The sequence below is a fragment of the Puma concolor genome, chromosome B4 (assembly GCF_028749965.1).
Source record: "Puma concolor isolate L17-30 chromosome B4, mPumCon1.1.hap2, whole genome shotgun sequence".
NCBI lineage: Eukaryota > Metazoa > Chordata > Mammalia > Carnivora > Felidae > Puma > Puma concolor.
In genome coordinates this window covers 91,087,163-92,240,595 of record NC_141673.1, presented here as the reverse complement: position 1 = coordinate 92,240,595, position 1,153,433 = coordinate 91,087,163, and the positions used below count along the sequence as shown (strand labels likewise).

Here is a 1,153,433-nt window from a genome sequence, read left to right as displayed (position 1 = left end):
TTGTGATAGTAGACAAGGTAGGTGGTTTAACAAGAATTGTCCTGGAGAATAGAACCAACGAGGTGAGGAAGCAAGAGAAAAATGTGATGTTCTTCAGATTTTTATTTCTCTGACGTTTCTATAATAAGTAACTTTGTTTGACACGAGTTCAGAGGCAGAAAGTAACCTAATTTTCTTATGTCCTTCTTTCCCAAATACACCTTAACACACATATTTTAGAGTATCGTTAACTGTTGCATTGATAAATTCAGCAAATAAAAATTAGTTCTAAAGAGTTATATATTAAATAATGTTGTACAATGCAACATAAAATGCAAAAGCTTATTTTTGCTAGCTAAAAGGATATTTCTTTCTGTGCAAACACTGATGATACTGAAAACTTTAGTGTCTTTTATGAAAACTTTCAAAATACTATGAAATACCACAAGAGTTTTTTTTTTTTTTTCCATGTACCAAAATAGCAGGTTATTTATATGGAGTTTAGGGGCTGCAGAAAAAAAAATCTCAAAAGAAAAAAAAAGTCCTGAGATATATAAAATGTATATAAATCATTGCTGCTAACTAAATAGTAAGAGATTATTTAAAAGAAAAATGATATATCAGAGAGAGTCATGAAAATGATCAACTATATAAAATTCTCAGTGAATTCTAGTCAGAAAATAAAGAATTTTTTTAAATGAACATGAAATGGAAAAAGCAAAGTGAAGACTTAAAAGGGAAAAAAGTTTTGCTCCATCTAAGGAACCACTATATGAATTTTATAGCAGCCCTTAATGGAATACTAAAGGATTTCTATTTGGAGGTTCACAAGCATGCCACATGAATCCCCTAGTGACTGAATTTACAGCCCTGTGGTTTTTGAATTTGGCTTGAATTGTGCTTTATGCTTGCTGGGTTAGTGCTGCATTAAATTCTAGCTAAAAGTATCTTTTCTACTTCACATTGTTTGTATAAAATACATTTCCTTCTTTCTGATGGTTAATATCTATTTTTAAGATAAATATTTATAATATTTGGGAATAGTTATCACTTTAATAAAGATATGTTTAGGTAAATTTACACATACCAAATTGTGTTTGTGATGTTTTGTCTGTCTGTAAGGCTGCCTTTGGGTCTGGATGAGACTTTACTTCAAAATGATGTTTAATGGTGTTGCTTCATTGTCATTACTATTATTTTGTCACTCATCTTTCTCACCTTTGTTCCTTTTTTACTGTCATCTATTGCTATTTCTATATTCTATATTTCCTATTACATTCATAACTGACTGCCACAGATTGGATCGTTAGGATTAGACACTATTTCAAAGAACATTGTCCAAGTCAAGCTCTTTATATATTTTAAAGGGAAAAAATTTGAACTATTCCTTTAAAAAAGTAGAAACTGTTGGTTGACTTGTGTCTTGGCTGGTAATGAAAATCAACTGTTTAACATTTTAGAAATGTTTCGCATACATTAACCTTATAAATACACACTTCCTATTTACCTTTACCCATCTCATAAACTAATGTCTTCAGAAATAAATCAATATTACATCCATAAGCCAAAAATCACTTCTGAGGTCTAGAGGCTTGAAGCCCTAAGTATTATCCTGTGATTGTCTTCCTTCAATCAATCAATGAATCAATCAATCAAACATGTACTATTATTCTAAAAACCTATATATAGAAGTGGATATATGAATCAGGAAGCTCTTGGTAATGACAGATGGCAGGTAAAGGAGTGACAGTGAAAGTAGAGAAAATGGATTTGTTTCAGAAATAGTGAAGAAAGAGTGGGACTTGATGTAATTAGACTTGGTTTGCAAGTCGAGAAGACTTAATTTCTGACTTGAGATTTGTGGGGACGATTTTGCTATTAATTGCAATTAAGCCAAAACAACAAGAACAACAACAACAAAACTATGAGGACAAATGGGAGAATGATTTTTATCATCTTATAAGTTGGATGCCAAACTTTTGTTTGTGGTATACTAGATTCACTTCATGGACAACAAAAGAGAAGCATACTTGTCTTGATCTCTGACCAGAACAGGCTTAGCTGTTACAGAGAAAGTAACTGCTGCTAATGCTGTCACTGCAAAGACAACTGCTCTTGTGCCCTTGTGGTGCTTATGGGTTGAACTGACATTACCTTATCTCACCCCTGACCAACATGAACTTTTGCCTCCTTTCCTGGGTCTTTCCTGTTGCCACTGAGGTACAAGACACTCTAGGAGCCATTTGACACACACAAATACAGCTAAGAAATGCAGGATGTGGATTCTTCAGAGACAAACTTTGGCCATTTGAAAACAAAAACAAGTAGCTAAATTGTTCTCCCCTCCAAGTTTATTTCATTTAGAATTGCAGTTGTAGTCTATTTAAATATGTCCTGTGAGTCTCTTTAAATGTATCCTGTGAGACAAGGCAATCAGCTTGTCAGAAAGCTGTAGAAGATGCCATAACTGACTCCCATGTGCTGGCCACCTTTCCTTTTCAGATTTTTCCCCGTTACACATATTCCTGATTCTTTGGGATTGACCCTTGATATTCAAGCAATGGTGAAGCAAATTTATTATTTAAAATTTTCATCACTTGGGATGATAAACCACATTACACTTTTACATGACAAAGACAATAGTACACAAAGTAGTACCTTTGGTCATGTATTTCATTTGGAGGGAGATGTAACCATAAGTATGGATATATACCTGGACTGTGGTGAATGGCTTGACTGGTGAAAAATGTCCTGAAAGAAAAGTGGTCAAATGTGGCACATGGAAGGACCTATAAGGTTCAGAAAATTGGGATGACAACATAAAAGTGGATTCTGATGAAGCTGGGAACCTTGAGCACAGAAGTAGTCATCTCACACCTGCATAAAGAGTTTAACTGCTACTTTCCTAAAGAAACTGTAATGATTTCTCATCAACAAATTGCCTCCAAAAGCACTGCTGATCTTCCTTAGGACCTAGCCTCACCTCTTCTTTTTGCTTCCCTTATATTTTTCTCATTATTAGATTAGGGTTAAGAGATTTTGTTAGGAAGGCCAACCAGAGGTAGAGTCATTCCCATCAAATCTTATTAACACAACATCTTGCTTATCAATTTATTATTTATGTATTTAATACATTTATTCATTAAAATTTAATTTTGGTTAAATCTCATATTTAGATTTTGTTCAAACCAGTCTGATTTTGGCCATTAGGAACACTTAACACTTGGCTCCTCTGTCCCTTTAACATAACTAATCATCATGGATTCATTTTCGTCTGTGTTTTTTTTTTCTAGAAGTTCTGTAGAATTTTTTTTTTTTTTTTTAGTTTTCCAGTATTTTTTTTTTTTGGTATTTTTATTTAATTTATTATTTTTTTAAATTTACATCCAAGTTAGCATATAGCGCAACAGTGATTTCAGGAGTAGATTCCTTAATGCCCCTTACCCATTTAGCCCATCCTCCCTCCCACAGCCCCTCCAGTAACCCTCTGTTTGTTCTCCATATTTAAGAGTCTCATGTTTTGACCCCTCCCTGTTTTTATATTTTTACTTCCCTTCCCTTATGTTCATCAGTTTTGTATCTTAAAGTCCTCATATGAGTGCAGTCATATGATATTTGTCTTTCTCTGACTAATTTCGCATAGAATAATACCCTCTAGTTCCATCCACGTAGTTGCAAATGGCAAGATTTCATTCTTTTTGATTGCCGAGTAATACTCCATCACATATATACACCACATCTTTATCTGTTCATCCATCGATGAACATTTGGGCTCTTTCCATACTTTGGCTATTACTGATAGTGCTGCTATAAACATTGGGGTGTATGTGCCCCTTCAAAACAGGGTATCTGTATCTATTGAAAAAATAGGTAGTAGTGCAATTGCTGGGTAGGGTAACACAAAAACAGACACTGTGTTTTGCTGGCACAACACAGTGCCAGGGTAGTTCTATTTTTAATTTTTTGAGGAACTTCCATACTGTTTTCCAGAGTGGCTGCACCCGTTTGCATTCCCACCAGCAGTTCAAAAGAGAGCTGCTTTCTCTGCATCCTCACCAGCATGTGTTGTTGCCTGAGTTGTTAATGTTAGCCATTCTTACAGGTGTGAGGTGGTATGGTGGTTTTGATTTGTATTTCCCTGATGATGAGTGATATTGAGCATTTTTTCATGGGTCAGTTGGCCATCTGGATGTCTTCTTTGGAGAAGTGTCTATTCATGTCTTTTGCCAATTTCTTCACTGGATTATTTGTTGTTTGGGGGTTGAGTTTGATAAATCCTTTATAGATATTTGGCACTAACCCTTTAACTGATATGTCATTTGCAAATATCTTCTCCCATTCTGTCTGTTGCCTTTAATTTTGGCTGATTATTTCCTTCCTTGTGCAGAAGCTTTTTATTTTATGAGGTCCCAATAATTCATTTTTGCTTTTGTTTCCCTTGCCTCCAGAGACGTGTTGGGTAAGAATTTGCTGCGGGCAAGGTCAAAGAGGTTTTTGCCTGCTTTCTCCTCGAGGATTTTGATGGCTTCCTATCTTACATTGAGGTCTTTCATCCATTTTGAGTTTATTTTTGTGTATGGTGTAAGAAAGGGGTCCTGGTTCATTCTTCTGCATGTCGCTGTCCAGTTTTCCCAGCACCACTTGCTGAAGAGGCTGTCTTTATTCCATTGGATATTCTTTCCTGATTTGTTAAAGATAGTTGGCCATATGTTTGTGGGTCCATTTCTGGATTCTCTATTTTGTTCCATTGATCTGAGTGTCTGTTCTTGTGCCAGCACCATGCTGTCTTGATGATTACAGCTTTGCAGTTTAGCTTGAAGTCTGGGATTGTGATGCCTCCTGCTTTTGTTTTCTTTTTCAAGATTGTTTTGGCTATGCAGGGTCTTTTCTGGTTCCATACAAATTTTAGGATTGTTTGTTCTAGCTCTGTGAAGAATTATGGTGTTACTTTGATAGGGATTGCACTGAATATTTAGATTCCTTTGGGTAGCATTGAAATTTTAACAATATTTGTTCTTCCTATCCAGGAGCATGGAATATTTTTCCTTTTTTTGTGTGTATCTTCCTCAATTTCTTTCATAAGCTTTCTATAGTTTTCAGTGTACAGATTTTTCATCTCTTTGATTAGATTTATTTCTAGGTATTTTATGGTTTCTGGTGCAATTGTAAATGGGATTGATTCCTTGATTTCTCTTTCTGTTGCTTCATTATTGGTGTATAGGAATGCAGCCGATTTCTGTGCATGGATTTTATGTTCTGTAACTTTGCTGAATTCATGGATTGGTTCTAGCGGTTTTTAGGTGGAAACTTTTGGGTTTTCCATGTAGGGTATCATGTCATTTGCGAAGACTGAAAGTTTGACCTCCTCCTGGCCGATTTGGATGCCTTTTATTTCTTTGTGTTGTCTGATTGCAGAGGCTAAGACTTCCAACACTATGTTGAATAACAGTGGCAAGAGTGGACATCCATGTCTTGTTTCTGACAGGGGAAAGTTCTCAGTTTTTCCCCATTGAGGATGATACTAGCATTGGGTTGTTCATATGTGGCTTTATGATCTCGAGGTATGATCCTTCTATCCCTACTTTCTTGAGGATTTTTATCAAGAAAGGATGCTGTATTTTGTCAAATGCATTCTCTGCATCTATTGAGAGGATCATATGGTTCTTATCATTTCCTTTATTGATGTAATGAATCATATTGATTGTTTTGTGGATATTGAAGCTGCCCTGAATCCCAGGTATAACTCCCAGTTGGTCATGGTGAATAATTTTTTTAATGCATTGTTGGATCCTGTTGGTTAATAGCTTGTCGAGGATTTTTGCATCCATGTTTACCAGGGAAATTGGTCTATAGTTCTCTTTTAGTGGGGTTTCTATCTGGTTTTGGAATCAAGGTAATGCTGGCTTCATAGAAAGAGTTTGGAAGTTTTCCTTCCATTTCTATTTTTTGGAACACCTTCAAGAGAAGAAGTGTTAACTCTTCCTTAAATGTTTTGTGGAATTCCCCTGGCAAGCCATCTGGCCCTGGACTCTTGTTTTTTGGGAGATTTTTGATTAGTAATTCGATTTCTTTACTGGTTATGGGTCTGTTTAAATTTTCTACTTCTTTCTTTTTCAGTTTTGGTAGTATATATGTTTCTAGGAATTTGCCCATTTCTTCCAGATTTCCTATTTTATTAGCATATTATATTAGCTCATAATATTCTCATTATTGTTTTTATTTCTGCTGTGTTGTGATCTCTCCTTTTCATTCTCAATTTTATTTATTTGGGTCCTTTCCTTTTTCTTTTTGATCAAACTGGCTGGTGGTTTATCAATTTTGTTAATTCTTTCAAAGAACCAGCTTCTGCTTTCATTGATCTGTTCTACTGTTTTTTAGTTTTGATAGCATTAATTTCTGCTCTAATCTTTATTATTTCCTGTCTTCTGCTGCTTTTGGGTTTTATTTGCTGTTCTTTTTCCAGCTCCTTAAGGCGTAAGGTTAGGTTGTGTATCTGAGATCTTTCTTCCTTCTTTAGGAAGGCCTGGATTGCTATATACTTTCCTCTTATGACCGCCTTTGCTCCATCCCAGAGGTTTGGGGCTGTGGTGTTATCATTTTCATTTGCTTCCATGTACTTTTAAGTTAACTTCTTGGTTAGCCCATTCATTCTTTAGTAGGATGTTCTTTAGTCTGCATGTACTTGTTACCTTTCAAATTTTTTTTTTTTTATTTTGAGTTTCATTGCATTGTAGTCTGAAAATATGCATGGTATGATCTCAATCTCTTTGTACTTGTTGAGGGCTGATTTGTGTCCCAGTATATGATTGATTCTGGAGAAGGTTCCATGTACACTGGAGAAGAATGTATATTCCACTGCTTTAGGGTGAAATATTCTGAATATATCTGTTAAGTCCCTCTGGTCCACTGTGTCATTCAAAGCCACTGTTTCCTTATTGATTTTCTGTTTAGATGATCTGTCCATTGTTGTAAGTGGGGTGTTGAAGTCCCCTACTTTTATGGTATTATTATCAATGAGTTTCTTTATGTTTGTGATTACTTGATTTATATATTTGAGTGCCACCACATTTGGAGCATAAAAGTTTACAATTGTTAGGTATTCTTGGTGGATAGACCCCTTAATTATATATAATGCCCTTCTTCGTCTCTAGTTACAGTCTTTATTTTATTTTATTTTTTTAAATTTTTTTTTTCAACGTTTATTTTTATTTTTGGGACAGAGAGAGACAGAGCATGAATGGGGGAGGGTCAGAGAGAGAGGGAGACACAGAATCGGAAACAGGCTCCAGGCTCTGAGCCATCAGCCCAGAGCCTGACGCGGGGCTCGAACTCACCGACCGCGAGATCGTGACCTGGCTGAAGTCGGACGCTTAACCGACTGCACCACCCAGGCGCCCCTACAGTCTTTATTTTAAAGTCTAGATTGCCTGATGTAAGTGTGGCTACTTCGGCTTTCTTTTGTTGACCATTAGCATGATAGATGGTTCTCCATCCCCTTACGTTCAATCTGAAGGTGTCTTTAGGTCTAAAGTGGGTCTCTTGTAAGATCATCATTTAGATGGATCTTGTTTTCTTATCCATCTGTTACCCTTTGTCTTTTGATTGGAGCCTTTAGGCCATTGATGTTTAGAGTGAACACTGAAAGATGTGAATTTATTGCCACTATGTTGCTTGTAGAGTTGGAGTTTCTGGTGGTGTTCTGTAGTCCTTTGTAGTCTTTGTTGCTTTAGGTCTTTTTTTTTTTTCATCTTTTTTCGCCTCAGAGAGTCCCCCTTAAAATTTCTTACAGGGCTGGTTAATGGTCACGAATTCCTTTAATTTTGATTGTCTGTGCAACTTTTAATCTCTCCTTCTGTTTTGAATGACATCCTTGCTGGCAGCACCTCACTCCTGAGTTTTATCTGAGATGTGGCTGTGCTTTCTGACACCTCACTTCTGAGGGACTGTAGCGTTGACATGCTCAGACCCTCTGGGGGAAGGTCTCACCAAGCAATATGACTGTATATGTGTGAATGTCTATGTGGAGTCTTTATTTTAGTCTACTGATCTGTGCATCTATTTCATAGTTGTCATACTGTCCCTACTGTACTGTAGCTTTTATAGTAAGTCCTGAAGTTGTATAGTATCAGTTCTTCAACTTTATTTTTTTCTTATTCAGTATTGTGTTGTCTATTTCGTATCTATTGCCTTTCCATATCACGTTTAGAATCAGTTTGTCAGTACGTACTAAGTTGCTTGCTATGATGTTGATTGGGATTGCATTGAAGTTATAAATTAAATTGGAAAGAATCGACACCTTAACAATATTGAGTGTTTTGATTCATGAGCATAAAATATATATATTTAGAGTTTGTTTGGTTTTTACAAATGTTTTATAGTTGTCTGCATACATAATGTGTTTAGTTTTTCTCCTGGCTTCTTGTAAGTTATTTTTTCTGTGATTCTGGCTTTTGCAGTTTAAATATGATATGCTCGGGTGTAGATTTCTTGGCATTTATTCTGCTTGGAGTGTTTCAAACTTCTTTGATATGTGGTTTGATGTCTTTCATTCATTTTGCAAAATTCTTTGCCATTATTACTTAAAAAAATTTTCGCTTCCTTCCCTGTCTTCCCCTTCTTGTGTTCCACTTATGTAATATTGCACCATTTGAAATGGTCTCCAGAACCTGAATTTTTCTGTTTTTGTTTTTGTGTAATTATTCTGTTTGCATTTCAATTAAGAGTGTTTCTACTGACGTATCTTCAAACTCCATGATTCATTCCCTTTCCCTGTCAAGTGTACTAATGAATCTAGAAAAGACATTCTTAAATTCAGTTACAGTGTTTTGATTTCAGTGTTACTTTTGGGGTGCTTGGTTAGCTCAGTCAGTTGAGAGTCTGACTCTTGATATAAACTCAGGTCATGGTCTCTGATTTCATGAGATTGAGCCCTGTGTCAGGCTCCATGCTGAGCACAGAGCCTGTTTGGGATTTTCTCTCTCTCTCTCTGTCTGCCTCTCCTCCAGTGATGCTCTTTCCCTCAAAATAAATAAATAAACATTAAAGAAAAAGAAAATGTTACCTATCTGCTCTTGCAGGGTCTCTACTTTTTCCATTATAGCTCTTAACACTTAATTATATCTATTTTTAATATTCTACATGTTAGTTTTAACATTGGTGTCTTATCTGAGTCTAGTTGTAATGCTTGTGCTGTTCTTTTGGACTGTGTTTTTTGTTGCATTTGGACATGCTTTGTAATTTTTGTTGAAAGCCAGAAATTTTGGGGGGAAATAGGAACTAAGGCATAGGGTTGTTATATGAGTATTTATGCTAAAATAGGCATTATTGTGTTTAATAAATGTTGTAACTATATGTGCTAGAAACTTATACATCCTTTGTTTTCCTTGTTTTTGTCACCTTTGTTGGTTTGGGCTTCCATAAAGTCTCTTCAGAGTCTATCTAACAAGTCTTTCAATATTAATCTACTGTTATTATTACTCTGGAATCCTATTTTTGTTTCACTAAGATATGGAGGGAGGGAGAGTAGTCCATAATCTTATAACTGAAACTCCTTGCTTAGGGGCACCTGGGTGGCTTAGTTAAGCATCCAACTCTTGACTTTGGCTCACATCATGATATCAGGGTCATGACATAGAGTTCTGCACTGAAGTCTGCACTGAGCATGTAGCCTGCTTAAGATACTCTCTCTCCCCCTCTTTCTGTCCCTACCCCACTCTCTCTCTCATAAACAAACAAGCAAACAAGCAAACAAACCCTCATTGTTTATTGGGAGTATGACCTCATGTTTCTCTAGCTTTTGTCTGTTTTGCTTTCTTCTCTTTTCACTGGATGCTTTTCCCAAATTTATTTTCTTGAATCCCTAACCTCTGTTAACTATATGCCACCTGCTCCCCACCCCTTACCCTCCAATATACATTTTTGGTGAGACATAAAGGTTAAAAATGGCTGCTGTAGATGTGATGCCTTACTCCCAGCTAGGATGAAGTTATGGCAATGTCTTGTTTCCTGGAGATTAAACCTCCATTATGAAAAATACTCTGGTCATAGTTCACAATATTTGTTCTTAGGCCCATGACAGAACTATGAATGATCTTCACCAGGAGAACCTGTTAAGGTTCCTGAAAGCAAAGTGCTAGAAAGTGTGAGTCCCCCCAAAGACTGTGTCTCTCTCTTAAAGATTTTCTCACTCTCAAGATAGTTTATACTCAGCTTCCATAAATTATTCATAATTTCCCTTTATGTATTCCTATCAGCTTATGGTTTAGGAGTTTCTGCTCCATAAAAGCAAATCCTGTCTGTGTCTGTCAGAAGGTGCCTGTCTTTCCTGATTTTATGATGGTGTTTTACCTTGAAACCTCTGTTCTCTGGTATGTGCAATAAAACTATTGATTTTCATTTTGTGCACATTTTAGTCATTGTAGGGACTAGAGTGACAACTCTCAAGTACTTTGCATATTCTTTTTTTAAATTTTTTAATATTTATTTATTTTTGAGAGACAGAGTGAGACAAAGTGAGAGTGGGGGAGGGGCAGAGAGAGAGGGAGACACAGGATCAGAAGCAGGCTCCAGGTTCTGAGCTGTCAGCACAGAGCCTGATGCAGGGCTTGAACCCACAGACTGTGAGACCATGACCTGAGCCTAGGCTGGACACTCAACCGACTGAGCCACCCAGTTGCCACGTAGTACTTTGCATGTTCTTAAATGGACAGGTAATATATATATTTTTTTTTTTAATTTTTTTTTTTCAACGTTTATTTATTTTTGGGACAGAGAGAGACAGAGCATGAACCGGGGAGGGGCAGAGAGAGAGGGAGACACAGAATCGGAAACAGGCTCCAGACTCCGAGCCATCAGCCCAGAGCCTGACGCGGGGCTCGAACTCACGGACCGCGAGATCGCGACCTGGCTGAAGTCGGACGCTCAACCGACTGCGCCACCCAGGCGCCCCCAGGTAATATATATTTTATGCTTGTAGATCATGTGATTTCTGTCATAACTACTCAATTCTGCTACTATAGTATAAAAGCAACCACAAATAATATATAAACAATTGAGTGTGAATATGAACAGATAGAACTTTCCTTTAAAAAAAAAAAACAAGTTTTCTTCCATTTCTTCTTCACTCACCTCCATTTTAGAGCTAAACTCAGATTCAAGACACAGTGGACTCCAAAGAATGAAGTTCAAAGTGAAACCTGTGAGAAGGTGTGATAAACACCAAGATATTTGCACCAATTTATGCTGGCAGAATACTTGGGAACATGTGTGAAAATGGATTTTATGATTATGGAATCAAAGTAGAAGGATATATAAAATTGGATTAGGCAAGATTTATTGGTATCAACCTTTGAAAACAGAGATCGTGGATTCAGTGTTTTAGCTTGATGGGCTAAGAATGTCTCTAACAGTTTGCTTATCAGTTGACTGAAATATGGACCAGCAGTAGTCTATACTCTATGAAGTTGAAATGCCCAAATTTCCTTTGTGTATTATAAAGGAAGGTATCAATAGATTTAAGAAGTTTGGAATGCTGAAGAGGAATATTAAGTAAGATTTGATCACCCATTTTGAGAGGGGCAGACCATTTATCATTGTTGCCATAATGAATTTATGAGCTCCAGTTCACAAACCTTTAATATAAGAGAGGACAGGTACATTTGAGTAAGGTTCTTGCCACTCCTCCAAAAATGTATTCTGTTAATCTTCTTCCCAGGCATTCCTAAAGGACCTGCAGCCTGACCGTGTTACAGAAGACAAAATAATCGGAATTGTCAAGGATTATTGATCGTTGATTCTGTAGACCCAAAGCATCACTGTGGTCTATTAGTCAGAGTAGGAGTATATAGAAGTTATATGATTAATGGTTTGTTTTTATCAGTGAAGTTTTGCTTCAGGGTGTGTCACAGCAGGCTCAGTCTTCCTAGTATATATCTGTGCATTTTCATACTCACTTCCCTTGGAGGATTGAATGGGCTGGAAGAATTTGCTACTCCCCAAAGAGAAGTGTTGCCCCACACAATGGGTCAGAACAGCATCATCAGGTCATTGTAGGTGAGCTATGCTGTCCTATCCTGTAAGCAGTGTATTCTTTTGGGGAAAGTTTGGACAGTGGCATGCTCACTAGAATGCCCCTTCATCTTCTCTGGCTATTAGGCTTCTATAATCAGCATATTTACTTTCATTTAGTGTGAAACTATAAGTGGATCTACCCAATTTGTCATCAACAGCACATGGGAATAATAAATTTGGATTTATGAAATGCAGTTGTATTACCATATAAGCCAAACAGAAAATGTTAATAATTTTAATTTTAATCAATGATGTTTCATGGATTTAAAATGTAATAGCATTACTTTTCAACTAGTATAAATAGCTGAAAGCATAGCACAAGTACTTTCTTGATATTGTAAAGTTATCAAATTCATTTCACAATGATAATCTTTACATCAATCATAGCATAATCAGAAGTGTATGAATCTGTCTGTACTGATAGATATAAATATATTTGTCAATGCTAAAAAACATTTTTCACAGCTGAGTGTATTATTTAATTTGAAGTTAAAGGCCTTATACTACAGTTCAAATAATTTTAGTGGATTAGGTGTCATTATGTGAACATCTTTGTCAGCAATTACTTGCTATAAAAATATGAAAACAAGTACAATTTGTCTAAAATAGACATTTTTCCTTTGAAATATAATGTGAATGTTTCTTCAGTTGTCCTCTTTCATAAAGAACTAGAAATTAGAATCAGCCAGAAGAGTGTCAAAAACTTACCTTCACTTTTCCAAAACTGTAGTTTAATTGAGCTTTAACATCAAATAAACAGTCTTTACCTTTAACACTAATGCACCCAAAAGACAGTTTCTATTCATTTTGTATGATTAAAACTACATTAGGAATATAAATGTATTAATTTATAGATACAGATACTAATTGCTTAAATATTGAGTTCAAAACCAGGCACTAATATGTGTGGAATAATTGGTTCTTGCTGTAGAAGGAAACCATAATAAAGAACTTGAAAGTGCTGTCACATTTCACATAACTAGTAAAATCTCAGAATATTTTTCAAATATTCTGAAAGAAAATGTCTTGGGGCTTTCTTAATGAGAATGAATGTGGTTTGAAAAGATCAAATAATATTCACATATGTCAAATACAGGTTTTAATAACAGTTAGAGATAATGAATAAAATTAAAGTAGGTCAATTTAAGTCATTTATTTTCCAAAAGGAGTTACACATCATAATCACTACTTGTTAAGATATAATTAAAAGCAAAAAGTAGTATTTACCAAAGCTCAGTTACTCAACATAAAAAAACAACATGAATTATGATTTATCATCTTTTAATTTTTATGTTCATCTTTTTATTAACGTATCAACATTTTGTAGCTAATAGTCATATAAATATGATAATGTAATAATAATTGAGATAATAATGAAAATCATGAAAACAGTACCATTACTTTGGCCCTGGTATATTAGCAATCTGCTTTTATTGTGATTGAGAAAAAATTCAGAAGCCTTCTATCACACATAAAACTTTTTTGGAATTACATATCTTATCTTTGAGAACAAAAAACTCCAAAAAACTGAAAAACATTCCTTTGATTCATCAAAAATAATACTAAATAGAAATCATAATCTTCACATATTCATATATGTGAATTATAAGACTATAATCCTTTCTGTGGCAAAACATATTCTTTGCAAATAAGACTCCATTACTGAACATATCAGATCATGACTTCAAATATATTGTTCTTTGTTAGAGAGTATAACTTGCTTAATAAGTCTACTATAAATTCAATGTAAATACCTAATTTTCTTTAAAAATCAGACTCCAAGAAACTTTCATCAGAAAATTTAATTTCTGAAATCCAGTGAATATACTCTCTGGAATACTTTTCTATGGGGGTCATTATTTACAGGGACCCATTTTAAAGAAATTCTACATGATCAATCCACATTGTAATTTTTTTTTGTAATTTCTTAATTTTTGAAGGAAAGGAAGAGAGTATGACAGTTTGAGTTAGGATGGCAGGTGTCATCATTACTCTCTCATAAACATTGAAGATGAGAATAATTTTCTTAAAGATCTTTAAAAAATAATCAACATTGTTGGCAGAGTCAAATCAGCACACTCAAGAAACTTCCCCCAGGTCAAGGAAATAAAACCAAAAACTATTACTGGTATCTAAAATTTCTCTTCATGACCCTTCTGAATCAGCACCCTTCCCCTTCTACACAAAGGTAACTACCAGCTTAAATTTTTCACATATATTTTCTTTCTTTCTTTCTTTCTCTTTCTTTCTTTCTTTCTTTCTTTCTTTCTTTCTTTCTTTCTTTCTTTCTTTCTTTCTTCTTATAAAAGGAATATAAAATAAGTATTATTTGTGCCTGGCCATTTTAATATTTTTTGTCAATAATGTGTATATGTGATACATTTTTATTATTGCATACCCTCATTTCCATTACTGTTTATCACTTCACTTCCTGAATATACCAAAACTTATATATCCATTATATTGCTACTAAATACTTGGATTATTTTAAATTTGGGGGTATTTGATTAATGCTGCTAAAATTCTGTACATATCTGTTCCCATTCATGAACTCTATTAATGTACAGCTACAAGTGAAATTGCTGACTCCTAGGATATGCATAGGTTTGAATTTAGTAGACAATGCCAGAGTATTAAATTAGGTGTGTGAATTTACAATTATATAGACAATTTTAAGAACTCCAGTTTCTCTACATCATGACAACACTTGCTAGTGTATATATAATGGTATTGAATAAATGTGGTTTTAATTTACAGACAACTGATTGCTAGGCAATTAAACACATTTTCCTATGCCTGGTAATTTAGATATACAATTTTGCAAAATATTTATCAGGTTTTTCCCTTTTTCCTATTTGTCTTTCTCTATTTTTCTTATTAAGTCACAGAAATTCTTTTATAAATTCTTAATACAAAATTTTATGGCTGTGATGTGTTGCCAATATTTTTCTCCAACCCTGTAGGTTGTCTTTTTGTTCTTTGTAGATGAATTTTGCTAGGAAAAGAAAAATATTTAAAATTTTGATGTATTTTAAATAGTGTTTTCTTTCATAGTGTTTTGTGCCTAATTAAAGAAATCATCATCTATTCCAAAATCCTTAACATATTTATGTTATATTCTATAAATATATTGCTTTACTTTTTACTTATGTTTCTTTAATACAGATGAAATTTATTGGCTATATATATGTAATGTGACTGAGGTCAACTTTATTTTTTTCCCATACTAATATGCAATTTACCTCACTCTTTTTTGGTGCTACTTTCTTATAAGTAAACTATGTACACATACGTCTTTTCCTGGACTATTTATTTCAATCTGCTAAATTATTTGTCTACCTTGAAACTGATACAAGAATGTTTTAATTGTTATGGTTTTAGAATAGGTATTACTAGTAATAGGTACTGTCTACATTCTTCTTTGTAATTCTTTTAAATATGTTATCTAGTAAAGAATTCTTCTGTTTTAAGAATCTTATTTTGTTTTATTTTTCTTATTCACTGTCTTGTGCAGAGCAGAATTTTTTAATTTTAATAAACTTCAGTTTATCAGTTCTTTCTTTCATGGGTTGTGCTTTCAGTGTTATATTTAAAAAGTTATTGCCATACCAAAGTCAGCTAAGTTTTCTCTTCTGTTGTCTTCTAAGAATTTTATAGTTTGGTGTTTTAAATTTTGGTCTGTGATCCATTTTGAGTTAATTTTTCTAAAGAGTATAAGGACTTTTTTATTTAAGTTTATTTGTTTATTTTGAGAGAAAGAAGGGGAGCATCATCAGGGCAGGGGCAGAGAGGGAGGGAGAGTGAGAATCCCAAGCAGGCTCTGCAGTGTCAGTGAGGAGCCTGATGTGGGGCTCTATCTCAAGAACTGTGAGATCACAACTTGAGTCAAAATCAAGAGTCAGATGCTTAACTTGACTGAGCCACCCAGGCACTGTGAGTATAAGGACTTAACCTAGATTAATATTTTTATGTGTGGATGTGTAGTGGTCCAGCATAATTTGTTGAAAAATATATGTTTGTTTAATTTTTTTTACCTCTGCTTCTTTGTCAAAGATCAGTCAACTGTATTTATGGAGATCTATTTCTGAGCACTTGAGCTAGTGATATTTTAATTAATAAATGAGCAGTGTAAGAAAGAAAGTACTGAGAAGTCTCAAACTTTTGGTAATGGGACAGTGCAGGCTCTTTGAGAACAGAAGTTGCATTGGTATGAGTTGCCTTATCCATGAATAGCAGTAATGTGTTCACTAGCCCAACTGGTGAGCCTAAATCTCTGACCATATCAGAGATTTGTGGAATATCCTTCCACAAATTTATTCTCAAACTAGCTGGAGTGTATTCTGTTACAAGTATAAAACCTGATGTAGTATTTGGTGTCAGATTGAGGCAACAAAAAATGTGAATCTGTCAATAAAATTGTAGCTTGTAATATAAAAAGAAGGATTCAAGCAGCCCAGGTGGTCAGAGGCAAAATCAGTAATAGAATTAGTGCCTTTGATCAACAGTAATAAAATGCCCATTGAAGGCAAAGCTTTAAAGTACCCAGTAGCTACTGGCACTAAACACTATGATGGGAAAAAAGAAAGAGAATACTGTGGGATAGGGTTGTGACTTCTAGTTACATAGCAGACATAAATAAAAGTTCAAAATCCTTGTCTCAATATATGTTCAAAGATTTGGGAGAAAATAATTTGTTATCTTTTACAGGGTCAGATAAAATAAAACTGAGAATTTGGTTTTATGTTTTTCCAAATATGACAATTTTTGTTCAGAAATAAAAGTCATTTGTATATGACAATTAGAGCATAGTTTTGAAAACATTAGGGCACTATATTGGGAAAGGAAAACTATTGGATATTTAGATGACGTAAGGAACCTGAAAAGACCTGATGTCTTATTAACCAGCTCCTGTGTAAATAGTGGGAAGAGATAAAGTTAGAAACTGCAAGTATTACATTAATTTCTATTAAGTAATGGAATATAAGATATTATAATAAGAAATGTCAACTTGAGATCCAAGAGATTCTTTTTTTTTTTTTTTTAATTTTTTTTTTTCAACGTTTATTTATTTTTGGGACAGAGAGAGACAGAGCATGAACGGGGGAGGGGCAGAGAGAGAGGGAGACACAGAATCGGAAACAGGCTCCAGGCTCTGAGCCATCAGCCCAGAGCCTGACGCGGGGCTCGAACTCACGGACCGCGAGATCGTGACCTGGCTGAAGTCGGACGCTTAACCGACTGCGCCACCCAGGCGCCCCAAGAGATTCTTTATGAGGAAATTAAGGAGATTAATGAAATTACTCAGGTTTAGACAAATTTTTAGCACATATTCCTGACAGAAGCATCATGTGGTGTTAAGAGTATAGTTGCTGTAGACACTCTAGATCAAATCACAAGTCTGCTATATACTATGTGCATTTTCTAAAACAGATTTTTTCCATTGTTTATGACTTCATTTCCTTATCTGTAAATGCAAATAAAAATGCTATCTAACTGCTAAAACTATTGTAAAGATTAAATGAGATAATTATTACAGAGTCTTAGAACCTGAAATAATGTGTATGTTGCATTAAAATTAAAAAAAAAAAAAAAAAAGAATATGTTTGTTCAGTCTAAGTCCAGATGGATCTGAAAAACTTCCAATGGCTTATTGCAAGTTAAATTAGTTGGTTGAATTCAATTTTTTGGTTGCTGTGCCAGATATGGCCATGTAACTAGAGGAAACAAAAAAATGAAAAAATAACAACGAACACCTCTGACACCTATATACAGCTCTTGAGCTGTCAAGAGCTTTTCCTCTATATATCAAAAAAAGCAGGAAAGGTAAACAAGCCATTGTCTTTCACCTGACAGGCACAGCAATACACTTTCATTATCATGAAAGGTCTGTATCCTTTTTGAGTTCTATATCAAAATCTCCATTGCATGTGTCTTGTCATATGTTCATGTTACAGGATACAAACTGGTTCATTATATTGATGGTGAGATGATAATATTGCTAGGTGGTTGTGTAATAGAAGTTATCCCCTATTTCTTGCAAAAAAAAAATGAATGCTTATGAGAGGGTGAGATAAAATGAATAAAAAATAATACATATACCTTCTTAATAAAATTAATTTCAAAGGAAAAGACAACATTTCACATACTTGTTTCCAGTCTATTTTAAACATTTATACCTAGATTTTCTTGTTTGTTATTTGTTTTGTTTAGTTTAACCAATCAGATGGTCTCTATCTTTTAATGTTATAAACTAACTCATTTATATTATTGGGAAAATTGAAACAATATGTTTTATTCTTGAAATCATTTCTATATATTTTATAGTCTATAATAATTTCTTCTATTTTATATTATCTTGTAATTTTATATTATAATTATAATTTCCTATATGTATACTCTTTCTTCTCTTTAGTTAGGTTGATTAACTTTTCTTTGTTCATTAATTGTTTTAGCTTGTGCTTTGAAAGGCACTGAACATACTGTCCAAGAAACGATTAGCACTGTTGTTACAAAGAACAGACCCTATAGTTTCACTTCTGAAATGTAACCGACACTACTGAATGCAGCGTTCATTGAACACTGCTGTTACATCTGCAACCGCTCTTTGTTTGCTCTGAAAATAAATGCTACTTCTTCAATATCTCTGACCCTCAATGGGATGATTTTTTTTTTATGATCCTTATTGCTTCACATAAAAATCTAGAGCAACTTTGTATAATTGATAGATTTTAGAACTATACTTTAGTTTCAAAGGATGTAATTTTAGCTTCTGTGATGGAATATGATCTCTGCCTCATTAGATAGGAATTGCCCCAAAAGTGGGAGAGAGGTTGAGAGGTTCTGTTGCTGGGTGGCAAAAATCAACCAAAATATATTGTAAAGAAAGGAAAAAAAAAAGATTTTATGACATATTTTTAAATTTTTTTTTAATGTTTATTTATTTTTGAGACAGAGAGAGACAGAGCATGAACGGGGGAGGGTCAGAGAGAGAGGGAGACACAGAATCTGAAACAGGCTCAGGCTCTGAGCGGTGAGCACAGAGCCCTACTCAGCTCTCTAAATCACTGACTGCGAGATCATGACCTGAGCCGAAGTCGGACGCTTAACTGACTGAGCTACCCAGGCGCCCCAGGCGCCCCAAACATATTTTTAAAAATAACTTTTATTTCCAATAGAACTTCATGTTTCTTAAATATCTGCAGATCAGATTCTGAGCTCTTTAACTGATATTCTTTCCTTTCATTTTATCTTTCATGATTTCATATAGATATCCTGTAATTCATGGAATAAATATTAGAGTGAACCACAAACAATACACTCCCATACACAGTGTTGGAAGAGGGAGGATAATTGAGAAATAGTTTTAAAAACACATTCACCTAGCAAGTTAGGACATTTGGTTAATGCTATGTAACTATTGCCACAATTAATCCCAAGTCCATTGTTATTTACAAGGGATAAAAAAGAATTCGTGTCAATTTCCTCAGTGGTCACCAAAAGAGATTCTAGGTTTTGAAAATTAGAAAAAAATGTGAATTTTAATATGTCTTACGAAATTCTTAGGTAACTATAAAAATGCTTTTTATTTTTTTAAATGTTTTTATTTTATTTTTGAGAGAGACAGACAGAATGCAAGTAGGTTAGGGGCAGAGAGAGAGGGAGACACAGAATCTGAAGCAGGCTCCAAGCCATCAGCACAGAGCCCGATGCGGGGCTCAAACTCATAGAGCTGTGAGATCATGACCTGAGCCAAAGTCAGACGCTCAACCGACTGAGCCACCCAGGCACCCCTAAAAATGCTTTTTAAGTTTTTCTCTCTCTATTACACGAAGAAGAAAAAATAAAAAGCTCTACAGAGAAGACAAGAAAAGGTAGAGAAGTAGACCAGAAGTAAGAATAAATATATTTGCTTACTAATATAAAAGGTCTAAATTCCCAAATTATGATGAAAATCAAGGATATTCACAAGTTGTTGGTAAAAGTACATAGTACCTATTCACAAGATAATAGTGAATAAAGCATTTTGATCGACATGTATCAAGGTGAAAGAAGCATCTGTGTGTTTGTATTAAAAATTTTTTAATTATAATTTAACATAAAACATTAAATGGAGCATGGACATCTATCCCATATTGATAAATTGTAACTCCACAAAAATACATAGCAGTTAGAGACCTCAAAGTTTTAATTTTGGATAGGAATATGTCTTCATATTCTTATTGAAACTATTTATTGTCAGGTAACTGTAACCTCATTCCACACTGCCTCTGACCTTGACTCTACATTTCTTCCTTATTTGGAACAACTCTGAGTATCCTTCAGGACCTCAGCTGACTGAAGACCAGTACTGATTTAACATTTCATCAAAATTTATAATCTTTATTTATTTCTCATCTTTATTGATGTTTCCATTTTTATATAGTCAGTTTCTTCCAAATCCACATCTCAGTTGTTCCCCTCATGTTCTTTGGAAGTTTACATTTATCTCCAGGGCATTCATCATTGTATTAAGTTTCAGACATTAAATAAGAATAATATTATACTAATGATAATGATAATATTAATGATAATGATATAGAAAAATTGATGCAGGTTATAATAGAGGCAGTTTAAAAGGATGGGATCAAAAAGTAATGATGAAGGCTTAGCTTTAAAAGGAAAGAAAATTTCTTTGCTTCAGTGATAATATATCACAGAAAATTTTGCTTATTTTTTTCATAGCATCTGCCCTATATTTTGTCTCCCTTAATATATATATATATTTACTGTTTATTTGTTTTATTTTTATTTTTTAACTTTATTTTTTTATTTTTTAAAATTTACATCCAAATTAGTTATATATAGTGAAGCAATGATTTCAGTAGATTCCTTAATACCCCTTACCCATTTAGCCCATCCCCCTCCTACAACCCCTCCAGCAACCCTCTGTTTGTTCTCTATATTTATGAGTCTCTTTTGTTTTGTCCCCTCCCTGTTTTTACATTATTTTTATATTATTTTTGTTTCCCTACCCCTATGTTCATCTGTTTTGTCTCTTAAAGTCCTCATATGACTGAAATCATATGATTTTTGTCTTTCTCTGACTGACTAATTTCACTTACCATAATACCCTCCAGTTCCATCCATGTAGTTGCCAATGGCAAGATTTCATTCTTTTTGATTGCCGAGTAATACTCCATCGTATATATGTACCACATTTTCTTTATCCATTCATCCATCGATGGACATTTGGGCTCTTTCCATACTTTGGCTATTGTTGATAGTGCTGCTATAAACATGGGGGTGCTCTCCCTTATTATATATTTTTATTGTTTTTAATGTTTTTTTATTTATTTTGAGAGAGAGAGGGAGAGAGAGTGAGTGAGCAAGCAGGGAGGTGCAGGGAGAGAGGGAGAGAGAGACAGAATCCCAAGCAGGCTCCTTACTGCCAACACAGAACCTGACACGGGGCTTGAACTCCCCAACTGTGAGGTTATAAACTGAGCCAAATCCAGACTTGGATGCTTAACAGACTGAGCCACCCAGGCACCCCTGTTTCTGAGAGAATATATCATGGAAAATTTTGCTTATGTTTTTCATAGCCTCTGCCCTATTTTTTCTTTCTCCCCTATTATCTTCTTCATTCACTTGCTGTATAGTTGGTTAACTTAATCATATAGTACCTTATTTTCTACTTGTCTTTACTACCAAATTTGGAACTTAAAAGACTAATTTTTAAGTGAAATTTTTTTCTCATTCTAGATTGCAAACAACTTATAGTATAGTTCCAGCTTCTTTTGTGCCCTAAAGGTCTTAAAAATTGGTTCAATTCACAAGGGATGCACAATAATAAACTTTAACTCATTGGTTGTAAAATCAATTATTGATATTAATTGCATTATAATTTCAAGTTCTCTGGTGCTTCAGAGGAAGAATTGTCTTGGTTCATTGATTATAGAGGCTTGTAAAACTATCGTAGTCAGATTTGGTTTCCTGATTCTCACATAAACAGTACAGTCTTTTTGTACAGTGGATTCCTTCTGCATGTCACTAAAGTTTTCGATTATATATTGAAACATGTTGCTTATATCCTCAGAGTTTAATTCTATTGCCAAGGCCTGGAAGATTGTTTCTCTAGTTTTCTATAGGAAGATTACTGAGGCCTACAATTGTTCTTCTCTGAGATTAAGTAAATACCTAAAACATTTTTGGTGTCTGTAATGTGTATGCTTTCTTCCCCTTATGATACCCCAGATTTTATTTAATTGCATAGCCATAGGCATAATGAGAAAGAAACTGTCTTTGAAAAGCACATCTGATTTTAAATAAGGAAAATGTCTTATTCTTGTTTTTTTTTCCTCTGGCATTTTCAATCTCTAGGGTGGAATATCACCAATTTTAGAAGAGAACCCTAAAGAGAGAGCCTGCTTATGCATATGGTATTCAGTGTGAGGTTAACAGGTGCAACATTACTTTAAAGAGTGCAGTTAGGCATTTTTTAAAGGAATGTGAAAATGCTTAGGGAATTTGAATCCATTTAGTTTAAGCTAAAGGATGGTTTCAACTTGGGTTAGTCTTCCACATTCAAAACATTTTGTACCTGTACCTTTTTCCTTCCATTAATATCATAGTCTATATGAAGACACAACATCAGTATATATCATTTTTGAATAACATAAGACTGGAAAATGTAAAAGATTTCTGGAAGCCTGCTTACCACTTACCTGTTATGGATGAAATTCAAATCTCCTAAATTGTGTTCATAAAAATGTTGGCCTAAGAGGTCTAAAAAAAAAAAAAAAAAAAAAAAAGCAGAAAAGTCTTCTGTTTTCTTTCTGTCTTGCTAAAGTTATAAAACATCACTTAAAGCCCCAATCTTGGTTTTCCATATTTTTTTTGACTTCTAGTACTTTATTTATACCAAACTGGAATTTATTTTATTTTAACTTTCCTGGATTTAAGGAACCTAACTTATCGATAATATTTAAATATAACCTTTTTAGGTTATCACGTTTTCAACTGATATTATTACTATGTTTGACACTTTCTCATGACCTAGTGATGAACACACTTTTTTAATTACATTTTATCCTTGAACACCACATTAAACTGTGCCGGTCCAGTTATAGTACAGTACTGTACTGTAAATGTATTTCTCTTCCTTATGATGTTCTTAATAATGTTATTTTCTCTAGCATACTTTATTGTAAAAATACACTATACGATTCATATAGCATATAAAATGCACATTAACTAACAGTTTATGTTATCAGTAAGCCTCTGGTCCATAGTAGGCCAACAGTAGTTAAGTTTTGGGGTGTTTTCTTTCTTTTTTAAATTTATTCTCAGGTGAGCTAACATACAGTGTAATCTTGGCTTCAGGAATAGATTCCAGTGATTCATCATTACGTATAACACCTGGTGCTCATTCCAACAAGTGCCCTCCTTAATGTCCATTACCCATTCCTCCCCACACATCCCCACATCAACCCTCAGTTTGTTCTCTGTGTTTAAGAGTCTCATGTTTTGCCTCCCTCTCTGTTTTTGTCTTATTTTTCCTTCCCTTCTCTGTGATTATCTGTTAAGTTTCTCAAATTCCACATATGAGTGAAATCATGTGGTATCTGTCTTTTCTGACTGACTTATTTCTCTTAGCATAATACTCTCCAGTTCCATCCATGTTGTTGCAAATGGCAAGATTTCATTCTTTTTTATCACCAAGTAGTATTCCAGTGTGTGTGTGTGTGTGTGTGTGTGTGTGTGTGTGTGTGTGTACACACACACCATATCTTCTTAATCCATTCATCACTTGATGGACATGTGGGCTCTTTCCATAATTTGGCTGTTGTTGAAAGAGCTGCTATAAACGTTGGGGTACATGTGCCCCTTAGATTCAGGACTCCTGTATTCTTCGGATAAATTCCAGTAGCGCTATTCCTGGGTCATAGGGTAATTCTATTTTTAATTTTTTTGAGAAACCTCCACACTGTTTTCCAGAATGACTACACCAGTTTGCATTCCCACCAGCAGTGCAAGAGGGTTTCCCTTTCTCCACATCCTTGCTAGTATCTGTTGTTCCCTGAGTAGTAAATTTTAGCCACCCTGACTGAACTGAGATGATAGCTCAATGAGGGTTTGATTTGTATTTCCCTGATGATGAGCAGTGTTGACCATCTTCATGTGTCTGTTAGCCATCTGAATGTCTTTTTGGAAAAGTGTCTATTCATGTCTTCTGCCCATTTCATAACTGGATTATTGGTTTTTGGGGTGTTGAATTTGCTAAGTTCTTTATAGATTTTTGATACTAACCCTTTATCTGATATGTCATTTGCAAATATTTTCTCCAATTCTGTTGGTTGTATTTTAGTTTTGCTGATTGTTTCCTTTGCTGTGCAGAAGATTTTTATCTTGATGAGGTCCCAATAGTTCATTTTTGCTTTTATTTCCCTGGCCTTTGGAGACTTGTCAAGTAAGAAGTTGCTATGGCTGAGATCAAAGAGGTTGTTGCCTGTTTTCTACCATAGTATTTTGATGGTTTCCTGTCTCGCATTTAGGTCTTCCATCCAATTTGAATTTATTTTTTAGTATGGTGTAAGAAAGTGGTCCAGTTTCATTCTTCTGCATATTGCTGTCCATTTCTCCCAGCACTCTTTGCTAGAGAGACTTTTTTCAATTGGATATTCTTTCCTGCTTTGTCAAAGATAACTTGGCCATATATTCGTGGGTCCATATTGGATTCTCTATTCTATTCCATTGGTCTATGTGTCTGATTTTGTGCCAGTACCATACTGTCTTGATGATGACAGCTTTGTAGTACAGGCTGAAGTCCAGGATTGTGATGCCTCCAGCTTTGGTTTTCTTTTTCAGGATTACTTTGGCTCCTCAGGGTCTTTTGTGGTTCCATACAAATTGTAGGATTGTTTGTTCTAACTCTGTAAAGAATGCTGCTCTTGTGATTGGGATTGCATTGAATGTGTAGATTGCTTTGGGTAACATAAACATTTTAACAATATTTGTTCTTCCAATCCATGAGCATGGAACATTTTTCCATTTCTTTATGTCTTCTTCAATTTCTTTCATAAGCTTTCTACAGTTTTCAGTGTAAAGATCTTTTACCTCTTTGGTTAGGTTTATTCCTAGGTATTTTATGGTTTTTGATGCAATTGTAAAAGGGACAGATTCCCTGCCTTTTCCATGTAGAGTATCATGTCATCTGAGAAAAGTGAAATCTTGACTTCTTCTTTGCCAATTTGGATGCCATTCATATTATTTTGTTGTCTGAATGTTGAAGCTATGACTTCCAACACTATGTTAAACAACAGAGGTAAAAGTGAGATCCCTGTAGTGTTCCTGATCTCAGGGGGCAAGCTCTCGGTTTTCCTCACTGAGGACGTTACTAGCTGTGGGATTTTCGTATATGGCTTTTATGATATTAAAGTATGTTCCTTCTATCTCGACTTTCTTGAGGGTCTTCATTAAGAAAGGATGCTGTATTTTGTCAAATCCTTTTTCTGCATCTTTTGGCAGGATCATATGGTTCTTATCCTTTCTTCTATTAATGTGATGTATCATATTGATTGATTTGTGAATATTGAACCAGCCCTGCAGCACAGAAATGAATCCTACTTGGTCATAGTGAATAATTCTTTTAATATACTATTGAATTTGATTTGCTAGTATCTTGTTGAGAATTTTTGCATCCATATTTGTCAGGGATATTGTCCTATAATTCTCCTTTCTAGTGGGGTCTCTGTCTGGTTTTGGAATCAAGGTAATGCTGGCTTCATAGAATGAGTCTGGAAGCTTTCCTTCCATTTATATTTTTTGGAACAGCTTGAGAAGAATAGGTGTTAACTCTGCTTTAAATCTGGTAGAATTCCCCTGGGAATCTTTCTAGCCCAGGACTCTTATTTTTTTGGAGATTTTGATAACCAATTCAATTTCTTTGCTGGTTATGTGTCTGTTCAAATAGTCTATTCCTTCCCTTTTGAGTTTTTGGCAGTGTGTGTGTCTAGGAATTTTTCCATATCTTCTAGATTGTCCAGTTTTCTGGCATATTATTTTTCATAGTATTCTGTAGTAATTTTCTGTATTTCTGTGGTGTTGGTTGTGGTCTCTCCTCTTTTATTCATGATTTTATCTATTTGAGTTCTCTCTCCTTTCTTTTAGATGTATCTGGCTATGGGGTTTATCAATCTTGTGTATTCTTTCAAAAAACCAGCTTTTAGATTCATTGACCTGGTCTATTGTGTTTTTTTATTCGATATTGTTTATTTCCACTGTAATCTTTATTTATCTTCCTTGGCTGGCTTTGGGCTTTCCTTGCTGCTGCCGTCCTAGCTCCTTTAGGTGTAAGGTTAGGTTTTGTATTTTGGACCTTTCTTGCTTCTTGAATTGTGATATATTTTCCTCTTAGGACTACATTTGCTGCATCCCAAAGGGTTTTGACTGTCAAGTTTTCATTTTCATTTGCTTCCATATATATATATATATATATTAATTTCTTCTTCAATTTTCTGGTTGACCCATTCATTTTTTAGTAGGATGATCTTTAACCCCATGTATTTGGGGGCTTTCAAAATTTTGTCCTGTAGTTGATTTCAAGTTTCATAATGATATAATCTGAAAATATGCATAGTATGATCTCAATCCTTTTATACTATTGAGAGCTGTTTTGTGACCCAGTATGTGATCTATTTTGGACAATGTTCCATGTGTACTCTAGAAGAATGTGTATTCTACTGCTTTAGGAGGAAAGTTCTGAATACATCTGATAAGTCCATCTGGTCCAATGTGTCATTCAGAGCACTGTTTCCTCACTGATTTTCTACCTAGATGATCTGTCCATTGCTGTAAGTGGAGTCCCCTACAATCATGATATTATTATCTATACATTTGTTTATGTTTGTGATTAATTGATTTATATATTTGGGTTCTTTCACATTGGGAGCATAAACATTTATAATTGTTACCTCTTCTTGATAGATAAGAGTTATCTTGACAGATAGACCCCTTAATTATGATACAATGCCCTTCTTCAACTCTTGTTACACTGTTTGCTTTAAAATCTAGTTCGTCTGATATAAGTATGGCTACTCTGGGTTTCTTTTGACATCCAGTAGCATATAGGTGGCTTTCCACCCCTCACTTTCAATCTGCAGGTGTCCTCAGGTCTAAAATGAGACTCTTGTAGACAGCATATAGACAGACCTTGTTATTTTTATCCACTTTGATACCCCATGTCTTTTAATTGGGGCATTTAGTCCATTTACATTCAGAGATTTTTGAAAGATACAGATTTAGTGTCATTGTGTTATCTGTAGGTTTCATGCTTGTGGTAATGTCTCTGGGCCTTTGTAGTCTTTGCTGCTTTCCACTCACAGAGTTCCCCTTAGGATGTCCTTCAGGGATGGTTTAGTGGTCATGAACTCCTTTAGATTTTGTTTATCTTGGAAAGCCTTTATCTCTCTTTCTGTTCTGAAATGACAGTCTTGCTGGATAAAGAATTCTTGGTTGCATATTTTTCCTGTTCATCACATTGAATATTTCCTGCCACTCCCTTCTGGCCTGCCAACTTTTAGTGGACTGGTATGCTACTACCCCCATGTATCTACCCTTGTAGGTTAAGGCCAATTTTTCCCTAGATGCTTTCAGAATTCTCTCTGTATCTTTGTATTTTGCCAGTTTCACTATGACATGTCAGAATCTTGACCTGTTTTTGTTTATTTTGACAGGAAATCTCTGTGTCTCTTGGACTTGGATGCCTGTTTCCTTCCCCAGATTAGGGAAATTCTCAGCTACAATTTGTTCAAGTAAACCTTCTCCCCTTTCTCTCACTCTTCTTCTGGAACTCCTATGATACAGATATTATTTAGTTTAATCGAATCACTTAACTCTTTAATTCTCCCCTTGTGGTCTAGTAATTTTCTTTCCCTCTTTTTTTCAGCTTCATCATTTTCCATAATTTTATCCTCTATTTCACCTATTCTCTCCTCTGCTTCCTCTATCTTATTGTTACTGTATCTAGTTTATTTTGCATCTCATTTGTAGCATTTCTTAATTCATCGTTACTATTTCTTAAGTCTTTGATCTTTGCAGTGATAGATTTTCTGCTGTTTTCTATGTTTTTTTTTTCAAGTCCAGCTATTAGTCTTTTGAATGTTATTCTAAGTTCTTGTTCAGATATATTGTTTACATCTGTCTTGAGGAATTCTCTGGCTTGTCATTTTTTCCTGGATTTTCTTTTGAGGAGAATTCTTCTGTTTCATCATCTTGGCTAGTTTTATGTCTTTTATGTGTTTTAATAGCTTGTTATGAGTCCTGCACCTGCAGGTACTACTATATTTAAAAGGGATCATACACTGTCCAGGGCCTGGAACTTCAGGAAGTGTTTTTTTGGAATGTGTTGTGTTCTCTCTGTTGCATTTTGGCTGCTCTATCTGATTGGTCAGTCCATTGCAAAGCTCCTCCTTGCTTGTTGTGGTGGATTGTTTAGACCTTCCACCAGGTGTGCTTTGATTTGTTCGTTACTCTGGAAAAAAGGAAAGGGGTGGGGAAAACACCAAACAGAGAATCAAAAAACTGTAAGGCTTAATCCAGAGAAAGAAAGAGGGAGATATAGAAATCCAGAGGGAGATATAGAAAAGGTAGAAAAAGAATAGAGTAAAATTGCCTGATTAAACAAACAAAACAGAGAAAAATTATCTATGTGTTAAGAATTGACCAAAAATCAAATCAGAAACTATAAGACTGATTCCAAAGGAAAAAAAGGAAAGAATATAAAGAAAATGAAAAGAAAAGAAAAGAAAGAAGAAAAGAAAAGAAAAGAGAGAGGAGAGGAGAGAAGAGACAGACTAACAGGCAAAACCACAATACAGTTGTCTACTCATGCCTGGGACCAGTGGCTGTGCTGGTCTGGAGGAGAGGCCATCTGGTTTCGTCACTGCCAGTCTCTCTCCAGTAAATATAACGTTGCCAGGCTCAGAGGGTTTGGTGAATACAGGTCCCTGGGGGCCTGTGCTGTTCTCTGAAGCCCCACCAGTTGGTGATGGGGAGGAAAATGGTGACACCCCAATATCTCCTCCCTCTCCTCCCAGACCCCGTGGATGTCTCAAACCATGCTGTTCAGGAAGCCCTCACAGAGTAGCAGGGACAGTTGGCTTGTCCTGCTCCACAGTCTCCCTCGCCTCTTAAGTGTTTGGTTGGGATTCAGCACCTGATGTCTTAAAGGGCTTTGCACTGCCTGGACGCTGTTCTGGGTTAGCACCACTTAGCCCTGCTGATATTGGGCCTTTGGCTGGCACCTGCAGTGTCTTTTGTCTGGGGGGGGGGGGGGCGGCGAGGAAGGGCAATAAACCCTCTTGCCACAGCACTCGAGGAAAGAAAGTGTTCTCTTCCAAGGCACCTCTGAGATCACTACCGTGCCCTGGGGCTGGCTCCTCTCCCCACAGGGCATGCACAAGGCTGGCTCTAGTCCCAAGAGACGCGTGCACTTTTGAAAACTCCAATATTCAGCCTCTGAGGCTGCAAAATGGAAACTGGCACTCTTCCCATTTCTCATTACCTAGTCTGTGGTCCAGAGAGGTTTTTCTCTTGTACTAACAATACCACAATTCCACAGCCTCTTTGTCTTTCCCTTTTGTCTTCTCACAGAAGGGGTTCCCTCTCCTCTGTGCCTCTGCCGTTTTATCTCCCCCAGTTCACATACAAGCACTTTGGTCCCACCAAGCTGTCTCCCTCCACCTGTGGCGATTTTTCTGTTACTCCATAGACTGATTTCTTGGGAGTTCCAAGTGATCTGACCTCAATACAGATGTGTTTGAGGAATGAGGAAAATCATGGTCCCCCTATTTATCCACCATCTTCAAAATATCCCTGGGGTGGTTTTCTCAAAGTGCTAATCCTAGAAAGCAAGGAATGTCAAAGAAGCACTATATTATATGAGCAGAATACAAAAATACACATACATTTATTTTAAAAGTTAAACACAACTGTTATGATCCTATGATTTTCAGCAATTTGAGCATAAAATGATACCTATTTCTATAATTATGTATCATGTATATATATTATATTAGGTATATTAACCTTAATTTCAACTGGAAGACAAATGTTGAGAATCAGGGAGCCAATAGGTTACAATAGATTGGGGCAGTAATTCTTCTATCTCTAGTGCTTACTTTTTTAGTGATTATGTTGGTTATAGAATGTGGTATATGCTTTACTAATATTATTTTATTTAAACCTCTAAAATAATTCTAGAAATCAGTACTAATATATCACATTTATTGACTAGGATGACAAGTTAGGTAATACAATCCTAGATCTCTTATGTAGGATGAGTACATATCACATCTAAGCTTTACACTTTCCTCTGTAAAGCATGGCAAATACTTAAAATTATCTGTAACTCCTCTCATATTTGGGGAGAGGATTAACTAATATATTGAAAGTAACTTAAAAAAGCAGGTGCATGTCAAACAGTATATAAGGATTTGCTTTTACTTCAATTACTTTGTGAGAAACAAAATTCTTTTTGAGATATATAGTCTGGTTATAAAAGAAGCATCCATGTTCCACCAAAAAAATCAAGAAATATTTTGCCAAATGTTTTTTTTTTTTTCTCTACACTTATTTAAATGTTTTTTATCCTTTGATTTGTTAATGGGATGATTTTCTTTGATTGGTTTGTAAGATTAAGTGCATCTTGAATTCCTGAGATCCTGATATTCAGCCTAATTTAATAAAAATATAGTATTATTTTTTCCATTGCTATAGTCAGTTTGTTAGTGTCCATCTGTTACTCCGTGTAAATTATTTTTTCCTTATTCTCTGGCTGATATGTGCATCTGTTTGTCATTGTTTTCCTGCAGTTTCTCTGTGGTGTATCTGAGTGAGAAGTTTATTATTTTCTTCCTCCTTCTCATCCTTCTTCCCTCCCTCCCTCCCTCCCTCTCTATGTCTTTCACCTTGCTTGGGATTCAATGGAGTTCTTTAGTGTGTCAGTCAGTGTCTTTAATAAGCTCTGTAGGCCCATCACAGGAGTGAATACGAGTTTACCTCTAATTCATCCTAAAATGAGAATCCTTTGGAGTTCCAGTTTAATGAAGTGTTTCCTATTCATTTCCCTTGATGTTTTCAGACTTTTGTACCTCTGGTCATCATTCAGTTTAATATCTTAGTATGCGTTGCAAATGTTTTCAAGGCAAAAGAGGTTGCAGTGTTCTGCTTATTCTTCTAAGTTTCTATCTTTAACTAGAGGTTGGTTTAGTAATTTCTTACTATTATAAGTGCCCCTAAATACTTTTGAGAATTCTTAAAATATTTCATCTACTATTGGTCATTTTTATTACCGGAAGTCAGTGCTGCATCATTACCAGAAAAAGAAGCATTATTTAATCTAGTGTTCATCATTACTCAGCAATGTATCCTTAGAACATCTATTGTTCACCAAATATATATTACCATCAACTGTTTTTTAAACAGCTATCATGTGCCAGACACTGTTTTGGATATGTGGGATATTTCAATGAACAGAAGAAACATACCTGTGCTCATGAGTTTACATTCTAACTTACTTTCGATATTTTAAAAATCTAAACTCTTTAAGCTAATCTACCTAGGAAGGTAGATTAATCTTTGGGGAAACATGTTAACTATAAAGTGCTACTTTGAAAATTGCAAATGAAAAATAGATTTCCTACCTATTGTTATTTTTTTTACTTTCCACTTTGTGTGAATATTATTGGACAATCACATGAGAGCTCCAAGCTGCTCTCAATCGTAGTATAATTAAACTGGTTAATTTAGCTTGCAGAGTGATTTTTACTTTTAGGCTATTAAAAGAGCTTGATAAAGTGGGTTAGTTTTGCAGTCTTTTAAATTCTGATTTTTTCCTAAATTCAAGCTCTTCTGAACCTGCACAATATCTTTTTGTCCTGTCTCTTCCCTGGGGGTCTGCCAGGGTCTTTTGTATTGAGTTATAATAAATATTTTAATTATTTACTTCTTTTTTGTTTTCTCTACATCTATTTATGCTTTTTTATTAGTCTTTTTTCTGTGTCTAGTTTGTGTTTTTTTTTTTTTCTTTACTTGACAACAACATTTTAAAATTGGTATTTGTTGTTGCTATTTGACCAGGCCTGTGCTTTCTATTTGTCCTTGTTTCTTTTTCACTACAATTGATTTTTAACCACCCAAAGATAAACTGTGACTTCCAACTGCACTGTGGCTCTAGTTGTTGCAATTCCTTCTTCGAAATGGCTGAGTGAGCAGAAGATGACTCAAATCATGAGCAGGAAGCAAATGATTTCTTCCCTCATGAATCTTTGGCTCAGCATTTGGCAAATTCTAGAGATGTTGAGGTATTTCCAATTGTCTCATTCTTCTACTTTCCCTAGATTGTTCCAGCATTTATGATCAATCAGAACTTCATTGAAAGCCTCATCTTTTTTTGCTGCTCATCAATATGATCAAACTGGAAAAATCTGATAATATGTTTTAGGGGATAGTTGAGTTGCCAAGGAGGAAGAAAAATATGACCAAAGATAATTTTATTTTCAGACTTAAAGATCATCAGAGGACATACCATTTACAACAAACATTTTAAAAGAATTATTTAATAGAGTTTTGACCACTGTTTTTTATTGCCTAAAGTAATATAGTTCAGGAAAAATATAATTTAATCCAGCATCAGGAAGCCTCATACTTCTTCTAGAATGTTAAAGGAAACTCAGTTTTACATGATTGTATAATTTTTTTATGCAGCTAATTTTTACTATCAGACCTTAATTTGGTCATATATGGAATGAAAGGTTTAAAATAGATGACTTCTATGATCCCTTAGAAGGATCTTTGCATATATATTTTAATATAGTAAAATTTACTGTCCTTTTCTTACAAATTCAGTCCTGTGAACTTTATTACATGTATAAGTTTATATACCCCCTCCTCATAATCCGGACGTAGAACAGTTTTAGCACCCCCAAAAGTCTTCACGCTACCTCTTAAAGATAGACCCTCTGCCACTCCCAGTTCGAGGAAATCACTAATCTCTCCATCCCTATATATTTGTCTTCTTGAAAATATCACATAAATTGAGTCATACAACATTTAACCATTTAAAGATTGGTTTCTCTCACTCAACATGATGACCTTGAAATTCAACTAAGTTGTGTGCATGAATAATATGGTCACTTTTTCTTTCTGAGTAGTATTCTGCTATCTGGATTTATGACAGTTTGTTTATTCACCCACTAAAGGGTATTTGGACTATTTAAGCTTGGGGCAATTATGAATGGATTTATGTGCAGGATTTAAAAAAATAAAGTTTCATTTCTCTAGGGTAGATTGAGAGAAGAGAGATGCTGAGTCATACCGTATGTGTATATTTAATCTCAGAAGAAACTGCCAAATCAATTTCTAGAGTGGCTGCATCATTTTGCATTTACACCAGTAATGTAGGAATGATAAAGTCACTTTGAATTCTCACCAGCATTTGGTACTGTCAGAATTTCTAAAATTATCTGTTCTAATGGACATTTAGTAGTATCATATCATGGTTTATATTTTCATGATGGCTCTATATTTGTCATCTGTATATCCTTTTTAGTGAAATGTTGGCTCATGTCTTTTGCCCATTTTCTAATTGGATTATTTGCCTTTTCACAGTTAAATTTTTTTAGAGTTCTCTTTATACTAAGGATATACATCGATTTTTAGACATGTGACTTGTAAATATTTTATTTCAGTTAATAGCTTTTTTTATTAAGACTATTTTTATAGTAGTCTTAGGTTCACAGAATAATGGAGAGAAAGTTACAGAGATTTCCCATATACCGTCTGTCTCCAATGTGCATAGCTTTGCTCATCATCAGTATTCCCACCAGTGACATACATTTGGTACAATTGATGAACCTACACTGACACATAATGATTACCCAAAGTGAATATTGTACATTAGGATTAACTCTTGGTGTTGTACATTCTGTGGGTTTGCACATATGCAATGACATGTATCCATCATTTTGGTATCATACAAAGTATTTTCATTACCCTAAAAATCCTTTGTACTAGCCTACTTATCTGGATTGTTTGGAAAGAGCATATTTAGTTATAATAAACCACTAAATTATCCTCCAAAGTAACTGTCCCACTTGCATTTTCACTAACAATGAGGTAGAATTCCTTTTACTCCACATCCTTGCTAGCATTTAGTGTTGTCATGTCCCAAGTTTTGACCATGACAATAGTTATGCTGTGGCATTTCATTGTTATTTTGTTTTCATTTGTATTTGCCTGATGAGACATGATGTAAAACATCTTTTCATATGCTTATTTGTTATCTGCATATCTTCTTTGGCCAGGGAGTCTGTAAAAACCTTTGGCCCATTTTTCATTGGGTTGTTTGCTTCATTATTGCTGAGCTTAAAGTGTACTTCGCATATTTTGAATAACAGTACTCTATCAGATGTGCCTTTGGCAAATGTTTTCTTTCAGTCTTTGATTTGTTTGCTAATTCTCTTGACATTGTCTTTCACAGAGCAGACTTTTTTTAAATTTTAAGTCCTATTTTCATTCAAGGATCATGCCTTTGATGTTGTGTTTAAAAAATCATCACCATACATGAGTCAACCAGATAGTCTCCTATGTTATCTTCTAGAAGCTTTGTAGTTTTGCATTTTACATTTAAGTTTGTGATTCATTTTTCAGTTAATTTTTATGAAAAACGTAAGATCTGTGTTTGGAATAATTTTTTGGCATTTGGATTTCCGATTATTCCAGCACCATTTGTTAAAATGTCTCTCTTTGCTCCATTGTATTGCCTTTGCTAGTTTGTCAAAGGTCAAGTGACTATACTTATATCAATCTATTTATGGGATCCCTATTCTATTTTACTGATCTATTTATTTATTCTTTTAGTTACTGTAGCTTCATAATAAGTCTTGAAGCTGGGTACTGTCAGTAATCCAACTTTGTTCTCTTTCGATATTATGTTGGCTATTCTGAGTTTTTGTTTCTTGATGTAAACTTTAGAATCAGTTTATTAATATCCATAAAATAACTTGTTAATATTTGGATTGGGATTGTATTGAATCTATATGGCAGGTTGGGGAGGACTGACATCTTGACAATACTGAGTTTTTCTATCTGGGAACATGGATTATCTCTCTCCATTTATTTAGTTCTTTTTCTTTAATTTTTAAAATATTTATTATTTATTTTTTTGAATATTTAATTTATTTATTTTTAATTTACATCCAAGTAGGTTAGCGTATAGTGCAAAAATAATTTCAGAGTAGATTCCAGTGATTGATCGCCTATGTATAATACCCAGTGCTCATCCCAACAAGTGTCATCCTTAATGCCCCTTAACACTTGGCCCATCACCCCACCCAAAGCCCCTTCAGCCTCAGTTTTTCTCTGTATTCCAAAGTCTCTTTTGTTTTGTCCCCCTCCCTGTTTGTATATTATTTTTGCCTCCCTTACCTTATATTCATTTGTTTTGTATCTTAAATTTCTCATATGAGTGAAGTTATATGATATTTGTCTTTCTCTGATTGACTTATTCACTTAGCATAATACCCTCTAGTTCCATCCACGTAGTTGCAAATGGCAAGGTATCATTCTTTTTGATTGCCGAGTAATACTCCATTGTGTGTGTGTATATATATATATATATACATACCACATCTTCTTTATCCATTAATCTGTCCATGGAAATTTGGGCTCTTTCCCTACTTTGGCTATTGTTGGTAGTGCTACTGTAAACATTGGGGTGCATGCGCCCCTTCAAAACAGCACACCTGAATCCCTTGGATATACACCTAGTAGTGCAATTGCTGGGTCGTAGGGTAGTTCTATTTTTAGTTTTTTGAGGAACCTCCATACTGTTTTCAAGAGTGACTGCACTAGCTTGCATTGCCACCAACAATGCAAAACAGATCCTCTTTCTCCACATCCTCGTCAACATCTGTTGTTGCCTGAGTTGTTAATGTTACCATTCTGACAGGTGTGAGGTGGTATCTCATTGTGGTTTTTAATTTGTATTTCCCTGATGATGAGTGATCTTGAGCATTTTTTCATGTGTCTATTAGCCATCTGGATGTCTTCTTTGGAAAAATGTCTATTTGTGTCTTTTGCCCATTTATTTACCAGATTATTTGTTTTATTGGGTGTTCAGTTTGGTAAGTCCTTTATAGATTTTTGATACCCTTTATCTGATATGTCATTTGCAAATATCTTGTCCCACTCCATTGGTTGCCTTTTAGTTTTGTTGATTTTTTTCCTTCACTGAGCAAAAGCATTTTACCTTGATGAAGTCCCAATAGTTCATTTTTGCTTTTGTTTCCCTTGCCTCTAGAGATGTGTTGAGTAAGAAGTTGCTGCAGCTGAGGTCAAGAAGGTTTTTGCCTGATTTCCCCTCTAGGATTTTGATGGCTTCCTGTCTTGCATTTTGGTCTTTCATCCATTTTGAGTTTATGTTTGTGTATGGTGTAAGAACGTGGTCCAAGTTCACTTTTCTGCATATCACTGTCCAGTTTTCCCAACACCATTTGCTGAAGAGACTGCCTTTATTCCATCGGATATTCTTTTCTGCTTTGTCAAAATTAGTTGACCACATGTTTGTGGGTCCAATTCTGGGTTCTCTATACTGTTTTATTGATCCAAGTGTCTGTTTTTATGCCAGTACCATACTGTCTTGATGATTACAGCTTTGAAATATAGTTTGAAGTCTGGAATTGTGATGCCTCCAAATTTGGTTTTCTTTTTCAAGATTACTTTGGCTACTTGGGGTCTTTTCTGGTTCCATACAAATTGTAGGATTGTTTGTTCTAGCTCTGTAAAGAATGCTGGTGCTCTTTTGATTGGGATTGCATTGAATGTGTAGATTGCTTTGGGTAGTATCCACATTTTAACAATATTTGTTCTTCCAATCCATGAGCATGGAATCTTTTTCCATTTCTTTGTGTCTTTTTCAATTTATTTCATAAGCCTTCTATAATTTTCAGTGTAAAGATCTTTTACCTCCTTGGTTAGGTTTATTCCTAGGTATTTCATGGTTGTTGCAATTGTAAAAGGGATCAATTCCTTAATATTTCCTTCTGTCGCTTCATTATTGGTGTATAGAAATGCAACAGATTTCTGTGCGTTGATTTTATATCCTGCAAATTTGTTGAATTCATAGATCATTCTAGCAGTTTTTTGGTGGAATCTTTTGGGTTTTCCATATAGAGTGTCATGTTGTCTGTGAAGAGTGCAGGTTTCACTTCCTCCTTGCTGATTTAGATGCCTTTTATTCCTAATGTTTACTTATTTTTGAGAGAGAGAGAAAGAGAGAGAGAGAGAGAGAACGTATTGGGGGGCAGGGGACAGATAGAGAGAGAGGGAGACACAGAATCCGAAGCAGGCTCCAGACTCTGAGCTGTCAGCATAGAACTTGGTTCAGGGCTTGAACCCATGAACCATAAGATCATAACCTGAGCCAGACACATGCTTAACTGACTAAGTCATGTAGATGCCCCTATTTAGTTCTTTGACCTCATTCATCAGAGTTTTTTGGTTTGTTTGTTTGCTCTTGTAAATCTTGCATATATTTTGTTAAATTTAGCCAGCCTATAGGAAAGTAATTGACTTATTTCTACCAAAGTGAAAGATTAAATCATCTGGTAGAATCAAGTCAAGCTCAGTTATTCTGAGGGTTTTATATGTCTATGAATATTTTTTTAAAACTTTGACCTTGGCTATATTTTTATTCAAATGGAAATATTCGAAGGTATGCAGACACAGTATTCCACATTAACAACAAAAGAATTTACTGTAGTTTTTCAACAAACCTTGCACATGAACTATTTTATTTTGTGTGTGTGTGTGTGTGTTAATATTTCTATATCTAAATGCTGTACTGTCTGAAACCAAAATCTTTTTCTTGAATATTAAAATGCCTTTCAGAGTACATATACATAGAAAATGTGTAGAAACTTTTTGATGTTTGTGAGAGTTATATGGGCATGTGTGCATGCATGTGCATGTGTGTGTGATTTTCAAATTTCAAGCATTGTTGGTTTTCCTATTTATTTTAATTCAATTTCTAATTTAAAAAAATTCAATTCCATTGCTTCTATTGCTTTGAAAATGACTTTATTGGTTTTCGTGGGGGAGAATTTCTGTCTCTCAGATTGATTGATTTCAAAACCATACTTAAAACAGTAATGTTTTTAATTATTTTGTGCTTATTCATTAATACTCTAGAAATTTCTTTTGTTATTTATTAGGGGATCTTGTGTACCTGTTCCTTTGAACAGTGTACACGCAATGGACAGATCAAGAATCTACGCTGCCTGAACAGTGTGTTTACAGTGCGTATTCTTGGAATTCCACTATCTAATGCTTTTTGCCAGAATGTGACTGTAGCATCCAATTTGGAGAACCACTTCACGCCTGCCATTTCTCCCATTATTTCTGTTTAAGTTGGCAGATGAGAATATTCTCTTTGGATATTTTCATTCAGCAACTTTGGATGCATGCAGATCTCAAATAACCATCTGTTTTATCAACAATTACCACTGAGTGAATCTGAGCAGCAGTTTCTTGCACCTGACTCATAATGCCATTTTTCTATTACTAAGTTAAAGTTATACCTCAGTCTGGTCAAGTTCTCAATAATATTGATGTTATTCAAATTAAATGTATTAGTTTCCCTACATATTCTATCAACTCTGAGGAATAATAAGTTGGAAATGATCCAATGTTTTCAACTCAGCAACAAATAATATAAATTGCATTGGGCATATACATTTAAGAGTATAAAGTATGGTACCACAGTAGTCATATCTCAAATGACAGACTAACCTTGTTAAAAAGATGAATTAATAACAAAAAGTACTGAATAAACATGAATATAATAAACAGTAAAGAGTTAACTGATATGGATTAATAAATGATAATGCTAAACACAATTTTTATAGTACTATCTTCCAATAATTATATTGACACATAATTATTTGAATCTAAAAAGCCATAAAGTAATTATCAATCTAGTCAACATTATATACAAAAATAGATTTCAAGTGTCAGGATGGTTCACATTAAGAGATACTATTATTTGTAAGTCTACAAATAATAGATGACAGGTTTTCAAGGGAAGAGAAAACAAATACATGATCTCTAAGGTTTAGAGAGAAATTTCAAAAAATTATATAGAGTAGGGACACCTGGATGGCTTGGTTGGTTAAGACTCTGACTTTGGCTCAGGTAATGATCTCACAGTTTGTAAGTTCGAGCCCCATGTCGGGCTCTGTGCTGACAGCTAGGAGCCTGGAGCCTGCTTTGGGTTCTGTGTCTCCCTCTCTCTCTGCTCTTCCCTGGCTCGCACTCTGTGTGTCTCTCCCTTTCTCTCTCAAAAATAAATAAACATTAAAAATTTTTAAAAATTATATACAGTATAGGTTAGATCATTTTAAAAGCTATTATATTCTATAGACTACAAGTGCATAAAAGAATAGTCAGGTTTACAAGGTAATCTCTGAAAAAGCTCATATCACCACATTTGCTTACAGTCAACATATGAAGTACATGTATTTTCTTCTTTCTTCCTACCCCCCAAACTCACTACTTTTTCTATTATTTCAAATGCTTAAAAAATAGAGTTGACATGGAAATAAATTTCAATATATATGCATTGCTGTCAGAGGTCTCAATGTGCATGGAACTAATATACTGCAATTAACCTATGCAGTCAAAATCAAAGATATGAAGCTAAACATAAAGTTTCAACAAATTTCATTTATTGCCTATCATAATTGTCATATGCATAATAAAAACACTCAGCAAAATATATAAAAATTTGAGAAAGTGAATAACCATTTGCTGTCTTATTCCCTCTTAAGAAAATTGAAAATAATGTTCTTAAACATGATGTATTTATATGAAGCACAATTATATATAACAATGGAAAAGATTTGAGTGATGAGTTAAAACAAAAGTTTGATATCTGGGAACATAATATTCAAATTCAATATAGAAAGATCAGTTAAAACTACATTGATATTTATCACAAGGTATTTAAATGATAGGCAAGGGGCGCCCGGGTGGATGAGTTGGTTGAGCGTCCGACTTCGGCTCAGGTCATGATCTCATGGCTCCTGAGTTTGAGCCCCACGTCGGGCTCTGTGATGACAGCTCAGAGCCTGGAGCCTGCTTCGGATTCTGTGTCTCCCTCTCTGTCTGCCCCTAACCCACTTGCATTCTGTCTCTGTCTCTCTCAAAACTAAATAAACATTAAAAAAATTGATAGGTAAAGTGAAGCAAAGTGGATTGACTTTGAATGACTTGGGCTTCAATGACTGGGAGTATAGGAATATAACCACTTGAGACAAAATATTTATCAAATTATTAACATTTCTTGTGAATTTCAATATCTCTTAATGTTCCTAAATTGAGGATTAAGAAATTTATAAATGAGGAGAAACACTTCCAGAATAATGGAATAGGGACCTTAAAAAGTTCACACTACTATAAAAGCAAAGAGAACACTTGTGAAAATTGTCAAAATCAACTTTATCAGAACTCTGCAATTAACCAAAAGGCTTCAACAAATTTGAGGAGCTATTATTTATGAGGAAGTGCTTGATTTTGGTAAGTATAGCAAGCTTGGTGGCATTTTAACTTGCCCCATTCCTATACCCTTTCTTCTGCAACATTATGACCTTCAAAACCAGCAGCATTGTAACCTTGGTGGTTGTGAAAACTAGCTTCTGAACAGCCACTAGAGAGGGCAGAAGGATTTGTAGTAAACCCAAGGCACTGGACACTAAAGATTAGCACTATAGGACCCATCAAGCAACTTCCTAGAAAAAGGACATTCATAGGATTTATCTTTATTTGGCCTGATTCAGTGTTCAAACAGTAATAATCCTATCACCAGGGTTTTGTCTAAAATAATCAGTGGTAATTGTTTAACTTCACAGCTGCCTGAGACACTGATAGAAGTTGGAGCAAACAAGGTAATAGTAAAAAACTTGAGAGAATATGGGAAATCATCTATCTATAGAGATCTTTGAAAAATTCCAACATACTTCTGGGAATCTAGAAGGCTAAAATTATGTGCAAGAGTGTGTATATGCTTAGAAAAGTCTTAAGAAGATTTTAAATGTTGCCTCTGTTTTGCTTTGAGACTCTGCACAGAGAAGTGAAAGCTAAGGCAGTGTTTGGAAACTTCTGAAAAATTGATATGCCCCTACACACCCATAAAGTTGAACAGTAAAGAATGGGAGATATAGTGATTCAAGGCATTTAAGAATATCTTGTCCACTCATTGGCTGTCCATTAAGCTAACAAAAACAAGACTTCAGTGACTGCAACACAACACAGAATACAGACCCTAGAGAAATACTTTAGGAAAGTCACTAAATAACAACAATGTCAACAACAATAAAAAACAGCAACAATAACCTTAGTAGCCTATGGTGGGGGGGGGGGATCTGATTCTCACAGTTGCCACATTATATATTTTTTAATGTTTGTTTGTTGCATGCACATGTGAGCTGGGTAGGGGCAGAGAGAGGAAGAAGGAGAGAGGGAATCCCAAGCAGGCTCTGTGCTGTCAGGAAAGAGCCTGGAGTGGGGCTCGAACCCACAAACTGTGAGATCATGACTTGAGTCAAAATCAAGAGTTAGACACTCAGCCAATTGAGCCACCTAGGTGCCCCCACATTATGTAATTTAAAATGCCCACTTCTCAAAAATAGTTATGATATACACAAATAAGCAGAACATAATGACTTACACAAAGAAAGGAAGAAAAGCATATCTTTCCAGAGGAAGCACAGATGCTGCACTCACAAAACAAAGACCTTAATCCAGCTGTTATAAATATGTTCAAAGACCTAAAGAAACTATGTCCAAAGAATTAAAACAAAGTATAGGTTGATGCTTCACCCCAAAGAGAATATGAACAAAATATATAAAATTGTTGTTTTATACAACTTCATATATAAAGTCAGGAGTAAAAAAGGACAATGACTGAATAGAAAAAAATGACTAGGGTGTGTAATAGCAGACTTGAGCTTAGAGAAAAAGAAGCAGTGAACTTGAAGATATATCAATTGGAATTATTCAGTATAAGGAACAGAAAGAAGAATGAAGAAAAATTAACCGGAACTGATAGGCCTATCAAGCATACTAATTTCTGCATAATGAAAATCTCTAAAGAAATACAGAGTAGAAAGAAAATTTGAAGAAATAGCAGAAATTGTGTCAAAGTTGATTATAAACATTATTGTACACATCTAAGAACTAGGTACATATTAACCAAACTGTTGAAATTAGGAGTGTCTGGGTGGCTCAGTCAGGTAAACATTTGACTTCAGCAGAGGCTTTCTGCTGTCAGCACAGGGCTTGCTTTGGATCCTCTGTCACCCCCTCTCTCTGCATCTCCCCTATTCTTTCCCTCTTTTTGTCTCTTTCAAAAATAAATAAATGTTAACCAAAAAACTATTGAAATCAATTAAAAGGAGAGAATCTTGAAAGAAAAATTACTTATCACTTACAAAGGAACCCAACAAGATTAAGATCTGATTTCTCATTATAAACAACAAGAGTCAGAGGCAGTAGGAAAACAAAAACAAAGTGCTGGAATAAAATGATGCTCTACAAAAAATTCTTTATCCAGCAAGGTACTCCTTCAAAAATTAAGAAGAAATGAAGGCAGTCCCAGATAAACAAAAGCGAGTGAATTTAGTTTCCCACATCTGGAGATTGGAAGACCAAGATCAAGGTACTGGCAAAGTTGATTACTAGTGAGGATCTCTCCTTAATTTTTAGTTAACTGCCTTCTCACTGTGTCCTCACATGGTCTTTTCATACACTTTTGATGTCTTTTGATCTTGATACAAGGACATCAGTTCTATAATGAATGAGAGACCCAACCTTAATACATCATTTAACATTAATTAACCTCCTTAAGGACCTATCTCCACATACAGACACATTAGAGCTTAGGGCTTCAACATATGGATATTAGAATACAACTCAGTCCATAACAGAGAGTGTCAGATCATTGGAAGGATAATCTTGCTTAGATTGTTTGGAACTTTGGAAGATGTACATTGTCTGTCTGTCTGTCTGTCTATATATAAATCCAGACATAGGTAAAAGTTTCATATCAGTAACACATAGCTCTCGAAGCATTGACGCAGTCAAAAACAGATACAGGACCCTGTAAATTTTCTGCTATCTTAGCCCTTTACAAGCTCTTATTATTAACATCCTAATGTGTCGAAGCACCAAAGTTGAGAATTGTTTTTCCACAATTCCAGCCTACTAGTCATTCTGAATGTCTTTTTTAACACTCATTTTTTTTTTTTTTTTTTTTTTTTTTTTTTTTTAGAGAGAGCGAGAGAGAGAAAAAGTCGGGGAAGGGCAGAGAGAGGGAGACAGAGGATCTGAAGCAGACTCCACGCTGTAAGTGCAGATCCCTACTTGGGGCTTAAACTCACAAACTGTGAGATCATAACCTGAGCTGAAATCAAGAGTCAGCTGCTTAACCAGCTGAGCCACCAAGGCTCCCAATAGCCTACCAGTCATTCTCATCAAGAGACTTGAATCATGGAGACATGCCTTGGTAGTTCAGTTGGTTAAGCATCCCACTTCAGCTCAGGTCATGATCTGGCAATTGGTGAGTTTGAGCCCCACATCAGGCTCTGTGCTGACAGCTTTGAGCCTGGAGCCTGCCTTGTACTCTGTGTCTCCCTCTCTCTCTGCCCCTCTACCACTCATGCTCAGTCTGTATCTCTCTCTCAAAATTAATAAACATTAAAAAAAGTAAAAGAAATAAACTTGAATCATGGAAGTGATGTCAGCATCATGGTGGCATAAAACATCCTTCCTTTTTGTCTTTATTTTTTAAGTTTTTTTATTTATTTTTGAGAGAGATGGAGAGAGCAGGACTGGGGGAGGGGCAGAGAGAAGCAAGAAGAGAGGGAGAATACCAAGCAGGCTCCTGCTGTCAGTGCGCACAACCTGATGTGGGGCTCGAACTCATGAAACTGTGACATCACAGCATGAGCTGAAGTCACGAGTCAGATGCTCAACTGACTGAGCCACTCAGGCGCCCCCTGTTTTTAATAATGAAAATTTGACATCCATTAAAGAACAAAAGTGCCTCTGTGTGAGTTGTGGAACCCCATGCCATATGCCAAAGGACCTGGAAGGCACCTATCCACCTGTGCATCAGATAGTAGGCAGGCATACCTTGGTATGGGCTGTAGAAATGGCAGGAGACTATGAACTAGATTAAGCCCCTCTTGCACATGGTTGAGGAGCACCTAGAAATTCTAGTTTAGGTACACACACAGATGAGAGCCGCATGATAACCATAAAGCAGAACCCTTAGTGTATTCACAAAAGATAACAGAATTAGATCAAACAATCACAGAAATCACCAATTCACAAAGGTACACAGCAAGAGATGAAAAAAGGAAACTGGATCTACAAAACAACCAGAAAGTGATTAATAAGATGGCATAATAAGTCTCTTCATACTTACTGCATATCATTAATTACTCTAAATGTAAATAGATTGAGTTCTCCAACTAAAAGGCACAGAGTAGCTGTTTGAAAAAACAAAACAACAAAACAAACAAACCAAAAAACAAGACCCAACTATATACTGCCTAAAAGAGATTTACTTCAGCTTTAAAGACACACGTAGGCTTGAAATGAAGGGATGGAAAGAGATATTCTGTGCAAGTAAAAACCAAAAGGAAATGAGGGTAGCTAAACTTACATCAGACAAATGGACTTTAAGTTATAAATCATAAGAGACAATGGTCATTATATAGTGATAAAGTAGTCACCTCAAGAAGGTTATATATATATATAACACATTCCACAATAGAGCAACTAATTTTTAAGCAAATCTTAACAGATTTGAGGAAGAAATAGAAAGACAACAATATAATAGTCATAGGGGATTTAAAATTTTTGGTTTTATTTATTTGTTTGTTTGTTTGTTTATTTTGAAGGCAGGGGTAGGTGCAGAGAGAGAGAGGGAGAGAGAGAATCTCAAGAAGGCTCTGTGCTGCCAGCATGGAGCTCGACACAGGGCTTGAACTCATGAACTATGATATCATGACCTGAGTCACGATCAAGAGTCAGATGCTTAACAGACTGAGCCACCCAGTCTCAATAGTAGGGGACTTTACTATTTCATGTTCAGCTATGGAGAAATAATTCAGACATAAAAATAAATGTTGGAAAAAGAAATGTTGGACTAGAACCATACTTTATACCAAAAGGTCATAATAGGCATGTAGAGAACATTTCACCCAGCGGCAGATTACACGTTTTTGGTCAAGTGCACATGAAACATTCTCAGGAACAGATCATATGATAGACTACAAAGCACATCTTGGTAAATTTAAAAACACTGAGTTATACCAAATATCATTTTCTACCACAGTATTAAACAAAACTAGCAGTCAATAACAACGGGAAACATAAAAAAACTAATAACCATGTGGAAATTAAACAACACACTCTGAACATTAATGGATCAAAAAAGAAACTAAAAGGGAAATGAATATATTTCAAAGGGAATCTAAAAATATCTCAAAACAAGTGAAAATGGAAACACGACATACCAAAACCTACAGGATGCTATAAAAGCAATTCTAAGAGGGAAGTTTGAAGAGATAAACATATGTATTAAGAAAACAAAGTCTCAAACAACCAACTTTACACCTCCGGAACTTGGAAAACAACAAACAAAACCCAAAATTAGCAGAAGAAAGGAAATAACAAAGATCAAAGCAGAAATAAGTGAAATGGAGACCAGAAAAACTATAGAAAACATGAGTGAAACTAAGAGATAGGCTTTTTTGAAAAGATAAACAAAACTGACAAAACTGTATCTAGGCTTAGTAAGAAAAAAGGAGAGAAGACTCAAATCAGAGATGAAAGAGGAGGCATTACAACAATTACCACAGAAATAAAAGAATCAAAAGAGATTACTTTAACGATTATATGCAAAACGTAAATCTAGAATGAAGGGATAAATTTCTAGAAACATAAAATGTACCAAAATGGAATTATGAAGAAATAGAAAAATTTGAGCGGACCAATCAGTAATCAAAACTTCCCAGCACATAGAGGTCTAGTACCAGATGGTTTCAGTATTGATTCCACTAATCATTTAAAGAAGAATTAATGCCAGTCCTTCTCAAACTCTTCTGAAAAATTGAAGAGGAAACACTCTGAAACTCATTTTATGAGGCTGACATTACCTTGATATCAAAGCCAAATAGGGACAGCACAAGAAAGAAAACTATAAACCAATATCCCTGATGAATATACATGCAAAACTTCTTAATAAAATACAAGCAAACCAAATTCAACAACACATTAAAAGGTCTGACATCATATTCAAGTGGGATTTATTCCTGGTATGCAAGGATGGTTCAACCTATAAGAATCAATTATGTGATATAGCACACATAATTTCACACACAATAGTGTGAAAGATAAAAATTATATGATTATCTCAGTAGATGCAGAAAAAGCATTTGACAAAATATAACACCCTTTCATGATAAAAACTCTCAACAACTTGGGTATAAAAGTTAAATACATAATAAAGGCCACACATAATAAACCCACAGCTAACATCATACTCAAGGGAAAGCTGGAAAGCTTTCCCTCTAAGAACAAAAGCAAAACAAGAATGCTCACTCTCACCACTTATTCAACATAGCACTGAAAATCCTGCATAGAACAATTAGGCAAGGTAATAAAAACGGGCATGTAAATTAGAAAGGAAGAAGAAAATTATTATTTTAAGCAAAGTCATTATTTTCAGATGACATGGGAAATATATCTTAAAGGCATATATATATATATATATATATATATATATATATATATATAATATATATAATCATAAAGCTCCATTAAAAACTGTTAGAACTAACCAATGTATCAGAAAAGTTGAAGGATACAAATCAGCATATAGTAATAGGTTTTATTTCTATACACTAGTGACATATTTGAAAAATAAAGAAAAGTGTCATTTATAATAGCATCAAAAACAAATATATACTAATAAGGTAACCAAGAAAATGAAAACTGCAAAACTTATGAAAGAAATGGAAGTAAGACACAAATAGAAAGATATTCCATGTTCATGGATTAGAAGAATTGATATTGTTAAACTGCCCATACTAACCAAAGTGATATGCAGATTCACTGCAATCACTATCAAAATTCCAATGGTATTTTTCACAGAAATAGAAGAAAAATCCTAAAACATGTAGTGCCACAAGGAACCCAAAGATCCAAAGCAACCTTGAGAAAGAAAAACAAAGCAAGGGCATTACACTTTATGATTTCAAACCACATTACAGTGATAGTAATCAAAATGGTATGGTACTGGCATAAAAACAGACACATAGACCAATGCAATAGAATTGAGCCCAGAAGTAAACTAACATTTATGGTCATCTATGGTCAACTAACATTTAACAATGGATCCAAGTGAAGAAGAATAGACTCTTTAATAAATGGTGTTGGAAAAACTGGATAAACACATGCAAAAAAATGAAATTAGACCCATATCTTATAGCACTCACAAAAATTAGTTGTTCCTAGCAACATTTTTTTTTTTGAAATGACACCAAAGTCAGAAACAGCAAAAGCAAAAATTAATGCATGGGACTACATCAAACTTAACAGTGTCTGTGCTGCAAAGGAAATAATCAACAAAATGAAAAGCTACATGTAGAATGGGAGAAAATATTTATTAACTATATATTGGATACAGGTTAATATCCAAAATATTTAAAGAACTCATGCAACTCAATAATAAAAAAAAAATCCAATTGAAAAAGAACACAGGAACAAATGAGACATTTTTCTGAAGAAGAGATCCAAATGGCCCACAGGTGCATGAAAAGATGCTCAACATCGATAATTATTAGGGAAATGCAAATCAAAACTACAAGAATATATATCATCTCACACTTGTGATAATGGATATCATCAAAAAGACAAGAGATAACAAATATTGGTAAGAATGTGGATAAAAGGAAAACCTTTTGCACTGTTTGTGTGAATGCAAACTGGTGCAGCCACTATGGAAAACAGTATGGAGCTTCCTCAAAAAATTAAAAATAGAACCACCATATGTTTTATCAGTCCCACTTGTACCATATCTAAAGGAAATGACAATAGAATACTTAAAAGATACCTGCACCCTCATGTTTATTGTAACATTATTTACTATAACCAAGAAACAGAAACAGCCTATTTCCATTAATGGATTAATGAATAAAGAAGATATGTTATGTATATACAATGAAATAGTATTCAGCCATGAGAAAAAAGGAAGTCCTGCTATTTGCAACAACATAGATGGACTTTGAGCACATTATGCTAAGTGAGATAATTCAGACACAGAAAGACAAGTAGTGTATGATATCATACACTTATGGACTTTTAAAAAGCCAAACTGCTAGATATAGACAGTACAATCCTGTTACCAAGGACTGGGGAGTGGAGGAGACAGGGAGATGTGGAGATATTAGTCAAAGGGTACAAATTTGTAGTTAGAAGAGAAATACATTCTGGAGATCTAATGCACAGCACTGTGATTAGAGTCAACAATACTGTATTTCATACTTCAAAGGTTCGAAAAGACTAGATGTTAAATCTTCTCACCACAAAAAAGAAATGATAAATGTGTGACGTGATGGGGGTCTTAGCTAAAACTATGGTGGTAATCATGTTACAGCACATAAGTCTAATGAATGAACACATTGCACATCCTAAAATTACACAGCATTAAATATCAATTATATCCCAATTGTTTTAAAAGGTAAGATTAAAACAAAAGAAACTTGGATTATGTCATGAGGGAACTGTAATGATACACTCTTTTTTGAAAATGTGTCTGTGTTTGTAAATATCTTTGTTTACATAATTTCCATTATATCAATATTTCTTAAAATGGTTAGAACCCACAGAATGCCAGAGAATATATTTGCAGGGCTTCACGATTTAGAAACACTATATTAAAATTTAATGGTTTTTATTTTGCATCTAAACCCACCACAAAGTCTGGCTAAGAAATTGAGTTACAGCAATCAGTTATAATTTGAGCCTCCTTATGATCCATGGTATTTAATAATTACAGATATGGACAATCTGTACACCATAGAAACCATGTCCATATACTCTCTAGTCTGATATATCTCCTGAATGATATTTCTTAGAAATTCATAATTTAAGTAAGTTGTCAAATCTCCAGCTATAGTAAGAATAGCTCAAGGAGAAAAAGAAGCTTAAAATAAAGGAAACAATGAGGAAAAAGAAGAAAGAAATTGAAGTATAGGATCATAGTAAGAAATATAGAGGAAGCAATGCCTAGAGAACTCTGAACTCTTCGAACACCTTGCATGCTAATTAAGCAGTTAGTGAGAAGACAATAGGAATATAAAGGGAAATATTCCAGGCATTCTTGCTTCTCTATTCATCATAGAGATTATTTCTTATTGGAGGCTAACTGGTTCTCCACAAAATTAGTTTGTAAAAATTTTCACATAATTTATATTTTCATAAAGATCATTTTGAAATTTTAATAATGCAAGTCTGTATGTTTTCAAATAAAATAATCCCTGTGTTGATTATTTGTTTCACTTCTTGGGTAAATCAAACTTTGTTCATTAACATTCAACATACCAATTATCAATTCAACAAAGAATCACCTACACTTTCCCAATTTATCATCATTGATCCTTTCTTCCACATAGTCATAGACAGTGTCTTCTTTGCCTATCCACTGAGAAAGACTTCTTGAATTTTCTGAGGACTTTCCCTGGCGCAGCTTTTTAAAGTGCATCTCCACATGCCTTTTGCATTTTCCCTGTTTTATTTCTTTTTCTCATTGACCTCTGACTTACATTGGCATTACTAATTGCCTCAAGGCCTTAGCAATGAAAAAATATTTGTGTGTGTGTGTGTGTGTGTGTGTGTGTGTGTGTGTGTGTGTGTAAAATGAACATTTACATATCTTATTTTTCTTTTTATGAACTGATTACAGGAGTCCTGTTTTTTTTTCTTTCTGACAGTGGAATATGGCTTGATGGGTTACTATCAGTAAGTGAAATTTATTGGAGTATGTTAATTAGAGGATAGAAACAGTGACTTTGGTCTTTGGAGGAAAGTTAATTTTTCAAATAAACTACTGTATATTTCATTTCAGAGAAATAGTGCCTTTTGCACTGAATCATATTAAATAAGATTATATCTGAGTTTTATACTTCATATTGTTTATCAAAGATAAGTTCTCTAAGTATCGGCATAAAAGACTTAGCAAACTATGACAGAAGTTAAACACAGAATTGTTTCTGTATAAAAACTATATTGTAATTTTTTATAAAAACTGAGAAATTTAATAAATATAATAATATATGTATTGTTGCTATGTTTAGTGGATATCACTCATTGTATTCAATTTAGTCTAGGTGATATTTTGGGGAGATTTTTGTCCTTCCAGATACTTATTAAAAGAGAAACATGAAAAATGATGCAGAACGAAGACATAAAGGTAGCAACTTCACAAAGAGGAATGAATCATTGCACATTCAACAATGGATCTCATCAAAATTGTTCTTAGCATCACATACTTTACATTCAATGGTCAATCTATGAACAAACTAGTGACTGAGCTATGGGTTCCCCATCTCATTTATCACAGCAGAACTATATCTTTCACATTTCAAGAAAATTACAGAAAATAAAACTGCAATAAAACCAAAAAGCTGGAAACAGAGATGACACCCATGACAACATTAAAAAAAGGATACTGAAGATGTGCAGCCATCCGCTCAACTTACAATTAATGCAGCACAAGATCGATGTTTGACTTTTCCTGGTGCAATTTCTAACTGAACCTAAAACAGAACCCAATGGGAATGCACCAGAGACATGAAAAAAAGCTCACCAAAATAGGTTTTATTATTAATTATAATTGATGCATATATCATATATATACACATATATATATGTATTTCCCTGTGGCTCAACTTCAATTCAGTGAAAATACATGAATACATAGCATTTGTTCATCAAAACCATCACTGAGATGAATCTATGATTTAGATCTGAGCTAATACAATGTATTTCTCCCAAAGTGCTTATTCTTGGCTATAACCATTTCTCATCTGGGGCATTTCAACTAGGTAGACTTCTCCTGAACTAGCTATTCAGACTAGAAATTTTAGATCACATGTTTGTATATGTGTATGAATAGAAGAGAAAAGAGACAGGTAAAAATAGGGTGAAGAAGGAAGTGTATCTTTAAAGATAAGCCTAAATGGGGTGCCTGGGTGGCTCAGTCAGTTAAGCGTCTGACTTCGGCTCAGGTCATTATCGCACGGTTTGTGAGTTCGAGCCCTGCATCAGGCTCTGTGCTGACAACTCAGAGCCTGAAGCCTGCTTCTGATTCTGTGTCTCCCTCTCTCTCTGCCCCTCTCCCACACATGCTCTGTCTCTCTCCATCTCTCAAAAATGAATAAACGTTAAAAATTTAAAAAGAATACAAAGAGGGGTGTCTGGGTGGCTCAGTCGGTTAAGTGTCCGACTTCGGCTCAGGTCATGATCTCATGGTTCATGAGTTCGAGCCCTGTGTCGGGCTCTATGCTGACAGCTCGGAGCCTGGAGCCTGCTTCTGATTCTGTGTCTCCCTCTCTCTCTGACCCTCCCCCCATTCATGCTCTGTCTCTCTCTGTCTCAAAAATAAATAAACATTACAAAAAAAATTTTTTTTTAAAAGAATACAAAGATAAGCCTAAATCACATAGACTATTCTATGTGACTACTATTTCTAGTAACGTTCTAGAAACTAGGGTAACCTACTGTCTTGCAAAGCCATAGGTCAGTGGTCTTCAAATAGAGATAAATGTGCCCCAATGGGCAGGATTTCTATTCGTATTTTACCTTATACTTCTTCAAGTTACATTTTTGTGCAAAATATATTAATATTTTATAAGATGTAACTTTTTAATTAGTAATAATCCATATATTTTCAAGACATACCCAATTATTTTTCAGTTTGGGGATCATTGCCACACTACCAACTGGTCTATATCTGACACCACTCACAGCAGGCAAATTGCAGAAAGACAGATTTCCTTCCAAGAAAAATATTCATGGTTAACAAGATGTTTTAGAACAATCAATATGGACTCACAACTCAATGGATATGTGCTTACTGACAAGGATATAGTGAGTCTGATTTTATTTGTCATTGCTGATTATTGAAGGCCTAGTTTCCAAATTTATAGTACAGGCTTAAATTTCAACCTAAGAGATTCAAATTATGCTATTAATGGTAATGATGAGGAGGGAGAAAACTTTTTTGTCTGCTTATTCTGAGGAAATCGGTATAAAGTATTTTAAAAAAGAAAAATCCTGGAATGAGACATCTGGTTCCTGGGAATATGGATTTGTGTTCATAAAGCATATAACTGAGAAATAAACACCTATAACTCATTTGTAAAATATATATAAAATAAAATTTGTGCAGCTGCTATAAAAATTAATATTTATGTAAGATATATTTAGGAGACATATTACTGCAAAAATGTTAACTTAAAAAATAATATAGCTTTTCATGGGTTCTACTTTTACCTTAAAAATTAAAATACACTTCACTTAAAAAAGAACTTACAGTATGATAATAAGTAGAATAGGAGGGATGTTGGAGTTAAAATCTACCAATAAAATATTAAAAGATATGAATGTTGCAAACATTCTCTCCCAGACTGTGCTTTGAGTATTTACTCTCTTAGTGGCGTCTTTTAATGAACAAAAAATTCTTAATTTTATTACAACATAATTTATATATTTTTTCTTTTGGAATAAGCATTCTGTGCCTTGTTTTGATATTTTTTACATGTCCCAAGTTCTTAAATATTTTTCCTTTATGTTTTACTAGAGAAAATTTAATGCTTTATAATACATATTTAGATACACAAATTATTTGGAATTCTTTTCCTGCATGATTAGAGGTAAGGGTCAAGATTCGTTACTTTAATGGATGAAAATGCACCTGTTATTGAAAATACCATTCTTTTAAATCTTCAGTGCAGTGCCAATTTAGATAAGATCAAGACAACTCATTTCTACAATTAAATAGTAAACTTAATAAGACCATGACAATGTTGTATAAGTTCTTTCTTCTGAGTACATCATCGACACTGATCAATGGGCAAAAGTGGTCAGAAGATAAGTGACATTTTAGTACATACTATATAGTACATTAGTACAAATTTCAAACTTCTTTTTTTCAGAATAAAAAATCCATTTCTACTCTGAAACCACATGTTATTATTTCACCTAGGTAAGCTGATACTTAGAATAATTCATATAACCCAATATCTGAAAAAAAAATTCATCCTTTAACTGAGTTTATTATCATTTTTGTTTTTTCTTTGTTTCTGGGCATCTATTCAATTGGTTAAGCATTGATGATACTTGTATATTCATAGGGCCTAGCACACAGTAGATACTAAAGAGATATCTTTGGAATGCATAAATAAATGGAAAATCTAATTTTTCAGATCCTGCACTCATAAGTAAAAGAAAGTTAATGTGTCAAAATCAAAATATGGAATAAAAGGAATATTATTTAATTTCCAAGACACATGTGCTAATTTATTTTAGTGCAAGTTTATTTGCTTCTGTGTATATAAGTATGTATGTTTGTATATATTCTGCTATACAATCCCTTCATATGTGTTGATTGATAATAACTTACCAAAAACAGTTAACATTTCTACATGTTAGGGATATATTTTAATGTGTATGTATAGTACAATGAATGTCACTTTTCCTGAAAGACAACCCTATACAGCAAAAGTTGAGAAATCTAAATGCTACATAGCATCTTCTGGGATATTTCCTCCTTGCAAAAGTCTTACCATGATAAGGTCTGAAAACATCCCTAATGTGTGGCAAAGCTATCTACCACAATTTATAATACTACTTAAAAATGTATCAGTGAAAAAAATATAGTAAGGATATAATGCAGCAGAAATCATTCCTTCCTTCATTCATTCATTCCTTCACTGAAGTACAGTGTTAGGATCTGAGATGAAACAATGATAAATGATTCTGATGTGTTTGCTGCTCTGATATATCACTCCTGCATGGAAAGGAAACCAATTTAGGTTTCTGAGTGACAGGTGAGAGGAAGGTAAATTTGGAGGTCAGGGATGCTAGGGAGATGCATATTTAGTTGGAGTTTCTACCTTTAGGATAGATTCTTTTCTCTCTGTCTGTCTGTCTTTCTCAAACATAATTGCTTTTCTTTAGCTCAAGTTGAGAGTGGAGCCTATACTTATGGTGAATGCATACAAACACTAATAAAGTACATCTAGAAGTCTTTTTATTCAGCTTGTTGAATATGCATTGCTAAAACTCAGGTACCATATAGAATAAAATATAATATACTTGATATATGGCCCTTCATACTCAAGGTATCCCAAAGCACTTTACAGAGCAATGACTTAGATAATGTAGTGCAGTGATTGTGTTGGCAAACTTGACTGTCATTACTAACTCAGCAATAGATCACACTATAGCCTTGAACATTATAACCTGTTTGAGTGAAAGAAGCAAAGTTAGCTAAAATTTTAAGAATTATACCCTGATAGGTTTTTAAAGTGACTTCCTGTATTGTTATTTTTCTCCTAAGTCTGATGTTTTATTTAAACAACACACTGTTCCTTTTTCCAAGATTTTATCCATCAGATGGCACAGGCATCAGTGCAACAATTTTTATTAGATTATATATTCAAGGAAGAATAGCCCGAAAATTAGAAATTAGAATCCAGTTCAAGTTTTATGGACTTAAATGTATTTTTATAACAAAATGTTTCTGTGTTCCACAGATAAAGCTGGGAGAAGTTTGTGTGTGTGTGTGTGTGTGTGTGTGTGTGTGTGTGTGTGTGTGTGTTTTCAAGGAGGGAATCAAGTACTGAAAAAATATAAGCCTATTATAATAATTTATTTTATTGATATCTGTGATATACAGTTATAGAATTTCGTATATTTTATTTTCAATCCTTATAAGAACCCTATGAAATATGTACTATTACTTCCATCTTGCATGTGAAGAAGCAGTTGCAGAGATATTAGACAGTTCATTCAAGGTCATACTGTTAATAAGTAGGAAAGTAGTCTTTAAACCTAGCTCTGTCTTTCTCCAGAGTGTATGATTCTTCCCCTACATGAAGCAATCTATGAAGTGTAAAGACAAGGAATGTGTTGATTATGCTTCAAATTGAAATTGTAAAGTAGTTTGACAGTAATGCAAATGTATATAGGCTAAGATTATACCTCAAATATGAAACATAAAGCACTAATGAAGATGATGTTACAGTAGCAAATGAAACTATCTCAAAGTTTCAAAATAATTTCAGACATTTCCAATGTTCAAAAATAGTGTCTGTGACTACTGTAGAAGCAAACCTCTTGAACTGGATGTTAATCAACGCAAGGTCAGGGCCAAAGTCTAATTCCTCTCTCACATATGTTTATTTGACTTTATATAGCATTTGGTCATGACAATAAGCTTATATCTTCAAATATTCATTGCCTATTAGATTAAAATCCTAAGCTAGGGATTGTGGAATTACAAATATGAGCTAAATATAGATACTATGCTGAAGAAACTTATATTTTAGTATATTTGTATATAAATTTCAAAGTGCAGGAATTAATAAAATGAAAGAACAAAGGAAAAAGTACTGAAAGTACAGAAGATGAAAAACTTCCAACAGAGAGACCAAGGAAGACTAATATTTGGAAGGTTTGTTAGTTGGACAAGAGTCCAAGTACAATTGCGCAATAACATACATTATGCTATCATCTCTCCCCAATGTTGTCCTCCACTGTGCTTCGTATATTGATTAATTACATCATCATATATTCAGTTAGACACTTACTCAAGAAATCAACAATTTCCCTTTGGCATTTCTTCTTCATCATACAGCTTATCCAACACAGAATGCTGGCGATCCTAGCTGGTAATGTGCATTTCTTTTCCACCAGTTTTACCCTCTTTACCTCATTCTCATGATAGTTCCTGACATCCTTTATCTCTCATGTAGATTATCCCCAGTCTCTGTCCACATCTGGATCTGCCACATTTCAATCTTCCCTTCACAAAGTAGTCCAGGTTACATTTCATAATGCAGATGTCACTCTGTCGTCCCCATGCTTAAATTCTCACCTTAGTCCTCAGTTTAAAGTTCAAACTTCTTCATTTATTTTACTGGGCCATTTTTGATGGCAGCTGCTTATTTCTCTGGTGTCATTTCCCTACTTCCTCCCCTATCTGCTAACCTCCATTCATAGAAGTACTTGATATTCTTAGAACACACCTGACTCCTGGTATTAAGACTCCTACAACAAATTGTTCCAGATGCTTGGAATGCTCCCACAACACATACGAACGAATGTTTCAGATTTCAGCTGAGCATTCACCCCCCCCCCCCCACACTAACTGAGCGTTGTAGAAATCCACATACTGCTTTATGTACCTTCACCGTATTTTCTCTAATGGCACTTTTCACACCCATTGTAATCACCCTCTGTATGCCTCACCCAACTTTAAGCACCTCAAGAACAATGTCTGGTACCTAGTAACTGCAAAAGACCTATCAGTAAAATGAATTAGCAAACGCATTAACTTTTCTACCTCTCCTCAAGATTGTAATTTAATTAGTTAAAATTTAGCTACATGAAAATTAACCTTGCTTTGCAAGATTTTATAATGGATTGAAGAGAAAAGAGAGTTTTCCATTACCCCCTCAAAGTCCATCTTATTGTCTAGAACATGAGCTCACTTGCATAATGTGATAAAACAGTGACCCCCACAAAGATGTCCATGTCCTAATTCCCAGGACCTGTGAATACTTACATGGCAAAATAGTTTCATGGCAAAAGAGGCTTTACCAATGTGATTAAGTTAAGGAGTTTGAGGCAGACAGATTATCCTGGATTATCCAATGGCTCACTGAAATCACAAAGGTTCTTATAGAAGGGACACGGCACTATCAAAAGCAATAATAGGAGATGTGAAATGATGGAGGCAACCAGTTAAGATGATCGGAGAAAGAATCCATGAGCCAAGGAATGTAGGCTACCTTCAGAACCTGAAACAGTCAGGAAATGGATTCTTCCCTCACAGCCCCCAGAAGAAACCAGCCCCTGCTGATACCTTGACTTCAGCCCATTGATTTTGGACTTATGACTTCGAGAAATTTAAGAGAGTGAATTTGGGTTGTTTTGAGCCATGAAATTTGTGGTACATTCTTACAGTAGCCACAGAAAAAATACCTATTTATTATATGATATAATAATTATATGATATAATAATTTATTATATGAGTGAAGGAAGACTAAAGGCAAAGATGCCTGAAGGTGTAACTGAAGAAGCAGTGAAAGCCAGAATCAGTGTAAGGAGCCCATAGTCACATATTGCTACTGCGATTTTTGGAAATGTTGGTTAGAAATAATTTTAAGAGGGGTGCCTGGGTGGCTCAGTTGGTTAAACATCTGACTCTTGATTTCTGGTCAGTTCATGATCTCAATGTGTAGTGAGATCTAGCCCTGCATCATCAGTCCCTGTGCTGGCAGTGTGGAACCTGCTTGGGATTCTCTCTCTCCTTCTCTCTCTGCCTCTCTCTCTCTCTCAAAAATAAATTAAAAAAAAATAATTCTAAGAAGAAACAGATGGAAACAAAAATGTCTGGTGAACTGAAAGTTGTAGAATAGAAGCATTGCTTCCTAAAGTGTAGTGTGTACCAGAAACACCTAAAAGACTGGATGCCCGCTTTCAGTTTTCAGATTCCATAGCTCTGGGGTGGGACTTGAAACTTTGCACTGGGTTAGAGAAATATCTGTCATGTTTTACTCTCCTTGATTTTATCATCAACTAATTTTAACAACTTGTCCATTTCATGCTTTCAAACATCTCCTATGTGGCTTTTACATTGTACTCATTTTCAAAATATTTCAAAAACATTTGCATCTTTAACTTCGTTAGCCTTCATTTTATATGTAAAAGATTTGTACTCATTTTAAGTTAAAAAACAGTTGAAATTGCTATTACACTTCATGAGGTAATGGTTTTTTAAAAGAGATGCTGAGTATACAAATTCTACTAAAGATCCAAGGGCACCAGGGTGGTTCATTCGGTTGAGAGGTCAACTCTTGATTTTGGCTCAGGTCATGATCCTAAGGTTGTGGAATTAAGCACCAAGTTGAACTCTGTGCTGAATGTGGAGCCTGCTTAAAATTCTTTCTCTCTCTTCCCCTGCCCCTCTCCCCTGCTCATGCTCTGTCTCTTTCTCTATCTCTCTCACTCTCAAAAAAAAAAAAAAAAGCGGGGGCGGGGGGGGCGCACCTGGGTGGCTCAGTCGGTTGAGCGTCTGACTTAGGCTCAGGTCATGATCTCACGGTTGGTGGGACTGAGCCCCACGTCGGGCTCTGTGCTGATGGCTCCGAGCCTGGAGCCTGCTCAGAGCCTGCTTTGGATTCTGTGTCTCCCTCTCTCTCTCTGCCCCTCCCCTGCTCATGCTCTGTCTCTGTCTCTCAAAAGTAAATAAATGTAAAAAAAAAGAAAAAAAGATTGTCTAAAAAAAAGAACTCTACTAAAGATCCAAACGTATTCAATCTAATTTCTTTAAATATAGATGAACAGAGACATGTGGAGGAATCATGGAAAAACTTTAACTTAAAAAAAAATAATAATGTTCAGTGAAAAAACTCAGATACCAAGCGTATACAATCTGTGATTCCATTTCTGTCACATTCAAAAAGCAGATGAAATTAATTGCTGTGGCAGAAGATGGTTTTCTTTGGGGTATGGGGCAGGTAGAAACTGGAAAGTAGTAGCTCAAGGGTGACTATGGGCTGAAGGTAATGTTTTATTGGTTGATTTGGTTGCATGTGCATTTTTTAAACTGTATGCTTCTTACTTGTATATTTTAATACACATGTTTAATATTGTAACAAAAATGCTTATTTAAAAAAGCTGAAGGAATTGTTTCACATGTGCTTGCTACAGCGTGTTTTGCTTGCAATTCGGTCTTTCTTACGTATATTTCCTTGAAACAATTTGTCCCTTGGCAAAGTGATTCAGATCTATTTCAGATAGATTCTGTGACATAACTATTTCCTGAGATGATTCTTTAGCACAAGTAGTTTCTAAAAAGTGAAAAAATCTATTGCTTCTAAAACTTTCAACAAGAATTTATTGGATTTTTTAACATTTTTACCTATATGATCTTATAAAATGCATCACACATGTACATGAGAAGACAATTTTATTTATATGTGCTCTTTCATGTGAAGCATTAAATATCACTCTTAATATATACAAGATAAAATAGAAAAAGTGGAAAAAAACACAAAGTGTTTTTGTTTTCAAAATTGTTTTACAGTGTGAGGAAATTGAAAACTCATTATTGTGTTTATGTTAGTTTCTAATTCATTCCTTTCCTTCTCTTGCCTATAATCTGTTCCAGGAACATTGTGTCATAGTTAGCTGCATTATAAAGAGGTGAAATAATTGGTTATTCAGTCAGTGATTCTACTGGATTAAAAACAAGACAGGTTGGTAATGATCCAGCCAAAGTGAATAAAAAGAGAACAGGTAAGCACATATGGTACAACATCTGCTTTCAAACTTAGAAAATATCTTCTCTAATCCCTGAAGCTTTCTTGGCTTTTCTTCTTAATTCTCTTTCTTTGCAGAAAGCACTGTGAAAACATATCCTGACTATTTTTTACATTTATTATAATTTTTCCAAATATTAAATCACTACAATTTCCATTTCACAGTTTCTGATCCTATCACAAAAGCTTCTGAATACCGAAGCAAATAGATTTAGAATAGTTAAACATAATACTGAATCTGAATCTCAAAAATCTTTCTCTTCTTTAAGTGTATTCAGTCTGTTTCCTTTTTTAATCTTTTATGATAGAAAGTGTTTTGATTTTTTAAAAGCCTGTCAATACATTGCAGGAATTTTATAGAAACAAGAGGATTGTATATTTTACTTGTATTATTCTTTATCTTCACCAAAGATAGCTGATGAACCCAGGCACCATTCTGCACACGATAGTGCTTTGAAAATACATTTTAATCTTTCCTTTCCTCTCCACAATTATTTTAATTTACTATCCTTTTAAGAAGCTGAATGAGAAAAATTAGTTTTAAAATGCATTGTTGTGATTCTTGATAATTCAGGATTTCTTGTAATTTAGAAATTCAGGTTGATCTATAAAATGTATTTTCCTGTTTGTTGGGTAAATAGGTTCTATAAGCAAGAACTTAGAAGGGATCTTCCAATTGTGTAAATGTTCATTATCTAAATACTGAAAAATAATTATTCAACAAAATCTACTTCTTCAAGGCTCTAACATCAATAGATGACTTTTCACAATAATTTTGCTACATTCATGCAAATCTATTCTACCTTTTACTCAGCACTTTCTGTACCATGAATTTTCCTGACATGCATCTCATTGACCCTTACCACTATCCTGAGAGGCATCATCCCCACTACACAGACTAGAAAGTGAGCCTTAGAGCTGATGAAATACTGAGTTCAGAGACATGGAGCTGGTAAAGAGGAGGCTGGCTCTTCATTCCAAACTCAGCCTCTTTGATTCCAAAACCTATGTACACCTGAGTCTATGTTAATATATCTATATCATAATGCTTATGAATTTTAATGTATTTTCTATTTGAATTAAGTAAGGATTGATATAAAAATTCTAAATTCTATATGGAGTGAAGAATATTGCATTCATTTTTAGAATCAGTGTTAACAACCATTCCCTTATGACATGACAGCACTGGGAAGGTATTGCCAATAAGAAAACTCATAAAAACATGATACAGACCAATGTTGGGATTGCTTTTGGAAGACTTAAAATATTGTGGTGAAATTTTCTGGCTTCTAATGATTAAGATATATTTGAGAGATGCACTGATTCATTTAAATCATCAATTTTATGGTTAGAAAATCATCTCTTTAGTTAAATATTGTTGATATTTAGAAGTTATTTACATTTTCTTGTCTCTAAAACGGAACAAAAATTGACGTTTGATCAACTTCAATGTTGTTCTTAAATAATATAATTCCATAGTTTCTCCTCTTTTATATTATGGCCTCACATAAGAGATAATAAATTAATAAAATACATCTCTTATATCTTTATTTTTATGTGGATTAGCTTTTCAACTTCTGAATGATTTCTGTTTCTTTGCTACTGATAACCAGTCATTTCTTGCCACATAATAGTTTTTGAATGATAAAAGTATGACTGTTAGCTTCCTTTTACTTGTACATATAATTGTGACCATGGGTTACAATCAACAAGTGATCTAAGAATTACTCAACAAGTATTCCTGTTATTATGAATCAACCATTTTATATTGTCAGCATCCACTTCAATATCACCCTCAGATTATTCTAATCTGGCCTGTTGTCTTTAGATTACAGATCCTTATAAAGATGTACACATCCAGCATTGGGATAACAGAGGAAGGAAGAGTCTATTTGGAGAGAAATACAATGTAAGTGAATTTGGTATTATAGTATCAGGTGATACAATGCTATTGTACTGTATTCCACACTCACAAAAAAAAAAAAAAAAATCAATGACTCCTCAAGTGCATTTACTAAAGAGACAAACAGGATGAAAAAGAGAAAGGAGACGGATGGAAATAATCAGCTCTCTTCTTCTGGCAGGCAGGAGTCCTGCTAAGCAGACTCCTCAGGGAGAGAGAATATCATTTTCCTGCCTGCCCAGGACTAAAGCTGCTATAGAACAGATGCATGGCTTTCTTAGGAACTGTCACTTTTGTGGTGGGAAAGATTTAGGAGACCTATCCAGCAGCCTGGAATACTATATAATAGAAGTATCATTTTTTGTACCAGTGGCCCAACAGGATGCCTTTCCTGCATGGCCACAAGCTTTGCCCATGATTGCTGCATCCCTTAGCCAAAAATGATTTGTTAGTGTTGAGTGATGGGGTAATGTCTCTCTTTTGCTTAATGTGACTTTATCTTTCCTCAAGCATTTCTTGAGTGACCTTAAAACAACTACTCCCCCAGGGTGAATGGAATTGATTAGTCATGGAATCAAATAGATATTTTTCACTTATATCACAAATATATATACATAATAATCAGTTATATGGTTATTTGTTTTATGATGGTTCTATTTGTATTAGGAACAAAACTCATTACAGAGAGTTAAAATGACTGCCTGTCTAGAGAAGTATTGCAGAGACTGCATTGTGAATTGGGTTCAGAAACTGCGTTACTTGAGCACAGTAGGGCCCAAAGTACATAAACTGATTTATCCAGTCTCTTCTCATGAAAATTACAAGTCTAGCTATTAAGTATGAAGCTATCTCTCTAAATCTCATAAAAGCTTGTAATTTGCTCTCTACTTGACTATGCATTTTAACTAATTATTTAAATAGGAATTTAGTACTAACACAAATGTGCCTGATTGACAATTAAATAGGTCTTTCTTCATGTGGTAGCAACATATTTGTATGCTTCCTCTCACAGACACTTAGCATCTTCTTCAAATTAACAAATGACACAGGTCTACCTCTGTTGCTAGATGGTGAAAGTGGGTAGAGATGGGTTATTCATCAGTCTCTAGCTTTAAAGTTCTAAGCACAGAAACATGTGTGTGTATATATGTATATATATGTATATATATACATATTTACACACTCCTGTATATACATGTATGTCTATACGTATAAGTATGCATATATATGAACACAAGTCTATTTTGTGTGTCTCTTTTTTCAGAATTAAGTTTTCAGCTTTTGGCATGTTCTATGATTAGAATCTTTTTTTTTCCTTTCCACATGGTTAATGGCTACTCAGGAAATTCTTTAGTACCGGGTCCACCTATTTAGTGTGTCCCAAGTGGATATAGGTAATTAATAATAGATAGTAAAGTTTTTTGACTCAGCCTGAGATTAAGAAATTTAAATGTAAAATGGATTACTTTACTACTACTGGTTGCTTATCTTTTCCATGGAGATTATAATGAAAGAAAAACATTTAACTAGACTAGAATTATAAACAGTATTACTTTTACCTATATTAACAATTTATAAATTATATGATGTCTGACCCTTACACCACTACATTTCCTTTCCTCTCTTGCTTTTTGCCTTTTTTTTCTTTCCATTCAAGTGCACTCTGTTGAATGCATTTAAATCCTTCCTATCTTCTTTGCCCCTTAGTGGCTTCTATCAGAGTTGTCTTAGGGCTTTGAGTCTCTTGCTAGGTACATATCCTAGCCACTGACCACCCTTTCACTATTTAGATATTTATGTATGGGGCCTCTTGAGTTTGTATGTAACTCTAATTGGATATTATTGCCTTCTAATTGGTTGGGCTCCTTCCCTATGAATGGTTTTTGATGCTAGCATAGAGAATGACACTCCTAAGTAAACTTTTTCCCAGGCATTTAATGCTATACAACTGAATTGTTATTAAAATTTACATGATCTAAGAAATAACTTTTGATCAAAGTTAGTTTGGTTTAAAACCAATGACACAAATATAAAAAACTGTTATAAATTTTCTGCTTTTTACAGTCACTTTCTTTTTTGTTACAAAATTAAATTAAAAAGAAAAAAGCCTTTATAGAAATACTGACTGATATAAGCACACCTTTCCTTTTTTTAAAAGCAATGCAATTTTATGCATTTAAAAATGTATGTATTTATTCGAGTATGAAATGTAAGAGACAAAAGAAAGAGAAAACTTATGATAATGATATTTATTGATAAAAATTTTTCAGCATATATTCAGTTAATATTGGCTGATAAGTATGACACAGGGTACTTGTTCAAATTTGTGACATCATTATACATTAATTGTCCTATATAATTCTGCAATGTGTCACTTGCCACCAGAAAAACAAAAAGCGGATCATCACTTCTTTATGTTCATCTTTATATAATCATGCCTGGAGTATGAAATTAAGTTTTTTATTTTAAGTTCTCCTTCCATTCTTTGACTTGAATAATTATCTCATTTATAGAGATAAACCTAGACTGGATTTGTTAGGAAAATGTTAATGTGTATTTTTAAGGAAAATGCACCTATACTATGTATTCATTGTTTTTCTTTCTTTTATGTTCATATAGTCTGACAAGGGCTTCTCTTAGGATAACGGGAGATGTCTAATACCAGCCAGAAAGTGCAGAGATAGTATGCCTTGTGAAATAAAAAAAAAAATCAATGTGATATATCTACATTTTCTATTTTTGATAGAGCTGTTTTTTTTCTTTTAATTTTTTTCCCCAATAAATGATACTTTTACAGTCCATTGGTGGGACAGAGAGGTGAAACTGGATCTTTGAAGACCTCTGTTGTCACCTCTATCATTATTCTGCTCCAATGACAACACGGAGCATACTGTCAACGTCCTCCAGGTAATACCCTTATTACATGTGTCATTAGAGGATGTTTGCCATATCTGCTTTAACGCCACAGACATTTTAAGTAGGTTATTCCATCACTTTGCCATTTTGATTATGACAACAAAATGACACCATATTGAAATGGATTTTGGAAAGAAAGGCTAACTGTCCAAAGAGGTCCATGCTTATTCTAATTAAAATTGGCTTAGGTGGCACAACCTTCATAATTCAGCGTATGACTATGAAGGATATACATGTTGAAAACCTTCTTTGCTCATTAGTGCTATTTCTGTCAGACACTACTACCTGCTCTTTTCTTAATGAATGCTAAGCCATCTCTTTAGAAGATTGTGCTGCTTCCCTGAACTGAAGGAACTGTCTTATTTCCTCCCAAGTTCGTCAGGAGTAAAATCGGGGAGTCACCTCTTTGACATTTCCCAACCTCTGTACTTATTTATCTCTTTGAGACCCTGCGCTCCAGAGATATCACTGTCTTAATTAAGAAGAAGGATGTGACCATGGTAAATTGACTGATTTCATTGATTAAGGACTAGCTGTACAAGTAACATTGATTTTAACAGTGGGTCTACATAAATGTAATTGTTCGAACATGGGGCTGCATAATTATGGTGATGTACGAGAATAGTTGGTTTGTCCTTTTCAACCTTCACTAACATTCTTTTGCATGATAATGTACCTTGTGCAATTAGCAGAAATTTTAAATGTTACAAAATGTCTTTTGTGAAGACATGAAGTAATAATTATATTCTAATTTAATTCAACAACATCAGACAGTTTTTCTTTTTCTATCTTTTCATCTTTCTTCTTTTTGCACACATAAGATCATGCATATGATAACATGAATACGGCCTTTTACGTTCCAATACCTACAATCAGTCCATACAAGCATATACAAATAACCCATTTTTATTTCAAAATAAATATACTATATATGTTTTGAAACTCAGTAAGATTTATTATTAAATACACTGTTTTAAAAATTTCCATACAAGGGCTTAAATATAAAGACAGTACCTTTTATCTTCCTACATATTTATGAAAAAAATATGTAAAGGTCACTGGGTTTATAGAGGATACATTATTAAATTCTTTATGTTAAATTGTTCTTTAATAGAACAAACATGTAAATCATAATGATTATGTTGTTTTATTTAGCACTACTACTTTTACATGAGGAGACAAAAATAAAGTTTTCCAGGATTTTACCATAGGAGCCTATCTAACAGGAACTAGATTTCCAAGTAGATAACATTTAGTACATAGGCAGCCATGTACTTTGGTATTTAATGAAATGAAGAAAGAAAAATCTTAACCTGTACATAGTGAAATTGAAAAGAGAGAGAGAGAAAGAGAGAGAGAGAGAGAGAGCGAGAGAGAGAGAGAGAGAGAGAAAGTAGTCACAAATTTACCTAGATAAAAAAATCTTGGTTAGTGAGTCAGGAGCATTGGATTTTTGTCATAAACCTGCCACTAATTAGTTCTGTGACCTTTTGTAGCTGTGTACAATACATAATAAAAAGTAGCTTGTAAAATAATGCAAGGGCTTATTCTTTGTATGGGTCTGTCTCTTTTATCCACTGGTAGGCCAACTGAAACAAGAATTTTGTAAACCGTTGGGAAAAATAGTAAGTGTCCAGGTTGACTGCGTTTACATATGTGTTTGCTTGTTTATTGATTGGTTGGTTTTTACATGGTCAGTATTTGCAGCTTGAACTAGGATGGACAGTTAATGACTAAACTGATAGCAGTGCTACGATCCCCATATGCCACTAATATCCAAAACCTTGCTATCCAATCACATGATCATCTTTTTTAAAAAATTCCTTTTTAAATTCACTTATTTATCTGGAGACAGAGAGAGAGCACAATTAAGTGAGGAAAAGAGATGGTGAGAAAGAGAATCCCAAACAGGCTCTGCACTGTTAGTGCAGAGCCCAATGCGGGACTTGAACTCACGAACCATGAGATCATGACCTGAGGCAAAATCAAGAGTCAGCGCTTAACTGACTGAGTCACCCAGGCATCCCACATGACCATCTTTTTATAACCTGAACACTGTTCCACTACCTTGCATATGTATGTAACAGGGACAATATACCTGAAATGCCACCCAGTGGTACTTTCTTATCAATGAAACAATTTCTCTTCCTGCTTCTCATCCTTCATTGAAGCTAAGCCTAGAATTTTCCTCTTCTATGTCCAACTTCAGAAAGAAGAATATATAATCTTATCCAATAGCTACAGGAAGTAGAAGATTGATAGTATCATGGAATATGGAAAGAATATGGGAGATGGAGCTTTTAAATGTAAGCCCTCTACCATGAACATTCTCGCTTCCTTTCACTGGACCAGAATCCCTAAGTAGTGTGTGTGTGTGTGTGTGTGTGTGTGTGTGTGTGTGTGTGTTTTATGTGTGTAATTTGATAGGAGGTGGTCAAAGCCAAAAGCAAAAGAGGGTTTTGTTGGGATCCTCATTTGGAATGCTGAGGGAGAGGATCTGCAGATGGTTCCATGCTAACTCAGGGTAGCTGTAGTGAAGTAAAAGGTAACATCATAGCATGTTAAAGAGAACCAGCACTCTCACTTTTCTTTGATTTCCATGAGGGATGGAAAAGAATCCTGTGAAATATGAAAGTGCCATAGGGGGAAATAAAATGTAACAGTTCAAAGCTAGCATACCTAATATGAGTCCACTGTGGCAAGGGACAAAATGGCTTGCCACAAAGACCACTTGTGGTCAGCCCAGATACAGCCTGGAAAAAGAACCTTACTGAGCAGATGTTTCTGTAAAGGCCAAGGAGAAGCTAAAAAAGCAAGGATATGTCACTGTACGCCGATTTAAAAGAACAAGTCTCACATCCATCGGCTGCATCTCAGAAGGTAGCAGTGCAGTAGAAACAGATTTCGGTCTAGAGATGACCCACTACTACAGAGAAGGCAGAGGTCTGGAGAAAAGCGCAGGAACAATATGGGGACTTGAGACTTCCTTCCCATTAATGATGAGTCCACATAAACCCAAAGCATCTGGATGCTTTCTTGGAGGCATTTATCTGAAAGAAACTATTAAATGTGAAGGAAAGGGAAACAAAGGAGCTACATTTAAAGAGATCTCTTTGTCCCTAAGCCCCACTAACAACTGACCACAGGAGGGGTCTACTAAATTAAAGCATGGAATTTATACAAATTAAAGAAGTCACCTTTTCTTTAATGTAAACAGAAGCATGTTTGAATTGTGCCCACTAACTTTATTTTGTCTTACTGCTAAGCATGGTCATTTCCACTTGGTCCTGGTTTTATTTAATTATCTTTATTTTAAATTCAAATCAGTCCAGGGACCTTCCCATTAGGTGGAGGGCTTGAGTGGGGAGAAAAATGCTATTTTCCAAAAGCCTACTATGTATGTTTCAGGTTCTGTGCTGAGCGCTTGAGATGCATGGGCTTATTTAATCTTTTCCATGACTGGATTTACACATTTCAATGTTAATTATGGGGAATGCATCCCAAGATTTGTTGGGATTATGGAAATATAACCCTACCTGATGTATACTTAATGCACACATGTACACACACATACCCCTATCCTTTTTTCCTAAAGAGACAATTCAATTATACTTACAGGGACAAATGCATGAAACCTATTCAAAAACATTTCCCTCTCACACTTGAGACATGAAGTCACTTTCACTAAGGCTGGAGTCGGAAAAGGAGATCACTGCAAAAGTTTACTCTTGAAATAAGTATAATGTTAAAAGGGGTAAGACCTCAAATATCAGGGGAAGTTTAGAAACCTGCGAATTATTTGGAAAGATTGTAACATCAATACAAAGTGGCAGTGGTGCAATATACAGCTGGCCAGTCATCAGAGCCAAATTATGAGTGACTAATGCTTTACTAGAAGGACTTAGATTTCATCCCAAAGACAGCAGAAAGCTACTGATGGTTTTAAAGCAGGAATGTGATATAAAACTATACTAATAAATACCCCTGCCATCAATGTAGAGTTTAATACAGAGAGAAGACGCTAGGAAACAAAAACTGCCACTGGAGGACTTCTGCCAAAAATCCTAGAGAGAAACAGTGTCTATGTGAGATAATGCAGTGGCAGGTGAAGGAAGAGGGAGAATATATTTGAGAGAGAAGAGAAATTCTCATCATCAGGTAGGAACTAACTTGCCTTTTCTACCACACTCCATGGGGATAGGGAGAGTAAGTACCTTGAGAGCAACTATAGAAACAGTTTGTAGGTCTGTGGTACTCCCTTGATTATGTTTGAAGTCTCCTCAGACTGTGATTCTATGAAGTTGGGTTTGTTTTTGTTTTTGTTTTTTTAGAAAGGGTGTGAGTGGGGGAGGGCCAGAGAGAGAGGGGTTGGGGAGAGAATTCCAACAGGCTCCACACTGTCAGCAGAGCCCAATGTGAGGCTTGATCATGGAACCGTGAGATCATGACCTGAGCCAAAGTCAAGAGCCAGACACTTAACCGACTGAGCCACTGAGGCATCCGCTCTATGAAGTTTTGATAGCCTTGGCTGTCATCTGAGCAATGGTCATAGCTATTTAATATGGTCAAATACAATTTTTAATTTCTTTATAAGATCAAATGTATGTGAAGCTATAGTCTGGACATTTTGTTTTGCTCTGCTCTGTTTTATTTTCTTATCTGCAGATAGAAAAAAAAATTTGCAAAACACGTTTCATAACTTTGGGGCATATATAACATATAAAAATTATGTTGAGGTATATGTAGTTTTAAATATTTTATGTTTACTAAATTTATTGTTTCATGGATTATTAAATGGAAATATTTAATTGAATTTAATCATTTTCTTCATAGTTTATATACTAGTTTAAAATTTATGGTTTAAATTTATACTTCATTCTTTGCAATTGATTTTAGACAGTTCTGTTTCTTAAACACCAATTATAACAGGCAATATTTATTAATAACTTCCTATGTCTCAGGAATGACACTAAGCATTCCATGTGGATTTTCTCATTCAATCCTCACAACTACACAATGATATAAGGGCTATTATAGGAAAACTGATTCATGAAGTTGCCCCTAGGTCAAAGTATTCATAAGTTATAGTAAGCACAATAAAGATGAAAGCAATTAGACTCAAAGTACTCTGGTAGAGGTAGATTAATTTGCCTGACAGTTCCTGGGATATAGTAGTTGCTCAATAAATATATGTTGAAATAACAAGCAAACAGATTTTGTCCATCTGTAAGTGAATGTCAAACTTACTTTCATAGACTTGGAATGACCTTACCTGAGAACAATAGGTAGACATGGGAACATCATCAGGGAATCAACATGAGTAGATTTGGTTTATAAGAGGCAAATTCTGGTTCCTAAAAGGAAAATTAAAATAAGACAAGGGTAAGACTCGGGGAAACAAATCTAGTGAAAATGCTGTTTCAGTAATCCACTGAGAGCTCCAGAAACAAACATGGTCAGAAAGGATGGAGAAAAGATGAATTTTGTACATATAAGGGAAGGAGAATTAATAGAAGTTTGTGAGTACTACACTGTTGTGGATTAGGAAGATAAAGAAGTCCATTTTTTTACAGAGTATTATGCAAAGGTATCTAAAATTCACAATTGCTTTCCTTTAGTGATATTTATGGGGTCATGCCTCATAATTTTCATGACTCATAGAATTTGTTGCAACAGTTTTGAAATGTACATAAAAGGAGAAGAAATGTCATATTGAAGAACTACAAAGTGAGAAAAAGAAGCTATTGGAAAAGAAGGCTTAGAACTTAAGTGTGTAACATTTGAATGCTAAGATATCCTAATATTTCTCTTTTATGACCTACTTGAGCTCAGCCAATATCTGTGTTCTTTCCAAGTCAAGTGAACAAGTATTGTGTAAGAATCTATTATGTTTATTCAGCCATTAAAAAAAAATGTGCATACTTAATAGGTGACAGGTGCCATACCAAACACTACCTATTTAGTACTTAACTTTCTAATGGGAGGTAGACTATATATGTCCAATCACGAATCAATTTATGTGGGCAGAAAAAAATGCAAACTCAAATTCTCTGCAAATTCAAAGAGTAAAATTAAACAACATGGGTTATTGTTAAAAAAGATAGGCCTCTGGAGGAAAACTAAGTTTGGGTTGAAATTATGTAGTTATTGTGGCCATTCTACACCAGGTCTTTTCCTAGACACTGCAAGGGATTACAAAGACAAAGAAAACTATCTGCTTTTATGATGCTTACAGCCTCTCTGAAGAATGTTTAAATCTTATTACCAAAAAAACAGAAGAGAGTATCTCAAAACAGGAAATGGTATTTGCAAAAGTATCCTCAGGAAAACAACACATTGGGAGTGGAGAACCGTACTGGAAAGTGGTGGAAGATGATTATGGGTAAATAAAATGGGGCCATTTTATTGTGAGCTCATGGGGACCATATCAGGTTCTTGGGAAAATTTATCTTTGTATAGCCCAAGTAAAATGGGATTGCTTATTCTTTTCTTGAAACAAATCTTTGAAACAAAGTCAAAGAAACATCAGGCCAACTTGAAAAGTGTGATGTAAGTTTTATTTTAGTGTTCCTTGAAGAAACAGAAGCTTTACAGAGTGTTAGATAAGAAATCTAGTACTTTTTAGACACGTCTTCCTTTTTTCTATGCCCCCATCTCTTCATAGACCCCCACCCCATGGCATCCCAGTCTGAACATTGCTAATTCTCTCCATCACAGAGGTGTTATAGGGCCTGATAAAAGCCTATACACTCTGCACAGAGGCCTTCTTAAATCCTTTCTTGGACTTCTTTCTTCCACCCGCAGAATGAGCAGTCCTAGGTTTCAGGACAATAAAAATATTCATCCTGGTACATCATTCCCAGAGAAAAATAATTGCTATTCCAACACATCTATTTCCCAATTCATTTAGACTAGGTGGAGAGAAAAAAAGTTAATTAAAACAGGAAATTGCATGCCTTCATAGATGTATTCTTGTGATCTGTCGTTGTAGTTGTTTTGTATGATGTTTTACCAGCAAACAACATTTTTTCCCCATTTTTTTCCCTCCTGAGTTGAGTATTCATAGTTTTTTCTGCCCTTGAGAATTTTATTGTCTGTATAACCGGGTAGGGCCTACTAAGGTTTGTTCTAGAATGCACTGTACTTGTTCTGGGAGTTAATGTCACCTCAGTTGCTTTTCACAAGTGCACAGTTAACCACATGATGCCTCTTCATAATGCAATGGCAGTGAATACTGAATGCGAGGAAGGAAGGCAACATCTTGGGTGATGCAGCCCTCTTACTTTGTTAATGTTTGTTCCACACCCCCACCCCCTGCAGAAGCAACAGCAGCTTAGCACCTTGCCATCTGGGAGACACTGTTTTTGTCCAGCCTTGCTGATGGCACTAGAACCAAGCTTGTCCCACATCAAATCAATTGGGGAAGGTTTGGATATATCAATTCCAGTCAGAAAAGTCCTGAAAAATAACAGGCTGTACATTTTCAGCTGTTTTTCTGAAGGAACAATACAGGTACAGTTACATTTGTTCACAGTAAATCACACAGCAAAGAATCTTCCTACAGATATTCCTTAAAGAATTATAATTAATAAATGTGGAAGGACTAAGTGAAATAAAGTCACTTTTCGAATATTGCAACAATTATTACTGCAGGCAAGATCCAATAATAAACATTAATATTAGTGGGTGAAAGTTTAAAAGGAGACAGGATTTTTTATTTTTTTATTTTTATTTTATTTTCTTAATGTTAACATTTTTGAGAGAGAGAGAGAGAGAGAGCGTGAGTGGGAGAGTGGCAGAGAGAGAAGGAGACACAGAATCCGAAGCAGACTCAAGGCTCTGAGATGTCAGCACAGAGCCTGACTTGGGCCTCAGACTCAACGAACCTGCAATATCATGACCTGAGCTGAAGCTGGATGCTTAACTAACTGAACCACCCAGGTGCCCCTTAGACAGGGTATTTTAAAAGTTTCAAAGTTTTCCCCCAAAATATTTATTAATTACCCTGGTGATTTTAACATGAGTCCACATTTTTTTTCCCCAAGAGGTGAAGCTTAATTTCTCTTTCTTGAAGGTGAGCTAGACTTGGAGTCACTCACTGCATAGAGTACGGAGAGGAAAAAAGAGTAACTTTACGCTGGAGAAAGCTGGTAGACACCATCTTAAACAAGAGGTTACTATTAGCATCCCCAATAATGAGACATAATTCTATTATGTACCCCAAATTTGTTGTGACAGGAAGGAAACAACATCTCTGTGGTATTTTTCCTCAAAATCTACAACCTCATTCTAATCATGAAAAAGTATCAAACAAGCTATCGAGGGGCATTCTACAAAATACCTAAGAACGTTCCAAAAGTATAAAGGATATGACAAATAACTTCTGACATGAATCTCTGTCACAGACGGAGAAAGACTAAAAACACATGTCAATTAAATACAATATGGTAAATTGGATTAGATCATCAACATTAGTGTAAATTTTGGCCCATCTGAACAATGTCTGCATTTATTTATAGTTTTGTACCATCGCTAATTTCTTAGTTTTGATGTTATTACCATTATCATGATAATGCAGGACATTAGCATTAGATGAAAGTGGATGTTGGATATATATGGAAACTTTCTGTACTATTCTTAAAACATTTCTGAGAGTCTAAAAGTTTTTCAAAATAAAAATAAAAAGCAAAATTTAAATGAAAATATATATCCCCCAATATTTTAAAACTCCAAGTTCCTTTTCTGTCTAAAATGTCATATTCACATGAGCTGTAAAGATCTCTCTTTTTTCTCTTCATGCACTTTTCATAAAAAACAAAAACAAAACAAAAACAAACAAACAAAACAAAAAACATATAAAACAAAAATACAGACTTAATAGTTGACTTTATCAGTCATGGAGAGTTGCCTGGAGTTATTCAAACCTTGAGTCTTGAACTGAGTCTTGGTTACTTTGTCTCCAAATACTGATAATCAAGGTCTTTCAATGTTGGGAGTGCCGAGTAGAATTGGAGGGCGGGGTGGGGGGGGAGATTAGATTTAACCACTCTTGTTCACTTTCTAACTTTAGCATCTTCTGTGAAGGGATTTAAAAGCCTTATAATGATAGAGTCATAATACCTGGGCTCTAATTCTTGCTCTTTTTCTTGTGAACTCTGCAATCACAGAATACTCAACCTCTGTAGACTCAATCTCTTCAACTACAAAATTGTAATAATTGCCTCCTAGAGCACTTGCTATCATCACACATTTGAATATCTCAGGTCTTCCACTTTTCATCTCCACCAGCATTCACCCTATCGTTTCTTCTCTGATCCACTATTATCCCCTCTAAACTGACTGACCTGTACCCACACTGGCCGTTATCCAATATGTTCTTCATCCTGAGACATAAGCAATCTGTCCAAAACACAAATCCAGTCATCCCAGCCATCTAATTCAAACCTTCAAAGGCCTCCCATGGCTTGCAAGATGAAGACATTTCTTTCTCTTTTGTTTGTTTGTTTAAGTTTTTTTCTTTAATTTTAATTAAAGATCCTACAAGATTAATCTTCTTTGCACTTCTCTAGGCCCAGAATGCCATGCTTCTCCATACCATCTGAACTCTACCACAGCATTTTTCTTTCAGCCTCCCCTACTCTCCACGCACCCTCTCCCCTTCTCAGCACTGCTCCCTCTGCCTACAATGCCCTTCTCTTCTCCTGGTTACCTCCAGTTTTGACCTCTCCTCAATACCTCAGCCCTGGTCACCTCCTCATGAAAGACTCCTCCAGCTTCTCTTTTATCTCCGTATAAATATTTTGCTGCTGCTATGTGCATCTGTTCTTCAACATGCAAGTGAGGAGAAATTATACATGTATTTGTATTATTATTTAATTAATGCCTGTAACTTATTCCAGAGGAAGTCTACATCTAAGCTTTCTGAGAATAAGATCATTTCTATTTTGGCTTAATCAGTGTTTAATAAAGTGCTTGGCACATGTCAGTGCTTGAAAAATATTTGTTGAATGAATTATTAGTTAAAAATGTTTGCCATGGGGCGTCTGGGTGGCTCAGTCAGTTAAGCATCAGACTTCCGCTCTGGTCATGATCTTGTGGTTCATGGGTTTGAGCCCTGTGTTGGGTTCTGTGCTGACAGCTCGGAGCCTGGAACCTGCTTCAGATTCTGTGTCTCCCTCTCTCTCTACCCCTCTCCTGCTCATGTTCTGTCTCTCTCAAAAATAAAATAAACAGTAAAAAAAATCTTAATTGTCATCAACTGATCAATATATAACCTTGCTTTATATGTGTTTCTGTTTAAAGAAACTTTAACATATATTTTTTATTCATTAACATTGAACTCATGGCCAAAAACACTATAATTCATACCTGAATGAAGCTTATCTAATACACACATTGTCTCTGTGAGGCCCAGCACAGCCTTCTTGCATTCAGGAACATTAGACAACGCTTATTCTGTATGCCTTGGTGACATTCTAAACAGCTAAATTACAAAACAAAAACAAAAAACAAACCCAAAACACAAAAACGTGAAAAACATGACACTAAATAAACTGCAAAAGGGATACCTGTTTACAGTATGGGAGCTGAACTGAGCTGAAACAAGAAAGCATAGTGTTGCTTTGTTCAACCCCAGCTGAGAACATGCATGTCAGGCAACTGACTTTTCTTACCGCTCTGCTCACGTCCGTGAATGACTGCACTACTAGCATTGATTTGGGCTTTACAAATACATTTTAGCAGGTAGGTGAATTCACAAATATGGAATCAGAGGAAAATGAGGATAAGCTGCATATGTTGTTTCCAGTTGATCTAGAGGTGATTTCCCTTATGTTTCATTCTGAAAAACTGAAATTGCCCAATAGGCTGAAAAAGTTTAAAAAGTGTCTTCTTGATCAGAAATAACCCACCTTATTCATCTACAAAGTAATCTATTTTCTGAAGTATGTGACTATCTCTATCAAACATACAATCAAATAAAAATACTGTCCTTAGCAAAATGTGTTAATAAAAGCATTATATTACCATATAATTATAGAGTGCACAATAATTTCTGAAGTACGTCTCAAACATTTCTTTAAAAAGCTTTATTATCTTCAGATTATTCCAAACAAATAATTGTTAAAAGTTTGACATATTTCCACATATCTTGCCGCTGCTAATGTTGAGATCTGTGTCAGACACATTAGTGCATTAAGAATGGCTACAGCAAAGCCATGTCCTTGGGCAAGTCTGGAGTCAGGAAGGAGCTGATGCAAAAATACTGCCTTCTTCCCAAACTGAAGCCACAAATAGTTTATATGCAACGTCCATTTTATTATATATGTTATATATGATATATGTAATATATATAGTGTGCAATTTAAATACTAATTCACTTAGTTTAATGAAAAGTTTTTTTCTGATTTTATTATTTTATTTTAATATAATTTATTGTCAAGTTAGCTAACATACAGTGAATACAATGTGCTCTTGGTTTTGAGGATAGATTCGTATGATTAATTGCTTACATACAGCACCCAGTGCTCATCCCAAGTGCCCTCCTCAATGCCCATCACCCATTTTCCCACTCTCTTCTTCCCCTTCCATCCACCCTCAGTTTGTTCTCTGTTTTTAAGAGTCTCTTATGGTTTGCCTCCCTTCCTCTCTGTTTGAAACTATTTTTTCCCCTTCCCTTCCCCCGTGGTCTTCTGTTAAGTTCCTCAAGTTCCACATATGAGTGAAAACATATGATATCTGTCTTTCAAAGACTGACTTATTTCACTTAGCATAATACCTTCCAGTTCCATCCATGTTGCTGCAAATGGCATGATTTCATTCTTTCTCATTGCCAAGTAGTATTACATTGTATATATAAACTATATCTTCGGGGCGCCTGGGTGGCGCAGTCGGTTAAGCGGCCGACTTCAGCCAGGTCACGATCTCGCGGTCCGTGAGTTCGAGCCCCGCGTCGGGCTCTGGGCTGATGGCTCAGAGCCTGGAGACTGTTTCGGATTCTGTGTCTCCCTCTCTCTCTGCCCCTCCCCCGTTCATGCTCTGTCTCTCTCTGTCCCAAAAAAATGAATAAACGTTAAAAAAAATAAATAAATAAAAAATAAACTATATCTTCATAATCTATTCATCAGTTGATGGACATATGGGCTCTTTCCATAATTTGGCTATTGTTGAAACTGCTGCTATAAACGTTGGGGTACATGTGCCCCTATGAATCAGCACTCCTATATCCTTTGGATAAATCCCTCGTAGTGCTGTTGCTAGGTTTTAGGGTAGTTCTGCTTTTAATTTTTTGAGGAACCTCCACACTGTTTTCCAGAGCAGCAGCACCAGTTTGCATTCCCACCAACAGTGCAAGAGGGTTCCCATTTATCCACATCTTCACCAACATCTGTTGTTTCCTGACTTGTTAATTTTAGCCACTCTGATCAGTGTGAGATGCTTTATCTCTACAACCTTTTATGACTCATAGTAGCATAGTCATTTTTAAGACGAGACAACTACAAAATTTCTTTATCCAATTTAAAATGTGCCTGTTCCACGTATTTTTTTAATGTCCATTTTAGGGGCCCCTGTGTGGCTCAGTCAGTTAAGCGTCTGACTCTTGATCTTGGTTGGCTCAGGTCATGATCTCACTGCAGAATGGAGCCCTGTGTCGGGCTCCATGTTGACAGTGCAGGGCCTGCTTGGGATTCTCTCTCTCCCTCTCTCTCTGCCCTTCCCCTACTCATTCATGCTCTCTCTGAAAATAAATAAATAAACTTTAAAAAAATTTTCCATTTTAACAGATATTTCTGCACCAATAGTGGAGATAAAGAACAAAGACAATTATATCGGGTTAACACACATTTTTCCCAAAATGATAAAATAGGTAAAATTTTTATTTCAGAAAACAATAACATTGCTCATTAAGATGTATTTGAGTGAGGACATGTGTATGTAACACTTTTTTTTTTTTTAATTTTTTTTTTCAACGTTTATTTATTTTTGGGACAGAGAGAGACAGAGCATGAATGGGGGAGGGGCAGAGAGAGAGGGAGACACAGAATCAGAAACAGGCTCCAGGCTCTGAGCCATCCGCCCAGAGCCTGACGCGGGGCTCGAACTCCCGGACCGCGAGATCGTGACCTGGCTGAAGTCGGAAGCTTAACCGACTGCGCCACCCAGGCGCCCCTGTATGTAACACTTTTAAGAAGAAATAAAGGCATCGTAACAGGTTAAGGCCACAAATTTGGTATTACAGGGCAATGACATCAAATCATAAATATGTGGCAAAAATATAATTGAAGTACTAGACGTTTTACATTGTGCTTATGTTCATATTTCACTGATAATACCACTGAAGACCTTATATACTTGGCCAGCGTCATAAGTTTGCACAGAGAGGAGTGGGAACACTTAAGCATCCAAGCCAAGGTGAAATAATGTGAACTTTTCCACTTTTAGTCTTTATTCTATTTGCACTACCTTTTCCTGACCTATACAGTTTCTCTGGATCTTAGTGACTGTGCAAAGGAATTGATTTTACCAGGACTCCTAATACCAGCATTCCTCTATTCACTGGAGTCAGTGTTTTATTTCACCTTTTTGGGTGAGAATGGGAGACTAGAAAAGAAATAGACTGGAGAGAACAGATGGAATTGTTTTGCATTTGTTTGTTCTTCCTGAAACTCCTTAGAATGATCTATGTCTCCTTACATTTGCCAAATTCTCTATCCCCTTTCTTTCTCTCTCTGTCTGTCACACACACACACACACACTTCATTGCAGATACCTTGCTATTTAAAATGATGACAAAAATGGGGCGCCTGGGTGGCTCTGTTTGTTTAACATCTGACTTCTGCTCAGGTCATGATCTCGCAGTTCCTGAGCTCAAGCCCTGTGTCAGGCTCTGTGCTGACAGCTCAGAGCCTGGAGCCTCCTTCAGATTTTGTTCCTCCCTCTCTCTCTTCCCTCCACCTCTCCCCCCCCCCCTCTCTCTCGCTCTCTCAAAAATAAATAAAAATATTTTTAAAAAATTTTAAATGAGGACAAAAAGGCGAGAAGTTTCTTGACACTACTGTCTGCTAGAATTCTTTTGTCTTGTAGACTTAAAGCTATTTGTGGCAAGCTCTAAGTATAGTGTATAGCTGACTATGTATGCTAAGTTAATGTTAATGAGGGGAATAACAATCGGAAGACAGCTAGTGGAATCTGTAACTACATATCTCCGCTGGCAGAGCAGATCTAGCAAGGTGACTTTTCACACACTTGAATCGACCTGCCTCATCTGTTGTTAAAGAATAGCTATCTATCTGCTAATGTCTAAATGAGAAGCTGAGTCTGCAAGTCAAAGCACTACATCTATATTGACTTTTTGATGTTTGTGAGTAGCTGTGTTTATTTGCCTACATTGTATTAGTACCACATGCAGATACACCAGAAAGGTTTCAGTTTTGCTCATGTAGATCATAGCTAAAACATAGATATATAGATAGCCCATAAACATGCTTAAAGTGATGAAAATAATGGCGTAAGAGTCACAGATCTGGAAAATCAGGGAAGTCAAAACTCAACGAAGTATATAAGTCAAAGACATGAAAAAAATGACTGCTATAAAAGAAAATGTATTTTACAAAACTGTAAAATACAGATGTTGTTAAATGATGAGATAACTAAAGTGAATTTCAGAAACTTGCATGTAGATATTAATGCAAAAAGTAAACATATAATAGTTAGATGTCTTTGTGTCTAGTTAAATGCTTATTGATTAAAGATATTTCAGATCACTGGCTGCAAATCAAATGTGATGAACATAATCAGTAATGGCTACGAGGATTGAGAAGGTAGGATCGCATCTGCTTACATGGGCAGAAACTTGGTCATAAATTGAATTAGTTTCGTCTATTGTGGAAACATTTTATTTTTGTTAGAGTTAATTTGATCCTAATACTTGCACTTAAAATCCAACCAAGTTATTTGCATTAAGTAGTTGAGAATCATACAATAACTGTAAAGACAGCTAAAAAACAAAAACATTGCACAGGCAGGCAGAAGACGACAAGGACAGAGGTTAGGAGAGATTAGGTGTATGGTGTCTATAGAAGTGATACAGAGAAATCTTTAGTTTCTCAACTTGCGAAATTAAGAAATGAAATGGAACTCAAACTCTTGAATAATGTATTGCTTTTCACAAAGATCCTAGAGGAATGACTTCTTTTCTCTAAATTACCCTACTTAATCTAAAAATTACCTCATCTTCCTCTAATATCCCTCTCACCATTCCACTCAAGAAGTCACTGGATGTTTAGAATCAAAATAAGAGCTATTGTCTTGATCTTGGATGATATCTTCAGAGTAGCAATTTGAAGTATAAAGTATGCTGGTGTCTCTGTCCTATTATCAACTTATTATTTTTGTGTACATTAAAAAAAAACCCTTTCCAGTATTAACAATTGACTCACCATAGTATGAGAGTTACTGAAGATTATTGTAATATTCTCTGTAGTAAATAACATTATACTGGGTGCACCTATATATTAACATGCTTACAATATAGGTTTTATAATAATATGCTTTTATATTTGACTTCTCCACTAGTTCATGAGTTTCCTGAGGATCTTATCACTTCTTCCCAATCTAGCTCATCATGTCAAACACAATAATACTCAATAAATATTTGTTGAAGGAATGAAAGTGATTAATGAAATTCACATTTAAATTTACTATAGATTCATAAACAAACAAACAAACAAACAAACAAACAAAAACACTGTCAGTCTCGGTTGAGTGTCTGACTCTTGATTTTGGATCCCCATCTCAGGCTCCCCACTGAGTGTGGAGTGTGCTTAAGATTCTCTCCCTCTGCCCCTTCCCTGCTCATGTGTGCTCTCTCTCTCTAAAACAAAAACAAAAACACTGCCCATTTGTCTGTGCTTTTCATTCAATTTAAGAACAAGAAATCAAAGATAAGTCTTATAATGCCTTTTGTCAGTTATTTCATTTATATCAGCTTTTTAAAAATGCTTATTTTTTTTCTTAAGCACAATACTCTACATTTTTATGCAATTTGGAAATTTGTTATTCAACTATGAAGACTTTTGAGTGTATTGTTATTGAGAAAGCTATGAAATATTTACTGCATATATAAATAAGAAAGTTGAATCCTCTTATTCTTACACTGATTACATGCAAAATCGCCAAACTAACAACAACAACAAAAACCTTAAACATAGAAATTTAGATGTAAGGTTCCATGTAATGATTACAGAATATTTATTAGAAATGAGAAAGTAATATTAGATAATATCACAGTTGCCCATATTTTTATTTTACTGCTACATAATGCCATGATTTGTGATGCTTGTCTCTCATTACTATAGCAGTGAGATTTTATTATAATAATACTTTAAGAAAAGGTTTCAAAACCTTTTTAAAAATGAATGATCTGTTAGATTTTTTCGAAAAGATTCTGATTCTTTGCTTGTAACTCACTAGGCTGATCTTGAATGCCTTACATATGCAGACCTAAAAATACGCAAAATTGTTAAACTCTAGCAAATAAAACTTCCAATTTTTAATGGGCTCTAAAGCAGTCTTATATTTATGTAGATTAGGAAAAGCTTGAAAAATATAATTTTTAAGTATTCTCATTCAGAAGCTAATACCTATCTGAATTTTTGAAAAAAAAACACAGTATTTTACTTAATACAATAATGACCTTTTTCTAGTAATTTGCAATATGTATTATTCCTTTAGGGGAATATCATCATGGTATCCTGGTAAGATGAGCTTTCCTATGTAAATGCTACCCTTTTAAGGTCAAAAGCTATACTTGGTTAATGACGGCAAATGAAAAATGGTCAGGTGTTCAATATAAACAACAATGAAAATCCAGAGCTCTGTGATAATCCTCTAATATTTTAAAGCAGTTATAGCTATTTTAATAAACATATATATGTATATCTATTTATAAAAATATATAGATATGTATACACAAATACACTAGTTTCTTCAGCATAGCATACAATTATGCTATTATTTTTTCTATTTTTCTTTTTTTAAGAGAAAGAGAGAGACAGAGTGTGAGTGCGGGGGTGGGGGTGGGGGTGGGGACAGAGAGAGAGAGGGAGACACAGAATCTGAAGCAGGCTCCAGGCTTCGAGCTGTCAACATAGAGCCTGACACGGGGCTTGAACTCACAAGCTGTGAGATCATGAATGACCTGAGCCGAAGTTGGGTGCTTAACTGACTTAGCCACCCAGACACTCCTATGCTATTATTTTAAATATCAATATGAACCTTAATCTATACTAACAAAGTTAGTACCCTTCTAAATATTATTAGTATTATACATTCAATATTTTCCTTCAAGTATTAGGTATGTATTTGTTTTACTATCACAGTCTAAGGATCACATTGGACCACACATCTATACAACATAAATATTCTCTGTAAAATCACCCTTCTAGGTCCACAATTAGAAAGTGATCCTTGAGTCTATGGCCATACCACCTTGAATGCGCCCGATCTCGTCTGAACTCAGAAGCTAAGCAGGGTCGGGCCTGGTTAGTACTTGGATGGGAGAAAGTGATCCTTGAAAGAAAAAGAGATTGATTCTTTTTTTTTTTTTCTTCAACAAGGAAAGGGTTTATTTCAGAGGCAGCCAGATGAGGAGACAAGGAGGTAAGAGGGCAAGGCTCAAATCCACCTCCCAGAAAGGAGAGAGAACAAGTTTTTAATAATCAGATGGGCTGGGGTTACATACATATTGATGAAAAGGTGGGGTCTATTATGAGCAAAGATGGAGCATGGGTACTAAGCAAACATATACATGATATTCATCCATGTTCATTTTGTGGTAAAGACTTAGCACCAGAATGAAGCAAAACCCTGCACCTAATGTAAGGTGTTATCTTAGGGTAAGGGGAAGAAGCTATAGGTATGCTCCAGGAGCTGGCATAAACTGGATGGGGTCTGGGGTTCATTTTCTTTTTCTTTCTTTCTTCTTCTTCTTCTTCTTTTTTTTTTTTTTTTTTTTTTTTTCATTTTCTTGAGTAAGGAATGCAGGGCCTTCTTTTTTCATGGGCTGGGACCCTATCAGTTGACCTTGAGTTCAGGTTTCTGCAGAGACAGCTAGTGGATTTATTAGTGGGATCTGAAAAGGCTCAATAGCTGATTGGAAACAGTTCTCTAAAAAACATGAATAAAATTTTCTCCTAGTTTTAACCTCATTAACCCATGGGGCATGGTTTCAGTTTTGCGGTTATTGAAACATAGTTTTACATTGTACTTTCTAACCTACTAATGCCATCAAATAAATGGGTGCCACTATTTGAGGAGCACATTTATAAAATTGAAAAGATGGATACCAATGTAATGTTGAATGAAATTGGTCACAAAATGCTTTCTAGATCTGCAATGTTCAATAAGGTAACCACTAGCCACATGTGACTATATACATTTAAATTGAAATAAATTAAATTAAAAATGCAATTCCTCTGTCATACTAGCCACATTTCTACTACTTAGTAGTCAGCTGTAGCTTGTGGCTGTTATATTGGACAACACCAATATAGAATATTTCCATCAGCACCGAAATTTCTTTTGGAGAGTACTGACCTAGAATATGAACTTATTTTAAATTAACGTATAGGGGCACCTGGGTGGCTCAGTCAGTTGGGTGTCCGACTTAAGCTCAGGTCATGATCTCACAGTTTGTGGGTTCAAGCCCCATGTCGGGCTCTGTGCTGTCACTGCAGAACCTGGAGCCTGCTTCAGATTCTGTGTCTCATTCTCTCTCTGCCCCTCTTCCAATTATGCTCTGTCTCTCTCTGTCTTTCCAGAATAAAGAAATGTAAAAAAAATTTTTTAACTAAAGTATATATATCAGATATCTTCATGTGTATGTATGTGTATCCATAAATTAAAGGGTTCCATCTATTATATAAGATTTTTACTTTTAATTTTTATGAAATTCAGCTATTAACTGGACATGAAATTTTAGAATATTTGAAATTACCACACTCCTTATAGAAATCTGTATTTGGTCACAGTGTTTACTTTTTAAAATACCTGCCTCATAATGTCTGTTAAAAATCCTTTATCATATGGTCCAGCAATTCACTTCTGGATATATAACCCAAAGAATCGAAAACAGAGATTTTAAATATGTATTTGTAAACCCATGTTTATCATATAATTTTTCACAAGAGCCCAAAGATGGAAGCAACCTAAGTGTCCATCCATGGATCAATGGTTAAACCAAATGTGGTATATGCATATAATGGAATATTATTCAGCCATAAAAAAGAATGAAATCTTGCCACTTGTAATGACATGATGGATGTAGAAAGTATAGTGCTAAGTAAAATAAATCAAGGGATGCCTGGCTGGCTCTGTCAGTAGAGCATGCAGCTCTTGATCTCGGAGTCGTGAGTTCAAGCCCCACGGTGGGGGTAGAGACTACTAAAAAAAATAAGTTAAAAAAATCACATGTTAAAATAAATCAGTCAGAGAAAGACAAATACCATATAATTTCACTTGTATGTGGAATTTAAGAAACAAAACAAGTGAACAAAGGAATAAAGAGACAAACCAAAAACCAGACTCTTAACTATAGGGAGCAAACTGATGGTTACCAGAGGGGAGGCTGTTGGGGGTTGGGTGAAATAGGTGATGGGGATTAACAGCACACTTATCATGATAAGCACTGAATAATATTCAGAATTGTTGAATCACTGTATCGTACACCTGAAACTAACATAACAGTGTTTATTAACTATACTGGAATGACAATAAAAAAAATAAATACATCATTGGCCATTAGCAACTGATTCAACCTTCAGCCCCTCCCTCCTTCCTGAAGGTCCAGGAGGAAGGACTGAAAGTGCCAATCGTCTAATTTCTCTCATCATAGGAAACTCCAAAGTTTAGAAGCTCTGTGCTTGAAAACTGGGATGAAGACCAAGTCAATGTTTCTTATTAAAAAGCACAGTTGTGGTGCCTGACTGGCTCAGTGAAGCATGCAACTCTTGGTCTTGGGGTTGTGAGTTCAAGGCCCACATAGGGTATAGAGATTACTTAAAAATAAAATCTTTTATTTTTTAAATGACAATTACTATGATGACTGAAAAATGATATTGTTTAATTTCATTGTCCTTGAGATCTGCTGAACTCTCGGTCCAGGATCAGTCCATCGGGCTGTCTGGCACCATGTTCCTGTCTCTGCCTTCTGAAGTCCTGTTTAGTGTCTCCAGTAGGCTCATCTCTGGAAAATCTGAAGATGTGTTCAGAAAAACACGTTTCCAAGATGAGCGAGAGAGATTTAGAGTCCAGGCCGAAGATATAAAATACATTGCATGTCACTGTCTGTCCGTCTTGCTCTGGCTCTGGAGAAATAAGACAACCAATAATAATATTGGTGCCATTTTCTGTAGCTTCTATGCCTTGAACTCTCTCATCTCAGAGATCCTGTTCCTGGTCTTGTCTCTGTTCTAAGTCTTCATCATCAGGTTCTCTTTTTCTCTGGACACGGAATCTGGATCTCTGATTTTGAAAACAAATTTGGACTCTTGATTCAGGAATGCCAATTTCCTTAGCAGTTGCTCTCTGGAATCAATGCCAGGATATGGGTTGTTCATAAATGCCTCAATGAGGTTGTGTAATTGTGTGGAAGTATAGCTGGTACTGTTGCAGAGTATATGGCCAGAGTTGGAGTCGCAAAAGATGAGTCTGCAAACAAAATGCAGTTAAGTGAAGGTCCTCATACTCGAGTCAGAATGAAGCCCCAACTCCAGAATGAAGCTTCTTTTTATTAGGACAGTTGCTAAAGTCTACATGCATAAAGCCAGCTAAGCAAGTATGTTAATCAATGTAATGGTTTAACTTTTCAAGGTTGAATTTCGAGTTAATTGGTTTCTATAGCAGGTACAGCACCATCTGTCTTCTCTACTTTGAATGTCCTTTTCAGGATGATCTTGGTCTTGGCTTAATTCTAACTCCTTATCGGGTTCTGATTTTTTCTGGCCCTGATACCTAGCTCTTCAATTCCGAAACCAAATCGGGATTTTAGACTCTTCAGTGTTGACTTCTAAAGCAAGTTTTTGTTTGATAGCATAACCTGGGTAAAGATTTTGGTCAAATGCTTTGATGAGGATTTTCAATTGATCTTCTGTGAATTTGGTGTGGCTGTGTCTATGATTCATTGCTATGGTCTTGTTTGGAGAGTTATCTTGAGCCATGTTGGAAGAGAGTTCTGGTTCTTTTAAATAATTTTCTCTTTGGTCATGGACTTATTGTCATACACATTAGATGGGGGCAAAGTATATCTCTCTAAAGAGAAAGTAGAAGAAAAAAGAAAGACAAAGAGACAGAAAGAGAGGAAGGAAGGAAGGAAGGAAGGAAGGAAGGAAGGAAGGAAGGAAGGAAGGAAGAAAGAAGGGAGGGAGGGAAGAAGGGTATGGGAGGCTTAAGTCATGAACATTTAGGGGTTTTAGTGATAAAGAGCTTTTGATTTGTGTCCAATGACAAAACAAAATTCTCCATTAGATCCGCTTCTGAAATCAGGAAGTTAAATGGTGGCCAAAAGTCATGTAAGTGGAGAATAAGCTTTGAGCAAGGGGAGAAAATAAACAAACAAATAATTTTCTCTGTTTACAATCAAGGAAATTTTTTATCCATTGTTCATAATCTTTCTCTTCTATTATTACTTTAACAAGATAATGCAGTCTGAAAAAGAAACTAAATGAAACCATATTATATTTTATTATTATTATTATTATTTTTATTTTGGGAAAAATTATGTTTTCTAGTTCCAAAAATTCTGAGTAAAAAAGCACTGAAGTAGAGTGAAAAGTAGAACTTATTCAGAGCAAATTAAAGAACAGCAGTTACCTATAAAGCTGTCAAATGGCACTGTTAATTATAGTAATTTTTCTATAATTTAATGTAATCTTGACCCCTGTCACATGTTAATACAGCGTGAAGAATAGTGGGTTAAAAAACATGCTTATTAATGAATTGGAGATATAACGTGACATTGTTTTTTCTTTTGAAATATCTCAATATTAGAATTAGCAGAGCCTAGACAATTTCAATATATAATTATGTCTGTATCTTGCTAGTTAGTGCTGTGATTAAGAGACATTTAATTTTTATTATGTTGTAGATGGCAGGTTGATTTTTGAGTCAGGTATAACAAGGATAACTCCGGACATGAACTCTGTAACATGAATTGTAATTTGTCAGCTAGGAGGCTTCTGCTGGAGACTTCTAGCAGGAAGACAAACTAGAGTTAAAGTGGAGGCGAGTCCTTAGATGATTGTCTCTACTATTTCAGTGACTGTTCTGGTGAAAATAATTGCAACAGAAATAAGGTAAATGCAATTTTTTTTTAGTCTTGTTGTGTTGACCGATCAGTGTCATGACATATTCACTCTATCAATGTGTTTCCCATTTTGCACCTCCTCACCAAATACGCACACATATACCTTCATAAAAATTACTAACAATGTGTACTGCTAGTTTCTTCATTTCCAATTCCATTCATGAAAGCCACAAGATAAGATTTTGGATAGGAAGAGAGTAATTTCATTATTTATACAAATAAAGATAGCTTCCTCCGTTGGGAAGAACTTTGGGGGGTAGTTCCCCCTTTCTGTTGGTTGTGATTTTTCTCAGCTATAATACTACTCTTCATCACCTCTTCCAATCACCAATATATAATAAAAGTGAAATATTAAATTAGCGTGAAAATGATGAATGTTCCAGAATTATTCTTTGGAAAAGGGTAGTCACTTTAGATCTACTAAATCAACCTGCAAGACCATGATAAAAGGTTATCAAGAGCATAGGATGATAACTTCTGATTTTTTGTTGGTCTGACAATACTGGGCAAGTTAATGAATAGTATTAGAAGCACAGAGCTCAGGGTGACTTTGAGAGAGTGCTAGACTGTATAAACGATGCATATAAGCCACTCCAAACAAATGGAAATGTGTGCTGTATAAGAACATTATTTGTTTAATGGATTGGGTGTAACAAGAACATTCTTCTTTATGTCTTCATGTCATAGGAGCCTCACTGCTGCCTATGTTGTGTGTGGGTGGGGTAGGGGTAGGGGTAGGCAGCAGTCCCAAAGTATTTACTCACTTTTGTGAGTCTGTGATTTCTCTAGCATTTCCAAAGAAATGGGTTTTTCACCTGAAGGTGACTGGTACCATGTCCTAGTCCACTGAAAAGAGCCATCAGCCTCCCAGCTCATTTTGCCAAAGCTTACAAGGAGATTCAGTGGCATGCTTGTCCATCAGTCACTGCCAGACCAAACACTCTAAGATGTAATGAGGATGCAGGATGTTTACATGAAACCTTGACAAATTTCAAGAGTCTCCCAGTATCACAATATAGGAGAACTAAAAATTTACACACAAATGTAAACTTCTCCTCGAGATGCATAAAGGAAAACACAGACTTTTGAGGACAGGTGTCCTGTGTGTATCCTTGCTTAGAACATGACTTGCCTTTTTCTCTTCCAGTTCCTCCAAATCCATTGCAGTCTCTCTCAAGAGAGTCAGTCTGAGGACCACCCAGCCCGCCTTAAGAAACATCTTAATCTCCTCATAGGAAATTTGTTTTCCCCCTGATTCTTTTGTGAGTTTTGAAAATTCCAGTAGTCCGTCAGGATATAGTGAGCATCTTTTCATGTTCTCCTTAGGTACTGTAGCCTAGTGCAGAGAAAGAACATGGGTGCACCAATCCCTGTTGAGACCCATGCCAGTAAATGTGAGTTACTTGTAAAAATACACCTGTTCTTTCTGTCAGTAGCACACATTTCCCTTGGAGCAAAACATTAGAATCCTCTAAGAAGTGAATAATTATCTCCTCTTACTTTTCATGAGCTGTAAAACTCCTCCCCATTATGAGAGAGAGAGAGAGAGAGAGAGAGAGAGAGAGAGAGAGAGAGAGATTTGGCTCTGTTTTGCCCTTCCTTGGACATGCTGCATTATTAGTAGCCAGTGTTTGTCACCATACCCAGGAACAAAGTAACTGGCTCTGACTCGATTATTCTGATTTTTAAAATCTACTTTTAAAAGCAGAATGCTAGACTTAAAAAAAAATCATTTCTACCATTGGCAGATAAGTAGTGTTAAGAGTCCAGGCTCTGAGTGAAACTAGCTGAATTTGAAGCCATTTACTCCATTGCTTTGAACAATCTACCTAGTCTCTACAGGCTCACTTTTTTCTACTGTTAAAAATATTACCTAACCCATATATAAAGTTTGAAAGATTTAATGAATATATATTTATGTATACATATAAATATATATGTACAGAAATGAATGTGTGTGTATATATGTATACATATGTAGACACACGCATATAGAAAAAAAGAAGAAAGAGAGGAGAGAGAGAATAGTGCCTGCATATAGTAATGCTATTATCAAAGGCCTGGATGATGGAGTGGCTGTACAATATAGTCCAAAATTTGCATGACCCTGCAAAATATAACCTTCTTCAATAAATCATTATGAGGTTTAATTACATTTAGTTCTTCAAATCTTGGAAGCAATGTGAACAAGTAAATCAAAAAAAATTTTCTGGTTCATCTGTTCCCATCAAACTTTGCCCACTATTCTGATGAACATAAACTCTTCTGCCAGAATACTGCTGACCAGTGAATCACTTAAACAATAATATACTGTCAGTTCAGCACAGCTAGGATTTTTTTTTCACTACAATAATTTATAAGAATCTTATTCTTTTCTTTTAAAGAAACACCTGTTTTATTTTATTTTATTTTAATGTTTATTTATTATTGAGGGACAGAGCATGAGCGGGGGAGGGGCAGAGAGAGAGGGAGACACAGATCTAAGCAGGGTCCAGACTCTGAGCTGTCAACACAGAGCTTGATGTGGGGCTCGAACTCATGAACTGTGAGATCATGACCTGAGCTAAAGTCAGATGCTCAACTGACTGAATCAACCAGGCACCCCAAGAATTTTATTCTTAAAAAGAGTACTGTGATGGTTGAATTATTATCATTCCTGTTTTTTTTATAATTCTTCATGTTTTGATTAAAAATGAAGATTTTAAAGATCAGCCAAGAATAATGGACGCTATTTAAATGTAAAATTATTTTTCAAAACAGTCATGTATGCATATACATGTGTGTGTGCACATTTGTAGTGAAGTTGGTCACCATTCTAATGATTCAGTGATTCATCACTAATTGAGACTACGATAGCATAACAATAACAAAAAAAGCTTAAACTAGAACAAGTTTGGAAATATGTACAAATTACATCCAATTTGGGATGTTTTCTCAATAAATCATGCAAGTAGGTTTTTTCATGTTATATCCATCAATATCACATTTATAGATCCATTTTACCTGCTTTTTTTTTTTATAGTAGCAAGGTGTATGTGGCTTGCTCCAAAAAGCTAGAGAAGTAGGTATCATCTCACTTGAAATTTCATGCAGTCTTCCACAAAATGTGAAAGTGTGTTAGGAGCATGAGTATACTACTAGCTTAAACATGTCTTATCATATTGGACCAAACAATAATACTTTTTGAGCAAAATTAGTAAAGGTAAAGAGAAATGTGACACCAAAGGACAAACTTGACAATTTGTAAGTTTTTGTGAATGAGTGAGAAGATGACACAGTTAACACTCAGTATACTCTAATAAGGTAGATATTAAGTGAGCACTGTCAAAGTAGAAGACTCACTTTGATATACTCAGAGACCAATCCTCCTATCATAAGTATCCTCTCCATCATAGATCCAGTGTTAAGATGTTTAAGTCCTATATTTCTTCGTATTATAATTACAAAGCATTTTTGTCCCCACTTAATTGAACTTAAAAATAATTTCTAAAACTTTTTACCTCTATTACCAGGTATTTGGGGGCAGATTTATAATTCAAAACTTAAGTGATTTTTTTCTATTTTTTTTCAGTTTGGGAAATATCTTGCATGCTAATAGTTAGCAAGCACTTAAAATTAAAAAATGTCAAGAGGTTTTGTGCTTTTCATTATAACTTAATTAATACTGTGTCCTTTTACTTCTTGTACTTCTTAATAGCATATGTATCAATGCCATGATTCCAACTTCTATACATCTGAAGTAATGTACTATATCCATCATTTCTGTATGAGTAGAACCTCTGTTTTTATGTTCTTTCGACTTTATTCAGTAGAAGTATTTGATTATATATCATCCTTTCCCAATTTTATTGTATGTAATTTGCATGGATTAGACCTCAGTCATACATGTTGCTAAAGCATATGTCAACAAGTCAACTAGCTTCTACTAAACACCTACTATACCTTAAAAATAATATAGGATATAAAAAATAATACTTTGCCAAATATCTATTAAGTTACTTCATTGTTCCAAGCATTTAAAATTTGGGTAGGGGCACCTGGGTGGCTCAGTCGGTTAAGCATCTGACTCTTGGTTTTGGCTCAGGTCATGATCTCATGGTTTGTGAATTTAAGCCCCATGTAGGACTCTGCTTTGACAGAGAGGAACCTGCTTGGGATTCCCTCTCTTCCTTTCTCACTCTCTGCCCCTCCCATGCTTGCTCTTTCTCTCAAAATAAATACACACACATACACACAAACATACAAATTTGGGTAACAGAAGCGAAATATGAAACTTTCTTTCAAAGAGGTCAAAGTTTAACAGATAAATATTATTTCTCTCAGTCTATGCATACATATGTATGTGTATGATAAATATCTATGTGTGTATATATACAATATAGGAACGCAGCAATAACAGCTAAGTTGTACAATTACTATGCATCAATGTAAATGAATTGATCTTCATTATTCCATGTCATCCTTATAATATTCCTATGAGGGGGATATATTTTAATCTACATTTTGATGATGAGAAAACTAACAGGTGCAGAGGCTTAGAAACTCCCTAAAGTTCACTCAGATATAAGTGATAACTCAAAAGTAAGCAGAGGATCAACAAGATCTGTCTAACCCCAAGACACTGTATCCATAATCACTTCACTGAATCTGTCAAGTTTGATTTTCTCTTTTTGTGTACAAGTTTGGTGTGAAAAAGGCAGGGACATGTGTTGGTGGAGTAGAGGAAGAATAATGATGAGGGAAGTGAGAGAACAATAGAAATGTCCTCAGATGGAGATAATATGAGATCTTTGGAAGTTGAAGTCTGAATAAGATTTACTAGGATAAAAAGGAGAGTAGGAAAAGAACAATGTATTTTGATAAATGATGAATGAAACCAGAGCAGAAATAATTAGAGTGGATGGGTGAGAAGCAGTGGGGGATAAAGTTGGAAATTTATAGTGAGGCCAGATTTTAAAGAGCTTTGAATTCATACTTTAGTGTTTCTACTTGATCCTGTAAGCCTCAGGGACTTTTTGGAAGTTTGCAAATGAAGGAATGACTGAATTGCCTACATTTTAGAGAGAGAGTTCTGGCTGCAATATAGAGGATAGATTAGACTGTGTAAGAGGGGAAAGAATGGGGCAGTTACAGTAGTCAAGAGAACTGTAATAGAGACCTAAATTAGAGCACTGTCAATAGCAATGCATAAAGGGGAGTGTGAGCAATATTTCAGTAACAAAATTGTTAGGACCTTGTGATGAATTAAACATGGGAGATGAGTAAAGCAGACTCTGATATTTCTGTTTCAGGCTGAATGATGTTGCAATTAACAGATATAGAAAATAAAGAATGGGATGATTTGCAGTGGGAAAATGATGAAATAATCTGCATGCATATATGTAGAAAAAAATTAGAGAATAAATGGACAATACATAATCCCTTACTACATTGGGCGGTCCATGCTGTAAATGTAAAGGTTTTAGAGATGAGGTGAATGAATCTCTGACAGTAGGTTTAGGAACTCTTTCAAGGCTTTTCTTTGTCCTTTCTTACTATAATACTGTAGTTGCTATTCTCTAAGTCAAGGAACTAATGTGATGCATTTTGACAGCGTCTCAGAATGCCTTTTCAAATAGAAATTTGAGGAATGAATTGAATGGGTTTATAGATTCAACAGACCCACTGTGAAAAAGTCCTAGGCTATATCATACTTACCCAACCCCCATTTGTCCCCACTATTATGGGGAGTGCATGATGGAAATTCAGGTCTCCAGACTTCAGCATATGCTCTGGTCCTATATCAAATAACCTTCAATAGATTTGTTTCACCAGTGTATGGCCAACAAAATGAATGGCTACATGTCTCTTTAGGGAAGAATTGGGGAAACATTACTGTGATTGTTTTTTTCTTTCTTTTTTTTGTGGTGTTTTAAGATTCTTCTTCATAGAAAAGTGGCCTTTTAGTTACTTGATAGGGTCTGGGTCTGAAAACAGATTTGAATGAGGAAATTGAGATTTTGACTTGTTAAAAAATTTTTTAAATATTTATTTATTTTTGAGAGAGAGAGAGAGACAGAGTGGGAGCAGGGGAGGGGCAGAGCGAGGGAGACACAGAATCTGAAGCAGGCTCCAGGCTCTGAGCTGTTGGCACAGAGATTCAGTCTTCCCCCATTGGCACCAGGTATCCCAATTCTGTAATAGAATTCTCTTAAACTTCAGAGGACCGTCACTATTGAGCTCTTGGGAATTTGGGGAACATTCTCACCAGAATCTTAATATCTTTGTAAAAAGAATGTCACTTGGGTCTTCTGGAGCAACACTCTTGTGTTTTCCACTCTTACAGAAGATCCATTCTAGCGTGCCAACTGTCTGGGCCTTTTGATTCCATCCTCCACAGTTGACTACAAGAGGTCTGGTAATGTTTTTTTTTTCCCAAACTTCCAAACAAATTCAAACAGCCCCAAGTGTCCATCCCAATGTGTTAAACCTTGTGTCATTGGAACACACCCACTTCTCAGCTTTATATTTGGCCTTGCCCTTTGATAAAGTATAGTTTTCTGGATCCTACTGGTATGTATTAGCTGTGTCCTACAGTACCATTGGCTTATATTTCTTTTCATTTCTTAGGAGCCTGCCATTTTCCCAGCCTGGATATGCTGGTATTTGACACTGTGAAAAGTTATAGCTCTAGTGATCAAAAGGGAAAGATGTGGCAGATTCTGAGGAAGGAGAATATTTACCTATAAGATCTCCACTTCATTTGAAGTCACTTCATAGTCCCCTACCGAGGTAGTTGGGATCTCTCTTTTATAAAACAGCATTTAGAATACTTCAGCATGCCCGGTGGGTCCAGCAGAATCAGAAGATTCAAAGTTTTCCAGTGCAAGAACCTAGATATGGCCTCCCAAGTCACAGGGTTCCACTTTTTTGCCTATCACATCCTTGGCTTTCGCATATGTGACTTGCCAAGGATGAGAATTTGGTTGCCTATGAATCTTTGCTACTCTTATAATTAAATCATGGGCTTAATCATCAGCTGAGTGTGTTTTCCTGCTCTCAGAGATAGGTCTCTTTCTACGTTGCCATTTAGGACTTCTGACCCTGACACTTAACTTAAATTGTTAAGTAGTAGATCTGAATGTGTCATTTTGCCTCTTCAATGAATCAGTGGTACTTGTCAAAGCTATCAGTTCCATAGTCCTTATAGTTATTGGTTTCTCTTTATCTTTCAAATGTTCTAGATTAGGATTTGATAAACTTTGGTCCATGGACTAAATTGGAACTTTCACCAGATTTAATAAATACAGTTTTATTGGAAAATAGCCACATCCATTTATTTATGTGTTGTCTGTGGCTGTTCTTGGACTGCAACAGCAGAGTTGAGTACGTGATGCCATATGATTTGTACAGCCTAAAATACTTCCTGTTTGGTTTTTGCCCACTCCTACTGTAGACATTGCTCCTGCTAGTGCATCCCTCTGCACTTTGATTCATGTGACACTATCACTTACCAGATGTTCATCATGGGCATGTTCCTTGATTTTTCTAAGCTTTACCTTGCTTATTTCTGTGTAACCAAACCAAACCAAACCAAACCAAACCAAACCAAACCAAAACCAAACAAAAAACCTGATCACCTTCTTTTGTTCGATCATATTAGCACTATGGTACATGAAAAATAACTCAAATACAGTATCTAAAAAAAACAGCATTGAAAGGATATTTAGACTTCTACTGAATGGTGTCAAAAATATACCAATGGGGCATTTTATTGCATGCCACAAAACAACAACTTTTTTTCTATTCTTTCAATCACACCCAGGAGTCCTCTCCTTATCTCCTCAAAAGTCTTAACTATCATCTCTTTCTCCCACATCCCCCTCCAAGTAACTTCTACAGTGACTTTCTTTGTGTTTTACTAACCCAATTCCTGTTCTTCCTTTTCTTCCAGTCTTCCTATTCTATTCTCTCTACAATGGGCAATGCTGTGTTTCTATGTTATAATAATAAATCAGTCATTTTCTCTGATTTATTTTTGCTCAGCAGTCATACCAATTAAGCAAATCAAAACAACTAAGATGGGAGGAAGAGCCTGCCTACTTATGTATGAAAAATGTTTTTGCTCTTGTCATGCATTTCTCCTGGTAAAGTCTGCTCATTCCTCCTGTCATGGAAATGTTCAAACACTAGCCGAAGTTTCCCTTCCTCTTCTCCAAGAACTTCATTTCTCTGAGAGATCCTGGACAGTGTTTTCATTGCAGCCTGTGTGCATCCAGAGACACAGTGTCTCACAATGTTTCAAATGCTTTGGAATTTGGAACTTCGGGAATCAAAACCAGAAATTGTAGGTTTCAATTCTTACTTCATTGAGAGTCTGTACTATAAGAGAGCTGAAGTGTTAACCAAATCCTTTTCCTCATGGTATCGAAGCTCAATAAAACTGAACATATGCAGGCTCTTCCTCTCATGGCATGCCTCTGTTGACTACAGACTTCCCAAAAAGGCCATCAAAATAACCTGGTGATAAAGAAAAAGCAAATTTATTGCTTACTACAGCAAAGAAGATCACTATCTAAACAAAATGTTAGTGGAGTCTGTGAATTCAGAGATCAGTGGTAGGTGGGGTATTTATAAGATTCTGCGACTAGTTTTCAGTGAAGGGGTCTGACTGGAATGAGGCAAAGTTTGAGATACAAATGGCTTAGGTTTGTTGGAACCACAGGCACAGAGTTTGAAACAGACAGACTATACAATAAAACTAGTTGACGTGGATGGAGCTGGAGAGTGTTATGCTAAGTGAAATAAGCCATACAGAGAAAGACAGATACCATATATTTTCACTCTTATGTGGGTCCTGAGAAACTTAACAGGAACCCATGGGGGAGGGGAAGGAAAAAAAAGAGATAGGTTAGAGTGGGAGAGAGCCAAAGCATGAGAGACTCTTAAAAACTGAGAACAAACTGAGGGCTGATGGGGGAGTGGGTGATGGGTATTGAAGAGGGCATCTTTTGGGATGAGCACTGGGTGTTGTATGGAAACCAATTTGACAATAAATTTCATATATTTAAAAAAATAGTTGAGCAATCTATTATAATAAGGACAGTATTGTTCTGAGCGTTAGTTAGGTAGTCTGTTTTTCACATAAATAGATATTCAGTAAGTTCATGGGGAAAAGAAAAAAATTTAAATTATTTGCAGCTTTATCTTCCTGGGTTTTGTGGGCCAAATTCTAAAGATGTTCCCTAAGAATCTTGTCCCCTAATATTCAAACAAACATTAAGTACTTCTGTGAAGGGACTTTGAATATACAAAGTTAGGAACATTAAAATAGAGAGGGAGAGATTATCCAGCTGTGCAGAGTATAATTACATGAGCCCTTAAAAACAGAAATTTCTGGAGTGCCTGGGTGGCTCAGTTGGTTAAATCTCCTATTCTTGATTTCAGCTCAGGTCACTACTCACAGTTCATGAAATCGAACCCCAGGTCAGGCTCCGTGATGACAGTGCACAGCCTGCTTGGGATTCTCTCTCTCTCTCTCTCTCTCTCTCTCTCTCTCTCTCTCTCTCTCTTTCTCAAAATAAATAAATAAACTTAAATAAATAAATAACAGAAATTTCTTCACCTAGAGTCAGAGAGGTGTGGTGGAATAAAAGCCAAAGCAGGGAAGGGGAGTGTCAGAGAAATTTAAAGCATGAAAACAATTTGATCCACCATTGCTGGCTTTAAAGATGGAGGGAGGAAGAGGCCCATACACCATGGAATGTGAGCTTCCTTTAGAAGCTGAGAAAAATCCAACAAGGAAATGATGGGGACCTCAGTCTTACAGCTGTATGGTACTGAATTCTAATAACCTGAATGAGCCTAGAAATACATTCTACCCTAAAGCCTCTAGACAGCAATGGAATCATATAGACACTTTGATTCAACTTTGTCAGACTGTAAAGAGAAACAAGTTGAGCCACAGTATAACTGGATTTGTGACCCATAGAGCTGTGAGATAATAAATAAGTGTTATGTTAAGCCACTAACTGATAATTTGTTACAGCAGCAATTGAAATTAATATCATGAGAAAAAACTATCCAGAATAATAAACTTGTATAAATGCAAACTGCAGACTGTCAAATAATTGAGCCATATTAGTATAAAAATCTTAGCTCTCAGTTAACTGGGTGACTACAGATGGTTTCATTTCAGCTCTCCCCTTTACACACCAAAATCCTGGCCTATCCCCAGTTTTTAATCTAAATTTATCCTATTCAATCTGAAGTCTACGAGGCAATATGAAAGTTTATTCTACACTTACCAATGAAAATTACACAGGCACAGATTCTTCAGTTAAAACTCTGAAGGCCTCTTAATTAGGTGTGAGGAATTCCTTTATTTCTATGTACAAGTATGTTGCTTGTTGGAGATCTGATTTCAAGAGATGAAAACTTTATCTGTATTACCTCCAGCTCCTTAAATCAACCCTGATATCTTGATTATGTACTGATTGAACTTAGTTTCCTTTTATCACTTTCCTGTCCCTAAATGCTGTTCCTAATACTGAAAATTCAAAAATCTCTTGGGTTTGGAATGACAGTTAAATTTTTCCCTCAACTTTTGACCGTAATCACTGCCATATTGATTGGATTCAGGAGTATCTTAGCTTCCACATTACTCGCCACATTCCCAAACAGCCATTGGCAGAAATCCCCCAGACCTAAACACAGAGGAGAAATGTTTTCCTGATGGCATATTGTTATGCACTCATCTATTTACTACAATAGCTAGCTACCTATCAAGATGCATATCCAATCTATGGCCAGGCATTTTGTCACAAAACAAAGACATGTAATAACTCTAAATAGGCAAAATTTATTTTTAATATGAAATTTCAGTCACTCACTTAATCTTCAACATTTTTATGCCTCTAAGATTTGTTACTGCTTGCATTTAAGTAGAATGTTCTATTTACAGCTCAGAGTTTTTCCCCGTCTCTAATATGGCACTTCCTAAGAACATCTCCATTTTTGTAATGAAGCAAAAAAAAAAAAAAAAGAAAAAAAATAGAAGCTTGCAATGTAATAAAGAATTTTATTACACTTCCACAATTTTGTGAATTTGAATTCATAATGCTTTATAGCTATTACATCCAGTAGTCTGTAAAATAATAATGCCATAACAGTAGTGTGGACAATTTCTATCTGACTTGCAATATTCTAGAGACAATCAGAACTTGTGACTTAGCAACACCCAATTTCTAAAATATAATTCCAAGAACTGTTTAAAGTGAAATTGTACCCTGTGGGATGCCTGCGTGGCTCAGTTGGTTAAACATTTGACTTTGGCTCAGGTCATGATCTCACGGTTCATGAGTTCAAGCCTTGTGTTGGGCTCTGTGCTGACATCCTGGAGCCTGCTTCAGATTCTGTGTCTCCCTCTCTCTCCGTTCCTCCCCCACTTACACTCTGTCTCTTTCTCTCTCAAATATAATAAAGATTTAAAAAAAATTTAATGAAATTGTACCCTCAACTAATCATGTATTCCCCATATGTAATCCACATATAAAAGTGCATCTCGGCATTTTATTAAATTCAGAAGAAAAGATATGCACCTATTTACCCACCTGCCCACCACCCCCCAAATAGAAATGGAAAATTGAAATACATATTCAATCTCAAAACAAATAAACAAACAAACAAAGCCTCAAAATCCACCCTTGTATCTTGGCTTAAATCTTTACGCAAATGATATTATTCACTTAAAGGTTCAGGGTAGCTGCTCCCAATTTCTTTCTCACTCCTTTCTCTCTTTCTTTCTCCTTCTCTCTCTCTCTCTCTCTTGTTCTCCTTTCCTGTATTCTATGTTGTCTTATTCTCTCACACATTCCTTCTTTTCTCCCTCTCTCCTAAGGGGTTACCATTCTGTCATGTAAAATATGAAAAATAATATCTACCCCATAATAGTGCTTTGAGGATTATATAAATTAATGATTATAAAACACCTAACACTTTGCCTATTATTTAGGAAGTGTTACATAAATTTTATCTATCATTACTAATACATGTATGCATATAATCACTTATTTTAAAAACCATATAGTTTATAATTCAATTAAATTTGTATATTAATTAAATATTGTTACATGAGAGAATAATAAAATTGATCATATAATTAATAGCTTTAAGGAAAGAATAATATTTGAATATATTAAGTATTTTAGTTAAAAGGGTAAGATTCATTTTTTTTTCTCCCAACCTGTAATATTAACTTTATACCTATTTTGCATTAAGTAGTATGTTTGTTTAATGCCCACGCAAAACTTATAGTCCATCATGTAAAAAATGATAAAAAGTTAGCAAATAAGTGCAAAGAACTAAGAAAGAAATAGAAATAGTTCTATGATAGTGAGTATGAGCCTAGAATGTTCACAGATGGTCTCCTAAGGAGACAATGCTAAAATTGAGAAACAAAAAAGCAGAAAGAGCAAATCATACCAAAAATAAAAGTTCACATTAGGATAGTAGAAAGATGTTAGAGTTGAATTGTTTCATGTTTTCTAAGGATTAATAAGATATAAGTGATTACATTTGAAATGATAGTGTAACACTACAGTCAATATAATTGTGTTAGACACTTTGCTTTTTTTTATGAAATTAAGCTGCTATTCATAACTTGTGTTCACATAACACCTTTAGTTGCCAAGTTCTAAATTTGTTTCATAGCACTAATGCACACACACACACACACACACACACATACATATATATATATTATGGTGTTATATATATATAGCATATGGTATTGTTGCATACTACTCATGTAGCATTGTATAGGATATAGTATTATATACTGCATGTGTATATATGACTTACATATCAGTATTAGCAATTACCATTTAGTAGTAATAGGAGGGTAAACATTTTCCTTAGGCTTATGGAGATTTTAGGAAATTTTCATGATAAATAGTGAGATAGGACAGCTTCTGTATTAAATAAGATTTCTCACCCTTTAATACTTCATGTATAAAGTTACTTTTCCTTTAGAATGAATAACCTGCCAAGAGTTGTTTTATTCCTGGAACTCACAATTTTTCTGTTCCCCTAGATAACTTGAGATCAGCAAATAGTGGTTCATAAAATGTATAACTCTTAGAAATTTCTTTTTGAGACATTTCTAGCCATTTCCTGAGGAAGCAGCAGCCAGCATTTGATTAGATTTAACTGCAAGAAAATTTAAAGATTATTAAATGTAATTGTGTCCTAAATAGGAAATTACACATATTTTGGTTATATTTACCCTGAAACAAATATTGTCTCTTTTCAACTTCAAAGAAACTAAAAAAGTGATTTACGTATAATATCTATCATTTTCTCTAAGTGTTGTAACTATTAGGCAGATCAAGACAACAGTTCTGGAAGTCCCCGGGGACTTAAATGGTAGCAGTTTTGTTTCAGTCACCCATTTATCTTTGTAGAAATCTGTTCTTTCTTCCACTAATGAACTCATCCAATTTCCAGCTACACGCTTCCTTCCTTTTCTCTAACTAGTTTGATTTAAAAGTAACTGATACAGATTCTTTGGCTGCCAAATATTAAAAGAATGAAACTAGATATTTAAATCCCCATGACATATATTTGACTTGTTTGGGGATATCAGAAATATTTTTACACCAGTTTCCTTTCTTTGAAAAACCACATAGGATAAACCACATGTCTAAAATACAAATTCTTATATTTCTGTGAAAATGCAGCTGTAGATGTCATCATGAGTAGGGACTTTTATAGTGTCATAAAAATTCAGTGTCACTATAAATTTATGCTGCTGAAAATGTCGACATTTATGGTAACTTCTACAAGGACATATTTTAAAATGATACTAAAACTTGATGCAGCAACTTTTGTTTAGTTAAAAAGTAAGATTATAGAACAAAAACATTTACTCAAATTTTTGAAACTATCAATATGGATGATTAATTTTTAAAATTCTCAAATCATATCATGGTTTGATGGGTACTTAAAATCAAATCAGTCAGAATTGAAAAGCATGAAAGCATATTCATGTGTTATTCAAATTAACAGTTAATTGCTGAATATAATTAATATTCATTTGCAATGCATTTAATACACACTTTTATACCTGATAAAATTATTAATGATGCAAGCATACGATGATGCTTATTTAAGAATTATAGATAATCATAGATTTATATTGGCAATCTATTTTCACTCATTTCATATCCTAAGACAAGCACAGTTACTATCTTGATTAATAAGTAAGAAAAAATTATTTAAAAAAAATCATGAGGATTGTCCAAATCAACCAATTCATGAGGAAGAATTTTCACTTTTTTAGCAATAGAAATTCCTTTGCTGTGAGGAAGAGTGACCACATTGAATGGTCTGATTTTGGCAACTGTAGAAGAACCAAAGAGATTTCACCTTCAAACCCAATTCTAAATCACAAAAGCTGCTGTGGACTTAGCAGGGATATTTTGACAGTGCTAGTGGTAGGTGGGAGATTTTGGCAAAGATTTATAAAGTTTGCTCAGAATCTCTTTTTTTCTTTTCCCCTTATGTTGGTGACTTGACACCCTCCAGGAGGCTTGGACTTATTCAGGAAAAAAATTCTGCCTTTAGAATTAGGGATACAGAGAGCTCTACTTCAACACTCAGTGAGAGACATGCTGTCACTGTGGCTCAGGCACCATGTTATAGTTCCTATGTGTGTGATATTGCCATGTGACCAATGCCTGAGGTCAAATGCTCACATTTAATTGAGGATGGAACCTGGATAATTTCATAATTCCTAAGTTTGTGTCTTGAAAATGTGCAGTATATCTCTTTTGTGAAGTATAAGTGATGGTGGATAGGGGCCACAAACTGATGTAACACTATAAGTGTTACTGATATGTTTTTACATGATTTGCTATGTATCAGCCTATTTGAATGTGTTCACAGGTGATCTGTCAAACAAGTTACCTTGCCCATACATCTGGAAGAGATAAAGAGTTTCAAGTTGAAAGACAACTTCTGAGAGCTTATAGTCGCTCAGACTTCCAGTAACTAATTGCTATCCCTCTAATAAAAAGAAATCAAGGATGGGGAGGTGGCTGGCTGGCTGAGTCAGTTAAGCATTGGACTCTTGATTTCACCTCAGGTCGTGATCTCATGGTTCATGAGACAGAGCCCTGCATCTGGCTCTACACTGGCAGTATGGAGACTGCATGGTGGGATTCTCTCTTCCTCTCTCTCTGCCCTTTCCCTGCTTACTGGCTCTTACATGCACCTTCTCTTTCTCTCTCTCTCTCTTTCAAAATAAATAAATAAACTTAAAAAAAGAAATCAGGGACTACTACTTCCACTAAGATGGAATACACGTACTTTTCTTTATGCCTCTTACTATGTAACTAAAATCCTAGGACAATACACAGGCATACCTCATTTTATTGCATGTTGCTTTTTTTCTTAGTTTTATTTTTTTAATTTTAAACATTTTTTAAGTTTATTTATTCATTTTGAGAGAGAGTGTGCATGCCAGCAAAGAAGAGGCAGAAAGAGAGAGAGAGAGGGAGAGAGAGAGAACCCCAAGTAGCGCAGAGCTTGACATGAGGCTCAAACTCATGAACCATGAAATCATGACCTGAGCTGAAGTCAAGAGTCAGATGCTTAATTGACTGAACCACCCAGGCAACCCTTATCACACTTTGCTTTATTGCACCTCCTGGATATTACATTATTTTATAGATTGAAGGTTTGTCTCAACCCTGGGTTGAGCAAGTCTACTGACGCCATTTTTCCAACCTTATTTGCTCATTCCATGTCTCTGTGTTGCATTTTGGTAATTTTCATAATATTCAAACTTTTTTCTTTATTATTATATCTGTTATGGTGATCTCTGATCAATGAGTATGACTCACTGAAAACTTAGATGATGGTTAGCATTTTTAACAATAAAGTATTTTTAATTAAAGTATGTACATTGTTTTTCTAGACATAATGCTATTGCACACTTGGTAGACTATAGTATAGTGTAAACGTAACTTTTATTATGCTCTAGGAAACCAAAAAATTAATTTGATTCACTTTACTGTGATATTTACTTTATTGTGTTGGTCTGAAATCCAACCTATAATATCTCTGAGATATGCTGAAAAAAATAAAAATAAGATCCCAAAGATGGTGTGAAGAAAGAAGACTGGCTGGGGACTTTTGGACAAAAGGAACAACATGATGGTGAGTTCCCTGAGTTTTCTCTTTATGCCATGTATCCTATGCTTGGTTTTGATGAAGTTGCCAACCTGGAACTGTTAGTGGTATGGGAAAAAAATCCAGTAAAATTCAGCTTTCTCTAGCCAAAGGACTAGAAAGGGGGGAGTCTAGGAAGAACAGAAAACTTTTAAACACTAATTACCCTGTTTTTTGCCACAGAAAAATAATTGTAGCCCGTCCTTACTCATGACAACATACAGGCCAAGTGGGACCCTTAGATATTGGGATGCTATTAACATAGCATCCTACTTCCCATGCTGGGTGATGCTAGAGAAGGTCTACTTAGGAGCCAAGACATTTATCTCCACTGAATGGCTACAAAGCCCCCTTTTCTACCCACAGTATCAGTGGAGATCTTGCGAGAAAGCTCCACCCCACTCAGAGTAATGGGTCATCCCTCCTCTGCCCTGTTTGGGTAGTGTCAGAAAATTCCTAGTGAAGAGCTGAGAATTGAAAATGGGTGTTCAGACAAAAAACTTGTAGCCAAGTGTTTATAGTGGCACTATTCACAATAACAAAGGGGAAACAACCCATATGTCCATCAGTTAATAAATGGATAAACAGAATGTGGCATATTCATACAATGGAATACTATTCAGCCATAAAGAGGAATCAACGCTCATACATGCTATGACATTAATAACCCTTAAGCACATCATAGTAACCAAAAAAAAGCCAGACAAAATATTCACATACAGTTTGATTCCATTTATATTAGGTATTCAGAATAAAAAAAATCTGAAAGTCAAAAAGCACATTAATGGTTGGCAGCAGCTATCAGGAGGGGAAGATGAAAACAGACTCCCTAATGGGAGTTATAAACTCCGATTTTGAGGAGTATAGGTTTTTGAGGTTATAAACATGTTCTGGGACCATGTAGATGTGATGATTGCACAACATTGTGAATCTACTAAATCACAATGAATCATACACTTTAAAATGGCTTAAGTGATACATTTTATATTATGTTTATTTTATCACAATAAAAAATTAGGACACTTAGGTCCTAATATGTCAATAATTACATTAAATTTAAGTGATCTAAATACACCAATTAATAGAAACTGAGAGAATGGATCAAAAACATGACACAACTAATGTGATATTTGTAAGTAATTCGATTCAAATATAATAATATGAGCAATCTGATAGTAAAAGGATGAAATTACATATATTAAAAATACATATAATACAAACATGAATCAAAAGAAAGCAGTAATGGCTCTATTAATATCAGATAAAGGTAGTTCAAGACAAATAAAATTATCAGAGATCAAGAGGAACAATATATAATGATACCAGCACTATATGTTGAAAGGCTGTATTTTCTCATGGAATCACCTTGGCACCTTTGTAGAATAACAACCATTCAAAAATGTAGGGTTTGGGGCACCTGGGTGGCTCAGTCGGTTGAGTGTCCAACTTCGGCTCATGTCATGATTTCACGGTTCATGAGTTCAACCCCAGCATCAGGCTCTGAGCTGTCAGCACGGAGCCTGAAGCCTGCTTTAGATTCTGTGTCTCCCACTCTCTCTGTCCCTCCCCGTCTCACACTCTGTCTCTCTTTCCAAAATAAATAAGCATAAAAAAAAAGTAGGGTTTATTTTTTGGACTCTCGGTTCGGATTCGTTGGTCTGTATGTCTGTCATTATCCTAGTACAACAGATAATCGTATAGATATTTTTTTCCATTCACCTTTTGCTGGGCCTTTAAGTTGTTTCTACTGGGCAATGGCAGGTAATGATGCTGTGAAGATTCATGTGCAAGTCTTAGCATGGGTGTATGTTTTCATTTCTCTTATGTATAGACTTGGAAGTGAAATTGCTGAGTCGTATGGTTACTATATTTAATCTTCTAAGGTACTATCACACTATTTTCCAAAGTGGCTATACCATTTTATATTCCCATCAACAATATATGAGGGTTTTGATTTCTCAATATCTTAGCCAACACTTATTACTGTATTTTTCATTATAGCCAATCTAGTGGATAAAAAAGATATTTCTCATACTGATGTTAATTTTCATTTCCTTAATGACTACTTGAGCATTTTTCTTGCGCTTATTAACCTTTTGTGTATCTTCTTTGGTTAAATGTTCATTCAAATGATTTGCTTATCAAAAAAAAAAATATTTGTTTGCCTTCTTATTTTGATCCTTATATCTTCTACATAGAAGTCCTTTATCACAAATAATGATTTGTGATTATATTCTTCAAGATTGTAGCTTGTGTATTGCTTTTATACATTGTCTGTTGAAGTATTCAGGTTTTAAATTTTGATTAGGTAAAAAACATTTTTTTTCTCTTGTATGCATCTTACTTTTGCTGTTTCACTTGATAACTTTGTCTGACCCAAGATAATGAAGAATGTCCTAAGATTTATGCCAAAAGTTGAATAATTTTAGTTTTTACATTTAGGTCTATGATCCATTAGGAGTTAATCTTTATAAGTACTGTAAAGTAACCATCTAAATTCACATTTTTGCATGTATATATCCAGTTGTACCAGCACTATTTGTTGAAAAGACTGTCTTTCCCCATGGAGTCACCTTGGTATATTTGTAAACTACAAACCAATCATAAATGTAAGTGTTTATGTAAGCCCTAATTCTGTTTCATTTGCCATATGTCTATCATTATCTTAGCACCACATTGTCTTGATTACTGTAGCTCTACACACTATTTTGAAACCAGGATGTATAGTCCTCCAAATTTTGTCTTATTGGCAATTGATTTGACTATTGTTTTAGGTACTATGTATTTCAAAATAAATTTTAGGATTATTTTATGAATTTCTATTAAAGGACCTGCTGGGATTTTGATAGGGATTGAATTGGGAATCTATAAATCAATTTGAGGGAAATTGTCACCTTATAAATACCAAGTCTTCTAATCCATAAAATGTTTTGTCTCTCCTTTTGTTTAAATGGATTTAATACCACTCATTAATGCACTATAGCCTTCAGTGTATAAATATTGAACTTACTTTGTTAAGTTCAATGCTTTGTTAAGTTTAATACAATATTCCAAAATATTTCTTTTTTTGTCATTATGAAATTGTGTTACTCTTTAAGTTTACTTTTGTAGAGCCCATTGCTAGTATATAGAAGTGCAGTTGATTTTTGTATATTGATCTTCATTCTCATTACTTTGATAAACTAGTTTATTAGTTACACTAGTTGTGTACAGCATTTTCTCTGTACAGAATCACATCGTGAATAGAGGCAGATTTTATTCTCTCATTCCATTCTGGATGTCTTTTATTTATTTTTTCTTTTTAGACTTAGTGACTTAAGTAAGCATCCAGTATAATATAAACAGAAGTGATGGAAGTGGAGATCTTTGCCTTTTCCCTGATCTTAAAGGGAAAGATCACCATAGAGTATTATGCCAGCTCTAGGTTTTGACAGACTACCTTTATCAACTTGAAAAAATTTTCTTCTTTTTTTTTACATTTTTTAAATGTTTACTTATTTTTGAGAGAGAGACAGGACATGAGCAGGGGAGGGGGGAGAGAGGGAGACACAGAATCTGAAGCAGGTTCCAGACTTTGAGCTATCCACACAGAGCCTGACATGAGGCTCAAACTCATGAACCATGAGATCATGACCTGAACTGAAGTCAGACTCTTAACCAATGGAGCCACCCAGGTGCCCCTCCCTCTATTTTCCTAATTTATTAATAGTTTTTTTTTATCATGAATGTCGAATGTTTTTTTCTGCATCTAATATAATAGAGAACAGTTATTAAGAATCTGGAAACTTTATGTGTACACAAGCGATTTGCTGGTAGAGAATTCAAAAAGAAAGAAGTTTGATAATATGGATGACTTCTCAAAACTAAAGCCATATATTTCCATGATTTGGTTAGGCATTAATTCTAAGTTTCCAGCCATATCAGAGGAGGCAGAACATTTTTTTTTTTGAGCATTCTTGTTGAATTTGTATTATGATTTCTGGGATTACTTAAAATTAAAACTAAAGAGCTGCTATTTATTAATAAAGAATGTCATATTTCTCTTCGACTATGCCAACAATGAGGGGACTCATTCTTACTTCATTACTTACCAATCCCAGACAGATGCTGAGGAACTTATTTACAGCATGATGATTTAGAAATTTTTAGTTTCTATTTAAAAATTCTGGAATGTAGCAGTATTATATTATTTTAATTATATTCATATGGGTATGGTTTTATGACAATTAATACTGGATTTCCATATACATGATAGTGACCTTTTTTTTTAAATAAATGTACTGGCATAATTATGAATAGATGTGAAGACAAAATGAGTAAAACAGGTACATGCCAAAAGGGAGGTGGTAATGGATATGGCAGTATTTTTGGAGACAATACAACGAATAACCTAGGTTTGGGAAGCAATGTCTTAGTGTAAGAAAAAAATAAATGGTGATGATGGCCCTAAAGATTAATAAATAATAGTCAGGTTAAATGCTATTGGGAGAAACACTGGATAGAAAAATTGATCTGAGCCTTAAAAGAAACTAGTGTAGGTTAAAGAAGAGTAGAAGATAAAAGCTAGCTCACATGCATACACACACATAGATACACACACCAAATGAAAGTATATTGCTCTTTAATTACCAATATAACTGGAATATTTTTCTGTGTCCAAACATATAAAACCAAGTCTTTGTTGGCCCCCTTTAGGCCTCAGGTGCAGATTGTTGCATTAATCACATTCTTCAGTTCATGGCATGATAACTTCATCAGTTTGTCCAGCCTTTTGCATTTTTAAATATTTTCCCATTATCTTCAGTTTTCAAAGAAGTACTACCACGCCCCAAGTAATAATATTCTAATGTGTTTTAAATATATCCTTCCATATCTTTCACATAATCATGTGAAATAAATAGCTTTATGTATTGTATTTGTACTTGTTTAATTTACAAAAATTTTATTTGTTGTAGATCTCATACTGCTTAGTTTTTTTTCATACAAAACTGAAATTTTTGAGATCAGTTGTTGCTGCTTCTAAATGCTTTGTAGCATTTCCTTTTTTCTCAAAAAGCTGCAACATGGTTAAGGTCTTCATACATTCCTAATTCTCTACTTATCTCTGTGTTAGTCAGTTTTCCCTTAAAAAATTCTAGAGGATGTAAAGTCAGGTTTTTAATAGTTTAGTAGTATTATTTCAATGCCATTTAACTAATTAACTATAAATTGCCCTGAAAATTATGCACCTTAAAATATTTAAGTTTTAATGCACAGTTAATCCAAACATTTGCCTGCTTTACTTAGGAAACATGTGAAGGAATTTCTTTAATATATCAGTTTCTATATAATTTACCAATGAAAATTATACTTTTTAATTAAGTACTTTTTTTTAAATTTTTTTTAACGTTTATTTATTTTTGAGACAGAGAGAGACACAGCATGAACGGGGGAGGGGCAGAGAGAGAGGGAGACACAGAATCGGAAGCAGGCTCTAGGCTCTGAGCCATCAGCCCAGAGCCTGACGCGGGGCTCGAACTCACGGACCGCGAGATCGTGACCTGAGCTGAAGTCGGATGCTCAACCGACTGAGTCACCCAGGCGCCCCATAATTAAGTACTTTTGATATGTACTTGGACTTGGAAGATGTCTGTGCAAGTGGAAGAGGAACATTTCTGAATGCCTGTCTCCATGTCCTGTTTTTTTCTTTGAAGTCAATTAGTTTATAAAAACCACAGTGTCGTAGTGCAAATTGTATTTGCATTAAAGAGAAATATTCAATGCACATAATTTAAAATGGTGTTTTAAAACAATTAAAGTGATAACATATAGGCCAATGTAGGCGGTAAACTTTTTCTTATAATTAGTCTCATCTCTTCATTTATACGTGCTTCTTGTGTATTACTCATTTGACAATTTAGCATAGAAAGCCTGTATGCATTTTTATTACTATTACTGGATTTTTATTAACTTGATATTTATTAATGTTGCTTCATATAAGAAAATTGTTAAGATATTATATATTCTTACTAAGTCACTGGCTCAAGTCTAGACTTTAGAACATAGGTCACACTCTTCAGCCTATTTCAATTTGGTTTAGTGCATTGATTGTCCTATACTGTCCTAGAGGCACCTAACATCTCTGTATGCTAATTTCCCCATCTAGAAAACATGGGAGGCAATAATATGTTCCTCAGAGGACTTCAAGAGGTTTAATAATAACCAAAACATGGTATGAGCATAGAAAACTAATAATAACTATTATAGTAAATGATGAAGAGTATATGAACATGCACTTATAAATGTGCAAATAAACCAACACTATGCTTATTTTTCTTTATCATTTTACTTTGAACGGTAGAGAGTATGATCAATGAAGACTAAAGCCTCTCCTGGTTTCACTTTTACCTCACTGACATTTAAAGCTCCTACATTCATCTAATGCCTACTTTCCTCTTGGAATTTTAACCATTTTGGATTTTTAATTTTATTTTTTTTAAAATTCTTTCCAACGTTTTTATTTATTTTTGGGACAGAGAGAGACAGAGCATGAATGGGGGAGGGGCAGAGAGAGAGGGAGGCACAGAATCGGAAACAGGCTCCAGGCTCCGAGCCATCAGCCCAGAGCCTGACGCGGGGCTCGAACTCACGGACCGCGAGATCATGACCTGGCTGAAGTCGGATGCTCAACCGACTGCGCCACCCAGGCGCCCCTGGATTTTTAATTTTAAAGCACACACACACATATATATGTATGTGTATATATATATATATACAACTCTTCCCATTATTTTTAAATTCTAAACTATTTATCCGATCATTATACAACTTAAAGCTTTATGTTAACCTGAGTCAATTGATGAGAAGAAGAAGAATGGTCACTTGAAATTATCCCAGATAAAGAAATAATAATTATCCATATAATGCCATTATGATTGTAAGTAATGTATCACTATCAGAACTCCTAGTTTTCATTAAAATATTTTATCCTTTATTCATAAACAGGACATTACTCTGATAGGAAGATTGTTCCAGATTTAATAGGGGATGAATTTGTAAAGAAACTTGGTATGCCAAAGAACAAATTACACTAATTTATGTCCACAACATCATGCAAACTAGACGTAAAACCCTACAAGCTCGGCTGTTAAATACAAGAGGCTGTGACCATATGTGTAATTGTGTAGGCTTGCCACAGAAACATTCCTTAACATCGACATGAGTGACAGTCTGTAACACTTATCTTACAGCTGTCATTACCTAAAAGAGGAATTTTTCTCATCAGAACTAGGTGGCTACATGTAACAGGAGTTTCCAAACAGAGATTTTTTTATGTCTGTTAAAATTACTTGAAAATTTTTAACAGAATTTCTAATAAATGTACTTAATTAACCACAGTTACCTCACCCATGCCTAGGACTCAAATGAGCCAAACAGTCTTACCAGAATTAACCAGAAATTCAAAAAAATCATTTATATTCTTTCTTTTTCTAATAGGTCAAAGGTTCTACTTGTAGCAATGGTGAGCAGCCTGTTCCATATGCCTTCCCATAGCATTTTCACTGAGAATAATAAAATTTACCAAATTAAATGCATGTATATACATATGGTTATATATTACATATATTTATGCTATAATTATATGTGCCCTCTATTATATAAATATATGTGCTATATTATATATATATATTTGCACTTATATATAGTCAAAATAAGTGTATATGCATATATATGTTTATGTGTATGTATACGTTTAAAAATTACATATATATATTTAACGACAGCATTGAGAGCTATCTGGGTGACAATGACTTGCAGGCAAAGATAAAATCATAGAAATTAGGGAAGCCCAATAAGGAGAGCCAGACATTGGCACCAGTGGTTTTGCCGATTCCAAAATTGTAGTCAAGAGATTGAGAAGTTTTTGACAGTTTCATGAGGATAGAGATGCAAAAGTTGGAGTCTGGGATTCACCAAGGAGTGGGGCCCTGATAAATTCTATGGACTTGAGAATTGGATTCTGAAGCTCTAGTTTGTGATTTGTCCTCACAAGGACTAAAGCCAGTCTTTAAATCCGCTCAATATCTGATCAGATAAAAGGTGATGTGCTCCCAAGTTGACCTCTTGCCAAAATCAAAAGTTGATCTGATAAGGAAGATAGTATAATCCAGAGCTTTATATGGTCCTTAAACATTTTCATTCTCAATGGCCACCATTCAATTAAAAAAAAAACCCAGGTGTACACAAACCTTGGAATAAAACAAACAGATCAAAGAATAAAAGTATTAAAGACATTTAAATAGAAATGTGATTATTGTGTTCAAGACAATGCAGAAGTTTTGCAGATAATACAAAATAATAATGCATGAAAATTCTATGAAAAATACAATAACTGAAATTCAGAACTCAATGAATACATTTAATAGTCATTAGAGACAATGGAAGAGAGAAATAGTAATTAGAACCAAATATCCAGATTGAAGCACTAAGGGACAAAAGAATGTATACTACGAAAAAGAGCACAAAGACATACTTTGCGAAGAGATCTAAAATCACATGTACCTGATGTTCCACAAGGAAAGTAGAGAGAAAACAGAACAGTATCTAAAGAGATAAGTCCCCCAATTATGCCAAATGATGCAAAGTATCAAACACAGGTTCAAGAAACTCTAAGAAGCTGAAGAAAACCACATCAAGGCACAAAGCACACCACTAATATTTAAAAAGTGACATAGAGATGATTTTGAAAGCAGCCAAGGAAAAGGGAGTCTATTGGTCCTATGTTATCAACAATAATGATAGCTGGGTTCTCAAAAGAAACAAAACCAAAGAACACCATAATTTTATCTTAAAAATTCTGGGAAAGAAATGCCACTGCATAATTTTGTATCAAGCAAAAATGTTCTTCACAATGAAGGCAGAAATAAATATATTTCTAGGGAAACAAATGTGTTAATTAGGGCCTTTTTCCCCCTAGTCTGGCTAAAATATGCTGCATATTAATAACTACAGATCAAAAGCAGCATACACATTTGTGTGGTCAAAAAATATAAAAAGTTATTCACTGGAAAATTGAAATAACAAATATCTAACTTTCATCCCTGAAGCACCTTCATGGAATGCTGTAATCGGACATATGTTATGGTTGATTCTTTGTTCTCTTAGTCTTTGTTTGATTCAGCATTAAATACTTTCCTTCTCTACCCATCTAGGGTCTCACGGTTTCAGATGAGAGCCCCATTAGTAAAGGGACACTTGGTTTCTTTTCCAGTTTCCACCTTGAGCTTCCTTGTATAACAACCACATACTGCTTTGCTAGCTGGTTTGGAATACTTACGGGGTCAGAGAAAACAAAAATGGAGACATGATAAGGGCAAAGGAAAAGTTGTTTCACTTGGATTGTGCCCTGGAAACTGTATCTGTTTCTGTGGACCTGGAAGAAATTTTAATCTGACTCTTCTTTTGCAAGTATTCTCCTTTAGATTCTCTGAGATTCTCTAGATCCTCTCCCTTGAATATCCCTTCTGCAGGAGAGCTAATGACTCCTTTCCCATCCCCTAGCATTTCCCTTGTAGTCTCTTCTAGGTCTTTCTACTGTCTGGGTGGTCGTTTTAGAAGAATCCAAGATGATTCTAAGTCAATACTCCCCACCGATGTGACCCATATCTAGTACCTAGGAACACTTGCATCCTCATTCCAGCAAACTCAGAGTGCAGTTCTGTACAACTCTAGAGGTAGTCTCTGGACTCCACCACTATCAGAGTTCATCTCTTTTTTCTAGATTTCTCAGGCAAACGGCAGACTCTCATATACTATGTTTTCCCAGTATAAGGTAAGATACTTCCTGGAAGCATCCCATCCCATTAGCCTGGGTGAAAGTTTCTCACAGACCACTTTCCTTAAAGGATATCTATCCTCCTCCTCTTACACACACACACACACACACACACACACACACACACACACACACACTTCTTTTTTTCTCCATATTCTGTTCCCTTTTTCCATCCTTAATATGTCTGAGGGTTTCAAGTGTTGTGACATTTCACGTGAAAATTGGTAAATGTATATTTCTTTATTGCTCAGTTTAGAACTTAAATGTTCTGTTTCCATGCCTATTGATTTGATATCCTATTTCCATTGGCTCTTTCTCTATATTTCTTGAATGGTTGGATGAATACTTACTTTAATTTTGATTCGAGGGTTTGTGAACACTTGCTTTCTATATAAAATGGAGATAATTTAGGATATTTAAAATTCTTCCATTTGTGATATAATCAAAGTAATTAAATTTACATGAGAAGTAATTAAATTTATGTGAGAAATTTATATAAAATGAGAAGATGCTCATTTTAAGACTTAGGAAAGAGAGTTGTGGCTCAATTTCACTTAAATACAAAATAAATATTATTCCTACTTCAAAATAAGAGTCAAGAAATAGAGGGGCATGTGGGTAGTTCACTCAGTTAACTGTCCGGCTCTTGATTTCAGCTCAGGTCATGATTTCACAGTTCGTGGGTTCAAGCCTCACATCAGGCTCTGTGCTGACAGCTCAAAGCATGCTTGTGATTCTCTCTCTCTCTCTCTCTCTCTCTCTCTCTCTCTCTACCTCTCCCCTGCTCATCCTCTCTCTCTCTAAGTAAATAAATAAATACACACATAAACAAACAAACTTAAAAAAAATTAAGTCAAGAAATAGCGCAAATGGCTGAAAAGAAAAATAGAGTTCCAGGTTCTATCAATGATCATGGAAATTTTGTCAGAGAATTTACTTGAGAGACAAAGGAAAAAGGAGTTTGGCAAAGTTGGATAGTCCAGATATGCATCCCAACTTGTGATGCTTACCCAAAGTAAGGCTATTTGGGATTTTGTCTATCATCCCTGTCAAGTAATTGTGACATAGTTTCTCCAGTAAAGTGCAGCTTTGAGTACAGTAAACCTATTTTACACATCAGTGCATTAAAGAGCATACCTCTATAAAATATGATTGTCATGGTTGTCATTGTATCAGTGGAAAAAAAAGTGGAGAAAGCCATAAAGGAAAGTTTACTGAGCATATCATAAGAAGTGGGGGAAGGAGAAAACCTTTCCTACAACTGAAAGATTGTATATCCTACAGCAACAAAGTCAGGCATTACTTTGCGATCATTTCATGAACTCATCTTACAAAATTCTGTTTACACCAACCAATTGGAAGGAAACAAATGAACCTCACAAGAAGTGCCTGCAATTCTGAGGTGTATATACTAACATTCATAACTATAAGAGCTTTGTAATCTGAGGAATCCTGTGCGGCTGATAAAATAATGATTTATGCATTTACTGCTGCTCTCAAAAGCTAGAAATTGAGTGTCCCTGCAGTATACACATACTGAAGTTTGTACTTTTAGAATATAATTCCCTTTTCTTCTGAATCCTCTACTTCCAGCCCAACATTCCTCTGAAAGAATGAGAGGTATATGAAACATTTGACATTAAGAAGATTCCCTTGTAATTTTCAGGTCATATGCATTGTCTTCAGTGTGTATTATGAATTTATTTCAAATGGGTAAGGATACTTTACATAATGAGGCAAAGCTTTTAAACCAGATGGTCTTGTGTATAAGGCATTGTTCTATTTTGTGAAAGCTTAGCTCTGTCTTAGTTACACAAAATGCAAGATTTAGAAGCATGTAAACCAATAATAGTTATTCAATCTAAGCTGTAAGGGTAACTTACTATGGGCACTGGAGGTTGAGATGGGATATTGTATTTGCATACATACAGTATATGGAAAACTATTCTACCATTTTATGGAACAGCAATCATATTTAGTTTAATGTCTTTTAAGTCCCATAAAGCGATATTAGGAAATTTTGCTATTTGGATGGTGAGCAATCAAAGCTGTGGTGTTAACTCATCATAACACTACTAGTGTGACTCTTCAGGCTTCATTAAATTGGGGATATAAATATGCCAGATCAACCCAATGAAATTAGAATGCTCCTATTTCGGGGTTTAGAGTAGGCTGAATGAGCTTGGTACCTTTTTTATATTTGTGGTTAGATACTGCATTGGCCTACCTTGTGATTGGATGGCCATTTCAACAGGAATCAAGATTTACATATATCAGTAATCTTCAACTTCATGCCATGACTCTCTTGAGGGTATTATAAAATAGGGATGCCTCAGTTAATTTCCTTCATCAATTTCCTCATCCTTTTTCCCTCATGCTCCTAACATAAGCCCAAAATGTGTTTTGTGGCTACTCCAAGTAATAACATTTCAGAGCTAAACTATGGCAACACTGTGGGGAATTTTGAATCAGCCTAGGAATAATAATAGGACAAATCATCTAATTCTTATCATTTATATTTTGCCAACTGAATATTTGGAGTTCGGAAGTTCTTTCTCTGCCACCTCTCTTGGAACTCACTAATCAGTTTTCAAAATAAGAAATCATGATCAACAATGAAAAAAATATTTAAATGATTTAGACCTAAACACCAGAAACAAAGTAAATTGTCTTTGCCAATTTTTAATGGGTTTAAAAAATATTTAAATGTTGGGGAGAATAATATTATCTAAATGAGCTATATTTCTATTGTATTCTGAGGTCTCTATATACATTTCATTTTGATATTCTAGATCCACTTATAAAAGGGAAAAATAAAACTTTGGAATTATAATTCTTCCTTATTTAAAAAAAATATACATACATGTGTGTATATATACATTTTTATATAAAGATATTTATATAAAATTTTTATATTTATATAAAAATATATACATATTTTTAAATATACATATGCACACATATATGTATATAGAGAGATAGTGAATTCAGTTTGCTGTCTTATTTTGTTCAAATAGAGAATTCCCTCAGAGGCAACCATATGACTTACACATGACTCCTATACATTTAAAACTAAGAGCATTAGGACTAGTTGCTTGTCATAGGCAACTGTGGTGTAATTCAGAGAGAGTTGAACATGAAAGGCAAATCCTTATTCGTTGCTGAGAATATGGAATGGAATACATGTGATCCCTGCATCCAAAATTGGAACCTACACGTTTTTTAAAAAGCAAACATAAATGCAACTAAGCTTATAGTTGTAATACCATATATTGTCTCATAGTACCATTTATTGCTATAATTTCTATTGAGAAGATGTTCAATTTTAAGTTGAAGTGTTTTGGCTGCCTTGCCTAGAAACCTAGCCAACGTTTATAAAGTTATTCAGTGAAAAAAAAGTGTCTTCTGAGTCCTAAGTAATAAATTTATAAACGTCCATTTAAAGGATAATTTATTTATAGATTGGTGGTCTTCTGAAACTCATTCAACAAATGGGCATTGTAATCTTGAGTGATCTCAGTAAATTGTTTTTACACTTTTAAAATATTTCCAATCATCTATTAGTCCACTGCCAAGGGGTGTGCAAAGAATATTGATCAATGTCATTGAATAATAGCTATTTAGCAGAATTTTAAAAATATATTTCTGGTTCCCTGCAAATATTGTGAGCTTGTTTCAAAGTAACTATAATTAAGAAAAATAGACACCAAATGAGGAAAACACTGTCAAATAATTTGCTTTGTGAAAAACTAGAAATAATTGAAATTTATGAATAAAAATATGTTAATTTAATTCACTGAAAATTTTTAATAATTCCTGAATTATTTTAAGTTGCGATGTAAATTTCTCAGATTCTAAAATTTACTTCCCACCTGCATGGTTCAGATTAGGATTTGCTATCTAATTGCTGCTTCATTATTTTCACTAAAACTTATTTCACTATAAATGATTCAAAGTTGTATGTAATCACTGAGAACAGAAACTAGAGAATTATACTACTATAATTTAATATTGAGTTGGACTTTTTACCAGATCAATTCCTTTATAGTTAAGTACACCTAAAGAATATTGTCACCTCTTTCTTTGGTGGATAAGGAGTTCAAATCCATATATTGGTAGAAAATATATCTCACCCTTATTTGCTTACTAGGTAACATTGTTAGAAGACTCTTTTCACAGCTCAGATCCATTATGTCCTGGAATGTCAATTGAAAGTTGTTTGCTTGGTTTCCAGTAGAGAGTTAGTTATTGTGTATCTGTCTGCACTATTCTCATTGTGAGTGACAATCATAGACTATTCTGCTGAATACCACCCCTGTCATTGTTGGTGTTTGCTACTTGACGATTTTGTCTTTTTTCACCTTACTCTTTATAAGTGGATAGAAAAATCGAGTAATTCATCAGAAGAAATACAAAGTTAACTCGGCTTTCAAAACCCTGCCTGCTGTCATTTTCTATAGTTAAGATTTTTACCTGAAGCATTGAATGTCTCACCCTGACATCAGACTGCAGTAATTAATCATTAAATAGTGATTGAGGCAATGGACCCCAGAAAATATCTCCATACACTACCATATGCTGGAGCCAGCTGCAAGCTAGTGCTTAGAGAGAAGCAGCACAGAGGAGAACAGGGCCTGACAGTTCCCTGCTGTGAAGTCCGAGTACAGTGTGCCTCTAACTAAGGGCCAAAAACAGAACGCTTGCTTGCGTTGACCTTCATTACCTGACACTGTTTAAAAGATAAAATGTCAGTGTTAATGTACTGGAAGTTTAAACATTTAATCACATTTTAATGAGTATACCAGCATTTGTCGAACTTCAACATTTATTATTTTTCTTCATTCTTTTTTTTTCTTTAACAAGAAGTCACTTTAGTTAAATATATATGTTCTTAAAAAAAGAGAAAATTTTAAATTGGCTACTTACTAGAAAACGAAATTACACAAATCTATTTAATTTTTTTTAATTAAGGAATAACCAGAGGGCAACATGGATGTTGTCTTCAAATATTTAAAGGGCTATTGTGTAGAAGTAAGTAGATCTGTTGTCTGTGTCTCCACAGGCAATTAATAGAACTCATGAATGCAAGTTATTCAAAGATGTTTTTTTTTGTTTTTGTTTTTTTTAATTTTTTTTTTTCAACGTTTATTTATTTTTGGGACAGAGAGAGACAGAGCATGAACGGGGGAGGGGCAGAGAGAGAAAGGGAGACACAGAATCGGAAACAGGCTCCAGGCTCCGAGCCATCAGCCCAGAGCCTGACGCGGGGCTCGAACTCACGGACCGTGAGATCGTGACCTGGCTGAAGTCGGACGCTTAACCGACTGCGCCACCCAGGCGCCCCTCAAAGATGTTTTTGAACTCAATTTAAAGTCAAATGTATTGAGAATTAAAATTGCCTAATAATGCCACAGCCTCTGTCATGAAGCAATGAGCTTTCCATCTCAGGTGGGGGCTCCCATTTGATAGAAATGTAGTTAGGATGTAGTAGGAACCCTCTGAATGAGTGGGATGGTAGATCACACAGTCCTGTCAAGAATTTTAAATTTAATTGGGGCGCCTGGGTGGCGCAGTCGGTTAAGCGTCCGACTTCAGCCAGGTCACGATCTCGCGCTCCGTGAGTTCGAGCCCCGCGTCAGGCTCTGGGCTGATGGCTCGGAGCCTGGAGCCTGTTTCCAATTCTGTGTCTCCCTCTCTCTCTGCCCCTCCCCCATTCATGCTCTGTCTCTCTCTGTCCCAAAAATAAATAAACGTTGAAAAAAAAATTAAAAAAAAAAGAATTTTAAATTTAAGTTTATAAGCAATATCGATGAATTACTATATACTCATCATTGCTTTCGATATTTTATTGATTTGTACAGTTTTAAAATATATCCAAAATAAAAAAAAGTCAATCTATCTTGCTTAGTGAGTATAGAGGGTAACGTTTGTGTGCAATAGAGATTTATTTTATTCATTTTAATTTTATTTTTTGTGGAATAAATATAAAACTTTGTTTACATTAAATTTTATATATTGTATTTATTCTTATAACATGCTTATGTAACTAACATTCATAGTTTTTCCTTTGAACACAGTCCATCAGGGTTGATTACCAAATTTATACCCAGAGAAAGCTTTCTAATTAGGGTTTTTGTTGTAACTTTGGAAAATATTTTTAAAAGTAGAAATGTAAATCTTAAGGAAAGGCTACAAAAAAAGTGTATGATTCAGAACTTCTGTCTTTAGGTCCTATTATTTTATTCCCATTACATAGATGAAAAAAACCTACGTGTCAGAATGGATAACTAACAATCCCCAAAGTGGTAGATAGAATATCATAGTATAGAATTGGAATTTGAACATGACAAATTTCTCACAGACTTCAGTTTGGGGATTTTCCTATCAACTATTTTAGCGACTGTCATATAGAGATCAGGCTTTGCTCTTCTCAGATAAAAGCACATATATAGATGAGGGATAAGGAGTTTACTAGTCAAAAAAAAAAAAAAAAAAGAAAGAAAGAAACATTTTTAATAGGTTAAATTAGAAAAAAAATTCTTGGTTCACCCCTTTCTGTTTCACGTAGAAATTGTTGTGTTTGCTTCTTTCTTTGTTTACTTGATACTATGCCAGAAATCTTCATAGAATGAAAAAACTAATTAATATATTTTACAACTCTAGCTACATGAGCAGTGCTGGTTCCCTCATGGATGACATTGCTAGGCATTTATTGGTACTTTTTATCGGTGTGTGTACATGCATTTGGTACATCACACTTGCATGCGAGAACATAGTTACTTCAAGCAAGGACTGAAGGATTTAGGTGAAGGAGATAGTTGACATTCTTTTTGAGCTGCTGAAATTTGGTGGTTTTCCTTTCTATTGAATGGAATGTAAATTCAAGGATGGTTCACAAATGGAAATCATCTGATAAAATATGTAAACACAACTTTTCACCAATTCAAGGTTCTAGTCATAATGATCTTTATTATTATTTTCCTTCTTCTTAAGGATTCAAATGTATTAACTCCTTGCGCACAACTTTAAATCTCCTACTTCTACTTTTTAAAATAACAGCTGCTTGGGGTGCCTGAGTGGCTCATTCAGTTGAGTGTCCGACTATTGATTTCGGATCAGGTCATGATCCCAGGGTTGGGATCGAGCCCCATATCAGGCTCTGTGCTAAGCATGGAGACTGATTGAGATTTTTTTTCTCTCTCCCTCTGCCTCTCTCCCCTGCTCCTGTTCTCTCTCTAAAATTAAAAATTAGTTAATTAACAGCTGCTTATTTGAGAACTACAGTTAGTTTCATAGATACAGATGTCTGTCTTTAGTGTACAACTTCTATGCCTTTCTTTGTGGCGAGTATCTCCAGGTTCTTTGTATATTTCCTCAAAAATTCTGTATTAGTTCTGTATTAATGCCAAACACCAAAGAACAATTTGAGTCTTTATTTCTAAAGACTCAGATTTCTTAGTGCATAATTGCCTTTAAATTGTTCTCAAATTAATCCAGATTTACATCACTTTTATGTGTCTAATTTTGGATTTCTTTTTTGTCATATAACCTTGAATATAAATATTTTCTTGACACCATATTGAAAAAAATGTCTCCTAAATTAGTGGTGAGAGCTAATAAATATTTTTCATGAGGATTTAATGCTTTGTTAAGATTAAGCATGGTAAAGTTACTTGACTTAGGACTGAAATATCTGTTTTATCTTGCTATTCTAAACAAATTTTTCTTGAAGTTAAAGTTGTCAGTAGCAACAATTATTTTCTTCAAATTGTTTCTTTGTTTATTTATAAATAACAGCTAAAAGTGTTCATGGGTATATAGGTAAAAAACAAGAAGAAAGCACACAATCAAAACTCTTAGAAGTTCTCTGCTTTTAGAAAATGCAGTTTGAATGAAACAGAAAATTTGGAGGGTCATGTATTAATTAGTGTTATGAGTGAAGCATTATATGAGGGAAAAACACAGTAGGCATATTGTTCCTGTATTAACTCATTTGGCAAACTCTTGAAACAGTTATAGAAAATGTACCTTTTACAAACATTGACTAACTAGTATGGCCTAAAGTGGGCTTATGCCACTTGTCGACAACACACAAATACAAGCCCTTTGAGTGAAATAAATTTAAATAAACACCAATATATATTTTTTTTAATTTCAATGGAATGAAATGAAGCTACTTGAGAGATACTGTACATCCATCTAACTTAATTTCATGTGAAGAACAGCTTCTTGGAAAACACTGTATGTCTTTTGCAGTATAAATGTGAAGCAATCAAAATCACTTTTAATTAAAGCTCTTTTTCAGTTCACCAAGGAATACTGAGAGAATGCCAAACTATATTAATGTACTCCATTATGACTTTGACTATATTTTACAACTTGAAAAATTTTCATTTTTATGGTGCCATCAGCCTGCTACTTAATAGAAAATGTTTTATTGACATTTATGTTCTTTACCTAATGATGTGTATTTAAATGATGGCTGCCATCTTCATTAGAAGTGACTGTTGAAAGAGTAATAAGAAAATAGGGAAACCTGTCTGATTCTAATTGTACAAACTAAGAGTATAACCTTGGGCTAAATATTTTACCAATTTGGCTACAGGGCTTAATTAAAAATAGTATGCAGCTCCAACACTATATGATTGCTTTTATTGTGATTTATTTTATTATTTTCATATTATTTATATTCCATTTTCTATTCTTAAAAATAAATGTATTTATTAATTACTTTAAATGTTATTTTTTATCCAAATCCCTTAATATTGTCATCAATCATCAGAAAAATATCAGACTTAGGATAGTAGACTCCATGTCAAAGACACAGTAACTAATATGCCCAGTGTTGATGAACATACACGAGTTGAAGTAGTCTAGACTTGATAGTGATGCAAAAATCCTGATCCATCAAACAACTGGTTAATGAGAATTTTATTTGCACTCATCAAAGCAATAAGAATTATTTACTTCAATCACCATTTTGTTCCTTATCAACTTACAGTTTTGATTTTTTGTTCTTAGAGATTATTCAGCACAATGTTGTTACCTAAAAATTTGTCTATTACCCAGAATAAAGAATATGATGGGCAAACGTTTTAAATATAATGAAAGAAATTATATTTTATTCAAGTTTTATGTCTAAACCTGGCAATATTGCATAGTTTTTTTTGTAGTGAAGAATAATTTACCCTTTCACCAAAAATACTAACTTAGGTATTTATAATATATAGACTAGGAAAAAAAACAATATTTACTTCTAAAAACTGAGCACACATAAACTCTTATTTCATTTTATTAAAGAAATTGATTAGTTTTCCCAGCATAATTCAAACTGGGATTTATATTATTTCTTCAAATACAACTATGGCTTTATTATTTTCTGGACTACATATCTCCCTTATATATAATACCACTGTTGCATTAGTATACTGCCTTGTAACTCTTTGTTTTTTGTTTTTGTGGTAGCCAGCTTCCAGATGACCTCAATAGTCCTCAACTCCTGTGTAGCTTCTTCCCCTATTGAATCATGGTAATTCCTGTGTGACAAAATAAATATAAAGTAAGTGATGGCATTTGACTTCCTAGGCTGGTTCATAAAAGCCAAAACATGGGGCACCTGGGTAGCTCAATCAGTTGGGCGTCTGACTTTGGCTCAGGTCATGATCTCCCGGTCCATTAGTTTCAGCCTCGTGTAGGACTCTGTGCTGACAGCTCAGAGCCTGGAAACCTACTTTGGATTCTATGTCTCTCTCTCTCTCTCTGCCCCTCCCCCACTCATGATCTGTCTCTCTCTCAAAAATAAATAAATGTTAAAAATTTTTAAGAAAAAAAAAAAGAGCCAAAGCAGCTTTTGCGTTGTGTTCTTGAATTACTTGCTATGGAAGAAACCAACTGTCATGCCATGAAGAAACACAAGCAGCCCAGTAGGGAGGTCTAGGTAGAGAGAAGCCAAAGCTACAGGACAACAGCCATCACCAACTTTTCAGCCATAGGAGTGGACCCTGTCAGTCACCTTAACCAATGTCTGACTGACCTCATGAGACATCCCATGTTAAACTACCTAGTGTAGCCACTCCTGACTTTCTGAAGCACAGAAACCCTGATATATGATAAATGAATATTGCCATTTTAAGTCATCATATTTTTGGAGTAAGTGTTGAAACAGTTATAGATAACTAATGCAATGTTCGTGCCTATAGTAAATTTCTTGGATATATGGACCATGATTATTTTTCCTCCAACTATATAGGAGATATTTAGCACAAGGCTTGTCATGAAAGGGAAACTCAATTAGTGTTGGCTAAATTTAAATGAACAAATTTAAATGTGATCCTTCTGCCAATGTCATTGTTCAAAAGGACCTCAAAAAGCATGAACATCTAATATTCAAATTTGGTAAGAATCAAGAGTTCAGCTTGGCCAAAAAAACGCAATATATTATTTTAGGCAAATATGATATTAAATAATTTGATGTTGCAGGGCAATTCATGTAGTCACCGAGTAAAATCGGCCAACTTAGCCCAGCAAGCTAGCTGAGACAGAAAGGTTTATTCAAAACAAGCTATTTCCTAAGAGTCATCCCAAATCTTTAAATGGTCAAGGAAGTTAACTTGTAATACCTATACTTTAACTTCTTCAGGTTCATGTTTTTCCTATATTTTCTAACAGAATTATAGGTGGATGTCAACTTTCCAGGCACAATAACAGAAACAAAACTACACCCATGCAGCCCAAAAAGAAAAAAAAAAAAAAGGAAAAAAAAAACTTTGCTAAGATCACTTTAGTTCTAATGCAGTACTTGAATATGCTAAATCAAATCCTAAGCTTTTGTCTCAGAGCTAAGGCTTGAATTAATTCTGCCCAGCTGTCAACTCTTTTTCTGCATCATTAGATCCTCAGAAAACTGGATCATATTAATTTCACTAGCCAATAACACCTCTTCATTGATTATAGTTTTAGAATATTTTCTTGTCTTCTACAGAGAGCTATTATAAGAATTAGTGACATCTAGAATATTTCTGTATTATGATTATTTTTGTATAGAAAATTTATTGAAGTAGCTCAATTTATCAGAATTGATTGTAGAGATGAAAAATTCATTACGGATCAAGAAAAAACAAACAAAAGAATTTTGCTAGGTTTAGGTAGAAGTGAGATTTAAAAAAGAAGATGTGAAACAGGACCACGGTTGGACTTAGCATTTGAATATTATTATGGGAACTTTTTTAAAAACCTTTATTAATAAACTAATAAAAAATAAATAATATTTAATACCATAATACCTAACATATCATGTGTATTTTTATCAATTGTTTAAATCACACAAAAATTCATTTCTTTTATTTTTTTTTTTATTTTTGGGACAGAGAGAGACAGAGCATGAACAGGGGAGGGGCAGAGAGAGAGGGAGACACAGAATCGGAAACAGGCTCCAGGCTCTGAGCCATCAGCCCAGAGCCCGACGCGGGGCTCGAACTCACGGACCGTGAGATCGTGACCTGGTTGAAGTCGGACGCTTAACCGACTGCGCCACCCAGGCGCCCCTAAAAATTCATTTCTAATGTTGCTTGGCTTTTAACAGATCATTTTGATGTTTTTCTAAATGCTCATGTTATAAAACGATTTTGAGAATCTTTAAAAAGAGATCTGTATACTTCAGTGGACTTTAGTAACATATGTCACTGTCCTGATGCCTAGCAAGAACAAGCCCAGATTAGGTATAAATACAATCAATGATGTAACATGGAACAACCTATTTGAGCCAAACTTTACATAAATATGCCATTGATTTGCAGATTTACTAATTGCAGTTTCCATTTTGAACATGTCTGAGGCCTTTTTTACAAATTAAATTTGGTCCATTTGGTACTGTAATTTCATTATTTCATGATCAATATAAATAGGAATAAAGTAATAAAGTAATGGTTTCTGTGAAGAAGCAATTTGCTTAATGCCTGTACAGTAAGAAAGACCACAAGGGCAATGCTATAAAAGCAAAACAACTCACCAATTCATTTCATTGACTATAAGTAGATGTGCTCATGGTAAGGCAGAGCCTAAAAATAAAAATAAAGAGAATATTATACTGATAAAATAATTAAATTTGAAAAAAGAAAAAGCAGATTCGGAACATGATCCCTGTTAGGAATGTTTCCTAACTCCCTAAAATCAGCTTTTAACTTTGCTATGCCATCATCTTCCTTGCCTTTTCTCTGCCATCATAAAGAATGATAAATTGTCTGAAAGATGTTTTTTGAAGTTAAATATAAATGAAATCTTTTCTTTTGGTCTTTTTATTGTTCAGATGACAATGTGCAAACTCACCAGTGAGCAACTAGGCCAATTAAAGACTTAACTTATCTCTGAAACATTTTCCCAATCAAGTTTATTTTGGTTAAGAAAGAATAATCTCTCCTGTTTGTACTCTCTTGTTCTTTGGAATAGAAAAATATACCTCTACAGTCCTGTTGTTGTTGTTGTTGTTGTTGTTGTTGTTGTTGTTTCCGTTCTATTTTTATTCTTAGGAGATTTTCTGTTTCTTATTTCCTTGTTAGGGGATATAGATGAGCCCATTTTTTGATATCTTTGATGATTTCTTTGTGAAAGCTACTACTTGTCAGCTTTAATTAGCTTTGTCAGCTACCTTCAACTTCAATGCTATGTTTATTTATTTTATAATTATTGTGTTTTTTTTAATTTAGTAGTATCTGTCATTTTCCCATTATCATGTCAGAGACACGAGGCAAGAAGTCTTGTCCCAAAGCTTAACACAGTGCTGACCTCACAGTAGGTGTTGAGAAATACTTGTTGAGTAAATGAATTTATTAATAGACAGTGGAGATGATAAAAACCAACTTAAAATATTTAGTAGTACAATGATTAATGTTAAGAGTATTGACAATATTAATAATTTTTAGATTGGCTGACATTGGTGTAAGCCATTGTGTACAATGTTTAATATCCATACTCTTGCCAATCTGGTCATCAGAAACTCAACTCATACCAAGATCACAAAAGTGGCGCTCAGGTTCTGAGTCTGATTCTGGGTAGTCTCAGCCTGGAGGCATATCCTGTTGGTCCTTTTACCGAACTTAACCCCTTCTCTTGGAAAAAAGAGTAGAAGTAACACATCAACAGTAAATGTAACTGATTGGGCCATCTCTGTTTTATTTATTTTCCAGATTTGTAGTTGAAAATTGCCTAACAGATGAAAATTATTATCTGATTTTGTTTTTTAAAATGGAGAACAGATGCCTCAGAGGTCCATAAGAAAACAAGTAGAGGTGCCTTGGTGGCTTAGTCTGTTAAGCTCCAACTTCGACTCAGGTCGTGATCTTGTGGCCCGTGAGTTTGAACCCCGCATCCTGCTCTGTGCCCAGGGCTCAGAGCCTGGAGTCTGCTTCGGATTCTGTGTCTTCCTCTCTCTCTGCCCCTCCCCCACTCGAACTCTCTCTTTCTCTCTCAAAAATAAATTAACATTGAAAAAAAGAAAGAAAGAAAGAAAACAAGTAGCCACACTGGAACCTGAACAAGCTTTTGTGCAGTTCCAGTGCTGCTTACATTATGGAACAATGATTTTTCATCCAAACATGAGAGAGATTAAAAATGTCAGGACACAATGGAAACTGAAAAGTTTAGGTATTTATTTTCATACAAACCATATAGCTTTGAAAAAAGTATCAAAAAGTTATGGGAAATAGCCATTTGTTTAGTGATATAAAGCATTTTGATACATCTGAGAGAGGACAGAAGGAAGCAGAAGACATAACTCACATAATAAAATGTATATATTATTTTAACATAATGAAGCAAATTATTATATTTTAAAATAATATAAATAAAAGTGCAAACATGAGATACTTTATTTGCACTTATTATATTAATGAAATATAAGCTTATTTCTAAGATGTATGTTTAATGCATCCTCATATAGCCCTTTTTATATAACACATTAAGATATGAAGATTTTGTACTGCTCACAGACTTTTTCAATATGGAGTAACTTTAAGTGTAAAATACAGTTTTTCCTCAGTCTTGATCTCAAATTCTTGCTTTCTGATATTTTGAAGACACAAATAGCATAATTAATGATATATTATATAAAATATTAGAAAATTTACTGTGTGTATCCACCGTATATATTTGTGTAGATATGATTAAATATCTCTATAGCTTTAGTCAAGAATATAATAATTTTAATAATACTTAATACTTAAAATAATTACTTAAATAATACTTAATACTTAAAACATCTCTGCTCAACATCTTTTTATGAGTGATTCAAGAACAGAAACTTAATCTTTATTTTGGAATTTAAAAAGTAAAATATAGTATTTTATAAATATGTAAGGTTTCACTTACATATAATTTATATTTATATAATCTCAAAATAACCTAAAATCTCGAAAACCCTTGAGAATCCTAAAATGAGCCTCTCAGCTTTTTGAGAGACTGGCAAGTATTAGGGAAGGTATATTGAGGCAGGAAGTTACTTTCTAGTAACTTCAAATCAAAATACACAAAAAGCCAATGTTTTTTGTTTTTGCTTTTTTTCCCCTATAAGCCAAGTAAAAGTCAAATAAAACAATCTTCTCACTCTCAAAAACACATAATGGAGCTATAAACTAATATATAATAATAGAAGGAAACTACTAGCAAGAATAATAATGGAAAGCAAAATAATAATGGAAGGTACCTACTAGCAAGAACTTAATAAACACGTGTTGGTTCATTCAGCAAACTTTTCAGTCACTGAGGTTTTGGAGTCACAATTCTTAACTTAAAAGACCATAAACACAATGAGAGAAACAGGCAGACATGTAATGGGGCAAAATGATTATCATGTGGGGGTCCAGAAGAGGGGATTTGCCATGTATCCTTAATATCATCACCTCCCTCTCATTTTTATCCCCCCTCTACTCTCCCCACTCCACACACCCTCTATCTAAGACAGGGAAGACAAAGTTGCCAAGGTTTGGCATGTAATAAAATGACTGACTGGATATTAGAAGAAGCAAAATACTTCCTAATTGGGCTGAGCAAGACAGTGTTGAATATGTTACTACTTGGAGGTGTCCTGTGGGATTAGGAATGTAGGGCAGGGGAAGAGATGAGATACAAGAGTAAAATAATAGAATAAGAATAGGACAACTGGATTGAAAGAAAATTTATTTGTAGCAGAAATAAGAACCTTCCAGGAATTTCTGAAGTCAAGAGGCTCAGTGATAATAAGTGGTTACAAATCTGTTTTAGTTAACAGTTAACAAGAGCTCCCAAAATATCTGAAAGAGATTTAAGATGAAAATATTGGAATCCCTATTGCAAAAGCACCAGGGCTCCTTTGAATATAACATTGCTTCAAGGCTTCCCTAAATGGATCACTGCTTTTTAAGCAATAGACAAATAGCAAATATATCACAATTACTCACTGAGGAAATACTGAAAGAGGTCCTATTTTGGAAAGAGAGATGATGAATTTAGTGTGGATATTGGAATCTGGGAAACCTTTGAAATATCAAAGAGGAGATTTAATGTATGGGTAAACATACTGGCCTGGAGTTCAGGAGAAGGGTCTGGAAAGATGGACGACAAACAGGTTTATCAATAAGACTTTAGGCCAAGAGAAAACCTTCCCCAAACCCACCCCATGGTAACAATGCACAGTCTTTACAAAATTGATATGTAACATATATTTAATTGGTTTCTGGATTATGCTTGTGCTGTAGTTATCCTTAATCATTATACACAAACTTCAGTTAAAGCCTGCTGTATGAAGCAACCTTTAGAAAATGAAGAAGTGATAAATTTCATAACTAAAGTTAGAAAAAAAAACAAAGAGGACAGAGCCAAGGAAGTTAATATATAAATATAGACTAACAATTGAGGAAAAGTAAATTTAAAACAAAAAGTCATCATGGCAATTTAAGGTACCAATTATCCTCAAAACTCTTTGGGGAAAAGGTATACCCTGGAATTTCCACAATCAGTAGGAAGAAATATTGAAGTTGTCTCATTTTAACAATAAAGAAAATTGTCACTAAGCGTAGATAGACAATTTGGGGCATTTTATTGAAATACTTACAGAAGAAAGAGCAACATCAGCAAGATGGCAGAATAGGAGGTTCTAGTCGTTAACCCCACAGTCCCTGCACAGAAACATTGGCTTAACAACCACATAAGGAACAAAATACCTCAGGAAAGGTCTAGATTCTAGTTAAGAAGTTGCAGTACCCCAGCTGAGCATAAAACCAAGATCAGCCACACTGACATGGGTAGAAAGAGAAATTTCACTCTATTTATGTCAGCCCCTCCCCGAGCCAGCCCAGCCCAGCCCTGAGATCACAACTTCTCCCTTGGTCAGAGATGAGGAGGGAAGAAAGAATGAGGTAAATGTAATGTTCCTGGCCTTTCTATACAGTCCCTGAGGAGTTGGCCTTTTTCTTGTGGTATACAGAACTGAAAAATCCAAACTGTCATATCTTGGATGCTGGCAGCCAGGAAGATAGGTTCCTTCTTGAAGCCAGCATAGCCCTAAAAGGCTTGGAGAAAGCACAAAACTGAGGGCTGTCCTCCAAAAGGGTGGAAGGAGAATGAGATTCCACTGTGTCCACCTTTCAGTGTACCCCTGAGGGACCAAATTCTTCCCTTCTTTGCCTAACTCTGAAGGAACTGAGATAGTCTTATATCAGGAAAGCAAGAGATTACAACCTTTGAAAAAATGAGGGGGAGAAAAAGCTAGATGCCTGGAGCTGAATAAAGGAACAAAATCTTTAGCCAGACTGAGTGCTACAGGTCTTTTCCAGTTAAAGACAGTCATCAAAGACTGGGAGAAGGAGCTAATCACTCTTCAAATGTGCCAACACCAATGCAAAGCTATGAGGAAGCATGAATAATCTGGAAAACATGGCAGTTAACTTGTTATTAGCTTGAAAGAAATAATTATACGATGTTTTGTGTAAACCACATAGTAACCACAAGGAAAAAAATGTGCAAAAGAAAAGAGAAGGGAAACAAAGCATATCACTACAAAAACAAAGCACAAGGAAGACAGAGAAAGAGGGAGAAAAGATCCACAAAACAGATAGAAACAATTAAAGAAACAGTAATAGTAGATAGATCCTTACCTATCAATAATTACTTGGATTCAACTCTTTAATCAATAGAATGGCTGGCTAAACAAACTGAACAAAATCCAACTGTATGCCATCTACAAGAGACTTGCTTTAGAATTTAAGACATATACAGGGGGAAAGTGAAGAGATGGGAAAAAATATTTCATTCAGAAGGTAACCAAAATAGAGCAGAGGTGGCTATACTAACAAATAGAGTTTAAGTCAAACTGTCACAAGAGACAAAGAAGATCATATACAATGATAAAAGGTCAATTCATCAGGAAGATATAGCAATTAGAAATATATATGCACCCAAAATCACAGCACCTAAATATATAAAGCAAACATTGACAAAACTGAAGGAAGCAGAGACAGAAGACATTAATAATAGGAGACTTCATTACCCCACTTTCAACAATGGATAGAGCATCCCAGAAGACTTGAACAACACTACAGACCAAATAGATCTAACAGATAAATACCCAATAGCAACAGACTACACATTCTTTACAGGTGCACACGAAACACTCTACAGAATAGATCACACGATAAGCCACAAAACAAGCCTTTGCAAGTTTAAGAAGACTCAAATCATACCAGGCATCTTTTCTAACCACAATAGAAAAAACTAGAAGTCATTTTTTAAAAGGGATTACTAGAAAATTCACAAATATGTGCAAATTACACAACACACTCCTGAACAACCAGTGGGTCGAGGAAGAAATCAAAAGGGAAATCAAAAAATATATTGAAACAAATGAAATTAAAATATGATGCACCCAAATTTATAAAATGCAGCAAAAATGGTACTAAAAAGGAAGTTTATAGCAGTGAACATTTACATTATAAAAGAAGTACAATCTCAAATAAGTCACACAGCTTTATACCTTAAGGAACTAGAACAAGAAAATAAATTAAGCCTCAAGTTAGCAAAACAAGGAAATAAAGATTAGATCAAAAGTAAATAAAATAGAATATACAAAAACAATAGAAACAAAATCAGTGAAACTAAAATTTGGGTTTGCTTTTTTTTTTTAAAGATGAAATTGACAAACCCTCAGCTAGACTAGGAAAATAGAAAATTAATATAAAAGCAGAAATGAAAGAGGAAACATTGTAATGGATGTCTCAGGAATAAAAAGGCTAATTATAAATTGTGATAACCTAGAAGATGTGGATAAATTCCTAAAAAATTCAACCTACCAAGAGTGAATCATGAAGATAGAAAATAATGAATAATGAGTTTGAATCAGTAATCAAAAACCTTCTAACAACAAAAGCCTAAGCCCAGATGGCTTCAGTGGTGAAATTTACCAGACCTTCAAAGAAGAATTAACTACAATCCTTCTTAAACTCTTTCAAAAAATAAAAGAGAGAATACTTCCAAATTCATTTAACGAGGTCATCATTACCCTGATACCAAAGCCACACAAGGACACTACAAGAAAACTACCAGCCAATAATTCTGATAAATATAGATGATAAAATCCTGGAGAAAATCTGGCAAACCGAATTTAACAGGATATGAAAAAAGGATTACACACCATAACCAAGCAGGATTTATTTCAGGGATACAAAGATGGTTCAACATAACAAATTAATCAATTAATTTGATACATGGTTTTGTGCTGGTCTCAGCCTATGTATAGTAATGCTATTGGCTAGAAATGCCTGGGGGCACTCACTCACCTGGGCCCCAGTGAACTTTACACAGACATTTCCCCTTTACAACCAATGTTGATTGGACCCAGCTTTGTGGTTCTTATTAAAATTGCAAGATCACTCTTGAGCAATGACCATTAGGAAATTGTGAAGAAAAAGAGTTTATGACTTAAAGCCTTGGAGTGCAGGTTTGGAGAGAGAAAGCTTGGGCCTGGGGTTTTGTTTTTATTGGGGCTGAGGGTCAGGACCTAGGAATATTCACATGCAATAAAGAGAAATTGGATCCTCATCTTACACCATACACAACAATCAACTCAAAATGGATTAAATATTTAAATGTAAGACCTTAAACTGTAAACTTCTAGAAGAAAACAAGGGGGACTAGCTGCATGACATTGGGCCAAAGCCCAAGCAACAAAAGCAAAATTTTGCAGGTCGGATTATGTCAAACTTAAAAGCTTCTACACCGCAAAAGAAACCATAGATAGGATGAAGAAGCAACCTACAGAATGGGAGAAAGTGTTTTCCAACCATATATCTGATAAAGCATCAATATCCAAATTATACAAGGAAATGCTACAATTCAATAGTGGAAACAAATAAAAAACACTAATCATTTAAAAATGGGCAAAGAGCTTGAATAGTCATTTTTCCAGAAAAGAAAGACAAATAGCTAACAGGTATATAAAGATGCTCTACATCACTAATCATCAGGGAAATGCAAATCAAAACCACAATGAGAGATCATCTCATACCGGTTAGGATGGCTAGTATCAAAACAAAGAAACAAACAAACAAAAACAGAAAACAAAAAACAAAAAAACAGAAACAAAAGACAACATATGTCAGTGAGGATATGGGGAAATTAGAACTCTTGGGCACTGTTGTTGAGAATGCAAAATGGCATAGCCACTATGGAAAACAGTATGATGGTGTATCAAAAAATTAAAAATAAAGTGTACCATATGATCCAGCAATCTTGCTTCTTCTATATTCAAAAGAATATATTCAAGATCTCAAAGAGATACATGAACTGCCATGTTTATTGCAGCATTATTCACAGTGGACCAGATATAGAAAAAACATCAATGTCTATTGACAGATGACGAAAATGTGACATATACATAGATGATAGATATCGATAGATATCTATATCTATATATAGTGGAAGACATCATGCTAAATGAAATTAGCCAGCCATAGAAGGGGCAGTACTGCATGATTTGCCTTATATGAAGTGTCTAGTATAATCAAACTTGTAGAAAAAGACAGGTGTTTCCCAGGGCCTAAGGAAAGGGGAAATGAGGAGTTGCTCTTCAAAGGATGTAAGATTTTACTTTTGCAAGATGAGTAAATTCAAGAGATCCACTGTACATCATTGTGCCTATAGCTTGCAATACTGTATAGTATATTTTTTAAAATAGTGGATCTCTGGTTAGGTGTTCTTACCACAATAAAAGTGTAAAAGTAAATTAATAAAAAGGATGAAAAGCAATCTAGATAAAAGGGAGATACTTAGAAAGGCATCAAGAAGTCAAAGTGTATGCCGAGTGAAAATGTGTGACCTATAAAGAAATAGCTGCTTATGGTGAGAGCCTGGATTGTAAAGTGAAAGTACAGCAAAGAAAGATAAAAAATGTTAACAATCAATTAATTAAAATATTTTTTTTTCATTAGCATCAACTGTAACTTTCTAGTCTTTCAGCTATGGAAGGGAGATTTTGTGGGTTTTTTTTTAATTTTTAAAAAAGGGTTGTTTCATTTTTTTATGAGAGACAGAGAGAGAGAGAGAGAGGGAGGGAGAGGGAGAGAATGAGTGAGGGAGAGGCAGAGAGGGAGGGAGACACAGTACTGAAGCAGGTTCCAGACTCTGAACTGTCAGCACAGAGTCTGACATGGGACTTGAACTCACGAACCATGAGATCATGACCTGAGCTGAAGTTGGATGCTTAACAGATTGAGCCACCCAGGCTCTCCAGGGAGATTTGTTTGAAAGAATCTCGATGGCTAGAATGCTGATATTCTGTAAATGCTTCTTGAATGCACAGATTAATAGATGAACGTACACACACACACACACACAAATACAAATATAAAGAGACATAGAAGTTAAATTCCTTCACTCTTGCTGTAGATTACTTTAAAATGTCAGAATGTGTTAAAAGAGTCCATGTTGCAAAGAAACCAGCAGACAGAAGACATCCTATGAGTAAGAGCATCTGAAAAGCATGTAAGTAGTATATTGTCTTAAATAGAACAGTCATTTACATATGTTGCTAGTGTTCATAATTCACTATTGATTTTAAGAGATTGGCGTACTGAAAGCTATAACTAAACTATAAGCACTGACAAGGGTGAGGGAGCCATTGACTGAAATCCATCCTCTAAAATGGCCGTTGCTGATTTGTGAATTGAGCTGCTATCTATGTTCAAGCAGCATTTGATATATACTTTTTTATTGTGTCTGCACTCTGCTGAAGACATAGGGTGTCAATGGAGACTTAGTCATATATTCTGATACATAACATTGAAACTTTTATTTTTTAATTACAATTCAAGTAGCTAAAAGTGGATACAGTAGACAGTTGGACAGCCTATTTGGCAGGAGCTATGTTGGAGGGAAAAAAAGAGAAACGATTTCTTTCCATGACTGCTTTTGGATCTCTCTACTCTCAGCCCTTCTTGATGCATAAAGTGAAACTTTACCCCAAATGCATACTATTTGGAAACAGAAAAAGCTTTTTTTGTTGAAGGGTACAATGGAAAATGCATAAATCAACCTTCTCAATTTGGATGACTTTGGTAATTTGCATTCATCTGTTTAAAGAGAGATGTCTTTGGAGACTTCCTATTTTTACATAAAAATTACACTCAGCATCTCCCAGCCTCTTTTGTTCACTAAAATTAGATTTGCTCACTTATACAATTCAGAGGGCCTAATTTGTTCAGAGGGAAGTTACATGCTATTTACAGCATGCCCTCTTCTCACCTACCTCCTTCAAAATTATATATATATGTATGAACTGCAGGCCCCCTCCCACACCAGTATACATGCTCTAGTGATTCATAGAGTGCACTTCTGTGGGTGAAAGGCCACCTCTCTATTACAAACCAGAAAAGAAAAATTGGCAAAAAGTAAGGTTTGCAAGTGCCATGGGATTTTATGAGAGTAATTACCCTGGCCTTCAATATTAATGAGCAGTTAGAGAACCATCCATGAAGCAGACCACTGAACCTGCAGCTTCAACAATTCTAGTCCTGTGGCTTTGCCAATAATGGAGTTCTAGTTCTTATACACAAACTGAAAAGCTCTGAGATTGCTGTGAGTGTCACGGCTATATTGCAGTCTCCTTTCCATTGGATGTGTGACCCCGGTCTAATTTGGAAATGTATCAGCAGGGTAGTCCCAGAGAAAAGCATACTCTGGTGTGATAGGAAGGGGACCTATCATGAGACAATAAAAAATAAAGAGTACATAAGCATTTAAATACATATATATATACATACATATATATATATAATGATGAGTATATAATGATGAGTATAATGACTTCTGTGATCTATAAGCCTTTAAACAAACAAATCATATGGTAAAATGAAGAGTTCGAGATTTAAAGTCATACGTATTTCCATGTTTGTCCTTTTACAAGGTGTGTGAATGTGGGCAATCTAGTTAAACCCTTCTAAGCCTGTTTTCTAATTATGGAATAGGATGATGGTGTGGACTGCATAGCATTCCTGAAAGTACGTACCAATGTCAAATTAGCAAAGCCATCTTCATGGACATGATCTATGCAGTGATACAGGACCTAATGCTCAGAAAGGCCCACTGTTGGTTTAACACTCTTAAGTCTGGAAATTCTTTAAATTTTTGAATCGGGACCCCTAATTTTTATTTTTCAAAATTTATTTATTTATTCTTGAGAGAGAGTAAGCATGTGAGCAGGGGAGGGGCAGACAGAGGGAGAGAGAGAATCCCAACCAGACTCAACACTGTCAGATTATGTCAGGGGCATAATCTGAAAGACCGTGAGACCTGCGCCAAAATCAAGAGTCGGACACTTAAACAACTGAGCCACCCAGGCACCCCAGGCGCCTTGTTTTCATTTTGCATTAGGTCCCAAAAACTATGTAGCTTGTCCTGCAAATTAGGAAACCATCTGGCCCAGTGATCACCAATGTTAGGTGCTCAGTTTATATTAGTCTTCTCTTTGTCTTCCTCCTTCTCTTAAACATGCAAAGTCAAGGGCAGTCAGTGTCTCCTGCTTCGTACTGGCTTCCCACACACTCTTACCCTCTAGAGATAAGCTCAATTAATTGCAGTGGCTGCCTTTTCCCACTATATCTTTGGAGTCACATTCCAGGACCAGCTAAACATTACCTAACGGTTTCCTAATTCCAAATGCCCCCTTTTCATCTTATAAAGCTATAGGAAATAATCACTCGATCCTTTTTCATGGTAGGGAGCTTCCTCTAATTACTGGATTAAAACAGAAGGTTGAGGAAATGGTAATGGTACATTGACATGGAGTTTGTTTTCAGTGTTCAGCTCAAACCTACTTTTTGACACTGGCTTGGTGTCAGGTCTAGGCTTTGGAAGACTGAATCACAGAACGTCTGCCTAATGTCAATTCTAGACCCTATGAACTATGTGATTACTGATATAGTTGGATTAATATTTACAATAGTTTTTACTAGTTTTTAATTGTTGCCCTTGTTCATTTGTCCCAGTTTTGTGTTCGTCTTTTTCTGCCTTTTGTGGTTTTAATTGAGCACGTTTTTATGATTCCATTTTCTCACCTTTCCCAGCATATCAGTTATTATTATTTTTTTTAAACTTTCTTTTTTCATGTTTATTTATTTTTGAGAGAGAGAGAGAGACAGAGCATGAGTCGGGGAGGGGCAGAGAGAGAGAGACACACAGAATCCGAAGCAGGCTCCAGGCTCCAAGCTGTCAGCACAGAGCCCGACGCGGGGCTCGAACCCATGAACCATGAGATCATGACCTGAGCCAAATGTCGGATGCCCAAATATTGAGCCACCCAGGCGCCCCAATTACTATTATTATTAACTATTACTTTTTTAGTGGTAGCCCTAGAGTTTCTCATATACATGTACAGCTATTCCAAGTTCACTTTCAAATAACACTATACCACTTCACAGGTAGCTTGAGTACTTTATGATAACAAAGTAATCCTTATTTACACTTCCCATCCCTTGTATCATTGCTGTCATTCATTTTACTCATATATAGGTAATATATAAACATATATGTTCATTTATTATATAATAAGCCTATGTATATTTGAATACATTATTGCTATTATTGTGAGCAAACTGTTATGTTAGATCAATTAAGAATAAGAGAAATAGGAGTGCCTAGGTGTCTCGGTTGGTTGAGCATCTGACTTTGGCTCAGGTCATAATCTTATGGTTTGTAAGTTCTAGCCCTGCATCGGGCTCACTGCTGTCAGCATGGTGCCCACTTCAGATCCTCTGTCCTCCTCCTCTCTCTCTGCTCCTCCACTGTGAATGCTCTATCTCAAAAATAAAATAAACATTTTAAATAAAAAGGAATACGAGATATAAAAGTTTTAATTTCACCTTCACTCACTCCTTCTTTGATGCTCTGTATTTTCTATGCAAATCTGAGTTTTCTGACCTATATGATTTTCCACCTCTCTTATGAACTTCTTTTAACATTTCTTTCAAGGCAGGCCTACCAGCCACAAATTCCTTCAATTTTTGTTTGAGAAATTCTTGCTTTCTCCCTCACTTTTAAAGGATAATTTCACAGGATACGTAATCCCAGGTTGGTAGTTTTTCTTCCTCAACATTTTAAATGTTTCCCCCATGTTTAAATGTTTCTTTTTGATTTTATGGTTTCTGAGGGAATATCAGATGTAATTTTAGTCTTTGTTTCTCTATAGGTTAGGTGTTTTTGTCCTCTGGCTTCTTTCCGGATTTTTTCTTTATCTTTGATTTCTTGCCATTTGAAAATTATTTGCCTAGCTACAGAGGTTGGGTAGGTTGGTTTGTTTGGCATTTTTCATGCTTGGTATTCATTGAGCTTTGTGCTTTGGTGTCTGATATGAATTTGGTGAAATTCTCAGTCATTATTGATTCAAATATTTGTTCTGTTCCTTTCTCTCTTTCTTCTTTTTCTAGTAATCCCATTAGGTGAATGTTATATATTATATATAATGGAATATTAATCAACCATGAGAAGAAAGGAATCTTATCATTTTCAACAACATGGATGAACCTGATAGATATTATTCTAAGTGAAGTAATCCACACAGAGATAGGCAAATACTGTATGATCTCACGAATATGTGAAATCTAAAAAATAAAAGTCAAACCCAGAAGCAAAGAGTAGAATGGTTGTTACCAGGAGCTGTGGTTAGGATAAATGGGGACATACTGGTCCAGGGGTACAAGTCTTCACTCATAAGATAAATAAATTCTGGGGTTCTAACATATAGCATAGTGACTGTAGATAATAATTGTTGTATATCTGAAGCACCCACTGGTTTGAGCTTCTCTGTACTGGGTTTCAAACAAAGTAAGTTTCTTTGGGGTATCTTTGCAGTTCTCTGTTCTTATGCTTCTCTTTCTGGGCAAAATCTCTGAGCCAGTGCTCCAGAACTGGGGGACGTTCATGACCTGCTTGTCTTAAATGGATACCTCTGATAAGCAGTGCTCAGGGGAAGCAATAGACTCTATTTTTGTTTGGTTAGTTTTGGTTTTGGTTTTTATCCTTTTCCCCACCTTTTTAACTTCTCCCAGAGTGTAACTCTGCACTATGAGTGAGCCGAGGCAAAGGTGATCCAGCCCAAATATCTTAGCCTGCTATGCCCAGAGTTGAACACCTGTCCCATGAGGGCTGGATGTATGAAGTGGGCCCCCAAAATCCTGGCTGCATTTGCCAGAAATTTAACCTTTTGAACTTGAACCTGGTGTGAAAAAAAAATGCCTTCTTGCTTATCCCTCCCCCACAAAATATATCCCATGACTAGGAGCTAAGGGGAAAAGAGGGCTTGTTTTATAGGCCATAACCAACCAGATTTAAGATTTAGACACTGAGATGAGGAGTGGGAGAGGAGAGAGCCGGTCACAGCTCAAATACTACAGACTTTCAGTTCTTACCAAGATTTGGTAAATTTTTTTAGTAGTGTTTCTCCATCTGCTCTATGGCTTTAGTAAAAACTTCCAGAGGCTTCAAATGATTGAGTTTGTAAAAAATAATTTTTAAGAGTTATGGTTGTTTTCTAGGAAGCAGTTTTGTGTGAGTCCCCACACTGCCATTCTGGAAGTCTCTTGCAGTATTTTCTAATGAATTTTGGCAAGTTTAAGAAAGAACTTAAAACGGCTTTTCAACTTTCAGAATTGCTATTAAAATTAAGCTTTCAGGTCTTCAATTATAGGACATTTATTGCAGAGTGTAGGACCACCAGCAGAGAAGCTGGGAGAGAGGAAATATATCTGTTAACTCTAGACGTATCTACATAAGTTGAGACAATTCAAATTGTGCCATTTTTATTTGATAATATTAGATAATTATGATAATAATGATGTAAAAATAATCAAATTTATTTTAGATACAACTTTAGATTAGACAAAGAAAACTATGGGATGGAATTTAGAAATGAAAGAAGGAAATACCTTATATTAAAAAGTGTTATCATTGGATAAACTTTAGATTTAAGTTATAAATACTGTACTCTTCACCACTAAATTCCAATTATATAAGTTCTTTGATTTTCTGCTAGAAAGTTGCTCTTTACTATCATAAAGAATGCTGAGTTTATTTCTTTTTTTACTTAAACATGTGATACTGTTTTCTCTTAATTTTGTCACTTTTACCTCTGATGCAGAGATACTTCCTAATTTATAAATCTATGCACTTAGTACAATTTTTCTATACCCTATATTGCTAGATATTTAAACTAGATAATAAACCATAAACACTCCCTTCCATGTCACTCCATCTATTTAACCCAACTATTTTTGACCTGCACATGAGTCATTTATGTTCTACACGCTCAAAGAATTGAACTAACTAATGGTTTTAAAACATTGTATTTGTAACATGATGGTCACATCAGGTATTTCTCAAATGAAAATACCCTATATCAGATTAAATTTTTTTAATGAGTGACTTATCATTTTCTCGGATTTACATCTTACCAAAGTTGTCATGTAAAATTAAGCACAGCTAACTGCTGTTGTAGGATATGTAAGAGTTAGAGTGAGGAGGGTATATCAAAACACAAATCCTACCACACATGTGCATCTATTTCTGCCTACAGGCTGTGATTCTTTTTCGATAAAGAATGTTTGAACAACTTTCACTGGTGGCGTGCTGTTGCTCTCTGTTCACGGATTAATTAAAACACGTTCCAGTAAAAACCTCCAGCATGAATACATGGAACCAAAACATGTTCTGTGTACTGCACCTTCTTATGTGATAAGCCATATTTTCCGTCAATGAATGCACATTGCTTATGTTTTTAGAACTATTAAGCTGGGATAATTATGGAACAATCTAGACAATGTTCAATAGCCCATGCAGATGCCTGACAGGGCATGTTGTCTCTTAATTAGGAATTTGAATGCCTAATGCTTGTATATTAACTGAAATAATTGAATAGATGTTTTACATTTCTTTCACTTTTACTGACTTCAAAGCCAGACTAGCTGGAATTATGTGTTTTAAAAAGAAAAATATTTTATTATGTGTTACATAGGAACTAAAGATGTTACATTTAGCAGATATTGGTTTAATAATTTTGCTTGCATTTTTTAGCACAATATTCCATATAACATTTTACAGATTCTGATACATCCCGTATCACCTTCCTGTTAGTACTGGAAATCAAAGCTCAATGTTTCACTTTTTTTTCCTAAATACTTTATTAATTAGATTATATAAACACTGTGCATTTGATGAGAAGTGTGTGACTAATATAGCATAAACATATATATTGCTCATATTTAAAATGCTTGATAACTTAGTGCTTATTCACAACTATTAATACAAAAGCTGTTTTTAAACATAACAAATTGTTCTCTATTAAGAATACACATAGTGACCTATTTCCATAAACATTTTTAGTAAGAGGTATCTTGATGTGCATAACCCTGCAGACATTTTATGGAAATTAGACAATATTGTGCAGAAGTACATCAGAGCCATATTGTTTTTGCTTAATATTCTGAGAGGTGGGTTATTTTTGTTTGATATATGATGCAAAATAAAGGACCCTATATAGCAGTGAATATGAGCCTTTGTATGTTTCAATATATTTCTCCCTTTGTTTTGTTCATGCACCTGGTTTATTTGCAAGATTTTATGCATAAAACACAGAAGATATTATTTGGGAACTATGTGTTGTGTGTGCTCTCACATGTACAATCAGATTAATGCTGATTATATACAGAAACAGGAATTGCCTTCATAGGCTCAAAGACTCTTAAGAGATATAAGTTTGGGTCAAAATATTTAATAATCAGTACAGCCTATATTATTTAGCTTAGTTTTTTGAAGAAAAATATGGAGTTTGTCTTACACCAGAGAGTTGTGGGATTTAGAAATGTTGAATGTCAAACAAAGATATGCATATCAGCTTTTCTCCTACACAATACGAATTATTCCACATTAGATTAATGTGATAGTCATGCAAAGCATAGGGAATAGATGCTGCATGGAGAAACAAAGCTATAATTCAGAGGAAGATGAACTCTCCTTGCAAGAAAGAGTTGAAAATCATAACCTATCCTAATTTTGTGTTATAACTCAGAGATGCAGACACTCTTTCCATTTTTAAGCAGCCATTCAGCAGCTCCCATTTTTTGCATTTTATTTTGCCATTTTAAAATCAGAGAATCCATATTAATATATTAGATTGATTTCAATAATATATCAACTCTTCTCTTGTCATTTTTGTTAGAATATATGTGATAAATAATGCATATATTGGCCCATATTGGATAGGAAAAGATATATATTGTAATGAAACAAATAACCAAATTATTAGTAGAACAGGAAATGCTCGATGCCCAACAGTCATACCCTCTAAACAACAACAACAACACAAAATTGAGTCATATTAATGTATTCAACAGTGCCTTGGTGACACATCAGATGCCATCTGTCATTACATGCTTATTATGTTGCTGAAATAGAATTATGAGGTTTTGCTGACAATTACTGCAGAACATGGTATGTTACATTCTTCTTTTTTTCGAGGCGAGTGGAGTTGTATTTCATTTCCACTTAGTCTACAGACAGGCTATAGAAAAAACAAACAAACACATGAGTCATCTTGAAATTGAACTAAGAAATCACAGTATGTGACTTTTTAGATACACACCTAGAGATGGAAATATTCTCTTCTTTGACTCCTTGAACCTCCTTTCACTATCTTCTTTTCTTCATAGATATAATTTTATTTATGACAATTTAGGAAAATATATTTTTAATTCAAAATACCCTTTGTTACCAAGCAATAAATCCTTTTGGAATGGAAATTTACAGAAAGAATTATTTACAGGAATCAACTATAATTACATATAATTCATGCTGCAGCTGCTTATAATTGTAGTTTTCCCCAGGACCTTTCCCTACTTATAACCACCGGAGAATTGCTTCTTTGCAAATGGTTAATCGGAATAATAATTTTTCTATAACTAGATGCAATGGCATTAAATGATTAGTGAGAAACCTTTTCTTTCCATAATCAGATGAAAATATAAATTTGGTTTGACAGTAAAAATTTGATAAATACCTACTATGTGTAGGAAATTGAACAAGGTGATGCAAGTTAGGATGCGGGATAAATAGAAATCATAGTCTCTACCTTAGAAGAATTTAAAATCTTGCCAAAGGTTTCAAAACATAACCATGCGTAAAAACAATGTAAAAGTATTTGTAAAGGATAACATTGGAGAAACATGGAAATACTATATTCTTATTTTTCTAAGTACAAGACCAATATATTTTATAGAAAGGTAAAAGTTACAAATGTCTTCACATAAACTTGTCTATGAGACACACGCAATGCTTGATCTTTACTATATGTATTTATTATGTTGTTTGAGTTCCAAAGACCATGTGATTCAGTTAAAATACATGAAATTTGGAAGGAATCAGAATGGAGCCTAGTATACAGAATTAGTACTTTGTGACTGGACAAATTATTTCACTTATTTGAGACAAATTATTTAAACTTTCTGAGGTGTCTTCTAGTTAACAATAAGAAGAAAATATCTATCTCTTGATTCTTATAAAGATTCATTCAGATACCATACATAAAAGCCCAACTTGTGGCCCAACCAGACAATAACAGGCTGTTATAATGGCAGCATTCCATACATAGCTCTATGGATAGGGCTTTGTTGCCTTTTGGGCACTAGAATCTTTTACTATGACCATAATCATAGGACTAATATTGTCTATTTGTATGCAATACCCATGAGCGTCCTTCATCTAGTAAGTTAGAAAGAAAAAAAAAATGGAATTCTGGAGAATTATTGAATCTATATTGTACAATTAAATCTATGTGCACACTAATACATATAATATATTTGCTTTTATATTTGCTTTTATATAACAAACATAAAAGACTATTCAAAAGAATCTAAAAGAGATTCATAGTTATCTGTCCCCAGGAAAATGGTACTTTTCCTTAGAAACTATTCTGACTAAACCATCTTCTGTGTGTCTAGTTAGAGAATCCTTATGGTTTCTGAACGTACTCCGTCAAAGTACAGATTAAGTGTATTGAGTCTCTAAGAACTACACCTCCTGGAGTTCACATCCTATGTAGTCCTCACCTCCTTGTGTATGGGCTAACCCTATGACTCATTTTGAACAAGAGAACGCAATGAAGAAACCATGAGACTTCCAAGCATAGTTTGCTTGCTTATTTGTTTATTTATTTATTTACTTATTTTTAAGCTCACAGCTTCTTCCTGGGTCTAAGGAAAACCTTGCTCTGTGAGTGTTCACACAACCACATAAGGGATCCAACTAGTTTAAGACAAATAAGGACACCCTAGATTCTGCAATGATTATCAAGGAGAGATACTCATGTGTGCCTTGTGACTGGATTGGGCTTATGAAAGTTCTGGCTTTTCCAGCAGTTGCCTTGAAGTCTCTAACATCCATTTCTGATGGGCAACAAAGATTCCATGAATCTTATATGTTAACCAATAAGAGTCAGGAGATAGTAAGAAACCAGCAGATAAACTACTTGCTCTACCTTCTCTTGATGGAATGTTTCAAGAAGCAGCAATTTTACGCAGCCTCCGGGAAGATCTCTCAAGAGACTTAGAAACCCATTGTGTTTATGGAGAATCTATGGCTCACTCAGTAATAACCTTTGTGTTTCTTCTCCTGCCTGTGTTTTCTATCATTTTCTCACTTCTCTTTTACTCATTGTGATTTCTCTGACTTGTTTCCTCCAATAAAAAGCTAGTATGCACCCTTTGACCATAGGCTCTATTTTCTAGAGAACCCAAGTATGACAACCAATAAAGAGACATTATAAAATACTTACATTGACATGTGTAAGGACAGACCAGAGTTGAAACACTGAAATTTCAGGTATTATGGGACCTTAAAGATTTCTTTTGGAAATTGCATATTATCCAAAGTATTTAGAAGTCTCAAATTTACAAAGTTTAAGTGTTTGGTTATGTAGTAGCCATCTGGGCTCTATTCTGATATGGGAATGCAACCGTTGTCTGCTCTAGGTTTCATTTAAGATACAACAGGCAAATGCTTTTTTCTTTTCGTAAGTATGTTAAATCTAGGCCCTCCTTTTATTAAGATGACTTCAAATTTAAATGTTTATCATATTAAAACAATGCAAGTTCTCTTATGAAAACAACTTGCTGCAAATACTATGAGTACTCACTACCCATATATTAAAGAGAATGAGATATCACATAAGAGAGGTCACTCTCTTCTGTAAATGTAAACATTTTATAAGGCAGGGAAAGTGCTGCCACAGAGTCTGTACCTCAGCATATCCAAGACCAGGGCTGGAAGTCAGGAGAATTAGCTGCAGGTGCTTAGGGCTTAGAAAGTGCTGAAGGGACGAAAGGCCAATGTGTTGGCTCCAGGTTAGTTCTTATGATCAACTATTCTTTTTATCTTCCCATAAGACCACCTCTCTCGTTTGTTGCAGAGGAAGGGAGGGATAAGAGGAGGGGGCCAAGAAGGAGTTAGAATGCGATTTCAAATAGGAAATAGAATTCCTCAGTGATGGCCCTGTAGCAGTGAGAAAAGGCGCATTAGCTTAAGCAGATTGGGGAGGGCAGCAGGGGTGGGGCATTAGAATCATTCACGTAATTTAAAGCATTAAAAGTAAATCAAGACAATGGCCTCTTCAGTGTTTAGACCTGTACGATTTCTGGCCCCTTTCCACACATTTTTCTTTTGTTTATCTCCTGAGAGATGCCCACATGTGTACAATACAAAGAACTGAGTCATAAAAGCAGAGGCCTGTTAGCCTCCCTGAGGACCAATTAATGGTGCTCCAAATCTTGTGGGCAGGCAGATAAAAAGGATAGAGAGAGCGAAGGGGAAGAGGATGAATACTCAACTAGACTAGGGCAGGATTTTTCTTTTTTTTTTTTAGATGTTGGAAGGGACTTCTTTAGCTATTCTTATCTAACTTCTTTAGGGTTTGTGGGTGTTTTTTCTTTCTTATTTTTTTTTTCTTTCTCAACTGCTCCTGGAGTCCCCCTAGTTGTAATGTGAACAGAGAGAAAAGTAGTACTTCAAAATATCAACTAGGCTTTCATCCGAACTGATGACAGCACGAGCCTGGTTGAAAAAAAAAATTAAAAAAACGCCATTTAGAATGTTTCTGTTCCTCTGTTCGTATATTGGCAGTTTTATTGATAGGTGCTTGAGTGTGTATTACCATTTGTATCTCCAAGCTGGATATTACTGTGAAGGCAAGGAGCTTTGTAGTTCAACCTTTAACTCCAATCTCACCCCCTACGAGTCCACAGGCCTTTGAACAGCCACGGAGTGGCACTTTGAAATCAGGAGTTGAAAGTGTTTGACATGGAAAGGGGAGCTTGAAAGTCTTGCTCTTTGAACCTTTTCTTTTCAAAGTCCCACTGAAAGTACAGGCAGGACAATAATGGGCAGGCTGGGGGCTCTTTGGGTGAAGAGGGGATATGTGGTAATGAGGATTTAAGTGTTTCCCTAGCTCAGTCCTACTCTGTTTCCTGTGTGTGGGGGAATTAAAGCTGCCTTAAGATAACGCAGTCGCCTTTTGGTGGCAGTGGTTGGATTTTTTTTTTTTTAAACATGTTAATTCATTGCTTAATGACATTATGAGGAAAATCCATCCAGCCGGCGCAAATGAAAAAGTGGACCTCAGAATTCTCTCTGGCCCAGCCAACTTGGAAGAATGATCTTCCAAAACTCCCCACTGATGAGGCAGAGGTATTTCTGAAGCTTATCTATTGAAGGGAAAATGAGCTGCTTAGCATTGCTTGGAAAGGGACTTGGTCATTACTGTGGCATTTCCTCTGCTTAACCAAGAAGCAAATTAAATTCTAAATCCATCATTTGTTTTAAAAACAGATTTAGATCATTGATGAGTATGGTGAGGTAAGATGATAGCATAACTTTTGGGAAATTTAGCTCTATGTCAACAGAATGAAAAGGTAAAGTTGCAAGTAAACCAGCTTACATGCATTTTCCATTTTATTAACCATTCTTTGTGTGTAAAGATACTCCAGGATCACTACCAGAACAGCAGTTTTTTAGATGGTTTCCAGTACTAATGCATCTAATCCTTCATGAAGTCTATCTTTTGACCAGTGCATACTTCCTCTCTACAAAGTCCAGTTTATGGTGATGGAATTCAGGAAGCAAAACAGATCACAAAACAAAGAAATGGATGACATTAAATTTAATGCTTTCAAAATAATGATTAATAAATACTTTTGGTTTGGTAGCTAAAAAACTAATCACATCAAATGGAGATGTAAACAAGTTAAGACTAACATTATTATAATTTTATATCACTGTTAAAATTGATAAAGGAAAAGTGACCACAATATTTATGAAGGACCTATTACATGAGAAACACAGTATTTTATAATTTATTTTACAGATGTTTTCCCATTAATCTTCTCTATAAGCCAAAGATGGACATGGTTATCCTTATTTTACATATGATCTTGAGATTTATAAAGATTAAGTAGCTAAAACATGATCACAAGGCTCAAAAGTAGTGAAATTAAAATTTACATCCATGGGCGCCTGGTGGCGCAGTCGGTTAAGCGTCCGACTTCAGCCAGGTCACGATCTCGTGGTCCGTGAGTTCGAGCCCCGCGTCAGGCTCTGGGCGGATGGCTCAGAGCCTGGAGCCTGTTTCCGATTCTGTGTCTCCCTCTCTCTCTGCCCCTCCCCCGTTCATGCTCTGTCTCTCTCTGTCCCAAAAATAAATAAACGTTGAAAAAAAAAAATTAAAAAAAATAAAATAAAATTTACATCCAATAATTCCAATTCCAAAACCCAATCATTTTTAACTGTATGGCACATGTGCATCAGGAACTTATTCATAAGAAAGACATATTTAGAGTAAAATAAAGAATAAGTATGTATTGAAATCACTTTCTATAACAATGACGATGCCATTGCGAATATTGTTGAAATGCTTTGTTAAACAGAAATTAAAGGGCATTTAGTATAATTTTAACGGTTATGGGGATTAATAATAAATCCTGACTCAAAACTGTGAACACTGCCCAAAATTCTGATTAATCAATAATAACATGCAGTTCAGTTGTGAATGACTGAAATGCACAAGGTCTGGAAATAACTACCTAAATTCTATGTATTGATACATTTTACCCATGAATTATCTCTACAATTATTATAGATCTAAAAAAATTTTTTTTATTTGAGAATGACATTCTGCTATGCTCCAATCCTGGAGCAATTTATCCCATGTTTGTGTCCAGCTCCTGATGGATGAAAAAAAAAAAAAAAAAATTGGACTGTAGTATCAGAACTCTCTAGGTTGCTATGGCTTATTGATTGGATAAAGAGGACTTATTTTTCCTTGAGCTTTGAAATTCGAAAAACACACATTTATTTCCTATCATGAAATGGTGTTTTGTTTGCATAACTAACATTCACTATACTGTGACTACATAATGCTGGATTAAAAATAATGACGGTTACTCTAATGAGCATAGATCCTTGTGAAATTCCTTCTGGCAGTACAATGTTTCATTCCCTCCACAGGTTTCTTGGATAACTAATTTGTGGCTCAGTATTTTCTATTTTCTGACCTATTTGAAATGAAAATACTTTGTTATAGTAAAATATTTTTATTATTTAATTTAAGCACAAATATTTACAAGCATGTATGATAAATACATCACACAGTACTTATATATACATACATATGCCAGTACATTAAATTAGCAAGAGACCTGGAGACAGATTGCCTGGGCACTGGGTCCTGGTTCAGACATTTCTTAACTATGCATCTTTGGGCAAGTTACTTAAGCTCTCTGTGCCTCTCTTTACTTAATGGCAAAATGGTAATAATTAGTACAACAAATTCATAGGGAACTTGTGAGGATAAAAAAGAAAACAAAAATAGTGCCAATAAAAGTTAGCTATTATCATTATTAAAGGTAATATGTCTTTATTAGGTGCTGTAGTGACCTAGTAACCATAGATACAAAAAGTTTGAATGTAGCTATAAGTAATATGAATGAATGTCTTACATCTCCATTTTCCTTTTGGTCCTGGAACAACTGAATGATTGTAATTATGCTATTTTTAATCCATTATTATTATTATTATCATCATTGTTACTACCTGTAAACCAAATAATTAAGACAAAAAGTTTAAATAGCCCAAGGGCAATTATACAACTTTAATATTGTTAGAATGCAGATTTTCTCACTAAATTTGATCCTTAATACTAACGAAAACAAAAACAAGCAAATAATAATTCAATCAATTCTGGGATGGGTAGGTAACATTACAAGAAGTTCCTAGATTAAGAATCTGCTTTGCAATATCACTTTAAATATGTGCGTATGTGTGTGTGTGTGTCCGTCTTCATTCAATTTAATCAACTTTAGATGAATATTATTGAAGCTTATCTACAAAAAAAAAAAAATTTGAGTTTTTCTTTGCTTCCCAAATGGTGAAATTTGCATCACAATGTGTTAAAGCAGAGGGGCAAGTTTGAAAAACAGACTAATGAAAACTGTAATAAGTCTATGTGGGTGAAATGTTATGTAAAAATAGGTCCTAGGGAAATATTTTTGAAAATTAACTAAAAATGAGTATGGCTTTCTTTATAAAAAGGTTAATTTAGTTTATTCAAAGTCCTACAAGAGTAATGATAATACATTAATTTCTTTATTTGCCATTAAATCTTAACAATCTGAAACTGTATGTGTTCACAGTGGTAATTCTTTACACATGATTCCCTTGTCTAGATTCTAGATACAAATGGTTTAAACAGTCACTATTTAATTAAAATTTCTTCCTAAGATTTTCTTGTCATTTTTATACAAAACTTTAAATCATGTATTTTATAAGATATCCAATTCTGAAAGAGGTTGGAAAGTTTATGATACTTTAAAATATTTTATTTAATTAGAAACTGCAAAATCTTTCTTTATCATTTTCTTTTACCATTCTTCTATTACCAAAGAGTTTCATACTTACCTTAAATTTTAAAACTAATTATATTCCCTGGTATATTTTGCATATATAGCAATAAATGCAAATATTAATATAGATATTGATATGCAAAAGTATTATACAAGTACTTTTGATTCTAGCATATTTGTTCCTGACTGACCTTGTGAACTACTCAATTGATAGATGTTTCTTCCTGATGTTTCATTTTAACATTGTAGTTAAAAAGTTTTTTTTTTATTTGAGAGAGAGAGAGAGAGCATGCACACGAGTTGGGGAGAGGGGCAGAGGGAAAGAGAGAGAATCTTAAGCAGGATCTCTAGACTCTGGGATCATGACCTGAGCTGAAATCAAGAGTCATATGCTCAACCAAATGAGCCACCCAGGTGTCTCTTAACACTGTAGTTTTTAAATAAACAATAATCTTCCTTACAAACCAATCAGCCATCTTTATCATAGTAAAAATTAGGATATGTACTTTTTATAAACCAAAGGATTAAATGTTATTTAGAAAACAGCACACAAATTAACATCATATGAAAGTTGCCTTCCCCCATATTTGTTTTTATGGCAATCTATAAGAAAAATCTAAATAACTAATGGATTAATTGAACCTGTCTGCCAGACTTAACCTTTTCAGAAGGAGTTGGTGAAGAAGTCTGAGTTTGACTCTCACTGCATTTCAATTTTTCCATGGTAATAATGAAGTTTCCTAAAATTATGTTTTGTAAATTACTTTGGAGGTTTATGGGTTGTTCAACATAATTCCCAGGTCTTCAAAATGGTATCCTTTGTACCAAATTTTAAAAATGATCAGATACTACCTACAAAGCTTGATGAAAGAAAGAAAGAAAGAAAGAAAGAAAGAAAGAAAGAAAGAAAGAAAGAAAGAGGAAGGAAGGAAGGAGGGAAGGAAGGAAGGTAGGAAGGTAGGAAGGAAGGAATGCCTGACTCATCCCTGTAGTTTCTGATCTTGAGTATAGCCAACAAATCTGTATAGCTAGCCATCTCTTTAAGATTTTAATGTATTCTGCAGCACCTGGGTGGCTCTGTTGGTAAATACTAATTTAATCATCTTTTTTCTTTTAATTTGAGAACTTGTTCTTGTGTCGCATCAGCCCTCCACTAATGATCTTTCTGTTTTGCTCTGTTTAGTGATTAAGCCTTTGATATTCTGAGGAAAGAGAGTAGAGAATCTCATTTCTTAAACAGATTCCAAGAAATCTTCTTTTTGACTGATTTTTCATTTCTAATTGCAGTGGTGTTTAGTGCTACCAATATCTGGCCATGTGTGCATTCTGTGCAGTAAGTCAGGTTGGTGCTCAGTTTCTGTTCTTTCACCTTAGAATTCATCTGTGGTGAGTCTGTTAAATTACTTACCTTCAAACATTTGCTTTTTATCATAAAAAAATTTTACCTTTTTCTAAATTTCTCACATTATCCTTATTAGTTAATGTCTTTGAAATTTTCCTTTTCTGTTGTTTTAGTGGAGTTTTAGTAGACTTTTAGTAGACGGAAAAATATATATGTTCAATTTGTTATCTTTAACTAGAAGGCTCTTTATGAATTTTTAACATAAAATAAAATAAAATAAAAATCAGCAATTTTCTAAGGTATTTTGATCTCCTTGAAAAGTATTCCGTTTTGGGGTCAAAGTGCTTTAAGGACCTTGAATCTTAACCCTCTGATCAGACAGAAGTCTGAACCTCACCCTCTTTTTTAGAGGAGAGCATCTTCCCACTGTCCCATCCGCTTGAACTAGATGGCTCAGAAAAATAATAATTTTCCTTCTCCAGGTCTACCCCACCTTTTCTCATTGACCCTGCACAAGCGATTCTTAGAGACACAGACCTGAATCAGCAGCAGCATCATTATCTGGGAACTGGTTAGACTTAGGCTTATTGAATCAGAAATTTGGGGTGTGGTCCAGCAATCTGTTTCATCAATTCTTCCAGATGTCTTTGATTCATGCTAAAGTTTGAGAACACCAGTCTTGAGAAATAACTAGGGTCACATCTTAGCATAACATCATTGAAAATGACATTCCCAACTATGGAAAGCAATAGTTTATTTACCAAAAAAGAAGAGCAAAACTTTTAGATATATACTGGTGGTAAAATGGGGATTAATCTAAATGTTGTTAAAAGAAAGGTAGAATATAAGGTTAGAGAGGTAAGAGTTCATTTTAAATGGAGCCATTCAGGATTTAGTATTCTGGCAAGCTCACCTAGATCTAGCCCGGATATATATAACAATGTATATATACATTGTTCTGTATATAACAATGATATTTGGTAAATGAAGTTGGGATGCTATATTGCTTTGACAGAGTATTGAATAGGTCACAAGGCATCACAAGTGGGCATGTTAAAATGTATTTATGATGTGGGATCACACTATCTGACCATATGCTCTCTGAGAGGGCTTAAAAGACACTATTCACCTAAGTAAAATAGTTGACTTGTAAGATGATCAATAGCATTAATCAATCAGTCACCTCAATGGCTATCTTTTGCAAGTAAGGGTTTATGGTTGGAGAAGTGTCCATGTGATGGGGCTCTGTAGTGTCAATACAAATGTAGCAGATGCCCTGTAGTGGCATTTAACAACTAGAGGCAAGGTGAAGATAACTACCGTAATGAGTTCCAAGCTTGAATGATAACAGAGAACATTTGCTTGTAGATATTTATTGTGATGGCACTAACAGACCAATGTATTTGTAGGGTCAAGAAAGCTGGGAGACAATGGTAGTATTGTTTGCCTTATATAACAAAAAGGATCAAGAGATGTGAGACAAAGGCTCAACTGTCACAATGTGAAATTGTGATGCCTCTTCAGTTTCCAGATCTGAAGCAATTCTTAAATTCAGATCTCATTGACTCAAGGGGTTGTCATATCTGTTTAGGAATAATTCAACAAAGCCCCTGCCAAAATAAATGTGTATATATATATATATATATATATATATATATATATATATATATGCATATATATATATGCATATATATATGCATATATGCAAAAAATATATGCATATATATATATACAAAATATTCTCCCTAATCATCATTCCCCAGGTGGATCCTTAGATAGATAGATAGATAGATAGATAGATAGATAGAAAGGTAGATGAATGGATGGATGGATGCATAGATAGATAGATAGATAGATAGATAGATAGATACATAGATAGATAGATAATAATATAGATAGATATGGACATACATACATACATGTATGTAAATACTTACCAGAGTTAACTGACACTGCAGACACTGCAAAAAGGAAATATATTTCCTGAGAGCTGTTAGAAAAGGGCTTGACATAAATTATAAAGGAATTCCAAAAGCTGTGGTGGCTGTTGTGTTACAGGTATATAAATGGAAACCTGGCTCAAGTCTGTTTCACAGTGGTTCCAATTGCAATGCAGGAAGATTCTTTGTTCTTTCTTCTTGTCTTGTGTATTTATTTGTCCTTGATCTTTTGAGTGATTGCTATTATTTTAGAAAGGGCCAAATAGAAGTTACCTAGTCTTCTATATCCTGTCCAGATAGTAAATCAGTAACAAAATTATATAAATCCCAGGTAATAAACAGAGATTAACACCTTCCTTAAGAAAGTCTTAAATATGGAAGGTGATGAGTATCATTATATTCACATTCAATTTATTGATAAGGGCCTACCAAAACAAAATACAGATGAACCATGACCAATAACTGTGCACTACCATAAAAATAACTAAGTCAAAATCCCAATTTCAGCTGTTGAGCTGAATATGTTAAATTTGCTAGATCAGTTTAACACAGCCTATCTCATTTGGTAGGTTAGTATCAACTAACCTAATCTATCAAGATTTCAATCTTCATTAAGAAAAGATCAGTACTACTTCATATTTACATGGAAAGGATAGTAGTATGCCCTCACATTTTGGCCTTAGGGTACATATAATATCTTGTTTCAGTGAAAATGTAGCTCAAAGGGACTTTTATTATCTTGCTATTTTCAGATCATCTCACTGGCTCCCAATAGTGATAACAGCATACTAATTTTACCAACGAACATGATGTGGCGAGTCTCTTGGATGCCATAGAAAGACACATATGTGCCAAATAGTGGGTGATAAACCTAACCAAATTTGCCTAAGTAGTACAATGTATAGGAGTCCAATGATTTGGTGCATGCTGGGACATATCCTCTATGAAAAAGAACAAGTTTTCATGCCTTACAACTCCTTCATTAATTAAGAAACACATTGCTTACTAGGTCTCTTGGACATCAGATCAGTATGTTCCATATTTGTGAATTCTGCTCTGTCTTTGGTCATGTGAGTGACAGGTAGCTCATTCTTCAGTGGAAGCTGATCTACTACTTGGAAGACATGATCTGACAGATCTAATGGTGCTACAGATATCTGTGGTAGATATAGATATTCACCTACATATTATATTTTATTTATTATATTTTATATATGGTCTATAAATATATATTTATTATAATATAATATATGTATATATATTATACAGTCCCTTAATATGTAGAATAAGACCATTCCTTCTGCAAAAAAGAACTAATTACTATGTAAAAATCATCTTCTAAGGCAATCTTGGGCTTTTATAGAGATTGGATACCTGAGATATAATTTGACACTAAAATCATAATGGCTTACTATTAACTATGTATTTTTAAATTTACCAAGTTTGAGGAGGGATAATAGAAATCCATATGATAATGAAATGGTACATTTCAGATCTGTACTAATTGGGTCCAGAGTGGAAAAAAGTCCTTCTCTCAGCTCACAGCTACTGCTTCTTAGTGAGTTCCCTATGAGCAGCTGAGGGAGGTGAAAAATATTTGGTCCTGATCCATGCATGCATCAGTTTGATATAGTGATACAAGCTGAAATTAAATTTCTGTTACAGTTATATGCAGACATCACCCCACTGGGAAGAGCTTCAAGCTGTGTATTGGGTTATCAAGTTTGAATGGAGGGACAATAATATAAGGGGAAAATACACAGAAAAGTTGGACAGTAGCCAAAAGTTTGACTGCTTCGTTATGAAGACTGTAAAATGAAGATGAAGATGTCTAGAGAAGAGGCATGTAGACAGACCTATGGAAGGAGCACTGAAGTGTGTGAATCTTCATGATTCATGTAAATGCCCATCAAAAAACATCCACCTTAAAGATTATGTTCAACAACACTGCTACTCATCCTCCTTTGATCATCCTTTCTTGGGTCCATTGCCTATCTCTTTCATAGTTTTCTTTTTTTAAATAGGTGAATTTTATTTTCTAATGACTACCTTGGGATAGTTAGTATAGTTCTTAGCATAAGAATTACATTTTCTGACACCCTTAATATCTGTAAAAACAAACAAACAGAGCAAAACAAAAATCCAGTGATTGATATCACCGGGGTAGACAATTCTATATTTGAAATAATTTTCCTTTAGAAATTTTAAGGTATCACCCCTTTGTTTTCTGAGTTGTAATGTTTCTGTTCAAAATATAATGCTAATTTCCTTTTTGCTTTTCTTTTGCACACCTATTCTATTCATATGTTCTTCCCTGTATACACTTTTAAAATCTTTTATTTATTCTTGGTGTTCTCAATTGTAAAGATGATGCACATTTTTTAACATTTTAAATTTTATTTATTACGCCAGATATTCAGTGGGAGCTTTTAATCTAGAAATTTATGAGCACTAATTCTAGGAGCTTTTTAAAATTATCTTTTATAATTTTTTCCTACTCATTTTTTTATTCTCTTCTTCTGGAAATTAATTGTATTAATTTAATTATTTGTGTTCCTTTAATGATCCTTGAGTTTTCTACTTTATTTTCTCCTATTTTCAACTCTTTGTATTTTTAATTTTCTTTATGAGGATTTACTCATTTGTAATCAAAATTTATTATTGTATTTATTATTTTGATAATTTTGTTTAATTTACTAGGCTGTTTGTACTCAATTTTTATCTTTAAATAACATCTTACAATATTTTTAAGGAGATTAATTATTGTTTTTTGTAATTTTTATTTTATTTGTGACAGATCTATTTCCTTTATGTTTCTATGTTTTGCTTATTTTTGGTATCATTTAGGCTATCTATTCATATTTAAGGGAGACACTGTGATTTTCATGTATGTGTTCTGTATTACTGGAGGAATCCTTGTAGGAGCCAAGATGGGAAAGAACACCAAAAGTCTTACTTTCACTAATCCCCTCTTTTCAGTATTGTGCATCATCCATCTATGGAAGTACCTGCTGTGCCCAATATCCAGGGCTGATTTGCTTCAGTTTCTTTAGTGAATAAATATTCATTTACAGCTTGGATATGATATTGGAATATTAGTAGTCATCTGAAACTGAAGGGTAGGGTCAAGGATATGAGTGTCTATCTTTTTATTCTATCATCTTCCATCCAATCCACCTGTTTTCAGCCACCTTTCATTCTGTCTTTTGAAGTATTTGGTACTCCACAATCATCAGAATTAGTCAAAACAATCAAAATAATAGTGTGTCAAATATATAAATTAAAAGATCGAAAAAATAGGCAAGCAATGTTTTCTTTTTGGAATTCTGCTTGGTGATATCTTCTTCTATTTGGGAATGACATAGATAACTGATGGATAGATAAATAGAAAATACAAAGAGATAGATAGATATAGATAGGTGATATGGGTAATTATAATCTCTCTTGCATAATTGAATGACTCTACAATTAGGCTTCTGTATAGCTTCTGTATAGAGAAAATGCTGCAGCAACCATTAGTAAACAAAATGGAGTTTAAATGCATAGAGTATAAAATAATTAAAAATTTTAAAGCTATATTTTTTGAAAAAACAGAGATGAAATTTTATAGAACATATGAAAAGCATCAAAGTATGAAAACAGCATTTGCTTCTATTCTCATTGCACTTGGTTAAGGAGCTCTTATTGGCCATTAAAACATTTTAGAAACACACTGATATAGAGCTTTATTTTATTAGAAAAGCTACATGGGTCCCATACTCCTGGTGTGTACATTTTTCATTCATATTTCTTTCATCTAATTTGATTTTTTGGATTTAGGGGATTTAAACATCTGCCTATAGCAAATATACAAAATTTTCCTACCCTTAGACATAAATTCTAATCAAGAATAGTAAAAATCAGATTGTTTAAATAAGTGAGATCTCTGTGGCAATATGATTTTTTTATTGTGTTTTCTCATTTTTACATGGTGGGAAACTGAGGCCTAGAGGAGTAAATGACAAAAAGTTATACATCAAATAGTAGAGCTTCTGTTCCTCTCTGTACTGTTCTATGCAGTGTACCACAGTATCTCTAAATGTTATTTTTATATCCAATTATTGTCCTTTATTGGGTAGATTAATACATTTCCTAGATAGGTGATTATTTCTAAAGGTTTCACATAAGTTTCTCAAAGGTTATTAATATTATTTCATTGCCTTTCATTAGATGTTTACTGAGTAAGTATTATGTGTGTTTGCACTATGCTAGGAATATCATTAATGGGCGAAAAATGTCAATTAAATACTCTACTAATATTTGAAGTATTTTTTTAGTAAGAAACAAGAGGTATGCTGCTAGGAATTTTTAAAAATTGAATCTCTGCTTCCAACTTCTTGCTCTACATAAGAGCATCCAAGGATTCTGGCTTCCTCTACTCATGAGAAATTTATTACCAGGCAGCCCAGTCAGAGTAATGTAAATGCTATAATCAAAAACATATTTCATAAGGAATGCATTAATCACGATAGGTTAAATAACAAAAGTGTTAATATTTAATGTTTTCCTAGAAGAGTGGAAAAGTTGAGCACCAAGATAAGACTCTAGGTGACGTGAGGGAACCACAGCAACATCTTATGCCCCCTGGAGAGAGCCCTGCAGCAGACCCTCCCTTTGTTCCTCACAAGCATCACAGAGAATAACAATATCAAATATCCAATACAAGTAGAGTTTTCAAGGGCCACACAAATGTCAGAGCAGCATGTCTTTAGATGATCTCTATAGAAAGCACTTATTTAAAACAACCCCAGTACAAATTAATGTGTAAAATATTCCTCCTTGCACAGTGAGACTTGTATTAGGTACGGGAGAGGAGGATGCCTCAAGTAAACTAGATTGCAACTTTAAAGAGGTACTCAGGTGCAGGACGAAAATACTTCCATGTTTGTTTGTTTTTTTAATCAATGATCAGCCTCTTAGAATTCTTAAAAACATGAAACATGAAACACACAAAAACATGAAAACTGGACTCATTTCTGATGCTCATATTTATTTAGGATTCACTTCATAAATGCAATTTTAAAACAAGAATATATTTGTTCAGTTCAAAAACAAAAACACTCATTTCATTGATCCCCTATCTTGTGTGAACATCTTGCTAGATACTGTGTGGAAAAGATGCATAGGAAACAATCATTGCATTAAAGGTGCTTGTATTCCATTAGGAGAACAGACCCAATATAATTTTAATATAATCTGGTAAATAGACTATATACTAAAATATAAGAGTAAAACAGGTGAAGAACACCTAAACCAATCTATGTAATTTATTTAGAAAAAGGACTTCTGGAATAGGTTACTCCCTCATATGAGTGTTCAAGATTAAATTCAAGTAAAAAAGGTAGGTAGAACAGTTGAAGGAGAGGCAAAAGTCCAGTGTGTCATACAACAAGGAAACTCGCAAGTATACTGACAATTCAACTCTAGGTGGGAGGTACTTTTAGTCTAACTAATAAAAGCCCAGTAAATAAAATGTGCATCTGCATGCCATGAGGCCTTAGCCAATTGTAATTAAATCTTACTGAAGAAACAAAGCTGAAGAGGGGCTTGGAGGGAAGATGGCGGCGTAGGAGGACGCTGGGCTCACTGCGCGTCCTGCTGATCACTTAGATTCCACCTACACCTGCCTAAATAACCCAGAAAACCACCAGAGGATTAGCAGAACGGAGTCGCCGGAGCCAAGCGCAGACCAGAGGCCCACGGAAGAGGGTAGGAAGGGCGGCGAGGCGGTGCGCGCTCCACGGACTGGCGGGAGGGAGCCGGGGCGGAGGGGTGGCTCGCCGGCCAAGCAGAGCCCCCGAGTCTGGCTTGCAAAAAGCGGAGGGGCCTGACGGACTGTGTTCCGACAGCAAGCGCGACTTAGCGTCTGGGAGGTCATAAGTTAACAGCTCTGCTCAGAAAGCGGGAAGGCTGGAGGACAAAGGGAAGGAGAGCTGCTGAGCCCCCGGACGACAGAGCTCAGTTTGGTGGGGAACAAAGGCGCTCGCCAGCGCCATCTCCCCCGCCCATCCCCCAGCCAAAATCCCAAAGAGAACCAGTTCCTGCCAGGGAACTTGCTCGCTCCGGGCAAACACCCAACTCTGCGCTTCTGCGGAGCCAAACCTCCGGCAGTGGATCTGACTCCCTCCTGCTGCCACAGGGCCCCTCCTGAAGTGGATCACCTAAGGAGAAGCAAGCTAAGCCTGCCCCTCCTGCCCCTGTGCACCTTGCCTACCCACCCCAGCTAAGACGCCAGATCCCCAGCATCACAAGCCTGGCAGTGTGCAAGTAGCCCAGACAGGCCATCCCACCCCACAGTGAATCCCGCCCCTAGGAGAGGAGAAGAGAAGGCACGCACCAGTCTGACTGTGGCCCCAGCGGTGGGCTGGGGGCAGACATCAGGTCTGACTGCGGCTCCACCCACCAACTCCAGTTATACACCACAGCAAAGGGGAAGTGCCCTGCAGGTCCTCACCACGCCAGGGACTATCCAAAATGACCAAGCGGAAGAATTCCCCTCAGAAGAATCTCCAGGAAATAACAACAGCTAATGAGCTGACCAAAAAGGATTTAAATAATATAACAGAAAGTGAATTTAGAATAATAGTCATAAAATTAATCGCTGGGCTTGAAAACAGTATAGCTGACAGCAGAGAATCTCTTGCTACAGAGATCAAGGGTCTAAGGAACAGTCACGAGGAGCTGAAAAACGCTTTAAACGAAATGCATAACAAAATGGAAACCACCACGGCTCGGATTGAAGAGGCTGAGGAGACAATAGGTGAACTAGAAGATAAAGTTATGGAAAAAGAGGAAGCTGAGAAAAAGAGAGATAAAAAAATCCAGGAATATGAGGGGAAAATTAGAGAACTAAGTGATACACTAAAAAGAAATAATATACGCATAATTGGTATCCCAGAGGAGGAAGAGAGAGGGAAAGGTGCTGAAAGGGTACTTGAAGAAATAATAGCTGAGAACTTCCCTGAACTGGGGAAGGAAAAAGGCATTGAAATCCAAGAGGCACAGAGAACTCCCTTCAGACGGAACTTGAATCGATCTTCTGCACGACATATCATAGTGACACTGGCAAAATACAAGGATAAAGAGAAAATTCTGAAAGCAGCAAGTGGTAAACGTGCCCTCACATATAAAGGGAGACCTATAAGACTCGTGACTGACCTCTCTTTTGAAACTTGGCAGGCCAGAAAGAATTGGCACGAGATTTTCAGTGTGCTACACAGAAAAAATATGCAGCCGAGAATCCTTTATCCAGCAAGTCTGTCATTTAGAATAGAAGGAGAGATAAAGGTCTTCCCAAACAAACAAAAACTGAAGGAATTTGTCACCACTAAACCAGCCCTCCAAGAGATCCTAAGGGGGACCCTGTGAGACAAAGTACCAGAGACATCACTACAAGCATAAAACATACAGACATCACAATGACTCTAAACCCATATCTTTCTATAATAACACTGAATGTAAATGGATTAAATGCGCCAACCAAAAGACATAGGGTATCAGAATGGATAAAAAAACAAGACCCATCTATTTGCTGTCTACAAGAGACTCATTTTAGACCTGAGGACACCTTTAGATTGAGAGTGAGGGGATGGAGAACTATTTATCATGCTACTGGAAGCCAAAAGAAAGCTGGAGTAGCCATCCTTATATCAGACAAACTAGACTTTAAATTAAAGGCTGTAACAAGAGATGAAGAAGGACATTATATAATAGTGACAGGGTCTATCCATCAGGAAGAGCTAACAATTATAAATGTCTATGCGCCAAATACCGGAGCGCCCAAATATATAAAACAATTACTCATAAACATAAGCAACCTTATTGAGAAGAATGTGGTAATTGCAGGGGACTTTAACACCCCACTTACAGAAATGGATAGATCATCTAGACACACGGTCAATAAAGAAACAAGGTCCCTGAATGAGACATTGGATCAGATGGACTTGACAGATATATTTAGAACTCTGCATCCCAAAGCAACAGAATATACTTTCTTCTCGAGTGCACATGGAACATTCTCCAAGATAGATCATATACTCGGTCACAAAACAGCCCTTCATAAGTTTACAAGAATTGAAATCATACCATGCATACTTTCAGACCACAATGCTATGAAGCTTGAAATCCACCACAGAAAAAAGTCTGGAAAACCTCCAAAAGCGTGGAGGTTAAAGAACACCCTACTAACGAATGAGTGGGTCAACCAGGCAATTAGAGAAGAAATTAAAAAATATATGGAAACAAACGAAAATGAAAATACAACAATCCAAACGCTTTGGGACGCAGCAAAGGCAGTCCTGAGAGGAAAATACATTGCAATCCAGGCCTATCTCAAGAAACAAGAAAAATCCCAAATACAAAATCTAACAGCACACCTAAAGGAACTAGAAGCAGAACAGCAAAGGCAGCCTAAACCCAGCAGAAGAAGAGAAATAATAAAGATCAGAGCAGAAATAAACAATATAGAATCTAAAAAAACTGTAGAGCAGATCAATGAAACCAAGAGTTGGTTTTTTGAAAAAATAAACAAAATTGACAAACCTCTAGCCAGGCTTCTCAAAAAGAAAAGGGAGATGACCCAAATAGATAAAATCATGAATGAAAATGGAATGATTACAACCAATCCCTCTGAGATACAAACAATTATCAGGGAATACTATGAAAAATTATATGCCAACAAATTGGACAACCTGGAAGAAATGGACAAATTCCTGAACACCCACACTCTTCCAAAACTCAATCAGGAGGAAATAGAAAGCTTGAACAGACCCATCACCAGCGAAGAAATTGAATCGGTTATCAAAAATCTCCCAACAAATAAGAGTCCAGGACCAGATGGCTTCCCAGGGGAGTTCTACCAGACGTTTAAAGCAGAGATAATACCTATCCTTCTCAAGCTATTCCAAGAAATAGAAAGGGAAGGAAAACTTCCAGACTCATTCTATGAAGCCAGTATTACTTTGATTCCTAAACCAGACAGAGACCCAGTAAAAAAAGAGAACTACAGGCCAATATCCCTGATGAATATGGATGCAAAAATTCTCAATAAGATACTAGCAAATCGAATTCAACGGCATATAAAAAGAATTATTCACCATGATCAAGTGGGATTCATTCCTGGGATGCAGGGCTGGTTCAACATTCGCAAATCAATCAACATGATACATCACATTAACAAAAAAAAAGAGAAGAACCATATGATCCTGTCAATCGATGCAGAAAAGGCCTTTGATAAAATCCAGCACCCTTTCTTAATAAAAACTCTTGAGAAAGTCGGGATAGAAGGAACATACTTAAAGATCATAAAAGCCATTTATGAAAAGCCCACAGCTAACATCATCCTCAACGGGGAAAAACTGAGAGCTTTTTCCCTGAGATCAGGAACACGACAGGGATGCCCACTCTCACCGCTGTTGTTTAACATAGTGCTGGAAGTTCTAGCATCAGCAATCAGACAACAAAAGGAAATCCAAGGCGTCAAAATTGGCAAAGATGAAGTCAAGCTTTCGCTCTTTGCAGATGACATGATATTATACATGGAAAATCCGATAGACTCCACCAAAAGTCTGCTAGAACTGATACATGAGTTCAGCAAAGTTGCAGGATGCAAAATCAATGTACAGAAATCAGTTGCATTCTTATACACTGACAATGAAGCAACAGAAAGACAAATAAAGAAACTGATCCCATTCACAATTGCACCAAGAAGCATAAAATACCTAGGAATAAATCTAACCAAAGATGTAAAGGATCTGTATGCTGAAAACTATAGAAAGCTTATGAAGGTAATTGAAGAAGATTTAAAGAAATGGAAAGACATTCCCTGCCCATGGATTGGAAGAATAAATATTATCAAAATGTCAATACTACCCAAAGCTATCTACACATTCAATGCAATCCCAATCAAAATTGCACCAGCATTCTTCTCGAAACTAGAACAAGCAATCCTAAAATTCATATGGAACCACAAAAGGCCCCGAATAGCCAAAGTAATTTTGAAGAAGAAGACCAAAGCAGGAGGCATCACAATCCCAGACATTAGCCTCTACTACAAAGCTGTCATCATCAAGACAGCATGGTATTGGCAGAAAAACAGACACATAGACCAATGGAATAGAATAGAAACCCCAGAACTAGACCCACAAACGTATGGCCAACTCATCTTTGACAAAGCAGGAAAGAACATCCAATGGAAAAAAGACAGTCTCTTTAACAAATGGTGCTGGGAGAACTGGACAGCAACATGCAGAAGGTTGAAACTAGACCACTTTCTCACACCATTCACAAAAATAAACTCAAAATGGATAAAGGACCTGAATGTGAGACAGGAAACCATCAAAACCTTAGAGGAGAAAGCAGGAAAAGACCTCTCTGACCTCAGCCGTAGCAATCTCTTACTCGACACATCCCCAAAGGCAAGGGAATTAAAAGCAAAAGTGAATTACTGGGACCTTATGAAGATAAAAAGCTTCTGCACAGCAAAGGAAACAACCAACAAAACTAAAAGGCAACCAACGGAATGGGAAAAGATATTTGCAAATGACATATCGGACAAAGGGCTAGTATCCAAAATCTATAAAGAGCTCACCAAACTCCACACCCGAAAAGCAAATAACCCAGTGAAGAAATGGGCAGAAAACATGAATAGACACTTCTCTAAAGAAGACATCCGGATGGCCAACAGGCACATGAAAAGATGTTCAGCGTCACTCCTTATCAGGGAAATACAAATCAAAACCACACTCAGGTATCACCTCACGCCAGTCAGAGTGGCCAAAATGAACAAATCAGGAGACTATAGATGCTGGAGAGGATGTGGAGAAACGGGAACCCTCTTGCACTGTTGGTGGGAATGCAAATTGGTGCAGCCGCTCTGGAAAGCAGTGTGGAGGTTCCTCAGAAAATTAAAAATAGACCTACCCTATGACCCAGCAATAGCACTGCTAGGAATTTATCCAAGGGACACAGGAGTACTGATGCATAGGGGCACTTGTACCCCAATGTTCATAGCAGCACTCTCAACAATAGCCAAATTATGGAAAGAGCCTAAATGTCCATCAACTGATGAATGGATAAAGAAATTGTGGTTTATATACACAATGGAGTACTACGTGACAATGAGAAAAAATGAAATATGGCCTTTTGTAGCAACGTGGATGGAACTGGAGAGTGTGATGCTAAGTGAAATAAGCCATACAGAGAAAGACAGATACCATATGGTTTCACTCTTATGTGGATCCTGAGAAACTTAAGAAAAACCCATGGGGGAGGGGAACAAAAAAAAAAAAAAAAAGAGGTTAGAGTGGGAGAGAGCCAAAGCATAAGAGACTGTTGAGAACTGAGAACAAACTAAGGGTTGATGGGGGGTGGGAGGGAGGAGAGGGTGGGTGATGGGTACTGAGGAGGGCACGTTTTGGGATGAGCACTGGGTGTTGTATGGAAACCAATTTGACAATAAATTTCATATATAAAAAAAAAAAAAAAGAAACAAAGCTGAAGATAATTTTTAGTTATTCTCATGGTTGCGTGTGTATACACATATATATACATATATATATGTACACACACACATATATATACACACATATATGTTTCAAATCATAATACCACGTTAAATTGCTTATATAGAAGTGAAAAAATTTTAAGTGTTTAGCAGATTCTTTGAAAGTAACACATAGTTTAATAATTAAAGATCTTTCTTTTTGTACTTTCTCCTATATTTTTCTACATTTAAAGTAGAGTACCTTTAATGGACTTCTAATGTATATTTTTAACATTTATTTCAGATTCCTAGATCCAATTCTTAACTTAGTTTATAGAGTATGCTTCGATATCTGAAAAACATTCTTGTTACTTCTTCCCCAAGATAACTTTAGCAGAAATGAAGTGGGTGAATGAATCTTTTACCACATCATCGTATTCATTATCGTGACACCCAGAAAGCTTCTTCAGCAATGTTAAATACAGTCCATATGCGAGGCCCCCTTCTAGTCACTTAACTCATAATAACTCATGCAATACTCATCACAACTCCAGGATATAGGTGTTGTTATTTCTTCATTTTATTTATTTTTTTAAGAGAGAGAGAGGACACAAATGGGGAGGGAGAGAGAGAGAGACAAGGAGAGAGAGAATCTCAAGCTGGCTCCACGCCCAGCACAGAGCTCTACACAGGGCTTGAACCGAAGACCCTGGGATCATGACCTGAGCTGAAATCAAGAGTCGGTTGCTCAACTGCCCAAGGCCCTAGGTGTTCCTATTTCTTCTTTTAAAAAATAGAGAATCTGAGCCACGTGGAAGTTAGTTTACATCAGTAGTAACACAACAGTCTGCTCAAAACTTTGGATTTCATATAATGAGTTATGCTGCCTGTGAGCATCCAGCATAGTTTTATGAAGATAATAAACCAACACAGAATTAAAAAAAAGAGTTTATATAGGTATTTTCTAATTGCCTTCCAACACCATTTTTGGACTATACTTAATAGATGTGTTCTATTTTTGACCCTCATTAAATACCTAGAAGGTTTCTGAGAACTCATTACTATGTATCAAGAAAATAACAGCAACTTATATTGTATTCAATGACCAAACAACAGGATCACTGCCCAGATGTTTTTCACATGTTCAGAAGAGTTGAAGGCAAGCAGAATTGCTGCCATGGGTTGTGTGGGAAGGACATATTTTTATATCAGTTATACTCCCCTAAATATGAGACTTCCATTCATAGGACTCTAGCGAGGCCATGAATTTAGCCAAGGGTATAACAGTGGTTCATTTCTATAACAGAGGGAAAACATAAGTCAATACAGCCGAAAAGACCAGCATTTTAAAATGAGTGATGGTAGCTGATGAATCATTTCTGCCTATTACCATGTTATAGTAATAAGAGAGGAAAAAGATATTTAGAGTTGAAGGGCAGTAAATATGGAACAAATAAACTAAAATGGTATAACAGAGTGCACAATCAACGTATGGAATATACTACTACAGAATGTAATATCATTGAATAATGTGGATAGATTCCTCAAACATTCAGGCAATTTTATGACCATAGGCCACATTTATCTTCATATAAGTTAAAAAGATGGTAATCAAATCTCATGCTTCTGGAAGGAAAGTGATTGCCTATTAGACATTATTTTGGATAATGTTTTTATTTGTTTTCTTCTGAATTATAAGCTGGTGTAGGGAGGATATTAAATAGCTTTTTTATTCTTTGGTATTTTTAGTTTGTCCCATTTTGTGGCATTTATCTCATATTGCTTTGTATGCAATAATTTGTGCACATATCCAAATCTTTTGAATTCTCAAATTGTTAACTCCTTAATGGGAAGAACTATATCTATTCAACCTATGTTTTCCAAATAGCTGATGAATGGAATTACATATGATAAGGGATCAGGCAGTATATGCTATATGTTCTTTAAGTATATGCAGTCCCAAGGCAAATCTTGATTTCTCTTATCAAATTTCCTGCAGTGTGCTTCCTGTTTCATGAATGTAAATTTTGCTTGGGCATTTTGACACAATACTTGTAGAAAAAGATGTGAAGAGGCACCAATATTACCAGTAGTTCGAGTGACTTGGTTGTGTGATATTAAAGTGATTTAGTTGTATAATATAGAATGAGAAAATGCTTTGAATAAATATTTGAATTCTCTCCTTGCATATGTGTATGTACAAATAAACAGTAAGAATTTGCGAGATTGCTAAGAAAAACCCACTGTTTTCTCTATAGACAATAGGAGCATGTGTCTTTAATGCTCTAGAAAAGGAAGCTAGTTAGCAAGCAGTGATTACCTAAACACTATCTGAAAAGCAAACTTTATATCCTGTTGACCATATAACAGCTTGCCTAGAACATTTTCTTGATGTTTCAAACCTAAAATAACCCAAAGTCTTGATGTTTCACCCCAAGCCTCCTTTACCCAGTTCTCATAATTTTATTAAATAGCAATTGTATATTTTCAGTTGCTCATACCTAAAATCTTGGATTCTCATTCTCCCACACTCTACATAAAATCTATCAGCAAATTCTTGAGGCTCCTTTTCAAAATTAGTCTGGAATCTGACCTCACCTGCACTTGGACAAGCTGCCAGCCCAGCCCTAACCCTATCAGCTACCACCGGAACCGATGCAATAGCCTCCTAACTGGTCTCCCATTCTTCTCATTCATCTCACTTAAGCATCCAGAACTATCTTTTTATAACAAAAGTAAGATCATAGTAATCCTCTGATCTAAACCTACCCTTTACTTCCCATCTTATTTATCTGTTTGTTTGTTTGTTTGTTTGTTTATTAAGTAGACTTCACACCCAGCACGGAGCTTAACATGGGGCTTGAGCTCACCACTCTAAGATCAAGACCTGACCTGAGATCAAGAGTCAGATTCTTAACCAACTGAGCCAACCAGGCTCATAATAAAATCCAAAGACTATATTTTTTAAGGCCCTACATGATCTGAACTACAGTTGCATTTTCAACTTTATTTCCTATCACACATTTCTTCTCTCAATTTGACCCAGGCATGTTGCTCTCTCCACTATTCTGCAAAAATACCAAGAATGCTCACTTTTAATGCCCTTCTCCTAGATATTCATAAGGCTGCATATTTTATTCTGATCAGCCATCACCCCCTCAGAGAAGTCTTGCATGATTATCTCTATCCACAAGGAGGAACCCCTGTCACGGTGATGCCATTCATTAGTATTGACATTATATTTTACATTGATTTGCTCCTTGTCTGAGTTCCTTACCAGAAGGTAATATCCATAAGCACAGGAACTTAATCCACTGCAATATCCTTAATACTAAAAATAATTACTATCACATAGTAGGTATTCTCTATATATTGGATGAATTAATAGTTACTATATTTATTTATATTTATGTAAAAGATGTTTAAATAACAAGTACATTGCTTGCTAAACTCAGTTCAATCAATTGGAATGCATGCACACACATAGAAATGTACTCCTAATTTGTTAATGTTTACCTAGATAAGTGGCAGTTTAATTGGAAAGAAAAAGTGATACAACAAGTATTGATAAAATAGAGAGATGTAAATGAGTGAGAGAAGAGAAATTTAAGGAAAACATGAAAGGAAAGAAAACAAATGAAAATAAGGTTAATTATTAGACTAACCCTCAGAAGAAGTTGTATATTTGGAGTAGAAGAGTAAATCAAGAGAAACATTTTTAAAGAAAGTAGGTGGTTTTATTTGATAAAGAGTGGGTTTGGGGTTGTATCAATGGGCCAAACAGAATCGGTAGTCAGCCTGGACTGCACAATACTAGTTAAGATGTGCTCCTTCTAGTGATTTTCTTCTGAGCCTTCTGCCTCACCAAGACACCCTTCCCGGAACAAATGAGAGCAGGATTGCTAGCAATGTTAAATGACTCTGGCTTCTTTTCTCCACCGCCACCCACCCCCAGATTCTTAAGAATGATAGTTTTTCAGCTCTGTAAGTCAAATCATGACATCTCTTTAAACTCATACATATTATTTCCCTGGTGCCAGAAGTTGATGTGTCATGGAAAGATGGCCTACAGCTATGCCTTATAAAGCTAAGAAAAATAAAGTACACGATGTTCCTCCTGTTGTCAGGCATTCTCCTTATAACTAAACCATGCTGTCCCCCTTCATTCTGTTTGTTCTGACAAGTTTGCATGTCAGGCCATCTATTTCCTTTCCGAGTGCTCTGTTGATAAAGTGCTTGGTCATACTAAAAGTCCTGGAGAGCTCATCAGTGCAAGGTTTTCACTGAACCAGCTGCTTATAAAATTTTTCATGGCAAGTCAGCAAAGTGTAAGTATGCAGCCATTGCTGGAGTGCAGCTTAAATGAATTGACCGAGTAGTTGTTTTCTGGGCTGTTTGTAACATATATTATATCAAATGTGCTCAGTGTTTTGATATATTTATATATTTACATCTTGAATCCTAAGTAAAACTTGTGAAAACACTTTTTTTTTTTGCTACTTAGAAAGTGATTATCATAACAACTAAATTCCATTTTTGAATTTCATTATACTCTTGATGTTATCAAGACACATCTCTAGAAAGTATTTTCCTTACAATATAAGAAGAGATGAAAACCTGCAGCTGGCTAAAGATGTTGTGTGGTTTGCTATACCCACTTCTGACTATCAGACTAAATACTCATGATTCATCTGCGTTAGCAAAATTACTGTGGTTTTAGGCCATGGATCTTTGATCTCTTGCAAATACACAAATCTGAGAATGACACTCCTTGGATACGAAGAGCCTAAAATATAGCAACATTATGTATATCTCAATCCATCTAATTTTCTTGAATAGTGTGTAATTCCCTAAGCTAAACCAAGAAATGTGGAAATCAGTTATCAATAAAGACAATTAAAGAAAAGTGAAACATTCTATTTTAGGTCAGTGTAGCACAAGAGCAAATGGGGACTTGGAAATTATTTGATGAACTCCACAATAGTAGGTGGCATAGGAATTCAATGAGGTTAACCATCCCAACTTGTATTCAATTTACCCAATTATGAATGGTTCATAATTAAACTTTTGTTCTAAATTATTTAAATAATTTGGTTTCAGAAAACTAGACTAAAATAGACTTATGTGTACACTAAATGAATCTTTAAGATAATTTTTAGATTAAAACTCATTAAGAGTTAGGTGGTCATATACTTTAAACATCTAAGGCTCTGCAGTGTAATAATTGAAAAATTTGACATTTTCCAAGGAATTTTAAGAAGATAATTAGATTAGATGATTGGTTCAGTCTTCCATTAAAAAAAAAGAGAAATTAACCTGGAAGTGTTTTTCTCTCAAAAAAATTTTTCTTTTAAAAGACTAAGATAGTTATATCGGTTGCTCATCTAATCCAAAATTATCAATTAAAACCCATCTATCACTTCATTGTTGGTTATTCCTATTCACTCTCTGGGAAAATAGAAAAAGATATTAAAACAATAACATACATATTCCTTAAAACTTCTAGAATAAATACAGGGTACTCATTTGAGTCCAAGACATCTTAAAACATCCTCTCCATGTTTCCTCTCCTAACTAATGAAACCTTTATGGGAATCCGAGGGATTATTGAAAGATTCACTAGCTTAACTCAGCAACATGCAATTAATATATTTCAGAGGTTACATAGTGTTGGCATTCCAGTATTAGATGTTTTTTTTTTGTTTTCATGTCTTTTTGTAAAACAGATTACTATGCATGTCTAAAATTAGATGATAATTAGATAATAGTAATACATAAACCAATAGTACACTTGTAGAAAAAGCATTAAATTTAATAATATCCACTGCAACTGAAAAAAAAAAAAACATCGTATCTAATTTCCTATGAGATCTAGACCAATTTAATCTTTGGCAGTGAGAAGAAAACCCCACTCATTTATTCATTTAATCATTATTTTCCAGTAAATATTTCTACTATCAGATGGCCTAGATTTCAAACCTGAGCTTACTCCTATGACAAGTATATGACTTTGAACAAGTCACTTAACATCTCTGATTCCCTTATTTTTAATCAGTAAAAAAATGGACATAATAATAGAAATAATTTCATAGGATTATTTTTTTTTTAATTTTTTTTTCAACGTTTATTTATTTTGGGGACAGAGAGAGACAGAGCATGAACGGGGGAGGGGCAGAGAGAGAGGGAGACACAGAATCGGAAGCAGGCTCCAGGCTCTGAGCCATCAGCCCAGAGCCTGACGCGGGGCTCGAACTCACGGACCGCGAGATCGTGACCTGGCTGAAGTCGGAGGCTTAACCGACTGCGCCACCCAGACGCCCCTCATAGGATTATTTTTAAGATTAAATGTGGCAATTCATGTCAAGCATTAATTCATGTCTATCAGAGAATATTTCTAGAGCTTTACAAGTGGTTAAGATAAGACAACAGCTAAAAAAAACCTCACAAACCTATAAAATTGTGATTTGCTGAGTCATATAAAGAGGTACTAGCTACTATGAGATTTAAAAGAGGGAAATCTGCCATAGGAAGAATGGAGTGTTTGTTTGTTTGTTTGTTTGTTTGTTTGTTTGTTTGTTTGTTTTAACGACCAAGGGAAGAGAATGAACAAAGTGCATTTAGCAGAAGAAACATATTTAAGAACACCTTAGGATAATTGTCATTATTCCAAAAACAGCATCTACAAGTGCAGAAAATTTTCCATTTTTCTGTTCAGTGAGGGAGATATTTAAACTACAGTTAATAGAGAAACATGAAAATAGTCCCTCTCTTCATAAAGAAATTATCAGCATACCAGGCACCTGCAGTCACAGGCACATGGTACTTAAATAAAAGACGCAGAATCTGCAACATATGCACCCTTTCTCATAAACATTAAGGAAAAGTTCAGGCTTCCACAGAAGCCAAAGTATCTAGTCTCCAGACAAGTCTTAGTTGAGTGGTGTGCATTGTGTACTGGGCTTGCGTGAACACGAGAGGCTGAAATCCTCAGGGTCTGCAGATCTACTTCTTCCAGTCTACTCAGTATTCTTTGGAAAGGCAAACTTGGGAAGAATAGTTGGGCTCCTCATGTTCCTCTGAAATAGAAGCAGCACATAGTATTTCACTAATTTTGTATACAATGTTGATGCCCCCATATTAGGAAGAAGGATTGGATAAGGCACTTGGCTGCCAACAGCTGGGAGGGTAAAAACAGCAAAGTGTACAGGAGAAGCCCTCGGATCCTATTTGAACTGTTCCCTTAGACAGTATTTTGCACTTTTTGAAAATAAATATTCCCTGATGCACTTGTTAAATACGCAGTTTTCCAGATACCTATCCTAAACATTTTAATTCACTGGTTCCATAGTGGGACCATTTTAGAAAGTACCCCATTTAAATCTGATCAAAAGGAAATATTAGGGAAAACTGCATGTAACCACATTTTTGATGGTTAGTGAAAAAAAAATTGAGACTCGTATTTAAATTTAGGGAATATTATTTATAATTTGTTTAATAAATACATGTAAGATGAAATGCATAAGATTATTATACACATGTGGATTTCATCTCTTTCAACAAATTGTTTTGTTTATTATTAACATCACAAGTTCAAGAGTTTCAGGATATTCTTTTTTTAATTATTTTTCAATGTTTATTAATTTTTTGAGAGACAGAGACAGAGCATGAGTGGGGGAGGGGCAGACAGAGAGGGAGACACAGAATCCGAAGCAGGCTCCAAGCTCTGAATTAACAGCACAGAGCCTGACGTGGGGCTCGAACTCACAAATCCTAAGATCATGATCTGAACCAAAGTTGGATGCTCAACCAACTGAGCCACACAGGTGCCCCAGAGTTCCAGGATATTCTGATAGAGATACCACTAGAGTGAAGATGTAGCATTAAAATCATGGTAACTGGAATGAGCATTACTATTTATAAATTTCAATTTTTTTTAAATGAAGTTATACACTGAACAAGTATTTATACTGAGCACTTATGCATAAAATAATAGATATATTTTTATTCATATTTTTCATATATGCTGTGTATTTTACTCCAACATAGCAATGTTTACTACAGTTTTTCTAGCCTAAAACTTTGAGTTGGTTCAGCCATCTTTTACCTTTTTTCCTTCACACTTACAAGTGAGACTCCCAGAGACTGGTCAGTGTCACCAAGCATAAATGAACTATATACTTGTGACTCAGAAGTTAGGCACCTCTCATCCCTGAAATAACCTGCTATGACTTTCAGTTCCTTGGTTCATTAATACTTTTTTATTTAATTGAAAATCTTAAAAATATATCAGAGTTTTACAAGGTTTAGCATCTGTGACTCTCTGTCAACATAATGATTTATGCTGTTAAATTCTCCCAAACACTGGGGCACCTTGGTGGCTCAGTTGGTTGAGATTTAGACTTCGGCTCAGGTCATAATCTTGCGGCTCTTGGGTTCGAGCCCCATGTTGGGCTCTGTGCTGATGGCTCAGAGCCTGGAGCCTGTTTCAGATTCTGTGTCTCCCTCTCTCCCCCTCCCCCAATCATTCTCTGTCTCTCTCTCCTTCAAAAGGAAATAAATGTTAAAAAAAAAAAATTCTCCCAAACACCTTAAAAACTCACATCTGTTGTTTCAAAGACAAATTTTACAATAATATTTGTGTAAAGTGTGTGTTCCCATTTCTTTCTTCCATTTCAGGTTGTATACTGGGTGTGTACATATTGTCCTATGTCCACTAGACCAAACCATACAATTTGGTATTTTTGTTATTAAGATGGTTGAATTTTCAAACCTCTGCTATTTTTATAGTATCTATGTAGGAAACGTAGATGTGAATGAAGCAAGAAAATAAAATCCACCTTTCTCACAATGTTTTAGCATTTTTATTTCCATAACTCTTCAAAGAGTTTGTCCTAATTTGGGTTAGGTTTCCATCTCAATAGGCCTGCCCACTGATGCTAATTCAACTTTGCCTTAAGTAGCATAGATATCAAAAGTATCTCCTGCTGCTTAAGTATATTGCACTCTTCATTAAGGATTGAGGGAATATGTGCAAGGTAATGAGAACCCATGTGAGTTTCACAACCATCATGAAAATCACTTGTTTTTCCATGGCTGTTCCTTGTATGCCAATTTCAAAGTCCCTACCAACGTACCTCTCTCTCTCTCTGTCTGAATTCTTTTAATGAAAACCTCACCCTTAATGTGATGGCAATGCATTTAAATGTTAAATACCAGTATTTTATATTAATTGAATGTAATTCTAATTAATTTAGTTTGAAAAAATATTTGCTACTCATTGTGCAACCTATTTGCTAGTGAAAACTACAGAATAAAAGCAAACATTCCTTTCTTATTTTAAGCAGTTTTGTTCCATGGGTTTATGTAGGTACATAGGAACTTGAGAGTTATCTCAGTGACCTTCATGGAGCAAACTTATTTTTAAATTTACAAAAATAAGTTAAATGACAGCTTTGGTTGTGTTTGCTTTTTAGATGACATAATATAAACCTAAATGAAGCAAAAGCCTGATATTTTACTTATATATATCCATCTCTTAGAAAATAATTATTTCTATTGTTCTTTATATCCCCTGTACCTGTTACACTTCTTAGGAGAAGGAAAGAGTGGACACATTCTAGGGCTACTTATTTATGCTGCTATGGGACACACTGGGGTCCACCATAACTCTGTGAAATATCATGTGGACAGTGGGCCAGTAGCCAATATTTACACTTTTACCCTCCTAAAGAATAAAGAGACTTAGCTCAACCTGACCTACCTGCATAGGCTCAGGAGAGATGCATCAGATTTTCTGTGCTGCACAGTATCTTAGTTGTGGCATCCAAACCTGGCCTATCCTCAGATCCATATGGAGATCTTATTTAAAATCAGAATATGGAGCTTCACCTCAGGCACTCTGAAGCTTAATATTTTCACTGGATCCTACAAATCTGTAGTTACGATAGAAAATTCAGAAAAAAGAAACTATGAACAGAGATTATTTAATGGTTTGGACAAGAAGTCACATTTCAGTATCTCCATCTATTGTTTTTACAACTACATTATGCTGATGAATATATTCTGTGAGACACAATGCTAAGAAAACGTCTCATCAAACCACAAACTCTTTGTAATGTAGCCTTTGATAAATTGAGGCACATTCAGCATTTCCATTGCATAACTTGTGTCCATCTCCACATAGAAATTTGGAGAAAGAAGTTTGGTCTTCTTGAAACACTACACCAGGTAGTGTGTGTGTGTGTGTGTGTGTGTGTGTGTGTATTCCCATTATGCAATCAGGCTTACAGCAAAATGATTTCAACATATTCTAAACCATTTTGCTTTGAGGAAATGAAATATATATCACATAAAATAAACTATATGGTCCATTATTTACTAATTATATTTTTATGTTGAAAAAATCATCGGGAATTTATAGCACAACTTGAGTGAACTATATGTGTTGACATGATTCTTGTCCTTTAGGATCTTTTAATATATACTGTGTATATTTACTTAGAAAATATAAGCATATTTATATATAGTGTAGATTTACTTAGAAAATATATTTGCATAGTAAAAAAATTACTGTATATGTGAAAAATTTTGTCTTTTCAAATTGCATTTGGCGTATATTTTTCATAAGTCCTACCTCACTAAAATAAAGTTCTTTAGCATTAGCATGCCTTCTAGCTTTTTAATGGTTTGCAAAACACTTTAGGGCTATTTTCAATATAATGGGAGGTGCTGGAATCTATGTGGTGGCTCTAACAACACAGAACTTTCTGTAAAAAAAAAAAAAATTGAAAGAGTATGATTTGCTTGCCGATTTCCTCCATTATGTGAGAACCAGAGTGTTAAATCCTAAGCTAAAGTTGGTCTGAATAAGAAATATGACAGGATATTTGCTTTTTTTTCTTGCTTCTTTACTGTCTCGTAGCATCAAAACAGCGAGATTCCCTGATTTAAGTTCTGCTCAATTGCATCCTTGCTCACAAAAGCAGACCACATCCAACCAAAAGTTATTTTTTCTCGTTATTTTTATAAGTAATTCAAGTTTTCATTTTGTACTTTCTTCTAAAGAAGCAAAACAAAATAATCAAGCAAAACAAAAACAAAACAAAACACAAAGAAACCTCTAAAACTTCACAAAGTACTAGTTATTGGCAGCAGTGCTTTTACGTTGCTGCTGCCACCTAGTGGCTTTCCGTTGGAAAGCTATCTGCTGGTTTGGGAGAATAAACTTCCCCGGGGCTCTTCAAACCACTAAGCGGTCAAGTTGATTCTCTTACCCTGTTAGTCCTCTTTTCACCGGAAACACGTTTTAGCAAACAGAAGAAAAATATGTTGCGTTCAAAAAGAATTCTAAGTCCTTCATCAACAGAACAGAGAAGCTGATGAAATTCAATGAAAGCATTGGGGAAATACACTTACTATCTAAATAACATATACAAATTTACCAAAACCTCCTCCTTTTTTTCTGTGATTTAAGGTTTTCTATTGCCATTTCAGGCAGGAGATATACTGGCCTCCTTGGAGTAAAGAACTGCGGAGGGAAAGAGTTGGATGAAAAGAGGGATGAGAAGGCAGAGATAGGCTGTGTTTTATCTAGCAATTAGCTGCTTACTAAATCTTAAAAGTGATGATTATAGTTATTGTTTCTGTTGTGGGCTTTCCCCTCTGCTCTTCTGTTTACACTCTGTATTGTACAGAAAAGAATTCATCTTCTGGCGATTAATGCCAGTCATTCATCAAGTGGGGCAAATGCCTCAACATCCTTTGAAATGATTAGACAAAATAAGGACATCCTCTCTCAGGTAATTTGCTGTGAGAATTAATTTGTTAACTTTTCTAAAGGAATAAGTGACCACAAAGTTAAAATAGGATAGGTGTTTGGACATAGAAGGGAAGCTTAAAAGTGTTGCAAGCAATATAGAAGGAAAGGACCTGGTACATGTTATATACTAAGACAAAATGATTGAAAAATTTACCAGTATTGACAAAAGTATTTTGACCACTTTCAGCCTCACATTGCGAAATTTGGCTATAGTTCTCAGCTATTCATGTTGTAAATATCCAAAATATCATACTACACACTGGATTGGTATTGCATACAGGTCTTTGTCATGGCCAGTATGGTGTTGAAAGCCTATAATAAAGAGAAACAGGCAATATACATTTTAAAAATTAATGCCAATGTAAAATGTGATAACAATAGAAAGGAAATTCAATCAGTGCTTGATGTTATACAATCAGGATACAATAGAGAGGTTAGAAATCACTCCAAGTCTTTAAACAAAGGGAATTTCATGCCAGGGATTATATTACAAGTGATAAAATACACAGGAATCTCCAAAATTAGCAACTGCAAAAAACTTCTACCACTCCAATATGTGATCATCAAAGGAAAGAGCCAGTGTTACCCCAAGAAAGAAGCCAAAGCCACTCAAAAAGAAGCTGATTCATGGTGGGCCTGCGTCATCAAAAAGGGAGCTAGGGAGAAGATACAACTATTACTAGAGAAGCAAAGAGAAAAACCCTGGTAGCCCCTTTCCACTTGCCCCCCAGTCATATAACAAAGCCTTCAACTGACTGCAAAAAGAGTCAAAAGCCAGGTTACGTGGGAGCCTACATATGTAAACTGCAATGATCAGTGCCTAATACAGAATAGAGCCAAGAAAGAGAAAGGAGTGAACTTAAGATGAAAACAAGTCCAAGACTGGCATGGGTAAGGAAAGTATAAGGCAGACAAATGAGAGGTCTGACAGACGAACATAACCTGATCCATGAAGAAAGAATAGACTGTGCAGGAGAGAAGGGAAGGGCAAGAGCCTATCATGGAAGCAAAAAATGTGAGGCAGGACGAGGAATGCAGACTAAATGGTACAATCAGGAATCAATGATGAGAAGACTGGCAATTGAAAACAAGTATGGCTTATCTAGACAAATTTGGAGAGTCAAAAAGCCTTGAATGCTAGAATAAGAAGTTTGAAATCAATCCATAGACCAGCAATTCCCAAAGACCACTACATAGGATGCTAGTTCTGGAAGATGCTGAAAGATTTTGCTTGTGTAAAAGTTGTCATCTTCAAAAGTTTGAGAGATATCAGGGTTTTGAGAGCCTTTTATATTTGATTTTATGTTTGTTTTATTTATTTGTTTGTGATGCATCCCAAGGGCCCAGTGTTTTGCCACAAGATGCTCTGAAAAAAACTGCTAAAGAATTTGCAAATCCTGCCACTTAGCAGCTGAGTGAGGAATGAGATGTTCTTAAAGCAACTAATCCCCAAAGACTGAAGTAAGCAAAAATACTATTGTAGTAAGCTATAATTGATTCAGATCAACTCATTCAGAGTTTATGATCTACTAGCTGGAACTGTGCTTAGTTGAAAAAGTGTTTGTTTAAAATAACCAAGTGTTAATGGATTTTAACATAATAGATTTAATCTGAAAAAAGAAAGGTGATAATTACAAATAAGTCTCATTTATTCACTGAGGCACAAATAGCAAAGCCTCTTATTAAATCAGAAGTTTTAGCTGCCAAATATTTGGAAAAAAATTTTATTTAAGATTGTTCTAAATGAAATTATTGCCTAAACCAGAAAGTGTTCTAATAATGGAGACCTCTGTTTAGAAGATCAACATAGCTCTTGATAATAATAATAATAATAATAATACTGAAATAAATCCCATTGTCTATAGGCATCCAGTAATGGGCAGGAAAGAGTTAATATCAGGCTTGTAGCCCATTTCTTCCCTTCTTGGGCAAAGTATGGGAGAATCATGACTGTGGCCAAATGTCTATGAAAACATTATTAATAGAGCACACTAGTGGAAAAACACCAAGAATCCTAACCTATAAAATGTTTGGGGAGGATATGCCTGGTGAGTCTGGATTACTTATTGTAGATAAATCTGGAATTCATGATTTATGGGGCATAGATGGCTGGAGAATGGGGAATAGTCACATGAGTTATGTAATTAGTAGAACACAATACAAGGTTTTCCAAAACTAACTTGGCTAACATTTATCATCAATACTCTTGCATATACTACTCATTAACCTCATATGTTAATCCCAAATTGAAATAGGAATCAATGTGAGAGAATGCAGTCATGAGGAGCTGCATCTGATGTGTCGAGTTCCTCTAGGAAAAAGATGTCTTGCTAGTCACTTAGGACCTTTGAATCATTAGTAGATCTCTTTGCTGGTTAAGAGCCATGGTCTTTCCCCAGTCTGATTTGACAATTTAGCTTTTTGTAGTAACATAGATTGGGAGAGTTGGTGTGATGAACTTTTAGACCTGAACTTTTAGAACTTTTAGACACATCTTTTCATGTGTCTGTTGGCCATATGTATGCCTCCTTTGGACAAATGTCTGCTCATGTCTTCTGCCCATTTTTAAATTGGATTATTTGAGTTTTGTGAGGGTGGGTATTGAGTTGTATAAGGTCTTTATATATTTTGGATACTCACTCATATGTGAAATTTAAGAAACAAAACAAATTATAATGACATACATACTTTTAAAAAAGAAATAAAGGGGTTGAAAACATAATGAATATTTGTTGCTGGGATGGTTACTCATGTATTCTTTTTTTTCATTTTTTTTTAACATTTATTCATTTTTGACAGTGAGAGAGACACAGTATGAGCGGGGGAGGCGCAGAGAGAGAGAGGGAGACACAGAATCCGAAGCAGGCTCCAGGATCTGAGGAGCCCGATGCTGAGCTGTCAGCACAGAGCACGTGAGTTCACAGGGCTTGAACTCACAAACTGTGAGATCATGGCCTGAGCTGAAGTCAGGTGCTTAACCGACTGAGCCACCCAGGTGCTCCTACTCATGTATTCTTGTATGAAAGTGGCGAAATTAGTCGAACTATAGGGGGAAGTCTTAACAATAGGATTTGGGGTAATATACCTAAATCTGGGGAAATTGGGTAAGTGAATAGATAAAGAATGCAAGTAAAGACACCTGGGTGGCTCAGTTGGTTGAGCATCTGGCCTTTGATTTTGGCTCCAGTCATGATCTCACAGTTATGTGAGTTCAAGCCCTGCATTGGGCTCTGCACAGTAACCACACGGAGCCTACTTGGGATTTTCTCTCTCTCTCTCAAAATAAATAAACTTAAAAAAAGATAAAAAATGAATAAAGTAGAAAGAAAGTACATAAAGACATCCTATTCCCTGGCTGCTAATAGCACTCTTGGTAAAACTCTCAAAATATATAAGAAGACACTAAAAAAGAGGAAGGAGAAGTAAGACTTTTTTTTTTCTTGATTTAGTAAAGACATTGTAGTCAATTACAGTGCAGGTGACTTCAAATTCCAGAGGTTATGCTGTGAAGATTGGGGCACTTTATGTAGAAATACAAGCACAAGCTGGAAAATTTCCTGCCAACATGGATTCTCAGGATAAATAATCAGAAAACAAATCACTAATTTTATATACAGCTGAATGAAAAGAGATATTTGGATGATGACCAATCCCATGTGGCTGAAAACCTTTATGGAATGACACTTCCAGTTCATCTGATAGCTAAATTGTTGCAATGGGTTAAGGTGAGGTTTCTTCAGCTTACACTGACAGAGGTAATTTCTCTATACTCTCTTTGACCAACAAATGGAACATTACCTTCTTTAAAAAACTTTTTATGTTTATTTATTTTTGAGAGAGAGACAGAGTGTGAGCAGGGGAGGGGCAGAGAGAGAGGGAGACACAGAATCTGAAGCAAGCTCCAGGCTCTGAACTATTAGCACAGAGCCCAATGCGGGGCTCAAACTCATGAACTGTGAGATCATGACCTGAGCTGAAGTTGGATGCTTAACTAACTGAGCCACCCAGGTGCCCCTGTAATATACCTTCTAAACAGTGAACAGGGGAAAGCAATCCAGGTTTGACTGCATGATGATCAGAAAGATACACACATTATTTAATGCCATGTACCCAGACTATGATAGATGCAAAAGTATGTAATTAACTATATTCTTGGAGTGGGGGATAGAGAAGAGAGGGTAAGAATATATTCAGAAGACAAGAACAGATCTGCTCACTCAGTGACCATGAAATAGGGCTAAATGATGGAAAAAGAAGATTCATGCTTCCTAAAAAGAAGGTGGCACTCTGGGGGGAAAAGAAAGAGAGAGGGAGAGAGAATGTGAATAGAGAAAATATTAAATATTCTGTGTTCGCATCACTGTCAATTAAATGGATACTAAGTGTGAGTGAGTGATTCAGCCTTTATGACACTCACATGGGATATTGACTGAGTCAGACCTTCCCTCTGTTTTAGTTGGACCCAATAAACTGGAACCTTTGGAATTGCCCAAACCCTTTTGGATTTAAATGTTAAGCAGTGTAGAATTCTGGGATGTCGTAAGAAGATGTCTTCACTCTGATAAAGGAAATGAGAACAGATGGAGTAGAGTGAGTTTCTCAACTCTCTTATAATAGCCCTGCCTGGCCAGCACAGAAGGCAGACTGTTCATGGAGATCAACAGTGCATTGTCAAGGATTAAGTAAAGTGCCCCCCTTTATTTCCTTGGTCATGACCAATATGGGAAATACTACACCAAAGTAACAGAAGAACAACAGTCCACAAGGGATTGGAAAACCATATTAGATTTAGCTAAAGTACTATATATACTCATTTTGGAGTACAGGTTGGCATAATCTTCATTTTAAAGAACGATTGTCATTCTTTGGGTAAATAGCCAGTAGTATATTTGCTGCATTATATGGAAGTTCTATTTTTAACTCTTTGAAGAACCTCCATACTGTTTCCTCAGTGGCTGCCCTAGGTTGCATTCCCACCAACAGTGCATGAGGGTTCCTTTTTCTCCATATCCTTGTCAACACTTGTGTCTTGTGGTTTTGACTTTAGCCGTTCAGAGAGGTGTGAGGTGATAGCTCATTGTGGTTTTGATTTGCATTTCCTTGATAATGAGTGATGTTGAGCATCTTTTCCTGTGTCTGTTGGTCATCTGTATTCTCCTTTGGAGAAATGTCTGTTCATGTGTTCTGCTCATTTTTAATTGGATTATTTGAGTTTTGTTGGTGGGGGGAGTGTTGAGTTGTATAAGTTCTTTATATATTTTGGGTACTCACTCATACATGGAATTTAAGAAACAAGACAAACAAACAAAGGGGAAAAAAGAGACAAACTAAAAAATAGACTCTTAACTATGGAGAACAAACTGATGTTACCAGAGGAGAGGTGGGTGGGGAGATGGATGGATGAAGTGGGTGAAGGGGATTAAGAGTACACTTACCTTGACAGAATTGTTGAATCACTATGTTGTACACCCAAAACTAATATAATATTGTACATTAACCACAGTGAAATCGAAATAAAGGAAAATAATAAAAAATAAAATGACAGTCAACAATATACCTGTATAATTTTTTCATATGGATATTTTAATTTATATATATAATATATAATTTATAATATATATAATTATATATGTATATAATTAATTTATTCCATCATAATTTAATGTGACAAGTTTTGAACTTGATAACCATTAACAATAATTTACTGCAGTATGTCTATAATATCATGATTACTGTCCCTCAGAAGAAGCATTGCAAAAGAAGTTGTCCTAAGTAATGTATATAGACTGACCAATTATTCCAGATTAAATTCAAGACCTGCTGCATTCTAAGAAGTTTTAGCAAATTATGTGGGATCAAGAGGCCAGAGACATTTCTCAATCTTTGAGAAATCAATGCTTATTTCTTACTCTGCTACTAAAGAATAAGCCCTAGTAGAACTATTTGTAGAAATCACATTACCCAACTAGGAATACTGCTGAATCCTAGTGACTAAGAAGTCCAAAGCTCTTCAAAGGTCCTGGATTGCACTTGGGTACGTTTAAAGGGGATGTTTTCACTGAGAGAGAAAATAGATTCTCTACTTTTTGCATAGGGAAATACTGAAAAATAATAAAATGCACTGTTCAGAGCAGAGAGGAAACCCTAACTACTTTTAATACACTGTAGTCCATGAATTGGCACTATCGCCAAGCACGTATGGGGGCAATTTAGGATAATTTGGTAAAATTGAAATACTGAGTAGCAGAGGAGGCATGATGTGCCCTTCTGGCTCCACTTACCTGTCTTTGTCATGCTACCTCTGGTGATTCATTCCACATAGTTAAATTAGACCCTTTGGTAGGAGAGCTTCTCAAGTGTTAACTGAGTAATATCTCTTAGAATATCCTGTTTACCTGCACAAAGTTGCTTTCTGCAGTATTCATTGGTAGAATTGAGTCCAGCGTAGGGAACATATAGACCATGCCATTCGCTCAGAAGATGGTGACATGGAGGTCCACATGCACAATCTCAATAGATTTGTAGGTAGTGTCGTCTGAAAGAAAAACCTGCAATGGATTGGTTATACTTTTGATATATTGTGACATCTCTTAAGCAAAAAGTTAAATACTCTGGGTAAAATGTATTTAAGAAAAGCTACCAATTCTTATTCTACAAACATGTACAATGGTAAGAAAAGTAAAGTATATAAAGAATCAAAGCCCATTGTTACTTAAATGTGAGACTGAAGAAAACAGCACTATATAGAGATTGCAGGCCCAATGTGTGATCACACTCCCCATGCATTTTAAGGGCTGCGAACGAATATCTGATTTCTTCTTTTTTTTTCGCAAGTCATATAGTAAATAGATGGCACTAACAAAGTCAAATATTAATAACCAAGAACTACAGATCCTCAAATCCCCTTTCCCCTAACCAGCAAAACCCATAGAAATTTACACTGACCAAAGTAAATAGAAAATAAAAGTCAAACCACTTAAACGGTTGACATTTAGGAATGGAGCCAGGCACTTGCTTGCTTTCATCCTTCTGAATCACCGGTGTTATAACAACAGAAATAAGTGATATTATAGATATGGTGTAAAAGTTAGTGTTAACTTTATGAGCATTAATTTAATTAACACCTGCTGGTGATTGACATAATTTTAAATTTCACCTTGGCAGAAGAGAACCATTTTACTTTTCACATCATAGTTGCTTTTTCTTTTGTTTTTCTCAATAGGAAAGAACTATTTTAAGGAAAAATGGTTCACAGTCATGGCCACATTGATTATGACCAAAATTAATTTTGAACTCCACTTATTAGTTGCAATGAGCATGATTGGGAATGTAGAATATATAATTTATCAAATTTGTTTTTCTCTGTTTCTCTGATATTCTGTCCTTCTGGAATATAAATTTCAAACATATCCTTTTGAGAAATTACTTCACTGATCCAAGACAAGTGTAAGTTTTACCTTATTAAATTGTTAAAGTACATACCGAGGCCAGTAATTTTTTTTGGTGCGTGCTGGTGATAGAGGATTATGGTCAAGTACACAGTGATTATTGCCTTTCAATGGCTGGCTTTCAGCTTGTAGTATGTGAGCATGCTTAATTAGAGAGAGAAAGGAAAACTGAGATTTCTTCCTTAGCCAGAAACACTAGGCACAATGATGGCTGTGGTAGTGTGGCCACTGAGGAAAGCCAGAAAAAATCAAAATGAACAGAAGCTACCTAGTCAGAATTGTGTTCTATAGAGAAAAAGAAGGCCCACATCCACTGAAACTCTTCCAGTAGCAGGTAATCCCAACTCCAAACACGACTGGTAAAGTCCTTTGTTTTGAATACAACTTGCTCTTCTCCCTTTCCTATGGCACCTTTGGTGTATTCTTAGGTGTCCTGAGAAAAGTTCATGGGAGCTCTGCAGAAAACATATTACCTAACTATCCGAGATTCACAGAATTCCACATGCCGTTAATCTTTCAATGAGAAATGGAAAATGTGTAAGAAACCACTTGTTGTGGACTCACTGGTTGCAAGTTATAAAAACCCTGATTTGTAGGGGCGCCTGGGTGGCGCAGTCGGTTGAGCGTCCGACTTCAGCCAGGTCACGATCTCGCGGTCTGTGAGTTCGAGCCCCGCGTCGGGCTCTGGGCTGATGGCTCGGAGCCTGGAGCCTGTTTCCGATTCTGTGTCTCCCTCTCTCTCTGCCCCTCCCCGTTCATGCTCTGTCTCTCTCTCTGTCCCAAATAAATAAATAAACGTTGAAAAAAAAAAATTTAAAAAAAAAAAAAAAAACCCTGATTTGTAAAAGAAATCTTAAATGTGGGGGTGCCTAGGTGGTTCAGTTAAGTGACTGACTCTTGGTTTCAGCTCATGTCATGATCGCATGGTTCATGAGTTCAAGCCCTACATCAGGCTGTGCACTGACAGTTCAGAGACTCCTTGGGATTTTTCTCTCTCTGTCTCTCTCTCTGCCCCTTCCTCCCTCTCTCTCTTTCTTGAAATAAATTAATTAATTTAAAAAAAAGAAAAAAATATTAAATGTGGAAAGAATTAACTTTTTACATGTGGTTTATTGGAATTGCTAAAAAATATTTGACTCTATATCATCTTATACTAAGAAGGCAATGAACACGATTTTAAGGGTTTTTTTCGTGTGGTGTCTACATCAAAATACATGAAGAATTATATAAGTGTTATATTCTATCAATCTAAGATTATTATCATTATATCATCATCATCTTTCAAAGAAGGCAAGTAGGGGAGAAGGGGGGAGAAAAAGAAGCAGCAGGAGGAGGTGAAGGAGGAGGAGGAGAACAAGAAGAAGAAACAAGAACAATAAAAATAATTAAAAGCCCATTATGTGCTTAGTACTGGTCTAGGCACTTTCATTCATTCCCCTCCCCCTTGTTTTTGTTTTGCTTATTACAGCAATGCTATGGACCAGTGTTGTTATCTTCATTTTATAGATAAGGAAAGTGAGATTTAGAGCAATAAGAAAACTTGCCAAATTCCGTTAATAATAATGTATATTTGCCTTTCAAGATTAGTCAGATTGCTCACATCCTTCCCAGAGTTTATAGAGCAACTCTCATGGAGAGTGGCAATGGATTCAAGATCAGAGACAAGAATCCTACATGGATCTGAAGAATGTTTTTAAGAAAAGAAATAAGGGGCGCCTGGGTGGCGCAGTCGGTTGAGCGTCCGACTTCAGCCAGGTCACGATCTCGCGGTACGTGAGTTCGAGCCCCGCATCGGGCTCTGGGCTGATGGCTCAGAGCCTGGAGCCTGCTTCTGATTCTGTGTCTCCCTCTCTCTCTGCCCCTCCCCCGTTCATGCTCTGTCTCTCTCTGTCCCAAAAATAAATAAAAAACGTTGAAAAAAAATTTTTTAAAAATAAAAAAAGAAAAGAAATAAGATTCCAGCACAGACACTTCTCAAATCACATTCAGACTCAAATCACATGCAGTTTAAGTAAGCTTTTTCTCCCCCTTTATGCCACCAAAACTAAAGCAAATTAAAATCCATAGAGAACAAAACAAAACAAAACAATTCCATAAAATATTTGGAGCAACTTTGCTAGAAGTAGTTTCCTAGGGAAACTTTGCTGAATCTGAATGTCCTCCATACCCTGCCTCCCACACATATTCCTCCATCACCCCAAACGTATCCTGAAGCAATCCTAGAAATACAAGGAATTTACAAAGTGAAAATTCCCATGGAAAGGATTGTATTATCTTTTTTGGGCTTCCTCTCTTTCATATAACAGTAAAAAAAAATGAAGATTATAAAGCACATTTGTCTTTCAATGAACATGGGAAATAAAAAAATGGTTGACTTTACTAACAGTATATCTCAATCAAAAAGAAAAGGTTTAAAAATAAGTAAATATTATCAAGTAAAGGTGCCATGTTTATTCAGAAGCATTTTCTCCTTGATCCTTCAATAAATGTTTGACTAAAGTCTGTCCTTGAAAACACACAGACAACTTGCACTAAAGTCACAAATTATGCATACACATTTCTAGGACCAAATTTGGCCCAATGCTTAATTAGTGTCTGGCTGTGATTACATCTGTGGTTTTGAATTTCAAATCTAAATTTTCAGTGTTGCAACAAAACTTGTAAAGATTCCTTTAATTTCTGTAGGGGAAAACAATATCAAGAGTAGTTTCGTATTTCAGTTTGACTGAGAAAATATTTTTCCTTAATCTGAAAGCAATCCCTCTCAAGTTCAAAAAGGAAGAACAAGTGATTTAAATAAATACTGAAATACTGTGAATAAATAAACCTTGGCCTCTTGAGTTTGACTTCTGAATGCCATGAGATTTTTAAGTAACATCATTCTGGGCAATGGGTATTGCTTTTTATTTCTGTTATCTGAGAAATAGAAAGCATTTACCCTTTCCTTTTTTTCTTTCTGTATTTCTTCCCCCTACTTCATTAATCATTCACAAGTAGCAAGCTAGTAATACAATTCAACTCTTGTGAGCCAAATAAACACATCTTTCCCTGTGCCCTTAGTACCCTTTTTCTATTGTGTGTCTCACACATCAGTTATAAAGCTGAGTTACAACTGTCTCTCTTTGAAAGGGGTACATTACTGCTAAAGAGTGTTTGTATATATTATTATATATTTCACCATGGTTTGTCATTTGTTCTTGGATCTTCAGTTGCAAAGTCGTATCTCATACTGAGTTTGAACTTGACAAAAAGCAAGAAACCCATGCTATAAAAACTTCCCTATCTACTCCTTTCAGATTTAGGTTTTGAATCGGTCCTCTCCACAGTTCAACTGAGCCACTATCTGCAATATTGAAGGGCTTGACTAGAATGTACACTTAAAATTAGAAAAACTTTATGTAAAGTGACTGAACATGTAAAGTCTGGGGCTTTCATATGAATGGCTTCTGAAAATAGAAATTTAGAACTAACATGTATTTTTTTTAACGTTTATTTATTTTTGAGACAGAGAGAGACAGAGCATGAACGGGGGAGGGTCAGAGAGAGAGGGAGACACAGAATCTGAAACAGGCTCCAGGCTCTGAGCTGTCAGCACAGAGCCTGACGTGGGGGTCAAACTCACGGACCGCAAGAGCATGACCTGAGCCGAAGTCAGACGCTTAACCAACCAGGCGCCCCTAACATGTATTTTTTTAATGTTTATTTATTTTTGAGAGAGAGAGAGAGAGCAGGGCATAGGCAGAGAGAGAAGGAGACAGAGGATTTGAAGCAGGCTCCAGGCTGACAGCAGAGAGCCCGATGTGGGACTCAGTCTCACAAACCATGAGATCATGACCTGAGTCGAAGTTGGATACTTGACCAACTGAGCCACTCAGGTGCCCCTGTATTTTAATTGTCTAATATCCAGTTCATTTCTGATTGAGGAACAGCCGAGCACAATATAATTTGATCACGATTAGCAAGTCCATATTTCTTAATATTAAATATCATCTCTTATGACTGGGCACCCCAAGTGTTTTTACTGATAGTTAACGTTTAAAAAGTGTTCTTAAGGATTCTCATCAGGGTTACCTTCATAGTCCAAAACAGTGTTCCTACCATGTCACAGAAGCTGTCAGGAAAGAGAAAAATTCTTTCAAAGGGTTTTCAAAGTTAAGAATATACTCTTTGGCTTGATTGTATACAGTTCTTGCTTGATAAGCTTTTTTTCTTGGCATGTCATGTATTTCTTAGGAACTAGAGTTAGCCTCCTATACATACAAGTATCTCTGGAATCTAAGTGTCTTGGTGTTAATTACTGGTAGTTGAGAGACTGGTTGTTTGGTAGGTAATTTTCCGCTTTACTAAGACCCAAAGTAACAAGTAAAGTATGCCCAGTGAATTAAAGAAACAGCAAAAAGACTTTGTATTCAAATGCCTGTTCTGAGTAATCCAAGGTCATGAGACATTTCCAATGTCCTGTGGTCCCAGATTATATTATGGAAATTAAAATGTATTATTGTTTCAAATAATATAATGTTTTCAATGAAAACAAAATATATTTTTCCTGTAATTCGGTATTGAATTTTATTAACAGCAGGCAAATCTTTCCAATATTCTGTAATTTATGGTGTAGACTTCATGTGACATGATCAAGAGCTATAACTTAACTGAACATATATTATTTCTAAGTTAATATGACTGAAAATCAGTATGTCTGAATTCTGTTACACAGAAGAACCAGGCAAAAATAATTGCTTCCATTAGAACAGTCCAAAATCTTTTTATAGACTATAATCAGTGATATGATTTACTCTTGAAGTGCCACTCTGGGACAAGGAACATTGATAAAGATTCTATTCTTCATTGCAATGAATGATGCTACTGGCCCATCGTCAATATGTGCTGCTGTCATTCTATTCACTGAATTATCCACACTCTTTCTACAGCTTTTCTTCATAACGAAAGCACTAGCTTTTGCAAATAAGGAAAGGGGCGGTGAGTACGCATGCCTGCCCCCACACATGTGTGTGCACACTTAAAATATCTTGTATAATTAGTAAGTTCAAGTTTTCAATATCAGGACAAGCAAGAGAACATACTGATCCTCAGTGAAATAAGAATAGAAATGTAAAAAAAAATATATTACAGTAGATAAGTAGAAATTCTTCCATTTGTAGCTAAATCAATTTCAGAAGTTCAATTAGAGACATTAAGAAATATGAGCGATGTTGTTAAATTATACCTGACAAGTCAAAGTCTGTCTTTTCTTTTTAAAAATTTGATTGATTGATTGATTGATTGATTGAAAAAGAGAGAGAGAGAGAGATCAAGTGTGAGCAGGGGAAGGGCAGAGAGAGAGGGAGAGAGAGGAAGAGAGATAATTCCAAAGACGCTGACAGCAATGAGCCCAACACGGGGCTTGATCTCACGAACCTGTGAGATCATGACCTGAGCCAAAATCAAGAGTCAGACACTTCACCAACTGAACCATCCAGGTGCTCCTACAGCCTGTCTTTTCTTGGCCTTTTTAATTCTTGAAAAGCAGGTTTAGATCCTGAATACTTCATAAGGAATAAGCTTCATTGTTTATTTCTTTAAGATGTAGGTGATTTCACATATATGATTTTCAAAGGTACTTTTTTATAATTTGAAAAAAAATTTTTTCAAGTTTTTAAAATTTATTTTTGATAGGGCACAAGCAGGGAAGGGTCAGAGAGAGAAGGAGACAAGGAATCTGAAGCAGGCCCCAGGCTCTGAGCTGTGAACACAGAGCCTGACACAGGGCTCAAACTCACGAACCACGAGATTATGAACTGAGCCAAAATCAGACACTTACTGACTGAGTCACCCAGGCATTCCTTTAATTTGAAAAAAAATCTTAATATCATTTGGGGCTTTTTTGTGCATTCGGGTGGGGTAAATTGAGGTCAGTTTCAGTTGAACTATCCACTTTGCAGAGGTGGTAATTTCTGCTTCAAGGTCTTGAAAATCGATGCAATGTCAACAAGAATTTACCAAGTACATATTATTTGTTATGCACTGTGTTAGGTATTGGGCTCCAAAATTAAAATATCTTTCCTTGTCTTTTTGGAGCTTATATTTGATTAGGAAATGAATGAGTTGTCATACCATTACTATATACTGTGAAAAGTAAAATTATAAAATCACGGGTTTCAATGGAAGCATATGGGATAGGGTTAGGAGTTATGAGAAGTTTCTGGTAGGATATGACAGGATTCATGGTGATTGAAGATGCCAGCATCAGCAATGACACCACTAGTGTGTATATGGATGGGACCAAAAAGAATATGTGCTTGAAACTGTCTCTTTGCTTTATAGCCTACCTCAAGGTTGTACTTCAAGAAAGCCAACCTATAACTGATTGTAAAATTTCCTACTGGCTTGTAATTCCCTGGAAGTCTATATAAAACAACATTGTCTGAAGGTAGACCTAACTGTATCTTTAAAACATTTATTCTTCCCACCTTGTTCTGATGTTCCTATTCATCTTACATATTGATGTCACTAGGCTATCTTACTGTTATGCCTTGTCCAAACATTCCCAGTCTAGTAGATTTATACAGGAATTAATGCAACTTGGTTTATCCAAATCTGTACAGATATTCTTTGAGTAAGTAAATACTCATACATATTGGGTAGAGTTACATTTATGGTATGAAAAGTGGCTTTTCACAATGGAAAAAATCACCCAAATAAAGATTCTGTGTGTGTATTATCATTTGGAGAAAGATTATCTCCAATTTTTACTTTATACTTATTTCCTAATTTTAAATGCATTAACTATAGGGAAAAGTTCTTGGAATATTGCTAATATACTTAGGTGAAAGCAAAGTAAACCATGAAAATTAATTTGCCTCTCCTTATTAGTATATAAGCACAGCATTGCTTTCCTAAGCAGCTTTATTGAGATGTACTTTGTATAACAAAAATATTCATTTGTTTTAACTGTACAATTCAATGATTTTTAGTAAACTTGTGAAATTAATAAGTCAATACCATAATCTAATTTTAGATCATTTTCATCACCCCAGAAAGATCTCACCCATTTTTAGCCACATCCTGTTCTTCTTACTCAATATTACTTTTTATCCTTAAAAACATATCATAAAATATTATAGGTAACTTCTTACAGCTTTTGTTCTAAAATTCCATTTGTATTCACATATTTGAAACTGGAAATAAAAACACTCCTATATTTATTGGGAACTGTGTATTATTTAGAGGACAGTCTAAGCAGTAGTGATAAAAGAATCCAAAGTAAAATATCTAGATGAGAAGTTTTTATCTCTCTCTAGTGTAAGAGGTAAGTAGTCCAAGCTGCTAGAGTTCTGTCCTCTTCAACACATAGTTTTTACCTCTGAGTTCAAGGGCAAAGCTCCAGTTTCTTCATTTTGTGAGTAAAAGGAGAAGAGGGGGAAACTAGCTAGAAAATTGCATGTTGATCAATGGGACAAGACCTGAAAACTACACACATCATTTTTAAATTAAAGGAATGTGGGAGGGGATCCTGAGTTGGCTCAGTCAGTTATGCCGCTGACTTTGGCTCAGGACATGATCTCACAGTTTGTGAATCCCAACCCCGTGTTGGGCTCTGTGCTGACAGCTCAAAGCGTAGAGCCTGCTTCAGATTCTGTGTCTCCCTCTCTCTCTGCCCCACCCCCACTCACTCTCTCTCTATCCCTCAAAATAATAAATAAAGCATTAAAATTAAAAAAAAAAAGATTGAGAGAGAAATGGTGCAAGTGTCCACCTAAAAACAGAAGTCTCTGTTAGTAGAGATAAGAAGATAGAAAATAATGCAAAACTAGTAATTTCTTCCCCAGCACTAGTATATTTAACTGCAGATTTTAAAATGCAAAAACTATCTTTCAAAATTTTATCTTTGTCTCCTCCACAGTGTCCCACTTGGGGGCCTAATAAAAATTACTTTAATTAAATATAAAGGAAGATGTTTGTGTACATGCCATTCATTCAAGATATGAGTAGAAGCATGCCTCAATTCTCTTTAATTTAATAACAAGTAGTAAAAACTTAGAAGCTTGACAAAATCAATCCACTGAGAATCAAAAAAAGAAGTAAAATAGATGAGAAATTGCTTCCAAAGAAATCTCCATACCGAACAATCAGATAATAATATCTGCTCAGGGGGTTGAACATTTTAGCAAGTGCTTTTGAGATGATGATGAGAATTAAAAGTATAATTTACATATGCAGCATTGTTGCAAATCAGTTATATAATTTGTTATAATCATTGCTTATGCTGGTAAAGATGCTTGGTTCTAAGTACTTTGGAAAAAAATAATTTTACTGTAATTTTCAAAAGAAAGTTGAAATGGAAATAATATTATAAATCATATACCTCAAATTCCTCATTTTAAAAGTCAACCCTTACTAAAAGATAAAGTATGACATACTTAAAGATACATTTACAGATGTTTCATTCAATTAGTATTTACTATTTACTAGTTAATATTTAATATTAATAGTATTTACTATTTATTAAGGGACAAATAATATTCTCAATTCTGGGATTGCAAGATTGAATAAAGCAGATAAAGTCTCTGTTCTTGAGGGATATATATTTAAAAGGAAGTAGGAAGAAAGTAATCAAATAATAATTCACAGGAGAGTAATAAAAATAAACTGACTTGATTCTGTATTATTTAGAGGTATGCAAGGAACTAAAGTACAGTGGTATAATGGTTGCCTTTTTCAGGTAATCAAAGAATTTTGAAGAGATAGTATTTTAGTCTAAGGTTTAGTTATGGGAAATTCAGGTAGCAGAGCTAATGCAAAGGTTTGAGGCCAAAAGAAGGCTGATATACTCAAGGAAGAGAAAGGTCAGTGTGGGTGACGTAGAATTTTAGGAGAAAGAATAGAATTAGATGATATAAGAAAGTCCAGGTTTGATAGAGCTTTGTAAGGTGTTTCATTGTGCCTGCAGAAGGTAGCCTTTGGATGGTTTTAGCAAGACAGTGAGATGAGCTAATTTTTATAAGATCATTTTGTCTTCTATGGTGAATAACTCAAATTTAGGGTGGTGAAGGGAATCAGGGATAATGGTGCAGGGTTCTGGATGAGAAATGGCATTGACTTGGGAAAAGTAGCTTTTCAGAAGGGAAAAATATGGTCAGGTATGGAATATATTTTGGAGAGTACAGTGAACAACGTTTGAAAATGGGTTCAAGATAAGGGAAAAAGAGGAATCAAGAATAAGTTTTTAAAGTTTTTAGTATGATCATTATAAAACTGAAAAAGACAGGAGGAATAAGTTTTCAAATCTAGGATTAAAAGTTACTATGAGCCAAGTAAAATTTGAAATGTATTTTAGATATCTACATAGCAGTATCAGAGGCAGTCCCGGTGTTTGAGTCTGGGGATAAGAAGCAATCATGTCTCATGGGGCGCCTGGGTGGCGCAGTCGGTTAAGCGTCCGACTTCAGCCAGGTCACGATCTCGCGGTCCGTGAGTTCGAGCCCCGCATCAGGCTCTGGGCTGATGGCTCGGAGCCTGGAGCCTGTTTCCGATGCTGTGTCTCCCTCTCTCTCTGCCCCTCCCCCGTTCATGCTCTGTCTCTCTCTGTCCCAAAAGTAAATAAAAAACGTTGAAAAAAAATTTTAAAAAAATAAATAAATAAATAAAAGAAGCAATCAGGTCTGAAGGCACAGATTTAGAAGCCATTGGTCTGCAGATATCATTATGGGTATAGGAACTGATGAGGTCCTTTGGAGTGTGTGTAGATAGAGAAAAACAAAAGGTGCAATTAAGATAAAACTTAGGCCAGTTTCTAACATTTATATGACAACTACTAGAGAAAGAGGACCCTACAAGAAAGACTCCATAAAAGGTTCCAGTACAGGTACAGAAATTTTAGTATCTTGAAGATTATTAAATTTTGTTGAAAAATTATTGAGTAGAAATGTTAACAAAATTTAGATGATAATTCTTGAGCAATTAATCAGCTTGATGATGATACTTAGACCTGTTTAGTGTGTTGCTGTCTCTGTTCTTAGGATGCCAGTCAATTACATGATATTAAGTCAGCCAGCCATGGTACAAACATTGAAATGCCCATTCCCATGGCACACAGTGACAAAGTGCAATTTACTGTTAGGTGAACTCACTTCTAATGTTATTACTTGCTACTTCATGAAATTGTCTTTCTCTCAAAGGAGAATAGTGATTATGTGACAGAATTTCCAAAACATTGACCATTAAGATCTTTAAAAATCACATTAAGCTTCATGCCAATCTTTAAGAAATTTCTCAGTAGGAAGTCATGTTGTCATTTTTGAGCATTTAGGCAATACTTCTTCCTATGATCATGTATAGCAAACATGCAGTGAAGAATATTTTTCTGAAACCACTAGCACATATCATGTTTTGTAGCTACAATTTGTGTAGCTATAAATGGTACTTTAATAATATTATTAATAATAAGCATAATTATAATGCATATTATATCAATAATATTAATAAATGTATACATTGAGTAATTTAAATTGCACCTTATTTAAATGATTATGTAATCTCAAAAAGTAAATTTATTATCTTCCATCTTCACTTTGTGTTAGTCTTTGCACCACTCACAAATATTTTAATTTTTCTTTTTCTTCCTGAGACACATGATAGAAAAATTTTCATCCACCTCTGAAGTTGAGAGTGACAAGCTACTTGCTTTGACCAGTGAAATTTGAGCATAGGGGAACTTGGGTGGCTCAGTACATTAAGTGTCCAACTCTTGATTTAAGCTCAGGTCATGATCTCACAGTTCCTGAGATGTAGCCCTGCATCAGAGTCTACTCTGAGTCTGCTTGGGATTCTCTCTCTGCCCTTTCCCTACTCACTCACATGCACATGTTCTCTCTCTTTCTCTCTCTCTCTCTCTCTCTCTCTCTCTCTCTCCATAAATAAACATTTTTTTTTTAAATCTGAGTTTAACTTGAGTCACTTCAGGTAGAATCCACAGGTAGCATAGTGTTATTTGTCAACTAGCACTTCTCTGCTACACTGAAAAAGGATGAATATAATACTTAACAGTGAAAAACTAAAAGGTTTTCCTCTAAGATTAATATCAAGACCAGGATGTCCACTCTATTTCTATTAAACATAGTAGTAGAAGTTTTAGCCAGAGCAATTTGGCAAGAAAAAGAAATAAAAGGCATCTAAATCAGAAAGAAAGAACTAAAATTGTCCTAGTTTGCAGAAGACATCATCTTAAATATAGAAAATGCTAAAGGCTCTATAAAATCGAACAAAAACAAAAATAAATGAATTCAGTAAAATTGCTGGATACAAAATAAATATACAAATATCAGTTATGTTTCTATATACTAACAATAAACTAACTGAAAGAAAAACTAGGAAAACAATCCCATTTGTAATAGCACAAAAAAATTACTTCAAAATAAACTTAATGAAGAAGGTAAAAGACTTGTATAAACTATAAAACATTACTGAAAGAAATTTAAAGATACATAAACATTTAGAAAGATATCCCATGTTCATAGACTGGAAGACTCAATATTGCTAAAATATTCTTACTATGCAAAGCAATCAACAGATTCAATGCAAGCCCTAGCAAAAATAAGATGTGAGATAAATATATATATATATATATATATATATATATATATATATGTATAAATATGACATGTGTATGGGTGTGTGTGTGTGTGTATGACAATGTGATAATGGATAATGGAATATAATTCAGCCATTAAAAAGAAATGAAATCTTGCCATTTGCAACAACATGGAGGGGGCTAGAGAGTATAACTGTAAGTGAAATAAATCAATAAGAGAAAGACAAATACCATATGATTTCACTCATGTATGGAATTTAAGAAACAAAATAGATGATGGGGCGCCTGGGTGGCTCAGTCAGTTAAGTGTCTGACTTCAGCTCAGGTCATGATCTCATGGTTTGTGGGTTCAAGCCTCATGTCAGGCTGTGTGCTGACAGCTCAGAGCCTGAAGCTTGCTTCAGATTCTGTGTCTTCCTCTCTCTCTCTGTCCCTCCCTCACTTATGCTCTGTCTCTCTCTGTCTCTTAAAAATAAATAAATGTTAAAAAAAATTTTTAAAAAGAAACAAAATTAATGAACAAAGGACAAAAAAGAAAGAGAGAGAGAGACAAACCAAGAAATAGACTCTTAACTATAGAGAACAAACTGATGGTTACCAGAGGGCAGGTGGGTGAGGGGATGAATTAAATAGGTGATAGGAGAAAAGAGTACACTTCTGATGAACACAAAGTAGTGTATATAATTGTTGAAGTACTATATTGTACACCTAAAACTAATATAATACTATATGTTAGCTATACTGGAATTAAAATAAAAAACTTAAAAAACATACCTAATCCAAACATTACCAGGGCATGGTATAATTGAAGTATTTAAAATATTTTCAGATTTACAAAGAGAGAAAATGACAAATTTGTTTTTTTGTTTTTTTTTTCATTTTTGGTTGAGAAAAAAAAAATGAACTGTGCTTATCCCCATACACTGGGAAGAGAATAAAAGATGTATTTTTGAAAAGAAAAAAAGTTCAATGGCATTTTTTATAGAAGTTGAAAAAGCCAATTTTCCAATTCATTTGGAACCGGAGAAGGCTGCAAACAGCCAAATTAATCCCAAAGAGAGGAACAAAGCTGGAGGCATCACAATCCTGATTTAAAAATACCCTTCAAGACTATAGTAATCAAAACAGTATGTTAGTAGCATAACTACAGTCATATAAACCAGTGGAACACAATAGGTAGCCCAGAAATAAACCCATGCAAATATGGCCAATTCACCTTCATCGAAGTGCAAAAAATACACAATGGAGAAAGGCTAGTTCTTCAACAACTGGTGTTGAGCAAACTGGATATCCACATGCAAAAGAATGAAATTGGACCTTTATTTTACACCTTACACAAACATCAACTCAAAATGGATTAAGGATTTAAACACCTAAAATTAACATTTAAATGCATGAAAATTAAAGGGCCTGAAACTATAAACAATTAAAAGAAAACATAGAAGAAAAGTTTCATGACATTGGTTTTGGCAATGATTTGCAGATTTGACACCAAAAGAACAGGCAACAAGAACAAAAATAAATAAGTTGGACTACATCAAACTAAAAAGCTTCTGCAAAGCAAAGGGAACTTCCAATGGAATGAAAAAGCAACCTACAGAATGAGACGACATATTTACAAATCATATAACTGATAAGGGACAAATCAATAAAATATATAAGGAGCTCCTACAACTCAATAACAAAAAAAAAAAATACTAATAATTTGATTTAAAAAATGGACTAAGAATTTAAATAACCATTTCTCCAAAGAAGACAAAAAAAAATACAAATATAAGAAAAAAATGCTTAACGAAACTAATCATCATTGAAATTCAAATCTAAACAATATCACCTTATACCTATCAGAATAATTTTTATCAAGAAAATAAAGTACAGGGGCGCCTGGGTGGCTCAGTCGGTTGAGCATCTGACTTCAGCTCCAGTCATGATCTCGCAGTTGACGAGTTAGAGCCCCGCGTCGGGCTCTGTGCTGACAGCTGAGAGCCTGGAGCCTGCTTCTGATTCTGCGTCTCCCTCTCTCTCTGCCTCTCACCCGCTCATGCTCTGTCTCTCTCTGTCTCAAAAATAAAGATAAACATTAAAAAAAATTTTTTTTTAAATACAAATGTTGGTGAGGATGTGGAGAACCTGGAACTCTTGCACACTGCTAGTGAAAATGCAAAATGGTATAACCTCTATGGAAAACAACATGGAGGTTCTTCAAAAAAGTAAAAATGGAACTTAGCATATAACCCAGTAATCCCACCTCTGGATATTTACCTAAGAGAACTGAAATCAGGATCTCAAAGAAATATTAGTACTGGGATCCCCACCATAGCTGAAGATAATTCACTGCAAATTCTCTTTCTGAGATTAAATATTCTGGTTTATGGTTTATAACTTCTTTTTAGACCCTAGCAAATACAGCATTTTGCACCTCCCATCCTCCATGGGGACATCTAGCTCCTATGGATAATCCCCTTGAGCATTGTCGAAGACAAGCATTTCAGGACAAATATTTTTCTCTTGCCTGACCACATCTGGGGTCGTAGGGAAACATTCCGACAGCTTCTGCCTTAATACTTCGGGAAAGCACAGGTTAATCTCTCTGCTGTCAGAGTAGCTAACAGCCAGTTACTCATGCTTCAGATTTCTTGAGCATGAGTCAGACACTGTCCACTGTGTCTACCAAACTGTAAGGGACATTACGATAAGTAGTCTCCTTAAAGTTTCAATTCAGCTGTAGAGTGAGAAGCACCACGGTCCCTCTTGTACAGACAGCATCCTCCAAAGAAATCCCTATCTAATCAAAATGCTGCCAATTTTATTCCCTCATGGTGAGTGAGGAAGCTAAGTTAGACAACCACTTCTTTCAACCTCCTTTTGCAAAATTGTCTCTCACCTCACTTTGGAATTGTTGGCATCAATCATTCTGTGTCCCCAGTAGAATATTAGGGTAAAATAAATTGATTTTAACATACAGTAACACATATTGTGTTCCTTTTGTTATCCTTTTTTTCTTTATTCAGATGATGACTTTGATCAGATTGTGTTTGAATCCCTAAAAAATTTCATGGTCGTTACCTTAAAAAACTATTGGTGTGTGTTTTTAAAATTGATTTGTGCATCATTACAAGATAAATTGAAAACAATTTTAAATTTCACTTTATTCTTTTGGCTTGCAGGCCTCAAAACAATGTGGAATTAACCGGGGTTTTATTATGCCTAATCTTGCAGATAAATGGCATAATCAGCTTTCCTTTTAAATGCAAATCAAATAATCACAGATTAAGAATTTTATAGCTAGAAAAGATCATAGAGGGACTCTACACTAACCAATTCACTTTATCTTTGACTTAAGGGAAAAGAACTACAATTTTTAAATTACTTGTTCAACATTATAAAACTGATTAATATTAGAATCTAAATTTACTTAAAACTTTTCCCATTATATCATGGTGTTCAATATTTAAATGAACTACAAGTGATTCTCAGTAATCATTAAAAAGTGTTAAATATTTTAATTTAATGACAGCTTTCTTAAGAGGACCATTTAAAAGTAAATAATATTCAAGCTCATTGAAAATATTAGTAATTAGACTCACTGCAAAACAATTGGAATCTCAATTTAGAGATGTTTGATGGGGTAGATTTCCCTTTCTTTAATTAATGCCCTTCATATTTTGGGCTAGGTACCTCATTTATATGGCAGGAGAAAATTCCTCTCGCTTCCCCAAGTTATGTTTCTTTTCCCCTAGTTTAGTAAATAGATTAGTGTTATTAGAGTTGGTGAATTTTGAAAGGTGTCTAGATGGGAATTTCCATCATGATTCTCCTGGCCTCTCTGACTCTTAGACCTATCCATTCACTCCAGGGCAAGAGAGGAGAAATGAGAAAACGCAAGATCAGGTCTGCCACTGTGTTTCCATTAACCTGAGTGGTCCCTTCACAACCTCGGAAGTGCAGAGAGTGAATGATGGCCCAAGTGGGGCAGGACAGATCGATTCCGTAATTTTTACTCACTGTTTCTCTGCAGCCCTAACTGGCTATTGATTGGATGAGCTGGAGATGGGTAGTGCCTCTGGGACCTTAGAACGACTGAGAGAAAATTCCCTCCCTCCACACAGCAACACCTCCGGGCTCTTGTAGTCATTCACTTTCCAGAGGAGAGTAAAACAAAACTTAACAATGAAGTCATCTGAAGAGAAATACATTTCATTCTCCAACAGGAAAGCGAACTTACTTTAGTGCTTATTCAGTTTTTGGATTCCAATCACATATTTATACTAAAGAAAATAAACATTTTATAGAGGTTCATAAAGTTGCAAAGTGGGTCAGGGTTTTTAAGATCATTTCATCTGAAAACTGAAGCTGACAGTTAATAATGCATTTGCCCCAATGCTTGGAGTAATTTGGAGTAAACTTGGTTTTCTAATTCCCAGTCTAGCAGGCTCTATTCTTAGAAAAGGTTTCTGTCTCCTAACAGAGCAGTAGAGAGACAATCTCTAGTCTTGCTTTGGATCTTGTAATGCCATGTTGTGTCACCTAAAACTAACGTAGCCACCTATTCCAGTGTGAAGATGTATCCAACTTCATGGATGTCAGACAAGAGAAATGAAGAGAACCTAGGATTACTAACATTTGTTAGACCAACATACCAAGTCTTAAGCTTGCGCTACCTATGGAATCTCTGTTTTTACAAGATTGAATGTCTGTAAGGTTTATGAAACTTTAAGTCAAGGTTTCTTCTCTTTCCAGCATAAATAGTATTAATTTAAAAAATTCTTCTCAACCTTATTCTTTCCTCTTTTCCTCCAGTGGGAGAGCCATGAAGTCCCCTGTAAGGGGTGGAGAGCACCATTTGAATCAGCTGGAAGAAAAGAAAAGACTCTGATATACCTGTTTGAGGAAGGTAATCTAGTTATGAACATAGTATGGCCAGTTAATGTCTATTGCTGGAAAAAAAGGGTATCTCTGATGATGCAGACGCATAAGAAATTCTTCAGGAATGAGATTCTTTAGAGATGGAAAGGCTAGAAAGATTCGTTTAATGGCATTACAAGTTTGCAACAGAGAATAATGTGATGATCACTAGGGTTTTAATAAGTTTTTCTAGGTCAGTGGTCCTTAACTATAGGTGATTTTGTCCCCTGGGAGCTTGTCCCACCAGGGAACATGTCAATATTTGGATACAATTTTTGGCTAGCAAAACTCGAAGGAGTTGCTGCTGGTATCTAATGGGTAGATAACTGGGGTCCTGCTAAACATCCTAGGATGCACTACCCCATGCAACTATGTAGTCAAAAATGATAATAATTCTTGAGGCACCTGGGTGGCTCAGTCGGTTAAGCATCTGACTCTGGATTTTGGCTCAGGTTATGATTTCATTTTCATGGGATTAAGTCCCACATCAGGCTCTGTGCCAGCACAGAGCCTGCTTGGGGTTCTCTTTCTCTCTCTCTCTCTCTCTCTGCCTCTCCCCCACTCATGCAATCTCTCTCTCTCTCTCTCTCTCTCATAAATAAATAAATAAATGAATAAATAAATAAATAAATAAATAAATAAATAAATAAATAAACATTTTAAAAATGTTAATTATTCTTAGATTGAGATACCCTGTTCTGATCATCTGCTGTTCATATGGCTTTCAAAATCTTATAATTTTCAAAGAGTATCTTGTATTCCACCCAACAAATTATTAATTCAGACAGAAAGAATGACTTGGCCAAAGAATTTTTTGGTTTTTGGTTTTTGGTTTTTTTTTTTTGCAAGAAAGTGCCAGATCTTTTAATGTTTGATTTTACTATAGCATAATGTAGAGCACAAGACTGTCAGAAGCCTATAAGAAAGGTCACTGAAAGATTAAAGGTCATGATTACAACTCAGAAGTGGTAGTTATTCTTGGAAATTTAATTTATTAGCAATTCATTTGTTTGTTTTTTATGATAGATGAGAATATTGCCTTCCTTGTTCCCCTTGCAAATTTATGAATCATGTTACTATTTCTGCCCAAGTGTTTGTGAGCACAAAGGGTATAGCATTTAATTTCTGGCTGGTGCCTTTCCAGCTTTCTTTTTACACAAATGCCCTGACAAATGACATTTTAAATAATGGAGTTTCTTTTCCCAAAATGGGTGCAACCTGAGCACTTTTATTTCAAGGTACTGAGACTTTGAATGGTGTGTTATTTCAACTTCTCCTAGGTTTATTATAACATAGTTTCAGTAAAATTTTAAAATGGGTTTTTTTTTGAGTTGAAAATGCAAACCAGTGAAATGAACTATAAAGTTGAAAGTTAATTTAAATTGAAACCTTAATAATTTCATTAACAAGAATAAGAAAACTCTCTATTTTATTCCCTTTGTACATCAAGTAATTTGCCTGCTTTCATTTCCCAGATAGTTATTGATCACCAACTATACAATTGATAAAATGTTAGGTACTAGAAATTGAGATTCTGTCTGTTTTATTCACTGTGATCAACTTAGTATCTACTACATTGGTCAGCATATAATAGCCTTCAATAAATATTTGCTGAATAAATAAGTGAATACAAATTTTAACAACCTAAATTCAGGGAACTGTGAGCTATTGGGGCTGCAGTATTATCAGCATCATCTGGAGGGCAGAAGAGCGTGTGTGTGTTTGGAGTAGAGAAGTGTTGATAAATAAAGACTCTTTCTTCAATACATCTTTATTTGAGAGAGTGAGAGAAGCCCCAACAGAGTCACTCCTAAAACTGGGGGTGCCCTTCCATTAATTTGGGGATATTCACCATCTCACAGTTGAAAGTTTCTGGGCTGATGGATAAGTGAGTGCCTAATCCTGCTGGGACTGGAGAAGGGTGTGGGAATGAGATGACAGATTTGAGAAAGGGTATGCCAATGCTGCAGCCCACATTTGGAGCTACTATGGCAAGCAGGTACTTCAATAGGTAGCTGTCCTTTTCATGCTAAACACCCCCAAAACATTATTTGCTAAATTTGTGAAAACTAACCTCATTCATGTTTACATGTGTGTATGCACATACAGGTGTTGATTAAAACCCATCTGATGTCTCTTGCCAGGGAATTAGATGGATGCATCCTATCTCACTTAAGCCTCTCTTAAGTACTATCAAAAGTGCCCCATGTGGATACTTGCCCACAAAGGGTAACTATATTCAGTCAATGTTACAAAGAGAAGCGATAATGTGGTAGGGAGAAAAGAAGAAGTTGTTTGTTTGTTTTTTTTTTAAAGAGCATTTAATTAAATATGAAAGTACATTTTAAAGCAAATATATCTGGGTCTTAGGAACTTGAAGTTTACTCTTCTAATGATTGAAATTATTAGAAGTGAACAGAATTTTCATGAGAGGGTGCTTATAACCAAATGAGAAAGGGAGAGGTGTTGACTTGGTGTCAATTATTGGAAAAATAAAATGGTTCTATGTCTCACTCCAGTAAGCTGAGAATCCTAAATAAATCCCTCTCAAATAAAAAGATGGCCCTTGCCAATGAGATGCTTACATCAGGTAGAGTGAAAAAGACAAAAATGTCAGCATGATATGAGAGCAGGGCTATGGGGATGCACTAGCTGCAGGGGAGCTCAGAGTATTTACACTTAGACTGGGGAGATTCGGGAACATTTCCTGAGAAGACAGCATGGTGAGAACTAAAGTTTTAAGGATGAGTAAGAGTTAGCCAGGCAAAGAATGTGGGGAAGTACATACAGGGCAGTTAAACAGCATGACTTAAAGCACAGAGCTGTGAAACAGCATGTTGCATGAGAAAAACAGCAAGTCATTTGATTCCAAGTGCATAAAGTGAGAGTCAGGACATGGCAGGAGAGAAGGTGAGAGAGTTAGATAGGTCATGAGAGCTATACAGTGTAGAATAGTAAAGTGTGCGGATTTTATAGTGTGAGAATTTTATAGGCAACAGGTTTCCACTGAAGGGTTCTGAAGCAGGCAGGTCACATGATCAGACTGTATTTGAAATAGAATATTAATGGTAATTCCATGGAGAATGGATTGGAAGGAAGAGATATTGCAGGCAAAGGCAGCAGTTAGGAACTCATTGATTAGGCTCATTATTACATGAGGAGAGTCTAAACCAAAGAAAGGATAACATGGCTTGAGGAAAGATTGTAGACCTATAAACAATTTAATAAATAAATTTATTAGGAGATTTTCTGGAAGTTGAAGTAAGGAAAAGGAAGAATTTGATATCGTATCCCAAATAGTATATTGGTTTTTTTTTAATTGTATTTGGAAAATTATTCTTTAGAGATAGGTTATACAGAGACAGGAATGATTTAATGGGGAAAGACAAGCTCATGACAAGTTTGAGATAGTTTTGAAGATATCCATCAGGCAGTTGGATCTATAACCCCAAACTACGGTGTAGATATTGGCACTAGATACACAAATGGGAGTCATAAACATTGGTTGGTAATGGAAACTATGAACGTGGAAGGAAGTCTTCTGGGAATGCATGTGGAGTAAGAATGACTATAGGTCAATGGTGAGAGACATTTTTAAAGAGTGGGTAGGAAAAGAGGAAACCCATAGAAGATGGAGAAAGACAAGTCAAAAAGAGAGAAAATGGTTTCCTAAATACAAATAAAACAGGCCACTGTTCTAGTCAGTCAAGAAAGATGAAAAAAAAAAAAATCAAACCCACTGGCTTTACATTTAGAAAGTCAATGGTTACTCTGACAAAACCGTTTCAGTGGACTGATAGAGACAGTATATTTGAAGAAACATGGTGGTAAAAGGGAAAGAGTAATGGGATGATAATAAGGAGATTTGAGTTTCAAGTAAGTTTCTTTCTAATTATTTTTTTCTTTAGTGGGAGAAAGGGGTTGCTTAGAGACATTGTACACATTTGAAAGCTAGGGAGAAAGCCAAGAAAAATCCTGGAGGACACTTATGAAGTAAAGAGCAGGTGTCTGGGTCACAATCCACTGTGAAGAGAAGTATACATTCCTCTCAGAAGGGAATTGCAATTGCAATCCTGATGGTGAGGTGGAGGGGAAGAGCTAATAATTCATGTTTTACAGATTCACATTTCCTAATAATCTAGATGTTTAGCTGTAGAGAGTAAGCCTGGGGGAGTAGAAGGCTTTGAAGATAAAGGTAGAATAGTTGTCAAAAGAGGAAGAAACAGAAGTTGACAGAGAAGGCAAAAGATTGTCCAAAGATCTGAGGAACTAGCTGGGGTTGAATACAAATTTGTGGCTATATGAATGTTAAAATTGTGGCACTTCTCTAGCAAAGTCGAGTACGTGCATTACAGTAAAGAAGATGAGAAGTAGTTTTAATTCAGGATTGACATTTCATCTGTTAGGTGTCTGCAAAGGTAAGGGTGCAAGGCATTGAGGGCATTGGTAGAACAGTAGTTGAAGTGGTCAGTAATAGGATCCATGCTGTGGAGAAAAGATGGAAAATCTTGGAAGGTCTTGGTAGGTTCCCTGAGAGAAGGTGGGGTAGGATCAAGAACTGACTGTTTTCATAAAGCTGTTTAGTACAGATAGTAGGGGCGAAACTGAGACCCAGGTAGAGGATATTAGAGATATTAGTGCTTGAGTTTCAGATGTGAACAAATATTAGTTTAACTTCAATGTATGGCATTAGCTGTGGTAAGTTAGGTATTTTTGTGTCCATTTTATGACAAGAAAAAACAAAACAAAACAAAACCTGATTTGGAGAGGTTAAATCATTTCTCTAAGTTGAAACAACTAGTGGGCATTAGAGCTGTGATTTCATTCTCAGTCTTTCTGACTCCAAAGCTTCTGTGCTTTTGCCATATTGTTCTCCACAATCTGGCTTTGCAAATACTGAAATCAAGGTATGCGCCTTTCTTATACAAGCTTAAACTGCTTCAATCTGTGTAAAAGAATCAATACAATTCTGACAATTGGTTGTTTAAATCACTTTGTTTTGTTTTGTGTATAATTGTCGATGTTCATGCTTGGTTCCTTTGGATCTGAGTCTTTGATTTGGGAACATCCTCAGAGATGTTAGTGTCAATTTCATTCTGGAGATATACAGCTCAAGAAAATTTTCTTTGTGACACTGTTAAGCATATCAATGGGGCTTATATCGCTTTCAGAATTATATGTGATTATAAGACAGTAAGATGTTAAAAGCAAGTCATTTTAATTCAAGTTATGAAATATAGAGATATTTTATTTATATTTTGCCAAAAATCTTGTTTAACTGAGTTCCCAAATGGTTTTCTGGTAGAACACATACTGGCTTTTTATAAAATCACAGACATCTATTAATGAGTCCATCCAACTTTTTAGATAATTAGAATGTCCCTCAGCTTAATAATGTAGGCCCGGCTCAGAATTATTTTACTCATGAAGGTGTGGAAACTAGGTTTCCTTAATGTCAATATTAATATCAATGCTAGAATTCACATTCAGTTTAACTGTTGTTTTTTTTTTTTTAAGTCGTTCCTTTTGCCTGAGGTACAATTACTTGGATCACAGTTTCCCAAATTTGTCAGTGTACTTGCATTTTTGTAATTGAGTTATTTTCAGAATTTACTTAAATAAAGGAGTATTAAATACATTTTCCTTTTATTACATGGTTAACGTTGGTCTTGTTCGTGGCATTCTATTATGTCCTGATGATTTTTATGGCATTTATTTCCTCCTGAAATGTCTGGTTTTGGTTAATTTTGGTGTTGAGATCCCAGTAAAAGTAACCCAGCATAAAAATGTTCTGAAACCAAGTTGTTAATATTATTTTTTTGCAGAGAATTTTTCAGCCAAAACACAGTCTCTAATTTAAATAAACTCCTTTATTTTATAAGTTAAATTGTTTATAAAAAGAAAATGCAAAAACATGGTTAAACCTTTAAGTATTGGGTCATTAAAAATCCATTCTTGCCTTCCTGCCCATAACTACATCTTTTTTCAGACCTGTCACCCATTTCATTTAAGCACTTAGCTCTCTTCTAATGAATGAATTGGCATTTCATATTACCTTATTATCCTATAAAACAAAATGCATACTCAATAACATTAACGGTAATTTCTCATAAAGACACATTATCGATCCGGGTGCTACCTGTAAGCATTGAAAATTGCAGCCTGCAAACGGAGCCTTTCACATCTGGGCCTGAAGAATTAAAGAAAAATTAAATTTGACAGCAGTAAATTCACAGGCACAATCTAGGCCCCAATTTATATGCAAAATGAAATGCTTTATGAAAATTTCTTCTATTTTCTCACGGAGATTTGGGAAAAAAGATTTCACTAGATGCTTCTTCCTTTAATATCCCTCTACTTAAATATTATACTGCAGTCACTGTGGACTCTCTTTGATGTATAAATAATCAAGTTAAATTATGTGCAGCAAGGAGACTAGTGCTCTGCCATTCTTATTTTACAAAGTAATTTCTACCCTAGAGGGTCAAATTTCCCTGACAAATTCTTAATTACTATGTTGCAACAGAAGCCGAATCTATTTGTGCATAAATCCTGGGCATTCCCATGTGGCAAGTAACTAATATTACCAACCATTTCACTTGGCCTGTTCACTGAACTCCATAATTAGATAATACTTTTGATGATGGTACATTTGAAGTCTTAATCCATTTAATTTTTTATGAGATTTTTTTTATTTTAATAGGGATATGTTAGTGACCACTACCTATTTAAAAATCATTAAAATTCTGTCCACAGCAGTAATAAAGATTAAAGATTACTAATATGGCATTCATAACCTTGCTGGTTTTCTAGAAATCCAGGGCTTAAGGTAAATGTTAAAGGTCATTTAATATGTTAGTCACTAATTATAATCCTGGGTAATAGGTTCCTTTTCTAATTATCATGGTATAAAAGTTCTATTGTTTGGGTCTATGCTTTTGGTTTTTATATTTAGCTTTTTTGGGGGATGAGTAATCCAGGAATTAAGCTCCTGAACATTGATGAAAGTAGGTAATGCTTGATGATTAACTGGATAAAAGCTTATATTTGAATGCTATATGATATCTTGCCTTGAAGTTACTTACAAAAGATGCAGCATCCTTTTTCTAGCTCTAGGTTCAGGGAAAAGGTCACTGTAAGATTAATGCACCCATATTTTAATATCAAACTATGACAAAATTGATACCAGCCTTTTGGTACACCTGCCAAAATATTCAGAAGAAAGCTTGAACAACCTAAAACATGAGGAAGACATTTTTTAAACAGTGAGCTAGATTTTGTCTGTCTTTTACCTAATAATAAAAGTGCAGAATTATCCAATTCACATGACGATAAATTGTTCACTCCTCATTGAAACACACACACGTGCACATGCATACACATACACCCCCCCCAAGCTAGTGTAGCTTCCTGAAAAACAATTCCTAGCTGCTTTCTCAAGTAATATTCTAGGATCATGATAAGCTAAAACCATGATGGACCAATTAAAAACCTATCAGATTTTTGGCCATTACTTTTTACAAACCCAGATTGTCCTGACATTTTCCATTTACTTGAGCATACCTGCTTTGAAATTATTACATATGTTCTACTTACATAATGAGTACACTTTGAGTTATTGCATTAACATGTATTTTTCCCTCCTTTTGAAAATAATTTGCATTTTAAGTCTTCTTAGTCTTATTCATATTTTCTCAGTCTTTTCATTTGTTCTTGTGGGAAATATTTAGACAATTAACTAATATATTGAATGTTTCTTAGGTGGTTAGAACTTGTGAAAAACCTTAGGAATATTTAATGAGAACTCTTATCAGTAGATATATTTGATTAATTAAGTGATAATTTTTTATTGAACACTTGCTATGTTGCAGTCACATAAAGGTCTCTGCTATCATGAAACTTATTCTACTGAGATGAGACACACAATAAACACAATGTATATAATATGTCAAATGGTTAAAATTACTTGAAGGAAAAGTGAAACAGAAGTAGAAGATAGGGACTGATGATTATTAGTGATGATAAAGAAAAAGAATACTATCTTAACTTGAATAATATTAGAAGGTTATTGAGACTGAAATTTGACCAGAGACGGATAGAATTGACTCAGGTATATCAGACATCCCAGGAAGAGCAAACAAATCCAAGGGCTCTGTGGCAGGAGCATACCTGGTTTGTTTGAAAGCTAGCCTGGAAATGACTGTGGTTGGAAGGAAGTGAGCAAAAGTAAAATTAAAAGATTTATCTTTAAAACTATTAGAGTCAGGTAATAAGATCTGTAGATTCCAGCAGAAACAGACTTTTTGTGTATGTGAGTTGAAGGGCTTTTGAGTATTTTACATAAGAAGTGACATAAGTCCACTTGGGTTTAAAACTGAGAACCCCGGACTCTAGATTGAAAATCTGCTAATGGAAATACAAAGCAGAAGCGGGAAGACTAGTTAAGGAACTTCAGAAAACATTCAATCAAAAGGTGGTAGCAGATTGGAGAAGAGGATTATTCTGGATATTGAGAGTCAAATTTTACATACTTTGAAGGTAGAGCAAAGAAACATGATAACTGATGATATATCGGTTGTGAGAGAAAGGGAGCCCTCAATAATGACTCTGTAATATTGGCCTTTAGCAACGTGGCTTTCGTTTGTAACATCAACAAAAGTATTGCCAGTATATTATGGAGTCAAATGCCTAAACTAAATGTATTTAAGGAACATTAGGAGGGAAGGAATGGGAGATATAAAACACAAACCATACACCATAAACTCTTTATAAGAGTTTTGTGGTTAAAGGTGGGCAGCAGAATGTGGTGGCAGCTAGAGGGACATAGTAGTTTAAGCAGGTTTCCTTTTTAACCTGAAATAAATTACAGTATATGTGTACATCTTGTGCTTACTGGAACGAGCCAGTGCAGAGGTAAAATTAATCGTCACTTGAAGTTAGTGGTTATGAATTTGAGACAATGAACCATAGTCAGGTTCAGAGGGACTGATATAATTTAGGTGGCAAGTACAGTTTGACTATGATTATATTGGCCAGGAGAGGGTGACAAAATGAAAGACAGGGCAAGAAAGTTGTCAGTATTTGCACACAAAAGATATAATGTGGGAATGTAGAATTTAGACTGCATTGGGAGGGTAGGAAGGGTACGAAGATGCATATACATACTGTCATAATGATCTGTGATAGATATTCCCTTATAGTTGAGGGAATAAAACATATGAGTGCATAGTTCAATAGTCCCTTTTAGCAGGAAGATTTTCTTAGAAAAGGGCAAGTTGTAGGACTAGGGAAATTATGAAAATTCATCTCACTGAGGATGGAAGCACAGTGGTAAACACCAAGGGGAGGGGAAAATGGAGAACAACTGTAGAGTGTGAGAACAGAGTACCCAAGGAGGTATATATTATGTGTTATGTTTTTCCTAATCAAGATTACAAAATTAACACAAAGATAAACTATGGCTGAGGTCAGGTTTTACACAGGACTGGCTCTGTGTGTGTGACCTGCACTGTGGCACAGGGGCTCATTTTTAGAATGGCCTGGTATTTAGTGTAATTCTCTGCTGTCACATTCTTGAGACTTTTAACAGTTTTTGTAGAAGGACATTTTGTGGTATCCTGCAGAGGGCAAGATCAACCCCCCAATCCAAAATTGATTCACATGTTGAAACTGATGATGCCACACATGCACCATGAGGGTATGAAAAATTTTACTACTCTCATAAATAATGGTTTTTGGGGAGAGCAAGCAGGTCCAACATGGCCAGAGTAAAGGAGGGCAAATGGAATTGGTTTTTATTGTGATTAAGACACAGATTGGTATGAGAATCTTCACACGTAGCCGAGTTTGCTTGACTTGAACTTTTCCATCTGGTGCCTTGGGAGGGAATACAAGCTTTCTTACCGGCATGTCTTACTATGCAGTTTGAAAGATATCAGCCATCGATTATCAAAAATGCAGTCAGGCTCTATTAAAAGAGGTCTTCAAGACTCTATCTTGCACTGAACCCACAACTTTCATAGCTAGTGCTGGTTTTACAGAAGCAGATTCTGAGGCAAAGATGTTTTTCAGGGATTCACTACTATGAAGGGAAGGGGGAAAGCAAGATGGCACAGAAAGGATCAGACTGCTACAGAGTCTGACTGCCAGCGAAGCTGTTCCCCATCAACATTCCCTGCGTGGGGCAAACCAGATATGGAAAGTTCAGCCTCTTTCAGTGTTAGCTTTTTTTTAAATGCAGGTAATAATAGTAATACAAATACATGTTATTTGGGGGAGTGAAAATGTGAAATAACTGCTGAAGGATAAAGGTTTTATGTAAATGTTACTTATTATTTCATTAAGACCTTCAAAGTATAAACCTTGTGACCTATACCTAAGCTGATCAAAATTCTGTTCTTTTGCAGTGGAAAAGTTGTATAATTTCAATTGAATCAGTAAATTGCATTTTATTTTGCCCTTTCTGTTAATAACCTTGTTAAGAGCAAATTTTAATGATGCTAAAACTTCTATGCTCATTGTTAAAAAAGAGACAACAGGCCCCAAATGGAGTCGCTTGTGCTAAGCCCACATAACCAAACTGAGACTTAGTATCTAATTTAATTACAGTTTCAACCTCCCCCCAGACTAGAACCTTAGCCACCCAGTCTGGGACTACCAGGGTCAGCACTAGTCAGGTAACCTGCCTGATAGAGCCCTGCAGTCTATTAAAGGAAGGTAACTTTGCCCCAAACAGTCCACTCTTTGTTATTAAGTTCCTTTCTCTACCCTCTTCTGCCAGCAAGTCTTCCATTTTGTACAGCTCCTCAGAACTCCTTTGCATCTGCTAGTTGAGATGCTGCCTCCATTCATGAATCATTGAATAAAGCCAAAAGGTCTTTAAAATTTACTCAGTTGAATTTTGTTTTTTTTAACACCATCAGTAAGGATATCTTAATATATATACTTCAGCAAAATAGAATACCTACTTAACAAACTCAATTGAGATCATCCATAGACCATCATTGATAGAAAAAAAAAATGAAATTTTAAATTGATCAATGTATTTTTTACTCATTTTAGTGTCTTAACAAAGGGTTACTAATATCTCACATAAGATATCAAGGTTTTATTTGTTTTCTCAAAATGTATTAAAAGAATATTTATGTATAATCATTTCTTCTTTTTATACTGTCAGTTACGGATTTTTGCGGGGCTTTTTAAAGATAAATCCATGTGTATTTAACATTCTCCACTGCTCTGAATTTCTTATACTCTAATTATAAATAAAAACATAAAGAAAGTTTGAATCTTCACCCAGGTCACCAATGATAAAGTATAATTCCAATTTAGTTAGGGCTCTATTCCAAGTACGTATAGATAAGTCTTAAGTTCATACTTAAAACGTCTTTTTCAAGTGAGTAGAAAAATGAAATAAATAAGCCTAGAGTTTGAATGATAAAACTCTGAAACTTGCCCCCAATTCTCTTGTAAACTGGGTTGTGTAATCTCATGATGTTTCTGGAGATTTAAAAAGAAAGATCCATTGCATCATAATATTGTCTATGTTTCTTTCAGGTTCTCTCTCTCTTTTTTTTTAATTGAAGTCTTAAGATAGGGTTGGATGTTTAAAATTAAAATGTTTCATCACTTCAAATTCTGCAGCTGTTCCTTTCCTTATACTGTTTAGTGTCACGCAGGCAAACCCTGTCCCAATTACACGGGAACAGATTTGTCATTCTGGTCTCTGAAATAGCTTGATATATAATTGGACATAGAAAGTGTATATATTTGTATTTATGTAGGATTGTAAATGCTAAATAGAACTGTATGCACCTTCTTGATAGGGATCTTTAATGGGAAAATGATCATTTTAGAACTTGATCCTGAACCTGTTTCTCCATTACATATTTGTTTATTTTAAAACTTATTTAGGAAAACAGGGGCGCCTGACTTTGGCTCAGGTCATGATCTCACAGATCGTGAGTTTGAACCTCTCTTTGGGCTCTGTGCTGACAGCTCAGAGCCTGGAGCCTACTTTGGATTCTGTGTGTCCCTCTCTCTGTCCCTCCCCTGCTTGCACACTGTCTGTCTCTCTCTCAAAAATAAATAAGCATTAAAATTTTTTTAAAAAATAAATAAAACTTATTTAAGAAAACAAAGGAACCATTGGCTTCTGACATTTTGAAATAAGATCTTATTTGTATATACAACACCGTAGTGCAGGAATATTTGAAAATGTCTTAAATTACTGTTGTTCTTGATTCCTCCTTCTTTTCTCCCCTCTGGTACACTGTACTAGGTATAGATATCCTATTTAATCCTGGACTGAGAAATGTAAAATGCCATTCTATTAAATTAAAATGGTAAAAACTGTGCCCTTCCTGAGTGTCCATCCTATTGACAAAGGCCTGCACCAAACATGAATTTTTAGATGGGGAAAAATATTCTGTATTTCTATATGACCTTCCTTAGGCCTAGAAATCTATACCTTGATGGCGAGAGAAAACGAAGAATAAGAGAGAATGAGAATCATTAAGCATGTAGGCAGAAAGATAACTTAAAAAGTGTATTTGAGGGGCGCCTGGGTGGCGCAGTCGGTTAAGCGTCCGACTTCAGCCAGGTCACGATCTCGTGGTCCGTGAGTTCGAGCCCCGCGTCAGGCTCTGGGCTGATGGCTAAGAGCCTGGAGCCTGCTTCTGATTCTGTGTCTCCTTCTCTCTCTGCCCCTCCCCCCTTCATGCTCTGTCTCTCTCTGTCTCAAAAATAAATAAAGTTTAAAAAAAAAGTGTATTTGATTTATTTGATACTCAAAGAAAAGTTGGCCCTATTATCAATGTTCTTAACTTCATACTTACTCTACCCCTTCATAGCTGTTAAAAAGATTAAAAGTCATGATCACAGCACTTGATAAGAACAATGCAAATTCATTTTGGCTAATCCGATATCTTAAAATAGACTATCATAAAAATCACTCCAGAAAGATGAGGATCTATTTTTAAATGCTTCCAGGAAAAAAAAAAAAAAAAAAAAAAAAAAAAAAAGCAGTCTATCTTCCTCAGTTTATCGGTCCTGACCAAGAAGAAAAAGGCTGCCTAATTCCAAATCTAATTTTTAATTCTGCTATTTAATCACATACTTTTATGCTGGATCTTAGTGAAAATGCAAGCTTACTCCTCTCAAGCTCTAGTTTTCCCTCCACTTCCCCTTCTCTTCTTCAAACATGCTTAACTCGAAGCATGGTCCTTGTACAATCTGCCCCGGAATCACTTCGTATGTTTGTTAAAACTGCACATGTCTACAGATCAGAATATTTCAAAGTCTAAGGGAAAACCTACCTTTTAATTTATTTTTTATGAATAGTTTATGATCTAATATTTATTGATGCTTGGAACCATTTGGTCCTGATCACTCATGAATTAGCCTTAACCCTTTCACGATCATAATTATAATTTTACTGTAGATTCTCATCAAATTATTCTTCTCCTTAAATGATTCATCATATTCTTATGGTCCCAACCAACATAGACTTAGAATTTTGGCATAATTGGTCAAAATGGTTATTCTGCCCATTGGGTCTATAAAGTCATTCAACAAATCGAACATATTTATTGAGCACTTTTCCTGGTGTTCTATATTTACACGTACAGCAATAAAACAAATAAACAATAATCCACTCTCTTGTGGCACTTACTTTCTAGTAAGGAAGGTTACAGGCAGTACATACATACATACAGCCAAGAAGATAGTAAATACTAATGAGAGTGACAGTGCCAGAAGTTGATTGCAATTTTAAATTTTACATTTGCTCAGGGAACAATTTTTTTTCACATTTTTGATAAATGATACAAACTTAAATGAGATGAGGTGGAGTGGACTAAGTCATTATCTGGGAAGAGGGCACCCACAACAGAAAAAAAACAAAAACGAAAAAATAATTACAATGGTTCTCTATCAGGAGTACTATGCCCAGTGTGCTGAAGTAATAACAAAGGAGCTGAGATTGAAAGGAAGTAAGCAAGAGAGAGGTAAAAAAAAAAAAAAAAAAAAAAAAAAGAGAGAAGAAGAAGAAGGAGGAGGAGGAGGAGGAGGAGGAGGAGGAGGAGGAGGAGAAGGAAAGCAGGGAAATCAGATAGAAATTACTGCAATAATACCAGAGAGAAATGACAGTGGTTTAGACCAGGATTACAGTGCGATTAGGAGTCAGATTCTGGTTATATTTTACAGATTCTCTAGTATATTCTGATTATTTGGATACGGAGTATGAGAAGAGTCATGGTTCTGCTGAGGTCGTTTTGGCCTCGATAACCACAACTAGAGGGTTGGCATTAAGTTAAAGATTGATTTTCAGTACGTTAAGTCTATGAATTCTGAGACATTCAAGCGGAAATAACAAGCATCCAGATAGAAATATGGGTCTTCTGGTCAAAGGAATTCAGGTTGGACCATCTAGAGGCATTTAAAAGCATCAGACTGGATTACATCAAGAATGGAAAGAAGAGAAGTACCTCAGGGAAAGTCTTTGGAGAAATCCATTTCAGAGATCTGGTACCAAAGCAAGAAGTGAGGGTTATCACCTAGTGTTTCAAATGTTATTTACAGATCAAGTTAAGATAAGGACTGAGAATTCCCCCATTAGATTTATCCACATGGAAGAATCAGTGACTTTGGTGTGAGCAGTTTTAGTAAACTGCAGGATGAGGAGTCATAACATGACTAGGGTGATTTTAAGAGAAAATGGAGGGGTGCCTGGATGGCTCAGTTGGTTGAGCATCTGAATCTTGAATTCAGTTCAGGTCATGATCTTATGTTTTGTGCTAAGTGTGGAGCCTTCTTAAGATTCTCAATGTCCCTCTCCTCTGTCCTTCCATGACTCAACATGCACAATCCCTATTTCTCAAAAAGAAAAAAAAAAAGAAAAAAAAAGGAAAAGAAAAGAAAATGGAAAGAGAATGTCTTTCTTTTTTTTTTCATTTTTTTATTTAAATTCTAGTTAGTTAACATATAGTGTGCACTATTAGTTTCAGGAGTAGAATTCAGTGATTCATCACTTTCATATAACATCCAGTGCTCATCACAACAAATGCCCTCCTTAATGCCCATCATCCATCTAGCCCCTCTCCCACGCACCTCCCTCCTCCATCAATCCTCAGTTTATCCTTGATCTTTAAGAGTCTCTCATGGTTTGTTTCCCTTTCTCTCTCTTTTTTTTTTTGTTCCTTCCCATAAGTTCATCTGTTTTCTTTCTTCAATTCTACATATGAGTAAAATCATATGGTATTTGTCTTTCTCTGAGTGACTTATTTCACTTAGCATAATACAGTCTAGCTCCATCCATGTCTTTGCAGATGGCAAGGTTTCATTCTTTTGTTGGCTGAGTAATATTCCATTGTGTATATGTACCACCTCTTCTTTATCCATTCTTCAGTCAGTGGACATTTGGGCTCTTTCCATAGTTTAGCTGTTGTTGATAATGCTGCTATAAACACCAGGGTGCCTGTGCCCCTTCAGATCTGTATTTTTGTATACTTTGGGTAAATACCTAGTAGTACAATTGCTGGGTCATAGGGTAGTTCTATTTTAACTTTTTAAGGAACCTCTGTACTGTTCTCCAGAGTGGCCACACCAGTTTGCGTTCCCACCAACAGTGTAAGAGGGTTCCCCTTTCTCCACATCTGGGCCAACATCTGCTGTTTCCTGTGTTGTTCATTTTAGCCATTTTTACAGGTGTGAGGTGGTACCTCATCGTGGTTTTGATTTAGAGAATTTGTCTTTCAAATATACACTCTCCATGCTCAGTTTGCCCTTTCTATGTCATTCAGTGAACAACTTATAATTTCTATTTTATCTCTAACTCAGATCACTTTATTTTTTTTTTAATTTTTTTTTCAACGTTTTATTTATTTTTGGGACAGAGAGAGACAGAGCATGAACGGGGGAGGGGCAGAGAGAGAGGGAGACACAGAATCGGAAACAGGCTCCAGGCTCTGAGCCATCAGCCCAGAGCCGATGCGGGGCTCGAACTCCCGGACCGCGAGATCGTGACCTGGCTGAAGTCGGACGCTTAACCGACTGTGCCACCCAGGCGCCCCTAACTCAGATCACTTTAATTGATGGATTAAATGTAAATGTACACTTATAAATATTTATTTTTATTGATGATTCACAGACTACGTTATTAACAACATTGTTGTTACTGGAACTTTTGTAAAATTAAATGTATCCTGCCTTTTTTAGCCAGAAAAGATTTTTCTGAAAATTTTCCATAGAGTTGGATGTACTCCTATTTGCCATACACACACACACACACACACCCATCACCCATCCAGCCCGTCTTCCACCCACCTTCCTCCTCCATCAACCCTCAGTTTATCCTTGATCTTTAAATCTGATGGTTTGTTTCCCTTTATCTCTTTTTTTTCCTTCCCATAAATTCATCTGTTTTCTTTGTTAAATTCCACATACGAGTAAAATCATATGGTATTTGTCTTTATATATATATATATATATATATATATATATTTATATATATATAATATATATAATATTTCTATTAATGTTTAATACTTATATAAAATGTATTCATATATGTTTGTATGTATAATATATATATTTATATATATAATTAGGATAATATGTCAACAGACTTATGACAAGTTGTATCTTATTTATTTTCCCTGAACTCAGTTGAATTTTTCAGTTTTTGTAACAACCAAATGCAACATATACAATACTAGACATAACAATTTCTACCACAAAGCACCTCTTCTGACTTGTCTGACACTATTAATGGCAGCATTGTAACACTTAAAAAAGCATAATTTTCTGAGAACTGTTTAAGTTGAATAAAATAAACCAAAGTCCTTTAGTGGATCCTCAAAATATATATGGATAGCAACATGATAACACGGGCAAAATAATGACTTGTGTCATCAGTGCAATATGTTAATTCTATGAAAAAATGTAGTAATTGACCATCTTTAAAACTGTTCCCATCCTAAGTGGTTAAAATATATTTTAAGAAACAAAGGTACAAACTCTTAGTTATCCAAAATTCTCAGCTACAGAATAAAACACTTCCAAGTATTATCTTGCCCCAGACTGCAGATTAAAATGTTCTAGTAACTTAAATAATAGAATTTAATTCAAATATTCAGAGACACGTCCACGTTTATTATTTCAACTGTTTAATTTTCCTCTGTGCGTGTGTATTAATTAGTTAATTCGCTGGCCTCCCTACGTGATGGCTTGCTTAGGAAGGTAGAATTATCGATAAAGAATATTTCTCTTGCTTTAGCATATTTAGGGCAAAGACCAAATGCTTGAAATATTTAAACTTATTTTAGCTTTATGACAAGCCTAAAAAGAGCAGGAAATGTGTCCCAGATACACTATACAAGATAAAAATTGAAAAAGCAGTGACACAAAACCTGGGCAAGAAAGAAAAAATGTACACACACAAAAATAATTTTTAAAAGTCCAGTTCCTTTTAACACTGGGATAACTATCCTCCTTATCCCCCCTTCTCTTCCTCCTCTTCCTCCTCCTCCTCCTCCTCCTCCTCCTCCTCCTCCTCCTCCTCCTCCTTTTCCTCCTCCTCCTTATAATAAGTTGACTAGAATCAAAACTTCAGAATAAACATAAAGGACATACAATCGTTTGAAGAAAAGAAAAATTCTGCCTTGATTTAAGAAACACTACTGGAATCCAAAAGAATCACAACCTCATTTAAAAAACACATTAGCAAAAAGTTTGGGGGAAAAACATACTTTAATAGTCTATAATGAACTACTGATTTTTACATACTATTCTCATGAATTAAAAGCATCCTTATTTGAAAAAGTGGTTTGGGGAAACTATATCTTCTATTGTTCAACATCTTAAATCTGTTAGAATACTCTTCTCCAGACAGATATGAATAGGGTCCGTTATCCATTGCAGGCACAGTAGGTCAAAGAAAATGTTATAATATAATATGAATACGTTATTATACCAACTCCATTGTAACATAGAATTTTGAATATGTGTTTAATGGAAGAAGGGGTCCACAAAGGCAAAAGTGCTTAGGGCACACAGTGTTCATAATGTGATTCTGGATTCTGAATTGAATCACACAAACCAAGTCCCATGTTTATTCTCTTACCAAATGTAGAGAAATTTCCCCCTCACTTTTGCTGAAAGTAAAGCTAAATCATTTCACCTTTGAGTTTCTAAGGGAAACCAAGAGATTTTGAGGTCATATTACTTATATTTCTGTTAATTTTAAAAGATTCATTCTACTTTTGAAAGGCTCTTTGGTCAGTAGACACAGGACTACTACCTCGAAAATTGCAGGGACAGGGAAATATATCCACTCTGTGGAGGAGAGTATACTGCTCAGAGATACTCTGGATTCAAATGGGATATCTCAGCTCTGGTGATTTAGATGTGTAAGTTTTGGTAATTTTTATAATATCTCTATTCCATCTTTTCCCAGCATGTTAAAAAAAATGGTGTCATGTTGTGTGACAAGATTGTTATGATATTTAACTGGCAAATTTGAACTCTAAAGAGGCTTTTTCTTCAATATCCCTATAGCAGAAAACGTCACCACTATTCACCACACTGGTCAGAACAGAAGTTCCTAGCCTGATCCATGAACCCTTTCTTTCGTATCCCATATTTAAATAACCATCAACTTCATTAGCTTGACTATTCTAGCCAACAGTATCTGGACCGTATTATTAGCTTTCAGATAGTTCACTCTCTGTTGACTCTTTTTATTCTATAATCTGTATGCCATGTAGATGCCAGTCAAATCATAACATCACCAATGCTTCCAACAAAGTATACAATATCACCAGTATGCTATGGCCTTCAAGATATTTTATGATATGGCCTCTTTCTACTTCTCTGACTTCATATCCTAACTTTCTAGTCACAATTGGTCTTTTAGACTTTTATTTTTTTTTTTTTATTTTAGGGAAGTTTCAGATTTACAGAAAAGGTGTGAAAATTTCTAGATAGTTTCTATATATTTATACCCATTTCCTCTGTTATTCACATTTACATCAGTGTGGAATATTTGTCACAATTAATGAGCCAATATTGATAACATTAGTATTAAAATCCATAATAAGATACCCTTAGGATATCATCTGGAATACTACATGACATTCAGTTGTTATGTCTCCTTAGGTATCTCCTGGTGTGATAGTTTCTTAGACTTACATGACTATGGTGGGTTTGAGGATTATTGGTAAACTATATTGCAGGATGTCCCTCAACTGGACATTTTCTGATACTTTTCTCATGACTAAACTAGAGTTATGGATTTTAAGGGAAAGACCACAAAGGAGTCTTTTTATAAAAAAGAAAAACATGTAAAACTAAACTGGTTTTCTGATAATACTTATGGCCAATGCTTGATATCTTGAACCAGCAATGTTATCATTATCAACATATTCAGCAACTTGCTTATGTGTACATGGTAAAAAAACAAAAACAAAAACAAAAAATACAAAACAAAAAACAAAATGCAGAGGTAGCATCTGATTTTCATCACAATATATTCAAGGGTACATGATATCAACGCAACTAACCACTGTTGATGCTACCATTAATCAGTTTGCTAAGGTCATATTTGTCAATTTTCCCCACTGTGATCTTACACACACCCCCCCTTCCATACTGTAATCTTAGAAAGGAAGTCATAACGTGGATCCCACACTGAAGAGGTAGGAAGTTATGCTCTACTTCCTGAGTATGGTGTATCTACATAAATGACTTGGAATTCTTTTCAGTGGTATATTTGTCTATTTTCATTCATTCATTCATTCATTCATTCATTCATTCATAATAGTATAAGATTCATAGATATTGAATATCCATGTATTTTGTATTTTGGGTTATAATTCCAAACCATTTTATTATGCTGTCTATGTAGTTCCATCTTTGGTGATTGGAGGTTCTTTGGTTGAGTCTCGTGTCCCTTTGACACACCTCACATTATTTTTTGCTTGTTTTGTTTTGTTTTGTTTTGTTTGTTAGCATATGTTTACCTTCTGGCACTATAAGATGCTCCAGGCTCATTTTATGTATTCCCTGCTCCCATGATAAAATCAGCCATTTCTCCAAGAAGCCCTTGGTACTCTTATTGGAGGACAGTATTAGAAACCAAGATCTGGGTACTAGGTATGTGCATTGTTACTAGGGTATCATTGTTTTATGCGCTCTCAGCTGACAGAAAAATTCAATCTATGTGTACATATGTGTGTACATTTATCTATACCTATTTCTCTATGTATCTTCATGCAAATATTAAAATAAATTAGTTGATACTATGTCTTCAACTCTAGTACACTTTGATCATTCCAATCTTCTCCCCCTGCTTACTGAAACCTGCCACTATAACAATGAGACTGTGCTTAACTGTACACCATTCATTAATTTAATTCTTTGATTCTAGTGTATGTGGATAATGCTTCCAGAATTGTTAATCTGTACCCTCCATGAGAAATAACTTTATCAACTAAAGTGCTCTATCCAGTTTATTTTGCCTTTAGTTCTACAGGCCACTCATTTCCAAAGTTGCTTAGGTCAGCATCCTTTTATCTGAATACTTTCATAGAAATTATTTCTTCTGCTTTTTAGATATTTTATCACAGTCCACATTCTGTCCTGACAACCCTGACTCCTAAATGATTTTTTTTAATTTGCATACATTAAGGTCCACTGTTCGTGCTGTAAAAAGTTCTGTGTGTTTTGATAAATACATTGTGCTGTATCTATACCATTATAATCACGTATAGAATACGTTCACCACCCTGAATTTCCTGTGCTTTGCCTATTCAGTCCTTTCCTCTTCCCAAATTCCTGACAACCACCCATCTATTTCCCATATCTATATTTTGTCTCTGCTAGAATTTCATTCTTGCTTTTGTTTATCTTGATAGTTCATTTCTTGATTTTTCTTTCTTTCTTTTCCTTTTTTTTTTTTTTTTTTTTTTTTTTGCTAAATAGTATGTCATTGTATGAATGCACCACAGTTTACGCATTTACTGACTTATCCATTTATTTATTAAGACATCTTGGTTGTTTCCATTTTGGGTCCATTATGAACAAAGTCTCTATAAACATTCACATACAGGTTTTGGATGGAAATAAGTTTTCAAGTCAATTGAGCGAAGTGCTCAATGAACACTGGATCATATGATGAGATGGTTTAGTTTTGCAAGAAACTACCAAGTAGTCTGCTAAAGTAGCTGTATCATTTTTCATTCTACCTGCTATGAAATTCCCACCAGAAATAAAAGTTGCTATTATTCCACATCTCATTAAATACTTGATCTTGTCAGTGTTTGGGATTTTAGCCATTGTAATAGGTGTGTTATAATATTTCATTTTGTATTAATTTACATTTTTCCTTAATGACAAATAATGTTGAGCATCTTGTCACAGTCTTATTTGCTATCTTTATATCTTCTTTGGTGAGGTGTCTGTTCAGATCTTTTGCCCATTTTTTAATTGTTGTTTTTTATTGTTGAGTTTTGAGACTTCTTTGCATATTTGTATTCCAATTCTTTTTTTTTTTTTTAATTTTTTTTTTCAACGTTTATTTATTTTTGGGACAGAGAGAGACAGAGCATGAACGGGGGAGGGGCAGAGAGAGAGGGAGACACAGAATCGGAAACAGGCTCCAGGCTCTGAGCCATCAGCCCAGAGCCTGACGCGGGGCTCGAACTCCCGGACCGCGAGATCGTGACCTGGCTGAAGTCGGACGCTTAACCGACTGCGCCACCCAGGCGCCCCTGTATTCCAATTCTTTAAAAGATGTGTGTTTAGCAAAGATTTTCTCCCAGTTGGTAGTTTTTTTTTCATTGTTTTAACATCATTCTTCACATTTTAAGAGACATTTTTTAAAAATTATTTTATAGTTTATTTATTTATTTTGAGAGAGAGAGAACACAAGTGGGGAAGGGGCAGAGAGAGAGGGGGAAAGAGAATCCCAAGCAGGCTCCACTCTGTTAGCACAGAGCCTGACATGAAGATCTATCTCAGAAACTGTGAGATCATGACCTGACTGGAAATCAAGTCTGGTGCTTAACTGACTGAGCCATGCAGGTGTCTCTGAGAGATATTTTATTTTTAAAATCTAACTTATCTATTTATTTTTAATTCATTAATTGGGCTTTTGGTATTGTATCTAAAGCTCAACATGAAAGCCACCTTAATGTTTTCCTATGTCTTCTAAAAGTTTTATAATTTTGCATTTTATATTTCTGTATTTTGTGATAAGTTTGTATAAAATATAAGGTTTGTGCCGAGGTTTAGAGTTGTTTGTTGTTGTTGTATATTGACATCTAATTGTTCCAGCACCATTTTTGAAAAGACTAGATCATCTCCACTGAATTGCCTTAGCAACCTTATGAAAAATTAGTTCATGGTATTTGTATTCATTTATCTAGGCTCTGTATTGTGTTCCATTGATCTATGTGTTTATTCTGTAATTGTAAACAATCTCTTGTTTATGTAGCTTTATAGTAAAGTTTAAAAACTGATCGTGTGAGCCCTCCAATTTGGCTCTTCATCTACAATATATTGTTGGCTATTCTAAATTCTTTGCTTTTCCATATAAATTTTAAAACTAGTGTTTTGATACTACAGTTTATTGGGTATTTAAATTGGGATTGTACTGAATTTATACATAAATGTGGGAGGAATTGACACCTTCATAATACTGATACTACCAGTGTGCAAAAATGGAATACCTTTCCATTTATTTAGATCTTCTTGGATTTCTTTCTTTTTTTCAATTTTTGTAATGTTTATTTATTTTTGTGAGAGAGACAGAGTGTGACTGGGGAGAGGCAGAGAGAGAGGGAGACACAGAGCCTAAAGCAGGCTCCAGGCTTGAGCCCCAACATGGGGCTCAAACTCACTGACCTGAGTGAAGTCAGACGCTTAACTGACTGAGCCACCCAGGCACCCCCTTCTTGGATTTCTTTTATGAGTGTTTGCTGTTGTTATTGTCTTGGGGTTTTTTGTATTTTTAGTTTCAGCATAGAACTCCTCTTTATAATTTGTTAGATTTACATCTAAGTAATTGTTCTGTGGGACTCAACATCCCTAGTCCCACAGACTATACTATATATATATATATATATATATATATATATATATATATATAACTATATATTACTATAAATGTTATTTTTTTTTATTTTAAATCCCGATTATCCATGGCTGGAATATATGAAAACAATTGACTTTAATATATTGCCCTTGTATTATGTACTAACCTTGCCATATAATTTCTTATCTTTTCCAGGAGTTTATTAATTTTAATAGATTCTTTTGTTTCTCTAATATATATTTCAAGGAGCTTTTGCTGCATCCATAATATTTTGATAAATGTTATTTTCATTTTAAATTAGTTCGCTCAACATGATTTTTTTTAAGTCCTCTTGAGACTACATGGGTTATTTAGAAGTGTGTTGCTAATTTCCAAATACTTGGGAATTAATCATGACTTTTTTTCAGCTAATTGATGTGTATTTTAATTTCATTGTGGTCCAAGAATATCCTTATATATATTTGTAAAAGTGTATTTTATGTCCTAGAACAAGATTTATCTTGGTTAATATTTTATGTTATCCTCAGAAGATTGAGTATTTTGCTATTGTTAAATGTAGTATTCTATAAACGTTTCTTTAAATTTTTTTTTAATGTTTACTTATTTTTGAGAGAGTGCAAGTGGAGGATGATGGGTAGAGAGAGAGGGAGGCACAGAATATGAAGCAAGTTACAGGCTCTGAGCTGTCAGCACGGGTCCCGACTCAGAGCTCAGACTCACAAATGGTGAGATCATGACCTGAGCCAAATTCAGACACTTAACCAACTGAGCCACCCAGGCACCCCTATAAATGTTAATTGGATCAAGTTGACTGATAGAGTTGTTAAGGCTATCCATATCCTACTGATTTCTGCCTGTCTGATTTATCAATTACCAACAGATAGGTGTTGGAGTTCCCAACAGTGATAGATTTGATTATTTCTCCTCTCATTTTTATCAGTTTTGCATCATAATTTTGATGCTCTCTTGTTTAGATGCATATGCATTTAGTATTTTTATGTTTTCTTGTAAAAATTGACCCCTTCATCATTAGGTAATGAGTCTCCTTATCCCCAAGAACCTTGTTTGTTCTGAAGTCTGAAATTAACATAGCTAACTTGGCTTTCTTTTGATTAATGTTAACATGGTATATCTCTCTTTATCCTTTTACTTTTAACTTATCTGGGTCTTTATATTTAAAGTGGGTTTTTTGAGCCTAACATATTGGGTATTTTTAATCTAATCTGACAATATCTTTATTTTCCCTTGTGTATTTAGGCCATTCACATTAATAATGATTATTGTCATGTCTGAATACATATTTAACATGTTTTTGATTGCTTTGTAATCATTGTGTTTGTTCCTTCATTCTCTTTCTCTCTCATTGTCTGCTTTCTTTGGCTTTAATTGAACATTTTATATTATTTAATTTTTATAGTGTATTTCTTTGTATATTACATTTCTTTGTAAAATGTTTTTAGTGTATACAAAACATTAAGCATCCCTGCATTAATTTAAAAAATTGTGTTTCCTTTATGTTAAAATGTAACTTAAGGGGGCGCCTGGGTGGCTCAGTCAGTTAAGCCTCTGACTTCAGCTCAGGTCACGATCTCGCGGTCCGTGAGTTCGAGCCCCGTGTCAGGCTCTGGGCTGATGGCTCAGAGCCTGGAGCCTGCTTCCGATTCTGTGTCTCCCTCTCTCTCTGCCCCTCCTCCGTTCATGCTCTGTCTCTCTCTGTCCCAAAAATAAATAAAAACGTTGAAAAAAAATTTTTTTAAATAAATAAATAAATAAACATTAAATAAATAAATAAATAAATAAATAAATAAATAAATAAAATGTAACTTAAGGTCATGGATTCCAAAACATAATTTTGCAAGACTAGCAAAATAAGTCAGGAATTTGGGTACTTGGAAGTAAACTATGAACTCACAATTTGATGCTAAGTTATGTGGTATATTTAGTTTAGGCAGCATGAGAAGTATTTTTTTCCTTATAGATACAACTACCTTTGCCTTCTCTCATCTCCCAATATTAATTTTCTTGACCTAAACTGAATATCTACACTTTTTTTTAGTTTTTTTTAATTTATTCTAAGAGACAGAGAGAGAGTACAGAAGGGCAGAGAGAGAGAGAAATCCGAGAGAGAATCACAAGCAGGCTCTGCACTGCCAGCACAGAGCCCAGTGTGGGACCCGAACTCATGAACTGTGAGATCATGACCTAAGCCAAAACCAAGAGTCAGACACTTAACTGACTGAGCCACCCAGGTGCCCCTGAATGTCTACACTTCTTAAAACAATCATTTACAAATTAATTCTGATGAGAAAACTTGATGTATGTTTGTTATATGAATGGGCTGGTCAAACCAGATGATCAGCATCTTCATTTTCTAAAAACTCAGATTCTTTACTAATAAAACATGAGTTATGAAAGGACACAGGACATACCCTCTACTCTTTTAGAGTTGTATTGATAACATTTTTTAAATTTGAGCTCTGAGGAGAATTTAAATATGTCTGTTTAGATCTATGCCTATATTCTGAGTTAGAGCACACATGTGCACGCGCGCGCGCACACACACACACACACACACACAAGCAAAACAGCAACAAAAACAAATTTGCCTGGTTAATGTTCACTCTGTATATGTATGTATGTTTGTACAAATGTGTTGGGGAGTAGAGGTATGTTTACAAAGATAGGGTTGGTCTTGATGAGAGAGAAATTAGAAATATAATTGACCTTTGTACAACACAGGGTCAGGACATTGACTCCCTGTGCAGTTGAAAATCCAGGTATAGCTTTTGACTCTTCCCAGAACTTAACTGCTATTGACTGGGAGACTTACCCACAATGTATATAATTGATTAATACATATTTTGTATGTTATATATATATATATATTATATATTGTATTCTTACAATATAGTAAGCTAGAGAAAAACTATTAATAAGAAAATCATAAGGAGGGGCTCCTGGGTGGCTCAATTCAATTTAGTGTCTGATCTTGATTTTGGCTCAGGTCACGATCCCAAGGTCATGGGATCAAGCACCACCTCGGGCTCTGTATTTAAGCATGGAGCTTGCTTCCTCTCTCTCTCCCTCTCTTCCCCTCCCTTGCTCTCCCTCTCTCTCTTTGAAATAAAATATTAAAAATTAAAGAAAATCATAAGAAAGAGAAAATATATTTACACTACTGTGCTGTGTTTATTGAAAAAAGAATCTACCTGTAAGTGGACCTACACGGCTCAAACCCAGGTTGCTTATGGGTCAATTGTATAGAATTCAAATACCAAGATTATGTCAATCATACTTTCCTCCTTCGTAATCCTCCCTCAACCCAAACCTCACAAACCCACAGGACTTTCACTTGGATTCTAAATGCACTTAAGAGTATTACCCCCAATGAAATAGGATTGCTCTCTAGACTCAGCTTCCACACAGATGGAATAGGGGCAGTTACCTATACAGTACACTTCCGTTATGTAGGTTACTTTTCTATGATTTCTTTATCATAGATTCCTTGATTCTACGATCTAAATATATATTGACCCTCAAGCTAAACTTTAGGTTAAAATATACCTCCACATACTTTTTATGTGAAAATATCACCAAGTAAAAAGTACGGAAAATGAGGTGGAAAATCTATTTACTTGAATTTTTTTTTCAAACTTCTTAAAATACATCCCAGATTTTTAATTGCATATCTTCTAATTTTATTGAGCACATTTTAAATAATGAAATACTTTTTTTCTTTTTTTGATTAAATATTGTAGAGAGACAGATCATTAGAAGAAAATCAGAAAATATTGAAAATATAAAAACTGAAAGTACTTTCATAAATCTAGAACATGTATATATGTATATATTGATGCATCTGTGTATACATATTTACCTTATGAATAAGTAAGTCTACATACCTATGTATGTGTATTCACATATACATCCATATATGTATATATGCATGAATGTATTCATAAACATATATATATATTATGAAATAGATATTACAAAAACTGAATCATATTGTTTTTCCACTGGTCTCTTTACTGATATTATGAATATTTTCTATGGCTATAAATATAGGCTCTACATCATCATTTCCAAGGGATACATAGTATTTTGTTAAGTGGATATGCAGTTTCTTTATACATAGTCCCCTATAGTTGAGCATTTAGCTTTTAGACAATTGTTTCCTATTAAAATAAATTCTGTGGTGAATATTTTAGTGATTGCATGTTCTACAGCCATATGATTATTTCCTTAGCATAGACTGTAAGAGTTAGAATTTTGGATCTCATGGTATGTTCATTCTTAATACTTAAAGATTGTACCAATATTACTCAAAGGTACAGATTGTTCAATTTTAATTGCACTAATTTATTTTGCTAATATGCATTTATTAAAAATTGTTGAATTTATTTATTTATTTTTAAGGTTTTATTTAAATTCTAGTAAAAACTGCTGAATTTAAAAATTTTTCAGTTTTAATAGAATTTCAACCTAATTTGAACATGGATGTCTATTTTGTGGGAAATAATAAGCTGTAGAACAATGATTTTTAAAAAATATATGAATATCCCAAATCCCAAGTAGCACTTAAAACATACTTTTGGCCTTATATTAAGGTATAAATACTGACATCCTACAGGGCCTCTCAAACACTGCATATGCAAAAACTGTGTCATTGTGGGTATGGCTGCTGAATTGTCCTCTATGGTCACTTTCTACCTCACTGGTTTTCCATCTCACAGGTTGGCCGCAAAGCCTATCAATCTTGGGTCTCAATAAAGTTATAGATACCTAACTCTCATAGGTCTTCCGGATTATTCTAAAAGCCATAAATATTAGATCTGGAAATGCCACAATCTGTAATATTTACAGAAAACAGTGTTTTGTGTACCAAAACAGTAGTTTATACATGTTTTGCTTCTCTTTAACTTACTACATTTAAAATGGACATATATATTATTGTTCTCATCAAACCATCAGTTAAGTATTAGAAAAATTAGCTATTTTTAATTTTTGAATAATTATTTTCTAGTAGATGTAAATGCAAAGATTCTCAACTTGCTAAGGAAGAAAAAGCCACATTTGAGATGTAGACTTGAAGAGTCTTGCAATACCTGAAAGTATGGAATATTACAATAATTTTATTATAAAAAAACTTTTCTGACATCAAGGACTTTCAATAAGCAATAATGTCTCATCTAATTGAATTCCTTCTCTAAAACTTCAACATCTTGAAACATAAAAAACAGGACTACATTTTATAAAGGTTACATTTGTTTTCGCATCTGGAAAAGAATTAAATCAATAGGCATATTTGGAAGAACAAAAATTGGATAGTATATTCCACTGGGTGAAGAAAAAGGAGATACCGCAAGGTAAAAGTAGATGTTAACAGACTAATGATCATTTTTTAATAACAGAGGGACCTTTCTGTGAAAAAAAAATACCAATATATTTTTTTTCATTGCTGTCTTCTCTTTCAGCTAACCTTTGAATGAGAGAAACTTCTGCTGATGTCAAATGACCACAAGGATATTAACAACTGGACTTGGAGGCTGTCGGCCGCTGTTGGGTATGTCTCCTTTACCAAGCTGGCTTTCTTCACTACTGCCACTGACCTTGCAAACAGCTCCGACAAAGGTCGGAATGGATTCATTGATCAGCTAGACCAAGCATATGACAGTCTGTGCCTTAATTGAATCCCAAAAGGGGGCAGACTGGGTTTTTATTACAGAGGCCAGCCGATAGCACTCATTAAAAGCTCCACAGACTGTGTGGTTTACTAATTAGTTTATTATACAGACACCTTGACGATGGGCAAAGTTGTCATTTTGCCCTTTATCGCACAGGGGATGTTGTTAAAAGTTTAATCAGCTAACACTGACCAAGTTAGCTTGGCAGGCTGTGGATGGTCATTACTGAGGTCACCCCTGCTGTAGCAATTCTGACAGGGTCACAGCATGAACTTACAATAAAGAGAGTGTTACATAAGGTAAGAGCACACCTGAAAGGGACCCCAGAAAAGAGATGTGCTCTGCGGGGAGTAGGAAACAGATGGGCTGTTAGGACAAGTGAATCCTTTTAAAGTTTATCTTTGCCTGCCCTGTTTAACATATGCTTTCTGAAAAGATGGGGCATACAACAATCACTTTGATATGTTCATCAGAAATAAGATTGGTAACAGGTTTTTTTGCCAAATATAAGGGTACTTGATTAAAAATTATGTTCCCGTGTTTTATTTATTTAGTGCCAGGGAAGTAAGCAAGATATTTTATACTGTTTAAACTTGCCCTACTTGTACCATAAAAAATAAAAACTTCCTATTATAGACTATTATTATTAATTTTACTTAGAAAGCCATTTTGAACATTACCCAATTATATAAGAAAGTTCTCAATTTTACCAACTTTGTCTCATTTCTTTCAGAGGTTCTAATTTTCTAATGGGTTGATTCTTAAAGTATATAACAGCTAAGGAGATTTCTCTTTTTGTTTCTAAGCAAGATTATACAGTGAGTGAAGTATAGATGAATCCACATTATGCATTTGCTTAAAAATGCAGTAGACGAGTAGAATACATGTCTAATTAAAAATTATTGATAAATTCAAAATATATGCTATGTGTGAATAAATATATAAGATAATTTCTTTATATCCATTTTTTTACTGTCAAATTGATAGTATTCTGTGTTCTCAGTAGAATTGGTCATGCAGTCCATCTAATTCAATTGTTAAATTAGTCCCATAACATTTTCAAAACATAATTTTGATTTTCTGTACACAACCTTAGTGGGATTGTGCTTTACAAAGTAGCTGTTTATGCATTTTAATAGTGAATTTCAGCTCTATGGATGATCTACTCTGATGTAGGTAACCAGTTTAGAAAGCAGTATTTGCATGTTCTCTGTCTTATCCTACAATAGTCAAATCTCTAGAGATCTGTATGAACCTGAATCTTAGACCCAGTTTATACAATATACAAATTGTGCTGATCCACACCTGATCCTTTGAAATTGAAGCTTTTAACAGCATCTAATCTTTTTTTCCAACATCAGTTATCATATCTGCAACATTATCTGAAGGCTTTGTGATAGTAAATCCATATTGGCTAAACAAGATAAGAATGTGTTCAAACCACACATTTATTTTTGATACAACAAACTTTTATTTTGACTCTGTCATGAGAAATAATGGGCAACATGAAAAGCATCTACCCTAGAGATTAAAATATAGTTTAATAGATGTGTGATCACATTGAAGGAGGCTTTATGAAGAGAAATGAAGAAACATTCTGTATTGCATTCAAACTGCGGAAGGAATTTTAGTAAGAATTGCATATTATCCAAATTGGCACTGATCCAGGGATCTAGGTCCGGCATTTAGGTTAACTATAGGGCTTGTAAAAAAGGAGGCATCTTCAGGGGTTCGCACACAATTCTTGATAGTCCCAAGGAAGCCTCCCACAGAGACAGATTGCTCTGTCAAGCCCACACAGGCAAATGCTTCATCATTAACTCACTTTGGAACAAAAAATAAACTGTTTCAACAGTGGAATTAAACGAGTACTGCTACTGTGTATGTTTCCTCCCAGAGGCCATGAAAGAAACCAAAAAACTTTTGGTAAGAAATCTGAAACATCATCTTTTCAAACATCTCAACAGCAGTATGTTAATTTCAAACACTTCTAAGACTTTATGCTATATAAAAGTTTGATAAATTTAACTATTAAAGATCAAAGCTTTCATACATCACAAGACAACTTAAGGAAAGTGAAAAGTCAAATTATAGACCATGAAAAGTTATTTGCAACACACAAAATCTTACAAAGACTCAATATCAATAACGTATAAGAAATGCCTATAAGTCATCAGGGTAAGGAAAAATACAAGTGGAAAAATGAAAAGAAGGCAATGAAAATGCATTTGATGGAAGCAGGAGACATGGGGCTAAAAGTAGATATACACGCATATATATATACATATATCTATATGTACAAACATAGACATATCTATAGAATTGTATTTGTATCTGTATCCACACATTACATATATAAAATATGTTCAGACTTATTTGTAATAAGGAAAATACAAATGAAGACAACAAAGACATGCCATTTTATGTACATTTTGATTATCAAAAATTTTAAATTCAGATAATACCTAAGACAAAATATAACCAGGATAAACACAATCTTATTAATAATAATTAATAATACTTTTGAAAATGGCTTGGCTCTACACAGAATCGAACATTCCCGTTCCCTTCAACCCAGCAGCCACTCTCCTAAGTACAAATCCCATGACACTTATAAGCACGTGTGCTTCAGGAGACATGCATAAGATTGTTCAGATTCTGAACTGGTACATCCGTGGGCACTTATTTATTAAATCATCAGTCAATCAATACACAGATATACAAATTAAAGTAGACTATATGTAGTTAAAGATGGATATGTGAGAGGAAATAAAGATTTTGTTTAATATGTATATCTGTAAAATAGAGAAAACCGAAAATAAAGAAAAAAAAACCACAAACCCACAGTGAAGAAGAAACTGAGAATCAGATCGTGAAGAGATACATGCCAGAGTTTCCTGGGTGTGGATAAGGATTTTTGGTCTTGGTTACCTACGTAGTTGGTTTTTATTTCTACTCAGAGACAGGAGATAAATCCTTGGGCCCAGGTGAGGCAAGGAGTTAGAATGAATACTGCTGTATAAATCTATTACCTTCAAAGTGCTATGCCCTCTGTGAAAGGGTGAACTGATAGCTCAGAGAGATGTCAAAGGGATGTCTGAGTCTGAATTCTGGGTGAGCAAAGAAAATGTTTTCCCTGAGAAGCTTAACCACTACCCTGATTCTCAAGACAGTTTAGAGTCTTCATTATTCTGGGAAACTGCATGTCAAAAATAAACATTAAAAAAAGGAGAATATATATTTTGCCATGATTGAAAGATTTTTGACACTGCACAGAATAAAAAGTGATTAAAACCACAACTTGATCCTGCGTAATAGAATAATTTTTTAAAAATATCCAACTATGATAGAAACACGTAAAAATATTTACAAACTGTAACTAAAAGACCAGACACCACAAAAGTGATATGGAGAGACAAAGAAATATAGCTAAAACTATGGTAATAAATAATATCAAGAATATGGTGACTTAAATTTTAAAAATAATATATATTAAAATGCAATTAAACAAATGAACTGATATAGCTAAAAAGGAAATCAGCAAACTGGAATATAGGGGTGAGTTAAATAGACAGCAACTTAGAGACTAAAATAAAGGATATAGAAATGATATCAAGAAATCTTAGTAGAAAAAAAGAGGTCCAGCAGATACTAGATTGTTGTTCCAAAAAAAGAAAATGAGATAATGCATTACTTGAAGTAATAATGTATGTCAAAGGATCAATTATAAAGCTAAAAATATAAACAGAATTCTAGAAGGAAAAGACACCAAATATTTTGTTTATTTAGATGTCTCTAATTACTTTTAGTGTCATGACAATAAACACTTTTTAGAGAGCAAAACAATTTGAGACCTAACGTGTTATATTTTATTTCTTCGTTTAATGTTTATCTACCACATACAATGGAAGCAGTGTGAGAGCACTGCTTTTGTGTGTCTTGTTAACGTTTGTCCTTTTTTTACTTAAAAAAAAAAATAAAATCAACAACACGTATTTCAGTAATGAATGAAAGAAGTCAAACAATAATATTGTAAAAAGAGGAAATATAGAGGTAAACTAAGAATCATATGTTTAACTAAATTGTCATTCTAAGTGAAGAAAAATAAAGATATTTTCAGATAGGTAGGGATTAAATTTTACTCACTTTTTTCCAGAAATATTTTATTGGATATATTTTAGAAAGAAATAAATTGCAATAGAAGCAATGTGAGCATCAAGTTGGTTAACTTGGAAAACACTTAGGTAAATCTATAGCATAGATTATGCAAAGTAATATTAATAAATGGTTTATAAAAACAAGACATCTGAATTAGTAGCATTGATATTATAGATCAGGAAGAAATTATAAGGGGATAAGAAAAAGTTATAACTTCTTGCCTTTTCAGGATTATTTTAAAGATTGTACCTCTAAAAAAATAAAATAAAGATTGCATCTCACATTAGACACTATTAAGTAAATAAACACATCACACATTCAAGTGCAATTGAGAAAATAACAGAACTAGAAGGTATAATTTCCAAATTAGTGGAAAGACAAAAAGGAGGGGAACACGGTAAGTAACATGAAGAAATAAAACAATGTCAAGTAGGAAGCACACAATAAGACATTTGAAACAAGCCTACATACTAGACTAGTCACTACTCTAAATAAAATAAACTAAATTTATCATTTAAGTATAAAAGTAAAAATGGTGGACTATGAAGATCCAAGTCTTAGTTCCCCAATAGAAGCATCAAAACCAATTAGAAACTTGTTTACATTTTCAGGAATTTGCACAGCAGTCAAAGGTTTATAGAGAACAAGTAAATTCTTAATCAAGAAAAAGCCACATTCCAATGGCGAGAAATCTCGTGGTGTATTTATTTATTGTACTCCCTTCCCTCTCTGAAAGGGATAGAGGTATAAAGAAGTAGAGTTTTTGCATGTATTCCAGCCAATGTAATTTACACTAATTGTCAAAAGAAGCTCTTCAGGTAGAAGAAAAATGATACCAGATGAATATTTGGATGTAAAAATGAATGAAAAACACTAAAAGTGGTTAATGGTGAGTAGACATACAATACAATCATTGTCTCTTGGAGTTAGGTGTTGATATCTAAGAAGAGTGATAAAGACACCTGATTGGAAGGACTAATCATTGGTGGAAATGTTGGTGCCTTAATGGGGTTAGCAGGGCATTCATACAGTTGGATGACCAAGCATGGGCAGCCAGACTCAGGTGAATGTGAGAATATTGTCAGTGGATGCACATCAATGCAGTTGTGCCAGTGTATCATCCCTAAGCAGGATGTCCAAATCTGAACAGGATAAAGAAATCATCCACTCTATGGAAAGCAGTCTGTCATGGGATTTTGGAGCCCAAGTGTAATGAGGATGAGAATCATACAGGATGGTGCTCAGTGTGGGAAATCCAAGCCCAGGAAGAGTGAGGGGGACTCCCACAATGAATTGCTATCTGATGTGGGCTTTAAGAGCTTATTAGAGTGAGAAGAGTGTCCAAGCAAGTATGAAGGATAATGTGAGTGGGTGTCAAGTGAAGTAAGGAGAATGCCCCTGCGAAGGACAAGACTGACATGAGGTTTAGAGCTCAAGCAGGGTGGTGATGATGGCCTGGAGGATGATCTGGGAGGACAGCCTGGGAGAGTTCAACCTGATTGAAATAAAGAAAGCATATACCTGATGGCACAACCTAGTAGAGGATGTTAGATCACTAGCAGGGTTTGTAGTGCCTCCACATGTGATGATGGCCTAGTTGGAGTTGGTGGACCAGACTAGGATGAAGAGAGCACACACAGGGGGAATTATGTCAGTCTCATTGAAGTGTCAGAATCCATAAGGGGAGAGGAGGGCATCCACCCTGAAGTGGCAATGGGATATTGGCTTCATGTAGGCAGTTGCTCAAATAACAAATATATTAAAAGTAACCCTTCCCCAGGTTTCCCATTCTTAGGGAAAAGAATGACAGATATGGGAAGTGAGAGAACTGAAACCCTATCAAATTAGATAGGAATAAGAATATTAGTGTGAAATCATGGTTCTCAGTATATATGGATAGATATAGAGAAAATGTAGATGTAAGTGTGTGTGTGTGTGTGTGTGTGTGTGTGCGCGCGCGCGCGTGTGCATGTGCATGTGTGAACGTGCATGTGTATTCTCTGGCTCTGTCCAGAGAAAGCAATGGGAACAGGAACACCCCAATAGTAATGAGTATAAATATTACCAGTTCTTTTTTTCCAAATACTATTCTTCATGCTCCACCTAATGGAATTAGACCTCCTTGGATAAATTGCTGATACTAGGTCTAGGGCAGGGAAAATAAAAAGTGGACTAGGCATACCTAGCTGTGCCATAAAATAAGGATGTGCTCAAAAAAAAAATGACTGAGAAATATCAAAAGGGCAAACCTGGGGCAATTTGGGCATCAATATACATAATAATTGTATTGAATTATAATTCACAAAATTAACCATATGTCACTGATAATATAATAAAGCAATGAAAAAAGTGAAATTTTGTGGAATCAATTTAGGAGTCAAAACCAGAATCTAGTCACATAGTGAGAGATACTTTTCTTTGGCTAAGTAGCTATATTCCAGGTATGCAAGGAAGGTTCAATATTAAAAACAGATCCATGTCATTCATTGTTATGTATAGATCAAAATGGAAAAATAATATAACTTTTGTGGATGCTGAAAGGACTTGTGATAAAATGTATCATTTACCTCTGATTAAAAATATTAATTCTAGGGGCGCCTGGGTGGCTCAGTCGGTTGAGCGTCCGACTTCAGCTCAGGTCATGATCTCGCAGTTCATGAGTTCCAGCCCCACATCGGGCTCTGTGCTGACAGCTCAGAGCCTGGAGCCTGCTTCACATTCTGTGTCTCCCTCTCTCTGCCCCTTCCCTGCTCATGCTCTGTCTCTCTCTGTCTCAAAAATAAAATTATTTTAAAAAAATATTAATTCTAATCGTGAAATATTGGTATTTATCTCACCTACAGCAATGCATTCACCTCCTAATTGCTCTTTCTTCCATCCTTGAATACCTACACTGCCTCTTCTGGCAGTTTCTTTTATCACATGAGCCAACATTTATTCAAAATATAAGTCAAACCAGTCATTTCTTTCCTTAACCTACCATAGGTTTCTAATAACTAGATATAAAAAGTAAATATAAAAAAAAACAGAACTGTAAACCATTTGGCAGAAAATATATGAGGTATTTTCTGTGACATTAAGATAAGGAAGGATTTCATGAACATGGAATATTCTTGAAACTGGAAATTCATTAACTAACATTTAAATGATCAAAATGATGCACCCTCCTAAGTAGTCTAGGCAGCCTCAAGCTTAAAAAAAAAGTCAAATATCATTAGCAATCAAAGAAATGCATATTAAATCTAAAATTAAATACCAGAACACATCAATTAGAATTGCTAAAATGAAAAATAAAAAATTAAGTGACAGTGAAGATGCAGAGAAACTGGATCTCTCAGACATTACTGGCATAGCCACTCTGAGAAACAGTTTGCAGTGTCTTATAAAGTTAAATGTGCATTTGCATGTGATCCAGTAATTTTTGGTGTATTTTGGGGTGTTATTCCTGGAAAAATGAAAACTTATGTTTACTCAAAAACCTGTACGGGGCGCCTAGGTGGCTCAGTTGGTTAAACACCCGACTTCGGCTCAGGTTATGATCTCATGGTTAGGGGGTTCGAGCCCTGCATCTTGCTCTGTGCTGACAGTGTGGAGCCTGGAGCCTGCTTCAGATTTTGTATCTCCCTCTCTCTTTCTGGACTAGATGCACCCTTGTGCTCTCCCTCTCTCTCAAAAATAAATAAATATATTTTTTTGAAAAAACCTGTACATAAATATTCATAGAAATTTATTTGTAAAAGCCAACAACTGGAAATAATCAAATATCTGTCAAAAGGCAAATGGATAAACGAACCGTGATATATTCATACAGTGGAATACTACTCAAAAAAAAAAAAGGAGCAGACTATTGTTACATACATCAACTTGGATGAATCTGAAGGCATGTGTTGAAGATGTCAATCTGAAAGTATTACATACCATATTAACCTATTTATTTAGTATTCTCAAAAAGAAAAGATTATATGGGTAACAGATCAATGCTAGAGGTTAGGGTTGGAAGAAGAGTGTGACTTTGTAGGAGTAATATCAGAAAATATATTCCCGGTGATGGAAGAGTTCTACATTCAAATTTCTGTGGTAGTTCTATAAATCTATTATGTGTGATAAAGACGGAAAGGTACATTGAACATGGAGAGTATATAAATGTTGTGAAATATGGCTCCACTTCTGGTGGCAGGATCTGAAGAAGGGGAGTAGGCACCGTGTTTGGTCAAAAAGGTGGCAAGAAGTCCCTGAAGCATACTAAGGAGACCAAGAACATGAATGAGGAAACTAGGGCATTTGAGCAAAAACAGAAAAGGGAGCAGAAGGAACTTGAGGGGCCAAAAGCGAAAGCTATGGGGAAGGGCCCTGGCCACAGGTGGAATTAAGAAATCTGGCAGAAAGTAACCTGTTTCTCATGCCTGAGGCTATGTTAATTCCATTTCTATTTAAACATCTGGATTACCTGCCATAACATCTGTTACCACTTATTGCTCGAAAACAGTCCTGTCTTGGGGCCTATTGAACATTTAAGAAAAAACTTTGGTGAAAAAATAATAAAAGCTGTGAATATGAATAAGGCCTCTTGTTTTATTAGTAGTATTGTATCAGGGTTAATTTCTAGTTTTGATAATGCTCTATGATTCTACAAAATGTTAACCATTGGGAAAAGGTGGATGAAGTGTACTCAGGAATTCACTGTACTATTATTGAAACTTCTTGTGAGTCTAAAACCATTTCAAAACAAAGTGTTTAAAAGTACAAAATTTTTTAAAGATTAAAAAGTATATAGCCATAATTTTATTGTGATATCTAAAATATGTAGAAATGACTCCTTAATATCATCAAGTATTCAGTAAGTGTTCAAATTTTCCCAAATGTCTCATGTTATTTTTATAGTTGTTGTTTATCATAATTGGGAATGAAATACTGTCTACATATTTGGTTTATATTTCTCTTAATTCCCTTTTGATCTATACATTCTCTTTTCTTTTTTCTTATACCTACAGTTTATTAGTTGAACAAACCGGATGGTTAGTCCTGTAGCATAGCCTGCTGACCCTCATGTTGAAGGTATTCTGTTTTTTTATTACTATTTTTTATTTTAATTCCAGTATAGAATGTTAAGGGTATTCTTGTGGTGTCACTTAATATATCTTCTGCCTATATTTCTTTTAATCTTCTAGTTAGAGCTGGAGGTTTGATCAGCTTCAGGTTCAGTTTCTGACAAGACTATTTTATAAGTGCTTACATATTATATTTGCAATATAACTTCTCTTTGGGGGGGCTTTAGTAACTATTGATAATTATTGCCTGGACCCATTAACTTCTTTAATGATTATGAAACAGTGCTATTTAAATGAAACATGCTATTTCTTCTGCATGTATTAGCTGGAGTGTCTTTATGGAGAAAATTTCCTGCAATTCACTATTTGCTTCCTCTGATGTACAGTTCACTAAGAAAATAAAGAATATTTGTTATTTTCTCCTTCTGCTAACTTTGAGCTAAGTTTGTTCTTTTTATAGTTCCTTGAAATGTAAAGTTATGTTGTTTATTTGCAATCTTTCTTCTTTCTTAATGTAAGCATTTATCACTATAAACTTACTTCTTAGAACTGCTTACACTGCATCTTGTAAGTTTTGACATATTGTGTTTCCATTTTCATTTATTTCATGATATTATTTGATTTCCCTTTTGATTGCTTCTTTGACTCATTGATTGTTGAGTAGTGTATTGTCTCATTTCCACATATTTGTGAATTTTTCAGTTTTCCTCCTGTTATTGATTTCTACTTTCACATACCATTGTGCTCAGAAAAGATACTTAGTATGATTTCAATCTTTTTAAATTTTTGAAGACTTATTTTGTGACCTAACATATAATCTATCCTGGAGAAGTCCCATGTGCACTTGAAAATAATGTGTATTCTGCTGCTATTAGATGGAATATTCTGTATAGGTCTGTTAGGTCCATTTGGTCTAAAGTATAGTTCAAGTCCAATGTTTCTGATAAATTTTCTGTCTGGATGATCTATACATTGTTGAAAGTGGGGTGTTGAAATCCCCTACTATTATTGTGTTGTTGTCTATTTCTCCCTCTAGATGTGTTAATATTTGCTTAATATATTTGGGTGTCTGATTTGGAGTTCGGGATAATAAGCACTTCCTTTCTCTATTTACCAGTTTTCAAAGTAGTAATTTTTTTTCTATAGCATTCTTTAAAGCTAACAAAAAATAGTTTACTATTTAAGTATCATTATAAGCATATTAGTTTTAACATACCTGATGTATGTGTTTAATTATCATTCTTATTGATGGTTAAACTGTCCAATCCTTGACTCATGATAACCTCATCGGCTTGACTTTAGTTCTCTTTGCCACATTCCGAGTAGTCTTATAAATAGTGTTTGTCACTACAACAAATTATTGAAACTTGTCTTATATTTGCCCCCTGCCAGATATGGTATCAACTATTTTTCCATTTTTCTATTTTTTATAGTGAGAAATGACATTTATAGACCACAATCTGGGCACCTGAGTTGCTCATTGCTGTGGTGTTATTCAAATCTGAATTGAAAATATGTAATATGTTAGAAGAGATTATATATACTGAATTTATGTATCTGATATTTCCAGATTACATGTAAGACTAAAGTTTTTTTAACAGAACTTTTTTCACTGTTTCAAAACCCTTTTTCTTATGCTAGAATTATTGTCTTAATTGCATTGACATAATTTTTCATATGTGTATGTGTTTAGATATTTATATATATGTATCGCAGTAACATTTCCAATGTTATTACTCATCATATGAGGATTCGTGCAATTTAAATGTTTTGTTAGTTTTACTTTGTTCTTAGGGCATATCTTAAAAGAGATCATTGGTCACTAAACTGTTTCAGACTCACTTGAAATAATTTTCCTTTGTATAATATACTACCAACTTGAAACATGACAGGCTCATTTGTTTTATATTGCTTTATATTTTAAAGCTTTTTATAAATTTATATTTGTTTTATAAATATCTTAACATCTCTATAGCAACAAAATCAAATCTAGAAATTAAGGCATATTTAGAGAAGTCTAGATTGTGCCCTGTCCCCTCCATTTTGCTCCTTTTCTCTCACATAAGGAACATCTTTTTTTGTTTTGATTTTTAGGTTAGCCATCTATCTTTCTAGAGTAACCAAACACACATATATTTGTGTTTCTCCCCATTCTTAGATTGCATATATACATCACTGTATATACTTTCTCCCATCTTGGTTGCTTCTTAATTATATTGCTTGGGTGCACCTGGGTGGTTCAGTTGGTTAAGTGATCAGTTCTTGATTTGGTTCAGGTCATGATCTCATGGTTCATGAGATCAAGCCTTGCATTGGGCTCTGTGCTCACAGCATGGAGCCTGCTTGATTGCCTCTCTCCCTCTCTCTCTCTCTGCTCTTTCTCCGTTCTCTCTCTCCCTCTCAAAATAAATAAATAAACATTCAAAAACATATATTGGCTGAAGATACCTTCATCTCATTACATAGAAATATTCTTCATTCCTTTCTGTAGCTGCAATTTACTTCATTAGCTGATGTGCCATCATCCCCAAGTCTATAAATGGATATTTGAGTTGTTTCCAGTTTTGTTTTTGTTTTTGTTACAAATACTATAAAAGTTATAGTTATCAGAACTTATGTGCAGTCACTTTATTTCCAAATTTTTGCTAATGTATTTTGGGATACACTTCTAGACATGGAATTTTGAATAAAAGAAAAAGTCACATGTAATTTCACTACTCCCAATTTTCTCAGTAGGGCTGTATAATTATATTTTCTTACTTTCCATCTTAAATTTTCCCATATTTCATCAAAGCAACGTGCTATCAAAAATGAGATTTTTGCCAATCTGAGAGTTGAGAAAATTGTTTTCATTTAATTTAATTTAGTTTGAGGAGATGCATCTTCGTATGCCTGAAGCCTGATAATGGGGAAGAGGAAAGAGAAGAGGAGAAAGAGGAGGAGGTTATATGTAAATGGTCTATTTGTGTCTCTTATTTATTTTGCTATAGGGTTGTGTACAATGGTTCTGAATGTTTGTATACTCTATAATTGGGAATATTAAACTTTTGTTTTTGACATAAATTGTAAATATCTTCCTAATTGGACATGGATCATTTTTATTTTGCTTATGGTGCTTTTACCAAGCATTTGGTCACATTTACCAATTGTTTTCTTTATTTCTTCTAGATTTTTAATCTAGGACTGTTTATTTAACCCCATTTCTTGTATAATTCCATATTTTTTAGACCTAAATGTCTGATCATTTGGAAGTTTTCCTCGTAAACAGCATGTGTAACAAATCTGATATTTTCTACATTTGTCTAGCTACTTAATTTTCCAACATCAATTCTTTAAAAGTCCACTTTTTCCCATAGATTCAAGATTTTCTTTGAATCTTATACTAAATTTTCATATATACTTGGGTATTTCTGCATTTTATAGTCTGTTCCATTGGTCTTTCTCTTTATGAACTGATACCATACTGTCATCATGAGTTGACATAGACCCCTCTTTGCTTTTCTATTTGAGATTTTTTTGGTCTATTTTTTATACTTTTTCTTCCAGATGAATTTGATAATTAACATCTCTTGCTATAAAAAAAGTGGCAATATTTTACTGAATGCCATTAAATATCAATTAGGGAAATTGCAATTTTAATTGTTTCTCTTCTTTGATCCAGCAATTTACCTATGTATTCTAGGTACTACTCACACATGTTCACAAACAGGTGTAAACAAGAATATTCGTTATAAGAGTGTTTGTAAAGGAAAAAGTAGAAACAACTTCAATATTAAAGGGAAGAATCATTAAATAAATATGGGGTATATTAACAGATTATTATGTAGCCATTAATCTATTATGAGGATTTTATGAATTTATAAAGAAATACTATATAATATATATAAGTATATGTTATATGCAGTTAAAATATATAACTGGATCACATTTGTATAAAGAAAAAATAAAAATAATATACATGCATAACAGAGATTATGAAAGAAAAATGGTTACATGATTGGTGTTGTTTAAATATTTTAAATTAAAATCATTTACTTTTTCTTGAATCACATTTTCTTTCTCTGTTTCATTATTTCCATTAGCATGCCAACATAATATTACATATCCCCTCTTCAAAATAAAATCCGTTACCTCATACACCCCTGTAGTTATCACTCATTGTCTCTTCTCATTTTCTGCAAAATTTCTTTGAAGACTTATGTCTATTTATTGACTTTATTTTTAGTCTCAGTTTCTCTTGAATCTAAGCAAATTGAGATTACCTCTCTAAAACTTTAGGACACCAGTGATTTCTATATTAGTACACCAAATGATCAATTATTATGGTTGATATCTCAGCAGCATTTAAAGCAACTGATCTCTTCTCCTTTTAAATAGTTACTGCTTTTGGCATCTGGACACCATACATTTCCATTTTTCTTTCTACCTCACTTTTTGTTTCTTCCTATTTTCTTTGGCTGAATTATCCTTCAATTTACAACTTCACATGTGGTTATGTCCTAAATTCTCTCCTGAGATCCATTCTTTCATCTAACTACACTAGTTCTAAGTGAACATAATGGCTTTTAAAAAATCCATTTAATAATGACTTCTAAGATCGCTCTAATTCTAAGCAGTCCCTGAACCAAACCATCCTCCACACTATTAAGTTTTCCATTTGGAGATCTAATAACCAACTAAAATTTATTATATCTGAAACCAAATTTATGATTTCACCTTACATTTGCTATACTAACCCCCATCCTACTAAATAGCACATTATTCACACAGTTGAGTGAAAAAGTGGGCTATAATTTGTTACTTCATTTTTATCTCACACTCCATACTTTTTCTAATTTGCTACTTAATTTTTATCTCACACCCCATACTATTTCTTAGAAATACCTTAAAATTTTTTTGAGGGTTGATGTCAGCAAAATTGGCAGAAGAGGCATCTCCAGAAGCTTATCCTCCCACAGAAACATAAAAAGATCATGCACAGAGTCATCTGCAAAGACTGGAAGAGCTTCAATTCATTTAATTTTTTTCTTCCTTTATTTCCATTTTTCCCTTCTCCTCCTCCTCCTCCTCCTCCTCCTCCTCCTCCTCCTCCCCTCCTCCTCCTCCTCCTTCTATTTCTCCTTCCCCATCCACTTAGCACTTAAGAAAACACAGTTCCAGCCTACAGCAAGCCTCAAAAAGAAAATCTTAAGGAGGGTGAGGAATAATTTTTTCATGGTTACCATATTATAATATCCAAAATGTCCAGCATTGAACAAAATACTACAAAGCATGCAAAGAAATAAGAAAGTATGGCCTATTCACAGAAGAAATTAACACAAACTTCCCTCTGAGTAAGCACAAACCTTGGACTTACTAGACAATAACTTTAAACCAACTATGCTCAAAGAGCTAAAAAATATGGACAAAGTGCTAAAGACCTAGGAGAACAATATATGTAAAAATAGAGGATATCAATAGAGAGATAAATATTCTATTAAAAATATAAATTTTGGAGCTGAAAAGTACAATGACTGGCATGAATAACTCACTATAGGGTTCCAATAGCAGGTTTCAGAAGGTAGAAGAATCATTGAAAATCTTCCATCAAAGGAGTTTCTATGACCTAAGCTTTCACTCATGAAACGTACCAAATATTTAAGGAGGAAATGAATACTCATCCTTCTCAAGTTTTCAAGACAAAAAATAGAATAAACACTTCCTAACATATCCTATAAAGCAAGCGTTACCCTGATATCAAAGTCAGAGAAAGACAACTCAAAGAGAAAACTACAGACAAATATCCTTAATGAATATAGGTGTCAAAAGCCTCCAAAAAATACTAGCAAACTGAATTGAACAGCATATTTAAAGGGTTATATATACACCATAAACCAGTGATATTTAATAAAATTGCAAGATACAAGATCAACACGCACAGTTGTGTTTCCTCATACCTGAAATAAACAATCCAAAAAAGAAATTGAGAAAGCAATGGAATTTACAATAACATTTCAAAGAATTAAGCACTTAGGAATAAATCTAACCAAAGGAATAAAAGACTTGCAGACTTAAATGGCAACACATTGCTAAAAGAAATTAAATATCTTAAAAAAATGAAAACAGAAAGATTGGAAAGATTTGTGTTCAAAGATTGGAAGATTTAATTGTTAAAATTAAATCTTATATACTTATTGTACACTTATATACTTATTGTTAAAATTAAGTCTTATATACTACCCCAATTTATCTATAGATTCATTATAATCTCTATCAAAATCCTAATGAAGTTTTTTACAAAAATACAAAATTTGATTTTAAAATTCATATGGAATTTCAAAGGGTTCTAAACTGTCAAAACTAAACTGAAAAACGACAAAGGTGGAGGACCCCTCTTCCTGATTGCAAAATATCTACAGTAATCAAAACAGTGTAGTACTGGCATTAAGACAAACATATAAACCAATTGAATGGAACAGAGAGCCCAAAAACAAATCACATATATAAACAAATGATTTCAACACGGTCCCAAGACCATTCAACGGTGGAAATAATTTGTCTCTTCACAAAAAGGTGCTAGAGCAGGTAGATATACACATGCAAAAAAAATGAAGTTGGCTTCCTACCTTATTTCATATGCAAAGACTAACTCAAAAGGGATCAACAATCTAAATTCAACAGCTAAAACCATAAGATCCTTGAAAACATAGAGGGTAAATCATGATTTTCTACTTAGCAGTGGACTCTTAAATATAACACAAAGTTATATAAAAAAGTAACAAGAGAAAAAATAGATAAATTGGACTTCTCAAAATTAAAAGTGTTTTGCATCAAAGAACATTATTAAGAAAGTGAAAACATAACCTGTATAATGAGAGAAAATATTTGCAAATAATATATTTGACAATGATCTAGTATCCATAATATATAAAGAACATTTACACTTGAACAATCAAAAGGTGAGCAACCCAATTATAAATGGGCCAAGATTTTGAATGGACATTTATCCATGAAGATATACAAATGACCAAAGGTACATGGAATGTTGCTCAACATCATTACTAATTCGGAAAATGCGAATCAAAACCCTACATACAATGAGTACCACTGCACAAATGGTATATGGCTGTAACTAAAACAAACCTAAAAACCACAACTACTCCAAAAAGTAATGAATTTTTGCAAAACAGGGAAAATTGATACTAGCAATGTGAAATGGCTCCACCATGGGGAAATATTTTGACGTTCCTCAGAAAGTTAAATATGTAATTACCATATGACTCTGATATTCTACTCTTAGGTATATATCCAAAAGTATTGAAAACAGATAAACAAATACATTTATGTAATGCATGTTCATAGTAGCCCTATTCATTATAATCAAAAAGTGGAAAGAGCTTAATGTCTATCAATAAAGGTCCAGATAAATACATAGTGGTATATCCATGGAATGAAAATAGTACTCAATCATTAAAAGGAATGAAGTATTGATCCATGCTATAACACAGATGAACTTCTATATCATTATGCTACGTGAAAGTAGCCAGACACAATAGGTCACCTGTTGTATTATGTATATTTTTTATGAAATGTACATATTAAATATGTATAGATAAGTCATTAGAGACAGAATGCAGTTTAGAGTCTTCTAGTGTCCGGGATGGAGAGAGAATTGGGAGCTTCTGCCTAATAAGTACAGACTTCCCTTTGGGTGAGATGAAAATGTCTTGGGACTAGATAAAGGGGGCAATTTTGAAACACTGTGAATGTACTAAATGCTATTGAATTGGTCACTTTAAAATGGTCACTTTTGAAGCCAAGAATTCTTTATCCAGAAACAAATCTTTATCCATTCAAAATTGAAGGAGAGATAAAAACATTTCCCAAACAACAAAAACTAAAGGAGTTTATGACCACTAAACCAGCCCTGCACGAAATTTTAAGGGGGACTTTCTTTTTTTCTTTTTTTTTTAATATATGAAATTTATTGTCAAATTGGTTTCCATACAACACCCAGTGCTCATCCCAAAAGGTGCCCTCCTCAATACCCATCACCCACCCTCCCCTCCCTCCCACCCCCCATCAACCCTCAGTTTGTTCTCAGTTTTTAACAGTCTCTTATGCTTTGGCTCTCTCCCACTCTAACCTCTTTTTTTTTTTTTTTCTTCCCCTCCCCCATGGGCTTCTGTTAAGTTTCTCAGGATCCACATAAGAGTGAAAGCATATGGTATCTGTCTTTCTCTGTATGGCTTATTTCACTTAGCATCACACTCTCCAGTTCCATCCACGTTGCTACAAAAGGCCATATTTCATTTTTTCTCATTGCCACGTAGTATTCCATTGTGTATATAAACCACAATTTCTTTATCCATTCATCAGTTGATGGACATTTAGGCTCTTTCCATAATTTGGCTATTGTTGAGAGTGCTGCTATAAACATAGGGGTACAAGTGCCCCTATGCATCAGTACTCCTGTATCCCTTGGATAAATTCCTAGCAGTGCTATTGCTGGGTCATAGGGTAGGTCTATTTTTAATTTTCTGAGGAACCTCCACACTGCTTTCCAGAGCGGCTGCACCAATTTGCATTCTAAGGGGGACTTTCTGAAGAAAGAAGAGATGGAAAAAAAGACCAAAAGAACAAAGACTACAAAGGACCAGAGAACACCACCAGAAACCCCAACTCTACAGGCAACATAATGGCAATAAATTCATATCTTTCAGTACTGACTCTAAACATCAATGGACTAAATGCTCCAATCAAAAGACACAGGGTAACAGAATGAATGGATAAGAAAACAAGATCCATCTACATACTGTTTACAAGAGACCCATTTTAGACCTAAAGACACATTCAGATTGAAAATAAGGGGATGAAGAACCATCTATCATGGTAATGGTTGCCAAAAGAAAGCTGGAGCAGCCATACTTATATCAGACAATCTAGATTTTAAAATAAAGACTGTATGGGGCGCCTGGGTGGCACAGTTGGTTAAGCGTCCGACTTCAGCCAGGTCACGATCTCGCGGTCCGTGAGTTCGAGCCCCGCGTCAGGCTCTGGGCTGATGGCTCAGAACCTGGAGCCTGTTTCCGATTCTGTGTCTCCCTCTCTCTCTGCCCCTCCCCCATTCATGCTCTGTCTCTCTCTGTCCCAAAAATAAATAAACGTTAAAAAAAAATATTTAAAAAATAAAAATAAAATAAAATAAAGACTGTAACAAGAGATGAAGAAGGGCATTATATCATAATTAAGGAGTCTGTCCACCAAGATCTAATAATTGTTAAACATTTATGCACCAAACATGAAAGCACCCAAATATATAAATCAATCACAAACATAAAGAAACTCATTGACAATAGTAGGGGACTTCAACACCCCACTTACAACAATGGACAGATCATCTAAACAGAAAATCAACAAGGAAACAATGACTTTGAATGACACACTGGACCAGATGGACTCAATAGATACATTCAGAGCATTTCTTTCTAAAGCAGCAGAATACACATTCTTCCCCAGTGTACATGGAACATTCTCCAGAATAGATCGCATGCTGGGACACACATTAGCCTTCAACAAGTACAAAAAGATCAAGATCATGCCACGCATATTTTCAGACCACAACGCTATGAAACTTGAAATCAACCACAAGAAAAAAATTGGAAAGATAACAAATACTTGGAGACTGAAGAACATCCCACTAAAGAATGGGCTAACCAAGAAGTTAAAGAGGAAATTAAAAGTACATGGAAGCCATTGAAAATGATAAGACCACAGCCCAAAACCTCTGGGATGTTGCAAAGGCAGTCAGAAGAGGGAAGTATATTGCAATCCAGGCCTTCATAAAGAAGGAAGAAAGATCTCAGATACACAACCTAACCATACACCTTAAAAAGCTGGAAAAAGAAGAGCAAATAAAACCCACTACCAGCAGAATACAGGTAATAATAAAGATTAGAGCAGAAATTAATGCTATCGAAACCAAAAAACAGTAGAACAGATCAATGACACCAGAAGCTGGTTCTTTGAAAGAATTAATGAAATTAATAAACCACTAGCCAGTTTGATCAAAAAGAAAAAGGAAAGGATCCAAATAAATAAAATTGAGAATGCAAGAGGAGAGATCACAACCAACACAGCAGAAATAAAAACAATAATAAGAGAATATTATAAGCAATTATATGCCAATAAAATGGGAAATCTGGAAGAAATGGACAAATTCCTAGAAATGTATAGACTACCAAAACTAAAACAGAAAGAAATAGAAAATTTGAACAGACCCATAACAAGTAAAGAAATTGAATTAGTAATAAAAAGTCTCCCAAAAAACAAGAGTCCAGGGCCAGATGGCTTTCCAGGGGAATTCTACCAAACATTTAAAGAAGAGTTAACAATTATTCTTCTGAAGCTGTTCCAAAAGATAGAAATGGGAGCAAAACTTCCAAACTAAAATTAACAACTCTGGAATCAATAGTCGGTGAGGATGTGGAGAAAGATGAACTCTTTTGCAAATGCAAATTGGTGCAGACACTATGAAAAATAGTATGGAGATTCCTAAAAAAATTGAAAATAGATTACCCTATGACCCAGCAATTGCACTACTAGGTATTTACCCAAAGGATACAGGAGTGCTGATTTGAATGGGCACATGCACTCAATGTTTATAGTGGCACTATCAACAATAGCCAAAGTATGGAAAGATCCCAAATGTCCATCAACTGATGAATGGAGAAGAAGATGTGGCGCGCATATATATATATATATATATATATATATATATATACACGCACACACACACACACATATATATGTGTATATATATATACATACATATATATACATATATATACATACACACACAATGGAATGTTACTTGGTGACCAAAAAGAATGAAACCTTGCCATTTGCAACAACGTGGATGAAACTAGAGTGTATTATGCTAAGCGAAATAAGTCAGTCAGAGAAAGATAAATATGTGATTTCATTCATGTGTAAAATTTAATAAACAAGACAGATGAACATAAGGGAATGGACACAAAAATAAGATAAAATCAGTTAGGGAGATAAACCATAAGAGACTCTTAAATACAGAGAACAAACTGAGGGTTGCTGGCCAGGTGTTGGGTGGGGGAATGGGTGAAATGGGCAATGGACATTAAGGAGGACACTTCTTGGGATGTGCACTGGGTGTTATAAGTAAGTGATGAATCACTAAATTCTATTCCTTAAAAAAAAAAGGCTGTTAATTACCATCCCTCATTGCTGCCTATTTTTTACTCTACTATTTTTGTCATAGTACTTACCTCATCTATCCTTATATGATATATTTATTTTGCATTTATTTCAATCCCTTTTAAGGTCTTCATTGTAAGGATGTTGTCTGGTTGTTGTTCTTTTTATATTTGTATCCTCAATGCATAGAAGAGTGCTTAGCTTATAGAAGTTACTAAATATTTTCAGTTGTTCAATTAATAAATGTAGATACTGTCAATGAAAAAAATTTAAGTTATAAAGTCTAAAAGGAAGAACATTGTGATTTATAAGAGAAATCCTAAACTAGACCCGCAGTTCTTTTGGTTGTTCAATCAATCTTTCAAATTTTTAACTTTTTAAAAATTTAAACTTAAATTTTAAAACTTCAAATTTTTAAAATGGAAGTGAAAGTCTTTCATTTTCTTTTCAGCCCTAAAGGGAAATGTTTTCTAGGAAGATTTAATAAATTTCATCGTATATTAATAGTCAGACCTTTTTAGAGTAAGAAAACTGATTTCATACCTCTCCAGGTTATTTGAATCTATATATTATTGTTGCTATATTTGTTATTTTATATTGTTGCATCAATTTACCTTTTTAAAAAAGGGTTTACATTGGGGTGCCTGGTGGCTCAGTTGGTTGGGTGTCTGACTTTGGCTCAGGTCTTGATCCCAGAGTTCACGAGTTCAAGCCCCGCACCAGACTCTGTGCTGACAGCTCAGAGCCTGGAGCCTGCTTCAAAATATGTGTCTTCCTCTCTCTGCCCCTCCCCCACTCACCCTCTGTCTTTCTCTGTCTCTCAAAAATAAATAAATGTTAAAGGAAAAAAATCTTTAAAAGGGTTTACATTAATTAGGTAAAAAAAGAAACTGTTACAACTATAAAATAGTGAATTTTTATCTTTACAAATTTGAGGAAAAATTCAATATACATTATGAAAATGAACCAAAAAAAAAAAAACAAAAATAAATACAATTTATAAGAGTTATTCTTTCCTCGTCCTTGAGAAGTCTTATCCAATGACAAATGTTCAGGGCCACCACTTTTGGTTATGGAGATGCTGACTCAACCCCATGTTAGTTCTGCCAGAAGAGTGAAATACCTAAAGAGGTTGCTAAGGACAAAGAAACCTTACTGATCTATCAATTCTTGTATGTCCATGAAGATATTCGGTTCAGCTGCTCCTCAACACTGGAAGAAAAAACAACTCATTTGAGGATGTTACAGATGAAGAAAACTTTTGTCAAGTTTTCTGCCATTGCCCATTTCACAGCCGACCATGGTGAGTGGAGCTGGATGGACTGTATAATCAGGTGCACTGCTCTCCAATAGAAACTTTCATAAAGAAGAAAAGCTACTGATGAAAGCCAGGGGGTTGTGTGCATGTGGACGAGTGAGCTGCTGTGGTTTCATCTCGGTTTCAGTGACTGTGCAATGAAGGACAACAGGGGAGCAGGCCACAAACCTGAACTCCCTCTGCTTCTTTCCAGAAACTGAAGAAAGCATCAAAGGGAATGGAAGTGACTGAATATCTCACAGAAAGGTATTGTATATTCTTGCTTTGGGTCACAGCCATGGTTTGCATCATAAAGTAAAAGCTTCCTAATATAACATTTATGAATGCCTTCGTCCTCAGTTATAGCTATACTTTGAGAAGTTGTGAAAAATGTATGTGTGCGTTAGGAGTAATTATTAGCTGTGGATCAATTTATATTATCTTTTGAGAATTGAGGTGTAATGATTAAATCTTTAATTGCTACTTCTCAGCTTTATTCTTTCCCTTCACTACATTTGAAAGTTTTTCCCTTCCTAATTGTACACAGTGAATTCACAATAACTATAATTCAAAGAAGTTACTTGCATCAGCCGAAGAATGCAATGCCAAGAAATTTTTTTTTAAAAACATTATAACATTATTAATAAGTTAGCAGCTCTAATCGTTTCATGGTGTTTGTTAAGTAAACATATTCCAAATAATAAATAGCATTAATTAAACTATGGAGTTTGCATAAACCAGCTAAATTTTTAAATTCCTTATTTGATAAAATATAATGAAATATTTCTTTTCCCATTGCTCTAAGATATAGCTCGTGAGATTCACTGAAGTTATGTCTATGCCAACACAAGTTTGAGTTCTCATTCAATATTATTTTGCCACCTTAAATCTGCAGAGTATAAATAAAAAGCTTCCAACTTATTTTGGCTATTTTATTCATTTAGTTTTTAATTAAAAAATTTTAATGTTTGTTTATTTTTGAGAGAGAGACACACACAGAGCATGAGCCCAGGAGGGGCAGAGAGAGGGAGATACAGAATTCCAAAGCAGGCTCCAGGCTCTGAGCTGTCAGCACAAAACTGGATGTGGGGCTCGAACTCACAAACTGTTAGAACATGACCTGAGCTGAAGTCAGATGCTTAACCAACTGAGCCACCCAGACACCCCACTATTTTGGCTATTTTAACACAGTAACTGTTTCTTCTTTTTCATGAGCATGTAACTACTAGAAACAGTTTCAATGTTTGGACATCTTAGTTGCCCAACCTTCCACACCATCTTGTCCCCATCACTGCCTCCACTTCTAAAATATTTTGCATCTGTATCTAAACATAGCTATAAGCTGCATAGGTCAACTGTTTTTGGCTCAGTGTTCCAAATTCAGGATTTTATCTTTACATTTTTCTGGAGTAAATATCAGTACATACTTCCAGACTGAGTCTCCTGCAACTTTGTGATGGGTAGAAGAGATTTGTTTATTTCTTTTCTTAGCATAATCACAAGTGAGAAGACAACGTAGTATTTGCCAAAATGCAAGTTCTATGCCTTTATTTCTGGACATGGCTTTCTTATGTCACATATGAGTTAAGAGTGATAGAGATTGAATAGCCTAATTAATAAAGGTTTTCATATAACCATTCAATTATGTCAGCATAAATGTTACAGTCAGAATATATTTACTGCACAACAAAATCCTGGGTTAGCAAACAATAGAAAAATTCGGAGAAAAACAATATCTTAGATTAAGGATATGATTAAATTGGATTATTCTAACAGGATTAGCACGGCAGCATTTTATTCAGATGATCCAGTGGGAGCATATCAGAAGCATTCAACACTTCAATTTCTGCATCCATGCTGCTCCTGACTAGCTAGTTGGGGCCAGAATCATTTAACCTAGAAGTATCATTTTCCCATGCCTTTAAAATTGCACTACACACACACAGATATTTACTCCAGTTTTCCAGCTAAACTGGAGAATAGGAAGAGAGTGCAGATGAACTTGCTTTTATAATTGCATTCTCTCCTGTGGTCATTAAATATGTTTTATCTTTAACATGCTAAATGCTACAATACCACAAGAGAGTACTAACTCTAGAATTAACCTGTTACATCTATGAAATCCTAAAGATTTATGCTTTAAGGCCTCTTGAAAGATTCTTTTTTCATGTTATTTTCTAAGAGATACTGCAAAGTTTTATCGTCAGAAATCCAGAGATACTCCGTAACCTTTTAGTAAGGCTGTGAACTTCCTCAATTTTGATTGTCATTGTTGAATATATAAGCAAGATTTTCCTATGTGTAACTTTAAGTTCCATAACCTAAATAAGACATTGAAAACTTTGAGATGATCCAGAAAAAAAAAGAATAAAAATTAAAAATAGAAAACATGATTACTACTACTGGGAGAAATGTAAGTGCTCCATCTTTAATGAAAAAGATTTGGATGGTAATGATCAACTACCTTATTTTCACAGAGTGTAAGAATCAGTTAAACTGTGAGTAATAATTTAGTTTAAGACCACAAAGGCCACAACAACTTATAGGATGGTTCAGACTAACCCAGATACTGAAGTAAATCAATCATACATTTCATGAAGACAGTTGTTATCCTTGTATTTTCAGTGAGTAGCACAATGACTGTTGTATCATAGTTTTTTTAAGCAATATCTGTTGACTACAGGAATAAAATAAAAAATTGAAATAGATTATTATTAGTATTCTGATTGTTCCCAGATGAAGAGAGTCCTCTCTCTGTAACAAATGTCTGCACTTTCCTTACTCTGAGTAGCAACCTGTATTGTGAATTCACTTTATCGAGAGCAAGACTACTTTAAAGCAGGACAAGAAAGCAATCATTCTAGCTGGGCTGATTACAGGAACCACTTGACTTCTTGGGATCCTGAAATGCTGTGTCTCGTTTTCTACTCTGTTTCTTGTTTTCTATTACTGCCTGTCTTGTTTTCTGTTGTTGTTTTGTTTTGTTTTTAATTTGTGTGTGTGTGTGTGTGTGTGTGTGTGTGTGTGTGTGTGTGCTCGCGCGGGCACATGTTTTCTTGTTGGTTGTGGGTTTATTTGTGTTTTTATTTTTGTTTCTGTGCTTGCCTGCCTCTGAATAAGGAAGTCTGCACTTGTGTAACTCTGTTCCAGTTCTCCCTATGTCCTCTAAGACTTCTGCAACCTGACTTTGGATAATATACTCTGAGCACATAACTCTTAACTTACATATTACATATTGGCCTGAGCCATTCTTTTCTACATATGAAACCTTTGAATTGAATGATGACAGTGTCCTGTCAACCAAGGACTAAGTCTTTTTATTTTGTCTGGGTTTACTTGATGGCCTAAGTTCTAAGCTAACCCACCCACCTTGATTGAAAATAACCATATATTCCTTAAGATATAGGAACAAAGTAGACTTCTGTATTTGATGCTATCCTAGAATTCTTCAGAAGCCTCAGCTGGAATTCCTGAACCAATATTTAATTCTGATAATAATTTTGAGAGTTGACCTTAAGTTCTTGATGACAAGTCATTCTAAAATGGGATAATATGCACACATGTATTAATCATACCATATAAATTGTTAAAAACTTAAGTATTGATTTTTAATGAATTCAAATTTATTAATATAATTTCATTTTCAGGATAATATAATTGATTGAATGGTAAAAAGAGGTTGATCTCACCAGTGTTTATACATATCTTAATGTATTAAGATATGTATAAATGTTTATGCATTGAAGAATCTGACACTTTTTCTATCATGCATGATGTTGTGAACTGCTATGTTGGGAATTAAGAGTATTAGATATGGTCCATTTCCTCATATCTATCCCTTTTACCTTGTTCTGTGTATTGATTTCTTATTGCCTCCATAACAAATTACTACAAATTTTGTGGCTTTAAATAATACAAATTTATTGTCTTACAGTTATGAAGATCATTATTCCAAACTGAATATCATTGAGCTAAAAACAAGGTATCTGTGGGGCTCTGTTCCTTTTTAAGGCTCTAGAAAAAAAACTGTGTCCTTCCCCTTTCCAGATTCTAGAGTCTGCTTGCATTCTTTGGCTGGAGGCCCCCTTCCATGTTCAAAGCCAACAATGGTGGGTTGAGTCTTCATATCACATCATTCTAAATTTGCTTCCTTCCTGCATCTCCTCTATCTCTTGTGCCTAACTCTTCCACATTTAAAAGGAACTTGTGATTATATTGGGTCAATCCAGATAATCAATGATCTTCTCTTTATTTTAAAATCAACTGATTAGCAGCCTTAATTCCATCTGCAGTCTTAATTCCTTCTAGCCATGAAACATAACATATTCATAGGTTCTGAGGATTTGGATATAAACATCTTTGTGGTGGGAGGAAGGCACTATTCTATCTGTCATATTCTGCCATGCCTTGCAGTCAACCATATTTATAAATTTCCTCTTACAACTATTTCAAGTTAGTTTCAGCTAGTAGTTCACAATGAGAGAATGTTGGGGATTAGAAAGAAAAGGGAATCAGGTATTCCTTTGTTTGGGTAATGTATCTAGCAACCAACCTTTCTCCTCACATTCTATATTAGTGTTCTCAGCAATTCTATTATCTTTCTTAAAAAATCCCCTGCATTAAATTTTATGTATTTAAAATTCCAAATTGTTTCTATATTCCTGACTGAACCTTGACTTATGGAGTTCTTGGTACCTGGGTGGTCCTAGGAAACAGATCTCAAAGATGGGAGACTGGAAATGAGTTGCTTACCTCTTAGAGATTGAAAATAACAATAACATTTTTGCAAATAAATATAAGATAACAAATATGTATGGCCTGCAGCCTCAGAAGTATTACATGTATTATCATGTGTGTTTGCTTTGGAAGAAGTGATGATTGAAGGAAAAACTTTGGAGAATCAAGCAGCAGTTGTATCTTTCAAGTGTGTTGATAATGATGACAATAATATAGCAAGATTCTTCACCATTTTCCTAAGATAGAGAGTTTGGTAAAAGTATATGATAAACTCAGAGATTTAAATTTGCCATTCAAAACAAGGGTAGAAAACCAGAGTGCTTATACACGAGTAGAGTGAGCAACTTGTTTTCAAGTTGAATTCATAGCCTGACCAAATTACTCATATTAAGATTAGGGCATTAACTAGAAAGGAAGGGGATGGCAAAATTTGGTCAGACTTAGATAAATATGAGAACACTGAGCTCCCAAACTTTCACATGTAGAATTGTTTAGCAGGGGGGTGCATATTATGCTTAGCATTCATCCCCAAATTCCCTCATTGCTTTTGATCCAGAGATTGAGATTACATGATGTATAGGAAGATCTTTATTTGTTTATTTTTATTTATTTATTTATTTTATTTGAGAGACAGCAAGAGAGAGAGAGAGAGAGAGAGAATGAGTGGGAGAGAGAGAGAGAATCCTAAGCGACTTCTATGCTTAGCATGGAGCCCAATATGGGGCTTGATCCCACAACCCTAGGCTCATGACCTGAGCTGAAATAAAGAGTTGGACATTCAACTGTATCACACAGGCACCCCTGGGGAGATCTTATTAAAATAATTTAGATGTCAAAAATAATTGAAAAATCTTGCTACTTTTTATCAGCAGGAGTGCAAGAAGTATATGCAGAAATGGATTCTAAAGGCTGGGTCAAGAAACATAAGGCCAATGAAATAAATGTCACAGAAATGAAAAGTACAGCATAAGTAATATAGTTAATAATAAACATAGTATGGTGATATGTAGTGATTACATTTATTGTGGTGAACACTGAGTAATATATAGAATTTTTGAATCACCATATTATACACCTGAAGTCAATATAACATTGTATGTCAACTATACTTAAATAAAATTTCAAAAAAGAAGTTTCCAGCTGACTATATCCATAAGAATGCACTTAACAGACATTTTGTATTTAATAGCTCACTAAAGTTGTGAAAATTGGCTCTAACAGTCTGAATAAAATTTGAGTTCAATAGTAACCTATACTCAATTAGGTAAAAATGCCAGAACTTCCCTATCATTATTTGCAGAAAAGAATCCTAAGGCTAAAAAAAATAGGAATTGTTTGAATTTCTATGTTTTACTTTACATCCTCTCCCTCTACCACCTCCTGCTGACTCTACCAACAAAAGGGCCCAGAAGACTCTCCATCACAAATGCATTGAGAAGCAATTAATTTGGGACAATTTACAAAAGTAATACTTCATATATATTATGGGGAAAAATTTTTAAATCTGGTTACTAGAAACCTGACTTGGATAACTTCAGCTGGAAGTAATTACCTATTACCCATCTTCCAGGCTTAAATAAATTCATACTTGTGTTGAGAGACGATTCTCCATGGCTTGCTTGCTTTTTGTTTGTTTGTTTGTTTGTTTGTTTGTTTGTTTGTTTGTTTTTGGTCAGTCTTTGAGCAAAGGTACAAACAACCTTTTCCTTTGGACTTGCTTTATATAGATATTTATATAACAAACAACTGTGGAAGAAAGCGATAGTACTTCTTTCTGGGGTAGAGGACAGACTTGTTTTTTGTCCGGATAACAAATATAATGTCTTGTTCTGCGGCACAGGTCAGGCAGGTTTGTTTGTAATCTACTATAGAAGATTGGAGTTTCTTAAACATGGTGTTCTTTACCTCGGATGCTAACCCACTGCATGCATAGTATTTATGTGGGTTAAGCCACATGACCCTGTGGAAATTGTGGGCAAGGGAACCAATGCACACATGAAGCTTGTTATCTTCTGGGCTTTGAGCAATAAAATCTTTTGTCTCTGACCCAGGAGTCTCTTGTCTTCTGGAAGCATCCAAGAAACTGTGACAGGTTAACTGATTAGCTTGCAAACAGGATACAATTTTAGATTTCTCATGGTTCTTGGCAGCCTGAAGCTCTATGATTGAAATGGAGACCCATTTCCCTAAATGAAAGGGTATATATGTTAAATATTATATGTTTTCTTCCAATTATTTATAGACCACCACCAAGGGCTTATAGTGGTGAGGTGATAAATTAAGTTTTGGTCCAAGTTGGTCTCACAGTGCGCCCAGTAGATTTTCAAACTACCCTATGTTTATTTTTTCCTATCCATGAATGCTTCATTGGGATAGGCATGGCAAATCACAGAATCTCCACATTGGTGCCTTGACCTGATAAACAGGTCATGGATGGCAAGAAAAACTAAGGGTAAACTCTCAGCATAGAATCTCATTCTCAAACAGCAAACTAAATGCACCACATTCCTAAGAGAATTTCAGAAATTAGTACCAAAGACATAGGAGTGGTTGTTCCTATCACATCATTTAAGCTGCTGTTCAAAGTTACAAAAGCCAAATAGAACTTTGACAATGGTTGAAGACTAACATAACTTTAAATCAGAAAGTGGTTGATTTATTGGAGCAAATTGATTTCTCCATCCATTTTACAAGTACTTTTAAAAGCCAATTATTAAGTAGGGTCAGAAGAAGTTTGTGTTCAACTGGTAGCATCAACATTATACCTTTAGTGGTTTACTTAATGTTTACCAGAATTACTGCTTTCTGACATAATGTTCTTTGAACGTATCTGAATGTATAACCAATATGGGCTGAATTGTGTCTTCCCCCAAAAAAGATGTGTTGAAGTTCTAATCCCCATTCCTTCAGAATGTGACTGTATTTGGAAAGGCTTCTTATAGATGTCATTAGTTAGGATGAGATCTTACTGAAGTTGAGTGTACACCTGATCCAAGATGACCGGTGGCGCCCGCATAAGAGGACGGCCATGTGAAGACACAACATACAGAGAGAACCCTGGGTGAAGACAGAGCTGAGATTGGAGGCATCTACAAGCCCAGGAATGCCAAGGATTGCTGCACAGCACCAGAAGGTAGGAGAGTGGCATAGAACCTTCTTTTTCAGAATCTTCAAAAGGAAACAACCCTGCTGACACCTTGACTTTAAACTCCAGTACTAGGGAAAAAGTAAATTGTTTTTTTAAACCACTCAGCTTGTGGCACTTTGCTGTGGCAGCCTAAGAGACTAAAACATTCGTAGAACTCCACACTGATTTACTCTATAATGAATCATGCTGATCAGACCTGGTGAGCAGAAATAACAACTGCTCTAGGTGCTTTAATAAGACACTGGTGTGACAGAGTTTGTCAACAAAACCTGGAAAAATTCAGAGATGGTCACGTTGATGACATTTCTAGTGAAGCATCTTGAATAAGATGGGCCTTGAAAGTTGACTGATACTGAAAATGTTGCAAAAGAAAACAGAATTTACCCAACAGTTGGACAAAACATAAATAACAGCAAAAAAGAGAGAATAATTTATGAGTATATATTTACTTTTTAAATTTTTAAAAAATGTTTATTCACCTTTGAGAGAGAGAGACAGAGTGTGAGTGGGAGAGGGGCAGAGAGAGAGGGAGACACAGAATCTGAAGCACGCTCCAGGCCCTGAGCTTTCAGCACAGAGCCCAACGTGGGGCTCGAACTCACGTACCATGAGATCATGACCCAAGCTGAAGTTGGACACTTAACCAACTTAGCCACCCAGGCACCCCAAGAGTATATATTTTTTTAAGAATAAAGTTGTTTTCATTCATAATTATATTTCTCCAACCACGTTATGAGCTTATATACCTCTACAAAGGACTGAATCTTCCTCTTTAATAATAAACAATATTTAATATATGCTTTGTGTTTATAGATTCAACATTTGAAAGTCTCTAGGATTTATCATATTCACTTAAGTAATTAATACTTGTCAAAGAGATATTTTATGCCATCCAGGTTCAAAGAAGTTGAAATCTTGTAAAAAGATTGCAAAATTTATGTAATAAAGGCTGGTATTTCCATAAAATAACTGATTGAATGCCTCAGTAAAATATTGAAGTAACCATCGAATCTCAACAGTTTTATCTGAGACGAGTTTGTAGGTCTGAGGGTTGGGCTCTGAGCTAAACAGAGAGTATTTAACTTAGCAGAATGTCTTTGCCTCTTATTCTAGCCTGAAAGCAACACTTAAAAATCCTCTGTAGGAATGTAAGGGGTCACACTTTCTCTGACTCTCCAGTGGGAAAGAGAAAGCAAATTCCAAAGAACAGGTTGACCTCTGACCCTGAAAGCAACACTGTAGTGATTAGGAGCAGAAGTTGTTTCCTTTGAGGGAAGAAAGGAGTTGTTGCTTCTTTTGGTATCCTCACTGTATCTTTCCTGGAGCAAAGTGAGATCAAATTTTAGGAAATCAATAACTCTGTGATTCTATTATTTAAATCCCAATTATAAAGGTAGAATAGATTAGGTAGAGAAATGTCATCCCCTGCCCAAGGCTGCATCAGAAACCCCTGTCACAGGTAGAATTGGAACACAAGCTTCCTTCACAGTATTGGGAGTCACCTCCTACCTGTCATATTCTTGTACTTACCTAAAACAGTTCTTTTTCATATTTAAATAATACATATATTTTAAAGGGTAAAAGCTACTGGTATATAATCTCATTTTCTGTGTCTTATAAGCCAGACCGCTCCCCAGAGTCTCGTAAATGATGAGAGAAATTCTTCAAATCGTGATACTGTGAATTTAATGTCATCTACGAGAAGGATTCTTTATGCTAAAAGCAGGTGTGCCGGTGTGAATATGTGGCTGTCCCACACTGAGGAGACATATATTTCACAGTGAGGCTCTACACACAGAAATAAACAGCCATATGGCAAACAAACTTACTTTTTACTGCTTCATTTTATTTGTTTCAAAATAGTGCAATGCCACAAATCCAGAATATTAACAACGCTCCATCTGGAGAAATGTAAGTTTTGGAGCCCCGAACCAGCACGTTATCATTCCCACAAAACTTTGGAACTTCAGTTGACTCCAAATTTGGAACACGCTTTCTGTCAGCCCAGCATGTCTTCCTAATGTTATGCTGGGACTCAGATAAAAATGTGTATAAAATGGGGAAATCTATAATTCTGGAAATATTTTAAAATGTTGACCCCCTTGACTATGGTTCTAAGAGACAATGGGATAATTTTATTAGTAAATAGTTCTATAAATTTAGTTAGCTTTATTTGTCCCTAGTTTGCAAATGAGAAAAAAGCATGTACAGAGTGTTCTGTGGCTGTCTGATCCGCATTTGGAATCCTAGATATTTAAATTAGAAATAAGTGACTGATGCTTTCTTTCTTAGTTCAACAAAAATTTTATTTAGATTCATTTGGATTTTCTAGGCAGAGTACAAGAGATGAAAATGAACAGAAGATGAGTTCTGATTTCAAGGGACCTAACTAAATATAATATCTATAATAGATTGCAAAGGATCTGAATTTCTGTTAGATATCCACTTTATTTGATGAGAAGCTAGACACTATATGGAAGTGATGTCTTTTTTCACCATTAAAAAGCTACTGAATTTGGATGGTGGAAGCAAGAAAATTAATAACAACCAAGCGAAATTCAGGGATATTTTATGGAAATAAAATATTTATGCAAAGCCCTAGCATATCATTGGTTTATTTTATATTTTCCGTTTTTTGTTTCTGTTTCCATGTTAAAGACATTGAATTGTAAAGTATCATAGCATGCATAACCACATACATAGTTTACTGAACATTTGTAAATCTAATACACATGAAACAATCACTTAATGTAGGTTAAAAAAAAAAAAAAAGAACATTAGTAGCAGTGCAGAAGCCCCTTGTATGTCACATTGTTTGTTTGTTTAACTTTTATTCCGGTATAGTTAACATACAATGTTATATTAGTTTCAGGTGTACAATGTTCAACAATTCCATACATCACCTAACGCTCATCATGACAAGTGCTGTATCTAATCCCCATCATCTATTTCACCCATTCTCCCCACCAATCTCCCCTCTGGTAACCATCACTTTGTTCTCTATAGTTAAGAGGATGTTTCTTGGTTTGCCTCTCTTATTTCCTTTGCTAATTTTTTTCTTTCTTAAATTTCACATATGAATGAAATCATATGGTGTTTGTCTTTCTCTGACTGATTTATTTTGCTTAGCATTATACTCTCTAACTCCATCCATGTGATTGGAAATGACAAGATTTCGTTCTTTTTATGGCTGAATAATATATATATATATACATATATATATATGTATGTGTATATATATATATATATATATATATATATATATTCATCTATCTATGGACACCTGGGCTGCCTCCATAATTTGGCTATTGTAAATAATGCTGCTACAAACATAAGGATGCATGTATCCCTGTGGATTAGTGTTTTTGTATTTTTAGGTTAAATACCCAGTAGTGCAATTACTGGATCATAGGGTAGTTCTACTTTTACATTTTTGAGAATCCACCATACTGTTTTCCACAGTGGCTGCACCAGTTTTCATTCCCACCAAGAGTGCAAAACAGTCCCTTTTTCTTCACATCCTCACCACAACTTGTTGTTTCTTGTGTTTTTTATTTTAAACACTCTGATAGGTGTGAGGTGATAGCTCATTCTAGTTTTGATTTTCATTTCCCTGATGATGAGTGATGTTGAGCATCTTTTCATGTGTCTGTTGGCCATCTATATGTCTTTAGAGAAATGTCTGTTCATGTCTTTTGCCCATTTTTAATTGTATTATTGGGGGGTGTTGAGTTATATCAGTTCTTTATATGGTAGGATACTAACCCTTTATCATATATGTCATTTGCAAATATCTTCTCGCATTCAGTAGGGTGCCTTTTAGTTTTGTTGATTGTTTCCTTCACTGTGCAAAACCTTTTTATTTTGATGTAGTCCCAATAGTTTACTTTTGCTTTTTATTTCCCCTGCTTCAGGAGACATATCTAGAAAAACGTTGCTATGGCCAATGTCAGAGACATTACTGCTTGTGCTCTCTTTTAGGATTCTTATGGTTTCAGGTCTCACATTTAGGCCTTTCATCCGTTTTAAGCTCAATTTCATGTAGAGTATAAGTAAGTGATTCAGTTTCATTCCTTTGCATGTAGCTGTCCAGTTTTCCCAAAACCATTTGTTGAAGAGACTGTCTTTTTCCCATTGGATATTCTTTTCTGCTTTGTTGAAGATTAAATGACCATATAATTGTGGGTTTATTTCTTGGTTTTCTATTATTCTGTTCCATTGATCTATGTGTCTGTTTTTGCACCAGTACCATAGTGTTTTGATTACTACAGCTTTGTAATATAACTTGAAGTCTGGAATTGTTATACCTCCAGCTTTGCTTTACTTTTTCAAAATTGCTTTGCTATTCACAGTCTTTTGTGGTTCCATATAAATTTTAGGATTGTTTGTTAAAGCTCTCTAAAAAAAGCTGTCAGTATTTTGATATGGATTGTTTTAAATCTGTAGATTGTTTTGGGTGGTATAAACATTTTAACAATATTTGTTCTTCCAATCCATGAGCATGGAATGTCTTTCCATTTCTTTGTGCCATCTTCAACTTATTTAATCAATGTTTTGTAGTTTTCAGAGTATGGATATTTCACCACTTTGACTAGGTTTATTCCTAGGTATCATTATTTTTGGTGGAATTTGAAATGAGTATGTCACTTTGTGATTACAATCCCTTTCTCCCAACCTCAGAAGGAAAAATTAAGCTTACTTATCATTATTTTCCTATTCCTTGTTTGCTTCTTAAGGTTTGAGCACTTATATACCCACCCCTAAAAAAATGACTTTAGTTCAAACATTTTCTGTAAAGGCCAGAGAGTAAATATTTTAGTCTTTGAGAGCCATAGGGGTCTCTGTCACAATTACCTAATTTTGCAATTGTAACACAAAAATAGCCATAGATAATGCGTAAAAGAATGAGCATGTTTATGTTCCAATAGCACCTGTAATCAATATAACTCTGTATGTTACCTAACTGGAATTAAAATAGAAACTTAAATAAATAAACAGATGATAAGCCAGACTTAACCTACAGGCCATAGCTGCTGAAGTCTGGTTTGATTTTTCCTACTTTTGAACTTTATGTAAACAGAATCATAACTTGCTATTTTTTTGTTTTCAGCTTTTTGCTTTTCTCACTCAACACTGTGTTATAGTTTGTTAATTTTCATTGTTTTTAATATTCTATTACATGAATTTTCCACAATTCCATTATGTTGATGAACATTTGAATTGTTTAAAGTTTTTGGCTATTACAATGCTGCCATATTCTGGTATATGGATTCCAGGTGCACATGTAATGAGTTGTACCACTGTATATAGTGATTAATATAATTATTGAGCTATAGGGTGTACATAAGTTCAAGTATACAGTTTAGTGTCAATCCATTCTCCAAAGTGATAGAATTGATTAGACTATGGTCAGAATGGTAATATGAGTTTAGGTTGTTCTTATAAATATTCAACTTTTGCTAGATTTTTCCATGTGTACTTGAAAATAAAGTTTGTATAATATTTCTTCTTTTATTCCATTACTTTTGCCCTTTCTGTATTTTGTATTTTAGATTTGTCTCTTGTAAACAGCATATAGTTGGTGTGATTTCTCCCAATGTGACAGGAAAATATTTAGTCCATTTGTACTGATTGTAATTATTATGACATCTTGGATTTAAACTGTCCTTTGTTGGGCTGTTTCCCAACTTTCTTTCATTCATTCTTTTCCTCTTTTTTCCCTCCTATTTTTACCCACTCCATATTGGGAACACTTAAATTGTGTTTTCTTTTGTGCTAGATGATCTCATACTGTTGTTTTCAAGATAAACATTATTGGTGGAAATGTCCTGAGATTCAGGATGAAAATGTGTTTTTGTGCTACAGAATATTTGCATTTAGAGCTGCCAGGAACAGGGTTCATCATCGGTTGCAGACTATCACAGACCAAATCCAAAGCTTTGAGTTTATCTGGCCTACACAAGCTCGGCACATCTGGATGCAAATCTGTGCAAGTGTCACAGAGTCTTAGTTTGTGTTGTTCATTTTGTTTTTAGTGCACTTTCTATACTCAACTTCTAGGCAGAATTAGCTACTGGTTCAGAAATTTAGAGAAGGTGAGAGTGTTTAATTTTTGTTAAGCCTTAATTGAGAGTGGTCATTTTATTTCAAGCTTATTGTGAAGAGGGTTTTTTTAAAATGCCACCTTATTGTCTCAATTTGGACCTTGATGTGACATACTCATATTTGAACTATGGGTAAATACCAAGACAAAAGACACTTTATTTTTCAGATATTATTCTCATGTCTCTAGGATAAATTTACCTTCAGATTTTGGCCTAGCATCTCTTCATTTTCAGCTCAACTGTTCAATGCTATTGAGATCAGTTTTTTAAAAAAATATCTATAATTTTTCTTTACGTGTTTTTTTTTTTCCATTGGAAGTTTGATCCACCTACTATTACTGGGAGGAAAAAGTCCACAGAAAATTTTATATCTAAATTTTAGTAGGTTTAGGGTAATCATTGAAAAACATTTTTGGAAAGAAAATCATATGTTTATGATATAAACTATAAAAGTAGTGTAATCTCCACTTATCAAAAGGAAAATGGTGAGAAAAGTTCAATGGATTACCAATGAACCCAAAGAGGTTAAAAAAAAGAGATTAAAATTAAAAAATGAAAATATGTTTGAAAGTTTGAGAGTAATAACCACTTTATAGCTATAAGAAAAATATACAAAATATAAAGCGAGATAGGAGATTCTACCTGGGAATGCCTAACCATATGAGAAGAAAATACCCAGATACAGTCTCAACTTTTCTCAGAATGTTTCTTTCTTTCTTTTTTTTTTTTTTCAACGTTTATTTATTTTTGGGACAGAGAGAGACAGAGCATGAACGGGGGAGGGGCAGAGAGAGAGGGAGACACAGAATCGGAAACAGGCTCCAGGCTCTGAGCCATCAGCCCAGAGCCTGACGCGGGGCTCGAACTCACGGACCGCGAGATCGTGACCTGGCTGAAGTCGGATGCTTAACCGACTGCGCCACCCAGGCGCCCCTCTCAGAATGTTTCTTTATTGGAAATATAAAACTTAAAAAAAATCCCGAGTGAGAAGAGCTTTATATTGATCTTTGATAAACAGACCAGGTGAAATGCATACAGAACAGGTACTTAGTCATTAAGTAGTAAGTCAAAGTATGGAATGTTGTTGGATACTAACATCAATAGTGTTTTAAACAAACATGAAAGGATTGTGTGATCTAACAAACAAACAAAAAACCTCTAATAATTTAAAGTGAAAACACATTCGCACATATTGCTAAAAATTATCTCAGAACAGAGCAGGGAAAATGTCAATACTACCCAAAGCAATCTACACATTCAATGCAATCCCAATAAAAATGCACTAGCATTCTTCTCATAGCTAGATCAAGCAATCCTAAAATTTGTATGGAACCACAAAAGACTGAATAGCGAGAGTAACATTGAAGACGAAAACCAAAGCAGGAGACATCACAATCCCAGACTTTAGCCTCTATTACAAAGCTGTAATCATCAAGACGGTATGGTTTTGGCACAAAAACAGACACATAGACCAATGGAATAGAATAGAGAATGCAGAATTGGACCCACAAATTTATGGCCAACTAATCTTTCATAATGCAGGAAAGGGTATCCAATGGAAAAAAGGCAGCCTCTTTAACAAATGGTGCTGGGAGAACTGGACAGCAACATGCAAAAAAAGAAAAAGAAAAAGAAAATAGACCACATTCTTACACCATACACAAAAATAAACTAAAAATGGATGAAAGACCTGAATGTGAGACAGGAAACCATCAAAACCCTAGAGGAGAAAGCAGGCAACAACCTCTTTGACCTCAGTCGCAGCAATTTCTTCTTCAACACATCTCCAAAGGTGAGGAAACTAAAAGCAAAAATGAATTATTCGTACGTCATCAAGATATAAAGCTTCTGCACTGCAAAGGAAACAATCAACAAAACTAAAGGCAACCAATGGAATGGGAGAAGATATTTGCAAATGACATATCAGATAAAGGGCTAGTATCCAAAACCTATAAGGACTCACCAAACTCCACACCCAAAAAACAAATAATCCAGTGAAGAAATGGGCAGAAGACATGAATAGATACTTTCCCAAAGAAGACATCCAGATGGCCAACAGATACATGAAATGATGCTCAACATCACGCATCATCAGGGAAATACAAATCAAAGCCACACTGAGATACCACCTCACACCAGTCAGAGTGGCTAAAATGAACAAAACAGGAGACTATAGATTCTGACAAGGATGTGAAGAAATGGGAACTCTCTTGCACTGTTGGTGGGAATGCAAACTGGTGCAGCCACTCTGGAAAACAGTGTGGAGGTTCTTCAAAAAATTAAAAATAGAACTACCCTATAACTTAGCAATTGCACTACTAGGAGTTTACCGAAGGGATACAGGAGTACTGATGCATAGGGACACATGCACCCCAATATTTATAGCAGCTCTTTCAACAATAGCCAAATTATGGGAAGAGCCTGAATATCCATCAACAGATGGATAGATAAAGAAGGTGTGGTTTTTATATACAATGGAATACTACTTGGCAATGAGAAAGAATAAAATCCTGCCATTTGCAGCAACATGGACGGAACTGGAGGCTATTACACTAAGTGAAATAAGTCATACAGAGAAAGACAGATACCATATGTTTTCACTCATATGTGGATCTTGAGAAACTTAACAGAAGACCACGGGGGAAAGGAAGGGGGAAAAAAGTTACAAAGAGAGGGAAAGAGGGAAGCCATAAGAGACTCTTAAATACGGAGAATAAACTGAGGGTTGATGGGTGGTGGGGGAGAGGGGGAAGTGGGTGATGGGCATTGAGGAGGGCACTTGTTGAGACGAGCACTGGGTGTTGTATGGAAGCCAATCTGACAATAAATTATATTAAATAAATAAATAATAAATTTTAAAAAACAGAGAAAGGAAGTCAGCATTACAACATTTTGGAAGTGATAAAAATGTCATTAAGTTTAAGTAAATACATCAGAAAGTCATGATTAATACCAACTTTTTTTAACTTTAAGTCATGTCTTCTTTTTACTGTGTTATACATTCACTTTTCCTTAACGTTAAAAAAATCTGATATTTCTATTTATCCAGAACCAGAAAATATGTGGATTCTTGCCCAATAATATTTTTAAATGGAGAAAATAATTTATGTTAAATTACTATAATTTTCTACTAAGACTCAGTGATAAATCTGACAGGCTAAAGAAAAATAGCAAATGTTATATTTTGATACTGGTTATAACTTAAATATGTCCTGAATTTCATACAACTAAAGCCATCATATATTTTTGACAGCAAGCTAAGTGGTAGGTACCTGGTGATGCACAAATGTATATCAGTGAACATAACATGGTTCTTAATTCATATCTCTAAGCTATATTCTTTGGTCTAGCAACAGAATGATATTTGGGCTAAAAAATGATTTATATAAAAAGGCAGAATATAAGGAAGAAGTGATTGATTCTAATGAAGATGGCAGGAAACTTATCACATAGGAAATAGTTGCCTAAATTAGTTCTAAAGGAAAAGCAGATACTAACTGCAAAGGGAGAAAGAAATGGCATTCCAGACTAAATGCAAACCATTGACTGCAAAAGACAGTGTGCAATAGCCTGGTGAATCCAGGATCTCCAAGGCGATTTACTTTGTATGTTATATGAGATGTGAAGAAGGGAGTAGTGCTGAATGAGCCTGGCCAATCAGATGAAGGCAGATATTGAGAAGGAGAGCCTAATAAGCCAAAGATATTTACCATTTATTCTACATTTAATGGGCAATTATTGTATGTAGAGTGGGAAGTAATATTATTAGAACTTCATTTAGAAAGTTTACTCTGGTAATTAGAGGGCCCTGAGACTGGAGTAATAAAAGCCAGTTAAATGCTGTCATAGTTCCATAGGAATTTAACTGAACTGGGTTGAAGCCAAAGAAATGCATTTCTTCAAATATCAGAGAAAACCAAGTTCAGTTAACTTAAATACTTACTTAAACTCTAAAAAGACTACACAGGAGAAAAGAATATAGACAATCAACTACCAAGGCCAAAATCATCTAGAACTACAATTCTGTCTTTAAAACTTCTGCTAATTGGTCTCTCATTTGAAGGCCTCATTTGAGGCCATTTATATAATAGGTTGGGTAATTGGCTATAGAGACAGAGGAAGGTAAACTCAATGGCAACATGGAACTATAAACGAATGCCATGATTAATGAAATACAGCAGTTAGCTTTATTAGTTCACATACCTAAACTGAAAAATAATAGACTATTTCATAGAACAACCAAGCTGGAAATAAAAGGGGTGTGCTAAACCTCAGGAACACATAGAACATGGATGCAACCTCTGTTAAGGCATGTTCTCTAGACTTTGCTTTTCCCTGCACAACGGATTTTTCTTTCACTCTACACATGGAGAAAAATTTGCTAGTATCTCTCAATCTTTACATCACCTCTTTGATATCTGAGAGAAGGACTGCTTCAACTCATTGGGCTCTTCTCTGAAAATCCAGGGGAAGGAACTGGCCCATGCACATAGAAGCCAAAGATCATTTGCTACATGGATAAAGGTATTGAGTCTAAGAAGAATGTGTGAGAAGGGGTTCAGCTGCAGATATCCAGTCTCCTAGATGTCTAATACAAAAGAAAACTCATAATACTCAGTTTGTAACATTAACCAAATAGCAAATAAAAATAAATTATTATTTGAGTGTTCACTGTTTGCCACATATTCTGTCTAAATTTTAGATGCCTCATCTCATTGAATCATATACATAAGCAGTGGAAATTATTGCATTCTCATTTAGAGATGAAAACCCTAAGATATTGAGGGGTTAAATAATCTCTTCAATGTCACATGAACTCTGAAGCCAGGATCTTAAACCATATAGTAAAAGATGTGAATTAGAAGCAAGGATATAAGTATTTTGTCATCCTGAGAAGGATGTTTTCATCAGATGATTCTCTACATTATATGATCCTTCATACCATACCTCTAGGTAGATAATCTTACCTAGGTCTTGAATGACTGAAAAGAGGGAGAATTTGAAATGTTTTTGGTAATTCACTGTGGGATTTGAAACACTTTGAAATATAAAACTAAAATTTTAGTGAAAAAAAACATATTTTTAAATAATAGATAAGAGAAATAAATTTAATGGATCTAATTTACTCAATGGGAAAATAAAAATTTCCTTATCATAAAAATGAACAAAAATTTCCCGAAATAAAAAGCCAACTTCAGATATCAATTTTATCTTTGTTACTTTGTCAGTTTGTCTCCTTCCATCAAAATTACATGCCTGGCACAATGATGAAACAGATAAAGGCATTTACAAGTACAGGAAATCTCTATCCACCCCATATGTTAAGGAAAAAAAAAAAACTATTAAAAACTTCTGATAGAAAGGAATTTCAGACAAATGCACCATAGATGGGGTGAGATTAAGGAGAAACATCCATCATAGGTGCACAAACGATCTTCCTCTTCTTAGAAGGGAAACAAATATACCTAAACCCCACTAATTCCCTGGGTTTAAAGAGCTGGTGAACTGTGGAGAGGTGTGTCAGGACTGGATTGTACATGTCAAAGTTATTGTGTCAGAATGAATGCAGAAAAAGTAACAAGTAAGACATTATAATTGAATGAACAAAGATAGCTATTAAACTACCCAAAATACAAAATTATAAAATCAGTCTTGTAACATGAATGAACAATAAAAAACCATGACTGAATAAATTGTATTACTGGGAAGGTGAATTAACATTAGGATATATACTTTATCATTTGAATATGCCAAGTAAGTCATCCTTACGGTCACCTTTATAGATACCAAAAGTTGTTTAAATAAACATGTTTTTTCCTAAGAAAAAAGTTAGTAGAGATTTAAGTATTTAAGTAAATGCACACATACATATACAAACATGACACAGGTACTCCATTTATATAATGAAAAGTGCCAGAGGCAAGATATGGCTGCTTATATCATCTGTGAACAATTGGTAATTCTCAGTAGATGTTTGTACACTGCAAAACAAATAGCAGCAACACAGACAATAGCATAGCATCTAGAGAACTATCTATAAATTGAATTAAATTTTCATCAATTTTGAAGATTTGGTAGTTAAGCAACTCTCAAAAAATCACTTACTGAATGATTTAGACAAAAAAATTGGAACAGTTTACACATCTTTAGAAGAAAGCAAAATAACAGGGTCTCTATATAACATGTTTGGTAATCCAGGAAAAAAGAATGTGCTGAAGAGAAAGCAAAGGTTTAAAATGTGTAAAACTTAGGGGCGCCTGGGTGGCTCTGTCGATTGTCTGATTTCAGCTCAGGTCATGATCTCCTGGTTTGTGGTTTTGAGCCCCGCATCGTGCTCTGTGCTGACAGCTCAGAGCCTGGAGCCTGCTTCAGATTCTGTCTCCCTCGCTCTCTGCCTCTCCGCCCCGCCCCCCCCCCTCAAAAATAAGTAAACATTAAATTTTTTTTTTTAATTTGTAAAACTTAGTTAAGAAATATGGGAAACATATTTGGCCCTTGCTGCTGTTACATTTGTCCTGACCTCCTAGAGACATCAATTATATCATATAATTATTATATTCTCTTTTCTCTGTAGTTAATAGCTTTACTCTAATTATTCTTTTTCCTGGTCATTTTCATCCATGACTTTAGATGGGATCTCAAGTTACCCTGTATTTTACCTATCCTACTAATATTATAAAGCTTTAAATTTTCCTTTTTTAACTCCTAATGTAGATTTCAGTTCCGCTATTATATCTTGATGCTGTTTGCAATCTTGTTTTACCTTATCCAAATCCCTTTTCATCTCATGCATTTGCCTAATTTATCTTTCTAAATTACATAAATGGGAAGGTCTATGTCTTCCTGCACTTTAAGGGTGTCAAATATTCTTGTGAAAATTCTTCTAGATCTTGCAGTATATATTTTCAAAGAAATGTTTTTCCTCTGATTCTCTTAGATGCTGAAAACTATGGCTAAGCTTTACCAGGCCTGTATTTTTGTTGGTTGACAGGCAAGTTCTTTTCTTGCACAATATTAGCCAAAATGCATGATGCTTGTTGTCTTTTGACCTTTAGTGTCACTGAACCTACAACTTCCAGAATATATTATACTGCAATATCACTTGTTTCAAAGACATTTTAAGCAATTTGCAATTCTGTGGGAATACAGAAAAATGGTGGCGTGGGCCAGCATTCTGATTACCCTTCAGATTGATATTCTAGTGGCATACAAATTTAAACTAGATATACATAGAAGAATTTCAATGAAAATTAGTTTTCCTTTTTCGTCCATATTATTTTTTCTAATTTTTTAAAATGTTTATTTAATTTTGAGAGGGAGAGAGAGAGAGAAAGAGAGAGAGAGTGTGTGAGTGGTGGAGGGGCAGAGAAGGAGGGAGACACAGAATCCGAAGCAGGCTCCAGGCTCTGAGCTGTCAGCACAGAGCCCTATGCGAGGCTGGAACTCAAGAACCAGGAGATCAAGACATGAGCCGAAGTCGGATGCCTAACCGACTGAGCCACCCAGGTTCACCTCCTCCAAATTATATGTATAAACCAATTTCTGGGGTGGCTGGGTGGCTCAGTCAGTTAAGAGCCCGACTCCTGATTTCAGCTCAGGTCATGATCTCACCATTTGTGAGATCCAGCCCCTTGCATTGGGCTCTGCCCTGATGGTATGGAACCTGCTTGGGATTCTCTCTCTCCCTCTCTCTCTGCCCCTCCCCTGCTTGCACTGTCTTGCTCTCTCAAAATAAATAAATAAACATTAAAAAAAAAAACCAATTTCAGATACACTAAATCAGAACCATCAGAGGAGTGGGATGGGAGGAATATATATATATATATATATATATAATCAACTCTCAGCAATACTAATTCCAGCTTTTGACAAAGGACTATCTAATAGAGAGTTATCTGGTTTTCCAGTTGATACAGGCTCTGATTCTCAAACAAACAAAAACCTCACAATGGAATAAACAATAAGAGATGTACATTTTTTTTCCATATGATTTTGTGTTTCATATGAAGCCAAGAAATTATGGTTTGTCAAAGTCAAAGGTAATTTTTCTGTTTTGTTACATTTTTCTTAGTAGGGATTCCTAACTATATTTAATGTCACATTGTCTGTAAATCTTAGAATGAAGTATGATTGTGAGTTTCTGACCTCTTCTTTTTTAATTCACAAGTGGCTTTAATAAAAGTTTGCAAGATTATATCAGGGACTTCCAGATATACAACATTTTGAACTAGAATTCCTGAAAATTATTTTTAATGTTTCTTAGAACTATGTTGTAGTTATTTGGAAAATTCACTTGAAAAAACATACTATCTTGATTTAAATAACAAAAAAAGAATGTATGTCCATTTAAATGCTGTTTCACTTTTCCAAATTTCACTTTTATATGAGCTTAAATATTTTGAATTATTTTTATTTTCATCTATACATGCTTTTCACATAAGGGTATGCCACTTGCTTTAATGTCAATGACATTACAAGGTAATAATCACAGATTCATTTTTTCCTTATTTCTAATTAAACCATTAAAACGCATTGGCTGTGTTGTAGGTTAGTCAATTCTCCAACATACAGCTGGGGTTGTCTCAATTTATATTTTGAGGTAAGAAGCACAAATACTAACCAAAATGCAAAATTTCTTTCATTTCCTGCCAAAATTTAAGTCCCATTTTTGCCACAGTAGAAGAAGCACATTATACAGGATATGGCTCTCTGATTGTTAGCTCTCGTGCCAGTTTCATGTGAACACCGTAGAGTTACAACAGCAGATGGACTCCCCAAGTTAACACTTGGAATCTAAAGGTGTTTTGAGGACTCTGGTACTCAGTGCAATCCCTTAGTGAGAGATTATAAAGAAGTGGGAAAGAAGAGTAACATTAAATTGTGCAACAAAACAGTGGATTTGAATCAGTCAGCCAGATTTTTGTTTGTTTTATGTGTGCTTCTGATACTGGACTTGGGATCAAAAGATGACTAGAATCTACTTCTCAAATCCAATAGTCATTCCTTAGACATCATCTTGTCAGCACCTGGTAGAGATGAATACCTTCTAAAAAATTTTCTTCACATTTATATGAACTATACCTGAAGGGTTGTTTTGTCCCCCTCTGTTCCTACCTCACTAATTCATATTTCTCAATATCCTTTCTGGAACTTTCTCATCTTCATAAGTTCTAAATTGTAGAAGGCCCTGGGACTGTCTTCAAGACCTCTTTTTTTGTTCCCTACATGATCTTATTTAACCCCATGACTTTAAAAACTATTTATACGCTGATGGCTCCAAAATTTATATATCTGGTTCAAACGTCTTATATAAAATCTATTTTTGAAAATTTTTAAATATTTTTTTAATTTTATTTTTTTCTATTTACATCCAAATTAGTTAGCATATAGTGCAACAATGATTTCAGGGATAGATTCCTTAATGCTCCTTTCCCATTTAGCCCATTCCCCTTCCCATTCCCCCTCCAATAACCCTCTCTTTGTTCTCCATATTTATGAGTCCCTTATGTTTGTCCCCCTCCCTGTTTTTATATTATTTTTGTTTCCCTTCCCTTATGTTCTTCTGTTTTGTCTCTTAAAGTCCTCATATGAGTAAAGTCATATGATATTTGTCTTTCTGACTGACTAATTTCACTTGGCATAATACCCTCCAGTTCCATCCACGTAGTTGCAAATGGCAAGATTTCATTCTTTTTGATTGCCAAGTAATACTCCATTGTATGTATATACCACTTCTTCTCTATCCATTCATCCATCGATGGACATTTGGGCTCTTTCCATACTTTGGCTATTGTTGATAGTGCTTCTATAAACATGGGGGTGCATGTGTGCCTTAATACAGCACACCTGTGTCCTATGGATAAATACCTAGTAGTGCAATTGCTGGGTTGTAGGGTGGTCTATTTTTAGTTTCTTGAGAAACCTCCATACTATTTTCCAGAGTGGCTGCACCAGCTTGCATTGCCACCAACAATGCAAAAGAGATCCTCTTTCTCTGCATCCTCGCCAACATCTGTTGTTGCCTGAGTTGTTAATGTTAGCCATTCTGACAGGGGTGAGGTGGTATCTCATGGTGGTTTTGATTTGTATTTCCCTGATGATGAGTGATGTTGAGCATTTTTTCATATGTCGGTTGACCATCTGGATGTCTTCTTTGGAGAAGTGTCTATTCATGTCTTTTGCCCATTTCTTCACTGGATTATTGTTTTTTGGTGGAATATTTAGGGTTTTCCATATGGAGTATCATGTCATCTGCGAAGAGTGGAAGTTTGACCTCCTCCCAGCTGATTTGGATGCCTTTTATTTCTTTGTGTTGTCTGATTGCAGAGGCTAAGACTTCCAATACTGTGTTGAATAACAGTGGTGAGAGTGGACATCCCTGTCTTGCTTCCTGACCTTAGGGGGAAAGCTCTCAGTTTTTCCCCACTGAGGATGATATTAGTGCTGGGTTGTTCATGTATAGCTTTTATGATCTCAAGGTGTGCTCCTTCTATCCCTACTTTCTTGAGGGTTTTTATCAAGAAAGGATGCTGTATTTTGTCAAATGCTTTCTCTGCATCTATTGACAGGATCATGTGGTTCTTGTCCTTTCTTTTATTGATGTGGTGAATCACGATAATTGTTTTGTACATATTGAACCAGCCCTGCATCCTGGGTATAAATCCCACGTGGTTATGGTGAATATTTTTTTTAATGTATTGTTGGATATGGTTGGCTAGTATCTTGTTGAGGATTTTTGCATCCATGTTCATCAGGGAAATTGGTGTATAGTTTTCCTTTTTACTGGGGTCTCTGTCTGGTTTTGGAATCAAGGTAATGCTGGCTTCATAGAAAGAGTTTGGAGGTTTTCCTTCCATTTCTATTTTTTGGAACACCTTCAAGAAAATAGGTGTTAACTCTTCCTTAAATGTTTGGTAGAATTCCCCTGGCAAGCCATCTGGCCCTGGACTCTTGTTTTTTGGCAGATTTTTTATTACTACTTCGATTTCCTTACTTGCTATGGGTCTGTTCACATTTTCTATTTCTTCCTTTCAGTTTTGGTAGTGTATTTATGTCTAGGAATTTGTCCATTTCTTCCAGATTGCCCATTTTATTGGCCTATAATTGTTCATAATATTCTCTTATTGTTTTTATTTCTGCTGTGTTGGTTGTGATCTCTCCTCTTTCATTCCCGATTTTATTTATTTGGGTCCTTTCCTTTTTCTTTTTGATCAACTGGTTAGTGGTTTATCAATTTTATTAATCCTTTCAAAGAACCAGCTTCTGGTTTCATTGATCTGTTCTACTGTTTTTTGGGTTTCAATAGCATTAATTTCTGCTCTAATCTTTATAATTTCCTGCCTTCTGTTGGTTTTGGGTTTTGTTTGCTGTTCTTTTTCCAGCTCTTTAAGGAATAAGGTTAGGTTGTATATCTGAGATCTTTCTTCTTTAGGAAGGCCTGGATTGCTATATACTTAATTGCTATATACCTCTTATGACCACCTTTGCTGCATCCCAGAGGATTTGGGTTGTGGTGTTATCATTTTCATTGGCTTCCATATACTTTTTAATTTCCTCTTTAACTGCTTGGTTAGCCCATTCATTCTTTAGGAGGATGTTCTTCAGTCTCCAAGTATTTGTTACCTTTCCAAAGTTTTGTCTTGTGGTTGATTTTGAGTTTCATAGTGCTGTGGTCTGAAAATATACACGGTATGATCTTGATCTTTTTGTACTTGATGAGGGGCTGATTTGTGTCCCAGTATGTGGTCTATTCTGGAGAACTTTCCATGTGCATGGGAGAAGAATGTATATTCTGCTGCTTTAGGATGAAATGTTCTGAATATATCTGTTAAGTCCATCTGGTGCAGTGTGTCATTAAAAGTCATTGTTTTCTTGTTGATGTTTTGATTAGACAATCTGTCCATTGCTGTGAGTGGGTGTTGAAGTCTCCTACTATTGTGGTATTACAATCGATGAGTTTCTTTATGTTTGTGATTAATCAATTTATATATTTGGGTGTTCTCACATTTGGCGCATAAATGTTTACAATTGTTAAGTCGTCTTGGTGGATAGACCCCTTGATTATGATATAATGCCCTTCTTCATCTCTTGATACAGTCTTTATTTTAAAGTCTAGATTGTCTGATGTAAGTATGGCTACTCTGGCTTTCTTTTGCTGACCATTAGCATGATACATGGTTCTCCATCCCCTTATTTTCAATCTGAAGGTGTCTTTAGGTCTAAAGTGGGTCTCTTGTAAACAGCATATAGACGGATCTTGTTTTCTTATCCATTCTGTTACCCTATGTCTTTTGATTGGTGCGTTTAGTCCATTGACATTTAGAGTGAGCACTGGAAGATATGAATTTATTGCCATTATGATGCTTGTAGAGTTGGAGTTTCTGGTGGTGTTCTCTGGTCCTTTCTTTTTTTTTTTATTTTTTTTATTTTTTTTTTTTTTTTTTTTTTTTTTTTTTAAATTTTTTTTTCAAAGTTTATTTATTTTTGGGACAGAGAGAGACAGAGCATGAACGGGCGAGGGGCAGAGAGAGAGGGAGACACAGAATCGGAAACAGGCTCCAGGCTCTGAGCCATCAGCCCAGAGCCCGACGCGGGGCTCGAACTCACGGACCGTGAGATCGTGACCTGGTTGAAGTCGGACGCTTAACCGACTGCGCCACCCAGGCGCCCCCTCTGGTCCTTTCTAATCTTTGTTGCTTTTAGTATTTATTTATTTATTTATTTATTTATTTATTTATTTATATTTTCATCTTTTCTCCCCTCAAAGAGTCCCCCTTAAAATTTCTTGCAGGGCTGGTTTAGTGGTCACAAACTCCTTTAATTTTTGTTTGTCTGGGAAACTTTTCATCTCTTTTTCTATTTTGAATGACAGACTTGCTGGAGAGAGAATTCTTGGCTGCATTTTTTTTTCTGACTCAGCACATTGACTATATCCTGCCACTACTTTCTGGCCTGCCAAGTTTCCGTGGATAGGACTGCTGCAAACCTGATCTGTCTTCCCTTGTAGGTTAGGGACTTTTTTTTCCCTTGCTGCTTTCATGATTCTTTCCTTACCTGCGTATTTTGTGAATTTGACTATGATATGTCTTGTTGATGGTCGGTTTTTGTTGGATCTAATGGGAGTCTCTGTGCTTCCTGGATTTTGATGTCTGTGTCTTTCCCCAGGTTAGGAATTTTTTCTGCTATGATTTGTTCACATAACCCTTCTACCTCTATTTCTCTCTCTTTCTCTTCTGGGACCCCTATGATTCTGATATTGTTTCTTTTTAATGAGTCACTGATTTCTCTAATTCTTAAATTGTGCTCTTTTGCCTTAATCTCCCTCTTTTTTTCTGTTTTGTTATTCTCCATTAGTTTGTCTTCTGTATCACTGATTCTCTGTTCTGCCTCATCCATCGTTGCCGCTGCGGCATCTATCCATGATTGCAGCTCAGTTATAACATTTTTTATTTCATCCTGACTAGTTTTTACTTCTTTTATCTCTGCAGAAAGGGATTCTAATCTATTTTCAACTCCAGTTAGTATTCTTATTATCGTGATTCTAAATTCTGGTTTAGACATCTGGTTTATCTATGTTGGTTAAGTCCCTATAGTTTCTTCATGTGCTTTCTATTGGGGTGAATTTCTTCATTTTGTCATTTTGAAGGGAGAAAAGGAATTAATGAAGTAGAAAAAATTAAAAGTAAAAAAATTAAAATTAAAAAATATTAAAATTAAAAACATACAAACATAAAATAAAATAAATGATGCTAGATCCTAGGTGTGTTTTGGTCTGGGTGTTGAAAGTGGCTTGATAGATTAGAGAAATAAGGGGAAAGAAGAAAAAAAAAGGAAATCATTTAAAAATTTGAAAAAATGCATACACTGAAGTAGACTAAAATGAAATGATGAAATAAGCTAGAATTTGAAAACATTTACACGAAAGTAAAAACTGTAGTAGAAAAAAAATTATATTTTTAATGAAAACTAAAAATGAAAAAAACTAAAAATGAATCTTTTTCTGTATTCAAGAAAGGGAAAAGAAATGAAAAAAATAAAAATAAGGAAATCATTTGAAAATTTGAAAAAATGAATACACTGAAGTAGACTAAAATAAAATAATGGAAGTAAAATAGAATTTGAAAAAATTTACACAAAAGTAGAAAATATAGTAAAAAAATTAAAGAAAAATATTTCTAATAAAATTGAAAATAAAAATGAATTTCTTCTTTTTCTGTATTCCAGAAAAAGAAAAGAAATGAAAAAAGAAAAAAGGAAAAAAGAAAAAAAATAAAGAAAATTGAATAGATGGACCTGCTAACAGACTGAAATATGACTGAAATTACTTCGTTTTTCCCTAGAAGTGAGACTATGAAGTGCTTTATAGTCCATAAACTAAGCAGGCAGTGAGACTTTTGTTCTTGAAGAGTGAGGTTGGCCTATTGGGTGGAGCTCAGTGTAATGACTCTATTATCCACTAGATGGTGCTGCTAGCCTACTGTGGGAGATTGTTGTGGCTCTTGTAGGTGCCTATGCGCATGCACTGGAGCGGTGAAAATGGCATCACCCAGCTACCCAGTCTCTAGTATCCGAACTCTGTTCTCCCCAGTCAGCAATCACACACCCGTCCTTTGTCTTCAGCTTTCCTCCACTCCCCGCTTTTACATTGTCTGTGACCAAGCCCCAGGTAGTACCTCTCTCCCACATTTTGTCTCGGATGAGGCTGTTTTCCCTGGCCCCTTACTTCTGAGGGACTGCAGCTTTGACCCATTCAGCCTCTCTGTGGGAGAGTCTCACGGAGCAACAGCCGAATGCTGGCCACACCCAGGAAAAGTTCACAGGACCCATGTTGCTGATTATGTCCAGAGACTACGGCTGGGTGGTAGACCACCCCAGAAAAAGTTTGCAAGACCGCGTAGCAGCAGTGTTTCAGGGATTATGGAAAATCACAACACACATCTGGCACCAGGCTTCACCCTTAACGACCTTGTTCCAGCACCAGCGAATGTGGCCATTTTCTGGGGTCTGTGGGGCCCAGGTTGCCTCACAGCCTCTACCAAATGTTCTTTCTGCAGTGGAACTGCTTCTCCCCATGTGGCTCAGTACCTCCCAGACCCCACTCTGCTCCTGGGGATTCGCCCTTCCCACCAGAGCACCACCAGGTATTAAGCTGTGGAGTTGCAGCCTTTGCTTTCCCCTTGTTTACAGTCTTAATGGAATTTAAACCCTGTCCTTTCTCCTTTCTCCCTTTCTAGTTCAGTCCCTACAGCTGTTTCCAATTTCCCACTTTCTCTCCAGCTGCTTTTGGGGAGGGGTGCTTTCCCCATATTCTCCCCACCGTCTCCACTCTCTCTCTGTCTGCAAAAGGACCTCCTTGCCCTCTGTGGCTTCTCTCTCCCCCAGTTCACTTCTCTGCGCTACATACCTGCTGAATTCTGTGGTTCAGGTTGTGCAGATTGTTGTGTTAATCCTCAGATCAGTTTTCTAGGTGTGCAGGATGGCTTATTGTTGATATGGCTGTATTTCATGGATGCGAGACACAAAAAAAAGCTTCCATGCTATTCCCCCATCTTGGTTCCTTTTTCGAATTTTTTTTTAATACTTAATTTGCTCTCTTGGAAGCCTATTTAATGTTTCAAAAGTATGAGTCCAAAATTTCCACTTTCCATAACTTGATTTATCACTTTGTTTTTTATGTGAAAACAATGGTAACATAGTTCCATTTCCATCCATGAAGGTATAAGTCTTGTGGAATTTACCTTCCCATTGTAAACAACTAGAAAAGTTGACAAGTTATGTGAAGTGACTGTTTTGAGAGATTGAACAAGAGATAGTTAATTAATGTGATGCAGGGAATTCTTTCATAAAGGTACATATATCAAACCATCACATTGTGAACCTTTAATATCTTAAAATTTTATTTACCAATCATACCTGAATAAAGCTGAAGGGTGGGGGAGGGGATGAGGGGAAGAGACGAAGAGAGATGGAATAGCAGTAACATGGAAGCTAGCATCAAAAATGGCCCTTTCTTTCCTTCTTGTACTCACAGTCATGTATTTGCCTCTCATGTCCAATAAGAATGACCTAGAGAACCAATGTGATTTTGTCAAAATTATGATGTGTGACTTCTAAGCCAAGGTCAAAAAGAAACTGTGATTTCTATCTTGCTGTCTTTTGGAAAACTTTTGAAGGGGGAAGCCAGATAAAAAGACATGAAGACAATTAATAACCCTGTGGAGGGGTCCACGTGGTGAGATCTATATAACCATGTGGATCATGGTTTCCTCATGATGGTATCCTAAAACAATATGTTGACTACAACATCATGAACGACATTGACCCAAAACCACCCCAAAAGGCTGAAGCAAGACCCACCAAAAAACTGTATGAAATAATACATTTTTATGGTTCAAACTGCTGTATTTAGGAGTGTTAGCCTTCTCAGCAATAAATAACTAATACAGCTCTAGGAAACTTGGATGTGGAAAGCTTCTGTAACAAATAACTGTGATGGGGAGGATTTTAGACTCAGACAATGAGCAGAAGCTAAAAGGATTCTGATGAGAGAGTTAGTGAAATACTAAAATGCCTGACTAGAGGGCTGGGGCCTCTGGAGAGGCTGCCAGTAGGGGCTTAAAGGAAAGTGATGAAATGATTTTAGAAACGCAAGGAATAGAAACACCAATGATTTAGATGCAGGAAGTTTAGCAACGCAGTCATCTGAAATAACGTGTAAAATAAGAATATGTATCTAATTAACTGGATGATCAAACTAAGGAAACTTGTAGGCAGACTGCTGGTGCCACGTGGTTTCTTATTGCTGCTTATGTAAAATGTGAAGCTTGATGTACACACTTACCAGCCCAGATGCAATCATGGTCGAGTGAGGTTCTGCCCATCTCTATGCTCACAACCACTGCTTAGTTCTTTACCACTTTAAAAATATTCAACACACAAAACACCACGGTCTCCAAACCATATATATTGGTATCATTTCTCAACCAGTATGCTCCTTTTATTGTATTCATTTCTGAACTTTCCAGAATGCTTTGCTGTTCAATAAGTCTTCACTTATTAGTGACATGTCTTTAAATTTTTCCCATAGTGCATGTCCCTATGAGAAAGAGAGGGATTAATAAAAAATTAAATAAAGTTTAGTCTTGTTGCCTCCAAAAACTGCAAAACTGGAGCAAAAGTTGCCCCTTTTCTTAGTTGTTTGAGAGCTTAAATTTCTGAACACGTGGGCAAAGGGAATGGGAATGGTTCCAGGGCCACCCAGGATTTCAAAAGGGCAGAGCATGAGTGACTATGAAGCCACATATTCCTTCCTGTTGAGCTGGCCTTGCATTTAGCGTGTCCTGTTCAATTATAAGTTACTAGTGGAGCGCCTGGGTGGTTCAGTTGGTTGAGGGTCTAACTCTCGATTTCCGCTCAGGTCATGACCTCACAGTTCGTGGGATTGAGCTTAGTATTCTTCCTCTCCTCCTCTCTGCCCCAGTCTTTCTCTAAAAATAAATGAATAAACATTTAAAAAAATCTTTAAAAATAAGTTACTAAAAGTTCAGCTCATCGTGTTATATGAGGATCTATTGAAAAAACCATAAGTGTTTAGCTAACAGACAAGAAAACCTAAGGGAGAGGGAGAACTACGACAATAAACTCCAAACATTTTAAGGGAAATCGTTTATGAACAAGGTTCAATTTGGCTATTTGTGTATAAAACACAAAACTAGACTCAGTCTTTAAAAATACAGGGAACATATCTTTCTATTCAATGCAGAAGCATAGAATAGAATAATTTGCTTATCGAATGACTAGCCTACTTAGCTCATGAGTCCTTCATCACTGTCAGAGAAGAAATTCATGGGCTAGGGAGAAATTTGAAGCAAATTATTTGTAATTCCTTTCTAATCCTGAGATTCTGTGCTTTGCTCTTCCTAATCTTTTGTTATTTGAGAAAGGAAACAAGAGATGTCAGTGTTTTAGGAATTAAAAAAAATAATTCCTTAGTTTAAATTAATTTTAATTAATTAAAAATTAATTCAAAATTCAAAACACATGCCATTATTTTTTTATTGTCTTTTTTTTCAATATATGAAGTTTATTGTCAAATTGGTTTCCATACAACACCCAGTGCTCATCCCAAAAGGTGCCCTCCTCAATACCCATCACCCACCCTCCCCTCCCTCCCACCCCCCATCAACCCTCAGTTTGTTCTCAGTTTTTAACAGTCTCTTATGCTTTGGCTCTCTCCCACTCTAACCTCTTTTTTTTTTTTTTTCCTTCCCCTCCCCCATGGGTTTCTGTTAAGTTTCTCCGGATCCACATAAGAGTGAAAACATATGGTATCTGTCTTTCTCTCTATGGCTTATTTCACTTAGCATCACACTCTCCAGTTCCATCCACGTTGCTACAAAGGGCCATATTTCATTCTTTCTCATTGCCACGTAGTACTCCATTGTGTATATAAACCACATCTTTATCCATTCGTCAGTTGATGGACATTTAGGCTCTTTCCTTTCAATTTGGCTATTGTTGAGAATGCTGCTATAAACATTGGGGTACAAGTGCCCCTATACATCAGTACTCCTATATCCCTTGGGTAAATTCCTAGCAGTGCTACTGCTGGGTCATAGGGTAGGTCTATTTTTAATTTTTTGAGGAAGCTCCACACTGTTTTCCGGAGTGGCTGCACCAATTTGCATTCCCACCGACAGTGCAAGAGGGTTCCCGTTTCTCCACATCCTCTCCAGCATCTATAGTCTCCTGATTTGTTCATTTTGGCCACTCTGACTGGCGTGAGGTGATATCTGGGTGTGGTTTTGATTTGTGTTTCCCTGATGAGGAGCGACGTTGAGCATCTTTTCATGTGCCTGTTGGCCATCCGGATGTCTTCTTTAGAGAAGTGTCTATTCATGTTTTCTGCCCATTTCTTCACTGGGTTATTTGTTTTTCAGGTGTGGAGTTTGATGAGCTCTTTATAGATTTTGGATACTAGCCCTTTGTCCGATATGTCATTTGCAAATATCTTTTCCCATTCCGTTGGTTGCCTTTTAGTTTTGTTGGTTGTTTCCTTTGCTGTGCAGAAGCTTTTTATCTTTATAAGGTCCCAGTAGTTCATTTTTCATGCCGTTATTTTTAAAACAGCTTGTATTAAATATTTAGAGGTTTTTTCTTCCTTTGTAAATTGAGCCAAAGCAACTGAGATAATATTGGATATTAATTCAACTTATTCAATTTAATTTTTCTTTTATGCTCTAGAAACAGTAAAAATATTAGGCACATGAGTAGGCTAGTTCCTAAGAGTTAGCACTCACCATTAACATAAAACATATTTAATGATTGGTATGATACAGCCACCAAAATATCAGAAAAAAAAAAGTTGATAAATGATTAATTCAGCTGTACCAATACCTTCCTAAAAATCAAATGTATTTATATTCATCTACTTATTCACTGGAAAAAAAATACTCTTGTTAGATGCTGAAATTACAAAAAGTAAATTTAGACCTATCCTCAGGATTTCACAGTCTAGAGGACAGATAAAGCTTTAAAATGGTAAATTCAAAAGAGCTAAGGAAATAAAAACACGGTAAGGAATAATATGGTATTTTAGGGGTGAGGACATGTTCCCTACCTCTTGGCAGAGGGAGATCTATTAACTACTTTTCCTTACAGCCTCATTCATCCCTTTCTTGGAAAGAGAGGGCAAGTATCTTACTTGATTGGTGAAAATAGTTGTATAAAAGACTGGGGGTGTGTAACTCTGCCCTTTCTCCTTGGATCCATTCTGTCTACAGGGAGCATGTGCTCTGCTCTATACTCTTGAGAAATCAGTGGTGATCTGCTCTGTACTCTTGAGAAGTCTAGTGATTACAAATAGGCTGTGAAAGTTTCAATATCAGGAAGTCCACTTACTGGCAGAAAAATACAAGTGTCCAATACTACCTTTATCATTAACAAAACTGACATTTTTACATTTTTTGTTGGTGTCATTTTCTTTTTCAAACTGCTGTCTTCATATACAAGTTTATTATTTTCCCCAGCTTTACTGATATGTAATTGCTATCTAACTGTTGGCGATTGCTGAAGACTTCTAAAGGATACTCTCAGATTCTTGCCACATAGCTCCCTCCATAGATGGGCATTTCACAACATGACTGCTTTTTTCAAGGTTGGCAGGAGAATGTCTCACCCTTTGCTCATATAACATAAAAATCATGGGAGTCACTATCTCATCACCTTTGCCATATCATTTAATCTCATCAAGTTAATGGCGCTTCTGCCATAATCACAGGTACTACCTACATTCAAAGAGAGATTGGGGCACATGGGTTGCTCGGTCCAATAAGCATCTGACTCTTGATTTTAGCTCAGGTCATGATCTCAGGGTTCTTGAGTTCGAGCCCCACATCGGGCTCTCTGCTGTCAGTGTGGAGCCCGTTTCAAATCCTCTATCTCCCTCTCTCTCTGCCCCTCCCCCCCCTCTCTTTCTCTCTCTCAAAAATAAATAAATAACTTAAGAAAAGAAGAATTGGAATTCTTGGAATTTCCTTTGTCTCCCTCTCTTTCTCTGCCCCTCCCCACTCAGTCTTCCTGGCTCTCTCTCAAAATAAATAAATAAACATTGAAAAAACACTAAAAGAGAGACAGAGAGAGAGAGAGATTAAACAGGGCATGTACTCCAGGAAGAGAGAATCTTGGGGATTGTCTCATAATTCTCCCTACCATACCCCCTTATTTCCTACATGGATTTCATAGTAGAGATTTCAGAAAATGTATATATATTTTAAATATCTGACTTCTCTAATTTGGCTAATAGTGATCTTACTATAAAGGATATTTGATTCTATCTCACCTATAGGGGAAAAAAAGATAAAATTTTAAAGATATTGTTTCAGAGATTTTTGTGCTTGTCTTTCCAGTTAATACTAAATACAAAAATAGGTTTTAATACTAAAACCCTACATTGTCTAAGAACTAAATATCAAAAACAGCATGTACTGCTAAGGTAACTGTTTATCATTTACTCATACATTCATGCTCATGTATACTGTTTGTAAAAAAGGGAAGAAGGTCTAAAACATGTTCTGAAAAAAATCTTTCACAGGAATTCTAAAAATGTGTATATATGTGACTCAACAAGGCAAGCCATAACCTTTCAGTTACCATTGTAATTTTGAGTTCTTATAATACAAACATGATATCTGACAGCATATATTATATACAAGTTGGAATAAAGACGATATTTATATGCAATGCTTGCTTTCACCAACAATTCTATTGACTACTTTGCATTTTCTAAACCAAAATTTGTGTTGACTCAAATATTCTAATTTGGATTTTTTCTCCCTTCTGTTCAGAAAAATTAGAAATGTCATCTTAGCTTTGTTTAGGTTAAAATTTCAAATTTAGTATTAAAAGAAACCGTATTTGTTTAAAGCTTATTTTAATTCATTTTTATTCTTGAGCTAAATGATACAGTGCTGTTTTACACTAAATGTGTACCTGTTCTAAATTTTTCTTTGGGCAGACGCTCAAATAATAATTTCAGACTGCTTCTCCTTGAACTTTTGAGAAAATATCAGGATCACAGAAAGTTAAAATTAGACATAAACAAGTACTGAAGTGTCTATGTCACTACTTAGAGCCTGCTATGTATCAGACAAGAATATAAGTACAAAATTAATATAGTAAAAATGACTGACAAATCACCATTGTATTTTTATCAAGGAAGGAAATGATAAACAATAATTTCAGGTAGATTTATTTGAATAATATATCAGGATGTATCTGTAATTGTTGGAAAGCTATAGAATCTGGAATTCGGATGACCTGACATCAATGCATGAAGCTAGATGCAGTTTTCTATTTCCTGTTGGACTATCAACCCTACTAATAAAATATATTTATTGAGCATTAAAAATGATGGTTGCTGGGGAACCTGGGTGGCTTATTCGTTTAAGCATCCAACTCTGGATTTCAGCTCAGGTCATGATCTCATGGTGGGCCTGAGCCCCATGTTGCCGAGCTCTGTGCTGACACTATGGAGCCTGCTTGGGATTCTTTCTCTCCCTTTCTCTCAGCCTGTCTCTCCCTCTATGTCTCTCAAAAGTAAATAAATAAACTTACAAATAAACTTAAAAAATGATGGTTGCTATATAAAAACACTCTATTTTTTACTTCATTTAATTCTCATAACATTAGTATAAGTCTCCATTGCACTCACAGGGAAACAAAGGCACAATATTTAAGATCGCGTTTTAGCAAAAGATCTGGGACTTAAACTCACATAGCCACACTTTTCACAATATGGTTATAAGGGTTAGCTTTTCAGAGCCAAAGCCATCTTCAAAATAAAAATCATTTCCAAACTAATATTTTTACTAAGAAAGAGAAAATAAAGAAAAAAAATTAAAAATTTCCACATCAGAATCCCTAATAGTGAGTCCATAACCAGGTTTGAGGTGTTGGAATTTTTGCATCTGTAATGATATCTTGTGGAGTTTTATAAAGAGTCTAGATTTCCAGGGCCATTTCCAAAAATTCTTATTTAGCATGGATATTAACCATATAAATAACCTACACATTAATATGATACTCATATTACCTTAGTTCATATGTAGAAATGTACTTATAGTCAATAAATTAAATTTGGATTTCAACTAAATTATGACCTATAGTTTTTGATCCTCCATTTATTCTGTCATTTAGTGATATATTCTTCAATACAAATTACCTCTACTATATTAAGTATCAAAAATGAAACATTTTGGAATCTTAGCTTTCCACTTCATTGCCTTCCTTTTCTCACTCTATTTTTTTATTTAGAGGACTCTATGCTGGATCAGAGATAGTCAGCTACCTTTGCTCACTGATTGAATCTGACAACTTGCACATGATAAAGTGCAGGGACTTCACTTTGGGAAATTACTAACACAGCTTTCTCCACAACATTTGGAACTTAAATATCTTCCAAACCTGCTTGAATTCTGAAACTGTTTGACTTACACTTCCCTTGTTGTTCTTTGTCCAGATTTGATGGCTACCTTATGCATGTACAGTTTAACATTCAAAGACTCAACATAACCTTATTCAAATAACGGAAACTTTTTCTCGGAAGCTCCTTTCTCGCACTCTCCAGTGTCCTAAGCCTTCCAAACCTCCACCTCATTCTCCTCCTGATAATACATTGAGACTCAGTTTGGGAGTCCCTGTTGACTGTTACCCACTCTGAAAATAGTTATTTTATTACATTTTGTCCATTTTTTAATTTATGTGGAAGAATAAGTATATGATTCCAGTTATCCCATTAAGAACAAAAAAGTAAGTCTCTCACTTTTATTTTTTTCTAAATTAAGATAATATTTAGCTCAGTAAAATCCCCCCCCCCTTTTTTTGGTTGCAGTTCTGAAAATTCTGACAAATACATTCTGTCTTGCAGTGACCATTATAATCAGGATATAGAAGGGTTTCTATCATCTCTCCAAATTCCTCCATGCCCCTTTGTATCTAAACTGACGGTTTTTTCAGTCAAACCAAAACTGAGCAAATTTGTTTCCAAGAGAACTGTCTAAAGAAATGCTAAAAGAAATATTCAGAGAAAAGGAAACTACGCAGGCCAGAAATGTGAATCTACATTTAGAAAGAAAGAAGAATAGAGAAATAAATGAAGATAAAATAAAATCTTGTATTTTTCTTAATTGATGTAATGGGTAACTTCAAAATAGTAATAGCAGCAAAGTATATGATGACAGCTATGGATAAGTGAAATGAATTACATCAGTGTTATAAGATATGGGGGGAAGAGTGTAGTGGTATAGTGTTATTTGAATTATATATGTGGTAAAAATATATGTCAAGCCGTATGCCACCAATAAATTTTCAAATATATTGAAATCATTTATGCTAAAAGAGGAGAGAAAATGAGATTATATGAAATGCTCAATCAAACAAGAAACAGAACAAAAGATAAAAAAGAAACAAACAACAAGAACAACAACAAATAGAAAACAGTAGTACCAAAAAGCTAAATACTTAGATTTAAATCTAACAAAATGTATAAAAATCTACTTACAGAAAAATACAAATTCTGGTGAAAGAAATCATAGACTATCTAAAGAAATAGAAAGATATCCCATGCTCATGCATAGGAAGACTTGATATTATAAAAATGGTACTTCTTCTCAAACTAACCCATACATTCAACACCATCATAATAAAAATCTCAGCACATCATTTTGTGCATATCCAAAAACTGATTTTAGGTTTGTAGAGAAAAGACCAGAGTAGTCAACACAATTCCAGAGAAGAAAAACAATTTCAGAAGAATGACATTTCCTGACATCAAAAACTACTATAAAGATCAGGTAAACAAAACACTATCGTATGGTAAAAGAGTAGAAACATAGATTATTGGAACAAAATAGAAGGCCTAGAAATAAACTCACACAAATAGAGGCAAATGATCTTTGAAAAAGAGCAAAGGTAATTAAAATAGAGAAAGGTCCATTTTTGCAACAAATGGTGCTGGAACAACTGGACACGTGTTTAAAAATAATGAATCTAGACAGACACCTAACATCTTGTATTAAAATTAACTCAAACAGATCACAGTTCAAAAGTAAAACATACAGCTAGAAGATAACGTAGGAGAATAGCAAGGTGAGACTGGGTTCAGGGATGGCTTTAGATACAACACCAGATGCATGATTTATGTAAGACACAACTGATAAGTTGGACTCATTAAAACTAATAACAAATCAAAAAACTGCTCCCTTAAAACAATCAACAAAACTAAAAAGGCAACCTATGGAATAGAAGATATTTATTTGCAAATGACATTATCTGATAAAAAGTGAGTATCCAAAATCTATAAAGAACTTATCAAACTCAATACACACCCAAAAAAAAATAATCCAGTTAAGAAAAGGGCAGAAGACATGAATAGAGATTTTCCCAAAGTAGACATCCACATGGCTAACAGACACATGAAAAGATGCTCAACATAACTGATCAACAAGAAAATTCAAATAAAAACCATGATGAGTTACCCCCTCACACCTGTCAGAATGGCTCAAATGAACAACACAGGAAACAACAGATGCTGATGAGGATGTGGAGAAAGGAGAACCCTCTTACACTGTTGGTGAGAATGCAAACTGGTGCATCCACCCTGGAAAACAATATGGGGGTTCCTCAAAAAGTTAAAATTAGAGGCGCCTGAGTGGCTCAGTTGGTTAAGTGTCTCACTCTTGATTTTGGCTCAGGTTATGATCGCAGCATTGTGGGATCGAGCGTTGTGGGATCGAGCTCCACTAAATGTGGAGCCTACATGGGATTCTTTCTCTCCCTCTCTCTGCCTCTCCTTGGCTCTTGCTTGTACTCTTATTCTCTCTCAAAATAAATAAATAAATAAATATTTTAAAAATCTTTTTTTTTTTTTAAAGTTAAAAATATAACTACCCTACCACTCAGCAATTGCACTAGGAGGTATTTATCCAAATGATACAAAATTACTGATTCAAAGGAGCACATGCACACCAATGCTTGTTACAGCATTATCAACAATAGCCAAATTATGGAAAGATCCCAAATATCCATCGACTGATGAATGGGAAAGGAAGTGGTTGGTATACATATACAATGGAATATTACTCAGCTATCAAAAGAATGAAATCTTGCCATTTGCAAGGACATGGATAGAGCTAGAGTGTATTATGCTAGGCAAAATAAGTCAGAGAAAGATTAATACCATATGATTTTACTCATGTGTGGAATTTAAGAAACAAAACAGATAAATTTGGGGAAGGGGGAAAAAAGAGACAGGCAAACCATAAGAGACTCTTAACTCTAGGGAACAATCTGAGGGTTGCTAGAGGGGTGGTGAGTGGGGAATGGGTTAAATGGGTGATGGGTGTTATGGAAGGCACTTGTGATGAGCACTGAGTGTTATATGTAAGTAATGAGTCAACAAATAATATTATTGCAACCAAAATTACACTATATGTCAAGTAACTACAATTCAAATAAAGACCTAAAAAAAAAACTGCTCCATTAAGTCACAGTTAATAGAATGACAAGACAAGCCACAGACTGGGAGACAATATTAGCAAAAGACATATGTGATAAAGGACTTGTATCCAAAATACACAAAGAACTCTAAACCCAACTCAATTAAAAAATGGGCAATATATCTGAATAGATACCTCATCAAAGAAGATACGTAATTGGAAATAAGTATAGGAAAATATATTTTAACATTCATTATTAGGGAATTCAAAATTAATTCAGCAATGAGACACCGTTACACACCGATTAAAATGGTGACAATCTAAAACACTGACAGTATCAAGTCCTGGCAAGGATGTGGAACACCTAGAACTTTCATTCATTGTTAGTGGTAATGCAAAATGGTACAACATCTTTGGAAGACACGTTTGTATTTTATTACAAAGCTAAACATAGTCTTCCTCTCCTTTCCCACAATTTCTTTATTGGATATTTACCCAAAAGAGTGAAAATTTACATTACAACAAAGGCCTACACATGAATATTTATGAGCTTTATTCATAATTAACCAAAAATGGAAGAAACCAAGATGTCCCTTAATAGGTAAATGGATACACAAAATTAGAATATGCATACAATGGACTGTTATTCAGCAGGAGCAATAACAAAAAAATGAACTTTCAAGCCACATAAAGACATGAAAGAACCTCAAACACACATTACTAAATCAAAGAAGTCAATCTAAAAAGTCAAAATTCTAAAAAATTTTAAATTATCAGTGGTTGTTAGGGATTTAAGAAAATCGAGGATTGAGGGGTGCCTGGGTGGCTCAGTAGGTTAAGCATCTGACTCTCGGTTTGGGCTCAGGTCATGATCTCACTGTTTCATGAGTGTGAGCCTCACGTTGGGCTCTGTGCTGACAGTGCAGAGCTTGCTTGGGATTCTCTCTTTCTCTCTCTCTACTCACCTCCTGCTCACACTGTCTCTGTCTCTCTCAAAATAAATAAATAAACATTAGAAAAAATTTTTAAAAAGAAGGAAAATGGAGGATGGAGTGAAGGTTAAGTAGGGCAAGTACAGGAAAACTTTATAGTGCTGAATCTATTCTGTATGATACTATAATGGTGGATACATGACATTACCCATTTGTCAAAATCCATAGAACCATATATAACACAGAGTAAACCCTAATGTAAACTATAATTAATAACAAGTTATTGATGTTAGTTCACCACCTGTAACAAATGCACCACACTAATGCCAGATGTTAATGACAGGGAAATCTGTGAATAGGGAGAAGGGATATATGGGAACACATTGCACTATCTGCTTAATTTTTCTTTAAATCTAAAAGTACTTTGAAATATAGCTATTCATTTTTTTTAAGAAAAGGTATTAAAGTATATGTCCCATCATCAAAAGTTTATACTTTGGTTGAGAACACATATCAGATATCAGGCTAACATAAACCCATGAAAGACAGAAGAATTTTATGTGTAAAGATAGAGATTCAATTGTAGCAATGAAGTTTCTTTAATCTGCTTGATAATCATTTTCTTTTAAAAGCCAATATAATTTATACATTTAAGGCACAGATTTCATCCGTGAGAATCTTCCCAATTAGAGAACAGGAAAAAGAAACCCTGTCAAGTAGTCAATATTATAAGCAGCCTACCTATCCTATTTTCTCCATAACCCCATTAAAAGTGTTTGATGGAGTGAGAACTATTTATAATGTACTTAACATTGAAAAATAAAGGGAGGGCCTTTAAAAAATTTGGTCAGCTAAATTAAAGTTCTAATTTTAAATTCCCTGTAAAAAGCCTAAAAAAACAAAAACAAAAATGCTTACCTTCTTTTTCATTTACTGAGAATATTTTTACTTTAGCAGAAACAATGGGATTTGAACATGTCCATGTATGAGATACCTTTAATATTTCTCATTGTCATTGATAGTCACAGTATATTATTATTATTATGGTGTTTTATTTTTATTTTTATTTTTTAGGGATCAAAATTATTTTATTATTACTTATTAAAAATTCCAGTTTCCCCCTGGTGAATTGCAATGGTATATTTTTCATTAGGTGACCTTATATGAATGGTTCTGTGTCTAGATTCAGTGTTTTCTTCCATTGGCTTGTCTGTCATTGTACCAATACCTGTGCAATTATTTTTTTAACTTGTTTTACTTTTTATTTTTTTTAAATGTACATCGAAATTAGTTAACATACACTGCAACAATGATTTGAGGAGTAGGTTTTAGTGCCCCTTACCCATTTAGTCCATATCCCCTCCCACAATCCCTCCTGTAACCCTAAGTTTGTTCTCCATATTTACGAGTCTCTTCTGTTTTTCCCCCTCCCTGTTTTTTTATTATTTTTGTTTCCCTTCCCTTATGTTTTTCTGTTTTGTCTCTTAAAGTCCTCATATGAATGAAGTCATATGATTTCTGTCTTTCTCTGACTGACTAATTTCACTTAGCATCATACCCTCCAGTTCCATCCACGTAGTTGCAAATGGCAAGATTTCATTCTTTTTGACTGCCGAGTAATACTCCATTGTATATATATACCACTTCTTCTTTATCCATTCATCCTTCGATGGACATTTGGGCTCTTTCCATACTTTGGCTATAGTTGATACTGCTATAAACATTGGGGTGCAAGTGTCCCTTCAAAACACCACACCTGTATCCCTTGGATAAATACCTCATAGTGCAATTGCTGGGTTGAAGGGTAGTTCTATTTTTAGTTTTTTTGAGGAATTTCCATACCGTTTTCCAGAGTGGCTGCACCAGCTTGCATTGCCACCAACAATACAAAAGAGATCCTCTTTCTCTGCATCCTCGCCAACAACTGTTGTTGCCTGAGTTGTTAATGTTAGCCATTCTGACAGGGGTGAGGTGGTATCTCATGGTGGTTTTGGTTTGTATTTCCCTGATGATGAGTGATGTTGAGCATTTTTTCATGTGTCGGTTGGCCATCTGGATGTCTTCTTTGGAGAAGTGTCTATTCATGTCTTTTGCCCATTTCTTCATTGGATTATTTGTGTTTTGGGTGTTGAGTTTGAGAAATTCCTTATAGAATTTGGATACTAACCCTTTACCTGATATGTCATTTGCAAATATCTTCTCCCATTCTGTCGGTTGCCTTTTAGTTTTGCTGATTGTTTCCTTCACTGTGCAGAAGCTTTTTATTTTGATGAGGTAACATGTTGGGAAAGAAGTTGCTGCGGCTGAGATCAAAGAGTCTTTTGCCTGCTTTCTCCTTGAATATTTTGATCGCTTCCTGTCTTACATTGAGGTCTTTCATCCATTTTGATTTTATTTTTGTGTATGGTGTAATTTTGATTTTATTTTTGTGTATGGTGTAAGAAAGTGGTCCAGGTTCATTCTTCTGCATGTCGTTGTCCAGTTTTCCCAGCACCACTGCTGAAGAGACTGTCTTTATTCCATTGGGTATTCTTTCCTGCTTTGTCAAAGATTAGTTGGCCATACGTTTCTGGGTCTATTTGTGGGTTCTCTATTCTGTTCCATTGATCTGAGTGTCTGTTCTTGTGCCAGTACCATACTGTCTTGATGATTACAGCCTTGTAGTATAGCTTGATGTCTGGGATTGTGATGCCTCCTGCTTTGGTTTTCTTTTTCAAGATCGCTTTGGCTATTCAGGGTCTTTTCTGGTTCCATACAAATTTTAGGATTATTTGTTCTAGCTCTATGAAGAATGCTGGTGTTATTTTGATAGGGACTGCATTGAACATGTAGATTGCTTTGGGTAGTATCAACATTTTACCAATATTTGTTCTTCCTATCCAGGAGCATGAAATATTTTTCCATTTTTTGTGTCTTCTTCAATTTCTTTCATAAGCTTTCTATAGTTTTCAGTGTATAGATGTTTCACCTCTTTGGTTAGATTTATTCCTAGGTATTTATGGTTTTTGGTGCAATTGTAAATGGGATCGATTCCTTGATTTCTCTTTCTGTCACTTCATTGTTGATGTATAGGAATGCAACTGATTTCTGTGTGTTGATTTTATATCCTGCAACTTTGCTGAATTCATGAATCCATTCTAGAAGGTTTTTGGTGGAATCTTTAGGGTTTTCCATATGGAGTATCATGTCATCTGCGAAGAGTGGAAGTTTGACCTCCTCCCAGCTGATTTGGATGCCTTTTATTTCTTTGTGTTGTCTGATTGCAGAGGCTAAGACTTCCAATACTATGTTGAATAACAGTGGTGAGAGTGGACATCCCTGTCTTGTTCCTGACTTTAGGGGGAAAGCTCTCAGTTTTTCCCCACTGAGGATGATATTAGCGCTGGGTTGTTCATATATGGCTTTTATGATCTCAAGGTATGCTCCTTCTATCCCTACTTTCTTGAGGGTTTTTATCAAGAAAGGATGCTGTATTTTGTCAAATGCTTTCTCTGCCTCTATTGACAGGATCATGTGGTTCTTGTCCTTTCTTTTATCGATGTGATGAATCATGTTAATTATTTTTCAGACTTTGAACAAGCCCTGCATCCCAGGTATAAATCCCACTTGGGGGCGCCTGGGTGGCGCAGTCGGTTAGGCGTCCGACTTCAGCCAGGTCACGATCTCGCGGTCCGTGAGTTCGAGCCCCGCGTCGGGCTCTGGGCTGATGGCTCGGAGCCTGGAGCCTGTTTCCGATTCTGTGTCTCCCTCTCTCTCTGCCCCTCCCCCGTTCATGCTCTGTCTCTCTCTGTCCCAAAAATAGATAAACGTTGAAAAAAAAAATTTAAAAAAAAATAATAAAAAAAAAATAAATCCCACTTGGTCGTGGTGAATAATTTTTTTAATGTATTGTTGGATCTGGTTGACTAATATCTTGTTGAGGATTTTTGCATCCATGTTCATCAGAGAAATGGTCTATAGTTCACCATTTTAGTGTAGTCTCTGTCTGGTTTTGGAATCAAGGTAATGCTGGCTTCATAGAAAGAGTGGAAGTTTTCCTTCCATTTCTCTTTTTTGGAACAGCTTCAAGAGAAGAGGTATTAACTCCTCCTTAAGTGTTTGGTAGAATTCCCCTGGCAAGCCATCTGGCCCTGGACTCTTGTTTTTTGGCCGATTTTTGATTACTAATTAGATTTCCTTACTGGCCATGGGTCTGTTCAAATTTTCTATTTCTTCCTGTTTCGGTTTTGGTAGTGTATATGTTTCTAGGAATTTGTCCATTTCTTCCAGATCGCCCATTTTATTCACATATAATTGCTCATAATATTCTTATTGTTTTTATTTCTGCTGTATTGGTTGTGATCTCTCCTCTTTCATTCTCGATTTTATTTATTTGGGCCCTTTCCTTTTTCTTTTTGATCAAATTGGCTAGTGGTTTATCAATTTTGTTAATTCTTTCAAAGAACCAGCTTCTGGTTTCATAGATGTGTTCTACTGTTTTTTGGTTTTCAATAGCATTAATTTCTGCTCTAATCTTTATTCTTTTCTGTCATCTTTTGGTTTTGGGTTTTATTTTCTGTTCTTTTTCCAGCTCCTTAAGGCATAAGGTTAGGTTGTATATCTTAGATCTTTCTTCCTTTTTTAGGAAGGCCTGGATTGCTATATACTTTCCTCTTATGGCTGCCTTTGCTGCATCCCAGAAGTTTTGGGTTGTGGTGTTATCATTTTCATTGGCTTCCATATACTTTTTAATTTCCTCTTTAACTGCTTGGTTATCCCATTCATTCTTTAGGAGGATGTTCTTCAGTTTCCAAGTATTTGTTACCTTTCCAAATTTTTTCTTGTGACTTACTTTGAGATTCATAGCTTTGGTCTGAAAATATGCACGGTATGGTCTCAATCTTTTTGTAGTTACTTAGGGCTGATCTGTGTCCAGTATTCTAGAGAACATTCCATGTGCACTGGAGAAGAATGTATATTCCGCTTCTTTAGGATGAAATGTTCTGAATATGTTAGGTCCATCTGGTCCAGGGTGTCATTCAAAGCCATTGTTTTCTTGTTGATTTTTTGGTTAGATGATCTTTTCTTTGCTGTGAGTGGGGTGTTGAAGTCTCCTACTATTATGGTATTACTATTGATGAGATTCCTTATGTTTGTGATTAATTGATTTATATATTTGGGTGCTCCAACATTTGACGCATAAATGTTTACAATTGTTAGGTCTTCTTGGTGGATAGATTCCTTGATTATGATATAATGCCCTTATGTATCACTTGATAAAGTCTTTATTTTAAGGTCTAGATTGTATGATATAAGTATGGCTACTCCGGCTTTCTTTTGCTGACCATTAGCATGATACATGGTTCTCCATCCCCTTATTTTCAATCTGAAAGTGTCTTTAGGTCTAAAGTGGGTCTCTTGTAAACATCATATGGATGGATTTTGTTTTCTTATTCATTCTGTTACCCTATGTTGTTTGATTGGAGCATTGAGTCCATTGACGTTTAGACTGAGTAGTGAAAGATATGAATTATTGCCATTATGATGCTTGTAGAGTTGGAGTTTCTGGTGGTGTTCTCTGGTCCTTTCTAGTCTTTGTTGCTTTTAGTCTTTTTTTTTTTTTCTCCCTTCAGAGAGTCCCCCTTAAAATTTCTTGCAGGGCTGGTTTAGTGGTCACAAACTGCTTTAATTTTCATTTGTCTGGGAAACTTTTAACCTCTCCTTCTATTTTGAATGACAGCCTTGCTGGATAAAGAATCTTGGCTGCATGGTTTTCTGATTCAGCACATTGAATATATCCTGCCACTCCTTTCTGGCCTGCCAAGTTTCTGTGGATAGGGCTGCTGCAAACCTGATCTGTCTTCCCTTGTAGGTTAAGGACTTTTTTCCCTTGCTGCTTTCATGATTTTCTCCTTGCCTGAGTATTTTGTGAATATGGCTATGATATGCCTTGTTGATGGTCGATTTTTGTTGGATCTAATGGGGGTCCTCTGTGCTTCTTGGATTTTGATGTCTTTGTCTTTCCCCAGGTTAGGAAAGTTTTCTGCTATGATTTGTTCACATAACCCTTCTACCCCTATTTCTCTCTCTTCCTCTTCTGGGACTCCTATGATTCTGATGTTAATCTTTTTTAAAGAGTCACTGATTTCTGTAATTCTTAAATCGTGCTCTTTTGCCTTAATCTCCCTCTTTTTGTCTGCTTTATTATTTTCCATAAGTTTGTCCTCTATATCGCTGATTCTCTGTTCTGCCTCATACATCCTTGCTGCCGCTGCATGCATCCATGATTGCAGCTCACTTACAGCATTTTTCATTTCATTCTATTTTTTACTTCTTTTATCTCTGCCAAAAGGGATTGTAATCTATTTTCTACTCCAGCTAGTATTCTTATTATCATGATTCTAAATTCTGTTTCAGACATCTTGCTTGTACCTGTGTTGGTTAAATCCCTGGCTGTTGTTTCTTTGTGCTCTTTCTTTTGGGGTGAATTCCTTTGTTTTGAAGGAAGAAAAGGAATTAATGAGGTAGAAAAATTAAAATAAAAAAAAATTAGTGTTAAAAATATATATTTAAATTAAAAAATTAAAAACACACACACACAAAAATCTAATAAATGATGGTAGATCCTAGGTATGTTTTGGTCTGGGTGTTGAAAGTGGTTTGATAGATTAGAGAGAAAAAAGTGGGGGAAGGAAATCATTTCAGAATTTGAAAAGGTAAATACACTGAAGTAAACTAAAATAGAATGATGGAAGTAAGATAGAATTTGAAAAACTTACACAAAAGTAAAAAATATAGTATAAAAAATAAAGAAAAATATTTTCAATACAAATTGAAAATAAAAATGAATTTTTTTCTCTTTCTGTATTCAAGAAAAAAATACAAAAGAGCAAAAAGAAAAAAGAAAGAAAATTGAATAGATGGACCTGTTAACAGATTAAAATAGGACTGAAATTACTGTTTTCCCCTAGAAGTCTGACTATTGTAGCACTTTATAGTCCATAAACTAAGGCAGTGAGACTTGTGTTCTTGAAGAGCGAGGTTGGCCGTCAAGTGGGGCTCAGTGTAACAGCTCTGCTCTCCACTAGATGGCGCTGCTAGCCTACTGGGGTGGATTGTTGCAGGGCTTGTTGGTGCCTAATCGCATGTGTGGGACCAGTGAAAATGGTGTCACCCAGCTGCTCAGTCTGTATTATGGGAACTGTGTTCTCTCTGATCAGCAATCGCATATCCGTCCTCTGTCTTCAGCTTTTGTCCACTCCCTGCTTCTTCACTGTGCGTGACCAAGCCCCAGGCAGTACCTCTCTCCTGAGTTTTGTCTCAGATGTGGCTGTTTTCCCCGGCCCCTTATTTCTGAAGGATTGTGGCTTTGACCCGTTCCGCCCCTCTGTGGGAGGGTCTCACCGAGCAATGGCTGAATGAGCAACGGCCGAATGCCAGCTGCCACCCAGGAATGCTTGCTGACCCTGCTGCTGCCGGTGCCCCGAGACTGCGGCCAGGTTCCAGCCCACCCCAGAAAAAAATCACGAGACAGTGTAGCAGCAGAGTTTCAGGGATTATGGAAAATCACAACACACATCTGGCACCAGGCTTCACCCTTAACGACCTTGTTCCAACATCAGCGAATTTACCATTTTCTGGGTGGCTTCAACCAGGTGGCTTCAACAGTCTCTACCAGATGTCCTTCCAGCAGTGGAACCACTTTTCCCTGTGTGGCCTGAGAACCTCCTGGACCCCACTCTGCTCCTGGGGACTCACCCTTCCCACCAGAGCACCACGAGGTATAGAGCTGTGGAGTTGCAGACTTTGCGCTCCCCTTGTTTACAGTCTTAATGGAATTTAAACCCTCTCCTTTCTCCTTTCTCCCTTTTTATTTTAGTCCCTGCGGCTATTTCTAATTTTCCACTTTCTCTACAGCTGCTTTTGTGGAGGGGTGTTTCCCCATATTCTCCCCGGCCCCAGTCTCTGTCCCCTCTCCACCTGCAGAGGTGGCTGGCTCCCTGCCCACCGTTGGCTTCTTTCTCCCCCAGTTCACCTCTCTGCGCCACGTACCTGCTGAATTCTGTGGTTTAGGTTGTGCAGATTGCTGTGTTAATCCTCCAATCAGTTTTTTAGGTGTGTAGGATGGTTTAGTGTTGGTCTGACTGTATTTCATGGATGCGAGACACACAAAAAACTTCTATACTGTTCCACCATCGTGGCTCCTCCCCCCTATGGTGTTTTATTTTTATAGATGAGACCATAAATTAACTTTTCAAGATGTTTTTCTCTTAACTCCTTAAATGACCTGCATTACCTTTTGCAAACTGCATGTAAATATCCTCTACCACAATACATTTATAATAAGGTGGTTATTAGACATAGTTCATAATATCACGACATGTGTTTGTCAGATATGAGAAAAAATTAAAGCAAGAAAGCAGCTACATATTCTGAATTTGATTGTGTATTTAGTTGTTTTCTAATGGGAATTTCCACAGATGATATAATTCAACCTAGAAAAGATTGAGCTAATGAATGAGAGAGAAACAAATTAAACTTCTGCCAGACATTGATGGGTTGTAAATTTGTTTAATTTCTAAGGAAAGAGATCCAGGTGTCGTTGTGAACAGCTCAATAAAGATGTCAACTTAATATTCAACAATAGCTAAACATGATGTTTATTTGAATTATGAAAAGTGGAAAGTGCATGGAACCTAAGGAAATAAAATTACATAAATAGATCAACCAATGGTAATGTTTTAGCAATTGTGTTTATTGTTAGATATTTCCTCTTCAAGATATTTCATCATTCTACATTCATTAAATATATATTGAGATCCTACTTATATAATTGCCAAAAATGGTCAGGAATATTCCATAGAAAAGGTAATTTTTGAATAGTTAGCAGCAGACACCAAAACAACAATGGTATTAAAAGCACTCAGGAAAAAAAGAACAGAACCAGGAAAACCTGGGAGATTTAAAACAAACTTGTATTTGGAAGACAGCATGTAGCTCAATAGAGTTTCTCTTTGTGTTACCCAAAATTAGACACAATCGGATAAGAGACTTCTCAAATGTCATGGAAGAGAAGATTTGGAATTAACGATACAAATAAAAGTGACAAATTTTAAAAGCTTATTGTATGTCTGGTGCTGTGCTAAGCATGTCACATAGCCTCCTGAGAACTCTATGAAGTAGATAATATTAGTCTTTTTACATGAATGAGAAAATCAAGAAATAAAAATGGTTATTTGCCCAATGTCCAAAATAGTTGATAACTAGTATCATAGGAATTGAATCCAGCATGTTTAACCCTCAAGTATTACACAGATATCAACAACGCAACTAGTCCTATGCACTGAGCGAGAATTCCTTGTGTGTCACCTATGCACAGAACCCTGCTTTAATAGCTTGAAAGAAGACACCTATAACTCGCTGGTAGATTCCTTCCCTGGGAAAAATACTTGCTCTTCACTGCTATATATTTGTTTTTATATACCTTTGTATGTCTCTATGTAAGGCGACCTTTTTTATCTAACTCCTGAGATTTATCAATCATTTTTTACCTATCCTTTTCTGTTTTCCAGATTTAAGGTTGTATATGTCCCTCTAAGCCCTGCCTTAGTCACATCCCACAAGCTTTCTTATCATTCAGCTAAGAACACTTTTTATTATTAATTATATTTTGAAGTCACTGGCTTATATGGAAAAGTATTTCATAACTGCCTGTAGTATGTGGACCTTAAAAGTGTTTTCTAAACTGATTTCTAGTTGTATTTTACTGTGATCGAAAAGATACTTTACATGATATTGATTATTCAGAATGTATTGAGATTTGTCTTATGGTTAAGAAATGATCTTTTTGTAAATGGTCTACATACTCTATGATTATAGATTCACTTAGAAATGCACTTCTGTCTCTTGTCTTTTATGGTGGTGTTGGTTTCAGTTGTTACAGGAATTTTCAAGGGATTTTTTAAATTAAGTTTATTCATTTATTTTGAGAGAGAGAGAGAGAGAGAGAGAGAGAGCACAAGCAGGGGAGGGGCAGAGGAGAAACAGAATCCCAAGCAGACTCCACACCATCAGTGCAGAGCGTGATGTGGGACTTGAACACCCAGAGTGTGGATCATGACCTGAGCCAAAATCAAGAGTTGGACGCTTAACCACCTGCACCATCCACGTGTCCCTCAATGAATGTTTTAATTAGAGGGCAAAGAAAGATATATGATTATATACTCTATAGTTCTGGCTTATACTACTCTGAACATGACAATTACGTCTAGTTTGCTAGTCATATTGTTAAAATATTCCACATGCTTACTATTTTTGTGTGTGCATACTGGATTGATCAAGATGTACTGAGCTTTCTCACTATAATTCTTGATTGGTTTGTTGGTCAATTAAAACTATATTACAAATATCCTTGTTCATCTCTAGTAAAACCTATTAATTTAATTGTTATTGTTTTTTTTACTTTCTTGATATTTTGATTAAGAATATATTTTAATTTTTAGAGCAGTTATAGGTTCACAGCAAAATTAGGGGAAGGTACAGAGATTTTTCATATACTCCTGTCCCCACACATGTATAGCCTTAGCTGTGACTGACATCTCTCAGCAGAGTGCTACATTCATCATAGCTGATGAACCTACATTGATTTCATAATCAAAGTCCAAAATTTACCTTAAGCTTCACTCTTGGTGTTTCACATCCTAAGGGTTGGGGTATCTACTTTCACTTTAAGAGAGTTAATGTGCTCATATTTGCATGATACATCTTCTTCCTTCTTTTACTTCAAATTTCTGAATCCTTATGTTTACCCATGTACTATAAATTATAGATATATAAATTATAGATATATATATATATACCTCAAATACATACATACGTGTTTTACGTGTCTTTATAATTGTGATAATATTGAAAATAGTGCACCTAACTCTGTGTTCATAGTAAGTCTATGATCAGCTGTCATTAGAAAGTTTACACATAATTGCAAGGAATAGGTTTCTCACCTGACCAAAGTTCTCTGTGTCCAGAGACCACAGCTCCCAGATGCATCAGTGCAGCCTAGATGAGGCAAAGTATTGTGGCATGACAAGTCTCAAAGTCTTAAAAAATGTATGCAGAGGCAAAGGGTGAAAATCTCAAAGACCTGTAAGAGTTTGAGAGAAGTCACTCACTTAGAAATGCACTTCTGTCTCTTGTCTTTTATGGTGGTGTTGTTTTCAGTTGTTACAGGAATTTTCAAGGGATTTTTTTAAATTAAGTTTATTCATTTATTTTGAGAGAGAGAGAGAGAGAGAGAGTGAGCACAAACAGGGGAGAGGCAGAGAGGAGAAACAGAATCCCAAGCAGACTCCGCACCATCAGCGCAGAGCGTGATGCGGGCTTGAACACCCAGAGTGTGGATCATGACCTGAGCCAAATTCAAGAGTTGGACGCTTCACCAACTGCACCACCCACGTGCCCCTCAATGAATGTTTTAATTATAGGGCAAAGAAAGATATATAATGCACTACATGACAGCTAACATAATTTGCAGAATCTTCTAAATCAGTTGCATTTATCTAAAATATTTTTAAAATAATGTACTACATACATACAATTTAGAAATTATAATAGGAAACACATAACACTTATCATAGGCCAGATATTACAGTAAAAGCTTTAAACATATTATTATCTAATCTTCAAAAAGTATCATTTAGGTGTAGTATTATTATCCCTACAGCTATAGAGATATAAATCTTGTTTTTATACTAAGAATTCTACATTCCATTAATTAAATTCTCTGTGCTCAGTAAGTTATAACTTTTGTTCATTAGGGAAATGAACTATCCCAAATGCCTAAGTCCATAAAGTGTCATTTTCTCAAATAAAAAAACATAGACTTCAATGCTAGAAAAAAAAATAATGGATGAGAAATCATCATGAGTTTGTTAGCACTATATCTGGAAAAGGAAATAAAGAGGCAATGCAAGGTAAATTGTAGGGCAAGTTAGAAGTTTTCTAACCAAATGGATAAGGACAATTGGAAATTTCCCTGTTGTCTAATATAGGGACTTTGTTCATCCAATTATTTTTAAAAACCTTTTTGAAGTTCTACATGTAGGAGTCTTCCAGATATTTTAATGATGCCAGGGAAGTAGAAGACAGTACACTAACACATAAATGTACCTTTTTGTTTTAATCAAAGGTAGAGATAGAGAACATGATTTTATTCTTATTTAAATTATAGCCTAAGATAAGTAGTTCATTTATTTAGCCTTTACTTTGAAAAAGTTTTCCAAATGCTTCAATTCACATTGAAAATAATTGATTGTAATTCAAATTATAAATATGGATGCAAGAGTTCAGAAATAACAATGCCAACTTAAAAAACAATCATTAGTTAAAATCAATGCTTTTTTCCAAATTTTTAAGATTATCAGGCAAAAACTTAGAAATTATTTTTTTCTATAAAAGTAATGATAATCTACCTCTTTCTTTGGCCTTTCATCCTGTATATAGTTCTTGGTCTAAATATTTTTTTTTCCATGCAACATATGCATCTTCAATATAATAGTCAAGTGGCAGTATCGCCCTTTCTAATGAAACAATTTACTCAAAGAAATCACCAGCTGGGGTATGATACAGGCATTCAAACTCCCAGGTTGTTCCAATTAGTATTTAGTATTCCACCTGAGAAAGTATTTCCCATTTTTGCAGATCTGTGAGTTAGAAGAGAGCAAGAAAAGTTGGTGCCCACAGTATCAACATGAGCTAAAGATGCCTACAGAAAAGGGTAGGTAGGTCAGAGATTATAAGTAAAGAACCCTCAGGTACAAATCTAGATGTGTTTTGTGTTAGAAGTGAACCTAATTTAAACATCACAAGATGGAGAAAAATAATGCATTTTGAGAAAGAATTTTCTGAGATTGGCCTTATTAGTCTTTGTACCAAAGATACAGAAGTCTAATTTTAAATTAAATTAATAAAATTTAAGACTGTCCCAAAACCTGTTTCCCTCTTTCTCCCATTTCTTCTCTTTTATTATTTTCTTGCTTTGTTCTCATCTTGTTTCTTCCTCTCACTGTCTCTACTTTTTTTCTCTCCTGCTTATTTTCTCATTTCTTTTCTTCCTCCCTTTCCCTGCCTCTCTCTTACCTCAAAATTGAGTCTCCAAGCATGAGCAATGTTTGTGCCTTCTGAGAAAACTGGGATGTGTAAATATGCTTTTCAGATGCAAAGAATATAAAACAAGTAATTTTCACACACACACACACACACACACACACACACACACACACAATCTATTCACTTACTGGTGTCACTAAACAATTGTAACATTTAGAATATTTCTGAAAAAAAAAAAATAACACGAGGCTACTGCTTTTCCCGGCAAAACAAATGATTACAAATTAGTTGTAAGTGTGAACAGAGAGTACACCTCACTCTGACTTTTAGGCATAAGGCAGAACTATCTTTTTTGAAGTTAGTTGTAGCCAAATGACTTGTTTTGGTCTGTAAAATGTGAATGGAGGCAATGTGTCACTTTTGAACAAAAGTCTGAAAACAGAAATGATTCACCCCATTCTCTCCTCCCTGCTTTGGCGATCCAGAAGTGTGTTTCCAGAAGGAGCTTTGAGAGCCTTTGATGAACACAAACCTCCTTGTTAACCCGAAACGGACATGCAGTGAAGAGTGAAAAATAAAATTTAGTTTTGTTAAGCTGCAGAGTTTCAAGTAGTTTTCTAACCGTTACACAAACCAGATCTCTTTTTGAAATATTTCAGAAGCTAAAAATGCAACTATAGTGGGAAATCCTAGAGGTGTCCTGGAGGGAATCATTCCACATAATGTATGCCAAAATGAGATATGAACAACAATCAAAGCAAAAATATTCAGGAATACCAAAAATTTATTAGAAAATAATCCTTTTTTCCTGATTATCTTCTATATAAATGATTGAATTATCTTCTACATAAATAATTTAATTGACAGTTCTGTTTCTTGTGAAATTAAGACTTTTTCAATTTTAAGGACTTTGATTTTCATTCTAAACTAAATAGCAAAGTAAAAGATAATCATTGGATTGTAATGGACAGGTATAAAATTTTATAATGAATAATTCATACTAAAGGTCTTCATTTTAAAATTTGATGAATATAAATCTCAATACCAATCAGAAAGTACTTTGGAGAAGATAACATTTGCAGAAGTTTGAAAAAAGCCAATTGTTCAAAGGAAAAGTGAAAAGAAAGATTTTAAATGTTTAGTGAAATAATTTTAAGTTCATATTTTAGTTTTTGCGTAACTTTAAAGTATTTAATTTTTGTTAATACACTGGAAAGTTTAATCTGTGTTCATTACTTAATTAAAAATAAATGGCTTTAGGGGCGCCTGGGTGGCGCAGTCGGTTAAGCGTCCGACTTCAGCCAGGTCACGATCTCGCGGTCCGTGAGTTCGAGCCCCGCGTCAGGCTCTGGGCTGATGGCTCAGAGCCTGGAGCCTGTTTCCGATTCTGTGTCTCCCTCTCTCTCTGCCCCTCCCCCGTTCATGCTCTGTCTCTCTCTGTCCCAAAAATAAATAAACGTTGAAAAAATAAATGGCTTTATTTTTCAAAAACCATTACTGGCCACTTGTGGTAAATTGTTTATAAAAAATCTAATAATTTCCAGCATGCCTGGGTGCCTCAGTTGGTTAAACATCTTATTTCAGCTCAGGTCATGATTCTGTGGTCCGTGGGTTCGAGCCCCATGTCAGGCTCTGAACTGACAGCTCAGAGCCTGGAGCCTGCTTTGGATTCTGTCTTCCTCTTTCTCTGCCCTTCCCCCTCTTGCACTCTGTCTCTTTCTCAAAGATAAATAAACATTAAAAAAAAGTCTTCTAATAATTTCCATTTGAAACTTAAAAACAACATGATTTCTCTGAAGAAAATGTAATATCACAATGCATTTTTTAAATTAAAGACTTTATTTCTTAGGCAGTTTTAGGTTTATAGAAAAAAGAAACATCTAAATACAATGAATTTCCATACACCACCTCACTTCACACACAATTATAACAGACATGATGTTAAAAACATATAGTTTCCAGGGCGCCTGGGTGGCGCAGTCGGTTAAGCGTCGACTTCAGCCAGGTCACGATCTCGCGGTCCGTGAGTTCGAGCCCCGCGTCGGGCTCTGGGCTGATGGCTCGGAGCCTGTTTCCGATTCTGTATCTCCCTCTCTCTCTGCCCCTCCCCCGTTCATGCTCTGTCTCTCTCTGTCCCAAAAATAAATAAAAAACGTTGAAAAAAAAATTACAAAAAAATATATAGTTTCCTGTATTATTAACATCTGGTCTCTGTTATAATTGATGAACCAATATTTATACATTATTACAAACTAAAGAGCATAGTTTACATTAGGGTCCACTCTTTCTACCCTCTATGGATTTTAACAAATGTATACTAGCATGCATCTGCTATCACAGTATCATACAGATTAATTTCACTCCCCTAAAATCTCCCGTGCTTCACCTATTCACCCTTCCCTTCCCACAATCCCTGGCAACCACTGAACTTTCTACTGTCTCCACAGTTTTGCCTTTTCCAGGTGTCATAGTTGGCATCATATGGCATGCAGACTTTTCAGTTTGGCTTCTTTCACATGCTCTACTGACTAAGCCAACCAGGCACTCCTGGCTTCTTTCACTTAGTAATATGCATTCCCGTTTCCTCTGTGTCTTTTCATGACTCAATAGCCCATTTCTTTTTAGCTCTGGATAATATTCCACCGTCTGGATGTACCAGTTTATTTATCCACACACTTACTGAGGGGCATCTTGGTTGCTTCCAAATTTTGGCAATTATGGATAAAGCTGGAATGAACATTTGTGTAGGTTTTTGTGTGAGTGTTGGTTTTCAACTCCTTTGGGTAAACACCAAGGAGCTCCATTGCTGCATAGTATGAAATGAGATGTTCAGTTTTCTAAGTAACTGCCAAATTGTCTTCCAAGTTAGCTATACCATTTTGCACTCTCACCAGTGGTGAATGAGAGTTCCTATTGCTCCACATTCTCAAAAGCATTTGGTATTGTCAGTGTTTTGGATTTTAGCCATTCTAATAGGTGTATAGCAGTATCCAATGGTTTTAATCTGCCTAGTGATATATAATGTAAAGCATCTTTTCATATGCCATCTGTATATCTTCTTGGGTAAATATCTAGATATTTTTCACATTTTTTATTTGGGCTTTTTGTCCTCTTATTGTTGAAGTTTAAAAATCTTTATATATTTTAGATATCGGTCCTTCAATGAATATGTGGTTTGAAAGATTGTCTCCCTGTCTATGACTTGTTGGTTGATTCTCTTACCATTATCTTTCATAAAACAAAAGTTTTTCATTGTAATGGAGTCTAATTTCATTTTTTCTTTCTTTCAGGTATCATATTTCAGTGTTGTATCTAAAAATTCACTGACAAATCCAATTATACCAGATTTTCTCCCATGTTATCATGCAGGAATTTTAGAGTTTTGAGTTTTACATTTAGTCCTATGATCCATTTTGAGTTAATTTTTTATAAAGCTTCTGAAATCTGTGTCTAAATATATATTTTTTCAGTTATTCCAACATATTTTGTTAAAAAGACTAGCTATTTTCCACTGAATTGCCTTACTCCTGTTAATGATAAGTTGACTCTATTTATGTGGGCTTTGTTTTGGGCCCTCTATTTTTTTTTTAAGGTTTATTTATTTTTGAGACAGAGAGAGAGACAGAGCATGAACGGGGGAGGGGCAGAGAGAGAGGGAGACACAGAATCAGAAGCAGGCTCCAGTCTCTGAGCCAGCAGCCCAGAGCCCGACGCAGGGCTCCAACTCATGGACCGCAAGATCGTGACCTGAGCTGAAGTCGGCCGCTTAACCGACTGAGCCACCCAGGTGCCCCCGGGTCCTCTATTTTACTCCATTAATCTATTTGTCTATTCATCTGCCAATACCACATTGTCTTGGTTATTTTAGCTTTTTAGTAATTCTGGAAGTCAGGTATTGTTAGTCCTCTGACTTTGTTCTCTGTCAATATTGTATTGGCTATTCTGGATCAATATTGAATATTCTGTATCAACAGCCTTTCCGTATAAACTTCAGAATCAGTTTATTAATATTTATAAAATAATTTTCTGGGATTTTAATGGGCATTATGTTGGGTCTATAGATCAAGTTGGGAAGAATTGGCATTTTAGCAATATTTAGTCTTCTTATCCATTCATATGGAATATCTCTCCATTTACTTAAATATTAGTTTATTTCTTTTATCAAACCTGTAGTTTTCCTTATATAGCTCTTATAAATTTTTTTTTTTTAATTTTTTTTTTTCAACATTTATTTATTTTTGGGACAGAGAGAGACAGAGCATGAACGGGGGAGGGGCAGAGAGAGAGGGAGATACAGAATCGGAAACAGGCTCCAGGCTCCGAGCCATCAGCCCAGAGCCTGACGCGGGGCTCGAACTCACGGACCGCGAGATCGTGACCTGGCTGAAGTCGGACGCTCAACCGACTGCGCCACCCAGGCGCCCCAATAAATGTTTTATTAGATTTTAACCTAAGTATGGTGTGACATTTTGTTTGACTAGGGGTTAAGCTGTGTTAGTGTTTACTGTAACTATCAGTGTCATAGGCTAAACTTTTCTCTGGTAACTTGTTTTTGTCTCCCAAGTTGTCTTTGGTGGTTCCTAAAGACTTCTTTGGCAAGATCTGACATAAACTGCTCTTTCAGTTGTAATCCCTTGTAATTGTATAGGAACCATACTGACATGGTAATAATTTGTGGAGAGGGTGGAGGGGAGAGTTATATAGTCCTATGATTAGTTCTCAGTCTTTTAGAGAGTCTTTGTGCTTTGGCTGTGAACTTCATAAGTAAAGGACTGAGGCTGGTTATTTATTTCTCCACGTGGGATTCTAGAACATGCTGACACTCAGTATTTCCTTTTCCCCCCAGGCTGGATAGGCTCTGTAAAACTCCAATTGGTTTATTCTGATAAAATAGTTTCCCTTGAGGGCAGGCTTATTAAGGAGAACACAATGTTCTGGGTGTATTTCAAAATGGCTACTTTGCTATGGGTTCCTGGAAGTAAAATTCCCAAAAGTTTGTTCACCTCTATAATAATGGGTGCCTCTGGAGTTTTTACTCTCAAACTTGTCCAGACTGAGCCCCCAGCAATTCATCAATTGCAATTTAAGTTTGCCTATCCCTGTACTGGCTCCATTGGTGGTTTCTGTTCCTCCACTTCTGCTCCCATAAGCTGTGATTCTCCATATTGATCTGTCAGTCTTCAATTTGTGGGGCAGTGGTTTGTTCTGTGACCTCAATTTTCTGATACATCTAAGAAGATTTGCTGATTTTATTCTGGCAATGTATTTCTCTATCTTTGGCATCCCAGAAAGAGAAAATAAGAATCATGAGCACAGACCAGAGAAAAGGTGTGTTTGGATATTTTTTTTAGAACTGACACAGTGCATGTATCCTCAGACATATGGAGTGCAAAGTATACCAGGCAGAATAAATAAAAAAACATCCACCCCTTGTCCTGTAGTGAAATTGCTAATATGAAAGACAATAGGGTGATCTTAAAGGTGTCTGGGAAGAAGAGAAAAACTACCTCAATAGACATAATTAGACTCTCACTAAGCCCCTAAACAACACTAATGAATGCTCTAGGTCAGTGGGATAACATTTTCAACATGCAGAGAAAAATTTCAGTCAGTTATTATTGTGTACCCAACATAAATGGATAACTTGAGGTGTAGAAGGAAAGAGGAAGACAGAGAAGAGAGTAAGGAGAAAGAAGAGAGAAATAAGAGGCATGAAGAGAAGTGCAGAGAGTAGAGACAAGAAAGAGAATGTAAAAACTCTCCTGACTTAAAGAGAATGAAAGGTGAGTATGAATAAAAATGGGGGTGGATATCAAAGGTACCATTAGCTTCTTCTGTAATTTTTGCTTTCTTAAAATAATAATACATGTCATATGATATTAAATTAAGGGTAACTTAAAACCTGAAAGAAAATCAACTTCTCTCTCAATTTCTCTGTTTCTCACTCATATTGAAAATACCAGAGACCATACTAAGACCCCAACTTACCAAAACATTGGTAGAAAAGTAAATGAAATCTTCATACTTATTTTAATTTGGCTTAATTTGGCACAGTAAAGATTACCAAAATAATTGGGGTCCTCTGATATTTCTAACTGTCCTTTTGATTCTGAGTAAACCACTTTTTGTTCTCAAATAAAAATTTTCTTATTTTAAACTTCTATTTTCCCAAAAGTGAAAGATTTTGTACTAATAAGCATACTTACCTTACTGCAAATTTGGCCTATATTTTTAAAGTAGTAATTATGGTTTGTCCAAAACTTTTAATATTTTATCTTATACCCTTTAAATAAATTTATGGGATATTAATATATATAATGTATATGTAATATGTATACATATATTACAATATATTTTATATACAACATATAATAATTGATATGAAACATTATATATGTAATGTATGTGTAATTTCTATGCTATTTTAACCTTATTTTTCATTAAGAATGTGGATAGATGATATTATATAATTATTACATTTCATTCCAGATTTTAGGCCTACTCCTATACTATATTTCAAAACCAGTAATACTGCCATAATGCAAATCAACAATAGAAATTTTAAATTATAGTGTCAGAGTTAATAATTTTACACTTTAGTATGGGTAAACCAAAGAGATTGCCATCATCTACATCATTATTTTCATCCTGGTATCAGTTTTCTTTACTTCATATTTGAGCAATTGCTTTGATTAGGGGTTTCCAGAGAAACAGAACAACATAATGTGTATACAGACAGAAAGATGATTATTATAAGGATTTGCATTATATGATTATGGAGACTGGAAGTCTAAATCTGTGAAGCGGTTGGCAGGCTTAAGACCCAGGAGAGCTGATGGTGCAGATGAAATCTGAAGGCAGTCAGCTAGAAAATTTCCTCCTGTCAGGGGATCTGGTCTTTCTGTTTATTCAGGGCCTTCAACTGTTTGGATGAGGCCCATCCATATTATGGAGGATAATCTGCTTACTCAAAATTCACCAAATTCAATGTTAATCTTATCTAAAAACACTCTCAGCAATGTACTTTGGCCAAGATTTTGCCTCATCATTTAAGCAACTACTTGTAATTCACACACACACACACATACACACACACACATTACAAAATTATCTATTGAATAATATTTGCATTCATTTCACATTTTCAAAAGTGTACCATCACATACAATAATCTTGATTCTAAGGCAGTATATTTTTTATTTATGTTTTTGAAGAATTATTTGTTACAATTTTCTGGTCAATAATCTATTCTCCAGTTGTATACATTCTCTCTCTTAGCCTGCATTATTATTATTATTAATATTATTATTATTACTAGTTTAATTATTTTTCAGATCTCTATTTTCAGACGATAAGGAGACTTATCTTTATCTACTGAAAATAAGTTTATTTATGTACTTAGAGAGAGAGAGAGGGAGAGAGAAGGGGAGGGGCTGAGAGAGAGGGTGAGAGAGAATCCCAAGCAAGTTCCATGTTGTCAGGGCAGATGTGAGGCTCGAACTCACAATCTGTGAGATGAGCCTCAGTCGAAATCAAGAGTTGGAAGCTCAACCAACTGAGCCACCCAGGTGCCACTCTGCTGAAAATATTTTATTACTCGGGTCATATGATTAGTTTTCTTTACTGTCGTATAAATCTTTCTGGTACCCACAAGAAATAATAAAAACAATGAATAAATAACTACATTCTGATATAAATACTGCTGGAGTACATTAGGGGAGTAAGTGATGGAATGAAAGAAAATATTTGCAAGCCATGTATCTAATAAGAGATTAATATCCAATATATATAAGGAACTAATACAACTCAATAGAAAAAAAATCTGATTAAAAAAAGATAAAAAATATGAATAGACATTTCTCCAAAAAAGACATCCAGTGAGAGTGAGGATGAACTAAATTTTCTACATAGGCCATTTTTGTCACCACTTTTGATCTTAAATTTTACCATTACTATGGAGCTTCTGGTAAAATTGGTACACTACAGTATTTCATATTGCTTTTTCCTCTTAGTGTCTCTGTTGTTCAAATAACTTCTTTTAAAAATAAATAATTTATCAAGTGTATAATATATTTTTAAACATATGTTAGGTACCTGAGCAAGAAATAAGCAAAATTCTTCTCCCCTGGAATTTATTCAATTCAATAGTATTCTCAGTCATCAAATTTTGGATCCATGTCATCTAGAAATCCTTATTGAAACCAAGAGAATTTACCCTGCATGTCTACTCTCAGTTCCTGTATAGTCATATTTGCGCGTAACATTTTTTCTTTATTTAAACAAGCAAACAGACAAACAACAACAAACAATTCTCCCATTTCTGCCACATCCCCGTTCCCACCTCTGGCAACATTTAACACGTAACATATTATGTTGACTTTATCTTCTCATCAGTCTGTTGCTTTCATTTTATGATAGACCTACATGAAGTCAAGAACTGTAGCTTAATTATATCTGTATTTCCATAAGAAGTATATAGCCCTGATTAAATACTCATAAACCTTTGAACATTTGAACATTGTAACATTTGACATGAAAGTAGCTTCTTTGAGGAACTAATATATAAATTGTGCTAAAATTTTTCAACTGTATTTTTTTTCACTCAAATTCAGGAAATTGCACTCCATCAAATTTCTCAGAAAATTTAATTATATCTGTATGAATTATGGTTAGACCTGTGATGAGTGTGCTGAATGAAATAATGTGCAATGACCTTTATCGGATTAATATAAATTAAAGTCTCAGAAGAAAACACAGAGTTTAATGTATGGAAATAAGTTCAAGAGATAGTTTTACAGTTTCCTATTAGAAACAAGAAGTGCTACTGTTTCCATGCTTGTAAAAAAAATTTTCTGTATATAAATTTCTTACACACCTATTGCATAGGGAACATTTTTATTTAGTTGTATTTGCCATGACAAAAATTCTTATCAAACTACAGAACTAAATCATTTTTTTTTAATTTTTTTTTTAACGTTTATTTATTTTTTTGGGACAGAGAGAGACAGAGCATGAACGGGGGAGGGGCAGAGAGAGAGGGAGACACAGAATCAGAAACAGGCTCCAGGCTCTGAGCCATCAGCCCAGAGCCCGACACGGGGCTCGAACTCACGGACCGCGAGATCGTGACCTGGCTGAAGTCGGACGCTTAACCGACTGCGCCACCCAGGCGCCCCGAGAACTAAATCATTTTTAATATGGCAATAGTAAATTATATAGGATAGAAAACATTTACTGAAAATTACATGGCTGTCATAATTTCATAAGTGTATTTAGAAATTATTATCACTTTCTCTATTGAATTCAATTAACTTTATTTAGTTTTCAAGCACTTCTATAGAGGAAACTTAAGATAGAGAATTGTTAGCAATTAAAAAATAAAAATTTAATTGTTGTCAGGTGTTTTCAATGCCAGCATGTTCATGAACAAACTCAAAACATTTACACACACAAATAAAAAATATATACACCTGTATAAAAAACATTAGACTCCTAGAATTAATAAGCAATTATAGCAAGATATTTCAGGATGCAAGGTTAATATTAAAAAGAGAGTTTATTTTCTATATACCAACAATGAACAAGTAGAATTTGAAATTAAAAACATGATACTATTTACATTAACACCCACCAAAATACAATACATAGGTATAAATCTAACAAACTATGTGCAAGACTTATAAGGAAACTATAAAACTCTAATGAAAAAATCAAAGAATAACTGGAGAAATATTCCATGTTCATGGATAGAAAGGCTCAATATTGTCAAGATGTCAGTTCTTCCCAATCTGATTCAATGCAATCCCAATTAGAATACAAGTTATTTTTTGGAAATCAACAAGCTATTCCTAAATTGTATATAAGAAACAAAAAATCTAGAATAGACAACATAATAAGAACACCAAAACTGTAGAACTGATATTACCCAATTTCAAAACTTCTGTAAAACAATGATAATCAACACAGTATTGTGGGGAAAAAAAGGTAAATAAATCAATGGAACAGAATAGAGTTCAGTTGTAGACCCACAGTCACCTGATCTGTGACAAAAGAGTAAAGGCAATACAGTGCAACAAAGATAGTCTTCCAACAAATGATGCTGGAACAAGTGGACATACACATGCAAAAAATTAATTTGGACACTGACATTATCACTTCCACAAATATCTCAAAATGGGTCAGAAACCTAAATGCAAGAGGCAAAAGTATAAAACTCCTAGAAGATAACATAAAGAAAGTTAGATGAACGTGGATATTACAAAGACATTTTAGATACACACTAAAGACATGTTCCATGAAAGAAACAATGAATAAGCTGGACTTTATTAAAATTAAAAAATTCTGCCCTGCAAAAGACAATGCCAAGGGAACGAGAAGATGACCCACAGACTGGGAGAAAATATTTGCAAAAACATACATCTGATAAAGGACCATTATGCAAAATAAATAATTCTTAAAACTTAACAAAAAAGAGCCCCAGCAACCTGATCAAAAAATCAGCCAAACATCTTAAGAGACACCTAACCAAACAAGATACATGAATGCCAAATAATCATATGAAAAAATGTTCCACATTCCATATCATCAAGGAAATGCAAATTAAAACAACAAGGAGATATTACTATACAATTATCAGAATGGTCAAAACACAGAACATAGACAAAACCAAATGCTGATGAAGAGATGGAGCAAAAGAACTTTCACTCAGTGCTGGTATGAATGCAAAATAGTACAAATACTTTGGAAGACAGTTTGGCAGTTTCTTACAAAACTAAATATATTCTTGCCATATGATCCAGCAGTTGTGCTCCTTTGTATTTACCCCAAGGAGTTGAAAACTGTTGTCCACGCAAAAACTTGCACACAAATATTTATAGCAACTTTATTCACAATTGCCCAAATTTGGAGGTGAATGGATAAATACACTGTGGTACATTCGGACAATGAAATATCATTCAGCCCCCAAAAGAAAGAACTATCACACCATGACAAGATATGGATGAGACTTAAATACCTAACTGTGAGTGAAAGAAGGCAATCTTAAAAGGCTACATACCGTATGATTCCACCTATATGAAATTCAGGAAAAGGCAAAACTATGGAGGCAATTAAATTATCAGCAGTTTCCCAAGTGTCAAGGAGAGTACAGAGGAGATTTAGGGCAGCAAAATTCTATGTATGATATTTTAATGATGGATATATGACACTTACACATTCCAAATCCATAGAATGTACTCCAAGTTGAACCTCAAGGTAAACTATGGACTTTATGTGATTATTATGTGTCAGTGTAGGTTCATACTTGGTCAGAACATGTACCATTCTAATCAGAGGTAATGAGAATGGGGGAGGTTATGCATGGAAGGCAGAAGGATATGGGAAATTTCTGTACCTTCCCCTCAATTTTGTTGTTAACCTAAAACTGCTCTTGGAAAATGAAGTTAAAAAATTGTAATTTAAACCTATTGACTAAGTCTCAGGTATTTATTGCTATGCTCAATTTCAAATTATGATCCTTATGAAACCCACGTATGAATTATTGAAACTTAAGTTTTTAATTTAAATTTTTAATTTTCATTTGTGTCAAAATTCACAAAAAGAAAAGAATAGTTACCTCTTCCCAAGTAACTGGATAATACTGAAGAAAATTAAGACAATGGCTTGTAATACTACGTAAAATTACTTCTTTTCCTCACCCTCTTACTATTAAGGGTAACTTGAATTCTTACATATTAACTTCTGTAAAAAATGAATTCTTTTGTTTCAAGTGTCATGTGAGTTAAACTAATTGAATATTCCTCCAATACATTTTTGGAATTGTAAATTAAGTACAAAATTAAAACTTGTTAAAGAAATATTCCAAGAAAATTACTGGCTTAATTTCTATTTATCTGGTTTATTATATTACAAAAGAAACATAGTGTAATAAATAAATTCCTAAATTCCCAGCCTTACATATAAGTCTGGTTTTCCTTCTATAATTCTTCTTACCTCAGTAACTGATTAGAATTACACTTTTTAATGTCTTATAGTTTCTATGCAATTATATTAATTAAATTAACTTTTTACTTACAATGTTTTGTTCCTACTTTTGTACTCCAACTGTCTTTACTTTTTCCAATTTACTGTGAGGTGACATAGTACATTCAGGTACTGAAATAATTACAGTAGACAGATAAGTCAACTTGATTTAAAATCATTCACATACAGGGCACCTGGGTGGCTCCGTCGGTTGAGCATCCAACTTCGTCTCAGGTCATGATCTCATGGTTCGTGGGTTCGAGCCCTGTGTCAGGCTCTGTGCTGACAGCTCGAAGCCTGGAGCCTGTTCGGATTCTGTGTCTTCCTTTCTCTCTGCCCCTCCCCTACCTGTGCTCTGTCTCTCTCTCTGTCTCTCTCTCAAAAATAAATAAATATTTAAAAAATAAAAAAAAATAAAATCGTTCACATAAAACATATTAAGATCTATCTCCAGACCAAGTGTTAAATAAAGGTTTCACTATCACAAAAAAATAATGGAGTATAGAACACAAAATCCTACAAAGTGTGTGAGGAGGTGTCTGCTCAAAATGGAACAGAATATGCAGGTTGAATCCACTGACACATAAATGCTCCATTTTTCATTAATAAAATATTTTAGTTAATACCAAATTCATTTTTAGGAACCTGTTTTTCTTTAAATGTGATATACTATATAATAGAGCCCATAAATTACCAAAAAAAAAAAGTCCTTAGATTTTGGCCAAAAGAATATTCTTCATTATTAACATAGGTTTATGGTGTCATTTAAATTTTTGATGTCTTGCTTGGAAATAAACATGTTTCATGAATATTTCAAATAAGTGAGAATGGCAGTTGCTCATATCACATCACTTCCAGCCACTCAATGTTAAACAAAAAGAAAATAATCCATCAATATTACATTCACCTTTGAGCAGATGATTCAGATTCTTCACATCTGTAAGGGAAAAGATTATAGTTTGGTTTATGGTTTGCTAAAATTACTGTGGTGTTTTCACAAATTTTATTGAATTTACTTATTAAATAGCAATAAGTAAGGAATAGTAAAATTCAATGATCTTATGAAAAGATACAGTATAAGTATGTAATTCTTTGCTCAGTCATCAAAGAACTATACAGAGAATCATTATCCCACTGGGATTGCAATAAAAACTTCTAAGTTGAATCCTAGGCAGATTTTGGCAAAAAGAATTTTAGAACAAATCCTCACAGAACTTGTCAATGTCTACTTTTCAAGTTTCCAAATTTCCCCAAGAGCTATTCTGCTTGCGCTACTGCTAGAAGCACTGTTAGTCAAAGCAAATAGGGTACAGTAGTGTTTGTTTTCGGGCTGTTTTTGTGTTGTTGTTGTTTTGTTTTGTTTTTTGGTTAATCCATTGAGAGAATATTGTTAATGTCCTGAAGGAAAAACATACTAAAACTAGTTGTGATACTATTTGGGGTTTAAGCTATGTTTTAAGAAATGAATTTTGAGGAAACAAAAGTGCATGCCTATGTCAACAATAGAGTTACATTTTGAGGAGGAAACATTCAAGATAAATGTTTAAAAGAAACTAGGAAACAAAGGCATAAACAAAGTTTTAATAACTCTTAATCTCTACCTACAGAACACCTAAATAGCAATGAAAGGTGCTTAAAAACATCTAGTACCCCATAGAAAGCAAAAATCAATCTATATGGACACATTACAGTTCAAGGCAAAATTCCAGTGAAGTTTTTAAATATAAATTGATAAGAAGACTCAATGTTATATCGAAGAGCAGACAATCAAAAAAACTAAGACACCTCCGAAAAGAAATAAAACAGATGAGCAATGACTTTTCAAAATCAAAGCTTAATTAAGACAGCATTTTATAGATATCATAATCAACAAATCAGAGTACAGAAAAGAGAAACAAAAACAAAAGCCATAACCATGTAGAAATTTTATTAATGGCAGAGCTTTGATAGAACGTCAGTGCAGGAAATTAAGGATTACCAATATCTGGAAAGTTGACAATTACTGTCAACTTAAAATTAAAAATGAAATTTTGTTACCACTGTAAATCAAGCACTAAAAGCAACCCACGTAGGTTAAAAAAATTCGATGTCATTTAAAACTAAAAAGATAAACCTTTAGGAAAACAATATAAAATAATATCTTTATGACCTTATTAAACTTTAAAGTAAATATTTAATAAATTTAATTGTTTTAAAATTAAACTATTGGGGCGCCTGGGTGGCGCAGTCGGTTAAGCGTCCGACTTCAGCCAGGTCACGATCTCGCGGTCCGTGAGTTCGAGCCCCGCCTCAGGCTCTGGGCTGATGGCTCAGAGCCTGGAGCCTGTTTCCGATTCTGTGTCTCCCTCTCTCTCTGCCCCTCCCCCGTTCATGCTCTGTCTCTCTCTGTCCCAAAAATAAATAAAAAACGTTTGAAAAAAAAAATAAATAAAATTAAACTATTAATTGAAATATACTCTAAAGAAAGTAAAATAAAAATCAGAGACTGAAAAATTATTAATGACTATAACTTAATAAATTAATATCCAGAATATATAAAGAAATCCCTCAAATCAATAATAAAAGACCAATAACCCAAGAGAAAAAAAGAATAAAACACAAAGACAGTTTCCTTTTTTTCTTTTTCAAGTTTTTATTTAAATTCCAGTGAGTTAACTTACAGTTTAATATTAGTTTTAAGTGTAGAATTTAGTGATTCATCACTAACATACAGCACCCAGTGCTCATCACAAGTGCCCTCCTTAATTCCCATTACCCATTTAACTCATCCCGAACCCACCTCCCCTCCAGTAACCCTTAGTTTGTTCTCTATAGTTAAGAGTCTATTTTCTGGTTTTCCTCTCTTTATCTCTCTCTCTCTTTCTCTCTCTCTCTCTCTCTCTCTCTCTCTTGTTTTACAATAGACAAAATGAACATAACTAATAGTGTTTATCATGAAAATAAAAATAGAAACTCAGTAAAATACCATTTTGCATCTATTGTGTTAACATTTTATTTAAATGTTTGACAATACCATCTATCAGTGAAATATGAAGCCTCTGTACCTTTATATGCTACTGGATGAAGTGTAAACTATAAATCATGTTGGTAAACAATTAGTTTTCCCTAGTACAAGCTAATGTATATATATGTGTGTGTGTGTGTGTATTTATTTACAACCTAGAAATTCTTCCATGCTTTAGAAAAATGCTTATATTTGTATACCAAGAATACCCATTAGAGCATTATTTATGATGGAAAAAAAATAGCAGCCTAAATATCCATCAGCAGAAGAATGGATAAAGAAATGTTGGAGTAATCACAGTATGAAACACTATATAGAAGTAAAGTTGAACGAATTATAGTTACACATGTACTGGTTTTAGTCCAGTTTGGGAAGGGAAACTATACAGTGTTTGCACAATGAAAGTTAACACAAATAATTATTAACTTTCAGAGGAAATTAGAAAAAACAAAAGATTGGCTAGGAAGAGGTAAAGAGAGTTGTAAAGAATATAGAAATAGCAGCTACAAGAAGCAGGCAGTATGCCTCAGCCTAAGAAAGTGTAGACCTAGCAGAGATCCTAAACACACACACACACACACACACACACACACACACACAACTTGAAGAGAAAACCAGTGCAAGAATGTTAAAACTTAATGATTGGAAGCTTCCTCAATATCTAACAACCATAAAATTGGTATAAAAATTATGGAATCTTTAAAAAATAAACTATATTTCACTGATATTAAAATATGTTCAGAATATCTTTCTAATTTGAAAATAATAAGAATATACCGTATGGTCCCATTTTTTTTAAATGTCTATTTTTGAGAGAGAGAGAGAGAGAGAGCGAGCGAGAGCATGAGCAAAGAAGGAGAAGAGAGAGGGAGACACAGAATCTGAAGGAGGCTCCAAGCTCTGAGCTGTCAGCACAGAGCCTGACCCCGGGTCTTAAACTCATGAACCGGGAGATCATAACTGAGTCGAAGTCTGATACTTAACTGACTAAGGCACCGAGGGACCCCAATATAGTCCCATTTTATCAAAATATAAATAAATGATTATGCATCAAAAAACTCAGAAAATGTATGCATCCATAAATTCAGCTATTTTCTTCTTGGAAAACTTCCAAACTAGAAACAAACTATATGCTTTGGAAATATTAAAAAGTTCTTTCAAAATTGTGAACAGAATAAAGTTTCCCAGTTGGATGGAAAATAAAGACAATTTGAAAAATGAATACAATCCTAAATGGTCTATGATCATAGAGAAACGGCTCAGGTTCTATTAGAACTGGTTTAGTATACAAATAGTATCTTGTGCTGATCTGATTTGCTTAACTCTGAAATTCATATTTAAGTTATTTAAATAGTCTAAGAATATTACATTTCATTCCTTACCAATACATAGTATAAAATCATTTTCCATTACATTGCATTGATTTGAATTGGATATGAAAAATCAGTTTCACAGATCAATAAAAGAAATCAAACAACATATATTCTCTTTTCTTATCAACTGTGTCTCAAACAAAAATTTAATGGAGAAAGTTTTATATAAAGAAATTTCAGCTATCAAATTGAAATGGAAGACACAATTAAAATATCACCATTTGCAATCCCACAAATTATAGATCTAGCGAATAGTAACCTATGGCTGGCTAATATTACGAGATTCAAAGCTAATTGGGAACTTTATAATTAATGGATCAAAGTGACAAAACTTTAACCAAGTTATTGATTTTACTAGTACAAAAAGAAAAGTAATTAGATACTTTGTGTTTCCTGGTGTGTAACAGTTTAGAAGTATAGAGTACCATCTTTTTTTTTTTTTTAATTTTTTTTTAATATTTATTTTTATTTCTGAGACAGAGAGAGACAGATCGTGAACGGGGGAGGGTCAGAGAGAGAGGGAGACACAGAATCCGAAACAGGCTCCAGGCTCTGAGCTGTCAGCACAGAGCCCGACGCGGGCCTCGAACTCACGGACCGTGAGATCATGACCTGAGCCGAAGTCAGACGCTTAACCGACTGAGCCACCCAGGCGCCCCTAGAGTACCATCTTTCATAATTTTTTTATCTAAATGCAGAACATGAATTTATTTATTTATTTATTTATTTATTTATTTATTTATATATGAAATTTATTGTCAAATTGGTTTCCACACAACACCCAGTTCTTGTCCCAACAGGTGCCCTCCTCAATGCCCATCACCCACTTTCCCCTCCCCCCCCACCTCCCATCAGCCCTCAGTTTGTTCTCAGTATTTAAGAGTCTCTTATGGTTTGCCTCCTTCCCTCTCTGTAACTTTTTTTCCCCCTATCCCCTCCCTCCTGGTCTTCTGTTGAAATTCTCAGGATCCACATATGAGTGAAAACATATGGTATCTGTCTTTCTCTGCCTGACTTATTTCACTTAGCAAAACACTCTCCAGTTCCATCCACATTGCTACAAAAGGCCAGATTTCATTCTTTCTCATTGCCAAGTAGTATTCCATTGTATATATAAACCACATCTTCTTTATCCATTCGTCTGTTGATGGACATTTAGGCTCTTTCCATAGTTTGGCTATTGTTGAAAATGCTGCTATAAACATAGGGGTACAAGTGCCCCTATGCATCAGCACTCCTGTATCCCTTGGGTAAATTCCTAGCAGTGCAATTGCTGGGTCATAGGTCAGATCTATTTTTAATTTTTTGAGGAACCTCCACACTGTTTTCCAGAGAGGCTGCACCAGTTTACATTCCCACCAACATTTCAAGAGGGTTCCTGTTTCTTCACATCCTCTCCAGCATCTATAGTCTCCTGATTTTTTTCATTTTAGCCACTCTGACTGGCATGAGATGGTATCTCACTGTGGTGATTTGTATTTCTGTGATGAGGTGTGACGTTGAGCATTTTTTCATGTGCCTGCTGGCCATCTGGATGTCTTCCTTAGAAAGGTGTCTATTCATGGGGCTCCTGGGTGGCGCAGTCGGTTAAGCGTCCGACTTCAGCCAGGTCACGATCTTGCGGTCCGTGAGTTCGAGCCCCGCGTCAGGCTCTGGGCTGATGGCTCAGAGCCTGGAGCCTGTTTCCGATTCTGTGTCTCCCTCTCTCTCTGCCCCTCCCCCGTTCATGCTCTGTCTCTCTCTGTCCCAAAAATAAATAAAAACATTGAAAAAAATATTAAAAAAAAAAAAAAAAAAAAAAAAAGAAAGGTGTCTATTCATGTCTTCCATTTCTTCACCAGATTATTTGTTTTTTGGGTGTGGAGTTTGGTGAGCTCTTTATAGATTTTGGATACTAGCCCTTTATCCGATATGCCATTTGCAAATATCTTTTCCCATTCCGTAAGTTGCCTTTTAGTTTTGTTGACTGTTTCCTTGCAGCACAGAAGCTTTTTATCTTGATGAGGTCCCAATAGTTCATTTTTGCTTTTAATTCCCTTGCTTTTGGAGATGTGTCAAGTAAGAAATTGCTGTGACTGAGGTCAGAGAGGTTCTTTCCTGCTTTCTCCTCTAGGGTTTTGATGGTTTCCTGTCTCACTCTCAGGTCCTTAATCCCTTTTGAGTTTATCTTTGTGAATGGTGTAAGAAAGTGATCTAGGTTCATTCTTCTGCATGTTGCTGTCCAGTTCTCCCAGCACCATTTTTTATAGAGGCTGTCTTTGTTCCATTGGATATTCTTCCCTGGTTTGTTAAAGATTATTGGCCATGCATTTGTGGGTCCAATTCCATTGGTCTATGTGTCTGTTTTTGTGCCAATACCATGCTGTCTTGATGATGACAACTTTGTAGTAGAGGCTAAAGTCTGGGATTGTGATGCCTCCTGCTTTGGTTTTCTTCTTCAATATTACTTTGGTTATCTGGGGTCTTTTGTGATTCCATACAAATTTTAGGATTGCTTGTTCTAGCTTTGAGAAGAATGCTGGTGCAATTTTGATTGGGATTGCACTGAAGGTGTAGATTGCTTTGGGTAGTATTGACATTTTAACAATATGTATTCTTCCAATCCATAAGCATGGAATATTTTTCCGTTTCTGTGTATCTTCAATTTCCTTCATAAGCTTTCTATAATTTTCAGCATATAGATCTTTTACATCTTTGGTTAGGTTTATTCCTAGGTATTTTATGATTGTTGGGGCAATTGTGAGTGGGATCAATTTCTTTATTTGTCTTTATGTTGCTTCATTTTTTGTGTATAAGAATGCAACTGATTTCTGTACATTAATTTTGTATCCTGAGACTTGGCTAAATTCATGTATCAGTTATAGCTGACTTTTGGTGGAGTCTATCAAGTTTTCCATGTATAGTATCATTTCATCTGCAAAAAGCAAAAGTTTGACTTCATCTTTGCCAATTTTGATGCCTTTGATTTCATTTTGTTGTCTGACTGCTGATGCTAGCACTTCAAATACTATGTTAAACAACAGCGGTGAGAGTGGACATCCCTGTCGTGTTCCTGATCTTAGGGGGAAGGCTCTGAATTTTTCCCCATTGAGGATAATATTAGCTGTGGCCTTTTCATAAATAGATTTTATGATGTTTAAGGATGTTCCTTCTATCCTGACTTTCTTGAGGGTTTTTATTAAGAAAGGATGCTGAACTTTGTCAAATGCTTTTTCTGCATCGATTGACAGGATCATATGGTTCTTATCCTTTCTTTTATTAATGTGATGTATCACATTGATTGATTTGCGAATATTGAACCAGCCCTGCAGCCCAGGAATGAATCCCACTTGATCATGGTGAATAATTCTTTTTATATGTTGTTGAATTCGATTTTCTAGTATCTTGTTGAGAATTTTTGCATCCATATTCATCAGGGATATTGGCCTGTAGTTCTCTCTCTCTCTTTTTTTTTTTTTCTGGGTCTCTGTCTGGTTTGGGAATCAAAGTAATGCTGGATTCATAGAATGAGTCTGGAAGTTTTCCTTCCCTTTCTATTTTTTGGAGCATCTTTAGAAGGATAGGTATTATCTCTGCTTTAAGTATCTGGTAGAATTCCCCAGGGAAGCCATCTGGTCCTGGACTCTTATTTGTTGGGAGATTTTTTATAACTGATTCAATTTCTTTACTGGTTATGGGTCTGTTCAAGTTTTATACTTCTTCCTCTTTGAGTTTTGGAAGTGTGTGGGTGTTTAGGAATTTGTCCATTTCTTCCAGTTTGTCTAGTTTGTTGGCATATAATTTTTCATAGTATTCCCTGATAAATGCTTGTATTTCTGAGGGATTGGTTGTGATAATTCCATTTCATTCATGATTTTATCTATTTGGGTCCTCTCCCTTTTTTTTTTTTTGAGAAGCCTGGCTAGAGGTTTATCAATTTTGTTTATTTTTTTCAAAAAACCAACTCTTGTTTTCATTGACCTTCTCTACAGTTTTTTTTAAGATTCTATATTTTTATTTCTGCTCTGATTTTTATTATTTCTCTTCTTCTGGGTTTGGGGTGTCTTTGCTCTTCTGCTTCTATTTCCTTTAGGTGTGCTGTTAGATTTTGCATTTGGGATTTTTTTTTATTTCTTGAGATAGACCTGGATTGCAATGTATTTTCCTGTCAGGACTGCTTTCGCTAAATCCCAAAATGTTTGGATTGTTGTATTTTCATTTTCGTTTATTTCCATATGTTTTTCAATTTCTTCTCTAATTGCCTGGTTGACCCATTCATTATTTAGTAGGATGATCTTTAACCTCCATGTTTTTGGAGGTTTTCCAGACTTTTTCCTGTGGTTGATTTCAAGTTTCATAGCATTATGGTCTGAAAGTGTGCATGGTATGATCTCAGTTATTTTATACTAATGAAGGGCTGTTTTGTTACCCAGTATGTGATCTATCTTGGAGAATGTTCCATGTGCACTAGAGAAGAAAGTATATTCTGTCACTTTGGAATGCAGAGTTCTAAATATATATGTCAAGTCCATCTGATCCAATATATAATTAAGGCCCCTGTTTCTTTATTTATTCTCTGTCTAGATGATCTATCCATTGTTGTAAGTGGAGTATTAAAGTCTCCTGCAATTACTCACATTCCTTTCAATAAGGTTGCTTATGTTTGTGATTAATTGTTTTATATATTTGGGGCCTTCGAATTCAGTACATAGACATTTATAATTGTTAGCTCTTCCTGATGGATAGACCCTGTAGTTATTATATAATTCCCTTCTTCATCTCTTGTTACAACCTTTAGTATGGCTACTCCAGGTTTCTTTTGACTTCTAGTAGCATGATAGCTAGTTCTCCATCCCCTCACTTTCGATCTGAAGGTGTCCTCAGGTCTAAAATGAGTCTCTTGTAGACAGAAAATAGATGGGTCCTGTTTTTTTTATCCATTCTCATACCCTATGTCTTTTGGTTGGATCATTTAGTCCATTTGCATTCAGTGCTATTATTGAAAGATATGGGTTTAGAGTCATTGTGATGTCTGTAGGTTTCATGCTTATAGTGGTGTCTCTGGTACTTTGTGGTCCTTGCAACATTTCACTCACAGAATTCCCCTTAGGATCTCTTGTAAGGCTGTTTAGTGGTGATGAATTCCTTCAGGTTTTGTTCATTTGGGAAAACCTTTATTTCTCATTCTATTCTGAATGACAGACCTGCTGGATAAAAGATTCTTGGCTGCATATTTTTTTCTGTTCATCACATTGAAGATTTCCTGCCATTCCTTTCTGGCCTGCCAAGTTTCAGTAGATAGGTCTGCTACTATTCTTATGTGTCTACCTTTGTAAGTTAGGGCCAGTTTATCCCTAGCTGCTTTCAGAATTCTCTTTATCCTTGTATTTTGCCAGTTTCGTTATGATATGTTGTGCAGAAGATCGATTCAAGTTATGTCTGAAGGGAGTTCTCTGTGCCTCTTGGATTTCAATGCCTGTTTCCTTCCCCAGATCAGGGAAGTTCTCAGCTATGATTTGTTCAAGTACACCTTCAGCTCCTTTCTCTCTCTCTTCTTCTTCTGGAATACCTATAATATGGATATTGTTCCATTTGATTGCATCACTTAGTTCTCTAATTCTCTCCTCTTACTCCTGGATTTTTTTTTAATCTCTCTTTTTCTCAGCTTCCTCTTTTTCCATAATTTTATCTTCTAATTCACCTATTATCTCCTCTACCTCTTCAATCTGCGCTGTAGCTGCCTCCATTTTATTTTGCACCTGATTCATAGCATTTTTTAATTCATCATGACTGATTTTTAGTCCCTTGATCGCTGTAGAAATAGATTCTCTGCTGTCCTCTATGCTTTTTTCAAGCCCAGTGATTAATTTTATGACTATTATTCTAAATTCTTGTTCCATTATATTCCTTAAATTGGTTTTGATCAATTCGTTGGCTGTCACTACTTCCTGGAATTTCTTTTGAGGAGAATTCTGTTTCATCATTTTGGCTAGTTTTCTGTCCCTTATGCATTTTAAAAGCTTGTATGCTCTGCACCTGCGAGCACTGCTATATTAAAGGAGGGTCATACACTGGCCAGGGCGTGGCCCTTGAGGAGGTGTTTTTTTTGGGGATTGTTACTTGCTCTCTGTTGTTATGACTTTGGTTATTTTATTACCCAACTCATAGTAATATTTTGGACCCTCCACCAGATGTGCTTTGATTTGTTCCTTGGAGTAGCCATATCTTTTTTCCAGCTTTCCCATTTTCTTCCTAGTAGATTAAGTCTCTTTTCCTCACAGGCTCTGGTGTTCAAAGTCCTTTGGCTTCTGTACTTCTTTGTCTTAAAGACGTGGGAAGTATGGATTCCCCCTACTTCTCCGCCATGTTGGCCCCCGAGTCTCAACATGAATTTAATCAAGTCTCTAGATCTCACTTCCAGTTTATGGGAACTATAGATCAAAGAAACACATTAGAAGACACCATGAAGATGCAGTTAATGAAATTAAAATGTGGAAATGCCACAGGACAAATGATTTGTGTGTTTTTTTAAATTGGTGAAAAATATATAAGGTGGAGTAAAGATCCTCAATATTAAAAGATCTTTGAGAGATATTAAAACAAAATGCACATTGGAACTTAACCAGATTCTAATTCAAGCAAACTAAATGTAAGGGAAAAAAATAGATGAGAGGGGTGAGAAAAACACACACTTACAATTTATAATTATAAATTGCTTATAATAATTGTATAATTGACAATGTAATTAAAAATTATAAAGTTTGTAGGAATAATGTGTTGGTTATACAGAAGAATTAATCTTCCTCATTTAAAGATATATTTGAAAAAATTTATACTGAATTTATTTGAAGTTTGCAGCTCTAATTAGTGTCAGGAGCTATAGTTAGATGAAACTTGATTAGCCACATACTAAAATTTGTAGAAACTGGAAAGTGAGTACATGAGGTTATATTAAACTGTTCTGTTTTGGTTTATGTGTGGAATTCCCATAAAACTTAGTTATTAAGGTCTTGAAACATTTCAACAAGCAGGTGATAACAAGTGGAAATGAATGCTGTAACATCAAGTATTAATAATTGACAAAGTGTAAAACACCAATAATACTCATTTAAATACAAAAAAAATTTAAAGTATCTGATCTGTTGTTTTAGTGATATATATATATATATATATATATATATATATATATATATATTCAGGTCAACGCTTCACAGAGTAGTTTGTGCATTGTTAGGAGTAAATAATCTTATAAACACTAACAAATAGAGATTTAGTAAGTCTTCCAAAGAAAGCAGAATTACATTTATTTAGCTCCTAATTTACAGTTGTCACTTTCTACATAGTATAAGAATCTTTCAGTTTTTGCAAATAGAATATAAAGGGGCAAAGGAGCAGAGAATAATTTTTATCATGACCTTTCTTTACAAATATATTCCCTGGTGACAAGAGTGAAATCACAGAATTTCAGTATAGTTTTAAAGTTTCCTGTAAAAACAAAATCAGCAGCAATGACTTTTTGCCCTTTACTTATACATCATGGTATTTACAAATATATGAATACATGACATTTTTATACAAAGTAAAGATACTATACAATGTTTTATTCAAATTGAGATAATATACTCTCCATATTCATACATATGGACACATGGTCACATGCACATGTAGGGGTATGTGTTCCGTGTGTGTGTATGTTCACTTGTGAACATTGTTTGCCATGCAAATAGATTGAGGTCACTTTTTTAGTCTCCAAAAAAGAAAGAATATAAGTTAGACATTATTGGCGCACCTGGGTGGTTCAGTCAGTTAAGCATCTGACTTCGGCTCAGGTCATCATCTCTCTGTTAGTGGGTTCAAGGCCCACATTGCGCTCTGTACTAACAGCTCAGAACCTGGAGCCTGCTTCAGATTCTGTGTCTCCCTCTCTCTCGGCTCCTCTCACTGTCTCTCTCTCTCTGTCTCAAAAATAAATAAACATTAAAAAAAATTAAAAATGTAAGTTAGACATTATTGCCATTTTTTTTCATAAATTTAAGAAAATTCCAACATTTTTCCAAATAATTTTTCCTGTACTTGATTGGCTCTGATTTATTAAAAGAAACAATAATAAATGGTTTACAAAAGCATACCAGTAACTTCTCTTATAACATATCCAAATACAATCTTCATGGTCTGTCAAATATGTTGCCTATCTACAATTTTGTTTAATAATGAAAATAGTCAAGAAATTTCTGTTGACCTTTAAAGACCAGTGTTGAGGATATTCTGGTATATATACAATAGGTCTGTTGTGGAAATTAGGAATCATTCAAACGAATTACAAAATACTACAAAGGGAAGCAATTAAAGCTCAAAGAGATTAAATAATCTGACTAAGTTTAAAGAACACTATGCAGAATTCTTTGAAGTTGGATTGGATTGAGTATAGTCTCTTGGCTTTGGGGGGTTTCTATGTTGTTCTATTACTACACACAACTCAAAGCAGAAACACTGAGAGAACAATGACCACATTTTTTCTTTTTTCACTTTCTTAAATTTTAATGCACTGCTGCTTTCTTCCTACAACAAGACCTCAACAAAATTAATTTGGATTACATATGTGATTACATATTTGAATTACATATGTGATTATGACAGTTCTCCTGGGCCTATATTGCTTGTGTCTAAAAAAATGATCAATTTGAAAATACACTAAATAACCATATAGATTCAATGCTGAGATTGAGATACCAATAGAGATTTTAATGAACCAGACAAGGTATTCAAATAAAATTCTGTTGATTTTTACATGACACTTGTTAAATACAGGTTTTTACTGGATAGAGGCTTAAAAACCTGTCCAAGAGCTTCTGGAATAATAGTTGTTTCACAGTTTTGTAACAAAGCTTAAGTTTGGGACCCACAAGAGTGTAAACCAGAAGTCCACTAACCAAAGAATCCTTGATTCAGTATGGAAACTAACAGGATGTAACTGATCAGTCACAAATCTATTGTGACGGCTTGGAGAAGAACAAATCATCTCCATTGAGGAAGATGTTGTCTGATGTCAATATATATATGTGTGTGTGTGTATATATATATATATATATATGTATATATATATATATATATTACATATAAGGATAAGGATTTATTTTTAAAAAATGACTGTATTTACCAGGTACCAAAACCACATGACTGAAACACAAGAAAAAAATCAGATAATAGAAACTAAAACACAGTTTATTCAGATATTGGAGTAGGTTGAAAAAAACTTTAAAATGACCATGTTTGGAATGTTCAAGGGTATAAAGAAAAAATGTCAAAGATTGACAACAGATGAATAGTTTTGCCAGAAAATTAAAATTCATAAAAACAAATAAGTACATTTAGAGCTGAAAGATACATTCCAAAATTAATGAACAAATTGAATTATGTTAATGACAAATTAGAGACAATAGAAATAAGAATTTGTGAGTGGAAAAGCTAAGAAAGTAAAATATAAATCATCTAAAGTTAAGAGAAAAGAACTTTAAAAATAAAAGAAATAGAAGTGTTAGAGATTCCGTATAAAACTATAACATACATGAAATTGGGGTTTAAGAAAGAAATTATAGGATCAAGCCAAAGAAGTTTTAAATACATGCTAATTGAGAATCTTCCAAAATTTCTGATAAACATTATGTGTTATATTGAAAACACATACAGAATAAATAGCAACAAAAAAGTAGTGTTGGATTAAGACTGCTGAAACTTAAAACAATAATAAAAGTTTGAGAGTAGCAAGAGGAAAAAACACACAGTTTCTTCAAAGGAACAATAACAAGACAGACATTTATTTCTCAGCACATTAATGGAAGCTAGAAGAAATTGGAGTGGCATCTTTAAAGTTCTAAAAGAATGTAACTGCCAAATAACGTTTTTACATCCTGAAGAAATACGCTTCAGAATAAAGATAAAAAAGAGATTCTAAGAGGAGAATGAAGAAGAACCAGGAACCTGTTTTCTCACCTAGATAATAATGGCACTGGCAGAATTTGTCTAATGTAATTATATTGGAATTTTGGAGTCTATTAAAGGCTTGCAAATTCAAGGGGTGGCTTTCATGACAAATTTCAATCAATTTCAGCTCTTAGTTTAGTAGCACATACTCCTCTTTCACCCTCAGCTCTGGAGCAACAGCTAAGCTCATATTCCTGGTGCATCTTGTCTGTAGATTTTAAGAGCCAGGTTGGACAATACAGACACTATTCTCCCAAAATCAGGGATCTATGTTATGTTTGCTGATTGCTGCTTCTGATCATGGGGGTGCAGACACAGAGGTGGGCAGACATTGTCGTACTCCCCCTCATTGCTGAAAGTCTTTATCACTCCAACTAAACTGAACTCCAGGAAATTTAAAGAGAAGGTACCTTTTCCTCCCTTAATTATTCCCTTTTGCCCCTTTTTGAAGCCAGACAAAGGAACTCCAAAAAAACTCCATACATGGGGGAAATTTAAAAGTTACTGCTCATGCCTTGGGTAGGATGCAAGCTCATACCAGGTGGACCTTATGTTTACACTATAGGATGGCCTTTGGCACAGAGACAGCCTATAACAATAAAAAAAAAAAGGCAAATAAATAAAAAATAAAAACAAAAAAAACAGCAAATGCTGAGGAAAGAGAAGAATCTAATTATCAGTTACTACATTATTATATTCAAATATCCAATTTACAATTTAGAAAAAGAAAGTTACATATCATATAAGCAGGAAAGTTTCTTTCAAAGGAAATAAAAAAAAAAAAAACCCTAAGAAAAATTATTCCAAAGAATGGATGGCAAATGTACTAGACAAGGATTTTATTTATTTATTTGATTGTTTGTTTGTTTATTTATTTATTTATTTATTTTGAGAGTGAAAGTGCGTGAGCAGAGGAGGGGCAGAGAGAGAGATAGAGAGAGAGACAGAGAGAGAGAGAATCTCAAGAAGACTCTGCACTGTCAGTGCAGAGCCTGATGCAGGGCTTGGTCCCACAAAAAGTGAGATCATGACCTAAGCCAAAATCAAGAGTCAGAAGGACATTTAATCAGTTGAGCCACCCATGCACTGCTATGGAAAGTTTTTAAAAAAACAAAAGTTTAAAAGATGCTCAAAGAACAAAAGGAATGCATGGAAAGAGAGAAAGAAAATAGCCTCCAAAAACAAAATAAAACAAACCAATGAACAAAAATGATGTATGAACAAAATGGAAATACTATTAAAGAGGTGGAAAACTTAAAACCCACAAATTCTAGAGATTAAAATTATTGAAATGAAAAATTCACTAGAGGGATTCTAAGACAGATTTGAGCAAGCACAAGAAAGAATCAGTGAACTTGAACATAAATTTGAAAAATGGAAAGAAGACAAGATTGAGAAAAAATGAACAGACCCAAAGAGACCTGAGGGACATCATCAAATGGACCAACAGTTATATTGTGGGCGTCTCAGAAGGAGAAGTGAGGAAGAAACAGAGTATCCAAAGAATTGTGGCTGAAAATTTCCCAAGTTTGATGGAATACATGAATATACACATCCAAGAAGCTCAATACACTCCAAGTAGTATGAACTGAAAGAGAATCATGCTGGGACACATCACAACCAAGTTGTTGAAAGACAAAGACAGAATCTTGAAAGCACTGAGACAGAAATAATCCATCATATACAAAGGATCTTCTAAATATTATCAGCAGGTTTCTTATTAGAAACTATGGAAGCCATAAGCTGTGGGCTTATTTATTCAAAATACTAAAAACAAAACCAAAAACCAAAACCTGTCAACCAAGTATTCTATACACAACAAACTATTATTCAACAATGAAGGAGAAATTAAGACAGCCCCAGGTAAAGAAATTGTGATCTTATGAATATTAGAAGGGATTAGAAGATTCCAAAGGGAATCTTGCAGGTTGAAATGAAAGAAAACTAGACTAATAACTTCAGGAAAGGCGAATACATGGTCAATTTAAAAAGCTAGTATTGTACTAATGGTTTATAAATATTTTTGTTTTCTACAAATTTTTAGAGACAAATCTGTTTAAAAAAGTATGTTTATGGGGGCACCTGAGTGGCTCAGTTGGTTAAACATCTGACTTCCGCTCAGGTCATGATCTTACAGTTTGTGAGTTTGAACACCGCGTTGGGCTCTGTGCTGACAGCTCAGAGCCTGGAGGCTGCTTTGGATTCTGTCTCCCTTTCTCTCTGCCCCTCTCCACTCACACTCTGTCTCTGTCTCCCTCAAAAATGAAAACACATTAAAATTTTCTTTTAATAAAAATAAAAAATATATATGTTTATGATTTTGGACACATAATGTATAATTTTGACATCAGTAACTAACCGGGATGGAGGTGGGGCTGTTAGAAAAGCAGAATTTTTGTATGTTATTGATATTAAGCTGGTATAAATTCAAATTAGAGTGCAGTAACTTTAGAATGTTAAGTATAATCCCCAAGGTAATCAAGGAAATATTATGGAATACACATAAGTAAGAAGGTAATTAAATTGTCTCTCTCTAAAAAAAAAAAAATCTAAATATCTTTTAAAAGACAGCAATGCAGGGGCTCCTGGGTGGCGCAGTCGGTTAAGCGTCCGACTTCAGCCAGGTCACGATCTCGCGGTCCGTGAGTTCGAGCCCCGCATCAGGCTCTGGGCTGATGGCTCAGAGCCTGGAGCCTGTTTCCGATTCTGTGTCTCCCTCTCTCTCTGGCCCTCCCCCATTCATGCTCTGTCTCTCTCTGTCCCAAAAATGAATAAACGTTGGAAAAAAAAAATTTTTTTTAAAGACAGCAATGCAGAAAATGAGGGAGAAAAAGCTAAAAGTTGTGTAGAAAGCAAGTAGCAAAATGACAAAAGTGGGTCTATTTTTTTTTTATCAGCAATTACTTTAAAATTAAACTCTTCTATTAAAACTCAGAGATTGGCAGAATGGATTAAAAAACAAAAACAAAAACAATAGGAAAAAAAAAACCAAACAAACAAACCAAAAAACCCATGATCCCGGTGGCTCAGTCAGTTGAGCATCCGACTTCAGCTCAGGTCATGATCTCATGGTTTTTGGGTTCGAGCCTCGCATCAGGCTCTATGCTGACAGCTTGCTTAGAGCCTGCAGCCTGCTTCATATTCTGTGTCTCCTTCTCTCTCTCTGCCCCTCCCCTGCTCATGCTCTGTCTCTGTCTCTCAAAAATGTTAAAATATTAAAAAAAAACAAACCATTATCCAACTATATCTTGTCTAGAAGAGACTCTTTTAAGTTCCAAAAGCTTAAATTAATAAATCAGATACAAAAGTGGGCACATTACTCTCTGTTTCCCAGAAGTAAAAAAGATTATAAAAGTGTACTATGCATGATTGTATGCCAACAAATTGGATAGCCTAGATAGATGATATGGACAACTTTCCAGGAAACACAAAATGTGTGACAATAGAATTATAAAAAAAAATACATAATCTGAATAGACCCATAAGAATCACCATACTGATTTCCATAGCGGTTATTATCATTCTACATTCCTACAGTGCATAAAGATTTCAATTTCTCCACATCCTCATCTATATTTGTATTTTTTTGTTTGGTTTTGTTTGATTTGGTATTTGTGTGTGTGTGTTGACTTTGTATCTTGTTACCTTTTTGAATTCATTTATTAATTCTAATTTATAAGGTCATATCATCTGTCACCAGAGTAAATTCTTTTTCTTCTTTTTCGATTTGAATGACTTTCATTTCTTTTTCCTGCCTAATTGTTCTGGCTAGGCATTCCAGGACCATGAGTAAGTAGTGGAAGCAAATGTTCTTGCCTTGTTCCTGATCTTAGCAGAAAAGCTTTCACCTTTTACCATTATGATGTTCATTGTGGATTATCATTTATGGTTTTTATCATGTTGAGGTAGTCCCCTTCTGTTCCTAGTTTATGAAAGCATTTTGCATCTTGTCAAATTCTTTTTTTCTGCATTGAGATTATTATGTAGTTTTTCAATCTTTCATTCTGTTAACATGGTATATTACATTGATTGATTTTTATATGTTGAATCATCATTTTATTCCAGGATAAATCCTGCTTTATTACGATTTATAAGCATTTTAATATATTGGGGGATTCAGTGTGTTAGTATTTTGTTAGTGATGTTTGCATCCATGTTCATAAGGAAAATAAATTCTTGTAGTGTCAGCCTTTACTGTGAGGGCAATGCAGGCCTAAAGAATCAATTAGGGACTGTTCCCTTTAAGTTTTTGGAAAAGTTTGAGAAGAATTGGTGTTAGTTCTTTAAATATTTGGTAGAATTCACCAGCTAAGCAATCAGGCCCATGGCTCTTCTGTTTTGAGAGATTTACTGAGGATCTGGCCTTTTTTCTAAAGCAGCTGCACCATTTACATTACAACTAACCCTATAAGTTTCCAATTTTTCCACATCCTCATCAATGTGTAATTATTTGTCTTTTTGTTTATAGTCATTCTGGTGGGTGTAGAGTGGTGTTATCCTGTAGTTTTGATTGGTATTTCTCTGATCACTAATTATGTTGGGTATCTTTTAATGTCTTGATTGATCATTTGTGGGTTTTTTTGAAAAATGTCTATTCGTGCCCTTTGCCCATTTTTAATGTTTTTTTCCCATTGTTGAGTTGTAAGTGTTCTTTATATTTTTAAAATGCTAGATAGATCCTTATCATACAATTTGAAAATATTTTTTCCATTTCTATAGGTTATTTTATCACTTTCTTGATAATGTGTTTCAAAGCACAAAAGTTCTTAATTTTGATGAAATCCAATGTATCGATTTTTTCAATGTATCAGGTTTTAAATTTTTTTTGTAACTTGTGCTTTTTATGTATTATCTAATAAGTTCTTGTCTAACCCAAGGTCATGAAGATTTATTCTTAGCTGTTCTAAAAATTTTGTAATGTTAACTCTTACATTTAGTTGATAATGCATTTTCAGTTAAAATTATATGTGTGAGTAAATAATCCAACTTCATGATTTTGCACATAGATATCCATTGCCCCAGACCAGTTGTGGAAAAGATTATTCCTTCCTCCACTGAGGTTTCTTGCACCTTTGTTGAAAATCAATTGACCATAAATTTAAGATTTATTTCTGAACTGTTAATTCTTTCTCACTGATCTATATATCTATCCTCCTACCAGTACCACACTGTTTTGATTACTGTATATACTTGTTCTAAATGTTTAAATCTGGAAGTATGAGTCCTGCCTTTTGTTCTCTTTAAAGACTGGTTTGGCTTTTCTTTGTCTCTTGATTTTCATATATATTTTAGGATCAACTTCTGCTTTTCTACAAGCTGGTATTTTGATAAGGATTGTGTTGAATCTATATCAACATAGACTTTCTTAAAAGTTTACATGTTTTCAGGTTTTTAGTGTATAAGTTTTACATTTTGTATTAGTTTTCTGTGGCTCCCATGACAGTTAATATAAATTTAATGGCTTAAACAAAGAGAAATGTACTTTCTTACACTTCTGGAAGCTAGAAGTCTGATATCAAGTTGTCTACAGAGCCACAGTCCCTCTGGAAGCTCTAAAGGAGATTTCATACTTTGCCTCCTCTAACTTCTAGTGGTTGTTGGTACTCCTTGGCCTTCCTAAACTTACAGCTACATCACTCCAATCTCTACTTCTCTCTTTATATCACCCCCTCCTCTTTTATCTGTGTCTTCTCTTCATGTCTCTTTTAGGAACAATCGCCATTATATTTAGAGGCCATGTGTATAACCTAAGATGATTCCATACCAAGATCCTTAACTTAATTACACTGGCAAACATTCTTTTTTCTGAGTAAGGAAATATTCACAGATTCCAGGAATTTAAACATAGACACATCTTTTTTTAAGGGTTACCATTCAACCCACAACTCACTTATGTTAAATATATTCCAAATCATTTTATTCATTTGAACCCTATTGTACATAGAATTACTTTCTTTTTTTCTTTAGATTTTTTTTAATGTTTATTTATTTTTTAGAGAGGGGCAGAGAGCAAGGGAGACAGAATCCTAAGCAAGCTCTAGGGTCTGAGCTGTCAACACAGAGCCCAATGTGGGGCTCAAACTCACAAACCTCGAGGTCATGACCTGAGCAGAAGTCGGACGCTTAACCCAATGAGCCACCCAGGCGGCCCAGAATTACTTTCTTAATCTTGCTTTTCGATTGTTCATTGCTAGTTTATAGGAATATAATTAGTTTTTATATATTGATATCATATCCTGCAACCTGGTTGGACTAACTTGTTATAGTAGTGTTTAGTGGATTTTTAAGTGATTTTCTATATTCAAGATTATTTAATCTACAAATTGAGATTGTTTTACTTATTCCTTCCTAATCTGGTTGCTCTTTCTTTCTTTCTTTCTTTCTGAATGTCCTGGTTAGAGCCTCTGTGGTAATAATGACAAGAAGTGGTAAGAGTACACAGTCTTGTCTTATTCCTGATCTTAAGAAGAAAGCATTATTTATTTTACTACTGAGTGTGATGTTAGGTGTGAGATTTTTGTAAATGTCTTTTATCAGGTTGATAAAGAAATACAAATAATGATTTATTAGAATGATAAAGGAATATCATATTCCCATATATTACTAGGTGGTTGAGTGTTTTTGCCATGGAAGTTTCTTGTATTTTGTCAAATGCTTTTTCTGCATCTATTTAGATAGCCATGTGTTTTTCTCCTTCACTCTACTGAAATGGTATACTACCTTGATGTTCATATTTTAAGCCAACCTTGCATTCCTGGCATAAGTCCCTCTTGGTTTTGGGTGTTTAATTCATTTTATATATTTTATACAAATAAAGACCTAGGTTTGGTCTGCTTTTATTTTATGGAATATCTTTGAATTTATGTTCATATGAGATATTAGTCTGTAATTTTATTGATATACTTGCCTGGTTTTCGTACCAGGGAAATTCTTGTCTGATAGAATGAGATAAAGAGTATTACATTCTGTTTTATTTTTTAAAATATTGGTGTTAATTTATTTTTAGATTTTTGGCAGAATTCATCAGTGAAGTGATTTGGGTTCGGACTTTTTTGTGGGGAGTGCTTAAAATAATAATTCAATCTCTTGTTATAGATCTATGCAGATTTTCTATTTGTTCTTTAGTCTGGTTAAGTAGTTTATTTTTTTTTTCCTAGAAATCTGTTTATGTCATCTACATCTAATTTTTTGGCCTATAGTTGCTCATAGTATTGCCTTATAATCACCTTTTTATTTCTGTAAGGTCAGTAATGTTATCCCTTCTTTCAATCCTGATTTTAGTCATTTGTGTTTTCTGCCTCCTCTCCTTTTTTTTTTTTATTTTGATCAATGACAAGCCTAAAGATTTGTCAATCTAGTTATACTTTTTTTTCTTTTTAAAAAAATTTTTTTTAATTTACATTTATTTATTTTTGAGAGACAGAGTGCAAACAGGGGAGGGGCAGAGAGAGAAGGAGACACAGAGTTCTGAGCTGTCGTCACAGAACCCGATGCTGGGCTCAACCCCATGTACAGCGAAATAATGACCTGAGCCAAAGTTGGACACTTAACCGACTGAGCCACCCAGGCGCCCCAATCTAGGTGTACTTTTCAAAAAACAAACTTGGTTTCACTGATTTTCTCTATTGCTTTTCTATTTTCAAAGTCATTAATCTTTAGTCTCATCTTTTTTTATATCCTTCCTTCTTCTTTGAGTTTAGTTTGCTACTCTTTTTCCAATGTGTTAACGTATTAGTTTAGGTTATTGATTTAAGACCTTTCTTCCTTTTGGGAAGCCTGAGTGGCTCAGTTGGTTAAATGTCCAACTTCGGTTCAGGTCATGATCTCACAGTTCATGAGTTTGAGTCCCACTCAGGCTCTGTGCTGACAGCTCAGAGCCTGGAGCCTGCTTCAGATTCTGTATTTCCTTCTCTCTCTACCTCTCCTCCGCTCATGTGTTTCTTGCTCAAGAATAAATAAACGTTTAAAAATATTTTTAAAAAAAAGATATTTCTTCCTTTTTAATATAGACATTTACAACTATAATTTTTTCTCTAAGCACTGTTTTTATATGTAATCTATAAGTTTTGATATGTTGTATCATCATTTTCCTTCATCTCAAAATTGTTTCTAGTTTCCCTTATGATTTTTTTTCATCATTAACTATTTAGGAATCTGTAGTTTATTTTCTATCTATTTGTAAATTGCTCAAATTTCTTTTAGTTATTTATTTCTAATTTCCTTTCATTGGGAGTACAGAACAAACTTTGTATGATTTCAGTCTTTTTAAATTTGTTGAAATTTGTTTTATGACCTCATATATGGTCTATCCTAGAGAAGGTTTTGTATGCACTTGAAAATAATTAGTATTCTGTTATTTTCAGCTTAAGTGTTCTATAGCTGCCTGTTAGGTCTAGTTGATTTATAAATTTTATTTTTTATTTCTACTAATGTCTTTTTACATAAAGTCTGGTTTGTTTGCTATTACTACAGCCCTCCAGCTTTAATTTGTAGTATGTTTTCTTTTTAGCCCATGTAAATTGTTTAAATTTCTATTTTTCTGTCCTTTTCTACTCATTTCAACATCTAGATCATCTTGGTTTCAGTTCCTATTGATTCTTCTCTTCCTCTATGCAAATCACATTTTTGCTTCTCTGCACATCTAGTCGTTTTTGAATTTTATGCAAAATATTATGTATATCACATTTTCAATAGATTGTAGTATTAATTTGTTTCTTTGCTTGTTTAGAATGGTGCTTTTTGTTTTGATGAGTAGTTCATTTACTGGTGGATTATTGCTTTTTTTTGCTTTTTTTTTGGTAGCTTATTTTTAATTTCTGTTAGACAAATCTCCTAAAGCATGAGTTTTCAGGGATGAAAACTCATTGCCTAGGGCCTTCAGCAGAGTCTCTTTTCTGGCTGGTCCAAATTATGTCTCTCAACACTGTGTGATCTCCAAAACCTCTGTCTAACTCCCTAATCTCAGCAGCACTTCTCTACCAAATCGTATGATGTCTTGCCCAGTGTATGCTCAGTTCAATATTCTTCCAAAGACAAACAGCTCTATGCAGATGTCTGTAAGCTTTCTTATTCATTCCCTTTTCTCCCACACCCTGCCCCTCAAACTCTAGCTGTCTCTGCAGTCACAAAAATGTGATCCCTGCCTCCTCCACTCAGAGGGGCCACTGTGATCCTGAGCTCTCACTGTGCTGTGATCCAGAGAGTGCCACTAGGTGGGGACTCTAGTCAATTGTGGGTCTAATTTCATCTGTTTCCCTTCCCTAAGGAAACACAGTCTTATGCTTCTCGTTATCCAAACCTTGACAACAGTTGTATATATTTGGTCCAGTTTTACAGTTTACAATGCAAGGAAGGTTGCATTTCCAATTAATTACTCTCTTACAATCAGAACAGAAGTCAACTTATATTTTTTTACTTTTTAAATTTTTTTTTAAACATTTACTCAGTTTTAAGAGACAGAGCACAAGCAGGGGAGGTGCAGAGAGAGAGGGAGGCACAGAATCTGAAGCAGTCTCCATCCAGCTCTGAGTGGTCAGCAAAGAGCCCAAAACAAGGCTCGAACTCACAAACCATAAGATCATGACCTGAGTTGGCTGCTTAACCAACTGAGCCACCCAGGTGCCTCTATATTTTTTTATTTTTGAGAAAATTTATATTTTGGGTGGGGGGAAGTCTTTTCAGAAAAAATAACCTCCCTTAAATTTTATTTAGTGTTTTAAATTAATTAATTAGTTAATTTTTCACATTTTCACCTTTCTTGCATGTCCCTACCCTCACCTTTGACATCTAAATAGATTGTTTTTTTTTTTTTATGCTTTTTAAGACAACATTTTCAGAAATGCATTATATACTAGAATAAGAGACTGATTTAAGTATCTTTGCTCACAAGTTTCTGTTTGGGTTTGGTTTGGGCTTTGTTTTTGTACATTATGAACAATGAATCTCTCTAGGATAATGATTTTAAAGTAACAGGCTATTTTCTTGAGATTAATTCATAATTTCTGCAGTTACAAATCAAACTTTTACTAATGGAAATTGATGTCACAGGTAACAAACTGAAATACTCTTAAAGTCACTTTAATGCCAATAATTAAAGAATACTGGAATATTTTATTGACCTGGGGATTGTTTTGGGAGAAGCATAAACAAGTTATTGATTTAGCCTGAATTAATTAAGACAAAAGCTGTTTCAGTTTTATATAGAGATAAAGGCAGTTCCATGAATTTATTTTAATCCAAAGCATGTGATTAAAAAACCCAAACAATTTCTATTAATACAGTAAAACGTAAAGGACCTTTAGATTAAAATCTGTATTTAGAAATAATTTTGATTAATTTTTCATTTTGCCTCTTAAGAAGCTACAAACTGGAAGAAGAGATTAGTATCACAATTATTTGGATATACTAATGGAGAAACATATTATTTTACTCTTCGCAGTATAACCTCAAGACAGCATCCCAGTTGGGACACTGTTTGCTCCATAAAAGTGGTAAGGGAGTAATGGGAAGTGTTTGTTTTATTAGCTAAAGTACTCACTGCTGCCACCTAGGCCATTTTCTCCTTTGGATAGTAGGTAGATTGTAGTCCCATATAATTACTTGTATTGTATGCCAAAGAATCTGAATATGGTTTCTTGTAAAGCCCAAATAAAATGAAGTTATTTCCTGAAACCACATTGCTCTGTTTACTTGGCCCTGATTCTTCTTAACAATCGTTTCCAACATTGGATAATGTATTTTTAGTTTTTCTTTTTTTTTTTTTTTTTTGCCCTGCCAGCGTTTCAGTAACTATGCATTTGTACATTTTCATAACACCTTTTTTTTCAAATGACATTATGTGTTTGCACATAAATTCTTCTCTTTTCCCTTGTCATGTCTGCTAATCTTTTTGCTGTTGTTGCTGCATTTGGCACTGCAAGTTCAATTTAACTTATGAAAATCAAGCTGTCTATTCTGCTTCATTCATCATCATCAACCAAAATCATTCTGGAATCAAAACTTGTTTTCTATTATCTTGTTATTTTTTGGTGATGATATATGGAAGGGAAAGTAGACAGTGGCAGGGCATAGGATTGAACTGTAGTTTATAGCAAACATCTGCCTCTGCATAGTAACCTTGTGGGATTTGTGCAGACTCTTATCTACAAAAATCAAAATTCAGAGAGAAGTCTTTTCTGCCAAATGTTCTTTAGATGCAGAACTCAGTATATGGATCATCAGAAGAAAATTCAAATGTCAAATACACACAGATTACTCGCATTATATATAATTACAGGAAAAACTAAAATACCAAGTATATCCTAAGTGTAATGAATTTAAATTGAACCTAGAAACTTCTATCTTTATATTTTTGAAGTAACAGATACAATGTAATAGAGATGGCATGTTTTTGATAAATGTTTTTGGGACAACTGAAAAAGTGGTTCAATTTTGTTAGTAACTTGGGAGAGGTGTAAACAGCCTGCTCTTCTAGTACAAGCAAGCAGGAGAGTGTTCTTAATCATATTAAGATCCAACAATGAATGCAAAGTAAGTAGTATCATTTCCTCTGTGATTGTAAAAGAAAATACATAGTTAATACTTGTCTTCCATAGATTTAGAAGATTGTAAATGGAAGTTACTCAGAATTATTATCTTTACCATGCAGTTTTGCCTCCATATTTAGGTGTAATAACTTTAACTATTATACATTATGTCAGTCATATGAATGCCCCATTTTAAAGCAAAGCGTATAAAGTCTAAGTATTATGATTAATTCATTATCTGGTCAGGTTTATGAAAGTTATTTGATTTGGTCATTCATTTATTTAGTTCTTTCAGCTTTTAAAGCTCTTAAAAATCACAGGACAAAATTGAGAATACTGATATTTGGAAGTGATATATCAATGAAATGATGACAATTGTGAGCAAAAACCACATTATGGGCCATAAAATCAAGTAATAGGTCAAAGGTATTTTCTAATTTTAATTTTGATAATAGTTCATTTTTGGAATTGTTTTGACCACCAAGTTTTTCTGAATAATAGTATAATTTTATTTTTACCATATATATTTTGTATATAAGATAGCTTTCAGTTCATGATTCACTAATTCTGTTGTTTGGATGACATCTCTCTTCAGCTAAGTCCTTTATTCCACTGTAAAAGTACAAACAGTTGACATTGGAAGGCTCCTTAGAGGTCTTATAGTCAGTCCAACTTCTGATCTCATGCAGAAAAACTCCCTAAAGCATCCCAGAGATGTGGTCAATCAGTTTGGAACCTCTCATGAGGGAAAAAGCCATTTTCTCCTATGCAGTGTGTTCTGGTTGGGGAGTTCTTACTCATAGCGAACTACAATTATACTACTCATTCATCTAAATTTTTCTTTTGGAGTCAAACTCAGGAAAAAATTGAATTCTACACTCATACCACAATTCTTCACATATTTAGGAAAATCCATCATGTCCTAGAGCCTTTAAAACATCAGATGAAAAATTTCTATTTCTTTCAACTGCACTTCCATCAAGATTGTTTTTGGATCCCTATATATCATGCTTTCCCATTTCCTATCATATCACAAATATATATCTTAATATAGCTATTAAAATATAATTTCCAGGACTATGTACAATTTTCAAAATGTGATGGTCTGGTACAAAAACTTGCTTTTTTTTTTTACAAATATTTTATTTTCTTTTTCTTCTTTTTTTTTTTTAATTGAGAGATGGGGGGGTGTCGCGACCGGCACGACAAACACCAAGGTCAGGGTCCTGAGGGTAAGGGAATGCAAGAAAAAAAGAGAGAAGAGAAAGTTTGGGAACAGGAGGGTCCCCTGGGCTGATGGCCCAAGTGACGGCTTTATTGTTGCTGTACACAATCTTTTATAACCAGACTCTTATGGGTTAGGTCATTCTAAGAATAAACAGGTTTCACATAATCGCTGCCAACCAAAACATTTAGTTCTGTGTTTCTCGTGCATTTTCTAGATGGGTCACAAGACCTTGCTGATAAGATTCCTAGCAAAACACAATTCCCATGTTTGTTACTATCTGACTCGGGGTAGAAAAAGGGAGGTAGCATTACTGCCAACACCTGCAGACCACAGTCTTCAGGAATTAACTTTCTCAGCCTTGACAAGGCTTTCGTATGCCCTTGAAAGTGGGGGAATGGGAGGGGGAACCACCGGGTTGGCTTGAGTCAACGGGGAACATTGCTCGACCAGGCACCGGGGCCTGGCCCCTCACGGGGGGGGGGGGGGGATGAGAAGATAGAAAGGGAGAGAAAACCCATGCTGGGCATGGAGCCCTATGCAGGGCTCAATCTCAGGACCATGAGATCATGACCTCAGCTGAAATCAAGATTTGGTCGCTCAACTGACTGCATCACCCAGCTGCACCTATCTTATTTTCTTTAAATCAACTTCAGACTGTAATAATGTTTCTGCCAACTATATTATTCTGCTGGCTCATGTCAAACACATATTTACAAAAGGCAGTTCTTTTGTTCATTTATCAGTTTGATAAATATTTAAAAGTACGCACTACTTCTATTTTTCTTTCTGTGTTAGGTGCTGAGAAGATACAAATAAGATAGGAATTTCAATATAGTTCGTGAAACAGATGAATTCATACAAAGTTCAATAAAATAAAAACTGTATGCAATTGGATCATAGAGTAAGATTATTTAATACATGCTGAGAATCAGAAGGTTTTCTTGGAAGTGATATAAAAGCTACATCTTCAAGAATAAGTAGGAGGCAATTGGAGGAGAAAGTGCAAAGATAAGATATAACATGACGATTCTTTGGAAAATTGAAAGGATTTATGAGTACCAGGACATTAAGCTAATTCAAATAAAAGACAAACCTTAGACAATAAACTCTTCAAGGTTCTAGATCAAGTTGCCCTTCTCACGTTTACATTTGTTAAAGTTTAACCCACCCTCACTTTACTTTTTGATTATAAAAGGTAACTTAAAAGGAAAAAAAAATCTACAATGAAAGACTTCTAATAAAATATGGTAGATTGACTACAAATGCACATCTCTTACTCATCCAGAAAAACTACTATAATGAATGTAAAGGAATAAAAAGCCCGTAAGTACAAATCAATGAAGAACATAAGGGTTGGCATATATATAATAAATTTCAATATGCTTCTGGGGGATGACAAGTAAAGAGGAAAAAAGGTAACTGAAATAACTGGGTAAAAGCAACCATACAGCTTAGAGAGAATTACTAACAAGAAGGAACAAACCTGACTCTTCCCTCCCCTAAAAAAAACCTGCGAAGATGCTAGATACTTAATATGATAGAGTCCAGAAAAAAAAACAGGATTCAAAACAGAAGGATTCAGATTAAATCTGTATATGAAAGACACAACTCTTTTTTCCTCACTGTCAGGTTATATACTTCCTTGGGCAGAAGTTCTAAAGTTTCTTTTCTAGATGAACTTAAAAGAGTCAGAGAAAAAGTTTCTCTGTTTTAGCATTTGAAAATCTGAAGAATATCCAAGACCTTACTCACTTATATTAAAGCAAATCTCTCTCTAACATGCCAACCCATACATATAAACACCCAGGCAATCTTTAAACATAGCCAAAGAATATGTGACATTTAAGAAAAGCCTCCAATATGAAGTAGAGAGACCACTAAACAAACAGAAAATATAGTTTTATAGGAGGATTAAACTCTGCAGGCTACTAAAAGAAAAAAAAATCTTTGGATGTAAGGATGGGGGAAGATATTGCACCTAGAATAAAACATCCAGAATCAGAGAACAAGAACTAGTTCTTGGAAATGTAGTCTATGATTGATGAAATGGGGGGGAGGGGGAAGAAGAAAGGAAAAGATTTGGAATTAGTTTAATAAAAGAGGAAGCCAATAAATTTTCTTAGACATTAGAATAAAAAGAAGTACAAAATTATGAAAGAATAGATCTTAGAGCAGAACACCAATCTAAATGTTCTAACAGCACATTAGGAACTCCTATTAAGTGAAAACAGTGAGATGTAAGGGAGAAAATTATCAAAGAAGTAATAGAATTTAAGGCTTCAGAATTGAAAGACACACATCTTAATTTTTTTAATTTATTTTTATTTTTTTAATATTTTTTTTATTTTTATGTAATCTCTACATGCAACATGGGGCTCAAACTCATAGCCCCAAGATCAAGAGTTGCATGCTCTACCAAATAAGCCAGCCAAGTGCCCCAAAAGACACACACCTTTGGAGAGAAGGATTACAACAAGAACACAGGAAAAACAAAACAAAACAAAACAAACTTTAACACTATAGTGAAATTTTAGAACACAAAGAAATGGAAAAATCTTAAATGTTGAGATATATATATATATATAAAACCTAAGTGCAATAACAATCATACTTACTTTGAACTTCTCAATATAGATTATCAACATCAAATTCCATGCCCATTCAAACTACCAATCAATTACATGAAATAGATTACAGATAGTATCAGTCATGTAAGGACTCAGGAAATTTAATTCCTACCCACGTTTTCTTAGCCAGTCACTCTTACAGGGATGCCTCTGTGGCTCAGTTGGTTAAACATCCAACTCTTAGTTTCAGCTCAGGTCATGATCTCACAGTTCATGAGTTTATGACCCCCATCATGCTCTGGAGCCTGCTTAGATTCTCTCCCTCCCTCCCTCTCTCTGCTCCTCCCCTGCTCAAGCTCGCTCTCTCTCTCTCTCTCTCTCTCTCTCTCTCAAGATAAATAAACGTTAAAAAGAAAAAAAAAATAAAGAATGCACTCTTACAAAATAATGGTAAGCCAATAATTAGCTATACATATAGTTAGATGATCAAACTTAAGATAGGAACAAAAATAAGCCTGGGATGACAACACTGAGCAGATCTAGAGAAAAATTAGTCCGGTTTGGAGCAAGAGACCCTTGAATTCTTAGAGGGAAAATCTTGGAGTACAAAAATAGAATACATAAGTATAATGAGACATTTTAAAAGGGTTGATGATGAAGAATTAGGCAATTAATTCAGGAAAGACAGAAAGGTAATTATGGTTTCAAGGACAAACATAAACCTATACCATAAAGAAATGTAATTATATTGTATCCTCTGACTCTTCAGAGGACAACATTTATATGATCACAATCAAGCCACCACTGATTAGTGATTTAACTAGAAACAGGTGTATCAATGTTTATGAAGAATGAGGGAAAAGGGATGGTATAAGAAAATACAATTCTCTCATTACTGGAAATCAGACAATGTTCAAAACCAACAGACTGAGATTTAGCAGTTAAAGCATATATATCTACAAATGATGGTGACTCAGGGATGTATCTATTAAAGGAGCTGAGACAGAGTGGTCAGAAACAATTCAGTGAAGCTTGTCTCTCATCTTGACTGATTATCAGAATTACCTCTTACATTGTCTTCAACACAATAGCAATTATGTGTTGTTCTTATTTTTGTCCAGAAAAAGTAGCAGTTACAAGGAGAACTCAAGAGAAAGGAAAATTCTAAAGTTACCTTTATCAGCAGAATGGAAGCTTCCAACCTGTAATAAATTTTAATGTAGCCAATCTGGACTTGAATTCAACCGCATATTTGCTCCCATGCTTTGGGCATTCTAGTATATCATCGTGCATACTATGTCAATTATACTGAACTGGAGACTGTCATTTTCCATCAAGTCAGAAGAGAGAGCATATGTCTTCTCTATTATTCTCAAAATGAAATTATTTGATAACCAGATCATTTCAGAAGTAAAAAATATATTTATATGATTTTGCAAATTTGTGGATTTTTTTTTGTTATTTTCATTTTGTTAGATGTCTGAGATTTTTTTCCCGTCAGTGTAAGAAGTAATTATGACAGGTTTAGCCACCTATTTTATTTTCCTTTTAGCTATATCTCAGGTCAGTTTAAATCCACACATACACACTACTTTCACAATGATCTCTATTGACTTCAACGAATCACTCTCTACTGATGCCCCCTGTGAGATAGAAAAGAAAGAAGCTTGTTCATAGATTCCCTGTAGCACATCACCACCATTGATCCATGGTTTTAAGGGCTTTAGCCACTAATTTCCTCCCACCAATGGAGAGACCCATTGCTCAGTGTGTTTAGACTCTTATGGCTGCCCACTGTGACTTCAGTTCTTAATCTGCCTGAAAGTGTCAAAAGTCACGCTGCTGTTTGGAGAGAGAGTGATTTTTTTTTTTTTTTTAAACCTGCTACTGGGAGTGATGCTTCTCTTAGTACTAAGATGCCCATGATAATGGAGAGAGGTCTGAAATATGTGTGTTCTGTTCATTGTTGAATAAATAACCACAATAGTTCATCTACATATGCCATAGAATTTTATAACAATGCATTTTCACTAAAAAACTCCAGCATAGGTAGTTTGCTTAGAAAATTTGCATGATGAATTCTGTTACCGGTTCTCAGTTAAGTCTCTAAAATTGTAGCACCATTGACAAAAGAAATAACTTTAGTATTTTTAACATCCAAGCCTTAAAGCTCTAGGTAACCTCTGATTGTATTATCCACATAAAGTGAATATATGAGCAGTGTTTCTCATTAACGATGTGTTTGATTTTATACAAATAGGTCAAGTGTATCAAATAACATAATATACATAAAGAAATTTAACTTCACTGTTAATCAAATATACATAAATGGAAACATCAATGGTTTATTATATTTTACTTTCTAAATTAGAAATATTGAAAAAGTAATACTACTTAATGATGAAAATAGTGCTAGTTGAAGAATAAATCATTCATTTTGGAAAGCAATTTGTCAAGAGGAATTTATAACTTTTAAAATGTTTATTCTTTTTGATGCATTGATCCCATTTTTGGGAATCTATCAGATGACATTAAAAAAATATTTTAATGTTTATTTATTTTTGGGAGACACAGAGACAGACTGTGAGTAGGAGAGGGTCAGAGAGAGCGGGAGACACAGAATCTGAAGCAGGCTTCAGGCAGACTGGATCAGCACAGAGCTGGATGCAGGGTTCAAACTCACAGACTGCAATGTCATGACCTGAGCTCAAGTTGGACACTTAACCGACTCAGCCACCCAAGTGTTCCTTTTAAAAAAGAAAAATTTTAATGTTAATTTATTTTTGAGAGAGAGACAGAGAGAGACGGGAGGGAGGGACAGACAAGAGGACAGACAGAGGACAGACAAGGGGGGAGGGACAGAGAGAGAGGAAGTCTGTCATATGATATTAACTTAAAATATGTAAATAAAAATGTAAACAAATGTCTGTTTCAGCATTATTTCCAATTAGTAAAATTTTATGTCACAATTTGGAGAAGATTAATTAAGCTATGATAAAACCACACTGGTAATATTACACAGGCATTAATTTATTTTAATAAGAAGGAAAATGCTTATGTTATAGTACTTAGACCAATAGTCCCATACTGAACATTCCCTCATATCAACTGAATTTGGAAGCTAAAAGTGATTAGGTATGTTGGTACTTGGATTACAAACCAAAATGCTACTTGCGTATGTGGTATTTTTATGGGTCAGACCCATTTGGATACAAGTGAGAGATTCAAATCAACTAGGTTATAATATGATTGGTAAATTTTGGAGTTGTTCACAGAACTAAAGAAACACTTAGAAGAAATGGTAAAATAAGAATCTGTGCTAAAACTAAAACAGAGTGACATATAAATCAAATTTACTCTTCCAATTAATGTGACCTTATTTAGCAGCCCTGAAAATAATCCTGTCTCCACAAAAATCGTTATAAGAACTCATCTTTGGACTTGATTTGTCAAATCCAAGTTATTATGCTACAAAGAGCAGGAAATTCAGAAGAGTCTATCTTGAATATTAAAGTTTCTGACAACTTTCTTCAGATCTAGGAGATTATCAAAGTGTGCCCATTCTCTTGAAACATGACCATCCAGTGTATCAAAGGTTAAGATTTTTATAAGGTGAGTTTTCTGATGGTCTCATAAAGTGTATGGCTATAAATCTAGATTACAGATCACTTATCTCTTTACATGAAACTATTAAGACCTTTTACTTAAATGTCAGGAAAAATCAATGAAAATGAAAATGAAAATGAAAAGTTGGCACACTTTCCTCAGTAAGTTTTAAAACCTCAGTTAAGTCTCTAAATAACATAAAACTAATATTTTAATTGATTTGCTTAGCTCAGGATTACAAATTAAATTCCTACAAAAACCAAGCATGCTTTTTCTTGACACTTTTCCACCAAGACCTATGTGTTTATGTGAAAAAGGGGACGGTTGCGGTGACATATTCATTATTATTATTTTATTTTATTTTATTTTATTTTATTTTATTTTATTTATTTTATTTTATTTATTTTATTTATTTACTTATTTTTTGTATACCCCAGGGTTGGTGGCAGATCTACTGGTGTCCTTCCTACTGAAAATGAGAAAATCACAGCTCAGTAGGAAATTTGGAGGTCTGTGAAATAGAGAAAAATGTATATTGTACAAGAACAATTATTCCCAAAACTTATATATATTATCTGCCTTAATAAAAGGTAAAATATTTGGTATAAAATCTATCCATGTATCTACCCTGTTTTTATTAGTAGACAAGAGACCATAGCTACTATAGGGTCATTACGATGGACAAATAGAGAAGATATGGAGCTAGAAGCCAACTTTGGGAATAGGCTTATAAGTCCAGGCCTTTTAAAAGTGAACATGACTAAACACAGTAACCCTCTGTTCCTTATTCCACAATCTTCTTCAAGAATAAGATATAAGCAGAGAAAGAACAAAACAACATCTGAATAATCATGTCCCTATTAATGCCCCCTCCCTTACAAAATCCGTCTCCTCCTTCAGAGACTAAGAGCCAGTAACCAGTATCTTAGAATCACACAAAGACAAAGTCAAGGTGTCTGTTTAAACAACTCTTTTGATTGAAACCTGATACTATTCTGTTAGCTTCTCAATGTATTGCTTCTGTGATGTTGATATAAACTGAACATGAGATTTTTCCTAAATGAGAAGTCAGCTACAATTCAAACCCTGGGCTTTAAAGGTTCCAATGGGTCAGGAGTGGCTGAGTTCATCTGAGCCACGCAGGAGAGTCCTGTGTCACTGTGGACAGCAGCTAAAGGGGCCATGCCACTGGAAAAGATGTTCCTCATGTATTGGAATAACATACATCTAGAACCACTTTAAAAGTGTTTAGATCAGCTTTACTTAACACTGGATAAACATGCCCAATGAGTAGGCTGGATAGAATTATGTAATCAAATTACTTAAATCCACATTTGGTTCTTGTATAGTAAACTCTCCACTCCCTCACAGATGTACTGAATCTTTCTGTATATTTATACCACCGTGAGAGCAACTCTTTTTAAGCATTTGAAGTCAAAGAGCTAAGGACTTGTAGAAATGCAGAGAGACACTGTCCACTTGACAGGATAACATGATGAATTCTCATTGGAATTTTGTGGTTATTTAGAAGGTGTTGCTGGCACTGTTTTGACTTTTCCTGTGGTGATCTTCTTAATTCAGCTAACATTTGCTTTGGAGCTACATATCATGTCATGCTCAGTTGTCCCTTACTTTTTTGTTTATTCCTTTTTATTTGATCAAAAATATTATCCCTGGAATAAACTTAAACATTTTCAATGAACTCATCTCTTATTATTCTGATATGTCTGGTTGGTATCAACTAAAAAGTGATTAATTTGGGGGCACCTTGGTGGCTCAGTTGGTTGAGCGTCTGACTTTGGCTCAGGTCAGATCTGGCAATTCATGAGTTTGAGCCCCGCGTCGGGCTCTGTCCTGACAGCTTGGAGCCTGGATTGTGCTTCAAATTCTGTGTCCCCCTCTCTCTCTTCATCCCACCCGTTTTTGCTCTGTCTCTCTCTGTCTTTCAAAAATGAATAAACAAACAAAAAAAAAATTTAAAGTGATTAATTTTATCCTTGGGGTCCCCATCAATAATCAGTATTGAATTAAAGAAGGGTATAAAACAAATCAAGGAATGTTTAAATTCTAATCATATATACATTGTATTATTTAACATTTGGTCCTTAGAAAATAAACATAATGTGTTCTGATGACTATTTACTGATAACTTCAAATTAATATTTGCAGCTCATATATTTCTCTGGAACTCCATATTCCTCTACAACTGTCTACTTACATCTTCTCTTGGATGTCTAATGGGCATCTCAAATTTAACAAATCCAAAGTGAAACTCCAAATCTCCTCTTTGCAAAATCTGTTCTATTCCTTATATGCTAGGAATGGGTAGGATAAAATAGAGAGGGAAAGGATAAGATCTGAGGTCTCTGGGTGGGGAAAAACACATATTTTGGAACAATGCTGGGAGTATCTGAAAAGCAAACCCCCTCAGGCTTAAAGTTCCTCTTAAGAAGGAAGGGAGGGATGACCAGAACATTATGAAACAAGTACCCTTGCTTAAAGTCTCAGGTACTCACCTTCAAATGCTCCCTCTCTGTAAAGACAGTTTTCCTATTATCTTTACTTTCTAATCTTTTACTGTAATAAACTTTTGCCTGCTGCTCATTCTGTGTCCACCTCTTCATCCTTCCAAGCTGCAAGACAATGAATCCAGGGTACTGAGGAAAAAAATCCTACAACATGAAATTAAATGGAGGTAAGACAGTGGTACAGTTGGCAGAGACTAGAGTCGCATAGGTCAATGTAAAATCTTTCCTTTTTACTCAGAAAAGAAAGGGATATAATAGGAGGGTTTTGGATGATTTGATCTGTCTTAGACTTTTAAGGGATTCCTTTGACTTTCGTGTGAAGAATGTACTTTATTATTGTGTCAAAGGTAAAACAGGGAGAAAGTTATTACAAATTAAGTAGAAAAATCATGGTAGGTGCACCGAGGTGGTTAAGAGTGATAGTGATAATAAGTGTTTAGGTTCTGGACATATTTTGAGTGTAGAGTCAATTGAATTTGCTTGCAGATTACAAACACTGTAGAAGAGAAAGGAATCAAGGATAACTTAAACTGGTTTTTATGGATAAAATAGGCAGGGAAAGGATAGGACTTGAGGTCCCTTGGTGTGGAAAAGCACATATTTTGGAACAATGCTGAAAGTGTTGGACCACAGAAAACTGCCTCAGGCATAAGGTTCTTCTTAAGAATGTAACAGACCCTACCTACTCTCCCTCAGGTTTCCCTCAGGAATTTGAGGAAAGACCTAGGTACGGCCATAGACCACCCCTCATACAATGGAAACAAGCCAATCAAGAATGGACAACCCAGCACCCAGAGTGGTTTTTTTTATAATACCCAGGGTTCTGTCTCACCACTTCAAAGAATGAAGAGGTGGACACAAAATAAAATGAGCAGCAGTCAGAAGTGTATTAGAGTATAAGATTAGAAAGTAAGAATAGTAGGAAAGCTCTCTTCACAGAGGGAGATATTTGAAAGTGAATGTCCCCGACTATAGGCAGGGGTCCTTGTTTTTTAAGGTTCTGGTTGCCCTCCACCCCTTCCCTTCCCCCCGTTCCTTCTCAAGCCCTACCGTTATTGGTTTTATAACTCTAAGTGTCCATTACTGATTAGCTCGATTCCATTGTGTGAAAGGTAGTCTATGGCCATACCATTCCTTGTGGGTCACATGTTTTATGGTCTACTTGCTTTTAGTTAGGTCTTTTGTCAAATTCCTGAGGGGAATCTGAGGGGGAGTAGGTGGTATCCATTATATTATTTTTTATTATTATTATTATTAAAAAAATTTTTAGGGTTTATTTGTTTTTGAGAGAGAGAGAGTGAGATCATGAGTGGAGGAGGTGGTAGAGAGAGGAGACAATCCAAAGCAGCCTCCAGGCTCTGAGCTGTCAGCAAAGAGCCCAAAGCAGGGCTCTAACTCAGAAGCTATGAGATCATGACCTGAGCTGAAATCAGATGCTTAACCAACTGGGCACCCAGGAACCCCATACACTCTTAAGAGGAACCTTAAGCCTGAGGGGTTTTGCTGTAATCAGATGTTCCCAGCATTGTTTCAAAATATGTGCTTTTTCCCCACCCAGGGACCTCGGGTCCTAACCAGTCCCTCCCTGCCTACCAAATATTATCTTTTCCTATCATACTACTATACTCTCTTACTCTACTTCAGAGTCTATGGCCATCTCATTATTTCAAGAAATGCTGGAAATATTCCAGTCTCATATTTTTTGTATTCCCTGCTTAGCATATTCTTCCTTCAGGCATTGACAGCTTCCCTCAGATCTTTGCTTATATATCAGCTCCTCAATTAGACTTTCCCTTAAAAAAATATTTAAAATGGCAATTCTCCATAAGGCCTCAAACACTTCGTACCCAATCCTGGTGTTGTTTCTTAATACTTATCTGACATACAATAGGTCTTAGGTTAGATTTTTCCAATTGCAGACACTGAGAAAAGAATTTGATTGCATAGTTTAGTAGTTTATTAGGAAAGTAGTAATAGAAAGTACCAGTAGAGGAATAGAGAAGTGAAACAAGGAAGGAAAGGGCATCAATGCAAGATGCATTAGGAAACAGATTACTCCTGTGGTTAAGTAGGGCTCAATTACCATGGGAACATCTGGGCAGCTATAAAGAAAATAGATAGGTTGCCTTACACAAGCCATGAGGAAACTAGAGTATTTAACTGTTCATTTATTGGTTCCTCTGAAAGCACATGCAGAATATGTCCAGGCAGCCACAGAAAGCCCCAAGGCCATTTGCTGAAGATGTTTGCAGTAAGAACCCATTAGGTCTGAGTACACAAAACAGTGCTTGCTGTTGATACCATCTACTACGCTGTACCTTTTGCACAATTCAGATCTAGTCAGTGCCCACACTAAGGTCATTCACTTTTATGTACCACTTATTCTTTAAGGTGATGGTTACTGCAATATTATGATTTATAAGAAATATTTATTAGGGTATCTGGGTGGTTCATTGGTTGAGAGTCCGACTTCAGCCTAGGTTATGATCTCTTGCTGTTCCCGAGTTCTAGCCCTGAGTTGGGCTCTGTGCTAACAGCTAGAGCCTGTTTCAGATTCTGTATCTCCCTCTCTCCCTCTGCTCCACCCCTGCTCATGCTCTGTCTCTCTCTCTCAAAAATAAATAAACGTTAAAAAAAATTATAAGAAATATTAATTTGGTCATTTAGATGACCAAAATATATTTCTCATACACATTTGGTCTTTGTCCGATGTACCTGGCACATAGCTCCTAAAATCCTTAGAATTTCCTATGATAAGGATGATTAAGGTTCTTTTGTTATGTTAATGAAACAGCTTTTGGACCCCACCCAGGGGTGGAAGTTAGTTGCCTGGAGGATCCAGTGTGTGATTAGAGGATTGGAAGTTTGAGTTCCCACCATCTTCCAGACCTGCTCCTCCCCAAGAGGTGCTGGAGGTTGAATCAGTCTGTGGCCAATGACCTAGTCAATCGTGACTATGTAATGAAGCCTCCTAAAAAATTGAAAAGGACTAGAATCAGATTGCTTCTGGGTTGATGAACATGTGGTTATGTGGGGAGAATAGTGTACCTAGAGAGGGCATAGAAGTTCCATGACCTTTCTCCATACTTTATGTATCTTTTATCTGGCTGTTGGTTTGTGTCCTTCAACATATAAACTGGTAAAGTTTACAAACTGTTGTTTTTCTGAGTTCTGTGAGCTGTTTACCAAATTAACTGAACTTAAGGAGAAGGTTGTTGGAACCTGTAATCTATAGATGGTTATTCAGAAGCACAGGTAACAGTCTAGGTCTTGCAATTGGTATCTGAAGTGGGGGTGGGAGGCAGTCTTAAAGGACTGAAGCTATCACTTATGGAATCTGATGTTATCTCTGTATAGATAATGCTAGAATGGTGTTAAATTCTCTAATATTCTGCTAGTGTTCCAGAATTGCTTGGTGTTATAGAGGGAAGAGGGGGCATTCCCCACACATTGGAATTAGGTCCAGAAACTCTAAAAGAGTTAGTTATAATTTCTAAACAAGTAAATAAAATGTTAAAACGGAAGTGTTACTGGAAAAAGTTGTAGATCCCTCCTATTGTAGTTGGTCCTCCAACAGCAATTTGGTTGCTTAATAAGTGGTTTAAACCAGGCAGGCCCTCATTCCTGAAGGGATTGAGTTCCTGTTACCATGTCTCTGTCTGATTTTGGCTGTTTCAATTGTCATTACAAAGCTATTGCCAAGGCAAGAACACCAAGAGGCATCCCAGTGAATTCAATGAGTTCAAAACTGCTCCCTGTACCAATTAGGTAGAAACAATTTTATATTTTCATGATAATAAAATACCTGCCTCCCTTCTTTTCCTACTAAGTCTTCTGGTAAGAGACCCCCAAACAGAAGTGAATTTTTTATAACCCTGTACTATTATTGAAGTGTTCTCTATTCCTCAAAAACCAAATATTCAATCACATAGATCCTGAATATGTACAAGATGGGAAGTACATATTCTGTAAGTGGAACACAGAAAAGGATTGTGGGAGTGGTCATTCCTTCCTCCAACACTTCGTTTCAGGACCTGTGTGTCTAGCTATCAGGGACACAGAACCATATAACAGACGCATACACACATTTGTGCAGTAGGATGTAGTCTTCAAGCTGATGCCTTAACTGTGCCTATAAAAGGCCATTTCAGAATTCCATTAGATTGCTAACTTGTGACTTTGTATAGTCAACTGTACAAATATTTTCTGAATTGTTTTATCTGTAACTTATTTTAGTTTAGTTATATTAACATGATGCAGTCTTATTCTCAATGAATTAAATCTCTTTTTCTGGCTGGGCTTCATTTCCCTCCCATATGGCAGAAAAAAAATTGTCTGGATGATTTACAAGAACTTTTCTAATTCTCATTTATTCTCTTCCTTATCCAGATAGGCAGAGATCTGCATCATTAACTATTTTTACTAAGGAGAAAATACATATTCATTGAACTTGACCTCATGATGTCCACTCTGTGATCATGGTATGTACCCAGATGCTATTTTCTCATCACAAAATATTTCCTTGATTTATATCTACTTGAAATGTCTTCGTGTGCACTTTTAAAATAAATCCGTAGAATTATAGGAGCTTTAGATCCCAGAAAGAAATTGTTGAAGCTAATGAAAGCCAACAAATTAAGGATGGCAAGTAAGTTAATTCTGTAAATAAGTGAGCATACAAACAACTGGTAACAGCCATATTTGGTTATTCTCTATATTTTCTCTAAGAATATGTTGACTTGTGAAAAAAAAACTTAAGCTACATAATTCAAACCACTGTATAAACATTGAATAAGATAATATTCTGAACCTCTATGAACACTAAAACATCTTAGCATGATTTTGTAAGTTCAGTCTTAATTGGAGAGCTGAAAACCCTATTTTCTAGATGAATTTTACCTTGCTATTCCATTATCTTTTTGAATTTTTGTAGTGATAAAAACCATCAAGAATAGGCATATCCTTATACCTATAGACAGATGAAATATACTTACTGATGAACACAGGAACCCACTATTAATAATTTATTATCAGAATTAGTAGCAGATTTAACTTTTTCCAATAGGTGGGCCCAGCATTTTACTGTTAATTAGTGGAAAGAATTACAAGGCCAATGACCTCATAGCTAAGATAATCTTATCAGCTTAAAAATAAAAAGATTGTTATCAAAACCTTCAAGAGACAGTATTTCATATGGTGGGATTAAAAGTTGGGTTATAGAGAGTAGACTAGGAAGCAGAAAACAAATTGCTTAGAACTAAGTACGAAAAGCTGAGGTTATTATTTATTTTTAGGATTTTTGTAGCTGATGTTCTACAGTTTTTTTTTTTTCACTCAACACATATTTATTGAGTTTTGGAAAGTGCCAAGCATCTTTTAGAGATTGAGAATATGATAGTAATCAAGTAAAAATCCCTGCCACCACGTGTCTGAAAGTCTGAGAGTGTCTTACAGGAAGAAGTGTTTTGTTTTGTTTTGTTTTGTTTTGTTTTGTTTTGTTTTAAATATAGTCTTAGATGGGGCGCCTGGGTGGCGCAGTCGGTTAAGCGTCCGACTTCAGCCAGGTCACGATCTCGCGGTCCGTGAGTTCGAGCCCCGCGTCAGGCTCTGGGCTGATGGCTCGGAGCCTGGAGCCTGTTTCCGATGCTGTGTCTCCCTCTCTCTCTGCCCCTCCCCCGTTCATGCTCTGTTTCTCTCTGTCCCAAAAATAAATAAAAAAAAACGTTGAAAAAAAAAAATTTAAAAAAAAAAATAAAAATAAATAAAAAAAAAAAAAAAAAAAAAAAAAAAAATAAATATAGTCTTAGCAAAATATATATTATGGAAGATGGAGTGATAAAAACCATAAAAATAAACAAAATAGTAAGAAGTACAGTAAATAGAGAGGATGGAGAGTGTTTGCAATTTTTAAAAAAAAATTTTTTTTCAATGTTTATTTATTTTTGGGACAGAGAGAGACAGAGCATGAACGGGGGAGGGGCAGAGAGAGAGGGAGACACAGAATCGGAAACAGGCTCCAGGCTCTGAGCCATCAGCCCAGAGCCCGACGCGGGGCTCGAACTCCCAGACCGCGAGATCGTGACCTGGCTGAAGTCGGACGCTTAACCGACTGCGCCACCCAGGCGCCCCTGAGTGTTTGCAATTTTTTAAAGGGAGAGTCATATAGGGTACATTGAAGTGATGTGAATAAGTCTGAAGGTATGAAACAACAAGCCATGAAGCCATGTGGATATGAAGAAGAAGAGCAATCCTGGCCAAAAGGAGAGGGTGAGCAAAGATTCTATCATGGAAGCATGTCTGGCAAGCTCAGGAACATGAAGGAAGACAAGTGTGATGAAGGTGAGTGAGCAAGGGGTTGAATCATAGGAGCCAAGATCAGAAAGCCAACAAGAGAGCAAATCATGTGAAAACCTCAAGTTCATCATCTACTCAAAGTGAGATGGGAAGCTGTTGGTGGTTTTTGAGAAAACAAGTGTCATGATCAAATGCTGATGCAAGAACTATCATTGCTGTGTTCAGAGTAGACAAAAGAAGGTTTGGGTGGAGTAGAAGGTTTAGTTAGGAACCTGTAGTAAAAATCTATGAAAGAGAGATTGGTTCAAGTGTATGTTGCAAGGAACATAGTGAAATAGAAGTTCTACTCTCTAGGTATTTTGAAAATAGGAGAGAGGCGCCTGGGTGGCTAAGTCAGTTAAGCATCTGACTCTTGATTTAAGCTCAGATCATGATCACACGGTTTGTGAATTTTGTGAGATTGAGCCCCAAGTTGGGCTCTGCGCTGACAGCCTGGAGCCTGCTTGAGATTCTCTCTCTTCCTCTGTCTCTCTGCCCCTCCCCTGCTTGTGCTTACTCATTATCTATCAAAATGAATAAACATTAAAAAAATAGAAATTAGAAATAAATGAATTTTTTGTGGAATGATGAAGTTCTTATTTAATGATATTAGAAAGAACATGCTTTGAAGGTTATTTAAAAGGTTTTACTGTGATATTCAAAATCTGAGGAGCTTACCTGTCAATCAGGTGAAAATACTGAGTAGACGGTTGGCAGTAGACCTTTGACATTGATCTAAAGTCCATAAGAGTGATAAGCTTAGAGACAGAATTTAAAGCATTAGAATGCTGAAATAACCAAATGAGTGGAGAAAAAAAAAAAGGCTGTAGTAAAATAAGAATTTTAAAGTTATCACAAAATAGGCCTTTTCTTTTAAATTATAGTCTTTACATTAAAAACATCACTTGATCTCACACTCGATAGCTAAGCCAATAAAGTAGCCATTCATCTCCCAGGTATTAGTTAATAATTTAGTCATGTTCAGCTATCACAATAATTCAACTATCATTTAATAATTCAGTGAAATTTCAAGATGAGTTTTTTTTTTTTAATGCTTTCAGTTCACCCTTAGGGTAAATATGTATACAACATGCATAGCATAATCAGGAAGGAGCAAACACACTTTTGAATCTCTGATGAAAGCCACCAAGGATATATGTTGCTAAGAACATCACCTCATTGGACTCAGGAATCATTACATGCAATGTTAATGTGCAATAATATGTAAATTCATGGCTTCTACAATATGCTTTCCTAAATCTAACTCACAGGTATAATGAATAGAAAACCAATATTTAGTATTTTTCTAGGAATAAGAGTGACAAGTATTAAATTTTGCAGGTCTTTGAAATTTATTGTAGTCACATAGGGAAAAAGTCAGGTTCCCGGAGGGAAATAGATGGCATACTCAAAGTGGGTAATTTGAGAAAGAATTTAATAAAGGGGCAAAAGTGACAGCAAGATTCAGAGGGGTAACTTGGTAAATGTCATAAAACTAGTAAGTCGTATAATTGCCATTAAAACTTAACTCTTTCTGACTGCAAAGTTCGCAGATTTAACTGGATATCACACTCTTACCATCTACCTTCACCGTTAAAAGAGACAAGGTGAGGGGAAAAAATAATGAAGTTATATATAACAATATAACATATTATATAAGTGCTTAATTAGGGGTGTTGCTGGATTTTTTGCCTCAATACCTGGGGTTCGTTGTCTTGTGGCTTCAAAGAATGAAGAGGTGGACATAGAATAAGCAGCAGTCATACGTTTATTAGTGTAAAAGATTAGAAAATAATAATAGTAGGATTACAATCTTTACAGAGAGGGGACATTTGAAGGTGAATGCTGAAAGGGCGGGCCTACGCTGGCCGACTCCATCTTGTTCTGTGTCCTTCACCTTGACCACACCTCCTCCCCTTGAGTAACCCCCCCCCAGGACCCTTCCCCAGCCAATCGGCTGAGGCCATAGCCATTACCTCACCAACTGCCCCCAGGCCCCAATAAAACCTTTGTCCTTTTGAAACTCGCTCTCTTTCCCTGGTATCTCACCGCTGAGTGAGTCGGTGCAGGTAGGGGATTGAGCTCGAGCTAGCTCGAATAAAGGCTCTTTGCTTTTGCATCGGACTTGGCTCCCTAGTGGTCTTTGGGGATCACGAATTCTGGGCATAACAAATGCCTGAATGCCTGCGACTTCAGGCAAGGATTCTTGTTTCCCTCCCCCTTATTCCTTCTCAGGTTTTACCCTTATTGGCTTGATAACTCTAGGTTCTGGATTGTTCATTCCTGATTGGCTCAATTCCCTTGTGTGAGGGGTAGTGTATGGCCATACCATTTTTTGTGGGTCATACATTTTATGGTCTACTAATTATTTTTAGTTAGGTCTTTTGTCAAATTCCTGATAGAATCCTTAAGGGAGGAGGTGGTGTCTGTTACATTTTTAAGAAGAATCTTAAGCCTGAGGGGGTTGGCTGCAGTCAGACCCTCCCACCATTGTTCCAAAATATGTGTTTTTCGGCACCCAGGGACCTAAGGTCATAACTTTTCCCTCTCTGCCTGTTTTATCCTATCTTTCCTATCACAGGGGATCAACAATGAATTATGAACTGGGATATTTTGAGAGCATAATGGGGTGTTTTAAATACTGGTGCCAGAAAACTTGTACACATGAGTGCTCAAGGTCACTGCATTTAGTTTACTTCTTCAGTGCCTTGTACCTTTTGCCCCTTGCTTTCTCTTTCCGTTATCATAATTCATCCTCATTTCTTGGTCAGAACCATGCCACCTCTCAAAGCTGGATCACAAAAGACATCAGGCTTCTACTTACATTATCCCTCTAGCATCAAGAGATTAAGGAACTCCCACCCACAAGAGATTCCTGAGGTTAATCATTCTTCTAATCTCCTGGCCAGTTAAACCCGATCATGCTTCACATTGCCATTATGATCTTTCATCATTCCATATAAAAGCATCATCCAAGCATTTATCTCTTACTACATTGTTATTTGTATAATGCTTTGAGATTTCTTTTCCCTTATCAAACTTAAAACTTTACCTCTAAAACCATAAAGACTCTAGAAGAATTGAAATGGGCACCCCCCCCCAGCATTTAGTCATAAAATAACTTTAAAACAGTCCCTAGTACTATGCCTAAATTAACACATGCTTATAAGACTAAATTTGTAAAGTATGTGTTTGAATTGTAAGTGTATTGGATCGATTGGGGTATATCAAGTAATGAATTGTTAAAATAACAGTGATGTCCAGTTAGCATCATAAAATAGAAACATTGCACATCCTCTTGGGACAATCAGATGAGGCAAAAACATGCTCTCTGCTCATGGTGTCCCTGCTGAGATCAGCTAGTAGAAGCACTGTCTCTGCAGTCAACAGACATCTTAGGGGACCCCAAGTATGCTGAAATGAGATTTTACTCTTTGCTCCTTTACTGCATGTCAAACCCTGATGGGCAGATTGTTGTCAAGATACTTTCTGTCTAACCACCAAGTTTTCCTCACCTTATTGGCAAACACATGATGTGAGCTGTAAATCACAGGGTTATGTTTCGGTGAATGTATGTGTTTGTATGTGTTTTTTGTACTTTGACAAAATGAAAAAAAACTTGAGACAGATTTGTAAACATATCTCTAACATAAGTAATGGCCTTTGGACAGCTCCAAATCATAACTTTTGCACTGTACCCTCAGAAATACACTAAACACCATTTCAGCTTTCCCCTTAAGTGTCCTATGTACATTCATGGGGTGCCTGGGTGGCTCAGTCAGTTGAGTGTCTGACTTCAGCTCAGGTCATGATCTCATGGTTCACAAGTTCAAGTCCCACAGCAGGTTCTGTGCTGACAGCTCAGAGCCTGGAGCCTCCTTGGATCCTGTGTCTCCCTCTCTCTCTGCCCCTCTCCCACTCGTACTCTCTCCCTCTCTCTCAAAAATAAATAAAACATTTAAAAATATTAAATGTCCTGTGCACATTCCTACTACAAATGGAAATGAGATCTTACCTTACAACTCCTACTGAAGCCTCATCAAGTGAAATCCATTTAATCTCTCATTCACCATATCTTATGACACATGTTCTATGCTGGATGTTGACAAAAAAAAAACCTATCTTTTAAAAGTCGTTCATCCAAACTATTTATTTTACTTATAGTTCACCTCTAAATAACAGCTCATCCTTAACAATTATGTTACACCATAGAAAGAAATAAAAAGTTCCCCATTTAATTTTGAAACTAGCAATCAGGAGACGTGTCAACAAAATTTACTACTTGAGATATAAAACAATGAATGTCAAAAGGAAATTAGCTAATATTCAGCATCTATTCCTAATAAAAGCTCCAAAAGACAGAGGAGAGATAAATTAAATGTGAAAAAAGCCATACAGATGAAAATACAATTTTGTTTAAACAGTAAACATTTTAAAGCCATATCTGTCAATGTCTAGTACAAGATAAGGTTACCCACTATTATTACCTAGCATTGTTTTGGAAACTCCATAAAATAAACTAAAAAAAAAATTTTCTTTAAATAGGTACAATTATAAGAACAGAAGAATCTTTTCCAATTAAGTAATAATTTATCAAAAAGACCAAAGCTCTGAGTTATATAAGAGTAGAATTTAGCTAATGGTAGAATTTGTTAATCTTGCTGAATACAAGAAAATACTCAAATTCAGTAACTTTTTCAAAATTAACAAAAAATTAAAATGTAAAAAATTCACAAAGGTTTTAAAACAAATTGAACTACTCATATATGAATAGTATTTTTGGAACAATAAAAATATAAGAACCTACTTAAAAGTAAATCATCTTATTGGAGGATGTAAACAAACTGAAAAAATGGAAAGTTGTACCATATTGTTGGACAGAAATACTTACTATCAAAATGCCAACATTACTAAAATCCATTAATAAATGTAGACTTATTCCAATTAGAATTCCAAAAAAATTTGATATTCAGAATTTTAAACGTCCTTCAGTTTACACAAAGGACAGATGACAGAGAAGATTCAAAACAAGGACAATAACAACAGATAATGAAGAATGATAGAAATGAGGATAGATTTGGCTTTCTAATCATTCACAGAAATGATGAATCTACTGTAACCTTAAGTGCAATATTAGCATAAATTAGACAAATGGACAATTACGATCAAATAACCAGTCAAGGCCCCATTTTCCTTATGTAAATTCTTTAAAGTTGCAACATATAAAAAAATGTATACACATGTGTGTATATACAAATGTATACTCTGAACATTATACATCAATGTAATGTTTCAGAATAGATATGTGCACATCTGCACATATAAAGTGTGTTATGTGTGTGCATACATGTAAACAAACCCCAAAACACCAAGAACATGAGCCAGCAACTGTGTTAATAAGCATTTATTCAATTGCTTATTTTAGAATCACACACATATGCATAAACACATATGTACATACATACCCACCTAAGCACATACATACATTTATAACTTTGTATATTAACAGAATATTCTTATGTATTTGATATTTTATAACTTTTTGTGCTTTAATACACTTTATTTTTAGAGCACTCTAGGTTTACAGAAAATTGAACATAAAGTACATAAAGTTCCCATGTACTCCTCCTCTTACACTGCTCTGCAGACATTTTTTTCCCTATAATTAACATTTTGAATTAATGTAGTATACTTGTTACAATAAATGAACCAATATTGATAAATTATTAGCTAAAGTCCTTGTTAAATTTCACCCTTTGCTGTTTCTTTAAAGTTTTTTCTTATTTTTAAAAGTTTTTATTTATTTTGAGAGAAAGAGGTGGTTGAAGGGCAGAGAGATGGGGAGAGAGAATCCCAAGCAGGCCATGTGCTGTCAGAGCTTGACCTGAGGCTAGATCTCAGGAACTGTGAGATCATACCTGAACAGAAACCAAGAGGAGGATGCTTAAGGGACTGAGTCACTCAGGTGCTTCAGCCTTCACTTTTTTTGTTGTACAGCTCTATGGGTTTAAAAAAATGCATGTTAAGTATGTTCTATTACAGTATCTTACAGAACAGTTTCACTATCATAGACATCTCTACTCGACCTATTTTTCTTTTCTCCTTGTCTACAAGCCACTGGCAACCAGTGATATTTTTACTACACCTTTAGTTTTGCCTATCCCAAAATGTCATATAGTTGAAATCTACTGTGAATAGCCTTATCAGACTGGCTTCTTTGATTTAGCAATGTGGTCATGCTTCTCCATGTCTTTTGGTGGACTGTTGTTCATTTTTAAAAAATTTTCAGGGATGCCTGGGTGGCTCAGTTAATCAATCAACTCTTGATTTAGGCTCAGGTCATGATCTCACGGTATGCGAGTTCAAACCCTGTATCAGGCTGTGCACTGACAGCGTGGAGCCTGCTTGAGATTCTCTCTCTCTCTCTCTCTCTCTCTCTCTCTCTCTCTTTCTCTCTTTTCTTTGCCCACTTGTGGTCTCTCTAAAAAATAAATAAATACATAAACTTAATTTTTTTTTTCTGGATAATATTCCATTGTGTGAATGTACCACAGTTTAGTTACCCATTCACCTATTGAAAGACATATTGACTGCTTCCATTTTTAGGCAATTATGAATAAAACTCTTACAAACAAACATTCCTGTGCAGGTTTTTGTGTCAACAAATATTTTCAATCAATTGCGTATATACCAAGGAGCAGAATTGCTGAATCATATGATAAGCGAATGTTTAGCTTTGTAAGAAGCTGTCAAACTGCCTTTCAAAGAGGCTTTACCATTGTACATTCCCACCAGCAAAGGATCAGAGTTCTTGTTGCCCCAGATCTCTGCCAGCATATGGTATCCTCAGTATTTTGGATTTTAGTCTATCTAATAGGTGTGTAGACGTGTCTCCTTGTTTTAATTTGCAATTCTTTATCGACATATGATCAGCATCTTTTCCTATGCTCACTTGCCATCTGTTTGGTGAGGTGTCTCTTCAGACCTTTTGCCCATTTTTTAAAAATTGTTATTTGCTTTCTGTTTGTGGAGTTTTAAGAATTTTTTTGGATATTTTGGATAAAGACCTTTATCACCTATGTATTTTGCTAATGTTCTCCAGTCTATAACTTCCCTTTCTAGTCTCTTAACAGTGGCTTTTCCAGAACAGAGGTTTTTAAATTGTAATGAGTCCAATTTATCAACTTTTTCTTTCATGTGTTGTGCTTTAATGTGTATCCTAAAAACTCATCACTACACCCAAGCTCAGCTAAATTTTCTCTTATACTATCTTCTATAACTATTACAGTTTACATTATACATTAAGATCTATAGCTATTTCTTGTGAAAGGTGTAAGGTCTGTGTCTAAATTCATTTTGTGTGGGTGTTGATGCCCACTTATTCCAACACCATTTGTTGAAAAAATGATCCTTTTCCCATTTCCCATTGAATTGTCTTTGGCACTTTGTCAAGGGTTAGTTGATTATATCTGTCTGGAGTCTATTTCTGGGCTTTCTATTCTGTTTCATTGATCAACATAGCTGTTCTTTTACCATTACCACACTTTCTTAATTACTGTAGATTTATAGTTTAATTCAGATAGTGCCAGTCATCTGACTGTTCTTTTTCTTCAGTATTGTGTTGGTTACTCTGGGTCTTTTGACTCTACATAAACTTCAGAATCAGTTGTTGATATCCAAAAAAAAATAAATTACTGGGATTTTGATTTGCATTGCTTGGAATCTATATACTAAATTGGGAAGAACTGATTTATTAACAATCCATTAATATGGAATATTCTTCATTTACTTACATTTCTTTTGAGTTTTTAAATTAGAGTTTCACAGTTTTCTTCATATAAGTCTTGTGTGTATTTTGTTAGAATTAAAATTAAGTATTTCATTTTTTGTGTGCCAGTGTAAAGCTGTTTTTTTTATTTCCACTTGTTTGTTGTTGGTTTATAAAAAAGCAGTTGACTTTATATATTAACCTTGTGTACTGCAACCTTGACATAAACGGTGACTAATTTTAGAAGATCTTTAGTTGAACTTTTAGGATTTTCTAAATGGACAAACATGCCATCTTTATGCAAAGACAGTTTTACTTCTCTCTGTTCCATTTATTACCTTTTCTTCATTTTCCTGCCTTCATGCTGGGATTTCTAGTGTGGAGATAAATTGAAGTGGTGAGAGAAGACTCCTTGCCTTATGCCTAATCTTAGAGAAAGTATCTAATTTCTTACCAGTATGATATTAGCTTATGTTTTTGTAAATGTTCTTTGCCAATTTGTGAAAGTTCCACTCTATTCCTAGTTTTCTGAGAGATTTTACTGTGAAATGTTATTAGATTTAGTAAAAATTTTTTTCTGCAAATATTGAAATTTTTTTCTCTTTTAGCTGGTTGATGTGATTGACTACATTACTTGATTTTCAAATACTGAACCAGATTTGCATGCTCAGACTGTATCCAACTGGGTAGTTGTATGTCTTTCCTTTTACACACAGTTGGATTCAATTTAGCAATATTTTTTTCATTATTATCATTATCTGTATTCATAAAAGATTTTTTATTCCAGTATAATTATATTAGTTTCAGGTGTACAATATGATTTAACATTCTGTACATTTCAGGGAGCCTAAGTGGCTCAATTGGTTAAGTGTCCAACTTTGGCTCAGGTCATGATCTCACAGTTTATGGGTTCGAGCCCCGCGTTGGGCTCTATGCTGACACCTCTGAGCCTGGAGCCTGCTTCAGATTCTGTGTCTCCCTCTCTTTCTGCTCCTCCCTGACCACACTTTCTCTCTCTCTCTCTCTCTCTCTCTCTCTCAAAAATAAATAAACATTAAAAAGAAATTCTATACATTTCTTAGTGCCTCATCAAGAGATATTAATCTATAATTTTTATCTCTTATAATGTTTTATTTGATTTTGGTAATACTGAACACATAAAATGAATTAGAAAGTGTTCCCTCTGCTTCTATTTTCTGGTAATGATTTTAGAAAATTCATTTATTTGTCAAATGTTTGCAAGAATTCACCAGGGAAATTATTTGTGCCTAGTGAATTTGTGTGTGTTTGTGTGTGTGTGGAAGGTTAATAGGTATTGATTGAATTTATTTGCTAGATAAACTTATTTCCACTTGTCTGAATTTTAGTAGGCCACATCTTTCAAGAAATTGTCTAATTCCTCAAAATTATTAAGTCCATAGTGTTAGCTCCTCTTACATTAATGGGTTTAATTTGTGTATTCTCTCTTTTTTCATGAAACACAGTTAGAAGTTCACCAATTTTATTGATTTTGTCACTATTTTTGGTTTTGTTGATTATCTCTAATAATTTTTTGTTATAAATTTCATTGGCTTCTGCTCTAGTTATTACAATTTATTTTCTTTTCCTTACTTTGGATTTAATTTGCTTTTCTTTCTCAATTTTGTAGAGTAGAAACTTAGATTACAGATTTTGGATTTTTTTAATGTTTCTAATATATGTTTAATGTTATAAATTTCCTCTAAGCATAGATTTTGTTAGATGAAAACAAATTGGTAAATAATATTTGTATTTTCATTTAGTCTAAAATATTTTTAAATTTGCCTTGAGATTTCTTCTTTGACCCATGTGTTATGTAGAAGTATGTTATTTAATCTCCAAGAATTTTAAAACTTACCAGCAACTAGCTATCTGCAATTAATTTTTAGCTTAATTCCATTGTGTTATGAGAGTACATGCTGTAGAATTTCTATATTTTAAATTTGTTAAAGTGTGTTTTATGGCCCAAAATGTGGTCTATCTTGGTATATATCAATGCTCCATGTGCACTTGAAAGCAGTAGGCATTTTGTACTTGTTGGAAGTATTTTATAAAGATTAGTTAGATCTGGTTGATGGTGTTGTTTAGTTCAACTATATGCTTACTCATTTATGCCTCCAAGATCTGTCCATTTTTGATAAAGAGGCATTAAAATTTCCACCTGTGATAATAGATTTATCTATTTCTCCTTGGAGTCTAACAGTTTTTGCCTCATATATCTTCACACACTTTTGCTAGATGCATATAAATTAAGGATTGCTATGTGTTCTTGAAAAAGTAACTCATTTATCGATATATAATGCCCCCTGTATGCCTCTTTATTTTCTTTGTTCTGAAGTCTGATTTGTCTGAAACTAATAGAGCTACTCTAGCTTTTTTTTAAAATTAGTGTTAAGATAGCATATCTCTCACCATCTCTTTAGTTTTAATCTCTTCATTTTTATTTTTAAACTTTTTTTTTTGTAAACAATAGGTAGTTGACTCTCATTTTGTTATTCGTTCTGACAATCTCCAGCTTTTAGTTGGTATATTTAAACCAGGCATATTTAGTGTGATTATTTATATATTTGGATTAACGTCTACCATATTTATCCTTGTTTTCCATTTGTTGCATTTGTTTTTCTTTCTTTTTTTTAATTTAGTTAAAACTCGTGTAATAAAATTAACCCTTAACTGTTTCAAATTATTCAGAAAGAAAATTCCACAGTTAAATATATTTATTTGCATAATTTTAGCAGATATATCATAAAGCCCTAAAAAGTACATGAAATGCACTAAATGTTTAAGAATATTTTCTAATATTTTCTTAAATGAATGCACTTGAGTGTCATTGAATTTGGCAAATAACAGAAAACTCATAAGTGATGAGATCAGAAACACAAATGGAACCACTTGATATTGAACCTTGAAGACCATATTAAAAAAAAATTAGAGTTTATTCTAAATACAAGAGGCCTTTAGAGATTTAAAGCAAGTGAGTGACATGGCCCAACTGTTCTTCTTTTAAAATATATATATTTATTTATTCTTGAGAGAGAGAGAGAGAGAGAGAGAGAACAGGGGAAGGGCAGAGAGAGGGAGAGAGAGAATCCCAAGCAGACTCCATGCCATCAGTGCAGAGCTGGATGCAAGACTCAAACTTATGAACCGTGAGATCATGACCTGAGCCAAAATCAAGAGTTAGATGCTTGACCAATTGAGCCATGAAGGCACCTCATTTCTGCTTTTAAAAAGGATTACTTGGGGTTTTATATAAAGAATATAGAATAATGGTCCAAAAAAAGGGAGCACAAAAAGGACTGCAAGTCAAGAGGCTACATGATAGTCTAGATGAGAGATAAAGGTATCTTGAATTGGTGTGGATGCTTAAATGACTGAGCCACTCAGACACTCCCAGAAAAACTGAGTTTTAAACAAAAGACTGTAACAAGAGATGAAGAAGAGCACTATATCATAATAAAGGGTCCTATCCAACAAAAAGATCTAAAAATTATAAATATTTATACCCCAAATAGGAAACACCCAAATATATAAATCAATTAATAACCAACATAAAGGAACTCATTGATAACAATACATTAAAGTAGGGGACTTTAACACCCCACTTAAAGCAATGGACAGATCATCTAAGCAAAAAATCAATGGGGAAACAATTGCTTTGAATAATACACTGGACTAGGTGGACTTAACAGATGTATTCAGAACATTTCATCCTAAAGGAACAGAATACACACTCTTTTCAAGTGCACATGGGGCATTCTCCAGAATAGATCACATAGTAGGTCACAAATTAGGCCTCGAAAAATACAAAAAGATTGAAATCTTACCGTGCATATTTTCTGACCAAAATGCTATGAAATTTGAAGTCAACCACAAGAAAATAATTGGAAAGACCACAAATACATAGATGTTAAACAACATGCTACTAAAGAATGAATGGGTCAGCCAGAAAATTTAAAAAAAAACAAAAAACCTTTAAAAATACATGCAAACAAATGAAAATGAAAACATTATGGTCCAAAACCGTTGGAATGCAGCAAAAGCAGTCCTAAGAGAGTAGTGTATAGCAATACAGAAGCTCAAGAAGCAACAAAAATCTCCCACAACCAAACCTTACACCTAAAGGAGCTAGAAAAAGAACATCAAATGAAGCCTAAAGCCAGCAGAAGAAGGGAAATAAAGATTAGAGCAGAAGTAAATGATATATAAACAAACAAACAAATAAACAAAAACATGGTAGAACAGATCAATGAAGACAGGAGATATGGTTTTTTGAAAAAAATAATAAAACTGGTAATCCCCTAGCTAGATTTATCAAAAAGAAAAGAGAATGGACTCAAATAAATAAAATCACAAATGAAAGGGGAGAAATAACAGTAAACACCACAGAAATATAAATAATTATAAGAGAATATTATGAAAAAGTATATGCTAACAAATTTGACAATTTGGAAGAAATGGATAAATTCCTAGAAACATATAAAGTACCAAACCTGAAGGAGAAAGAAATGGAAGAACTAGAACAAGCCCATAACCAGCAAAAAAATTGAATCAGTAACCAAAAATCTCCCAACAACCATTAGTTTCAGGGCCAAATGCTTCAAAGGGTAATTCTAACAAATATTTAAAGAAGAGTTAATACCTATTCTTCTCAAACTATTAAAACAAGAAAAGAAAAGAAAAGAAAAGAAAAGAAAAGAAAAGAAAAGAAAAGAAAGAAAAGAAAAGGAAGGAAAATTCCCAAACTCATTCTATGAGGCCAGCATTACCTTGATTCAAAACCAGACTCCACTAAAAAGGAGAACTATAGGCCAATATCCTTGATGAACATGGATGCAAAAATTCTCAACAAAATACTAGCAAATGGACTCCAACAATACATTAAAAAGAGTCACTCAATATGATCAAGTGGGATTTGTCTCTGTGCTATAAGAGTGGTTCAATATGCATAAATCAATGTGATACACCACATTAATAAAAGAAAGGACTAGTACCATATGATCCTCTCAATAGCTGTAGAAAAAGCATTTGACAAAGTAAAGCATCTATTTGTGATAAAAACCCTCTACAAGGTAGAGATAGAGAGAACATACCTCAACATCATAAAGGCCATATACAAAAAACCCACAGCCAATATTATCCTCAATGGGGAAAAACTGAGCGCTTTTCCTCTATAGTTAGGAATAAGACAGTGCTGTCTACTCTGATTATTGTTGTTTACATAATACTGGAAGTCCTAGTCTCAGCAATCAGAAAACAAAGAGGAAAAAAAAAGGCATCAAATGGGCAAGGAAGAAGTCAAACTTTCAGTATTTGCAGAATACATGATACTCTATGTAGAAAACCCAAAAGAATCCACCAAAAATTTTGCTAGAACTGATAACACGAATCCAGTAAAGTTATAGGATACAAAAACAATGTACAGAAATCGGTTGCATTTCTATACATCAATAAGGAAGCAGCAGAAAGAGAAATTGAAGAATCAATTCCATTTACAATGCACCAAAAACCATAGCATACCTAGGAATAAATCTAAACAAAGAAGTAAAAGATGTGTATTCTGAAAACTGTAAAACACTGATGAACGAAATTGAAGAGGACACAAAGAAATGGAAAAACATTCTATGCTCATGGATTTAAAGAAAAAATATTGTTAAAATGTCTATACTAGCCAAAGCAATCTACACATTTAATGCAATCCCTATCAAAATACCACCAGCATTTTTGATAGAGCTAGAAAAATCCTAAAATTTTTATGGAACCACAGAAGACCCCCAAACAGACAGAGCAATCTTGAAAAAGAAAAGCAGTGCTTGAGGCATCACAATTCCAGACTTCAAACTATACTACAAGGCTTAAAATTATACTACTACATATACTACAATATGATCAAGACAGTATGGTATGGTATAAAAACAGACACATAGGTCAATGGAACAGAATAGAAAACCCAGAAATGAATCCACAACTAAATGGTCAACTAATCTTTAACAAAGCAGGAAAGAGTATCCTATGGGAAAGAGACAGTTTCTTCAACAAATGGTATTAAGAAAACTGGACAATACATGCAATGAAACTGGACCACTTTCTTATACCATACACAAATATAAATTCAAAATGGATGAAAGACTTAAATGCAGGACAGGAAACCATCAAATTCTTAGAGGAGAACAGAGGCAGTACCTCTTTGACATTGGCCGTAGCAACGTCTTACTAGATATACCTCCTGAGGCAAGGGAAACAGAAGCAAAAATAAACTATTGACATTACATCAAAATAAAAACCTTCTGCACAGCAAAGGAAACAATCAACAAAACTAAAAGAAAACCTACAGAAAAGGAGAAGATATTCCCAAATGATATATCTGATAGAGAATTAGTATTCAAAATATATGAAGAACTAATAAAACTGAACATCCAAAACAAAATAATCCAGTTAAAAAATGGGCAGAAAATATGAAGAGACATTTTTCCAAAGAAGACATGCAAATGGCTAGTAGACACATGAAAGATGTGCTTGAAAGCACTCATCATCAGAGAAATACAAATCAAAACTAGAATGAAATATCACCTCACACCTGTCAGAATGGCTAAAATTAATAACACAGGAAACACCAGGTGTTGGCAAGGATGTGGAGAAAGGGAAACCCTACTGGAACATTGTTGGGAATGCAAACTGGTGCAGCCACTCTGGAAAACAGTATGGGTGTTCCTCAAAAACTAGTATCCAGCAATTGCACCACTAGGTATTTATCCAAAGGATACAAAAATACTGATTTGAAGGGATATACACACCATGATGGGTAAAACAACATTATCAACAATAGTCACGTTATGGAAAGAGCTTAAGTGTCCCTTGATAGATGAATGGATAAAGATGTGGTATATATATACAATGGAGTATTACTCAGTCATAAAATAGAATGAAATCTTGTCAATTGCAATGACATGGATAGAGTATTATGCTAAGTGAAATAAGTTAGACAGCAAAACACAAACACCATACGATTTCATTCATATGTGGAATTTAAGAAACAAAATAGATGAACATATGAGGGAAAAAGAGTGACAAACCATAAAACAAACTGAGGGTTGATGGAAGGAGGTGGGTGGAAGATGGGCTAAATGGGTAACGGCTATTAAGGAGGGCACTTGTTGTGATAAGCACTGGATGTTTTATGTAAGTGATGAATCATTCAATTATACACCTGAAACTAGAAAAACAAAAACAAACAATACAAAACAAAACAAAAACACTAAGATTTACACATCGGCCACAGCTGGAAGAATTTTAAAAAGTGTACCTTGATAAGATGAAAATCAAGGACAGAATGAAGGAGAATGCAAGAATAGAATGTGAGCAAAGTCACTGGCAAAGCATGCTGGTAAACCTAAATAATAATTATTAAAGATCAACAGAAAAAACTAGCATCTTGTTGACTTTAGCTTTATTATGAATAATTAATTTCATTATCAATATGAGGCAAACATAGCAAATGACATTTTAAAATCAAAACACAAACACAGAAAAATTCATAAATTCAGAAAATATTTCAAAGACTCAATAAACTTCAATGTTGATACTGCAAGAAAGAGACAAAACTAAGACAGTAAATATTAAATATATTTGGAATAAATTAATTTATTAAAATGCCTTAAATCATATTAACATATAAAATAGTAACAATAAATCAATAAATTAACTAAACCAGAACTAAAAATCATTAACAGACAAAAAAAATCAGTGAATTAGCAAAGAATAAAATATAGGTAAGTAAATCCAAGAAAAGATTCTCAAGTTAAAAAAAAAAAAGAAATTCCCAAATTTTAAACAATTCAATAAAGAAACAAGTTAAATCACAAAAAGACAAACTTGGAAATGGAATAATGAGTGGGGAAGTTAAGGTAATTATGAAAAGATAATTTATAAAATGTAAATACAATCATTTTGAACATTATAACAAAATAAATTATGTATTTAACTCAGAAATGAGAAAAATATCTAGACAGTTTATCCCAAAGTAGGTAAGCAACTCATATTTATTGAAAACCTCTAGCTAGCATTATGCTAAAATTCACATTGAACACTTGGATCATTTTCAGCTTAAAAAATATTGAATAGCAAATTATTGAACAAAAAAACATTGTAAGTATTATCAACAACAAAGGATAAATAATTAAATTCATGCAGAGCACATTTAAGATTGACAATGTAGAGGCTGTTTCTTTGTCCATGTAAAGATCTTTATGCCTAATACAGATGTCTATAGATAACACTCTAGAATAAAAATTTAGACAATTTTGTTATAATAGTGGAAATTAAAGATGTCAAAACACTTGAATGTGGTATTGACATTTGATCAGAAACCATTCTTCCAAGAAGATCTTTTAAAATTGAGGATTACAATAGTCTTTCATGTCTACATGTTCTAAATTGTTATTTTCATCTAAAAGTTTTATGAATGTACCTCCAGAAGAAAGGAAATGCAGGTGCATATTTGGCAACAAATAATGAAATATTTCTTATCAATAAAGTAATTCGGTTAGTGTTTATGGATATGTTTTAATAGTTTCTCACCAGATATCATAACATATCACTTGCACAGCAGTTAAAAGAATTGTTTTTTGCTTGAGGAATCTGAGTGGGTATACAAACCTGTCCTATATTTTAATTTTGTATTTGTCTTTGAAAATTTTTTTAATGTTTATTTATTTTTTTTGAGAGAGATTGACAGAGTGTGAGCGGGGGGGGCGGGGGGGTGCAGAGAGAGAGAGGAAGACACAGAATCTTAAGCAGGCTCCAGGCTCTGAGCTGTCAGCCCAGAACCTGACGCGGGTTCAACCCACAAACCGTGAGATCATGACCTGAGCTGAAGTTGGGCGTTCAACCGACTGAGCCACCCAGGCGCCCCTGTATTTGTCTTTGAACTTCAGTTCTGATTATTATAAAATTTCTCTTGTAATTTCCAGCAATTTCTTCATTTCAATCAAGATTTTTCACTTCCACTTGTTTGAAGATTAATATACGTGTGTGTGTGTGTGTGTGTGTGTGTGTGTGTGTGTTTATTCTACACGTAAAGGGATTTTGCATCTTTGTAAATGCATGAACTATCTTCTAAGTGTTTAGTACAATTAGTTGGTGAGCTGCTTGTATTTTACTTTCTCATGGATTTTTTTAGATTACTTTTTTGCTTTGGGAGTATGTAAACAATACATTATGCCAAAAACATTAAAGAAATGTGTTCCTTTGGGAGTGTTTTGTTGCTGGGCAAGGTCTTTCATATTCTGTGCCTCAGTTTTCCCCATATGTGATACAGAGTAATTGTAAACTTTGTAAAACTTTTTAAGCTTTCTATGAGAATCAGTACATTCATATATGTCAAGTATTACCAGCCTATGACAAGCAAGCTAAGTGGTAGCTAATATTTTTCCTTAGGTAACTAATGTCTTAGTATCTATCAGATACTGTCTATCAGAAACACATGAGAAAAACACACTCTCCAAAGACATTTAAAGCTAATCAATTTCTGAAGTTTGTTATCATTCTAAAGTACTTCCTTTGATGATTTTTTTAATGAGTAAGTGAAATTTAGATAAATATCTTTATACCCTACCAACATATCATAAAGTTGCTTGGTATTTTATTACATTCTTTAGTCCTATAAATTGCTAGTGCCTCTTGTTTTTTTTTTTTATCATAAATAGGTTTTAGTTACTCAATATCATATTTAAATATTTAGCTGATCCTTTTAACAACCTCAAAGACTCACCATTGTTAGTCTCAGAGTCTAGATTCCCTAGACATTCAAGGTGTTCCATAGCTCTGACTCATTTATCTTTCCATTCAGTTTCCTAACAGACAAATTGAACTTCAAGCTTCTCTCTACTTGCACATTAATTTATGTAATCCCTGCAATCTCAGATAGACTGTCCTTACTTTCAAGTTGGCAAGATGGAAATTCTCATGAAAATACTAACTCCACACAGTATACAAATAAGTCCAGATCTGATGTCTATCTAATATTTCATCACTAGTAAACCACCTAGACATGGGTTACTTTCAACCCTGCTCCAGAGGTGTCGGTGCCCATAGATAGACTTAAGTCTTCATCTAATATATTAAGTGTATGAAAGTTTATGATTATACAGTTTTCACACTAGCCCTCTTCCAACGTCACCTTGGAAGCATCTTATCTTGGGTGAAATAATGATGTGGTAATGAAGAAAGCTCCTGTATGATAAGTCAAAAACAAAACAAAAATAAGGTTTTGTTCATACAGCAGAATATGAGTGATAGAAAAATGAATAAATAGCCACATCATTATTACATGTCAAGGGAGAGGATTTTACAATTATATAAACATTTAGTATCAAGTCTGGAATTTGAGTCAGAAACTCTTTAAACCAAATTTTCACGGTCTCATTGGTGGTTTCAGTTCCAGGTAAGAGGAAGTAAACACAAGTTTTCTTTCCTTTCTCACTGAAAATAACTATAAAATCTGTACAGAATACTTGAGGACTCTGCAAACAAATAGCAACAAGAAATTTAGGGAAGAACACCAGAATCCAGTGTACCACCAAATCTGTGCTGAGTTTACCATGACTTTTCTTACCCCAGTGTCTCCCAACCTAAAGTCAACCCAACTAGCAAGTAAAATGGAGCAGAGTAAGAGAAAGATACAGAAATATTCTATCTTGATGAGTAGAAAAAGGAATTGTTATACTCAGAGAGGGAAGGGAGAAAGTCCCATTTTTGTTTTTTGTTTTATCCAGTCTTTTATACCCCATCTTCCAAGGAATCCCACACTGGCAATAAGAGCCTATAGGAACCAAACCTAGGATGGAAATCTTTCTCTCCATTCAGTAAAACTGGTGCTCCTTGATTATAGGCCAAAACCTTACTGTTTTCCTTTTCTCTTTCTCTCTAACTCTCTTTTTCTTGCTCTCTGTCTCAGCCAGTTGAATGTGGGTACAAGTCAATCACAAAAGTAGAAATTGTCTGCTGGTGCAACAAAAAGAGGAATACTTTGGGAATCAAAACAAAAAACAAAACTTGATAGACAGCAGAGAAAGAAGAGCTTGGGAAATCAACTCTACAAAGTTAATTATAAACTCCTAGGTCCACTAACAATTAGTGTATCCATGAATAGGACACAAATTAGCATATAGGAGACTTTGAAGAACCGACTTAATGGGTAGATCTCCACCCAGGTGCCAGATAGACCACTGGATGACTCACAAATAGATGTATCTGAATGGCACTGCAAAGCTCTGAAAACTGGACTGACCTTCGAGTATTAGCTCAATGAATGTGGAGTAGAATCTTTAGCCTAAAAACTTAACAATATCAACTACCTGCTACAACAAAAATATCCAATATACAATTCAAAGTTACTCAGTTTACAAAAAATTGTGAAACTATCAAGTCACATGAGAAATAGTCAACAGAGGCCAAGGCACCTGGGTGGCTTGGATGGTTAATTGGCCGACTATAGCTCAAGTCATGATCTCATGATTCATGGGTTTGAGCCCCATATCGGGCTTTGTGCTGACAGCTCAGAGCCTGAAGCCTACTTCAGATTCTGTGTCTCCCTCTCTCTGACACACTCCCTCTTCTGCTCACATTCTGTCTCTATTTCTCTCAAAAATAAATAAACATTAAATTTTTTTTAATAATAAAAAAAGTCAACAGAGGCCAATGACAAGATGACATAGATGTTGGAATTATCTGACAAAGACATAAAAGCAGTTGTTATATAATTCCTTGATAAATAATTGCAAACATTCTATTAAACATACTAAGTATCAACAGAGGCATAAGAAAAACCAAATGGAAATTTTAGAACTGAATATACCTTAACTGAAATAAAAATAGTCACTGATACACTCAGTAGCAGAATTGAAATAATAGAACAAAAGAATCAACAAACTTACAGATAGATTAATAGAAATTATTCAGTATTTCCAATAGAAAGAGAAAAAGATAAAAAATAAGTTAACAGAGTTTCAACCACCTTTGGAACAACACCAAAAGTCTAACATTAGTGTGGCTGCAATCCAGGAAGAGGGGATAATGATTGCAGTTCAAAAAAATATTTGAAGTAATAATGACATAAAAGTTCTCTAGTTTGATAAAAGACATAAACCTATAGATTGAAGAAGGTGAGCAAACCCCAAGTAAAATAAACCTAAGAAAATCCATTTCCATATACATTGGAATCAAACTGCTGAAAACTAGACAATGGAAAAAGAAAAAAGAAAGAAAACACCTATAAAAGTAGCAAAATATAGGGGACAAACTACCTATAGAACAACAATTGCAATTACTGTAGATTCTCCATTGGAAACTAGACCCCAAAGAACTAGTACAGTATACATATTTTAAGTTTTTATTATAATTCCAGTTAGTTAAAATACAGTGTTATATTAATTTCAGGTGTACAGAATAGTAATTCAACACTTCCACACATCATTCTGTGCTTATCACAACAAGTGCACTCTTTAATTTCCATCACCTACTTAACCAATCCCTACACCCACCTCACCTCTGGTAGACATCATATTGTTCTCTATAATTAAAAAGTGTCTCTCTCTCTCTCTCTCATTTTTTCCTTTGTTTGTTTTGTTTCTTAAATTCCACACATGAGAGAAATCATATGGCATTTGTCTTTCTCTGTCTGACTTATTTCACATAACATTATACTCTTTGGCCTATCCATGTCATTGCAAATGGAAAGAATTCATTCTTATTTATAGCTGAATAATATTCCATTGTGTGGTGTGCATGCAGTGTGTGTGTGTGTGTATCACATCTTCTTTATTCATTCATGAATCAATGGACACTTGGGCTGCTTCCATATCTTGGCTATTGTAAATAATATCGCTATAAACATAGGGGTGCATGTATCCCTTTGAATTAATGTTTTTGTATTCTTTGGGTAAATACCCAGTATTGAAGATTGCTGGATCATAAGGTAGTTCTATTTTTAACTTTTTGAGGAAACTTCACACCATTTTTCATGGTGGCTTCACCAGTTTGTATTCCCACCAATAAGCACAATATTTTTAAACTGTTGAAACAAAAGAATTATCATCTGGTATTCCATATCCAGGGAAAATATTCTTCAGGGGCAAAGAGGAAATCAATAAATTCTTGGAGGAAAGAAAGCTAAGAGAATTCATAGCCAGCAGAGTTGCTCCAAAATTAAAAAAAAAACAAAAAAAACAAAAAAACAAACAAAAAAAAAGATAAAGGATGATCTTCAGAAACAAGGTAAATGATACCAGAGGAAACAGAAAACATTAGGAATAAAGAAAGAGTAACAGAAATTGTAAATATCTGGGTTAATATAATAAGCTTTGCTTCTCATGTTGGGTTCTTTAAATTTTATATGATGGTTAAAAACAAAAGCTACATTGCCACATTGACTTTTCAATATATGTAGTTGTAATAATAAGACAATTATAACATTAATAGGAGAGAACAAAGGAGTCTATATGGTAGTAAGATTTCTACATCCAATTGAAGTAATAAAATACTGATTCTAAATAGCCTTTTAAAAGGTAAGTTTTTAAATTTATGTATTTTGCAATCCTTTGAACAACTATTAAAACAGAGGTTTTGTTAAAATCAAAGTAATAAATTAACAATGAAATATTAGAATATTCAAATCATCTGAAAGATGCTGAAAGTCAAAAAAGCAGGAATGGTGAAAATGGAGAATAAAAATGGAACAAATAAAGCAAATAATAAAATGATAGACCTAATTTCAAACATTTCAATAATTTTAGGTACACAGATGGTCTAAACACAACTATTTTTTTAAGTTTACTTATTTATTTTGTGAGAGAGACAGAGCAAGCAGGGGAGGAGTAGAGACAGAGGTACAGAGAGAATGTCAAGCAGACTCCACACTATCAATGCAGAGCCTGATGTGGGGCTTGAACCTATCCACTGTGAGATCATGACCTGAGCCAAAACCAAGAGCTGGGTGCTTAACCAACTGAACCACCCAAGTGCCCCCAAACACAACTATTAAAATAAGAGATTATCAGAATGGAATTTTAAAAATGACCCAAATATATGCTGTCCATAAGAATCTCACTTCAAGTATAATGGTATGATTAGGTTAAAAGTAACATAATGGAAAATGATATATGATGCAAACACTAATCAAAGAAAGTGAAATGGCTATCTCATTGTCAAAGTAGTCTTCAGAGCAAATACATTTCCCAGACATAAAGAAATAATGAGATTGTATATTGAATGAAATGTCAATTTGCTAAAAAGATATAATAATCTATCTGTATTCAACTAATAGAGGTTCAAAATACATGAAACAAAAAATGATGAAGCTGAAAGAAGAAACAGATAAATCTACAATTATAGTTGGTATTTCAAAACTCTTCTTTAAGTAATAGAACTAGTAGAAAGAAAAATCAGTAAGTTTATAAAGAACTAAAGAATACTATCAACTGACTAGATCAAATTGACATTGATAGAATATTCAACAACACCAGATTACAGATTCCTTTCAAGTGCATATGAAAAATTCAACCTGATAAACTATATGCCTGGTCATAAAACAAACCATAACACAATTAAAAGAATTAAAATTAAAATTAAAATTAAAATTAAAAGAATCGAAATCATACAAAATATGTTCTTTGAGCATATTAGAATTAAACTGAAAATAAGTAAAAGAAGATAAGAAAATGTCCAATCATTTGTAAATTCAATAACAGTCTCAAAATATGTGTGGGTTAAAGAGGAAGTCTCAGAAAATTAGAAAATATTTTTAACTTAATGAAAATGGAAATACAATATATCAAAATGTATGTGATACGATAGTCGTGCTCAGAGAAAAGTTACAGAATTGAAGGATTAATCTATATTATAAGATTACACCTTGAGGAGCACCTGGGTGGCTCAGTCAGTTAGGCTTCAGATTCTAGATTTCAGCTCAGGTCATGATCTGATGGTTTAGTGAGTTCAAGTCCTGCGTCGGGCTGTGTGCTGACAGAACCTGTGGGATTCTCTCTTTCTCTCTCCCTCTCTCTCTGCCACTCCCACACTCTTGCTCTCTCTCTCTTTCTCAAAATAAATAAATAAACTTAAAAAAAAATATTACACTTTGAGAAACTAGAAAAAGATAATTTAGAATCAATCAAGAAAGAAGGAAATAATAAAGAGCAGAAATCAATAAAATTGAAAACAGGAAAACAAAAGAAAATCACGAAAATTTAGAATCCGTTCTTTGAAAACAGTAATGCAATTTATAAACCTCTAGCAATATTAATAAAGACAAAAAGAGAAGTAACAAATAATTGGTATCAAGAATGAAAGAAGGACTACACCACAGATCCTGACATAATATTACATAATATTACTACAGACTCCACCAAAGAATTATTGGAAAGATAAGGAGAGAATGCTATAATCAACTCTATGCACATAAATTTTACAAATTAGATAAAATGGACCAATTTGTCAAAAACACAAACTACTAAAACTCTCCAAAGATGAAGCAGATTATCTATCATTATAACTTAAATAAATTGAATTTGTAGTTAAAATCTTTTGAAAAGAAATCTCCATGCACAAATGGTTTTCCTAATGAATTCTACCAAACATTTGAAAAATAAATAGCACCAACACTATAGCATCTCCTCAGAAACAGGTGAAGATTTAATTCTTCCCAACTCATTTTACAAAGCTAGAATTACCCTGATCCCTAAACCATAACAAGGTGATATAAAAACAAAAGAAAAAAGAAACAAAAAACTACAGGGCAATTTCTGTCATAAACAGAGGAGCAAAATCTTCAACAAAATATCATCAAATTAAATCCAGCAATACAGAAAAAGATTATTACAGCATGACCAAGTGGAGTTTATCCCAGGAATGTAAGGCTGATTGAATATTCAAAAATAAATCAATATAATCCATCTTAAGGAGAAGGGAACACATGATTATTCCAACAGATGCAGAAAAGCATTTTACAAAATACAATTTCAGTTCTTGTTATAACTTTGTTAAATTAACATTTGTTAAGTGGAACATAGGGTGCCAGATGGAGAGTTGAGGTTCAAAAAAAGACCGCAAGAGAAATTGAAACAGAAGTTTATGACTCACAAGTCCTGAAGGAAATACATGGCACTCCCCAAGGGGCCACACAGAGAGAAGTCTCAGTGCAGGCAGAGAGAGAGGCAGGACTTGGGACACATGCCTTTATTAGGGTCCATGGGTGGATTGCTGTGGGGTTCCACAGCTAAAGCTGAATTAGACAATCCAAACCAAAAAACAGTGGGGATTTGGTTAACTCAATGGGGTCTTGTCTAAGGGGCGCACAAAGGTAAGGTCCTGAGGGGTGAAGACTGTTGATCACAAGGGTATTAGAAACTTACCTTTACGTGCGACTCTGCAGGATGTTATCTAGGGCATGTGCTTGCAGGAGGGAGTTAATGTTAGTTCAAGGCTCCCACGGGCCACCTGGCCATACAAAATGGATGCGGAAGCAGTAATTCCACAGAGAAGCTTAGCTAAACTCTCAGCATTTCTTGATAAGAATCCTTAGCAAATCTGCACTAGAAGGGAACTTTCAACCTAATAAAGTCCATATATGTAAACCTGTAGCTTGGGGCACCTGGCCCAAGCTAGGTTGCCCTGAGCTTGTGGCTCAGTCGATTGAGCACCCGACTTCAGCTCAAGTCATGATCTGGTGGTTCCTGAGTTCAAGGTTCCATGATCTCGTGGTTCCTGCCATTGGGCTCGCTGCTGTCAACTTGTCAGCGCAGAGCCCACTTAGGATCATCTTTCCCCCTCTCTTTGCCCCTCCCCCACTTGTGCTGTCTCCAAAATAAATAAATATTAAAAACAAAAAGGCCAAAGTTAACAACATAGTAAATGGTGAATGACATTGCTTTTGCTCTAATATCTGGAATGAAAGGATATATACTCTCACTACTTTTACTCAATAATCATCACTTTTATGATATAGTCTTCAATGATTTCTTTATAATTTATTGTCTCTAATATTTAATACAGCTGACACTTGAAAACCATTGGGATTAAGGGTACTGATTGCCAATGCAGTCAAAAATCCATGTATAACTTTTGACTTTCCCCAAACTAATAGCTTTCTGTTGACTAGGAAGCCTTACTGATAACACAATCAATTAACATATTTTTTATGTTTTATGTATTATATGTTGTATTCTTACAATAAAATAAGCCAGAAAAAAGAAAATGTTATTAATAAAATCATAAGGAGAGAGTACATTTATAGTACTGTGTTTATTGAAAAAAATCCATGTGCAAGTGGACTTGTACAGTTCAAACCTGTGTTGTTAGAGTCAGTTCTAAGTCCCTTTTCCTCACACTTGTATTGAAGGCTAAGGAAATAACATAGGTTATTGGAACTCCAACAGCAGTGAGACTAATGTGTCACCTGTGAGACTAATATGTCACCACCATCTGATCCCTCCATATCTAAATTCTACCTATCTTTCAAGGTTGTCCCAATGCCATCTCCATCATCATCTCCCACATCAAAGATGTCTTCACCACCTTAAGAACCACACTACAACTATTTTTATATTTTTCTCCTTTCTTAAAATATTTTTTTCTTATAAACATGGTTGTGGACATTTACATTCTCTCAAAGTCTTGCTATTTTAAGTATTTCAAAGGCTAAGTCTGTGCCAATCATCTCAACCGCTTAAAATAAGCATAAAGACTACAATTAACAAGCCTTCAAAGTTTATTTAATGAATACATCTAAGACCTTTCTCTAACTTGCTCTCAAAAGTATGTTCCACTTATAGAATTTAACTTCTTATATTTCTCACATATACACTTTCCATGATATCTTTCACCTAGAATTCTTAACCAAACATGCATTTCAACCAATTAAAAAAACTGGCCTATTCTTCAAAAGCCATCTCTTCTAAGATGATGCTGTACTTTATGCGGTATTATTTGGACCTTACTTGTCAATAAAATAGTTTTCTTTTTCCTTCCATATATCTTTCTAACCAACTTGAGCATAAGCTCTTTGAAAACAGGGACCATAGTATGTGTGTGTGTTTGGGGAAGGGGAGGTGTATGTGTATCTTTACAGGGAAGTTGACTGTAATGTGTTGAATATGTATTTGATTTCTTTAAAATCTAATTCTTTAATCTGGGTTATTCAGCAGAAAAATGAGTATTTTCAACCTTCTATTTCTGTAAATAGAAATTTAGATTTAATCATTGAACTTAAAAGACCATCTATTTGTTAGACTGAATATTGTGGTAGCATAAATTATTCATTTTCAGAGATACTGCCTTCTATTCTTTGTTTCTCAAATATGATTTTTGCTCTAAGCATATTTTATACTAGCATAGAAAAAAAAAGCATTTCTCTCATACTTCCTAAAATTCCCCTTACTAATATAAGAACATCTGTACCAAGAATGTGAATAGGTAGAAACGCACTTTTATCCATCTTTAAAAAAATGTATCTTGATAAAATAATTAACATTTTCTAAGCTTTTTCTTTTGCTGCCTCATGGTGGAGACAAATTCCTATCAATAAGAAATAATAATTGTTAGCATCTTTGTTCCTTTTGATTCAAGTCACACTGAACTTTCTTACATATAAAATAAATGCATTGATCGTGCATTGTGTAGTTATTTGCTATGCAGCAAACTAATTACTTTTTGTGGATAAATGGGAATTTCAAGGAGATTATTTTTGATACTTTTCTAAAGTTTCTATTGATACCTCAAAAATCCTGATGATCCTTTCTATACTATATAATCTGAATTTTGAAAAATCATTCTGACTCTATTAAGAGGTACTCTCTCCTTTTATTTTTCAAGTATAAAAACTAAAATTAAATCCCATAGGCTTCAGCTCAAACTGGAGTCTATAAGACTATTCAAAATTCAAAGTTGCATTCTGAACAGATTGCACCAGCTAGTTGATGAAACTTGAGCTAATTACACTAATGTTGACAAATGCACTGGCACAAAAACAAATGTCACATTTTTCAAAAAATTACACCTCTTCAAAAGATGCTAAATAGATTCAGTGATTTGTGGGTGTAACTGAGCTATTTGTGCAAAAACAGTTTTGAAAATTCTGATTTAAAATATAAAAAGTATAAGTACAGTATAAGTGCTTTTATGCTATTTTCAAATGTATTTTAATAAAATATTTGAATTTTTGGAACAATAAAGAAAGTACTATATTTGTCCCTGGAATATTATCTCTAAGTTTATTTTAAATTTTGTATCATATACAGAAATTAAATTTTTCTATCTTGAGGAATGTCTTTACGTATTTTAAATTGAGTTGGTATGGATATCTGAATTGAGAATGCAATTTTTACAGATTTGAGTCTATATACTGTTTCAGGAATCGTTTTTTTTTTTTTTTAATTCAGCCTCAAATACACTTACATTTTCTATTACTTGGCACAGTAGGTACTATGTGCTAAAAGTTTTATGCTAAGCATTGTGCTCAAAGTTTTAACTAAATGATATAAATTGATCTTTTCAATATTGCTGCAAGGGAAAGATTATCAAAATCACGTATCTGAGAATCAGAGAAATTAGATAACGCACCCTAGTTAATGGGGCTGGAATTTGAGTCAATGTCTTCCCAACTCTCAAGCTTCTATTCTTCCTATTATCCCAAAGGGATCTCACATGGAAAGTTTTTATTTGGGTATTATGGACTCAAAATTATCGGCTTTCTTCTGCTTCACATTTGAGAAAACATTCCAATGATGCTTCCAGAATATGTGAATGATTCTTTTAAAGTTAAGGTTTATCTCTCATTTGTTGTTTTGAACTGTCCCAAATCACTGTTGCGCCATCTTAGAAGAGGTCCAGCTGTGGTAAATATGCTCACTATGGTAATCAGTCTTGTCTGATTCTTCAAAAATTTTTAATTAAAACGAACTAAAAGTATTGATGACAGAAATCAAGCTCGTTATTAAAAAATTAAAAGTGAGTTTAAATTACAGAAGCTTTGTTAGTCATCCACTAAAAGTCTGTGGAGAAGAGGAATATTAATGACAAAAACTGTTCTTACCTAGCAACAGAAGGATATTAAGATTCAACCAGTCAAGATATAATTAGTCCTTGTGATCAGGGTTCGAAATGATCATTCTGAGAGCTTACAGTAAGACACAACCAAAATCATCAACATGTCACACTGGAGTCATTGATGCATACGATTGTTTGATGTTTAAATACCACCTACCAACCAATACTAAAGTTATAAAGGAAAATCCAGTTTTTAAGATTGACCTAAAAGTAGCAATACTTTTTATTTTTCTATCACCTGTTATGAGTCAATTAAAATTCATTTCATATTTATTCAAATTGATCTTTTTCTTCTCTCTGGTTTGCTTAGATTGTTTGGGTTGTTGATGCCTTATCTTTTACAACCTGATTCTCTCACTCTTAATTTAACCTAAAATTTGTTTATTCTTTCCGATCTACATTAAGTTTTTGTCCTCCAGACTTTTGTCCCTCTGGGACTTCTGATTTGTGCCAGTCTGGGGGAGATGTGAAACTTCTCAACTACTCCTAGGCATGCTTACCTACCGATCTCAGCATGTAGGTAGATATTAAGCTGTATTAAGCTGAAACATTTTCCTGGTTGCCAGGCATAAAGTCATCATTCATGACTGAAGTAATATTGAGACTAGACTAATTTGAATCCATAAAATAGGTGAAAAATATTTTGATTCATTTATGATCAGTATTAAGTTTTCCAAACTACGTAGATTTGATTTTATTTTGAAGTCTTCACTTGGGGATTTAAAACTGATTAAATAAAAATAACATTCAAAGAAGTTTTAATTTCAGCAAATTAAGATTATTTCTATTTTTTCTTGATGATAAAACCTTGCTTAAGAATCACAAATTTACAGTTATTTATCATACTTATGGGGTGTTTATATTTTAGTAGCTGATTTTACAAGAAGACAAATGTGTACACTTAGTGAGGCAACTGGGGTCACATCTATTTTTTTTTTGATCTTTTATATTCACATCCAGTTACAATTTAAAATATTTGTTCACTGGATGCATGTTTTAAATTTTATTTTATTATTTTTTAATATGAAATTTATTGTCAAATTTTAAATCATATGATCATTTTAATTAACATTTGATACCTCTTTGTAAACTAACATTCTCTTTTTTTTTGATGCTTATTTATTTATTTTTGAGTGAGAGAGGGTGGAAGCAGGGGAAGGGCAGAGAAAAGGAGACACAGAATCTGAAGTAGGCTCAGTGCCTTCAGCCCAGAGCCTGATGCAGGGCTCCAATTCACCAACTGTGAGATCATGACCTGAGCCCAAGTTGGAGGCTTAACAGACTGAGCCACTCAGGTGCCCCAGTAAATTAATATTCTCTCTAAAATGATCTAATATTTGCTATTTTGCATGGCAACTAAACATGGTACAAAGAGTAAAGGCCTAGGCAAAGGAAAAACTGGGTTCAAATTTAGGATAGTGACAATCTAGGTACTGGATCTCAAGTTAGATATTTGATCTTCTCCAAGTTCTAATTTACTTGTCTAAAAAATAGAAGAGTAGTCCCTGTCTAAAATTGAAATATACAAAATGTTCGCAAAGTAGAACATGCAGTATATCAAGAACTAACATTCTTAATTAACAGTATACAAGTGTAATGGAATGCTAATGGAAAAACTACTTAAATGAGGACTTTTGTTTTCACATAAACAAATATAGAAGGAAAAACTTATGATCGATATGATTTCAGATGTTTCTCTATGGGGCATCCTGCACTTCACAGCTGTTACATCAGTTTAGCATCAATCACATTCTTTGTCTTTGTTCCTTATTACTTCTCTGAGTTTGCTGTGGGTTTTTTGAATAAAGCTGAATTCTCACATTTAGCTTGTATGGAGATGAATGTGGAGATAGAGGGAGATCATTTTCCAATTGAGTATTTTTAAAATCAGAGAAAATATCAAAAGCTTAGCAAACAAATCAGTCTGGACCAAAGACAATGACTTTCTTTAAAAAGAAATAACGACTTGTAAGATAATTTAGGACGTATCGCTATCTGGTGAATGTATTGCAGAATTAATTCAATTAAAGACAGATTAATATGTCTAACTATAGCTTCAATTTCACATCTATATGAAAAGTGAAAGATCTAGTCATCCAGATGTTTTCAAATATTTGTTGTCAGGTAGGGAAAATACCTGGATGAGTAGGATTTTGTTCTGGTTATTGCTGTATTGCTTTGACTTTTCTCAAATATTTCAGCATACTACAGAGATAATCTAGATATCAATCAAAGTAACCATAGTACATGGAAATCATTGTTGTCTTTACTGGATATTAAAAATCTTTAGCCTATTGATTTATACAAATGAAGATACAGAACGAATATTTAGTCTAGATAAATAGACTGAAAGAAGCATCATAAATATTGCTATTACCTTATGAAATTTCATTATATAAAACATGGTAAGTTGGGAAAAAAAACTCTAGAGATTTATTACCAGAAGCTCAGAAGAGGGATTGGCTCTGTTTTTGAGCCATCTACTTTATGATCAAATGTAGGTCATGCTTATCATTTATTACAAGATTGCTTCTATCCTTAAACTTGAATTTTGATGACCTACATGGCTGACCCTTTATATTATTTTTAATATGATTGGAAAATGGTATCTTTGTATATTTCTTCAATAGTTCAGATGGAATTGATACAAGCTGTCTCTTCCTCTGCATATGTCTTTCCTCCAGTTTTTACCCTTGCTAAATTTGATTTTATGATACAGAATATTAAAGAGGTGGGTTTGCTTTTGTTTTTTTTGTATGTTTTCTTTTTTTAATTTTAAAAACAGAACTGTCACTTGTGTTCCTACATCTACTGCTCTTCCAATCATTTAAAATCAGAATGAAAGAGACTATAATAAAATACCTTAGAATTTCTTCTGACCTTTATTAATCCAACTAGTATTTAGTTACCATACACTAGCTGCTAGAAAAAAATACTTTTATCCCAATAGACATTGTTAAGATTATATTGGAAAGATGAGACCAGATCTTGCTCAGGAAGTATTCCTATAGTTTTAAGGATATTGGAATCTTCTTTTTTCTTTAAAAATTAAAATTTAATTTATGAAAAATTAATTTGGGCAAAGTACCCAAGTTATAAGTTATGTATTTCAAATCACTCATCTTAAATGCAGATTCAGTGAGTAAGCCCTCTCCAACATCTCTCCATTGCTTGGAATGAGACTGCAGTGATAGTAAAAAATAATAATAATAATAAAGCCAACCTTGAAACAGTTAAATTTTTGGTAGCACCTAGTCATAGTATACAGGGATTCATTAACCATTCCTGTAACTGTTTATTTTATATATTTGAAAAATAATAAATACTACCTTAATTTTAAACTAACCAAGATATTGGAGAAATAAATAAGGAACTCGGAATTCAAGGCATACTTTATTCAAATAGACCAATCACATAGGAATCAGCCACAGAACAATCACTGGACCCACTTTTTATGATCTTGAAATCTATAGTAAAATATAGATTCAGAGAAATTTCAGTTAAGACCCTGACCCTTTTAAGAGTAGTCATATTGGTCTACATTTTTGAGTTTCCTGTCCTTAATTAGCAGAGCTGTCCAAACTGTTTTTGATATAAATCTCTAGAGAAAAATAGAATATAAACTCTTTCTCCTATTGTTAATGCTTGTTCTATAGATGATGAAGTATGAAATGATTGATCATGTACTATAATGATGGATAAGGACAATTTCTGGAAAGGTCAAACCTATTAAATAAATCTTAGAATATATTTAAAAACATCATATCTGCCTCACTGGAGCATGGTAACTCTTTTCAATGACAGGTGGCCTTCACATCAGAGGAGTAACAGCAGTGGCAAACAATAGATATTCATACTTCACTCAAAGAGTGGTAGAGAAGATGTGAGGATTGTGAGATTACTATTGCCAAAGAAAGAGGTTATCCTGAATAGGACGAAATAAATAAAGACCTTGACTACAGTTGCACAATCCTTGAACATTCTAATGAAAAGCAATGTAAAACAAACAAATAAACGAACAACAATAAATCTTTTCAACTGCCCAGATATTTGTATACATGGTAACACACAAATATTTGAAAATTTTCTTTTTTTCTTCATGCCATGCTTATACACACACACACACACACACACACACACACAAATAATAGGTTCTTTAAAAAGAAAACTGAGCCTTCCTATCAAGCATAAATTCTTTTTCCTGTGATGTATTCAAAGGTTTTATTTCTGTCAGTTTAGGAAGTTAGAATACACTTCACTTAGACTTAACAGAATCATACAAGCATATAGCTAGAAGGAACATTGGTGCTCATCTTGTAAACAATGCATATTTCTTTAAATCATGTTTTCATTCATCATAAAGTAAATTAGCCATACCACCCACCTTCATTTATAACCTGATAGGTATGATTTCCTTATCTTCAAATTATTTGTGAAAGATAGTAAGTGAGTGGTAAAAACAAGATAAGAGTCCCCAAATGGAGTCACTTATGTTAAGACCTACATCATCAAACCAAAAATTAATGACAGTTTCAGCCTCTCCCAGAAATGGAATCTTCAACTGGCCAATCAGGAATCATCTGGTCAGGACAAATAAGATGATCTGCCTGAGAGAAACTGCAGTCACCTGAAGGAAGGTGACCTTGTCACAACCAATCTACTTTTTGCTAGTATAATTCCTTGTCTTCACTCCCTCTACCTATAAAAGTATCTCATTGTATACAGTTTCTTGGAGCTTCTATCTGGTAGATCAGATGCTGCCAATTCATGAGTCATTGAATAAAGCCAATAAGATCTTTAAAGTTTACTGAGTTGCATTTTGTTTTTTAACAGTTGTTTTCCATTGCATACATTCATCAGCCTAATTTTAATGTATTTAATGATCCTCTTTGGAATTACTCTCCAATCTCCAGATTCCAATTTTTTTGGTAGGCTAAAAATTTCCATGTTGTCATATTTTGTATTTTTTTTTTTTTTTGCTTAAAATATCCTATTCAGGCTTAACATCTCTGGAAAGTTCCCTCTGTTTCTGTATGACTTAACCCAAGCATCATCTCATTCATGAAGTCTTTCTAGCCTTTCCCAGATAGGGTTAGGTTCTCCCTTAAGGTTCTCACATTGTCTCACAATGTTCCTTTATACATACCTATTTTATAGGATTGTGTTAGAACACCCTAAGTATTTCTTCTACGTATTTCTCTTTTATTGTCACGCTATCGCCACATTCACAATACTTCTGACACCAGCTGTATGTTGTTGTTGCTGTTGTTGTTTCCCCACACCAAGCAATCTTCTGTGATATCAACTGGCCGTTCTACCATTTAACTCTATTCTGACACTGCATACCTGGAGATAGCATCAGATCCCACAGGTTAAGGACTTAGTCTCCTAAGATTGTTCCCACCCCATTTCAGGTGCCACAGATTGTAATTTGTGCTTCAGACCAACTGGCTATAAATCTGAGGTTCCCACAACCTCCTGCTTGGGTTTGACTAATTTGCCACAGCAACTCAAAGAACTCAGAGAAACACCTACTTATGTTTACCAGTTTATTAAATGGTATGATAAAGGATATAGATAAAGAGCCAGGCGCAGAGATAGGCAGGGCAAGGTCAGAGAGGGTCCTGAGCTTGGGAGTTTCTGTCCATAAGTTTTTGGGGTACATCACCCTCCTGGTGCATGAATGTGTTCATCACCCTGAAAGCTCCTCCAACCCTATACATATTGATATTTTTATGTAGCATTCATCACATAGGCATGATTGATTATTATTATTAAAACTCCATTTTTAGCCATTCCACCTTCTCAAAAGAAGGGCGGAGCTGACAATTCCAGTTTCTAATCATGGCTTCGTCTTACCAGAGACCAGCCCTCATCTAGGAGCCATCCAGGAGTTTACACACAGTCACTTCATTAGAATAAAAAAATACTCCTGGTTCTCTTATCACTTAGAAATTTACGAGGATTTTAGAAGTTGAGTGTGAGGAACTGAGGATGAAGACCAAATATACACTTTTTATTATAAATCACAATACCAACAAAGATTTAACTCTTTACCATAATTACCTCTTTAATATCTATCCCATCCCTTCAACCAAACTCTTCCTGGACCCTTAAGATCTGTCACTGTAGAAATATATATATATATATATATATATATATATATATATATATACACACACACACACACACACACACACACACGTAATCTGCAAAACCTAAAACAGCAGCTAATATTTGGCATGCATTAAGTTTATAAATGAATGTGTGAATGACTTAGAGAAACTTCATAGGAACTCGCATAGAAAACACTGTCACATGAAGCTATAATCATCACATACACATTGCTATCACAGCCACAGATACAAATGTGTTACTTATATTAGTTTCCTCTAGTTGCTGTAACAAATTACCAAACATTTAGTGGGCTAAATAACACACATTTGTTCTCTTATAGTTCTGAAAATCATAATCCTAAAATTTGTTTCACTGGACTAAGGTCAAGGTGCCAGCTGGGCTGGTTCCTTCTAGAGAATCCATTACCTGGCCCTTTCCAGCTTCTAGTAGCCAAAGCCACCTGCATTCCTTGGCTTGTGGCACCTTTCCCCATGCTCAAAATACATCACACTGCTCTCTGCTTCTACAGACACATCTCCTTCTCCTCTGACTCAGATTTTCCTATGTCCCTCTTGTAAGGACCCTTGTGATTACATTGGACCTGCACAAATAATCCAGGGTAATTCCCTTCTCAAGTTCTTAATGTAATCGCATATGCAAAATCTGTTTAACCGTGTAAGGTAACATTAATAGGTTTTGGGAAGTGAAACATTCAGTTGTTCAGCCTATCACTAAAACTCAGTTGCATTCTGACAGAGAATTATGTGAACATAGTGTAGTATTCTTAATGACATAACATCACCATCATGTGAAACAACATTTCAGTGTGGGGTAGCAGAGTAATATCCATTGCAGAGAAGAAATGCCTTCCTCTATAATGGAATTGTTCAAACATTTTCCTTGGGGGACTTACCGTGGGAAGTGGCAGGGAGGGGAACACGTGACAACAGAAACTTTTCTCAAAAGATTTTGGGAAAAGCCTCTGTAACTACTTAGGGGAGGTGTCAGAGTCTTTTGTAAGCTTCCCTCCACCTCTGCCTTCTGGTGCATCTCTGAGCCCTGCGGATATGAAGAATTTAGTTTGAAGAATGGTAACCTCAGGACAGTTGGGTGGCTCAGTTGGTAAATCACCTGACTTCGGCTCAGGTCATGGCTTAGGTCATGATCTCATGGTTTGTGAGTTTGAGCCCCACATAGGGGTTGTGCTGACAGTGTGCAAATCCTGCTTTGGACTCTGTCTCTCTCTCTGTCTCTCTCTGTCTCTCTCTGTCTCTGTCTCTCTCTCTCTCTCTGGGCGTCACTGCTCTCTCTCTAAATAATAAACAAATAAACATTTTTTTAAATAAAATAATAAACTTTAAAAGCAAGAATGCCAACCTCTTCCCCCATGTTTTGAAATGGTTTCTATTACTTCCTTTGATTTTATTTTCCTGTAATTCCAATGATAACAACTTTAAGCTGATCTTTATTAGTTTAGTATTTTAACCTAATGTGGCTAGAAAATTTGTTAGAAACTGAAGCTGGAACACTTTTGTGATTTTTTTCAAAATGACAGAAAGATATAACTAATGGGTATCAATTATGATTCTACTGACTGAACTTTACTACACTTGGAATTTATTTCATATGTTTTGGCCTATTTTGTCTAGAACAAGGAGAATTGAATAAACTAAGACTTAATGAGAATTTTACTCACCAAGCATAGTACAGTGACTTGACAGATGAGTATTAGATTTTAACCTAACTTTTCAAATATAGAAATTGACTTAGTGGTGTGCCTGGGTGGCTCAGTCAGTTAAGTGTCTGACTTCAACTAAGGTCGTGATCTCCTGGTTCATGAGTTCAAGCCCGTGTCAGTCTCTGGGCTGAGAGCTCAGAGCCTGGAGCCTACTTCGGATCCTGCGTCTCCCTCTCTCTCTCTGACCCTCCCCCACTTGGGTTCTGTCTCTCTCTTTCTCAAAAATAAACATAAAAAAAATAAAAATAAATAAAAAGAGACATTACTTGGTGAGTTTAAGTATTACTTAAACATGCCCAACATCCCAGTTAGTAATTTCAGAAAGGATTCATGTTTAATGGTAGTCCTGAAACTAAAACAAGCAGTTTTCTCATCCTTATATGTGTTTGAGATTTTGAAGCACAGATATAGGATCCCTATCTCTCTCTCTAGCATATTATATTTGTATTTTAAAGTGTCTTTTGGCCCTCAAAACAATTCTGTCAAGTATGTAGGGCAAGTGCTATGGTCCCCATTTACAGATATAAAAATCTCATTTCCAGGAAGTCAAATGTTTTCTCACTAAGCAATTATGATTAATTCCTTCTTGTTTATAATAATGTTATCATAAAGAAGCTATTACTGTTAAGAAGCACTGAGAAAAATTCTGTCTGAAGAGGCAGTACAGAATCAATCTTTTAAAGTAGTTTTACCAATTTAACTAACTGTATGGTCCAGATGGCTTAATATCCATAGCTGTTATGACAGATATATGTAGATGTCAGAACACATTATTTAGAAAATCTGTATTTCTGACTATAGATAATTGTTTTCGTATTCACAACCAACTAGACATTTTTAACATAAAGGATTGGACATGGTTAGCAATTGAATTAAGACCAAACACTTACTGCAGTTAAAGGACAAATTTTATGATTTCTAAAGAAATTTCTAACCAATGTGAATGAAAATAAGAAAACAAAATGTAATGAATGGAATGATGTCAAATATTGATTTAAACTAGTTTGTAAAGAGTGATTTTGATAATATTGCATATAGGAAATGACATACCCAATATTATGTTAGAGATACTAATTTTACCTAATGTATTGGAATGAAAATCTAATCAAACTAGTTAGGAGTATATCACAGTTGGGCATTTGGAAAGAAATGGTGGCTTAAAAGTATAGTAGAGACGAAGTCAGCATGTGCAGAGGAAAGAAGGGATGAGTGCAAGAGTTACAAAAAGTTCAATTCAACAAGACTTGTTTGATTGCATATGATGATGAACCAAGAAAGAGATGTAAATGAAAGATGATTCCAAGGTTTCAAGGATGAGAAATTTGGAGAATGACGGCACCATTAAAATAATAAGAAAATCAGAAAAATGGGTTGAAGTATAATGAAAGACAAATGATCTCTGTTAGAACGTGTTCAGTTTCAGAAATCAGCGTGATCTAGGTAGAACTACCTTGCAACTGCTCCTCTGAGGCTGGATTTCAAAAAAAAAAAATTAAGATTTTAGTTGGAGGGGCACCTGAGTGGCTCAGTCAGTTAAGCATCCAACTCTTGATCTCAGTCTAGGCCATGATCTCACAGTTTGTGAGTTTGAGCCCTGCATTGGGCTCTGCACTGATGGCACAAGGCCTGCTTAGGATTCTGTCTCTCTCTGCCCCTTACCTGCTTGTGCTCTCTCTCTCTCTCTCTCTCTCTCTCAAAAAAAAAAAAAAAAAAAAAAAAAAAACACACACAAAACACACATTTTAGTTGGAGATACAGGCTGGAAATGACACTGGCATAATAGAGGCTCTGTAATTACAAATAAGTTTGACAAGGAAGGTATTGTAGGAAAGAGGATTTCGGTTATAGGCATCTTTACTCATTACTGTTTCTCTCTCTCTCTCTCACACACACACACACACACACACACCTATTACCAAGTCCTGCTGTTTATACTTTCTAAATATCTGTCCACGTGTCATCTCCATTCCAATGGTTGCTCTTACTCTGGATCCCATTATTTTTTTTATTTTTTTTTTAATTTTTTTTTTCAATGTTTTATTTATTTTTGGGACAGAGAGAGACAGAGCATGAACGGGGGAGGGGCAGAGAGAGAGGGAGACACAGAATCGGAAACAGGCTCCAGGCTCTGAGCCATCAGCCCAGAGCCCGACGCGGGACTCGAACTCACGGACCGCGAGATCGTGACCTGGCTGAAGTCGGACGCTTAACCGACTGCGCCACCCAGGCGCCCCTGGATCCCATTATTTATCAACTAAAACACTGATATTTTTTTTCTAATACATCTTGCATTTTTTCTTCCAATCTATACCCTTTCTTAAAGGAAAATTACCTTACCATATCCCTGCTTAAAACCATTGAGTGTCTTTCTATTGCTCCTGGATAAAAAATCTAAATTTCTCAACTTGGTTTAGAAAATGTGGCATTATCTAAGAGTCTGCTGCACCTGCCCTTTCACCACCTCCCACTTCACATCTCAGCCATACCAATCTTCTTTTAATTTCAGAAAAATACAACATCTCAGTACCCATATTTTGGACATGATTGTGTGTGTGTATGCATAAAACATTCCCTTCAACATTTTTCCAGATATCATATTCTTTAACACAAGAATGTGTTAAAAATGCTCTGGATTTTATGCATTGGTGTAACTGTTACTTCGTAAATGGACTATTCTGTTTGTTTCCACATCTCCAAACTACTCTCTAACAATTTCTGATCTTCACCATGCCAGGAGGCTGACTTCATGACTGGATCACTAGAATCTTTTATGATCTGACTTCTAGTTGTACTCTACCTCAGATGGGAGGAACAAACAAATCAGTGGGCAGAAGTAAAGAGACATCAAAGTAATTCTCTTTACCACCTTTCTTTGACACCACTTTTTTTTATATTATTTTTTAAATTTATTTATTTTGAGAGAGACAAAGAGAATGTAAGCAGGGAAGGGCAGAGAAAGAGAGAGAGAGAAAGAGAGAGTCCCAATCAGGCTCTGCAGGGTTAGCATAGAGCCCTAAGTGGGGCTCGAACTTACGAAACTGTGAGATTATGACCGGAGCCAAAATCAATAGACCGATGCTGAACTGACTGAGTTAGCCAGGCGCCCCATATTCGACACCACTTTCAGACAGTAGTTGTGTCTCTCTGTAACAACAATTTCCATCAGATGGCCCCAATTCTGTGGCTCCAATAAGACTATACCCTACCCTTTGCCCTTTGAGTTCTGGAAAGGTAACCAATATCTGACCATTAACATTAGGTTATGCATCTGGATTGCTCATATATTTGATGAAAACATGACCTCTTAGTGAGGGGAAAAATTAGGTACTCATATGTGGAATACATTGCATCACAGTTATCCAGATTACCATTGGTAGTAGTTTAGGATAGGTCACCAATATAGCACAAGAACTTGGGTGATTATGTGGTCCTTGTAATTCATTGTAATAGTGACAGTGACACATATAAAGAATATAGAAGAGGCCAGTGACATCAGAGAATGCTGAAAAGTATAAAAAATAAATATACCTAATTCAAGGCTAGAGAAGAGAACTTGAATGTTTTTATGAGTCCCTTTTTAAAAGTTATCTTTTCTCCTGTAAGCATAAGACTAACAGGCTAAACACCTGACTCAAAAACTGTTTGGGTTGCACAATTTTTATTCCAATAAAATACATCAATGCATCAAGTTTCTTCTCATGTTATACTTAAGAAAATAATAGGGAGAAGCGGATCCCTGAGAATTGAGAATTTGGGCATACAGTGGTCCAGTTCATACACTGAATTTGAACCCACAAAAACCTTTCTTTGTTTAAATGCCTTTCAATAACTTCAACTGTAGCAGGAATATTATGCAGAGATAATACCTCTTTTCCGAAAGACACAATCTCAACACTTCTCATTGCTTCCAGAGTTAAATACCAGCATGTCACACATAAGGAAAACTGAAAGGTCTTTTCTATGGGGAAATAAAGTACATATCAATGTACCTGCAAGTACCTGCAAGATCTTACCAAGAGAAATATGGATTCAAATGGACTCTACAGTTATTAGGTCAAAGAAAGCAAAACCTGATATCACATAGTAACAGATTTTCCATTGTTGGTGTATTTATCTGAGTTTTGCAACTTCATATGTTAGCTAAAGCACTTGGAATGCTCTAAGAGTTTGCTTGGTTGACTGTTTGAAGCCTGGACGTAATAGTGTCTTCCTATAAATGCATTTAAGATTCTAGGATTTTTATTTCATACTATGAAGGACATGAAAATTAAAGCAGAATGATTTAAGACCCAGTTTCTGTTGAATTAGTCAATTAGGTAAGCCAATATAAGGCTATCTCACCAGCTCATAGAGGAAAAAGAGAATATGAAATAGATGATGGTAAAATAAAAAGTTATAATTTTTATTTTTGGTTTCATGACTAGAAAGAGTCAGGATTACAGAAATTATACATATATATGTATATATATACATATATATATATTATTTGCTTCTTTCATGCTAACTAGTGTGAAGAATAATGATAGTAGTGTTATCATTTAGATTCTAGATAAGAATAAAGTGGCAGTTTATGCTTCCTCTAAATGAGAATTTCTTCATTTGAGTAAATGGTAAGAATAAATATTGACAAGAGAAGTAGTCTATACTGGTAATATGCCACCTTCCCTAACCCTTGAATTCTCTTTTCTGCTCAGTACTCCTGGTGGTTGACACCAGGGGATCCCTAGTAGTTTTCTGTTAGTTAAATTTAGCAAATAGCAGACATTAATGACAGATTGAAGGATAGGGATTTGAAGGTTAGGGGAATGGAGAATTCTGGGTATTTTCTCTTCCAGCACTGCAGCTTCAACCCAGATAAGGTTGGCCTTTCTTCAGGCTCCAGCTCCCCTGGACTCCAGTAACACTATTTCTCCCTGTGTTTTTCAGCGCTGTGGGTGGTAATGGTCTTTTTTCTTTTGTTGGTCTCTGGGTGCCTCTAAAATCTTTATCTTTGCAAGCAGTCACATCCCTAATTCTCCTTAATTTTAGCCATCTGACTGGTTTTATGTGATGCCAATGCCTTGAATGAAACACTTTCCTCTGATCACTTCCAACCCTCCAGTATGGATTATGTGTTTACTCCATAAAAGCCCATGGCTGATCCTCTGAAAATCCCTATTTTCACCCTTAGTACACAGTTTTGACATTGTTTTGTTGTTTGTATCATACATGAGACATAGCTGAAAGAAATCTGGGACTTTTTATTTTTTTCATAATTATATATCTCCAGTCTGCGATAGTGTGTGACAGATAGCAATTATTCAAGAGATTATTGGGTTTTTTATTATTTATTTATTTTTTATTTTTAGAGAGTGAGAGAATTCCCACCCATGCATGCAAGTGGGGGAGGAGCAGAGGGAGAAGGAGAGAGAATCTCAAGCAGGCTCCAAGCCCAGGGCAGAGCAGGATATGGGAACTGATCTGAGGACCGTGAGATCATGACCTGAGCCAAAATGTAGAATTGGATGCTTAACCAAGTGAGCCACACAAGCACCTCAAAAAGATTATTGTTAAGTGAATAAATTAATAAATGAAGATGAACAGAATCCCAGGTCCTTAAGGCATTAAAAGGTGAATTGAAATTTTGACCACCTGAGAAATCCAAGGAAGAAAAACATTTCAAAGGGAAAGTGGTAAATAGAAAAAAAGAAAACAAAGTCAAAGGGAGAACAAAACAATGGCATGATTATGTACATATCTCAGTTAAGGAGAGGTGAAAATAATCAGTGCAAAAGCAAGAGAGATAGAGGCAGACTATAACTATTTCAGTAACAAGATGGTGGTGAAAGGCAGATTGAAGCCATTAACAAAATAAGTTGGACTTGAGAAAATGAAATCATAAAATACAAAACTTTTGTAATGATTTTGGTAGAGAAATACAAGAAAATGATGATATGATAAATTTGGGGTTTTCAGAGTTGAAAGAAGTCTTCTCTAGAGGAAGGAAAGACAGGATAGCAGGAAGACAATTTGGGGGATTTGAAGTAACTGGCCAAAAATAGTAAGAGGTAAAAAGTCAAGTGATATCAAATAACTGCCCAATGTGGCAACTGAAGCCAAAAATAAAAGTGGGGGTGGGGCGGTTTGAGTCGATGGCTAAACAAGTGGGAATTGTTGAACATCTGAAAATTGTAATGAGAATAAAGAAATAAAAGAGAGTAAAAGAACATGAGACAAAACAAATGATATATTTTCTACTATTAGATATCATGAAGGATACAGGATAAATCAGTAATTATTCACTTCAAGGTTTTATTCACTCAACAGTACACTGAAGTTAACAATTGTGAGAGAAAGAGAACATAGAACTAAGCAGGATTTCCTAAGCCTAAGTTAGAAATTGACACAGTTTTCTTCAGATGTAATTTCTCTTGACCTAAAGTGGGTTCGTAAACTCAGAAAAGAACAAGGCTACTAAATTTCCAGAGATGTGGAGTTGATTTGAAGAGTTCTCCAGGGAGTTTCTATTTTATTGTACAAAACTCATGAGTGTTTCCTAAATCAACCTATGTTCAAGGGTCATTTTAGTACTCCACTTTTATTTTTTTTTCTTGGTGATCTTCACAGTTATTTGGTCTGTGTATATTTGGTTTGGTAGTTAATATTAGTACTTGTAGTCTTGCCGTTTTAAGCTTATCTAGTTATAATAAGGTTAGCATCAGAATCTTTGTGGAGAAATGTTCATTAAAAATCAATTCTGATGAAAAATTTATTTGGTCATTTAATGCAGACCCAACAAAGCTGACAACTTTCTTCTAGTCTCTTGGTTTTTTTTATTTACAATATTTTTGTCTGTTTTATTGAGCTCTACTCAATATTAAACTTAAAATTATCAAAGTCTATCATAGTTATTGGCTTCATGGCATTCAACAATGTAATGAAAGAATATTGTAATTAGAAGTTTGATTTTCTATCTTGAGTTTTATAGGTGGAATTTTTTAACTAGTGAGATAATATGATATAGAGCTGCTTTGAAAATTGGTTGAAGAAGAAAAAAAGGATTGAAATTATTGAAGTTATGAAACATTGAAGGCAATTTGTCCAAGGTATTAAAAGAAGTATAAACGTTGGTATTACAGTTTTTGTGAATAATAATATCTAGAATGATAAGTTCATGTATTAAATACCTACCAAATGACAACAATTGAACTATGCACTTTGGGTAGCTCATATCATACTTCAAGAGCCTACAAATAGAAACAATTGTCCCATAATAATGCACAATAATTCTGAGGATCATGTAGGCAGTCCTGCTGATTTGATCCAAGTTTGGTAGATTTTTGCTGGGCTCGCCTACATATTTGTGACCAGCTGGCTAAGTAGACTTGGGACTGGCTTGTCAAAGATGACCTCAGCTGAGATGATTCGTCTCTGTCTTTATAGTCTATCTCCTTTGCTGGCTTTGTTATCATGGCAGAAGTCGAGTTCTGAGGAAGAGATCCCATGAGCCTATCTTAGAAATTGGTAAACTCTCATATTCCCCATATCCCTCAAACACAAGTCAAAAATCCACTAACGATATAAGAGGCGGGAAAGTAGAATTCACTCTTAATGGAAGGAGCTGAAAAGTCACTTTGCCAAGAATATTTGAGTAAAAAACATTAATTGGAGTTAGTGCAAATAATCTATCACAATATCTTTTAGGTAAATATCACAGCTAGAAATCAATCCTAATGAGTCTGACTCTAATACCAATGTGATTCTTTATCATTACCAATAATGAATGACTAAAGAGGAAAACTGTGAGTCAGGATCTGAATTACTTATAACATGAGAGTAATCTAGATGTTGATGAACTATAAAATTGAGTATTGGAAAAAGGTGGTATAACCAAATAATATGGACTTCAGTAGAGAAGACAAAAACTTGACTTCTGCTTCTACCAGTAACAGGAATATGTGAAAAAAGAGCTGCATTCACTTGAAATGCTTGCTTGGGAAGTGAACAAGGTCCAGGGAAAAACAAGTTTCGGTGAAAGAGAAAATACAAGGCAAATACTAGGATTTGTTAATGAAATTTGGTTTTCAGTCTGAAAACACATTAGAGCTTATAGAGAGGCTGGTAATGGAAATGCGCTGAGTAAGGAAAAATAGAGGAAGTGTAAGCATTACACTCAGGCAATATATAGGCTATAAAATTGTCTTCCTACAAGGTAGTATGTCTGAATATAAACATATCATTAAAATGAAATGGTGGTTCCTGTTGATTAAACATCATTGATTAATGATGCATGTACCATTTCCCCTTTAAAGCCCCATTAAATACTGTTAGAAAATATTTAAAAGTACGTAATAACTAAAGAACAAAAGGAATGGGACAGGAGGTATGAGTGACAAAATCTTAGACAAATAAAGTCCAAAGTAGCTCAAAGTAATTGAGTTAGCAAAGAAAGCCAAGAATGAATTTTATCCCTGAGTTGAACACCAGAAATGCTATTTATTACTTAGGGTCAAGGAATAGTTCAGTTGAAAATAAAGCAATCAGAGGAGTACTGGAAAAATAATTATGGTTCTTGAACTGTACCTGAAGTGGTACAGTATTATTGAATATATATTGTGATTGTTAAATATGCATACTACAATCAACAATAAAACAAAAATTATAGCAAATAAGCCAACAACAAAAAAATAAAATGGTATACTAATAATCTTTCTATTAATACAAAAGATAGAAAAAAAAGAAATAAAGAGATGGGGTATATTAAAAATAAAGGCAAGATGATAGATACAAATCCAATAGCATGCATAATAACACTAAATGTAAACAGAATAAACACAGGAATCAAGAAGCAAAAATTATCAGATTGGGTTTCTTAAAAAGCGATACTGGACTGTATGTTCTTTATGAGAAATTTATTTTAAATATAAAAATATGAGTAAATTAGAAATAAAAGAAGGTGAAAGATATACTATGCTAATGCTAATCAAACAAAGGGTGGAGAGGGCATATTAATATCAGATGAGTATATTTTAGAGCATATAATTTTGCCAGGGTTAAATAGTGTCATTTCATAATGATTGAGGTCAATTTAAGAAAGCATAAAAATCCTAGTCATTTATGCACCTAATAACAGAGATCAAAATGAAGCAAAAACTCAAGAGAACCAGAAGGGGAAATAGACAACTCCACAGTTACAACCAGAGAGTTTAACATCCTTCTACCAATAATTGATAGAATACGTAGACAGAAAGTCAGTAAGGATAGAGATTTAGATATCACTACCACCCAATTTATTTACTATCCTTTATGAGGTACCCCAACCAACAGAAGTAGGAAACATTATTTTCAATTACACATAGACTATTTGCCAAGAAAGACCATATTCTGGGCCATAAAATATCAATACATTTCAATAGTTTCAAATATGCACTGTATATTCTCTCAACTGTACATTCTCTAATCGTGAAATTAAATAAGAAGTCAACAGCTGAAAGATATCTAGAAACACCCCAAAAATAATTGCAATCTAAATAATAAATAACACATTTCTAAATAGCATGCAGACCAAATAAATAATTGAAAGTGATATACATAACTCTTGAATAAAAATGAAAACACAATGTAAGAAAATTTGTGAGAGGAAGTTATAACAGTATTTAGAGGGAATCTATAGCATCACACATTAGAAGAAGAACGTTGTCAAATCAATACTAGTTTCCCTCACAGGTTGGGAACTCCAGTGGATGGCCCAGACTCCTTTGGCAGTTCCCTTGGGCCTCATTTAGAACATACAAGACATGCTATTACTGCACTGTAACAGCATTGTACTTCAAGGACAATGCAGCAGCCTATGCAATATACCATCCCACCCAGGCTCTATGGGAGCCACTCTTTTTATGTACCCAATCTGCTTCTCTACCAAAGGGTCAGTTGTTAGGCCTTGTACACAAACTAGGACATTCCTAGTACACAAACTAGGACATTCCTGATTGCTAGGGGGGTGTTAGTGCCTTATGAGCTGGGATGTGGAAGATGGTGAAAACTGCCTCAATAGTTTATAGATGAACCCAAATGTCTTTCCACACATCTTCATCCCTAACATATGCCTGGTTGTGGGCTTATTTATGATTATCAACCCTTGACTTCCCATTGTCCAAGCCATAGGTTTAACCCCTTTAGAACAGTCGAACTGTCAGTGCAAATGGTTAATAGCCAGGGCTCATGAGTAATCACCAGCCAAACTGGTGGACTGACATCAGTCAGTCCCCTGGTTGATGCAGTTTATTCCTGTTTCTATCCACATGGTGTCAGTGCTGAGTTGAATAGCAACTACAGACCCTGTGGACAGATTGCCCAGACTAGATGGATCTGTATGTACATCAGGCATCAGTAGGAATTTCCCCTGCTCTCTCTCTGCTGCTGCAGGAATAGGAGTGGGAACATTTGGGAATCCACATATTCTACAGGGCCTAGTAGCTCCCATATTTCTAGATGAAAGGTGCTCCTCTGCAGCAGACAGGCATGTCACTTAGGCACTGTGGGAGTTTGAGCCATGGCAGAACATGGAACATGTTCTCAACTCACCCTTTGATAAGCAGGGACGTTCTGACCACAATGTGCTGTTCCTCTGTGAAAGGCTTTACCTGGAGGAGCACCATGTACACTAGCAGGACCTGCTGTTCTAAGGGAGTACAAGGGCTTTCTGCCCCCTTCCAGAGCTGGAACCAAAATCTTAAAGACACTCTTTTTGTTGTTTCTGTCACAGTGCCCAATCCACACCTTCTGGAGTCACAGACACAGCTAACACAAGCCCTTCTTGGGAGACGGCCAGAGATTTTATCTGCCTCACTAGTATTTTCACCTTCTCAAAAGTGCTTGCTGTTCTGATTCCCAGTTCCACACATGCCACCCCCACCCATTTTTTTTTTTTTTACCAGCCAGTATAAGGGATGGAAGGAATAAAAATACACCAAAACTCAAAATCCCTGAAAAGGCTTGTACCTCTTTCTCATTCTTAGGGGTTGAATAGGTTTGCACCTGATCAATTACGGCTTTCTGGGACAACACATGTCTTACCTGACTAAATGACTCCTAAAAACTCACAGTCCATTGTACTGATGTGGGGAAGGAAAACAGGGACAGATCTTGGCTGCCATCCCATGACATACGGTAGGGCTGTGTAGGTAACCTTGGGCAAGGCCTTGAAAGGTCCATTGTTGTCCCTCCCATGTGAAGGAAAAGTGATCTTGTGACTCAGTGGTCAGGCATTTTCTGAAAAAGACATTTGATAAGTCCATTCCAGCATAGTATGCTCTTGGGACTCTGGCCAAGGGATCTAAGATGGTGGCAATATTGGACACAGCTATGTGAATGGGTGGAATATACGGTTTCACTGTGATTGTTCAAGCACGACTTTATTCAATCCTCAGCAGTCTGTTGTTATCCAGGTCCAGTGTCAACCAGAGCAGTCATCTTTGTTTATTTCTGGAGGACCAGTGAATAGTGTGCTTGATGTGAGGACTCTGATCACCTCCAACAGCCCTCACCTGGTGGCAGTCTTGTCCTGCATCCTATACTCAAGCCATCCTGTACTCATCCCTAATAGCACTGTATTTCTGAGGCCTCTGGAGCAGGTGGGGTGTCAGGTAAGATAGGAGCAGATGGCCCAAGTCTGAACCATTGTTCTGGTTTTAAGACTTCCACAGACCCACCAGCACAGTGTTGCCAGTCTATCTATTCTAGTGGAATCTCTGCAGCAATCAGGCCAAACCACATTTGTTTTCAGGTTACTTTAGCCAGACACTTTATAGCCAAATAGGATAGCCTTTTGTCTTTTTCCAGCTCCCTCTCTTTCTTGGGACTTTTCCATAGCCCATACTCATTCCTGAGATTTGTCAGTCTCCCCCAGATCAGCAATGGATTGCCCAACATCACATATGTCTTGTTCCATGACAGGGCTCAGCATGGGTATCAGTATCCTATACTGGATGCTGGAGTGGACTGGAGAATCTTAGTTCTCATTCCTGCAGTGAATGTAGCCCAATTAGGTCCTTCAAACACAGGAGTGTGTATGACCTATCTTATTCCCAACTCCCGAAGAATTTGTGGTACCTCCTGTGTAGATTTCCAGGGTCCCACATGCTGAGGGAAGTCTCCCTCATTGGGCCAAGCCTCCCTGTAGGCTAGAATAATCCAGTGTATGAAGGAATGAGTACCTTGAAGCTCCAAGTAGCATGTAGGCACTACTGGAGGACTGAGTGTGTGTGATATTGCTCATTTTCTTTGCCTCATACCTGGTCAGAAAAATGCCACCGTCTCTCCCTTCCCTTCCACCCATATTTCCTTAGCTGCACTAACCACACCTGGATACTTGCTGGCCTTTTGCTAGAACTTGGCAGCTATGTCAACAAGCTCAGTGGGAGTATATTCTCTCATAGTGAACGTTTCCTGAATTGGAGCTGTCCTGCTGGCTGAGGTTGCTTTGCTTTTGCTTTCCTTTGTTTGGGGTCAGATGGCAGGAAGCGTTTCATAGCTTCACTGTCAATCACCACAACACCTCCTCTTCAGTATCCTCACCCTCCCAGGGATTCCACCTCTTAGCATCCTACCAGGCTTTGTCACACATGCTCAGATCTTCATCTGTGACAGCCTGCACCTTCTTAGCTCTGCAAAAGAGCACACTAATATCTCCAACTGTTTATCCCACTCCCCCACCTTGTCTGTCTCCCAGAAGCCAGTAGAAGAGCAGACATCCATACATTCTTCTTTGACCTCAGCTCTTCCATCTTTCTAACCAGAGTTTCAGCCTCTTCTTAGACATCAGTGACCCACCGAAGTGTCTACAGTAGAAACCAGTTCACTGTGGCAGCCATTTGCTTTCCTTCTCTGCCATGTTGGTCTCTGTGCAATTTCTCAAACAAGTACTTTAAAGCAGCTAGCAGTCCACAAGCTTCTGATCTACAGGAACTTCTCCCCACAGAGATGATGGTGACCAATGCAGAATTTCCACCACGGATGCCTCTTTCCCAAGGCCCGTTTATTTGGTCTTCTGTACATGGAGAGATCGAAGAAAGGCAGGCCACTCCAGATTAGTAGGTTCCAGGTTTAACTGGGAAGGGGACTTAGGAGGCTTGATTTGAGAAGCTGCAAGACAAGTAGATCTCTATAGATCTCTACATCTGCCCACCAGAATCTTAAAAGTTTCTATAAATGTCTTAACTGGATGCAGTCACTTATATTGTCCAGACACACTTCTCAACAACACATGACTATCTCAAAGTTACATCTTTAGGGAAGCTTCTAGTGCATGGAAGGCAAGAGGAACACACATTCCAGGGATAGGGAAGTAAGGAGTCTTTGATTGCCCATGTTGTGCTTGAGGGTCGGCCGGTGTTCATATCCTCTCAATGACCTCCTCCAAAAAAAAGGGCACAAAGTTTCAGTTATGTAAGATGAATAAGTACTGGAGATTTAATATACAGCATGGTGACAATAACTAATACTATATTAGCTATAGAGATAATGTGTTTAAATGTGTGGAGAGGAAATTAACACTTCAGTGGGGTTTGGGGATAAATTATAAACTGCCTACAGTGATAGGTACTCAGTAGTAAGAAAAACATAATGGACTATATAATCTAAAAAACACAAAGTTGCACAGAAGTTAAATGTAATCATAGTACACTTCATCGCTCAACTGTGAATAATGTTCACATTTTCATAATACAATGTTATGTATTTAACAAAAAAAACTACAGATACACCTATACTGGGAAAACAGAGAAAGACATGTGCACGAAAGAAGGCAAATAGCAAATTGGCAGTAGGAAGTCAATGGATAGGTCTAACATAGGAAAATCAAGAAAAAAAAATAATTAGGTCATTTAAAAATGTGGGATACTAACAAAATATAGGAATAAAATGTGTGTAAAAGCTATCTTCCGAGGAGCAGACATTTGGCGTTGTCGAGATGTAAAGAAGTTTTTTTTTTTTAATTTCTATTATAAACTTTATAAAACTATTTAACTTTTAAAAGTATGTACAGGGGCGACTGGGTGGCGCAGTCGGTTAAGCGTCCGACTTCAGCCAGGTCACGATCTCGCGGTCCGTGAGTTCGAGCCCCGCGTCAGGCTCTGGGCTGATGGCTCAGAGCCTGGAGCCTGTTTCCGATTCTGTGTCTCCCTCTCTCTCTGCCCCTCCCCCGTTCATGCTCTGTCTCTCTCTGTCCCAAAAATAAATAAAAAACGTTGAAAAAAAAAATAAAATAAAAGTATGTACATAGGGGCACCTGCGTGGCTCAGTCGCTTAAGCGTCCAGCTCTTGATTTTGGCACAGGTCATGATCTCAAGGTTCATTTGTTCAAGCCCTATGTGGGGCTCTGTGCTAACAGCACAAAGCCTGCTTGGAATTCTCTTTCTCTCTCTCTCTGTTCCTCCTCTGCTCATGTGTGAAGTCTCTCTCTCCTTCAAAATAAATAAACCTTTTTTAAAAAAAGTCTGTGCACACATTAATGTGATAAAGCATAAAATTAAAATTAAAGAATTAAAATGGGAAATGTCTAGCTCTATGTAATGTAGTGACTATAAGGAAAAGCATTATAGTTTAATGTTAATTATAACAAAACTTTAATAGTTTTGAAGAAAAAATAATTTTGAGGTTTACTCTGATATTATAAGTTACTAAATTATTAAAATGGAAATATTAATACTTGACCCATTAGGTTGTCCTCATAAGATGACAATTTCTTTAAAGTCTCTCTCTCTCTCTCTTTCTCCCTGCCTCTCCTTTAAACTATGACTTCTCTACAAGGAGTCTTTAACTTGAATTCTCAGAAATTTCCACATTTAACACAGAAAGAGACTACCAATGTCTTTGCCACTCAGCAACTGTCAGTTTTCACTAAGTCCAATTATCATTGGGTATCACTCTAAGTTAATTTGTTACCTGATTCGTTTCACTGCATTTTCAGACCTGTTTTACTTGTTCTGATGACAGATGTATTTCCGCCATTTTAGCAGTTGAATTGAAACTGCAGAAGGCAATTGATTATTGAGGAATGATAACTCAGCTACACAGCAGCACCATCTTTTGGCCTTCTAAGGAAAGTGATCCAAACTTGTAAATTCTGAAGTCTGTATTTTTGACATTTTACTGTATGAACCACCTTTGCAGTATAATTTAAGAAAATGGCTTCAAAGAATGAAGGCAACATTTTGTGCAAGAGAAGATAGCCAGAAAAATAAGGTCATCTGAAAAAAAAATATATTTTATTCATTTAACAAAAATTAAAATAGGTTAGAAACTGCTTACCTTTGAAATTGTTAATTTCTCCATTATTACTTATAAATTCAGTATGCATTAATTTTATATGAATCTTTAATAATGATCATTTAAAATTACTTGATATTTATGGCTTCTGAAAGGAGTTTCTGCAATGTACTTATTTGCCAGAATACAGGACCCAGGATACTATTTCTTCAGTTATCTTTAGAGTAGTAACGTATTTCTTCCCAAATACTCATGATTCTAATATATATTTATCAAATATTCCTATCTTTTCAAATCCTATTCTCAAGTGTTTCCTGAGGAAAATTTTCATAAAGTACAAATCCTATGAAAACTGGATTTTTACGTCAATGTAAATGATAACACACATGCTATGTCTTAGAATATAATTTTATTCTGTCATTACTAATTTAGTTACAGAAACTAAATATATGAAATAAACAATGCAGCATCAAAAAAATGCAAGTTTTATTCTGATCCTAAGAATGACAAGCTGGTTATATGAGAGAGGTAGTTCAATCTCTATTTTATATAGAGAGAAATAAATCCTAATATTGATCTAAAAAATTACTTTTCTAACTCACTTAGATGTATCTGGTATATTTTTTATAATGTTATTTTGCACTGTGATTTCTTTAATTTTACCAAATAAAACCCTGTGGCATTTACATTTTTTATAATAACATTTTATCACTATAATCTTTTAGTTTTTTATAATTCTATTATACCAATATGGGTAAAGCTTTAAGAAAATTCTCATTTCCATATTCTAAAACAAATAGTTTTTCTATAGTCCTTCTCATTAAAATCAATCTTATAGTATAGGCTTAAAATATTTATTCATAATTTCTTTTTTCTTCCTCTAAGACCAGTGTGTCCTTTAGACCACTGAGTTGGATCATATCAGAAATAAAAACATGAACCAATCCAATGTATTTTCCAAGTTATTGAGATTTAGATTTAGGTCATCTAATTGCATGTAACTGTTTAAATTATTTTTTTAATTAAAATTCAGTTTGTCAGTCAGAGTAGCCATATTTCAAATGTTTAATAGCTACAGGTGGCTAGTGGCTTGGGTATTGAGGATAAAGAATATCTCTATCATCACAGAAGTACTAATGGACAGCACTCGTGATTCTTTATACGTGAAATAATATTATCTAAAAAGTAGAAATCTAATGGTATGCCAGATTTTCAACAGCAAGTTGAAGTAAATAAGACCTATAAACCTTTAAATGGTTGTTTTTAAAATAGTGGTAAGCTGTCAAGAAGAATTGGGCATTAGAGTTTTTAGCAATTGAAGTAATTAAGACTTCAATCTTATGCCACTTGTATTATAATCTCCACATCTTTTTAAAAAATCAAAGAATACAGATATCTCTATAAAAATACATTTTCCTTTACTTTATTAAGTTGTGAAAGTTAGTTATATAGCCATTTCAGGTCAAATAGGTAGTATCTAAAAGAAGTTTACTAAGGCTGTGCCCCAAAAAAAGCCTGTAAATTAATCTCTTCATATTTATCTTCCTAAAACATCTCACTCAAACCATAGTCATAGGGGGACAAAATTAAACAATGAAATACTGTTGATTGTGTTACTTGGTGGGAAGAAACTCTAGACACCTTGATTCAATGTGTTTTTGTTTGCCACATGCAGGTCATAAGAGCTTGAGGTTGGTTATCTTAAACCACATATAAATTCTAAATTCTAAACAAGTATGAATGCAATATATTTAAGGTCTTTGGATTCCTTTGCTTAGTTGGGGATATGTGATTAATTTCTACAGGCATGTTTAGACTCTTGTGTTTTCCGATGTTGTGTCTCTTCTTTTTACAAATAGCATATGTGGGGTGCAGTGGGCAATATTTGGATGCCCATCCAGTCTAAAAATATTGCCACTTCTTATGAACAGAGATGTACACCTGGCAGCCATGTTTGTGTTAAATGGCAACATCACACTCAATCAATTGTAGTGGGTTATACCAGCTATACACACTGAACACAAGTTAGGTTTATCAAATGGCCTCAGAATTGGAAAAAAAAAAATTCAGAGAGAGCCAGTCACTTCATGTGTCTGGCTACAACCCAGGAACATGAATTTTGGTACATCGAGACATGAAAAAAAATATCCAGTTTCCAACACAAATGATAAAATCGTAAAAAAGAAAAAGTGAACAAAAACAATATACCAGTTACCTAAAATTAATTCATTATCTTAAGCTTCATTGGTCAGTGAAATCTCAGCTATGCTGCAGTAGCAAATGGTCCTGCAATCTTAGTGCCTTTCAGACACATTTCATGTCCAGATTACATCCATTTCAAGTCAGCCACAGCTCCGCTTCACATTCTCTGCATAGTGGGACCAAAACTCTAGTAGTAGCTAGCTGGGACATGATGGTCTCATTGTAGCAGGAAAAAGTGTTATCAGAGCTACATGATCACCCTTCTTTCTTCTGCACAAAAGAAACACATGCAACTTTCACTCATATTTCAGGGGATAAACTAGGTCATAATGCCAAGAAAGGTAACAATGGAGTGAAAAAAATAAAAAGTGATTCACTTTCTAGATCAGACCCAGTAGGTAGAAGTGAGAATATATTTAGAATTTATCTCAAGGCTCCTTCTAAGACCTAATACATGCTTGCTCATAGATCATTAAAGACTTCCCTAAGAATGATATCAGCAAAACTTTCTATTTTGTAAAACTATGTATTTTTTTTTTTACTTTTCCTTTTTTTTTTTTTTTTTTTTTGTGGTTAAACTCACACAATGTAAAATTTACCATTGTAACCTTTTTAAAGTGTGCAGTTCAGTGGCGTTAGGTACACTCACATTGTTGTGCAACCATCACCACCACCCCTCGCCAGAACCTTTTCATCTTCTCTAACTAAAACCCTGTACCCATTAAACACTAACTCCCCATAACTCCTCCCCCTTCTCCTGGTAAACACCATTCTACTTTCTGTCGATCAAGCTGACTACTCTAGATCCTAAATATAAGTGGAATCATACTTTGTCATTTTGTATTTGTCATTGTGTAACTGGCTTCTTTCGCTTAGCGAATGTCTTCAGGGTTTATCCAAGAGGTAGTATGTGTCAGAATTACCTTCTTTTTTTGTGGTTGGATAATATCCCATTATATGTATATACTACATTTTATTTGTCTATTCATCTGTCAGTGAACACTGGGTGGTTTCCAATGTCTGGCTCTTGTGAGTAATGTTGCTATGAATATGGGTGTGCCATAGTTGAGTTTCTGCTCTCAATTCTTTTGGATATATAGAAATAAGTGAAGTTGCTGGAACATATGGTAATTTCACTTTCACTTTAATTTTCTGAATTCTGTTGTAATACTATTTTCCACAGAAGCTATATTATTTTATGGTCCCACCAGCAATGCACAAGGGTTCCAATTTCTCTACATTCTTGCCAACACTTGTTATTTTCTGTATGCTTTTTTTTAAATAGTCACACTAGTGGGTGTGAATGGTATCTCATTATAATATTGACCAGCATTCCCCTAATGATTAATGGTGTTGAACATTTTTTCATGTGTTTACTGGTTATTTGTATGTCTTTTTTTGAAAAATATTGATTCAAGTGCTTTGTCCATTTTTAAATCATATTTTTGCTGTTATTTGAGTTGTAGGAATTATTTTGTTGTTCTGAATTTAATCCTTTGCACTATATGATTTGCAAATGTGTTTCCCCATTCCATTAAGTGATTTTTCACTCTGTTGGTAGCATCCTTTGATGAAAAAAAGTTTTAAATTTTGATGTAGTCTTATTTGTGTTTGTTTTTTTTCCTTTGTCTTTTGGTGTCATTTCTAAGAAATCATTGCTGAATACAATGTTGAAATTTTCCCCTATGTTTTCTTTTAAGAGTTTTATAGCTCTGACACGTATGCCTTTGATCTGTTTTGAACTAAATTTTGTATATGGTGTAAGGGAAGATCCCAACTTTATTTTTTTGCATGGATATAATATAATCCCAATATAATTTCCCAAAAACATTATCTTTTACCCATTGAATGGTCTTGGCAAACTTGTTGAAAATCATTTGATCATATTTGCAAGGCTTCATTCTGGCACTCTATTATGTTTATCTATATGTCTGTGTTTATACCAATATCACATAGAGGTTTCAAAGTAGGCTCTGTGCTGACAGCAGCGAGCCCGATGTGGGGCTCAAACTCACAAATCATGACCTGAGCAGCAGTCAGACACTCAACCACCTGAGTCACCTAGGAACCCCTGTAGATTTTTTTTTGATAATACGATACCTTAATATTAAGGTGAACATGGGTGTTGTTCCATTTATTTGTATGCTCTTTAATTTTTTTCAACTAAGCTTTCTACTTTCAAGTATATGATTGTTTTATCTCCTTTGTTAGGGGTGTTTTATGATTTTGTATCCAGCAACTTTGCTGAATTCATTTATTAGTTCTAACAGTGTTTTTGTTTATTTGTTTGTTTTTGGAGTGTGTATGTAACTTTAAGATTTTCTACATAAAGATGATAATCATTTGCAAATAGATATAATTGTACTTCCTTTCCATTTTGGGTGCATTTTATTTCTTTTTCTTGCCTAATTTCTCTGGCTAGAATTTTCTATACTATGCTGAATAAAAGAGGAAAAACCAGGTATTTCTGTCTTATTTCTGATCTTAGAGGAAAAGATTTCAGGTTTTCTTCACTGAGTAAGATGTTAACTGCGAGTTAATCACAAATAGCCCCTATTTTGTGGGAATGTTTTCTTTCCACTCCTAGTTTGTTGAGTGTTTTTATCATGAAAGAATATTAAATTTTGTAAAGTGCTTTTTCTGCATCAATCAAGATTATCATGTGGTTTTTGTCCTTTATTCTGTTAATGAAGTATACTCTATTGATTGGTTTTCATATGTTGAGCCATCCTCTTATTCCAAGAGTAAATCCAATTTGGTCATGGTATATGTATTTTTAAATGTGCTGTTGAATTTGGCTTGCTGATATTTTCTGAGAATACTTTTATTTTTAATTCAACAACTACCACACACAGACACACACATACACATACAAAACACATAAAAATATCACTCTTTCCATATAGTAAATGTATTTTAAAGAAAATATTAAGTCCTTAAATACATTTGTAGTTGAGATAATAGATAATATCTTGCTTTCTTCCCATCTGCTCTTCTCACTGAAGCAGGAATTTCTTTTTTTTTTTTTTTTTTTTTTAGAAAGAAAAAGACAGCATGGGAGCAAGGAAGAGGGTCAGAGAGAGAGAGAGAGAGAGAGAGAGAGAGAGAGAATCTTAAGCAAGCTCCACCCTCAGTGGGGAGCCCAACAGGGAGCTCAATCCCCATGACCCTAGAATCATGACCTGAGCTGAAATCAAGAGTTGGATGCTCAACTGACTGAGCCATGCAGACATCCCCAAAACATTTTATCTAAAATGTGAGTCTTATCATATCATTCTCTGTGGTATATTGCTAGTAAAAATTTCTTCATTTTTATTCACTGTCCCAGTATTTGCACCTTTTAGAATTTGAAATAACAGCTTCCCCTATCCAAGAGGGAGTCTATTTCCCCACCTCTTTATTCTTACCCTACCTTATGACTTGTTCTGGGTAACAGGCTATAGAAGATGTGATAACATTCCAATTTCAAATCCATGTTTCAATAGTGCTTGCGTATTTCTGCTACTTCTTTTGAGACCTCTGCCTCTGACACAGGCCAGACTACCAGAAGATAACAAATGTGAAGCATAGATGAATCAAGGCCCCAGACAAGTCAGGGAGCTTCAACAAGATCAGCAAAGCTGACTCTCAGTTGATAGCAGATGCATGGTCAAGAACAACAATAACAAAAAAACACGCACTTAGTCTAGACAAATTGCTGACCTGTAGATTCTTGAGATAAAGTCATTGTTTTAAGCTACAAAGTGTTGGGGGTGATTCCTTAGATAGTATTAGCTAATTAATTTATTCTCTTACTTAAACTCCTTCAATAGCTTTCCATTATCTTTAAGGGAAAGTGTAAATTACTTAGAATGGCCTAACACATAACAAAGAATAGATCAAATACATTTAGATCAATGATTAAACAACCACCTTAATATAAGCTGCTTTTGTTATCTTTAAAGTATAATATAGCACATTCAGGAAGATAAAACAGAATGGAAAAAAGAGCTATTTTTTTGGTTGTGCATAGATAATTCTAAAATAAAATATTATATAGGATTATCAAGTAATCAAAAAAATAGTTTCTCCTTTGTATTCAATGACTGGATATAAAATAGCTTACCCTAAGTAAGCTGCCTAGGATGTTATCTTATTAATATAGAAAACTTATCATTGGAAAAAAGAATAAACTCATTGTTATATATGGCAGTTAGGCCTTCAGTTACATCTACTCCGACATACATACAAGTTGTGCTTGTGTCTTTTTGAATTTTCACAGAATTCCTGGATTAAATGTTTTGGCTGATAACATTTTCAATACCTATGAGCTAGAAGTTAGACAAAAAACTTTGTAAGTCAAATCAACTTCTACTAAAGTGTTGATGGATCTGCCTTTTGTACTTAGAGCTGTGAGGGAAAATTGCTTCCATGCCTGTCTCCCGACTTGTAGTAGTTTGCTGGCAATTGTTGTTATTCCTTAGATAATAGATATATCAGCTCAATCTCTGCCTTCATTTTTATATGACATTCTCCCTGTGTATTTGTCCCTAAATTTTCCATTTTTAAAAAGATACAGTTAGTATTGGATTGGGACTCACCTTAATGACCTCATCTTAACTTGATCATCTGCAAAGACATAATTTTAAATAAGGTCACACGTGTAGGTACTCAGGGTTAGGACTACAATATTTTGGGGGGAGATTCAATTCAACTAATACATTATCTGTACTCCTATCTAAGATCAAGCTCTCTCATGAATTTGATCCTAACCCTGCTCACCTATTTAAGGACTTAATTTTATTCAGTAGATCTTCTTTTAAATTTTTTTTAACCTTTACTTATTTTTGAGAGACAGAGGGAAACAGAGCATGAGTAGAGGACAGGCAGAGAGAGAGGGAGACACAGAATCTAAAGCAGGCTCCAGGTGCTGAGCTGTCAGCACAGAGCCCGATGTGGGGCTCGAACTCACCAACTGTAAGATCATGATCTGAGCCTGAGTCAGACGCTTAACCGAATGAGCCACCCAGGCGCCTCCTTAGGTAGATTTTCTGTCCTTTGTATTCAATTTTTCGTTTTCTAATATATTGTCATAATTGTATATGTGTCAAGCATGTTATAACATTTGCTACTTTTAAAAATCACTCTTTAGACCCCTTATTTCACCCCTACATGTCAAAAGCTTGGAAGTTGTCACTTCTGTCTTAATAACAAGAAAAATGGTGGGCAAACTGAAAATGAACACTTAAATGGTAATTTTGATGAATTGCTTGAGACTAAGGGTGGACAAGCATAAGAGTGAGAAATTCCTAGGGATTTTGATATTAGGGTTGCCCAGATTTTCATGAGCTTTATATGAAGGAAACCCACCAGTCTTTCATGGTAAAGCAGTGAGGATTCAAACTCCAAATTCCTTCATGGTTTTGCAGGGGAGAGGAAGATCATTCATTGTGAAATGTACTTAGAATTTTCTACCTAACAAAGAACCTACTATCCAGGGAAAAACATCCAGGCTAAAACTTTGTCCTAAATCAGAAGAAGTTCATTCCTCCCACTCCAGGAACTTTTAGCCATTCTGTCTCACTTGAGAGAGGAAAAAACAAAAAACAAAACCATCCAAACGAATCAGGGCTTTATGGAAATAGATTGAGAACACTGCAGCCAGATAAGGGCATAATGGACAAGGGGAAAAAAATAAAGTATATATATATATATATATATATACACACACCGCTGCAGAAACAGTTGTGAAAGTCACAGCCCTGAAACACAGGCCACTGAAACAGATTTAATAGGAAAATTGTAGACTAATAACCCTTCCCACACACATTACCATCACACCAAAGGAGCTCTAGTATATTAACAATGTATTATAGCTGAAGATGCTGCAAGACACAGTATTTCTTGCTGAAGAGGAATACAGAGAGAAGTCCAAAGTAAAGAGGGATTAAAAAGTAAGAATACTATAGACACTTAGAGTTTCTGAATCTACAGCTATAGCAAACATAAAATGCAACTTAACTCTTAGCCAGATTAGTATATACCTTCACACTAAAGACTTATTTACCACAGTTCCTACAACCCAGTACAACTTGTCTAGTCTGGCATATATATATATATATATATATATATATATATATATATACACACACACACACACACACACACACATATATATATATGTATACACACACGGAAAATAAAAAAAAAAAAGAAGAAGAAAGAAAACAAAGCAATCTGAAAGACGAAGTCATGTCAGAACCAGACTCAGATATGACACAGTTATGGAAATTATCAGACAGGCAATTTAACAAAGCTATTATGAATAAGTAAGCTAATGGAAAAAGCAGGCAACATGCAAGATAAATGAGTAAAATAAGCAGGGAGATGAAAGCTCTAAGGAAAAATAAAAAGTAAATGTTGAAAATCAAAAACACTGTATCAGAAATGAAGAATGCCTTTGATAACACATCAATAAATCCAATAAAGCCGAGGAAAGTATCAGTGAGCTTGACTATAGTTAAATAAAAAACATGCAAAAGTGAAATACATAGACAAAAAAGAATTAAAATAAAAAACAGAAGCATAAAAGAATATCCAATAGTTAGGGGTCAACTTCAATATGCAATTGAAATGCCAAAAGAAGAAGAAAGAAAGAATGGAGCAGAAGAAATATTTGAAATAATAATATTTGAGAACTTTCTAAAATTCATGACTGACACCAAACCACATATCCAGCTCAGAGAACATCAAGTAAGATAAATGAAAAATAAACAAACAAACAGCTCCCCAAACTCTATATTTAAACAACAGAAATCCAAAGACATAGAAAAAATTTCTTTTAAAAAGCCATACGATTTAAAAAAATACTTACAGAGTAACAAGGATATAATTACAGTGGAATTCTTGCTAGAAACCATACGAAAAAGAGTAGAATAACAATAAAAGTTTGAAAGAAAACAAAAGTCAACCTAGAATTCTATACCAAGCAAAAGTATCATTTAAAAGTGAAAGAGAAATACTTCCTCCCATAAATATAAATTGAAGAAATTCATCATGAGCAAACTTGCCCTGCATAAAATGTTAAAAGGAGTTCTTCAGACAGGAAAAAAAAGATGACATAGGAATAAACTTGGATCTACCTAGACAAAGGAAGAGCTGCAGAGAATAAATAAATGAAAAGGTTTTTTTTTTAAACCTGCTCTTAACTGTTCTAAAAAATATCTGTTTAAAGTAAAAATAGTCATAATGTAATGGGCGATTATAATCACTTATATATAAATGAGGTAATTGACAGGAATGTTATAAGGAATGGAAGGAAGGAATTGGTTATAACTACACTCCATGTGAAACCATATAGTGTTACTTGAAGTATAATTTAAGGTAGACTTAAATTATTTAAATATGTGTACACTACACTATACAGCAAGCACTACAAAAATTATAAAAATTAAGTACAATTGATAGTCTAAAGGAAGAAATCAAATGTAATCATATAAAATGCTTAATTTAAATATGAGAAGGTAATGGGGCACCCAGTGGCTTAGTTGGTTAAGGGTCCAACTTGCACTCAGGTCATGATGTCCTGGCTTGTGAGTTCAAGCCCTCATCGGGCTCTGTGCTGACAGCTCAGAGCCTGGAGCCTGCTTCAGATTCCGTGTCTCCCTCTCTCTCTGACCCCCTCCTGCTCACGCTGTGTCTTTCTCTCTCTTTCTCAAAAATAAACATTAATTTTTTTTAAATTATGATAAGATAAAAAAGAGAGGGGAAATAGAGAACAAATGCAACAAGTAAAAACCAGTTAAACACAGTAGCTACTAAGAAAAGTATATTAATAATCACTTTAAATTTGAAGTCTAAATTTATCAATTAAAACATATATTGTCAGAGTAGAATTTTAATTTTTTTAATTTAAATTTTATTTTTTTAATGTTTATTCATTTTTGAGAGAGAGAGAGAGAGAGTATGAACAGGGGAGGGACAGAGAAAGGGGAACAGAGCATCTGAAGTGGGCTCTACACTGACAGCAGCGAACCAGATGTGGGGCTTGAACTCACCAACCATGAGATCATGACCTCAGCTGAAGATGGATGCTCAACTGACTGAGCCACCCAGGGGCCCAATTTTTTGTTTTTATTTTTTGTTTATTTATTTTGAGGGTGAGGAGGGGCAGAGAAGGAGAGAAAATTGCAAGCAGGCTCCATGTTGTCAGTACAGAGCCCAATGTGGGGCTCAAACTCATGCACTGAGATCATAACCTGACCACCTTACCCCAAATCAAGAGTCGGTCATTTAACTGACTGAGCCACTGAGGCACCCTGGATTTAAAAACAAAACAAGGGGCGCCTGGGTGGCGCAGTCGGATAAGCGTCCAACTTCAGCCAGGTCACGATCTCGCGGTCCGTGAGTTCAAGCCCTGCGTCGGGCTCCGGGCTGATGGCTCAGAGCCTGGAGCCTGTTTCCGATTCTGTGTCTCCCTCTCTCTCTGCCCCTCCCCCGTTCATGCTCTCTCTCTGTCCCCAAAAAAATAAATAAACGTTGAAAAAAAAATTTTTTTTAAAATAAAAACAAAACAAAACAAAAGCATTCCATATTGTCTATGAGAAACGCATTTAAATGTAAAGACTTATAGGACATAAGTAAAAGGATTGAAAGAAACATCCAATATTAGCACTCCAAAGAAAAGCAATGTAGCTATAATTTCAGACAAAGCAGATTTCAGAACAAGGAAAATTAACAGGAATAGAGAAAGGTATTACATAATAATAAAGGGGTTAATTGTGTAATAACACATAACGGTCCTAAACGTTCATGCCCTTAATAAGAGAGCATTAAAACACGAAGCAAAAACTGATAGAAGTGAAAGAAGAAATAGACCAATCCACTGTTAGGGCTGGAGATATCAACAACTGTCTGTAAGTAACTGATAGATCAAAGAGATACAAAGTCAGTATGAATATAGATGACCTGAACCATATTTTTAAAAATTTTTTCTGGTTTGTTTTTCAGAGACAGAGACAGAGACAGAGGAGGAGCAGGGGAGGGGCAGAGAGTGGGAGACACAGAATCCAGAGCAGTCTCCGGGCTCCATCTGTCAGCACAGAACCCGAACTGGGGCTTGAACCCACGGACTGCGAGATCATGACCTGAGCTGAAATCAGAGGCTTAATTGACTGAACCTTCTCGGTGCCCTGACCTGAATTATATTATTAATCAATTGTATGACAATTGACGCTTACAAAGTTCTCCAACCAACAAGAGCAGAATACATTTTTTTCACAATCCACATAGAACATTCACCAAGATTGACAATATACTGACCATAAAGCCCACCACTGAAATCATACAAAGTATATGCTTAGAACACAATGGAATTAAACTAGAAAACAATGTATGAATTGAAACTACAATTAGAATACAATTTATCAAAAGTTAAGCAATGCAGCAGAAGCAGTGCTTAGAGAGAAATTTGCTTAAAAAAATGAAAGATCTACAATCAATATCCTAAATTTCTACTTTAAGAAAGTGGTGAAAAAAAGAGTACTATAAGCTTAAAGCAAGAATAAAAGAAATAATAAAAATTAGGAAATAAATAAATGAAACTGAAATAAGCCAAAAAGAAAATATATATATATATATATATATATATATATATATATATATCAACCAAAGTAAAAGTTGAATATAAAATATTAATAAGACTTATAAACCTCTAGTCAGGCTAATCAAGAAAAAGATACAAGACACAAATTACCCCTATCAGAAATAGATGATGGGTTTTCACAATTGATCCCATGCAATGGCTAATCAAAAAAATATTACCTATATGTTCACAAATTTGACAACCAAATTCTTAAAAGACACAAGCTTTCAAAACTCACAGAGAAGAAATAGACAACAAGAATAACTCTATAACTATTAGATAAATTTAACAAATAATTGATAATCTTCCAAAAAAAAGTATAGTTGGGGCACCTTGTGGCTTAGATGGTTGAACATCTGAACTCTTGGTTTCAGCTCGGGTCATGAACCCAGGGTCCTGAGGTAAAGCCCCACGTCAGGGTCTGTGCTGAGAATGGAACTTGCTTAAAGATTCTTTCTCCCCCTCTGCCCCTCTTACCTGTTCACATGCTTGCTCTCTCTCTCCCTCTCTCTCTCTCACTCTCTCTCCCCGTCTCTCTCAAAATAAAAATAAAAAAATAAAGTATGCATTCAACCCAATTGATTTAATTGGTGAATTCTAGCCACGAAATTAGGCAAATTCTCCATATTTTCCAGAAAAAAGAATCAAAAGAAATACCTTCTACGTCATTCTATAAGGTCAACATTGCTTTAATATTGAAACCATATGAAGATATTTCAAGATAAGAAAACGATAGACCAAAGTTATCAAAAATAAGAAAGTCTGAGAAACTGTCACAGCCAAATGAAGCCTAAGGAAACATGATAACTAAATACAATATTGTATCCTCAGTGGAATCCTGGAACTCAAAAAAGGTAATTAAGGAATCTAACTAGTATATAGATATTTCAGACAAAGCAGATTGTCAGACAAAGCAGACAAATATACTAGTTAGTATATAGATACTTGTTAATAATAATGTATCAGTATTGGCTCATAGTGACAACTGTACAATATTAATTTAAAGTATTAATATAAGAAACTAGGTACAGGGTACAAACAAACTCTCTGTACTGTAAATGTAACACTATTTTAAATTAAAAAGTGTAGCTTTAAAAAACACTTTTTAGGTACTTCCTCCCTTTACACCACTTTGTTGACAAAATTCCACAAGAGTGAACAGTGAACTATGTTCACCGTTTCCAATTACTCTTATTTGCTTTCTTACATCTACTCCAATCAAGTTTCTACATTCTCCCTTTGTTAAAATATCCCTTATGGACATTGATGAGTCTTATTGCAATGGTCAAGTGTTATAATTCATGACTGGCCAATCAGCAGCATTTGACATCAATTGTAATTCTGTGCTTCTTGAAAGATACTGTTTCTGGGACAGTGCAGCCATGTAATTGTCATGCTACCCTACTGATTGTTGCTTCTTTGTTTCCTTTGCTGATTCCTCTCATCACTCTTGTTTGTTGAATTTGGAGTGACTCGGGCCTCTGTCTTTGGACTCCGTGCCTGTTTGTACTTACTGATAATCTTAGGTTTCACAACACATTTCAAATTTAACATGTCACAAAAAGGACCCTTATTTCCTCTTCCCTCACTATGTCTCTGAAGACATTCTTGTTTAATTGATAACAACTCCTTCTTTGTAGTTGCTCAAGCCAAAATGCCTCTAGCATCTTTAATTATTCTCAATCTTTCCTGCTCCACGTTCATCCATAAGGAATTCTGTTGACTTGACTTCTAAATTATACTAGTTAATCAACCATGATATGGAAACAACCTAAGTGATCTTCAACAAATTAATGGTTAAAGAAGACCAATGGAATATTACTCAGCTATTAAAAAAAAATCCAGGAAATCCTGTCACTTGCAACAAAAGGATGGACCTTGAGGGCATAATGCTGAGAGAAGTCATACAGAGAAAGACAAATACTGTACGATATATGTGGAATCTAAAAAAGCCAGACTCACGGAAACTGAGAGAAGAATTGTAGTTACCACGGACTGGAAGATGGTGGGGAAAATGGGGAACTGTTGGCCAAATGGTACAAGCTTCTAGCTAGAATATGAATAAGTTCTGGAGGTCTGAGGTGCTGAATTGTGATTATAGTAATACTATATTACATACTTGAAAGTTAAGAGTAAATCTTAAATGTTATACAACAAAAAAGTAATGTTGATTATGTGATGTGATAGAGCTATTAGGTAGCACTCAGTTGGTAATTCATTTTGCAATATAAAAGGATATCAGATCCACACTTACACCTTAAATGTATACAATGTTATATGTCAATTATATGTCACCAAATCTGGGGGTGAACAAAGAAATATAGCAAATGTTAGTTTACCTACAAAGCAACTGTCAGAATTGGATACTGAATGAAGTTATGAAACTAACAACAGCACTAAAAATGTTCAACTAGCAATTTTTAGTAAAGTATAACTAGTTCTTAAGTGAGGAAGAATGTTGGTACAACTAAAGTGTCATCTTCATAGATGTACTAAGTTGGCTAGCAAATCCAAGAGAATTGACAATATATGCACAACACAAAAACCTGTATGTAAATGTTCACAGACGATTATTTATAGTAGCCCAAAAGTGGAAACAACCCACAAATTGCTATCAACTAATGAATGGAAAAACCAAATATGGTATATCCATACAATGGAATACTATTTAGACATAAAAAGGAATAAAAGATAAAACTTGAAAACATTTTGCTAAGTAAAATAAGCTCATGAAAGTTTGATGACCCCATTTATATCACATGTTCAGAAGGTAAATCCATAGAGACAGAAAGTAAATCAGTGGTTGCCTGCAGCAAGAAGGATTGGGAAGAAATGAGAAGCAATTGATAACAACCAAGGATTTCTTTTCAGGATGATGAAAATGTTCTGAAATTAAATAGTGCTGATAGTGCTCATAGTACAACCTTGTCAATGTGCTAAAAAAAAAAACCCACATTACATTGTACACTTGAATAGGGTGAATTTTATGGTATGTGAATCATATCTCTAAAGTTATTTCAAGTCTTTTAAATAAAAAAAAAAGAATGAAGTGAATAGATGAGCTGGAGATTTAAAGGTAACTGAGTTCTGTTTTGTTACTTTTATGGGATGTTTGAACTATATTTTATTTTATACATGTATATACATCAACAGTCCTAATAGATGCTTAATAAATATTTGTTGAACAAATGAATTTGCTTCAATACAGACTCTTAAACATGGAATCCCTCCTTTCCTCTTGTAATTTAAGTGACATTGATTTCCACCTTGATGCCAAATTATTTAATCAATGGATTCATGTAGGTACAATCACAGAATACATTGCTTCTCAGTTCTTTTGCTAACTTCCTTCCTTGTTGGTTTGGTAAAGTATCCCTTTTATAGATTAGTTTCCTTGCCAAAGTTTTATTTCAATGATGCTGCTCTTGACACTGCTTTAAGTGAAAATGTTACTATACTACTTCATAGATATTCAGAACCTTTCAGGTTTTGGATGAAGAGGTCTGATTGAAAATCAGATACAGACACATATGGAGAATTCTAAGTTCCCAGTTGCCTTGAAGTTAACTGGAGTGGGCACTTGATTATTATGAAGGCTAGAATTGGATTGAAGAATCATACTTAAAGGTGTAATAGAGCTCAGAAAGTGCCAGACCTTAGAAGTACCTGGCCCTTGATTGTAGCAGCTGGAAGTGATTTAACAAGCACTCGAGGTGACAGAATCAAATGCTTTATATGATGAATGGGCTGTTTCAATATAGTAAATTATTTTGCTCTTTAAAAATCAGAATTAAATAGTTTATGTTTTGTGAAAAAAATAAAAAGGAGCTCCAACAGAAGGACACACGGTCATCTACATAACAAATGGGACCTCAAATCGCAGACACATTAACATATTTTTCTTTGGCCTACTGCACACAATTTATGCTCTGTATTAACTATATGCTCCTTATTAACTAAAGGAAATTATATCTCAGTGATTATTTCTTGTAGCATTTGTGAAGGCTCTGTTCTTTAGAGAAGTAATATTAGGTGGCTTGCATTTTAAAGAAGGTTGATTTAGAACTTCCAAATACATTAAACAAGTTATCATTTTATTTAATGTATTAATGTATCAATTGATTCCATTCTCTAATTCAGACACTAACCTGGGTTATGCCTTTTTGTCTGCCTTCCTGCCTTCCTGCCTTGTGCCTTCCTTCCTTTCTCCCTCCCTTCCCTCTCTGCTTCTTTCTTTCTTTCTTCTTTCTTTCTTTCTTTCTTTCTTTCTTTCTTTCTTTCTTTCCTTCCTTCTTTCTTTCTTTCTTTCTTTCCCTCTCTTTCTCTCCCTCTCTCCTTTTTCTTGCTTTCTTTCTTGCTTTCAATGTTTATTGAGCAGTAGTATTTTCTAGGCACTAATGACTAGGTCCTGAGAATATAATAGTGAATAAGAGAGCCCTTGCTTTTAAGATAAATTATTATGTATAGGTGTCAATGGGAATTTAAATGGAATCTTCCTACTATCAAATATCTGTCTTTCTGAATTATGCATTGCTGTCAAAATTCCCTTTTATTACTTGAAAAATTTTCTAATCCTTGATTTGTTTAGTTTTATGCCATTTGAGTTACTGCTCTGATACCCTCATTTGCATGTTTTATTTATTTTTAAAATTTTTCTTCTTTTTATGTTTGTTTATTTTTGAGAGAGAGAGAAAGACAGAATGCGAGCAGGGGAGGGGCAGAGAGAGAGGGAGGCACAGAATCCAAAGCAGGCTCCAGGCTCTGAGCTGTCAGCACAGAGCCCGATGCAGGACTCGAACTCATAAACCGTGAGATCATGACCTGAGCTGAAGTCAGATGCTTAACCAACTGAGCCACCCAGGCACCCCCTCATTTGCATGTTTTAAAATAATAAATTAAAAACTACTAAAGACCTTAATAAACAACTAATTTCCTTGATGTGTGTGTGTGTGTGTGTGTGTGTGTGTGTAAGAAGATATAGTTATATAAATGGTATGTTGAACATGAGATTATTTGCTTTTACTGTCAAAGCAACCAAAACCAGTACACAAACACACACACACACAAACACAGACACACACACATATTTTGGAAAATCAACTTTTAGTAAGCATTTTAATATAATAATATCAATAAAGACCTATAAGAGTACATTTTAAATGAGAATATTAAGGTGTCCAGATAATTAAATTTAATCTGAGGCTATAAAATTAAAGCAATTGCTTTCTTTACGATCAACTAATTTTCAATTAAGAAAGAAAACAAAATTCATCAGCAACGATGATTTTTAAAAGAAAACACTGGGGCGCCTGGGTGGCGCAGTCGGTTAAGCGTCCGACTTCAGCCAGGTCACGATCTCGCGGTCCGTGAGTTCGAGCCCCGCGTCGGGCTCTGGGCTGATGGCTCAGAGCCTGGAGCCTGTTTCCGATTCTGTGTCTCCCTCTCTCTCTGCCCCTCCCCCGTTCATGCTGTGTCTCTCTCTGTCCCAAAAATAAATAAACGTTGAAAAAAAAAATTTAAAAAAAAAAGAAAAGAAAACACTGGAGGAGGGGGAGGAGGGGAGGGAATCTTTGTTTGATTATTCTATTTTACTATGGACCCTGATTAAATTAATTAATCTATATGGATATTTGTCCTGTAAAAGAAATAACTTTATTCTTTATTCTTTATTTGGAGTTCCAATTATGCTTTGTGCATGTTTCCTTAACTTTTCATTTTGATTATTTAATTTCTTAACTTGGGAATTAATTGCAGAACTAAGAGTGAATTTTCTTTTACTTGGATTCATTGATCTTATAGCATATAACATAGAACTTCAAACCTAATATATGTATAATAGTTTTTTTTTAATCTTTTTTTGAGAGAGAGAGAATGAGAGACAAAGTGGGAGAGGGGCAGAGAGAATTCCAAGTATGCCCCACACCATCAACATGGAGCCCAATTCAGGGCTTGAACACATGAACTATGAAATCATGACCTGAGCTGAAATCAAAAGTTGGACACTTTAACCAAATGAGCCACCAAGGCGCCCCTATAATGGGTTTTTATTAAATAAATTAAGTTAGCATATGCTCTAAAAATAATGATGGCTACTCATGGGAAATAAAAAAATTCTTAAAATAATTATGATTGATTATTCATTTATCACAAATATTTTTATCATATCATTTATATAACTCTTTATAATCTCTAGTTATTTGCATATATACCTTCTTTACTCAATTTTAAACTTAGAGAAGTATCAAATTCCATATATCTTTTTAACTCCTATCATATCAAACAAATTAATTGAACAACATAAACAATCAAAAATATGCCTATGTAATAAATAATATATTAAAGTTTGAAATATAATTTATAGGGGCGCCTGGGTGGCTCAGTCAGTTGAACATCCAACTTAGGCTCAGGTCATGATCTCACGGTTTGTTTGTTCCAGCCCCGCGACGGCGTCTGTGCTGATAGCTCGGGGCCTGTAGCCTGCTTGGGATTCTGTGTCTCCCTCTTTCTCTGCTCCTCCCCTGCTTACACTCTGTCTCTCTCTCGAAAATAAATACAGATTAAAAAAATTTTAAATAAAATTTATAGATACAATATACCTATAAATAAATATATATTATTTATATCTATTTTTATATATATAGTATCTAAATAATATGATATCTAAAATAAACAAATATATTTTTCAGAAATAATTTTATAATAAGAATACATTTAATAAAGTTTTGTCAATGATATCTACTAACAGCATCAAAAAACTTAAATAAGCATATTGGAAATTTTTTCCTGTGCTTTTTGCTTTTACATCACAATTTTATGATGCTAAATTTAAACCTTCGTTATAAGTTTTGCATAAGAAGTTAAAATTTTAAAGTCAAATTTAACATTTTCATTACAATGACTTCCTAAGTTTTCAGTATAATTCTTCATAGGTGAGGAGATAATTGCCCTCTGATTCATGATGCTTTACTTATCACATATTAAATTGCTTTATGTATTAGGTCCAATTTAATGGCAATTCATTATAGTTATAGACCTACCAATTTATGTTTTTATACAGCACATTATATAAGAGTATTATACCCTAGGGGACCACATTCATTTCCATCTTTGTTTTCAAAATTATCCCAGCTCCTGTTAACATCATGCTTACATAAATTTTCAATACATTTGATGAATGTTGAAATTATATTAAATATCTGGTATAATTCTGGAAGCATCAACATTTTATAAACATCCACTCCTCTAACATAGGAGCAACATAGTATCTTGTTCCATTTTCCAAGACTTCTCCTATATCTCTAAATAAATATGAGTGTATGCTTTTAATTGTTTCCATTAATTTTTCTTAAAGTTAAATTTCATAGTTTGGTACTTGGTTTAAATTTTTACTGCAAAGGGCTTTCACCATTATACTTTTTTCCAGATTATTTTGACATTTTATAGAGAAACTACTGAATTTTGATATTTTCATTTAGCCAAATTATTCCATTAGCACATTTCTGTTGATTGTCTTAAGTCCTAAACAAACAATCATTTATGCTAATGAAAATTTTGCCTCTTTCCTCTCAGTATCCATAGCTATTATTTTTATTTCGGGTATTTGATTGGCTAAAAGAATGATAAAATAACAATAAAACACTCCAACCAATCTTAAGGGTTAACCTGCTTCAAGTTTACTGCACTCCTTGCTTGCTGACTTGAGTCCCTTGGTCTAGCAGAACTAGCCTCCTTTCCTTGAGATTTACAGACCACGGGCCTTGAAGAGTGAAGAACCAAACTTTCCCAAAAGATAAGGCCTGACTACATTTGAAAATACCTAGTGCTGACACCAGCAAGTCTGTTCAGGACCACAACTGCCTGGGCACCTACTTCTTCTGCAGATAGCTGACTACCTCTCCCACCCCAGTTTGCCGTGCCTTCCCCTTTAAAACCCTCTGTTTTTACCTGGACAGAGAAGATGGTCTTTGGGACATTAGTCCACCATCTTCCCAAGTTGTCCACTTCCTCAATAAAGCGAACTTTCCATTCCCATTGTGACTTGTCTTTCAAATATTGATTTTCCAGCAGTGAGCAGCTGAACTTGAGTTCAGAACCAGTTCTCTGTCCAGTAACAACCATTTTAACCATTAGAAGAGTTTGCTTTTTTTTTTTAACGTTTATTTATTTTTGAGACAGAGAGAGACAGAGCATGAACGGGGGAGGGTCAGAGAGAGGGGGAGACACAGAATCTGAAACAAGCTCCAGGCTCTGAGCTGTCAGCACAGAGCCCGACGTGGGGCTCGAACTCAGGGACAGCGAGATATGTCCTGAGCCAAAGTCAGACGCTTAACCTACTGAGCCACCCAGGTGTCCCTAGAAGAGTTTGCTTGTAAGCCATTTTTAATTGCCTTAAAAATAAAACTTTAAGATTGATTTACAGACACCAGATCATTATGATATATATTGAATAGTACCATTGTCCAAACTATGAAGAATAGTCTTTTTTTTTTTCTCAGAGACTTAACTGTGCTATTTATATAGGCCTCACTGATTATTTTTGCTAAAAATAGTAACCATTAAAATAACTTGATGAGCAACATTAAAAAATAAAATAATTAAAAAAATCAAAGGCAAAATAAGACATGTTGCTAATTGCTTATCTTTTTTTAAAAAAATATTTTTAATGTTTATTTATCTTTGAGAGACAGAGACGTGGCACGAGTGGCAGAGGGGCAGAGAGAGAGGGAGACACAGATTCTGAAGAAGGCTCCAGGCTCTGAGCTGTCAGCACAGAGCCCGATGTGGGGCTCGGACTCATGAGCTGTGAGATCATGACCTGAGCCTAAGGCGGATGCTCAGCCGACTGAGCCACCCAGGTGCCCCACTAATTGGTTATCTAATACCTATCCTCTCTTTCTTTCTTGTAAGCACAATCCCGATTTAGGGGAATAGCAGTACACATGATTATAGACACTTGCCTCACCAGACACATTTGCAACTATGAAAATCCACTGCTTTATATCCTGACAAAAAGTTAGAGATTCAATTGACATATATTTTACTCTTTTGCTCATGCCTCCATTTTTCAAAATGTAAAACACAGATGTAGTTCCCATGGCTTCAGTCTTGTTATAAGCATATAGAGGATTACCATATATTAGCAGACCAGGTGCAGAGATGGGGAGTAGGAGGAAGGTGATCAAAAGGTACGAACTTTCTGGGGCACCTGGGTGGCTCAATTGGTTAAACTACCGACCTCGGCTCAGGTCACAAGTTCATGCGTTCAAGCACTGCCTCTGGCTCTGTGCTGACAGCTCAGAGCCTAAAGCCTGCTTCAGATTTTTCTCTGCCGTCCCCTGTTCACACTCTGTCTCTTTCCCTCTCAAAAATAAATAAACATTAAAAAAATTTCTTTAAAGGTACAAACTTTCAGCTAAAAGATACATAAACACTAGAGATGTAATATACAATATGTTTACTACAGTTGTCCCTGCTATATGATATATAGGAAAGATGTTACAAGAGTAAATTCTAAGAGTTCTAGTCACAAGGAGAATGCTTTGTTTCTTTTCTTCTTTCTTTTATTTTTTATTGTCTCAATATGAGATGATGGGTGTTAGCTGAACTGATTGTGTTAATCATTTCACAACATATGTAAATCAAAGCATCATGCTGTATACCTTATAGTTATACAGTGATGTATGCCAACTATTTCTCAATAAAACTGGAAAAAATAGGGCTACAGAGTTAAAAAATGTTAGAATACCAGAAAGATGGAAAATGTCTAGATTTTTCAGTACTGAAAGCAGTGTCAACTGATTTCAGAAACTTTTTATTACCATAAAATTGGTTACTTGTTCATGTCAGTCAGGTCAAATTCCTGTCACATAGATTCAAAAGCAATTCTGAATACGTCTAAATAACTTAAAAGAATAGATTCATTATAATAAAATTAGGCAGCATACAAAATGTCATTTATAGGTTTGTTCTTTAATTTATAATTCATACTTTTTTTTTTAATCAGCTGGGTAGTTGGTTCTCAAATACTTGGTTTTTGGCATCAAGAACTCAATTATTTACCATTTAGACCAAACATATTCCTCGGTTTCAGCTATAGACATTTTTGGTACTAGAAAAAAGGGGGCAAAAAAGACTATTCCTTAGAATCATCCTACATTCAGTCTTCTGCTTCTATACAAAAGAAGAGGGCTCTTTATTTTTGCTGAGAGTGCAAAACATCTTCATATTTCTTTTCTCCTTTATTTTCTTTTATAACTCATTCAGAAGGAAGTAATTAACTACTCCTGATTAGAAAAGAGGAGACTTCTCTTTTATCATAAAGTTTATTATTCTATACCCCCAAATATATTTCCATATTAGCTCAATGTATCCAAGACACCTCAGCAACTCCAGCTACACCTTGCGCTAGTAACTTCAGTGAAAACCATTTTAGATAAGAAGGTCCATATCCTCTTACACAGAATCTAGAGTTTGAAAGTAGAGTATTGCTGATTTCCTCAAAGTATATCCCTTTGCCTTTTTGCTCTCCAACTGAAATGAAAATAACAGAAAAAACTGTCCTTTGGATGTTTCTTCTGTCTCCAATGAGTAAAATCTGAAGTGCCTTATGAGCTGTAAGAAATGAATTCTTTTTAACTTGAAATAATGCTTGAATTTTTTTCTTTTATTTAAATGAATAAATGATCTTTTAAAATCTTAAAATATGCAATACAAAGGATAAAATGTAGACGAATACTAATTTTTCCAATAAACTAAAATTAAAGATTACAAAAAATCAATTATCTATTAAAAGGTTTAAAAATACTCTAATCAGTGTAATAAAAAGCAGAGCTCATTAATTTATATTGCTGAACATCTGTTCCTAGTTATAATAAATTTGGAGTGGTTGCAGAGTGTATTTTCACATTTAGATTATCTAAAATCAGGTGCTTCAAAAATTTTTAAGCATATTAAACGATGATAGATACCAGTGTTGGAAAAAATTACATTTTGTATTATTTGTACTATCAAAATTAGCTGTTACTTAAAGATGATATCATTATTTAGAAAATTTGGAATAAAATTGCCATCCTAAGATGTGATATTAGGGTCCACGAAATATTTTGCAATATCATACCTACTTGCATATGAGCTCTCTAATTTTGCAAGTTTTGTTTCCCATGTCCCATATATTAGCCGAATTTGGCACACTGGCCTTTGCATAATGCTCCAAAGTACTATGGAATGCAAATCTAAGTATATGTTTTAATCTGTTAAGATATGTGTAAAATACTTTTATATTTAAAAAAATTTTTAATGTTTATTTAAACATTAGAGACAGAGAGAGAGAGACAGAGTGTGAGCTGGGGAGGGGCAGAGAGAGAGGGAGACATAGAATCTGAAGCAGGCTCCAGGCTCTGTGCTGACAGCTCAGAGCCTGACACGGGGCGCAAACCCACAAACTGTGAGATCATGACCTGAGCCAAAGTCAGACGCTTAACCAACTGAAACACCCAAGCACCCCAATACTTTTATATTTAAATAAATTTCCTTTAAATCACATTCAAGAAGAAAGGCATCCACTCAAACAACCTGGGGTTATTGAATGCCAGCACTGTTCTAGGTGCTAGCATTGTTCTAGGTGCTAAGGATTCAGTAGTGAGCAAAACTTTTCTCATATTAGTATGCATTCTAATAAGCAAATTGCATTCTAAACTAAAGAGCCAAACAACAAATTTGATTTGAGCACACTGTATCCAGCTGTACAAATCTCTTGCTTTTGCTCATCCTATTCTATTTATATTTAACTCATTTTTTCCCTCAGTTTTCTACCTAGTGGAACCTACTCTACCTTTAAATCTTAGTTCAAATTTCACTTCTTAGCAGCTTTCTTTTATGCTATTTCCATCATATCACCCCTGTGGAAAATTAATTACTTCTGAGTTCTGACAATAGCAATTGCATATATATATTACATAGATAATGCTTTATTGTTAATCACATACTTGAATGTGAGATTAAAATTTTTTTTTGATGTTTATTTATTTTTGAGAGGGAGAGAGAGAGACAGAGTGTGAGCGGGGAAAGGCAGAGGCAGAGGGATACACAGAATCTGAAGCAGGCTCCAGGCTCTAGGCTCTAGGCTTTCAGCTGTCAGCACAGAGCCCCACGCAGGGCTTGAACACATGGCCTGTGAGATCATAACCTGAGCCAAAGTCGAACTGCGAGATCATAACCTGAGCCAAAGTCCCACGCTTAACTGACTGAGCCACCCAGGTGCCCCTTGAATGTGAGATTTTTAAGAGGGGCCATACTTTATTTGTTTAAATAGCTTCTACACCTAACATATTGCTGGCTATATACAGTTATTTTTTTTTTTAAAAAGGATTATATGAAAAAGTGAATAAACAAATGAACAGAACAATTTTGGGACGTCTTCATAGATACCATATTAAAAGGACAAAATGGTTCAGTGAGAAACTAATACTTGATTAGTTTCTTACTGCTGTCATGACAAATTACAACAAACTTTGTGGCTTAAAAAATTGCAAATTTATAATTTTATAGCTCTGTAGGTTAGAAATCTGACATGAGTATCACTGGCTTAAAACCAAGACAAGACTGCATTCCTTTCTCTATTTTTTTTCTTAATGTTTATTTATTTTTAAGAGAGAGAGAGCATGTGAGAGGGGAGGGACAGAGAGAGAGGGAAACACAGAGTCTGAAGCAGGCTCCAGGCTCTGAGCTGTCAGCACAGAGCCTGATGCGGGGCTCTAACTCATAAACCTTAAGATCATGACCTGAGCCAAAGTCAGATGCTTAACTGACTGAGCCACCCAGGAGCCCCTGCATGCCTTTCTCTAAACTCTAGAGGAAAATCTATTACCTGGCCTTTCCCAGTGGCTGGAGGCTGCTGCATTCCTTGACTTGTGCCCTGCCTCCATCTTCAAAGCTAGCAAGGTCTCATCACTTTGACCTTTCTCTCTCTGACCTTAGCCAAGAAAATTTTTCTGCTTTTAAGAATTTGTGTGATTAGACTGGGCACACTGAGATAATCCAGAATAATCTCCCCATTTCAAGTTCTTCAGCCTTAATTGTATCTGCAAAATACCTTTTGCTGTGGAAGGTAAAATCATAGGTGCCTGGGATTAGGATGTGGAAATCTTTGGCGGGGGAGGGAAGGCATTATTCTGCCTGCCACAGGTAAAAGCATATCAACAGTTTGGTTCATGTGTTGTAGTGACTGCTCATAATATGTAAACACAAAAATGGCCAGGAGTAGAGCAAGTTGTAACTGTCAAGTTAAGACATTATAGGAATGGTCTAGTGAAGATATTTTCTTCGTAGTTGGTGAAGAATTGAGTAAGTAAATAAATAATTGAATAAATGGAGTCAAAGAAAGTTACATTAAGGAAAGTTGAAAAGTATACAAGCAAACATTTGGCAGACTAAATATGAGCCTAAAAGACATCGAAGCCAAAACCAAGTTTTTTCATAGAAAGTGAGCTTCAGAATTATGACTCTCTTTCAACTGAAAAGCCACAATATGAGAGAGCATTCATAAGTCTATTTTCACCATCTTAACTTCAGTTGCCAGATATCTTATAAGTTTTGAATGTACTAAAAAAAAAAATAGATCTTTTGCTATTTCCCCAAAGAGGTCAAAGTACTGTTAGGGCATTTGTCCTGAGATTCAGGCTGTGATTTCACTGGTTCAGTTTGTCCTGTCACTTCTGCTTACATTCCCATGAGCCACCCACAATAATTCTTCACCATCTTGATAAACACATCCGTCAAATACGACTACTTGTCAATGACATCAATTTAATTTTATTGGAGATAGGGTCAGAAGCAAATATCTAACAGACTACCATCCTCTAAATCAGATATAAAAATACCCACATTTGTTGTTGTCACCGCCATTTCTTTGAAGGTAAGAGAGGAGGAAAAAAATAAAACAGACCCTTGTAAATGTCAGCAAGGTACCAAAAAAATGGGTAAAAGCAGAGTGGTGAATGCTCAATGACTGTTTGATTTAAAAAGAAATATTAAGCAACTTTGAATTTCTAGTCTTATTTAAGTTGATAGATGTTCTTATGATTCTGGTTTTAGTATATTCATTTGACTTTTCAACATCATATAAAATTGCCATTCAGACAATATGCTTCATTTGTGTAAAATGCGGTTACAAACCTGTGTTCTGTCATAGGAGCAAAGTTATGTTACTCTCTTTAAATCATTTTGAAATATAATCAGATAATTTCAAGACAATATTGTGTTTTAGGAATTATCTCATTTAAGCACACAGTTTAAAGATGAGAAACTTGGATGGGATTTAGTGATTGCCCAATGTCACAGAGCTAATTGGTGGCAAAATAGGAGGTTAAACTCGATTTAAATGTCACCACTCTTCCTCACAACCAAGCTTACCTTCAGAATTTCTCCTTCTTTCTAGCAACATTAACATTTGCATTCATGGTATTCTGTAATATATGTGTATTCTCTCACCTAGTTATTGGGAAAGGGGCAGAATGCTGCTGTAAGATAATCTCTGCCATGATGCTATTTACATTGTTAAAAGATCAGTCTGATTTGGGGGGGCAAAGGCAGGGATTACAGGAGGGGAAAACAGTGCACATAGGATGAACCATTAAGAATAGATTAGCGTGATAGAGGTGAGAGATGGAAGTAAATTGGTCCAGGGGAGTGTCAATGTAGAAACAGGGAAGATGCTTCTACATTAGTTAAAATTAGTAGGATATGGTGAAGGAATAAGTATGGAGGAAGAGGGAGAAGGAGGTAATAAAGATAATTTCCAAATATCTGGATTACTCAGAAATATAATGATGTTATTTACTGAGATAGGAAATATTAGAGAAGTACCAAAGTATTAATTAGCTTTTGGTAGGTTTTGAAGCAATAATACACTATTTCCCAATTTTAGTAAGAATAAAAGTTTAGCTTTTTCTTCATTATTAGTAATGCAGAGACACATATACTGAAATGTTATATAAATAATTTCAAACTGGACCTGATGCAAAGCAAAACTCCAATAAATGTTAGCTAATATTACTATTATTGCCCTCGTCCTAATGAAGAGGAAATTGAAGTGTAAGAAGCTTAAATGACTTGTCCAAGATCACACAGATAGTTATAGATAGAAACAGAATTTGAGGCCAATTTTATTGAATGCAGATCCAATTCTTAATCACTATATTAAAATTTCTCTGCTTTTCTTCCATCTAATCAGTTCTTGTGGACCAAGGGGCTCTGGAGTACTGACATTCCATGACTAGCCTATTGTTGGTGGCAGGCATGGAAGTCCTGCTTATAGCATTACTTCTGAAGTGACCCAAGAATATATAAACATTTTATATATAACAGAAAAATGGCTTATCAGTGGAGAAGGGGAAGATATTTTAATGAGTAGCCTGGACACTTAAATTTGCACTGGAAAAATAAAATAAATTTGGACCACTACCAGCAATCAAGTACAAAATTCTATTTCAAATAATTCAATGACTTCATGAACTCAGATTAGGAAAGAACTATTTGTTTGTTTACTTATTTATTTAATTATTCCAGATTTATTGAGATATAAGTGGCACATAACAAGTTTAAGATTCAATGTGATGATTTGACATGTGTATATGTTGCAAAATGGTTTACCATAAGATTAGTTAAAACGTTCTTCCCTCACATAATTAGTACTTTGCTGTTGTTATTATGGTGAGAACATTTTAAAATCTCATAGTAACTTTCAAGTATACAGTGCAGAATGGTTCAGTGTGGACACTATGTTATTTATTAGATCCCTGGAACTTCTTTTTCTTAACAACTGAGTTTGTACCCTTTGATAAATCCTTCTCCATTTCCTCCACTCCCTGACCCCTGGTAACCATTAATATACCCTCCGTTTCTGTGAGTCTGACATTTTATTTAAAATTTTTAAGTTTATTTATTTATTTTGAGAGAGAGAGAGAGAGAGCACAAGTGGGGGACGGTCACAGAGAAGGAGAGACAGAATCTCAAGCAGGCTCTGCTTGAGCCCAGTGCAGAGCCCAGTGCAGGGCTTGAACTCATGAACTGTGAGATTCTGACCTGAGCCGAGATCAAGAGTCAGACGCTTCACCGACTGCACCACCCAGATGCCCCATAGTCTAACATTTTAGAGTCTACATATACATGATACAATATAATATTTGTCTTTCTTTGCCTGATGGATTTCACTTAGCATAATGCCCTCAAGTGTCATCCATATTGTCCCAAATGGCAAGGTTTCCTTCTCTTATTGGTTAAATAACATTCTTTTTTTTTAATTTTTTTTTTCAACGTTTATTTATTTTTGGGACAGAGAGAGACAGAGCATGAACGGGGGAGGGGCAGAGAGAGAGGGAGACACAGAATCGCAAACAGGCTCCAGGCTCTGAGCCATCAGCCCAGAGCCCGACGCGGGGCTCGAACTCACGGACTGCGAGATCGTGACCTGGCTGAAGTCGGACGCTTAACCGACTGCGCCACCCAGGCGCCCCAACATTCTTTATCCATACATCGGTCAATGGGCATTTAGGTTTTTTTCATATATTGGCTACTGTGAATTGTGAATAATGCTAAGATCCAGATTTCATTTCCTCTGGCTATGTACCCAGAAATGAGATTGCTGAATTATATGGTAGTTTTATTTTTAATTTTTTGAGGAACCTCTATACTGTTCTCCATAGTAGCTGTACCAATTTATGTTGCCACAGGGCTCCCTTTTCTACGTATCCTTACCAGCACTTGTTATTTCTTCTTTTTTGATAACTAACCAGACTAACAGATGTGAGCTGGTATCTTCTCATTATGGTTTTGATTTGCATTTCTTTGATGATTAGTGATGTTGAGCACCTTTCTGTGTACTTGTTGGCCATTTGTATGTCTTCTTTGTGAAAATATCTATTCATGTCCTTCATCTATTTTTAAATTGAATTATTTGTTTTTTGGCCATTGGGTTGTGTGTATTCCTTATATGTTTTGGATATTAACTCCCTATCAGATATATGCTTTTCTATATTTTCTTCCATGCCATAGGTTGCCTTTTCATTTTTTTGGTTGTTTTTTTGCTCTGCAGAAGCTTTTTCGTTTTATGTAGCAGCATTTGATTTTTGTTTTTGTTGCTTGTGCTTTTGGTGTCATATCCAAAAAATCATTGCTTAGACGTTATCAAGGAGCATTTTCCTTATGTTTTCTTCTAAGGAGTTTTATGGTTTCAGGTCTTATGTTTGAGTAGGCAATCCATTTTGAGTTAATTTTTGTGGATGGTATAAGATAGGAATCCAATTTAAGTCTTTTGCATGTGAATGTCCAGTTTTCCCAACACTATTGGGACTGGACGAGACAGTCCTTCCCCCATAGAGTCTTCTTGGTTTCTTTATCAACTATTAGTTCACCATATGTGTAAGGGTTTATCTCTGGGGTCTCAACTCCGTTCCCTTGGTATAAGTGTCTGTTTTTATGCCAGTACCATACTTTTTCCATTATCATAGCTTTGTAATGTAGTTTGAAATCAGGAAGCACAATGCCTCCAATTTGGTTCTTTCTCAAGATTGCTTTGGCTATCAAGGCCTTTTGTTTCCCTATGAATTTTAAGATTGTTTTCTCTATTTCTGTGAAAAATACTTTTGGAATTTTGATAGGGAATGCACTGTATCTATAGATGCCTTTGGGTAGTATGGATATTTTAACAATATTAACTTCTAGTCATGAACACTGGATATCTTTCCATTTATTGGTGGCTTCTTCAATTTCTTTGATCAATGGCCTCTAATTTTCAGTGTATACATTTTTTACAGTCTTGGTTAAATGTATTCCTAAATATTTTATTGGTTTTGATGCTAGTGTTAATGGAGTTGCTTTGTTTATTTTTCAGAGATTTCATTGTTAGTGTATTGAAAAGCAACTGATTTTTGTATGTTGATTTTGAATTCTGAAATTTTGCTGAATTTTTAAATTAGTTGTAACAGTTTTTATGTGGAGTCTGTAGGATTTTCTATATACAATATGAAGTCTTCAGAAAACAGAAAAATTGTACTTCTTCCTTTCCAATTTTGATGTCTTTTCATCTTCCCGCCTGATTATTATGGCTAGGACTTCTACCATGATGTTGAAATGGTAGTTATGAGTGGGCACCCTTGTCTTGTTCCTGATTTTAAATGACAAGCTCTCAACATTCCACCATTAAGTATGATAATAGCTGCAGATCTATCATATATGACCTTTATTATGTGGACATATATTCTTTCTTTACCCAATTTGTCTACAGGTTTTAGCATGAAAGTATGTTGATATTTGTTAAGTGCTTTTCTGAATCTATTGAGATGATCACATAATTTTTGTATTTACTTCTATTAATGCGATGTATCATATTTATTGATTTGCATATGTTGAAATGTCCTTGTTTCACAGAGATAAATCCTCTTTAATCATAGTGAATCATTCTTTTAATGTACTGCTGAATTCAGTCTGCTATGTTCTGTTGAGAATTCTTTCATTTTACTCATCAGGTGTATTGGTCTCTAGCTTTTCTTGTAGAGTCTTTATCTGGCTTGGGTATCAGGGTAATGCTGGCCTCGTAAAATGAGTTTTGGAGTGTTCTTTCTTCTTCAACTTTTTGAAAGAGTTTGAGGATTGGTATTGATTCTCCTTTAATTATTTGGTGGAATTCACCTGTGAAGCCATCTAGTCCTGGGCTTTTCTTTGTCAGGAGGTTTTGATTACAGATTTAATTTTCTTTCTAGTAATTGGTCTGTTCACATCTTCTAATTCTTCATATTTTAGTCTTCATGGATTGTGCATTTCTAGGAATGTATCCATTTATCCTGTGTTGTCTAATTTTTTGGTGTATAATTCTTTGTATTTTTGTGAAATTATAATTATATATAATATATATATTATATATATAATATATAATATATATATTATATAATATATTATATATATAATATATATTTATATATTATATATATTATATATTATATAATATATATATAATATAAAATATATAATATATATTATAATATATAAATATATATATATATAATTAATATACCCTTTTTCACTTATAATTTTATTTAAGTCCTCTTTATTTTTTTTCCTTCGTAAGTCTAGGTAAAGGTTTGTCAATTTTGTTTACCTTTTCAAAATCCATTTCTTAATTTCATTGATCTTTCATAACTTCTCAGTTTCTATTTCATTTATTTCTATTCTGTTATCTCCTTCCTTCTGCTAACTTTGCACTTAGTTTGTTCTTATTTTCCTAGTCCCTTGAGGTATAAAATTAGGTGGAGATCTTTCTTTTTTACATGTAAGCATTTATCATATAAACTTTCCTCTTAGGAGTCCTTTTGCTTCATTCCACCAGTCCTGATAATTATTTTTCTATTTTCCTTTGTTTCAAGGTATTTTAAAAAGTTTTCCTTTTGGTTTCATCTTTGATTCATTGGTTGTTCAGAAGCATGCTGTTTAATTTCCACATATTTGAGAATTTCCCAATTTTCCTCCTGTTACTAATTTCTATTTTCATACCACTGTGATGATGGAAGACACTTGGTATGATTTCAGTCCTAAATTTTCTAAGAATGATTTTATCAGCTAACAGATGTCTTATCCTGGAGAATGTTTCATGTGCATTTTAGAAGAATCTCTATTCTGCTGCCATCAGATGGAACGTTTTGTGTATGTCTATCAGGTTCATTTAGTCTAAAGTATAGTTTGGGTTTAGTGTTACTGATTGATTTTTCTGTCTGAATGATCTATATATTGTTGAAAGTGAGATAGTGAAATCCCTTACTATTATTGTTTTTTTGTCTATTACTCCCCTCAGAATGGTTGGCATTTCCTTAATAAATGTAAGTGCTCTGATGTTGTATGCAGATATATTTATAATTGCTATATTCTTTTTTAAAAATTAAGTAGGCCCCATGCTCAACACGGGGCTTGAATTCATGACCTGAGTTCAAAAGTCACATGCTCTACTGACTGAGCCAACCAGCTACAATAAAACCACAATTGTTATATTGTTTTGATGAATTGATTGTTGTGTCATTATATAATGACCTTCTTCATCAGTTGTTATCATCTTTTACGTAAAGTCTATTTTGTGTGGTATAAGTATAGCTGCCCTTGCTCTCTTTTGGTTTCCATCCCTTTACTTTTTTTGTTGTTGTTGCTGTTCACTGGTTTGTTTTTATTTATTTTATTTTTTTTTTTAGCGTTTTTTTTTTTATTTTATTTTTGAGACAGAGAGAGAGACAAAGCATGAATGGGGGAGGGTCAGAGAGAGGGAGACACAGAATCTGAAACAGGCTCCAGGCTCCGAGCTGTCAGCACGGAGCCCGACGTGGGGCTCGAACTCACGGACCGCGAGATCATGACCTGGGCCGAAGTCGGCCACTTAACCGACTGAGCCACCCAGGCGCCCCTTCACTGGTTTGTTTTTAGTTTCAGGTGTACAATATAATGATTCAACAATTCTTAAGTTCCACATATGAGTGAAATCATATTCCATCCCTTCATTTTTAACCTTTGTGCAGTCTCTTGTTGGTAGCATACAGTTGTGCCTCCTTTTCCTTTTTAATCTATTCAGCCACACTTCTCTGTCTTTTGATTGATAATTTCACCCATTTATGTTCACAGTAGTTATTGATAAGTAATAACTTACTATTGATATCTTGCTAATTGTTTCTGGTTGTGTTGTAGTTCCTTTGCTCCTTTCTTCCTCTCTTGCCTTCTTCCTTGTTGAGTTGATTTTCTGTCATGGTATATTTTGATTCTTTTCTTTTTACCTTACATGTAACTATTATAGGTTTTGTTTTATGGTTATCCTAAGGCTTACTTGAAACATCTGATAGTGATAATAGTCTATTTTAAGCTAACAACAACTTAACTTTGATTTTAATATGAAAAATTTACCCTTTACTCCTGTTACACATTTTGTGTTTTGATGTCACAATTTTCCACATATAACTATATATTTTTGTGTTATGTATCCATTAACAAATTATCATAGCTATAGTTACATATATATGCATATATGTTTTTTAATATGGTTAGCCTTTAATCTTTATAGTACAGTTAAGTGGTTAACACATCATATTATAACATTAGAATATTATGAATATACAATATAGAACATTCTGAATATGACTATTACCTGATTTGGGGCATGATGTCTTCACAACCCAGACCACTGGGTCTACAACATTGACAACTCTGTGGTCTTTGCCAAGCGCTGTGGTGGTCCCCAGTAGCTTCAAGGGCTGTTGGAGTCCTCAGTAGCACCTCCAAGCCCAACAGCTAAGAACCAGGGCAGTTGCCAGTGATGGATGGAGATGGTGGTTGGTATACACTCAACTCTGAGGCACCAGATGCCTGTGCCTGTGTAGTGGCAGGGGTCAGTTGAGGACACACATATATGAGTGAGGACTGGGACCAGCAGCAAGGGCCAACACCAACAATGGGCACATTAGCATCTGCAAGGTCCTGGTTGTTGTCATGCACCCCTGTGACTTCAAGATCTCCTCATAGGTGTGTTCACAGCAGTGGAAGCCATTGATGTGAGCTGTGCTGATAGGTCAGAGTTTGAGCCTGCCTTGGATTCTGTGTCTCCCTCTCTCTCTGCCCCTCCCAACTCGTGCTTGGTCTCTCTCTTTCAAAAATAAACATTAAAAAATATATATATTATAAAATATATATAAATATATAATATAAATAAAATATACATATAAACATAATATAATTGTAAGTATATATTTATAAATATACATATATATACACATATATATGTATTAACACACACACATATATGTATACAAATAAAATGAAGTAAATAATAAATAGATATGTAAATCTAACCAAAGTAAAACTATTCTTTGGAAAAATGAATTGGGGATATGGGTAAAATGGAAAAAGAGGATTTCTTGATGGTGATAGATGGTAACTAGACTTTTGATTGTGATCAGTTTGCAGTGTATACAGATGTCAAATTATAATGGAGTATACACCTGAAACTTATATAATGTTATATACCAATTTTACCTCAATTAAAAAAAAAAGAGTAAAAAAGAATACATAGAATGAAAGAATATATTTCCAACACAAACTGGCATAGTAATGTTTTTTTTTCTGGAAAGTATTAAAAACACAAATCAATTCAGAAAAAGCTCAATAGAGATATGGGTAAAATAATTTCACAGAAACTTCACAAATGAGGCTGATGAAAGGCCAAGTAATGTATGAAAAGTTGTTTGACACTAAGTCTCATTAGTAATCAGGAAAATGCAAATTATGATGAATACATGTTGCTATTATAAATGGGAAAAATTGGCAAAGATTATAAACTTTAACAATACCAAGCAATAATATGGAGGAATTGGACATTTTTATATCATGATAGTGCTAAACTTAATACTATCATGACTTTGTAAAACACCATGTCAGTTGATAGTAAAAGGCACATAACCTATGACTGAATATTTCCATTCCTAGTGGTATACACCATATAAAATTTCTAAAGTGTGCATCTTGAAAGGAATGTATATGAATGTCTCTAACAGCATTGCTTGTAGAGGCCAAAATTGGTTTGACATTATCAAATGAATGAATGAATTAACGTATTGTGATGTATTCTTACAATGGGATACATGTGGCATGCACATGCACAATGCTTTAAACAAAATATAATTAACTCAAAAGCTTTAGATAAACTTAAAACTGAGATAAGTAGAATAAACATGATGAAAATCTGACATATCCTATATATGAATATAAAAAGTTAGCATTTCTGATAGTACACTAAAACCTTTACAGCTAAAATAAACTCTATCTTATTACCAAAAAATATTTTAGCCTGATTCCTGAATTCACACAGACTTCTTACTAAAGAAAGTAATATTTACTGAAGAATTCAAACATATTATTTCTAAGTGCCCCTTTAACTATTCCCATGATTCTCTTACTGATCATGTAAAACAGCCTATCAAAAAAGACAAATAATGATCTTGCTGAAGGAAATGGGACTTTATGACATCACACTTTGAAGAGCCAACAAATCTGTAATCTTATCTAGTTTGACACTTATAAAAGGCATTTCAAAAATTGATTATATCTACTATGAGTTTAAGAAGGTTAGCATATGACTAGTGAAACAAATCTTAAAACCTCTTCTCTAGGGAATGTGCTCTAAAAGATTTTATTCTTAATTCATAAATACTGTCACCCTTCCTTTAGATTTGATACAGATTATTATAAAATATTCCACTTTCTTTCATTCTAAAATGAAATATCTCATGTTATATGTATAGAGTTAGCTATTCTTTACTATATTATATGAAATAAACATTGCTTCTAATTTCTGGAGTTTCAATACCTTTGTGTTTCCAGTGTGCTATACAAATTTAAACACTGTTGATTTTCATGTTTTTTAGTTATAAGTAATAATCTTCAGGTGTAAAATTTCAATGAGGACTCAGTTTTATTGATACTTCTTGGTTAAGGGAATTGACTACTATTTATGTAAAAAATATATTTACTTCAGCCATATATTCTTTTGTTTTGCTTACTCTGAACCTACTTACCATAGTCCAAGTCCCCAACTCCCAAAAATGCAATTTATGTAATAAAAATACTTTTGAACCTGAAAATGATTTTTTTTCCCACTATTGGCATTTCTGTTTTTAATAGTAGAAACACTGATCTTTTGCAAATGGAATCAGGCATTGGTGACTTCAGCATCCTATAGAGGAGAAATATCACTTTCTAGTTAGCTCAGTAGATTTATAACTGGTCTAAAATCTTTTGATTGTATCTTGGGGGGAAAAAGTTGCTTTATGGTATTGATTTATGGAATATTGACTTTTGGTAATTACTTTTAGGAATTGATTAACTTTTGATAATTGTTTGCTCTCCCAGTTTGTCACTTATACTTTCAGTATCTTAACAGTGTCTTTGCATAGCAAAATCATTGGCTTTAATAAAGTCAAATGTATCTATTTTGTTTTAATGGATCATGCTTTTGGTGTTGTATATAAAATTCTATCACTAAATCTGGGGTGTCTGGGTGGCTCAGTGGGTTAAGCCTCTGATTTCAGCTTAGGTCATGATCTCACAGTTTGTGAGTTTGAGCCCTGCATCGGGCTATGTGCTGACAGTTCAGAGCCTAGGGCCTGCTTTGGATTCTGTGTCTCCTTCTCTCTCTGCCCCTCCCCTCTTCATGCTCTGTCTCTATCTCTCAAAAATAAATAAGCTTAAATTTTTTTTTAAATAAAAAAAAAATCTATCACTAAATCTAATGTCACATAGATTTTCTCCTAAGTGTTTTCTTCTAGAAGTTTTGTTGCTTTTCATTTTATATTAGGTCTATTTTGAGTTATGTATTTGGGGAAGTATATGAATTATGTCTAAGTTCAAATTTTTGGCAGATAGATGTCCAATTTTTCCAGCATAATTTGTTGAAAATAATATCCTTTTTCCATTGAATTGCTTTTGAATTTTTGTAAAGGATACATTTAGAATTTTTGTTTTGGTCTATTTGGGGCTTTGTCTTCTGTTTCATTGATCCACAAATCTGTGCTTTCACTAATACCATGCATCTTGATTAGTATAGCTTTAAAAGAAATCTGCAAATCAGTGAATGTGAGTCCTCCAACTTTGTTTTCTTCATCAGTATTTTATTGGCTATTTTAGGTCTTTTTGCCTTTCCATATAAATTTTATTATTTATTTATATATTTTTTTTTTAATTTTTTTTTCAACATTTATTTATTTTTGGGACAGAGAGAGACAGAGCATGAACGGGGGAGGGGCAGAGAGAGGGAGACACAGAATCGGAAACAGGCTCCAGGCTCTGAGCCATCAGCCCAGAGCCTGACGCGGGGCTCGAACTCACGGACCGCGAGATCGTGACCTGGCTGAAGTCGGACGCTTAACCGACTGCGCCACCCAGGCGCCCCAATTTATTTATATTTTAAGTTCATTTATTTATTTTTGAGAGAGACAGAGACAGTGTGAGTGGGAAAGGGGCAGAGAGAGAGAATCCTAAGCAAGCTCTACGCTGGCAGTGCAGAGCCCCACATGGGGCTCAAACTCACGAAACCCTGAGATCATGACTTGAGCTGAAACCAAGAGTGAAACACTTAACCAACTGAACCACCCAGGTTCCCACCATATAAATTTTAGAGTCAGTTTTTCATTACCTAGTGAATGCCTCCTGGGATTTAGATTGGAATTCTGTCAAAGATAGTTCCAGTTGGGAAGGATTCACATCTTATCTATATTGTATTATACAATCTATGAACATAAAATTTCATTTATTTAAGTCTTTGATTTCCTTTTTTTAAAAATGTTTATTTATTTTTGAGAGACAGAGCACAAGCAGGGGAGGGGCAGAGAGAGAGAGGGAGACACAGAATCTGAAGCGGGCTCCAGGCTCTGAGCTGCCAGCACAGAGCTTGAGGCAAGGCTCCAACTCAGGAACCTTAAGATCATGACCTGGGCTGAATCAGCTGCTTGACCAACTGAACCACCCAGGCTCCCCTTAAGTCTTTGATTTCTTTCATCAATTCTGTGTAGTATCTACCTAAAAATGTTGTATATCTATATTGCTGTACTTAATCCTAAGTATTTGGAAGGAGTTGTTATAAGTGACATTTTTAAAAATTCCAAATTCTAATTGTTCATTTCTGATATAGAAGAGCCATTGACTTATGCCTACTGACCTTGTTTCTTGCCACCTTGCTATGGTTACTTATTTATTCCAGAAGTTTTTTTGAAGATCTTTGAGTTTCGACAAGACAATTGTGTCAGCTCTGAATAAAGACATTTAAATTTTTTCTTCTCCAATTTTTTGGGAAGATGAGAAATCTTTTGTAAATGTTTTTCAAAATTGTCTTATTGTACTAGTATGGTGTTGATATGGATTTTTGTCTATGATTTCTCTATTGCATTGATCTTTGGTCATTTTAAAAATTATTATTTCTTTACCCATTTGGTATTTAATTCATTTTTCTTTTCTATTCTTAGAGTGAAAGCATAGATCTTGGATTTTAGGTTTGTTGTTTGTTTTGTTTTGTTTTTAATAGAAGCATTTAATGCAACATATTTCTGTCTAGGGACTACTTTAACCACAAGCTTTGATATGTTGTATTTTCCTCTTCTCATTCAGTTCAAAATGTTTTCTAATTTCTCTGTGAATTTTTTGCTTTATTCCATTAGTTATTTTAGATATTTAAATTTTTTTTAAATGTTTGATGATTCTTCCTGATACCTGTTTAAAAAATGATATATAGTTAATATTGCTATAGCCAAAGAACACACTTTGAAGATTTCAAACTTTTTAAATTTATGAAGACTTTTCTTATGACCTGGAATATTGTCTATGATAGTAAATGAGTAATGCACACTTTAAAAATGTATATATTCTGTTAGAAGAGCAGAATGGCTAATGGCAAAGTTTCTGGAGGTGGGTACTTGGGTTTGCATCTGCACTTTACTGCTTTCTTTTTTTTTTTTTTTTTAATTTTTTAAAATATGTATTTATTTTTGAGAGAGAGAGAGAGAGGGAGACACAGGATCCAAAGCAGCCTCTAGGCTCTGAGCTGTCAGCACAGAGCCTGATGTGGGGCTGAAACTCGGGAACCTCGAGATCATGACCTGAACTGAAGTCGGAGGCTTAACTGACTGAGCCACCCAGGTGTCCCTGCACTTTATTGCTTTCTAATATGTAATCATAAATAAATAAATAAATAAATAAATACTTAACCTCACTGTGACTTAGTTGTTTTTATTTGTGAACTGGAAATCAACTAAAGATACCTGCCCTGGGGCGCCTGGGTGGCTCAGTCGGTTGAGCCTCTGACTTCAGCTCAGGTCACGATCTCACCGAGGGTGAGTTCGAGCCCCGCGTCGGGCTCTGGGCTGATGGCTCAGAGCCTGGAGCCTGCTTCCGGTTCTGTGTCTCCCTCTCTCTCTGCCCCTCCCCCGTTCATGCTCTGTCTCTGTCTCAAAAATAAACATTAAAAAAAATTAAAAAAAAAGATACCTGCCCTCATAATGTGTTATAAAGATTAAATTTTTCCATTCATATAAACCTTCTGATCATTTTTTACAGGCCATATATGTTACCTGCCATTATTTGCATTATGATTATCATGACATTTGTTGTTTTCATTAGCATCACCTGTAGCAGCAACAATTGTATCAAATAAACTTGAAAAACATATTGATGGGGCTCCTGGGTGACTCATTCAGTTAAGCATCTGACTCTTGATTTTGGCTCAGGTCCTGATCACATGGTTCATGAGATAGAGTCCCACATCGGGGGGTTTGTGCTGACAGCATGGAGCCTGCTTGGGATTCTCTCTGTCTCTGTCTCTGTCTCAAAAATACATACCTAAAATTTTTTTAAAAAGAAAAAAATATATTGAGAAGCAATAGGTGATATGCAGACAGAAAGTGAGAAGGCTGTAACAGAAGTCTGTCATAAACAGAAGTGGGTGAATAGAGAAGACATCAGTACAGCATTTCAAAGGTAATCTCTTTTTCTGCTGTACTTCCTCTATAGCCAATTTCCTCCACATAAATTCACATATAACTTCATGCACCATATATACATTTGCTTATGATTCCCAAATGCCTAACTTTGAGCCAAACCTTTTTGAACTCCAACTGTCTTAAGCTACTGTTTGCTAAAAAGTATTACTTAGATTTCACAAAGCCCTTCAAGCTCAACATATCTATGCCTAATTTCATAATCTTTGCCCTGAAATCGTTGTCCTCCAAAGTTTGTTACAGTACTGAACCGTTCATCTTCTTGCATAGGCCAATATTCCCCATTTTAAATGTATTAGGAAGTCCCGTTACATTTTCCTTTTAAATACTGTTAGATTTAAGTTTTGTTACATTTGCACATTACTCTCTTTCCTTAGCATCATCACTTTACGTGAAGAAATCATTTCTCATGTGGACAATTATGGGCTCTTAACCAATCTGTCATTCATCTCAGTGCTTCCAATTCCACACCTGTATTTTAGCCAAAGTGGTCATTACAAAATGCAAATCTGATCACATTACCCTAACACAACCATCTCCATTATTTAAAAAGTATTTGGCTTTCAATTTCTTTGAAAGATCTTGATCCATTTCCCATTCTTACTTGTTATCATGCTTTCTCCTTTTCTTCACATCTCAGTCACACCGACTTTCTGGCACTCCGTGTTTTCTACTCCTCCTAGCCAAAGTACCTTTGGACACTATTTCCTATGCCTAGGCTCTGCCCTACTTCTCTTCAAATCAGACTTCAGCTCAAACGGTCCTCCCTCAGGGAGACTTCCTGACTATGATTCTCTGTCTATGTTCTCATTGTTTCTATTAGATAGGTACATTTATGCATGTGATCTGTGATTAATGTCTGTTTCTTCCCTATACTTTAAATGCAAATGAGTAGGGACAGTGCTATTGTTTACTACCATATCACCAGTAACCTGCAAATGGCTGATTGCTTTAATAGGCATAAAATCATATTTTTAATATCTAAAGAGAAAACAAAGGAATAAGATTCCATTTGAGAGTGGCATAACTTAGAAGAATCAAGCATTATTTAAAAAGAAAATTAGCAAAATATTAGCATTGCAAGACTGTTAGGAAGAAGAGCAAGGTTCTTGTCATATAATCTTATCTTTGAATTAATATTTTTTTATTATAAACACAAATTTATTTCCCTTAAAAAAAGAAAATCAATATATTATAGTGAAAAGAAATCTAGAAAAGAAAAGATAATAGAAAAATCAGGCTCTGGTCCTGACTTTTGCCAAAGGAATCATACAATAGAGTTGCACACAACTTTCATAAACTGAAAAGAGGCTCTTCTGGAATATAATTCTTGTCCCAGTACCAGTTTCCTATTAACCTGTAACAAATTACTTCAAATAATTACATATATTTTCTTTGCATTCCACTTGTAGAAAATCCATAAACAAAAATTTGATAGTAAAATCATTTAGGAGATGGAACCACAGAACATCTGGGGGTAAAACGTGGAGGTAAAGTTGAGGGAATCTAAGAGTCGGTGCAGATTGTGTGCTTCAAAATTGTTTCCCACAGATTAAGGGACCGGGGTATTTATTTAACAAGTTCTGTCAGTCATTGGCGGACTGTCATTCCTGGGGTGGATGGAAATTTCTAGTACTTGTTTTTTGCCTGGCAAGTGGACACAGTGGAGTCCAATCATAAAGAAACTTGAATGACTGGAAGATAGACAAGAGAGCTAGTGCCCTAGGAAAGCTCAAAAGGATATGGGTGGGATATCAAAACTATCTGCTACAGTGTACTCCTTGCACGGCAAAGACTCACTCATGTCCCATAAGAATATGTTCTTATAGCTCCCATACCACTCATTCAACATGTACTTCATCCATGGCCAGCACTTCCATTGCCCTAAATTTATTGCCTAGTGGAGTAACTCAGACCTTAATTTCTGAGAGGAGCGACCACTGGTTATGATGTCTTTTCAAGCCATTATTGCTAAAATTGCCCATTGTGGGACATGGGCAAAGAAGCCATAGTGAATTCTCTGATTTCCAGATACACTCTTACTGGTCCTCATTATGTAGCATCAACCCTATCTCTTACGATAATACAAGTTTTGCTATCAGTATATTATTCCAGGAGAGTATTGCGTTCTTTGCCTCCCTGTCTCCTATGAAACACTTTCTGTATCTCTTGATAGATGCCTGTGTGTGTCTAAGGGCCCAGTTGCATGCCAGAAGCTGGACTTTGAATGATAAATAGGTCCCTGCTGCAGAGAACATGGTTTTGGAGCGGTAACCTAGGGGTCTCTGCTGCTAAATTCTTAGACTTTTCCTTGGGACTTGCCAGAAATGAGACTTGGTGTTCTCATTTTATCACAGGTTATTCATTCCAAAGCCCTAATCTGTGCAGAGCTCTCTCTTGCTCTCTTTTCTACTCTATACTTGTGGTCTTCTGAGTCATTAAATGCATTATTAATGTCCCAAATATCCCAAGAGGCCCACCTAGCACTGTGTATCTTTCTTAAAGATAGGAGTTACTGGGGCGCCTGGGTGGCGCAGTCGGTTAAGCTTCCGACTTCAGCCAGGTCACGATCTCGCGGTCCGTGAGTTCGAGCCCCACGTCAGGCTCTGGGCTGATGGCTCAGAGCCTGGAGCCTGTTTCCGATTCTGTGTCTCCCTCTCTCTCTGCCCCTCGCCCGTTCATGCTCTGTCTCTCTCTGTCCCAAAAATAAATAAACGTTGAAAAAAAAAATTAAAAACAAAAAAAAAAAAGATAGGCGTTACAAGAAACAATGACTTGCTCTTTATCTTAGATGGGATATACTAGATCATTGTACTTCTACAATATTCACTAACAAGGTAGTCCCTGGATCTCTGCAGGGTTTATTTTCTAACCTATGGTGCTCGTGTCTCTTATTTTCCCACAGTTCTTTCCATTCCTTGCTTCCTGAATATGATTAAAATAAAGTCATCAGTTTAAGAGAACGATTTGAGGTTTACTAGAATATCCAGATGATCAAGTTTACTTTGGAAGATATTGTGACAAAGAGCAAGAAAACAATTATAGCTATAGCATAAAACAATGAAGGTATATTGCTGCCCATTTCAAGGGAATACAGATTGCGCTGACCCTCTTCCTTTGTAGGGATGAAAACAACATATTCACCAAATCAATAGCTACCTTAGAGTGCCAGAGGCTTTGTTGATTTGTTCTAGTACCAAATCCATATTCAGCATATCAGCTAAGATTGGGGCTATCACTTGTTTAGCTTAATACAGCCTTCTATTATTTACTCATCTTAAGGACCTTTGGTGAAATAAACAGTGGTATGATAAGACTACCACACCTAAGTCTTCTTCCAGTGTAGCACTAATTGCTACCATTCAACTTGAGATACTGTATTGCTTCTGATTTTCTATGTGGGTCAAGGATGTATGTAGTTTCAAAGGATTCCTCCTGGCCTCCCTACAGTAGAATCTTGGTTCTCATTCCACAGCTAGCTAGTGTGAGGGTTCTGTCAGCTGCTAAATGTGTTCATGTTAATTACAAGCCCATGACTAGAAAGATGACCAGTGTTTGGTACTCATACCCTTTGGATTCACTAGGAAGCAAACTTAGGGCAACAATGCATTTATCATCTGACCTGTGTATTCCCTGCCTCTCATGGAGGGTCATAATGGTGTTTTATGTACCTCAGTATTGCTTAACTTCCTAATATATCTATTAGCCCTTAGAAGATATATTGCAAGTCAGGAAACTGGATTATGATTTTCTACTGTGGTAACTGACATCAGCATTCTGCTCACCAATTGTTTACTGTTTCTGATGTTTAGTCAAAATAATGACCTTATTGGCTAACCATCTCCTTACTCCTAATAACATAATGGTTTATTCACCCTCATCACATATTCCTGTGTGTCGATGGCCTCTTTCTGGCTATTCCAATCTTGCTGCCTGCTCATTACAGTAATTGCATACACCTTGCTGTTGACAATTATGTGCTGCTATCTGGCTTCTGCTATTCTTGAGTGCAGTCATCTCCATTGATGTTATAGTTCAAATTGCTGTATCTGCCTAGAATGACCTCTTTTGAACCCCTGTTCTTTTCTTCCCACAAAGCCATCCTAAGCAAGTAACTTTCTATGCCCACATTAAACTCACGTCTTTGTCTTAAAGGTTTTTCAGATTCCCCCAGCCAGGATTTGTTACTCCTATATTTTTCTCATTTTTAGTTTATATCATCACATCTTCTCAGGGTATGTATTAGAGGGAGTTGTGTATTTCACTATAGTATAGCATCCTCTAGTACAGAAACTTTGTCCAGTTTATCATTATATCCCTTGAACTACACTTCCTATAGTCCTTCCTCCTTTTTTGGAATAATTGGAGTCATCTGAATAAAATTAATACATGATTTGAGAAAATATGAAATGTATAGTACAAAGATTCTGAATGTTTATATACTTCAATAATTAATATTTGAAAAATGTGTAAACACTAGAAATTGAGCATTAAGAACAATTCAGAGTTGTGATTCTTTGGACCTATGTAAGGCAGGTGAATAAGGTATATTCTATAAAAATGTATTTATTATATATAAGAATCTCATACCTAAAGAATGACAGGTAAAATGGAAATTGATTCATTTTAATGAAAATTGGCATGCATTACACCAAAACCATTCTACATCTAGTATGTTACATTTTCCAGTGACTAATTTAAAGTAACATGTATGAAGTACTTGTAATGATACATTTATATATAGAGAGATATATCAGTCTACCTATAAATATCTTGAAATTATTAGAGGAAGAAACATAACAATAGTGATTTCTTTATGTTAACAATTCTGTGCTAGTTTACTTTATCTAAAGATCTCAAAAGCTTTACAAACATTAACATCTCCCACTTATCCAGTGAGATAAGTATCATTATCCAAGTTTTATAGTGAAGTGATGGAGGCACAGAGAGATTAAGTGATTTCCTCAAGGTTACTGCCAGTTATGACAAAGAAAAGGATAGAAGTTAGAGTTATGACTCTCAGTCTTATGCTTTAACTATCCTTGGGCTCTGTGTATTTGTCACCAAAGACATTCAGATTAAAAAAAAAATTGAGAACACAGTAAACAAAGAGCATACAGGTACAAACCAAATATTTGGATATTTGACATCAAATTAATTAAATACATAAAAGCATTAAATACAAATCTGGAAAGCTAACTTTATTAAAAAGAAGCAGGTCCATGGTTTGTAATTAAATGAAGCTGGAAGAGATTGTGTTACTTTACATATCAGTCAATTGGTATATAAGATTATACGATTGTGTTTTGAGAAAAGTCTAAAAATATATGTTTCTACGTTTACATCATTTGAAACTTACTAACATGGCCGATGGCAATCTATAGACCTAATAACTACATTTGGGTAACATGTTTTCTTTTCTTTTTGTTTTTAACAATCTGTCCTGTCAGATTATAAAGGTTAAATTATTTTTCTAAGTGACCTCTATGGGAAGTAAGAATTATATTGTGAAAGAATTTATTCTTTTATTCTGGTAAGTCAGACAAGAGAATTCTCATTGTACAGGTTGCCTAATTATTCATAAATCTACATCTGCAATATGTATTTGTTTATATAATGATTGTTTGTAAGAAATAACATTGATTTCAGGTAACTACAAAGTCCTGGGCATTCTTTTTGTTGAAACTGTATTTCTGAGTCTTTTGAAGACCATCTGGTGTTGGTAGAGAATGAAAGTCAAGTCATCTGACATTTCTTCACTGTGAGCCAAGGTCCACTTTTGTTAATGGAGGGTATCTGCAGGTTCCTTGATATTTAAAGTTAGGAATTCTATATCCTCAGATTGATTTTCTTTTCACTAATATGCCAATACCCTCATCCATTCATAGTCAAATGTGAAAGGACAATAAAAGGAAGAAAGGTCATTTGCACCACGGATCATGGATTACCCAATGTCTCACAAACTGTTTTCCTTCAATCCCTTTGACCCATATCCCTCTGCCAGTGACATACAATAAACTGCACATATTTGAGGTGCATATTTTGATGAATTTTGGCATATGTGTACATCCTTGAAGTCATTGCCACTGTCAAGACAGTGAAACTGTCCATTGTGCCCCAAGGTGCCCTGTTGTGATTCTCCCAGTATCCCTTCCCACTCCTCCCTAGCCCACCCTCCACTCCTACCCCAAGCAATCACAGATCTGCCATCTGTCACTACGGTCTAGTTTTCATTTTCTGGAATTTTGCATAAATGAAACCATACAACATGTACTCTTCTTCATGATTTATTTTATTCAACATAATTATTTTGTTATTCACCTATGAAGTATATATAAATGGATATCTTTTCTTTATTATTACTGGATAATAGTCCGTTGCATTTGTATACCACATTTTTAAAAATTCATTCACCTTTTTATAACGATTTGAGTTGTTTTCAGTTACAAATAAACCTTCCACGAACATTTGAAGTATTTGCATGTACATACATCTTCATTTCTCTAGGTAAATACGTGGCAATGAAAAGTCCACATCTTATGGTAGGTGTATGTTGAAGGTTTTTTTTTTACATTTTTAAAAAATGTTTTTCATTTATTTTGAGAGAGAGAGAGTGCAAGCGAGGGAGGGGCAAAGAGAGAGAGGGAGACACAGAATCCGAAGCAGGCTCCAGGCTCTCAGCTGTCAGCCCCCATCCAGGGCTTGAACCCATGAACCATGAGATCATGACCTGAGCCAAAGTTGGACACTCAAACAACTGAGCCACCCAGGTGCCCCAAGTGTATGTTTAACATTTTAAAAAACTATCAAATTGTTTTCAAAAGTGGTTGCACATATTTACCTTCCATCAACCAAGTTCAAGAGTTCCAGTTTCTCTACATGTTTGCCAACTTTTGGTATGACAATTAATTTTGGACATTATAATAGGTGTGTAGTGATATCTCATTGTGGCTTTAATTTGCATTCCCCTAATAACTAATGATACTCAGCATCTTTTCATCTTTTCATGTGCTTATTGCTATCCATATATCTTCTTTAGTGAAGTGTCTGGTCAAAATTTTTGCCCATTAATTTTTTATAATTAACATCTACTCAGCAAACCTGAAAGATACTGTAACTGAAGTCTGCTTGAATGGTGTGAGTCCAGATCTTTGAAACATGATGTGATTACACAATACATACACTATCTAATGACTTTGCAATCATGAGAACAAACAGTTGTTTGGAAATAGTATAAACAAATGGATGACTCTCCATATTTTTATTGAAGCCATTAGCTGATTAACTTGATCTCATAGAAAAATATACTACAATTTCTACAATATTGTTTGCTTCTTCAATGCAATAACCATCAGCCCTGTGTATTTGCTATTCCAGCAATGGATAGAAGAGCTGGCATTATTGTTTAAATAAGAAAATAGCTTAACATATTTTTTATGTTATGATAAAAACTAGAAATAAATGCATATTCTCTAGATGCAGAACCAAATCACAAAAGCCAGATAACCAAAATATGTATGCATCAAAAGTGTTTCTTCTAACTTTTCTTATGTTTATAAAATGCTGTATTTGTGCCAATTCATGCCCAAAGTTTAGTGCATTATTTTTGGATAGACATTTTTTAAAGTTATTTCTTTATTTAATTTGAGAGAGACAGCATACAGAGGAGGGGCAAGACAGAGGGAGAGAATCCCAAGCAGGCCCTGCACTGTCAGTGCAGAGCCCAACGTAGTGTTCTATCTCATGAACCAAGAACCATGAGATTGTGACCTGACATGAATTCAAGGGTTGGTTGCTTAACTGACTGAGTCACCCGGGCATCCCGTGGATAGACCTTTTTGCAAGTATTTTCTATTTTAAGAGTTGTACATGTCACAAATGTCAAGGGTTTTATAAATGGTGGTGAATTTCTTTCTTTTAACCATTTTAAATCCAGGTCATCCTTCCTATTGTGTAAATCTGCAAGTTTCTACTAAATTAATAAAACTTGTTGTCTACTTATTTACAATATACAAATCCTACAGTTTTTTTTTTAATTTTTTAATGTTTCTTTATTATTGTTTTTTGTTTTTTTTAATTTATATATGAAATTTATTGTCAAATTGGTTTCCATACAACACCCAGTGCTCATCCCAAAAGGTGCCCTCCTCAATACCCATCACCCACCCTCTCCTCCCTCCCACCCCCCATCAACCCTCAGTTTGCTCTCAGTTCTCAACAGTCTCTTATGCTTTGGCTCTCTCCCACTCTAACCTCTTTTTTTTTTTTTTTTTCCTTCCCCTCCCCCATGGGTTCCTGTTAAGATTCTCAGGATCCACATAAGAGTGAAACCATATGGTATCTGTCTTTCTCTGTATGGCTTATTTCACTTAGCATCACACTCTCCAGTTCCATCCACGTTGCTACAAAAGGCCATATTTCATTTTTTCTCATTGCCACGTAGTATTCCATAGTGTATATAAACCACAATTTCTTTATCCATTCATCAGTTGATGGACATTTAGGCTCTTTCCATAATTTGGCTATTGTTGAGAGTGCTGCTATGAACATTGGGGTACAAGTGCCCCTATGCATCAGTACTCCTGTGTCCCTTGGATAAATTCCTAGCAGTGCTATTGCTGGGTCATAGGGTAGGTCTATTTTTAATTTTCTGAGGAACCTCCACACTGCTTTCCAGAGCGGCTGCACCAATTTGCATTCCCACCAACAGTGCAAGAGGGTGCCCGTTTCTCCACATCCTCTCCAGCATCTCTAGTCTCCTGATTTGTTCATTTTGGCCACTCTGACTGGCGTGAGGTGATACCTGAGTGTGGTTTTGATTTGTATTTCCCTGATAAGGAGCGACGCTGAACATCTTTTCATGTGCCTGTTGGCCATCCGGATGTCTTCTTTAGAGAAGTGTCTATTCATGTTTTCTGCCCATTTCTTCACTGGGTTATTTGCTTTTCGGGTGTGGAGTTTGGTGAGCTCTTTATAGATTTTGGATACTAGCCCTTTGTCCGATATGTCATTTGCAAATATCTTTTCCCATTCCGTTGGTTGCCTTTTAGTTTTGTTGGTTGTTTCCTTTGCTGTGCAGAAGCTTTTTATCTTCATAAGGTCCCAGTAATTCACTTTTGCTTTTAATTCCCTTGCCTTTGGGGATGTGTCGAGGAAGAGATTGCTACGGCTGAGGTCAGAGAGGTCTTTTCCTGCTTTCTCCTCTAAGGTTTGGATGGTTTCCTGTCTCACATTCAGGTCCTTTATCCATTTTGAGTTTATTTTTGTGAATGGTGTGAGAAAGTGGTCTAGTTTCAACCTTCTGCATGTTGCTGTCCAGTTCTCCCAGCACCATTTGGTAAAGAGACTGTCTTTTTTCCATTGGATGTTCTTTCCTGCTTTGTCAAAGATGAGTTGGCCATACGTTTGTGGGTCTAGTTCTGGGGTTTCTATTCTATTCCATTGGTCTATGTGTCTGTTTTTGTGCCAATACCATGCTGTCTTGATGATGACAGCTTTGTAGTAGAGGCTAAAGTCTGGGATTGGGATGCCTCCTGCTTTGGTCTTCTTCTTCAAAATTACTTTGGCTATTCGGGGCCTTTTGTGGTTCCATATGAATTTTAGGATTGCTTGTTCTAGTTTCGAGAAGAATGCTGGTGCAATTTTGATTGGGATTGCATTGAATGTGTAGATAGCTTTGGGTAGTATTGACATTTTGATAATATTTATTCTTCCAATCCATGAGCAGGGAATGTCTTTCCATTTCTTTAAATCTTCTTCAATTACCTTCATAAGCTTTCTATAGTTTTCAGCATACAGATCCTTTACATCTTTGGTTAGATTTATTCCTAGGTATTTTATGCTTCTTGGTGCAATTGTGAATGGGATCAGTTTCTTTATTTGTCTTTCTGTTGCTTCATTGTTAGTGTATAAGAATGCAACTGATTTCTGTACATTGATTTTGTATCCTGCAACTTTGCTGAATTCATGTATCAGTTCTAGCAGACTTTTGGTGGAGTCTATCGGATTTTCCATGTATAATATCATGTCATCTGCAAAAAGCGAAAGCTTGACTTCATCTTTGCCAATTTTGATGCCTTTGATTTCCTTTTGTTGTCTGATTGCTGATGCTAGAACTTCCAGCACTATGTTAAACAACAGCGGTGAGAGTGGGCATCCCTGTCGTGTTCCTGATCTCAGGGAAAAAGCTCTCAGTTTTTCCCCGTTGAGGATGATGTTAGCTGTGGGCTTTTCATAAATGGCTTTTATGATCTTTAAGTATGTTCCTTCTATCCCGACTTTCTCAAGAGTTTTTATTAAGAAAGGGTGCTGGATTTTATCAAAGGCCTTTTCTGCATCGATTGACAGGATCATATGGTTTTTCTCTTTTTTTTTGTTAATGTGATGTATCACGTTGATTGATTTGCGAATGTTGAACCAGCCCTGCATCCCAGGAATGAATCCCACTTGATCATGGTGAATAATTCTTTTTATATGCCGTTGAATTCGATTTGCTAGTATCTTATTGAGAATTTTTGCATCCATATTCATCAGGGATATTGGCCTGTAGTTCTCTTTTTTTACTGGGTCTCTGTCTGGTTTAGGAATCAAAGTAATACTGGCTTCATAGAATGAGTCTGGAAGTTTTCCTTCCCTTTCTATTTCTTGGAATAGCTTGAGAAGGATAGGTATTATCTCTGCTTTAAACGTCTGGTAGAACTCCCCTGGGAAGCCATCTGGTCCTGGACTCTTATTTGTTGGGAGATTTTTGATAACCGATTCAATTTCTTCGCTGGTGATGGGTCTGTTCAAGCTTTCTATTTCCTCCTGATTGAGTTTTGGAAGAGTGTGGGTGTTCAGGAATTTGTCCATTTCTTCCAGGTTGTCCAATTTGTTGGCATATAATTTTTCATAGTATTCCCTGATCATTGTTTGTATCTCTGAGGGATTGGTTGTAATAATTCCATTTTCATTCATGATTTTATCTATTTGGGTCATCTCCCTTTTCTTTTTGAGAAGCCTGGCTAGAGGTTTGTCAATTTTGTTTATTTTTTCAAAAAACCAACTCTTGGTTTCGTTGATCTGCTCTACAGTTTTTTTCGATTCTATATTGTTTATTTCTGCTCTGATCTTTATTATTTCTCTTCTTCTGCTGGGTTTAGGCTGCCTTTGCTGTTCTGCTTCTATTTCCTTTAGGTGTGCTGTTAGATTTTGTATTTGGGATTTTTCTTGTTTCTTGAGATAGGCCTGGATTGCAATGTATTTTCCTCTCAGGACTGCCTTCGCTGCGTCCCAAAGCGTTTGGATTGTTGTATTTTCATTTTCGTTTGTTTCCATATATTTTTTAATTTCTTCTCTAATTGCCTGGTTGACCCACTCATTCGTTAGTAGGGTGTTCTTTAACCTCCACGCTTTTGGAGGTTTTCCAGACTTTTTTCTGTGGTTGATTTCAAGCTTCATAGCATTGTGGTCTGAAAGTATGCATGGTATGATTTCAATTCTTGTAAACTTATGAAGGGCTGTTTTGTGACCCAGTATATGATCTATCTTGGAGAATGTTCCGTGTGCACTCGAGAAGAAAGTATATTCTGTTGCTTTGGGATGCAGAGTTCTAAATATATCTGTCAAGTCCATCTGATCCAATGTCTCATTCAGGGCCCTTGTTTCTTTATTGACCGTGTGTCTAGATGATCTATCCATTTCTGTAAGTGGGGTGTTAAAGTCCCCTGCGATTACCACATTCTTATCAATAAGGTTGCTTATGTTTATGAGTAATTGTTTTATATATTTGGGCGCTCCGGTATTCGGCGCATAGACATTTATAATTGTTAGCTCTTCCTGATGGATAGACCCTGTCACTATTATATAATGTCCTTCTTCATCTCTTGTTACAGCCTTTAATTTAAAGTCTAGTTTGTCTGATAGAAGTATGGCTACTCCAGCTTTCTTTTGGCTTCCAGTAGCATGATAAATAGTTCTCCAACCCCTCACTCTCAATCTAAAGGTGTCCTCGGGTCTAAAATGAGTCTCTTGTAGACAGCAAATAGATGGGTCTTGTTTTTTTATCCATTCTGATACCCTATGTCTTTTGGTTGGCGCATTTAATCCATTTACATTCAGTGTTATTATAGAAAGATATGGGTTTAGAGTCATTGTGATGTCTGTATGTTTTATGCTTGTAGTGATGTCTCTGGTACTTTGTCTCACAGGGTCCCCCTTAGGATCTCTTGGAGGGCTGGTTTAGTGGTGACAAATTCCTTCAGTTTTTGTTTGTTTGGGAAGACCTTTATCTCTCCTTCTATTCTAAATGACAGACTTGCTGGATAAAGGATTCTCGGCTGCATATTTTTTCTGTCTAGCACACTGAAAATCTCGTGCCAATTCTTTCTGGCCTGCCAAGTTTCAAAAGAGAGATCAGTCACGAGTCTTATAGGTCTCCCTTTATATGTGAGGGCACGTTCACCCCTTGCTGCTTTCAGAATTTTCTCTTTATCCTTGTATTTTGCCAGTTTCACTATGATATGTCGTGCAGAAGATCGATTCAATTTACGTCTGAAGGGAGTTCTCTGTGCCTCTTGGATGTCAATGCCTTTTTCCTTCCCCAGTTCAGGGAAGTTCTCAGCTATGATTTCTTCAAGTACCCTTTCAGCACCTTTCCCTCTCTCTTCCTCCTCTGGGATACCAATTATGCGTATATTATTTCTTTTTAGTGTATCACTTAGTTCTCTAATTTTCCCCTCATACTCCTGGATTTTTTTATCTCTCTTTTTCTCAGCTTCCTCTTTTTCCATAACTTTATCTTCTAGTTCACCTATTCTCTCCTCTGCCTCTTCAATCCGAGCCGTGGTGGTTTCCATTTTGTTATGCATTTCGTTTAAAGCGTTTTTCAGCTCCTCGTGACTGTTCCTTAGTCCCTTGATCTCTGTAGCAAGAGATTCTCTGCTGTCAGCTATACTGTTTTCAAGCCCAGCGATTAATTTTATGACTATTATTCTAAATTCACTTTCTGTTATATTGTTTAAATCCTTTTTGATCAGCTCATTAGCTGTTGTTATTTCCTGGAGATTCTTCTGAGGGGAATTCTTCTGCTTGGTCATTTTGGATAGTCCTTGGCGTGGTGAGGACCTGCAGGGCACTTCCCCTGTGCTGTGGTGTATAACTGGAGTTGGTGGGCGGAGCCGCAGTCAGACCTGATGTCTGCCCCCAGCCCACCGCTGGGGCCACAGTCAGACTGGTGCGTGCCTTCTCTTCCCCTCTCCTAGGGGCGGGATTCACTGTGGGGTGGGGTGGCCTGTCTGGGCTACTTGCACACTGCCAGGCTCGTGATGCTGGGGATCTGGCGTCTTAGCTGGGGTGGGTAGGCAAGGTGCACAGGGGCAGGAGGGGCAGGCTTAGCTTGCTTCTCCTTAGGTGATCCACTTCAGGAGGGGCCCTGTGGCAGCAGGAGGGAGTCAGATCCGCTGCCGGAGGCTTGGCTCCGCAGAAGCGCAGAGTTGGGTGTTTGCGCGAGGAGCGAGCAAGTTCCCTGGCAGGAACTGGTTCTCTTTGGGATTTTGGCTGGGGGATGGGCGGGGGAGATGGCGCTGGCGAGCGCCTTTGTTCCCCACCAAACTGAGCTCTGTCGTCCGGGGGCTCAGCAGCTCTCCTTCCCTTTGTCCTCCAGCCTTCCCGCTTTCTGAGCAGAGCTGTTAACTTATGACCTCCCAGACGCTAAGTCGCGCTTGCTGTGGGAACACAGTCCGTCAGGCCCCTCCGCTTTTTGCAAGCCAGACTCGGGGGCTCTGCTTGGCCGGCGAGCCGCCCCTCCGCCCCGGCTCCCTCCTGCCAGTCCGTGGAGCGCGCACCGCCTCGCCGCCCTTCCTACCCTCTTCCGTGGGCCTCTCATCTGCGCTTGGCTCCGGCGACTCCGTTCTGCTAATCCTCTGGCGGTTTTCTGGGTTATTTAGGCAGGTGTAGGTGGAATCTAAGTGATCAGCAGGATGCGCGGTGAGCCCAGCGTCCTCCTACGCCGCCATCTTCCCTCTCTCTCCAAATCCTACAGTTTAAAGAGAAATAGCAGTTAGGATCTGTGTTTTAAAGTGCCAGTGGTGTATGATTTTTACTGATCCAAAAAATTTTACAGCACTGAAAACCAAAACACTTCCATAGTAAGAAATCTAAACACAAAACATGCTTAATATTCTATATACACAATAAAATTTTCAGGTGTCTTGGACATGTGAATAATTACATGCAGACTAAACTTCCAGCTGGTATATTGACAAGCCAAGTTTTTTTTAATACTATTTTATTTTAGAGACAGAGAGAGAGTTTTTTAATTCAGACTCAGCGTGGAGCCTGATGTGGGACTTTATCCCATGACCATGGGATCATGACCTGAGTCAAAATCAAGAGTCAAAGGCTTAACCGACTGAGCCACCCAGGCATCCACAACATTTGTTGTTTTGGTTTTTTTTTTTTTTAAATTTTTTAAAAGCTTTATTTATTGAGAAAGACAGAAATAGTGCAAGCAGGGGAGGGGCAGAGACAGAGGGAGAGAGAAAATCTCAAGCAGGCTCTGCTGTACCAGCACAGAGCCAGACTTGGGGCTTGAACCCACAAAACTGTGAGATCATGACCTGAGCCAATACCAACAGTCAGATGCTCAACCATCTGAGTCACCCAGGTGCACCAAGTTTTGTTTTAATATGCAAGAATCTGAGGTGTATGTGTTTCTCTGTGCACACATGCTTGTGATGTATATATATATATATTTTTCTCCCTCTTTCTGTGTGTGTGTGTGTGTGTGTGTGTGTGTATATACATGTATATACACATATATGTATCCATATATATACATATATATATACAGCTGTATCTACTCCCTGCAACTCTTCTCTTTGACCTCTCAAGAGAGGAAATGTAGTACATTTGAAATTCACAACTTCCAAGTTTTTGTGAATCAATAATTCCTCTTCTTGAAATTTTTGACAAGTTGTTTTTTAAACAAATTTCTCTTGGGAGCAGGGAGGACATTATTATTAAATAATCTTCAGAAACTTGACAGAGAATAATACCTATATATCATAACCTCATTGATGACCAGGGTTGAGTCTGATGATTTGATTAAGTGGAGTTTCTCTTCATCTCTTCACCAGAGGACACATACATTGCTGCCTTCCTCTACTTATTCTACCTATCAAACTCGTACTCCACCTCAAGATAAGGTCCAGATTCCACCCATTTTCTTAAACCTTCCTTAAGTTTTTAGAACATACTCTCCATTAATACTGCATTATTATATATCTGTCTCTCCAACAGACTTCAAGTGTGGTGTCTTTTTCATATCTATGCAGGCATACCTTGAAGATATCACAGTTGGTTCCAGATCATTGCAATAAAGCAAGTATCACAATAAAGCAAGTCAAGTGATTTTTTTGTTTCCCTGTGCATATATGTTTATGCTGAACTGTACTATAGCCTATTAAGGGTTCAGTAGCATTATGTCTAAAAAATAAATATTTTAATTAAAAATACTTTATTGCTAAAAAATACTAATAATAATCTGAGCTTTCAGCAAGTCATAATCTTTCTACTGGTGGAGGCTCTCACCTCCATGTTGATGGCTGCTGATCAGGGTGGTAGCTACTAAAGGTTGAGGTGGCTGTGGCAATTTCTTAAAATAAGACAATGAAGTTTCCTACATCAATAGAATCTTCTTTTAATGAGTGATTTCTCTGTACATGTGACGCTATATGAAAGCATTTCATCCACAGTAGAACTCTCTCCAAATTGGAGGCGATCCTCTCAAACTCTGTCCACCGCTTTATGACTAAATTTATAGGATATTCTAAATCCTTTCAACAATCCTTTCAACAGTCTTCACAGATTCTTCACCAGAAGTAGATTCAAACTCAAGAAACCACTTTTGGGGTACCTGGGTGGCTCAGTCCCTTAAGCATTGACTCATGATTTCAGCTCAGGACATGAGCTCACAGTTTGTGAGACTGAGCCCCATGCCTGGCTCTGCACTGACAGCATGGAGCCTGCTTGGGATTGTCTCTCTCCTTCTGCCTCTGATGCTCCCCTGCTCTCTCTCTCAAAATAAATAAATAAAAACTTTTAAAAAAAGAAATCACTTTCTTTGCTCATCCATAAGAAACAATTCCTCATCTGTTAAAGTTTTATCTGGTAAAGTTTTACCCACTCAAATATAATAATAATGAAATATTTGAAATATTGCAAGAATTACCAAAACATGACACAGAGACTCAAAGTGAGAAAGTGCTGTTGGAAAAGTGGTGCAGATAGATTTGCTTGGCACAGGGTTACCACAAACTGTCAATTTGTAGAAAACACGATATCCGAGAAGCACAACAAAACAAACACAATAAAACAAGATATGCCTGCAGAATATCCATAAATATTACTACTACTAATTTGTTACTCTAAGTTTGCAGAAATAAAAAAGAAAGTCTCTTCCCTTGGGGAGATGGAGATCTCAAAGTTTAGCAGAAAAGATGGACAGGAAAAACAATTAAATAGCAATATAATAGGCACAAACATGTGATATTATTTGACACTATACCCTGCAGGAGTCAAGGACAGCTTCCTAGAGTAAATGAAGCATAACTTCAGTATTAAAGAGCACTTAGGCATTAACCATGTAAAGGATGAGTGAAGGAAAATAATCCAAAGAAATGAGACAGCATGAACGACTACTTTGAGATATGGGATAGTAAAGGCAGATGGGATATGGGATAGTAAAGGCAGATAGTAAAGGCGAACTTACATTTTGAGATTAGGATCAGAAAAGTTGAGACTGGAAAAGAAATCAGACACCAGGCCATAGAAAGCATCTTAATCTGGGCAACCACATATTTCCATTTACTAAGTTTCTGCTTGTTTGTGCTGATGCAACTAGAAATTGCATTCCCCTTCACTCATATGTGTCTCACTTTGTACAATCAATTCTATGGTCATTGTAATTTAAGACTATCTCCTGATTTTTTTATTCTACCTATCATCTATTTATCATCTATCTATCTATCTATCTATCTATATCATCTATCTATTTTGCAAGTAAGAAGAAGATTTTGAAAGATGTTAAATAAATATTGATAAGGTCAGATAAACCATTTAGAAAGACTAATATGGCACCTGGTTGGAAGATGACATTCAAAGGAGTAAGACTGAAGCCATAAAAACTAGTAAGAAAACCCTGGAACAGTCCAGGTGAGAAACAGTAAGAACCTGAATGGCAGCAATGGCAAATAGGGCTAGAGAGAAGAAATAATTTCAAGAAGTATTTAGGAAGTAAAATAACCATCAGTTTTGAACAGCGGAGAAAAACAAGGAGAAAAAAACTAGATACTAAATGTGATGCAGAAGAATAAATGCCAGTAAGTGAAGGCATAGAAACAGAGGAAACTGTAAGATGTGTTCTTTGATGATGGAAAACATATTTTAAGGATGATGGATAGCATATTTTATGCTATTTTAGATAAATCATAACATGTGTGTGGACGTCATTGTAAGGTGACTCTGGTAGAGTTTCTTAGACACAAACACCAGACAACATTAATGTCAGTGCTGTGAAGTGTGAGCCTGGAGAGAAGCATGGAATATTCGGGAGGTTTGGACTTGGACTCGTGTGGCATAATGGGGGCAGGCTGCCAAGGTCTGCAATAACGTCTTGGTATGAACTGCCCAGTGAGTCAGGTGTCAGAGCCAGCAAATCGGAGCTGGAATCTGGTAAACAATTCATTACTGAGGCTAAAGGTTGAAACCAAGATAAATAAGCTGAGGATACAATAGGTAATTGACTAAAGCTCAGGTAGGAACAAAATCAAAGAATCCCTGCTGGGGCCGGGAACCCTGAAGAGAGCATTTGTGATGAAAACTGACAAAGATATGGTTGAAAAGCCTCTCCTGACCACAGAAGCTGAAGAGTGACAAGGCCAGAAGCAGGCAGAGGTAAGACAAAAGAACTGAGTATTCATTCTGTTAAATTTTACTCAAAAAAGTAAACTGTTAAATGCCAAGCTTAACAGATTAGTTTGTGGAGTCACAAGCAACTACATCCAAAAGCAGTCTATAAAAAGCAGAGGGTTTTGCTCAGGCCACGGTCAGTTAATTTTTTCACGTGCAGTGAGAGCAGTAGAAAAAAATGTATAAATGAAATGACTTGGGGCGCTTGGGTAGCTCAGTCGGTTAAGTGTCCGACTTCGGCTCAGGTCATGATCTCACAGTTCATGAGTTTGAGCCCCACGTTGGGCTCTCTGCTGTCAGTGCAGAGCCCACTTCAGATGCTCTGTCTCCCTCTCTCTGCCCCTACCCCACTAGTACTCTCTCTTTCTCTTTCAGTCTCTCAAAAATAAAAAAAATATATAAAAAATAAAAAAATAAAAATGAGATGACATAATAAGTGTTGGTAGCTATGTGATAAGGTCTATAGGCTTTGTAAGATATCCAGAATATTCTCTTTTATTTTATATAGGCATATGTAAAATGTTAAGCAGTTTGACCTATGGTTGCATGTAACTGTTTTTAGTGAAATAAATTATGTCAATAAAAATTATTCTTCTGAAAGAATATTTTATCTTATAATAGCTTTATTACTTTTTTCCATCAACAACCCTCATATTTTTCAGAAACTTGGTATTTTGCTCCTCCCCTAAAAACCCTCACTTTAAAATGATGTGTTCTATTGCGTTGCAGTCACAGTTAATAGTCAACAGGAAAGAAATCAAGAACTAAAAGCTGTCGTGACAGTAAGGTTCAGGAAATTACTGAAGAGTAAGTAGTTTGGAACTTAAAATAAGAACAACTTTCAAAGTGGTATCTGGATGTTAGATTCAAGCTTGTATCTCTAATCTTAGATATCTGCTTCTAGGGTGCTCATCACTATTTCTTTATTTATGGACTTAAAAAAAATTGTGTATTTTATGTCACACCCAAATGAATGCTGGCACAATGAGACCTACTCTCTTATTGAACAGATACTACACTAAAACAGGACAAAATGCAAAATGACCCTGTGTCCCATCTTTGGAGTAGATCATCTATTTCAGAAATAACTATCTGTGGATCTATGGTCAGGAAAGATTATATACAATGAATTGATATGTTAAGGAGCAATAAAGACAATAAATATTAGTATAATCTATAAACAGTTAATATAATTAGGGTTTGCAGAAGTACTTATTTTAAAATTTGGTTAGTAAGATTTAAGCAAATTAAGTTACTAAATAAGTCTGAGTTTTTATAAGTAACATAATTAATATGTTATTAAGACCTGTTGTTAGTTTCACTGGGAAATTATCTTTTCATTGCATCTGTCCAGGCTGAATACAATTCATTTTATTGTCTCTCATAACTCACTTCTTATGGTTTTATGAAAGCGTATGTAGTAGTTTCACCTCTGGCTCTACCCTGTGTTATACTACATCACAAACCCATTTAATGGTGATATTAATGATTTTAGAAATCACTACAAATGGTTGGCAGCATTGTTGTCGTTAATGTCTCAAGGGAACCATACAAGTGAGTTTTATCAGCTGGAGGCTGAGGTATTTGATGAAGTAATAACAAACTGGCTCTGAATTGTCTTTCATTACCCTTTATCTCTCCTAGAAAGAATATAACTTATTCAAATTATAATGGCCTCTGTTATCAATGAGCTTTACTATTTATTTACCTGCATCCAGACATGCAAATGCACATGCATTCTGGTTTTTCTACCTACCTGTAATGAAATTTCCTCACTATCAGAATCATGCACAATCACAAATTACAAACTAGTTTCTAGTATAATTTGCTTAGCATAAAAAAGCCCTACTCATTCTTTTAATATACTATCTTGATTAAAGGAGTAAAATCCAATCATTAGAGTTGAAATACAGTATATGGTAAACAACTTTTAAAATAAGATCACTATTTCAATTAGGAAGTAGTTTTGTTTTTCTCTTAAGCACTGTATGAAGTTGAACGGTGTTAAGGCTAACTTAGCTTGTAGAGAATTGTTAAACACTGGTACTGGTACTCCTTGGCACAGGTTTCTAGGTATCTACTTTTTATTTCAGCTTGGTTATCTTTATGACAATATCCTTTATATTTGTATAAGCCAGATGGATAATTTCAAAGAGTTTTCATACTCCACATCAGTTGCATCCCCTTAACCGATTGTAAAGTAGGGTAAAAAGGTATAATGGTGTATAGTTGACAGAGGAGATCCAGAAAAGTGTTTTGATGCCAGGTAAAGAGAATCAAGAGAAGAGTGTTCCCTGGGCCATTCTTCTTTCCTTTCTGCCTTGTCTGCTTTTGACCTTGAGAAAAACTCTTTCTTTCCTTGTCTCTTTAAACATACATTAACTAAAAATGAAAAAAAAAATGCTTACAAAGAAGTTAATGGTGATCTGTAAACTACACCCTTTTTCCATTGATTCATTCATACAACAAATATGTATTGACTGCTGGCTTCCTGCCAGATACTTTTCTAGATATGGAGGATAATGCAGTGATCGTATAGGCAGGAAATTCTACCTTCCCTGTATTATATTGAAGGTGATAAGTATATAAATGCTACGGAAAAAATATAAAATCATTTAAGGTTGAAGGAGACGCCTAGAGATTGTTTTTACCTTAAAAAGTATAATGGAATAGGCCTCAATGACATAGTAATAGACCAGAAAGAGATGAGGTAGTAAACCACCTTATAGGAAAAAAATCGGGCATTTGTAACAATAATTTCCAATGGCTTACCATTGTCTATTTTACAAAATGTTCTTGATATATCATTAGATTCAATCCTCCCAATACCCTATGAAGTAGGCAAGACAATTGTGACCATCCCTATCTGACAGAGCAAACACATTTGAAGAAATTAAATGTCATATGCAACACCTGCATTAATTTTCCTCTACCAGACCATATTTTAATCCTTTAATTTAATATTCCACACGCCAATTCATTAGCTCTTCATTTGGGATTTTTTCAACCCAATGAAACTTCTTAAGATTAAAATGTTAATATTATACTAGTCAATGACATCCACAAAGATAAAAATCATGTTTTATTAACAGATAAAAAACATCTTTTTATTAACTGATAACTTCATATCTTTAAGTTCATGAGTGCCTAGCTACATGGGATTTCTTCTGGATTCTCAAATACACCCTTCATTTTTTACTTATTTTTTATTTTTTAGGTTTATTTATTTTTGAGAGAGAGTGAGTGTGGGAAGGGCAGAGAGAGGAAGAGAGAGAATCCCAATCAGGGTCTGCACTGTCAGCCCAGAGCCCACCGCGGGGTTTAAACTCACAAACCGTCAGATCGAGACCTGAGCAGAAATCAGGAGTCGGATGCTTAACCAACTGAGCCACTCAGGCTCCCCACACCCTTACATTATTTTCTGCTTTCTCTGACTAGAAGCAAATACTTTCCCACATACTCTCTTCTTCCATTTTTATAGTTGCTGTTTTCTCAGACGGCAGACATCTTATCATTTGGGTCTCATCACATTCAAATTATTTATTATCTACCTACTTTTTTTAATTTTTAAAATATTTATTTAGTTTTGAGAGAGAGAGAGAGAGTGTGTGAGCAAGGGACGAGCAGAGAGAGAGAAAGAGAGAGAGACCCTGAAGCAGGCTTCAGGCTCTGAGCTGTCAGCACAGAGCCCCAGTGTGAGGTTTGAACTCAGAACCGTGAGATCATGACCTCAGCCGAAGTTGGACGCTTAACTGACTGAGCCATCCAGGTTCCCCCGTTGTCTACCTATTTCTAACTAGTGTGTGAGCTGGCAGCAGAGTTGCTGGCAGCATGATCATGGCAGTGTTTTAAATTCTCAGAACTTTACAAAATACATTGTAAGCACCTTGTATTTGCTCTTCTAATGAATAAATAATGGGTATCAGGTCATCTCACAACTCCAAATATGTCCTTAAGCATCAGTAACTACAGAAAGTATTGGGAACTAATAGAAGTAATAGTCATTATATCAGGTTTTTTCCTTAGCATTAAATGATTTAAATACCATTACTATTATCATTTTTGATATCAGAGAACTGAGTCAGAGAGAGTCTCAGAACCAGGATTTGGGTACATAATCTTAACTACTTCACTCTTTGAAATTCCTCTTTTGACACAAAAGATTATGAATATTTCCTTTGAATTATTATAAGTATAGTTATTATTTCCTTTGAAAGATTATGTGTATTTCCAACACATTGATAAGTCTAGGGATGCCATTTACATTATTGTTACATGAACATAGAAAATAATATGAATAAACTCCCTTGTGTTAGGCAGCATGAAGGTCATTGTTTTATTTGGAATACCTTGAACAGCATATAATTTTCTCCTATTCTATTGTCTTCTGCTCTTTCTGACTGGTGAGTAGGTAAATACTTGTCCACATACTCTTATCATTTTTCTATCCACCGCTGGAAGAACTGTTAGTAAAAGTATAGGGGCGCCTGGGTGGCTCAGTTGGTTGAGCGTCCGACTTCAGCTCAGGTCACAATCTCGCGGTCCGTGAGTTCGAGCCCCGCGTCGGGCTCTGGGCTGATGGCTCAGAGCCTGGAGCCTGCTTCTGATTCTGTGTCTCCCTCTCTCTCTGCCCCTTCCCCGTTCATGCTCTGTCTCTCTCTGTCTCAAAAATAAATAAACGTTAAACAAAATTAAAAAAAAAAAAGTATAAATATTTTTTAAAAAAGAATATCCTAATTCTACAATGTTTATACTTAAATATACATTGGAAAGCTTAGGTTTGTACCTGGAGGAAGAAGAATTTCCCATCAAAATTGTAACACAAATATTGGTGGAAGAGAAAACTAAGAAAACTAGAAAAAATTCTAAGCTATACATTTGTCTATGTTTTAAAATTAATAATTAGAAACTCTTATTTCAATATCATAAATATTAGTTATCAAAGAAATCGGATATTATTGTGCAGGGGAAAGATATATGCAAGACTTTTCCACAGACTTATAAAAGGTGAGCCCCTCTTCATCCCCTCAAGGTGAAAGAAAAAATGTAAGATCAAGAAAGTCACATGAGGATATATGCAGTGGCACGAAGCTTGGAACCCTGCACCCACTATACAGTGTTTGGGAAATAGCATTAATGAGTAATGATCCTTCAGTGCTCTATATTAGTTACTCAAAGTGTATTCTGCAGAGCCCATAAGTAGAATCTTAAGTGTTATACAAAATGAGATTTCTGTGGCAGATACATTTTAAAAATGTTTAATGAAAGTTAAGTTTTATTTCTGAAAAATTTCTTGGAACTTAGTACACCGATGTGAGCTGCAGGTATTCAAGAGTCATTTATACGTTGCAGGGTTTCCCAAGTTAACTTGAATTTGAAATCACATTTTCATAAAAAGGAATCATGTGCCTTGGAGTTTACTTGGGATTGCTAATTATTCTGATTAACAATGCTAGGAAAAGTGAATTAGCTTATGTCATTCATCAGTTGGTGATATAAAAAGAGTAACTACTGTGGTTGCAATGGGTAGAAGATAAATGGAGAGAACTTACTTGACAGGATTTTGGCATAATTATATTGGGAGTTCCTAGAGATAAGATTCTCTGTATTCAAATGCAATTTAAATTAAATTGCTATCATCATAGTAAAAAAACAAAAACAAAAAACAAAAAACAAAAAATTTAGGGTAGATTAAGCTGTAATTGAGGATTTTATGATTGTTTCTAAATACGTATTTAAAAGGGATCTTATTGGGGCACCTGGGTGTCTCAGTTGGTTAAGCATCTGACTTCAGCTCAGATCATGATCTCATGGCTTGCCTCCTGAGTTCAAGACTTGCCTTGGGCTCTGTGCTGACAGCTCAGAACATGGAGCCTGCTTCGGATTCTCTGTTTCTGTCTCTCTCTGTCCCTCCCCTGTTCACACTCTGTCTCTGTCTCTGTCTCTCTCAAAGACATAAACATTAAAAAAAAAAACCTTTTCAAAAAGGGGGTCTCATTGTACCATCATATATGTATTTCTTTCAATCCTGTTTTGAACTAAAGTTATTTTTATGTTTCATTAAATTTAAAAGATTTGTAAAAGTCATTATTGATTGCAAAAAGGATGTGCACGCTAAGTACTATTTTTCACCTACAAGAATTTAGCTTTTTAGACCTGGTATCAGTCTAAGAATATACACCATTTTATCAAGTAGCACCCTTTCTCAAATGTAGATATGGATCTCCAGAAAGAAGCATCTGAAATTCTAATTTTGTGTATTCAGTCTATATAGAAGTAGAACGTGTCAGACTAAAATTTGCTAGGTAGGTATCTTCCTGTTTCTGGGATATGTGACAATAAAATACTAAGGAGACGAATACAAAATCTAGTTCATAGAATTTTTTTGGGTCTTGGAAATGAAGAGGATGATACTGAATAAATGAAAGATCAAATGACACATACAGTAAATAAAAGATCAAATAAATGAAAGATCAAATGAGAACATTGTTACCTCCCACTTTCCACCTGTTTCACAAGCAAGCCCACAGGCTTCCTTAAACTAATGTCCAGAGGAAATATATTAAGGGACTGCTTCCCTTAGAATGTTGGGTGTGACCTCAAAAATGATTAAAGATCAATGATGATGCCTGGCAGAATATTAGAGGGGTTTAAGGCAGGAGGGAAAACATGGTAAAATAAAGGGGAAACCATAGAACTTGACTGGGTAGTTAATACACGTAGTGCTTGGTGCAATTTTTGGAGCATCTATATAAGAAATGAACTTCTTATTTAGGAATTTGTAAAATGTATTGGAGTATAATACAAAGAGTGAATATATCATTAATTTGCAGTGAAGTTAGTTATCATAAAAAGAACACAGCCGTATAATCAGCAACCAGGTAAAGATACAGAACATTACTGGTGCCAGGGAACCCCCTTAAATCCCTTGAACAGCTCTCTTCATTCCAAAAGAAATATCATAGCTTTTTTTTTTTTACTCCTTTTGAACCTTAAAAAAGGGAATCACATACTAGGTACTTTGTTTTCACTTTACATAATGAGATTCATCTACGCTATGCCACCATGTAGTGACTGTATTGATTTGAACTTTTAATAAAACAATGATTACAATTAATTATTGCAAATCATAGAAAATAATTCTATAAGTTGCCAAAATTTTAAGACGAATTTCCATCTGAGTGAACCAATGACTTTTTTTTTCTTTACTTCAAGTATGGTGTTGATGAATCAAAGAATTACCCTGAATGCTTTATACAAAATTATAATAAAAATTAAATACAATATCATATGAGCATAAGGATTTTTTTTCATGCATGTAGTAGTATAACTATAATGTAAAAAGAATGATTTTCATGTGTGGTCCATAGGATTCCTTTTGAATGATGGAACTTTTTGAAAATCTGGAGATCACCAACATAGATCACTCACTTGAAAACTTTCCATATTTACATACACAACATCTTGCAATTAATTTTAGAGTATCAGACCACCTGAAGGAATTCACAAATCTATTATGCTGAGATGAAGAACACTAACTTTAAAGTCATATTTTACCAACTTTAAGAAAATAAAAACAAAGAAAGACTCTTCAGGACAATACTGTCCTTCTTTTGTAGAGAAGAAAGTCATAGAGGTTTTTGTCACAATAGGTTTTAAAACATAGTAAGCAGGCAGAGAGTTTGCTTTTCTGGGTAGTTGAAATTAGGCCACCAAGGCTTAATTAGTCTTGCCTTTGGGTAGACTCAGATTTATCTTCTTGCTCTACTCGAGTCCAGATGCAGCATATTAGGATTCTCTTTCTCTTTACTGTCTCTCTCTCATACTCTTCTAACATGTAATTTTTTAAAAGTCTTTAGAAATTCTTAGATTCTTCTCATTTTATCACTGAATAATTTTGTGAAAACCAGATCAGTCAGGTCTAACTGTAGCTAACAGAAACTGCTTTAGCAGTACCTCTAGCAAAGACGTACTTAAAAGGAATTAAGTGCTAACAAATCAGTATTTGGACATCCTTGAATAATTCCAGAATCACATCGCAGAACTGACCACTAAACTGCCTGAAACAAAATCAAGAAACTAAAGAAAGGCACTGATATTCCAAATTGTGACTTCATGATCACAAAATGTTAGCTGGAATCTGGAGATCAGACAACTTTAGTTTGGGGAATGCTCCACCTGCTGTGATCCAGGCATGAAAAGGCTGGCTGCGGGCTCCGCTACACCAACCGTATTAATAGTAGGGCCCCTCTTCCACTTAGATTAGCTCTGAATTCAAGACTTAACATGAGTGCTCATGATCAGTAGAACCTCACTTACATCCAAAACTCCTGCCACAAGGAAGTCTGGGAAATGTAGTCTTTAGCAGTACTGAAGGAAGGCTACAAGGAAGCTGAATTTATGCTGAGCAAGATTATTTACTTTACCTGCCGCAGACATCTCCCAGTATTCCAACGGGGCTTCACGATTGTTAGCATGTGATTATGACAGGAACAGCAATAAAGCTTCAAAATAAACTTGATTTAAAGGCTGTTCCTTTTGTTTGTTTGTTTGTTTAAAGATTACATGATTTTTACATGTCAAGGCTGTTATATAATAGCAAATAAAGAAAGAATATACAATTGAGGCCATGTCTTCTGAATTTTACACAGTGTATAATAGAGATTGCTCACAATGTCTTACTATACTGAAATTATTTTTGCATTAAGTATTGTTTTAAATAAGAGAGCCTGAAATTGGCTCGGGCTAACTTTTTTCTTTTTCTTTTTTTTTTTTTTTTTTTTTTGGTAATGTGTGTGTGTGCACCATTTGCTATGCACATTCTACATATCTAGAGACAGGAAAATAGCAAAGCATTCTTTATTTTTTCTGTATTTAATTAAACTTTTAACTTAACTTCAGATGAGTATTGTACTGCAAATGCTACATTTTTTTTAACTTTGCCTCTATAATGCTCTATAATCGTGATGTCACATACCTATTCTCTGAAAGCAGATGTTTTGTTTTTAATATATAACAACAAGAGATCAGAATTAAAAAACAGACAAACAAACCAACAAAAAACTCTTTGGGGCTCCTGGGTGGCTCAGTCAGTTAAGCGTCAGACTTTAGCTCAGGTCATGATCTCACAGCTCATGAGTTCCAGCCCCACAGCAGGTCCTGTGCTGACAGCTCAGAGCCTGCTTTGGATTCTGTGTCTCCTTCTCTCTCTGTCCCTCCCTGCTCACGCACTGTCTCTGTCCCTCAAAAATAAAAAATAAAATGTTAAAAAAAAAAAAACCAAAAAACCCACTTTGAACTTCTAAGTAGGTGACCTAAGTGTCAGTCTGCTTTTGAACTCTGAGGAATGGCACTCATATTAGGTTTTTTGTTGTTGTAATTTATGCATAATAAAAATAATTCTGGTTAAAATCAATAGCTAGAAAATGCAGTTCAGCATGGTACAATATAGGGAAAAATAAGTTAGTTATTGAGGAAGGCATCATATGTCAACTATAAGGTGTCAGATACATCCTTATGTCCTCTGTTCATTAAAACTAAAAAAAACAAAAACAAAAACAAAAAATGAAAACCTCTTTGGTATGCTAATACAAAACGTTTTAGGACATATCCCTGTTAAATTAGCCACTATCCATTTAAGCCTCCTTAGTAGGTGATAATACTCTTTGACAGATGACCTCACTTAAAATGCAATTCCATCCAGAAAGCTAGGAAAAGGTGCCATCTTACCCCTAAACTACACGTGTATAACCTTTGTTAAAGCAAGATTATAGACAATAATATAACAAACATAAAAAATGTGGAGGTGTAATATAAACTAAATATGCCCAGATCCTCAATTTTATATATATATATAAATGTCTCTGCATTTCTCACGATCGTGTCTTCCTCTCCACCCCTGCTGTGCTCCAGCTCCGACTGTCAGTGATCAGTCAGCCTCTGGCAGGAGATACCACATTAGAAGAGCACTAGCCAGCCAGGCTGGCAGCTTGGTCCCACCTCTGCCCATTTCTGGCCAGTCTCATCCTGAGCATCTGTGGGGTGGAGGTGTGTCTGTCTGTATGGATGTGTTGTGGGAGAGTCAGAAGGCAGGGGGGACATAACAGAACACTCCTTTCTTCCCAGTGTCATTGTAATTCTTTTCAACTGCTTCCTACTATCAGAAAACACCAGCAAGCTCTCCGGGGAGTAATGGTAGACGCCTAGCTGAAATGCTGGCTTTCTAGCTCTATCACCTGGAGCCAATCACAGCCGTTCTGACCATCAGAAAGGCTATTTATCCTTAAATAAAGAAACTCTACCTTCGAAGCTTTTGTAAGAATTACATAATTGCATGCAACATAGGTAAAAACGGCAAGCCTCAAGGTCCACAGCAAGTAGCTTCTCCATACATAGTCCCTTTCTGTCTTCACCAACTGTCACCAAACTGTGTTTGCTCTCCCCCTAGTGGCAGACCCCACACTCACATTTGCATAAATTACTCCCATCAAACACTTTCTTCTTGCAACAATCCGCCCAGAAGGTCAAAAGAGAAGACAATATTGTGTCCACATTAAATACTGTAGAAGACAAAATGCAGACTTACAGAAATAAAAAGAGTACGAATACTAAATAGGATGCTTCCCTCAGAAAAGACTATTAAAGTGAGAAAATAAACAGCATAATTACAGAGAAGGAAGAACACGTGCTGCTTGCCCAGCCTGGATATAATTTTTGGTTCTGGTTGTCACAGTTACAAGTTAAGTAGCATTATGTTGTTCATGCTTAATTTACTTCTGAGCTACTTAAAAGGACCAACTCTTAGTGTGTTTGTTTTGTGAACACACATCTGTTGATGCTGCCTCCATCTTACAAACCACAGAAGTTGATGATTACAGAGTCAATCCTCTGCTTGGAAATAAGACTGCCTTCAAAGAAAACGTTTGTTGTATATATTGCAAAAACCTCCAGTAATTTCAAATATTGCAAACCATGTTGTTTTTTATAGCCAGATTTATTTTTTTTTTTTAGCGTGCTTTTTTGGTCAACTGTTAAGCATTAGCCACAAAGTGACTTCTTCATTCTTATTGTACATAAGGTTGACAGAGTGTTACCTATCCATTCACGTATGCTCTTATTTAATTTTATGAACACACTAAAACCAACATTTAGCATTTTTCTAGTGGGTGCAAATGGACTTTCTATTTACTTGTGACTTAAAAGTTGGAGTCTCTTAGGGAAAGTAAATTTTTACCTCATATATCTTTGAGAGATGAAGAGATTTTTGTAACACCTTTTGTATCTATATTCAAATATCTCTTAACACCATGAAAAATTTATATTGATTAATTTATCTAATGTTTATTAAGTAAAAGTTTCCTGAAAAAATTTTCTAAGACATAATTAATGATGAATTTGTAGATTAGCTATTTACTGGTGAATTTATTTCCATTTTCCTCCTTTTTAACTTTGCTTATCTTCGTTTGTTGTCTTTCACAGATAAGAAACATTCAGGTCAGCAACATCAATAGATTTTATTACCAAAAAACTCCAGATGTTATCATCACCTATTCTGTCAGTTTAATTAGAAATATTGTGGGGCGCCTGGGTGGCGCAGTCGGTTAAGCGTCCGACTTCAGCCAGGTCACGATCTCTTGGTCCGTGAGTTCGAGCCCCGCATCGGGCTCTGGGCTGATGGCTCAGAGCCTGGAGCCCAAAAATAAATAAACGTTGAAAAAAAAAATTAAAAAAAAAAAAAAAAAGAAGTATTGAAATGCGCTCTATCCCTGTTGAGCTTAAGACTGTGGAAAATCGCTTGTTTTCCAAGTTGTTCACATGCTTATACAGCTACCACTTTGAAAAATGAATCCTTTTTCACATTTTAATGGGACGAGAGAAGAAGCGAACTTTGGGCATTTTTATTTCAAACAAATAACCTAGGATGTTTCAGTAGAGACTGATCACATTTAACATTGATTTTAATGGTACGGTACAGATCATGGTATTATATTAGTGGCATAAGCCCTATTTTTTCTCCAGCAAAATAGGACAGTTAGCTCTCAGTATGTTACACTAATAAGTGGACTGAAAAAATTACAGGTGGTTTACTTTAGGACCAAATTTGTTATTTAAAGACCAAATGGTTTATTTTCTTTCATAAGTAATACTTCAGGGCAGTGATCTCGACATTGTCCTTTAGAAACCCTAGCTGATACCTTTTTTTCCTCTTCAGTGAGTGACTTCCAAGATCCCCTGGGCAGCATTATCTCAGTCTGCCAGAAAGGGGAGGGCACATCAGACCTGCAAGTGGTACAGCATTTCCACTAGAAATGAGCCAGAGCTCAGTCCCATGGCCACAGCTACCTGTGGAGGGAAAACGGAACAGGCTAGTTATATGCCTGTGAAGAAATAAACATATGTGATGAATAGCTACTAGCCTTCTCTGCAATAGCCTGACCGCTAGTAATCAAATATCCATTTGTATATTCCTTCCCACACATGGAACAAGCTGACTCTCCTTTTTAAGGAGAAAACCTGAGGTCCTTTTTGGCTCAAAGTCCAGAATTACGTGGTAATGTGTAGATATCCCCATCACGTTCAGAAGCAAATCCTATAGCCAATACTTTGAAAAGACAAATTATGTCTTCTATTCCAGTATGGATCATTGGGATCACTGGAGAAGTTTGCTTTTTCACCCTCTGGTAGAAATTTGCAGAACCCCCAGCAATTCTGGCTAGTGAGCTCTTTGTTGTCAGTTTTCTTCTTAGCCACATCTGAACAGGGTGTTTAGGAGTACACCTGCTTTTGTAGTTGCTCAGATTTTGCAGGCTGATTCTAGCTTACGGAAATTGGGAAGCCTGAATTGGTTTTAAGACTCGAACAATCTAAACTGTGTTAGAACATAGGGATGATTTCCTTGGCGTGAGTAGTGGTTTTTCTAAAATTAATTAATCATTCTATTTGTGTCAGTGACTTTCATGTGCATGAATCACAGAAACAGTTCTTCCCAGATAGTTTCCAACTCTAATTATTTTGGTCTGTCTTCAATATACCTGCTCAAATTAATAGCAGCTATCCAGCAACATTGAGTTCATCTAAAGAATAGGCTTAGATAGGAAGGCACATTTTTCTATGAATGACTTGGTGAAATATATAAATGATTTCTACATTGTACTTCTAATTCTAAGCTATATTTTGAATTAGCAAAGCTGATAAAAAAGAAAAATTTTGAATAATTTCAGTGCTATATAAAAAGTTCAGTTCAAATAGGCAAAGAATCATGCATACGCATGTATATACAGAATAAATGTTTTATAGCTATTTAAACATGTGCATTTACACAATGATTGTAGAAGATCTGATTAATATTCTCTCTAATTAAACTTATATTTTTCTCAGAGGGCATATGTATCTCACTGTGTGCACCGGTATGCACACACGTAAGTCTAAATCAAGCTGGAGAAGACCAGCACATTTCATTTAAAATATTCTTTAATTCTCTATTGCTGCCTTAAATTGGAAAACAAGTAATTTAATGGAATGAAGTCACTGAAGCTACAAGACTGATAGAGGACTAAATAGTAAATATTAAAAATACTATCAAATAAGGGAAGAATATGTTTGATAGGCTTGGATCCTAGGTATAATAAATGGTAAGTTAGGATTTGAGATAATCAAAATTATATATTTTGGATACAATATTTAGGATACAATAAATAAAGTCCTGGAATAAGCACAAAAATAGAGGCTTTCATACACACAGATGTACATGTACTACATACACACAATTATGCAAAACAAATTCATCATATACAAAATTGGCTCAAACAAAACCATACAAAAATCTATTTTCTTCCCATAGACAATATTTCCAAAATGTCTCCTAACTTACCAACAAGGAAATTAGTCTTTCTTATGGGTTGTAATAAGGAAACCATGCCCAAGGAGAGCAATTTAAGTTCAGAGAATGCCATTTTCATATTGTATTCCCTCATGAAAGTCTGCATTGCATTAAAATGTCAGGGTTGAGAACTGTGACTTTGAAACCAGGAATTCATTTTTCTGGCTTCAAATGCTGGTTAGAAAAATTGCCTTGGAGTTCTTATTAATTTAAAATCCTTTACTTAATTATTTTCTAGTGATTGATGCTTATCATATAATTTAACTCATTGAAGGATGTCAATAGCTAGTTAAGACATCTTCTCTACAATATTTCAAAAACTAATTTATGGTATTTTGTGTTAGCATACTAAAGACAGACGTACAAAATAACTGATGATGAGAATGTGTCCTTGCCCAGAACAACCTGGGAGTTTGCAGCATCCAAAATAAGAAAAAAATGTATCTATCTATATCTATATCTATATCTATATCTATATCTATATCTATATCTATATCTATATCTATATCTCCCAATTGGTAATCTACAGGCTCAAGTAAGACAACAGATGACTATAAATAAAATTATACTGTAGAACATGATACAAGGAGACAGCCAAGAGTGAAATTCCTCTGAAGCACGCAACAAGAGAATTTGGACATTGGAAAGACTTAAGTTCTAATTGCTGATTCACTTACTGCAACCTAAGTGATTTTTTATTTCCTAAAGCAGGAGTTCTAACTCTGGGTCTCAGTATCTTGATCTACAAAATGAGAATAATAACACTAAAACATACTTAGTAACTCTTATTTAGCTCAAAGTAGTGTAAGTGAACACACACGTGAATATAATCCAGAGCAGTATTACAGTTTAATTTTCACACCAGAGTGTATTCGTTTTTCTGAAGTATATATGCAAACCTCATGTGTTCTCTTCCTGGATATGTGAGGATCAATTATGTCCCTGAGTTTGGATCCCAGGAGAGAAAGAAGATCCTCAATTTCCTATAAAGATGTTCCTGGGAAGTATCAGAAATGCCCAAGTTTGAGGCCATGTTAGTCTATGAATTGCCCCAATACTGATATTAAGATTGGAGTATGCACTTTCATATGTACACACAATGTGTTTCTTTCCTGAATAATATCAGAGCATTCTGAATACATGGTTCCTGAAGCACTGTGACCTGAAAAAAGTATGATGTTCTGGGGCTACTAAAGGACTCAGAAAGGAGAGTTTCATTGATGTAACAAGATGACAGCAATAGGACATGAGCAGCAATCCTTGAAGAGAAAAATACCGAGCAGAGAGGCTGTTCTTGGCTGCTTCTCCAGTATCCATTTCCCCTTTCTCTCTTCTTAATAAGCCCTGGATTTCCAGAAGGTAACCCCTGACTAGACTCACTCATTTGGCATATGCCAAAACCCCTTAGCTGCAGTGACTGGAGTAAGGGTGGTCACTTTAGCCACAAACACTTGTCCTGCTTCAAATCAGGCAAAGGAAGATTCAAGATTTGTTGTTGATAAAGGAAAAAAAGTCAGCTCTTTCTCTGTGAAGAAAGCCTGTAATCCTTGGATTGCCAGGAGTCATCTTCTTACCTTAAGGACAAAGCCAGTTCAAATTGGAGGGCAAAGCTGAGATTCACAGAAAAGCCTCATTCATGAGCCTCTGCTCCATGATCTTTGGTCATGTGGACAAATCCCAGTTTTAATTGCATTTTCTATATCTTGCTACTGAAACAATCATAACTGATACACAAGGGTAATAAATCTGCCACAAAAATGTTATAATTCATGTCATCTAATGAAATCAGACTTATGGTGATTAATTTAAAAATGGTTGTCTATGAGGTAGAGAAAGATGTTAAGAATTGAAAAAAAAACCAATATGTAAGTGCGTAGTAAGAGAAGAGCAAAGAAAATTTGCAAAGTCAAAAGTCAACCGTATTCATAGTAACATTAGTTTTGATAGCCACGAGATGGTAGCACCCTAGAGGTCCATGGGCAGATGAATGGATAAAGAAAATGTGGTGTATTTATGCAATAGAATACTATCCAGCCTTAAAAGAAGACGAAAATCCTGCCAGAGGCTCCTACATGGATGCACATGAAGGATATTAGGCTAAGAAAAGTAAGCTGGTCACAAAAAATAGATACTGTATTATGCCACTCATAAGAGGTATCAAAAATAGTCAAACTTACAGAGACAGAAAGTAGAATGAAGGTTGCCAAGGGCTGGGGAAGGGAGAAGTGGGGAGAGCTGTTGTTCAATGGATATTGAGTTTCAGTTCTGCAAGATGAAAAAGTCCTAAAGATGTGTTTGCACAACCATGTGAACACAGTGAACACTACTGAAATGTACACTTAAAAATAGTTAAGATGGTAAATTTTATGTTATGTACTTTTACCACAATTTAAAAAAAAAATGGCCCTGGACCGGGGCGCCTGGGTGGCTCAATCGGTTGGGTGTCCAACTTCGGCTCAGGTCATGATCTCACAGTTTGTGAGTTGGAGCCCCACGTCAGGCTCTGTGCTGGCAGCTCGGAGCCTGGAGCCTTCTTCAGATTTTGTGTCTCCTTCTCTCTCTGCCCCTACCCAACTTGTGCTCTTTCTATGTCTCTCAAAAAATAAATAAATGTAAAAAAAAAGGCCCTGGAGGGAAGGGAGAATGGAGATAGCTTACTTAATAGGTATGGAGTTTTCTTTTGGGGAGAAGAATGTTTTAGAACTAGATAGAGGTGGTGGCTGCACAACATGGAGAGTGTACATTTTTTTAAGTTTATTTATTTTGAGAGACAGAGAGTGCAAGAGTGGGGGGTGGGCAGAGAGAGAGGAAGAGAGAGAATCCCAAGCAGGTTCCACACTGTCATCACAGAGCCCGACTTAGGGCTCGAACTCACGGAACCGTGAGACCATGACTTGAGCCGAAATCAAGAGTTGGACCCTTAACCAACTCAGTCACCCAGGTGCCTGAGAAAATGTACATTTTTAATGGTTAATTTTATAATATGTGAATTTCACCTCAATAAAAAACTAAAGAAAAAAAAGGTGTTTATGAAGCTTATGCAAAGTAGGAGCAAAGTTCACACATACTTAAAGTGTACTGAGGTCCAACCAAAATATAATGGCTTTACATGTACTATAATCATTTATTTATCACAAGCCAATGGTGTAGGTGCTATTATCATCTGTATTTTACAGAAGAGTGAAAAGAAACAATCTTCCAAGAACACACAGATCACTCCACTGAGGATTCAAGAGAAACCATCTTCACTAATATCTAACATCTTCACTTCTTGAAAAACAAATGGTTTCCAGAGATATTTCACTTACTGAAGACATTCTTCCAGATTCAGCCCATGGGATTCTTAATTATAAATCACATGTTTATTTAAGTTGCTTGAATGAGTCTCTGTTCTTTGCAACCAAATGACCCTACCTAGATCTCAACTTGTTGGAGAGGGGCTATGGAACCAGATAGAGTCCTTGTGCTCAGAACAGGAACCAGGAATCAGGCTCAGACTATCGGCAAAGTAGAAGTGATACTGAGTAAAAACAGGAGAGGATGGAGAGAAATGGGACCTGGGAAGAATCAGCTGGGCAGAATGTTTGTTTCAGCTTGAGGAAGAGAAAGCTGTAGGAGACTGAAATGAAGATTAGCCCGATGGTCGAATTTAAATCTCAGAAATTCCAGATGGAACTCTCACTAATAGTCCCTGGATACAAGAATAGATTACTTTTGCCACCGACTGCACGTGCAAAAGTTTTCATATTGTTCAGGTAGGGAACTATTGTTTTCGCTATGCTATTTTCTTTCAGTTTTATTAGTTACAGGTTCATAATCTGTCATCCTGTTAAGAATGTGAGGTCTTGGAGTTAGAATACTTTGAGTCTAATTTGCCACTTTCTAGTCAAACCATTTAGATATGTCACTGGGTAGCAGTTTCCTCATATGTTTAATGGAGATAAAAATACTTTCCTTGACTCATGTGGAAAAGGATAAAATGTAAAACATGTAAATTAACCACCCCAGCACCTCATTGGTGATTCCAAGTGGTTCACTATTATGTTACCATAATAACCATGATGACTATTTTGTATGTAACATATCTAACCACATAGAACAAATTCCTAAAATAACACTGCTCAGGGAAAGCAAGCTCCATTTTTCCTCATATATACTTATTTTAAATAAGTTTCTCCTGAAAAACATTCATGGTGATTGACTTTTCAGGAACTCTGAATTTTAACATTAAATTGCTTCTGGACAACTGTTAATTTAATTTAAATATTTGAAGTTTACTGAGACTTAGAGTCACCTTCTCATTAATATCACAAACATAATCCTGCTGATTATACTTTTACTTCAGACCAAGTTTCCTTTTACTCATGTATTTTTAATTTTATTATTATTTATTTATTTTTGAGAGACAGAGAGTGGGAGAGGGGCAGAAAGAATGGGAGACATAGAATCTGAAGCAGGCCCCAGTCTCCGAGCTGTCAACACAGAGCCTGAGAGCCTGACCTGAACCAGGGCTCCAACTCACCAACTGTGAGATCATGACCTGAGCTGAAGTCAGACCCTTAACCGACTGAGCCATCCACACACCCCTCCTTTTACTTATTATGCACTTGCTGTTTCTTTTATCACTTTAAACTTTTAATTGTAGCACTCAGGAGGGCATTGCTGTCTTCTTCCAACTTTGCAATTAACATTTAGCTCTCCCTAATTGCTGTGCCCACATACTTTCCTCTCCTTCAACGACAACACCCTAACTCTTTTCTCTCTGATGTCTTTCCTCACCACAAGCTATATGCACCATTATCTCCTTTTCTACTGGTGGGAAATCTGCTCTTATGTCAGCACACCTTCTTACTCTTTTCTCTGCCTCCTGACTGATGTTATAGACTCTGGGATTTTGGTTCTCCAAACCTTGGTTCTTCATAACCAAAGCCAAGATTTTGGAATCTCAGAAGACCTTTTCTGGCTCAAGAAAAGCAAAAGCATATAGAACATTGTTTTCAAAACTCTTGCCTCTCTTATAAAGGTATAAAATCTGTGTAGCGTGAAGGGTATGTGTGTATTATGTGTATGTGAATGTGTTCTAAATGGCACTTGTCTGCCTTAATATAATTACCTAAGTCTCCTTTAATTACTGCAAGTATTCTATGCCTTTTTCCACCCTTTTACTTATAAGTTATGTGTATTTTCTTTTCTTTTCTTTCTTTCTTTCTTTCTTTCCTTCTTCTTTTTTTAATGTGGGGATTCTTCTTTACAATATACATGCTGGGTCTTGCTTTATAATGCAATCTGACAATCTTTGCTTTTAACTAAGATATTTAGATAATTTTAATTTAATGTATTTATATATGTGTAAATTTATATTACCTTGCTATTTATTTTCTATTTGTCTCATCCATTCTTTCTCTTTTCCTCTTTTTCTATCTTTAGATTAACCAGTATTTTTTTATGAATTCATTTTATCTCTGTTTCTTTCGTTATTTTCTTGCTTGGTCTAGGGTTTATAGTGTACAACTTTAACATGAAGGTATAGTCCACCTTCATGTGCTATTATATCACCAAAAACATCGTGTAAGGATTTCACATCTGTATACTTCCATTTCTCTTCTCCTGGCCTTTGTGACATATTTTAATGTCATATATTTTATGCTGCACATGTTATAAACCCCAAAACACATTACTATTATTTTCACTTAAGCAATTACCTTTTAATGAAATTTAAATAATAAAAAAGTCACATATTTATCCATGTAGTTATTTCCAGTGTTTGTTACTCCTTTGTGTAGATCCAGATTTCTCCATGCTATCATTTTCTTTCTGATTGACAGGTGTGCCAGTGAGGAGTTCCTTTCGTTTTTTTATGTCTGAAACAGACTCTTTTTTTTTGGTTTTCCTCTGCAAAATTTACTTTTGCTGGATCTAGAATTCTATGTTGCCAGTATATTTTTTCTTTCAGTATTTTAAAGATGCTGCTTCAATTTCTTCTTGCTGCATTACTCCCAGTAAGAAATCTTCTATCATTTTTAGCTCCATTTTCTGTAACATAATTTTTCCCCCCTTCTGGCTGCTTTTAAAATTCTATATCACTCATTATCAACAATTTGATTATGTGCTTTGGTTAATTTTCTTTATGTTTCTGTGATTAAGATTTATTGAGCTTCTTGGAATACATGACAACATATTTTATCAAATTTGGAAAATTTGTAGCTATTATTTCTCAAATATTTTTTCTGCCTCCTTGTTCTCTCCTTTCTTTTGGAAATCGCCTTTATACATATACTAGGTTTCTTGAAGTTGTCCAAAGTTCATTTTTTACAATTTTATTTTTTGTTTTTTTCTGAGTATTTCATTTTGGAAGGTTTCTGTAGCTGTGTCTTCAAGTTCTCGAATTCTTTTCTCCTTCAATGTCAGATCTGCTGTCAATGACACACAGTGTATTTGTCATCTTCGAAGTTCTATTTGGGTCTTTTTATTATCTTAATTATATCTCTACTTAAGTATTTTAGCACAACTGTTTTTATATCCTTTTCTACTAAAGCTAACATGCATGTCCATTCTCAGCCTTAATTGCGTGGTATTTTCCCCCCTTTTAAGGCTTATGTTTTCTTGAATTTTTTTTAATGTTTATTTATTTATATTTAGAGAGAGAGCGATAGTGGGAGAGGGGCAGAGAGAGAGGGAGAGAGAGAAACCCAATCAGGATCTGCACTGTCAGCACAGAGCCTAACATGGGGCTTGATCTCATGAACCTTGAGATCATGACCTGAGCCAAAATCAAGAGTCGACACTTAACTGACTGAACCACCCCCATTTTCTTGAATCTTTGCATACTTGATCATCTTTAATTGGATGCCAGACATGTGGATTTTACTTTGTTGGGTGCTGGATTTTTTTTTTATTCCTACAAATATTTTTTTAATGCTTATTTTATTATTTATTTTGAGAGAGAGAGAGAGAGAAAGAGACATAGTGGCAGAGGGAGAGGAAAGAAAGAATCCCAAGCAGCCTCCATGCTGAGTGTGGGATTAGCAGGGCTCCATTCCATCACCCTGAGATCATGCCCTGAGCTAAAATCAAGAGTCAGAGACTTAACCGACTGAGCCACTCAAGTGCCCCATATTCCTAAAAATATTCTTGAGTTTCATCCTGGGATACACTAAGTCACTCACAAATAGTTTGATCTTTTTGTGCCTTGCGTTTTAAGTTTGTTTTACAGGACTAGAGTAGTATTTAGTTTAGAGTGAATTATTCACTACTGTTAGACCCCTCTCCATTCTCTACCTGTGAATTATAAAATTTTCTAGTCTGACTGGTGGGAATAAGCACTATTCCTGGCCTTGTGTGAGTACCATGTGCACTTTCTTTAATACTTTCACGTTTCTGTCCTCCCTGTGAATAGTTTCCCCAGACATGTCAATTGATCACTGTTCTTCTGACTACATCTAAACACCTTTTTTTGCCTTTAAAAAAAATATTTATTTATTTTGAGAGAGAGAGAGAAAGAGAGAGAGAGAGAGCAAGCAGGGGAGAGGCAGAGAGACACAGACAGACAGAGAATCCCAAGCAGGCTATGCAGCTGTCAGTGCAGAGCCTGAAGCGGGGCTCAAACCCACGAACCATGAGATTATGACCTGAGCCGAAACCAAGAGTTGGACACTTAACCGACTGAGCCACCCAGGTGCCCCTATGTCTAAAGACCTTTTAAGAGTTCTCTTGTGCATTGTGTAGCTTTCTTCTCCTATTCTCTATTGTGAACGCTAAGTGATTTTGTTTTGCCTTTTTCTAATGGCCAATGATGGGCATATTTTCATATTTTCAAATGTGTATTTTCCATCTGTATATCCTCTCTGTGAAATGTCTGCATATATCTTTTGCCCATTTTCTAATTAGAATATTTTGTTTTCTAATGTTGACATTTGAAAATTCTTTATATATTATAGATAAAAGGATTTTTTTAGTCAGATATGTGACTCCAAAATATACTCTTCTGTCCTTTCTTGTAACAGAGTAAAGCTTTTTAATTTTGCTGAGATCCAATTTATCAGATTTCTCTTTTATGGATTGTGATTTGGTAACAAGCTTAAAAATTATTTGCTTACCCATAGGTCCCAAAGATTTTCTCCTTTTTTTTTTTTTTTTAGAAAATTTATGGTTTTTAATTCTACATTTATGTTCATGATTCATTTTGAGTTAATTTTTGTATAAGGTGTGAGATTTGCGTTGAGGTCTGTTCTTTTTTCTTATGGATGCGCACTTGCTCCAGCATTATTTACTGAAAAGGCTCTTTACCACTTGAACTGCATTTTCATCTTTGTCAAAAATCAGTTGAACATATTTTATGGGTCTGTTCTGAGTTCTCTGTTAGGTTGTATTGGCCTATGTGTCATCAAATTATGATTTGATGATAGTAATTGGGTTGCCTCATCTTAAAATGGCATTTTTTTTTTCACAGAAATGAGGAATGATCTGTGCATCAGAAAGAGATATACATACACATATACATATACATATGTATATGCATACACATATACATTTACATTTACATATTCATATACATACACATAAGAGATAGGATCAAAAGAAGTAGTTTCTTCTTATGGAAAATAATTACACAAAATAAGTGTGCTGATCATCTTTCCTCTTATGCTTTTACAAAACAAAATTACCCTATAAATCTGATGCACTTTGTATATAACACTATTCCTTCAGAATCCTTATGTTATTTTTAATAAACTTAATTTAAATAAAGTCACATGGAAAGTATATAGTGTAATAACGTACAGCTTAATAAATCTTCAGAAATGAAACCATAAGGTAACTGGCACCCAGATAAAAAAATGAACTTATTATCCAAACCCCCAAAACTCCTTTTATTGTCTTCCAGCTACAGTGCCCAAGTTTATGCACTCTCCTCACTTACAATAGCATATAATGTGCATAATATGTGTGTACACTTTGTGTTAGGCTCCATTCACTCAAATTATATTTGTGAGATTCCTCCATGTCATCACTTTGTGTTACTATGTGTAATCATCCTTTCATGTCATTGTGGGTAAGTGTGGTTTACTCATTGTTATTATGGTACCCTATTCCATTGGATGAATACACCACGATTTATACATTCCAGTATATCTGAACATTGGAAGTGATTTCAAGTTTGTGGCTATTGAGAAATTGCTGATATGAGTATTCTTGTTCATGACATTTTGTGTATAGACATGTTCAAATCAATATTTACAAATCAAATCAACAGCAGGTGCCATTCTTTTCAATAAGTCTTCATCAAATATATATTTCTGTTTTGTACAAGTTATTTGTAGAAGTTTTCTTTCAGGTTAAGGAAGTATCCTTCTATTCCTGATTGTTAGAAGTTTTTTTTTTTTGTGGATTGATTTAGAGGGTACACTGTAGAAAATGTATTGGATTTGTCAACTATCTTTTCCTTTTTTTTTAATGTTTATTTGCTTTGAGAGGGAGAGAGAGAGAGACAGAGCGTGGGTGGGGGAGGGGCAGAAAGAGAGATGGAGACACAGAATCTGAAGCAGGCTCAGGGCTGTCAGCAAAGAGCCCGACTTGGGGCTCGAACTCATGAACCATGAGATGACATCAGACGCTTAACCCACTGAGCCACCCAGGTGCCCCTCAACTATCTTTTCTGTAACTGTCAAGTTGATTGAACAAGTTTGGTCCTTTTTTTTAATGTGATTAATTGTATGGACTATTTTTTCTGTTAAACCAACCTTTCAATCCTAAAATAAACATTAGTTTGTCAGTTTTTCATATATGTGTGTGTGTGTGTGTGTGTGTGTGTGTGTGTGTATCACATATATAGTAAGTTTTAAGGAAATGTTCATACTATATATATATATATATATGTATATATATACTTTAAGCACATATATATTTCTAAATTTTATGGTTATTCTTTTGCTGAGATTTATTTTGCATTTACTTTGCTCAGCAACATTTGTTAGTAATTTTCTTCTTTTAAATTCCTTTTTCAGGCTTAATTGACCCGAGAAACTTAGGAAGTGTTCCTTAGTGCATTTGTGTGACATTAGAATTATTTTAGGAGTCATATCATCGTTCCATTTGCTTTAACTTTTTTCCAATTTCCATTATATTTCCTTCAATGGCCCTTTGGTTATTTACTGGTATTTTGTTTCATTTCTGACCCATTGAGAATTTTCTGATTATCTCTGATTAATTTCACTATAATCTGAGACCATGCTCTCAATAATTTAAATTATTTTTTTTAATGATGCAGGGTATAGTTAACTTGGGGAAGTACAATATATGCTCTTGAAAAGAATCCACATACTATCTGTATGTCTAAAAATTTGAATTTCTTAATTACAATAAAGTCTTCTACATATTTCCTCATTTTTTGTTTTTTATTACAATATTCCATTATGATTGTACATTTGTCTGGCTCTTTTTGTTTCCTGTCAATTTTTATCCTTCATATTTTGAATCTGTGTTATAAGCGTATAACAATTTAAAGCCTTCTTGCTTTAAGTCCATTTTGTCTGGTGTTTGGCTTTCTTCTAATTAGTGTTTTCATGATTTGTTGTTTTCCATCTTATTACTTCAATCACTCTGTGTTCTTATATTCAGTAGATATCTTTGATTGAATTCCAGACATTGTGTTTCTAAAATATTATAGTAATTTGTGTAATATGTTTCATATGTTATTTTCTGTAGCTAGAAAAGCTCTTTCATTTCATAGCTCACATAGAGAAGTGGCTGATCATCTTAATCTTACCACACATTATGACAAATCAAAGCTGGGTTGAAGTTCAAGTAAGGCTCAATCCATCTCTGATTCATACTGCTTCCCAGGTTTTGTTCTGTTTTGGTTTTGTTTTTGTTTTCAACTAAGAGTACTATGTATTCTGTGCATCTTTCTTCTACCAGTAAAAACCTCTAGTCTCTATCCTCCTGAGAATGGTGAACACTCTCATGTTCTTCAAAATTTTTCTGCTAAACTTTTACCCCTGCACTCCATGTAGCTTCAGCATTTGGCAAATGTACCGAAGGAAATTTAGCTACGTACTTGAGTCTCTAAATTCCCGTCCATAATTCTTCTGTTTTCCCTGTCCTTTCTCATCCAGCTGCTTTAAATGCCTGAGTCTAGTAGACGCCCCAGGCTGTAAGCACTGAAGAGCCACCCCTTATCTCTGAATCTTCCTCCCTTCAGAATTCTCTCTAGTTCTTTTTACTTCAACAACTCTCTACTTCCTTCAAACAGATTCTTTTTCTGAATTTTATGCTATATGTGTTTTATTCATTTTTATTTTATTTTATTTTATGTATTTGATTTATGTTTATCTATACTAGATGGGAATTCTGGTCCACTGATAACTACTCTCTCCACATTGGGGCTAAAAGTCCCTACCATAGACATGTATATGTAACAATATATGAAGTTCATATTTTTCTTTCATCTTCTCCTGGAAAGGCATGCTCTTTTCTAGATTTTAGCTGTGTTTTGAACTTTCATCTACTCCATTATAATATAATTATTGTTTTACACTCTCCTTATTTGTCTAGACGCAACCACATTTACAATATATCTGATGCATTACTGTTAAATCGTGGGCTCTCCTTCTGGGACCCTTTTTCCTCTCTGCATGATAAATATGAATTACAACTAAGTGATTTTTCTGCTATGTAACTGCATGAGTGTCTAAGTGTCACTTTATTCAAATTTGAAACCTAAATGAGAAATAGACAAGTGTAAAAAATATTAATGGGCACAAGCCCTCAGAGTTGGTTTCAGAACAAAAGACAAGTCATATTCAAAATTAAACACAATATTGTTTGTCTATGTCTTTGGTCCGGGAGCTTTGGTGTTAGTTTGCAACTCTGAGACTCCATGAACTTAAAAGCCAACTTTTTTCTCATCTTTTTGTGAAACCAAAGCTAATGACGCTGCTCTTTAAAGTGCAGCTGAATCCATGTTAATAGAGTGCAGATTATTATGGAAGCTATAATAATCACAGAGAAATTGATAATGACTTGAATCAGTGTCTGGCTTGTTAATTGTAAAAGCTTTTACTATAAAAAGAAATTATTTAACAACTGCACTTAACTAGTTATGAAGTTTTATTAGAAATGGAGATTAATGGTTCCTATGGTGTCTAGTGCAGGATATAAAACATCATCGTGTATAAAATAAAACTGTGGTATTAAGATGTTGATAATCTATAACTAGGTAAAGATTTGGAAACCATAATGTTTCACTTTGCCTTCATGTTTCATATATTTAAATGATTTTATTGACAAGAATACAGTGAAAGAAGCTTTGTGACTAACAGAACCGAATATTCAAGTATTATCCTGTCCAACACATAAGATTCACTGAAATAAATTATATCTCGATTCTACCGGCTCAAACATTTTAGAATCCCCTTTAATATAGAATAAATTGGATACTTTTCTATTACTTAGAAAGCTTAAAATTTGAAGTCTCTCAGGACAAGCAATTCACTGACAAAACTTCTCTTAGTGTAGCTTCCTGATATTAGACTTTTACAGGAAAATATATTTTAATAATGAAAAGTAAGTGAGGAGGTAAGAAACATGTATTGACCAGTTTTTGTTTGCTCTACAGTACATGAAGTACTTTATATACACTCTCTGATTTAATGCCTCCAAACCTATGAAATAGACATTGTTATTTTTATTTTCAATATGTGACAATAGCAACAAAGAAAGGCAATTTACAGCTAGTAAGTGTGAAGCTCTAATTTGAAAAGAGGTGTGTCTAAATTTTTGCACCCAGTAAGCATTATATGTGAAAGTAACAGAGACAAACAGAAGGTGGAAAGATTCAAAGAACAGGGGGCAATGAGTGCAGAAAAACAGCCTCAATATCTTCACAACCTCCTGTGAAGCAGCTCTCTAGATCCCAGAAATCCAAGGATCGTTTGTTTATTTTTTTCCACATTTTTTTCTTTCAGTTTTTTTATACGGTCCATTTACTCCTTAGAAGCATCCATCAAGAATGAACTAAAAGAAGTGGAGTGGAGAAAGAAAGAGAAAGACACACACACAGAGAAGAGGGAGTGTGCGTGTGCTTTGGGTATATTTAATGGAGTTCATATGACTACAGTATTTACTACCACCCTAATACCAAGAATTAACTTCAGTTGCTTCTCAGGGGCTTTGCATCCTGTAACTAGATGAGGTCCAGTAGGTTGGCACGGGCATATAAGGTAGACAGCATTTCAGGCTATGGTAAGGATTATTGAGTTTATTCTAAGTGATGGCTAATTTACAGTTTCACTCCTGTGAAATCTTTTGTGCTCTACACAATGAAAAAACAATAAAGAAAAGAAAAGAGGATATAAAGAAAATGAGCAAAGGAGAAAAAAGAATAGGAAATTAAAGGGAAAAAAGGAAAGGAAACCAAAAGAAGAGAAAACTGACAGGCACAAGGCATTTTTATACCATCAATATGTCATGGACAAAGAGCAAACTTTTTCCTCCTCACTCTGCTTTTTTTTTTTTAAGTTTATTTATTTTGAGAGAAAGAGAGAGGGACAGAGAGAGACAGGGAGAGAAAGAGAGAGAGAATCCCAAGCTCCACAGTGTCAGCACAGAGCCCAACTTGGAGCTTGAAGTCAGGAACAATGAGATTATGACCTGGGCCAAATCTGGAGTCTTGACACTGAACCGACTGAGCCACTCAGGTGTCACTCTGTTGTGCAAGGAAGTTTCTAGCTGAAACTATTGAGTCATTTGTGAGAATGGATGCTGACGTTTGCCTTATCAGAGAGTGATTAATCAATCTACAAAACAATATAAAAGAAAGAGGAGAGAATATTATGAAGTTGGAATTAGTGTTTTCAGAGAGAAAAAGATGTTTTGGATGAAATCCAAAATGTTAGTCAGGGCTGGGGACTTCTGTAATGTTTAGGACTTCAAGGAAGTTAGCAAAGGTAGGTGGACTTTTAACATATTTGGCTCTGTGGCAGGTTGTATACTTTCTTTTATTTGCGAACTTATTTGCCAACTTATTTCAGAAATTTTAGGAAAAATATTGCTTTTCAGTGCTTTATAGACTCCAAATTGATGACTCTTTTGAACGTAGGTGCTAAATGAGTCTCAAGATGGAGTGTCACCTACACCAACAGTAGACCTAACACATCAGTTGTATGTGTTTTCACTGGCAGTGAATTCTTTGAGAATAGGTCAGATGCCATGGTGCCTATTTTCTCAATCCTTCCTCTTTTATACTAGCGGTGACATGATTCCTTCCTGCAGGCTTAGGTAAATCCATGGGTAACCCCAAGTATAACCTCAGTTTACAGGAATTTGAGAGACTATCAAGGGTTTCTTATTACTATGTGAGAGAATGACACATGCATGTAATCTGTTTTTATCTAAAATTTGCAGTTGCTTATGTAACTCACTATGTCTTCCTCCTTGTGCAGCTAATGACCTTTATGTCAAGGTATTTCTCCTAGGAACTAGTGAAACTGTTAGGTCCTAGTATGTGTGAAACCATAAACTTGGAAACATACATGCAATAGCTACCACAAAACTACTTTTTGCAAGTAGTATGTGCATAAGATTTAATTAAAACCTAGTGAATGTATGGATTACATGAGTGCTAGGGCATCTGTTCTATTTTTAATTCCAAGTTCTCAATTCTTAAAAAAATATATATTCCACTAATAATAAAACCACTCTTATTTCTCGACTACAGTTAAATTATTGGTTGGTATAGTTTATTTTGTGGCAACCACAGTAGGTGTTCATCTCTTTTATGGTTGTGTTCAGTGAGTACTTTTATAAAAGTATTCCACTTGATCTAAGTGTCTTATAACCTTAATTTTACTACATAAGTATGTGGTCCCAGCTTGAAAGTATGAAAGAACACTGAGGCCTAGGAAGAGAAAAGAGTTTCATTCTAAATAGCAGAGAGTTATTCTTCCCAAGCAGAGACAGCCATCCATTACCCTTGGCTTCTCATCCTCACTTGTCAAAGCGGTGAGTACCCTCTCCTATGTGCTTCCTAATCCCCATATGAGATGCATACGCCATGAGATTATTCTAGTAATAGCAGCTAATGCATTTTGCATGCTTTCTGGTAACTCAGTAGTAGCAAAGAAGGCATCTAGAATTGTTTGTTCTGTCTTACGTATGGTTACATCCAAAATGAAACTACATTTTAAAGGAATTTTCTTGCAAACACTGTCACTTTTAACTACACATAATGCAATCATCCGTTCATCACTATAGCAGTTATACTACTACAGAGTGAGGAAGGAAGTATTTTATCAATATTTAAAACTGCTATTAAGCAGCCAACTCTGGTGCACCAACAGAAAGCCAAGAATATGACAACCAAAATACTAAAATTCCTTACTCTTGTATAGCGCGTTATGCCATTCAAAACATAGTCTCACTACTGCTCTCCTTAATGCCCAGAACTCCCATGAGATACAGGAAAAAATCTTATAAAAATGGTGACTTTTCCAAGGTGGAAAAAGTTCTAAAAATCACCTGTACTATATTGTACTTTTAGTTAACAATACTGTACTAACTTAAAAGTTTGTAAAAATATAGATTATATGTTACATATTTCTTAACTGAATAAAAAAAAGTGAGTGGCTTGTCCAAAACTATATATTAGTGATAACATTAGAATCTAGTACCCTGCCTACTGAAAATATAGTCCCTTCCTTCCTTCCTTCCTTCCTTCCTTCCTTCTTTCCTTCCTTTTTCTTCCTTTTTGCCTTCCTTCTTTTCTCTCTTTTTTCCTTCCTCTTCCCTTAATTCCTTTCCTTCAACCATACCTACCAAATTTTAAGCTACAATTATATTTTGTCTTTCCCCACCTTTTTTTATTTCTAGAATCTACATTAATGTTTATCAAGGGAAGAGACATTACAATGTCATATTTCTCTGAGGAACCCAACAAAAATGTAATTATATAACTTTGCACTCTATGAAATAATAATATCGATTATTATTAGATGTTTGTCAGGTGTCAATCACTTCTTAATATTTTTTTCTAAGCTAACAATTCTGTGGAATTAAGAACTATTTTTATTGACATTTTACGTGATGCTTAGGCACAGAGATTTTTAGTAACCAGCCCAAGGTCATGAAACTAAACAATTAGGGGCATCTTAACTCCAGACTCTGGTCTTATAACTACTACTTTATATATTAAGTCTATTATCCTTATAGTCATTATTAATAGTACATGCACTCCATAAGAAAACAAACAGTAAACAAAGAAATATAAAATACTGATCGTTGTTTCCATTTCAGACCTCCACTTCATTTCCATAGGTATATGAGCCTTCTTGTGTGTTTGTCAGAAAAATTGCAGGTATTAATACAGACACACACACACAAATACACAAACGTATAAGATTTCACAAAAGTGTATGTTGAATAAAGCTATGTCTTCTTTTTATACATATAGGAACATGCTACACACAATTTTATACCTTCTATTTTAAATTCCATATATTTTCTGAGATCTCTTTTTAATGGCTTCAGAGTATTCTTTTACCTCTTAATAGATATCTACATTATTTTAAAGGTTTTACTATTACTTTACACAAGTCTCTTTGTGTACATTTGCAAACATTGCAGAATAATTACTAAAAGTTGAATTACTGGATGAAAGATAATTTGTGTAAATTTACACAGTCATTAGTACATGTATTCCCATTTCTCTATTGGTTAACACTGTATGTTATTAAAATTCTTCACACAAACACCTAATAATGCTTAAAATGTATTTAAAAGTATTTAAATTTACAAGTGGGAAGGTAAGAAAATGTCATGTGAGAAATTATCTTAATACAAAGGTAGCCTCCAAGTACAAGTATGCTACCAGACAAGCTCCCCCAGAGATCAGGGAATGGAAAGGCTCACAGAACAAATTGAATGACTTGAGTTAAATTAGAGCACACAGCACAAAGCTGAGTGACAGAGATGGGTGCTTAACTGGCTTAGGATATAATGCAATTAAATCAAAAGGGCACTACCTGGCTCTTGGGTGTGTAGTGTTTGTGGTATGATGACGGGATGGACACAAAGACAAAAACTGAGGTTTGAATGTTTCTTGCAAGGGCAGAGGACTCATGGGGCCATGATGGCAGTCATCAAATGTTGGCTGAATTAAGATTGCAAGGATATTGAATGTCTCATGTATATTTAGTATGTCATGAATATTTAGTGTCCCAGGTGCCTCATGTATATTTAGTGCCTTGTGAATATTAGTTAGGTATTTCTGCTTTCTCCCATCCCCTTCTATATTCACAGATATATGATCTACTTTATCTTTCTAAGCCGCACAAGTTAAACATGTAAGTTATTCTATTCACTTTTCTTTCTTCCGTAGCAGAATGAATATTCTCAAATGTAGAAAATGAATTTCGTAGTAAGAAAAAGTCCCCTAAGGACCAAATGCAGAAGATATTGTAAAACCAAAGAAATAATGGATAAGCAAAGATACTGTTATACCTTCAACAGTACTGGAAATGGTATAAGTTGGAAGACTTACCTAGCAAGTAATTTGGCAATAAGTATCAAAAATCTTAAAACACTGCAATCGTTTGACTTTTTTCCTATTCCAGAATGTTATCCTACCTGTATAATAATCTTACGAAAAACTAGGTGTATCATAACACATATAATTGCAGTATATATTATAACAAAAATTGAAAAAACATCAATATGGGACTACAGAGCATTCATTGAATAAGTGTTAATACACACAAAATAAAATGACCAATTTAAGATGATTATGTCAAAAAACTATTATCACATCGATGGTTAAAATAATGAAATATAATTTTATAATTCACTTTGTGGAATTTTTAATTGTATAAAACTGAAATAAGAAATAACATTTATGCTAAATACTCACATCTATAAAATTAGTAATATAAATTAATTGGATAATTAGTTGAATACCTTAAAATTTCCTACTAATCCCATTAGATAAAAACAATTTGTAAATTGAATCCTGAAATACTAAGTATATCATGGCAAAAAAATACAAATATTATTTCAAAAGACTGAGTTGTATGTGTGTACCTCTTTGCATCTTGAAGGAGTTAAAGAGGAATAATTGCCCTATGTATTATTTCTATCTTGCCCTGTAACATCATTAGAAATTTAAAAGCTCCAAGTAGTACATTTGGTCCTTACAATATTCCACTGAAATAATGAAAGAATACCCCAGGGAAAGTAAGAGCTCTTACCACAAAGCCAGCTTTGACTAAGAATTGAAGTAAATGTGATCTTTATATTTTTAAAAATTAGAAACATAATGAATAAAATGCTGCCGATAATTCTGACCCAGGTCAGAACAAAGGGTCTTATGGAAAAAAAATTTCTATAGTTTTAAGTATAGATCTACTCAAAAACATATTATTTAAACTTCAAAACAAATTTTTGCATAAATTTCCAGTGTGTAATCAAGTGGACTGTAACTATGCATACTAGAACAAGAAAATCAGAATTCATTTCTCCTTTCCACATAAAAACATAACTGAAATAACTTAAACATTAAAAGAAAATATTGTAGAAATTTAAACTAACCTACTTTTTGATAGAGTTTGGACTGTTCTAAATCTGAATATTTAGAGAAAAATCATAGGACTGCACAAAAATTTGAAAAAAGGGAATATACATATATTTTCCTGTCCACTCCCTCTCTAAATTTAATAATAATTAAACAATTATGTCAGAAAAAAGTGAATAATGAGGAGTTATATAAAGCATTATTGTGTTTTTAATGTGATTTTATTTTTTAATAAAATGTACTAAATCTACACAATACCATGCACATAGAGAAAATCAGATTTTTCAGGCATAGACTCTTGATACATACTGACAAATTAATTTCCTGTAAAGTTTAATAAATGTGTATACTACCAGCAAGTGCAGGAAATGCCAGCCTCACTATCCTGGTTTTTTCACTGAGTATTATTCTCATCTTAACATTTACCCATGTGATAGACCAGGCTGAATCTTTTCACTCTTTTTATCTTAATTTTTTTTGGTTACTAGAAACTTGAATAATTTTTTATCTGTTTGTTCATTGGTTATTTATATTTTCTTCTTTGTGAACTTTACTCATTTTATATGGAGTAGCTGCTGTATTATTTTCCTTTGATTTATGAGACAACATCAAGTATTGAAGACATCACATTTGTTACATCAAAAGAAATATGCTCTGGAAGTTCACAAATGTAATCTATTTCATATCACATATCAAATATTTAAATTTTTATTACATTCCTACTCATCTTTAACTGTATTTCTTTTGCAGCTCTAGACTTTTATATTGTTTTTAATACATATGTGAGACAGAATACTTTCTGATTACTTCTGTGCAAAGGCAGACCTATATAATGTCTTTTGTTATATTTTGCAATATTTCTAAGGATATAATAAACTTTAAATTAGAAGAATTTGCTGTAATTACTTTGTGAGATATTTTGATAATGCAGAAAAAAGAGCAGGGCATTTTAATATCAAGCATTGTTCTACAACCTACCACAGTACGTTATGAAGGCCAAGTTAAAATTTCTGTATCTACTTTATACAAAGTGTTATTCTATACTTGAATAATCCTGAAATTTAATCCCTTCAACAAATGTTTATTGAGTATTTATTACATTCTTAAACTACACGTTAATGTCCTGAACCATTATGGACCTCACAATATTATTATGGACAAAAATACATATATCAAAGATTAATTTTTCCATGTATATATTTATAAACACCTGAGTATATCTATAATAGAATAAAACCAGCATGATTAACAAAGAATATTTCATGTGTTAAGAGAAAGTTACAAAATAGCCCTTGTGATGGGGCACCTTGGTGGCTTAGTTGGTTGAGAGTCCACCTCTTGATTTTGGCTCAAGCTGAATCAATCCCTCACGGTCGTGGGACTGAGTCTTGCGTGGGGCTCCGCACTAGGTGTGGATCCTGCTTAAGGTTCTCTCTCTCCCTCTCTCTCTGTCCCTCTCCCCTATTCGCTCTCTTAAAAAAAAAAAAAAAAGGCCCGTGCTATGTGGGAAAGAATAACCACCAATACTATAGGGAATGAGAAAGGAAAAACAATAGCCAATTTGACTAGAGTGCGCTGGAAATGGTTATGTGAGAAGAAATTGAGCAGAGTAACTAGGTGATGATATTCCTCTTCTAATAAAAGACATAATGATCCCGAGAATATTAAGTCTCCTTTAATTGTAAGAAAATCATATCAGTAAGTTAACATCAGAACACCAAAAGGAAATAAGGCTTAACCCACAATTTGAAATCAGGATTGTAAAACTGCTCTGAAATAAATGCAAAAATAAATAACGAGAGATGGTATCAGTCATCTGTAGAAATATTCCAGGGGTTGTAAACATGAGATCATTTCCAGATCACAGATGACAAATGGGGCAGCCTAATCTTCATCGTTGTTCCTTAAGCGGTTTTCCAAAAATGAAGATATTTTAACATCTTTCAAAAACTAATATGTGTTATTATAAGTTTTCACAACAAACAAAGAACTCTAAAGAAAAGTAGATGAAATTTTCACTGAAATAATCATTTAAATCCAGGTAGAAGTTTTATCTTTATGTGGAATGTGACACTTAGGGAAGCCAGAGAAATCAACACTCTGTAAGTGATTTTTCCCACTCAAGGTGCCCACACTGGGAAGACGGAAATCACAACTTAAATTATGGGCTTCCTGAGAGCAAATGTGTTTATGCACACATAAGCCTTACAGGGATACTGTAAATGCTCCTGGATTCAATGCTAACACTGTTGGCTGGCTTTCTGCCTGCCTTTTAAAATGCTCATTTCTTAGTCTCCCTAGAGAAGGGTGGCTTTATGTGCTGGCCGACCTGGGTCAGAACCCACTTATGCCCATCACCTCACTGTAATCATTACCAGTGTCTCCTTTCACTCTCAGAGGGACCCAGTTTGGAAATATTATATGGTAACAGTTTTAGGTACTTCCTCCTCCCTGCCTGTTAGTGCTCTTAATGTTTTGCTATAAGCCTTCTTTTCTTCTCACTGTATTCAAGCATTTGGATATTAGACCTTGAGTTTCTTCTATGTGCCTCTGACTTTTCATCCTACAGTCTTATACTACATACTATAAATACATACTACAGAGATTTGTATCACAAACTCCAAAATGTTATATTCATCTGCCTATTGGACGTACCTACATAGATGTTCCAGAGACATCATAAACTCAAAATCCAAAACTGAATATATTCTCTTTCTTTCTACCGTATTCGCTGACACCAGCGAAGAATATCACAATCCATCCCAAGTTCCAGGCCTCATCTCAGGCCTCCCTATCTCTTTTGTCATATAAGCAACTATCGATCCTGCAAATTCTGTCTTTTCTGTGGTTCCCTAATCTGCTACTTCACTGCTTCTTACACAGTAACACAGCAATTAAAAATATGGGCAGGTGAGGGGCGTCTGGGTGGCTCGGTCAGTTAAGCATCCAACTTTGGCTCAGGTCATGATCTCGCGGTCCGTGAGTTCAAGCCCCGCGTCAGTCTGTGCTGACAGCTCAGAGCCTGGAGCCTGCTTCGGAATCTGTGTCTCCCTCTGTCTGCACCTCCCCCACTCGCACTCTCTTTCTCTCTCTCTTAAAAATAAATAAACATTAAAAGAAGCTGAAAAAACATAGGCAGCTGAGTCTGACAGATGTGGAATCTGAATCCTTGTTTTACCACTTGCTAATTATATAAAGTACTTGATAACTGAGTTGAGGTTTTCTGTTTTGTCTGTATAAGGATAGTAATTGTTCCCACCTACCTCATAGGGTAGTTTTAAAATTTAAGTGAGAAATTGCTTGTAAAGCACTTTTTATGGTACATAGTATCTCAGTACGGGTTAGCTATGACTTTTAATATTGTTTTAATTATTATTAGTGTAACCCATGACCATCTTGAGGCTGGATCATTACAACCACCTCCTTCCTGACTATGGTTTCCCTGATTCCATTCTTTTCTTTACATTGCCCTTATTTACACTACAGGTAGAATAGTATTTTAAAAACACAAATATGTGCACATCATTCCCCTGCCCAATGGCCACCCACCATGTTAAGCAAAAACACCAAATCCCTTATAGTGAAGCCTAGGCCATCTTGACCTGTCTCCTGCTTACCATGCCAGCTTTCTTGATTCCTTCTTTAACAGAAAAGGTGTTTCAAGCTCCAGTGAGCCTAAGAAATACTAAAAAAACATATTAAGACTAAATCCTAGGATGTGCCCACAGATTTTAATTTAGTAAATCCAGGGTGGAGCCCAGGACTCTGCCTTTTTTTTAAGTTTTTCTTTAATTTCCAGTTGGTTAACACACAAAGTAATATTAGCTTCAGGTGTATAACATAGTGATTCAACAATTCCATACACCGGACTCTGCACTTTAAATTTACTCTATCCCCTCACATCTACCCCCTTCCCCCAGGAGATTCTGCTATAGGGAACATAACTTCAGAAGCCTTGGTTTATGTTGTATTAAACTCCAAACGCCTTTATCAGCATTTTTTGCCTAACTGCCTCTTATTTTTCACTCACCTTGGCGGTCACTGTTTTTCAAGGAAGCAGTAAGATGTTGAGTTTCTTTTATTACAATTCTATGCAGAAGAGCAAACTTCTGATATTAACTTGGTGTCTCACACAGGTTTTTTGTGTTGAGAAAATAAATCATTGACTAAAGTAACCACATTTCTCAGTCTATATTAACACATTGTTATCTTAATATTTCCGTTTCTCTGGGGTGCCTGGGTGGCTCAGTCAGTTAAGTGTTGACTTTGGCTCAGGTCATGATCTCACAGTTTGTGGGTTTAAGCCCCACGTCGGGCTCTGTGCGGACTTCAGATTCTTCTCTCTGCCCCTCCCCCACTTGCTCATGCTTGCTCTCCCTCACTCTCTCTCTCTCTCTCTCTCTCTCTCAAAAGTAAACATTAAAAAAATTAAAAATTTTTTTCTGTTTCTGATGGGTCTTCCCTAAAATCTGGATACTATCAGACAAAGCAATGAAAGTGTAAATTAACATTTACAAATGAAGTGTAACTTTTTAAGTTGAATGTCTTTTGAAGTATCACCTAAAAACAAAACAAAGCAAAAAGGACACACATCTCTCTTAAGTTTGGCTTATTGTCAACAACATCTGGAATGAAACAGGACCATTTCTTCTCCATATCCAGTGACTTTGTAACTTTTAGAACAGCAACAGCATTTCTGTTTACTGAAATAGCCATTTAAGACATAAAACTTAAGAGAATAAATTTTACCTATTGTTAGTTTTCCCCTTTACAACAATAGTAATCCTTCATGTGTCCTTGATTTTATTTAAGTTTTAGTTTTTGGGGGCTATTCGGTGGCTCGGTCAGTTAAGCGACTGACTCTTGACTTCAGCTCAGGTCATGATTTCGCGGTTTGTGGGTTTGAGCCCTGTGTCTGGCTCTGCATTGACGGTGTGGAGCCTGGTTGGGATTCTCTCTCCCTCCTCTCTCTGCCCCTCCCCCATTCTCTCTCTGTCTCTCTCAAAATTAATAAAGAAACCTTATTTAAAAATTTTTAATTTTACTTTTTGATCTGTGTGTTCATTTTCCCTCAGGTCATAGGTAATTTGATTGTCAAGTACATGTCTGTGTGTCTGTGTGTCTGTGTGTGTGTTAGAGAGAGACAAAGAATTCGTACGTGTGTGATTTATTTTTTTTTAACAGCTTCCCGGTAAAATCTCAGATTTTGCTTTTATTCTCCCTACATTTGACAGATATAAACATGAAGATAAGAATCATGATAGGCTGTTGAATAGTTTATCTGTTTGTAGTTTAGCTTCAAATATATGACTCTAAAATTCAGAATAGATACATCACTTGGTGTAGTTCAGATAATTGATTCATAAGTCAGCTACATCAGGCAGTTTTTGATGGTATCTTTATAAATAGGCTGGAGATTTCAAATGCCTGATGGTATCTCTCATGCTGACATGAAAGGCATTTAGAGGTTGGAATATGCTACCCGTACAACTTGTATTCTAGATACAGTTCATGAGGCCTATTAACTTCCTATCGTACAAGGAACAAAATATCACTGAAACATAATAAATTTAACGGTGATATAAGAAATGCTTTTATAATTGTGTTTTAAAAGGAGCAATGTTAGATACTGACTTTTATAATAGATATTTAGAAATATAAGCATAAGCAGTTTTCATGTTTAAAACAAAAACAAAAATAATAATAAATAAGAGGATTAAAAAGTCCAGAGATATAGCCAATGTGCATAGTGCTAAGATGGTTTCTCATCCATTTGTGAGTTAGATCGAGCCTGCCTTTGCAAAGTGCATTCACTCAGTCTGTCTTCATAATTCCAGATGCATGCACACCTCTTTTTTATCCTGAAATTGGGTAAATAATTAAGAGTTTTGTAGTGAGATATTTATCAAACAACTGTAAACATAAAAGATTCTGGGCTAGTAGCAGTATATTAAGCATTTATTTGGTAATTCTAAGCAGGTCTCCTGTATACGTTGTGAATTTCTTTATATGTATTTATATACATATAAATATATGTATATATATACATATAAGTATATATATATTTATATACATATAAGTATATATATTTATATATGTATATAAATATAAATATATATATTTAATGATGTTGATATTTTTTAATGCTTTATTTCTTTTTGAGAGCGGGGGGAGGGGCAGAGAGAGAGGGGGACAGAGTATCTGTAGTGGGCTCCTTGGAAACAGCAGAGAGGCGGAGCTGGGGCTCAAACTCTCCAACCACGAGATCATGACCTGAGCCAAAGTCAGAAGCTCAACCGATTGAGCCACCCAGGTGCCCCTCTTTATATTTTTCAATTAGGAAGGCCAAGCATTCTACAACACATATTATGCCATCATTCTCTCTCTGACTGCTGTCCTATCCTGACCTCCCTGTCAGCTCTCAAACACACAGAGGGTTTTTTCACTAGGCTTGAAACACTTTCTCTAGGTGCTGCCCCCCCACTCTACTCTGTACCATAAAAATAGGCACCCAGCCCCTATAATCCTAGAAAGTATGTATATTCCTTTGAAAGAAATGGTAAAGTGCCACCTCAGAATCTGCCACTTTAGCATAGTAATTACTTTGAATTCAAGTCAGGTAAGAAACAGGTGAAAGAGGGGACACTCAAGACCTTCCTTTTTCTGCCAAAAAGTGCCTTAGCAAATAGCATCTAAAAAATGACAACAGGAAACACACTGGGGAGGAACCCTTCCAATGTCCCAAATGTGCACAGGGTTTTTTTGGAACAGGAGAAACTCTTGGAGCATGAAGCCCGAAATTATATCAACGGCTGGGAACAGGTCTTCTCAGGCTCCGTGTGTTGGGAGACCTTCCACCGGAGGCTGGAGCCGCAGCTGCACCCGGCGTCCCACACGGGGGAGATGGGCTCCGCGTGTTCTTCCTGCACCCAGCAGTTCACTAAGGAGGCCTCGAAGAGGTACGTGATCAAGCTGCAAAGAGCTGCCAAGCTCCATGCCCGTCCCGTCTGTGCCAAATGTTCATGTCCCAAGAGAACTGCAGCTGCGTGAGCGTTTTAAGCACTGCGGGGAGAAGCTGTTTCTGTGCAAGGAGTGAGGCCTCCGGCAGAAACGGCCGGCAGATGCGCATGAAGGCCAAGCGCAGGAACGAGAGGCCGTGTGTCTGTGAATTCTGGAGCCACGCCTTTCTCTAGAAGGCCGGCCTCGACCCGCACCTGAGCACGCACACGGGCAAGAAGCCCTTCCAGTGCCACCTCGGTGACAAGATCTTCTGTACCCCAAGCCAGCCCGGACAAGCACAACTGTACCCCCATGGGCAAGAGGCCCTGCAGGTGTGAGTTCGGCAAGCAGCGCTTCCCCTAAAAGGGATCCTGCTGAGGCACATGGCCCGCAGCCACCAGGAGGGTCGGCCCCACTTCTGCCAGATGGGCGGGAAGACCTTCGAAGTGGTGGGGCAGCTTCACGTGCACATCAGAAGGCCCAAGGCGATGAGGAAGTTCAAGTGAGCCAAGTAGGTCCACCTGCGGAGAACATGGAGCTCCGCAACCAGGTGGAGAAGTACAGCCCACAGCAGCTTGAGCCCTGGCACCTAGTCACTGAAGACCAGGTGAGGATGGTGGTGGTGATGCTCCGCCTGCAGAGCTGGACCGGGGCTCGGTGGAGGCCCCTAAGTCCCTTCCCAGGCCTGCCTGGCCTTACAGCTCCCCGGCCAAAGACTGCGGTGGAGAGCTTTGCGAGACCAGGCAACATGCAGCTCAACGCCGCTGAGGACTGAGGCACGGGGCTCCTCCTACCCATTACAGCCCGCATGGTGCCAGCCCCCAGTAAACCACATGGCTTTGGACTAGGAGGGAAGTGTTTTGCTTTTTCTGTGAATGCTTCTCTCCTGATTTTCGCTCAAAGGATCTGCTCGAGAATGCCAAACCTAACCTTCTTTTAAAATAGCCACCACTCTTGGGGGCTCAACGGGCTAAGCCTCTGACTCTTGATTTCAGCTCAGGTCATGATCTCACAGTCTCAGTGCAGGTAGTGGAGAGCCTGCTTGGGATTCTCTGTCTCTGTCTCTCTTCTTCTCCCCTGTGCTCATGCTCTCTCTGTCTCATGAATAAATAAATAGCCACCAGTCTTTCACTGCCCCTCCTGCAGCATGCCTGTCCTTCTTGGCTGACTTACTTCTCACCGTAGTCTTCATGCATTTATCATTATCTGACATCCTGTATAATGTACATATTTTGTTTATCATTGTGTCTTCCCACTAAAATACCAGCTTTACGAAGGTATGGACTTTTATATGTCTCATTTGCTGCTCTATCCCCAAAGCTTAGAGCAACACCTGGCCCATAACACATTGTCGATCAATATTAATCACTTGTTTTTAAAATGTGTTTTACAGATGCTAGGTTCCACACATACTAGGCCCTAAAAGTTTCACTAGTTTCTCAGAAAAATACTTTGACATAAAGGTCATTAGCTGCACAAGGAGAAAGACATATTGAGTTACATAAACAATGGCAACTTTTAGATAAAGAACATATTATCTGGGGGAGGGGGTCTCTCATATAATATAAAACCCTTGAGGTCCAATAGCTAATAATCATTTGGTATATTTCTTTGCGATCCTTTTTTTGTGGTACTTTTGTCCTTAAGTGAAATCATACTTAACCTGTACTTTCATATTTTACTTTTATATTTATTATCAAAACATAAGGGGTGCCTGGGTGGCTCAGTCGGTTAAGTGACCAACTTCCACTCAGGTCATGATCTTGGAGTTCACGAGTTCAAGCCAAATGTGGACAGTTCAGAGCCTGGAGCTTGCTTCTGATTATATGTCTCCCTCTCTCTCTGCCCCTCCCCTGCTTGTGCTCTGTCTCTCTCAAAAATGAAAAAAATTAAAAAACTGTTATTATCAAAACCTAGGCATCTTCCTGTATAACTCAAAACCACTTGTAGAAATGATTTAAAATATCTATATATTTTTCAGTAGTATTGAAGGAGGGTATTGTGGTGGGGAGAGCTGTTTAGAGCCAATTACATTTATTTGTGAATTCTAACTCAGACAATAATTGGCCTTTGATCTAGATTAATCTTTTTAATTACATTGAGGTGTATAAAAGATTCAACCATGTAAAATATGATAATATCTTCTTTGCAGGGCACTTTATATATTTACATAAAATATATTTAAGCCATATAGCATGTATGTACTCAATACATACATAGTATGTACTCAATAAATGATTATATAGTCTACATATCATAACTATTTTTATATCATAATTATTTTAAACATATTGTTAGACAATAATATTGTTAAATTTTTTCTCTGCTCTAACAAAGTCTACTTGAAATAGTTTGTTTTTCTGATTAATCATATGATTAATCATAGCCTAGATTTCCACAAAAGTCACTTTAGTCATTGATAATAAATAATATCACATACCTCATTCTATGCATATAATTAGACTTATCACAATTTCTTTTATATCCTTCTAGTTCCTAAATTCTTCATTTTGATTATTCTCTGTTTTTTGGAATTGAAACTTTGATAATTTTTAAGTAACATTGAGTGTATTTTTTCAGAGCACTTGCATACCTGAAACTATCTTTCTTTTGTCTTATTTTAACCGGAATTTAGCTGTCTTTATAATTCGACTTTTGCAAAACCTTCCCTCTAAACTCTTTAGACTTTTTACTTTTCTTAACTAACTTCTGTTCATATAATTGCAAAGAGTTTAAGTCATGCTGAATTTTTTCAATTGCTTTTACTTGTTTTTTATTTTCTGGGAGACCAGAATATTTTTTTTTTTTTTTTTTTTTTTTTTTTTTTTTTTAGTTTATGTATTTATCCTGAGAGCGGGAGAGAGAGCGGGGTAGGGGGAGAGAGAGCTGAAAAGAAAGAGAATCCCAAGCAGGCTGGACACTCTCAGCAGGGAGCCTGACAAGGGGCTCAGACTCATAAACCCAGAGATCATGACCCGAGCGAAAATCAAAAGTCAGACGTTTAGCTGACTGAACCACCCAGACACCCCTGGAATGTTTTTTTTTTTCTTTCTGAAACACACTGAATCATATTTGAGATGTAGAATTTTATCTCCTTACACTACCAGGATAAGGACTATTGCTTCTATATTCCAAGAATATGTATTATTATTATTATTATTATTATTATTATTATAGTTAGATTCTAATCTTCATATCTATAATATTTATATTATATGCTTTTTAATATGTTCATTTATTTGACTGTCTTCATGTTCTTAAAAAATCTTCTGTTTTATATCAATGCCACTTAACTGATTTTCTGTAATGCCAATTTGACTCTTCATTAACAAAAATGCAGATTTTAAAGTCTGCTCTAGACTTCCAATTTTCATTTTCATTTTTAAAATTATCTTCAGACATATACCTTCCTCTTTCATATTACTATTGCTGTGTTTTTGTCTTAAGGAATATTTTCAAAAATCCATTATTTTTTTTTTAATTTTTTTTTTAATTTTTTTTTTTAACGTTTGTTTATTTTTGAGACAGAGAGAGACAGGGCATGAACAGGGGAGGAGCAGAGAGAGAGGGAGACACAGAATCTGAAACAGGCTCCAGGCTCTGAGCTGTCAGCCCAGAGCCCGATGCGGGGCTCGAACTCACAGACCGTGAGATCATGACCTGAGCCGAAGTCGGACGATTAACCGACCAAGCCACCCAGGCGCCCCTAAAAATCCATTATTTTTAATGTATGTGTAAGGTGGGGGGATTTAACTGTGTTTTATGTTTCTTGATCCCTCTAAAAAGAAAGATGTCTATGGCCTGGATTGCCAACATATGGTGCACCTATCTTATCCTATCTTCATCATCCTATCAATCATTATTTTGGGAAGGGAACAGTGTGCATTCTCCACTACTCTGGCTGTTGTGTTCATCTCAGCATAATTTCTATGCATAACCAGGACTGATTTAGTTGGCTGTGCTCTTTGAGGTGGGAGGTGGTTCCTAAACTTGCCATCTTCATATTACAGGGAAGAAATTATATGTGGTGAATAACATGACACAAATTGTTTTGTTTTGTTTCCATTAAACAAATGCTACACACACAAATAATAGTAAACCACATCTCTGAGCCTCTGCCCTAACATTTCCAACAACCAAATCTCTATCTCATCGGAGTTTGCCTTTAATAAGCACTGTTCTGGCCAGTCCTGCTTTTGTTAATCTTCTAACTGTGAATATTGATTGATTGATTGATTGATTGATTGATTAATGTTTATTTATTTTGTGCGAGAGAGAGAGAGAGAGAGCAGAGCGTGAGCAGGGGAGGGTCAGAGAGAGAGGGAGACACAGAATCTGAAGCAGGCTCCAGGCTCTGAGCTGTCAGCACAGATCCCAACGTGGGGCTCCAACCCACGAATTGTGAGAACATGACCTGAGCCAAAGTCGGATGCTTAACTGACTGAGCCACGCATGCGGCCCTCCTATTATTATTATTTTTCTAATGTTTATTTATTTTTAATTTAAAAAATTTAAAAATCCATGCCAATGTGTCCAAATTAAAGTTTGTTTCAGAGATACCACTTACTAGTGGTTCTATAAAGGTAAAATACAAGTACTAAAGCTATGTTGTTTTATATTTTCCTTATGAGAGGAAATTATGTTGTTTAAAGATATTTTAATAAATATTTAATAAAATGATCTTTGATCATTAATCAAAGTTCTGGGTTTACCTTTCATCATTTTCCATCAACAGTGTTTGGTGAGTGTCCTCAAATAGATAATTGACACAGCAGCAGGTGTTACTAATGGAAAAAGAAGTAACCAAAGCATTTGTTGCTCTATTCTTGATTTTTAGAACACTGAATATCACAAACTAACATACTGATTTTAACAAGTAAAAATGTAGTAAGAGAAAATACATTTTCCAAAATATCTTTTTTTTCATTTTACATAGTTTCTTGATTACATGTTATTCACTGTTATAAAATAAGGTACCCAAATTGCGTATATTTTGGTTTTGGTACAAAATTCCCCTTTTGTGAACTTTTCTCCTAGATTTAATTTTCTAATACTTTATAGACGTCCACTAATTCTTCAAATTCTGATGTTTGCTAAGAACAATGGGGGCATTATCTCATTCCTCAGTTATATTTCGGTTTCATCTGAACTGTTCAATCTCATTTTTGTCTCATGCCCACTTATTTTAACTATAATGCTGTACTAATGAACAACTATTCATGTTTTGTAACTACAAACCTATTGTTCTAACACTAATATGTATCCAATCATCCCCCATGGGATGGGATCCATCCTGAAATCTGCCCCCAATTTTATAATTTTGAATGCAACTTTTCTCACATATACCAACCCTCATTTTTTCTCTTATTTTCTCTGCCTTTAACTCACTTGATATTTTGTATTCCTTCTGACAGAGTGGGTTATTATCTGATTAAATAATAACATATCTATGAAAATATTATTTACGTATATGGTAGTATATCTATATACATATACACAAAGACATGTGTTAATCTTATCTACAAAATGTTAAGCCTTAAAAAGACATTATTAAAATAATAAATAGTAATTTAGAATGATCAAACCCATAATTTTTAAACTACTTTTTAGCAGGGTTTGCTCAAAACCTCTCTTATTGTGGAGAATGACAATGGAAGCAAAATACACACTTCTTATAGTCTAGGCTTTAAAATTTTCTGACAAAAGTCATCCAACTGGTTATTTTTAAAAGACTTTTTGTTTAGGGGTACCTGGGTGGCTTAGTTGATGAGCATCCCACTTCGTCTCAGGTCACGACCTCGCAGTTTGTGAGTTCGATCCTCGCGTCGGGCTCTGTGCTGACAGCTCAGAGCCTGGAGCCTGCTTCGGATTCTGTCTCCCTCTCTCTCCGCTCTTCCTCTGTTCACACTCTGTCTCTCTCTCAAAAATAAATAAAACATAAAAATTTTTTTTAAATAAAGAATTTTTGTTTGAATGAATTAAACATTCTACCTCCAAACCAACCCAAGAATTTTAATTCCTAGATGTGTTTACATGTAGAACTGTACCCAAATCATCCAAAACTAAATAATTGATTACCTTGAAAATAAATTTATGTCTGGAAAAAACACCAGCTTAACTTAATATCTGTTTGAATGTTTCCAAGTGTCTAGATATTAGTCATCTTTAGTCCTATAGAATGGTCTAGACGCTACAGCAGTAACTCATGATCATACTCTCAAATAATGGCAAGTAATCTCATATCTTACTCTTCTTCAATGGTCTGGTTTTCTTCTCTTAATTCTTCATGCCTTAGTGGTTCCAGGATTACTAAAATGTTGGTAAAATTCCACATTGCAACTAGTACTATAGAGTCTTCTAATTCCCTCCTTGGAGGAACTTACATTCCCATTATTAAATTGTATCTCTATCCAAAAGAAAAAAAAAAACAATCTGCTTGGTAGTTTATACATTTGAAAATTATGATGACCTTCTTCTTTACTTTGAAATAATATGTTGTCATTATAAAGTATATTTCCAATTTATAGTGTGTCTTTTTTTTTTTCTTTGGGAATTTAAAATACTTTAAATAATTTGGGCTTTGCCTGATTCCCCAGAATTGTAGAGTATGACTGATAACTGCCTTTAGAATCCTTAATAGCTAAATTACAATTATTATGCAAAGTCCTACAATAGACAGTTATATGGATTATTAAATGACTTTGCCTTTTTTGCAAACTATAATCATTTTCCTTTATTAGCTGAAGGATTTCATAATTTAAGGAAGATGAGAAACCTATAAGTCACGCTTTCAAATAAGGAACATGGATATTGCAAACATTAAATTCCCCCATAAAAATGTTAAGGCATCATTAAACTAGGTTCAGATTAATACAATTCAGTCAACTCTAGATAGATATCTCCCATAATAAGCTGAAACAATACCTAGTGATCTAAGATGTAAAATATTTTACTACAGCCAATTTATAAACCTATAAAACATACAGGTATCATTCAACCTCTTTATTAATAGTGCATGCCTTGTATTAAATCAAAACCATTTTAAAGGCCCCTCCCTTTTGGCATTCCCTTCCTCAGCTGTTGCCCCTCATTATGTGTTATCTCACTGAAGCTCATCCAAAGTGAATGACAGCATCTTTTTTACTAGAAGCAGCTTAGGCAATTCCCAGCCTAGTGATACAGCTTAACTATCTCTGAGATTTATAGACACACTTGCTATCCTAAACCTACAATATTCTATGGTCTCATGTTGATGTATTTGTTTCTCTGTAAGCAGATGTGGTTTTCTCACTTTGGAAAACTGTAATTTATTACTTTTTAGGTTCTTGCAAGTTGCTTTACGTGTGAATTACATTCACAAGAAAACTGATATTGCGACAACTTCAGGTTCTAGACTGTTTTGAAGTGGCTTAAAGCGGGTTTGTTCTTTTTTTCACATTTTTCCCCGATAAGAAAGCCAAATATTTTGTATTGTCTGAACTGCCAAGAGTTTGAATAAGTTATCTATTCTGGTTACCTATTATCACATAACCCCAAAACAATGGTTTAATAGCCCCCAACAATGGCAATTACGCTCACGAATCTGCAATTGGGGCAAGATTCTGTGGGCTAACTCGTCTCTGCTCTACTTGGCATCAGTTAGTCCAAGGGTAGAGGCTGGATACGCTCATATATTGAGTGGCTGTGTGGTTACTAATCCTGTGTGGTATCTCCAGCCCTGTGCAACCAGATTCATATATGTTGGGCAACCAGATTCATATATGTTGACTCATGGCTCCCAAAGCTAAATCCCAGGGAGGAGCCGATGGGAACAGGTGAGAACAGATGATGTAGGAACAGATCAAGCTCAAGCCCCTTTCCCAACCTGGTCCCCTTTTTTCCAGGTTTGGTAAATTGAAAAATAAAGTTGTAATAGATTTGGTATACAACATAATGATTTAATATATATATACACACACACACACACACACACACACACATGTATATGTTGTAAAATGATTACCACAATCAAACTGCAATCACATTAATTAACTATCTATCACCTCACAGTTATCTTTCGTGTGTGAAAGAACATTTGTTTGCGTTACTCTGTTCCATTGACTCCTTATAACAAGATGTGTCATCCCAAGTCATCTTGACAAAAAAATCAAGGTACAATAAATAAAATTGTAAAATATATTCAAATATTTGTATCCTTAACAGAGGAATTTTGAATTCTGACTCATCACAGACAGGTATGCATGGATTAAACTATTAAAGAATTTTCATACCATATCGACATTAGAGTTCTTGCATACCACATAAATTAACATGTTGTTTTTCACACCAAATTATCCCAAAAGAATCTTTTTTGAACTGGGAAAATAATTTTAAAGAATTAAGACCAAATTTCTAAAATGGAAATTATCCAAGAGAATAATTAGAACAAAATAAAACAAAAAATTAAAATATAATGGTTAAACTGATATATATATATAAATATATATGTATATATATATATATATTTACCTATGTACATATATATGAAGACAATATTGAAACTATAAAATATTAATAAAATCCTTGCAAACAGTTGACTAAAAAAAGCATAACATTGAATTTGCTAGAATAACATTACACAATAAAATTTATTTCTCATTTACATAGCAATCCAATCTGAATGTACCTAGTTGATAGAGAGCTTTCCTAAGCTTGAGATATTAGTGCCAGCCATAAGAGGACTGTGCCTCATTACACAGAGGTTACCATGAAGTTCTTTAGTAGAAGGAAATTATCCCATTTGCCAGTTTCAAGAAGTGCACTATGTTGTCTACCTTTTGTATGTTATGAAAAGTGGCCCATGGCACAGATTTCTAGGCAGCAATCAGTGGTTTTGCCAGTTGGCTAGAGATCAGCACGAAAAAAAACTGGGTGACGATGACAAAAAGGACCAGAGAAAAAAATGTGTGAATGGATCTCTTAGAACATAAAATAGTCATATCTTTGTGTATCATGTTTATGCCCATCAGAGAGCATCCACCAAGGAGAAGTCACTTTACAACCAGAGGGACAGGATGACCTGTCCTGCAGATATCAACCTGCCTCTTGGCCATCTTTGTGCTTACAACAACGATCCAGGATAACAGTGGTCATAGTGGCATGGATGGAAGCAATGCATGGGCTTATAATGTGGACTTTGCCTCAATATAACTGATTGAATATGTCACTTCTAAGTTTCCAACCAGCCACTATTAGAAATGGAACCTCTGCCCTGGATATAGCACTGTTTCTTTGTGGGCTGAGTGGGTGGGTAACAGGAAACAAGTTAAACACTGGTATCCAGGGGCACCTGAGTGGGTTAGTTGGTTAAGCGCCCAGCTCTTAATTTCGGCTCAGTTCATAATCTCGTGGGTTCGTGAGTTTGACCCCAGTCAGGCTGTGTGCACACAACTTGGAGCCTACTTTGGGTTCTCCCTCCCCTCCTCTCTCTGCCCCTTCCCAACTCCCACCCTATCTCTCTAAAAATAAATACATAAACTTAAAAATGCTGGCATCCAGATTCTGCTGTTCCAGGATTCTTTCAAGCAGCACAGTTTGATGACAACATTCCTACTGCCGACTCTGACCTATAGAGCACAGTCAGTATTAAGCTTCTCAAAATTGTCTGTGTCCCCTCACCAGTGCATTCCTCACTTTCTTAGTAAAGGAAATTCCTCTGAATTGTCCCAAGCACCACCATTACATGGTGGGTTCCTGGGCAAACCTACCATATCAATTCTAACTTCCCTACCTTTATGAATGTTCTGAACTATTTTGTATTCTACCACACAATGTTCTATTATTTCCACTACTTTTACTCCAGTCTATCATCAAGGCCAGACTTCTAAGGAACAGCAAAACTACATTGATGAGTTCTAGATGTCCCTCCTATAATGTGGAATCACAGTTCATGGTGAGTAACACCAAGTCAATGAATTCTCTCCTATGCAGACTAACGTTCTGTGTTACTGGTCCCCCACTTGCCTACCAACCTCTACTCAAGATCTTCTTCCAGCTTCACCCCCAGATTCTCGCTGATACATGTTAACTGGGGTACGTAGCACTGCTTGCACTCCCAGTTTAATTTCTGGGAGATGTAACCTTAATTATCAGTGATTTGGCTGAAGGTAGGCCGAGGGCCCCAACTTAAAAGGCAGCGAGGTCAGCGGCAGGGGCACTGAAGTACAGAGGGTAAACAGTTGATTTCTGAAGGAAACTGCACTCAGAGAAATCTGAGAAGGCCCAAAATGTTTGTCTAATACAATATTTCTTTCAAGGCAATAAGGTCTTCAAGGTTATATGTGTGCCAACCAGCTTTTACTTTTCCCCTGTGATGTATGGATCTCTATTATTAACTAAAAACAACCAATCCTTTTTATATGAAAAGGATCTTAGCTGTATAACTTAATTTGTGCTAACTACCCTTCTTATATGGAATACATGAAAGGCAGAATTTTTCATTATCAGACCAAATACAAACTATACTTACAGGCAGAGAATTCAACTTCTTAAGGTCTAAATTATAAGTGAAATAAGCAGTATGAGCAATAAGTAATATCAAGATGTAAACGATATCAAGAACTCACTGAGTTACTGGAAAGACACTTTAAAAATTAAATTCATGCATTTCTACCAAATTGATGAACTATAACTACATATTTCTTTCAAAGAAATAAATATAATAAAAGTAATCTGAGGCCTGTGGAGGTAGTTTAATAAAATCATTAAGCAGTTATACAAGCAAACTATACAGCAATGCATTGGTAAGTTATAGCGAGTGCCATTTTGTGTAATAAGGAAAAGCCTGGGTGTGAAGCATGAGTGTACAAGATACAAACAACCAAACGGCAAGCTATATATTTGAAAACACAGCTGTGGTTTATGTTCAGTCAGTTCATATCTCTAAGAGAACTATTTTTTTAATGCATACAAAGGGCAAATTTCATTATCATGTGGATATTTAAAACTCTCTGATATAATAAATCCCCTAGGATTACATGTCTGCTAAACAGATTTCCGTCTCTTTCCAAATACATTATTGATCAGTTTAGCCATTGATTTAGATCCACTGGGTCTTCTCTTTTCTTTGAGTTTGAAGTTTGTCAGGATGTCCTTGATAATTCTGATAAACATCATCTCTACCTCCAGACACTGCTCTGCTGCAGATAATTCACAGAATTGGCAGCGGTTATCCAATGCCAGCTTTTGCCCTTCTTCCCAGCCAACCTCTCGCACGTGACAGAGATCTTGCTTGTTACCAACCAGAAGCACCGCTGATTCCACAGCTCTGAAATGTAGAGGACAACTTTGGCAAAATTATTTTACATCTCTTTTTTTTTGCATTAGTAGGTTTATATAAAATGAATTAAGGACAAAAAAATTATTGTGTGTGTATATGTGCTTCTTATGGTCATATGTAAGTGTACGACACAAATCCCCAATTATTTACAAAAATTATAGAATGTGGTATGTGACACAGAAGTAACAAGACTATTAAAGCATAGGATTTGCATTGATACAAACCTATTCTTGAATAATGGCTCTGTTTACCAACAAGGCATGATTATTAATTTTCCAAGTTCCATTATCCTATATGTAAAACAATCGTGAAATAGCACGTGTTACATAGAATTCTCATGGAGATTTAATTAAATGATGTACATAAAAATACCTAGCACAGTCAGCAAAAGATGCTTACGAAGTATTATTTTTCATTTCCTTATCAATTGAAAGAGAAAGACTAACTAATGTGTTTTTACTGAATAGCTACTATAATTGAACAATTTAGATATAATTTTCCTAGGGAAAAATATTACTCAATACTCATTGTTGTTTGTTCTTTGTTATTACCCATTATACCATAGTCTAGAGATAAATGTTATAATCTCATGACCTTGTGCAATTTTCTATTTATTTAAGAAATATGTTTCTAGAGCTCCTGGGTGGCTCAGTCGGTTAAGCATCCAGCTCTTGATTTTGGCTCAGGTCATGATCTCACGGTTTGTGGGAGTGAGTCCCGCACCGGGCTCTGTACTGGCAGCACAGAGCCTGCTTAATATTCTCTTTTTCCCTCTCCCCTTGCCTCGCCCTCCCTGTCTCTCAATATAAATAATTTTTTTTAAGAAAAACATTTTTTTGTTATGATAATGTCTTCAACAAATATCAATAATTTTTCCTCGGTTACAGAGACAAATTTCTAAAACAGGGTTTCATTTGAAAGATAGAGTAAGACAACTAGTCCTTATAAATGCCATGGAACTCTGCCAAGTTATCTACTATAGGGAAGAAATGAATAAATGCAGTCTTCAACTCTATCTATAAAGATACTGTCTTTAGATTCTGCTAAAAGTCAGTTTCATTTGCATGATGGTGTGGGTGAGTGGTGAGGGGAAAAGCACTGTGTCTGTTAGACTTTTCAGGGTATTAATATTTTTTCTATAAAATTCAGAAGAGTATTGTAAAGGATTAATGGGGAAGGATAAGTGAAAAATTTGAAAGGTGACTCATAATCAGATGTAATTTTATAAAACAGTAACATATTTTGCTATCCTAGACTATCTACAGATTGAGAAGTGGAAATACTCTAAAAATTACTTAGTACATTAAGAAGATTGCCTGAAAAATGTCAAGTATAGGTGTTTTCATTTTTATGTTTTGACTATTCTTAAGTGATTCTTTTGATTTGGAAGAATAGTGAAGGAATTTTATTATTATCCCTTACCTAAGTCATGCTGCTTAAATATGAGGCATTTAATGCTTAAAACAATGAAGTTCAAAACAAAAATCTGTAATATGAGAGGAAATCAGAGCTGCAAGTTACCTCGGTAAAATCAAATCCTTTTCTCCTACCATGTTTCTATCAGTTTTATAACCAGAAAAATGAGGTCTAGAGATTAAAGTGGTTTACCTAAGGTCAATCAGATATAAACAAGCATTTACATCAATTGACTTCAGGGAAACAACATTTATCAATCATTATCCCATGGTTTCTTGTGGGCATTTAAATAGATATAAAAACACATATACCAATTTTCAGTAATAATATTGTGCTTCTTGCTTCCCAGATTAAAGTGTTATTTTGGATTCTAAGGGCAAATCTTATCACGAGCACAAAGAATCCTTTATATCAGCATGTCAAATAAAAATAAATATTTTAAATGGGAGAGGCTCAAACAAAAAAATAAAGAAAATGGGAAATTCATATGTGTAAATGTATATCTACTAATACAAGAATGGTTTAAGGCAGGTATGCCTTCCCTCATAGTTTCTTTGTGTCAAGACAATTAACAATGGGTAATCATTGATCAGTTCTTTATTTTAGGAGGTGAAACAGAGAAAAATGTATTCTCATACTTAGAATTCGTAATGGTTTGATTATTCAGTCTATTTTGCTTTGATAGATTGAACAACCCAACGACAAGGAATTGGATGCCAAATGTAACAAATTTGGATTTATTTAATATCCTTAACATTTTTGTGGGAATGAAAAGAAAAGGTTGAAAAGTGAACTATCTTGTGTACAGAGAACCATTTTGCAAGTGAGTGTCATGTTAACAATAGAAGCTGTCTTGTAAAATAGCCATTTACTCAGAGCAAGTAACTGTTTATGTCAGCCAGGATATAAAGTATTCTCATCTTATTCCTTTTACTACATGTGTAACTCCTGTGGAATGGAAGGTGAATTGTTCAGGGCTGTTAAATTTTGTAATTGGAAGGCTGTATTAAACTCTTCCTAATGATGCTTATAGCTATGATGATTTACTAAAAGGAAAGGCAAGAGGAATGGAGAATATCTTACCTTTTACAATGACTAGTTTGTGGCTCCCGAATTCTGTAGACCAGTGCTTTTGCAAAAGCAAATGAGGACCTGTCACTGATGTCATACACAATAACAAACCCATCTGCCCAATGCAGTTCACTTGTGAGGGAAAATTTTGCTTTCTTTGGCTGAAAATAAATCAAGCAAATTGAAACTGGTGGGATATTCCACCTGTATTTGACACTTCAGACAATTAATTAATGGTAACCCATTTTATCAAAAAATAGATAGATATTGGAGTTTATAATATTAAAAATAATCTCTTAAAATTTTAATTAAAATTGAGAACACATTTCAGTTTTAAGACTGGCAACTTTACATTTACTCTTACCCAATCTTCTTCAAATCATGATTGAAAAAAAATAAAATAAAATAATACTTTGCTTTACTTACTTGAGAACAAGGGTCATATATTTCTAGGTTCAGTTGCTTCCCTTCCAAATACAAATGCTTACTATAGATAGATTCTGCAAAATATACATATATTCAGTGTCATTATGGAAATACTCTAGAATTAAAAAAAATAAATTCATATTTGTATTACAGTCTTGCAAATTCAACTGGTCAGATTTTAGTGGAATAGAACAGTGGCTTTTTTTAACTGTTAGTGATCAAATACATGCATGTTATATTTGCTCATACATATATGTATTTCTTACAAATAAATTTTTCCACCATATCTAGTCAACTACATGCTTTTGTGCTTATCTACTTATCTTCCATCTTACAACTATGGACGAATTATCTGTGTTTCCAAGGCCAATCCATTCATAATGAACTAGTTACCATTTCCTCTGATCTACTGAAAGACATAACCATATCAATTCCACCTCTCTCTTCTGCATCATAAACTGCTCCTCTCTACTATATCATTATTAACCGCTGAATTTCTCCTAACTTAACAATCCTTTAGAACCCCCAATCTCTTCAACTATTGCCACATTGCTCTCCTAGCCTTTTAGTAAGTATCTACACCTCTGTGTCCAATTTCTGTCTCCATCTATCTCCATTGTTAGTACTATGATCCAAGCCATCATTAGTTTTTATTTAGAGTATTACAAAACCTCCTCATTCATCTCTCTGTTTTACCTCCTTCTTAACTCCCTTCTTGTGCCTAGTCTATTCTCAACACAGGAGAAAAAGTGAACCTTGTAACCAAATCATATCCCTTGTCTGATCAAATCTCTCCAATGGCTCCCCATCTCACTTGGATAAACCAAAGGCTTTAAAATGCCTGAAAATGTCCCTCTTTGTTTAATCTCCCATCACTTCTATGACTTCTTTGGCTATACTCTCTCAAATTATTTGCACACAAACTACACCATCCTCCATAGCGTTCCTCAACTTTTTTCAGAAATTCCCTCCCTCAGAATTTTGGTAATTGTTTCTTCTGCCTGGAATGTAATCCTCCAGATATCTTCATGGCTCAATTTCACCACCTTTATTTCTCTATCCAAATATCACCTTCTCGGCAAAATCTACCCTGACTACCCTATTTTAAATTTAAATTTTAACATACCATATTAGTGCCATTCCCCCATGATATTTTCTTTTTCTTTATAGCAGTTGTCATCATATGAAATAACTTATACTTTTTTTTTTTTTTAAATTGACCCTTCCTTCCAGAATATAAATCTTATGGGGGCTTGGATATTTGTCTATTTTGTTCAATACTGTAGCCTCTCTATCTAGAAGAATACCTGGGACATGGTAGGTGCTCAATAAATATTTGTTTAATGAATAAAAGACTTCCTTTCTGTAACTGTTCCTCCAGAGTTTAATAAAAGACCTACTTCTCTCCAAAATGGCACACTGACAAAAAAATCATGACCCATTCTGGCAACATAACCCATAGGTAAAAAGATATGGCAAGATTTGGAGAGCTGACTTCAGGGGTTAAGGATGCATTTTAAAATCCTTTTAGGTTACATTTAATGAAATTTGTTATAGTTTCATTAAACCTTAAAATACGTTTTCAGACAGTTCCTTGTAACTTCATAGGTTACTACTGACTGTGAACCCTACAAGTTCCTTCTAGACGTTTAAACATATCTACTCAAAATTCAAAAACTGCCAGCTGGTGTCACTAACTCTTAACTTTTTAAAATTTTATTATTTCCCCTTCTGGTCTTCATTTACAAGATGGAATCATTTTCTGCCAGTTTTTCCTCGTGCAGTGATGATCTTTTTGCTCATTTGTTTCTCTTTTCAAAATGTCTCTAAGTCATATATTTTTTAATGGAAATGTACCAGCCTGGAATGTATACACTTCATTTGTTTATATAACTATATCTTATAAAAGATTAAGGTGATTTTTTTTTGTTGTTGTTGCTGTTGTTATTTTTGGGTGTGGTTTTATTTGTGTTGGTTTGGTTTTGTAATTGTGGAACATCTTCTCCTGCCTGACTCTTTGTGTTATATTGACTTTTTTTGACAGAGGTTTTTCACCTGAGAATTTAAACAATAGGAATTTCTTTTTCTACGTATTTCTTCTATCATTAATCAGTTTTCAAGCACTTTCCCTAAAATATTCCCAATGTCATATGGATTGAAGTAGTATGTTAAATACCTGTAGAAAGTAATACAATATAATACCTTAACGTTAGTTTCTAAAATTCTGGAATAATGCTACCTCATGAATGGAGGCTTTCTTGTTTGCTTTCTTTCTTTTTTTGGTGGAGGAGATTATTTCTTATGGAAAACATGTTTTCAATTATAACTTCCTCTTAATCTAAGTAAGAATTATTGCACAAAAAAAATCAAAATCATTCCCCTTTCTTCCAACTCTCATAATTTTTTTATACTCTGCTGTTCTTGTTTAAAAAACATAAAGCAAAATCACTTTTCCCTCATGTCTTAAATCAGGTGAGTTATTAGTACTAATTAGTACTAATGTTGATTATTAATATTAGTATTAATATTGATTAATTGCTGAGCCAAAAATATACTCAAAACTCTGGCAAAGTTCCTCACTTTTTATTAATGCCTCACTCTGATATTTCCCATATGTCATGCTAATTCTGAACAAAATAAATTTAGAGCAGAGTTAGTAAAATTATTCTAAGATTATATTAAGACACTTGTTTTAGAATTTCTCTGAAACTTAGATAAGCAACCTAGATAATTTTGATATGATCTTTAATCAAGGTATAATTTTCCCATTATTTTCACATGGGAATAAATTAAAACAAGCTTTATTTTGTAGTTACTAGTGCTTTTATAATTAATATGTCTTCATCTTTCAACAAATGTTTATTTAATTTCAAAACTGTTTCATAGTTTACAAAAATATTCACACTGACACACCTCACAATATTAGGAGAAGGGGATCTTAGTTTTAATGTTCTTCTAATTCTAGACTGAAACAAACTGACTTCCTAATCCATCTCACTTAACATCAAATTGGGTAAATTTTATCATAAAAGCACATTCTATTCAAGTACCTATTTTGATATTTCCAACCAGAATCTGAATAAATAAGTTGCTGAAAAATGCAAAAATGGAAAATTCTACCAAAATGCTTCAGTGACCTTAATTGTGGTTTAATTAAAATGATGAAATTTTAAAGGTTAAAAAAAAAGTCTAAAGTGGTGACTTACCAAAATTAGAAGCATATTCTCCAATGAATCGCTTGGTAAGAAACCTTACTGTAAGTGCTACAAGACAAACAGGCTGGACTTAGGGTCTTTTCTGTTTTAGGATACAGATAACTTAGTTATGTACATAAGGTTTTATCTTTCAGCTCAAAAATTACCAAGCATTAATGCAGACCTTAAAGCTTTATTAAATTCTAGTCTAAATAATAGTCATCAAGATTTTCACTGTACAACCATAAAGATTAAAAGACTAGAAAGTGATCTGCCTATTCAAATCACTATGTAATTAATTCATGAATGCAAACAGGTAAGACAGCTTACTTTATGTAACAGAAACAGAGTTCTCATTAAGTTTCAGATTCAAGAACTATACCATCTCTTTATATTCTTTACCAGATCAAATCTGGCTCTAATAGTAACAAGGACAATATCACACATTTGTTTATCACACAGTTGTTTGCAAGGATAGAGGGACTTCAAAACCCAGGAAACAGAAAAAAGACCTCTAGTGTGGGTTTATCTTGCTGCAGCTCCTGGGTCTGGACAGTTGTCATCGTTCATTGAGATCAGGTAGCTCTATTGATGGCATCCTCACCACCATCATAACGGAACCAAAACCAAAATCCAGTAAAATAAAACAAAACCGTGACTTCCAAAGTCAGGGGCACCTGTTGCTCAGTCTGCAGGCATCTACAAAGCCACGCCCAACCTGTTTTTTCACCTCAGGAATGTTGCATTTAAAACATAATCCACAGGTCTCCCTGCATTCTTCTCCACCCTTAGGCTCCAAGCAGAAGAATCAGTTCAAGGCCATTGTTTGGCCACTAGTGGATGTGAGGGCAGGTGTGTTAGAGTGAGAAGTAGGTGGGATGGTGATGGAGTGATTTACTGTTATTCCTACAAATTAATACTTCAAACGGTTATCTTTCTCAAAGTGCCTGTAAGTTCTATAAATATACAGTTAATTGCATTACTTCCTCATAAAAATGAAAACTCCTAATGAAAAGTAGTATACATAATTATGTAGCTATATTTACCTATTAGGTCAATATATTTCTCACTCGTTTTACACTCTGCACCATGCCACAGTATGCAACACCACTCACCAGATTTGCCTGTTCCTTCGCCACCCAAGACAGCAAGCTTCACATCGTTCATCTTGTCTTTCTGATCCTTCTTGCTCAGTCCTGTCTTTTGGAGCTATACTGACTTGAGCCCAGCATGTGCTTTTTAAAATCCTTTTTACTAATGCTGCTATCATTTCTCTAAGGCCAACTCCGCCCCATATTCCTCCCATCCAATAATAACTTTAAAAATGTTTTCCTGGAGTCTTTTTAAACATATTCCATTTAAAAAAATAAACATTGCAGTTACTATTTAGACATAAAGTCTTCGTAAGTCAATAGTTAAGAATTTCACAGAAATTCTGCAGAAGATTCTTAAGTCAGCTAAGAAAGCTTAGTTCCCAATCCTCTACTTTTTGTGTACCAGGAATTTACCTTTCTAGGACCTAGAAAAATGATTTCTCTAAATAAGAAAATGAGGTTTTAGAGGATGAGTATACATTCCTGTAAATCTACTTTGACTGGATCAGTTTTGATTTTTCTATAAAACCTGAGCCTATATTTTCTTGGACTTTTTCTGTGAAAGACAAAGGGAGTAAGTTTACTCAGTCATGACAAGAAATGAGAGAAGGAAGAGGATGGCTGTCTCAGATGTAGTTGTTTAGGGGTGACAACAGGGCACATAAACACACAGCCCATGTTTTTGAGTCATACGAGGCTTTAATGAAAAATATGGACACTACAGAGTTTTATCTCTCCAATGTCTTTCTTAATAAGCTCTCTCTCTCTCTCTCTCTCTCTCTATTTTAGGTCAATAGACAATAGTATGGTTTCTGAGAAAAAAATAAAGCAAGCAGCTTCATGTTGTTTAAAAAGCAATAAGCAAAAAAAAAAAAAAAAGCAATAAGCAGAAACCTGTCATGTTTCCTTCTGTGGTACTGTGGTACCCCACATTACTGTCTTTCCTTTCTCTCTCTTCATTTGTATATGTATAAATTGGAGAGTTGAGAAAAGAGTACAACAACAAATAGAAGAACTCAACCTTGTGTACTAAATTTTGAGACCCAGGTAAAGGAGTTTCATTTCTAGGCTGGGTTGATCACAGGTATAATATGCTTTTAAAAATGCATTTATTTAGCAAACATTGAGCAACTGCCGCTTTTTATTGAAGATGTGTTGAGTTAACAAGGTCAACAATTAAAGAATTCATTAAGATTCCTTAGCGAATCTACAGTCTACTAAGATGAAAATTGACATAATTAAAATTATAATAGACATGATCATCATGATCATGGCTAAAACAGAGCTCTAACCAAGGGCTGAGGAAAGCAGAGCAGTGCATTGAAAGGTCTTCAAAAAGTAGGTAAAGCTTGAAACATGAGCAGGACCCAACAGAAGAAAGAAAAAGTGATTGGGAATTAGGGAGATGTGTCTATTCCAAAAGAAGAAATAAACTCTGTAAAGAAAAAGGAAAAAAAAAGGAAGAGAGAGTATGGCAATTTGTGATATCAAGGTTAACACATGAACCATAAAAAAAAAATTAAAAATAACCTATGTTCTCTCTGTAATCCATACACCTATTTTAAGAGTAACAGGTAATTATTTTTTTTTTATTAAGGGAGTTTTACTAGCTGATTTATTATAGTATGAAATTGAAAGTTTTTTCCTCTATTTGGAGAAATTATATTTTTATCTTAAGAAAGTTCTGACTGATGTCTTTAGAAAGTTTAGTATATCTACTGATATGAAGGAAAAGCTTAATTTCATAGCATGCATGATATTGAAAACAATATATAGATAGTTACATATATATACCTACATTTTTTTTTTTTTTTTTTGCCATATCCTGCTCCTCCCCACTGCCACTGAATTCCAAAACTAAATCTAATAAAAAAGCAGCCTAAGGGCACTTGGTTCCAGGGATCAAGCCCTGCCTCAATTCTCTCTCTCCTCTATGCCCCTACCTCCAAAAGCACACCCACTCATGCTCTCTCTCTCTCTCTCTCAAAATAAACAAACATTAAAAAAAAGCAGCCTAGTGTTGGAATAGAGTGAATATAATTATGCACATGCTTTTCTAAGAAACAGAGTGTCTATATATTTTTTGGCCTCAGGTAAAGGGTGCTAACATATGAATGTTCTGATAGACATATTACTTATACTACCCCAAATCCTTTCACCTTTCCCTAAATAAATATTTATTCACAACCAATATAATTTTTTGTTACTTTATTCATTTATTGAATGAACAAAAATTTATTGAGTGTCTACTATAGGCTTGGCACTATTTTCAATGCTAGAAACATATTAGTGAATAAAGTACTTACAGATTCTGTTCATTGGAGATGGACCTTAAATATTAAAAAATAAGTAACGATTACATATCAGGTATTCATTAATGCTATAATTTTATCTGTTTAATTTTGAGGTCAAGTTAACCGGCCCTTTTCAACTAATCTCATTTCCCTGTAATTTCTGTTAGAATAGATGCAAAGTTTTTTCACCAAAAGCTGCGGATTCAGAGGGTGGAGTGATTAAAAAAATCTCCAAGGAGAAAGATTATCTTTGTTCCATTATACTGTTCTAGAACATTAAAAAGATGGACTACTTCCCAACTCACTTTCTGTGTCTGCAATAATCTAAAATAGACATGAATGGTGTACATAGACAAACAGAAAACAAAGAAATCATAGAAATACAATGTTATTTATGAATATAGATCCCCAGGTCTGAAGTATATTAGCAAATCAAATCCAGAAGTGTATTTAAAGAGCCAATTGTAATGAGCTAGTAGAATTTATTCTAAGAAAGGCAAGTTGATTGAACAACAGGAAGTTTGGTAAAATATTCTAATACATTAGCATGATAAAGGAGAAAAACTGTATGAATAACCTGCTGCTAAAAGCATTTCATGAAATTTAACAACTGCTTAAAACAAAATACTTAGTAGTCTAAAAATACATCTAACTTGATTAAGTTTATATATTTTTAATCCACATATCAGAAAAATAACAAATACATATAGAATTTTTACTCTTAATTTCCTCTAAAAAGAGTATTTTGTCTGTTAATTTTAGCACAGAATTCTTAGTCCTATTCAATACAATGAGGGGAAGAAATTACATATATGAAAAAGGGGAGAAAAATAGTTACAACCTACAAATGATATTTTCCTTACCTGTATTTTATCTACATTATTAGCATACGTAAGATCATTCAGTAAGCTGGCCAAGTAAAAGAAAAACATAGAAACAATAATTCCAGATGATAAAAATAGCAGCTAACACATGTTTTACACAGTGTATAACAGGTAATTTTTTAACATGTTTTCCAAGTATAACTACATTTAACCCTCTGAGAAACTTCAGGTAGGTGCCATTATTATATAATACAAATACAGTCCTTTTTCACAAAGAAAGGAAAAAAAGAAGTAAAAAGAAGAAAACTAAAAAGGAATGTATAGGATTTATATGATGAATTCTCTTACTGAAGATTATCAAATAAGACTTGAATACATGGACAAACATAAATAGAATGGCCCAATGTTATAATTATTACCAAATCAATCTAAAAGTAAAATGCAATGACAATTAAAAGCCCAACAAAGATGGTTTGATTGAATGTAGACAGCTTATTTTGAAAAAGAAAATATGTAAGAATAAATGAGGAATTTTTAGGTAAAAGAGTGACAAAATACCTCTCATGAACCAAATAATACCTAAAAAAAATACTATTCTATTAAAATGTGATTGATAGGCTCATTAATCGAATAGATTTTTGAGTATAGAATTTGAGTACATAGAAATTTATTTTATTATGAATGCAATGCTTTTAATACATGTTATTTTTAAATTATGTTAATGCTATTAGAAAAAAAAATCTTAGAACAATGTGTTATATCTGTACCATATGCCACACAGAAAAATAAATTATGAATACTAAAATCTTAGTGTGAAAATTAAATTCAGAGAAGTCTACATAGCCTTTGACATATATATGAGAATCTTCCAAATAATTGTAGAGAGGGAAAAGTCTTCTTAAGAAATAGATCCAGGGGCACCTGGGTGGCTCAGTCGGTTAGTGTCTGACTTTAGCTCAGGTCATGATCTTGCTGTTCATGAATTTGAGGCCCGCATCAGGCTCTGTGCTGACAGATCAGAGCCTGGAGCTTGCTTCAGATTCTGTGTCTCCCTCTGTCTGTCTGCCCCTCCCCCACTCACGTTTTGTCTCACTCTTTGTCTCAAAAATAAACATTAAAATATTTTTTAAGAAAAAAATCTAAAGACATATACAAAAATATATACAGAAAAAACAATATAATGAATTTTCATAATTGATCTTTAAGTGTTGGTTATGTTAGTCCCATGGGATTATTTAACAAAGTGTGTGAATTTGTACGTTTAATAGAAAATAAGGGGGCGCCTGGGTGGCGCAGTCGGTTAAGCGTCCGACTTCAGCCAGGTCACGATCTCGCGGTCCGTGAGTTCGAGCCCCGCGTCGGGCTCTGGGCTGATGGCTCAGAGCCTGGAGCCTGTTTCTGATTCTGTGTCTCCCTCTCTCTCTGCCCCTCCCCCGTTCATGCTCTGTCTCTCTCTGTCCCAAAAAATAAATAAAATGTTGAAAAAAAAAAAAAATTTAAAAAAAAAAAAATAGAAAATAAGTTTCTAGCTACAAATGGATTCTTTTTAATCAGAATTGAGGTATTTGTTTCACTTCAAATTATAATCCATGTTTCTAAAAGAAAGTTCTAGCAGAGAACAAGTGTTTTTAAAATGGAATTACTGGGGCGCCTGGGTGGCGCAGTCGGTTAAGCGTCCGACTTCAGCCAGGTCACGATCTCGCGGTCCGTGAGTTCGAGCCCCGCGTCGGGCTCTGGGCTGATGGCTCGGAGCCTGGAGCCTGTTTCCGATTCTGTGTCTCCCTCTCTCTCTGCCCCTCCCCCGTTCATGCTCTGTCTCTCTCTGTCCCAAAAATAAATAAAAAACGTTGAAAAAAAAATTAAAAAAAAAAATAAAATGGAATTACTTCTGGATAATGTTATGTGATAATATGGAAATTTATAATGGAAGAGTAGTTTTTTTTTTTTTTAATTTTTTTTTTCAACATTTATTTATTTTTGGGACAGAGAGAGACAGAGCATGAACGGGCGAGGGGCAGAGAGAGAGGGAGACACAGAATCGGAAACAGGCTCCAGGCTCTGAGCCACCAGCCCAGAGCCTGACGCGGGGCTCGAACTCCCGGACCGCGAGATCGTGACCTGGCTGAAGTCGGACGCTCAACCGACTGCGCCACCCAGGCGCCCCTGTTTTTGTTTTTTAAGAAGAAAATGGTATTATTCTAATCTCACAAAGCACATGTTTTCAAACAGCTAACAGATTTAAAGTGCATTAAGAGTGTTCAGGTGTTTCCACATTATGTTGGGGTTAGGTAAGCAATCTAGGGAATATTTATAGAAAAAAAGAACATTTGATTGCTAAGCTCTATCTCTTCTTGTTCTCAAAGCACTTTATGTTATGTTTCATGACATAAATAGCACAGATAGCATTCTCAGCCAGAGATTAGGAGCAATTTCTCTGCAATCATAAATCCTCCAAAATCTCTTGCAAAGGAATTATTCAAACGCGGACATTTGCCTAAACAAATGATGAAGATATAGGAATGGTGGCTACTATACAAAAGCTCTATTAATATTAACAGTAGCTAGCATACAAAAACTTCTATTAGTCCACAGTCTGATTTGGGGGGCTATAATATATGTATTTTAGAACTAATATTTGCTTAGTACATCAATTTATGTTCTAACAGTTCACTTATTACACTTTCCTAATAGATTTCTTTTTTGTATGTGTGATTATTTTTGATGGATTGGCTATTTATTTGAACAAGTATGTAAAACAGATTGCTATGTAACAAAACTACTCCCACATTATTTGGTCTGGGAAGACTATTTTTAGAGTCTACACCTATTTTCAGTGTAGAGTCTATACTAAGTTTTTGGCTTATAGCCTCTTGAGTGTTTAAAATTTAACAAATCATACCTGAATACTGAACACCTACCTATTCTACAAATTGAAACTAATCTGAGTTTATCTTTTCTTTTTCCTCTTCCTCTTTGTGCCCCATTTCCCTTCCTGTTGGTGTGAATGTGTTTCTCCTTGCTTGCTTTCTTCCTTTATTCTTGGCTGCTTTTAAGAGGTTTTAGGTGCCTTTCTTCATCAGCAGTGTTCTAAAATTTCACAATGTTATTTTCTGGTGCATGTCATTGTTTTCATTAATTGTACTGACACTCACCTCACCTTCTAAATTTAGAGATTCCTGCATCTCAGTTCTAGGAATTGTTTTTGTATTATGCCTTTAACAATTTTTTCAAACTCTAGTTTTATGTGTTCTTCCTGTTTGAAATGGGCATTAATCAGATTTTGAAATTACAAGATTCATACTTTTTTTTTAAGTTTATTTATTTATTTATTTTGAGAGAGAGAGAGAGAGCACGAGCAGCAGAGGTGGAAAGAGAGAGAAGGAGAGGGAAAATCCTTAGCAGGCTCCGCACTGTCAGCACAGAGCGTGATCCAGGGCTCGATCCCACGAACTGTGAGATCATGAGCTGAATCAAAACCAAGAGTTGGGCACTTAACCAACTGAGCCACCCAGGATCCCCCAAGATTGCCTCTTAATACTGACATTTTCTCTCCTATTGACCTGTTCTGTATCTTTAATTTCTCCTTTATGCTTTATTTCATAGATTCTACCTTGAGTATGCATATATATATACATATATATGTATACACACACACAATTTTTAAGAGTGCTTTCTTATTTGTTGCTATCGTGTTGAAATAGTGTATACATTAATATCAATTTAAAGAAAAAGTTTGACATATGCTGCAGTAGAATTTGAAACTATATAATCCCTTTCATAGTTAACTTCACCTTTATGAGTTAGTTTTGTTCTAAATCACACTGTAATACAGTAATTCAAAATAGGAGAGATAGTTTACCAGACCAAAAAAAAACAAAAAACAAAAAACAAAACTAAAGGAGTTCAAGGAGTTCGTGACCACTAAGTCACACCATAATACATAAATATATGATTTTTACTATATGATATATGTGTGTAGGAATTTCAATTAAACAAGGTAAAGATGCTTATATCATTCCCAAACAACTTGAAAACTCAGTTGACATCATTAATAGAACTGACCTATGAAAGTTATGCCTTTCTAATCCTAAATCACTTTTAGAACAAGTTTTGAAAGCTAATCTTTCATTTGGGTATCATATTCTAAAGGAAAATTTTATTCAATATATAATGTTAGTAATTCACTAAATTACATGGGACTGTTTTTTTTTTAAGAAAAATAATGAATACCTCACCAATTTGCAAAGATTTTCAAAGCATATGTGAACTAAATAATTGAATGCCTTTGCTAATTTTTCTCAGCGTGCATACTTATAATTGCAATTATCTTTTCAAGGTAACAATTCAGTATTTATCTTACTCTTTTAAATTATTCTTGAGGTGTTTATCGTTTGATGAGGTTTTAGTTTCCGGCTACATATATAATAGTTGAAACATGATAGCTAATAGTAATTACAACTCAGCTATTTGCCCTCTCTATTCTCTAAAAATGTATGTCAGTCTTTCTGTAGGCGCTAGTAATTTTCCTTGAAGTTACTTTAGTTTTTGTCAAAAGTTTGTGAGTAGACTAAAAAAGAATTTTGTTAGCTCTTAGCTGTTTCCTAATCACTTTAAGTTGGTCAGTAGAACAAAAGTGACTATGGTCTTCAAGAACTGTCTTCCTCTGTGATGTGGCCGCTCTATCAGGAAGCTTGAGTGAGCAGCACGGGGTTTGCTACAGTGAGGGCACATTCTGCAAAAATAGGCATTTAAAAGGCTGAGCAATGCATTTGTGAGAAGGATATATTACTCATATTTTCTCAACTCCTTTCATTATCCTTTAGAAAGAAATAATCCAGGGGCACCTGGGTGGCTCCGTCGGTTGAGCATCTGACTGTTGGTTTTGGGTCAGGTCACGATCTTGCAGTTTCCTGAGTTCAAGTCCCGTGTCAGGCTCTGTGCTGGCAGTGTAGAGCCTGCTTGGCATTCTCTGTCTTTATTTCTCTCTTCCCCTCCCCTGCTCATGCTGTCTCTGTCTCTCTCAAAATAAATAAATAAACTTTAAAAAGATAGAAATAAATAATCCAAAATTAAATGTTCAGAATTCAAACTGAATCATACAATTAAATGGAATTGAATGAATAAAAAGTATGATTCCTCTGAAAGACTGTTATAAACAGACCTCAAAATATGTAAAGCTTCAAACAGAAGAAAAGTATATTTCCTGCTCACATAAAATACTAAATATGTGTTCCTGATCAGTGAAACATCTCTCCTCCAACATCTTCAATGTCTGGCTTCCAAATATCGTGCCCCAGGGCACTGGAAAGGGAAAAAGAAAGACAAATCATGTGTGGGAGGTTTGGGTGGGCTAGTCTGGAAGTGGTGCGCTTCTCTTCTGTTCACATAAACCTGAATCATAAATGAAACATCAGTTCTTTGGCTGTTCCTGTGTCTCACATGTTCTAGCTTTTGGACTAGCAATCATGCCATCAGTTCTGGTTCTCAGGTCTTCAGACCTGGACTGTAACTACACCATTGATTCTCCTGAATCCCCAGCTCACTGACTATAGATCTTAGGACTCCTCAGTCTCCATAGTCATATAAGCCAGTTTCTTATAACATGTATATTATTTGTGTGTATATATACACACATAATGTATATGTTATACATATATACCTATATATATCTATATATATATATCTATATATATCTATATCAGGTCCTATTGGTTCTATTTCTGTGAAAAACCCTAATATAATTTCCAAGATGAAATTTTATTTTCTCTAATAGTATATCTCAAAATGTAATTTGCTCAGGGTTACACAAAGAGTAAAGGCAAGCTGGCCTAAAGCCTACAGTCTTTCCACTATAACACCCCACAGATCTCTCCTTTCCCTGCTCATTGATTCTTATGTGAAATAAAACAGATTTTTCTCTCTCCAACATTTTTTGCAAGATTTTGATATTATTGCTTCAGCCTCAATGATGTTATTCCAATAGGGTTATGATACATGTTTATATTTGGCTTTTTTTTTTTTCTTACCTCATCTCCTTGGTTATTTTTTTGAAAAGTTGAGCCCATTAGAGCACCATCCCTTTATATTCATAAGTATAAAACCATGGTTAATTTTTTAGATATCTATTTTCTTTCTCATTTGAAGTAAATGTAATTGATTTTTTTGCAGGCTTGCTTTACACCAACTATTTTCTTCTATGGTTTTTTTCTAACTTAAAATTCTGCAATGACTTTCTTACATTTCTGCCAATTCTCTATTACAAAGAAAGCTATGTCCCACATTAGTTTGTTATTGCTGCAAAATAATTTACCATGGACTTAATGACTTAAAACAACCACATATTTATTATCTTGAAACTTCAATAGATCAAAAGACCATGCAGCAGTGTTTAACTGGGTTTTCTGATTTGGGATCTCACCAGCCTGCAAGCTAGGTGTCAGCTGGGGCTGTGATCGTCTCTGAAGCCTTATTGGTTAAAGTACTATTTCCAGTCTCCTTGTGGCTGTAGAACTCTGATTCTTCTCTTTGTTGTCGTAGTTGGTGGTGGTGGTTGTCGGCCAGGGACCTCTCTGAGTTCTTGGATACATACTGCTTACAGTTCTTGTCACTTGGGTTTGTCCATATGACCTTGCAGATAATAGATGGATAGATAGGTAGATAGATAGATAGATAGATAGATAGATAGATAATATAAACATATAGACAGATATTGATCGTGTGTTTGTGTGAGCCTTATACATATTTATCTTATTGTAATTATAGGACTGATATTTCATCATTTCTGCCATACTGTACTAGTTAGAAGCAAATCCCAAGCCCCACCTGCACTCAAGGGGAGGGGATCACATGGGATGTGTCTCACTGGGGATCACCTTAGGGTATATCTGTAATGTGCCCTAACTCTTTATTTGATGTTTGTTCTAAACAAAATATATCTTTATTTTGTTTTATTTTAGATGGCAAGTGTTAATGGTGATTAGATCACATTTCACATGAATAATTAAGCATGTGTGGACCTGTTTTTTAGTGTGTTCTATATAATTTTGAGTCAATGTGCTCCATATAATCCCATTAGCCAGTTATGTCTTGGAATTTCATCTTAAGAAAATGAATTAATAAGCCAGCATTTGAAAAGTGATGCATTTTTACTTGCATCATTTTGTTAGATATGGTCAGGAAGTAGGCCACACTGGTTGTGAGTGCTTTGGACAGTGAGATAAGCTTATACTATCTTTCTGGTTCTTTCCCACTCGGTAAGTCATCTACTTTGAAAATAAAAGAGCAGAGCTGCCTTCATTTCAAAAGATTAAGAAATACACAGTGAGTGCTTACTATGGGCCAGACATCATGCTAGGACATTGACAGTAAGAAAGGGAAATGAATAAAATCATTCATCCTCTGCCCTGGTAAAGTTTTCATTTTAGTGAGGAAGATTTAATATTTATATATCAAGTATAAATTGAGGTAAGTACAAGGTGCCTTGTATTTGCACATATAGGAGAAACCTAGCTAAATTCTAAAGGGTAGGTGGAATAGGCTGAATAGTGGCCCTTTAAGATATCAGGCTGTAATTAATCTGGAACCTGTAAATGTTAGAATATGTAGAAAAAAAGGATTTGCAAATGTGATTAAGTTAAGAATCTTGAGATGGGGAGATCATTGAAGCGGGCTCTAATATAATCACACGCATCCTTATAAGAAGGAGGCAGAGAGGAATTTGACATGGAAGAGAAGACAGTGGAACCACAGAGACAGAAATTGGAGTGATCCATCACAAGCCAACGAATGCTGAGCCACCAGAAACCAGAAGAAGCAAGGAATGGATTTTCCCTTAGTGATTCTGAGGGAGCAGGACCCTGCTGACACATCGATTCCAACCCAGTGAAACTGATTTTGAATTTTTGGTCCCCGGAACTAGAAGAGATACTTGTTTTGTGATTTTATGCCACCAACTTTGTGGTAATCTTTTACACAAGCCTTAAGAAACTAATAGAGAAGGTATTACAGACAGAAAGAACTGCTTGAACAGTCATAGAGTAGAAAGTAGATGGTAGATGCTGGGCACTGGAGTACCTCTGCATTACTGGAAAGCAAAAACTGAGTAGAAACGGTGAGAATCAAGGCTCCTTGACAAAATGAATACAAATTATGGTGGCCTTACATGGCATGCTAAATACATTGTCTTATAGGACATAAAGAGTTATGAAGGATTTTTTTTAAAATTTTTTTTAACGTTTATTTATTTTTGAGACAGAGAGAGACAGAGCATGAACGGGGGAGGGGCAGAGAGAGAGGGAGACACAGAATCGGAAGCAGGCTCCAGGCTCTGTGCCATCAGCCCAGAGCCCGACGCGGGGCTTGAACTCGCGGACCGTGAGATCATGACCTGAGCTGAAGTCGGACGCTTAACCGACTGAGCCACCCAGGTGCCCCAGGAGTTATGAAGGATTTTTAAGTAGAAGGGGCACCTGGCTGGCTCAGTCAGTGGAGCATGCAACTCTTGATCTTGGGGTTATAAGTTCGAGCCCCATGTTGGGTGTAGAGATTACATAAAAATAATTTTTTCAAAAAAAGAATTTTTAAGCAGGAGAGTAATACATTATTATTAAATGCTCCACTCTGGGAAGTAATATAAGATATGGTTTGAAGTAGGGAAATAGAGAAGGTAAGAGAAACTAAATAAGTACAAGCAGTAACACCTGTTATGTTATTTTACACTCTCAAAGGTTCTCAGAGTGACAATGGGATCAAGGGAATATTGTTTTGAGAAATGCTTGGCCAATAAAAATCTAAAATTCAGCAGGATTCGGTGATTAGGGAGGTGGTATGAGAAAGGGAGAATAAACCTAAGATGAGTACCAAGTTCTGACTCAAAATTATGAAGTTGAGAGTGGTGTTGTAACTGAGCACTTGCTTTGTTCAATTTCACTTATGAGAAGCAGTTTGAAGGAGCAAATGCTTCCCGTTTTGGGCATGTGAAGTTTGAGATATCCTTGGGGGTGTCCAGTAGTAAGCTGGCTGTACAAGTCTAATGTGAGAAAACAGGCAGAGCTGAAGGGAAAAGCAGTTCATCTTATCAATACACATTCAGCACAGAGTTAAGCTTGTTTTTATGACAGGGATTGCAAATTGATATGTGATTTTCTGGAAAAAAAAACCCACTTTGATCTCTATAGAAGAGAGAAAGCTATTTACAAAGAGTTTTCCACATTTGGCTTTTTTAGATGATTTCTTAAGCCAAAATGCCTTAGATATTTTGGATATTCTAAAAAAAAAAACACTAAATAAAATATTTCTGCTTATTTTAACAACCCCATAAATAAGCATTATGGATCCTATTTGTCCCAGTTTGTAAGCATGCATTCTGAGGCTCAGAGGGGATTTTAAGTATGCAACCCGGAGAAATTCTCCTAGTAAGTAGAAGCTAGAATTTAAGCTACAGTTTCTGTGATGCATAATTTCAGTAATTTTTCTACTGTATCATGCTGTCTCTTGCTTTTAATATACCTCTTCTCTAAGCTAGATGATTCTTATTGGTAGCATTTCTTGAAACTGATTTTTAAAATCAGTTTATAGTACCATATAACAGAACTGAAAATGTTACAGAAATTAATTTTCAAAACAAATTATAGTCCTATAATGTATAGCATAGCACTAAACATAGAGTGGGTGTCCCAAATGTCATATATTAATTGTTGGCTGACAATTTTGATTGTACCAATCAAGCCAAGATTCATCACCAAATTTTCATTTTAAAAGATGATGAGTTGTGTAAAGCCAAAGTATTATTTTAACTTCTCTTACACAGAAATCTTCTGTCTCTGATAGACTTTTTTTTTTAACTTATTTAAGCAAAGACTTGGTCTCTGTCACTCTAATAATTAAATTCTTTCCAAAGGAACTCTAGCTGAGAACAGAAACTTCCTTATTTAGAATCTGAAGTGAGGGGCGCCTGGGTGGTGCAGTCGGTTAAGCGTCCGACTGCAGCCAGGTCACGATCTTGCAGTCCGTGAGTTCGAGCCCTGCGTCGGGCTCTGGGCTGATGGCTCAGAGCCTGGAGCCTGTTTCCGATTCTGTGTCTCCCTCTCTCTCTGCCCCTCGCCCGTTCATGCTCTGTCTCTCCCTGTCCCAAAAAAAATAAATAAACGTTGAAAAAAAAATTAAAAAAAAAGAATCTGAAGTGAAATACCCTTTTGCAAATCTGTTTTAATTTTGTGATCCTTATTCTTACACTTGTTTTTCTTATTCAATGGTGACAATATTTAGCTATGTTCTTCTCTAGTTGCAAAGGGAACTGTATTTTGTTAGGAATATTTGAAAATACATTCACAAAAAGTGTATTTGATTAAGGAAAAATGTTGACAATTTTCTTCCTCAAGAACAAATTTTTTTTCATATTACCAATGCTTTGGTTGGTTTTCTGCCCTATATGGACACATATTTAAAAGCCATTTCCATCACTAGCCTGGTTCCTAAGAACTTGGATTTGTTCCCACTATTCCCTGTCTACCAGGTTTAAAGTTGTAATAGTGACCATTTGGAGAATTCTAGTTGAGCATCAGGCTTCTCTGAACTATAAGCCTGGACAGGCCAGCTGCTTCTCAGGAACTCGTCTCTAGGGTTGGGTTCCACATGCTCATTTCTATCGCAACCAAGCACATCCCTCTGTCTGGGGTATGCTCTATTTTTTAGTAATCATTGAAATCAAGTAGGCTTTAATACTTCAATCAAGTCATGCTGAATCAGAAAAGAATTAATATTTATACAAGCATACCTCAGAAATATTGTAGGTTTGGTTCCATACCACCACACTAAAGCAAATACTGCAACAAAGTTAATAAAGGTGTTTTTGGAACATATAAAAGTACAGTGCATATAAAAGTTATGTTTATACTATATGGTAGTCTATCAAGTACACAATAGCATAATATCTAAAAAGCACTTGTATACTTTAATGAAAAAATGCTTTCTTACTAAAAATGCTAACCATCATCTGAGTTTTCCATAATCACTGATCACAGGCCACCATAATAAATATAATAATAATAAAATTTGAAATATTGTGAGAAGTACCAGAACTTGATGCAGGCACAAAGTGAGCATATGCTGTTGGAAAAAAAAAATGGCGCTGATGGACTTAACTTCAGGCAGGGTTGCCACAAACCTTCAATTTGTAGAATCACAGTATATGTGAAGTACAATAAAATGAGGTATGTCAGTAGAAACAAAAAATATTCAAAAATGTCCAAGATAACCATGCACAGTAATAACTTTGGAGATGATCAGTGGTAATGAAAATGAATGAGCAATTCTGAAAAACACTTAGGAAAATTTGTTTGCAAAGACAGATTCGGTTTAGAATGATGACAACTTATCAGGTCTATAATATTGGTATACTAACTGCCTTATTAACAGTAGTGGGGAAACTGATTAGAAAAGATAATTTTGGTTTCAAGATATATTACATTTGAGAGTAATCTGATTATTAAAATAACTATTAAATTTATTACGAAAGAACTATATTACCTAGGGGCGCTGGGTGGCTCAGTCGGTTAAGCGTCTGACTCTTGATTTTGGCTCAGGTCATGATTCCACAGTTCATGGAATCAAGCCCTGTGAAGGGCTCTGTACTGACAGTGTGAAGATTGCTTGGGATCCTCTCTCTCTCTCTCTCTCTCTCTCTCTCTCTCTCTCTGCCCCACCCCTGCTCTCCTCACATGCACTTTCTCTTTCTCTCTCTCAAAACAAGTAAACATTAAAAAAAGAAAAGAAAACTACATTACACAAAATCTCCGTGATATTACTCAGTTTTAGAGAAGAGAAAATAAGAGTGAGTGTTAAATATGAACTAGTATCTCTCAGTCAGTCCATACAGAGAGATGGCCTGTGTTTCATTTTTATGTTATGTTTATTTTAAAACTTTCTGATAAAACAATCCCACTTATAGTGCCCATATAATACACATGGTAAAACAGATATAAAACAAAAGGGGATTCTTAACATGGTAGCTAATTAACTAAGGAGTGAATTCCCACCCCCATTTAAAGGTATTCAAATACAAAAACAAGCTAAAATTCTCTGGCTGGACTGGTGCCCCAAATTGCCAATTTATATTTATTTAATTTATTTTATTTATTTCTTTTAGTTAATATCCCATGATGTTCTTTCCCAGCAGGTTACGTCCTGGTAAGATTGCTTTCTCCTGAGGGCAGGCTTTGTTAAGAAGAACAGAATGATCTGGCATGTTTAAAAATGGTTCATTTTCTTCTCTCCTTGCCAGAAGCATGAGGGCATTTTTCTCTGGTTTACACTCTAAATAGCTTGTAAAGCTCCTAGAGGTAAAACTCACAAAAGTGTAGAGCTTCCCTGTAACTGGGTCCCCCTGGAGACTTTCTCACACTTGTCTGAAGTGAGCCTCCATCAATTCATCAACTACAGTTCAGGTTTTCCTATCCTGGCACTGGTTCCCACAGAGGGTTCTGCTCTGGTAAGTTGTGATTTTCCATATTTGCCTCTCTGTCTCTCCACCTAACGCTCTGCCTTGTGACTTCACTTTTCTAATGAATTTACGAAAAGTTGTTGATTTTTTCAGTTTGTTCGTTTTGTTACTTGTTATTAGGAGTGAATGACAACTTCTAAGCTCCTTACATAACAATAGCAATATTTCATTTTAGGGGGTGGGAAATTACAGAAATCTGGGAACAGAAATCTACACAGCATGCCAGTTGAAATAGGGTAATTATTATACTTATTTTACAGATGGTTAGCAGACTCAGAGGGATTACATAATTAGCTTATGATTTTACATCAGCAATTGGCAAATACATGTTTTAAATAAGTCCTGGCATTAATATTACATGCTAGACTTTCTTAGAACAATGAAAGCAAGTTTATGGAATTTCCATTTTTTAAAGCTGGAATACACATATCTCAGACACTCATCATCTTGTAAGTCACTAATCAAGCACTCAAACACATTTAAGTATTAGGCATGTAACATAACTGTATGAAATGGCAAGAAATGGATAGATATTAAAAAAAAGGAGAACTTAACATGGTAGTTAACTAAGGAGTGAATTCCCACCCCATTTAAAGGCGTTCAAATACAAAGTTAGAACAAAAATAAACTTAAATTCTCTGGCTGCCCCAATTTGGTGCCCCAAATTGCCAGTTTTTATTTCTTTCTTTCTTAAAGATTTTATTTTCTAAGTAATCTCTACACCCAGCATAGGGCATGGACTTACAACCCTGAGATCAAGAGTCCCATGCTCTACTGACTGAGCCAGCCAGGTGGCCCCCTCTCCAAATCGCCAGTTTTTTTAAAAACCTTATAAGCGATTAAATTCTAGGTTATTTTGTGAATTTTTCAATTTTTAACACCACATAAAACAATTTGATTATGATTTTCAATCATTTTGAATTCACCTAAACATAAGAAATCAGGATTTATGTCCTTAAACTATTGGTTCAAATCCAGGACTAAAATATCTCACATAGAAAACCAAAAAAGAAAACGAATACATACCAAAAATAAAGTTGAAAATAAATTATAAGACAAGCTAAAAATAAAACATATGGGAACAAAACAAATATACTTATCCTGAAAGTAATCTGATTGTAGAGTTCTAACTCTCCTGAAAGTAATCTGATTGCAGAGTTCTAACTCTCACTAAATATTGTGTTAGGTAAAAATACAAACTTTTGCAAACCCTACATCATTCAAACCTCACAATAATGATATCAATAACAACTCTTTTCCCTAAATCCTCAAAATTACACGTTATTATTGTTATTATTAGCAGTTTTTATGGTCCAAGTGACTTTTTAAAAGACTTATCCTCCTAATACAAATGTTCACCATTTCCTCTTGCATTTCAGGTCTTCCTTACAGAATAATTTCCTTCTACTGAAATAACATCCTTAAAAGTTCCTTTAGTGACCATCTCTTGGACATATGATAATTTTGTCTGAAACTGTCTTTATTTTTCTCTTGCTCTTGAGAGAGAATGTCTTTGGATATTTATTGGTTGCTATAGAGTGAGTGTGGCAAAATTTTCTTTTGCAAAAATATAGAAGCCTAGTACTCACCTGTTTCCTCTTCATTTTTATCATTCCCTCAGTTGCCACTATCATCATCATCATCATCATCATAACTGTGACTCTCTGTTTCTGAATTTAAATTTAAGAAAAACATTTCAATATTTTTTCATGTAAGATAATTTGACTAATGTCATAAAAATTTAAGATACTTAGTTTTATTCTTTCATTTAAATTCTAGTTTGTGGCAATTTATCAGTTTAGAAGTATAAACCTTAAGCTGTCTTGATGCAGCTTCAAAAAGGTTAAAATCTGGATTCATGAAATTAATCGCTCTTTCCTTCTTCCCTTGATCATTTTAACTCTGATCCAAATAAACAATTTAAATCTATTTGTGAAGAGATAATTATGCCAATTAAATTCAGTTGACTGCTCTCAAAAACTTAGAGCTTGGAAAATTAGTCTTTACAAGTTGTTGTAAATCTTTTTAATTCACAGCTAAGTTATTGGGGTACTTTGGTGGCTTAGTTGGTTAAGCATCCTACTTCGGCTCAGGTCATGATCTCGCAGTTTATGGGCTCGAGCCCCACGTCAGGCTCTGTGCTGACAGCTCAGAGCCTGGAGCTTGCTTCAGGTTCTGTGTCTCCCTCTCTCTCTGCCACCCCCCCTCTCTTTCTCTCAAAAATAAGTAAACAAAAAAAAATAACTTGGTTATTTTGAAAGTCTTGTGGATACTGAGAACATTATGGGCTTAGCATTAGATATGTATCCTATGTGTTTTGTAATTTTTACTATCTAATTTATATTGAGTAATCTTGAATAATCTAACTTTATTTCTGTAGGAATCATGGAATAAAAGTCCATGGTTGTTTATTTAAAAAGAAGAAGAAGAAGAAGAAGAAGAAGAAGAAGAAAGAAAGCAAGCCTGTCTCTTTAATTCCCCACCCAAGCTTGGTGGGAAAGCCAAAGAACATGAGAAAATTATAGAATCCATTGTTTCAAATATTCATTTTTTTAGGTTTATTTATTTGTTTATTTGAGAGAGAGAGAGAGAGAGAGAGAGAGAGAGAGAGTTAGTGAGCATGAACTGGAGAGGTACAGAGAGAGAGGGCGAGACAGAGAATCCCAAGCAATCTCTGCACTGTCAGAGCAGAGCCTGACATGGGGCTTGATCTCATGAATCATGAGATCATGACCTGAGCCAATATCAAAAGTCTGATGCTTACCCATCAGTGGGAAGGCCTTTCACTTCCACTTTCTAGAATCCTGCTTACCTTTTTTTAAATACTTCTTCTGGCCTTGGCTCTGGTATATATAATTTCTGACCTAATTTTCACTTTCTTGCCCATAGTTCATCTGTCTTCAAAATTTGTCCATACTTGAACTAAATTATTAATCAATCCATCTATTAGCTTTCACCTTCGGCAAGTCTCCTAAGTTCTCCTTCATGTGGCTTTTGTGAGTACAGACAACTCTGGTAAGACCAAAACCTCTCTTGGCTTTCAATCTAATAGACTCAGTTTTTTGACATTTTTAAGGCCTCTATTTCATAGATCAATAAGACTTGGAAAACAAATTGAAAGCATTAATGTCATTTCAAATTGACAACTTGCCTGTTCAAAAGAAAGCATCTGATCTGTGGGTGGAAATGTGTTAAGGACTTTACAGAGAATATGCTGATAAAGTTGACTTTTTCACAGCAGCGCAGTCTCAATGGTGTCCTGCATTTGATAAAATGACCCCTCAGATAATAGAAGACCCAACAAAAAATTGTAGTAGTTAAAACTTTGAAGTGCAAATTCTCAGCATCCACCAATGATAACCAAATAAATTCAAAAAAGTTTCTTAACCTTTTTTGTGTTGTGACTTCTTCATCTATAAAATACGCATAATAATAATGAATCAGGCAAGTAGCTGATGGAGGGATAAACAAATTCATGCACAGAGTAAACACTCAGTAAGTGCCACCTTGTTATGATTTTACTGTTCCTTTTGAAATCAGAAACATTTTGATTCTGCAAATCTCCAGCTCCTATCTACAAATCTCTCCAGTCTGAGAGATTGTTCCTGTCCTTCATTCTCTTAGCAAAGAATGTTGTATCAAAAGATATCAAAGAATGTTGAATGTTGTATCAATTCCTCAATTACAAACAAACATTCACTCTAGGTTCTGGAGTCTGAGCCTAACTATAGAATCTACTCATATATTAAAAATAGCAGATGACACATCTGTATTATCTGTCCCAGAGGATGCAAAGTATAGTTAAGTGCAACTCTAGCTGGCTTTGTTGTGATAAAGGCTCTGTGCCATTGAGTTACAATCTTGAACCAAGATTATACCTGGAAAGATGATTTCCTCTGTGTTAGTGGTCTTAACACTGGAGTGCACCTAAACTCCTTAAACTCTTGTTAAATGCAGCTTCCAGGACCACTCTAAAACCTACTAAATAAGAATTTCTGTGGGGCTATGCTTCAAGAAAATGCATTTTAACATGTACCCTAAGTAACTTTGAAGCAGATGGTAGTTGGTTACAACAGGATTGGAAAACCCCTCTCAAGTGCTATAACTAAAGGCCCAAGTGAGATAACTACAGAAGCCTAATGAACCTATTCACCCAGTCAACCCAATGTAATGTGAGATTAGTCCACCACTTACACATGCATGCCAATTTCCAAAGTAGTATCTGTCCAAGTATATTCTTTGGCCATTGCCATGGAAGATAACGCACATGGTGCAAGAAGCATGATGTTCCTCAGTTGTATTTCACAGAGTGAACATGAAGTTTAAGCCATGCCCTATAGAATGGGGAGCCAATTTGCATATTTGACATGTTTGAGGAACTGAAAACTTACACTCCTTAATATTGCATATCAGGGAGGAGAATTTACACCAGATAATGTAAAAATAGACATGGAGCAGATCATAGAATGTTTTGTAGGTTAAAGTAATGATTTTGAATTGTATTTTGAGAGCTAGGGGAAGCATTTATAGATGACCACTTTTGCCGCTGTGTAGAGAGTGTGTTACAGGAGGCAAGAGTGGAAACAGAGGGATGAAACAGGTTAACATAGCAATTTAGGCAGGAAAGAACAATGGCATGATTAAAACAAAGCAACAGAAATGAAAAGAAGAGTTTGTATTCAAGATGTATGAAGACAGAATAAGCAAGAATTTAGAAATAAGTTGAAAGTAATGAAAAAAGGTAAAGGAAGAAATCAAGATCCTTTAAGGATTTTGAATTGGGAGAAATAGGATTTATGGTACCATCAATGGTATTTTTAAAAAAGTTGGTGAGATCTGGGAACAACTTAGACGAGATGAAGAATCAAGAACTTGATTTGGAATCTCTTAAAGTTTAGCATGTTAGATGTGAGTCAGCTTCTCAGAGGAGATGTCTGGATAAAGATGTATATTTTGAATCATCAGCATAAAAACGGAGGATCTATATAAAAGGAAATATTTCTGCCAATCCATAGAGATTTGAACTGCTTGAGAAACAGCTATTGCCATTCATCTGGTTTATGTATTGTTTCTTGTAAAATTTCATTTTCAAATGAAGAGAGTTTCCGTTCTAAGAATGCTTTTGCCATCACACCAGCAGCATCAGCATAACCTGGGAACGTGTTAGAAATATAGAATTGCAGGCCCCATGCCTGCCTTATTGAATTGCTATCTACATTTAAACAAAATTCCTAGGTTATTCATTTGCACAATGAAGTACAAGATACAAGACAGTACCACTCTATGGTATGGTGGGGAAGAGGAAAAACAGTACTACTGCTATACATGGGAAGCTGCAGCCACTGACCTGCCCTCCAGGGTTTTAAAACAACTCTGATAGAACTTTAGGGGTGCCTGAGTGGCTCAGTTGGTTAAGCGCCCCACTCTTGACTTCAGCCCAGGTCATGATCTCACGGTTCATGAGACTGAACCCCACGTTGGGCTCTGTGCTGACAGTGAGAAGCCTGCTTAAGATTCTGTCTCCCTCTCTCTCTCCCCCTCCCGCCTTGCTTTCTATCTCTCTCAAAATAAATAAAAATAAACTTTAAAAAAATAATAAAATAAATAAAATAAAACAACTCTGATCAAACTTTAATATGCATTTGTGTATTGCTGTTGCTACACACAATTACGCAAAAGGATTCACCAACCAGTACGATAAGAAAGGCATATTCATCAAGGTCAAGAATATTTTCTTCATCTATACATCCTCAGTACCTATCTAGTATTTATATGTAATGTCAGTAGGTAGTATATCGAGGGGTAGTATATCGAGTTTTTCAACTACTCTTTTAAACTTCCCTGATTCATGAAGTCAATACAAAGCCCATATGCTTCATGGCTGTTGTATCATTCTCTTTAAATTACTTTTATTATTATTCTTTAATATTATAATGTAATTTGACTTGTATAATTTTTGTGTCATTTTAATTAAAAATGCTTCCTTTCTAACTAAAAGCTACTTTAAAAATTTTTTTTAATGTTTACTTATTTTTGAGAGAGAGAGACAGAGCATGAGCAGGGGAGGGGCAAAGAGAGAGGAAGACAGAATTTGAAGCAGGCTCCAGGCTCTGAGCTGTCAGCACAGAGCCTGGCATGGGGCTTGAACTCACGAGACACAAGATCATGACCTGAGCCGAAGTCATATGCTTAACAGATTGAGCCACCCAAGCACCTGAAGCTACTTTTTATTTTAAAACTAAATGACCATTTTTTGTGTGTGTATATGTATGAATAGTTAATACAATACATCAAAATGAGTTATAGATTAATTAAATTAAGAATATCTACAGATTTATAAAAAGCTTTTATTCATAAATAAGTGTTGTAGTCCCCCCCCCCACACCCCGCCCAATAGGAACAGGATGTACAACCAACCAAGAATTTGGTTTTGATTTAAAACTGATAGCACACAGCAAGGGTTTTTATAAAGGTTTACATAATGAGGCTTTCTGGGAAGAGCAGTGAGGTTTCCAAGCAGATCCAAATGGCTTAGATGATCAGAAAAAGGAGACTACCTTGATGTTTATTATAATTACAGGGTGGAGCTGGGGTAAGGGTTCCAGTGCACATAGAGAGGGCTTGCAGTATTCAAACTTTTCTGCTGGCACTAAATGTGGAAGCACTTTTGTGGTTACAAACCCACAAAAAAGTGTTTTGGAACTCTTGAAGTTTTATTATAATTAAAAATGTTTCTAATATTGACTCTTATCTTCTGACCTAAAGAAGCCTTTACTACTGTATTAGCAGAAGTTTATCCTAAAACCTCGGCATTACCACCATAATGAGAAAATAGAGGTTGAAAAGTTCTGAACCTACTCATGACTTTACTGTTTCTACTTTTAGAGCAGGGCTGACCTTTCTCAGGCGTTGGTTTTGAAAGGAACATTCACATGACTTTTGGAGACTTTAAAAAATTAGGAACTTTACCCTTGAGTTTGATATGATTGATGTCCATACATTTTTCACTTTATAGCCATGGTGGATGGCTATGATGAAAATTGATGTTATTTTGACAATTTGATGGTAAAAACTCTAAAGCATGTTCTTTTCTAAAAATAGCACAAAATGTCTATTCTGGAAATAGGAGCCTGGTAAATCAAATCCTGGTTACCTAAAATTATCATTTCTATTACATATTCATTTTGTGCGTGTGTGTCCGCTCTTCCTAAGATTCTGACATTTAAAAATGCATGTGAAAAAACAGTTCTTTATATATGTAAACTGACATGTGTTGAAAGAACATTGTGAAGATAGAATGTGCATTTCTTCTTTTAAAAAAAAGAGCAAGAATATTTCTGCTGTTGAAATTTTTATACTCCTCAAACCCAGTTCAAATCTACTTTGTCCTTCATATTTACCCTGGTCTATCCAGATACATTCAATCTCTCCTTTGCTTAAAGATCTCAACAAGAGAAAACAACCAGGTTCGTAGATACAGAGAACAGACTAGTGGTTTTGCCAGAAGCAGAGAATGGGCAAGTGGGTGAAATGGGTTAACAGAGTCAAAAGGTACAAACTTCTAGTTATAAAATAACTAAGTCATGGAAATGTAATATACATCATGGTGACTATAGTTAATAATGCTGTGGTACATTTTTGAAAGTCACTATAATAGTAGATCTTGAAAGACCTTATCACAAGAAAAAAATGTGTAAGTATGTATGGGGATAGATGTTAACTAGACTTATACGGTGATAATTTCATAATATACACAAATATCAAATAATTATGTTGTATACTTGAAACTAACATAATTTTATAGATCAGTTATATCTCAAAAAGAGGATTTCACTGTGTAGCCTTCATTTATAGTATTTAAACATACTCTGCCTTGATTACTGCTTTGAATTTATTTAACTCTACTGAAGCTTCTACTACAAAACTTTAGTCTTGGCTTGAAGATATATATATATATATATATATATATATATATATATATATATATACACACACACACACACATGTACACATACAAGTATACATATATACATGTATGTATATACATATATGTAAATGAAATTACAATCTTTACAAGATTAAAAAGCTATATGAGAAAGCAATATAGGGAGAAAGTACATAAATAGCTCTTTGGAACTGAGCAAAATATTTGAGGATATTTGTGTCCTCTAATGTACTGACCAAAAAGCACGCATGAAAAGGAGACTCTTGGGGTGCCTGGGTGGCTCAGTCAGTTAAGCGTCTGACTTCAGCTCAGGTCATGATCTCATGGTTTGTGAGTTCGAGCCCCGCGTGGGGCCCTGTGCTGACAGCTCAGAGCCTGCTTTGGATTCTGAGTCTCCCTCTCTCTATCCCTCCCTGGCTAGTGCTCTGTCTCTCTCTGTTAAAAATAAATAAATGTAAAAATAAATTTAAAAAATTATAAAAAAAAGAAAGAAAAGGAGACTCTTAATAATGAAGTAATTATTACTTAAGTAATAATTATTACTTATTAAGTAATTATTACTTAATAATGAAGTAATATGACCCATCTTGTGAAATTCTGTCAGGTACTCTCTATGTGCTTACAAAGAGTCCATGGCAGCTGGGAGAAAGGCTATGCATGGTTTCAAAATACAGAATATCGCTCACCCAGGCTGATCTTCCAACTATGACTATTAAGAATCCAACTAACAATCGCAAACAAATTTGGAGTCTGATCTGGCACACTTTCTGGCAGTACTAGCCATAACAACAGGTTGTTTTCACTATCCCTTTGCATCATGGAAGGAGTAATGATTTATCCTCAGAGTAATAGGTTCATATACCAGATCAGATTTGCTTTCCTAGCTGGAATGTTTTGGTCAGAACCACTATTCTTGCTTTATCTATTATTTTGACATTCCACGTATCATAGGAATTTCATTTCATGGCAAACATATGGAGGGAGAACCTATTGGAGGTTCAATTATAACATCATTTGGGATACACAAACTACACATTTGGGAGGCTATCCTATAATATATGGTACATTCCTCAAAGCAGAGGCCCAGTAACAAAGGAACAGCTAAGAAATCCACTTTCCTATATCTGTAAACTTCATCAGTTGGTTAGGTTTTAGTTCCTAAAAGAGAACTAGAAAGTTTCTACTAAGGCACAGTCACGATTCTATTACATTGGAAACTGAAACAGCCCCTGACCATTTTGGGCTCTCAAGGCAGATTTAGGAAGGCAAACAAAGTAAGGGATCATTGTAGTGAATGATTCTAAGTCCTCAGATGAGCCACTATTACTCAGTGAGGATAAGGAACATATATTTGAAAACCAGAAGTTACCACTGATGCGCTGCTTAGTAGTCCTTGTATGAGAATGCTAGTACATTGGAAATATTTAAATGCCAACTTGATAGACACATGACCACCAAGGATTCAATCTATGCAAATCTGCAGGTTTCTCCATCACCTCGTCAGCAGAAGAATTTTGTCTAGCTGAGATACTGATGGAAGGTAATCCTCAATCACAAGCACTAAATGTAATTATTTTGGTTTTAGTCATTAAAACCTTGATTAGCAAAAAAAAATAATAATTTATTGTCCATCATTTAAAACAATTTTGTAATGTTTATTTATTTTTGAGAGACAGAAGGAGACAGAGCCATGAGTGGGAGAGGAGCAGAGAGAGAGGAAGACACAGAATCCAAAGCAGGCTCCAGGCTCTGAGCTGTCAGCACAGAGCCAACGTGGGGCTCAAACTCAAAAACCATGAGATCATGACCTGAGCCGAAGTTGAACGCTTAACCAATTGAGCCACTCAGGTGGCCGTATTGTCTGTCTTTTTATCCGCAATTTTTTTCATGTATTTTAGTGGTGATGAAATATTTTGCCACCAGAGGATTGGGTATATAATTATGTATATATAGCCATCTAATTATTTACGAGGTTTTTTTTTTTAACTTCCACTACTCTATTCATTTGGAATTTTATGCAGTTTGAAGTATTTACATCTCTCTTCAATAATTAATTAATAAGGGTGCCTGGGTGGCTCTGTCGGTTAAATGTCTGCCTCTTGATTTCAGCTCAGGTCATGATCTCACAGTTCGTGAGTTCGAGCCCCAGAGCCCCATGTTGGGCTCTGTGCTCTGTCAGCAAGGAGCCTGATTGGAATTCTCTCTCCCTCTTCTCTGCCCCTACCCCACTCATGCTCTCTCTCTCACTCTCTCTCAAAATAAATAAATAAACTTTAAAAATAATTAATTAATAATTCTACTGTTATTATTTGATTTTAAATTTATTTATTTTAATTATTACATATAAGGAATGATTTCTCAAATGGTTTGAAATATAAGTTTCATTATTTACCAACTCATTTTGTGTGAGGCAAAATAAACACATATTATTTCAACTGCTAGCAACAGAATTTCTTTTAGTATAGGACTCCTTTTTTAAATTTTTTATTTTAAGTAAACTGCATGCCACATGTGGGGCTGGAACCACAGCCCTGTGATCAAGAGTCACATGCTCTACCAACTGAGCCAGCCAGGCACTCCTAGCACTTTCTTTAAGGAGGAACATTTTGACAATTGCTTAGGGATGAAACATGATTCTTTAAAATCATGGGGCAAGATGTATATGCTCCAAAGACATAAGCTCAAAAAGGGGGAGCAGAATTCCTAAAGAAGAGGATACTAAAAAAAAAAAAAAAAAAAAAAAAAAAGGGAAGAGGAGAATGTCAATACAGAGCAAGTCCTAGGTGAAACGTTAGGATAGGTGGCCAGGTGGCAGAAGGACTTTGAAGAGTGGAGATTTCCGCCCTGTTTTTATTCAACAAATATTTATTGAATTCTTCTGGCAAAGACATTTACTTGAGTCCCTTAGGTATTAGGTGACAACACCCTCATAAATTTTATATTTTGGTGGGAGAGAAAGACAAGAAATACAAAGTTAAGGGAATATAAAAATTTCTAACACCAATATTGAGAAAATAAAACACTTAAAGAACATAATGAAGAATGTGCTTGATATGGAAATTGAGATAGGATGGCTAGTTAAGACAATCTAAAATATTTCTATTGCTGTTACATAAAAATTATACTATCTGCAAACTTGTGTGTTCTGTTAAAAGTTTATTATTTCAAAGAACAAAGATGACTTCCCTCAGTAGGCTAATATGGAAAGGAACTCTGAGGCTGAAGCATGAGATATAACCCACTGGAACTGAGAGGCCAGCAATGGACTCACAGCTAGACAGTAGCAAAAAGAGGGGCTTCTGGGTGGCTCAGTCCCTTGAGCATCCAACTTTTGATTTCAGCTCAGGTCATGATCTCGCCATCATGGAATTCAGCCCCATGTCAGGCTCTGCACTGAGCCCCCTCTCCCTCTGCCCCTCTCCCTCACTTGCGCGCACTCTCTCTCTCTCAAAATAAAAAATAAATAAATAAATAAATGAAACAAACAAAAAAAAAGATAGTAGCAAAAAGAGGGATGACCTCAGCTAGCATGTAACATACATTTATATACCTATACTTTGTATTCGATCTCATTTATTTTTCACCTATTCTTATAGCAATATTGAACTCTATTCATTTAGGCAGCATTATAATTTATTGATAATAGGTGTCCAACATTTGAGTTCTTTTGAAACATTTTTTGTTTTTTTTAATATTAAAATAATTTGTCAGATTTTAAAAAACTTTTATTTGACTGTGATGTGCATCTGTTTTTCACATAATGATGGGTGGACTGAAGTTGGTATAATATAAAATGGTATATAAGATATATAAAATGGTATAGAAGATAATATAAAATAATATAATATTATATTCAGAACCAGAAACTGAACTTCAATATTTTTTCCCATAACCTAGTCATATCATCAGAGATAGGAGGAAAATATCAAAAATTAAAATAAAAAATGATAAATATAATTATCATCATAATGTATTGCAAAAAGGAAAATGTGTAGAAGTAAGAAAAACTCAAATTCAGGAAATTTTTGTCATTTGCCTTTCTCTCAGTGCCCCAAAGTCACAATAATGAACATGTCTATACCGTTTATCAAGTTTTACATTACATTTTACTCCAGAATTAAAATATTTTTAGAACCACTATAGGAAGCACATAGAATATTATCCTTAATATTTTACATTTTATATCACCTCTTCTTCATCTGTTTCACATGCACAGAGGAATGAAACTATTCAGTGAAAATCTAAAAGAATGAATTGTTGTGTGGCAGTGTGTTTCCTAAGAGCAATTACATTTTAAGAAGAATAAAAACAATTATATTTATTTGTTTTCTGTATACTTCCTTTCTTTCTTCATGTACAGGTTATTCTGGACTAGTGTTATGACCCCTTTTAAGAAGTTCCATAATGGTAGCTGCTTGTTGTTTTTTTCTTTTTAATATTTTATTTATTTCTGAGGGCTGGGGGGGGAGAGGGAGGGAGGAGAGGCAGAGAGAGAGGGAGATAAAATCTGAAGCAGGCTCCAGGCTCTGAGCTGTCAGCACAGAACCCAACTCGGGGCTCAAACTCACAAACTGTGAGATCATAACCTGAGTGGAAGTTGGACGCTTAACCAACTGAGCAACCCAGGCTCCCTGGTAGCTACTTGTTCTGATAAGAATTATATTTCAAATATGGATAAGCCTAAATTAATAAGATATGGTTGTAAGGAGACATTATTAATTTTAGTCATCTGACCTATTTAATTACCATTAGCTTCCTAGGCATTGAACTAAGAATTATTCTTATTAACCCTTCTCACATTTGCATACATTTTGAAGGAATTCTGAAAACAAGAAGTATGCTATATAATTCATAGGATCACAGGACATTAAAATGTAATGTTTTAAATGTTGCCATTAAAATTTAGTTTGAATCTTAAAAGTTACTTGAATTAATAATAAAAATAACTTAAACAAACATAATATGGTTAGTAAATGGCTTGGCATATAGTAAATGCTCAGTAAATGGTAGCAATTATAAATAATTTAGAAAGGGAAATAATGCTCTTGTCCCTGGATATGTGATTGTTCATAATCATATGTAGTTTGCAGCTGTGTTCTTAAATTGCAACAAAGTTTAGAACCATTTAAAATGTAAAATCTCATTAGTAAGACACAGACTCAGTAGATGTTAAAAGCTACATTAGAAAGTTAATAAGTAAAATAAGTAATGTTCTTCTTAAGAATACTTAGAAAACTTTATGGTATTATTGGTTAGTCTTTTCATTGGCTTGAAATTTATTTCTCCAACTCAAGAAAGATTATCCATGCATTCATTCGTTTAATGTTTATTCAGTGACTCCAACATGACAGTGTTCAGTGTGGATGATATGAGTTGGTCTGCCTGAACTAGCCTTTTCTTAATCATGAATGTCCATCAAAATAACCCAATTCTCTCTTACTCTTGATCTATGCCTCCTTCTTCATTCCTTCCTTATTGCTTTCTCACCTCTTTTCCTCTAAACCTTCACTGGTAAAGAATAGATTTTGGTAACATCAAGTGTGCTTCCTTCAGAATATCATCTATAGTCTCTGAGTTTTCCCCGAGTGACTGAACTACAAATTGGGATCACACATTTGATAAATTAATTAAATGATGTGTAAGTTTTTCCAATTAAAAGCCAGAGTAGGTCAACAGTTTATCACAATCCAAGACATATCTTTCTCACTTTTTTTTTCCTTTCAAGTTGCACATGCCCTGTGCAAATTTGCCATTTCTCTTGTTCATTCTATTCCTCTTTTATGTTGCTCATTAAAATGTTACATTTTATACCCAATATTGTTCACACTCTACAAGGTTTTTATCACTTGGATAAAAGCAATCTACTTGATGCACAGCTGGTTTCCAGTATGATCTAATTGCTTTTGTGATACATCTCAGACACCTAATGCCACACAGAACATTGCTGCGCTTTTTCACATAAGTAAATTAAATTACTTGCAGATGAACTTGTTTTATAACATGTACCTGGAAAAAGTTTCAGCTCATTTAGTGAAATGTCTAACATCAAATTTCATTGAAAATGTGCCTGCATTCAGTGTATCTTTTATCTCTGATTTATTTTGGTTTCTTACCACATATTTCTAAACCATAAATTGTTTATAAATATTGATGCTATTTTTTCATTCCAAATTTTATGCCTTTATATTAATGATTTCTTTTTATTTTCAACTCCAATATACTAATCAAATTTATAATTAAAGAAGTTTAACTGAGCTGTATTTTGTTTTGCATGATTATTTAACTGCTACTAAAATAAACCGTATCACTTAAAGACTATGACCCACATTTCTGAAAATCAGCTAGTTGGTTTTAATTTTACATCTCTGCACCATTTTTAAGGGATCGAATTTTGTCAACTTGCATTAGATTATGTTTATTTTAACTTTCAAATAAAAAGATTTCTAGCTTAATACCATATGTTCATTAAATGTTTGCATCATTTTATATGTAAGTGAACATTTTTCCAGTTTTATTTTATGAGGCAAAGGGTAAAAATACATAGGCAGAGAGTAGCAAAGAAAACAATATAATTGCTCTACTAAAAGTTTAACATTATTACCTTCATTTTTCATTTTAGAAATTGAGATTTTCGTAAAAATAATCATGTTTACTACACCTATTACTTTGTATTATCTTCGTCTAATGAAATATTGAGCAGAAGCATGGGTTGGATGGAACTGGTAGCAGAGGGACATTTTGTAGGCAAAATAAAATAAAATCACTAAAAAGCATTTATTCCTAATTATTTAAGATTTGAGAACTTTACATTTGTAGAAATTTTTAAATCATGATGTATAAATACTATTATCTTTCACCCAAGTATAAGTAGGCATGTATTTTATATGATTATTCAATTCTATCAATGCATGTATATGAAACGTTTGCTTGCAGTTTACAAAAAGTGGTGACTATTTATGGGAACTGCATATTTTTTGTATTTGCAGCATAAAATCACTAAATAAGCTTTTAAAGTTCTAAGATGTGTAAAAATGCCTGAACTGTGTGTAACAATAGAATAAATTAGATACTAATGAGTATTGGAAGCAATCAAATAGTCTGGGGGACTAAAATGGAAATATAATGACAAAGATGGATTAAGAATATTGATGAGAGAGAAGCACAATTAGAAATTAGATAATAAAAGCAAACTGCCATAGGACTAATCAAGTAGATGTATCACTTGGAAAAAAGTTCAATAGGGTGTAATCACCATGAAATGGTATAAAATATATGTGGTACATTTGTGCACTCTGAATTTAAAGATATTTGGACAAAGTTTAGAAACACTAAATACATATGCAAAATGTAGTCATGATTGAAAGAATTCAATCAAACCACATTCTAAAACTATTTTAAGAATTGCTCTATTTCAAGAATTGCTTATGAGAGATACACGAGAAGCAAAAACTATAGAGAACATATATGAGAAAAACAACTTAGAAAAGAATCCATATCAATACATGTCAAGATTAAACCATGTCCTGAAAATAACCCTTTTGTGTCAAATACAAAGACAGATTATTAACACAGTTTAAAATCAGCTAAAAATGGCATACACTTCCTAGTATATAACTAGTTATAATTTATGGAAACAGAAAATATGGGCTAACTAAAGTAAAGGTACATTCAGCATAAAGCAAACATTACTCCATATGGATAAACTCATCTCTTCTGAAGTTTCCCTTAAGACCGCAAAGGAATTAATGAGTGTCATCATCTACACTGCCTTGTACCGATTACATTTCATTGTAAATTATATTCACGGTTGGTAACTGTTTTACAAAATATTTTTTAATTTATTTTAATGTTTATTTATTTATCTTGAGAGAGAGAGAGAGAGAGAGAGAGCAAGCAGGGAAGGGGCAGAGAGAGAGAGGAAGAGAATCCCAAGTAGGCTCCATGCTCTCAGCGCAGAACCTGAGGTGGGGCTTGAACTCACAAACTGTGAGATCATGACTGACCAAAACCAGGAGTTGGTCGCTTAACTAACTGAGCCACCCAGGTGCCCCTATATTTTATTATTTTAATGTTTATTTTTATTTATTTATTTTGAGCAAGAGAGTGTGTGAGCAGAGAAGGGGCACAGAGAGAGGGGGAGAGAATCCCAACTAGGCTCCATGTTCAGCACAGAGCCTGATGAGGGGCTCGATTCTGCTACCAGGAGCTCATGACCTGAGCTGATACCGAGTGGGAGACTCAACTGACTGAGCCATCCAGGTGCCCCACACAAAATATTTTAAGTCAAGTAGCTGAATGTTTAATTGCCTTCTAGAGAAGTCTAGCATTGATCTTATTATGAATTTATGACAGTTGTGATATAGTATTTTTTTTCAATTTTTATTCAATAAAAATGATTTGGGGGCCTGGGTGGCTCAGTTAGTTAAGTGTATGACTTCTGCTCAGGTCATTATCTTGCAGTCTGTGAGTTGGAGCCCTGTGCTGGGCTGTGTGCTGACAGCTCAGAGCCTTGAGCCTGCTTCAGATTCTGTGTCTCCCTCACTCTCTGCCCCTCTCCCATTCATGCTTTGTCTTTCTCTGTCTCTCAAAAATGAAATAAAATAAAAAATGATTCAAGAGCTTAATATATAATGGTATAAGTTATTTATCATGCCAATATGAGCAAGAAAGTTTAAAAAAAGACAAAAACCTAAGAACTGAATTATGGCCAGACAAGAAAATTACGATTACGAAGCCAAATAATATTTTTGTTTCTGTGTAATGCAACTGTAATATGTAGTAAACTAGAAATAAAAATACCATCCTAAAATTTTAAGATGTATGATATGTAGCTGGAGAAATAACACTTACACATAAAAAAAGACCAGAGGGACTCCTGGGTGGCTCAGTTGGCTAAGCGTCTGACTTCAGCTCAGGTCATGATCTCGCGGTTTGTGGGTTGGAACCCGTGTCGGGCTCTGCGCTGACAGCTTGAAGCCTGGAGCCTACTTCACATTCTGTCTCCCTCTCTCTCTGCACCATCCTGGCTTGCACTTTGTCTCTCTCAAAAATAAATAAACATTACAAAAAAAAAAAATACCGGAAACTCCATGGCACAGGATCTATAACTGCAGTTAAACGGTGATAAACATAAATGCAAGCGTGTGTGTGTGTGTGTGTGTGTGTGTGTGTGTGTACGCGTGTGCATGTTGTGTTAAAGAGGTTTCAGGAAAGCCTTCCTGGAGTTGGTACTTGAAATGAGTGGCTTTATTTACCTGCAGGGGAGAGTAAAAGTTACAAAGTTCTGAAACTGAGGCAGTGAAGACAAGGCATTGGACTATGACGCAGTACAGTATGTCTGGGCACAATCAAATTTGTGTTGTTGAAAGGAAGGAAAGAAAGGGAGTTGTTCAAAATGAGACTGGTGAGACTGGCAAGACGACTCATTTAAGGGCTGAACGAACGGAATCCCATTTGAGGAGCTTAGCATTTAGAAGGATTGGTGAGGCATTTATCATTTTCATAATGGGAGTAGTATGCTTGCTTATATTTACTTTTTAGGTTCACATTTTTGTCATGAGTGTGGAAAATAAATCTAACACTTCTGTTTTCAGTTATATGGCAGGATAGAATTACCCAAACAATTTTCTCTCTTGATACAACTACAATATCAGATAAAATACACTAAAAATAATTATCTTTAAATGCTGCTAACTGAGTGAAAGCAACACTTTTGAAAGGGAAACTAGGACAAAACCCAGAGATAAATGAATGCTAACGACAGCTTAACCCTTGAATGGAATTGTCAAACAACTGGGGCACCGAGGTGCTGCCTAGGCTCAGAGCACTGGATACAAATGTCTGGCCTCCACTTCTGTGTATAATGTTCAAGCCACTGCGTGAAACTAACCAAACCTTAGTTGAGTAACACTTGGAAAAGCAGAGAAAGAATAAATGATTTGATGGCACTGGAAAGCAAAAACAGACCCAGAAAATTGAGAGACTGTGATCCTCGATTCAAAAGAAATACTCAAGGTAGGCATTTACCTAACTTTGTCCGTGAGGCCTTTCCAGTTTGCTGCCTTACCATGGATTAGGGCCCCAACAGAAAGGAGTGGTCTTACTGGTCTGAGAAGATGACAGGTTGGAAATCACAGTTGCCAGCGGATTTAGAAATTGGAAGGCAAAATCCTGATGCAAAAGGAACAAAATCTTGGTATTTGGAAATGACATTAAGTAACTGTATTTGACACATCTCTGAAATCTACGGAACAAAGACTCTGCTGGACCCCACAAAGTGATTAGGAGTGAAACGGAAGCCAGCTGTGGGGTCCGCCTGCAGCCTGTCAAGGGGGTTAGCTTATGGTAGACCTTGCTCATATTTGGATCTTGTGGAAGGTTGTCAAGGGGTTATTTTTGAAGGGCTTTCCAATAGGGGACACATTCTCAGCATGAAGAACAGTATCTATCATTGGTAGACATCGAATGATAGAAGCAGGTTATTGTAAGTGCCTTCTGGAGGACCTGCATCATCCTTTAAAAGAAAGCTGCAAGAATGTTTCTGACACTAAAGTATTCCTAACAATCTGAAAACGTCTCAAAAAAAAACCCAACACTGGAAAGTACCAATATCTAATTGCAGGGAAGGTTATTGAGGGGATGTGACTGCCGGTGGACTCATGAGCTGAACTCAGTAATCGGAGGCTCCTCATCCCAACCTGTCCTTGGAATGTGGCTTCTGTGTGCCTTCCCCACTCCCAGAAGCTGACCCAAGGATAAAGCCTTGAGATAGTGATGTGGGGTTAAAAGCATGTTGTCAGTATATGAGACTGAAACAAAGTAAGGCCTCTATATAAACTTTTAAGATTTGGCAGGTGGGTGCAGAGATCTATTCATTTTGCTGCTGCCTAAAACAAGCCTAATCTGGATGCTCCTTTGCTTATTAAACCTGCCACCTACAAATCTCAAGTGGCCTGCCTTTTTCTTCTGTCTCTCCCTCCCCTCCACGTGCAGGGACTGTTTCACATTTTATCCAGGAAGCTCCCAAGAGGGTTGTGAACCAACAAGGCAATTGCGTTAGGCTTTTTCTATTCCTTACTTTTCCAATCCCCAATCTCTTCTGACTCTGCTTGGACTTTGTCATGTAAAATCCCACTGCCATGTGATTTCCATGCTAGAGATGCCACATGTTAGCTCTCTAGGCAATAGCCAGGTGAGCTTTTAGCCAACAGCCAGCATCAGTGTCCAGCCCTGTAAGTTCTTGGTTATCTAGCCCTTTTATCCATCTTCAAAGACTGCAGCCTCAGCAACCATCTCACTATGTCCCCTGAGATACTTGAAACAAGAACAATATGGAAATGGGGTGCCTAGGTGGCTCACTTGTTTAAGTGTCTGACTTCGGCTCAGGTCATGATCTCAGGGTTCATGGGTTCAAGCCCCACATCGGACTCTGTACTGACAGCTCAGAGCCTAGAACCTGCTTCAGATTCTGTGTCTCCCTCTCTCTCTGCCCCTTCCCCACTCTCTCTCAAACATAAACAAACATTCAAAAAATTAAAAAAAAAAAAAAAACCAGTACAGATAGGTCACGCCCAAATTCCTGGTAAACAAAATCATGAGCAAAATAAAAATTGTTTTTTAATCACTTATTGTGGGGTAATTTTTTATATGTCAGTAGTAATTAAAACAAGAAAGTTATGATCATTTAAATTACCCAGCAAATATTCACTTTCATGGATGTTGGATTTAGACTTATGATTTGCTTTGGCCAAAAGAAAATTCCTGAAATGGGCTTGTACACTGGACTTGCCTTCTTGTAGTTTTGATATTGTGATGAGAAGAAACTTGTGACCTTTGATATCTGGGTGCAGAATGAACACATGAAGAGCAGAACTGAGCCTGGGGTTAACAGCAAGAATCCAAGCCCAGGCAGGCATATAGCCTGAAACATAGTTATCCATCTGAGCCAAGACCAGCAGAACTACCTCAACTGAGCTGCAGGTATTAAACATTTACTATGCAGATATTATGGCTCTGAGAACAATATATATGTGTATCATTTATGGTAGAAGTGAAAATCAGAGGTGGGGAGACTATGATTCAGCTCAGATAACCAATAACTGAATTTGCATAGCACAACAGTGGTGATTAAGAGCATGGGATTTGGGGAGGGACCTGAAATAGCTGTAGTTACATCTAGAAAAATTGTAATATCTTTTTTGAAACAGAGGAGAAAAAAAGCAGTGGTTCCAGAGTGTGAGACAGCTATATAAGAAGGTTAGTTTTCTAGGGTAAGATTGTAGAGTGCATAGGATCACAAGAAAGTATTACCATACATTTTAAACTTCTCAGGTACAGACTTTAAAATTTATAGAAAGCAAAATAAGCTGAAGAGTATCCCAGGTTGACTACAGCTACATATGTCACAAGGAGCTTCTATCTCATCTTCCCACTGGAAAAATGTACTGTGGTTGTAACACAGAAACATGGAGCAAGGTCCCGTTCATACTAACTTCCCTTCCCTTCCCTTCCCCTCCCATCACATCTTATAATTACCCAGCACTGAATTTTTAAATTTACCCTTAAACAATCACAACTGTATTAAGTCTTCACTCTCATTAAGAGATTGTAATTTTGTCCTTTGAAAGGGTGATTTGGCCTTAAGAACAATTTGAATTTTTCTTCTTATACAGGTCTCAAGAGAGAACAATTTGAATTTTTCTTCTTAAACAGGTCTCGAGATTTTCCTATGCTAGGAAATATCATACCTTCTATTAAATATGAATTATGATCTGGATGACCCACTTATAAATGTTAGTGTTCAGCTTTCATTTGCAAGAGCTCAAAGAAAGCTGCCCTCTGACTAATCAAAACTCACTTATACCACTAAATATGCTGATTGTTTTACCTTGATTTTGCATTTCAGTTTTTATAGTAATGCCACATGAATATTATGTATAAATTTTAGGGCCTCTTACATTAATAGGAAATACAAGATAATTGGTTTGGTTTTGTTGAAATAAGTAGATTTTGCCTAACATGGTCTCTTCCAGCCCCAAATTTCCTACTACCCAACTTCCTTTTAACTTAATATTTGGGTATAATTATCATAAAAATACACATGGAAGAAATTTAGTGAAAATTTAGTCCTATCATCAAGCTGCCTTAAATTATATTCAGATAAGTATGGAAGAGTCACAGAAAAGAGAGAGAGAGAGAGAGAGAGAGAGAGAGAGAGAGAGAGAGAGAGATGGTTCTATGATGACAGTAAAGTTGGTTTCAGAATGTGTTAATATTTATTATTGTGAAAGCTTGTGATCATTTAATTAAGTTGCCTTATCTATTGCCTTAAATTCTTAAAAAGACAACCATATTAATCCAGACTAATAATCACTTCAGAATTTTAAGTCTATTGATTCTTTTTCCTTCTAAAATCTCTTCAATAAGATCTGTCCCTAGAGAATTCTATAAAAGGGCAAATGATGTCTTTGCAGCCTTGGCTCTCTCGGACACTTGGCAGTTTAATGACTCATTGTACTTATAAATGTTCCTGATTAAGCTCTTTTATTTTTATTCTGTAATTTAATTTATATCATTACATTTCACACAGAATTTTCTCATTCCAGCTACCTGATTCACACATCATTAAATGTCTACTTACGCCATTGATAGTCTCTTATAAACATCAAGTATGTTTTCTCTACTTGGCCTTTGATGATCTTTTGTAATAGATCTCTTCTTTCAAATGGACAGAGGTGATTTTTCATATGTAAGACACCTGTAACATAGTGTGTGAAATCACTTAACTTAAAATCAAACTTCAATTGCATATATGCTGATACTGAAAAATAACTATGACAAAATGATAATGCTAAAAATTAATTGTCTCCCCTGGATTTAGTTTTCCCTAGATCTTGGACATATTAATAATATTGAAGCAGTTCTTTGCTTACCAGGCTCTGACTTTCCTACAACATAGCGTGAAATTTTAGATCAGACGTACAACTGAGTATATAAATATGTATATAATTTACACTGAAGCCTAAGCTGTAATAGATATGAAATTCTAATGTAAATTGTCAATTCAAAATATAATCTTCCAAAATATAATTATCAGAACTGTTTCTAGATTTCTTGATTCCCCTCACCAACTTCGAGAATGTAAAATAACTAAGTGGAAGAATCACAAGGAAATTTTCTTTGATAGGGGCTTTTGCTTCCTTCTGAGCCTTCTCCCTTGTCAAGTGGAGACATGAGGCCTCTCTCCCTTTAAGCCATAGGAGGCTTCCCTGGTATGTCTTAGTTAGAAATACGTTCCCTGAGATTTGCAGACATGGGAGACTGAGATCTGGCTAATGTCTGATAAAGTCAAAGTCACCTTTGAACTGGGATATGACCCTTATATGGAAAATATAGAGACCAAGGAAAAAGCTGATAGATTGTTTTGGGGCAGATCTAAGGATCTGCCTTGAGATAGGTTTGCAGTCAGAGTTTTGTTTTTGGTTTTTTTCTTAATTTTTAACCTCTTTATTTTAGAAAGAGACAAAGCATGTGAGCAGAGGAGAGGGGCAGATGAGAGAGAAAGAGAGAGAGGCAGAGAGAGCGAGAATCTTAAGCAGGCTCCAGGCTCAGCACAGAGCCCAGTATGGGGCTTGATCCCATGACCCTGGGATTATGACCTGAGCTAAAATCAAGAGTTGGGTGCACTCAAGGTTTTCAGACATGACTTGCACAAATGTTTTCTAGAGATGAGGGTTGCATATAACTGGGGACCACAAAGAACCTGGAAGTATAATTGCTGATATTCTGGGAGTCATAAACGGTTATCCATCGGGGAACATCAGGAGGGAAAGATGGCAAAATCTGCCAAAGACTCCCAGAGACAGTCAGTTTTAACCAGATGCCAGGGGTGGTAAGCTGGAAAGGATCCACAAATAGAGATTATCCAATTACCTTAAATCTTCTCCCTCCCTCTTACCTGGAATATAATAGAAGGCAAAATTTAAGCCAGCTGTGGAAAGTCTGGGATAACTCTGAGGCAAGAAGGGCAAATCTCAAGTCAAGTTTGATGTTTTTATTTTTGTAAAGAGCTTGAAATTCCAAATACTAAATTAAGACAGTATTTGAAGATTAAAATGTCCTGGGAATGCAAACTGGTGCAGCCACTCTGGAGAACAGTATGAAGGTTCCTCAAGAAACTAAAAATAGAACTACTCTGTGATAAAGCAGTTACATGATGGTATTTACCCAAACGATACAAAAATACAGATTCAAAGGGTACGTACACCCCAATGTTTATAGCAACATTATCAACAATAACCAAACTACAAGAGAACCCAAAAGTCCATCGATTGATGAATGTATAAAGAAGAAGTGGTATATATACAGAATGGAATATTAGTCAGCCATCAAAAAGAATGAAATCTTGCCATTTGCAATGATGTGGGTGGAGCTAGAATGTATTATGCTAAGCAATAATAGCCAATCAGAGAAAGACAAGTACCATATGATTTCATCCATATGTGTAATTTAATAAAGAAAAGAGATGAACATATGGGGTAGGGAGAGAAGAGGAGGGAAACAAACCCCAAAAGACTCTTAATGATATAGAACAAGCTATAGGTTGAGGGAGGGAGGGGGTAGGAGATGGGATCGATGGGTGGTAGGTACTAAGGAGGACACCTGTGAAGAGCACTGGGTGTTGTGAGTGATGAATCACTGAATTCTATGCCTGAAACCAATATTGTACTGTATGTCAACTAAAATTTAAATTAAAAAAAAAAGAGTAAGAAATAAAGAAAATTAAAATGTCTTGAAAGACTTACCTTTAAACAAGCAGGAAAAACAGGAGACCAACCAAAGCATTCATACAGGGCCAGGGAATTTTTACCCCAACTTGGTGCATTTACAAAGAATGATGGCTGACAAAAAAAAAAAACAAAAAACAAAACAAAAACAAAAACAAACAACAGGGACGTTATTATGTTATGAATTTTGCTTATTTGGAGTGAAGATGACATAATTTTTGTAAAGAAATGTACTTTGACTGAAAATAAATTGTACTTTCTTAAAAATAATAACATTTTGTTTCTAAAATATGATCCTAAAATTAACTAATTGCTTATATAACAAGGTTCCCAAAATTGTATTAGTTGAAACTTATTTAAATATATGTCAGGGCTTGAATTTAACTGGAATTTCAACCCAGCATAAATAATATTAATTAGCTGTTTCTAAATTTTTTTCAACAAGTATTAAGAAAACATCTCTGTGTGTATACTTTCCTCAATTAAGCCTAGCATGATACCTGACAAAATATATCACTCATAAATGGTGACTGATTCACCTGGAGGAGGCAATCTGTTAGTTTTGAATAATCACACATTCAAATTAATACAAAGTCACATTTCTAGTTTACCTATATACTACAAAAAAGGTTATCATTACCTCCAACATCAGTAGACAAAAATCAAAACTCAGAAAGTTTAGTTTCCCCAAATCACACTGCCAGCAAAGCCAGGAGTGGAAATTGTTCTGTTTGACTCCAAAGCCTGCGCTCTTTCCACTACATTTTATCCCTCATAATGAGCGAAAATAATTCAGTAACATACCTGCATATCTTTCTCATGTAATTATTTAAAACCAAATCGAGGTATCAATATATAACTGAACTAAGTCATTTTGCAAAGCTTTGATAAAACAAAACAAAGCAAAACAAAAACACTAAAATCTCTCAGTACTAAAATCTCTGTACTGATCTGGTTCTTTGAAACAAAAACAAGTTTTGATTTGCATGGTCTGTTAGAAAACTAGGAAAATTCTGAAGCTAATTTTTCTTAAAATGTTTACAATAGAAAGCATCCATTCATTGATATTTGCATTCAATGATTCATCAGACATTTGTTGGGCCAACGTTGCCCAGTACTGCTTTGCAGGCCTGGGAGACTGATCCATGAACAAGACTATTCTTTTATGTAACTTACATTTTAGGTGGTTATTAAATTTACTAAAAGGCTTCCATGTAATAGGCATTTTTCTAAACAGAAAATAATTTTTAAATCTGTTTTGAAGCAGATATTTATATTAAGATTGAAACAAGGGGTGCCTGGATGGCTCAGTCCCTTAAGTGTCCGATCGGCTCAGGTCCGATCTTACCGTTCGTGAGTTCAAGCCCTGCATCCGGCTCTGTGCTGACAGCTCAGAGCCTGGACCCTGCTTCAGATTCTGTGTCTCCCTCTCTCTCTGACCCTCTCCTGCTCACACTCTGTGTCTCTCTCAAAAATAAACATTTATTTATTAAAAATTTTAAACATCTTTTTTTAAAGATTGAGACAAAACTGCTTATTCATTGGCTAAATACATGTCTTACTGACTGAGAGACAAGTACTAAAAAAGCAGTATTATTATATTATTAATAGATATAAAAATAACCTTTAATACCTTTAGCAGCAATATCTTAAAACACCACAAGATGGTGACATTACTCTATAAGAACAAGACTGGTTCAATAGTATGAATATTTTTCAGTTTTCTAAAGCAAAAATTGAAGTTTTTTTTTTTTACGGTTTTAAAAGCAAAGATGAGATTTCAAGAATACATAACTGTTGAAATCACATTAAAGAGTGATTTTCCAAATTAATATTTTAAAAATCTCTTAGACATTTTAAATAGTAATATGAATAATGCATCAACCAGAGCTTTGGCAAACATTGAAGTTTCGCTTTTATAATTCTTAACCTAAAGTTATTGTGGCTCATCTGTTATGTTTACACACAACATTTTTTTTTTTCTCGTGGAGTTTCACTACTTGAATTTCCCTTGGCTGACCTTGATAACAAATTGTGGAATGGTTATATGTCAAAACAACTTAAAATACCTTGATATTAAAAGAGATTGCACTGATGGTTTCTAATTATGCTAAACAGATGACTTATTTCAAGCTGATATTGATAAGTGTCAAAAGCTAAGAATTTGCACTAGCAACACACCCTAATCATACATGTCTTCCGTCTACATCAGATTTTAGGTTTTGCTCATTTATCAGATTGTCTGTTGCCAACCGTACATCCTTTTCACCCCTTACATTCTCCTCTAAATCATAGGAGAATCCCTTTCCAGTGTGGTCTTAGGTTAAGATCTAACAATGAGAGGCTCTCATTTGAGATCGCAAAGACAGAAGAAAAAGAGAAGCCCTTATTTTCCAATGGCATTTGCCAACAGGGACACAGGCAGGCAGCACATAGGAGGTTTGCAACGACTTCCGAAATGAATTCCTATAAATCCTCCACCTCCATGCTACAGGCACCTGGGACGAGCAGCTTTTCCTGATATCATTCAAGTTGATAACACCTAAGTGAGCTTCTGCAAATTGCCCATTTGAGGATTGTAGGCAGCTGAGGTCATTGACTGCAATGTAATTTTTGTAACCTCTAGCAGGGTTTTCCTGACCTTTACTCCCCAGACCATTTCAACAGATGTGTAAACCTCCAACTTCCTGTATTAAAACCAATATTTCTTGGAAATACACAGAGTGGTATCTGCTTTCCTGACTTGGCCCACACTGATAACACTCATATAAATTCCAAAGAAAAAAATGTGAGAACAGATCATGTGAAAGTGTGTAGCTACGTTTGAGTTACCAGCCTTAAGTACATAAGGTTATAACACTCATATAAATTCCAAAGAAAAAAATGTGAGAACAGATCATGTGAAAGTGTGTAGCTACGTTTGAGTTACCAGCCTTAAGTACATAAGGTGACGTAACAACCTCAGAAGTACAGTTATAATAATCACAACAAACCCTCCCATTCAGAAAGAAGAAAGGGAGGCACATAGCAGTCACTGATTCATAGCAACTGTGAGTTCCTGCTGGCAAATTTTGCCAAGAGGGCTTATCTGGATGATAAAGAATGTTCCTTAGAATCTTATTATGCTTGCTTACCAGGAAGTGCCCCCCAATCCTTGTTCTTTTGACTTCACCCTCTGCATATTCCTTTCTTTTTCTTTTTTTCTCCTCAGCCACTTCTTGCCAATAGAAATTTAGGAAATCTCAAGTCATTACACACCTTGAAGAGCCTCACTCTTAATTCAGGTTGGTTGCACTTTGACAGTATGTTGCTCTGGAACAATTTATTGGTCTTTTGTCAATTTTATTCTAATTAACTAAATGTTGCAAATGTGCCAATAGCAACACCTATAAGTATTTTCAAGATAAGGCTCTGTCTAAAGTTATCTAGCTTTCTTGGGGGAGCCAAAGTTTTATCTTTTTGTTCTGAGCCACCTTCTGCAATGAAAACATTTGCTAGGACCACCTTGATCCATTCAGAGATTTTACGATAAAGGGCTTTTTCAACAAACATTGAATTGCTTGTAGGTTGAGTTGGAATCATTCTTTGCTTCTCAGAGCATTTCTAATGCATCTTTTACTATTTGGATAACAGAAGGAGTTGCATTTTTCAGCACTGCAACGTTATCTCTAATAACTTGGATTTTCTAACTACCTGATGCTTGCTGGAATATGAAAACATATAGTTGAAGTTTTATATTGCTTGGTATCAAAAACTTTGTTATGCTTCTTATCAATTATAAGAGTCCTCTTTACAGTCTATACACAAAGGCACATTTGTTTCCAAATATTGACAATATTATTTTTGTTCAATCTTATAACTATTTTTCAATCCTTTTTTTTGTTTGTTTTTGCTTTTGTTTCTTTTTGCTTCATCTCCTGCCAGGCCACTCAGTACAATGTTCAATGGAAATGATGTATCCTTCATCCATCCAGGTTAGAGAGAAATCTACCAATGTGTCATCACTAAATGTGAGGTTGGCAGTAGGTTACCATGCAGACACTTTATATTAAGGAAGTTTCTCTCTGATCCTACTTTACTAAGAAGTTTTATCACTAATATATTTTGAATTTCTTCAAATGCTTTCTCTGCATTTACTGAGCTAATTAAATGAGTTTCTTCTTTATTCTACTAATGCAGTGAATTACATTATTTGGCCAAAGAATGTTAACAAGAAAATCCTTGAATTCTCAACACAATTCTCATGACACATTATACTTTTTTATACATGGCTTGATTGGCTTTTTCGTATTTTTTTCTAGGATATTTGCATTTATATTCTTAAGTAAAATTGGCATGTAATGATCCTTTCTTGAAAAGTCCTTGTCAGGTTTTTGTATCAAACTTTGCTTGATACAAAATGCCACCTTCACTAATGACTTAAAACATTTCTTTCTTAAAAAACAAAGAAACAAACAAAAAATAAAACAAAACAAATAACCAAAACAGGAAAAAACTTTCCCTCTTTTTCTATTCTATGGGAAGTTTTCCTCCCTTAAATTTTCAGTGCAATTCACTGGGAAAGACTGGAGTTTATTGTATTTGAAGACCTTAAATTATGGTTTAATTTTATTCATAGTTTTTAAATGATTGAAATTTTCTCATCTCTTCTTGTGCTTTGTAAGTTCTTTATATAAAGAAATGTGTCCATTCATCTAAATTTTCAAATATTTTAGATTAAGCTTGTTTATAAAGTTCTCTTAATACCTTTTGATATACGAATTATCTATGGTGATATCTCCTTTCACCCTTTTGGTATTAAATTTTTTTCTCTCTTTTTTCATCACTTTAACTAGAGGTTTATTCTTTCAAAGCTTTTCTTTGAACCAACCTTTGTCTTATTTGACACACACTAGTATATGTTAATTAGCTGTTTCCTTAATTTTATTCGGGACTAATTTAATTTACTCCCCTAGTTTTACTAGTTTATCCTCTCATTTTTATCATTTCCCTCCAGTTTTCTTTAATTATATGCTGGTGTGTATTTTGCAACTTCAGGAGTTGGATTCTTAGATTACTGAGCTTAACTCTTTCATTTATTTCAAATATATCTGTTTTAGCTTTATATGTCTAGACGAAAGAAGTAGGAGAAAATAATAGCTGTAAAAGATAAAGACCAATGGACTAATGCTGAGGAGGCCAAGCAAAATGTAAAACCTGTGTATTATATCTGATATTGCAAGTCAGATTGCTATGCATTCAGATACAATTTAACTAACTTAACTACACCACGGCATCTTTATCCTTAAATTGGTTCCTCTGATAGCAATATGGGTTCAGCTATTAAATGGAAAATTCTCTAGAGTTATCCGTGATATTCTAGGAAGATCCTTTGTTTTGTTAATGCTTACTAACACCAGGTTTTTACTTGTTTGCTATAAAATCTGTAATACAGCAGGGAAAATAACAATTTTCTAGGCAAGTTGAAAATATACTTAATAAAATATTTATTTCTAAATATGTTCAGACTCTTTCAATTCTATGAATCAACAAAATAATCAAATTATCTGTAACATTTTATGGGTAAAAGTGTGCATTTTGACTCTATATCAACAAAAATTTCTAAACATGTTAGAGCTAAGATTGTGATAGTATTTATATTAACAATGTAAACCTAGAAGAATATTTAATGACATGTAAACATTTCATGATAATTTATTAAACGAAATAGCAGGTTGAAGCATCACAGTAGTCAAAGCCTGATAATGATAGCCTAAAATGTCAGCAGTTGGAAGCTGTATTCACTCCAGATGAAATATAAATACCTTAAGTTTTTGAAAAGATTATGTTTAATGTCTGGAGTCTTTAGAAAGCTAAATAAAGGAATTGCATCACTAGGTAATCTTCTCCAAAGTTGAAAAGGCATAAGTGATACAAAAAAGAGGTATGAAAAAGTAACTAAACTGAAAATTTGACAAGAAAAAATGCCATCTCTAGAAGAAAAGTGTCTAATGGAGGAGAGCTGAACATAGTCAAAGTAATGAAGTGCAAGTAATGAAGTTCCGTGGAATCCAATATTGAGAGACAATTAGACATAATAAGTACAAAAGAGTATTAGGAGACTTGAAAAACAAACTGAGAGGCTTCACCACCTCCAATAGGAATCCAAAAAACATGGGCGAATCATAGAAAACCACTTAAGAAAAGAAAGGCTTGAGTCCTGAGAAACAATTTGCATTCTGAGTTCCAGGTAAGATAAATAAAATAAGTTCTTACAGAGTTATATTACATTGAAACTACAAATTAACAAGAATTAAAGGTAAACAATTATAAATGCAAATGGAGAGGAAAGTCAGATCACAAACAAAAAATCAGACAATTAGACTCACAACATACTTACTATCAACAATAATAAATGCCAAATGACATCGGTATGATGTGCTGAAGGAAAATAACATTCAACCGAAATTTCCATTTCCAGCTGCATTATTCTTTAACAGTACCAGTGGGGCACCTGGCTGGCTCAGTTGGTAGGGCATGCAACTCTTGATCTCAGGACCACAAGTTCAAGCCCCACACTGAGTGTAGAGCTTACTTAAAAAATATATAAATTAAAAAATATTTAAAGTAAAAATACCAGTATAATTTAGATAATTTCAGATAAAAAGAATGAGAGTTCACACAGATACACACTAAAAGGGTTATTAAAATAGATACTTAAATAGGAAGAAAATTGAGCCCAGATATGAGGAGTGGTTGTATAAAACATATGATGAAAAATGGTGGATTGAATTAGCTATTGATTTGTGAGCCATATGGTAGCTAATTGGTGAGTGAAAAACATGACAAAGATTATAAATCAATAGTAGCAAGACAGAGATTGTTCAGAGAGTGGTTAAGACAATGAACTTTTTGTCTTTTGAAGAGATAATATTGTTGCATAATTTTACATTGTGTTAGAAAAAATAGTTAAGGATATATATTACATATTTAAGAACAGTTATATACTCTATTGCTTCTAAAGCAACAGAAGCATGAGGAAGAGATAGAGATTACATTATCTGTCCATGCAGGTGCATAAAACAAAAGGGAGTAAGGTATTAAAAATAAAAGATAACAGGGGCGCCTGGGTGGCGCAGTCGGTTAGGCGTCCGACTTCAGCCAGGTCACGATCTCGCGGTCAGTGAGTTCGAGCCCCGCGTCGGGCTCTGGGCTGATGGCTCGGAGCCTGGAGCCTGTTTCCGATTCTGTGTCTCCCTCTCTCTCTGCCCCTCGCCCGTTCATGCTCTGTCTCTCTCTGTCCCAAAAAATAAATAAACGTTGAAAAAAAAATAAATAAAAATAAAAGATAACAAAAAACTGGTAAATAAAAAACACAAAATAAATCCCACAGTATACAGAATCATGATAAATATAAGCTAGTTATATCCATCCATTTAAATAAGGAAATTAAAACACAACATGCTTCATCTGCTCTCAAGATGTATGGTAAAGCTATATACCTTATAAAAAATTTGAAAGATAAAAAGATGAAAAATATTAAGCAAAAAGTTTTCAGAAAAATACTTTCCAAAATACAGCCAACGTAATAACATTAAAACAGATGTATTTGGAAAACTGATACATTAAATATAAAAGGAAATAAACTTGAATTTAAGGTAAAAGGTAGAGAAGCAGATGGACAGAGTACATAACAACAAAAGGCATAATTTAATAAAAATTGTGTTAGGCTTACTAGTACTCACAGATATCTTGTTACCTTGTCCTTCTAGACACATGGAAACTTGCACTTTTCATTTCCTTTGCAGTGAGGTGGTCCTATGTGAGTAATTCTAGGTAATGAAATGAGAGCAGAAAAGACGTGTGTCCCTTAGGAGCTGAGAGAGTGGAGAGCACATGCATGATTCTCCAATCTGGCTCTTCTACTGCCAAAAAGACTGAGGCTATCTGTTCTTGATCAGAGTATTCCAACAGAAATATATGTGACTCACATAGGTAGTTATAAATTTTCCTTTAGCTAATTAAAAAAAATATTAAACCAATAAAACTAATTTTAATAACATTTTATTTAACCCAAATATATCCAGCATAATGCCATTTCAGCATGTAATCAATATAAAAATTAGTAATAAAATGTTTTACATTTTTTTCATTGAAATTCAGAGTATTTTATACTTATAGCATATCTCTGTTGAGAGCCACATATCAAATGTTCAGTAATTAATATGAGTCCTACCATATTGGATACCACACTTTTGCAAAGTGGACTTTCCATGCGGAGCCCACATCACCTGGGGTTGCTGAGTTATATTACAGATGACAATTTCCCCAAGGAATCCACTAGGTCCATAATGGATTTTTGTATGGGAAAGAAATAAATCTTTGCTGCCATTGAAAATTTATTCTTTATGCTGCCTCATATTTTACATATCACAAAAATACAAAGATAATAGCAATGATAACTTTCTAAGCATACACAAACATAGCTTTGAAATATATAAAGCAAAAACGGATATAATTCCAAGAATAATTCATAAAACTTGATCATTCAAGGAAGTTTTCATGCATGTCTATGAAAAAGTTATAAACAGTAGCTCATTAAGTAAGGTTACAGAAGCTTTGAATTAACAGTTACTCTATTGAACATATACAAATGGAACCTATATCTAACAATAGGTACTATTTGCTTTTTTACACATAGATGCAACATTTTCTTTATAATTTTCATGGGCCACTCTTGAAAGAATTATCAATAAAACTAAAAAAAAAATCACACCATATAGACTATTTACTCTCACCATAATGTGATTATGTAGTGGTACAGAACTGAAAAGAGATCCAAGTCTTGTGGGTTTGAAAACTCAAATGTATGTATATTCCACAATCATTCTCATAAAGAGAAATGATAATAGGTTCCAAAGTCATTAGAATTGTAGACAACATAAATAGCCCTGTCAGTGAATATAGAATGCAGCTAAATAGTTTTATGGAAATTTTACAACCTCAAATGCATTAATTTAATAAGAAACTTTGAAGAAATTGTTAAGCAGTCAATTCAAGAAGCTTGGAAGAGAACAGAGACCTTGTCTTAAGAAAGTAGAAGAAAGAATATCAAAAACAAATAGTATAAATAAACTTTGAAAAGCATGAGAAAAGATTTTTTTAAAAATTAAAAAACACAATTATGTGAAACCTCTAGTAATATAGATAAAGAAAAAAGTGATGGTACAAATAAAATATATTACAAATAGAGAAGGGAAAAATAAGTACATAGAGTGGTTTTTCTTTATAATAAGGAAAAAAATTAAGAAAGGTTTTTGTTTTGTTTTGTTTTGTTTTGTTTTGTTTTTTAAGTTTATTTGGGGATGCCTGGGTGACTTGGTTAAGCTTCCGACTTTGGCTCAGGTCATGATTTTGCGGTTTGTGGGTTTGAGCCCCACAACAGGCTCTGTGATGACAGCTCAGAGCCTGGAGCCTGCTTCGGATTCTGTGTCTCCCTTTCTCTCTGCCCCTCCCCTGCTCATGTTCTCTCTCTCTCTCTCTCTCTCTCTCTCTCTCTGTCTCTCTGTCTCTCTCTCTCAAAAATAAACGTTATAAAAAATAAAGCATATTTGGTTTTGAGAGAGAGAGAGAGAGAGAGAGAGAGAGAGAGAGAAAGAGAGTGTGCCCAAGTGCATGTGAGTTGGAGAGGGGCAGAGAGAGGAGAGAGAGATTCCTAAGCAGGCTCTATGATGTCAGCACATAGCCCACTCTAGGACTCAATTTCATGAACCTGAACCGTGAGATCATGACCTGAGCCAAAATCAAGAGCCAGCTGCTTAACCAACTGAGTCATCCAGGCACCCAAGAAAGTTTTAATAGGAGAATTTTAAGGGCTCTCTACTTACTACTTGCCTGGTAGACTTGCTTAGCACTAAATAGTAAAAAGTAATGACAGATAAAGGAAAATTATATTGGCTGCCCTGTGTGAAGTAATTATTGCTGCAAATGATATATCCCTTCTTGTCTAATGTATTTAAGTATATTCCCTCATACTAAAGTGTGTAAAACTGTCTTGTGTTTCTTATGTGTGATAATTTCTCTATTAATTATGCATCTATATATTTAAGTGATGTTTTAACTTTGTAACATAAAATAAATTCAAGTGGTATTATACATAGAATTTTCATTCAAAATATTTTTATACCACCTCCTACATTTAAAGCCAATCAGATGCAAAATAAGGGAAAGGTTATTTCTTTTAGTTCTAAGATGAATCATAATTATATTGAAGATTGAAAAGGGAGGTGGAAAATCCCTTTTGTCAAAAAAATTATTACCTTAATAGCAATTTGTTTGTAAAGGAGTAGAAGGAAAAGTAGTCTAAAATTTGAAACCTGTACTTTTCAGAAGCTAAATTGGCCCTGAACTCAAAATAGCTTCATATGACCAAAATATCATAGATATTTTGTTACTGATGGAAAAATAGATCATTCTGTTAAAGTTGGGGCAATATATATAGTTGTTGCTCTGTAATGTTCTATACACGATCTGGTATACAATAAACATAAGGAATTAACATCTCTACTGTAAATGAGCATCATGCAATCCCCATTGTGTATCATGAAGTAAATTCACAACACGGAGTTTAAGTTATTTTGATGGATGGACTAGATATTGAAGGCACAACACGATGAAATTACAAGTTTCTTGCTTTAGTTATCAGTTCTTAACAAGACTGATAACAGGTTGATTTATTAATTTCAACCAGGCAGAAAGATTGAGTGGGAGGATATTGGAAAAAAGAAATGTCAGGATTTCGAGTTATCAGATGCAGATACTTATGAATAAACCAAGATATCCTCAAGTACATAAGTACATAACGTAGGAAAAAAAGGATAGCTATCTAAAATGTGAGAGAGGACTTGCTGTTTATCATGAAGACGAAGATACATAATGTCTTTTATTCAATATGTAAAGTGTTACAGATATAAATGTCATAGTTATTTTCAATTCAATTCAACAAACATTTATTAAGAAACTATTCCCTACCAGGCATTGTGAAAGGTCCTGGGATACAGAGTTAGACTAGGGTTGTAAAAAGCTCCTGCCCAAGTAAAGAAGGCAAGTAAAGTAATAAAGTCTGAAGATTTAAAGGGATATAATAATTGATCAATTTGTAGAATTACTAGAGAATAAAAAGAAATTTATCTTACCTAAGATTCGGGAAGCCTTCCTGGGTGAGGTAACATCAGATCTGAGTTCTGAAGACAGAGGAAAGAGCCTGTGTCTTTGCAGGGACAGAGTGCTACTAGGTTAGTGCCTGCAGGTCCCACCTGATGGGTCACGCTTGTTCAGTAATCTGTGCTAACATGATGACCATAATCCTGGGTAAGATAACAACTTTTCTCAGCTTTGGTCACCTTATCTGTAAAGAAAGGATTTCAATACTTATTTTTAAAATAGTCATGAGGTTCAGAAATATGTATATATAAGCACAATAAAACATTAATAGCAATAATAATAAATTAATAATCATAATTCATGGAGTGCTTAATATAGTAAAAACTAAAATGAACACTTTTTCCCCCTCTGTGCTTATTTTATTTTTTTATGTTTTTTTTCAATATATGAAGTTTAATGTCAAATTGGTTTCCATTCAAAACCCAGTGCTCATCCCAAAAGGTGCCCTCCTTATACCCATCACCCACTCTCCCCTCCCTCCCACCCCCCATCAACCCTTAGCTTATTCTCAGTTTTTAAGAGTCTCTTATGCTTTGGCTCTCTTCCACCCTAACCTCTTTTTTTTTTCCTTCCCCTCCCCCATGGGTTTCTGTTAAGTTTCTCAGGATCCACATAACAGTGAAACCATATGGTATCTGTCTTTCTCTGTATGGCTTATTTCACTTAGCATCACACTCTCCAGTTCCATCCATGTTGCTACAAAGGGCCATATTTCATTCTTTCTCATTGCCACGTAGTACTCCATTGTGTATATAAACCACAATTTCTTTATCCATTCATCAGTTGATGGACATTTAGGCTCTTTCCATAATTTGGCTATTGTTGAGAGTGCTGCTATAAACATTGGGGTATAAGTGCCCCTATGCATCAGCACTCCTGTATCCCTTGGGTAAATTCCTAGCAGTGTAATTGCTGGGTCATAGGGTAGGTCTATTTTTAATTTTCTGAGGAACCTCCACACTGTTTTCCAGAGTGGCTGCACCAGTTTGCATTCCCACCAACAGTGCAAGAGGGTTCCCGTTTCTCCACATCCTCACCAGCATCTATAGTTTCCTGATTTGTTCATTTTGGCCACTCTGACTGGCGTGAGGTGATATCTGAGTGTGGTTTTGATTTGTATTTCCCTGATGAGGAGCGACATTGAGCATCTTTTCATGTACCTGTTGGCCATCCGGATGTCTTCTTTAGAGAAGTGTCCATTCATGTTTTCTGCCCATTTCTTCACTGGGTTATAAAATGCACACTTTTCATACATAATCATATTTAATGTCAAGCACAACGCTGTTATCCATATTATTATCCCCATTAAAGAGGTATAAACTGAGGTTTAGAAAAATTAGGCAATCTCTAAAATATTATTTAATATTAAATTTCAGCATCACCAGCTGAAATTCCGTTAGGAATGGAAGGCTCACAGGCCACTGTGACTGCAGCATTTAGCACAGTTCTTCGTTCATAGTAAGGGTTCAAGAAACATTTGTTAAATAAATGGATAAGTGTTTTGGAAAGACCCAGGCATGTCTGACCCCAAAAGCCACACTCTAAAATTAGAAAGTAAGTAAATATTTTGGAAAAATAGCTATTCACATCCACTGCCCATTTTTAAATCAGGTTGTTCTTTTTTTGTGATTGAGTTGTACGAGTTTTTTTTTTATCTATTTCAGATATCAACCCCTTATTAGATGTACCATTTGCAAGTATCTTCTCCGATTCAGTAGGCTGCCTCTTATTTTGTTGATGGTTTTCTTTGCTGTACAAAGCGTTTTTAGTTTGGTGTAGTCCCATTTGTTTATTTAGCTTTTGTTGCCCTTGTCTGAGGAGACATAGCCAAAACAAATATTTCTAAGACCAATGTCAAAGAGCCTATTGCCTATGTTTTCTTCTAGGAGTTTTATGGTTTTAGGATTCACATCAAGTCTTTAATTCATTTTGAGTTTATTTTTGTATATGGCATAAGATAATGATCCATTTTCATTATTTTTGCATGTAGTTGTCAAGTTTTCTGAACACTATTTATTGAAGAAATAGTCTTTTCCCCATTGTATGTTCTTGTTTCCTTTGTTGTAGATTAATTGAGCAAGGAAGCATGGGTTTATTTCTGGGATCTCTACTAAGTTCTATCAATATAAGAAGACAGGCAGATGGCCAACAGGCACATGAAAAGATGTTCAACATCACTCATCATCAGGGAAATGCAAATCAAAACCACAATGAGCAGCCACCTCATGCTTGTCAGAATGACCATTATCAAAAGACAAAAAATAACAAGTGTTGATGAGGACAAGAAGAAAAGGGAACCTTCACACACTGTTGATGGGGATGTAAATGGATGCAGCCACTATGGAAAACAGTATGAGTCTTCCTCAATATAAAAATTAAAAAATAGAACTACCATAGGATCCAGCAATTTACGTCTGGGTATTTTTCTGAAAAAAAAAATGTAAATACTAAATCTATATATCTATATCTATATATCTATATCTATATATCTATATCTATATCTGTATCTATATCTATCTATACCTACACACATTGTAATATTATTCAGCCATAAAAAAGAATGAAATCTTACTATTTGAAGCAGCACAGATGGGCCTGGAAGGTATTATGCTAAGTGAAATAAGTCAGACAAAGAAAAATATTGTATGCTTTCATTTACATGTGGAATCTAAAAAACAGAACATGAACAAACAAAACAGAAATGGACTCATAAATACAGAGAACAAACCGGTGCCAGAGGGGAGGGAGTAGGGAGACAGAGAAAATAGGTAAAGGGGATATAAGTCATAGGAATGTAATGTACAACATAGGGCATATAGTCTATAACACTGTAAACTACTTTGTATGGTTACACATGGTAACTAGACCTGTCATAATTATCATCTCGTAATGTACAAAAATATTGAATCACTATATTGTACACCTGAAACAAACACAATATTGCATGTCAATGATAAGTCAATAAAAAAGTAGTACCAAATAATTGTAAGTCATTATCATTGTAATGTTTATTTTTTTATTTTTTTATTTTTTTAAATTTTTTTTTCAACGTTTATTTATTTTTGGGACAGAGAGAGACAGAGCATGAACGGGCGAGGGGCAGAGAGAGAGGGAGACACAGAATCGGAAACAGGCTCCAGGCTCTGAGCCATCAGCCCAGAGCCCGACGCGGGGCTCAAACCCACGGACCGCGAGATCGTGACCTGGCTGAAGTCGGACGCTTAACCGTCTGCGCCACCCAGGCGCCCTATCATTGTAATGTTTAATGTCTGCTAATTGGAAATTGTAAATACTTTCTAAAACATCTGATAGAGAAATGAAGTTTTATTGTCAAAAACATATTAGAGAAAGAAAAGTGAAGAGAAATGAGGAAAGACCAGGCAAGAGAAATGGTACCTTAAAATAAATCTGGTGGTAGTTAAAAACAGTGTGGTTCAGCAGCTGTTAAGACTTTCAGAAATAGGGAGAAGGGAAAAAAAAATCAATGTTCCATAATTAAGACAAATCAATCAAAGAAGACTTCTTTAATATTTGATATGTGACATGGGGAAAAGAAATATGAAAAGGTAGTAGAAATGAGCTACCTTGCCTTTTGGGGAGTAATGATATATTACTAGAAAATCCATAAATCAGGATCTTTTCCAATAAATTAAGCTAACAGGACCTCTTCTATACTTAATAATTTCTCTGTACCTAAAGTTATAAAAATTTTTATAATTGTATGACTAGGCAATCCAGAAAATGTATGTGGATGTGTGTGTGTTTCTGTGTATTTTTGTTGTTGTTGTTGTTTTATACTTCTTTTTTACTTTGGACCTGAATTTTTAAAGCATATATTAAATTATACTATTTTACGTGAATAGATTGAGAAGTCTGAGGCATATGTTATATATATTTTAATTATATTAAAATTAAAATATAAAACTGGTGCTCAGAAATTTTAAATTTTTTTTTAATGTTTATTATTTATTTTTGAGACAGGGAGAGACAGAGTGCAAGCTGGGGAGGAGCAGAGAGAGAGAGGGAGTCACAGAATCTGAAGCAAGCTCCAGGCTCCAAGCTGTCAGCACAGAGCCCAACGCAGGGCTCAAACTCACGAACTGCGAGATCATGACCTGAGCCAAAGCCGGTCGCTCAACCGACCGAGCCACCCAGGCACCCCTAGGTGCTCAGAAATTTTAATTTAGCAGTTTAAAGAGTTCTTGTTATGACTACTGTTGGAGGACCCATACTTAAGAGCTTGAATTTCCTGAATTCCGAGCCACTCTGTCCTAAAGAATCTAGGGATAGCTATTGAACTTTTAGTGCTCACCAACACCATGGAAACACTGGATAGCACAGTTAAGTCCAAGCCAGTGAATAAACTTAGGCATAAGATAATTCAGGTTACACTCATCTGACATCTGAAGTCCTATCTGGGTTCAGTCTCCAGCCCCTTTTCCCCTTATAACCCACATTCCTAATAAGTAGGGAGATTTCATTAGAGATTATATAAAAGGACTGTTTGGCCTTCCTCTCACTGATTATATAGAGACCTTATCCAGTGATGGTTTAGATGTTAAAAATTTCTTAACAAGTGATTTGTACATTAAGCAACTGCAAATGTCTGAGAGGTATTAATGCATTCTCTTGCAAGACAGGAGGGGAAGGAATTCAGGCCAACCTGGTTAACCATATCGACCCTTCATTTCAGTAAGAAAACTCACTCCAAATCCAAATCCAAATCTAAAGATACTACCCTTTTTAAATAATTTTGGATTTGATATACTAATACTTCATTGAAGATTTTTGCATCTATGTTTGTGAGGAATATTAATCCATAGTTTTCTTCTCTTGTAATGTTTTTATCTGGTTTGAGTAACAAGGTAATGCTGGCCTCATTACATGAGATAGAGTTCTATCCTCTTTTATCTAGATAAGAGTTTTAAAGAACCCATCACTGAAGCTATCAACATGATTTTTTTTGTTCAAAGTTTAAACTATAAAATTCAATTTGTTTAATCAATGACCCCCATTTGGGTCCCTTCTCTATTTTTTCATATTTTTTTTTTTTTTGAGAGACATAGAGAGAGATGGAGTGGGGGGAGGGGGGGGGTGGAGAGAATTCTAAGCAGGTTCCACACCCAGCACAGAGCCTGATTCATGGCACTGGGATTATGACCTCAGCCAAAACCAAGAGTCAGACACTTAACCAACTGAGCCCCTTCATTTCTCCGTCTTTTAACTTCCTTCCACAGTCACAGTCGTCACTTGAGGGAGTTACTCTTTTTGCTGCTACCACAATACATTTTTTCATTAGGAAAAAAATTCAATTAACTATTTATTTAACTATTATTTTCTGAATGCCTATGACGAATCAAGCCCTCATGCAGATTATCTCATTTACTCCACATGAAAATGTTTGTTTACTTACTATTAGTTATTATCTTTGTTTTGAAGATGATGATATAGGTTCAAAAGAATTAAATAACTTTATGAAACTCCTTGAGTCAAAAATAAAAAGAACTTGAACGCAGGTTGCAGACCAACAAGACCTATCTATATTCTTACCAACATTCACAGCCTTTAGAAAAATACAAGAACTGTTTCATTAATTACTTTTCAACATTTATCAGAATATAAGATAAACCAGATACTTATGTATTTGAGAACATTTAAAGAGAGTTTTCATAATAATATTTGAAAATAGTTTTAAACTTCTTAGTAACTAACATTTTCTCTTGAAAATGATTAGTAGCATGTTCCAAATAAAATCTAACCTATCCTTAAGCTCACATTCCTTCATTAACTTTATTTAATAATTAAAATGAGAACAGTATGGCAAAAGTGAAAATTACATAATTTTAATAAGATACTCAGTGGTACATTATACATTTGGAAAGTTTACACAAATACCACATTCATATAAATACAAATCACTAGCTGTCATCATTTAAATATTTTGAAACATAATTTGGCAAAATTGTTTCCTATTTCATGTAACAGATGTTTAATACCTCCAGTAACATCCACTATTCTTCAAACAGCTATTTCAGTATTATATCTAAAATAATAGTTAACATTTAAATTGTATTCCCAATGTGTCATATTTTCCTGCTGAGTTATATATCTATAAAAGCTTTAATTTTCTTCTAGTTTTCAGTTAGTAATATTTTCTAAAACATTGTTTCTCTGTGATAAACAAACATACGAGTACCTAAATCAAAGAAATCACTATCAATATACCTCAATCCAAAATATGACTTTCACTATAACAAGAAATATTCTTTTGTAAACAATAACCTTTTTATGTTTGGTTTTAGAGTGCGCATCTTCCACAGCATTTAAGACAAAAATTGTTTCTTCTTCTGTATGTAGGTTGCCAAGAAAGGTAATATATATTAGGCTCTGTTCATAAGGGTAGCACTCTGGGTAGTTACTGTTAGCATCTGTTCGTTATAGAGCTCAGTATACCCTCAAGACATACCCTTCATAAACATGGAACGTGAGAAACACTGTTCATATTAAATTGGGTTGCATGAATACAGAAGTCATGAATTTAAATTATTACTGGTATCCAGAGAAAATGGTAGTATTTCAGCCTTTAAATAAGATCTCCACTTTATTCCTAAAAACTGAAGTTATTAAGTTGTAAATCAGAACCATGTCAGGGTTCTAAGCTATTCATGATTTTCAAACCACTCGAAGGTATTTCAAAAATACTGTTCTACAGTACCTCTCCCCTCAAAAGAATGTTAAGTTTACTTTTATAAGGCAATGAAAGCCTTTCAGATGGTTTGTTTTTCATTTTCTTATTTTCACAAACAAGCAGAATAAAATAGGTAGCAGGTGCTGAAATATGTACCTGACCTAGAATATGTGAAAAGGTGGATTCACAAACTACTAACAAGCTCTATAATTCAGCACAGCTCCAGGGCAAAGTGTGCTTTTTTAATGAAGATACCTAACTTAAACATTCTTTTCTCTACTGCACATGTTTGTACTATGCTTTTTGGTACCTTGGAATTGTAATGGTACAGGATTCTATGAGCTGTATTTATAAAAAATCATAGGGGCGCCTGGGTGGCTCAGTTGGTTAAGCGTCCGACTTCGGCTCAGGTCATGATCTTGTGGTTCGTGAGTTCAAGCCCCGTGTCGGGCTCTGTGCTGACAGCTCAGAGCCTGGCGCCTGTTTCAGATTCTGTGTCTCCCTCTCCCTCTCTGGCCCTCCCCCGTTCACGCTCTGTCTCTCTCTGTCTCAAAAATAAATAAAAACGTAAAAAAAAAATCATAGGGGTCTGGAAAATATGTGTTAGAACCATTGCTTACATTGTTAATCCCACCTGTAATGCTCTCTTCTTTCCTCTTTCCCAGCTGAATTGAGCTAAGTGCTTAACAGCTCAGTTCAGTGTGGGAATATTGAAAACATTTTTTTTTTAATTTTCTAAGTTTCTTTATTTTGAGATAGACACAGAGAGAGAGCCTGGAGGGTCAAAGAGAGAGGGAAAGAGAGAATCCCAAGCAGGTTCCATGTTGTCAGCATGGAGCCCAATGCGGGGCTTGAACACACAAACCATGAGATCATGACGTGAGCCAAAACCAAGAGTCAGACATTTAACCTACTGAGCCATCCGGGTGCCCTGAAAACACTGAGGGTTTTTCAGGTATAGAAACCTGAGTCTGTATTACTTCTTTTCTATATGCTTGCAATAAGTCCAATGCAACCTTTCCTTCCCTTCCATTTCTAAAGTGTAGATACGATTGTGAAACATCCTACACCAGAGAGGTGAGGGGAAGATTGTAAAATGGTGTAACAAAACAGATGTCAATCCCCTTAAAACTTCTCAGCACAGAGCCAATGAATACATCAACTTTTATTTTGTTTAAGCCATGAATATGTGAGGTCTGTATGTTACCGCAACTGAAATTAAATTCTTTTATTTTTTTTTCTTAGAGAAAGAGAGAGAGGAAGAGTGTGAGCAGGAGAGGGCAGGCAGAGGAAGAGAGAATCTTAAGCAGGCTCCAGGATCAGCACAAAGCTGGATGTGGGGCTTGATCTAAGGAACTGTGTGGTCATGACCTGAGCTGAAATCAAGATTCCAGTGCTTAATTGACTGAGCCACCAGGTGCCCCTGAAATTAGATTCTAACTAGCATGCTTATATGTCTTGTATCCAGTATGCAGATACATACACCCTGAAGAGCTACTATTACACATAATAGAAAAGGAAAATGGTATTCTCATTAAAGTCACAAATAAAACAAGAATGTACCCTATTACCAATTATGACCATTGTTGCAGTAATAACCACCATTGTAATTATGTTAAAGCAGTATATTCAAGGCATAAAAAATTGAAAAGAGAAAATAAAATTATATTTGCCAGTTATGTGGTTGTAATGTATAACATTCAAGACAATAAATTGGAAATATATTATAAAATTAAAATATATTTTAGTTTAAAAAGGTAAAAATCAATACCAAAGGCATTTATTAGAGGTTAAGAAATATTTAATATGCTGTACTTCTAATGATAATTTGACTTCTTTTAAATGTTTATTTATTTTTGAGACAGAGAGTGACAGAGAGAGAGAGCAAGTAAGGGAGGGGCAGAGAGAGAAGGAGTCACAGAATCTGAAGCAGGCTCCAGGCTCTGAGCTGTCAGCACAGAGCCTGACATGGACCTTGAACTCATGAACCATGAGATCATGACCTGAGCCAAAGTTGGGTGTTTAACCAACTGAGCCTCCCAAGTGCCCCAATAACTTGACATTTTACTCATGAAATTTAATTTAAAATTCTAACTTTATGTTATGTTTATGTTTCTTAGTAAACTGAATACTTTAAATTAGAGCTCTTGCAAATTTATGTTATTAATAGCTTATTTTAAGTCTTAAGTGATCTAGGTTTCCTCAAGAAGGCATCAGTTATCACCAATCTTAGTGACAGTTGATATAGTGAAGCATTATTCTCAGTCAATATCAATCCTATTCTTCACAAGTGGGAATTAGAAGAATTTCAAGAAATGTTTGGTTGAATTTTCTGGAAATCTCGTAGATATGCTGTCAGTTTCAAGTAAATATTCTGGCTGGAGTATTTTATAAGGAAGAAAATATTTGGTTCATAGAATCATTGCCTTAAGTTATACTTTATTATAAGGAAGTGGAAGACTAAAGTTATTATTTTTACATAAAATTTAACAGAATTTAAAAGATAGCAATATATTTCCTAAACAACACATATCAAATTTTTTTTTACTTATCTCCTATAAAAAATTTTATTGAGCTTGTTTTGATGATAACAAGGTAATTGAGAGAATCCAAGATAGCTGTGAGAATATATGATTTAGCTTTAACAATCACCTACTTCGGCTCCTGTCCATTTGGGGCATTTTACTGCAAATAAAATGGTAATTGTAAGTGGTGTCATTGAAAGGGCAATAATTAATAAGAGTACATCTTATTTGGTTTTCAAAAGAAAGCTGTTTGTTTCTATTTTATGTAGCTAAAATGAATTCACCTTCACACAAAGATTTCAGAAGATCAGCTGAATACATTTTCAATAATGGGAGAAATTACATGGGGGTACAAGTATGCTTTGATAATGTAAATTGTAAAATTCTATGACTGGTGATTTAAGGTTCATGTTTTCCTCTTCTCCTCAAACCAAACTTTCATCCAGCCCCGTATTATTACTATCTGTTTGTTCACTTCCGTATTTAGTACACATGTGTACAATGGAGTATTAAAATATCCCTCTAATTGCCTACTGTATCTCTATTATTCCAAACTAATCTCCATACAACACTTGCCTTGTTATAGTGCTTATTCCAGAATTTTCAATGTTTTCTTATCAACTATAGAATGAAGTCTATATATTTTTTATCTTGGTATTTAAAGCTCATTTCATTCAGTCTCTAAACTACTTTTCAGCATTATCTTTTATTACCCTCCAACATGAACCCTTAGTTCTACTCAAAATAGCAAAAGGATTTCAGGCTCTAAGATAACTTTTACTAAGAAGGTTTGACACTAAACAAGTAAAAAATAAAAATCAGATAGTACCAAATGCTATGTAGAAAAATAAATAGGGTAACGTAATAAAGAATGAATCAGATAGTGCCAGTGGGAAATATTAGATAGGATGTTGCTGGTGCTTTACTTTCAGTCTCTGATATTTGAGCTAAGAGCTGCATAATAAGTAACTAATCCTTTGAAATGCTGAGAAAAATAGGTTCCAGGTCATAGGAATAAAAATAAAGACTCCAAGGTAGAAACCAGGAACATATCTGTAGCAGTAATTTCTTTGTTCAAGAAACCAAAAGACGGTCAGTGAGATTGAAGGAGAATGAGCAAGAAGGAAAGATTCAGCAGGGCCTGCTTCATGACATTATAGGCCATAGTGAGGAGTTTAGATTGTGTTCTAAGTCTGTTCAGAATCTGCTGAAGATTTCATGCAATAGGGGGTCATGATCTGATTTATATTTTTTTAAAAGCATTTTGGTTGTCAAGGATGGAATTGAGAACAACAACAACAAAGCAAAAACAAGCAAACAAAAAACAAATAGTCTAAACAAGAGGCTGTAACGGTCAGGGCTTAGAAGAGATTAGCGATGTACAAGAGGGGAAGATTTGGAAGTAATTTTTGAAATGGGACCAAAACTCTTGCTAATGTGTTAGATTAGGGAGTTAGAGAAAAATCAAGGATGGCTCCCAGATTTTTGTCTGAAGCAACTGGGTACACTTTACTTAGATGAGGAGTCTGAGAGAGAAAAAAATCATTCATTCATTATTTATTCCATAGATATTTTGGACAATTACTATGAACTATTGCTTTAAGTACTGGAAGTCTAATGACTAGGCAAGATACATCCTAGTAGGAAGAAGAAAGAAAACAAACAAAAGAAATACAATGTTAGATAGTGATAACTCTGATACATAGACTCAAAATAGGATACAACATACCTTTTTTCACCTGGGCAGTTAGAAGTGGTTTTGTCTGAGGAAGTGACTTTTAAACTGAGTTGAATAGCAGGGAAATCACTGGAAAGATCATTCTAGGCACACAGAACAGAGAGTACAAAACTCTAAGGTGAAAATGACCTTGATGTGTTTCAGAAATGGAAAGGGGAGTGTATGAAGAGCATGGTCTGCAAAAGGGGAATGTCATAACATGAAAGGGGAAGGCCAGGTCCTGCATGGTTTTGCAACCAGGATAATTTTGAGGGTAATTTATAGGATGACTTTAATCAAGGGGAGTGCATAACCTGGTTTATGTTTGAAAAGAGCACTCTGGTTGTGGTATGGAAAACAACTTATAGAAAAATCAAAGCAGAAGAAAGGCATTTGTTGAGGAACCATTAATTTCAAAGGAGATAGGAGTTTAAGTGGTCATAGCAGAGGGAAGTGGAAGGAAGAAAGTAGATTCTGAAATAGATTCTGAATAGGTTTTGAGAGTGTGGGTTTAAGAGTCCTATTTTTTAAAAGTTAAGTTTGAGATGCCAAACAGACATACAAATGAAGACGTCAAGGAGAGAATTGCAATTAATTGTGAGAAGCTTAAATGTGAATTCAGTGTGGGAAATTTACTGTTGGCAATCATCAGCCTATGGATCGAATTTTAAAATACCCTGTTTTTATAGAGAAGAAAAGAGAGTCAAGGACTAAACTCTGGAGTACTCTACTTTTAGAAGAGGGTTAGAGGAGTAGATTAGTAGTTTTGCACATTGTTAGTGTTCAATAGATGTTTCTTGAATTAAAGTAGTGGTTGTTTTAATATCTGTTAACTGGACTGCCCTGTTCACAGAGGAAGCTTTGTTAGTACAGCTGCAGTGGAAAAATCTGGCAAAGAATGGTAGATCTCCCAATAGAATGTTACTTGTTTTGTAATTCAAAATTAGAAAAGTTTTGCAATTTTACATTATAAAACTTTATTTATAATTTTTCAGTTATAATGTATGTGGTTAAATATTAAAAACAGGTAATTATAAGGGGCTAAAATCCATTTCATACTAGTTTGGGCCAAAATATGGAGAGTAAATATATTTGTTAAAAAAAAAATGGCAGGAGGGGGGTTTGCTTGGGTGGCTCAGTCAGTTAGGCATCCGAGGCTCGGTTTCAGCTCAGGTCATGATCTCACAGTTTTGTGAATTCAAGCCCCACGTCAGGCTCTGTGCTGACAGTGCAGGGCCTGCTTGGGATTCTCTCTCTTTTCCCTCTCTCTCTGCCCTTCCCCTGCTCACACTGTCTCTCTCTCTCTCTCTAAATAAGCAAACTTAAAAAATTATTTCAAAAAAATACGGGAAAGGCAAAGATGAAACTCACCAAATCAGATGCTGTATGTATCCTCCTCTATTTCTTCATCTTCTGTCTTCACCTCTCTTCATTTTCTCCTTCCAAACCTTGACTTTTCCCACATGGTAGGAGATAGCCATGGATAACATTAGAGTTTCATACATAGAAAATCTCTAAACCTCAGCTGACTTCCCTATAAACTGTAGTTAATAGAAATGATGCTATTTATCCAAAGATAAGAAATTAGAGGTATGTAAAGTGCTTGGAACAGTTCTTGGCTCAAAGCATATATATATATATATATATATATATATATATATATATATATCCCTTTCTTTGTCCTGGAGGAGTCTTTTGTCAAGTAAGACTGTCATATTAAGATAAGCTGGAAACTTTACTTTTGACAAAAAAAATTAAAATAAATTACAATTGGGGGCACCTGGGTGGCTCAGTTGGTTAAGCGCCTGACTCTTGATTTCAGCTCAGGTCATGATCTCATGGTTCGCGAGTTGGAGCCCTACATCGGGCTCTGGATTCTGTCTCCCTCTCTCTCTGCCCTTCCTCTGCTTGCTCTCTATTACTCTCTCTAAGAATAAATAAAAGTAAACTTTAAAAAATAACAATTTTTAACTTTCTAAAATGAATCTAACCATTTTCCATTGAGATTTTTATAGCATTGAGTTAAAGTAAGGGTTAACATTTTACAATTAGCTATTTCCATCATTGTAATGAATATATTTTGCATTAATATTCAGTTCAACTCTAGGAATTCTGTGTACTGGCCATCTATATAACTGAAGCACTCACTAATATGGAACAAAAAGATATGATTTACTGCTACAGAAATTGTAGTGAGACACAAAAGTGTTTCACTATCTTTGCATATGAAGGCACAGACACATATGGTTATTTTATTTTATTTTTAAAATTCATTTATTTAAATTCAAGCTAGTTAATATACAGTGTAGTATTGGTTTTAGGAGTAGAAGCCAGTGATTCATCACTTACATATAACACCCAGTGCTTATCTCAAAATGTGTCTTCCTTAATGTCCATCATCCATTTTACCCCATCCTCCCACCCACCTCCTCTCAAGAAATCCTCATTTTGTTTTCTGTACTTAAGACTGTCTTATGGTTTTCCTCTCTCTCTCTCTCTCTCTCTCTGTTTTTCTTATTTTTCCTTCCCTCCCCCATGTTCATCAGCTGTGTTTCTTAAATTACACGAGTAAAATCGTATGATATTTGTCTTTCTCTGCCTGACTTATTTTGTTTAGCATGATACACTCTAGTTCCATCCACATTGTTGCAAATGGCAACATTTCATTCTTTTTGATCACAGAGTAGTATTCCATTGTGTGTGTGTGTGTGTGTGTGTGTGTGTGTGTGTGTGTGTGCGCGCGCGCGCATACACATTCTTTATCCATTCATCAGTTGATGGGCATTTGGTCTCTTTGTATAATTTGGCTATTTGGTAGTGCTACTATAAACATTGGGGTGGATGTACATTTTATCCTCAAATTATTTGATGTGATACTAAATCATTTACTTTGGTACCATCCTTTTTTTAGAACTAGAATGTATTCATGAGATTCACTCTCTTTGTAGAAAATTGAATTACAAGGAATTTATACACATATCTAGAATGAAATGTTAAAATTCCTTGCCCCCTGAATGTTTATTTTTTTTTTTAATTTTTTTTTTCAACGTTTATTTATTTTTGGGACAGAGAGAGACAGAGCATGAACGGGGGAGGGGCAGAGAGAGAGGGAGACACAGAATCGGAAACAGGCTCCAGGCTCTGAGCCATCAGCCCAGAGCCCGACGCGGGGCTCGAACTCACGGACCGCGAGATCGTGACCTGGCTGAAGTCGGACGCTTAACCGACTGCGCCACCCAGGCGCCCCGCCCCCTGAATGTTTAAATTCACCTTTTCTGGTGACAAACATCTATTGAGAAAGTTGAGCTCCAGAGCATAGCACTTGAAGAATTGATTTATTCTGTTTGTGAACATTCAAGTGATCCTCCTAAATTATTTAGGTGGTGTGGTATAGGAAAATTAGGAGCTATTTATAAGGAAATATAAATGTATCTTCAGGCAACCTTGAATACATTAATTTTTGTGAGTTGAAAATTAGGTTTGCAATACATATAATATCTCCACAAGCTAAATAGACTAGAAGCTGTTGATTTTATTCCAGAAGACAGAAATTATGGTAAAGAAAGAGAAATGAGAAGCACTGCACTGTGTTATAGCAGGAAACATCTTGAGTATGCATAGGAAGACTTAAAGATTTAGGTCTGCGATTGCCATTCTGTAGCTATGTGACTTTGGTGTAAGGCCCTAAATTAATGTCTCTTTATAGGAGTCTCTAAGATTCAGCATCTCAACTATAAAATGTGTCCATATGTGTGTATGTGTGTGTGTGTGTGTGTGTGTGTGTGTGTGTGTGATTGAACTTGGATTCCTGGTGTCAGCTTCTGCATGTAAAAAGCACAGAAGTTGCCACTGTCATCCTTACAAGTAAAAGCTTGACAAACTGAAAATCAATAACTTGTCTTGCATCCATCAGAAAACTGAATTTGCAGGGTGAACTGCCACACTGAAATCTGGAGGGAAAGGTGAATCCAGAGAGTCATAGCCACAATCTACATATCTTCAGCAGAAGCTGCTGTAATCATAAATCGGTAGGAACATTTCCAAGGTGAGTTTTACAAATTGTTGAAGACTAAGTGAAGTCTAATTTGGGAGTGAGAAATTCCTGGGAGTTAAAATCTTGGGGGGAAGAAGCAGCTACAAACTTCGGTTTATCACTGCGAAGGTCTAAGAAAGAATTCCTGATGGCTCTGGCAAGCAGGTGGAGGGGAGTAACAAACCCTGTGAAATATCTTCAGAACCTTCTCCATAATAAAAGCCTACTTTCCAGGGGAAAAGACCTGTACCAGAGCCTTTTTCCAGAATGAGGAAGGGCATTCCTCTAACCTTAACGCTCTCTGGGTTTGCTATCTTACCTATAGGGGATAAAAAGTCAACAGAAGTTGATATAGGTATAGACTGAAAATACTACAGGAAGAGGTTGAGGTGGGGACGGGAGAACAAAAAAGACCACTGGAGGAATCCTGAGGTCAGAGCCCACATACCTGGACCCACTAAAACACTGAGATTTAATCTGAAGATTATAGAATGCAAAAAGGGAAAAGAATGAACAAAACAGAAAAAACATACAAGAAGTGTGGGATGATATCAAACATCATAAATGTGATTAGAATTGCAGAAGAAAAGAAAGAAAGAGAAAAGGGAACTGATGGAAGACCCAAAGTAATAATGGTTAAGAATTTTCCCAAATGAATGCCAGACATCAAATCACAAATGTAGGAAACTCAGAAAATACAAACAGGATTAAGAAAAAAAAATGGTCATATCATATTCAACCTGTAGAAAACCAGAGAAAAAAATCTTGAAAGAAGTCAGTGAGGAGGGCAGGAACATTTTGTCTACAGAGAAATAACGGTAAGAATTTCAGTGGACTTCCATCTGAAGCCATGCAGGCAAGAAGACAGTAACTAAAATATTTTAAATACTCAAAAGAAAAAGACAAAACCCCATCAGTGTAGAGTTCTATATCTAGTGAAATTATCTTTCAAAAGTGAATGAGAAATAAAAACCTATCAGACAAACAAAAATTGACTTATTTATTGCCAGCAGAAGTATCTTATAAGAAATGTTAAGTTCTTCAGGGGGAAAGAAATGATACACAACACTCGTTTGAAAAAAAAAAATGGCGTTGGAGAAGGACCAATAGAAGATAAAATCTTTTACCTTTCTTATTTTTAATTGTTGGAAAAGATAACTACTTTTTAAAAATAATAACAATGTATTGGGCACCTGGGTGGCTCACTTGGTTAAGGAACCGACTCTTGATTTCAGCTCAGGTCATGATCTTGTGCTTTATGAGATAAGCCCCATGTGCAGGACTCTGCACTATCAGAGCAAGAGCCTCTGCTATCAAGTGGGGAGCCTGCTTGGGATTCTCTGTCTCCCTCTTTCTCTGCCCCTCCCCTGCATGCATGCTCACACTTTCTCTCTCTCTCTCAAAATAAATAAATGAAATTTAAAAAATAATAATGTATTGCATGACTTTGCATATGGAAAAATAAAGTGCATGAGAGCAATACAAGAAATGGGATGTAGAACTGGGAATATTCTGGTACAAGACACCTGCATAACATGTAAGGCAGTACACTGTTATTTGCAGGTGGACTAGGCTTAGCTTAAAATGTATACTGAAAACTCTAGCTCAACCACTAAATATTTTAAAGTATAATTGATACATTGAGAGGAGATAAAATAAGATCATATAAATTGCAAGTTAAAACTAGAAAAGGCAAAATATGAGGAGGTACAAGAGAAAGAATGTACAAAATTGTTGGGTGTTAATCCAATTACATCAATAACCACTTTAAGTTTCAATGCTCAAAATACACTAATTATAAGATAGAGAATGTCAGAAGGGACTTAAAAGTCAAAGTGTATGCAGTCTACAAGAAACCTACATTAAATAAAAGACTCAGATTGAAAGCAAAGGGATAGAGAAAGATGTACCATACAAATGCTAATCAAAAGAAAGCTGGAATAGCTATGTTAATTTCAAAGGTTTCAGAACTAAATTTTCATGGATAAACAGGAATATTACATAATAATAAGGGCATCAATTTTAAAAGAAGACCTTAAATGTGCATGCACCTAACAGAACATCACAGAGTATGTGAAGCAATACAAGTGAAATAAGAAATAGACAAATATACTCTTACAGTTGGAGTCTTCAAAACCCCTCTGTCAGTGATAGATCAAAAAGGCAAGAAATCAGATGACAGATGACAGATGAGAAACATAGATAAATAGGATAAATGCTACAGTAATCAGGCCACTTACTAGCTTTACTCTCTATGTGATTTTATATACATTACCTAAAATTCAGTATTACATTCATATAATAGAAATAATAGTAGTGCCTAATGACTCATAGGGTTGTTTGAGGATTAAAGCAGTATTGCAGATGAACTACTTATCAGTGTGTTTGACATACAGTAAATGCACAATGAAATACAACACCATTGCTGACATAAAAGCACTTTATGAGTATCAATGTACAATATGAATGCACAGTTAATCACTGCTAACCTCAAAGCAAGTATACCATTTTCCCATTCTCTTTTTAACGTTATAACTTTAGGCTATTTCAAGTTGCCCTGCTATATTCTTCTTTTCCCAGGAAAGTTATTACATTTGAGAAAAGAAAAAAAAAAAATGAGACGAAATTAGAATTAACCAACAATGTAAATAGTTTTGTACCAACTAGATGCCTCCAAGAACATGAAGGGGGGCTGCCTGGGTGGCTCAATCGGTCAAGTGTTGGACTCTTGATTTTGGCTCAGGTCATATCTCACAGTTTGTGAGTTTGAGCCCTGCTTTGGGCTCCATGCTGACAGGACAGAGCCTGCTTGCGATTCTTTCTCTCTCCCCCTCTTTCTCTGTCCCTCCCTTTCTTTCTCTCTCTTCATCAAAGATGAACATTAATAGGGTGCCTGGGTGGCTCATTTGGGTAAGAGTCCCACTTCAGTTCAGGTCATGATCTCACACTCCATGAGTTTAAGCCCCACATCGGGCTCTATCCTGATAGCCCAGAGCCTGGAGCCTCTTTCATATTCTGTGTGTGTGTGTCTCCCTCTCTCTCTGCCCCTCCCCCGTTCATGCTCTGTCTCTCTCTGTCCCAAAAATAAATAAACGTTGAAAAAAAAAATTTCTCTCTCAAAAATAAATAAACATTAAAAAAAATTTAAGAAGATGAACATTAAGAAAAAGAACATGAAGGGAAAATTAATTTTAAAGTTAGTTGTTTTGCTTTATAAAGTTGTCAAAAATAACTCAAAAATGTATATTTTTATATGCTCCCCCCAAATGTATATTTTTTACATGTTATCTAGGTAACAGATAAATACAACTTATAATTTAGAGAAAATATTTTCACAAAGGCTTAAAGAGGAATTTCTGTGTAATTTATCACTCAAGTTCCAAATTAAAATGACTTGTTTCTGAAAATTCTCTTAACCTCATAAATCTTAACCTCATTTACTACTCAGGTGAAATGCTAAGTGGAGACTTCAAGAAAATGGAATGAGTCTTCTTAGCTGAAATACATACTCTCACTAATTTGCCTAAGATATGAAAATGTAAAACAATGATATATGTCAAACAAATAAATTTATGCCTAAACACCATAACAATTTAAACAAAATATACATTATTCAAGCAACTGTAACCTTGAGTCAAGAAAATTTTAATGAAGTTTTATTTTTAAATTGCCAGAACGATTTAATCTGAATGTGTTTTGATTCTTTGCTTGAAAGTTAGACATATAGGAACATTAATATATTAATATTAATGTTATATACTATACAGTAATATAATATAGAGTAATATATTAATTCACATTAATATGTTCACATTGGATATTCACTTTGGATTAGAGTTTTTCATAAATGTTTCCCTAAAACTCATAAAATACATGAACCCGTCAGAATGAATTTAATTCTTATGTTTGTACTGCCTGAATGATGTACTCTCACAACGTAGTTTATATTGGCTAAGTATATTTTAATAAAGACGATAACAATCAAATAATCTATTTTAGTAATTAGCAGAGTATTTTAAGGTAAAGTAAAAAACATTGGTTATAAAATGCAAAGATCAATAAGTTTTATTTATGCCCCGGCTGTTAGAGATATACAGTAACTTAGATCTTCTTTTCTATCCTAAATGCCTCAGTAAAGTTTCTTAAGAATAGCAAATTCTGTTCTGTCTCTCTAAAATCTACCATTTCAAATTATTCATTTGCCTCTCATTTCTGGCACCATGGTGCATAACTTCTTTATACTCTCCCTTACAATTCTGACAGGCACACCAGGATTCTTGTTCAAGATCAAGAATAAAAGGCTAGAAACACCATTATATTGTCAGAGCCCATACAAAAGAATGTAGAAATGAGTGAGCTTGTGAATGATAGAAATGCCAGTGGAATTTTTGTCTATTACCCAGTATTCTCAAGAAGAAGTATCATATATTATTTGCCCTTAAAAAAAAAAAAAAAAAAAAAAAAAAAAAAAAAAAACCTTTCTCTTTTGGGAGAAAAATAAACTATGTAAATGAAGAGTTGGATGAGTTTGATCATTAGTAAACTACCATGGACAATTTATATTTTCAACTATATAGAAGAAATAGAACATTGTTATTGAATAGCTAGATTTTTGACGAGACACAAGGCAATTTTAGAAATGTGTATTTTTTTTTGCAATGAACAATGCTTTCTCTGCATGGTAGAGGTCTCTTCACACTAAGTCAAAATAAAACATACTTTTACAACCAAAAGAATTTTTAGAGTTCTGCATTAGGCACACAAAATGATACATATTAATAAAAATACAGCAATGGCAAAATAGGTAGCTATTTCTTAATCTGAGAGTAGAATATTTTGGTAAGAAGTGTGCATTTTTCAAATGTATTAGATACCATCAGATTATGTACTGAGTTATGCTTGCTGGTTATATTGCCACTATCATGGTGTACCAATAGAAATGTTTGTTTCTCCACACCCCTCCAAAGCAAGTGGTGTTAGCAAGTATTTTCATTTTGCCATTCTATTATGTGTAAAATAGTATCTTAATATCATTTTATTTTGCATTTTCTCAAATATCATAAATAATTAGGTGGAGTTCTTGTTCATGAGGAGCTTCTGTTACATGTTGTGCTCATTATTCTGTTGATGAGTCTTTCTTAACAATTTAGAAATATTGGTTACTGCTGTTTGTCAAATATTTGTTGTCTTTATTTTCTTCCAGTCTGTGTTTTTTTTAATTAATGCATATTTTATCTTCTATAAAAACGTGCTAATATAGCCAAATTTTTACAAGTTTTATTTCAGGTTTTATGACATTGAATCTTATTTAAGAACTACTTCCCTACTACATGGTGATATATTTTCTTCTAAAAATTTAAAACTTAGTTTTTATCATTTAGCTCTTTTGTCCATCAGGAATTTTCTTTTTTATTTGCCACGAGATAGGGTTTTAACAGTTTTTATTTCCACGCAGAAAATCAGTACCCTCTGCACCATTGAAGAGTCCATCCTTTCTGTGCTGGTCTGCATTGCTTCCCAATTCATGAAGTTAAACTTTCATTTATCCATGGATCTGTTCCTCAGCTTTCATTAATTAAACTGTTCTAGCAAAGCTTTCCCCAATACCAGCCCACTTGAGTTGATATAGCTTTATATTACACCTTGATATCCAGAAGTCAAATTATTCCCCAAATGCTGGATATATTTCATTTGCGCATCTACTATCACTCTCCATCTTTCTCCATCTTGTTCTATGCTTTTCATACAAATGGGTATTGAACTTTTTTTTCACTTAATAGACTTATTTGTTAAAACAGTTTTAAATTTATGGAAAACTTCAGCAGGTTGTACAGAGAGCTCCCATATGTTCTCCTTTCCTGTGCACAGTTTCATTTATTAATGTTTTGCATTAGTGTGGTGCCTTTTTTATCATTAATAAATCCAGTATTAATACATAATTGTTGTAAGATCTTGTTTTCTTCACGTTCACTACATGAGTAATATCTTGTGAGCTCAATAAATACAGAGACGAAGCCCTTGTTCAGGGCCCTTGTCTCCTCCCGGACATTAGCCTCTCATGTATTCAATTCTGCATCCACTCTCTTGCTGGACAAGTGAGAACTCCAGACTCATAGTCTGTGGCAATAGAGGGGGAATCATATAGCAGCCGTTAGAGACTAGCTTCTATTAGTTAGTAATATACAATTAAGATTCATTTATTTTTTTAATGTTTATTATTTTTGAGAGAGTGAGAGAAGAGTACAAGTCAGGGAAGGGCAGAGAGAGTGGGAGACACAGAATCTGAAGCAGGATCTAGGCTCTGAGCTGACAGCACAGAACCAGAGGTAGGGCTCAAACCCATGAACTGTGAGATCATGACCTGAGCCGAAATTGAATGCTTAACTGCCTGAGTTACCCAGGCGCCCCAGACTCATCTTTGTGTGGCTTTCTAGTTCATTTTCTTAAATTATTGAATGATATTCCATTGAATGGATGTACCACAGTATGTTTATTTTGTCACCTATTGAAGGATACTTTGGTTGCTTTTAGTTTGGGTGAATTATTAATAAAACCACTACAGAGACTGTCGGGTGGGTTTTTGTGTAAACACAGTTGCCAACTCATTCAAGTAAACACCTAGCAGAGTAATTACTGGATCATTCGGTAACACTATGTTTAGCTTTGTAAGAAACTGCCAGAGAAGGAGGGAGGAAGTGGAGGAGAAGAGGAAGAAGAAAAGGAAGAAAAAGGGGAAGGAGACGAGGAAGGAGGGGCAGGAGGAGGAAAAGGAGAAAAAGAAACTGCTGAAGTGTCTTCCAAAGAAGCTGTAGCATTTCACATTTCTACTGGCAATGACTGAGAATTCCTATGGCTCTGGATTCTTGAAAACATTGGGTATTTTCAGATTTTATGGTAAGTTTGCTTGTTTGTTGAACTTTAGCCATTCTATTAAGTAGTATTGTAGTATCTCGGTTTTAACATACAATTCTTTAATGACATGTAATTTTGAGCATCTTTTCATATGCTTATAAGCCATTTGTCAATCTTGGAAGAGGTATCTTTTCAGATTCTTGACCATTTTTAATTGTTTTCTGATTGTATAGTTTGAAGGTTCTTTGTATATTTTGGATACCAATGCTTTAACAGCTATGCGTTTTGCAAATATTTTCTCCCAGTCTGTAGCTTGTTTCTCATTCTCCTATATGTGTCTTTCACAGAGCAGATGTTTTTAATTTTAATTTTTTTACATATCAATGTCTTCTTCTGTGGCTAGCGGTTCTAGTGTTGTATTGAAGAAATCATCACCAAACCCAAGGTCACCTAGATTTTCTTTTGTTATTTTCTAGAAGTTTTATGGTTTTGCATTTTACATTTAGGTCTATGACCCATTTTTTATATTATGCAATCCCGCCTATTTAATACTTTCTTAACAGTTTGCATAGGAAGGACATTATCAGTTCTTTGAAGTTTTAGTAAATTCACCTGTAAAATGGTATGGTTCTGGTGTCTTTTCAGGATGAGTAGTTTATCTTGATTAATAATTAAAATTTTTAGAAGTGCCTGGGCGGCTCAGGTCATGATCTCGCAGTTCGTTAGTTAGAGCCCGTGTCGGGCTCTGTGCTGACAGCTCAAAGCCTGGAGTCTGCTTCAGATTCTGTGTCACCTTCTCTCTCTGCCCCTCCCTGATTGCTCTCTCTCTCTCTCTCTCTCTCTCTGTCTCTCAAAAATAAATAAACATTAAAAAAATTAATAATAAAAATTTAAATTAAAATCTTTAGTGCTTAGAGGATTTCAAAGATCTCTATTTTTTCTAAAAAGAATTTTGGTTATTGATGTTATAATTGTTATTGATGTAAATAATCAATTACATAAGGATTTTCAAATTTATTGACAAATTGTTTCATTATATATAACATATATTGATATATATTAAATATATATTTAATCTCTATTATATCTGTAGTTATTTCTGCCTTTTTTTGTTCCATAGTTTAATGAATAGTCTTTTGCTATTGCTTTATTTTCCTCATAAATGTTACTAAAGATTTTTCTTTCCAAAAAATGAGCCTTGGTTTTGAAGATCCTCATATGTATATTATATGTTTTACTATTTTGTATTTTATTAATTTCTGTTCTTATCTTTATTTTGTTCATTCCCCTTTTCTTTCAGCTACATCCTTGTCCTTGTAAGTTTCTGTGTTAGATTCTTAGCTCACAGAATTTCAAATTTTCTTGACTGAAAATACAATTGAAATTATGGCTAGAAATATTCCAAAATCTTGTTGTATCTTTTAAAATTAATACATTCAGGGCCATCTGGGTTACTCAGTCAGTTAAGCATCAGACTCTTGATTTCAGCTCAGGTCATGATCTCACAGTTGGTGGATGTGAACCCTTGTTGGGATCTGTGCTGGCTGCTGGGATTCTCTGTTTCCCGCTCTCTCCCTCTCCCATTCCTGTGCATGAACTCCTGTGTGTGCTCTCTCTCTCTCTAAAAAATAAATAAATAAACATTTAAAAAAATAGTACAAAAATAAAATTAATACATTCAGTTCTATTTTGTAATGTTCATTGATTTTTCCCCCCTCAAAGACACGGATTTTTTTCTGGGCATTTAAAACTTTTGCAACCTATAGTAATTTTTTTTATTATATCAGTTAATTTTTGCATGTCTCACTTAACTGCATTGTGTCAAACAATGAGGTCTCTATAATATTTATTGTTTTAAGTTTCTAGAAACACAGTTGTGAAAGGCACATATTCTTTCTTTGTCAATATATTTATACATAAAAATGATTGCATTTTCTCATACTAGGCTTCAGAGATTAATATATTTCTATTAGATAAACCCATATTAAATCTTTATTTGTATTTCTTAATTTCCTTTATCTCTTTATTTTCATTAGAAATGTATTAAAATCTCTCCACTGACTCTGTATTTAAGAATTTCTCTATTGGGACACCTGGGTGGTTCAGCCAGTTGAACCTCCAACTCTTGATTCAGCTCAGGTCATGATCCCAGAGTCATGGGATAAACCCCCGCATGGGGCTCTGAAATGAGTGTGGATCCTGCTTAAGATTCTCTCTCCCTCTGCCCATTTCCCTGTTCTCTCTCCCTCTCCAACCCACCCCCCCCCAAAAAAAAAACACACACACACAAAACTCTATTATTTTTTTCAGATTTGCTTTATAAATGTTAAAATCATGTTATTAAGGATGTACATAAGTTCAGTTTTTCTATATCTTCTTTGTAAATTCTTCATTTGATTACTAACTTGTATTCCTACCTCTTATCTTTGCTGTTTGACATTAATATTGCAACATCAAATTTTGAGGGACTAATATTTTTGTTTACCCTCCTCCCCCCCAACTTGGATTCATTTTCTTCATGCTCAAAATGTTTTGTAACAGTTCTTTCTATGAGTAGAAATTTTGCTTAACATTTTATGACTCACAAACGTCTTTATTGTTTGGACTCCTAGATGATAGCTTGGTTGCCATAAAATACTAAGTTTCTCAGAACTTAGACAATATCCTGGGAGAGTATTCTGGTATTTATTGTTGTTCACGAGAAAGAACGTTTTAATCTAGTTATCATACTTTTGTAGATATGTCACTTCTTTCTAACATACTTTAACATTTTCATTGCAATGTCAGTATTTTACAATTCAGTTATTTTCTGAGTATGGCTTCATATTGGTTTAACTGGCTTTGTACACAGAGTGGACATTTATTTTGGGGTTCATAAATTCCTTCAATTCTGGACAATTCTACATTGTCATCTATTCATGTACTTCTTTTTCTCTTTTTCCTCCATTGTTTTTTCTTCTGCAATTCCTTATGTTTAGTGCACTAGTGCCCAGAATATTCACAATATACTTGAGAAAGGGTTATTTGTGTCTACTACATTATAATTGGACTTGTCCGTGTGACATGTTTTGACCAATGAAATACAAGCAGGAGTGCCACATTCAAAGCAGATGCATTAACAGTAATGATATGGTTGTATCATGTTTCCCTCCCCACCACCCCCCCACCCACGACCCTCTGATGGACATGTTTTGTAAATGAGAACTCAACATTTTTTTGTTTCATTTTTTCAATTTTACAGAGAGAGAAAGTGAGAGAGAGAGAGAAAGAGAGAGAAGAGAGAGACACAGAGAGATTGGGTGGGCTCCATGCTCAGTCCAGAGCCTGATGCAGGGCTTGATTGCATGACCCTGGGATCATGACCTGAGCCAAAATCAAGAGTCAGATGCTCAATCAACTAAGCCACTCAGGCACCCCTCAATATTTGTTACTTTTATTACTAACACATTTTTACTTAGCTATGTATTAGCAAATCTATGAAAAAAGACATTAAAAATTCTCAGTCTATCCTCTTTGAAATCTTCTACTTATATTTTTGTCTTTTTTTTTTCCTCTGGGAGAATTTCTTGATAATTACTGATCTAATATATCAGTGGAAATTTCTATAAGAGAGAGATGGCTTATTCCGAAGGATTTAACTGGAGTATTTAATGGATCAACTATTTTCAGGATTGAGGGTATACCTGAGGACACTAATAATGAATGATGAAGCACCCAGTGAGAAGTAATAGTGGAGACTGTTACCATCTTAGACCTGAAGAAAGAAAAAGGAGAGAATGGTTTGAGAAATTAATACATGCTGAGGCTATGAAAGAAGGTAAGGTCTACAGGGACTATAAGCACAGTCACAGAGGAATGCAAGCATTGCCAGACTGTCATGGGCTTATAAGAGTACAGAAAATTTTCCCAGTCTGTCTATCCTAGTAACTGCCAATCTACTGCAGGGGCCTCCCTGTGTCTAGGCCCAACTTGCTGTCAAAATGGAGGACGTGCAGATGAAGCAGTCTACAGAATTCAGACTCTAAAGTATAGAATATGGCACAAAATGGCAAGGAATAGATTTAGGTTCTAGGGAAGAGGAAAACTAAGAACAGCCAGAACACTTTTAAACCACTATGTTCTCTGGCCAAGTCCAGCAAAAAAGTTGTCACACCTATTGACACTTTCACATTTTAGGTTAGGAAAATTTTAAATTAGGAAATTAAAAAACATTTTAGATTACAGGAAAAGAAACTGGATATGCATAATTCAACTGTTATTAAAAGAGCAGTGAGGGGGTGCCTGGGCAGCTCAGTCTGCTTAAGTGGCTGACTTCGGCTCAGGTGATGATCTCTCGGTCCATGAGTTCAAGCCCCATGTCGGGCTCTGTGCTGACAGCTCAGAGCCTGGAGTCTGTTTCAGATTCTGTGTCTCCCTCTCTCTCTGCCCCTCCTCGGCTCACACTCCGTCTCTCTCTGCATCTCAAAAGGGAATAAATGTTAAAAAAAAAAAAAAAAAGCAGTGAGTAGACTACCAAAATATTAGAGAATAGCTTGTATAAAAATAACCTGCCTGCCAAACGACTATAAAAACAATGCAAAATACATGGAACACCTATCTGAATGTTTTGTAGATTAGCAACATGGTGATCCCTAAGCAAAGGGAAATGCATGCACATTAGGTCCATAGTTATCTTTGCTTCTAACTTGAGGGCATTTGCTAATGCCAGTGAAAGACAATAGAGTATGAACAGGAAGCTCTACTCACACTGAGCTAAGGAAGCAGACATATGAAATCTACAATTTCCAAGGGGCTGGTAATGGAGGGGAAGAAACTGCTGAAAACAGAATCCATAAATTTGCATGAAATTTTCTTGTGATAGTTTGGATGCCAAAGCTGTTCAAAGGAAGGACATGTCTCAGAACAAACAAACCAACACACCAGAAAGCAGAAGCTGGGATGCTACAGAGCTGAACAGAAGTTTTTATCAGATTTATATTGTTTTGAGAAAATAGAAGTTGGAGTTCAAGAGATCTGGTAAAGACCTCAGGCTTTTGGATGAGATTCTTGAATGTTTATGTCGTAGGAGTGAGGGAAAGTACACCAACCTTAACAAAGCCAAAAACCTACCCATGACAATAAAAAAGTCACCTTCATCTAATAATTGAATGGTCTTAAATATTTTCCCACAGACTTGTTGTTGTCCAGAAAAATTCCACCAGTAATTTCCACCAGTAGAAAAATCAGACGTTGATGAAATGATCAAAATTGATATCACCAATGAGGAACAACTGGAAAATATGTACCCGTCCGATGAGATATCCTGAGAAAAACACACCATCATACATGTAATTTTTTAGCCAATAATACATTATATCAAATCAGAAAAAAAAAAAATCAGAAAAACCTTTCTCTTAATAAAAAGTGAGGGAGCTATATTCTCCAATATCACAAAAGGGCAAAATACGACTGTAGAAATGTTCCATATTTTAAAAGGCTAAAGTGGCATGATGATTAAATGCAATTTCTGAAGCTAGACTAGTACTGTACTGGAGGGGAACAAAGGCTATAATGACAATACAAGTGAATTGGGAAAAAATGGAGTAAAAATGATAGCTTAAATGAAAGTATTTAAGATTATGTTAAATTTACTTCATTTGGTAACTGTACTTTGATTAGGTAATTTCTCTATTCTTAAGAAATAGACACTGGAGCATTCAGGGGCAAAGGAGTATTATGTACCCAAACTACTTTAAACAGTTCATCAATATACATATATATAATACAAAAAATGTATGTATATACAAAAAAATATATATATATTTATAATGAAGAATATATTTATAATGAAGAGAATGTACATGCATCAAATAATTTTAAAAGTGAGATAAAATATTAATAATAAGTTATTCTGGATAAAGCATATACAGGAATTCCTTTAATCAGTTTGATTCTTATAACATTTTGTAAATTTGAAGTCACTTCTAAAAATTTCCAAAAATAAATACAGTAATCTCACCAAGACACTGAGCAGAAAAATCATATGTTCTTCTGTTAGGTATAGAAAAGGCATTAGATAAAACAGCACCCATTCAGGATAAAATTGTCAATACAATAGCAACAGAAGGGAACCTGCTTGATCTGATTAATAGAATTTATAAAATCCCTACATCCTAAATCATACTCAAAGGTAAAAATGTACTTCTCCTTTAGGTCAGAACCAGGCAAAGATGTCAACTATTATTACTTCTATCTAGATTTGTACCAGAGGTCCTACTCAAGAAAATAATGAGAGGAAAAATGTGTTACATAAATATTGAAAAAAAAACAAACAAACAATCACAGAACTAGTACCCAGATCTTGCTTTTAGAAAACCATTCTCCATTTAGAATACCAGGGTTCTCTGAAGAAATGATTGATTTTAGATCTTCAGAATACAAAAGTGAACCTGGAGTATGTTATTGGTCAAGAAGAAAATACTCAAAGACCAATGGTGTCAGGATACATGGAAGTAGAAACTGGCTAGTAGAAACTTCTCCTAACAAAATGTGGGTCCATTTTACTATCAAAATGAATAATGAACTTAATGGTTGACAGATAATACACGGAATTAAAACAAACACGCATGGATCCACAGTAATTTTTAAAAGAAAGAGGAAGGGAAAGAAATATTGGGTTAGGAGGAGTGTACTAAAAATATCATCAGAAAATTATGATTTTCTATCTGCTAATGTAGTTTTAGTGATTCTAACAAGAATAATCGATAGAACCTAAAAGAATTTGTGACATGTTGGATAAAAGTATATTTACAAGATCTCAGAGTATCACTCCACAGATGATTTGTGAACTATCAAAAAGGGAAGTGTGCTTTTACAATGGAGAGATCTGGGTGTTACTCCGGGCATTGCCACTAGTAGAAAGACCCAACATTGTATGTTTCCAGCTATAATATAGTAAGAGGTACCCAACATCACCCATGCCATGGTCTTGTCAAAAATATTTGACCTAAATCAAGTCATAAATATAAACATAATACAAAATGTGGGTTATTCTGCAAGACAAAAGGACTGGACCCCTCAAAGAATCAAATATGAAGAATGACAGAAAATTCTAGGACTTCTACAGATTGTGAGAAAATGAAGACATATGACCAATGATACTTCATCAATATTGATTGGTCATCAATGGTATAAAACAAATTTATAACAGACTTTTTTGCTACAACTGAGGAAATTTTGCTGGTTGCATCATAATTTTGAATTCATACTAACTTTCTAAAATGTAAAACATTGTGGCTGGGTAGAGAAATGTCCTTGTCTTGGATGGTTCATGCTGAAGTAGTTAGAAGTGAAATATCTTGATGTGTGCAACATTCATTTGGACAGAGAAAGGAAAATAGAGCAGGTAGATAGGATATTAGTAATTGGTCAATGTTAGTGATGGGTGCACAGGTGTTCATTTAACTGTTCACTCAACTTTCCTGAGCATTTGAAAAATTTCAAAATAAAAGATAAATTTTTAAAAAGTTAAAAGCACATCTCTAAATTGAAGTATGTTTTTGTCTTTGACAGCTGATTTCTCATTTAAATGAATTTGACACAGGTCCAAACTAATTATCAAAGCATGAGACTTTTGAAGGATACCATTAATTGAAATTCAGAGTTGCGATACTAACTATTCAGAGTGAAGTGGCTATATTATGAACAACTTGATTTTTTCACAGGGTCTGATCCATATTATTTCGAGTGTTTTCCTTTTTTGATTGAAAACATCAAGGTTTTATTTAATTGTATAAATTATGCCCTTGGCTTTAAAAACCCAACAAAATAGATGCAAAAAATTAATTACAATATTGTCAGAATCAACGATTAAACAGCAGGATACAAGCATCATAAAATTAGCATTTTCATCTAATCATTCTAGTGTCATCTGCTCATTTCAAATAGACCCCATACACAGACATCATTTTTCAAAGCATCCTTACACAAACCCTTAATTCATTTTGAGCCTTGTAACAACATTCAGAATGAAAGTTCTGAAAGAGATGATCCTTACTTATCAAAAAGAAATTATAAGAATTATGGTTTATTAACTTTGAATTCAAAGAAGGTGAATACTATGCAAAATGATGTTTTTTGACTTAGTTTTTATGACTGGGAATGCTTCCAAAGACTAAGTTATCTCAAATTGCTCAATATATCACTCATTTAGTGAAATCTTGTCAGGTAATATTTCTTTTCTTTCTTCTCATTACATTTTCACAAGCATTAAATGTTTTTGTTATACTAAGAAATGTGTGCAGTTATCTAAGTGTATTGGGAGAGTAAAGGTTGAATTTTCCTGACAATCTCTTAAATATTCTCTTCCTTAATATGCAGCCTACAAAAAAAGTTCATTACTTTTGTGTATCTACAATATCAATCACTTTATTACGTGCTTAAGAAACATGTGTTATTAAAAATAAGTTCTCTAGGGGCGCCTGGGTGGCGCAGTTGGTTAAGCGTCCGACTTCAGCCAGGTCACGATCTCGCAGTCCGTGAGTTCGAGCCCCGCGTCGGGCTCTGGGCTGATGGCTCAGAGCCTGGAGCCTGTTTCCGATTCTGTGTCTCCCTCTCTCTCTGCCCCTCCCCCGTTCATGCTCTGTCTCTCTCTGTCCCAAAAATAAATAAACGTTGAAAAAAAAAATTAAAAAAAAAATAAGTTCTCTACATGAAACACTTTTTTTTTCAATAGACTGCACCTTCTTTTAACCTCTAATGGGCAAAATTTTTCTTGATTGGTTTATGATTTCTTCAATCTCTCCTTCAATAAATATGTACTGGAAGCCTACTATAGTTCAGATTCTATGTTAGCTTCTGGATTTACAAAAATCATTAAGGCATGTTCTCTGCCCTTTAGGGGGTCTTAAATCTAGGGGAGACTAAATTATTTGAAAACAGATCATAAAAACATTACCTTATGATAGTATTAAAATAATTATCTGCAAAGAGCCATAATCCAAACTAATTTGCTAATGATATGTTGGTCTTCATCTCAAATGGTTAATTCCTCCTCTTTTGTACCGGAAGGGAAATAATTATTAGGGTAAGAGCAGATAGGCCCCTTAAAATATGTAGTTCTTAATTATTAGCGATAAATCAATGTTTGTTATTAAAGATATAGTAGAGATTGAAGGTAGTTGATAAGAAAACGACACTCCAGAAAAAAAAAATATTGTAATCCATTATTTAATCACCTGCACTTATCTCACTTAATCTTAGTTAAGTTTTTCCTGTTTTTGTCAAACCCAAACTATTAAAGGGATTTGTGTTGAAATTATGTTTGAAATTTGACTCCCTTCAATTCTTGCATTTGTTGAAAATTCAGTAATTTTTCTATTTTATTTAATCCTGCCAATATTACTAGACTAGTAAAGTCAGGTGTGAAGAAGAGATCTCTGATCATAAAAGCTGGCTAGGATCTGTGAAAAATCAAGTATCTCCTCATCACACACATCTACTTTTAATAGAATAAAAAAGTGTAAATGTAACTCTTATATGAACTAGATACTTAGAGAAGTATATTTAAAAGCTTACTCGAAAATAAAATTCTTTGGGGTCAGGTCCTGGGCTGTAGGAGAGAGCTCGTTGTCATTATGAAACTTTATGCATTTGAGGAAAGAATATCAATCATGTTTATTAGTGATTCTATGGAATGCAGGTACTCAATTTCTGCTATTGCTTCTAGTATTTTTTTTCTTGTCTTAAAGGATGAGGCATCCGTAAGTTGTCTGAGGACAATCTTCACCTGTGTTTGGAATTCCATCACCACCCACCACCTCAGAGACCTTGTAGGTACGTAGGACCTTGCAGGTTAAAATTGCTAGCCAAATACTGATCACAGCCAAATCTCTAGCTGAGAATTTTTTTTCAAGAACCAAGACCCATGAGTTCATACTTCCTATATGACATTTCTAATTGTATATTCTACATGCACCCAAATTCAAATCATCAATTTGAGCAAGAATTATTAGTTACAAGCAACAGAGCTGACTCTAGATCATTTAAATGTCCAATCAAATTTTGAAAGGTCCAGAAAACCTGAAGTGAGACTAAAGAGCCAGGAAGAGTCACCAAAACTGTGGTGCAAAATGAGTCCTCCGCCAATCAACTGAGCACTAAACACCAGACAACATTTTTGTGCTGGGCAAATGATCTTGCAGTTTCTACCCTACTCTGATGATTACTACTATTACTATCAGTACCACTGCTGAAACCACTAACAGTACTAACAGTAGTAGTACTACCACTTGAGAGAGAGAGAGAAGAGAAATGGGGAGAGAGAACAGCCCAGCACTGCCTCAGAACTAAAGCCCGCTGCAAGAAATCACTGAGGCAACGATCACGTGTCTTTGCCTGCTCCATTTGAAACTGGGAAAGTTTCTAGTCTGAAGTCCAAAGTTGAGTTCATCATTCTCTCTCTCTTTTCACATTATATTTTATTTTTTCAAAATGCCATCACGTTCCACCCACTCATTTAAGCTACAAACTTGGACTCATTCTTTAACTCCTCACTTTCCCATTTTCAATCATTCCTAGTCCTATATATCGACCTTCTTATTATCTGTTAGATCTATCTTTTTACTGTCTCAATTCGGGTCCTGATAATTTACATTATCATAACAACTTATTAGCTTCTTTCCCTCCCTCCAGTCATTCCTCAGCAATCCATTTTCCAAATTATCAGAATGTTCTTTCCAAAATGAAAATGTTCCCAAGTGTCTCACGTGTTCTAATCCTTCAGTTTCTCCACTAGCTTTCAAGGCAGACTAAAGTAACTAGGAAGTCTATATTCAAAACCATTGGGGCGCCTGGGTGGCTCAGTCGGTTAAGCATCCGACTTCAACTCAGGTCATGATCTCACGGTCCGTGAGTTCGAGCCCCGCGTCGGGCTCTGTGCTGACAGCTCAGAACCTGGAGCCTGTTTCAGATTCTGTGTCTCCCTCTCTCTCTGGCCCTCCCCCGTTCATGCTCTGTCTCTCACTGTCTCAAAAATAAACAAACGTTTAAAAAAAAAAAACATCGCTAACTAGTTCCTATTTATCTTTCCAACCTTGTCACTAACTTAGTTCATGCAAACCACTACCACCAACATCACCACCATTATCATCATTTCCATTACATCTATATATTAGTTCAGAGTCTATAGAAGTGAATATAGATCCATTACCACCATGGATGTTAATTACAGCAAAATAGTGTGAAGCTAGATTTAGATTTTACTTTAATGAAAAAATTAAATAAATAACAAAACTAGAGATGGATAGTTATTTGTTTTTGCTTTCACATTTTGCATTTTACTTATTTTTTAAAATTGAGGTATGATTGACATACAAAATTGTATTAGTTTCAGGTATACAACATAATCATTCAATATTTGTATACACTGTGAAATGTTAACTACATTAACTCTAATTTCTGGAGGGAGGTAGTGACGGTAGTGACTGGAGAAGCCTCAAGCAGTGAACTTGGAAAACCCAGAGAAAAGAATTCTGATGTTAATGGGGGTGGGAGGAAGCCTGTTATGTGCTTTCCATTTTATTTGTTTTACTTTTAACTGGAAATTAACAATAAAAAGCCAAATGATCTTCCATCTGATCTTAAGGATACAAACTTGAACTAATAAATATGAGGACTCAGGATTGTGAATGGTTTTGTTGTATGGAGAACAAATTAAAGGTTTGGGGTCAAAGATCCAAAATTTGGAGTTCTAAATTTACTACTTACCGGGAATCTTAGAACACTACCTTTCTCAGGGCCTCAACTACCAAAAAGTTACATAGTAATGCCTGTTCCAAAGAATAAGACAAAATTATGAAAGCACACAGCACAGTGTTAGATGAAGAGCAGAAGGCTGATAATTGTTAGTTTCTCTGTTTTCTCTATGTGTACAAACATTAAAATTTAATGTGAATATAATTATGATGACAATAATAGTAACCAATGTTATTGAGCATTTTCCATGTGCCATTAATCTAACAGTTTTATGCATATTATCTAATCTGATCCCCATAACAACCTTTTGAAGGCTGAATCAAGGAAAGAACTAATTATAAGGGATGTATAAAAGTATATTAGAAGTTTACATTATTTTCTCATATGTAGCTATGAAATTATAAACTAATTTTAGAAAACTAATTATGTTCAGTAAAATCAATCTCCAGTTTTTATAGAACTACACCTCCAACTATAATATGGTAGAAATACCCATGCACTTTTAAGGCCATGTTCTCATTAAGTCATGTGATGTTGATGGCAAATGGTTTTCTCCCACCCAGAATTTAGGCCAAAAAGGACAAATGTCTTTGTAGTTTTATTTTGCAGACAGGTAGATTTTTTTTTCTCACAGTCTTTTTCAGTGAGTGAGGTTTAAAGATCCTAGCTTTATGTAGTGGTCTCAGTTTCAAATCCACTCCTTGTTGAGAATTAAAAATCAAGACTCTTGATTCTTAACAACAACCAACACCAACAACCACAGGCTGACATAGTTAATAGGGTAGGCTTATGATTCTGGTTTCCAAGTTTTTTCCTTTCCTTTTCTCTATTGCCAATTTTTTTCTTTCTTTCTTTCTTTCTTTCTTTCTTTCTTTCTTTCTTTCTTTCTTTCTCATTTAAAGTTTATTTTGCTGTGAGAACAGCAATATAATGAAAAGATATGTACTTGGTTTTACCTACTATTTATAGTCAGGATATCTGGTCTGGACTATTGTTAAAAATAGAAAACAATATTCATTTTTTAAAATATATTTTACTGAGACCAGAACATAAAAATAGGAAATTAGCAAGAGATAAGACCAGAATTTAATATAATTTATTTATTTGCAACGTACTTGTTTTTTCTTATTTCTTTATTCATTTATAGATTTATTGTCAATATTTTTTACAACTATTCCACTGAAAGCAAGCAGAAGAAAGAGTACATAAATCAAAAGTTTACAGTTATTAATAAAACAAACTCATCTATGAAAATGCCAACCAAGAAGTAAAAATTACCATCTTGAATACACTTAAAACATTCAGAAACTCTATTTAATGCCCATTTTACACATATGTATATATGCTTACACATATGAAATTAAATTATTGTTGTTTTATACTATCAATATGCACTTAGACTCACTAGGTAACTAGGTAAGTTACTAGGTAACTTACTAGGTTACGTCCTCTGCTGTTTTTCATTAAGTCCTATACCTGTCTTCCCATCTTCAATATTTTTCTTTTTCCTAAAATCACCCTTCAGTATTCCCTTTTATAAAAATATGGACTGTTGATGAATTTTCAGTTTTAGTTTGTCTGAAAATATGTTTCATGTTTATTTTTAAAGGCTCTTTCTCTGGGTTTGAAATGTTAAGCTCACATTTACATTCTTTCAGTAAGTACTTGGATGATGTCATTCTGTCCTCTTCTGGCTTCTATTAAAAGTAAGTTGTTTGTCATAGGGTTGCTCTTGTGACTGTCATTGGTCCTTTTCTCCTGGCTGTTTTTTAAACTTTTATACTTGGGGCACCTTGGGTGGCTCAGTCGGTTGAGCGTCCGACTTCGGCTCAGGTCACGATCTCGCGGTCTGTGAGTTCGAGCCCCGCGTCGGGCTCTGGGCTGATGGCTCAGAGCCTGGAGCCTGCTTCCGATTCTGTGTCTCCCTCTCTCTCTGCCCCTTCCCCGTTCATGCTCTGTCTCTCTCTGCCTCAAAAATAAATAAACGTTAAAAAAAATTTTAAAAAAATGTTTATAAACTTTTATACTTGAGTTTTTAGCAGGTATACTATGATGTCGATAGGTGGGGTTTTCTGTATGTATGTCCTGCTCGGGTTTCACATGTTTTAGAACATTCTCGGCCTCATCAGACATTGCTTCTGCTCCCAATATATCCTTCTTTTTGCTCCTGGATTTCAATTTCAGATATGTTAGATTTTTCATTTATCTTCATTACTTTTATCTTCTCTTCAATATTTTCCATTATTATGTCTCTCTGTGTCGTTTAGAATGTTTCCGGTCCTATATTCCAGTTCACTAAATCATTTTATTCAGCTCTGCCTAATATGCCCAACTGTTCTATTTTTTTGAGGAATTAGACTTTCCATTGATTTCCTTTTTTTTACTGCTTCTAATTCCCAGCCCAAATTCTTACTCTTGTCTTTTACGTCCTTGAATTTATTCATCATAATTGTCCTGCAGTCCTTGTGTAATAATAGCTTCATGATCTGTGTCCCCTATGGGACTGCTTCTATTTTGTATTCTTTCTTCTGATTTTCAAGAATATTGTCTTACCTCCTCATATTACTCTTACTTAGTTTTTGAGTGATGAACACTGTTTATAAATTCTGTAAAAATAATATTACTTTCTGCATGATGTCATCTTCCTTTTTAATGAGCCCTGAATTCTAATTTTGGCCCTTATGGCCTTGTGAGCTTTTTGAAAGATTTTTATTTTCTCAGCTATCTGTTCAGGACCGGTGGACTCAAATGCCCATGCTATTATTTTTCTGTTTCCCTCTTTAAATTTTTACCTACATTTCTTTATTATCTTCAAATATTTTATTTTGTTTTGATTTTATTACTTATTTTTCAGTTTTTTATCCAGCTTCTCTAGGGTTGTTTTAATAATTACTTCTTTTGCCATGAGCAGAATTGAATTACTCCTAAGATAAAAGATATCAGTGTGTTTACTGAGAAGCCAGCATAGAAATGTTCAAATTGTAGGTCAGATCATCTGCTCTGGTGAAGACAGTGCTGTCATCTAAATGCTGGTGCACCCCCAAAATGCATATGTTGTGATCGTAACCCCTACTGTGATAACGTTAGGAGGAGGAGTCTTGAGGGGTGGTTAGTCATGTGGATGGATCCTGCATAAATGAGGTTAGTGCCTTTATAAGAGACCACAGGGAGATTGCTTGCCGCTTTTCCATGTGAGATTATAGTTGAAAGGTATCATCTATGGACCAGAAAGTGGGCTTTCAGTAGATACTGAATCTGCTGGCAACTAGATCTTGGATTTCTCAGCCTTCAGAATTGTGAGAATTTCTATTGTTTATATGCCACCCCATCCATGGTATTTTATTCTAACAGCCTGAATGGACTAAGATAGCAAGGAAGCTTTACAAAGAAAAAAAAAATGACTTTGGACAGTTGTGTGACATCCTCTATAGAAAAGAAAAGAAAAGAAAAGAAAAGAAAAGAAAAGAAAAGAAAAGAAAAGAAAAAGGTTAATTAGAAATTGTCTGAAAAACTGTGTGGAATCATAAATTGTATTATTTCAGAGTGGACCAGAATTTCATATACCAGATATCTCTCTTAACAATTTTCTTTGACTTGAAGCATATGTGACATGCTCAATTTAATCAACCTGTATTCATTGTTTTCCTATACAAATTATCACTAAAAAAATGAATAGGGTTTAGTCATACCCTTTTAGAAGTTCACAATCTAGTGTGTATTTTTGTGGATGTGCACATCTGCTACACACTTAAGTATAAAGTAGGAAAAACACACAAAGACTGTATTAAATTTTAATACCAGATATATTGGGATAAATGTTAAAATGGAGCTACAAAGCACTGTAACAAGTTTATGGGAAAATGGAGAATTCAATTGGTACTGAAGGGATATTGTGGAGATTCTTGGGAGTATACCTTTAACAGTCTGAGAGGGATATAGAACAATGACAAATATTAGGGGTAAGAAGTGCATGCCAGACCCATGTGAAGAGCCTGAGCGAAAGCCTTCAAGGAATAACACATGGTGGACACTGGACTAAAGTGTATCACTAATGGGAATAAGGTCAGATTAAGATATACCAGAGAGCTCTAGCTATTTGAGGATTAAGCCATAATGACACAGAGAATTTTATTCATCAGAAATTCCTGCAGACCATTTTCACAATGAATATAATCATAAAAAAAGAAAGGCTACACTACCCAGAGAGGGCTTGATAGTTCCCTTCATGAGAAAAAAATGGAAGATCAGAGGTGTCATCAAGTCCTTCTCCAGTGTTAGACTAACCTAGTGCATCTGACAATTGGAAAAACATATTTTAAAAACTGGATCATGATGCCAAAAAGCTTTTAATAGAAGTACACACTCATGCCATACCATTCTCCTGTTTATTAATTAATTGAAGTATTTTTAGCAGTTTTTCCTTCTACTTACCTTCTGTATTACTATAACTGAATATATAGTTAGCAATTTTAGATATTATCTTCTGACTCCTCCTGTACTTGAAATTAATTTCTTATAGACCTAACTTGTTGTCTCATTTATGAATATAGCTTAATCCAATATTTTTAAGTTTTATTTTGAAAGACAAAACATGAGCAGGGGAGGGGCAAAGAGATAGGAAGAGAGAAATTCCCAAGTAGGCTCCACACAGTGTGGAGTCCAATATAGAGCTCGAACCCATGAACCATGAGATCATGACCTGAGCCAAAATCAAGAGGTGGACACTTAGCCAAATGAGCCACCTAGGCGCCCCTTCATCCAAATTTTAATAAGTGCTACACTAATAAGAAAATTGTGAATTTTTCATTACAGAATCAAGTAGCATTCTATGATCTCCTTTCTTGTACAGCTTAATTTTCTGAAGTTAATAACTCTCACAATTTTAACTTGCCAGGTTTTCTATAGACCTATCCCTAAATTTTCCTACTACCTAATAAGATCAAGCACACACCTAGCAAACTTTTTCCCCCTGAATATTCATACTCATCAGATAGCTATTATTTTTTTCTTCCTGTTTCAAACTGGATAGATTACTTTCATGACGTGTTGCATATCTATAATTCTGAGGTTCTTTTTATGGTTTTCTTATATTGAACTGCCTGTTTGCTATTTCTTGTTCATTATTTTTCTTCTTCTTTGTTTACTTCTTTCCTTATATTAGTACCTTCATAACTAATTGGTTAAGTAGAGGAAGGGTACCTATCTGAGTCCTTGAATTTCTGCATTTTTATTTTAACCTTATAGTTCAGTAATTATTTGGCAGGGTCTATTATTCTAGGTTGATATTCAGAATTTCGAAGACTTTATTCCATTCTTATGGCATGTAAGTTTTATTTTTTAAAATTTCATTCTTTCTGGGGCACCTGGGTAGCTCAGTAGGTTAAGTATCTGACTTCGGCTCAGGTCATGATCTCACAGTCCATGAGTTTGAGCCCCACACTGGGCTCTGTGCTGACAGCTCAGAGCTTGGAGCCTGCTTCAGATTCCATCTCTCTCTCTCTCTCTCTCTCTCTCTGCCCTTCTCCTGATTGTGCTCTCTCTCTCTCTCTCAAAAATAAACATTTAAAAAAGTAAAAAATAAAATGTCATTCTTTCTCTTATTTTTATATAAACTGTTTTTTTTCTTTAAGCTTTTACCATGTCCACATTAATCTCTAGCATTATATTCATGTTTCTATGCATTAGTAAAAGATTTGTCTAACCCAGTTCACTTTAAAATTTTTTTTTTCAACGTTTATTTTATTTTTGGGACAGAGAGAGACAGAGCATGAACGGGGGAGGGGCAGAGAGAGAGGGAGACACAGAATCGGAAACAGGCTCCAGGCTCTGAGCCATCAGCCCAGAGCCTGACGCGGGGCTCGAACTCACGGACCGCGAGATCCTGACCTGGCTGAAGTTGGATGCTTAACCGACTGTGCCACCCAGGCGCCCCTAACCCAGTTCACTTTTAAAACTAAAGTCTCGTGTCTCATGTGCATGTAAGGCATTTTTTTCCTTATTTTATTTCTCGGAGAACTTTTTCCTTTAACTTTTTTTTTCTATTGTCTTTTTCAGGAAGTTTTAAAATCAGAAAATATCCTCTATCTTTTCTTTGTGTTTGTGTGTGTATCCATGTTTTTGAATCTTTTCTACTTTCCAGAAGTTATCTCTGACATTTATGCTTTCAGTCTTCTAGTGGATGTTTTATTTATGCCATCACAACTTATTTCTAAGGGCATTTTTGACAGTATTACCCTGATGGCAAAAAGCATATAAAAAAAATGTTTAACACCATAGGTCATCAGGGAACACAAATTTAAACAATAATGAGATACTGCAACACATCTATTATAATGGCCAAATTCCAGAACACTGACATCACTAAATGCTGGTAAGGATGTGGAGCAACAGGAACTCTCATGCGTTACTAGCAGGAAAGCAAAATTGTACACCAACCTTAGAAGGTAGCTGGTCAGTTTCTTACAAAACTAAATGTACTCTGACCATACAATTGAACAACTACACTTTTTGCCATTTATTCAAAGGAACTGAAAACTTAAGCCACCACAAAAACCTGCATACAAAGGTTTATAGCAGCTTTCTTCCAAAACCTGGAAGAAATCCAAAGGCCCTTCAGTGTGTGAATGGATAAATGAATGACGCATATAGACAATGGAATATAATTCAGCACTAAAAAGAAATGAATTATTATACCAAGAAAAGATATGAAAGAAACTTAAATGCATATTACCAAGGAAAAGAAGCCAGTATGAAATGACTGCATATAGTATGACTGCAACTATATGGAACTCTGGAAAAGATGAAGCCATGAAGACAATAGAAAGATCAATATTTGCCATGAGTAAGGTGGGTAGGGAAGGGATGAGTAAGCAGAGTACAAAGGACTTTTAGGGCAGTGAAAATACTTGCTATGATGTTATAATGATGGATATATGTTATTATGTATTTATCCAAACACACAGACTACACAGCACCATAAGTGTTGGACTATGGACTTTGGGTGATTATGATGTTTCGATGTAGATTCATCCTTGGTGGGGGATGTTAACAATAGAGAAATTTATGCATGTGTCTCTCTGTGAATTGGGGCAGTGCGGTGGGTGGGGAGAAGAAAGGAAAAGAACAAGAAAGAGAATGACTTCTGTGTAACACAAAGATCTCCTGGCCCATATCTGATAATCATTCATCAGTTTTACTATATTCTTCCCCTTAGAGTTCTAATTCCTCATAAACCCTGTACTATCCCTTAAGTAATATTCTCTTTTTTATTTAAATCCCCTTCCTGTTGATATCACATGCCTCTTCTCAAAACAATTCCAGAAAAAAAATATTCTGAACTCTTCTCTCCAATATTTTTTACCTCAGTTGTGTCTTTTCAATTGTCATCTCGTCTTCTTTCCTAAATCTGGTGACAAATAGGTTCCATGACAAATGTCACTTGCAATGGACTATAATGGCTATTTGAAAGACTGTGAGGAGAGGGAATTTAAGGCCAATTCTAGCCTAACAGAAATGAGTTCTGGGATCTGATTAGTGAGGTTTGTAGTAGTCTGATGCAAATGAGGAGTCTGATACAAGTACTGTGTGTTTGCTGATACTGATCTAAACCTCTCACACAGACTATAAACTAAAGAGACTATAAACTCTTTTCAGTTTAACCCTCCCCTGTTTTTATTACCCATTTGTGATGGTGACTCATTTATATAAATGACAACTACTTTAACACAAAGTGTGAAGACATGATATTACCTTGATATTACTAAGGCAATTTCATCATGCGTGAAACATGGGACAAGACCTCACCTAGTCCATAGAATATTTGTGAAAATCATATGAGAGAATATGCATTAAAATGGCATGAAAATTCCATCTTCATAAATTATTAAGTTCTTTCTTAAGGCAAAAACTATGTTATTAATCTTACTTTTTACTAAGCGACACCTAAAACAAAGCTTTGCACACAAGAGATGTACCATCAATGTTTTTTGAATTGAGCTGTGTCACTCACTTGCTCTATAAAACACTTTCCTGGTTATTTTGGCCTGGAAAAAGAGAGAGTGTGTTTACGTGTGTGAAGCAGCAATGGAGTGCTATAACTATACTAGGCCCAAATCAATAAATTATCTTTTTGAAAAGTCAGACATAATTGATAATGGTATTTAGCATATCTCTTTTGCAATATGGCATCCTTAGGGGAAAGGAATTGTGTCTCTTCCTATCTAGCAAATTATGTAGTAAAATGTCCTGCACTATAGACATCAGATAAATAATAATTAATGCTGATGAATTAGCCTGATGATGTTCCCTAAATAGCATCCCATAAGAGTATAAAATATGACTTGTTCTAAAGTTAAAAGTAAAGGCTCCTAGTTCATTAATTCCCCCCTCCCCTCCACCCCACATTTCTTTTTCATCTTGGAGTAAATGGTTTTCAGGACCATTAACCTATCTGGCACAGTTCCACTTTGTTATTTGCCAGCTCTGGATTTTTGAAAAGCTATACTCATTCTACCAAGTTAGAGCATTTCTACCAGAATGCTTACCTTAGGACTTCTAATATTAAGAATGATAAAAACAACTTTCCAATTCACTGTTTCATTGGAGAGCATAAGATACATGCACACTTAAACTATGTTTAAACTAAATGTAAATATGACTTTATTCCCTAATTCTTCCTAGCTCAAATCTGCTCCATTTTCTGACTTTTCATATCACTCAAAATTGAATCACAATTTATTTATTGATTCAAACAAGGCAGGTTCTAATCATCCTCATATTTGCTTCTCCTTGACTACCATACTCAGTTATGTACTGAGAGTGCTCAATTTTACCTTTTCAATGCCTTTGACTCATTCTCTTCAACACCACTGTCATTGACTTTGTTCAGACCATTATGATTTTGGGAGATAGTAGCCATAACATCTTAACTGCTTTCTTCTCTTCCCTTTCTTCTCTTCAAATTATTGGCAATGCTGCACCAAACTTGGTTTTCAAAAATAATAGTGTCGCACTCCTACTTAAGGACCTCTGACAAATGATCACTGCTCACTATATAAACAACACATGCCTGCATAAATCTGGTTCTAATCTTTTTTGCTGACAATACCATACCTCTTTTTTCTCCTTTCACAAAAGCCAGTGTTCCTGCCACACTGAACATTTCACCATCTATCTCTTTTACACTGCTATTCCTTGTCCCAGAGCACTCTTCTTTCTAGCAATGCCATTCCTTTCCTGTGTTCACTGTGGAACATCTTCATTAATCCCTCAGAAGATAGAAACTGGTAGCTATTGAACACACATAGTCTGAAGATGGTATTCATTTGGATGGAACAAGTTCAAAAACAAAAACTAAATTTAAATGCTTTTTAATATGCTTTTACCCTCATTCCCCACCATTCCTGAATATCTTAATCTATCCTGATCCACCTATTTATAGTACCTGATGAGCTTCTATATGCCTCTGTTTCTGTGTATAAATAATAGCCTTTATAACATAGGATGGCTATATGAAATTACCATAGAGCAATGTCCTACAGGGATTATGATTATTACAAATAATAATATGGAAATTATTAGCATTATTATTAAAAATTTGTCCATAAATATATCATACTAAAAAAAATTCCAGTTTAGGCTGACCAACTGTCCTGGTGTTCCCAGACTCTTCTGATTTTATCAGTGAAAGTCTTGCATCCAGGGAAATCTCTCAGTCCCAGGCAAAGCAGAACAGCTATATACTCTACCAGTACCCCCAAACAAAATCTATCATTTTCATCTCTAGGCTCCCTTTGTTCAGTATTCACACCTACTTTGTTCAGAATTTTATACATTTTTTTTGTACTGGAACATTCGTGTGTTTCCCTAATTTCCAATTGCTTATGGACTATTTTGTGCCCTCAATTTCCAAAGCAGCATACTAATTTTAGGGAAAACATAACTAAATGAATTCAACAGAATTCAAATGCCAAATTATGAGCTGTTGGCTTGAAATAATACATATTTGTTGAATCAATATTTACTTTTTATGGGAGGATTTTGGAAAACAATTTGTAGATAGAATGGAAGAGGTGGAAAATTACTTGGGTATGTGTTCCTGCTGTTGATATGGATGAGGAAACCTGAATGGACCTAAGACAATCACAGCTTTTCCCCAAAATTTAGACTCTAAGCCCTAATGTAAACTCATCCTAGACATATGAGCCATATATAAATTATTCCTTGTTTCCTCTGTATTATATATTAACACAATTTTTGTTTTTACTGTAACAAAAACTGTGTATCTTCCACTGATGACTTGAGTTCATTGTCTGTGGTTGGAAATATTACTTGGAGAAAAAAAATTGCATATTTATAACTCATAGGTGTCAGGACTGTTTTTTAGAAAATACTGTAAAACACCAATCTATAAAACTCACACTGCCAAAATTTGTAATATTAATGAAATACAGCTATACTGAAGCTTAGAGTGAGGCACAATCAACAAGAAATGTATGTGGCTATCATCTCTATAGTTCAGTTTACTCAGCTGTGAAATAGGAAACACATCTAACTATTTGGATTTTTGTGAATTAAATAAGATATCACTGATTAAGCATTTAGTTTCATGAATACATGTAGCATAAAAATTTGTATTTCTAATGGTTGGACAGCTGTATATAACTAAAATGCCACAAAATGTGCACTGTTTGTTTTCCTATATCTGTTTCACATATCTAAATCATTAATGGTATTGAGGTGCCTGGGTGGCTCAGTTGGTTAAGCATCCAGCTTCAACTCAGGTCATGATCTTGCAGTTCATGAGTTTGAACCCACGTTGGACTCTGCTGACAGCTCAGAGCCTGGAGCCTGCTTCGGATTCTGTGTCTCCCTCTCTCTCTCTGCTCTTCCCCTGTTCACACTGTCTCTATTTCTCTTTCTTTCTCTCTCTCTCTCAAAAATAAACATTAATTTTTTTAAAATCATTAATGGTATTATTTATATATTGCCTACTGGCTAGTCTGAATGTTTAAATTCTAACCAACTGTTAGTTGTTTCAAATTTTATTCATTAGAATGAATTAAATACTTAGGAATGATGGGGTGCGTCTGGGTGGCTCAGTTGGTTGAGCATCCAACTCTTGGTTTTGGCTCTGGTTATGATCCTAGGATCCTAGGATCATAGGATCAAGCTCTGTGTTGGTCTCCACATTAAGCATGGAGCCTACTTAAGATTCTCTCTCTCTCTCTTTCTCTGTCTGTCTGCCCCTCTCCCTGCTCATGTTCAATCTCTCTCTCTCTTTCTCTAAAAAAAAAAAAAAAAAAAAAAAAAAAAAAAAAAATACTTGGGAATGATGGGGACTGAGAAGGCTAGAAAGTAAAATGGTGTCTAAGGTCACTTAAATTTAGTTTTGATTTTACTTTTGAACTTGTTCGATCCCAAAACAGTTAAGTGTTTCCAATTTTTATTCATTAGAATGGATAAAAACAACAATGGCAATTGTCATAACACGTATCATGTTACAGACTAAAAGGTATAATTGTGTATGTTGTGGATTTAGTACTCCAGCAAATACCTCTTTTACTTTCCCTGACACATTTGCAACTGATTGAAAGATATATACAGGAATGAGACAGATGAAGATCAAGATATGACTTTCTTGATAAGAACTGAATTGGTGGAGGGACGCCTGGATGGCTCAGTCGGTTGAGCATCTGATTCCTGATTTCAGCTCAGGTCATGAGCCAAGGGTCATGGGATCAAGTCATACAGGCTCATTATGGAGCCTGCTTAAGATTCTCTCTCTCTTTCCTTCTGCCCCTCTCCCCTGCTCACACTCTCTCTCAAAAAAAACAAAACAAAACCAAAAAAACAAAAAAAAATAAAACAACAAACCAACCAAACAAAAAACAACAAAAAACAAAAAAACAACAAAAACCAAAAAACTAAAAAAATTGAATTGGTGCACATAGCTTCTATGTGCAACTCTAACATGCTTCCTTATATTTTATTACAGAATTCAGTAACTGCAGTTTGCAGGCCTCATTCTCACAAGGACAAAGCCATACCAGTTTGGTTATCATATGACAGAGAAAGCAGATCACATTGTCTTCTCAGTACACATAGGGCATGAAGTTAATAAATCACTGCTATTCCCTTGTCAGGAGGGAGTGAGAAAGTGCAGAAAAGATGAAGGTGTCCCACTTGAGCTTTTCCCTCTTGGAAGTGGAATGGAAATTGTCTCCCTTTATGCAGGTATAATTAGTGGGGGAATAAGTGTCTCTAATAATGTCTGTGATATTATTTTTACAACAGTTGACTCAAAAAGGATGTTATATGATTAAAAGCAGTTACTAAACCAAGAAAATAGCAGTATGATCAATTACTTACACTAATTATTATATGATCCTAGTTCTGAAACAAATAGGAAAAGAGGAAATTTACATAAATTATTTGAAGCTCCTAGAATACAAAAAAAAATCTGCACTTAACTATAACCTTAAGGAGCCCATGCACTTTTTAAGTTTGTCCAAAAAATAATAGGAGTTTGGATAGCTTATAATCATGTTTTGCTCCCAGGCCAAAATGTATCAAAGCATGCTGTTTAGGGAATTTGAAGAAACAGTCTGAAAAATTCTATCATGCTGTCAAAGGAGAGATAGGAGATGGGGGGAGGAGGGAATGGATGAGAGGAGAGATAGGTTGTTCTTAAAGAGGAATAAAGACACCTGCCTTGTGTGCAGTATGGAGTTTCTTATAAGTGCTGACATAGGCAAACACTCCAGGGATCAGGGGAAATTGGTGATCTAGTAAAATATGGTCTTTAGCTAAAGGTCAAATGAAATTGTACTGGAAACCTTGGGGATACTTTAAAGTGGGAGCTAAAGACAGGGGGCTGCTCATTAGAGCTTGTGCTTAAGTACCAGTTTCACTTTATCAGGGAAATTGTTCATTTGTGTGAAAATTTGACCTCTGTCAGTTTGCCAAGCAGGCTGGGCCCGGGGGTGATCTCAGACTCACGTGTGCTTGCAGAAGTTAAAGCTACCTGGGGACTACTTTCAAAGGACACTGCCAAGGTTAGCAGACCCAAAATTTGACCTTCCTCTTCTTTCTTTCCATTTATATCTGTTTGTAAAGTTCAAATAGTTCTTTTTTTTTCCCCAAAAAAGAAAGCGCTTCAAATCCAATAAAGTGATAAAAGATTCCAAAGGGATGCAGCTATAAAAAGAGAAGGTGAAATAAAAATGTTTCACTTAGGAAGGCTGGTTATTTAGGGAAATATAATGCATTGCTAATAACAATCACGCTATTTCTTAACCTAGATTAGATTTAGCTTTAAAATTTTATGGTGCTACCACCTTTTAACCAGAGTCAAGTATTATGGCTAATGAATTAATGAAGGAAAAGAGAGAGGCTTTTTCACAGGAAGTTTGTTATCCAGAGAAGCTAATAATTCAGAATTCTTTAAATGCTCCAAATGGACCTTCCTGTCACATAGCCACATAAATTAAGGTACAAAGGAAAGGGACTGATGGGCCATGATTTAATGGTATGGATATATGATGATGAAAGAATCATTGAATTTCAAAAATAGGTTTTAAGTGGCTATTACCTGCTCAGATTTTTATTTTTTCTTCCATATCTCTATATGCAATTATTTAATTATTTTGCTTACTATAAGTCTCCTCTTACCAGTGTCAATGCTTCCAGAAGAAATGGTTTTTGTTTTATTAACTGCTGTCTTCCTGACATGTAGAACAGCACCTGCCATATTTGTTTGTTCTGTTTCTACATAGTACCTATTTGTATTATTTTACTCTTTCTTTAATGAATATACACAACAGACATGCTCATGTGTATTTTCTCATATAATCATTTTTACAACCATGTGAAGTAGTTACTGAAAAAAATAATAATGATGATGTTTACTTTCATGGCTGATGAGTAGTGAAGTGGTACCTATGACTTCTAATTGCATAGACTTCTCATTTGTCACAATAGAGGTTGTTTTATTTGTAATACAGAAAGTATTTTTATTTATATTGTTAGCATTGAGCCCTGAACAATTTTCCTAGCATAATTAAAATTACTATAGTCAAGCACTATAGTAGGAGCTTTGCACACATTACTTCATATATGCTTGGGAAGGGAAGGCTATTGTTAGCTTGAACCTTAAGAAATTTTTGATACTCCACTATTTTTAACTTGCAAAAAATAGCAATTTCATGTGGTTCAATCTGATATTAATTCCATTTATAGGGGTAACTGAAGTTTAGGGAAATTAAATAAATCATATAAAGCCAATATTAGTAAACCATAAACTTAAGATCTGAATCTATATTTAATTGCAAATGCCATTTTCTTTCTCTTGCTTCTAAAAGAGGGCTTTGAGGGACATCTGGGTGGGTCAGTCGTTGAGTGTCCAACTATTGATTTAGCATAGGTCATGATCTCATGGTCAGTCATGGGATTGGGCCCCACCTCAGGCTCTGCGCTGAGCATGAAGCCTGCTTGGGGCTCTCTCTCTCTCTCTCTCTCTCTCTCTCTCTCTCTCCTTTCCCCCACTTGTGCACACACTCTCTAAATAAATAAATAAATAAACACTTAAAAAAATAAAAGAGGGCTTTGAAATGGGATCTCAATAGTACTGAAGTCAAGGTTAAACATGACACACTATTTGGGATATTCTCTTTCTTTTAAAAGAAACACGGTTGGGGCGCCTGGGTGGCGCAGTCGGTTAAGCATCCGACTTCAGCTAGGTCACGATCTCGCAGTCCGTGAGTTCGAGCCCCGCGTCAGGCTCTGGGCTGATGGCTCGGAGCCTGGAGCCTGTTTCCGATTCTGTGTCTCCCTCTCTCTCTGACCCTCCCCCGTTCATGCTCTGTCTCTCTCTGTCCCAAAAAAAATAAATAAACATTGAAAAAAAAATTAAAAAAAAAAAAGAAACATGGAATTATATGGAGTAAAAGGCAAAATTACACAAATTAAGTTAACAGGAGTCTCTGGAGACATTTCACACTATGTGAGATCAATTCACTGTTAGGAGCACTCGATTCGAAAATGCTAAAAAGCAGGGGACACTCAATCCCCTTCCTACCCCCATCTTAGAGTAAATGCCTAGGCTGATATTAGCCATCGATCAATACAACTGTATAATCTGCTGAGGATGAGAAAAAGGTTATTTTCTTTGAAGGGAAAAAATGTCATCATTATGCAATAATTCATTTCAGAGTCTGTTTTAATATATTTGATAATAGTTCAAAATAAGTATGGATGGATATGGAATATATGTAGGTAAATGTACTTTTTTGGAAAATTAAGAAATATATGTTCTCCCTTTTTAAATTATGTTCTATACACCATTACTTTTTTTTTAAGTTTTTATCCAAATTCTAGTTAGTTAATATACAGTGTAATATTAGTTAGGTATACAATATAGTGATTCAACCCTTCTAAAGAACTCATCACAAGTGCACTCTTTAATTCCCGTCACCTGTATAATCTGCCCTCACCCCCGACTTTGGTAAGCATCAGTTTGTTCTCTATAGTTAAGGGTCTGTTTCTCGGTTTGCCTCTCTCTCTCTCTTTTGCCTTTTTCTCATTTTGTTTCTTAAATCCACATGAGTAGAATCATATGGTATTTGTCTTCCTCCGACTTATTTCACTTAGCAGAATACTCTCCAGCTCCATTCACGTCATTGCAAATGGCAGGATTTCATTCTTTCATATGCCGTTACTTTCTTCTCTTTCCTTCTCGATATCAAAAATTATAGCTGCTACATTTCTATTACGTTATAAATTATTAAAATGAAAGACAGTATTTCTGACAACTTTTATTATCTAGAAGGTGATATTTAATTTCTGGTTGTAATTTAGAAACTTATGAAATCTCCAAACACTTTTTGATTTTCTTTGAAAGCAGAAGATGAAAAAGATTCCAAAATACAAAGTATTCAAAGATTCAAGAAAGAGACTAGTACAGGTAAATAGTGCAGTGACCCAGGTGTTATTTAGATAAGTAATTATCTCAATTGACTTTCAATGAAATGCATTCCTTTTCAATTAGAATTCTAAGTGAGATCACATAAATTATTTAAGAGACTGATTATCATGGTTATAGTCACACACAGCTTTCTGAGCAACATTACTCTCCTAAAATAACATGTATTCTCTATACACATAAAAACATAAAAACAACTTCGACCTTTTCTTCTGCCTTGAATTCTCATTTAGTAAGCAAAGACTATGTTGAAGAAAAATAAATGGGAATGTAATTTTATGTGTAGCTGATTTCTCTACTACTACTCAAACTCCTCTTTACCTATGATTAAAGAAATTAGAAAAAAAAATATCCTGTAGAACTAGCATTTCACACTAGCACCTGGTTAGCTTTCCAGGGTATTTTATCAAGAAGTAATAAGGAGGACAGAAATAGTATTTGTTTTTAAATAGAGTTTAATGTGATTAGGGATAACTTCTATAATCCTCCAAAACAATAGACAGAAGAGTTAATTTTTTTCCCTTAAGGAGACGGAGAAGTTAAAGTCAAACTGAACACGGAGACTCGAAAGAGGTAGGCAGCATTAACATGGATAGTGCCTCACTATCACAGCGAGCAGGAGCTAATTGTATTAGTTATGGTAATAGTGCCCTCCAGAGGAATTTTGCAGGAATTTGAAAGGCATAGGGAAAATTAAAGGCTGTAAAAATGATGAAATTTAAATACACAGTTATAAAGTCAATTACCATATTAATCTTAACTAGCTAATTAATGCATTCTTCAGTTTAAATTTAGTGCTGAGAGTCAACACTATATCCATCATTATAAATATCAACAAACATGTTTTTTTATTATTTTAGGTCATTTGTGAACCCTTACTTGCATATTATATTCTTTGTATATTCTAAAATATGTGATGTTATTTTAAGGCTTATTGAGCTCAAGCAAACAGTGAAGGACTGAGATTAAGGCATTCGAATTTGTGATCTCATTGTTGCTTTTCCTTCATCGTATTTCTCTGGGCAAGTTTTTAAATTTGTGTAAATTTGAAATTAGTGCAAATAGAGCTAGGTTCTTGTATTAATGTCACTGAAATGAGGCAAAATTAAAACAATCACCATCAATTATTAGAAGTCAATTAAAATGGGGGAATCAAAAGTACCAGATTATAGATAGCAAGCTCTAATTAACACCACAAAATGTTCAGCTAAAATAGGTTAAAATAGGTAATAAATACATGAAATGAAGAATAAGAGGCCTCCTTATGTCTGTCATTTAAATATTTATACTTTCCTAATTTTAGAGAATGCACAATGATTATTTCACATGATGATTTATTGTCATTATCATCAGCATTGCTTTTGCCATTTCATTATGCTAAGCATCGAGGCAAATGCTGGGAAAAGGAAATTTATATGTAATGATTTCCCTGTTTTTTGTTTTTTTTTTTTTTTTTTTTTTTTTACCTCACTCACCATTATCAGCTACCACCATAATGATTTTCTGCATTTGAAATCTTGGAGGAAAAACCAAATCATCAAAAAGCAAGTTCCAATCTATAATTTATTAAAATAATTTTAAAGAGTTGAATTTTTTCTTTTAAAATTTAATATAAAAAGCCAAAAAAGGAAGAAAATGACTGGAAGACGAAAATAAGACCAAAGAACAAAGACAACAAACATAAAACAGCAACAAATATAGTAGGTATTAATCCAACTATATCAATAAACTCATTGAATGTCAGTGGTCTAAACGCACCAACTGAAAGACAGACATTGCTAGAGTAGATCAAAACATGAGGCCCAAATACATGTTGTCTATACCCACTTTAAATATAAAGACACAGATAGATTAAAAGTAAATGGATTTATAATGCCACTACATTATATATGCATATATAGGGTTGTCAAACCCTGCTCAAATACCGTATCATTTAAGTTACTATAATATCTAATAATTCTAGAGACCTGGAGGGTTAAGTTTTCCTTAAATTGCTCTTACTTTCAAATTATCATAGCCAGTCTTGTTCTTTGCACTTCCAAATGAATTGTAGAAAAGCTTATCATTTTCATGAAAGAACATGTTGAGATTTTAAATAAGAATTACATTCACTTAATAGTTTAACTGAGGAACGTTTCTATCTTTGAGGTATTGAATTCTTATATCCATGACAGTGATAACTCTCTCCAGTTACTTATGTTTATGTTCTTGAACAGTAATTGCTTTCTCTGTAAAGATTCCATCTTTTGTTACATTTGTCTCCAGGACATATTGTTTCCATGTTTTTATACATTGTATCTGTCTTTAAATTACATTTTTAATTGTTAATTACAAATTTTGGAATACTATTCTTTTTTTTTTCTATTTATTCTATAGCCAGAAAGTTTTCTGAATTCTCTTACTTGTTCTAATAGTTTGTAGAATCTTTTGGCTTTTCTGTATAGACTATCACATTAGCAAAATATAATCACAACTGTTCTTCTAATCATTACCATTTTTAAAAAATCCCGTTGTGCTAGCTAGGACCTCTAAAGCAATGTTGAATACATGTGGTGTTAGTAGTTCTTATTTTATTTCTTATGAAAACACAATTGTTTTAAACACTTCATATTTCAATGCAAATGATACTTTATATTTCTGTTAGACCCTCTTAATTAAGGTGAGGCTATTATCATCCATTCCATGTTTGCTAAGACTTTTTGTTTTGAATTAGTATAAAATGTTACTTTAAAAATATCTATAATGAAATAATTATATAGTTTTTCTCTATTGACTGTTAATATGTAAATAACTCTTAATAGATTTGCAATGGTAAAACAATTCTAGGTTAAAATCAACTTAGTTATGAGGCATCATTTTATTTTCATAAATACACGTTTGCTTTTTTAAAAAAATTTTAATGTTTATTTACTTTTGAGAGAGAAACAGATTGTGAGCAGGGGAGGGGCAGAGAGAGAGGGAGACACAGAATCAGAATCAGGCTCCAGACTCTGAGCTGTCAGCACAGAGCCCAATGCAGGTTTCGAATCCACGAACCGTAAGATCAGGACCTGGGCAAAAGTCCAACACTTAACCAACTGAGCCATCCACATGCCCCGCTATTTGCTTTTTAAAATAATATTTAAAAATTTTTGTCCCTATGTTCAAAAATATACTTGGAGTATAATTTCTCTTTTCTTAATCTGTTCTCCTGCTTTTATGCGATTTGGGGTTTTTGGATATCCAGGTTATATTAACCTCATAAAAAAAGTAAGTTTTCCATTCTTTCAAAAAGTTTATGCACATGGGGCGCCTGGGTGGCTCAGTCGTTAAGGGTCTGACTTCGGCTCAGGTCATGATCTCACAGTTTGTGGGTTCAAACCCCATGTCAGGCTCTGTGCTGATAGCCCAGAGCCTGGAGCCTTGTTCAAATTCTGTGTCTCCCTCTCTGCCCCTCCCCTGCTCTCACTCTGTCACTGTGTCTCTCAAAAATAAACATTAAACAAAAATTTTTTTAAAAAGTTTATGCACAATGAACTCTCTGTTTCTTCAGTGTTTTGTACATCTGATACAAAAAAATTAAGAAAAACAAAGAAAAAATAACTTGTACTCTATGTTGGAGGCATCTCCATTTGATCAAACTTGCTTTCATGACTATTGTTCAAATATTCTTTTAAAAAGTTTTTTTTAACTGTTTATTTATTCTAAGAGAGAGGGAGAGTGCGCATAGGAGGGGCAGAGAGAGAAGAAGAGAATCTCAAGCAGGCTCAGTACTGTCAGTGCAGAGCCCAATGCCAGGCTCAATCCCACAAACTGAGATCATGACCTGAGCCGAAATCAAGAGTTGGATGCTCAACTGACTTAGTCACCCAGGTACCCCTATTGTTCAATTATTCTATTTCCTTCTATTGCTTGTTTGCTTTAGCAAGTTTTCAAGAGTTGGGTTAAAATCTCAAAATACTATAGTGGTTTTTTAAATATTTCATTTTAATTATTTTAACTTTTGCTCTGTAAATTTTGAAGTTATGCTGTTAGATGTGTTCAGGTTCAAGATTTTCATTTTTCTACTGAATTTTTATCATAAATATAGAATCTTTACTCATTAATAATTATTTTGACTTCACTCTATTTTTTTCTCATACTAATACAGATATCACAGTGTTCTTTTGCTAAATGCCTGATGTGGAAATGCTGGGGTTCGGAGCAAAGGGTCAAGAAAGAATTCTTGAGACATCTTTAGTGCAAAAAGGTGGTTTTATTGAAGCATGGGGACAGGACCCATGGGCAGAAAGAGCTGCACTGGGGTTGTGAGGAGTGACTGATTATATACTTTCAAGTTGGGAGGGGGTTAGGGACAGTATAATTTCTAAGGAATTCAGAAACAAGATTTCCAGGACCTTGAGGAGCTAGGTGTTGTTAGGAAAAGGTCATTTATTCCTGTCTAGTAAAACCTTAGTTGTGAGGCCCTTTGGATATATATCCTTGGGCCATATGCTTGGAAAATGATTGCTATGTATATCTTGGGTGGGCAGAGATAAAGGAAGTTCCCAAAATAATTTTTATATGTTAAAGGAGACTTACAGGATTCTGGAGGTCAAGATAATATTAAGGTAAGATTACCTTTTGCCCTTAGCAAAGTAGTTGAGTTCCTAGAGGAAGGTCACTCTGCCTGTCTCAAGGACTTGTCAGTGGTCTGTATGTTGTAAAGAAATTTAATATTGTTTCTTTTGCCTTTGTTCCCCACATCATATATACCTGGCATATCTTTTTATATTGCTTACTTTAAACCCTCTTTGTTTTCCTAATGTCTCCATATTCCATATTTTTTACCTTTTGTGTAATGTACTTTATTATTTTATTTCTCCATTCAAAATTGAATTTCAGGGGCACCTGGGTGGCTCGGTTGATTAAGCATCCTATTCCTGATTTTGGCTCAGGTCATGATCTCACCATTTGTGAAATCAAGCCCCATGTTAGATTCCATGAGGACAGCACAGAGCCTGCTTGGGCTTCTCTATCTCCCTTACTCTCAGCCCCTCCCCTGCCCACACATGATCTCTCTCTCTCTCTCAAAATAAGTAATTACACATTAAAAAAAAATAAATTGAATTTCATTACGTCAGGGATGTTTGTATGTTTGATTCAGTGATGTACTGAAACATCTAGAACAATGCCTGGCGCATAATAGGATCTTAAAAGATAGTTGAAAAAGAAAGATATTAGTTCAATAAATATCATGGTATCTTCCAAAAATTACATTTAACTCAATGCCTTTATATTTTAGTCTAAACCAGAGTCTCTGTCTTTTAACTTGAAAGTTTCTTCCTTTGTTGTTACAATTACCAACATATTTAGATTTATTTCTACATTGTATTTCATGCTTTCCATGCTTCAAAGCTATTTACCATCCTGTTTAAAACATTCTTGTTTTTCTTAATCCACTCCTTTTCTTTCTTCTCATTTTATCTGATTTTTCTTTATTCCTTTTTAATGGTTTCAAGATATGCATATTATTTCCATATTACTAAGGATTACAATAAAAGGTTTTTTCCATGTATATGTGACTTAACAAGGTCTACAATGAATCAGTTATTCCACCTCAATACCAAACTTCAATCACCCTTCCATTTTTTAATTTTAATCTATTATTTTACCTTTCAACTTTAAACTTCCCAATGTTCATCACATTATTATTATTATACAGCAATGTTTATTTATATATATACGAATACTACTAATTTATTCTCCCCCCCCCCCTTTTTTCTTGCATGCCATTCATTCCTCTGTTCGGTATTCTTCCTGCAGTATTTCTTTTGGAGATAGTACAATATTTGAATATTTCATATTTTCCTGAAAATGCCTTCATTTTTCCCTAATTTTGTAAACCAACTTAATTTGGTACAAAATTTGCTTTCTATTATTTCTCCTCAAAAATTTGAAGATATGTTTTTGTTAATTATGTCACTTATTTTGTTGCTTCCTAGAAATCTTTTGTAGTTGAATTTTTATTTTATTTAATATTGCTTTTAAGAGGATTTTTCTTCCCTTTGGTATTACATATATTTGGAATTATTTTTTTTTTTAGTATTTATATAGATCTGGATTATTTATATATCTGGATTTAATGATTTACTGATTTACTTCTCCAAAGGCAATTTTCTTACCTTTCGTCAACTCTAGAAAATATTTGAAATTATATTTTTGAAAATATTCTGTCTGAAAACTTCTCTATTCTTTCTTAAGGACTCTAAACTCTAAAGTTTGAGTACTCTAAATATAAACTCCTATTAGATATATTCCAATTTTATGTCTCTTAACTGTCTCAAATTCTTCATATTTTTTGATACATCTGTGTGGCCATTCTGGTCAGTTCCCATCTAGATTATTAATGATTGCTTTAGCTGATTTAATCTGATATGTAATAATATTTTGTTCTAGTCTTAAGAGTTTTTATGCTTTCCTTTATTACTTTCATCATTCAAAACATATTTTATTTTATTATTTTGACTTAGTTCAATTATCTCAAAACTGGCTTCTTTTTGTTAAAACTGATGACACATTCATGACACTTTACTCATTTGTGTTGTGATTTATTTTTAATTGTGAGCTTCTCTACAATGAGGATGGCATTTTTTTTTTCATATTAAATTCTATACACCCTGGATTATAAGAGAATGGCTCTGGAGTGGCATTACAGGTTCCCAAGGGTATCTCTGGGCCTGGATAATGTTGCTGCTAATCCCTTGGACTGGGGACTTCTGCAGCATACTTTGTGTCTTCATACTCCATATTATCTGAGCTACAGATCTCAGGTCTTGATTTCTCACAAGGAGACATTTTTCCTTATGTAATAGAGAAAAATTTTGATTTTCTTTTCTTCCAAAACTGGTGGTTTTGGAAGGTCTAATACCTCTTTCACTTATTAGAAAGCCTTTTACAGGTTCAAATTTTATTACATGAGTATTTATAAACACACATCCCCAAAGTAATCACAGTGGTTAGCTTATGCTCTGAAACCTAGTTTCTGTCCCCTTTCTCGACTTTTGTAAGAGCTCAGATGAACAATTCATATTACTCAGCACTTCCAATTGTTTTTAGAGATAAGGGAGAATTTTTGCATTAGTTTAAATGGCAAAATATGGAAATAGTTTTGTTGCTGTAAATTATTACACTGATAATACTTGGCCTAAGTGAAACTTAATGGAGTGTGAGGAAGTTGCTCAAACATATATCTGGGTTGTCATAGTACAGAATACAGAAAGCACTTGGAACAGCATGATTTCTAAAGTAGAAGTATACAAGAATATCACCAATATTTACGAAAATATTGTAGACTTCTGTATATTCACAAGGTGTATATTGGGAATTGAAGCTAATTTCACTTTTCAAGATGAATTATATAGATCTACAAAGTGATAAAAAAAAAAAAGGCGTCCAAATGATGTTGCTGAACCAGTGAGTGTTTTATAATAATCTACAAAGGAAAAAAGTGATGATTATTAACTAGATCTATAAAAGGGAAGGGCCCAGGTGCATTGTTAACAAAGGCAGAAGTTTCAGGAATTCTTTTTGACAGTTATTCTTACTCAGCAACAGAATTTAATTAACTTGAAAATGCTATTACTACTTTTTTAAAGCAAAATTTCAGTGTATTTTCAGAATAGATTTCTCTAATTGGATTTTTAATTAAATAAAAAAGGGAAATATAGCACTCTACCCTAATGTAATCCCATTTCTAATTACTAATATTGAAATAATGTGAAGTTACCATGTAGATATAACAAACTCACAGTGCACCAACTATCAAGTAATATTTAGGAATTACCAGTAATATGTACTATTATGTTTTAACAAAGATGGGTGGGTTTCACTAATTAAGCATATGAAATTTAATTGCATTTTATCCTGTGTGGGATCTGGGATAAATAATTTAGTTAGTTAGTTCTAATGAGGCCCAGATTTTACACAAACACACACACACACACACACATTTTCTAATAACTTCACAATATGTATTGTGAAGGATGTAAATAACCATTAATCCTTTAATTTTCAAAGGCATTATAGGTGACTAAACTAAGATTAAAAATTTAAGAAATTTCCACAAACAACAAAATGATTCCAGAAAAGCTAAGCTACTCACTCACTAGGTCTTCTAACTCTGGATGGAAGCTTTTTTCAGGTAAGACTAATGGTTCTCAAAATGTCATCTATAAGCATGCAGGTCCGGACACCCTTTGAGAAAGGCCATGAGGTCAAATAATTTCATAAAAATACAAAACCTGGGGCGCCTGGGTGGCGCAGTCGGTTAAGCGTCCGACTTCAGCCAGGTCACGATCTCGCGGTCCGTGAGTTCGAGCCCCGCGTCGGGCTCTGGGCTGATGGCTCGGAGCCTGGAGCCTGTTTCCGATTCTGTGTCTCCCTCTCTCTCTGCCCCTCCCCCGTTCATGCTCTGTCTCTCTCTGTCCCAAAAATAAATAAAAACGTTAAAAAAATTAAAAAAAAATACAAAACCTATTCTCCTTTTTCACTTTGTTGACGTTTGCACTGATGGGGCAAAAGCAATTGTGGCTGGGGGCACCTGAGTGGTTCAGTCAGATAAGCATCCAACTCTCAATTTCAGCTCAGGTCATGGTTGTGGGATTGAGCCCTCCATTGGGCTCTGTGCTGAGTGTGGAGCCTGCTTGGGATGCGCTCTCTCCCTCTCTCTATCCTTCCCCCACTCTCACTGTCTCTCTTTCTGTCAAAATAAATAAACATTTTAAAAAAACACATATTTGTTTATAAAGTCTGATGAAGTTGTATAATCATTATTTGTACAAAATCTCAATCTTTAAATACAAGTTATTTTAATACTCTGTGTAATTAAATAAGAATTGCACATACAGCATGCTTGTTACATGTTAAAATACAAGATTATCATGAGGAAATGAGTAATGGCTTAAATTGAAAACTGAACTACACATTTCTAAAGAACACCATTTTTACTTATAGAAATGAGTGACAGAGAACTATGGCTATTCAACCTGGGTAATGAATATTTGGTATTCTTTTTTTTTTTTATTAAAAAAAATTTTTTTCAACGTTTATTTATTTTTGGGACAGAGAGAGACAGAGCACAAACGGGGGAGGGGCAGAGAGAGAGGGAGACACAGAATCGGAAACAGGCTCCAGGCTCTGAGCCATCAGCCCAGAGCCTGACGCGGGGCTCGAACTCACGGACCGCGAGATCATGACCTGGCTGAAGTCGCACGCTTAACCGACTGCACCACCCAGGCGCCCCATTATTTGGTATTCTTAAAACTGAATGAATTATATTTGTCATTTCAAAGAAAATAATTATTTGCTGCCAATAAAAAAACTTAATCTTTGAAACAAAAATTTGAATTCTGGAAAAATTGTACCCACCACTCTGAACTCTACATGTTGCCAATACTTAAACTTAGATTAGTGGTGATATTAACAAATATGATTTGTTTTTAGATATTGTATAATGAAATGTGCCAACATTTAGCACAAATGAATAACTCAGTAAATCAGTACTTTCCAAATAAACAATGCTTGATGTTATAAAATCATGCATGAGTAAAAGACCCATTGCAAGATAAAACTGTGAATTTTAATGTAGCAGTGTGAGAAAGGTTTGTTAACAAAATTTCAGATTCCACTTAGGAAATTACCATTTAATGAGTTATGGTGTAGTTTCAAAGGATAATTTCCAAACTATTTGAAAAGAATAGTAAAATATTTGTTCCTTTCCTCCTACATATCTGATGAGGGCAGTTTCAAAACAATACGCATAACACATGCAATGCAGAAATTAATAGGCATCAGTCTTTTATTAAACCAGACATCAACAGGTTTTGCAGATATGTGAAAAAATGCCACTTTCTTCTTTTTTGGATACTATAGTTATTTTTTCATTAAAATATGCTATTTATTTTGTCATATATTAGTTTATTATTTACAAATGATACTATGCACATACAAAGGATCATAAGAGACTACTATGAACAATTGTATGGCAACAAATTGGACTAGAAGAAATGAATAAATTCCTAGAAACATACAACTTACCAAGACTAAATCAGGAAGAAATAGAAATCTGAATAAACCGATTACTTCTACAGAGATTAGATCAGTAATCAAAACTACCCCCACAACCAAAAAAAGAACATTATCAGGTGGTTTTGCTGATGAATTCTACCAAACATTTAAAGAAGAATTAATACCAATACTTCTCAAACTCTTCCAAAAAACAGAAGAGAAAGGTACATTCCCAAATTCACTTTATAAGGCCAGTATTATCTTGAAACCAAGTCAAGGAACCCAAAGAAAAGTAAATTATAGGCCAATATCCTTGATAAACATAGATGCAAAAAATCATCAGCACAATATTAGCAAAACAAATTCAACAGTACATTAAAAGGATCATACAGCATGATCAAGTGGGATTTAGTCCAGGAGGTAAAGAAGATTCAACATCCACAAATCAATCAATGCAATGCATCACATTAACAAAATTAAGAATAAAATCATATGATCAACTCAATAGATGAAGAAAAAGCATTTGACAAAATTAAACATTCATTGATGATAAAAAAAAAAAAAAAAACTCAACAAACTGAAGACAGGGGAAACATACCTAAACATAGAAAAGGCCATATATGAGAAGCTCACAGCTAACATCATACTCAACGGTGAAAAGCTGAAAGCTCTCCTCTAAGATCAGGAACAAGAAAAAGATTCCCATTCTCACTACTTTCATTCAACATAGTCCCAGAAGTCTTACCCAGAGCAATTAAGCAATAAAAAGAAATAAAAGACATTCAAACTGGAAAGAAAGAAGCAAAGCTGTCTCTATTTGCAGATGGTATATATATACAGAAAGACACCACCAAAAAACTATTCGAACTAAAAAACAAATATGGAAAATTTGTAGGATGCAAAATCAAGATACAAAAAGCAGTGGTGTTTCTACAGAATAACAACAAACAAAAAAATGAAGAGAATCCCATTTACAATAACATGAAAAGTGTTTTAAAATAATTAGGAATAAATATAACCAAAGAGGTGAATAATCTGTACACTGAATATTCTAAGAAGAATTAATATTGTTAAAATGTCCATACTACTCAATGTGATCAACAGATTTAATACAATCTCTATCAAAATTCGAATGTCATTTTCCACAGACATAGAACAAACAGTCTTAAGATTTGTATGGAATCACAAAAGACCCTGAATTGCTAAAACAATCTTAAGAAAGAAGAACAAAGCTGGAGGCTTCACACTTCCTGTATTCAAATGATATTACAAAGCTATAGTAACAAAAACAGTATGTTATTAGCATAAAAAGAGGCACATAGAACAGTGAGACACAATGGAGTGACAGAAACAAATCTACACATATATATAGTCGACTCATTTACAACCAATGAGTCATGAATATACAATGGGAAAAGGACAGTCCCTTCAATAAATACTGTTGAGAAAACTGGAACACTACATGCAAAAAAAAAAAAAAAAAAAAAAAAAAAAAAACATGAAATTGGGACCAGTATCTTACCCCATACACAAAATCAACTCATAATGGATAAAAGACTTGAATGTAAAACCTGAAACCATAAAACTCCTAGAAGAAAACAAAGGAGAATATCTCCTTGACATTAGTCTTGACAATGATTGTTTGGATTTGACACCAAAAGGAAAGGTAACAAAAGCAAAAATAAACAAGTAGGACTGCGTCAAATTAAAAAGTTGATCCCCAACAAGGGAAACTATCAACATCAACAGAATGGGAAAAAGTATGTGAAAATCATCTATCTAATAATGGATTAATATCTAATATATACAATTAATTCATACAACTCAATAGTGAACAAAATAATCTATTAAAAATGGGCAAAGAAATTGAATAAACATCTTTCTAAAGACATACAAAGAGCTGAAAGGTACATGAAAAGATACTCAACATCACTAATAATCATGGAAATGTAAATCAAAACTACAATGAGATGTCACCTCATACCTGTTAGAATGGCTATCATAAAAAAGACAAGAAGTAGGGGCGCCTGGGTGGCGCAGTCGGTTAAGCGGCCGACTTCAGCCAGGTCACGATCTCGCGGTCCGTGAGTTCGAGCCCCGCGTCAGGCGCTGGGCTGATGGCTCAGAGCCTGGAGCCTGTTTCCGATTCTGTGTTTCCCTCTCTCTCTGCCCCCTCCCCCATTCATGCTCTGTCTCTCTCTGTCCCAAAAATAAATAAACCTTGAAAAAAAAATAAAAAAAAAAATAAATAAAATAAAATAAAATAAAAGACAAGAAGTAGCAAATGTTAACAAAGATGTTGAGAAAAGTGAACCCTTAATGCACTGTTGGTAGGAATGAATATTGGTGCAGCCACTAGGGAAAACAGTATGGCATTTCCTCAAAACCTCCCAAAACAGAACTATCATATGATTCAGCTGTCTCATTTGTGAGTATATATCTGAAGGAAATGAAAAATGGATTTTGAAGAGATATCTGCACTCACATTTTTTAGCCTGAAATGGAAATAACCTAAGTATCCATCAGTGGATAAATGAATAAAAAAGATACAGTATTTATATGCAATGGAATCCAGCCATGAGAAAGGACACCTTGCCAGTGGCAACAACATGGATGGACCTTGAAGGCATTATGCTAAGTGAAATAAGTCAGAGAAAGAAAAATACTATATGGTCTCACTTAATTGTGGAATTTAAAAATCTAATAGAAAAAAAAATTAATAGAAACTGAGAGTAAAATGGGAATTGCCAGGGGCTGGGAAAAGAGGGAGATAATGGTCAAAAGTACAAACTTCCAGTTATAAGATGAAGAAGTTCTAGGGATTAAATGCATAGCACAGTGATTATAGTTAATAAATCTGTATTATATACCTGAAAGTTACTAACAGTATTTTCAATGTTTTCATCATAAAAAAATAAATAGTAATTAGGTGGAAACACTGAAGATACATGTTAGGAACTCTCAAGTTTCATGATGTAGGTATTAACTAAGGCTATGGTAGCTATCACTTCACAATGTATAATTGTATTTTTTAATAGTATTTTTTAATTTTTATTTATTTTTGGGTGGGGAAGGGGCAGAAAGAAAGGGAGACAGAGGATCCAAAGTGGGCTCTGCACTGACAGCAGTGAGCCCAATGCGGGGTTGAACCCACGAACTGTAAGATCATGACCTGAGTTGAGGTCAGATGCTCAATCAACTGAGCCACCCAGGTGCCCCTCACAATGTGTAAGTGTATTAAATCAATATGTCATATACCTTAAACATGTACAATGTTAGATGTCAATTATATCTCAAAAAGCTGGAAAAAATAAATATAGAGATAAAATATATGTATATATATACATATATTTTAAAATATTTTTCAATTTTAATTTCCATGGTAAATCCTAAAAGATATATGAACAAAGCTCTTCAGCATTTTTATCTTTAAAAGGATAAAAGATTCTTGAGACCAAAAAGTTCTTAGAATTGCTGCATTAGATTTAACTCAATTTCAACGAGACAAATCAATCTTGTAATCTTCTTATGCAGAAGAAGTATATTACAGAGTTATAACATATACCTTTAATCTCAACTCCACTAAACCATCAATAAAACTTTCAGATTTTATATGGGTGACAGAAAAAGAGAGTGACAATCTCAAACAATAATAAAGTTTCTAAGAGATGTTTATAAAGACCTTTTATAGCCTTTAACCTCCCTGTCTGGGCCTTGGGAGCTAGTGAGAGAGAGGATTAAATAACTAGATTATTACTGGTAACTGTTTAGTTGTATAAACTAAATGTGCCAATGGAAGTGTTAATGTAAAAATTGGAGAAAATGATTTTGATAGTTATCATGCCAGTCACTCAAGGTGCTCAAACAAAGCATGGGAACATGTAATTTTAGTTATAGCAACTGATAAGATAAAATCAAGGTGAACAGAACTCCTTTCACAGTGTTGTAGTGAATCATTAAACATGTAATAAGCTTCTAAGTTCAGTCTATTTGCATTTCTAATGGAAAGAGAAATAAAATTTAAAATAGAGAAGAAAACATAAGGTGACTAATATTAACATACGGTGTGTTGTAAAATATTTAATCACAAAATGCCTGAGTAATTATGAAAATTATTAATTCATAAGTAGAGTTTAAGTTCCCATAAGCAAAATTTTCTTCAACGTGCATTTTTAAAAAATTTATGGAATAATTGTTCTAGATAACAATTGTTGAGAGAATAGGGTAAAGCAAAAATACTTTGTATAATCATTTAACCACTGAAGATCTTGGTTCAAAACTCTTCATTTAGAGATGGGACTGTAAAACCTAGAAAGGTCATGTGTTGTGGTCAATGTCAGTATTTGACTTCCACCTGGTCCAAAGAACAATTCAAAATCAAAGAAAAAATGGAGGTAAAATAGAAACTTTAGAAACACAGAGAGCTAACTATACATTTTAGCCACAGTAGAGTGTGCACCCAAAGAATAACAAGCAAAAAGAGAGCTAGGCCCTCAAAAAACCATTGTCAAGACAATACAATCTTCATTACAGAGCCAAAACTTTGTATTTTTTCATTTCTAGTTTATGAAACTAGCTTTCATTTTTAATGCGTATACCCTTTCCTATGGTCCTGCATTTTAAAATAGAATTTCAGGGGCGCCTGGGTGGCGCAGTCGGTTAAGCGTCCGACTTCAGCCAGGTCATGATCTCGCGGTCTGTGAGTTCGAGCCCCGCGTCAGGCTCTGGGCTGATGGCTCAGAGCCTGGAGCCTGTTTCCGATTCTGTGTCTCCCTCTCTCTCTGACCCTCCCCCGTTCATGCTCTGTCTCTCTCTGTCCCAAAAATAAATAAACGTTGAAAAAAAAAAAAATTTAAAATAGAATTTCAAATTCAGAAACTCTGAACATAACCATCAGTCAATCTGTCATTTTAATAATATTTAAAGGGCACTCATAAACTCATTAATGTATTAAACATTCTGACTATGTTTATGTGCTAGATATTCCCATAGATAACAGAAATATTAAGAAACTTATGACTGAATCCCTGCTTTCTAAAGTTAATATTAAGAAAACAAGTTAATGTTCAGTAAGAGAGAACAAAGTGACAATTATATAACTCAAGGTACAGTGCGATAATAACTATGAGACACAGAGGCTCTATTACAAGAGTTTTGTATAAAAATAATGATACAAGAATATTAGCTGTCAAAATGGTCTTGGTAAATTAAAGGTATAGAATCAAGCAAAATAAATTTATCTGCCAAAGAAAATGTGTGAAGGATAAATTCTTTTTCCCCCAAATGTCATGATGTATAACAAAGCGGAAAACTTCCAATCAATAGAGATAACACGATACTCAGAAGTTAATAACAATGGCTAAAAATAAATAAAATAAAATAAAATAAAATAAAATAAAATAAAATAAACCTAAAATAATTCCAGCATAACTGACTCTTGTCAAACCCTTAGTAGATAGACATTTTAGACTGTAATAATTTAGGCAGTATAAGAAATTGGAATTTTGGAAGTTTTAGTGGATTGATAAAAAGGCATAATAAAATAGAGAACTGGTAGGCACAAACTTTGCATTACCTTTAGTGGAATTCTGGGCTTATCTCATATCTGAATTCTGGGTATCTGAGAATCAGTACCTTAGTCAAGATAGTTTTAAGTCCAGGTATTTATTTTCTCTGATATCTTACAATATCTTTCTACAAGTGATTTAAAGTGTTAATTAAATCAGGAAAATATTAAGGTTTCTAGTCATTATTAGATGAGATACATTTTTAGCATTGCTATAATGCTATTAGTTGCTTGGAGCTGTGAAGAATAACTAAGAAGGTACAGTCTTGTCTTCAGAATAATTACAATACATTTATAACAATAAACATTAATTTGAAAAACAATTCAAAAATAATGTATGACCATATGGAGTTAAATAGAAAGTGTGCATCATAGATAATACATAATACTGATGGTGTCTGGGAAGGAAAAAAGCAAAATCTCCTTTTTTAATTTAACAGGTAGATTATTATACAAGATTCCTCTTGAAATCAAAGATTTGGATGCGATTCCCCGATTTTTCTATCTGTGCACACGCAAGTCCTACATTTCTTTTGGCTTTCAATTTTTCAACTATAAATGGGATGCAATTTCACTTGCCCAGCCTTTTAACGGAAGTTTTATGAGAGTCAAATGGTAAACCATGTAACAATAATGCAATAAGAGATCAAATGGGCATCTGAATTTTAAGATATATGATTTAAAAGTATGTGATCCAAAAATTAGGAAACACTTATGGAAAAAGGGAAAATAAAGATATATTCTATAACAAACAGGTCAAGAGGGCTATTTCTTATACAACAACCACACTATTTTATTCTTTATGTGTTATTACCTCTTATTTCCAATGAATTCCCATTTTAATTCAGAGGTGACATCTGCATTTTACATTTTTGATGTGGGTATAAGATAATTAAGTACTGAAAAGAAGTCTACTTCATAGTGAAAGATTAACTTACATTTCAATATTATATCATAAAATTGTTAAGGTAGGGCTGAATACTTTTGCAGCACTTTGTTACATCATTAGTATGTAAAGCAGAGTCCCATTCAGTCATTTACCATTATCAATATCACTATCACATAGATTGGAATTTTTTAATTGTCAAAACTAGAACATCCTCTCCCTACAGGCTGACTTTTGTAGAAACTCAAATTATAACCAATTGTTTGCTTAGCAGACTCTGAAACAGAAAAACAGAAATTTTATAATTTGAACATTTAATGGCAATAGGCTAAGATGATGAAATTCACTTATTTTTATGTTGGAGACCATCTATCCCAGAATTTCCCAAGTCACATTATAAGGGGCTGATGAAGAAAAATGATATGCTGCGTAAAACAATGTGTACTCAACAAATTCTAGAAATTTGCTTTGTCATTGCAAGAATTCTCACAACTTTAGATTTTATTTTTATTTTTTGGCATGGGATGGGAGCCAAATATCTGATCTATCCCAGAACTAGAGATCCAAGAAACCCAGGCTTAGACTATGTAATTATAATACTCGAAAGGCTACAATTTCTCCTCTCATGATGTGTGGACATCTCTTTTTGTGGCATCTTTGGTGAAGGGGAGCTAAGACCATCAGATTCAATGAGATTCAAATTATGGAGAATTGGTAGGAAGCAGAAAATGATACCTCTTGATATATGTCCCTCAGAATTTAATGAATCAAGTAGTTAGAGCATTGAAATAACACAGCCAACATAAATACATATTTATATTTTATATTATTAGGAGAGATAAGAACATAGTATAGATGCAAAACTTTGCAGCATAATGAAATATGCTTTGCTTAAAAAGGGAAGGGAAAGGAAGTGGAGAGGAGGGGAGAGAAGGGGAGGAGAGGGGAGGGGAGGAGAGAGGAGAGGGGGAGAGGAGAGGAGGAGAGGAGAAGAGAGGAGAGGAGAGGAGAGAAAAGAGAAGAGAAGAGAAGAGAAGAGAAGAGAAGAGAAGAGAAGAGAAGAGAAGAGAAAAGAAGAGAAAAAACAAACAAAACCCAAAAAACAAAAGGGAAGGGAAGGGAAGGGAAGGGAAGGGAAGGGGAAAGGGAAGGAAAGGAAAGGAAAGGAAAGGAAAAGAAAGGAAAGGAAAGGAAAGGAAAGGAAAGGAAAGGAAAGGAAAGGAAAGGAAAGGAAACGAAAGGAAAAAGGAAAGGAAAGGAAAGGAAAGGAAAGGAAAGGAAAGGAAAGGAAAGGAAAGGAAAGGAAAGGAAAGGAAAGGAAAGGAAAGGAATTAACTTTCTGGATTATAAACTGTGGAAGTGGTACCTGAGAGCTGCCAAGGGTATCTGAGAATGGTGTGGACACAGAAACAGAAGTGAGATAGGAAGAAAGAAAGACCAAATCCTGATGATAGTATTGAATTCATAGATCAAGCAGTGTCTGATGTCAGCTATCTTGCTTAGCTTAATTTTTAAATTATATAAACTGGTAAATTCTCTCTCTCTTTCCCCTCCTCTCCTGCTAAACAAACTGGCAAGCAAACTAAGCTTTTACTGATTAACTTGGGTGATATCTGGATAGATTCCCTCAACTTTGATTTCATAGCTGCTTTTTGTATGTTTCTATTACTGACCAATCACCCTTAAAATTGTCATATTCTTTATATATGTCAAGGTTATATACATAACATTATATGTATATAATCTTTATATACATAAAGAGAATACGTTGGGGCATCTCTTGCTCCTATCATATATCTCATTGAGGTGATTCATCTCTGCTCTGACCAATTATGTACTGGTTTTAAATTTATTTCTCAAGAGAATTTTGTTTTATTCATAATTCATAAAAAATGTTCTCATATTTTCCCCTCTGTACTCCTTGAAGGCATAATCGTAAACTCAATGAAATAGTTCCAACTACCTCCTTTTATGTAAATCTCCCTGATCTAATGGGGTCCTTTTTGTTATTAGGACTCGAGCACATATTCTCTGTATCCTAAGCACACAAAACAGCATCCAGCACATCACAGGCTTGAAGGTTATTGGATTTCTTCCTAGACAAAGTAATTAATCTGCAATTTCTCTCACTGTGACTTTCACCTTGCCTGAGCTGCACAGGTGCCGAAAACTTTGGTCTGCCCCTCTCTTTCCCACTCCCTGCCAAGGATGTACCTCAAGAAAAATCTTGAGATTTTTAGGAAATAAATATGATAAAATTTTAATGATTGTATAGTATTATGTTTTTGTTTTTGCCAGTTGATGGTATTTCCTGTTGAATAAGATTTACTTTCAAAAAAATGAATATGTAATGGTGAAATGTATTTGAAGAGAGTTTGAGACTATCACCCGCACTTGCCAACTTAAATTATATCACTAAACTAATTATCTTTCCACCTTTCCCTTAAAATTGGTATTATTCTTGTTCATCTTTTTCTCCCACTTCCATTATACATATTTTTTATCCTTCTTGTGGTTCTTCTAGACCCTCAATAATCAGTAGGCTTCACATCATAAACTATTACATTGAAACTATCTGGGGCAAAATATTATATATATTGTTTCCTGCATTAGTGAGAAATGTAGCCAAGATCAGTTAGTGATATCCGCCAGAGTAATTGTTCGTATAATAATAATGAACAATACAATAAATTTGCTCCTCCAAATTTAGCCAAATGATTGTATGATACTATTAAGATTTTTTGACTAGACACTATATCTACAATCTTCATGTGTCCAGAATTAGAAATTAAAACAAGTATTAAGGGTGCCTGGGTGGTTCAGGCGGTTGAGACTACAGACTCTTGATTTTCAGCTCAGGTCATGAAATCAAGGTCATTAAATGGAGCCCTGCACTGAGCGTGGAGCCTGCTTGAGATTCTCTCTCCTTCTGCCCCTCCCCACTCCCCTTTCTCTCTCATAAATAAATAAGTAAATAAATAAATAAATAAATAAATAAAAGGGCTTAAAATTTTTTTTAAATCTTCATATGATTTTTTTGTTGAAGAAGTAGTAAAGCCTCAAAAATATCAATAGTTCTTAAAAAAAAATTTTTAATTAAAGTGAAAATACTGTTTTCCTGGAGATGACAAATGTGGGATGCCCTGGATTTAAATCTGAATTGTAGCTAGTGACAAGTTTAACTAACTTAATGTAGTCAGAATTAGTAAAAAAAAAAAAAAAAAAAAAAAAAAAAAAGTCTGATTGTGGCATGTCTTACAGCAAATAAAATATCTATTCATTAATTAGCCTGAGAATATATTATTAACCAGCACTGCTAAGGGTTAGCACTTGTGTTAACAGTAGTATTCCATATTTCTATATACTATAACTAGATATAGGTAAGCAGAACAACTTTGTTATTTAGTTTTATTAAGGGAAAAGAGAAATGACAGGGGGCCTGGATGGCTCAGTTGGTTAAGGGTCCAGCTCTTGGTTTCAGCTGAGGTCATGATCTCCCTTCGTGAGTTTTAGCCCCATGTGGGGATGCACTGACAATGTGGAGCCTTCTGTGGATTCTCTCTCTCTCTCTCTCTCTGTCTCAAGATAAATAAATAAACATTTTTTTAAAAAATAGAATTGACAAATTTATCCCTAATATAGCAGTCAAAAAAATCTTTCACTATTCTGCAATTTACACATATTGGTGTCTTCTTTAATTTTAATCCACCAATGGGGGAGGTGGGGAATAAAATATCTTAGAAAGGAGCATATAGTTTTCATAAGGCATGATTTTTCTCAGTACCAAATCCTACTTCTGCCACAATCACGAGTGGCTTCTTGATATTTAGAGAAGCATCTAATTTCCAGCAGGTGGCGCTCTAGAATAGTTGGGAACCCAGGTTTGCTTCCATCTGAAACAAGGCAGAAGTGCCTTCATTAACATTCAAGTTAACAGAAATTCTGGAAACACAGAATGCATATTCAAACCAAATAAATGCCCTGTTGTCTTTTATTTGATAGCGTTTAAACCTCTAAATATTTTTCTGTCTCTGACCTGACTTACTGTCAGGGAAAACTAGCAACACAACAATGTAGATATTGCAGCATTCAAATAAAATAGACAAAAATATAATGCGACATGTTAGAAAAGTAGCTCAGGTTTAGAGAACAATATACCAGCTTCTGTTTTAACTTTCAATAAAGTGCATTTATACATGTATTTGAATAACATTTGATGCCACAGAATTGTATTATATGCAAATATATGCAAAATCAGATAATGATAAAATTTATAATTTCCCAGCAATTATTGAAAATATAATATTATATTATAAAATATAATTATAAAATATTATAATTATATTATAAAATCTTTGTAATAAGCATATGGAAAAGCTGGAGGAAAAGTAGAAAGTAAGAAGAGATAAAAAGAATTTATTATTTAAAGAAGAAAGGAGTGGGGCGCCTGGGGGGCTCAGTCAGTTAAGCATCTGACTTCGCTCAGGTCATGATCTCGCAATTTGTGAGTTCGAGCTCCGCGTTGGGCTCTGTGCTTACAGCTCAGAGCCTGGAGCCTGTTTCAGATTCTGTGTCTCCCTCTCTCTCTGACCCTCCCCCGTCCATGCTCTGTCTCTCTCTGTCTCAAAAATAAATAAACATTAGGGGCGCCTGGGTGGCTCAGTCGGTTAAGCGGCCGACTTCAGCTCAGGTCATGATCTCATGGTTTGTGAGTTCGAGCCCTGCGTTGGGCTCTGTGCTTACAGCTCAGAGCCCAGAGCCTGTTTTGGAGTCTGTGTCTCCTTCTCTCTGACCCTCTCCCGTCCATGCTCTTTCTCTCTCTGTCTCAAAAATAAATAAACCTTAAAAAAATAAAATAAATAAATAAACATTAAAAAATTTTTTTCATTAAAAAAAGAAGAAAGGAGAATTCTGTTAATTCTTGAATTTTCTATGTAGAATTCCTAGAAATCCTTGCCTAATGAAAAGATATGTGGCATTATGGAGGTATTATACTTTGGCTACACTAAACTGATCCATTTTCTATGCATGGACAAATTGGGAACATTGGTGATCTTGCTGAGTTACTGATGATTTCCAGCACATTTATTTATTTCTATCAGCAATAAGAATTTATTCAATGGTCAAAGTCAAACTATATTTAGAATGTCAAAGTTCGTTTACACTGTCAACTAATAATTTTCTGAGGAAATTGGAAGTTTTAGTCATAATCATTTATGTCCTGAGAGCTTTTTGTCTGAGTATTACTGTTTACCAGTTATTATATTGTATAAACCGCAAATGCGTCTCTAATATAACAGTAAGCATGTGAGAATAGTACAGGCTGCTTAAAGCAGATTTGAAACACATCATGTTAAAACGTATTTAGGGCAGCACCTACATCACAAATGCATCAATGAGTGTCACTCTTATTTTTGTGGAACTTTAAGGTGCTCCATAGTTTTAAAATATTTGTTATTTTAAAACCCCCATTGAAGGGGTTCCTGGGTAGCTCATTCAGTTAAGCGTCAGAATCTGGATGTTGGCTGAGGTCATAATCTCGTGATCTGTGGGTTCAAGCCCCACACTGGGCTCCATGCTGGCAGTACAAAGCCTGCTTGGGATTCTCTCTCTCTCTCTCTCTCTCTCTCTCTCTCTCTCTCTCTCTCAAAATAAATAAATAAACTGTAAAAATAAATAAGTAAAATAAAAGACGTGTAGAGGTCAAGAATAGATCCCTGATTTAAATATTTGAATATGTATGCTGTTATCATGAATCTGTTTTTCTTGAAATATGCAACAAAAATGTTTTATCCAAAACATTTAATCCAAAACCACTTTAACCTGAAAATGGATTGTTCAAAAGTAATCATTCTTTGGCCTTAAATCACAACTCAACTTCTCTGCAGCCTCAATGCAACACATTATAGACATATATACACCACACCCACTTACAGGGTTTTGGGAGGATGTATGCAAATTAAACTAGTAATTTATCTTACAGGAAGAATACTGAGCATACTAAAATTACATGTGACACTTGGGCAATATTAATATCTCTACTAATATCCTATCCCTTAATGTAATAAACTCTTCAATGATTGTAAAGTATGCAAATTTATTTTTCTTTAAATTTATCTTAAAATAGTTGTTCCAGCTGAAAAGCTCTTTCAAATATTAACATTTGGAATTAAGTAGACCAAATATTCAGATTCAAGTCAATGTTTCCAGTTCTCAGGCAAATACAGACACACATTCTACAATTCTCTAAGCAAAGTACAACTACGTATGTACAGCCTACAGATGAAACTAGAACTAATATAGTGCAAATTCCTAATTCTCAATTTTGCTTAAAGATTGAAGTGAGAAGAGAACATTATATTTTAATTAAACCCAACATAATTATCTACTGTATGCATATATTTTAATATAAAATGTAACAACCTAAATAAATTTTATACTTGCTATGGACTAGTATAGACTTCTTTGCCAATGGGGTACTTTGTTGGAAAAGTTTGAGAAAAATTGAAGAAGTTATATTATCACCTAAATTATATTGTTTTTCAGAATTGCATTCTCTTTCCGTACTTACGTCGATATTAGTACAGTGTGTATGTTTATGAAATGTTACAATATTAATTATATTGAAGAGTTAAGATTTTAATGACTCTGAAGCTATGTTATTTGGGGAGAAAGCTATCTTTTTCAAAGTTTATCTTATTTGATCCTAAAACAACCATAGACAACTGATATGAAATGCATTATTCTCATTCTATCTTTAAAGAGAGACTAATCAACCAAGATGGGATGTCAAAAAAAAAATGTTAAGTAAAAATTAACCTGATAATGGGGCTTACAGTTCTGACCATGATAGTGTTCATGATAGTGTTCATGATAGTGAACATGATAGTGTTCATCAGATTTATAATTCTGCTGCAAATAGCTACAAAACTGTACAAAATTGGAAAACAGAGAACTGGGGGTTGTGATCAATGAGAGAAAGAAAATACAGGAAATGACCTCTATGTTCATCCTGGCTTTCTGCTAGGGATCACTTTCCAGTTTAAGAAGTGGAGCCCAAACACAAAACAGCAATCTCCTTGAGGAAAAGAAACAAGGATTGGACTTCTGCACCACCAAAGTACCTGTTATTTGCAGGGAAGGGTAACAGAGAGAAGGCAGCTGGACAGAGAATTCCATATCTGGGTAAGAGACGTCTTGAGTCCTTGTGCAAATTCTAAGCTGTGCGTGTACAGAGAGGTACTCCACCAGTGTGGCACACTGCTCTCTAGAGCTATAAATCCAACAGAGAATCTAGGCTTGGCAGCACTAGAGTATTAAAAACCTCACCAGCCAGAAGGGAGAGACTGTGATGGACATTCTAGGAATTAAGTTGAAACTTCAGAATTGCCAGGGCTTAGGTGAAGTCCTGGTCTATCTCTGTGCTGCAATCAAGCTCAAAATGATCAAATTGAAACACCAGTAAAGTCACTTGCCTGCCAGAGGAAAATTAAAGACCTTCACAGTCTTCTGAATCCAGAAGATCTACAAAGGTGGGAGCAATAGATGGCGATAGCATTTAGGACAGTGATTGTAACTGGGAGGAGAGGTAGACTGTTTTGGAAAGAGGATAATGGAAATGTCCTATATTTTGACAGAGCTCTGACTTAGGTCTATGCATTTTTCAAAACATCAGACTGTGCACTTAAGATCTATACATTTTGCTGCATGCAAATTATGTCTCAAAAAAAGAGAGATTATATACAAACAAGATAACAGAAAAAAAGGAGTTTACATTTTAAAAAGTAGTGCTAAAATTTTTTATGGAATGGAAGAGGAATTTCTTTCTCTACTGTATTAATTTTGACTCCAAATGCAACAAAATGAATAAAGGAATAAATGCCAATAGTTTTTCCAAAAAAAACCTTTTTTTTGAAGTGAATGTATCTAGTTAGTAGAAATAATCAATAAGGGTATGGAAATACAAAAAGGCGCACGAGCAGGATCAAGATATACTGACAGTGAATTCTTAAATGTGTTGGTGTTTACTATGTTCAAAAATCAAGAGAATGTGAATAAAACGCAGGGGAGTAAACATGCATGTATCCATATTATTATACAAGGCAGAAAGTAATAAATGCCTCAAAAGTTGTTGAGATAAAGAACAATGCAAGATGTGAACAAGGGTTTTTCTGGACAACTTAAACCTGAAAAAGGTGAAAAAAGACTAAAATGGAACCTAGCCACCAGGTTGCCAGGGCCACTGTACTTTGTAGCTGTAGTGGAATGATATCCTCAAAGGCCTAAACGTATTTCCCAAATGCTCACAATAAAATTCTAGTATGACTATCACTATCCTTTATGTTCAAATTCTAATGATCTATGGTAAGGTAAACTATAACCATTAGTAAATAAAATTAGCCAAAACCAATCTGGCAACTTAAACTAATTTCCTTTAACTTTCAAGAAAACAAATATTTTGGGGCGCCTGGGTGGCTGAGTTGGTTAAGCTTCTGACTCTCGGTTTCGGCTCGGGTCACGATCTCGTGGTTCTTGAATTCAAGCTCCACATCTGGCTCTCTGCTGTCAACACAGAGCCGGCTTTGGATCCTCCCTCTCTCTCTCTCTCTCTGTCTCTCTCTCTCTCTCTCTGGCCCTCCCCTGCTTGCTGTTGCTCTCAAAATAAATAAACTTTAAAAAAAAGTATTTGATTACCATATAATTATCTCTCTCTTTGGATCCTCTCTCTCTCTCTCTCTCTCTCTCTCTCTCTGGCCTTCCCCTGCTTGCTGTCGCTCTCAAAATAAATAAACTTAAAAAAAAGTATTTGATTACCATATAATTATCTTCTTACAAGAGAACTGAACACAACTCCCCCAGAGACTGCACACACTTTGTAGGCTACATTCTGCAAAGCCACTTTGGGAAGCTTCTGGAGTTGCTTTAAAGGTCAAACACACATTGGCTTTTACAAATCAATACAATCCCTAAAAAGCTTAGTGTGCTTTTGGTTTAGTTACTGACCATCAGATCCACAAGCAAATAACCATAACCAAAGATCTAATCTAGACAAGGTTTCCATGCTTGCAGACTATCTTCTTATATTTAGTGGTTTCTTTGCTCAGCACGTTTCTGCTTTCCTTTAATTTAATGGTGTCTACTTTGAAATTATCTGAAAATATTAGTTTAGATAGGAAAGCATCACCCTTACTCCAACCTTTGAAACTAGAATGGACCCCAATTAACTGAGAAGTTTTAATGTGGGCACTTCACACCATCAGAGACCTATTTACTGTTTAAGCTGCTTGTTTAAAATCATCTCTTATAACCAGCCCGAGTACACTTTGTCACAGAACTTTGCACAAGAAAGAGCCAACATATCTAAATGTTCTGTGTTTTTTCAATGCTCTGAGTTCTTTCAAACAGTTCGCATGTTCTTTCAGCAAGAAGACTACCTTTTTTAAGGATCACAAGTGACAGTTTTACCAAATGTTTTATTATGGTGTCATAAGGATCACTTGTTTTCCAGCCTCTGCAATATCTCTGCTCTTGCTTTCCACCATCTGTTAGACCAATGCCTATTTTTTTCAGTACGGTAGAGTTCCACTTCTAGTAACCAAGTTATGTTTTATTTAAGATTCAGATGCCATCAAAAATGGGCTAAAATCCAACATTGTAAAAAAGATAGAAATTTATCTTATAGGTGGTTCACTATTGGCTGAGCAATCCCCCATTCTCAACAAGTAACTTATAACTTTAGATTCAGCGAAGCTGGTCAGCCTCTGCTTTCACACAGTGATCAGTAAGAGAGAAAGGTGCCAGAATATTGCATGCTATATCCTTTTGAGGACAAACCCCAGAAGTATCAAATCTAACATCTGTTTAAATTCCATGATCTAGAATTTAGACACATGGTCATACCTTCCAGTTAGAGAGGCTGAGAAAGGCAGTCTTCAATTGGGTAGAAATGCGACCAGCTGAAACTATACTATGGAAAGAGATTAAGAACAGATATTGGGCAACAACTCACAGTCTGACATGCTACTGTGTTATGCAGAAACAAATCTAAATATTTAGAGCAGGGAAGAAAAATGCCATTCAGAGAATACAGTGCTTCCAAAAAATGACGAAAGGAAGAGCCAAAGTTGTGGAAAAGAATACTCCAGAACACAGTATTATCTGAAAATATTAGTTTAGGTAGGAAAGCATCACCCTTAATCCAACCTTTGAAACTAGAATGGACCCCAATTAACTGAGAAGTTTTAATCCCTTAGTCCCTCCAAGGATTGGACCACTGGAACTACTGAGTACACACTTTCTACTTTAAAAGCAATTCCATAAACAGAAAACCGGGAATTAGCTGTCACCACTACCTTTGTCACAGCTACCTCTCAACACCCAGGGAAGTGAGGAAGGGACACACTGGAGTATTGCTTTAGAAACCAAGAGCTTGCTTGCCAGGAGAAAAGAAAATACAGGGCAACATAAATATTCCTTGCTTTCACCTTTTAAAGTTTGTTTGAAAACATCTTCTTGGTAGAAACTAATTCTCATCTTGACTCCTGGCTGCAAGGTACATGGGCAATGTCACTTTAAGGTTTTCAGAATCAGTAGTCAGACAAGTACAGGAGGAAAAAGTTTGGGATGATGTTTAACAATCCACAGCATGCACCAGTGCTACTAATGAACAACAGGCACCCTAGTAGAGCAGGTATTGTTAAAAATGTATTTTATTCCAAGTGAATACTCTTTAATGAACCTTTCATTTGTGTTTATTCTTTAGTAATTGAATAATCCCTTAGAACAAAATGCTTGGATTAATTTCACAAAGAATATCAAAAAACATAGTTGGTGTAAAGTTTGGAAATATCAATATCAATATCAATTTCTCTTTTATACTAGATTTTAAACAAATACTATTTTTGAAGGCCTGAGAGTTCTAACTTTAAAAAGACTTCATATTGTATTGATATACTTTTTCCCTAACACCAAGCTAAAGTGGATGAAAGAATAAGCAATTTACTTTTCATATAGCAGCAATGCAACTAGGACTTAATTTCAAAATGACTTGCTCGAAGCCTTCCCTTTGTCAGTTTCCTAATATTTGAAGTAGGAATATACAAATAACTTTATCATATCAGCAAATGCCTTCATTTGTTTTCCAGTGAGGTACTAACTGGGTTCAAATCGCTGTACTAGGCAACAGGGCTGGGGGAAGGAATTGTAAGCTCCATGAAAGCTGGGACGTTGCCAGTCTTGTTTATCAGACTGTACCTAGTACCAAGCAGGTGCTAAGCACCCAGTAGATACTCTATCAGAATTCTTGACTTCATAAGTGAGGTCCTATTTTCAAAAGGGTTTATGTAAATAATATTAAGAGGAATGAAGGGTAGGGCAAATACTAAGCATATATGAAACCTGCACGTTGCCTCAAGGTTGTGAACCATAATGCTCTGGATTGAAATGTCAAGATTACTGTTCAATTCAATCTTATTAAGTCAGTCTTGTCCAGGTTTGAGGCAAGACTGCAGGCTGACTACCAAGGATACTTAAAGAACCTAGCTTGGAATGTATTTTCTAAAAATTAAGACATTTAAAAAACTTTAAAAATTAAAAAAAATTAAAATAAAAGCATTTGGAACAAATAAATTACATTTACTTTAAAGTGTGTGTGTGTGTGGGGGGGGGGAATAAACACATCTAGAAAAAGTAGTTTATATGTACTTGGACATTAATTTCTTAATGCCGTGAGCAGGGGAAGTTTTAGGAGTCTATCCACCAAGACACTTAAAACTCTTGTTTCTAACACTTTTTAACTTTGCATTTTATTTAAAAAAAAAAAAAAGCATAGACAAAATAACCCAAAGTAATATTAACACAACACACAGGAAATGGAAGAAACACTGTAGAGATTGCCTTTTTCCCCCAAAGACTTGCAATTTCAGCACCACAGGCTGCTCATGTTGTCTTAAATGCTTTGCCTGAAAAATGAGTAGACTACTCTGTAAGACACTAGGTTTTACCTGTTTAAAGTAGCAGGCATAGAAGAAAACCACGAAAAAGTAAATGATAGAAATAGCACAATTGTCCATCTCATTTTATTTTTAATTAAAAGTTCTACTGAAATAGGTAAGCATACATGTTAAGTGAGGAAACGGATGGTACTGAAGGGCATATTTTCAAAGAAAACCAAGTACAAGGTACACTTTGGTACCCGTTCTTGTTAATAAATAATGACTATCAAACTGAGCTAGCCTTAATCTTTCAGTTCTACCAAGATTAGATTGTTCCTTTTCAAAACCGTTCAGCTCTCCTCTTAGCTTCTCCTGCAATGTACATGAGTCTACTCTAACCTAGGATAAGAGACTTGAAGGTACAAAAATTCCCAATTTTTCAAGGGAGTATTTTCTTAAAAATTAGTGGCTCATTCCAAGAATCAATGCAAAGAGATAGTGAGTGTTTAGCATAAATGTGTTCAGGAAAGATCACTGCATATAAAGCTATTTTTAAACCCTTCTACCTCTCCAGAATCTCAAAGTTAAGAATTGCAGTCTAGGTTATGACTAAAATATAAAGGTGCAACCCTTGTCACCTTCCATTTCCAGGCTAAGTTTCCAATTTGTGTTAATCTCTCACACTTATGTTTCTCTCTAAGGAAAGGAATATGAAGGGAGGGTGTACATTTTGAACTATCATAAATATCTTTTCATAAGCAGCACTGAGAGTGAATGAAATTCTCAATTTTCTGTTCTCCATCCTTCTATCCAAGAAATCCCGCCTTAAAAAAAAACTAATACAAAATTAAAAGAAAGCAAAAAAAAGAAGAAAGTGAGGATCCTATAATATATTCTGGTAACCAAAAAGTGACCCAACATAATTTTGGTTGCTAAGACCTTCTCCAATAAAGTAAGCATGCTTCTGGCTAAACCTAGTTCCTGGATCCAATTAGATAATTTTATGGGTTGCCACAAAATTTCCACACTCATCGCTCATTTTCAACGGTAGCATACAGAAACAATAACAACAAACTACCCACATGTATTTTCTTGTTAACCTTTTAAATATTCCTTTTATTTCTGTTTCTTTGAAGTATGATTAGATAATAAGAAATACTTTAAAAATTGAAATTTACTATGGTCTTAAAGTTGAGAAAACAAAACTGACATTTTCCTAAACCTGAGAAAAGAAAACACATCAAATCTTAATGAAATAAGGAAAATAACTCGATAGTCAAACTCACAGAATGGCTAAAGTAGCATTTTCAAGGGTTCACTTCTGCTCCCGCGAATTGAAATCCCTTGTTCCCTGTCCCCCACCCACTCCCACATTCAAATGCATGATAATATGAAGGAAAAAAATGGAGAAATATGCTCGCCTTACCCACTTTTTTCAAAAATATATTTTTGTTTCCATATTGTTGCTAAGTATCGCTTGGCACAAATTCTGTTTAGCACAGAGAAGCTAATTCATTGTTGTGTGCTTAAATCCTGTATTCATTATGTAAACTCCTTCTTTCCATATAGCCCTCCAGGGTTTGATGAAAAATAGATTCCCAAACAAGCCAAACCTGCCAAACAGGAATAAAAGCTTTCAGAGGAAGCATAATGTTCCCTTGAAATAGAAGTGTTTTAGCTTGTATGAGCATATTTCACTCTTGCAAAGAAATGAGATCATGTTTCATTTCAGGAAGATGTATGCTTCAGGTAAGACACGGAAACAAATAAACCTCCTGTACTTAACCAAATACATAGAAGAATATTTGAATTCAAATGTACTGCTGAGGCAAAGCAGCTCCTTAATCGTATCGTGAAACTTAAACGGTAGAGGAGTTTAAGATCTGAGTAAGTTTGTAAATACTCTCCAGAAGATAAATACTTCCTGAAGAACTGATTGTGCCTTGATTATCCCTTCTCTCCCTCCCTCGTTACTTCTCTCCCTCTTTTCTCTCTGTCTCTTTGGCTGACCCTACAGATTGCCTTGATATCATATCCCTTTGTCATTTCCTCACTGCTCACTTTTATGTCCGTCAGAGTCTTGAGCCAATTTCAGTCACGTCTGCTGGTGGACCTTTCCTTTGTGCACATTTTCTTCAGTATCTTGTTGCTAGTGCCAGTAGTCTACAAGGCTGCATGCTGATGATGACTCCAAAAGGAAATTCTTATTAAATGAAGGGTAGATATTCTTAACATATGGGTTTCAAACTGACTGGAGTTCCTGTTGGAGAAAAGCAGCTGTTTCCTTTCTGTTCTGTCACTCCATGCTGGGCTCCGGCCCTGTCCTGTCTGCCTGCCTCTGTACTGACAGCTCACTGAAGGCCGGCATGAACCCATATGTGTCCCAATTGCCCCCCCACTTTCGAGCCTGGCAAACAAATAGATTTCTGGCACTTACGATTAAAGACAGAAGTGATACGCCCCACTTTAAAAAAGTAATTATAAAATGTAACTTGCATATGGTGCACAGCTTTTAAAATGCATTGTCTAATGTAACACTGTATATCAGGTAACAGATTCAGAGAGAGCTTAAAGAACAGATGTCATTTACGTTATGAAGAACGTCACCTATGTCATTATTAACGTCATTAAGAGCTTGGATTTGAATCAAGTTTTTCTTATTCCAACTTAAGGCTCTTTCCATAACATGCTACTCATACTCTACCCATCTACTTGCCACCTGCTCTGCGGAGAAAGCAAGTCTGTGAATTGAGCATAAGGAAATAGTAACCGTGTCTGAGCTGGCAAAAAGATAGCTTCGTCCAGTGTCTATGGAAAGGATCACGTTATGTAGATGAGTTACCTGATTCACTGAATGAACAAGCTAGTGCGTTGCCAGTGTCAGCCTCCAGGCCATGATTTCACTTTTTTTTTGTCTCCGAGCTGGGATCATTTTCACCGTGAGGAAGCCCTCTTCAAGTAAGCAAACAGTGCAATAGAATTCTCTTGGAGTTTAGAAAGAAAAAGTAGTTTCATTTCCTGTCTAGAAATATATTGCATTGGATGTCTAACTAAATTATTAACTTTTTCCCAAATTTATTATCTGATTAAAGGATACACAGATAATCATAGCAAAAATGAATCCTTATAATTATTTAGGCATAAATCTGTTTTAATTGTTATCAGCTCTTGGCAGTAGTCCTTTTATGACACAACTTGTCCACTTTTAAGTTATCAGTTATGATTTATTTTTCTGTTGGATGGAATATTTTCAAGAATTATTTTCTGCTACAAAATAAGGGTGATGTATACCTCTGAACTCTTAATTTACACAAAATGTTTTTTTCCTCAGAACTTTATTTTGTATTTCTAAATATTTTCCATTTTTTTGTGATTTTTTTCCTCTTGAGTTATATAGAAATGTTTTTAAGTTAAAACTTATGAATTATTTTGTAAATTATCTTTTTATTGATAGTTAAGTATATACTGGGGTCAGAAGGAATAGTATGTGTAATGCTGACTTTGAATTATGTTAAAATTCACAGAATCTATGGTCAATTTCCATAAGCTATACTTGTCCTTGAAAAGAATATGTAATTTTCATTAATTGAATGCAATATTCTACATATGCTCATTACATAAAGCTTATTTTTTCAAATCGTCTACATGTTTAATGACATTTTATCTAATTGATCTATAAATCATGTAAGATTTCAATGAAATCATTTAATTATGAAGGTGGATTTGTCATTTTCTCTTATAGCACTATAATGTGTAATGGTATGAATTTGTAATGAATTATTTTTAGTACATACATATCTCACATACCGACAAGGTGAAGTGAATCTTTTATTTCTATAAAGTGCTCCTTTTCTCCTCCAGATAAGTTTTTTTGCAGGTAGGCCTGTTTGGGTTCTTTTCAACATGACTACACTAGTTCTGTTGTTATTATTGTTACTATTTGCCTGGAATATCTTTTCCTGTCCTTTTAATTTTAAGCAATCCTTATACTTGCGTATCTAGTATGTCTGATTGGCTTTTTTTCTTTTTTAACACAAAGTAACAATCTATAGATTTTATGTAATATATTCAGACCATTTACATTTATGTGCTTCTGATACATTTTAATTTCTACCATTTTAAAGAACACTTATATTTGTACAATTTTCTATATTTTCCTGAAACCACTGGACCTTCTTCCAAACTGATCAAGGGTTGTTGCAATTGCTTTCATTTCCTTCCCTCTTTCTGCTGTAGAAAGATATACCCTCTATTATCTTACTGGTTACATCTAAAAATTTAACATGCATTTCTGAAAAATCTAAAGTTGTCTATATCTATACTTCCTCCTGGACAATACAAATATCTTTCAAAATTTGGATCACCCAGCCCCAAATACTAGCCTTGTGGTCTAGTATTTAATTATATCTAGTCTATTTTGATCTCTAAATTAGCAATTATTATTGTTTATACAGCCAATGTTAGAGAATTACCCACATATATACTACAACCTTACTCGTTATTTCCTTATGAGAACAGGTTTTCATTTTGTTCTACTTCTTAAAAAACAGTTTTGCTGAATTATTGGCTTATGTTCCTTGTCTGATTTTTTTCATGATCATGTTGGCTCCCTCTTTTGTTTGGATATTTTTGCTTAGGTCTCATGCTGATTACTTTCTTATAGCTGTGCATCTCTGAATAGCAGTGATTCTTTCTGAGACAGCTCATTCTTAAAAGATTGTATATGAAGGAAACCAGGAAAATTAGCTATGTGAGCAGACCACCTCTATTCAGATCTGTTGTTCCAGAACATTTTCTCATCAACACCCTACCTTTTAGGTAAACACTGAGATAGAAAGATGTCTACTTAGCTCATAGTGAAGGCTGGAATATATGGTCAGATGGACCATGGCAAAGTATTTGTCTTTAGCTAATTGAAATCAGTGTCACCACTTTTTTTCTCCTGTACCTTTTGAAACTAATAGCCTGTTCTCTAAAAGCATGCATGGGATGTCTGCACGCTTGCTCACTCAGTAACCCTTTTCTTCAATTATTTGGAGAATTCTTTCTCACAGTCTTCATAATGATGTTTTTCTCCCACATACTGAAATTATTCTATAAGCATTAGATTGGTTACTTATTCATTATGTGTGTGTGTATGTGTGTGCATGTGTCTATATGTTTGCATGTACACATGCATGGCTATATATTCAACCTTTAAGAAGAAAATGTTAATCCAGAGAAATTAATGATATGTGTTTTCTTTTGATCTGTACTCTGATCAATTAGACTCTGGCTGAATCCCCTCCGATGTGCCCTATTTTCTAGTTTGCAATGAGCTTTTAATTTATCCAAGTCTAAGGAACTCAAAATAATTCCATACACCCATACCTAGTTTCAGATTATCTGAATACATTATTACACACACATACGAGCGTGCACACATGCACACACACACACACACACACACACACACACACACACACACACGCTCAAACACATACATCCTCAGCAAAAGCTGCTGTCAGGAGGTTTTTAATCTTTGTTTCAAACTTACAGTGATTTTGTATAAGAACACTGTACCCTCTTTGATGTAATTCACCATGATTAGCCACCCCCTACTACTACTACTTTATAGCTCATTATTTTCACTTGGTTGGAGTCTCAAAATTGAAGAAGGAAAGAAACCCTCTTTTTGTAACATGCATATAGCATTCAAAATTACTTTCCTATATTATTCTCAGGATTTTCAGCACCATAAAAAGAAGACCATAGTCTTATCTCCACTCAAGGTCATCTCTCCAGTGTCCTCTCCAGTGACTGACAGAATAGGGGTTCAATATACCCACACTTTCATTTTATGAATAAGAAGACAAACACCGATTGCCTCAAAGAGCAGAACTCACACAACAGGAAATTTTTTTTCTGATCTCTGAGACACAGAACAGGGTGGAGGCCTTCCCTATACCTTTCAAACTACTTACCATAGTTTCCCTTTTACTCAGTGTTCACATATTTGCCCTTTTTGTTGGTAAAGCATTCCACTTTAGTAAACTGTCATGTCAATATTTGTGTTAATTTCCATTAATTTGTATCAATTTCTAATTACTTTGCCAACCAAATATCTTTGCTATTTCAAATCATTTTTAAATCTCTACTTGAGAGTTACCAAATAGTTTTCTATTGTTAACTATAACAAATGAGTAATACATATACTATCCCTTAAAATCATAAAACCATAAGTAGTGTCCAAAATAAAAAATCAAGCCTAGAAATAGTCCTGATATATAGGGGTACAGTACTTGGCTTGCTAATCTTTATACAATGCAATACCAAGTAATTATTTTTTCACTTCATGCTTTATGTTACTGCCAATCAATTTCTTAAAACATTTGTTTTCCAAAAAACTATAGCAAAATCATTACCAAGAGCGGGTTGTTGAGTTGATATCTTAAAATATAATAATCCTTTTTTCTAATTGTAAAAGTTGATTCCAACTCTTCCACTTCCTAGCTGTATAAGCTCTTAAAGATGCTTAAATGCTTCGTGCCTCAATTTCCTCTAAAATGAAGAAACTGATAATGCCTAGTCAAAAGACCATCATAAGGCCATCATAAGTTTTGTATGAGGAATAAATAAGTTAAAAACAAAGCACTTAGAATAATGCTTTTGCACATTCTAAGTTAGCACTCAATAAATGTTTGAAATTACTGAAATTATTAAATTATGTCTTTTTATTCCTAATCAGTACTTAGCAGAATACATTCTGATGGACAATCTTCTAGAAAATATTAATGAGTGTGGCTTAGGTCTCTGGGCTTTCATTCTCCTGTTAACAGAATATAGAGTTAGGCTCATGGTCCAGTCTTCACCCTCTGCTTACCACTGATCCCTGTGATTAACCCAAAAGATGTGCATTTGATCCAAGGTAGATCAACTAGATTCCTGCTCTTAATTTTTAAACTGACATCGTTTGCTATGCAGAAAAACATGTTTCCCCAAGTCTCTACCCATATTCCCCTCCTGGAGAGAAAAAAGTCCATTTTTCTGTAGAAAATATAGAAACCAATGTATTTAGAGAGAAAGAACTTCAAGAGAGAAAGAGAGGCTTAGTTGTGACAGTTGTTCATGCTCTTAGTTCACATCATATTCCCTTTTGCATTTTCTGCCACTTGTGACCAAGAGTCCTAACCAAAACAAAAGTGTTCTCAAAAGAGTATCCTGAATAAGCCACTTTTAAAGTACTGCTAACTGTAGTCCTTTCTTGACATTTTACAAAGCATAGTAAAATCTCTATGTATTTTTATATTAAAGCAAACCAACAAAAACATGCTTACCTTAGTGTAACTCAGCATCTCTCAAACAATTTGGACATTTTTTTCTGACAACTTCCATAACAAATGACAAACTTGTGCTTCATAGTGGTTTAGAAAACACTGATACAGTATTTTCATGATTCCACCTTTTAGATCTTTATTCCCTATAGAACTTACTTCATAATTGTAATCCATATTTAATGGTGTTTAGATTTTTTATCCAGGTGATTAACTGTGCCTGCCCAGATACATCTATTAAGCAACCTACTATTTCCTTCATGTCTAACTTAACCTAAAAATTGATATATGCTATGGTTGATTCATACATTTTCTTTTTAGTTTCTTTGACACATATGTCTATAACCAATCAGTTGGTATATTGTTTTAATTATTATGTCTTTAAAGTGTGTATTATTTGGGGCGCCTGGGTGGCTCAGTCGGTTAAACATCTGACTTCGGTTCAGGTCATGATCTCACAGTTTGTGGGTTTGAGCCCTGCGTCTGGCTCTGTGCTGACAGTTCAGAGCCTGGAGCCAGCTTCAGATTTTGTGTCTCCCTCTCTCTGCCCCTCCCCTACTCATGCTCTGTCCCTCTCTCTCAAAAATAAATAAACATAAATTTTTTTTAAAAGTAAACATAAAAAAATAAAATGCGTATCATTTTTCATATGCAAGTCCCTACTAATATTTTTTCCATCATTTTCTTTACCAAAAGTGACTTAGAATTGGCTCATTAATTTCCCAAATAAGGGGATTAAATAAAATGTATGAATTCTTCAAAAATATATTTAAATTTTTAAATTTTGTATCTTCTCATCTGGAAATAGTGTGTCTTATTGTTTGGCTATATTTCTACAATAATTTGCCAGAAGAAATAGTTATCCTATTCTTGATTTGAAGGAGAAAGTTCATAGCATTTCTTCATTAAATAAACTTTGGTTGTTAGCATGTGCAAATTATTTTTTATCTGTTTAATTATGTTTTTTTCATTTATAGTTACCATTTAAAAAATGAATGGTTAAAAACAGCAAATCCAAAATTAATTTCTGCTATGATTTATTCATGTACTATTTGTTCAATGATTCATCTTGATCAGATTATGAAAGAAAAATTATAAAATATAATTATAAAATTTAATATTAATAAATTGAGTTGGATATAAAATCCCAGAAGTGTCCATTAATTCACTTTTTAAGAAGTACATATGCATATACACACACACACACTTTTTTTATACATAAATGCCCACATTTATTATAATTTCTTTAGAAATTGCAATAAAATGTTCTTGATACTTTTTGTCCTATATTGATTTCTGGTACTAGACACCAATATTGACTATCTTGTCTAATTTTGTGTTTTGTGTGTTTGTGTGTGTGTGTGTGTGTGTGTGTGTGTGAGAATATAGTGTGTGTATGTTTGAGTAACATACTTGGAAACACTTTTAAATTTGCTTTGATGTTTTTTATGTTTTTGTTGCAGAAATTACACAATTGAGGATATATTTTTTGAATGATGACTTTTAATCCAACTAGATGCTTATATTTACTGTCATTAGAAATGCAATTGATCCTGTCTCATTCTGTTTTCTGTTCTTAACACGTAACTTTTAATTTCCTATTTCCCTGATGATTATAATGTAAATGTCATCCAATTTTGACTCTTCCAGTGTTCTGGAAATTATACATGCCATTTGTCTTCAACTAATAAGTCTCTATAATACATAACAATTATATATATTTATTAAAAAGTATATATGAACTTATTATTTTAATCACCAGTGAAAAGGAAACAGCATTATTTAATCCTCTTTCCTCTTGTAAAACAGAAAATTTAGCACACCTTTCAGTTTCTGATGAAATAGTCTATGATTTTTCATCTAGTTTATTAATACCAAATAATTTTTTAAATTATCATATTTAAAATTATGTTTGCAATAATTACTAAGACTTAGTCCATATTAACCAATTTTCTTAATGTTTATTTAATTTTGAGAGAAAGAGAGAGCGCTAGCGGGAGAGGGGCAGAGCAGGGGCGGGGGAGGGACAAGGAATCTGAAACAGGCTGAGCGGTCAGCACAGAGCCCCACGTGGGACTCAAACTCATGAAGCGAGATCGTGACCTGAGCTGAACTCAGAGGCCTAACTGAGTGAGCCACTTGGGCACCCCATGAATAATGTTTTTAATGTGAGACTAAACTTTTAGTTTCTTACATTTCAATAGATCATTAAGCTCTTTTTTAATTAACATCTCCCTTTCATCCAATTTCTTCTACATTTTTATGATGCATTTTATTGCTATATTATTTTGTATATTATTTTCACATTGTATTTAATCAAACACATGGTTCCTTCATTTTATAAAAAATAGCTTAAGTTTTTTATTAACGTTTAATGTTTAATGTTTATTAATGTTTATTTTTTTTGGAAGGAGAGAGAGACAGCGTATGAGCAGGGGAAGGGCAAAGAGAGAGGGAGACACAGAATCCTAAGCAGGCTCCAGGCTCTGAGCTGTCAGCACAGAGCCCTATGCAGGGCTCAAACTCAGGAACCGCAAGATTATGACCTGAGCTGAAGTAATATTCTTAACCAACTAAGCCACCCAGGTGCCCCAAACTTAAGTTTTTATACAATTTACTTAGGTATACTATAGCATATATTTTTCAAAAGTAATTTTTCCTTTTGTGTCTTGATTGCTAAACATTTTATTTCTTACAAAATATTTTCACATCTTCTGTGTTGATTTTTTTTCGCAATTACTCACCTTTTAGGAATGAAGGTTTTCTCCACTGATTACTCATAAATAATATCTTTAGCTGTTTCTACTTCCCCCTTTTTTTATCTGGTTGCTGTTAGAACACGTTTGTTAAGTTTTCAGCTAGAGGAACAGTAAATGCGAACACAGTTACTGGTCACTAATAGCCAATTTCACTAAATTCTGGACTTCATCTATCTTGTTTTGTTTTCTGGTTGACCACTTTGAGAAGGTAAACATATTTCTAGGTAATTCTAATCAATATACAGTCCTTCTGCCAAAAAATATCTACTTTTGCACTTTCTCATGGGACTCTCTCATCTCCTTTTCCCAGATGTAGTAAACTAAATGCTTAGCCATTGTAGCCTCTGGATATTTGCATTAATGCAAATTTTAGTTTTAGAAAACATGCAAAAAGGGGTATGGTAGAACAGCCCTGGTACAGATATCCCCTTTTGGGTTGTAAGGAGAGCTGATCAGAACCTCGAACTGAGTCAGGCAGTAGCAGGGAAATGAGTCATCTCCTTACCTTTTTTTAAACTGGCAGATTTATTCTCCTTCAGGTAACAAAGCAAGTGCCAGCCATTTTTTCCCTTCTATTTCAGTTTGATCTACTTTGACTTCCATATGTTGAAAATTGGGGTGATCACATGAATGGTTGTCAGTCCTTTTTGCTGGTACTGTGAAACTGCAAATAGATATTGTTTGTTTTTTTAATTTTTTTAATATTAATTTTTAAAATCACATACTACCAGCCAGACACCATTCTAAAAAAAGTAACTGGACTGATCTTAAAAACCCCAATTTATTTTATTATTATTATTCTGAGATTAGGGAACTGAACTCATTTACTAAACTCACAGTCTGTCAACCAACTTTTATTGCTATAATTTATAAGCTTCTCAGGATGTTTTAAAATGTTCTGATTTTGCCTTACTGTTTATTTTTTTTTCATTTAACCTTTATATACTGTTCAATAACAAAAACTCAACCAAGTAAATTTTAAAGATCTAATTGGCTTTATCAAACAATTCATAAATCAGGCAGCACCCCATGTAGCAAACTGAGGGGTGCTTTGGGGAGTTGTACAAAATGGACAGTTTTTATACAAGGAGGGTGGGGCAAGAAAATTATTAGCAAAATAAAATAATTGTTTCAAGCAAAGCTGCTTCCCCTGGGTGAAAGGCTAGGGTTCTTATGCAGATTACCTAGTCTTCCTTTTAGGGTGGGAAGGAATGGAGAGGGTTTTAAGCATTGGTGCTGATGGAAAAATTCCTGGCTGACCAGTTAAGACCACATTTCCGGGAGAGACTGAAATTGCAATTATATTAGGTATGAAGCCCTGGTTTGGAAACTAGGTCAAAGTGACATCATTTTGGGCTGTTTTCTTTTTAACAATACTAATTCACTTAACTCTTATACTATGTTGATTTTTAAATGCATTCTTATTGTTGTAGCTCCTATGCAGTAAATAATATTATGTATGCCTTTCAGATGTATGTTTTAAATGGAACACACATATTTTAAAGAAATGCCTTGTGGTGTAGGAGTTGATACAATAAGCATGTCCTTAGAAGCATTACAATTACCACTATGATTACATTGTAATGGTTTTACCTACACTTGTCTTTTTAAAAATTTCTAGGCACTTTCTCTAAATCATATTCAAATCAAATTTATCATAGCAAAAACTCTCTCAAAGATTCAGTTGAAGTTATATTTCTTGAGAACTTATATCTTGCACTAATGGTAAAATATCACTAAGTAGACATTTCTTCAAACCCATAATATTTTAAACATTTAATTCACCTAGAAGTCTGACTGTATTTGGTGAAAAACATGGACATGTTTCTAGCTACTAGAACAGGAATGGATACCATATGGCATGCATGTCTCCACTCTCCTCTTCTGCATAAGGGCAGACCTTGGTAACAGGGCATTATCACTCCCTGAGCTTTGCTCACCCACACAATTCTCCTCAAACCATGTCCTGGAAAGCTACTACCATGTAATGAGATTTCATTTGTGAGATAAAACTATTTACCACTTTAGTTTCAGATCCACATTAGAGTTCCCCCAAAGAAGAAACTGTTTTTGATTTCCTTATAACAAATATTTACAGAAAGGATAAACTTTTGCATGTTTGGAAAATTTGGCTAAGCTATATTAGCATGTAGCAATGAAGCTTAAACTAGATGGAAATAAATATGACAATAAATAAATAAGTAAATAAATATCTTATAGTGGTTTTTTTTGATGTTTTAGTTACTTATTTTGAGAGAGAGAGCATGCAAAGAGAGAGTAAGGGAGGGGCAGAGAGGGAGGGAGATAATCCCAAGCAGGCTCCATGCTTAGGGGGGAGTCCAAAGTGGGGGACTCGATCCCATGACCAAGAGATCTTGACCTGAGCAAAAATCAAGAGTTGGGCATTTAACAACTTAGACACCCAGGTGCCCCAATATATTTAAATTTATTTTAAAAATGCCTAAACACAGGGACGCCTGGGTAGCTCAGTTGGTTAAGCATCCAACTCTTGGTTTCGGCTCAGGTCGTGATCTCATGGTTGGTGGGTTTGAGCCCCACATTGGGCTCTGTGTTAATGGCACGGAGCCTGCTTGGGATTCTGTCTCCCTCTCTCTCTCTGCCCCTCCCCTGTTCGCTCTCTATCTCTCTCCCTCTCTCAAAAATAAATAAATAAACATTTAAAAAAATTTAAAAATGTCTAGACACAGATTTTTAAAAAGTCAAACATAAAAATTTATATATTGGAGGATAGGGTAGAAAAGCAATTTACTTTAGCTTCATAGAACTATGTTTAGCCCCTAGAATTTTCCCAAGGACTATTATTGTTTTCCAAGAAAATATTTAAGGGTTAAGTTCCTGTGTCAGATAAAATAAAGTAATCCAAATGATTGTGGATCAGGATACTATGAAATTTAGCCTAGTTATGTAACTGTTCATGGTTTTATTCTATAGACAGTTTGAAATAACAGAGAACAATCTATTGTGGGTACTTTATAATGAAAATATATAATGTTTCACAAATATAAATCCTTTTAAAGAATAGTCTCATATTCTTTTATTTTTTTAAGTTTATTTATTTTGAGAAAGACAGAGATAGTGCGAGTGGGGGAGAAGCAAAGGGGAGAGAGACAGAATCCCAAGCAGGCTTCACACTGACAGTGCAGAGCCTGATGCAGGGATCCAAGGCACCAACTGTGAGATCATGACCTCATGGCCAAAACCAAGAGTCAGATGTTTAAACGACTGAGCCACCCAGGCACCCCAGAATAGTCTCATAGTATAAAAATATAACTTTGATGTGCCTGAAATTGTTTACTATAAACATACTAATATATTGTTATTTAAACAGTACTAAGGTATTTAAATTAAACAGCTAATTTTAAGAGCTAGATCAGAATTAACTAGTGTTTTGTATTCCATGCCCCCTCAATATAAGAAGAATGACGGAAATTCCAAGTCGTAAAATATAGGGAAAGGCACTATTTTCCAGATGAGATTTAATCTATACAAGATGGGTTGTTGAATTCTTTAGCCTTCCTTCACTTCCTTTTCCTAAAGGGAAACCTGGTTCTCCCCAACGACCTGCTCCTTTGAAGCCCTCCTCTGGAAATTGTTCATTCTCTCACACCCCACATACCAAGGAACAGGAGGCAAGGTTAACATTCACCAGACTGCCACTGCCTTACAGGTCATTCATTTCTAATGCTTTATACTTAAACAACAGTTCATACTTCAACTCTACTCTTCAGAACCCTGTGACATCTTGTTCTACTGCCTATGTCCCTCCTACTTACTGACATCCACTGACTTTGTTCCTCCACATCTATTAGGGACTTTTGCTCCTAGTGCACCTGGTTGAGTGTCTGCATTTCACATTCTAACTCCAGGCCTCCCAGAGAACTTGGAAACCATTTCATCATGAATGTTCTAAATAAGATGATTTCTTTCTCTTAATAATAAAACAGTCATGTTTTGTTTTTGTTTTGTTTTTTCTGGTCTCACGGCAACAGAATAAGGAACCACATTTCCCAGCCTTCCTTGCAGTTATTTATTAGGCAAAGGGATGTGAGAAGAAACATGTGCCACTACCCAATGAGGTTCTTAGCAGGGAGCCACTTGCCTTTCACTTCTTTCCCTCTTTGTAGTACCAGAAGTGCACAGAGTGAGGTGATAGTGGCTTATGGTTTTCTCCCTACTTCTCAGACTACTTTGTACTTCTACTTTTGGGGTCCATTAATTAAATACGGGTTGTCTCCCACATCAGGATACCATTTTCAGATTGATTAGATCTCTTCTTAAATAATTAAATCCTCCTTAAGCAAGGCTCGTGGTTTCAAATGCAAAAATTACCTCCTGAAGTAAAGAACTATATGCACAAATATTCACTCAAAATCTTAGGTTAGATTTTATATAAATCCTCAAGTTCTACATACCTTTTTTTTGATGTTGTTTTAATTTTTTTAATATTTATTTATTTTTGAGAGAGAGACAGATTGCGAGCCAGGGAGGGACAGAGAGATGGAGACACAGGATCCAAAACAGGTTCCAGGCTCTGAGCTGTCAGCACAGAGCCCAAATGGGGACTCAAACTTACGAACCATGAGATCATGACCTGAGCTGAAGTCAGATGCCTAACCCACTGAGCCACCCAGGTGTTCCACAAGTTCCACATATCTAAAAATTCAAGCTACCTATTTCTTTTTTAAAATGTATGGTATCAGCAATGATATAAAGCAAACATACAACTCAATGTGCTATTATAAGTTGAATAATCCTCTGACCACCCTCCATGTCAAGAGACAAAACTTTCCTGCCACCCATAAAGCCTTCCATGCACCTCCCCATCACAATATCCTTCCTCTCCCCACAAATAAACACTCTTCTGCTATCACATTATATTCTTCTATATAGTCTCATCATCCAAATGTATATACATAAAGTATATAGTGTTGTTTTGCCTTTTTTTCTTTGGAAGAGGTGGGTGGGTATATTTTTACAGTTTGTTGTTGTTGTTGTTGTTGTTAATGTATTTCATCTGCATTCCTTTTTTTCTTGTAATTTATTTGTTGAAGAAACTAGTTTGTTTTTCCTATATCAATTTCTATCCTGTGTTTAGTTTAATTTGTTCCTCTGTCTTCTGTGTTTCTTGAGCACTAGTGATTGGATACAAAAGTTTGACCAGATAGATTATGGTTAAGTTATTTGCAAAACTTCTTTATGGTAGTTTTGGATTCTATATCAGGGTACAAAATGCCTGGCTGCTTTCTTTTGTGATGTTAGCATCCACTGATGCTTGACACCCAGATTTAATAATTCATGACTTATTGTAAACCATTGATAACACAATTTTATCATTCATTCTTTATTTATTAATTGCAATACTTCTACAAGGAGAAATTTTTCTCATCTATTACTTATTCAGTCTTATTTCATATAAAAAAAGACAAAACAAATGGTTTAACGGTATATTCTATTAACCCTATGTTGTACAAAGGCAATTAATTAGTTGTGTGTGTATGTGTGTCATTATGAATGTATGCATTTAAACACGTTTTGTATGTTTTCATCCATTTCAGTTATTGCACTTATTGGCCAATGGGAGCCTTTTCAAGTTGGCTTTCACTTCCTATTGGTACACCCTTGTATTCTCTGATATCTTCCTTACTAACTACAATAATAGGATCTCTTACACTCATCTTATATATTCTCTAAATCAGAAATCAGCTGGTCCTCCAAGTAGCCCTACTGGAGGGTAGTTTTTCAGTATCACAATCTGGATGTTAGGGATGCTCACTGATATTGAGATGGACATTTTTTTCTAGGCCTTTCCAAGGAAGAAAGCTGTAGATACATAGAGACAGAAAAAGAGAGAGAAAGATTAAAAAAACAAAAACAAAAAGCAAAACTTCATGAGTTCATTCTGATGCCTTCAGTTCTGATTCTATCTCAAGGGCACTGGGGATGCTAGAATTACTCATTTGTGTATCCAGCATTATATACTTTTCATTCTCTTATTTACTCTTAAGATACACTCAGAGGAATTGAATGAATTACTGCTTCAACTGCTTTATCATGTTTCAGACTAAAATTTTAACAATACTTAGGAATCAAAACATGCTTGAAACCAGGTCTCAATGACTTGCAAGAAATTATCTCTGATGTACTGGACAATATAAACAAAAACATACACAATATATAAGTCTTAAATATGTTATTCATGAATTTTACTTCTGTTTTTTCTAAGGCAAAATAAGCTTAACAGTATTCTACATAAAATTCCCCCAAATAAAATGAGGCCTTTGTCTTTAAAGTAATTCTCACATGGTATAGTATTATAAACTTGTATTATAAATTTAGACACAATTTACCTACTTGAGGGTAAGAGCTGTGTTTGATCATTTTTGTATTCTAAGTGTTTTGTACAGTGCCTAAGACAAAATATACTTAAAAAACAGGTACTGAACAATTAAATCTTCAAAGAGTAAATAGGCTGATCTTTGAAAAACACAGGTTTGAACTACATGGGTCTACTTATACACAGATTTTTTAAAAATAAATACATTGGAAAAAATTTTGGAACTTTGTGACAATTTGGAAAAAATCACAGTTGAGCTGCATAGCCTAGGAATGATGAAAAAATAAGAAAAAATTAGGCATCTTATGAATGCATAAAATATATGTAGATATAGGTATTTTTTTATTATTTACTACCATAAAATATTCACAAATCCATTATAAAAAGTCAAAATTTATCAAAATTTACACACACACACTTACAAACCACACATGGCTCTATTCAGTTGAGAGAAATGTAAACAAATGTAAAGATACAATATTAAATCATAAAATTAACTATACTACACACAGTATTACTATAATAATTTCATAGACACTTCCTCTTGCTATAGTGGTGAGCTCAAGTGTTGCAAATATCCACTTAAAATACCATGTGATGCTAATCATTTCCACGTGAATAATTGGTCTCTCCAGTAAACTGCATATTGCAGTAAAAAGTGATCTTTTGAGATTCTCACATATCTTTCATCGTGGTTAGTATAATATCATAAGCCTTGAATAACACCATGGGGCCCATACAAAGTGTCACCAGTGATGCTGGAATTTCTCCCAAGATGCAGAGAACAGTCATGACATTACAAGAAAAATTTGAATTGCTTGATATGTATTATAGATGGAGGTCTACAGCTACAGGTGCCCACCATTTTGAAATGAATGAATCCAATATATGGACTACTGGAAAAAAGAAAAAAAAGAATGAAAGAAAGAAACTTTGTGAATCCATGACTGAAGCTACACCAGCAGACACAAAAACTTGGCACTTTTTGTGAAATATTTTTTTATCTCATATTCAAAGTGCAGCTTTTATGTGGCAGCGGGATTGCTAAAAGGCAGGCATACTTGTATACCTTACATAGGCAATATATATTGCTATGTCTAATATGACTCAAGACAAAGCAAAGTCATCATATGACAACTTAAGGCAAAAGAAAGGTGGAGGACCTAAAGCTGGAGAATTAAATGCCAGCAAAGGATGGTTTGATAATTTTAGAAATAAGTTTGTCTTTAAAAAAATGTCAAGATAACGGGAGAAGCAGCTTCTGCTGATCAAGAAGGAGCAGCTCCCAGATGGCATTAAGAAAATCACTGAGGAGAAAAGATATCTGCTTGGGAAGGTTTTTAATGTAGTTGAAAGTGTCCTATCCGGGAGAAGAAAAATATGAATTTTTCACGTTATCGTTTATTTTTGATGTCTAGTGTTAATAACATGTATAACATCTATAGTGTGTTGTATTACACAAGACAATATTGATGTAGGTTCTGACAGATGATTCATTTTTTAAACAAAGGACTTAAACTTTTTGTGTAATAAGTACAGTACAGTACTGAAAATATATTTTCTCTTCCTTATTATTTTCTTGGTAACATTTGCCTATCTCTAGCTTGCTTTTTTAAGAATTCAGTTATAATACATGTAACATACAAAATATATGTTAATCTACCATTTATGTTATTGGTAAGGCTTCTAATCAATAGTAGGAGGAGTCAGCATCCCTAACCTTTGCATTGTTCAAGGGTCATCTGTAGATGTATGAATAAATGAGTTCATTTATTCAAGTCAGTTTCTCCCCAAAACAAGAATAAATAAATAACAGCTTCAAATTTTTCGTATACAAGAAGCTTTAGGCAGTCTAATGAGAAGTGAGGCTTCTATAGGATTATACATGTATAAGAAAATGTCAGTTATTCATGTAAAAAGGCACCTAATAGAGACTTTTGGAAAGTAATGTTTTCCCCAAGCACCTCTTGTCTCCACTTAGGTGAAAATACTATCATAGCTCATGATAATAATAAGACGTTTACCTTGTCATCACCCAATTCCAAACTAGACATAATGTAAATTATATATATATACATATACATATATATATATATGTATATATATATAAAAAATTCATTGTGCTCTTATTTGTATTTATACAGCAAAGTGAGCTTAGGAAGTTCCAGTTTATGTCTAGCTAAAATATGAGCATCTCTGTGTCTGCATGATAAAAAAAGATGGTAATTTCAGATCATCCTTACAGCCAAGAGTTTTTTTTTCAGGAACCAGGTTAGCTCCGTAGCTCTGCAGAGTTTCCCTCCACGTTACTGAAAATACAGATGGTTTGGCTTGATTAGACCCTTTAACATGTCTTATGTTGCCACGATCTTGATCTTCCATGACATTTATATACACCTTAAAAACTGGTACATTTTCAATGGCTACAACTTGCTCTCTGAAATAAAGATCATTTTCTTCAACCTCATAATTTAATTCCCCTACCGTTCTCATGTCTCCTGTATAGATATATTCATTCAGTAGTGTAGAGAAGTTTTTGAATCAATATTCAATATTCAATGAATATTCAATATAGATATATTCATTCAGTAGTGTAGAGAAGTTTTTGAATCAAGAGCAGACACTTTCGGACATTTTCTTTGTTCTTTGGTAAAATAAATATTTTTGTTCCCATTGTTGCGGTTTTGTAACCCCAAGACTGGGCTTATTTGGATGATATCTGTACCTTTGTAGATTTAGTAAATGGGAACAGCTGACAGGGGCAGCCTTTTCTCTGATAGGTGCCTAAGTTCTGTTGGCACTTTTTCCTTGAGGCCAAATGAGTAACTAACCCTCAATGAAAACTGATTTCTGAAAATTTTAACTGAATGGAACGTTATATGCAATTGCAGTAAACTAAGTTTTCATGATTGACATCTTTTAAATATTCTGTTTAAATTCAGCTGAATGTGCCAACGAAGACTAGAGGACTATTTTTGTGCTGTCTGCTATACTTCCGGTTTCTGATTTTCCAATCAATTAGGAAGCAGCTTCCAACTTGCACATTGTATTGATTTTATATTGTTACTGTAACAAATTATTACAAACTTAGTGACTTAAAGCAAGGCAAATTTGTCATACAATTCTGTATGTCAGATATACAATAGTCTCATTGTGTGGAAGTCTATGTGTCAGAAGGGCTGTGTTCCTTTCTGGAGGCTTTTTTAGGGAAAAATCTGTTTCCTTTTGCTTTCTAGCTTCTTTCTACAGGCTCTTTGAGGGGCACCGAGGTGGCTCCGTTGGTTAAGCATCTGACTCTCGGTTTTGGCTCAGATCATGATGTCACGGTCCATGGGATCAAGTCCCCCATTAGGTTCTGCACTGACAGCCCAGAGCCTGCTTGGGATGCTCCTTCTCCCTCTCTTTCTGCACTCCTACTTGCACACACTCTCTCTCTCTCTCTCTCTCTCTCTCTCTCTCTGTTTCTCTCCCTCTCTCTCAAAATAAATAAACATTATGGGTATTGAAGAGGGCATCTTTTGAGATGAGCACTGGGTGTTGTATGGAAACCAATTTGACAATAAATTTCATATATAAATAAATAAATAAATAAATAAATAAATAAATAAATAAATAAATAAATATTGAAAAACTTCAAATTCCTTAACTCTGGCCCCTTTTTCTGTCTTCAAAACCAGCAAAAGAAGGTTGAGTTCTTCTCAAATTGCATCACTCTGACCTTTTATGCTCCCTCTTCCCCTTTTAAAGATCCTTGTGATTATGTTGAACCCACTCAGGTAATCTCCCTATTTTAAGGTCAGCTGATTAAGAAATTTAATTCCATTTGCAACCTTAGTTTCTCTTTGCCATATAATCTAACATATTCACAGGTTTCATGTATTAAGACATGGAGATATTTGGGGAGGCACTATTCTGCCTATTGTACATATTTTTTATGGTTCTGAAGAGTTTATTTGAATCAGGAACCGACAGCCATGTTCTCTCAATTATGGTGTAATTGCTTCTAATCTGTATGTACAGCTCTGCCTCAAAGTCAAGGTATATGAGTTTCAATTATTTTATTCATTACTTCATAATGCAGAGTGTACACATTGCCAGCTGGTACCAAATAATGTTTCTATTTGTTTATAAACTAAGAAATAATTTAGCTTTTGATTGTGTTGGTAAAGATGGGATTTAAAATTATTAGAAATTCCTTAAAATCACCAAATTTAATATTGAAAAAGTGAATCTGGAAGTTTTTTTATTATATTTTCAATACAGGTATTTCTCATTCTCCTTTGTCTCATGATGACGAGATTTTTCAGAGAGGCATCTAACCCATTTCAAGTTTTAGTGCTGTGAGAAATGCTTGAAAATATAGTTATTAATAAAAATTTTAAAGTTCTCAACTCTTTTCATTAGAGAGAGTTTGAGCTGAATTAATACTGTGTTGCAGTGTCTAAATTCAGCCATGTTCTAGATGTTGTTTTTGTTTACTTATTTTGAAAGAGAAAGAGCAGGGGAGGGGCAGAGAGAGACGGAGAAAGAATCTTAAGCAGGCTCCACACTGTCAACACAGAGCCTGATTCAGGGCCGTGAGATCATGACATGAGTCAAAACCAAGAGCTGGATGCTTAGCTGGCTGAGCTGTGCAGTAGCCCCATATGCCTCTCTTTAATCCTTGCTTATAACAAATCTGTAAACACAACTTGGAGACCTTTATGTGCCTCAGTTTTCTCATTTATTAAGTAGTAATAATAATATCCCAGGTTGAAACGAGAAATAAATGTGTTAATACACGTAAACATGTACATGTATATAGAGCAGTAGCACAGAGTTGGTCTCAAAAAATGTTAGATATCACTATTATTATTAACAACAAATGGTACAGTCTAAAGGAAACTTTAATTTCATGATCAGACCACTGAGACCTTTAAAGACCTCTTTTAATGGCTCTACAAAATTAAAAAATAATTTAAAAAACTCTATCAGTTCTTTGAAGCCACTAAAAATTACAAGTCACTTTATTTTTTAATGTATAAAGCGAAAATCACATTTTTTTTGTTTTTAAATTTTTTTAAGTTTTATTTATTTATTTTCAGAGAGACAGAGACAGCATGAGTGGGGAAGGGGCAGAGAGAAAGAAAGAGAGAGAGAATCCCAAGCAAGCTCCATGCCACATGCTACCTGCACAGAGCCTGAACCCATGAAACCACGAGATCATGACCTGAGCTGAAATTAAGAGTTGGATGCTTGACCAACTAAGCCACCCACCCAGGCGCTGCATTTTTTTCACTTTTAAATTAAATTCTTTTTTATCATTGATTTTTTTTCACCGTGATAAGTATACTCTTTAATATCCATGCTCTATTTCCCCAAATTCCCCACCTACCTCCCTTCTGGTAACCATCAGTTTGTTCTCCATAGTTAACATCTGTTTCTTGGCTTGTCCCTCTCTCTCTTTTCCTTTGGTTGTTCTGTTTCTTAAATTCCACATATGAGTGAAATGATGTGATATTTGTCTTTCTATGAGTGACTTATTTTGCTTACCATTATGTTTTCTAGCACTACCCATGTTTTACAAATGGCAATATTTCATGCTTTTTATGGCTGAAAAATATTCCACTGTGTGTGTCTCTGTGTGTGTGTGCATGTGTGCATGTGTGTGTGTGTGTGTGTGTGTGTGTGTATACCACTCCATTTCTCTATCAGTGGACACTGGGCTGCTTCCATAGTTTGGCTTGTTGTAAATAATTCCACAATAAACATAAGGGTGCATATAGCCTTTTGAATTAGTGTTTTTGTATTTTTTTATTTTTTATATTAAATATAATTTATTATTAAATTGGTTTCCATACAACACCCAGTGCTCACCCCAACAGGTGCCCTCCTCAATGCCCATCATCCACTTTCCCCTCTATCCCACCCCCATTGTGTTTTTGTATTTGGGTGGTAAATATTCAGTATTTACTAGATCATAGCATAGTTCTATCTTTAGCTTTTTGAGGAATTCCCATACTGTTATCCATGGTAGTTACACCACTCTGCATTCCCACCAACACTGCAAGAGCATTTTTTTTTTTCTCCACATCTTTGCCAATAGTTGTTTCTTGTGGTTTTGATTTCAGCCATTCTGACAGATGTGAGGTGATATTTCATTGTAGTTTGATTTATATATTCCTTATGATGAGGGATGTTGAGCATCTTTCCATGTGTGTGTTTATCCATCTTTCTTTGGAGAAATGTCTGTTCATGTCTTTTTAATTGGATTATTTTTTTGTCTGTTGAGTTTTATCAGTTCTTTATATATTTTTGACACTAAATCTTTATTGGATGTCATTTCCAAATATTTTCTCCCATTCAGGAGGTTCCCTTTTAGTTTTGTTAATTGTTCCCCTCACTGTGCAGAAGCTTTTCATTTTCATGTAATCCCAATAGTTTATTTTTGCTTTTGTTTCCCTTCCTCAGGAGACATACTTAGAAAAATGTTACAGCTGATGTTAAAAAGATTACTGCCTATGCTCTCCTCAAGGATTTTTATGACTTCAGGTTTCACATTTAGGTATTTAATCATTTTGAGTTTATTTTTGTGTATGGTAAAAGAAAGCAGTTTGGTTTTATTACATTTCATGTAGCTGTCATGGTTTCCCAACACCATTTGTTGAAGAGACTGCCTTGTTCCCATTGAATATTCTTTTTTTTTTTTTTTGTCAAAGATTAATTGACCACATAATTGTGGGTTTATTTCTGGGTTTTCTATTCTATTCCATTGATGTATATGTTTATTTTTATTTCATTACCATACTGTTTTAATTACTACTGCTTGGTAATATAACTTGAAGTCTCGGATTGTGATACCTCCAGCTTTGTTTTTCTTTTTCAAGATTGCTTTGGATATTCAAGGTCTTTTGTGGTTCTATACAAATTTTAGGATTGCTTTTTCTAGTTCTGTAAAAAAAATGTGGTTGGTATTTTGATAGGAATTGCATTAAATGTATAGATTGCTTCGAGGAGTACAGACATATTAACAATATTCTCCCAACCCATGAGTATGGCACGTCTTTCCATTACTTTGTGTCATCTTGAATTTCTTTTATCAGTGTTTTACAGTTTTCAGAGCACAGTCTATCACCTCTTTAGTTAAATTTATTCCTAGATATATTTTTTGGTTTTGATGCAATTGTAAGTGGGATTGTTTTCTTATAAAAAAAAATATTTTTTATATGATATGGAGAGACACAGAGAGTGAGCAGGGGAGAGGCAGAGAGAAGAGGGAGACACAGAATCCAAAGCAGGCTCTAAGCTCTGAGCTGTCAGCACAGAGCCCGATGCAGGGCTCAAACCCACAAACTGTTATATCATGACTTGAGCCGAAGTTGGACACTTAACTGACTGAACCACTCAGGGCCCCAAGTAGGTCTGTTCTCTTAATTTCATTTTCTGCTTCTCCGTTATAAGTATATATGAATGCAACCAATTTCTGTTGATTTTGTATTCTGTTACTTTACTGAATTCATTTATCAGTTATAGTAGTTTTTTGGTGGAGTCATTAGGGTTTTCTATATAAAGTATCATGTAATGTGCAAATAGAGTTCTACCTCTTCCTTACCAATTTGGATCTTTTATTCTTTATGTAGTCTAATTGCTGTGCTTAGGGTCTCCAGTACTATGTTGAATAAAAATGTTGAGAGTGGACATCCTTATTTTGTTCCTGACCTTAGGGGAAAAGTTCTCAGGTTTTCCCCATTGAGTACAATGCTGCTGTGGGTTTTCATATAAGGCCTTTATGATGTTGAGGTATGTACCCTCTAGACCTACTTTGCAGAGGGTTTTTTTTTAACATGAATAGATTTTGTACTTTGTCAAATGCTCTTACTGAATCTGTTGAAATGATTATATGGTTTTTCTTTCTCTTATTGATGTGACATATCATGTTGATTGTTTTGTGAATATTTTTTCATATTTTTAAAGTTTTATTTATTTATTTTGAGAGATAGAGGGCAAGCAGGGGAGGGGCAGAGAGAGAGGGGGAAACAAAATCCCAAGCAGGCTCCTGTGCTGTCAAAACAGAGCCCAATGCGGGGTTTGAACCCAAAAACTGCAAGATCATGACCTGAGCCAAAATCAAGAATCAGACACCTAATTGACTGAGCCGCCCAGCCACCCTGATTGTTTTGTGAATATTGAACTACCCTTGTATCCCACTTGATCGTGGTGTGATTTTTTAAATATATTGTTGAATTTGGTTTGCTAATATTTTGTTAAAGATATTTGCATCTATATTCATAAGAGATATTGGCCTATAGTCCTCTCTCTCTCTCTCTTTGGTGTCTTTATCTGGTTTTGGTATAAGGGTGATACTGGCCTCACAGAATGAGTTTGGAAGTCTTTCCTCTTATGCTTCTCGCAATAGTTTGAGAAAAATAGTTGTTAACTCTTCTTTAAATGTTTGGTAGAATTCGCTGTGAAGCGTCTGGTCCTGGACTTTTCTTTTTGGAGAGTTTTTTGTTTCTCATTTCATTTTTGTTAATTGGTCTGTTAAATTTTCTATTTCTTCCTTCTTTACTTTTGATTACATGTTTCTAGGAATTTATCCATTTCTTCTTAGTTGTCTAATTTGTTGGCATGTATATTTTCATAACATTCTGTTACAACTGTATTTCTGTAATGTTTGTTGTTATTTTTCTTTTTTCATTAGTGATTTTGTTTTTTGCTGATCTTTTCAAAGAACTTGTTTCATTAATCTGTCTTATTGCTTTCTTAGTTTGTGTATCACTTACTTCTGTTCTAGTCTTTCTTATTCCCTTCCTTTTGCTGGGTTTGGGTTTTATTTGTCACATTATTAAAGTCACTTTAATATAGCCACATTTATCATATTTAAGCTAAGATAGAGCAGGCTGGTCTAAGGAAGACTGTAACAGGATATTGACTCTGGTTGTCAGAGTTAAATTCATACCAATGACAATCCTGAGTTCCATGACAGAGACAGATGAAGGAGTCTCATTTGTTTTAATGAACCATAGTATTCACTACTAATGTGAAGATTAAAAAATGGCAATTCCTGAAAAAGAGACTGTGGCTAGATAATGTGACCCATGAATTAGGATAGCTTAGAATAACAATTTATAGATTTTTTTTTGGTTAACACTTCATTCTATATACTTCTTAAAAGTGTATATCTCTTAAAAGTCTTTCCCAAACCTGTCAGTTCAATTCTTGACTGGATTGAACTGAAATATTTTTTGCCAAATCTATCAGTTCAATTTCTTGAGCAAAGTAGTACAATAAATCTAATTCACTTATTTCTTAGGGGATTATGAGTTTTAAGTAAATCTTAGCACTAAAGGAAAAAAATTCAGTTGCCGTTGCAAAACACTGATAAAGAATCATATTTGATGGTGAATCACTATCATAATTATCCTTTTAACTTTTTTTATTCTTAACACATATAAATAATTATTAAGGGAATAAACTCATAAAAGTGAAAGGAATTAATCAATTCATATGAGTGACACAAATATTTTTTAATTTCATTTTCTTATAACTCAATTATAATTTTGTAACTTATTAAATCATCTGTTCAACAAATACAAACAAGCAGTAAACCAAACTTTTGGTTTACTGAGTAAACCAAAGTTCTAGGTACTGAGCTATAAGTGGGAAAGGTTAACATGGTCTAATGATCTAATTAATGGGAAAGAGAAATCTTACGTAAGTAACATCTATAGAGGTTATCCTAAGGCAGCACTAAAACCACTGGAAAGCTATATCCAGAGGAGATACTTGGTGAGTCTTTTAAACATATCATTAAAATATTAAAAAGTGGATTATAGGACACAAGGAATGGATACAGAAAATGTAGAAGTAGTTTCAGAGATAACACCACATTCCAGGAGAGAAGAAAAAAGTTTTAGACCAAGATCGTGGTGGTGGTAGACAGAGAGAGCAAGATATCCTACAGGAACTGGCAGTTCATTTTATACTGAAGAATAAAAATGAGGGAAGAGTTAAAGATGAAACTCTGGTTTCTGGTCTGAGCAACGGAGTTGATGGTCAAGTCATTTTCCATCACAGAGAACACTGGAATAGGAGCAGGTTTTTGGATGACTATGATCCAAGTTTTAGACTTTCTTTTGGAGGTCAAGAAAAATTTCCAAGTGAAAATATTGAGAAGGTAGTAATAAAAATAGTCAAGGCTGGAGCCATTGACATAGAAATGGCACTTTAAACCACAGGAAGTATGAAATAACTTAGAAGGAGAGAATAATTGAGAAGTAAAGAAGCTCTGACAAGGGTCAGGTGCAAAGTGAGTAACAGGCAAAGGAGTCTTTGAGAAAGAATAAACACAGAAGGATTCAGAGTGTAGTATCAGAGAGAGTCCAAGTAAGAAAGCAAGAAACTTTTAAATGAGAAGCATGGTGAATGGAATCAAATATTGTAGAGAGATAAATTAAAATAGAAAGTGACCAATGTCAACTGAATTTACTGACATGAAGTTTTTGGTGAATTTAATGAAAAGTCACTTTGGAGAAGCTGAAAGAAGTTTGCAATTGTTTAAAGAGTTTTGGGAAGGGGAAGAAAGAGTCTAGCCAACCCACAAGATAATTGGTTATGAAAAGAAGAAAAAAGTTAAAACTATGTCTAGGAATGGAGCATTTGCTCATCAAAGAGACTGTTTAGCTAATAAGAGACTTTAACATGCTAACATGCTTGTAGATGATTGAATACAGAGGGAGATAATGATTCTATGATGACCGGATCTTCAGTAGGTAAAGGAATTCAAAGGGATTCCCCTTGACTTTTGATTGATTCATGAAATTCCTGTCATAATTCCTGTCATAATTCATGTGGACTTATTTTTTGCTTATAGGAGTTTCACAAATCTAAAGTCAATAGTCCCCCAACAGACTTTAATGTTGTGAAACCTAATGGAGTTTTAGATTATTCATGAATCATTTCATTTACTAAGGAGAAGCTTCAAAACAATTGTTTATATTTATTCATCATATTCCTTTCTTGCAGGTTCTTTTATTTCTCATTAATCGAAGAATTTTTTTTTCTTTTATGCTTTTTCTAGGAAAATTCCTATCATCTTTCATAATATCACCAAGTCAATATCTGGAGCAGAATCAATCCTCTCAGTTACATAAAATTAAAAATGGCATATTGTTGGAAAACAGATCTAAATACCAGTGAATCACATGAAGAGCAGCATGAGCACCAAGAATTTCACTCTGTAAATCAGTCCTTTTTCCCTAGCCACGTCAGTCTGGGTTTTGATCAGCTAGTAGATGAGATCAGGATTAAAATTCCATTCTATCAGAGTGAAATTGAAGAAAACACTGTTTGTGTACCCCATGCACCAAACTGGGACTCAACAAGGCATTCATTACATGAAACACACCAAATACCCTTGAATGAATTAACTTCTCAGACCTCAGAACTCTCCTGTCACCAAGTTGGGAAAACACCAGTAATTGGTTTTAGGCGCTCTGTGCTACCAAATCCTGAAAATATGAACAAACAAAGCTCTTGTGGAAACCCCATAGGAAAATATCATGGTGGTGATGATTACAGAATAAATATTTCAGCTCCATCATCCACTAGTCTGGATAAAATTAATTCACAGAGAGAATCAGAAAATGAAAATCATAACTACCACATAGGATTTGAAAGTAGCATCCCTTCTACATATCCATCCTTCTCAACTAACTTCATGCCAAAAGAAGAGAATAAAAGAAGTAGAAATATGAACATTGTGAAACATTCTCTGATGCTTTCTGAAGGTTCTTCTCCACCCAGGACCTGGGAAAGTACACAGCCAGAGAATACAGAGGTATGTATGTATCACATATGTTGGCCTAAAAAAAAAAAAAATCTGAAAGAATCATTCAATAATGTACTGGATTAATTTGGTAATGAGGGTCATTCACCTTAATAGGAAAACGTATTGATATTATTTGTAAAAAAATAATTTATTATTCACAAATTCTGTGTTCCTAAATTAATGACTTTTTCTGAAGAAAAAATTAAAACGGTACATCATTTTAAAGTTCCAATTTCATCAAAACTAAATAAAGTGTTACAGTCCTTACATTTTATTTGATAAAAAATATAACTGGAAATTTTGATGAAAGTAATTTTGATTCTTACTGTATTATTATGCATACATAAAAAACACATACATCTCATTTGATTGATATTCTTGAGTCATACTGTCATAAATTAAAACTTTATAGCATTATGGTAGGAAAAATGTCCTTTTACCCAGAGACTCCTAAATTATGCTGTTGGCAGGCAACATCTGTTGGGATCATTCCAAGAGTAGGAAATTAAGCAATAATTGTGCACTTCATCCTAATGGTTTCATCAGTAGTTCTCCAATCAATTTAGTTACCACAGAGTTTCTTGTATAATATTTGAATATTTCTCTGCTTACACTAAGTCTAGACACAAGCGAAACTGGAAGTAAACAGTAAAAAAAAAATGAAACATTATTGCAGCTATAATTTACAGGGTGAAGCAAAAGGACTCCTCATTTATTCAACAACCATCATATTCTTAAAATATACATGATATACTAGGCAAAATGAATGCAAAGAAATGACATGACACTTGAATTCAGAAATAGCATATTGCTCAAATTAACTTGCCAACAAATAATGGCAACAGAGTAAAATAACAGATAGAATGAGTTCACAGGAGAGGAAATACCTAATTCTGAGGCACTTGAGAGGAGGTAGCAACTCAACTGATCTGAATTAAAAGTCAGTGAATTTGGGGTACCTGAGTGGCTCAGTATGTTAAGCAGCCAACTTTGGCTCAGGTCATGATCTCATGGCTCATGAGTTCGAGCCCTGCGTCGAGCTCTGTGCTGACCGCTCAGAGCCTGGAACCTGTTTCAGATTCTGTCTCCCTCTCTTTCTGCCCCTCCCCTGCTCAAACTCTGCCTCTCTCTCTTAAAAAAAAAATAAACATTAAAAAAAATTTTTAAGTCAATGAATTTTAGGGACATCTATTTATGATCAAGGCAAAATATAACTTAGAATATAACTTCTCCTGATTTCAGATACTGAACAAAAGGCTGTATAGGACACCGTCCTTGAGGTCAACTTTACCAAAGTTTATCATTTTGATAAACACCGCAGTGTTGCATCATCCTCACTTCCTCATGGGGGCACTTTCTTGCTTGCAGAGCAGGCTAGTAAAGCCCAGTCTGAGCAGCAATATCGCTAAGTTTGAGCAGGCACAGCCTGCAGTTCCAGGCGGAGTGCCAGCGGAGGTATGCAATGGGCGGGAGTCAGAAACCTGTATGAGATTTACTGTAGGTTTTTGGACAAGTGGTTGTGTTTAGCACACACAAGTACAAGTTATGTAGTATAAGTTCTAATTCTAACCTAGCAAGAGAAGGCACTGAGCTGAGTAGTAGTTCAGGCATTCAATTGAGATTACACAAAGCTATCTCTTTTTGTTTGTTTTGTTTTATGTTTATTTACTTCTTTATTTTTAAGAGTGACAGAGCATGAGCAGAGGAGGGGCAGAGAGAGAGGGAGACACAGAATCCAAAGCAGGCTCTAGGCTCGGAGCTGTCAGCATACAGCCCGACACTGGGCTCGAACTCATGAAACATGAGATTGTGACCTGAGCCAAAGTCGGACGCTCAACCAACTGAGCCACCCAGGCACCCCATACCCAAAGCTATCACTTAAGAGTGTTAAACATATACTCTAGAGTGAATGCTGCACCTGCCAAAATAGATATGGCCTAACAAAAAATAAAATAAAGGCTAAAGAGACCAAAAAGATCTTAACTGCCTTCCAGGGAAAAACTGTATACTTTGTAAAAAAGACAACACAATTTATAGTGTGTCATCTATAATGCTGAACATATAATAATAGATGCACAGATATGTAAAGAAGCAGAGAATTTTGACCCACAATCAAGAAAATAACCCAGTCAATTCAAAGAGATCCTGACATAGTTCAGATGTTGAAATTAACAGAGACTTTAAGGTGGTTATCACTGTTGAAGTAGATAAAGTAAAAGATGGACATAATGAGTAGACCAATGAAGAATCTCAAGAGGAAGCTAGAAACTACAAAAAAATAAAGACTATGCATTTTCTAGTACTGCAAACACAGTATCTGAAATGGAAAAATCACTAGGTGTACTTAAAAACATATAGAAGATAACAGAGAGGAAGACAGTAAACTTGAAAGAAAAATAAGAAAAATTATCCAAACTAAAGAAGAGAAAATAAAATGATTATATAAAAATGAGCAAGGACTCAAACTTATGTGACAAGGAAGCTGATAATATGGACAATTTTGGAAAGCTAGTGGAGAGGAGAGGAAAAATAGGAAAACCAACTTAAAGAAATAATGGTCTGACCATTTCTCAAATTTGGTATAAAATGTCAAATTATAGATCTAAGAAGCTGAACAAGTCCCAGACAGAGTAAATACAAAGGCAATCACATGTAGACAAATCATGCTCAAATACCTGAGAACAAAAGGTAAAGGAAAATCCTAAAAGAGAGCAGAGAGGGAAAACATTTCACACAGCAGAACAATAATCTGAATTAAAGCAAATTTCTATCAGAAACAATGGAAGCAAGACAACAATGGAATGACATTTTAAAATTATTTTTTAAGTTTATTTATTTATTTTGGGGAAAGAGAGAGAGAGAGAGAAAGCAAGAGCGAGCACATGCCTGCAAGTGGAAGAGGGGCAGAGAGAGACAGGGAGAAAGAGAATCCCAGGCAGGCTTTGCACTGTTAGCACAAAGCCCAACATGGGCCTCATCTCAGGAACCGTGAGATCACGACCTGAGCCGAAATCAAGAGTCTGATGCTTAATCAGCTGAGCCACTCAGGTACCCCAACAATGGAACGACATTTTAAAGGATATATATCCATATTTATACACACACAAAATATATATACATATATATGTATGTATGTATATCTATACTTTTATATCAATTTAGTATATACTTCAAAACATAAAATAAAATAAAGATATCATATAAACAAATGTTGAGAGAAATTAGCCAGCTAACATGCACACAAAAATACTAAAGTGCTTTGAGTACAAGGAAAATGACACCAGATGGAATCTAAAAATGAAAAAAGAGCAGTAAAAATGGTAAATATATTAGTAAATAGGAAAAACTACTTTTAAATTTTGATAGCTGTTTAAAGCAAACAACAGCATTTAACTGAGAGTTATTTTATATAGAGAGATGAAAAATACATGACAACCTAGCATAAAGGATGGAAGGGGTAAACATTATTAGCTATTATGAATTCTTACATTCATTTTAACTGCACTGGTACAGTATTAATTCTAAGTACACCATGATATGTTAAGGATGCATATAGTCATTTCTAAGTATAGCTATTAAAAAAAAATAATACTGAGAAGAAAAACTAAAAATCCAACAGAATTAAATAAGAAAACAAAATCAAATAAACCAAAAAGGAAGGGAAGTAAAAATAGAAAAATAAATTATAAACAAATAGAAACAAAATGAATATGGCAGTCTTAAATCCAATAATATCCATAAATATACTCAATAAATGGACTACACATTCTAAGTAAAAGAGAAAAATTGACAAACTAGATAAAAGAAATGTAACTACTACTACAACAGATGAACTTAAGAAAGGCACAAATAAGTTGAAAATAAATGAAACAGAAGATGTAGCCTTTGATCAGCAAACAAAAAGCTCTATTTTATTATTATTATTAATTAATACCAGAAAAAGTACAGTTCAAGGCAGAGAATTATTAGAGAAAGAAAAGGGTCATTTCTTAATGACAACAAGGTTCATCAGGAAAATACAACAAATGTAATGTATTACAACAAAATACAACAAATGTAAATGTTATGTACCTAATAATAGCTTCAATATATACAAACAAAAATGACTCCATTTAAATCATGTACCCACCTTCTGACTGAGTCACTTATGGATTTTTTCATAAGAAATAAAACACAGGTCCTTATACATACTTGTATGTAAAAATTAATAGTTTTCCTTATAAAAACTATGAACACCCCAAATGTCCATTGACAGGAAGATAGATAAACAAATTATGAAACTGTGAAATATTCATCAATAGAATAGTACTAATTGGCAATAAAAAATGAACAACTGATGTGTGACAACATAGAAAAATTTAAAAATATATATCATTTAAGTGAAAGACACCAGAAAGGAGCACACACACTTAATCTATGATGTTATAAATCTGAATAATCTGAATAGTAGTTACCAAATAAATGTAGTTTGATAGAAGGAGATGTGGGGGAACTTTCTAAAGTGATGGAAATGTTCTATATTTTTATTGTGCTGTTGATAGCACAGTTGTATACATTCCTCAAAACTTATATTACTTAAGATTCATGCATTTTTCTGTATGCATTACCTCACCTAAAAAATCCACATAAATAAATAAATAAATAAATAAATAAATAAATAAATAAATAAAAAATACAGAATGAATTGAAGGGATGTAGGATGGGATAACCCAAAATGTGCCACTTGGGCATAAAGTTTATTTCAAGTTGAAAGTAATAAATACACAGCAGATGCAGGAAAAACTTTGCTTCCCTCATAATTGCCTGAATTTACATTGGAAAGAAGAGAATTATTAACAGAGACTCCCCTTTACCCAAGGAATTTATCTAGAAAATAAGGCAACCTTTGTTTTCAAACACATCTTTTCATCTTCTTGTGAATGGCTTTCCTCCCCTTTGTGTTCGCAGACTCCTACCAGTCTCTTTAGCTCAAATAAGCTTCAAGTTGCCTCGTTGTCTTTGGAATCTCTTGTGTGGATTCCCCATACATACATATATATGCCTGTTAAATTTTATTTTCTCCTGTTAATCTGTCTCACGTCAATCTGATTCTAAATCCAGCTAGAAGGACCATAGGACGGGAAGTTCTTCCTTCTGGACAGAATCTTTTTTTTTTAAGTTTATTTATTTATTGTGAGAGAAACAGAGACAGTACAAGTGCGGGAGGGGCAGAGAGAGAGGGAAAGAATCTCAAGCAGGCTCCAGGCTGTCAGCACAGAGCCTGATTTGGGGCTTGAACCCACAAATACACCAGCTCCTGACCTGTGCCGAAACCAAGAGTCAAACACTGAGACAACCCAGGTGCCCTTCGGACAGACTCTTTAAAACAAAATTAAAAATGTAGAATTGTATTAATGTTTTCTCCACATCAAACCATATTAATTTGACAGTTTTTATTTTAAGCTGACAGGTTGTTCTATTCAGCTGGTTGAAGTACCTCAAGGCAGTAATAAGAGTCTGGCCTCCTTCTGCGACAAAGTAAAAAAGTGAGTCTTGCTATTTCATGAAACTTTGAAATTTCTGTGCCGGCATAAATTTGTCTATTTTATAACAGCACTGAACTGATTAATTTTGAATACAAAATGTTAAAGTTTTATATATTTTAACAGTGAAAAATATAAATTCATGACAAATTAGTTCATTGATTAACTTCTAGTATTGTTTTTGTTGTTTTTAGTCAAATCATTTTATTTTCTTGATAATTCAGTTAAAGTTAAATGTTTAATGATTTCAGACCTGCCCTTGCTATTTGTTGACAGTTTAGTTTGCAGTGAATTAATTTCTTATTTAATGGCATAACTCACTGACTTCTCTGGCTCTGTCCCAAATTAGCATAGATTTATCCTTCCTACCTGGGATATACTATTTAGAATGATGAGACTGCCCTCCTTTTAATAACTCAATCTTACCTTGAATGAATTTCCAGAATAATGAACAAATGCATGGGTGTTTGTCCATTGAAAAACTAATTTGTTCATTAGAGGATATTACAAAAACATCACTGGTCCCCTTTTTACTTATTTAAAATGAACTTATAATATAAAGCTAGCTTCTGTTTTTTAAGACCAATTTCTTATTAGCAGTTAAAATTTATATAAGCCCATCTCTTCTGCTGCTAGGGTTCCCAAAAGCTTTGAAAAATTCATGCATTTTCCTTCTCAATTTTTATCTATTTATAGCTACTATAAAAATAATAAATATACATATAAATAAACTTTAACTTATTTATCAGCTATAGCAGCTTCCTGCTAAATGATCATTTGGGACTAAAGACTGGAATCATTTATTTAATAATTAATTTAAAGGCTATTTGAATGACTAATAACAAGTCCATGCATGAGAGAGATTCAAAAGTGGAACAAACAAACAGAAAAGCAAGGTCTCTGTCCTAAAAAGCTTGTAACCCTGCTGGAAGAACTGAAAGGCATACAGACAAAAAAACTAAACTAAACTAAACTAAACTAAACTAAACTAAACTAAACCTAGCAGCTCAAATCCATGAAAATATTTAATAATTAATGTCTCACTCTTGCTCACAGAAAAATAAAATAAAATGACTCTTTGGATTGCTAAATTAGCATCTTTAAAGATATCAATATTGATTCTTTTAGGAATAAACTACTCACTGTCACAAACTGACAAGCATTGCCAGGAACCTGACATTTTATATCTAAGATATGATCATTTCTACCCATTAAGCATGAGCAATAGCTCATCTTAATATCACAAGATATCACTCAGTATAAATCCATTGACAAAACACTTATTACTAGTCCTTCCCATCACTTCTTTTTTTAACATAATGTAATATTCTCAGATGAAGTCTTCTTGTGGATGTAATAGTGACACAAAATACTTTATGTGATGGTTTGTCACTAGCTCATGGTGCATTTTCTGAGTTCCTAAATGTAATTTTTCTCAATGGTTCCTTTCAAAGTAACCATGAAACTAAAACAGATGACCAAATAATAATAAACTTTAGTGTAGTGAAAGGAAGAGATAGGTTATATTTACACATACTTATCTTGGTTTTCAATAATCCTTTTTGATGTATGCTCATATATAAAATGATTAAATTTATAAATGCCTAATTATTTTTTACACATACTATTCATCCAACAACAACATATTGAAGATCTACTATGTACTAGGCACTGTCCAACCCCTCTTAATTCAAAAGAAGACCAAATTGAGTTTGAAAGCCAGGTTTTTTAAGAGGGTCATAATAGAATGGATTTATGTATCCAGTTTAGTCTGTTTTTATTTAATATTTAAACATACCTAAAATGTTTGTAATATTCCTGTTATATACCCTTTAAAGAGCGTCTCTAACTTGTTGGATCTGGTTTCTTTTTTTGACATGCTTTTAAGCCACATCTTTCAAGCAATGTGTCATATTTTTGTAAAAAATACAATAAAATGGCATAGCATATGCAAAGTTCTGGCCACAGTAGATGCTCAGCAAAGTTTTAGGAGAGAATAGGTCATAAATTTGCATTTTAAATTTATTTCCTGAAAAACAGGAGAAGCTTAAATCATATATGCGTGGAATAGTATCCTATCATATGGTGAATACTAAATCATGAAACTCCTCCACCAGAAGTTGGAGTCTAGACTTTTATCCTCGGGTATAAGAGAGGAGAGACGCCCAAATATTTATCCTGAACAATGGGTTTTCAAACTGTAGCTATGGAGCAGCAGCAGTAATGGCTTACTTGGAAAACTGTTAGTAGGGGAAGTGAAGATTCCTCCACAGATCTATTGAATCAGCAAATATGAGGATGGGACTCAGAAATAGATGATTCTGGCACATACCAGCCCATGCACTTTTTCATTTATCAGGTCCCTCAAGAAGGGGCTGTTTCTGTGGAATTTAACAGCACAGAAATTAAGCTATCTCAGTGAGCATGGCACTACTTTAATGCTGCACAAAGAGAATGAATGCTAAGGATGTAATTCCTATTGATACATTACATCGAATGTATGACATACATTCTACACACAGAACGTATAACGTTCTCTTCAGGAATAGCACTACACAATTTAGATGTCTGAACAATTAACAAAAAACATAATTTCATATTCATTATCAAAGGCATTTTAAATATCTAAGTTGCAAATAATTTTATGTTATATTCTACATGTGGGTAATAACATGAATCAAAAGGGATTCAGCTATAATAATATATGATAGTTATGATACATCACATGGGTATATGCTTCCATTCTACGAAACTCTTTCACATGCGTTTTCACTTGTAATCCTTGCCATAAACCTTTGAAGTAGATATAAATACCCTTAATTGTACAATCAAAGGAACTGATCAAATCACTTGCCTGTGACAATAAAATTACTAAAGGGAAGAGTCAGCATTCAAACTCAAGGCTTCTGGCTCCAAGGATAAACTATTTTGCAATTCTCTGACTCACTGGAGCAAGAAGGAATTGTTCAGTTTGTGCAAATGTCTTTTGGGCTAAATTACTTATGTAAAATCCAGAGATTTGTGTAAAAACCAAAAATTTTGAGCCAAGAATGGTATTTACCAATGGAACACAAACAAGATAATTTATTTACCAAAATCCTTAAATCAAAATGAGTGACTTCCAGCTTGAGAAAGTTAGCAAAAACCAAGGGGAGGTGTTCAGCTTCAAAATTAATGTCAATGAAGGAAGTTTTCATGATTCAGAGTCAGTTTTCATGCCTGATAAATGCCAATATATTCTTAATTGCTTCAAATGAGATGCTCCTGGGGAAATCTAAAGAAGAGTCTTTTATGGTTGTCTTGGTATAATTGTAATCTTTACCAATCTGGCCTAGTTAATAGCACTGTACCACCAATCACGTGCTGATTGTTTCCATATTTTAAATCTAAAGCAAACTGAACATGAAGTTTCTTACAATCTCTCCTACGTATTTTTTCCCATATATTTTTCAGGATAAGAGAAACATATCATGCAGCTGACATTAATTCGAATTCAGGGAAGATCTGGAGCACTACTGCAGCATTTCCATGTCAGCTTTTTTCTAACACTAAGTTTAATATAAATATTTGTATTGATAACTCAACACAACGACTTCATTTTAAGCCATACGGTAAGCGACCTTGCAAAATAAATATAAAAATCTACACAAAGCTAATAGGCTGCACAGCCTTGAGTCCACAGACTGAAAGCATTAAAAGAAGCATTATTAAATGCTAGTATTTTGCCCTAAACTGGAGTTAAGAGGAAAATAGCTGGAAACCTTTTGTGAAGATTTGTTGAGCTATTGTTTTTAAGAACTCTCTTCATATAGCTCACCCCAGAACACTTTACTTTCCTACTATATAATACCCGATGGCAAGTATAACAAATTTTTGGCATATTAAAAACAAAACTAAATTTCAAAAAGATTATAGATAAAGCATATGAACGAAATGAATGAATATATATATATATATGAAAATGGCAATACTAACCATTAGAAACAACTATGTCATTCGAATGTAAATAATAGGCATTGATACATAGTCTTTATTCTCACTGTAGGAAGTATAGGAGCCTTATGAATAATGAGCAGATCCATTAATCAGTCTCTGGGGATGAATCCTGGAACCTGGATTCTGCATCTTATCAAACTCATCAGATGATTCTTTTTTTTTTTTCTAGAGTTTTAGAATCTCTTTAAAGTTGTTTAATAATTTTAATATATATATTAAATATATGCATTATGTATAATATATTATATTGTGTATAATATATGTTATAGATATAATATAGATATAATATATATCTATATATATATATATTAGAGAAAGAAAGGGGGAGAGAGCATGAGCTGGGGAGAGATAAAGAGGGAGGGAGAACAAGAAATCTCAAGCAGCCTCCACACTTAAAACAGAGCCCAACGTGGGGCTTGATTCCATGACTCTGGTATAATGACCTGAGCCGAAAACAAGAGTCTGACTCTCAACCAACTTAGCCACCCAGGCGCCCCAAAGTTTAATATTTCACTGTTATAGTCAACTATATTGCAAAACAATAATAGTTCTTAAACATTAGTTTCTACTAATGAGTTTCTACATATGAGCTATTTTTTCTTGGCAAATAATAACAAATATTTTCTTTTATTGATTGTTATTAATATTATTATTACTTTGGTTTTTTTTTTTTTTCTTACTCTAGTCAAGATTCTGAGTTAGTACAGATGGCTACAAACAGCAATGTTATGTTGGAATATTTAGTTAGGACCATCTGGTCTGAAACTAACAAAAACCAACTTCTGCTTCCTTACAAAGAAAAAAAATTCTTAAAGAATATAGGGATTTCTTACAGAATTTAAGAGTAAGAATTCAGCAGATTCAGGAACGTACTAAAGGCACAGATGAACAAGCAGTCCAAAATTCCTGTATGCATCTCACCTCATCTCTTCTATATAATTGCTTCTCATGTTTCCCTTGTTTACTGCTGACTCATTTCCCTTGCTTTTCCAGAACATATGGAAAGCCAAGTTCTCAAGCTTAAATGCTATTTGGCCAGTTACCTACAGAAAATTTAATCTCTCTATTAGATCCAATTCCAAATTTCTAAAAAGCAAGATTCTGATTGCCCAGCCAAAATCAGTGGTGTTGAACCCTGAGTCAATCACAATCTGTATCATCTTGGCATCAGTTGCTGGAGAAGAGGGGAGTAACTGTAAACTAGGGAGACCACTTCTCTTCTTCTAATTTACAGTATTTAATTTCTAACATTTCTTTCTCTCTCTCTCTCTGCATGTTCTTTTGTTGAATTTGGCCAGTTGGAGGCCATTTCTGACTTTTTTTTTTTTTCAACGTTTATTTATTTTTGGGACAGAGAGAGACAGAGCATGAACGGGGGAGGGGCAGAGAGAGAGGGAGACACAGAATCGGAAACAGGTTCCAGGCTCTGAGCCATCAGCCCAGAACCTGACACGGGGCTCGAACTCCCGGACCGCGAGATCGTGACCTGGCTGAAGTCGGACGCTTAACCGACTGCGCCACCCAGGCGCCCCCATTTCTGACTTTTATTAGAAGTTTCAGGAAAGTGATTAGGTCATTGTGTTTAGTGTTAGAGATGTATAGTAGTAAACAGGATGTCTGCGCTGTCAAGGATATTTACAAGGGGGAGGAAGAGGAGGAGGAGGAAGGGGTGAAGTACAGGAGAAAAAGAGGGAAGAAGCAGAGAAGGAAAGGACACCTTCATGAAAACATACAGAGCGTGCGCCACTGTTGGGAGGAAAATTTTTCCCCTATCTACTTATATTTGAAGGGGATGAGGGTGGTGGCTGTGACAGAACTGACAATAGATTAATAGGAGAAAAGGCAAGGTTATTTACATATGCATGGAGTGGTTACTCAATAATGAGTAACCTGCTGAATACCCAGAAGTAAAGGTTTATATACCAATTTAATGTAAAAGCGTGTATATGTGTGTGTGTTGAGATGTGTCAGTTAGAGCTTCACTAAGAAAGTAGGAACCATCGAGTAGATGGGCAATCTGTCTCCTTCCTGGAATTTATAGGAAATTCCCTCAGAAGGAAGTTAGTGGAAGCTGTATTTTAGGGAGTCTCTGCTTTAGTCAGATAATAAAAGTTCAGATAAGATTTCAAATACCTTCACTATGAAATCATCTTTATGCTAAAACTGTGATCCTTTCACCACTTTATGTTAAGTGTTTTACTAGTAAATACAGATGTGCTCTAAAGAACAAAATAGTGTATCTGAAGAGTATATCAAGAATGACTTCAATAAAAGATGTTGTTGCTAGAAATTTAGAGAATAATGAAATCTAGATCAATAAAGAAGACAAGATGGATGAGGATAAGGCATTTTCATCCAAAAAGAATACTGTTTCCCCAAGAGTGAAGAAATAGAATCCTTCTAGAGAAGTAGGTGTTTTAAGCAAAGAATTCTGTGTTCCACAATCTTCAGCCATCATTTCAATGAATATGATTCCTGTGTCCTTATTTACAAGTACAAAGTTTCTCTAGAGAGTCTTTACTTTCAACTACATTTTAGATTTAGATGATGCATGGTCAGAACTGTATTAGGAGGCCATTTATGACACGCAAAGTGTTGGAAGTAGAAACCAGTTTGCAAAGATTAAAGAGTGGTTTGCAACTGTTTGTAAAAGTTATCTACTAAGAAGTTTGGCAATATTGGGAAGGTTAAAAAAATACTGTCTTAATGTAATGAAATGTGTAAGGGGAGATTTTATTTTAAGAAAAAACAAAAATTTTAAGAAAAAACAAAATCATCTTTACCATGGAGAATATTGAATATATAAAGGAAAGGGTAGGGGTGCCTGGGTGGTGTAGTTGGTTAAGCATATGACTTTGGTTCAAGTCATGAGCTGTTCAAAAGTTTGAGCCCCATATCAGGCTCTGGACTGACAGCTCAGATCCTGGAGCCTGCTTCAGATTCTGTGTCTCCCTCTCTCTGCCCCTCCCCCACTTTCTCTCTCTCTCTCTCTCTCTCTCTCTCTCTTAAAAATAAATAAACATTAATGTCTTTAAATAAAAAATAGGGGATTTAACTGATGGAAATAGAACCTAGGGTAGGAAAAATCTGAGATTAAGAAGTAGGATATAGTAAAAAAGTCAAAATACTTATATCTCACAAGATGTGTAAAGAGGTAGAGAATGATGTGTAAAAGACTAGATTTAATGCACAGGTAGTTAATTAAAGAATCTCAAATGGGCATTAGCCTCTTCTATATGGTAGGCAATATAGTCAACAGATTGAGAAGGGCTGCATAAAGTGGAAGACTACAAGAAATTGGGGAAAATATTATATTAGCTGCCAAACTGAAGGTACAAGTATAAAATCTACTTAAAAGAGGTCATAGTACTTGTTCACTTACAATATGGATGAGAAATTTAATCATAGACACTTAATGGTTGACTTCAAGGAGAAAGATGATAATTTCAGGTTTAAATATGCCTAATTTGAAGTAATAATGAAACATTCAAAGAGTAACATGAAACAGATAGTAGGAGATAATTAAGCTGAAGCACAGGGGAGAAGTAATAGTAGAAACTGGATTATGGAGTCTACCATGCAGAGTGGAAAGATGTAGTGAAATAATGATTTCATGCATGCCCCCTATAGCACAGGGGATGCAGCCTGGAAATGGGAGAGTCAAGTTAATTAAAATGAACTGGTATCCCCGGAGATATTTTCCTGCCATTATATACTGGCAATTTTCTCCCCTCCTTGTCAATGCTCTTACAGTCATGATTTTGCTGTGGCCATATTTTCTTCTAGTTGCAATCATACTATTTCAGTCATTATTCCCAAGCAACAGTGTGTTTAAGATAACTCTCTCCCATGTCAAAGCATTTCCACAACCCTTAATTCCATGATTATCTTTACCATTTGTTTCTCTAGCCATTTCTTAGAAAATACCTTGACCTATCATACAACCCACATTTTTAGGGGTGGCTGGGTGACTCAGTCAGTTAAGCATCTGATTTCAGCTCAGGTCATGATCTTGTGGTTGGAAGACTGAGCCCCACGTTGGGCACCGCACTGAGAAGGAGCCTGCTTTGGATTCTCTCTCCCTCCCTCTCTCTCTGCTCCTCCCTCTCTCTCTCTCTCACTCAAAATAAATAAACAAGCTTTAAAAAATGTAAAAACCCACACTTTTAAATCCAGTATTATTCTCCCCGCCGCCCCCCCCCGCCACCTTTTTTTGTGGCAGATTCGGCAATACCAATTGCACTACATTTTGTTAGCCAGTTTGTGTCAAAAACATTTTTTCCAAACAGAAGGGTATGGCAGAAAAAGAAGACAGCAAAGTAAACAGATAATGGCAAACTAAATACAACTCAGATGAATACAACTGAGTGTCTGCAATATGCTGTTCAAATTCTGATTAATGGTCATCAGTACAGTCCGTTTTTACTTTCTTCGTTGATTGCGACCATGAATTCACATTCAAAGCATGGAGACATATATATATATATATATATATATATATATATATATATATATATATACAATTTTCAACTATTATCATTTATGATAGTAAACGAGCCCTGCACTATTTCATAGACAACCATTACTGTAAACTCAGTGCGGTGCTGGCCACTACTAAGTAGCATATGTATGTAAGAGCTTAGTGGGAAGATTACAGAATGTAAAGCCAAAGGATTTGTATCCAACAGTATGCTTACACTTTGAGCTCCAGAGAAAGTGTAGAAAAAAAGCACATGCTCATTAAAGTTATCACAATGCTGTCCAAGATGGAAACTTTGGTGATTCCTACATGGGGAAGGAAGAACAATAAACTTTGGAGACTTAGAATCATCAAGAGCACAAGCTTTGGAATCTGACAGATTTAGGTTGGACTCTTCGCTTGCCACTATCACTCACTATACAATGTCCTTGGGCATTTCCCAAGTCTCTGTGAGCACTCAGGGTAGAACACTTTTTCTGCAGAGCCACAGCATATTCAGGTTTTAATATGAGGAAAACAATACCAGGCTCCATCAGTAATGTGAAGACAGATTGATCAAATAAAATGCAAACAGTATTTTCAAAAGACCTCCAAATTTAATGAGACTAATAAATGAGATGCATCTCATTTTAATTCCTCTTGATGGAGCTAGACAGTTATAGTTCATAATGTGTGTATCTTTTTTGTGCTCAAAACCTTTTCCCCAGCCAATATATGATAAGCTCTTATTAACTTTTTATTATTCACCTTTGTTTTTAGCTAATTATCTTGTCAAAGACCTAATTGCAGAGGTTCTACATTTTTCTACAAATGACGAATTATTCCCCAAAGATCATCTTCTAAGTATATGTGGCTATGAAGAATTTTTACAGAAGTAAGTATCTTATTTATTAAGGTAAATTTTGATCATTGTTATAACCTATATTAAGACACACTTCATTTTTTTTTCTTTTAAACATACTTTGGACAAACACTATAGTCTTAGAACCAGCATAATTAAATCAATTTTGCCCTTTTTAATATGAATTCAAAATTTTAAGACTCATATCAACAGGTGCATTCTTGGTTTTATTTTGTTATCTTGTGTATTTATGGCAACATGTATTTAAATGACCTGTGACCAAGCTGACATTCTCAGGACATGGAACTTTCAGTTTTGAAACGAAGAAAATTCTGGGCAACACAAATTACTGCAATAAAGCTTATTAAGGCTAATCACGGGGCGTCTGGGTGGCTCAGTCAGTTAAGCGGTTAAGTCTCCAAATTTGGTTCAGGTTACGGTCTGGCCATTCACGAGTTCAAGCCCTTCTTCGGGCTCTGTGCTAACCATTCAGAGCCTGGAGCTTGCGGATTCTGTCTTCCTCTCTTTCTGCCCCTCCCCCGCTCACGATCTGTCTCCCTCTCCCTCAAAGAAAAATAAATATCAAAAAAAAAAAAAAATTAAAATGTAGCTTGATACACCTGACAGACACACACACAAGAATTAAAAAGACTGGGGCGCCTAGGTGGCTCAGTCGGTTGAGTGTCCGACTTTGCCTCAGGTCATGATCTCGTGGTCTGTGAGTTCAAGCCCCACATCAGGCTCTGTGCTGACAGCTCAGAGCCTGGAGCCTGTTTCAGATTCTGTGTCTCCCTCTCTCTGCCCCTCCCCTGCTCATGCTCTGTCTCTCTCTCCGTGTCAAAAATAAATAAGCATTTTAAAAAAAAGAATTAAAAAGACTTCACAATTTAAAAAAATTTTTTTTTTTAATATTTATTTATATTTGAGAGAAAGACAGAGCATGAGCAGGGGAGGGGCAGAGAGAGAGAGGGAGATACAGAATCCAAAGCAGGATCCAGTTGTCAGCAGAGCCAGATGCGGGGCTCAAATTCATGAATGGCAAGATCATGACCTGAAGCGAAGTTGGAGGCTTAACCGCTTAACCAATAGCCACCCAAGCACCCCTGGTCACAATTTTTGAAAACAATAAATTATAATGTAATAACTAATTTTTGGTTTACAATTGTATTAGTATGCTGATTAAATACTGATTTTTAAAAATCACAGAGGATTTGAGTATAAGCATTACAACATTTTCATAAAAGAGTAACTTTCTTCATTTCTTTAGTCAGGAAGCTCTTAAAGCAATTAGAAAAGTCTGTTCTCATGTAGGTCAACTGCAAATACTTATTTGATAGAAAATTCATGTTCTCTTATTTGTATCACAATTATGCCTATTCTGAAATTCCTTAAAGACCAACCTTGAAAATATAATACAGCTTTAAAGGAGATATTTCTCTGCTGTTATTGCACAGATATTCTAAATAGTAAAGTAAACTGAAGTAGTCGATAAAGTGGTTTATCACATTTTTTCCTTGTGTTTCCATAAGTGTCTAAAGATTGACAAGTCTCATCAAAGTGTATTTCTTTTTAGATACCCATTGTTACTGTCATTACTATTCTACCATAATGTAGAATAATGCCAAATGTGTTTGAAAATAACTTGTCAGTAATTTGGTGAATTTAGCAATATTATCAGGAAATCCAGTCTTTTACTGTGCAATGTTAACTGTGACTGTTTAAGACATTATCTACCTTTCTGTATTCCATTTATAACAAAATAATAATAAATATTTATATGTCATAGATATTTCATTGCATTAACTCACAGATATCCCCCTTCTCCCTTATGTATTTGCACCTACCCATTTATATACCCAATGACTGGGCTGCTACCTTCTTCCAATATATGGTTTTGACACTGTATACAAAGAGCAAGGAGAAATATTTGAGAAATGTAATCTTATAACTTAATACTCATTAAAATTCAACTTCTGAATGTGTAGCCTCCAAATGTACATCTGCTCTTCGGCTAATGTCAAACATTAGATGCAAAGAATACGAAACATTATCAAGGGACACCTGGGTGGCTCAGTCGGTTAAGCATCCAACTCTTGATTTCGGCTCAGGTCATGATCTCTCGAGCCCTGCATGAGTTTCTGCGCTGACAGGGCCGAGCCCACTTGGTATTCTCTCCCTCTCTTTCTGTCCCTCCTGTGCGTGAGCACATGCATGCTCTCTCTCTCTCTCTCTCTCTCAAAAATAAATTAACATGAAAAAATTAAAAAAAAAATTATCAAATTTTTATATTATCAGTAGGAAATAACATCCCACAAGTAAAAGTATTGAAGAGACAGAAATTTGGAAAAGTATAATGTGAATAAATTTATAATGACTTTGGCTTAATTACTGTTTCAAATGTGTAAGTTATCTATAATTAGCTCAACTGTGACTGCTAAAAATGTATGTAACATTTTTCTTTTTCTTGTTAATATAAACATACAGATTTCCTAAATGTTTTATAGTCATTTATTTCTATCAAATATTTCATTTAATTGGACTTTTATTAAGATAGTAATAAATAAATAAATAAATAAATAAATAAATAAATAAATCAGGGATTTATTTACTATTTAAGATTAACATACTACCTCTTTGTTATGATTTTTTTTTTAATTTTTTTTTTCAACATTTATTTATTTTTGGGACAGAGAGAGACAGAGCATGAACGGGGAAGGGGCAGAGAGAGAGGGAGACACAGAATCGGAAACAGGCTCCAGGCTCTGAGCCATCAGCCCACGGCCGGACGCGGGGCTGGAACTCACGGACCGCGAGATCGTGACCTGGCTGAAGTCGGACGCTTAACCGACTGTGCCACCCAGGCGCCCCTGTTATGATTTTTTAAAATAAGCATAATATTCATTACTATTCTTTATAACATTTAAATCAGTAAGATTTTTTTGTTTATTCCTATAAAATTTGTCAAAAAAACGTGCCCTTAAACACTTGAATATCTTTTCATAATGTTTTTCTACAGAAGGAACACAGGTAACACAAAATAAAGTTAATGATACAATAGGTAATAATTTAGACTCTAACAGTTATAGTACTACACTTCATCTGGAGTATTTGACTAGCTTTGATTGATAAAAATAATAATAATAGCCATTTATCAAGTGCATGTTATTTGGTTACCTCATATTGAGTAGACTTCTAAGTCTTATGACATTATCAGTTCAATAGATACTGCTTAATCCCTAGTTTATAGATGGGAAGTCTGAGGTTTTGTTGAACTAGGAAGCTGGTAGAATGAAGCCTGAATTCAAACCCAGGTTTGGCTGCTTGCCCTGGGTCTGAACTATAAAACAATAGTGCAAAAGCTCTTGAAGAATATACAAGAAATAGCAAATAGGTTCTTCATGCTACAGCACATGGTAGAAAATATATGCAGTTTTGTGGGTGTCTGCAAGAAGTTTTGTAGGTGTCTGGGGTACAGAGATTGTATTAGTCTACTTCAATTCCTATTGAGAACTACACACATACAAGACGAAGATGGGTTGTATACAACCTTTGCCTTCTCCCTTGCCTAAAAATTGATAAAGCCCTGTAATCAGTTCTTACAATGCCCTATCATGAAGGCATTATTAGCATTATTATATACCAACTGCTTGTAGATCACAGAAAGATATTAATGGGAAGAATATGGAAACAGTGCAAAGAAAAATCAATGATAAACTTCTATTTGGAGAATAAATACTGAAGAAGAAATCAGTACCATGTGATAAAATGTTAATAGCTTTTGAATATAAAAAATACACTTAAATTTTGTTTTTAAAAAATAATTATCAAGAAAAGAACAGGCTAAAAATGTGAATAGCATGAATATAAATTCAATGGACAAGAAATTATTCAGGGGCACCTGAGCCACCTGGGTGGCTCAGTCAGTTAAGCGTTGGGCTGTTGGTTTCAGCTCAGGTCCTGATCTCCCCATTTGTGAGACTGAGCCTCGAGTGGGGCTCTGCACTGACAGCGTGGAGCCTGCTTGGGATTTTCTCTCACCCTCTCTCTCTGCTCATTCCCTGGTCCTGCTCTCTCTCACTCTCACTCTCTCTCTCAAAATAAATAAACATTAAAAAAGAAATTATTTAGAGTTTGATCTAAGAACAAACATCCAATTAAGACAATGAAATACCATTTTTGCCCATCAAATTCTTAAAATATGATGAAATTCATTTGGAAATGGACAATATGTAAACAGATGCTAGAAACACACATTGATATAGCACTTGCTGAAGAGGATTTTGTCAAAAATGTGTTAAAAGTCTGTAGAAACATGTTTTAAACTGATGGATCATCTGTTTCAGCAATTCTGCCTCTATGAATACCTCTAAGTAACAATTATAATTATACAAAATGACCTAGTTATAAAGCATATTTACCATAACATAATTTCTAACATTAGCAACAATGACAATGAAAACTGGAAAAAAATGAAATCTCTAATAGTACTCCAAAATAGTGGTAAAACAGGTCATGAGCATAATTTTATTATAATATGGCACAGAATTGATAAATCAATAAAAAATATAGCATCATATGAAATAAAAACATGTATCATACCTTTAAAAGGTGAAAGGTATCTTTTCAAATAACATTTAAATATATTAATTTGTGTTACAAGTAAATTTCTATTTGGAAAAGAAGAAATCTTATACACTAAAATGTTAAAGTAATTACTTACACCTTGAAAAAGGACTACAATACAAATGATATTTACTCATTTATTTTTTAATTTACAAAACATCTATGAAAAACCTGCCTTTTTAACTATTAGGAGATTAAAGAAATAAATTATTCCTCATTGAGATGAAAATAATAACAACAGTAAAAATAACAACAGTAAAATCTACTTCACTTGTTAAAAGTCTTTTATGGACTAGAAGAAAAGCATGATTATATCCATTTTACAGATGGGAATATTGAAGCAAAGAGAAATTACATGACTTCCTAAAGGTTATGAAATTTGGAAGCAGCAAAGTGGATAGCATAAGTCTACCTGGCTATGAAGCCCAAACCTTTCTAATGTATAACAAAGTCTCCTTCATAATGAAGGGCCACTTGAAAATAAAAATTATGGGGATAATGTTTCATTAGAGATAATGAACATTAATTTGGGCTGTAAACATGGGTTTATAATTCAACATACAGAATTTGGGTCAAACACAAGAAAAAGAAACCATAGTTTACAGAACAATCATGTTCTGACATATTTAAATTTTTAAAAATCTTTAATCAGAGACATTTTGAAGTGATTAGACTAAAATAAAGGAAAATCACAATCACTAAAGGTGGGCTTGTTCAATTTCATTTTTTTTTAATTTAAATCTAAGTTAGTTAACACATAGTGTAATAATAGTTCCAGGAGTAGAACCACTCCTGCACTCCAGGAATAAATCCCACTTGATTGTGGTAAATTATTCATTTAATGTATTGTCAGATTTGGTTTGCTAGTATTAAATTTCTGATTAGACAAAAATATTGTTTTGGAATTTTGACACTGTTTAAGCAAATAAATATTTTCAAAACAAATGCTGCCCACAATTGATAATGCTACGGTATCACTGTTGCTTTGGCAAAATGAGTTTAACTTTAACATCAACTTATCTTTTAAAAAATTTATTTCTAATGTATTTGTTCTAGTTTACAAATGAGCTCTAGTATTACATTTTAGTAATCTTTAATTCCAGATTTAAAATTTTATTAAGCCTCTGTTAATCTTCTCAGGGTATATAGATTGCTTTGAGCTCCTGTGGAGTGTAGGTCTAAATACATAAAAAATATTATGTAGTTGTCGGAGTGCCTGCGTGGCTCAGTCAGTTAAGCATCCGACTCTTGACTACAGCTCAGGTCGTGATCTCAAGGTCATGAGACTGAGTCCTTGAGTTGGCTCCTCAGTGGACGTGGAGTCTGCTTAAGATTTTCTCCCTCTCCCTCTCTCTGTCTCTGTCTCTCTCTCAGTCTCACCTTCTCGCCCTGTCCCAATTGTGCCCACACACTATCTCTTTCTCAAAAAATAAATGTATTAAACACATAAATAAACAGAAGTATCTGGTTGTTAATATACAGTGAACTAAGAAGTAGAGAAGTGTTCTCTCTGCTACTGCCCTAGCATAAAAACACCACCACCAACAAAACAAAACACTATTATTTTTGTGGAATGATGTAGAAATAATATTTTTCTCATATTAAGTTCTCCTTATGTTATCAGAAATATGCAATTTTAATCTGTCCTGGATTATAAAGATAGAGATAAATTATATTTAGTTGCCACTTTTGCAATTTTTCACCTATGTTAGACCAGATAAAGAAAGACAAATACTTAAAATTTAAACTCCTTGGTTTCTTTTAGTTGGTATATTTGTCTGTCAAAATAGTCCCAATAAGTAACTACCTCATGAACCAACCAAGTTTGGAGGAAGTAGCTAGGACTTTTTGTTAGCACAATTAAAATGTAAATGGTCAGGATACTTTTCATAACTTTGCTAATAAGTATATTCATGATGCTCTATTTGTGTTTCCTCCTTAGGTTATACTTTGCTATTTTATTGGACTCACCTGTCTTTAGAGGCCCAGGGATATTAATAACATAATAATTTAGACTCTATGAAAAAAAATTTACATATTTTTCCCAAACAGTACATTTTTGTACACTGAACAAAAGTGAATTTAATCAACAAAGCAAATAAGATGTTATTTATATTTTTGGGGTGCCTGGGTGGCTCAGTCAGTTAAGCTTCCAACTTTGGCTCAGGTCATGATCTCACAGTTCATGAGTTTGAGCCCTGTGCCAGGCTCTGTGCTGACAGCTCAGAGCCTGGAGTCTGCTTTGGATTCTGTGTCTCCCTCTCTCTCTGCCTCTCCCCTGCTCATGCTCTCTCTCTCGCAAGCTCTCTCTCTCAAAAATAAATATTTGTTAAAAATTTAAAAAACATTAAAAATTGTTTTAATTAAAGAAAAAGATGTTATTTATATTTTGTAACATATTGCAAAATAAAGAAAGAGAACTTTCCTAGCAAGTCCCTTTTTTAATTTTTTTAAATGTTTATTTAGTTTTTTAATTTTTTTAAATGTTTATTTAGTTTTGAGAGCAGTATTGCTCTCACTTTTGCTCTGGCTCTCTTCCTCCTTGTTATTAAATGTTTCTATAAACACAGGAACTCACTTTAATAGCATGTCCCCACAACTATTCTCAAAAATTAGAAGGTTCCTGACCTCTTACACCTGGATATCATGTATTTAACAGGTACTTCAACTATATCAAATAGTTTCATTAGCTACAGTATTCTCCTTAAAAAATTGCTTTATACACGGTTTTAAATACTATATTACGAACAAAAAAAAATTAAAGAATTAGGACAGAAACTATCCATTTTCTCATAAGGCTCAAGTTAGCTTCATACAAAATTGTTAGCAATACAAAGTACAGAATACTAAAACTGTACATTGCAGTCAAAAAATTAAATAGAGAAATAATAGAAAAATAAAAGTAATCTTGTACATTCAAAACACATTAACATCTCCCATCATGTTCCTGGTCTGTAGACCTCAAATTAATTACAATAGCTGGAATGTCCTGGGTAATTTCATTTCCCCATTTCTCATGATCTTATCCAGCAGAGAGACCCCCATCGGGCAAATACAGTGGCAGGTTGAGGACAGGAACAACTACCTTTTTTTCTTTCCTGTTAGATGCAGTACAGATACAAAACCCAGTGTGCCTGGTTCTTGTTTCTTTCCAGGGAGCAACAAGATTTGTACCTTCACCTGCACTCGTAACCATCTCACATGACCTTTTTCTTCATAAATGTATTTGCAATATATGAAGCATAATGTTACTTCGTAATTGTACCCCTTAGTATCCAGCCCAACATTTACTAGGAGTACAGGTTTTTCATGTGATGTAAGTAATTTCTTCTCTCACAAGTCATGCTATATGTTTTACTTTCTAATTCAACTTAAAAACAATGTTTCTTAGGTGCTGCATGAAACAATAAAATTTACTATGCTTAAAAGCTTTTGTTGAATAAATCATGACTGCACCGTCAGTAGTAAACCACAAGTGCTGCATAAGAAGAAACTGAATAATCTTTCTGGAAAATTCTGCTTGAGCCTATTGCTTACATTTATGACCAGGTGTTTTATCAATGATTTAAACAAAACAAAACTGTTCTATATTATTTAATTGACTTTTGTCAAAGAATGCCAGAACCCAGAGTGGTAAAAATATAAAAAGAAAAACCTATGGTAATTAAAAATCTTACTTTGAAATTGCCTTATATATTATTTTTGTCATACATATTCTTTTTTAAAAGACATTTTTAATGTTTATTTATTTTTGAGAGAGAGAGACAGAGTGTAAGCAGGGGAGTGGCAGAGACACAGAATCCGAAGCAGGCTCCATATATAGTTATATATATTCTTAAATCTAAATTTAAAAGGCTGTATCCACGTCTTTATTCATTAGTAGCATTGATTAATTTGATCTGGTTATCTACTAGGGAATCCCTTTTCTCTCTTCTGACCTTTCCCAGTTGAGAAAATCTTAAATAACCTTCGATTAGAGTGAGAAAATCCTCTTCAAAAATTGTATCTAATTAGAATTTTAAAATAATCTTCTTGAAAAAGAAAACCTTCTACTACTAAAAAAAATTAGCTAATTTCATGACAATCTGTATTAATTTATTCTTTAAATATCTGGTTATAAATTGGAATTGCTTTATTCAAAGTAATCAGACTACTAATTACCAGTAGGGAAAAGGCTAAGTTTTATAAAGTTAAGCTATACAAAGTTTAAACTTTATATATAATGATTATACTCACTAGCAGTAAAAACAGAATACTGTATACATTCCTGGGGGTGGGCGGAATGAGTCCCTTTCTTAATAAAATTAAGGATTCCTTTAGCGACTTAAACAAATTGATTATTTTCAGCACATTCAGAACAGCCTAAGATTGCCAATATTATAATTGACTCTTTTTAGACTTAATTTTGTAAATAAATAACTTACGGTGTTTTTTTTTTCTTTTACATAATTTTGCTCTTCCACTTAGAAATCATAAAACCATGTCAGAGCGTTGGAAAGAATGTGTCAAAACTCTGAGAACTTTCACGTAACATAATAAAAGTGTGTTCTGTTAATAGATCATTCATTAAGAGCATCTTGAGCTACTTCAGTTTAGTTTTTAGATCTCTGTCAAAGTATTTTTCCTAATTTTTAAAAATTAATTTTGCTTTCTATCTTTAGCAAACAGCTAACTAAAGTAACAATAATAATCATGTACCATATAAACTTGCATCTGGTTTTAACCAACAATTCTACGTAACACAAATGTCCTAATATGTGAATACTCTCTATATAACTTCATTTGAAAGCAATTCCCCCAAAGAAAAGTCTTGTGCTGAATACAGGTCATTTGCTACTAAAAGCTACATGTAAGAATTAAAGCATATTTCAGACTCAAGTTTTCTAAAAAGCTTTATGATGACTGGACATGCATCATCAGCCAACAGACTTGATAAAAAGAATCACTTGATTAAAATAAAAACCCGTTGCATTATTTTTCCAAGAAGACAAGGCAAATCAGATTGGGTATATAATTTAATATCATTATACCTAAAATTATAATAATCAATAAGCAGCTATCAAGTTATTTTTGTTACTCAAAAGCACTTACTTCTAAAAGCTAAGAATTAAAAATCTCCTTCTCCTCACCAATTTTGAATTAATTGAAGGTTAAGTAATCTAATGATCTGTTTTTCTTAAGGAATAAGATAGAGAGTATGTGAATTGCATAGTATTTCAAATTAGCCAATATCACCTTAATGAGGCTTAAATGTGCTATTTTAATTTGAGTTCTTGAATGGTTTATATTCATAAAGTCTGCAGAATGTTTCTCCTCTGGAGGTTTGTGGGGAAAATAATGAAACTTTGAAATGGGATAAGATCTGTATTTTTGATCTCTTGAGTTGGTGACTATATTACAAATTCTGCACACCATACCTCAAAAATAATTCCCATGAGTTTAGTATATATATTTTTGTAAAGGACACAAAGCTCCACATTCACTGATGTGTTTCTTCCTTATTTACTCTCTATCTTCTTCATTTATTTAACTTTTTTTTTAATGTTTACGTATTTTTGAAAGAGAGAGACAGAGCGTGAGTTAGGGAGGGCAGAGAGACAGAGAGACAGAGAGTCTGAAGCAGGCTCCAGGCTCTGAGCTGTCAGCACAGAGCCTGACATGAGGCTCAAACTCAGGTACGGTGACATCATGACCTGAGAAGAAGTAGGATGCTTAACCAAGGGAACCACCCAGGTGCCTCTAACTTCATTTATTTAAACTTTTGTATTACTGATCTTTTGTGAATGCACAGCTTAAGAGAGGGCATTGTAAACTTGAAAGTTGTTATAAAACACTTCCTCTAGATTAAAAAAATTGAATTAAAAACTATGTGTATTATATATGTAAAGAAACACAATGATATTGAAGTGAAGAAGCATAAGGGAGAGTTGCTTTTTACAAGCTAGAGGGAATTCTTAAGGAAAAATGGCGCACCTGAAAAAAAAAGTTTAGATCTCTTAGGTGAGGTTCTCTCTTGAGTAGTAGCTGTTGATAAAATTTATGCCCCATAGAGGGTCTCTATTCAAAACTATGACCCTCCTCTATTAAATACCCCATGGCTGTAAGCCCTAGTTTTAGAATTTAACCTATGCTGCCTCTCTAAACCATGACATTTAACTTTTCCTGTTCATGGTTCCCCTGAAAGCAAAATAACAATAAAATTGAGGATCACTGGTTGAGGAAAACAATGTACCACTGATGTTTATTTATGCTGAGTAGCAAGTAACAATTTAAGCATAAAATCCAGGGTGTTTTCATTGGTTACAAAACATACTAGAATTAAGGATTATGACAGAAGTAACATGATCAACATTTTTAAGTGGCAAATATGGAAGGAATATGTGTGTACTTGTGTGTGCACAGAACACGCATAAATATTTGAAAAATATTCTCTGGAGTGCTATGGTATTATTAATATTTTAATATTTTGTTATATTCACCTTATATTTCTTAGTAAACATAAGTATTAAAAAGCAGCTTAATTGTTGAATTTCCTTAAAGAAATATATTTAATAGCTCTAGCAATACTGGATTTCAACATTTATAAAATCAAATGAACATAATTTTGTTCTATATATGACCATAATATTTCACAATACATCTCTGTGACTATTCCTACACATAAGAATAAAGAATATTTAAACCTAACTAGGTTATCCTATAAAATAAGGACTTGTATGTACTTATTCCAATAAAACAATAATGTTTGTAAATGTGAGTTTACAAGGAGTGCTTAAGCTGATGGGAATCAGTATTCATAGGTTGAACATTATTTAGGATTAGGATGTCTTTTTTGCCCATAAGACACATTTGAGGTTATTTGCATATCATTTTTTGGTGTTAAGGTCATTAATCTCTCCTTAAACAAACATTCTGCTATAGAAATACTTTAAAATAACATGAGCTACTTATGAATAGGAAATAGAAGTAATTATGTGCAAGGATTCAGATTTTGGTGTTCATTTTAAATGACAGGTATACTCATAACAGTTCTGAAGATAGTGACTAACACATAGATGGAATCCAATACTTGTTGAGAGAACAAATAAGTGGATGTGCAGAATTCTGACTTACTAGTATATATGAAGAAAAACTAAACTTTTTATTGTATCATAAAGACTCAGTTCTTTAACTGAGTTTAGTAAAGAACTCAGTTCTTTAACAAAGTTTTTTACATGAATGTTCAATGAAACTACTAAGCACCCAATTTAAAATTTACCAGATTGAGAAAAAACATCATTGGTATAATCTGAAGTAGGTAATTCCAATGTTCACCTTAGAGGTATAGTAATACCTAAATATGGGATTTCTCTTAGTGCTCAAGTCCTGTTCTCCAATATTACCCATCGTAGCGGCAATATTTTTTGTTCTCTTTCTCTTGGGATGGTAGGCTTTCTTCCTATATTTCCTGATACCTAGAGTCATCAAACACAAATCAGTTTTTCCTTATTCAACTTACTCATTAAATCCTGTATACCAACCTTTCTATTCTTGAATGCTTTGTTTTTCTTTTTCTCTCTTCTCTTTTATTTCCTCTAAATCAGCTCTGTCCAATGGACATGTAACGTGGGCCACATAATTAAGTTTTCTACTAGCCACTTGAAAAACACATAAAAAGAAACTTGTAGAAATAAATTTTAATACATATTTTATTTATTTAACTCAAATATTTAACCAAAATTATTTCAACATGTAATCACAATTTTAAAAATACTGAGATGTTTTACATTCCTTTTTTTTGTGCTAAGTCTTCAAAATTCAAAGTGTATTTTATGCTTAGAGCACATCTGAATTCAGACTAGTGACATATTAAGTGTTCAATAGCCACATGTGTCTAGTGGTTACAAACAAATTGATTGAAATGGTGGTCTTGCCAAGAAGAGTGATGGCAAAGTGATGAACAGTAGTTTATAGCTCTTAGAAAGTGATATGGTTAATGGAGACTCTGTAAGATCAGAGACCTAATCTTAAGTGACAATTCTAGGACAATAATAGTTTTGTTATTGTTAACATACCTAAAAAGGACTGTTAGTATTTTAAACATGATACCTGAAAAAATGAGGTACTGAATACAATCTCTTCTGCAATATAACATGTTACTGTAACATAAATTAGCTTATTCATAGAAGTTACCTTACTACATGTAAAACATTCTGGCATATTAATGTATTGTTGTGTTAAATAACAGTGGCTGAATGCAAAGCATTCAGGAAGTTGCTGAGGCAGTGACCACTGACCATTCACCAAACATGCATTTTTTCTCACCTTGGCCTCGGGCTGTCTTGAAAATGTTTATTGAAGAATTTTCCACAATTTTTGGGCATTTTTGCTCTTGCTTCTGTATTCAGAAGCATCAAACTTTCTCATATTCACTTCTAACCAAATAAAGCCAACTCTTTTATTTACTATGATACTTCTTTATATTTTTAAAATTAGTGTGTCTTTTAAAAACTGTCCTGATTTTTTTAAGATTTGTGTATGTAGGGGCGCCTGGTGGCTCAGTCAGTTAAGCATCCAACTTCAGTTCAGGTCATGATCTTGCAGTTTGTGTGTTCAAGCCCCGTGTGGGGCCATGTGCTGAAACTCAGAACCTGGAGCCTGCTTCAGATTTGTGTCTCCCTCTCTCTCTCCCCCTCCCCCCCACCTAGAATAAATAAACATCAAAAAAAATTTTTTTTTTTAAAGATTTGTGTTATGTATGTGCATGTGCGCTCTGGTTAGAGACCTTATTGATTCGACTGGTCTCTTCCAACCCTTTTTTCCCAAGAGACCTGTTATTTTTAGCCCACAATTTGCAAAACACCTCACTGCACCCTTATATGGATAGAAACACATGGAAAAAAAGAAACACGTGTATCACATTATACCAGGAATGCTTGAATCTATAAGTAAGTTTTATGTGTGTTATTTTTACATCAAATATTTATGTTCTAATCTCTGATCTTATTTTGTCAATATAAGTGTCCTTATTTGCAAAATGAGATGTCTGGACCAGAACTGTACTTCTTTTCCAGTTTTTGAGATCTTTTTCATGCAAAACCATACATGATATTCCCACAATTAGAATGATAATATAGATCTTCAGGCCTAAATTAGTATATTAAAATGCAAATCTACCTACCTGCCCACCAAAATTCTCATGAAAGGACAGGAAAAAATATTACTACAAAACCGGGTAAAACAAGAAGAGTGATAGCATGGGAAGGAGGAAACAGTTGCAAGGGGATTGTGGAGCTCCTAGATAAAATGTTGAAAGATACTTAAAATAGGAGGGACTTGAGACATTCATTTGATAGCTTTATAAAAAACATGACGATTTCCTAAGGAATGATGAATTTTCAAAATTAGCTCAATGAGAGAAGTATAAAAGTAAAAATAATGCGCAGTGGGGAGTGAAAGTTAGTTTTTAGTTAAACTGCAGCAAACCTTCAAGGACTAGAGATTTCTCAATTATAGAAACCGTTCCAGGACAGAGAAAAAGGTACATGCAGTTTACAAGTCTGACCTAATTATGATGCCTAAAACAAGTAAAGATAACAAAATGTTAAAATTATAGGCCTCTCTAAGTTTTGACATATACAAAAAAAACCTTTAAAACTTGCAAATGAAATCTACTACGGGGACAAGTCTACATAAAAATGTAAAGATAATTTTAAATTAGGAAAATCTATCAATGTAATTAATACATTAACATATTCAAGAAAAAATGATCTTCTCACTGTGATGCACCTAACAGATACAGAAAACCCGTCTGATAAATTTGAAACTTATTTATAATTTTTTTTAAATTCTTAATACAATAGAACAGGAAAAGTATAAACCATGAATACAGAGCGAATACATCCAATGATTAATCATTTGAGGCATTTCCGATAAAAGCAAGAAAAAGAGAAGGATGTCTACCATCATTGCTACTATTCAACAGTGTGCCTCATATCCTATACATCACAGTAAGATAAGAAAACAAAAGGAAGAAAACATATTGGAAAGCAATAGATAAAACAATGATTATTTTTAAAGAAAATAATTTTCTGTTAGAAAATCCAAAATAATCAACTGAAAACCATTAGGTATTAGAACAGGATTCCACCAGATAAATCAACATATAAAGCCAACTAATAAATACTGTGAAAAAAAAACCTCTGACTTATAATAGAACAGAATCTATAAAATATCTTGCAAAAAGCATATGTGTAAGAACGACTGGAAAGAAAACTAACACTTTACTCAAGGGCATAAAAGAGAATTAGAGTGTATGTAGAAATATACTTATCCTTAAGGAGTAGATTCAATATTATAAAAATACCAATTCTTTTTATATAATTCCATAAATTAAATATAAGTCTGCACTATATTAGCATTTTATCCTTAACATTGGCACACTAATTCTAAAATTGTTCTGGAAGAGAAACCGTGCAAAAATAGATAATATAATTTTTTTAAATGGTGACTTTCAATTTCACACTTCAAAATACGCTTCAATTAAATAACTGAAGCAATCTGTTATTGGCACAGGAATAGATATATAGATTAATGGAATACTTATAGTCCAGAAATCAGATATCTGTGAAAATTGGTCATGTGATGAATACAACAGGTCACAGATGAAAAGACATCCATCCTCTTTAGAGGTGTTCAATAAAATTGCCAGTATATTGGAAAAATGTCTAAAATTGGAACTATGCATCACTCTTTACTCAACAAATGCATTTCAGATGGATTCTATATAAGGACATAAGTATAAAAAACAAAAAAGAGTGTTGCTCTGAAAAAAATACGCTTAATTTTTTTTTAATGTTTATTTATTTGTTTTGATAGAAAGAGAAAGCATGTGTGGGGGGGGGGGCAGAGAGAGAGGGAGAGAGAGAATCCCAAGCAGACTCTGGGCTGTCAGTGCAGAGTCCAAGGATGGGTGCAATTCCACAAACTGTGAGATTATGAACTGAGCCAAAATCAAGAAATTTGGACACTTGATGGGGCGCCTGGGTGGCGCAGTCGGTTAAGCGTCCGACTTCAGCCAGGTCACGATGTCGCGGTCCGTGAGTTCGAGCCCCGCGTCGGGCTCTGGGCTGATGGCTCAGAGCCTGGAGCCTGTTTCCGATTCTGTGTCTCCCTCTCTCTCTGCCCCTCCCCCATTCATGCTCTGTCTCTCTCTGTCCCAAAAATAAATAAACGTTGAAAAAAAAATTAAAAAAAAAAAAAAAAGAAATTTGGACACTTGATGGACTGAGCCACCCAGGCACACCTAAGTTGAATTCTTTATAATAACTGATAAAAAGGAATTATTAAAAACTATTACTGCTGAATTAAATGTGGAAGAAACAACTTTAAATGATTAGAGCAATAATTATAAAAATCTAAACCAATTCTTTATTCAGGTTGTTCCTCAAGTTCAAGTACATGCTTTTTATAAAGAATGTGGAACTAGAAGTTAAAGATAATTACTTGTAGGTTTGGTTTATGCCAGAAAGAAGACATAAAATTGTAATCAATAGACCCTTCATCCTATATCAAAGTCTTCCTTTACTCTGATATCAAACTTAGGCAACTGAGAGTCCATTTAGATATTTTTAGTTAAAAATAGAATGTTTTCAGACATCTGTCTTTTTTATAATTCACATCTCTAACTTTGTTTTACTTACACTTTTCTTGATTTCATCAGTTAAGTGATAAAAGAATCTAGACCTACAATTCATACAGTCCCCATTTGGACAATTGGAGGGCAATTGGAGAGCAATGTGGGAGAACAAAACTGATGTCATATTTAGGTCCTAAGGCTTATTTGAGAATGTGATGTACACAGTGATTAAATTGAGGTTACAATGGAAAAAGAAGATACATGTTATTTAAATATTAGGTAACCATTGGAAGATTAAAAATATATTTATGTCTCCAACCCTCTAAAGATAAAGAAGAGACTCAAAGAAGATTCAGTAACCTCAACAAATGAAAGAAAACAATAAAAATTCATAGTTAATATAAAACGCAATAACAGCAGAAGGCATTGCTATGGGTGAAATAGTTTAAATTTTCTGATTAAAAAAGTCTTAGAAAGTAAGTTAAAAAATATTTACCTATAGGCTAGAGACACAGGTAAAATAAAATGATTTCATTTTTAACAGAAAAATATATGTATTTAGCCACTTATTTCAGCTTACAAAAAAGTGCCATAAACTCTGAGTAAACTATTCTTCTGGAAAAAGGGAAAGAGGAGAATTTTTCTTATCTGTTTTGTTTCCCACAGCTTAGTACAATTCAGAAGTTTCCCATAACGTAACATAAAAAAGAGAGAGAGATGAATTATAGGGGTAAAAAAGAGACTTACAAACTCTGGTAATTACCCAAAATCTGGTAACTACTCAGATCCTGCCACACACACACAGACACACACACATGCACAAACACACAAAGAGTGAAGGCAAGATAAGGGAAGAACTAGATCCTACTTTTAGAAAGGGGTAGAATTGGTAAATTTAGTAAATGAAAATATAGGCTTTCCAGTTAAATTTCAGTTTCAAAAAATCCCAAATTTTGAAATTATATAACAAACAGTACATGAGACATACCTATACTAAAAAATATATTCACTATTACTGAAATTCTTATTTACTGGCCATCTTCTATTTTATTTGGAAGCCCTAGTAAGGGGTATACATACAAATGGGCAAAGAAAAAAAAAAAGTTAGTTCAAGAAAGCAGCAACCATATCTGAGACTAAGTCTCTAGACTGGGGTCCAGCCTTCAACACACGAGGAATTCTGATAGCAAGGTGGTCCACTACTCTTAAAATGTTTCCCAGAATAGGAATAGGAAAACAGGACTCTGCATGGAAAGAGGAGTTGGGGGTGGGAGGTGAAAGGAGAGGAACTTGAGTCCATGTGATAGAATACGGAGAATGCCCTTGCTGCAGAACTTGGTCAGTGAGGAAGGCAGGAACTCAGGGAATACACATGCCATGCCTTATGTGTAGACTAGCAGCAGAAATAACTCAAGGAACAATACAGAGAGTACTGGGACAGAAATCTAACAGGGGCTGTGGGAATGAGGTGTAGAACAAATGTTATGGATACCAACATTCACCATTTTAGTGAGTGGATAGGTGTTGGGTCTTCTTAAAAAAGATATCAGTTGTTGAAATAAGAGCATTTATAGAAAATTTACTAGCTATCAACTGAGTAATGCTTTATTTCTCTGTCACTGTTGGGAATAACCGATCCCAAATGTTTAGTGAATTTTCCAGATAAATGGGTATGTCAACTTAAGGGCCTCAAATGTTTTTTTTTTTTTTTTTTAATTTTTTTTTTCAACGTTTTTTATTTATTTTTGGGACAGAGAGAGACAGAGCATGAACGGGGGAGGGGCAGAGTGAGAGGGAGACACAGAATCGGAAACAGGCTCCAGGCTCCGAGCCATCAGCCCAGAGCCGGATGCGGGGCTCGAACTCACGGACCGCGAGATCGTGACCTGGCTGAAGTCGGACGCTTAACCGACTGCGCCACCCAGGCGCCCCAAGGGCCTCAAATGTTTTAATTTTTTTTAATGTTTATTTATTTTTGAGAGACAGAGAAAGACAGAGTGTGGGTGGTGGAGGGGCAGAGAGAGAGGGAGACACAGAATCTGGGTTCCAGGCTCTGTCTGAGCTGTCAGCACAGAGCCTGACGAGGGGCTCAAAATCACGATCATCACCTGAGCTGAAGTTGGATACTTAACTGACTGAGCCACCAGGCACCCCTCAAATGTTTTAATACAAGGGTTTTTTCTACTGAAATCCGTCATACATTTAACCAAGATCCTTAATAAAGTACATTAACATAATTCATCCTTTTTAATGGCTCTTACAGGGAGAGAGCGGAAAGGAAGGAAGAAGAAAATTATGCCTTTAGAAATTTCTAAAATATGTGGGGATATTCTGTCTATTTAATTTGCTTGTCAACCCTTTCATTTGGACATTAATAATATCAACTCTAAAATACATATACTGAGTTTCAGATAGTTTAATTGGCTTGCCTAAGGTCATGGAGCTAGTAAATCTGTCTCTAAAGCCCATGACATCTCCACCTCACTGCTCCACTTCCTTGATACAGTGGTCCCTGCATACACTTTGTGGCATCAGTTAGACCTCCCAGAAGCATGTTGTCCTCAGCTTTGAGAGGACTGGATAAAAAAAAAACAAAACTAACTTTGGATATGTAAAATATTCTCTATTATAATTTATCTCCATTGCAAAGATATCTAATCATTTTCTAACTTGATGCACTTGAAGAATAATTGTAATATCTTATCATTTAAAATGAATATAATGAGGATATATTTTTAAATAAGTATATAGGACTAGGATATATATAAAATTGTACCAGACTAAGTTCCATAAAAATGAAAAGAAACAAAGTCAGAGAGGAAAATAATACACTTGGGAGTATTCTGGAGGAAATGACTGTATTCATTTTTTTCTTCTTCAGTGATTACTCTTTGGGGAGCCACAAAATATTTCAGAAAGATAAATCTGTTATTCAACTTACTCTTCATAAAAATGGGAAAGTTCCAGGAAAATTATCTCGAAAGGTAAGATTTTTTTAGCGTTGATTTGAATTTTCAAGCTGATCATTTTAAGGACAATATTCCTATCTTTATGGATGGTTGCCAGTTTGGAATTACATAGCTTAATGAATACATGTTCATTTGAGTATGTTTACTGAAACATAATAAAATATTTATCTAAATGCCTGTTAACAATTCGAACTGGTATAATAGTAAATCAATTGGTCTCTTGGAAAAATAATTTATGAGAAACTTATTAAGGTTATTATATTCATACTATCCAGGAAGCCAGTAAGAAGTGAACAGAGTAAAAAATGTGAGGGGGAAGCCATTGAAGGAAGAAAAATAACTTGTTATATTTGAAGATTGTTTGTCGGTATCAACACAATTTAAATCAAGACAGATTAATATTCATAATATATATAATAAAACTACCTAGAAAGGGATTACTGTGCTTTAATGACACACTTCCATGCTGTTGGATATGAATTTTATTCCCTATGTGATGTCTTGAGTTATTTCAAACCCAAATTGCACAGTATGCAATGAACTTTGATATTTTGGCAGCTTTATCTGTAGAATCTTCCAATTACCTGCTTTAAGCAAAAATCCCATCACCCTGTCATTTACATCAGATAACAGATTTCCAGTGCATGACTTTTTTTTTCCTAGTCTGAGGTGTTTCATCATAAAAAGTGTCAGGTGGTGCATTAGGTTGCAGTATATCTATGTGGAATATAACATAATGAGGCCAAAAGAGAGTTGTTTAGAAAAATCTTTTGGAACTGGTACTCAACTCAGCCAGTGTTGACAGCTCCAGGGTTATGCATCTGAAATCTCCACAGAGAAACATTATAAAGTACAACTAATACTCTCAATATTAATAAACATAAGAGTCTTCAAATTGTCCTCAATGTTTTGAAAAAGCTAAAATCATCATGTTTCATTTCAACATGGGGGAAGAAGCGAAAATATATGATTAGAATTTCTACTCTCCTTGAGAACTTTCATGTTGCTAAAAAAATAACTTATTTCATTGGTAGCAATTCACAAATCACTAACATTTCAATTTCATGTAAATTAAGGTTTATATTTAAATCCATTTAACACCACTACTCGAATACAATGTATGCTGACATATATTTTAAGTCTGGGACTTTATTTAATCTTCACAATAATTCTATGTGGCAAATACTATTAAAAATAAAGAAACTGAATCACAAGGAGCTCCATGGCCATGCCCAGATCATATTCATGGAACTGGTAAGCAGAGGAGCTTGGATTTGAGCCCAGTCAGTCTCCATAGCCCATACTTTATGCTATCAACCTACATGACAAGTATACTTGGGATGTGTGTATATATATATATATATATATAGTTTTGTTTTCCATGGCTATATTCACTTACCTCAAAGTCTGGGACATGATAGGTGTTCCATGATGATTAACCATATTAAGTATATATTAGATGCCAAGTACTGTTATCAGTGCTTTATATGTATTTATTCACAATAAATCAAGAGCAAAAAAAAGTGATAATTACTATTATTTTCCTTTTTTTAAATAAAAGTACTGAAAATTCAGAAGAGTAAGGCTGTTCTCAGCCTAAAGTCTCATAGCAACTAAAGAAGGAGATGAAATTTGAGCACAGCTAGTCTAGTCATAGAGCTCACTATATCATAATTCCAGCCAATGTAATATCTATGGGCTGTTGTCATCATCATATCCAGGGACAAGAATATAGTCATTTCTGGGTGTGAAGTGTATAATTATCACTAGAAATTCCTGATTTTCAATGTCTCATTTGGATCATAGCAGGATTTAAGTTACATGGCTGCTTTTTTTATGCTTCAACTCACAAACTTTACTTCCTATAGTGAATATCACCATCTCTTGGCCAATTCAACAATTTACAGATAAAAAGTATAAATGCTTTTTCTCAACCACAACTTCTCCTACACTAACACTGTTATTTAAAAATAGATGGGGTGCCTGGGTGGCTCAGTTGGTTGAGCACCCAACTCGATTTCGGCTCAGGTCATGATTTCATGGTCCATGAGATGAAGCCCTGCATGGGGCTCTAAGCTGGCAGGACAGAGGCTGTTTGGGATTCTCTCTGTCTCTCTCTGTCTCTCTCTCTGTCTGTGTGTGTGTGTGTGTGTGTGTGTGTGTGTGTGTGTGTGTGTGTATTTCTGCCCCTCCTTCTCTCTCTCAAAATAAATAAACATTTAAAAATAGATAATATGCTTGATGACACAGAAGTTTATAATATATTCTCCATTTACTCACATATTAACTATATCACTGTGGTGTAGTAGGTTAGAGTACTGAACAAAATCAACAACATCCCAGACTTCAAAGGGCTTAGTGCACAGGGGATTCAACTGGCTCTGACTCTCAGTTAAAGAGCAGTGGTAGCCTCCACACAAACTATTAAAAAGGCATCCCATGTCTCTATTTGCCCCAAATACTGGTTCCTGAAGGATTTTTTAGCATCATATTTCAAAGAGAAGATATTACATCCTTATTAAAATCTATAAGGGTTTACTTTAAGATACTATGCAAGTACATTATATATAATCTAAAAACAATTCATTAATTCAACAAATATTTTTTAAAAATTTAGTGTTTATTTTTGAGAGAGAGAGAGAGACAGAGTGTGAGCAGGGAAGAGGCAGAAAGGGAGGGAGATACAGAATCTGAAGCAGGCTCCAGGCTCCAAGCTGTCAGCACAGAGCCTACTTGGGGCTTGAATTTATAAACTCTGAGATCATGGCCTGAGCTGAAGTCAGATGCTTAACCAACTGAGCCACCCGGGTGCCCCAATTCAACATATATTTATTGAATATTTTTTACATGCAATATTCAGTACTTGTCTTTGAGGGTCTTACATAGTGAATGAACAAGTTAGCAAACCTACTTAAAATTCAGAATTATGTCTTAGGAAACATATACATGCAGACAGATACTCATTTATTCACCAACTACCATATAGGCACTCTTTCTAAATACTGGAGATACAAAGACAAACAAGACATTTCAGTACTTATTTTAGAATGCAGAGTTTTCATTCTGGTAAAGAAGACATACAATAAACAAATATACATTTAAAAGTCTGATAGAGATATGTGCTTCAAAAGAAAGAGACAACTATGCTTCTAAAGCCTGGAGTAAGAACACCTGACACAGATGAATCAGGGGTGGTAATCATTTCTATGTATAAATCCTAGAACATATAAACCTAGTTCTCCCCATAAATATAAATAAAGAGTGTTAAATTTGCTAACTTGGCATCTTGTTTAAAAACAGAGATTGTGGATCCATACTATCAAATTCAAATGTCTTCTCTTGGATAAATTATTATATTCACCCTACTTTCCTTGTTAAAAAATGTGAATAATAATATTTACCTAATATGATTATTATTGTAACTTAATTGAGAAATGTAAATGAAAGCTTAAAGCAGTGCCTGTGCCTAACTGGGACTACGTAAGTATCAGTTATTAATGTCATAAAATTAGGGATGGCATTTTAGCTTTTTACCATTACAAACTCTATATAGTAAGGAGATACTGAATGTTCTTCTCTCTTGATCCTACTGTTTAAAGTGGTTTCAAAATTCTCTACAGTTTTCATAATTTTAGCTGTATAAAAACATTTATAAACAATTATATTTTCTTTCCAGTAAAACAACATACAATGGCTTATTTCTTCTATATAATGCTAGGAACATTATGATAATTATCATTTCATTAAGTTTATTGACACCATTGCCTTTCAGTAGATACTTTTAGAGTTCTCTAATTGTACAAGGCACATTGTACTATTCAATTCATCTCAGATGCCTTTCCTATTTTAAAATTGCTTGTGTTATACAGAAATATGGTAATTTAATTCTTGTTCCATGAGATTATTCATAAAATAGTTTGACAGTCCATATAAATCTTTCTAAATTTCAAAATTTTACAATCTCCATCTTGACTAGATGAGTATAATTGAGTCTTTAAAAAAAATGTTCTCTTTATGTCTCTCAAATTTGATAAGTATTTTCAACATTGTTGACATTAATCATAAAATCAAATTTCATTTTAGCTCAAGGAAACTCACAGAACACAGAGAGCAGATTTTTGTATGAAAAAGGAAAAAAAAGAAACCTTAACTTTTTCCTTAAGATGAAGGTATGCCTTCAGCTTTGGAGAAAAGTAAAGTATATGATATATTCCATGGACAACTGCTCAAGACTGTTCTCTAGACTTTTGAGCTCCCTTAAATAAGAACAAAACAAAACAAAACTTTCCTTGTAAGTGACAATATGACAAAGGCCAATTTCTCCCCCAAAGGCATCTCTGGAAGCCAAGTAAAGTGGTTTTAAAATGAATATGATTATGCTATACAGAAAGATGCAAATAAGTCATTATTTATATGCTTGCTTGGGTTGTTTTAACTTCTGAAAGAAGTTTCTTTTCTTCTTCTGAAAGTTTTTGGGTTTTTTTTTGTTTTGTTTTGTTTTTTTTTTTAGCGTGCATTCAAGGTATTGTATTACAGTTATGACCTTATTCTCTCCATGTAACAACTTCTTTCTTCCTCACAAAAGAGCCCAATAATACACTTTTGACCTTAGGCCATATAAAGGTTTTCCTTCTGATGTTTTCTGTCAGGAGCTCTAATAGGCAGTTTTAAAAATAGATTGTGTATTAACATCCAAGATTGCATGCACTCCAGGCATTAAGCTTTCAAACTTAACAGCTGTGTATAGTGAAAATGGTGCAATTATGGGGAAGTTATATTGCATTCTCCTTTACAGACTTGCACAGGATTTTCATGAATGCCTGTTGCAGAAGAGCTAATCAAGGAGTTACGGTGTGAAAATGTGTGTGTGTGTGTGTGTGTGTGTGTGCACGCACGCGTGTGTGTTTATGCATATGGACCACAGGACTGATAGTTTATGATAAGTAGTTTCTGCTAATCTTGGGAGAAAACACATGCCTCCTGAAAACTCCTGGAATTTACAGTTGTCACTCATTAGCACACTTCAATGTTCACGAAATAGAAAGTTCTGTTACACTCACATTTGGGAGGCAAGGTGTGGTGAAGTTGAAAAATGGGAGCTCATTCTAGGCCTGCCAACTGATCTGGCAAGCTGTCAGGCCACACACTGCCATGGCATCCATAGCCTAAATGTAAAGAAAATGTGCATGTATGTGAGAGAACCAGTCTGCAAAACTGCCCTCTGCTAGGAGAACTTAATGTTTGACCTTGGTGATGCCAGGATGCTTTTCTTCTGTCCTTGAAGTTTATCCTCTCCCAAAGCTCAGCTTTCTGATTCATTTTTGAAAAGAATGCTTATAGAGTTAAGAAGAGTCTTACAAAGTCTTTAAAACAAAGTATTAAAATGATGAATGAGGGTTATCAAAAGAGGTGAATAAAATGACAGCAGGAAGCCACAGACCTATTTTTATCTGGTACTCATTCCTATTCACTCTATAAATATTAATATATCCTGCTGTCTACAGCATGAAGATGACCACAGTCAGTTTTATCTGAACCAACTTCTAGAATTTATGCATATTTGGAAAATATCCAGGTAAGACATTTTATTTTGTTCCAAGACTACTTTCTGACTAAGTTCTCAAGTGCCAAATCACAATATTTTTCAGTTGACTGTAAAAACTGTCCTTTCGTTAGTACCGTGGAAGCTATTGTACTTTTAATAGATATCTCCCTTTGGCAAATTCTGTTAATAATTATCTATTCTTCACAGCTATTCAGATACATCTGAAGAGCTGCTAACACCTTCCAGAACAATCTAACATTCATTTTAAAATATCTCTGCTACCGGTTATTATGTTTTCAAGAATTTTTTTCCTCATTCATTTTGTGAATTTGCGTGTGCATGTGTCACTAAGCTCTTTGTATAACCGAATTTCCACACTTTGAAAGTCACCACATCCTGCTTTAAATTTTTCTTGAATTCCCTGAAAATAACTGGTATATCATAAACAGAGGAGCATGAATTCAAACTGGAAAACTCAAATGACAGTAAATGAACATATCCTAACTGATTCTCATATCTAAATGTATGTGTGTATTATTTGAAAGAATAGACCCATCAGGAAGCTAGCCTGGGAGAAGATATCAGTGCTACAGTATGGGTTTATCTGAAATTAAAGTTGTTCTGAGCTGAATGAGCAAAAAATCGGGTATGGGAGGTATATATCATAATCTCCAAAGCAAAGCCTGATATAAAAAATATGAGTTAAAATCGTTTTTAGTGACTATCATAATAGCTATCCATCACTTAGTGGAGTTATTGTACATTTTACATGCATTATCTCATCTAATTCTCCCTACAGCCCTGTGATAAGACACAAAATTTACTTCAGAATCAAAGAAACCCAAGTTCTGGAAGGTTAAATAACTTCCATAAGGCTATTCAGTTCATTAGTGGTAGGACAGAAATCAGGGCTGTGTGAAATTTGCAAAGACTCTATTCTTTTATTAAAACTATTCTGTCTTTCCCTGTATGCCTCTCTTTATTTCCCCCAAAATATTCATCCTCACACAACAAAATCACAGAATGGGTAGGACTACAGAGGACTTTGAATATATCCTAATCTAAACTTTTATTTTATAGCTAATTACATGGATCAGGTATAGGTTCCCATCAAAATGGCATATTAACAACAGCTGTAGTTTCCTCATTCCAAAATAAATTTATCCAAAAAAAAAAAAAAAACTTAGAGGAAAGCATCAAATCTGACAAATTCTTTAAAAAGTGGGAAATCCTTGGGAGACAAAGGACTGTTCTGAACTGGTTTGATGGAGGACTGTCACTTGTATGTAGGTAGATGCTGTCTGGGGCACAGAGAGACAAGGGGAGGCTGTGAGAAGAAGGGGAGAGCAAGACAGTTTTCCTTCTCTTTCTGTCTTACCCTGCCATTGCCAGCCCCCTCACAGAAGTCTGGTGACCTTGACCATTGTGCAATACAAGTGTCCACGGAGTCAAATTTGGGTAACACAACAGCTCTGCCACCACAGAGACTGGAGGAACCCTGGCAGGCACAGACTAATCTCAAAATCTAATTCCTCCACCCCTTCCCTTTAACCCCAGGGCATTGCTGCTTCTCCTCTGGTAAGGAAACTAAAACACAGAAAAGTTTAAAAGTTTGTCAACCATCATACAGATAATTAATGCCATAGCCAGGACTAAAACCAAATGTCTAACACTCAGCACTTATTCCACTTAACTATTAATATTGTATACAACATTAAATTATATAAATATATTTTTTATTTTATATATAGTATTTATAGTATTGATATATATTATATATTTTTCACATATATAATAGCATTATATATGTGTGTATATATACATTTTATATATAATAACATTATATGTGTGTGTGTATATGTATATGTACACGTGTTATCCATTCATCCATTGATGGACATTTAGGTTGTTTCTATGTCTTGGCTATTGTGAATAATGCTGCAATGAACTTGGGAGTGCGGCTATTTCTTCAGGATAGTGATTTAATTTCCTTTGAATACTAGAAGTGGGGAATGCTGGATGATAATGTTAGTTCTATTTTTTATTTTTTGAGGAAACTTCATACTGTTTTCCATAGTGGCTGAACCAATTTACATTCCCAACAGTACACCAGGGTTCCCTTTTCTGAATAGCCTTGACCAGAGTCTTTGTGATAATAGCCATTCTAAGGGGTGTGAGGGGATATTAATTGTGATTTTGATTTGCATTTCCCCATTTCTTTTCCGCCTTTGAGCTAAAGTCAAGTGTAGCATTTTCCTGATGATTAGTGATATTGTTTATGTACTTGTTATTCATGTGCTTGTTGGCCATTTGTATATATTTTTAAGGCAAATGTCTACTCAAGTCCTCTGCCCATTTTTTAAATCGGATTGATTTTTCACTATTGAGTTGTATGAGCTCCTTACACATTTTGGATATTAACCCCTTATCAGATATATGGATTGCAAATATTTCCTCCCATAAACTAGGTTGCCTTTTCATTATATGCATTCTTTCCTTTGCTGTTTTAGGTTTAAGATAGAGTGCAATTTCATTCTTTTGCATGAGAATATTCAGTTATCCCAAACTATTCATTGAAGAGACTATCCTTTCCCCACTTATTATTCTTGGCTCCTTGTCAAATATTCCTTGACCATATATGTGTAGGTTTGTTTCTGGGCTCTCAAGACTATTCAATTCATCTATGTGTCTGTTTTTATATCAGTGTCATAATACTTCTGATTCCCAAATCTTTGTGATATAATTTGAAGTCAGGAAGTGTAATGCCTCCAGATTTGTTCTTTCTCAGGATTGCTTTGGCTCTGCCGGATATTTTGTGGTTATATATTAATTTTAGGATTATTTTTCTTATTTCTGTGAAGAATAGCACTGGAACTTTGATAAAATTATATTGAATAGGGATGTCTGGCTAGCTCAGTTGGTAGAGCATGCTGCTCTTGATCTCAGGGTAGTGAGTTCAAGCTTCATGTTGGGTATAGAGCTTACTTAAAAAAAATAAATTGAATCTATAGATGGCTGTGGGTAGTATGAACATTTTAACAATAGTAACTTTTCTGATATAAAAACTTGGATGCCATTCTATTTATGTGTTTTGATTTCTTTCATCAATGTCTCATAGCTTTCAGTGTATAGCTCTTTCACTTCCTTGGTTAAATTTTATTCCTGAGTTTTTTTTTGGTTTTGTTTTTGTTTTGATGCTATTGTAAGTAAAACTTTTTTATTTTTCAAAACTTTCATTGTTAGTGTATAGAAAGTCAACTGATGTGTATGTATTTATCTTGCATCCTGAAACTTTATAGAATTCATTCATTAGTTCTAACAGTATTTTGGTGGAATCTTCAGAATTTTCTATATACAAGACTGTACCATCATCAAACAGACACAGTTTTACTTCTCCCTTTGAGATTGAATGCCTGTTATTTCATTTTCTTGCCTGATTACTGTAAGACTTCTAGTACTATGTTGAATAGGTGGAGTGAGAGTGGGAACACTTATCTTGTTCCTGCTCTTAGAGGAGGTATTTTCTAAAATTTTTTTAATGTTTATTTTATTTTTGAGAGACAGAGAGAGACAGAGCATGAGTGGAGGAGGGGCAGAGAGACAGAGGGAGACAGAATCTGAAGCAGTCTCCAGGCTCAGAGCCCGACACAGGGCTCAAACTCACAAACTGTGAGATCATGACCTGAGCCAAAATTGGATGCTTAACCAACTGAGCTACCCAGCCACCCCTGAAAGGAAGTACTTTCAACCTCTCACCATGGAGTATGATGACAGCTGTGGGTTGTCATATGTACACTTTATTATGTTGAGATGTGTTCCTTTTATACCCAATTTGTTGAAAGTTTTCATAATGAGAGGATGTTACATTTTTTCAAATGCTTTTTCTGCTTCTATTGAGATGATCAATGATTTATTTATGTGCTTTATTAAATTTATTGATTTGTGTAGTTGAATCATCCTTGCATCCCAGGGACAAATTTTACTTGGTCATGGGGTATATAATACTTTTAATATGCTGTTGAATTTGGTTTGCAAGTATTTTGTTGAGAATTTTTGCATCTATAATCTTCAGGGATATTGGCTCATAGTTTTCTTTTTCTGTATTGTCCTTATCTGGCTTTGGCATCAGGGTAATTCTAACTTCATATAATGAGTTTGGGAGTGTCCCTACCTCTTCATGTTCTTGGAAGAGTTTGACAAGAACTGGCATTAATTTTTATTTAAATATTTGGTAGGATTTACCCATGAAGCTATCTGCTCCTGAATTTTTCTTTGTTGGGTGGTTTTTAATTACTGATTTAATCTTCTTATTATTGGTCTATTTGGATTTTCTATTTCTTCCTGATTCAGTCTTGGTAGGTCGTATTTTTTAGGAATTTGTTCACTTCTTCCAGGTTGTCCAATTTTTTTAGCATATAACTGTTCATAATAGTCTCTTTTGATCCTTCTTTGTTTCTTGTAACAGCTTTTAAATTAAAGTCTACTTTGTGTAATATAAGTACAGCTACCTCTACTATCTTTTGGTCTCTATTATACATGAAGTACCTTTTTCCATCCCTTCACTATGAATATATGTATGCTCTACAAGCTGAAGGGAATCTCTTGCAGGCAGTATATTTGTCTTTTTTCATCCATTCAGCTACTAGCTGTCCTTTGACTGAAAAACTTTACATTTAAAATAATAATTGATAGTTAATGACTCACTATTGCCATCTTGTTAATTGTTTTGTTTTGTAGCCTTTCTTTCTGTCTGTCTGTCTTCTTCTTTTTTTCTTTCTTCTTTCTTTCTTTTTCTGTTCCTTTCTCTCTTCCCGAATTGATGATTGGCCATAGTAGTATACTTTAATTTCTTCTCTTTACCTTTGCATATCTGTGATAGGTTTTTGTTTTGTGGTTACTCTGAGGTTTACTTGAAATATCTTATAACAGTCTTTTAAGCCGATAGCAATTTAACCTTATTTGCATAAAAACTCTACGTTTTACTCTGTCCTAACATTTTATGCTTTTGATGTCAGAATTTATACCTATTTGTATTATATATCCATTGACAATATGAAACTTTAGCTATTTTTAATATTTTTCCTTAATCTCTATACTAAAGTAATTGACACATCATTATTACTATATTAGACTATATACTTATCTTTCCAGTAAAGTGTGTTGTATATTTTCATGTTTTCCTGTTACTAATTAGCATCTTTTCATTTCAGCTTGAGGAACTAGCATTTTTTCTAAGGCATGCCTTGTGCTGAAGAACTCCTTTCCTTTGTTTGTGACAGTCTTTATTTCACCTTCATTTCTGAAGGACAATTGTGTTGGGTAAAGTATTCTTAGTTGGCAGGGGTCTTTCTTGTTTTGTTTTGTTTTGTTTTTTCTTTCAGCAACTTACACTTATCATCCTACTCTCCTAGTTTGTTGGATTTCTGCTGAGAAATCCACTGATAGCTTTATGGTGATTCTTTTATGAGGAAAAATTATTCTCTCTTGCTGCTTTTGAAATTTTCTCTTTGTATTTGATTTTAGACCATTTTATTTTGTTATGTGCCTTGGAGTAGATCATTCTGGATTGAAATTATAGGGTAACTTATTACTTCATAATGTCCAAATATCTCCCCAGGTTTGGGAAGTTCAAAAGCCATTATTTAACTAAGCTTTCAGCTCCTTTCTCTTATCTTCTTCTTTCAGGACTCCAATGACATGCACATGTTTCTCTTTTTAAAATTCCTTTTTTACTTTTTTTAATTTTGTTTTTGTTCTTCTGCTTAGGTAATTTCAAATAATCTGTCTTTGAGCTTACTGATTTTTTTCTTCTGCTTGGTCCCTTCTTCTGCTGAAGCTCTATATTGAATTCTTCAGTTTGGCCATTGTATTTCTTATCTCCAAAACTCTTGTTCTTTTTTTTACGTTTTCTATACCTTTATTGGACTTCTCATTGTGTTCTTACATTGTTTTGATGAGTTCATTAAATTGTCTTTCTGTGTTCTCTTATATTTCTCTGAGCATCTTTAGAATAATTATTTTGAATTTTTTGTCAGGCAATTCATGTGGCTCCATGTCTTTGGGGTCAGTTGCTTTAAGTTGACTGTGTTCCTTTGGTGGTGTCATATTTCCCTGACTCTTTATGATCCCTGGAGCCTTGCCTAGATGTCTGGGCCTGGGAAGAAGCAGTCATATCTTCCAGACTTTATAGGCTGACCTCAGTACAGGATCTTCACCTGCAGGTGAGGCACACTGGAGCATGCTATGGCTGTGAGTCTAGTGGTGCAGGGCACCAAGTATACAGTCATGTGGAAGACCCAGGTCTGGTGAATGTGATGTCTCCTCAGCTCAGGCCACTGGGGCCTACAACATCTTTAACAAGTGCTGTTGGCATCTTCAGTGGTGTTTCTGGGTCCAGCAGCTAGGGCCCAGGGTAGGCAATGGTTGTTGCTAGAGTTGGTGGCACACACACATAGAGTTTGGGTGTCAGCTGCAAGTGCCTGTGTAGTGGCAGGAACTGGTTGCAGACGTACATATAGTAAGGGGGAGGGCAGGGCTGGCAGCAAGGGCTACGACTCACTGTAGGTGCACTGGCACTGTGGGGCCCTGGATGTTGGTATGCACTCCTGTGGCTGCAGTCTCACCTTGGTCATGTGCACAGCAATGAAGGCTATTATGGGATTCAGGCTGGTTAGATACAGGTACACAGCTGGAGTGGCTGGTTGCAAGCAAGCCCAACAGTGTAGGCCAGTCACAGGAAACAGGGCCAGAACCAGGCCCACAAGCATCTGTGGGGGTCCTGGCAATTGGTGTGCATTCCTGTGCCTGCAGCGTCTCCCTAAAACATGTGCATGGCAGTGAAGGCCAGTACAGAAACCAGGCCAAGGGCTTGCAGGTGCACACCTTGGGAACCAGCTGCCAGTGAGCCTTAGGGTGGCAGTGGGTAGGAAAGGGAGCTGGGAGGGACTCAAGCAGCTGCTGTTTGTGAATATGAATACCTGTGTGTGATAGGGGGAGGGAAACAGTGAAATCATCCTGCGGCTCTGCAGCTGCTGTGTTGGCTGTTGATTTCTCCAGTGGTGAACGGTACTGGGGCCCTCTGCATTGCAGGTCACTGGGAACCACAGTAACTCCCCCTACACTACTGATGCTGGCAGCCCCTTCTTCCTTGTTCCTGGCTGTCTTTACATATCTCAGCTTTGCTGGTCTCTGGGTAGGGTAAAATCAATGCAGGTCCTTCTTGCAGTGTCCCAAAAGGCTGGGGGAAGCTGCTGGCTCACCTACTGTCCCTTTCCCAGCAAGGGGATTTCCCTATGGACAGTGAGCAGTGCTGGCCTGCAGGATGAGATGATGCAGGCAAAATGAAAGTGCCCTCCCATTTTTGTGTGGTTATTCTCAGGGTTTCTTGTTCTACAGTGTTGTCAAAGTTTCTTGCAAGGATTCCTAAGCTCTCCCAGAGCTGTTTTTGTTCATAGATAGTTGTCTAATTGTGAGAATACAGAGACTGGGATCTCGTACTTTGCCATCTTGGAGACCTCCAAGTTGGAGACCTCCAAGACTGCTCTGTAATACAATGCTATTCTGCCTTCCCTCCTCAGACTACTTTATGGTGCCATTAAAAGATCACACACTAGATGGCAGGAGCTTTATTTTCAGTTTCACTCTTCCCTGACTTAACTTCCTCTTAGAAGTTGGGCAAATCATATACCTTCATTAGTTTCCAGGGTGTTTTCTATAAAATAAATATAATGCTTAACAGCAAGGTGCTGAGGGTATATATTCTTGAGGGTCTTTTAAGTTTTGGGGTCATATTTTATATAAAAACCCTCCCTTCAATAGCCAAATCTTTCACTATTCTTTTCCTATACCTCCACTGATTTTTTACATGGTCAATGCATTTTGTCTTTGAACTGTCAGATTTAATCCAACTGAAGTGATGATTTAATAAAGGCTGAGAAGGCAGTTATTGTAAAATACATTGGTGTGTCTTTAACACTTTTTGTGTTGTATGATTTGTTCAATTCAGCGGTTTTCAGGAAGAGAAATGGGAAGAGAAAGTCATGATGTTTGGAAAATAATTTTGATTAGTGAAGTAAGAAGAACCTCTGCTCATCTCACATGTATTCCACCTAAACATAGATAAGGTTGGGGAAATAAGAGAAGCTTAGGGCAAAAAGATACAGAGGTTTGATGCCAAAGACAGCCTTATCTATTATAAATATATGTCATTAATTCTGAGAGCAATTCTCTACAAGTGTTTGCATATTTAACAACTCTTGATGTTAGTATTTGTCATTATCTGCTCATAAATCCTTTCATAACTTACATTTTGAAGTAAGAATAGTTTGATATTATGAACAGTCTTTGAGAGGTTTGGTTAATTTGTCATGGGTTTCTTTGGAGTTCTAAAGTTTTCAGATATGTCTGTAGGCTATCAAGTTACACAAAGTTTATAAACATCCTTCCGAAATGGTTTTTATAAACCGTGTCAGTAGCAATCCTTTTTAAGCCATGTCTGCTATAGAATCATGGACAAAACAGAACTTATGATAAATATGCTAAAGTTAATATAAGTTTTCTTACCCACTTTTAGACAAAGTCATTTTTTTTTCCTTCCAGACAGTGCCTCTCAACAGTAATCAAAAAATATGACTTCCACCTGAAATGCCTATTGAAAACCCAGGTATTAACTTTTGTTACTTCATCTATCAATTCAATAAGTATTTATTAACCATAAAAAATTTTTGCAATTTTCTGAAGACGCAAAGATGAATAAAGTAGAATGTCAATATCTGAGCAGCTTTCATTCTATTGTGGCAAAACACACAAGTAAATAGATGTGTATGAATAAAGTGTCATAGGTACTGTGAATGTGAAAGACCTATGTGTATACAGGACACAAAAGAAAGTTATCAATTTTACCTATTTGATCTGAATGTTGAAAAATGAGTATGCCAACTAAGGCACATGGTGAAAGAAGGTGGGGAGTGGGGATAACTTTTAGTGAAGAACAACATAAAGAGAAGCAGTTAGGAAAAGCCTAGAATGATTAGAAAACTGTATGAAATTTGGAATGGCTACAACTAGGGTTCAGTTTGAGAGACTGGAAAGAGACCAGATGAAAGGGGCAAACAGGGGCCAACTTATGTAGGATCCTAAGGACACTTTATGGACAATTTAAGGATTTTCTAATTTATCAGCTGATGACATAGAGCCATTATGCAAGGCAACAGAATGACAGATGGATGACTAGAGGCGCACTTCATTAGCCCAAAGAGATGATAAGGGTATTGACAAAAACTCTACAATAGTGGTGGTCAGGAGGGGACAAATTCATAATACGTGAAAATGTGCAATTTATATGATTTGGTGAAAGACTATGAGTAAAACAAAAGAAGAGGGTGTCTAGAATACCTCCACATTCCTGGCTGCCAAGTGACTACATAGAAACATCAGTTTACTAAAATAGCAGAAAGGAGAAGCTAGCTTGGCAGGGAAATATGATGGACTTAGCCCAAGATTACTGAGATTTGGTCACCAACTGGGCATCAAAGTTGTGGTCACCATTAGGCAGACCATATCTTATAGCTTATTCTTCCAGGGAAGGGTTAAATCTTCCACAGATAATACTTGCTGTGATTATAGAAAACTGTGTAAATACAGTGTTTTAAAACAAGTGAGGGTTTATTTTTCCATTAAATAATTGACTCCTGATATATATGAAAAGATAAAGAGCCTAAGTAACTATTCCTAATATTAATTAACAGTAGAAGATTCTGAAAATAATAAATACTTCTGGATAGATACCAAACTCATGTGAATTCCACATAAATATTTAAAGACATGATGATGACAAATACACAACTCATATTCCCTCCCAAAATGTAATCCTATCACTCGAATTCCATTTTTCTTTCTTGAGTCTGGCTTAAATATATAAGTTTAAAATGTGAAATGTGAAAGAAACTCACAGAAGATTGGTTTGAGTCTCATAAAAGTGTCATAATTAGTACTTCTTTCAGCTTGATTCTTCACCTTTGTGATAGTCATTCTTTTGAGTGTAGAATTTGAAATTTACCAGGTACACAAGGCAGACGAAGACTTCATTCCTAGATCATTTATGTCTCTTGACTATATATAGATATACTTTTGAGGTTATGATAGCCTACTTATGATGACTGGTAATTATCTAAATGTCTCAGTACTGCTCATGTATCACAGATGCCTTTTTATACATACACACATGCACACAAATTGTTGAGAATCTGTAAAGTTCTTAATTTCCAAGAAGTTTCTAACTCTTATACAAAGCCTCCAATATTTCCACTTTGAAAGAATCCATTGATTATTGTAAATTTTTTCAGTATGACTTGAAAGTTGGCAAAACATCAAATAATTACTGTCTTTACATTAACACAGGCAAATAGTTATCATCACCCACATCTGACTTATCTTGTAAATAGGCCACAGTGTCTGTGATTTTCCAGATGAACTCCTTCCAAAACAATGGTCTTTTTAAATGTGATTCTTCCTATGAGGCATCACTAGCAAATATCTGAGAAATGAGGACAGACTGCGGTACTTCTATTTATTTGACAACTGCATTAAGTAATATTTCATCAATGTCAAAAATAGTGCCAACATGAACAATGTTTTTTTTATATTTCCCAAACTTGGATTATTAAACAATTAAAAAAAAATAGAAAACATGCAGGCTGAATAAATATGACACAGATATTATTGAATAATATGGGTAATTTAAATTTTCAAATATTTTCTTTCCCCAGCCATGGTCATTTAACATATTTTAGATTTGATTTATTTCACTTTTGGGGCCCTGATTATTATGTTTGCTAAGTAGCTAATTTTGTAAGCAATTTACATAGAACTTTTATTTTGACATTTTATTCCTCTCTTCTATGCCACTAATATCCAGAAAGGTATGGAACGTTTTCTATATTCATTCTATATTCTGTGTTCATCTCTAATATTTCAGAGAAATTAAGAATAAAAGAAAAAGAATTTCTCCCCTAAGGTATTACTTAATGCTTACTTAGCTTACTTAATGTTAATTAGTGAACTATTTATTCACTAGAATCAAGAGAAATAGAAATCTGGAGTGCCTGGGTGACTCAGTTGGTTAAGCATCTGACTCGATTTCATCTCAGGTCATGATTTCAGTTTGTGGGTTCAAGCCCCATGTCAGGCTCTGCACCAACAGTATGGAGCCTGCTTGGGATTCTTTCTCCCTCTCTCTCTGCCTCTCCCCTGCTGTCTCTCACTCTCTCTCAAAAAAAAAAAAAAAAGAGAGAGAGAGACAGAGAAATAGAAAACAAAACCGTACTCTGAAGTTGCTGATGATCTACTTGGAAAGACAGCATATTCATAAATAATGTACATAGAGTGGTATATATACAAAGCAAAACAGTGTAAAACAAGATTTCAATCTAGGTGCAAGAATCAACTTCTGATTCAAAGTTGCTTCTTCCTAGTAGCTTCTAATGCACTGTCTCCAAAATTTATATTACAGTGCCAAATAGGACCTTTTAACAAAGTTAGCAATCCTTATTACTGATGACAAGCTTATACTAGAATCTAATAACTGATGAATTAATTATAAACTGATAAATATGAACTGAGAAAAATCTACTCATGCTTTAAAATATGGTTTGTCTTCATGAAACATCTGCTTGGTCTAAAAAGAGCTAAAAACCTCCAAACACTTTACCATCTAGCTCATGACACAGAAAGTGTACAAACTAGATAACCAGAATGGCACCTCTATTTTTCAGGTTTAAGTAACTAAATGAGTAACACAGAATAATAATTATCTCACACTTTCCCCTCCCTAAGACCTAAATCCAACTGTATTCAGTTTCTAGACAGAAGCTAAAAATTCCACGTGTAAGTAGAAATAAAGGGGGCACATAAGGATCTTCTGTATTTGGCTTTATTAGAACTGAAGCTCTTTTAGTAACAAGCAGACCTAATCCAAATTGTTGGATTTTTAGAAGTGCCAAATTCAAACATAATTTGTTTTTTAAATGCTTATTTATTTTTGAGAGAGAGGAAAAAGAGAGAATGCAAGTACATGAACGGGGGAGGGACAGAGAGAGGAAGACAGAGATTCCCAAGCGGGCTCCACACTGTCAGTGCAGAGCCCAACGTGAGGCTCGAACTCACGAACCATGAGATCATGACCTGAACGAAAATCAAGAGTCAGATGTTTAACCAACTGAGCCATCCAGGCACCCCTCAAACATAATTTAAACAGAGTGGCAGTAAGGACAGAATTTAGGTACAGAGACTCCAAAGTCAGATAGCAGTATATGCCAACCCTACACTAAAGAAAGTTTTTATTCAACTTTCTTAGAGTTCATATTATTCATCACTAGAGTGAATTTAATAAAATATAACAATGATATTTTTAAAATTAATAAAAAACATATGAGATATGTTTAATATAATATAGTGGCTGGAAGATAAAATGTGTTCAGGTAAAGATAAGTACAAGTGTCAGTTTAGTGCTATTAGAGTTATTATTTTTAAAGTTATATATTTTGGGGGGGCTGATTATCATAAGTTTTTATTGCTAAAGTAGAGGACTGAGTAGGATTCAGAAGAAAGAAGAAAAATGTCACAAAACCGATTTGTATTCAACATAGAATATAAGAAGTGAGAAAAGAACAAAAAATCGTAAGAAGAAAATAGGACAAAATGAATAGGTAACAAGAACCTGGTTAAAGGTTACAAAAGAAGAAGTCAAGGAGATGAAGGAGATAAAGTCAGGTCACAAGAAAAATAAAACACAATTGCAGAATTGGAAACTACCCTAGCAGAAATAAAGGGCATAGTGAAACTACTAAAAGTCAAACCTATTATGTATAGGACATTTTCAGACTTAAGGAAGCAAAAAATGAAAAACTGAAAATAGATCTCCAATAAGGAAAATAATCACTAGCCAACATAATTTGTATTCCAAGTGAGATCAAAAGCATTGAAGGATTTTGCCAAAGGAATAACATGATCTGACATTTTATTTGGGATGTGTGCAGTGAATTATATAATACATGAGGAACATTTAATAATACATATACAAACTAAACAATAATACCTGAGCAGGCATTCTTATTAAACAGTAAGTTTAGGAACAAAATATTGCCAGTATCGTAGGATCTGCCCGTGTGCCACTTTATATCTCTTTTCTCTACATGAGAGGTATCCTTTGGTGAAAAGTATTTTGTAGGTTTTGTTTTCACCATTTTACCTTTTCACATTACCATCAAAGGATATCTATGCATTCATTAGAAATATACATTTTAGCTTTCCTTTTTAATGTCTCCATAAGTAGAATAAAACTGTATGTACTTTTTGAGCCATGTAACTTTTGCTCATTGTTTTTCAGATTTATCCACCTTGTTCTATGTGGTTTTGCTTTGTTTTCATTGATGTATGGTATTCAATTAGCTCAAAGAACCTCAATTTATTTATGTAATCCACTGTTGATGTACACCTGAGCTAATATCAAGAATTTCTCTAGGGTATATACCTAGGGTCATAGACACTTTTTAATAGGGTCACACATATTTCGTAACAGATGAGAGTTCCCATTGCCCCATCTTCTCACCATGTGGTATAGTTCAACTTTTTACATTTTTGCTTAAGTGGGGAGAGAGTTAAGATGTGGAGTAGGAGAAGGACCTTATGCTTGCCATGTCTCTTGAACACAGCTAGATAACTATCAAATAATTCTGAACACCCAGGAAATTGATCTGAGGAATGAGAGAACAAACTGTACAACTAGAAGGAAAAAGGAGGTCACATTGTGGAATGCAGGAGGTGTGGAGATACGATTTGGGGGAGAAAGGAATCACAGGTGCTGTGCAGGGAAGGGAGCCCTGATCATGGAGGGAGGGGAGAGAAGGAATGAGAGAGAAAGATAAAGCAGCATGCAGGGATTGCACAAGAAGAACACTTCCCCAAAACAATGCTGACTGGGAAAATGAGAGGGACTGATTATCGCAAGATTTTACAAGCAGCAGAGCTAAAAGTCTGAAGTTTTAGAAGTTTGTGCCATTGCCAGAGTCAAGCATGGCAGGCATAGGGGTCTCCTGTGCAGAATGAGGGCAGAGGCCCAGGAGTGGACAGCATGCTCTGAGGAGCTCCTGGATCATTCTGGGAGAGACAGTTCCCCTTCTTGCAGTACATTTGGAAGAGGCAGCATTGCCTCTCGGGACAAAAGAGCTAGTGGGTGCCACGGAGCTGCTTCATTCACTAGCATATAAGCAGAGACACCTGCTGAGGGCAGCTAACCTGGATGCTGGCTGTTTTATGCTTTATGCTTTACCATAAAAATCCAAGTCCCTGCAATTCGTACAACTGCTTTTCTGAGAGAAACCATTATCAGCCACAAGGGAGTGAGACCCTCCCCTAGGGTATCAGCACAAGTCTGCCCCACACTAAGTCCCTAAAATCTGGAGTTTTGAAACCCAGCCACTCATCTGAGTTAAAACGGAGGAACAGTGCACCAACAGGCCTTCAGACAGATCAAACGTAGACAGGGTGAAGGCAGGGATCTGACAGAAGCCTGGGTCACAAGGGGAGAGATTGTTCCCCCTTCTGTGAAGACCTCCTCAACAGCAGTGGGCACGAAATACCCTCCCTGGGGAAGAGAGTGGGCTGATGCCATTGTTTACCCCTCTTATCAGTACAGCAAACTTTAGGGAGCAGTACAGCACACACAGTGGAGGATTGAACCAGTTACTGCAAGACCTACCCCCTGGCACTCTGCAGGTAGCTTTTTTACTAGGGCAAGTCTGATTGAGATCCAGAGCAGCAGGGGGCCCCTCCCCAGAAGACCAGCACAAACCTCCCATATGCACCAGATCTACTGATCATAGAGTGCTGCAAAGCTTCAGCTCTAGTGGAAACGGGACCAGGCACACGCTTTCCTGATACACAAAAGATAGAGTCCTAGAGAAAATTCCAAGATGGAGGAATTCATCCCAAAAGAAAGAACAAGAACATATCATGGCCAGGGAGTTAATCAAAACAGATATAAGTATTATGTTGGAACCAGAATTTAAAGCAATAATCATAAAATACTAGCTGGTCTTGAGAAACAGAAGAAACCAGAGAGACCCTTTATTGCAGTGATAAAAGACCTAAAAACTAGTTAGCCAAAATAAAAAGTGCTGTAACTGGGATGCAAAACCAAAAGTGCTATAACTGGGATGCAAAACCGACTGGCTTAGTGACTCCAAGGATGGAAGAAGCAGAGGAACAAATAAGTGATACAGAAGATAAAATTATGGAAAATAATGAATCTGAAAAGAAGAGATTAAGAAAAATTATGGATTATGAATGTAGACTTAGAGAACTCAGTAACACCATAAAGCATAATAACATTCATATCATAGGAGTCCCAGAAGCAGAGGGGGGAAAAAGGGGCAGAAAGTTTATTTGAGCAAATTATAGCTGAAAACTTCCCTAATCTGGGGAAAGAAACAGACATCCAAATCCAGGAGGCACAGAAAACTCCCATCAAAATCAACAAAACCAGCCAACACCAAAACATTTCGTAGTAAAATTTGCAAAATACTGAGGTAGGGAAAAACACCTGAAAGCATCAAGGGAAAAGAAATCCCTAACCTACAAGGGAAGACAAATCAGGTGAACAGCAGATCTATCCACAGAAACTTGCCAGAAAGGAGTGGCATGATATATTCAACATACTAAATGGAAAAAATATACAGCCAAAAATGTTTTATCCAGCAAGACTGTCATTCAAAATATAAGGAGAGATAAAGAGTTTCCCAGAAAAACAAAAACTAAAGGAGTTCATGAACACTAAACAGCCCTGCAAGAAATATCTTTAAAGGAGACACTTTGAGTGGGAAAGAAAGATCAAAAGCAATAAAGCCTAGAAAAGAACAGAGAAAATCTCGAGAAACCACTTTACACTAAATGGCACTAAATTCATATCTATCAATAATCACTCTGACTGTAAATGGACTAAATGCTCTAATCAAAAGACAAAGGGTATCAAAATGGCTAAAAAAAAAAAAAAACACACAAAAAAAAACCCCAAGACCCATCTATATGCTGCCTACAAGAGACTCACTTAGACATAAAGACACCTATAGATTGAAAGTGAGGGCATGAAGAAACATTTATCATACTTATATGTTAAAAGAAGGCTGAGTAGTAACACTTATATCAGACAAACTAGATTTTAAAGCAAAGACTATAAAAAGAGATGAAGAAGAGCACTATATCATAATAAAGGGGAATATCCAACAAGAGATATAACACTTGTAAATATTTATGCCCCCAAATTAAAACACCTAAATATATAAATCAATTAATAACAAACATAAAGGAAGTCATTGATAATAATACAACAATAGTTGGAGATTTTAACATCCCGCTTACAGTAATGGACATATCATCTAAACAGAATATCAATAAAGAAACAATTGTTTTGACTCATACACTGGACCAGATGGGATTTAACAGATACATTCAGAACATTTCAACCTAAAGCAGCAGAATACACATTCTTTTCAAGTGCACATAGGAATAGGACATTCTCCAGAATAGATCCCATACTAGGTCACAAATCAGGCCTCAACAAATACAAAGAGATTAAGATCATACCATGCATATTTTCTGAACACAACACTATGAAACTTGAAGCCAACCACAAGAAAAAATTTGGAAAAACCACAAATACATGGAGGTTAAAAAACATGTTACTAAAGAATGAATAGGTCAACCAGAAAATTTAAGAACTTAAAAATTACATGGAAACAAATGAAAATGAAAACATGACAGTCCAGAATCTCTGGGATGCTGCAAAGGCCGTTGTAATAGGGAAGTGTATAGCAATACAGACCTACCTCAAGAAGCAAGAAAAGTGTCAAATACAAAACCTAACATTACACCTAAAGGAGCTATAAAAGAAACAGTAAATAAAGCCTAAAGCCAACAGAAAAAAGGGAAATAATAAAGATTAGAGCAGAAATAAGTGATACAGAAACAAACAAACACCAGTAGAAGAGATCAAGGAAACTAAGAAATGGTTCTTTGAGAGGATTAATAAAATTGATAAACCCCTAACCAGACTTTTCAAAGAGAAAATGTACCCAAAAAATTAAAATCATGAATGACAGAAAAGAGATCACAACCAACACCACAGAAATACAAACAATAATAAGAGAACATTATGAAAAATTATATGCCAACATATTGAGTAAACTGTAAGAAACAGAAAAATTCCCAGAAATATACAAAACTGAATACCAAAACTGAAACAAGAAGAAATGGAAAATTTGAACAGACCCACAATCAGCAGAGAAATTGAATCAGTAATCAAAAATCTCCCAACAAAAAAAAGTCCAGGGCCAAATGCCTTTACAGGGGAATTCTACCAATCATTTAAAGAAGAGTAAATACATGCTCTTTTCAAGCTATTCCAAAAAAGTAAAAATGGAAAGAAAACCTCCAAATTCATTCTACAAAGCTAGTATGACCTTGATTCAAAAATCAGACAAAGACCCAACTAAAAAGGAAAATTACAGGCCAATATCCCTGACGAACATGGATGCAAAAATTCCCAAGAAGATACTAGCAAATCTAATCCAACATTACATTAAAAGTGTTATTTTCCACAATCAAGTTGGATTTATTCCCGGGCTGCATGGATATTTGCAAACATGCATTAATATTTGCAAACAAATTAATGTGATACACCACCTTAATAAAAGACAGAATGAGAAACATATGATCTTCTCAATAGATGCAAAAAAAGCATTTGACAAAATACAGCATCCATCCTTGAAAGAAAAAAAAAAAAACCTTAACAAAGTAGAGATAGAGGGAACTTACCTCAACATCATAAAACCATATATGAAGATCCACTGCTAATATCATCCTCAATGGGGAAAAACTGAGAGCTTTTCCTCTGCAGTCAGGAAAAAGACAGGGATGTCCACTCTCACCATTGTTATTTAACATAGTACTGGAAGTCCTAGCCTCAGCAATCAGACAACAAAATGACGTAAAAGGCATCCAAATTGGCAAGAAAGAAGTTAAACTTTTCACTATTTTCAGAAGACATGATACTCCAGGTAGAAAATCTGAAAGACTCCACCAAAAAAAATTGCTAGAATTGATAAACTAATTCAGCATAGTCACAAGATACAAACTCAATGCACAGAAATCTGTTCCATTTCTACATACCAATAATGAAGAAGCAGAAATAGAAATCAAGGAATCAATCCTATTTACAACTGCACCAAAAACCATAAGATATCTAGGAATAAACCTAACCAAAAAGGTAAATGATCTGTACTCCGTAAACTATAAAACACTGATGAAAGATATTGAAGATGACACACAGAAATAGAAAAACATTCCATGCTCATGGATTGGAAGAACAAATATTGTTAACATAATTTTATTACCCAAAGCAATCTAGATATTTAATGCAATCCCTATCCAAATACTACCAGCATTTTTGCAAAAAAAAAAAAAAAGAACAAACAATCCTAAAATTTGTATGGAACCCCAAAAGACAAAGTAGTGTTGAAAAAGAAAACCAAAACTGGAGGCATCATGATTCCAGACTTCACTCTGTATTACAAAGCTGTAATCATCAAAACAGTACGGTTGGTATTGGCACAAAAAAACATGGCACAAAAAACAGACACAAAGATCAGCGGGACATAATACAGAACCCTCAAATGGACCCACAAATGTATGGTCAATTAATCTTTGACAAAGGAGGAAAAAATGTCCAATGGAAAAAGGCAGTCTCTTCAACAAATGGTGTTGGAAAAACTGAACAGCAACATGCAGAATGATGAATCTGGACCACTTTCTTACACCATACACGAAAATAAATTCGAAATTGATGAAATGCCTACATGTAAGACAGGAAACCATAAAACTCCTAGAGGAGAACACAGGCAACATCCTCTGCTAAGGGTTAGTTATCTGCTAAGGGTTAGTATCCAAAATCTATAAAGAACTTACCGAATTCAGCACCCCAAAAAGCAAATAATCCAGTTAAGAAATGGGCAGAAGATATGAATAGACATTTTTCCAAAGAAGACATACAGATGGCCAATATACACATGAAAATATGCTCAACATTTCTCATCATCAGGGAAATATAAATCAAAACCACAATGAGGTACAACCTCACACCTGTCAGAAGGGCTGAAATTAACAACACAAGAACAGTGGGTGTTGGCAAGGATGGGGAGAAAGGGGAACCCCCTTATACTCTTGGTGGAAATGCAAACTGGTACAGGACCATGGAAAATGGTTAGAGGTGCCTGAAAAATTTAAAAATAGAACTACTCTACAACCCAGCAATTGTACTACTGGGTGTTTACCCAAAGGATACCAAAATATTGATTCAAAGGGGGAAGTAAAGAAAGGGGCATATATGGAGCTGAAATCTCTGAATAAATCCCAGACATTGGATAGACTGTCACCTGTAAAAAGTGAGAGAAGGAAAACAATGCCTACAGACCAAGAGAGCTTTTGAGAAAGCCTCTCTCTGCCCAGGAGCTTTGAGTGAGGAAAATGATTACCTGAAAAATTGTCTGGGTAGCTGTGAAGTATTAATTTACACGATAGTAAGAATTTATGCCAAAAAATTGTGCCAGAATATAGTGACTATTTTGGACACAGGCAGAAGCAAATGCAAAACCACTATAAGGGAACACTTTTCTAAACTCCAAAACCATGGAGTTTCCTCTAATATACACACACACATAAATACGTGCTGGTAAAAGGGGAATAATCAGCTTAAAATTTACAAATCCTATGATGGCTGATCCATCATATGAGAGATTCTTCAGATATCAAGCATGTATTTGCACTGGATTTCAGGAGACAGTGTATTTGCACTGGATTTCAGGCTAGATTTGAGCATATTTTTTCATAGAGGTGACACCTGGCCAAGATTTGGATATGATTGTCCTAAGAAAATATATAAGAAGGAAAAATGGAAAGCTTGTTATGTTAACATTTCAGAACATCTAATATTTAGATGGAAAAGGGAGTTTGGATCACAAATGGAGTACACAAAGTACTGAGACCTAAGCCATAATAAGACTGTAGTTTAATGTACATAAAGGTAGTTGCTGTTACTAGAAAATTTTAGCCTGAAAAAAAAGAAGAAAAGAAAAGGGAAACATGATAATCATTTTCATGTATTTGATGGCTGTTCAAGTGAAAAGGTAATTAGCTTTACTGTAAGTACCTCTGGAATGATAAGTTGGAATAAATGGTTGCAAACTTAGAGACAGTCATCTTGATTCAATATGAGAAAAATCTTTGTAACAATTACTTGTTCAAAAATTGATAGACTGTCCTGTCAGTAGAGAATTCTTCCACATTACAGGTATGCAAGCAGTCATGAATGTTCCATTACATAGGAGTTTGCTAAATTTTTTCTATCTCTGTGACTCTTTGAGTTAGTGAATACTGACAAGAATGCAGCTTTGTTATTTTATGTGCTATATTCCAAGCTTATCTCAGGAAATATTTGATGTAACATAGACTCTGAAGGAGCAGCATTCCAGTACTTTAGATATTAATCATATCTTAAAATTATTTTGAACATTGGAGAAGATTGATGACAAATTTTTCTCCTCTGCATTGTTCTGGAAGACAAAACAAAAGAACGTATCATTCCCTCCCACTGTCATTTAGCTGTTCTGGAGAATCATATTGAGTTCACATAAATAAAATAACTGGCTTTTTCCACATGAACTACTCATAAATTTTTCTTTTCCATGTTATAATTGAGTAGTTGTGTTTTCTTAATCTGGAAAAGACTTAAAATGCATCCAAATTAAATTGCATTTTCTTATTTTTCATCCACAGCAAAATGTAGATAATATTATTGAAGAAGTAAAAAATATATGCAGTGTTCTGGGGTGTGTGGAGACCAAACAAATTACAGATGCTGTAAATGAACTAAATCTAACTCTTCAGAGAAATGCAGAGGTAAATATACTCATTTATTAGACAGTAATTATTTTAAACCTGAGTTCAATAATTAAGAAGAGTGAAAGAATTTTGCCTACTGTGTGTGTGTGTCTGTGTATGTGTGCATAAATATTTCAATCATTTGGGAGTAATGGAAACTTGATTCTATTACACGAAATAGATTATTATACCAAAAGGATTCAATTAAATTAAAAGGAAATTTCTTACACCTTTGAAGTTTGTAACTGCAATGTATCTTCCAAGTGAGACTCAAATCAATCCTACTATCCTACCTAGAGGAAACAATTATATAACATTCACAAGTGTTTGTATAGACTATTAATGGCTTTCATGTGCACCAGTATATTCAGGAGTAAGTATCCATGCTTATGTGGACAAGCACACAAATAGGAAAGACCAGACCAGTTTTTTGTGGTATCTTTTGCTGAATTTGCAGTGCATACTGCTTATATATAATGCATTAATACCATTTTTTTCCAGTTAAAAAAAATAAGTATTATATGTTTTTTTTTTAATCTCAGAAATCTAATATAGAATTACAGGTGTGATTATTGCCCAAGAAAAAGATTAGGAAATCTGGTCACAATAATCCATTCAATCTTGTTATTAGTTTAGCAAATGATGAAGAAAAAAGATATGATGATGGTAATAACTAATACTTGATAGTACACTGCAATAATAAAATAGTTTCACTTATTTATTACTTCATTTCATTTCACTTTTATTTCATTTCAGTTCATCCTCCCAACAATACACCATGAAGTTGGTGTTTTAATGTTAATTTTATTATTAAAATCAGATGCTTAGAATGCTCATGTACAGAGGATTAATAAGTGGCCAAATAGAGATTTTAAACTAGGCCTCTTCCTCAATGTATGTGAAACTTAATAAGAAAGAGTGATTACATTCATTCTTTACCTGAAGGGAAAGGAACAGCACAGATTATATTACCTTGAATATGCCAACCTTGAAATTTCAAAAGGACTGATTTAGAAAGTGGACAATTATATTAATATATATAAATCATCATCATTGTTTCAAATGTTGGACTTTCTATGTCTTATTTTAATTAGAACTTAGTTTTGTAATTATAGAGTAATAATGAATATAAAAATTTGAATACTTTGTTTGCATTACATATAGGGACAGTGATGACTCAGGAGCAGTGGAATCATCCTATCAAAAGATTTTCCAGATAAACATTCATTAAAAGCTAAAATTACAAAGCATGAAGAAGTCAAAATTTAAACAATATAATCAATAAATATCAAAATTCGATGTCTGAAATTAATATGTGTTCATTTCCTTACATTTTTCTTAATGGGAAAATATCTACTCTTACACCTTCCAATAGAAGAAAATGAAGTAACTATATAGTCTCCAAAGCTGTTTTTGTATGTACATATTAATATCCATGGTCTTCAGAAAAGACAACAAGGTAAAAAATTTGAAGTGATCACATTTAATCTAGTCATATTTTTCTATTCTGTGTTAGAGTGGGAAGATTGCACATAGTTGCCAAAAGCCTATCATCAGTATGTTGTGAAAATAAATATTTTGATGAACTCAAAAACTTAAGAATTATATGATGCTAAGCAGGACATTTCAAGGATATCCTTTCTGAGATAACAAGGTAGTGAGAGTTAACTTTCAACAAGCAACTAATTTCTCTTACAGTATCACATTTGGGAGACATTATAAGCACCTAGAGCTGGCAATAAAATACAAAGAGTTTAGGGTCATGCAAATATGATTTGAACTCAATATCTACCAGTTTTTAGCTGAACATCCTTCGGAAAATTAATTCATATCTCTGAGTTTCAGCTTTCCTCACTGCATAAATAAATAAACAAACAAACAAACAAACAAACAAACAGCAGAATCTACAGGGTTCCTGTGTTACAAATAATGTTAATAAAGGTCCAAATGATAGTGTTTCTTGCATAAGTCATTATTATTACTGAAGGTAGTAGGAATGGTGCTGGTGGTACTTTTTGAGATTCCTCCCCATATAGCCAACATGAAGGTTTTAATTCACACAAGCACCACGTAGGTCATTTTCTCACGACTATTGATTATAGCCAGCATCATGACAAATGTGAACCTTTGCCAGAGGAGGAGACCACATGCATGAATGTGAACACATGTCTCTCCATCTGCTAAGACCACTTGGTTGTGCTTCCATGTTTATGTTCGGCTCTCAGTGAATCAATACAAACAAATAACTGATCAAAGAATGAGGAAAATCTCATTTTAGGATAAAGCACTTCAAATGCCGTTAAAAATATTACAAGATACAAAAGCTTTATCTTAAAACATTCATTTTTGAAAACTCCCTAAAAGAACAAAAATGGCAATTTTCTCAGAAATGTCAAATTTTCAATATAGCTGAAGCCAAAAGAATGCTTCAAAGAGAAAGTGAATCCTAGGAAAACTGAATAATTATAATTCTTATGAAAAGTTCATAATCACATTTCACCTATCTTATATACTTATGAGCACTAACTTATATGTGATTACTGACACATAGAAATAAACAGTTGACAATTACCAGTTTTATTTCATATATGTCAATGGGAAAAACAGACAGTTTAAAACCCTTAATAAACAGATTCTAGGGGTGCCTGGGTGGCTCAGTTAAGCATCTAATTCGATCTCAGCTCAGGTCTTGATCTCAAGGTCTTGAGTTCAAGCCCTGAGCTCGGCTCCATCCTGGGCATGGAACCTACTTTAAAAATAAATAAATAAAAAGAAAATAAACAGATTCTACTTATTTTGAGCACACTTTAAAAGTTCACTTATTCTACATCACCTTCATTCAAACATGTTCACCATCCTAATCGAAGAGCCCACCTATATAAGAATGCTAGCACAAACAGTAAGTACATATTTTCAGAATTTGTGCAGTAACCAACTGCAGTTAACAATGCCAAAGTACCTCAGTCTGTCTAACCACCATGAACCTAAGATTAAAAAAATACTGAGAAAAATGAATCTTCTGCCAACAAACTCAAATTTGAAAAGCTTTCCTTTCCCTTGGCTGCCTTTTTTGGTCAACTTGCAAGAGACTATTTCCTGCCATACAGAGAAGTAATGAGGTATTTATTAAATGTAAGTTTTGGCAAGATGATGAATTATATCACAAATGCAGTTATACTCTTATTCAGCACTGGAAACAATTTTCCATCCTTCAAAATTCTATTCCAGAATCTCACATAATATATTTCCATTACATGTTCATACAATAAATGAAACACAAAGAGAAAAATACGGTCTTACACATTGTGCTGTAGGTGGATGTCATGGTGATTTTAAAATACAAGTTTATATTTCTGAATAAATTGAATTCTAGTTAAGTCAGGCTAACATCTTTAATGGTCTCATCCACATGGGTGAGGTGAAGATCTTATGTGCAATTGTTAAGCCTAGTGGTTTAAACTACACTCAGATGAAATATTGTACTTAAGAGAAATGCTTCTGAAAAGGTTCACGTGAACAATGCTTTTAAGTGAAAAAGCTATACATAAATTTAATTAAATTTTAAACATGATACAAGTGTTTTCTTTCAAAAGGAATATTGTAGCAAGTTCTTGATTACAAAAAAAAAAAAAAAACACCACGATTATCCTTTGTTTGAGAAATTGGGCTTTAAAAACAAACTTAAAGCAAAATTTTTAAAAATGTAGTGCCAATTAAAATGGATTTGACATATTAGAAAATTATGTTTGCTTTCGGACTGAAACCTCAGTTTTGTGAATCTGTGTATCTCTATATATAGTTTTCATGATAATGAAGTTATAACCAGTGAATCCTAAACCACTAAAGTAATTCTAGGTCTCTACAAACACAAATAAACAAACAAGCAAATAAATAATAAAACCATACTAATGAATATGAACTAAAATGACAAAAAATATAATTTCAGATAGTACTGTTTTATTTAGAATATGGTCACAAGTGTTTTACTGTCAGTTTCTTTAAATCTCCTAAAAATAAAGAAATGAGGGGCGCCTGGGTGGCGCAGTCGGTTAAGCGTCCGACTTCAGCCAGGTCACGATCTCACGGTCCGTGAGTTCGAGCCCCGCGTCAGGCTCTGGGCTGATGGCTCAGAGCCTGGAGCCTGTTTCCGATTCTGTGTCTCCCTCTCTCTCTGCCCCTCCCCCGTTCATGCTCTGTCTCTCTCTGTCCCAAAAATAAATAAACGTTGAAAAAAAAAATTAAAAAAAATAAAAATAAAAAAAAAAATAAAGAAATGAAACTATATCATAAATCTGTATGATTCTGCCCACTTGATTTTTTTTTTAAGTTTATTTATTTATTTTGAGAAAGAGAGAGCATGAGCAGGGGAGGGGCAGAGAAAGAGAGGGGGAAAGAATCCCAGGAGAGGGGGCTCAAACCCATGAACCGTGAGATCATGACCTGAGACAAAGTCTGACCCTTAACCAACTGAGCCACCCAGGTGCCCTTGATTTTGCCCACTTCCATCCAGCCCTCTTTGCATAGCAGCCCAAAGCTTGCAACTGAACTAATAATAAGAACTGCTAATAATAAGAACTGGACATACTACACAGAAAGAATTAAAATGCACTTATTTCAAAAACTTATTTACTGCTGGGGAAGGAACTGAGTTTAGCCAATATATATAGAACTGTTCTAATAACACTAAACAGGCTTGGGGTGCCTGAGTGACTCAGTCGGTTGAGCGTCGGCTTCCGCTCAGGTCATGATCTCATGGTTTGTGAGTTCAAGCCCTGCGTTGGGCTCTGTGCTGACAGCTCAGAGCCTGAAGCCTGTTTTGGATTCTGTGTCTCCCTCTCTCTCTGCTCCTCCCCTGCTCGTGCTCTGTCTCTCTTTCTCAAAAATAAATAAACATTAAAAAAAATTTTTTTAAAAAAACACTAAACAGGCTGAATTTATTCTAAATTTTTTTCAGTCAAAAAACCTAGATTGTTTATTAAAACATTCAGAATGCTTTCCTTTTACTTTATAATTTAGCTTCCTTCTGTTTATTAAGCAACATTGATACATGATAACAATAAATATTTTGTCTTTTTATGATGCAAGAGAAATTTCAGTGTTTAGATCTGGATATAATCAGTTTGGTTGTTTTGTGAATTTGTTTTCTAAATAACTATTCTGTCTTTGCACTTATTTTTCTTTTTCAGAATTTTCATCAAAATTCAGAGACTTCAGCAAAAGGTAAAACATACATGTACCAACATTTAAGAAACAGTTACAGAAACAAAAATAATTTAATTCTTTTCAATTTTTTATCCAAATATTATGGTAGCACATGCACACAAACATTTTTTGAGGCATAAGTGTTTTGCTAAGCTGTTTTTACTGATGGAAATGATTATTCTGCAAGTGAATAAAAATCAACACTCTAAACTTTTAGCCTGACATTTTTAAGAAATGGGAAAAGTCAAGAGGTCTATAAAAAAGAAAGGAATACTGAAAATATTTTTATAACCATTCCAAGAACTATAAAATTTTATTTAGCTACTTATATTTTGATGTAAGAAGAGTCTAAAAAATAGCAGATGTCTTTCTTCAAAGTCACTAATTTCAAATTTAAATTAAAATAGTATTTGAAAGACCAATCTAACATAATATGTAGGAGGATTAGATCCTGGAATAATTAGTGTTCACAGAGGCTCCGAGCCTATAAAACTGCAAGCCACAGGAGAACTTTGCCTCTACAGAAAACAGTGGATATGTAATAGTGTGGTATAGAGCAAAGGATCTGGCTTTTGGAATCTGGTTAATTTCAACTCTGCCACTTTTTGACTCTGTGATCTTAGGGAATTAAATTCTTTGATTCCCCAATATGCATAGCAGACATGATAGTTACTTAATGTGCAGGGTGTGGTCAGAGTTGTTCTTGCTTGCACAGGCAAGTGGTATTTGGCGTATGAACCCTGCGAGTATCTTCAAGGAAACAGACTCACATACAAACGATAACCCCAACCTGTCCTCCATTCCCTTAATCATTTTTAGGAGAAAGTAATGTGCGGAGGGATATCCTCTCTACTCTAATTACCACCACTCAAAAGAAGACATTCAATTACATTTGAAGAGCTCCCCCCTTCACATCACCGAGAAATATGGGACGGCAGAGGGCATGGAGAAAAAACAAACACACACACAAACAAAGTGTACTGGCGCAAAAATCCCTGTTCCAGGCATTCATAACTCCAGAACATCATTAAGGAAGGGAAAGGATGGACGCCCCCTAACAATATCACTAACACAGAGTCCAATACGATGAAGAGAGAACAAGCTGGAGGTTATGTCAGATGGAATTGGCCCTCTCTTCCTTTCTTCTAGGAATGTTGGAATAAAATCCCTTCATTCCATAGTCCTAAGGGCTTGGGATATAAGATCCCAGAGAACTGTGTAGGAATGTTCACAAAGACTTCTATTCAATGCTAAATCATCACAGATTCTAATTAATGCATCTTATGTTTTTAAACTTTAAGTTTATTTATTTATTTTAAGAAAGAGACAGAGAGAGTGCATGAGGAGGGGAGGGACAGAGAGAGAGAGAGAGAAAGAGAGAGAATCCCAAGCAGGCTCTTCACTGCCAGTGCAGAGCCCTGCGTGGGGCTTCAACTCACAAGCCATGAGATCATGACCTGAGCCAAAACCAAGAGTCAAATGCTTAACTGACTGAGAAACCCAAATGCCCCTAATTAATAAATTTTAATCAAATATATAGTCACTATTTCTCAATTTATGACACTATATTCCCAGAGTAAAATCAGGTGTGATAAATGTTATTACTCCATATTTCACCACTAACCCCACTATCTTGAGTCCCTAGTACATTTCTGATGATATGTGAAATGGACTCTTCATCCAGAGTTCTGGAAGAAAAGCATAATGCATAAGCACACATCTCTATACTACCTCAAAGAAGCAAATTATAACCAAGAACTGTATTTCTGCAGAAAAAGTCAAGAGTAGAGTTTGAGTAAATACCCAGATAATTAAGATTTCCCAAAATACATGCTGGGGCTTGAATTGATAAGATCTCTGACCCAACTTTATGATTTATTTTAGATGTGTATTCATTTGCACAAGGTTGGGAATTATTAACAAGAAGTTTATACTTCCTGATTCAGAGTACCAACAGCACAATGTGGGGACTGGGTAACATGTTTCTATAAATTTATAGTTCCCTGCCTCCTGTTGGTCAGGAGAATCCCTGTGGGTCGGCCTCAAGAATTTGAGTCCTCTTTAAAAACGATTTTTATGCTGCTTTACTCTTCTGTTTTATTAACTGCTACTGCTGATTTCTCTGAGAATTTTAATTAGGGCTTATTTCATGCTGCTCATTCCCTCAGACTGATTTCAACAAAGGGCACCATTTTAAGTAAAATGTGGCCATCTTATAAATTTTGTACAAACTTACGAATAACCAAGTGAATAATAGCATGTGTTGAGCAACAAAAATATGTTTTCATTATGGACAGAGCTTCTGAGGGACAGGATGGGGTTCGAAGAAGCTCCCTGCTTGAAAGTGGCATGATTTTTGAGTACCAAATTGTCTGGTATTGGAACACTGCAGACTGATGGAGGAAAAAGCTGGCTCTTTTATTTTCTTTTCAAAACAACTAGAAACTACAAGCAATTTATGCTTCAGAAACAACTTGACGAGGAAGTGCATGCGTTTGAATAAATACCAGTACTGTGTGACTTGACTTGGCACACATCAAATCAAATCAAAATCACTGCCCATTTTAACAACATAATTTCAAAGGACGCGCTTACTTGTTCTCTCGGTGACTTCTCAGCGGCAGATCTCGGCCGCCGGGCCCTTCTCCCTGGAGTTTGGAGCACCCAGCGCAAGCCCAGAGCCTAGCCGAGCAGCCGCCACAGTGGGCGGGGCCACGTGCCGCAGGGGTGTCTGGGACTCCACCTGGTACTGGGAGAACCACAGACCCTGCTTAACATCCGGAAGAGGAGCCTGAAGTCTGCAGGAGAACTGATGCCCAGGCTGGACCATTACAAAGGCAAGGCCATGCGGCACATCTTCCTCATCAGGCAATCCCAGTACCGGGTGGACGCCTCTTCTGATTGCACTACCGACTCTCCTAGGTCGCAGACAGGCTAGGCTGACTGGTGTTCCGACTTGTAAACTTGGGATTGAAACTTAATAAAATCGACCTTTCCTCCATGACCCACGCGATAGAAACCACTGACATCATCAGCAAACACGTGCCAGGGGTTTGCTAAGTCAGCACAGACCTGCTGAGTGAGGGAAGGCGCCCATATCTAGCTGAACGAGCTGAATCGGCCCAAGTCGCACTGGAAGCCCGAGACTGAGGGTATTAGGAAGACAGAGCCGGAAGGGAAGTGGCTTACTAAATTGCATCCACCTGGCAGACGCCAGGCAGCAGAATGGTTCTGAAATCTGCCATGCCACCTTTTGCAACCTGATGTGTCCGGCGCCAGAGTTCTTTCAGAAGGCTGGCTCCGCCTCTCCCTCAACAACCGCAGCATTATCCAGCTGGTGGTCTGGTCTAGTTGCAGAGTAGCGCTCAGGGCCCTCAGGGACACAGGGTTCAGGCCTCCTGATAAGATCTAACACTCCTGAGGAGGGCCTCGAGGCCCCGCTCTCCTCAGTGCTGTACCCAGCTGGATGTGGGTGTCACCAAAGAACACAGATTCCCTCTCTGGCGTCCCTCCACAAGTTAAGCTGCAGTTCATTTCATTTCTCCAGGACGACGTGGCTGAAAAGTAGAAATATCCAAAGTGTGGCATTTCAGTACTTTTCTTCTGGCCCGGGAAGGGAAAGAATAACATTCAGATCAGATTAGGCTGATTTCTTTTTCAATAGTTTTCTGCCTTAAGCTGTTCAACCAGAATAAATTTATAGGATTTAAGGAGGCCTGTTTCGGGGATGAGACTGAAGCCTGGCAGATTCACACCGAGGAGCTCTTTGACCATTACCGTAGGTAGCTGTGCCACCTGCCTGGAGGCCCCTTCAGCAAAGCCCATCATGCATGAGGGACTCTGAGGAGGGCACCAGAGCTTCCATTCACAACTTACTTCCCTTCATACATTCTTTTCATTTCCTAAACCCTTTATCACTTAAATATTTGTTAAAGATTTTCTTGATTTGGGTTAAAAGATGATAATTTTTGAGCTTTTATATTTGAGTTTATTCTTCATTTAACTTTTGAAACACTATCATAGTTGAGTATTAAAACAAAAACAATTGCAAATGAGTGAAGTATATTCCTTCACTCATTCACTACTGCATATAAAATGTCGGTAGTTAGTGTTATTTAGTGGCCCCATGAAGAGGTCTGACACTGAACACCACCCCTAGGATAATGTTCATCATCCTCAAAAACTTCACCATTGTAATGACGCTATCTTTCCTGATTTTGATCAAAGTCCACTACCTGTACTACCTGGTCCATTTCATCAGTCTCTTCCACTTCCTTCCTCTCAGGTAGGAATTTTATTGGGAGTTTATTAGGAGAGAGAAATCCAGGAAAGTTTACCTTAAATTCCATGATTAGGTGACCCTTTCCATATGGTCTATGAAATTGGCATGCCTTCATTTAGTACACACTTAACAGCTATTAGCCCCTATACTTAGTCATTTTTTTTTTCTCATTTTTTTTTCCTTTGTGACAAGTCACTTTTAGGAATAATCAATAAACTCCGTTTAAACAACTAATAGTAAAACTTAAGTAAGGCTTCAATTTTGAAGAGATTTAGTAAGCATCATAAATCTTTCATTTCAAGCTTATTTCAGATCTCAGCCAGGTACTTTCACTGTTCTCCTTTTACAATAGCACAATGTATATGATTAGTGTTAAGTTAATGGTAAACATAATAGCATAGTCAAATTTATTATGATTAATTTTTAGATAGTATTTGTTTGAAGTACTTCTAAGCCACGTAGAAAACATGTTCCTTGTCTGAAAGTTAATTCTTAACAATCATAAACTAGAATAAAAAAATATTTCAAATTAAAGAATGCCAAATTAATAATCCAAAACTCTGATCTATGATAAAAGGCCATGATTCCAAGATTTTTGCAACTGAAGATATGAAAGCTTATTGATTATCTACACAACTATCAACTAATTCAGGCTGCATAGAGAGGCACAGATGGCTAATTGGTGTCAGTTGGTAGATGGTCATTTTAATTAAATTTTATTTAAAAGTTATCATAAGAAATTTCAAAGCTGTAATTGATGGCTTATAATGAGTATGGCCCTTCACAGATGACCTGATTTCTATCCTTCCCCCCCTCTCCCCCACCTTAGGCTTGATAGAGAAAGTGACAACTGAACTCTCCAGGGCCATCTACCAGCTAATCAGTGTCTATTGCCGCAGCTTTTATGCAGATTTCCAGCCTCTAAATATACCTGATGACATTTCCTATGTAAATCCTGGACTCCATTCCCACCTGAGCTTCACAGTGTATGCAGTTCACAACATTCCAGAGACTTGGGTGCACAGGTGAGTGGTGGTGAGTTTTTCACAAAACTTTTAGTTAATATTTACATGGCTTCTAATTAGAGTATAATTTGTCTTGTTCTTATTTGCAGGAGCAAATATTTTATAAGATTTTGAAATGTAACCAGTGTAAATTTATCTTAATTCTTAAAACCATTTTTAAAAACTTCATTACCAAATGTGCATTCCTTTTCCCTCAAGTCTTCTCCCATTCTCCATATTAAAAATAGCTGCATATTGTCAGTATATCATTATAGAAACAGAAAATTCTCAACCTACTTTATGTAATTGCCCTAATTTTTTTTTTAATGTTTGAGTTTAAAAGACCAATGCTAATTAACAGAACAGAGGGATAGCACACACAGGGAAAAGTACTTAATAGAAAAAAAAAATCACTCTGATACCCATCAAGTTGTGAGTGGTAAATGTTTTGTGAAATTAGTACCTTGATAAAGTGGGAATTAGCCAAGAGTAATTTGAGTTACATTGGAAATTAACCACAATTATGCCTGGAACATTGCTAGATTTTAGGTTGGCTCTATTATGTAGTATTTTCTTTAATAACATGATTAGATTCATATTATGATCATTATTTTATTTTAAATGCTTATTTATTTATTTTTGAGAGAGAGAGAAAGAGAGAGAGAGAATTGGGGGGAAGGGGGAGTGCAGAAAGAGAGGGAGACAGAGAATCTCAAGAAGGCTGAGTGCTGTCAACGCAAAGCTGGATGTGGGGCTTGAACCCATGAACCGTGAGATCATGGCCCCAGACAAAACCAAGAGTCCGATGCTCAACCAGGCACCCTTATAATCATTATTTTAAATGCCTTATGGATTAAATCTATAGTAGAATGTGTATTAAATCAATTAAAGTTGGGGCGCCTGGGTGGCGCAGTCGGTTAAGCGTCCGACTTCAGCCAGGTCACGATCTCGCGGTCCATGAGTTCGAGCCCCGCGTCGGGCTCTCGGCTGATGGCTCGGAGCCTGGAGCCTGTTTCCGATTCTGTGTCTCCCTCTCTCTCTGCCCCTCCCCCGTTCATGCTCTGTCTCTCTCTGTCCCAAAAATAAAAATAAAAATAAAACGTTGAAAAAAAATTAAAAAAAAAAATAAATCAATTAAAGTTGATAAAAGAATAGTAACTTATAAATGGATTTATTGTACCCACTGCATTTAGCATCTCAAAGAAAAGCTGAAACCTTTCCAATAAATAGACAAAAGAAAATGCTATCTGTATTTTTGAAAATAACTGAACTGTACACATATTTATAAAGTTAATTAGAAAGAAAAATTGGCTTTTGTATGTAAAAAACATTACCTATCTACACATACACATATTTCTTTAAATCCATGGGATGATTCTTTTATGCCTTTTTCTCAATTTTTTGAAAATTTAAAGGTCTGATGTATAATATAATAAATATAATAAAATAAATTTCTTACATTTTTTAGCCATTAGCAAATACTTATCAATTTTAACTAACATGGAAAAACTAGCCAGATAAATACTGATAACACTATATGCACAGAGCCTGCATTTACATATGGTGTGACAGTTTTGTTTGTTTTTTTGTTCCATTATTTTTCTATTGTCTGCTTTATTTCTGCTCTAATCTTTATTATTTTCTTCCTTCTTTTAACTTTGGACGTAGTTTGTTCCTCTTTTTCCAGTTCCTTACATATAAAGTTAGCTTGTTTATTTTTGATATTTCTTCTTTTCATGTAAGTATTTACTGCTATAAACTTCTCTCTTAGTACTGCTTTTGCTGCATCCCATAAATTTTAGTATAGTGTGTTCATTTTCATTTGTATCAGTATTTTTTCTAATTTCCCATTTGATTTGTTTTATGCATTGATTGTTCAAAAATTGGAGACATTTTGCTTCTTTCTTAAGAAACTCATATTTTTTGTTCCCCCTAGTGTCTGTTTGTGGTACGACAAGTTTGCCAGTGCAGCTGTAAGCTCCCCAGCTCTTTTTGGTTCTCAGCTGCTCCCTGCCAGGTCCCATCTGTGCTATGAGTTAGGTAAGACAGAAACCAGTCTCTCAGGCCACCACCCAAAACACTGAAACATTGGACTCACACTCCGACTCTTTTTCTCCCTAGGAAGAATCCAGAAGTTTGGATGTTCTCCTCTTCATTTTCCAATGAAGAGGGAGAAAAGACAGGGGCAAGTGAATTTGTGCTAGTTCAAATTAGATTTGGTTTAGGCATTTAGATTTAGGCAGGACAGAAACTAGTTCCTTGGATAGCCCCCTAAAAAGTCTGAATGCTGGACATATGTTCCAGTTTTCTCTTTCCCACCCCAGGGAGAAGCTGGGAGTTAGGTTTCCTCCTGATCACACTACACTCTACTAGGGGAGGAGTTCTGGAAAAGCAGTGCCACAAATTTTCCTACTGATTTCTATGTGACTGGTTTGGACTTGCCTGGAGTGCAGGACACTCTTGTTTCTAAATTTCTCACAAAGGGAATTGATCCATGTATTGCTGAATTGGTGTTTCCATGAGGGAAGGAGGGTCTAGGGCTTCTTGTTGTACCACCTTGCTGATGTCACCCAACATGAATTTTTAAAGTAATTTTTGAGGTATACTTTATACAAGCAAATATAACTTTTCCATTTGACTTTTAACTATAAAAATAATTGATCCATATAGAAAACTGGTTTCTTTATAGTCTTCAGCTTATTGAATCAATTTTTTAAATTTTTATTTATTTTTTTTTTTAGCTATAAAACATTTTCTTTTTCCTGTTGGCTTACATATGCTGGAAAGAAGTTGTGCCAAGTGAGAAGCTACAGAAATATTCCAGTCAAAAAATTATTCTTTTTCTTGGTCAACTGGAATGAAATGTAAGTTTAATCTTTATTTTGGCAGGATCATTTATCTAATAAGGATCAGGGATTCTTTTTTCTCTTTTTTTTAAACTGAAAGATGTGATTTTTTAAAGATATTACCAGTTGATGTGATTCAGTGATGTGATAAATATGCTCATTCTCGTAGATAACTGAGTGCACAATTCAACAGGTTAAAAAAATCCATTTAGAAACCTAGACAAGTATCCAATTTACATCAACGAATTGATCACAAAGGGAAATTGGAGAAAGCAGAATTATTAATCATTCACACACTATGGATATAAGAGATACCCTCTATTTGGGGCTGAGGGAAATAGATTCTAGATATAACAAAGAAGAAAGAAAATACCTAATAACATATGTAATCTCCATTTTCCCATGAGAGCCAATTATAAATGTATTTAAACAATCACGTTTTTTGATAATAATTATGCCTTGTGTAAACTACCATCTAGTTTTGGGAGACTGGCACCTACTTTCTCATTTAATGGAGACATGTTAAAACGCTAAGAAAAAAGCACCATCTTGACACAATCCATGCCTTCCTGCTCCCTTGTATCCCCTCCCTCCTCCTCAAGTCCTTACGTTACTCAGAATCTCAGGAGACTCAGGCCCTGGCTATGGCTATTTCATGATTACTTCTGCTTTATTTCATGATTGCTTTTCCTTGCTGTTCCTATGACATTATTCCACTAGCTTTCAGTCATTTCTCTGGCGTCTCCAATGCTGCCCTTACAATCAATTTTCTTCCTACCTCAAATAGAAAAAAAACTCCCAACCCACTATCCCTCAGCCTTTTCACAAGATCTGGCTTGGGAGATGATTTGACTCCTCAATACTGTGCTTTTTCTCAGAGAAATATGTGTCAAAATTTCTAAGACTCCAAGGATGTTGTTAGATAGTGCCATTTATCCCAATCTTAGTGTTACTACAATCAATGGAGACATGACATTTGGCCTTCAATTTTTAAATACTCCATGGTTCCTTCTATGCTAAAGCAATTCCTCCTTCCTCTAGGACTATGACAACATTTATCTTCCTTTCTTTGGTTAGGTTCTTAATTCTTTTGACCAAAGACCTGTTCTTTAATTACAAAATCCTCTTCTATTGCACAAAATGAATTCTGCTTATACAATTCTTCAATGGCTCCCTAGTTCTTACAAAATAAAATACAAATCCTTTAGCACAACATACAAGGCTCCCAGTGGTTTGGCCCCTGCCTATCTCTGCACCTTTATCTTTGGAGTTAGCCCCACTCCCTGCCCCTGTACCCAGTCATTCTGCATCTGATTTATTTATCCTAACTCTAAACTGAGAAATCATGTCTCTGCTAGGGGTCCTCCATCTATCAAGAGCACAGTGCCTTTACTGCCCACCTGTCCTTCAAGACACTCTTTTACCTTCCCTATAAACTCTTTTTTATATCATTGGAAATAATTGGCCACTTTTTCTTTTGTTGGTTGATGTGAACCTCAATCTACTCCTACTGAATGTGTTTGCTTATATTTCTGTTTGATTTTGCCAAATGAAAAAAAGATCTTTTGTTTTTGGTATTTTATTTTACTCTATTTTTAAAATTTTCCATTCTGTTCCTGGCAACACAAGCAGCATTATATAGAGTAAGAGTTCAGTGTTTATGGACAAGCAAATGAATTTCATGTAACAAGTGATTCTTTAAAAATGTTATTAATTAGCTCAATGACTAAAATTATTTTTCTGACTTAATTAAAACTTATTCCTAACTATTTCAAAAAATCAGATTAATTTTCAGCTGATAGATATGTGCTATCATTTAAACAATTCAAGAAAACACCTACTAATTCTAAAGTCAATTTAAAAAATCCCCCTCCCAAACCCCAAATAAATTGAAAATCATTAGTGTTGTTGGAATAACTACACTGATATATTTTTCTTCTGTTCCTTCGAGGCTGTATATGTACTATCTTTCCTGTAAGTTTTTGATTCCCCCAATAGAATTAGTGACCTCAACCTAGAATTATTTTCATTTGATTTCATTTCCATTAAAAATGGAATTAAAAATTACCATTTTTCTAGGTGCTTGTAGCATTCTTTATGTATTTTAACATGTATCTATTATACTATAATTGATTATACACTCCATTACTAGGCTGTACACTTAAGGACAGAAAATTTGTTATTTAATAATGTATGACATAGATTTGACACATTTAATCATCATAGTATATCCAAAATGTATTATCTCATCTTAACAACAAAAATACGAAACAGGTATTGTCATCCTTTTTAAAAGATCAGTGTTTTGAGGGTTGTGAAGCATAATTAACTTCTCCTAGTTCCCACAACCAGTAAACGTCAGAACTAGTGCTCAGATCTACTCTCACTCCAAAGCTGATGTTTTTACTGTGATTTCTATACTATTTCTTAAAACATATAAAATCCTTGGCAGAGTATTTATATTCTATAGATAGTCCTCACATCTTAGATTTAAAAAAAGCTCCATTCTCCTACCAGCAGCTACCCTGTGTTTTTCCTCTGCTTTATAGCAAAACCCTTCCAAAGAGTTGTGTATATTCACTTTTTTCATTTTTTCCCCTCTGCTCTAAAATATACTCCAGTTAGGCTTTCATCACTCTGTTTCACTGAAATTGCCCATTAGAGTCACTAGTGACCTGCATAGTTAAATCTAATGTTGGTTTCTCAGTCTTCATCTTACATCCTCTATTTAGGAGTATTTGGCACTGTTGCTCTCACCTTCCATCTTGAAATATGCTCTCCACTTGGCTCCCATATTCTTTTCGCTCTCCTCCTCCTGCACAGGACATTACTTCTCTATCTTCCTCTTTTCCCAGACTGATCATGATCTTAGCACTTACACCTCTTTTCTGTTGTGTCTAAACTTACTCCTTTAGTTTTCTTTTACCATCACATATCCTTAAATGCATCTATATGCCAAAAACTCCAAAAGTTATATCACCAACCAGGCATCAGTCACAAACTCCACATTTATACACTCAACATTTCTGAAGCAATACTGTAAACCTTACATTCCAAACTTGTTCTATCCTTGGATAGCCACCTTGGATGATCCTTTTCAGTTCCAGTTGTTCAGATCACATCCTTAACCTGAATCTCCCGCTCTCAGGAAATCCTACAGGCTCTCTCCTCAAAATATTTCCAGACTATTACTTTTCATAACTTTCATTGGTATAGGCCCCCATTCTCTCTCTCCTGAATTACCAGTGTTTTATAATGGTCTCCCTACTTCTCTTGCACCTCGATAGTCCTTCTCACACAGTGGCTAAAGTGACTTATTTTAAAAGGTAAGTCAGGCTATGCTTCTGATTCTGTGTCTCCCTCTCTCTCTGCCCCTCCCCCACTCATGCTCTGTCTCTCTCTGTCTCAGAAATAAATAAACATAAAAAAAATTAAAAAATAATGTGATTCAGGCTATGTTATTCTTCTCCTTAAAAATACTGAAACGGCTCCCAGTTTCATTCAGACAAAAATCAAAGTCCTTACAATGGTTTATTGTTATATATGTGTTAAAAGGAGAGTTCTAAACATTCTTACTTCATTAAATCTCCCATTTTTATCAAGAGAAACTTACTCTGATCTTAGGAAAACTATCTCATATGGAAGAAAAAAATGTTTCAGAAAAAATTTAGTGTTTATTCATTTTTCAACAGTAGAGTAAGGCAAATATATGGTTAAATCTATGCCAGCTACTTGCATAAAAAGAAGCAATCCAACTTTACTTGTTGAATTGTCTCTTAAAGTATTTTTCTAACTTTTTTGTATAAAAGTTCACTCCTTTAATTTTTCAATAGCTATATAGAAGTTAAAAAAAAAAGATTTCTTAGTGAGTATGAGATTATTCAGGCTTTAAAGATCCATATGTATGCAAGAAATGAATAAATAACTATTTAGAGAGCATGTATTCTTACCCTAGAAGAATTTATTTTTATTAATAAAAATGACAAAATGGAAATTGACAGTAACTATCCACTGTAACTGATTGAATTTTTGTCATTCTTGATATGAAAGCTCACTAACAAGTGAAGTTATACATGAGGAAGCCAGACTCAATGAGAAAAAGAACACTCCAGATTATGTGAGGAATAAAGTGAAATTATTATATCTTCCATTCTAGCACAGAAATATGAAAACTGAATAGAAAATCAATTACAAGTAAAAGAGAGCACATTCAAGAAATTACTGTGCATTCCATAGGGTCATCAACATTTTATGTTGAGTTTCAGAGCTTCTTTTAAGCTGAGAAGTATGTCCACAATATCTTAGGTGGATATTTTGGGTATAAAAGAATATGAAAGAAAATGAAGATTTTTAAATATATAAATGTGAAACAAATTAATTTTTTAATAATCTAAACTTTGCTAATCTTGGAAAATAGATTTTATTCACCATAGTCTTTCCTTTATTCACCTTTCCTACTTTTAACTAGAATTAATTTCATCTGTCTACAATGGCTAATATAAATTATTACATTATTGGTTGAATAATGAATGTATTGCTGATATATAACCAACAATTGCCACCTACTGTGTTATACAATGTTTGATCCATTTTGTGGATAAGGAAAAATGAGGCTTGTTAGTCATAGAGCAAATATTTGAATGCAGATATATCTAGATTCAAATTTCTGACTTGTTCTCTCCACTCATAGCTTACATATTGAAATCTGAGTTATTAATTCAATTATATCACACCTTAAACTGCACATAGTATTTACCCTTACCCCAATTTCCTGTTTCTTTTATATTTCTGTATCAGTTGAAGTTATCCACTATAACATAATCTACAAGTCTAGAATTCATCTTTAATTCTTCATTGTCCTATTCCAGTAATATGCTCACTCTAATATTAGTTATTAAATTTACCTCTATAATACCCCTTCTGTCTTCCTTATTATTAGCTGCTTTATTACACCCTGGATCTGGGACTCTTTATCACTAGGAATAGCGTGTTGGGAACATGGATGTGTACCTCCTCAAAACCAGTATGGTCACTAGGCTGAATTAACTCCTCATTTTTTCTTAGACTGAATACTGCCCAGCCACTCAAAAAAGGGGGTCACAAATGTGTTATTTGACATCTTGAGTAAGGACTTCTCCTTAGCATCCAGATTAGACAGCCAAATCCTAGTGTGAGAAAAAGCTCAATATTACCTGAGGTCTCAACTGGGCCAGCCTCAGTCAGCACTTTCCAATTGAACATTGGCTTTGGTCATCATCAGTATTTTAACAATTACCTACTGCTTAAGAAATTGATGTCAAAATTCAACTGGGAATCACAAGAAATGTGAATTTTTTTTCATATTCCTCATACCTAATACCATCAGATATCATACAATACCAACTGTCCCATTTGCTCTGTCACTTTTCTCTTTCTTTTCCCATCCCTTGGGGAATCAGTTGCCATGATCTTCCCCTATCTGCTAACCTCTGTTTTAGTTTTTCCATATCTTCCTAGCATTCTCATCTTCTAGTAAACACATTGCCCCATCTAAGCCATTTGAAAACTATATTTTTCATTTCCTCATCTCATAAATAGATCTTTCCTAAATGCCATACTTCTCTTGAGATTCTTATAGTAGAACCTGATCATTTCTATGGAATCAAGATGATTCCAGAAAAGAAAGAAAGGTACCCCTCTCCCTGCCCACCATTAGAGACTTCAGATCATACTCTCAACTTTCTGTCAAAGCTTCTTCTTCTTAAACACTTACACCACCCAGGTGCACTCCTTTCAGTCTTTATAGTATCATATGTAACCTTTTAGACATTCTCTTTTATATATTGATGGATTCAGTGTCTGAATCCAAGTTTTTCTCACCATTAACAATCCTGTCTTTACCCTTGGCCCCCTTTTTTGCCCAAAATATGCAATCCATCCAGGGTCTGTATTTGAAGTTCCTTCCCTTTGACTTAACCAGAAATTGGTATGTCCATTACATTTTAGCAATCATCTCCCAAATGCCTGGGATTTCATCATTACCCAGAATGGTTCACATTGAAAATTGTGAGCAATTCTGTATATTTTTAGCTGTCTTTTTCAAATATTCTCTTTTACCATGAGGAAAAAGCTCAAACCCCCTTGCCTGGCATATGGAGTTCTTAGGCATTCAGGCAACTATCTACCTTTTCAATTATAGTCTCTATAACTTCCCCAACCAACTTGACCACATCGCTTGCTCTAGCCACAATGAACCACTCACCGTTTCTCAGCTACACTTAATCTTTCCATGCATAGATGACCTTGTTTTTGTACTTTTCTCTTCCTGGAATATTCTTTTCCAAATCTCAATATGATTATAGCAAATTTATGCTTTAAGACTTGTTTCAAGTTATTTCCTCTCTCCCCCCCATTCCCTAAAACAGTATTAGTCTGTGTTTACAAAGAGTAAATGCTTGGCATTGTAATTTTTGAAAATAAGATTGCATCTCAAAATTATAATTAAAGCAAACCACATTTATTGAATAACCAATCTTACATTATTTTATGTGTTTCTGCTATATTTCCATTTTTATAAGATCAAACACAAAAGTTCAAAAGGGTCCCTCAATTCAAATAGTTAATTTTATCACACACCATTATATTACAAGGAAATATCTATGAAAAATCTTTGTAACTAGGTAATCTACTTCTTTCTTTTATTTTTAGGATCAATTTTCCTCTTGAAATAAAGTCACTTCCAAGGGAATCCATGCTCACTATAAGATTGTTTGGAATTATCTGTACAACCAATAATGCCAATTTACTGGCCTGGACTTGTCTTCCATTGTTTCCAAAAGAGTAAGTATATCATTTGTGATAAATAAAGCTCTCATCTCAATAAACCCCCCTTAGAAATGAACATTTTGCAATATATGGCATAATGAGAAAATCAAGAAGACATTTTATTCTAAAATTGAGGTAGATCAATATAAGTCATGACTATTAAAAGTGGAACTGAAAAGCAAAACTGTAAAAATGGATTTAGAAACAAGCCTCATGCTCAACTTGTCAACTGGGTCATTTATAATAAAAAAAAGTATTGGCATGACCAATCTAAATTGCTTTTCCTTCTCTGACCAGCCAGTTTCTCTGAAATTAGTTATTCAAAATGACTTAGATCAATATCGTCACTTAGAAACAATGTGAGTCATGGAATTCTGGCTGAAGTAAAATTATACAATGTAACTGGTTTGCTGATCCTTTATTGCCAAGACAAAAATATTTGATAGCTTTAAGGTAAAATTTTTCAGAAAAATAAGCCAACTATGAGTTTAGATATTCTATCAGAACTGGTCATTGCAAAATTAACGTTGACTTAACTATAAGGATTTGGAGCAATTAATACTTAGAATGTTTGACAAAGTCAATTACATGGTTTTCTATGCTATTAAGGAAAAAATATTTCAAATAAATCAGCTTAGTCAGTTTTCATGTGGCAGGACTTGCTTTAGAATTGATTTATAAAATACAATATCTTTAAAAGCCTAGAATGTATATTGCTTTTTTAATATTGTTATAATGTTCATATATATATATATATATATATATATATATATATATATATACACATATAATGTAATAATAGAGTAATATAAATAATATAAAATGCTAAGGAAATTGTTCATCAGTTTTTTTGTTCCCAAATTTGGTCATTATAATAATTTATCATCAAAGCAACCCTGATAAATCTTTAAGATCATCTTTGTTGGATTAATTCTGATCTGGTGTGTGTGTGTTGCTCTCTTATTTATTTTCATGCAAGAGTCCATTTCCACAAATATGTTTCTTTTATTTTTTTTCTTTTCTTTTTTTCTCTCTCTCCCTCTCTTTTTTTTTTTTTTCTCAGAGAGAGAGAATGAGTTTGTACCCATGCACATGGGGTAAGGGCAGAAGGAGAAGGAGAGAGAGAATCTCTACCCTGGGCTTGGAGCCTGACATGAGGCTCCATATCACGGTTGATCTGAATCAAAATCAAGAGTCTAATGCTCAACTGACTAAGCCACCCAGGCGCCCCCACAAATGTTTCTTGAGGACAAGTAATGTATTTATCTTTATAGTATCTATCACCCAATATGGTACCTCTTATAAATAGGAAATCGGTAGAGGTTTGTTTACTAGATTGAACTGGAAAAAATCAAACTCTATAGGAGATTTAAAAAGAAATAACATTTCCAAAGACTATAAGAAATAGTTTAGCCCTAGGGCGTCTGGCTGGCTCAGTCAGTGGAGCATACAGCTCTCCATCTCTGTTTTATAGGTTCGAACCCCAAATTGAATGTAGAGATTACTTAAAAATAAAAATAAAATCTTTAAAAAAATAAAGAAATGGTTTAGCCCTAAAAGGAATACCTACTGCTACTAGCAAATATTTCAAAAATCTGATTGGTGGGCTAAGAACTTTCATTACTTTCGCACTAGAAGCAGCTATGCAAGTGCCCTTCCTTCTCTTGAGTGAGTTTCTTTAAAGTTTCAACTGCTGAATTTGTAACATCCAGCATATTTGTAGAGTAATATTTCTAGCTATTCACTGAAAAAAAAATCAGTCCATTTTATTCCTGTCCATCATCTAATACACTACTTTGCACATAACAATCAATAAATATTAAATATATAAGAAGTTTGGAATATATGTCTTTCAAACTAATCTTCAAGGCTTTTTTTCTATATGGTTATGATAGTAAATTACTGCCTCCATGTTGTTTTGTCATGTATCACTTATTATTAGTAAACATTTTTTGTAAATGCTCATCTTTAACTAATGCCATCTGGGACTGATACTTGGTGGTGTTTTCCTAAAGGAAAGTGTTGAAAATGTGGATGATGAGACATCACATCAGAAAACAAAACTTACTTCAAAGAGCGCTTTGATAAGCATTTGTAAATAAATTTCTGAAAGATCATTTCTCATGAAAATCAGAAAATCTGCTTCTCTTCTATGCTAAACAATTTGAAGAAATCCAGATCTTTTCAAGACATCAACAATCCATCATGTGGGGCAATTGGGGAAATGTGATGACTCCCACTGTGTTCATTGCTCTGAGTGACAGAGATTCTAACCCAATTTATTCGATGCACATATTTCCAGAGTACAGCAAATAGGCCACTTAATTTCATTTTCTTTCACAGAATGACCCCTGCCCATAAACATTTCATATTGAATCTGTCATTTATTACAGTTTGAATTGCCCATAGCTAGCCATGTGGAGTTGTATTGAGCACTTATATCTTTATTTTTTCCAACCTACCCACAATCTGAAAATATGCAGAATTAAAAGCTTCCTGCCTCTTTGTGGTTTCTAGAAGTGGTTTTCAAAAGAACCAATGGTGATTTAACTCAGATATATCAGTTATGGCTGCATCAGGACTGTCTACAAATACAAATAAATTTTAACATTTTGAAGCACACAAATTCACCTTCAGGTCTATAAAAAATAACCAAAGTACAAAGGTAAAATTTTGTCCACAGAAGTTTTATAGTCCTTTCTTTTGCAGACAGAACTTCCATTACATTTATATTCACAATGCTTCCACACTGCAATAAGAAAGTGTTTTTCTCACCTCAACAATTTCTGTGAGCTACCTTCCCTACTTAAATTCAAAACAAATTTGTGGTAGTTACTTAGCATTTCTAAATTGTGGTCAACTCCTTCAACACAGAAATCCTCCACACTGATTGAACAATAGAATCTCCTGGGGAGATTTTACAATAAATCCAAAAACCAAGTGCTCCCAAATATTCTGATTTAATTGGTCTGCACTAGGGCTCAGGCATCAGTATTCTCAAAGCTTTTCAGGTGTATTAAAACCCAGAAAAATTAGGATATTTTTCGATTTTTGAAAGAGAGCCAAAATAAATCTTAATTTCAAAACAACTTGATTTCCTTAGATTTTTGCTTGAGTAGACAACTCTGACCCCACTGTGTCTTATCATTTCAGATATATCCTCAAAATCAAATATAAAAAAGTTGTGGATAAGAATTCCTTATTGTCTGTTCTTCCTGTCCAAGAGAGGCCCTCGGTGTTCAAATAGTCCAAATCCCTCGTTTACAGATGAAGGTCTCTATGATAAAGGAAGGTTAAGGGACTTTTTATAGGTCACCAGTCTACTTAAGAATTGAACAAGAACAAGAAGGCAGGGCTGACTTCTCTTCACAGGTTTTACTACCTTAAACTGCCTCCCTTCCTGCCCTTAGGTGTCACACCTTGCTCCATGAATGCACTGTGACATTCTCACCAACATACAAGAAGCTCCTGCCTCAGCTTTGCCTGTGGTCTGCTTTGGGACATGAAACCTATTAGACCTAGGATTAGCAGAATCCCAAAGAGTTTTATAACATCAGATCCTATGAACAGGCTGGCTGCTCGGATCTGGAGTTTTTTCTATTCTTGGTTCCAGAATGCCAGGCCATGGATGCACATAGAATCCTATAGCTAAAACTGACAATAATTATTTTATTTCAACCTTTGATTTCACAGCTAGAGGAAACAGGGACACAGAGAGGGTAAACCAGCCCATCTGTTCTCCCAGTGCCATGGGTTTGGGGTTGGTTTTTCTAAGCATAAGAATTTATACAATTTTGAAATAAAATATATCCTTAAGGGTATTCCAGAAAAAAATATTTTGAAATGTTATATTTAGCACTGTGGCCCTTTTTCTAATGGCATCTTATTCAAAACCTCAGAGTATAAGAGTGATGACCAGTCCATGTATGTGTTGTTGGGTGAGGAGTGAGAGAGGGGAAATTTAAAATCCTGGAATCCAACCTAGTTGCCATCTCCTCACCACCTTTCTAAAGTCCACCTCCAACCATGAAGCCACAGGGGGGAAAAAACTACTTTGAAAAACCACAGAGTTTATCAAAGAAGTTCAAAGAAGTTAAGCTAATTCAGGCTAGTTAATGAAGATAGGGTGCAGATGTCTTGATATACTCTGGTGTTCTTTTCTCAAAATAAGCTGTTTCCCATCTTCTATCTTCATAATGGTTTTTTTTTTTTGTATGCTTAATTTTAATTGACTTAATAAACCTTTTATTTTTTATTTTTTTTAAAAAATTTTTTTTCAACGTTTTTATTTATTTTTGGGACAGACAGAGACAGAGCATGAACGGGGGAGGGGCAGAGAGAGAGGGAGACACAGAATCAGAAACAGGCTCCAGGCTCTGAGCCATCAGCCCAGAGCCTGACGCGGGGCTCGAACTCACGGACCGCGAGATCGTGACCTGGCTGAAGTCGGACGCTTAACCGACTGCGCCACCCAGGCGCCCCTTAATAAACCTTTTAACAGTAGTACTATAAAAACGACTGTGGTCCCCACTGGCCTGGGTATTAAATGTTTCCATTTTCTTTTCTTTATGAGACCACCATCACTCTTAGATGCATTCTCTTCGCATTTTAATTCCACTAATGGTCTTCTTCATCATCCTCATATTTTCAATTTACAGAACTCTATGGGAATTTATTTGCCATGTTTGCAATACCTCAAAAGATATTATATGTAATCTATTATCAGAAAGTGAATTAGCTAATATCAAACACAAGAAAGCTCAAAGAATGGTGCCAAACATCCTTTCCCCCATGAATTTCCTTGAAGTATGTGTTATATTAGCCTCACTTGGACAGCTAGAAGTTTATTCTCACTATGCTCTCTATTGCTTGATGTCTCTTCATGCACATACTTGAATTAAGTGTTCTGACTTCATTCTGCACAATATGCCGCAGGTTAAGGCCATGGCAGCTGTTAATCCAGACTTCATCCAAGGAGAATAATGACAGATAGTGACGGTTATTCTTGAGTCCCTTCATCCACTGTAGGATTCAGTTTAGATCAGTTATATTTGCAAAGTGAGGTATACCCAGGACATATAAATATAGTAAGGTCATAAGTATAATTCACTGTACAACTTAGATATGAAGAAAAATGCAATTAATAAATCACACTTTTTCTCATGAGTTCCCGAATGAGAAAAAACTTTACAACAATGACAAAATATTAGTCAATTCAGTAATTTAAATAGTTATTTTAGAAATAAACAGTCTCATTTGGATAAAACATTCAGTCACTCAGACAGCTTCCTGACACCCTAATTCTCTTTCTGATAGGGTGTCCGGATACACGGGATCAAAAGTCCTGGTGACTTTTGATATCCAAATCAAATGCACGTTTTAAGCTGGTGACTGCTTGTTACAGCTAGTATAGCTCATGATTGTGGCTGTTCTAGCTTGGCTAGGGTTTACTAGCACTCCCTGAATTACTTGGTCTCTCTTAGGTACCATAGAGTTCCCAGTTGACCCCAGCTTGAATAGTTCAGTCAGGTGCCATTATTACAAACACACTTTATCCCCACCACATGACCCCTTTTTGGGGACTCTTCACCTAGATATTTTTAGCTGTTTCTACATCTCATCCCTTCTATACAAAAAACAAAGAAGACCCAATAAAGTTAAACTCAGGAGCTTCTTCTGTGTCCTTACCACAGGGCCCAAAGTTTAATCATAACACAAGTAGGTACAGGAGTGGCTCAAGATGTGGTTTTCCTCCAGGATTTGAAACACAGAGTGTTAGAGGAGCACGCTCTGTCTTCAACATTTTGCTGGGCTCATTCATCTAACATTCCTCCACATCTGCCTTGCAAAGGCAGAAGAGGGGGAAATTGGGACACCTAGGTCAGCCATACTCATTCTATTTCCTCTTTCTCTGTCTTCTGCTTCCCATAATCTCAAATTGCTAGAAAGTGGTGGCAATCTCCACCCAATACGCCACATCCTCTTTCCTCATTCCTGTTAACCCTTAAGCATGGACAGAATATTTTCTATAAATGGTATGGAAAACATTAACATCTGTGCCCTCCAGGTTTGGTGTTAGACATGCTCCTTCCTCTTCCATTCTGCCTGAAGCTAATCCAGAACTTTTTCTAGGCAGATGGATGCTTCAGAAAATTTGGGGGAAGGTTATATACTCTATAATGAAAAGTGATATTAATAATTTTCAAATAATTATAGCATTAAGCTGACTTTTAGGTTGCTAATACTATCCCCTCTGCATTATTCTACCAAAAAAAAAAACAAGTTTCTTTCTCCAGCTGAGGTAGGGATGGAACAAAGAGATAAAGAAAATTCAAAATCCATCCTAGAATAGTCTTGCGTCTTATAAAAATATCTGTCTAGTAATGTTTACAAATTATACTCCCTTGGACAGACACTTTCTAATAATGTCTTTAGACATGGAAAATAAAAAAGCAGGACTCAGAAAGCTAAAGGTTTAAAGAAAGCTTTAGTTGTTGGATTTTTCCTTCATATTTTGCATAGTTTGTGTAAAGGGAAAAATGAAATTATATAGTTTTTCATTTTTTTCTTTTTAGTTTCAACTTTTTATTTAAATTCCAATTAGTTAAATTACAGTGTAATATTACTTTCAGGAGTAGAATTTAGTGATTCATCACTTACATACAACACCCAGTGCTCATCTCAAAGTGCCCTCCTTAATACCCATCACTCATTTAGCCCATTGGCCTGCCCACCTCTCCTCCCGCAACCCTCAGTTTGTTCTGTATAGTTAAGTCTGTTTTATGGTTTGCCTCTCTTTTCCCACCATGTTCATTTGTTCTGTTTCTTAAATTCCACATATGAGTGAAATCGTATAGTATTTGCCTTTCTCTGACTTACCTATTTCAGTTAGCATAATATTCACTAGCTCCACCCACATTGTTGCAAATGGCAAGATTTCATATTTTTTATGGCTCAGATATATTCCATTGTGTGTGGGGCATATATGTATGTGTGTATATATATATGTCACTTCTTTTATGTCCATTTAGTCGATGGACATTTGGACTCTTTTTATAATTTGGCTATTGTTGATATTGCTGCTATAAACATAGAGGTGCATGTATCCCTTCAAATCAGTATTTTTGTATTCCTTGGGTAAACAGCTAGTAATGCAATTGCTGGATCATAAGGTAGTTCTATTTTTAACTTCATGAGGAACCTCCATGCTGTTTTCCACAGCGGCTGCACCAGTTTGGATTTCCATCAACAGTATAAGAGGGTTCCCCAGGGTTGGCATCCTTGCCAACATGTTGTTTCCTATGCTGTTAATTTTAGCCATTCTGACAGATGTGAGGTGATAAGTCATTGTAGTTTTGATTTGTTTTTCCCTGATGATGAGTGATGTTGAGCATCTTTTAATGTATCTCTTAGCCATCTATATGTCTTCTTCGGAACATTGTCTATGTCTTCTGCCCATTTCTTAACTGGATTATTTGTTTTTTGGATGAGGAATTTGATAAGTTCTTTATAGATTTTGGATACTCTTTATCAGATATTTCATGTGCCAATATCTTCTCCCATTCCAAATGTTGCCTTTTAGTTTTGTTGATTATTTCCAACATTTTACAGAAACTTTTTATCTTGAAGTCCCAATAGTTCATTTTTGCTTTTGTTTCCCTTGCCTCAGGAGATGTACCTAGTAAGAAGTTGCTCCCACTGGGGTCAAAGAGGTTGCTACCTGTGTTCTCCTTCAGAATTATGATTGTTTCCTGTCTCACATTTAGGCCTTTCATCAATTTTGAATTTATTTTTATGTATGGTGTAAGAAAGTGGTCCAGTTTTAGTCTTCTGCTTCTTGCAGTCCAGTTTTCATACCATTTGTTGAAGAGACTGTCTTTTTTCCATTGGATATTCTTTTCTACTTTGTTGAAGACTGGTTGATCATGTAATTGTGGGTCCATTTCTGGGTTCTCTATTCTAGTCCACTGATCTATGTGTCTGTTTTTGTGCCAGTACCATATTATCTTGATGACTACAGCTTTGTAATATATCTTGAAGTATGGAATCATGATGCCTCCAGCTCTGCTTTTCTATCTCAAGATTGCCTTCGCTACTTGGGGTCTTTTAGGGTTCAATACCAACTTTAGGGTTGTTGTAGCTCTGTGAAAATGCTAGTGGTATTTTGATAGGGATTGCATTAAATGTGTAGGTTGCTTTGGTCCTTATAGTCATTTTAACAATATTTGCTCTTCCAATCCATGAGCAAGGAATGTTTTTTCTATTTCTGCATGTCATCTTCAATTTCTTTCATCAGTGTTTTATAGTTTTCAGAGTACAGATCTTTTACCTCTCTGGTTAGATTTATTCCTAGGTATCTTACATTTTTGGGTGCAGTTGTAAATGTTATTGATTCCTTGATTTCTCTTTCTGCTTCTTCATTGTTGGCATATAGAAATGCAACAGATTTCTGTATGTTGACTTTGTATTCTGTGACTTTACTGAATTTGTGTATCAATTCTAGCAATTTTGGGGTCGAGTCTTTCAGGTTTTCTACATAGAGTATCATGTCTTCTGCAAATAGTGAAAGTTTTACTTCTTCCTTGCCAATTTGATTGCCTTGATTGCTGAAGTTAGGACTTCCAGTGGGAGTCGACATCCCTGTCTTCTTTCTGACTGCAGAGGAAAAGCTCTCAGTTTTTCCCCATTGAAGTTGACATTAGCTGTGGGTCTTTTGTATATGGTGATTAAGATGTTGAGGTATGTTCCCTCTTATCCCTACTTTGTTGAGGTTTTTATTAAGAATGTGTGCTGTATTTGGTCAAATGCTTTTTCTGCATCTATTGAGAAGATCATGTTTCTTATCTTTTCTTTTATTAATTTGGTGTATCATGCTGATTGATTTGCAAATATTGAACCACCCTTGCAACCCAGAGATAAATCCCACTTGGTCGTGGTGAATGATTCTATTAATGTATTGTTGAGTTTGATTTGCTAGTATCTTGTTAAGAATTTTTGCATCCATGTTCATCAGGGATATTGGCCTATAGTTCTCTTTTTTAGTGGAGTCTTTGTTTGGTTTTGGAAATCAGGGTAATGCTGGCCTTGTAGAATGATTTTGGAAGTTTTCCTTTTATTTCAATTTTTTTTTGGATAGTTTGAGAAGAATATGTATGAATTCTTCTTTAAATGTATGGTAGAATTCCCCTGTGAAGCCATTTGGCCCTGGATTTTAGTTATTTTGGAGATTTTTGGTTACTGATTCAATTTCTTTACTGGCTATGGGTTTGTTAAAGTTTTCTATTTCTTCCTGTTTCAGTTTTGGTGTCTATATGTTTCTAGGAATTTATCCATATCTTGCCCAGATTGCCCAATTTGTTGGCATATAATTTTTCATAATATTCTATTATAATTGTATTTTGTGGTGTTGGTTGTTTATTTATTAAATAAAGTTTATTTATTTATTGTGACACAGAGAGAACATAAACAGGAGAGTAGAGAGAAAGGGATAGAGAGAATCCTAAGCAGGCTCCATGCTGTCAGTGTGTAGCCTGATGCAGGGCTCAAACTCATGAATTGTGAGATGATGATCTGAACTGAAATCAAGAGTCAGATGCTTAACCAACTGAGCAACCCAGGTGCCCCAGTTTCCATGTATTTTTTTTTAATTTCTTTTTTAATTTCCTGGTTGATCCATTCATTCTTTAATAGGATGTTCTTTAAGCTCCATGTATGTGTGGTCTTTCCAAAGCTTTTTCTTATGGCTGATTTCAGGTTTCATAGAGTTGTGGTCAGAAAATGTGCATAGTATGATCTCAATCTTTTTGTACTTGTTGAGGATTTACTTGTGACTCAATATGTGATCTATTCTGGAGAATGTCCCATGTGCACTTGAAAAGAATATGTATTATGCTGCTTTTATTCTGCTCATAAAATATTCTGAATGTATCTGTTTAAGTCCATCTGGTCCAGTGTATCATTCAGTGCCGCCATTGTTTCCTTGTTGATTTTCTGCTTAGATGATCTGTCCATTGATGTCAGTGGAGTGTTAAAGTCCCCTACTACTATTGTATTATTGTCAAAGAGTTTCTTTTTGTTATTAATTGTTTTATATATTTGGTTGTTTCAAGTTGGGGGCATAAATATTTTCAATTGTTAGATTGTCTTGTTTGAGGTACCCCTTTATTATGATACAGTGCTCTCCTCATCTCTTGTTATAGTTTTTGGTTTTAAAATGTATTTTGCCACAGATGCCTGGGTGGCTCAGTCGGTTGGGCATCTGCCTTTAGCTCAGGTCATGATCTCAGTTTGTGAGTTTGAGCCCCACGTCGGGCTCTGTGCTGACAGCTCAGAGCCTGGAACCTGCTTCAGATTCTGTGTCTCCTTGTCTCTCGGCCCCTCCCTGCTCATTTTCTGTCTCTCTCTGTCTCTCAATAATAAATAAACTTTAAAAATTTTTTTTTTTTTTTTTTTTTTTTAACGTTTATTTTATTTTTGGGACAGAGAGAGACAGAGCATGAACGGGGGAGGGGCAGAGAGAGAGGGAGACACAGAATCGGAAACAGGCTCCAGGCTCCGAGCCATCAGCCCAGAGCCTGACGCGGGGCTCGAACTCACAGACCGCGAGATCGTGACCTGGCTGAAGTCGGACGCTTAACCGACTGCGCCACCCAGGCGCCCCTAAAAATTTTTTAAATGTATTTTGTCGCACAAAATTATTGCTGCTCTGGCTTTCTTTTGACATCTATTTGCATAAAAAATATTTCTTCATCCCATTACTTTGAATCCATAGGTGTCTTTAGGTCTAAAATGAGTCTCTTGTAGGCAGCATATAGATGAGTCTTGTTTTTTTTTTTTATCCATTCTGACACACCTGGGTCTTTTGTTTGGAACATTTAGTCCATTTACATTCAGAGTAATTACTGATAGATATGAATATAATGCCATTTTAATGCTTATTTTGTCATTGTTTCTAGAGATTTTCTGTTTCTTTTTCCTACTCAAAGAGTCTCCTTTACTTCTGGCAGGACTGGTTTCTTGAACACAAACTCCTTTAGGTTTTTTTTGTCTGGGAAACTCTTTCTATGCTTCTATTCTAAATGATAGATAGCCTTACTGGATAGAATATTTTTGGTTGTTGGGTTTTGCATTCAGCATGATGAATACACTATGCCACTGCCTTCTGGCCTGCCAAGTCTCTGCGGAGAGAGCTGCTACTAACCTTATTTGTCTTCCCTATGAATTCTTTTATTTTGCTGTTTTTAAGATTTTTCTTTACCACTCTATTTGGCAAATTTAACTACTATGTGTCTTGGTGTTGGCCTGCTTTTGTTGATTTTGATGGGAAGTCTCTGTGCTTCCTGTATTTGGAAGTTTGTTTCCTTCCCCAGATTAGGGAAGTTTCTCAGCTATTAGTTCCTCAAGTAAACCTTCTGCCCCCTTTTCCCTCTTTGTCTTCTGGTACTCCTATGATACGAATGTTATTATGCTTTATGGCATCACTGAGTTCTCTAAGTCTACTTTCATGTCCAAGATTTTTGTTTCCCTCTTTTGATCAACCTCATTATTTTCAATAATTCTATTTGCTCTGTCACTTATTTGATTCCCTGCTTCTTCCATCTTTGTGGTCATTGCTCCAGTTGATTTCAAATCTCAGTTACTGAATTTTTCATTTTGGCTTGATTGTTTTTAAGTTGTTTTATCTTTGTAGTAAGGAACTCCTTGGTGCCTTTTCAAGTCCAGATAGTATTCTTATGTTTGTTTGCTTTAAATTCTGGATCAGGCATATTACTTATATCAGTTTCAATTAGATCCCTGGCCATGACCTTTTCGTGTTCTTTCCTTTGGGATGAATTCCTTATCTTGGCATTTTGTATAGATCTTTGTATTCTTCTGTGTTAGGAAAGCCTATAATGTTTCCTGCCTCTGAGAGTAATAGCTTTATGAAGAAGAAGAGGTCATATAATGTTCAGGACCTGGCACTTCAGGAAGTATCTTTGGTGTATGCTTCACACACTCTGCCCCTGTGTTATGGCTGCTCTCCCTCAGGTCAGTCCTCTGCAGGGTTTCTCCTTGCCTGTAGTGGGGAGTGTTTGTACCTTGGCCAGAGTGTGGTGAGATTTACCTAGGTATGCTCTGACCTGCCTGTTAAAAAAAGACCTGAATCTATTTCCACTAGAGCTGATGCTTTGCAGAACTCTATGGTCAGTAGATGGGGTGCATGCAGGGGGGTTGCACTGGTCTTCTGGCAGAGGGACGCACCATGCTGGTTCTCAGGCACACTTTCTCTAGAAAAGCAGTACAGGAAGAGCTCAGGGAGGTGGGAGTTGGAGTATACAGGTTAGGCAGCTAGTGTTGGCCCTGTGCTGTTTCCTAAAGTTAGTTTATGCTGAGGGGAAAGGAAGGGAAAGGGCACCAGCCCACTCCTTTGTCCCTGGAGAGAGAAATTCAGGCTTGCTGTTGTCAGGAAAGCCCTCCCAAAAGAGCAGATACTTCCCCTTGTGTGTTATAGGTGTTTTTCAGACCGCTATTTTCACATTATCTGTCTTCAAGTTAGTGCCTGCCTGGACAAGTGCAGTGGACTTTTTGCTCTGTCCCGACTGAGTTTTAAAATTCCAAACTTTAGGGAGCTAGTGTGTCAGGGATCTGTGCTGGTCTTCTGGGGGACAATCTCACTGCACTGGGATTGGTATGGGTTTGACCCAGAAAGGCACGTGCACAACAGCTCAGAAGTGTAGAATTTGGAACAAAACACACTAAGCAGCCAGTGTCTGAGTTAGCTGCCCTCAACAAGTGTCTCTGCACCTATGCTGAGGGGAGGGAGAGGGAATTGGTGCCTGCTGGCTCCTTTTGTCCCCAGAGAGACAATGCCACCTCTCTCAGATACACTCTAAGAAGGGGTGAACTGTCTCTCCCAGTACATTTGAGGTGATCCACAGATTGAACCCTCTGCCTCTGGGTTACCTGCCTGCCCACTCTACAGTAATGCTGCAGTACCCTCAAGGCTTTACACCACCCATGTCATGGACCTCTAAAACTCTAGTCTTTGAGCGCCACTGGTTGCAAATACTCATGAAAATCGGCCCCTCTTGTTTTCCCACTCAGTGGCTTTGGGGAAGTGTTTTCCTTGTGTGATCCCCTATGTGCTCTTCTCTCTCTCCATGTCTCCACAACCAGAGCTCTCTCCTCTCTACAGCACCTGTGATCTGTTTCTCCCCAAAACCATGTCTCCACACCTCCTACCTTCCACAATGTGTCCTCCTCTCTCCTTCTATTTGTAAAGTTTTTTTCTGCTTTCCTTAGTTTGATTTCTTAGGTATTCATAATGATTTGACATTTATCTAACTGTGTTCAAGGGATGAAGCAAGCCTAGGGTCTTCCTACTACTCTGCCATTTTAGCTCCTCCCCACTCTATACTGTTTTCAAAAGACTCACTTGATGCCTTAAAGTTCTTTATAAACTTAAATTTAATTTTTGTTGACTTGCTGACATTTTTATTTTGGTATGTTAAAGTCAGAGACTGTCCTCCCTGATCAATTGGAACATTTTATCAATAATCTAATTCATATATATAATCACATGTAGATTCTCTTTTAATTCCTATATGGATCTATGGATTTGGATGTTACTGAAGCTGTTAAAACCATCCATGAATTCTTCCTGTCTAAAGGCTTCTTGTATTCACTCTCATTTACAATGTTAATACAACCTATTTTTAAACATTCAGACTATGAAAAATCTTTCTATTTAGAAGAATTTCCTCTGTGAAGTACAACTATTTTGAATCTGCAGATCATATGCTAATTTAAATCTTTTCTTTCTATAAATTTAGAGCTCATACCTTCAATGATGCCCAAGAAATTTAGTCATTTTGTGGAGCAAAAGATGTTCTGAAGAGTTGATGTCTTCATTGATTTGAGGCACTCATAACTCCAAGAATATAAATCTAAGATTCTTAGTCTTATCTTGTAATCAATATTGTTGGAAATTAAGGAATAATTCTACCTGTCAGAAACTATTTTGGAAACAGTTTTCTCATGTGGAAAATAAATGTAGCTATCTGTGAACATAGCCATGCATGTGGTATATTAGAAATTAACTACTAATCAGTTTCTAGGCTTATAGAATATTGTATTCCTTTCTAGCTACTGAATGAAGCCACCAAAATAGCTGGTTATGTTTACATTTCAAAAGAAAATATTTATAGATTATAATAACTTCCCTTATGAAGTGACTCCTGTATGTCTGTATGTGTTGTCTTTTGTAGCAAGTCCATTCTCGGGTCTATGCTATTCAGCATGACATTACAGAGTGAGCCTCCCATAGAAACGATAGCTCCAGGAGTATGGGATATAAGCCAGCCATCCCCAGTGACCCTACAGGTAAGTGTCAGACTATGAGATTAAAATATGTATGGCAAGGAAAAAAAAAGTATTCATGGCAAGTATTGGTTGATGAGTAGCTTGTCAATTATAGAAACAATTTTCTTCTAGGATCACACATTTTAATAGTCTTCTCTTTCTCTAACCTGCTGGGATTCATAAAACCTCTGGTGCTTTTATTTTGTATCCAGTACTCTCAAAGCACTTTTCTCCCAGCTTACATAATAGCAACAAGCCATTCTCCACCAAACATGATCATAAAGGAAAGGGATGGAGCATTGCCATTAGTATATTCATTATGTGTATTCATTTTCCTGTCCATTGTCTGAAAACAGTCATTGGTGTATATTATTAACTTGATACCTTACACCTGTCTCTGCATTGTGTCATGTTTCCTTAAAATACTTCAAGTTTGTGTTTCCTGTATGACTAGTGATTAGCTCAGCAGTGGGGGAGAAACTTCAAACAAAATCTATCCAACATACTTTTTTTTTTCTTAAGGTCTCTCTTCTTTCTGTGATTTGTAATCATGAATAAGAGGTGGCTAATGATTCTGAGCTTTGGTCCTTACTGCTGAGAGCTCCTTGTGTGTTCATCATTATAAGTGATCATATTGGTCTGATACATGAAGCATGGCCACTCCCATATATGGAAGTGCAGGGAATGTGAACTTTCCATATCTATAAGGAAAAACTGAGAACTGCTATCTGGATAGCACTCTAGAACTGGATTTCTCAACCTCAGTTGAGTACCAATGACATTTTGGGCCAAATAACTCTGTTTTGAGGGCTGTATTATGCATTGTGGGACATTTAGGAGTATCTTTGGCTTCTATCTACTAACGTGCTGGTAGCACCTAAATCAATTAAAACTGCCTCTTGATATTGTCAGATGTCCTCGAGGGATAAAAGTTGCCCTCAGTTGAGCATAGTTGCTCTAAAGAAAGATAGTGGAGCCTCTAAGCTCTTAAGTTTCTAGGCTCAGGGTGAAGGACAATGTTTAGCAAGATGGATAGCAAGATGCTGAAACTGGAAGAGAAAAATAATACCAATAAAAATGTGGCTTCCACTCTGAAATAAGTCCTCACCAAGAAGTAACCAAAGGTCTATTTCCAATTTACAGACATGATGATGAATAAGTGTTTGCTCGATCTTGGCACAACATCATAGACACTCAACATATGATGGCTTATTGATTAGTAGATGTCCCATTGTAACAGGAAAACTACCTTCTTTTAAGAGGACAATGCATTTTTTTATCAGACTATTCCTTGCCTGATTCAAACTACCTCAGCTTAATGAGAATCTTCCAAGTCTGATCATTACCAGAGCTTTGAGGATATAAAGTTATGATTAGAAGGGTCTTTATCAGGAGTAGTGGGGGTGGAAGAAGAAGGGAGACTAACAGATGATTATTCTCAGATGAGAGGAATAGCTCCTTTAGAACACAGATCCTGGCAAGTGGAATATACGGACAAGTTTCAAGTATTCAATAGCAGCATAGATTTTCAAGTAGACATCTGGAGCCATAACTAAATTTATCTTAAAAAAGGAGAGGCATGTAAATCACTCAAAAGTATGCAAAAAGTTAAATCAATAAATTTTTATAAAATAATTTCAAATTGTATAGACATACAAGGAAACTTCTCAGGATATTTTTAATTAATGATGAAATATACAAAATAAAATAGGAGTTATTAAGGTATTAAAGTTAAAACCCTTAAGGACCAAAATCACTCTAATTATACACAACTAAATTTAGAGCAGAATCTTTCAACCTAAAGATTATAGTGACGAAATTAGAGTTCTGCAACCAGTGTTTGTGTTAAGGAATCAAGATGGGTCTCAGGGAAAAGACATCAGGCTCAGAGTTAGAAAATCTAGATTATAGTCTTAGCTCTTTAACAAAAAACTTTATGACCTTGAACAAATCACCAAACCTATTTTCACCTCTGTACAATGAAAGGGTTACACTATGCCTATCCAACTTCTTGAAGATTGTACTTTTCTGATCGTCTTTATTAGACAGACAGTTACTGCCACATGGTAGCCACCCTAGTATGATAAGGGATGTGATATGGCACAGAACCTGAATCCCTCAAGTCCATCATTTTTTTGGAGGGGAGGGGGTTCTATGGCTGACACACAGACCAGAAGCAGTGAATGGTGTGAAGTAGATCTGAGTTCAGAAATGGAGACAGATTATTGCATGATTCCATTTACCTGGATCAACTTCCTACCTCTCCCTGTATACAATGTAGTACAGTGGCTCTATCACAATTTAAGAACCAAAAGCAGAGTTTTAATCAATGTTGCACTTGCTCTATTCTATATTCCTCTACTACCCCATCCCCCTATTCATGTCTACATTCACTATATTCTGGTTTACTTGTTATTCCTAGTTGGCCTATCCAGTGGTTTCACTTCTCTTCATACTAGCCCTCTCTGCAACTTTTGGCACTCTCTCTTCCCCATTACAGAATACTCTTCTCTCATTATCCTTTCTGTTTCCTTCCCAGGCTCCCTTTCTGCTAATCCTCTCTGTTGACAAGTTCTCAAAGGTTCCATCTGCTACCCAATGCTATTCTCAGTATATATACTCTCCCTGGAAAAATTTCTTAAAAAGCTTTCTTGAGATAAAATTCACATACCATATAATCTTCCATTTAAAGTGTGCAATATAGTATTTTGAGGTTTTTTTTAGTTTTTTCAAAGATACGTACAATTATCATCAACATCAATTTTAGAGCATTTCATCACTTTAAATAGAAATCCCATAACTTCAGCTATCACTTCCTATTCCTCCATTTTCTCCAACTCTAAGAAACTACTAATCTACTTTTTGTCTCTATAGATTTTCCTATTCTGCACATTTCATATAGATCAAATAATATAATACTTGGTCTATTGTGACTGGCTTCTTTCACTTAGCATAATGTTTCAAAGTTCATCTATATTGGAGCATATATCAGTATTCATTCCTTTTTTGTTATTGAATAATATTATATTGTATGGACATACTACACTTCATTTATCCATTCATTAGTTGATATGCATTTAGATTGTTTCTACCTTTTGACTATTAAGATAGCACTACTGTGAACATTCGTGTACAAGTTTGTGTGTAGAGAATATGTTTTCATTTATCTTGGAGATATATATATATGTATATATATATATATATATATATATATATATATATATACACACACACACACACATATACATATACATATACATATACATATACATATACATATACAATACACATACACATACATAGCACTGGAATTGCTAGCTCTCATTCATTACTAAGGTTTTGTTCACAGTATGTATCCAGGTTCATTTCTTAGTCTATCTCTAGTTCAGGTTCTTTCACACCACAAGCTTCAGGCAAATATGGCCATATACCTGCTAAAACTCCCAACTGGATATTCCGTAGACAGCTACAAAGACAACATATCCCAAACTGAGCTCACCTTCCTCTCCAAATTACTTTCACCCCTGAATTATTTATGTTTATGTCCCCCATATACCCTCACTTGTTTCATTTGCCTCCTCCTTGTTTATCCCTACTCAATCAGTATATACTGTATCCTGCCAATTTATCGCCCATATGTTCCCCAAGTGTATCCTCTCAATTTGCCACATCTGCCCTAGTTCAGAAATTCCCTCCTAGGTTACAACAGTTTAGCTGGTTTCTTTGCCTTTAGCTTTGTCATTCTTTCATTCAGAATCCATATGTGATCCTTCTAAAACTTAAATTTGAACCTGCTACTCTTATATTTATACTCTTCAATAACTGAACACTACCTAGAGAATTAAGTCATGCTTTACAGTATGACCCCCCCACACACACATTGTTTTTCTTACCATTCCTTGTCTGACACTTCAAGCTCCAGCAACTTTGAAAATGTTGTTTCTGACATGCACTGTCCTGCTTTTAGCTTATGTGCATTTACAAATACGGTTTCCTCTTGCAGTGTGCCCTCCCTCTTCGTTTCACCATCCACTGCCCACCCCTCCTCTGACTTTGTGTAATTAATATTCATCTTTTAGAATCCACAGGCCCTTCCATAGGAATATCTCCCACATGCTTTCCTCTGTTTCTACCCCAAGTGGGGTTAAGTGCCCTTCCTCTGTGTTCACATAATAACCAATAAGATTTTTTTCAACACATGGGCCACATATTTCTTTCTCATTGACTTGTTTTTCCTATTGACTTCTTGATTTATGAAAGCATTGAGTGTTTTATCCCCAGAATCCAGCATAGTACCTGATATCTAATATTTCTAAAATTGATGCTGTGCATCTATACCTCTGATCACTATAATAACCCAATCTACAGATGTTTCTAAACTTAGCACTTTGGTCCACTTATTAGAATCCAGATACTAGAGTGTATGGTTTTTCCTTTTATGTAAGTGGCCTTCTTCTTCTTTTTTCTAAGTTTTTTTATTTTGAAAAAGAGAGACAGAAGCATGAGTGGGGAAGGGGCAGAGAAAGAGAGAGAGGAAGAGAGAGAGTCCCAAGCAGGCTCTGCACTGTCACTACAGGGAGTCTGATGCAGGGCTCAGTCTACGTAAGATCATGACCTAAGCCAAAATCAAGTCAGACACTTAACTGGTGGAGCCATCCAGGCACCCCTAAGTGGCCTTCTTCTTAAACCAGTTCTTCCTTACTCACTCACCCAAAGTATTTTACTTTACCTAACATTTTGTTACAGGCTTACTTTTCATTATCAACAATGTTAGGGGGAGGCAACATTCTTATTATTGATATGAGTCCTTTGAACACAGTACATTTGCATCCTAATGTATCAGAGATTTGTTTTGTTTTGTTTTTTCTTTACCATCTCTGCTGAAGTGTCTTATGTGTCCCTCTTTTACAACTCCTTCCTTAAGACTTACCAAAACTGCCATCCAGTTGGTAGGTATGCTTTCTTGCCCCTGAACTACTATAGCCCTTCTGGTCTAATATTTGTGTGCCTTATAAAATCCAAAATACATCTACAGTCTAGAGAGTAGTTCTTTGAACAAGCTGACAGAATCATGGGGCCCCACGCTAGGCCCATGGGCACCTATGGCCATGGATGCTAGGGACATTCACAGAAGCTCCTTCAAGGCATTCCAAGTCATGAAATCATAGTAGGAATCATGGTGGTCAAGTGTAAATGAAGAAGGATGAGGAGAGGAAGTGAAACAAGATAGACAAACCAAACACAAGAAACTAATATCCAAATATATAAGGAGGTGTGAATCAGAGGGTTGATGATCAGGTCTGAATATTTTCCCATACCCCAGAAGAAAGAGCCTCATAATTTTTTGTTGTTATTGTTCTTGAAATCAGGAGTATATCCTCAATGCTTGAGGCAGGAATGTAACAAATAGGTATCATGGCACATGCAATGGAGACATTTGAGATCTCCGGGATTACTCCATTAAAAATAATTTTGAGACCAAAGGCAGGCTTAATTAATCATAATCACAGAAGAAGACCAGAGTCTTCTTAATTAGGCTTTAAGTTCTCTGAAGGTGAGGATACTTTTTATATCCTCCATAATCCGTGGCACCCAAAAAAAATTCTAGAGCAAATATAATGACATACACTTTAGGGGAACTTCACTTCTGTGAAAAATTAGAACAAACGTCATCTGAGAGAAATTCTAATCTTTTCTATCAATGGCTCAAGAACCAGTAATTTTATCTTCATAACTTAAGAGATAATGCAATTTGTATAAGGTGTCACTCATATATCAGAAATTTAAAATTTGTAAGTGAAATATATCAAATAATTTATTATATATTTGTGCAAAGGGATATTTCTATATTTTCATCCAATAGCTTTAGTTTCCTCACCCACCCTGCCCTCTACTTAAAACCAACATGAAATGGAACTAGCTCATCAAATACTATTTCCAGTATTTTTTTAAGTTTATTTATTTATTTTGAGAGAGAGAGAGAGAGAGAGAGAGAGCGCGCGCATGTGAGCAGGGGAGAGGCAGAGAGAGAGGGAGAGTGAGAATTCCAAGGCTCCATGCTGTCAGTACCGAGCCTGACATGGGGCTTGATCTCACGAACCATGAGATCATGACCTGAGCTGAAATCAAGAGTCGGACACTTAACTGACTAAACCACCCAGGTGCCCTGATTTCTAGTATTTTTATTTCATGTGTTTAAAAATATTTGGGCATGCAAAGAGTAACTTGTAGCCTGCTAATATTAGAGTTACTTCTCTCTAAGACACCCAAATTAATCTTTTTTTTTCAAGAGGCAGAATTTATTATAATATTATTTTTCTGTGACTTAGTTCTTTTATCATGTTGGAGTAATAAGTGGTACAGTATAACAAAAATTATACCAAAAACTAATGTAGCAACAAATTGTAGAGGTTATAAAATTGCTAGAACTTTTTTCTAGTAAATAACCCAAATAGATTCAACTGTATTTCAAACTATATCCTACAGTCTACCTTATAGTGTTCCTCAATTTTCTCTGAGATCCCAAACGAACGTAGTTCAGCAAAGAAAAATTATTTACATTTTTCAATATGAAAAAAATGTATTAAAACATTAAACACACATATGGAGCACTAAAATATCTAGCTCATTTACATAATTTGAAACTGTATATTTTGTTAACTTTTTTTTTTTTATTTACTAGAATCCTATTTTCACTGAAACATGATTTAATGGAAAGCATATTCTGCCCAAAAAAAGGCCTGAATTCTAGCCCTATCTATAAAGCTAAATGATAGAGCCAGAGCAAAAATACTCTATTTGGTTATACACTTGCAAAACAGATCTTTACCAGAGATTTAATGTCTACAGAGTCATTCATAGCCCTGTAGATTCCTGAGGAAGAAACCAACATAAAGTAATTATTTTTCTATTCCCAGGTGTTTACATGAAAATCTATAATTACCATTTGCAATTTTTATCATTTAATAATAGAAACACATTTTGATACTGAAATGTAGAAAGGATAATTTCAGCATTAAACAAAAACATAATATTTAAATTTATGAAACCTCAAATATTCTTATTATTTTTCTCATTTTTCCTCACACAACATTACAGATTACTAACTTATACCATTCATATAAATAATTGAGTATTTTCCAAATACCATGTCTATTTTAATACCAAGTTCAAACCCTAATGATTCTTTTAAAAATATTTTTAAGTAATAAAGAGCACAGACATATAGGAATTTTCTTTTAGTTTCTACAAACCTAAGATAGAGATTAAATTAATGGTGCATTTTGAGGTATTCAATACATGACAAATCTTTTTTTTTTTATTTCAGATTGCTTTTCCAGCTACTGAGTGGGAGTATATGAAACTTGATTCTGAAGAGAATAGAAGTAAACCAGAAGAACCACCAAAAGAGTGTTTAAAACATATTTCCAGACTTTCACAGAAACAGTCTCCCTTACTGTAAGTGACTCAGGTCTTGTGAGTGAATTTTGCCTGATGTTCATAATACCAACAACCATATTGGAAGCACTGGTATCTTTAAAGAGTGAACCCTCTAACAAAACTCCTTTCATTTTCTAAAGTGACACCTGTTGGATGATCAATTAATGTTTAGGAGCTAAATTAGAATTTTTAAGTTTTTTAAAGATTTTTCTCCCATGGCATTTAGCAACTTTAACTTTAGTCAAAGGATGAATAAAAAGATTGGAAATCATTTAGTTTGGTACAACAAAGCAGAGACTGATTAGATATATTTCAGTGTTTAACAATGATAAACCATTGCTCAACCATCCTTCAACTGAGTAGAAAGTTGTTTTAGTAGATTGGAAAAAGCAACATTTAATTTTTATGCATATTTAAAAAGAATAGATATAAATCATGTTTTAATAGTACTAAATTAGTGGCTAATGCGTACTTAAATTTTGTCAAGCACTCATTCTCTGAAAAATGATATCAAATCCCAGGAAGAACTATAAGAGAACTAGTGATATTGGTATTTTCTACTTGGTAATATCTAATCCATCACTGATGGTGCTCATTAATAGCATGCAAAAGCATATAACTTAAGAAGTAACTTTTTAAGTATATACTGTGATGATATATAATGTGATAAAGCTTTTTATTCCAAGAATAAGAAATTGTTTAAATATTTTGAACAAGAGAGTAATGTGATCTAAATAATCTTTTTGAGTGATCTTTGTACCACAAGTTGAAGAATGTATTGTAGAGAAAGAAAGAATGGAAGCAGTAGAGCAAGAAGGTTGATATAATTTTTTAAAGCAAGAGGTCATGGTGGTTAAGACTAGGGTGATGACAACGGACATTGGTAGAAATGGCTAGATTTGGGAGACGTGTTTTGCAAGTTGAGAAGACATGACTTGATGAGTAATAGCAATTAGGGGATAAGCCAACTGAGAAAGCAAGAAATCAAGTTAAGTCAATAGAGGATCCAAAGTTTTGAAAAATTGAATGGGCAGATGTTAGAGTCATTTTCTGGAGAAGGAATAAGTTTGGGCCATTTCAGACTGAAGTGTTCAGTATGATCAAGAGTTCTGTTTTGGAGAATTTATTGCTGCCCTGATTTCTAATTTCACTTTGTAATACTCTTTTCCTCAAGCCAGTGACATCAGTCTCCATGTACTTCCCATCTCAGGGTCTTTTCATTTGTTGTTCCCTTTACCTGAAATATTCCTTCTTCAGTTCTCCACACGACTGAGTCATCTCACTCTGTAGGCCAGGTGTGCACTGAACTGTGATCTTCTCAAAGAGTTCTTTGACTCCCCTATCTAGTGACCTTTTTCTCTTTACTCTCTACCTTATTACCTTTTATCATCACACATAACACAATCTATTGTCATCTTCTTCATTAATGCATTTTTTCCTTGTCTTCCTCATTAAATTGTAAGAATTGAGAGAGCAAGAAACCCATTTATCTTGTTTGTCACTATATTTCCAGTACTGTACGCTGTGCTTAAAAACACTACATGTAAGTGGTGCCTGGGTGGCTCAGTCGGTTAAGCGTCAGACTTCAGCTCAGGTCGTGATCTCACAGTTCGTGGTTTTGAGCCCCGCATCGGGCTCTGTGCTGACAGCTCAGAGCCTGGATCCTGTTTCAGATTCTGTGTGTGTGTCTCTCTCTGCCCCTCCCCTGCTCGTTCTTTGTCTCTGTCTCTCAAAAATAAATAAACATTAAGAAAAATTGTTTTAAATACTACTTGTAAAATAAATGCTATAATGAATAAAGTTCCCTCACATAGTATCTGATATAGAAAGTTACCTTAAGGGTTGTAAATGATGGACATTCTCATAGTCCTTATGATACATTTTGATAATCCATTGTTATACTAAACTACTGTCAACTAGGTGAAGCATCTTTTCCTACCACTTACTCAAAAATATAAAAGATTACATTTAACAAATGTGTCACATATCAGACTAATATATTTTTAATTGGGGATTTTTTAAATATGAAAAAGATGCCATGCTTTGAAATTTTAAATATATCCAAACAAAAAAAATCAAAGCAACAAATAATGACAGTAACTTCCTTTAAATATTAGGAGTTTGTGTTTTTAAATTTACCCCAGTGAATCTCAACTTATTTCAGTCCTCAGTTTCTACTTAAATTAATAATTTACACATAAAACAAGCAATCTTTTCCTCTGTTTCACTTACTCAAATACAATTATTAAGCTCAATACAGGACAATTTTATTCTGGATTCTGAAAAAGAACAGCCTTCAATTTGATAAAACTTGTGTTACAATCAGATTCACTTAAAAAAAAGAATCAGATTTACTTGTTTCAAAATACCACATTTTGTCATTTAGTTGATGACAATTATTCCTTCTTTCAAATTGATCAAATGTAATCAGAGTCAGGAAGTTCAGACTCAATGAAATTCAATGAAAATGTACTTACAATATTTGTAAAAATTTTAAAATATATATATATTTTTAAAAGGTTTTGTTTTTATTTATTTTAAGAGAGACAGAGTGTGAGTAGGGGAGGGGTGGAGAAAGAGAGAGAGGGGAAGAACCCAAGCAGACTCCCTCATGGTCAGCGCTCAGAGCCTGACACGAGGCTCAGACCCATGACACTGCGAGATCATGACCTGAGCCAAAAGCAAGAGTCAGAGGCTTAACCTACTGAGCCACCCCAGCACCCCTAAAATAATATATATTCTTGATGACAAGTAAAAGAATGTTTCTAGTATGAAGAAGATTCTAGAAAAAAAGGAAAATATTTGTTTTGAAAGAAATTAATGCTTCCACTTCTAGCCATGAAATGCACCTATCCTCCTAACTTAAAGGAATATGACACAAGAAAATACATATGAAATAACTGATTTCAGAAATTGGACAGGGCTTGAGGTGAGCTCATGAATAACGTGGTTTTCAGCCTAGAGGCACTTTCTACATTATGGCTCTGGGAGCCATAATCAAAGAAGAGGTCTTGCTGAGATTTAAAAAAGAAAAAAAAAGTGGGCAGAGATCAGATTTTAATGATGCTGAGGCAGCTGGAATTTCTAGTGTGTAATAGTAAAGAGAAGGAAGATGTATAGGATAAGAGCTACAGAAATATGTAACTGAGTACTAAGCTACTCATGAGCAGGTAGAGAGTTTGCAGGGCCTGCGAAGGAACCACCACAGGGAGAAGTGAAATAGATACAGATTCCACAGATTGCACAATGCTGGGAGACATAGAAATATTGGCCAATAAGAATGAAGAAAGATCCCAGAACACCTCAAGCATTCAATAAAGAAGCCAGAAAGATGCATATTAGGAGTAAGTGTACTTTAGCCCAAGATTAAAAACTATGCTACGCCCAACCTAACATATTATAAAAACAAGTCTCAAAAGGCTGAAGCTCATCTGCTAGTACTTGAACTGCCTACTAAAAAAATTGAAACATTCAACACCCAAAAGATGGCAAAATGCAGACTCTCAAAAATGGAGCATTTTAAATATTTAACATAAAATCAATAATTGCTAGACATAGGAAGACTCCAGAATATATAATCATAGCCTGGGATAGGAGGAAGCAATTAACAGAAACAAATCCAGATATTTTAAAATTAGTAGAAAATGATTTCAACACAACTGTTATAAAGACATCTATGGATTTCCAAAAACAAGATGTATATGGTTGAACAAATGAAATCTCAGTAAAAAAATAGGAAATTTAAAAGCTGGAAAAAACACAATATCTAAATTTTTAAAAAATTACTAGAAAGACTTAATAGATTTCATAATAAAAAAACAACAGTGAGCTTGAAGAGAGGGCAATAGAAAATTAGCCATGTTGAAGTACAGAAAAAAATAATCATAAAAGGAGTGATCGATTCTTGTGACCTGTTAGACTGACAATATATGTATTAGACACACAGGAGTGGAGAGAAAGATGAAGGCAAAAAGAAAAGGTGATAATAGTCAAAATTTTACAAATTTGTTTTAAAATTGAAACCACAGAAAAAATAAATAAATAAATTAAAATGAAAAATATAAAACTCAACCCACAGATATAAGAAACTTAGCAACTCCCAATCAAGTACACATGCATACCCATATTATAGTCAAATTTCTAAAAACCGAACATATGATAAAAATTTTTAGGGGCACTGGGTGGCCCAGTCAGTTAAGTGTCTGACTGTTGATTTCAGCTCAGGTCATGATTTCATGGTTCATGAGTTGGAGCCCCGTATCAGGCTCCTCACTGCCAGCATGGATTAGATGCTTGGGATTCTCTCTCTCCCTCTCTTTCTGCCCTTCCCCTGTGTGCATGCTCTCTCTCTCTCTCTTTCAAAATAAATACATAAACTTAAAAAAAAATTTTTAAAGCATTAGAGAAAATGAACAAATTCCATATAGGGAACAACCATAATATGAATTGCATATTTCTCATCAAAAACAATGGAAGCTGAAAGATAGTAGAATATTATCTTACATCTAGGAAGGGCAAAAGAAAATCTATCAACTTAGAATTCTATAACCAGTAAATTTATATTTCAAAAGTGAAGGCAGAATGAAAACATTTTCAGTTAAACACAGCTGAATTTGTTTATGATCAGCTTATCTGTACCATAGAAATCTTAAAGGAAATACTACCAGCTGAAAGAAAATGATAACTAGATGAAGCTCCAACTATAAGAATAAATGAAAAGCATCATAAAGGGAAAATAGGTAGGAAATAAAATTACTTTTACTTACATATTTAACAATTTCTTTAAAAAATAATTATATTTTTATAACTATATAAATATATAATGTATTGCTGCATTTATAATATATAAAATTAAGGGGCACCTGGGTGGCTCAGTTGGTTAAGTGTCCGACTTCAGCTCAGGTCATGATCTCATGGTTCATGGATTTGAGCCCGTGTCCGGCTCTGTGCTGACAGCTCAGAGGCTGGAGCCTGCTTCAGATTCTGTGTCTCCCTCTCTCTCTGCCCCTCCCCCGCTCATGCCCTGTCTCTCTCTCTCTCTCTCTCTCTCTCTCTCTCTCTCTCTCTCTTTCTTCTCTCTCTCTCTCAAAAATAAATATGACAACAAATTTAATAATATATAAAATTAAAATGTATAACAACTGTAATAAAAATGAGAAATAGAAGAATGGAAACATACTGTTTTAAGGTTCTTATACATAAGGCAGTATAATATTTATCAACTGTTGGCTGTGATATACTGAAAGATAATACTGAAATCTCTAGAGAACTACACCCCCAAATTTTAAGTGCACATTTACGGGCTAAGAAGAAAACAAAAATGAAATACCAAGAAAAAATTGAAAAGAAGACAGGAAAAAAAAAGGGAAGTGGGACAAAGCAATGATTTGAACAACAACGAAGTAATAGCAATGTGGTAGAATCAAACCAATTATATCCATGTTATGTTAAATATAAATAGAATAAAAACTCTAACTTAAAGCAAGAAATTGTCACCTACATTACAAAAGCAGTATAAAACTTTATTCTGTTTACAGTCATATGTTTTAAATATAAGGATTCACCTAGATTAAAATTTTAAAAATGGAAAAAGATATGTAAGGAATTTATATCATCTTGATAGATTTAGGGAAAAAAACAATTGATAAAATTTAACACTCATTCATAATAAAAACTCATGAAACCAGGAATAGAATGGAACTTTCTCAACTTTAAAATCCTGAGTTAAATCTAGATCAATGGAAAAAATCTAAAGTCAACATCATATTAAATGGTGCAAGAATGAATGTTTTCCCCCTTCCTATGACGGGAAAGCAAGGATATCTATCTAAATATTTCTCCTCAATGTTGTATTGGAAGTCCTAGCCAGTGCACTATGGTAAGAAAAATAAATGTGTAAAACTGGGAAAGAAGGAAATAAAACTTCCTCTCTTTTCAGATGACATGATTAAGTAAAATCATAGCATTCAACATCAATGTACAAAATGCAATTGTATTTCAGTGAAAAACAGAAAAATTTTGTTTTAAAGTTCAATTTACATCAAAACCTCTACACTAAAAAGTATAAAACTTTGCTAAGAGAAATGAAAGAAAAGGTTATATCATATCATTGATTAGAATACTCCCTATTGTTAAGATGACAATTCTAATTCTCCCCAAATTAGTGATATAGACGCCACTATGCATCCATTAAAATAATAGTATCTTGAAATGGGCAAAATCAAGTGTTGGCAAGAATGTGGTATAATTGGAACAATCATACTCGGCATATAATAATGTACAATTTTACAAACATTTTCAGAAAATAGTTTTTTTTAAAGGTAGACAGACACCTGACATAAAACCCAGTCATCCCCCTCCTAGGAACTTCCTAGGAGAAATGAAAAATCTATCCAATCTAATACATGCACACGAATGTTTATAGCAGCTTTACTCATAATATCCCCAAGCAGGAAATCCAAATGTCTATCAGATAGGAGAATGGATAAGCAAACTGTGGTGTATTCATATAAAAGAATAATACTCGGGGCGCCTGGGTGGCGCAGTCAGTTAAGCGTCCGACTTCAGCCAGGTCACGATCTCGCGGTCCGTGAGTTCGAGCCCCGCGTCAGGCTCTGGGCTGATGGCTCAGAGCCTGGAGCCTGTTTTAATTCTGTGTCTCCCTCTCTCTCTGCCCCTCCCCCGTTCATGCTCTGTCTCTCTCTGTCCCAAAAATAAAATAAAACGTTGAAAAAAAAATAAAAATAAATAAAAAAAATAAAAATAAAAAAAAGAATAATACTCATTAATTAAAATTTCTAGACTACTAATACACTCAATAATATGGATAACTTTAAAACATTATACTGAATGAGAGAGGCTATAAATAAAAGCATTTACTCTATGATTTAAGTTCTAAAGTAGGCAATATTAATCTAGAGTGAAAGAAATCCTACCAGTGCTTGCTTCTGTTTGTTTGCTTGAGAAAACTTTATCTTGAAAGGAATTTGGTTTTCATTCAGTACATGCATTTGTTAAAATGTATTGAACTGCGTGTGTGCATTCCTTTTGATGTAAATTATGCTTCAATAAAAGAAAGTAAAACAAATATGTCTTGTTCAATATTGGGGAAAAAGAAACTTAATCAGAGAAAAATAATTTGTTTCAATAATAATTTAGTAATAACTTTGTCATGGCATTTTTTCTTCTGAGGACTCACTCTCTGGTGGGGAAGGTAGTGACAAAACAGGACAGGAGCCCAAAACATACTTTAAAAATCTCTATAATCCATCCCTTTTATTTTGTAGATGAAGATGGCTTTTAAAAATGTAGAGAAATGTAAGCCTTTAAGACCTTTTAATATTTCTCATTATCCTTATTGGAAGTTTTAGCTAACTTAAGCTAAGCAGCATTGTCAGTTTGGAGGAGACAGTGTTCAAAAGCTGTCATTGTCATGTGAGAAATGCTGTCCTCCAGTTGAACTGTGGTTCTGAATGCTTCTGCTGAAGTGTGAGCAAAACATGATAAACTGTCAGCAAGTCAATGGCCCTAGTCCTAGATTTCGATCTTCTGTTTGGAACCATTCTCCAGGGGGAAACACTTGGGCATTTAAATAAATCCTATTCACTGGCATTTTAACTCCAAACTTCCAGCTAAATATGAGAATTTAAAACCCAAATCCAGGGATGAATTGAGTTTCTTTGTTTTCAAAGTTTAGAGCAGAGTTTTCTGAACTCTGATGAAACTTGCTTTGAGATGAAGGAATATCGTCTTTAAAAGATGACATTTCTTCACGGGCCCATTTGGGTCTAAATTAATTTGTAAAGAAGGTAAGAGATTACCTCTGTTCTAACTAGTACACATTGCAGGATTCAGATAAAACTTGGTCAGCCCTAAAGGAGGCATAGATTTTGTTAACCAAAATGACGTTGTTGTTGTTGTTGTTGTTGTTGTTGTTGTTTAAGTGACAAAGATAAGAGGAAGAAAAAATAAATATGAATATCTGAAGTCTATTTTATTTTTCTATAAAAGAACAAAGTTAGGGAAGTAAGCTAATAAGCTCTCAAATTGTTCCAAGAAAGTAAAGAACTTGTTTTCCAAAGTAAAGTAAAATAAAAGTCAAAGCACTGAGTAAAATTTTGTTCTGTAACATTTTTTAGTGGAGCAAACTCCAACAAATTACAGTTTCCAATCTGGTTTTGCAGACTCTCTGAGGAAAAGAGAAGATACTTATGGTTTTATCGTTTCTACTGCAATAATGAAAACTGCTCCCTTCCTTTGGTCTTGGGCAGTGCCCCTGGATGGGATGAAAGAACTGTTTCAGAAATGCATACCATTTTGAGAAGATGGAAATTTTCTTGCCCTTTGGAAGCACTTGGACTTCTGACTTCTAGGTAAGAATTGCAAAAACAATCATGGTATTACTGATGAGAAAATTTGAAGAGAAAAAAATAGGACTATATGATTAATTCAATAGCTATTCTGGTTGTTCCCAATTTCAATAGCTATAGATATTAAATTTAGACAAATGTAAACTATGAATACAAATTTTAAACAAATCTAAGCTATAGTTGTGTCTCCAGTGCTAAACTTAAGTATAATTAATGGTCACAGTCTCTTGTGTGAAGATTATAGATTACATGAAGATTACATTACTCTTACAGAAATAACAACAAAATTAAATAGGGAAAAATTAAATTCTCTACTCTGACCCCTCTCAAAAGAAAAAAAGTCCTGGGGGCGCCTGGGTGGCGCAGTCGGTTAAGCGTCCGACTTCAGCCAGGTCACGATCTCGCGGTCCGTGAGTTCGAGCCCCGCGTCAGGCTCTGGGCTGATGGCTCAGAGCCTGGAGCCTGTTTCCGATTCTGTGTCTCCCTGTCTCTCTGCCCCTCCCCCGTTCATGCTCTGTCTCTCTCTGTCCCAAAAATAAATAAACGTTGAAAAAAAAAATTTTTTTTTAATTAAAAAAAAAATAAAAAAAAAAAAAAGAAAAAAAGTCCTGAATAACTGGGACCATATCTTTTATTATTGAAGTATACAAAGTGTGGCAAAATATCCCACATATAGTAGGTGTACAATTAATATGCCAATGATAATGATAAGAATAAATTATAATAATATGTAAATATATGTTATTTATTCTCCAGATAGTCTCTCAGAATAAAATACACAAGGATGCAATCAGGGGTGGAGGAATGATGTCTTTTTATAGTTAGGGAGAAATGTATGGGAACAAGTGTGGAAGCTGGCTCTAGTTTGGGGGAACAGCTCTTTTTTGGCTTCTATTCTATATTAAAAGCCAAGACGAGCTTTTTTAAATCTGTCTTGATAGCATCAGTTCAGTGATTCCATAAAGAAAGTCTGTAATCTCTAGAATCAGAGAAGAGTTGTGGCGACCAGTTCTATTCTGATTTCTCTCTCAAGGTCCTACAGAGGAGAAATGTGGAAGAGAGAGTGACGCAAAAGACTTTTCAAATGATATAGTTAGATTTATGTTAAATTAGTGTACTTTCCAAAACTTCTGGGATGGAAAAGGAGGTGAAAGGGTTTTCTCTTTCTACCACAATGAGATACCACTTCATACTCACTGGAATGGCTATAATCAAAATCAAAAAGACAAATAACAATAAGTGTTGGCAAGGATGTGGAGAAATTGAAAAACTCATGCATTGCTGGTGGGAGTGTAAAACGGTGCAATCATTTTAGAAAACAATTTTCAGTTCCTTAAATATTAAACACTGAGTTACTGTATGACCCAACAATTCCACTATTAAGTATATATCCAAGATAAAATACATGTTCACTCAAAAACTCATATGTGAATGTTCAGAGCAGCAATATTTATAACAACAAAAAAGGAGTAACAACTCACATGGCCAATAACTAATTTGTGGATAAATAAAATGTGGTCCATCCATACAATGTAGTATTATTCAATAATAAAAAAAGGAATGAATACTAATACATGTTAAAACAAGAATAAACCTTGAAAACATTATTCTTAATGAAGGAAGCCCATCACAGAAGACCACATATTATATGATTCCATTTATAAGAAATGTCCAGAATAGGCAAATCTATAGATACAGAAAATAGATTAGTGATTGCCTAGGTCTAGGGGAGGTTGGGGGAAAAGAGGGTTGATTGATAATGAACATGAAGTTTCTTTCTGTGATTATAGTTACACAACTCTGGGAATATGCTAAAAACCATGAACTGTACACTTTAAGTGAATTGCATGACATTTGAATTATATTTCAATAACTATTAAAATTTGAAAATAATAACTGTCAAGTTAAAAGTAGAGGTATGAATCTCTGTAATATCGAAAGCATAATTTTCTCACCAGACAATATAACAACTTTCTAGTTTTTAAAGCATAAGCCCACTTTATTGGGTGGCAGGGGATTATTATTGTTTTACTAAGATAGATCTTGGTCTATTTTAAAGATATTTAGATGTGTCAATGAATACTTTTTTAATAAAGTTTATAGACTATTTCTTAGAAAAATCTTTTTTTTTTCAATACCCCCATTTTTAAACTTTATCAGAGCTTTTTGATCTTTTTTTCTGAGGTAAATAGGTTGTTGCTCTGACATAACAAGAATCAGGAATTCCCATCAAACAGATTTCATTATGTATAAAGTAAATACCAGAAATAGGCAGATCACACACGAATATGCTTTCAGTCAACATAATTAGTAGCTATTTCCTCAAGGGGTAAACCAATAATTAGCCAAATGTATATTCAAGTGCAAATGTACAATTAAGGGCAAATTATTTTAGATCCTAAGTGTCCTATGAATGTTAAAAATGACCTAGCTCCTGCAACAGCTGTATGAAAGCTATAGGTTACAATTTTCATGTCAAAGTAGCTTCATATCCCATCTCTTGAGTTTAGTATTGCATAGCAAAGGACCATGCTGAATATCATGTGAAAGATTACGTGATTCCAATACCAATAAATTTTGATGACTTAAAACTTAATTAACACTGATTATGGTCCCAGTCTCATCAATATATTGCTTGTGTCCTAGAAGCACTTTCAGCTCTGTGGGTTGGATCTCTTCAGAACTTTTGTTTCACAGCACTGAAATGTTGAGTGGAAGGTACTGACAGCCCTATTTCCTTTTTCACTCTCTGTAAGGTAATAGTTATAAGCCTCCACACACATGGTCTGAGCACATCCTATAGCTACACCCTTGCCTATAAAAAACAAATATCCCAATGGTTACTTCAACAGCAAATATCACCTCTAGGCAGGTGAAAACGCTGAGCACACAATGCAACTGTCTCGTGGCTTTCTAGCACTCGAAGAAGCTCACAACTGTTATCAGGACCCCTGTTCCAACCAACACATAGAGCCTCATGTAGAATTACTCTGGTGACCCCTTCTCTGATAAGAAATTCTTCATGGTGCCTCCAAACCAAAACCATAGTCCAAAAGCAAAGACAGCCAACCCCATCAGCCAGGAGAGAAGGTTGAAACCAAGCAGTCAATACTTGATGTACCACGGGCACCTCAGGGGGGCACTCCCCGCTGCTCACCGCTGTGACAGGATTCTGAGTTCCCAACCCCATGCTGGCTCTGGGAGTCATGGGAGCCTCTTATAAAAATCTTTATCAGAATGAAGCCTATAATATTGCTTAGTTGCTTGTAAAATAAAAGGATTAATATTGCTTGTAAAATGAAAGAATTCACTAAATAGACTTCAATATTCTCTGATCCCTGATAAATAAGCATAATTCTGGGGGTGCCTGGGTGGCTCAGTTGGTTAAACCTCTGACTTCAGCTCACGTCATGATCTCATAGTTCATGAGTTCTAGCACCACATTGGGCTCTTGCTGACAGCTCAGAGCCTGGAGCCTGCTTCAGATTTGGTGTCTCCCTCTCTCTCTGCACCTTCCCTACTTGAACTCTGTCTCTCTCTCTCTCAAAAATAAATAACATTTAAAAAAAAGCATAATTCTGCTTATAGTGATCCTTCTCTACCTGAACAGAAGCTGAAAATCTATTTGACTCAATGTTTTATTTTTTTTTAATGTTTATTTATTTTTGAGAGAGAGCTTGTGCTCTGAGAGTGCACATGAGCTGAGGAGGGGCAGAGAGAGAGACAGAGGATCAGAAGTGGGCTCCATGCTGACAGCAGAGAGCTGGATATGGGACTTAAACTCACCAACTGTAAGATCATGACCTGAGCGGAAATAGAGAGTCAGATGCTTAACTGACTGAGCCACCCAGGCACCACCTCAGTGTTTTAAAAATAAAGATCAAATCTTTACTTAGTGCTACTTAGTACCATCTAATTTTAATATCCACAATAACCCTATGAGGCAAATCTGATTATTATTCCAATTGTACCTATGAGGAAACTGAGGCTTATAGAGATTAAGTTGTCCAATGTTACACTATTAAATTGAGGAGTTCAAGTTAAATCCAGAGATTTAGAGCTTGAAATATTTTTATTTTATTTTTTTTTACTGTTTAATTTACATCCAAGTTTGTTAGCATATAGTGCAATAAGGATTTTATGAGTAGAATCCAGTGATTCATCCCCTACATATAACACCCAGTGCTCATCCAAACAAGTGTTTTCCCTAATGCCTCTTGCCCATTTAGCCCATCCCCCCACTCACAACCCCTCCAGTAACCCTCGCATTGTTCTCTATATTTAAGTCTCTTATGTTATCCCCTTCACTGTTTTTATATTATTTTTGCTTCCCTTCCCTTATGTTCATCTGTTTTGTATCTTAAATTCCACATATGGGTGAAGTCATATGATATTTGTCTTTCTCTGACTGACTAATTTCACTTAGTATAATACACTCTAGTTCCATCCATGTTGTTGCAAATGGCAAGATTTCATTCTTTTTGACTGCCGAGTAATACCCTGTTGTATATATATACCATGTCTTCTATATATATTCATCTGTCAGTGGACATTTGGGCTCTTTCCATACTTTGGCTATTGTTGATAGTGCTGCTATAAACATTGGGTTTAGAGCTTGAAATCTTAACCACTATTCTTATAGCCTTTCTACATACATACTCTAGGCTACTTACATATTAATTTTTTAATATTTATTTATTTTTGAGAGAGAGAGAGAGAGAGAGCATGAACAGGGGAGGGGCAGAGAGAGAGAGGGAGACACAGAATCCGAAACAGGCTCCAGGCTCTGAGCTGTCAGCACAGAGCCCCACGCAGGGCTCAAACTCAGGAACTGTGAGATCATGACCCGAGCCAAAGTCGGACGCTTAACTGATTGAGCCACCCAGGTGCCCCAAGGCTATTTACATATTAAATATGCAAATAAAACTATCTTAAAATAGTCTTATTATAGTAAATAGCAGTACTTAACCATCTTGTCATGCTTGGATGTTTCTACTTCACTGTGTAATTTCTTTTTTTCCAAACAATCAGATTTTTAGAGATTATAGGGACTGGTTTCAAAGTAAAGTGTTGTTTATTGAGCATCATTCAGGAAACTTATTAGAAACTTGATTTATATGAGCATTGGACAGTTCCTTATCATGCACCAAAGAAGGTCACTGGAAAGGTTAAAATATTTCCATTGCACTCATTCTATGACTCCCACTCTCTTTAACTGAACTACTAAAAAAAACTTGAGGACAAGCTGTTTCCAAAAATGAACCTTTCAACTTCGCTAAATTCAAAAGCTGACTTTTCTGAGAACAAACAGTTTGTGCTTGTTAAGTGAGTTGTCAGAGTGAGGTCTTCAGAGATCTGTATTTTTTCTCCTTTGAATAGTTTATTTTTCCAATGGTTTAACCTCTTGAGAACTGGTGTGCTCCATTTCTAGCTCAGAAAAATTTTTAATATTTCTGTTTGTTTAATCCCATCCAAAGATTCACCATCTCCTTTTGGTTTATTTTTAGCAAGAGACATGTTGAGATTTAATTTACCTAGCGTAGGCCATAGGGTGTTAATATTTCCACTACTGAGTGCCAGCAGTGTGCTCACTGGGTACTGATATTTCCATTAGAGAAGGCAGTGCTGTCAGAATACCAGAGACCAAGGGCGAAGGTCTGTGGTTCTTGGCAGATGGTTGCTATTTTCTTGAACTCTGATGCACAGGCATAACTATTCAACTGCTAATAGCAAGCAGAAATTACCCAAGGAATTAAAAGACAGTTCAAGGAAAGTATTCATTTAAAAATAGCAACTCTGAACTGGCATCAGAGGATGACATCAGAAACTTAAATAAAAATTTGACAAGGTACCAGAACTTGCCATCCCACATGATGTAAAATTATTATTTTGCAGGAAGAAGAACAATGCTTAACAGGCAGTGCCTTAGCTTCCAAAATCAGTTTCCTTGGAAAAATGTTTCATAAACATGTTTGCACAAAGCCATTACATCTTTTATTGTAGAGATTAATTTATAATAAAGACATTTTTGACTAGCATTGCAAATTGGTACTATGGAATATGGAAGAGAGAGACAGTTATAACTTCCACATTAGACTAAATAGTTAAGTGATTGATAATGATGTATCTTTCCCATTTATATATTGACACACATATGTGTACTTGGAAATTGACCTGCAATGAATCAAGGAGACTGAATAATAAGACATAGTGGCTATCCCTAAAAAACAATAAGAGAAAAATACTTATGCTAAAGATTGCCCCACAATATACTCCATACTATAATCAAAGTATTAAGTGCTATATGTGCCCAAGGAGAGAGAGGCAAATTCTTTCTGAAAAAGTAAGGAAATCTTCACAAAGGAATTGAAAGCTGAGTTGAAATATTCATAGTAATTTACTGAGTGGAGAAGACAGGAAATGGCCTTTCTGTAAGAAAGGCTAACATATGGACAGTTATGGAGTTTCAGAGAATAGTAAGTAATCTAATGTCATATTAGAAGGGAATTGTACTGTGAGACAAGACTGAAAAGGATAGGTTAGTTAGGATGGTTTAGGTCTCATGAGCCAGGTAGTTACTACTGACGCATTTCTGCAGCCCATGGAATTTTGTGAAGAATGGAAGTCATAGAATCAGATTTATATTATACAAGGATAATTCTGGCACCAATGTGAAGGATGAACTAAAAAAAGACAATGAGAGCAAGGATATTAGATAGATGTCAAGTATTGAAATAGTGCATTTGAAAAATGACCTGGGCCTGAAAAATAGTAGAGTTCCACAGAGCAGATCTGAGAAACATTTCAGAGGACAGTGAAAAAAAGAGAAGAGATAAGGAAGAATTTGAGCTTTCCGTTTTGGGTAAATGATAGAAAACTATATTGTTAATCAAGACAAGAGTTATAGAAAAAAGAAAATTTAGGTGGTGTAAGATATAGAGTTCTGTTTTGGACATGTTACATAGTTAAAAACCTGTGGGACAAGGGTGCCTGGGTGGCTTAGTCACTTAAGCGCCGACTCTGGCTCAGGTCATGATCTCACAGTCTGTGGATTCGAGCCCCACATCAGGCTCTGTGCTGACAGCTTAGAGCCTGGAGCCTGCTTCAGATTCTGTGTGTGTCTCGTTCTCTCTGCCCCTACCCCACTCGAGCTCTCTCTCTCTCTCTCTCTCTCTCCCAAAAAATAAAAACACATTAAAACAAAACAAAACAAAAACCTGTGGGACACCTAGGAGAAGGTGACCAGTATACAGTTGTATATTCAGATCTGAAGCCTAGCAGAGAAACCAAAGCTTGAAAAATAATATATGAATTATTGGCTTGAAAGCAGTAATTGAAGCCAGGAAGTAGAGGCACTGCATGTACGTATGTGGAGGAAGTAAAGAAAGAGGCAAAGATGGAACCCCAGAGAGTAGCAACATTTTAAGAGCAGCATAAAGCAAGCAAAGCTGGAAAAGGCAACAGGAAGAATGACCAAGAAGTCGGAGGAGAGCGAGGAAGGGGTAGTAATTTAGAATTCATAAAAAAAGGTTTTCAAAGTCTTTAAAGAAGTGTTAAATAAAATTAAGTCTAAAATCAAATCAATGGATTGAAAAATGAGCAGTCACTGATGGTATTAGTGAGAGCAGTTTTAATACTGTAGTAAAATTGGATGCCATACTTCAAGATCCTAAAGAGCAAATGGAAGAAATAAATTAGATAAATTGTGACTCTTGAAATAAGACTGATGGGAAAGGCTTTGAGGTTTGGGATTTGTATGCTTGTTCAAATAAAATAACTTCAAGCATGTTTACAAATTGAGTTGAAGGATGCATGAAGGGAAGATCCAAAAGTAGAGGGATGGGTGAAGTAGCAAAATGAGATGGTACCAACAGCCACTAGCCTGGAATAAAAGTACAAATGGTAATTTTATCCGAGGAAAGGAAGAGAGTAACTTCCTCCCCTCAGGTGGGAGGCAAGGAAAAATATGAATACAATTATAGATAAGTATGAATGCAGAAGAGAAAAATGTGGAAGTTTCAGTATTTTCTCTATGAAGGAAGAGTCAATATTCTTCTGATATACTTAGAATGAGAAATGTGGTATAGCATAAACCCAATATACCTTGTATAAATATCTTTGTGCACTTTTAGAAAGTTCCTGGTGTTGCTTCCAAATTTCACAGTTGACAGCAACTTTGAAATCAGATGAATCTAGCTCTACTGCTTTGTAGAGCTTATTACCTGAATGACCTTGGACAAATGTCCTTATCTGTAAAGCAAGGATAATAACATTATGTACCTATTATGATAAGGTACTTATGAGACCATTCAATAAAATTCTACCAATCATCTTTATCATTACTATCCTCTTCATCATAATTACATCGTTTAGAGTTTTCAGAGTCTTTCAATACCAAACTGTAAATATCAATAGATCCATGGGAATAATTTCATTTCAATTAAGCTTCAATAAGTTAAATTTACTTCTTAAAATGTGTATGATGAAAGAATTAGCAGCTTAATAATAAATAATTCACAACTGAATGACATAGCTTACAAAGCATTTTCACGTTACACGATTTGTTCTACAAAACAACTTCTTTAATATTATTAGCAACATTTACAATTTCCCCGATTTTATTGATCCCCATTTTACAGAAGAAGAAATTGAAGCCAAATTTGTCTGCCCATTTACTCAATGGATATTTACTGATGGCTTATTCATGTAAGGCACTTCATTTGGCCCTACAGCTAGCATAATGCACAAAAAAGAAATATAATCCTGCCTTTATGGAGCTGCCATCTACTGGAGGTGGAGGGAAATAGGTCATGCCATATTATAAATGTAAAATGGCAGGTGTTCTAACAGCTCTGAATGAAAGGTACATGGTTCTATGAAAGCATGTTACAAAGGAACCAAACCTTTTCTACAAAGTGGGAAAAGTCTTCCCTGAGGAAGTTTGAGCTCAGATACAAAGGATGAGTGGGAATGAATTGATGAAAGGGAAGAATAAGAAAAGAGTTTCTGGGAAGAGGGGATCCATGAAAGGGCCCTGGGGCAGAAACTTAATTCAGGAAGCTGAAAGAGAGCCAGCATTCCTGGAGTCCAGGGAAGAAATGTATATTGTAAGATTAGCAGATATGTTAAGATAGGACGAGAACTGGTGTTCTAAGGACATCTAAACAGGACCATGTTGAGCAACTTGATCTTTATTCTAGTAGCATTGGGAAAGGACAAATGGTTCTAAGTGAGGGAATATTTTGAACAGATTTGCATCTTTTAAAGATCACTCTGGCTTCTGAGCGAAGCATAAATTTGGTGAGAGAAGCAAAAGTAAATGAAGCAAGACAGTTAGGAAGCTATAGAAGTAGTCCAAGTGTCAGAGGATAGGAAGTCAGCCTTACAAGGGTGGTAGTGGTGATGTAATAAAATGAACAGAATCAGAACATTTAGGAGTAAAAGTGAGAGGATAGGGGAAGGGCAGTGAAAAAAGGAGGATGTCAAGGATTACTTCTAGGTTTCTTTATAATGCAAGTAGGTAGAAAATGGAAACATTTGCTAAGAGGGAGCACTCTGGGTAACAAATAGATTATAGATTAACCTTCCCATTCAGGTTGGGATAGATTAGCTTTGAGATGTCCTTGAGATAGCCAGTGATGGTTCAAGGGAAAATCTAAGCGAGAGAATACAATTTGGAAATCATCCACAGAAGGATGGGAATTAAGTCAAGGATATAGATAAATTTGCTTAAAAAGAGAGAGAAAGTGTAAGCTAGGAAAACAAGATCCTTCATATTTAAGCTCAAAATCCCTCATTCTTTTTCATAACATCATGCTGCTTTTGCATGTAATGTTAAATCCATCCAAACACAAAATTTCTACATGGTGCCTTCATTACACCAGTTGCTTTATGTAGTGCTTTTCTAAGCTTGTCTGTAAGTAAAATCAAAGTGTAAACATATAGAACAAAATCAATAACTACTCTTTAAGTATAAATAAGTCTGATTAATTAATACCATAAATATACAGTTAATTCCCAATTTCTATATGCAAATCCATAGACTATCTATCAGGAAATATCTCTGCACAGTTCCAAATATCTTTGGATCTAGGATTCACACTTATGCCTACTGGGTCATGACTGGGACAATATCCCCATCCAGTTAGATAAATTATACTTCTCCCTATTATGCATCTCTATTGATCCATTTAGAAGAATGCACTAAGTAAAATAAATATTTTCAGGCCTGTCTTGTGGATTTCATGTAAGTATATATGATAATACCTAGTCAAAAGATAAAAAGGTCTTGCTAGAAGTACTATAGAAAGCCTCCTGGCCTAGTGTTCTGGGTATTTGGATTCCAGTTTTAGTGCCACTAACAAATGGCCTTGAGCAAACAGCTCAAACTCTCTGACTTTTAGACTCTTCATCTGTATAATTAGGAGATTGAACCAGGTCTCCAAGTTTCCTTGAATTCTAATATTCTGCAATCATGTGAAAATCCTTGAACGAACATGAATTATTCAGTGGGTAGAGATTTACAATCATCTTAAAGAATCCTTATTCCCCACTTTCTCTAGAAAGAAATTTCTTCTGTCACATCTGATCATTTTTAGTACTAGAAAAATAGCAAATACATTCATATTGACATTTTCTTCCAAGATGATGCTGAGTGTGTCATCAGACTCAAAACCTGCTGGAGAAACTGTTCTGTACTTCTGATAGTTTTCTAATTCTAACCTGACATTGCAGCTTTTAACTGTGAATAGCCTCATGGCATTCTGCATGAATTCTTACTGTGTATTCTGAAGTCTGACATTTCTGTTACACTTAAATTTGATCTCAGATTTCTTTGCTTTTCATTTTACCCAAAGTTGATATTTTTTAAAGGTTGGCATTTGTTACGTCACATTTGGCTTTTACCCATCACTTCAAGAATTCTTTGAGCCAGATATTGACCTTGTATCATTTTTCAAACTAGAAAAAGAAGAACAAAAGAGGAAAACAAGATACGGGGAGAAAATGAGAAAGGAATAGAAGTCACAAAATAACTAGTCAGATGGAAGAAGTGTAAGGTGTATTTTTCTGTTAAAATTTCACTTCGTGATGCCACTGTCCCTTTTGAAGATTGTCGGGATCCTTGGTGATGTTCCTATAGCCCTCTGAGAAGGGTTGTAAATGATTGAGGGAAGAGAGGAGGAATGATGTTTCCCAAATCTGAGTGTTGGTCACATGACTTCAAAGCCAATTTGTCATTCAGGGAAAAGATAAGTTGATGTACTTCTGTCTTCAAAAGAGACCACAGGTACTGATTCCTTGACTTATGGGCCCACAACAATAACTCATGCCAAAACTATGTTCTCAAAATTAGGTTTGCAATCCCTGAAGTGCTTACAGGGGTGTTGCAAGGTCAAGATTATTTCCATAATAATTCTAATATGTCACTTGCCTTTGTCACATGCATTCATTCATGGGTGTAGAGTGTTTTCTGACATGCAGTATTACAACAGATTTAATACAGAAACAGATAGGGGAATCTAGCTGTCTTCTATTAAGCCAGACATTACAGATACTTACAAAAATCTAAAACAGTATCACTCTTCTCTCTAAATATTTTCTTTATTTTTGAAAACATAGCGATTTTTCATAGGAATATATTGTTTATGTTAACATGTAAAGGGGTTATTGATGTTACTTTAAATGAATTGATAAATATTTCTTAAATGCCCTGGTTTTGTTTCTGATATGGAAATTCTTGATAGATATAACTCACATAAATGAGAACTCTTTGGTACCTTCCATAATTTTTAAGAGTGCTGAAAGGGTCTTGAGACCCAAAACAGGAGAACCCTAAACACTGGTCAGTTTCTACTTCCAGCTTGAACTAAAGAGTTATTACATATTTGATACTCTTCCTTTCCTGCCCACATAAGGATTACCCTTCTAACTCAATCCTCTGCTTGACTATAAACCTTGTGTTTACACTGTTGGCAAAATACAGATTTGATATTTCCCTAAAGTTCCTTTGGAAATATTTATCTTGAAGTTGCTTTCATTTTACCTAATTTTTTCACCTTTGAGTTTTTAACCATGTCTTAGATTCCTTTTATTAACTTTTATAATCCTAGTCTTCAAGGAGTATTTTTTTTCTTTGTGTTTAAATGAACTCATTGGACAATGGACCATGTGCAATTTTTAAATGCTTCCTTAACAATTATTGTACAGAGTTATATTGATCTTAGCTGTGGTATTATGTCCTTTTACAGAAGGCAGAGGCTCAGTTGTTAGCTCAATTTAGAGGAAACTAAACACTGAATAGATAGAATCACTGCTCATGAAACTCATATAAAACTGAATAGTAAGCCAGTCTGATGTTTTGCTTTTGATCAAAATTGGTTTTGCTCCCCTATTCAGACATGCTTGGAAAGTAAATTAAGTAACTTAAAGTTACTTAAATGAACAATTAAAAAATGATGAATAACCTTAAAGAGGCGATTACTTCACATGAATTCCTGTTACACCTAATTTTAAAAATTCATAATAAATGAAAATTCCTTTCACTTTACATGATCTCCTCTCCAGCAAGTAATAGAATTTTACTGACCTTGTATCTTTTTAATATCTCAAATCTGATAGATCACCATTTATTACATTGTAAATGGTCTATTTTCTGTATGAATATAAGGAAGTTTCTTACAAATTTAAATAAATAAGGACCTAGTTAATATCAGCCTAATGAATCTTCTAATGATACTTTTGTTTCTTCCCCAGACTCAAGGTATCATATCCGTGCCTCAAGTAATTAGTAGTCCCAAGGTTAGCAGAATCACTAGAGAGTGGACCCTGCTTTATTATTGGCAGGCATTATGTATACTTTTCAAGCAAATCAGGTCATTGGAAAGTACAATAGCCTGGCTTGTGGAAAATTCAAAATAAGTTGTAGTTCTTCTGTCACATGTGACATTTCAGTCTGTAAATATCACATGACAGTCAGAAAATATGGGTAGCCCTCACCTCATTGAGGAATGTGTTACTGAGCATGAAATGCCAATAACTATATCCCATGAGAATGTTTAAACAATTTCAGACAACATCACAGGCAAGAAATGCCAAGATTTGTGGAACATATTTATCCATTGATCTTTGCCTGAGTTCAGGGCCCTGAAAAGGTATCAAGCATAAATTCTGTAGAGGCAGAGATCCCTGTTTGGACCTATTATACTAAAGAAAATTTTAAATCAGCACAAAAAATATACTTGTTCTTTTACACAATGGTGTTTACTCTTAAAGGGACATATGATTTTGAGCTTTTTTCTAGTACTGATAATGAACTTGTACTTATTCAAATATATTTATAATTATTTAAGTGAGCCTTAATTTTAAAAAATCCTTATATTTTAGTAACCAATGTAACTTTACGTAAAGTTTGAAAAACTTAAAAAAAAATAAGCTAAAAAAAGAAAACTAAAGTCATCTGTGAAATTTAGTATTAATATTCAGGTATTTGGTATTCATTTTTTTATTTCTCTCATCTTTTTGTCAAGCCTATGGAGAAATATGCACACTTTTATGTACATGCTGGTATTATACTGCATACATTATTCATAATATTTTCATATCATTAAGTATTCTTTGAATATTTTTAGACTACATATATTCTACCATATGGTCATAGCTTAGTTAACTTTTTATTCTTAGACATTTGTGTTATTTCCAATTACACATATCCTTATACATAGCTCTGATTATTTTTTTAGGATAAATTCTCAAAAGTAAATAGTTAGATCAAGGAATAATCACATTAAAAAATTTTTTTAATACATTCTGCTATATACTGCCAGCAATGTATGAAGGGGCACATTTCCCAGGAGCTCCACTAACACTGCCAACATCTCTTTTAATGTGGCCAACTCTTCCTAAAATAAGCAAATGAAAGTTATATTTGGATATGCTTTACTGTTGTTTGGCCTTAGTCACATCTCGGGATGTCATGTGGTTAGCTTCTTAGCAATTTCTCCTCCAATTTCTTTTTAAACTAAATGCAACAGTAGTGAATAAAAAGATCCATTCCTTTCCATTAATGTGTAAAAATGTTCTTTCCAGCATTTTTACGTATTAATACAAATATATAATTTTTCTTTTTGAGTGTATAGATGTTGCTAGGGTTTGTTCTATTCCTGAAAAAGTCTGAAAAAAAAAATACATCCTTCTTCTTTATTACCTTCAGATTTGTTTTTTTCTCACTCTTTTGACTGAGAGAAAACAAATTAAAACACCCCTGGAACTTGTATAAGTGGTATTTTTGAGTTAAATCTATTGCTACCAATGTAAATTATTTCAGAGAACAGCAAGATAAATGGGCTCAATAGTATGATTTTTCTCATTATTATATCACAATCAGTGCATTTTTATTAATGACCCAACACGTATGGAGCATGGTGCTAAATCCTAAGAATTAAAAAGTGAGTATAGAACAATTCTTATCTTCAGTTGATTTATTCACTAGTTGAGAATGCTGGCACATATATAAAAACGATAAATTCTAATAAACACTAGCATATCCTAATTGCCCAATGGAGTCAGCCAGTCAATGCCCTTAGAGTTCAGAGAAGTGATTAGCAAACATTGGGGTAGTAACCTTTAAAAGCATTTGACCACATTTTGAAGGAGAACTCAAACTGTGAGAAGAGAAGCTGTTCCACGTGGGGGTTACAGTGCTCACAAAGGTGAGAATGCACATGACATTTTCAGAATAAAAATAATCAGTGAGTCAGCCAGAGCAGTTTATTCAGTATTACAGTAGGAGAAAAATCTCATGTTTGGCTAGCCTTGGCTATCTAGATAAGCAGTATGGACCTAAGAGAGACCCGTTGGAAATAGAAAACCATTCAAAGTTTTATAACAAGTGAATTTATAAATAATTTAGGGAGGAGGCACCTGGGTGGCTCAGTTGGTTGATCATCCACTTGGGTTCAGGTCATGATCTGGCAGTTTGTGAGTTCAAGCCCCACATCTGTCTCAGGCTCATTGCTGTCAGCCTGTCAGCGCAGAGCCTGCTTCTGATCTTCTATCCCCCTCTCTCTGCCCCTCCCCTGCTTGTGCTCTCCCCAAAAGAAAAGGATATTTTAAAAAGAAATAATTTAGGGAAATTTTTAAGGTATTACTATGAAAAATATTAATACCAGCATGGGATAATTATGGCCTAGACTAGCTAGATGCAGAAGAAACTAAAAACAGGCGTAATGCTAGAGCCATTAGGATAGAAAAGTCCACTGAACTTGGCAACTGATTAGATATAAAGATAAGAGACTACTAGGAGCTTATTATTCAACTGTGCTTGTATCAGAGATTTATAATGAATGAGCCTGCCCTCAACCAAGTACATAATATAGAATCCCACTGAGAAGAGTGTGATAAACTCTACAGGAGGCTACAAAGTAGCTGAAACAGCTTTCCAGGTAAATCAGCCCTTGAGTTTTGACTTCAGAGATCAGTTGAATTTTGCCAGATGGGAAAGGGGGGGAAATTCGATGAAGAGGGCAAAAGAGGGGAAAATATGACTCGAAATTTTAGATCTACATGATTGGAGAAAGATAATAACACAAACCACGATAGAAAAGTCTAGCAGCAGAGATGTTTTAGTTGGAAAGACAATTCAGTTTAAACACTCTTCAAAAAAAAATATGTACAGGATGTTCACCAGTCTGGAGGCATTTGGGACACCTCCATGAACGAAACAGGCAAAAATTTTCTGCTTTCATGGAGTTTACATTCCAGTATATGGAAATAAATACACAGTTAGAGGTATAGTGTTCACCAAAGAATTTTGTTTCATTGTGATGTTTGTTTCTTTATTTCTTTCTGTTTTCATTCGTACCAATAATATAAAATACACACAAAAGGAAGCATGGGTGACTAGTATCTGACTTAAGTCATCACTTAGGCAGCAAAATGTTCCAAGTAACTCTTTCCTCTAAGACTTCAAACTGTCCTCAAACTGACCTTGATGTCTACAAGCTTCAGACAAACGGCTTAGTAATTGAGAGCAATAAATTTGAATCAATCACATTTAGTTAGGAGAAAGTAGTGTAAGTGTGCTAAAACAAGCTGACCTTCTTCTAGCTTTGCATTTTTATTGCACCCTTTCTGCTCTTCACCTGCACTTGATGTTATGGTGGGATCTTCTGACCTTAGCAGTACTTCAGAAGATGTGTCTGGACTACAGTTCTTACTAGGTCTTACTGCTAGATTGCTCAAAGGGAGAAAATTATAGGAAAAATATTTGCAGGTCAGAAATAAGGGTTTTGAGTGACTAACCTTGGAAGTGAAATTTTTGTTGCAATTAAAATGCTCAGTTTAACTTAAGAAAAACTATGTAAAACATTACATTTATGCATTACATTTCAAGCTGCTATCAAGGACAGTTGAGAGATATTAAGTAATACCAATTTTTTTCTTGACACTGTGGCTGCATAGTATTCATTTCACCCTTCAGTAACCTAATATGCTGAAAAGAGACTGGACATTATAGACTTTAAAAGTTTCCTGATCTCCATAGTATTGGGAGCCAATCTTCAGAACTCTCTCCTGATTGGTTGAAAGCATTCAGTTTGTTTCCATACAAAAAGATTTTTGGCTTTTGTTTATTTATTTATGTACTTGTTTTTTCAATCAGTTACTGTAAGTAGTTCCTTCAAGTTTTATTTTTTTATTTTTTTATTTTTTTTGATGTTTTTATTTAGTTTTGAGACAGAGAGAGACAGAGCATGAGCAGGGGAGGGGCAGAGAGAGAGGGAGACACAGAATCTGAAGCAGGCTCCAGGCTCTGAGTTGTTGGCACAGAGCCTGACGCGGGGCTCGAACTCACAAGCTGTGAGATCATGACCTGAGCTGAAGTCGGACGCCCAACCGACTGAGCCACCCAGGTGCCCCGTTCCTTCAAGTTTTAAATTATGCATATTGATTTTTTTCTGAAAACATATTTATTTAAAATTAATTTTTCTCACCAAAGCCCCAGTTATATCTAATCATGTCAAAGCAGTATGTCAAAATCACGTCAAAACAGTATGATGCCAAAAGTTATCTCTAGGCACTTCCCAGGAGCTTGGAGATAATTGAATCCAATTCTTCTGATGGAACAAGATGATGGCAGTCTGAGGAGCCCATCTGAGGATTAATTGTTTCTGGAATAGATTTTCAAATGCTAAATACTTTCATAAATTTAGTTCAGTAACAAACATTTATTAAGTGTCTAATGGGTGCTTAATCTTACAACAGACATATGAAGTCCAAAATTGAATAAGGCAGTTACCCTCAAGAACTTCATATTCTAGTAATATTTAGTCTTATTAAATTATTGTTGTTTATTTATTGTAAGGTACTTTAGATTTCTGGTTTTTCATTATGACCTAGCCAAAACTCATTTAAATATATTTTATCCCATTTTTAATTATATAAGCTATCAGGTCTCCAACTGGTAATAATTTTCTTAGCAAAATGTACGGCAAAGAGTTTCAAGATTTTAGCTATCCTACAATCCTTTATAGACGAGAAAGCTAACAATTCTGACTTAAACCCAAGTTTCCAAGGAAATCTAGTTGAAAGGGCATTTTACTTCAGTTCATATGAGAGTAGAGAATGTGGAAAAATAATTTGGTGCTAATTATCATCTTAATTGATTGTGAGATTATTATTTTATCTTACGTGCTGGGGGTGGAATTCATTCTCTCTTCTCCCTGACATTTCTCATGGATTATTCCATACCATTAATAGCTTAATAGATATATATACTTTGTATTAGTTTTCCAGATCAAGAAATTCGTAAAGTGGCAGTTCAACAATTAGACAACCTCTTGAATGATGAACTACTGGACTATCTCCCACAGCTAGTTCAGGTAAGAACCACAGAGTTGCCAAAGGATTCCAGGATTTTAACCAATAATTTTTTAAAAAGAGTTTCCAGGACACCTGGATGGTTCAGTTGGTTAAGCGTGTGACTTCGGCTCAGGTCATGATCTCATGGTTCATGAATTTGAGCCCCGCATAGGGCTCTGTGCTGACAGCTCGGAGCCTGGAGCCTGTTTGGATTCAGTCTCCCACTCTCTCTGCCCCTCCCCTGTTCACACTCTGTCTCCCTCTGTCTCAAGAATAAATAAAATTTAAAAAAATTCAAAAACATAAAAACTTTTGAAACAAAAAATTTTACCCCATTCGTTATTTTCTTGAAGTGTGTTAGTTTATGTATTATCTTGTTAGCATTATGCAGGATATATTAAAGCAATAAGATAAAACTGTAAGACCATAACAAAAACAGGACATATTGTTCATAGACAGAAAGCAATTAAGACACAGACCCAGAAGTTACTGCAAACCACAGGTCAACACCATGTGGGTAGGTTCCAAGAACATTTCATAATAATGCAATGTGCACCAGAAATATTGCCTGCCTCCCTCCTAGATGGTGAGGTAGCATTTAGGGTAAAAATTGTATCAGTACACAGAGTGATGCTTTATAGTTTAGAAACAATGAAGCAATTTAAGAGCAACAAGTAGTTATTGCATCAAGAAGAAATAATGGGGAAATCTAAAAAGAAAAGCATGGAAGTAAATTCCAAGACACCTCTCTTGCTCATGTGCTTATATGATAACGATTAGGTCATAAACACAACTTATGACCTAGTCAGCCCAGTATTAGCAAGTAAGTGAAAGAAAGCCATAGCTGCAGTTTAAGACAACATACATTATGCTCTTTATACATTCAGACAGCATCAAGAGTTTATGCAAATTTGCTGAAATCATCTTTGGCACTCTTATACCTTAGGAATTTATAAACTTTCTCATCCTTGAGTATGGTCAGCATATTGAGGTATTTCTTCTGGTGTGTATCTGAATGCATGTTGTGCCCACTTTTATCTGTTGTCTGTACTATAGTATAGGACCTGGCTTAAATTCTGCACTATAGTATGTAATCTGGCTTAAATTCTGTGTATGAGTGTCTGTGTGTGTGTGTGACTTAAATGGCTATTGAGCAGCTAAAGATAGAAGCCTTGCCTCTTAAGCAGGGATGGAAACTTTTATCAAGAGAGCCTGGTTTTCACTTTCACAACATATTTGAATATCTAGGATGATGATGGGGCCCAGGTACTGTACTGCGTACTGATAGTGAGGTCCCTGCAGAGTACAGGTGGAAGTCTGAATTAGGTCCACAGGATATTAGGGGCTGCCATTGCTGTCTGTATTTTCCACCAGGTTGGGTATCCTAGAAACTCCTAAAGAGCTGTTCAGAGTGGAGATGAGGGAAAGGATTGCGGGATGGGTGGCTTAGGGTGGCAACAATCAGCTTTGAAACCTCTAAGTAACATGTCAAGTTCTGCAGGTTAATACTGACATATCAGTTGGTGATTTCAGCTAAGGCTTTGAATATGGATTAATTTCATTCCCCAAAGAAGACAAATATCTATTGTTTAATAGTGACATTTTTATATCTAGGACACTAATCATGATATTATTTACTTTTGTGGGTTCCAGGATTCTCCTAGGCATGGTTGAACTCCATCAACCCTCTGCTCTATTTATTATCCTGTGATACTAAAGCATAAATAAGAAAGAGACTACACAAATCCAAATTGTGTGATGTGTGTTTTATGTTATTATACACCAGCTAATAAGGTTATCAAATATGATATTAACATTTTGTTAAGATGTTTATGCTGTTTCCCCTTGTCTTTTCTTAAGCCTCTTAAGTCCCTTTGTAGTCTGCTATAATTTTGCTACTGAGAAGAGAAGTAAGTAATTATATCTCTTACTTCAGGCTGCCAAGTTTGAATGGAACCTTGAAAGTCCTCTAGTACAACTCCTATTGCACCGTTCATTGCAAAGCATCCAGATTGCCCATCGTCTTTACTGGTAAGATTAACTAAAATAGGACAAGATGACTTTTTTTTTAATTGTCAATTTCTCTCCATAGAGCTTTGGAAGAAGTGGAAGATTTCTTCCCTTGTCATTGATATAAACCTCTACTTAAAACTCTGCCAAAGTTGAGTGTTTGTCAAGGTTATTTTTATTTATGAGTATAATTTAACTGTCATTGTCTTCAAATTCTCCCCTTTGTACAGTTGCTTCTGTTTACATCCAATCAGAATTTTAAATCTGGATGATAGCTTTGCTGTAGTTTTAAATCACCTGTGCTATTTGTGGTCATATCTATTCATTGAAGATTTCAGTATAAAATCTACTTATGAGATAGTGGATGTTTGGGAAGAATGTGTGCTTTAAAAGTAATTTTTGTACAATTCAGTGGTGAATAGTGAAGGCTAACATATGCTTGGTGTTGCAAATCCCTAGGGTACTCAACTTTTCTCCAAACATAAATTTTGAATGTTTTTAGTGGAGAAATATAACTTAAGAGATATTATCCTCCATTATCTTCTTCCATTATCACCTATTCTTGATCCTATTGAACACGATGTTCATTGGATGCCATACTTCCTACTTTTATTACTAAACTTGTGGACTCACCTTCATAGTAAAACTTTTAATTACAAATATCAATGATCCACAAATTAAATAGACCTATCTTTTGTCCTCACATATGTATGGCAGGCATCATTTACTAGCTTCAATTGCTAGTGAAGAACTTTAATTAGTAGAAAAAAAGTCTAACTTTTGAGTATGTTTTACTGCTTCGAGGAATGTTACCCATATTGACACCATTCTTCCCATGAAAATAACTCAACCATTTCATAGGAAAGTAGAGGTACAAGAAACTATCAACCACCAGTGTTTATTCTGATGTTCATTTTTATTTTAAATACCTAATATAAAAAGCAGAACATTTTCCTCTACTATGTCAGTATAGTGAGGCATCACACACATGACCAGCACTGGGCCAGTCACTGAATAGACTCTTAGATCAAGCTCTAAATGAAGTCTTACGCTCCTCAGGTTTTCAATCAGCTGCTACCTAGCTAGGGGAAGTTAAGTAGATACACTTGGTGGTCTTCTGCTCTCATAGTAAAACTAGAACTCAGTCAAACTCAGTGGTTATTTCCTTTAAAACTTCACTTATTTTTTGTGCTTTTCACTTTTTTTGACATGTGTTTATGAAAATTAAAGCATGTTAAAAAGTGACATGACCTGATAATGATCTTGATTTAAATATTTGAACCAAAATATAATATGTATATAAAATATAATTCAAAAAGATATCTTTAAAAAGTAGAATAAAATATTAAGGACTTCTCTACTAGAGTAATGATTGTTGTAATACATGTGCCCCCAAAGTAAGTCCTTCATTTGCTAAAGTAGCATGAAAATTGGAGTCATTTGAAAGGCAACAGTGAATGCAAACAAAGTTGTAAGTCAGTGTCATACTTGGAAGTTCACAATAAATTTAATTATGTCACTCTTTCCAAAGAATTGCGAGGAAGGTCTGTCTCTGTATAATTCTCACCCTAACGAAGAAAAGAAAGACAAAAAACAAAGCCCATTTCACCTCCCACTGATTCAAAAAGAGAGTAATATAGAAGGAATAGAAAAGAATATAAATTACAAATGAAATGTTTGTTCTTGAGTGCTTAATTTGTAAGAATATGGGAAGAGGAAAATGAAAACAAGGAGGGAGATTTTAAAATCCCTACATCCTTTTAAACCTTAAATTTAAAAAGTATCAGGAAAGATATCCTAAGCATGAAATAATATTAATCATATTTAAAACATGGCCTGGAGTTTAAAAAAATACCTTGCACCTAGCATCAAGCTTAGGGAATATTTGTATATAGAATGTTTTAGTTAAAATGTTAAAGATGCAGCTCAGACCCTCCATGATACACTTAAACAAATAAATCCATACAATTTAATGATTTTATTTTTCACTTGGATGAGCGCTCACTTCCTCAGATTCAGCATGTTCAACATGGAACTCAACATCTTGCCCTGCTCACCCAGGGCTTAGATCTTCCCTGTTCCTCACTAACATGTCCAATTGTTTACCAAGCCCTGTAACTCCATATCTATCACATAGCTCTATCACCTGACCTAAGATGAGCATTTCTCTGTTTAAGGTAAAGATTTTAAAATATATGTTGTTTTTGTTTTTTAATTAGAGAATCAGTATGCTATAGGATCTGTCATAAATTGCGCAGCAATGCTGCCATCTTTCATACTCTTAAGTCTGACTGAATAAGCCCTGAGAGAGAACCAGTTTGAATCAAAATCTGTGTGGTGGGGAACCATTTTATAACATGGATCCTTTATAAATTGTTACTTAAGTCACATGTTACAAAAATCTGAAAGTGTTCCCTTCAAAGTATAGGGAAAGCCTGAGGTGAAGCTCCCATTTTCAAACTCTAAGTGCAGCAATTTTGTTTCTATACAGTACTAATACTAATTTTTGCTAGTATGGTGCGTGGTGTTTGAAAATATTCAATAAATTATTATTGAATGAATGAATGGGATTAACTTGCCTGGGTCCAGCTGTGCACATGCAGACTTGTGACAGAAGGGGGCAGAAGAGGGCTGCTTGAGCAGTCAGTCAGACTTGATGTCCAAACCAGAGCTGGCAAGGAAGCCTAGGGCAATTTCAGGGGATTGATGCCTATCACTAGTAAAGTCAAGACTGGATTGAAGGGAGAGTGTGAGCGGAAGTCACGAATTAGGGCTCAAAGAACAAGTTGTTTCAGCAGTGTCTGCTGGTCCTGAATGACTTAAGACAATGGTATTTCTGGCACCACAAGGGGTTCCCAAGACAGCAACGGCATTGAAGGATCAAATCCTATGAGCTTTAATCTGCCACTCATAAAATTCAGATGATGCAAAATCGCCCATTCATTTTCTAAACACTCAGTCCTAAACTTTTCTCCTCTAGAATTTTGGGGTAATTTCTCAAAGGAGGAAATACTCTAAATAAAGCAAAATAATGTGGACATGTTGCATCATGTGATTTGAAGTCACACATGTCCCTCTCACCCCTTCTCCTAAATATATCACACCTGATACCTGAAATTTTATCATTAGTGAGTCATTCCTTTAGGTTAAGTATTGTTCCCTCCCAGAAGTTTTCTTCTAATGTGTATGTATATATGTGTATATATGTTCAGATCATAGTGCTTGTGATGAATTAGGTTAGCATTTGTTCATTTATGTGACAAACATTGAGATACTAGACACCGTTGAACTATTAAGGATAAAACAGAACAGTCTTTGCCTAGACAAGCTCACAGGCTATGTGGTGGGAAGAAACTAGAAGGAGAGAACTGACAACAAATTCTGTCCACCTTACAGTAATCCATCCAAAATGTAACGACAAAGTAGAGAGACAGGGCTGGCCATCAAGTAAATAAAAAAGCCTAAACGTGCACTCCCATTCTGTCAGAGTTAAATATCGATACAGGCATACAAATGTATACACAAAGGAGGTAAGTGCTCTCTACTTTGGTATCTGAAACACTCCCTGAAGAAAGAGTAAAGAGGTACTTTACGGAGTTATCACAGTGTAATAGAGCATGCATAATACAGAATCAATAGAAGGTTTTAAAGCCTCAGTCCTTTACCTTCTAGAATCATTACATTACTACTAATTCACCTTTTACTTTTACAATGTAATGAATAATAAATTATTGCTTTACTTTTTTTTATAAGGTAGAGCTATGGCTTGCTGTCGTTTAATATTGATCTCTTATAATCGTCTTTCATGTATTGTTCTCAGAAAAGTATACACAGGATAAAATCTCTCCAATAAAGCAATTTGCTAAGCTAACAATAGCTATTCTTTACCTCAACCAACCTGAAAAAAAGTGATGGATATTTTTAAGAAAGTTTACGTTTTATGTTATAATCTGTAAAATGCATTAGCATAATTTTCTAGTTAAGGCACAATAAAGGAACAGCTGGGTTTTTTTCTGTTTTATTTCTATTTTATGTTAAGTCTTACATAGTTCTTTAAATAAAAAGATTTTAAAACCAGAATGTAATTTTAAATTAATTATCTTATATCATTTGTGTTATTATTATTATTATTTTAATGTTTATTATTGAGAGAGAGAGAGAGAGCACAAGCGGGGGAGGGACAGAGAATGAAAGGGAGACACAGAATCTGAAACAGGCTCCAGGCTCTGAGCTATTGGCACAGAGCCCGATGCGGTGTTTGAACTCTGGAACGGCGAGATCATGATGTAAGCCGAAGTTGGACACTGAACCAACTGAGCCACCAGGTGCCCCATTTGTTATTTTTTTTTAATTAAATACATATGAAAATAGAATTTTAGAATCTTAAACAAAGTTCTATCTCAAATGAATACAATAGCCAGGAATAAAGGTCAACCTTAAATTTATCCATAGTTTAAATTATTTCCCCTTCAAATTCTTCTATTTTGTTTTTTTTTTAAAAGTCAAGAGCTATAAAAATGAACATTTTGTGCATACATACTGACCTCAAATGTTGTAACTTAGACCAGATCTGGCCTTTGGGAACTGAACTTTCTAATCCACTCTCCAACAATTTTCAGTAGAATAGACACTGCCATTGTATCACTGCTTCCTTAGATAGTAATCTGGTGTCCCTATAATAATATCAGTCTTCCTCTGTCATTGTTAATGCTAAAGATTTGGGGTAAGTCCTTGAAAAACAACACTATGCTGCTTAATTTTCACTGTTTCCCAATCAGACTGCAGCCTTAATTTAGCTAACAAAATATATGGTCAACAAAAAGGCATTCTGTTTAGTAATTGTCTTTGTCTTTTAATAATATTTGAATTTGGCTTCCAAAATAAATAGACTAATAAATATTCATAGAGTTATAGGATTTGGGAGTCGAATGGAGCCTTAGAAATCAACTGCTATAGCACTTTTTTTTTACCCAGTAAAGGATTTCAACAAGTGATTCTTCCAATTACAATCATCTAGCTAGCTAAAGAATTGAGATTAAAATATCTTTTTTTAATGACATCTAATACCCAATTCAGGTCTCTTGGCAATTCAATATCTACTTCCAAAGAAAGTACAACTCAAAGAATTCATAAAATGTTTGTTTGTCTTTCTATCCATAATTAGGTACTCATTAAAATACTAAAGTAGTGGCTTTTCCTTAACTTTAAAGCAAAACTGAAAAGAAAACAATATAGTAAATTGAGATCTCTGTATCTAATACTCAGAAGTTTTACGTATGAGCATGACTCACAAGTACTATCAATTATAATATTAATTAATAAGTGTGTGTAGTAAGCTCCTTCAAAACACTGTATACTTGAAGGAGTTTTGAAGGAAACAGTAGGTTTTTCCCAGAATTTTTCTTATGTGGTTCCTGATTCATACCTAAAACATTAAATCTGTTCTCTTAGTTTTACTATGAAGCCATGAGTGATAAGAAAACAATTTCTGAGTAATTTTCTTAGTCTCAGTTTGTACTTATTGTTTAATACATACTATATAAAAGCAAGACTTTATATTATAAAAAACCAAGACTCAGTTTTTTCAAAAACACTATTTACTTAAGCAACCAGCAATATGCCAATGCAATTCAAATCATCCCATTTCATCAAGTTAAATGAGTTAGAAAATAAATTCCCATGCTCCAGTCCAGAACTTGGCAATAATAAAATGTAAGTAAAATTCATCTTTAGTTTCCTTCTAAGTAAAAAACCCAGTAAGCAATTAGACATAGAAGCCTAAAAAGCAGGAGAAAGATCTGGACTGGTAACAGAATGGGAATGTAGTAGCACATTGATAGTACTTGCCGGGCTTCCATCTTATGGTTCAGTTGTCCCCTGAGTTTGGAGTTCTCACTCAGATTCCCTGTACCTATATCCAGAGTTTTTTAAAAAGAGAGAAAACCAGAGCATCATATCAAAAGTATTTTCAGGTGCCAGGTCTAGAGGCATGCCACTTTTGCCTACATTTCATAGGCCAAAATCAGTAACAAGGCTCTACCTACATGCAAGAGAATATAAGAAAGTGGACCAAGTATCTAGCTATGTACAGAAGCAAAATGCTGCTTGATCTGGTAAACCCACAGCATTGTCTGCCATGGAGGTGAAACAATGTGGATGACTCAAGAAATTTGGCCATCAAGAAATTTGGCCAAGAGAAAGAGGACATGGAAGGAAAACCAGTATGCACCCTCATATATATTAATTGGCTTTCTTTTCAAAAACTAAGATTAATCTCAACAGACAAAAAAGACTATTGCCTAACTACCTGATTAAGAATCACCATTTTGGCAGACATCCTCTAAAAATGTCTTTTGTCCAACAATTCTGTATTTCCAAGTTGACTTAACATATGGGTATATTTTTAAACCATTTTATCTAGATAGATCATTATTAAGTTTTTTATGTAGCTATGCTGGGTAACTGGTGTCTCAGCCCAAGAGGTCCAAAACTGAATTAAATATCCCTATGCTCCCTTTCTTTTTCAATCCTTGCCCACACTGTGTCCAAACCTCGTTTTTTATATTCAGTATCCTGGTTAACAGCCACTACCAAGATATCCAACACAGAAAAATTATCCACTCACCTTCCTCATTTAATTAGTCCTTAAGACCTAACTATTGCTTCTCCTAACAATGTCTTAAATTTGTCTCTTTTTCATTTCTATGCCTAGCACCTTAGCTCAAGCCTTTTTACCAAGCTCAAGTCCAGTATTACCTACTTGGACTATTGCAAGTAGAAGGCCTTCTAATTTTTGTTTGTTTTTTTCCTCCTCCCCCTCCTTTCCCCCCCCCACCTCCTCCTCTTCCTCCTCCTCCTCCTCCTCCTCTTCTTCTTCTTCTTCTTCTTCTTCTTCTTCTTCTTCTTTTCTTCTCCTTCTCTCTCCTCCTCCTCCTCCTCCTCCTCCCCTCCTCCTCCCTCTCCTCCTGTTCTTACTTATCTCCAGCCCATCCATACTCCACATGGCTCTTGGTATAATCTCTATGTAATACAATTTGATCCAGAACTCATAAAGTAGGGTGTCGTTCCAGGGTAACACACAGATAGCTAGCTAATTCTGTAATTCCAATTAAATATGACCTTGAAATACATTTTCATAATTTCTACTCTGCCTACTCTCCACCCCCATTTTGTATGGCTTTCTACATCCAAACATAGACTTCTCTATTCCCAAGTTGTTACTCAAATTTTCAGAGATCTTTCATGCCTTGATTGCTTTATACATGGCATTTCTTTCTTCTTGAAATGCAGTTGTCCTGTTGTTACACAGAGTCCTTTAGGACTCAGCTCAACTTTTTATCCTCTTTGAGGATGTCTCAGCCCTTGTACCCACTACCGATATAGTTCTTAGCATATTATATATTTTGCTTACTTCACCATTTACCTTTTCTTTAAAATATTTTGGGCTGCAAGTAACAGAAAATGCTGATTTAACTGGCTTTAACAATATGAAAAATTAATTATCTCATATAACAAGAAGTTCATTAGTTGAGTGGTTCCAGAGTTTTTTATTGCAGCAGCTAACCAATTTTATCATAAACCCAGTTTCTTTGCATATTTTTGTTTCTCATTTCCAATGTGTTTACTTGTTTTTAGTCCAGATCATGGTTACAAGGAGACTGCCACAGGTGACACCATGTAGCAAAAGAAAAGGGGCCAATTCTTCCTCAATAAAAAAAAAATTTTCTTATAAACTTCATAGCAGAGTTGAGTTCCTTTAAGATTTGCCAGAATTGGGTCACATGTTATCCTGAGCCAATCACCTGATTAGATGGCAAGCAGGTAAACTGACTTAATTGGTTTAGAATATTTATAATATACCTCTAAACTCATCATCTTCCCTGAAGATTTTGATATGTGAACAAAATCTGATTCTTTTTCAGTTATGAAGGGAAGACTAGGTTTCGTTTAGATAAAACCCTATGTTCTCTTTCTGGATTGTGAGACCCTACCTTAATCATCCATCCTTAACAGCAAACATTGCACATAGCATATGTAATTGGTATTTAATAAACACTGTTGAATGAATTTAAAAATTATTATGCCACATACATTTATACTGCCTACAGGTTAACTTTTCTTGACTACTGTACTTAAAACAGCATATAATTATGTCATATTACACTAAATGAGTCATATTATAGTAAAATCATATTATATTAAATGTATAAGTTGACCATTGGTACTCTAATAATCACTTTTGCTCTTTTTAAAAAAAATGAACTTCCCTAGCTCTCTGTAATTGGGGGAAGTTGAGTTACATGACTTACAGATAAATATGATCCTTTGGAATAAGAGTTTTTGAAGAGCTATCACATGTTAACCAATGATTGGGTCTACAGTGTGAAGTGCTTTATATTGACTTAACTATGCTGTTTCTTGAAACCCTGATTAAAAATAAAAAGTTAGGGGCGCCTGGGTGGCGCAGTCGGTTGGGCGTCCGACTTCAGCCAGGTCACGATCTCGCGGTCCGTGAGTTCGAGCCCCGCGTCAGGCTCTGGGCTGGTGGCACAGAGCCTGGAGCCTGTTTCCGATTCTGTGTCTCCCTCTCTCTCTGCCCCTCCCCCGTTCATGCTCTGTCTCTCTCTGTCCCAAAAATAAATAAAAAACGTTGAAAAAAATTTAAAAAAAAATAAAAAGTTATACCTAGTGATTTGATAAGAAGTGTTTTATGGGGAAATCTTTAGTAAAAAGCCACTTACTATCTTTTTAAAATATAATTTTCTATGTTGAGACTGTATGAGTTTTGGGGAATTACAGAGCAGTTTCTGCTTTTTGCTGGTTCCTATCCTATTTTGGTTGGTTGGTTAGTTGTTTTTTTTTTTTTTTTTGGACTGGGAAGATTGATAGTTTTTTGCTGTTGTTTTGTTTGTATCAGCTGGTGGGTAAGTCCTTTATTTTCAGGCTCTATTTTATTTTCTATGTTTGTTCATCAAAAGATCATTCTTTGGAAAGGTTGAATGGCGGTTTTTCTTGCTTTTCTTTTAACTCGATTTTCTATTTCATTTGTATTGTTGTTGTTACAAGAAAAAGACAATTACTTTGCTTTTCCTTGTCTAAAGAACTTCACATGTATTGCTTTTAGTGCAACAAAATCCAGACTTGGATATTTTAATCAAATATTTGTCACATTTAATAACTTAGAATTCTTGCTTTTGTTTTGACATGTATGATTCATTTTTGACCAGTGACAAGTGAACAGCTTGCACAAATAATGCTCGTCTTCTCTAGAATGTGCCTGAAACACTAACCACTCTTGACAGATAGCCACATAATTATATGTTGCTTAGGTCTAGTCATCTGAAATTGTTAAAAGGAGGAACCTTAATGTACATGTCACTTTCTTTTTAAATTGGGCACTGTGTACTTATGCTTCCTAAGGTGGTATGAATGTCATTAATTTACCAAAATGGTGGGACTTTTATTATTTTATTCCAAGTAAAATTTACTATCACTTTTAGAGAGGATGCTGCTCAATAAACTGCTAACATAAATTGATTGATGATTCCGAAATCTCACAACACTTAATCTACAGCTTCAGGGGCGCCTGGGTGGCGCAGTCGGTTGAGCGTCCGACTTCAGCCAGGTCATGATCTCGCGGTCCGTGAGTTCGAGCCCCGCGTCAGGCTCTGGGCTGATGGCTCAGAGCCTGGAGCCTGTTTCCGATTCTGTGTCTCCCTCTCTCTCTGCCCCTCCCCCGTTCATGCTCTGTCTCTCTCTGTCCCAAAAATAAATAAATGTTGAAAAAAAAAATTTTTAAAAAATCTACAGCTAATCTAAATGTTGTGAGGGTAATTTGAACAGATGCAAGAAAGTGCATGAGTATATTGAGGAAAGAGAGAGTTTTATGTTAGTCATCTACTCTTTCATTCATCTATTCTCTGATTCATCTATTTCATTCATCTACTATTTCATTCATCTATTCTCTAATTGAGTTCCTATTATATACATAATTTATGGCTCTTTTGTGAAAGAGATAGAAAATATAAGCAAATGCTAATAAACATGGTTTAAGCAATGTGTTTTTTTTAAGCTTCCTAGCTATTTTAGGCAATTACCACAGATATTAGAGTCTATTTTTCAACTCTGCTGTCTCAACAAGTTAATTTTAAACATTACATTCAGTGATTTTCAAATCCTTTTTGAGTTATAAACCCAAGTTCAGCATATTCTTTCACAATTATTTGTTCTTGGAAATAGTTGTGTTAATTGTCCAGGGAACCCCTTTCCAGGACCAAGGACCTTCAGGAATTGAATTGAGGATAAGATAGTGACTTGGATAATCTTTAGAATATTTTACTGTTCTTTCTATGCTATAAAGACCAGAATACTAAAGTTTATCAACTCTAATGTGGCTGTGACTTATAAAGTATCACTAAGAATTCTAACCATCTAACTCTGTGTCTTCAGTGTTCCTATCATGACAGGTAGAAATAATATAGTTAGTGCTAGATACTATGCTAGTCACTTTTTCATATTATTTCACCGATTCTCAACACCTCCAACATGTCCATCTTTCAGAGGAATAAATTAGTACTTAAAGAGGCTAAGTGTACAATGCTATTAAGTAGAATAGCCAAATTTGTCCCTGTGCCCTATATACTATGACCTTCCACCTGCTTAAATATAATGAAGGGTATATCAAAAAACAATAAAAAGGAGAATGCTTTTGGCAGGGGGAGAAACATACTTGAGTAGAAATTCCAACTCAGGTGTCTATTAGCTGTATAGCCTTAGAAAAATTACTTAACCTCCTGATCTTTTTAATAATCTGTAAAAGAACTGTAATTATGCCTGGGGCGCCTGGGTGGCGCAGTCGGTTAAGCGTCCGACTTCAGCCAGGTCACGATCTCGCGGTCCGTGAGTTCAAGCCCCGCGTCGGGCTCTGGGCTGATGGCTCAGAGCCTGGAGCCTGTTTCCGATTCTGTGTCTCCCTCTCTCTCTGCCCCTCCCCCGTTCATGCTCTGTCTCTCTTTGTCCCAAAAATAAATAAACGTTGAAAAAAAAAATTAAAAAAAAAAAAGAACTGTAATTATGCCTAACAGAGTTATTGTTAACTTAAACTGAGATCATGTTTATCAAGATCTTTAATATATATTTGGTATATCCAAAGGATATATATTTTTAATCAATTAGAAAGCATAAGAAGTATCCGAAAATCCCAGTTCCCAAGGTCATATCACAAATTAATAATTACATAGAACTTAGATCTTGGATTCTTGACATTTGACTCCTCATTCCTACCACTGTTCTTTCTTTGTTTTGTTCCAATTCAAATTTAAAATTAAAGTTTAATAATAGAATCTGAAATGGGTAGAAGTGGGAGCAGAAAAGTCACTGTATAAACTAGTTTAGAGACTTGTTGAGCAAAGTATCATGAAACATTCTAAGTGTCAGAAAAGGTTGAAAATATGTGCATTTAGTTTCAGAGAAATTTGACAAAGGAATCTAGCAACATTCACAGATTGCCTGTTGATACATGTTTTTACATTTCAACAGCCACCTTCTGTCTCACTCACATCACTCACTTGTCTGCTAGCACAATTCAGAAGAAGAAAATCTGTGTAAAAATTTTCATTAGTTCTTTAGTTATTTTAAAGGATTATGGCTATGAACTACAAATGCAAAATTGTACTCATGCAAGAAGTTGGGAACTTAAAAGGCAAAGAACTTAAAGAACCCCTTTGGGGACCACACATTTTGTAGTATGCTTCAAGTAAAAAATATTCTTATTGAAAAAAAATAACTTTAATTGAGGGTACTCATTTAAAATAAAGCATATCAGAAGGGAAGTGGGTAGGGGAAAAGTGAAGTAGGTGAAGGGGATTAAGAGTACACTTATGATGAGCACTGAGTATGATGTATAGAACTGTTGAATCACCATATTGCACACCTGTAACTAATAGAATAATGCATGTTAACTATACTGGAATTGAAATTTTAAAAAAAAAAAACCTTATTACAGATAGATAGATAAATAAATAAATAAATAAGCAAGCAAACAAACTCCTTACCACAGGAAGAGAATGGATCTTGTGTTGCTAAACCTACCACACTAGGAAAGCATTGTAGACCATCTAAGGTAAATAGAAACTCACTGAAACATCTCATGAACCAGGACAGAATTCATGATTCGTGATTGGTGGCTATCTTGGATTTTTCCATTATTAAGCTAGATTTTTAAACTTTGAATGATGTATCCCTTTGGTATAAAATACTTGTAATAAACCTTATTACTGAGCTTATGAATACAGTGAGATAATTTTTTCTTTAGGTATAATGATAAACCTGCCTTTTATACAAGTTTCACTTCCAAGGTCACACCTGAAATTCCTGCCCATCTGACAATTTGTTAATGACAAATGATGATTGTATAGTTCTCCTTTCTCTTTCCTTTACCCAGGATATGTAGAGATGGTTATCTTCAAGAAGTCATTTGTTGTTTCTGTATATATATTATATTTAGGCCCAATTGGTGTTCCAACCTCTGGATAGCACTGTACCCACCAGTTTTGGTGTTTTGTGTTGAGGCAACTAGTGATTCCAGCTATGGGATCTGGTTCTGATTAATTGACTTAAAATTCCTGAATCTCTTTTCCTCATGAATGAGGAAATGGAATAAAATACTTACCAAAATACCTACCATGAGACCTGACACCTATAGCTACTCAGTACATATACATTGAATAAATCAATAATTGGAAGAATTGAAATTTTTCTGAGAGTGAAGTGACATAAAATTATGCAATATGCCTTGTGCAGTTCCTAGTCTTAACAGATGTTTCTCCTTCTGTTTTCTCTCTTTATCTTTCTTCTTTTTTTATTTTTTAATCAAATGATGGCACTTTATTTGTTGGAGTATAGTTTAAGAATGTTTTAATTAGCACTCCCCAACTTAAGTAACTTATCAGATAAGTGGGCATAAATCTATAATTCTGTGATCGAATTCATGTACATTTCATCTAAGTGTAAATGGAAAAACCATGTAAGTGGGAAAAGTTCTGGGACACACTTCTAGTATTTCTCACCATCCCACATCTTGCCACCATTCTGGACAGTTTCATTTCTAAATGGAAGGATGATTCAGCTAAAAAAATGCCTCAAGAGCACTTTACATCCTATTTTACCAATAAATTTTAGCTCCTTCACACTTCAACAACTACTTTCCATGGCTTCATATTAAATCTTTTCATCACTAGGAATGGCTCTTCATTTGGAGTTTCAAACTCAGAAATATAATCTATTAGCCCTTTCACATTTTGACTTTATTGTACATGCATGCTCAATCTAGAGCTCAGTGCCAATGGAAACTCCACTCCTGATGTCTGCCTGTTGTTCAGGCTCATCCAACTACTCATACTCTGGCTTACTTTCCTAGCAAGTTTCCTAACTATTCATTTATGTATCTTAACTAATTTCTTCCATCTCCCTCTATATCTACCAAATCACTTATAAAATCTCATGAGTCTGTACTCTCCATCTCCACTAAACCCTTAGCTCAGAACATCATGATTTCCTGATTAATACTACTATTGTTTATTATTTCATCTGCCCAATTCAATGATTCTGCAGTGCTCATAAGATCAAGATCAAATTCATTAGTCTTATTCTATAAAATATCCAATGATTCCATTGGAATTTATTCAAATTTTATTTTATTATCAGTGTCAGAAAAACTTGTGTTTCTCCAAAGCAACCAGTTTGTTTTTAATATATGAAAATGTTGGCTTTCTTACCTCACAGAATAATAGTTTACAGTTTAGAATCTACTTCACTGTGCCTAAATGCAAACTCTGGTTCTATTATTTATTAGGTGTCTGACTTTTGCAAAGTGCTTAGCTTTTATAAGACCGGTTTTCTCAGGCATTAAAATGAGGATAATAATAACATTTATTTTTAGAAGATTGTTGTGAGAATTAATGTAATGTGTAAGATTTGGGACCGTAGAGTTACATAGCCAAGTGACTCAGAGAATCCAACCAGGTGTCAGGCTTACACCTGCAAGTTGTGATCCTATCTCAGAGGAAGAGTTTACTCATTCAACAAAAATTATTAAGTACATTCCATGTTGTGGTCTTCAAGGATATAGCAAGGGATAAAACAAAAATCCCTATCCTTCCTTGTATAGCTTTTAAGAGAAATAAGATATAAGATGTTGATAAAAGCTATGGAGAAAAATGAAACAATTAGGAAATATGATAAATATGAGGGATGGGGAGGTGCAATTTTAAGATAGAAGACCAAGGAAAGTCCTCATTAAAAAGGTGGCATTTGGGAAAAGACCTCAGTGAGGTCCATCTGAATGGATGGTTAGGTATCTAAGAAAGAGAATATGAGGAAGAGGAAATAGCATATTCAAAGGCATTGAAGTGTGTATTTAGGGTGTTAGAGAGAAACCAATGTAGCTTTCTGAGGCTACAATGAAGTCAGTATAGCTGAATTAACCTGAGCAAGGGGTAAAATAATAGGAAATGAAGTCAGAGGGGAAAGGGAGAAAGGGGAGGACAGGTTATGTAAAAATTTCTATGCCGTTATTAGAATTTTGGGCTTTAATTTAAGTAAGATGGGAAGTCATTAGAGAGTTCTGGGAAGGTAAAAGTCGTGATTTGGTTTATGTTTTAATAGAACCACTCTGGCTGCTGTGTTGAGGATCAACTGAAGAAGAACAATGGCAGGAACGAGATAACCAGTTAGGAAGCTAATGGAATAATCCAGCTAAAATGTTATAGTAGCTCAGGGCAGCGTATGGTAGCAGAAGGAGTGAAAAATCATTAAATTCTGGGTTTATCCATAAAAGTAAAGTGAATGGAATTTTCTGATGGATTGCTGAGGGGCATAAGAGAAACAATTAAATGATGATACCAAGACTGATGCCCAAACAATTGAAAGAATAGATTTTCAGGAGGGCATGTTTCTAGAGGTGGGAAAAAGATACCAAAAGATCAGTTTGGATCTATGAAAATCTGGAACAACTACTACTGAACATCTTTATCTGGACTACAGAATAAAAAGGAAGGAATTATCATACCAACACAAAATGAAGCTTAAAAGCGTAAGAGTAGGTGATATCATAGAAGAATGAGAACAGACAGAAAGAAAAAAAGTCCAAGTATTGGAGTAAAGCCAACATTTAAAATCCAAAGAGATAAGGCAGAAACAGAAAATAAGACTAAAAACAAGCAGTCAGAGATCTGAAAGATGAACCAAGAAAGTACTGAATCCTAAAAGACTAAAGAAAGGTTAAAAGTAATATGATTAACTTTGTCAAATGCTGCTAATAGGTCATGTAATATTGAGATCTGAGTAGCACCATGAAGATCATTGGAAGTCATTGAAAAAGCAATTTCAGTGGAGTGGAGGTGAAAATCTGGTAGGAATAAACTCAAGAAACAGGGACATGTCAGAGACAGTAACTTTTGGAGTTATGCTGGAAAAGGAAGGATATACGGGGTAGTGGCTGAAGAAGAAAATGGAATCATGACAGAAGTTTTGTTTTGTTTTTTGTTTTTTGTTTGTTGGTTGGTTTGTTTAGGATGGGAGAAATAACAGCTTTTTTGTACGTTGGTGGAAAAAAATAGAGAGGGTAACATTGATAAGACCAAAGAAAATAGGAAAATTTCTCATGCAAAGGTGTTGAGTAATGATAGGATTAGGTTCTATGGCAAAAGAGGATTGGCACAGAGTCCAGGAATAGTAACAGGAAGAAATGAAAAATAGACGGGAATAGGTAGGTGGAGAGACATCATGGTAATTAATTGCTTGTGTAGTAAAGGAAACAAAATCATCTTCTAAACAGGGCAGAAGGTGTTGGGAGTTTGAGGACAGTGGACTCACTTGAAATTACTGCTTATAAATTTAAAGTAGGGCCAACTAGAAAGATGTGTGCTTTTCCTCTTGCCCAAAAAATAGGTGGAGAGTTGGATTTAACCAGGATTGTTGTTTACCATAGCATATCCTGAAACAAGGGAGGCAAGAGAACTGAAGATACTTGCAAAGGATAGTCAATATAATGATTTATAATTTATGGTGATAAACCATGAAACTTGTGTAAGGACAAAAGTGAGGACATAAATTGGGAGGAGAGTTAAAAGAACTGATGAATTACAGAGGTCTGCATAGACAAAAAGATTTTAAGCATTAGGATTACTAGAAGCAGTGAACTAGAAAAATAGGAGGTGGTGGGTGGAGAATGAGATGCCTGAAATTGAAATGAAAGAGAATTTGCAAACACTGATAATAATGAGGTCAAGTATATAACATGAGTTTGACTGATATTAAAGATGACATCATCAAAAAAAGAGATGAAGGAATTGAGAGTCCAGGAAACTGAGAAACTCATCTCATGGGTAATGAAATCACCAAAAATTGTGATGTAAATGATGTTGGAGAGAGTGACAAGTGACCCTGTTAACTAAAATCTTCAAGTAATTAGGGCAAGAATTTGTGTGAATCAGAATTTCTCTTAAGTTCAGTGGTTATGGAGCCAGAAGGAAAGTCCTTTAAATATTTTAAGATCCAGAGAAAAATAAAACTTATTTAAGTGACACAGCAGCATGCAGACAGATAAGGAGCTGGGAGGTCAGGAATGAGGGGATATAGCAGAATGTCAGTGTCAGGCTGGAAAATTATGTAAGTTCTAATGTGAATCTAAGGAACATGGGTTGAAAGATTCCCACAGTTGGAAGCTGTTGACCTAGAAATTACAAAGTAGGTCTCAACTGGTCAGCATCCTACCCAGGAATCCACTCTGGTGCTTAGAAAACTTAATCAAAGCCAAGAAAGCAACACAAAAATTGCTTAGAAAGGTCGTTCCAAGATTGTTTGGAAGATAGCATGTTTGCTTTTTTAATGACAAAGCGTTTTCATTTTTTATTATAAATATGTTCAAACATTTATGAAAATAGAGAAGATAGTACCATTACCACCTACCCCGCTATACACCCATGCTACCACCAAGTTGCAACATTATCAGGATTGGGTACATTTGAGAAGGTATTATTTATTTTTCAGATTTATAATTAGGTGTAGAAATATTTGAGAGAATTAAATTGTAGTAGTTATTACTATATTTGTATGTATGCCACATTAGTTTTTTTTTGTTTTTTTTTTTTTTTTTTAATATTTAAGAGAATCTGGCCTTTAGAATAACAGATTAACCAAGTAATCAAATAGCTTTGTGATTTAGGTTGAAATGGTACTGCATTTATAAGTCATATGAAACAGTTTTGTAAACAGTGCACCATATTATAATATTCACAGTATTATGTAGTAGATATAATAAGAAAATGTTCTCTGTCAAGACAGACCACTGAGTTACTTAAAAAGAAAGTTGCATATACTCAAAATATACTCAACTTATAAATGAAGTTCAAAATGTTTAAGGGTGTTAGGTTTCTAACTCGGAAGACGGTAACTAAAGACCTTCCCTTCCTGAAGGCCATTGCTAAAATTTGGTACATTTATAAATAATATAAGATATATAAGTTAAACTTAAAAACCTTAAGGAAATTTATGTTTTTTTTAATTTGAAAATTAGTAAAGTGACTTAATTTTTCAAGGAAAAATTTTGAAAAATCTTTTCTAGATTCAAAGCTGTTTAAAACTACCAGAAGACTTACAGTGTTAAGAACAGTGGCTGGCATATAGTAAACATTCATTAAATGTCATTACTTCCCTTTGGCTGCTTATATACTTGGGGTCAAAAGTTTAGCTGACCTCTAACACAGCCTTGTGGTATGAATTCTAAATACTCACCTGTCTTCCTGGGTCCACCTTTCCTATCTGTACCTTCCCTTTGCATCATTTTTCATATTTAATTTAAATTTTATTTTTCTACATTGTATAAGTAAATACATACATAAATAGAAAACCATATAAGCCCTACACATTTGGTCCTTCTTGTGCTTTTTCATCCTCATTTTCTACTGTTCGCTCAATGCACTCATGGTCACACCATACCAACATACGTGCTAGTGCATCTTCCTGCTGTCTAAAGATACTAAAGGGGCACCTGGCTGACTCAGTTGGTTAAGCGTCCAACTTCAGCTCAGATCATAATCTCACGGTTCATGAGTTTGAGCCCCACGTCAGGCTCTGTGCTAACAGCTCAGCCCTTGGAACCTGCTTTGGATTCTGTGTCTCCCTGTCTCTCTTCCCCTTCCCCCACCTCTCTGTCTCTCTGTCTCTCTCTCCCATGAATAAACATTTAAAAAATTAAGAAAAATAAAGAGACTAAAATCCTCCTTTCCCCTTTTTTCGTGAAAAACTTCTTGGCATCTCTCAATATCCAGTTTAAATATCTTCTCTAAATCTTCTCCATTCTTGGCTAGAGTCAGTTAAGACTCTCTGGATCGCCAGACTTTTTGTTGATATTGCTTATCAAATTGTTCGGGAATTAATTGTTCAGAATCTGTTCTCCTGACTAAGCTTCTGACCTCCTTAAATTCTCCTATAATGATTTCTTTGAGTTTTTCAAGTCAAGGGTTGGCAAATATAGAATATAATCATTGCTCTTAATAATTGATTTCTATTACTACTCAGCACTAAATGCTATGTATTCTCATATATGTGAGTTGTTTCCCTGTGTCTCAGTTGGTCCTGGACTATCTGGGCTTTAGCATTCAAAGTCTCATGCTGAAGGAGACCCCTTAGTCTTGGGCACAATGGGACTGTTTTTCACCTTACACCACAATCATAAGTAGCATGTATCCAGGGCTTATATTCCTGGTTTCTGGCACTATGTTTAACATTTCATTGAAATTAACTCATTTACTCTGTATGACAGCTCTGCCCCTAGGCACTATTATTATCCCCATTTTACAGATAAGAAAAATGAGACATTAAGGAATGTGCTTAAGGTCATAAAGCTGTTAGTGGAAGAATGAAATTTGGATAGGGCAATCTGACTCCAGAGATCCTACTTTTAACAATTACACTATGTTAGCTTTAACAGTCATGGAAATATTATAAGCATTATGAACAACATTAGAGCACCAATACTTTCATTGTGACTTACAATGTGTGTAGTATGTACCAAGATCATCTGCAATTTGGGTTTTCAGGTAAAATACAAAACATAGTCAAATTTGAATTTCATCTCTAATGTAAGTATATCCTACATAATATTTAGGACACACGCTAAAAATTATTGCTTATCTTAAATTGAAGTTTAACTGGGTGTCCTGTGCATTCATTTGCTAAATCTGGCAACTCTCTGGCTCCCCTTTCTGCAAAGTAAGGATTAGCTTTATGCATTAAAACAAAAAGCCTCTGAAAGGCTACATAACTTGTTCAAGGATAATAAACACTTTGCGGGGCACCTGGGTGGCTCAGTCGGTTAAGCGTCCGACTTCGGCTCAGGTCGTGATCTTGCAGTCCATGAGTTCGAGCCCCGCGTCGGGCTCTGTGCTGACAGCTCAGAGCCTGGGGCCTGTTTCAGATTCTGTGTCTCCCTCTCTCTCTGACCCTCCCCCGTTCATGCTCTGTCTCTTTCTGTCTCAAAAATAAATAAACGTTAAAAAAATTTTTTTAAAAAAACAAAACACTTCGGGATAGGGTCATAAGCGTCTACCTGATACATCTATTGCAATCAGTCTATGAATGTTCACTTATCCAATTGCACTACTGTTCTTTTTGTTGAACTGCTGACCTATGTATTAAATAACCACCTATATCTAAGGCTAGAGTTCAAAATTTTTATTTCCTCAAAATGCTTAGTTGACTTCTTCACTCATTTAATTACTCATTTGCAAAAATACTGTATTGGGGCCTATTTATTTTCTATATTCAGTATTTACAGTAAAGGAGTCCAAGATATTTCAATGATATAGCAAAGAACAAACCAGTGAAGCAGATGATAAAAGCAAAATAAAAGTACAAGAACTGTGTACTGAAGACAGAATTATAGGTGCCCAGTGCAGCAAAGCAGACTCTCCTATTTAAACCCCTGATTAAACTGGTCTTTAAGCTTTGTTTTCTTTTAATCTCTTAGTTCTATATATGCATTTTATTATTCAGATGAAGCTATAAAATGTAAAACTTTAAACAAACAACATTTTAATTCAGTAGTGGGACTGAATACCAGTTTCCATTAAGGAGAAAAAAAAATTACCAAGTATCAGCAGCATCTAAGATCCATACTCTATTAGTTTAAAGATACCGGATTGGAATTTGATGTGTATTATGGCACAACATATTTAAATGAAAGCTATATTGAAATGAGTGCTCACTGTTACTTTGTTTCAACTGATAGTATTAACCCCCAAAGTATGAGAAGTAACTGTATTCGTGTCACTCAGAAAGATTTAATGATACTCCCTGAATGGGGAGTGCAGGGGACCAATTTAAAAAAATATAAGAAGTATTATTGCCTGTCCTCAAAAAGTTTAAATTTGGGTTAAAAATAAAGAATAAGGCAAAACAGAGACAGAATGAACAGAGAATTCTTTCACAGCAAAAGTGACATTATGATTCTAATAAGAAAATGGATCACTAAATCAAAATCTATAACTACGAAATTCTATTCCTGATCTCTCCCATTCTTTAAGTCTAAAAATTATACAGGCCATCTCTAATTATTTAGACACAAGAAAGATCCAAAGATTTCCTTAATATGGGCTGGTAAAGTTTTTATGGAAAACACTTTTGAGTGTAATGACCTTCTCCTCACCACACAAGAGCTGTTTGTTTACACAGTTGCCACTTGCACAGTCTCAGCTCCTGAAATATTACATAACTATGCAAATATTCACTTCAGGCCTGACTCCTATTCAGAACTCTCATAGGTACTGAATGTATTTCACTTGATAAGCAACAAATATTAGCTTTCTTCCTGCCCATCAGAGAGTACCAAAGCACTATTCTCTTACAAAATGAATACGGAAATGAATCTATGAATATAACATCTCCCATTCCAATAAAATGTATATGATTCTCCAAACAACAGGAGCCATTTTCCCTGTATTACATTATGTTTGACCTTCAATCCCCCTTCCTGGAATGACCTCCTGAGTCATAATCTTCACCAGTTCCATCACTAGTATGAAGTCTAACTTGAACAACTTCAATCTGAAGGATTTCTAACTCTGCCCAAGTCTTAAATGACATTGTCTTTATCAGTCATTTGGTACAGTGATCCCCTCTTATCTGAGGAAAGTATGTTTGTTCCAAGACCCCCAGTGGATGCCTGAAACTGCAGATAGTACCAAACCCTATGTATGCTATGTTTTTTTCCTTTTCATACATGCCTATGATAGTTAAATTTGTAAATTAGGCACAGTAAGAGATTCACAACAATAACTAATAATAAAATAGAACAATTATAACAATATACTATAAGTTATGTGAATGTGGTCTCTCTGTCTCTCTCAAAATATCTGACTGTACCGTACTCACCCATCTTTTTGTGATGATGTGACATGATAAAATGCCTGTGTGATGAGATGAAGTGAGGTGAATGATGTTGACGTTGTGACATGCTATTAGGCTACTATTAACCTTCTGACCATACATCAGAAGGAGGGTCATCTGCTTCTGGACTGTGGCTGACCACAAGTAACTGAAACCATGGGAAATGGGAATGCAGATAAGGCGGAACTACTACATTTGTGTTTGTGTAGGCAAGCATCTTATGACTTCTCACGCTTACCTAATACATGTAACAAATGCTCGTCAGTATTTTTATTGAGCCTGCATTGTGGTTTTGATATTTTCTAGCTGTATGTATAATTTAAATTCTCTGAACCTCAGTTTCCATAGTGTAGAATGGGGTCGTGATGACCAGGTTCTGCATACAATAGTCAATCAGTGGTGGTGGTACCATTGCTGCTGCTGAGGACAATGACAAATATGCATCAATATCAACAACAATGACTATTTCCTCTTTCTGTGTGCTGACCTGATTTAATACTGTATCCAACACAATCTGAATGATTTTATTTGTTGTTTTTATTAAAAATATTTCTCTGAGTCCATTTGTTTCAGCCAAGACCCGAATAATGCATTCAAATTACGTTCTGAGTTTGATATGTTCATGAACACTCTCCAGCACAGTGATGATTTTTTATGATTTTAGTACATTTGTGATAAAAACTAATAATTATCCATAATTAAAATTATGTGGTACTGTCTAAAATGAGACTACCAAAAATTATTAATGAAACAAAATAGAAGGTCCAGAAATATACCCAATTATCTTCAAGAACTTAGATATTTAATAATTTCAAATCATTAGAGGAAATACAGATAATTTAATAAGTAGTGCTTGGATAACCAACTGGGGGGAAAGCTGGATACATAACTCATACAGTACATTAAATTCCAAATGTATCAAAGATTTACAAGGAGAGAGGGAGAAATAGACCATAAAAACATTAGAGAAACAAAAGATAGGAGACTATTTTTATAAACAGGAAAAAACTGGGTGGCTCAGTAGGTTAAGCATATGACTTCAACTCAGGTTATGATCTCTCTGTTCGCGGTTTTGAGCCCTGCATTAGTTTCTGTGCTGACAGCTCAGAGCCTGGGGCCTGTTTCAGATTCCGGGTCTCCCTCTCTATCTCTACCCCTCCCCTGCTCATGCTCTTTCTCTCTCTCTCTCTCTCTCTCTCTCTCTCAAAAATAAATAAACATTAAAAATTTTTTTAAAATACAGGAAAAAACTTTAATAAGCCAAGTGTTTTACATATAAAGGTTTTTTTTAGTGGCAAATAACTAATTTCCTTAAAGAATAATTTTATAAAATTATTATTATAAAATTATAAAAATATATTATAAAATCCATAAAATTAGTTAAAGAATATTGAGAAGTAACTTAATAAAAAATAAACATATGGGTCCTTAATCACATGAATTGGTGTCCAACCTGAGTCATAATAATAGAAATTATAATATGAATATATACCACTTTAACCTGTCAGATTGGCAACAATAAAAAAATTGGTAGCATTCTTCTGGTGAAAATGTGGAGAAACAGAATCCAAAACTGTAGTTGGAAGTTTAAATATTATGACTTTTATGGAGGTTTATTTATCAGCACAATTTACATTTTTAAATCCGCTAACCTTTTAACAAAGTCATTTTGCTTTAATTTTACTACTTACTACAAATATAGTAGGGCATGTGAAAATGATGCATGGATAATATTCACTGTAGCACTGGTTGTAGGAAACAATCAGAAATAAATTCTCATCAACAGAGAATTGGTGAAGGTTTTGTTAAACCTGTAAAAATAAAATTCTGTATACTTTAGAAAGAAGCCTGTATAATGATTTAAAACCATTTATGGGGCGCCTGGGTGGCGCAGTCGGTTAAGCGTCCGACTTCAGCCAGGTCACGATCTCGCGGTCCGTGAGTTCGAGCCCCGCGTCGGGCTCTGGGCTGATGGCTCAGAGCCTGGAGCCTGTTTCCGACTCTGTGTCTCCCTCTCTCTCTGCCCCTCCCCCGTTCATGCTCTGTCTCTCTCTGTCCCAAAAAAAATAAACATTGAAAAAAAAATTAAAAAAAAAAAAACCATTTCAAGATGTGTTATTACAATTTAAAAGAAACGTAGTGTGTTTACATTATGCTACTATTCTTGTAAAAAATAAGAAATATATATTTATCTGTTTTCCCTTGATTGCAAATGCATGGGAAATCTTTGTAAGGATAAAAAAAGAAAGTAGTGGTAATGGTTTTGTGGAGAGAGGGAAAATTGGCACAGGGAAAGGAGCGTGAGAATCTTAATTTTCCCTGCAGTCCTGTTTACATCTTTTGGACTTTGTAACATAGATGCATTGCCTGTTCAAAAAGTAAAAGTAGCTAACTAAAAAAACAAAACTGTAATTAGTCATGCTTTAGGGCCACAGACTATATAATCTCGTCGTAGTTTTTTATAAAAAAACATAATTTAGACACTGCCAATCTGCCACTTAATTACTTTATCATATAGAAGGGAATAAACTGGAAGATGATCTCACCAGATATCTTCTGTTTGATTCTCTAGAACCACTCTCTCCTTTCACCCTGCTCCGTGCCCAAGGAAGCTGACCTTCCTGAATAGTATACAGAGCTCCTTTTGTTGTGATTGGATAGGGCCAATGGGTAGCCCCAGCAAGAGATTACAAAGAAACAAGAAAGTGCAGGGTATATTCTTGGGGTATTCCTTGCCTAGGAGGAGCCCAGTAAGACTGTCCCTCAGTTGGCCTTGTCTTCACCGCTCCTTTTAGTCATGGACACTCTCCTAAGTTCCCATAACTCTCCCATACCTCAGACCTAAGAGTGTTAACAAATCCACTGTTATTGTCCCCAACTTACTGCCTATTGATAGCAGTTTGCCTACACCTCACTCATATCTTTTTTAATAGTCTCATTAAAACTTTCCCAAATTATTTAAGTGGGCATAATTTCCTATTTGAACTGTTACAGTGAAGGAAGCAGGTTGTGTTGTTGCTGGTTGTGGTTTTGCTATAACTAATATAGGAAGGAGCAAAAGTAGGGATCTTATCATTGGCATGAATCATGTACAAGAATATCATTGTTAGAGAGTTCTCTAAATCATCAAGATAATATATATGTTAAACAGAGTATGCAAAACAATGTATACTCTATTTAGTGTACTGGTTTTCAAAGGCCAAGCTTTCTTTTTTGCTTCTTTTTAAAAATTGTTATTGTTAGATGTTTTTACTATTTAATAGTATACCTACTATAGAATACAGGGTATAAAGAGTTCAGTGAAATTTCTTCATTTAGAAGGGATGAAAACAGGGGCGCCTAGGTGGCTCAGTTGGTTGAGTATCAGTCAGACTCTTGATTTTGCCTCAGGTCATGAACACTCAATTGTGAGATCAGGCTCTGCACTGGGCATGTAACCTGCTTATGATTCTCTCCTTCTTCCTCTGTCTGTCTCAAGGAAGGAAGGAAGGAAGGGAGAGAGGAAGACATAGTGATATCTCCTTGTAGATAGAGACCTTAATTTTTTTAGTCTCTTTCCACGACTCCATGGTGCTTCACGTTTGGTTCAGTCATTAAATGCTGACACTGAACTACATATTGTAGTAACCATTGCATTATTAATATAAGGATTGTCATTGGTACCCTCACTTGATCCATTGTCAGGTAATCATTTTTCACTTAAGACTATGTGATGTCGTGAAAGAAGAGTGAATTCTACAACATAGAGTAATTGACAGAGGAGCACTTTTCACTTATGCTCGGTCAAGTAGATTTACATTGTTTTGAATGGCAAAATCAATACAATACTTTGTAATAATATAGGAAGTAACCATGAGGAATTTTTGTCCAGACAGATGTTTAGAGGTTATCCTGTGACAGAACATTTAAGAAAGTTGTCAAATTTAAAAATGAGTTATGCATTTTCATTTACAAAATATGAGTTCCAAATTTGCAACCTTTCCTGTAATGTCTAGTAATATTCTATTTGGCAGATATTCTCTTAACACACAGACACACACACACACACATACACACACACACACCTCATTTCATGTGCCCCTTCAAAATAAAGGTAATTTTTAACAGTAGGTAAAAGTAAATATTCTTTTGTACTACAGAGGGAGTAGTTAGAAAATGTGGATTTTCTAAGTGGATAGCTAAGTGGATTTGTTGCCAAAAATTATGTAAAAGCATTACTTGCAAAATTTCTCACATCTGTATACTTTTAAAACTTGGGGACAGAATTTCCTAACTTGTTACAAAATCTTCCAAATAAAAAATTGAAAGGTATAAAAGTACAACAATTTCCACTAGTTTGTAAGAACAACCAATAGCTATCAGGTAATTTAAAAATTTCTAGCAAAATTTTGAAAATGTTTGCTTAGCTATTAAATATCATTAAAATTATTATTAAAAATATATCAATGACAGTATAGACTCTGTTGCATTTTCTCCACTTGGATCTCTGCATCTTTGTGAAGATCTTTCACAGGAATGAAGCCAAAGAAACCAAATATGTAAACCAAACTTCTGTACCATAAAATGGTAAACTAAGATCTTAAAATATAATGCAGAATATTCAATAATATAATTCTCACTAAATAGTAGTAATAATAATGTTGAGAGAGAACAAAAAATGCATTTTGGTTAAAACAGACAAATGCAATTTAATTATTTTTAAATATTAGTTACTCTTTTTCTTTCTTTAAGAAATTTTTCCTTTCTGTATGTTATACAATGTAATTTATTAGTCTGGAAGAATATACTTATAACTCTTGATAATGCATATATTTCTGAGAGTTGCTCCACAATTTTTTCCTCTGAGAAGTATGTGATGAAAAGTTGGGCGACCAGTGCTTTTAATAACTGACTTGCAGGTCCTGAATGTCAGGGGGAGGCCTTAGGTTCAACATTAAAGTTCAAGGAAACACTCTTATCTTGAGGTTAATGGCAATACTAAACACATTGGAAAGTGCCTGTAGGAATTTTCTTCCAGGTGTTGATTCTGAATAGTAATTTTGAAGCAACAAAGAGAGACCTTCTGTCAGCCTTATTTTGTTCTTTTTAATTAAAATGAGAAAGAGGAAGTAATTTGCTATTGAATAATTTGTATAAGTGAACACAGCTCAATTAGCTTTTAAATGTAAGTTTTAATTAGTGTTCTGACTCAGTGCTTAATTTGAATGTTGTCAGTTATCTGTGATTTAGAGCATTCGACGCCAAAGTTTACTCCTGTTTGTTAGGAAGAGCCAAGAGCTGGCTTAATTCCACCCCACTGCTTAGCATATTATTAACATAAAGCTCCTTGTGGCTTTAAGTGATCTAAGAATGCTGTTGCATACTTATGTGGTACATATCCACTTTTCAAAACTGAATTTTTCTACTAATTTCTTCAAGCAAGTGCAAATTAGTAATACTTATTCATTCATTTAATTAATTCAGCAAATATTTAATGAATGCCTACTATGTATTAAACACTGTCCCATGTGCTAGAGATGCAGCAGTAAACAAAAACTCTGAACCCTCATGGAGCTCACCTGCTAGTGGAAGAGAAATACAATAAACAAGATGAGTAAAATGTATAAAATATTCTGTTGTGATAAATACTAAAAAGAAAATAAAACAGGGAGATGTGTCAGAGAGACAAGGTGCAATTTTAGATGTCATGTCCAGGAACGACCTCTCTGAGATGAAGGCATCAAAGTGAAGGTATTGGAAGGAGCCAGCCATGAAAATACTGTGTGAAGAACATTCTATGCTGAGAAAACAGTGTGCAAAGGTATCAAATTATGATGGCATATTAGGTAAGTGTGAGAAACCAGTATGGCCATGCTAGTAGTGTCGTGTGGTCATACACATAAAGAAAGGAAACAGATCATACAGGTTTTTGTAAGGTGGCTGAGTATCTGAAGGAGAATAGAATCCATTAACAGGATCACACTACCTGCTGTTTTGTGAATAGCATTAAGAGGGCAAAGGCAAAAGCAGAAATGTCATATATTCCAGGAGGTTATTGCAGTAATCAAATGAAAAATTATACTGCATTATATGAAGGTGGTAGCTGTGAGATGGTAAGATTATATCCCAATTTTGAATTTTAGAATTCAGAATTTTTTTTCTGTTCTAAATGTGAAGGTACAGCTGACAGCCTACTGTTGAATTGTATGTGAGGTGTATTCATTATCTAATGCTGTGTAACACTCCAAAATCATCGGTGGCTTAAAAGCCACATATTTATTATCTCACTGTTTCTGTGGGTCAGGAATTCAGGCACAGCTCAGCTGGGTCCTTTGCTTCAGGGTTTTTCACTCAACAGGACATAATCAAGGTGTCAACCTGGGATCCATAGTTACTTCAAGATTCAGCTGCAATAGGATTTATTTCCAAATTCTCTCAGTGATTGTTGACAAGATTCAGTTCCTTGTCAGGAAGCCCTTTTTATCAGAGAAAAAGAAAATCCAGAGGAAATACCAAGAAGACTAAAGTCAGTCTTTTATAACATAATCGCAGAAGTGACACACATCACCATTGTCATATTCTAGTGGTTAGAAGTCACCAGATTCAGCCCATGCTCAATGGAGGAGATTCCACAAGAGCATGAACACCAGGAGGCAGCATCATGGTAGGTCATGTCAACAGACGCTTTGCACCTGAAGTATGAAGGGGCAAAAAAAGAGCTAGGAAGACTCTAATGTAAATAACAGTGAATAGAATCATCTTATTTGATTAAGTCTCTTTTGGTGTTCAAATTTTAATTTTTCTTCCTTGAATCACAGAATTTGAGTTGCAATAGATTTTAAGTTCCAAATCTTCATGATACTTTCTTTTAAGAGATTTCTGCCTCCACTCATAATCTGTCAGTGACCTTTGCCTTATGCCATTTCTTCTTGTTTGTTTGTTTTTTTCACCATTCTGAAGTGCCCAGAAGTGACCAAGATATATTTACTAAACTTGATAATGTGCCCATTATTGGGTTACAAGGCAGTAACACAGAGTCCTTGCCCTCAAGAAGAACTCAGCAAAAGCACTTGTTTACTAGTCAGAATTCAATAAGAGATTTAAATAAATCTAGATACAAGTTTAAGAATAAATTAAATTTATTTTCAATAAATCAAATTTCAAAAATGTGTCCAAGGCCATGTTGCTAGTAAATGGCAGAGCTGGATTTGAGACTGTGCATGTCTTCTTTTACAGTCCATCCTCTTTACACAACAGTTTTCAGTTTCTAAGCATTATGTATTCCTGAGAGCCAAAACCCTTGAAAACCACCAAAAAGTGGTTACTTGCAAAGCATTCTAATGTAAAATGAGAATAAGATTGAAGCCTAGAAAAAATGAGCCATCTCCAGGATGAACTGGAGTAGAGAAATTGGCTGGAAGGATACAAGACCAAAATGGAGCTGTGGAAAGTGGGGATAAAGATATGCATATTATATTGTACTTTGGGGTTTGTGCATGAAAAATTATCAGATAGATGTGAATGTGAGCTTGATATCAGCAGAGTATAGTTACATGCTTTTGTTTGAGCCTGCAAAGTTACATATTACCTCTTTCTTTCTGAATCTCCTTTTATTTATGATAGTAACTGAGAAAGCAGAAAAATGAATATGCATACAGCATATTCCTGCATAATCCCTTCAATACAGAAAAATAATTTCACAATCCTTTTTTAGTGACCATCAGGAAATTATACTGTTATGTGGACTAACAATAATACAGCCCATTTTTTAGGGCCACTATCACTGGCCTCAGTTCTGTGTGAGCCTATTTCTACCTGTCTAAACCACATCATTGATTTTGGAAGATGTATGTGTGTTCATCATGTTCCAAAAAACTTCCCTAGGGCTTTCTGTTGCAACTCTCCAGCAAGTAAATGTTCCCAAACTCTCCCTTGTAATGTAATAATCTGTGCTGATTTAAAAACTTTTCAATTTCTATAAAATAAGAATCAGATGTACTGATTTTTTCAAATGAAAGACTGTAACTTTTATTCCAGACTGTCTTTCAATCAGTACAAATCTAGTAATACTCATGGGAGAGTTAGCTGCCAATTTGGGGGCTTTCTATACATAGTAAACATGAAAAATTATGAAGTAGATTGTGTACATGGACCTAGAGTCGTATTAATCATGTTTGTAGTAAGTTAAACCTAATCAGAAAATTAGCATTATTTAACTAGAATCTAAATGTTATTTCATATGATCTTTTTCTCAAAATTAAAAAAAAAACTATACCATCTACTTCTTTATTCTTTTTTAATATTAACAATTTATTTTACATGAATCTTTAAAAAATAAGATTCAAACGTCTGAAATTTTATGGGTTAGCCACTGCTATTCTTATTTACTACCATCATCATATCCACCATTACTTAGGTTAGTTTTATAGACATGAAAGGATGGGAAATTTTAGGGATAGATCTTCCAAGTGTTTTTAATTTCCAAGAGTGGACTGATCATTTTAATATATTAGATAACTTAAGAAATGAAAGGAATATTAACATGAATCAATACCTGCCCAGGCATACTGTATTATTTAGAGAAAAAATATTTCCATACCCCAAACAATTTGCCTGTATGATGAGCCATGGAGTAAATAAAAAAGAAGTGGGTTGTGTGATTAATCATGTTACATCAAATTCCTAGCACTGTACCTGGCACCTGTAGATGTCCATTAGATATGTTACGTAAATGTTAAATTAATCTTTCAAGTAGATCAGTGACAGAAGTGCTCAGTCACTGAATTCTAAGATGGCCCCAGCGACCCTCATCCTTGTGAGATCTCCCGCCCTTCAGTGGGAAGAACTTGTGAATATAATGAGCCATCATTACCGCAATGCTACAGTATGTTACATTATATGGCAAAAGAGAGATTATCCTGAGCAGCCCTGACTAGTCAGCTGAGCCAATGTAAGCAGAGACTTGCCTGCAGCTAGCAGAAGAGCAAGAAGTCACTAAAACAGTTCAAAGTGTGAGAGGGAATCAATGCAAGAAGATACTCTGTGCTGACTTTAAAGATGGAAGCAGTCATGTAGTAAGAAATGATAATGAACTCTAGTTGCTAAGGGGGTCTCTTGGCCAGTAGCTAGCAAGGAAACATAGACCTCATTCCTACAACTATAAGGAACTGAATTTTGCCAACAATCTGAATGAGCTCAGAAGTGAATTTTTCCCCAGAGCCTCCAGATGAATACCCAGTCTGGCTAATACCTTGATTTTAGCCTTAAAATCTGCTTAGCCTGAGCAGACTACCCAACCATGCTATGCTTGGGCCGCTAACCTACAGAACTATGAGCTAATAAGTGGCTATTGTTTTAAGCCACTGATTTTGTAGCCTATCAGCTGTCATCCTCATTAAAATCTGAGAAGAAAACTTCTTGGGGAAAGAGAGTTTTAAGAAGTTTATAACCTGGAAACTCTCAGCCATTTTTAAAAAATGTGTAACTGTTCCTCAAATAATCCCTCAATATTATAATAGAGAGCTCCATAAATAATTGTATATAAAAAAAGCAGATGTTTGGCACGTCAGTCCAGTATGAATCATTTTAGCTACTCACCTAATTCTAAGGCATTTAGAAAAAGGAAAAGAAACTAGCCTATATGAGGAACAAATTAACAGTGTTGCCTATGTTAGGAAGCAGTTATTTTGGTTGAAAACTTTCTTTCACTACAACAAAATCCTCAAGGATATGTTCACAGTAGAGGATGAAAGATTCACTTCTACTGTCTAGATACTGATCCCTGTGAACATGTAGACTGCTTTACTTCTTTATATTATATAGTTAGTGTTTTCCTATTAGGAAACATTAAATTCTAATTTTCCTATGTGGATTTATATTGGAAAGACATTAGTTGTAGTGAGGTTCATATCTAGTCTGTTGAGTGCTTAACCTGTGTCTACATTGAACTGTTTCATAAAATATACTCAATATAACTAAGTCTATGGTGTATAAAGAACCACTACTATTATGCTACATCAAATGCTATCCTGAAGCTCTCTGAACCTCAGGCTGCAAAGGGACAGTTTCTTTCCTTTTAATGAATTTTTCTTCAGTGGCCTATTTTCTTGGGCAGCATGGCATAGTGGTTAAGAATAGTGGCCCTAGAGTCAGGTAAATGTGAATTTGAATCTGATACTGAGTAGTTGTGTGATTGTAAAATGTTTCTTCATTTCTCTGAGACTTAGTTGCTTAATATTCAAAACAGTATGATTAAAAATATTGCCTCATAAGATGGTAATTAGTACTGAGATCATGCTTATAAAGCACTTAGCATAATGCCTAGAACAATTAAACCACTCAATATATCTCAGTTTTAGCTATTATTTGTTGTTTTACATCAAAATTAGAAAATACAAATCAGCAAAAAAAAAAAAAAAAAAAAAAAACAACCCACCACTTTTTTTAAAATTTCACTGATCCTAGCATTCAAGTTTAGCAGTGTTGTCTAGTGGTTAGGCACACAGGCCCTGCACATTAATTGCCAGGGTAGAATCTCAGATCTCTCACTCACTATTTAGGTCACTTTGAAAAAATTCAACTTTGGGGGTGCCTGGGTGGTTCTGTCAGTTAAGCGTTGGACTCTTGGTTTTGCTCAAGTCATGATCTCGTGGCTTCGTGAGCTTGAGCCCTGCATTGGACTCTGCTCTGGCAGTGTGGAGCCTGCTTGGGATTCTCAATCTCTCTCTCTCTCTCTCTCTCTCTCTCTCTCTCTCCCCCCCCCCAGTCTCTCTCTCTCTGCCCCTCCCCCACTCACGCTGTCTCTCTCTCTCTCTCTCTCTCTCTCTCTCAAAATAAATAAGCTTAAACAAATAATTTCTTAAAAAAAGAAAAAAGATAAAAGAAAAAATTCAACTTTGGGGGCCTGAATTTCCTCAGATTTAGAATAGAGAGGAATAATAATACTCTGTAGGTTTAATGTGAAGATCAAATGAGTTAATGTATGTAAATGCTTAGAACAGATCCTGTAGTTCAGTTGTGATATATTCATAGTAAACTCTGATGACAAGTTTCTTCTAAATTGTGTGTGTATGTGTAGGCATGTATATAATCTGTGTATATTATAGACATATAATATGTATTGTATATAATACAAAAATGTATTATATTGTAGATACTGTGTTATACATAGCTTTATAAAAAAGAATTTTACCTTGAGCGTCTTTCCAAAAAGTAATGCACTTTCATAGTAGCGCTTTCACAACTGACCAATATTCTATTGTTAATTAATGTGATTACTTATTATAATATCATGATTTATTATTATGTGATTAACTAACCCCTTATTGGATATTCAGATTGTTTTCAACATTTTTTTATTACCTTCATATTGAGATGAACTTCCTTGTGATTAAATACTTACATAGGTCCTTTATTATTTCTTTGGACTATTTTCTAAGAGTGGGATTGCTGGAATGGAGAATGTAAATGTATGCTTCTTTTGATCTACATTGCTCTTTCTTAACATTGTAGGGATTTACACCCTCACTGGCATGCGTAAGAGTGGCTGTTTCCTGTACTCTCACCCTCACTTGCACTCTAACTGGATTTGATAATAATGTCTAACTGTTGAGTTCATTGAATTACAAATGAGATTGGACATGGTTTTGTTATCTTTCTTTAGTATTTTTTTAAATTTTTTAACATTTATTTATTCTTAAGAGAGAGAGACAGAGCCTGAGCGAGAGAGGGATAGAGGGAGGAGACACAGAATCCAAAGAAGGCTCTAGGCTGTGAGGTGTCAGCACAGAGCCTGACACAGGGTTCAAACTCATGAACTGTGAGATCATAACCCAAGCCAAAGTCAGACACTCAACTGACTGAGCCACCCAGGTGCCCCTAGTATTTCTTAATTTAATGGTATATTTATTTTAAGAGGGTTATTATATAATTTGCATTGCAAAGAATTCCATTTCTCAGTAAAGGTCCAACAGCAAATGTATTAGTTTACTAGTGCTGCTGTAACAAATTACCACCAACTTAGTTCTGGACATCAAAAGTCAGAAAATGGGTCTTAAGGAGCTAAAATCAAGGTATTAGCAGAGCTGCATTCTTTCTGGAGGCTCTAGGAGAGAGTCGAATTTGCTGTTTTGTTTTCAGTTTCTAGAGGCTGCCTACATTCATTCCTTGGCTCAGAGTCCTCTTCCACCAGTGGAATTGCTCTGCTTTCTGTCTCCATCACTTCTCTTCACTCAGACCCTCCAGCCTCCCTCTTATAAGGCAACTGTATTACATTGGGCCCATCCAGATAGTCCAGGACACTCTCCACCTCAAAATTCTTACTTAATCATATCTGTAAGTCCCTTACCACATAAGGTAATATATTGATAGGTTTTGGGGATTAGGGCACAGACATACTAGGGGGAAGGGGTATATTACTTGGCTTACCACAATAAGTTACTTTCATTTCTTCCAAGCGTAGCCTTTACCTTAATCTACAACATCGTTAGCTAATTCTTTAAAAAGGTTAAAGAGATTTAATTCTAATATTAAACTTTACAAATGGTCCACAGAATATTGGACACTCAGATACTACTTAAATTAAAATAGTCCTTTTGCGAAAGATAGATAATGCACTTGGAACACCACACACACACACACACACACACACACACACACACACACACATACACACACACACACAATGTGATTTTCCCTTATATGGATATTGCATGCATATTGTGGCTGATATCAGAATAAACTATAGTGAGATCAAGTAAGTAGTCCTTGTCCCTCTCACTTCCTCATGTTTTCATTATCTTGACTACCTTGATTCAGGCCTATTTTTGTAGATCACTGACAGGGGATAAGCCAAAAGGTGTTGATGATTCTGAAATCTGAACCAATGCCCATGAGAAAGCTGAATGAGATATTTTTAACCTGTGAGAAAATCCAAAACTTTAGGGCCAACTTTACAAGAGAAGAAGTTTTAAATGTGGACCCTCTAGGTTTATTCCAAGCAATGTCAAGTGTTTTTGCAAGTTGGATTTCTAGTTCAGGAATTTCTTCTCACTGATTAAATTGGCCTTATTTCAACACATAATATTGGCTGCTTTCTAAAGACCAACTTGCTTACCAACAATATAATCTAGTCTCTGTATTACTTATAAAACTAAATTATCCAGTGTTTTCAATGGTTTGGAAAAGCTTTATTTTAATGCTGTCATTTATGAAATGTAGTGTTCATTTGGCATATTATCACTGCTTACATAAGAATACCACAGCCTTAGGGCTCCTGGGTGGCTCAGTCGGTTAAACATCTGACTTCAGCCTAAGTCATGAGCTCACCGTTCCCAAGTTCGAACCCTGCGCCGGGCTCTGTGCTGACAGCTCAGAGCCTGAACTTGTTTCAGATTCTGTCTCTCTCTCTCTCTCCCTGCCCTTCCCCCACTCACACTCTTTCTCTCAAAAATAAATAAACATTAAAAAAAATAAATACCACAGTTTTTATCACTGTGTTTAAAGATACAGTTTTTCGGGGCGCCTGGGTGGCGCAGTCGGTTAAGCGTCCGACTTCAGTCAGGTCACGATCTCGTGGTCTGGGAGTTCGAGCCCCGCGTCGGGCTCTGGGCTGATGGCTCAGAGCCTGGAGCCTGTTTCCAATTCTGTGTCTCCCTCTCTCTCTGCCCATCCCCCGTTCATGCTCTGTCTCTCTCTGTCCCAAAAATAAATAAACGTTGAAAAAAAAAATTCAATATTAAAGATACAGTTTTTCTGTAAAGCATTGGAAAATTAAGGAATTGATAAGGATATATTTGATTTTGACTCAGTTTAATTATTGTTAATAATCACTCTCATCAACATGGCTGTGATCTGATTTCTGTCATTCTTTCAGTCATAAGATTTGCTTGGGCTATTCATTGACATGGTATATCTCACACACCAAAACTTTGTAGCATACAGAAGAGTTTCTTTCACCATGTGATTTTCAAGCATACTTATGGTAAAGCACACCAACTTTTAATAACATATTGAAGGGAAATTAAATATAAAGGCAGCAAGAGATCAAAACATTATCTCCCCTCGACAATGATAGCTCAGCAGTTGAATAAAATTCTGCAAATAGAAACTGTTAGCCACCTCTCCACCTTTCCTCTTTAATGCCTCAAATCAAGTTTCTCCTGTCACAAATAAACTTGGCATAGGTGACATGGAGGATTCCTGCTAAATGTTTACACAAAGGGAAGAATGCTCCCTAATTAACCACCAGTGGACTGCACAGGTGATTATGTGTTGATTATGTTTTTGATGCAGGTGTTCATAATTTCAATGGAATTTAATGAGCATGGGTAGTTTAGTAGTTTTTATTCTATATTAGTAGAATATGGCAATTAAGATGGTGTTTGTGTTTGTGATCACAGAAACATAGAGTGTGAAAATGGAAGAGACCTTATATGTCTCCATTACCTTTCTCTCATTTTACAAGTGAGGAAACTGAAACTCAGATCCAGTGTCCTCCTACCCTAAATCCCTTTGTGTTAGCACTAAATAAGTGTATTGATGGCCTCAGAGCTGGCAATAGACACATCTACAGAGATCATAAAAGCTCTTTACTTCTCCACTCTGCCCATTACTTTTTATCTCACTTCCTCCCTTCCCACTTGCAGGTTTTCAGTGCTTCCCCTCTTCTTTATACAAAGTCAGCCAAAGCTCTGATCTCAGACTTTCACACTTCACTGTATACTTGATTCCATTATTACCTTCCTGAGAATTATTTACATTACCGAATCATAAACTATTGAATGATGAAATGAATTGTCTGGCATTAGTGAATAAATGAGGTAGTAAAACTTGAAAATTGGCTACCTCTTAAGTGTAAAGGTGGCCCCATATGCCCTTACATAGTGTTACATTTAAAAAGAGAGAGAGAGTTGTCCTCAGACACCGAGAGTGCATCAGTATTCTTTGGTGTCCCACAAATATTTTGTATAGATTTGATTTTTAATTGTTTTTATTAACTAGGTAAGAAAAGGAAATATAAAACAGGTCTAAATTATAAATGGCAATTCAACAGACACCCACACATGCATCATCAAGTAGGATACATCAAAATATGAATTTTGACATCTCTGTGTAACCTATCCAAATCACATACATTTAATCTTCTCTATCAGAAGAAAGAATGACTTGAATGACTTTTACGTTTATTATTCAAATTCACTTATGCTTCTCTGTGATTTTACCACTCACCTTTGTACTGTTACAAAAATATATCATTTCATTTTATGCGCTTTTAACACTGGGTAAATGAAATCATGGTGTATGCCTTCTACAAATTACTTTTTTGGTACAATATTATGATCTTGAAATTTATGTGTTTGTAATTCTAGTTTATTAAATTTCACTGCTTTGTAGTACTCTTATATAAGTGTATCACAACTTATTTATATTCTACTGTGGATGCCAGGAATATTTATTGTAAATATTGATACATTTAGATTTATTTTTATGATTTTGTGTTTTTTAGGTAATTTTATCTTGTTTCTTTCTCTTATTTTTACTTTCTTTTGAATGATTTATTTATTCCATTATCTCTCCTTTACTAGTCTGACATTTTTAAGCTCTGTCTAATCTTGTAATAACTGCACTAGAAATTATAACATCTATACTTATCAGAATATAAAATTGAAAGATAAGGAACTTTATTCATTTTTTCATCCATTCAGAGCATGGATACAGCTCCTAGAATATCTCAGTAAAACACACAAAAACCCTGACCTATTGGAACTACAGTTTGATTCTGTGAAAATTTACATCTTAGTGACCTTAGCACACTTTATCTCTGAATAACTTGCCTGAATACTATTGCTGTTATGTATTATAGCTCTATTTTGTTTTATATACCTCTATAATATATTGTTATTATTTGTATGTTTAGTGAACATGTATATTTTTCACTTTCCTTGTTCATTGTTCCTTCTTTCATCTTAGACTTTTCATCTGGAATCTTTTTTTTTTTTTTTTTTTTTCTATCTAAAGGGCATTCTTTGTGGAGATGGGTGGGTGCAAACTCTGGCCACTTTTATCTTCTAAAATAACTTTAGTTCACCTTCTTTTTTTTTTTTTTTTTTAATTTTTTTTTCAACGTTTTTTATTTATTTTTGGGACAGAGAGAGACAGAACATGAACGGGGGAGGGGCAGAGAGAGAGGGAGACACAGAATCGGAAACAGGCTCCAGGTTCCGAGCCATCAGCCCAGGGCCTGACGCGGGGCTCGAACTCACGGACCGTGAGATCGTGACCTGGCTGAAGTCCGACGCTTAACCAACTGCGCCACCCAGGCGCCCCTCACCTTCATTTTTTTAAAGATATTGCTGTATGTTCATATAGCTCTAGGTTGACAATTGTTTTCTCTCAGCAGGTTTGAATACATTCTACTACCTTCTGACTTTGACTGTGGTTATTGAGAAATCATTCATCATCTTAGTTGTTTCTTTGTCAATATTTGTTTTTCTTTCTGACCATTTTTAAATACTTTTCTTTATCGTTAGATTTACTATGATGTGTGTAGACATTAACTTGTTTTTATTTATCTTGCTCAGAACTTTGGCCTTCTGACTTTAAGGATTAATGTTTTCATCAGTTCTGGAGATTTCTCAGCTTTTATTTCTTCAAATATTGACTTTCCGCCATTATTTCTCTACTTTCTTCCTGAAACCCAATTAAGTGTTTGTAACATTCTATTTTATTTGTCTTTTGTATTGCTTTTCTATGTTTTTTTATTTTTTTTTATCTCCCTGATAAAAACAATTTTTTTGGACAATTTTTTCAAATCTGTCTTCCTGTTCATTAATTCTCTCTTCAGCCATTTCGAACATTTTGCAGTGTGTGTGTGTGTAGAAAGAGAGAAAGTTTTTAATTTATATTAATCACATTTTTATTTCCAATAAAAAATTATTTATCTTACTGTAGTGTCTCTCTCCTTTTCATCCTTTTTATTCTTTCTTTGAATTCTTTACACATGTGAAATATAAATATTTTTGTTGCATGTTTCATAAATCTAACAGATGAAATCTATATGGGCCTGATTCCTTCATCTTTTATTGCTGCCAATTATGATTCATGGTTCTGTGTTTCTTTATGTAAATTTGGGTATTTAAGAGCTCATATTTTCTGGAAACATATCTGTGAGCATTCTTATCCATTGGTATGAGGACTGCTTCAGTAGAAGGTAGATTCCTTCAAGAGGATTTGCTTTTGCTTCTACCAGGTGGCTGATAGCTCTCTCAATTCAGAATTATGTTAACTAAGTTATTTGCTTAAGGATTTTTATGAGTACTGGGGTACTATGTGTATAAGAAATAAACCCAGGTAGAGTCAGAAGAATTCTCCACTCAGCACCAAAGTTTCAGGAAGTTAATTTTCCTTGTGCTCTAGAAGTTGTCTATCTGATTTTAGTTCACTCCTACACTAAAGGCCTATCCCTTTGGGCTCCAAGATTTCGTGCAGATTTCTTATTAAATGTCCTGTTCTTAGGGCACAATACTTGTTTCTTATCCCCCATGGGAAAAACAAAACTCCAGGTTGCTTGAGTTCACAAATGTGAGCCAGAATTTGGTTTCAGAGTCTTGTTTACCTCTCTGCATTTCTGCCTTCTCTTAATTTTTTTGATATCTGAGTAATCTTTTCTTTCCACCTGTCTCATTCAGTGCATTTCATGCATTTATAAATAAATATTTTAAATTGTAATCCAGCATTTGGTGTTTTTTTTTTCTGCAGGAAACTTGGTTAGAACATTTAAACTGTTATACCACTGGAAACAGAAGTTAACAGTCAATTTAAAATATATTTTCAAAACTGTTGTAAGAAGCAATATGCCTATCCCGATTCATCGTTTACTATGTATCTCCAGTGTTTAACACAGTGCCTTAATTTTAGTAATCTCTCAAAAAAATTACATATGTACCCAGAGACACACTAAGAGCATGGGATAAGCATTGTTGTTTGAATATTTATTAGGTGGAGGGCACTCTAATGTGTTTCATATGGATTAGCTCATGTAATCCTCACCAAAACTGTATGCTTTCCTAAAGAAAATTCACATTCTATGGAATCATTTACTAAAGAAGTAGGAATTATGGGGGTAAAGTCTTGGACCAGACTATTCAAAATTTCTATCAGCATTATTATTAGGGCACTAGCCAAAATAATAACAATCTCAGTAATAAATGCCATAATAATTTGTAAAGATGTTACATTTCTAATAAAGAAGTAATAAAGTAAATATAAGATTTTAATTTAAAGAGTATAAGATAAAGGTACCTAGATGGAGATGGACCCTTGTATTAGAATCTTTCATGAGAGAGCTTGTGGCTACTTCAAACCAAGAGGACTTAGATAACACTACTGTTATTCCTCCATGGTTTATTGTGTTCAACTCTTTCCTGTACTTTGCATTCAGCTGCTGCTTCTCAGTGACATATAACATTAGTATGCTGGAAAAAATTGCTTATGAACCAGTGTGACTTCTGCATTATGCTAACATCACTCCCCATGATAATCTGACATGAGCTAATTCACATTAAAGAAACATGTGTTATTGTAGAATAGACTATATTAATATCCTTATCTTCCAGATAAGGAAAATGAGACTTAAATTATTAAGTAACTGCCCAAAGTTATTTAGCTAATAAGTACTGAACCTGGGATTTGAGTAGTGTAATTCCAGACACTCCTAATTACTATATGTCTCTTTAGTATAATAGACCCAAAGAAATGAAGGTTCACCTGAAACAGGATAAAGTAACTACATGGGAACTTATTATGGATCATCTCTTTAGAATTATACAATTTTGGGGTGCCCGGGTGGCTCAGTCGGTTAGGTGTCTGACTTCGCCTCAGGTCATGATCTCGCGGTCCGTGGGTTCGAGTCCCGCGTCGGGCTCTGTGCTGACAGCTCAGAGCTTGGAGCCTGTTTCAGATTCTGTGTCTCCCTCTCTCTCTGACCCTCCCCTGTTCATGCTCTCTCTCTGTCTCAAAAATAAATAAATGTTAAAAAATTTTTTTAAAAAAATAGCATTATACAGTTTTTAAATTATCATAGAATTAGCCTGAAAACTATCTTAAATGGATCAATTTTTCTAAAATTTTGATTTTTAATTGCTTTAACCTTGGGTAAACATCTCAAAAAACAATCACCATGTCAGAGTTGTGAAGATATTACAGAATTCAGTGATGTAAAATAGTAATCACTATTTATATGGCTTACTTTGGTGTTAGTCTACATCAGCAGGATAAGAGAAAGGGCATGCACATTCCTTTACTTATCTAGTCATTTATCTAATCTTTACTGAGTACTTCCTAGTTGCCGGGTTGCATCAGTGAACAAAACAAAGTTTGTGCTCTTAGGGTCTTATATTCTAGAAAGAAAAAAGAAAATGTACAAACAAATGTGTAATGTCAAGTGGTGACAAGCATTATTAAGACAAATAGAGCAGTGTTCAGGATGCTGCTGGTAGGGATAGTAAGATATTCTGCAAATATCTGAATGAAGTGAGGGACAGGAGGGTTCCATTTGAATGCCTGGAAAAACCCTTTAGGACAGAGGGCTGGGTAATGTGGTACACCAGAAAAGGCCAGGTGATGAACTAGAGTGAGCCATGGGTTTGGAAGTAAGGCCATGGTGGTAAGTAGAGATCAGATTGTCATAAGCCATAGTAAGAACTTTGGATTTTAATATGAAAGAAATAGAAAATTTTTGATGGATTTTGAACAGGGAAGGATATGAACTGATTCACAATTTAAAAGCCTCACAGCTGTTGTGTGGTGGATAGATTTTGTAAGTGTCTTTGTGCAAGTGGGGGTTATAACTATGAAAATAGGCCGAACAGTTCATACAGTCCATACAGTCCAAATTTGAATAGTAATGGTAACAGTAATGAAACTGGCATAAAGCAATCAAATTCAGGATATGTATTAAATGTAGAAACAATGGACTTTGTTGATATACATTCTTTATGTGAACATGAAACCATGCAAAATTCCCATCAACAATAGAAGAAGAAATAGCAAGCTTAATGAACTAAAAAAAAAAAAAAAAAAGCAAAATCAATAAAAATTGGAATAATGTCCTTAACCACTGTCACATTTCATCTTGAAATATTCAGAGTTCTGCTTTCACCCCCAAACATCTTTAGGGTTGATACTAATTATTGTTTTCAAACTTTTTTAATTCATAGAATCCTTTAAAAAATAAATTCTTATATACCACACAACAGTATGTAAAATACATTATTGTATTTTATCTATATAGGTGTTTTACAAATATCCAAGCTTGTAACACTTATAATAAGTATATTCAGTTAAATAATAAGACTATTTTAAAGAATATAAAAAAGTAAGTGCCTTTATGAAGATTTAAGCATTTGTTGAATAGCATGATAACCAGATGGGTAGATGAATTTATTTAGAGAAGCTTGAATGTTTCAAGAACTAGCACATGGGAAAAAGTCAATAGCAAACCACTTTACTTTAGCATAGAAAGGAGAAAGCTCTGTTTAGATGACTCTGGGGTCAGATAATCGCCATTACCCTTCCCTAACCTTCATCTGCTGCAAACTTAATTCAATCATACATGAATAAAGTATTAACATTTGACACAGATAGAATTAATAACCTTTTTTTTTTTTTTTACTTTGTGTGTTCCTAATTTAATACAACTAATAGGATAATACAAGATCACAGTTCTTAAAAACACACACACAATCTGTAGGAGCCTTCATTTTCACCTTTCCTTGTTATTGTTACTGAGCTCACTTTTGGAGCTTACCATATTTAGAAGAACAAGTCCTGAATGACCTTACTTTTGTCATTCATAGTGTACTATTTTTGAAATGCCGTAGGGTAGGAAGCCATGTACAAATGGCTTGATATAGTTAACTGAACTGTCCAGTTCATTGATTACAAATTCACCAATTCAAACAAGTTATAAGCTGGAAAACAGCTTTTAAATACATACACACTGCTTCAGAGAATTGATTTTACTCCTCCTATTCTTAGAATCATTCTGGGTATAGTTGTATATTTATTCTGGTAGGAAATGCAACACACAGAATGCTGACTTCCAAAACCAAGAAGCAAGACAATGAGGGAGTAATATTTCTCGTTTGAAAATATTATCCTTGATTGGCTTCTTTACTGATTCTTGAATGCTTTCCCCAGACAGAGCCTTTAAAATATTGGTTTTTTTTAAATAAAATTTCATTTACAGTTAATTTTTTCAGAAACTTGTCAACTATGTCAAGCAAAGTAGACCTGAATCAGGAACCAGTGTAAGATAAGAGTTACCTGCCTGACAAGAATCCTGATAAATATTTCACTTTTGATACATAAGGTCCTTCCCTGGGAATCTGCAGAACAGCCTCCTTACTTTCCATGATCAAATGTTCGGTCTGTCACCCTCTTACAAGGATCACTGCTCCTTTTCTTACAAATCTTTCCGCCAGGCTCTACTCACTACCTCACAACTGCCAACTATTCTTCCTTCTTGCTTTCAGGAATGACTCATCTTTGAATTCATGGGCCTATTCTTTAAACGCTTCAAAGGAAATTCTTGGACGTCTTTGTGTTTTATTCTTCAATTGATCTTACACAATTTCCTTAAGTTCAGTTTGAGGTCATGATACTCTGGGGAACAAATAGTAATTGTGACATCTCCCTTTATTGTCTATAAATAATGCATCAAGATTAATTGTTGTATCTTATAATCTTTGAGCAGTTACATGCTTTGATTTAAAAAAAAAACATTTCTGACCATTTATGATTCAGAATTGTTTTTTCCAGGATTGAGTTTAATAAAAAAAAAAAATGAATGTAAGTGCTGCCGTGGATTACTTTTTTTTAAGTATTTTAATCTCACCCTGTGAACAACAACAACAACAACAAAAAAGCATGTGCTTAACGACCAGAAAATGAGTCAATGTATTGATGTGAAACAGAGCGGCTTAATTTCATTGGTCAAAGGTGAATAATGCACAAGATAAACCAATAACGGAAATGTATTTTAGGGAGAAGAAAAAAACTCAACATGGTTTTACTTCTCTGAAATTATATCATCATAAGCCTTGTAATCCCTATGTAGCAAAAGGATCTGTAGAAGCTGCTGAATATAGTCTTTGATCATGTACACAGGTTATTTCAATCAACTATTCAGATAAAGCCTCTGTATTGTATTTCCAGACATTTTTTTCCAAGTCAGTGTTAGATATGCTTTCTACATAAATGGGACTAGCAGCTCCTCAGGCCCTTTCACTCCCTAAACTATTGCCCCTAATTTGGAGCTGCCTGAGAGGCCCATTTCTGATAAGAAGGCTCTTACCTGCAAAGTAGTTTATAACTTCTTTGATGTTAGTGCAATGAAGCTTTTGACTCTGCATAAAATTGAAATGATCATTTCTTATGGGAAATAAAAGAGTAACTCCTGTGGAGAGGGAAATGTTTTCTTAGAAATACTTTCATAAACTTGGAAATTAATGGCAATATATTGCTTACTTCAACTATGACCTTTTCAAAGACATGATATGTTCAAATTATAATGGGCTTTTAATTGTTTCAGATTATAGGTAAAGTTTACTTAAACTAGCTGTTAAATGTATTACTCTGACTTTTATCCTATGGATACTCGTCTCATATTTAAAACTTTAGCCCCTTTAAACATTTTCTGATAACCCATCTTTCCCAAATTTTCTCCATATTATTCTCTTTCTCTCCATCACTCCCTGCTCTCCACATTTAGTTTCTTATATTATCTTGTGATCTTTCCTTTTATTTTTCTCTTTAAAATATGCATGCATGGGGGCACCTGAGTGGTTCAGTTGGTTAAAAGCATCTGACTTTGACTCAGGTCATGATCTGTTTGAGCCCTGCATAGGGGTCTGTGGTGACAGCTCAGAGCCTGGAGCCTGCTTTGGATTCTGTGTCTTCCTCTCTCTCTCTGGCCTTCCCCCTGTTGCTCTCTCTCTCTCTCAAAAATAAATAAACATTAAAAAAAAAGATGCATGCATGCTTAATTCACTTAACGAGCTTCTTTTTTAAAAAGCTTATTTGATAAATGGGTAGTTGTAGTATTAGACAGCAGCACTTCTTACCTCCTAGCTATCTTCATTATGTGCTTAATTTTTTTCTTAAGTGAGGAAAAACAAAGATCAGCTACCTGCGACTCTTTTTTTTTTATGTTTTCCATTTAGGCTTTTCATGAGACTTGGCACTACCAACCTTGTTAGAAGATTCAGAGCTGTGTCTAAAGTGGTCCTGAGGGTTAAAGCCCAACATGCTTTCTTTCTTTATCACATCTTTACTCATCTTTCTGTTTCTGACCAGTGGGAAGAGGACTTCCAATTTAGGCATAATAGGGTAAAAATGTTTGGAAAATTATTGCTTATGATAGCATTATAAATTGGGAGATTTTTAAAAGTTTATTTATTTTGAGAGAGAGAGAGAGAAAAAGAGAGAGAGAGATACCACATGTGCAAGTGGGGGAGGGGTAGAGAGAGAAGTAGAGAGAGAATCCCAAGCAGGATCCTCACTGTCAGCACAGAGCCCAACACAGGGTTTGGTCTCATGAACCCTGAGATCATGACCTGAGCCGAAACCAAGAGTCAGATGCTTAACCAACTGAGCCACCCAGATGCCCCTAAATTGGGAGATTATTAATTATAAAATAAGCATGAGTAAAGATAGGTGGCTGGCATCGGGGCAGGTAAGGTCATAATCCAGACAAACATGGGTTGGGAATTAGTCAAGCGCAGGGTATTTGGCAAAGTTGCTGGTTGGTAGAAGCATTAAAATCAGGGCAAAAGGTCAAGGTAGGAAGACACTGGCTCCAGGGTCTCTGCCACTTGATGATAGAGCTATCATCTATCTGAGAGACCTTCTGATAACTTAGAGGTACATATCTCAAAAATGTCTTTCAGGAGCCACTGTCTCATGCAGTTAGGGCTCAGTGGTCAAAGTAAACTTTCAAAGGGCTAGATGTGTTTTTCCCGTCATGGAAAGTCACAGTGCACTTCAAGATGTTTAAGGCTCTGAAAACTCCTGTGCTTCAGAACAATTTGTTGATGTTTATATGGCTTTTCTCAAAACTATCTGACCTGTTGACATTCCTTGAATGAACACTCTGGCAACTTAAGCCTTGGAGACACCCTTACCACCCCTTCTCTCAGCTTCATATCCAGTCTCCAAGTTCTGTAAATCCCAGAGATTCTTTCTTCAAAGAATCTCTTTCAGGGGCGCCTGGGTGGCGCAGTCGGTTAAGCGTCCGACTTCAGCCAGGTCACGATCTCGCGGTCCGTGAGTTCGAGCCCCGCGTCAGGCTCTGGGCTGATGGCTCAGAGCCTGGAGCCTGTTTCTGATTCTGTGTCTCCCTCTCTCTCTGTCCCTCCCCCGTTCATGCCCTGTCTCTCTCTGTCCCAAAAATAAATAAACATTGAAAAGAATCTCTTTCAACTCCTCCTTCCTTCCTGCTACAATTTCAGGTAATGGTTTGGGTTAGTGGCTCTCATTGTCAGGAGTGAGGAGAGAGAGACATAGCTCACATCGATAGGTGTATGTGTAGTTTGAAAAATCAAATTCGGCATTATAATATTTGATTGTTTATCATCAAAATAGTTTACTTGATTTCAAAGTTTCTGGAGAGTACTAAAGAAGGACATGAGATTGGTTTTATTTATCAAAAGAGAGAATAGTTTTTAAGAAGTCAGGAAACACTGATTTGGACTTTTATGAGGCCTCAAGCATTTTACCAGATTTAGTCTAAATTGTTTCTCTGGGGGCGCCTGGGTGGCGCAGTCGGTTAAGCGTCCGACTTCAGCCAGGTCACGATCTCGCGGTCCGTGAGTTCGAGCCCCGCGTCAGGCTCTGGGCTGATGGCTCGGAGCCTGGAGCCTGTTTCCGATTCCGTGTCTCCCTCTCTCTCTGCCCCTCCCCCATTCATGCTCTGTCTCTCTCTGTCCCAAAAATAAATAAACGTTGAAAAAATAAATTGTTTCTCTGTCGTCTAATGTACAATAGCCACTTTCAACAATGCAATTGTGTGAAAAGGAATAAACAAAAACTTGTCCTCATCTTGAGAAGCTATAAATATGCACTGGAAACCAAGTGACTGTTACCGAAGAACCTGTTGCCTGACCTCAGGCAAGATAATTACTCTCCATGGAACTTATTCTGCTCATTTGCAAAATGAGTGCTCAGGATTTGACCAATCTCATCTTCTATAAATTTAACACCTCTTCCCTACTCAAAAATCTGGAATGCCTGCGTTACTCTCCCTAATTCTAGCTATAGAACAGATCCCATCTTGTTAGCTAAATATTTAAGGTCTTTCATAATCTATCACCAAATCTGTCTTTACAACTCTTTTTCCATTAGTCTCTGCCATAAACTCTCTGCTCTAGTCAGATTTCAGGTCATTATTGCCTGAATAATCCTTGTTTATTCCTATCACAGAGCCTTTCCTTCTGAAAGTCTCATTTTTGGATACTCCCTATATCACTTACTTCTTTTGCAACTCATACCCATCCATGTTTTAGTTATGTCTTAGGAGTTAATTTATATCTGACTTTTCTGTTATCATTCTGAACAGCAATTTCTTCCTAATTAATTTTCTGTAACAAAAATTTGTATGCCATTATTTGATTCTCATAATGTTAAGACCACGTGTAGTTAAGTATACCTTACTTCCCCAATGAAATTGTATGTGCCTCTGAAGCTAGGGATTCCTTCGCTTCAATCAATGGTTTTCTCACAGTGCCTAAAAATATATTACCCATGGTCAGTAACCAATATTTACGAATATTTGGGTGTTAATTATTCACAGAATATCTATGAAACCACAAGATGATGTATTTATACCAAAATCAAAACTGCATCAAAAAAATCCAAGTGGCTTACCCTTAGAAAGCTATGAGAAATGTGATTCTATTATTTTAAACTGAACTGGACTTCCTCACTAACTTATTCCAAACAGAAACTAATTAAACTTATCTTTATTTTCAAATTTGAAAGGACACTCAGCATTCCTTAATTCCAAAAATATACTCAAATATGTAAAAACATGAAAAGAAGAAATAGATTAAGCAGTCATTAATTTAGTTCAAGAAGTGGTGACAATTATACATTTTTAATTCTTTTGCTTTTGCTTTAAGTATCTTTCTTTTAAAATGCATCCACATCTTAGGAAAACATCTGTAGATATTTTAATTGTATTTTTATACCCTGGACTTGTGTCTAAAGATGCTCTTTTAGTGGCTTCACTTAGCTACCTATAGGTCACATTCTGGTTGTTTATATGACGTCTTAAAATTATGTTGCTTATTCATTTTTGTATTTGTTTAGCATCTGTTCTTTCCTCACTATAATGTAAACTACATGGCCAAGAATTTTGGTCATCATGATCACCACAGTGTCTTGGCCACTTCTGTGCTGCCATGTTTTGGACACCACCACATTAACAGCTCTATGTAGGTGGTTAGGATCTATCTTTTGAATAAATAAATAAATACTTGCATAAACTAGAACAAGTCACTTTTACTCTTCTGGCCTAAACCATTGCATTTCTAAATATAGAAAAGTTTATTCCAGTATGTTTTAACCATGTTTTTCTTCAAACCACAAAGTTCCCTTCAAGTTTTTTGGCGTGTGAAAGGAGAGAATAAAACCAACAGTGGTCTAGTGCCTTTCTCATGCTCAATTAGGCAAATCTTTTTTATCTGTTTTTCTAATGGGGTTGGGAGTGGGAGAAAGAAGGTGCTTCTAAATAAAATTTTGTTTAAAAAAAAATAGGGGCGCCTGCGTGGCTCAGTTGGTAGAGTGTCCGACTTCGGCTCAGGTCATGATCTCACAGCTCTTGAGTTTGAGCCTCACGTCGGGCTCTGTGCTGACAGCTCAGAGCCTGGAGCCTGCTTCGGATTCTGTGTCTCCCTCGCTCCCTGCCCCTAACCCACTCGCATTCTGTCTCTGTCTCTCTCAAAAATAAATAAACATTTAAAAATATAAATAAAAATAATAAAAAATAATAAAAATATATACTATTTTTACAATTAAAAAAGAACTTCTAAATAACATTAGTTCTATGAATCTTAGTCTTATGAATAGTCTTAGTCTATGAATAGTCTTAACTCCTATTTTATAGCTTATCTTTCTGGGTTATTTTTCATTGGGCAAACACTGAAAGAAATAATTATTCTCTCCACTACTGTGCAAACTTAACATGGAAGTAATTAATTAACACATGTCTCATGAAAAAACAAATTGCGTTGTGTTTCTGGGCCAGCCAGCCATTTATATGGTATAGAGGTTTACAATGTCGATATCCATCTTCTGCTTATGACTGCTGCTCTTTTGCCTGCTCAACCTGTTCAGATTAAATATTAAAAACAACAAGCCCAGCTCTATGGGTCAAGTACAAATGATATATGTAGAGCAACTATTCAGTGTATGTTGAAAAACTAAGAAAAATACTCAGATATATTCAGTCTTATCAGTAATAATAATGATCACTTTAGAGTGCTTGCTGAATCAATTACCATATGTTCTTACATCAGTGCCTTGATTTCAATCATTGCTGTTATTATTACTGTACATTTGTTTTGTTTGTTAGTGTAGTGGTTGTTTTGCCAGTGGTTTAGACAATGACCTGACACAAACTGAAGATACTGAACTTGAATATCCTTGAAGCCAGACTTGTCTTGAACAGTGGAGAAAGCTTCACCATTCTTCTTCATTGTTTTTAATAAATTGAACTTGTTGGCTAAATACCATTCAAATAAGAAATACCTTTAAGTTAGCAGTTATTCTGATTGAGAAAACTTTAGATTTCCCATTCAGTCATGTATAGAGAAACACATTGTGTGTGTTCATAAAATGAGCCACACTGTAACCAAAAATACTTATGACATCTAAAGAAAACTGCATATATCTAGGAATGGCAAGAACAACTACTATTATTATTGAGCTGATATTAATGTCAGATTTTCATTAGGTACTTTCCTAAATTATATCATTTAATCCTCACAGCAATTATTAGATACTGTTAAGGCTCAGAGAAATTAAGTCAGAAGTGAAAAGTCACAGAGCAATTAAGTGGATCAGTCATGTTACAAACTCAGATACATCTGACTCCTGAGCCTTTGCCTACATTTCAAGGCCTTCAAACTGAAAGAAACACTTCACTGATTACCAATGGTATGACCAATCCAAGAGAGAGAGAAATGAGACCATAAATGAGGTGATCTGAATCAGAATTTGCCATGCAAATCTCTTGCTGGATTCTTTGTCTATATACACCTTTCCAGACTTCTTAGAAAGAAAACAAGAAATATTCATCAATAACATACCCTCTTAGTATCCTATTTTCCTTATTTGTCAAAATAAAAAATCATTACACTGTAATCAGAAAAACCATTAAAATAGATCATATATTTTGTTCTGTTGCTAATTGAAATAAAGGGGAACAGAAAAAAGTTAAAGAATAAAAATAAGAAAGTGAGGAGTTAAGAATTATTAAATTTGTCTAATGTAAAATACTAATACAGAGGAAAATACTATTTTAGGGAAGAACTTCCTTCAAAGACAGAGCATGTAAATATTATTTGGTTCATAATTCAAATTAATAATTTTCTTTCAAATTCTGACTAGTAGTAAATGCCATTTTCTAAGAAACGTGAACAGTAAACTACTTTTTTTAAAACTGTGTGTCAGAAAAGAAAGAAAGAAAGAAAGAAAGAAAGAAAGAAAGAAAGAAAGAAAGAAAATCACTAACCAATTAATTCCAAAGCAATTTCAGTTATCTGACCTTTGAGTGCTATCTTCCAACCTCCACTGATGATTTCAGAGACAAAAAAAGAGTGTCATTAAAGTAAGGCTCTTGAAACTTTTCTTAAAAGATCATTATGAAGGGAGAGTCCCATAAAGGACTAAATGATTTGGTGGCTCAAAATGGAAAAGTCTGGTTTCTAAAGAGGACCTAAAACAAAAATAACAATTGAAATAATAGATTGTTATAGGCTATTTTAATTTTGATAGATATACCTTTAACTGGTCATTTCTTAAATAGGACTAGATTTTAGAGTCTGACTCTTTTTTTAACCAATATTATTGGTAGCAGAGTCTAAGCGTCTTACAAACAAGCTTTTGAAAATCCTTTGCAAACAAATGCTCTGATTACTTACCTAAATCAATCTGCTCTCCCACACAGACACACTCCCTCACAAACAGACATCACTTATTTCTTAACACTTATAATATTTTTTCCCTCTGAGATGCAAGAAATTCCAATTCTACAATAATATGGTTTATCTGATGGAAAAAAGCTTCTCTTCAAATTGCCTAACATTTAGCTAATTTGCCAGTGATGGACTTTCCATCGACCATCCTCCACTAAATTCATTTAATTAAACAATTATTTTTTCTTATTAAAAATCCCTCCAATATTTTTTCCCCATGATCTGAGTCCTCAAATCAAAATGTGATGGAGCATCTCCAGTAACCTCTTGGAATGTTTCAAAGTTTGCAAAGAATTAATGTGTAGGTTAACAAATATATATTAAATATCTGCATATATATGTATAGTATTAATTTTTTGGACAGTAGAGAAAACAGCATGTGAAAATATAGTTTAATAAGATTTTATAATTCCAGAATAATTAATAAATTAGTTTGAGTTCATATGCTAAAATTTTAATCAAGAAATAGAAGAATCCAATTTTAGGAAAACCAGATGTATTTACTTAGTAGTCAATTCATTTATTCAACAAATTGACTGCTTACTCTTGCCACAATCAGAAGAAGCCCTTAAAGAATTTAGTGTCAAATAGGGATGAGATTAAAACAAAACAAAACAATTAAAGCACAATCTTAAAAACCACAATAAACCAAGTTTTAAAAGAATAATGGATACAGGTAAGTACTTCACCTTCACAAAGGGGATTCTGCACACCTATGCAGGAAAGACTTTTTGGAAAATGTGTTAATTAAGTAGAACATTAGGGGATAAACAGATGTTGGCATACTGAAATATAATTTTAGACACAGAGGATGAGATGATGCAAAAGCATTGTAGCCTGAGAAGGCAGAGAAGATGCCAGTTATTATAAGTAGTACTTTACATTTGGAATGGAAGCACATGAACAGGACTTTAAGATGTAAAGAAATTAACTCATGAGTGCCCTTCAAGTTACACTAGTACTTTCTATTTTATCCTAAAGGCTATATGGATTATAACTACAAGAACAGGACTTCACTTGACTAAGTAAAAGGGACTAATTTGAGGGAGAAAAACATTAAGATGCATATGGTAGAAAAATCAAGTACCAGAAGATTCCAGTAATACCTTCAAGAAATTAAGGCTTCAATTAAATTCTGTCAGTGGGAACAGAGAGAAGAAATTAGATCTGAGAGCTATTTAGATGGTGAACATGTTAAGACATGGTAACAATTTTGAGGTGTACAAAGGTGAGAGAAGAATCACGAATGACTGCTTCATTTTTAGTTAGGGTGATGGAAAGCTGGTGATTCTATTCATGGAGGTAATTCAGGTGAAAAAGAAGGTCTTGGGGGGAATGATAATGAAATTAGTCATGTTGAAGTTGAAATGCCTTAGGAAAATTTAAGAGTGTTATCTTATAGAGAGATGAACATGTAGGTCTGGATTGCAAAAAAACAAAAGAGTTCCAGGTTGGAAACTGCATTAGTCAGCTAGGGCTGCCATAACAGAATTACTCAGACTTGGTGGTCAAAACAATAAAAATGTATTTTCACACAGTTCTGAATCCTGAAAGTTTAAAATCAAGGTGCCAGTAGGATTGCTTTCTGTTGAGACCTCCTTCCTGGCTTGCAGACAACTGCCTTCTTGATGGGTTCTCACATGACCTTTTCTTCTGTGCATATGCTCACCTGGTCTCTCTTCCTCTTCTTATATGGACACCAGTTCTATTGGATTAGGTTCCCACCTTTGGAACTTCACTTAATCTTAAATACCTCCTTGAAGGCCTTTCTTTAAATACAGATACCCTGGGGGTGAGGACTTTAACATGTGAATTTTAGGAGTCACAATTCGGACCATAACAGAAACATAGATTTGATGACAGGACAGACATTATTATCATCATGTTACAAATGGAGAGACTGAGGTCGGAGACTGCTAAGTCACTTGTGCAGTGATGTAGAGAACATTGGAAATGGAATATGCTTAGTCCTCTTTTTATATGCATATGATATAGTGGACAGGACACTTATCCCTGCCTGGCAAGTTTAATCCGTACAAGAACAATGATAACATCATCACATAAATCAACAGAAAAATAGGTAGGTTGTGGAGGCCTTATAGAACACTACTAAGTCTTTATTGAATTTCCCAAAGGAATAGGATTAAATGGTACTAGCTGACTTCAGGGCACATGCTGTTTCATGACAGTGAGCAAGAATGTCCCAGAAATTTTCTCAGGACATCAAACACGGCTCCAAATCTTACGGATAACATCCCAGGGAACTTTTAATATCCTCACAGAATAAACCACACTATTTGTGACTCAAGAATGAAGGGTGAAGCAGCTGCCCCAGCGGTGATTTGAAACTAAGGTTCCAGGGAAACTAGGTATTTCAAAGCTAGCTTTGCCTTACACCTATAAACCTGCCCCTCCGGCTGTGTTCAAACACATGAATTGTTCACTGCACAATATGATGATTATCCAGCTTTCATGAGAGGGCTGTGAAAGAACAAAAAGCTAAGGGGTAAAGAGGATTTTTATTGTTAGGCTACTATTCTTATGAAACATTCATATAGCAAAGGAATTGCCTTGCTGTTAAAAGAAATTTTAAGAAAACTTTATGAAAAAGATGCTTATACTGCCTTTAAAGTAACTGTATATGTAGTCAGGGGGAAAAAAAAGAAGAAAAGAGCTGAGTTAGGAACTCAATTCAGAACCATATTTTCTAAGAGTAAGTAATGGAAAATGTAGACATCTATTGGACTAATTTAAAATTCCAGGAGCATGGATTTCAGCATTAATTATGTGTCAAGCAGGATTTATTTTATTACAGCACATGTGCTGGTGTTAGTGACACCCCATTTCTCTTTTGCCAAAACTTAAAATAATTTGGAACTACAGGCCCAATTAAGGTGGGTAGCTCAAGGTACATCTGTTTTGTGTGCACAGTTCATCTGAATTCTTAGATTCCCAAATGCAATCAGGGTGTCACTTTCAACTTACCATCTTCTCTCTCTCCTCCCAGCCCCACCCAGCAGTAGTCTAAGTAAACCACAGGAGGCCAGATCCTTAGAAACTGTGGTGTTGGTCTCACTTTCTAAAGTGAGGAAGGATGGAGAAGAGGTGAGTCAGGTGTGTGATTTGGCATTGTCCACATGTAAAATAAAGCCCACATACTCTGTTCTTTTTGTAGGCTAGGCAAGAGAAAGAAAAGTATTCCTGCTTATAAATATTTCACACAAAAATATATCTATGTTAACAAACTTTTCTTTAAAGTTTCCAAAAAAAAGTTAAAAATAGGAAAATATCATTGGATTTTTTGGTGGAGAGGGAATTTATAGGTAGCAGGACAAATGAAGAACTTTGAGAAGAAAGAAAGCAATCTGGAGAGCATGAGACTTCTGAGGGTTAGAAAACAGGAAGCCAGACAAAGAGATTAAAATGGCAGGAAATGATTCCTAGATGTGTATTAGTTTCAGGCTAAATCATTAGCTGGTACCTGTGTCAGGATGTCAGGAGGTGGTATAGCACAGTGGTAAAGAACCAAGGCCTTGGAGCCAGATAAACTTAAATTTGAATCCCTGGTACACTGATTGGGTGACTGTGCAAAGTACTTGACCTCTATAAACCATAATATCTTTGTGAGACGGAAGGAGTCGTTACCTGTGGCAAATATGAAGATTACCAAACACAGCTATGTAGAATGCTTGAAAAATGACTGGCATAGAGTAAATGCTTGATAAATTCATCAGGGATTAAAATATAGAGCCCTGTAGCTGGAAGGTAGCTTACTAAACCTCATCAATTCCAACTTTTACAGACTAGGAAAGTGAAGGACTAATGCATTAAGTTTCTTGCCAGAGGTAATGCAAGCAGAAAATTGTCTTCCAAATCATGTTTTAATGGTTGTTAGGACACTATGTTAATCAGCTCAAGTTGCAATAAAAAAAAAGTAACATAGACCGTGCTTTCAATAACAGGAATTTGTTTCTTACAATTCTGGAGGTTGGGGAATCCTAAATCAAGGTGCTAGCCAATTCCATTTTCCCATAAGGACTGTCTTCCCAGTGTATAGATTGACGCTGTATGCCTTCTTGCTCTGTCCTCACATGGCAGAGAGAACAGAGAACTCCAGTCTTTTTTTTTAAAAACGTTTATTCATTTTTTGACAGAGACAGACCGTGAATGGGAGAGGGGCAGAGAGAGAGGGAGACACAGAATCCAAAGCAGGCTCCAGGCTCTGAACTGACAGCACAGAGCCCGACGTGGGGCTCGAACTCACGGACTGTGAGATCATGACCTGAGCCAAAGTCGGACGCCCAACTGACTGAGCCACCCAGGTGTCCCAGAACTCCAGTCTTTTATTCTTCTTTTCAGGGTATTAATCCCATTAGGTGGGTCCCACTCTTATGACTTCATTTAAAACTAACCACCTTCCAAAGGTCCCACCTCCAAATATCATACTGGGTGTTAGGGCTTCAGTATATATATTTGGGGGTGTGGGGACATAAACATTAAGTCATTCATCCGTAACAGACACAGAATATGGTACTACGGAAAGAGCCTGAAGCAGTGGTTTAGGAACTCTGGGTTTAGTCATAGTATCTTAGGCAAGTTCCTTAATCTTTCAGTTTTCTCACCTAATAAATGTAAAAGGTGGGAGATATTATCTCAAAATATCATTCAGCCCCATGCTCAAGTGATATTATTCTCCGAGTATATGAGTATAATTTACAGTGAGAGATAATAGGTTTGACTAGGATAAGAAGGACAAGGAATAATTAGGTGCCTGGCACAACAGGACAAGAAGAGAGAGCAGGACTAGGTAGAGTTTTCAGCAAAGAAAGAGCAGCAGGAGTACAAAGATTCTCGGGGATCAGGGAAAGGAGAAAACCAGAATGTGAGAAAAGAGAGATGCAATTCAGGAAGGTCTCATGGATAGCTATCTCTTGTGAAGGGTGTCCAGGGCTAAAATTCAATCTGTTTGGTTTTGTTTTCTTTTGTTTTAGAATTAATAAGTGTATATGGAGTGAAATGGTGGGGGCTGAGAAAGATCACTAACAGTTATTCACAGCTTAATCCTTAATTTAGAAGAGTGATTTGAAAAAAAAATAACTTCTACGAAAGCAGTAAGTGTATGTTGGAATGGAGAAGTACAGAGTTTTGGCTTTTAAGTCACATTATTCAGAATATTTAATGTGTAAACATGTGAATACATGTTAGTGGATCAGCAAGACGAGTGGAAAGGGCTCTGATTCCTTCCTATAGATTCAGAAATCTATTCAGGGGAGCTTATCTGCTCAGCATAGTTTGTCTTTTTCCCCTTCATAGCTTCCAGCTGATCCTAAGAGGACATCACTGCTGTATAACAGGAATCCTGATGAGGGTGTTCACACAAACTGAGTACCATCCGTGGCTAATTTTCCCTTGGGGAAAAAAATGCCATTTAAGTTTATAATTAAATGTGTGCCTGATCATATCTGTTAAAGATTTTACCTAAATATGATGATAAGCTACCAATTTTAATAGTAAGTGCATACCTCTGTATCCACATATATACAGTATTAATATCCCGTTGTTGCAATTATGACTTCTTGAAAACAAGTTTGTGTATAGCAATAATCGTCCACAAATAAATGGGCATTGCCTTTACAGAAGTGGCAAGGGAAGAAAAAGACAAATCTCAGCCAACCCTCTTCAGAGTTTTGAGGTAAAATCCCCTCAGTTCTTTTCTGCATTTGGAGGCTTTTTCTCTCATGCAGTGCCATCAGTGCATTTCCTGAAACTGTATTTCTTCTTATACTAACTTAGGTTTTTAAGTCTTATTGTTTTCTTTAAACTGACTGAACTTGGTAGTCTCCAATAAAAGTTTTTATTATTTTTAAAGTACTACCTTTGCTCTTTCACATTTTCCCAATTAAAACCAAAGTAGATTCCACAGTTTCCTGCTTACTTTTAGATCAAAAACTCCCACTAGTTTTGTCCATTTTAAAACTTCATCTCTTCTCCAATTTGACACACTCCTCCTCCCTATTCTCCAGCACCAGCCAAGTTTTAGTTTGGGAGACTTGCAGTGGGTAGAGAATATGATCTGATATTCCACTCCTCTTCACTCTCCTTTCTGGTTCTTACTTCTCTTGACTTGGGAGTAGAGAAAAAAGAAAGAAAAGCGACGCTCACACTTGTACAAACAATTGCAATCCTCCGTCTGAGGTCTCTGATTTTCCATCAAGGCCCTGTGTGGGTTCACTGGGAAAGTAAGCTACCTCATGTGGATGAGTTCTTTGGGCAGTCTTACAGGAGCATCCCGTAAGGATATCTGGCCTTGGATCAACCCCTTTCTACATATGGATCACATATAATTACCTTCCATGTGTTTATTTGAACCTTGAGAAACTTGCACATCCTTGCTTCGCCAAACAGTTGAGGTGCGGGAGTGTGGGCTGCTCCTTTCCTATCCTTTCTCTCCATCCTGCCCTAGCATTTTCTTCCTATTCACATAAGCCCAGGGGAAATCAGTAAACCCTCCTTCAGAACAGAAATCTAACCTGGGAATGAGGCAACACACTCTCCCATTCTGGCACACAGCTGAATAAATGGCTCTTTGGGCTTTCCTCTTTGGACTTTGCAGAAAGAAGTGGGCATAGTCTGTTCCTCGCTAAGCTGATGACTCATGACTCTCAAACATGCTGATATGGGTACTTTCTGGTCCAAAGCCATCGGTCCCCTGCCTCTTCAGCCATTCTACTCTTACAGCTATTAGCATTAGAGCAGAGCTCCTAGTTTTCCAGAGCAGCTACATTTACTGCCTCCCTCACTGCCTTAAGCCATCAGGCCCTTTGTCTAGTTCTGTGTTTTGTAAGTCCTAAAAAAAAAATCTTGCCAGTCCCCTAGTCCACTCATTAGTACATTTTTACTCAGAAAGAATCTCCTACTAGGTACTCAAACACTTGGCTAGACAAAGCAACAGATGGTACATAGGCCTATTCACACTTTTAAATGGGTCAAAAAGTATGTTAGTAGTAATAAAACAACACAATGTCAGCAGTGTAACAGAATATATATGCCCAAATGAGCCAGATCAAATCATTTTTTAAATCCTTTAGGGGCTTTTTATGGTCCATAAAAGAAAACCATTTTTATTACTTTAATAGTTTTTTTTTTTTAATCTGAAATAGTATACTCAAATTGATCACTCATCTAATTCACCAGACTTGGCTCCAGATGACTATTGTTCATTTTCAGTAATTAGATATGCCCCAAAATATCCCCAGGCTAACACTGTGGATGTGTAAAAAATATGCTGTATATTCTAAAGGCAATCCAAACAAATAAATAAAAACAAAAGCAAAGAAAATGGAAAAAGAAAGTATGAAAATTGGGCATATTCATTAGTTTTTACTACAGCCACAAATAGCTCCCAAATTTCAGTGGCTTACAACAACAAAGATTTATTTCTTACTCATGCAGTACATTGGCTGCAGACTTGCTCTAGTCCTGCTTGGCTCGGCTCCACTGGACTCCACACAGCAATGCTTAGCTCTGCTTTATATTGTCTTGTCACTCCAGGACTGGAGGAACAGCCCCCAACTGGAATACACTGTTTGCATAGCAGAAAGCAGAAAAGTATAAGCCGCCAAACCAATCCATAATAGCATATTTAAAGCATCTGTATAGACACGGATATACATTTCATTACTCACATCCTATTGGCCAAAGCAAGTCACAGGACCAACCCTGACAACAGGCAGAAAAGTAAACTCTGCCTACGGGAAGGCACTGGAAGTCACACATGGAGATGTATAATCTCCTTCAGAGGAGAAAGCAGAGAGTTGGAAGCAATAATCAAATCTACTATATAGTGAGAACACAACGGGACATCATTAGTGTGCACATATAACACTTCAAAGAGAACACTTTTGAGGTGGTAATAAATATTACATATATAAATTACATATGGGGATACAATTTAGTCAGCTACATACTTTATGGGTCCCTTCCGTATATTTAAGTGTTCTAAAAACGTATACAATCTCTACAGTATGGATGTCATTACTGTGTGTGCTCTCTCTCTCAAAGTAAATAAATAAACATTTTAAAATAAGAATTGTTACAAAATGGTTTATTGACAGATATTGCCAAATAACTATTGAATGGAAATCACATTTCTGTAGATTTTGCCAATATAATGCTCCTTATATGCAAAACTCAATGAAAGTTAAATTTCTGAAAAAGCAAATCAATATTCTAAGAATATACTAGTCACAGGAAATGATTGTCTTGTAAGGACTAAAAATGTGTCAAGTTCCTCAGTTTGGGAATATATTAAATAAATCTCTTAAACACTAGGAAGTAAAAGTTGTAAAGACTAAAGAGATACGTGCTTTTTACTTCTTTTTAAAAAGGGATTATTGGGGTGCCTGGGTGGCGCAGTCGGTTAAGCGTCCGACTTCAACCAGGTCACGATCTCGCGGTCCCTGAGTTCGAGCCCCGCGTCAGGCTCTGGGCTGATGGCTCAGAGCCTGGAGCCTGTTTCCGATTCTGTGTCTCCCTCTCTCTCTGCCCCTACCCCGTTCATGCTCTGTCTCTCTCTGTCCCAAAAATAAATAAACGTTAAAAAAAAAAAATTTTAAAAAGGGATTATTGTTTGTATTTCTTCTTTTTTTTAATGTTTATTTGTTTTTGAGTGAGAGAGAGAGCGCCCATGCAGGAACTGGGGAGGGGCAGAGAGACAGGGAGACAGAGGATCTGAAGCAGGCTCAGTACTGACAGCAGAGAGCCCGATGTGGGGCTCAAACTCACAAACTGTGAGATCATGACCTGAGCTAAAGTCAGACACTTAACCAACAGAACCACCCACATACCCCCATGCTTTTTACTTCTTAATCACACTGTTAAAATCTTAAAATTAATAATTTGTATCAAGTATTGAATATCAGCCTTTATATGTCCCAGGATTTTAAAAACACTTGAAGAAGTCACATTCTAAAATCCTCCTGTGCTCACTAAAAACTGGTCTCCTGAGCCACACACCTTGCATTGTAGCAAGAAATAGAGAAGGAAATGGAAAGGGGAGGTCCTGGAATGACCTGAAATCACTCATCTGCATTGTGTAACTCAGTTCTCTTCTGATTTAGGATGTTGTTCCCCTTTTCACGCATAGTAAATACACAAGCGGGTCAAAATTTAAGGCACCTGTAAAATGTGGAATTCTGTGCTACTGAGACCACAATTAGGAACTGAAGGAAGTTAAGAGGCAAGGAAAGCAGGGATGGTGTGATGACCTGGTTCTGTCCTGCTGGTAGACTGAGAAGTGAGAACTGTCTACTTCGGCTCTCACAGGTCAGCGATCAGAAGCAGCTATGCGCGTGAAGGAATAGAGACAAACTCAATTTCCATGGAAAATCTCACCATCATGCTAACTGGGGTCTGTGAGTGTCTTAGGTCTCTCTGAGTCCACTATGATCCCCTTAATTTAGGCACATACCTTCGTGATATCCTATAACAAATGTACTGGTACCTGGGTTTCCGCCTCTTTCTTGCTCCTACCTCTCATTCTTAACACCGTTAAAACCTTTAATCAGCTAGATTTTATGCTGTCATTTTATGTTGTCATTACTTAGTCTATAAGATATGTATAAAATAGTATCAAATTGAATTATTCCTGGATCTCACAGATATTAGGATAAACAGGTCTCTGACATTAAGATTTACCTCATGGTTTATACACAGTCACATTGAATGCACCTTAGAAGGTTGATCTTTCACCACCAAGTCTTGATATGTTTCAATCCCTTGACCTTGACTTTAAAAACTAAACAAAAATATGGGGCTCCTGGGTGGCTCAGTTGGTTAAGCGTCTAACTCTTGGTTTCAGCTCAGGTCATGATCTCGTGGCTTTGTGCGTTCGAGCCCCACGTTGGGCTCTGTGCTGGCAGTGCAGAGACTGCTTGGGATTCTCTTTCTCCCTCTCTAGCTGCCCTTCCCCCACTTGTGCTGTCCCTATCTCTCTCAGAATAAATAAATAAATTTTAAAAATTTCTTAAATTAAAAAATAAAAAAATAAAAATTAAACAAAAATATATTTGGCATAAGCATACTGCTTCTCTTAGATAATGATGTCTTTTGGAAAAGGTTTCTCTAATGTTCAAGGGAGAGTAGCCAGCTGTTTGCTAGTCTTACGAACAGAGGCAATGGATAAAAACTACAGCATGAGGGGTTTACCACTTCCTATAAAAGCCATTGTTGCAGAACGGTGTAACCCTCTACCTCAAACTGTATATAGTCCAGCTTTCTCTGAAGCGATTTTTCCTGAATGTGCCTACGGACACAGGGATGGACTATGTTACCTGTCATGGTCATCTCCTACACTCCATCACTCCATGATTTCACTTCTGCAATGTGTAAAGACAAACTCTTCATTAGTCAGTCAAAAGCCATAGAGCTTGAACCAGATTTGACCTGGAGAATGTATCATCTTAGCAGGAATGTAGGGTTTGAATGAGGCATATTCTACAAGGAAAATAATCACAGTGGAATACACTGAGTTTGCTTTGCTTTGAAATCTTTTTTAGAGCACAGTCATATTCTCTCTGCAAATCTCCCCTGCTCTATTCTTTTTAAAATTTATTTATTTAAATTCAAGTTAGTTAGCATACAGTGTAGAATTGATTTCAGGAGTAGAATCCAGTGATTTCCCTGATCTGTTTTATTTTGAGCTAGGAATCAAATAACCATAACATATCTAACAGAAAAAAATTAAGAGTATTATGAATGCAAATTATATAATTCTGACAGTACCCTTGACTGCCCCCACCTCTAAACATATGTTTTCAAAAAATTATTTTAGTAGGGGCGCCTGGGTGGCTCAGTTGGTTTAGCATCTGACTGTTGATTTTGGCTCAGGTCATGATCTCATGGCTTCGTGGTATTGGGCCCCACATGGGGCTCTGTGCTGACAGCACGGAGCCTGCTTGAGATTCTCTCTCTCCCTCTCTCTCTCTGCCCCTCCCCTGCTCACATGCACTCTCTCTCTCTCACTCTCAAAATAAATAAACTTAAAAAAATTATTTTAGTAAAAGGCTGACTTCATCTGTACAAAATAACTTCTCCTTTTATCATGTATATAGCAGTTAGGAGATTATAGTTATATTTATATACTATAACTGGTTAAAAATATTTTTAAAACAAGTGATTCACTATTCGAAGTATATGAAAATGCTGGCAAGCATTGGTCAAGATATAGAAACACTCTACCCATCAACTGCCTACCTCACTGAAAGCCAAGTACACTATAAAATGATATATTACCAAAGTCCTCAAAATACTGAGAGAATCTGAGAGATATAAAATTTACATAAGGCATCTTGAAGTTTTACATGTGGATGCTTGCATTTGCAGCTTTCCAATTCACACTCACACAAAACTCATTTTCTTACAGCTTCCAAATAATGACAGATTCCATTTATTACATCTGACATTTTAAAATTTCACCATAAGGGTAAGTATAGGAGAACTATTCATTGTCTAATATTCTTCTTACATTGAAAATAAGCAGTGGATTACATTTTTTCATCAATGCCTCTTTAACCCCTTGAGGGTTTTTTTAAAATGCTTTCCAGAAGTAAATAAGAACTATTATTCCACGTAAAAGCAAAAGAGGTGCTAGACAATAAGTTGGCTTTATAACAATGACAAGAGAGCAAGCTCTTACCTAAAAAAAAAAAAAAAAAAAAAAAAAAAAAAAAAAAAAAAAGTATACTCAATTATATTTTAACTTCAGTATGTAGAAACGGAGAACATAAAACAAATGAAAATAATGTATTAGAGTCTCTATAGCATAATACATATTAGGCAGAGATGCAAAATTAAGAATGCAGAATGAAATTCATCTATATATTTTTCGACTGCTGTGCATTTAATCTTTTTTTTTTTCTTAGTGTTCCATTCCCACAATAACTTTCTTCTAGTTTCTTTAAAGTTAATTTTTCAGAGAAGGAGAAGACTAGAGACCAGTTAAGATTAAAAGAATCAATCAAAGAGAGGTTAACACTCAAAGGTATTAGTTTTTTTATTCTATTTCAGTGGTTTAGGGCATAATAGAAAGTAAAGTTTAAGTATATTAGAATAAGTTTCAAGGCGATAAAAATTGTCACATGGCAGACAGAGTAGTAAAATATTTGTTACCACTCCATTATCTAGCAAAGCATTCTCACTCTTTTATGTTCTATGCCTCCCATGTTCATGACATGCACATGCAGCCAGGCAGTGGCAGAAGTTGGCTGGGGAGGCCATGAAATACAGATGAACTAATGTTGGCTGACTAGTAGGTACATTGTGCTAAGCCCTTTTGAATGCATTAGCTCATTCTGTGTTCTGTACAGCTGTGCATAGTCAGAGTTATTACTTTATTTTATGGATAAAGAAAGAAAATCTCAGCCTAGTTAAGTAACCTAAGTTACTTAGAAGTTGTATAGGACTGAGATTTGAATCCAGAGATGCCTGAAAACAAAAATCATGCTCTTGCCTTTACAATATCTTCCTGCAGATAGTCAAGGGAAGGTACTAGAAGAAAGAGAAATACATAGGTATGTGACAGTGTGGGGGACATGGTCTTTTGAAGAAAAGTAGAAAAACGTAGGTTTTATGGTTGAGTTCCAATATAGTAAAGTCGCTAATAAATACTATTTCTAAAATTCTTTGTCCTTATTTTAATAAGTCAAAAATATGTTCTTAAGTATTTGTTATAGAATTAAAAAGCCTGAAAGAAGAAAAAGTGCATTGTGAACTGAAATGAATAAAAAGCAGGTCTCTTATTGATTCTTCACTCTAGGAATCTCATTAACTATCAGATGGAATTTGATGACTGCCAACGAATAAACAACATTTTCCCCCATTCAAGGCTGTTAAACTGCCCAAACCACCAAATACAGATTAGTCCGAAATGCACTGATTGTTCTTGCTGGAGGTGGTTAAAAAATCAGCTATAGATACAAGAATTCTTTTTCTCTCTTTCCTTCAGGCTGCTAAAGGATGCACAGAATGAAACTTATTTTAAAAGCTGGTATCAGAAACTATTGGCGGCTCTCCAATTCTGTTCAGGAAAAGCCTTGAGTGATGAGTTTTCCAAAGAGAAGAAACTTATTAAAATTCTGGGAGACATTGGGGAAAAAGTCAAGTCTGCCAGTGACCCTCAAAGACAGGTTTGTTGAGAAATTAATCTTCATGTAGTGTTTTCTTTAATCTTTTGTTCAATTAAGTTTTAATTTCATAGCTTAGAAAGTAAATTCCGTGTCTATACTTAGTTCTAAGGTACCCAAATCAATTACTTTAATCAAGATATTTTTTTTCAATTTACAGTCTAAAGTTTATACTCATTAATTATTTTCTGGTGGTAGCAAAAAGTTGAAAGTAAGCTAAATAAACTGGTTTAAAATTATAAAACCTGTCCATCTTTATTTCTTACATTTTAAAGTTCCTCACATAACTTGAGATGCATACTACAGTTAAGTAAGTCTGATACCTTTTTTGACCACTTGCATTAAGTTCCAAAGTGATAGTGACATTATTCTTTCAAATAAATATATTTCTCTCACCTTGACTGGCTGTTTTTATGATAACACTTCTTCACATGAAAATAAGAAAATAAAAAAGAGTTGGAGGAAGCATTTACAAATTTGCACAATTCAAATTACTGCTATTTTTCTCTACTTCTTTTTAAAAGGTACTAATTAGTGTTGTATGGAAGTGTTGAATCACTATATTGTACACCTGAAACTAAGACTACACTGTATGATAACTAACTAGAATTTAAGTTTTTTTAAAAAAGGGTTTTTTTTAAGTTTATTTTTATTTATTTTGAGAGAGAGATAGAGAGCAAGCAGGGAAGGGGCAGAGAGAGAGGGAGAGAGAATCCCAAGCAGAGGCTCCATGCTGTCAGCACAGAGCCCGATGTGGGGCTCAATCTCATGAAATGTGAGATTATGACCTGCACCGAAATGAAGAATTGGATATTTAACCAACCGAAGCACCCAGGTGGCTCTTGAATTATTTTTTAAATTGTTACTGTTTTTCCGCACTTTTTGATAAGGGATACACAATTTTAAAGGTATTGTTTGTGGTTTCAGACCTTCCCACATGTACAGAGAACTATGGAAGGTAGTGAGTCAAGTATCGGAAATATACTCCTTGGCATTTAGTAAACTATCTGTTCAAATACATTGCTATTTCTGACAATTATCAACTGTCTGCATTATCATCTTTTGCCATTATTACTCTTAATATATGTGAATTTGTTTTCTAAAATGTACTATTACTGGGACACCTGGGAGGGTCAGTCAGTTGAGTGTCTGACTCTTGATTTCAGCTCTGGTCATGATCCCTGGATCATGGGATCGAGCCCCATGTTTTGTCAGGTTCCGTGCTATGCATGGAGTCTGCTTGACATACTCTCTCTCTCTCTCTCTCTCTCTCTCTCTCTCTTCCTCTGCCCCCCCTCACTCTCTCTAAAAACTAAAAAAAACTGAAACTAAAACTAAAGAAATAAAATTTACTGTTACTATTAAGTATAAATCTTGAGAGTTACAAACTAAGATTCAAAGAAATTATCAGAAATCGATCATGTTAATCATTACTTGAAGCAGGTATTGCAAGTTGGTAGGCCACAAGTCAAATCCATCCCATCCTGTGTTTTGTTTGAACACAATAGTTCTTTGTTTTGGTTTTGTTTGTAATTGAATTTAAAATCCTGTAGAAAGAGCATGAGCTCTAGTTCCCCATTTTCCCCAACACTCCCTATTGTCTTTAGCTCACTGCCTCCTTGTATATGGCTACATAACCAGTTTGACCCCAAAGCATCCAAGTATGCAGCCCCAGAATTAGAGTTTATTTAATCAATAGAAGAAAATTATAACTTGAAAGAAAATTCAAGTTCTCTACAGTTTCTGAAATGCTTTTTCTAATGATTTTTCACAGGAGGTACTGAAGAAAGAGATTGGCAGACTAGAAGAATTCTTTCAGTGTATAAATACCTGTCACCTTCCTCTGAACCCTGCCCTGTGTATAAGGGGTATTGATCATGATGTAAGTCAGTTTATTTGGTAGATAAACTGAATGTTTTTGTTTTGCATTATTTAGTTCACTGTATGTTTTTTAAAATGGCAAAAACAATTTGTAAATTGTCATTGCAAGTACCTTAAGAAAAAAGCAATCGAATCCCATCCATACTATGTGCTGCATTTGATGCACTGTGTAAGGTTGAGATTGCATTGACCTCATCATAAGATTTGTAGGTTTAGAAATAAACTATCAGTTCAGTAAATAAATAAATAAATAATGATACTTCTCCCTAAATTGATTTCTTAATTTATTCAAAATGGTTGATTTGGTGACCTTATGCAGGCTGGGTTTAATTTCATGCTTATTTAGATTATGTGCATACCCATGCCTAGTATGCTAAGGATATTATTAGCTACAACATCTCAGTTTTTATTTAATTTAAAATTTACTGAAACTCATGGGTCAGTGTGCCATATAATATATTTTGTTATTTTACTTATGCCTGGAGTGACCTTCCTTGCATGAGACACAAATTCGTTTTCTTCTTAAGCCTCTGCCAGTCACACTTTAACTTAGAATCATTCTTTCTCCTTTTTTGCATGAACTTTATTAGCCTCCTCCTCAAAAGTCCAAGACTAGGAAATGCAAATAGAGAAAGGACTGATAAGCAAGACTTAGAAGAAAAGAGGTTAAACTATCACACATGCACAATAAATGTCACTTGACTAAAGTCATATGACAATCAAGGAAACAAATCCAATACTTAGGAGAAAAATTAGGCCATTATTAGCATGAATATAAAAAGTTTTGCCAAGAAGTTGGTACTATTGCCTTTACGACTTTGCTGCTTCACAGACACCTTAGAAACTTTCCTAATATGCTGCACAAGTATATTTTGAAAAATAACAAAATAAGGCATCAAATTTTATAAGTTGATATAAGGTCTATCTGGGCTAAATTCCAAATCATTGCTAATTTTCAAAAATTGTGTAACTTTTTAGTCATTAGCAATATCCACTGATTAATGCTGATAATATAGGGAAATGTGGCATTTCAAAGACATGGTATCTTAAAGGAGAAAGAACAGTATGGATCATTGAGTCCAGATATTATTTTTGTTGTTGTTGTTGCTGCTTTCTTGATTTGTTGTTTAAGGAGGAAAACATATTTTTCAGTTACAATGCCATATTAAGTCTTGGTTTTTTGTATGCCTTGAAGATGTGGGACGTTGGCTCTAATGGGTGGCTACTGAGGATGCCCATGTGAGATGATCAGGCTGAGGGTCACCAGCCCAGGTGACCTAGCACTGCACCTAGCACCACACCTAGCACTGTAATTGGGACCACACTCCTTTTCTTTACTTACCTGCAGACACTTTTCCTGAGTCTGGGAAGTGCACCAAGCAGCTACCTCTTTTCTCCATTTGTTCTGGTCAGCTGTGCCTCACACAAGGCTGGGCACCTATGTATAGAGCAATAAACAGCAGATGTGACCAGGTGACACTCTCTCCTGGGAAACATTTTAGTCTATTCTATAGTCCTGCCAAATAAGGAGGTCTGAAGGAACATACATAGCATCTGAAGGTGTGGTGAATGGGGGAAGGTTTCAATTAGAACCTGTATCAGAAGATCCATACTGGCAAGAGCTTCTAAGAATGTAATGAATATGATAAGACATTTAGAGAGACCTCTCAGACGATGGTTCATTTGAAAATCTACAAAGGAGGGAACCCCTATGAATGTAACAAGCATAGAAAGACCTGTCATCATTGCTCCCATCTCATTCAAGATCAGAGATTCCATAATTAGGAAAACCTTATAAATGTGCTTAATATATAAAAACCTTCACTCAGAGTTCCCTACGCATTGACTCTCAGATAATATCCTCTGGAGAAGACTTATAAATTTTATGAGTGTAGGAGGCCTTCGTTCAGAGTAAAAGCCTTTTCCAACATCAAGTACCTCATACAAGTGAGAAGCATTACAGTTGAAATTAGTGTGGAAAAGCTCACTCAAGAAACCATCTTGACCACCAGAGAATCCATAATGGGAAGAATCTCTGTGAGTATAATGAACATAGTAAGGCTTTCAGTCAGAGCAAATGTCTTATTTGACATCAGAGCCTCTGCACTTGGGAACAAGCACATAAATATAGGCAGTATGGGGGCGCCTGGGTGGCGCAGTCGGTTAAGCGTCCGACTTCAGCCAGGTCACGATCTCGCGGTCCGTGAGTTCGAGCCCCGCGTCAGGCTCTGGGCTGATGGCTCGGAGCCTGGAGCCTGTTTCCGATTCTGTGTCTCCCTCTCTCTCTGCCCCTCCCCCGTTCATGCTCTGTCTCTCTCTGTCCCAAAAAAAAAAATAATAAAATAAAAAAAAAAAAAACGTTGAAAAAAAATATATAGGCAGTATGGAAAAGGCTTCAGTCAGAACTCTCAACGTGTTGGCTATGAGCAAATTCGTACCAGAGAAAAACATTTGGAATACAGCATGATAAGACATTCAATCAGAGTAAATGTCTTATTTTATGTCACTCGACTTCACACAAGCAAAAAACCCTGTAAATATGGAAAATATGCAATCAAGACTCACATCTTGTTGTGTAACAGAGAATTCACATTGGTGAAAAATCCTATGAATGTAATAAGTATGGAAAAATCTTTGGTTATAGCACCAATTTTATGATGTCAGAGAACCCATCTGGGGAGAAACTCTATAAATGCAATGACTATGGGAAAGCCATTTGGGATAGTTCACAGCTTATCATGCATCAGAGAGTTCACACTAGAGAGAAGCTCTATGAATGTAGTGACTATGGGAAAGACTACAGTCAACATTCTATTTTAATCACCATCAGTGAATTACACTGGGGAGAAGCACTCAGGCCTAGCTCAGTCCATTTTTTAAAGTATGGTTCTCCAAGATGGAGGGCAAAGGTCTCAGCTTTGGATTAAACCTTCTTTCAAAGAACTTTTACCCTTGTCTCTCCTTGGAAGCACTAATCACAATGGACCATTTCCTTTGGGTCACTAGGGAATGGACCATTTGGGAGAGTGGTTATAACTTAATGCAATCTCTTCTCTGCTCCTGGGAAAGTGAGGACCACACACGTCATTTACTAATAGGTTTCTTTCCTTTTTTAAAAACTATTTTAAATCTATGTCATTAGTGTGTGCTTCTCAAGAACAGAAGTCATATCTTGCGTTATCTATTCTAGCTTTCCTTATTTTCTTTTCTCTATTCCAGCTCTTTTATCTCACCATTTGAATAAAATTATCTTCCAAGAATTTAATTCATTCTTTCCTGTTTCTTGGTTGTGGCCTTCATAATCCACTTTTAACATCTAGTCTAAATTCTCATTTTTGCCTTTCCCTTCATAGAAAGCCTTTAAAAAAAAACTGCTTGCTAATCTCTGTCTTTCACAATCTTCAAATTCAGCTCATCTCTGAAAGACTTGTCTTTTTTAAGTGCTTCTCCATTCAACTATGATAAATGGTCTTGTAAATTATTTTCAACTTAATGCATATGTATATATGTTCATACCAACTTTCTGTAGGCTCTTGGATAGAAGATACGGTGTCTCTTTCTGTTACCATATAGATAACAATTTGTGCATACTATTTGTCAAATATAAAATATTTTTCCCATGACTCTCAAAAAATATTCTGCATGTGAAAACCAAACTATAAAATAATTAAAGCAAAATAGCTTTGAGTGATGTAATTAAGCCTTGCCTTCAGCCTCCCTTTGCCCTTTTTCTCTTCCCTGGACTTGGATGTCTCAAAAAGACCCTCAAGAATTGGATGAGCACAGTTTGAAAACCACTAATCTAGACTCATTTCTGGTCTAATACAGGATTTCCTAATTCAATACCATGACAGAAGGTCATATGTTCCTTGATTGACTGATTCTTGAAGCAAGAATTCATTACTTAATAAGCAGCCTCACCTATTTACTATAAACCTCAAATTGATTCAGTAAGCAAGAGTTTCGGTTTGCTTAGGGATTAGGTTAGATTTCTATTGATAGGTTAAGTTAAAAAAATATATCCTTTCCTCTCTACCTCTACCGATTTCAGACTTCTCAAAAATAATGATATTCAAGCTGATCTTTCAACATGTATTGATGTCGTATTTTACTAAGTTGATAAATTGAAACCATCACAGTCTTTTCCTTTATTTAGTATTGATTTAACTCTTCACTGTCAACATGAAGTCTCTAATAGCCTAAAGACATATAGCCTTTGACACTCAAACAATTGTAAGAACATAAAGGAAAATAAGCAACAAGGAAAGTATAATGGAAAGTAGTCAATATCATAAGCTGAAAGTGGAAATGCAAAGTGTAATTGAAAGAAATGAAAAGATGAAATGAAATTGAAATGAAATATGTTGTACTGTTATTTGTGAAGGTAAGAAAATGTTCATTAACAAAAAAGAGAAAGGGAATGCATTATTTTTTTTAAGTACTCAATTAGTGTCAGGCACTGTAGAAGCTCTTTTACATCCATTAGTCCATATGTCTATTACAAATATGTTTGTGATAGGGGTTATTATCCCCATTTTTCAGTGGGATACAAACATTTCAGTAACTTACCCAAGATCTTGCAGGTAATTAGTTACAGAGTTCAAATTTGAATTCAGATCTTTTTTTTTTTTAAACATTTTTTAATGTTTATTTATTTTTGAGAGAGAGAGAGAGGCAGAGCATGAGTGGGGAGGGACAAAGAGAGAGAGAGACAGACAGACAGACAGACAGAATCTGAAGCAGGCTTCAGACTCTGAGCTGTCAGCACAGAGCCCAATGCAGGGCTCGTACTCACTAATCGCGAGATCATGACCTGAGCCAAAGTCAGACACTTAACCAACTGAGCCACCCAGGTGCCCCAAGTCTTTCTTTCTTTTTTTCTTTTAATTTTATTTATTTATTGTTAAGTTAGCTAATGTACAGTGTAGTCTTGATTTCAGAAGTAGATTCCCGTGATTCATCACTTACATACAACTTCCAGTTCTCCCAATAAGTGCCCTCCTCAATGCCCATCACCCATTTTCCCCACCCATAACCCCCTAACCCCATCAACCCTCAGTTTGTTCTCTGTATTTAAGAGTCTCTTATGATTTACCTCCCTCTCTGTTTGTATCTTATTTTTCCTTCCATTCTCCTACGGTCTTCTGTTAAGTTTCACAAATTCCACATATGAGCGAAATCATATGATATCATTCTCTGACTGACTTATTTCACTTAGCACAATACACTCCAGTTCCATCCATGTTGTTGCAAATGGCAAAATTTCATTCTTTTTCATTGCCAAGTAGTATTCCATTGTGTATATAAATATAAATATATAATATATACCACATCTTCTTTATCCATTCATCAGTTGATGGACATTGGAGCTCTTTTCATAATTTTGCTATTGTAGATAGCACTGCTATAAACATTGGGGTACATGTGCCTCTATGAATCAGCACTCCTGTATCCTTTGGATAAATTCCTAGTAGTGCTAGGGTCATAGGGTAATTTGATTTTTAATTTTTTGAGGAACCTCCATACTGTTTTCCAGAGTTACTGCACCAGGATTTTCTTAACTCTATATCCATATCTCCTTAAAGTATGCTGCAGGGAAGAAATAATTAAATGGAAATAGATTTTTTAATAACAATTTTATCTTTTAGATATTAACCAACTAGCATAAACACAATATCTACATACTACTTAGTTTATTTAACCTCCCAACATATCACCACTGTTCAGTGAGAAAAAAATGTAGTTGAAGACTTACAGCCCGCCAAGAAGCTGAATTTTCAATTTCTAAGTAAAGGTTTTGGTTAGTAGACTAAAGTTGTTTTGTTGTTATTGTTAATAAATATGTTTCTTTGTTCCAAAGTGTAAAAATTATTCATATGTGTTATATTTGCTTCTATAACAAATTATCCAAGAGGCCTGTGATTTCATCGAAAGTGTTCTTGTTCCTTTATTTTTCTAAGCATTTTTTTCCTTCTCTTTCCATAGGCATGTTCATATTTCACATCTAATGCTTTGCCACTGAAGATTACTTTCATCAATGCTAACCCAATGGGCAAAAACATCAGCGTCATTTTTAAGGTACAGTAGCCCTCCTGAAACATCAAATTGATTTCACAGGTAGAATTATTGATTTATTTCTCACAAAAAGAAATGATTATAGCTATTTTCCACTGGCAACAACACAGAGGATTCCAGTTATTTTTATTCTGCATTTTTACAGAATTATAGTACATGTCAAACTTTGATTGATAATAAATAAATCGTTATTGTCTCAAGCTAGTGAACCTTCAGTGCAAAACTTAAGAGGAGATGTTTCAATGAATAAAATTATACAATCACTTTTGAGTAGCACAGAATGTGGAATGTTTGGTTAGCCCTTAGTGGAAGAGTTTTCTTTTGGTTTATATACTAAATTAGAATCAATATTAGCTGAAACTCAAATGATATGTTAATTTAACATAAAATTCTTACCTGCAAGAACTTGCTTATTTTAATAATTTGAGTTATTTTCTTCTTTTTAAATAAATATGGGCCAAATCAGTCTTTATCGTGAATCCCATGAGAAAAGAGTAAAAGGTAGTAACAGAATTAAAGACAGGTAGGAAAGAGGGACTGAAGAAGAAACTGTAGTGGAACAGTAAGAATTTACATTCATTCACTTAATTTAATCAATTATTCAGCCAAACCAGACAACCAGCTCTCAGAGTGAATTATTTGGTGGATTTTGACTATTTTTGAGGGTAATTTTTAGCACACCCTACTTTGGCTTTGATCTGTGTCACCTCAAGCATTAATGGTCACATGACACTGCATTTTTGGTGAAGAAAAAAAATAACAAAATTTCATCTTGGAATATTTTTCTGCATATTATTTAGAAAGCATTTTCAAATCCAAACCTGTTAGTTTAAAAGCATAAAACTATCCTCCTTCCCCTTTGGACATATTCCATTTCCTTCACTTATGCTAGAAAATCATCTCTTAATCATTTCTTCTTATTATCAAAGGCTGTTTACTCTGCAAACTTTTTAACCACCTTCATAATATGAGAAGTCAATGACTTAAAGTCTAATGAATCCTGTGTGTGCTATTTATACTCCTAGTCAAGAAGCTCTTGGTATTCTAACTGTATATCAGTATATACATTTATGGCATACGAAATAGTGTTTCAGTTCGAAAGAAATCTCTCTTCGTTGAGTTTGAAATTTGGTTTGAAATTTCAATAAACATTCATTGAGTCTCTCTTCTCTAGACTTTAAGTCTAAGACATTGCACGTGGATGATAAATTGAAAGATTATTATCAGGAACAGCATTCCAAGCAACTTCTAACTTGATGGCTGAAGCTTCTGTAATCATTTAAAGGAAAGTTCTTATTTTCTTTGATCTTCTCTCAGAAACACAAGATGTTCTTAGTACTAATAAAACAATTGAAACCATCCTAAGTCTGGCTAGAAATTTATTTGAGGAAAGAAATGACATATACCATATTTGAAGGCCTTTAATGGAATTCAAGGAGAAATCCAGTCTATAATTTTGTTTTTAACAGGCTGGCGATGATCTCCGTCAGGATATGCTTGTTCTGCAGATTATTCAAGTGATGGACAATATTTGGCTGCAGGAGGGCTTGGATATGCAAATGATCATTTATAGATGTCTATCCACAGGAAAAGGTCAAGGTCAGTATAGATTAGAAAGTGATTTGACTTACATTATTTATCTCAAACATTCACTGGTAGCATGACACCAAACTTTCACAGCCTTCATTTTACACTATAAATTTTAAAATCAAAAGAACTATATACAAAGTCATTCTTCTTTCTTAAAAAGAATTATTTTCAAAATAGTTTACATGGAATGTAATGTCTTTGATGATAGTAATTAAGATTTTCACATTCCAGATGTTAACTGTGGTATCTTTTCCTGTATCTTTTGTGTGTTTTTTTTCTCTTAAAGATAATAATAGAAAAACCTACTTGTTCAAAAAAATTCAATTGCTGCCTATTAACACAAAATTCACAAAGTCGCAAATGCTTAAAGGAGTTCTGAACATTCTAAATACCTTATATATCTGCATTTAATTTCTAAAAGATGTTTGAGTAAATCATAATATCAATAGTCAAAGATGACCAAATATGCAAACTTTGAACATTCCAATATATTATTATAGAAATGTAATATAAAATATAGAAATATAATTACATTTATACACATTTTCAATGAAAATAATGTCAATGGTCCACCCAATTATTAGCAAAACATCACAGGTAAAAGTTGTACTTAATTACAATAGTGCTAAATTGAAGAAATAATTCCTAAGATACCTTATAATCTTTTTAAAATGTGGTCATCACTACTTAGAATTTCATTAAATTAATTGGTAGAAATTATAGCAGATACATTTACATAAACAAAGGGATAAAAAAAAATCATAGAACCAGAGACAGAACCTAGAACCACGTAGTTTGTTTCTTTTGGTCTGTTGTGGGTTTTTGTATTGTTTTGTTTTGTTTTATTAAGAAAGAGCTACAATTTAAACCTAACAGAAAACTATCACTGTCTGATTCCCCCAGTTCCTGAGGTTCCACCACTAGGCTCAGTACCCCAGACAACCATGACTTGAGACTTTAGAAACTAAGTACGGAAGCACCTCCACTTTAGTTTAACTTGCAACCTGATCCTTCAGGATAACTCTGTTACAAGTTACACTACCCAATTATTTTGATTCTGATAATAGGGCTTTTGCTTTCAGGACAAGTGTCTACCCCTTTACCCTTTCTAAAGCTCTATTTCCTAAGAGTCTTTATCATCGCTGCTCTGAGATTGTTATTCCTTGAGTTTTACTCTCCCTTTTTTTACATGGGTAACTGAACTTTTTCAAATTCTAATGTATTGAAAGAGTAAGAATAAAGCTAGATGAACCAAGCTGAACTTTTTGATGTCATAAGGATCACCTTTTCTTCAGAAATTGAATACATCACTGACTTCAGTGGAATTCTTTTTTTTTTTTTTTTTTAAGATTTGTTTAAGTTTATTTATTTAGAGAGAGGGAGAGTGCACGTGTGCAAGCAAGGGAGGGGCAGAGAGAGAGGCAGGGAGAGAGAATCTCAAGCAGGCTCTGTGGAGTCAGTAGGAAGCCTGACACTGAGACTCAAACTGTGAGATCTAACTGTGAGATCATGACCTGGGCTGAAACCAAGAGTTGGGCACTTAACTGACTGAGCCACCCAGATGCCCCCTCTGTGGAATTCTTCAATTCCATCTACTCATTTCTTTGTTTATAACTATAGAATATAACAGAGGCTAAATCTTTTAAAGTTAATAAAAAGGCTCATTAAATATGAATGTAGACTTGTCCACAGTTGCAGATGTTGTAAAACAAACAAGCTATTATTCTCTCGTGTCTATCAACAATCTTCTATAGTTGTAAGATTTGAGAGGGCATTATACTGGCAAAATACTTCTTCAAGAAAAATAGAGATCTTTAAGGCAAATGTCATTTTTAGGAGCTCAGGTTCCATTTTTATTATGCTTCCAAGGGTTATTGAATATCTATTATTTTGAAAAAATATCACAGAGTAAGGTAAAGTATACTAAAATGAGCTAAACAGAGTTGCTGCCCTTAAGGAGAGTATATTCCAGGCCAGAAGTTTGCATGACTTTATCAACATGATTGTTGATTATAATTCACACGACTATTTTGTACATGATGTCCAGGAGATTTAAGAGAGCCTATCAAGACAAAAAATTCTTTAGGATTTATTTTATTTATTTAGTTATTTATCTTTTTAAAAAATATATTGTCAAACTGGCTTCCAAACAACACCCAGTGCTCATCCCAACAAGTGCCCTCCTCAATGCCCATCACCCACTTTCCCCTCCCTCCCACCCCCCCATCAACCCTCAGTTTATTCTCAGTTTTTAAGAGTCTCTTATGGTTTGCCTCCCTGCCTCTCTGTTTGTAACTTTTTTTCCCCTTCCCTTCCCCCATGGTCTTCTGTTAAGTTTCTCAAGATCCACATATGAATGAAAACATATGGTGTCTGTCTTTCTCTGACTGACTTATTTCACTTAGCATAATACCCTCTAGTTCCATCCATGTTGGTGCAAATGGCAGAAAAATGTGGAAGCTTCATGAATTTGCGTGTCATCCTTGCGCAGGGGTCGTGCTGATCTTCTCTGTATTGTTCCAATTTTACTACATGTGCTGCTGAAGGGAGCACAGGATTTATTTTATTGTTGGCTCTCCAAATTTGATGGGCGTAAAAGTTACTTAGGGGAAATGGAGGAGTAGAGATAACTAGACCCAACCAGGTACTAAATCACATTCTCTACATAGGCATTGAAGAGAGGAGGGGGTTCTCAAGACTTTGTGACTGTAAAAAGCTGCTCTATTATTTTTTATGCACCCCAGTTTGAGAGCCACTGCCTTATATGACACCACCTTGAAAAGTTCTGTCTCCAAGAAACTTACTATTTAAAATGTGACCCGGGGAATCAGCAGCATTAGCATCACCTGGGAACTTGTCAGAAATGCAGAATCTCAGACCTCACTCCTACCCTAAAGAATTAGAGCCTACCTTTTAACAAGACCCCCAAATGATATATAGATAGATAGATATAGATATAGATATATATAGATATATATAGATATAGATATATATATAGATATATATAGATATATATAGATATATAGATATATATATAGATATATAGATATATATAGATATATAGATATAGATATAGATATACACTAAAATTGGAGAATCTCTACATTCAAGGACTATAAGAATAGAACTATACATATTACTCAATGTGCACATATTTGATAGTATTTAAAAGGTGTATGATACATACTATCTTAAAATGTATAAAATGTAATTTATGGTTTTAATTAATAGACAAAATTTGGCCACCATGATTGTTAAAAATTAGGTGCAAGGTTTTCAGGGTAGTCAGCAATGTAAGTCTTATGATAAATGGCTTGGGATTTAGCAAAGATTAATTCCCTAAAGACAAATGTGGTCTGGAAAGTAACTGACATTGCTACAGCACAGTATGTAAATGGTGTAATAATCTAAGTCTTTATTTTGGACATGGTCAAATGTGAGGCAATGAAGCAGTAAGGAACCAGATAGAAGGTGATTTCCCTTTAGGTGTATTAAGTGGAGGAACTGGAAATTTGAGGAAGGAAATGTTTAGTATTAGAAAGAGGAATCACCTCTTTCTAAAATTATTACATTAATACAAAATGTAAAGCCTTACATTTTCTATCTTACTTAATACACATGAGAAAACCTGCATGAGAGCCAAATACTATTGGGGAGAAAGGAGAAGTACTATGATATTAAGGATAAGCCCAAGATTTACTTCTAGAGTATTCAGTTATGTCCTTCCTTCCTCCCTCCTTCCCCCCTCCTTTCCTCCCTCCATTCTTTCCTTCCTCTCCCTCTCTTTCTCCCCTTCCTTCCTTCCTTCCCTCCTTCCTTCCTTCCTTCTTTCCTTCAGATATGCTTAATAGCTTATTTCTGCAGCATTCAATATTCCATTCCCACTCCCCATGTTTAAGTTTCTTTCTGATCCAGCAATGTAGATGTCTAAGAGTCACAACTGGACTATTAAATATTAAGAGAAATTAAGGCTGCAACCAGCTACTGCTGGCCAACTCCAGCACAGAGAAGTGTTTCATTACCAACACTGTGATTTGATTAATTGTTGTTTAATCTGAATGTTTGAAGATAGATTATGAAATAGTTTCATAAATTCAAACATCTCTCTTTTCAGTTTCATTTGTGTCCTTGGTCTCTTTGGACATTTGAGTTTTCAACTCCTGCAATTTTCAAGATTGTGGAAATCAAAAATACTAGACTTTAATTTCTTTCAGTGATTTTATTTATAGAACAGTATATTACAGGTTGTTTTGTGGACATTAGTCTGGACAGTTTTATTAAATACTGGGTCTAAATTGCTATTCTGTACAGAATAAAAATCAGAAGATTTGAAAATATTTACATTTTAATAACCTTAGGAACACAGTGAAAAAAGCCTTAATGGATACATGGCCAGTGGGGCAAAGGTCCTAATGAAGTTCAATCAATATATGCTCCCCTTTAAAAAATTATTAGCATAGTTTGTCTTTAATGTTGGCTGAGAAGATAGGAGCAGATGGCTCTCCACATGTTTACTGCAATTATTCTGTTCACTCCTAGAAATGGGACATTTAACTATGAAGCTTTCATTAACCTGAACCTTGATTTTTATAATATATTTTAAATATTTGTTATGGATATTGTATTTGGTTCTCTTCTATCATAAATACACTTGTTATACAAGTTTGAATGTCCTCTCTTCAACTGTAAATGAATGCACAAGTCATACAGTAATTAACTGACTACCTTATTGACTGAGAGTTCTGTGAGACCGTCTAGATTGGCTCTCTACTGTAGTTCAAAAAAAAAAATAGTGAAGCTTCTTCTGATAGTTCCAAACACAATAAGTGCTCCCCAGGACTTCAGAAAAATTAGAAGGAAGTCTTCATCCAGATAAGTCTTCTTCAGAAAAGAAGGTTTACAAAGAAAAGGATAAGCGAAGTAGTGCTGAGAAGGATTGTTGCCACATAGGTCAAGATGTGTTTCCTATGTATTCCTCATCTTGTGAAGAAGAAATTATTTATATCATCTCTTTTTTATCAACCAGGATTGGTGCAGATGGTGCCCGATGCCATCACCCTAGCAAAGATCCATCGCCATTCTGGACTGATAGGACCATTGAAAGAAAACACAATCAAAAAATGGTTCAGTCAGCACAACCATCTAAAGGCAGATTATGAAAAGGTTTGTCCTGCTGTAGCTAATTTTAAATAATGTACTTAAAGAAGAATATGCTCTGGATCATTAACTATTGTGTTTCATGAAAAAGTAAATTAAGGACATCTTGAGTTCTAATCCATTCAGTCATCAGCTTAGTAATAATGATCCAGTTTAAATGGTATATTAACTAGATAAAATTTCTGTATTTGGTTTTGTTTCTTACAGCCATCTCTCTTGAGATGTTGCTCCTTGAAACTACTTCTTTCAAGTTATCTCTGCCTATCTGTATACAATCTCCAGTTTCTATAAATCCCTCTCCTTCCTTTGCAATGCATTTCTTCTGCCTACTTTTTCATGCCTTATTCTTCCAATGCTTGTAAAATGCATAAATATCTGAGAACTTTACAAAATGTACTGTTATATTTGACTGAAAACATTTTTTCTCACTTCCCTTCACACTGGCATCTGGCCTGTGGTGTATAGTTGTGCAGGTTCTGCCATCTACCAGGGCTCCCAGCTAAGGAAGGAGCTGCTTAAATCCAGGCTTTATTCCACTTGCCAAAGCATGAACTGGTCCTGCTGGGTCTACCTGGAGGGAGGAACATCTTTATGCCAGTTCACACAAAGATACAATAAGGGCTAGCACTGAGTTTTCTCAAAACTGTCCTGAGCACTGAAATTTCTTCATTCTAGGCAACTCCTCAGTCCTGAACAAACTGGAATGATTGGTCACCCTAGTTAACACAGGCCATGATAGAGAGACCCAAGAGTTCATCGATTTCAGATTTCTATGAGATTGAAGTGGAGCAAAATATGGGGTTTTGGAGTTCAAATAACAAAGATGAGATAGCATTACCTTGAAATCTATTTTGTAATCATTCACGAAATTAGAACTTGAGTTTTGCACAAATCCCTGGGGTTATATCGTTTGAGGTGTTTACGCATATATTTGCTCTTCACAGCTACACATAAGGGCATCTTTTATTATCTTCACTTTGTAAGTGAAACATATATAATGAGACAAATTAAGTGACTTGTTCAGGCACTTGGGATATCTGGAACTAAGACAGGTAATCCAGTGACATAGATTTCCACTCCAGCATGTCAGCCACCCCGTTCCAGGAGACCCATTACCATGGCCCAACCAATCACTCACAGCTCCACCATGGTTACAGTCCTGGTTGCATCACTGATGAAAATAATGTGTACTCAGGAGACCATTTGAAAACAAAGAGTATTTTGGCAAGAAACCTCTGTTTATTAAAGAAACAGAAGCCACAATTGACTTAGTGATAACCTGCTTCCACCCACACTGACATTCACTGATGTATACTGTACCAAGACACTTTTGGACATTAGCTGGATGACATATTTGTAAGGATAAACATAAGATATTACCTATATCTCAATACGGTTTTTTCTGTGTTACAAATTCAAATATTCAAAATTGACATTTTAAGTTTCTCTGGGGATAGGAAATATTGAGCCATATTTTTCCTTCTTCTTTTACCTTGAAAAAAAATCATTCAATATTGTATATTTGGGACATCAAAAAAATACACCAGGAATCCTCTTCAATAAGCTATGAAAATTAGATCCAACTGAATGAAAGAGATATTTTGCCCAATTTAAATGAAAACATTTATTAGCCACAGAAGAAATTGCTTCATGTTCTTCTATAGCATATCAAGAACCAGTCATTTAATCATAATCTTCTCTCAACTGAGACGTAGAAGTGGGTCTCGATTATGTAATTTTGCTTTTTATACTACTTTTTACCATTATCTCTGACGCTAATGCATTTGCTTATTTTATCTGTGTGTTATCTTTGTGTTATTTCTTTTCAACCAATTAGGCCTTGAGGAACTTTTTCTATTCCTGTGCCGGCTGGTGTGTGGTAACGTTCATCTTGGGAGTCTGTGACCGACATAACGACAATATCATGCTGACAAAGTCAGGCCACATGTTTCATATTGACTTTGGAAAATTCCTAGGTCATGCACAAACATTTGGAGGGATAAAAAGGTCAGTGTGCAAATAATGTCTATTACAGTAATTAAGCAATGTCCCAGAGTGATATAGGACATTTAATGGCATAGAAACCCAGCAGATGGCTTGTTCCCCCGGCTCTCAAATCCCCCCAGATAACATAAACATGTTTATATATCTAATATGATTGAAGGAAATATTTTCTTCAATATATTTTTAATGGAACAAATTAGGTTTCCTCAAATTGTTAGTGGACTCCTCCCATGAGAAACTAATCCTGCTCCAGTCTGAATTGTCTGAAATATAATATTCTTGTTTTCTTATAAACCTTGAATGGACAATGGGGCATGAATTCGTGGTCTCAATACATCCAGTATATTGCCCATAGCAATCACCATCCCTGGTCTACATATCACAAAACTAACACATTTCCTACACTGAAATAATCTTAAGTCATTTCAAAAATACCCAGTGAGCAACAACTGATCAAGGCTCTGAGGATGTAACAGCAAACAAGGAAGACACAAACCTGATAATCTTTCTAGGAGGAATGATACGCATTAAACAAGTTAGCATGTAAAGAAATAATATGAGTAAATGAAGAATTTAATTTCTTAATAAGAAACTGAAGCAAAGAAATTATATAGAGAGTGACTGGAGCAGGGATGCCATTTTAAAGAGGCCTCTAGAAAGAGATGAGAGACCACTGTGTAATTAATTATCTACCTTGTGGAAATCCATGAGAAGAGATTTCTAAGAAAAGAGAACAACAGAAGTAACAGTCATGAGCATGAAAATAAGCCTAGTATGATCCAGTGATAAGAAGGCCTGGGACCTGGAAGGCCTGGGACCTGGAAGGGGGCAGGCAGTAAGATGTAAAGGTGAAGAGCTTGAGGAGGCCAGACCAAGTAGGGCACTGAGGACATGGTATGAAGGTTGGTTTTTATTTTGGGCTTGGGGCAAGCCATTGATGGATTTTAGTGGATTTCAAAACGTGTTCTTCTCTCCTGTGAAGTAGTAAGAACAGTTAGGAGTCTACTACAATGATTAGGGCAAGGCCTTAATGGAAAAGAAGTGGTAAAAACTGAGATTCAGAATATAATTTGGGGTCAGAGCCATAAGACCTGCTAATTGATTGGACACTGGCAGTGACTAATGGCTGGGGGAGGGGCTTAGCAAGTAGAAATAGAAAAGAAAACATTCTATTTTGCCTGGATAATGCCTGGATCTTTAATCTTAACAAATAATTATATCATTTACTGAAACCAAAAAGACTGGTGGATGAATAAGTTTTTGTTTTATTTTATTTGAACTGGGACAAGGAAACCCAAAGTTTAAGACTAAAGTCCCTTGCTTTAAAAAGATACAATAACTTAAAGTAGAAATGGGACCAAATCATTCTGAAGAGTAATCACTCACTTTTAGCTAAAAGTATCTACTCAGTCGAAGGAATAATAATGTCTTCTATAATATAACATGATGAACTCTCACTAGATGGCAGTTATCTGGTATTAAAATGCCAATATAAACTACATAATATGGTATCTCCTATTTTGTGGAAGCATACAAATGGAATCATTTCACATGTTGTTATTTTCAATGCATTGCCTTCTATTATGACTACCTCAAGAAAATTCACCACATCTGCATTCATTCCTTAAAAATCTACTGAGGATAATCTGTGTGCCAAGCACTGTGATAAATCTTGAGGATACAAAGGTGGATAGTACACATTTACCACCTCAATGGGGTTTGCTCTTTCTTAGAATACTAGAAGACAAAAACATAAATAATCATTATAAAATATGATAAGGGCAGAAATAGAGAGATGTACGGACTATCAGAACAGCATAGAAGCAAGATACCTAGTTTATGAAAGACAAAAGCTAATTAATGTACATAAGCATGAACATAATTTACCCATATAATACTTTTTCCCTACAATCCATTCTTTCCTAGAAATTTAAAGATTAGATTTCAATTCTGACATCTTTATTTATTTATTTTGCTGTATTGTCCACTGGATATTTGGGCTAACGCTTACTCATTTATTTAACCAGCAATAGTGTTGACCACGTGGGTGGTTAAAAAAGGAATAAAAATATTTCAGTTTCACAGAAAAAATTGAATAAGTCATAAAAAATAACAAGTTATTAAACAATACAGTAAGTCCTATAATGGAGATATGTACCAGGGTCTATAAAAAAGGTGGAGCTCAATTTGTTTGTTTATTAATATTACAAGAGCTACTGCTGCTTCTGATTTGGCAATTTTTTTGACATATGATATTATACTAGTTTCAGATGTACAACATATGATTCAGCAATTCTATATATTACAAAATGCTCACCACAAGTGTAGTCACCATCTGTCACCACACAGTCATTACATTATTAACTATATTCCCTATGCTGTACATTTCATCCCTGTGCCTTATTTATTTTATAACTGGAAGTTTGTACCTATTAATCCCTTTCATCTATTTTTTCCTACTCCCTACTTTCCTCCCTTCTGGCAACTACCAGTTCTGGGTATTTATGAATGTGTTTCTGGATTTTTTATTCATTTATTTGTTTTGTTTGTTTTTCAGATTCCACATATAAGTGAAATCATATGGTATTTGTTTTTCTCTGTCTGATTTATTTCACTAAGCATTATAATACCCTCTGGATCCATTCATGTTGTCACGAATGACAAGATTTCATTCTTTTTTATGGCTGAGTAATATTCTATTGTGTGTATATGCCACATCTTTATCCATTCATCTATTAATGGACATAAACATAGAGAAACATATATATTTTCAAACTAATATTTTCATCTTCTTAATGTAAGTACCCAGCTGTGGAATTACTAGATTGCATGGTGTTTTGTTTTTAATTTTTTGCTTTCCATAGTGGCTGCACCAATTTATATTCTGACCAACAGTCCCCAAGAGTTTCGTTTTCTCCACATCCTTACCAACATTTGTTATTTCTTGTGTTTTTGATACTAGCCATTCTAACAGGTGTAAGGTGGTATCTCACTGTGGTTTTGATTTGAATTTCCCTGGTGATTCATGATGTTCAGCATCTTTACATATATCTCATCTATTGGCTGTCTTTACATCTTCTTTGGAAAAATGTCTATTCAGGTCCTCTCTTTGGCAATTTTAACTCTTTTAGGTAACATCTGAGGTACATGAAAATGTGTCCAGCACAGTACATAACCTCACTCATAGTAGGTTCTCAATATTGTTTACCAGTTAATAAACCATTCATCTGGAAGCCCTCAATCATTCAATAATCATTGATTGGATGAATGAAATGAAGCTGGCAGTGTCTTCCCTTGAGATGACTGATTATTGTTCACCAGCTAAGGAGGCCAACTGAAGTATTATGATCCATTTGGATTATTATTTGCAAGATTTTATCTCCACCAGTGGCTATGTAAGGCTAATTAACAATGTCTCCTTGGATTTCTGTCTTGAAACTGATACTTCTGCTCTGAGTTTAACAGGTAAACTGAACTATTCCTACTCATTTTTATTCACTATACCTTTTGAATTACATTCTAATAGTTTCCTTCCCAGTGTCTTTTAGCTGTTTCTGAAGTTCATTTGAGTGTTGTTTCATAAGATGGCCAACTTCTTCTAACTTGGGACCATTGGCTGTTCTTATTGGTTGCTAGGTTGACAATAGACTTCTTATAAATTGAACCTCTGTATTCTCCTAGGACACATGCATGTTCTTATTTATACTACATTTATTATATTATAGATCTGATCTTTAAAGAGACTAGCTTCACCTAGCTCCTTCTAAACACATACTAGGCATATTAATAACCCACCCATAATGTACAAAGCCACATATGTAAATAATGCCCTAGGACTATCCTAGTCTCTCACAGTCTAGCAAGGCCATAATGCTCTAGTAATAACCCAGGATCATACTCCTTAACATAAAATGCTGCACCCACTGGGACTAGAAAGTACACGTATCTCAGATACATGTGTTTCTACTATTGTCTACTCCTTAACACTATGGAAGATGAAAATATTTGTATAACTTTCTAGGTTTACAAAAGATTACTAACACATAGAGACTAATTTCACTTAATAATACATTTGCCTAAACCATTGCTCAACTGCATATAAGAAGTACAGTTTCCAGTTGTGGGTGGTTAATAGGTTGGCAAAAGAAATCACATACACACATAAAACCCCCTCTCTAAGTTGTAGATACACCCTTTAGCCAAGGATACAGAATTTAATAATAGAAGTTAGCAGGCCAACAGAGCAGAACCAGATGTAGTATATCTTTCCCTTGATCTTTAGTTTCCTTAAGAAGAGCAATGAGGCAATGTTTTTTTTACAAGCAGGATCTTGAAAAAGAAGCTGATTTCTTGCTGGGCCATTGCCCTTTTATATTCATGCTTACATCACCATTCCAAAACATCTCCCACTAACCATCTATATAATCCTATTTAGACAATGCCTACAGACATTGGCTCTCTTGATTCTTGGATTATATTGACTCAGCCCAGCAACACTCACATTTGGAGTCCTTGCCCAGATGTCTCTAAACCATTCCTCTGAATTCAGTATCCCAGAAATACGGAAAGCCCATGCTTTGACCAAATTAGAGGCTCCTGTAGACTTTCTAACTTTGAAGAAAGAAAAAAGAACTCACATCTCAGTTATAAATATGAAGGATTTCACATCCTGTGTATAAACAAACAATCCTTCATTATTGGTTTTAATTATTAGATTAGATAAAGAGGATATTCACCAATGGATTAAATCACAGGGCAATTCAGCCCTAGCATTCCTTAATGATTCTGGGGAAAATTTGGCTAATCCTCACAATGTAAACAATGAAGAATTTCATCAACTTTCTGAAGCCAATTGGTTTTTCTTTTGAAATATTGCTTAATTATTATCTTCTTTATTTATTTTATCTCACAAAAATTCAAATTAAAGTGGTTAACAAGTTATGCATCCACAATTTTTCAAAGTTCCCCTGTAACAATTTCTATATAGCAATTTTTTCATTAAATAAAAGATATTATTGTAACAAACTCTAAATTTCAACTCCATAATTTCTTGATAGTGACTCTTTTACAGAGGAGGAGAAACTAAGGAAGACCTTTATTGGTGATATTTACTACTCTTCTAACTCATTATTTCATACTTTTTTTTTGAAAACTATATTTTATAACCTGTATGGTCTTTCACTTCAGTAATGCAAGACTTGCATGAAGTCTTTAATTTTAGGGACTGTATGAGTGGTGGTTAATGTCAGGTAGTCCAGAGATAGACTGTATGAGTTTTTTTTGAATCCCATGCTAATTAATGTACTAATGATGTGACCATGAACAAATGGCTTCTCTGTGCTCCAATTTAGTTTTTTTATAAAACAGATTTTTTTTGAAGATTAACTGATACATATAGAGTGCTTGGAAGAATGCCTAGCATCCAGTGAAAGCTCTAGAAATGTTTGTTGTAATTAACTGTAATGCAAGTATTCCAAATGAAGTGACAAGAAGTGAAACGGAAACTCTAGGTGATTATTGTTTCTTTGTGTTTAAAATTATTTAAAAGGTGGCTCAGTTGTTTAAGGGTCAGACTCCTGATTTGGCTTAGGTCATGATCCCAGGGTCGGGGGATTGAGCCTGAATCTGACTCTGCCCTGAGCGTGGAGCCTGCTTAAGATTCTCTCTCTCTCCCTGTGTCCCCTCTCTCACTTGTGGATGCTCACTCTCTCTCTAAATAAAGAAAAAAATATTTAAATGATGTATCTTATTTTGGTACTTTTTTAAAGTATGCGCTTTAAAATTCATGAATTGAACTATTAGTCCTTTAAGTTCTCTGACTTTGAGGCTTGTTGATTGACAGACTGGATTGCCTTGCACTGTTCTTCAGATTTATTAGGTTGTAAGGTATTTCACCAAATCATTCTTGACTTCTGATATGATTTCATACATAAACAGAGGTGTGCTGGACTGGGCTCATGCTAGCTGGCAAGAGCTTATTTTGTGTATTCCTTTTCAACTCCATATTCAAAAACATCACTTTGGCAGCCTAAAATCAGCCATGGTGAGAGTGTATACACCATGACGATTGGCAAATGTCATAAATGAGAGCTTTATTTTTCTCTTAAAATAAATTAGCTAGTTATTAAATATATATCAGCATACCAGAGGACATAAATCCATTTAAAACAGATGAAAAATCATCCCAGCATACAAACAAAATAAAATACTTTTATTTTCCTACTGAAATATTTACATGAGGATAATCAAAATATTATATATGTCTTATTACAGCATGGTTTATACCCTTTTGAAGTTTTGTCCCAATAGATCATCAATCACAAAATATAATTAATCTCAGAATTTTCCTCTCAATATTAGTCATAAACATTCCCTATATCTGTAATCATCTTGACATGATCTTCAATAGTTAGTTACCACTGTTAAAAAAAAAAAAACTTTTTTGAGAGAAAGATTGAGAGCGTGTATAAGAGGGGGAGAAGAGGGAGAGAGAATCTGGGACTTGAGGGCTTGGGGGGAGCTGTCAGCTTGATGGATCAAAGGCAGGCAGGTGGAAGTGACAAGGAGCAGGGCAGTCTTGTCAGCAAGGCCCTCTAGTCTAAGTGACATCTCTGCCCCTGACAGTACATGGGTCTGGGTCAGGTAACCTCTCTCTCTGGATCTACATTTTCACCATTTGTAAAGTAGGAATAATAGTATTCTTTATCCTACCTACCTCATGGGATTATTGTGAGGAAACAAGAAATGAAGGATGGAGAGCAATTGGAAAGGTGTAGCCCTCTACAAATAAAAGGTGACTGAGGAATCTGCACTGAGCACAGATCCTCACATGGGGCTTGATTTCACCGCCGTGAGATCATGACTTGAGCTGAAATCAAGAGTCAGACATTTAGCCAACTGAACCATCCAGGCACCCCTGATGTAAAATTTTTTTATGTTTAATTTCTAATTTGAGTAGTGTATGTTTATATTCTAAATATTGTCAATTTAAAACCATCTTTGAAAAAATTTTCCCTTAGCAGATTAAAAGATTTTTTGTTTTACTCCAATCATTCTGGTTTAATATTCATGTAATCCAAATGCTATATAGGCATTAATGATCTCCCACATGCTTTAATTACTGTCTTAATGTCCTCTGAAATTGGGTGAGTCTCATTGGTCTGTTATTCACACATTTGTTTATTAAATAAACATTGTGATTCTTTTTACTCAAAGCAGGCCTCAGTATCTAACAAAAGCACACTTGCCAATACCTCTCCAACTGTGAATGCCTGCAGGACATCTTTGAATCATCTACACCTATCTCCTGACACTTAGCAGAAGCTCAATCTTGGGTGATTGAAGGATCACTACAAAAATGCCATAAAATTTACCTCCCTTGACCTGAGAAAGTACAATTTTTCTGAAGACAAAATTGTTACGTGTGGCACTTAGAGTTATCAGAATCATAGAAAAAGCAAAATAGTGGTAACCAGCATCTGGGAGGATGGGGGAATGGGAAGTCATTGTTTAATGGGAATAGAGTTTCAGTTTTAAAAGATGAAAGAAGGGGCGCCTGGGTGGCTCAGTGAGTCAAGTGCCCAGCTTCAGCTCAGGCCATGATCTTGTGGTTCCTGAGTTCAAGCCTCACGTCGGGCTCTGTGCTGACAGCTCAGAGCCTGGAACCTGCTTTGGGTTCTGTGTCTCCCTCTCTCTCTGCCCCTCCCCAGTTCATGCTCTGTCTCTGTTTCTTTCTCTCTCTAAAAAATAAATAAGCATCAAAAAAAAAAAAGAAAGATGAAATAAGTGTGGAGATGGATGGCTTTTTTGATGGTTGCACACTATTATGAATATATTTAATACTACTGAACTATACATTTAAAAATTGTTGAGATGGTAAACTTTATGTAATATGTATTCTACAATAAAATAACTGAAAAAAATGGTACAAAGGCTTTCTCCAGCCACAAAGCCAGCCCTAAACAAACTACACCTAACATTTGAACAGTGCTTGGATGTTCAAAGCACTCTCACATAGACTTATTTCCAGAAAAGAAGTTTGTTCTGTCATTCTCATCTCCATACTATTGTTTCTCTTTCTTCTCCTACCTCCCCATATCATTACACTATATTTTATCACTTTATTTCTTCTGAGTAACTTTTTTTATATCTACTTCCCTCCCAGTATAAGTGGAAAACAGTTCCTCTAATTAAAAAAAAAAAAAAAAAAAACGTGAATTTTCTTCAAAGAGAGACATGTAAGTTTTCAGATGAAGAGAGTGAGGGATGATTGAGAAAGGATGAAGTATGAGAAAGGGAAAATAAAAGGAAGGAAATGAGGGGGGAAGAAAAGGGAGAGAGAGTGCAATTTAAATGGTGGGAGGATTCTGCCTTCTGGCATTCAGTGGGTCTGTGAACAAAGCATGCAGAAGACATGTATGCTCTCCTCAGTAGGTCTAAGTTGAACATGCCTGTCAGTATAAGCATTTTGTAGTACTAAGTATGAATCTAGTTTTTAAAGAAAGGCTACAGGGGCACTGGGTGGGTTAGTTGGTTGGACATCTGACTCTTGATTTTGGCTCAGGTCATGATCTCACAACTTGTGACATTAAGGCCCACATTGGGCTCTGAGCTGACAGTGTAGAACCTGCTTGGGATTCTCTCTCTCCCTCTGCCCTTCCCCTGCTCATTCTGTGTGTGTGTGTGTGTGTGTGTGTGTGTGTGTGTGTGTGAAAATAAATAAATAAACATTTTTTAAAAAAATAAAGATTACAAATGTCTCCTAAACATGAGCCTATTAAAAGAACTTCACCTGATGTCCAACTGAAGAAACAGTACCTCCTCCTTTGGCAGAATTTAACTCATGCATGGTGTTAAACTTAGAGATAAAATATCTATTTCAAGCATGATTCATAAGTGTTGATCATGCATATGGTAACTTAATGGGTGATTTAAATGTTTCCAGAGGTAACTTGGACTATTCTTGATTTTTACATCCAACTTGATTTTCTAACCTAAGCCTATTTAAAAGGTGATTCCACAATCCAGTTTCAACCAAGCATTATGGCAATGGTCAACTTTTCCTCATATGTAGACTAACTTCTGTTCCAAGAATACACTGGAATTCCACGCAAAGCCTAACGGTACACTTATTCTTGAACTCAAACTCAAGGGAGGGAATATTATATTTTAGAGACGCTGACCAGTCTCTTCTTCTCCTCACAAAATCCTGACCTACTATAAACTCCCACCCAAAATATCATATTTAAGTAATTAGAACTGCTCATTTTAAAGAGGTGGATGTTAACTACCCTTTTCAAATAAGAGATAGTGTATCTGAGCCTGACAGGAACTCCAGAGTCAGTATCTAAAGTTACTAAGCAGTTTAAGATCAGGAACTTCTCAGAATCTGACTATGGCCCTACAGTGCATCTACAAGAGGCTAGACAAGGAGGAAAAAAAACCCATATTTTATACTGAACAGATTATTGGTGAGAGTCCCTTCAGTTAATAATTGCTGAGAGCTTGGAGATCTCAAGGGCGTTAAATTCATTTTGTAATAGTATATACACCCTTATGTTTCCTCTGTATTGCATATAGGAGGTTTCCTGTGTTGTCTAATTATACAAGGTTCTATCCTATCCAGTGGGGATTCCAAATTGGCCTTCTCAATTAACTCATAATATTAGACAAGAGACTTGTGTTCTTTCTGTTGGACAGCAAAATGTGTTCTCGGAAATGTAGGTCATTTGTGATATCAGGGAAAGGGTAAGCTTAAACATTCCCCAGTGTACTCTGCATTTATTTATTTGTGTACTAATGACACCATTCACTATGATGGGAGTCTGCAACTTTTTAAATCTCTGAAACAATATATTTTAATGTGGGATAAAACCACCTGAAAATCATGAACATAGTAGTAGTAGTAGTAATAATAATAACAATAATAAAATGTACCTCATTATTGAGTCCCACATTTCAATTCAGGGTACAAATACATATTCAAACACTGGAATCTAAAGTATGGGACTGAAATTTATAAATGTCCATTTATTGACATTATCAGTTGCTCAAGTAAATACTAGATGGAACTATACGACAAAAGAAGAAATATATATGTTCACGGAGCCCAGCAGACAGATTCTACTGTCATGAATCCTTCATAAAGTTCTCTATCTTTCCATTTCACTCTCCATATCCAATATTACCAATACTGAAACAGATACGTCTTCTCAAATTGCTGTGGATCATCACTGGAAGTGGCATAAAGTAAGCACCCTTAGTGTGATGCTGCATCATCTGGTATGGGGAATCAGATTCTAAAGGAAATAGTCAAAATTACCCTTGAAAGCCTCATAAATACTTGGCATGCATTAGCTAATTAATCCTCACAGGAACTCTTTGAAGTAGTTGCTGTTATTTTCTCTAATTTACAAGTCAAGAACTAAGACAGAGGGAAGTCTTAGTTGTTATACCTTGTCCAAAATCATAGACAGTAGGTGGTAGGAGCCTTGGGAAAATGCCACGTAGGCAACTGATAATCCCATTTCGCAATAATCCCAGCATGCTCTGTTTTCTGTCCAGCATTGGGACAGGTGGCTGCTTCTTTAGTTAGTAACAGATGACAGAGTTATTGTGTATTTATGACCATGATATATATTAAATCCATATCTTTAACAATTTCAATCAAATATACTGCAAGATGAATGCACTGTGAGAGGCACTCGCAAACTAAGACCAAGTGTTAAAGTAGCAGCACCACTCTCCCATCTATGGGCAATGTGCTCTCTTATGGGTAAAAAGGCAGGCACAATTGTTCATTCTCTTTTCTTTTTCTTACATTAAAAATTTTTTTTTCTCTTACATTTAAAAAAACTATCTAATAGGAATAGCTAAGAGAAGTCTAAAGTTTATGGAATGTGACTCTAATTTCAGAGCCCACCAGGGACTGTTTTATGGAACTTAGGATGGCCAAAGACCACCCTGAACAGCTGGGATGAAGCCCAGTGGTAGTATCTAGAGTATGTAATTCACATTTGAGGAAGTTGCTCCTGTGAATTACTGTGTCCTTAAATAGTTTGTGTTTAATACTTTAAAATCAAACATCATTCTTTTTAAAGTACGTACACATTTAAGAAATTAAACAATAAATGGCCACTCATTTTAAGGATATAACACTTCAGCTATTTCAGAAAGCATCCGTTACAATTAGGATGCGTGGTCCATTTCCTTAAAAATATATTTCAGAATAGATCAGTCTCCATTGTGAGGGCTAGTGATATTGGGAAGATTTCAAGAGGAAGTGTAATATGAGCAGGACTTTGAAGAAAGGGTAAGACTTAAATTAGTGGGGAAAAAGGAGCAAAAAGCCTGTATTTAAGAGTAGAGTATTGTGAATAAAAGTGTGAAAGCAGATGATAAATATGTGCCATAACCCACTCATCTTTCTCTGTGCTACACCACGGTAGCCAAGCGCTGTAAGAAACCATCAACACTACAGGGCAAACGTCTCCATTTTCAAAATAATTTTTTTAAGTTTTTATTTATCTCTTTTGAGAGAGAAAAAGAGAAAGAGCATGAGTGGGGAGAGGAACAGAGAGAGAGAGAGAGAGAGAGAGAGAGAGAGAGAGAGAATTCCAAGCAGGCTCCATACCATCAGCACAGAGACTGATGAGGGGTTTGAACTGAGATCGTGTCCTGAGCTGAAACCAAGAGCCAGATGCTCAACCTACTGAGTCAACCTCAGGAGCTCAACCTCCTTCCCAGGGTGTCTTCATTTTCAAATACGCTGTCCTCACACCCCAGAAATCCAACAACACTCTGTAGCCATATAACTATTTCCTGCTCCACATTGATTTGTACTTTATTCTTGCAGAATAAACCTCAGATCTCTCCTAACCCTTATTCCCTACTCCCTACTTTAGATAGAGGGCCAGAACTCCTATTTTATTGAGACAATAGAAACAGTAACAGAGACTGCTTTTCTACTCAATTCAAAACTAACAACCTAATTACATCTCAGTTGCATAAACTTCTTCCTTCTTGTTATACTAGATTTGTTTTTCCCTTCTAAAGCCAATCCCTCCATCTGTGCTTTGCAGCCATTTCCCTCCCACCTTCTAACAAACATTATGCTATCAATAATTCATTTTGTCTTACATATTTATCCTCTCCCTCTTAAATAATCCTTTTGAATATCCTTGTCTCTTCAAAGTTTAAGTGACCTTGCCTCAAATGCCCAGTTTCCATGCCACTTTGCCCATCACAAACTTCCTGAAGGAGTTGTCTAAATTCTTGACATCTTTTCCATACCTTTCATTCCATAACCACCTCAAACTGACTTTCTTCTTTATTACATAAGACTCACAATGACCTGCATAGTGTTTAATTGAACAGTATTTATTCCTCATTTTACCTGATTGATCAGCAGATTTCAATGGTGTTGACTTCTCCTTCCTCAAAATAACTTTCAGCTTACCCTCGGGAATAGATCCTCACTGTCTGGTTTTTCTTCCCCTCTCAGTATCCAGTGCAAGAGGTTCTCTTTTACTATGCCACTAAATGTTGAATTCCACAAAACTCATTCTTTTCCCTCTTCTATTCTCCCTCTACAGTCTCCACCAAACTGGTATCAGCCACACCCAAGGCTCCTACCAATCAATATCAATAGCCAGATGACTCATACAAATTGTAATTAAACATTTTACTTTGAGATAATTGTAGATTCACGTGCAGTTGTAAGAAATAATACAAAGAAATCCCATGTACCCTTTGCCAGTTTCCCCAACAGTAACAACTTATAAAATCATAGTACAATATCATAACCAGGATGTTGATATTGATATAGTTCAGATGAAAAAGAGTTTCAAGACATCTAGTATCCTTTGTTGCCCTTTTATGGTCATATCCACTTTCCTCTCACCCTTGTCTCCCTCCATTAATTTTATTCTCCATTTCTATCATTTTGTCATTTCAAGAATATTATATAAATGTAATCATACAGTCTGTAACCTTTTGGGGTTGGCTTTTTTCACTGGAGAGTCACCCAAGCTGTTCTGTATATCAATAATTTGTTCTTATTATTGACAAATAATAGTCCATAGTATGGATAAACTACAGTTTGTTTAATTATTCACCCACTGAAGGACATCTGGATTATGTCCAATTTCTACGTATTACAAGTAAAGTTGCTCTTCACAGTTGTGTACAGGCTTCTGTGTGAATATAGATATCCATTTCTCTGAGACAAATTTTCAAAAGTATAATTGCTGGGTTGTATGGTAGTTGCATGATGTTGTTCTTGTTGTTTAAGAAACTGCCAAGTGGTCTTCCAGAGTAGCTGTACCATTTTCCATCTCCACCATCAATGTATGAGTGATCCAGTTTCTCCATTTCCTTGCCAACATTTGGCAAGTTAATTGTCATTAACTTTTTATTTTAGCCATTCTGATAGGTATGCAGTGATATTTCATTGTGGTTTTAATTTGCATTCACCTAATATCTAATGATGTTGAACTTTCCTTCATGTGCTAATTTACCATCTGCATATCATCTTCTATTGTCTGTCTTTTGCCCATTTTCTAATTGTATTGTTTTTCTTTTACAGTTAAATTTTGAGAACTCTGTGTAGATTACAGATACAAGTCTACTGCTGGCTATGTGGTTTGCAAATGTTGTCTCCCAGTCTATAAATTGTCTTTTTATTTTCTTAAAAACCTCTCTGCATAGTACTAGGTCTCAAAGATTTTCTTCTATGTCTTTTTCTAAAAGTTTTGTAGTTTTGCATTTTATATTTAAGTCTGTAATCCATTTAAAGTTAACTTTTATATTAGGAATGAGGTTTAGGTCTACATTTCTATTTTTGCTTATGAATGTCCATTTGCTCCAGTATCATGGGATCAAAAGCCTGTATCTTTTCTCTATTGGATTGCTTTTGAACCTTCATCAAAAATCAGTTGGGCATATTTGTGTAAGTTTCTTTCTGTTATGTTTCCTATTCAAATGATCTATGTGTCTTCCCTTCCGCCAATACCAATTTCTTATTCAATGGTCTCGATATCAGAGAGACAACGATTGATGTCCCTCATTACAGCTTGGTGAGAATGGAATTTTAGGCTCTCTTTGAAGCCTTCACTGGTGTCATTGGGGAGTGGAGTCATTTTTTTTTCTTTTCTGCAGTATTTGGTTGGAGTAGCGTGGTTACTGTCTAAACTTAATTTTCTGCCTTGTTCAGCTATCCCTTTCCTGGGCCCTTGGCTAGAAAGAGCAGGCTTTTCTTGGCAATTTTTTTGTCTGCACCCACTGGCATTTCACGATTGCCAGCTTCTTGAGGTCTATGTTTGGAATATATGTGGGGAAAAAAAAAACCTCCAGAGAATTCCCCACCATGTTGTTTCTTGAGTCCTGAGGTCCTGATGCAGTTGAAGTGGAAATCTGACGCACGAAATTTTACCTCCAACCTAGATCTTTTCTCTATGGTCTGGAAATAAGTATCACAATACCTCAATGTCATCTACTCCTGTATATCTCAAAGGCACCTCAAACATAGCTTGTTCAAAACTGAACCCACTCGGAATGTCGCACTTTAGTTTTCCTAATACACAAGCCAAAAATTTAAATCTGTTCCTAACACTCTTCACATTTTGAACCATATGAAGTCCTCTTGATTTTTGATTCAAAATATTTTTTGTCTTCCCACTTCTCTGTATTTGCAAGCCACAAACCTAATCTGAGCTACACTCATATCTAACCAAAATCTTCTGCAAAATCTCTTGTCTGATCTACTCACATACTCTCCCTCTCCCAAATTCTTCTCCATATTACAGCTGGAGGGACCTTTTCAAAACACTATCATTATTATTAATACATTTGTATTGCTTCTAGGATATTGATTTTTAAAATATGTAACATCACCTATAAGCCTTATACACATCTATTATAGATGATCAATAAATATTTGTTGATAAATAACTATAGTACTCTAACATTTTGTTTGGTTGCATGCCTCCCTAGTTACCCAGTGGAGAGACATATCCTAAAAGTTTATGTACCCTCAGTAAAATAAAAATGTGTAAATGTTTAATGATGAGGGGCGCCTGGGTGGCGCAGTCGGTTAAGTGTCCGACTTCAGCCAGGTCGCGATCTCGCGGTCCGTGAGTTCGAACCCCGCGTCGGGCTCTGGGCTGATGGCTCGGAGCCTGGAGCCTGTTTCCGATGCTGTGTCTCCCTCTCTCTCTGCCCCTCCCCCGTTCATGCTCTGTCTCTCTCTGTCCCAAAAATAAATAAAAACGTTGAAGAAAAAAAAAAATTAAAAAAAAATAAAAAAAATAAATGTTTAATGATGATCTTAGTATTCTAGTGATTTTATACAAGGAGATCACATCTACAGAATGATTAAAGGGGAACTCTGTGCATAAGTAATTATAAACAGCAAATTATTAACCATTGATACGGGAAATAATTTATCTCCTTAATAATTAGTATTTGTTTATAATAGAAATATCCTTAAAATTCTCAAGTCTATATACATTTGTAAAGCACTACTCACTTCTCACGTATATTGGGAAATGTATAAAATATTCTTGCAGTTTTACAGAATAATACTTTCAGAGAAGGACTGATTATAAGTTAATAAAAAGATTAACTTGGACAACAAAATGACAGAATTGTAACCAATAAGATTGTTCATACAGCCTTCCCACATAAATGTTAAATTATCACAAGTTTTTAACTGTGTGAACTAAGTATATTCACTGTTGCATCCATTGCAGAATATCAGCAAAATATTGTTTGAGACATTAAGAATATAGAAAGGAAAGATAAAATAATGCCTCTCCTCTTGATAATCACACAGATTATTTGGGAGAAAAAAATCATAAGACTACTAGAGACTAAAAAGAATGAAATATATTAGCTGTAGAGCCAAGTTAAAAGAAAAGGCAAAGTAAGAGAGAAACCAGTGAGGGATCGGTAAATTAGAGAAGAATTATTAGAAAAAAAAAAAATAGAGCATCAGGTGCGACACAGAGAGAGAGAGAAACATGGCCAGAAGCAGGAAAAAATACAAGTAAAAGGTACAGAAGCAAGAACAGATAGGATTTAGGCAAATAATGGTAAAAACACTATTAGGGAAATAGAAACCAAGAAATTTCTTGGTAAATTTGTCCAGCTACAAGTGACAGATTTTCAGCATATGATTCAGAATGTAATATCAGTATGGACTCTAGGAGATCAAATAGTTTTCAACCTTCTCTCATGCCATAACCAATTTATATCTCAAATTTATAAGTATCCCTTAAACTTCAGACATAGGCTCCAATACATTAATTCTGTGACCTGGGATTAGGTTCACATTTGAGGGAATTGATAAAGCACATCCCAGCTACGATTTTTACAGCTTATAGGGATGTGATAGGATTCTGTTTCACATGTTCAACTTCTTTCCACTTACAAAAAAATTTTAGTCTACATTATTTTAAAAATTGCTCAGCAGTGACTCATGCAAATCATATAGAAAAAAATGTAACATTTTATTTTGGGGGCCCATGGAAAATTTAGATTATGATAATATTTAAACACAGCTAAAATTGGGTCCTTCAATATTATTATTAGTTTATATTTTCTCTAACCTAGATATGCTTCTTTTGTGTATTTGATTTTCTGCTATGGTGTTTCTTTATCTGACTCATAATGGTGGTTACCATGGAAGGAGGAAATGTGTCATCACATGAACTTGAGCATAATTACAACAACTTTCCAAGGGAAATCCATTTGGTCAAGCATATGGAAGAAGAAAGCATATCTATCACATTAGAAAAGAAAATTTCAGGAAGTTGTAAAATTGACTCGCTTGAAGTTATTTCAAGAGTTCCATTCAATATAGTAAATATAGTATAGAGAGTATGAAAAATTTGGAAAATTTTTATATATAAAAATTTTTTTTCCGATTATGGAAGTCTGGGATATTGCTAAGATGCTACTAAAATGTTAACAATAGTGATGACTACATGTGTGAGCGACATATAAAAAGTGCTACCAAATTCAAAGGTCCACTTAAGGGCTTATGCAAAAAGGTTATATGGAGGATCTGGGAGTAAATTAAACCTTGAAGGAAGCCTGGAATTTTACTGGTAGCATTTTTTTTTTTTAATTTAAAAGAGAGAGCATGAGTGGGGGAGAGGGGCAGAGGAGAGAGAGACAGAGAGAGAGAGAGAGAGAGAGAGAGAGAGAGAGAAAGAAGAAAAGAATCTCAAGCAAGCTCTACAGTTATCATGGAGCCTGATGTGGGGCTCCATACAATGACCCTGGTATCATGACCTGAGCCAAAATCAAGAGTTGGAAGCTCAACTGACTGACCCACCCAGATACCCTAAACTGATGGCATTTTTGAAGAGAAAGAGAGATTTAATTATGACAAGATTTAGCTCTGAGAACACATTTGTTATTAGTTTGAGGACTAACAATAGTATTTAACATTTGTTCAGTGCTTACTATGTGCCAGACTGTGTCCTAAAACTTTTACATGCTGTAACCCATTTAATCCTCTCAAAAGTCACAGGAGTCAAGTGCCCTTGTCTCTGTTTTACAGAGGAGGAAATTAAGGCATGGAAAGGACAAATAACTTGCTCAGGGCCACAGAACTAGTAAATGCTAGAATATGATTGAAAACCTGCAATCTGTTCCTCTGCATAGAGCTTCTAACCATAGCAATTCATAAGCATGTAGAACTCTCTGTGTATCAGGCAGTGTGTACACGTTTTCAGTTAATCTTCACAGTAATTCTAAGAGCTCAGTATTATCTATGCATCTCAGAGATGAGGAAATTGAGATATAACAGGTCCAGGATTAGAACCCGTGGTATAACTCCTGTTTTCAATAGCTCTGCTTCCAGCTTGACTAAAATAAAGAGCTGCAAAGTATACTTATAGCATATACATTGGATAAGTCAATGACAGCCAAAAATAAAAGGATTTTAAGCAGAAATTTTTAAATTTGGACTTGATTCTTAAGACACATTCCTCAGTATCTAGGTGCTTGATAAATTTTGTTGAATGAATGAATGAATGAATGAATGAATATAAAGTTAAGTAGAGATATTGTTACACTAGCCTCTCAGTCAGATATTCAGTGGTAGTATGGATCATAAATAAATAAATAAATAAATAAATAAATAAATAAATAACAAAATAAAATAAAATAAAATAAAATAAAATAAATAAAATAACCATAGCCAAATAGAGGTAGATTATTTTCTTTAAAATACTTTGCCTGTGATTAGATTCTGCTTCTCCACGTCACCTACAAAATGCCTAGGTTATAGCTTTCTGATTTAAATAGCCACAGTTCTGAGAGGCCTAAATCAGATTAGCAAAATTTTCCACTCTGTTATATATTTATTCAAATGCTAAGCATAGCAACAATAAAGAACATAATCATTCTTTATTTTAAAAAAAGAAGCTCGGGGCGCCTGGGTGGCGCAGTCGGTTAAGCGTCCGACTTCAACCAGGTCACGATCTCGCGGTCCCTGAGTTCGAGCCCCGCGTCAGGCTCTGGGCTGATGGCTCAGAGCCTGGAGCCTGTTTCCGATTCTGTGTCTCGCTCTCTCTCTGCCCCTCCCCCGTTCATGCTCTGTCTCTCTCTGTCCCAAAAGTAAATAAACGTTAAAAACAAAAAAAAACAAAAACAAAACAAAACAAAAAATTTAAAAAAAGAAGCTTTCTCAATAGTCCTTGATTTTTTTCAGTTATTGCTTAGACTAACCTTAATTATATCTAGGTTGCCAGGCTGAAATATTAAAGTATGTTTTATTTGAATTTATTTAAAAATGTCTTTACTGGGGCGCCTGGGTGGCTCAGTCGGCCAACTTCGGCTCAGGTCATGAGCTCGCAGTCCGTGAGTTCGAGCCCCGCATCGGGCTCTGTGCTGACAGCTCAGAGACTGGAGCCTGTTTCAGATTCTGTGTCTCCCTCTCTCTGATCCTCCCCCGTTCATGCTCTGTCTCTCTCTGTCTCAAAAATAAATAAACGTTAAAAAAATTTTTTTAAATAAATAAAATAAAAATGTCTTTACTTTTAAAACAATGTTTTAATCAAAACTATACTCCTATCTCAAATGTTTCTAGAGGACTGTAGGCCAAATCAGTATCAAAATTCTTTGTCTCATCGTTATTCTTCACATCACAGAAAAGTGTTTCCAATCCTTTCTTTGCTAATCTCTTAGATATGCTTCATCTTAGGTATCTTTATGTCTCAAATAAAATGAGAAAAATGGCAATAATAGAGAAAACAGGATCATCTTTCTGGTCTTCTGTTTTCCTGTTTTTCAACCTTGAGAACTACAGGGGGTGATATTATATACATATCAACATGGTTTGTACATATTTCCTCCTTTCTGATCCGTATTTTTATTTGACCTAGTGTGAAATAAAATACAGCTGACTCTTTTTTTCCCTTACTAAGCATACAACAGTGAATTGGTAACATTTTTTTTTCCTTCAGATTGCCTTCTGGAAGAATTTGTCATTACCTGAAAATTTTTCCCTTAAACAGTCAATATCTTCTAAGGAAAAAAAGAAAAAAGAAAAGAAAAGAAGAAAAGAAAAGAGAAAACTTAAATAACAAAACCATGAAGTCAAATACATGATCTGTCTTATTTATTTTTGATTATCAAATATAACTTGGAATTAAATATTTGATATATAGATCGATGTTCTTCCCTCTCTGTTGCAGCCCAGCGAGGCTATTCAAAGCCCATAATTAGCAAGTTTCTTCAGCTACTCCATAAAGGAGATAGTCCCATTCCTTAGAGTAGATAGAAAATACAAAAAAAAAATATCAAATGAAAATAAGTTGTTGTAAATGCCTAATTGAACTCTACACACCACTTCTCTTCCTGCTTATGGTTGCTATTCGTTTTTGTTTGTAGGGACCGAGCACCTTTTATTTTTACTTCAGAGATGGAGTACTTTATTACAGAAGGTGGGAAAAACCCACAGCATTTCCAAGATTTTGTGGAGCTTTGCTGTCGAGCTTATAATATTGTCAGAAGGCACAGTCGACTGCTCTTGAACCTGCTAGAAATGGTAAGTCCCTTGAGGAAACAACAAAAATAATAAGCTTCATATATGTCTCTCTTCCAGTAGTCTATTTTTACTAATGGCTTGGATTTCCCCAAAGAGCTATTCAAACGAGAAAGGAATGAGCATACTAAAAGTACCACTGTACAGCTTATAAACACATTCCTTAATAATTCATTACATTAATTCACAGTTATTGTCTCAAACATTTCTATTCACAATAATATTGATGTATTCATGGGTTATCTCAGTATATTTTGAGTAAAGATTAAGGACAGTAGTTTAGAGTATTATATCAGTTGTTATTATGCTTTAGGATTTTTCAAAAGTACTTTAAAAAGTACTATCTCATTTACACATTATAACTAAGACAACTTGCTAGCAACTCAACCACAGAATAGTACATTTAGTGGTGTACATTGGGTCTACTGAGTCATGCTCCTGTATGCTCTCTGTTGACTTAAGTGTGAAATTTAAGTGTAAAATTAAGTGACTTAAGTGTAAAATTTCATTTCACTGTCCAATGTTAAAGAGATGGACACTATATATACAGGGAGAGAGAAAAGGAATCTGACAGAACTATTTCTGGGAGAAGGAGGAGGTGATTCCTTTGGGCACACCCATATATACTAGTAACTACAGCAAAATGTAGGAGAGAAACACACCTTTGGTAAATCAATATGGTGCTTGGAGTCAATACAATAATCCCAAATAGCTGGTTTACAACCTTCAGATGACAATAATTCTACTAGGTGCTGTTACTTAACTCCAATAAGATTATGTTTCCTCATCTATTAAATGAAGATAATAGAGTCTACCTTGCAGGATTGATGAATAAATGACCTAATAGTGAATGTTTTCCATGACCATTATACTAAGTGCTTTATGTGTACTAATTGATTTATATTTCATAATAACCTCATTAGATCATTAATATAAAGCACTCAGCATAGTACCTGTCGTAGAGTTCAATTAATTTATTATGCTAGATCTTTATTAATCCAAAAGAGTACTGTCCAATATAATATCCCCTACTCATATGTGGTTATTTAAATTTAAATTAATTAGTATTGACTAAACTTTAAAATTCATCTCCTCAATCTCACTAGCCACATGTCAAGTGCTCAATAGCCACATGTGGCTTAGTGATACCATATGGGACAACACAGATATAAAACGTTTCCATTATTGCAGAAAAGTTCTATTGGGTAGTATTGAATAAATGTTGACCTTGTTGCAATGAAGACTTGATTGGATCCTTGTTGTAACTTTCAACATATGTACCTTACTCTGTCTTAAAAAATCGATATTTAAAAAAGTATTATAAACATATAGTCTTTCATGCATAAGGACACTTTGGTTTCTTTGTGTAAACTAGATATATAAATTTTGCCCATGTCTAGAATTTTCAAGTTGGCTATTTCAATAATAGCCAGTGATTCATATTGGTAGGTTTGCATTCTAACTCCCAATTCTATTAGGCCATATTGCAATTATGAGATGGCTAATGGTTCATAATCTGTGTTCATACCACAGAGGAAACTCTACAAGGACTAACTCTGTGACCTCGACTCCATTTACATGTGAAAATCCAGGTCATATCATTCTAATATTCTCTTGGGCTCTAACTGGCTCCAAATCATGAATCCATGAGGTCATGAGTACTTACTACATACCAGAAACTGTGAGGATGCATTTACATAGAAGACCCAGTCAGCCTTAAGGTTTTCAATATGATAAGGAAGATAAAATTTGTGTATACAATAAATGAAGTGTCCAGCATTTCTACATGTCTATAATGTTATAAATAACTGCACACAAGTAAGTACCATATTCTAACAACTACTTGAACCAGCAACAGACATTTTAAAAATAAACACAAAATAGAAAAGCACAAAATATAGATTATGCTATTTCTCAGGTGACACTAAAATTATGCTGAATAACAAAAGTAAGCATGTTAAAATAATGTGAGAGGACAGCCTTTTGGAAAAATTGAGAAGGCTATTGGTGGACTTTTTCCTCTTACTTAATAAACTTATCTACCTACCTGAAAAGAAAACTTTTAGCACATGTGTCATAATATATAAAATAATTATTAAAGAGCTTATGTAATGTTATTTCATTTAAAAGAAGGAGATAAATGATGTTTGAGTCAAGTACTGAAGCAATTTTTCATAAAATAGTATTAAAATCAAATATTGAAGATTTCTGTTACAAAGTATATCCAAACAATCTTCGTATGTTTTAATCTTCCAGGTCTTGACTTTTAGGCTAAGAAGGAAATTTTGGCAATACAGAGCCCTAATTCAGATTAGGCAAATAATCTTAGATTTAAACTCTCACAGAAATTAAAACAGGCAGAAGCAATGTGGACCAATTAGAACAATGAATACATATGAAACAGCAGTATATTACTTCTGTTTCTGGTCATTTACCTCTTCATTCTCTGCTGTCGAGGTTTCTTTCTTATGGGATTCTGTAGATAATCAAAGCATCAGTAAGGTTTCAGGACCACACTTTCTCTGGCATAGCTTCCTATAAAATAAAAACAAATTTAAATTCATGAAAGAGTATTTTCTGCCCATGTGGGTACTCAATATTTCCCTCAATTCTCTCTCAAACTGACTCTTATTGTATTAACTTCTTTTAAAAGAACTAAATCTACTGCTCCATGACCCAGTTACAACTTGAGAAATAATTGACATGGGTCATAAATTCTATCTTCTGTGAATGGTCAGTATCCAGGATTATGAGCCACAAGTGTCTGGTAAGTCTACTATGGAGTTAATGGCTCATCCCTTGTTGAGAGCAGCATGTTTCCAGATATCCACAGTCCTTTTTATTTGCTCCTGGGAAAATCAGGGAAAAAAATAATCCATGAAATTCCCATCTTTCTTAAAAGCAAAACATCTGTAGGAGACCCAAGAGTGTTGCTGGCTGAAGTCACTAACATAAAAGCCTGTATTTCATCAGCTTTTCTCTCATTAAAAAAATCAATATCAGCTATTATGGAAGGCTCCCAAAGAACATAGGGACCATTCACCCAGTTTAAAATGTTTATCACACCCATTATTATACCAGATATTTCCCAGAAGAAATCTTTCTAACTGCTCTATGAGGTGGCAAAGAGTGTCTGCTTCCCTAAGCATAACTATCAAAATAGATTTGGACTTGGAGAATAAAAGTAGAAAATTTAAAAGTGTTTCTGTCCTTTAAAAAGGAATTTATCTGTTTATCACCTGTATCTGCTCATTACCTATACTAGCCTAGCCACCCTTTCCCTTTCCTATTGCCCCAAAGTTATTGCCCATATAATCTAGGCTAAGAGGTACTTGAACCGCATCTCTGTGGGTCAGAGAACAGACATGGCTAAGTGGACCCGGGTATGAGGTCATCCTTACTCCAGTGGCAGAGTCACAATACTCACAGCCGCCTCTCTGGGGAACAGAGCACATCAACAAGGGCAAAATTTGCTCTCGTTACCTTTAATTAGCTACATATCAAGGAGAAAGCTGAGTTCATCTACTTTGAAGCCATCTGCACTTGGATGTTGGTGCATAATGAGGGGGCCAGGGTGGGGGGTGGAGAAGAAGGATTAAGTATAGGGTATACTTCCCAAGAAAATGTTTGACAGAGTTCCAAGCAAGCAGGTGTGAATTCTGAGTATCTAGAGAAACCAGAAAGCAATTCAGATCTAGGGAAGAAAGCTGTTAGCAAGTAGAGAATCATAAGTCTAATAAAGGGGAAACTGTCTCAATAAGTACACAAATGTGTCCAGAACTCTAATTACAGAACTGAAAAGATAAAGCCTACTCTACACTTTAGTTGCTCCTGAGAATATACCTCTCTATAGTTGATTTTAAGTTTAGTAGTTGGTGTTGAACTTACTAGTTACAGGCTTCCAGTGCCCAACAAAGCTAGGCATTTTTTTCATTTATTCATTCATTCATTCATTCATTCACACATTCCTGCATGCATGCAATGGAAAGGAGAATGAATACAAGAGACCATTGAGGTGGTTTTTATAGACTTATGTTACTGACATTGGGAATCAGTTAGAAGAGGGAATCAAAGAAGATATGAATTTCTTCTTAGTTGGACAATGGTTGCACTGGAGATGGAGAGGAAAAAGGAGGAAGAGTTTATGGAAGAAGAGAATTTGCTCAAATTTAGATATTATGAGTTTAGATCATCCATAAGGAGAAGCAGTTAACAACTTTCCACGACTACCTGATCCATTTCGAGGTTTCAATTACTATCTATATGTTAACGATTCCCAAATCTATATTTACAGCTATATACTTTAGATCCCACCCAGCCCTTCAAATTTATCCAATTAATCACCCAGTTTTCTCAACTCTACTTCCTAAATATATTTAAAATCCAATAACTTTATTCTTTATTCATAAACATTCTCCTAGTCCAGTCTCTTATTTGGCCTCACTTTAATCCATTTTCCACAAATAACCACAATGATCTTTTAAAAACACAATTCAATTATTTAGTGCCCATTTAAAAACACTAAAAGAGCTTCCTTTTGCCTCTAGGATAAAGTACAAAACTTTTATATAGCTAAAAGTTCCTACCCTACTTACCTTTTCAGGCCCATCTCTTGTCACCTACCCACAGGATATCTTATGTTCCAGATGCTCTCCTGGAGTTCTTTTTGTGAAATAATGAAAGACATCTTGCGCTCCTTGGTACATCTATACATGCTGTTCCCTCTGCCTGGGTGGGGACAGTAGGAAAGAACAGTTTCAAATCCATTTTTTTCTCACTTGAACTTCATCAAGTCAATCATAAATTTACCCATCCTTCATAACCATATTCTCACTGTTTCCTTTACATTTTTAGAATTAGCAGCATTGTTCTTAACTTCCCACTACTGTAAGAGTGCCTCTATTCCAGAGCAGGAAATAATTTATCTTAGTCATAGAGGTACTGTTGACATTCTCCTCCTTCTCCACCTCCTGCTCTTCCTCCTTCTTCTTTCTCAAAGTTTAAATTTATTTCAGAAAGATCTTTTTCTCAAAAAAATTTTTCTTTCTTTTTGCCTATAACTAAAAAGAATATTATCTCTTCAGTCTACACTATAATATAAACACAGTACTTTTCCAAAGGCTGCCAGAAAAATATCTGAGCCTTTGTACAATTTTATCTTTAATTACTGCATTGCTTCAATAATCTTTAATAAATGTAATCACCACTTAAATAGGGAAAATTGTGTTCTTAGAGTATGAGTCATAGAGTCGTGAAAGAACATAAGATTAAGAGCCAGAGGGATGAGTTTTATACTCTGTGCTTACACACCATTTGATCTGGACACTTATGCTTTTTTGGGGATTAAATTTTTCTTTTTTAAAATGGGTATTGCGATATAATTTTTGTGTAATAATTTATAATGTATAAAGCTCTTTCTTATTCATTAGCCATTTGATTGCCCCCGGAACATGTTGAGTATTCTTATCTCCACTTTCAAAATGAGAAAATGGAGATTCAAAGAGGTTAAGAGACTTTCATGATCATTGAGATTTTTAATGGTGGGTCCAGAAATTCTGATACTAGAACCCTTATCATTCTACCATCCAATGCTGACTATGCTTCTTCTACAAGAAGACAAGATAGGGATAATAATACTATCATGCTTATTTCACTGGTTTATGATGAAGATAAAATTAAATTATTATTATTATTTTAAAGTTTCATTTGTTTTTGAGAGAGAGAGAGAGACAGAGTACTAGCAGGGGAGAGGCAGAGAAAGAGGGAGACACAGAATCTGAAGCAGGCTCCAGGCTCTGAGCTGTAGCACAGACCCTGTCACGGGGCTCAAACTCGTGGACCATGAGATCATGACCTGAGCCAAAGTCTGATGCTTAACTGACTGAACCACTCAAGCGCCCCAATAAAATTAAATTATTAATCTGCAAGCACTTTGACAATTTTATTGGTTCTTCTTCTTATTGTTGTTTTGTTGCTTCTATTAGTAAATACAGGAAGTTAAAAAATCATGAACTTCTATCCATTCATGATTATAAACTGAAAGGCTTTGCTGTATAAGTTTAAGTGTATATGCATTTGTAGAATTAACCAAGTAAACTTAACCAAATTTAACTAAGATCTGATTTACATTTATTCTGAGGTTTTGTTTGTTTGTTTGTTTGCTTTTGTTTTGTTTACCTGCTAAGATGCTACATGCAGGATTGCCTGAGCTGAGTGGAATTCAAGACCTGAAATATGTGTATAATAATCTTCGTCCACAAGACACAGACCTAGAAGCAACAAGTCATTTTACCAAGTAAGATAAGCTGTGAATGTATGAGTATGCATTTATTCATGTGTACAAATACGTTTCACATTTGAGGTGATTTCAGGGTGAACAGTCAGTGCTATAAAGCTGTCATTTCTATAACCAGCTTGTGTCTTCTTTCCCAAGGGATAGAAAGGGAGCAATGTGAATGTCGAGGAGAGGGCCTTAGTCAGTGTTTCTGTACCATGCTATTGTTTGCTAACCAGCCTCTTCATCTATTACATTGCTCAATAAGAGGTCACTAAAAAGAGCAAGGACTGACATAAATAGATTGGTTGCTCTACTTGAACTATGTCCAGGAAAACAATTTGGAAAAAGAGATTTATGATAGATATGGACTCACTACTTTCAACTCTAAGACAATGCAAATATTGGAGTATTTGGTAACTATCTTCTATTTTAAATCTATGTTTTTTTTAAGCAAGTCTGAGAAAACACTAATATACATCAAAGAAAGAGCCTGTCCAGAATATAGTGAATATTAATTACATTCAAAATCATTGTCAAAAGGGTGGTGCATTTTATAATAGAAGATTCCTCTGAACTTCAATTTTTGAATGGATAGCATAATTGCTAGCAAATTCTAGGTGCTCAATAAATGTTAGCATAATTATTATCATAGTAAAGAGTTTAAGTAGAGAAATACACTTTTTCCTATAACTCCTTAATATTGAATCTTGAGTCTACTTTTTAATTGTTCCAATACTTCGGAAATTTGTAAACACAGATTATACTCTTTTTAATGGATGTATGCTTTGTCTTTTTGAGGAAAACAGTATTTAAAATAAAATCTTTCCCAGCCAATTATTACTTTTACTCTTCCCCTTCCAGAATGTATAGTGAAGACTCTCTCTATTACAAGGGAACAATGAGAGTTGATTGGGCCATCCTACATAAAGAATTTCACTTTTGCAAAGAATCTGTCTTTTGTGAACTTTACTAGATAGGCTCCTCTTGTGGTTGAATAGAAGCAATATGGTAGAATTATAGAATGCTAGAGCTGAAAGAGACCTGGTACTTCATTTATTCTGACAATAAATATGCAAATAAGTAAACTGAAATTCAAAGAATTAAAGGTCTTGCCTACAATAAAAAAAATAGTAAGAAATACAGCTAGGATTAGGGCCCATAGCTAGGACTTCAATCCCCTGGTCTAGGGTTTTTCAACATTTAATATAGAAAACTATATGATACCATTAAGGAACACCAGGCAGAGCCCTTGCCAAAAATATACATTTCTGCTACCTCCTTTGTTTCTGACATTCTACCATAAGAGATTCTTTAGTGGAGTCTGGTAGGTTTTTTGAGTCTTGAAAAATGCCCTCTGGTAGTAAAGGTTATCTCTGAAAGAAGCATCTGTTTATGTCTACTTAGAAAACTATAAATATTAGTTGACAATAGTCTATGGCCAAAGACACTAGCTTAAAGATTTGCATAAGTGTTTCAGATCCTTGATTTTAAGGATAAGAGACTCTCAAGTTGCCTCAGCTATTGGGGATGGGGGATTTGTGTGAAAAATCCTAGGGAAAGGCAAACAACCGGCCTTGGGAAGAGCAGAAGGTCTCCTGTCACAGGGCCTGGAAGGTCTTTCAGAGTTCAACACAGCTCTGGGATCCCATCAGCAGGAAGCAGCTTTATACTCCAGCTGCTCACCCCTGGTCTAGTTACCTCCGTCCTAAGTAGGTGAGTGCACATGGTACCAAAAATAGCCCCCTCAGGCTATCCAATTATGATCTGAGTGGGATGCCTTTCTTTGAAGTGAGCTGCTGCACTACAGGCACAATGATTGATGTGTCAGTGGGACCCGGTTGGGAGATAGAGTTGCAGAGAGAGGTCCAGAAAAGATGAAGGTTGGAAACATGTGATTCAGCTAAAGCCTGTGTTTGATGTGTCATTGCTTAGACAGTTTACAAATAGGCCCTACTACTACCTAGAGCAAAGGAAAGAAACTATATATTGGATGAAGAAAAGCTCTTTCAGGTCCTGGCCACAGGGAAAATGTCGATAGGCTTTGTCTGCCAGAGTTCCATCCCTCCACGTTTTCTGACTTTAACTGATACACCCAGATCTATAAAGAGCAGAATCTTCGACATGACTGAGCCTGCCTACATTTACTTATGTCCTCTTCCTAGTCAAGAGATTGTGAACTAATATGGGAAGTAGATCTAAAGCCACTAATCTCCTGGCAGTGAGCTAGACCTCATTATCCTGCCCGCATATTTCTGCCAGGCTAATTTTCTCACTTTTAGATGTTATATAGTATGTTCTATTAATTAAACTTCGTTCTACAATTTTATGGTAAACAACTTGTTCTCCATTGCAGACTTAAAAGGCATTTGGTCATCTAAATGAGGGCACATCATTTCTCTGTTCAATAATTGTTTTTGACTTGCCATTTCCTACCTCTTACTTTTGACAACCTTATAATCTGATTGTCTTTATCAAGGTTTATCCACTCCACCTCTATTATTCCCAAAGGAATCCTCTTCTGGGTAGATAAATTTCTCATATACATTCATTCCTCCTTTGTCTATTTAATACATCAGAAACGCTTCCAAAGAATAAAAAAAAATTACTGGAATGGGGGGGAGTCTGATCTAACTTTCAACTCTACGTATCCCTTAAGATGTTGGACAACTAGTTTCTTGTCCATGAAACCTCAGATTATTCCCATCGTGACTAGTCTTTTGTTCTATAATCCTACAGAATGTGTGCTATTTCATGCTGTCCTTAATTTATTACTGAATTACATGATGTCTAGTATATCACCTTAATACACTTATTGGTTATACCAGTTTCTCCCAAGTAAAACAGGGGACATAGTCCCACTTTTCCACTTTCGAACATATCTGAATGTGAAACATGCCTCATTCCCCTTAAGATATATTTTAAAGTTTAACAGGAGATGCAATGTAAACATCAAACATTAAGTCTATAAAAGTTATATAATAATGGCTAACATTTAGGGTGGTATTTCTTATGTGTCAGGCCCCGTTCTAGTGCTTTTCATAGAGTAAGTTGTTTCATCATCATAACAAGTCTGTAAGAAAAATGATTAGTAATACTGATAATAGCAATTATAAATAAAGAGCATGGGAGGAAACTTTTGGAGGAAATGGGTATGTTTATGGTATAGTTTATCCTAATAGTTTCACAAATGTATAATCATCTCCAGACTCATCAAGTTGTATATATTAAATATACACAGCTTTTTGCATGTCAATCATACCTCTGTAAAGTGATTTAAAAAAAGTCTGTAAGATAATATAATTTTAATCTAAATTTTTAGATTAGGATACTGAGACCCCAGAGAAGTTAAATAATTTACCAAAGGATATAGCCAGCTGTAGACATAACCACAATGTGTATCCAGGGGGTTATGCTACAGAGTGTGAGGTCTTACACTCTATCCTGTGGGCTCAAAACCACCCCTCTCATATGCAGGCTCTTGGGGTATGTCGCTTCATAATTCAGACCATAGTTTTCTCAAGGTTCCTTAGAGCCCACTTTGGCTACAGTTTGAACAAAGTAGATCTTTTGTCTCACATCTTGACTATCCCAAGCCTTGATGGAGGACAGATGTTCCTTCCCAGTACTATCATCTCTGTGCCATCACCAGGTGTCCCCCGGATGTTTGGTTTAGGATCTGCTATGTTTGCTGCCCCACGGGACCACCATGGGGTAATTTGACTCCAAGGTACTCAACCTCTTTCCTTTCTCTGATTTGGCTCATTACCAGATGCCTTGAACCTCTCTGTCTTTCCCCTTTTCTGCTCAGAGAAATCTCCCATGAGACTCATGTCTCCCTTTAGTGATATATTTTATCCTATAATCTCAACTACATACCTTTATTTTTAGATATGATTTAATGTGTTTTGAGTTTGCCTTTCCACATGTTCTCTTAAGTTCTTTGGTAAGCAAATGTGGATCGTGTGCTGATGATCTTTCCTATCACACAGCACTGTGAAGACCCGGTTATGGAGATTTAAGAAACCTCAATTAATTGTGACTAGGATTCTTAACCATTTGAAAAAGTTACTTAAGATCTCTCTATTATTTATATATTAAAAATTTTTAATCTAATTATAGGATATTTCTTTTGTTAATACTCAAGCAATATATAGAATGAATTTATAAAAGTAGCCTGATTAATTAAAAACAATAGTGGAATTTTGAATGACTTGATCCACATGATTAAAATAAATGTGAAAAATTATGTGCACTTGTTTACTTTTCTGTGTAAATAATATTGTTATCTTAAACTGTGTTCTCTGACATCACATGGGTTACAAAACTGAAGGAGATACTTGAATAGAGACGCAGTGCACATAATTTACCAAAAAAGGAAAGTTATGTAATGGATATTACATATCCATTATGTAATGGATCCAGCATTAGTCTTGGTGCTTCAATGGGTGACATTAATTCTAATATACTTTTGAGAGCCCCTGTATATTTAAAGTCTGTGTTCTCTGTGTTCTGACAGGCTAAAAGTGTTTTATACTACTGCTTGTTCCAATATTACTACTAAGATAGAAATAAAAATAAGAAAATCCACCATCCACCACCACCACCGCCAAGCTCACAGATGTGGGTCATGAATGAGGACTAAGCCATCTGAGACATAGCATGTGTGGGTACCTTAAGTGCCCAGTCCTGACTACAGTAGCAGTAAGAGGCTGCCCTCTTGATATTGTTTGAGACTTGAAAGAAATGGCTTTTCCTCCCTCTCCGAGAGAATGCTTTATTTATGAACAATATAGGATCCTACCTCATTCTTGGGTATTTGCACTCAGGCTTAAGAGGTGATCGTAAGTGTTTCAGAAGATGCTGTACTCAGCGTGGCATTAAAAATTGTATTACAATTAATGGGATTTAGAGAAAAATGAGAATAAAATTCTTTTACTGACCACAAAGGTTTTTCACAGCATTGCCAACTCTTCTCTCTGCTTCCCTTTTTTCGACTCGCCTTACAGCTGAGTGCTGTTGAATAGAATCAAGAAAGTCTCGTGACTCAATTCCTGCAAATGGATACTCACATGTAATACCTCTGCAGAGTCCACTGCTAGGCAACAAAGGCAACGATCCATTAAAATGCTGTCTGAATGGGTTACTTTAGAAATTTCAATCACTTTCAAACCTCGGGTTAGCTGTCCTTAGAAACAGATAACCTATTTCACAGACCAGACTGGGATCATTAAGCATAAATTTCCCTGCCTACCTCCCCTCCCACATACAGAGCATGCTTTTCACTTCATCCATTTTCTCCTCCAAACATGTGAGAGAAAATTTTCCATGTATTTCCACATATTCTATTTGGCCTGCCACACAGATTCTTTGGTTTAGTAAGCATAAGATCTCTGGCTCTTTGGCTAAAACTGAAGGCAGCTAGAAGCAAAACACAAAACTCCAAACTTAAATTTTGTTTTCATGAGGTATTTTGGTAGCAAGAGCCAGAGATTCTATCTGATATCCTTGGAGAAAAGGGTATAAATGGACTCAAATCGTAACCTAACAAGTCCCAGAAACCAATAGGACCTGATTTCTAGAGGAAACAAAGGACTTCTACTCTGCTTACTCTGCCTATATTTTACCTCTTTGCCCATTGGCCAGTATTCTCTAGTGGAAATTCCAGAGAGAGACAATCTAATTGACTTAAATAGTTGCCTTTGTCCCCACTGGACAGAATCCTTCACACAAAGCCATCGTGGATTCTGTTGCCTATCCTTACACCTATCATGGGCCATTCCTTGCCAAAGAACAGCCTAGAGTTTCTTCTCTGAACTTTGAGCTTTAGAGAGAGCAATCTTAGTTATGAGGAGCCATTGGGTAGAACAGGCACAATGACTGTCCCAATCAGTACAACCATGAAGCCACTGGAAATGTTGATGACATCCAGAAAAAGTGCTCCTGGATTCCACATAGACAAAGGAGCCAGGGTCTGTGAGCCTCCTGAGTGTGCAGACATAATGCCAGAAACTTCCAGTGTTTCCCTCATTCTTCCTTAGTTATTTTTCATGGCTACAGAGTGAAATGAGACTCTTTGTGCTCAATGCCTCAAAACAGTTAAATGGCCTTCTGTCTAGTTTCTCTTTGACATTAAAGAAAATATGGGAGAGGGATGATTCTTGGATTCTTTTGTCCTTAGACTTTCTTGATGCTTTTCTAGTACTTTGCAAATTGTTATCTCTTGGATTGTTATAATTCCACAAATATGGATCAAAGTTTTCTTTTGCCTTAGTAACCATTGATACCCATAGAGATAAATGCTCACAAGAAAAACAGACAAAAGACAAAAAACAAAAAACAAAAACCCAGAACCTAGAGGAATTACCAATCATGATGTCCAACTTTCATTAAATTAGGAAAGCAGATTTCAAAGAGATATGCAAATTAAAACAGATGGAAGTTTCTTTTTCATTGTGAAAGTCTCTCATTAAAAAAAATAATAATTGTAAAAACAAATCTGAACTAAATTGACTTTATAAGCCACTTTTTAACTGAAGGTATAATACCTTTTACAATACTGTATTTCCTAAGTTGCATGACCTAGTCACACTCATTACAATGTTCCATAGCTTGGCTGCTGTTCTAAATTTCTGCAATAGGAGAGTCTCTGTTTTTGAATTATATGAGCTACGCTGAGAATTTGCCCAATTTGCCTAAATATCAAGTCATGATACACCTTAGCTATTAGCTTTTAAAAAAAGATATTTTAACTTTTCCGGAGACTATCAGTCTAAAGGTTAAGAGCATTTGGAAAGTTCAATGCACCCACCCAGAGTGCCAGAAGTCATTAGTTACAAAAGATGAATAGTCCAGATGGCGCTGTTTCACAACAGCTGCTAACCCCTCAACAGCTAAGGGCAACAGCCTATCCTCACTGGTATTCCTGACAGACACTATGTGTTGCATAGGATTGCTATATTCCAGAGATTTCACAAACAGCTAAAGTAATTTATTATTTTTAAATATATTTTTCACATTTTAAAGATTTTTGTTACCTTAATTATAGCACCAATTATCAATTGGTTATCAATTGGTTATCAATTATTATTATTGATTTTTCTATACTATTGCATGTTAAGATTTTTTTTTTTTTTTTTTTGCTTTGCATAAGATTTCATGTTAATGTCATCAATAAAATGAGCTGGCTTTGGGGAGGGTGGGAATGGAAACCTGGAATATCATTTTACTGGCATAATACTTACACATAATAAGACCAGTCCATCAACCTTTTTCTAGTTCCTTTATTCCATCTGATCTGATGTGGCTGCTTTTTCTAAGTAGCCTCCCTAAGAAAGTATAAGAATTACTTATTGATAGTCAAGACCATGGAGCCTGGAATTCTTGTTTGTATGCAGAGTTAGGTCCCTGAGATGAAATTTACATAAGACTCACTAACCTTTTAGGTAAATTTTGAAGACTTCAAACTTTAACTTGGAAAAGAGCAAAGTTTTTGTTGTTGTTTGTTTGGTGTTTTTAAGCCACGTTCTAAACTATGAAGCAGGAGAAAAGAAAACAAAAATAAGAAAAGAAAGAAAGATAAACATAAAGCTGCCTCTTGTTTTAACCTTTATTTTTTGTAGGATTTCAAGAGAGTTCCCCATAAGTCATTTTCCATAAAACCATAAATCTGCACATTTATTTTCCCTTGTATCCCTCTATCTGTAGTTTGCTACCTTTTGGACTCATCTGTATTCATTTCTTTACTTATTTGGTAGTAAGTTTTCTGAAATAATATTTGCATAATATTACTCTGTTTCCAATGACTTTTCATATGTTACCTAATTCAATTCTATCAACAGTCTTGGGGGAATGGCATGGTTTAGTCGTCAACTATGTTTTATAGATGAAACAATTGAGTCTCCTGGAAGCTAATTGACTTTCTTGAGATCACAGGCAGAACTAATAAGTGAGTTCAGAATAGAGCAAAATTGATTTCTTGCATAATGGATGTTCTTCCCAGGACCTTAAGCAAAATCACATGGAAAAAAAATCCTACCTATGAAAGTCCTAATACTCTGATAATCTCAGATAAATATAGATTTTTTTTAACTCTGATGTCTTCAGGTTAAGTGAAAGAACATGGTAAGAAAACATCTAAACATCTAAATGTTTAATAAGAAAATATCTAAATGCTTATAGCCATGTATCTCAAATTAGGATACCAGGCCATCAAAGCCACAAGGATTAAAATGAAATATCCTTTCATAGTATCTATTTTATTTAAAATTTAAGGTTAGAACATGAAGCTTAAATTTTTGTGTTCTCACATGTGTATATACATATATGGCCAAAAGCATCTCTTTTTCATGTCAGACAATCTTGAAGTTTTAAAAATAAAAATGCATAGGCAAAAACTTTTTTTATTGTGTATCAAGAATGATTAGTCACTGAATTCATCTCATAATATTTTTTTTGGCTAAAAAAAATATGGGTTTGAATACTTATTGTCCAGTATAAATTTGCAGCAAAGTAGGAATTATCTTGATAGCACACTTTATAGGTTTAACTATGAGAAAACATTGGTCATATATTTTAGAGATTACAAATTCAATGTTGAGCTATTACTTTTCTTAATGGAATAAAACAAACTGTGACAAAGTTGTATTAAGTCATTGTTCCCTCTGAATCGTTAAGCATGACTCACAAAGCTGGACACTCAATCAGGAACTCCAATACAAAAGACAAAAAAAAAGTAATGTGTTTATCACACACGCCAAAATCAAAGCAAAGTGAAGTTTGGAGGTTAGATGAAGAAATTGGTTTATGGGGAGAATGAGTCACTTAAAAGTCTTCTATTTATATACGATAAAATTATAGAGGCAATGGGGAAATAAGAATGTTCTTCTGCAAATTCCTTCACAGATAGTCTTTTGAGAAATGTTTTCCTTAGACTAAAGAGACTGACCAGTAAAACAGGTATTCTATCAAGCCACAAAATGATATAAACAACTTCAGCAATAGAAATATGCTCTTGAAATTCCCATCCTGTTGCCTCAGAACCTTTGCTCAACTGCAGTCCACGGCATTATAGACATCTCTCCTCAATGGTTACTCTGATGTGACTCATAAAGCAGTGAAAAACTTTTGCCCCTTATAGTCACATATTAATATAAATGTGCACTCAAAAAATATCATAATATTTAATCTGAGAAAAAAACTGCTCTCTGTCTCTATGTTGAACCTGACACGAAAGACCAGACCTCCTGGATTCAACCCAATTTTCTGAGACTGAAAAACTCAATGGCTCATTCTCACACACACATAGCTAGGAAACCTGTTAGTAGCATTTGTTTGTAGTGATAAGCTATTTAAAATATTTATGCCATATTAAAAGATAAGTATGTTATGAAGTAGAGTAGAATTTGTACAGATTTTTAAGATAGGACCTCAGGCTTAAGATTTTATGGTTATTTTATAACCCTTTGGACCATGTTCCCTTCAAGAACAGGCTTCAAGAAATACTGTTAAATGTTTTTCTAAGCATTATTTCTATGTAAAAATTAAAGGATCATTATTTTAGTGCCTTTATTCCATCTAAGAATTCCATGCTAAATGTATTGATTGGCTAATCTTAGAGACAAAGTTGAAATACTGTTTATTATAAATAATCCACAATGAGAGCAAAGACTGTGGAATCAGATAAACATGAGTTGAAATTTGTGGTTACTACTTTCTAGGTGATGTCACCTTTGGTATTCATTTAACCTTTCTTGGTCATTTTTTCTGGCATCATTGCTAAAATAATTTTACTGCTTTCCTATAAGGATGAAAAGATTAACATAAGGCATTTAGTGGCACTGTCGGCCAAGGTATATATACTCCCTGAGGGCAGAAATCTGATTTCTCTCCTTTACTTCTATGTCCCAACACATAGAACAGTGGCTGGCAGGGAGCTGGAAGTGTTTATCAGGATGATCTGGAGGCTTTCCCTAAGAAATTTAAGAACTGGTTCCTTCGAAATGCGGCTTTGAACCTGTAATATAAGGATACTCCAAAGCATAATCCTGCTGATCCTGCCATTAAGCAAAATAAATCACAGGGCTGCCACCTGCATAAATCAGATCCTTGCAGAGGCCTGAAACCTACTGCTCTCGGGTCCCCAGTCCTAAATTGGGTCATATTTAACAGCACTGTGCTATCAGGCCTTAAATCTATCACCTGCAAGAGGGAAGATGGATTGGTGAAAGTCTGCCCTAAAACTATAGGCTTATCATAAAAGTTCATCCTTCATCTCCAGTCTTCCTACATCTTAACTGTTGGGCATCATAAGAGTAAGGCATGGACATAGTTGAAATTTTATGAAGGTGAATACATTAGAATTTAAGATTTATGGTTCATGGCCTATCGTCATGAGAAGCGAGTACATGCTGTTACCCTAGAGCTTTCCACCCCACACACAAAATATGTTCAGTAAATATTTGTTGAATGAATGAATGAACGAATGATAGGGTCTCCATAAATCATGATTAGCATTATACTCCCACTATTATTATTATCTTCATTCCTTAAACTATGAATGAGAAAAGAAATGAATGTTTTATACTATACTATATACCCATAAATTCGTAAAGTCAAAGAATATCTTTAGAAACATGAACATGTGGAAGTGAATAATGATCAGTCATATTTTAACTTTCTTAGCAAATTTTGGCCTAGATTGATGTTTAATAATGACAAATTTTGGAATTTAAAGAGTCTAATACCAAAACAAGATAGATGGGTTGAAGTTTTACAAAATTGAGGGGGAAATTATTAAACATTATTGAACTACATGGTTAACATTGAGGATATGTCAGATTAGTCAAAAGAAGGCATTGCATGATAACTTTGATAGATGCCAACCCAGAAAAGTAGTATTTAATTATATTCAACATCCATTCCTCTTACAAAATTTTAGTAAGCTCAGAATGGAAGGAAACTTAGGTAAATATCTTACATTTAAAACTGGAATATTGACGGGGCACCTGGGTGGCTCAGTTGGTGGAGCATCTGACTTTAGCTCAGGTCATGATCTCACGGCTCGTGAGTTCAAGCCCCGCATCGGGCTCTGTGCTGAGAGTTCAGAGCCTGGAACCTGCTTCGGGTTCTGTGTCTCCCTCTCTCTCTCTGCCCCTCCCCTGCTTGCACACTGTCTCTCTCTTTCTCTAAAAATAAATAAAACATTAAATACATAAAAAAATAAAAATGGAAAACTGCAAGCATTCCCGTGAATGTCAGGAGAAAGATATGAATACCTTTATATTGATAGTAAAGCTCTATGTTTAAGTTTTATTATATTCTCATTTTCCATTTGAATAAGAAAGCAAATAAAATAATTCTATAGAATTAAAAAATATAGAGTAACAAGAGTTCAGTAAAGCAAGTAGTTACAAGATAAAACATTCAAGACTCCATAGTAAATAAGATTAAAGGGGAAACTATATGATCACCTCAATAGATAAAGAAAATGTAGTTAATAAAATTTAGAACCCCTCATTTTTTAAAAAACTCTAGAAATAGAAATGTAAAGAAAACATTATACTTAATGGTGAAACATTGAAAACTTCTTTATAATCAGGAACAAACCAAAAAGGCTTACTATCACCACTGATAACATAGAACTGGAAGTGTTATCAGTGCAAAGGGTGACAAAACTGTAGCATTACTTACAGATTACATGACTCTGTCAATACAAATTTTGGACAGATTATACAGAAATATTGTTAGAATTAATAGCAGTTTAAACTCTACTCATATATTATCAAATATTAGTTAAAAATAGGAAAAAATAGCATTTACCATTTGCCATACAAAAATATGTTCAATTAATAAATAAATCCAACAAAAGATATGCAAAACTTCCAAAGGAAGAAAACAATGCAAAACTCCTTCAAAGAGATGTAAAACAAGACCTAACTACATGGAAAAATCTATCCTGTTTACCACTTGCATGTATCAATAATGTAAGATGTTAAGTCTCCTCCAATTTGATTTATAGTTTTAATGCAATACCACTCAAATCCTTACACATCTATTTTGTGTATGGGTGAGTTTGAAAAGCTGATTCTAAAGTACATTTGGGAAATTGCGGTGCCTGGGTGGTTCAATCGGTTAAGTGTCCAACTTTGGCTTAGGTCATGATCTCGCAGTTTGTGGGTTTGAGCGCCATGTCGGGCTCTGTGCTGATAGCTGGGAGCCTGAAGTCTGCTTCTGTCTCCCTCTCTCTCTGCCTCTCCCCTGCCCACACTCTGTTTCTCTCACAGTCTCTCAAAAATTAACTAATATTAAAAATAATAAATAAATAAATAAATAAATAAATAAATAAATAAATAAATAAATTTGGCAAATTAAAGGGCCTAAAATAGTGAAAAAAAAATGCCTAAAGAAGAAGAGGGTAAAAGAACTTCTGGATTTCAAGACTTATTATAAATTCCAGCTTTTAAGGAAGTGTGTAGGACTGACACAGAAATAGACAAATAACAAGTGCAACACAATGAAGAAGCAGGCCTGGGCTTATATGGAGCCTTAGTATTAGACAAAATTAAATCAGTGAGGAAAGAATAGTCTCTGCAATTTAAAAAAAAATGGTTAAATTCTACATCTATACTTTCAGATAATATGTGGTCATTTGAAAAAATAGATTTTGGGGGCACCTGGGTGGCTCAGTCTGTTGAGCATCCAACTTCATCTCAGGCCATGATCTCACAGCCTGTGAGTCGAGCCCCACATCAGTCTCTGTGCTGACAGCTCAGAGCCTGGAGCCTGCTTCAGATTCTGTCTCTATCTCTATCTCTCTCTGTCCCTCCCTTGCTCTCTCTTTCTCTCTCTCTCAAACATAAATAAGCATTAAATAATTATTTTAAAATAGAATATTTTTTTCTCTGTTCTGAATTAGAAAGATTGTTCATTCAATAGGTATTTGGGGGCCACGTACTATACCAATCACTATAAAATTTTTCTTCCAAAATATATTACTTAGTTAAATTAGCAAATTACAACATGACATGGAATTATGATTTTGATTCCTGTCTTTTTACTTCTATCTCACACATCATCATCCTTACAAAATAGTGCTCTTTTAGTCTAATTCTGTTCTTCCCCTCCTCTGTCAACCATACTGCTGTTCTTTGCCAGCTGCTAAACACCAGTCACCCATCTTCCTCTGAGTTTCTAGACTAGCTGTTGTTTCTGCTACAAAAAACTCTTTCATCAGAAGTCCCCATGGCCTACACTCTTGCCAAATTAAGATCTGTGTCAAATAGTTCAACTCTTCGCTGACCATCCTATTTAAAATTGCAAACTGTTACCCACCTCATATTCCATCTCTACAATTTCTATTTTAGTGTTTTTATAGCATATATTACTCTCCTGAATCTTTTATTTTTAAACGTTTATTTCCTTATTGTCTGAATTTCACATTATGTAAACTCTATAAAGGAAGAAATTTCTATTATTCTTTGCTATATATCCCAACACTAAAATAGCAGCTGGCATGTGGTAGGAATAAATATAGTAGATATGTATGTGTGTGTGTCTTTTTGCACAAAAATATAGAGAAAGTACAAAAGGATAATATCAAATTGTTTCTACTAGTTATTTCTGGGGAGGAGAGTGGTAATGGAGGAGGGATGAAGGGATCCTTTCATGGTTTACTTCATATTTTACTGTGTTGTTTGAATTAAATAGTATAAAAAGTTAAGTTTTTTAATATCCCTGAATCTCTTCCAAATAAAACATATCAAATAAGGTAGCAAAATTCAAAAACTATGGACAGTATCTACAACAAAACTAGGCAACAAAGTATTCCTGAGAATCCTAAAATATAAGCAGGTAGGACAAGTCAGCTATAAGACCTGCATATCAGCATATCATGGGAAGAAGCTAAAGAAGCAACAGGTCATCTGATTGACCTGAGAACAGAACTCCAAAGACTCCATGGGTACTCACTGGAAAGCTGAGCAGGTCAATTTGATAACAGCAGCTAAAACTTGGAAGAATTTTTACTCACCCCAATTCACTGGGAAGGGCAAGCGTTCTGTGACAGATCTGAAAAGGTCAAAGAACTCTGAGCTTTCAAAGGTAATTGGAGCTCCCTTCCAGGAAAAAGTCCTACACTGAAGAGACACTACTATATGTATAATCCAAACTGAGAGGAGAAAGGTCATAGGAGAAAAAGAAAACCAAAGTCCAGAAAAAAGTGGGGTGAGGGGAGGAGAAAAAGAAACATATCTCAGAAAATATGAAACAAATATTTTTCATCACTGTATGGTACCAACAGCAAAGGGAGCTTCAGACCCTCAAAAACCTTATACTCCATCTTGAAAGTTTAGGAATGCTAATTTCATATTAAAATGATTAAACCAAATGGATCATGTTTGAATGTCATACAAAGTTATAATAAGAAAAAGAAAAAGAAGATGTAAACAAAATCCCTACAATAAAGTATGCCAGAAAGATATTCCCACCAAAGGATTAAACTGAATCCTTATATTTCAAATAGAGCTAAAAGAAATTAAGAAAATGATAAAGACATAAAGGAACAATATATATCACAATTTAAAAAACTCAGTAATGAGGTGACTGAACCCAAGAAAGAATTAAAAATAAAACACAACTTTTTAGATTGCTTATTTTTCTTTTTTTTAAGTTTTTATTTAAATTCCCACTAGTTAACAATGTAATATTAGTTTCAGGTGTAAAATATAGTGGATCATGGATCAACACTTCCATACACCACCCAGTGCTCATCTTGACAAGTGCACTAACTTAATCTCTATCAACTTTTTAACAGATTACCCCACCCACCTCCTTTCTAGTCACCATTAGATTGTTCTCTATAGTTAAGAGTCTGTTTCTTGGCTTGCCTCTCTATTTTTACCCTTTACTCATTTGTTTTGTTTCTTGAATTCCACATGTGAGTGAAATCGTATGGTATTTGTCTTTCTCTGACTGACTTACTTTACTTAGCATAACACTCTCTAGATCAATCCACATTCCTGTAATTAACAAAATTTTATTCTTTGTATAGCTGAGTAATATTCCACTGTGTGCGTGTGTGTGTGTGTGTGTGTGTGTGTGTGTGTGTGTGTGTGTGTATCCCACATCTTCTTTATCCATTCATTAGTCAGTGGACACATGATCTGTTTCCATAATTTGGCTACTGTAGATAATGCTGCTATAAACATAGAGGTGCATATATCCCTTTGAATTAGTGTTTTTGTATTCTTTGGGTAAATAATGCAATTCCTGGATCACAGGGTACTTCTATTTTTAACTTTTTGAGGAAACTCCATAGTGACTGCACCAGTTTGCATTCCCACCAACAGAGCATGAGGGTTCCCTTTTCTCCACATCCTCACCAATACTTGTTATTTCTTGTGATGCTGATTTTAGCCATTCCAACAAGTGTGAGTTAATATCTCATTTAGTTTTGATTTGCATTTCCCTGATAATGAGTGATGATGAACATGTTTTCACATGTCTATTGGCCATCTGTATGCCTTCCTTGGAAAAATGTCATTCATGTCTTCTGTTCATTTTGTGTGTCTATGAGAGAGAGAAAGAGAGAGAGGGCACATGCATGTGAGTGAGGAGGGGAGTGGCAGAGAGAGAAAGAGAATCTGTTTTTATCTTTTTTATTTTTTTAAGAGAGAGCATGAACAGGGGAGGTGCAAAGGAAGAGGGAGAGAGAGAATCCCAAGCGGACTCCATGCCCAATGCAGAGCTCCACGCAAGGCTCAATACCTATCATGAGATCATGACTGTGAGATCATGACTGTGAGGTCATGATCTGAGCTGAAATCAAGAGTCAGAGGCTTAACTAACTGAGCCACCAGGTGCCCCTCTTCTGTTCATTTATTAATTGGGTTATTCATATTTTGGGTGTTGAGTTTGATAAGTTCATTGTAGATTTTGGATACTAACCCTTTATCAGATATGTCAATTACAAATATCTTCTCCCATTCCATAGGTTGCCTTTTAGTTTTGTTGATTGTTTCCTTCACTGTGCAGAAGCTTTCTATTTTGATTTACTCCCAATAGTTTATTTTTGCTTTTGTTTTCCTTGCCTTAGGAGACATATCTACAAAGAAGTTGCTATAGCTGATGTCAAAGAAATTTTCCCCTGTTTTCTTCCAGGATTTTGATGGTTTCAGGTCTCACATTTAGGTCTTTGATCCATTTTGAACTTATTTTTGTGTATGCTATAAGAAAGCAGGCCAGCTTAATTCTTTTGCATTTTGCTGCCCAGTTTTCCCAACACCATTTGTTGAAGTGACTGTCTTTTTTCCCGTTGGATATTCTTTCATGCTTTGTTGAAGATTAATTGACCATACAGTTGTGAGCTCCTTTCTGGGAAAAGAAAACATAGTTTTAAAAGCAAACCAGAAAGAATGCAGATTAAACACAACACAACAGATGCCTCTAGAAAAAATAGATGAAAAAAGGAGGACTTTTAAAATTAAAAAATTAGGGGGCGCCTGGGTGGCGCAGTCGGTTAAGCATCCAACTTCAGCCAGGTCACGATCTCGCGGTCCGTGAGTTCGAGCCCCGCGTCAGGCTCTGGGCTGATGGCTCAGAGCCTGGAGCCTGTTTCCGATTCTGTGTCTCCCTCTCTCTCTGCCCCTCCCCCGTTCATGCTCTGTCTCTCTCTGTCCCAAAAATAAACGTTGAAAAAAAAAATTAAAAAAAAAATAAATAAAATTAAAAAATTAAGAAAGGCAATGAAAATCCAATATATATATATATTAAAAGTCCCTAAAAAATAAAACCCAAATAATATATTAAAATGGTATAAATACTAAATTATTTAGCATTTTAATAAATATCAGTATCATAAATTACATTTTCTGAGGTAAAAGTCTTGAAATTACATATTGTAACGATACATTGAATATTTGGAAAAATTACCCAGAGTAACCAACCTGAAACATATTTTAGAAAAACTATTGGACTTTGAAGGAAAATAAACTTCCTTGAGTCGTCTAGGCAAAAAGAAACAAATATTTATTATTTATAAGAGAAAGAAGTTCAGTATGTCATCAGAGCTTTGCATACTAATTCTTTTTTCCAGGGGAAAATGGAATAATGTTTTTCTGGCACTCAAAAAAAAAAAAAATGTGAGCCAAAGATGATGTATTAGGCCAAACTGACTTACAAATCAGGCCACAAACTGTTGTGAACATCTAAAACTCAAAAACTTTTTTCTTTGAGCACTTTCTGAGGAATTTCAGGTAGGGAATGAACTTCAGGTAGTCCCAATGACAGAGATGCAGACATAATGCCTACTGGATAGTTTAAGATTTAATGGTAGTTAGAAGAGAAACTGTGTGGTATGTATACTACACATACTATACAATATAGGTAGAATAGCTCTATAAGAAAATGGAAGTGGTATATGAAGTACATATGAAGAGCAGAGTATACATACTGCTTGCCTTATAGTATTAACTAGGATAACAGAAATGCATGGCCAACTAATCTTCCACAAAGCAGGAAAGAAAATGTAATAGAAAAAAACAGTCTCTTCAGCAAATGGTGCTGGGAAAACTGGACAGCAACATGCAGAAGAATGAAGCTGGACCACTTTCTTACACCATACACAAAAATAAACTTAAATGGGTGAAAGACCTACATATAAGACCAGAAGCCATCAAAATCCTAGAGGAGAAAATAGGTAACAACCTCTCTGACCTCAGCCACAGCAAATTCTTACTACACATGTCTGCAGAGGCAAGGGAAACAAAAGCAAAAATGAACTATTGGGACTTCATCAAGATAAAAAGCTTCTGCACAGTGATGGAAACAGGAAAACTAAAAGGCAACTGATGGAATGGGAGAAGATATTTGCAAATGATATATCCGATAAAAGGTTAGTATCCAAAATCTATAAAGAACTTATCAAACTCAACACCCAAAAACAAATAATCCAGTTAAGAAATGAACAGAAAATTTGAATACACATTTTTCCAAAGAAGACATCCAGATGGCTAACAGACACATGAAAAGATGCTCAGCATCACTCATCATCAGGCAAACACAAATCAAAATATAAGGAAATACAAATCACTGCTGGTGGGAATGCCAACTGATGCAGCCACTCTGGAGAACAGAATGGAGGTTCCTCAAAAAATTAAAAATAGAACTACCCTATGACCCAGCAATCGCAATAAATACAATTGGATAAATTGCATTTTTCTAAAGGATACAAAAGTGCTGATTCCAATGGCACATGCACCCCAATGTTTATAATAGCATTATCAACAATAGCCAAATTATGGAAAGAGTCCAAATGTCCATCAACTGATGAATGGATAAAGATTAGATGTGGTATATATATACAATGGAATACTACTTACTTTGTGATCAAAAAGAATGAAATCTTGCCATTTGCAACAATGTGGATGGACCTGGAATGTTTTATGCTAAGTGAAATAAGTCAGAGAAAGACAAATATCATACGATTTCACTCACATGTGGAACTTAAAAAACACAACAGATGAACATAGGAGAAGGGAAGGAAAAATAAAATACAGAGAGGGAGGCAATACAGAGAACAAACTGAGGGTTGCTGGGAGGATGTTGGGTGGGGGAAGGGCTAAATGGACGATGGGCATTGAGAAGGGCACTTGGCAGGATGAGCACTGGGTGTTATATGTAAGTGATGAATCACTAAATTCTACTCCTGAAACCACTATTAAAAAAAAAAAAAACTAGGATAAAAAGGACAAAACTGTAAATCAGTTACTGGAGAGGAGGGTACAGAGGGAATAAAAATATTATATGAAGATATTTATTGTATCATTAGAACACAATTGCAAACCTCAAATACAAAAAAAAAAAAAAAAGACTTGAAAAACAGTGACACATCAAAAACAACCCACCAGAAAAAAAAACCAGAGTGAAAAATTTCATATAATGTATATTAAATATAGTATATAAACTGCAACTTTTTTGTAATACAGTTGAAAGAAGAACACAAATATATATATAAATAAAATAAACAATAAAAGTTAAACTATAATTTTTTGAATGTTTAAATATGGGGGAGAGAAAGAATAGCATAGAGAGTACAGAGATAAATGCTCAGCTTCTTGGAATATACATTGTTTTGTAGTTTTAACTTCTGAATTATTTAAATATTTTAAATAATTATAAACTAAAATTAAGTTTTAAATAAATCATTCCTAAAATTAGAAAACAAACCTAAAATGTCAAAATTGCAATTACAGTTTTGTGTTTGCTAACAACACATGTTTGCTAACAACATAAGTTGTGACTTGGGGTTTTTAAAAATAACATTTAATAGTTGGGCTCCAAATAAACAGACATGGCTCTTGACTATCCTCCACATCTAACAAACACAAGAAAACAAATCTTAAGTGAAATGAGTCAACTCAGGGAAATGTTACCCACTATCTTTTCTTTTTCATTTCTCTAGGAAAATAAAGGAAAGTCTGGAGTGCTTCCCTGTTAAGTTAAATAACTTGATCCATACACTTGCACAAATGACAGCCACAAGTCCTGCCAAATCTGCTTCACAGACTCCTTCCCAGGAATCCTGTATGCTGAGTGCAACCAGGTCAATTCAAAGAGCGACAATTTTAAGGTTCAGTAAGAAAACCAGTAATGTAAGTCTCAAGTCTGTCATTTGACTTAAATATCTGTTGACCTCATCTCAGACTTCCCTTCACTATGCTACACATCCTTCCTTATATCATATTTTTTTTACTATGCAAATGAAAAATCAGTTACGGTTTGAGCAGAAGTGCCATTAAGGAGGATGTTCTAAGGAGAAATCATAACAACCAGAGCTATTAGTAGAGAACCATCAAAGAGAACAGTTCCTGCCTGTAGTAGACCATAAATCAAGAGCTAATTAAAGTGTCTGCATGAAAAGAAGAGCAGAAATTAGGCAGTCTGTTCCCAGCACATAAGATTACGATATCTTTATATACTGTGTTTGTAGGTAATTCTGCCTTTACAAATTGCATCCTTTTGTTCGTGGGATGACATTTTGTGGAAAAGTTCTTGCTTTGTTTAGCTTACATGAAACCATATTTTAAAGTGTATCACAGGTTGATAATGCCACCTTTTGATTTTTGTCTATTTTCTGCAGCTGTATCTAATCCAGGTGATACATGGTAACAATGAAATGAGCCTGACAGAAAAATCATTTGACCAGTTTTCAAAACTTCACAGCCAACTTCAGAAGCAGTTTGCATCATTGACTCTCCCAGAGTAAGGCACTTCCTCCCCTGTGTTTTGTCTGCAGTTCTTGTCCTTGAACATAAGGAAAAATTATGGTTATGGGATTTTCTATTTGTGAACAACACAGCATTCTGACTCCAATGCCATTGAACCTATCCCAGCAGAGTCTGTATGACTCGCAGAGTAAAGAATCTTTTGTCTCATAAAACAGAACAAGGTTTGCAATTTCTCTGTTTGCCTTTAGCCATTGATTTTGTAGACAGAAAAATTCAGGAGTGATTTCATTTTTCATCAGTTACCAGGAAAATTGTTTTATTTGCCTGTTTTTAAATTTAATCTTTTTGGGTTTTTCTATAAAAATAAAATTGACATTGAAAATGCAGAACTAAGTTGGATATATCTACTCTTTCAACAAATAATTGCAGTTAAAAGCCCTGATACATTTATTTTCCATACCAGAAAAAGATTCATTAATATCATTTAGCATAGAAGTAAAATTTACTAACACCAACTCACTTTTTTTGTTAATGATTAACTTTGACTTGGATCGTCTAAATCTAATTTGTCATTATGTTTCTTTTCAAACAATCTTGAAAACCATTACTTTTGTTCATGTTATCATTTTTAAAATATTTAAGTATAAACAAATTAAGAATATAACTGCAAACAACTTCTGTTCAAATAAACCTTCTAAAATTCATTACTTAGGACTTGCCAAATTTAGGTCATAGATTTCAGTGTATACGAAAGGTGTATCTTGACTTTAAAAAGGAACTTGCCAGAAATTATATTGGCACTTAGGTAAATCAAACGTTATTTTATCTACACTTAGGAATTTTTGTTAAGGAAATGGTCCCTTAATAATGTGAATGTCCATATCTGACCTGACATACTTTGTACATGTGGACGAAGTACTAGGCTTTTTACTAGGCTTTCAGGATTTAGTCACCTTCCAAAATACAAATCTAAGCAAAGTTATCAATGAATGGAGATATATGGTGCAATATTGAAGAGTGAATAGTTCACTACTTGCAGATGCTACAGAAATTTTGAAATACAGATGCTTTAAATATCAGGAAGTCAACAAATTAGAGTAAGAGTATGTTCAAGAGACTGAGAGGAAAGGAGTGTCATTGTGGAAACTTAAAAGCAACACCAGCTTTAAGAATTTCTGAAAACCGGGGCGCCTGGGTGGCTCAGTCAGTTAAGCGTCCGACTTCGGCTCAAGTCATGATCTCGCGGTCCGTGAGTTCGAGCCCTGCGTCGGGCTCTGTGCTGACAGCTCAGAGCCTGGAGCCCGTTTCAGATTCTGTGTCTCCCTCTCTCTGACCCTCCCCCATTCATGCTCTGTCTCTCTCTGTCTCAAAAATAAATAAACATTAAAAAAAAATTAAAAAAAAAGAATTACTGAAGACCATCTGATAAAATAACAGAAAAGGAGGTGCTGGCAAAAAAAAAAAAAAATTCAAAGTTTGACTGCAAATATTGAATTCAACATCAGGGACTGTCATTGTACTCTACCAATTAATGATTTAAAATGTTACTGTTCAATGGCTGCCCTTTTTTGGTTTCAAGAACTCTGTTCTACACTTTTATCTGTCCACTAAACTTAACATAACTTGTAAAACCTTAAAAATGTTAATAATCTCTCTCCATATGTCTCTTCTTGATTTTTCAGCTTTAGTTCTAAGATTATGCCTTGTTCAACTGCCTGACAATGGTATTTAAAAAGATTTTAAGACCGTTCAAGCAGTGTGGGGGGGGGCGGGGGGGGGTGGGGGGAGGGGGGTTGGAGGTGGGGAGCATATAGTTCGTGTATGCCCTTGACAATATTTGTATGCTGATAGTTCCAAAGGAACCAAGGCTTCCAGTGATACATATAAATGAAGGATGAAAGCAAGATTTCCTCTGACTCCCAAATTTACTAAGAGAAGCCCTACAAGAATTATGTTAACCTGATCTGGAGAATATGATCAGAAAGTTAGAGTCATGAAGAATAAAATTAACATTATTCATAGTATATGACAGGGGTCTTCAAAGCAGGCTCTTTGTATCTCCCAAGAATACACAGGCATTGGAATCTTCCATACAATTAAAGGTCTTCTTTAAATTAACCTGCTTAAAAATGAAAGGGTTGATTTCCTTTCCCTCTTCTACTTTCAACATTGTTCTTCTCCCGACCATCCAGAACTTATTTTGGTACGTTGTCCCAGAGAGTAAAAAATCTCTGAGAATCAAATAAAAGGCAAGTCAAGACATTGGTGTTGGTACTGGGGGAAAAAAGGAATTATTCTAATACCCAGATATCAAATCTGTTTGTCAGTCAGATGTTTCCTACTCTTTGGCATGAACAAAATGGCAGGGGACATGATGGTGCTGTCACATAAAAGATAAAAACTCATTTTCACAAAATGATTGCTATATTATATTTGACATGTAACTGAAAAGCATTTCAGACAATTGAATGGCATTACTATGGCTAAGCTCTTAAATTCTCTTATACTTAATTATATACAAGATTTTTTAGTACCTACCTCTGAAAAAAAACATCAACAAGGGAACAGAATTGATATTGAACTACAAATTACTCTAACAATAAGGAAAATTCATCTACAGATATACAAATTAATTTTTTTAATGTTTACTTTTGAGAGAGACAGAGACAGAATGAGAGTGAGTTAGGGGCAGAGAGAGAGGGAGACACAGAATCCAAAGCAGGCTCCAGGCTCTGAGCTGTCAGCACAGAGCCTGACGCGGGGCTCAAACTCACGAGCTATGAGATCATGACCTGAGCTGAAGTCGGACGCTCAACAGACTGAGCCACCCAGGAGCCCCCAAATTAATATTTAAAACCTGCCCAATCCATCTGTTAATCAAATGTGTTTCTATGTTTTGAACTAACTGTATATGGTACAAATTATTGTGATAATTAAATCTGGGTGAAAATTTTTGATACTTTAAGCCTTAGAATTGCAGGAGACCTTTTGAAAAATAAAATGTCAATTATTTAAATACACAAACGTAATTCTGGACTTCCTTAACATTTACAACAGGAAACAGTGAATGGGTTGGCCCGTAGTTGTCACCTACTTCTGTGTCTGCTGACAGCCCTTCTCTATCCCTCATACCCTTACCCCAGGGAAATACCTGTACCAAAGAAGCAGAAGTATGAAGGAGGAAGCAGCAAGACTGAAGTCAGAGAAAGCTGCTAGGTAGTTCCTAAGAAAATGTACTTAGCCAGAAAAATATGTCACCAAATGCTAACCATTAACAGTTCATTCCACTCAGTAATTGGTCTTAATCACATCTAACCCATCAAGAGGAATCTTCAGAGAGTGCAGAGGAAATTCTGCAAGTCAGACTCTTGAGGAAAATGATACAGTGTTCCAAAAGACGAAGACCAGATGGAAACATATGTCACTTGGTAAAATGTTTAATTTAGTTAATGCAGAAATATCTCTAATGAACCCAGAAGAAACAATACAATCTGACCTTTGTGAAAAATAATGAATCATTAACTTCAGAAAGTATTTATTAAGCCTCCACATGTATTTAAAAGACAATATGTGTGGTCTTCCATGAATACAGCAAGAAGGAACATATATATTAGTTTAATAGGTTAAATTAAATTAAATTAGCATTAATATTAATGAAAGTTAAAATAGCACAAGTGACCACAATCATGTTAATGAAACTCTCAGGATTAATCATGTGTTCTATGTGTTTTTTTTTAATGTTTTCACTGGCCCCTCCATCTGATGTAGCTATAACTTCACTAACAACCCTAAGATGCAGAGACCAGTTTTCAAACTAATAAAGATACACTTCTTTTTTAATTTATTTATGTTTTAAACAGGTTTCCTCATTGGTGGCACGTACCTTTTACAAACTCAGACCACAAACGATTCAGAGATCTAAATCATTACATGGAACAGATATTAAATGGATCATATAAAGTTGCAAATGTATGTTACAACTTACTTTTATATTTTTATATAAATATCAACTATTTTATGTATTATTACTAGAAATATTTTTAAATACTTTATGATAACCTTCTTTTCCTCCTATATCCACTCAACAAGTGAGTGTGTGACTAATATGTATAACATTCCTGAACAGAAATTAGAACAGCAGTAAGGTATATCGCACCTTTATATACTTGAAGTACTTGAAGTAATATGTGATTAGTGGACTATCAGTGCTGGTAAGTGCCCTAGTGTTTTAGAGGATTAAGAGTTATTTCTGATTCTGATGGTAAGAAGGTCTCAAGGAGGAGAGCAGCTGAGCTAGGTCTTTAATACCGGGTAGGATTTTATTTTATTTTTTTTTAATTTTTTTTTCAACGTTTATTTATTTTTGGGACAGAGAGAGACAGAGCATGAACGGGGGAGGGGCAGAGAGAGAGAGGGAGACACAGAATCGGAAGCAGGCTCCAGGCTCTGAGCCATCAGCCCAGAGCCTGACGCGGGGCTCGAACTCACGGACCGCGAGATCGTGACCTGGCTGAAGTCAGACGCTTAACCGACTGCGCCACCCAGGCGCCCCCCGGGTAGGATTTTAAAAAGAGTTGGTGTAAGGAAGTGTTTCAAGTAAAACCAAACAATATAGAAAAGGTCATAAATTGGGGAAAAAAGGGGGTGGGGGATATCATTAGATTCTATTGCTCCTGTCACAAATTACCACAAATTTGGGAGTTTAAAACAACAGAAATCTATTATCTTTCAGTTTAGAAGGTCAGAATTCTGAAAATGGGTCTTGAGAGACTCAACTCAAGGTGTTGGTGGACTGGTTCTTTCTGGAGATAGTAGGAAAAAATTCATTTCCTTGCCTTTTCAATTTCTAGAGATTTCCTACATCTCTTGACTTGTGCCCTTTCAAGCAATTGCACATTCTGACCACTGATTCTGTCCTCACATCTCCTTCTCTGACTCTTGCTCTGAGTCTCCTTGTGTTTACACTGGGCCTACCTGGATAATCCAGGACAATCTCACCATTTTCAAGATTCTTAATTTAATTATATCTGCAAAGCCCCTTTTGCCATGTAAGGTAATGTATTCAAAAGTTCTAGGGATTAGAAGGTGAACATCTTTGGAGGGCCATAATTCTATCACAGAGATACATGAAAAAGTGCAGCACAAGTCAGTTGGTTCTCAGCATTCTTGTGATCTAAGTGCAAAATGTGAAAGGAAGATTAAAATCAGCAAGGAGGTTGGGGCCAGGTTGTCAAGAGCTAAGCTAAGCCTTAGAGGGTAGTGAGGGACTAAAAACAAGAAGAAGAACAATGTTCCTCACCACTCTGGGAGATCCTGTCCCTCCTTACTGGACTGGAATTATGTTCTTTTAATTTTTAGCCTTTTAAATTGTATAATATATATCCAGAAAAGTCTACAGAAGACTTTAGAGTTAGGTTAGAAAAAGCCATGCAGCTTCTGCCAATTTCACTCAGGATATTCACTATGGGAACCTTCAGCTGCCATATAAGAAATTGAGCTCCACGGAGTGAGCCAGGTGGGGAAACAATATGGATAGATCAAATAGAGACAGGTCCAGAGAACACAGCTCTGCTGGTGCCCAGCAGAGGTTCTCACCTTCAGCTAGCTTCAATGTCACAATATTTTGAGTGAATGATGACTCCAGCTCCAGTCACCAAATGACTATTTATTAGAGACAAGCAAGGACACCCTAGGTGAATTCAGCCAAACCGCAGAACTGGGAGACAATGGCAAAATGATCGTTTAAACCAACAATGCAGGGATAGACCATATCTAAGGTGCATATATTTTCATTGTTATATAGTATTCTCTTACATGAATATATGGCAGTTTGTAGATTCCTCTCTACATAGGCATTTGGAATGTTTCCAAGTTAGGATTACAAATAATGCTTCTATGAATATTCTTCTACTTGTATGTCTCTTAATCTACATGGGTTGGTCATTCACCTAAGAACAGAATTTCTGGATTTCAATATATGCTTATCTTCAGGATTATAGGCAATGACCAATTTACTGTCCTATTTGCAATGAATAAGAGTTCACATTTTCCACAACCTTGTGTATACTTGGTATTGCCAGTGTTTCTAATTTTGGCCATTTTGGTGAGTGTGCATCTCATTGCGCATTAGTTTGTATTTTCCTAACTACGAATGAGATGGAGCACCTCTTCATATGTTGTTTGGTCATTTGGATGTCCCCTTCGGTACAGTGACAGCTCATGTCTCTTGCCCTTTTTCTATTAAATTATACGACATTCTATTATTAATTTATAGTATTTTTCATGTACTGTGGATAAAAATCCTTTGCTAATTAAATATGTCGTAATGATTTTTCTTCCACTTGTTTTTTGTTTTCTTCCACTTGTTTTGCCCTCTTGGTCTCTTTATTATATCTTCTGATAAACAGAAACTCTTATTTTTAATATAGTAAAATGTATTGATATTTTCCCAGATGATTAGAACATGCACTACCTCAATGTCATAAAGACAATTTCATATATTATCTTCTAGAAGCTTTGCTCTTTTGCCTTTCACGTTGAAACCTACAATTGGTCTAGAATAGATTTTAGTGCATCATGTGATATAAGAGTCATTCTTATTTTTTTTTCCATGTAGACTTCTAATTGTTCCAACACTATTTAAAATATTTTCCTTTTCTCGCTCCTCTGCTGTGACACCTTTGTGATGATTTAAATATCCATGTAGGTATGTGTGTATTTCAGCGCTCTATATTTTATGCCAGGGATCTCTTTGTTTACCCTTGTGCCAACAGGCTTAATTACTGTAGTTTCATACTAAGTCTTGAAATCTAACAGAGTGAATTCTCCTAATTTACCCTTATTCATAAACAATATTTTGGCTCTTCTTGGACTTTCATCTTTACATGTAAATTTTAAAACTTTCTTGTCAATTCCATGCAAAAGCTAGCTGGGATTTTAGTTGAAAATGTATCTTAGTATTTTCCAATCCATTATCATGTACCTATTTAAATCTTTAAAACATTTTTTTCTCGAAAGTAGTTTAACAATACTATCTTAAAATATTTTATTTTACTTGGTAAAATTCTTTTTTTTTACCAGTATACAGATACAACTGATTTTATATAATGACATTTTTCTCAACAACCTTACTAACTACACTTCTACTTCTAATAATTTATCTGTATCTTTAAATATTCTACTTACAATCATATTGTCTGCAAATAACAAGAGGTTTTTTCCCCAATATTTATATTTTATATTTACTTTTCTGGATATTTTGTACTCTCGAGGGCCTCCAGGTGGTGATAGCAGACATGCTTGTGTTATTCCCGACTTCAGGTCTAAAGTTCCCCAGTAAATACACAAGTTTTTGTAGGTACCCTTTATTACTTTAAGAAAGTTTCCTCCTGTTGTAAGAAAAAGTTTTTACAATAAAGAATATTGAATTTATCAATTTTTTTTCTGAATCTGTTGAGATGATCAATGATCAAGTGATTTTTCTCCCTTATTCCATTAGTGTGGTGAATTGCACTGATGGATTTTCTAATTTTAAACAAATTTGCATTCCTAGGATGCACGCTACATGGTCATAATGAATTATCCTTTTTATGTATTACTAGATTTGATACAACATTTTCTTTAGCATTTTTTTCCACCTTTATTTATGACAGAGACCAAAGGTGTTCTATCTTATAATGTCCTTACCAGGTTAGAATGGAGAATATGCTGGCTTCATAATGTCAATGGCAAAGACTTCTTGCTTTTCTTCTTTTCGCTGGAAGAATTTGTATAGAATTGGTTCTATTTCTTTAATTTGGAAAGCCATATAAGTACGGAGATTCAATGTATTTAAGAGTTATAGGACAATTCACATTTTCTATTTCTTCCTGGGTCTAAGTTATAGTTCTCTAGGAATTTGTGCTTATTTATTGGCATGAAATTATTCAGAGAATCCTCTCACCATCTTTTTAACATTTATAGGATCTGAAAAGATGTCTACTCTTCTAGTCCTTGCATATGTCATTTCCTAATCAGTCTTGCTGGAGGATTATGAATTTTACAAATCCTTGCAAAGAATGAAACATAGGATTTATTGACTCTTTATTATATTATTTTTCTATTTTATTTATGTTTGATCATGATTATTTCCTTTCCTCTTCTTCCTTTGGTTATGATTTGCTGTTCTATGTATTACATTCACAGATAGTTACTTGTTTATTTTCAACCTGTCCTCACTCACACGTTTAAAATTCTAGGGGTGCCTGAGTGGCTCAGTCAGTTAAGCATCTGCCTTCAGCTCAGGTCATGATCTCACAGTTCATGAGTTCAAGCCCTGTGTCTGGCTCTGTGCCAACAGCCTGAAGCCTGGAGCCTGCTTTGGCTTCTGTGTCTCCCTCTCTCTCTGCCCCTCTGCTGCTTGTGCTTGCTCTCTCTCTCTCTCTCTCTCTCTCTCTCAAAAATAAACATTGAAAGTTTTAAAAATAATAAGTAATAATAAATAAAATTCTACATCCCCCTGCCTAACCAAGATTTAATTGACCCCTTAAGTTTTTATTTACAGTATTATATTTTACCATTCTTCTAAAATATTTATAAGTGTTCACTATGATTTTTCCTGAGACTATGGATTAAGTCTATTTAACCTATTTGAGTTTTACATGCTATGCTAATAATATATCTCTGTACCTGTATCCCAATAATATATCTCTATATCTGTATCCCATAAAATTAATAAGCACTGGTTTTTTTTATACAGTCAATATCTGTTTAATATTTCCCACATATTTCATCTTTGTTGCTTCTGTAACTCTGACTTTATATATGGGATTGTTTACCCTCTACCTGAAGAACACAATTTATTACTTCAATATGAATTTGCTGGTAGAAAAATTTCTAAATCTGCATTTGTCTGAAAAGTTTTTATTTTGTCTTCATTCTCAGAAGATATTTTAGCTGAATATGTTATTTGGATAGGAGTAATTTTATTTTAAAATCTTTAAAGCTATCAGTTCATTGTGTTTTAGCTTCCACTGATTCTGTTTCAAATCCAACTGTTATAATTGTTGCTTCTTTGAAATTATTTTTCTTTATTCTTTATCTGCTTTTAATGTCTTTCTTTTTATATTTGTTTTTCACAGTTTTAATTTAATTGCTCAAATACAACTTTGTTTCTATTTGTCATGCTTATTAACACTTCTTAAATTTGTTCCTTGATGTCCTTCATCAGTTTTGGACAGTTCTGTCATTATTGCTTCCAACATTGTTAATATTTTTTTCCTCTCTCCCTTTTTCTGAAGCTGTAATCACATATGTTAATTCTTCTCATACCTCTACTCCTGTCTTGTTTCTCCTTTTGTTCTCCTAATTTATTCTCAATAGTTCTCTTCTGACTTAGCTTTTGAGTTACCTATTTTCTACTTACCTAAGGTTGTTTTAAGTTTTTGTTTTTAAGTTTATTTATTTATTTTGAGGGAGAGAGAGAGAGAGAGCCCACGAGTGAAGGAGGGGCACAAAAAGAGGGAGAGAGAGAATCTCAGGCAGGTTCCACACTCAGCACTGAGCCCAATGCAGTGCTTGATCTCACAACCGTGAGATCATGACCTGAGCTGAAATCAAGAGTCAGCTGCTTAGCCGACTGAGCCACCCAGGCGCCCCTACTTATCTGTGCTTAATATACTGTTAAATCCATCCTTTGAGCTCTTAATTTCAATTTCAATTATTATATTTTTCAGTTTTAGAATTTCCTTGTTTTTTGGTTTCTATTCCTTGCTGAAAATCTGTCCTTTTTATTATTTCTTTGAAAATAATAAGCATAGTTATTTTTAAATCTTTGTAAAAACTTCAACATTGGGGCCCACTGCATGTATATTTCTATTGTCTAGTATTTCTACTGTTCTTTAATCATCCAGCCTTGTTCCTTTGTAAGGTTGGTTATTTTCCTTTATTGTGGCCAGATATTGCACTGCAATGTCGTTTGTAAAAATAATTGGAGGCCTATGTTGTTGTTTGTTACTTTAGTATAGAGAATTATAATATCTGAGGACATTAACAATCTAGGATTGCTGAAATTCAATAGCAGGGATTCAGATTTTTCAAAACCAAACTGTAGCCTTTATGAGGACCTATTTCAGGTTCATCTTTGTTCCTTAATTGTAGCCATTTTGTTTTGTTTCTTTATATATATAGTTTATTTTTTGGCAGAGACAGAGACAGAGCACAGGTGAGTAAGGGGCAGAGAAAGAGGGAGACACAGAAACCAAAGCAGGATCCAGGCTCCGAGCTGTCAGCACAGAGCCCGATGTCGGGCTCAAACCCACGAACCATGAGATCATGACTTGAGCTGAAGTCTAACGCTTAACTGACTGAACCACCTTGGTGCCCCAGATGTAGCCATTTTGGATCTAAGTCCAAAATGAGGCAGATTCACCAAGAGCCTACTTGGCAGCTCTGAATTCCATTTCCTTTCCTCTTATTTCTGCAAGGTGGTCAAAAGTACTGCTCAACCTCTCAGCCCATCCACTGTTCCAACCCATATCAATAAATACCCACAACAGAAATGTAGTGTCAAACCCAAGTTTGCATCTCCAAATCCTTGTCCCACATCCTGGCTTCGTACTTCTTCACTATCTTGTTAGCTCTCTGATGCTTTCAAGCAAAGTTTCAAGACACAAATTGTGTAGTAATCCAATTATCCTCATCAGTAGGTGTGCATTAAATGGCTTGCTTAATCTACTGTCCTCAAAAATCGGATTCTAGAACTGCAATCATCACCCACAGCTTTCAGAGATATCTGCCATTTTGCTTTCTCACCCCCATCCTATGCTCAAATATAACTTTTCTCTCATAGGCTATATCAGAGGGTCTAAGTCTATTGACACTTCCCATCTGAAAAAATATTTAATGATTCCTTGGTAAGCTGTTTGATGTGCTCACCAATAATTCTGAGAATAGTCTGGAAAATTAATGCCAGAAATTCCAGACTCCATTTCTGTTCTGCTCTCTTATATGTGTAAAAAAAAAAAAAAAAACATTAAGATCCCACATACCATACACACTCATATAAGCATATAAGCTATACATGCACATGGATGTGCAACTCCTTCCAAATGTTCAAAGGGGCACTAGCTTTCTATACTATTAGGTGTTTCTATCACCATTTGAATTAAAGGTTTCTATGAGACAAATGCTAAATTTTAGAGGCAAGTACCAAACTAATGGAATCCTTCAGAGTTCTTAGACAGACTTAGGACTCTTTAGGGATTTATCTAAAACATTATCCCTAAGGGTACAGTATGCAAGCCTATTATGGTTGTTTGTGGTTTTGCTTTGTTTTGTTTTGTTTTTTGCCTTTTAATGCAAAAATGAAAAACATTTATGGAATATTTGTAAGTAATCCACATATCTGGAATAACTGCAATATCACCAATGAGAGCCCATTTCCAATATTAATCAAGCTAGCCAATAAGCTACCATTTTTATTTTAAAAAATCTAATGTCTGACATTCAATATGCTAATTAATAAAATGCCCATTGTTGTTGGAGTTGCGGGTGAATAACAGAAGCATTTATACCAACTGGCCCTTGTATAGGTTTCTTGATTAAAATTTTGAGAACACTCCTTTTCTCCTCCCCCATCCAGGTGCCCCTCTTAGTGTAGCCTTGATTCAGACATTAATAGGCAATTCCTGGATTTTGTAGTCTTAGTTAAATGTCAGCAGTACTTGGGTTGTACCTTGACCTAAGAAACCTACACATAACATCATCCTATATATGTAGACATATTTTAAGCTTCAGTAAATTGCAAGCATTATGCAGGAGGACTACACTAGATCCCACAACTGAGACTTAATAAAGGGTCAAAGAATCCTATGTTTCTCAGATGTTAATTCAACAACCTTTCTTCTCTACTTGGAATGTGGGAAAGGTAGTAGATGAGACTACTGCAGTCATGGTTTGAAGTTTTTTCAGTTACATGCTGTATGGTAGAGTAAACCAATGTATATCAAGGAAACCTTACTGAAATTTAAATATACAATATATTAATGAATGTATTAAAAATTCTGTCTCAACTGTAGGTTTGCTGATTCAGGATGTTAGCTTATTGCTGTACCTCCCAGTTGGGTAATATCGTGGTTTGATGATGAATAGACCTACTTAAAAGAAGAAAATCCCACAATTCAGATCTTAGGGGTCCTAAAGCTATTAGAAAAAGACCCCAGAATTGTCAATAATGACTGCATTAGATTCCATATAGCTAGAAGCAAGAGGTGAGACTTTCGAATTCCTATCACCAGTTTCTAAGACTAGTGGTTCTTAAAGCATAGTTTCTGGACTGTGCTAGGAACTTCACTTGGGAACTTACAAGAATGCAAATTTTTCAGCCCATTCTAGACAGACTAAATCAGAAATTTTAGCCCATTTGTTATTTTTTAAGTTTATTTATTTATTTTTTAGTAATCTCTACACCCAGCATGGGGTTTGAACTCACAACCCTGAGATTAAGAGTCGATGCTCTACCAACTGAGACAGCCAGAGGCCCAAAATCAGAAATTTTGGAGATGAGACCCAACAATCTGTGTAATAATAAGTCTTGCATGGTGTTCTAATGCACACTATTGTTTGAGAAAAATTACCTATAGTATGAGGTATATACTATAGACATCTGCCCCACACACACACTTTTTTTCTCCAGTTTGGACATGATCAGACATTTGGCCTTCAATATAGTAGATACTCAGGTGCCCTCCTATATGATTGACTTTTAGCAAATATGAACTCAAGAAGATTGTGCTACAATATTATTTCCAGGCTGGTAGATTCTCAGCTGGAGATGTTGTTTTGTATCAAAGGACAAGTGGTTGAGCACTTAAGGAGGTATACTCAACTGAATTCCAAGTGAGTTAGAGAAGGCATCCCAGAGAGCTGGGCATTCAGGTTGTTGTAAAGGGCAAATAGGAGTTAGTAAATAGAAATTGGGAGAAAGTTGTGTTAGACAAAAAGAATTTCAAGGACGAAGCATCCATTATGGTTTTATGCTTTCCTTTTGTTTTGAAGCTTAAAAAACTCAATAACTATATTCATTCAATTTTTACCCATGTATAGCATTTACAAACTCATCAATATTTAATTGATATTTTAAATGAATAATAACAGAACCATTGGCATATATTAACAATGGGATTTATATTGCTTTTCAAAACCTGAAAGACTGAAAGTTTGCATCTGAAAAGTATTTAGCAGTGGTTGCTTATTTATCCTTACATCCTATAAGTTCAGGTTGTTGTTTGGTTTTTTGCTTTTTGCTTTTATAAATTAGCTCATGCCTCCAAAACATGTCATTTATTTATGTTTTAATAGAAACTACTAAACTAATAAGTAATAAATGTTTTAAATTTTGTAGAAAAATAGATGGGGGTTGCTCCTAGGCAAGGTGGTCCCTTTCCCCACCTCCCACACATAGTTTCTTCTCTGGATCAAATATGTGATAAAGAGAATGTGTTTAGAATCTGAAAAAAATAAAAATAATAAATAAATAAATAAATAAATAAATAAATAAATAAAAATTTGTAGACAAATAGAATATTTGGATGATGTTACAAAATAAAAATTAACGTAATTTTGATATTTTTCCTCACCCCAGTGTATAATCCCATAGGAACCCCATGATGGAGCCTGGCTGGCTAGAGAATAATCTTGGGAACTCTGCTAGCTGCCAATTCAGAAAGTGGTCCCACTGGTTACCCAGTACCATGGCCAGGAACACTGCCTGGCCATTCTCATAAAGGATGAGCATTAATAGTGCACTGGATCATGATTGTACCCTTCAGAAACACCACTCAGAGCACATTTTTAATATGTCTGTTACGAACAAAGAGAAAGAAGTAAACAGTATGTGTTCATTATGGGACTAGAACTATGTAATGAGGAAACTGAAAACAAAGATATAAAATAATTGTTGAAAATGGTGTTAGACCAATAGTAAAACTATACTATAATAAATGATTATGTGTAGATATATTGCATATACATTAATTTAAACTTGCCTACTCAATATAAATTGTATTCTATCTTTTGAATATATTTGGTTTTATGTCTTAATCAGTGAGTAATGGGAAATGTGTTATAACAGAGGCTTCTGCCCTATAGGATCAAGGCAACTTAATTTATTTCATTGGATTTCAACTACTTTTTGTGTATTTCAGAATATAGAATGCTATGCCTAACATAGGACTTGAACTCATGACCCCAAGATCAAGGGGTCTCGCCAGACATCCCTTTTTAGAATGTTGACATCTTAATGTTCTCTACTAACTCTAACATTCTCCTAAGGTCATGTCCATTAACTTATGCTATAGTCAAGGGCCTCATGGGCATGGCACTTGTCTATAAGGGAAAATGCTGAGGGGATAGTGGATGGGATTATCATCTTTGTATGCGGAAGGTTGCCTTACTGATTATACTAAAGCTGTTTTAAAGGCGATGCCTTTTCAGGGTAATTGACAAAATATCTAGTAACCATTGAAGGTGCCAGGCCTTGGCCCATTTAGGCAGAGACAAGTAAGTGCAAAGTGGAGAGGCTTCTGATTTCTGGCCCCAGTGTGAAGAAGACAAGTTTTGAGATCTGTTTTTATGTGGCAGCAGGCTTCCAATAGGGAATGCTTAGATGTATCTGCTCACAGGATGAGGTCTACAGAAATGTTAGCAGAGGACTGTTATGAGAGGGGAAAGCAAAAGAGTCAGACATAACAGGTGGGTAAGACTTGCAAAGGGGCAGCTTAACACAGCAAGGCTTAGCGAATATTGCTGCCCACCACAGTCACTGCTGTACACAGGCAGATGAAAAAAACCACCACACATAGAGGTCCCAGGTTTCATCACATTCACATTTGCTAATGTGGTAACCAAAGTTCTACTGTAGATACCCCAGGAAGAGATGTTTTTCTTTTGTTTTTAATCCCTATTGGTCAGTATTTAGGAAAAGGAAGGTGAAGAAACTTCAGACACCACATTGTTTTGTTCTTGGATGAATTAAGGTCTAAGAGTTGAGTGAGAATAAAAAAACAGAAGGAAAAAGAAGAGGTATTTATATCATCAAACATGAGACACTATTGTAAAATCACAGATCCTATAAATACTCTAAGTGAGAATATGTCAGCCATCTTCTCACACTGAACTTCCAACGAGGGGGATCCCATTTGTCTCTTACAAAAGGATGCCAATATTATAGATGTGCCTTCTTCTAAAGTAACACCCCCCTGATAATTTAATTGAATTCATTAGTTGCCATTTCTATACTACAAAACAAATAAAGTAGTGCTATATTAATAAAAATCAAGTCAACAAAAATTAAATGTGGGCACTAGCATAAAAGAGGCTATTTTGGAAAACTGCATTAGTCATTCAACAAATGTTTATTGATTGCCTACATTGTATATGGTCTGGCCAGGGGTGCCTTAATAGCACCTGTGATCAATTTTTTTAGAATAAATTGAGGAGGTTTTAAAAAGTATGCTCTTGGGACACAGGGTGGCTCAGTCAGTTAAGTGTCCGACTTTGGCTCAGGTCATTATCTCACCGTTTGTGAGTTCGAGCCCCGTGTCAGGCTCTGTGCTGACAGCTCAGAGCCTGGAGCCTGCCTCAGATTCTGTGTGTGTGTGTGTGTGTGTGTGTGTGTGTGTGTGTGTGTTCCCCTCCCCCACTCTCACTCTGTCTCTGTCTCTCAAAAATAAATAAACATTTTTTAAAAATTTTTAATAAATAAAAACTATGCTCTGGGGCCTCATCCTTAGAAATGTTGATTCTCTAGGTAAAGGTTGATATCTAGGTATCTGTATTGTTTTTTAAGAACTCAAGTGGATTTAGACGCACAGCCAGATTTGAGAAATTCTATTCCAGAAAGTCAAAAGTGGAATCAGACTAGGGCACTGCCCTAAGTAGTTTACAGTCTTTCTCAATAGTCTGTCTATGTTGATAAGTGCCAGTGGCCCCATAAAGACTTCCATAACTTCATAATTGGTTTTTCCCCCTTATTGCTAAGGAACTTTATGGGATTTGAGATAATACTCATTATATGGGTTATATGATAATAGAACAATAATAATTTGACAGGGATATCATCAGATGCTGATTAGCATTAATACCAGGTGCCTAATCACCCAGGTTCTTTGTGCATAATTGCATAATGTGGTCAGTTTTCAATTATCTTCAAATGGATTAATCATGGTGAAAGCTTTATGTGTCTCCATATGTTGGTGGACTGTTCCCTGGTTCAGTTTGTTTATATTCTAGAAATGAAAACATCGTTTAACTAAATAAAACATTATCGGCCTAAAAGTTACATAATTTCAAAGTAAATCATGTTATTTTGAGATTTTCTAAGTTTTGTACTATTGATACACTTTTTCCCTTTTCTCATATATATCAACAAAGTTTTATCTATGTAATCATCAAATCTATAGAGTCATGGATGTAACATGAATATTTTAATTATTTTAAATGCTATGAATGGCTTAGAGGAAATTTTTATACATATGCAAGTTTCCTTTCTGCTTCTAATAAAATAAGAGATTTAAAGTAATTTTACATTTGTGATGAATATTCCTGCAATAGAATAATCCCCATCTCTGGCCCTAGAAAAATGCTCATAAAAATACTTTTCTTCTTACCTAGCTGCTTGTCATATGGCAGTGTAGGAAAGGCAAATAATACTATTATGCCTATATACTAAAGCTCACATTCTTTTTTAGTTATATTAGTACAATTATTATTAATGTACATTTAGTACATTTATTTGTAACTAAAAATATTCTATATCACTGAACATAACCTTGTAAAGATTTTAAATTTTTTATTGGGCACTTACTATGTATAACACTCTAGACTAAGAGGATTAAATTGGTTGTAAGAGAACAAATTGGAGAGATTCAACTAATACCATATAAACTTTATTCTCAATGAGTTTATAATACAGTGATAAATACAGACATGAACATAAAGAAATATATGGCAGCGAATGGAAAAAGAAGAGAAGAAGTAGAAGATGCAGCCTGAATGTAAAACTGGACAATCTTATCTTGCTAAATCAGCTGCTATATTCCCTCCTAGCGTCATTCACAAATGTAAACAGTCTTGCTTTTTGTTGAGCAAATGAGATAAAAAGGGTGTTTTTTTAAATTTTTGTAATCTTTATTCATTTTTGAGAGAGAGACAGAGTATGAGTTGGGGAGGAACAGAGAGAAAGGGAGACACAGAATCCGAAGCAGGCTCCAGGTTCTGAGCTGTCAGCACAAAGCCTGGTGTGGGGCTCGAACTCACGAACGGTGAGATCATGACCTGAGCCAAAGCCGGACGCTTAACTGACAGCCACCCAGATGCCCCAAAACAGTCTGTTTTAAAGTCCAATATCAGGTATAAGAGTTAGGCTAGATGGGAGACACATCTTTGGGGCTTTGGTCTAAAGACATAAGAGGGACCCAGGTAGAGCAATGCCTATAAATCTCTGTCTCTCTCTGTTTCTCTCTCTCTCTTTCTCTCATGTGCACACACACACACACACACACACACACACACACACACGCCCATATAATCTGTTGATAAAAGAAAATAGGCATAAATGAAGACTATAATTCTATGCTACCTCAATATCTCTTTTAATGAGCTTGGAAGCATCAGTTTAGATGTCCTAGTCCTGTATCTACCTGGCTTTTGTCTATTTAGCTTTACTTTCTTCTCTGAAGCTAATAGAAACTTCTCTTTATCCTTTCAATGTAATTTCATTCCACAAGCAAATGATAGTTGTGATAACAGGAATTCTTTTTGCTTTAAATGTTGCTCTGTTTTGGTGGAATTGTGTTGCAAACTAAATAAGATGTTTATAAAGAACAATATACACATGAAATAATAAGTTATAGCACATGATTGCAGTACCTAAACACACATATCCCCACATCTGACTTCAGCTGAGATATATAAACAGCTCTCCTTTCTTTTTAAGTTTAAAGTTATATTCACTGTAATTTCTAGCTCTTAGCAGTATTGCTGCTCATTTCTAAAAGCCTCTTAAAATAAGGAATAATATCACTTATGGTGTAGGCAATGTGATTATTTTAAGCAGAAATCCAATGTCAAAATAAATCCAAATGGGTAAATCCCATCTTAATAGTGAACATATGTTTCTTGTTCCCTGGTTGCTAAACCCAGATGTTAATTACTGCATTTGTCACTACATTGCTCTTTTCCTATTTGGAGCTGGCTGGGATGACTTTGCAGGCAGGATAAATGTCACATGTGTACCATCAGTAAAACCAAGATTATTTTTCAGAGTCTAGTGAAGTGCTGATGACATTTTAGAATGAGAATTATGAAAGATTCTTTAGAAGTTCGCCGTTCTTCATAGTGTCGTTCTTCTATGTAACTCCAATATGAACATAATGGGTTGAACTACATTAAAGACTGGACATTCTGACAAGCTACCTTATGAAAAAGGCAATAAAATACAATTACTGTTCAACTTTGATTTAAAACTCTTATGGGAATTCATTTTTAAATTCACATTTTTACAGTCTTTCACAGTGCTTGAGAGAGAGAGATTTAGCTTATTGTTTTAACTCACTGAAACTAAATCTTGCAGCCAATTCTAGATGTTGGCTTGCCAGTTAATAAATGGGAATTCTTAATGTGTTATTTTAAAGAAAGAAAAAATTGATCTCAGTGTTATATTACATTACTTCTGATCTTTGCAAATACTTTAACTCTCTGTAGTCTTTGTTCATGTAAGAAAAACACAAGTTTTGAGCAACTTTGAATTGATTAGCTTTCTCAGAAATCAATCATTTTAAATTGCAAATGGCTTAATAATATAATTGGTAAACAACATATTAATAAGAGCTCTGAACTTGACAAAAATAAGCTGATGCAGATATTAATTTTAAATTGTTCAATTGGCTTTCAAATTTGCTTTTTGTTGACTGCATTTCTAACTTTCAAGTGCATTATTAGACATTAAAAAACCCATATTAGTGAAACATCTACTCTAGCAAAGAAAATATGTATATAATCTTATAAAACGTTTAATAAAACCTAATGCATTGACCTGAAACATTGATATATCAAAGACCAGTAACTTTAGGGTCCCTAAAAAAGCCCAAACTCTTATTGATTTATTCACCAAATATATAATGTTCCACATAGGAGGGATAGACCAAATATTTAACAAGTGTTAGGGCACAGACACTGACCAGGAAAAGTGCCAGCCACTAACCCACCATTAGGGCCATACAAGTCTGTATTGGCTGAATATTTGCTGTGATGGAGAAAACTATAGGCGGAGCAGTGGAGAGTGGGAGCAAACAGGAGTTTAGATCAAAATACACTAGGTTTGAGTTCCATACAAAATTTCTAATCAGAGATGTCAAGTGGAAAATTGAGTTGAGGGGAAAAGAAAGGCTGGAAATTCAAATATTGGAGTTGTCAGCAAATGATTGGTTTTCTAGGCCATAGGACTAGATGAGATTACTTAGGGTGAAATGTAAACACAGAAGAGATCTGAGGAGTAGACCTTGCAGCATACCAAGTTTAAAGTTTGAGAAGATGGAGAGAATCAACAAGAGAGGTTGAGAAAAAAGCAACCTCTTAGAGACCAGAAGCATTTTATGCCTGGAATCCAATAGAAAATTAAATTCAAAGAAAGCAAAATCAGCTGTTTCAAATACTACTGCTAGGTCAAAAATTGAGAATTGACCACTGGATTCAGAAAAATGGGTATCATTGGTGAATTTAACAACAGTTTGATGGGAGTGTTAGAAACAAAACTCTGATTAGAACAGGATCAAAAGAGGGGTGCCTGAGTGGCTCAGTTGGTTAAATTTCTGACTCTTGACATCGGCTCAAGTCATGATTTCATGGTTTGTGAGTTTGAGCTCCACACAGGGCTCTGCGCTGTCAGCCCAGATTTCTCTTTTGGGATCTCTGTATCTCTCTCTGCCCTTCCCCAACTCGTGTGCACATGCTCTCTCTCTCTCTCAAAAATAAATAAATTTTAAAAAAAGAATAGGTTCAAAGGAGAATATGAAGAGAGGCATTTGGGATAAAAATAGGAAATTATCCTTGCAGGGGCTTTTATCTAAGGATGAACAGGAATAAGATAATGTGCAGGAAAATGTAGGTCAAGAAATTTTGTTTACTGAAATGTTATAGCATATATGTATGCTGGTAGGAAGATCTATTGAAGAAGTAAAAACTGTTGATGAGAAAAATGAGAACTTAGCCAGAGGCCAAAGTGTTAACCTTGAGTAGAGAAAAGAGCATGATATCTTGTGCCCAAATCAGTGTGAGATTAAAGTACAGACAGTCCACCCATGTAATGGAGGAAAGGGTAGAAGTGAAGTAAGATGATAGATGTGTTGGTGGTAGCTTATAGAAATTCTTTTCAAGATAATGGAAGCCCTTTCTTCACTGATCGAGACAGGATCAAGGGAACGGAAGTGAGTGCCTCAGTAGGATGCAGAACAACATCAATAGGTGAGAGGAATTAAAAAGCAAAGAAACTACCACAGGAAAGGATAATTTGTGTGAATATTAAGATAAGCATGAAATGGGGCGCCTGAGTGGCTTAGTTGGTTAAATGTCCGACTCTTGATTTTGGCTCAGGTCATGGGATAGAGCCCTGTGTTGGGCTCCATGCTCAGCATGGAGCCTGCTTAAGATTCTCTCTCTATGCCCCTCTCCCCTGCTCATATACTCTCTCTCTAAAAAAAAAAAAAAAGTGAAGTAAAACACAAAATTATTTCAAAAATAAATAAAATAAAATAAAATAAAATAAAACAGTGTGAATTATGACAAGAACTATTGAAGAAAATGACAATGTTCCAGGGTGGAAAATGTTCAAGAAATGAAGGTCAGTGACCTAGAGGTCAGTAGACAAGTGCAACAGCAAGGGAGGTGGGGAGGGCAGTAGAGTCAGCAGACATGATCTTCAAAGCAGGGTATTTTTATAAAAGAAGAAAGAATGGAGGTTAGAAGAGCAAGGAGATGTGAGGAGGCTACCTACCCCACCACCAGGACCAGGGAGATAAAGGGAATGGGAGAGAATGCAAATGCCATTTTAGAGAATTAATGGGAAAGCACAATGGAAAATTAGAAAATACAATATGCTTAGAAAGTACAATATGTTGCTGATGATATTCTCCAAAACTGGCTGCTGCCTTTTCTTTCTCCACAATGCTGCACTGTCACCTTTCTAAAAATACCTGATTGTGATGCTTTTCTGCTTAACATTCATCAACAGGTCACAGTAGTTTCAGGTTTCTATAGAACTAGTGTGCTCTAGGACTCTGTAGCCACATCTCCCACCTGTCTCCCATATGCATTCTTCACATCTATAGGCCATTGGCAATGATAACACAGGTAACACAGGGCTTTGTTGGTTGGTTGCATTTTGTTTTTTGTTTTGTTTTGTTTTTGGTACTAATTTCAATCACTGAATCACTTATGCTATATAATATTCAGGTTTCTCACTTCTAGAATAGAGTAATTAATTTCAGAGTTTTTTGTTTTGTTTTTGTTTTAACCTGGGAGACCATTACCTTTTGAAGAACTAAACAGAAAAGAAACATTCTTCATAATGTGAGAACCTCCTGGGTATTGCAGCACATTTAGGATAAGTGGCCTTGCCCATTAATTGCCACTTGTATCTTCTGAGACAACCAAAAATGTGCCCACACATTTTCTAGACACCTCATACTGTAGGGTAGCAAGTAAAATGCAGGCCACCCAGTTAAATTTGAATTTGAGATAAACATATCTCTTTTTAGAATAAGTATGTTGCAAATATTGCATGGACATCCTCTGGTTTTGTTTGCTATATCTGCCAGCCCTACATATGGGGAACACTGCTAAGTAGGATTATACTTAGAGTCCATGTAAAAATGGCACCTGTAATGTTGCTCAGTATACAACCTATACAACTAAATGTAGCTACACTGCTTGGGGATCAATACAAACCCAACTGAGAACATTGATCTAAGTCATCAGTAAGAACAACTTTAGTACTGACATTTCTATAACTCATACTCTGTAGTGGTGCAGTGTGCTAAAAAGCAGTGGGAGGCATGCACGTGAGTAAAGCCAAGTCTGAGAAAATTTCAAAATTAATTATTTTAAGATCCAACAACATTACTTTTCCTCCCCTCTTCATCTCTTTTATTGATTTCTCCCTCCATTGACACTGAGTCATGTTTCTCCTCAAGAATGAAAACACTCTTGTTACAATAAGGAATTAGTATTTAGTATGTCACCCACACCCGGAATTACAAATGAGGATTTCAAGGATATGACAGTGTAAACACAAGGGAATAATTGGCTAGTGGTGACATTTCAGACACTAATTGGGAAGATATTCTGCCTACTATTGAAGTTTAATAACCATTGGGTGGTGAGGCCAAAATGTCACCAGAAAAGAATAATTGACTAGTTGTCAAAAGGCCCAAGAAGGTCAAATTTTCTTCAACAAATTCTACACAGTCTGAAGTTTGACTTTAAGCTTAAAAAACAAAACAAAACAAAACAAAAAAACAAAAAACTTGATTTGGTCAGCATCCTGAATATGGATACATTTTTGGGTATATTCTTATTAAGCAAGTTCACAAGAGATTAATACATAGAGATCAAAATTTGGTAGTTAACTAATTTACACTGATGCATAAAACTGCTACATAGATAACAATATATGCATTGGAAAACCAATGTATTCTTTATGTAAAAACAGATCTCAGTTCTGGTTAATAAATATTTATTAAGCAAAAATACTCTATTAGATATGAGTGAATAAATGACAATCCTTCCTCTTGATATCCTATCGACGAGGCTAAAAGAGTAGAAAAGAAAGCACATGAAAAACCTTGGGCAAATGGGTGGATAAGTGTGGAAAGGATGGATAACGACAAAGTGTGTAGGAAGACAAAGAGGTGAGAGAGCTGACACACTTGAGGAAAGAAATATAATTCAGTGTAGTTAAACATGAAGTCCTAGAGAGAAATGGTGAGAGATAAAGGGGGGAAAAGAGCAATATCCCAAGCAAGAAAGGTCTTACAAGCCTTGTGAAGCAGTTGGCCTGTTTCATAAAAGCAATAAGGAGCCACTGCTGGGTTTTAAGCAGTTAACTGTTAGATATTTATTTTGAAAGATCAGTTTGACTATGAAGTGGAAAACAGATTGGATTAAAGAGTAGCAAAGTAAGAGTTGGGAATCCCTGCTGTAATTTAGGTGAGAAGTGAGGATGTTGGAACTCAGAAGCATACCTGGAAAGAAGAAATGGGTAGTTGAGATATTTAGGAATTCAGTAGGGGACTTAGCAATAAATATTATGTGTGGAGTAAGGAACAATGGAGAGTCTAAAAAATACACTCTATTTTGAGCCTGGACATAGGAAGAAGTAGCAAATTGAAGGCAAAGAAAATGCAGTTATTGGTGCACTTTTTGGTTGTAATTGTCTTTAGAAAAGTCAAGGAAGCCAACAAATAGGTGTTTTGATATAGAGGGCTGAGGCTCAGGAGACAGATCTGGGATAAAGGTTTAGATTGGTGCATCATTGTAGAAGCTGCCAAAAGGGATAACATCACCCAGAAAGAATGTGTCAGGAATGAGAGAGATGGCCTGGAAGTGAACAACACTAGAACTTAAATTATAACCAAAAGGAAAAGGAGCCTAAAAAAAAAAGTCCAAAAAGAGATGACGGGACAAATGGAAGCAAAACTGAGACAACCTAGTATCATAAAAACAAATGATAGAGAGTTTTTCACTAGAAATAGAGTAGCTATATAACATCCAAGAAAATCCCCATCAGATTTGGTGGGGTGGGGTGGGCGGGAGACAAGAAAAAAGAAAAAGTTGTTAGAGATGATGTTATAAGCATTTTTGGAGAATGATTAGTGGGGGGAATCCTGAGTGCTGTAGACCATAGAATAGAAATTGAAGAAGTGAAACCAGTATGAATGTTGGTAGCTCTTCCCATAGGTTTGTGTCAAGGAAGGGAGGGGGCAGAAATAACAGGATTCCAAAGGGGCATTAGTGACAGGGTATTATTTACGTGTGAGTATACTTTGTGTGGTTTGACTCTTCTGTTTGCTAGTTGTTAAAATGGAGAGACTACTTTATGCTGATGAGAAAGAAAGGAAGAAGGTAAAGTTACTAACGTATAGATTGAGATATTCCACAAGGTTCCTAAGGAGGAAGAAATAGAATCTAGGACATAGATGAAGGGATCAGCATTGGGTGCTGTCTTGCTTACCTAGGGCTGCTATTACAAAGTACCACAAGCTGGATGATTTAAAGAACAGAAATATGTTGTCTCTTGTTTTTGGAATATGAAAGTCTAAAGTCAAGGTGTCAACAAGGTTGTTTCCTTCTGATGGCTGTGAGGGAAGACTCTATTCCAGGCCTCTCTTCTTGACTTATAAAAGGCTATCTTCTGCCTATGTCTCCTCACATTGTCATTCCTACATAAATACCTGTGTCTAAACTTCCCCTTTTTATAAGAACACCAGTCATATTAAATTAGGGGTCTGTCCTCTACTAGTGAATGGAAGCAATAAATAAGTAACATATGAAGAAATATTATATTTTCTTTTTTTTTTTTTCAGAGTGATTGCGTGCTTAGTTTTTTCCTCTCTGAGCCTGTGCAACAAACAATTGAAGAACAATCATTTGTGGATCTAGGCAAGTAGTTTTATCGTTATTACTATGTACAATTTTTGAGTTTCAATATAATTGTGCATAAAAATCACAACTACATATTTTTTTCAACTTTCAAATTAAAATCTTTTTAAAGAATAAGCTTTAAGGGTCTTTTCTATTTCCAAAGCTTTTTAACCCCTTAAAATATGTTCAAGTTAAATTAAACCAAGATGTGTTTGTCCATTTATGATAACTACATGATGTCACACTATTAACTCATTTCAATTAATTGTGCTTCGAGGTGGAATTGCATTTCAGAGACAGAGTTCTTGTTTTCCCCTGCAGGTAAGTTTTCCAGATTACTCAACATCTTAGGAAGCAACAAAAGTAAATATTAGGCAATAACAATGATTATGAATTATCTAGCCATTTCACTCTTATCCTTTAAAGCTCAGTAATTACTCTACCTCACGAAGTCTTCTTTTATTACCTGGATCCCAAACTATCCCAGCACAATTATCTACCCTATTTTCCGCCAAATGTGTGTTAATCCTAATGAACTTTTCTAGCATTTCTCCTAGACTGGCAGGAACTCTCTTTGAATGTCCCATTAATTTTAAGTGTCCATAATATAATTCTATTGCCAGTAGCTATCAAATACTGATACTGGTTTTTATTTCACAAAGATTTGCAAGCCCATAATTTGCTAGGCCTCACCCTCCTTTCCTTCACAGCTCTCTGTTTTTATTTTATCCGTATCCTCCTTGTGATTCTTTGCCTTTAAGATTAGACCCATCGGCTTCTCACCTCTGCTCGTATCTAACATTGTAGTTACTTACACTTAAGTACAGAGGTCTATACAACCAGATCAAGCTGAATAGTGTAATTGCTTATTAAGTTGTATATTTATGTGTGTGTCAGCCTACTTCTTCTGTTAGACTGAAGTAACTTTAAACTGAGGACTCACTTCCCCACTATGCACTGCTCTGTTGTCACAAGCTCCAAATTTGACATCACTCTCTGACACTTTGCTTATATAGACAAACCATAAACATTATTAAGTAAATATAGTTAATAGAACAAACCATAAATATTTTTAAGTAAATATAAGGTAATTTCTTATAATTAATCGCATGTATCTAAAGAATGACATCCCCCCAAAAAAATATTTCCTTTTTTTCTTGACATGATACACAAATATCTAACAATTACCTTCTTTTCAAAAATATTGTTAGCTGGGGATAACTTTTACCATTAGTATTTATAAACTTGAACTAACGAGATTTAAAAAAAAGCATAAGGTTGCGGATTTCTATAGTCGTCAGACTTTTTAAAGAGTAATAGCTTGATCTCTATTCTGTCATAAAAGTCCTTAAGGGAAATTGTTTCTCTATGTATCAAAAAATTAAACTGTGGATCACTATCAAATTTGTAGTTTTGCTGAGGTATTATTTCTCTATAGGATGTTTGAAATACATAAGCACACAAAAAATTAGGATTATTGTAAAAAATAAAATGGTGGTTTGATTTTTTTCTCATTGCTAATTTCTTACTACATCATACAATACTCAAGACTTGTTTTGGCAGAGTGGTGATAGACAAAAGATTTGATTCTCAATATTTGACTGCATATGAAAGACAGCCTATTGTTTCAAAACAACAAAACACAAGGGTGGCTAGGTGGCCCAGTTGGTTAAGCATCTGACTTGGGCTCAGGTCATGATCTCACAGCTCATGGGTTCAAGCCCTGCGTCAGGCTCTGTGCTAACAGCTCAGAGCCTGGAGCCTACTTTGGATTCTGTGTCTCTCTCTCTCCTGTCCCCCACTCATGCTCTGTCTCCCTCTCTCAAAAATAAATAAACATTAAAAATTTTTTTCAATAAAAATAAAAAAGGAATTTGTCTTTTTTTTTTAACATTTATTTATTTTTGAGACAGAAAGAGACAGAGCATGAACGGGGGAGGGCCAGAGAGAGAGGGAGAGACAGAATCTGAAGCAGGCTCCAGGCTCTGAGCTGTCAGCACAGAGCCCGATGCGGGGCTGGAACTCACAGAGCACGAGATCATGACCTGAGCTGAAGTTGGACGCTTAACCCACTGAGCCACCCAGGCGCCCCAGAATTTGTCTTTTTTTTAAATGTTTATTTATTTTGAGAGAGAGAGAGAGAGAAAGAGCACGGGAGAGGGGCAAAGAGAGAGAGAGAGAGAGAGAGAGAGAATCCCAAGTAGGCTCCACACTGTCAGTACAGGGCTGGACACAGAGCTCAAACTCAACAAACCATGAAGTCATGACCTGAACCAAAATCAAAAGCCCCATGCTTAACCAACTGAGCCACCCAGGTGCCCCAAGAATTTGTCTTTTAAAGTGCCAATCCAATCAATACTCTTTTCTACTTCACACTTTTGCTTGGCTTCCCATTGATCTTAGGCAGGGCCAAGTTCATGGGTTTGTGATTTGTGCAGTCACACTAGGCACAGTGCTTAGAAAAGTCCTGCACTTGGTTTAATACTCTACTGTCACTATTTCAAAATTCTTAATAATTTTTGTAAAAGGGACCCTGCATTTTCACTTTGCATTTTCATTATCACTGAGTCTCACAAATTATATAGTTGCCCCTGCCCTTAGGGTAAAGACCAAAATTCTCATGATGGCATCCCAGCAGAATCTGGCATCCTCCAGTTTCCTTTTCCAGCGCTAATATCAGACCCTTCCCTATCTTGATTCTTTTTCCAGTTCCTCAACTAAGACAAGCACACCAGCACGTAACAGATGGACCTTTCTCTGCCTGGACCACTTGACTTTTTGTCAGACTTTTTCTGACAAAAAAGACTTTTTTTTTTGTCAGACTTTTTCTGACTTTTTCTACCTTCTCCACCATTTTTTTTTTGCATCCTTCATATCTCATCTCAATTGTCTTTGCTCTTTACTCCTAAAATGCTTTTTTTCCCCCAAAATTATTGCAGTGGTGATTATGGCTTTGTGTGCTTCTTTGTAGACTAGAAATTCAGGAAGACATGATCCATGTCTATATTGCTCACAATGTAACCCCAGGCCTTAGCACAGTGTCTGGTCTACTATAGATTCACTCTCCATAAATAATTACTGAATAAATGATTGTTGACAGAAAGAACAATGTATGACACATTTATATTCTATACCAAGGTAGCTTGTCATTTTTATTAAAGGGACAAAGAGAAGAAAACTAAAATCCCAAATCATGCCACTTCTCCCACACTTCCCACTTCCCATGGCAGTGCCCAGGCACAAGAACTTCACTGCTTCCCAACCACTAGAATTCTCTTGAAGTAGCACCTAGAAAAGAAATCTTCTGCAAATTACATTAAATATGGACTCAACCAGACTCACCCAAAGCACTACCCAGAAAGTTGCTGCATCTTATCTTGTATACTCTTTAACTCTCTAATAGCATGATCCTCTATACTCCCCAAATTAATAGAGGTCCCATGCAAAATAGTACCTCCACAAAAATATAAATCTATCCATCCTCTACCAGTATACAACACTGACATGAAGAAGATAGATTTTATTGTCAAGGTATAGTGACAATAACACAGGTAATGGAGTAGAACATGATCAAAGACAACAGTTGTCAGAGTTAAGAGGATGAATTAATAAACATGTTTATATGCCATTGATAATAACAAATGGTTGCAAACAGGAGTTTTCAATCATTACCTCACATTACCAACCTCCAGTTGGAGATGCTATTAATTTAAAAGGGAACTGAAGCCACTGTCTCCATGGCAGGGTCTCTCTGGTTAATGTTATCGCTACTTACTCTAGCAGAACTCAGTCAATTATCTATACATTGAAGTATGTTACCCAGGTTTTCAATGTAACTTTTAATGAGATGGAAGGACAAGAAAGGGAGGGCTGGGGCTACTTAGAAATAAATATTTATATTAGGTTGTTTTTGAAAGTTGAAATCTTTAAATTTTACGCATTTGCTATATTATATCATAAAATACCATGTTTCCAATTAGAAAATTATCTTAGACTTTTATTTGTGGCTAATGTGGGCAAGAAAAGATAAAAGAAGATGAGAGTTAGAAGACTTTTTCTAATTATTTTATTTCTAAAAGCTGAGTATCAACAGATATCGCTAAAACCTAACAAATTACGTGATAAAAATAATTGTAGCATATGTAATATTAGTGTTAGGGAAACACTGAGAAAGATTATAACATTGAATATAATTAGGTGGTAGATGAAAGTCAAGTGCAAAATTTTATACACATTAATTTTATCTCTGTCTCTATTAGGAAACAAATATTGTCAAAAAAAAAAAAAATAAAAGTCTAAGAATACTAAATAAAAGTAACCACTATAACAAAAGTAAAAGTTTTCTAAGTATTACAAGTACATAAAAATAAAAACAAATTACATAGCCAAAGATTTTCTTTAAAAATTATAAAAACAAAAATGTTATATTTCTTTAATAACATAAAACAGTAACAGAAAATGAATCTATTGTATCAATAAGTAGAAATGGGCTTAAACTCATCTATAAGAAAAAATTTCCAGTTGGAGTAAAAGTATAAATCATAACTCTATACTTTATGTAAAAACACACCTAAGAGAAAATGATTTTTAAAAATTAAAAATTAAACTCCAAGCACAGGTACATTAGGACATGGAGACCAGAAGCCATGATGTTAATAAAGAAAAGGTGGCATTTAAGACAAGAAGCATTGAATTAAACAAGAATACAACTTTAAACTATCATAAGTACAATTCTCAATAACGATATGAGTGGTTATGACTGCATATCAACTATATGACAGCAACACATATAAAGCAGAAATTATGGAACATTCAAGGAAAAATACACAGACTGGTAATAGGATATTCTAATTAACTTCTCTTGATTTATGAAAGACTGAGTGAAAAAAGTAAGTAGATACAGGGGCGACTGGGTGACTCAGTTAAGCGTCCGACTTTGGCTCAGGTAATGATCTCTCAGTTCACAGGCTGGAGCCTGCTTCAGATTCTGTCTCCCTGTGTGTCTGCCCTCCCCCACTTGCATTCTCTCTCTCTCTCTCTCTCTCTCTCTCTTTCTCAAAAATAAATAAAAACATTTAAAATTTTTTACATAAGTAGACACAAAGAACACTAAATAAAATTAATAAGGAAAATTGGTAATTGATATAAAAACTCTTTATCCTGAAAATCATGAAAATAGATTATATATTAGGCCACAAAGAAAATTTCAATAAATCCTAAAAAGTAGAAATAGTACAGACATATTTTTTAATCATGAGAAAGTAAAGTGAGAAATTAATTTTAAAAATTCAGAAAGCTAAAAGATACTTAAGTTTAGATATTTATGAAAAAAAACCTCTCTTAACTCTTGGGCCAAAAGGACTTAAAGCACAAAACGGCAAAATTTCTAAAGAATAACAATACATCTCAGAAACATGGGAGAAAGATAAAGCAATGCTCAATAACTGGGACAATTGGAATAAGACCACATAACAAAACAAAGGAATACAAAAAAGAAAAATAAATGGATGAAGAGTCAAGTAGAGATTAATGAGTTAGAACACAGAAAACAGAATAAATAAATCTGGAAGTTTAAAAGTAAACAATAAAATAAAAAAGCCAATGGCTAATATAATCAAAAGACTGGGGGCAGGGATGCCTGGGTGGCTCAGTCCATTAAGCATCCGACTTCACCTCAGGTCATGATCTCACGTTCGGTTAGTGTGTTCGAGCCCCGCGTCAGGCTCTGTGCTGACAGCCTGGAGCCTGCTTCAGATTATGTATCTCCCTCTCTCTTTCTGCCCCCCCCCGCACCTCACACTCTGTCTCTGTCTCTCCCCAACACAAATAAACATTAAAACGAATGGGGGCAAATGCAAATATATAAAATACAAAAGGAGAATCAAGAAGTAACCATAGAAAAAGATGAAACTGAAGAAAAGTAGGAGACTACTTTGCTCAAGTCTACAAAACTAAATTTGCAAATCTGTCTGAAATAGATAGTGTTCTAGGAAAACACAATTTCCGCTCTAGAAAAGACCAAGTTTGAGAGAAAAGAAAAAGCTTCAAAAAGCAAACTTTAGAACACTACCAAGTTCAGATGATTTCCACAGGAATTCTATAAAACCTTTAAAAAGTAGGTGATTCCACTGTTAAACAATTAATTCCAGAGCAGAGAAAAATAAGGAAATTTTTCCATATTATTCTTATGAAACATATAAAGTATTTATGCCAGTAGCTTCAAGGAATACAAGAACAGCAAAAAAGGAATCACAGCCTAATCTCACTTCTGAGTATCAATGGAAAATTCTAAAATATTTGCCAAAATAATCCATCATCACACTAAAGGAATGAAATTCACCAGGACCAGAAATGCAACAATGGTTCAATATTGGTAATATACAGTATACATGTTATCATCTTAAAAGACTTAAAGAGAAAAATCATATGGTTGTCTCTATAGACCCTGAAAAGGCACTTGATAAATTTCAGTAAACTTTCTTGACAAAGCACTCAAATAAAATAAATGGGTAATGCTTTAACATGAGAAAATGTATCTATCTTGGCTATCCAAAGCCCACATCAGGCATGACAAGGAAACAGTGGAAAAGCATTTCCACTAAACTATAAAATAAGACACTATGCCCATGATCATCATGGTTACCAACAGGTAACTTACTGTTTCACCTCTTTCAGGTCTTTGCTCAAAATTAACCTTCTCTGGGCCCCTGGGTAGCTCAGTCAGTTAAGCAGAGTCCGGCTTCACCCAGGTCATGATCTCATGGTTCAAGAGTTCGAGCCCCACTTCAGATCCTCTATCTGCACCGCCCCCCCCCCACCTCTTCCCTACTAAGGCATGCATTTTCTCTCTCTCTAAAATAATAAATTAAAAAAATTTTTAATTTACCTTCTCAATGAGAAGTACACTGATCATCCTATCTAAAATTGCAAACTGACTCTTATTCTGTTAGTCCTCAGTGCCTTCATCATGTTCTGGGTTTTTTTTTCCTATCATTTATCATATTCAGCTTATAATAAACTTTACTTATTTATTGTGTGGTTTTGCTTTTTATATATCCCTGGCTACTATAGAAATGCCAAGAGAGGAATTTTGTCTAACCTGTTCCAAGGGTCTAGAACAGTGCCTTGTCCATAAGATATCCATAAATATTTGTGAAATGATTGTGTGAAATTGAAAAAAAATCTTAGAAACAAAGTTTGGCAAAGAGAAGACAAAACTAACAATGTCTGCCAGTAACATGATTACATACCTAAAAAAATAAGAATCAACTAAGAATCTAGCACAAATGATGAAAATTCAATAAAGGTATCAGGTACCAAATTGATGTATAGATAAAGATAAAATAAACATGGAAGATAAATCCCAGGGGTACCTGGGTGGCTCAGTTGGTTAAACATCCAACTGTTGATTTCAGCTTAGGTCATGATCTCACAGTTCATGAGATAGAGCCTGCATCTGGATCTGCGCTAACAGCACAGAGTCTGCTTGGGATTCCTTCTCTCCCTTTATCTGCCCCTCCTCCACTTGCACTCTCTCTCTCAAAATAAATACATAAACCTATAAAGAAGGAGAAGAAGAAGGAGGAGGAGGCAGCGAAGAAGAAGAAGAAGAAGAAGAAGAAGAAGAAGAAGAAGAAGAAGAAGAAGAAGAAAGAAGAAGAAGAGGAGGAGGAGGAAGGAGAAGAAGAAAAGAAAGAAAGATAGATCCCATTTACAATAGCAGCCAAAAAAAAAAAAAAACTTAGGAATAAATTGAACAGGAAATATGCAAGAGCAAATGAAAAATACTTTAAAGCATTAATGAGGGATTTCAAAGATGCCTTGAACAAATGGAAAGACCCAATAGCATGCTCTCTTGTATAGGAAGATTCTACATCATGAATCTTATGTCAGATATTTCTGATATAATTCTGAATATAATTTTTTAAATATCAATAGATTTATTTTTAATTACATGTTAATTCTACAGTTCATAAACAAAAACAAATAAAGACCAGGAAAATTGAACACAAGCAGAGAGGTAATACTAGCCCTATAAAACACATTACAAAGCCTTGATAATTGAAACAGTGTAGTGTTGGCCTAAAGAGAATGAATAAATAGAACATAACAGATTGTACATAAATAGAGTCAAATACATCCAGGAATTTAATATGTGGTCAAACCACTAAGGGAAAATTCAATAAATGGTGATGAGATAGCATATTTCAGACCATATGCCAGGTTAAAGACCAAATGGATGAAAGATTTTAAATGTAAATAACAAAACCATATATATAACAAAGAAAACATAGAACAATCTTTTATAATCTGAGGATGAGCTGGTATAGTTAACACTACAAATCCAGGAACCATAATAATTTTGCATGATATAGAAAAACTATAGCAAACTTTTAAAAAAATTCAAAGATAAATGACAAAATGGGTGAAATATTTGCAATTTATCACAGAGTTGGTTGTCAAATGTATAACCATCTAAAAATTGGTAAGAAAAAGACAATAACCAAATAAAAAATTGTGGAAAGAATATGAAAAGATGTATGAACCCCAAAATACAAAGGCTCTTAAGCAAAAGAAATGGTCCTCAAACTCACTCATAATAAAAATGCAAATTAAAATTACACTGATACCATTTTTAACTCATCAGATTTGGCAAAAATTCAAAAATTTAATTAATAAGCTTGGTTACAAATCAGCAGGCACTCTTAGACACTGCTAGTGGTAATGCAAATTGCTACAACTTCCATGGAAGGTGATTTGGCAACATTTATCAAAATTACAAATGGCTAATACCCTTTGACCATCAATTCTGTTGGAAATTTATCCTATAATATTTGTGCATAGGTACAACATGACATGCATACAAAGCTATTTATTGCAGCATGGTTTGTAACAGCTGGAAAACATTGGAAACTGCCCTCATGCCCATCGATAGGGAACTGGTTAAATAAATTATGGTATTTCACCTTGTATGAAACTATATTTTAAAAAATAAATAAACTCTGTGCTATTATAAAAATTTCTCCAAGATCTTTGTGCAGAACAGTAAATATGCTATTCCTTTTGTGGAAAAGGGGGGGAGTGGATAAAAATACTTATTCATATTTGCTTATGTGGAGAAATTGTGGAAGGAGAAATGTCCCTCTGGAGGGACATATGGGAGACTAATGAAATAATGGCAAAGGAACTGGGTGGATAGGTGTTAGGAATGGGGGAAGATGTTTTGCTGTATACTTTTAAAGTAAATTTTTATTTTTTTAATTATGAATATATTATCATCTGAAAATGTTAGATTTTGAAATGCTATTTCTTAACATTAATGGACACAGGATGCATAATGAGTGCTGTATTATCTGCTATAGTGTCATACATTCAAACATTTCAACACAATCATCCTTAGGATCAAACAGAAAGAGATAGAAAGAGTGCACGCACATGAGGGAGTAAGGACAAGCTGTCAGCACGGCACAGAGTCTGAGGCAGGGCTCAAATTCACCAACCATGAGATCATGGCCTGAGCCAAAATCATGACCTGAGTCAAGAGTAAGACACCTGACTGAGCTACCCAGGTGTCCCATTAGTTCTTAGGGTTATTATAAATGATTAAATTAAGTATATCAGATTCTCCAGACTAACTTGAAGCAGAAAGTCAAAATATTCCAGCATCTTCTTGTCCATATGGAACTATTCTCAAAATTCTCCCTCTCTGGGTTCTTCATTTCTTTCCCTTAGATTATTGCTCCCATGTTTGCCCCTTTACAGCACAATGTTTAAGAACATAGGCTTTAGAGATCATTTGACCCTGCATGGTTTATTGTCTGCATGACTTCTGACCAAATGCTTTTGTTCCCACATGTGTAAAACCGGGGTAACACAAATTTTATAGAATTGCTATGAGGATGAGTGAGTTCATGTACATAAAGCTCTCAGCCAATGTTTGGCATACAGTAAGAGTTCTAGAAATATTAAGTACCTCTACTATTACTACGCTGACTACTAAAACTTCCTGGTGGCCTGAATTTTCACTGAGTTCTGAATTCTGCCAGGTATTGATAGATCTGGTTACTGATCTGGCACAAGAGTTTCAGAGCGGAATATCACCTTCAGTCAGTTCAAATAACAGTTATATGGTTACTATTTAGACACTCAATCATAAATTTTTGCTAATTTCTTACCTTCAACCTAAAAGTCCTCTGATTAAATGCATTGAGTTTCTAGCTAGTAATCTTTTCACACTTTAATGCAAAAATAATGTCCATTGTACATCAAAAAGTCATCATTTTTAACATGCTCATACCAAAAATCCAATTAAATTTTTTTATTATGAATTCCATTTACCTCAGTACTACAATCAGAATTATCCCATAGTACCTCTAACTCATAATGTCTCTCAGTCATTGTAATCAAGATATTTTAAGGAAAATTTTAATTATTTTTATGTAATTACCATTTCAATTGTAAGAAACAATGTCAATTTTAATTATTTCAATATCAATAATGCACATTTACGATAAAATTAATTAATATTATCTACATACAGGGCACCTGAGTGGCTCCTTTGGCTAAGCGTAAGACTCTTGATTTTGGCTCAGGTCATGATCCCACAGTTTGTGAGATCAAGCCCTCTGTAGGGCTCTGCACTGACAGCACAGAGCCTGTTTGGGACTCTCTCCCTCTCTCTCTCAAAATCAATAAACAAACTTAAAAAAAATTACCAACGTACAATGTGTAAACTACTCTCATAAACATGTAAAAATCTTTGGAAAAGGAAACATACCAGTCAAGTTTAATTCTCAAAGGTTAGAGAGGATTACAGAGCTGAAACTGGCTCTCAGAAAACAATGTGGACCACAATGAGCCCATAGCAGAATGCTGCCAAATTTCTTGTTATTAATAAACTTCTCTCTAACTTCCCTCAGAGAATATACAACCAGAGATTAGCAATGGAAATATCAGAGACACTGAAAATTATGCTTAATCTTTGGGCTATAAACCAGAAATTTTTAATTAAAAAATGAGAGCCTTCATTTTATTGATGGAATGATATACCTCGAAAAAAAAATACTACTTTTGTTATTAAATAAAAGTTTAGTGTGACATTATGGAGCAACACTGATTTATACATCTCTTGAGGATATAGGAAAAAAAGTCACCCTTGGGGGAGATTATAGTCCACGAAACAAATTGAGGCATGTAAGATAATAATTACGATACAAATATTAAGTGATAACGGCTGTGTTAGGGGAGTTCAGAGAGAGATGACCACAGAAACTATTTTGCATTTTAATTAGTCCTTGTAGAAAGATAAAAGTTCAATAGCCAAAAATGGTAGAAGAGTTCATTTCATATAAAGAGAATAATATAGCAGAGCATGTTTGTAGAACTGAACATACAGACTACAGTATGGAATAAAGACAGTGGGAAATAAAAAAACAGAAATATTCAATACAATAGGAAGCAAAAATATAAGTCTGAGAAATTCAGATTTTTTTTCACAGGCACTGGCAATCTATGAAGAGTACTTTGATTAAAAGAGTAATTTTATAGGGGCACGTGGGTGGCTCAGTTGGTTGAGCATGCAACTTTGGCTCAGGTCATGATCTCTAGTTCATGAGTTCCAGCACTGCATCGGCCTGCTGCTGTTAACACAGGAGTGCCTTCGGATCCTCTGTCCCCTCTCTCTTTGCCCCCTCCCCCACTCTCTGTCTCTCAAAAATAAATAAGCAACAACAAAAAACAGTAATTTTATAGAAGTTGCCATAGGAAAATTACACTGGTGATTGTGTCCAAATAGATTTGAGTTCTAGGAGAGGAGAAGAGAATGTTCTAGTAGTTCAGACAAGATATTCGTATAAGTCTGAACTAGGAGCTATGGAACTAGACAGGAAGAAATGAATGCAAATATGTGGAGAAGACTTATTAATTGCAAACATTTATTGAGAGATTACATTGTGAAAACTTTTGAATTTCTCAGCTAATCATCTCAACTATTCTGAAGTAGGTAACTATTATCTTCACTTTAAGGAAGTTAATTAACTTAGTTATTATAACACAGTCTTAAGTATAGTCCTGGGACCTGAACCCCAGGCTTACTGACTTTTAAAGTCAACACTTTCATGCTCTCTAATACTTCCCCTTATTGTACTGAACATTGAGAAATTTGGAGCCAAAAATGGCACTAAGTTTTCAAATTTAAATAATTGGGAAAATAATCAAAACAAACACAAAATCAATCAAAAATACAAAATATAAGGAGAAAGAGAGGGTTTAGGATGATTAGACAAAAATCCCATCTTCAACCAACTCAGTTTCCGAAAGAGTATTATGTTTTCTACATGATCTGAAAAATGTTTCTTTTGCACATTATTCATTGGTCCTATTTTACTCTTTAAATGTCTAATTTATCCTGTGATGAACTGCTTCCAATTTAACCCACTGAAATTCTATTGCTTTATCAGGTGAGAAGTTTCCTGACAAGACACCTAAGGTGCAGTTAGCGATATCACATGAGGATGCGAAGCTGACCATACTAGTGAAACACATGAAAAACATTGTAAGTTTATTATTTCTAATGAGAAACATGTAAACCTACATTTAAAAATCACTTGCCTCCCTCAGGCAATTAATGTCAACATTAGTAAGAGGAATGGGGCCAGCCACCAAGTTTAAGTGAGGAACAGTAGGCCAATTACAATGTTCTGCCTCTGTATGATTGCAATCCCTAGGGTAAAGACTATAAAATATTTCACAGGCCAAGTCCTAGAATGAAAATTAGACTTTACTCACAATGAAGTGTTAGGTCAAATCTCGCAAAAAAGGTTTGAAAATGCAGGAATAGCTAGAGCATTAAGGTCCAAAGGGAAAAAAGGGAGGTCCCAAGAATTTACATCTATCTCATCTTGCTGAGCTTAGTGGAAGATTAACTCATCTCTTTGAATAATGCCAACACTTTCTCTGTGAAGCCAGCAACTCTAAGGCTTTCTCCCCAGATGCCCATTGAGTACATTGAGTTTATACCCCCCAAACAGTTATTATGTTCTGATGTAATTACTCAGAGATATATCTTTCCCCTCAAAACATAATATTATTTTGAGGACAGGAAACCCATCTTTATATACCAGAACATAGGACAGCAATGGTAGTTAGCTCTAAAAACAACTGCAAGCTATTCCATTATACCCTATTCCTCTCTGAAGATGGGTCAAGTCAGAGGTATGAATAGCAATTGGACCATTGACATTGAGTAAGGGAGAGAGCATTCTGCGTCACAGTGTAATTGATTCATGGTCTGAGTCTGGGTGCAGTAACCAGAAGGAGGTAACTCTAAGCCTTGCCACTTCTCCAGTCTTCCTCTAGTCTACTCAAAGCAGGTCCTTCATATGGTAAAACTCCCTAGGAGACTATAGAGAAAGTCAGTAGCCCTATTTTGGCTCTATCCCTTATGCATATAAATCAGGATGTGCTTGGAAAGACTTAAAAGAGCAAACTCTTCATTGTGATGTGATCTGGAACATACTAGAATTTAACAAATGTCTGTTCAGTGAACAAATAGTTGGCATAATTTGCAGGGGATACATCCTTTACAAACTTAGAATTAGCCAGCTATCCAAGGATGCTTGTTTGTAAGTCTGTGGTTTTGTAATCAGCAATTTTTGTAATAGCTGGGCAAATATTATTAGATGTGTTTCTTTTTTTTTTTTTTTAATTTTTTTTTCAACGTTTATTTATTTTATTTTTGGGACAGAGAGAGACAGAGCATGAACGGGGGAGGGGCAGAGAGAGAGGGAGACACAGAATCAGAAACAGGCTCCAGGCTCTGAGCCATCAGCCCAGAGCCTGATGCAGGGCTCGAACTCACGGACCGCGAGATCGTGACCTGGCTGAAGTCGGATGCTTAACCGACTGCGCCACCCAGGCGCCCCTATTAGATGTGTTTCTGTAGAACTTTAGTCATTAAATAATTATTTTCAATTGCTTTTGATCAGATAATCATCTTAAATGAGAATAGGAGTTGTTTAAGAAATTCTTAGTCTGGGAAATGAAGATTCAATTAGGCACTGTTTATGGCTATATGCATGTTCATAGACTTTAAGCATCTATATAAATATATGTGATAAAGTAAGAGAATGTTAAGAAATGGTGTTAATCAAGTTAACAGCACTTACATATGTATACGCTATATGACTGTTAACTGAAAATAGTCCTCCTGGAAATTATATATTTATTCCAATAATGTCATTGCTCAAAACGTTTTAGAACACGCCTATTGACATTGCTTTTAGATCTGGCCTATAAACCACACAGTAAACTTGGTGATATTACTCAATAGTCATGCCTAATATTTGATCAAAAGCAGTATTAACCAATTTGGTCACCCATTTTATTCACCGGATAAATATCCAAATTACTTTTGACAGTTTTCAAAAATGCATTTTATAGTGAGATGAAGTTACACTAACAATAAGAATATTCAAAACGAATGTGATGCAGGCATGAAGGGAGGGGAGAAAGTGAGCAAGAGCTAGAATTAAAGATTTAGGTCAAATGATAGGTACATGGCAAATGACCAGGTGCATCTTATAAGGAGTAAAAAGCCATCTAGGGCCCCTAGAGCATGTGCCAATGTCCTCAGAAAGAAAGTTATTAATAATGAAATAATACTTCTTGCAATCTGACTTCTCAGTCTACCTGCTGGTTTGTCTCTTCTCCCCGATCCCTTAGCATTGTCCTGAAATTCATTCCTACACCTCTTCTCTTTTCTACTTCCAGCCCTGTGATGTTAAATATCATTTACATGTCTTTCTCTTCCATATTTATAACTCATCTTCGAACTGTCCCTGAAATCCAGAGGCTTATGTATAACTAACTGCTCAACAACTCTAGTAGAAATTGAATAGGCATTGCAAACTTAAGATACACCAAATCGAACTTCTGATTATTGCTCCTTTTGCAAACTTTCCCATAACAGGAAATAGAAACTTTAGCCTACTATTTACTCAAAGTCCCTGGTGTCATTTTGACATTTCTCACAAACTACAACCAATTTATCTGCAAATTCTGTCAGCTCTGCTTTCCAAACAAATCCAGAATTGCACTCCTTTGCCCTTCACTGCTACCATAAATGGTTCAAGCCACCATCATCTCCCACCTAAATCACTGCTGTAGTCTCTCTTTTTAACTTTTTTAACGTTTATTTATTTTTGAGAGCAAGAGACAGAGTTCAAATGGGGGAGGGGCAGAGAGAGAGAGGGAGACCCAGAATCTGCAACAGTCTCCAGGCTCTGAGCTGTTGGCACAGAGCCTGATGCAGGGCTTGAACTTGGGAATGGTGAGATCATGACCTAGGCTGAAGTAGGACACTTAACCAACTAAGCCACCCAGGTGCCCCCCTGCTGCAGTCTCTTAATGAGTCTCCCTGCTTCTACTTGTATTTCTTCCTAATCTTTTCCTAACCTAGGAGCCAGAATATTCCTTTCGTAATAAAAGTCAGATCTTGTCATTCTTCTCTCATATCCTTCTGAGGGTAAGGTCTCACTCATATCACTTATAATGAAAGGCATAGTACTTATTAATGATCTATGAAGCCCTACTACTGATCTGGCTTCCTTGATCTCTCCAACCTCATCTCGACAGACTCCCTCAATCACTCCACTCCAACCTCAGTGTCTTCCTTTCTGTTCCTTAAATATGATAAGCATGTTTCTGCCCCAGGACATTTGTACCTGTTATTCATGTCATCTGGAATGTTTTTTCCCAGGTTCATGGCTCAGTCTCACATATCCTGGAAGACTAAGTCTTACTGCCACCTTTTCAGTGAGGTCCTCTCTGACTCCCCTATGTAAAGCTGCAAAACCACTACCTGTTGCCACTTCCAAACTTCCTTTTCTAACTTTTTGTCTCCACGGCCCTATATCACTGCTATTACCCCAAGGGCTAAAACAGTGTCAAGTACATAGTAGATGCTCAATGAATACTTTGTTAAATAAAAGAATGTCAAATTATTTCTGATATAAACAACTAAGAATTACGATCTTGTTCACCTACCAAAAACCATCAAAACAAAGTTCTCATGCCTTGCATTTTTCAGAGCTACTTTTAAATGACTCTTTTATTTCTTCTGCTTATCTGAGGACAGAGATAACACTATAATATAAATGACAGGAAAATCTATCTATAAATTCTCAACATATTTTCTTTGCTTATTTCAAGTTTTAACTAATTGTTATTTAGTTTCTGAGCCTTTAGTATTTTCACATGCCAAAGTAATCAGACTGAAGAAGCCGTGCTTCATTTTATTTTAATGTTAAAATGAATTATTCTGCCTGCAGCTCTGTTATATTTAATATTAAGTTTGATGAAAAGAATTGTTTATCTTATATTAAATCTTTGAAGCTTTGCTCTAAGAATTACGTCCCTCCTGTGAATTCACAAGCTAAAACAAAATTTGCTAATTTTTTTCCCTTTTAAAGCAGCCCAATGTGATTTATTCTAGTGAACAGAGACTGACAAAGTAATGCAGTTATTTGGAAGGTTGGCAAAGACTTTTAAAAATAATGTTTCAGTTTATATAACAGAGACATATATAAAAATCATTTGAATTTAAAACATTTTTAAAAATCTTTCTAGCATTTTCCCAAGTAGCCCACTATAAAATGCTCTTTTCCACTGATATCTTCATGTCTCTCTATACATGTCTCTCTATGAATTGCAATGTCTGCAGTGTCTCTCCTGGTCTCATGAATTCCCCTAGTCTGCGTCATTTCCAGACTGTTTTCATTTACTTGCTCCAGAATATGTGCATTCTAGTAGGCTCTAAAAGTAATCAATAAAGATTCCAGACTCTCTTCTGATATTGAATGTGCTCACACTCTCAGAGACTCTTACACTATAGCAAAATGATATGATTTCAAATGAGGTGCAAGTAATATCAGGGAAAGCAGGACACATCTCAGATGGAATGCTGTTTAATCCTTTAATAAGACACAAAATAGGGCAGAATAGTTGTGATATGAAAACAGGAGGAAAGATGAAAAATAATGAGTGTTGATGACAATGTGGAGAAAAGGGAACCCTTGTGTGTTGTTGTTGATGGGAATGTAAATCAGTGCAGCTCCTGTGGAAAACAGTGTGGAGGTTCCTCCAAAAACTAAAAACAGAAATACCATATTTTCCAGTAATTTCACTACTGGATATTTACCAAAAGAAGGTGAAAACCCTAACTGGAAAAGATATATGCACCCCTATATTTGTGACATTATTTATAGTAGCCAAGATATGGACACTACTCATGTGTCCCTTGACAGATGAGTGGATAAAGAAGATGTGGTATATCTCTGTCTCTATCTCTATCTCAGTCTCTATCTTGATCTCTATCTCTGTCTCTATCTCTGTCTCTATAATGGAATATTATTCAGCCATTTTAAAAGGATGAGATCTTGCCATTTGTGACAACATGGATAGACCTAGAGGGTATAATGCTGAGTGAAATAAGTCAGCCAGAGAAAGACAAATAGTATATGATTTTACTTATATGTGGAATCTAAAAACAAAACAGAAAGAGACCCATAAATATAGAGAACAAACTATATTGTTGCCAGAAGGGAGGAGAGTAGGAGGATGGGCAAAGTGAGTGAAGGGAAGTGGGAGATACAGGCTCCCAATTACAGAATGAATAAGTTCTGAGAATAAAAGGTATAGCATAGAGAATATAGCCAATGGTATTGTAATTGTAATAGCATTGTATGGTGACAGATGGTAGTCACACTTGTGGTGAGCATAGTGTAACATATAGACTTGTTGAATCACTATGTTGTACACCTGAAACTAATGTAACACTGTGATCCAACTATACTTCAATTAAAAAAGACTTCTGTAGCCTTATTATTCAATAAGCAACTTGTATAGTAATTAATTAAAAGTTCTGTTTCATCTTGCTGTGAATATTTATGGTATTAGATCTCCTAGCCATATGCTCAGAAGGGATGAAGGAACAGAAATGATGGGACTTGTCTCATTCTATGAGAAGACAGATGTATCTAGAGAGGCAATACTGGCGTAAAACCTTGACCTCATCATTTATAGCCCTAAACTTGTCTGCTCACCATATCTAGTTCTCCAAGAATAAAAGAATTTGTTTCAAAAGCAGAAGGATAAAACTTTGTTCTCATTTCTTTTCTTCCTCCTCTCCTCACTTTCTCCCTTTATTCTCTTTTCCTTTATTTTACTTTCTCTTTCCTTTCCTATTATTATTAGCCCAAATTTAGCTGTAAGACAAAATATAAAAAATATAGAAGATTTAAATGTGTCCCTTTTATTGTTGGATTTGCTTAAACATTAGACATCAGATACTAGATTTCAAAACACATACACATTGGGCCTTTAATGCACTGAAATTAATATAAAAAAAATAACAGGAGAGAAAGAAATAGACTCAAACACATCAGTAAGAACCCCAGGCTAAATACACACACACACATTTTATTGCATTTTATTTTCTATTTAAAAATTTTCTTACATTTTTAATGTGTATGTGTAGCTTGGAAGTTCTTATTTTTAAAATGTATATTCTCCTGGCCTCATAGATCATACAATTCTTCCATATCTTCCATGGACAAGTAGTCCATGAACCACTCAAATGGTTAATTACACATCAAAATGGCACTCTACATACAATTCCAGTTCTGTACTTGGTACCAAACAAATTGAAGGGCTTGTTGGTGTAGAAGATACAACACTTAGATTTAGTAAAGTTGACAAAAGAGGGTTGTGAAAATAAAGTACAGGTGATGACGATGTTTGACATACAAAGATAACAATGTTCTGTGTATCCTTTTATTTTTTATTTTTATTTTTTTTCATGTTTACATATTTTTGAGAGAGAGACAGACAGTGCAAGCAGGGGAGGGGAAGAGAGAGGGAGACACAGAATCTGATACAGGCTCTAGACTCTGAGCTGTCAGCACAGAGACCCACACAGGACTTGAACTCACAAACCACAAGATCATGACCTGAGCCGAAGTTGGATGCTCAACCTACTGAGCCACCCAGGCGCCCCTTGTATATCCTTTTAAAAATAACTTGGCTAACTCCTCTGACTAACCCAATTCAATATTTTTAACCTAGATTTTTGAAAGAGTTATGTCATTGTTCTATCCTAAATGCGCTTCAATCTAAATAAATGTCAATTTCTTGATAAAGGATAATTTTCTAATAATAATTATCCCATTGATTGTATTTGGCTTATATTTCATTAATAAAAAATTACTCTTCTAGAGCTGGCCCATTATGACATTGATCTCCCATTTCAAAGAATATGAGGCAAAGCAGTGGATAGTGGAGAGGAGCTGGCCCAGATAGAGATATTTCATTGTTCCATGATTTTTCAGGGTTAGTAAACACTGACCTTCGAAGATTACCAATTACTTCTTAATGAAAAAAACCATAAACTGTTCTTAAACCTATGATAAATAATATGCTAATAATAACTCATCTCTTTCCATCATCAATATTTTTAACTAGTCCTTCCTTTGTGAACTTTACTGTTCACAAAGTGAAACTTCACTGTCCATATATTCTCTACACTTCTTTGACAGCACTCTTTCTGAGGCTTCCTTAGCATTTACAAATGTATTTATATATTTTTAATTCTTTTTCGTTCATTTATATTTGACAGACAGAGTATGTGTGTATATGTGTGTGCATGAGTGGTGGAGGGGCAGAGAGAGAGAGAGAGACAGAATCCGAAGCAGGCTTCAGGCTCTGAGCTGTCAGCACAGAGCCCAACGCAGGGCTCAAACTCATAAACAATGAGATCATGACCTGAGTGGAAGTTGGACACTTAACCAACCGAGCCATCCAGACACCCCAGCATTTACAAATTTAAACTAATGTACGTAGTGGCTTAATAAATGCTGGCTTCACCTTTAACCCTTAAATGTGAAGATTTTCCAGTATTCATGGTTTTAACTCTTCAAATTGATTTCCTAAAAAAATTCCATCCAGTCTTGAGGCTTTGAAGATTATGTGAATTACTCCTAAATTTATATCTCTACTTTAAATATATCTCTGAACCCAATTTACATATTTTCAACTGCCTGATGGACATTTGCACTCTGATATCTTGCCATCTCCTGAAACTCAACAGTGCTAAATTATAGCTCTCTACTTTCCACTGAAATCAACTCTCACTCTTGACTGCTTATTTAAAAAAATTGTTGCACCAACCTCAAGTAACCCCTGGTCAAAATGTCCTTATAATTTATTTTCCATATTTTAACTTATTCCAGTACTGCTATATATAATCATCAGAAAATCCTTTTAGTTTGTTGTTACTTTTATTTTTGCCAAAATCCTATTCTATAGTCTCTATTAATTCACTTATGGACTATTTTGATTGTTATGATATTCCTGTCCTTGTGTTCTACTTTCTTAATCCATTCTGCATAAAACATCCTAAAATTCTATTTTTAACATATCAATAAAAAATGCTAACAGAATCTTTGTAAATCTCAAATTCCTTAGCCTAATATTTAAGGTACTACACAATTTAGCTCTACCTGTCTTTATATCCATCCTCCCCAACAGAAAACATGTATTATATTCTAGATGGTTTACTCATTGTTTATCAAACACGCTCCAGTCATTCTAGCAAAGTATATCATACTTCCTCTTCCCTTCTATTTACCTTCTAACATCCAGGCTCACCTCAAACCTCATCCTTTCTGAATCTCCCAGATCACTCTTGTTCCTGGTAATCCTTCTCTCCTTTGACCTCCTTACACTTACTGTTTATACCACCCATTTGATATTCACTGCCTTATCTCATTTCTTAAAACCTTTATCATTTTGGTTTATCCTGTAGTTTCAATTATATTGACAATATACTTATTGGAAGAAACTGTGGGAAATATATTTTGTATACTCTGCAATGCCTAACACAATAATATGCCCTTAATACATGTTTGTTAAATAAGTGAATATTCATTTAAGTGTATACCACTGTGAAAAATAGTCACAATGCAGAGCAGTTAAATTTAAGCTACATTCATAAATGAATAGCTTTTCTCTGTGAATTCTGCTATCTATAATACTTAATACTAAACTGAGAATAGTCAGGTGACAAATATTTGACCTAAATAGCTTGTCTCACTTAAAAATGAAGTGATTTCAATATAAAAACAGAGAGGGAGACAAACCATAAGAGGCTTAAACACAGAGAATGTATTGAGGATCGCTGGTGGAGTATTGGTGAGGGTAAGAGCTAAAGGGGTAAGGGGCATTAAGGAGGACACTTGTTGGGATAAGCAGTGGGTGTTATATGTAAGTGATTAATCACTAAATTCTATTCCTGAAAATAAATAAATAAATTTCAATTTTTATGTAGATTACACGTTCAAATGATTATATTATATATATATATATATATATTAATTAAATAAATGTATTACTAAAATTTTAAAAATTCAAAAAATAAAGTGATCTTCTGCTGAGGATTATTTCTCTAAATACTCAACAACTCTGGACACTTAACCATATCTCCAGCTGACATAACCATCAATGTACAGGTCACCACATTATACAAATTTTATTTAATCACTCTCTGTTCTTTACTGACAAGCTTATACCCTAGTTGCTATTCTTTATCCAAATCTCCCTCAATTCTTCATTCTAACTGTAACAAACAAACAAACAAACAAACAAACAAAACATAAGCTAGAGTCCTGACATTGGTCCTCTTAATCTGGTTTCTTCCTGGCTTTTCTGTAATCAACTTAAGAGTCACATTAGCATCATGCAAAAGACATCTCTCACCCAACAACAAAAATTCAGCATCCATTCACAGACAAAAGTTATGTTTGTGAGAGCTATGGGATCTAACACCATACACCAAGGGATCCAGGCACCCATACATCAGATAATAGACACTCAGTCCTCAGTCCCTGCTGATGACGTTGCAGTGGCTCATGAACTGCTTCCAGTCCCTCTTAGCTATAGTCAGGGAGCTCCTAGAAACCACTGTCTTAGAGAACATTCCACAGATAAAAGAGCCTTTGTGGAAGTCCAGGTTTGCAAAGGAGACATTTCATCACACTGTTGTAAGGAAAAGAAAAAGATAAGTTTGAACACTTTGAAGTGGGGTGTTAGTAAAGACTGGAGGAGGTAACAACTGCTTCAAATTTGAAGACAGCGATGCAAAACTTCAAGGAACATGAAAAATCAAGGTAACATGACACCACCAAAGGATCACAATAATCTTTTACTAACCAAACTCAAAGACCTGGAGATTATGTGATTTGCTTGATATAAAGAATTCAAATAGACTTTTAAAGGAAACTCAGGGGCGCCTGGGTGGCGCAGTCGGTTAAGCATCCGACTTCAGCCAGGTCACGATCTTGCGGTCTGTGAGTTCGAGCCCCGCATTGGGCTCTGGGCTGATGGCTCAGAGCCTGGAGCCTGTTTCCGATTCTGTGTCTCCCTCTCTCTCTGCCCCTCCCCCGTTCATGCTCAGTCTCTCTCTGTCCCAAAAATAAATAAACGTTGAAAAAAAAAAATAAAAAAAAAAATAAAAAAAATAAAGGAAACTCAGTGAGCTACAGAAAACATAGAAAGACAATTCAACGAAATCAGGAAAATGATATATGAACAAAATGAGAGTTTATCAGAAAGATAAACATGTTTTAAAATTTTTTTTTTTCAACGTTTAATTATTTTTGGGACAGAGAGAGACAGAGCATGAACGGGGGAGGGGCAGAGAGAGAGGGAGATACAGAATCGGACACAGGCTCCAGGCTCCGAGCCATCAGCCCGGAGCCCAACGCGGGGCTCGAACTCACGGACCGCGAGATCGTGACCTGGCTGAAGTCGGCCGCTTAACCGACTGCGCCACCCAGGCGCCCCGATAAACATGTTTTAAAAAGAAGCAAACAAATTTTGGAACTGACGAATATTATAAATGAAAAGAAAAATCCAACAGAGAGCATCACCAACAGAATGGATCAAGCAAAAGAAGAATCTGTGAGATAGAGGACATGAACTTTGAAATTACCCAGTCAGTAGAGAACAAAAAAAGAAAAAGAAAATGAAAAAAAAAAAAGAGTGAAAAAAGCCTATGTGATCTTAGAATACCATAACAAGAACTCTGAATTATTGTAGTTCCAGAAGAAGAAGAAAGGGAGAAGGGACAGAAAGCATATTTAAAGAAATAATGATTGAGCACTTTCCAAATCCGGAAGGATATTTGGATATCTGAGTTCATGAAACTCATAGTTCCCCAAAACACTCTACTTAAAGAGATCCTCTTCAAAATACATTATAATAAAACTATCAAAAATCAAAGACAAAGAGGGAATTTTAAAAGGGAAAAAAGCTTGTAACTTATAAGCAAACTTCTATAAGGTTTTCAGCAGATTTCTCAGCAAAAACCTTATAGGCCAGGGGGGAATGGAATGATATATTCAAAGTAGTGAACTAAAATAAATGCCAGCAAAGAACACTTTACCTGGCAAAGCTGTCCTTCAGAAATGACGAAGGGATAAAGACTTTTCCAGACAAATAAAAGCTGAACAACAAATGAAAGCTGAAGGGGTTCATCACCGCTGGACCTGCCTTACAAGAAATGCTAAAAGGAATTTTTCAAGCTAAAATGAAATGATACTAACGGATAATATAAATACACATGAAAATATACAACCCATGGCAAAAATAAGTATTCAATCAAAGTAAGAGTATCCTAATAGTGTAATATGGTGGACTACTAACCATTTAACTCTGGTATAAAGGTTAAAAGACAAGAGTATTAAAAATAACTACAGTGAAAAAAATTGTTAATGAATAAACAGTATAAAAGGGGTAAATTGTGACTTCAATAACATAAAAAAATGGGGGAATAAAGGGTAGGGTTTTTGTATGTGATTGAAGTAAATTTATCAGCATATATAGACTAGTAAACCTAAGATGTTTTATGCAAGCCCCATGGTAACCACAAAGCAAAAACCTGCAGTAAATTCACAAAAGATGACGGGAAGAGAAAACAAAGCATACCACTACATAAAATCATCAGTTCACAAAAGAAGGCAGCAAGAGAGGAAGAAAAGGATGATAGAACTAAAAAAAACAGCCAGAAAACAATTAATGGCATTAGTTAAGTCTTTAGCCGTCAATAATTATTCTCCATGTAAATGGTTTAAATTCTCCAATCAAAAGGCATAGAGTGGCTGGATGGGTAAAACAAAACAAAACAAAACAAAACAAAACAAAACAAAACAAAAAAAACATGATCCAATTATATGCTGCCTATAAGATACTCATTTCCCCCTATTTTTTTTTCCTCTATAGCCTTACTGATTTTCTGTATACTAGTTCTATGAATTATTAAGAGAGGGATGTTAAAATCTTTTAACAATAATTGTGCATTGGTATAATGTTACATGAACATTTAAGATTATGTCTTCTTGATTAATTGACTCCTTTATTATGAAATGAACTTTTTTATTCATGGTAGTATTTTTTGCTGTCAAATATACTTTGTTAGATATTTATATGTTTTCCAGTTTTCTTTTGATTGAGGTTGGCATAGTATATCTTTTCCATCCTTTTACCTTTAACCTTTCATCTCTTTACATTTAAAGTTTCTTGTATATTTGCTATAGACAGATGAAACACAGATATGATAGATGAAGATAGATGATGATAGATAGACAGACAGACAGACAGGTGATAGAGGACCATACTGTAGGTTGTAGCTAGCAATCTCTGGCTCATAGATATATTGAACCAATAATCACATACAATTTTTGTAATGTTTTTCCAAGTGCTGTTCGTAAGCCAAGTGTTTCATATCCTGGATTTTCAGAATGACGTTTTCAGGCCCAAAAGGAGAACTTGGCATTGAGTCTATTTGTTTCTAACCTTGTTAGATATAGTTCATCATTCCAGCCCTTCACAGCTCATTCCTGATTATCTAATCAAACATACTGCCCAAAACACTCCAATTATTGACAACTGCCCATCATATATCAATATCTTTATTTAAATCATGATAAAACTGTTTACTAGGACAAAATCAAGGCACAATTTTGAGGTATACGAGTAGAAAACTCTTTTACTTTCCCTCTGAATTACTAGTTTCTGGGTTTTTTGCAAAAAAATCTTTCATACTATCAAGTATAATATCATAAATCTAATCTTCCAGTGTTTCATCTGTTCTTCACAGTTCTTTAATTATCATTAACAAACATACTCTGTCTCTTACTTGTACAATTTTCTCAGCATTGGAGGATAGAAGTTAAGGGTTATAGGATTTGAAATCATTTAGAATGGTTCAGTGCAATTGTAAAAAAAAAAAAAGAAAGAAAGAAGAAAAAGTTTAATTACCACTTAACTCATAAACAATTCTTCAGCATTTTCCATTGAATAGATTGTTAAAAAGAAATGAGGTTTAAAGCCTTACTTCTTATATGTTATTAAGATTGAGAAATGGAAAAACTTCCCAAACTTTGCAAGACAATTCAGTAGCAAAGTCTGGTCTGTAGCTCTAATTAAAACTCTGCATTATTAAAAGCAATTCAATTCCTATTTATTGAGTCAGAAAAGTGTTTCTATCTACTAGACTGTGACTTCTGTCTAGTTGTTAACTGCATCAAGTTGAGGATGAAAAATCTTTAATAGGTATGTAATAAGATGATCATGCCCATGAGTTTGTCATTTCTTGGAAAGTAAAAACTATTTCAATCACTTTTCTGTGACCTCTTATAGACTATCCAAAGTGTTAGACACATGGTAGTTTGATTTTTGAATTGATTGTTTAAAAAATTACCGAAAATCACCTATTAGTGACAAGAATTCTATTAAAGGCTTAACTGGTGTGAAATGAAGCAGAAGACTATCCAATTTAATTCATGAGGACCTGAAATCATGCCACTCTATATTAACGAACACACACAGAAAGATTAGAAAGATCATTTCACTATTTCTTTAACCAAAGCACTGAGCAAACCACATATCACAAGCACTTTTATTGTACTTTTGTATTTTTGTTGTGCATTGTCATTTTATAAAAAGACCCTCTTCATAGTAGCTAGCCTGGGTTTCAGTACTGCAATCTGGCAGGCACATAGAGGAGGAAAATGCTTTTTTATTATGTTATTTTGTTTCTGGCATAGACCTCAGGTTTTGATAATCCTATCATATTTTAATCATCAGCAGTTGATTTCTACCAAAGCCTATATTATCACATGATGGGAAACATTTAAGTTAAAAAAAATTTGATGGAAAATTCTCATAAATTATTCATCAAAAAGATAAGAACCTATTAAATACAATTAAGCTTTGAATTCATCTACAGAAGTTATTTTTAAACCATCTATCTTCATCACATTTCTGATAAAACTTGATGTAGAAGAGCTCTTAATTTGAATCTGGTAGTTTCCTTTGCATTCTTTGTAGAGACTCACTATATAGGGTAATGGTTAAGAGCATAAGTTTTAATAAAATCTTTTCAATAAAATAAAGACAATCATACTGGCTCAAGGTTTTTTGTTTTTGTTGTAATTTTTTTTAATGTTTATTTATTTTTGAGACAGAGAGAGATGGAGCATGAACAGGGGAGGGTCAGAGAGAGAGGGAGACAAAGAATCCAAGGCAGGCTCCAGACTCTGAGCTGTCAGCACAGAGCCTGATGCGGGGCTTGAACTCACGGATGGTGAGATCATTACCTGAGCCAAAGTTGGATGCTTAACCGACTGAGCCACCCAAGCACCCCTCAAGGTTTTTTAAGAGAGTGTTTTAAATAAAGCAAATACTCATTATGTGATAGCTATTATGATTATTATTACTATATATGAAAAATAAGTCTCTTCCTCATACACTTATATGAAAATACTAAAGGGTGGTTGTCATACCCTGCAATGTGAAATGGTTTTATTTACTTAATAAATGGTTTATATTGTGCTTTCTTTTTATACCAACATGCTACTGCTTACTTTTTTTTCCTGAATTTTGATAAATTAACCATTTTTCAATATAGTTTTATTCTTTGACCACAGAGACAAGAGAACTACCATTGAAAACCATTTTATTTATTTACTTACTTACTTACTCATTTACTTACAGAGACAACACAAGCAGCGGAGAGGCAGAAGGAGAGAGAGAATCAAGTGGGCTCCACACCCAGCACTGAGCCTGACCTAGGGCTCAACATGGGGCTGGATCTCACGACAATAAGATCATGACCCTGAGATCATGACCTGAGCCAAAATCAAGATTCAGATGCTTAACTGACTGAGTAACTCGGGTGCCCTACATTGAAAGCCATTTATTATTTTTTTTGAAGTTTGTTTATTTTGAGAGAGAGAGAGAGAGAGAGAGAGAGTGAGTAAGGTAGGGCAGAGAGATGGAGAGACAGAATCCCAAGCAGGCTCCATGCTGCCTGCCCAGCACCAGACACAGGACTCAAACTCACAAACTGTGAGATCATGACCCAGCTGAAATCAAGAGTTGGATACTAAACTGACTGAGCCACCCAGGTGTCCATTTTAAATGTTGTGTGCAAGGGCACCTGGGTGGCCCAGTCGGATGAGCATCCAACTTCGGCTCAGGTCATGATCTCACAGTTCACAAATTCCAGCCCTGCCCTGGGCTCTGTGCTGACAGCTCAGAGCCTGGAGACTGCTTGTGATTCTGTCTCCCTCTCTCTTTACCCCTCACCTGCTTGTACTCTCTCTCTCTCTCTCTCTCTCTCTCTCAAAAATAGATATTAAATTTTTTTTAAATATATACCTCATCCATTCAGTCATTTGATAACTATTTATTTAGTATTCACTATATGCCAAGCACTGTGTTAGGGACAGGATATCTAGGAATGCTATGAAAGAAAGGCATACCTATGAAAGAGAAGAAAAGAATAATGTAAAGGGAAGCCAAATCTCAAGGGAAGATTTTACATTTTTCATTGGAGATTCAGAGACATATTAAAAGATTGGAATGAAGGAACTGAGGGTAGGGTTAGGGTAGTAGAGTAGTAGAGTAACCAATGGAGCAAAGCCCAAGGGAAATGTGGAAGAAGTGTAAAACAGCAAGACGTGGGTTTCCTTTTTAAGGAATTTTAATGTCATAAGGGAGATAACATATATAAAACTTTTAAAAATGTAAAGAAAATATTTTAGCAAAATCTAGGATCAATAGAATCCAGAGTTAGGATGATTAACAAAAATTAATTTTAGATGAGTTCACATCATCTTCTAGCACAGTAACAATATTAGCCAGAATTCTAGAAGAAAGTGGTAGTAACACTGCCTGACTTCAATCCACTGGGAATATGAAAATCCTCTGGGCGATACAAGGAAACTTCTCATTGCTTAGACTGAGCATCAGACTAAGAACTCTGAATCTCCAAGCCTTATGACTCTTCAGGTAAAAGTGTTAAGTCTCTGTGAAGGTCTAAACTGCAACCAGAGGAAAAATCCTAGGTTAAGGCGTTTAGACAAGTACAGGTTATTCAATCACTTTTAGAGTTAAATTTAGGGGCGCCTGGGTGGCTCAGTCGGTTAAGCGTCCAACTTTGGCTCAGGTCATGATCTCACAGTCCGTGAGTTCAAGCCCCGTGTCAGGCTCTGTGCTGGCAGCTCAGAGCCTAGAGCCTGCTTCAGATTCTGTGCCTCCCTCTCTCTTTGCCCCTCCCCTGCTCAAGCTCTGTCTCTCTCTGTCTCAAAAATAAATAAAAACATTAAAAAATATATTTTAAAACAAAGTTAAATTTAATTCATATAAACATCCGGGCAAAGGGTGAAATGAGAAGTACTGATAAGAAGACAACTAGAGTTTTTAAATAAATTAGCTGTGATGTTTAAGGATCAAGATACAGTACAAGAAAGAAAAAAATAATAACATTGATAGGACAGCTGCTTTGGAAAACAAAACAAAACAAAACAAAAAACAAAAAGAATCTCTGAAAGACCTGAGAAATCAATGTCTGCATTGAAAGCTATTAAGGATATACTAAGTCCACTGCTGTTCAGATCTAATGCACTTCCGATTTTAAATTGAAACCTGTTCTGTTCTATTATCCTAAAACCTTCAGGATATTCAAGGACCTTGTCAAGGACATTAACTTGGAAACAGAAACCCAAACCTTTAGTTGCTAAATGCTTGGTGAAATCTGGTATGCAAATATCTTTCCCCATCTGTGATTGGGAGTTTATTCTTCAGGCAATGGGGGAAAATCTTGAATGCCCCGAGAAGGAAAGTGACATGATCAAAGCAGCTTTACAGGAAAGTTAATTACAACATTGATATATGGAATAAATGAAGGAAAGAAGTGGAAAGACTGAGCCAAAAAAGTCATTAAAATCTAGTTACAATAAGTTAGGAAATAAAGATCTGTGGTGGCGGATGTACTTGGGCAAACAGAGGATATTGATCTCGCTACACTTGGATTTGAAAATCAGTAACAAGGGAGACCCTAGAGAAAATAAATGGTATTATTTTAATATAGCTTTAACAACCTCGAAAATTTTGCTTGGGAGTGTAAGGAAGGATAGACAACAGATTTTGGTTAGATTTTATATAAGTGTGCCAAGAAGATATCCGGATGGAAATATTCACAGGTCACTAGGCTTGGATTCTAAGGATGAACTAGAGATTCTTTATTTGGGAGTCATCTAAACGGTTCTTAGTTAGGGTTAATTTGGTCCCCCAAATGATATTTAGCAATGTCTGGAAGGATGGTGCTATTGGAATCTGGTGGGTAGAGGTCAGTGATGCTGTTAAAATATCTGCAATGCACAGAACAACCTCCTACAACAAAGGATTATGTGGCCCAAAAGTCAATAGAGCCAAGGTTAAGAACTCTGCTCATAAATGTCATAGTACATTAGGGATATCTTGTCCAATCAGTGCATATAGTATATTTATGTTTAATTTAAATTTAATTTATAGAAAATAAAAATAGTACCAAACATTTATCAGGTCTTACTCTATTTCACATTACATGGTTTGTCTTTTAAGAATTTTTTTTTTCAACGTTTATTTATTTTTGGGACAGAGAGAGACAGAGCATGAACGGGGGAGGGGCAGAGAGAGAGGGAGACACAGAATCGGAAACAGGCTCTAGGCTCTGAGCCATCAGCCCAGAGCCTGACGCGGGGCTCGAACTCATGGACCGCGAGATCGTGACCTGGCTGAAGTCGGACGCTTAACCGACTGCACCACCCAGGCGCCCCATGGTTTGTCTTTTAAATGCTATAAGACATATATCACCTTTATCCTCCTTCAACAGGTTAGGAAACAGATCCACTGAAAAGTTAAGATGCCTGCCAAAAGCCACATAGCTGGCAAATTTGGGGGCCCAGATTGCAATCAAAAAGTCCATTTTCAGAACCATGATTCTAACCACTAAGCTGGAGCATACAGTGATTATAGGTGCAGTATCCTCAAACACCATGGCAGACAAGAGAGAATTACAGGCAAAACATTACTCTCCCGTCATCCTTCTTACCAAACCAAACCACACCAAATCAAAAAAAGTAAAAGCACTCTCTCAAATATTAATAGCAATTCCTTTCTGCATCACCGAAGATTCCATTATCCCATTGAAACATTTCAGAGATTTTTATCCTGGAGGAGGTTTTCAATGGAGGAAAGAAACCTTGAGCTCTACCTGAAGCAGCAATTTTGACAATCTTAGCATTCTGACATATGGTGTATCCAGATGTATTATACCTAATTTGTGAGTAATAATAAAGTACAAAATTTTCCTAATGTAATTTTCACCCTGTAAATTAGAACTGAGTAAAAATTAGTACTATTATAATATATATCATATTTTCTTACTTTCCACTATGGTTTTTTTGAGTGCCAAAGAAAGATATACAATTAAAGCTAATGACATTGGGGCACTGGATGTTAACATATAAATGTCATTGTGATTCAGAACAGTAAAATGTATTTGTTGAAAATTACCAACTTAATATTTAGAATATAGTCAACCAAATAAGAATTTCTCAAATTAGACTTTTAAATCATCCTCTTTAAATATAAATTACACATTTATCAAACTAACATTTATCAAACTAGATATTTGGAGTTCTAGTATGATTTATTCTCCATTTGGTCAAGATGATAAAGGTGAAACACATTTCTTTGAAGTTTGGTGGTTTCCAAATTTTTGAAACAATGGACTTATTCCTCAAATGACTATGAAGAAATAAAAATATCCATAATAAGGAAAGGTGGAAAAGAAGAAGGAGAGAAGTTCTGCAGCCAGAATGGGGAAGCTGGGAAGGGAGGAAGTTGGGAGGCCACTTAGGACAACCTGGTGACAGGGGGTCCAAAGATCTAGATATTTAACAACATTAATCTACCCATCAGGCAGTATTTTAGGCAACTTTAGAGGCTCCATAGAACACAGTTTGAGGGGTGCCTGGGTGGCTCAGTTATTTACACATGCAACTCTTGATTTTGGCTCAGGTCATGATCTCACAGATTGTGAGTTCAAGCCCGGCATTGGGCTCTGCACTGAGGGTGTGGAGCCTGCCTGGGATTGTGTCTCCCTCTCTCTCTGACCCTCCCCATCTCAATCTATATTTCTCTCTCTCAAAACAAACAAACAAAAAAATAATAATAATAATAATAAAGAATATAGTTTGAAAGGGGTTATCCTGGGGCGCCTGGGTGGCGCAGTCGGTTAAGCGTCCGACTTCAGCCAGGTCACGATCTCGCGGTCCGTGAGTTCGAGCCCCGGGTCGGGCTCTGGGCTGATGGCTCAGAGCCTGGAGCCTGTTTCTGATTCTGTGTCTCCCTCTCTCTCTGCCCCTCCCCTGTTCATGCTCTGTCTCTCTCTGTCCCAAAAAAAATAAATAAACGTTAAAAAAAAAAAAAAAAAAAGAAAGGGGTTATCCAATATATTTTAGGGTAATTTATAATAAAATTATCATAACTATCTTAAAATCTTTTAACTATATTAAAGTTGCAGGTCTAACTGGTATATTAATTACATTCTGCTTTAAAATGTGATATTACATAATATGCATATACTTATCATTAAATGCTACATTTTATTTTATGTGTTAAACTTGCATTTTTTAATTTTTAAGTGGTGGACAGTATCCTGAGGCACTTAATTCCTATCTCTGCCTGTGGTTTATATTTATCTCTTGACCATTTCTGTCAGAACTGCAAATTTATTTTCTACCATAAAAAACTAAAGTAAATTACATTTAATAAGCTTTTAAATATAGTTCTCTGACACAACACTTAATTTAAGATCGATGATTTTACTCTTTTACACTGTGCTTTGGGAATATTTTTGAGCAATGATGAATTTCTTTTGATTGTTCTCTTATTTTCTGGTAAACAGTACTGTAATAAATTTTGATCCTGCCTTTGGTCTCGATATTTAGTAGCTCTGTATTTGTTTTCTTTGATAGCAACACGCATTAATATTTATAACCATTTTCCTTTGCAGCATCTCCCAGATGGCTCTGCGCCCAGTGCACATGTTGAATTTTATCTTTTACCATATCCCAGTGAAGTTCGTAGGAGGAAAACAAAATCTGTTCCAAAATGTACCGACCCCACTTATAATGAAATTGTAAGTATGATTCATCTCTTGTCCGGTCGCTTTGTATTTTTCTTACCATTTTTCAGCTTAACAACCAAATATGGAAAATGTGCAGTAATTGGAAGCGTTATTCCATAAAGGGAAGACATTTCACAAAATAGCCACTGTGTGCTGATCACTGGTCTCGATGCTATGGGAACTGGAAAATACAGATTCTGCTTTCAAAGCATTTATGAACCAATTTTCAAATTTTGGCTATCCTCCAGCAAGAGCCCACGATGGCGTTTGTTTTGCCTAACATTAAACCTGACTTCATCTTATTTTCTCTAACCTTATTTTCCCTTACCTGGTTTTCTTTACCTAATAACTTTATCATAGTATATCCTGTGTATAACAATAAACTTCATAAAATCTCCTTTGAAAAAATGAAAAATAAACAAGTACAAACCACCAATAAAATTAATTTATATTATATATAGCTCTCTAATTCACGTGTATTTCACAATTTGAATATCCAAACCCTTAACTTCTTTCTGAGGCAAACCCCACATTTATTCTCCTGACTCCATCCCTTCTCATCTCCTCTGTACCTTGCTCGGATGTTAATTTGTTTGCCTTTCTTAAGGCTACTTCATCCACTGGTTAGGTCAGAAATTTTAAAAAAACAAAACAAACTCCTGAACTCAGCCTTTCTAAAGCACCCATATTTTCTTTCCCTCCCTATTGCCTCCAAACTTTTGCAAAAGTAACTCACATTTCCTGCTCTCACTTCATCACTTCCTTTTCATTCTTTAATCCTTTGCAGTGTGGATTTTGAACTTAAAGATGCTGCTTTATTAAGAGTGACATCAGTAGACTCCTAATTGCTCAATGAGCCTAATGAACCCTTAGGCTCTACTCTCCTGAACATTTCTACAGCCACGCTGCCAACTGCACCCTCTTTTTGACACCCCCCTTTTGCTTGAGTCTTACCTCTTCTGAACTCCCTCCATCTTCTCTAACCACTCATTTAATTTTGTTCTTTGCCATTCTTCCTCTGAAAAATATTCTTGTTTGCTGTTCCATGATCTACCCTCATTTCCTCTTGATAGATACAGTCTCAAAATTATCTTATATACCTAAAAATTTTCATTTAACACCTCTCTGTAAGTTGCATCTGCATCTATTCCTCAAGCCTTGGCTTCTGCCTTAAATTTTTGACCTTCTGTACTTCTGCCTGATTACTAAAGAGCTCCATTTGAATGTCTCCTAGGCACTTTTAAACCAGAGTTCCCTCCTCTGTTTCCCATCTAAAAAGATATCTTCTAATGACACTTCCCTCTCTCTCACTCACTTTTCCAACTAATCCCCAAGTTTTGTCATTTTAAAAGTTTTCTATATGTACAGCCACCTGCCTCTTAAACCCATCACCTTCTGTCTGCCCCATCACTGCTTCGTTGTTTGAGGTCCCTGTGACTTTGGCTACTATAGAATAGCCTCCTATCTGCCTCTTGTGTTTTTCAATCAAATCATTCACATTTCTACCTAAGGTGTCTTTCAAAAGCCAGTCATATTTATTTTTTCTTCTATTTAAATTTCTTTTGAAAGTTCCTCATTGCCTCATGGATAATGTATCATCCCTATATACTTTTAAAAAGATTGTTTGGGGTACCTGGGTGGCTCAGTTGGTTGGGCATCTGACTCTTGGTTCCCCTCAGGTCATGATCTTACAGTTTGTGGGTTCAATCCCCACATCGAGCTCAGTACTGATGGTGCAGAGCCTGTTTGAATTCAAATAACCTTTTGCTACTCTCTCCCAATGGTAACATTTTGCATGACTAGAGTACAGTATCACAACCAGGAAACTGACATTGATTACAATTCACTGACCTTATTGACATTTTGCCAGTTTTACATGTGTTCTTATGCATTTTGTTGTATTTAGTTCTATGCATTTTTATTTTCATTCCAATTGGTTCTATGCATTTTTATCACATGTATAAATTTGTGTGACCATCACCCCATCAAGGTCCAGAACAGTTCCATCACAAAGACCCTTGGTGCTACTCTATTATAGCCACAGACACATCCCTCACTCTAATGCCCACTCCCCCATCACTGTCTACTAGTAATCTCACCATCTTTATAATTTTGTTATTTCAAATGTTATATACATGGAATCATGCAGTTTGTAACACTTTGAGACTAACATTTTTCTCTCACCATAATGCCCTAGCAATCTATCCAAGTAGCTGCATGTCTCAATAGTTTTTTTTCTCTTCACCACTGAGTAGTAGTCATGGTATGGAAGTATAACATTTTCCTTAACTGTTCACCCATTAAAGGACATCTGGGTTATTTTTGGCTTGGGCTATTGCAAACAAAGCTGTTGTGAACATTGACGGATAGGTTTCTGTGCAAACATAAGTTGTAATTTCTCATAGATAACCGCTCAAGATGTAATTACTGGAATATATGGTAATGGCATATTAGGTTTAAAAAAAAAAAAGAAAGAACTTGCCATACTCTTTTTCTATACCATTTTATACTCCTACCAGTAATGCATCCAGTTTTCTCTGCATCTATGCCAGCTATTTTTTAATTTTAGTCCTTTTGATAGGTATTGAGTGTGCCTCATTGTGGTTTTAATTTGCACTTACCTAATAACTAATGATGCTGAACTTCTTGTCATGTGCCTATTTACCATCCTCTTTAGTGATAGGTTTCTGCATGTCTTTGCTCATTTGCTAATTGAGTAGTTTGTATTTTTGCTGCTGAGTTTTGAGAGTTCTTTATATATTATGGATAGTAGTCCTTTGTCAAATAAGTGGCTTGCAAATATTTTCTACCTGTCTTCCATGACTACTTTTCATCCTCTTCTCAGGGTCTTTCAAATTAAAAGTTTTAATTTTGATTTTGTACAAGTTATCAATTTTTCCTTTTTTGGGTGCATATATGGTGGCAAATCTAAGAACTCTTCACCTAGCACTAGTCCTAAATATTTTCTCTTTTAGTTTTCCTGTTTTCTAGTTTTACATTTTATATTTAAGCCCATTATTTATTGTGAGTTAATTTTTGAATGAAGTATGGGGTTTAGGTTGGAGTTCATTTTGTTGTTGTTGTTGTTGTTGTTTTAACCTATGAATGCCAATTACTCAAGCATCATTTATTGAAAAAGCAATCCACCAAATGTCTTTGTAACTTTGTCAAAAATAAGTCAGGGGGCTCCTGGATGGCTCAGTCGGTTAAGCATTTGATTTCAGCTCAGGTCATGATTTCTCACAGTTCATGTGTTTGAGCCTCACGCTCAGCCAGTTAAGCATCCAACTTCAACTAAGATCATGACCTCATGGTTTGTGGGTTCAAGCCCTGTGTCGGGCTCCTCTGACAGTGCAGCACCTGCTTAGGATTCTCTTTCTCTCCTTCTCTCTCTGCCCCTCCCTGACTTGTGCTTTCTCTCTCTCTCAAAATTAATGAATAAACTTAAAAAAAATAGGTCAGGAATATATGTGTGCTCATTACCTTTTATTTCTTCACACCTAATCCTATTGTCAGGTCACATAAGACAGCTTGTCATTCCCTGAACAATCCTTAGGACCTCTGTGATGGAGCTGGTTCCCTTCACCCTTTCTGCTCTTCTCTGTCAACTTTGAAGCTTACCTCAAATGTGGATTCTGGGAACTACTCCCTCCTAGACTCTTATGCCACACTTGCCATCTTTTACTTAGTTCTACATGCTTTTTTTCTTCTAGTATATTGTAAATTTCTTGAGGGCAAAGGAAATACCTTTTTGTTTTTTGGGTTTTTTTAGTATCTTTAAAATTTAGCTGTTTCTAAAAAGATTTATGGAATTTAATATTTGGGGTAGTTTTATAAGTGATGCTTTATATGGATGTGTAAAAATGCGTATATATTTATACATATAATTTAGTAAGGAAAGATCTTCTGAAATTGTATTATTTATCATGATATCAGCAGCTAGAGATATACTCTCCCAATAGTAGATCATTTGTTTCCATATGTTTTCAGTACAAGACCCCCTACATCAATATCAAGAAATTTCTCTAGACTTAATGCTATACTTCAGCATTTGTAAGCCAAGGAGGGACATAAGGACAAAAAGCCACTGACATTTCAGGAGTTTAAATTAACTTGTGTTTTATTTATTTCAAGCAATATTTTAAAGCAATATTTTTAAATAGTAAATACACATGCATGGAGATTATTTTATATTGCTTATTATTTCCATATGTTTTCTGATGGTTTGCAATAATTCTGGGTCCTCCCACATTCGTGGCCCATTGATTAGAAATCACTGCAATGCTTTTTTCGTCAGCCAGTACTTGTAGCTTGGACACACTGTTTATAAATTTAAAACACTTTTAAAATTGTTTGGAAACTTTTAAAATTATTTCAACAATAGTCCATAGTCCATGCCTAGTACACTCTGATTTCTACATAACTCAAATAAGCAGAAATGTTAATTAATATGTGGATAAGTGACTATTTTAATAGTAATGATCACCCTATAAACAAGTTTGGTGGGGAAGCTGGTTGAATTTAGAAAGCGATGAGAATAAAAAGAAGACAACATTTTAATTTTTCTCCCATTTTGTTCTGTGTCTTATATCAATACAAGAATAGTTATAAGAAATGCCAAAAAAAGTACACTGGTTTCAACTCTGGTTTTACTTTCTCTTGCCCTCTACTATGCTGCTGGAGGCCTCATCTCTGTGCCAAACCCCTCAAATATTTCTGGGCACCCTCAGCAACAATTTACATATGTTTTCTCGGAAGCCCAGAAAATTATCACATGGCATCCACCTCGTTTTTAACTTGTCCCCTGCTTTGCTTCCCAAATACTGCTACATCAACCACTCAGTATGGCTGGGATTTCTTAAACTGCCAAAGCCACGCAATGTTCTGAGAAGTGGGAGAGAATGACCTCACTCCCCTTTTTATATAAATCTCTTAAAGGAATACAAAGTGCATATTACATTGCATCACCAATGTCTTACAAAGGTTTTCATGAAAATAATTATTTCCATTTTTATTCATAGTTCTCTCTTTCCCCCTAATACCCAGACTGAGAAAGGCTGGGTCAGGGACACTGCCAAGGGTCCCTTTTATATCCACCCTTTAGATACTAAACTTTCTTTGATACAGGGCCAAACTTGTCTATTTGACACTTCCCAGAGTGATTCCCAACAGACTTTGCCAGCAGTCTCCCTGAAAATCCCTATCATGTATAGATCCCTGTTGTAGACATGACTGGACTGGAGGTGGGTGGGGCTGGCAGTAAGCATGCTCACAAAACTGCCCTTCAGCCTTTAAGACACAGAGCTGGGATCCTGGCGCTAATGCCCTTGATCTTTTTCACTCTGTTACCTTTGGCATGTGGTTAAAAACCATCATTTTTTGCAATGATTCATTAGAAAAACAGATCATATTTTAGGGCATAATTATATTGTTATAGCCAATGCATATTGTACGTTGTATTCCTTTCTTAAGTACTATTCTGTTATAAAGTATAAAGGGGAAATTAGAACAGAACAGGAACATTCTACATGTTTCACAGATCTTAAAATATCTTGCGGAATGTGAATGATTATCTAGCATAGCATAAGTGTATGGTACACTCAGTAAGTCATAGCTATGGTTATCTGTAACATCCTCTCGCTTGATATTCATAACATGATGAAAACTCGATTTGTAAATGAAGACATTGAGACCTTGATGTCAAACATTTCGACCAGGGTCCAGCTACTAGTTTTCAAGTCCAAAACTGCCAGATTCCTAAACTCATGCCGACCCCACTAAGTTATGCCGTTGGTCCCTTCCTCCCACACCCGCAGAGTTTTCCTGTTCTCACTTATTTTGAACTCTCCTTTTCATTATCCTGCCTCCTTGCTCCCCTTACCACCAGTACTAGACACATTTTGGTTTCCATGTTCTTGTTCTTCCACTGAAGTCACTCTAAATACGCTAAATACACTTCAGAATTATTTACTATGCCCTCAGGGCAAATAACATATGGTGAGTGCTTGTATACAAGTTAACAGATATTAATTACCCTAAACAAGGTTTTTTTCTGTTTGATGCGATAATTTAAAGCCTACAAATTCAGTATTTGTCAGAAGGCAATGAAGACCTGGCTCATGTCTATAAGTAAAAAGTATCATAAAGTTAAATGGAAAGAGCTGTGCATTTTGGTTCTGTTTACGTGAAGACAGAATATTCATATTAAATCATTTGGTGAAAAAGTCTCAAAGAATATAATCATCTGCATACTTCTCTAGCATTACCCACTAATTAGTCATTGCGCGGTAAGAATAGAGTGTTTATTTTTTTCTTTATTTTTTAAGTTTTTATTTAAACTCCACTTAGTTACCATACAGAGTAATATTAGTTTCTGGCGTATAATATTCAACACTTCTATATATACATCACCCAGTGCTCATCACAACAAATAAGAGTGCTTTTTTTTTAACAATGTTATGGATACAGTAAAGCAATTAAAATAGATCTATATTATCTATGATGTACAATGATTACATGTTTATAAAACTTGAGTTACTTTTAAGGAAATAACTTTTGCCTAATGAAGCACAGGGTGTAACCTCTAGAGTTCAAATGTTTGTATTTTAACCAGAAAAGCAATTAATTCTTAAAGTCATTTTTTGAGAATTTCAACTTGCCAAATACCAGGGAGGCTCAATTCTGTCTGGAACTGTTTTCTCCAGTTAACTAATGCAAAATAGCAAGAAACAGCTGTTCCTTTTTGTGTATTTGATGGATCTTTCTCAGCTATAATTTATTAGTGTTCAATAGGTACCAGGCTTTGTTGTAAGGCTTACATTCATTATCTCACTTATTCTCCCCACAGTACTAAAAGGCAAATATTATTATCACCATTATTATTATGCAAATGAAAAAACATATAGGTGACCATAAATGCATACAAATTATTATGTCATAGAAATTTGTATCTTTAGAGCTTATTTATATGATTCACAGAGTTCTTAAGCCAGACTTTTGCAAAGCCCTAATAGTTAGATTTATTCCATTTTTCTATTTCACATACAGTCAAACTTTAAGGGCCCCTTCATCTATTTTCTCTGTAAAATAAATGAGTTTATCTGCTGAAAGTATTGTGGAGAGGAAAATGGAAGATAGTTTAAACAGTTCAAAATAGCCACTGTGGAGAAAAAGAAAAGGAGCTTACTCTATAGTCCTGGAAAGATAAGAGTTCAGGAGGAGATGTGGCTCACAGAGTCTATGCTGGGCATCCCATTGCTGGTAATGAAGAATAATTAATGTAATAGCGTTTTGAGATTTTTAAGGCAGTGCTTAAACTCCTTTACTATCTCAGGGGAATTCAATAAGTGAAATGGAATAATCTGAATCAGCAGTCCTAAGAAACTGAAAAGATAATATTTTGTTTGGAATGAGAATAGGATTCTAGAAGAGGAGGTAGCCAGGAGCTGTCACATGAAGCAGGGTAGACTGGATTAACCTGTTATATCACATCTCATGTCCCTTGATTGAATTGTTTATTTGATAAGGAAATCATTGTTCAGAACAGCTAAAAGATGGCTCTTGAATGGAACTTCATCAATAACTTCATGGGTTCATAAATGGTAGACAAATGCAATGTGATGGACCAGAAACCATATCCATATACACTGAGGAGACCTCCCAACTGACTGAAAGGGTTTCCCCCTCAAGTTGTTTCCTCTGCTTCTTTTTTGTACATATAGAGAACACTTTATTTCTATCTTGTAGCTTGGCTATAAAAAGCAAGCAAGTTTGTAGTAGCATATGAAACTCCTTTTCTAAATGTGTTCTGAGGAGTTTCCCTGGCAACCATGTTGGGTTTATACACAGGTCTCCCCTCCCTTTATGATGGGTAACTAATTTCTTGATAGTACTACACTTCTGAAGTTTCTTTACTACTGTAGGCACCCAGTGGTAATGCCCATGATTTACTTCCTGGAAATTATAACACACAGTTGAACAGATCCCTTTTTAGAAACTAGTTATATGACTAGCTAGTGAAAAAGAGCAAGACACAAAACTGTACATACAGCATAATTACAGCTCAGTTCTTAAAAAGTAATTATATATAGAAAACAAAATAAACATCAAAATATTAACTGTAATTATCTCCCAATGGTAGAAATATAGATTTTCCTTTTTTTGTTTCATCCATATTTTATTTAATAAGCATGTGTTTTCATAATTAAAAATTAAACAATTTTAAATAAATTAAAGTTAGCATAGAATTAATTCTTCCCATGTAGAAGGAAATATTGTTGTACTGCACTAAATTAACACAAGGAAATCATGGAGATTGGCCTGCTCTCCTCATTAGTCTTCAACAAAGAAAGATAATGTTCAAGGTCCCATGTGGCACAATAAATTCAAGGACAGTTAAAAGGTGATGTATTTAAATTTCCTCCTAGAGAATAATTTACAGTCATATTAAATTTGGGATGGACAATTATTAATGGAATCAGAATAAACTCTAAGCTTCTTAGAGAAATATTCTGTCATTAAACTCCATTATGTTAAGAGAACCTTTAGCTTTCCAGGATTACAGTTAGAAATGAAAGATCCTACATTAACATATCTATTGCAAGCTAAATGATATTAACGGCTAAATATTTTTATTAAAAGCAATATTTTTTAAAAAGTGCATTTAAGCATATCTGATTTATATTTTCATTATTCCCTTTTCAGGTGGTGTATGATGAAGTCACAGAGCTCCAAGGACATGTTTTAATGCTTATTGTGAAAAGCAAAAGCATATTTGTGGGAGCAATTAACATCCAACTTTATACTGTCCCACTCAATGAAGAAAAATGGTATCCACTAGGAAACTGTATAATTTGACCATTTCTATCAATGAATGCATTATTCAGTAACTACCTATATCTTTTTCCACTTCTGGGCCTCTTTGTCACTAGAGCAGGACGTTTTTGTTGTCAAAGGTAGCATAGTGTATCAAGGACACACAAAAGAAAGACATCAGAATTAGTCTGTTAGAGTTATATATTCTCTACTTGTGTTTCATTGTTTTCTTAGAATCTTTTCTCCTTAACAAAGTGCCAATTTATTGTGTAAAATAAAAGAACACCTAATTTTAATATATCTTTTAAATCAAACACATGCTCACATTTTTTAACTGTGTGCCTACTGTTAAAAGCAACACTCTGACTGTAGTTTCCAAGAAATACGGCCATAAATCTCACCAATTAATTTAAGATCTAAGTATATCTGTAACAGATTTTTAACTTTGAAGTAAATATACATACCTGCATACTGACTTATAATCCTATTTATCGAATTATTTATGGAATTAGTAAGCTCCAGCAGAATGATGTATTATTTTCTATCAGAAAAACAAAGGACAAATACCTGAAATTCTTAAATCCAATTTTTGGAAGAAACTTCTTTGCAGTTTCTTGCCTTTTTCTATGCCAATCAATTAATCATCATTGGATTTCACCCAACCAGAGGCATGATCACATTTTTAAATTTCATTATCCCTTAACTCCACGATGTCAAACTCTGAAACTCTCCCCTCTGATCAAAACCTCTTCTCTTTGCACATCAAGAATTTCTCTTACTTCTGAAGCTACTTGTGTACTCATCATGACTTGAGTAGACAATCCTACGGATTTCTACCTACAAAGTAGGTACAACTCAAAGCACTATGCTACATTCTTTAAGAGAACAAAATAGGAGTTTTTTTTTATCCTTGCCATTTAAATTACTTAAAAAAGTTAAATTCTTGCTTTTTTTTTCAATGCTTCACTGTGAACGAATAAAAAAGTAATTTAAGCTCTTAGATATGGTCATCTACATAACCATGTAAACACATAAAGGACTGTAAAATTTATTCATTGAAAACATTTGAGTGCCAGCCTACAGCAGGCAGAAAGTCAATGCAGATGACCGCACTGAAAGGAAAAGTGACTCTGACACAACAGCAGGGCATAGGCAACACATGTAGGATACTCTCCTGAAGTGCCAGGTTCTGGTGAACAGGGACTGCACTGCAGGGAACTCCAGGATTTCTTCAATGTAAAGTCACTTTCAAGAGCAGAAAACATAGTTGACCTTCTTAACACAGAGAAACAGACACAGAAAGGCAGGCAAAATGAGAAGACAAAGAAATTTATCGCAAATAAAAGAATAGGACTAGGCTATAGCCAGAGATCTAAGCAAAATAGCTATAAGTAACACGCCTGATAGAGAATTTAAAGCAATTATAATGAGGATACTTACTGGACTTGAGAAAAAAGTGGAAGACATGAGTGAGACCCTTAACACAGAGATAAGAAATAACATGGTAGAGATAAAGTGCTCAATAAACAAAATGAAACATGCTTGATGGAATGAACAGGACCTAGTGACCTAGAAGATAGAATAATGGAAAGTAATCAAGCTAAACAAAAGACAGAAAAGATTATGCAAAATAAGAATAGGCTTAGGGAACTCAGTGACACCACCAATGTAAAAACATTCAAATTATAGAAATCCCAGAAGAAGACAGAGAGAGGGGAGCAGAAATTTATTTGAATAAATGATAGCTGAAAACTTTCTTAATCTAGGGAAGGAAACAGATATCCATATCCAGGAGGCACAGAGAACTCTCAAAATCAACAAAAGCAGACCCACATCAAGACACATTTGTAATTAAAGTGGCAAAAAATAGTGATAAACAAAATTTTTAAAGCAACAAGACAAAGGAAGACAGTAACTTACAAGGGAAAATCCAAAAAGCTAGCAGGAGATTTTTTTCAAAAGAAACTTTGTAAACTAGAAAGGAGTGGCATGATATATTCAAAGAGCTGAAGGGGAAAAATCTGCGGCCAAAAATATTTTCTCCAACAAGGTTACTATTCAGAATAGAAGAAGAGATAGTTTCCTAGACAAACAAAATCTAAAGAAGCTCGTGACCACTAAACCAGCCCTACAAGGAATATTAAAGGAGACTCTGAGTAGGAGACCAACAGTGACAGTATCAAGGTAGGAAACACAAAAGCAGTAAAAATGAATATTTCTGTAAAAATTCAGTCATGAAACTCACAAAACAAAAGGATATAAAATATAACAACATATGCCTAAAGCATGGGGAGAAAAGGAGTAAAGAATGGGTTCAAACTTAAACAACCATCTACTTAATATAGACAGCTATGTACAGAAGAGGCTATATACAAACCTAATGGCAACCATATATCAAAAACTACTAATAAATGTGTAAGAATAAACAGAAATAAATCCAAATATAAAATTAAAGAAAATAATCAAACCATAAAGAGAGGAAGACAAGAAAAGATCAGAGAAAATCTTCAGAAACGACCATAAAACAAATAATAAAATGACAAAACTATATATCTATCAATAATTACTTTGAATGTAAATGAACTAAACACTCCAATAAAAAGACATAGGGTGACAAAATGGATAAAAAAAAACAAGATCCACCTATATGTTGCCTATAAGAAATCATTTTAGATATAAAGACACCTGTGGATTGAAAGTGAGGGGATGGATATACATCTATCATGCAAATGGAGATCAAAATAAAGCCAGAGTAGCAATACTTATATAAGACAAAATAGACTTTAAAATAAAGACTGTAACAAGAGACAAAGAAGGACAGTATATAATGATAAAGGGGACAATTTAACAAGAAGATATAATAATTGTAAATATATGTGCAACCAATTGAGGAGCATCCAAATATATAAAATAATTAATAACAAACATAAAGGAACTAATACATAATAATAGAATAATAGGAGAGGACTTTAACACCTAACATCAACAGACAGATCATCTAAATAGAAATACAACAAGGAAACAATGGCTTTGAATGACACACTGGAATATAAGGATTTAACAGATATATGCAGAACATTCCATCCTCAAACAGCAGAACATACATTCAAGTGCACGTGTAATAGTCTCCAAAATAGATCACATAAAAATATAAAATAAGCTTCAACAAATTCAAGAAGATTGAAATCATACCATGCATCTTTTCTGACAACAATGCTATGAAACTAGAAGTCAACTACACGAAAAAAATCTGAAAAACCACAAATATGTGGAGATTAAATACTACTAAACAATAAATGGGTCAACCAGGAAATTTAAAAAAGAAATAAAAAACTATATGGAAACAAATGAAAATTAAAACACAATGATCAAAAACCTTTGGGACGCAGCAAAAGTGGTACTAAGAGAGAAGTTTATAGCAATGCAGGCCTACCTCAAGAAGCAAAAAAAATCTCAAATAAACAACCTAACCTTACACCTAAAAGAACTACAAAAATAACAACAAACAAAACCTAAAATCAGAAGAAAAAAATAATAAAGATTAGAGCAGAAATAAAGGATTTAGAAGCAAAAAAAAAAAAAAAAAAAATAGGTCAATGAAACCAGCTGCTGCTTCTTTGAAAAAAAATCAATAAAACTGATAAACTTATGAAAGTTGAGAAAGGACTCAAATAAATGAAATCACAAATGAGAGAGAAATAACTACCAACACCACAGAAATACAAACAACTATAAGAGAATATTATGAAAAACATTATGCCAACAAATTTGTCAACCTAGAAGAAATGAATAAATTCCTAGAAACATATACACTACCCAAATTGAAACAGGAAGAAATAGAGAATTTGAACAGATTGATAACCAGCAAAGTAATTAAACCAGTAATCAAAAAAACTCCCAATAAACAAAAGTTCAGGATTAGATGGCTTCAAGGGGAATTCTACCAAATGTTTAAAGAAGAGTTAATACCTATTCTTCTCAAACTGTTACAAAAAATATAAATGGAAGGAACACTTTCAAATTCATTCTATGAGGCCAGCATTACCCTGATTCCAAAACCAGATAAAGATGCCACTAAAAAAGAGAACTACAAATATAGAATCTAAAGAATCTAAAAAAACTGTAGAGCAGATCAATGAAACCAAGAGTTGGTTTTTTGAAAAAATAAACAAAATTGACAAACCTCTAGCCAGGCTTCTCAAAAAGAAAAGGGAGATGACCCAAATAGATAAAATCATGAATGAAAATGGAATGATTACAACCAATCCCTCAGAGATACAAACAATTATCAGGGAATACTATGAAAAATTATATGCCAACAAATTGGACAACCTGGAAGAAATGGACAAATTCCTGAACACCCACACTCTTCCAAAACTCAATCAGGAGGAAATAGAAAGCTTGAACAGACCCATAACCAGCGAAGAAATTGAATCGGTTATCAAAAATCTCCCAACAAATAAGAGTCCAGGACCAGATGGCTTCCCAGGGGAGTTCTACCAGACGTTTAAAGCAGAGATAATACCTATCCTTCTCAAGCTATTCCAAGAAATAGAAAGGGAAGGAAAACTTCCAGACTCATTCTATGAAGCCAGTATTACTTTGATTCCTAAACCAGACAGAGACCCAGTAAAAAAAGAGAACTACAGGCCAATATCCCTGATGAATATGGATGCAAAAATTCTCAATAAGATACTAGCAAATCGAATTCAACGGCATATAAAAAGAATTATTCACCATGATCAAGTGGGATTCATTCCTGGGATGCAGAGCTGGTTCAACATTCGCAAATCAATCAACGTGATACATCACATTAACAAAAAAAAAGAGAAGAACCATATGATCCTGTCAATCGATGCAGAAAAGGCCTTTGACAAAATCCAGCACCCTTTCTTAATAAAAACTCTTGAGAAAGTCGGGATAGAAGGAACATACTTAAAGATCATAAAAGCCATTTATGAAAAGCCCACAGCTAACATCATCCTCAACGGGGAAAAACTGAGAGCTTTTTCCCTGAGATCAGGAACACGACAGGGATGCCCACTGTCACCGCTGTTGTTTAACATAGTGCTGGAAGTTCTAGCATCAGCAATCAGACAACAAAAGGAAATCAAAGGCGTCAAAATTGGCAAAGATGAAGTCAAGCTTTCGCTCTTTGCAGATGACATGATATTATACATGGAAAATCCGATAGACTCCACCAAAAGTCTGCTAGAACTGATACATGAATTCAGCAAAGTTGCAGGATACAAAATCAATGTACAGAAATCAGTTGCATTCTTATACACTAACAATGAAGCAACAGAAAGACAAATAAAGAAACTGATCCCATTCACAATTGCATCAAGAAGCATAAAATACCTAGGAATCAATCTAACCAAAGATGTAAAGGATCTGTATGCTGAAAACTATAGAAAGCTTATGAAGGTAATTGAAGAAGATTTAAAGAAATGGAAAGACATTCCCTGCTCATGGATTGGAAGAATAAATATTGTCAAAATGTCAATACTACCCAAAGCTATCTACACATTCAATGCAATCCCAATCAAAATTGCACCAGCATTCTTCTCGAAACTAGAACAAGCAATCCTAAAATTCATATGGAACCACAAAAGGCCCCGAATAGCCAAAGTAATTTTGAAGAAGAAGACCAAAGCAGGAGGCATCACAATCCCAGACTTTAGCCTCTACTACAAAGCTGTCATCATCAAGACAGCATGGTATTGGCACCAAAACAGACACATAGACCAATGGAATAGAATAGAAACCCCAGAACTAGACCCACAAACGTACGGCCAACTCATCTTTGACAAAGCAGGAAAGAACATCCAATGGAAAAAAGACAGTCTCTTTAACAAATGGTGCTGGGAGAACTGGACAGCAACATGCAGAAGGTTGAAACTAGACCACTTTCTCACACCATTCACAAAAATAAACTCAAAATGGATAAAGGACCTGAATGTGAGACAGGAAACCATCAAAACCTTAGAGGACAAAGCAGGAAAAGACCTCTCTGACCTCAGCCGTAGCAATCTCTTACTCGACACATCCCCAAAGGCAAGGGAATTAAAAGCAAAAGTGAATTCCTGGGACCTTATGAAGATAAAAAGCTTCTGCACAGCAAAGGAAACAACCAACAAAACTAAAAGGCAACCAACGGAATGGGAAAAGATATTTGCAAATGACATATCGGACAAAGGGCTAGTATCCAAAATCTATAAAGAGCTCACCAAACTCCACACCCGAAAAGCAAATAACCCAGTGAAGAAATGGGCAGAAAACATGAATAGACACTTCTCTAAAGAAGACATCCGGATGGCCAACAGGCACATGAAAAGATGTTCAGCGTCGCTCCTTATCAGGGAAATACAAATCAAAACCACACTCAGGTATCACCTCACGCCAGTCAGAGTGGCCAAAATGAACAAATCAGGAGACTATAGATGCTGGAGAGGATGTGGAGAAACGGGAACCCTCTTGCACTGTTGGTGGGAATGCAAATTGGTGCAGCCGCTCTGGAAAGCAGTGTGGAGGTTCCTCAGAAAATTAAAAATAGACCTACCCTATGACCCAGCAATAGCACTGCTAGGAATTTATCCAAGGGATACAGGAGTACTGATGCATAGGGGCACTTGTACCCCCATGTTCATAGCAGCACTCTCAACAATAGCCAAATTATGGAAAGAGCCTAAATGTCCATCAACTGATGAATGGATAAAGAAATTGTGGTTTATATACACAATGGAGTACTACGTGGCAATGAGAAAAAATGAAATATGGCCTTTTGTAGCAACGTGGATGGAACTGGAGAGTGTGATGCTAAGTGAAATAAGCCATACAGAGAAAGACAGATACCATATGGTTTCACTCTTATGTGGATCCTGAGAAACTTAAGAGAATCCCATGGGGGAGGGGAACAAAAAAAAAAAAAAAAAAAAAAAAGAGGTTAGAGTGGGAGAGAGCCAAAGCATAAGAGACTGTTGAGAACTGAGAACAAACTAAGGGTTGATGGGGGGTGGGAGGGAGGAGACGGTGGGTGATGGGTACTGAGGAGGGCACCTTTTGGGATGAGCACTGGGTGTTGTATGGAAACCAATTTGACAATAAATTTCATATATAAATAAAAAAAAAAGAGAACTACAGGCCAATATCCCTTATGAACATAGATGCAAAATCCTCAACAAAATACTAGCAAACTAAATCCAACAATACATTTTTAAAAATCACTTGGCATGATCAAGTGAGATTTATTCCTGGGTTGCAAGGGTGGTTTAATATTCACAAATCATTAACGTGATATATCACATCAATAAGAGAAAGTTTAAGAACCACATGATCATTTCAATAGATGCAGATAAAGCATTTGACAAAGTATAACATCACTCATAATAAAAATTCTCAATAAAGTAGGTTCAGAGGGAACATACCTCAACATAATAAAGGCCATTTATGAAAAACCCACAACTGACACCATCTTCAATGAGGAAAACCTGAGAGCTTTTCCTCTAAGGTCAGGAACAAGACAAGGATGCCCACTCTTACCACTTTTACTCAACACAGTACTGGAAGCCCTAGCCACAGTAATCAGACAACAAAAAGAAATACAAGACATTCAAATCAGTAATGAAGAAGTAAACCTTTCACTCTTTGCAGATGACATGATACTCTATATAAAAAACCCAAAGACTACACCAAAAAAACTTCTAGAAGTGGTAAATAAATTCAGTAAAGTTGCAGGATACAAAATCAATGTACGGAAATCTGATGCATTTCTACATGCCAATAATAAAGCAGCAGAAAGAGAAATCAAGGAATCAATCCCATTTACAATTGCACCAAAAACCATGAAATACCTAGGAATAAACCTGATAAAAGAGGTAAAAGACCTGTACTCTGAAAACTATAAAACACTGATAAAAGAAATGGAAGAAGACACAAAGAAATGGAAAGACATTCCATGCTCATGTACTAGAAGAACAAATATTGTTAAAATGTCTATAGTACCCAAAGCAATCTACATATTTAATACAACTGCTATCAAAAATACCACCAACATTCTTCACAGCGCTAGAAGAAACAATCCTAAAATTTGGATGGTACCACAAAAGACCTCAAACAGCCAAAGTAATCTTGAAAAGGAAAAACAAAGCTGAAGGCATCACAATTCCAGACTTCAAGTTATATTACAAAGCTGTAGTCACCAACACAATATGGTACTGGCAAAAAAGTAGAAACATGGATCAATAGAACAGAATAGCAAACCCAGAAATGAATGCACAACTATATGGTCAATTTATCTTCAGCAAAGCAGGAAAGAATATCTAATGGGAAAAGGACAGTCTCTTCAGCAAATAGTGTTGGAAAAACTGGACAGCAACATGCAAAAGAAAGAAACTGGACCACTTTAATACACCATACACAAAAATAAACTAAAAATGGATTGAAGACCTAAATGTGAGACCTGAAACCATAAAAATCCTAGAAAAAAACTCAGGCAGTAATCTCTTTGACATCAGTCGTGACAGCTTCTTACTAGATATGTCTCCTGAGGCAAGGGAGACAGAAGCAAGAACAAACTATTGGGATTATATCAAAATAAAAAGCTTCTGCACAGTGAAGGAAAGAATCAACAAAACTAAAAAGCAACCTACAGAATGGGGGAAGATATTTGCAAATGACATATCCAATAAAGGGTTACTATCCAAAATATATAAAAAAACTTATAAAACTCAACACCCAAAAAAAACAAATAATCCAATTAAAAATTGGGCAAAAGTCATGAATTTCTCTAAAGAAAACATACAGACAGGCAACAGACACATGGAAAGATGTTCATCACTTATCATCAGGGAAATACAAATCAAAACTGCAATGAGATATCACCTCATACCTGTCAGAATAGCTAAAGTCAACAGCATAAAAACAACAGGTGTTTTTGGAGAAAAAGGAGCACTCATTCACTGTTGGTGGGAATGCAATCTGGTGTAGTCACTGTGGAAAACAGTATTTTTTTTGTGGAGATTCCTCAAAAAGTTAAAAATAGAACTACCCTAAGATCCAGCAATTGACTCCTGGGTATTTACCGAAAGAATACAAAAACACTAATCCAAAGGGATACAGCACCTCTAGATTTACAGCAGCATTATTTACAATAGCCAAGATATGGAAGCAGCCAAAGTGCTCACCAACTGGTGATTGGATAAAGGAGATGTAACACATATATAATGGAATCATACATGTGTTATGTATGTAATATACATAATATACACATGCGTATGTATATATATACATGTGTATGTATATTATTCAGCCATAAAAAAGAATGAAATCTTGCCATTTACAATGACATGGATGGAATTGGAGAGTATAATGCTAAGCTAAATTAAGTCAGTCAGTGAAAGACAAAATTCTACATGATTTCACTCATAATGTGGAATTTAAGAAAACAAACAGGAAAAAGGGTGGAAAAAGAGAGAGAGACAGACAAATAAAGAAACAGACTCAATTATAGAGAAGAAAATGGTTACCAGAGAGGAGAGGATTGGGAATGGGTTAAATAGGTGATGGGGATTAAGTAGAACCCTGTCATGATGAGCATTGCGTGATTTATGGAAGTGTTGAATCACTGTACTGTACACCTGAAACAAATATAATACTGTATATTAATAACTGGAATTAAAATAAAAACTAAAAGAAGAAAATATTTGAGTGCCTGGTATGGGTTGATGTGATCCCATTCAAAATTTCACTCATATGTGGAATTTGATAAACACAACAGATGAACAGGGGAAGGGAAGGAAAAATAAGATAAAAACAGGGATGGAGGCAAACCATAAGAGACTCTTAAATACAGAGAACTGAGGGTTGCTGGAGGAGAGGTGGGTGGGGGGATGGGTTAAATGGGTGATGGGAATTAAGGAGGGCACTTTTCAGGATGAGAACTGGATGTCATATGTAAGAGATGAATCACTGGGTTCTACTCCTGAAGCCAAGACTATACTGTATGTTAACTAACGTGAATTTAAAAAATAAATAAATGGAATTTTTTAAAAAACAAAACAAAACAATAAAATATATGATCATCCAAGTCAAGTAAGCCATCAGTACTGCTGGGCAATTACTCCATATGTTCCAGGTCCCTTCACTCTCTGTTTCTGCTAGACAATGCTTATAAGCTCTTCTTTCTGCTGAAACCCTAGCACCTTCTACCCTAAATGCTCTCTTCAAGTTGATGTTTCCTACTTCACTTAGAAATAGGAATCAGTGAGGGGCGCCTGGGTGGCTCAGTCAGTTGAGAGTCCAACTCTTGGTTTCGACTCTGGTCACGATCTCAAGGTTCAGTGGTTTAAGCTCCAAACAGTGCAGCGCCTGCTTGGGATTCTATCTCTCTTCCTCTCTCTTTGTCCCTCTCTCTCTCTCTCTCTCTCTCTCTCTCTCTCTCTGTCAAAATAAATAAATATACTTTTAAAAAAAGATATTGGAATCGGTCAAAAGACCTCTGCAGATTCCACCACAGCATCTACCCACCTAGCAGATCCTATATTTCACCTTCTGACCTATTACCATAGGAGAACTATCCACACTCCTTCACAAAATCAACCTCTCAACTTGTACATTTGATCCCAACCCCTCTTATGTACTCACAAACATTACTGGAATTCCCTTCTGTTCAAAAGCTTCATTTCTTTATTTGCTACTGGGGATAATTCTCTTCAGCCTAAAATCATGATGTCACATGGTTACATGATGTTACAACCATAATAAAAAACTTAACAGGATCCTCCTTCCTCTTTTAAATATTTACCTATTGCCCTGTTCCTCTTTGTAGCAAAACTCTTCAGAACAGTTGTCCCTACTCCGTGTCCAGTTTCTCTGCTTGCATTCTTTTCTCAGATTCTTTCCAAGGAGCTATTTGCCCCTAACCCTTCACCATAACTACTTTGGTCAAGATCTCTACTGACTCATACAGCTAAATTCAAAGGTCAATTTTCAGCTCCAATCTGACCTAACCTATCAGCAGTATTTGACACAATCAGTAACTCCATCTTCCTCAGTACTCATTCTTTACTTGGCTTCCAGGACACCCAACACCCTCTTGTGCTTTCCTTCTGTAACATTGGTGACTCCTCAGTTTTCTGTGCAGGACCATCATCTCCATAAGCTCCCATGTTGGAGTGTCCCGGGGCTCACTCCTGGGTCCTATTCTCCATCAACCTTCACTCTCTAAAAATCATATCTATTCTCGTGGCTTTAAATACCTGTTTGCTGATGATCCCCAGTTTTATAACTCCAGCCCAGATCCCCCTCCCAAATTCTAGAGTTCCATATCCAACTGCCTACTATTAAATATCTCAAACTCAGCATATCCCAAATGAGACACTTGATCTTTTCCCCTCAAACCTGTTTAAAGAGCAAAACCCTTGAAGTAATCCTTGCTAGCTTCCCCCTCTTTTTCTTAATATAATTCAGTCTATCAGAAATTCCTATTGCCTCTACCTTAAAACATAGCCCAAAGCCAACTGCTTTTCACTTTCCATCTGTTACCACTCTGCTTCAAGGTACTACTGTCATCTTTATCCCAGATTACTACACTCACCTTCTTCTAAATAGTCTCTTTGTTTCTATGCTTACCTTGTCCCCTTTATAGTCTATTCTCAACACAGCAGCTAAAGGGATCATGTCATTCTTCTGCTCAAAACTCTCCAGGAACTGCTAATCTCGGAGTAAAAGCCCCAAACTTTAAAATAACCTAAAAGGCCTTTGTGTTCTTCCCATTAGCTACCTCTGATTTTAACTCCCATGACATCCTCCTATGCTCATAGCACTCAAGCACTGGCCTCCTTTCTGTTTCCTGAGCACTCCAGGCATGCTTCCACCCTGAATCTTTATCAGAAAGCTCCTTCTTTCCAAAAGGTGCTTTGGTCCCATAAATCCACTTGCCTGACCCTCTCACCTCTTTCAAGTCTCGATCAAATGTTTCCAGCTCTGTCAGGCCTACACTGACAGCTCTTTGTAATATTGGAACCTGCCCTATCCCCAGATAAACACTAGATCCTTCCCCCTCTGCTCTACTTTTTTTTCTTGTGCACTTATCATCTTTGAACATTCTATACAGTTTACTCCTTTGAGCATTCTATACAATTTACTTCTTTTGTTTATTATTTTATGTTTTGTCTCCTTTCACTAAACAATAAACCCCAGGACTGTAAAGAAGTTTTGTTCACTGACAATGCAACCTTAGACCCCCACAAAGGAAGTCCTTGCCCTGGGGCCCTCACCATAGAGAATCTTGCTTCCTCCAGTTATGAGCATTAGTCACCCCCAGAACCCTCTTTCTAGACCACATTCCAGGACAGGGATCCCAGAACTCCCTGCCTGAACAGGCTTTGCAGGCCTCTTACAGAGGCACATTCATCTACAGTGAGACTGCATCTTCAGTGTGAGAAATGCGCAGGCCCTAGTGGTGGCCTAAGGGAGGTTGCCCACAGGGTTATATGGATGCAGAATGTGTCAGCTACAGTGTCCACAGATGTGCAGAAGACAGCCACAGCAGATCAAGGCAGGAAGAAAAAGTGGGGCATACAGAGAGGGCTCCGGAGGGGAGCCAGCCCTTTTCAGGCTACTGTAATCTGACAACAATCTTCAAGAAGTCCAAGAATTCTAAATTAAAACCTACCTTTCCAGGTGTTTATGAAGATGCATTTGTCGCAATAGGAGAACAAAACATATTATTTTTAACAGCATGTTAATTTTATTTATAACTTTTAAGTTTAGGCAGATGGTATGCAGTTTTTATGGACTGAATCATGTCTCCCCAAAATTCACATGTTGAATTTCTAACCCCCACCTCAGAATGTGGCTTTATTTGGAATAGGGCCACTGCAGATATATTAGTTAAGATGAGGTCACACTAGAGTAGGGTAGGCCCCTAATCCAATATGACAGGTGTCTTTATAAAAGAGGGAAATTTAGACATAGACTCATACACAGAAACACCATATGAACATGAAGGTAGAGACTGGGATGATGCATCCACAAACCAAGGAACACCGAAGATTGCCAGCAAACTCCCCAAAGCTAGGAGAGAGGCATAGAACAGATGGTCAAAAGGAACCCACCCTGCTGACCTCTTAACTTCAGATTTCTAGTCCCCAGAACTGTGAGACAAAAAAAAAACAAAAAAACAAAAAACAAAAAAAAGCTGTTGTTTAAGTCACTCATTTTCTGGTACTTTGTTACAACAGCCCTAACTAACTAATACATTGGGTCTTCATTTGTTTTTCTGTTTCAGCTCCACAAATACCTGGTGCATAGTTGATGCCAAGTTAGTATTTGTGAATTAATGCCTAAATAAATGACTGAATGACACCAGTAAACAAGAAAAGCAAGGTCTCTAATACTAATTTTCATTCATATAATGTTTTAAAGTTCCTTTAGTCTTTTTTACAAATGTACTTTATTTGTTCCCTACAAGAAGTCTAATGAGATGGGGAAGGAAGGATGATTATATCTTTAGAGGGTAATAACATTCAAATGTCTCACTGTAGCAAAGTCTTTCCATTCAAATGAAATTTTAAATGGAATGTTTGTGCATGTTTGTGTATGTGAGAAAGTGACAGACACAGAGAGGTAATTTTAATGTATATTTATTATGAGGGGGTGCAGAGAGAGTGGGGGACAGAGAATCTGAAGTGGGCTCAGCACTGACAGCAGAGAGCCCAATGCAAGGCTTGAACTCACAAACCATGAGATCATGATCCGAGCCGAAGTCCGATGCTTAACCAACTGAGCCACTTAGGTGCCCCACAGACAGGTATTTTTAAGGTAAGTGGACGTGAGGGACCTGAAGCATTGGACAATTGGCCACCCCTCAACCCCCCTCAAACTGTCCATTCTGATCTTAAAAATTCCTGAGAAACTTCCACAGAAAAGGAAGACATGTCAAAAAAACACAGGCTAAAAGAAACTGAGGATCACAGATACAACATGGCTACCTATAACAGTTAAGTGGCCGTGGTAGCAGAGACCCACTTCCAGCAAACTTAGCTCAAGGTCAGGACTTGATTCCCAGAGGGAGTGGATTATTGAGAAGGTCCCACTATTTACATATTATCCAGGCCCAAAGGAATGACTTGATAGCATATGGGAGAAATGTTAGTGACTAAAGCAGTTGCTCAGCGATTTCAGGTCTTATATTGCAACACAATCACAAATGAAGATATATTTTATTTCCTAGCACAGGAGCTTGTATGCTCTGAAAACATTTTAGTTGAACTGATTAAATCTAATGAAAGCTTTTTCTTTAGAAAGAATGCTGGGGCCTACATAGCATAAACACAGGAGTTTCAGTGGACCAAGACACCCCGCTTAGACTTTGGGCTTTGGTAAGTGTGGGCCATGCGAATTTATTAATCTTGGTAGTTTGCAACGGCTTATATTGCACCACATGATGGGTTTTTATCATTAAAGGGATGTAGCATTAAACCTTAGGCATTCATGAATACAGGCCACAGAAGATTTAGTCCCTGGAACAAAATAGACTATAAGGAAAGACAACCTTTTTTATTTTCTTGAATAAGCTTTTCTAAGCGTTAGGTGATAAAAGAACATCAGCTGTTTTCTTTAATGGATTTCTTAGCCAGATCTCTAACTACTAGGCCAGAAATTTGAACAGTGGCTGGATTGAAAATGCACTACAAATTTTAGTGGAATTGTAGCTTAAAAATCTTATCTCCAGACACGAATATGCTTGCCTACTACCTCAGCTTCCCCAAATTGTATTCTCTGTGTGTGTGTGTGTGTGTGTGTGTGTGAAGTGCCCTTAGGGTGGCCGAGCAATGGAAGAGACAATACCAAACTTAAATGCATGAGGCACACTCATTAGACCTCCGTGACTTCAAAAATACAGTCTCCAGTAGGCTCTGCATCTGATAATTGAAGAAAGTCTGGTTATTAGAGCTCAGAGGTTCAAACCATGGCTGTAATCATAAAAAGGATGTCGATTTTATTAATATTTAAATCAAAAGGACTAGGACTCTTTTTATAAAGAGAAAATGCTCTCTTCCTAGGCTGAGGTCAAAAAATAACTGAGTGAGATTATTAAATGCCCAAAAATTGAGAAAGCCATTTAAAGGTCTGTGCCTGACAGCCTTTGGCTCTGAGATTCTGATTTACCCCAGGATCCAGGAAGAAACTGAAGTAGATTCAACAGGTGCCTTATTTCTTACCATCAAAACAAGGGTAATAGAAGGAAAATAAAATAGAACGTTTCAAACTGAGAAGTAATGAGAAAGATATTTCCTTAAAAAAAAATTGGGGTCTTAAGGCATAGGCTGGGCAGATATGAAGGAGAAATGAGATGCTAAGAGCTGGGAGAGAGAACTACAAAGTTAAAAAAGTGATAATGCTCAAGTCTAACTTCTCTGAAGGAAGGTGATGGAGAAGGGCAATATATTTCAGTTGTTACCAGTTCAGAAAGGAAGACTGGTACCTAAAAAAATCAGATAAAAAAGAGGAAATGCCTTGGCGAGCAGATATAATGACATCCTATAGAGAACTAAGTTCAGAAATTTTTAAAAAGATCCCTCTTAAAGCAGCAACATTTTGTAAGAACCAGCAAACCATCCCTTAAAAACTAGGACAGAGCAATAAAGTGGTTAAGGAAATCTGGTCAGATTTGAGAGGGAAACCCCAGGAAGAGAGAGGTAAATGACTCCAAGAATTATTGTGTGACATTCAGAGGAACAGAATTATTGCCAAAGGGGGTGGCATATTTGGAGAACATATTTGGAAAATTTATGGAAAGAAAAAGAAAAGAAAATCAAGCAAAGGGAAAACTTACTAAAAGGAAGCCAGACAAGATGATTACAGGTTAAGACTTGACCTAGAATAGATGTTGGTCTAATAGAAGTTGAGTAGGTGGGACTGTCCTACTCCAGAGGGTCAAGATAGTCAAGACTTGAAAGTGTTGTGTGACAAACGTGGAAACTCACCGACTTCATCTTTGTCAAGGCAAAGCTCTGAGAGTAGAAAGTTAGAAAAACAAATGTCTGGGCCAGAGAGCAAAGGAAAAGGAAAAAAGGCACTCAGATCCAAGAAACAACATTGTGCCCATGTGAGCTAGAGAAGTAAAGAAGCCAAAATAAGAAGTTGAATACAAAGTTGCAAAACCAGCTGTAACTATCTGAGAAGCATAAGAATATGGAAATAATAAAAGGAAAAAAAATATTAAAGATTTTAAATGTAGGAAATTCTGTTCAACACTTGTAAAATTTAAACCTGAGAAAACAAAGTGTTTTCAAGATCAGGTGGCAAAAACATTAATCATCACTATTGACTTCTATTGTTCACAAACATCAACCACAGCTTCAGGGAAAGGATCTACCACCAGGAATCCTTCAGCTGAAACAAAGAAACAAACGTGGTGATGGGGGTGAAGATATTCCCCCACAAGATTGCCATGGGGCAACTCAGTGATAGGATGTTGAAAAGCACTTACTATTGGATTTAGGCTTGTGTTAGATGGTTTGTGGGGGGTGAAGATATTCCCTAGGACAAGGAGCCAACTTGAAGAGCTCCCAATGACCAAGGCTGGGAGAAGTAGGACAATTAGCGTTAGATTGTATCCCAAAGTATAAAATAGTTATGCATGAGTCCATATTGGTAAGAATAACAACATGAATAAATAAATGGGGAAAAAGACACAAATATCCCATAAAGAATTCCAAAGAATTTATTCAGATATTCTACCTTCTAGAAAATGAAACAGAACTACCCATTCTTTGGCTATGGGTTGCACATAGTAACTTCCTCTGAAAGAATATGATACGGAAAGAGGGTGGGGATGGGTAATAGCTTTACAGTGGAGACACTTGACAAACACCAACTCAATCAGGTAATGTAGGTCAATCTCAACAGTGAAAAATCATGTTGATAGTATGTACCTTTGATAAGATTTGATGAAAATTACCTCTGAGTAATTACCTTCCTTCCAAAAACTCACAGTCTCAGTCTAACCACGAGAAAAAAAAAAAAAAAAAATCAGTCAAACCCAATTGACAGACATTTCACCAAATACTTGACTAGTAATTCTCAAAACTGTCAAGTTCATCAAAAACAAAAAATATCTGAGAAACTGTCACAGCCAAGAGGAGTCTCAGAAGACATGACTTGTAATGTTATGTGTATGCTAGATGGGATCCTGGAACAGAAAAATGACATTACATAAAAGCTAAGGAAATTTGAATAAAGTATGGACTTTCGTTAATAATAGTGTATCAATATTGGCTCATTAATTGTAACAAATATAATACATCAATATAAGATGTTAATAATATTGGTGGAGAGTGACATCAGCAAAAATGATGGAGTAGGAAATTCCAAAGGTCCATCTACACACACACACACACACACACACACGCACACACACACAAAAGGATGCTTATATATGCTAACTAATTTGGATGTAAGTTTTAAAAAATAAAATTAAAATAAAAAGGATGCTTAAACAAGAGAAGACAAGTGAATTTTGGTAAAGTTTTGTGACAATTTAAATTACCCTGGCCTCATACCCCACTCCCCAGCTTAATAGCACCAATAAAGACAACAGCCCGCATTCCTAATATAGGTTCCTAATACAGAAGGAAGCAAAACAAACCTTATTCTAAAAGAATTGTGGTTGTTTTGATCTGTCTGGTGCTCCCTGAAGGATCAGCTCAAACGGTTTGTCTTTATTTCACCTACCTCAGAACTCTCCCCGTGCTGAGGTGGCTGCCCAGGGAACATTTGTTGAAAATATTCAAGAGCAAATGTATTCATTAGCACTGCTGCTGGGGACAAGGGATAACAGTTGGGCAAACAATAGACTGAAATGTATGGGAAGAAAGGCTAGGGAATGTGATGATTTGGGAAACAAGGGCGTTGAAAAGCTTTCACATGTCCCTGAGAATCTATAAGACCACACACATGCCCGGGACAGGAGCATGTTCAGATTAAGACCTGTCAAGGCACAAATCTCTCATCTCTGGCTGACGTCCAGGCTCTAGGCAACAAGAAATGAAGACTACGGCAAAGCTACAAGCTTCCTGGCTGAGTGTTGAAGGCATCCCCCAACATACATACAGAGCCTATATACAAAGACTAGAATGATTTTTAAATTAAAAAAAAATCTTTTTCCAGTAGTCTGAAGAAATAGAACAGGGACTTCAGTGAGCATACACAATAAAGTATATAAACTACTAAACAACAGTTCAGAAAATTCAGAACAGTGAATTCAGAAAATTCACTAAATAGCTACTATAACAAGAAGCAGCAACAAACCCCAAAGAAAGGGAAAATATGATTTCCAGAGTTGTCACATTACAATATTTAAGATGTCCAATCCTCAGCAAAAAATTATAATGCATGCAAATAAACAGGAAAGTGTGTGCTATACATAGGAAAAAAAGAAATTAATAGAAATTGTCCTGAAAGGGCGGGCCTACGCCAGCCAACTCCATCCTGTTCCGTGTCCTTCACCTTGACCACACTGCCTCCCCTTGAGTAAACCCCCCCTCACCTGCCTAACAGGACTCGGACCCTTCCCCAGGACCCTTCCCCAGCCAATCGGCTGAGGCCATAGCCATTACCTCACCAACTGCCCCCAGGCCCCAATAAAACCTTTGTCCTTTTGAAACTCTCTTTCCCTGGTATCTCACCGCAGTGTCGGTGCAGGTAGGGGATTGAGCTCGAGCTAGCTCGAATAAAGGCTCCTTGCTTTTGCATCAGACTCGGCTCCCTAGTGGTCTTTGGGGATCACGAATTCTGGGCATAACATTTGGGGGCTTGGCCCGGGATCCCCAAGACCCCCGAGGGACCCCCGACCCGGAGAGCCTGACTGGCCACGGTTAGTGTCTGTTTGTTCTGTCTTTTCTGTGTGAGCTCATTTCTGGAATTCTGGTAGTGCCCGACGCGGTCTAAGTGGACACACTGGAGGACCACGGGCCGGGAGTTTTGGAAGACGTTCCGATTCTCCCTTCTGGAGGGATGTGGAATCCCCTCAAAGGTCTGAGATGAGGCGGGTCGCTCCCACTGGTCGGCCTCGCCGTCGTCTTTGGAGGGACGTGGAATCCCCTCATCGGTTTTGGAGGGACATGGAATCCCCTCAAAGGTCTAAGCTAGCTTGCAGTTTTGCTTCCATGGAGTTGGAAGACTTTCTAGGGGCCCTCTGTTTGTCTGTTTTTGTGTTTCTCTGTTTTGTTCTGTGGACTTACTGGACGGACGTTATGGGACAGACTCAGACTACTCCTCTAAGTATTATGATTGATCACTTTAAGGATGTGAGGGGAAGAGCTAACAACCTCAGTGTGGAAGTCTGAAAGGGTCGGTTGCAGGTTTTTTGTTCTAGCGAGTGGCCAACTTTCAATGTCGGATGGCCACCAGAGGGGACCTTCGACCTCCCTACCATCCACCGAGTCAGAAGTATCATCTCTCAGCCTAAGACGGGCCATCTTGATCAGCTCCCTTACATTATCACTTGGCAGGACCTTGTAGAAGACCCACCCTCTTGGCTTAAGCCCTTCCTAACCCTGCTCCCTCCGGAGCCAAAACCCATTCTTGCTTTGCAGGAGACAGAGAAGAGGAAAAGTCTTACCCAGGCTTCAGCACCCCTCTACCCTGTCCTACAGAGGGGTACTGAAGAAGAATTAATTTTTCCTCCCCCGTATAACCCCTCTAGGATGCCGGAAGAACACCATCCTCCCCCTCCGGGGGAGGCAGACGCTGTTCCGAGAGCGGGAGGTGGAAACACTCCAGGGGGAAGCCCGCCCTTTACCAGACAAAGGGCTCAGAGGGAGCAATCCGCCTCCGCTGACTCCACTATTCTGCCCCTGCGAGCCACCGGACCCCAGACGCAGAGGGGAATCAGCCCCATCACTATTGGCCTTTCGCCACTAGTGACCTCTACAATTGGAAAGCTCAGAATCCTAAGTTTTCCGAGAAACCAGCAGGGCTTATTGATTTATTGGACTCTGTTCTTTTTACCCATTAGCCCACGTGGGACGATTGCCAGCAGCTTTTGCAGGTCCTGTTCACGACTGAAGAAAGAGAAAGAATCCTCAATGGGGCCCGAAAACTAGTTCCAGGCGCAGATGGGAATCCCACCACCAACCAGGCTCAGATAGATGCCACCTTCCCCTTAACTCGGCCCCCGTGGGATTTCAACACAGCAGAAGGTAAGGAGAGGCTCCGGGTCTACCACCAGACTCTAATGGGGGGTCTCCGAATGGCTGCTAGAAAGCCAACCAATTTGGCCAAGGTAGGAAATGTACAACAGGGAAAAGATGAATCTCCGGCTGCCTTTTTAGAACGGATCATGGAGGCATTCCGTACCTATACCCCCATGGATCCAGAGGCTCCGGAAAGCAAGGCAGCTGTTACCATGGCCTTTGTAAACCAATCGGCCATAGACATTAGGAGAAAATTACAGAAAATAGATAGACTAGGAGAAAAAAAGTCTGCAGGACTTACTTGTGGTAGCCGAAAAGGTATATAATAACCGGGAGCCTCCTGAGGACAAGCAGGCTCGCACCATGGCGGCTGCCAGCAGTAAGCAGACTGGAAACCTGGCCAGAATACTACTAGCTACCACTGCTGACTTCCCCGAGGAACGAGACCGCCATCTCCGGCAGCTGGCAGACGACACAAGAAAAGGTAAAAGCACCACCAAGGGGGGGGAAGCAGAGGCTGCAGAAGGATCAGTGCGCATACTGCAAGGAGATAGGGCATTGGGCCCGAGATTGTCCAAAAAGAGCTGGCGGGAAGGGAAGCAAGACTGATCGAGTAAAAGTCCTAGAGCTGGATGAACTAAGTGATTAGGGGAGTCAGGGTTTGGACCCTCTCCCCGAACCCAGGGTAACTCTTAAAGTGGAGGGGACCCCTATTGACTTCCTTGTTGACACCGGAGCACAACATTCGGTCCTCCGCACCCCACAACGAAAACTAGCTAGCAAGAAATCCTGGGTACAAGGGGCAACTGGTATGAGCCAGTATTCATGGACTACCCGAAGAACAGTAGATTTGGGAACGGGCCGGGTATCCCACTCCTTTATGGTAATACCAGAATGCCCCTACCCGCTGTTAGGATGGGACTTACTGACCAAGATTGGAGCTCAGATAACTTTCAGACAAGGGGGGGCCTCGGGTCACCGATGGCAAGGGCCACCCCATCCAGGTCCTGACCATGAAACTGGAGGATGAATACCTCCTCCACCAGGAGGCACTCCCGAGAGAGAATAATATAGACAGATGGCTACAAGAATTCCCCTCAGTTTGGGCAGAGATGGGGGGATTGGACTAGCCACTCATAGGACCCCAGTCCTGGTAGAGCTCAAGCCAGGAGAGAGTCCGGTAAGGATAAAACAATACCCCATGTCTCAGGAGGCCCGGAAGGGGATCCAGCCACACATCCGGAGACTACAAAGCCTAGGGGTACTAGTTCCTTGCCAGTCTACCTGGAACACCCCCTTACTGCCAGTCAAAAATCCTCACACAAATGACTACCGACCGGTACAAGACCTCCGGGAAGTAAATAAGAGGGTCGTGGACATACACCCAACTGTTCCCAACCCATATACTCTCTTGAGCTCCTTGGCGCCCTCCAGGGTCTGGTATACTGTACTAGATTTAAAGGACGCCTTCTTCAGTCTGCCATTGGCACCCCAGAGCCAACCCTTGTTCGCCTTTGAGTGGCGTGATCCAGAGGAGGGCTACAGTGGGCAACTCACCTGGACACGGCTACCTCAGGGATTCAAAAATTCACCCACCATCTTCGACGAGGCACTACACGAGGACCTGGTATTTACAGACACCTTCTCTGGCTGGGTGGAGGCATACCCAACCAAGCATGAAACGGCTCAGACGGTGGCTAAGAAGCTACTAGAAGACATCTTACCCAGGTATGGTTTTCCTGCCATGGTAGGATCAGACAATGGACCAGCTTTTATCTCGCAGGTAACACAGGCAGTAGCCAAGGCGGTGGGGGCAAACTGGAAATTACATTGTGCTTATAGGCCCCAGAGCTCAGGACAGGTAGAAAGAATGAATAGAACCCTAAAAGAGACCCTTACCAAATTAACCATGGAGACTGGCAGGGACTGGGTGACTCTCCTACCATACGCCCTTTACCGTCTTAGAAACACTCCTTACACTCTGGGTTTTACTCCCTACGAGATCATGTTTGGCAGGCCACCCCCTGTTATTCCCAGCCTTCGAGCTGAACTTATTGCTGAGTTTAAAGATCAAGAACTTTTTCTTTCCTTGAGCGGGCTCCAGAGGGCGCACGAGGACATTTGGCCGCGCCTCCGTGCCATCTACGAGGCTGGCCCGATCCCGACACCTCATCAGTGCAGGCCGGGAGACTGGGTCTACGTCAAGAGGCACCACCGAGAGACTCTCGAGCCGCGCTGGAAGGGACCCTACATCGTGGTGTTGACAACCCCCACCGCTCTCAAGGTAGATGGCATCGTGACCTGGGTCCATCACACCCACGCTCAGCCAGCAGACCCCTCCTCAATCCGGAAGGACGTTGTCACGCGATGGGCCATCAGTCGGGACCAACACAACCCGCTCAAGCTCAAGCTACAGCACATTCGACCTACCTAATATTGGTAACTCTGTTAACTCTGCTTGTCATTGCTCATGCTGCCGGGAGTCCCCACGCCCCCCCAAACATCACCTGGCAGATCATAGACACCAGCTCGGGGACAATACTTAATCAGACCTCCCAGAGCCACCCCAGGGACACTTGCTTCCCAGAACTTTGCGTAAACCTCCAAACTCTGTTCCCCTTGTCACCATAAATGCAGCCGGTCCCATGATTGGGTCCCTAAGCTACATGACAAGGGGGGAATGAAAGGGCGGGCCTACGCCGGCCGACTCCATCCTGTTCCGTGTCCTTCACCTTGACCACACCTCCTCCCCTTGAGTAAACCCCCCCTCACCTGCCTGACAGGACTCGGACCCTTCCCCAGCCAATCGGCTGAGGCCATAGCCATTACCTCACCAACTGCCCCCAGGCCCCAATAAAACCTTTGTCCTTTTGAAACTCTCTTTCCCTGGTATCTCACCGCAGTGTCGGTGCAGGTAGGGGATTGAGCTCGAGCTAGCTGGAATAAAGGCTCCTTGCTTTTGCATCGGACTCAGCTCCCTAGTGGTCTTTGGGGATCATGAATTCTGGGCATAACAGTCCCTGAGAAATCCTCATCGCTAGAATTAGTAGAGACTTTAAATATTCTCAAAAAACTAAAGGAAATCACATACAAAGAACTAAAGGAAACCATAAGAATGATACCTCACCAAATAGAGAAGATCAATAAAGAGATAATACAAAACAGACAGCTGGGAATGGGCAGAGTTTGGCTTGTTTTTAAAAATTCTTAAGACATTTTTGCCTTTGCCTAAGTTTCTTTCTTAGTCAACCTCCTTGTTCACTAATTCCTGTATTGACAAAGGGGGGAAAATTAACATTTGCTGAAGGCCTGTATACGGTACAAGGCACTCGACCCTAAGTACATGATTTAATCTTCACGAAACTCAGTACACTAAGCAATGGTATCTCCATTAAAACAAAACAAAATCTCAAAAAAAGTTAAGAAATATTTTTTTTAATTTTTTTTTCAACGTTTATTTATTTTTGGGATAGAGAGAGACAGAGCATGAACGGGGGAGGGGCAGAGAGAGAGGGAGACACAGAATCCGAAACAGGCTCCAGGCTCTGAGCCATCAGCCCAGAGCCCGACGCGGGGCTCGAACTCCTGGACCGCGAGATCGTGACCTGGCTGAAGTCGGACGCTTAACCGACTGCGCCACCCAGGCGCCCCAAGAAATATTTTTGAACCCAGTAGTCAAACCCAGTCCTGGCTTGAATTCAAAGTCCATGCAATTTCTACCACACCAGCTCTGCCTGAAGATGAAGGGCTAGCTCACAGCTTTACCAGATTTTTTCTAGGGAATAGCACAAGGTAGGGAGGTGGGTAGGGAGCTAGGAGCACTTTGGATCCTGAGGAGGAATAGGAATGATGCGAAAAATCTTATTTTTTTTATGTTTTATTTTATTTATATTTGAGAGAAAGAAACAGAGCGCAAGTAGGGGAGGGGCAGAGAGAAAAGAGAGACACAGAATCTGAAGCAGGCTCCAGGCTCTGAGCTGTCAGCACAGAGCCCAACAAGAGGCTCAAACTCAAGAACTGCGAGATCATGACCTGAGCTCAAGTCAGACACTCAACCAACTGAGCCACCCAGGTACCCCAATGGGAAAAGTTTTATCCAGGGTTTACCTTCAGGAAATAGTAGCTAAAAGATAATCAGATTTCTGAGGTCATCAAAATTAATATCCATTTAGCATCTTTTACTGATAATTATGCTAAAAAAATGAAAACACCTGTCTCTCAGTCTCAAGCTATATTATCAGAAACTTCTCCCCTCCACCTTCTCATTATCCTAACCTCCTGTGTCTCTCAGGGACTAGTGGGTAGTGGCATTTAAGAGAACAACAGCAACCATAACTTCAGTAATGTTCTCTGTAGAATATCACATTAGAGATGTTATTTCTTAAAAAGAAACACACATAAAATTTTTACATAATAGGTTTCTATTCACCAAGAAGATTCCCACTGATAATAATTCCTTAGAAAGTTAGAGAATCTAAGAATACATCTTTGCCATTTTACCAGTTTACCAGTTTACTAAGCTCCTACTGAGGTGATTTAAATAAAGAATATTTTTGAGAGGAAAACCTTGTTCATCTATTGGAAACCAGCTGGAACTCAACCTACATACATAGAGCATCAAAATTACTCGGGCAATAGATGGACTGAGAGCATCACTAGCAGTCCAAGCATTTGCTACCACTGGAGCACTGGGGCTGCAGCCCTACAGACCCCTGCCTTCTTCGAGGACCTCATGAGTGCTGGCCCACCATCTTCTGACACACTGAAGACAGGACCTACATCCTGGGGAAGCCCACTGATGTTAGTGTAATTCATCTCCTTTCTGTGAGGCTCTTCTCACTACAGGTTAACTCACCACCAGCCCCACAAGAAGATTTGTCACTCTCTGGACAGAAGTGCTCAAACCCCAAAGCTATGCCTGCTGCCCAGGGATGCTGCCTGGTGGCATGTAGGGCCTGATGCCCATCCACTCATCAGAACACACGAGTGCAGAAGATCACCCAGCGAAAAATTATGATTGATCTTTTTAGATTTTCGGTTACAAATGAGAACAGAGACAATCATTTGACATATGAGAAAAATAATAATAGAGAAGCTCCAGGGGAGTAATCAGAGTAACTTCTCTCATTGAAGAAAGGTAATGAAAACAAGGACAAGAGTGACAATAGCTACTATGTATATGGTGTTCATGTTTCAGGCACTGTTTCAAATTCTTTATACACATTTGTTAATTTAATCCTTGTAACAATGATTATTGTCTTGAGTCCCCTGATGTGAAAACTAAAAAACAACAAAAAAAAGTTGAGTCATCTGTCCAAGGTCCCACAGCTAATAGGGAATAGAGGCTAGAAACCCAGGAAATCAAGTGCCAGAGGTTATAGCCAGTGATTGCCCTTATACTTATAGCCTTATAGCTATTATCCTTATAGTCATTTTTGCTCATCCTTATTATCTGTCAGGCACAGTAGTAAATATTTTAGATATATTATTTCATTTAATCTTTAAGACAAATCTGCTTAGTTGGAATTATTATCCTCAATTTCTAAAAATCTAACTCATAATAGGGGGCAGAATGGGCAAAATAGGGGAAGGGAGTTAAAAGGCACAAACTTCTAGCTATAAAATAAATAAGAGAATATTGCTAATTCAGTGTTCTTTTCACATTAGCACTGAACAATTTTAAATATGCTCTTCCATAATGCCTCAGATCACCTATGTTTATATTGTCTATCACCTGTTCTTTTAAATGAGCTCTTTTACCTGATCAAATCAGTTAAGAAACTTTCACTTGGGAAAATCACTTAAAACCACAGATTTTTATCTATCTATCATCTATATATCTATATATAATATATATAAATTATAAATATGTAAAGTATATATAATATGTAATATATATTATATATTTTTTTAATAAGGATCAAACTAAATAATGCATGTAAAAACACTTTGTAAATTACTAAGTGCTATCCAAATAAGATATTATCTTATTGGGTTGGATCCACAATGTAGTGAAAAGGACTAGGAAGAAAGAGGCACATATCAGAAAAATGACAGGTGATCATGTCCTTTTTGTGAAATATGGGATGGTGTGTGAGTGAGCATAATGGAGAAAGCCTGGAACTGAGAAGAGCAGAAGTGAGGCCAGCACTCCAGAGCTATACCCACCCACAGGGTAGCCCCATGTGGTTACTTCAATTTAAATTAAGTAAAACAAAACCACAAATTCAGTTCCTTAGTGACACTAACCACATCACCAGTGGCAAATAATCACATGCAGCTGGTGGCTCCCCTATTGGCCAGAGGGACACCACAGACAATACTATGGGATGGCACACAGCTCTAGAGAATAGATGAGAAAAGGATTGATTTTTTTCAAAATATAAAAAAGTGTAAAAGATATTATTTGATACCATGGTGTATCATGATTTATAGCTTTATAGTTTTTAGGGAATTAACGTATATTACTTCAGAAAATTCTCTTGTAATACTGTCTTTTAATAAGAAAATACAGCTGTCACCTTGTTCTAACTTAATTCTCAGCACCTCTGTTAGGTACTGTCTCTCCTGCAACAATCCTGTTCTAACCCCCAGGCTCAATCTTCATTGCTCTTGGAGCCAAAAAGTGTCTCGAATTACATTAGGCTTTTGACTGATTGTTTCTTTGCTTTTACTTATTATGTTATGTGCTAGCTCCCTCATTTCTCACTAGATCATTCAATAATGTTATCTCTGATCACGTAAGTTTTAATATAGACGTTGGAATCAAAGTCAAATACCTTGAAAAAGAGAGAATATAAATTTTGAATGAACCAACTATATATAAAAATAAATTTGTGCCATTTAATATACATTTAACATGCTGGAGGCTGTTTTCTATTCCTACAACACAGAGCCTGCTTGGAATCCTGTCTCTCCCTCTCTCTGCCTTTCCCCCCCACACATGTGCGCGCTCTCTCTCTCTCTCTCAAAATAAAGTTTAAAAAAATAAAAACTAAAATCTCAGTGTTCAAACAATGCCACATCAATTTTATCAGAATCTCTGAAAATGTTTTTTAATGTTCTAATTGACTTCTGTGTTCTAATTGACTTTCAGATAAGGCTGAAAACCACTGTTCTAGACAAGGAACAAAAATAATTATTTGGGTATTTTAAAGAGATTTAAAAACTCAAAAACAAATCCATCCTTTGTTTCGGTTTAAATATCTATAATTTACTAACTTCATAATAAAACATGTAATATATATGTATAAGCGTGTGTGTGCATATGTATGTGTGTTTGTGTGGTGCATGTGTATATCTGTGTGTGCATAAATTAGTTTTAATCAACCTCCCAAAGTGATCAGTTAACACTTTTAAAACTCTAATCAGGGATCTACACTCCAAAGATGATACTTTACAGGTTTAATATCTCTGCCTATCTCTACACAATAGAGTATGCCAATTAGCATAAGGGATATTAGAAATAGTTTTCATTGGTTAAATGATTGGTGTTCAGTATATGTGGGTTGTACAAAATATTGTACAAGCAACTCCATGCAAGTTTCTGTCAAGCCCAGCACCCCACAGAGTCTAGAAGAGTGTTCCATGCTTAGCACTCCACTCAGTCCTTTGTCCCCCAATTTAGGGAAGTTTAAATCACCTGATCTGATTAGAAGATTGACTAATCTTACACTTAGAATGCATTTCGTCACAGCTGAATCAGGTCAACATTTTTGTCTACCATTGATGCAGATTACTGGTTGAGAATGCCCAAAAGAGAATTGAGATATACTATTTTCTTAGAGTTTGTATTTTTTCAACTTTTTAAATATCTAACTGCAGTTCACTAAACCTCATGTGTTTCAAGTGCACAATGTGAGCAGTTTTGATATATATATGCCTTTATTAAACCATCACCACAATCAAGATAACATTTTCATCTCTACCAAAATTTCTTTGTAACTCCTTTTAATCCAGCCTTACTTCCATCTCAATCCCCCTGCTCTGATTTGCTTTCTGGCACTATAGTTTATACATTCTGTAATTGTAAATAAATGTAATTACACAGTATGACTTATTCTGCCTATATTCTTTTATTCATTATAATGACTTTGAGATTCATTGACATTTATGCATATTTCAATAGTTTAGTTTTTTTATGGTGTTAAATAGTATCCTATTGTATGTATATAACACACTTTATCTGTCCATTCACCTGTTAATGGGCATTTGGGTAATTTCAAGTTTGTAGCTATTATAAATAAAGCTGCTATCAACAGTTGCATATTGTGTGGACATATGCTTTCATGTCCCTTGGGTAAATATCAATGAGTCATGTGTATGTTTGTAGACCTTGAGGAATATCTGAGTCATATGTAAGTATATGTTTCACTTTATTTTTATTTCATTTTATTTTATTTTGAGAGAGAGAGAACACGAGCAGGGGAGAGGGGCAGAGAGAGAATCCACACTCAACGCAGAGCCTGACACAGAGTTCTATTCCACGACCCTGGGGTCATGACCTAAGCTGAAATCAGGAGCCTAACACAACCAGCTGAGCCACTCAGGTGCCCCTATGTTTCACTTTATAAGAAACTGCCAGGGGCACCTGGGTGGCTCAGTGGGTTAAGCCTCCAACTTCGGCTCTGGTCATGATCTTGCAGTTTGTGACTTCAAGCCCTGCATCGGGCTCTGTGCTGACAGCTTAGAGCCTGGAGCCAGCTTCAGATTCTGTGTCTCCCTCTCTCTCTGTCCCTCCTGCACTCATTCTTTCCTCCCTCTCTCTCAAAAATAAACAAACATTTTAAAAATTAAAAAAAAAAAGAAACTGCCAAACCATTTCCAAAGTGTACTATTTTACATTTCCAAGAGCAATGTATAAAAATTCTGGTTTCCACATCCTTTCCAACATTTATATGGCTCCTTTTATTTTAGCCTTTCTATTGGTAACTAATTGTACTTTCTTCATTTCCCTAATGAATAGTGAGGCTGAGCATCCTTTTATATGTTTATTGGGCATTGATATATTTTTCTTTGGGAAGTTCATGTTCAAAAATTTTGCTCATTTTTACTGGGGTGTCTTATTATTGACTTGTGAATATTCCTTATATAGTGCATATACAAGTCTTTTTATAGATATGTTAAAAATATTTTCAGGGGAGGAGCCAAGATGGCAGAACAGCATGGAAGTTTTTTGTGTGTCTCATGTCCATGAAATACAGCCAGACAAACACTAAACCATTCTGCACATCTAGTAAACTGATTGGAGCATTAACAATCTGCACAACCTGAACCACAGAATTGAGAAGATACACAGTGCAGAGCTGAACTTGGAGAGCAAGAAGGCATGGGAAGGGAGGTGCTTTTGTGTGCAGAGAGGGGATAGAGACGTTGGGGAGAATACCCCTCCCTGAAAACAGCTAGAGAGAAAGCGGAAAATTGGAAACTGCGGGGACTAAACTAAAAAGGGAGAAAGGATAAAGGAGACGGTTTAAATTCCATTAAGACTGTAAACAAAGGGAGTGCAAAGTCTGCAACTCCGCAGCTCGATACCTGGTGGTGCTCTGGTGGGAAGGGCGAGTCTCCAGGAGCAGAGTGGAGTCAGGGAGGTTCTTGGGCCACATGGGGAAAAGTGGTTCCACTGCTGGAAGGACATTTGGTATGGACTGTTGAAGCCACCTGGTCCCTGCAGACCCCAGAGAACAGCCACATTCCCTGGTGCTGGAACAAGGTCATTGAGGGTGAAGCCTGGTGCCAAATGTGTGTGGTGATTTTCCATAATGCCTGAAAAGCTGCTGCTAACACTGTCTCGCAAACTTTTTCTGGGGCGGCTGGCACCTGGCCGCAGTCTCGGGGCACTGGCAACAGCAGGGTCCAGCAAGCGTTCCTGGATGCAGCTGACATTCGTCCATTGCTCATTCGGCCATTGCTCGGTGAGACCCTCCCACGGACGGCCAGAACAGGTCAAAGCCGCAGTCCTTTGGAAGTAAGGGACCGGGGAAAAGCCACATCTGAGACAAAACTCAGGAGAGAGGTACTGCCTGGGGCTTGGCCACAGAGTGTGGAAAAGCAAGGAGTGGACGAGAGCTGAAAACGGAGGATGGGTGCGCGATTGCTGATTCGGGAGAACAGTCTGGGTGGCTGGGGGACGCCATTTTTCACCGCTCCCGCGCATGCGCATCGACAAGCACCCCAACAATCCACCCCAGTAGGCTAGCGGTGCCATCTAGTGGAGAATGGAGCAATAACAGAGCCCTGCACAACTGGGCCAACCTCGCTCTTCAAGAACACAAGTCTGACCGCCTGCTTAGTTCATTGACAATAAAGTGCTTCATAGTCTGATTTCTAGGGGAAAACGAAGTCATTTCAGTCCTATTTCAATCTGTTAGCAGGTCCATCTATTCAATTCTCTTTCTTTTTTTTTCTCTTTTTCACTTCTTTTTCTTGAATACAGAAAGAGAAAAAAATTATTTTTATTTTCTATTTTGATTAAAAATATTTTTAATTTTTTTACGATATTTTTGATTTTTGTGTAATTTTTTCAAATTCTATTTTACTTCTATAATTTTATGTTAGTCTACTTCAGTGTATTCACTTTTCCAAATTTTCAAACGATTTCCTTTTTTTTTCTCTTTTTTGTTTTTCTTTTTCTTGAATGCAGAAAGAAAAAATTTCATTTTTACTTTCAATTTCCATCAGAAATATTTTTCTTTATTTTTTTACTGTATGTTTTGCTTTTATGTAAATTTTTCAAATTCTATTTTACTTCCATTATTTTATTTTAGTCTACTACAGTGTATTCACTTTTTCAAATTTTCAAACGATTTCCTTTTTTTCTTTTTTCATTTTTTTGTTTCTTTTCTTTTTCTTAAATACAGAGAGAGAAAAAATTCATTTTTATGTTTAATTCTTATTAAAAATATTTTTATTTAATTTTTTCTACTATATCCTTTACTTTTGTGTAAATTTTTTCATATTCTATTTTACTCCCATCATCTCATTTGCGTCTACTTCGGTGTATTCATTTCTTCAAATTCTCAAATGATTTCCTTTTTTTCCCCCCTGTTTTCTCTAATCTGTCAAACCACTTTCAACATGTAGACCAAAACACACCTAGGATCTAGCATCATTTATTCCATTTGTGTGTGTATGTGTGTTTAATTTTAATATTTTTTTAATTTTAGTTTTTTTATTTTAATTTTTCTACCTCATTAATTCCTTTTCTCCCTTAAAAATGGCAAAACAAAGGAATTCACCCCAAAAGAAAGAGCACGAAGAAATGACAGCCAGGGATAGAACGAACACAGATACAAGCAAGATGTCTGAACCAGAATTTAGAATCACGATAATAAGAACACGAGCTGGAGTCGAAAATAGATTAGACTCCCTTTCTGCAGAGATAAAAGAAGTAAAAAATACTCAGAATGAAAAAAAAAATGCTATAACTGAGCTGCAATCATGGGTGGATGCTGCGGCAGCAAGGATGGATAAGGAAGAAAGAGAATCAGTGATATAGAAGACAAACTTATAGAGAATAATGAAGCAGAAAAAAGAGGAAGATTAAGACAAAAGAGCACGATTTAAGAATTAGAGAAATCACTGACTCATTAAAAAGGAAAAACATCAGAATCATAGGGGTCCCAGAAGAGGAAGAGAGAGAAATAGGGGTAGAAGGGTTATGTGAGCAAATCATAGCAGAAAACTTTCCTAACCTGGGGAAAGACACAGACATCAAAATCCAGGAAGCACAGAGGACCCCCATTTAGATTCAACAAAAACCGACCATCAACAAGGCATATCATAGTCAAATTCACAAAATACTTAGGCAAGGAGAGAATCATGAAAGCAGCAAGGGAAAAAAAAGCCTCTAACCTACAAGAGAAGACAGATCAGGTTTGCAGCAGACCTGGCACAGAAACTTGGCAGGCCAGAAAGGAGTGGCAGGATATAGTCAGTGTGCTGAATCAGAAAAATACGCAGCCAAGAATTCTTTATCCAGCAAGCCTATCATTCAAAATAGGAAAGGTTAAAAGCTTCCCAGACAAACAAAAATTAAAGGAGTTTGTGACCACTAAACCAGTCCCACAAGAAATTTTAAGGGGGACTCTCTGAGGGGAGAAAAGACAAAAAAATAAAAATAAAATAAAAAAGACCAAAAGCAACAAAGACTATAAAGGACCAGAGAACACCATCAGAAACTCCAATTCTACAAGCATCATAATGGCAATAAATTCATATCTTTCAGTATTCAGTCTAAACATCAATGGACCCAATGCTCCAATCAAAAGACATAGGGTAACAGAATGAATAAGAAAACAAGATCCATCTATATGCTGTTTACAAGAGACCCACTTTAGACCTAAACACACCTTCAGATTGAAAATAAGGAGATAGAGAACCATCTATCATGCTAATGGTCAACAAAAGAAAGCTGGAGTAGCCATACTTGTATCAGACAATCTAGACTTTAATATAAAGACTGTATCAAGAGATGCAGAAGGGCATTATATCATAATCAAGGGGTCTATCCACCAAGAAGACCTAACAATTGTAAACATTTATGCGTCAAATGTTAGAGCACCCAAATATATAAATCAATTAATCACAAACATAAGGAATCTCATTGATAGTAATACCATAATAGTAGGAGACTTCAACACCTCACTTACAGCAAAGAAAAGATCATCTAATCAAAAAATCAATAAGGAAACAATGGCTTTGAATGACACACTGGACCAGATGGACTTAACAGATATATTCAGAACATTTCATCCTAAAGCAGTAGAATATACATTCTTCTTCAGTGCACATGGAACATTCTCCAGAATAGACCATATACTGGCCATTATATGCCAACAAAAAGATTGAGATCATACCGTGTGTATTTTCAGACCACAACACTACGAAACTCGAAATCAACCACAAGAAAAAATTTGGAAAGGTAACAAATACTTGGAGACTAAAGAACATCCTACTAAAGAATGAATGGGCTAACTAAGAAGTTAAAGAAGAAATTTAAGAGTTCATGGAAGCCAATGAAAATGATAACACCACAATCCAAAATTTCTGGAACACTGCAAAGGCGGTCATAAGAGCAATATATATATATACACATATACATACATACATACATATAGCAATCCAGGCCTTCCTAAAGAAGGAAGAAAGATCTCAGATACACAACCTAATCTTACACCTTAAAGGGCTGGAAAAAGAACAGCAAATAAAACCCCAAAACCGCAGCAGACAGGAAACAATAAAGATTAGACCAGAAATTAATGCTATCAAAACCAAAAAAAAAAAAAACCCTGTAGAATGGATCAATGAAACCAGAAGCTGGTTTTTTGAAAGAATTAACAAAATTGATAAACCACTAGCCAGTTTATTAAAAAGAAAAAGGAAAAGGGGAGCCTGGGTGGCTCAGTCGGTTAAGCATCCGACTTCAGCTCAGGTCATGACCTCACGGTCTGTGAGTTCGAGCCCCATATTGGGCTCTGTGCTGACACCTCAGAACCTGGAGCCTGCTTCAGATTCTGTGTCTCCTCTCTCTGTTCCTACCCCTGATCATGCTTTGTCTCAAAAGTAAATTAAAAAACATTTAAAAAATTTTTTTAAAAAGAAAAAGGACCCAAACAAATAAAATCAAGAATGAAAGAGGAGAGTACACAGCCAACACAGCAGAAATAAAAAAAAAAAAAAAAAAAACTAAGAGATTATGAGCAATTATATGCCAATAAAATGGGAAATCTAGAAGAAATGGACAAATTCCTAGAAACATACACTAACAAAACAGAAACAGGAAGAAACAGAAAATTTGAACAGACCCATAACCAGTAAAGAAATTGAATTAGTAATCAAAAATCTCCCAAAAAACAAGAGTCCAGGGCCAAATGGCTTTCCAGGGGAATTCTACCAAACATTTAAGGAAGAGTTAACACCTATTCTCTTGAAGGTGTTCCAAAAAATAGAAATGGAAAGAAAACTTCCAAACGCTTTCTATGAAGCCAGCATGAATCCAGCATTACCGATTCCAAAACCAGACAGAGACCCCACTAAAAAGGAAAACTATAGACCAATTTCCCTGATGAACATGGATGCAAAAATCCTGAACAAGATATTAGCCAACTAGATCCAACAATACATTAAAAAAATTATTCACCACGACCAAGTGGGATTTATACCTGGGATGCAGGGCTGGTTCAATATCTGCAAAACAATCAATGTGATTCATCACATCAATAAAAGAAAGGACAAGAATCATATGATCCTCTCAATAGATGCAGAGAAAGCATTTGACAAAATACAGCATCCTTTCTTGATAAAAACCCACAGGAAAGTAGGGATAGAAGGAGCATACCTTGAGATCATAAAAGCCATATATGAATGACCCAATGCTAATATCATCCTCAATAGGGAAAAACTGAGAGCTTTCCCCCTAAGGTCAGGAACAAGGCAGGGATGTCCACTCTCACCACTGTTATTCAACATAGTATTGGAAGTCTTAGCCTCTGCAATCAGACAACACAAAGAAATAAAAGGTATCCAAACTGGCCAGAAGGAGATGAAACTTTCACTCTTCACAGATGACATGATACTCTATATGGAAAACCCAAAAGATGCCACCAAAAAACTGCTAGAACTGATTCATGAATTCAGCAAAGTTGCAGGATATAAAATCAACGCACAGAAATCGGTTGCATTCCTATTCACCAACAATGAAGCAACAGAAAGAGAAACAAGGAATCGATCCCAATTACAGTTGCACCAAAACCCATAAAATACCTAGGAATAAATCTAACCAAAGAGGTGAAAAATCTATACACTGAAAACTATAGAAACCTTATGAAAGAAATTGAAGAAGATACAAAAAAATGGAAAAAGATTCCATGCTCTGGGATAGGAAGAACAAATATTTCCAAAATGTAGATACTACCCAAAGCAGTCTACATATTCAATGCAATCCCTATCAAAATAACACCAGCATTCTTCACAGAGCTAGAACAAATAATCCTAAAATTTGTATGGAACCAGAATACCAAAAGACCTGAATAGCCAAAGCAATCTTGAAAAAGAGAACCAAAGCAGGAGGCATCACAATCCCAGACTTTAAGCCATACTACAAAGCTGTAATCGTCAAGACAGCATGGTACTGGCACAAGAACAGACACTCAGATCAATGGAACAGAATAGAGAACCCAGAAATGGACCCAGAAACGTATGGCCAACTAATCTTTGACAAAGCAGGAAAGAATACCCAATGGAAACAGGCAAAAGACATGAATAGACACTTCTCCAAAGAAGACATCCAGATGGACAACTGACACATGAAAAAATGCTCAACTTCACTCATCATCAGGGAAATACAAATCAAAATCACAATAAGATATCTCCTCACCCATCAGAATGGCTAACATTAACAACTCAGGCAACAACAGATGTTGGTGAGGATGTGGAGAAAGAGGATCTCTTTTGTATTGTTGGTGGGAATGCAAGCTGGTACAGCCATTCTGGAAAAAAGTATGGAGGTTCCTCAAAATACCAAAAATAGAACTACCCTATGACCCAGCAATTGCACTACTAGGCATTTATCCAAGGGATATAGGTGTGCTGTGTTGAAGGGACGCATGCACCCCAATGTTTATATAGCAGCACCATCAACAGTAGCCAAAGTATGGAAAGAGTCCAAATGTCCATCGATGGATGAATGGATAAAGAAGAGGTGGTACATATATACAATGGAGTATTACTCGGCAATCAAAAAGAATGAAATCTTGCCATTTGGAACTATATGGATGGAACTAGAGGGTATTATGCTAAGCGAAATTAGCCAGAGAAAGACAAATATATGACTTCACTCATATGAGGACTTTAAGAAACAAAACAGATGAACATAAGGGAAGGGAAACAAAAATAATATAAAAACAGGGAGGGGGACAAAACAGAAGAGACTCATAAATATGGAACACAAACTGAGGGTTACTGGAGGTGTTGTGGGAGGGTGGATAGGCTAAATGTGTAAGGGGCACTAAGGAATCTACTCTTGAAATCATTGTTGTACTATATGCTAACTTAGATGTAAATTAAAAGAAAATAAAAATAAAATTAAAACAAATATTTTGTCCCATTCTGTAAATGCGTTTTCATTTTTGAATTTCAAAAAGCAAAAGTTCTTTTCTTTTTAAGTGAAGTCCAGCTTACCATCTCTTTTACATGTCATGCTTTAATGTTCCAACAGACCCTTGCCTACCCCAAAATTATAAGAATATTCTATCTGCTTTCTTCTAAAAGGTTAATAGTTTTTGTTTTAATTTCATAGTTTGACATTTAGATCTATAACCCATTTTGAGTTAATTTTTGTATATTGTGTGATGTAATCAATGCATTATTTTTTTTTCCACAGACTGCCCTGGACCAGTAACCTAGATTCTGGCATTTACTGTAGACCCTGGACAAGTTTAATGTTTTGGGGATGTTTTGTTAACAGTAAAATATAGGATTGCTGACAGGATTTAGGTTAATTTATGTTTAATATCAGCATATATTAGGTACTGCTGATGCTACAGATATGTCTGTTAGAAAAGTAACTGTCCTGGGAGAAGAACAGGAAAGAGGACTGGAAGTGTGAAAGTTAAACTGTTTACACATGGACAGTAGAAAGAGGGCATGTGATGCTGAAAACATGTAAGTTGTTAAGGCATTTAACATCAACTCTCCCCCAACTACAACCAGGTGTTGGGCTGGTGTGTAACTATATAAGACACATAGATTCCAATCTATCATAAATTCAAACACCACTTTAATCCATCCCTTTGATGTTTCAAATGGAGATTTCTAATAGCTGGTAAAAATGTGTGCTCTAGTTATACAGAGACCTCAAATTCATGGTCTAAGAATCAAAAATGCATCATAAGAATCTTTTGTTGGTGCAAATATTTCTAGGGGGTTATTACTTTGAAATAAATGCAATTTAACAAACGTTTATATAGCACCAAGACTATGGAATCTTAATTACTTCTGCAAAATGAAATTCATGTATTGTCCCAATAAAATGTTCATTGTTCAAGTCCATAAAGCCTTCACTGAAAGTGATTCCATTCTCTGTATACCAATTCACAATGTGAGCTTCTTACCACTGGGGCTCCCAAATATTCCTTGAAATTTGCATAAAGGTTTTAACGGCAACCTTTGGAGGTACTATCTTGGGTGCATCGTCTGTATCCCTCAGAAGCACAATGTACTACCCAAAATTACAATAAAGACCTCTTTTTATGGCTCCAGGGAGCTTCTCCACATTTCTTTAAGAGATAGAGCAACTTCACTCCTCAGCAACCAGCATCATTGGCCTCCAGTGGCCACCATCTCTCAAATAAAAGTCAGAGTAAGTCTAAATGGGGAGATTGTGCTCTTTCTGTTTTCTATCTGAGGCCCTAAACAACCACAAGCATTAAAAAAAGAGAAAATGTCACAATCAACAACATAACAAAACTTTCCTGTCGCACTGATCACTGTATGGCAGTACATGTTACAGAAGGAGAAGCCAAGTTTATGTCTATCCCTCCAGCCAAAGATCACCAGGAACACATACAGTTGGGTTTATGCTTGTCGTAATGAAAGAGATGCACAAATGGGGAACCATGGAGCAACTCAGTGATAGGATATTGAAGAGCACTTAATATTGGATTTAGGCTTGTGTCAGATGGTTTGTGGGGGGCTTCAAGGAAGTAGGGCTCTCCTCTGCATTGGATGTTGTCAAGAATTGGGGGCAATTCTGTGATTGGAATAAATCTCATCCATAAGATAAAAAGAATAAATCAAGGCAAAAGGTATAATTGGTAAAGAATCAACAGCCATTCATGTTAGCCAGGATAGGAAGATGTTTGGCATTTTTGTTTTTGGACAATATTCACGTGTTTAGTCATGGTTACAAAGTAATCTTGTTTTTTTCTTGACCCATTGTAGTCACAGAGTGTCCTTGTCTGGTGTTGTTCTGTGAAGTCGGTCATGGTCAACAGGACACTATTGCCTAACTGTAAGCATCAGGTAAGCTCCTACCAATGACAGGGCCTACCTGACAGTGCCACAGCAGTTCCTGGCTATCATTTTGTCAGTTGTATGGAAATGTACTCCAAAAAACATGGCCTAGACTAAAAGATTGTAGACAGCTTCTCTGAGGAACTGACATTTCCCCTAAGAGTTTAAGAGGTAATCTGTTGCCACAGCCCAAGGGCTCATTTAGCCCTTTCATTCTGTTTCCTTCCCCTCACCAACACTATTTTTTCCTGCAAGTGAATTATGCCTAGACAGGATGAGTCAAAGCTGGCTTCTCACATCATTCCCAACTTTCTCTAAAGTGAGAACATTCCCTGGCTCTGGAGTTTCTATGATAGTTTCTATTGTGAGAAAATTAATAATAATAATAATAGTAGTAGTAGTAGTAGTAACAAGAACAATAATAATATTCCAGTACAATTCAAAAGGAAAGTAAATGATAAATAATGTATACAAAAAATAGAACCAAAGATGTTTAAGGGTATTATAAGATTATTGGACAGGAAATAAAATAATCTAAATGCTTCCTTTCAAAAGTGCCTATCTGATGTAGAGTGGGGATACTGAAAATGAAGGATTTGGTCTCCAAAGTTAGTGAGCTGAATTTAATTAGTACCTGAAGAAAAAGTGAGAAAAAAAAAATACATATATCTTTTTTTCTCCCTCATTTCAAATCTTGGTGGTATAAACAAGAAATAGAAGTTTATACTGCTGTAAAATTAGTGAACTCTTGCCTAACTCACCTGATCAGTCTTTAAATCTCATGGAATTCCAGATCTTCAAAAGGCTTTAGGAGTTTAGAAAAGGTTAAAGCCTTGGGCCAATGGGCTGAATATCTCACCTGCTAATGTTCTGAACAATAGGTTTTTTAAACAAGATCTTTTTCTTATCTAGCAAAATAAAAAGCATCCCTCTGGGAAGTGGCTGTGCCTCCCTATGGGGAAGAGTGTACCCCACTCTTAAATCTAGAAACTGTATAAGAGAGCATCTTGATGATGATGTACTGGGACAGTTCTTACTACTTATGGCTTCAGTATTTGAATTCCCGGTGGCATTATTATTTTAAATATTTGGTTTTGAGGGTAAGTCATAGTAGTAAAATATGGTAAATGGGTTATTTTTTATTTTTCTAGCCAGCAAGAGATAATGCATTAGTAAACACCTCAAACCATCATTTGTGATTTTAGTTATAAGTTCAGATTTATTTCAACAAATACCTATCAGGGTCCCTAATCAGTCGAAAATTGTGCTAGGTACTTTCGCCTCACTCCATGCAACAATGCAGTAGGGTAAGTATTAATATGCCTGTTTTTTGAAGAAGAGTTCATAAGAAACTGTATTATTCTCCATATATCATTTAGTAAATCAAAATCCTGCTGATGGTGAGAAGCCCAGCCTATGAAATAGCACAGGAATCCCATCTCTGACCAAGAGACAACCTTCAAAGTACATTTAGCACAGATTCAGAAACATTGTGGGTTAATTCAGAGATGCAAGCCTAGAAGCCCACGTAGTAGATCTCTTTTACAGGTATGGAGATTGAATTCCATTTGACTGCAAATCAATTTCATATACACTCATAAAAATGTCTGTGTAATTACAGGGTACCAAATCCAATGCACAGCATCTAAGAACTAGCTCGAGAAGGCAGGGGCTAATTACTGTCTAGGATATAAAAGGGCACAAAGCACCTGGGAATCTAATTCCTTTTCACTACCACTTGCAGTAGTGGGTGTCAAGAAGTTAAAACACTCTTAGATTTCACATTTCTTTTTACTGATAAATATTTGCCAACATATCTTATATAATCAGACATATTTTAAGAGCTTGTAAGTTCTACCAATTTAAAATGATACAAGCAGGTGGCAAGAGCAGCTTCAGCAATAGAGGAACAGGAAAATCTGGCTGACAAGAATGCCACACTGTTGCGAACCTCTGAAGGTTTGGTTCTCCTTTTTCCACCATTCTATTTTGCGCGTTACAGGTGAACTTGCTCAATATTTCTGTTTTTGCAAATAATTATTTTGCTTCATGTTAAAAAAAAAGATATAGACATTCATTTTGGCTGTTTTATTACGATGTATAGCTAATGATATGTCAGGTGTTATTAATTGCTATCTGACGTACCAAACGTAAATAAACAGTGAGGCAGGCTCAAGACTCTCGCCCATTTTGGAAAACAGAGGAACACGACGGTAACCTGCAAAAGGAATCAGAGCTAATTAGAACAATAAAGATAAATTAGCAGTGTTCCCGATAGAGCTGCTGAGAAAGAACATTATCTTTACTAAGCATAGGTAAAAACTATGACAGCATAGTTATATTCATCTTGCGTGTTAATTCCCCACAAACTATAAAATATTTGAAGCTTCTGTTTTGACTTCTTACTGCCTAACGCTGAACACACAGCTCACACTTCTTCTCTCTCAAAGTGCAGTGTGCTAAATTAGCCACCACCCTTCTGCTTCAGACTCTGTTTCCAAGGTACAGCTCAGATGGTGTTAGAGAAGTAAACACAAACACGTTGGGACGAGGTAATTGGGGGCAGAGTATAAATCACCCCAGCAAGCTGACTACAACATAAAGGCAGCCCTGAAAAGAGTCAAGAAGGGATTGTCTTGGGTTCCCAGTCTCTCCTTGGGTAGAAGAATGGGTCACTGCTTGTCCCTTCTCTTTGATTCCCATCCTTTATTTCTTTGTGGTAGTCATGACTACTCTTAATTGAAACAAAAGAGCGATGATCCATGTAAAGAAATGCTCATACATACCAAATTGGTCTAATTTGTCTTCCCAGCAATCCCAAACCACAACCCCACCTTCCATGCGAAAACACATTTCTATAATTCCACTGAGAGAAAATGTGTGTCAATTCATAAAATTTCCTTTACATCTGACTCTCATGAATAGAGCTATTTGGTATATCAATGTGTGTCTTTGGTAAATTTAAATTATAATTGGTATCACAATCCTGTTACTTTTAGGAATATTACCTTTGTTCATGCTTAAAACTGGTAAAGTATATTGGCCAAGAAATTCATTTCCAGTTATTAAACCTTGACTTTCAACAACAAAACGCATCAATGCCAATTCTGGCACTTGAATAATAAATGTGAACGTTTCATTCCATCTTGGACTAAAAGCTGAAAGATAAAAGAAGATATAATCAAAGAATCATAGACGTGTTCTTTAGGGAATAATACATAATAGCTGCTCTCTGAAATTTTTCTTTTCAACACTTAGTAATGTTAATAGCTTATGTTTTAGAGCACTTGAATTTTTCACTCATCCAATGAGAAAGGAATAATAATGACAGTAGCAATAATTATTGGGTCTTTAGTATTGCTGGGCAATATAAGAACTTTAAGTAGATAATGTCATTTAATTCTTACCACAAACCCATCAGGGTTATTACAACCCATATTTACGGATGAGAAAACTGAGCCAGAAATATGTTACACAACTTCATCAGGGTTTCACATACATAGTCATTAAGTGGCAGGACAAGAATTCAAACAAATGGAGTCTGATTTCAGAGCAGAAATGTTTCATTAGGCAACATGAATGCTATGTTTGGGCATTTCAGTAACAAATACATTAAATAACATAATTTTTCTATAGCAGTTCCTATTATGGGAAGAACCCCATAGACAGTTGTTGGCCTAAGAGCTAAGTGCTCCAAAGCCAGCCTTTGATCCTTCTTTTGACTAAGTGCCCACTTTAAAGTCCCAAGTTGATGAGTAAGTTAGATCTCTAGCAAAATAAATCATCCCAAACAACAATTTCTTGCCAAATAAGAAATCCATCACAATATGACCCAAATCATCCAATTCTTAAGTGTAATTTAATGGAATCAAATTCACATCCGGGGGCCCTGGGTGGCTCAGTCAGCTAAGCGTCTGACTTCAGCCCAGGTCATGATCCCACGCTTCGTGGGCTCAAGCCCTGCATCCGGCTCTGTGCCGACAGCTTGGAGCTCAGAGCCTGGAGGCTGCTTCAGATTCTGTGTCTCCCTCTGTCTCTGCCCCTCCCCTGTTTGCACTCTGTCTCCCAAAAATAAATAAAAATTAAAAAAGAAATTCACATCCAGATAAAATATAAAATCTACTTAATAAAGACTCAAAGGTTCAGGGTGAAATAATATGTATTGTTTTCATGTACAAAGGTAATGCTATGCCTGCTATGTCAATAGGTTTTGCTCTTTAGGTCACCCTTCCAGAAGCATTAAAGAATTTGTGACTAATTTGTCACAAATTGTAAAGAATTTGTTTTCTGTGGTACATCTGTGGTCAACAAGCACACATTTACCTGAGAGTGATCCAGAATACTGTCTATGCCCATGAAAATATTAAACCAATTGACTCACACGGGTGTAATGAATGTATTACCTTGCCTTAAGAAAGGAAATAATTCTGGGACAACTGGGTGGCTCAGTCAGTTAAGTGTTCAACTCTTGATTTCGGCTCAGGTCATAATTTCATGGTTCATGAGTTCGAGTCCCACATCGGCTTCTCCACTATCAGCACAGAGTCTGCTTCAGATCCTCTGTCCCCCATTCTCTCTGCCCCTCCCCCACTCATGCTCTCTAACTCAAAATAAATAAGTTAATTTAAAAAAAAGAAAAGAGAAAACTCCATAGAGTACAAGAGCAGGTCTAAGAGTCAGTTCTTTATAGACCCTGCAAAATGTCTGCACAAAATTCTTATACTGACTTATCTTCCTCCTCCAACCCTAATTCACTCTAAACAGTCTCCCTTTCTCTGTCCTACATATATCATATATATTCTATGAGAAGGTCTTTTTATTTGTGAAAGAGAAAGAAAGAAAGAAAAAGAAAGAAAGAAAGAAAGAAAGAAAGAAAGAAAGAAAGAAAGAGAAAGAAAGAGACAGAGAGAGAGAGAGAGAAAGGAAGGAAGGAAGGAAGGAAGGAAGGAAGGAAGGAAGGAAGGAAGGAAGGAAGGAAGGAAGGAAGGAAGGAAGGAAGAAAGAAAAGGAAGGAGGAAAGAAGGGAAGTAAATCAGGATACCAAATTTGATAGTTACAGTTTTCTCTGGCATGACCAAAACTGAAGAATTGCTTCCACACCTTACCCAAATATGATCTTTTTCCTTCCACTCTCATGTCTCTTATTACACCACAATTACTCTAGCAGCTAAGCCACCTTAGTATCCCCCTTTGTCCAGCTTTTTAGACTTTTACTCCTGCTAGTCTTCCTCACATAAGTCCTCCATTGCTTTTCTGATGCCTGTGCCTTCTTTGGCCTGAATTCCCCATCCTCTAGCCATGAAGTCATATCCTGACTCTATTTTGTATTCCTCTTTTCCCCCACATACACGTCTTCCTACCTAATCTGTAGAAATAATCTCCTCAAAGCTCAACTATATTAGTGTTATATCCCTGCTTAAGAGTTTTAATTCTATTCATTTTCTACATACAACACAGAAAAGAAAGTACCTAACACCTCATCATGGCTCTCATGATTTTCCATGACCATTCCCAACCTAACTTTTATATTTTATCTCACACTAATCACTCTTAAGTACCCTGTACTTCACCCATTTTAAACTTCAGTACTTTCACCTAGCGTGTTTGAAGTTAGTCTTCTCCAGGTTTTAGCACGCATATTATTCCTTTTGCCTGCAATGCTTTCATCCACAATCTCTGGGAAAAAAATCCTATTCATTCTCCAAAACCATCTCCAAATGTGCCCCTTCCACTACAATTCTCTGTACTTTCCTTAATACACTAATGACTTGGGGCACCTGGGGGCTCAGTCGGTCAAGCGTTTGACTCAGGTCGTAATGTCACAGTTCATGAGTTCGAACTCTGTGTCTGGCTGACAGTGCAGATACTGCTTGGAATTCATTCCCTCTCTCTCTCTCTCTCTCTCTCTCGCTCTCTCTGCTCTCTCTCTCTCTCCCTCTTCCCCTCCCCTGCATGCTCTCGTTCTATCTCAAATAAAGAAATAAACTTAAAAAAAAAACACTAATGACTCTCGTGATAGTTTTATTGTATCTCATGTCCCATACTGAACTGAAAACTATCTAAAATAGAGTTAGTTGGGACATACATAAATAATAATATCTTTAATAAGTGTAGATCTTAAGTTTTTTGATACTTAGCATCAGACTTCTAATAAAACAGGCTCAGTAATGTTAGATACACCAAATATAATTTCACAGGAATATTTCCATAAAACCCAGGACGTAATCTAAATTCTAATGGGAGCTAGAAACACATTATAAGGGGTGTGCTGTATAAATAAATGTTCTGTGTATCTTGCCATGAAGATTCAAGTATGGGGATGAAGAGAACAAAAGGTAGGTTACTATAAGCTTCCTGACATAAGCAGCTACCATTTCTTGACAAATCCATTGTAATGTGCCTTCAGCTCTGAGGAACGACAAATAAGACGGCAGGTCATCACCAATATCCCTTCCCATCGACGACCTATGATGAAGTAACCAAAACTCCCCACATCTTTTTTCCATGCCCTTTGCATGAGGGGCCACACTGGAAGAGTATTTGGGGTGTCAGTGCAGGGGGCAGATGGTGTATATTACTGGAGATTACCCACCCAAGAAAAAAAAGAGTGTTAAAACTGCACCTGTTTTTCTGTCAGTGCCATTTAATCTGGTATGTACTTTCAGACTCTGAAATGAAGCCTACTATACTTTGGGAATACCCACTCAAAGAAAATTACAGACTCAAGAATCAGTTCCAAGGTCTCCTCCAAGGTGATCCTGACTAAAGGTCAATCCCAGGAATCTACACTGTAATGTCCTTAATGGTTTCAAACTCAACCAAGAAGTGACAACATCAATACTGTATTACATAAAATATCACAGGATTGTGGAACTGAAAATCTTACCCAAGTCACTTCCATTTCTACATTTCCCTTCTGGCAAAAATGACTGAATTATGAATCCAAATATTGTATGAGTGGGTTTCTATGGCATCTTGAGCCAGAGCCAGAAGCCACAGACCTTTGATCTAAAATAATTCAAACAGCGAAGTAAAAATGGGTAACATGCTGTATCAGAACAACTGTACATTCTTTATTTTACACAAAGGCTAGAAGCTAAGCAGCTTTGCAGCCATCAAAATGCCTCTTGAATTCAGCAATATGGTACATAAAAAGGAGGTCAAAGTGTAAAAAAGCAGTAATTTCGGGTGCCTGGGTGGCTCAGTCGGTTAAGCATCCGACTCTTGATTTCAGCTGAGGTCATGATCTCATTTTTTTGTGGGTTCAAGCCCCACATCGGGCTCTGCACTGATAGCATGGAGTTTGCCTGGGATTCTCCCTCTCTCTCTTTGCTCCTACCCTGCTCACACTCTCTCTCAAAATAAATAAATAAACTTAAAAAAAAAAAGAAGCAATTTTCAGACCAGATAAATTTTTGTATCTGTAATCTGAAAATATATCTGAACAATACATTGAATCATTATCAGATTGTTTTTGCTGTATATAACACTTTGGTCACCTTAAACCTAATGCAAAGCCCTTGCCTTATGAATAATAAATATGTATCAAAACTCTATCAATAGACAAATTATAAGCTTTCCAGCAAGAAATCTAGTAGAAGTTCAATAAAATATGTTAGGAGCTCACCATTTCTTTTAATGACACGAGTCTGCTGTTTCGTTTGATCATTTGGAACACCAAAAAGTTCTAGAATCACTAATGCGTCAGCTTTGTTAGATGATGAATGGTTACTGGGAGGTAACTGGATACCACTGATGAGCTGCACAAAAGTATTTGAACACAGAAATTTAGCAGGATATCAAACTGTACGGTCATGTAATTTGAAAATAAAACATGTATTTCAGAAAAGATTATAGACTCTCAGTTCCCACAAAAAAATTAAGAGTGGAATATAGTGTATATTTTAAACTTTAACCCTTTTATTCTCAAGCGTCAATAGGTAAATACTAGGAATATGTCTACATTATTCTAATTTCACTATATAATTATAGTAGAATTCACACTGAGTTTTGTAGTTCAACGTGTATTTTTATTTTTAAAGTATCTGTTTTGGGGGTGCCTGGGTGGCTCAGTCGGGTAAGCGTCTGACTCTTGATTTTGGCTCAGGTCATGATCTCACGGTCATGAGTTTGAGCCCTATATCGGGCTCCCTGCTGTCAGCACAGAGTCTGCTTCAGATCCTCTGTCCCCTCTCTCTCTCCCCCTCTCCTACTTGAGCTCTTTCTCTCAAAAAATCAATAGATGTTAAAAAATAAAATAAAATAAATCAAATAAAGTATTTTATGGCTGTTAAAAGCCATTGCTTAAAAGTATTGTTATAATCACAATCTACTGTAAATCAGGCCGAAGTACTCTGATAACATGAACCATTTTGAAATTCATATTGTCTGTCTACATCCAAAAATTAGAAACAATATTAATACTACTTCTGAAATGTAAGAAAAAACACTGCATAATTTCCTATGATAGCATTCTTGATAGTATAATTTATATGTTTGGATAATTTATCACAAAATCTTATATTATCTCTTGTTGTCAATATTATCATAACTAACCTGAGTCTGACAAAACCAATGATTTCATATGTATATTAAGAACTGGGTATCAGAACACTTAAACTAATCATAGTTTTATTTTACCTTTTATTAGTCAAACTAACTGTTGAAGCTAAGTTTTGTCTTACTTTAAGGAGCAAAGTCCAAACAAAAGACAATTATTCAAGTGTATTCATTTGTAAAATGTACTAACATAAAAATTGAGGCAAAATTTTAATTTCTGAAGATTATAATAAACAGGAACAAATAAATAAGTTTCAATAAGAATGAAAGAAGGAAGGAAAGAAGGAAGAGAAAAAAAAGAAACAGAAAAAGTGCCAATGTGTAATTTTTCCTCTCCTACATCCACACATTTAAACATTAGCTGGAAACCAGGGTGACTGTGCAAATGTTTAACAACTAGTATGGAATGGGCATTGATCGACCAGCATAAATTAGACACCAGGTTAGCTAGACAGAACATTGGCCATAAATAACTAGCACACTGACACGAGAGCCTACCAGCTGAATATCCCCTCTGCAGGTAATAGACCCTTGCCGATATGGAAAAGTTCGGCTTTTAAGTGCACATCACACCAAAAAAAAAAAAACCTCACTAAAAATAATAATAATAATTGAATATGAGAACTGACAGAGAATTTAGAAACTATTATTCAAATAATTTTTACACTCTGATTCACAGAAGCCCTTTCAGGGGCCACCACAGAAGACAAATGTCAAACAGAAGACCTTTAGTGGTCAACAAGAGCACCTCTGCTTTCATCTATTGGCCTTATGCATCAGACTTTGAACTTGGAAAATGGTTGCACTGTTTTTATAAGTTCGAAAAGGGTTGACCTAATCTGAAACTCTTAATTTGAGAGATGACAAAGATTAAACCAGAAATGTTGAATTGTCTTTATCGGGGACATAAAGCAAATGGCAAAACTATGCCTTTTGAACCCTGAGTCATGCCTTCCCCAATTTGCACAAGTTGTAATCACAAAGCTCCCTACGATGATCAAAGCAAGCAAGAAAGACCCACGTGACTATGGCAGCAGTTTCCTGGGAAAATCATTAATCGTGCCTGTTTTACATCATGCCACTTATGTCGCTACATGAGACCCTTCAGAAGCAAACAGGTGGCATTTGTAAACATCCATGCATACTAGCCATCTTCCATCTTCTCTTTCTCAATCAAAGAGCACATATGTTCTCTTTACTATTCTTAACTTGAAAAAGAAGTCATTCATTCAATTAACTTGCATATATTGAACATACACTTTGTGTCAGGCACTAGGGATAAGACTTGAATGAAACAGTCCTTATCCTTACAGGGCCTTCAGACAAGTGGGGGAGAAAGACAAGTACAAGTAAATAAACAATTACAGGGGTACCTTGTTTTATTGAGCTTCATTTTATTCCATTTTGCAGATATTGCATTTTTTACAAATTGAAGGCTTGTGGCAATTCTGCATCGAGCAAGTCTATTGGCACCAGTTTTCCAACAGCATTTGCTCACTTCATGCTTCTGTGTCACATTTCGGTAATTCTCACTTTTAAACCTTTTTATTATTATTATATTATTATAGTGATCTGTGTTCGGTGATCTTTGATATTACTATGGTAATTATTTGGGGGTGCCACAAACCATGCCCATGTAAATCAGCAAACTAATAAATGTGTGTGTGTTCCAACTGCAGATGTGGTGGAGACAGCAAGAGAATTACAAACAGCAGTGGAGCCTGAAGATGTGATTGAATTACTCCAATCTCATGATAAAACTTGAACAGATAAGTTTCATCCTGGGGAAGATGCTGTGATGATTGTTGAAATGACAACAAAGGATTTAGAATATTACATCAACTTAGCTGATGGAACAGTACCACACTACCCAAATCTCCAGCAACTGCCACCCTGATCAGTCAACAGCCATCAACATTGAGGCAAGACCCTCCACCAGCAAAAAGATTATGACTTGCTGAAAACTCAGATGATGGTTAGCATTTGTTAGCAACAAAGTATTTTTAATTAAGGTACGTACATTTTTTTAGACAGAATACTACTGCACACTTAATAGACTATAGTATAGTAGAAACATAACTTTCATATGTTCTGGGAGACCAAAAGATTCATTTGACTTGCTTTATTGTGATATTCACTTTATTGTGGTTGTCTAGAATGAAACCTGCAATATCTCTGACATATGCCTGTATAATACAATGGCTACTATATGCATGTATAGGGTGTCATGGAAAAACAAAACTACAAAAAGAAGCGTAACTAATTTAGTGGAGGAAAAAAACTTCCAAAAATAAGTGACCCTGTAAATCTTGAAAAATAAGTGTGAAGGCAACAGGCAGGTGAAAGCTGGAAGAATAATCCAGCCAAAGGAAAAAGCATAAGCAATGCATGCAGGTAGCATGTGGACAGAAAAGGCTTCCATATGGTTACCGAAAAAGCTACAAGACTGGAAGTGGTGAGAAGTGGGGCTGGAGAATCAGGCTAAGCCCCAACTAAGAAAGCAAGCAGGAAGCATAAAGAAATATTAAGTAGGCATGATGAGATTAGTACGGAGCACAATCTCTCTGGGCCACTTGTGGAAGATGGGTCAGGAGGACTGAGACAGGCTAAGTGAAAACCCCTTAGAAGGTCAAAGGAATAAATGTGATGACAGGTAACAAATTCTTTAAAAAAAAAAAAAGTAGCATATGGCATCAGACCAAGAGATTGGATAAGGAAGATATTTCGAAGTAGGATCAGTGAAATTTAGAGATGGATTGAACACAGTAATTGATAAAGATGTGGAAAGAGAGGAATGGTTCCCAATTTTGTAGGCTGAGTTAATTGACACAATGAATTCGACTAAGTTCATTGACCTTTAAAGAAAATAAGATTGGACCAGGCAGGGGCGTTCAGCCTTTAATATTTTTAAGTTTGACAGAACAGGGATTAAACAGGTAAGGATGCTAAGTAGGGTATTTAAAATATTCCTTTACATTCCAGAAATGAAGTCAGATTAAAGATTTGGGCATTGTTGGCAGTTGAAACCACGAATGTATATAAAAGGACACAAGGAGAATAGTTTGAGATGAGGATTAAGAAAAAGCCTTAGCAATATAAATATTTCAGAGCTGGGTAGAGGAAGAGGAGCCCACAAATGTGAACAAGAAAGAATCGTTTGAGACAGAGACAGGTAGGAAGAGATAGGAAAGCCCAGCACAGTAAGCAGATTTGTGAGGAATAGATCACAAAGCGGCTGATTCCTCCCTTTCTCTCACTGGAACAGCAATGACAATTACTAGACTAGGTGTTTAGAACAATGCAGACTTTCGCATTTTTTCATTCATGCAAAAAGGCAACAGGGAGACCTTGGTTCAGATGTAGAAAGAGATTGAAATACCACCCACCTATTGAGGCTGAAGAGATCAACAGAAATTTAAAAGGCATTAAAGGAAATCAACGGAAGTTAAAATATTAATGTATACTTTCCAGCTAACACCATAACGAAAAAGTAAAAGAAAAATTTACTAATCTTTTAAATTGTTCTATTAAAAAATACAAAAAGAATGCCAAAGTTATATTTGCAAAGGCAGTTTAATGGACAATATTTTGCTGGATCCTAGAAAGAGTGCCAACTAATTGATTTGAGGCTGCATCGGTGCTGAAGGCAGTTTCTACCTAGCTACCATATGCCCTTACTTTAGAGTCTCAGAATCTCTAACAACCAAGAAAAAAGTCAACTACATACTTTGGCACTATACTACTATATAGTCTATATATAGCTACTGTATATGTATATATTTGCTGCCACTATCTGCTGCAGTGGCCAGGATCATTTCTGTCTCATTCAATTTTGCTATACTCTCTTTCCACCTCCATCTCTGGAAAACGGCACATCTCTTAAGTTTCCATTCTCAGCTGGGACAAAAAGGCTAGGGCCTGAAGTGGATGAAAATAGTCCCCCAAGCCCCGTGACATCAGGACCGTAGAGGAAGGAGCCAAGGGAGGAAGACTTATGGGGGCGTGCCTTCTGGGTGATAGCATTTCCTGCACTCTGACAGCCAGGGAACCAGAGAAGGCAAGCTCTCACCAGCCAGCAAGCCAACACACTCCCGAGTGAGAACAGGAGACACAAAAAACCTGATGGGGTGGGGGGTGGCGCTAGGTGGCTCAGTTGATTAAGGGTCCTACTCTTGATTTCAGCTCAGGTCATGATCTCATGGTTCATGAGATCGATCCCTGCATTGGGCTCTGTGCTGACAGCACCAAGCTTGGTTGGGATTCTCTCTCTGCTCCTCTCCCACTGAGCACACATGTGTGCGTGCTCTCTCTCAAAGTAAATAAAATAAACTTAAAAAAAAAGAACCTGAGATGATTCTTATGGTTCTAGGAGCAACTGGTTAATTAAAGACAGGAACTAAAGATCCCTACCCACCCAATTTGTTGCAAACTACAGGTGCAGATACAATCTAAGATAGAATTGCTTATAACTAAATGGACAGAAAAAGCTAGGGGCTTTTCAGATGATTCAGTGACATTTAAAAAAAGGAAATAAATATAGCACTTTGGTTATAGAAGAATAAGAAAGTTTTCAAAAAAGTCTATACTAATGGAAACAATAAATTTTAGACAACTACTTTTACTCCCAATAAGACGACACAGACTATATAATAAAACAAAAGATGAAATAACAAGACAGGAGTCAGGGGGAAAGGGTGCTGGCTAGGATACAGACAGAAATAAAAAGGAAGCAGTGTGAGGCAAATAAAAATTAGAGGGGAAGAAACCGATGATGCAGAAGAAAAATTCACATCTACATTAGAATCAGTAAAGAATAAAATCAGATATGGAGGAAAATCAAAGGCAGAAAAAAAAAGTGATTGAATTGACAGGAATTAGTACACATGCAGGCAGATACTCATGAACAGCGTATGGATACTTTTGGTTTCTAAGTACTAACCAAACACTATTCAGAGACAAGGGGCAAAACTTCTGAGCTGTGGAAGTCTAAATCTGGAGATTAATGAAAAGCAAGGTGCTCCTAAAATCTTTTAGTAAAATTCTGTGAAGTTAAGGAGGAAGAGAGTAGCGTATCCACAGGGTAACTAGTGGGCTGAACTCAGACTTCTCTATCACATTATTAAATGCCTAAAGATGATGGAATAAAAAAACTTTGGCGAGGAGAAGATTTCAGCATCAATATTTCTATTCACAAGCAGGGTAATCATTCATGCCAGAAGTCAACAGAAAGATTTTCAGATACAGAATGGTGCTGAAATACCACTCCTTTTTAATATGTAAAAAGATCAACTAAAATTTAAAGGACATTAAAGGAAATTAGTAGAACTCAAAATATTAATGCATACTCTCCAGTTTATACAATAACCATAACAAGTAAAAGCTATTAATCTTACCCTTATTGTAAGTGTAACTGGATCACTCTGATTTGGTGGTTTATTCGGATTAAACTGTGTTTTAATATCTCTTAGGAACTGTGGTTTCAAAATATATCCAGAACCACCATTATCCAAAAATTTCCCATTTTGAAGATCCATAGGCAGACCAGGTGTCTGGAAATTTAAGGCCACTGTGAGCAAAAAGTATTTTGATATTGTCAGGAAGTAGAGGGTACAATTAAATAAACACAGTTAAAAGATATACTGAAACCTAATCATGGATTTTATATCTCTAAACATTTTAAGAGCAAGCATCATTAGCCAGAATAATTCCTGATTTTTAAGCATTTCATCCTGCCATGTGTATATTAATTTACGAAGGTGAGTTTCAAAGTTCAATTTTTAAATTATAACTTTCATTTAAAAATCAAGCTGGCATACAATATAAATTATAGAATAGCAAGGTACAGATCAGATGACATTCAGGAAATACAAGAATAGAGAAAATCGGCACACTAGGTGCCAGAAGAAAAGACACCAAATATATTATAAACTTTCAGGTCCAAAAATATATTATAAACTTTCAGGTCCAAAGGGAGACTTGTTATCACTTAAAGAGAAAGGGAAAAACAGGCAGAGCAATAATTGCTGTTAAAATATAAAAATACATCCGGGACACCTAGGTGGCTCAGTCGGTTATGCGTCTGACTTCGGCTCAGGTCATGATCTCACAGTTTGTGGGTTTGAGCCCCACATTGGGCTCTGTGCTGATAGCTCAGATTCTGGAGCCCACTTCGGATTCTGTCTCCCTCTCTCTCTCTGCCCTTCCCCAGCTCTCAGTCTGTCTCTCTCTCTCTCTCAGAAATAAATAAACAATAAAAAAATTTTAATAAAAAAATAAAAATAAAAATACATCCATATAGGCTGGTAATACCATCCTCTCTCTCCCCAACATCCCCTCCTAACCCCACTCTTCCCCTCTCTCCACAAACCTATGAGCCTTGCTGCAATCCAGGAGCAGAGGGCTTTACACCTGGTACCTTCTGACTGGTTAGTGCCTGTGTGATAACAGCTAATCAATTTGGAATAAGGAAAGTCTGGTAAAGACAAATAACAAAGCTATGCAATCTCATTCACTTTTCAGTACTGTGAATGTAGAACCGGCATAAAGTATAAAAGGTAGAAGTCACTTGATTTAAAGAAGCCCTTAGCAAATCTTTCAAGCAAAGAACTTGATATTCACTGTCCTCTGACATCTTTTTATTTCTTTTTTCTCTTCCTACCTCTCCCATGCTAACTCTTCATGAATTTAACTTCCATGTGCCTAATTCTCACTTAGATTTACCCTCTCTGACCCATTTAGGAATAACTTCAGCTCTTGAAACCAATGATTCAGCATTATTGCCTGACCCCAAAACACCTGGGGTCAAAAAATCTACTGGGGAAGTTCTTTTCATAAGTCGTTCATTAATTCATAAAATGAATTTATTATCTTCTTTTTGCCAAAACTCAGTGTAACATACCCATTTGACAACCTATATTCCAAAATTCTTGAGGATTAAAATTAGAGGAGTCTGTTCTTGTTGCTTTGGGATAAATTCTGGTAATGAACCTCCTGGTGTGAAGAACAAACTCGTGGGCTAAAAAAATATAAGAACATCATGAGAGATTTCAGATAAACTAAATAAACTGCTATGCCTCTCTACGTGATAGAATCCTAAAATTGTTTCAGTACTTCTGATATGTATTGTTTAGGCAAAAATATTTGCAATTCATGGAAATCAAAATAAATCCAGGTCTTTGACGGTGCAATTCACTCTTATTGAGAAACTAATAATTTTTATTCGACAATTTTATGTATACTAAGCATTCACTTGAGAAAAAAAAATTAAATAATGTATTTAATTTTTTCACATCCAAACTAATTTCTTTGATGTAAGAATATATAAAAATCCCAAATAAAATGCATCCATTTTTTTAAAACAAACTTGTATCTTTCTTCATTTTGTCTTTTTTTTACATTGGTTTTCACATTAGGGCAGAATCACATGTAAGTCACATAAAGAGATATAATGCCATCCAAATTAACCCAGCTGAATAGTCAACAGATTCTCAGCATTGAAAGGGACCTTAAAGTTATTCAATTCAGCTGCCAACCCTAACCACCACAGCATCTTCCCTCAAATTGCTTCAATGTCTATTTGCATGTCTCCACTGAAAGAGAACCTGCAACCTCCCAATACAGCAGTCCTCCCTTATTTGTGGTTTTGCTTTCCATAGTCTCAGTTACCCACAGTCAACCAAGGTCCGAGGCAGATCATCCTACTTCTGACAAATCACCAGACAGTCACTAGTACCCTAACACTGCATCACAACACCTGCATCATCCACCTCATCTCATCTCATCTCATCACGTGGGCATATTACTATCTCACATCATCACAAGAAGAAGGGTGAGTACAGTACAATAAGGTATTTTGAGAGAGACCCCATTCACATAACTTTTATCATAGTATGTTATAGTTATTCTATTTCATTGTTAGTTATTGTTGTTAATCTCTGTGCCTCCTTATAAACTCAACTTTATTATAGAAATATATGTACAGGACAAAACATAGCATATATAGGGTTGAGTACTCCACAGCATCAGGTATCCAGTGTGCATCTTGGAATGTATCTCCCATGGATGAGGGAGACTACCGTAGTTCTGATTATTTCAAATGTTTTCCTTACTGAGATAAGGTCTATACTTAGAGTTCACGCACACGTATGCACAAACACACACACACACACACACACCACACACACAGTCCATTTGTTTCTATTTATGTTTCTACTTACATATTTTTACAAGCTTATATATATGTATATATTCTATTTAAATCACTTGAGATTCAAAACTAATTTATGCCCTTTAACATTGGACATCTTTGAATTTTTTAACACAGTTTCGTGTTTCTCCAAGGCTTTTATTCTTTCATTAAGCAGATCCTGTTCCCACAACTACTCCTGCTAATATGGTGACCAGGATTAGGAGAAATGCTTATTGCCTATGGCCCACTACCTTTGATAGTCAAACTAGAATAGAATCATTGTCAAGTTAAAAATTATAATTACTGAAGTTAATAATAATTAACTTCATCAGCTCTCAATTTTAGAAGTTACACACTCCTTGAGAGAAAGTTTATTTTGAAGCTACTCATGTATAAATACATCATGTATGTCCAACTATCATGATCCCTTATCCAGCCCTAAACAAGATGTTTATCTTTTGGTAAAATCTATACTCTTCTGGATCTTAATTTTGCCTATCTACAAAGTGATAAAGATGAATGATTACCAAAGACCCTTAACATAATATCATCTTGTTACTTCTGAAATTGAGTTTTAAAAATTAAACATACTATGTTATTATACATGCAATTTATGTTCATTTTAAATAAATGAGAAAATCAAATAAGAAAAAATAAAAAATAAAACTATATATAATCTCATCACTCAATTAAAAACCAGGTAACTTCTTAGTATATATCTTTTCACTCTATTGTCATATGTATATTCTTATTTTTTATTTAATCATATTATTTGTTCCCTTTTATAAACTTCCATTTTTTACTTAAAAATAGTATGAAAAATAATTAATTCCATTTCAGTAATATTCACCTACTACATTATTTTTAAATGATTAAAATGTCTCCACTCATATGAAAAGTTGTTTCTGATTTTTCTGCATTATAAATTTAGTGACATTTAAGTTTTTAATAATGATGGACATTCTTGGAGCATACCTTCGCCCCAGAATTAATTATTTATTACTGGATTTTGGTGGAAGAAAAATGCTCTATACTCTTTCCGAAGAGACGGTGATGCTAAACTTTATGACTCGACTCAGAACTTCCCAGTCCTTATCAAAGTTTGAGCAGGTGGCTAACACAATGAGAGTGAGAGAATTAGAACTACTTTTGCTGTGCGCTGAGGTCTTGTCCCCTTGAACAACAAAAACCATCCAATAGTTTGAAAGAATAGAGGCTAGCAAAGTAGGTCATTCAAATTTAAACCCTGTTAACAATACTCACAGGAAGAAATATATTTTATATGACACCCAACACACAATATACACACATAATTGTTTCATTATGTTTCCCACTTACTTATATTGCATCTCTTCTATTCTATTCAAGTCTATTCTATTCTATTAACTGTGGTTCAGCCCTACTGAATTTATTTCAGACACAATCTACAGTTAAAAAACAAGCAAACAAAAGGACTTAAAATACCTAGAGACAGTTTGAAGAGATGAGCTGAAGTATACCTCAAAACACTTTGGGCACTGGTGGCCAGCCCAAAGAGGTTAACCAAGAAATATATCAGAATCTGTATTTCCAAATAGCCAACAGCTTTTTTGAGTCAGTTGTATTTTTTAAGAAGGATTTGGAGAGTCACCTGACTACTGAGTTAATTGCTTATCCCTTTTTTACTTTTTTTTTTTTTAATTTTTACTTTTGAGAAAGCGTGAGAGGGAGAGGGGCAAAGAGAGAGGGACAGAGGATCCGAAGCAGGCTCCAAACCAACAGCAGAGAGCCTGATACTGTGCACGAACCATGGTTTCACGACCTGAACTGAAGTCAGATGCTTCACCTACTGAGCCACCCAGGTGCCCTGTCCATCCCTTTTTTAGCTGAGGTTATTCCCCAACCATACAAGTCTAACAAAAGGGTAAGGTCTGCTTCCCATCCTCTTTCCAAGACCTTGCATCTTGGCTCTAGCAAACAGAATCCTCCAACTCAGGTTACGAGTCGGAAGACAGTAAAAAGAAGCCATGCAGACCAGCGGCACCCCTGCAGACGTGCCAGGACAGTACGCACTCTGTATAGCCGTCTGGTAGCCTGCCCTGGATGCACGTCCTCGCTCTCCACCTGGGACATACGGGTTCTAGATTTATTTCATTGTCTATCTTAGGTGCCTGCTGAGTCTACACAGTTCACTGTGGCTCTGTGCTCTCTACCATGAGCCTTCCTCATGTCCCTACAGGAAGTCTCACCATTACACTGCTATCAAAGACATCCTTCAAAAACACATAGGGGATGGCGTGACTCCTGAGACTTCAATCTTCTCCTGCTTGCCTTTGATTCTAAGACAAAGTTAACTTCCTTGTAATTTGGTTCTGCCTACCTCTTCAACCTTGTCACTCACGGCTTTCCTCCACTAACTGCTCACCAGAGCTCTCCCTACAAAAATGTCCATGCTGGACATTGCCAAACAAAATTTCATGACTTAAAAAAATTAATTAAACAAATTCTGTGAAATAAAACTTCATGTGACCTGAGGCAGATAGCCTCTTTTTAAATTGCATCAAATATGTTGAAAGCTTATGAGAATACCGTCTTTATAAATGTCGTTGACCAATCTTGACATTTTAGCAGTGAATAAAAGTTGTTTAAACACTTCATCTGTTTGAATCATAAGAATTTACCTCTCAGCTTTAAAAGTTTTCGGGCTTCTGTCTCCCCAATAGAATTACTTTCATTAAATTGCTGATACAGTCTTGAATGCTGAAAGCTTCTGAACCTCTCAGCTTTGGTATAAATGACAAGATCAGATAGGGCCAGAGCCACCTTTACCTTTGTGGTATAAAAATAAAATGCAGCAATTTCATATTTTTGTACGAATCATTTGAAAAATGCCTTTTCCAATAAAGAAAATATGCTTTCAGATCAATTATATCATTCTTTTCATAATAATATCTCCCCAAAAACCATTTGGATTGCATCAATGTGATTATTTTTCATGATGATAGTATTTAATGTTAACATGAGACAGCCTATAATCTAAAATCTCAACTAATGTAGTAAATATTGAAGATAACAATGATCACTATTTCTTTTTTCCCAAAGATCTGTTTATGAATTTGACAACTTTAGGGTATTTATTCATGAGTAAGTGTATTTCCAGTGTGATCTAACACTTGGGAATAACTTCTGTTGTATAATATACAGCTGCTCTTTGACAGCCCAGCATCCCTCTCCTCTACACATCTGTTAGCCCCTTCCCAAGTTTTGTTTTGGGAAAACATTCCTTGCTCAAGCTTAATCCGCGTGCTTAAGTTTGACAATATGGCTCGGATCTGGCTAATCACAGTTTTGCATTCCCCTGCAACAGCACCTGACTCAGGGATGTGCACATCGCTGGATCATAGCCAATGCACAAAAAAAATGTGCTTGGTCATCTGAGAGATAAATAGGTCTTCCATTGGATTTGAGCCTGAAAGCATATAAAGCTAGAGCTTTGTAAAGTCTTGCACCAATGTGGAGAAAGTAGGTCCAAAGTTGGAAAAAAGTCCATTCTGTGGACTTAAGTTGAGACACTATACCATGTCATTCCTAAAATTCAAAGACTTTTCCCTGCACTTTTCTTGATGTGGGCCAATTAATTAATTCACGTTTTACTTAAACCAGCTGAGTTAGTTTTAGGTCACTTGCAACTCAATATAACTTCTTTTGTCATGTTAATTTGCATACTTATAAGACTGTATATTATTACAGTGGTTTTCTTGACTCTGACAGCATAGTCTCCTTGAGGGCAGAAATATTGGGTTGTTTGCATTTTGTACAGTGCACAATGCCTACTACCTAAAAATGCATAATATTTGGCCATAGAACAAATTAAAAACAGCTAATGCAGGAAAAGAGATAACTTTAAATTTTTCTTTTCCGATAATTTTTTTCCAAACAAGTTTTAAATGATAGACTAGAATTTTTATAAGGAAGAAAAAGATTTTTCCCTCTAAAAATTTTTTTTAATTCTCCACCAATAAGAAAATAAGACAACTTTTCCATCACTTGTAAGATTTTCACAAAGTGTCATCTTACCTTCCTTTTCTTGAAAAGTGGTAATCCAGCTACGCTTATTATCTCATCTTCCTTTCCTGGATTGTCTTCTGATCCAATCAATGTTTCTGATCCTTTGATTTCATCTTGATATATCTCTTCAAATTCCTCTACCTGACCATGCTTATTAGAACCTTTCCTTTCATGGGTTTCCCTTAAGGTTCCTATTTTCTTGTTCCTAACTAATACTTTGAATTTTAATACCTACAGAAACGATTTGAAAGAGAGATACGATTACACATTTACAGGGAAGTTTGTATTTTAACAGTCATTGAAAAGTCACCACGTTTTCAATTAGCCCACAGTAATAAAATACATAAGAACTCCATCTTTATCCATACCCCTATAGAAATACCCTGATAAAAACTAGTGATATTATAGTATTGACCCAAATTCACCCCAAAATAAGCCTGCTATGATTTGGGACTTACTGTAGCTCCCTTTCTTTTATATATTCCACAAATTGCTACTCTTTTTAAAAACTGACACACATGAAAATTGTATATTTCTACACATATCACATATATTTATATGTAATTTATATATATTATATTTATGTCTAATATTTTATATGTTATGTTTATATATGTTAAAATACTTGCAATGCTACACAAGTTAGAATGTTACAACTTCTGGTAGTAAATGCTTCCAATCATTACTGTTATCCAATATTAAAAAGTTATTAAATGAGATCAGGTATTCAGAAATGTCTATTGTGATGTTTGACACCTAAAATAGACTAAATTTAAGGTAAATATTTGTAAATATCTTCTTCATATTTCAACTGTATTTCCCCACATGCATCATCAACTTAATATTTCCATCAAAACTAGGAGCATAGCAAAATTCCCCATCAGGGTCCCTCATTGTAAGTCCTAAGACTTCCAATTCCTTTCTTTCCCTTAGTTATTCCTACCCTTTTCAGCCATTAATTAACTCATCAACATACTTATCAAATGTCTGCTATGTTTTATATATAATGCTGCAGGAATCCGGGGTATGAAGTAAAGTTATTTTCTTCAAGGAGCTTTAATTTGTCTCTTCCCTTTGTTATCCTCAGGTACCCACTCAAATTATTTCCATCATCTTGGGCCTTCTCTCTATTACAATGGTCCTTACATTACTCTCTAATGTGGAGTTTACCAAAGTGCACTATGCAATCGCATGCATCAAAAGCATCACCCTGGAGTGCTTGTTAAGGGAACAGATTCCTGGGATCTACTGCAAAATTAGAGAATGAGAATATTACGTTGTGGGAATAGAATTATGCCTTTTTAACAAGTCTCCAGGCAATTCTTTTGTACACCAATGACTGAGTGAGGTATGAGAAAATTACCATTATCTCTAATTCCTCATTTACCCTTTGGAAAGCATCTCTTTACTTTAGCATAGGAGCAAAAACATTAACAAAAACTACATATGTGGATGCTAAGAAGTTGATTTATAAATAATAGGGTAAGGGATTCCATTTCTAGAAATCTAAAAATTGTTACAGGTTTCCTGAATTAGACCATTAGATTAAACCTTAGATTACATCTTTATTAGATTAAATCTTTGATAATATATTTCCACACTTGGCACAAGGTCTTTAATATCTCTTTCTTGTCACAATTAAACACATGTAGTCTGTGAACATTCTATGGAGTGAAAGAGTCAGTGTTTCCATCTGTTCAATTGTTTCTGTCCATCTCATTCTTATCATGAGTCCTATACTTCTAATCACCAGTGTTACAACACTTTCATCTTTAAATTTTCTACTCATATAAATAAAATAAGGAAAAATATTTTTAAAAATTCAAATATGACACAAATACTGTTCTACATCTAAAATGACGACACGTCAAAACTAAATTATTGTTAGGCAATACTATCATGTAAAAGAAAAAATGTTTATCACCCGATGACATTTGAGGTGAGGAGAGTAGGCTGGCAGAGGAAACTAAAAAGAACTGGTCAGAGAAAAATGAGGAAAACCTAAAATACGTGGCATTATGGAAGAAAGTGTTTCAAGGAAAGGAAGAAGGCTTCCCATGATTGAATGTCACGAAGGAAACAAGGCAGATGGTGACTGCAAGAGCTCTGTTAGAATTTACCAGTAGGAAAGTCTCTGAGGACAATGAGATACTTACTGAGGTGCAGGTGGAAGAGGAAGCTGGGTTGTGAGGAGATGAGAAAGTGGAAATTTGGGTTGAGACAAATAATAAAGAGATAGCTGAAGAGAGATCAAAACCATGAGGCTAGAATGGGGTTGCTTTTTTAAACCAAGGACTTGAGTATGCTTAACTGAAAATGGAAAGGGGCCCATAAGAGACAGGGAAACTGAAAAAAGCAGATTAAAAAAACAAAACAAAATGAAACAAAACAAAACCTCCCATCCAGATGCTAAGGAATTAGACACAAGCTTTATTTACAACCCAAATTTTTGCCCCATTCTGAGCCTTTGCCTATAAAACCTACCAAATCCCTGTGGCCCAATATTAACTGACTTGAAAGTTTGGACTCATGGGGCTAGGACACACGATAAAAATGTGAGTTTTTATGTTTATCTCCATATATTCTCTTTCTCAAAATATATTTACCTAAATGCTCACGGGAACATTTCCCAGGCAAAACATTGCAAAGACACACCCCTATAATGGCTCAAGGCTAAGAATTTTCATTGATCTCTAACCCAGTTTTATGGATCAACAATCATAGTGACATGCTTTTTCTTTTTTGATTAACCTGAGCTTCTCAGACAAAATGTTACCTCTGGTGAAGGTAGTTTGTCTGGAAAATCATCAAGCATATCAGAAAGCAAGGCATCTCCAAAAACAGACTGCAAAGTGTCTGCCATCACTTCTTGTTGGGAAGGGGAGCAGTGATTTTCTAAAGAGAGCACCACTGGGTAGTCAGATGTCTAAAAAATTAACCATTACTACGGTTACTGATCAGAACTCCTCAATGATTGTAATGCAATTAACAGAAGCAATTAATCTATCTTAAAACTTACATTCAACGTTCTGTACCTTTGCAAAATAAGTATTCTTTAAACTGAAAGTACTTTTGAGTTTGACATAACAGGGAACATTAAATCTGTATAAAAAGGAAGATTGTTACTGTTTATAGTAGAAATATAGGCAACAACGGAAGCATCCAACAGTTGGTATTGTTTAAATAAATTATGCCATATCTCCTTAAAGGAATGATACAAACCTGGTAAGAAGGAGGTAATGCTATATATACTGCTATAGGAAGTTATCTATAATATAGTCTTACGAGGAAAAATACAAGTTGCTGAAGAGTAAAATTCTACACGTTAATATTTGAAGCATATATATGTTTGCTTATCATATATATATTTATTTTGATATTTTTTAATTCTAATTTTTTAATGTTTTTATTTCTTTTTGAAGGAGAGAGAGAGACAGAGCATGAGCAGGGGAGGAGCAGAGAAAGAGGGAGACACAGAATTCGAAGCAGGCTCCAGGCTCTAAGCTGTCAGCACAGAGCCTGATGCGGGGCTCGTACCCACAAACTGGGAGATCATGACCTGAGCCAAAGCCAGACGCACAACTGACTGAGTCACCCAGGCACCCCTCGATATTTTTAAATGTGAAGGGAAAAGTTTAACACCAGTAAGTAGAGGAAACTTAATTTTCTACTTTTTTAGTTTTAAATTCTACAATCAAAACTCATTGCTTTATAATTAGAAACAAAGATAAGGATATAATAATAAAGAGAATCTATTAAGTAAAGATTACTTTACAAAGAGATTTTCAGCCTATATAATTACTAGGGCACAAATTTACCAATTTGTAAACAAGCCAAGGACTTGCAAGGTCCTTGCATTATCACAGAGTTTTGAATAGGACATTATGCTTGTTTAATGTCTGAGTATATTAGTAGCTTGTGGCTACTATAGCAATTTACCAAAAACTTGGTTGCCTGAAACAATGGAAATTTAGTCTTTCACAATTCTTGGGGCCACAATTTTAAAATCTGTTTCACCAGCTAAAATCAAGGCGGGAGAAGGCTCTAAGGGAGATCTATTCCTTGCCTTTTACAGCTTCTGGTGGTTGGTGGTTCTATTCCTTGACTGTGGCCATATCACTCCCATCTCTGCCCCTCATCTTCATATCATCTCCTCCTCTGTATGGCATTAGAGCCTACCCAGCTCAACCAGGATAATCTCCTCATCTCTAGGTCCTTGATTTCATCAAATTTGCAAAGACTCTTTTTCCAAATAAAATAAATTTACAGGATCCAGGAATTAGAACTTTTGTGGGCACTTATTCAGCCTACTATCATAACCTCATACCTATTCCCATATACACTGACTCTATCTAACATCAAGAGAACAGTGTAAAAAATTTTCCCAAATATAAAAAGTGATTTTAAAACTAGGCAAAGTGATATCCTAGCAGAGAGGTTTTTCAATTAGCCCTGACTGCACTAACTGGGGAGAGTTGATCTTTTTTTTGGGGGGGGGGGTCTTCTGTGGTCCTTGGCTCCACCTTCAGGGAAGGCCCTCTTGTTTTTTATCCTTGGCCACATTTTTTCTTCTTCTTCTTGTTTTATTTTTTTAAGTTTATTTATTTATTTTGAGAAAGCAAAAGAGGGGGGAGAGAAAGAAAGAGAGAGAGAATCTCAAGCAGGCTCCACGGTGTCAGCATAGAGCCCGATGCAGAGCTTAAACTCACAAACCGTGAGATCATGACCTGAGCTGAAACCAAGAGTCAGACGTTAACCAATTGAGCCACCCAGGTGCCCCATATCCTTGGCCACATCTAAAGTAGGTGTTGAGGAATTTGCTTTCCTTAATGTCAGGCAACTTTTGCAGCTCACTTCTTGACCAAGAGTTGTTTTAAGGCTCACCTAAGAGTCAGAGTTGTGTTTTATTTTGTTCTGTTGTATTGTGTTGTGTTTTTGGCAATGTAATTCCCTTCAAAATTTAGACTTCTTATATGCTTGCTTCTAGTAAGTTACAGTTGCCAGCAACTGTACCCAAAGTTCTTACCTCATCATAATTATCAAATCTATTTTATCTTACTGCTCTCTCTTCCCCAAATTAATGGTGACTATCTCAAGTAGAAAATTGAAGCTTCATTCTAACCTTTGCTGCAAAAATGAGTCACCCTGTTCAACTGAGAAGTCTCATTGAGTTGGCTCAAAGCTTTTTTTTTTTCATTCCATCTTTTTCTCTTCGAGTCTTAAAAACCGTAGGGGTTTCCATCCTTGTGAGGCCTTTGAATTTTAAGATTGCCTCTATTTCCTCAGTTACCCACCCTGAATGAAGTGAGAGGGTCTGCTATGCAAATATTTGGGAAGAGTATTTCAGATAAAGGGAATAGGAGTTGCAAGGGCCCTGAGATGTGTCTGGAGAAGAGTAAGGAAGCTAGCATGGCCATGTGCATAAGGGAGAGACGAGTAGAAGTTGGAGGTAAGAGAAAACAGGTTAAACATGGCTTTTAGTTTGTATTTTGAGTGGGACTGAAGGTTTTGAGAAGCGGAATGACATTATTTGACTTACCAAAAAGTCACTCTGACTGAAACATTAAGATGAAACTGCAGGGGGACAGGGAAAAAAGCAGGAACATTGGATAAGAAGCCACTGCAATAATCCAAGTGAGAGGCGATGTCAGTTATTCAGCACAGTGACAGTGAGAATGGGGAGGAGGAGTTAAACTCAGTGTATATTTTGAAAATAGACCCAAGAGGATTTGCTAAAGAACTTATTTAAGGATTGGAGAGAAATGAGGGGGGGGGGGGATTAAAGTTGACAACAACAATTTAGGCTTGAACTCAGGAGTTAGCAGTAACTGAGATGGGGAAGACCATGGGCGGAAGAGGAAGATCTGGGGTCAGTTCTAAAAATGTTCTGTTAAATATGCAAGTGGAGATGTCAAACATGTACATGTCTATATTGTATGGAGTTCAAGGGAGAAATTGGGGTAGAGGTATAAATTTAGAAGTCATCAGAGAATTTAGAAATCATAAGAGAATCAATGCCATATATCAATGTTTTATACTAAAAATAGAAATGTTCCATATTTTATATGAATACTTTGCACATTTTTAGTATTTTGCACTCTCAAATAATAAGGCAGTTGATTTAAATTTGTGATTTTTAAGTTATGTTTATATTTATAGATAATGTATTGACCTACTGAGGAGAACTTTAGGTTTATCAAATTCTAAGTTTTAATTTCTTAGATATGTACTGTTTAAGTACTCAGTAAGATTTTGTTAAATCTCTTCAATGGCACAGCAATTGAAGTACTTAAGAAAGAAACAAATATTCTAACTTTATAAAAATAATTTAAAATACCTAAAGGTGCTTAATTAGCCACGTTTGTAAATAAAACCAAGTCTTATTTAAAATTGAGTGATTGTGGGCACCTGGGTGGCTCAGTTGGCTGAGCGTCCAACTTTGGCTCAGGTCATAATCTCATGGTTCATGAGTTCGAGCCTCGCGTCGGGCTCTGTGCTGAGAGCTCGGAGCCTGGAGCCTGCTTCGGATTCTATGTCTCCCTCTCTCTCTACCCCATCCCCACTCATGCTCTGTCTCTCTCTGTCTTAGAAATAAATAAAACATTAAAAAAATTAAAAAAATATAAATAAATAAAATAATAAAATTGAGTGATTGTTAACACCCATTCAATCCTACTCAATTTATACACTAATTTATTTGTAGGCTGAATTTAGAAGTGCTCAGAACTAGATCTGTGAATCCATAACTTTAATAAATCCAACAATAATTTTTAAACCCAAAATAAACTTCTAAGCATACTTTGCTTGGGGTCCCTGGGTGGCTCAGTCAGTTAAGTGTCCAACTTCAGCTCAGGTCATGATCTCATGGTTTAGGGGATCAAGCCCCATATTGGGCTCTCTGCTGTCAGCACATAGCCCCCTTCAGATCCTCTGTCTCTCTCTCTCTCTCAAAAAACTAAGCTTTAAAAAAAAAATTCTTTGCTGTATGAATAGCTGCCATCATAGTCATAAAAAATTTCAACAATCTGTATAACACATTTTTGACACATTTTATCTCATGTATTGAAAGTAAGGTAATTGAATATTGGTAAAATATTTACTATTATATAGACCAGTATTTCTCAAACATTTTTTGCCTGTACCTCAACTCATGGTAAGAAATATATTTTACATTGTGACACAGTACACACACACACACACACACTCATATATATCTATATCTATATCTATATCTATATCTATCTATCTATCTATCTATCTATCTATCTATCTATCTATATACATATAATATGTAATTAAACAAAAAATTTCCTGAAACATGCATCTTACTACCTGAGATTAACTTCAGTAAATCTACCTTTAACTATATACTACAAAAATCATAACACACAATTTGAAATATCACTGATCTAAACTAAGGCCAAGCATTATAGGATTTTGAAGCAAGTAAATTATATCGTGTTTAGATAACTATAATTTAACAAAGATACGCACGTACTAAGAATGCATATTTGTGTATTGCTTGGATAACTGTTTTAAACAAAAGCTTGCTGGTGAGTGTATAACCATGGTATACAATGGGTTCATTTTGTGATCCATCCCAGCAGTCAATTTCCAGACAACGGCATCCTTTCACAAGGGCACTAACAAAATTTAAACAAAATAAATGGTCAATTCTGGATCATTAAAAATATATACCACAGTATGAAAAATCACAAAGGCTATTTGTGATTTTGCAATAAATGCAGAACTGAATCCATAATAAAGACAAGTTGTCGTGTTAAACTGAACACACTTTTCTTATTTTCTGTGAGCACAGCCTGAGGTGGAAGCGATATGTACCAACCCCAGTTCCAGCACCATCAGGATGGTGCAACGTGTAGTGCTATTGACTCTGAATCCTGCAATTTCTCCCTATTCCTTACACTCTAATTTCTACAAGGGCAGGAACTAAAATTTCAGTCTCAAAAAAATGTTTGTTATATATAGTTCACTATCGATAAACATTTATTGTGTTTTTAGTAAGAAAAAAATGGGAATTATAGGGATGTAAGAAGAAACGTGGAAGGCAGACAGAGTGATCTCCTAAAATACAATCTTGGAGGAGAGATTGAATGAAAAGAAGGCTGACCTGAGACCTAGGATCTTAGAATAGATAGCCATGGGTCAGGGAGTAGATCAAAGAAGTCCCCTGCCATACATGGAGATATTTTTCTCATAGAAAACCAAGTTAACACTTGTTTTGCAAGAAGAATATTGGGTTATCCCCCTGTCTCTTGTCCAGTGGTCTTCAGTAAGGACAATTTTGCCTCCTAGGAGACTTTTGGCAATGTCTGGAGACACTTTTGGGCCACAACTTGGAATGGAAAGGAGATTTGCAACTGACATCTAGTGGATAGAAGCCAGGGTTACTGCTAAACATTTTACCATGCACAGAAACAGCTCCCACAGCAAAGAATGATCTGACCTCAAATATGAAGACCTGAAAAACCCTGACCTCAGCCATAACAGAAGGGAGTGTGGTCCCAGCACCAAGTACTTGATACAGAATCAACAGTTCTTACAAACAGAAATATAGAGTATCAAAGACCATATGAGAAAATAGACCTTTTCAATTTAATACTTCTTTGGGGGGTCAAATTTAGTCTATTTTCAAAGCAGATGACGTGAGAAATATTTACATAGGAGTGTTAACTGAGAAAAACTAAAGCAATTATGACCCCAAAATCCAGGTGTTGAATTAAAAACATAGAGACCTTATGCTCCTCGGGAATAATATAGACAAAAGATGGAGGTAATCTGAGGAAGTAGAGGATTAGAGGGGAAGAAAATTTGCAAATCTCATCTATATTTTCTGAAACAATGGAAAATATAAAATTAAATAATTAATAAATTATTTCTTGAGGTTTGTTTTTTAAGACCACTTTGTTTTTACTTTTTAAGTGCACATGGCTTTATTCACATCTATAGTGAGGCACTGTAATGTAAAATTTCAGAGTTTTGTTAGTCTGCTTGTCCTTGTGTTGGAGAAATGACCTAGAATGTTCTTCTAAGAAAATTGTGTTTACCTATAGATATTTCCATGGGTGAATAAGGTGACTGTCTAATTTTACATACAAGTCCTCAATTGGGCTGTATTTGTAGAATTCAAAATGAATGTGTTTCTCATCTTGTGGATTTACTTATGTATTTAGATTTTAAATTGGAGAAGAAGCAATATCTATTTGTAAACTCTATTAATTGCCATTTAAAAATGTTTGCATTATTTGGTTGATTGTCAAAGTAAATTGTCTTGCCCTTTTTATCACTACAGCATATCAGTACTCTGGGCTGCTACCGGAGAATAAACGCTCTGCTGGGAAAACAAAAAATTACCAAAAACAAAATTGTGAAAGAAAACTTTTCATGAAGGACAACCTGACTAATACTGGTTCTTGCTACTTCTCTACATAACTTTAATTTTTTATCCTTAGATCAAGCCAAACTTTACCAAACTGCTTATTTCAAGTACATGGTTTGGTCCCCAGCAAAAATGATTTGAGTGGATTGCACTGTGTCAGGCCAACTCCTTTTATTCAGAGGCACAAAAAAGGAAGTTGTGTCTTCCCCAGTGGTGTTGTGGAAGCCACATTCTACTATTTCACACTGAGTGCCCTTTTTAGAAATGAATAATAGAAATTTTTCTGTCACTCAGTAAAAAAATGTTCCATTTCAATAAGTTTAAGGGGCTTTTCATGGATTATGCTATAAGGCAGTTAATGCTAGTTTTCCTTTTTTAGAGATGAAGAAGTTGAGACTTAAAGAGGTTGTATCTGTCATAATTAACAGAGGAGTGAAAGAGAGGAAAGATCAGCACCAGAAGCTTAACATTAATCAATAAACATTACATTATACCACCTCTGATGAATAGAGAAATTTTGAAAAACTTGCATTCTAAGACTGTATCTTGCACAAGTGGGTAAACAAACAGAGGAAAAAATACAATTAAATTTAAATTTAAATGTTTAGTTGGGTGGAACATTTTCTTCATTCAAAAGTAAATTTTCTGCATTTCTAAATCAACGTGATTAAAATGCATATTTTCTGTTTTAAAAAATAAAGTAATTAAGTGTGAGTAAAAATTTCTGTAATGAAAGTATAGCTATGAATTCTTATAGATTTTTAAATGGATAATTTCTGAGCTTGTGGATTTATGTGTTTTCTTTTTTCAACTGGAGAAGCTATGTTTATTTGTAAGTTTCATATTATCATGGAATTATATCTTTTCTATCCATGTTTTCCTTAATTATGTCAACCAGTCACATAGCTTTGAATATCATCTATATGATGATGACTTCCAATTTTATTTTTCTAGTCTGGATATTTCTTCCAAGTCCCAGACACATACGCTTAACTGACTGTCTGACCTAGCCATTTTTTCAAATGTTTCTTTCTTTCTTTCTATTTGAGAGAGAGGGAGAGGTCATGAATGGGAGAGGCACAGAGAGAAAGGGAGAGAGAGAATTCCAAGCAGGCTCTACACTGCCAGCCCCAATGTGGGGCTTGAAATGGGGCTTGAACTCAGGAACCAGGAGATCATGATCTGAGCAAAAATCAAGAGTCGGAAGCTTAACCGACTGAGCCACCCAGGCACCCCCAACCTAGCCAATTGATAATGAATTGGTATCTCAGCTGAATGTGGAAACTACTACATTCTTGCTTTTGCCTCACACCCTACACCAGCTTCCTCATGCTTCACTATCACTGTCGATAGTATCGCCATGTGCTAAGTCATCAGGCCAAAATCTTGACTGTACTCTCTCTCCCTCACACCTCCCTTCAAATCACCTGATAAGTCTTTGTGGCTCTGCCTTCTTAAAATATTTCAAATTCAACCACTGATCTCAACACCTGCCTCATGAATTCATCTTCTAAATAACCATCACCACCTGCACCATTACAATATCTTCCCCAATCATCTTTTACCTCCACTTTTGCACCATCAGTCTTTCCTGCGCAGTAAAAAGTAAATAAATTATGACATTGTTTTAAGGAAAACCTCTCCAATTGCTTCCCAATACCACTGGAATAAAATCCAGTCTCCCTTCCGTGGCTTCAAAGGCTCTCATAAACTAGTCCTGTCTACTTCCTCAAGCTCATTTCTCCTCATTCTCCACTTGTTTCCAGACACACTTGCTTTCTCTCATTTGAACATGCTAAGCACTTACTATTTCTTCGATTTAGCATGCCCTTCCTACAAAGAATTTCTGAGGTTTCCTCTTTATCATCACTCAGACCAAACTATATCACCTCTTGAGAAGCCTTTCCTAACCCTTTAACTAAAGTAACACCCCCCACCCTGTTATGTTACCCTAGTTCACTTTCTCTATATGACTATATCTGTTTACCTGCTTATTATGTCTATTCTCATGAACACATGAGCATAGCAGCTCTGAAAATCTTGTTCACCAATGTATTCTCAGCTGGCTGACTAAATTGAAGACTGGTATTGACAGTGTGATACATTGTAGAATGCAAAATTAGAGGTGTATAATGAATTGCTTTTAAGCTATGTAAATCTATCATCTAGCTACCTATCTATCTATCATCTATAAATGCCGAAGTATATAATTTATCTATTTATGTGTTGATTTCACTTATAGCATTGTGTGTTGATGTCTGGGAATTAATTTTAACCACATTTTTGGAAATCTGAGCTGTCTTGGCTAAATAAGATAAGAAAATTCTTCTTCATATGATTTTCTATAAGAAATATCCAAATTATTCAGGAAACCTCGGGCCAATAACCAGGCAGAGGAGGTCAACAGACAGAATTAGAAGGAAAATGAATGATACTAAAACACAGAATAATTATATAGCCACCCAAAGGATGGCTCTCCAAGAGATGCACAAATCAAAATTTCTTTTTCCTATGTTTTTGTACAACATGCAAGCCTACTTTCACTGTGAATTACCACTTATTGGAAATTCCAAGTGTTTTAAGATGTAATGGTTATAAAAATCAAAATAAATACCTTACATATCCCCAAAGGTCACTTGGTCCCAGTAACTGGTCAGATATCAAGTAGGTATTATGTGAACTTGAAATAAAATAATCATTTAGTGGTTGAGTCATATCTTGATAAACTCTTCCACAATCAGGTTTAAATATTAGACATTCAGATGAACCCATGTATCTTATAAAACCTTCAAATGACATCCGATGTGCTCTCTTAACTATAAAAAATAAAAGGATGCAGAAATAACGTTAACTGTATAAAAATTACATCTCACTTATTCAATAGTAAAGCATATTTCTAAAATATTTAAAATTAATAATGATACTATTTCTAATTTTACTGTCGAAACAAATTTTTTTTCTAATGAGTACCCTTAGTTGTTCTATATCAACATTCAAGTAGAGAGTATATTATTTAATCTCTGATTTTTTAATATTTTAAAAATACATACAAGAAAATACATATATCATAGGCCAATGAAATTCCATAAGCTAAACATCTAGAAAACCAGCACCCAGCTCAAAGAACAAAACATTGCAGAACCCCAGAAGTCTGCCTCCTGCTAATTTTTTACTCTCTCCCCACTAACTCAAGTGTATTCAGTGGTCTGGCCACTGATCACCTAGATTAGTTTTCTCTGATACATTATTAGCTTAGATGGCCATTTAGTTTAGACCAGATGATTATATTCAAAAGTGAAGGAAGAGCAAACAAAATTTAATGTTTATGAAATGTTGTAGACAATTACGTGTATAGACAATGGAGAAAGTAGTAATTTTATAATATTTTATTCATTTCCTAGAATAGTTTTCACTTAGCTAATTTAATATTTCTATATATTTTCAATAATGTAATGTATGAAAGTAGAAAACTGCCTATTACTTGGTTTTCCTCTTATTAATGAAAGTGAATATGCTTTCTTTCATTACAGTACACATAACAGAATTTCATCCTGCTTTCCATGCCTAAGCTCATTTCTGAACACTTACGAGATATACTGAAGCAGTTAAAAAAAAAGAAGAAGAAGAAGAAGCTGGACAATGAGGTAGGAAAGAATGTAATTGTTTACACAATGTAGTTTCCTAAAAGCTTTATATACAGTCTATAAAATATAGAAATAAAACTGCCAATATTTTATTTTATCCAGAACAAATTTGACCCATTCAAAAATTTGAATTTGAGAACTGTAATTCATAAAAAGTACATTGCATTTAAATATTTGATAAAACTTTGAAATGCAAGCATACCTTCTTCAATAGGCTCATATTTCTGAATGATCTCAAAAGCAATATTTTGACTCATGTCAAGTATATACTGTTCTTGTATCAAAAATTGGAGCAGGTTTTTTTCAACAAGAAATTTCTGGTTACCAGAATACGTGTTGAAAATCTCAACAATTTCTTCTCTGTGCGCAATAATTCGATAAATTGATCTAAATTCTTCTATGGTGATTCTTCCTTGCTTCAGCCTGTCATTATCCTACTTAAAAAAAAAGACTGGTGGGCTCACATGGTGAATATAAAAAACACAAAATAAATGAGTTAGAGTATTTGTATAATGTATAAAACAACCAATATGTGAAGGAAGATGAATCTTACATTGGATTCACATCTCAAATAAAATCTATAAAACTGCACGAAATGACGCCAAAGTGAAAAATCACCACCTAAAACCCAGTGGCCACATTGGGAATGGAAAAAGGTGTGGGAAATCACCAGGATTCTAGGTTGTCTTTCAATTATACATTTCATTTTTCTCTTCCACTCTCCTTCAGTACCTTCTTAAAACCAGACAGTATGTAATCTCATGCCACAGGTATGTGTAAACATCAGAGTAAATCAGACATTCAAGGTCACTGTAAGCTACAGAAACTCCAATAGTGGCGGTAATACTACAGTAAATGCAGTAGTTATGTATCTTAAGGAAGTGGAATGTACATAATCACTGAAGAATTGGGGGCAGGGACAAACAAGTTAGGTTCCAATAAGAAAGAGTGGATTCACCTGGCTCTTCTGGAAGATTCATGTTTGAACTTTATGAGACAGACACAAAGTGGGCTGGGTCCAGTTACTAAAAGTAACAGAAACACTGTGAGGTTTCTGAGTAGCAAAATGACTAGCAGAAGTAAAAGCTTAGAATGATTAGTTTGCATAACCAATTGGAAGAGATAGAACTGTAAGATGGATCAGAGAAGATGCAATCCAGGCAGGAGGTGGTGAGTAGAAACAAAAGAACTGGTATCAGCAAAATTATGAACAGAGAAGTCAGAAGGACTCAACTTATTAAATTTTACATGCATGAGAGAGAGAAGTCAGGAATGTCTAGAATCAGGGAGAGTTAGAATAAAAACTAGTAGAATCATTTACAAAAAAAAAAGGGGGGGGGTATAGGAAGTATACCTTAGAAGGAAATTTAATTTCAAAAGAGGCTATTTATTGACATTCTTTCTCATTACATTGTAAAGAGCTTGAGTACAAGGAACATGTGTTGAAGGGCCATTGTAATGTGGTGAAATCTGACCATTTGTAAGTAGAAGGAGCGAACATTACATTCCTAGCTCCAAAATAGATGGGAACTTGGGACATATAAATTAAACTCTCTGAGCTTCATAATTAAATTAAACTCTCTGAGCTTCATCTGCATAGTGAGGATAGCACTACCTATGTCATCAAATTGCTGTGAGGACTGGAGATACATTAAATGGTAGCTGCAAATATCAATGTATGGTTATATTTTGTCAAGTTCTGCTTCCCTCACATCATCCAGCCTAGTGTTTCCTCTTTTGCACTTGTGCCTATAAAATGAATCCCCAGGGTACAACACGGGGTAAACATGGTGGAAATGATCTACTCATTTCATCAGCAAAATTTCAGTAGTAGACCAGTTTGATATGAGGGATCCAAGAGGCAGTCGGAGCTGGGAATCAAACAGGAAGAGCACCAGTTCAGTTCACAAACGAACATTAATCCATGTGTACGAAGCAACTTGCAGAAGCAGGGACTGAAATAAAGCCCCAGGTGGGAATGAGACGGAGATAAGTTTGACAGAAAGGCTGGGATCTATGGTTGTCAAATTGGGCCCAGAGCTCATTAAAATAGCTCCTTAAAATTATGTAATCTTAGAGTAATTCATATTATCAATTTATCTTAGTTGACTAACAAGATTCGACTTACTATTTTTAAATCCTGGATTTTGAAGTCTACATAAGTCAATGTTATAGAATTAAATTTACTTTATTTTAGCCCCATCCCACTCATAATTTGTTATAAGATCTTTAACAAGCCCATAAAAACCAAAGTGCGCCCATAATTCCTGAAAATTTTGTTATATAAAATTGTATAAATTAAAAATTACAGTCCTACTAAATAGCAGTGTAAAATAAAATACATTATCCACTAAGTAATAACAGTTTTATTACTTTCGGGCAAGGTTTAAACTTGGCAATCTGACTTGTTCTGTTTTGTTTTTCCCAAAAGATCAAAGTTGTCATCTGATACTAGAAAGCATTAAAGGTGTAGAGTTCAAACAAAATTTCACAAATCCAAATAATTGCTGTAATTGATCCTACCCAAAGGAGTCAACCATCAAAAATTAATTAAATTGCCAAAAATTAAAAACCCCACACAACACGTGAAAATTGTATTACTGAAGATGGGAAGTTTTAATTTTAGTAGAAAGAGAAGGAAATGGAAAGCAACAAAAGTCACTAATCATGGAGTCTGGGTAACAGCATTGGCAGCAGGGGAAGAGGGAAGAAGGAAAGTGATGAGCAAGAAAGATTCAAATCTGAGGGCTGAGACACATAATAGTGGCTGAAGCAGATAGAATAACAATGTATTAATTTAATATCTCCCCTGTAGGAGGAAAATGGAGTTCAGAAATCATATGTCAATTGTCCCCAATCCCACAGAAAAGCAGCAGGAAAAAAGACATACATGTCAATCAATACACCACTGTGCATATTGACAGTATATAAGCAAAATTAAATTGTGCAAAATACAAATCCAGTCCCTTCAACTACCTCTTAAATTGCTCAGTATTTCTTTTTTGTCTTCCAGACAAAATCCAAACTGCATTGTCTGGCATCCAGGGTCCTTTAAGATGTCACTAATGGCAACTGCTCTCATTCCTTTCTTCCTTGTACCTCATACTTTTGGCGCTCTGAATTAGTTATAGCATAAGTAACAAGCTCTCTTGCTACTGAATAGGCTGTTTCTTCTGTCTGGAATACCCTTCTTTAACTTCCTAACCTACTAATTTTTACTCATTCTTTTTTTCATTTTTTTTAATTTATTTATTTATTTATTTATTTATTTATTTATTTATTTATTTATTTTTATTTTTATTTTTACTGACTATTGAAAAAAGTGTCTTACTCTAGAAGTCTTCCCAAAGTCCCTGTCTTCTCCCAGGCCACATTAGATATCCCCCTGCCTCTCAGTTTTTATAAGACTCTGCATCTTCTTCTATATAGAGTTTATTACACTGGAGTGAAAGCCTTTTTTTTCTAAATCCCTTCTAGAATTGCCTTGGATAGGAAGTTTGCCATTTTTTTTCTTATACTCTTGGTACCTAAAAGAGTGCCTGGCTGGAGGTATTCAGAATATGATCTATCACCTAAACAATGTTGTAATTCTGGTGAAATATGTGCATTTAATTGGATAAAGGAGTTAATATATCCCTAAACCTAGGAAGAATAAGAAAAGATATTTTTAAATACACATCATAGAAAATATGCAAAATGCCAGGCTCCACGTTAGGGAATATTGTAGCTTTTAGAAATGTTACATATTAATCATTTATAAGTACAGCATAAAATAAGAGTAATGAAGCCAGTTTTGTTTAAAAAAATATTCATTAAGTGTTTTTTTTTACAAGGCATTATAAAAAGAACTTTATCAAAAAACTCATTCAATGTTTATGTATAATTTAAAAACATATCTCATACCTTAAGATCATAAATGCCATGAAGATAGATATTTTATTCTTTTTATTCCAATGCCTAGTACTGGACCTACCCTAGCATAGGACATCAGTGACTGTATGTTTAAATGTATGGTTGAAAACATGAAGCTAAAAGAACATATTAAAATAATTCTATTGATATTCTGATAGTATACGTTCAGAGAACAGAATCAAAGCTTTTCATGTTGTTCCCGGTTTCCACTGCTTAGTTTGCTAGTAAAAAGATGAGATGTCACTTAAAATAAACAACCATATAAGAAAGTTGATCTATCAAAACATAGAATTTACTTTTAAATTAAGATGAGGTGTTTTAAACTTGTCTGTAAAATTACACTAAAAACAAAGTATTCTAAATATATCACAGGATCTGACATATTAACTTATTTTTTTTTAATTTTGTTAAAGTTTATTTATTTGAGAGAGAGAGAGAGAGAGAGAAAGCAAGCACATGTGAGCCGGGGAGGGGCAGAAAGAGAGGGAGAGAGAGAATCCCAGGCAGGCTCTGCACTGTCAGTGCAGAGCTCAATGTGGGGCTCAATCTCAAACTGTGAGATCATGACCTGAGCCAAAATCAAGTCAGACGCATAACCCACCAAGCCACTTAGGCGCCCCTGACATACTACTTGAACCTGCTTAGCAACTTTGTCTTCTGTCTTCCCTTTCTTCCTAACTAAATATTTGAAGCAGAAATGAAATTGGGTAATAAGGATGTAAAGGCAGCACCTTATCAGAACCCTCTGGGCGTTCATATTCTAGAAAAGGAAAGCAAGTATGAAAGTGTTATAATAGAAACTTTATACACAACAGACAAAGAAAGTTCAGTGATTCTTCTTGGAGACAAAAAGAGAGTCTTTATAGAAAAGGTGATCCTGGAGATGAGCTTTCAATGACAAGGAAGATAGTTGCCTGAAAATGGGGAGAAGGGTTATTCTAATTGTTGGGATCAGAGTAAATAAACACGTAACAGTACAAAACAGGTTATTAGAGAGGATGTTAGTAAAGCTTCAGTGAGAGAGAGAAAGGTGAAGTCAAAACTGTATCTAAGGGGCCCTTGGCCCTGAGGCCCTCAGACTTCATTCTCAACCAGTGAGTTGCTGATGAGCTTTAATGAGGTAAATCATACAGATTTTGTTTTAGAAAGACTACTATGGCAGCTATAAAGAGGGGAGATGCTAGGATTCAAAGCAAGGAACCAGTTCATAGGGCTATTCAAATTTTAATGGACATATAAGTCACCAAGGGACTTGTTAAAATGCACAGTCAGCTTCAGTACGTCTGATGCTACATTTCTAACAAGCTCCCAAGGGATGCCAGAAATGCTAGTCTGAGGAGCACGCCTTGAGTAGCAAATAGTTGGAGACCAATTGACTTTGTGTAGAAATAAAATACACCTTAAAAGATTTGAAAATTGGATGTGGAGGTAAGGTAAAAGGACGAGTCCCGGAATCTCCCAGGTTTCTGGCTTCAATAACTGAAAGAATGGTGCTTCCATCACCAAGAAAAGAGAAGACGACACTTTTGAAGGGAAAGATGGTTACTTAAACATATTAAATTTGAAGTATCTTCATCTAAGCCAAGACAACTAGTAGACGATTGGGATGGGAAGTGGGACTAATGTATTACTGGAGAAAAAACAAGGATTTTGCAGGCAGACAGATCCAGATATGAATCTCCACAGTAATATGATATAAACCATATCAACATTCCTCACCTCAATATCTTAATGTGTAAAAAGAGGCTAGTAACGACTTCCTCGGATGTTTGTTAAAATAGTGCATGCAAGGGGCGCCTGGGTGGCGCAGTCGGTTAAGCGTCCGACTTCAGCCAGGTCACGATCTCACGGTCCGTGAGTTCGAGCCCCGCGTCAGGCTCTGGGCTGATGGCTCGGAGCCTGGAGCCTGTTTCCGATTCTGTGTCTCCCTCTCTCTCTGCCCCTCCCCCGTTCATGCTCTGTCTCTGTCTGTCCCATAAATAAATAAAAAAACGTTGAAAAAAAATTTAAAAAAAAAATAAAATAAAATAAAATAGTGCATGCAAAAACCTAACACAGGGCCTAGAATATGGCAGGCGATGAACAAATAGTAGCGTGTATATGGTTTTGTTGTTCAGGATAGAAAATTTGTGCTTTGTTCCCGTTAAAGTAGTAATGGAAGCCATTGAAAGTCAACAAGGTGGTGACATAGGAAAGTCCAGAACTCACCTCCTTCCAAAGACATACCAAATATACAGCTATATATGGGACAATTCCCTCTGAAAGATACCTGGAAACTAGCTAAGTGAACTAACTTGCCTATATATTGAGCAAATGAGAAAAAATTCTATATCAAAATGGGTAGGAGAGGCTGAGACACAATCTCTCCACAGACATCACCCCCAACAGGATGACATATAATTGAGAGTGAACACACAACCCTCAGCTCTCCCTGAGGAGTGAAGGGTTTGGGTCTAACTTGTAATGCCCCAAATTTTAAGACTTCCACCTGAGAGATAAGTCCTACAAATACCTAGTTCTGAAGGCCAACTGGAGCTTGTGTCCACAAGATCCACAAAACTATAGTAAAGAGTTCTTAACAGCTCACAAGGACTCTTGGTGGCTAGTCTCCGCCAGAGCTTAGCACGGAGGTATAAACTAACATGTAGTTTTTCCTTGAAAGAGGCCTACTTGGTCACCTTAAAAGCCATAGCCTGAGAGTCATGCTTCTAATCTAACACAGGTATTGGGGCCCTACAGTCTTCCCCAGAGACCAGGGAAGCCAGTAGGTACCATCTTTCTGCTTTCCCTCTATCTCCCTCCAGATCACTAATATCTCCCTGAAACACGTGTGTGTACATATCTGGCACTCCAGCTTTTACAGCTGCCACTCAGAGGTTTGTGCTCACAGGTTCAGCAGAATTGTGGTAAACAAAGAGAAAATCCTTGTCTAGTTGTCCCTCAGGAGCTTGGTGCAGAGGGAGATGACAGAGACATTTGTTTCCAGTCTTTCCCTGAAAGAGGTCTGTTTGTATACTTTATAAGCTACTGCCTGAGGGATCTAATCAGCCCACATCTAGGTGCTGACTGGGATCCTCCCCTTAGGAACACTGATGGGTCTTGGCACTCCCTCAGTGACTGGGAGCCACTAAGAATAAAGCAGGCTGCTTGGACAATTGCAAAGGTTGAGAGACAAACAAAAGCTAAGTCTGGGATGAACAATAAGGTTCTTCTTCTAAACAAGGCCACTCCTTCAAAACTGGTGGAGGTGGCTGTTCTATCTAATGCACAGAAACTAACACAGACAGTAAAAAAAAAAAAAAAAAAAATGAAGAAATACAGGAATATGTTCCAAATAAAAGAACAAGATAAAACCCCAGAAACAGATCTTAATGAAACAGAGATAAGCAATTTACCTAATAAAGAATTCAAATAAGGGTTATAAACAATATGAAGATTACTCAAAAAATTAAAAATAGAACTACATATCATACAATTCCATTTCCTGATATTTAGTGAAAGGAAACAAAATCACTATTTTGAAAAGGTATCTGTACCTCCATGTTTATTTGAGCCATATTTACAATAACCAAGACATGGAAGCAACCTAAGTGTCTATCAACAGATGAATAAAGAAAATGTGAATAAGATATTATTCTTCCATAGAAAAGAAAGAAATTCTATAAATTTTGACATCATGGATGAAGCTTGAGGCCCTTATGTAGTGAAGTAAGTCAGACAAAGAAAGACAAATACTATATGATCTCACGTATATGTGGAATCTAAACAAACTGATCTAATAGAGACAGAGAACAGACTGATGGTTGCCTGAGGCAGGGGTGGTGGGGTGGAAGAACTGGGTGACAGTGGTCAAAAGGTACAATTTTGAAATTATAAGATAAACAAGTACTAGGGATGAAATATACATGATGACCATAGCTAACACTGATGTAGGATATATAATAACATGTTCTGCTGATGTAATACACAGCCTGGTAACTAAATTAGTAATAACATATTGCATATTTGAAAGTTGCTACAAGAGTTATCTTCAAAGTTCTAATAACAAGAAAAAGAAATTTGTACCTATGTGAGCTGATGGATGTTTGCTAAACTTGTTAATCACTTTTCAATATATACATACAATTCAATGTATGTCAAATCATGTTGTACACCTAAAACTAAGACAATGTTATATGTCAATTACATCTCAATAAAACTGGAAAAAAAAGAAAAGTTAATAAGATTGTTCAGGAATTCTATGTAAAGTAAAAAGAAAGAAAATTAAGGACAGATGGAAAAGGAAAGTTCAGAAATTTTCAAAAAAAAAAAGTGATGTCATAGAAGTGAGAATAGGAGTAGTTGAAGAAAAGAGGGATAAATAAAATGCACAGAGAGCCTAACCATTGTATTTACCATTTTAAAAATAGAGGTTTTCAAGGTAGGTATGAAGGCAAAATTTATTGCAATGAATCATTGAGGAAATGGAGAAAGAAATGTAAAGGTGTCTTTCAGTTTATTTGCTACAGGAGAGAATATAACTTTTAGAAAAGGATATGGAGTGGGGTGCCTGGGTGGCTCAGTTGTTTAAGCGTCCAACTTTGGCTTGGGTCATGGTCTCAGTCTTTGTGAGTTCGGAGCCCTGCATCAGGCTTTATGCTGAAAGCCTGGAGCCTGCTTCAGATACTGTGTCTCCCTCTCTCTTCCCATTCCCCACTCATGCTCTGTCTCTCTGTCTCTTTCTCTCTCAAAAATAATTAAAATTTTTTTAAAAAAGAGAAAAGGAGGGGCGCCTGGGTGGCGCAGTCGGTTAAGCGTCCGACTTCAGCCAGGTCACGATCTCACGGTCCGTGAGTTCGAGCCCCGCGTCGGGCTCTGGGCTGATGGCTCAGAGCCTGGAGCCTGTTTCCGATTCTGTGTCTCCCTCTCTCTCTGCCCCTCCCCCATTCATGCTCTGTCTCTCTCTGTCCCAAAAATAAATAAACGTTGAAAAAAAAAATTTAAAAAAAATAAAATAAATAAAAAAATAAAAAAGAGAAAAGGATATGGAGCTATTTATTTTTGAGAGAAGATTAAAAATAAGCTTAGACTGTGGCAGACCAACTAAAATAGGAAATCATAAACTTGCGGTGGAACAAAACAATATGTAGCTGAATTGACCCAAGTTGCAGATTTGTAGGGCAGACACAGCAGAGAAATACTTTACCTCCTCTCTCTACCTTCTAACTTTCAAACCACTCTACACTACTGCCAGATATATCCTAAACTTTGCACTATTTCCCTCCTCAGAAAAGTTCAATGGCTACCCATCGTCTATAAAAAAAATATCCAAACTCTGTAGCCTACCTCAGGACTTTTGTGATCTGGCCATACCTAGCACTCCTCATCGCTTCCTTGCATACATCCAATGTGCAAGTCATACATCGTTACCTTTTATTCATCAAGCACTTCTCACACTGTTATCTACATATACTGCTTCTTATTCTTCGAGGGACAATAAGAATGCTCTCTGTACCACAGCCTCTGTTATAGATGCCCAAGTTTGAGTCTCTGTCTTCTCAGATTCCCTGTAATTATTAACTATGATATTTATTATTATCTACTTATAAAATAGTAATTTCTGTATTTCTTTTCCTCCTGATGAGAGAGAGAGAAGTGAGAGAGAGAGCACTTTATTAATTTTTTACAATCCAGTTTCTAACAGTCCCATGGACATCCTATAGATTTAATAATGGCTGTTAACTGCTTAGAGAATTTGAAAACTTAAGGTAAGTCCTATAATAATATGAATTCTTAAAATTAAGAAGGATGCTATTTCATACTCAACTAACAATCAAGAATGTAATCTCAGACTAGTAATATTCTGTTGAAATGACACAGAATATTTCTTATAAAATATATTGTATGCTACAAATTAATGACAATGGTAAAAGCAATAAAGTTTTTTTTTAATAAAGGGATAAAACAAAATCTTACAGAATTGCTCCCCACGTCATGGCTCAAGAATTGATTTTGTAAAATGAAAATGTGAATATTTTGCCAGGGTCATAAAGGTACACCTTCTTTACTTAAATTTCATAGTAAATATTCACCCAATAAGAAAATAAATTCACATCAGAATTTATGCCAGCTTCTTAAGAAATCAATAAATGTAATGCAACTTCCTATATTTTTGAACAATTATGATTGATATACTTCAAATAATATTTATTGAGTGCCTACTTTTTTCCAAGCCTTATACTAGATACATTCACAAATAATATTTACTATTCAGCACAATCCGGCAAGATAACTATATTAGTTTCCCCATTCTGCAGGTTAAGACATTTGCTTAGGGAAATTTCTGATTTGCCAAGTACTGAACAGGGAAGATCTGATGGAGTGAAGAATCTCCACGCCCATTGAGCTTGCCAATAACAATAGCCCTGAGAAGCTGGAAGATTTTGGTCACCAAAATAAGATTCTTTAAGATTCATTGCATTTACTCTGGCTACAAGGTGTACCGTGAATTTTGGAAAGATAAACAACAAAAGTTGAAGCAAACCGTCCAATGTTTAAGAAGCTTAATTTTTAGCTATCCAGAAAATTTCATTAGCCAATACACCTTCCCTAGCATTCTATTTAATTAATTTCTTAATGCATATATGGCAGTGTAGCCAAAGGCAACAAAGTATCATCTATTCAAGGGCCTAGGGGAATTATTTTGATAACAATTTCTTGTCATGATCATCAGCCTTGTTTATATGCAATTTATGCTTAAATTATTTGAGGCCATTTTAAAGAGGTTTTTAAAGAATTCTAAGCAATCTCTGTCCCTCAATTATAAAAATTATTTTCATAGCCATTCCAGAAAGGTTTTGCTAAACAAACTAGACCTTCACCCTCTCGCGTTTAAATAATTGTTAATATCAATTAGTGACCTATTTCTTTACCTGTTAGAACTGTTGCACATTTTACATAACACTTTTTAATAGGGCATGCACTTTACTCAAGTACATCTCAGACACATATCTTCATTTTGCAGGTAATGCAAAGCAACCTGATAATCACTGAATAAGATTGATCACATTTCACATTTGATACAGATTTAATATATTACCTCTCTGTTGTGTTGAACGTGAATTTTATTAAACCAAAAAAGTACTTATTTGGTTCTCCCATTGAGTGATACCACTGGGGGGAAGTTCTACTTGTGAAGATCTTTCACAAACCTTGTGTTCTTCAGGTATAGTATTAGACATGAGTTGCTTAAAATTCTGATAGTTTATGGCAGCACGGACTACTTGCATTCATAAAAAACAATCTGAAACTTTTGTCTTTTACTGCAGTCTCTTGAGAAGTGCAGCTTTTTTTTTTTTGAACCTCCTCTTTGTGATTTGTAAACATGGGGGCTAAATCTTGTTGAGAGAAGTACTTGATAGGGCTGCTCCATGGTCTCCTGTGTCTCTGCAGGTTTTCCAGCAGAGGCACCAACACTTACTTCAGAACTAGCTTTTCAAGGATGTTTGCATGATGAAAAGATAATATCTCCCTCGAGGGGAAAAAGCAGGTTTCTTTACTGTGCATGATAATAATGATAAGGGCACCCTCCAGGGCAAAGATCAGACAGGCTTACTTCCTGTAATAAAAGATTTGGGTTCCTTAAACTTGAGGTCCCTCTCTGATAAGACAACCCAGGGCATGTGCTTCTGTCAGTTGGCCCTCTTCACATCATGCTTTGGGAATTGAGACTTGGAGAAATAGCACCAAAATGCTGATACCCTTGCAATGGCTATTTTTGTAACAAGGCTATTTTCTCTGAACCAAAAGCCTGCCTCGGCCGTCATCCATGAAATTATATCAGGCTAACTGGTTAGCTTACAGGCAGGTAACACAGGTTTCCCAGTTTGTATTAATGGTAAGAATTTCACAGACTGTTATCTGGGTAGTCACTTTCAGAAAACAGTATCATATTCAGGATTTCCATCTTCTTAACTTAAGTAGCCAATCCAGTATTTTTACTTGATTTGCCAAGAAATTTGCCATTTCCTAGCACAAAACTCAGCTGAGTGGTTGGATTTTTCTTACTTATTGATGATCTTTCCCTCTGTCCTTTAGTGAAAAAATTGATCCAGTTTCCATCCCCACTAGTTCTTCAAACAAAGAAAACTTCTGGCATGATTTTCTACTTTGAAGTGAGTAAAATACCATTTTTCTCAAGACTTCTTTTTCCTTCTATAAATCACTAACATCTAATCCATTTACCATTTCTTCATTTATGTGATTTTGATCTAATCATATGACCAATCCTAATCTTACATGAACATTCTTGTATCTTCAGCTAATTATGCTAAATTAATAATCTGGTATTATTTCAAATTTTACCATTAACTTATTTTATCTCCTACCTAAATTCTCTCCTTCTTGATTGTAAATATATTTAGCATAATTAATTGCTTTAATTCTCAAGAGACTAATTTTTCATATGTATTTTCTGTAGAAAGCATCCAAGTAGCTGTTGACATTTCCCCTATATTGGATTAAGTCCTTCATAGGGTGGGGCAGACAAGGGGTGGATATTATCTCACCTTAAAAATAGATTTCACATGAACATAATTGCACTGAATATCTAATTTTTCAAGTAATTTGTGAGTTTTTTCTAGGTTAATTTTTCCACCTCTAAATTCATCCCGAATCATCGACAAAAACCATGTATGAAGCACAAAAAAAGAAGTTAAGGAAATTCTCACAGAAAATCATTAAGTACTTAAAATGCCTAAGGAAATATTTGATTTCTTTTCAATTTAACGTTTTTATTTTTATTTTTAAGGGATAGTCTATCTTTTGCTTAAGTGACAAAATAATTCTATGATAAATTATGGTTAAAACAAAATTAAGTAGGTACTATTCTGTAGTGAAGGTATGAGAGGGCATACATAACACAATAAAAATTACAGGAAAAGAATAAAAATAAACATTTGAGGAATCAAGTTATTATTTGGGAAATACAGTCTATTTCCTGAGACATGGACTTGGGGGACAGCTGGGCTTCAAGATCTCCCTGTCACTTGACCTCTCTCAAGTTCACTTTCCTCATCTGAAAGGTGAGCAAATTAATATTTAGGGAAAGTGGGGGCATAAGTTCTCAATATATTACTGAACACAGTTTCTGCTACTGAGTGTTCAATAAATAGTTACCATGTTTGATATAATTATTATTACCATGACATTAGCCAGATGTCCAGCTACACGTGCCAAAAAAAGGCAACATTTTAAGTACCACCAAAAAGGGTTAAAAATGCCATGCTGAATGTATATTTGGTATGAATAGAAAATTAAAATAATCAAGCTTACTTACTGTATACAGACAAACTACAAAAAAATTAGGACACTTCAAATGGAAAAACTGAAGTTGGGAATTAATATGACAACTTATAATATCATGAAAGGTACTTGTGAAAATTGTTCAAAATTCCACTCAGTTTCAGACTGCTAAAACTAATGAAAAGCCCTCACATATAAAGGTTATGACTTAATATGGCAAAGCTCATGTTCTCATAAGAAAAAGACAGGAAGTAAGGGAAATGCAGAAAAGCTTAGGACGGATGGAAGGAAGAGGTTTATACTTAAATGAGAGAGGCTTAACTTCCAGACTCTTCAAAAAGAAAGAGGAGAATCAAGTAAAGGGGATTAATTAAGAGGAAGAAGAGAAAAGAGGAACAGAAAGGACTTCTGAATGGATATTTGTTCTCCATATTTTCATGGCCTGTTGTTATGCTTCTCCTTGCTTAGTAGTCTCTCCCCATTACATGTTGTCACAGGTCTCAAATATAGTCAACTCTGCCCTTTTGTAGTAAAGGAATTTCTTGATATTCATCAGCTGTTGCCTCTGACCCTTTTCTAGAGAGAAAGCAGAAAATACAGAGTGGTTTGCGCCTTTGTTCTTTGGAGATAGCTCACAATTAAATCCCATAGAATCCACATGCCAGATGTGGTCCCTGCATTTCACTGCCTTTGAAAGTTTCTGGCTTCTTGCTTACATTTTAACAATCTTCAAACCCTCAATGGTTATAATGCAGTATCCTCTGCTGTTTGGCATTTTTCTGTCAACTGCCATCGTATCTTGTTTTATTTTTACTCTTTTGTTGAACCCCCCTGAAACTTTTGGGCATAATGTGCTTCCAGTGGGTTTGGGGAGAATATTCTGAGGGCCCTAGGATAAATAAATGCCACTGTGGTCCCCAAAGGTGCAAAGGGCTGCCAAACCCTCTCTAGAAACTCTAGGCTGCTTCTGTAGATTCCTGACAACATAGAATGCCCACAGCGACACACCGCTCTTGAAGAAGGCTGTTTGGGAGGCTAAGTTTTTAAAATCTTCAAAATACATACAGCTGAATGGCTGGGTACCACGCTGTCAGGTGACCGTCATGTTTTTCTTTTGGCCTGAACACCCGAGGTGACATCATCAAAGGTTCCACACTTCATAGAGAAAGGTTCTTTATGACTTCATCAGGAGACTCAGCTTGCAAGACAACCTGTTTTCATGATTAGCCATAGTAATCCTAAACTTGAATGTTTAACACCTTGATGGGAAAGGTGTCTCATGGAATGTTTTCTCATCCTTTGAACACTCTTTATTTCAGAAGCTTTGCTTCTGCTGCAACCAAGCATGTCACTTAGCATTCTGAGTAGGAAAGAGAAAGAAAGAGTAATTCGCAGACTGTTGATACAGGCTCCTCCAGGGGAATTTGTAAATGCCTTTGATGATCTCTGTCTGCTTATCCGTGATGAAAAACTTATGCACCATCAAGGTGAGTGTGCAGGCCACCAACACTGCCAGAAATATTGTGTACCACTCTCTATCGATGGAAATCCAGTACTCTTGTCTCACCACAACGTAATGGGTGACTACCGATTTTTTGACTATCAAAGCAAACTTTCTTTCAAATTCGACCTGCTTCAAAACCAGTTAAAAGACATCCAAAGTCATGGTATCATTCGGAATGAGACAGAATACCTGAGAAATGTTGTTCTGTGTGCCTTAAAACTGTACGTGAGTGATCACTACCCAAAAGGAAATTGCAACGTGCTGAGAAAAACCGTGAAAAATAAGGAGTTCTTGATAGCGTGCATTGAGGACCACAGCTATGAAACAAGAGACTGCTGGAATGGCCTTTGGAAATCTAAATGGATTTTCCAAATCAATCCATTTCTAACCCAAGTAACAGGAAGAATTTTTGTGCAAGCTCACTTCTTCAAGGCTGTCAACCTTCATATTGAAATCTCCAAGGACCTGAAAGAAAGCTTGGAAATAGTTAACCAAGCTCAACTGGCTTTAAGTTTTGCGAGGCTTGTGGAAGAGCAAGAGAATATATTTCAAGTTGCAGTCTTAGAAGAATTACAGGAGTTATCGAACGAAGCCCTGAGAAAAATTCTACGAAGAGATCTTCCAGTGACCCGCACTCTTATTGACTGGCAAAGGATACTCTCTGACTTGAATTTGGTGATGTATCCTAAATTAGGTTATGTCATTTATTCAAGAAGTGTGTTATGCAACTGGATAATCTAAAGGATTGCTCCTGGTAATTGTCTCAGCCTGATTTAGTGGTATTTCCGGGAGGGGTGTTGGTATTTTCCTAAAGAAGCCACTAGAGATGCCTATCACTTGACAAATGTAAGCTTAAATTAAGGAAAAGTGTAACAAATACTTTTACTCAGGGAATATTAACCAATAAGGCAAGAAAAGGGTGATGTAAGTGTGCTTCATGGTAGCAACCATCATAAAGCCAGAGATGCCTATTAGAACCTAAAACAGCTTGAAACAATGTGGCACCCAGAAGTATTACAAAGGTGGCCAGGGTTAAGGATGTGTGTAGTGTGTGTGTGTGTGTGTGTGTGTGTGTGTGTGTGTGTGTGTGTGTGTTTGGAAATGACCTTTGATTTTCTTAGTAACTAGAGAATGTATACAAAAAAAAGTCACTCTGCAAGTGATAATTCACATAATTCCGTTCAGTCATACCCAACCCAGACAGCAGATTTCAGTAAGTGACATAAGTATTGGATATTCCATGAAAACAACAGATATCAAAAATCTACCTCAGATGAAGAACTAGAGGTAACCTTAGAGCCCCTGCCCTCCAAGAATTGGGATTATTCAAATCCCCAGGCTTTTCTTTTCTTTTTTAATGTTTATTTTTTAAAGACAGAGACAGAGACAGAGCATGAATGAGGGAGGGGCAGAGAGAGAGGGAAACACATAATCCGAGGCAGACTCCAGGATCTGTGCTGTCAGCACAGAGCCCAACGTGGGACTCAGACTCATGGACTGAGAGATCATGACCTGAGCTGAAGTCGGATGCTTAACGGACTGAGCTACCCAGGTGCCCCAAATCCCCGGGCTTTTCTGATAACTAAGATGGTCTTTGAAAAATCAACTGGAAAAGCTAGAAACCTTGGGAAAAAATCAACTGGAAAAGCCTGACCTCTCAAGCTTACATAGTTGAATTCTTGTGAAGTCATCACTGTAGGCATTTATAAGTGCTTACTTCATGCCAGGCCCTGTGCTCAACAACTGGCACACAACTTTTCATGATTCAGCTGGCACTATTAGTAATTCCATTTTATGAGAGAAGAATCTAAGATTTTGAGTTGTTTAATTCATCCTGGCACATAGTAAGTGACAGGTGTGTCTGGCTCTGCTCTTATCCTCTAGGGTATGACCACTCTCCCTGGAGGCCTGTTTCATTAAGAGCTGTACACTCTAGGGGGCGCCTGGGTGGCGCAGTCGGTTAAGCTTCCGACTTCAGCCAGGTCACGATCTCGCGGTCCGGGAGTTCCAGCCCCGCGTCGGGCTCTGGGCTGATGGCTCAGAGCCTGGAGCCTGTTTCGGATTCTGTGTCTCCCTCTCTCTCTGCCCCTCCCCCATTCATGCTCTGTCTCTCTCTGTCCCAAAAATAAATAAACGTGGAAAAAAAAAAAAAAAAAAAGAACTGTACACTCTATAATGATTTAGGCAAGCATTTCATCCAAAGGACACTTTCATAGGATCCGGACCACAAATTACCTATTCAGTCACCCTATTACTATTCCCAGCAAGGTGACTGACCACTTGCTTATGGTCTCAAAGAATTCCAAATCTAAAGCTCTCTAATAAGATTGTAACAGAACAGTAGAGAGACCCCATCCCCTAATTCTGACTTACTGCTAAGCCAAATTCTCTGTATTTTGGATCCAAGCTGTTGAGAAAAGATCTCATTCTACATAAGAAGCATTGGAGCAGACAAGGTTAGAATTTCTAAATCTCAAACATTTCTACCTTAACTGGTGGTTCTTAGAGAATCTCAGGAGAATTACTTAGGGCATATCTTTAAAAATACAACTTCCCAGGGACGCCTGGGTGGCTCAGTCAGTTGAGCCTCCGACTTCGGCTCAGGTCATGATCTCACAGCTCCTGGGTTTGAGCACTGCACTGGGCTCTGGGCTGACAGCTCAGTGCCTAGAGCCCGCTTCAGATTCTGTGTCTCCCTCTCTCTCTGCCCCTCCCCTGCTTACACTATGTCTCTCTCTCTCTCTCAAAAATAAATAAACATTTTTTTAAAAAATTAAAAAAAATACATCTTCCCGGTATCCATCCTCAGATTTGATTTAGTAGGCTAAGAAATCTACATTTTAAACAATTTTCAGAGATGACTCTGTTGCAAGGGAACCCAGCACTACATTTTAAGAAATATCGGTCCAATCATAAATCCAAGCTTATGCTTTCTATTTACTCAATTAAAATCACTTCTTGTAAAGCTATTGCCAAATGAAAGCCATGTCTACTACTTCACCAGATTTGCTATGCACAGACCAAGGACAGGCCTTAATCGGTTATGTTAAAAAGTTAAGAAAAGCTTTTCTAAAGAAAAGCAGCCAAGACAATTGCTTCATTGCACTAAAACATACTCATCTGACAGATTATTTAACAAAAATTTGAATGGATATTATGGTTTTATATATGTAAGTGCTGATTTGCCAGAACATTCCATAATAGGACTTACTGGTTTATAGAACAATCAAAGGAGCATTTAATTCCCACTGAAATGTGGGGTTTTTAAAATAATATTTATTGGTATTTCTGCATATAAAAAGTCACATGTACAAATCATAGAAAATGTTTCAGGTATAAAGCATTTTGGCCTATTTCCTCCCATCCAATTTTATGGACTTTTTTTACATATTAAGAATTATAACATATAAAAATTTTTATCCTGTTCTTTTTACATAGCCTCCTATATCATAAATATGGTCCCATGTCATTAAAATTCCTTGAGCACATAATTTTAATTATTTACATGATATTCATACAGTTCATGCACCTACTACAAGAAAACTACTTCTCTATTCATACATAATTTAAATATTTGGCATTTTATTTCTGTTATTAATTGGGTTATAGTGAGTATCTCTATGCATAAAGCTTTGCCCACATGGTGGATTATTTCCCATAAGATAAAGTCCCTAAAATTGCATATTGAAAACATAAGAACATATTCATGATTTTAATATATATTGCCAAATTGCTTTCCAGAAACACTTAACAATTTATAATCCCATCAGTAACATAAGAGAATGTCTAGCTCACCACAGTAATCTTGGAAATATTAAATATCAAATGTTTTCTCTGATAGGCAACAAACTTTAAAAGAATATAAACAAAGAAAAAGGTGTTCACTAACTTATGCCATATTATACCAAAATCATTCCCACACTGATTTTATTTGGTAGTTATTTTCTTTGTTTGGATCTAGAATAGCCAGAAAAATCTACAACTAATCCTTTCTGTATCTTTATCATAGACAAAAACACACACATACACACACACACAACTACACTTAAACCTACCCTAGCAATATACATATATACACACATACCCAAGCATATACACACATATACAAAAAATGCTTCAGATCCTGAGGACTCATTGTACTGTTTTTTTTCAGTGTATTATTTTTTATATTCCAGTGTTCTCTCCTCCCCATCCCATTCCCAACTGGAATGTAAGCTCCATTAGACTGGAACCTTGTCTACTTAAGGATCTAGTCCATTACTGTCTGTCATTTGATACGTAATGAGTGAAAGAGGGAACAAATGAATAATGGTAACAAAGGTATGAAACATGCTAGGTTGAGTTGACCTTAAGATTTTGTAAACCATCAATACCTGCTGTCCTTTTAGGAACTATTTATTCCTTTGCAGATTCCCCCAGCTGATGTTGTGACCCTTCATTTGATTGCATTCTGAAGCTGCAATTGGCTACCTACTGCTCTGATGAAAAACCTTTGCTCTTTTCCCACTCCAAATGGACAGAGATTTCTTCTCCAACAAGTTTAAGAAAATCAAGTTCTTTAAAACTCATATTTTTCTTTCAATTTTACATAATCCTCTGTCAAAGATTTCTGTGCCCTTCCTCTTGGCGGGGCTGGTCCAGAGGGCTAGCCCAATGGCTATATCATATTCTACTCAAGCAGAGATTCAGGAGGAGCATAGATCCTTTAACCCACCCACTAGACTGAGTCCCTGATGTTCTGAGGACATGCCCTAGCCTCAGGATTGCCTTGAGACTAAAGCAGGCTTCAGCTTTCCTTTTCTGTTGGAATTTTGATCACAGTATACAAACCCCAACTACTCCTTTCTACTTATCAATAAGGTCTCCAATAATCAAATAGAGTTCCTACTAGACTCTGCATATTTATGAAGTTCACATAACTGATTACATTTTAGTAAATCAATATGAAAAGTACTTTCAGGTCACAGTCACTCAACCAGTTTTTTATTTATCTCACCTTCTCCTCAATCTCCTCATCAGGACACATCTCTTAGATTCTCACCCTTTTGCTTGGATAATTTCAGGAGCTTCTTAGTATATGGTACTATTGTTAAAGAATGGGTTCTCTGTCTACTGCTTCCTATATTCTAGTGAAATCTATCTCAATTCCACATCAGTCACTAGTCTCTCCTGATAAGCAGTCAATTTAGTCTTTTCTATTGATTGACCCCAATAGCCTTCTTCATGATGTGTTTCGAATTTTTCTACTCTACTTAAGCTCTGCTTCCTCATCAGTCCCTCATTTAGTAGATGACGCAGTCTCTTTACCAAGAAGACATATGCTTTCAAAAAGAGCTTCTACAGCTTCTTCTCTCTACACTTAAAAATATATTTATTTTTCTCTCCTGCCAAATAGTCTCCAAAGAAGCGTATGTTCCTTTTTAAGACTAACTCTTCCTCCTGTTCACTTGATCCTAAGTCCTTGATATTTTGTCATCCACGCTCTTTTCAGTTACCCTTTTTGGTTCTCAGTTCCTCACTAGCCCCATCCATCTTGGCTCCTCTCCTCCACCAGCAAGTGTATACAGTTCCAACTAGCCTAAAAAATTTCCCCTATAAATGTCTCAGGTCCTTTCACCATGAAACTTTTCAAAGGATTATCCTATTCTTGCTTTTTCTTCTGTATCCTTACCACTTATTATTTTCTTAAAGGAATGGATTTAATTAAGAGACTGCTATGTTCTAGGCATTCTACCAGCAATTTCATCTGCCTCATTGATTCCTTATAAGAATTTGACAACCGGGAATTATTTTTTACAGCTTAGGAAACTAAGAATATTCGTAAGTAGCCTTGCCAAATTGACACAGCTGGTAAGGGACAGAACTGGGATTCCAAATCAGGTCTGTCACACTTGAAAACTCCTGTTCTGTATACCACATCATGCTGCCTTAACTCTGCAACCTCTGGCTGCCAGTGTAATAATATAATAAAAATCCATTCTCAAAAGTTTTCAATATCATAATTGTTGATTCCAATTGCCTTTTGTCAGTTATTGTCATGAGAAGATGACTACTTCTTCATCCTGGAAAACCTTTAATTCCTCAGTTATAATTGCATTTTAGTCTCCCCTTCTTCTAATTCGTTTCATTTCTCCTCCTCCACTGAACCTCAGACTCAAACACAAATATTCTCCAAACCTTAGTTTTCCATCCTCTTCTTTTTACCTTATCACCTTCAGTCACCAAAGTCTTCAGCAACCACCCCATTCTTCAAAATATTCACCACAATATTCATCAGGTACAACAGGACTGGAGAAAATAATCCATGGCTTATTACTAAATAGCTCTTCAAAACTATTTTCAATACCATTTGCATATTTTTCTCTTCCCTCTTGGCTTCCAAACTTGTTGCTTTTTTTTTTTTTTCGCTAAGCACCGTATTTATTGTAAGATACAACATTGATTGACCACACTCTACAAGAAGAGCTTTGCATAAACATATCTCCCAGTTTGACTTAGACCTCCAAGAATATTCTATCTTGGCACTGGTCCCTTTGTCCATACTCACTGCCCCTTCCCATCCAACTGCCACATCCATCCAACCCCAGTCCACCTACACTCTATAAATGAAAACAAGACATCTACTAAACAATCACACAGATGACTCTAATCAACTTGACTTTAGGCTTCTTTTCAGATATTATCTACTACAAATCATACCTTTCAATGTTAAAGTAAACATTTCCAGAACGAAGCTGTTATTTTTACCTGCTCCTCTTTCCCTCAAACAAATTACTTTCTTTTTTCTGCTCTTAGAAGCACTACCTTGCCATTAACTCAAGGCCAAAACTCAGACATCCTTAACTTCTTTCCTATTTTCTAAAATGTAACTAGTCATTGAATTTTTTTACTTATGTTCCTGCAAGTATTTTTCTTACTTATTCTCTCTCTCACCTTATCAATAATCTTTGTTACTTCTCACTTATCAAGATTTCTAATAAGTCTGCCTTCTTTTCTTTTTTTAATCTCCAATCTATTCTATGAAGTTCTGCCAAATTAATTTTATAATCCTCAACTGATTACTCATTGATGTTATTCACAGTCTTGATCAAACACTTTTAAAAGATACTGATTGACTAGGGAGTAGATTTCACATTTTCTGGCTCAGTGTTCAAAGTTTCTCCGTGATCTGAGTGCCCCTTGCGCTTCCATGGACCTTATATGACTAAACTGGACTTAATCACTTCTTCCAAGAAGCCTAAGAGACACTTCACCAGAAGTGCTGTCTACATTTCTTAAATGTGAATGCATTTTATGTTTAATTCCGCACTGGTAATTGTCTACATTAATTTGAATATTAGATGTGAGTGTTTGCCCTGTTTCTCTTAATAGGCCAAAGGAGAGATTTTGTTTCTTTCATGCACAATGTAATGAAAACCTATAAAACTTTGAATCAGAATATCTAAGTTCAAGTCTTGATTCTACCAATAACTACTCTTCTGACATTAAGAAAGGTTAAAATATATGACATCTTTGGTATGATTTTTTTTCCATTTGTTAAGTGAGGGTTGAATGCACATCTAGAATAATTTTTTTTTTAATTTTTTTTTCAACGTTTATTTATTTTTGGGACAGAGAGAGACAGAGCATGAACGGGGGAGGGGCAGAGAGAGAGGGAGACACAGAATCGGAAACAGGCTCCAGGCTCTGAGCCATCAGCCCAGAGCCCGATGCGGGGCTCGAACTCCCAGACCGCGAGATCGTGACCTGGCTGAAGTCGGACACTTAACCGACTGCGCCACCCAGGCGCCCCTAGAATAATTTTTTACATATACTGTGTGAACAATACATGATTGGTGAATAAATAAATGTCCAAGAGAAGAAAGCTTCCAATAGTCTCTCAGGTTGGTCAGAACTTCACAACAAGCATTTCCCAAAGATAAGAGAAAGTTCTTGAGAGCATCAATCCAAACAAATTCTCCACCTTTTAGGAATTGTAATTTACAAATGTCTCTGAGTTGGAAGTACAGCTTTGCATTTTAAAGATCATAGTGTCTGGCACATGATAAGAATACAATTCCCACACTATATTGCCCTGACAATTCATTCTTGATGTTATATCACATGCCATGTAGATATAGATAGCTTAAGGAGGCTCCGGGGACAAGAATTTAATCCGTCTGTGCCCAAACAGAAATCATATGAAAAATACAAATTGGGTAGTTCAAAAAGATATAATGAAGGGATTATCCACAAAGATGAGGGAACACTGAGGAGAGTAAAATAACATTAAATCTGTTCACATATTTAGGTCAAGGTTAGGGAGTGGCCACCAGAACCTAGAGGGAGGAGTCAATATAATGGGACACCAGAAGAAGGGCCTCTGTGAAGGAGCACTGACAGCCTGAGGAGGCCCCTCAGAAAGAGAGAAAGGGCATAAGTGCTCTCCTTTTTTTTTTTTTTTTCTCCAGCTTCTGTCAGAGCTCCCCATTGGCAAAACTAGTCAAAGCCAGAGGGCAAGGGAGTCCATGTACATCAGCCTCCCATGGCCAGTAGTAGGAAGGGGAAGGGGAGAAGGTAGATTTGGAGGGGCAAATGGAGGATACTATACACATTCATTCTGAATGTGATTTTTGACACCTTACAGGGCTTTTACTTTGGTAAGATGAACATCCAACATTTACTATTTCGTCCTTTTGTTCATTTGTTCATTTAGAAATGCCATTAGTTTAAATAAGTAAATATATTTTATAGAGCTACATAAAAGATGTGTTTGGAAGGATTTCAAGTAAGTTTTCTGAATATTTTAGTCCATTTTAATGCCTTGAAAAGGACAACCTCTTCTAGGTTATAAATGCAACAGATTTTCTGAATTAACTTTATTGCATAAATATAATGCTTATCATACTGTTCTTATCTCCCTAGTCACTTTTTATTCTTCTTTTAGAATATGTAAAGTGCCCCTCACTTTACAAGCACCATGTTCATGTTCCAAACTCATACAAATAAAAAAAAATTTATTGTGTGAATAGGATTTACTAATTGGACAGATTTATTTTTTTTATTCCTTAGGAATGTGATCTGTGACCCTAATAGCATGCAAATGCAGCCCTCAGTTCACAGACAGTCATAGCATGAGACTGAAGAAAGGGAAAATTCCATAAATATTATATGTGTTTTTACCAAAGATACCTGAACAATATCATAATGTTTCTTAATGAGTATTTTTCATGTTCATTTCAATGCTTTTTTTTTTTTTATACCTCATTCTTGGATAAACAATCTTCAATCCAACAGCTCAAATTCTTATGGGTTGATAAGAAAATATAGGATTTATAAAATGTATAAAAATTTGTTTATAAAAAATAAAGGAAAATCAGGGCCCTTTTGCAAAACTATTATCATAGCATAACAAATCCCTAAAATTTAGAAAGATCTATAGTGTCTCTTTGGAATTATATTAGCTATGTCTACACTGGTAATCATATGTCAGACTGATTTATTCACGTTTCTAGAAGTCCTTGCAGAGTACCATGATCTCTAATGCCAAGACCTCAAGAAATACGAGAGGAAAATCTGGTGATAGTGGCTTTTTATAGTTACATGGTACCATTCAGTACATTTTGTTGGAACTAAATTGACTCCCAGCACACAACTATTTGCAGGGAATATGACTATGGAAAATTTGAGTTAACCTGCATTACCTGACTTAGCTTGGTCCAACATAAACTTGTAACCCACTTGCCAATATTCATAGTCCCACTGTATTGGTTTTACCCAAAATACCACACATCAAACTCTTCAAGACCTGATAAAAGAAACCAACCTTGCTGCTAACCACCCGTGCATGTATTTCAGTGTCCTCCTAAGGGACTGCATCCCAAAGAGACTCCTTTATGCTACTACAAATTTATTTTACTCCCTCCCAAAATTCTTTTACAAAATATTTGCAGTATGACTAACTCTGCTTTCCTTTTATCTTATTGCTCAATTCCTCCTTTTAAATTGATTTTCAAATCAGGGCGCCTGGGTGGCTCAGTCGGTTAAGCGTCCGACTTCAGCTCAGGTCACGATCTCACGGTCCGTGAGTTCGAGCCCCACGTGGGGCTCTGGGCTGATGGCCCAGAGCCTGGAGCCTGCTTCCGATTCTGTGTCTCCCTCTCTCTCTGCTCCTCCCCCGTTCATGCTCTGTCTCTCTCTGTCTCAAAAATAAATAAACGTTAAAAAAAAAAATTTAAATTGATTTTCAAAAAACAGTTCTTTATAAATGTACTGCATTAGGAAAAGGATTCTTATTTGCTTTGGTGATCCCATTACTGGGTCTGGAACATAAGCAGTGTTTAGTAGGCATTTGTTGAATATGTAAGTGAATGGTTAAATAGATAAAGACGTTAAAGAAACAAACTACACTCTACTACTGTTTCCTTTTCTTTCTTCTTTTGTTTCACTTTTTTTCTTTTGTTATTTACTTATATTACTACTTTTTTTATTCAAGTATAATTAACGTACAGTGTTATATTAGCTTAGGTGTACAACATAATGATTCAACAATTCTATTACTGTTTCCTTTAAATAAATACTTTTTCCACTATAGATTTTAATTTCCAAAGCATTAAGAGGTGAATGTCAATTTGAATGCAAGCACAAAGGATGTCCTAAGGTTTAAAGAGAACTGTCTGGGGGCGCCTGGGTGGCGCAGTCGGTTAAGAGTCCGACTTCAGCCAGGTCACGATCTCGCGGTCCGTGAGTTCGAGCCCCGCGTCGGGCTCTGGGCTGATGGCTCAGAGCCTGGAGCCTGTTTCCGATTCTGTGTCTCCCTCTCTCTCTGCCCCTCCCCCGTTCATGCTCTGTCTCTCTCTGTCCCAAAAATAAATAAACGTTGAAAAAAAAAATTAAAAAAAAAATAAAAAAAAAAAATAAAGAGAACTGTCTGGGTTTCCATGGAGAAACAAGTTTGAAAATGCTATATGTACCCCTGCTTGAGGTATCAATGTACATTAACATGTTAAAGGCTCTGAGATAATATGTCACTTAAAAAATATATTTAGTTGAGTGTTATCTGGAAATCATTGTGGTTCTTCCCTTTCCCCCTCACCAACCACATATAATCTGTCCACAAGGTCTTTGCATTTGACCTCCAAAAAATATCTGCCCACCTCCCTCCTTCATTGCATCCATCACTTCAGTCCAGGGCACATCCCTTCTCAAAAGAACACTGCAATGTCCTTCTAACTGGTATCTCTGTTTCCACTCTTAGTTTCTTTTTTTTTTATTTATTTATATATGAAATTTATTGTCAAATTGGTTTCCATACAACACCCAGTGCTCATCCCAAAAGGTGCCCTCCTCAATACCCATCTCCCACCCTCTCCTCCCTCCCACCCCCCATCAACCCTTAGTTTGTTCTCAGTTCTCAACAGTCTCTTATGCTTTGGCTCTCTCCCACTCTAACCTCTTTTTTTTTTTTCCTTCCCCTCCCCCATGGGTTCCTGTTAAGTTTCTCAGGATCCACATAAGAGTGAAACCATATGGTATCTGTCTTTCTCTGTATGGCTTATTTCACTTAGCATCACACTCTCCAGTTCCATCCACGTTGCTACAAAAGGCCATATTTCATTTTTTCTCATTGCCACGTAGTATTCCATTGTGTATATAAACCACAATTTCTTTATCCATTCATCAGTTGATGGACATTTAGGCTCTTTCCATAATTTGGCTATTGTTGAGAGTGCTGCTATGAACATTGGGGTACAAGTGCCCCTATGCATCAGTACTCCTGTGTCCCTTGGATAAATTCCTAGCAGTGCTATTGCTGGGTCATAGGGTAGGTCTATTTTTAATTTTCTGAGGAACCTCCACACTGCTTTCCAGAGCGGCTGCACCAATTTGCATTCCCACCAACAGTGCAAGAGGGTTCCCGTTTCTCCACATCCTCTCCAGCATCTATAGTCTCCTGATTTGTTCATTTTGGCCACTCTGACTGGCGTGAGGTGATACCTGAGTGTGGTTTTGATTTGTATTTCCCTGATAAGGAGCGACGCTGAACATCTTTTCATGTGCCTGTTGGCCATCCGGATGTCTTCTTTAGAGAAGTGTCTATTCATGTTTTCTGCCCATTTCTTCACTGGGTTATTTGCTTTTTGGGTGTGGAGTTTGGTGAGCTCTTTATAGATTTTGGATGCTAGCCCTTTGTCCGATATGTCATTTGCAAATATCTTTTCCCATTCCGTTGGTTGCCTTTTAGTTTTGTTGGTTGTTTCCTTTGCTGTGCAGAAGCTTTTTATCTTCATAAGGTCCCAGGAATTCACTTTTGCTTTTAATTCCCTTGCCTTTGGGGATGTGTCGAGTAAGAGATTGCTACGGCTGAGGTCAGAGAGGTCTTTTCCTGCTTTCTCCTCTAAGGTTTTGATGGTTTCCTGTCTCACATTCAGGTCCTTTATCCATTTTGAGTTTATTTTTGTGAATGGTGTGAGAAAGTGGTCTAGTTTCAACCTTCTGCATGTTGCTGTCCAGTTCTCCCAGCACCATTTGTTAAAGAGACTGTCTTTTTTCCATTGGATGTTCTTTCCTGCTTTGTCAAAGATTAGTTGGCCATACATTTTCCACTCTTAGTTTCTTAAAACCATTCCAGCGAAAGAGCCAAAATGAACTTTAAAAAAAAAAAAATGTTACCCTCTGCTTATTCCTAAAGTATATCAATAGGTTTAATATTCTTAAAGTCTAATCTTCGTATATTAGCCTACATAGAGTCTCATAACCTCTGGCTCAAGCCTCACTTCCAGATCTTATCAACTACCACTCACCTTTTCCATGACCACTCTTTCCATGACCATAGGCTTCCTTCTATGCCTTTTCTATACCAAGCCCTCTCCTACATGAGGGGCCTTTATACTTAGGTTCCCCTGCCTGAAAACATAGTTTTCAGCTCTTCTTAACACCAGCTTCTCTTCATCCTTCAAGCCTCAACCCAAATGCCATCTTCCTTCCTTCCCTCTGTCTTTTCTGTCTTTCTTTCTTTTTCTTTTTCTCTTTCTTTCTTTCTTTCTTTCTTTCTTTCTTTCTTTCTTTCTAGAGAGCACACAAGCAGGAAAGGGGCAGAGAGAAAGAAGGAGACAGAGAATCCCAAGCAGGCTCTTTGCTGTCAACATAAAGCCAGACACAGGGCTCCATTTTGTGAACAGTGAGATCATGACCTGAGTCGATATCAAGAGTTAGATGCTTAACCGACTGAGCCACTCAAGTGCCCCTCTTTCTTCCTTTTTTTTTTTTTTTTTTACTTGAAGTACAGTTGACACACAATGTTACATTAGGTTCAGGTATACAACATAGTGATTGGACAAAAGTCTACACACCATGCCATGCTCACAAGTGTAGCTGCCATCTGTCACCATACAGTGCTATCACAATATCGACCACATCACCAACTTTATTTCCTTTGTAGCACTCACCACCACTTTAGTTTTTGAAAATTCTGATTTTTCTATCCTGGATTACAAACCCTTGTTTCTCTTGCTTACTAGAATATCCTCAACATCTAAATAATGCCTGGCACATGATAGGGATTAAATATTGCTGAACCAAAATGTTTGTTCATGGGACCCTCTTTCAAGTAAAACTTATTAACGATGCACGAACACATTTTGGGAAAGTCAAGTTGCCATTTTACATAAGATATCCATGTATATCTTCAGGGAGTTAATATCTTCCACTCACATATAAGAGCTTTATAATTCTGATGTAAAAATGTAACACATATGCTCAAAACTCCATTACACCATACTAATATATTTTCATTAGCCATTATATGTTCTAATTTCTGCAAAGAATTTTCCTTTTCTTTGGGTATTTCCTTACAACTTATTCCATCCTTGTCTTGAAAAATTCATGATTAAGGCTTCTTCAAGCCCTTAGAAGCTTGGAAATAGTTTGAAGAGCTTCAGAGTTTTTTTTGGTTTCTTGGTTTTTGTTTTTGGCCTGAGAGACATAACCATCATGCAGCTTTATTTCTTCATTCATAGATTAGGAAACTGAAATGAGGCCCTAAGAATTTGTGTATTTTTTTCAAAATTATGCAACCTTAATTAATGCTATAGTCCTGGTCTGGTTTATAGTCACATTTTATTTTATTTCCCCCATAATTCCTAAATCCACAAGGTAAAGATTAGGGAGTATATACAAAAGACAGGATCCAAAGGGTCAGATTGAGCAGCACCTGACTTCAGACAGAGACAATGATTGGAAAGACCCACTCCCAACTCCATTGCAATGGAGCAGTCTGAGTGGTTGTACATGGTGACAAAGGTGGGTTTAGAGGACAATTTGAGTTCCCCTTTACCTTCTGATAACTGGAGGGACTTGTTCTAACAAAGAAAATCTTGGGGCACCTGGGTGACTCAGTCGGTTACACGTCCGACTCTCGATTTCAGCCCAGGTCATGATCTCACAGTTTGTGATTCAAACTCCACTTTGGGCTCTGTGCTGACAGTGCAAAGCCTGCTTGGGATTCTCTCTCTCCCTCTGTCTCTGCCCGTCCCCAGCCTGTGCTCACACTCTCTCAAAATAAATAAATAAACTTAAAAGAAAGAAAGAAAGAAAGTCTTAACAGCTCCCTTGTCATTTATTTTGCTGATCTGCCTACAAGTGGATGGTATCCAAAAAGGAAATAATAAATAACTTCTTACTAAATCAAGTTAACACTAATGCTTGTAACATTTAACGGATCTTTTAAAATCATCTTCATGTGGCTGATGAATGGTAAAATTACACAGGTCTTGAGCAGGAAGCTATAAAGGAGAGATGTAAATCTTACCCCTCTTCTGATAATACACACACAGTTTGACACAAGATGCTTCTTAAGTGAACTGGAAGAAGACAGCCATCCTAATAGAAAAATGGACAAAGTGGGGCGCCTGGGTGGCGCAGTCGGTTAAGCGTCCGACTTCAGCCAGGTCACGATCTCGCGGTCCGTGAGTTCGAGCCCCGCGTCGGGCTCTGGGCTGATGGCTCAGAGCCTGGAGCCTGTTTCTGATTCTGTGTCTCCCTCTCTCTCTGCCCCTCCCCCGTTCATGCTCTGTCTCTCTCTGTCCCAAAAAAAAATAAATAAACGTTAAAAAAAAAAAATTTTTAGAAAAATGGACAAAGTACATAAACAGGTAATTTATAGAGTAGGAAATCCAAAATGCCCATGAAAAAAGCATATAGATAATCAAAAAAATGCAAATTAGACAATCATTAGTTTCACATTACACATATTTAAAAAGGCAAAAGTCAGAAGCTGGTTTAAGTGAATTATGGTAAAGATGTGCATTTGTGTATGTGTGCATGTGTGCGTGCACAGGTGTGTCTGTACGTGAGTGTATGCGTGTGTGTAGGAATTTCCATACAATACTGGTGGGAAGTCAAACAAAAGCTGCTGTTGTCAAGTGCAATCTGACACAATTTAACCAAATTAAACACGTGCATATCCTATGACGTAGCAACTCCTGGGTGCACTTCCTTCCAAAATTCTCACATTGGTCTGGAAGGAAACACGGACAAGGATGTCCACTGCAGTGCTGTTTGTGGTGACGGGAAGTTCACAGCAATTTAGAAGTTCACCACCGATGAATTAAAAAGGAAAGGTGGTGGCCTCACACCATGGAGGGCCGTGGCCAACTGGAAGTAATGGAAGACAGGTGCACATGACAGTATGAGTGGATGTTAAAAACACTCTTCTGGATAACAAAGAGTAAGACACAGTGTGATTCACATCACAATAACAAATGCAGAAATTAAAAATAGATGCTCACAAATAATACACATTTTTCAAGAAAACACTTAAAAAACATAACCCACATGGACTATATTAGAATGATTTCCTATGCAGGACCGGTAAAAAGAAATGGGGAATAAAATAAGTATATAACGTGAGTACATAAAAAGCCAAAAGAAAAGAAGCAAGAAAACAAATGAAAAAATAATAAGCAAACACAAAATAAACCACTGAAAGCACAAACAGAGGGATGTAAGGAGAAAATAAACAGAAGTAAAAACAGTTTCACTTATTCAGAAGCAACATGAACCTAAAGCCTCCAAAAATGAAGTGAAATTTCCCTCCTGCAATTTCCACTCCCCTCCCCCAACTCCTAGGGGGTTAGAAGGCACCACACTTCATTTCCAGCCCATGTAATTGTGAAAGACGAGGAGTGGTAAGAGGCTGAGAAATGAGCAAGGCTGTATGCTGAACCAGGACAGCAATGCCAGCTATGTGTCTGGCGTTCAATTCCTCATGGTAAGCACAGACTGAAATTGGGAAAGAACTCCATCTCTGGTTTTGCCTGGGGGTGATTAAAAGGAGAGTTTGGCTTGTAGCTGCCACTGGTACTGAGACATTGTTCAGAAGAGAGCAAAAGAGGCCAGGACTTGTACAGGGCGTAGGGTTCCAGCTGGGAAATCGCAAAGTCAGAGTATTTCTTACCAGGTCAGAGGATTATGAAAGCCTGACCATAAAGATACAGCATGGCTTTCCTGTGACTTGCACAAAATTGTAGCAATTTTCTGTTTAATAAAACTGCTTTACAGAGTACATAAATTACCTGCTTTTCCAGTTTCGCGCATTCTGATCCTCAATGTGATTCATCCCTATCTCGTTGCCTCACCTAGTTTCCCAATGGTGAAGACAATTTGCAGAAAGAAGTTGCTGAACTATTCATTTTTAAATTTTTTACTTATTATAGTTCAATGAGTATGTCAGAAAAAGCAAAACCATAAAGATAAAATCCATTTATCTTTAAGCAGAGTGTTGCATTCAGAGGAATTTAGCTGTAAAATTATTAGTGATATTTTTCTGGGAAATGACAGTATAACAGAAAATGAGTTGACACTTTTCAAATAGGTATTGGAGACGCTTTGGTGCCCTTGCCAGATAATCACACGTATTCTCGGGATGCCCTGGAGTTTCTGGCAAAGGAACAGACAGTGCAAGACTTGACATTAGACAGCCCATTTACATCTACCCCAAGATATGTGATTCTGGGGAATGCAGTGCATTTCTACCATTAATATTGTAGCACTAGAAAATATTATAGGCATCCCTATAGCCAAACACAAAAATATGTACAATAACATTTTAAGCATATTACTAAAATATGGCTCTTACATGCTGAAGCCAAAAGGTGTTTGAAATGACTATAGTTGAGAAAATATCTTACGGACTCAGGAGAACACAAGAGATTCCCTTCCAACCCATCTGCCATGGCCATCCATCTAAATCCAGAGTTAAAAATGTATGTATGCTATCCATCAAATAAAACTAGTCCCCTCTTCTGCGTTCCTACGCCTTCTCCTGGGAAAGTGACCATGGAGAAGTTTCACATGATGCCAATAGTAAACTCTTTTCAAAGGTCTACAGAACATGAGAATATCTAAATCAAGATAAATTTATCTACCATTGGTGACACAAAACATAAACCATTGTTTGTAATGTTTTATAACATCGGATTTATGACAGACAGAATTTACTTTTCATCAATGTATTCTACAGGTCATTGTTCTGAAAACACTGCTGTACCAGGAACTGTAGAATTTGAAAGGTAACATGAGTGATGATTCCTGTTCTCCAAAAGCTTGATGATGCAATGCTAAGGAAACAGGAAGAATTATATGTCATATAATTAGTGTCCTTATAAAGAGTGATAGTTATTACTATTTAATGATGATACATCAGACTTTCAACCATTCAGAGATGATCATTCTAACAGAGCATGTTATTGAGAAATTAGTATCTTTGCTCTTTGCTCCTACAGACCCAAACAATAAAAAGAATGAAAAAGTAGTATTTTTAATGAGACCAGAGTTTTGAATTCTGGAATCCCTTGGCCTAGAATTAATAGTTTTTTTTTTCTGATTCAGATGCAGAGAAAGTGAATTAAGTTGGCTTATCCCTGAGTGGCAGGAAATGACAGGTTTTGTGTTTTGAAGGTAGAGACAAGTGAGGCTAACTGAAAGTCTGGCAGAAATACACTATTTCTAACACATGGCAAGAAGTGTCAGGAACACGGATAGGACTGCTTATGCAACCAGAGGAATTAGTCCCAGCCCCAACTATGTGATTGAAATTGGACATTCTACCTTTCTTGCATTTAGGTGTCCTGAATCCATGCCTATCCAGTTCATGAAAATAAACTAAGGTCCAGTTTACAAGAAATGTGAATTTTAAAAGACCCTTCCACTGACTTATTCTGTGATCTCCTAGACAGCTTATTTTCTATTTTTCAGTCTATTTTTTTTTATAAAAACAAGAATATTCCTTCATTCGGTTATATTTATATTCCTTCATGCCAAACCCCATGTTAGGCACTAGGAGCACAAGAAAAAAGTAGGCCACTTTTCCTGTTTCTGAGTAGGTCTCAGCCAAGTCAAAGTTACTGGCATATAAAGAACTAAGTACATAACAAGCAGAATCATAAATGATGCACTGGGAGAGAACAGAGAGTAGCAAACTTTCCCTGGCAAAGTTAGGGGAGACTTGTATAGTGGATGCTGTCACTACTCCAACCAGGGCACACTCCTCCCCCCTACCATCAGGACTAGACCCAGACCGATGCCAGGAGACCCTAGCCCCTTGCACGAATTCAGGACAACTCTGCATCATTGTACACAAACAGGCTGTGAGCGAGATTTGCTTTGAGGAACCCTGGTTCCAACCAAAACTGCTTTCCTCGTCTGCTCCCCACAGGAGCTGATTCCAAAAGGACTTTCCAGTAAACATTCTGCAAGAAAATCTCTGTCTCAATTTGCTTTCTAGAGACCTCATGAAGGTTTGGCAAAGGAATTGAGACTCAAAGGTTTACCGAGGGTTTGCTAAACAAAGGTGGTGACAAAATTGGTTTTACCTAAGCCCTGTGGTCCTAAAAAATAAAGATGGTTAATCCTCCCAACCTTTTGTTTTCCAAAAACCTCCACCCTGTTGTGCTCCAGGAAAGGGCTTACTGCAAAGAACCACCTTTTCAATCTGACTTGGAAGACGCTCTTTCTCCGGACTCCCAGAAGACTCTTGCATGACTCCCTTGTTCACATATGACAATGCCAGACACCAACCCTCAGCATTCTTTTTTTTGCCTCATAAATGATCAGCTAAACCACTTGTCCCTCCAGAACTGGATTGACAAAGAGATAAACTTTCCTTGTTCACTTGACTGATTCCTTCTTATTACAAAAACCCAACCTGTAAAATTATTCCACTTATAACTTCCCTATTCTGCTCTATAAAATATAAGACAAAGCCACTCTACCGACACACTGATCCTCAGATCTGGGGTGCTCTTCCTTTGTAATATTCTAAACAAAATCAATCTTCCTACACATTCTGAGATTTTTGCCTTTGGCAGTGAAATGAATACAGGCACAAGAAACATGATGAACAAAGGCACTAAGTACGAAAGGACCTGGTATTGTCCAAGAGACACTGGAAATTTGATGTGGCAGGAATGTAGACTTGTGGTTGGGACCAGAGTGGATGACAATCAGCTAGGGTAGACTGAAGCGCCTGGCATGTTAAACCAGGCATTTGATCCTTACTATGGGGAAACTCCAAAGGCCTTTTTACAGTCCTTTTTGGAAGTAAAGAGTTTTGGCCACCAGCCAGGGGAGAATAGGTCCTTTAATGGACAAAAAGGCTTTAAAAGTTGTCATCAAGAGAACAAGGTCTTCAGCTCACAAATCTTTAAAATCCTCAAAAGCGTTTTGGAAAACTGTATATCTACCTGTAGATTTATGTATAAGATGCACTTGAGATTTTTCATTAAAAGTTTAAACAGTTGCTTGTAATTTCAAGTATGTTGTAAATAGTGACATTTTGGAATGAAATATTCATATCAAGTTTTAAAAAGTATCCAGAAGAATCTAAATAGTCTAGATTTATCTAAAACCTAAGTGAACAAGCATTTTGCTAATTTTATATAGTTCCTTTATCTTCTTGAACTTGTGCATTTTATTTCACCAACACATTTCAAAGTAATGTAATGTATTTTTATGCTAGAAAGGCTTTTACTGGAAGTCTTTTACATTAGAAGTTATAATACGTCTTTGTTACAAAAATATGTATATATTTTTTCCTGTAGCCATAGAGTCTAAAAGTTTTTATTTTTCTTCTATAAGAAATTATTCAAAAACATAAATATATTATAAATGAATGATTTATTATTAAAGATAAAAACAGAATTTATTGGAAAGTCACCTCATAATGATATGGATCAATCTCATTTATTTCTAATTAGTTTACATATGTACGAATGACAATTATTGCTAGAAGAGAGAGGGTTCAGCATAAAATCTATTTTTATTTCATGGATATAAGCTACGAACAAACAATCAGATAAGTAAGTGGATAGGAATCAAAAGATTTTTTTATAACAATGAACAATATCACTCTGTTCTTTAAATTCTAATGAATTTCTGGAACACCTAGTTGGCTCAGTCAGTTAAACGTCTGACTTTGGCTCAGGTCATGATCTCATGGTTCATGCGTTCAAGCCCCGCATTGGGCTCTGTGCTGACAGCTCAGAGCCAAGAGCTTGCTTCAGATTCTGTGTCTGTCTCCCTCTCCCTCTGCTCCTCTCCCATTCACGCTCTCTCTCAAAAATAAATAAAAACGCTAAAAAATTTTTCTTTAATTCTTCCAAATTTTATAGCAAAATCGCATGGTAATCTATTATTAAAAAATATTTGAACACTGTATCAATTCATAACTTGTTAGGTAGCCCTGCTGTTGTATTAAAAGCAAAGAATTAGAAACCAACTTATTTACAAAGGCTTTATTATAGGCACTGACACTCTCAGTTTCTTGGAGGAGCACAAAGGCTTTACCCAGATTCATTCAAAGACTAGCCTTATGTGTACCTCTTTCACTTGAAGGTATTTTATTAATCCAATGTACTCAGACAGGGAGGAGGAAATAAAATATTAAATTCAATACATCTTTGTTAATGCAACAATCTTTTTTGACAGTATGGTTTTATCTTATCAAAGCCTGGGAGCTGCAGAGTTAACTCATTTACTTTGTGGAAAACGTCCAGCATACAACCTAATTAGCAAAACAAACCCACATGATCCAACCAATCAACCAGATCAGCAAAAAATCAAACTTCAGGTTTTCACTTCCAATAAAAGTGTTATCACATATTTTTAGAAATATAAAAATTCTGTGAAGTTAATTAGAAATCAGATCTTATAGATTACTAAAAGTAGTCATTAAGACTAAATGTTTTCATATCTAATGTAATTTATCCATATTCTAATAAGTTGAAAACATGATAATATGACATAAATTTCTTAATTTGCAAGCCCATTATGTGTAAACTTATGAGTTATTTATGAAGTGAAGAGTATGATATAAGGCATAGTATTCCTTTGGTAAATGTGTACATTTGGTGTCTAATTAAATAAAAACTCTATATAAAATACAATCAATCCAGAATAAAAATTCCCTATGTATTTCATGAAAGAAATGTTATGTACTGCTAAAAATTACTTAGTCCAAAAATATTTTATAGACAAAAAAGATTAGCCTGACAAATGAGAATAAATATTTTATGAAAAGAATTGAGAAAATAAGTTTAACTATATTAGTAAATGATTAACTCCAGTCTAAAAGAAATCGTATGTGGGGGCGCCTGGGTGGCTCAGTTGGTTGAGTATCCAACTTCAGCTCAGGTCATGATCTCAAGGTTCGTGGGTTCAAGCCCCGTGTCGGGCTCTGTGCTGACAGCTCAGAGCCTGGAGCCTGCTTTGGATTCTGTGTCTCCCTCTCTGTGCCCTTTGCCTGCTCACATACCATCTGTCTGTCTGTCTCTCTCTCTGTCTCTCTCTCTCAAAAGTAAATAAACATCAAAAAAAATTAATAAAAAAATAAAAACATATAAAATGCACATTTACAGTTTTAATCCAGTATCTTAAAATTTTTGATAATGTCTAAATAATTTCCAGTTACACGTAAAAGAATCAACAATCCAATTTTTAATCCTTTAGTTCTTCATTATTGAGCTAATGTCCTGGCTTGAGGATGACTATTGAAAATAGGGAGTGCCTGGGTGGCTCAGTCAATTGAGCATCCAACTCTTAATTTCAGCTCAGGTCATGATCTCACTATTCACGGGTTTGAGCCCCACATCCGGCTCCACATTGATATTGTGGAGCCTGCTTGGGATTCTCTTTCTCTCCTCTCTCTCTCTGTCCCTCATGCTCTCTCCTTGTCTCTCTCTCTCAAAATAAATAAACTTTAAAAAATCTAGTTGGAAAGAATCGGTTAACTTTAAATGACAAACCTTGTTCTCAAGACACTCTTTTTCAAGAACAATGCAGTTTCCCACACCACTCAGGGCAATAGAAAAAGCAAAGTCACTTCCTTTATCCCACCCTGCAATGTACCTGAATTTAGAACATGACAACACAACCAACCTTCAAATGTCCTTTTGCTTAGAGCCCTGGAATCTTTTACACCTTGGGAAAATGTACCATAGTAAGATTTGGGTGAAGGCTATGTCTTTGTTTCATAGAATGGGGGTATAACTGTTAGGAAAAGAAAGGTGGTGAGAGAAAAATCTACCTGGATATGCAGGAAGGTTCTCCTCAGATAGGTTTTAAGAAAAATATATATGGAATTTGAGGATCTAGAAAATAATTCCCTTAACTGTCTTTGCAAACTCCCAAAGTACTCATAGTGCCGTTGGAAGACTGTCATCAGAAGGCTCTAGAAATAGAAAGCAAATCATGAGAAAATGAACAAAAGCATGAGATATCTGGCAGAGTGTTTATGTCTTACTCTATGTCACAAAAAGATTTTGCATACTTGCTTCTCTGTAATATTTCCATGAAAGAATAGAAGAAGTCCATTTCTTTCTGCCCCAGACAAAAAAAGAAAAAATTTGTAATTAAGGGTCATTACTCGCAATCATTTCAGATATGAAATAAGAGGGTCACCTTGCTCCCAGCTGAACAGTGACCAATCTGTACCACTGAGTTTGCCTCTCTCTTTTTTTTTAGGTTTTTATTTATTTATTTTCCAGAGAGAGAGAGAGAGAGCCCAAGGGTGGGGGAGGGACAGAGAAAGAGGGAGAGAGAGAATCCCAAGAAGGCTCTGCACTGTCAGCACAGAACCTGATGTGAGGCTTGAACTCATGAACCGTGAGATCATGATCCTAGCCAAAGTCAGACACTTAACCGACTGGGCCATCCAGGTTGCCTGAATTTGCCTCTTAAGACAAGGATAGGATGGGGTGGGCAGTAGAAGTGGGGTGGCAGCAGACCTCCGGGGGGGGAGGGGAAACAGGGGGAACATCTTCACTATTCAATCATTTGAAATAGCTCCAAGAAAGTAAACTTTCCCATTGTACAGCTAAAAACCACTACAAGCAATATCAGCTTATTATATAACACTTTTGATAGGAAAATTAAAGGAACTTTATTAAAAAAAACTCTTTAGGCTGATATCTGCTTCCTAGACCTCTGGATATTTCACGTATTGCCACATGAAGGAAAGAATTCATTTAGGACCTACTAAGTAGGAGTCCCTCTTTGACTAACAATTTATCTCAATGAGGTGATACATAATGTTATATTTTTTAATTTTTTTTTACATTTATTTATTTTTGAGAGACAGAGTGAGACAAAGTGAGAGTGGGGGAGGGGCAGAGAGAGAGGGAGTCACGAATCGGAAGCAGGCTCCAGGCTCTGAGCTGTCAGCACAGAGCCCAATGCGGGACTCGAACCCACAGACTGTGAGACCTGAGCCAAAGTCGGATGCTCAACCTATTGAGCCACTCAGGTGCCCCAATAATGTTATATTTTTTAAATTGTTATATATACAAAACATATAAATAAAAAAGAAAAGGGTATTAATTTTTAGACCTACTTTGAATTTTTTAAACCTAAAAATTGAAGAAAAAGAAAGAAGGTAAGTTTCTAAAGAAAGTCTAGTAGGAAACTGCTTGAGTGCTTTAATTTCCATTTTAAAAATTAATCTTGCAACATTTTATACAAAATCTTATAATTGGTTCCACAGTTAATTAAAATTTCATTAGTGAGCAGATATGAAAAGCACAGCTTATTTGAAGTATTTATTATTCCTTCTTGGATTGTTAATGAGTTAAACCCTCAAGTGCATCTGTATTAAAGTCACCTTCCTGCTCATCTATCTACATTCTCAGAAAGTAATATGTGAAAACCAAGAGGGCTTCATATATTTGGTGCTATTATTTTTCCTGCCTAACTTGAGGATGTAAATTTATTCCATGGTACTTTCTGAAAAATTAACTACTGTTTCAGCTATCATAGTCTTTTCCAGTCCAGTTATTTTAATAATTAAGATTCTATTTGAAGTTCATTTTCATTTCAGCATATTATAATTTTTGTCAACATTTTTTTTCTTCATTAAAAGGTTGGTTTGGAGTCACGTCAACAATATTAACTGTCCTAATCTGTATACTCTTCACGAAATAAGATGCTATTTCATTCTCTGGAGTTTGGTTTGTATTTCATAATCTATTTAAAACAGATTTAAAATCACTGCTACAAATGTCATGTGATTTTGAAGACACTTGGGATATTTCTTAATTGCAAATGTCCTACTATGAAATTGATTAAATTATCTGTGAAGTAAAATGAAGACATACAGATAGTAGTAATAGTGAATATTATTAATATCTACTTCTATATTCGGAAAAGCATGAAAGCCTTCCTTAAGGGTTTAAAATATTTCCTATTATGAAAATTTCTCATTTAATTTATTACAAGCCAATTAAAGAAAACTATTATAACTATGAAAATTAGAGCAGACCAATTACTGTAAATATACATTTTTCTCTTGCTGTAGCAAGGCGAATTTTTCCCACCTGAAGTGGGAATAAGATGTTTTCATGAGGGGCGTGAAATTTTGGGAATTCTCCTATCTTTCTACAACAAATAGCTATGTAGGCATCAAATCCTAAATTAATTTAGGGACAAATACAAAGATCAGAAAAGGGAAGGCTCTATATTAGAATGAACCACCTGAAGTTACTGATATTTGACCACCGTGGAGGCACAGAATTGGCAATTTCATAAACTTCAGCCTATAAAGTCAATGTTTATTTATTTATTTTGAGAGACACAGAAAGTGAGCAGGGGAGGGGCAGAGAGACAGGAAGAGAGAGAAAAGCCCAAGCAGGCTCCACACTGTCAGCACAGAGCCCCATGTGGGGCTGGAACTCACGAACTGTGAGATCATGACCTGAGCCTCTTGATGTTCATTTTTAATCCGATTTTCTGTGGTTTTAGACTATGTTCTCCATAAAGAAGTTCTGTGGCAGTGTCTACATTGTTATGCAAGAAGAGTGACAGGTGCTAATGCCATGTGGACAGGAAACTTTGTAGTTCTTTGTCATTGATTCAACCAGACAAGCTCTGTTTTTTATCTTTTTTTATATAATGGAGTTCCCAGTAAACATTGTTTATAAAGAAAGAGACCCACATTTCTAAAAAATTTTAAAAACATTAAAAAATCACAGATAAACTCCAGTATTACAAAACAAGAGAGTGAAATGAGAGTATCATAAAAATACAGAGGTGATCTCATCCAACACCCTCAACTTTAAAGGACACTGAGGTCCTGAGAGATTAAGGGTTTTCCCAAGGACCACAGTGCTAGTCAATGGTAAACACACTACAGACCCAACTTATTTCAATTCAAGTCCAGTGTTCTCTTCAATATAGCATTTGACAATATTACTGCCTTATAATTATAACCCAACCCTTTCATTTTCTAGGCTGTATCTCTCTAGTTCCCTCATCTATGCTTTGTGACCTATGCTCTCCAGATACTCCCTCACCCTCATTTCTTCTGACATTCCAACTTGTCAAGTTTCCTACTAATGAAAGTTAGCCAGGTACCAGAGCATAAGCTGATTTTGACCAATGCCAAGTACAGTGGGACCACGCCCCATTTGTTCCAGGCACCGCAGTTATATTTTTAGTCTAGCATTTCATTAGTCACTTTATGCTGGAAACCAAAGTGTCAGATGTTACTTTCCAGACCATCCCAAGTTTCTGCCACTTTAAGAATTAAAGAGGCAAAGACTATGAAATGTCACCTCAGAGCCCAGAAAAGAAAACCATAATGAGGGTGAAATGGAGCATCCTGGGTGAGAAATGGACTGTATCATCATAACAAAGCTCTGTAGGAAGTCCTAGTTATCCTGCAGTAAAGCACAGTCAAATCGTGCAGCTTGAAAGATAGAAATAGCAGACCACTTTTTTAAAGGAAGGAAAAAAACAAAAAGCCCTGTTGTTTAGTACTGGTGATCCAGCGTCTTTATGGGAAAAAAAAAGTACAATCTTCAGCTAAGTGAACTAGTCTCAGAATGGGGGGGAAACAGTTATAAAGTCCATTTTAAAGTCTGTGGGATATAGAGATGGGAAAAAAGCTCTGACTACCCAAACTCACCTTTTGTGTGAATACATATTTTGTAAGGCCTAATGTCAAGATTTTAAATGTATATCAAGGCTGGATCTGCCTTGTGTATTCTAAAGCACAAAATACTAATGACTTTGCATGGGACCATGCAGCTACTACAGAAAATTGAAGTAGCATGTATCCAAATTTCTCTCTCTTTTCAGCTCAGGGTCATGATCCCAGAGTCAGGGATCAAGCCCTACACCACATCAGGCTCTGCACGGAGCATGGAGCCTGCTTAAAATTCTCTTGTCTTCCCCTCTGTCCCTCTGTCCCCCTCTCACTCTCTCTCTCTCAAAAAATGAATAAACTTAAAAAAAAAAAAAAAAGAATGTATACAAATTTAAAATGAAACATACAGCAACCACAAGAAGTGTCCAAGCAAGTAAATTTGCTCTCACAAAGGTACAAGGTTATTTTAAGACCTGAAGAACCTTGGGGCACCTGCTTGGCTCAGTCAGTTGAGCGTCCGGCTTCGGCTCAGGTCATGATCTCACGGTTTGTGAGTTTGAGCCCCGCATCAGGCTCTGTGCTGACAGCTCAGAGCCTGGAGCCTGCTTCAGATTCTGTGTCTCCCTCTCTCTCCGCTCCTTCCCCCACTCATACTCTCTACCTCTCTCTTTCTCAAAAATAAATAAACAGTAAAAAGTTAAAAAAAAAAAAAAGACCTGAAGAACCTAAACAATTTATCAATAAAGCTGAGGCACACTTACCAATGTACAGCACAGTATACTTCAACAAGGAATTGAAATCACATTTCCCCCTGTGATTTGATAGTGTGATGATATGTCTTTTAAATTTTAACTATGTCAATTTTTATCGCCAATTTGTGTGAAATTGTTACAATAACAAACCTTTTTTTTCTTCACCACCAAAAACGCCAGTGCCATTTGGATGAATATGCTTGCCTATCCCATTAATTGATATATTAAAACCTCACAGATACTTGTATCAGTTTCCACTTTTCTGTTTTCCTTTTCTTAAATCCTTACCATATATTTTTAAATATGTCACTTTAGGACATTGTCATAACTCTTCTTTGTCAAAAAGTTTCTTTGATGAAGAAAATAGTTATTTTCCCGTAGGTTAACATCAGAATTTTTGCCAAGTTCCCCCCTAAAAATATATTTAATTTTTTTTTAATGTTTATTTATTTTCAGAGAGAGAGCACTTGTGCACAAGCAGGGGAGGGGCAGAGAGAAAGGGAGAAAGAGAATCCCAAGCAGGCTCTGCTCTGACATGGGGCTTGATCTCATGAACCGTGAGATCTCAATCTCATGAACTGTGAGATCATGACCTGAATGGAAATCAAGAGTTGGACTCTTAATCGACGGAGCCACACAGACACCCCTAAAAAATTATTTTTTAATTTGATCAAGAGTCTGTTAAACCTATCATTGAGTGTGAGGAAAATTATTAGTTGTTCTGACATTTGTGAGCTCTTATCATTTTCTAGACACTATGCTATGAGCTTTACAAAAATTTGTGACTTGATATACTCACAAGAACTCCTAGCAAGTATCATTATTATCCCTAATTTATAGATAGTGAAACTGAACTCAACAACTTTAGGCAGCTAGTAAGTGAAGGAGCCAGAATCCAAGCCTGGGCCAATTTCATTTCAAGTCCATGTTATTAGTTATCATGATATACTGCCTTCTCATCAAGTACTACAATATGTATATCTTTCCATCTATTCAAGAATCCTTATATATGCAGCAGTTAAATGTTATAGGCTTTTTTATATTTCTTTATATTTCTTAAGTTAATTCCTAATTTCATTCTTTGTTCTATTGCAATTATGAATGAAATTCCCCTGTTATTTCAGCTAAGTGGTCATTACATTGTTAATAATTATTAATTTTACAAAATTTTCTTAAATCCAATAACGTTAGTGCGATTACTTAGTTCTAGGATATCTACACAAAAAATTATATCATCTACAAATAGTGATAATTTGTCTCATGCTTTCAACACTCTAGCTTTTACTGTTACATGTCCAATTGCATTGACCTTCTGTAATACTATTAAATAAAAAGTGCAAAAAATAATTTAATGGAAAGAGAAGGTCTTTTGATTCACCATTAAGAATGATGTAGCTTTGAGGACCCTGGGTGGCTCAATGGGTTAAATGTCCGACTACGGCTCAGGTTGTGATCTCACAATTCACGAGTTCGAGGATTCACGAGTTCGAGCCCCGTGTGGAGATCTGTGGTGACAGCTCAGTTCCTGCAGCCTGTTTCAAATGCTGTGTCTCCCTCTCACTCTGCCCTTCCCCTGCTTGGGCTGTGTTTGTCTCTCTCTCTCAAAAATAAATAAACCTTAAAAACATTTTAAAAAAAGAATGATGTAGCTTTTAGTTTGAGACAATCTTTTATTAATTTTTTAAAGTATTAATTTCTTAATGATAGATACATTAGATATTATTAACTTCTTTTTAAGTGTCTGTTAATTTATTTTTCCTTGTTTAATCTATTAATATGAAATAAATGCATTCATATCAAACTATCCTTGTGGTTTGATACAAACTACTTACTCATGGTGAGTGTTTTTCACCATGGTGGAGTATATGAATTTATTAACATTTAATTTAGAATTTTCTTTCTAATGAAAAGTGAGATTAGTTGGTAATTCTTTTGTGCACTATCTTTTTCAAGTTTTGGTATTGTATGTGATACTTCATTAAATGATTTGCTTATTGAATCAATCAAAATACCAGCCAGAAACAAACATCATATAGTTAAATTAAGATAATTCAAAAAAAGATTAATAAAATGACAAAGTACAGACAGGTGAGCAGTAAGTAGGGGGAAACAAGCGACTAACACACCTGGGTCTTAGAAAGGAACGGTCACCAGAACCTGGAATGAGAGAGTAACCTGAAAATGGTCACTTTGAGAAAACCTGTGATCTTCATTTGGGATCGATCTCAAGCAGTGAGCTCCTCAGAAACAGATCCAAGGGAATAAATAGTGCACCCTAGCTTTCTTCCTTCCTCCTGTCTCCTGCTGGGTTTCCAGTTTGGTTGGACCCAGTCCAAAAGCAAAGGGCAGGGTGACCTTTGATGTAGTATGGCTGGGCAGAGGGCAGAGTGGAGAAGAAAAGTGGATCCGAGGAGCACACAAAGGACAAACAGCTCACACGGGTTTTAAGGGCTCTGTGGTGAAGCATAGGCTACCGAAATGAGTTATTCCTTGAAAATTTAAATGGATGATTTTCAAAGACTTTGTGACTCTGGAGCCTATATTTTCAAATAATTGGCCGGTTTTTAAATTTCTTTCCTGATGATTACATTAGAAAGGTTTTCTACATCTTGAGTAAATTTTAATACTTTTTCTTCAGAAAGTTATTCATCATTGAAATGTGTAAGTTGTGTGCTTTAATAAGTATGAAATCTTTTCTATCTACTCTTCATTTATTGTCAAATCCTTTCTCATTTCAAACTGAGTTTGTAGATTCCTTTGTAGATTTTCCATTGATTTGGCTTATTTTTAAAAACTAGTTCTTGTATATATTTATCAATTTAACTGTAACTCTTCTAATTCTATCTTATTTTTAATGTTTTTACATATGTGTGTGTGTTTATATACATAAAACCTACTTTCACTTGGATTCCTTAAATTTCATTATTTTTCTTTTATTTCTATCTTTTCAAATTGAATACTTGATTCATTTCTTTTCCTCTTTTTTTTTTTAATTTTCAAAACACATCAAAGTGTTTACTTCTGAGTATACCTCTGGCCAAATCACACAAGCTTTGATATGACATATTTATTTTCTTTGTTAAGCTGTTGAATTGTTGAATTTTTATTTGCTCTTTGTCCTATGGTAGTTTGTGGGGATGTTTTATATATTTATTTATTTTTATTTTAGAGAGAGAGAGCGTACCAGCTAGGGAGAGGGGCAGAGGGAGAGAGAGAGACAGAGACAGAGACAGAGAGACAGAAAGAGAGTGAATTCAAAGCAGGGTCCACACTCAACACAGAGTCCAACACAGGGCTTGATCCCATGACCCCGGGATCATGACCCGAACTGAAATCAAGAATCGGATGCTTAACCGACTGAGCCACCCAGATGCCCCTGGGGATGTTTTAAATAATAAAGAATTTTTATTAAAATTGTTATTAAGTTTTATTTTAGGTAACCAAGGAATATGGCCTATATGGTCCCTACCTTCCATGAGGTAACCATTCTACTGCACTTAATATTTATCATTTTCATTTTTAAAAATTTCATGGTGTATATTCTGTGTCTGATAACAAAATATATTACTTCCTTTTAAATTTATATAAATGATATGATACCGTATCCTTTTTATCCTTGCTTCTTTTTAGCGAAATTTTATATTTTTCAGATCCATTCATGGTTGCAAATAACCATAGGTTATTCATTTAGAGTGCTATAGAACTTTATACTGCATGTATGATCCACAGTTCATGCATCTATTCTTCTGAAGATGGACAGTTATATTCTCTTCAATTTTTCCAAGTATAAACAGTGTTGTGTAGCTCTCCTTATGCACATGAAGAAGAATTTTCATAGGGTACTTAGGTTATGCACATCTTCAATTTGGAAAGATATTACAAATTATGTTCCAAATTGATTGTAACAATCTCTGAATACTTTTTTTAACTTATTTTTTTTAATCTACATCCAAATTAGTTGGCATATAGTGAAACAATGATTTCAGGAGTAGATTCCTTAATGTCCCTTACCCATTTAGCCCAAGCCCCTCCCTCAACCCCTCCAGGAACCCTCTGTTCTCCATATTTAAGAGTTGAGTACTTTTTACCTTAGAAATGTACTGAGTTTTTTTTCCTCCCCCCCCCCAAAAAAAAAGAGGTTAGAGTGGGAGAGAGCCAAAGCATAAGAGACTCTTAAAAACTGAGAACAAACTGAGGGCTGATGGGGGGTGGGAGGGTGGGTGATGGGTATTGAGGAGGGCATCTGTTGGGATGAGCACTGGGTGTTGTATGGAAACGAATTTGACAATAAGTTTCATATATTTAAAAAAAAAGAAATGTACTGAGTTTTTGAGGTAAGATTTCATGTTAATAAATGCTCCTTTAACACTTGAAAAATATGTAACCTATACAATAAACCAGAATGATATGTTATTAAATTTCAGAGAAGCGTTTTAGTGTAGTACTTACATGAGTAGGCTCTGACTCCAGAATTTCAGGGTTCAAAGTCCAGCTTCTCCACATTCAAATTTTATGCCATGGGCAATTGAAGCTCTCAGCAGCTTAATTTTTCTGTCTGTAACTGGGGACCAGAGTAATACTCATGTACATGGTTATGGTGAGGGTGAAATGAGCTAATGAAGAAAGTGCTTAAAACAGTGACTGGCACATGGTTAGTACTCGACAAATATCAGCTTTATCATTATTATTATCATATCAAATTTACAAGGATCAGAAAGAGTGATGTAGATCAAGAGTAGGAACTCCTACTTTTTTTAAAAAGGGAGTGAAATTTTATTGCTTTGTTGTTGAATGTGGTAGTTAATTTAATACACGTCATGCAGGGGCACTTGGGTGGGTCAATAGGTTAAGTGTCCAACTTTGGCTCAGGTCATGATCTCATGGCTCATGAGTTGGGGGCCCCATCAGGCTCTGTGCTGACAGCTCAGAGCCTGAAGCCCACTTAGGATTCTGGGATCCTAATTCTAGGATTCCCCCTCTCTTTCCCTGCCCCTCCCTTGCCCATGCTCTGTCTCTCCATCTCTCAAAAATAAACATTAAAAAAAACTTAAACTAATGCAGGTCATGCAAAACTTTATGGGATTCACTAGCAAGAACAAACTCAATTGTTTCTCTTTAGGATTTCTTGAGACAATAATAGCAGAATAATGAAGGAAATTATGAACAGAATGCATGAAATAGGTGTACTGAAACCAAAGCAAACTAAACAATTATGATATTTAATGTAAATGGAAATTTTGGAGATAGGGATTGTATATTCTAATATTGATATCTTACCTTGAAATCTCCCATATCATTGTGAAACAAAATACAGTGTTTGAAAAGTTTAATGTCCACTGAGATATCATGTAAATGAAAATAGAAAGCAAAGAGTGGCATCATTAAATTTTAATTTGTGAATAGATACTGAATAATGCAATCAAAAGAAGCAAAAAATAAGTAAGGAAGCTAAATTTTCTTGTAAAACAAAACTAGCCTTAATTAAAATTAAAAATAACCTTAACAGGCTGTGGCTTATAAGAGGGACACACACATCCAATACTAGTAACTTAGAAGATAGGGCATAGACCCTGTCTTACTCCTTCATGAATACAGAGCAGTTTATTACCATTTTATCTGTGTAGGCATTACAATGAAACAGTAATAGACACAAAGGCAACAAAAGACATAGCGAATCTTATTTCAGGTGCCTATCTTGCAAAGATACTGAAACTTGACTGCACAGAGATGGCTACCAAAGTAGGATATGAGGCAGCACTCTCTCATTTGGTAGTACAGTTTCTTGAATGTATTAGTGTCTTATTGCTGCTATAACAAATCACCATAAACCTAAGTCTTAAAAAGACATACATTTATTATCTTGCAGTTCTAGAGGTCAGAAGTCTAAAATGGGTTGGCAGAGATGTGTTCTTTCTAAAGGATCTATGGCAGAATCTATCTCTTTGCTTTTCCCAGTTTCTAGAGTCTGCCTGCATTCCTTGGGCCATGGCTCCATATCATTGACTCTATAATCACATCCCCTTCTATGGCTTTGATCCTCCTGTTTCCCTCTTATAAGGACCCTCATGATTACACTGTGCCTACCAGGATAATTCAGGATAATTTCCTCATTTGAAAACCTAATCACATCTGCAAAGTCCTTTTTGCCATGTAATATAATAGATACACAGTTTTTAGGGATTAGGACACACACTGAGTCCCCAAAGTCCTTCTGTTCCACTCAAGGTGGGAGATACTAGAGTATGTTAATGAGAATAATCTAGTAAAAAAGAAAAAATGATGATGCCAGAGAAAGAAGACAAGACAGTAAAATCCTTAAGAAATTAAAGGAAAGGGGCACCTGGATAGTTCAGTTGGTTGAGCATCTGACTCTTGATTTTGGCTCAGGTCATGATCCCAGGGTCGGGGGGTTGAGCCCTGTGTCAAGTTCCATGCTGAGCATGGAGCCTGCTTAAGATTCTCTTTCTCTCTCTCTCTCTCTCTCTGTCTGTCCCTCTCCCCTGCTTGTGCTCTCTCTCTCTCTCTCAAATAAAAAAATTTTTAAAAAGAAAGAAAGAAATGAAAGGAAAGGAAGGGAAAGGAAAGGAAAGGAAAGGAAAGGAAAGGAAAGGAAAGGAAAGGGCACACAAGTATGCTTATTCCATTTTAGTAGTACTTGGCACAGTTTAAGGGCTTGGTAAATGTTTGCAAATACATGCTATTTTGAAGACCAAGTATTTATTTAGAAAATGCCAAAAGGCAGAGATTTGTGTTACATTTGCACTACTCATAGCAAAATTAAACAAAAGCAAAGTTATCTAGTAATAAGTTAAAAATACTACTTCAGAATCCTACTTAAAAGAGAGATATGAAAATATTTGAACAATAAAAATATAAACAAAACACATCAAAATTTGTAAGATATTACCAAAGAAATGTAAAAGAAAATATACTTTTCTGAATATATATAACTGATACCATCCTAAGATGGTAAAGAAACAAATTAAACCAAATACACTTGGAAACAGAAATGATACAACTAAGAGTGGAAACAAGCATGCTTGGGGGAAAGGAGACAAAAATCAGTAAAAAATGAGCACCACAAACAATAATTAGCTGGGAATAAGGAGTTAAAGCAACTGGCCTTCAATCATTCACTTCCTTCAAGAGGTGGAAAGACCCCCAGAGAAAAAGGCCAATGACCACCTTGTCACCCAGACCTCCAGGTAAAGAGACTAGAAATATTTGTTAGGAAGAACAGTACTTATTTCTGGAATGCCTTTATCAGGAAGTCTCAAGCTAAAGATTATTTAAAGCAAATAGAATCCAAGATGTAAGGGGTGTGATTCCTCAGAGAATGCCACTTGAGCTCTTCACCCAGGATATAAAATACAGGTGTTTCATAACTAAAACACTTTCACTGTGGCATTGCTCCAGTCAACCTCACATAGAGACCTCTCTATTCCAGATCAGAGGAGCATATTTGAAACAGGAAGGACCTCTCTCTGTTGCATCTGAACCTTTTGACTGCCTGTATCCTTGATCTTATTTGGTGAAATTTGTTACTAGGTAAGATTTCTGATTCATGTGAGTCTGATTTTTCAAGCCAATCTTGGACATTGGTAACTCATTAATCAACTGAAAAGCTTAACATCAATGATCAACTATTGGCTCAATTCAAAAAAATATTTAATAAATTTTATTTTAAAAAATCTTTTAAATTGTGACAAATAATCTCAACTATAACATTCATCCTGCTAGAAACCAAAGTAGCATAGATAACTATTTATAAAAAAGAATATAGTTATCAAATGGCCATTCCTTAAAGATCCACATTAATAAAATCAACGAGAAAAAATATAAAAAGTCATTATATAATGTGTATTTCACTGTCACAGATTCATTGTAAAACTTTGTAAAAATATCAAAGAATATTATATAGATAACAACAACTGTCCAAAATATTTAAAATTAAAACATAGCGCAAACAAGTCTATGAAGCAAAAACTGTTTGGATTCCAAAACCTAAAAAAGAAATACCACAGAAGGCCTTTTAGACTAATTTCAATTACAGAATGATATACAAGCATCCAAATATTATAAAAACCGCCAGTGATTTATCCCAATATTTTAAACTGATGCAGCATGAAGGAAGTAATTAACGTGACTCATCACATTAATAAGGGGGAAAAAACTAAAATCTTCTAAGCTTCTCAGTAAATGCCAAGAATGTATTTGACAAAATCCAATATTTGTTCTGAATTTTAAGTCTAAGACTAATGTCATTGGGAATTTCTTAACAGACCATCAAATATGTCTATTTCAAGTCATGTGTTTATATATTTAATACAAATTCATTGGAGTCATTCCTTTTTAAAAAAATAACAATGAATATCCCCCTTTTTAGCACTTCTGCTTAATATATGAATAATACTTGCAATTCACATATTAATATTATTGGCAATTACTATTCAAGCAGAAAAAGAAATAGGGATACAAACATAAGAATGAAGATATGATTGAACTGTATTTGCAGATGGCACGAATATGTATCTGGAAAGAAAAAAAGAATAAAATTATTACTAGAGACAATAATCCAGCAAGACTCCAGACTGTACGATAAACCAACTAAACTTAATTGCCTCTCTTTATAAAAATGATACCTGATTAGAATAATTTAGAAACAGAATTAATTTTACTGATAATAGAGGTCAAGATATTTAAGTGCCAGAATATTCATTTAATTTAGGTCATAAGGGTTTGGGGGTTCTTAACAGCATAATAGAATAAGCAATATATTAGAATTCTAGGTGGGGGAAGTTAAATATAGGAAAGATATCAGTATGTCTGGAGTTGTCATAGATAATAAATTAATGGTAATAATAAATAGCATTTATTGCTTACTATGTGGCAGTTATTATGGAAAGGACTTTAGTTGCATTTTCTGCTTAATCACTAATCCTATGAGCTAAATTCTATTCCAACCTCTTTACAGTCAAGGAAATGGAAGGTAAGAGAAGTCAAGTATTTGTCTATGTAGTAAGTGACAAAGGCTGGACTCAAATGACTATGCAGGATACTTCGGACAAATTGAAAAATTGTTAGTGAAGTTAACTGAGAAGAATAGGCAAAAAGTAGCAGTGCATTTTTTCTCTTAAAGACATTAAAAACACTGAACTCCTTGTACCAGATTTTTTAAAACTTCCCAGTGATAATTACATATTTGTATTTTTTGAGGCTAGCTACAAGTGGTGTGTTTGATTAAAAATTAAAATAAAGAAGTAATTTGTTAACATATAATTAGAATATGAGTTTCTGCCAAGTATCTAAATTGCTCTGGGCACTGAGCCCATTTCAGACCCATGTTGTCCACGACCTCTAACTGGCAGGTAGTCTGGGCCTCACAGGTGTGCCCACGGTGCAGGGCAAGGCACCGGATGAGGCCACGGCCATGCCCAGCTCAGTGCTGCTCTCTGCCAGGCTCTAGAGCTCACCACATCCTGGGGGTGGCCAGGGGAGGAAGCCTCGAGAACACATTTCCAACTTGGAGTTCTCTGCCAAAACTTCATACTTGCCTGAATCAATGTGTCTCATTAAAATGATTAATAATTCCTGGGGCACCCTGGTGGCTCAGTCAGTTAAGCGTCTGACTTCAGCTCAGGTCATATCTCAAGGTTCATAAGTTTGAGCCCCGCATCAGGCTCCCTGCTGTCAGCATGGAGCCCGCTTTGGATCCTTTGCTCCCCTCTCTCTGACCCTCCCCCGGCTCATATGCTTGGTGCTCTCTCTCTCTCTCTTCAAAATAAATAAACATTTTTTTTTTTAAGAAGTCTTTAATTTTTTTTAATGTTTATTTATTTTTGACAAAGAGAGAGCGAGAGAGCGAGAGAGAGCATGAGTGGGGGAGGGTCAGAGAGAGAGGGAGACACAGAATCTGAAACAGGCTCCAGGCTCTGAGCTGTCAGCACAGAGCCCGAAGCGGGGCTCGAACTCACGGACTGTGAGCTCATGACCTAAGCTGAAGTCAGACGCTCAACCGACTGAGCCACCCAGGCGCCCTATAAATAAACATTTTTTAAAATGATTAATATTTCCTGTGCTTTTTCTTTCAATTCTTTGGGCTGTATTTCATTTTATGAGTCTACAAAGCAGAATTATTCCCATATATCCTGGTTTATGCTGATTTGACCCTGTTTTATGATCTAATTTCTTATGCTTAAAGTACTCATTTCTACTTCCTCTAAACCTCTTGATTTTTTCAAAATTTTATTTGCTCAATCATTTTTTAATAAATACTTTTATATGTTGATTTTGCCTTTCTTTAACCTAATCTGTGTTTGCGAACAAAGATTTGTTTACCCCATTTTTTTAACGTTCTTAACATTCTCACTCTCCAGTATTAGCCTGCTCCTTACTTCTAACTTTGTGAAATCTCAAATTATTCATAATTCATCTATTCCATTTTGTAAATGGTTCTTTAACTTTTGGTCATGATGTGTATTCATAAATGTTTTTTCAGTATTATGTGTTTCTAACAATTCTTGATTTTTCTTCCTTTTATTATTTTAAGTATAAATATTTTTCCACTTACAAGTGAATTATTTTTCCCTCATGATGTGTCATCATGATGGTTGACAAAAGTCATAGTTGAGAGAGTAGTAAGAGAGAAGATAATACAACATAACAGGAAAAACCACAGGCTCTTTCCTCATTTCCTGTGTAGCTTTCTTTAAAAAAAAAAAAATGTTTATTTTTGAGAGAGAGAAAGAATGCAAGTGGTGGAAGGCAGAGAGAGGGAGGAGAGAGAATCCCAAGCAGGCTCTGAACTGTCAGCACAGAGCCCAACGTGGGGCTCTAACCCATGAACTGTGAGATCATGGCTTGTGCTGATATCAAGAGTTTGACGCTTAACCGAATGAGCCACCCAGGCGCCCCTCCTGTGTAGCTTTCTGTGGCCATCCCCACACTCACCCCAAGCCTTAACCTTGGGCAGGTTAATAATCCTAGCCAGGTGATAAAAATCCTCCCCATCTATACATCACACTCTCCTGTGATCAGTGTGATTTTCTTAAATATATTTATCATCCATTATTTTCATGAGAAATTATGTATTCTAAAACCCATGGTTGCTAACATCTATTGATTTAGGGCAAGCCACACCACATTTATGGCGCAGGATAGGCAGGGCATTGGTCAGAGGTTAAATCATTACAGGTGCGATCTGACTTTGGCAGTGGAACCAGCTAATGTTGAACTTCCAGCCAGCATTCACAGATGAATGTTAACATTTCTGAGTCTGAGACCCTGTTCTAACACTTCTCACCTGTCATTTATTATTATTATTATTGATATATACTTGACATATAATATGTTAGTTTTAGGTGTACAACATAACAATTCTATATTTGTAACTGTATTGCAAGATGATCACCACAATAAGTCTAGTTAGCAGCCATTGTCAGTTACAATTTTTTTTTTATCCCATGATGAGAACTTTTAAGATTGACCCTCTTACCATATTTCTATCTTTGGTTTCTCTACCTTTTTCTCCCCTGGCTCTAGGATTCTCCCAGTACATGGGGCCTGCTCACATCCTTCCCTTGTAATGGGGGACAAGTTGATGCTGGCTGGACCTGAGGCTTCCTCTAAATTGAGATACAGTTAGTCTCTGCTAGCCCCTCCTATTATCACTAAAACCTCTGCCCCAACTTCTAACTTACCGGAATCCTAAGAGAAAGGGAAGTCTACTTAAACTCTTTGATATGGATCCTGTAAACAGCATCATGACTTCTCCGATTCTTTGTTTTCTCAAGTTGAAGAGGATGATATTCTGGATTGATTAGAATTCCAAAGGGTAACAAAATCAATCTTCCGAACTCAGGTATCAGAGTTGATTCTCCCAATGTCATGCTGTTTTACCCTTCTGTTTGTTTCTTTAGGAGGGCCTAATCAAATGGAAACTTTCACCTTTGATGGAATTATCCTATGTAAGAGACTTAATGTTCTGGTTATTTATTGCTCTGTAACAAATTACCCCCAAAACTTAGCAGCTTAAAGCAATAACCAATTTATTATGTTTTATAATTCTGTGAGTCAGTGCTTTGGGCAGGATTCCACTGGTGATTCTCCTGCTCCATATGGTACTACTGAGGTCATCTGTTAGTATTCAGCTGTGCCAGAGAGTCCAAAACAGCTTCTCTTACACTTCAAGAATGTCAGCAGACATGGCTGGAAAGCTGAACTCAGTGAGGACTGTCAACCAGGTCACCTACATGTAGCCTTTCCAGCATATCTGGGGTAGTCCTAAGTTTTCCATGGTGGCTGAGAGCTCTTAAAGAGAGTGTTCTCAAAGAAAGGAAGTGAAAGCTGACATTTTGTTGGCCTTGGGTAGACACTGGTGAGGGTCACTTCTGCCATATTCTATTGCTCAAAGCAGCCAAAGATCCACTCAGACTCAAGTGGAGGGGAAGTAGGCTTGTGGTCCTCCTACTATAGGCAGTATAATTGACCAAGGGGCCCAGGTACTGCACTTTGGAGTCCACATAGTGATTGAGTATGGTGGACATAAGGCAGACCCGTTCCTGAAAGACATAAGACTCCTTTGTCAGTAAACTATGGACCAAGGACTCCACAACAACTCTGCCAAAAGTTCCTTGGATACACAACAATCTGGAATGCATTCACCTTTCTCTCCCTCCCTTCTTCACTCAGTCAGACTTGCACTGGTGTCTGTATGTCTCTCCCAGCCTCTCCTGTCTCTGTCCCTGTTTCCTTTCACAAAGCCATTGTCTCTGATAACATTCTTGCACATTTAATGTTACCTTGGTTGTTAGTTCTCAAGGACTCATGCTAACATAAAATTTTACCACCCAGTAGGAGGAGGGTTAAGGAATTTGTGGCTATCTTCAATCACATCATTTCTTATTCCATGCTCTATCCCTGGAACCTTCTCAAAGTACCAAATTTCACCTACAGTGCATAAATACTGGCCTATAGATCAGACCTTGCCCACTCCCACCCCCAGCCACAGCCGCTTGAACCCCCGATCAACTCCCAATTCAGGCAACCCAATGCTGAGCTGAAGCAATCAGAGTGTCTTTCTTAAGAATTAACATTCAGTCAGTTAGCAATAGGCAGCTGCCGGAACCACAGCCCCAGAAGCCAGAGTCAGCACCATAACAAACCAAAACTACAGAGGAGCCCAAACCAAAAGCCTTGTAGAAGAAGCAAGTTTAGAGAGAAGAAAATAAGACACACATGCAGAAAGAAGAGGCAAACTGATAGACATTCCAGAAATACCGGATGTACTTCCAATTTCCGTGAGGAACTGGTATACATTGTACAAAGGAGTTCTGTGAAAACCCATTGAGTTGTTTCCCCCCAAAATCCATATGTTGAAATCCGAAGCCCCAATACCTCAGAATGTGACCTTATTTGGAAGTAGGATCATTGAAGATGTAATTGGGTAAGACGAGATCATACTGAAGTAGGGTAGGCCCTTATTCCAATATGATTGTGTCCTTACAAAAAGGGGGAGTTTGGACCCAGACACAACCACACAGGGACAACACCATGCAAAGGTAAAGGGAGAGATGATGCTTCTACAGGCCAAGGAATACCAAAGATTTTCAGCCAACCACCAGAAGCTAGGGGAGATTCTGGAAGAGATTCTCCCTCAGAGCCTTTAGAATATACCAACTGTACCAACAACTTGATCTCAGACTTCTGGCCTCCAGACTGTACAACCATAAATTGCTATTGTTTAGACCATTTGGTTCATGACAGCCTGGAAAACTAATATAACCCCTGTTATAATAAAACCCGTTTCCATTTGAGCTAATTTGACTGGTTTTCTGTTCCTTGCAAAGAAAAAAAAAAAAAAAGATGAATCAAAAGACCTAACTTCTATCACCTGTGCTCTGAACACAGCGAACACCCTCTGGCAGAGCCAGGATTCTTCTCAGAAAATTATTCTGAATCTCCTCCAGGACAAAGACAAATGAATGAGCAGAGTTTAAAAGTTCTCTTCTAAAGAGTATGTCAAAATAGTTTTAGCCTGAAAAACTTTAAAGGCAGATAAAACCAGAATTTCGCCTTGACAAAACAAACTCTCAATTAGGCAACCTTGGTATAGGTAGCTTTGGGTGACGCTATTTCCTCGTATCCCTTCCAGGATAAACTATCAGCCAAAAATAGAGTAAGCACTCATTTTTATATGGGATCACTATTCATAGCACAGTTAAGAAGCAGGGAATAGATACGAAAAATTTTTTGTTTTAGAAGAGAGGATTAGGAGTCCTCTCACAGCAATAATTAACTAGCAAGATCATGCTGTCAGCACGTTAAACAAAAATTATCTTTCTATCTCCCACAGCAAGCATGTGCATCCAGCTCACTCCAAAGTGGCTCTGAAAGATGAAAATATGAATTTAAAACAGGGAGGGGGCAGAGAAGGAATGAGAAGCAGGTACAACTTAACCACACATTAGCACTTCTAACTCCTCTGTCTGGGAGTAGTCATTAACCACCCTAAATTCCACGAGTCTAATGACTCGGAATGAGCGTCTATAAAAGCCACAAATTATCTAATATTGCCCCTGAGTTACTAGGTGTGGAGTAGCCATATATAAAACCTGACTCTTACATATAAAATATTGGCCTGAAAATCCCAGGCTTCCAAGGAAGTGGCAGACTAGGGAGGAATATACTACAAATTAATAAAATTATAATTTGGAGACACTAGCAAATGGCCTTTTTAAATATGGAGTACTCCAAAGTGCAGCTTCCATAGGAGAAAAAAAAAATTTTAAGTTTATTTATTTTGAGAAAGAGGGAGGGAGAGTGAGTGGGGGAGGGACAGAGAGAGAGAGAGAGAGAGAGAGAGAGAATCTCAAGCAGAGACTCCCTACTGTCAGCACAGAGCCTGATGTGGGGCTTTAAACTCATAAACCATGAGATCATGACCTGAGCTGAAATCAAGAGTCTATCACTTAACTGACACCCAGACACCTCCAGAGGAGAAAATTTTTGTTTTGACTTCAAACATGCTGATTGGGTTTCAAAAGATAAGCCTTCCTAAGCACTGACCTTTATGATACAATTTTATTTTATTTTTTTTCAACGTTTATTTATTTTTGGGACAGAGAGAGACAGAGCATGAACGGGGGAGGGGCAGAGAGAGAGGGAGACACAGAATCTGAAACAGGCTCCAGGCTCTGAGCTGTCAGCCCAGAGCCCGACGCGGGGCTCGAACTCCCGGACCGCGAGATCGTGACCTGGCTGAAGTCGGACGCTTAACCGACTTCGCCACCCAGGCGCCCCTATGATACAATTTTAATATTGTGTTTGTTAAAGACCAGGGCTTTCACTTAGCATCACACCCTCCAGTTCCATCCACGTTGCTACAAAGGGCCATATTTCATTCTTTCTCATTGCCACGTAGTACTCCATTGTGTATATAAACCACAAGTTCTTTACCCATTCATCAGTTGATGGACATTTAGGCTCTTTCCACAATTTGGCTATTGTTGAGAGTGCAGCTATAAACATTGGGGTTCAAGTGCCCCTATGCATCAGTACTCCTGTATCCCTTGGGTAAATTCCTAGCAGTGCTAAGTGAAATAAGCCATACAGAGAAAAACAGATACCATATGTTTTCACTCTTATGTGGATCCTGAGAAACTTAACAGAAACCCATGGGGGATGGGAAGAAAAAAAAACAAAAAGAGGTTAGAGTGGGAGAGAGCCAAAGCATAAGAGACTCTTAAAAACTGAGAACAAACTGAGGGTTGATGGGGGGTGGGAAGGAGGGGAGGGTAGGTGATGGGTATTTAAGAGGGCATCTTTTGGGATGAGCACTGGGTGTTGTATGGAAACCAATTTGACAATAAATTTCATATATTAAAAAAACAATTAACACGAGAAAAAAATAAATTTAAATATTTAAACAAAGAAAGAAAGAAAGAAAGAAAGACCAGGGCTTTGTTGTTTGTTTACAATAAACAATTGTAAGCCTTTTTTTTTTTTCTTTCCAGAAAGAAAAAAAATTTTGACTGATGGCTAGTCAGGCAGGTATCTGTAAATCTCAGGGAAATTTCCCAAGTGCCATGGCTTTCCAAGTAGAGATTTGTTTCTCCAAGTCTGAATCTTCTACTTCACCAAGTTGACTGTTATTTCATGGAGACTCGTCATCTTAATACTGTGTCTTCTCATCCATGAATGTGATATATGTCTCTGCTTTAGTTAAGTTTCTTTAATGTCACTCAAACATTTCATAGTTTCTGTGCATGGGCTGGCAACTCTCTTGTCACATTTATCCCTAAGTATTTTACTGCTTTAATATGTTATTATGAATTCTATTTTTAATTTCATTTTTCAATTGTCTGTTGATAGCACATACAAATATTATGTACTTACATATATTGACCTATTAGACTACAGCTGTGCCAAATTCACTTATTCATTCTAGCAGTTCTTTGTTAGATTCCCTAGGATTTTCTCCATTTAAAAAAAAATGTTATTTGAGAATAAGTAATTTTGATTCTTTGTTTCCAGACTTGAACCTTTTATTTCCTTTTCTTGCCTTATTGTCCTAGTTAGCCTTCCAGTACAATGTTGAATAGAACTAATTACAGCAGAAATCTTTATCCCATTCCTGATCTTAAGGGGACAGCATTCAGTCTTTCACAATTAAATATCATGTTAGCTGTAGGCTTTTCATATATATCCAACAGATATTTTAAAATAAAAATTAGATCAAGTTATTCATTTGACCAATATCCTCCAGTGGTTTCCCAAATCATTTAAAATAACTTCCTAAATCCTTAAAATGGCCTGCATCAAGTGGCTTTCTGTTAATCTCTCTTGAACTCATCCCCTACCATTCTTTCCTACTAGCAGTCAGCCACACTGGCTTGTTGCTTCACAAGCTGCCCCCACCCCATATTTTTGCACTTGTTCTGCTGCCTGATTGCTCTTGCCCAGATAGCCATTCTGTTCTCTGCTCAAATTTCGCCACATTAGTGAGACCTTTCTTGACAACTTTATGTCAAATAGACACCCCACTCCACCTTGCCTAAGTATTCCCTGCCCCCATCCTGCTATATTTACCTCCACAGAACTTACCACCAACCAACATATTATATACTTCTTTACTTATTTATATGTCCTTCCCTTCCATCATGTAAGAGCCTTGAGGGTGGAAACTTTTTCTGTGACATACCTGAGCAAATGATTTGTGTTCAGAAAGTATGTATTGAAAGAAAAATAAATAAATATCTACTCTATGTTCAAGAGTAAACCTGTTAGTTATCATTTGATAGAGATGATGGGAAACAAAATCATCATCATCAAAGAACTCAGAAAGTACCTAAAATCTTATGTAATTTAAATCATATCACAATCTGCTTAGTATTTTAATATAAAGATCTGGGTTTGGCAATTAAAATAGGGAATGAGACTAGATTCCGGGTTATAGTTATCCATGGCATGATTGTCATAACTGAACTCATGGAGAAATCTCCAGTTGGAAACTTGGAGACCCATTTTTCTCAACTTAATAATCCAAGGAATACTGCCCTCAACTTTGTCGACCTCAGATCTCTTTCTAGTTGACTATAGACAGTGCTTTTATTTAAGTATATTTGATTTAAAAGCTTATATTAGGGGCACTTGGGTGGCTCAGTAGGTTAAGCGTCCAACTCTTGATTTCTACTCAGGCCGCTATCTCATGGTTCATGAGTTCAAGCTCCAATTCCGGCTCTGCCCTGACAGCACAGAGCCTGCTTGGGATTTTTCTCTCTCTCCCTCTCTCTCTGCCCCTTTTCTCTCTCTCTCTCTCTCTCTCTCTCTCTCTATCTATCTATCTCAAAATAAATAAATAAGCATTTTTTAAAGTTTTATTTATTTTTTTAATGTTTATTTCTGAGAGAGAGAGAGACAGAGTACAAGCAGGGGAGGGGCAGAGAGAGAGGGAGACACAGAATCCAAAGCAGGCTCCAGGCTCTGACCTGTCAGCACAGAGCCTGATGCAGGGCTCAAACCCACAAACCATGAGATCATGACCTGAGCTGAAGTCGGACGCTTAACCGACTGAGCCACTCAGGCACCCCAACATTTTTAAAAGTTTTAAAGAAAAGAAAAACTTACATTAAGTAAAGATATTTTGATTCTTTGATTCTTCCTGCAAAACGATGTATGGCCCATGCAGGTAAATACTTGCCAATTTGCTCGGTCTCATAAATCTAGTACTCCCATCACATCTGGATGAATCTCGAGTGTACTTTATCTTATTTTTTTAAATGTGATTTATTTTCCAAAATTACAATACTACTATTTTGTAAGCGCTTTGGTGGTGACTTCTAAACTCCATTATTGATTTGTAGGGGACATTATGAAAAGTCAAAATCTTAGAAATAGAAAAAAAGTATTACTCCTGAAGGAACATGTGCAGATAAAGGGGAGATCTGTTAACTATGAAGCAAAGAAAAAGGAAGGTTACAATGGTTAACATTACACCCTCCACAAAAGAAACCCCCAGCTCAGTGACTGAATCGTTCTTTTCTAGAGACAAGTACAATCCATTCTTTGTGGAAATTAATGCATAGAGCAATCTTAGACTGATGTCATTAAATATTGAGCACATGGTACTAAAACTTTCTAATTACAATGGTGTGCAAGAGAGAATACACTAGCTAGAAAATGAAAGTGGTCTTGTCACTTGATAAAATTTCCCTGTTTCTTTCCTTCTTTCCTCCCCCCATCCCCCACATAAACTTACAGGATTTTGCTGTCATGGTCATATCATGAGAGTCAAGGTCTAGACAAGTATCACCTACATACCCATATGGACATTCTGAACAAGGCTTAGAAAATCTCTTATTTCATTGCAATGTGCCAGCTTTATATTAGATTTCAGGGACTCATAAAAATGTGATAGTGTTATGTATAGTGTCATTTAAATAATTTATAAGGTCATTTCCCTGGAAAATAGTGATCTCCTCATGAATCCATGCTCACAATACTGGTACTGATTACTGAGTGGCTGAAGTTCCAGAGAAAAAAGCCCTTCTTCAAGAGAGACTCCACAATCAATGCATATGTTGAAAGTATTTAATTTGACATAGTCTCTACTTAAAACGTTTACTTAAAATAACCTTTTTAAAAATTTTTTTAACGTTTTTTTATTTATTTTTGAGACAGAGAGAGACAGAGCATGAACGGGGGAGGGGCAGAGGGAGAAGGAGACACAGAATCGGAAGCAGGCTCCAGGCTCTGAGCCATCAGCCCAGAGCCCGACGCAGGGCTCGAACTCAGGGACCGCAAGATCGTGACCTGAGCTGAAGTTTGACACAACCGACTGAGCCACCCAGACACCCCAAAATAACCATTTATTAATTGCTCTTGATTGCCAGACTCTGTGACTAGATTAATTTTCCCATTCTGCATGGTATATCATCTCACAGAAAGGATTATAATTGTGTTTTATCTGCTGATGATATCAATAAGCTACATGGTAAATCACCACAACTACTCCCTTCCAGGAGAATACAGTGTGTTCACCAGAAGCCATAGCATGGCCTATACTCTTTATTATTTTTTTAATAATTGCATTAGGAAATATCAATATTTAATTGACTGTGTTGAATTACTATAATAATCATGAGTGTGTAGCCCCAAACTGAAAATAACACTGAGGCACATGCTACCCTCATTTCACAATGATTAAAAAAAAAAAAAAAATACATATATATATATATATATATATATATATGTATTTTTTTTTTCTGTTTAGACATATATGAACAGCAACTACCAGCATGACACTAAACCATCCTAAAGGAATATTCTCCCACATTCTTTCAGGAGAATATGTATCTGAGAAAACTGAAACATCACCTAATTATAAAACAATTCTTAGCTAGCTCTAGGCTCTAATTTTAATGCAAAATACAAACTTGAGTCACTTATGTATGATTGAAGATTTATTTCATGCTGATTTTATTTTAATGGAAATAATCCCCATAAAGAATGGAGATGCAGCCAAAAGAGCCTTTAAGGATAATTTGAAAATAGATAGCTTGGTAGCAGGAAGGAAAATATAATTTATGTGTAAACATCCTTTGAACATTTCTGCATAATCAAAGTTTTCTTTAATAGGAAAAGCAATATCCTAATAATAACTGAACTGGCTGTTGAACATTATTTCTCTAAATGCAAAAGATACGGATGTATTATATCTTAATCATAGACACTGACATAGTTCTTGTATTTTCATTTACTTATTGATTTATCCCTCCTTACTCATTCTACAATGTTGAGGTAGATGGTAAATTATTGTAAATGATGTAATTATGGAATATTAAGATATTTTAGGTTCTGTATTTGAGAATGTTTACGTTTTTTAAACAAAACTACTCTGGGGGAACCTGAGTGGTTCAGTCGGTTAAGCGTCCAACTTCAGCTCAGGTCATGATCTCACAGTTTGTGGGCTCAAGCCCCACGTCGGGCTCTGTGCTGACAGCTCAGAGCCTGGAGCTTGCTTTGGATTCTGTGTCTCCCTCTCTTTCTGTTTCTCTCCCATCTGTGCTCTGTCTCTCAAAAATAAATAAACATTTTTAAAAACATTTTTTTAATTACTCTGGTCATCCTGAGTGCATCAAAGTAAATTAAGTTCATATTATGTCCTAAGTCTTAGAACATAGAACATAGTGGATAAAGACCAGTGTCTTTAAGTTTCCAGTTCTAAGGTTAGAGACCTTTATCCAGCCTGAGGGTAGTACTAACTCTTAGTGTATATATTTTTCAGTCAATTAATGGGAAAAAAACTTAATTTGATTTTTAAACTTTGTAATCAGATTAGCACCATCATCAGATAGGTCTTTGATGATTCTTCTTTACATAAATTCACTGTCTCCTACCATTGTATATATGTACTGCTTTATCCTTGGTGGTTTGTTGGAATCTAGCATCCTGAGTTTCTATCTTCGTCTGAACAAGATGAATCTGATTACAGAGATAAGGGGAAAACCATACATCTATAGGACACTTTCCATCCTTATTGTAGCAGTTATTTAGTTAATGCTAGTTAATCCTAACCTCTCAGCCTAGTGAATTAAAGATATCTGGCAACTGGAACACTAGAAAGAGAACCAGAATCCTAATTTAACTTCACTTTGTGTTAATACAAAGGCTAAAATGCTAAAAATTAATTTAAAATTTTTCATCCATTATTCATATCCAGTTAGGCTTATGCTATTGTGCCCAGAAGAAAGTGATTAATGCGTGTGAAGCACCAAGGTCAAATTTATTTTGGGTACAACATAATGTACCTATGTATTTCAGACTACTGCCATGGCATGAATTCTTAATGACCTCATAACGTTAACTTTATATTCAATCACAATTTAGAAATTATTAATGCTTATACCATGTTAATATGTAGCACCAATAGGGGCTATGGAACAATAACAGCAACAAAGGCCATCAACTAGTAATACTTCAAATACTACGTGGGAAATAATGATTATATAGTAGTTTTTAAAATATTTCAGGTACATAGTAGCTTTTCCCAGTCTTAGTAGCCTGGCCCAAGGGGGAAAAAATCACTATCACTTTCACTTCTAATCCCCCTCTATTTTCAAATAACCTTACCATAAGACAGCTTTGGTACATTAATGGTAGATATCCATCACTTTCAAATTAGATATGCTTCATTGAATTTGGCTGCAATGTGAATCTATACAGAATAAGTCCTATATTTTTCAATGACCTCCCAAATAGAATAGAATATGTGATATCATTGAAAAGATTCACTCTATAAACTTTCAGCATGGAGATTCAAAGGGCAGGAAACCCATGGCCATCAGAGGCTGCCCTTGGCATGGAGTGATGCATGGCACTGACGCTGGGCTTTGGCTACTCAGGCCTTAGTCCCTGCACCCTGCATCCCCCACAGAGAGACTCACAGCCTCTGTAACTCTGCAACAGTTCTGACAGGACTACCCCATGGCCTGGGATAGAGACACACTTTCCTCAGTCGGAAAACCCAGGACTTACGTAAAACTCCCTCAGTAGACTCAGGCAGACTGGTAATCAAGCACACAATCCTTAAATCCCAAATCCTAAAATTCAGACAGTTCTAAAGCCCAATAGTTTTTTGGTATCAAAACTGAACTGAATATTCATGTTTAGGTGAATATTCATGTTTCTTTGCCAAAATATGAATGTTTGATTACGGGGAGCTCCAGACCCTTGCTGGGACTGTTCATATAATACTTATTTGTATGATAGGGAAAGAGGATTCAGTAGGCAGAGGGAGAAAAATTAGGACCTGAGGTCCCTGGGTGGGGAAAAACACATATTTTGGAAGAATGTGGTGAGTGTTTGACCACAGCAACCCCCCTCAGGTGTAAGGGTTCCTCCTAAGAAGGTAACAAACACCACCTACTCCCCCTCAAGATCCCCCCAGGAATTTGACAAAAGACCTAACTAAAAATAAGTAGTAGACCATAAAACGTATGACCCACAAGCAATGAGATAACCATAGCCCACCCCTCATACAATGGAATCAAGCCAATCAGGAATGGACAACCCAGCACCTAGAGTTATCAAGCCAATAAGGGTAGGACCTGAGAAGGAACAAGGTGGAAGTGAAGAGGGAGAGCTGACCAGAACCTTAGAAAACAAGGACACCTGCCTATGGTCGTGGGCATTCACTTTTGAATGTCCCCTCTCTGTAGAGAGCTTTCCTACTCTTCTTCCTTTCTAATCTTATACTCTAATAAACTTTTGCCTGCTGCTCATTTTATTTTGTGTCCACCTCTTCATTCTTCGAAGCAGTGAGACAATGAACCCCGGGTACCGAGGTAAAAATTTCTACAACATTTGTACTGTATTGCCTTCTAAATTCTGATATTTAAAATACCTCTGGCACCTAAGGGTTTGGAGAAAGGGATAGGAAAATCACGTTTTGTAAAATTACATGGACGTGAATTTAAAACCTAATCTGCTGCTAAGTACTAATTATGTGACCTTGGATAAATTATTTAACTTCCCTGAACCTGATTCTTCAAGTATAAAAATGGGGACCTCAGGGATGCCTGGCTGTCTCAGTCAGAAGAATATGTAACTCTTGATGTTGGGGTCATGATTTCCAGCCCCACGTTGGGTGTAAAGATGATTTAAATAAACAAAACTTAAATAAATAGGAATGGGGATGTCAACTAGTGCTACAAATGCTTTGATGGTACTTACCTGATTCGAGAATCACTTTTCATCATTATCTTTCACTAAAATTTCACTCCCCTCTGTCTGCCCCTGCCCTCACTGAATATCACAACTTGATGACTTACTCGAAGACCCCTTCCTTTACAGCATCCAAAATGTTGCTCATGCCTTCTCCTTTTGTCTAATTATTTACAGCGTCAGATAGAGCTAAAGTGCAACATTGCTCTCAACATTGCAGAAAGTGTCTGCACATGTTGGGGGTGGGGGGGACCACAGAATATGAACTTCAAATAAGATTCTAGCACAGATAAAAATAGATGTCAGACAATGAGATGGAAAATGTGTACACACTAGAGGCTGGAGACCACCTCGACCCAATTCCTTAATGCATTGGGATTACAAGACTTGCCCCCTGCCATTATCTTAATGTCACAAGGGTAAGAAGGGCTTTGTGACACTCAGGTAAGGGGAGGAATCCTAATGGCACTGGACAGGAGAGAAAAGACCAGTCACAAGTTAGCAAATGTCAAGAATATGTTTCCATAATTGTCCACAAAAATATTGAAAATCTATATAAATCTAGAGTTTTTTGTCCAAGGGGAATCACACATTATAAATCTTTTTGGTATTTGAGATTTTAACCAGCTTTGTGAGCTATGCAGACTGATATCTTCATCACAAACTGATAGGAAGACGTCTGATAAATTCTTCTCAGATGTTACATGTAGTGAAAAGCATAGCGTAAAATCAAAATCTAGGTGTTTGAAGAGACCTTAAAGATTAATCTAATTTCCTGATCATCTGACAGATGAAAAAGTGAAGCCCAGAGAAGCTTTGTAACTTGATTAAATTTCACAGCTGGTAAAAGGCAGAGCCAGAAGGACTCAAATCCTTGCATCCATTAAGAAAATAACAAATAAATGACAGCCTAGTGTCTCCATTGGAGGATATCTGTATCAAAATTAGGTATTCTGAAACACGGAGCCGTGCTACTGTATAAAGATCATAGTGGGTGGGAGGCAGGAGGTTCTGGCGGCGGTACTGTTACTAACTTAGGCAACGCAAAGCAGGATCTAAGGCTCTCCCAGTCATGAGATGTTATGATGCCCTGGTTCTTCCCAAGTTACATTAAAAAATGGAATCTCCAAAGATGAGAACAGGAAAGGACATTAGATCCTGTAAGAATCTGATCCAGTGGCTTTACATAAGAAGTTTAATATTTAAATTCTTTTAATGTTTTATTTTATTTTTGAGAGGAAGAAAGAGAGGCAGACAGGGTATGAGTTGGGGGGGGGGGGTGCAGAGAGAGAGGGAGACACGGAATCTGAAGCAGGCTCCAGGCTCCCAACTGTCAGCACAGAGCCCAACAAGAGGCAGGGCTTGAACCCACCCACCGTGAGGTCATGACCTGAGCCTAAGTCCACGTTTAACCGACTGAGCCACCCAGGTGCCCCTGATGTTTAATATTAATTAAAGGAGACTGGTCTGATCGCTCAGGATCAAAATATATGTTGTATTTGAGCACATGACCAAACATATTTCTAAATTATAGAAGATAATATCTCCTCTGTTGGAAACTTTTAGGGATTGTAATTTGATGCATACAACTTGTCTTTAACTGCTTATGCCTGTTCAGAAGAAACCATGCTGAGCTTCTCCATCAATGATTTCCAATCAGGGAAGCCTTCTCTATGCTCAGCATAAATAGGTGTTGAGAGCAAGGAAAGGGCATCACTGTGTGTTGCAACACTTGACATTTAATATGACCGTGTAAGATGCAGACCCCTTGGGAGAGGAGAGGCAGAGCTTTTAAAAAGAGATACTCAAGAATACTCTATAAAACCCTACCTTCTTGCTTTTATTTATTTATTTTTTTTTAACGTTTATTTATTTTTTTGGGACAGAGAGAGACAGAGCATGAACGGGGGAGGGGCAGAGAGAGAGGGAGACACAGAATCAGAAACAGGCTCCAGGCTCTGAGCCATCAGCCCAGAGCCCGACGCGGGGCTCGAACTCACGGAGTGAGAGATCGTGACCTGGCTGAAGTCGGACACTTAACCGACTGCGCCACCCAGGCGCCCCGATATTTTTAAAAATATTCAACTCACTCTTGCTCTTTTTTCTCGTTACGTCGGTTTGATTCTTCCCCCTCCCCCTGACAGACTTGTTCTTCTTCTTGTTACATTGACATGCTATGTGCCCTTTAGATATTAATTCTCACTAGAAATTGTTCAATATTATTGAAGTCCCTGTATTTATGTCTTTGGACTTAATATTTTTCCTCTACATACTTATTACTTCAAACCATGTAATATACTTTAAAACATGTGTTCATATTATCTTTTGGAGAAAGTACTCTTTTTTTTTTTTTTTTTTTTTTTTTTTTATTTGACAGAGAGAGAATAAGTGAAGGAGGGGCAGAGAGAGAGAGGGAGACACAGAATCTGAAGTAGGCTCCAGGCTCTGAGCTGTCAGCACAGAGCCCAACGTCAAACTCACAAACCATGAGATCATGACCTAAGCCAAAGTCAGAAGCCCAAGGGACTGAGCCACCCAGGAGCCCCTGGACAAAGTACTCTAACCCATGGGACACTGTACAGTGCAACAGCAAGCTTCCCTCTGAAAAGCTCTTATAAAAAAACATTAGGGGGTAACTACTTGAATTACAAAAGGACTTCTTTAAAAAGCTGCTCCCTAGGTGAATTTAAGTGTTTCTTTACTGATCCCTCAGACCACTTGTAAGGGAAGTAGCCTAAGTAGCCACTGCCAGATGAAGGTCAATCGTAAGAGATAAGGCAGCGAAGACAATACCGGGCAATCAGTAGAAAACTGTTATTACATGGCACTTAGTACTCATCTCATCCTTTAGGCAAAACAAAATATCCTTTTCTAAGATCTCATAGTCCAGTTAAACAATGAAAGTTATACCAACTATAGGTATAAAATAATCTTGCTATTTCTGGGTCACTAAACATTATCCATGAATATACTTTGTTGGCAAGAATTGAAAAAAGATCCTTAAAAAAATCTACAGGACACTATAGTATACTTTATACATTAAATTTACAGTTCCTTTCAATACTTTTAATGATCAGATAGATCTTACAGTTTGTTGAGGATAGTATACTAGAATATTGTCTGTAAAGTGAATAATAATTATAACCACTTTTAATAATGTGTTCTTTCTATCTTAAAGAATTAAGTTACCAATTCCTATGAATAGCAAATTGGTTGTATCCCAGGGGTAAAAATATTTATCAGAAAACAGGTATGTTAAATTATACCTGTAGCATATGAATACATTATATCTGAACTTTGGGAAAGGAAGTACCCCTGAAATTAGTGATTTGGCCATTCATATTAATAATTATCTATATTAGGTGAATGGCTTTGTAGTAATTCTTGGAGATCTTTCACATAGCTCTCAGCCTAAGTTCCCCCCTTCTGCCTATCTTATTATTATTTCACCCAATTTTTAGAAAAACAGTGTGACCGGGGCGCCTGGGTGGCGCAGTCAGTTAGGCGTCCGACTTCACCCAGGTCACGATCTCGCGGTCCGTGAGTTCGAGCCCGGCGTCGGGCTCTGGGCTGATGGCTCAGAGCCTGGAGCCTGTTTCCGATTCTGTGTCTCCCTCTCTCTCTGCCCCTCCCCCGTTCATGCTCTGTCTCTCTCTGTCCCAAAAATAAATAAACGTTGAAAAAAAAAAAAAAGAAAAAGAAAAACAGTGTGACCATCTTCATCTAGGTTATTAAAATCTTACTCATAACAACCACTTTCTGAAACAATGAAGTATTTATATAAATTTTTGAGAGAATTCTTCAAAACAATATGAATGCATACTCCTCTTACAAATAAAAATGTCTGACTACCATACCTTCAGTATCTAAATTATATTTTGAACAAAACCCATAAATGAGTGAGGCATGAGTTATTTTCAGTAGACAAGATGAAATAATTGAGTCCATTAAAAATAAGATTATTCAAATGTGAAAATTTTTCAAATGTTGTTTCAAAACCTTATTATACCTTCTACTGCAATTGTCATATTTATTTCCTGTAATTTTGAATGGACAGGAAGCTCCTCTGTTCCCTTCTCTCACAGGAATTAACTGTCTATGTGTCCTTGGAACTTTAACAAAAGGATTCTTAACATGAATGTTAAATCTATCAATGGATAAATGGATAAATAAATGTGACATACTCATACAATGGAATATTAGTCACAGAAAGGATTGAAGTACAGATCTTCATCAACTTATAGTGGAGTTATGTCCTGATAAACCCATCATAAGTTTAAAATATCATAGGTCAAAAATGTATTTAACACACCTAACCTACAGAGCACCATGGCTTAGCCTAGCACTACTTAAACATGCTCAGAATACTGGTAGTAGCCTACGATTGGGCAAAATCATCTAACACAAAGCCTATTTATTAATAAAGTATTGAAAGCATGTAATTTATTGAATACTGTACTGAAAGTGAAAACCAGAACGCCTGTATGGGTGTAGAATAGTTGTAAGCGTACCAGTTGTTAGCCTTCATGATCGCATGGCTGATGCTGTGGTTCGCTGCCACTGCCCAGCCTCACAAGAGAGTATTACACTGCATATTGCCAGCCTAGGAAAAGATCCAAATTCAATAGTACAGCTTCTACTGAATGCATATCGCATATCGCTTTGTGCCACCGTAAACTTGAAAAATCATTGTCGGACCACCATTAGGTCAGGGGGCTGTGTACTGATACATGCTGCAGCATGGATGAACCTCGAAAGACTGTGCTAAAGGAAAAAGCCAGACACAAAAGATTACATATCACATGAATCCAGTTATATGAAATACCCGGAACAGGCAAATCCATAGAGACTGAAAGCAGATTAGTAGTTACCAGGGACTGAAGCCAGGGCAGAATGAGAAGAGCGTATTAAAGGGTTTTGGGGTCTCCTCTGGTTGTAATGTAGTATTTTGAAACTAGATAGAGGTAATAGTTGCACAATACTGTGGATGTACTAAATGACACTGAATTGTATGTGTTAAAATGGTTCATTTTATGTGATGCAAATTTCAACTCAAAAACAAAACAAAAATGTTTCTGCGGCTTCTCATTGCTTTTAGAATAAAATTCAAAATTTCAAGTATGGCCAGAAAGGCCCTCGTGATTTGGCCCCTGCTTATCTCAGTAATATCATTAGTGCCATTTTTATCCCCATTCTCCAGACTCAGGGTAGACCAGTCTGTTCCTAGATTCTAAAGCACTAGATGCTCTTTTCTCAACAGAGTACTTTCTCCCCTACCCTGCTTTCTCTCTTTTACCAAGCTAACTTCTGCTCAACTTCAAGTCTTAAGGCAAAATGTCACTTCCTTGATATAGTTCTTGTACCCCTGTCCCCCCAAGTAAGGATCCCTGCTGTCCATCCTCGTAGCCACATGACATCTTGGAGTACTCACTTCAATGGTAATGTTTTAATTAATTAGTTGGGTAGTTATATGTGTACTAGCTATCCATACTTATAAATATATGCTCTACTGGGGCAAGATTCATATAGTGTTCCTGATATATTGTAGGTACACAATAAACACTTATTAAAGAAATGAATTAATTGAGAACCTGTTATGTCAACTGGATTAAATATTTCTTTTGGTCATGTTCATCATCTACTAAGCTATGAACTATGGCTAAAACAATAGATATTTCATACCTCCTTTTAATAATTATAATTAACATTTATAGAATAGTTATCATATGCTACTCATGGTGCTAAGTGCTTTACAGATATGATCTGATTTAATTCTCATAAAAACACCATTATTGTACATTATTATTATAGTAGTATTCCTACCTTTTTATTAATCCCATTTTAGAGATAAAGAAATTGAGAAGTTCCCTAGGTTACTGAAGCCACACAGGCAGTGCGTGATCAATTCAAAATACTGTTTTTCTTAACTCATTTTCATCATGCCTACCAGTCTGCTGAAAAGCACATAAAGGGCTGGCATTGAACCAGACCTGAGTCATAGTGCTTCTTGGAATAACACCGGTAAATCAGAGGGGCACTGACAAGATCATGCTGAGTTTAGAACAGTAGTTTAAGAAGAAAACGTGGTTCAAGAATAGATGTTCTAAGTGGAAACCAGAATCATATAGCATTATATGAATTTACTAAAATGAGAAACTATAGAAAATTTACTCTTAAAGTTACGCAGTCCATATTTGTTTTTAACCCAGTTTCAATGCTTGTCCATTATATTTTAGCAATTAGAACCATTTTTTGCAAGGAGAAGATCAATCAGACATGCTTGGACTAGTTCAAATTCATACTTCTGTTTAACTAACTAGATCCCCTGGAGGCTTGGTGGCTGCTGTGGGTCTTTCAATTGGTCTAAGTAGCCTATAGACTGATACAGGTTGCACTGACATTATAAGAAAAATATCCATACTGCACTATCTCAGCAGGAGTCGTTTGAGTAATGATTAGCACACCGCACTGAAAATACAGGGCAGCAGGTATTGGCAATTGATAAGGCTGGAGGATTAAGTGAGAGTGTACCAGACCCACCATTTGAGTTTATATAAGGCATTCAAAACACCAGATTCACCATGTCCCTAGTAGATTGTTTCCTTCCCCTAGAAAGCTTATATAGCAGACTGAAAAGTAGCAAGCATGTGTATGTGAAAATCATAACCAAATATCAAAATGGGGAGAAATGTTCCATTTCTATGTCGCTAGTAGAGGGACTGCTATAGTAAGCTAGTTCTCCAAGAACAGTAAAGCTAAGCTTTGAGCATCAGAATTGATTGGGTCAGTCCTAATAAATGTGATTTTTATCCACCAGCTATTCAAAACTCTAGAATGAAAGTGAGAACTGCATGACTCTCAGAGTTATGAAGCTCATCAGGTCTGAAGTGATGCTAGAGACCCTTTGGGAGCTGAACCACAAAATAGAATTCAGACCTGAGTCACCAAGATGGGCTTGAGATACGAGGCTGAAATATACACTGAGAAAATAGAGTGGTAAGAGGACCATGTGGAAAGATTTGGATAGATGAGACAATGTTTTAGCAGCTGGTGTGAATGCATAATATTTAGGCAAGGGAGATGCACTAGTTATCTATTCACAATAATGCTGCAAAACAAATTATCCAAAACTCATAGCTTAAAACAATAGACATTTATTTAGTTACAAGTCTGAGCCCTCAATTTAGGCAGGCAATTCTGGCCTTAGCTGAGCTCATTCACATGTCTGGCAATCAGCTGCAAGTCACGTAATACTGAATAGCCTCAGTTGTAACTGAGCAATTTTGAACTGGGTCTCTTCTTCAGCAAGCTAGGCTTGCTCATGACAAAAGCAGAGGAACAAGAGAGAAAGCAAAACCATACACAGGCTTTTCAAGCCTCTACTTGCATCGTATCTGCTAACACGTATCTCATTGTCCAAAGCAAGTCCTATGACAAAACTCAGAATCAACAGATGTTGAAATGAACTCTGCCTCTTTAGTAAGAGAAAATGCAATGTCATAAGGTATAGGGTGTTGCGTCAGTTGTTTATCACTCTATTAGAAACCACTCTGGGACTTAGTAACCTGAAACAATTATCATTGACTTTGCTCACTATTTGGAGCTATTCTTCTGCAGATATTTCCTGGGATTAATCAACCATTTAGCTGAGACTGAATCATCTAAGATGTCCTTACACCCATGTCTGACAGTTGATGTTGGCACTGGGCTATGTGTCAGCAGTAGGCTAAATCAGGTTTCTGATGGTGGCTAGGTTATAAAAGCAATAGAGAGCAAGCCCAATGAATAAGTGCTTTGTGTCATGATTGCTAATGTCTCATTAACAAAAACAAGTCCCATAGTCAAAGAAAACCACAGAGCCAAGTCCAGAGTCAGCACAGGAGAAGATTACACAAGGCTTGGATACAGGGAGCTATGTTTATTGGAGCCCATAATGTAACAAACTACTATAGGTATGGAGAAAGGGAAGGAATAAAAATAATGCACTGTCAGTGTAATCAATCTACCACTGGAGAGATGTTGAAAAAAAAATCTAAAGAAACTTTTGTAGCATATGACTACATTTCCCTTGGCATTTTCAAGAATAATTTTTAAAAAGCTTTCTTGGGGTGTCTGGGTGGCTGTCAGTTAGCCATCTGACTTAAGCTCAGGTCATGATCTCATGGTTTGTGAGTTCGAGACCCACATTGGGCTCTGTGCTGACAGCTCAGAGCCTGGAACATGCTTTGGATTCTGTGTCTCCCTCTCTCTCTGACCCACCCATACTCACTTGCTCTCTCTCTCTCTCTCTCTCTCTCTCTCTCTCTCTCTCTCAAAGATAAATAAACATTTTAAAAGTTTTTTTTAAAGGTGAATTTGTTGTATAATATACTTTACTATCCCCTTGGTGTACATGTTTTTCAACATTACTGACAGTAAAGATAGAGATACTTCTAATGATCTAGTTAGAAATAACTCCTGACTACAGGGAATACTTCCTGAATTCCAATTCATGTGGGACTGACTATGAGTACCTTTGCTTTATATAGATTCAATAATATCATTTAAGATATACATATATAATATGTATGATTGGGCTATACAATAAATTTTGGTTCTGAAAAAAATACGGTTGCAAAAAGTTGAAAAACTAGTATCATTATGAAAAAAAAAACAAGTAAAAATGACCAAATCGTTACTAGGCTAGCTGCTAGATTCAGAGTGACTTGTCTCATCTCAATATGGCCTCCCTGGGTTGGGTTCTTGGAGGCCATACCTCTGAAACATTATTCCACCTCACTGTTCATATTAATGATTGAGGACGGACACCTGGTCTAAACTAGGCCAGTCATCTTTACTATTCTAGGAATTTTAAATTTGAGAGCGGGATATTCAAACTCAGATTAGGAGTTATTGGAGCTAAATCAAATTGACAGCAATACTCTTTCATCTTAAGTCCCTAGAACCAGGCTGATTTCTGCCTTTTTTAGATGGTTAACACATGTTTGGATTTCATGAGTTACCCCCAGATCCAAAAGTCTTCCAATATATTTCCCTTTCCTCTTTTTTTTTTTTTTTTTAAGTTAAGCCAACTAGATTTATTTTCTACATGGAGTGGATGCAGCAGTATGCTATTCCAGAAAGCCTTTTAGGACTGAGACATTCATTCCTCCACTTGTCAGGAACAAAGCATCATATCATCCAAAATGGACCTTTGGATGAAGGAAGCTGCTTTGCCTTGCCTGGGGGCAGTCCCCAATATGTCACCGGTTCTGGAGAAGAACAAATCAAGTACTTGGTACCAATTTGATTTTATTGGATGCATTTAATTCTGAAACAGGCAGCAAGTCTTCTTGACCAAGATCAATACATATCCCAAATATGAGATGTCTTTCTTGCTTTCCAGGCATTGGCCAGTACCATTCTACAAGTATTAAAAGAATATTTGATCCACTGACATGGGAATTCCTCTTAACATTGCATTGGACTAAGGGACATGTTTTATAATAAAGTAGGTGTAGCGGTGATCACATACATGTCCATGGAATCCATTGGTCCCATTTCATACCACCAGAAGCTACCAGGTTGCAAGACAACAATCTTTTGATGACACAGATGAAGCATCACCTTGAAGATGCCTGTGAGGATAGGGCACCATCACTGATGCCCAAAAGTAATGACTATTGCATGGTTTTGAGCCCCTATTGAATAAATTACATGAAACTAAAAACCAAGAGCAACAGTTAGAGTGACCCTACTTACCACACTCTCAGACAACTTGGAAAATTTATATTTTCCACCTGTACATATCTGGACTCTGCCACTGTAGAGGTTCTGGTTCCAAGAGGGTGAATGCTTCCACCAGAAAGCACAGTTATGCTTTGGCTATTACACAGTCATTCTAGGATTCATCCACAAAACTACAAGAGCCAAGGAAAAGGCTCACCACATTGGTGGCAATAAATGGTCCTGTGTATCAGTAGGAAGCAGTTGTTCTTACACATGTAAACAAGAAGAATATATTTGACACTTGACTGTCTCTTGGTACTCCCCTGCCACATTTGGAAAGTAAATGGACAAAAGCAACAGCTACATCCCTAGGAAAGCATGATGATCTGGGGCTCACATTTCTCAGAGTAGCAGAGGAGGGAAATGAGGAGTATCATTTGCAACCCTGAGACCAGCAACAGTGGTTAGGGGTACAGTTCCTTCTCACTAAGCTGTGTCTTGTATGTTTCCCAGGAAATGATAAAAATCAGCACTCTGGAAGATCTGTTCCTAAATGGGGTGAACTTGACTTTAAGAGCTTCTAAGCAACGTACGTGTGAAGAATAGAAGATTCAGTTATGCCCTTCATGACTGGGACACTGGTTTTTCCTCAGTTTCCAGAGTGTGTGCTGCTGACACCTCAAAGCTGGTCCCTCTCTGGGAATTACTTTCAGTCAAGAGGAGCCACCTAATCCAAGTGCATGTTCCGTCCCTGGGGAAGCCTTCATCTAGAGCCTACTCAGGACAAGGGTACAAGGTCCCAGCCCCCCCTTCAGTTTGGAACAACTCAGAATGGCCATCCCAGCTCCAGATCTGCCTATGGGATCACCTGAGACCTTTATTGAGATTTAATCACAGGCCAGCTTTTCCCTCTGCCTATTCCTGACTTTAGGTGTTGTCCTGAGCGAGAAAGCATGCCTCAGTTAACTTTCTGCTCAGAAACATCTCAGAGTCTTTCTCTGGAACTCAACCTAAAACACTCTAACGTCTATCAAAATGAATATGGCAGCTTATTTGGAGGAAA

General features: G+C 35.4%; 4 protein-coding genes, 1 long non-coding RNA gene, 1 other non-coding gene and 4 pseudogenes across 19 annotated transcripts; 4 read left to right on the top strand and 6 right to left on the bottom strand.

The window, feature by feature from the left end:
• Nucleotides 1-85,024: 85,024 nt before the first annotated feature.
• Nucleotides 85,025-85,803, bottom strand: LOC112867855 (double homeobox protein A-like; annotated as a pseudogene).
• Nucleotides 85,804-466,671: 380,868 nt separating this feature from the next.
• Nucleotides 466,672-1,006,540, top strand: PIK3C2G (phosphatidylinositol-4-phosphate 3-kinase catalytic subunit type 2 gamma). Of its 5 annotated transcripts, XM_086713962.1 has the most exons (33): nt 466,672-466,928; nt 680,872-681,630; nt 687,064-687,146; nt 690,597-690,754; nt 696,379-696,493; nt 715,582-715,684; nt 721,174-721,244; nt 729,813-729,876; nt 742,098-742,220; nt 747,389-747,422; nt 752,516-752,711; nt 755,432-755,554; nt 762,224-762,355; nt 776,587-776,701; nt 784,008-784,138; nt 792,304-792,492; nt 810,272-810,365; nt 812,282-812,376; nt 876,040-876,220; nt 877,992-878,099; nt 884,084-884,176; nt 885,643-885,772; nt 890,790-890,926; nt 892,758-892,927; nt 912,827-912,983; nt 919,166-919,275; nt 938,714-938,903; nt 939,392-939,513; nt 943,340-943,448; nt 964,097-964,172; nt 976,610-976,707; nt 996,613-996,738; nt 1,005,430-1,006,540. In XM_086713962.1, the coding sequence occupies exons 2-33, from the start codon at nt 680,953-680,955 to the stop codon at nt 1,005,580-1,005,582; spliced, it is 4,464 nt and encodes a 1,487-aa protein (XP_086570088.1). In that variant the 5' UTR covers nt 466,672-466,928; nt 680,872-680,952; the 3' UTR covers nt 1,005,583-1,006,540. The 5 variants fall into 5 exon arrangements, with proteins under 5 accessions (XP_086570088.1, XP_086570084.1, XP_086570087.1 ...); XM_086713958.1 differs by lacking the exons at nt 466,672-466,928; nt 976,610-976,707; nt 996,613-996,738; nt 1,005,430-1,006,540 and adding an exon at nt 655,073-655,134 and having other exon boundaries at nt 964,097-964,202; XM_086713959.1 differs by lacking the exons at nt 466,672-466,928; nt 976,610-976,707; nt 996,613-996,738; nt 1,005,430-1,006,540 and adding an exon at nt 656,027-656,343 and having other exon boundaries at nt 964,097-964,202.
• On the top strand, nt 506,081-507,358 carry LOC112867854 (uncharacterized; annotated as a pseudogene).
• RERGL (RERG like) lies at nt 512,105-528,580 on the bottom strand. 4 transcript variants are annotated; one of them, XM_086713982.1, is made up of 6 exons: nt 524,920-525,338; nt 523,817-523,873; nt 520,611-520,684; nt 520,197-520,345; nt 517,541-517,685; nt 512,105-512,299 (listed from the first exon to the last, which is right to left on the bottom strand). In XM_086713982.1, exons 1-6 carry the CDS (start codon nt 524,969-524,971, stop codon nt 512,171-512,173), a joined length of 606 nt encoding a protein of 201 aa, XP_086570108.1. In that variant the 5' UTR covers nt 524,972-525,338; the 3' UTR covers nt 512,105-512,170. The 4 variants fall into 4 exon arrangements, with proteins under 4 accessions (XP_086570108.1, XP_086570109.1, XP_025786502.1 ...); XM_086713983.1 differs by lacking the exons at nt 512,105-512,299; nt 524,920-525,338 and adding exons at nt 527,205-527,228; nt 528,056-528,580 and having other exon boundaries at nt 514,542-517,685; XM_025930717.2 differs by lacking the exon at nt 512,105-512,299 and having other exon boundaries at nt 514,542-517,685; nt 524,920-525,332.
• LOC147579296 (uncharacterized) lies at nt 533,725-655,158 on the bottom strand. 4 transcript variants are annotated; one of them, XR_015253781.1, is made up of 6 exons: nt 654,672-654,788; nt 575,420-575,631; nt 564,264-564,359; nt 562,100-562,216; nt 542,105-542,185; nt 533,725-534,643 (listed from the first exon to the last, which is right to left on the bottom strand). It is a non-coding gene; the product is annotated as an uncharacterized LOC147579296 (long non-coding RNA). The 4 variants fall into 4 exon arrangements; XR_015253782.1 differs by lacking the exons at nt 533,725-534,643; nt 542,105-542,185; nt 654,672-654,788 and adding exons at nt 557,464-558,630; nt 560,168-560,299; nt 654,812-655,158; XR_015253779.1 differs by lacking the exons at nt 533,725-534,643; nt 542,105-542,185 and adding exons at nt 557,464-558,630; nt 560,168-560,299.
• LOC147579295 (serine/threonine-protein phosphatase PGAM5, mitochondrial pseudogene) lies at nt 749,694-751,822 on the top strand (annotated as a pseudogene).
• On the bottom strand, nt 795,082-803,246 carry LOC112867422 (tetraspanin-2-like; annotated as a pseudogene).
• Nucleotides 888,211-888,316, bottom strand: LOC112868075 (U6 spliceosomal RNA). Its single transcript, XR_003224253.2, has one exon. It is a non-coding gene; the product is annotated as a U6 spliceosomal RNA (small nuclear RNA).
• Nucleotides 1,006,541-1,045,829: 39,289 nt separating the features above from the next.
• PLCZ1 (phospholipase C zeta 1) lies at nt 1,045,830-1,091,940 on the bottom strand. Of its 3 annotated transcripts, none has more exons than XM_086713954.1 (14): nt 1,091,854-1,091,940; nt 1,091,209-1,091,364; nt 1,090,053-1,090,176; nt 1,077,797-1,078,028; nt 1,076,565-1,076,766; nt 1,072,049-1,072,193; nt 1,067,327-1,067,476; nt 1,064,560-1,064,781; nt 1,063,164-1,063,311; nt 1,059,214-1,059,330; nt 1,057,709-1,057,881; nt 1,051,384-1,051,516; nt 1,046,765-1,046,914; nt 1,045,830-1,045,974 (listed from the first exon to the last, which is right to left on the bottom strand). In XM_086713954.1, the coding sequence occupies exons 2-14, from the start codon at nt 1,091,217-1,091,219 to the stop codon at nt 1,045,889-1,045,891; spliced, it is 1,893 nt and encodes a 630-aa protein (XP_086570080.1). In that variant the 5' UTR covers nt 1,091,220-1,091,364; nt 1,091,854-1,091,940; the 3' UTR covers nt 1,045,830-1,045,888. The 3 variants fall into 3 exon arrangements, with proteins under 3 accessions (XP_086570080.1, XP_086570081.1, XP_086570083.1); XM_086713955.1 differs by having other exon boundaries at nt 1,091,209-1,091,359; nt 1,091,854-1,091,939; XM_086713957.1 differs by lacking the exon at nt 1,067,327-1,067,476.
• A 42-nt stretch (nt 1,091,941-1,091,982) lies between these two features.
• Nucleotides 1,091,983-1,133,253, top strand: CAPZA3 (capping actin protein of muscle Z-line subunit alpha 3). Of its 2 annotated transcripts, none has more exons than XM_086711839.1 (2): nt 1,091,983-1,092,967; nt 1,132,950-1,133,253. In XM_086711839.1, the coding sequence occupies exons 1-2, from the start codon at nt 1,092,134-1,092,136 to the stop codon at nt 1,133,214-1,133,216; spliced, it is 1,101 nt and encodes a 366-aa protein (XP_086567965.1). In that variant the 5' UTR covers nt 1,091,983-1,092,133; the 3' UTR covers nt 1,133,217-1,133,253. The 2 variants fall into 2 exon arrangements, with proteins under 2 accessions (XP_086567965.1, XP_025786492.1); XM_025930707.2 differs by having other exon boundaries at nt 1,091,983-1,093,046.
• Nucleotides 1,133,254-1,153,433: the final 20,180 nt, after the last annotated feature.

Bases quoted from the DNA above. Each gene is read 5' to 3' on its own strand.
- RERGL (XM_025930717.2), bottom strand. From the start codon at position 524,971: ATGAACGATGTGAAGCTTGCTGTCTTGGGTGGCGAAGGAACAGGCAAA. The intron at 520,346-520,610 runs GTAAGTAAAGCA...ATTTATTTTCAG, and splicing joins TATATGACCCTTGTTCTCAA to CCAAAGAAAGCAAAATTTTC. The intron at 517,686-520,196 runs GTAAGATATTCT...TCTACATTTCAG, and splicing joins CAAACTAGTCATTGTAAAAG to AGCTGTGGAATCAGCGGTGC.
- PIK3C2G (XM_086713962.1), top strand. From the start codon at position 680,953: ATGGCATATTGTTGGAAAACAGATCTAAATACCAGTGAATCACATGAA. The intron at 792,493-810,271 runs GTAAGAATTGCA...ACTTTGTATTAG, and splicing joins CTTGGACTTCTGACTTCTAG to TTTTCCAGATCAAGAAATTC. The intron at 892,928-912,826 runs GTCAGTGTGCAA...TTTTGTTTGTAG, and splicing joins ACATTTGGAGGGATAAAAAG to GGACCGAGCACCTTTTATTT.
- PLCZ1 (XM_086713954.1), bottom strand. The intron at 1,064,782-1,067,326 runs GTAACATTTTGT...TCGTTTCTGTAG, and splicing joins ACAAACTACCTTCACCAGAG to GTATTAAAATTCAAAGTATT. The intron at 1,057,882-1,059,213 runs GTATGTTACACT...TTTTGCTCACAG, and splicing joins GAATATAGGTTGTCAAATGG to TGGCCTTAAATTTCCAGACA.
- CAPZA3 (XM_086711839.1), top strand. From the start codon at position 1,092,134: ATGTCACTTAGCATTCTGAGTAGGAAAGAGAAAGAAAGAGTAATTCGC. The intron at 1,092,968-1,132,949 runs GTGATGTATCCT...CCTTACAAAAAG, and splicing joins TACTCTCTGACTTGAATTTG to GGGGAGTTTGGACCCAGACA.